At 50.5% G+C, this 1,153,433-nt stretch overlaps 1 protein-coding gene and 1 pseudogene across 3 annotated transcripts; one reads left to right on the top strand and one right to left on the bottom strand.

Annotated features, from left to right (window-relative positions):
* Positions 1 to 410,960: 410,960 nt before the first annotated feature.
* On the top strand, positions 410,961 to 1,053,239 carry LOC138570308 (cytosolic phospholipase A2 gamma-like). 3 transcript variants are annotated; one of them, XM_069649085.1, is made up of 19 exons: positions 410,961 to 411,041; positions 608,228 to 608,267; positions 651,280 to 651,317; positions 651,831 to 651,942; positions 691,779 to 691,921; positions 745,834 to 746,032; positions 771,613 to 771,730; positions 816,693 to 816,833; positions 820,305 to 820,358; positions 861,559 to 861,618; positions 888,784 to 888,810; positions 898,681 to 898,704; positions 899,594 to 899,617; positions 932,700 to 932,822; positions 943,967 to 944,068; positions 992,102 to 992,212; positions 1,016,222 to 1,016,376; positions 1,036,462 to 1,036,627; positions 1,052,667 to 1,053,239. In XM_069649085.1, exons 2-19 carry the CDS (start codon positions 608,253 to 608,255, stop codon positions 1,052,816 to 1,052,818), a joined length of 1,764 nt encoding a protein of 587 aa, XP_069505186.1. In that variant the 5' UTR covers positions 410,961 to 411,041; positions 608,228 to 608,252; the 3' UTR covers positions 1,052,819 to 1,053,239. The 3 variants fall into 3 exon arrangements, with proteins under 3 accessions (XP_069505186.1, XP_069505185.1, XP_069505187.1); XM_069649084.1 differs by lacking the exon at positions 410,961 to 411,041 and adding an exon at positions 562,805 to 562,976; XM_069649086.1 differs by lacking the exons at positions 410,961 to 411,041; positions 943,967 to 944,068 and adding an exon at positions 562,854 to 562,976 and having other exon boundaries at positions 1,052,667 to 1,052,955.
* Positions 1,053,240 to 1,097,719: 44,480 nt separating this feature from the next.
* On the bottom strand, positions 1,097,720 to 1,137,312 carry LOC138570307 (zinc finger protein 182-like; annotated as a pseudogene).
* Positions 1,137,313 to 1,153,433: the final 16,121 nt, after the last annotated feature.

Genomic DNA, 1,153,433 nt, shown 5'->3' with positions numbered 1-1,153,433 from the left:
ACGGCAGCACGCATATGCGATTTCATTGGACCAAAGGCCCTTAGCACGTGAGCGCGTCTGTGATGTGACGCGCGCGGGTGTTTCCCTCATTGCACGTGATGACAGAACACACGTGGATTTCCACCAATCGCGTGTGAAAGTTACTGGCACCCCGGAACACACGTACCCAGGCTAATCGCGTGTGGAACTTCCCGCGCACCCCGAAACACACATACCCAGGCCAATCGCGTGTACGCTCACTCCCCTCCGATCACATGCGATGACACTCGGACGTACAGTCTTACCACGTATCCGAATACGGGAAACCCGCGCACGGCAAAAGACGTGCACAGGCGTCAACGCATCCGCCCACACGAAGGCAGGCAGAGGCGTCCCCGCGTGTTAGGGAGAATTCTCTGTTTAGGCTGAATTTCCTAACCTAGTGAGTCCCCCAGCAGCTTTGCTGGATTTCTGGAGTTGGATCCTGCCAAGAGTGAGACTCTTTTCACCCACTCTGTATGTGTGTAATTCCTTTGAAATGTCAATGTGTTCGATGGGCTATGGGGTCTTTTACTCCATAGGGTCTCATATGTTTTTCTATGTGTGTTACACCGCACCCTACATGTCGTAACACGGGGGCGCCCTAGCGGGTCCCCCACCATAGACTCCATACCCGGGGACTGACTACTGTCTCCCCGGGCATGTAAAGAATCCGAAGAGGGGGAAGCTGAGCCATCTACAACGACGACACCACCGGTGGAGCCCTGCTGTACGAAACTCACCACTTTACCGACGACAGAGGAGATCTTCTTCCAGGAGAGTCTTCTTCCCTTTGAGCTGGTGGGACCAACCAGATTGCCTTTTTCGCATTCCTGGATCGTCTCATGGTCGAATCGCCTTTGCCATGCACCCCGGCGGCCGGATAGCCACGCTTCACCACTACCACGAATAAAAGGGTATTACTTTTTAACCAGGAAACTCCGCGGCTGGTTTCTTCCTTGGCAGTGCAACGACCTCCAGCTTTCCTCCATTTCAAGATCTTCTCTTCCCCTAGACGAAGCCCCGACGTGCAACCGCTGCCAGGAACAACTGCCCCCGCTGGAGCTTTCTCACCATTTCAGGTACTGAGTCCCGCATGGTCTCCCTTGCAACAGACTGTCCAAGGTGTCCCGTAAATCCTTGACTCTCTATCCTGGGGTGACCTCGGACCTGTTAACATTATCTTTCTAACTTGATCCAACCTCTTTTGACTTTTCTGCAAAGACATTGGGCCTCACTATAAGGTTGGCGGAACAGGTTTACCGGCACCGGTAAAGGTGCCGGTGCCGGTAAACCCATTCTGCCCTACTACGAGGTCTCCTCGCGGGACCCGCAATGGGCGCCTGCAAAAACCAGGCGTCCATACCAGGTCCCGCGAGGGTGTTAGGGAGAATTCTCTGTTTAGCTGAATTTCCTAACCTAGTGAGTCCCCCAGCAGCTTTGCTGGATTTCGGGAGTTTGTTTTTTTCCATCCTGCCAAGAGTGAGACTCTTTTCCTCCCACTCTTGGACATGTATGTGTGTAATTCCTTTGAAATGTCAATGTGTTCAATGGGCTATGGGGTCTTTTACTCCATAGGGTCTCATATGTTTTTCTATGTGTGTTACACCGCACCCTACGTGCCGTAACACTGGAGCGTCCTAGCGGACCTCCACCATAGACTCCATACCCGGGGACTGACTACTGTCTCCCCGGGCATGTAAAGTCACCATTGGCTTTACTAGACCTAAATTTACTAACAGAACTAGTACCAACCATCTTATTGTGGACGTACTAGTAGGGGTAATTCGATTACTCCTGGATCTGTTACTCTAGGGGGCACTGTCCCGTCCCCCCTCGTCGAGTTTTGGCTGGTGGCAGTGGAAACTACTTGTTACGTTCGATCCCGAACGTAACCCTATGGGATTCGTCCCATTGTTGGAGATTGATACTTTTTCTCATTGATCTCTGACGTACCACCGATCTACTTATCTTAAATAAGTGTATCGAGTGGTATTTTATGCCAGAACTCGGTTTTAAAATGGCGTCTGTGTTCGTCTCTGTGACTCCTAAACCAAAGGTTGAGCCCTTTGTTCCACTTTTGGCGGGCCTCTGTACAGAGACCCTCCAAAGTGGTGCCATTCTGTCTGGGTTACCTCAGGGGTGCGGGAGGGGGTTTAGGCACCCTGGACCGAGTTGCCTTGCCAACTCAGGTCGCACTCTGGAGTGATTGGCCCAGGTGGTGAGCTTTCCCGCTCACCACTTAGCATGTGTTGATTGACAGCTAGGCTGAATGAATGGGTATCTTCTGCATAAAAGCAGGGCTTTTGGGACTGGATCTTCAGAAGTCGCCACAGGACCTAAGAATCCGACGAGGGTAACGCTGAGCCGACCTGCAACGACGACACCTCCGGTGGAGCCCTGCTGAGCTGACTCACCACTTCCCGACGACAGAGGAGATCTCCCTGCTGGAGAGTCTCTTCCCCTGACTGGTGGGAACAACCAGTCCCCTTCGCTTTTTATTCGCCTCAGGACGCAGTGGTCGAATTGCCCGTGCAGAGCACCTCGGCAACCGGATAGCCACTACCCCTGTACCGCACCCAAAAGGTGGTGCCTTGTGACGGAGTACTCCGCGGCTGGTCTCTTCCCTGGTGGTGCACCGGACTTCACTTTCCTTCGACGACGAGATCATCTCTACTCTTGGCCAAGACCCGACGTGCATCCACCACCAGGAACAACTGCCCCCGCCAGAGCTGCCCTCCACAACAAGGTACCGTGTCCGCCTGGCTTCCCTTTCGTTCGGCTCGAGTGAGGTGTCTTAATCCTCTCCGTTCCGCTGGGTCGCCTCCAAGCTTTGCTCATTCTTTGTTCTGAACTGGTTGAATCTGCCGATAACAATTTGCTATAAAGACTTGAATGCATCTCCACTAGAGACTTTTTGGGACATCGCGCCTTGCCTCTCTCCGAGTGGGCCTGGCCTCTGAACTTTACGATCTATTGTGATTCTTGCATTCCTGCCTTGCATTTTATCCGCATAGGATTGAACTGTGTTGATTTCATAACCTGCCTATCTTTTTCTCTCCCGTCCTAACTAATATTCGAGTGTCATCTTGGTTGAGGTATACACCTCTGTCTGAAAATAAGTGGTACCGGTAGAACCTAGAGTTGTCGATATTTTGCTAGGGGGATTGATCGTGTTCTACTTCGTAGATTAATTGTGTTTGATTTGTTTGCCGTGATTTGCTTTAGTGTTTTCCATAGATGTTGTGTTATAAATAAATACCTTACTATCTTTACACTAAGCCTCGTTGTGTGTTTGCTTGTCTTGCTGTGAAGAATTGCCCTATGTTGTATACTCCACATACTGCTCAACTTTTCTTGAGAGAAGTCTGACTGCTCAGCCACAGCTACCAAGTGAATCTGTGTGGTACAGACTGCTACCAAGTGGGTTCACCGCCAACGCCTGTAGTCCTAAATCTTTTGCAGTGGTCCCAGAGGGAACTGCACAGGTTTCCGCCTAACATCGCGCACAGCATAAAAGTGCGCGCAAACAACAAACGCGTATATACAGCTACGATGAATGCCCCATTTGTCGCTGCACTGATCGCGGGACACCGCAGGAGGAGGAGAATAGCCAGGGCACGCATTTTCGCACCACGGACAAGCCTTTTTGGGATGCCTGATGACCAGGTCTACGGCAGGTATAGGTTTCCATATCATCCTAGACCTGGTCAGGGAGTGGGAAGATGACCTCACATCCCCCACCCTTTGCTCCCAAGCATTGAGCCCCTTGGAGAAGCTGCTCAATTTCCTGCATTTTTTGGCCACTGGGTCATTTCAGCGGACCACTGCCATAGTGGGGGGGGTCTCACAGGCCACGCAGTCACGCTGCCTACACCAGGTACTGGCAATCATGACAGCGCGCCCCTCAGTCCGCAGGCACTTATACATGCCCAGAACACCCGCAGAAAGTCAGGCCCTTGTCCTGGATTTTTTCAGGGTGGCACACTTCCCCAAAGTGTTCGGTGCCATAGATTGCACCCATGTGGCCCTACGTCCACCTAGGGCCACTGAGCACATCTACCGAAACCGCAAGCACTGGCATTCCATCAATGTACAGGTGGTATGTGATGCAAAGGGAATCATCACCTCTGTCTATGCAAACTACCCTGGCTCCACCCATGACAGTTTCATATACAGAATGTCCGCCCTGAGCCGGGCCCTGGAAGCTGGGCAGCATGGTGACACATGGCTCCTAGGTCAGTACAAATGCCCTTGCACATGCATGCAAGTCACACACAGACAAATATCCAAACCCTAATAATCTCAACTATTATCACCTCCCCAGGGGACAGTGCCTGCCCTCTGAGCAACCACATGATGACGCCAATCCGGAACCCCACCACCCCACCCCAGGTAAGATACAACGCCGCCCATATTGCAACCAGGGGCATAGTGGAGCGCACATTCGGAGTGCTCAAGTCACGTTTCCGCTCCCTGGACCGCTCTGGTGGGCAACTACTCTATACACCACCAGTAGTGTGCAGGATCATTGTGGCAGCATGTGTCCTGCACAATGTTGCAACACAGCAGGGCATCCCGGTGGACATGGTGGTGCCCCCACATCCCCAACCACAGGCACAGGCGCTGCCCATGGGAGGGGACAGGGCACGTGGTGAGGAAGCCCGGACCCAGCTTGTGGCCACATTTTTCACCTAAACTCCCACCCCTGCGGAGTGCACACAAGCCTGGCACATACCAGGTGACAATCGATGATGACAAAGAGACAGTCAACTGTCACAACCCTACCACCCTGAGATAGTTGCCATGGAAGTGCCACATCGTCTGCATCCCTAGCTACTTAAACACAAGCTATCCTGTGTGACCAAAAGGCACACATATGACATATGACATGATATGGCCCATACACAAGTATTTCAAGGCGCAATGAGGCAGGGAGGGGGGAATAAGGGAAGACAGACAACGGTACTACTAGGCCAGGTGTCATTGAGATCGTGCAAGTGCAGGGGCAGGGGGAAGGGAAAAGTGCAAGGGGAAGGGTGGGGGGGGAGTCCAGTACAGGGGAAGTAGCCCAACAAAAATAATACATAGGTCGGCTGGTGGCAACTGCAAAGGTAAGTGCAGACAAGTGCTGGGAAGGGGGGGCTGTAGGGATAGAGAGACAGTACTGCAGTGCAGGGGTTGCCAGGGAGGCAGTGCAAGTGGAGAGTGGCTGGGCCGGGGACCGAGGTCGGTGAGAGTGGCCCAGTTGCAGCTCCTGTGCAGTTCCAGTGAAGAATTCTGCAAGGGAGAGGCAGAGAGTAAGCAGAAGCAAAGAGGAAGGTCTTGAGGTGCTTCCAGAACTGGAGATGGTTCCCCTCAAGTTCAAGTCAGGCAGGAAGTCTGTTCCAGGGGGAGGGCCCTGCCGCGGAGAGAAATCTACCCCCAGCTAGTTGCTCTGAGAAGCGGATGACCCTGACATGCAAGGTGTGCATCACACACACCTGCAAAACAGGCCATGGCCATCACTGTCATGTCACTCAAACCCTCCCAAACATCAACATGACGTGGCAAGCAATACCCATACACCAACACAGTAACGATAAGGTACACATTGCCATGTCCTAAATGTACAGTGGCATCGGACAATGATGCCTGACCCGGAATCAGATGAAATGACAGACCAGCAAAATCTCCCACCCAAAATAAGTCATTTCCAAATGCATTACAACAGTCGTAGATGTAACATAACAATGAATGCCTGTCTGCATGCACTTTATGCATTGCAAAATCAACACTGCAGCTCATGTGTGCAGTGTCCTACTCCTGCATCACACTGCTCAGCGCACAGCACAGTGAACAGCCATTGTGTGTGATGCACACCCTGAGCATCACATCTAAGTGACAGACCACATCAAACATCAAATTAGGCATGTACTGGATCCATAATCGGTCACAGAACATGTGCTGCAGGGACACAGTGGGCACCAGAAGGCAAACAGTGTACATGTGGATATGCAAGGGTGGGAGTACATGTAGTGCATCAGAGTGCAAGTGTGTGGTTCTGCAAGGACATGCACTCCACATATGCATGTGCACTCAAGTGACCATCAGTGTTCCCTACACATCACATGTGAACATTCACCATGTGTACACCCCAGCATGTCAAATCACAACTATCCCCTCGCACCTGAAAGGAAAACACAACACATGAACAGGCATTGATCAGCAGAACACAACATGTACATAGGATACCACCATTACTATGTCAGAGTTCCCATCACACTGCAGGGCAAGGCAACTATCAACAACAACCCCCCCTCCCTCACAAATGACCATGACCCACTGAACAACTGCACCTGGGTCATGCAGCCTCCAACCCTCAATTCCACCTGGCCACAGGATCACCTTTACCCTTCGTCACCATCTCCCACCTTGTGCGTAAAAAGATGCCTGAACCCTCAGAATCCACACTCATTTCCAAAATCACAAAATCCAAGGCATAAAAACGAACCCGAACACCCTCCAGTAGATGACTTGACATAGCAGTACCTCACAAAGGCCAAGTACTACCACAATGATGCAACAACCAAGGTAGCACAGCAAAACAATGTCACGACAGGATGTGAGGCATGTGTGGTACATGACATAGGATGATGCACCATGAAGGGATGTGTACTGTCACAGGTCCCCTGTACAGACGCAGGAGTGTCACGAAACAACCACCCCCACCATGTCCCGGGTGCCTGCAAGGTCAAACTCACACAGGCCCCTGAGACCCTGGTGGGGTAGGAGGTTCAGGGATATGCAGTCGGGACAGGTGTTGACACACTGGATGACTGGAATGAGTGGCAGGAGAGGGGAGCAGGAATGACACATGAAACTAGGGAATGCAGGAAAATGTACAACCTGCATGAACACATACACAATCCAAACAAACTTGGACATCATTGTCATGGCCTTCTGTAGTCCAGGCTCAGGAGTGGTACGAACCAACCACCCCCTCTAGGGTTTTGGCACCTGCAAGTTCGGGGCTTACACAGGCATCCGCAACCCCAGCGGGGAAAGAGGGTCAGGGAACGTTGCTTGGATAGGTACGGGAAGCAGGAACACCGGGTAGAGGGTACAGGTTTCAAAATTGCATAGGATCACGGGTGATTAGGGAGAAAAAACATACCAAATTGAACCACACATACATCCATGCATCAGTACACTCCCCAGCAAGCCTATGCAGAGCAGTTCGAAAGAAAAACAACAAGACACTTAGCTCTGGTTTTGAGTGCTGGCCTCCTGCCTGCTCACTCTCAGGTCCGGTTACAGGAGCACTGCAATGCTGCAAAAGAGAGCCACAGTCAACAACCTGTACGTGCCAATTACACAAAAACACAACACCAAACATGCCCCATAGCAACAAACTACTCTACAAACAGACAATCTGGGGTCGATGCTTCGTACCCATATATAACATCACCCCTGTGACGGGTCATACACAGTCAATGCAGTAAGTCAGCCGCTGGTGGGTGCGTTGCAAATGGAACACCAATGTGTCACAATTCACACAACATGCAATGTTCCCTGGGTAAGCAGACAGACCCATATAGCAAGCCATGACTACAGAGCAAGTTGCGTACCACCATGACCGAAACAAAGTTGGCAGTGCATTTATCATAAAGTACATGGAAAAGACATGCACTGCACCCAAGTATGTCCCTTGCTGTATGTCCCTGTGAGCTGCCCATTTCCATGTCTCGGAAGGCTACATGGTTGATACAAGTGCCTCAATGGACCTTGGTGTACCGGAGGGTATGTGCCACTGCCCCTGCATGTGTCCCAGACAACCCTACTATCAACAGCCATCAGTTCACAAACACATCTGAGCTGCATTGTGTGCTTCAACACCAATATTCGTCTAAGCTCACCCTCAGTGCTGTGACTAAGCCTGCATGTGCAACTCGCCTGGTGCAAGCTTTGCTGTGTCGTGGCCCCCCTGTGATGCTCACCTTGCCTGGAGTTCCTTGGAACATGTCAGCAGTTCTAGGATGTGGGTCTGCAATCACTGTGCCTCTGCTTGTGCACAAATGTGCATGTGGGCACCAACAAACGGGTCCAGAATTCCGTCGTCCAATGGGCCATGTCTGCTGGCAAAGGTGCTCTGGAGGCTCATCCCCCTGCATAAAGGGCATGAAACACATGATTAATGCTTCAAAGTCATCTGTGTGTGTCTCATCAGGCATCTCATTACTTGACCATGTCAGAGAGTCACATCACAAATCACACCATCAGTCCGTCTTTCACATCCAAAGTGTGGAACACTATCTACAGCATGAATTGCAACAAGCACGTGTACAGGAAAGATATGAAACATACTACACAATGCATAGCAATCAATGTACACATTAATCATGACACACCCCATCTAGCAAAAGCTGAACAGTGGACAATAACACCTAAATCATCCCCACTAGGGGTGTCAACACAAGTCACACAGCACCAGACATGCCACAGATATGACAGTCCAAAGCCCTTGTGTAATATTCTGTAACACCGAACCATCCTTGCGAGCCCATGGATAAGGGAGGCAGGAGTGGCATATGTGAGTCAAGGACCCCAAGCAGCAAACACATACACAAGACAACCATGAAGGGCCCAGCTGGAACAGACAGTGGATGCCTTCAAAAGCCACAAAGCACCGCACCGTCACATGAAAGCACAATAGACTAGCAATTTTAAACTAAATCAACTATTAACTAATTACACTAACAATGGAAAACCTACATTACCTATTTAAACTAACTATCAAACAGAAACTTAACTAACTAAACTAAAAGAAAAATCAAAAATGGCCACATACGACCCGGGGGGGAGGGGAGGCACCCAGGAGGGGGGAGGTACAGGGTGCTGCTCAACATCCACATGCGATGATGCTGAGCCAAAAAAAAAACCTCCATGGGCTCAATGCCTGCACAGCCCGACCTATGTGGGAGATAGATGGTCGTCCGAGTCTGGCTCATCCTGTAAAGGAGGATGTGGCACAGTAGCCTGGCCACGCCTAGCCGCAGCTTGCCCCTCGTCGGCAGCAAGTCTGCCGGACGGGTGAGCCTGGTTCTGTGTGGCGATGTGACATAGGTCTGCATGCAGAACCTCACGTGATACACGTGCTTCCTCTTGCAAGGTAGCACATGTAACACGGAGTCCCTCCTGCAAGGCCTGGCTGGACAACCGCTGCACCTCCCGGCAAGCCTGTAGCTCAGCCGAGATGGTACGCTCAAGCTGTGCAAACCTCTCCTCTGCCTGCTGCCTCTGGGACATCATAAGGAGACCCAGAGTGGATCTGAGGGAAGCATACTCCTCCCTCAGGGCATCCATGTGCGCCTCTGCGTGAGCAGCAATTGCTTGACACAGAGACGACATTTCAGCCTGGCGTGCCCTGTCTGAGGCCGCCATGCCCAGCCTGAGCGAGCGGGCCATGGACCGTGCCGCCTGCTGCTGGAGAAGCACCTGCCTAGCAGGGGGGAGCACAGATCGGGCCACACGCTCCATGCTCTCAGCGATGTTCTCCATTGCTGCCCCCTGCCGTTCGGAATTGGCAGTCATGTCTTGCTCCCACTCAGTATACAGCGGTTGCGCGCGGCGACTGCGTTGCCGGGCTTGACCCCTGCGGGACCCAAGGACCGGGGGTCCTCGCTGTGTTGGCACCGCCTGGGTCTGCACGACTACATGCCCCCGTCGACGTGATGTCCCAGGCACATCAGTGACTGGTGTGGAGGGTGACCCTGCATCCCGATCCACCACGGGCGGAGGAACCAAGACTGTCTGATCCCTCAGTGCAGGTGTCGCAGACAGAGGAGTGTCCACATCAGAATCACTCACCCCTGACACATGGACTTGATGCTCATCCAACTCAACATGGACGTCAGAGTCGTCATCAAAGCTGGACTCATAGGCAGCCAGAGACAAGATGGACTGCAGCACTTGGGGGTTTTCGTGGCCTACCTTCCCACGACCCCCACTAGTGCCGGGTCGATGTGGTATTACCAACCCTGTGTCTGGCATGACAACACCATCCTCCGCCTCCATTGCGTCATCACCTGAAAAATAGAGAGAAAAAAGGTCACTACACATGTCAGAAGCACACGACACACACACACACCGACAGCAAAGGCATCCGGCAGACATGTGACACACAACATATGACCTGGCATGCATGCTGGGTCTACTTTGAATAGCTTCTGTGATCAGACCTGTTGAAAGGTGGCAGTTTCCATGGAAGTGGGTCTATGCAGTGCAGAAAATGTGTACGCCACTTACTACCTACATGTACAAGCACTCCATGGTGTGTGCCAGGAAATGTGAAGGCAGTGCAATGTCAAATTCACACATCACGTGCATTGTGCATTCATGTGTACCATGTCTAGAAGCCAAGCACCCCTCCACCCCAGTACCAAAGCAGGGATGCCTAGCATGGTATCAAAAGGCTGACCATACACCTGTGTATTGACAGGCAGTGTTGACTGGCATCAACAGCTTAATGTGATTCAAATTACAACACTGCAAATGATGCTGGGACAGTGGGCAGGACACATGATGAAAACTCCGTAGCCACCCACGTGTGAAGAAGACACAACAAGAGTTGGACAGAGTCATTGGCCATTGAACAGGCTGAGGCCTGTGAGCCACACAGATTGTCAGAGCCTAAACATGTGTGCAACGCAGGACTGAGCCACAGTTGACATGGGGAGGCCGGTGAGATGGCAGGCAATGTATGTAACCAAGGACTCATATTACAGTGATCATCCAGTCAAGGACACATAGGGGCATGCGTGCAATGCACATGGAGCATGAATGGGCACTCATGTCCCTGCGGGACATCTGACCCATGCACAGTACAAGTGAGATACCCTGCATCGAGTACTAAGGCTGTACCACACGGTATATGTCTGGCAGTTTCTACGCTGGAAGTTAGCATCTACACAGGACACATGAAGAAGAAACTACACATTGGCAAGATTGAAGCAGACCAGTGCAAAGGTGGAACTGGGGTGCAGAGTGGCGGAGGAGGGACAAGGGAGCATGCCCACATGGAGTCCCGCATGCAGGCAGTGGAGACATGCATGACGGAAGCATTGCATTACTTACACATCAGAACCATGTACACGTCACATGTAGCAGCAATCATGCACAACACAACCCACAAGTGAAACACACACGTCCTCAACAAACACGCATCAACACTCACTGGACTGGGCATCAAAGTCCAGCATCTCTCCCACTCCTTCGACCAATTCAGGTGGTATGAACTCCACAACGAGAGCCTCATGCGGAGTGAGTTCTTCCTCCTCTGGTGCAGGCCCACCGCCAGTCACCAGAGTCAAGTTGTAATTTGAGGCACGCTTAGCCTTAGTGCTGCGCTTGATGTCATTCCAACGCTTTTTGCACTCCTGCGCCGTGCGCACCTCATGGCCGAATGAACTGACATGTTCTGCAACATGCTTCCAGTGGGTGTCACGTTGGGCAGCCGTAGTCTGACTATTGGCACCCACTAGCATGTCACGGCTGTGGCCCCGCACGTAGTCCACGAGGAAGTCCAGTTCCTGCTTACAGAAAGGCTTCTTCCTCGACGTGCAGGAGGTCGTGGCTGTGTGTGGGGTCCCAGCCTGTGCTGCAGGTGCAACCTTCCTCCTCTTGGACTGTGGCGCAGGCCCTGGCTGGCTAATGCCGCCCTGACCAGTATGGCCAGTGGGTTCGGTGGATTGAGCCAAGGGAGTGGCAGGTGGAGGGATGACCAAAGGCCTGACTCGTGTCAGTGGCAGCTGGGTGCCCACTAATGGACCCTGCGCAGCAACATCAGCTGTGGCAGGGTCATTGACCGCAACGGTCCTGGTTGGCAGACTCACAACCGGGGTGCTGTTGGGTGCATCTGCCCCTGCACTTGCCAACACCCGGCTTTTCGGGGCAGCAGATGACATGACTGCCCCAGGGACACGTGTCTTGGTCTGAGCAGCCCGGCGTGCCCCTATGGTTTCCCCCCTGGCCTGTTGGAGATCTACCAAGGGCTCTTCAAGTGCCAACGCAGCCTGCGCTGGCAGACCCTGAGCCTGGGTGGCGGTGTCCACAGCTGCACCTGCAGCTACCACTACCCTTGGGCCCGTGGCAGTCGATGGAACGGACTGCCGGGTCGTACGGGTGCCAGTGCCAGATGCAGGAGCTGCATCCCCCGGAACCACAGGGGTGGTGGCATGGCTGCACCGACACATGGCACAACATTGTGCTCAAGTGGCGCACCCCTGCCTCTTCCCCCTCTGTGGCTGCCCTGGACATCCTGGAGTCCCCCTACTCCCTGGTCACCACGGCCACGTCCCCGACCACGCCCGTCACGAGGAGGACGCCCAGCTGAGGTGCCCCTCACCTTTGGTACCCTCCCAACCATGGCACAGATGTAGTAGTGCTGGCACAGATGGAGTGGTGCCAATGGGAGGTGTACACCACAATTGACCTGGGCAATTGGGGTGAAGGGGGTGGGAAACAAGATGTTAACAGCCCCCCTGCACCTGCAAGGCTGTATGTGACCCCGGTGATGTGGTGACGGGTCACGCAACGCTCAGGCACCCCAAAACTGCAGTAAAACTGTGCACGCAACCCTGCAGCCTACGTGCGTGGATTCAACCTCCAGCAGTACGCGGTGGCACCCAGTAACACGAATAACGCGTACGCGTGAGACACGCAGGCTACTATGACATCGAAAATGGGTGCGATACACAGGGGCACCCGCAGTGGGAAAAAGAGTGTGTGTGACTCACCGTCTGACTAGCGCGATGCAGAAAAACAAGTGTAGCCAATACCCCCGCCAAAAGAAGAGATACGTCCTTGATAGCTGTGAAGTTGTGATGGCGCGCGAAACAACAGGAAGCAGCAACACACGTCGGTCTCCACGATAGGCACGTACAGCGAACTGCTGGGCCCGCTCACCTTTAACCCGTGCTGAGAGAAACGCACGCGCGCGTCACGTCACTTACGCGCATGGGCCCTTTCCTCGTATTACACGCGGACGTGCAGTTATCCACGTGCGCTTACGCGCATGGGCCCTTTCCTCGTATTGCACGCGGACGTGCAGTTTTCCACGCACGCTTACGCGCATGGGCCCTTTCCTCGTATTGCACGCGGACGTGCAGTTTTTCACGCGCGCTTACGCGCATGGGCCCTTTCCTCGTATTACACGCGGACGTGCAGTTTTTCATGCGCGCTGAAATGCGCATGCACGTCTGTACGCGTCACGTCACAGGGGCGCTTGCGCTTGAGGGGCCTTCTGTCCAATGAAATGCATATGCGTGCAGACGCGCTTACGCCCTAAGGGCCTTTCCTCGAAGTACACGCTGACGTGCAGATTTTTCACGTGCCAAATCACTCCGTATCAAGCTGGCCACGCGTAAGCACACGGAAGACCACGCTCCTGTACAGAAGGCCGAACTACTGCCCCCCAGAGCCTTGAGCACGCTCCTACCTGCCATCTGCTGCTGCCTGACTGCCTGCTGCCCACGTGCCCTGCCATTTGCTGCCTGCACATCAGCCAGGGGTGCTGTTGCTGTGACCACCCCTGCTGGAACCGAAGACTCCCGACTGGGATTCCATCGCTCCACAGCCCAGCCCCAGCACCCAGTTGCCCACCCACTCCTGCCTCTGGGGTTGTCATGTCGGGGCAAACACCATCTGAAACCACTGACAACCCCCGGCCAGAGAGGCAGAGGGGCACCAGCTTCAGTGCCACCGAAGTTGGTGTCCTGGTGGAGCAAGTCCTGGGGCAGTATGATGCCCTCTTCGGAAGTTCCCGCGCCGACAAGGAAGGACGGACTCGGATCTGGACTGACATTGTGACTGCCATCAACGCGGAGGGGGTGGCAGTCCGCGACTTACAACATGTCAAGAAGCGCTGGGAGGACTTCAGGTCCAGGACCCTGAACAAGGCCCAGCGCCTCTTGAAGGCAGCGGATGCCAAGGGGCGCCGGGGCCACTTGTCGGAAGAACAGATGAGGGTCCTGGAACGCATATCTCCAGCGCTCCATGTCCAGGTCCTTGAGAGGCAGACCCGTCTGGAGTCGAGCAGTAAGTGTACATGCATCCTGATTGTGAGCAGTGCGTGTGGTGATTTTTCAGTAGTGTGCAGGTTGCACATCTGTTTGTATGGGGTCGAGTATGGGTGGAGGTGTACAGGGCCGTGGGGCCTACACATTCGAGGGCTGGAATGTGTGAGACATGGATGGTGCTTGTGTGTGTAGGCTTGCATGCCAAATGCAGTTGTGTGGACACACATGTTTGGATGAATGTGTATGTAAGTAGACATGTCCGTGATGTCACGCATGTATGTTGTTTTCGGCTGCATGTATCAGCACTGTGTACATGTGCATGTGTGTGTATTTGACAAGGGTGCAACAGTGATGCAACATGGATGCATGTGACAGGGGTATGTGGAAGCCTGATTGGCAGATGTGACATGGACGCCCGTCTGAACACTGCGACACTTGGCAGAGGTGTACACATGCATGCAAGTGTGGTGGTGTGTGTACATGTGTGTTGCACTTCCTGTGTTGCATGTGATGTCTGGCTCACCTTTGGCTGCTCATGCTGTAGTATGTGTATGGATGGTGCTGGCAGTTGCGATATGGCTGTGGTATGGCTCATGTGTGCGAGTTGAAATGACATGTGTGTTGGGGATTGTGATGACATGTCTGAGGTTTGCCAATGCCACTCATGTACAACTGTCATGTGTGTATGTGTCCATTGTACAGTGCCCTGATGCCTGTGTTTTGTTTCTCCCTGTCTGAAGCTTCAACTGATGAAGAGGGCGGAGAAGGTGCTGTGGAGCACAGCGGCGGGGATCCCACCGCCAGCCGGAGACGCAAGGCCCGGCTCCCCTCCCATGTTGTCATCTCGTCGGGGAGTCAGGAGTCCGGTGCCGCGTCCCAGGCCGAAGCTGCCGGGGGGAGGTCCAAGAGGCGGAGATTGGAGTTGGACTCCTCGGCAGCAGAAGGGGCAGCTGGGACCCCACAGGGCCCAACAGGGGAAGATGGCATGGAGTCATCCAGGTTGGTGGGGGGTTTGGTGGAGGAGGAGGCCGTGCAAGCACCAGAGACGGGGTCTGGAGGTGGGGATCCCACTGGTGCTAGTGGTGCAGTGCAGGACCAGGGACAGGAGGCAGCACAGGCCGCCGCGGAGGTGCCTGTGTGCAATCCTGTCCCTGATCCTGTCCCTGCATCATCTTGCACCAGCAGGGATGCCTACGTCCAGACCCGTTTTCAGGCAGGGGATGAGCTCACGTCAACTGGCCTTCCTCTGCCTGCGGACGTGGCTATCCGGGTCCGGGTTGAGCCTGTCCTGGCTGGTGTGGCGTTGCGTCAACGGGCCATGCGAGGTGACCTGCAGTCTTTTCATGAGGAGACTGCACGTCATCTCGAATGGCTCGTTGACAACGTCAGCCTGCTGGGACAGGTCACCCAGGCCGGATTCCTCCGTCTGATGGGGCTTGCTACGACCCCCTCCTCAACTGGACCCCCTACGCGCCAGTCGTCCTCAGTGCCATCTTCCCACCCATCAGTCACCTGGGTGCCCTGTGGAGCTGCCTCTGACGGTGCGGCCAGGCTGGTGGAGGAGGCATCCCTGCCACAGTCGGGAGTCGGACGTCCAGCAGGGGTGGCCACATCTACGACTGCACCCCAGCCGGCGGAGGATGTGCAGGCAGCAGGAGGCAGTGCACGGGCAGAGGCACAGCAGCAGCAGCAACGTGGTGGGAGCCATGAAGGCTCGGGGCCTTCAACATCGGAGGGGCAGGCATCAGCCGGAGGGCAGGAGGACCCAGGACAGAGAGCGGTTGGGCCACGCCATAGATGCGGAGCGGCAGCGGGCGGAAGAGGCACGGCTCACAATGGTCAGGGCGGAGAACTCCATGCGGAGGGCCCTGAGGCGGGCCGAGTGCCTCGAGGCAATCCGCAGGGGTTTGGAGGTGGACACGTCGACGGCCCTGCAGACCCTCGGGGCCATGGAGGAGGACCGCCTCCGGGACATTGAGGAGGAGTTCGATGATGCCCTGGCCCGGGACATCCACAAGTGAGCCGTGAAACTAGCCCGCTGCCCTTGTACATAGTTATGTAGGTAGTGTTAGGTTTCATTTTTGTTTTGATTTTATTTGGACCTTTCGGACATTGGCCACATTTTTGTATATAGTTTATTTTATTAGTTAGTGTAGTTAGATAGGTTTCCTTTCTTTTGTTGGGATAATGGACCCTGGCTTGTTCCCATGTACATAGTTCACTGTTGGATTGTATTTTTTTTCACATTTTAACCATGGAGCAATGGCTTTCTTTTTTATTTCCCATTGGATTTTGTTTTGTGGACATTGACTTTGGACAACATTACTTTGGAATTTTATTTTTGGTTTTGCTTTTTTTTCACGGACATGCTTCTTTTAATTTTTGTGCATTCACATTTCTGTTTCTTCATTTTTTATTCTATTTATGTTTCCTTTAATACATATTTTTTTTGGTGAATTTCAATGTGTGGTATCTCATTGGTTTCATGCATTTCATGATATGGGTTTTGAGATTCAATGACACCCAATTCGGTGTATGTGAGGGAAATGTGTTTTTTTCGGAACTTGCAATTGGTGTTCTGTGATGTAATTGCAAATTATGAGTGGGTGGATGCAATACTCGGGTGGGTGTTTTGCATTTGGAGGCTGACCATAGTGACCAGGGATTTAGATTGTGATGACATGTTGGCTGGGGAACATGAGTTGCACATGGGTGGGGGCCTGCTGGCAGGTGCCCCACAGTGCTGGGGGGTGGGGGTGGTGGGGAACATGAGTTGGACATGGGTGGGGGCCTGCTGGCAGGTGCCCCACAGTGCTGGGGGGTGGGGGTGGTGGGGAACATGAGTTGGACATGGGTGTGGGCCTGCTGGCAGGTGCCCCACAGTGCTGGGGGGTGGGGGTGGTGGGGAACATGAGTTGGACATGGGTGTGGGCCTGCTGGCAGGTGCCCCACAGTGCTGGGGGGTGGGGGTGGTGGGAGACATGGGTGGGGGCCTGGTGGAGGCTGCCCTGGTGGCTGGGGGGTGGGGGTGCTGGGAGACATGGTTGGGGGCCTGGTGGAGGCTGCCCCTGGTGGCTGGGGGGTGGGGGTGCTGGGAGACATGGGTGGGGGCCTGGTGGTGGGTGCCCCTGCACTGCTGGGGGGTGGGGGTGCTGGAAGACATGGGTGGGGGCCTGCTGGCAGGTGCCCCACAGTGCTGGGGGGTGGGGGTGGTGGGGAACATCAGTTGGACATGGGTGGGGGCCTGCTGGCAGGTGCCCCACAGTGCTGGGGGGTGGGGGTGGTGGGAGACATGGGTGGGGGCCTGGTGGAGGCTGCCCCTGGTGGCTGGGGGGTGGGGGTGGTGGGAAACATGGGTGGGGGCCTGGTGAGGCTGCCCCTGGTGGCTGGGGGGTGGGGGTGCTGGGAGACATGGGTGGGGGCCTGGTGGAGGCTGCCCCTGCACTGCTGGGGGTTGGGGTGGTGGGAGACATGGGTGGGGGCCTGGTGGAGGCTGCCCCTGGTGGCTGGGGGGTGGGGGTGCTGGGAGACATGGGTGGGGGCCTGGTGGTGGGTGCCCCTGCACTGCTGGGGGGTGGGGTGCTGGGAGACATGGGTGGGGGCCTGCTGGCAGGTGCCCCACAGTGCTGGGGGGTGGGGGTGGTGGGGAACATGAGTTGGACATGGGTGTGGGCCAGCTGGCAGGTGCCCCACAGTTCTGGGGGTGGGGGTGGTGGGGAACATGAGTTGGACATGGGTGTGGTCCTGCTGGCAGGTGCCCCACAGTGCTGGGGGGTGGGGGTGGTGGGAGACATGGTTGGGGGCCTGGTGGAGGCTGCCCCTGCACTGCTGGGGGTGGGGGTGGTGGGAGACATGGGTGGGGGCCTGGTGGAGGCTGCCCCTGGTGGCTGGGGGGTGGGGGTGCTGGGAGATATGGGTGGGGGCCTGGTGGTGGGTGCCCCTGCGCTGCTGGGGGGTGGGGGTGCTGGGAGACATGGGTGGGGGCCTGGTCGTGGGTGCCCCTGCACTGCTGGGTGGTGGGGGTGCTGGGAGACATGGGTGGGGGCCTGCTGGCAGGTACCCTACAGTGCTGGGGGGTGGGGGTGGTGGGGAACATGAGTTGGACATGGGTGTGGGCCTGCTGGCAGGTGCCCCACAGTGCTGGGGGGTGGGGGTGGTGGGAGACATGGGTGGGGGCCTGGTGGAGGGTGCCCCTGCACTGCTGGGGAGTGGGGGTGGTGGGAGACATGGGTGGGGGCCTGGTGGAGGCTGCCCCTGGTGGCTGGGGGGTGGGGGTGCTGGGAGACATGGGTGGGGGCCTGGTGGAGGCTGCCCCTGCACTGCTGGGGGTGGGGGTGGTGGGAGACATGGGTGGGGGCCTGGTGGAGGGTGCCCCTGGTGGCTGGGGGGTGGGGGTTCTGGGAGACATGGGTGGGGGACTGGTGGAGGCTGCCCCTGCACTGCTGGGGGGGGTGGGGGTGGTGGGAGACATGGGTGGGGGCCTGATGGAGGCTGCCCCTGGTGGCTGGGGGTGGGGTGCTGGGAGACATGGGTGGGGGCCTGGTGGAGGCTGCCCCTGCACTGCTGGGGGGGTGGGGGTGGTGGGAGACATGGGTGGGGGCCTGGTGGAGGCTGCCCCTGGTGGCTGGGGGTGGGGGTGCTGGGAGACATGGGTGGGGGCCTGGTGGAGGCTGCCCCTGCACTGCTGGGGGGTGGGGGTGGTGGGAGACATGGGTGGGGGCCTGGTGGAGGCTGCCCCTGGTGGCTGGGGGGTGGGGGTGCTGGGAGACATGGGTGGGGGCCTGGTGGTGGGTGCCCCTGCACTGCTGAGAGGTGGGGGTGCTGGGAGACATGGGTGGGGGCCTGCTGGCAGGTGCCCCACAGTGATGGGGGGTGGGGGTGGTGGGGAACATGAGTTGGACATGGGTGGGGGCCTGCTGGCAGGTGCCCCACAGTGCTGGGGGGTGGGGGTGGTGGGAGACATGGGTGGGGGCCTGGTGGAGGCTGCCCCTGGTGGCTGGGGGGTGGGGGTGCTGGGAGACATGGGTGGGGGCCTGGTGGTGGGTGCCCCTGGTGGCTGGGGGGTGGGGGTGCTGGGAGACATGGGTGGGGGCCTGGTGGAGGCTGCCCCTGGTGGTTGGGTTGTGGGGTGGAGCTGGGAGACATGGGTGGGGGCCTGGTGGTGGGTGCCCCTGCACTGCTGGGGGGTGGGGATGGTGGGAGATATGGGTGGGGCCTGGTGGTGGCTGCCCCTGGTGGCTGGTGGGTGGGGGTGCTGGGAGACATGGGTGGGGGCCTGGTGGTGGGTGCCCCTGCACTGCTGGGGGGTGGGGGTGCTGGGAGACATGGGTGGGGCCTGGTGGTGGCTGCCCCTGGTGGCTGGGGGGTGGGGGTGCTGGGAGACATGGGTGGAGGCCTGGTGGTGGCTGCCCCTGCACTGCTGGGGGGTGAGGATGGTGGGAGATATGGGTGGGGCCTGGTGGAGGCTGCCCCTGGTGGCTGGGGGGTGGGGGTGCTGGGAGACATGGGTGGAGGCCTGGTGGAGGCTGCTCCTGCACTGCTGGGGGGTGGGGGTGGTGGGAGACATGGGTGGGGGCCTGGTGGAGGCTGCCCCTGGTGGCTGGTGGGTGGGGGTGCTGGGAGACATGGGTGGGGGCCTGGTGGTGGGTGCCCCTGGTGGCTGGGGGGTGGGGGTGCTGGGAGACATGGGTGGGGGCCTGGTGGAGGCTGCCCCTGGTGGCTGGGGGGTGGGGGTGCTGGGAGACATGGGTGGGGGCCTGGTGGAGGCTGCCCCTGCACTGCTGGGGGGTGGGGGTGGTGGGAGATATGGGTGGGGCCTGGTGGAGGCTGCCCCTGGTGGCTGGGGGTGGGGGTGCTGGGAGACATGGGTGGGGGCCTGGTGGTGGGTGCCCCTGCACTGCTGGGGGGTGGGGGTGCTGGGAGACATGGGTGGGGGCCTGCCTGCAGGTACCCCACAGTGCTGGGGGGTGGGGGTTGTGGGGAACATGAGTTGGACATGGGTGTGGGCCTGCTGGCAGGTGCCCCACAGTGCTGGGGGGTGGGGGTGGTGGGGAACATGAGTTGGACATGGGTGTGAGCCTGCTGGCAGGTGCCCCACAGTGCTGGGGGGTGGGGGTGGTGGGAGACATGGGTGGGGGCCTGGTGGAGTCTGCCCCTGCACTGCTGGGGGATGGGGGTGGTGGGAGACATGGGTGGGGGCCTGGTGGAGGCTGCCCCTGGTGGCTGGGGGGTGGGGGTGCTGGGAGACATGGGTGGGGGCCTGGTGGTGGGTGCCCCTGCACTGCTGGGGGGTGGGGTTGCTGGGAGACATGGGTGGGGGCCTGGTGGTAGGTGCCCCTGCACTGCTGGGGGGTGGGGGTGCTGGGAGACATGGGTGGGGGCCTGCTGGCAGGTGCCCCACAGTGCTGGGGGGTGGGGGTGGTGGGGAACATGAGTTGGACATGGGTGTGGGCCTGCTGGCAGGTGCCCCACAGTGCTGGGGGGTGGGGGTGGTGGGAGACATGGGTGGGGGCCTGGTAGAGGGTGCCCCTGCACTGCTGGGGGGGTGGGGGTGGTGGGAGACATGGGTGGGGGCCTGGTGGAGGCTGCCCCTGGTGGCTGGGGGGTGGGGGTGCTGGGAGACATGGGTGGGGGCCTGGTGGAGGCTGCCCCTGCACTGCTGGGGGGTGGGGGTGGTGGGAGACATGGGTGGGGGCCTGGTGGAGGCTGCCCCTGGTGGCTGGGGGGCGGGGGTGCTGGGAGACGTGGGTGGGGGCCTGGTGGAGGCTGCCCCTGCACTGCTGGAGGGGTGGGGGAGGTGGGAGACATGGGTGGGGGCCTGGTGGAGGCTGCCCCTGGTGGCTGGGGGGTGGGGGTGCTGGGAGACATGGGTGGGGGCCTGGTGGAGGCTGCCCCTGCACTGCTGGGGGGGTGGGGGTGGTGGGAGACATGGGTGGGGGCCTGGTGGAGGCTGCCCCTGGTGGCTGGGGGGTGGGGGTGCTGGGACACATGGGTGGGGGCCTGGTGGAGGCTGTCCCTGCACTGCTGGGGGGTGGGGGTGGTGGGAGACATGGGTGGGGGCCTGGTGGAGGCTGCCCCTGGTGGCTGGGGGGTGGGGGTGCTGGGAGACATGGGTGGGGACCTGGTGGTGGGTGCCCCTGCACTGCTGGGGGGTGGGGGTGCTAGGAGACATGGTTGGGGGCCTGCTGGCAGGTGTCCCACAGTGTCTAGGGGGTGGGGGTGGTGGGGAACATGAGTTGGACATGGGTGGGGGCCTGCTGGCAGGTGCCCCACAGTGCTGGGGGGTGGGGGTGGTGGGAGACATGGGTGGGGGCCTGGTGGAGGCTGCCCCTGGTGGCTGGGGGGTGGGGGTGCTGGGAGACATGGGTGGGGGCCTGGTGGAGGCTGCCCCTGCACTGCTGGGGGGTGGGGGCGGTGGGAGACATGGGTGGGGGCCTGGTGGAGGCTGCCCCTGGTGGCTGGGGGGTGGGGGTGATGGGAGACATGGGTGGGGGCCTGGTGGAGGCTGCCCCTGCACTGCTGGGGGGTGGGGGTGGTGGGAGACATGGGTGGGTGCCTGGTGGAGGCTGCCCCTGGTGGCTGGGGGGTGGGGGTGCTGGGAGACATGGGTGGGGGCCTGGTGGTGGGTGCCCCTGCACTGCTGGGGGGTGGGGGTGCTGGGAGACATGGGTGGGGGCCTGCTGGCAGGTGGCCCACAGTGCTGGGGGTTGGGGGTGGTGGAAGACATGAGTTGGACATGGGTGGGGGCCTGCTGGCAGGTGCCCCACAGTGCTGGGGGTGGGGGTGGTGTGAGACATGGGTGGGGGCCTGATGGCAGGTGCCCCATAGTGCTGGGGGGTGGGGGTGGTGGGAGACATGGGTGGGGGCCTGCTGGCAGGTGGCCCACAGTGCTGGGGGTTGGGGGTGGTGGGAGACATGAGTTGGACATGGGTGGGGGCCTGCTGGCAGGTGCCCCACAGTGCTGGGGGTGGGGGTGGTGGGAGACATGGGTGGGGGCCTGGTGGAGGGTGCCCCTCCAATGCTGGGGGGTGGGGGTGGTGGGAGACATGGGTGGGGGCATGGTGGAGGGTGCCCCTGGTGGCTGGGGGTGCAGGGGGAGATGCGTTGGTGGGCAGTAGTGCAAGTTGACATGTGGGTTGGCTGGGGGTCATGGACATGGTGGATGGTGTGCCTGCAGGACATGTGCAGGGTAGGCCCCTGTGGTGTGAACCACCTGCAGGGGCCGTGGAGTGTGTAGAGGGAACACCTGGGAGGACCCACACGTGCAATTCACGTGTGGTGCTCCCCGCGCACCCCTGTAATACACGTACCCTGATGGAATCACGTGTGGAACTTCCTGCGCACCCCTGAAATGCGCGTACCCTGCTCGCACGGGCCCAATCGCGTGTGTAACTTCCCGCGCACCCCTGAAATACACATACCCTGATGGAATCGCGTGTGGAACTTCCCGCGCACCCCTGGAATACACGTACCCTGCTGATGTTGCATGTGAAACTTCCCCCGCACCACGAAATACACGTACCCTGCTGCAATCGTGTGTGGCACTTCCCGCGCACCCCTGAGATACGCGTACCGTGCTCGCACGGGCCCAATCGCATGTGGAATTTCCTGCGCACCCCTGAAATACACGTACCCTGCTGAAATCGCGTGTGGCACTTCCCGCGCACCCCTGAGATACGCGTACCCTGCGGAAATCGCGTGTGGAACTTCCCGCGCACCCCTGAAATATGCGTACCCTGCTCGCACGGGGCCAATCGCGTGATGTACTTCCCGCGCACCCCAGTGATACACGTAGCCCGCTTGCCGTGCTGGTACAGGGTTAGCACAGCCCTTTGCGCTGGATTGGGTATATTGATGGCTTTTCCCTGCGCGAGAGGCGTTCTTGGGGGCGTAACTGGCGCTGCTGCAGGGTTGCTGCGCCACTGTGCGCCACGGCTGGTATTGGTGGCTGGAATCCATGAATACGCTGTGCGCGGAAATGGATTTTAGCGCACGCGGCTGGCGCAGGGATTCGCACGCGCACACTGTGCGCCAGCCGCGTGCGCCACTTGTGCGCTGAATTCTATGAATTACCCCTTTAACCCTGCACAAAATAGTTACAGATAGGAGACTGTAAGCACCGCTCACTCCGGCCAGTACGGCTTCAGATGCTCACAGTTCAGCAGAGATATTGGGCGATGAGTGTCAGGGCTATCTTAGGGAACTTACCCATTCTCTTAAGTTCATTTGCCGGAAAGTTGAACCCTGTCGAAGTCGGCTAACCACATCAACAGCAGTAGCACCAACGCCATAAAAGCAGGCATCACTGTGTTAGGCGGAAACCTGTGCAGTTCCCTCTGGGACCACTGCAAAAGATTTAGGACTACAGGTGTTTGGCGGTGAACCCACTTGGTAGCAGTCTGTACCACACAGCTTCACTTGGTAGCTGTGGCTGAGCAGTCAGACTTCCCTCAAGAAGAGTTGAGCAGTATGTGGAGTATACAAAATAGGGCAATCCTTCACAGTAAGACAAGCAAACACGCAACAAGGCTTAGTGTAAAGATATTACAGTATTTATTTATAATGAAACATCTATGGAAAACACTAAGGCAAATCACGGCAAACAAATCAAACACAATTACTCTACGAAGTAGAAAATGATCAATCCCCCTAGCAATATATCGACAACTCTAGGTTCTACCGGTACCACTTATTTTCAGACAGAGGTGTATACCTCAACCAAGATGACACTCGAATATTAGTTAGGACGGGAGAGAAAAAGATAGGCAGGTTATGAAATCAACACAGTTCAATCCTTCGCGGATAAAATGCAAGTCCGGAAGGCAAGAATCACAATAGATCATAAAGTTCAGAGGCCAGGCCCACTCAGAGAGGGGCAAGACCCGATGTCCCAAAAAGTCTTTAGTGGAGATGCATTCAAGTCTGTGTAGAAAATTGTGATCGGCAGATTGAACCAGTTCAGAACAAAGAATGAGAAAAGCTTGGAGGCGACCCAACGGGACGGAGAGGATTAAGACACCTCACTCGAACCGAACGAAAGGGAAGCCAGGCGGACACGGTACCTTGTTGTGGAGGGCAGCTCCGGCGGGGGGCAGTTGTTCCTGGTGGTGGATGCACGTCGGGTCTTTGCCAAGAGTAGAGATGATCTCGTCGTCGAAGAAAAGTGAAGTCCGGTGCACCACCAGGGAAGAGACCAGCCACGGAGTGCTCCGTCACAAGGAACCACCTTTTGGTCGCGGTACAAGGGTAGTGGCTATCCGGTTGCCGGGGTGCGCTGCACGGGCAATTCGACCACTGCGTCCTGAGGCGAATAAAAATCAATGGGGACTGGTTGTTCCCACCAGTCAGGGGAAGAGACTCTCCGGCAGGGAGATCTCCTCTGTCGTCGGGAAGTGGTGAGTCGGTTCCGCAGGGTTTCACCGGAGGTGTCGTCGTACAGGTCGGCTCAGCGTTACCCTCGTCGGATTCTTAGGTCCTGTGGTGACTTCTGAAGATCCAGTCCCAAAAACCCTGCTTTTATGCAGAAAACCCCCATTCATTCAGCCTAGCTGTCAATCAACACACGCTAAGTGGTGAGCGGGAAGGCTCACCACCTGGGCCAATCACTCCAGAGTGCGACCGGAGTTGGCAAGGCAACTCGGTCCCGGGTTCCTAAACCCCCTCCCACACCCCGGTGGTAACGCAGACAGAATGGCACCATTTTGGAGGGTCTCTGTACAGAGGCCCGCCAAAAGTGGAACAAAAGGGCTCAACCTTTGGTTTAGGAGTCACAGAGACGAACACAGACGCCATTTTATAAACCGAGTTCTGGCAGAAAATACCATCCGAGAAACTTATTTAAGATAAATAGATCGGTGGTACGTTAGAGATTAAACGAGAAAAAGGATCAATCTCCAACAATGGGACGAATCCCATAGGGTTATGTCCGGGGTCGAACATAACAAGTAGTTTCCACTGCCACCAGCCAAAACTCGACGAGGGGGGACGGGACAGTGCCCCCTCGAGTAACAGATCCAGGAGTAATCGAATTACCCCTCGTAGTACGTCCACAATACGATGGTTGGTACTAGTCCTGTTAGTAAATTTAGGTCTGGTAAAGCCAATGGTGACTTTACATGCCCGGGGAGACAGTAGTCAGTCCCTGGGTATGGAGTCTATGGTGGAGGTCCGCTAGGACGCCCCAGTGTTACGGCACATAGGGTGCGGTGTAACACACATAGAAAAACATATGAGACCCTATGGAGTAAAAGACCCCATAGCCCATAGAACACATTGACATTCAAAGGAATTACACACATTCATGTCCAAGAGTGGGAGAAAAAGAGTCCCACTCTTGGCAGGATGGAAAAAAACAAACTCCCGAAATCCAGCAAAGCTGCTGGGGGACTCACTAGGTTAGGAAATTCAGCCTAAACAGAGAATTCTCCCTAACACTCGCCCCCCCCAGACTAAGGGACAGGAGGATTTAATCCACTCCTGGATGAATCTCATACCTCTAGTTGATGACATACATCCTAGAGAGACCATCAGCATTTTGGTGGTGACATCCTGACCTGTGCTCAATGGTGAAATCAAACCCTTGCAGGCAGATCGACCATCTCAATAGTTTTGGGTTTTCCCCTTTCATTTGCATTAACCATCTCAAGGGTTGGTGGTCGGTCTGAATGACGAAAGTAGAACCATACAAGTACGGCCTAAACTTCTTCAGAGCCCACACGATAGCAAAGCACTCTATTTCGATGGTTGCCCACCTTGTTTCAGGATCCTTCAGCTTGCGGCTGATGAAGCAAACGGGGTGCTCCCTACCTTTCCCATCCAGTTGACTGAGTACGGAACCTATTCCTACATTTGAAGCATCTGTCTGCACAATGAAGTGTTGGCGGTAATCAGGAGCTCTGAGTACTGGGGCTTGGCAAAGAGCCTTTTTCAGCTTTTCAAAAGCCTGATTCCATTCCTCGTTCCATCTAACCTTCTTAGGAAATTTGGGCGAGGAGATGACATTCAGTGGAGAAGCTATGGTCCCATAGTTCTCTATGAAATTCCTGTAATACCCAGTGAGGCCTAGGAAGGCTCTCACCTGGGTTTGAGTAGTCGGTGTTGTCCAATTTTGCACAGCTTCAATTTTACTGAGCGAAGGCCTTATTTCTCCAACGCCTACCTCATGCCCAAGATAGACTACCTTACTCTGTCCAATTTGGCATTTGCTCGCCTTTATGGTCAGATTGGTTCGTCCAAGAGCCTGCAAAACATCTCTCAGGTGGGTTACATGTTCTTCCCAGGAATTGCTGAACACTACGATGTCATCCAAGTATGCCATGCAGAAGTCCTCCATCCCATTCAGAACCTGGTTTACCATCCGTTGAAACGTGGCAGGTGCATTCTTTAATCCGAAAGGCATTACCTTAAACTGGTATAGGCCAACGGGGGTAGAAAATGCAGTTTTCTCCTTGGCATGGTCTGTCAGGGCTATTTGCCAATAGCCTGACGTCAAGTCAAATGTGCTGAGGAACTTGGCGGCGCCAAGTTTATCCACCAACTCATCTGTTCTTGGCAAAGGGTGGGCATCAGTCTTGGTGACTGCATTAAGAGCTCTATAATCCACGCAGAATCTAAGTTCTTTAGATCCGGCCTTCGGTACTAACACAACTGGGCTAGACCATGGACTAGTAGAGGGCTCTATTACCCCGAGATCAAGCATCTTGCTGACCTCACCTTTGATGTGGGTTCGTATGTTTTCTGACATGCGGTATCCTCTGCTTTCGACTGGCAGACAGTCACCAGTGAGTATGTCGTGCTGGCCCCAAGGGGTCAAGCCTGGTGAAAGCGAGAACAGAGAGGCAAACTGATTCAACATAGATTTGCACTCTTCTTGTTGCTCGGGTGTCAGATTGGACGAGAGATTTACTCCTTCAATTTTTCCATCTAAAGGTAAGCCTCTGAGGAGATCTGGAAGAGCTTCACTCTCTTCTTCTTCCTCGGATGACGCTAGAAGCAACGCTCCTACATCAGGTCGCGAGACATACGCTTTAAATCGGTTGGTGTGAAAGACTGTCGGAGCCTCCTTGGGATTGCCCAAGTCCACCAGATAGTTAACCTCTCCGAGTTTACCCACTACTCGGAAGGGTCCCATCCACTTATCTTGCAAGGCCCTCTGCCTTGTTGGGATCATAACGAGAACGAGCTGGTCTTGAGCGAACTCAACCATGTTAGCCTTTTGATCATGCCAGTGCTTGACCAATGCTTGTCCAGGTTTCAAGTTATCGCTTGCTTCCGTCATCATGTGTGACATTCTCCTCCGGAGACCTATCACGTAGTCAGTCACTCTGACTGGCTTGGGGGAAGGAGCACTCTCCAACCCCTCCTTAATCAGGGCCAATGGACCTCTGACGGGATGACCATAGAGTAGTTCGAAGGGAGAGTAACCTACTCCCTCCTGAGGGACTTCTCTATAAGCAAAGAGAAGGCATGGCAGTAGAAGGTCCCACTTACGCTTAAGGGGCTCCTCTAAAGCACCTATCATGCTCTTCATGGTTCGGTTGAACCGTTCTACCAACCCATTGGTTTGTGGGTGGTAAGCTGTTGAGAACTTGTAAGTAACTCCACAGGTTTTCCACATGGCTTTCATGTAGTGGGACATAAAGTTTGACCCCCTGTCAGAGATTACTTCCTTAGGAAACCCGACCCTAGTAAAAATACCAAGGAGGGCCTTAGCCACAGCCAGAGCTGTAACAGTCCTCATAGGAATTGCCTCTGGGTACCTAGTAGCATGGTCTACTACAACAAGTATAAACCTGTTGCCTGAGGAGGTTGGAGGATCAAGGGGACCAACAATGTCAATCCCTACTCTCTCAAATGGGACTCCCACAACTGGGAGAGGCACTAAAGGTGCCACATTCTTGGAGCCAACCTTACCAGAGATCTGGCAGGTGTGGCAGCTCCTGCAGTGTTTTTCTACTTCGGCCCCCATCTTCGGCCAATAGAAGTAGAGAGAGAGCCTTTCCTTAGTCTTCTTGAAACTCAAGTGACCAGCCAAAGGAATCTCATGGGCTAACTGCAAGAACTGTGGTCTGTTCTCTTGGGGTACTACAAGGGTAGTACCTTGGGTTCGTTTGTTGTCCCCAGGTGCAGACTCTGTTGGTTCACTGTAGAAGAGGCCATCTTCCCAGTGCAACCTGTATTTCCCAGGCTCTTGCCCTTCAGCCTGAGCTTCTGCCTGGTGGCGGAGACCTTCCAGAGTTGGACATTCTCTCTGTCCCTTACTGAAGTCTGCCCTGCTGGGTCCACCTTCTGCCAGTAAAGACTGCAGCTCAGGCTGGTCAACAAGATCCAGATCCCCAATGAGTTCTTGGCCTTCCATTAGCTCTTCCTCAGAGTCTAATTCTACCACACAGGGTTGTACCTCCCTCTCAGCCTTGGCTGGAGGGGGAGTTACGGTGTAACTTTGGACATCCGCGGGGAAGTCCGTGTTGGCTGCACTGGAATGCTGGCTGCTGGTTTCGGTATAGAAGTCTTAGGTTTCCCTTTTGCTTCAGATGTCTTGGAGACAGCGGCTGACAATTCCAGTAGAGCAGGAGTGATTTCTTTCTTCATCATCTCCTGGAGAGTACCGCGCATGGTCCTCTCTCTTGCAGGTCTGGTTAGCTCCTGTAACCGTTTACTAGGCAGTCTGGGGGTATGCGATACAACTCCGAGAGTTTTCAAATCGTTACCCAACAGTACGCATCCTGGTAACTCACTCTGTATGCTGACAGGTATCTTCACAGTCATGTCGTTACACTGGATGAGAACTGGTAATTGGGGAAGCATCTGCACAGGCCCTCCAGCTAACTTGGTGAGGCGTTTGGGTGCCTTAGCAACATCCTCAGCCTGAAAAAACGATTTATCCACCACAGTTATGCTGGCCCCAGTGTCCCTAATGGCAGGAGTCTCCTGACCATTCACCTGGACACTGTCCTTATAATACTCTTTAGTATTATCGGGGATCGAATTATAGACATCTAAATTCTGTTGTTCCCACAACCCCAGAGATACTAAAGAAACGCTGGCTGAGACTCCAATGGGTTCGTCAGCTAGCAGTAGAAAGTTTCCACTTGCCATTTGGACTTCCTCCTCTGGAGCGAAGGCTAAGGAGACAAGCTGGACCCCTGAAGGTTTACCCTTACATCTGGGATCTCCTTTCACGTGATCAGTCGAGCCACAAACAAAGCATTTACCGAATGCTTTCTGGAATGGCGGCTTGTTCTGACCTCCTTCCGGTTTGGCACCAGAAGACACACTATTCTGCAGTGGTTTTCCTTGTGGCTTACCCTTCTGGTTTTGTTTGGGGCCCTCTTTGGAATGTGAGTTATTAGAATTCTCTTTTGAGTCTTTTTTAGGCTGTTTTCCCTCATCCTTTTTCTGAGTTGCCCCAGAATCCTTGTGAGTAGCCCTGTTGGCAACCCACAAGTCAGCAGCCTTAGCTAGTGCCCGGGGATCCAATTCCTTCGAATCAGCCAAGTGCTGTCTGAGCTCAGGAGAACAGGCATCATAAATAGACTCCAACATAAAAAGATTCCTCATACCCTCATAAGTGTTCACTTTGTAACCCTTAATCCATCCCTCTAAGTTCTTCAACCCTTCACTCACCCAGGTAGCCCAAGGGGTACCATCATGCTTTTTTAGGGTTATAAACCTCTTAAGATACTGGGAAGGGGTCTTCCCGAATCTAGCTATTAACGCTAGTTTCACACTTTCGTAATCCGTCTTATCCGCCTCCCCCAACTCCATTACCACATCAGTCGCAACAGGAGGGAGCCTAGAGAACAACCAGGGAAGTAAAGCATTCCCGGTGATGTCCTGGAGCCCATGATTGTATTCAAACAGTTTCAACCAATCCAACACATCCAATCTTGGTTCATACATACCCACCAATTCCTTCGGCATCCGGGGTCTTTTGGGACTGGAGCTCCTAGAGGAACCAGAGGAGAGAGAAGCATTTTCCATAGACAACTTTTTCATCTCTAACTCGTGATTAAGTTCTATTTCCATGAGTCTTAACTCAGCTTGCTTCTGCTCAGCCTGGGCATTCATCCTTCTGAACTCGAGCTCTTGGTTTCGTTCAGATTGAGCCAAGAACCGTTTATATTCTAATTCGAGCTTCATTTTTTCTAGTTCAAAATAAGCAGGGTTACTTGTGGGACCTGGTATGGGCCCCGTAGGCACAGCTGGTAAGGCGGGTAGAGGAGCAGGGAAGACAGTTTGGTTAGCCTCGCCATCCTCGTCAGCCTCTTCATCGCTATCATCAGAATTACGACTTAGATCAACACCATTACTGTTATCTACATTTGCTGGAGAGATTGGTTCCTCTGAACCAGTACCCAGACTTTGGTTCGCCAGCAATCTCTCGATTAGTTCTAACTTCTTGCCTCTTACAGGAAGATTCTCTTGTCTACAGAGAGCTCGCAGACTCTCAGTATTTTCACCTGACAAAGACTCTTGACTGTAAGTTTCCATCGTAGACATGTTTTTTGAAAGTTGCTTTTTGTGCAAGTTTTGTGGTTAGTTATCCCACAGTGTCGAAAAGCACTCTAAACTGTATACTCGATACAAATCCCACCGCTGTACACCAGTGTTAGGCGGAAACCTGTGCAGTTCCCTCTGGGACCACTGCAAAAGATTTAGGACTACAGGTGTTTGGCGGTGAACCCACTTGGTAGCAGTCTGTACCACACAGATTCACTTGGTAGCTGTGGCTGAGCAGTCAGACTTCCCTCAAGAAGAGTTGAGCAGTATGTGGAGTATACAAAATAGGGCAATCCTTCACAGTAAGACAAGCAAACACGCAACTAGGCTTAGTGTAAAGATATTACGGTATTTATTTATAATGAAACATCTATTGAAAACACTAAGGCAAATCACGGCAAACAAATCAAACACAATTACTCTACGAAGTAGAAAATGATCAATCCCCCTAGCAATATATCGACAACTCTAGGTTCTACCGGTACCACTTATTTTCAGACAGAGGTGTATACCTCAACCAAGATGACACTCGAATATTAGTTAGGACGGGAGAGAAAAGGATAGGCAGGTTATGAAATCAACACAGTTCAATCCTTCGCGGATAAAATGCAAGGCCGGAAGGCAAGAATCACAATAGATCATAAAGTTCAGAGACCAGGCCCACTCGGAGAGGGGCAAGACCCGATGTCCCAAAAAGTCTCTAGTGGAGATGCATTCAAGTCTGTGTAGCAAATTGTTATCGGCAGATTGAACCAGTTCAGAACAAAGAATGAGAAAAGCTTGGAGGCGACCCAACGGGACGGAGAGGATTAAGACACCTCACTCGAACCGATAGAAAGGGAAGCCAGGCGGATACGGTACCTTGTTGTGGAGGGCAGCTCCGGCGGGGGGCAGTTGTTCCTGGTGGTGGATGCACGTCGGGTCTTTGCCAAGAGTAGAGATGATCTCGTCGTCGAAGAAAAGTGAAGTCCTGTGCACCACCAGGGAAGAGACCAGCCGCGGAGTGCTCCGTCACAAGGCACCACCTTTTGGTCGCGGTACAAGGGTAGTGGCTATCCGGTTGCCGGGGTGCGCTGCACGGGCAATTCGACCACTGCGTCCTGAGGCGAATAAAAAGCAAAGGGGACTGGTTGTTCCCACCAGTCAGGGGAAGAGACTCTCCGGCAGGGAGATCTCCTCTGTCGTCGGGAAGTGGTGAGTCGGTTCAGCAGGGTTTCACCAGAGGTGTCGTCGTGCAGGTCGGCTCACCGTTACCCTCGTCGGATTCTTAGGTCCTGTGGCGACTTCTGAAGATCCAGTCCCAAAAGCCCTGCTTTTATCCAGAAAACCCCCATTCATTCAGCCTAGCTGTCAATCAACACACGCTAAGTGGTGGGCGGGAAGGCTCACCACCTGGGCCAATCACTCCAGAGTGCGACCGGAGTTGGCAAGGCAACTCGGTCCCGGGTTCCTAAACCCCCTCCCACACCCCGGTGGTAACGCAGACAGAATGGCACCATTTTGGAGGGTCTCTGTACAGAGGCCCGCCAAAAGTGGAACAAAAGGGCTCAACCTTTGGTTTAGGAGTCACAGAGACGAACACAGACGCCATTTTATAAACCGAGTTCTGGCAGAAAATACCATCCGAGAAACTTATTTAAGATAAGTAGATCGGTGGTACGTTAGAGATTAAACGAGAAAAAGTATCAATCTCCAACAATGGGACGAATCCCATAGGGTTATGTCCGGGGTCGAACATAACAAGTAGTTTCCACTGCCACCAGCCAAAACTCGACGAGGGGGGACGGGACAGTGCCCTCTCGAGTAACAGATCCAGGAGTAATCGAATTACCCCTCCTAGTACGTCCACAATATGATGGTTGGTACTAGTCCTGTTAGTAAATTTAGGTCTAGTAAAGCCAATGGTGACTTTACATGCCCGGGGAGACAGTAGTCAGTCCCTGGGTATGGAGTCTATGGTGGAGGTCCGCTAGGACGCCCCAGTGTTACGGCACATAGGGTGCGGTGTAACACACATAGAAAAGCATATGAGACCCTATGGAGTAAAAGACCCCATAGCCCATAGAACACATTGACATTCAAAGGAATTACACACATTCATGTCCAAGAGTGGGAGAAAAAGAGTCCCACTCTTGGCAGGATGGAAAAAAACAAACTCCCGAAATCCGGCAAAGCTGCTGGGGGACTCACTAGGTTAGGAAATTCAGCCTAAACAGAGAATTCTCCCTAACACACTGCTACAGCAACCTCAACTTTAACCCAGCAAAACAAGGTGTACATCAAAAATGTTGCACGCAAGTGGCACCAGCCTTGTTTTATCGCCCCCCTCAAAGTGACTTATGCTACACCAACTGCCGTGAAGGTTACTGGCTGAAAAGTATGGTTCCACATATCAAACATACGGAAGAACAAAGGCAACACCCCCTTCCCGGAGAAGAAAAGGGGCGGGAAAACCAGGGAAGTACCTGTCTGCTAACTCTGACTTTGCTTACCTTAGTTTGTCTCTTTTGGTGACCTAACTCTCTTTTCTCAAACGGAGGAGTAATGAAATATATGTTATGTTTGATTGTTGTTTTCTTTTTTTTCTCTTCCTTTCCTTTGGTTTCAAAATGGATGGCATTTTGTACAATATAGTTCTAATAATATAGATGTATTAGGAAAATCAATAGGTCCGGGACCAGAAGCAAAAGGGATGGGATGAATTCAGAATTGTTCTTGAGCAGAACTAGGGATGAGCAATACACTGACATTGATTAACATGTGGTATAACCAAATGAGGGCAGTGGGAAGCGAGAGAAACTTGTTATGTCTGCTCGCTGATTCCACATGTGACAAGCAAACACAACTCTTTATCCCACAGGAAGTACCAGCACAGACAGCACAATTGTCCACCTGGTTTACGCAGGGTTAGGGGTTGTTCCAGTGACACAGCGTTTGGTACAGTGGGCGATGCTGTTTATGAAGATAATGATGTCAAGCTAAAGAAGATGGCACAGAAGGAAGAGATGAAGGATATTGTAGGGACTGAGGGGAGCTATCATTTACAACACAACACAACACTTTCTTGTAAAAATGGAACAGGACATGTATAGCCTTGGTGTAGGATGAGACCACGATTACAGCTAGAGGGTGCTGTCTTTTATGAGGATGAATGGGTGAAAGGGCTCATTGGGTGTAAAGCAGAACTATTGGTGGGATTTTCAGAAGCAGTGGCTAGGCTTATGAACAAGACTTGTTTTAGTATTTGGAAATTAAATGTAGCGACACTAACTTGGATACATGCAAATAAGCAAACTGTTAAAATACAGGCACTTCCACAATCCTCTTTGTGTTTCAGACACAGGGGTAGCATTAAACTGGGAGTGAACAAGAAGTGCACAAGCACAATGGAGCTCTAGGGCCTACGGGGAAGAACATCTGCTCTAATGGACATGTAATGGGCATGCAGCACCCTCACATATACCCAAATTCCACCATGTTGGGCCAGTGTTTGTTCCCTTGTTACCCTGGATTCACCAGTACTGGTGGTTCCACATTCTGATCTTGTGTTGCTTGCTGACGATCCTGATATTAGAAATATGTACCATAAGTGGGCTAGACGGACCATGAAACTGCAAAGAAGTCATCATAAGAGTAATTACTTATCTCAGGAATCCTCTGATAGATACCATTGGAATTTTGACTTTTTAGTAAAATTGCAAACATTTTCTTTCACTTCTTTCGCAGTCAGCAGCAAATGCCAAATGGTTGCAGAGAACTCTTTGGGAGCTGTTGCAGCTGGCAAATGGTTCAGAGTGGGGTATAACCGCCATCAGGGAAGAACTCTGAGCAGTACGGTTGACCACCCTGCAAAACAGATATGCACTTGATCTGATAACAGTTTTGGAAGGAGGAGTATGTGTGAAGATAGGAAGCTCCTGCTCTTGTGCACTCATATGATGCCAAGAACAGATGTTTGACTGAAGCTATTAGGACACTGCCCACACTCCACCCTACTATGGAAAAAGAAAGCAGCAGGGTGTTGTCGAAGAGGACTCGTATAATAACATTATATCTTGGGTGCCCACCTGGTTGAGTAAATTTGTAAAAGTACTAGTTCCTATCCTCATTGTAGTATTTGTTGCTCTTTGTGCCCTCTTAATTGTTTTGGGTTGCTGCAAAGGGATTGGCGCTAAAGGGACATCCATGATGTCACGCACACACTCAAGAATCCCTATGATGCTGCCACGCCCCTCTCAAGACATGTACATACACAGACAGATAAGTGGAATAGTGAGATTGAACACTGTATGGTTCAGATAGGAAATCCAATTGGTCCCCTGGGACGCTCTCTAATCCACCTCCATATCTTGAGAATTACAGGGAACATTGGGTAGATTGCAATGGCAATGGTGATGGTTCTTTCGTGACCTGTATGCCTGAGGACTATGCAGCACAGGGAGCAAGCTTATGTGGGGTCTGTAATGTATGGATTCCAAAGGATGATTTGGATAGGAAGAAGGAGGAGGAGATATTAGTTAATTAATTAACTAACGGGGAGTGTAAACATGCAAGTCCAATGTCCTAAAAGTGTGCATAAGTGCAAGATAAGAAACATTGTTTAACAAGGCATGAGCCCGCTGGCAGTGACGTAGGTGTCATGGGCTTTCCATGGTGTGACGTTGTATTTAGAAAAGATGTCGTTTTGCCACACTTGAGGGAGCCTTTTGGCTGTTTGCTGCAAAGAAAAATACACGTGCAACAAAGCATTTCTTTGCATTATATTTTACCAAACTTATGTTGAAGTGCAGTGGATGAGAGGAGGGGGAAGAGGTACAACCAGGAAGCAGGGATGGGGAGGCAGAGGGGAGCGTGTTTGCTATGTGCTATAGCGCCAAAAAGGAAATTCCAAATATAAATTGATAAATGCCTCAGGGACACGCAGGATTACTCACCACAGGCAACGGAATCTAAGGAAATGTGTGTGAGAATCAGAAGTTCTGGCAGGAAAACATGCCAGGCAATCACAAAAGTTTACAAACAAGAAGAGATTATTTCAATTAGAGACATATTGTAAAATCCAACAACTTTGTGCATGTACATTGCTGTGGGTCATAAGAGGCCAACAAACTTGTTATCTGTGAAACATCAAAGAGAAAGGAATAATGCAGGAGAAGGGGTCCACCCTGTGGTGCAGACTTTTCAGTTGGAACCATTTATTCTTATTTTTTCTAACACTTTTAAAAACCTTTCAGAGGTTAAAGACATTTCCTGTTTCACCTTAGAGTTTAGTTTTAGCGTGAGGGTCTGAATAGAACTTTGGACACAGGACAGTATTGTTTTGGGACCTCTGACACCAACAGACCTCAGCTTGGGTTTAGGTAGGTAAATACTATTGGAGCAGGGTCAGAGAGGCACTTTCCCAACCCTTTTTCATATAAATAAAAAGTCTTTAACCAAAAAAATGGCCAACTTGTGTCCGAGTTTTATTCCTGACGCCTCGCACTTGACATGTCCGTGTACAGGTAATACAGATAGGTATTTAAACTTTATGTAGTGGTCCATGCAGACTTCCTTCAACTTTTAAGCACTGTAATAATGATTGCCTCAGTCGATAATGTAACTACTTCTGAAGGATGTAAGGCTAACCATCCAGCAAACATTTGACCATGAGATTCTGTGCATGCAAAGGAAGCTAAGAGTGTTTGTGCACATCTGAGCCATTGGTGAGGGGGTGCTACGTCACTCTGTGCTGTATCTGTTAATAGTGAGAGAAATCTGATTTTCTGTCACAGTGTGGACTGCCGACACATCATTTCCATACAGTTCGCTTTTTCCATGTGTTGGCTGGTTGTCGCATACTTTTGACTCTCTTGCGAAGAAGAAAACACATTTTTACACCCTTGAAATTGCATTTACTGTTTAAGTTTAAAAACAGGGAGTAAAATACTCCCACCTCAAAATCTTATCTGGAGCAGTGCTCTGCACTATACCAATCAGCCTACCCTACTGGCCAGAGTTCTCTCGACATTTTCTGCAAGTCTACAAGCTCCCAAAGTCGTCATACACAATCCGACAAGGGTGAAATGAGATCTAATGCACCTCATCTCACCTCATATCACCTCATCTCACCTCATCTCATCTCACCTCATCTCACCTCACCTCACCTCACCTCACCTCATCTCACCTCATCTCACCTCATCTCACCTCATCTCACCTCATCTCATCTCACCTCATCTCACCTCATCTCACCTCATCTCATCTCACCTCATCTCATCTCACCTCACCTCATCTCATCTCACCTCATCTCACCTCATCTCACCTCATCTCACCTCATCTCATCTCACCTCATCTCATCTCACCTCATCTCACCTCACCTCATCTCACCTCACCTCACCTCACCTCATCTCACCTCATCTCACCTCATCTCATCTCACCTCATCTCACCTCATCTCACCTCATCTCACCTCATCTCACCTCATCTCATCTCACCTCATCTCACCTCATCTCACCTCATCTCACCTCACCTCATCTCACCTCATCTCACCTCATCTCACCTCATCTCATCTCACCTCATCTCACCTCATCTAACCTCATCTCATCTCACCTCATCTCACCTCATCTCACCTCACCTCACCTCACCTCATCTCACCTCACCTCACCTCACCTCATCTCACCTCATCTCACCTCATCTCACCTCATCTCATCTCACCTCATCTCACCTCATCTCACCTCATCTCATCTCACCTCATCTCATCTCACCTCACCTCATCTCACCTCATCTCATCTCACCTCATCTCATCTCATCTCATCTCATCTAGTAATTTCTCAGCTAGGTGAAGAGCGCTCCAATCAGGAACATTATAAATCTAAAGAATGCCTCCTCCATAATGTCAATAGTGCCCCGGTTACTAAAAGGGGTGATTGCAAACCTCTCCGATGCCAGCTTCTCAATACAAGATTGTTGGAGATATGGACTTCTGATATCCAAGGCCCCATTGGGTGTGAATCTTTGTATCTAAAAATCAGAACAGATGCTACCACGACGATGAACGTACCGCTGATATACCGCCCCCCAGATCTCCCCAAATACTATGCCAGATTTTATAGCACAATGGAATAGTTTGGTATTGTCCCAAATTAAAGGAACAGAAAAGTGGCTGATAATGGGTGACTTCAACTTTTGGAAGGACGATCCTAAGGATCAGTCAGCCAAGTGGCTTGCTAGATTCATGAAGGCTTTGCACTTTCTTCAACATATAAATAAGCCCACCCATTCCAAGGGCCCTATATTGGATTGGGCATTCTCACTCAACCTGAAAATCAGTGCACCGGATATTTCATTGTGCCACTGGTCAGACCATACTTTTAGAATATGAAGTGGACATTATAACTCAGAGTAAACAGACCATTTCTAAACAAAATTAGACTGTCTCGAGAAATCTGAAGAGGGTAAATCAAGAATCCATGAGAGATTGGATTCCAATATATCCCAAGAAGAGACATTGCCACCTTTGAGGGTGGAAAGCCTGACGACTCCCTCCTGGGCATCCTAGCTAAAGCCATTGATGTAATAGCCCCAAAAAAGAGCAGGAAGGTTATGAGTCATATTAAAAAACAATTGATTCACAGACGAGCTCAAGAAGCTCAGAGTAACTGAAAGGAAAGCTTCTACCAGTGGAAAATCTCAAAGAAGGAGGAAGAACGAACAATCTACCTGGAGCCGCTAATAGATTTAAACTGGCAGTTATTAGAGCAGAAAGTGAATCACATGAATGCTCAACACGTTTCCAAGGAGAGCTTGAAAGTATCAGGAATCCATTGTTAAAAATCTGGAGTGGTGCTCTCGGATCCAAGAAGCTATGATAGCTCAGACTACCAAAATAAAGATCGGTATTAAACAAACTATGAACTCACGGTGTCCTGAATCTCCTGGGGCTGTTCAGGAAAAATTTGCCAATAATTTACAATCCAAACCCCAGTTTAATTTTAGAAGTGTATCGGAAGAAGAAATCTGTGTCATCGTAGCTAAACTTAAGCCTTCCTCCTTCAAAGGAGACCAGTTTCCAGCTACGGCTATTAAAGCCTGCTCCAAATTATTGATTGGTTCCATCACCAGGATTGTAAATGCCTTGTTCAAACAGGGCAGGGTTCCTACTAGATTGAGGGGTTCCTGGATCACCCCATTGTTGAAGATATCTTTTCTCGACCCGAAAGGTGCCACTAATTATCGTCCGATAACAAATTCGCCCTTCATTCTTAAGATAATGGATCGAGTTGCATATGAACAACTTCTCAGCCATATAAAACATTATCTGATTTTGAATGAAGGTCAATCAGGCTTTCGGCCAGGCTTTAGCACAGAATCAGCACTACTGGAACTAACACCCAACATGATGAGTAACAAGAATAAGGACTCAACTATGCTGCTGATGTCTTTGGACTTATCAGCAGCATTTGCTTTGGTAGATCACCCTCTCCTCCTGGATAGATTGCAGAAGGTTGCTAATTTTAGCGAACAAGCAAGGGACTGGGTGCAATCTTTCCTAGGGTTCAGGACTATGCGGGTCTGTAGTAAGGAAGCATAAGCAGACCCTGTTTCAGTCAGCTATGGTGTGCCACAGGGGGCTTTGCTTTCCTCAGTGCTATATCATCTCTTTACAACCCCTATCTTTCATATGTTAAAGGATAAACAAATCTGTTTTTCAAATTATGCGGACAACTCGCAGTGCCTGATCCCTTTAACGGACAACTATGAGAAGGACACTATAGCAGTGGCAGAGGTATATGACCTCATGACCTCATACGCGAGTGGATGAATAGGAGTGCGATGGCTTTGAATCACGGCAATACAGAGCTTACGATTATTGGCTCTAGACCGAAACTCGCATCACAGTATGAATCATTCCGCATTGCAGAGCACGACATTCCGACAAAATAAAAAATAAAAATCTTAGGAGTGACATTGGACCAGTCCTTGAATATGTCTGACCATGTTAATGGCCTGGTATCATATGCAGCTTATTATATCGGGCTTCTTTCGCACGTCCTCCCATATCTGACCCAACAGGGCGGTGAAACGATTGCACAAGCCATCGTTTCTTCAAACATCGATTACTGCAGTTCCATTCTCATAGGAGTGCGAAAAACAGAACTTGTCAAACTCCAAATGGTGCAGAACAGCACACTTAGAGCCATTATGTGTTTATGAAAATGTGCGCACGTGTCAGAGATAAGAAGAAAGCTTCACTGGGTTCCCATTGCAGAAAGGATAGAGTCGAAGGTGCTTACCATTACGTATAAGGCCCTTAGTGGTTCCTTTCCTGCCTATAGCATAGACTGAAATACAAACAGTCCAACGATGACAAAAACTTCATTGGAATTGGTTAGAAGGGGCACCTTTTGCTCGGCTGCCCCAGCGATATGGAAGCCCCTATCTTCAGGTCTAAGAAACTGCCCTACAATCGAGTTATTCAAGAACAAACTTAAGCGATACTTAATCAAATAAGGGGATCTTTCAGACTCCTATAACATGACTGCCCATTACATATAGTTGATGGCACCCGTATGCTTCCGGGCCACTTTGGCTGCCCTTAGGAAATAATTTAAAGTAAAGTAAAAGAAAGGTATTATGTGAGAGTGGCAGTAAGGTTGAAAAACTGCAGTGATTAGAGTGTATGTGTATGACTATTGAACTGTGCGTGTGTTGGGGAAGGGAGAAGGAGAGGAAAGAGTGCGAGTAGGGAAGCGAGTAAATGTGGGCATAGTAAGGAGAGAGTGGTACAGAGAGAGAGAAGAAGAGCGAAAGGTTGTGGATGAGAGACAGAGGAGGGTATTATAGAGGGATGAGTTAGGTGTAGTAGGGGAAATTGGGGAGAAGGAGGAGGGAGTAGCAGGAGGGAAGAAGAGAAAGAGAAAGGAGTTGAGATTATGTGAAGCAGGCACTCATTGATCGACTAGGCTAGAGACAGACAGTAGGGTTTATCTGTCGCTAGTCTTTTAGCATCAAACATCCTTTTGTGGAGTAGGGATGCCTTGGCTAGTGTGGTGGGGGCCACAGGAAGGACAAGGGTGAGACCATGGACCCTCTTAACCTGGCCTTCCTAACATCATACAACAATCAGACATTTAAAGTTGTCAATACAACAGCTAATTTACATATCTGGGTACTTGAGTTATTCTAGTGATCATTGTCAAGATGGTGTCAACAGAGGGATCATGCAGGCTGCCTACGGAATGGAACAGATGGAAAGTCAATGAAATGAGAGTCCTGGATAACCGCAGCTACTGATCCCTTCGATTACGAGCCATGGAAGCTGACAGGGAAACTGGAACTTCTCAGTCTGGAGGTAGCACTGAAGGGTCAGACGACTCCTAGCAATCTGCCAAGTCAGAAGGCTGAAGTGGATGACCTAGTGGAACCCTTGATCCCAACACAAGTAATGAAGGATAACACAGGGGAAAAAAATCAAAAGGGCCTGGGAAATGTTCAAGCAACTAAACAAACAGAAGCCGGTGAGAGTAGGTTATCGTCTAGTCCCATTACACCAGCCTTCTAGGAGTAGAGAGCTCATTGCTCAAGTGACAAGGAAGTACAGGACTCAAGAGCCTCACTCGAGCCTCAATAGGAGCCAGACTCCAGTGACTGCAAACCAACACCCACCCAACACCATTGAGGGCCCTGATGAAAGAACATTTAGTAAATAGCAGAAAACATCAGAAGACAGTGGCCTCACTGCAAGGAGTACCCGGAGGGAGTCAAGGGCTACCAGTGTTGCCAGTCAATGTATACAAACTGAGCAAGGGAGAAGACCCTATGGCTCTCTTTGTTAACTTTGAAAGGGTAGCAAAGACTGATGGGAGTTCCCATGATCGTTGGGCGGGTACATCGCAGCTCTTCTTCGCTGTTTCAAGCATCATTAGTTAAGGGCTCCATGCTTGCTCAAGACAGATAGCATTGGGGAGGCTGCCAGTCACCAGACCAGGCCCTGCCACTTAGCTGCTGTGCCCACCACCAGTTTTTGCACTTTCCTGGCACCTACTTAAGGACTCCAGGCAAACAGAACTGAGTAGGCTGTTGATTACGTTAACAGGCTCTGACACTCAGATGTTACGCAACCACCTATTGCGCCAGTCCCCCTTAGGTGTCTACATCACCAGCGTACTCAGAAAATCATGAACAAAGACAATCAGCCTCATTACGAGTGTGGCAGTGTGGTAAAAATCAGCGGTAATGGAATTACCACTTAATTACCACACTGCTGTACTATGAGTTAGACAGAGAGGTGGAGGATTCACCTCCATCTAAGAGTTGGGGGTACGTTTTCCACCTTTCTCCCCAAAAAAGGGCAATTTTGGTGGAATGACCAATGGCAGTAATTCCACCGAGATTCCCATGGAGACCTATGAACTCCTATTAATGGGGACTAACACTACTTAGCACCACTTGTAATCCAGCAGTAATACCACCAGACCAAGTGGCAGTAACAATAATTCTATTTGGTGGTATATCGGTAGATTTACCACCGAGATACCACCATACTGGTAATTAGGCAGAATGACCTCACCTGTTTGTACCTGTTCTGGCCTGGTAGGGCCAAGCGCCAGACCTGCTATCTGCATTTCACATTCAAAGTAGTCACTACTATTGCTACTTGCTAAAGGACATCGCCATACGCCATCTCCTTCCACATCCCATCCCCCCACTCACTAAGGTTCTAATAGTCAAGTACTCTGGCCCCTAGAAAACCTCATTAATCAATATCGTCCCTGCCCCTATCCACGGACCACAGTCACTTGACCCCTCATGCTGATCAATACTCGCTCAGGAATCGCTCACCCTACAGAGATCGCCAACCTCATCTCATACAACAAACTTGACGCCCTGTTCATCAATGTCCTCCTAACCCAAACTACTGAAATCAACATACTGACCGGCCGAACGGCAGGAGGTGGTGTGGCAATCAACAGTAGGAGCAATTGTCCATCCCCATGCCCAGAAGAAGTTTGTTCATATCACTCGCCTGCTGTTTATTTTATCTGATAAGGCATTCATCACCTTCCAATTCATCCATCGACCAGCACATAGGAGTGACTCTTATTGCTGACATCTCCAACTTACTGTCCCCTGCCAATGTAGCACAGGCTTATAATTTCTATCTCTGATGTTTTAACGTCCATGTGTCCTGTGCCAACAACCACACTCGAAGCACACTTTTTGCACCAACAGATCCATGGACATCAAGCAAATTGTGCTTGCCCCCATGCATAAAAAAAGGCAACCCGTAGACTAAGTGCCAGTAACTCAGGGGAAATGTTATTTAATTGACACATTTTTTACTGTAAAACAATAGACAAAATAAAACAGATAATCGAACCAACCTCCCACAGAATTAGCCCACCCTTATCCAGTTGAACCTCTGTACCTCAGCTTGCACACTGCCCCACTGCACTGGATTACCTAGTCTCTCGCCCGCAGAACTGCTAAAAACATTCTCAAACCTACTTCCTACTCTAACGATATCATCCAGGCTTCCAGCTTTAAACAATTGATGGGCACGGCACTCAATGCACTCCTCAGCATCATTAATGCCTCCCGCAAGGAATACTCAAACTGGCCTCATACGACCACTTTTGAAGAAATAGATGTGCTGGCCAACTAGAAGCCATTATGAACCTTCCGTTTATTGGCAAAATCTTGAAAAAAGTAGCCGCTGCACAACTACATTTCAAAATCCAACAACTACACCTCCTAAATGACTTTCAGTTGGAGGTCGACCCGAAGTGTGGCATTGAGACAACCATCATCCAGGTGGTGGATAATGCCCTCTAAAACATAGATAACAGCGATTCATGCCTCCTCCTCATCCTTGACCTATCGGCTGCATTCGGCCAAGTCGGCCATTGCATCGTACTCTGCCTCCTCGCTGAGAAGATAGGACTCTATGGCACTGCTATGAAATGGTTTACCTCTTACTTTTGGGGAAGACGCCATAATGTCCAAATGACCACACTGCGTTCTTACAGATTTCCAGCCACCTGCGGAGTCCCATAAAAACCCGTCCTCTCAACTATCCTTTTTAATCTTTGCATGGAACCTCTGGACAAACTCCTCAAAGATCCAGATACAGCCATCCACCAATACGCAGACGAGACTCAGCTGTAAATGAGAATAAGAAGCCCACAAAACATCAGTCGATCGATTACCTCGCTATCATTCAAACCTGGATGTTGACTGCCTACCTCAGGCTTGACTGATCCAAGGCTGAATTTGTCCTCATTGGTTAGCCAGATTGAATAATAACTTATCCAAAATCCCGTGAAGTGTTTGACCCACAACTACAGGATTCAATAAAATCCTTAAATTTCACTGTTGACAGTAGCCTGTCCTTCCTGAAATGAATAGCCAGAAGGCCCAAACGACTTGGGTCCAAATCTCTTCACAAAATCAAAGTCTTCATTCTGCTATAGGACATCCGGCTCATAGTGCAGGCCCTTGTAGTCTCGTACATCAATGGGGGAAACACCCTCCTGACGGCTCCAAGCTGCTCACTTGAGTCAATCATGCCAGTGCCGAGAAATGTTATCAAATCACCTTGTCCTACGCCAACTACATTGGCCTCAGCTACAGGCCAGGATACTGCTCAGGACTGCATGTATCATCTACAAAGCAGTCATGAGTAGCACATCAGTGTAGTTGTTGTCTAAGCTCGACCTTTCCGGTGGCCACAGTTCTCGCGCAGCAAATCCACCAACTGGCTCGAAGAGCAACTCGTCTGCAAACAATCATTCTCTTGTCATGCATCTAACCTTTGAAACTTGAACCCAGTATTGGCTCTGAATGTCCCTACAATTCTCCGATTTTGCGAATCTCTCAAAATGTGGCTTTTTCAACAAAACCTGAGCAAGCATTAACGCCAATGGGGACACATACCAAAACACAGACCGCAACTCACAATACTGTACTACTGTTAAAATATGGCAGCCCAAACGCCTGCTAACGACACGCTGTACAGCACTCTGCTATTCTCGAGCTGGACTTGTGCTTTAAACAATAGAAATAAATAATGGAGGATCATACTTTGCTTATGAGGGTGCAGTGGTTAACAGTGTCAAAGGTCAGTGGCAGGAAAAGAAGGAGAGGGATGGTAGGCTTGTTCCTATAAAGAGACTCCAGGCATATGTCTCTTTTGCAAGTCAATGCTGATTCTGTACCACCGTACATGTGAATGGAAAGCCATACTCTGGTGCAACCTTTTAGAAAAAGATTATAAGGTTATCTAGAGAGAGTGGATATTACCATTCATCCTAAACATCCCAGAGAGAATCTTCAGTACAATTGCGTCTGATTCTTAAATATCGCCATACGGATCTGGAAGACTTTTACCGTCATGCACAGCACCTGGACAATAGACTTACAATGAGAGGTTACCCACATCGCATAATCTCTAAATCCAAAAAGCGTGCTAGATTTTACAACAGAGATGCCTTGTTAACACCCGAACCCAGAAACTTGGACACAAGTACCAGAACCACATGTGTGATCACACACGGGGCCCACTCTCAACAAATACGCAAACTAATATCCAAATATTGGCCTCCGACCTGATTATGCCTCCAAGTTAAGCAACTACCTAGGTTTGCGTATAGATGCCACAAAAACCTAAAAGACCATCTGGTCCACTAAAGATTTGTAAAACCAGCTCCCAGCCTGGGCCTCTGGAACCTAAGGAGCACAGTCAGACACTTTCTGTGCAAGAACTGCACGGCTTGCAAATTTACAAAAAAGACAAAAGACTGATATAAATGGGAGACTTTGGACACTCCGGAATTTAACCAACTGTAAGAGCAAACAAGGTGTATACATTATAGAGTGTCCATGTGGCCTTATATATGTGGGACAGATAATGCGAGCAGTCCACATTAGAATCTGAGAGCACAGATCTAGAATTAGGTGCAAAATCCTGAATGCACCGCTCGTCAACCACTACGTGAATTTCCAACATTCAGCAGACGATTTGACCTGGTGGATTGTGGACACTGTCCAAAATTCCTCCAATGTCCTAATGAGTCTCCTGTCCAAAGAAGCCAGATGGATACACAGGCTTGACTCTTTTCACAATGGTTTAAATGAAGATTTTACACCATCTGCATAACCTACCCAGAGCCACGTGGTACCCATTGGCACACCTGGAGTCTCCTTATTTCTTCCGTTTCAGCTGCGTACAGGCCCCTTTGTCCAGCATCAGATCTCATTGATCCCATTTGACATCCGCAGCCTGTGTTTTTCCCACTCCAGACAGCATGCGGCCTGGCATGCTGTGGCTGTGGCAGCTCCACACGCAGTCTAACATTTTTCAAGGCAGTCACCGCCCGTCTCTCCTCTTCTTTCTTTTCCTTCTTGTGCATAATATTTATACCCCAGACTTTGCTTCTCTTGCACCACTCTGCCCCTCCGGGTTCCAGACTGGTCACGACTTGCCCACATATTCCAACATTTAGCGATTCATGATTTACCAGTCATTCACAGTAAAGCTTGCCAGCCTCTCTGGCACGATCATGTATCACTCAGTACCGGTTGTACCACTTCCCTTGCAAACTTTGCTTGTTAAATTCAGACATACCTCACAGTGCAAATATAAAAACTGCAACTCAAGCCCAGCCCTTATGTGACATACCTTTTCGACAAATGGGCCGGCATTCCCATCACCATGGGAACACGGCCCTCAGCCCTGTTACATCTCACGTCTTGTTACATCTTCAGGGAACGCAACCTAGCGTTCACGTTACCATGGAAACCTCTGGTTCCTTTCCAGCATGCAGCTGTACGTAATTGACGTTGCACCAGGACGTCTGCCTGAACTACGGCGTTGCCATACCAACACCTTTGACTCAGCATTCTTTTAGAAATCCTAACGGCGAACAGCCGATTCCTGCACTCCACGTACGTGCGCAGTCAGCATGGACAGCCCCCCTTTTAAAATCCTGATACAGAGTGGGCTTTTGGGACACATAGCCCAATAACCGTGGCGAGGAATGTCTTGCCTTGCCTTCACAAAAAAACTTGATAAACAACTTTGCCTTTCTTTTTGCCCTTTTTTGCAACAGCGCCTGTTCGCTGTGAGGACTTTTGATGACTCGAGGGGGGTTTGATTCTATACACCGACCTGACAAGCCACCCCACCTTAACCATGTGAAGCACCAAGATTTATCCTACCTGCATGCATTTGGCATATGTATGATTGGGTAAGTGCCCACTGTGACACAGTCTCACAAATCTGTTCTTATACCTTTATGTGCTTTACTGTACATATGTAAAAGATAACACCCGTTTGAGGAAGTAACCCACTCTTCCCTCCCCCTTTTGTTTGTTTGTCTTTTCTCTAGCCACGGCTCGCCCTGTGCCAAACAACAAAAAATCCTCCTTTGTGGTCCAGACACACAGTCCATGCCGAGCCACTTGTGCACACATATTTGACCACCACCTATCCCTGGCGGTGCTTGACTACCTGCAATCAGCTCTCTACACATATACCATTCCAGCTACCATAGTGCATCTATGTTTCAATTTTCTATGACAATTGATTGGCTTTTTCAATTTGTGCCAGCAACAACCCTGTTTTCATACCGTTTTTTATGTTTCTCTTTGTTCCCACTTTCCTGTTGCTCTTTTGATTTTATTCCACAGTTAGCTAGAGCGTATGCCACGACTAACTGGTGGTCAAAAGCAACCGATCTTAGACCAAGTATTAGAAGAATCCCAATACATTTTGGAATTGCACCACAGACTGCTCCTGTCCCTGATGTTCATACAGGGTGAGTAGCCTGCGGACCCCAATTTAGATCAGCAGCATGATTCAGTGTTTTAACCTTAGTATATGTCCCATTGTGTGACCTTAGTTTTTTCTTCCCCCTTTTTTTTGATACGTCAACATTGTTTTATTCTCTGCCTCTATAGGGTGACCCACCACACCTGCCCTGAGGAAGACTCAAATAACGGATGCCATACATACTGGCACACCGAAACGTATCTCCATGTCTGGTTCTTTTACCTAAGAAACAGCATTTGTCAACTGGTTTCTGATTTCTCTTACACATAGGCAAACAATGAGGTCATGTTTATGAACTAATGCCAATACCCTCCACCAACCTACCAGGGTAATTTTTTATACACCCTGGTAGCCTCTCTGCAGCAGCAATCTGTCTCCTGCAGTATATCCAATTAATTTGGCAACAAACATTTCAAATATTCTATAATGATGGTTTGTTTTTTGTGATCAATATATATAATATGAATGTTTTGTTTTCTGTCTTTTCTTTTTCCAATATTTCTATTAAGTTTATGCAAAAAAGACTTATAAGTTAGAAGATTTCAACCAGAAAAAAACCTTTTTCATTGTATTAAATTAAGTTTGCACTTTAAGGACTCCTCTAAGGTTTTTTATGTGACTTTTTGAAGCACTTTTTTTCTATTTTCTAAAATAACTATAATCAATGGCAAGAGCAATGGTTGTCATAAGCGTGGATACCCTTTTGTCCGTTTACTGATGAAATAAAGTTAGGCACTGAACTGTCATTTACGGCACACTTGACAAAAGGTCATTTGTCATATCAATGAGGCACAAAAGACGATTACAGCAGATGCTGCATAGAGCCTGCCTTACTTGCGAGCTCACACATAGACCACCGCCCCCACCCTGGAACCATTTAACATTGCTCATGTCCCAGAGAGGGGATACATACCTGCATTAAGACTTGCTTCTAGATTCTCAGATCTCTCCAAAACACCCGGAGACAAGCATGTAGCGCTAGATGAGTCACCTACACCAAGAGCCCAATTGCATATATTATTTGCAGACCAAAATTAACCTCCAACAATCCAACATCAAAGCTAACAACAACCCCCCATTTGTGAAACCCTCCCTTGGCTCAAACACACCCACCTTTAAGTTTAGAGATATCAGAGACGTAGAAACCTCCCTCATCCTTAAAAGTCTAAAGCCATCAAGATGTAAGGGAGTCATCTGTCCAGCCACGATCATTAAAGACTGCTCTGAAGCCTTATCTCCCTTCATCACCAAATTCATTAACGTTCCCTTCACTACAAACTTGGTACCCGCCAACCTAAAAGAATCATGGGTCCTCCCCCTACTAAATAAAGCGACTCTAGAACCAGCAGTCCCTGACAATTACGGCTCAATCACCACAGTCACTTTCCTCCTAAAGATACTGGACAGGGCAGCCTACATCCAAATACAACATTCCTTGGAAACTCACTGTATCCTAGGCTCACGTCAATCAGGTTTCAGGCCAGGCTTATGGCCTTGAAAAATCAACTTGACAATCTCAGGGATGAAGGAAAGCCAGCCCTCCTCCGCCTTGACCTATCATCAGCTTTGGACTTGGTGGACCACAGAATTCTAGGTCACCACCTCTCAAACGCAGCCAACTTCTCACAAGAAGCTACCACCTGGGTGGCTTCATTCCTTGAAGGAAGATCAATGAGAGTCTTATCAGAAAGAGTCTGTGCTCCCCCAGCCACCATCCCCTGCCGGGCCCCACAAAGGCTCTTGTGTGTCCCCCACCCTCTAGGACATATTCACCAAACCCCTCTTTGACCTCCTGGACTCCCTCAGCATATTTTACACTAACTATGTTGATGACACTCAGATCCTCCTCCCCTGACTGGCAACTATGACAATGTCTCCCTCACCATCAACAAAATCTATATGACAATCTAGGTCTGGATGGCAACTAACTATCGATGGGCCTCATCACGACCCGAGCGGTAAGAGATTACCGGTAAGGGCACTGGTTCCGGTAATCCCTTACCGCGCAATTACGAGGTCCCTTTGCGGGTCCCTACCATAACGGCTGTTTCTACCAGCCGTTAAGGAAGGGACCCGCAAAGGGACCTTGGACCTTGGAGGTAATTACGGTACCGTAATTACCGCCTTCCCCATTCCCATTGAGCCCTATGGGGCAAAAATGGGAATGGGGAAGGGCCAATGGTGAATGGGGAATTACCGCCCCGCCAACCTTGGAATGGGGTGGTAATTCCGCCATTCACCATGGCGGAATCTGGCGTCAACCATGGTGCTAATAGCGCCATGGTTTAACGCCTGGGTCGTAATGAGGCCCTATGCCTTAACAATGACAAGATGGAGATACTACTGATACTACTGGTAGGAACCCCCGCACCGCTTATTTTATTATTGATTTATTTATTTATTTACATTTGATTATACGGCCAAACCCAGAGGTATCACGGCGTAGGTTACAGTGTTGTAGTAAAGCTTGCTGGATACAGTGCAAGAACACCAATAGAATCGGGTACAAACAATAACATTGTGGTTATAGCAGCTAGGTTGACAACATTATACATTAACAGTAGCAGTAAGTCCGTTTCATTGGCTATATGATAGTGCGCAAAGTCGTATGATACAGTTAGGTTAGAATTTGTGAAATTGCCAGGTTTTTAGAAGTTTCTTAAAATGGGTGTGGGATGGCTCGTTACTTATGTTAGTAGGAAGTGAATTCCATATTCTAGGGGCTGCTACAGGGAAGCTTGACTGTCCTGTTCTAGAATTCTTGAAGCGGGGAATGAGTTAAGTGAGAGCTTGTGTTCCATCTGAGGACTCTGGTTGAGATTTTCCAGGTGAGACAATCGATAATCATTCAAGTAGGTTGGGGCGTTTTGGGTAATGCAATTTAGTGTGATGGTGAGAGTTTTGTGAAGTAGTCTCGCTTGGATGGGAAGCCAATGTACCTCTCTTCTGGACTGCGATATGTGGTCCCTTTTTTGATGCCCAGTGCTGCTCTAACTTTGTAAAGTTAAAATTGTAAATGAGTAGCCCAGTTCTGCTGTCCTCGGTCTTACAGAGACATGGTTCACGGCCAGCTCTGTCACAAGCTTTGACACTTTACTCCCTGAGGGCAGCAAGATCCTCTCCGCACCCAGATCCACTCGTCCTGGAGGGGGAGTAGCCCTGATCTTTCCTGAGTGGATTCCCGCCACTATCATCCCGATTCAGATTTACTCCTCTTTTGAATGCCTTGTCTGCAGGCTCTCAATCTCTCCCAACCACTCCCTTAATGTTGCTACTCTCTACCGGCCCCCTGGGCAAATCACCTCTTTTCTCTCTGAGTGGGCTGACTTCTCCTCCTGCCTCCTGGCCTCATACTCAACTCCTCCTCCTTGGTGACCTCAACATCCACCTCGATTCTCCCTGTCCCTCATCTCTGCTCTTTCGCAACCTCTGCGATTCCCTCTCCATCCTCCCCTCTGGCCCGACACACTCTGCAGGACACACACTTGATGTCTTGATCTCCCCTAGCCTCACCCGCTCGATCCCACTGACCACTCCTCTGTCCTGGAGTGACCACTGCCTTCTCTCCTCCCATCTCTCACTCTCTTGCCCCCTGGAAAGTTCAAGCCTCAGTGCCCAGCTATAGTCCCGCGGACCTGGAAAGTGCAAGCATCAGTGCCCAGCTATAGTCCCGCAGACCTGGAAAGGTGCAAGCCTCAGTGCCCAGCTATAGTCCCGCAGACCTTGAAAGGTGAAAGCCTCAGTGCCCAGCTATAGTCCCGCAGACCTGGAAAGTGCAAGCCTCAGTGCCCAGCTATAGTCCCGCGGACCTGGAAAGTGCAAGCCTCAGTGCCCAGCTATAGTCCCGCGGACCTGGAAAGTGCAAGCCTCAGTGCCCAGCTATCGTCCCGCGGACCTGGAAAGTGCAAGCCTCAGTGCCCAGCTATAGTCCCTGTGATCGGTAACTCTGACACTGCACTCGAAACAACAGGGCTTCATGGAACCTGATGTGAGAGGAGGGGTTTCATCTGGGTTGCATGGTCTGAGGTGTTTACTCTGTAGATAACGGTCCCAGACTAACACGAGAGGGGTGCCAGAACACTGCACGAGTCTGGGCAGCTGGTAGTTTACAAGACCGGTTCATCTCAGAATCAAGAGGTAGAGTGTAGCCCCCAACGCTTTCTCTCAAGGGGGGTTGCATGAGGAGTGCCCACTCTGAGATGTTCCGTCATGAGGGAAGTCATTCCATGGCCCATTGAGGACAACCCAGTGGCCCCATGTCCTGCTACAGTGAGAGGAACTATGGGCTGTGATATTCAGAGTGTACATAAGCTGACCCCTTTCCCTCAAGGGGGCATCCATGAGGAGTGCCTACTCTGAGATGTACCCTCACAAGTCATGCCATTCCATTTCCCATTGAGGACAACCCAGTGGCCCCATGGCCTGCTACCGTGTGAGGAACTGTGGACTGTGATATTCAGAGTGTGCATCACCCCTTTCTGTGCTAGAGATGGTCCAGTCAAGGGTGCAGGTGAACAGCGACCACCAGTTTGGGGTTGTCCTAATTACAATAGGCTCATGGGGGGTCACGTCACATAGAGAATGCATCTATAGCGCATTGATGTATATCCTCGTTTTTGTATCTGGTATGATTGAAAAGTATAGCTTTAAAAAAAAAAGAACTCTGAAAGGTGTCTTAGATCTGTGTACTCCTGTCAAGGCCTCCTGAGGAATCAATTTTTAGAAGTGATGAGCCCTGTGTCTCTCAGGGTGGTGTCTCTGCGCGCTTATGCCGCGGCAGCTGTGCAGCTCTCCACAATAACAAGATGACAAACACATTGGGGTTGTCATCAAATGAAGATGTACTTTATAATTAAGTCTTAAAATGCACTAAATAATTATCACCTGTACAGCTGAAAACACATCATCTGACCATTTTCCAAAGAAGGGGTCAAGGGCCAACATAATTTGTTATTTCTTTGTCCAACCTACAATCCGCTGCGTCCATGGAGTGCATTAGGATGTCATGTAAAGATATTTTGGGTTTCTCGTGCAGCATGGGGTGTGGACAGGGAGATGCATAACATCAGGGAACCTTTATATAAATACGCGCCCGCATGATCCTGGGCCGCCAGTGACCTCCACGCAGCGAGAAACGGAAGTGAAGTGGACACATAGACCAAGCGCCTTCCTCCGGAAGTTGAAATGCACCTTCCTGCCTAGATGGAGATGCTGCACGGGAAGGTTAATGCACATTATTGGACCCTGGTGCTGCTGCTGATATTTATAAACTCAGGGCAAGTCCTCGAGGCCCCAGATAAGAGCTGCAGTCTAGACATGAGTGATCTGTTGGAGTTAACCCAAGAAGGGGACCTGATCCTGGGCGCTGTCATGCGCATTGGTGATGAAATTCAAGGCCCAGTCCCCAGCTTCAAAAAGAAACCTGATTTATTTGATTATCAAGGGTTCGTATTACTTCCCAAATGCGACTGACCTCCTCCAAATTAAAAAGTGCTTAGAACGTTGTAATAACAACATATTGATGCATGTATAATTAACATGTAATGTTTGTAGACACTGGTGATAGAACACATTGTAACATGTTGACAGCGATTATTGTATGACAAGACTCAGGGGTCTAACCTCTCGCCCTGGCTTTTCAACCAATACCTGGCAACTCTCGCCCACTGCATTGCCATTTTCTGCTCAAGTTTCCAGTGCTACGCTGACGACACTCAACTCATTTTCAGGCTGCCCTCTGCCACCTCCTCACCCTCTCTCATCTCTGACTGCCTAAGTGCCATTCAAGATTGATGTGCTGCCAATAATCTTTGTCTGAATGCCAGCAAGATGGAGAACCTCCTCATCGGCACACCTTCACCATCCTTTCCCCTCACTTTCTGGCCGGCCTCCCTTGGCCCTCCTCCTACCCCCACCTGCGAGGCTAAGAACCTCAGGGTCATCTTTGACTCCACACTTTCCTTCTCCGCCCACATCTCTGATGTCTCTAAAAAGTCAAACTTCCTACTGCACCTCCTCAGAGGTACTCTGCCTTTCCTCTCCTTCCCCCAGACGCTCACTGTCTCCCAAGCTCTGGTTCTCTCTAGGTTGGACTTTTGTAACAGCCTCTTTCTAAACCTACCTGCCTCTACGCTCCGCCCTCTGCAACTAATCCAGAACAGGACTGCGAGACTTGTCCTTGGCCTCAAGCCCTGGGATCATATCTCTCCAGCTCTGAAATCTCTCCACTGGCTCCCAGTGGATGCACGGATTAAATTCAAAACCCTCTGCTTTGTCCACAAGGCTTTCTGGGGCCTGGGTCCAAAATACCTTCAGCTATCCCTCCGCAAATACCTCCCTCCCTCGACCTCTTTGCTCCTCTACCTCTAACTCCCTCAGGGTCAGACGTTTTTCAAAGAAACGAACTGGGGGTAGATCTCTGTCTTCGGCTGGGGCCTCCCTCTGGAACAGCCTCCCTGCCACTGTAAACTTGAGGAGAACCATCTCTGGTTCCGGAAGCACCTCAAGACCTTCCTCTTTGCTTTTGCCTTTGCTCCCCCTCCCCCCTGCTGATCTGTTCTCTCTTGGCACCATGCACCTGGCCACCCTCTGTCCTCGGGCCCAGGTACCTGCTCACCCTGCCAACCTCCCACACTGCCTGCGGGCCACCCCTTGCACTGGGGTCTGTATCTGTACCCATAAAGTCCCCCCTTTTTTCTTCCAGCACTTATCAGACCTACCCTGTCTGCTGCCTTAAACCCAGCACTTTCCACTTGCTGGCTGCACTACCACTGTGTGTTGGCTTTATTATTTATTTATTTATTATTATTTATCTGTTTCTCCTCTGCTCCGCACTTTCCACTTCTCCCCCTTCCAAGCACTTTTCCCCTCCCCCTCTCCCATACACTTGTGCATTCTCAATGTCACTGGGCCTAGTAAGATCGCTGTTTTGTTCTCCCCTGTTCCCCTCCCTTGCCTTGTCGCTCTCTGAAATACTTGGGTACGAGCGCAATACAAATAAAATATCAATATCATTATCAATGATGAAATTTGATGCATTAAAAAGGCAACCCCGGTGCAGTGACGGGTAAGCAAGTTCATAATGAGCTTGGAATTCAAGATTTAAATATTGCAAGGTTACGCATTATCGCTATATACTGTGGGGCTACTGGGTCTGGGGGCCCAAGCGCCACAGCCCATGTCGCTCTATCTCTTTAGTGATTGGTCACATCCACTGCCACCTCCCTCCACTCCAGTTAATCTAAGGGACTGATGCTGGGGGAGTCAGGGCAGCGGTGGAGAGAATGGACTTGCATAAGTGAAAGGGCATAGCTGCACGGAGCTGCCTGTGAACAGCCATTCCTCCATGAGACAATGGCCTGGTCCCTTCACTGGCCCCAAAAGATGGTGGCTGGCTGCTGCTCCCCCACCCTGAGTAATGGAAGGGACTTATGCCGGGGGAGCCATGAGAGCGGTGGAGAGAATGGCGACAGAATTGCATATGTGGCAGGGCATAGCTGCATGGAGCTGCCTGTGTACAGCCATTCCTCCATGAGACAATGGCTGCGTCCCTTCACTGGCCTGCAGACAGGGTCAGTGCCCCCCCCCACTACTCTGATTATTAATGTAAGGGACTGATGCTGGGGGAGCCAGGACAGCAATGGAGTGACAGGTGACAGAATTGCATATGTAAAAGGGCATAGCTGTACAGATCTGGCAGTGTACAGCCATTCCTCCATGAGACAATGGCTACGTCCCTTCACTGGCCTGGAAACAGGGTCAGTGCCCCCTCCCACTACTCTGATTATTAATGGAATGGACTGATGCTGGGGGAGCCAGGACAGCAATGGAGTGACAGGTGACAGAATTGCATATGTAAAAGGGCATAGCTGTACAGATCTGGCAGTGTACAGCCATTCCTGCATGAGACAATGGCTGCGTCCCTTCACTGGCTTGCAGAGAGGGCGTGCCCCCCCCACTACTCACATTAATTAAAGGGACTGACGGTGGGGGTGCACACACAGAAACGCACTCACATGCGTGTCCAGATGCATTGCACTTCTGGCATAATGCTCTAATGGGATGCACTTTGCAATAGGAGGTTGCATAAGACAAAGCTCTCCCTTCAGCGATGTTTGTATCTTCTGTGAATGATTATTAACAAAATAAAATATTTAATTTAATAAGTCATCCCATTCACAACCATTAAATAGCCTGGCACTGAGCAACACCATGGCGTCTTAATCAAGAAGAGCCCAGCTCTACTCTATGACTCATTAAATGAGCTACACCCTGGCGTCTTAATCAAGAAGAGCCCCACACTGCTCTGTGAGTTATTAAATGAGCTACAACCTTGCGTCTTAATCAAGAAGAGCCCAGCTCTGCTCTGTGACTTATTAAATGAGCTACACCCTGGCGTCTTAACCAAGAAGAGCCCAGCTCTGCGACTTATTAAATGAGCTACACCCTGGCGTCTTAATCAAGAAGAGCCCAGCTCTACTCTATGACTCATTAAATGGGCTACACCATGGCATCTTAAGCTTGTGGGATGTTTTTACCCATGCATCCAAGCCCTACCATAAAACTGTTCATTACTGGCATTGAAAACATCATGATGGCCAGAACTCCCCAGAGAGTGCACAGGGAAAACATGAAGAATAGGCTACCACCCATTTTTGCCTATGTTGTGAGTACAGGAGGGCACTGCCTAAAACCACCATTGGGCTACACACACAGTAGCCAGAAACCATTGGGAATGGCAATGCTGATTGCCAAAAGCAACCCAGAACTTTGGGGAATTAATTTTCTTAATGTAAAAAATGGATGCAATACTGGTGCTCACCACTATCAGAAAGCCGGCGTTTTAAAACCACCAGACTTTTGTGTAAAACTGAACAAATGAACCCAAACCAGGCCAAGGAAAGACTTGCTAAGAGGTGGATACAATGTAAAACTATATTCTGAAATGACTTGAAGGAAGTAATTATTTAATGTATATATAAAAAATAGCTGGGGATGTCAGCAGCTTAAGTGAATTTGGGTTTAAAGCCACTAACATCGAAATATTTAGAATAAATGAGTGACCTACTTGTGAGTGTCACATAGGCTGCAATTATTTAAATGTCATAGTTTTGAACTTAGAATCAGCATTCTAGCTGCATGTGCAAAAATTGTAAGTTGGATTTGAATGTAGAAAACTGGGAACTAAAGTGACATTTAGCTGAATTCTGCCTTACAACTACCCCCGACAGGAGTTGAACTGGCTCAACAACTCTTCCCAGACCTGGCTGCATCCTACTGCCCCCACCAAAAGGAGATCACACCTCTCTGATTGAATTAAGGAAGGGGTACCTGCAGACTGCAGGAAATTGAACAAAGCCCTGTCCTGGACTCAGGCAAATGTTATATTGGGAGGGTCGTAAAATGGCTTCCTCTTGGGAGAAACTGGGAGGGGTAGTGCCTGTGAGGGCAAGCTGAGCTTGGGGGAAGAGGATAAACCAGAAATTCCACCATGTGCTTTGGAAAACCACACCCCTTTGGGGCCAGAGTATGATTTTAAAAAGATGGATAATTCACAGTGCGGACTTGTCAAAATTATATAAATAACATCATCATTTTTGTGATTTTTCTGTGCACATTTTAAGAGGTGTTAGGACCCTGTGGTATGTTCTTGGGGATAGTAGCGGAAAAAAAGGTTGGTACTCCAAATGTATGCATGTTAAAAAATCTGACACTTTATCATCTGGAACCCATATCCCTGGTGCACATGTGTGTAAAATCCGGAAAGGTTTAGAGGTCGTTATCTGGATGAAAAGGGGAGAATTCTGTCATAAGTGGACACAACATCGTACAAAGACAGGGATCGGATGGTTTGGTGCTACAGAAAATATGTTAACTGGACCTATAATATTAGAAAAATGGTACATAGATAAATATGTATTTGGGTCAGAAATAGATTTGTGTGCAATTTGACAAGGGGAGGTTCCTCTGACCATAAAACCTACCTCATCACTCTGACTCACAACCCAGTTCCCCCAATCAAGGGAGAGAGGAAAGCTTGGCAAATGATAAGTGAGAGGGGCAGGCTTAGCTAGGCCCAGGCACACACCCATTTTCAAAACACATAAAAGGAACATTGAAACCCAGGTAGAGACATTCACTTTCCACTTTCTTGCGGGATGCTTTGCCGGGAGATTTCAGACTTCACATCCAGAGATCCAGACTTCAAATCCATCAATCTCCAGAGACCAGAAATTAACTCCAGAATTTGTAGCAGAGAGGCCTGAATCCACAAGCGGAATCCTCTTCAGCAGGTCTCAAAACCAACCAGACTATTCAACAGCCGGGCGAGCTGTTGAATTCTTTGCCAAGAACTTTTGCAAGAACCTGTAGCAGTATCCAGAAAGCAGTGCTGTATCCGGAACCAGAGAGAACCAGAGACCAGAAGCTGTGAGCAGAACCACCAGAAGTCCCGTTCAACCTGTTGACCAGATCCGTGACGAGGCCCATTCCTATCCAAAATCTAGTGTGAGTACCCAGCTAGCACTGTGCCAAAACCAATCTCTTAGTTTAAAATAATCTAATCCAAACTATTTTAGCCTATTAGAACTGCCTCCTAAAATTGTGTCCTTCTGTCATTTTTAAAACTGAAAACTGTCATCTGTCATTCTGAGCTTTAAAATTTCAAACCCGAAAAACTACCTTTACTAAACTTGCTACCCCTTATAGTGTCCCCGTAATTGCGCTCGACGCACGCGACTAAATTTGCCGCGATTTGACATTTTGCTTAATTTCAGTCACGTTTAAAAATATTTGTCCTTGCTGAAATTCGTGTGCAACCTGACAATCATTCATAGAGCATTGCTAAAGTGATCCTGAATTAATTTAAAGTATCTCTCACTCACCCTGAACCTCCTATAGGGAATTAAAGCAATTTTAGCATATTTTTCACTTCTTTGCATACCACATCAAAGTATATTGCCTGTGTTAACATCATCCCTTTTCCTCTAAGCTTGCTAGGGGGGAACTGAATTATATTTGATTGCATTCCTGAGAACTGTTGGTTTTCCTTCCATCTCTTTACCTTGCATAAAGGGGGGGGGGTGAATTGTCAAAGAAAAGTGATTACATTGTCTTTTGTTGAAGTCATATCAAGTTTATTTTCTGTACTGCATTTTCATTCATCATTGCATTGTCCTTGAAGCCATAAAAGCCTTCTCAGCTACTTCATCCTCTCTATCTCACTTCTAAGCCATCAAAAAGAGTGTACCACTGTAACATTATCCATTGTTGATCACTATCATCCTCACAAGTGTGCTATTAAATATTAATTTACTATAAAAGTGTGATAGATATATATTGTTTAATTTTCAAATAAACCTTTTAATTTGCAAAACAAACCTACTTCTTGGCTCAGTGGGATCAGGGGGATTCTAAGAGAGGGGTGTTATATAAGGGTAGTCATCCAGAGTAAACGAACTGGACATTAAAATATATCAATAAGGGTTTCCCTCAGCATCCCAGACTAGGCATTGACTTACCTGTAGTTTTGAATTGAATCCGCCTAAAAAGTGGGGGCTCATAGTCGGGATATTCTGGATTAGAATTACCACTTGTGCAGCTTAATACACTGTGTCAACTGACCGGATACACATATCCGGTTAGATCACCACGCTGTTTTACACTGTGAAAGCACCCCTGAAAGGAACGCTCTAAGGAAACTGTCTGTTTTGCAAAATAAAATACAAACTTCTGTAAGTCAGGAAGGAACTCAAATTCCAGAATGACGACACTGTTAGACATCAAAATAGCCAGGGAGCACTTCTTACATAAGCTATTTGTGAGAGGTGAATGGACTGAGCAGGGCCAGGATGTGTGGTTGCAGGCAATCACACGACAGGTCACTGCAACTGGGTTAGATATCTGGAGAGATCAGGGTCCCTTACATGTGGCCCTGAGTGAATTATACATGGCTCCTAAAGCTAAAGATGAACACGACAAGATGGTTAGGATAGCAGCATATTTGTATCTATATATGGGAGCCATGCAGGACAAATGTGCTGAAGGCCAAGATCTGGCAAATAGGCAACAGATCGCGTTAGAGAATGCCCAATCTGACCTGGTCTCTTCTGAGCAGAGGATGCACAGAAGCCAGGAGTCAGAAAATGAGAGCAGACAGTATCTCATTAAAATCAAAGAGGACATGTGTATCCTGCAACAGGAAAAGTCTGACCAGGATACCAGATTTCTGGCCTTGCAGAAGGAGTACCAAGAAGGTTTGGACTCCCTACTGCAGAGCCAGAAAAAGCTGGAGCAACAATTAGATTTCAATAGGGCATGTGCTGAGCAGGTAGTCACCCTGCAAAGCCACCTAGATAGGGAAAAGGCAGAGAGCAATAAACTGATCCTGAAAGTCCTGGATACCCAGGCAGAGTTTGATCAGGAGCGCCAGAAAGCTGGTTCCCTTCAAAGGCAAAGGGACGACCTGGCGGCACAGATGCAGACTCTTAGTCAGGAAAGGGACACCTTAGGCCAGGAAGTCAGCCATTTAAAAAGAAAAACTGAAGAAAATCACTTGGCCCTCCAGGGGCTGGGTGACCGCCAAAAAGAGCATGAGAACCTGTTAGAGCACACCAGGAGGGTGGAAGAGGCTCTGGCAAGAAAGGAGCAGGCCAGTAGGGATGGAACTCAGGAGGTAACCCTCCTGCAGAAAAGACTGGCCCAGTACTCCAGGACCAATCAGGAGGCACAGAGAGAGAATGAGGCTCTCTGCCAGCACAATGATAGGCTCCAGCAACAGGTAGTCATGCAGGAGAGTCTTACAATCTCTTTCAACACCACACCTTTTCTTATGCCAAGAATGGTACTCACGAATCTTCGGGTTTACTGGAAGTTCTGTAGAGAAGAGAGGCGTCCCCCCGGGAGTCCAGAGACCGTGAGTAGTGCTCTGTGCACCCAGGGGGCCACCCCCTGGGAAACCCTCGAAGGGAAGAAAACCCAGAATCAGTCAGGTATCCGACTGTGTTTGTATGGTAGTCCACAGGATCAATGAAGAATGTAGACAGGAGGATGCTTGCTGTTTAGTTCAGAAGACTGGAAGCGGAATTCGAGTAAGTTTCGGAGGAGGTACTAAACAATGTCAGGTTAAGGAAACTGAGAACCGGGAGGTGAACAAATGTTCAGAGAGTGAACAGGAGTCGGAGAAATAGAAAGAGCTAAGGTGAAGAAGTGACAGAAGGAGGAGACTTACGTGGGTAGTAAGTGCGGCAGACGGCGGAAGGAAGATATGAGCAGAGAGAGGATTGCACGACAGGAGCCGAGCGGAGGAAAGAAGCCGAGAGCGGCTAGAGGCGGCAGACGCCAAGCGGAGAAAAAGAGCTGCGAGCAGCTAGCACGGCAAATACCGAGCGGAGAAGAGAAGCCGAGAGCGGCCAGAGGCGGCAGACGCCAAGCGGAGAAAAAGAGCTGTGAGCAGCTAGCACGGCAAATGCCGAGCGGAGAAGAGAAGCGGCAAGCAGCCAGAGGCGGCAGACGCCGAGCGGGGGAAAGTGAAAGGAATATCGAGCGAAAGGACTGCAGGGAGAGCACAGAACAACGGTTCAGGGTTCCAAAGGACAGGGAGCAATGCATACAAGGGAACAAGTAGCAACGCAGAGAGTCAAAGTGAATCAGAGTGTAAGTAGGAGTGATCACGCTGATTCTCTGTGTGTGAACTAGACCTGCACTGTCAGAAAGTGGAAACGTGATCCAACAGGCGCCATCTTGAATTCCACTGAGTGCGCCGAGGATGGTGAATCTTCCAATGTTTCCAAAGACTTCTAGGAGTTTTCCTAACAGTATGCCCCCCCCCGTGGGGTGGAAGGTCCCGGTTTCCACGGTTGAGTACTGTGGAATCGGCGCACCAATGTAGGTGCATGAACTGCAGAAGCTAGTTCCCAAGTCCTGTCTGAAGGTCCATAACCCTTCCAATCGACGAGATATTGTAGAATTCCTCGATGGTATCTGGAGTCCGCTATGGCTGATACCTCGTTTTCTTGTCCTTCAGTGGTGTCAATTGGTAAGGGTTTGTTTCTATTTTGCCTTTGGAATCTGTCTGAAACGTTGGCCTTTAACTGAGAGACGTGGAAGACATTATGTATTCGAGACCATGAAGGAGGTAACTGAAGGCGATAGGCAACCTTCCCTATTGCGCTGGAAATCGGAAATGGACCAAAGAATTTGGGGGACAGTTTAGTAGGTATCAGTCTCTTTGGGAGATATCTAGAAGACAACCATACCAGATCCCCTTGATGGTAAGTGGGCTCTTGGGATCTTCTCTTGTCAGCTTGTTCCTTAGTCTTTTGTTGTGTTTCCTGGAGTGCTGTACGGGCCAGGGCATGTCCAGACTGGATGTTGGCCACCAATTCTTCGACTGCAGGAGATGGTAGGTATTATTACAGGATGATATCCGTAGGTACAGTAGAAGGGAGACATTTTGGTAGCTGAGTGTTGAGAGTTGTTGTATGCGATTTCCGCATAGGGAAGTAAGTCTTCCCAATTGTCTTGGGTAGCCGAGATGAAGCATCTAAGGTACTGTTCCAAAGACTGGTTCAGCCTCTCTGTCTGACCGTTAGATTGTGGATGATATCCAGAGGTCAGGTTTCGTTGTATGCCTAAGGATTGGCATACGTTTTTCCATAATGTCGATATGTATTGTGGTCCCCTATCGGAAGTGATGCTTTTGGGGAGCCCATGCAATCAGAAAATTGTCCGTAAGAAACAGGAGGCCATCTGGGCTGCTGTTGGGAGCTTTACCATGGGAATAAAGTGTGACATTTTAGTCATTGAATCCACAGTCACCATTATAGTGGTATTGTTGTTTGAAGGAGGTAGGTCTACAATGAAATCTGTAGAAATCCTTTCCCAGGGTTGATCGGGTAGGGCGGGTTGGACCAGTTTCCCTACCGGGAGACTCCTTGGTGTCTTTTCTTGCAGACAGATGACACATGAAGAAACGTAGTGTTTAACGTCTGCAGATAAGGTGGGCCACCAAAAATGACATCCGATCAGTTCTTGAGTGTTGGCTATTCCTCTGTGACTTGCTACCTTGTGATCGTGACAAATGTGCAGTACTTGCTGTCTTAGGGAATCTGTAGGCACATACAGACTAGTGCGATGGTAATATAGACCTTGTTCTTCTTGAAGCTGGTAGTCTTGAATATCGCTTTCCTTTATGTGTTTTCGTTGATTGCGGACTTCTTGAAGAAATGACAAAAGTAGCTTGCGGAAATATCTTCTCCTTTACTGTACAATCTTCCGTTTGTAGACTACGAGACAAGGCATCAGCCATTTGGTTACAGGTGCCCGGAATGTGAGTTATATGAAAGTCAAAAGAGGAGAAGAAATAAGCCCATCGGGCTTGGCGGCTGTTTTGGCACTCGAAATTCTGAAGGACTTTTAGGTTCCTGTGGTCGGTTCTGATGGTTATGGGATGTCTTGCTCCTACCAGAAGATGTCTCCATTCTTGACATGCCTTCTTGTTAGCGAGCAATTCTTTTTCCAGAACCGTGTAGTTCTGTTCCGAGGAAGTCAAGGTTTTTGACATATAGGCAATGGGGTGCTCCTTGCCGCTAAGAGAAGTCTGTTTCAACACTGCTCCTATAGCCGAATGAGAAGCATCAGTCTCTAGAAGGAATGGTTTGGTTTGGTCTGGCAATCTAAGGATGGGAGCGGTTGAAAAGGCTGACTTAAGTTCGTTGAAAGCTTGTTGTGTTTCCGTAGACCATATGTATCTTCTTCCTTTCTGTAGAAGTATAGTCAATGGTTTGATGACTTTGGAGAAGTTGGGTATAAATTTCCTGTAGAAATTCGCAAAGCCAACAAACATTTGGATTTCTTTGACTCCTTGGGGAGCCTTCCATTGCAAAATGGCCTGTACCTTGTGGGGGACCATGGAAGTCCCTTCTTTTGAAAGGATAAAGCCCAAATAAGGAATCTTATCTTGATGAAAAGAGCATTTCTCTAATTTGGCGAAAAGGTGATTGTCTTGTATGCGATGCAGCACCTCTGAAACATGGGTAATATGTTCCTGCAGATTGGTAGAGAAGATCAAAATATCGTCAAGATATACGATCGGTGAATAAAGTAATAAATCCAAAAACAAGTGATCCACGAATCTTTGGAAAACTGACGGAGCATTGGCCAGGCCGAAAGGCATAATGTGATATTCGTAATGCCCAAAGGGGGTGCGGAATGCCGTCTTCCATTCGTCTCCGCTTTTGATCCGAATTAAATGATAAGCGCGCATTAGATCTAATTTTGTGAAAATGGAGGCACCCCTTACCGCTTCTAAAATATGTTGTATAAGAGGCAAGGGATATCGATCCTTGTAGGTGACCCTATTTAACCCCCTATAATCGATACACGGTCTCAGTTCCTTGCAGTCTTTTTTAGGTATGAAAAACAAGGATGCTCCTGCGGGACTTTTTGATTCGGTGATGAGTCTGTTACGTAGGTTTGTCTGCAGATATTCCTTCAGGGCTTCCTTTTCGGGATTAGAAAGGGTATACATACTTCCAAAAGGGATCTGAGCATCCGGCAGAAGATCTATACTGCAGTCCTCTCTTCTGTGAGGAGGCAGTTCCTTGAATTCCTCGTTAGAGAATACTTTATGGTACTTGTGGTAGCATTCAGGTAACAAATTCAGATTTAGTACCACTGCAGGAGAGTTCTGAGAGATTACAGGTGCATTGGAGGTGTGTATACCTGTTGCACCGTTAGTTAGACATGTGGAGATACAGTATTCCGATACCAGAAACATTGTTCCAGCCTTCCAGTTGATATACGGATTGTGTTTAATCAACCAATGAATCCCCAGGATTACAGGTTAGTGAGCTGCCTTAATGAGATCAAAGATCACCTCTTCTTCATGGAAAGATATCCTCATTGTGATGATGGAAGAATTGGCTCGTATGGGCCCAGAGGATAATGATTCTCCGTCTACTCCTTCGACTGGTACAGGTAATTCTTTAGCCACATGAGGTATCTTGTTCTTGTAAGCACAGTCGGTATCCATAAAAAGACCCGCTGCCCCACAGTCAACAAGAGCTGGAATGTTTTCGAGGGAAATGTCATTGAATCGGAGAGTTACCGGTAGAACCACCATTTGAGGTGAATTAGCCACTCCGTTGAGGGAACTCGGAATTCTGGACCCATTCATGGTTCCCTTTATGAACGGGTGGAGGCGTTTCCCGAACGCTGTGGAGGGACTAGATTGCAGTCCTTCAAAACATGCTTGTCCGAACCACAGTACATACACAGACTCAGAGAGCGTCTTCTGTTTCTCTCTTCTGAGGTAAGAGGTCCTCAGGTGGTTCCTATTTGCATAGGTTCTTCCTCATTGGTTCGTGAGGTTTTGGCAAATTCGCTTCTTCCGGCTGGAGGAGGTCCTTTGGCTTTTCCTTTTTTCCTTTCTATGTTCCTTTCTTGGATTCGGTAATCCATTTGTAGAATGAGTGTAATCATCTCTGCAAGGTTATGTGGGCGGGGTACCCGAGAGAGTTCGTCCTTCAAGTCTTCATTTACATTCCTCCTGAAGATAGCGATAAGGGCGTCATCTGCCCAGGCCGTTTCATGTGCCATTTGCTTGAACTGTGTGATGTACGCCAGAATTTCCATTGTTCCTTGTTTCAGGTCTAAGAGGTTTTCTTGTGCAGTGACCACTATTTCTCTGCGTCCAAACATGGCCTGTAGACTATTGGAGAAGCCGGCTAGAGAGTCTAAGAGTTGATTATTAGTGGTCACTAAGGGAGTAGCCCAAGCCAGCGCACTTCCTGATAGGTTAGATATCATGAAGCTAACCTTGGACCGATCGTTTGGAAAAAAGGCCGGTTTCAATGTAAATTGTACAGTACAAGAGTCGATGAATTCTTTTAGCTTTTTGGGATTGCCGTCATATTTTCCCATAGGGAGGGGTCCAGGAGGCAGTTCAATTCTTGAATGTACCACTTGGCGAAGCATGGTGTTTTCATTGCGCAGGGTTTGCATTTCGGTATTGAGATTTTGTACAGCTGCTACGAGTTGCTGTATCTGTTGCTCCATGGTTTCTTTTTTTTTTTGCCGTTGCTATCTCTTACAATCTCTTTCAACACCACACCTTTTCTTATGCCAAGAATGGTACTCACGAATCTTCGGGTTTAGCGGAGGTTCTGTAGAGAAGAGAGACGTCCCCCCGGGAGTCCAGAGACCGCGAGTAGTGCTCTGTGCACCCAGGGGGCCACCCCCTGGGAAACCCTCGAAGGGAAGAAAACCCAGAATCAGTCAGGTATCCGACTGTGTTTATATGGAAGTCCACAGGATCAATCAAGAATGTAGACAGGCGGATGCTTGCTGTTTAGTTCAGAAGACTGGAAGCGGAATTCGAGTAAGTTTCAGAGGAGGTACTAAACAATGTCAGGTTAAGGAAACTGAGAATCGGGAGGTGACCAAATGTTCAGAGAGTGAACAGGAGTCGGAGAATTAGAACGAGCTAAGGTGAAGAAGTGACAGAAGGAGGAGAGGAGCCGTGGGTAGTAAGTGCGGCAGACGGCGGAAGGAAGAAATGAGCAGAGAGAGGATTGCACGACAGGAGTCGAGCAGAGGAAAGAAGCCGAGAGCGGCTAGAGGCGGCAGACTCCGAGTGGAGAAAAAGAGCTGCGAGCAGCTAGCACGGCAAATGCCGAGCGGAGAAGAGAAGTCGCGAGCGGCCAGAGGCGGCAGATGCCGAGCGGGGGAAAGGGAAAGGAATATACAGCGAAAGGACTGCAGGGAGAGCACAGAACAACGTTCAGGGTTCCAAAGGACAGGGAGCAATGCATACAAGGGAACAAGTAGCAACGCAGAGAGTCAAAGTGAATCAGAGTATAAGTAGGAGTGATCACGCTGATTCTCTGTGTGTGAACTAGACCTGCACTGTCAGAAAGTGGAAACGTGATCTAATAGGCGCCATCTTGAATTCCACTGAGTGCGCCGAGGATGGTGAATCTTCCAATGTTTCCAAAGACTTCTAGGAGTTTTCCTAACAGTATGCCCCCCCGTGGGGTGGAAGGTCCCGGTTTCCACGGTTAAGACCTGTGAAATCGGCGCACCAATGTAGGTGCATGAACTGCAGAAGCTGGTTCCCAAGTCCTATCTGAAGGTCCATAACCCTTCCAATCGACGAGATATTGTAGAATTCCTCGATGGTATCTGGAGTCCGCTATGGCTGATACCTCATATTCTTGTCCTTCAGTGGTGTCAATTGGTAAGGGTTTGTTTCTATTTTGCCTTTGGAATCTGTCTGAAACGTTGGCCTTTAACTGAGAGACGTGGAAGACATTATGTATTCGAGACCATGAAGGAGGTAACTGAAGGCGATAGGCAACCTTCCCTATTGCGCTGGAAATCGGAAATGGACCAAAGAATTTGGGGGACAGTTTAGTAGGTATCAGTCTCTTTGGGAGATATCTAGAAGACAACCATACCAGATCCCCTTGATGGTAAGTGGGCTCTTGGGATCTTCTCTTGTCAGCTTGTTCCTTAGTCTTTTGTTTCCTTGAGTGCTGTACGGGCCAGGGCATGTCCAGACTGGATGTTGGCCACAAATTCTTCGACTGCAGGAGAGTTGGTAATTCTGGGAGGAGTGGTAGGTATTATGACAGGATGATATCCGTAGGTACAGTAGAAGGGAGACATTTTGGTAGCTGAGTGTTGAGAGTTCTTGTATGCGATTTCCGCATAGGAAAGTAATTCTTCCAAATTGTCTTGGGTAGCCGAGATGAAGCATCTAAGGTACTGTTCGAAAGACTGGTTCAGCCTCTCTGTCTGACCGTTAGATTGTGGATGATATCCAGAGGTCAGGTTTCGTTGTATGCCTAAGGATTGGCATACGTTTTTCCAAAATGTCGATATGTATTGTGGTCCCCTATCAAAAGTGATGCTTTTGGGGAGCCCATGGGAATAAAGTGTGCCATTTTAGTCATTGAATCCACAGTCACCATTATAGTCGTATTGTTGTTTGAAGGAGGTAGGTCTACAATGAAATCTGTAGAAATCCTTTCCCAGGGTTGATCGGGTAGGGCGGGTTGGACCAGTTTCCCTACAAGGAGCCTCCTTAGTGTCTTTTCTTGCAGACAGATGACACATGAAGAAACGTAGTCTTTAACGTCTGCAGATAAGGTGGGCCACCAAAAATGACATCCGATCAGTTCTTGAGTGTTGGCTATTCCTCTGTGACCTGCTACCTTTTGATCGTGACACATGTGCAGTACTTGCTGTCTTAGGGAATCTGTAGGCACATACAGACTAGTGCGATGGTAATATAGACCTTGTTCTTCTTGAAGCTGGTAGTCTTGAATATCGCTTTCATTTATGTGTTTTCCTTGATTGCGGACTTCTTGAAGAAATGACGAAACTACAAAAACAAAAGTAGCTTGCGGAAATATCTTCTCCTTTACTGTACAATCTTCCGTTTGTAGACTACGAGACAAGGCATCAGCCATTTGGTTACAGGTGCCTGGAATGTGAGTTATATGAAAGTCAAAAGAGGAGAAGAAATAAGCCCATCGGGCTTGGCGGCTGTTTTGGCACTCGAAATTCTGAAGGACTTTCAGTTTCCTGTGGTCGGTTCTGATGGTTATGGGATGTCTTGCTCCTACCAGAAGATGTCTCCATTCTTGACATGCCTTCTTGTTAGCGAGCAATTCTTTTTCCAGGACCGTGTAGTTCTGTTCCGAGGAAGTCAAGGTTTTTGACATATAGGCAATGGGGTGCTCCTTGCCGCTAGGAGAAGTCTGTTTCAACACTGCTCCTATAGCCGAATGAGAAGCATCAGTCTCTAGAAGGAATGGTTTGGTTTGGTCTGGCAATCTAAGGATGGGAGCAGTTGAAAAGGCTGACTTAAGTTAGTCGAAATCTTGTTGTGTTTCCGTAGACCATATGTATCTTCTTCCTTTCTGTAGAATTGTAGTCAATGGTTTGATGACTTTGGAGAAGTTGGGTATACATTTCCTGTAGAAATTCGCAAAGCCAACAAACCTTTGGATTTCTTTGACTCCTTGGGAAGCCTTCCAAGGCAAAATGGCCTGTACCTTGTGGGGGTCCATGGAAGCCCCTTCTTTTGAAAGGATAAAGCCCAAATAAAGAATCTTATCTTGATGAAAAGAGCATTTCTCTAATTTGGCGAACAGGTGATTGTCTTGTAGGCGATGCAGCACCTCTGAAACATGGGTAATATGTTCCTGCAGATTGGTAGAGAAGATCAAAATATTGTCAAGATATACGATCAGTGAATGAAGTAATAAATCCGAAAACAAGTGGTCCACAAATCTTTGGAAAACTGACGGAGCATTGGCCAGGCCGAAAGGCATAATGTGATATTCGTAATGCCCAAAGGGGGTGTGGAATGCCGTCTTACATTCGTCTCCGTTTTTCATCCGAATTACATGATAAGCGCCCCTTAGATCTAATTTTGTGAAAATGGAGGCACCCATTACCGCTTCTAAAATATCTTGTATAAGAGGCAAGGGATATCGATCCTTGTAGCTGACCCTATTTAACCCCCTATAATCGATACACGGTCTCAGTTGCTTGCAGTCTTTTTTAGGAATGAAAAACAAGGATGCTCCTGCGGGACTTTTTGATTTGGTGATGAGTCCGTTACGTAGGTTTGTCTGCAGATATTCCTTCAGGGCTTCCTTTTCGGGATTAGAAAGGGTATACATCCTTCCAAAAGGGATCTGAGCGTCCGGCAGAAGATCTATACTGCAGTCCTCTCTTCTGTGAGGAGGCAGTTCCTTGAATTCCTCATTAGAGAATACTTTATGGTACTTGTGGTAGCATTCAGGTAACAAATTCAGATTTAGTACCACTGCAGGAGAGTTCTGAGAGATTACAGGTGCATTGGAGGTGTTTTTTCCTGTTGCACCGTTAGTTAGACATGTGGAGATACAGTATTCCGATCCCAGAAACATTGTTCCAGCCTACCAGTAGATATAGGGATTGTGTTTAATCAACCAATGAATCCCCAGGATTACAGGGTAGTGAGCTGCCTTAATGAGATCAAAGATCACCTCTTCTTCATGGGAAGATATCCTCATTGTGATGATGGAAGAATTAGCTCGTATGGGCCCAGAGGAAAATGATTCTCTGTCTACTCCTTCGACTGGTACAGGTAATTCTTTATCCACATGAGGTATCTTGTTCTTGCAAGCCCAGTCGGTATCCATAAAAAGACCCGCTGCCCCACAGTCAACAAGAGCTGGAACGTTTTCGAGGGAAATGTCATTGAATCGGAGAGTTACCGGTAGAACCACCATTTGAGGTGAATTAGCCACTCCGTTGAGGGAACTCGGAATTCTGGACCCATTCATGGTTCCCTTTATGAACGGGTGGAGGCGTTTCCCGAACGCCGTGGAGGGACTAGATTGCAGTCCTTCAAAACATGCTTGTCCGAACCACAGTACATACACAGACCCAGAGAGCGTCTTCTGTTTCTCTCTTCTGAGGTAAGAGGTCCTCGGGTGGTTCCTATTTGCATAGGTTCTTCCTCATTGGTTCGTGAGGTTTTGGCAAATTCGCTTCTTCCGGCTGGAGGAGGTCCTTTGGCTTTTCCTTTTTTCCTTTCTAAGTTCCTTTCTTGGATTCGGTAATCCATTTGTAGAACGAGTGTAATCATCTCTGCAAGGTTATGTGGGGGGGGTACCTGAGACAGTTCGTCCTTCAAGTCTTCATTTACATTCCTCCTGAAGATAGTGATAAGGGCGTCATCTGCCCAGGCCGTTTCATGTGCCAGTTGTTTGAACTGTGTGATGTACGCCAGAATTTCCATTGTTCCTTGTTTCAGGTCTAAGAGGTTTTCTTGTGCAGTGACCACTATTTCTCTGTCTCCAAACATGGCCTGTAGAGTATTGGAGAAGCTGGCTGGAGAGTCTAAGAGTTGATTATTAGTGGTCACCAAGGGAGTAGCCCAAGCCAGCGCACTTCCTGATAGGTTAGATATCATGAAGCTAACCTTGGACCGATCGTTTGGAAAAAAGGCCGGTTTCAATGTAAATTGTACAGTACAAGAGTCGATGAATTCTTTTAGCTTTTTGGGATTGCCGTCATATTTTCCCATAGGGAGGGGTCCAGGAGGCAGTTCAATTCTTGAATGTACCACTTGGCGAAGCATGGTGTTTTCATTGCGCAGGGTTTGCATTTCAGTATTGAGATTTTGTACAGCTGCTACGAGTTGCTGTATCTGTTGCTCCATGGTTTCTTTTTTTTTTTTGGGCGTTGCTATCTCTTACAATCTCTTTCAACACCACACCTTTTCTTATGCCAAGAATGGTACTCACGAATCTTCGGGTTTAGCGGAAGTTCTGTAGAGAAGAGAGGTGTCCCCCCGGGAGTCCAGAGACCGCGAGTAGTGCTCTGTGCACCCAGGGGGCCACCCCCTGGGAAACCCTCGAAGGGAAGAAAACCCAGAATCAGTCAGGTATACGACTGTGTTTATATGGAAGTCCACAGGATCAATCAAGAATGTAGACAGGTGGATGCTTGCTGTTTAGTACAGAAGACTGGAAGCGGAATTCGAGTAAGTTTCAGAGGGAGGAGGTACTAAACAATGTCAGGTTAAGGAAACTGAGAACCGGGAGGTGAACAAATGTTCAGAGAGTGAACAGGAGTCGGAGAAATAGAAAGAGCTAAGGTGAAGAAGTGACAGAAGGAGGAGAGGAGGCGTGGGTAATAAGTGCAGCAGACGGCGGAAGGAAGAAATGAGCAGAGAGAGGATTGCACGACAGGAGCCGAGCAGAGGAAAGAAGCCGAGAGCGACTAGAGGCGGCAGACGCCGAGTGGAGAAAAAGAGCTGCGAGCAGCTAGCACGGCAAATGCCGAGCGGAGAAGAGAAGCCGCGAGCGGCCAGAGGCGGCAGATGCCGAGCGGGGGAAAGGGAAAGGAATATCGAGCGAAAGGACTGCAGGGAGAGCACAGAACAACGGTTCAGGGTTCCAAAGGACAGGGAGCAATGCATACAAGGGAACAAGTAGCAACGCAGAGAGTCAAAGTGAATCAGAGTATAAGTAGGAGTGATCACGCTGATTCCCTGTGTGTGAACTAGACCTGCACTGTCAGAAAGTGGAAACGTGATCTAACAGGCACCATCTTGAATTCCACTGAGTGCGCCGAGGATGGTGAATCTTCCAATGTTTCCAAAGACTTCTAGGAGTTTTCCTAACAGTATGCCCCCCCCCGTGGGGTGGAAGGTCCCGGTTTCCACGGTTGAGACCTGTGGAATCGGCGCACCAATGTAGGTGCATGAACTGCAGAAGCTGGTTCCCAATTCCTATCTGAAGGTCCATAACCCTTCCAATCTACGAGATATTGTAGAATTCCTCGATGGTATCTGGAGTCCGCTATGGCTGATACCTCGTATTCTTGTCCTTCAGTGGTGTCAATTGGTAAGGGTTTGTTTCTATTTTGCCTTTGGAATCTGTCTGAAACGTTGGCCTTTAACTGAGAGACGTGGAAGACATTATGTATTCGAGACCATGAAGGAGGTAACTGAAGGCGATAGGCAACCTTCCCTATTGCGCTGGAAATCGGAAATGGACCAAAGAATTTGGGGGACAGTTTAGTAGGTATCAGTCTCTTTGGGAGATATCTAGAAGACAACCATACCAGATCCCCTTGATGGTAAGTGGGCTCTTGGGATCTTCTCTTGTCAGCTTGTTCCTTAGTCTTTTGTTGTGTTTCCTTGAGTGCTGTAAGGGCCAGGGCATGTCCAGACTGGATGTTGGCCACCAATTCTTCGACTGCAGGAGAGTTGGTAATTCTGGGAAGAGTGGTAGGTATTATGACAGGATGATATCCATAGGTACAGTAGAAGGGAGACATTTTGGTAGCTGAGTGTTGAGAGTTGTTGTATGCGATTTCCGCATAGGGAAGTAAGTCTTCCCAATTGTCTTGGGTAGCCGAGATGAAGCATCTAAGGTACTGTTCCAAAGACTGGTTCAGCCTCTCTGTCTGACCGTTATATTGTGGATGATATCCAGAGATCAGGTTTCGTTATATGCCTAAGGATTGGCATACGTTTTTCCAAAATGTCGATATGTATTGTTGTCCCCTATCGAAAGTGATGCTTTTGGGAAGCCCATGGGAATAAAGTGTGCCATTTTAGTCATTGAATCCACAGTCACCATTATAGTCGTATTGTTGTTTGAAGGAGGTAGGTCTACAATGAAATCTGTAGAAATCCTTTCCCAGGGTTGATCGGGTAGGGCGGGTTGGACCAGTTTCCCTACCAGGAGCCTCCTTAGTGTCTTTTCTTGCAGACAGATGACACATGAAGAAACGTAGTCTTTAACGTCTGCAGATAAGGTGGGCCACCAAAAATGACATCCGATCAGTTCTTGAGTGTTGGCTATTCCTCTGTGACCTGCTACCTTGTGATCGTGACACATGTGCAGTACTTGCTGTTTTAGGGAATCTGTAGGCACATACAGACTAGTGCGATGGTAATATAGACCTTGTTCTTCTTGAAGCTGGTAGTCTTGAATATCGCTTTCCTTTATGCGTTTTCCTTGATTGCGGACTTCTTGAAGAAATGACGAAACTACAAAAACAAAAGTAGCTTGCGGAAATATCTTCTCCTTTACTGTACAATCTTCCATTTGTAGACTACGAGACACGGCATCAGCCATTTGGTTACAGGTGCCCGGAATGTGAGTTATATGAAAGTCAAAAGAGGAGAAGAAATAAGCCCATCGGGCTTGGCGGCTGTTTTGGCACTCGAAATTCTGAAGGACTTTTAGGTTCCTGTGGTCGGTTCTGATGGTTATGGGATGTCTTGCTCCTACCAGAAGATGTCTCCATCCTTGACATGTCTTCTTGATAGCGAGCAATTCTTTTTCCAGAACCGTGTAGTTCTGTTCCGAGGAAGTCAAGGTTTTTGACATATAGGCAATGGGGTGCTCCTTGCCGCTAAGAGAAGTCTGTTTCAACACTGCTCCTTTAGCCGAATGAGAAGCATCAGTCTCTAGAAGGAATGGTTTGGTTTGGTCTGGCAATCTAAGGATGGGAGCGGTTGAAAAGGCTGACTTAAGTTCGTCGAAAGCTTGTTGTGTTTCCGTAGACCATATGTATCTTCTTCCTTTCTGTAGAAGTGTAGTCAATGGTTTAATTACTTTGGAGAAGTTGAGTATACATTTCCTGTAGAAATTCGCAAAGCCAACAAACCTTTGGTTTTCTTTGACTCCTTGGGGAGCCTTCCAATGCAAAATGGGCTGTACCTTGTGGGGGTCTATGGAAGCCCCTTCTTTTGAAAGGATAAAGCCCAAATAAGGAATCTTATCTTGATGAAAAGAGCATTTCTCTAATTTGGCGAAAAGGTGATTGTCTTGTAGGCGATGCAGCACCTCTGAAACATGGGTAATATGTTCCTGCAAATTGGTAGAGAAGATCAAAATATCGTCAAGATATACGATCAGTGAATGAAGTAATAAATCTGAAAACAAGTGGTCCACAAATCTTTGGAAAACTGACGGAGCATTCGCCAGGCCGAAAGGCATAATGTGATATTCGTAATGCCCAAAGGGGGTGCGGAATGCCGTCTTCCATTCGTCTCCGCTTTTGATCCGAATTAAATGATAAGCGCCCATTAGATCTAATTTTGTGAAAATGGAGGCACCCCTTACCGCTTCTAAAATATCTTGTATAAGAGGCAAGGGATATCGATCCTTGTAGGTGACCCTATTTAACCCACTATAATTGATACCGGGTCTCAGTTCCTTGCAGTCTTTTTTAGGTATGAAAAACAAGGATGCTCCTGCGGGACTTTTTGATTCGGTGATGAGTCCGTTACGTAGGTTTGTCTGCAGATATTCCTTCAGGGCTTCCTTTTCGGGATTAGAAAGGGTATACATCCTTCCAAAAGGGATCTGAGCGTCCGGCAGAAGATCTATACTGCAGTCCTCTCTTCTGTGAGGAGGCAGTTCCTTGAATTCCTCGTTAGAGAATACTTTATGGTACTTGTGGTAGCATTCAGGTAACAAATTCAGATTTAGTACCACTGCAGGAGAGTTCTGAGAGATTACAGGTGCATTGGAGGTGTGTATACCTGTTGCACCGTTAGTTAGACATGTGGAGATACAGTATTCCGATCCCAGAAACATCGTTCCAGCCTTCCAGTTGATATAGGGATTGTGTTTAATCAACCAATGAATCCCCTGGATTACAGGGTAGTGAGCTGCCTTAATGAGATCAAAGATCACCTCTTCTTCATGGGAAGATATCCTCATTGTGATGACGGAAGTATTAGCTCGTATGGGCCCAGAGGATAATGATTCTCCGTCTACTCCTTCGACTGGTACAGGTAATTCTTTAGCCACATGAGGTATCTTGTTCTTGTAAGCCCAGTCGGTATCCATAAAAAGACCTGCTGCCCCACAGTCAACAAGAGCTGGAACGTTTTCGAGGGAAATGTCATTGAATCGGAGAGTTACCGGTAGAACCACCATTTGAGGTGAATTAGCCACTCTGTTGAGGGAACTCGGAATTCTGGACCCATTCATGGTTCCCTTTATGAACGGGTGGAGGCGTTTCCCGAACGCCGTGGAGGGACTAGATTGCAGTCCTTCAAAACATGCTTGTCCGAACCACAGTACATACACAGACCCAGAGAGTGTCTTCTGTTTCTCTCTTCTGAGGTAAGAGGTCCTCGGGTGGTTCCTATTTGCATAGGTTCTTCCTCATTGGTTCGTGAGGTTTTGGCAAATTCGCTTCTTCTGGCTGGAGGAGGTCCTTTGGCTTTTCCTTTTTTCCTTTCTAAGTTCCTTTCTTGGTTTCGGTAATCCATTTGTAGAACGAGTGTAATCATCTCTGCAAGGTTATGTGGGGGGGGGGTACCCGAGAGAGTTCGTCCTTCAAGTCTTCATTTACATTCCTCCTGAAGATAGCGATAAGGGCGTCATCTGCCCAGGCCGTTTCATGTGCCAGTTGCTTGAACTGTGTGATGTACGCCAGAATTTCCATTGTTCCTTGTTTCAGGTCTAAGAGGTTTTCTTGTGCAGTGACCACTATTTCTCTGCGTCCAAACATGGCCTGTAGACTATTGGAGAAGCCGGCTAGAGAGTCTAAGAGTTGATTATTAGTGGTTCCCAAGGGAGTAGCCCAAGCCAGCGCACTTCCTGATAGGTTAGATATCATGAAGCTAACCTTGGACCGATCGTTTGGAAAAAAGGCTGGTTTCAATGTAAATTGTACAGTACAAGAGTCGATGAATTCTTTTAGCTTTTTGGGATTGCCGTCATATTTTCCCATAGGGAGGGGTCCAGGAGGCAGTTCAATTCTTGAATGTACCACTTGGCGAAGCATGGTGTTTTCATTGCGCAGGGTTTGCATTTCGGTATTGACATTTTGTACAGCTGCTACGAGTTGCTGTATCTGTTGCTCCATGGTTTCTTTTTTTTTTTGGGCGTTGCTATCTCTTACAATCTCTTTCAACACCACACCTTTTCTTATGCCAAGAATGGTACTCACGAATCTTCGGGTTTAGCGGAAGTTCTGTAGAGAAGAGAGGCGTCCCCCCGGGAGTCCAGAGACCGTGAGTAGTGCTCTGTGCACCCAGGGGGCCACCCCCTGGGAAACCCTCGAAGGGAAGAAAACCCAGAATCAGTCAGGTATCCGACTGTGTTTGTATGGTAGTCCACAGGATCAATGAAGAATGCAGACAGGAGGATGCTTGCTGTTTAGTTCAGAAGACTGGAAGCGGAATTCGAGTAAGTTTCAGAGGAGGTACTAAACAATGTCAGGTTAAGGAAACTGAGAACCAGGAGGTGAATAAATGTTCAGAGAGTGAACAGGAGTCGGAGAAATAGAAAGAGCTAAGGTGAAGAAGTGACAGAAGGATGAGAGGAGCCGTGGGTAGTAAGTGCGGCAGACAGCAGAAGGAAGAAATGAGCAGAGAGAGGATTGCACGATAGGAGCCGAGCGGAGGAAAGAAGCCGAGAGCGGCTAGAGGCGGCAGACACCGAGCGGAGAAAAAGAGCTGCGAGCAGCTAGCACGGCAAATGCAGAGCGGAGAAGAGAAGCCGCGAGCGGCCAGAGGCGGCAGACGCCGAGCGGAGAAAAAAAGCTGTGAGCAGCTAGCACGGCAAATGCCGAGCGGAGAAGAGAAGCCGCGAGCGGCCAGAGGCGGTAGACGCCGAGCGGGGGAAAGGGAACGGAATATCGAGCGAAAGGACTGCAGGGAGAGCACAGAACAACGGTTCAGGGTTCCAAAGGACAGGGAGCAATGCATACAAGGGAACAAGTAGCAACGCAGAGAGTCAAAGTGAATCAGAGTATAAGTAGGAGTGATCACGCTGATTCTCTGTGTGTGAACTAGACCTGCACTGTCAGAAAGTGGAAACGTGATCCAACAGGTGCCATCTTGAATTCCACTGAGTGCGCCGAGGATGGTGAATGTTCCAATGTTTCCAAAGACTTCTAGGAGTTTTCCTAACAGTATGCCCCCCCCCGTGGGGTGGAAGGTCCCGGTTTCCACGGTTGAGACCTGTGGAATCGTCGCACCAATGTAGGTGCATGAACTGCAGAAGCTTGTTCCCAAGTCCTGTCTGAAGGTCCATAACCCATCCAAACGACGAGATATTGTAGAATTTCTCGATGGTATCTGGAGTCCGCTATGGCTGATACCTCGTATTCTTGTCCTTCAGTGGTGTCAATTGGTAAGGGTTTGTTTCTATTTTACCTTTGGAATCTGTCTGAAACGTTGGCCTTTAACTGAGAGACGTGGAAGACATTATGTATTCGACACCATGAAGGAGGTAACTGAAGGCGATAGGCAACCTTCCCTATTGCTGGAAATCGGAAATGGACCAAAGAATTTGGGGGACAGTTTAGTAGGTATCAGTCTCTTTGGGAGATATCTAGAAGACAACCATACCAGATCCCCTTGATGGTAAGTGGGCTCTTGGGATCTTCTCTTGTCAGCTTGTTCCTTAGTCTTTTGTTGTGTTTCCTTGAGTGCTGTACGGGCGAGGGCATGTCCAGACTGGATGTTGGCCACCAATTCTTCGACTGCAGGAGAGTTGGTAATTCTGGGAGGAGTGGTAGGTATTATTACAGGATGATATCCGTAGGTACAGTAGAAGGGAGACATTTTGGTAGCTGAGTGTTGAGAGTTGTTGTATGCGATTTCAGCATAGGGAAGTAAGTCTTCCCAATTGTCTTGGCTAGCCGAGATGAAGCATCTAAGGTACTGTTCCAAAGACTGGTTCAGCCTCTCTGTCTGACCGTTAGATTGTGGATGATATCCAGAGGTCAGGTTTCGTTATATGCCTAAGGATTGGCATACGTTTTTCCAAAATGTCGATATGTATTGTGGTCCCCTATCGGAAGTGATGCTTTTGGGGAGCCCATGCAATCCGAAGATTGTCCTTTAGAAACAGGAGGCCATCTGGGCTGCTGTTGGGAGCTTTACCATGGGAATAAAGTGTGCCATTTTAGTCATTGAATCCACAGTCACCATTATAGTGGTATTGTTGTTTGAAGGAGGTAGGTCTACAATGAAATCTGTAGAAATCCTTTCCAAGGGTTGATCAGGTAGGGCGGGTTGGACCAGTTTCCCTACCAGGAGCCTCCTTGGTGTCTTTTCTTGCAGACAGATGACACATGAAGAAACATAGTCTTTAACATCTGCAGATAAGGTGGGCCACCAAAAATGACATCCGATCAGTTCTTGAGTGTTGGCTATTCCTCTGTGACCTGCTACCTTGTGATCGTGACAAATGTGCAGTACTTGCTGTCTTAGGGAATCTGTAGGCACATACAGACTAGTGCAATGGTAATATAGACCTTGTTCTTCTTGAAGCTGGTAGTCTTGAATATCGCTTTCCTTTATGTGTTTTCCTTGATTGCAGACTTCTTGAAGAAATGACGAAACTACAAAAACAAAAGTAGCTTGCGGAAATATCTTCTCCTTTACTGTACAATCTTCTGTTTGTAGACTACGAGACAAGGCATCAGCCATTTGGTTACAGGTGCCCGGAATGTGAGTTATATGAAAGTCAAAAGAGGAGAAGAAATAAGCCCATCGGGCTTGGCGGCTGTTTTGGCACTCGAAATTCTGAAGGACTTTCAGGTTCCTGTGGTCGGTCCTGATGGTTATGGGATGTCTTGCTCCTACCAGAAGATGTCTCCATTCTTGACATGCCTTCTTGCTAGCGAGCAATTCTTTTTCCAGAACCGTGTAGTTCTGTTCCGAGGAAGTCAAGGTTTTTGACATATAGGCAATGGGGTGCTCCTTGCCGCTAAGAGAAGTCTGTTTCAACACTGCTCCTATAGCCAAATGAGAAGCATCAGTCTCTAGAAGGAATGCTTTGGTCTGTCAATCTAAGGATGGAAGCGGTTGAAAAGGCTGACTTAAGTTCGTCGAAAGCTTGTTGTGTTTCCGTAGACCATATGTATCTTCTTACTTTCTGTAGAAGTTTAGTCAATGGTTTGATGACTTTGGAGAAGTTGGGTATAAATTTCCTGTAGAAATTCGCAAAGCCAACAAACCTTTGGATTTCTTTGACTCCTTGGGGAGCCTTCCAATGCAAAATGGCCTGTACCTTGTGGGGGTCCATGAAAGCCTCTTCTTTTGAAAGGATAAAGCCCAAATAAGGAATCTTATCTTGATGAAAAGAGCATTTCTCTAATTTGGCGAAAAGGTGATTGTCTTGTAGGCGATGCAGCACCTCTGAAACATGGGTAATATGTTCCTGCAGATTGGTAGAGAAGATCAAAATATCATCAAGATATACGATCAGTGAATGAAGTAATAAATCCGAAAACAAGTGGTCCACGAATCTTTGGAAAACTGACGGAGCATTGGCCAGGCCGAAAGGCATAATGTGATATTCGTAATGCCCAAAGGGGGTGCGGTATGCCGTCTTCAATTCGTCTCCGCTTTTGATCCGAATTAAATGATAAGCGCCCCTTAGATCTAATTTTGTGAAAATGGAGGCACCCCTTACCACTTCTAAAATATCTTGTATAAGAGGCAAGGGATATCGATCCTTGTAGGTGACCCTATTTAACCCCCTATAATCGATACACGGTCTCAGTTGCTTGCAGTCTTTTTTAGGAATGAAAAACAAGGATGCTCCTGCGGGACTTTTTGATTCGGTGATGAGTCCGTTACGTAGGTTTGTCTGCAGATATTCCTTCAGGGCTTCCTTTTCGGGATTAGAAAGGGTATACATCCTTCCAAAAGGGATCTGAGCGTCCGGCAGAAGATCTATACTGCAGTCCTGTCTTCTGTGAGGAGGCAGTTCCTTGAATTCCTCGTTAGAGAATACTTTATGGTACTTGTGGTAGCATTCAGGTAACAAATTCAGATTTAGTACCACTGCAGGAGAGTTCTGAGAGATTACAGGTGCATTGGAGGTGTGTATACCTGTTGCACCGTTAGTTAGACATGTGGAGATACAGTATTCCGATCCCAGAAACATCGTTCCAGCCTTCCAGTTGATATAGGGATTGTGTTTAATCAACCAATGAATCCCCAGGATTACAGGGTAGTGAGCTGCCTTAATGAGATCAAAGATCACCTCTTCTTCATGGGAAGATATCCTCATTGTGATGATGGAAGTATTAGCTCGTAGGGGCCCAGAGGATAATGATTCTCCGTCTACTCCTTCGACTGGTACAGGTAATTCTTTAGCCACATGAGGTATCTTGTTCTTGTAAGCCCAGTCGGTATCCATAAAAAGACCCGCTGCCCCACAGTCAACAAGAGCTGGAACGTTTTCGAGGGAAATGTCATTGAATCGGAGAGTTACCGGTAGAACCACCATTTGAGGTGAATTAGCCACTCCGCTGAGGGAACTCGGAATTCTGGACCCATTCATGGTTCCCTTTATGAACGGGTGGAGGCGTTTCCCGAACGCCGTGGAGGGACTAGATTGCAGTCCTTCAAAACATGCTTGTCCGAACCACAGTACAAACACAGACCCAGAGTGCGTCTTCTGTTTCTCTCTTCTGAGGTAAGAGGTCCTCGGGTGGTTCCTATTTGCATAGGTTCTTCCTCATTGGTTCGTGAGGTTTTGGCAAATTCGCTTCTTCCGGCTGGAGGAGGTCCTTTGGCTTTTCCTTTTTTCCTTTCTAAGTTCCTTTCTTGGATTCGGTAATCCATTTGTAGAACGAGTGTAATCATCTCTGCAAGGTTATGTGGGGGGGTACCCGAGAGAGTTCGTCCTTCAAGTCTTCATTTACATTCCTCCTGAAGATAGTGATAAGGGCGTCATCTGCCCAGGCCGTTTCATGTGCCAGTTGCTTGAACTGTGTGATGTATGCCAGAATTTCCATTGTTCCTTGTTTCAGGTCTAAGAGGTTTTCTTGTGCAGTGACCACTATTTCTCTGTGTCCAAACATGGCCTGTAGACTATTGGAGAAGCTGGCTGGAGAGTCTAAGAGTTGATTATTAGTGGTCACCAAGGGAGTAGCCCAAGCCAGCGCACTTCCTGATAGGTTAGATATCATGAAGCTAACCTTGGACCGATCGTTTGGAAAAAAGGCCGGTTTCAATGTAAATTGTACAGTACAAGAGTCAATGAATTCTTTTAGCTTTTTGGGATTGCCGTCATATTTTCCCATAGGGAGGGGTCCAGGAGGCAGTTCAATTCTTGAATGTACCACTTGGCGAAGCATGGTGTTTTCATTGCACAGGGTTTGCATTTCGGTATTGAGATTTTGTACAGCTGCTACGAGTTGCTGTATCTGTTGCTCCATGGTTTCTTTTTTTTTTTTGTGGGCGTTGCTATCTCTTACAATCTCTTTCAACACCACACCTTTTCTTATGCCAAGAATGGTACTCACAAATCTTCGGGTTTAGCGGAAGTTCTGTAGAGAAGAGAGGCGTCCCCCCGGGAGTCCAGAGACCGCGAGTAGTGCTCTGTGCACCCAGGGGGCCACCACCTGAGAAACCATCTAAGGGAAGAAAACCCAGAATCAGTCAGGTATCCGACTGTGTTTATATGGTAGTCCACAGGATCAATCAAGAATGTAGACAGGCGGATGCTTGCTGTTTAGTTCAGAAGACTGGAAGCGGAATTCAAGTAAGTTTCAGAGGAGGTACTAAACAATGTCAGGTTAAGGAAACTGAGAACCGGGAGGTGAACAAATGTTCAGAGAGTGAACAGGAGTCGGAGAAATAGCAAGAGCTAAGGTGATGAAGTGACAGAAGGAGGAGAGGAGCCGTGGGTAATAAGTGCAGCAGACGGCGGAAGGAAGAAATGAGCAGAGAGAGGATTGAACGACAGGAGCCGAGCAGAGGAAAAAAGCCGAGAGCGGCTAGAGGCGGCAGGCACCGAGTGGAGAAAAAGAGCTGCGAGCAGCTAGCACGGCAAATAACGAGCGGAGAAGAGAAGCCGCGAGCGGCCAGAGGCGGCAGACAGCGAGCGGAGAAAAAGAGCTGCGAGCAGCTAGCACGGCAAATGCCGAGCGGAGAAGAGAAGCCGCGAGCGGCCAGAGGCGACAGGTACCGAGCGGGGGAAAGGGAAAGGAATATCGAGTGAAAGGACTGCAGGGAGAGCACAGAACAACGGTTCAGGGTTCCAAAGGACAGGGAGCAATGCATACAAGGGAACAAGTAGCAACGCAGAGAGTCAAAGTGAATCAGAGTATAAGTAGGAGTGATCACGCTGATTCTCTGTGTGTGAACTAGACCTGCACTGTCAGAAAGTGGAAACGTGATCCAACAGGCGCCATCTTGAATTCCACCGAGTGCGCCGAGGATGGCGAATCTTCCAATGTTTCCAAAGACTTCTAGGAGTTTTCCTAACAGAGAGACTGATAGAGTCTAGTAAGGCCTTAACTGAGGAACTGAAAGTGCAGGCTCTTGCATTGCAACAGGGAGCAGGGGCTGATAGAGATGAGGTTCGCTGGGAAAGGGAGACGCCTGAGCATAACCTCAGGAGCCCTAGTACCAGAGGCCTTCATCTCTCCCAGTCCCTGGACTCTGCCACCCCCATGTCCCCTGGCGCACATGAGCACAGGGCCATAGGGATGGCAGATTACTATCCAGCCAAAGGTATGGGGCTCATAGGCCAGTACCACCCAGGAATGGATGGGCGGGCATCCGGGTATGGGCACCTAAGTACAGTGCAATTTAGTGGGGAACCCCAGGAGAGTAGGCCCACTAAGGGCATCCTGAAAACCTCTGTCCAGTTAGGTCAGTGGGGGGTTACCCATTAAATCCTGGTAGCAAGGAGGGATCTGAAGACTCCTCTGAGCGTCACAGGACACAGGAGACCAGATCCCCACATTCTGCCAGCTATTCCCAGGCTCGCAAAATCCGGGAAAACCTGGAAGATCAGACAGGCACCTCTGGGAGCAGTGCTTCTGAATCAGAGGATGAAGGGACCAGGTTTACCCGAACCAAAAAGGCCAATAAGATGAAAAGGGCCTTGCTTAAGGACCCCTTAAAACAGATTAAGGCAATCAGGAGTGTTATCACGCCTTATCATAAGAACGCCAAGTATTCTGTTTGGGAACACTTGGAGCTCTATGAGCAAATGATGGAGACTTTCCATTTGAAGGACAGCAGTAGCTGCATCCAGTACGTCAAATGGATATTCTCCCCTGAATACTCCAGTTTCTTTGCGGGGCTGGAGGACCAAAACCATTCAAGATGGTCCACATATAGGGCGGCCATCTTGAAAAAAAATTCTGTACATAGAAATCCCTAAGAGGCTCGCAAGGCAGCCTACAATTTGCAATGTGGGGAGGATCAGGCCCCACAAGAATTCGTGCAAGAATTGAAGCGTGCCTTTGCGCAGACCACCAGAAGGGTGCGCACGGACAGCAGAGAATTCATCAACACATTTTTCCATGCTCTTCCCAAGTACATAATGACCCAGCTCGTGAGAGATTTTCACGAGAAAATATCTTTAGACTGGGTCATTGAGCAAGCCACCCGGATCTATGAGGTGCAGAAGCCCATAGAAAATAAAAGTAATGTGCAGAAAACCCCCAAAACCAACAGCACCCCTGCTGCTGCCAAGGTGGCAGAGGTAAAGGTTGCCCCCGTTTTAGATTTGGAGATGGGGGGCCTAAAAACCTGCCTGCACCAAATAATTCGCAGCCCAGAAGGCCCTCGGGCTAGTCACAAACATGGAGTCGAGGAGGTAGTCCCACAAATAGGGTCCCCCGCTCCCCTGACTATGTAAGTCCCCGCTACAAGGGAAACCGACCAATCCTGGGTTATGTGTGGACTCCTCCAGCCCAAGGGGGGGGATCCAGCCAAGCACCTGACCCAGGGAACTTCCCTCCTAACTTCCCACAGGAGGGCAGAAATTCCCCAAACACTGGGCAGAACTTTTTTCCCAGGTATCCACAAGGTTTCAAGCCTTGAAGGAAGCTTCCTTCCCAACTTGTAAACAGCCCCTGGAAAACCAGGAACCGGAAACAAAATATCCTACCCCTGAAAGTCTGCCAACCAAGGAGCAGAGAGGAGGTAGGAGAAACAAAGGACCCGAACAGACCCAGTTTGTGGAGGAGATACAGATCTTCCAATTTGAGGGAGAGGGATCCTCAGAGGATGCTGGGAAAAGGATCTTCTCCTTCAGAGATGGGGGCACTCCTCCCAAGGATAAATGGGTCCCAAGAGATTCCAATCCAGACTGGGTAGATGTGGGGATTGAGCTGTCGCCGTTCATCATCCTATCCCAGAACCAACAAAACCAAAAACCCCTGGTTCAAACCCATCCTGGTGACTGCCTCCCAAAAGGCAGGGGCAGCCCAGAACCGGAACCAGGGGAACCTAAAACCGAATCAACAGACTGGGTAGATGTGGGGTTTGAGCTGTCGCCGCCCATAATTCTATCCCAGAACCAACAATACCAAAATCCCATGGGTCAAACCCATCCAGATGACTGCCTCCAAAAAGGGGGGGCGGCCCAGAACCCGAAACCATTTCCAGTTGCCAACTTTTTCTTTCAGATTCCCCAGGCTCTTCACAGAATTCTGCCCAAATCTCTTCTCTCGCCATGTCCAAAACCAGAAAGTTAGCCCACCAGTTGTCCAAAAATGTGCATTATCTGTGCCCCTTTGAGGAGAAGGAGGGAAGATACTATGTCCCGGTACAAGTACAGGGGCAGGGTACAATTTTGGCACTGGTGGACACTGGATCCCAAGCTACCCTTCTGTCCAAAAGGGCCTTTGATGAACTAAATGCAGGAAGGGGGGAGAATTACCGTATTCCTCTCACCTCTCTTCCTGGACAACTGCAGAACTTTGACGGGAAGGAAATTCCCGTCGAGGGGACTGCAGATTTGGACATCAAAATTGGGTGACACAAGGTGAAACACCCGGTCATAGTAGTGACTCCAGAGGGCACCCCTTGTTTACTAGGAAATGACCTGAAAAGGTTTTCACCCTTAATAGATTGCGTAAACCAGGTCCTCTGAACCCAGACTAGCCGACCAATAAAATTAAAACAGAGTGTCAACCATGTTAGTTTAAATGGCACCTGCCACATGGTTGAACAAAAATCTGACCAAGTAGAATTTCACTTCCAGAACAACCAAATTCCAGACGTGACAGTAATAGCAGTAGGACAACAGACTGGTGATGGGGGGTCCTCTCTATTTCTGAAAATCAACCTTCCTTCCAGTTTAAGGTGGTATTCCACACTGGAAGGAAACACTCTGAAATTCTTTACCAATCCACAATCAGACAATCCCACTCCTATAGTCCAGAAAGATGTGAAATCAGCTCAGAGCCTGGCTGATATTCAGCAAATTTGAGAGCAGTTGTTCATCCCTGTTCAGTTAAATGATGGGAAGGACTCTGTTCTCGCTCGAGTGTGTGAACAACGGTAAGAGCTTTATCAGCGAAGCCAGGTTCCGCCAACTCCCAAAAGATCCAGCCATTCCCACATTCAAACTGATAGACAAATGGGAAATGGACCTGGAAGCACCTAATTCCAAACATCTCCTGCCAAGCAGGTGTATGCTCAAAATCTCCATTGGCAACAAGAGCATAGTCCATAATTGTTGGGTCGTGCGTGACGTCACTGCCGCCTTTTACTTAGGCGGTGACATTCTCAATCGCTTCGCCATTAGTTTGGACCTAATAAACTTCAAGCTTGGTCCCGATTAGCGGATAATCCCATGGGCTTTGATGATCCAGAAAAAGCATTTAGGTCAGCTCAATTGCTACCTTATGCAGTTGAAATTCAGCTTAAAGAGAAAGTCACCATCCCAGAAAGGACCCGACAATTCTCCCTGGAAGTGAAAGTTAAAAGAGGACAACAATTGAAAAACCCTGATGCTTATATTCATCTAAATGCTTCTCTCCAACAGCAAGGGTTAGGGGTAAACCCAACACCATTAGTCAACATAGAACATGACACCATTCCAATAGAGGTGGATAACAGCGACTTAAAGAGTATTACTCTAGCCGCAGGCACCATTATTGGAATGGCGGTTGATGACCGACATTTCTCCATTGATTTAGGAAATGAACTGTTAGGACCAATCCCCAAGGACTGTTTTGACAATGACAGTGAGGACAATACAACACCAGACAGGATTTTCACCCGGCATGGGGGGAACTTCCTGGTGTACACTTCTTGCCCTTACGGTAAGGAAGATGTGACTTGTGACTTCAGGAGGGATGAGGTGATTTTCCGGGTCCATGAGGGCTGCCTTTCCCACCTGAAGCCTCCATTACAAATCAGCACTCTGACCAGGGACTTCTCCACCCAGCTGGAGGAGGCCGCTGAGATAGCCAAACCAGAAGTCTTTCCAGGCTTCAGGCAGATGGTGGAAGAGAGAGTCAACCTAGCTGATGCCTGTGTGACTCTAGAACAGAAGCAAAAGTTTAAACAAGTTTTCTTGGATTTCCAAGATCTCTTTGCGGTAGACTCATATGACTGTGGTCGCACTGACATCCACACCACAACAATTCCCACAGACCCTGGAATGATGCCAGTGTTTGTGAAGCAATATCGTTTGCCTCTCGCATCCATGGAGTCCCTCAGTGAAATAATTAAGAACCTTGAGTCCCAGGGAATAATCTGTCCAGTACAAAGTACCTTCAATAATCCGGTGCTGGGAATATTGAAGCCAAGTGGAGACTCTGCGCCGACAATATTGTCGGTTTGTGGAGAATCTGCGCCGACCTTAGGGAGCTCAACAAACGGGTCCATACTTCCCGATGGCCTCTGCCCTAAATTGACCACAGGCTGGCCCAGATCCAGGGGTCACAGGTATTCACTGCAATAGACCTGACCAATGGATACTGGACCGTGCCTGTCAGTAGGGAGGACCAATACAAACTGGCTTTTACCTTTGGGGGCCAGCAGTACACATGGACCCGGACTCCCTTCGGATACCTCAACTCCGGCAATGAATTCAACATTTTCCTACATAAGGCAATGCCCGACCTGGGTGCGAGGGGTAACCTGGCTTATGTAGATGATGTCCTCATCAAAAGTTCATCTGTGGAGGAACACATAGCGGAGATCCGTTATGTTCTGACACAGTTGAGGCCCGCCGGAGCAAAACTTTCCTTTCAGAAAGCACAGTGGTGTAGAACCCGTGTTAATTTCTTGGGGCATGAGATTACTCCTCAGGGTCTCTGTCCCCAAGAAAAGAAAGTGGAAGCACTCCAGAAACTGAAGGATCCCACAACTCTGCGGGAACTAAGGAGCCTCCTTGGACTGACTAATTACAGCAGAAAGTTCATTGAGGGCTACACAGAGATCACCAGACCCCTGATTCATCTCTTGAAGGGGGGGTCAAGTGGGAATGAGAGCCTTGCCTAGCTTACCCTGTCAGAAACAAGGAGTTCTTCCTGGAGACAGGGTTCTCTAATACATGCTTGACGGCAGTATTATACCAAAAGCATGACAAGGTCAATAAAGTAATCTTCTATGCGAGCAAAACTTTATCCTCTGTGGAGGAAAAATTCAACGATTGTGAAAAGGCACTCCTGGCAATGGTCTGGGCATTGAAGAATTACCGCCCGTTCATCCAGGGGGAACACATCATAGTGGACACCACACACCAGCCTCTGCAATATCTCCAAAGTGACAGAATCCTGGCCGGAAATGTGAGTAACTCCCAAATTACTTCCTGGATTCTGTCAATGGAAGGCTTTCCTGTGGAGGTCAGATATGGCCAAAACAAGAAGAGTCCCCTCGCGCAAGGTCTGGCTGACTTGCATGATTGTGCCAGAGAAAACTGTCTCGAGGACGAAAGTCTAAAAATCAAGGACAACAGGGAGGCATACCTTAATTCCCCCACAAAGTCTTTGAAGAAGAGAAGTGTGAGGGAATGCCCACTGTCTATGTGGATGTATGCTCTTACCATGTTGACAACAACGGGGAGAAAGAACTGGTGGCCGGCGTAGGGAATGCATGGGTGAAGGAGTTTCCAGAACCCTCCACTGGGTACAAAATTGGTCCCCGAAGTAGTCAGGTGGAGGAGTTGATGGCTGTGCATCAGGCCATCCTCACTGCTGTCCAACATCAACTCCACGAACTGGTCATCATCACAGATTCGGATTCGTATGGAACGGGTTCGTGTAGCACCTGGTTAATTGGAAAACCAGAGGCATGTTATGTGCTAATAACAAACCCCTGAAACATGGGAAGTTAATCCAAAATATTGATGATCTGGTCACATCGAATGGGATGACCATCTACTGGAAAAAGATCAAGGGTCATTCCAAAGTAGAGGAACCAGACAAAACTGGAAATGACTTAGCTGATCAGCTGGCCAAAACCGGGGCCATCCAAGGGGATCTAATAGAAATAGAGTCCCTGTTGGGGGAAATCCAGGTCACTGCTATCACTAGATCCCAGACAAATGCTCACAATGATCTTTCAACTGCACAATGGAGTAAAGAGACCACAGATGCCAATTTGATAATGGCTCAAAAGGGGGATCCAATAATTGGTAAGTTTTACCAACACATTGAGGACCCTGAGAACTTTCCCCTGACGGATACCGATTACATTGGGAAAGAGGACCTAAGAGTGTTGATGAAATGTCCAAAAAGGTTCCGAATCCAAGACAGTTTGTTGGCAAGGAAATCCCAAGCTGGCCATGATCAGTGGGTGGTCCCTACCTCATTCCGAAACCTGATGTTAAGTCACGCCCATGATGCGGCCACCGCCGGTCATAGGGGGTTTCACACAACATTGGAAATCTTAAGAGAGGTTGCATACTGGCCACACATGGGGCAGGACCTCGACCAATACTTGAAGGGGTGTCTTGTGTGTGCACAATTTCAGCCATCATCCCTCACACGCCGGGCGCCTCTCCAAAAGAGGGGGATGACACTGCCATGGTCAGATTTGCAAATCGACTTCATAGGCCCTGTAATTCGCTCGTCTAGAGGAAACAAGTACATGTTGCCCGTCACATGCTTGTTTACCAAGTGGGTGGAATGTCTCCCAGCCCCAAACTGCAAGGCAGAAACAGCAGCTGCCCTGATGATTAACCACATCTTTTCCAGTTTTGGTCTACCTCAAAGGATTGAGTCAGACAGAGGTAGCCATTTCACCAGCGAAGTAATGACAAAGATGTGGGAGATACTGGGGGTTAAAAGGAAGCTACACATTGCTTACAGGCCAGCTTCTTCTGGAGCAGTGGAGAGATACAACCGAACCATTGTGAGCATCTTAAAAAAGTTTGTGGCAGATTCTGGGCCACGTTGGGATATCTGATTACCTCTGGTCCTAATGGCCATCAGATTTACCCCTTCATCTGCAAATAAAATGTCACCATTTGAGTTGATGACCGGACGCCAGATGGTGCTTCCCCAGCATTTGCTCTACAGGACCCAAGAGCAGACGTTGATAAATGCCTCCACAACTCATGAGTATGTGGAGAATTTAAGGAAACACCTTCAACATGCTTTTGCCTATGCTCAGCGGAATCTAGAAAGATCAGCTGATTGCATGAAAACCCACTACGACCTGAAAACTTCCAGGAAAGTATAAAAGGTGGGGGACCGGGTCTATCTATTCAATTTCCAAAGAAACCTGGCCAAACAGCGATGATTTTTGCCTACGTGGAAGGGACCGTTTGAAATTATAGACAAAATCTCCCCTGTAGCCTATAAGATCCGCATCCCTAAAGGTAGTCTGGTGGTAGGGGAAGATAAGTGGGTCCATATAAATCAGCTAAAGTGTTGCCATCCCAGGCACACTCTGCAACAACTGGAGGAATCCTCTGGAATCCCAGAGGGGGCCGCCCCAGATCAATAAAAGCTCCAACCCTAAAATATTCCACATACCAAAAATATAGTAACCTAATGTCAATATTTCCTGTTATATCTTGTTTTTAAAACAAGATTGAAAAATGTAACCGGATGTATAAAATGTATGTGTTCGCCACACCATTAATAGTGGTGGAGAAATGTCTACGAATAGGTATTGCCGCTTTTGCTTTATCATCCTAGGAGCGATGAAACCATGGAGACTGACCACGGAGGGCGACCTGGGGACCGGGAGCGAAGATCCGAGGGGCCCGGGGTACCGCCCAATATTCCCATCAGGACAGGCGAGGAGAACCAATCGATCCAACCGGATGGAGGAAAAGATGCTGAACTGTGCCATCTACGGAATTGGAAGAAGATGAGGCGAACATCCCAGATCTTGCAAGTTCCATCAGTGAAAGATCAGAATGGCCATCGCAAGAGGGGGGGCTTGTGGGATGTTTTTACCCATGCATCCAAGCCCTACCATAAAACTGTGCATTACTGGCATTGAAAACATCATGATGGCCAGAACTCCCCAGAGAGTGCACAGGGAAAACATGAAGAATAGGCAGCCACCCATTTTTGCCTTTGTTGTGAGTACAGGAGGGCACTGCCTAAAACCACCATTGGGCTACACACACAGTAGCCTGAAACCATTGGGAATGGCAATGCTGATTGCCAAAAGCAACCCAGAACTGTGGGGAATTCATTTTCTTAATGTCAAAAATGGATGCAATACTGGTGCTCACCACTATCAGAAAGCCGGCGTTTTAAAACCACCAGACTTTTGTGTAAAACTGAACAAATGAACCCAAACCAGGCCAAGGAAAGACTTGCTAAGAGGTGGATACAATGTAAAACTATATTCTGAAATGACTTGAAGGAAGTAATTATTTAATGTATATATAAAAAATAGCTGGGGATGTCAGCAGCTTAAGTGAATTTGGGTTTAAAGCCACTAAAATCAAAATGTTTAGAATAAATGAGTGACCTACCTGTGAGTGTCACATAGGTTGCAATTGTTTAAATGTCATAGTTTTGAACTTAGAATCAGCATTCTAGCTGCATGTGCAAAAATTGTAAGTTGGATTTGAATGTAGAAAACTGGGAACTAAAGTGACATTTAGCTGAATTCTGCCTGGCAACTACCCCCGACAGGAGTTGAACTGGCTCAACAACTCTTCGCAGGCCTGGCTGCATCCTGCTGCCCCCACCAAAAGGAGATCACACCTCTCTGATTGAATTAAGGAAGGGGTACCTGCAGACTGCAGGAAATTGAACAAAGCCCTGTCCTGGACTCAGGTAAATGTTATATTGGGGGGGTCGTAAAATGGCTTCCTCTTGGGAGAAACTGGGAGGGGCAGTGCCTGTGAGGGCAAGCTGAGCTTGGGGGAAGTGGATATACCAGAAATTCCACCATGTGCTTTGGAAAACCACACCTCTTTGGGGCCAGAGCATGATTTTAAAAAGATGGATAATTCACAGTGCGGACTTGTCAAAATTATATAAATAACATCATCATTTTTGTGATTTTTCTGTGCACATTTTAAGAGGTGTTAGCACCCTGTGGTATGTTCTTGGGGATAGTAGCGGGAAAAAAGGTTGTTACTCCAAATGTATGCATGTTAAAAAATCTGACACTTTATCATCTGGAACCCATATCCCTGGTGCACATGTGTGTAAAATCTGGAAAGGTTTAGAGGTCGTTATCTGGATGAAAATGGGAGAATTCTGTCATAAGTGGACACAACATTGTACAAAGACAGGGATCGGATGGTTTGGTGCTACAGAAAATATTTTAACTGGACCTATAATATTAGAAAAATGGTACATAGATAAATATGTATTTGGGTCAGAAATAGATTTGTGTGCAATTTGACAAGGGGAGGTTCCTCTGACCATAAAACCTACCTCATCACTCTGACTCACAACCCAGTTCCCCCAATCAAGGGAGAGAGGAAAGCTTGGCCAATGATAAGTGAGAGGGGCAGGCGTAGCTAGGCCCAGGCACACACCCATTTTCAAAACACATAAAAGGAACATTGAAACCCAGGTAGAGACATTCACTTTCCACTTTCTTGCGGGACGCTTTGCTGGGAGACTTCAGACTTCACATCCAGAGATCCAGACTTCAAATCCATCAATCTCCAGAGACCAGAAATTAACTCCAGAATTTGTAGCAGAGAGGCCTGAATCCACAAGCTGAATCCTCTTCAGCAGGCCTCAAAACCAACCAAACTATTCAACAGCCGGGCGAGCTGTTGAATTCTTTGCCAAGAACTTTTGCAAGAACCTGTAGTAGTATCCAGAAAGCAGTGCTGTATCCGGAACCAGCGAGAACCAGAGACCAGACGCTGTGAGCAGAACCGCCAGAAGTCCCGTTCAACCTGTTGACCAGATCCGTGACGAGGCCCATTCCTGTCCAAAATCTAGTGTGAGTACCCAGCTAGCACTGTGCCAAAACCAATCTCTTAGTTTAAAATAATCTAATCCAAACTATTTTAGCCTATTAGAACTGCCTCCTAAAATCGTGTCCTTCTGTCATTTTTAAAACTGAAAACTGTCATCTGTCATTCTGAGCTTTAAAATTTCAAACCCGAAAAACTACCTTTACTAAATCGGCCGTATCTCCGGAACCGTTTGTGCTAGGAGCGAGTTTTAACTGTCATCTTAAAGCTAAGATTCCAAGCTTTCCAAGGAACCTAAAACTGTGCCTCTGTAATTGCGCTTGACGCACACAACTAAATTTGCCGCGATTTGACATTTTGCTTAATTTCAGCCACGTGTAAAAATATTTGTCCTTGCTTTCCTTGCTGAAATTCGTGTGCAACCTGACAATCATTCATAGAGCATTGCAAAAGTGATCCTGAATTAATTTAAAGTATCTCTCACTCACCCTGAACCTCCTATAGGGAATTAAAGCAATTTTAGCATATTTTTCACTTCTTTGCATACCACATCAAAGTATATTGCCTGTGTTAAAATCATCCCTTTTCCTCTAAGCTTGCTAGGGGGGAACTGAATTATATTTGATTGCATTCCTGATAACTGTGTGTTTTCTTTCCATCTCTTTACCTTGCATAAAGGGGGGGTGAATTGTCAAAGAAAAGTGATTACATTGTCTTTTGTTGAAGTCATATCAAGTTTATTTTCTGTACTGCATTTTCATTCATCATTGCATTGTCCTTGAAGCCATAAAAGCCTTCTCAGCTACTTCATCCTCTCTATCTCACTTCTAAGCCATCAAAAAGAGTGTACCACTGTAACATTATCCATTGTTGATCACTATCATCCTCACAAGTGTGCTATTAAATATTAATTACTATAAAAGTGTGATAGATATATATTGTTTAATTTTCAAATAAACCTTTTAATTTGCAAAACAAACCTACTTCTTGGCTCAGTGGGGTCAGGGGGATTCTAAGAGAGGGGTGTTATATAAGGGTAGTCATCCAGAGTAAACGAACTGGACATAAAAATATATCAATTAGGATTTCGTCAGCATCCCAGACTAGGCATTGACTTAGCTGTATTGTTGAATTGAATCCTCTTACAATCAAGAAGAGCCAAGCTCTGCGACTTATTAAATGAGCTACACCATGGCGTCATAATCAAGACGAGCCCAGCTCTGTGACTTATTAAATGAGCTACACCCTGGCGTCTTAATCAAGAAGAGCCCCGCTCTGCTCTGTGACTTATTAAATGAGCTACAACCTGGCGTCTTAATCAAGAAGAGCCCAGCTCTGCTCTCTGACTTATTAAATGAGCTACACCCTGGCGTCTTAATCAAGAAGAGCCCAGCTCTGCAAATTATTAAATGAGCTACACCATGGCGTCTTAATCAAGAAGAGCCCAGCTCTGCTCTGTGACTTATGAGGTACACTGTGGCGTCTTAATCAAGAAGAGCCCAGCTCTGCGACTAATTAAATGAGCTACACCGTGGCGTCTTAATCGAGAAGAGCCCAGCTCTGCTGTGTGACTTATTAAATGAGCTGCACTCTGGCATCTTAATCAAGAAGAGCTCCACTCTGCTCTGTGACTTATTAAATGAGCTACACCCTGGTACCTTGATCAAGAAGAGCCCAGCTCTGCGACTTATTGAATGAGCTACACCATGGCGTCTTAATCAAGAAGAGCCCCGCTCTGCTCTGTGACTTATTAAATGAGCTACACCCTGGCATCTTAATCAAGAAGAGCCCAGCGCTGCGACTTATTAAATGAGCTACACCATGGCGTCTTAATCAAGAACAGCCCAGCTCTGCTGTGTGACTTATAAAATGAGCCACACCGTGGAATCTTAATCCAGAAGAGCCCAGCTCTGCTCTGTGACTAATTAAATGAGCTACACTGTGGTGTCTTAATCAAGAAGAGCCCAGCTCTGCGATTTATTAAATGAGCTACACCATGGCGTCTTAATCCAGAAGAGCCCAGCTCTGCTCTGTGACTCATGAGCTACACTGTGGCATCTTAATCAAGAACAACCTAGCTCTGCTCTGTGACTTATTAAATGAGCTACACCGTGGCGTCTTAATCCAGAAGAGCCCAGCTCTGTTCTGTGACTTATTAAATGAGCTAGACCGTGGCGTCCTAATCAAGAAGAGCCCAGCTGTACTCTATAATTTATTAAATGATCTACACCATGGCATCTTAATAAAGAAGAGCCCAGCTCTGCTGTGTGACTTATAAAATGAGCCACACCATGGAATCTTAATCCAGAAGAGCCCAGCTCTGCTCTGTGACTAATTAAATGAGCTACACTGTGGTGTCTTAATCAAGAAGAGCCCAGCTCTGCGATTTATTAAATGAGCTACACCATGGCGTCTTAATCCAGAAGAGCCCAGCTCTGCTCTGTGACTCATGAGCTACACTGTGGCATCTTAATCAAGAACAACCTAGCTCTGCTCTGTGACTTATTAAATGAGCTACACCGTGGCGTCTTAATCCAGAAGAGCCCAGCTCTGCTCTGTGACTTATTAAATGAGCTACACCCTGGCGTCTTAATCAAGAAGAGCCCAGCTCTGCAAATTATTAAATGAGCTACACCATGGCGTCTTAATCAAGAAGAGCCCAGCTCTGCTCTGTGACTTATGAGGTACACTGTGGCGTCTTAATCAAGAAGAGCCCAGCTCTGCGACTAATTAAATGAGCTACACCGTGGCGTCTTAATCGAGAAGAGCCCAGCTCTGCTGTGTGACTTATTAAATGAGCTGCACTCTGGCATCTTAATCAAGAAGAGCTCCACCCTGCTCTGTGACTTATTAAATGAGCTACACCCTGGTACCTTGATCAAGAAGAGCCCAGCTCTGCGACTTATTGAATGAGCTACACCATGGCGTCTTAATCAAGAAGAGCCCCGCTCTGCTCTGTGACTTATTAAATGAGCTACACCCTGGCATCTTAATCAAGAAGAGCCCAGCGCTGCGACTTATTAAATGAGCTACACCATGGCGTCTTAATCAAGAACAGCCCAGCTCTGCTGTGTGACTTATAAAATGAGCCATACCGTGAAATCTTAATCCAGAAGAGCCCAGCTCTGCTCTGTGACTAATTAAATGAGCTACACTGTGGTGTCTTAATCAAGAAGAGCCCAGCTCTGCGATTTATTAAATGAGCTACACCATGGCGTCTTAATCCAGAAGAGCCCAGCTCTGCTCTGTGACTCATGAGCTACACTGTGGCATTTTAATCAAGAACAACCTAGCTCTGCTCTGTGACTTATTAAATGAGCTACACCGTGGCGTCTTAATCCAGAAGAGCCCAGCTCTGTTCTGTGACTTATTAAATGAGCTAGACCATGGCGTCCTAATCAAGAAGAGCCCAGCTGTACTCTATAATTTATTAAATGATCTACACCATGGCATCTTAATAAAGAAGAGCCCAGCTCTGCTGTGTGACTTATAAAATGAGCCACACCGTGGAATCTTAATCCAGAAGAGCCCAGCTCTGCTCTGTGACTAATTAAATGAGCTACACTGTGGTGTCTTAATCAAGAAGAGCCCAGCTCTGCGATTTATTAAATGAGCTACACCATGGCGTCTTAATCCAGAAGAGCCCAGCTCTGCTCTGTGACTCATGAGCTACACTGTGGCATCTTAATCAAGAACAACCTAGCTCTGCTCTGTGACTTATTAAATGAGCTACACCATGGCGTCTTAATCCAGAAGAGCCCAGCTCTGCTCTGTGACTTATTAAATGAGCTACACCCTGGCGTCTTAATCAAGAAGAGCCGAGCTCTGCAAATTATTAAATGAGCTACACCATGGCGTCTTAATCAAGAAGAGCCCAGCTCTGCTCTGTGACTTATGAGGTACACTGTGGCGTCTTAATCAAGAAGAGCCCAGCTCTGCGACTAATTAAATGAGCTACACCGTGGCGTCTTAATCGAGAAGAGCCCAGCTCTGCTGTGTGACTTATTAAATGAGCTGCACTCTGGCATCTTAATCAAGAAGAGCTCCACTCTGCTCTGTGACTTATTAAATGAGCTACACCCTGGTACCTTGATCAAGAAGAGCCCAGCTCTGCGACTTATTGAATGAGCTACACCATGGCGTCTTAATCAAGAAGAGCTCTGCTCTGTGACTTATTAAATGAGCTACACCCTGGCATCTTAATCAAGAAGAGCCCAGCGCTGCGACTCATTAAATGAGCTACACCATGGCGTCTTAATCAAGAACAGCCCAGCTCTGCTGTGTGACTTATAAAATGAGCCACACCGTGGAATCTTAATCCAGAAGAGCCCAGCTCTGCTCTGTGACTAATTAAATGAGCTACACTGTGGTGTCTTAATCAAGAAGAGCCCAGCTCTGCGATTTATTAAATGAGCTACACCATGGCGTCTTAATCCAGAAGAGCCCAGCTCTGCTCTGTGACTCATGAGCTACACTGTGGCATCTTAATCAAGAACAACCTAGCTCTGCTCTGTGACTTATTAAATGAGCTACACCGTGGTGTCTTAATCCAGAAGAGCCCAGCTCTGTTCTGTGACTTATTAAATCAGCTACACTGTGGCGTCTTAATCAAGAAGAGCCCCGCTCTGCTCTGTGACTTATTAAATGTGCTACACTGTGGTGCCTTAATCAAGAACAACCTAGCTCTGCTCTGTGACTTATTAAATGAGCTACACCATAGTGTCTTAATCAAGAACAGCCCAGCTCTATTCTTGGACTTATTAAATGCGCTACACCGTGGCGTCTTAATCTAGAAGATCCCCGCTCTGTGACTTATTAAATGAGCTACACCATGGCGTCTTAATCAAGAAGAGCCCAGCTTTGATCTGTGACTTATTAAATGAGCTACACTGTGGCGTCTTAATCAAGAACAACCTAGCTCTGCTCTGTGATTTATTAAATGAGCTACACCATGGCGTCTTAATCAAGAACAGCCCAGCTCTGCTGTGTGACTTATTAAATGAGCCACACTGTGGAATCTTAATCCAGAAGAGCCCAGCTCTGCTCTGTGACTAATTAAATGAGCTACACTGTGGTGTCTTAAACAAGAAGAGCCCAGCTCTGCGATTTATTAAATGAGCTACTCCATGGCGTCTTAATCCAGAAGAGCCCAGCTCTGCTCTGTGACTCATGAGCTACACTGTGGCATCTTAATCAAGAACAACCTAGCTCTGCTCTGTGACTTATTAAATGAGCTACACCATGGCGTCTTAATCCAGAAGAGCCCAGCTCTGCTCTGTGACTTATTAAATGAGCTACACCCTGGCGTCTTAATCAAGAAGAGCCCAGCTCTGCTCTGTGACTTATGAGGTACACTGTGGCGTCTTAATCAAGAAGAGCCCAGCTCTGCGACTAATTAAATGAGCTACACCGTGGCGTCTTAATCGAGAAGAGCCCAGCTCTGCTGTGTGACTTATTAAATGAGCTGCACTCTGGCATCTTAATCAAGAAGAGCTCCACTCTGCTCTGTGACTTATTAAATGAGCTACACCCTGGTACCTTGATCAAGAAGAGCCCAGCTCTGCGACTTATTGAATGAGCTACACCATGGCGTCTTAATCAAGAAGAGCCCCGCTCTGCTCTGTGACTTATTAAATGAGCTACACCCTGGCATCTTAATCAAGAAGAGCCCAGCGCTGCGACTTATTAAATGAGCTACACCATGGCGTCTTAATCAAGAACAGCCCAGCTCTGCTGTGTGACTTATAAAATGAGCCACACCGTGAAATCTTAATCCAGAAGAGCCCAGCTCTGCTCTGTGACTAATTAAATGAGCTACACTGTGGTGTCTTAATCAAGAAGAGCCCAGCTGTGCGATTTATTAAATGAGCTACACCATGGCGTCTTAATCCAGAAGAGCCCAGCTCTGCTCTGTGACTCATGAGCTACACTGTGGCATTTTAATCAAGAACAACCTAGCTCTGCTTTGTGACTTATTAAATGAGCTACACCGTGGCGTCTTAATCCAGAAGAGCCCAGCTCTGTTCTGTGACTTATTAAATGAGCTAGACCATGGCGTCCTAATCAAGAAGAGCCCAGCTGTACTCTATAATTTATTAAATGATCTACACCATGGCATCTTAATAAAGAAGAGCCCAGCTCTGCTGTGTGACTTATAAAATGAGCCACACCGTGGAATCTTAATCCAGAAGAGCCCAGCTCTGCTCTGTGACTAATTAAATGAGCTACACTGTGGTGTCTTAATCAAGAAGAGCCCAGCTCTGCGATTTATTAAATGAGCTACACCATGGCGTCTTAATCCAGAAGAGCCCAGCTCTGCTCTGTGACTCATGAGCTACACTGTGGCATCTTAATCAAGAACAACCTAGCTCTGCTCTGTGACTTATTAAATGAGCTACACCATGGCGTCTTAATCCAGAAGAGCCCAGCTCTGCTCTGTGACTTATTAAATGAGCTACACCCTGGCGTCTTAATCAAGAAGAGCCCAGCTCTGCAAATTATTAAATGAGCTACACCATGGCGTCTTAATCAAGAAGAGCCCAGCTCTGCTCTGTGACTTATGAGGTACACTGTGGCGTCTTAATCAAGAAGAGCCCAGCTCTGCGACTAATTAAATGAGCTACACCGTGGCGTCTTAATCGAGAAGAGCCCAGCTCTGCTGTGTGACTTATTAAATGAGCTGCACTCTGGCATCTTAATCAAGAAGAGCTCCACTCTGCTCTGTGACTTATTAAATGAGCTACACCCTGGTACCTTGATCAAGAAGAGCCCAGCTCTGCGACTTATTGAATGAGCTACACCATAGCGTCTTAATCAAGAAGAGCCCTGCTCTGTGACTTATTAAATGAGCTACACCCTGGCATCTTAATCAAGAAGAGCCCAGCGCTGCGACTTATTAAATGAGCTACACCATGGCGTCTTAATCAAGAACAGCCCAGCTCTGCTGTGTGACTTATAAAATGAGCCACACCGTGGAATCTTAATCCAGAAGAGCCCAGCTCTGCTCTGTGACTAATTAAATGAGCTACACTGTGGTGTCTTAATCAAGAAGAGCCCAGCTCTGCGATTTATTAAATGAGCTACACCATGGCGTCTTAATCCAGAAGAGCCCAGCTCTGCTCTGTGACTCATGAGCTACACTGTGGCATCTTAATCAAGAACAACCTAGCTCTGCTCTGTGACTTATTAAATGAGCTACACCGTGGCGTCTTAATCCAGAAGAGCCCAGCTCTGTTCTGTGACTTATTAAATCAGCTACACTGTGGCGTCTTAATCAAGAAGAGCCCCGCTCTGCTCTGTGACTTATTAAATGTGCTACACTGTGGTGCCTTAATCAAGAACAACCTAGCTCTGCTCTGTGACTTATTAAATGAGCTACACCATAGTGTCTTAATCAAGAACAGCCCAGCTCTATTCTTGGACTTATTAAATGCTCTACACCGTGGCGTCTTAATCTAGAAGATCCCCGCTCTGTGACTTATTAAATGAGCTACACCATGGCGTCTTAATCAAGAACAGCCCAGCTCTGCTGTGTGACTTATAAAATGAGCCACACCGTGGAATCTTAATCCAGAAGAGCCCAGCTCTGCTCTGTGACTAATTAAATGAGCTACACTGTGGTGTCTTAATCAAGAAGAGCCCAGCTCTGCGATTTATTAAATGAGCTACACCATGGCGTCTTAATCCAGAAGAGCCCAGCTCTGAGACTTATTGAATGAGCTACACCATGGCGTCTTAATCAAGAAGAGCCCCGCTCTGCTCTGTGACTTATTAAATGAGCTACACCCTGGCATCTTAATCAAGAAGAGCCCAGCACTGCGACTTATTAAATGAGCTACACCATGGCGTCTTAATCAAGAACAGCCCAGCTCTGCTGTGTGACTTATAAAATGAGCCACACCGTGGAATCTTAATCCAGAAGAGCCCAGCTCTGCTCTGTGACTAATTAAATGAGCTACACTGTGGTGTCTTAATCAAGAAGAGCCCAGCTCTGCTCTGTGACTAATTAAATGAGCTACACTGTGGTGTCTTAATCAAGAAGAGCCCAGCTCTGTGACTTATTAAATGAGCTACACCCTGGCGTCTTAATCAAGAAGAGCCCAGCTCTGCAAATTATTAAATGAGCTACACCATTGCGTCTTAATCAAGAAGAGCCCAGCTCTGCTCTGTGACTTATGAGGTACACTGTGGCGTCTTAATCAAGAAGAGCCCAGCTCTGCGACTAATTAAATGAGCTACACCGTGGCGTCTTAATCGAGAAGAGCCCAGCTCTGCTGTGTGACTTATTAAATGAGCTGCACTCTGGCATCTTAATCAAGAAGAGCTCCACTCTGCTCTGTGACTTATTAAATGAGCTACACCCTGGTACCTTGATCAAGAAGAGCCCAGCTCTGCGACTTATTGAATGAGCTACACCATAGCGTCTTAATCAAGAAGAGCCCTGCTCTGTGACTTATTAAATGAGCTACACCCTGGCATCTTAATCAAGAAGAGCCCAGCGCTGCGACTTATTAAATGAGCTACACCATGGCGTCTTAATCAAGAACAGCCCAGCTCTGCTGTGTGACTTATAAAATGAGCCACACCGTGGAATCTTAATCCAGAAGAGCCCAGCTCTGCTCTGTGACTAATTAAATGAGCTACACTGTGGTGTCTTAATCAAGAAGAGCCCAGCTCTGCGATTTATTAAATGAGCTACACCATGGCGTCTTAATCCAGAAGAGCCCAGCTCTGCTCTGTGACTCATGAGCTACACTGTGGCATCTTAATCAAGAACAACCTAGCTCTGCTCTGTGACTTATTAAATGAGCTACACCGTGGCGTCTTAATCCAGAAGAGCCCAGCTCTGTTCTGTGACTTATTAAATCAGCTACACTGTGGCGTCTTAATCAAGAAGAGCCCCGCTCTGCTCTGTGACTTATTAAATGTGCTACACTGTGGTGCCTTAATCAAGAACAACCTAGCTCTGCTCTGTGACTTATTAAATGAGCTACACCATAGTGTCTTAATCAAGAACAGCCCAGCTCTATTCTTGGACTTATTAAATGCTCTACACCGTGGCGTCTTAATCTAGAAGATCCCCGCTCTGTGACTTATTAAATGAGCTACACCATGGCGTCTTAATCAAGAACAGCCCAGCTCTGCTGTGTGACTTATAAAATGAGCCACACCGTGGAATCTTAATCCAGAAGAGCCCAGCTCTGCTCTGTGACTAATTAAATGAGCTACACTGTGGTGTCTTAATCAAGAAGAGCCCAGCTCTGCGATTTATTAAATGAGCTACACCATGGCGTCTTAATCCAGAAGAGCCCAGCTCTGCGACTTATTGAATGAGCTACACCATGGCGTCTTAATCAAGAAGAGCCCCGCTCTGCTCTGTGACTTATTAAATGAGCTACACCCTGGCATCTTAATCAAGTAGAGCCCAGCGCTGCGACTTATTAAATGAGCTACACCATGGCGTCTTAATCAAGAACAGCCCAGCTCTGCTGTGTGACTTATAAAATGAGCCACACCGTGGAATCTTAATCCAGAAGAGCCCAGCTCTGCTCTGTGACTAATTAAATGAGCTACACTGTGGTGTCTTAATCAAGAAGAGCCCAGCTCTGCGATTTATTAAATGAGCTACACCATGGCGTCTTAATCCAGAAGAGCCCAGCTCTGCTCTGTGACTCATGAGCTACACTGTGGCATTTTAATCAAGAACAACCTAGCTCTGCTCTGTGACTTATTAAATGAGCTACACCGTGGCGTCTTAATCCAGAAGAGCCCAGCTCTGTTCTGTGACTTATTAAATTAGCTACACCCTGGTACCTTGATCAAGAAGAGCCCAGCTCTGCGACTTATTGAATGAGCTACACCATGGCGTCTTAATCAAGAAGAGCCCCGCTCTGCTCTGTGACTTATTAAATGAGCTACACCCTGGCATCTTAATCAAGAAGAGCCCAGCGCTGCAACTTATTAAATGAGCTACACCATGGCGTCTTAATCAAGAACAGCCCAGCTCTGCTGTGTGACTTATGAAATGAGCCACACCATGGAATCTTAATCCAGAAGAGCCCAGCTCTGCTCTGTGACTAATTAAATGAGCTACACTGTGGTGTCTTAATCAAGAAGAGCCCAGCTCTGCGATTTATTAAATGAGCTACACCATGGCGTCTTAATCCAGAAGAGCCCAGCTCTGCTCTGTGACTCATGAGCTACACTGTGGCATCTTAATCAAGAACAACCTAGCTCTGCTCTGTGACTTATTAAATGAGCTACACCGTGGCGTCTTAATCCAGAAGAGCCCAGCTCTGTTCTGTGACTTATTAAATGAGCTAGACCGTGGCGTCCTAATCAAGAAGAGCCCAGCTGTACTCTATAATTTATTAAATGATCTACACCATGGCATCTTAATAAAGAAGAGCCCAGCTCTGCTGTGTGACTTATAAAATGAGCCACACCATGGAATCTTAATCCAGAAGAGCCCAGCTCTGCTCTGTGACTAATTAAATGAGCTACACTGTGGTGTCTTAATCAAGAAGAGCCCAGCTCTGCGATTTATTAAATGAGCTACACCATGGCGTCTTAATCCAGAAGAGCCCAGCTCTGCTCTGTGACTCATGAGCTACACTGTGGCACCTTAATCAAGAACAACCTAGCTCTGCTCTGTGACTTATTAAATGAGCTACACCCTGGCGTCTTAATCAAGAAGAGCCCAGCTCTGCAAATTATTAAATGAGCTACACCATGGCGTCTTAATCAAGAAGAGCCCAGCTCTGCTCTGTGACTTATGAGGTACACTGTGGCGTCTTAATCAAGAAGAGCCCAGCTCTGCGACTAATTAAATGAGCTACACCGTGGCGTCTTAATCAAGAAGAGCCCAGCTCTGCTGTGTGACTTATTAAATGAGCTGCACTCTGGCATCTTAATCAAGAAGAGCTCCACTCTGCTCTGTGACTTATTAAATGAGCTACACCCTGGTACCTTGATCAAGAAGAGCCCAGCTCTGCGACTTATTGAATGAGCTACACCATGGCGTCTTAATCAAGAAGAGCCCCGCTCTGCTCTGTGACTTATTAAATGAGCTACACCCTGGCATCTTAATCAAGAAGAGCCCAGCGCTGCGACTTATTAAATGAGCTACACCATGGCGTCTTAATCAAGAACAGCCCAGCTCTGCTGTGTGACTTATAAAATGAGCCACACCGTGAAATCTTAATCCAGAAGAGCCCAGCTCTGCTCTGTGACTAATTAAATGAGCTACACTGTGGTGTCTTAATCAAGAAGAGCCCAGCTCTGCGATTTATTAAATGAGCTACACCATGGCGTCTTAATCCAGAAGAGCCCAGCTCTGCTCTGTGACTCATGAGCTACACTGTGGCATTTTAATCAAGAACAACCTAGCTCTGCTCTGTGACTTATTAAATGAGCTACACCGTGGCGTCTTAATCCAGAAGAGCCCAGCTCTGTTCTGTGACTTATTAAATGAGCTAGACCATGGCGTCCTAATCAAGAAGAGCCCAGCTGTACTCTATAATTTATTAAATGATCTACACCATGGCATCTTAATAAAGAAGAGCCCAGCTCTGCTGTGTGACTTATAAAATGAGCCACACCGTGGAATCTTAATCCAGAAGAGCCCAGCTCTGCTCTGTGACTAATTAAATGAGCTACACTGTGGTGTCTTAATCAAGAAGAGCCCAGCGCTGCGATTTATTAAATGAGCTACACCATGGCGTCTTAATCCAGAAGAGCCCAGCTCTGCTCTGTGACTCATGAGCTACACTGTGGCATCTTAATCAAGAACAACCTAGCTCTGCTCTGTGACTTATTAAATGAGCTACACCATGGCGTCTTAATCCAGAAGAGCCCAGCTCTGCTCTGTGACTTATTAAATGAGCTACACCCTGGCGTCTTAATCAAGAAGAGCCGAGCTCTGCAAATTATTAAATGAGCTACACCATGGCGTCTTAATCAAGAAGAGCCCAGCTCTGCTCTGTGACTTATGAGGTACACTGTGGCGTCTTAATCAAGAAGAGCCCAGCTCTGCGACTAATTAAATGAGCTACACCGTGGCGTCTTAATCGAGAAGAGCCCAGCTCTGCTGTGTGACTTATTAAATGAGCTGCACTCTGGCATCTTAATCAAGAAGAGCTCCACTCTGCTCTGTGACTTATTAAATGAGCTACACCCTGGTGCCTTGATCAAGAAGAGCCCAGCTCTGCGACTTATGGAATGAGCTACACCATGGCGTCTTAATCAAGAAGAGCTCTGCTCTGTGACTTATTAAATGAGCTACACCCTGTCATCTTAATCAAGAAGAGCCCAGCGCTGCGACTTATTAAATGAGCTACACCATGGCGTCTTAATCAAGAACAGCCCAGCTCTGCTGTGTGACTTATAAAATGAGCCACACCGTGGAATCTTAATCCAGAAGAGCCCAGCTCTGCTCTGTGACTAATTAAATGAGCTACACTGTGGTGTCTTAATCAAGAAGAGCCCAGCTCTGCGATTTATTAAATGAGCTACACCATGGCGTCTTAATCCAGAAGAGCCCAGCTCTGCTCTGTGACTCATGAGCTACACTGTGGCATCTTAATCAAGAACAACCTAGCTCTGCTCTGTGACTTATTAAATGAGCTACACCGTGGCGTCTTAATCCAGAAGAGCCCAGCTCTGTTCTGTGACTTATTAAATCAGCTACACTATGGCGTCTTAATCAAGAAGAGCCCCGCTCTGCTCTGTGACTTATTAAATGTGCTACACTGTGGTGCCTTAATCAAGAACAACCTAGCTCTGCTCTGTGACTTATTAAATGAGCTACACCATAGTGTCTTAATCAAAAACAGCCCAGCTCTATTCTTGGACTTATTAAATGCGCTACACCGTGGCGTCTTAATCTAGAAGATCCCCGCTCAGTGACTTATTAAATGAGCTACACCATGGCGTCTTAATCAAGAAGAGCCCAGCTTTGCTCTGTGACTTATTAAATGAGCTACACTGTGGCGTCTTAATCAAGAACAACCTAGCTCTGCTCTGTGATTTATTAAATGAGCTACACCATGGCGTCTTAATCCAGAAGAGCCCAGCTCTGCTCTGTGACTAATTAAATGAGCTACACTGTGGTGTCTTAAACAAGAAGAGCCCAGCTCTGCGATTTATTAAATGAGCTACACCATGGTGTCTTAATCCAGAAGAGCCCAGCTCTGCTCTGTGACTCATGAGCTACACTGTGGCATCTTAATCAAGAACAACCTAGCTCTGCTCTGTGACTTATTAAATGAGCTACACCGTGGCGTCTTAATCCAGAAGAGCCCAGCTGTGCTCTGTGACTTATTAAATGAGCTACACCCTGGCGTCTTAATCAAGAAGAGCCCAGCTCTGCAAATTATTAAATGAGCTACACCATGGCGTCTTAATCAAGAAGAGCCCAGCTCTGCTCTGTGACTTATGATGTACACTGTGGCGTCTTAATCAAGAAGAGCCCAGCTCTGCGACTAATTAAATGAGATACACCGTGGCGTCTTAATCGAGAAGAGCCCAGCTCTGCTGTGTGACTTATTAAATGAGCTGCACTCTGGCATCTTAATCAAGAAGAGCTCCACTCTGCTCTGTGACTTATTAAATGAGCTACACCCTGGTACCTTGATCAAGAAGAGCCCAGCTCTGCGACTTATTGAATGAGCTACACCATGGCGTCTTAATCAAGAAGAGCCCAGCTCTGCTCTGTGACTTATTAAATGAGCTACACCCTGGCATCTTAATCAAGAAGAGCCCAGCGCTGCGACTTATTAAATGAGCTACACCATGGCGTCTTAATCAAGAACAGCCCAGCTCTGCTGTGTGACTTATAAAATGAGCCACACCGTGGAATCTTAATCCAGAAGAGCCCAGCTCTGCTCTGTGACTAATTAAATGAGCTACACTGTGGTGTCTAAATCAAGAAGAGCCCAGCTCTGCGATTTATTAAATGAGCTACACCATGGCGTCTTAATCCAGAAGAGCCCAGCTCTGCTCTGTGACTCATGAGCTACACTGTGGCATTTTAATCAAGAACAACCTAGCTCTGCTCTGTGACTTATTAAATGAGCTACACCGTGGCGTCTTAATCCAGAAGAGCCCAGCTCTGTTCTGTGACTTATTAAATGAGCTAGACCGTGGCGTCCTAATCAAGAAGAGCCCAGCTGTACTCTATAATTTATTAAATGATCTACACCATGGCATCTTAATAAAGAAGAGCCCAGCTCTGCTGTGTGACTTATAAAATGAGCCACACCGTGGAATCTTAATCCAGAAGAGCCCAGCTCTGCTCTGTGACTAATTAAATGAGCTACACTGTGGTGTCTTAATCAAGAAGAGCCCAGCTCTGCGATTTATTAAATGAGCTACACCATGGCGTCTTAATCCAGAAGAGCCCAGCTCTGCTCTGTGACTCATGAGCTACACTGTGGCATCTTAATCAAGAACAACCTAGCGCTGCTCTGTGACTTATTAAATGAGCTACACCGTGGCGTCTTAATCCAGAAGAGCCCAGCTCTGCTCTGTGACTTATTAAATGAGCTACACCCTGGCGTCTTAATCAAGAAGAGCCCAGCTCTGCAAATTATTAAATGAGCTACACCATGGCGTCTTAATCAAGAAGAGCCCAGCTCTGCTCTGTGACTTATGAGGTACACTGTGGCGTCTTAATCAAGAAGAACCCAGCTCTGCGACTAATTAAATGAGCTACACCGTGGCGTCTTAATCGAGAAGAGCCCAGCTCTGCTGTGTGACTTATTAAATGAGCTGCACTCTGGCATCTTAATCAAGAAGAGCTCCACTCTGCTCTGTGACTTATTAAATGAGCTACACCCTGGTACCTTGATCAAGAAGAGCCCAGCTCTGCGACTTATTGAATGAGCTACACCATGGCGTCTTAATCAAGAAGAGCTCTGCTCTGTGACTTATTAAATGAGCTACACCCTGGCATCTTAATCAAGAAGAGCCCAGCGCTGCGATTTATTAAATGAGCTACACCATGGCGTCTTAATCAAGAACAGCCCAGCTCTGCTGTGTGACTTATAAAATGAGCCACACCTTGGAATCTTAATCCAGAAGAGCCCAGCTCTGCTCTGTGACTAATTAAATGAGCTACACTGTGGTGTCTTAATCAAGAAGAGCCCAGCTCTGCGATTTATTAAATGAGCTACACCATGGCGTCTTAATCCAGAAGAGCCCAGCTCTGCTCTGTGACTCATGAGCTACACTGTGGCATCTTAATCAAGAACAACCTAGCTCTGCTCTGTGACTTATTAAATGAGCTACACCGTGGTGTCTTAATCCAGAAGAGCCCAGCTCTGTTCTGTGACTTATTAAATCAGCTACACTGTGGCGTCTTAATCAAGAACAACCTAGCTCTGCTCTGTGACTTATTAAATGAGCTACACCATAGTGTCTTAATCAAGAACAGCCCAGCTCTATTCTTGGACTTATTAAATGCGCTACACCGTGGCGTCTTAATCTAGAAGATCCCCGCTCTGTGACTTATTAAATGAGCTACACCATGGCGTCTTAATCAAGAAGAGCCCAGCTTTGCTCTGTGACTTATTAAATGAGCTACACTGTGGCGTCTTAAGCAAGAACAGCCCAGCTCTGCTGTGTGACTTATTAAATGAGCCACACTGTGGAATCTTAATCCAGAAGAGCCCAGCTCTGCTCTGTGACTAATTAAATGAGCTACACTGTGGTGTCTTAAACAAGAAGAGCCCAGCTCTGCGATTTATTAAATGAGCTACACCATGGCGTCTTAATCCAGAAGAGCCCAGCTCTGCTCTGTGACTCATGAGCTACACTGTGGCATCTTAATCAAGAACAACCTAGCTCTGCTCTGTGACTTATTAAATGAGCTACAACATTGCGTCCTAATCCAGAAGAGCCCAAATCTGTTCTGTGACTTATCAAATGAGCTACACCGTGGCGTCCTAATCAAGAAGAGCCCAGCTGTACTCTATAACCTATTAAATGAACCACACCATGGCATCTTAATAAAGAAGTACCCAGCTCTGCTGTGTGACTTATTAAATCAGCTACACTGTGGCGTCCTAATCAAGAAGAGCCCCGCTCTGCTCTGTTACTTATTAAATGAGCTACACTGTGGTGCCTTAATCAAGAACAACCTAGCTCTGCTCTGTGACTTATTAAATGAGCTACACCGTAGTGTCTTAATCAAGAAGAGCCCAGCTCTGCTCCGTGACTTATTAAATGAGCTACACCATAGTGTCTTAATCAAGAACAGCCCAGTTTTATTCATGGACATATTAAATGAGCTACACCGTGACGTCTTAATCTAGAAGATCCCCGCTCTGTGATTTATTAAATGAGCTGCACCATGGCGTCTTAATCAAGAAGAGCCCAGCTTTGCTCTGTGACTTATTAAATAAGCTACACTGTGGCGTCTTAATCAAGAACAACCTAGCTCTGCTCTGTGACTTATTAAATGAGCTACACCATGGCGTCTTAATCCAGAAGAGCCCAGCGCTGCAACTTATTAAAAGAGCTACACCATGGCGTCTTAAGCAAGAACAGCCCAGCTCTGCTGTGTAACTTATTAAATGAGCCACACCGTGGAATCTTAATCCAGAAGAGCCCAGCTCTGCTCTGTGACTAATTAAATGAGCTACACTGTGGTGTCTTAATCAAGAAGAGCCCAGCTCTGCGATTTATTAAATGAGCTACACCATGGCGTCTTAATCCAGAAGAGCCCAGCTCTGCTCTGTGACTCATGAGCTACACTGTGGTGTCTTAATCAAGAACAACCTAGCTCTGCTCTGTGACTTATTAAATGAGCTACACCGTGGCGTCGTAATCCAGAAGAGCCCAGCTCTGTTCTGTGACTTATTAAATGAGCTACACCGTGGCGTCCTAATCAAGAAAAGCCCAGCTGTACTCTATAACTTATTAAATGATCTACACCATGGCATCTTAATAAAGAAGAGCCCAGCTCTGCTGTGTGACTTATTAAATCAGCTACACTGTGGCGTCTTAATCAAGAAGAGCCCCGCTCTGCTCTGTGACTTATTAAATGAGCTACACCGTAGTGTCTTAATCAAGAAGAGCCCAGCTCTGCTCCGTGACTTATTAAATGAGCTACACCATAGTGTCTTAATCAAGAACAGCCCAGCTCTATTCTTGGACTTATTAAATGAGCTACACTGTGGCGTCTTAATCTAGAAGATCCCCGCTTTGCTCTGTGACTTATTAAATGAGCTACACCATGGTGTCTTAATCCAGAAGAGCCCAGCGCTGCGACTTATTAAATGAGCTACACCATGGCGTCTTAATCAAGAACAGCCCAGCTCTGCTGTGTGACTTATTAAATAAGCCACACCGTGGAATCTTAATCCAGAAGAGCCCAGCTCTGCTCTGTGACTAATTAAATGAGCTACACTGTGGTGTCTTAATCAAGAAGAGCCCAGCTCTGCGATTTATTAAATGAGCTACACCATGGCGTCTTAATCCAGAAGAGCCCAGCTCTGCTCTGTGACTCATGAGCTTCACTGTGGCGTCTTAATCAAGAACAACCTAGCTCTGCTCTGTGACTTATTAAATGAGCTACACTGTGGTGCCTTAATCAAGAACATCCTAGCTCTGCTCTGTGACTTATTAAATGAGCTACACCGTAGTGTCTTAATCAAGAAGAGCCCAGCTCTGCTCCGTGACTTATTAAATGAGCTACACCATAGTGTCTTAATCAAGAACAGCCCAGCTCTATTCTTGGACTTATTAAATGAGCTACACCGTGGCGTCTTAATCTAGAAGATCCCCGCTTTGCTCTGTGACTTATTAAATGAGCTACACTGTGGCATCTTAATCAAGAACAACCTAGCTCTGCTCTGTGACTTATTAAATGAGCTACACCATGGCGTCTTAATCCAGAAGAGCCCAGCGCTGCGACTTATTAAATGAGCTACACCATGGCGTCTTAATCAAGAACAGCCCACCTCTGCTGTGTGACTTATTAAATGAGCCACACCGTGGAATCTTAATCCAGAAGAGCCCAGCTCTGCTCTGTGACTAATTAAATGAGCTACACTGTGGTGTCTTAATCAAGAAGAGCCCAGCTCTGCGATTTATTAAATGAGCTACACCATGGCGTCTTAATCCAGAAGAGCCCAGCTCTGCTCTGTGACTCATGAGCTACACTGTGGCGTCTTAATCAAGAACAACCTAGCTCTGCTCTGTGACTTATTAAATGAGCTACACCGTGGCGTCTTAATCAAGAAGAGCCCAGCTCTGTTCTGTGACTTATTAAATGAGCTACACCGTGGCGTCGTAATCAAGAAGAGCCCAGCTGTACTCTTTGACTTATTAAATGAACTACACCATGGCATCTTAATAAAGAAGAGCCCAGCTCTGCTGTGTGACTTATTAAATCAGCTACACTGTGGCGTCTTAATCAAGAAGAGCCCCTCTCTGCTCTGTTACTTATTAAATGAGCTACACTGTGGTGCCTTAATCAAGAACAACCTAGCTCTGCTCTGTGACTTATTAAATGAGCTACACCGTAGTGTCTTAATCAAGAAGAGCCCAGCTCTGCTCTGTGACTTATTAAATGAGCTACACCATAGTGTATTAATCAAGAACAGCCCAGCTCTATTCTTGGACTTATTAAATGAGCTACACCATGGCGTCTTAATCAAGAAGAGCCCAGCTTTGCTCTGTGACTTATTAAATGAGCTTCACTTTGGCATCTTAATCAAGAACAACCTAGCTCTGCTCTGTGACTTATTAAATGAGCTACACCATGGCGTCTTAATCCAGAAGAGCCCAACTCTGATCTGTGACTTATTAAATGAGCTACACCGTGGCGTCTTAATCAAGAACAACCTAGCTCTGCTCTGTGACTTATTAAATGAGCTACACTGTGGCGCCTTAATCAAGAACAACCTAGCTCTGCTCTGTGACTTATTAAATGAGCTATACCGTGGCGTCTTAATGAAGAACAACCTAGCTCTGCTCTGTGAATTATTAAATGAGCTACAACATGGCGTCTTAATCAAGAAGAGCCAGCTCTGCGACTTATTAAATGAGCTACACCGTAGTGTCTTAATCAAGAAGAGCCCAGCTCTGCTCCGTGACTTATTAAATAATCTACACCATAGTGTATTAATCAAGAACAGCCCAGCTCTATTCTTGGACTTATTAAATGAGCTACACCGTGGCGTCTTAATCTAGAAGATCCCCGCTCTGTGACTTATTAAATGAGCTACACCATGGCGTCTTAATCAAGAATAGCCCAGCTTTGCTCTGTGATTTATTAGATGAGCTACACTGTGGCGTCTTAATCAAGAACAACCTAGCTCTGCTCTGTGACTTATTAAATGAGCTACACTGTGGCGTCTTAATCAAGAACAACTTAGCTCTGCTCTGTGACTTATTAAATGAGCTACACCATGGCGTCTTAATCCAGAACAACCTAGCTCTGCTCTGTGACTTATTAAATGAACTACACTGTGGCGTCTTAATCAAGAACAACCTAGATGTGCTCTGTGACTTATTAAATGAGCTACACCATGGCGTCTAAATCAAGAACAGCCCAGCGCTGCTCTGTGACTTATTAAATGAGCTACACCATGGCGTCCTAATCAAGAAGAGCCCAGCCCTAAAACTTGTTAAATGAGCTACACAGTGGCGTCTTAATCAAGAACAACCTAGCTCTGCTCTGTGACTTATTAAATGAGCTACACTGTGGCGTCTTAATCAAGAACAACCTAGCTCTGCTCTGTGACTTATTAAATGAGCTACACCTTGGCGTCTTAATGAAGAACAACCTAGCTCTGCTCTGTGACTTATTAAATGAGCTACACCATGGCGTCTAAATCAAGAACAGCCCAGCGCTGCTCTGTGACTTATTAAATGAGCTACACCATGGCGTCCTAATCAAGAAGAGCCCAGCTCTAAAACTTGTTAAATGAGCTACAACATGGCGTCTTAATCAAGAAGAGCCCAGCTTTGCTCTGTGACTTATTATATGAGCTACACTGTGGCGACTTAATCAAGAATAACCTAGCTCTGCTCTGTGACTTATTAAATGAGCTACACCGTGGCGTCTTAATCCAGAAGAGCCCAGCTCTGCTCTGTGACTTATTAAATGAGCTACACCGTGGCGTCTTAATCAAGAACAACCTAGCTCTGCTCTGTGACTTATTAAATGAGCTACACCATGGCGTCTTAATCAAGAAGAGCCCAGCACTGCTCTGTGACTTATTAAATGAGCTACACCATGGCGTCTTAATAAAGAAGAGCCCAGCTCTAAAACTTGTTAAATGAGCTGCACCATGGCGTCTTAAACAAGAAGAGCCCAGCTCTGCTCTGTGACTCATTAAATGAGCTACACCATATGAGAGCCCAGCTCTGCTCTGTGACTTATTAAATGGGCTGCACCATGGCGTCTTCATCAAGAAGAGCCCAGCAAATGGTCCTTTTGTGGCTCTGCAGCCAGGGTGTCTGACTGCATTGCTAGTCTGTCCATCAGCAAATTCCTTACTTTAGGGAGGCCAAACCTCTCCCAAAGGTACTCGAGTGAGGGAGTGAGTGAGTGAGTGAGTGAGTGAGTGAGTGAGTGAGCGAGTGAGTGAGTGAGTGAGTGAGTGGATTGGCCATTCCCAATACAGTTAATCCCCAATTTCGCCAACCACTTTCATATCGGACGCCGGTTGCTTGTGTGAAGTTCAGAGTTCCTCAACAATGAGGCCCTACCATGAGGGTATAGGTTGTCCTGATTGCTCTTTAGCCACATCCTACATTTCCTCAGTGTGTATTTAAGAGGAGGCATAATGTCCCTGAAGTAGACCTGTAAGCTAATTGAGAGCATATACATATTGTACGGCCTGCATCTCCAACCCCACCCACCTCACCTACTCTCGCTGTCTTGTGGCAAGTGCTGGTAGATTTGGCTTTGACTCCACTCATATCTGCTTTGATGTCTACACGTGTGGTTGTCCGTTCACGTCTCTCTGTAAGTGATGCTTCAGTGTGAGGAACTGTGGATGCGTGCATAGGTCCCTGAGTTGGGGGGATCCCTGGTGGATGCCTGTATTTACTTAGGAGTATATTTATGGGTTCATGTCCCCTATCAGGGTTTACACTCTATACAGATGGATTTTTTATGATACCCAAGAGTGTGGTTCTTTATTTGTGATGCATACATACTTGAGTGTGAATGTGTTTGTGCATGCGTTTTATGTGTGTGTCTGTGTGTCTGTCATTCGTACCCTTGTGTATGGTTGTTTGTTCAGCTCCCTTTGTTTTTTGAATGTGTATGTGCACACATGTATGTGTGTGTATGTGTGGTTGGATGCTGTAGACAGTTATGTGAGTTGCTGTTTGTCAAGAGCCCTCCATCAGTGTGTGTGTGTATGTGTATTGTGTGTGTGGTTGGATACTTTGAATATCTATGTGTGTTTTTGTTTATGCTCCTTCTATTGGTGTGTGTGTCTGCATGTGGGTGAATGCTGGAGATATCTATTTGAGTAGCTGTTTGTTCAGATCTCTCTGATGGTGAGTGAGTGTGTGTGGTTGATTATTGTTATTTATTTATTATTTTTACATTTGTAAAGTGCTCAAGCCCAAGGGCATCGGGCCGTTCATAGTTGGAGGTCGGGAGGTCTTGTTTAGGCAAAAAGCCAGGTTTTTAGCACCTTACGGAAAGGCCCATAGGAGGTCTCAGCTCTCAGTTCAGGCAGTAGGGAGTTCCAGGGGGTCATTCCGAGTTTGGAGGCAGCCATGGTGCTTTTAGCCTCCAAAACCGGGCTGCCTCCAAAACCGGGTCCGGTCTGGCTGAATGGGGACTTACCGGGTCATTCTGACCCTGGAGGACCCGGTAAGTCCCCATTCAGTAAACCATTCCCCATTCCCATTTGAGCCCCCATAGGGCTCAATGGGAATGGGGAAGGCGCTAATAACGGTACCGCAAATTGCAGTACCATTATTAGCTCCAAGGTCCCTTAACGGGAACCGCAGAGAACGGGTGGTCAGACCACCCGTTCCTCGCTGGGACCCGCTAAGGGACCTCGGAATAGGGCAGTAAGGGTTTACCGGCACCGGCATCCTTACCGGTGCCCGTAAACCCTTACCGCCCAACTCGGAATGACCCCCCCCAGTGTTTAGCTTCCACAGTTTATGTGAGTAGCTCTTTACCCAGATCCCTCCCTCTGCATGTGTGTGTGTGATTGGATGCTGTAGATATCTAAGTGTGTAGTTGTTTGTCCAGATCCCCCCATTGGTGTGTGTGTGTGTGTGTTTAGATGCTGTTGATATGTATGTGAGTAGATGTTTGTGCAAATCCCTCCATCAGTGTGTGTTCATGTGGTTGCGTCTGCGTGTGTCTGTGTGTGTGTGTGCATGGTTGGATGCTGTAGATATTTATGTGAATAGTTGTTTGTCCAGATCCCTCCATCAATGTATGTGTGTGGTTGTCTTTGCAGCTCCTTCTGTTGCTCTGTGTGTGTGCATTTGTGTCTGTGTCTGTGTGTATGTGTGGGTGGGTGCTGTATATGTGAGTAGCTACTTTTCCAGATCCCTCCATCGGAGTGTATATGTGTGTGTGTGTGTGTCTGTGTCTGGATGCTGTAGATATCTATGTGAATAGTTATTTGTCCAGATCCCTTGGTGTGTGTGTGTGTGTATCTGCGTCATTGGTTTGAGTCTTTGGATATCTAAGTGTGTAGTTGTTTGTGCAGTATCGTCTGTGGTTGTGTGCATGTCTGTGTGTGGGTGTGTGTGGTTAGAAATATTTGGATATCTACATCTATAGTTGTTTTGACAGCACCCTCTGTTGATACGTTGGTGTGTGTGTATGTGGTTGAATGCTTTGGATATCTATGTGTGTAGTTCTTTGTGCACCTTCTTTTTTTGGTGCGTGCATGTGTGTGTGGGGTGTGATTGGATGCTGTAGTTATGTATGTGTTTAGTTGTTTGTGTCGTTCCCTCAGTTGGTGTGCATGTGTGTGTCTGTGTGTGGTTAGATGCTGTAGATATCTATGTGAGTAGCTGTTTGTCTAGATCCCTCTGTCAGTGAGTGTGTGTGTGTCTATGCATATGTCTTTGGATATCTATGTGTGTCGTTGTTTATACAGCTCCCTCTATTGGTTCATGCTTGTGTTGGTGTGTGTGATTGCATGCTGTGGATATCTATGTGTTTGTGCAGCTCCCTCTATTGGTTCATGCTTGTGTTGGTGTGTGTGATTGCATGCTGTGGATATCTATGTGTTTGCGCAGCTCCCTCTATTGGTTCATGCTTGTGTTGGTGTGTGTGATTGCATGCTGTGGATATCTATGTGTTTGCGCAGCTCCCTCTATTGGTTCATGCTTGTGTTGGTGTGTGTGATTGCATGCTGTGGATATCTATGTGTTTGCGCAGCTCCCTCTATTGGTTCATGCTTGTGTTGGTGTGTGTGATTGCATGCTGTGGATATCTATGTGTTTGCGCAGCTCCCTCTATTGGTTCATGCTTGTGTTGGTGTGTGTGATTGCATGCTGTGGATATCTATGTGTTTGCGCAGCTCCCTCTATTGGTTCATGCTTGTGTTGGTGTGTGTTATTGCATGCTGTGGATATCTATGTGTTTGTGCAGCTTCCTCTGTTTGTGTGAAAGAATTCTTTTTTGCGGGGGGATTTTGCAGTCTCTGAACAGACCCCTCTGTTAATGAGCACTTTTCTCACTTTTCTGGATTCCATTTGTGCTTCCAATGTATTTTAGTCTCTAAACTGAGAGTTCCCCAGTGTGAGTAAGGGGGAAGTGAACTTTGATAAAGTCGGGAGATAACAAGACATCAATTTTGCTGGTAATTTTCCAGACAACTGCTTACATGGGGTAACTTCAAAATACCTGTGCACCCGTGCACTGCTACTGAGTATTAGAGCATGAGCAATGTGCATTCCTCCCTGGTGGTTAGAGCATGAGCAATGTGCATTCACTCACTGGTGGTTAGAGCATGAGCGATGTGCATTCACTCCCTGGTGGTTAGAGCATGAGCAATGTGCATTCCTCCCTGGTGGTTAGAGCATGAGCGATGTGTATTCCTCCCTGGTGGTTAGAGCATGAGCAATGTGCATTCATTCCCTGGTGGTTAGAGCATGAGTGATGTGCATTCACTCCCTGGTGGTTAGAGCATGAGCAATGTGCATTCCTCCCTGGTGGTTAGAGCATGAGCGATGTGCATTCCTCCCTGGTGGTTAGAGCATGAGCGATGTGCATTCTTCCCTGGTGGTTAGAGCATGAGCGATGTGCATTCCTCCCTGGTGGTTAGAGCATGAGCGATGTGCATTCACTCCCTGGTGGTTAGAGCATGAGCGATGTGCATTCCTCCCTGGTGGTTAGAGCATGAGCGATGTGCATTCCTCCCTGGTGGTTAGAGCATGAGCGATGTGCATTCCTCCCTGGTGGTTAGAGCATGAGCGATGTGCATTCCTCCCTGGCGGTTAGAGCATGAGCGATATGCATTCCTCCCTGGCGGTTAGAGCATGAGCGATGTGCATTCCTCCCTGGCGGTTAGAGCATGAGCGATGTGCATTCCTCCCTGGCGGTTAGAGCATGAGCGATGTGCATTCCTCCCTGGCGGTTAGAGCATGAGCGATGTGCATTCTTCCCTGGTGGTTAGAGCATGAGCGATGTGCATTCCTCCCTGGTGGTTAGAGCATGAGCGATGTGCATTCGCTCCCTGGTGGTTAGAGCATGAGCGATGTGCATTCACTCCCTGGTGGTTAGAGCATGAGCGATGTGCATTCACTCCCTGGTGGTTAGAGCATGAGCGATGTGCATTCCTCCCTGGTGGTTAGAGCATGAGCGATGTGCATTCCTCCCTGGTGGTTAGAGCATGAGCGATGTGCATTCCTCCCTGGTGGTTAGAGCATGAGCGATGTGCATTCCTCCCTGGCGGTTAGAGCATGAGCGATATGCATTCCTCCCTGGCGGTTAGAGCATGAGCGATGTGCATTCCTCCCTGGCGGTTAGAGCATGAGCGATGTGCATTCCTCCCTGGCGGTTAGAGCATGAGCAATGTGCATTCCTCCCTGGTGGTTAGAGCATGAGCAATGTGCATTCCTCCCTGGTGGTTAGAGCATGAGCGATGTGCATTCCTCCCTGGTGGTTAGAGCATGAGCGATGTGCATTCCTCCCTGGTGGTTAGAGCATGAGCGATGTGCATTCCTCCCTGGTGGTTAGAGCATGAGCGATGTGCATTCACTCCCTGGTGGTTAGAGCATGAGCCATGTGCATTCCTCCCTGGTGGTTAGAGCATGAGCGATGTGCATTCCTCCCTGGTGGTTAGAGCATGAGCGATGTGCATTCCTCCCTGGTGGTAAGAGCATGAGCGATGTGCATTCACTCCCTGGTGGTTAGAGCATGAGCAATGTGCATTCCTCCCTGGTGGTTAGAGCATGAGCAATGTGCATTCACTCCCTGGTGGTTAGAGCATGAGCAATGTGCATTCCTCCCTGGTGGTTAGAGCATGAGCAATGTGCATTCCTCCCTGGTGACTCATGTAATGACGCTTTATGTTTTTCAGCGTGGTTTTGCGTTATGTCCGCCATTACTTTGCCTTCATTTATGCCATCGAGGAGATAAACAGAAATCCAGAACTGTTACCCAACATCACCCTGGGCTTCAATATCCAGAGCACGTTGCTGAATGAGCCACAAGCCATTCAAGGCACTTTGGGAATAATTTCAGGAAGAAATGTACCGGTCCCTAACTACCTATGTCGGACCAGAGGTGATCTGGCTGCTATCATTGGAGAGATGTCATCAGATGCTTCCGTCGCTATGGCAACCCTCACCTGGCTCTACAGGTACCTGCAGGTGAGAGAAGCATAGATGTTAGGGACCTGTAGGATTTAGAGGTCCTTAAGTTACTAGGATATGTAGATCAGACATGTAGCTTGTCTTCTCTTAGATGAGGCTTGCAGTGTTCATTTAGAATCCACACTAGAAGAGGCAAATGGCAGCTGTTAATGTCTGATCAGCAAGCACATGTGCACGCTGTCATTAGCTCTCCTGGAATGCCACACCTCTTGTAGCAGGGCCATTTGCTTCTAGTTCCTTCCCATGTGTTGGTTGAGGATTCTGCCTGTGTTTTCTGCACATTACATGCCTTCCACATGCATTGACATAACCTCCACAATTGTTCAAACTTGTAACTTTTGCACAGACAATGACGTTACAGTAAATGCCAAACCATAATCTTTGACCTCAATCACATCATTGGAAGGGGTATAACATAACCAGTGACACAATGATATCACAAAAAGGGTCAGCATTAATGTAAACCCAGTTATTGTCTCTTTAATCTGTCCTTCGACTCTGCTTGCTTTCCCTCTTTTCAAAACAGCCACGGTCATCCCTCTTCTAACAAAGCAAGGGGCTGGTCTGAACCAACTGGCTAAACTTCGTCCTGTGTCTCTAAAATGCTTTAAAGGGTTGTGCTCAACCGTTTTACACATTTCTTAGACATCCATAACCTTTGGGACCCCCTACAAGCAGATTTCTGCTCCTGTCACTCCATGGAAACTGCTCTTATGAATGTGTCCATCTTCCTTGCCTGTGCTAAGCACTCAAACCTATACTCTATCTTAATTCTCCTTGACCTCTCTGCTGCCTTTGACACTGTTGATCACTCTGATCTCCTTAATGCTCTCTTTCTTCTTGGGATTCACACTCAACCCCTTGCCTGCATTGAATCCTACCTTGCACCACGCAAATTCTCTGCCTTGTGGAGCAACAACACCTCTCAACTTAATTGTCTAACTGGTGATCCGCAGGGCTCTGTCTTGGGCCCAGTCCTCTTTCCACTCTACCCCTGTGCTCTTGAGACACTAATCTCCTCCTTCTGGTTCTCTTACCAACTCTTCACGGACAACACCCACATCTTCTTCTCTTTTCCTGAACTCTCCTCTGATCCCTCTATCAACATTTCCAACTGTCTCTCTGCCATCAAATATTGGTCTGATGTTAAACTTGAGCAAAACAGTGGTGTTCTTCCCAGCCAAAAGTTCTCTCTCATCTCTTGCTCTGCCTATCCAGTTCCTACCTGATAGTCTCCCCTTGTGTTCTTCAGCTAGAAATCTCGGAGTCATCTATGACCCTTCTCACACCTTCTCTACTTTCATCTCAAAAACTGGAAGAGCAGCTCACCTCAACCTCTTAAATATTAGGAAAATCAGGCACCTCCTTCCTTTCAACACCGCCAAGCATCTCTTAACCACTCTTGTCTTCTCTATACTACTGTGCCAGCATCCTCTTTGGTCTCCCCAACTATGCTTTCTGTCCTTGCGACAAGATCCTTAACTTCACTACCAGTACTCTCTTTGAACTCCCTTACTTCACACCCTCTTCCTGGTACTGTCACCAGCTGGACGGGTGACAATGCAAAACAGGGCCCATTTGAGTTTCTTCTCTTGATTCACAATTCTATCCATGTTAAGGCACCACTGTATCTAGCCTCCTCTATCCAACTCTACAAGCCTTCTCATAATCTCTGCTCTGCCTCATTGACTACCCTTGTGGCTCCTCGCCCTCCCTGTGCTTCCTCTTGTTTCCGCTCTATTTCTCTTTTTGCTCCAATTGCATGGAATTCTCTTCCCCTGGACATCCAAGAAACAGTCCACATGGATTTGTTCAAAACCAAACTAAAAGCCTACCTTCTTGCCTCCAAGTTACCATCTTAACCTAGTCTCTCGTCTGCCTGCTAGCTAACATTTTTCTCTCATGTCTAACCTGCCTCTGTCCTTCATTTCCTCTGCCTCCACTCTAACACTTCACCCATCACAGTCACATCCCGAGGACAGCTGGCGATACCAACTCCCTGCACCTAAAAATGTCCAATGTTCATTGTCCTTAATCTATGTATGTCTACTTATGTATTGTCTCCGAGGACTGTTCCATTTACTCCAGTGCACAACCTGGTCAGAATGTCCCTCAAACTCACGGTAACAACAAAACAATCTGCTTCTCTATTGGTGATTGTGCAGTATTGAATAATGACCCTTTATTTTCAACAATTACAAATTAAATCATATTTGTTTTTTTCTTCCAGTACTTTTCTCTTGCAACCATGCTGTAGACAGGGATAGTAATCACAGTTGTAGTACATCCATACATTACTACATCGATAAAACAATACATATTAAAACAATTTTTCCATAGTTAAACTCACATATAAAGTGTCACATTTGTCATCATCAAAGTGCAGTGTGCGAATAAAGTGCTCACGTGTTTGTAAACATCTACTACCAAAACGCCTTACCTAAAGTGCCATGGTGCCAATTTACCTTTACAAACCTCCTATGTTCACCCTATGTGAACCTATGTAGAGTATAATTCTCCTATTCTATTCCCTACCAGGAGAATCTTTTATTCATTTCCAATGATCAACCCAACATGTTTCATTCCTTTCAACATGAATGAATCAAGGAACTTCTTCAGGGGCTAGTACTGCATTTAAACTCTACAAGGACTACCCCCTCTCTACACATTATAGCACTTGATGATTATTGTGAGATAAGCCTGCTCATGATAATATTGCACTGCACAATCAGGGGAGTCACATTATTCACCCCTATCTCTGATGCCCTACTAGTGGAAATATGCAGAATTCTGGAACAATCACAGCTGTATTATTCAGCAAGCAATGCAGTTCCTGCCCACCACTTGATTGTACTCACCCCATTATAATCTGCTCACTGCTTCCGATAAAATCTGTTTTCTTATCTATTGTACGTTCTTTTGTGATCAAAAGAGCATTGCTCCTCCTTTATATGGTATGGTATGGTAATGATTATTTGTATAGCACCTATACACAAGACAAGTGTTTCAAAGCGCTCAAGGAGTGGGGAGCGGGGAGGAAAACAACAGTCATTCAGATTCCTTGAATTTCTGAGCTATAAAAGTCTGCCCAGGCAGAGTATGTGAATAAATACAGTTAACAGTGCAGGTAATCGCAAATAGGTCTCACAACGGTTATGCAGTTTTTCCAAGAGCATAGAGGTGCAACCTATGCAGAAGGGGAGACAGGGAAGAAATGATCGACGGTCTTCAGGTATGTTACGTTCAGATCATGCAAGTGCACAGCAGGTACGAGAGGGAGGGGGACACGTGCAGGGTGGGAACAAGTACGCCCAGTTAGTCAGAAACTGGTAAGTGCTGAGAGGTGCCATTCTCATGGGTCATTGACCAAGTGCAGTAGCAATGGGGCAAGCGCAGGCCCTGAGGCAAGTGCTGGGGAACTGGCGAGGGTGTCAGGGGCCTGTGAGACTCTGAGGTATGCCGGCGGCCAGTTGGCATACTTCATGGAAAGGGAGGGAGACAGGGCTAGAGCAGAGAGAGAGGTTAGCAGGGCAGAGGGAGAGAAGGAAAAGGAGAAGAGGAATGTCTTGAAGAGTTTCCGGAACTTAAGGAGATCAGACTCAAGACCGAAGGTAGCAGGGAGGCTGTTCCAGAGGGAGACCTCTGCTGAGGATGAAGATCTCCCTCCAAATCTCTGCTTGGAGAACCGACTCACTCACAGAGGGTTGGCGGTAGATGAGCGTAGGGCTTGGGAGGGACAGTATTTCAGAAGGCAACGTTGCAGAGAGGTAGGTCCCAGGTCCCAGAAAGCCTTGTGGACAATGCAGAGGGTCTTGAACTTGATTCTTGCAGCCATGGGGAGCCAGTGGAGGGATTTTAGCACTGAGAGATGTGGTCCCTGGGCTTGAGGCCAAGGATAAGTCTTGCAGTACTGTTCTGGATGAGTTGCAGAGGGTGCAAAGCAGAGGAGGGGAGGTTGAGAAAGAGGCTTTTGCAGTACTCCAGCCTTGAGAGAAAAAGGGCTCTGGAGACAGTGAGCCACTGGGGGAAGGTGAGAAAAGGAAGAGTACCTCTGAGGAGGTGTGCCTGGTAGTTGGACTTTATAGAGATGTCCGCAATGTGAGTGGAGAAAGAGAGAGTGGAGTTGAAGATGACCAAAAGGTTTTTTGCCTCGCAGGTGGGTGCGGGCGCAGGGCCAAGGGAGGCTGGCCAGAGGAGATTGGGAAAGTGGGAGCAGGTGTCCCAATGTGAAGAATCTCAGTCTTACTGATGTTGAGGCAGAGGTCGTTTGCAGCACACCATGACTGAATTGCAGACTGACAGTCAGATATGAGCGGGGTAGAGGAGGTTGCTGAGGGTACCCTGATGGAGACTTGCGTGTCATCCGCATAACACTGGAAATTAGAGTGGAAGCTGGCAATCACTCGTGCCAGGGCAGTCATGTAGACATTGAAGAACCAGGGGTATAGGTTAGAACGCTGGGGGATGCTGCTGGTTGAAAAAGTGATGGTTGCGAGAAAAGACCCAAGTACTACCTGGGATGGACGGTCAGAAAGGAAGGAGGTTAACCATGCCAGAGCCTGACTTGAGATTCCAGGGTGTCACAGAGACGTGCGATCAGGATGTGGTTTACCATGTCAAAGGCAGAGGAGAGGTCAGGATGAATGAGGACAGAGGGAGTGTTAGTGTCAAGATTTGAGAGCAGGTCTTTTCGGGTGTCCATAAGAGCAGTTTCCATGCTTCTGGATGCTCTAAAGCCAGACTGATGGTCGTGGAGGCAACCAGCAGATTCAGTGTAGAGGTTGAGCTGAGAGATAGCCATCTTCTCTAGGAGTTTGCCCAGGAAAGGAGTGATGGAGATGGAACGGTAGTTTGCCAGAATGGTGGGGTCGGCTGAGGGTTTCTTAAGCAGAGGGTGCACAAGGGAGTGCTTGAGAGAAGTTGGGAAAACTCCAGTGGCAAAAGAGAGATTGTAGAGATCAACCAAGGCTGGAGCAAGAGAGTCAATGTTGTCCTAAATGGTTTTGGAGGGGTAGGAATCCACCTGTTGGGATAAGGCCTTCATAGACCGGATTTGTCTCGCAACCTCGTCAGGTGTGATGGGAGAGAGAGAAGAGAGAAGTGGTGGAGGGGCCATAGAAGGCTCCAGAGGTGTTGGTATATGATGTGGTGTGGAAGTGAGAGAGGAGACTGCTGCAGGATTGGCCAGTTCCTTACAGACTTTGAAAAGTTTGGACGTGTTGTTTGATGACGCAGAGATGCGGGATGGAATAAAGACTCTTTTCTTGGTGTAGATGCAGAGTCGATATTGCCTATGAAGGAGGCGGCAGACCAGTTTGTCAGAAGGTCCACCTGATGCATTCCATTTCCGCTCAGCTGCCCTACACTTGCGTTTGAGGGCAGCCAGATCAGAGTTGTACAAAGAGTTTCACTTTTTGGAAGGCTTCAGTCGGACCCTCATGACAGGGGAAAGAGTGTCAAGGGTGTTGGAGATAGAGAGATTGAAGTTGGCGAGGGCTGTGTCAGGGTGGGAGTCAGCCGCATGAGTAGTAGGTGGAATAAATATAAATAAATCAAACAAATAAATGATACAGAAGTGGTAAATCAATACAAAATGTAGATCATGAAACAGAAATGTTTAATTTAGTCACCAACCATATTTTAACAAGGGGGGTCCCTTGATATGTCCTGGGTGCAGTCATGATATGCCACAGGCAAATACAACAGAACCATCATAGGTCTCGTGCACTGGATTATGCATCTATTGCTCCCGCTACATTATATCCATGCTGCATTTCTTAGCATGCTCCTTTCCCCCTAGCAAGCTACACAACTTTGTATGTATTTCGCATCACCTTAAAGCGCCTAGAGGGGCAGGATAGATTCATTTCCATCCCAACACTAGATAAAACTTCACCTGTCCAGGTGCCATCATCACAAGATGAACACAGCCTCATATGTCCCAGTTCTTCCATCTTCTGCTAGATAGAGCTTCACCTGCCCAGGTGCGACCATCAGATGCTGAACACAGCCTCACATGTCCCAGTGATTCCATTGTCCGCTAGATAGAGCTTCACCTGTCCAGGTGCCACCATCACAAGCTGAACACAGCCTCACATGTCCCAGTGTTTCCATCTTCCACTATAATGAGCTTCACCTGTCCAGGTACAGGCATTTATTTATTTTATTTATTTGCATTTGTATAGCGCACTTGCAGCCCAGGGGCATCGAGGCGCTGTTACAAGTAAATGTTGGATTCTTAATTCAGCGGTTATACAGTGACCGGAGGTCTCTTGGATACACAGATACAGGCATAGTTACAGGCGAAGCATGATATGCATAGTACAGTTACAGAATGCAGTCAGGTACGTTTCATACAAAGAGCTTGGTTTTAATAGCTTTGCGGAAGGCTTGGTGGGATTCAATCATTCTTACGTGAGGTGGCAATGCGTTCCAGTGAGTGGCGGCCCGAGTGGGAAAGCTGGCGCCACCGGCGCGCACCTTGCGCGTTTTGGGCGTGAAAATCATGTTGGAGTAGCACATTCTTAATGGTCTGGTGGCAGTATGCTTGGTGATTCTTTGGGTCAAGTAGGGTGGAGCAAGTTCATAGAGACATTTGTGGGTGAGGGCGAGTGTTTTGAAAACAATCCTCTCTTTCACTGGGAGCCAGTGGGCCTGTCTTCTGACTTCGGAGATGTGGTCTTTTCTCGCGGTACCTGTGGCCGCACTCAGTGCATTATTTTGAACTAGCTGAAGTTTGGCCAGGTTTTTATTTGAAGGTCCCAACGAGCAGGGCATTACAGTAGTCTAGCCTTGATCCAATTATTGCCCTGGCAATGGTGAGGCAATTCTGGCATGACAGGAAAGGTCTAGCAGTGTTGAGGACTTTAGAGTAGTAGACTGAGGAGGAGGCAATGGCATTGACCTGTCTATCCATTGACAGAGCGGAGTCTAGGTAGACTCCGAGTGTCTTCACGTGATTGGAGACCTTGATGGGAATGTTGTCAATAGTGAAGGAAGCGTACTGTTTACCAAGGTTCCCCAGGGTGGAGGGTGCCCCTATGAGGAGGAGTTCGTTTTTTTCACTATTGAGGCATAGCCAGATATCTGCCATCCAATGAATGGATAGTGGAGTAGATGGTGGTGAGTGTTTTTGTATCCGCTAGGTAGTCGCCCGTGAGTGGGATGAGAACCTGTGTGTCATCCGCATAGTTCGTATACGAGATGCCCAGGGAATCAAGGATGCTGAACAGGGGACTCGTGAAGAGGTTGTATAGCGTGGGCGAGATACACGAGCCCTGAGGCACACCGCAAGTGATGTGGCTAGCGGGTGGCACAAGCTGAGTCAGAGAAGACTTTCATGGCCCTTTCTTGGAGGAAGGAGGTAATCCATTCACAAGCTTTGGGGGAGAAGTTAACTTGGGTGGCACAAGGTGTTGTGGTCCACCAAGTCAAAGGCGGCGGATAGATCCAGGAGCAGAAGGAGAGCAGGTTTCCCTGCATCTCTTAGATCGTCCATTTGGTTCTTTAAGTCCAGGAGAGCCGTTTCGGTACCGTGTCGTGGGCAGAAGCCAGATTGCCGCAGGCCGAGGAGACGGTTTTCTTCAAGGAACTTTTGGACTTGCAGGTAGGCTGCTTTGTCCAGAATTTTAAGCAGGAAGGGTACAGTGGTGATAGGTCTATAGTTCCCTGGGACCGTTGGGTCCAGCGAGGGATTTTTGAGGAGTGGGCATACCCAGGCCTCCTTAAGTCCAGTTGGAAAGTGGCCCAACTGGAAGGATGAATTAATGAATGCTGTAAGGAATGGAGCTAGGATCTGTGCTGAGTCTTTAATGAGACTAGCTGGACAGGCATCTCCCTTACAGTTGGAAGGTTTGATGGACTTGAGCAGGGTGATAACCTCGTGCTCAGTAATATATTTGAAGTCAAATGGTGGAGAGGGATTGAGATGCTGAACACAGCCTCACATGTCCAGTACTTCCATGTACCACTAGATAGAGCTTCACCTCTCATGTGACAGCACCGAGACGCTGAACACAGGCTCACATGTCCCAACACTTCCATCTTCCACTAGATAGAGCTTCACCTGTCCAGGTGCCACCATCAGATGCTGAACACAGCCTCACATGTCCAGTACTTCCATCTTCTGCTAGATAGAGCTTCACCTTTCCAGGTGCCACCATCACAAGCTGAACACAGCCTCACATGCCCCAGTACTTCCATCTTCTGCTAGATAGAGCTTCACCTGTCCAGGTGCTACCATCACAAGCTGAACACAGCCTCACATGTCCCAGAACTTCCATCTTCTGCTAGATAGAGCTTCACCTGTCCAGGTGCCACCATCAGACGCTGAACACAGGCTCACATGTCCCAACACTTCCATCTTCCACTAGATAGAGCTTCACCTGTCCAGGTGCCACCATCAGATTCTGAACACAGCCTCACATGTCCCAGTACTTCCATCTTCTCCTAGATAGAGCTTCATCTGTCCAGGTGCCACCATCACAAGCTGAACACAGGCTCACATGTCCCAACACTTCCATCTTCCACTAGATAGAGCTTCACCTGTCCAGGTGCCACCATCAGATGCTGAACACAGACTCACATGTCCCAGTACTTCCATCTTCTGCTAGATAGAGCTTCACCTGCCCAGGTGTGACCATCAGATGCTGAAAACAGCCTCACATGTCCCAGTACGTCCATCATCTGCAAGATAGAGCTTCACCTGTCCAGGTGCTACCATCACAAGTTGAACACAGCCTCACATGTCCCAGTACTTCCATCTTCTGCTAGATAGAGCTTCCCTTGCCCAGGTGCCACCATCAGATGTTGAACACAGCCTAACATGTCCCAGTGCTTTCATCTTCGGCTAGATAGAGCTTCAACTGCCCAGGTGCCACCATCAGATGCTGAACACAGCCTCACCTGGCCCAGTACTTCCATCTTCCACTAGATAGAGCTTCACCTGTCCAGGTGCCACCATCAGATGCTGAACACAGCCACACATGTCCCAGTACTTCCATCTTCTGCTAGATAGAGCTTCACCTGCCCAGGTGCAACCATCAGATGCTGAACACAGCCTCACATGTCCCAGTACTTCCATCTACTGCTAGATAGAGCTTCACCTATCCAGGTGCCACCATCAGATGCTGAACACAGCCTCACATGTCCCAGTACTTCCATCTTCTGCTAGATAGAGCTTCACCTGCCCAGTTGTCACCTTCATAAGCTGAACACACCCTCACATGTCCCAGTACTTTGATGTACCGCTAGATAGAGCTTCACCTGCCCAGGTGCCACCATCAGATTCTGAACACAGCCTCACATGTCCCAGTACTTCCATCTTCTCCTAGATAGAGCTTTATCTGTCCAGGTGCCACCATCACAAGCTGAACACAGGCTCATATGTCCCAACACTTCCATCTTCCACTAGATAGAGCTTCACCTGTCCAGGTGCCACCATCAGATGCTGAACACAGACTCACATGTCCCAGCACTTCCATCTTCTGCTAGATAGAGCTTCACCTGCCCAGGTGCGACCATCAGATGCTGAACACAGCCTCACATGTCCCAGTACTTCCATCTACTGCTAGATAGAGCTTCACCTGTCCAGGTGCCACCATCAGATGCTGAACACAGCCTCACATGTCCCAATACTTCCATCTTCTGCTAGATAGAGCTTTACCTGCCCAGTTGCCACCAACATAAGCTGAACACACCCTCACATGTACCAGTACTTTGATGTACCGCTAGATAGAGCTTCACCTGCCCAGGTGCCACCATCATATGCTGAACACAGGCTCACATGTCCCAGTACTTCCATCTTCTGCTAGATAGAGCTTCACCTGTCCAGGTGCCACCATCAGATGCTGAACACAGCCTCATATATCCCAGTACTTCCATCTACTGCTAGATAGAGCTTCACCTGTCCAGGTGCCACCATCACAAGCTGAACACAGTCTCACATGTCCCAATACTTCCATCTTCCACTAGATAGAGCTTCACCTGTCCAGGTGCCACCATCAGATGCTGAACACAGCCTCACATGTCCCAGTACTTCCATCTACTGCTAGATAGAGCTTCACCTGTCCAGGTGCCACCATCAGATGCTGAACACAGCCTCACATGTCCCAGTACTTCCATCTTCTGCTAGATAGAGCTTCACCTGCCCAGTTGCCACCTTCATAAACTGAACACACCCACACATGTACCAGTACTTTGATGTACCGCTAGATACAGCTTCACCTGTCAAGGTGCCACCATCAGACGCTGAACACAGGATCACATGTCCCAACACTTCCATCTTCTGCTAGATAGAGCTTTACCTGTCCAGGTGACACCATCAGATGCTGAACACAGGCTCACATGTCCCAGTACTTCCATCTTCTGCTAGATAGAGCTTCACCTGTCCAGGTGCCACCATCAGATGCTGAACACAGCCTCACATGTCCAGTACTTCCATCTTCCGCTAGATAGAGCTTCACCTTTCCAGGTGCCACCATCACAAGATGAACACAGCCTCACATGCCCCAGTACTTCCATCTTCTGCTAGATAGAGCTTCACCTGTCCAAGTGCTACCCTCACAAGCTGAACACAGCCTCACATGTCCCAGAACTTCCATCTTCTGCTAGATAGAGCTTCACCTGTCCAGGTGCCACCATCAGACGTTGAACACAGGCTCACATGTCCCAACACTTCCATCTTCCACTAGATAGAGCTTCACCTGTCCAGGTGCCAACATCAGATTCTGAACACAGCCTCACATGTCCCAGTACTTCCATCTTCTCCTAGATAGAGCTTCATCTGTCCAGGTGCCACCATCACAAGCTGAATACAGGCTCACATGTCCCAACACTTCCATCTTCCACTAGATAGAGCTTCACCTGTCCAGGTGCCACCATCAGATGCTGAACACAGACTCACATGTCCCAGTAATTCCATCTTCTGCTAGATAGAGCTTCACCTGCCCAGGTGCGACCATCAGATGCTGAACACAGCCTCACATGTCCCAGTACGTCCATCATCTGCAAGATAGAGCTTCACCTGTCCAGGTGCTACCATCACAAGTTGAACACAGCCTCACATGTCCCAGTACTTCCATCTTCTGCTAGATAGAGCTTCCCTTGCCCAGGTGCCACCATCAGATGTTGAACACAGCCTAACATGTCCCAGTGCTTTCATCTTCGGCTAGATAGAGCTTCAACTGCCCAGGTGCCACCATCAGATGCTGAACACAGCCTCACCTGTCCCAGTACTTCCATCTTCCACTAGATAGAACTTCACCTGTCCAGGTGCCACCATCAGATGCTGAACACAGCCACACATGTCCCAGTACTTCCATCTTCTGCTAGATAGAGCTTCACCTGCCCAGGTGCAACCATCAGATGCTGAACACAGCCTCACATGTCCCAGTACTTCCATCTACTGCTAGAAGAGCTTCACCTATCCAGGTGCCACCATCAGATGCTGAACACAGCCTCACATGTCCCAGTACTTCCATCTTCTGCTAGATAGAGCTTCACCTGCCCAGTTGTCACCTTCATAAGCTGAACACACCCTCACATGTCCCAGTACTTTGATGTACCGCTAGATAGAGCTTCACCTGCCCAGGTGCCACCATCAGATTCTGAACACAGCCTCACATGTCCCAGTACTTCCATCTTCTCCTAGATAGAGCTTAATCTGTCCAGGTGCCACCATCACAAGCTGAACACAGGCTCACATGTCCCAAGACTTCCATCTTCCACTAGATAGAGCTTCACCTGTCCAGGTGCCACCATCAGATGCTGAACACAGACTCACATGTCCCAGTACTTCCATCTTCTGCTAGATAGAGCTTCACCTGCCCAGGTGCGACCATCAGATTCTGAACACAGCCTCACATGTCCCGGTACTTCCATCTACTGCTAGATAGAGCTTCACCTGTCCAGGTGCCACCATCAGATGCTGAACACAGCCTCACATGTCCCAATACTTCCATCTTCTGCTAGATAGAGCTTTAACTGCCCAGTTGCCACCTTCATAAGCTGAACACACCCTCACATGTACCAGTACTTTGATGTACCGCTAGATAGAGCTTCACCTGCCCAGGTGCCACCATCATATGCTGAACACAGGCTCACATGTCCCAGTACTTCCATCTTCTGCTAGATAGAGCTTCACCTGTCCAGGTGCCACCATCAGATGCTGAACACAGCCTCATATGTCCCAGTACTTCCATCTACTGCTAGACAGAGCTTCACCTGTCCAGGTGCCACCATCACAAGCTGAACACAGCCTCACATGTCCCAATACTTCCATCTTCCACTAGATAGAGCTTCACCTGTCCAGGTGCCACCATCAGATGCTGAACACAGCCTCACATGTCCCAGTACTTCCATCTTCTACTAGATAGAGCTTCACCTGCCCAGGTGCGACCATCAGATGCTGAACACAGCCTCACATGTCCCAGTACTTCCATCTACTGCTAGATAGAGCTTCACCTGTCCAGGTGCCACCATCAGATGCTGAACACAGCCTCACATGTCCCAGTACTTCCATCTTCTGCTAGATAGAGCTTCACCTGCCCAGTTGCCACCTTCATAAGCTGAACACACCCACACATGTACCAGTACTTTTATGTACCGCTAGATACAGCTTCACCTGTCAAGGTGCCACCATCAGACGCTGAACACAGGATCACATGTCCCAACACTTCCATCTTCTGCTAGATAGAGCTTTACCTGTCCAGGTGACACCATCAGATGCTGAACACAGGCTCACATGTCCCAGTACTTCCATCTTCTGCTAGATAGAGCTTCACCTGTCAAGGTGCCACCATCAGACGCTGAACACAGGCTCACATGTCCCAACACTTCCATCTTCTGCTAGATAGAGCTTCACCTGTCCAGGTGCCAAAATCACAAGCTGAACACAGCCTCACATGTCCCAGTACTTCCATCTTCTGCTAGATAGAGCTTCACCTGCCCAGGTGCCACCATCACAAGCTGAACACAGCCTCACATGTCCCAGTACTTCCATCTTCTCCTAGATAGAGCTTCACCTGTCCAGGTGCCACCATCACAAGCTGAACACAGCCTCACATGTCCCAGTACTTCCATCTTCTGCTAGATAGAGCTTCACCTGTCCAGGTGCCACCATCAGATGCTGAACACAGCCTCACATGTCCCAGTACTTCCATCTTATGCTAGATAGAGCTTCACCTGTCCAGGTGTCACCATCAGATGCTGAACACAGCCTCACATGTCCCAGTACTTCTATCTTCCACTAGATAGAGCTTCACCTGCCATGGTGCCACCATCAGATGCTGAACACAGCCTCACATGTCCCAGTACTTCCATCTTCCACTAGATAGAGCTTCACCTGCCATGGTGCCACCATCAGATGCTGAACACACCCTCACATGTCCCAGTATTTTGATGTACCGCTGGATAGAGCTTCACCTGTCCAGGTGCCACCATCAGATGCTGAACACAGGCTCACATGTCCCAACACTTCCATCTATTGCTAGATAGAGCTTCACCTGCCCAGGTGCGACCATCAGATGCTGAACACAGGCTCACATGTCCCAACACTTCCATCTTCTGCTAGATAGAGCTTCACCTGTCCAGGTGCCACCATCACAAGCTGAACACAGCCTCACATGTCCCAGTACTTCCATCTTCTGCTAGATAGAGCTTCAACTGCCCAGGTGCCACCATCACAAGCTGAACACAGCCTCACATGTCCCAGTACTTCCATCTTCTCCTAGATAGAGCTTCACCTGTCCAGGTGCCACCATCAGATGCTGAAAACAGCCTCACATGTCCCAGTACTTCCATCTTCTGCTAGATAGAGCTTCACCTGTCCAGGTGCCACCATCAGATGCTGAACACAGCCTCACATGTCCCAGTACTTCCATCTTCCACTAGATAGAGCTTCACCTGCCCAGGTGCCACCATCAGATGCTGAACACAGCCTCACATGTCCCAGTACTTCCATCTTCTGCTAGATAGAGCTTCACCTGCCCAGTTGCCACCTTCATAAGCTGAAATCACCCTCACATGTCCCAGTACTTTGATGTACCGCTAGATAGAGCTTCACCTGTCCAGGTGCCACCATCAGATGCTGAACACAGGCTCACATGTCCCAACACTTCCATCTACTGCTAGATAGAGCTTCACCTGCCCAGGTGCGACCATCAGATGCTGAACACAGGCTCACATGTCCCAACACTTCCATCTTCTGCTAGATAGAGATTTACCTGTCCAGGTGACACCATCAGATGCTGAACACAGGCTCACATGTCCCAATACTTCCATCTTCTGCTAGATAGAGCTTCACCTGTCCAGGTGCCACCATCACAAGCTGAACACAGCCTCACATGTCCCAGCACTTCCATCTTCTGCTAGATAGAGCTTCACCTGCCCAGGTGCCACCATCACAAGCTGAACACAGCCTCACATGTCCCAGTACTTCCATCTTCTCCTAGATAGAGCTTCACCTGTCCAGGTGCCAAAATCACAAGCTGAACACAGCCTCACATGTCCCAGTACTTCCATCTTCTGCTAGATAGAGCTTCACCTGCCCAGGTGCCACCATCACAAGCTGAACACAGCCTCACATGTCCCAGTACTTCCATCTTCTCCTAGATAGAGCTTCACCTGTCCAGGTGCCACCATCACAAGCTGAACACAGCCTCACATGTCCCAGTACTTCCATCTTCTGCTAGATAGAGCTTCACCTGTCCAGGTGCCACCATCAGATGCTGAACACAGCCTCACATGTCCCAGTACTTCCATCTTATGCTAGATAGAGCTTCACCTGTCCAGGTGTCACCATCAGATGCTGAACACAGCCTCACATGTCCCAGTACTTCTATCTTCCACTAGATAGAGCTTCACCTGCCATGGTGCCACCATCAGATGCTGAACACAGCCTCACATGTCCCAGTACTTCCATCTTCCACTAGATAGAGCTTCACCTGCCATGGTGCCACCATCAGATGCTGAACACACCCACACATGTCCCAGTATTTTGATGTACCGCTGGATAGAGCTTCACCTGTCCAGGTGCCACCATCAGATGCTGAACACAGGCTCACATGTCCCAACACTTCCATCTATTGCTAGATAGAGCTTCACCTGCCCAGGTGCGACCATCAGATGCTGAACACAGGCTCACATGTCCCAACACTTCCATCTTCTGCTAGATAGAGCTTCACCTGTCCAGGTGCCACCATCACAAGCTGAACACAGCCTCACATGTCCCAGTACTTCCATCTTCTGCTAGATAGAGCTTCAACTGCCCAGGTGCCACCATCACAAGCTGAACACAGCCTCACATGTCCCAGTACTTCCATCTTCTCCTAGATAGAGCTTCACCTGTCCAGGTGCCACCATCAGATGCTGAAAACAGCCTCACATGTCCCAGTACTTCCATCTTCTGCTAGATAGAGCTTCACCTGTCCAGGTGCCACCATCAGATGCTGAACACAGCCTCACATGTCCCAGTACTTCCATCTTCCACTAGATAGAGCTTCACCTGCCCAGGTGCCACCATCAGATGCTGAACACAGCCTCACATGTCCCAGTACTTCCATCTTCTGCTAGATAGAGCTTCACCTGCCCAGTTGCCACCTTCATAAGCTGAAATCACCCTCACATGTCCCAGTACTTTGATGTACCGCTAGATAGAGCTTCACCTGTCCAGGTGCCACCATCAGATGCTGAACACAGGCTCACATGTCCCAACACTTCCATCTACTGCTAGATAGAGCTTCACCTGCCCAGGTGCGACCATCAGATGCTGAACACAGGCTCACATGTCCCAACACTTCCATCTTCTGCTAGATAGAGATTTACCTGTCCAGGTGACACCATCAGATGCTGAACACAGGATCACATGTCCCAATACTTCCATCTTCTGCTAGATAGAGCTTCACCTGTCCAGGTGCCACCATCACAAGCTGAACACAGCCTCACATGTCCCAGTACTTCCATCTTCTGCTAGATAGAGCTTCACCTGCCCAGGTGCCACCATCACAAGCTGAACACAGCCTCACATGTCCCAGTACTTCCATCTTCTCCTAGATAGAGCTTCACCTGTCCAGGTGCCACCATAACAAGCTGAACACAGCCTCACATGTCCAAGTACTTCCATCTTCTGCTAGATAGAGCTTCACCTGTCCAGGTGCCACCATCAGATGCTGAAAACAGCCTCACATGTCCCAGTACTTCCATCTTCTGCTAGATAGAGCTTCACCTGTCCAGGTGCCACCATCAGATGCTGAACACAGCCTCACATGTCCCAGTACTTCCATCTTCCGCTAGATAGAGCTTCACCTGCCCAGGTGCCACCATCAGATGCTGAACACAGCCTCAGATGTCCCAGTACTTCCATCTTATGCTAGATAGAGCTTCACCTGCCCAGTTGCCACCTTCATAAGCTGAAATCACCCTCACATGTCCCAGTACTTTGATGTACCGCTAGATAGAGCTTCACCTGTCCAGGTGCCACCATCAGACGCTGAACACAGGCTCACATGTCCCAACACTTCCATCTACTGCTAGATAGAGCTTCACCTGTCCAGGTGCCACCATCAGATGCTGGAAACAAGCCTCACATGTCCCAGTACTTCCATCTTCTGCTAGATAGAGCTTTATCTGTCCAGGTGCCACCATCAGATGCTGAACACAGCCTCACATGTCCCAGTACTTCCATCTTCTGCTAGATAGAGCTTCACCTGCCCAGGTGCCACTTTCATAAGCTGAACACACCCTCACATGTCCCAGTACTTTGATGTACCGCTAGATAGAGCTTCACCTGTCCAGGTGCCACCATCAGACGCTGAACACAGGCTCACATGTCCCAACACTTCCATCTACTGCTAGATAGAGCTTCACCTGGCCAGGTGCCACCATAACAAGCTGAACACAGCCTCACATGTCCCAGTACTTCCATCTTCCACTAGATAGAGCTTCACCTGTCCAGGTGAACCATCAGACGCTGTTCCAACAGCCTCACATGTCCCAGTACTTCCATCTTCTGCTAGATAGAGCTTCACCTGCCCAGGTGCCACCATCACAAGCTGAACACAGCCTCACATGTCCCAGTACTTCCATCTTATCCTAGATAGAGCTTCACCTGTCCAGGTGCCACCATCACAAGCTGAACATAGCCTCACATGTCCCAGTACTTCAATCTTCTGCTAGATAGAGCTTCACCTGTCCAGGTGCCACCATCAGATGCTGAACACAGCCTCACATGTCCCAGTACTTCCATCTTCTGCTAGATAGAGCTTCACCTGCCCAGGTGCCACTTTCATAAGCTGAACACACCCTCACCTGTCCCAGTACTTTGATGTACCACTAGATAGAGCTTCACCTGTCCAGGTGCCACCATCAGACGCTGAACACAGGCTCACATGTCCCAACACTTCCATCTACTGCTAGATAGAGCTTCACCTGCCCAGTTGCCACCTTCATAAGCTGAACACACCCTCACATGTACCAGTAATTTGATGTACCGCTCGATAGAGCTTCACCTGTCCAGGTGCCACCATCAGACGCTGAACACAGGCTCACATGTCCCAACACTTCCATCTACTGCTAGATAGAGCTTCACCTGCCCAGTTGCCACCTTCATAAGCTGAACACACCCTCACATGTCCCAGTACTTTGATGTACTGCTAGATAGAGCTTCACCTGTCCAGGTGCCACCATCAGACGATGAACACAGGCTCACATGTCCCAACACTTCCATCTACTGCTAGATAGAGCTTCACCTGTCCAGGTGCCACCATCAGATACTAAACACAAGCCTCACATGTCCCAGTACATCCATCTTCTGCTAGATAGAGCTTCACCTGCCCAGGTGCCACCTTCATAAGCTGAACTCGCCGTCACATGTCCCAGTACTTTGATGTACCGCTAGATAGAGCTTCACCTGTCCAGGTGCCACCATCAGATGCTGAACACAAGCCTCACATGTCCCAGTACTTCCATCTTCTGCTAGATAGAGCTTCACCTGCCCAGATGCCACCTTCATGAGCTGAACACACCCTCACATGTCCCAGTACTTTGATGTACCGCTAGATAGAGCTTCACCTGCCCAGGTGCCACCATCAGACGCTGAACACAGGCTCACATGTCCCAGTACTTCCATCTTCTGCTAGATAGAGCTTCACCTGTCCAGGTGCCACCATCAGATGCTGAACACAGCCTCATATGTCCCAATACTTCCATCTACTGCTAGATAGAGCTTCACCTGTCCAGGTCCCACCATCACAAGCTGAACACAGCCTCACATATCCCAATACTTCCATCTTCCACTAGATAGAGCTTCACCTGTCCAGGTGCCACCATCAGATGCTGAACACAGCCTCACATGTCCCAGTACTTCCATCTTCTGCTAGATAGAGCTTCACCTGCCCAGGTGCGACCATCAGATGCTGAACACAGCCTCACATGTCCCAGTAATTTGATGTACCGCTCGATAGAGCTTCACCTGTCCAGGTGCCACCATCAGACGCTGAACACAGGCTCACATGTCCCAACACTTCCATCTACTGCTAGATAGAGCTTCACCTGCCCAGTTGCCACCTTCATAAGCTGAACACACCCTCACATGTCCCAGTACTTTGATGTACTGCTAGATAGAGCTTCACCTGTCCAGGTGCCACCATCAGACGATGAACACAGGCTCACATGTCCCAACACTTCCATCTACTGCTAGATAGAGCTTCACCTGCCCAGTTGCCACCTTCATAAGCTGAACACACCCTCACATGTACCAGTAATTTGATGTACCGCTCGATAGAGCTTCACCTGTCCAGGTGCCACCATCAGACGCTGAACACAGGCTCACATGTCCCAGTACTTCCATCTTCTGCTAGATAGAGCTTCAACTGCCCAGGTGCCACCATCACAAGCTGAACACAGCCTCACATGTCCCAGTACTTCCATCTTCTCCTAGATAGAGCTTCACCTGTCCAGGTGCCACCATCAGATGCTGAAAACAGCCTCACATGTCCCAGTACTTCCATCTTCTGCTAGATAGAGCTTCACCTGTCCAGGTGCCACCATCAGATGCTGAACACAGCCTCACATGTCCCAGTACTTCCATCTTCCACTAGATAGAGCTTCACCTGCCCAGGTGCCACCATCAGATGCTGAACACAGCCTCACATGTCCCAGTACTTCCATCTTCTGCTAGATAGAGCTTCACCTGCCCAGTTGCCACCTTCATAAGCTGAAATCACCCTCACATGTCCCAGTACTTTGATGTACCGCTAGATAGAGCTTCACCTGTCCAGGTGCCACCATCAGATGCTGAACACAGGCTCACATGTCCCAACACTTCCATCTACTGCTAGATAGAGCTTCACCTGCCCAGGTGCGACCATCAGATGCTGAACACAGGCTCACATGTCCCAACACTTCCATCTTCTGCTAGATAGAGATTTACCTGTCCAGGTGACACCATCAGATGCTGAACACAGGCTCACATGTCCCAATACTTCCATCTTCTGCTAGATAGAGCTTCACCTGTCCAGGTGCCACCATCACAAGCTGAACACAGCCTCACATGTCCCAGCACTTCCATCTTCTGCTAGATAGAGCTTCACCTGCCCAGGTGCCACCATCACAAGCTGAACACAGCCTCACATGTCCCAGTACTTCCATCTTCTCCTAGATAGAGCTTCACCTGTCCAGGTGCCAAAATCACAAGCTGAACACAGCCTCACATGTCCCAGTACTTCCATCTTCTGCTAGATAGAGCTTCACCTGCCCAGGTGCCACCATCACAAGCTGAACACAGCCTCACATGTCCCAGTACTTCCATCTTCTCCTAGATAGAGCTTCACCTGTCCAGGTGCCACCATCACAAGCTGAACACAGCCTCACATGTCCCAGTACTTCCATCTTCTGCTAGATAGAGCTTCACCTGTCCAGGTGCCACCATCAGATGCTGAACACAGCCTCACATGTCCCAGTACTTCCATCTTATGCTAGATAGAGCTTCACCTGTCCAGGTGTCACCATCAGATGCTGAACACAGCCTCACATGTCCCAGTACTTCTATCTTCCACTAGATAGAGCTTCACCTGCCATGGTGCCACCATCAGATGCTGAACACAGCCTCACATGTCCCAGTACTTCCATCTTCCACTAGATAGAGCTTCACCTGCCATGGTGCCACCATCAGATGCTGAACACACCCACACATGTCCCAGTATTTTGATGTACCGCTGGATAGAGCTTCACCTGTCCAGGTGCCACCATCAGATGCTGAACACAGGCTCACATGTCCCAACACTTCCATCTATTGCTAGATAGAGCTTCACCTGCCCAGGTGCGACCATCAGATGCTGAACACAGGCTCACATGTCCCAACACTTCCATCTTCTGCTAGATAGAGCTTCACCTGTCCAGGTGCCACCATCACAAGCTGAACACAGCCTCACATGTCCCAGTACTTCCATCTTCTGCTAGATAGAGCTTCAACTGCCCAGGTGCCACCATCACAAGCTGAACACAGCCTCACATGTCCCAGTACTTCCATCTTCTCCTAGATAGAGCTTCACCTGTCCAGGTGCCACCATCAGATGCTGAAAACAGCCTCACATGTCCCAGTACTTCCATCTTCTGCTAGATAGAGCTTCACCTGTCCAGGTGCCACCATCAGATGCTGAACACAGCCTCACATGTCCCAGTACTTCCATCTTCCACTAGATAGAGCTTCACCTGCCCAGGTGCCACCATCAGATGCTGAACACAGCCTCACATGTCCCAGTACTTCCATCTTCTGCTAGATAGAGCTTCACCTGCCCAGTTGCCACCTTCATAAGCTGAAATCACCCTCACATGTCCCAGTACTTTGATGTACCGCTAGATAGAGCTTCACCTGTCCAGGTGCCACCATCAGATGCTGAACACAGGCTCACATGTCCCAACACTTCCATCTACTGCTAGATAGAGCTTCACCTGCCCAGGTGCGACCATCAGATGCTGAACACAGGCTCACATGTCCCAACACTTCCATCTTCTGCTAGATAGAGATTTACCTGTCCAGGTGACACCATCAGATGCTGAACACAGGATCACATGTCCCAATACTTCCATCTTCTGCTAGATAGAGCTTCACCTGTCCAGGTGCCACCATCACAAGCTGAACACAGCCTCACATGTCCCAGTACTTCCATCTTCTGCTAGATAGAGCTTCACCTGCCCAGGTGCCACCATCACAAGCTGAACACAGCCTCACATGTCCCAGTACTTCCATCTTCTCCTAGATAGAGCTTCACCTGTCCAGGTGCCACCATAACAAGCTGAACACAGCCTCACATGTCCAAGTACTTCCATCTTCTGCTAGATAGAGCTTCACCTGTCCAGGTGCCACCATCAGATGCTGAAAACAGCCTCACATGTCCCAGTACTTCCATCTTCTGCTAGATAGAGCTTCACCTGTCCAGGTGCCACCATCAGATGCTGAACACAGCCTCACATGTCCCAGTACTTCCATCTTCCGCTAGATAGAGCTTCACCTGCCCAGGTGCCACCATCAGATGCTGAACACAGCCTCAGATGTCCCAGTACTTCCATCTTATGCTAGATAGAGCTTCATCTGCCCAGTTGCCACCTTCATAAGCTGAAATCACCCTCACATGTCCCAGTACTTTGATGTACCGCTAGATAGAGCTTCACCTGTCCAGGTGCCACCATCAGACGCTGAACACAGGCTCACATGTCCCAACACTTCCATCTACTGCTAGATAGAGCTTCACCTGTCCAGGTGCCACCATCAGATGCTGGAAACAAGCCTCACATGTCCCAGTACTTCCATCTTCTGCTAGATAGAGCTTTATCTGTCCAGGTGCCACCATCAGATGCTGAACACAGCCTCACATGTCCCAGTACTTCCATCTTCTGCTAGATAGAGCTTCACCTGCCCAGGTGCCACTTTCATAAGCTGAACACACCCTCACATGTCCCAGTACTTTGATGTACCGCTAGATAGAGCTTCACCTGTCCAGGTGCCACCATCAGACGCTGAACACAGGCTCACATGTCCCAACACTTCCATCTACTGCTAGATAGAGCTTCACCTGGCCAGGTGCCACCATAACAAGCTGAACACAGCCTCACATGTCCCAGTACTTCCATCTTCCACTAGATAGAGCTTCACCTGTCCAGGTGAACCATCAGACGCTGTTCCAACAGCCTCACATGTCCCAGTACTTCCATCTTCTGCTAGATAGAGCTTCACCTGCCCAGGTGCCACCATCACAAGCTGAACACAGCCTCACATGTCCCAGTACTTCCATCTTATCCTAGATAGAGCTTCACCTGTCCAGGTGCCACCATCACAAGCTGAACATAGCCTCACATGTCCCAGTACTTCAATCTTCTGCTAGATAGAGCTTCACCTGTCCAGGTGCCACCATCAGATGCTGAACACAGCCTCACATGTCCCAGTACTTCCATCTTCTGCTAGATAGAGCTTCACCTGCCCAGGTGCCACTTTCATAAGCTGAACACACCCTCACCTGTCCCAGTACTTTGATGTACCACTAGATAGAGCTTCACCTGTCCAGGTGCCACCATCAGACGCTGAACACAGGCTCACATGTCCCAACACTTCCATCTACTGCTAGATAGAGCTTCACCTGCCCAGTTGCCACCTTCATAAGCTGAACACACCCTCACATGTACCAGTAATTTGATGTACCGCTCGATAGAGCTTCACCTGTCCAGGTGCCACCATCAGACGCTGAACACAGGCTCACATGTCCCAACACTTCCATCTACTGCTAGATAGAGCTTCACCTGCCCAGTTGCCACCTTCATAAGCTGAACACACCCTCACATGTCCCAGTACTTTGATGTACTGCTAGATAGAGCTTCACCTGTCCAGGTGCCACCATCAGACGATGAACACAGGCTCACATGTCCCAACACTTCCATCTACTGCTAGATAGAGCTTCACCTGTCCAGGTGCCACCATCAGATACTAAACACAAGCCTCACATGTCCCAGTACATCCATCTTCTGCTAGATAGAGCTTCACCTGCCCAGGTGCCACCTTCATAAGCTGAACTCGCCGTCACATGTCCCAGTACTTTGATGTACCGCTAGATAGAGCTTCACCTGTCCAGGTGCCACCATCAGATGCTGAACACAAGCCTCACATGTCCCAGTACTTCCATCTTCTGCTAGATAGAGCTTCACCTGCCCAGATGCCACCTTCATGAGCTGAACACACCCTCACATGTCCCAGTACTTTGATGTACCGCTAGATAGAGCTTCACCTGCCCAGGTGCCACCATCAGACGCTGAACACAGGCTCACATGTCCCAGTACTTCCATCTTCTGCTAGATAGAGCTTCACCTGTCCAGGTGCCACCATCAGATGCTGAACACAGCCTCATATGTCCCAATACTTCCATCTACTGCTAGATAGAGCTTCACCTGTCCAGGTCCCACCATCACAAGCTGAACACAGCCTCACATATCCCAATACTTCCATCTTCCACTAGATAGAGCTTCACCTGTCCAGGTGCCACCATCAGATGCTGAACACAGCCTCACATGTCCCAGTACTTCCATCTTCTGCTAGATAGAGCTTCACCTGCCCAGGTGCGACCATCAGATGCTGAACACAGCCTCACATGTCCCAGTAATTTGATGTACCGCTCGATAGAGCTTCACCTGTCCAGGTGCCACCATCAGACGCTGAACACAGGCTCACATGTCCCAACACTTCCATCTACTGCTAGATAGAGCTTCACCTGCCCAGTTGCCACCTTCATAAGCTGAACACACCCTCACATGTCCCAGTACTTTGATGTACTGCTAGATAGAGCTTCACCTGTCCAGGTGCCACCATCAGACGATGAACACAGGCTCACATGTCCCAACACTTCCATCTACTGCTAGATAGAGCTTCACCTGCCCAGTTGCCACCTTCATAAGCTGAACACACCCTCACATGTACCAGTAATTTGATGTACCGCTCGATAGAGCTTCACCTGTCCAGGTGCCACCATCAGACGCTGAACACAGGCTCACATGTCCCAACACTTCCATCTACTGCTAGATAGAGCTTCACCTGCCCAGTTGCCACCTTCATAAGCTGAACACACCCTCACATGTCCCAGTACTTTGATGTACTGCTAGATAGAGCTTCACCTGTCCAGGTGCCACCATCAGACGATGAACACAGGCTCACATGTCCCAACACTTCCATCTACTGCTAGATAGAGCTTCACCTGTCCAGGTGCCACCATCAGATACTAAACACAAGCCTCACATGTCCCAGTACATCCATCTTCTGCTAGATAGAGCTTCACCTGCCCAGGTGCCACCTTCATAAGCTGAACTCGCCGTCACATGTCCCAGTACTTTGATGTACCGCTAGATAGAGCTTCACCTGTCCAGGTGCCACCATCAGATGCTGAACACAAGCCTCACATGTCCCAGTACTTCCATCTTCTGCTAGATAGAGCTTCACCTGCCCAGATGCCACCTTCATGAGCTGAACACACCCTCACATGTCCCAGTACTTTGATGTACCGCTAGATAGAGCTTCACCTGCCCAGGTGCCACCATCAGACGCTGAACACAGGCTCACATGTCCCAGTACTTCCATCTTCTGCTAGATAGAGCTTCACCTGTCCAGGTGCCACCATCAGATGCTGAACACAGCCTCATATGTCCCAATACTTCCATCTACTGCTAGATAGAGCTTCACCTGTCCAGGTCCCACCATCACAAGCTGAACACAGCCTCACATATCCCAATACTTCCATCTTCCACTAGATAGAGCTTCACCTGTCCAGGTGCCACCATCAGATGCTGAACACAGCCTCACATGTCCCAGTACTTCCATCTTCTGCTAGATAGAGCTTCACCTGCCCAGGTGCGACCATCAGATGCTGAACACAGCCTCACATGTCCCAGTACTTCCATCTACTGCTAGATAGAGCTTCACCTGTCCAGGTGCCACCATCAGATGCTGAACATAGCCTCACATGTCCCAGTACTTCCATCTTCTGCTAGATAGAGCTTCAACTGCCCAGTTGCCACCTTCATAAGCTGAACACACCCTCACTTGTACCAGTACTTTGATATACCACTAGATAGAGCTTCACCTGTCAAGGTGCCACCATCAGACGCTGAACACAGGCTCACATGTCCCAACACTTCCATCTTCTGCTAGATAGAGCTTTACCTGTCCAGGTGCCACCATCAGATGCTGAACACAGGCTCACATGTCCCAACACTTCCATCTTCCACTAGATAGAGCATCACCTGTCCAGGTGCCACCATCAGATGCTGAACACAGCCTCAAATGTCCCAGTACTTCCATTTACTGCTAGATAGAGCTTCACCTGTCCAGGTGCCACCATCAGATGCTGAACACAGACTCATATGTCCCAGTACTTCCATCTTCTGCTAGATAGAGCTTCAACTGCCCAGTTGCCACCTTCATAAGCTGAACACACCCTCACTTGTACCAGTACTTTGATGTACAGCTAGATAGAGCTTCACCTGTCAAGGTGCCACCATCAGACGCTGAACACAGGCTCACATGTCCCAACACTTCCATCTTCTGCTAGATAGAGCTTTACCTGTCCAGGTGCCACCATCAGATGCTGAACACAGGCTCACATGTACCAACACTTCCATCTTCTGCTAGATAGAGCTTCACCTGTCCAGGTGCCACCATCACAGGCTGAACACAGCCTCACATGTCCCAGTACTTCCATCTTCTGCTAGATAGAGCTTCACCTGCCCAGGTGCCACCATCACAAGCTGAACACAGCCTCACATGTCCCAGTACTTCCATCTTCTCCTAGATAGAGCTTCACCTGTCCAGGTGCCACCATCACAAGCTGAACACAGCCTCACATGTCCCAGTACTTCCATCTTCTGCTAGATAGAGCTTCACATGTCCAGGTGCCACCATCACGGGCTGAACACAGCCTCACATGTCCCAGTACTTCCATCTTCTGCTAGATAGAGCTTCACCTGCCCAGGTGCCACCATCACAAGCTGAACACAGCCTCACATGTCCCAGTACTTCCATCTTCTCCTAGATAGAGCTTCACCTGTCCAGGTGCCACCATCACAAGCTGAACACAGCCTCACATGTCCCAGTACTTCCATCTTCTGCTAGATAGAGCTTCACCTGTCCAGGTGCCACCATCAGATGCTGAACACAGCCTCACATGTCCCAGTACTTCCATCTTCCACTAGATAGAGCTTCACCTGCCCAGGTGCCACCATCAGATGCTGAACACAGCCTCACATGTCCCATTACTTCCATCTTCTGCTAGATAGAGCTTCACCTGCCCAGTTGCCACCTTCATAAGATGAACACACCCTCACAATTCCCAGTACTTTGATGTACCGCTAGATAGAGATTCACCTGTCCAGGTGCCACCATCAGACGCTGAACACAGTCTCACATGTCCCAACACTTCCATCTACTGCTAGATAGAGCTTCACCTGTCCAGGTGCCACCATCAGATGCTGAACACAAGCCTCACATGTCCCAGTACTTCTATCTTCTACTAGATAGAGCTTCACCTGTCCAGGTGCCACCATCAGATGCTGAACACAGGCTCACATGTCCCAACACTTCCATCTACTGCTAGATAGAGCTTCACCTGCCCAGGTGCCACATTCATAAGCTGAACACACCCTCACATGTCCCTCAGTACTTTGATGTACCGCTAGATAGAGCTTCACCTGTCCAGGTGAACCATCAGACACTGAACACAGGCTCACATGTCCCAACACTTCCATCTACTGCTAGATAGAGCTTCACCTTTCCAGGTGCCACCATCAGATGCTGAACACAGCCTCACATGTCCCAGTACTTCCATCTTCTGCAAGATAGAGCTTCACTTGCCCAGTTTCCACCTTCATAAGCTGAACATACCCTCACATGTACCAGTACTTTGATGTACTGCTAGATAGAGCTTCACCTGTCCAGGTGAACCATCAGACGCTGTTCCAACAGCCTCACATGTCCCAGTACTTCCATCTTCTGCTAGATAGAGCTTCACCTGCCCAGGTGCCACCATCACAAGCTGAACACAGCCTCACATGTCCCAGTACTTCCATCTTATCCTAGATAGAGCTTCACCTGTCCAGGTGCCACCATCACAAGCTGAACATAGCCTCACATGTCCCAGTACTTCAATCTTCTGCTAGATAGAGCTTCACCTGTCCAGGTGCCACCATCAGATGCTGAACACAGCCTCACATGTCCCAGTACTTCCATCTTCTGCTAGATAGAGCTTCACCTGCCCAGGTGCCACTTTCATAAGCTGAACACACCCTCACATGTCCCAGTACTTTGATGTACCACTAGATAGAGCTTCACCTGTCCAGGTGCCACCATCAGACGCTGAACACAGGCTCACATGTCCCAACACTTCCATCTACTGCTAGATAGAGCTTCACCTGCCCAGTTGCCACCTTCATAAGCTGAACACACCCTCACATGTACCAGTACTTTGATGTACCGCTCGATAGAGCTTCACCTGTCCAGGTGCCACCATCAGACGCTGAACACAGGCTCACATGTCCCAACACTTCCATCTACTGCTAGATAGAGCTTCACCTGCCCAGGTGCCACATTCATAAGCTGAACAATACCCTCACATGTCCCAGTACTTTGCTATACCGCTAGATAGAGCTTCACCTGTCCAGGTGCCACCATCAGACGCTGAACACAGGCTCACATGTCCCAACACTTCCATCTACTGCTAGATAGAGCTTCACCTGTCCAGGTGCCACCATCACAAGCTGAACACAGTCTCACATGTCCCAGTACTTCCATCTTCTGCTAGATAGAGCTTCACCTGCCCAGGTGCCACCATCACAAGCTGAACACAGCCTCACATGTCCCAGTACTTCCATCTTATCCTAGATAGAGCTTCACCTGTCCAGGTGCCACCATCACAAGCTGAACACAGCCTCACATGTCCCAGTACTTCCATCTTCTGCTAGATAGAGCTTCACCTGTCCAGGTGCCACCATCAGATGCTGAACACAGCCTCACATGTCCCAGTACTTCCATCTTCTGCTAGATAGAGCTTCACCTGCCCAGGTGCCACTTTCATAAGCTGAACACACCCTCACATGTCCCAGTACTTTGATGTACCGCTAGATAGAGCTTCACCTGTCCAGATGCCACCATCAGACGCTGAACACAGGCTCACATGTCCCAACACTTCCATCTTCTGCTAGATAGAGCTTTACCTGTCCAGGTGCCACATTCATAAGCTGAACACACCCTCACATGCCCCTCAGTACTTTGATGTACCGCTAGATAGAGCTTCACCTGTCCAGGTGCCACCATCAGACGCTGAACACAGGCTCAAATGTCCCAACACTTCAATCTACTGCTAGATAGAGCTTCACCTGTCCAGGTGCCACCATCAGATGCTGAACACAGCCTCACATGTCCAAGTACTTCCATCTTCTGCAAGATAGAGCTTCACCTGCCCAGTTGCCACCTTCATAAGCTGCGCACACCCTCACATGTACCAGTACTTTGATGTACCGCTAGATAGAGCTTCACCTGTCCAGGTGAACCATCAGACGCTGAACTCAGGCTCACATGTCCCAACACTTCCATCTTCTGCTAAATAGAGCTTTACCTGTCCAGGTGCCACCATCAGATGCTGAACACAGGCTCACATGTCCCAACACTTCCATCTTCTGCTAGATAGAGCTTCACCTGCCCAGGTGCCACCATCACAAGCTGAACACAGCCTCACATGTCCCAGTACTTCCATCTTCTCCTAGATAGAGTTTCACCTGCCCAGGTGCCACCATCACAAGCTGAACACAGCCTCATATGTCCCAGTACTTCCATCTTCTCCTAGATAGAGCTTCACCTGTCCAGGTGCCACCATCACAAGCTGAACACAGCCTCACATGTCCCAGTACTTCCATCTTCTGCTAGATAGAGCTTCACCTGTCCAGGTGCCACCATCACAGGCTGAACACAGCCTCACATGTCCCAGTACTTCCATCTTCTGCTAGATAGAGCTTCACCTGCCCAGGTGCCACCATCAGATGCTGAAAACAGCCTCACATGTCCCAGTACTTCCATCTTCTGCTAGATAGAGCTTCACCTGTCCAGGTGCCACCATCAGATGCTGAACACAGCCTCACATGTCCCAGTACTTCCATCTTCCACTAGATAGAGCTTCACCTGCCCAGGTGCCACCATCAGATGCTGAACACAGCCTCACATGTCCCAGTACTTCCATCTTCTGCTAGATAGAGCTTCACCTGCCCAGTTGCCACCTTCATAAGCTGAAATCACCCTCACATGTCCCAGTACTTTGATGTACCGCTAGATAGAGCTTCACCTGTCCAGGTGCCACCATCAGATGCTGAACACAGGCTCACATGTCCCAACACTTCCATCTACTGCTAGATAGAGCTTCACCTGCCCAGGTGCGACCATCAGATGCTGAACACAGGCTCACATGTCCCAACACTTCCATCTTCTGCTAGATAGAGATTTACCTGTCCAGGTGACACCATCAGATGCTGAACACAGGATCACATGTCCCAATACTTCCATCTTCTGCTAGATAGAGCTTCACCTGTCCAGGTGCCACCATCACAAGCTGAACACAGCCTCACATGTCCCAGTACTTCCATCTTCTGCTAGATAGAGCTTCACCTGCCCAGGTGCCACCATCACAAGCTGAACACAGCCTCACATGTCCCAGTACTTCCATCTTCTCCTAGATAGAGCTTCACCTGTCCAGGTGCCACCATAACAAGCTGAACACAGCCTCACATGTCCAAGTACTTCCATCTTCTGCTAGATAGAGCTTCACCTGTCCAGGTGCCACCATCAGATGCTGAAAACAGCCTCACATGTCCCAGTACTTCCATCTTCTGCTAGATAGAGCTTCACCTGTCCAGGTGCCACCATCAGATGCTGAACACAGCCTCACATGTCCCAGTACTTCCATCTTCCGCTAGATAGAGCTTCACCTGCCCAGGTGCCACCATCAGATGCTGAACACAGCCTCAGATGTCCCAGTACTTCCATCTTATGCTAGATAGAGCTTCACCTGCCCAGTTGCCACCTTCATAAGCTGAAATCACCCTCACATGTCCCAGTACTTTGATGTACCGCTAGATAGAGCTTCACCTGTCCAGGTGCCACCATCAGACGCTGAACACAGGCTCACATGTCCCAACACTTCCATCTACTGCTAGATAGAGCTTCACCTGTCCAGGTGCCACCATCAGATGCTGGAAACAAGCCTCACATGTCCCAGTACTTCCATCTTCTGCTAGATAGAGCTTTATCTGTCCAGGTGCCACCATCAGATGCTGAACACAGCCTCACATGTCCCAGTACTTCCATCTTCTGCTAGATAGAGCTTCACCTGCCCAGGTGCCACTTTCATAAGCTGAACACACCCTCACATGTCCCAGTACTTTGATGTACCGCTAGATAGAGCTTCACCTGTCCAGGTGCCACCATCAGACGCTGAACACAGGCTCACATGTCCCAACACTTCCATCTACTGCTAGATAGAGCTTCACCTGGCCAGGTGCCACCATAACAAGCTGAACACAGCCTCACATGTCCCAGTACTTCCATCTTCCACTAGATAGAGCTTCACCTGTCCAGGTGAACCATCAGACGCTGTTCCAACAGCCTCACATGTCCCAGTACTTCCATCTTCTGCTAGATAGAGCTTCACCTGCCCAGGTGCCACCATCACAAGCTGAACACAGCCTCACATGTCCCAGTACTTCCATCTTATCCTAGATAGAGCTTCACCTGTCCAGGTGCCACCATCACAAGCTGAACATAGCCTCACATGTCCCAGTACTTCAATCTTCTGCTAGATAGAGCTTCACCTGTCCAGGTGCCACCATCAGATGCTGAACACAGCCTCACATGTCCCAGTACTTCCATCTTCTGCTAGATAGAGCTTCACCTGCCCAGGTGCCACTTTCATAAGCTGAACACACCCTCACCTGTCCCAGTACTTTGATGTACCACTAGATAGAGCTTCACCTGTCCAGGTGCCACCATCAGACGCTGAACACAGGCTCACATGTCCCAACACTTCCATCTACTGCTAGATAGAGCTTCACCTGCCCAGTTGCCACCTTCATAAGCTGAACACACCCTCACATGTACCAGTAATTTGATGTACCGCTCGATAGAGCTTCACCTGTCCAGGTGCCACCATCAGACGCTGAACACAGGCTCACATGTCCCAACACTTCCATCTACTGCTAGATAGAGCTTCACCTGCCCAGTTGCCACCTTCATAAGCTGAACACACCCTCACATGTCCCAGTACTTTGATGTACTGCTAGATAGAGCTTCACCTGTCCAGGTGCCACCATCAGACGATGAACACAGGCTCACATGTCCCAACACTTCCATCTACTGCTAGATAGAGCTTCACCTGTCCAGGTGCCACCATCAGATACTAAACACAAGCCTCACATGTCCCAGTACATCCATCTTCTGCTAGATAGAGCTTCACCTGCCCAGGTGCCACCTTCATAAGCTGAACTCGCCGTCACATGTCCCAGTACTTTGATGTACCGCTAGATAGAGCTTCACCTGTCCAGGTGCCACCATCAGATGCTGAACACAAGCCTCACATGTCCCAGTACTTCCATCTTCTGCTAGATAGAGCTTCACCTGCCCAGATGCCACCTTCATGAGCTGAACACACCCTCACATGTCCCAGTACTTTGATGTACCGCTAGATAGAGCTTCACCTGCCCAGGTGCCACCATCAGACGCTGAACACAGGCTCACATGTCCCAGTACTTCCATCTTCTGCTAGATAGAGCTTCACCTGTCCAGGTGCCACCATCAGATGCTGAACACAGCCTCATATGTCCCAATACTTCCATCTACTGCTAGATAGAGCTTCACCTGTCCAGGTCCCACCATCACAAGCTGAACACAGCCTCACATATCCCAATACTTCCATCTTCCACTAGATAGAGCTTCACCTGTCCAGGTGCCACCATCAGATGCTGAACACAGCCTCACATGTCCCAGTACTTCCATCTTCTGCTAGATAGAGCTTCACCTGCCCAGGTGCGACCATCAGATGCTGAACACAGCCTCACATGTCCCAGTAATTTGATGTACCGCTCGATAGAGCTTCACCTGTCCAGGTGCCACCATCAGACGCTGAACACAGGCTCACATGTCCCAACACTTCCATCTACTGCTAGATAGAGCTTCACCTGCCCAGTTGCCACCTTCATAAGCTGAACACACCCTCACATGTCCCAGTACTTTGATGTACTGCTAGATAGAGCTTCACCTGTCCAGGTGCCACCATCAGACGATGAACACAGGCTCACATGTCCCAACACTTCCATCTACTGCTAGATAGAGCTTCACCTGCCCAGTTGCCACCTTCATAAGCTGAACACACCCTCACATGTACCAGTAATTTGATGTACCGCTCGATAGAGCTTCACCTGTCCAGGTGCCACCATCAGACGCTGAACACAGGCTCACATGTCCCAACACTTCCATCTACTGCTAGATAGAGCTTCACCTGCCCAGTTGCCACCTTCATAAGCTGAACACACCCTCACATGTCCCAGTACTTTGATGTACTGCTAGATAGAGCTTCACCTGTCCAGGTGCCACCATCAGACGATGAACACAGGCTCACATGTCCCAACACTTCCATCTACTGCTAGATAGAGCTTCACCTGTCCAGGTGCCACCATCAGATACTAAACACAAGCCTCACATGTCCCAGTACATCCATCTTCTGCTAGATAGAGCTTCACCTGCCCAGGTGCCACCTTCATAAGCTGAACTCGCCGTCACATGTCCCAGTACTTTGATGTACCGCTAGATAGAGCTTCACCTGTCCAGGTGCCACCATCAGATGCTGAACACAAGCCTCACATGTCCCAGTACTTCCATCTTCTGCTAGATAGAGCTTCACCTGCCCAGATGCCACCTTCATGAGCTGAACACACCCTCACATGTCCCAGTACTTTGATGTACCGCTAGATAGAGCTTCACCTGCCCAGGTGCCACCATCAGACGCTGAACACAGGCTCACATGTCCCAGTACTTCCATCTTCTGCTAGATAGAGCTTCACCTGTCCAGGTGCCACCATCAGATGCTGAACACAGCCTCATATGTCCCAATACTTCCATCTACTGCTAGATAGAGCTTCACCTGTCCAGGTCCCACCATCACAAGCTGAACACAGCCTCACATATCCCAATACTTCCATCTTCCACTAGATAGAGCTTCACCTGTCCAGGTGCCACCATCAGATGCTGAACACAGCCTCACATGTCCCAGTACTTCCATCTTCTGCTAGATAGAGCTTCACCTGCCCAGGTGCGACCATCAGATGCTGAACACAGCCTCACATGTCCCAGTACTTCCATCTACTGCTAGATAGAGCTTCACCTGTCCAGGTGCCACCATCAGATGCTGAACATAGCCTCACATGTCCCAGTACTTCCATCTTCTGCTAGATAGAGCTTCAACTGCCCAGTTGCCACCTTCATAAGCTGAACACACCCTCACTTGTACCAGTACTTTGATATACCACTAGATAGAGCTTCACCTGTCAAGGTGCCACCATCAGACGCTGAACACAGGCTCACATGTCCCAACACTTCCATCTTCTGCTAGATAGAGCTTTACCTGTCCAGGTGCCACCATCAGATGCTGAACACAGGCTCACATGTCCCAACACTTCCATCTTCCACTAGATAGAGCATCACCTGTCCAGGTGCCACCATCAGATGCTGAACACAGCCTCAAATGTCCCAGTACTTCCATTTACTGCTAGATAGAGCTTCACCTGTCCAGGTGCCACCATCAGATGCTGAACACAGACTCATATGTCCCAGTACTTCCATCTTCTGCTAGATAGAGCTTCAACTGCCCAGTTGCCACCTTCATAAGCTGAACACACCCTCACTTGTACCAGTACTTTGATGTACAGCTAGATAGAGCTTCACCTGTCAAGGTGCCACCATCAGACGCTGAACACAGGCTCACATGTCCCAACACTTCCATCTTCTGCTAGATAGAGCTTTACCTGTCCAGGTGCCACCATCAGATGCTGAACACAGGCTCACATGTACCAACACTTCCATCTTCTGCTAGATAGAGCTTCACCTGTCCAGGTGCCACCATCACAGGCTGAACACAGCCTCACATGTCCCAGTACTTCCATCTTCTGCTAGATAGAGCTTCACCTGCCCAGGTGCCACCATCACAAGCTGAACACAGCCTCACATGTCCCAGTACTTCCATCTTCTCCTAGATAGAGCTTCACCTGTCCAGGTGCCACCATCACAAGCTGAACACAGCCTCACATGTCCCAGTACTTCCATCTTCTGCTAGATAGAGCTTCACATGTCCAGGTGCCACCATCACGGGCTGAACACAGCCTCACATGTCCCAGTACTTCCATCTTCTGCTAGATAGAGCTTCACCTGCCCAGGTGCCACCATCACAAGCTGAACACAGCCTCACATGTCCCAGTACTTCCATCTTCTCCTAGATAGAGCTTCACCTGTCCAGGTGCCACCATCACAAGCTGAACACAGCCTCACATGTCCCAGTACTTCCATCTTCTGCTAGATAGAGCTTCACCTGTCCAGGTGCCACCATCAGATGCTGAACACAGCCTCACATGTCCCAGTACTTCCATCTTCCACTAGATAGAGCTTCACCTGCCCAGGTGCCACCATCAGATGCTGAACACAGCCTCACATGTCCCATTACTTCCATCTTCTGCTAGATAGAGCTTCACCTGCCCAGTTGCCACCTTCATAAGATGAACACACCCTCACAATTCCCAGTACTTTGATGTACCGCTAGATAGAGATTCACCTGTCCAGGTGCCACCATCAGACGCTGAACACAGTCTCACATGTCCCAACACTTCCATCTACTGCTAGATAGAGCTTCACCTGTCCAGGTGCCACCATCAGATGCTGAACACAAGCCTCACATGTCCCAGTACTTCTATCTTCTACTAGATAGAGCTTCACCTGTCCAGGTGCCACCATCAGATGCTGAACACAGGCTCACATGTCCCAACACTTCCATCTACTGCTAGATAGAGCTTCACCTGCCCAGGTGCCACATTCATAAGCTGAACACACCCTCACATGTCCCTCAGTACTTTGATGTACCGCTAGATAGAGCTTCACCTGTCCAGGTGAACCATCAGACACTGAACACAGGCTCACATGTCCCAACACTTCCATCTACTGCTAGATAGAGCTTCACCTTTCCAGGTGCCACCATCAGATGCTGAACACAGCCTCACATGTCCCAGTACTTCCATCTTCTGCAAGATAGAGCTTCACTTGCCCAGTTTCCACCTTCATAAGCTGAACATACCCTCACATGTACCAGTACTTTGATGTACTGCTAGATAGAGCTTCACCTGTCCAGGTGAACCATCAGACGCTGTTCCAACAGCCTCACATGTCCCAGTACTTCCATCTTCTGCTAGATAGAGCTTCACCTGCCCAGGTGCCACCATCACAAGCTGAACACAGCCTCACATGTCCCAGTACTTCCATCTTATCCTAGATAGAGCTTCACCTGTCCAGGTGCCACCATCACAAGCTGAACATAGCCTCACATGTCCCAGTACTTCAATCTTCTGCTAGATAGAGCTTCACCTGTCCAGGTGCCACCATCAGATGCTGAACACAGCCTCACATGTCCCAGTACTTCCATCTTCTGCTAGATAGAGCTTCACCTGCCCAGGTGCCACTTTCATAAGCTGAACACACCCTCACATGTCCCAGTACTTTGATGTACCACTAGATAGAGCTTCACCTGTCCAGGTGCCACCATCAGACGCTGAACACAGGCTCACATGTCCCAACACTTCCATCTACTGCTAGATAGAGCTTCACCTGCCCAGTTGCCACCTTCATAAGCTGAACACACCCTCACATGTACCAGTACTTTGATGTACCGCTCGATAGAGCTTCACCTGTCCAGGTGCCACCATCAGACGCTGAACACAGGCTCACATGTCCCAACACTTCCATCTACTGCTAGATAGAGCTTCACCTGCCCAGGTGCCACATTCATAAGCTGAACAATACCCTCACATGTCCCAGTACTTTGCTATACCGCTAGATAGAGCTTCACCTGTCCAGGTGCCACCATCAGACGCTGAACACAGGCTCACATGTCCCAACACTTCCATCTACTGCTAGATAGAGCTTCACCTGTCCAGGTGCCACCATCACAAGCTGAACACAGTCTCACATGTCCCAGTACTTCCATCTTCTGCTAGATAGAGCTTCACCTGCCCAGGTGCCACCATCACAAGCTGAACACAGCCTCACATGTCCCAGTACTTCCATCTTATCCTAGATAGAGCTTCACCTGTCCAGGTGCCACCATCACAAGCTGAACACAGCCTCACATGTCCCAGTACTTCCATCTTCTGCTAGATAGAGCTTCACCTGTCCAGGTGCCACCATCAGATGCTGAACACAGCCTCACATGTCCCAGTACTTCCATCTTCTGCTAGATAGAGCTTCACCTGCCCAGGTGCCACTTTCATAAGCTGAACACACCCTCACATGTCCCAGTACTTTGATGTACCGCTAGATAGAGCTTCACCTGTCCAGATGCCACCATCAGACGCTGAACACAGGCTCACATGTCCCAACACTTCCATCTTCTGCTAGATAGAGCTTTACCTGTCCAGGTGCCACATTCATAAGCTGAACACACCCTCACATGCCCCTCAGTACTTTGATGTACCGCTAGATAGAGCTTCACCTGTCCAGGTGCCACCATCAGACGCTGAACACAGGCTCAAATGTCCCAACACTTCAATCTACTGCTAGATAGAGCTTCACCTGTCCAGGTGCCACCATCAGATGCTGAACACAGCCTCACATGTCCAAGTACTTCCATCTTCTGCAAGATAGAGCTTCACCTGCCCAGTTGCCACCTTCATAAGCTGCGCACACCCTCACATGTACCAGTACTTTGATGTACCGCTAGATAGAGCTTCACCTGTCCAGGTGAACCATCAGACGCTGAACTCAGGCTCACATGTCCCAACACTTCCATCTTCTGCTAAATAGAGCTTTACCTGTCCAGGTGCCACCATCAGATGCTGAACACAGGCTCACATGTCCCAACACTTCCATCTTCTGCTAGATAGAGCTTCACCTGCCCAGGTGCCACCATCACAAGCTGAACACAGCCTCACATGTCCCAGTACTTCCATCTTCTCCTAGATAGAGTTTCACCTGCCCAGGTGCCACCATCACAAGCTGAACACAGCCTCATATGTCCCAGTACTTCCATCTTCTCCTAGATAGAGCTTCACCTGTCCAGGTGCCACCATCACAAGCTGAACACAGCCTCACATGTCCCAGTACTTCCATCTTCTGCTAGATAGAGCTTCACCTGTCCAGGTGCCACCATCACAGGCTGAACACAGCCTCACATGTCCCAGTACTTCCATCTTCTGCTAGATAGAGCTTCACCTGCCCAGGTGCCACCATCACAAGCTGAACACAGCCTCACATGTCCCAGTACTTCCATCTTCTCCTAGATAGAGCTTCACCTGTCCAGGTGCCACCATCACAAGCTGAACACAGCCTCACATGTCCCAGTACTTCCATCTTCTGCTAGATAGAGCTTCACCTGTCCAGGTGCCACCATCAGATGCTGAACACAGCCTCACATGTCCCAGTACTTCCATCTTCCGCTAGATAGAGCTTCACCTGCCCAGGTGCCACCATCAGATGCTGAACACAGCCTCACATGTCCCAGTACTTCCATCTTCTGCATATAGAGCTTCACCTGCCCAGTTGCCACCTTCATAAGATGAACACACCCTCACATGTCCCAGTACTTTGATGTACCACTAGATAGAGCTTCACCTGTCCAGGTGCCACCATCAGACGCTGAACACAGGCTCACATGTCCCAACACTTCCATCTACTGCTAGATAGAGCTTCACCTGCCCAGTTGCCACCTTCATAAGCTGAACACACCCTCACATGTACCAGTACTTTGATGTACCGCTCGATAGAGCTTCACCTGTCCAGGTGCCACCATCAGACGCTGAACACAGGCTCACATGTCCCAACACTTCCATCTACTGCTAGATAGAGCTTCACCTGCCCAGTTGCCACCTTCATAAGCTGAACACACCCTCACATGTCCCAGTACTTTGATGTACTGCTAGATAGAGCTTCACCTGTCCAGGTGCCACCATCAGACGATGAACACAGGCTCACATGTCCCAACACTTCCATCTACTGCTAGATAGAGCTTCACCTGTCCAGGTGCCACCATCAGATACTAAACACAAGCCTCACATGTCCCAGTACATCCATCTTCTGCTAGATAGAGCTTCACCTGCCCAGGTGCCACCTTCATAAGCTGAACTCGCCGTCACATGTCCCAGTACTTTGATGTACCGCTAGATAGAGCTTCACCTGTCCAGGTGCCACCATCAGATGCTGAACACAAGCCTCACATGTCCCAGTACATCCATCTTCTGCTAGATAGAGCTTCACCTGCCCAGATGCCACCTTCATGAGCTGAACACACCCTCACATGTCCCAGTACTTTGATGTACCGCTAGATAGAGCTTCACCTGCCCAGGTGCCACCATCAGACGCTGAACACAGGCTCACATGTCCCAGTACTTCCATCTTCTGCTAGATAGAGCTTCACCTGTCCAGGTGCCACCATCAGATGCTGAACACAGCCTCATATGTCCCAATACTTCCATCTACTGCTAGATAGAGCTTCACCTGTCCAGGTCCCACCATCACAAGCTGAACACAGCCTCACATATCCCAATACTTCCATCTTCCACTAGATAGAGCTTCACCTGTCCAGGTGCCACCATCAGATGCTGAACACAGCCTCACATGTCCCAGTACTTCCATCTTCTGCTATATAGAGCTTCACCTGCCCAGGTGCGACCATCAGATGCTGAACACAGCCTCACATGTCCCAGTACTTCCATCTACTGCTAGATAGAGCTTCACCTGTCCAGGTGCCACCATCAGATGCTGAACATAGCCTCACATGTCCCAGTACTTCCATCTTCTGCTAGATAGAGCTTCAACTGCCCAGTTGCCACCTTCATAAGCTGAACACACCCTCACTTGTACCAGTACTTTGATATACCACTAGATAGAGCTTCACCTGTCAAGGTGCCATCATCAGACGCTGAACACAGGCTCACATGTCCCAACACTTCCATCTTCTGCTAGATAGAGCTTTACCTGTCCAGGTGCCACCATCAGATGCTGAACACAGGCTCACATGTCCCAACACTTCCATCTTCCACTAGATAGAGCATCACCTGTCCAGGTGCCACCATCAGATGCTGAACACAGCCTCAAATGTCCCAGTACTTCCATTTACTGCTAGATAGAGCTTCACCTGTCCAGGTGCCACCATCAGATGCTGAACACAGACTCATATGTCCCAGTACTTCCATCTTCTGCTAGATAGAGCTTCAACTGCCCAGTTGCCACCTTCATAAGCTGAACACACCCTCACTTGTACCAGTACTTTGATGTACCGCTAGATAGAGCTTCACCTGTCAAGGTGCCACCATCAGACGCTGAACACAGGCTCACATGTCCCAACACTTCCATCTTCTGCTAGATAGAGCTTTACCTGTCCAGGTGCCACCATCAGATGCTGAACACAGGCTCACATGTACCAACACTTCCATCTTCTGCTAGATAGAGCTTCACCTGTCCAGGTGCCACCATCACAGGCTGAACACAGCCTCACATGTCCCAGTACTTCCATCTTCTGCTAGATAGAGCTTCACCTGCCCAGGTGCCACCATCACAAGCTGAACACAGCCTCACATGTCCCAGTACTTCCATCTTCTCCTAGATAGAGCTTCACCTGTCCAGGTGCCACCATCACAAGCTGAACACAGCCTCACATGTCCCAGTACTTCCATCTTCTGCTAGATAGAGCTTCACCTGTCCAGGTGCCACCATCACGGGCTGAACACAGCCTCACATGTCCCAGTACTTCCATCTTCTGCTAGATAGAGCTTCACCTGCCCAGGTGCCACCATCACAAGCTGAACACAGCCTCACATGTCCCAGTACTTCCATCTTCTCCTAGATAGAGCTTCACCTGTCCAGGTGCCACCATCACAAGCTGAACACAGCCTCACATGTCCCAGTACTTCCATCTTCTGCTAGATAGAGCTTCACCTGTCCAGGTGCCACCATCAGATGCTGAACACAGCCTCACATGTCCCAGTACTTCCATCTTCCACTAGATAGAGCTTCACCTGCCCAGGTGCCACCATCAGATGCTGAACACAGCCTCACATGTCCCAGTACTTCCATCTTCTGCTAGATAGAGCTTCACCTGCCCAGTTGCCACCTTCATAAGATGAACACACCCTCACAATTCCCAGTACTTTGATGTACCGCTAGATAGAGATTCACCTGTCCAGGTGCCACCATCAGACGCTGAACACAGTCTCACATGTCCCAACACTTCCATCTACTGCTAGATAGAGCTTCACCTGTCCAGGTGCCACCATCAGATGCTGAACACAAGCCTCACATGTCCCAGTACTTCTATCTTCTACTAGATAGAGCTTCACCTGTCCAGGTGCCACCATCAGATGCTGAACACAGGCTCACATGTCCCAACACTTCCATCTACTGCTAGATAGAGCTTCACCTGCCCAGGTGCCACATTCATAAGCTGAACACACCCTCACATGTCCCTCAGTACTTTGATGTACTGCTAGATAGAGCTTCACCTGTCCAGGTGAACCATCAGACGCTGAACACAGGCTCACATGTCCCAACACTTCCATCTACTGCTAGATAGAGCTTCACCTTTCCAGGTGCCACCATCAGATGCTGAACACAGCCTCACATGTCCCAGTACTTCCATCTTCTGCAAGATAGAGCTTCACTTGCCCAGTTTCCACCTTCATAAGCTGAACACACCCTCACATGTACCAGTACTTTGATGTACTGCTAGATAGAGCTTCACCTGTCCAGGTGAACCATCAGACGCTGTTCCAACAGCCTCACATGTCCCAGTACTTCCATCTTCTGCTAGATAGAGCTTCACCTGCCCAGGTGCCACCATCACAAGCTGAACACAGCCTCACATGTCCCAGTACTTCCATCTTATCCTAGATAGAGCTTCACCTGTCCAGGTGCCACCATCACAAGCTGAACATAGCCTCACATGTCCCAGTACTTCAATCTTCTGCTAGATAGAGCTTCACCTGTCCAGGTGCCACCATCAGATGCTGAACACAGCCTCACATGTCCCAGTACTTCCATCTTCTGCTAGATAGAGCTTCACCTGCCCAGGTGCCACTTTCATAAGCTGAACACACCCTCACATGTCCCAGTACTTTGATGTACCACTAGATAGAGCTTCACCTGTCCAGGTGCCACCATCAGACGCTGAACACAGGCTCACATGTCCCAACACTTCCATCTACTGCTAGATAGAGCTTCACCTGCCCAGTTGCCACCTTCATAAGCTGAACACACCCTCACATGTACCAGTACTTTGATGTACCGCTCGATAGAGCTTCACCTGTCCAGGTGCCACCATCAGACGCTGAACACAGGCTCACATGTCCCAACACTTCCATCTACTGCTAGATAGAGCTTCACCTGCCCAGGTGCCACATTCATAAGCTGAACAATACCCTCACATGTCCCAGTACTTTGCTATACCGCTAGATAGAGCTTCACCTGTCCAGGTGCCACCATCAGACGCTGAACACAGGCTCACATGTCCCAACACTTCCATCTACTGCTAGATAGAGCTTCACCTGTCCAGGTGCCACCATCACAAGCTGAACACAGTCTCACATGTCCCAGTACTTCCATCTTCTGCTAGATAGAGCTTCACCTGCCCAGGTGCCACCATCACAAGCTGAACACAGCCTCACATGTCCCAGTACTTCCATCTTATCCTAGATAGAGCTTCACCTGTCCAGGTGCCACCATCACAAGCTGAACATAGCCTCACATGTCCCAGTACTTCCATCTTCTGCTAGATAGAGCTTCACCTGTCCAGGTGCCACCATCAGATGCTGAACACAGCCTCACATGTCCCAGTACTTCCATCTTCTGCTAGATAGAGCTTCACCTGCCCAGGTGCCACTTTCATAAGCTGAACACACCCTCACATGTCCCAGTACTTTGATGTACCGCTAGATAGAGCTTCACCTGTCCAGATGCCACCATCAGACGCTGAACACAGGCTCACATGTCCCAACACTTCCATCTTCTGCTAGATAGAGCTTTACCTGTCCAGGTGCCACATTCATAAGCTGAACACACCCTCACATGCCCCTCAGTACTTTGATGTACCGCTAGATAGAGCTTCACCTGTCCAGGTGCCACCATCAGACGCTGAACACAGGCTCAAATGTCCCAACACTTCAATCTACTGCTAGATAGAGCTTCACCTGTCCAGGTGCCACCATCAGATGCTGAACACAGCCTCACAAGTCCAAGTACTTCCATCTTCTGCAAGATAGAGCTTCACCTGCCCAGTTGCCACCTTCATAAGCTGAGCACACCCTCACATGTACCAGTACTTTGATGTACCGCTAGATAGAGCTTCACCTGTCCAGGTGAACCATCAGACGCTGAACTCAGGCTCACATGTCCCAACACTTCCATCTTCTGCTAAATAGAGCTTTACCTGTCCAGGTGCCACCATCAGGTGCTGAACACAGGCTCACATGTCCCAACACTTCCATCTTCTGCTAGATAGAGTTTCACCTGCCCAGGTGCCACCATCACAAGCTGAACACAGCCTCACATGTCCCAGTACTTCCATCTTCTCCTAGATAGAGCTTCACCTGCCCAGGTGCCACCATCACAAGCTGAACACAGCCTCATATGTCCCAGTACTTCCATCTTCTCCTAGATAGAGCTTCACCTGTCCAGGTGCCACCATCACAAGCTGAACACAGCCTCACATGTCCCAGTACTTCCATCTTCTGCTAGATAGAGCTTCACCTGTCCAGGTGCCACCATCACAGGCTGAACACAGCCTCACATGTCCCAGTACTTCCATCTTCTGCTAGATAGAGCTTCACCTGCCCAGGTGCCACCATCACAAGCTGAACACAGCCTCACATGTCCCAGTACTTCCATCTTCTCCTAGATAGAGCTTCACCTGTCCAAGTGCCACCATCACAAGCTGAACACAGCCTCACATGTCCCAGTACTTCCATCTTCTGCTAGATAGAGCTTCACCTGTCCAGGTGCCACCATCAGATGCTGAACACAGCCTCACATGTCCCAGTACTTCCATCTTCCGCTAGATAGAGCTTCACCTGCCCAGGTGCCACCATCAGATGCTGAACACAGCCTCACATGTCCCAGTACTTCCATCTTCTGCTAGATAGAGCTTCACCTGCCCAGTTGCCACCTTCATAAGATGAACACACCCTCACATGTCCCAGTACTTTGATGTACCACTAGATAGAGCTTCACCTGTCCAGGTGCCACCATCAGACGCTGAACACAGGCTCACATGTCCCAACACTTCCATCTACTGCTAGATAGAGCTTCACCTGCCCAGTTGCCACCTTCATAAGCTGAACACACCCTCACATGTACCAGTACTTTGATGTACCGCTCGATAGAGCTTCACCTGTCCAGGTGCCACCATCAGACGCTGAACACAGGCTCACATGTCCCAACACTTCCATCTACTGCTAGATAGAGCTTCACCTGCCCAGTTGCCACCTTCATAAGCTGAACACACCCTCACATGTCCCAGTACTTTGATGTACTGCTAGATAGAGCTTCACCTGTCCAGGTGCCACCATCAGACGATGAACACAGGCTCACATGTCCCAACACTTCCATCTACTGCTAGATAGAGCTTCACCTGTCCAGGTGCCACCATCAGATACTAAACACAAGCCTCACATGTCCCAGTACATCCATCTTCTGCTAGATAGAGCTTCACCTGCCCAGGTGCCACCTTCATAAGCTGAACTCGCCGTCACATGTCCCAGTACTTTGATGTACCGCTAGATAGAGCTTCACCTGTCCAGGTGCCACCATCAGATGCTGAACACAAGCCTCACATGTCCCAGTACTTCCATCTTCTGCTAGATAGAGCTTCACCTGCCCAGATGCCACCTTCATGAGCTGAACACACCCTCACATGTCCCAGTACTTTGATGTACCGCTAGATAGAGCTTCACCTGCCCAGGTGCCACCATCAGACGCTGAACACAGGCTCACATGTCCCAGTACTTCCATCTTCTGCTAGATAGAGCTTCACCTGTCCAGGTGCCGCCATCAGATGCTGAACACAGCCTCATATGTCCCAATACTTCCATCTACTGCTAGATAGAGCTTCACCTGTCCAGGTCCCACCATCACAAGCTGAACACAGCCTCACATATCCCAATACTTCCATCTTCCACTAGATAGAGCTTCACCTGTCCAGGTGCCACCATCAGATGCTGAACACAGCCTCACATGTCCCAGTACTTCCATCTTCTGCTATATAGAGCTTCACCTGCCCAGGTGCGACCATCAGATGCTGAACACAGCCTCACATGTCCCAGTACTTCCATCTACTGCTAGATAGAGCTTCACCTGTCCAGGTGCCACCATCAGATGCTGAACATAGCCTCACATGTCCCAGTACTTCCATCTTCTGCTAGATAGAGCTTCAACTGCCCAGTTGCCACCTTCATAAGCTGAACACACCCTCACTTGTACCAGTACTTTGATATACCACTAGATAGAGCTTCACCTGTCAAGGTGCCACCATCAGACGCTGAACACAGGCTCACATGTCCCAACACTTCCATCTTCTGCTAGATAGAGCTTTACCTGTCCAGGTGCCACCATCAGATGCTGAACACAGGCTCACATGTCCCAACACTTCCATCTTCCACTAGATAGAGCATCACCTGTCCAGGTGCCACCATCAGATGCTGAACACAGCCTCAAATGTCCCAGTACTTCCATTTACTGCTAGATAGAGCTTCACCTGTCCAGGTGCCACCATCAGATGCTGAACACAGACTCATATGTCCCAGTACTTCCATCTTCTGCTAGATAGAGCTTCAACTGCCCAGTTGCCACCTTCATAAGCTGAACACACCCTCACTTGTACCAGTACTTTGATGTACCGCTAGATAGAGCTTCACCTGTCAAGGTGCCACCATCAGACGCTGAACACAGGCTCACATGTCCCAACACTTCCATCTTCTGCTAGATAGAGCTTTACCTGTCCAGGTGCCACCATCAGATGCTGAACACAGGCTCACATGTACCAACACTTCCATCTTCTGCTAGATAGAGCTTCACCTGTCCAGGTGCCACCATCACAGGCTGAACACAGCCTCACATGTCCCAGTACTTCCATCTTCTGCTAGATAGAGCTTCACCTGCCCAGGTGCCACCATCACAAGCTGAACACAGCCTCACATGTCCCAGTACTTCCATCTTCTCCTAGATAGAGCTTCACCTGTCCAAGTGCCACCATCACAAGCTGAACACAGCCTCACATGTCCCAGTACTTCCATCTTCTGCTAGATAGAGCTTCACCTGTCCAGGTGCCACCATCACGGGCTGAACACAGCCTCACATGTCCCAGTACTTCCATCTTCTGCTAGATAGAGCTTCTCCTGCCCAGGTGCCACCATCACAAGCTGAACACAGCCTCACATGTCCCAGTACTTCCATCTTCTCCTAGATAGAGCTTCACCTGTCCAGGTGCCACCATCACAAGCTGAACACAGCCTCACATGTCCCAGTACTTCCATCTTCTGCTAGATAGAGCTTCACCTGCCCAGGTGCCACCATCAGATGCTGAACACAGCCTCACATGTCCCAGTACTTCCATCTTCTGCTAGATAGAGCTTCACCTGCCCAGTTGCCACCTTCATAAGATGAACACACCCTCACAATTCCCAGTACTTTGATGTACCGCTAGATAGAGATTCACCTGTCCAGGTGCCACCATCAGACGCTGAACACAGTCTCACATGTCCCAACACTTCCATCTACTGCTAGATAGAGCTTCACCTGTCCAGGTGCCACCATCAGATGCTGAACACAAGCCTCACATGTCCCAGTACTTCTATCTTCTGCTAGATAGAGCTTCACCTGTCCAGGTGCCACCATCAGATGCTGAACACAGCCTCACATGTCCCAGTACTTTCATCTTCTGCTAGATAGAGCTTCACCTGCCCAGGTGCCACTTTCATAAGCTGAACACACCCTCACATGTCCCAGTACTTTGATGTACTCCAGATGCCACCATCAGACGCTGAACACAGGCTCACATGTCCCAACACTTCCATCTACTGCTAGATAGAGCTTCACCTGCCCAGGTGCCACATTCATAAGCTGAACACACCCTCACATGTCCCTCAGTACTTTGATGTACCGCTAGATAGAGCTTCACCTGTCCAGGTGAACCATCAGACGCTGAACACAGGCTCACATGTCCCAACACTTCCATCTACTGCTAGATAGAGCTTCACCTTTCCAGGTGCCACCAGCAGATGCTGAACACAGCCTCACATGTCCCAGTACTTCCATCTTCTGCAAGATAGAGCTTCACTTGCCCAGTTTCCACCTTCATAAGCTGAACACACCCTCACATGTACCAGTACTTTGATGTACCGCTAGATAGAGCTTCACCTGTCCAGGTGAACGATCAGACGCTGTTCCAACAGCCTCACATGTCCCAGTACTTCCATCTTCTACTAGATAGAGCTTCACCTGCCCAGGTGCCACCATCACAAGCTGAACACAGCCTCACATGTCCCAGTACTTCCATCTTATCCTAGATAGAGCTTCACCTGTCCAGGTGCCACCATCACAAGCTGAACATAGCCTCACATGTCCCAGTACTTCAATCTTCTGCTAGATAGAGCTTCACCTGTCCAGGTGCCACCATCAGATGCTGAACACAGCCTCACATGTCCCAGTACTTCCATCTTCTGCTAGATAGAGCTTCACCTGCCCAGGTGCCACTTTCATAAGCTGAACACACCCTCACATGTCCCAGTACTTTGATGTACCACTAGATAGAGCTTCACCTGTCCAGGTGCCACCATCAGACGCTGAACACAGGCTCACATGTCCCAACACTTCCATCTACTGCTAGATAGAGCTTCACCTGCCCAGTTGCCACCTTCATAAGCTGAACACAGCCTCACATGTACCAGTACTTTGATGTACCGCTCGATAGAGCTTCACCTGTCCAGGTGCCACCATCAGACGCTGAACACAGGCTCACATGTCCCAACACTTCCATCTACTGCTAGATAGAGCTTCACCTGCCCAGGTGCCACATTCATAAGCTGAACAATACCCTCACATGTCCCAGTACTTTGCTATACCGCTAGATAGAGCTTCACCTGTCCAGGTGCCACCATCAGACGCTGAACACAGGCTCACATGTCCCAACACTTCCATCTACTGCTAGATAGAGCTTCACCTGTCCAGGTGCCACCATCACAAGCTGAACACAGTCTCACATGTCCCAGTACTTCCATCTTCTGCTAGATAGAGCTTCACCTGCCCAGGTGCCACCATCACAAGCTGAACACAGCCTCACATGTCCCAGTACTTCCATCTTATCCTAGATAGAGCTTCACCTGTCCAGGTGCCACCATCACAAGCTGAACATAGCCTCACATGTCCCAGTACTTCCATCTTCTGCTAGATAGAGCTTCACCTGTCCAGGTGCCACCATCAGATGCTGAACACAGCCTCACATGTCCCAGTACTTCCATCTTCTGCTAGAAAGAGCTTCACCTGCCCAGGTGCCACTTTCATAAGCTGAACACACCCTCACATGTCCCAGTACTTTGATGTACCGCTAGATAGAGCTTCACCTGTACAGATGCCACCATCAGACGCTGAACACTGGCTCACATGTCCCAACACTTCCATCTTCTGCTAGATAGAGCTTTACCTGTCCAGGTGCCACATTCATAAGCTGAACACACCCTCACATGCCCCTCAGTACTTTGATGTACCGCTAGATAGAGCTTCACCTGTCCAGGTGCCACCATCAGACGCTGAACACAGGCTCAAGTGTCCCAACACTTCAATCTACTGCTAGATAGAGCTTCACCTATCCAGGTGCCACCATCAGATGCTGAACACAGCCTCACATGTCCCAGTACTTCCATCTTCTGCAAGATAGAGCTTCACCTGCCCAGTTGCCACCTTCATAAGCTGAGCACACCCTCACATGTACCAGTACTTTGATGTACCGCTAGATAGAGCTTCACCTGTCCAGGTGAACCATCAGACGCTGAACTCAGGCTCACATGTCCCAACACTTCCATCTTCTGCTAGATAGAGCTTTACCTGTCCAGGTGCCACCATCAGATGCTGAACACAGGCTCACATGTCCCAACACTTCCATCTTCTGCTAGATAGAGCTTCACCTGCCCAGGTGCCACCATCACAAGCTGAACACAGCCTCACATGTCCCAGTACTTCCATCTTCTCCTAGATAGAGCTTCACCTGCCCAGGTGCCACCATCACAAGCTGAACACAGCCTCATATGTCCCAGTACTTCCATCTTCTCCTAGATAGAGCTTCACCTGTCCAGGTGCCACCATCACAAGCTGAACACAGCCTCACATGTCCCAGTACTTCCATCTTCTGCTAGATAGAGCTTCACCTGCCCGGGTGCCACCATCACAAGCTGAACACAGCCTCACATGTCCCAGTACTTCCATCTTCTCCTAGATAGAGCTTCACATGTCCAGGTGCCACCATCATAAGCTGAACACAGCCTCACATGTCCCAGTACTTCCATCTTCTGCTAGATAGAGCTTCACCTGCCCGGGTGCCATCATCACAAGCTGAACACAGCCTCACATGTCCCAGTACTTCCATCTTCTCCTAGATAGAGCTTCACCTGTCAAGGTGCCACCATCAGATGATAACACAGGCTCACATGTCCCAACACTTCCATCTTCTGCTAGATAGAGCTTCACCTGTCCAGGTGCCAAAATCACAAGCTGAACACAGCCTCACATGTCCCAGTACTTCCATCTTCTGCTAGATAGAGCTTCACCTGCCCGGGTGCCACCATCACAAGCTGAACACAGCCTCACATGTCCCAGTACTTCCATCTTCTCCTAGATAGAGCTTCACATGTCCAGGTGCCACCATCATAAGCTGAACACAGCCTCACATGTCCCAGTACTTCCATCTTCTGCTAGATAGAGTTTCACCTGTCCAGGTGCCAACATCAGATGCTGATCACAGCCTCACATGTCCCAGTACTTCCATCTTCCACTAGATAGAGCTTCACCTGCCCAGGTGCCACCATCAGATGCTGAACACTGCCTCACATGTCCCAGTACTTCCATCTTCCGCTAGATAGAGCTTCACCTGCCCAGTTGCCACCTTCATAAGCTGAACACACCCTCACATGTCCCAGTACTTCCATCTTCTGCTAGATAGAGCTTCACCTGTCCAGGTGCCACCATCACGGGCTGAACACAGCCTCACATGTCCCAGTACTTCCATCTTCTGCTAGATAGAGCTTCTCCTGCCCAGGTGCCACCATCACAAGCTGAACACAGCCTCACATGTCCCAGTACTTCCATCTTCTCCTAGATAGAGCTTCACCTGTCCAGGTGCCACCATCACAAGCTGAACACAGCCTCACATGTCCCAGTACTTCCATCTTCTCCTAGATAGAGCTTCACCTGTCCAAGTGCCACCATCACAAGCTGAACACAGCCTCACATGTCCCAGTACTTCCATCTTCTGCTAGATAGAGCTTCACCTGTCCAGGTGCCACCATCACGGGCTGAACACAGCCTCACATGTCCCAGTACTTCCATCTTCTGCTAGATAGAGCTTCTCCTGCCCAGGTGCCACCATCACAAGCTGAACACAGCCTCACATGTCCCAGTACTTCCATCTTCTCCTAGATAGAGCTTCACCTGTCCAGGTGCCACCATCACAAGCTGAACACAGCCTCACATGTCCCAGTACTTCCATCTTCTGCTAGATAGAGCTTCACCTGCCCAGGTGCCACCATCAGATGCTGAACACAGCCTCACATGTCCCAGTACTTCCATCTTCTGCTAGATAGAGCTTCACCTGCCCAGTTGCCACCTTCATAAGATGAACACACCCTCACAATTCCCAGTACTTTGATGTACCGCTAGATAGAGATTCACCTGTCCAGGTGCCACCATCAGACGCTGAACACAGTCTCACATGTCCCAACACTTCCATCTACTGCTAGATAGAGCTTCACCTGTCCAGGTGCCACCATCAGATGCTGAACACAAGCCTCACATGTCCCAGTACTTCTATCTTCTGCTAGATAGAGCTTCACCTGTCCAGGTGCCACCATCAGATGCTGAACACAGCCTCACATGTCCCAGTACTTTCATCTTCTGCTAGATAGAGCTTCACCTGCCCAGGTGCCACTTTCATAAGCTGAACACACCCTCACATGTCCCAGTACTTTGATGTACTCCAGATGCCACCATCAGACGCTGAACACAGGCTCACATGTCCCAACACTTCCATCTACTGCTAGATAGAGCTTCACCTGCCCAGGTGCCACATTCATAAGCTGAACACACCCTCACATGTCCCTCAGTACTTTGATGTACCGCTAGATAGAGCTTCACCTGTCCAGGTGAACCATCAGACGCTGAACACAGGCTCACATGTCCCAACACTTCCATCTACTGCTAGATAGAGCTTCACCTTTCCAGGTGCCACCAGCAGATGCTGAACACAGCCTCACATGTCCCAGTACTTCCATCTTCTGCAAGATAGAGCTTCACTTGCCCAGTTTCCACCTTCATAAGCTGAACACACCCTCACATGTACCAGTACTTTGATGTACCGCTAGATAGAGCTTCACCTGTCCAGGTGAACGATCAGACGCTGTTCCAACAGCCTCACATGTCCCAGTACTTCCATCTTCTACTAGATAGAGCTTCACCTGCCCAGGTGCCACCATCACAAGCTGAACACAGCCTCACATGTCCCAGTACTTCCATCTTATCCTAGATAGAGCTTCACCTGTCCAGGTGCCACCATCACAAGCTGAACATAGCCTCACATGTCCCAGTACTTCAATCTTCTGCTAGATAGAGCTTCACCTGTCCAGGTGCCACCATCAGATGCTGAACACAGCCTCACATGTCCCAGTACTTCCATCTTCTGCTAGATAGAGCTTCACCTGCCCAGGTGCCACTTTCATAAGCTGAACACACCCTCACATGTCCCAGTACTTTGATGTACCACTAGATAGAGCTTCACCTGTCCAGGTGCCACCATCAGACGCTGAACACAGGCTCACATGTCCCAACACTTCCATCTACTGCTAGATAGAGCTTCACCTGCCCAGTTGCCACCTTCATAAGCTGAACACAGCCTCACATGTACCAGTACTTTGATGTACCGCTCGATAGAGCTTCACCTGTCCAGGTGCCACCATCAGACGCTGAACACAGGCTCACATGTCCCAACACTTCCATCTACTGCTAGATAGAGCTTCACCTGCCCAGGTGCCACATTCATAAGCTGAACAATACCCTCACATGTCCCAGTACTTTGCTATACCGCTAGATAGAGCTTCACCTGTCCAGGTGCCACCATCAGACGCTGAACACAGGCTCACATGTCCCAACACTTCCATCTACTGCTAGATAGAGCTTCACCTGTCCAGGTGCCACCATCACAAGCTGAACACAGTCTCACATGTCCCAGTACTTCCATCTTCTGCTAGATAGAGCTTCACCTGCCCAGGTGCCACCATCACAAGCTGAACACAGCCTCACATGTCCCAGTACTTCCATCTTATCCTAGATAGAGCTTCACCTGTCCAGGTGCCACCATCACAAGCTGAACATAGCCTCACATGTCCCAGTACTTCCATCTTCTGCTAGATAGAGCTTCACCTGTCCAGGTGCCACCATCAGATGCTGAACACAGCCTCACATGTCCCAGTACTTCCATCTTCTGCTAGAAAGAGCTTCACCTGCCCAGGTGCCACTTTCATAAGCTGAACACACCCTCACATGTCCCAGTACTTTGATGTACCGCTAGATAGAGCTTCACCTGTACAGATGCCACCATCAGACGCTGAACACTGGCTCACATGTCCCAACACTTCCATCTTCTGCTAGATAGAGCTTTACCTGTCCAGGTGCCACATTCATAAGCTGAACACACCCTCACATGCCCCTCAGTACTTTGATGTACCGCTAGATAGAGCTTCACCTGTCCAGGTGCCACCATCAGACGCTGAACACAGGCTCAAGTGTCCCAACACTTCAATCTACTGCTAGATAGAGCTTCACCTATCCAGGTGCCACCATCAGATGCTGAACACAGCCTCACATGTCCCAGTACTTCCATCTTCTGCAAGATAGAGCTTCACCTGCCCAGTTGCCACCTTCATAAGCTGAGCACACCCTCACATGTACCAGTACTTTGATGTACCGCTAGATAGAGCTTCACCTGTCCAGGTGAACCATCAGACGCTGAACTCAGGCTCACATGTCCCAACACTTCCATCTTCTGCTAGATAGAGCTTTACCTGTCCAGGTGCCACCATCAGATGCTGAACACAGGCTCACATGTCCCAACACTTCCATCTTCTGCTAGATAGAGCTTCACCTGCCCAGGTGCCACCATCACAAGCTGAACACAGCCTCACATGTCCCAGTACTTCCATCTTCTCCTAGATAGAGCTTCACCTGCCCAGGTGCCACCATCACAAGCTGAACACAGCCTCATATGTCCCAGTACTTCCATCTTCTCCTAGATAGAGCTTCACCTGTCCAGGTGCCACCATCACAAGCTGAACACAGCCTCACATGTCCCAGTACTTCCATCTTCTGCTAGATAGAGCTTCACCTGCCCGGGTGCCACCATCACAAGCTGAACACAGCCTCACATGTCCCAGTACTTCCATCTTCTCCTAGATAGAGCTTCACATGTCCAGGTGCCACCATCATAAGCTGAACACAGCCTCACATGTCCCAGTACTTCCATCTTCTGCTAGATAGAGCTTCACCTGCCCGGGTGCCATCATCACAAGCTGAACACAGCCTCACATGTCCCAGTACTTCCATCTTCTGCTAGATAGAGCTTCACCTGCCCGGGTGCCACCATCACAAGCTGAACACAGCCTCACATGTCCCAGTACTTCCATCTTCTCCTAGATAGAGCTTCACATGTCCAGGTGCCACCATCATAAGCTGAACACAGCCTCACATGTCCCAGTACTTCCATCTTCTGCTAGATAGAGTTTCACCTGTCCAGGTGCCAACATCAGATGCTGATCACAGCCTCACATGTCCCAGTACTTCCATCTTCCACTAGATAGAGCTTCACCTGCCCAGGTGCCACCATCAGATGCTGAACACTGCCTCACATGTCCCAGTACTTCCATCTTCCGCTAGATAGAGCTTCACCTGCCCAGTTGCCACCTTCATAAGCTGAACACACCCTCACATGTCCCAGTACTTCCATCTTCTGCTAGATAGAGCTTCACCTGTCCAGGTGCCACCATCACGGGCTGAACACAGCCTCACATGTCCCAGTACTTCCATCTTCTGCTAGATAGAGCTTCTCCTGCCCAGGTGCCACCATCACAAGCTGAACACAGCCTCACATGTCCCAGTACTTCCATCTTCTCCTAGATAGAGCTTCACCTGTCCAGGTGCCACCATCACAAGCTGAACACAGCCTCACATGTCCCAGTACTTCCATCTTCTGCTAGATAGAGCTTCACCTGTCCAGGTGCCACCATCAGATGCTGAACACAGCCTCACATGTCCCAGTACTTCCATCTTCCACTAGATAGAGCTTCACCTGCCCAGGTGCCACCATCAGATGCTGAACACAGCCTCACATGTCCCAGTACTTCCATCTTCTGCTAGATAGAGCTTCACCTGCCCAGTTGCCACCTTCATAAGATGAACACACCCTCACAATTCCCAGTACTTTGATGTACCGCTAGATAGAGATTCACCTGTCCAGGTGCCACCATCAGACGCTGAACACAGTCTCACATGTCCCAACACTTCCATCTACTGCTAGATAGAGCTTCACCTGTCCAGGTGCCACCATCAGATGCTGAACACAAGCCTCACATGTCCCAGTACTTCTATCTTCTGCTAGATAGAGCTTCACCTGTCCAGGTGCCACCATCAGATGCTGAACACAGCCTCACATGTCCCAGTACTTTCATCTTCTGCTAGATAGAGCTTCACCTGCCCAGGTGCCACTTTCATAAGCTGAACACACCCTCACATGTCCCAGTACTTTGATGTACTCCAGATGCCACCATCAGACGCTGAACACAGGCTCACATGTCCCAACACTTCCATCTACTGCTAGATAGAGCTTCACCTGCCCAGGTGCCACATTCATAAGCTGAACACACCCTCACATGTCCCTCAGTACTTTGATGTACCGCTAGATAGAGCTTCACCTGTCCAGGTGAACCATCAGACGCTGAACGCAGGCTCACATGTCCCAACACTTCCATCTACTGCTAGATAGAGCTTCACCTTTCCAGGTGCCACCAGCAGATGCTGAACACAGCCTCACATGTCCCAGTACTTCCATCTTCTGCAAGATAGAGCTTCACTTGCCCAGTTTCCACCTTCATAAGCTGAACACACCCTCACATGTACCAGTACTTTGATGTACCGCTAGATAGAGCTTCACCTGTCCAGGTGAACGATCAGACGCTGTTCCAACAGCCTCACATGTCCCAGTACTTCCATCTTCTACTAGATAGAGCTTCACCTGCCCAGGTGCCACCATCACAAGCTGAACACAGCCTCACATGTCCCAGTACTTCCATCTTATCCTAGATAGAGCTTCACCTGTCCAGGTGCCACCATCACAAGCTGAACATAGCCTCACATGTCCCAGTACTTCAATCTTCTGCTAGATAGAGCTTCACCTGTCCAGGTGCCACCATCAGATGCTGAACACAGCCTCACATGTCCCAGTACTTCCATCTTCTGCTAGATAGAGCTTCACCTGCCCAGGTGCCACTTTCATAAGCTGAACACACCCTCACATGTCCCAGTACTTTGATGTACCACTAGATAGAGCTTCACCTGTCCAGGTGCCACCATCAGACGCTGAACACAGGCTCACATGTCCCAACACTTCCATCTACTGCTAGATAGAGCTTCACCTGCCCAGTTGCCACCTTCATAAGCTGAACACAGCCTCACATGTACCAGTACTTTGATGTACCGCTCGATAGAGCTTCACCTGTCCAGGTGCCACCATCAGACGCTGAACACAGGCTCACATGTCCCAACACTTCCATCTACTGCTAGATAGAGCTTCACCTGCCCAGGTGCCACATTCATAAGCTGAACAATACCCTCACATGTCCCAGTACTTTGCTATACCGCTAGATAGAGCTTCACCTGTCCAGGTGCCACCATCAGACGCTGAACACAGGCTCACATGTCCCAACACTTCCATCTACTGCTAGATAGAGCTTCACCTGTCCAGGTGCCACCATCACAAGCTGAACACAGTCTCACATGTCCCAGTACTTCCATCTTCTGCTAGATAGAGCTTCACCTGCCCAGGTGCCACCATCACAAGCTGAACACAGCCTCACATGTCCCAGTACTTCCATCTTATCCTAGATAGAGCTTCACCTGTCCAGGTGCCACCATCACAAGCTGAACATAGCCTCACATGTCCCAGTACTTCCATCTTCTGCTAGATAGAGCTTCACCTGTCCAGGTGCCACCATCAGATGCTGAACACAGCCTCACATGTCCCAGTACTTCCATCTTCTGCTAGAAAGAGCTTCACCTGCCCAGGTGCCACTTTCATAAGCTGAACACACCCTCACATGTCCCAGTACTTTGATGTACCGCTAGATAGAGCTTCACCTGTACAGATGCCACCATCAGACGCTGAACACTGGCTCACATGTCCCAACACTTCCATCTTCTGCTAGATAGAGCTTTACCTGTCCAGGTGCCACATTCATAAGCTGAACACACCCTCACATGCCCCTCAGTACTTTGATGTACCGCTAGATAGAGCTTCACCTGTCCAGGTGCCACCATCAGACGCTGAACACAGGCTCAAGTGTCCCAACACTTCAATCTACTGCTAGATAGAGCTTCACCTATCCAGGTGCCACCATCAGATGCTGAACACAGCCTCACATGTCCCAGTACTTCCATCTTCTGCAAGATAGAGCTTCACCTGCCCAGTTGCCACCTTCATAAGCTGAGCACACCCTCACATGTACCAGTACTTTGATGTACCGCTAGATAGAGCTTTACCTGTCCAGGTGAACCATCAGACGCTGAACTCAGGCTCACATGTCCCAACACTTCCATCTTCTGCTAGATAGAGCTTTACCTGTCCAGGTGCCACCATCAGATGCTGAACACAGGCTCACATGTCCCAACACTTCCATCTTCTGCTAGATAGAGCTTCACCTGCCCAGGTGCCACCATCACAAGCTGAACACAGCCTCACATGTCCCAGTACTTCCATCTTCTCCTAGATAGAGCTTCACCTGCCCAGGTGCCACCATCACAAGCTGAACACAGCCTCATATGTCCCAGTACTTCCATCTTCTCCTAGATAGAGCTTCACCTGTCCAGGTGCCACCATCACAAGCTGAACACAGCCTCACATGTCCCAGTACTTCCATCTTCTGCTAGATAGAGCTTCACCTGTCCAGGTGCCACCATCAGATGCTGAACACAGCCTCACATGTCCCAGTACTTCCATCTTTCGCTAGATAGAGCTTCACCTGCCCAGGTGCCACCATCAGACGCTGAACACAGGCTCACATGTCCCAACACTTCCATCTACTACTAGATAGAGCTTCACCTGCCCAGGTGCCACATTCATAAGCTGAACACACCGTCACATGTACCAGTACTTTGATGTACCGCTGGATAGAGCTTCACCTGTCCAGGTGCCACCATCAGACGCTGAACACAGGCTCACATGTCCCAACACTTCCATCTACTGCTAGATAGAGCTTCACCTGCCCAGGTGCGACCATCAGATGCTGAACACAGCCTCACATGTCCCAGTACTTCCATCTACTGCTAGATAGAGATTCACCTGCCCAGGTGCCACCTTCATAAGCTGAACACACCCTCACATGTCCCAGTACTTTGATGTACCGCTAGATAGAGCTTCACCTGCCCAGGTGCCACCATCAGACGCTGAACACAGGCTCATATGTCCCAGTACTTCCATCTACTGCTAGATAGAGCTTCACCAGTCCAGGTGCCACCATCAGATGCTGAACACAGCCTCACATGTCCCAGTACTTCCATCTTCTGCTAGATAAAGCTTCACCTGCCCAGGTGCGACCATCAGATGCTGAACACAGCCTTACATGTCCCAGTACTTCCATCTACTGCTAGACAGAGCTTCACCTATCCAGGTGCCACCAACAGATGCTGAACACAGCCTCACATGTCCCAGTACTTCCATCTTCTGCTAGATAGAGCTTCACCTGCCCAGTTGCCACCTTCATAAGCTGAACACACCCTCAAATGTACCAGTACTTTGATGTACCGCTAGATAGAGCTTCACCTGTCAAGGTGCCACCATCAGACGCTGAACACAGGCTCACATGTCCCAACACTTCCATCTTCTGCTAGATAGAGCTTTACCTGTCCAGATGACACCATCAGAGGCTGAACACAGGCTCAACTGTCCCAGTACTTCCATCTTATGCTAGATAGAGCTTCACCTGTCAAGGTGCCACCATCAGATGATAACACAGGCTCACATGTCCCAACACTTCCATCTTCTGCTAGATAGAGCTTCACCTGTCCAGGTGCCAAAATCACAAGCTGAACACAGCCTCACATGTCCCAGTACTTCCATCTTCTGTTAGATAGAGCTTCACCTGCCCGGGTGCCACCATCACAAGCTGAACACAGCCTCACATGTCCCAGTACTTCCATCTTCTCCTAGATAGAGCTTCACATGTCCAGGTGCCACCATCATAAGCTGAACACAGCCTCACATGTCCCAGTACTTCCATCTTCTGCTAGATAGAGTTTCACCTGTCCAGGTGCCAACATCAGATGCTGATCACAGCCTCACATGTCCCAGTACTTCCATCTTCCACTAGATAGAGCTTCACCTGCCCAGGTGCCACCATCAGATGCTGAACACTGCCTCACATGTCCCAGTACTTCCATCTTCCGCTAGATAGAGCTTCACCTGCCCAGTTGCCACCTTCATAAGCTGAACACACCCTCACATGTCCCAGTACTTCCATCTTCTGCTAGATAGAGCTTCACCTGCCCAGTTGCCACCTTCATAAGCTGAACACACCCTCACATGTCCCAGTACTTTGATGTACCGCTAGATAGAGCTTCACCTGTCCAGGTGCCACCATCAGACGCTGAACACAGGTTCACATGTCCCAACACTTCCATCTACTACTAGATAGAGCTTCACCTGCCCAGGTGCCACATTCATAAGCTGAACACACCGTCACATGTACCAGTACTTTGATGTACCGCTGGATAGAGCTTCACCTGTCCAGGTGCCACCATCAGACGCTGAACACAGGCTCACATGTCCCAACACTTCCATCTACTGCTAGATAGAGCTTCACCTGCCCAGGTGCGACCATCAGATGCTGAACACAGCCTCACATGTCCCAGTACTTCCATCTACTGCTAGATAGAGCTTCACCTGTCCAGGTGCCACCATCAGATGCTGAACACAGCCTCACATGTCCCAGTACTTCCATCTTCTGCTAGATAGAGCTTCACCTGCCCAGTTGCCACCTTCATAAGCTGAACACACCCTCACATGTACCAGTACTTTGATGTACCCGCTAGATAGAGCTTCACCTGTCAAGGTGCCACCATCAGACGCTGAACACAGGCTCACATGTCCCAACACTTCCATCTTCTGCTAGATAGAGCTTTACCTGTCCAGGTGACACCATCAGATGCTGAACACAGGCTCACATGTCCCAACACTTCCATCTTCTGCTAGATAGAGCTTCACCTGTCCAGGTGCCACCATCACAAGCTGAACACAGCCTCACATGTCCCAATACTTCCATCTTCTGCTAGATAGAGCTTCACCTGCCCAGGTGCCACCATCACAAGCTGAACACAGCCTCACATGTCCCAGTACTTCCATCTTCTCTTAGATAGAGCTTCACCTGTCCAGGTGCCACCATAACAAGCTGAACACAGCCTCACATGACCCAGTACTTCCATCTTCTGCTAGATAGAGCTTCACCTGTCCAGGTGCCACCATCAGATGCTGAACACAGCCTCACATGTCCCAGTACTTCTATCTTCTGCTAGATAGAGCTTCACCTGTCCAGGTGCCACCATCAGATGCTGAACACAGCCTCACATGTCCCAGTACTTCCATCTTCCACTAGATAGAGCTTCACCTGCCCAGTAGCCACCATCAGATGCTGAACACAGCCTCACATGTCCCAGTACTTCCATCTTCTGCTAGATAGAGCTTCACCTGCCCAGTTGCCACCTTCATAAGCTGAACACACCCTCACATGTCCCAGTACTTTGATGTACCGCTAGATAGAGCTTCACCTGTCCAGGTGCCACCATCAGACGCTGAACACAGGCTCACATGTCCCAACACTTCCATCTACTGCTAGATAGAGCTTCACCTGCCCAGGTGCCACATTCACTGTCACATGTACCAGTGCTTTGATGTACCGCTGGATAGAGCTTCACCTGTCCAGGTGCCACCATCAGACGCTGAACACAGGCTCACATGTCCCAACACTTCCATCTACTGCTAGATAGAGCTTCACCTGTCCAGGTGCCACCATCAGATACTAAACACAAGCCTCACATGTCCCAGAACTTACATCTTCTGCTAGATAGAGCTTCACCTGCCCAGGTGCCACCTTCATAAGCTGAACACACCCTCACATGTCCCAGTACTTTGATGTACCGCTAGATAGAGCTTCACCTGTCCAGGTGCCACCATCAGACGCTGAACACAGGCTCACATGTCCCAGTACTTCCATCTTTTGCTAGATAGAGCTACACCTGTCCAGGCGCCACCATCAGATGCTGAACACAGCCTCATATGTCCCAGAACTTCCATCTACTGCTAGATAGAGCTTCACCTGTCCAGGTGCCACCATCACAAGCTGAACACAGCCTCACATGTCCCAATACTTCCATCTTCTGCTAGATAGAGCTTCACCTGTCCAGGTGCCAAAATCACAAGCTGAACACAGCCTCACATGTCCCAGTACTTCCATCTTCTGCTAGATAGAGCTTCACCTGCCCGGGTGCCACCATCACAAGCTGAACACAGCCTCACATGTCCCAGTACTTCCATCTTCTCCTAGATAGAGCTTCACATGTCCAGGTGCCACCATCATAAGCTGAACACAGCCTCACATGTCCCAGTACTTCCATCTTCTGCTAGATAGAGTTTCACCTGTCCAGGTGCCAACATCAGATGCTGAACACAGCCTCACATGTCCCAGTACTTCCATCTTCCACTAGATAGAGCTTCACCTGCCCAGGTGCCACCATCAGATGCTGAACACTGTCTCACATGTCCCAGTACTTCCATCTTCCGCTAGATAGAGCTTCACCTGCCCAGTTGCCACCTTCATAAGCTGAACACACCCTCACATGTCCCAGTACTTCCATCTTCTGCTAGATAGAGCTTCACCTGCCCAGTTGCCACCTTCATAAGCTGAACACACCCTCACATGTCCCAGTACTTTGATGTACCGCTAGATAGAGCTTCACCTGTCCAGGTGCCACCATCAGACGCTGAACACAGGCTCACATGTCCCAACACTACATCTACTACTAGATAGAGCTTCACCTGCCCAGGTGCCACATTCATAAGCTGAACACACCGTCACATGTACCAGTACTTTGATGCACCGCTGGATAGAGCTTCACCTGTCCAGGTGCCACCATCAGACGCTGAACACAGGCTCACATGTCCCAACACTTCCATCTACTGCTAGATAGAGCTTCACCTGCCCAGGTGCGACCATCAGATGCTGAACACAGCCTCACATGTCCCAGTACTTCCATCTACTGCTAGATAGAGCTTCACCTGTCCAGGTGCCACCATCAGATGCTGAACACAGCCTCACATGTCCCAGTACTTCCATCTTCTGCTAGATAGAGCTTCACCTGCCCAGTTGCCACCTTCATAAGCTGAACACACCCTCACATGTACCAGTACTTTGATGTACCCGCTAGATAGAGCTTCACCTGTCAAGGTGCCACCATCAGACGCTGAACACAGGCTCACATGTCCCAACACTTCCATCTTCTGCTAGATAGAGCTTTACCTGTCCAGGTGACACCATCAGATGCTGAACACAGGCTCACATGTCCCAACACTTCCATCTTCTGCTAGATAAAGCTTCACCTGTCCAGGTGCCACCATCACAAGCTGAACACAGCCTCACATGTCCCAATACTTCCATTTTCTGCTAGATAGAGCTTCACCTGCCCAGGTGCCACCATCACAAGCTGAACACAGCCTCACATGTCCCAGTACTTCCATCCTCTCCTAGATAGAGCTTCACCTGTCCAGGTGCCACCATAACAAGCTGAACACAGCCTCACATGTCCCAGTACTTCCATCTTCTGCTAGATAGAGCTTGACCTGTCCAGGTGCCACCATCAGATGCTGAACACAGCCTCACATGTCCCAGTACTTCTATCTTCTGCTAGATAGAGCTTCACCTGTCCAGGTGCCACCATCAGATGCTGAACACAGCCTCACATGTCCCAGTACTTCCATCTTCCACTAGATAGAGCTTCACCTTCCCAGTAGCCACCATCAGATGCTGAACACAGCCTCACATGTCCCAGTACTTCCATCTTCTGCTAGATAGAGCTTCACCTGCCCAGTTGCCACCTTCATAAGCTGAACACACCCTCACATGTCCCAGTACTTTGATGTACCGCTAGATAGAGCTTCACCTGTCCAGGTACCACCATCAGACGCTGAACACAGGCTCACATGTCCCAACACTTCCATCTACTGCTAGATAGAGCTTCACCTGCCCAGGTGCCACATTCACCGTCACATGTACCAGTACTTTGATGTACCGCTGGATAGAGCTTCACCTGTCCAGGTGCCACCATCAGACGCTGAACACAGGCTCACATGTCCCAACACTTCCATCTACTGCTAGATAGAGCTTCCTGTCCAGGTGCCACCATCAGATGCTAAACACAAGCCTCACATGTCCCAGAACTTACATCTTCTGCTAGATAGAGCTTCACCTGCCCAGGTGCCACCTTCATAAGCTGAACACACCCTCACATGTCCCAGTACTTTGATGTACCACTAGATAGAGCTTCACCTGTCCAGGTGCCACCATCAGACGCTGAACACAGGCTCACATGTCTGAGTACTTCCATCTTTTGCTAGATAGAGCTACACCTGTCCAGGCGCCACCATCAGATGCTGAACACAGCCTCATATGTCCCAGAACTTCAATCTACTGCTAGATAGAGCTTCACCTGTCCAGGTGCCACCATCACAAGCTGAACACAGCCTCACATGTCCCAATACTTCCATCTACTGCTAGATAGAGCTACACCTGCCCAGGTGCCACATTCACCGTCACATGTACCAGTACTTTGATGTACCGCTGGATAGAGCTTCACCTGTCCAGGTGCCACCATCAGACGCTGAACACAGGCTCACATGTCCAAGTACTTCCATCTTTTGCTAGATAGAGCTACACCTGTCCAGGCGCCACCATCAGATGCTGAACACAGCCTCATATGTCCCAGAACTTCCATCTACTGCTAGATAGAGCTTCACCTGCCCAGGTGCGACCATCAGATGCTGAACACAGCCTCACATGTCCCAGTACTTCCATCTTCTGCTAGATAGAGCTTCACCTGCCCAGGTGCGACCATCAGATGCTGAACACAGCCTCACATGTCCCAGTACTTCCATCTACTGCTAGATAGAGCTTCACCTGTCCAGGTGCCACCATCAGATGCTGAACACAGCCTCACATGTCCCAGTACTTCCATCTTCTGCTAGATAGAGCTTCACCTGCCCAGGTGCCACCTTCATAAGCTGAACACACCCTCACATGTACCAGTACTTTGATGTACCGCTAGATAGAGCTTCACCTGTCAAGGTGCCACCATCAGATGCTGAACACAGGCTCACATGTCCCAACACTTCCATCTTCTCCTAGATAGAGCTTCACCTGTCCAGGTGCCACCATCACAAGCTGAACACAGCCTCACATGTCCCAGTACTTCCATCTTCTGCTAGATAGAGCTTCACCTGTCCAGGTGCCACCATCAGATGCTGAACACAGCCTCACATGTCCCAGTACTTCCATCTTCTGCTAGATAGAGCTTCACCTGTCCAGGTGCCACCATCAGATGCTGAACACAGCCTCACATGTCCCAGTACTTCCATCTTCCGCTAGATAGAGCTTCACCTGCCCAGGTGCCACCATCAGATGCTGAACACAGCCTCACATGTCCCAGTACTTCCATCTTCTGCTAGATAGAGCTTCACCTGCCCAGTTGCCACCTTCATAAGCTGAACACACCCTCACATGTCCCAGTACTTTGATGTACCGCTGGATAGAGCTTCACCTGTCCAGGTGCCACCATCAGACGCTGAACACAGGCTCACATGTCCCAACACTTCCATCTACTGCTAGATAGAGCTTCACCTGCCCAGGTGCGACCATCAGACGCTGAACACAGCCTCACATGTCCCAGTACTTCCATCTACTGCTAGATAGAGCTTCACCTGTCCAGGTGCCACCATCAGATGCTGAACACAGCCTCACATGTCCCAGTACTTCCATCTTCTGCTAGATAGAGCTTCACCTGCCCAGTTGCCACCTTCATAAGCTGAACACACCCTCACATGTACCAGTACTTTGATATACCCGCTAGATAGAGCTTTACCTGTCAAGGTGCCACCATCAGACGCTGAACACAGGCTCACATGTCCCAACACTTCCATCTTCTGCTAGATAGAGCTTTACCTGTCCAGGTGACACCATCAGATGCTGAACACAGGCTCACATGTCCCAACACTTCCATCTTCTGCTAGATAGAGCTTCACCTGTCCAGGTGCCACCATCACAAGCTGAACACCGCCTCACATGTCCCAGTACTTCCATCTTCTGCTAGATAGAGCTTCACCTGCCCAGGTGCCACCATCACAAGCTGAACACAGACTCACATGTCCCAGTACTTCCATCTTCTCCTAGATAGAGCTTCACCTGTCCAGGTGCCACCATCACAAGCTGAACACAGCCTCACATGTCCCAGTACTTCCATCCTCTGCTAGATAGAGCTTCACCTGTCCAGGTGCCACCATCAAATGCTGAACACAGCCTCACATGTCCCAGTAATTCCATCCTCTGCTAGATAGAGCTTTACCTGTCCAGGTGCCACCATCACAAGCTGAACACAGCCTCACATGTCCCAGTACTTCCATCTTCCACTAGATAGAGCTTCACCTGCCCAGGTGCCACCATCAGATGCTGAACACAGCCTCACATGTCCCAGTACTTCCATCTTCTGCTAGATAGAACTTCACCTGCTCAGTTGCCACCTTCATAAGCTGAACACACCCTCACATGTCCCAGTACTTTGATGTACCGCTAGATAGAGCTTCACCTGTCCAGGTGCCACCATCAGACGCTGAACACAGGCTCACATGTCCCAACACTTCCATCTACTGCTAGATAGAGCTTCACCTGTTCAGGTGCCACCATCAGATGCTGAACACAAGCCTCACATGTCCCAGTACTTCCATCTTCTGCTAGATAGAGCTGCACCTGTCCAGGTGCCACCATCAGACGCTGAACACAGCCTCACATGTCTCAGTACTTCCATCTTCTGCTAGATAGAGCTTCACCTGCCCAGGTCCCACTTTCATAAGCTGAACACACCCTCACATGTCCCAGTACTTTGATGTACCGCTAGATAGAGCTTCACCTTTCCAGGTGCCACCATCAGATGCTGAACACAGGCTCACATGTCCCAACACTTCCATCTACTGCTAGATAGAGCTTCACCTGCCCAGGTGCCACATTCATAAGCTGAACACACCCTCACATGTCCCAGTACTTTGATGTACCGCTAGATAGAGCTTAACCTGCCCAGGTGCCACCATCAGACGCTGAAAACAGGCTCACATGTCCCAGTACTTCCAACTACTGCTAGATAGAGCTTCACCTGTCCAGGTGCCACCATCAGACGCTGAACACAGGCTCACATGTCCCAACACTTCCATCTACTGCTAGATAGAGCTTCACCTGTTCAGGTGCCACCATCAGATGCTGAACACAGCCTCACATGTCCCAATACTTCCATCTTCCACTATATAGAGCTTCACCTGTCCAGGTGCCACCATCAGATGCTGAACATAGCCTCACATGTCCCAGTACTTCCATCTTCTGCTAGATAGAGCTTCACCTGCCCAGGTGCCACTTTCATAAGCTGAACACACCCTCACTTGTCCCAGTACTTTGATGTACCGCTAGATAGAGCTTCACCTGTCCAGGTGCCACCATCAGATGCTGAACACAGCCTCACATGTCCCAGTACTTCCATCTTCTGCTAGATAGAGCTTCACCTGTCCAGGTGCCACCATCAGATGCTGAACACAGCCTCATATGTCCCAGTACTTCCAACTACTGCTAGATAGAGCTTTACCTGTCCAGGTGCCACCATCAGATGCTGAACACAGCCTCACATGTCCCAATACTTCCATCTTCCACTAGATAGAGCTTCACCTGTCCAGGTGCCACCATCAGATGCTGAACATAGCCTCACATGGCCCAGTACTTCCATCTTCTGCTAGATAGAGCTTCACCTGCCCAGGTGCCACTTTCATAAGCTGAACACACCCTCACTTGTCCCAGTACTTTGATGTACCGCTAGATAGAGCTTCACCTGTCCAGGTGCCACCATCAGATGCTGAACACAGCCTCACATGTCCCAGTGCTTCCATTTTCTGCTAGATAGAGCTTCACTTGTCCAGGTGCCACCATCACAAGCTGAACACAGCCCCACATGGCCCAGTACTTCCAGCTTCTGCTAGATAGAGCTTCACCTGTCCAGGTGCCACCATCTGATGCTGAACACCGCCTCAAATGTGCAGTTCTTGCATGTAAGATTAGATAGACCTTTACCTGTCCAGGTGCCAACATGAGATGCTGAACACAGCCTCACATGTCCAGTACTTCCGTGTACCACTAGATAGAGCTTGACCTCTCAGGTGACACCACCGAGAAGCTGAACACAGCCTCACATGTCCCAGTACTTACATCTTCTGCTAGATAGAGCTTCACCTGTCCAGGTGCTGCCACCACAAGCTGAACACAGCCTCACATGTCCCTGAACCTCCAGCTTCTGCTAGATAGAGCTTCACCTGTGGAGGGGCCACCATCAGATGCTGAAGACAGCCTCACATGTCCAGTACTTCCATGTAACACTAGATAGAGCTTTAGCTGTCCAGGTGCCAACATGAGATGCTGAACACAGCCTCACATGTCCCAGTACTTCCAACTTCCACTAGATAGAGCTTCACCTGTCCAGGTGCCACCATCACAAGTTGAACACAGCCTCACATGTCCAGTACTTCTATCTTCTGCTAGATAGAGCTTCACCTGCCCAGGTGCCACGATCAAAAGCTGAACACAAGCCTCTTATGTCCAGTGCTTCCATGTTCCGCTAGATAGAGGTTCACCTTTCCAGGTGCCACCATCACAAGCTGAACACAGCCTCACATGCCCCGTACTTCCATCTACTGCTAGATAGAGCTTCACCTGCCCAGGTGCCACCATCTCAAGCTGAACACAGCCACACATGTCCCAGTACTTCCATCTTCTGCTAGATAGAGCTTCACCTGCCCAGTTGCCACCTTCATAAGCTGAACACACCCTCACATGTCCCAGTACTTTGATGTACTGCTAGATAGAGCTTCACCTGTCCAGGTGCCACCATCAGATGATGAACACAGGCTCACATGTCCCAACACTTCCATCTACTGCTAGATAGAGCTTCACCTGTCCAGGTGCCACCATCAGATACTAAACACAAGCCTCACATGTCCCAGTACATCCATCTTCTGCTAGATAGAGCTTCACCTGCCCAGGTGCCACCTTCATAAGCTGAACTCACCGTCACATGTCCCAGTACTTTGATGTACCGCTAGATAGAGCTTCACCTGTCCAGGTGCCATCATCAGATGCTGAACACAAGCCTCACATGTCCCAGTACTTCCATCTTCTGCTAGATAGAGCTTCACCTGTCCAGGTGCCACCATCAGATGCTGAACACAGCCTCATATGTCCCAATACTTCCATCTACTGATAGATAGAGCTTCACCTGTCCAGGTCCCACCATCACAAGCTGAACACAGCCTCACATATCCCAATACTTCCATCTTCCACTAGATAGAGCTTCACCTGTCCAGGTGCCACCATCAGATGCTGAACACAGCCTCACATGCCCCAGTACTTCCATCTTCTGCTAGATAGAGCTTCACCTGCCCAGGTGCGACCATCAGATGCTGAACACAGGCTCACATGTCCCAGTACTTCCATCTATTGCTAGATAGAGCTTCACCTGTCCAGGTGCCACCATCAGATGCTGAACACAGCCTCACATGTCCCAGTACTTCCATCTTCTGCTAGATAGAGCTTCAACTGCCCAGTTGCCACCTTCATAAGCTGAACACACCCTCACTTGTACCAGTACTTTGATATACCACTAGATAGAGCTTCACCTGTCAAGGTGCCACCATCAGACGCTGAACACAGGCTCACATGTCCCAACACTTCCATCTTCTGCTAGATAGAGCTTTACCTGTCCAGGTGCCACCATCAGATGCTGAACACAGGCTCACATGTCCCAACACTTCCATCTTCCACTAGATAGAGCTTCACCTGTCCAGGTGCCACCATCAGATGCTGAACACAGACTCATATGTCCCAGTACTTCCATCTTCTGCTAGATAGAGCTTCAACTGCCCAGTTGCCACCTTCATAAGCTGAACACACCCTCACTTGTACCAGTACTTTGATGTACCGCTAAATAGAGCTTCACCTGTCAAGGTGCCACCATCAGACGCTAAACACAGGCTCACATGTCCCAACACTTCCATCTTCTGCTAGATAGAGCTTTACCTGTCCAGGTGCCACCATCAGATGCTGAACACAGGCTCACATGTACCAACACTTCCATCTTCTGCTAGATAGAGCTTCACCTGTCCAGGTGCCACCATCAAGGGCTGAACACAGCCTCACATGTCCCAGTACTTCCATCTTCTGCTAGATAGAGCTTCACCTGCCCAGGTGCCACCATCACAAGCTGAACACAGCCTCACATGTCCCAGTACTTCCATCTTCTCCTAGATGGAGCTTCACCTGTCCAGGTGCCACCATCACAAGCTGAACACAGCCTCACATGTCCCAGTACTTCCATCTTCTGCTAGATAGAGCTTCACCTATCCAGGTGCCACCATCAGATGCTGAACACAGCCTCACATGTCCCAGTACTTCCATCTTCCACTAGATAGAGCTTCACCTGCCCAGGTGCCACCATCAGATGCTGAACACAGCCTCACAAGTCCAAGTACTTCCATCTTCTGCTAGATAGAGCTTCACCTGCCCAGTTGCCACCTTCATAAGATGAACACACCCTCACAATTCCCAGTACTTTGATGTACCGCTAGATAGAGATTCACCTGTCCAGGTGCCACCATCAGACGCTGAACACAGGCTCACATGTCCCAACACTTCCATCTACTGCTAGATAGAGCTTCACCTGTCCAGGTGCCACCATCAGATGCTGAACACAAGCCTCACATGTCCCAGTACTTCTATCTTCTGCTAGATAGAGCTTCACCTGTCCAGGTGCCACCATCAGATGCTGAACACAGCCTCACATGTCCCAGTACTTTCATCTTCTGCTAGATAGAGCTTCACCTGCCCAGGTGCCACTTTCATAAGCTGAACACACCCTCACATGTCCCAGTACTTTGATGTACTCCAGATGCCACCATCAGACGCTGAACACAGGCTCACATGTCCCAACACTTCCATCTACTGCTAGATAGAGCTTCACCTGCCCAGGTGCCACATTCATAAACTGAACACACCCTCACATGTCCCTCAGTACTTTGATGTACCGCTAGATAGAGCTTCACCTGTCCAGGTGAACCATCAGACGCTGAACACAGGCTCACATGTCCCAACACTTCCATCTACTGCTAGATAGAGCTTCACCTTTCCAGGTGCCACCATCAGATGCTGAACACAGCCTCACATGTCCCAGTACTTCCATCTTCTGCAAGATAGAGCTTCACTTGCGCAGTTTCCACCTTCATAAGCTGAACACACCCTCACATGTACCAGTACTTTGATGTACCGCTAGATAGAGCTTCACCTGTCCAGGTGAACCATCAGACGCTGTTCCAACAGCCTCACATGTCCCAGTACTTCCATCTTCTGCTAGATAGAGCTTCACCTGCCCAGGTGCCACCATCACAAGCTGAACACAGCCTCACATGTCCCAGTACTTCCATCTTATCCTAGATAGAGCTTCACCTGTCCAGGTGCCACCATCACAAGCTGAACATAGCCTCACATGTCCCAGTACTTCAATCTTCTGCTAGATAGAGCTTCACCTGTCCAGGTGCCACCATCAGATGCTGAACACAGCCTCACATGTCCCAGTACTTCCATCTTCTGCTAGATAGAGCTTCACCTGCCCAGGTGCCACTTTCATAAGCTGAACACACCCTCACATGTCCCAGTACTTTGATGTACCACTAGATAGAGCTTCACCTGTCCAGGTGCCACCATCAGACGCTGAACACAGGCTCACATGTCCCAACTCTTCCATCTACTGCTAGATAGAGCTTCACCTGCCCAGTTGCCACCTTCATAAGCTGAACACACTCACATGTACCAGTACTTTGATGTACCGCTCGATAGAGCTTCACCTGTCCAGGTGCCACCATCAGACGCTGAACACAGGCTCACATGTCCCAACACTTCCATCTACTGCTAGATAGAGCTTCACCTGCCCAGTTGCCACCTTCATAAGCTGAACACACCCTCACATGTCCCAGTACTTTGATGTACTGCTAGATAGAGCTTCACCTGTCCAGGTGCCACCATCAGATGCTGAACACAGCCTCACATGTCCCAGTACTTCCATCTTCTGCTAGATAGAGCTTCACCTGCCCAGGTGCCACTTTCATAAGCTGAACACACCCTCACATGTCCCAGTACTTTGATGTACCACTAGATAGAGCTTCACCTGTCCAGGTGCCACCATCAGACGCTGAACACAGGCTCACATGTCCCAACACTTCCATCTACTGCTAGATAGAGCTTCACCTGCCCAGTTGCCACCTTCATAAGCTGAACACACACTCACATGTACCAGTAATTTGATGTACCGCTCGATAGAGCTTCACCTGTCCAGGTGCCACCATCAGACGCTGAACACAGGCTCACATGTCCCAACACTTCCATCTACTGCTAGATAGAGCTTCACCTGCCCAGTTGCCACCTTCATAAGCTGAACACACCCTCACATGTCCCAGTACTTTGATGTACTGCTAGATAGAGCTTCACCTGTCCAGGTGCCACCATCAGACGATGAACACAGGCTCACATGTCCCAACACTTCCATCTACTGCTAGATAGAGCTTCACCTGTCCAGGTGCCACCATCAGATACTAAACACAAGCCTCACATGTCCCAGTACATCCATCTTCTGCTAGATAGAGCTTCACCTGCCCAGGTGCCACCTTCATAAGCTGAACTCGCCGTCACATGTCCCAGTACTTTGATGTACCGCTAGATAGAGCTTCACCTGTCCAGGTGCCACCATCAGATGCTGAACACAAGCCTCACATGTCCCAGTACTTCCATCTTCTGCTAGATAGAGCTTCACCTGCCCAGATGCCACCTTCATGAGCTGAACACACCCTCACATGTCCCAGTACTTTGATGTACCGCTAGATAGAGCTTCACCTGCCCAGGTGCCACCATCAGACGCTGAACACAGGCTCACATGTCCCAGTACTTCCATCTTCTGCTAGATAGAGCTTCACCTGTCCAGGTGCCACCATCAGATGCTGAACACAGCCTCATATGTCCCAATACTTCCATCTACTGCTAGATAGAGCTTCACCTGTCCAGGTCCCACCATCACAAGCTGAACACAGCCTCACATATCCCAATACTTCCATCTTCCACTAGATAGAGCTTCACCTGTCCAGGTGCCACCATCAGATGCTGAACACAGCCTCACATGTCCCAGTACTTCCATCTTCTGCTAGATAGAGCTTCACCTGCCCAGGTGCGACCATCAGATGCTGAACACAGCCTCACATGTCCCAGTACTTCCATCTACTGCTAGATAGAGCTTCACCTGTCCAGGTGCCACCATCAGATGCTGAACATAGCCTCACATGTCCCAGTACTTCCATCTTCTGCTAGATAGAGCTTCAACTGCCCAGTTGCCACCTTCATAAGCTGAACACACCCTCACTTGTACCAGTACTTTGATATACCACTAGATAGAGCTTCACCTGTCAAGGTGCCACCATCAGACGCTGAACACAGGCTCACATGTCCCAACACTTCCATCTTCTGCTAGATAGAGCTTTACCTGTCCAGGTGCCACCATCAGATGCTGAACACAGGCTCACATGTCCCAACACTTCCATCTTCCACTAGATAGAGCATCACCTGTCCAGGTGCCACCATCAGATGCTGAACACAGCCTCAAATGTCCCAGTACTTCCATTTACTGCTAGATAGAGCTTCACCTGTCCAGGTGCCACCATCAGATGCTGAACACAGACTCATATGTCCCAGTACTTCCATCTTCTGCTAGATAGAGCTTCAACTGCCCAGTTGCTACCTTCATAAGCTGAACACACCCTCACTTGTACCAGTACTTTGATGTACCGCTAGATAGAGCTTCACCTGTCAAGGTGCCACCATCAGACGCTGAACACAGGCTCACATGTCCCAACACTTCCATCTTCTGCTAGATAGAGCTTTACCTGTCCAGGTGCCACCATCAGATGCTGAACACAGGCTCACATGTACCAACACTTCCATCTTCTGCTAGATAGAGCTTCACCTGTCCAGGTGCCACCATCACAGGCTGAACACAGCCTCACATGTCCCAGTACTTCCATCTTCTGCTAGATAGAGCTTCACCTGCCCAGGTGCCACCATCACAAGCTGAACACAGCCTCACATGTCCCAGTACTTCCATCTTCTCCTAGATAGAGCTTCACCTGTCCAGGTGCCACCATCACAAGCTGAACACAGCCTCACATGTCCCAGTACTTCCATCTTCTGCTAGATAGAGCTTCACCTGTCCAGGTGCCACCATCACGGGCTGAACACAGCCTCACATGTCCCAGTACTTCCATCTTCTGCTAGATAGAGCTTCACCTGCCCAGGTGCCACCATCACAAGCTGAACACAGCCTCACATGTCCCAGTACTTCCATCTTCTCCTAGATAGAGCTTCACCTGTCCAGGTGCCACCCTCACAAGCTGAACACAGCCTCACATGTCCCAGTACTTCCATCTTCTGCTAGATAGAGCTTCACCTGTCCAGGTGCCACCATCAGATGCTGAACACAGCCTCACATGTCCCAGTACTTCCATCTTCCACTAGATAGAGCTTCACCTGCCCAGGTGCCACCATCAGATGCTGAACACAGCCTCACATGTCCCAGTACTTCCATCTTCTGCTAGATAGAGCTTCACCTGCCCAGTTGCCACCTTCATAAGATGAACACACCCTCACAATTCCCAGTACTTTGATGTACCGCTAGATAGAGATTCACCTGTCCAGGTGCCACCATCAGACGCTGAACACAGTCTCACATGTCCCAACACTTCCATCTACTGCTAGATAGAGCTTCACCTGTCCAGGTGCCACCATCAGATGCTGAACACAAGCCTCACATGTCCCAGTACTTCTATCTTCTGCTAGATAGAGCTTCACCTGTCCAGGTGCCACCATCAGATGCTGAACACAGCCTCACATGTCCCAGTACTTTCATCTTCTGCTAGATAGAGCTTCACCTGCCCAGGTGCCACTTTCATAAGCTGAACACACCCTCACATGTCCCAGTACTTTGATGTACTCCAGATGCCACCATCAGACGCTGAACACAGGCTCACATGTCCCAACACTTCCATCTACTGCTAGATAGAGCTTCACCTGCCCAGGTGCCACATTCATAAGCTGAACACACCCTCACATGTCCCTCAGTACTTTGATGTACCGCTAGATAGAGCTTCACCTGTCCAGGTGAACCATCAGACGCTGAACACAGGCTCACATGTCCCAACACTTCCATCTACTGCTAGATAGAGCTTCACCTTTCCAGGTGCCACCATCAGATGCTGAACACAGCCTCACATGTCCCAGTACTTCCTTCTTCTGCAAGATAGAGCTTCACTTGCCCAGTTTCCACCTTCATAAGCTGAACACACCCTCACATGTACCAGTACTTTGATGTACCGCTAGATAGAGCTTCACCTGTCCAGGTGAACCATCAGACGCTGTTTCAACAGCCTCACATGTCCCAGTACTTCAATCTTCTGCTAGATAGAGCTTCACCTGCCCAGGTGCCACCATCACAAGCTGAACACAGCCTCACATGTCCCAGTACTTCCATCTTATCCTAGATAGAGCTTCACCTGTCCAGGTGCCACCATCACAAGCTGAACATAGCCTCACATGTCCCAGTACTTCAATCTTCTGCTAGATAGAGCTTCACCTGTCCAGGTGCCACCATCAGATGCTGAACACAGCCTCACATGTCCCAGTACTTCCATCTTCTGCTAGATAGAGCTTCACCTGCCCAGGTGCCACTTTCATAAGCTGAACACACCCTCACATGTCCCAGTACTTTGATGTACCACTAGATAGAGCTTCACCTGTCCAGGTGCCACCATCAGACGCTGAACACAGGCTCACATGTCCCAACACTTCCATCTACTGCTAGATAGAGCTTCACCTGCCCAGTTGCCACCTTCATAAGCTGAACACACCCTCACATGTACCAGTACTTTGATGTACCGCTCGATAGAGCTTCACCTGTCCAGGTGCCACCATCAGACGCTGAACACAGGCTCACATGTCCCAACACTTCCATCTACTGCTAGATAGAGCTTCACCTGCCCAGGTGCCACATTCATAAGCTGAACAATACCCTCACATGTCCCAGTACTTTGCTATACCGCTAGATAGAGCTTCACCTGTCCAGGTGCCACCATCAGACGCTGAACACAGGCTCACATGTCCCAACACTTCCATCTACTGCTAGATAGAGCTTCACCTGTCCAGGTGCCACCATCACAAGCTGAACACAGTCTCACATGTCCCAGTACTTCCATCTTCTGCTAGATAGAGCTTCACCTGCCCAGGTGCCACCATCACAAGCTGAACACAGCCTCACATGTCCCAGTACTTCCATCTTATCCTAGATAGAGCTTCACCTGTCCAGGTGCCACCATCACAAGCTGAACATAGCCTCACATGTCCCAGTACTTCCATCTTCTGCTAGATAGAGCTTCACCTGTCCAGGTGCCACCATCAGATGCTGAACACAGCCTCACATGTCCCAGTACTTCCATCTTCTGCTAGATAGAGCTTCACCTGCCCAGGTGCCACTTTCATAAGCTGAACACACCCTCACATGTCCCAGTACTTTGATGTACCGCTAGATAGAGCTTCACCTGTCCAGATGCCACCATCAGACGCTGAACACAGGCTCACATGTCCCAACACTTCCATCTTCTGCTAGATAGAGCTTTACCTGTCCAGGTGCCACATTCATAAGCTGAACACACCCTCACATGCCCCTCAGTACTTTGATGTACCGCTAGATAGAGCTTCACCTGTCCAGGTGCCACCATCAGACGCTGAACACAGGCTCAAATCTCCCAACACTTCAATCTACTGCTAGATAGAGCTTCACCTGTCCAGGTGCCACCATCAGATGCTGAACACAGCCTCACATGTCCCAGTACTTCCATCTTCTGCAAGATAGAGCTTCACCTGCCCAGTTGCCACCTTCATAAGCTGAGCACACCCTCACATGTACCAGTACTTTGATGTACCGCTAGATAGAGCTTCACCTGTCCAGGTGAACCATCAGACGCTGAACTCAGGCTCACATGTCCCAACACTTCCATCTTCTGCTAGATAGAGCTTTACCTGTCCAGGTGCCACCATCAGATGCTGAACACAGGCTCACATGTCCCAACACTTCCATCTTCTGCTAGATAGAGCTTCACCTGCCCAGGTGCCACCATCACAAGCTGAACACAGCCTCATATGTCCCAGTACTTCCATATTCTCCTAGATAGAGCTTCACCTGTCCAGGTGCCACCATCACAAGCTGAACACAGCCTCACATGTCCCAGTACTTCCATCTTCTGCTAGATAGAGCTTCACCTGTCCAGGTGCCACCATCACGGGCTGAACACAGCCTCACATGTCCCAGTACTTCCATCTTCTGCTAGATAGAGCTTCACCTGCCCAGGTGCCACCATCACAAGCTGAACACAGCCTCACATGTCCCAGTACTTCCATCTTCTCCTAGATAGAGCTTCACCTGTCCAGGTGCCACCATCACAAGCTGAACACAGCCTCACATGTCCCAGTACTTCCATCTTCTGCTAGATAGAGCTTCACCTGTCCAGGTGCCACCATCAGATGCTGAACACAGCCTCACATGTCCCAGTACTTCCATCTTCCGCTAGATAGAGCTTCACCTGCCCAGGTGCCACCATCAGATGCTGAACACAGCCTCACATGTCCCAGTACTTCCATCTTCTGCTAGATAGAGCTTCACCTGCCCAGTTGCCACCTTCATAAGATGAACACACTCTCACAATTCCCAGTACTTTGATGTACCGCTAGATAGAGCTTCACCTGTCCAGGTGCCACCATCAGACGCTGAACACAGGCTCACATGTCCCAACACTTCCATCTACTGCTAGATAGAGCTTCACCTGTCCAGGTGCCACCATCAGATGCTGAACACAAGCCTCACATGTCCCAGTACTTCTATCTTCTGCTAGATAGAGCTTCACCTGTCCAGGTGCCACCATCAGATGCTGAACACAGCCTCACATGTCCCAGTACTTTCATCTTCTGCTAGATAGAGCTTCACCTGCCCAGGTGCCACTTTCATAAGCTGAACACACCCTCACATGTCCCAGTACTTTGATGTACTCCAGATGCCACCATCAGACGCTGAACACAGGCTCACATGTCCCAACACTTCCATCTACTGCTAGATAGAGCTTCACCTGCCCAGGTGCCACATTCATAAGCTGAACACACCCTCACATGTCCCTCAGTACTTTGATGTACCGCTAGATAGAGTTTCACCTGTCCAGGTGAACCATCAGACGCTGAACACAGGCTCACATGTCCCAACACTTCCATCTACTGCTAGATAGAGCTTCACCTTTCCAGGTGCCACCATCAGATGCTGAACACAGCCTCACATGTCCCAGTACTTCCATCTTCTGCAAGATAGAGCTTCACTTGCCCAGTTTCCACCTTCATAAGCTGAACACACCCTCACATGTACCAGTACTTTGATGTACCGCTAGATAGAGCTTCACCTGTCCAGGTGAACCATCAGACGCTGTTCCAACAGCCTCACATGTCCCAGTACTTCCATCTTCTGCTAGATAGAGCTTCACCTGCCCAGGTGCCACCATCACAAGCTGAACACAGCCTCACATGTCCCAGTACTTCCATCTTATCCTAGATAGAGCTTCACCTGTCCAGGTGCCACCATCACAAGCTGAACATAGCCTCACATGTCCCAGTACTTCAATCTTCTGCTAGATAGAGCTTCACCTGTCCAGGTGCCACCATCAGATGCTGAACACAGGCTCACATGTCCCAACACTTCCATCTTCTGCTAGATAGAGCTTTACCTGTCCAGGTGCCACATTCATAAGCTGAACACACCCTCACATGTACCAGTACTTTGATGTACCGCTAGATAGAGCTTCACCTGTCCAGGTGAACCATCAGACGCTGAACTCAGGCTCACATGTCCCAACACTTCCATCTTCTGCTAGATAGAGCTTTACCTGTCCAGGTGCCACCATCAGATGCTGAACACAGGCTCACATGTCCCAACACTTCCATCTTCTGCTAGATAGAGCTTCACCTGCCCAGGTGCCACCATCACAAGCTGAACACAGCCTCATATGTCCCAGTACTTCCATATTCTCCTAGATAGAGCTTCACCTGTCCAGGTGCCACCATCACAAGCTGAACACAGCCTCACATGTCCCAGTACTTCCATCTTCTGCTAGATAGAGCTTCACCTGTCCAGGTGCCACCATCACGGGCTGAACACAGCCTCACATGTCCCAGTACTTCCATCTTCTGCTAGATAGAGCTTCACCTGCCCAGGTGCCACCATCACAAGCTGAACACAGCCTCACATGTCCCAGTACTTCCATCTTCTCCTAGATAGAGCTTCACCTGTCCAGGTGCCACCATCACAAGCTGAACACAGCCTCACATGTCCCAGTACTTCCATCTTCTGCTAGATAGAGCTTCACCTGTCCAGGTGCCACCATCAGATGCTGAACACAGCCTCACATGTCCCAGTACTTCCATCTTCCGCTAGATAGAGCTTCACCTGCCCAGGTGCCACCATCAGATGCTGAACACAGCCTCACATGTCCCAGTACTTCCATCTTCTGCTAGATAGAGCTTCACCTGCCCAGTTGCCACCTTCATAAGATGAACACACTCTCACAATTCCCAGTACTTTGATGTACCGCTAGATAGAGCTTCACCTGTCCAGGTGCCACCATCAGATGCTGAACACAAGCCTCACATGTCCCAGTACTTCTATCTTCTGCTAGATAGAGCTTCACCTGTCCAGGTGCCACCATCAGATGCTGAACACAGCCTCACATGTCCCAGTACTTTCATCTTCTGCTAGATAGAGCTTCACCTGCCCAGGTGCCACTTTCATAAGCTGAACACACCCTCACATGTCCCAGTACTTTGATGTACTCCAGATGCCACCATCAGACGCTGAACACAGGCTCACATGTCCCAACACTTCCATCTACTGCTAGATAGAGCTTCACCTGCCCAGGTGCCACATTCATAAGCTGAACACACCCTCACATGTCCCTCAGTACTTTGATGTACCGCTAGATAGAGTTTCACCTGTCCAGGTGAACCATCAGACGCTGAACACAGGCTCACATGTCCCAACACTTCCATCTACTGCTAGATAGAGCTTCACCTTTCCAGGTGCCACCATCAGATGCTGAACACAGCCTCACATGTCCCAGTACTTCCATCTTCTGCAAGATAGAGCTTCACTTGCCCAGTTTCCACCTTCATAAGCTGAACACACCCTCACATGTACCAGTACTTTGATGTACCGCTAGATAGAGCTTCACCTGTCCAGGTGAACCATCAGACGCTGTTCCAACAGCCTCACATGTCCCAGTACTTCCATCTTCTGCTAGATAGAGCTTCACCTGCCCAGGTGCCACCATCACAAGCTGAACACAGCCTCACATGTCCCAGTACTTCCATCTTATCCTAGATAGAGCTTCACCTGTCCAGGTGCCACCATCACAAGCTGAACATAGCCTCACATGTCCCAGTACTTCAATCTTCTGCTAGATAGAGCTTCACCTGTCCAGGTGCCACCATCAGATGCTGAACACAGGCTCACATGTCCCAACACTTCCATCTTCTGCTAGATAGAGCTTTACCTGTCCAGGTGCCACATTCATAAGCTGAACACACCCTCACATGCCCCTCAGTACTTTGATGTACCGCTAGATAGAGCTTCACCTGTCCAGGTGCCACCATCAGACGCTGAACACAGGCTCAAATGTCCCAACACTTCAATCTACTACTAGATAGAGCTTCACCTGTCCAGGTGCCACCATCAGATGCTGAACACAGCCTCACATGTCCCAGTACTTCCATCTTCTGCAAGATAGAGCTTCACCTGCCCAGTTGCCACCTTCATAAGCTGAACACACCCTCACATGTACCAGTACTTTGATGTACCGCTAGATAGAGCTTCACCTGTCCAGGTGAACCATCAGACGCTGAACTCAGGCTCACATGTCCCAACACTTCCATCTTCTGCTAGATAGAGCTTTACCTGTCCAGGTGCCACCATCAGATGCTGAACACAGGCTCACATGTCCCAACACTTCCATCTTCTGCTAGATAGAGCTTCACCTGCCCAGGTGCCACCATCACAAGCTGAACACAGCCTCACATGTCCCAGTACTTCCATCTTCTCCTAGATAGAGCTTCACCTGCCCAGGTGCCACCATCACAAGCTGAACACAGCCTCATATGTCCCAGTACTTCCATCTTCTCCTAGATAGAGCTTCACCTGTCCAGGTGCCACCATCACAAGCTGAACACAGCCTCACATGTCCCAGTACTTCCATCTTCTGCTAGATAGAGCTTCACCTGTCCAGGTGCCACCATCACGGGCTGAACACAGCCTCACATGTCCCAGTACTTCCATCTTCTGCTAGATAGAGCTTCACCTGCCCAGGTGCCACCATCACAAGCTGAACACAGCCTCACATGTCCCAGTACTTCCATCTTCTCCTAGATAGAGCTTCACCTGTCCAGGTGCCACCATCACAAGCTGAACACAGCCTCACATGTCCCAGTACTTCCATCTTCTGCTAGATAGAGCTTCACCTGTCCAGGTGCCACCATCAGATGCTGAACACAGCCTCACATGTCCCAGTACTTCCATCTTCCACTAGATAGAGCTTCACCTGCCCAGGTGCCACCATCAGATGCTGAACACAGCCTCACATGTCCCAGTACTTCCATCTTCTGCTAGATAGAGCTTCACCTGCCCAGTTGCCACCTTCATCAGATGAACACACCCTCACAATTCCCAGTACTTTGATGTACCGCTAGATAGAGCTTCACCTGTCCAGGTGCCACCATCAGACGCTGAACACAGGCTCACATGTCCCAACACTTCCATCTACTGCTAGATAGAGCTTCACCTGTCCAGGTGCCACCATCAGATGCTGAACACAAGCCTCACATGTCCCAGTACTTCTATCTTCTGCTAGATAGAGCTTCACCTGTCCAGGTGCCACCATCAGATGCTGAACACAGCCTCACATGTCCCAGTACTTTCATCTTCTGCTAGATAGAGCTTCACCTGCCCAGGTGCCACTTTCATAAGCTGAACACACCCTCACATGTCCCAGTACTTTGATGTACTCCAGATGCCACCATCAGGCGCTGAACACAGGCTCACATGTCCCAACACTTCCATCTACTGCTAGATAGAGCTTCACCTGCCCAGGTGCCACATTCATAAGCTGAACTCACCCTCACATGTTCCTCAGTACTTTGATGTACCGCTAGATAGAGTTTCACCTGTCCAGGTGAACCATCAGACGCTGAACACAGGCTCACATGTCCCAACACTTCCATCTACTGCTAGATAGAGCTTCACCTTTCCAGGTGCCACCATCAGATGCTGAACACAGCCTCACATGTCCCAGTACTTCCATCTTCTGCAAGATAGAGCTTCACTTGCCCAGTTTCCACCTTCATAAGCTGAACACACCCTCACATGTACCAGTATTTTGATGTACCGCTAGATAGAGCTTCACCTGTCCAGGTGAACCATCAGACGCTGTTCCAACAGCCTCACATGTCCCAGTACTTCCATCTTCTGCTAGATAGAGCTTCACCTGCCCAGGTGCCACCATCACAAGCTGAACACAGCCTCACATGTCCCAGTACTTCCATCTTATCCTAGATAGAGCTTCACCTGTCCAGGTGCCACCATCACAAGCTGAACATAGCCTCACATGTCCCAGTACTTCAATCTTCTGCTAGATAGAGCTTCACCTGTCCAGGTGCCACCATCAGATGCTGAACACAGCCTCACATGTCCCAGTACTTCCATCTTCTGCTAGATAGAGCTTCACCTGCCCAGGTGCCACATTCATAAGCTGAACACACCCTCACATGCCCCTCAGTACTTTGATGTACCGCTAGATAGAGCTTCACCTGTCCAGGTGCCACCATCAGACGCTGAACACAGGCTCAAATGTCCCAACACTTCCATCTACTGCTAGATAGAGCTTCACCTGTCCAGGTGCCACCATCAGATGCTGAACACAGCCTCACATGTCCCAGTACTTCCATCTTCTGCAAGATAGAGCTTCACCTGCCCAGTTGCCACCTTCATAAGCTGAACACACCCTCACATGTACCAGTACTTTGATGTACCGCTAGATAGAGCTTCACCTGTCCAGGTGAACCATCAGGCGCTGAACTCAGGCTCACATGTCCCAACACTTCCATCTTCTGCTAGATAGAGCTTTACCTGTCCAGGTGCCACCATCAGATGCTGAACACAGGCTCACATGTCCCAACACTTCCATCTTCTGCTAGATAGAGCTTCACCTGCCCAGGTGCCACCATCACAAGCTGAACACAGCCTCACATGTCCCAGTACTTCCATCTTATCCTAGATAGAGCTTCACCTGTCCAGGTGCCACCATCACAAGCTGAACATAGCCTCACATGTCCCAGTACTTCAATCTTCTGCTAGATAGAGCTTCACCTGTCCAGGTGCCACCATCAGATGCTGAACACAGCCTCACATGTCCCAGTACTTCCATCTTCTGCTAGATAGAGCTTCACCTGCCCAGGTGCCACATTCATAACCTGAACACACCCTCACATGCCCCTCAGTACTTTGATGTACCGCTAGATAGAGCTTCACCTGTCCAGGTGCCACCATCAGACTCTGAACACAGGCTCAAATGTCCCAACACTTCCATCTACTGCTAGATAGAGCTTCACCTGTCCAGGTGCCACCATCAGATGCTGAACACAGCCTCACATGTCCCAGTACTTCCATCTTCTGCAAGATAGAGCTTCACCTGCCCAGTTGCCACCTTCATAAGCTGAACACACCCTCACATGTACCAGTACTTTGATGTACCGCTAGATAGAGCTTCACCTGTCCAGGTGAACCATCAGACGCTGTTCCAACAGCCTCACATGTCCCAGTACTTCCATCTTCTGCTAGATAGAGCTTCAGCTGCCCAGGTGCCACCATCACAAGCTGAACACAGCCTCACATGTCCCAGTACTTCCATCTTCTCCTAGATAGAGCTTCACCTGTCCAGGTGCCACCATCACAAGCTGAACACAGCCTCACATGTCCCAATACTTCCATCCTCTGCTAGATAGAGCTTCACCTGTCCAGGTGAACCATCAGGCGCTGAACTCAGGCTCACATGTCCCAACACTTCCATCTTCTGCTAGATAGAGCTTTACCTGTCCAGGTGCCACCATCAGATGCTGAACACAGGCTCACATGTCCCAACACTTCCATCTTCTGCTAGATAGAGCTTCACCTGCCCAGGTGCCACCATCACAAGCTGAACACAGCCTCACATGTCCCAGTACTTCCATCTTATCCTAGATAGAGCTTCACCTGTCCAGGTGCCACCATCACAAGCTGAACATAGCCTCACATGTCCCAGTACTTCAATCTTCTGCTAGATAGAGCTTCACCTGTCCAGGTGCCACCATCAGATGCTGAACACAGCCTCACATGTCCCAGTACTTCCATCTTCTGCTAGATAGAGCTTCACCTGCCCAGGTGCCACATTCATAACCTGAACACACCCTCACATGCCCCTCAGTACTTTGATGTACCGCTAGATAGAGCTTCACCTGTCCAGGTGCCACCATCAGACTCTGAACACAGGCTCAAATGTCCCAACACTTCCATCTACTGCTAGATAGAGCTTCACCTGTCCAGGTGCCACCATCAGATGCTGAACACAGCCTCACATGTCCCAGTACTTCCATCTTCTGCAAGATAGAGCTTCACCTGCCCAGTTGCCACCTTCATAAGCTGAACACACCCTCACATGTACCAGTACTTTGATGTACCGCTAGATAGAGCTTCACCTGTCCAGGTGAACCATCAGACGCTGTTCCAACAGCCTCACATGTCCCAGTACTTCCATCTTCTGCTAGATAGAGCTTCAGCTGCCCAGGTGCCACCATCACAAGCTGAACACAGCCTCACATGTCCCAGTACTTCCATCTTCTCCTAGATAGAGCTTCACCTGTCCAGGTGCCACCATCACAAGCTGAACACAGCCTCACATGTCCCAATACTTCCATCCTCTGCTAGATAGAGCTTCACCTGTCCAGGTGCCACCATCAGATGCTGAACACAGCCTCACATGTCCCAGTACTTCCATCTTCTGCTAGATAGAGCTTCACCTGCCCAGGTGCCACTTTCATAAGCTGAACACACCCTCACATGTCCCAGTACTTTGATGTACCACTAGATAGAGCTTCAGCTGTCCAGGTGCCACCATCAGACGCTGAACACAGGCTCACATGTCCCAACACTTCCATCTACTGCTAGATAGAGCTTCACCTGCCCAGTTGCCACCTTCATAAGCTGAACACACCCTCACATGTACCAGTACTTTGATGTACCGCTCGATAGAGCTTCACCTGTCCAGGTGCCACCATCAGACGCTGAACACAGGCTCACATGTCCCAACACTTCCATCTACTGCTAGATAGAGCTTCACCTGCCCAGGTGCCACATTCATAAGCTGAACAATACCCTCACATGTCCCAGTACTTTGCTATACCGCTAGATAGAGCTTCACCTGTCCAGGTGCCACCATCAGACGCGGAACACAGGCTCACATGTCCCAACACTTCCATCTACTGCTAGATAGAGCTTCACCTGTCCAGGTGCCACCATCACAAGCTGAACACAGTCTCACATGTCCCAGTACTTCCATCTTCTGCAAGATAGAGCTTCACCTGCCCAGGTGCCACCATCACAAGCTGAACACAGCCTCACATGTCCCAGTACTTCCATCTTATCCTAGATAGAGCTTCACCTGTCCAGGTGCCACCATCACAAGCTGAACATAGCCTCACATGTCCCAGTACTTCCATCTTCTGCTAGATAGAGCTTCACCTGTCCAGGTGCCACCATCAGATGCTGAACACAGCCTCACATGTCCCAGTACTTCCATCTTCTGCTAGATAGAGCTTCACCTGCCCAGGTGCCACTTTCATAAGCTGAACACACCCTCACATGTCCCAGTACTTTGATGTACCGCTAGATAGAGCTTCACCTGTCCAGGTGCCACCATCAGACGCATTCATAAGCTGAACACACCCTCACATGACCCTCAGTACTTTGATGTACCGCTAGATAGAGCTTCACCTGTCCAGGTGCCACCATCAGACGCTGAACACAGGCTCAAATGTCCCAACACTTCCATCTACTGCTAGATAGAGCTTCACCTGTCCAGGTGCCACCATCAGATGCTGAACACAGCCTCACATGTCCCAGTACTTCTATCTTCTGCAAGATAGAGCTTCACCTGCCCAGTTGCCACCTTCATAAGCTGAACACACCCTCACATGTACCAGTACTTTGATGTACCGCTAGATAGAGCTTCACCTGTCCAGGTGAACCATCAGACGCTGAACACAGGCTCACGTGTCCCAACACTTCCATCTTCTGCTAGATAGAGCTTTACCTGTCCAGGTGCCACCATCAGATGCTGAACACAGGCTCACATGTCCCAGTACTTCCATCTTCTCCTAGATAGAGCTTCACCTGTCCAGGTGCCACCATCACAAGCTGAACACAGCCTCACATGTCCCAGTACTTCCATCCTCTGCTAGATAGAGCTTCACCTGTCCAGGTGCCACCATCAAATGCTGAACACAGCCTCACATTTCCCAGTAATTCCATCTTCTGCTAGATAGAGCTTTACCTGTCCAGGTGCCACCATCACAAGCTGAACACAGCCTCACATGTCCCAGTACTTCCATCTTCCACTAGATAGAGCTTCACCTGCCCAGGTGCCACCATCAGATTCTGAACACAGCCTCACATGTCCCAGTACTTCCATCTTCTGCTAGATAGAACTTCACCTGCTCAGTTGCCGCCTTCAATAGCTGAACACACCCTCACAAATGCCAGTACTTTGATGTACCGCTAGATAGAGCTTCACCTGTCCAGGTGCCACCATCAGACGCTGAACACAGGCTCACATGTCCCAACACTTCCATCTACTGCTAGATAGAGCTTCACCTGTTCAGGTGCCACCATCAGATGCTGACCACAAGCCTCACATGTCCCAGTACTTCCATCTTCTGCTAGATAGAGCTGCACCTGTCCAGGTGCCACCATCAGACGCTGAACACAGCCTCACATGTCCCAGTACTTCCATCTTCTGCTAGATAGAGCTTCACCTGCCCAGGTCCCACTTTCATAAGCTGAACACACCCTCACATGTCCCAGTACTTTGATGTACCGCTAGATAGAGCTTCACCTTTCCAGGTGCCACCATCAGATGCTGAACACAGCCTCACATGTCCCAACACTTCCATTTACTGCTAGATAGAGCTTCACCTGCCCAGGTGCCACATTCATAAGCTGAACACACCCTCACATGTCCCAGTACTTTGATGTACCGCTAGATAGAGGTTCACCTGTCCAGGTGCCACCATCAGACGATGAACACAGGCTCACATGTCCCAGTACTTTGATGTACCGCTAGATAGAGCTTCACCTGTCCAGGTGCCACCATCAGATGCTAAACACAAGCCTCACATGTCCCAGTACATCCATCTTCTGCTAGATAGAGCTTCACCTGCCCAGGTTCCACGTTCATAAGCTGAACTCACCGTCACATGTCCCAGTACTTTGATGTACTGCTAGATAGAGCTTCACCTGCCCAGGTGCCACCATCAGACGCTGAACACAGGCTCCCATGTCCCAGTACTTTCATCTTCTGCTAGATAGAGCTTCCCTGTCCAGGTGCCAGCTTCATCAGCTCAACACACCCTCACATTTCCCAGTACTTTGATGTACCGCTAGATAGAGCTTCACCTGCCCAGGTGCCACCATCAGACGGTGAACACAGGCTCACATGTCCCAGTACTTTCATCTACTGCTAGATAGAGCTTCACCTGCCCAGGTGCCACCATCACAAGCTGAACACAGCCTCACATGTCCCAACACTTCCATCTACTGCTAGATAGAGCTTCACCTGTCCATGTGCCACCATCAGATGCTGAACACAAGCCTCACATGTCCCAGAACTTCCATCTTCTGCTAGATAGAGCTTCACCTGCCCAGGTGCCACCTTCATAAGCTGAACACACCCTCACATGTCCCAGTACTTTGATGTACCGCTAGATAGAGGTTCACCTGTCCAGGTGCCACCATCAGACGATGAACACAGGCTCACATGTCCCAACACTTCCATCTACTGCTAGATAGAGCTTGACCTGTCCAGGTGCCACCATCAGATGCTAATCACAAGCCTCACATGTCCCAGTACATCCATGTTCTGCTAGATAGTGCTTCACCTGCCCAGGTGCCACGTTCATAAGCTGAACTCACCATCACATGTCCCAGTACTTTGATGTACCGCTAGATAGAGCTTCACCTGCCCAGGTGCCACCATCAGACGCTGAACACAGGCTCACATGTCCCAGTACTTTCATCTTCTGCTAGATAGAGCTTCACCTGTCCAGGTGCCAGCTTCATCAGCTCAACACACCCTCACATTTCCCAGTACTTTGATGTACCGCTAGATAGAGCTTCACCTGCCCAGGTGCCACCATCAGACGGTGAACACAGGCTCACATGTCCCAGTACTTTCATCTACTGCTAGATAGAGCTTCACCTGCCCAGGTGCCACCATCACAAGCTGAACACAGCCTCACATGTCCCAACACTTCCATCTACTGCTAGATAGAGCTTCACCTGTCCATGTGCCACCATCAGATGCTGAACACAAGCCTCACATGTCCCAGTACTTCCATCTTCTGCTAGATAGAGCTTCACCTGCCCAGGTGCCACCTTCATAAGCTGAACACACCCTCACATGTCCCAGTACTTTGATGTACCGCTAGATAGAGCTTCACCTGCCCAGGTGCCACCATCAGACGCTGAAAACAGGTTCACATGTCCTAGTACTTCCATCTTCTGCTAGATAGAGCTTCACCTGTCCAGGTGCCACCATCAGATGCTGAACACAGCCTCAAATGTCCCAGTACTTCCAACTACTGCTAGATAGAGCTTCACCTGTCCAGGTGCCACCATCACAAGCTGAACACAGCCTCACATGTCCCAATACTTCCATCTTCCACTAGATAGAGCTTCACCTGTCCAGGTGCCACCATCAGATGCTGAACATAGCCTCACATGTCCCAGTACTTCCATCTTCTGCTAGATAGAGCTTCACCTGCCCAGGTTCCACTTTCATAAGCTGAACACACCCTCACTTGTCCCAGTACTTTGATGTACCGCTAGATAGAGCTTCACCTGTCCAGGTGCCACCATCAGATGCTGAACACAGCCTCACATGTCCCAGTGCTTCCATTTTCTGCTAGGTAGAGCTTCACTTGTCCAGGGGCCACCATCACAAGCTGAACACAGCCCCACATGGCCCAGTACTTCCAGCTTCTGCTAGATAGAGCTTCACCTGTCCAGGTGCCACCATCAGATGCTGAACACAGCCTCACATGTCCAGTACTTCCATGTAACATTAGATCGACCTTTACCTGTCCAGGTGCCAACATGAGATGCTGAACACAGCCTCACATGTCCAGTACTTCCGTGTACCACTAGATAGAGCTTGACCTCTCAGGTGACACCACCGAGAAGCTGAACACAGCCTCACATGTCCCAGTACTTCCATCTTCTGCTAGATAGAGCTTCACCTGTCCAGGTGCCGCCATCACAAGCTGAACACAGCCTCACATGTCCCTGAACCTCCAGCTTCTGCTAGATAGAGCTTCACCTGTGGAGGTGCCACCATCAGATGCTGAAGACAGCCTCACATGTCCAGTACTTCCATGTAACACTAGATAGAGCTTTACCTGTCCAGGTGCCAACATGAGATGCTGAACACAGCCTCACATGTCCCAGTACTTCCATCTTCCGCTAGATAGAGCTTCACCTGTCCAGGTGCCACCATCAGATGCTGAACACAGTCTCACATGTCCCAGTACTTCCATCTACTGCTAGATAGAGCTTCAGCTGTCCAGGTGCCACCATCACAAGCTCAACACAGCCTCACATGTCCCAATACTTCCATCTTCCACTAGATAGAGCTTCACCTGTCCAGGCGCCACCATCACAAGCTGAACACAGCCTCACATGTCCCAGTACTTCAATCTTCTGCTAGATAGAGCTTCACCTGTCCAGGTGCCTCCATCACAAGCTGAACACAGACTCACCTGTCCCAGTACTTCCATCTTCTACTAGATAGAGCTTCACCTGCCCAGGTGCCACCATCACAAGCTGAACACATCCTCACATGTCCCAGTACTTCCATCTTCTGCTAGATAGAGCTTCACCTGCCCGGGTGCAACCATCATATGCTGAACACAGCCTCTTATGTCCAGTACTTCCATCTTCTGCTAGATAGAGATTCACCTGTCCAGGTGCCACCATCAGATGCTGAACACAGCCTCACATGTCCCAGTACTTCCATCTTCTGCTAGATAGAGCTTCACCTGTCCAGGTGACGCCATCAGATGCTGAACACAGCCTCACATGTCCCAGTACTTCCATCTTCTGCTAGATAGAGCTTTCCTGTCCAGGTGCCACCATCACAAGCTGACCACAGCCTCACATGTCCCAATACTTCCATCTTCCACTAGATAGCGCTTCACCTGCCCAGGTGCGACCATCAGATACGGAACACAGCCTTTTATGTCCAGTACTTCCATCTTCCGCTAGATACTATATGCCTTTGATAAGGTAGTGTTGGAGAGGATGCCAGAGGAAGGAAGGCTTGGCCAAAACGCACAAGAAGCACTAAGGCACAGTAGTCAGGGACACGCAGGGGCAAGGTCCAAGGGCTGGTGGATGAAAGTGGAAAGGACGCTGTAGGTAGGATGAATCAGGATCACCTTAGGAGCTCGCAAGGTGGAGACCGTGCCACAGGAAGGCAGTAGAGGTGAAAGCAGTAGGGATGGTAAGAGGCGGGACACAAAGGGGAGAGAAGTCCAGAGGGCTGTAAAGCAATTCTGGAGAGGATGCCAGGGAGGGTGGATGAGGCACTGTAGACCAGGGTACTCAGGGGGGATAAGGGGTCCAAGGGGCTAGAGCCTGAGACAGACTGGAGAGGACGCTGCAGGTTGGGAGGATTGGTTCACCTTAGAAGCACACAAGATGGAGGCAGCATTACCGGAAGGCAGTAGAGGTGAGAGCAGTGTGGTTGGTAGGAGCTGTATGGGGCAACCGTGACAGAGATGGGCTGGAGGGGGGAAGACACTCTGGAGAGGGCCAGTGGAGGGAGAGCCCGGCCAATGGCTGGAAGAAGAAGCAGGTCGAAGGCAGTGGGTGCTACAGGTCCAAGTGCAGTCAGGAGCACTCAGGAAGGAGGCTGCGCACCAGTAGAAACAGGAGAGTGGAGTGCTGTGGAGCCAGTGGGAGTCAGGTGAGCGGGTTTGTGGTCAGTGACCAGAAGGAACAGGCACAAGAAGTCCAGATAAAAGGTCGGCCGGAGGGTCAGGCCATGTAATTAGGAGCACCCAAGAAGGAGGGTGTACCCCCAGTAGAGCCGGAGAGGGGAGCACTGTAGAGTCAGAGGGAGCCACCCAGGGAGAATTGGTGGTCATCCTTTTTATACTGGTGTTCACAGGGCAAATGTTTCTGGGAGGCGTTCCAGTACAGCAGGGGTTTTTCTTTTTGGGGTGAGCATTCTACCGACATGGCTACCTGGCTCAGTGGAGAACACTTTGAGGATACCTATGGAGGATGAGGTGGGAAGCAGCCTTAGTACGAAGGGAAATGGCGATGCATGAAGGAACAGATGATGAGGGTAGACCATGGAGAACAGTAATAGCTCTCGAGGAAGGGTACAGGTTGACTGACATCACTGATGACAACATGTTTAGAGATGACCCAACAGGCAATAAAGTAGTGTTCTTTAGGAGCATCACATAATGGATAAGAATAGAGAAGAGGGAAATCCTACAACTAGTGGCAATAATGCAGCAACGTCCAGCATTTTTTTTAAAGGACTTGGAGAAAATGCCTAGCGTCCGATGGACTACAGGCCGTTATGACTTAGGATTATTAAAGGGAGTAGGGGAAGTTAAAATAAAATTGAAGCCAGATGCAATTTTACCTAAAGCAACACAGTACCCCATGTCTCGAGAGGCTGATGAGGGTATATTTCAGACCATTTCAGCACTGATGAAACTAGGTATTCTGGTGCCATCAGAATCATCATGCAATACTGCGGTTTATCCTATCAAGAAATGAAAGGGGTGGGTCTTGGAGATTCATACAAGACATGAATTCAATTAACCCGATTGTAGAAGCAGAGTTTCCTCTAGTTCCTAACTCGGCGACAATACTATGCAGTATCCCCGTGGAAGCACGATATTTCATGGTGATCGATTTTAAAAATGCATTTCTCTCAATCCCATTGCACAAGCACTCACAACACTTAACTTCACTTACGTTCTGCCAGACTTGTCTGAAACATACTAGGCTACCTCAAAGGTCTTGTGTGTATCCATCGATCTTTAACGGGGTCCTCCAGATGGACCTAGGCAATGTCGATTTGAAAAGTGCAGTGATACAATACATAGATAACATTTAAATGTGTAGCACTACAGAAGATGGGAGCAGGCAAGACTAAATTCAGTTGATGACTATTCTAGCAGACAAAGGATATAAGGTAGACAAGGAGAAGCTACAATATCGTCAAGAAAAGGTGTTATACATAGGGCAGTTGATTTCACACGAGGGAAAAAAGGTGACACCTGAAAGAGCTGAGGCGATTATGAAAACTGCAAAACCGAACACAGTAAAACAGATGCAACAAGTTTTGGGACTATGCAATTATGTTAGACCCTGGGTGTTTGACTACAGTTTGTACACAAGACCCCTTTTGGAGGCTTTAAAGAAAGCACAGGTGAATAAGGTAAAAATAGAATGGACTGAGGAGATGGAGGAAGGATTTGAGGAATTGAAGAAAGCGATTTGTACAGCCCCTGTTTTAGGAATTCCTATTTATGCTGAGGAATTTAATTTGTTTTCACACACAAATGGGACAGTCATGACAGCAGTGCTTACACAGAGAATTAGGTTGGGGTACAAGCCTCTAGTATATTACAGTGGTATTTTAGACCCAGTTATCAAAGATAACTTTCCTTGTGAACAGTCATTGGCAGCCGCTTTGTTTGCAATTGAGAAATTTACAAGTATTGTTATGGGCTGCTCTATGATCCTCTTTGTGGAGCATGCTCGGTTTGCCATTTTAGAGAAACGCAAAGGTACATTGAGAGCCTCTGCGTATGAAGTAATGATTTCAAACCAACAATCAAAATTGTCAGATGTAAAAAAGTGAATCCTCCCACATTTGTAGCTGAGCCAATAGCTGATGGTGATCATGTGTATGAATGTGCAGATTATGTTGAATTTTATGATTATAGACCTTGTGTGAAAGATAATGCTGTGCCAGGAGGGGAAATTCTCTTTATTGATAGTTCTTCAACAATTAATCAGGCTAGAGGAGAAAGGCATTCCGGCGCAGCTGTAGTGAGGCATCGAGCAAATGGCGAGTTTGAAATTGTAGCAAGTGCTAGACTGCCGTCTCACTTTTCAGCACAAGCGTCAGAATTGGTAGCGCTCATTGTCGCGCTCGAGAAACACGAAGGGCAGGAAGTGACGGTGTACAGTGACTCTGCCTATGTCCACCGCTGATCTCCTTGGTAGGAGCTGTACGGGGCAGCCATGACAGAGATGGGCTGGAGGGGGGAGGACACTCTGGAGAGGACATCAGCTGTGCACGCAGGGTTAGCACGTTGGAAACGGAGGGGTTACCTCCGTGCAAATGGCACTCCAATACAGCACTATTTACAAGTGCAGGGTAGTGCAGCTGTTCAAGTGCTACCTTTAACAATGATACTAACATCACTGGCTTTAGAGTGCTATCCTGTCACCATAATGCTTCTGTGGGGGTAAAGAACACCTCCTTCGTTTCAATAACTCCTGCTCTTCCTGGGGTGCACTGCCTTTGATCGCCATTGATTGGATTTTCGCCAAATGATTAAACCCTTCTTGTATTGGCAGCATTGTGGTGTAGGCAAGTGTGTTTGGGGAAGGTGTGGCCCTTTTGCACTCTTCCAGGGTGAATTGGGTGCACCTGTGGCCTCATTTCCCACACCTGCATGCATTTACCGTCTGCTTCAAGGTGGAGGTATTGCTGCCTTGCTTTTGCCAGTAATACCAGCAAATATCAGATGGTATTACTGTAAAGTCCAATCTCTGGACTTGCAGGTGATACTACTGTGCCGGTATTAGCAGCGCATGATTCCAGTCCATCCGGTATTTCTGGCAACTGTGTTTCAGTACACTCGTACTTGGCTGGTCCGGTAAAAGTGCCAGGAAACGATTTCCGGCACATTTACTGCATAGCGGTAAAATCGTAATGAGCCTCAGTCGTTGCCCCTGTGAAATGCCCCCTCTTCATCTACAGTCTTGCATGATATCCAGCTCCCTGTGTCAGAGCTCCAGGAAGAAATGGGCGGGGGCATGTTTTATTTCCATTAGGCGTTTATGGAGACTGCTGAGTATTGGATGGCCCGGGGTGCCGGGCCGCTGTCATGAAGGGCTTTGCAGGGAAGGCCCTCTGCCTTGCTACGCTGTGCCGTTGTGCGCTAAAATGACATGCAGACGGGTGGAGTCAGGGTGACTTACTATGTGACCGAGCATGAGCCTGGGGCAGGGGCTCACGTTACAACATCCCATGCCAGGGGTATAGAGTCAACTACAATAGATTAATGTCAATACAACACAATGACATCGACCCCAGATTGCTATTCCTCCCAATTAATCCATTAAACTCACTAGCCATAGAAGTGGACACTGATGTTCACTTATATATCCATTTTAGTCCAGCGGTCGATCAACAAGTGGCACCTATAAGATGGAATTTTAATGCAAAAGGGATAACAGATAAATTGGTAGTGAGACATTGTGGTGGGGGTAGGAAAACTGCACCCGGGTACACCGGGGGCTACATCTGCTGCAGGGTTTGTAACAGTTTATTGAGATGCTGCCCTCAACACAGGAGTCCCTTCCCTCCCTACTCAAGTGGTTGTTCAACAAACTATTCAACAGATTCTTCCCTTTAGCCCTATCTCAGACCCATATCATGCCCCTTGGCTCCCTCTCCCCTGAGCAAACAATGAGCCAAGAACCAGGCCGGTGTACGGGAAATATATTGGTATTTATTTAAATTAAAAATAATAGAAATTAGCATGAAAAACACCTCTTTATCAGTGGTAAAACACAATCAACTTCTCTCAGTACAAATGAATCTCAAAAGTGAGTTAAAAAGAACAGACACAGTTCTTTCTGCAAATGTCACTTCACAAAATAATTACACTGATCAATAAAGAAGGCTCTTATGTAATGTTGTGTGATTTTGATTTTCCTGCACGCTTAAAAGGCTAGCGGTAGGATTTTGAGATTGGTACAAAATATATATGACCATTATAATTTCGCCCACACTTTTGGTTTAAAATAAACACAGGATGATTTCTCGCTTTGTTTTTCTGACCCCCCACTTGCTTTGGTCTAGGTTGGGAAGTCAGACAGAAAAATTGGAATGCGTTGGGCAATTTTGGATTTCAGACCCTGTTAGTGAAAGGCCTGTGTTGGAGAAACTGGATAATAAGGGTTGGACTGACTTACGAACAAAGACACCACTCTTCCTTAAAGAAGTCAGGGTCAGCTGGATAACAAGGATTACCCAATTAAATTATAGGCTATAGTTTTCAGCGCACACTGGTAAGCGAGTTTTGTTAATTTTTAATTTGAACAAAATGCATCCCGTAGTGTTGTGCCAAATGGGGAATTGATAAAACTAATATTTTTGGTTACATAGGCTAAGGATCTACACGGTTCTGCCCCCGCCACCCACTATAAAGGGAAAGGATTCAAGGCAAGCAGACTCCCTCCACCTTTTAGTTTTCCAAGGCTTAGTTCTACTTACATAGCAAGGCACTTTTTAAGGTTCAAGAAAGCCAGCTGCATCTCAGGACACTCTGGAAAGATAGGGCAGGGGTCTGGTCACTCCACTCTCAAAGATGGCCTTCCGCTCTCCACCACAGGACCCAATCAGCTTTGAGGCCTTCCTAGAAATAGACAGCTCCACCCAGAGGCCCTGTCAGCAATCTCCTCTGGTGTCTTTACAGCTATGAGATGGTAAGTTTCAGCAGCCTTCTCTCTGTCCTCCTGTCTTTCTCCTATTTTCTGCATCCCCAGTTTTTGTGTGTCCCCTGTCCTAGTGCAGTCCCCCTTATATAGCAGAAGTGACATCACCAATTTTACAATCTTGGGGAAGTACCCTGCAATAATCCCTGCCACTAGCATTGGACAGTTACTCCTCTCCCTAATCTCAACCCCGCCTCCAAGTCGAGATTGGTTTAGGGGTTTTGGAGCAACATATGGCAATTGCTATTTGTAATCACCCTTTTGTTCTTTTTTCAAATTTTTGGAAAAAACTAGTTAAGCATCACAAATTCATAATAATACAACTGCCATACCAAACATATTTTCTGTTTTAGCTGACCTGTTACGCTCACCTGATAACCTATGAGATAACCTAAGAGAACCTAAGAGAAAGTTGAAGCGCCGTGCCTTTATTGTCTTTTAAAGCTAACCTGTGTTTTCTTCTTCTTCTCCTCACAGGTCGCTGTGGTGCAGCGAGTGGATGAGAGCGTGATGAAAAACAGGCCCCCGAAATCCGTTAAGGTAAGTACAGTGCTGTGCGGTTGTTTAATATTGAAAGCAAACCTGAATATGTCTCTTTTCCTTTGCAGATGTTGCTGTAGTGCTCCGATGGAAGCGTGGCGTAGCGCGATGCAATTCAGGAAAGACTATTGGAATTCGATGTTTTGGAAGTGCGCATTCTAATATTGTTGTTTCCTTTCTCGTTATTGTAGGTCGCAATGTTCGAACAGAAGCTGTGGTAGCGGTTCGCCGGAGGTCCTTAAGTTAGTACTCATAGGTGAGTCATGTTTCTTCTTCTCTCGGTTTCCACAGATTGCAGCCCAGTTGAGATGCTGAGTGCTGGATGGTGTTTTCTCGGGTAAGACAGAATAATCTTGTTCTTGCAGGATTACAGGAAGATGCTGAAGACCAAGAGCTGGAAACGGTGAGCGTCACGCTGCTGGTTGCAGAATAACACGAAGCGTGTTCTGCAGTCAGGGTGTGGTTTATATAGCCCAGGTAAAGTAGTACCAGGGAAAGTAGTTCCAGGCCTGCCACACCCAAAACACTAGTCCGCATGGCTTGTTTCTTAGAACTAGGCTGTGTGGGTGCTTCCATGTTGGATTTAAAGGCCCATGTACATAAATGGGACCTAGTTTGAACAGCCCTTCCTTCCTACATATGAGCCTGGTGCCAAAGGCGCCAGGACTGGCTCCAGGAGCCCTTTTGCAGTGGTTTTAAGGCCCTCGGGGTTCTGGTGGGAGCCTGCTTTTGGCACAACTTGTGCCTCCTCACAGTGGTCATGACAGCACTCCCCCCCAAGGCCCCTTGCATGGTATCCTCCCTGTCCGGTCCGGGTTTGCTGGGGTTATCCAGGTGAAACCTCTTAATCAGATGTCGTGCGTGAATATGTTCACTTGGTTCCCAAGTTCTGTCTTGACGCCCATACCCTTTCCAGTCCACTAAATAGTATAGCTTAGATCTGGTACGTTTCGAATCCAGGAGGTTTTTAACTTCAAATTCAGGCTCTCCATCAACTAGCACAGGTTTTGGTTGTGTTAAAACTCGGGTTCCTGGTTGTACAGGTTTTACAAGTGACACATGGAACACCGGATGAATTTGCATGCTTAGTGGTAAGGCTAACTTGACGGCCACAGGATTTATCATTGATTCAATAGTATAGGGTCCTAGATATCTTGGACGAAAGGTCCGGGTACCTTTTATGGGCACATGTTTTGATGCCAACCAGACTTTGTATCCAACTTGGTAATTGGGAGCTTTCTTTCCATGCTGGTCCAAGAATCTTTTTTGTCTCTCTTTGGCTTGCAGTAAATGTTCATTTGCCCTTTTGAAGGCTTGGTTTATGCTTGTGTGTAGAGTCTTTACCGCTGCCATTTCCAAGGTTGTAGGGGAGTCTAGTTCAGAGGTACATGGATGTTTTCTGTATATTGTGTAGAACGGGCTTTGTCCCGTGCTGGTGTGTATGGAGTTATTGTATGCGTATTCCGCATTCCATAACAAGTCTTTCCAATTCTCTTCCACTTGATGCAGCATGTAACGTAGATACTGCTCTAATGTCTGGTTTGTTCTTTCTGTTTGTCCATCCGTATGGGGGTCATGGTTAGTAGATAATCGAACATCGATTTGTGCTATGTTACAACATATCCTCCAGAAGTTGGATACAAATTGGCTTTCACGATCTGAGATTAGGACTGAGGAGAAACCATGCAGTTTTATAATCTGTTTAAGAAATGCTTTTGCCAGACCGGTAATGTTAGGAAGTCCTTTTAATGGAATGAAATGTGCCATTTTAGAGAACAGGTCTACAACCACCAGAATGGTATTAAAACCTTGACAGGGGAGTAAGTCTGTAATAAAATCAAGAGAAAGAGTATGCCAGGGAGCCGGTGGAATAGCCAGTGGTTGTAGGAGGCCAGCTGGTTCCTGTTTTTGTGATTTATTCTGTGCACATATCCCACAGGATAGAACAAATCGAGCAACCAATAATTCTGTTTAACCTTGGCTAGAGTCTTAGCAATTCTGGGATGGCCTTCGATCAGGGAATCGTGATAACCAGACATGACCAATTCTTGCAGATCTTTACTTGGTAGATATAGTCGCTCCCTGAAGTAGGGTAATCCATCCAGAACCATGTGATGTTCATTTTGGGAATTCCATTTCTGCAAGATGTTGGGGTTCATTAAGGTTCGAATCTTATCTTGAAGTTCACTCAGAGTCAATGTGGTGGTGAGTCCCAGTAGTTTATCACTTGGGATGATGGCAACAGGGTCCAGGGTACTGTTCATTTTCTCTTCAACACCCATATGAGACAAGGCATTGGCCATCCCATTCCGAACTCCCGGTCGGTATGTTATTACGTAATCGTATTCTGCGAAGAATAGAGCCCACCACAACTGTTGTGATGATTGGGCTTTTGCTGACTTTTGGTATTGAAGGTTTTGGTGATCTGTGATTACTGTGTTGGTATGTCTGGCACCTAATAGATACTGCCAACAGGCTTTGAAGGCTGATTTTATTGCCAACAATTCTTTGTCTGTAATTGCATAGTTAAGTTCTGGTGGTGAGAATTTACGTGACCAAAAGGCCACAGGGTGTAATTGGCCTGTCTCTGGATCTCTTTGAGAGAGAACTGCTCCCATAGCTACGCTGGAAGCATCAGTTTCCACTACATAGGGGAGATCAGGGTGAGGATGTCGTAAATTGGCGCAGAGGTGAATCTTTTCTTGAGTTCTTGAAAGGCCTTTTCCGCCTCTTCAGTCCATTGGAATTTTTTGTTGTTTTTTTCTCAGTAACGATGTGATTGGGTGGACTATCTGTGAGAAATCTGGAATAAATCGTTGATGAAAATTCACAAAGCCGAGCATGCGTGGGGTTCCTTTAAGTGAAGAAGGTGACGGCCAATTAAGGATGGCATCTACTTTGTATAAATCCATCCTGACTCCCTTTGGCGAGAGAACAAAACCGAGGAACTCAACTTCGGTGACATGGAAGGAGCATTTCTCGGGTTTAGCGTACAGTTTGTGCTGGCAAAGTTTTGCAAGGACTGAGCGAACATGTTCCACATGATCTCTTTCAGAGGGGGAATACACCAGGATGTCATCAATATACACCAGGGCACAGACATCGATTAATTCCTGTAATACATCATTCATGAAGTATTGGAATGCTGGGAGCGTTGCACAGCCCGAAAGGCATTACCTAATATTCGTACAGGCCATACTTGGTGCGAAACGCGGTTTTCCATTCATCCCCTTTCTTAACACGTACAATGTGGTATGCTCCTCTGAGGTCTAGTTTGGTGTAGATTCAGGCATCCTTGACTTGGTCCAACAGTTCCGGGATAAGGGGCAAAGGGCAGCGTTTTTTTACTGTGATTTGATTAAGTACGCGGTAATCGATGAAAGTCCTCAAATCTCCTTCCTTCTTGGGTACGAAGAATAAGGGAAAGGCTGCCGGTGACTTTGACGGGCGGATAAACTCATTAGCCAGGTATTGATCCAGATAGGACTTCAAGTGGAGATTTTCGGTTTCCGTAAGTGCATAAATTCGACCACAAGGAACATGTGCGCCAGGTGTCAGCTCGATCTGACAGTCATAGGTCCTATGTGGCGGTAATGTGTTAGCCTGTTCCTTCTGAAAAACACCTTGATAATCCCGATATTCTTTTGGTAAGGTGTCCATTGGTTCCGCGATCCCCGATGCTATTCCTTGAACAGATTTCAGTTTTGGCTGTGGTATAGATTTCGGATAGCACGCGTGGGCGCATTCGTCAGAAAAGGTCAGTCTCTTTGCATGCCAGTCTATGTGGCGATTGTGACTTACTAACCATGGCATCCCTAAGATCAACCGGAACTGAGGAGATTTGATGAGGTCAAATGTGATTGCTTCTTGATGTCCATCCAGACACAGAAGGGTTAATTCTGTTGTGCATTGGGTTACTGGTCCCGAAGAAATTTCTGTACCGTCAACAGTAGTTACCTTTTCAGTTGTTGGTTTTGTGCATAAGGGAAGTCCCATTTCTGTTGCCAGATCTCGATCTATGTAATTACAACCTGCTCTGCTGTCTATATATGTCTCTATGGCATGCATCCGTGACAGTCAATGGTGATTGATCTAGGTTACTGGTAGAGTGGAATGTGAGGTCTGTGACTCATCCTTCTCGCTCGACAAGCAGACCTCTATGCTTGCGGGGCCTGGTAGTTTTCCGATTCCTTTCCATCATCTTCTTTCTCTGTAGCACCTACCACCTTCCTTGGAGGTTTCACTGGGCATTCTTTGAGGTAGTGACCCGATTTACCGCAGTATAGGCATAACTGTAGCTGTCTCCTCTTGTCTCTTTCAACCTTGGTTATAGGGGGTCATACTCCTCCAATCTGCATGGGTTCTGTGGTATTTTCTGATGGACGTTGAACATTATCTTTTGAACATCCGTACATGGCTCAATTTTCGAGTTTACTTCGGTCTGTTCTTCGATCCTGTAATCTGTGGTCCAACTGAACTACCAGGTTGATAAACTCTGCACAGTTTTAGGTGGGTCTACCACTTGAGCAAGGACATCCTTCAGGTCTCCTCATAGGCCCCGATGAAACAACATGGTTCTTTTATCTTCTGGCCACCCCGCTTCTACAACCAGTCTATTAAACGTGGCAATGTAAGTCAGCAAATCTTGATTCCCTTGGCGGAGGGACAGGAGTTCATTATCAAGAGCTTGTCTATGAAAGTGTCGAGCAAATAACTTTTCCATCTCCTGTTGAAAACCCCTGAAGTTCTGAAGTAATGGGTTATCCCGGCTCACTAAAGGTACCGACCAGTCTGCGGCACTTCCATTCAAATATGATAACACGAAGGCCATCCTCGCCTGGTCGTTTGGGAAAGCCCCAGGCCTACAAAGAAAATGGAGGCGGCACTGGTTCATGAATGTTGCGTACCTTCTGGGGTCTCCATTAAAACATTCAGGTGGTGCCAGGGGTACTGCTCTCAGCAACTTTATCTGTACTGGATTGACTGATGATGGTGTAGCGACGGATGGGGCGAATCCGGGCAATGGAGACTGCCCCGCCTGTGTTTGTAGTAGCTGTTTGCTTAGTACATCAGTACAGTCTTTTGTGACTATTAACTCTCGTCTTAAGGCATTGCTTTCCTGCCGGGCTGCGTGTACCTCGGCGCGTAATTGTCCTAAAAGCTGGGCTAACTGATCAGTTTCAGATGTCTCCATGATACCCAGGTGGATAAGGTTTAAAGGCTTTGAGTTCTGTTACGCTCACCTCTGATATCCCCGGGGGCGTCTGGAAGGCTCTTAGATCTGGAACCCTGCATGAGTAGTTGCCCAGTGCTGAATAATGAATCTGCAATTACAGAAGGGAGGATTTGTGATAACTGTCTCCCACGTCCCTCTGACCGATTCCCTTCCCACTGGGTTCTTTTCTCACCTTAGTTATTTGTAGGGTGAGCTATCCGTCCTGCGTTTCTTGTGCAGGGGCGCTTGACGTTTGTTGGCGAGCTGCCGAGTTGCTTCACTAGTGCAGTGCGCCTTCCTTGGGCCCAGGCCTGCTGTGACCCTGAATCTGCTGGTAGGCAGGTAGGTTTGTTAATTGTGAGTCTTTGTTCCGTTTATGGTGGGAATTCGTTAGTGTCCTTATCACCTTCTTTTTAGGTGCGAAGGTCTTGATGCTGGCGTGCCGGATGGAGAGGCACGTTTCTAGGTAAGAGAAAGCGTGAAGCGCCGCACCTTTGTCTTTTAAAGCTAACCTGTGTTTTCTTCTTCTTCTCCTCACAGGTCGCTGTGGTGCTGCGAGTGGATGAGAGCGCGATGAAATACAGGCCCCCGGAATCCGTTAAGGTAAGTACAGTGCTGTGCAGTTGTTTAATATTGAAAGCTAACCTGAATATGTCTCTTTTCCTTTGCAGATGTTGCTGTAGTGCTCCGGATGGAAGCGTGGCGTAGCGCGATGGAGTACAGGTAAGACTGATGGAATTCGATGTTTTGGAAGTGCGCGTTCTAATATTGTTTTTCCCTTTCTCGTTATTGCAGGTCGCAATGTTCGAACAGCAGCTGCGGTAGTGGTTCACCGGAAGCCCTTAAGCTAGTACTCACAGGTGAGTGATGTTTCTTCTTCTCTCGGTTTCCACAGATTGCAGCCCAGTTGAGATGCTGAGTGCTGGATGGTGTTTTCTCGGGTAAGACAGAATGATCTTGTTCTTGTTCTTGCAGGATTACAGGAAGATGCTGAATTCCAGGAGCTGGACACAGTGAGCGTCACGCAGCTGGTTGCAGAATAACACGAAGCATGTTCTGCAGTCAGGGTGTGGTTTATATAGCCCCGGTAAAGTAGTACCAGGGAAAGTAGTTCCAGGCCTGCCACACCCAAAACACTAGACCATATGGCTTGGTTCTTAGAACTAGACTGTGTGGGTGCTTCCATGTTGGATTTGAAGGCCCATGTACATAAATGGGACCTCGTTTGAACAGCCCTTCCTTCCAACATATGAGCCTGGTGCCAAAGGCGTCAGGACTGGCTCCAGGAGCCCTTTTCCAGTGGTTTTAATGCCCTCAGGGTTCTGGTGGGAGGCTGCTTGTGGCACAACTTGTGCCCCTCACAGTGGTCATGACCATGGAGAATTAGATAAGCCAACCACCAAATCTGTACGATGTTGCATGGCCATGTGGCACATTTCTGCTGTTTCCATAAAAAGTACAACAGTTATGAATTTGTAAATTATTAAGCATATCCCTAATTTCATTTTCCACCCACTCACCAACTCTCATATTTGGAACATGTTCAGATTAAACAGAGACCTAGTCTAACTGGCCATTACATTTCCCAGAGTCACAGGTAAATGCCTTTTATGTCCGCATAATCGCACAGCAATGACATAAACAATTGCATAAAAATAAAATCAATCCACAGCATGGTTGCTGCGACAAATGCCTAAATGATAATAGACTTTTAAATGAATGATTAGTGTCCTGTTCAGCAAATGGGAGGTCTGCTTCATCCAGCACAGCCATCTGTCTCCCTGGGCCAGCCTGCGACCAGAGATTTATTTATGAGTCTCTTTTCACACCCTCCAGCCACAGATGACTTTCCCTTGAAGCCCCTGCTTCCAGTGCCAGCAGGTCTGGAGGACAATGGGCTCTCAACACCATCAGCACACAATTCTATTGCGGGGGACATTAGATGGGAGACGTGACATCCAGGATTGAAGTGGGAGTTTTTCTTATGATGTTTTGCCCTTAGCCAGAAACAGGTTTTCCCTGAAAACTAAGTGTCTTTTCAAATGTCACTGGAGTTTTGTCAACCCAGGCATCATGTTTTGTTTTCCTAGCATTTTACATGGCTCTTTAATTCCTGCTTCTTTTGTAAGTTGATCTGCTGCTTGTCCATTGGTAATGACAGGTAGGCCCCTTTCCACATGGCTCTTTAACTTTACGTGAAAACAAAAGCAAAAGCCAGGCTGTTTTTATTTGAGTGTTTAAATGCCTAAATGCAGAAGAAACTGTGTGGCCAACACACAGTTATCCAGTCGCTCTCACTGTGTTCCCTCTGATAGGGGTTACCAATATGTCGGATTAATTCAAACAAAATTAGGTATCTTCTTAGATATGCTCATGTTCAAAGTTCCACACAGTTTTTTCTGCATTTCTGTTTTTGGATCCAAGTGTTGTGGGATCTTTTAACCACTCTGCTCCTCGTAATCTAACCACAGGACTTACAGCAATCATTTGAAAGATTCTAGGAAGAACATTAGAGACATTAAGAAGAGTATAGAGCAGTGCCCACCTTTCGCCTACAGTGTTTAAATGCCTGCCATTCATGTGAAAGGGACTTCTGTTTTGGGCCTTTAAATGCACCCCACAGAGTCCATTTGGGCCAGCAGGAAGTTGACAGTTAAAAACCCTGTCAATAAGGCACAGGGCATTCCACACAGGTGGCCCAGGAGAGGCAGTGCACCACAGATGTTCCTCTTTACTGAGCCCACATTAGGCTTGAAGGCAGGACACAAGATCACAGCTTCAGGCTGGTCCTTCACTGTGTTCACTTTGAGTGTGCCACTCCTCACGCAGAAACACAGCTTCCAAACAAATTGCATCATGGGGCGATGGGCCACTTACACTGTGCGGAGAGCTGGTTGTCAGTGTCCACACTTGGAGACGCTGGCAGCTGTTGTCCCTTGTCCTCGGGCTGCCAGACAGGGTGAGGGTGTTCAAGCTCTTTTCAAAGCACTTCTGAGCACCCCGGCCACACAAGCACTTTCCTACAGGAAAGCCGTGCCCAGGTGTGGACAAGTCTGGTAGCGCAGGGACCAGTGGTGACTGGTCGGGGCCCCACTGCTGTCTCTGTCCCCGCTCAGGCGCACTTTGAGCGTTGTGCCTCTGCGGTGCCTGCCGCACTCCCTCACTCCCAGCAGGTGGGAGGTATTCAAACTAATGCAGCAGATGGTGAGACTTCTTTCCGCTTTCTTCTCCCTATGAGGGAGGTACTCATCTTATGTGGTGGGCCACCGCTCTTACTCCCTCAGCTGATGCACTTTGCTGTGCCACTCTCCACCTCTTCTACCCCAGGCAGCAACAATCGTTGCGGGGCAGGGACATGCCACAGGCATCCCACAAAGTGTTTTTTGGATGGGGGCACTCAACGTTGCAGTGACAGGACAGTAGTCTTGCGGACCAGCCCTGTCCAGGAACCCCCGGGGGGAGCAGTATCCAGCAGCCGTCTGCGCCTTGCCATGGGCAAGCCCCCCACACCCCAGGTGGGCGAAATTTGTTGGTCGCATACCGGGGAGACCGGAAGATCTTTGGTGCACCGGGGAGGCAGGCAGATCTGTTACATGTTGGGGACTGCGAGGAGACTGCGCCCCTCGTAGTGGCCACCATCTCTGCCTGGAACGGCTCCCCCTTTTGGGAGCAGGTTCCTGCTGGGCGTGGGAGGGGGGGCTGACGTCCTGGAGGGCTAACCGGTCCGAGTGCCTCGCTTGCCCAGCTTCATCAACACTGGTTGTAAGCTTTGCCACACCGGCAGCATGGCAGGGACAGGCTGTGTCCCTTCTTGCAGCTCTAGCTCCTTCAGGAGTGAGCTTGGCCAGGGCCGGGAAGACCAGCACCCTGGCAGGGGAGCGAGCTTTGCCATGTGGCAGGCATGGCAGGGACAGTCTGTGTCCCTTCTTGCCGCTCTAGCTCCTTCAGGAGTGAGCTTGGCCAGGGCCAGGGAGTCCTGCATCCTGGCAGGGGAGCAAGCTTTGCCATGTGGGAGGCATGGCAGGGCAGGCTGTGTCCCTTCTTGCAGCTCTAGCTCCTTCAGGAGTGAGCTTGGCCAAGGCCGGGAAGACCAGCACCCTGGCAGGGGAGCGAGCTTTGCCATGAGGCAGGCATGGCAGGGACAGGCTGTGTCCCTACTTGCCACTCTAGCTCCTTCAGGAGTGATCTTGGCCAGGGCTGGGGAGACCAGCATCCTGGCAGGGGAGCGAGATTTGCCATGTGGCAGGCATGGCAGGGCAGGCTGTGTGCCTTCTTGCCTCTCTAGCTCCTTCAGGAGTGAGCTTGGCCAGGGCCAGGGAGACCAGTATCCTGGCAGAGGGAGCGAGCTTTGCCACACCGGCAGCGTGGCAGGGACAGGCTCTGTCCCTTCTTGTCGCTCAAGCTCCTTTAGTAGAGAGCTTGGCCAGGGCCGGGGAGACCAGCATCCTGGCAGGGGAGCGAGCTTTGACATGTGGCAGGCATGGCAGGGATAGGCTGTGTCCCTCCTTGCCGCTCTAACTCCTTCGGGAGTGACCTTGGCCAGGGCCGGGGAGACCAGCACCCTGGCAGGGGAGCGAGCTTTGCCATGTGGGAGGCATGGCAGGGACAGGCTGTGTCCCTTCTTGCCGCTCTAGCTCCTTCAGGAGTGAGCTTGGCTAGGGCCGGGAAGACCAGCATCCTAGCAGGGTAGCGAGCTTTGCCATTTGGCAGGCATGGCAGGGACAGGCTGTGTCCCTTCTTGCCACTCTAGCTCCTTCAGGAGTGAGCTTGGCCAGGGCCGGGGAGACCAGCATCCTGGCAGGGGAGTGAGCTTTGCCATGTGGCAGGCATGGCAGGGACAGGCTGTGTCATTCTTGCCACTCTAGCTCCTCCAGGAGTGAGCTTGGCTAGGGCCGGGGAGACCAGTATCCTGGCAGGGGAGCGAGCTTTGCCATGTGGTAGGGGCAGGCTGTGTCCCTTCTTGCCGCTCTAGCTCCTTCAGGAGTGAGCTTGGCCAGGGCCGGGGAGACCAGCATCATTGCAGGGGAGCGAGCTTTGCCATGTGGCAGACATGGCAGGGACAGGTTGTGTCCATTTTTTCAACTCGAGTTCCTTCAGGAGTGAGCTTGGCCAGGGCCGGGGAGACCAGCATCTTGGCAGAGGGAGCGAGCTTTGCCATGTGGCAGGCATGGCAGGGCAGGCTGTGTGCCTTCTTGCCTCTCTAGCTCCTTCAGGAGTGAGCTTGGCCAGGGCCAGGGAGACCAGTATCCTGGCAGAGGGAGCGAGCTTTGCCACACCGGCAGCGTGGCAGGGACAGGCTCTGTCCCTTCTTGTCGCTCAAGCTCCTTTAGTAGAGAGGGGAGTGAGCTTTGCCATGTGGCAGGCATGGCAGTGACAGGCTGCGTCCCTTCTTGCCACTCTAGCTCCTTCAAGAGTGAGCTTGGCCAGGGCTATGGAGACCAGCATCCTGGCAGGTGAGCGAGCTTTGCCATGTGGCAGGCACGGCAGGGCAGGCTGTGTGCCTTCTTGCCGCTCGAGCTCCTTCAGGAGTGAGCTTGGCCAGGGCCGGGGAGACCGGCACCCTGGCAGGGGCAGGTTGAGCACCTTAGTGGTCAGGATTGGCGGGGCGCCGCATCCCATCCTTGTTGCCCGGGGTGCTGTCATGCAGGCCCCTTCTTGCAGCGGTAAAATGGCATGCAGAAGGCAGGACTCCGAGTGGTAGCTGCTCAGCCTTTGATGGAGCTAGTCACGTGGTGACTTGCCATGTGACTGAGAAGGGGAGCAGCAGGCTGTGCACTCTAACACGGGGAGCTGCATATTATACAGCATTGTGTGATATCCGGCTGGACCAGGTGTTCGGCAATCTCCGGAGCCACGCCCACCTGGTAGCCCCGAGGTCGGATCCAGCGGGTGGGCGGGGCTCCGGAGATTGCCGAACAGAACCTGCGGTCTGCCACTGGGAGCCGGATTCATGCAACACCGGCTACATGGTCCCTACTTCAGGGCAGGACCCCTACCCTGCTGAGTGAGCATGCGTGCGCATGCTCAGTCAGTACTTAATGGATAGGATTTGTTGACACCAGGAATGTGGTGTGCCTGTCTTTCTGGGGTCGCGGGGGAGCAATACGTTTAACTTCATGAGAGCCAGGCCCTCTCAAATAACATAATACGGTGAAGCCATGTCACTAGCAACTCCCAAACGGCTTACACGAAATGTGAAAACATATTAAAGAATCCATCAAAACTATGTGTGTGTGAACTAAGCGCATTATTATTTACATGATAATAATGCACTTAGTTCACATACACAGGGAGAGCCCAGCAGTAGCCCCAGCCCCCCCATCTCTAGTGATAGCATTGAGCCCAGCAGTAGCCCCAGCCCCCCAGGCTCTAGTGATAGCATTGAGCCCAGCAGTAGCCCCAGCCCTTCCAGCTCTAGTGATAGCATTGAGCCCAGCAGTAGCCCCAGCCCCCCCGGGTCTGGTGATAGCATTGAGCCCAGCAGTAGCCCCAGCCCCCCAGCTCTAGTGATGCATTGAGCCCAGCAGTAGCCCCAGCCCCCCAGCTCTAGTGATAGCATTGAGCCCAGCAGTAGACCCAGCCCCCCCAGCTCTAGTGAGAGCATTGAGCCCAGCAGTAGCCCCAGTCCCCCCGGATCTACTGATAACATTGAGCCCAGCAGTAGCCCCAGCCCCCCCCCGGGTCTGGTGATAGCATTGAGCCCAGTAGTAGCCCCAGCCCACCAGCTCTTTTGATAGCATTGAGCCCTGCAGTAGCCCCAGCCCCCAGCTCTAGTGATAGCATTGAGCCCAGCAGTAGCCCCAGCCCCCCGGATCTACTGATAACATTGAGCCCAGCAGTAGCCCCAGCCCCCCCGGGTCTGGTGATAGCATTGAGCCCAGCAGTAGCCCCAGCCCCCCCCGGATCTAGTGATGCATTGAGCCCTGCAGTAGCCCCAGCCCCCAGCTCTAGTGATAGCATTGAGCCCAGCAGTAGCCCCAGCCCCCCCAGCTCTAGTGATAGCATTGAGCCCAGCAGTAGCCCCAGCCCCCCAGCTCTAGTGATAGCATTGAGCCCAGCAGTAGCCCCAGCCCCCCCAGCTCTAGTGATAGCATTGAGCCCAGCAGTAGCCCCAGCCCCCCAGCTCTAGTGATAGCATTGAGCCCAGCAGTAGCCCCAGCCCCCCCAGCTCTAGTGATAGCATTGAGCCCAGCAGTAGCCCCAGCCCTTCCAGCTCTAGTGATAACATTGAGCCCAGCAGTAGCCCCAGCCCCCCCAGCTCTAGTGATAGCATTGAGCCCAGCAGTAGCCCCAGCCCTTCCAGCTCTAGTGATAGCATTGAGCCCAGCAGTAGCCCCAGCCCTTCCAGCTCTAGTGATAGCATTGAGCCCAGCAGTAGCCCCAGCCCCCCCCAGCTCTAGTGATAGCATTGAGCCCAGCAGTAGCCCCAGCCCCCCAGCTCTAGTGATAGCATTGAGCCCAGCAGTAGCCCCAGCCCCCCCGGCTCTAGTGATAGCATTGAGCCCAGCAGTAGCCCCAGCCCCCCAGCTCTAGTGATAGCATTGAGCCCAGCAGTAGCCCCAGCCCCCCCGGCTCTAATGATAGCATTGAGCCCAGCAGTAGCCCCAGCCCCCCAGCTCTAGTGATAGCATTGAGCCCAGCAGTAGCCCCAGCCCCCCAGCTCTAGTGACAGCATTGAGCCCGGAAGTAGCCCCAGCCCTTCCATCTATAGTGATAGCATTGAGCCCAGCAGTAGCCCCAGCCCCCCAGCTCTAGTGATAGCATTGAGCCCAGCAGTAGCCCCAGCCCCCCCAGCTCTAGTGATAGCATTGAGCCCAGCAGTAGCCCCAGCCCCCCAGCTCTAGTGATAGCATTGAGCCCAGCAGTAGCCCCAGCCCCCCAGCTCTAGTGATAGCATTGAGCCCAGCAGTAGCCCCAGCCCCCCCAGCTCTAGTGATAGCATTGAGCCCAGCAGTAGCCCCAGCCCCCCAGCTCTAGTGATGCATTGAGCCCAGCAGTAGCCCCAGCCCCCCAGCTCTAGTGATAGCATTGAGCCCAGCAGTAGACCCAGCCCCCCCAGCTCTAGTGAGAGCATTGAGCCCAGCAGTAGCCCCAGTCCCCCCGGATCTACTGATAACATTGAGCCCAGCAGTAGCCCCAGCCCCCCGGGTCTGGTGATAGCATTGAGCCCAGTAGTAGCCCCAGCCCACCAGCTCTTTTGATAGCATTGAGCCCTGCAGTAGCCCCAGCCCCCAGCTCTAGTGATAGCATTGAGCCCAGCAGTAGCCCCAGCCCCCCGGATCTACTGATAACATTGAGCCCAGCAGTAGCCCCAGCCCCCCCGGGTCTGGTGATAGCATTGAGCCCAGCAGTAGCCCCAGCCCCCCCGGATCTAGTGATGCATTGAGCCCTGCAGTAGCCCCAGCCCCCAGCTCTAGTGATAGCATTGAGCCCAGCAGTAGCCCCAGCCCCCCCAGCTCTAGTGATAGCATTGAGCCCAGCAGTAGCCCCAGCCCCCCAGCTCTAGTGATAGCATTGAGCCCAGCAGTAGCCCCAGCCCCCCCAGCTCTAGTGATAGCATTGAGCCCAGCAGTAGCCCCAGCCCCCCAGCTCTAGTGATAGCATTGAGCCCAGCAGTAGCCCCAGCCCCCCCAGCTCTAGTGATAGCATTGAGCCCAGCAGTAGCCCCAGCCCTTCCAGCTCTAGTGATAACATTGAGCCCAGCAGTAGCCCCAGCCCCCCCAGCTCTAGTGATAGCATTGAGCCCAGCAGTAGCCCCAGCCCCCCCAGCTCTAGTGATAGCATTGAGCCCAGCAGTAGCCCCAGCCCCCCCAGCTCTAGTGATAGCATTGAGCCCAGCAGTAGCCCCAGCCCCCCAGCTCTAGTGATAGCATTGAGCCCAGCAGTAGCCCCAGCCCCCCAGCTCTAGTGATAGCATTGAGCCCAGCAGTAGCCCCAGCCCCCCCAGCTCTAGTGATAGCATTGAGCCCAGCAGTAGCCCCAGCCCCCCAGCTCTAGTGATGCATTGAGCCCAGCAGTAGCCCCAGCCCCCCAGCTCTAGTGATAGCATTGAGCCCAGCAGTAGACCCAGCCCCCCCAGCTCTAGTGAGAGCATTGAGCCCAGCAGTAGCCCCAGTCCCCCCGGATCTACTGATAACATTGAGCCCAGCAGTAGCCCCAGCCCCCCCGGGTCTGGTGATAGCATTGAGCCCAGTAGTAGCCCCAGCCCACCAGCTCTTTTGATAGCATTGAGCCCTGCAGTAGCCCCAGCCCCCAGCTCTAGTGATAGCATTGAGCCCAGCAGTAGCCCCAGCCCCCCGGATCTACTGATAACATTGAGCCCAGCAGTAGCCCCAGCCCCCCCGGGTCTGGTGATAGCATTGAGCCCAGCAGTAGCCCCAGCCCCCCCGGATCTAGTGATGCATTGAGCCCTGCAGTAGCCCCAGCCCCCAGCTCTAGTGATAGCATTGAGCCCAGCAGTAGCCCCAGCCCCCCCAGCTCTAGTGATAGCATTGAGCCCAGCAGTAGCCCCAGCCCCCCAGCTCTAGTGATAGCATTGAGCCCAGCAGTAGCCCCAGCCCCCCCAGCTCTAGTGATAGCATTGAGCCCAGCAGTAGCCCCAGCCCCCCAGCTCTAGTGATAGCATTGAGCCCAGCAGTAGCCCCAGCCCCCCCAGCTCTAGTGATAGCATTGAGCCCAGCAGTAGCCCCAGCCCCCCAGCTCTAGTGATAGCATTGAGCACAGCAGTAGCCCCAGCCCCCAGCTCTAGTGATAGCATTGAGCCCAGCAGTAGCCCCAGCCCCCCGGATCTACTGATAACATTGAGCCCAGCAGTAGCCCCAGCCCCCCCGGGTCTGGTGATAGCATTGAGCCCAGCAGTAGCCCCAGCCCCCCCCGGATCTAGTGATGCATTGAGCCCTGCAGTAGCCCCAGCCCCCAGCTCTAGTGATAGCATTGAGCCCAGCAGTAGCCCCAGCCCCCCCAGCTCTAGTGATAGCATTGAGCCCAGCAGTAGCCCCAGACCCCCAGCTCTAGTGATAGCATTGAGCCCAGCAGTAGCCCCAGCCCCCCCAGCTCTAGTGATAGCATTGAGCCCAGCAGTAGCCCCAGCCCCCCAGCTCTAGTGATAGCATTGAGCCCAGCAGTAGCCCCAGCCCCCCCAGCTCTAGTGATAGCATTGAGCCCAGCAGTAGCCCCAGCCCTTCCAGCTCTAGTGATAACATTGAGCCCAGCAGTAGCCCCAGCCCCCCCAGCTCTAGTGATAGCATTGAGCCCAGCAGTAGCCCCAGCCCCCCCAGCTCTAGTGATAGCATTGAGCCCAGCAGTAGCCCCAGCCCCCCCAGCTCTAGTGATAGCATTGAGCCCAGCAGTAGCCCCAGCCCCCCAGCTCTAGTGATAGCATTGAGCCCAGCAGTAGCCCCAGCCCCCCAGCTCTAGTGATAGCATTGAGCCCAGCAGTAGCCCCAGCCCCCCCAGCTCTAGTGATAGCATTGAGCCCAGCAGTAGCCCCAGCCCCCCAGCTCTAGTGATGCATTGAGCCCAGCAGTAGCCCCAGCCCCCCAGCTCTAGTGATAGCATTGAGCCCAGCAGTAGACCCAGCCCCCCCAGCTCTAGTGAGAGCATTGAGCCCAGCAGTAGCCCCAGTCCCCCCGGATCTACTGATAACATTGAGCCCAGCAGTAGCCCCAGCCCCCCCGGGTCTGGTGATAGCATTGAGCCCAGTAGTAGCCCCAGCCCACCAGCTCTTTTGATAGCATTGAGCCCTGCAGTAGCCCCAGCCCCCAGCTCTAGTGATAGCATTGAGCCCAGCAGTAGCCCCAGCCCCCCGGATCTACTGATAACATTGAGCCCAGCAGTAGCCCCAGCCCCCCCCGGGTCTGGTGATAGCATTGAGCCCAGCAGTAGCCCCAGCCCCCCCCCGGATCTAGTGATGCATTGAGCCCTGCAGTAGCCCCAGCCCCCAGCTCTAGTGATAGCATTGAGCCCAGTAGTAGCCCCAGCCCCCCCAGCTCTAGTGATAGCATTGAGCCCAGCAGTAGCCCCAGCCCCCCAGCTCTAGTGATAGCATTGAGCCCAGCAGTATCCCCAGCCCCCCCAGCTCTAGTGATCGCATTGAGCCCAGCAGTAGCCCCAGCCCCCCAGCTCTAGTGATAGCATTGAGCCCAGCAGTAGCCCCAGCCCCCCCAGCTCTAGTGATAGCATTGAGCCCAGCAATAGCCCCAGCCCCCCAGCTCTAGTGATAGCATTGAGCACAGCAGTAGCCCCCGCCCCCCAGCTCTAGTGATAGCATTGAGCCCAGCAGTAGCCCCAGCCCCCCAGCTCTAGTGATAGCATTGAGCCCAGCAGTAGCCCCAGCCCCCCAGCTCTAGTGATAGCATTGAGCCCAGCAGTAGCCCCAGCCCCCCCAGCTCTAGTGATAGCATTGAGCCCAGCAGTAGCCCCAGTCCCCCCGGATCTACTGATAACATTGAGCCCAGCAGTAGCCCCAGCCCCCCCGGGTCTGGTGATAGCATTGAGCCCAGTAGTAGCCCCAGCCCACCAGCTCTTTTGATAGCATTGAGCCCTGCAGTAGCCCCAGCCCCCAGCTCTAGTGATAGCATTGAGCCCAGCAGTAGCCCCAGCCCCCCGGATCTACTGATAACATTGAGCCCAGCAGTAGCCCCAGCCCCCCCGGGTCTGGTGATAGCATTGAGCCCAGCAGTAGCCCCAGCCCCCCCCGGATCTAGTGATGCATTGAGCCCTGCAGTAGCCCCAGCCCCCAGCTCTAGTGATAGCATTGAGCCCAGCAGTAGCCCCAGCCCCCCCAGCTCTAGTGATAGCATTGAGCCCAGCAGTAGCCCCAGCCCCCCAGCTCTAGTGATAGCATTGAGCCCAGCAGTAGCCCCAGCCCCCCCAGCTCTAGTGATAGCATTGAGCCCAGCAGTAGCCCCAGCCCCCCAGCTCTAGTGATAGCATTGAGCCCAGCAGTAGCCCCAGCCCCCCCAGGTCTAGTGATAGCATTGAGCCCAGCAGTAGCCCCAGCCCTTCCAGCTCTAGTGATAACATTGAGCCCAGCAGTAGCCCCAGCCCCCCCAGCTCTAGTGATAGCATTGAGCCCAGCAGTAGCCCCAGCCCCCCCAGCTCTAGTGATAGCATTGAGCCCAGCAGTAGCCCCAGCCCCCCCAGCTCTAGTGATAGCATTGAGCCCAGCAGTAGCCCCAGCCCCCCCAGCTCTAGTGATAGCATTGAGCCCAGCAGTAGCCCCAGCCCCCCAGCTCTCGTGATAGCATTGAGCCCAGCAGTAGCCCCAGCCCCCCCAGCTCTAGTGATAGCATTGAGCCCAGCAGTAGCCCCAGCCCCCCAGCTCTAGTGATAGCATTGAGCCCAGCAGTAGCCCCAGCCCCCCCAGCTCTAGTGATAGCATTGAGCCCAGCAGTAGCCCCAGCCCTTCCAGCTCTAGTGATAACATTGAGCCCAGCAGTAGCCCCAGCCCCCCAGCTCTAGTGATAGCATTGAGCCCAGCAGTAGCCCCAGCCCCCCCAGCTCTAGTGATAGCATTGAGCCCAGCAGTAGCCCCAGCCCCCCCAGCTCTAGTGATAGCATTGAGCCCAGCAGTAGCCCCAGCCCCCCAGCTCTAGTGATAGCATTGAGCCCAGCAGTAGCCCCAGCCCCCCCAGCTCTAGTGATAGCATTGAGCCCAGCAGTAGCCCCAGCCCCCCAGCTCTAGTGATGCATTGAGCCCAGCAGTAGCCCCAGCCCCCCAGCTCTAGTGATAGCATTGAGCCCAGCAGTAGACCCAGCCCCCCCAGCTCTAGTGAGAGCATTGAGCCCAGCAGTAGCCCCAGTCCCCCCGGATCTACTGATAACATTGAGCCCAGCAGTAGCCCCAGCCCCCCCGGGTCTGGTGATAGCATTGAGCCCAGTAGTAGCCCCAGCCCACCAGCTCTTTTGATAGCATTGAGCCCTGCAGTAGCCCCAGCCCCCAGCTCTAGTGATAGCATTGAGCCCAGCAGTAGCCCCAGCCCCCCGGATCTACTGATAACATTGAGCCCAGCAGTAGCCCCAGCCCCCCCGGGTCTGGTGATAGCATTGAGCCCAGCAGTAGCCCCAGCCCCCCCCGGATCTAGTGATGCATTGAGCCCTGCAGAAGCCCCAGCCCCCAGCTCTAGTGATAGCATTGAGCCCAGCAGTAGCCCCAGCCCCCCCAGCTCTAGTGATAGCATTGAGCCAAGCAGTAGCCCCAGCCCCCCAGCTCTAGTGATAGCATTGAGCCCAGCAGTAGCCCCAGCCCCCCCAGCTCTAGTGATAGCATTGAGCCCAGCAGTAGCCCCAGCCCCACAGCTCTAGTGATAGCATTGAGCCCAGCAGTAGCCCCAGCCCCCCCAGCTCTAGTGATAGCATTGAGCCCAGCAGTAGCCCCAGCCCCCCAGCTCTAGTGATAGCATTGAGCACAGCAGTAGCCCCAGCCCCCCAGCTCTAGTGATAGCATTGAGCCCAGCAGTAGCCCCAGCCCCCCAGGTCTAGTGATAGCATTGAGCCCAGCAGTAGCCCCAGCCCCCCAGCTCTAGTGATAGCATTGAGCCCAGCAGTAGCCCCAGCCCCCCCAGCTCTAGTGATAGCATTGAGCCCAGCAGTAGCCCCAGTCCCCCCGGATCTACTGATAACATTGAGCCCAGCAGTAGCCCCAGCCCCCCCGGGTCTGGTGATAGCATTGAGCCCAGTAGTAGCCCCAGCCCACCAGCTCTTTTGATAGCATTGAGCCCTGCAGTAGCCCCAGCCCCCAGCTCTAGTGATAGCATTGAGCCCAGCAGTAGCCCCAGCCCCCGGATCTACTGATAACATTGAGCCCAGCAGTAGCCCCAGCCCCCCCGGGTCTGGTGATAGCATTGAGCCCAGCAGTAGCCCCAGCCCCCCCCGGATCTAGTGATGCATTGAGCCCTGCAGTAGCCCCAGCCCCCAGCTCTAGTGATAGCATTGAGCCCAGCAGTAGCCCCAGCCCCCCAGCTCTAGTGATAGCATTGAGCCCAGCAGTAGCCCCGGCCCCCCAGGCTCTAGTGATAGCATTGAGCCCAGCAGTAGCCCCAGCCCCCCAGCTCTAGTGATAGCATTGAGCCCAGCAGTAGCCCCAGCCCCCCAGGTCTAGTGATAGCATTGAGCCCAGCAGTAGCCCCAGCCCCCCAGCTCTAGTGATAGCATTGAGCCCAGCAGTAGCCCCAGCCCCCCCAGCTCTAGTGATAGCATTGAGCCCAGCAGTAGCCCCAGTCCCCCCGGATCTACTGATAACATTGAGCCCAGCAGTAGCCCCAGCCCCCCCGGGTCTGGTGATAGCATTGAGCCCAGTAGTAGCCCCAGCCCACCAGCTCTTTTGATAGCATTGAGCCCTGCAGTAGCCCCAGCCCCCAGCTCTAGTGATAGCATTGAGCCCAGCAGTAGCCCCAGCCCCCCGGATCTACTGATAACATTGAGCCCAGCAGTAGCCCCAGCCCCCCCGGGTCTGGTGATAGCATTGAGCCCAGCAGTAGCCCCAGCCCCCCCCGGATCTAGTGATGCATTGAGCCCTGCAGTAGCCCCAGCCCCCAGCTCTAGTGATAGCATTGAGCCCAGCAGTAGCCCCAGCCCCCCAGCTCTAGTGATAGCATTGAGCCCAGCAGTAGCCCCGGCCCCCCAGGCTCTAGTGATAGCATTGAGCCCAGCAGTAGCCCCAGCCCCCCAGCTCTAGTGATAGCATTGAGCCCTGCAGTAGCCCCAGCCCCCCAGGCTCTAGTGATAGCATTGAGCCCAGCAGTAGCCCCAGCCCCCCAGCTCTAGTGATAGCATTGAGCCCAGCAGTAGCCCCAGCCCCCCAGCTCTAGTGATAGCATTGAGCCCAGCAGTAGCCCCAGCCCCCAGCTCTAGTGATAGCATTGAACCCAGCAGTAGCCCCAGCCCCCCAGCTCTAGTGATAGCATTGAGCCCAGCAGTATCCCCAGCCCCCCAGCTCTAGTGATAGCATTGAGCCCAGCAGTAGCCCCAGCCCCCCAGCTCTAGTGATAGCATTGAGCCCAGCAGTAGCCCCGGCCCCCCAGGCTCTAGTGATAGCATTGAGCCCAGCAGTAGCCCCAGCCCCCCAGCTCTAGTGATAGCATTGAGCCCAGCAGTAGCCCCAGCCCCCCAGGCTCTAGTGATAGCATTGAGCCCAGCAGTAGCCCCAGCCCCCAGCTCTAGTGATAGCATTGAGCCCAGCAGTAGCCCCAGTCCCCCAGCTCTAGTGATAGCATTGAGCCCAGCAGTAGCCCCAGCCCTCCCAGCTCTAATGATAGCATTGAGCCCAGCAGTAGCCCCAGCCCCCAAGCTCTAGTGATAGCATTGAGCCCAGCAGTAGCCCCAGCCCTCCCAGCTCTAGTGATAGCATTGAGCCCAGCAGTAGCCCCAGCCCCCAAGCTCTAGTGATAGCATTGAGCCCAGCAGTAGCCCCAGCCCTCCCAGCTCTAGTGATAGCATTGAGCCCAGCAGTAGCCCCAGCCCCCAAGCTCTAGTGATAGCATTGAGCCCAGCAGTAGCCCCAGCCCCCTCCCAGCTCTAGTGATAGCATTGAGCCCAGCAGTAGCCCCAGCCCTCCCAGCTCTAGTGATAACATTGAGCCCAGCAGTAGCCCCAGCCCCCCAGCTCCAGTGATAGCATTGAGCACAGCAGTAGCCCCAGCCCCCCCCAGCTCTAGTGATAGCATTGAGCCCAGTAGTACCACCAGCCCCAGCCCTCCCAGGCTCTAGTGATAGCATTGAGCCCAGCAGTAGCCCCAGCCCCCCAGGCTCTAGTGATAACATTGAGCCCAGCAGTAGCCCCAGCCCGCCCCCCAATCTCTAGTGATAGCATTGAGCCCAGCAGTAGCCCCAGCCCCCCGGCTCTAGTGATAGCATTGAGCCCAGCAGTAGCCCCCGCCCCCCAATCTCTAGTGATAGCATTGAGCCCAGCAGTAACCCCAGCCCCCCAGCTCTAGTGATAACATTGAGCACAACAGTAGCCCCAGCCCCTGCAGCTCTAGTGATATAATTGAGCTGAGCAGTAGCCCCCCCCCCCAGGCTCTAGTGATAGCATTGAGCCCAGCAGTAGCCCCAGCCCCCAGGTTCTAGTAATAGCATTGAGCCCAGCAGTAGACCCAGCCCCCCAGCTCTAGTGATAGCATTGAGCACAGCAGTAGCCCCAGCCCCCCCCAGCTCTAGTGATAGCATTGAGCCCAGCAGTACCACCAGCCCCAGCCCCCCCAGCTCTAGTGATAGCATTGAGCCGAGCAGTAGCCCCAGCCCCCCAGGCTCTAGTGATAGCATTGAGCCCAGCAGTAGCCCCCCCCCAGACTCTAGTGATAACATTGAGCCCAGCAGTAGCCCCAGCCCCCCAGCTCTAGTGATAGCATTGAGCCCAGCAGTAGCCCCATCCCACCAGGTCTAGTGATAGCATTGAGCCCAGCAGTAGCCCCAGCCCCCCCAGCTCTAGTGATATAATTGAGCTGAGCAGTAGCCCCCGCCCCCCCAGGTTCTAGTGATAGCATTGAGCCCAGCAGTAGCCCCAGCCCCCCAGGTTCTAGTAATAGCATTGAGCCCAGCAGTAGCCCCAGCCCCCCAGCTCTAGTGATCGCATTGAGCACAGCAGTAGCCCCAGCCCCCCAGGCTCTAGTGATAGCATTGAGCCCAGCAGTAGCCCCAGCCCCCCAGCTCTAGTGAAATAAGTGAGCCCAGCAGTATCCCCAGCCCCCCAGCTCTAGTGACAACATTGAGACCAGCAGTAGCCCCCCAGACTCTAGTGATAGCATTGAGCCCAGCAGTAGCCCCAGCCCTTCCAGCTCTAGTGATAGCATTGAGCCCAACAGTAGCCCCAGCCCTTCCAGCTCTAGTGATAACATTGAGCCCAGCAGTAGCCCCAGCCCCCCAGCTCTAGTGATAGCATTGAGCACAGCAGTAGCCCCAGCCCCCCCCAGCTCTAGTGACAGGATTGAGCCCAGCAGTAGCCCCAGCCCCCCAGCTCTAGTGATAGCATTAGCACAGCAGTAGCCCCAGCCCAACCCCCCCCAGCTCTAGTGATAGCATAGAGCCCAGCAGTAGCCCCAGCTCTAGTGATAGCATTGAGCCCAGCAGTAGCCCCAGCCCCCCCAGCTCTAGTGATAGCATTGAGCACAGCAGTAGCCCAGCCCCCCAGGCTCTGGTGAAAGCATTGAGCAGAGCAGTAGCCCCAGCCCCCCAATCTCTAGTGATAGCATTGAGCCCAGCAGTAGCCCCAGCCCCCCAGCTCTAGTGATAGCATTGAGCCCAGCAGTAGCCCCAGCCCCCCAATCTCTAGTGATAGCATTGAGCCCAGCAGTAACCCCAGCCCCCCAGCTCTAGTGATAACATTGAGCACAGCAGTAGCCCCAGCCCCTGCAGCTCTAGTGATATAATTGAGCTGAGCAGTAGCCCCACCCCCCCCAGGCTCTAGTGATAGCATTGAGCCCAGCAGTAGCCCCAGCCCCCCAGCTCTAGTGACAACATTGAGACCAGCAGTAGCCCCCCAGACTCTAGTGATAGCATTGAGCCCAGCAGTAGCCCCAGCCCTTCCAGCTCTAGTGATAGCATTGAGCCCAACAGTAGGCCCAGCCCTTCCAGCTCTAGTGATAACATTGAGCCCAGCAGTAGCCCCAGCCCCCCAGCTCCAGTGATAGCATTGAGCACAGCAGTAGCCCCAGCCCCCCCCCAGCTCTAGTGATAGCATTGAGCCCAGTAGTACCACCAGCCCCAGCCCTCCCAGGCTCTAGTGATAGCATTGAGCCCAGCAGTAGCCCCAGCCCCCCAGGCTCTAGTGATAACATTGAGCCCAGCAGTAGCCCCAGCCCGCCCCCCAATCTCTAGTGATAGCATTGAGCCCAGCAGTAGCCCCAGCCCCCCAGCTCTAGTGATAGCATTGAGCCCAGCAGTAGCCCCCGCTCCCCAATCTCTAGTGATAGCATTGAGCCCAGCAGTAACCCCAGCCCCCCAGCTCTAGTGATAACATTGAGCACAACAGTAGCCCCAGCCCCTGCAGCTCTAGTGATATAATTGAGCTGAGCAGTAGCCCCCCCCCCCCAGGCTCTAGTGATAGCATTGAGCCCAGCAGTAGCCCCAGCCCCCCAGGTTCTAGTAATAGCATTGAGCCCAGCAGTAGCCCCAGCCCCCCAGCTCTAGTGATAGCATTGAGCACAGCAGTAGCCCCAGCCCCCCCCAGCTCTAGTGATAGCATTGAGCCCAGCAGTACTGTTATGTAGTGGCTGTCTGTGTAATGCTGTCTTGCTGTGAGCCTGTGATGTCACATGGAATGTCACTGTGTGGATGGTGGAATGTTTATCTGAAGGTTCCATACTGAGGCAGTTAGAGCTCCCCTGCCTGGGTGATGGGGCCAGTGCTGATATATGGTCCATACTCTCATGTATTTATCCTTCATGTAACTGTGTCTTTAAGTCCTGTAATAAATCTAAGAAGTAACTAAGAAAGCGTGGAAGTCTCTTCACAACAATGGCGACGAGGATGTCTTTCATAAAGAACCTGCACACATAAGAAGAAGCTGAAGTCTGAAGGAGCCTGCTGCGGGGGGTGCAGGAGAGAGGAGGACAAAGTGGTGGTCAGCACTGCCCCCACATACAAGTAAGAGACCCATCACCCAGGGCCAAGGAGGGGAGGAGCAAGGAAGTCCCACTACAGGCGCTCTATATAAAAAGTGAAGCCCCATGTCCTGATGGACCTGCTGCCCATAAGCTGGGGGGAAGAGCTGGGTCCAGGGGCTGAGGAAGAGTGCCCCACTTAAGGGGATCAAGAGCGCATGTTGGAGACAAAGCTGGGTTCCTGGGGCTGGTTGAAGAGAGAAGCTGGCCCATCAAGGGATGCCACAGAAAGTTAAGCCCCTAAACTGAAGAAGTTTTCCTTTTTAGTGGAAAAAGTTAAAGAAAAAAAAAAAAGGGAACCCAGGTAAAGGAAGCAAGCCCATTATAGTGGCAAAGACTGTTTTGTGGAGGTACTGTGAAATATCCACTGATTTCTGGATACCATGTGTTCAGTATGGACAAGGGGTTCAATGCACCGAGAACAGTGAGCAGAGTGGTACTCTAATTAACATACAGTGCTGTGATGTCGGATTACAGTGAAGGTTAAACTGAAGTCGCTAGCAAAGACAGTGTGAAGGTAAAAAAAAAAAAAAAAAATGTGGGATGATCGCAAAGCGAGCGTGTGTCCGGACATGAGAATAAGTGCTGCGTATCTCTGGCTGGGTGACGGTTGGCCGGAGGAGATCTAAAACGCCCGATGCAAATGGGCGATTGATGACGTCACACAAGGTGCCGCTGGAGTTGGTGAGCAGGTCGCGTCAGATTGCGTCAGGTCGCCCCGTATGTACAGGCAGCCTAATGGACGCGGGCCGAAAATGGTTGTGGAGGAAGAGGAAAGGACCCGCCAGTGCGTTACGCCGGACGTGCGACGCGGAAGAAGCCGGAAGAGAAGTGGAAGCCGAGAACTGCATGGAGCGTTGCCGAAGAGGAATTACATTTAAATGGACACCGTTGGATTACGCTGGACGTGCGACATGGAAGAAAAACGGACGGGGAAGAAGGTGCTTCGGAGGAAGGTGGACCGCCCTGGTATTGACATTGTGTTACGCCGGACGTGCGACGCGGAAGAAGCCGGAAGAGAAGTGGAAGCCGAGAAGTGCATGGAGCGTTGCCGAAGAGGAATTACATTTAAATGGACACCGTTGGGTACGCTGGACGTGCGATGTGAAAGGAAAACGGACGGGGAAGAAGGTGCTTCGGAGGAAGGTGGACCGCCCTGGTATTGCAGCTCCAACGAAAACAGAGGGACGGTTGAGTGTGCAGCGTCGATGTATCAGGTTTGGAGGGAGAATCCTGTTTGTTATGGGAACTTTGTGTATCTGAACTTTGTGTATCCTTTTAAGGCACTCTATGTTCATGTGTAGATGCAGTTTTATTGCACAGTGCATGGGGTGTGGTACTAAAGAATGTGGGTGGATGCGGGGTACAGTAGTGGATGAATGTAACAAGAATGGAAGCTCATCAGTATGCGATTTATGAGCTTAATCTTCTTGAGGATTTACAGGAAGTACTTGTATGGACTACTATCTGACTGTCATAATGAGCAGGCAGGAATCAGTAATTTCCTAGGAAGACATTAGGAGGTGACGTTAGTGTGTTAGAGAGAGTTAGTAATTAACCCTTTGAGGCATTTTAGGGTACGTTGCAAATTGCAACATGGACTTCTAGAAAAAAAAAGGGTGTTAAAACTATAACGTTCAACAGTTTCGAGTGCAATTTCATCAGACCTACAGTCATTCCCTTGCGTTTAAGGTCTTCCATTATGGGACTAAAATGTTGAAATGTATGTTGTTCTACAGTTATAAGTTTTATTTACATTGTACTACAGTCACAAAAATGCATTTTATAGTTGTGTAGTGCAAAACGTTTTATGCCGGTGTTAAGGTTGACTGTAGTAATGGATGCACAAAGAAGCGGATGAAGGTAAAATGAGGCAGGCCGTCACTTTGAGGTAGCGCCTTTGGTGTGCGTGTCGATGTAGTTATAACAGGAGGTAGCGCCTCCGATGTGGGTATAATGAGAGGTAGCGCCTCTGATGTGCATGTCACGATTGGTATGAAGATGAGGTAGCGCCTTTGGTTTGAGTAACATTGTAGAGTACTTAGAGGTAGCGCCTCTGGTAGGTGGGTCACGAGTGAGAGAGGTAGCGCCTCTGGTGAGTGTGGCTCTAATGGGTATTTGAGGGAAGTAGCGCCTCCGGTTAATGTGGAAAAATAAGTGCTGAAGTGAGGTAGCGCCTCTGATGTGCGCCACCAGGGCGTTTGAAGGAGGTAGCGCCTCCGGTGCGTATGCTAAGGATTGTATTGAAGAGAGGTAGCGCCTCCGGTGAGCATGGATCCTAGTGTACGCGAGGGAGGTAGCGCCTCCAGCGTGTGGAACATTCTGTTGTGCGAGAGGTAGCGCCTCTGCTAGTATGGAGTAGGGATAGAAACTTAGTAGATTAGTGTCGCGTTGAATGTTTCCACAGATATTTATAGGAGGTAGCGCCTTCGTTTTTTGATATTTTTCCTATATTTTGCTGTGCCAAAGACTGCGTTTATCCAGACAGTCTGTTTGGCATAATACTCTTGTAGTTCTGTTTTAGGTCATCAGTAGTCAAATGCCTGGTACGCAGATGTGCTTGGGATGTCTGGCCAATGTCTCATGGTGATCTGTGGTATTTGGTCGTGTTGACTAATCTGGTTACACCTGATAGGCTGCGTCTATGTGGAACTCTTTATTGTTTTGCCTGTGTGTGGGTGTGTTTGGTAAGGCAAGGAGATGTGTTGTGTAATGACCTTCTGTGTGGGTGTCTGGTGAGGAAAGGAGATGTGTTGTGTAGTTACCTTCTGTGTGGGTGTCTGGTAAGGAAAGGAGATGTGTTGTGTAGTGACCTTCTGTGTGGGTGTCTGGTAAGGAAAGGAGATGTGTTATGGAGTGACCTTCTGTGTGGGTGTCTGGTAAGGAAAGGAGATGTGTTATGTAGTGGCTGTCTGTGTAATGCTGTCTTGCTGTGAGCCTGTGATGTCACATGGAATGTCACTGTGTGGATGGTGGAATGTTTATCTGAAGGTTCCATACTGAGGCAGTTAGAGCTCCCCTGCCTGGGTGATGGGGCCAGTGCTGATATATGGTCCATACTCTCATGTATTTATCCTTCATGTAACTGTGTCTTTAAGTCCTGTAATAAACCTAAGAAGTAACTAAGAAAGCGTGGAAGTCTCTTCACAACAAGTACCACCAGCCCCAGCCCCCCCAGCTCTAGTGATAGCATTGAGCCGAGCAGTAGCCCCAGCCCCCCAGACTCTAGTGATAGCATTGAGCCCAGCAGTAGCCCCCCCCAGACTCTAGTGATAACATTGAGCCCAGCAGTAGCCCCAGCCCCCCAGCTCTAGTGATAGCATTGAGCCCAGCAGTAGCCCCATCCCACCAGGTCTAGTGATAGCATTGAGCCCAGCAGTAGCCCCAGCCCCCCCAGCTCTAGTGATATAATTGAGCTGAGCAGTAGCCCCCGCCCCCCGCAGGTTCTAGTGATAGCATTGAGCCCAGCAGTAGCCCCAGCCCCCCAGGTTCTAGTAATAGCATTGAGCCCAGCAGTAGCCCCAGCCCCCCAGCTCTAGTGATCGCATTGAGCACAGCAGTAGCCCCAGCCCCCCAGGCTCTAGTAATAGCATTGAGCCCAGCAGTAGCCCCAGCCCCCCAGCTCTAGTGAAATAAGTGAGCCCAGCAGTAGCCCCAGCCCCCCAGCTCTAGTGACAACATTGAGACCAGCAGTAGCCCCCCAGACTCTAGTGATAGCATTGAGCCCAGCAGTAGCCCCAGCCCTTCCAGCTCTAGTGATAGCATTGAGCCCAACAGTAGCCCCAGCCCTTCCAGCTCTAGTGATAACATTGAGCCCAGCAGTAGCCCCAGCCCCCCAGCTCTAGTGATAGCATTGAGCACAGCAGTAGCCCCAGCCCCCCCCCAGCTCTAGTGATAGCATTGAGCCCAGTAGTACCACCAGCCCCAGCCCTCCCAGACTCTAGTGATAGCATTGAGCCCAGCAGTAGCCCCAGCCCCCCAGGCTCTAGTGATAACATTGAGCCCAGCAGTAGCCCCAGCCCGCCACCTAGGCTCAAGTGATAGCATTGAGCCCTGCAGTAGCCCCAGCCCCCCCCAGCTCTAGTGATAGCATTGAGCCCAACAGTAGCCCCAGGCCCCCCAGCATTGTGATAGCATTGAGCCCAGCAGTAGCCCCAGCCCTCCAGCTCTAGTGATAGCATTGAGCCCAGCAGTAGCACCAGCCCCAGCCCCCCCGCCAGCTCTAGTGATAGCATTGAGCCCAGCAGTAGCCCCAGCCCCCCAGGCTCTAGTGATAGCATTGAGCCCAGCAGTAGCCCCAGCCCCCCAGCATTAGTGATAGCATTGAGCCCAGCAGTAGCCCCAGCCCCCCAGCTCTAGTGATAGCATTGAACCCAGCAGTAGCCCCAGCCCCCCGAGCTCTAGTGATAGCATTGAGCACAGCAGTAGCCCCAGCCGCCCCCCAGCTCTAGTGATAGCATTGAGCCCAGCAGTAGCCCCAGGCCCCCCCAGCTCTAGTGATAGCATTGAGCCCAGCAGTAGACCCAGCCCCCCAGGCTCTAGTGATAGCATTGAGCCCAGCAGTAGCACAAGCCCCCCAGGCTCTAGTGATAGCATTGAGCCCAGCAGTAGCCCCAGCCCCCCCAGCTCTAGTGATAGCATTGAGCCCAGGAGTAGCCCCAGCCCACCCGCTCTAGTGATAGCATTGAGCCCAGCAGTAGCCCCAGCCCCCCAGCTCTAGTGATAGCATTGAGCCCAGCAGTAGCCCCAGCCCCCAGCTCTAGTGATAACATTAAGCCCAGCAGTAGCCCCGCCCCCCCAGCTCTAGTGATAGCATTGAGCCCAGCAGTAGCCCCAGCCCCCCCAGCTCTATTGATAGCATTGAGCCCAGCAGTAGCCCCAGCTGCCCAGCTCTAGTGATAGCATTGAGCCCAGCATAAGCCCCAGCCCCCCCAGCTCTAGTGATAGCATTGAGCCCAGCAGTAGCCCCAGCCCCCCAGGCTCTAGTCATAGCATTGAGCCCAGCAGTAGCCCAGCCCCCCAGCTCTAGTGATAGCATTGAGCCCAGCAGTAGCCCCAGCCCCCAGCTCTAGTTATAGCATTGAGCCCAGCAGTATCCCCAGCACCCCAGTTCTAGTGATAGCATTGAGCACAGCAGTAGCCCCAGCCCCCCGAGCTCTAGTGATAGCATTGAGCCCAGCAGTAGCCCCGCCCCCCCAGTTCTAGTGATAGCATTGAGCCCAGCAGTAGCCCCAGCCACCAGCTCTAGTGATAGCATTGAGCCCAGCAGTAGCCCCAGCCCCCGGGCTCTAGTGATAGCATTGAGCCCAGAAGTAGCCCCAGCCACCCAGGCTCTAGTGATGGCATTGAGCCTAGCAGTAGCCCCAGCCCCCCCCAGCTCTAGTGATAGCATTGAGCCCTGCAGTAGCCCCATCCCCCAGCTCTAGTGATAGCATTGAGTCCAGCAGTAGCCCCCCGGATGTAGTGATGCATTGAGCCCAGCAGTAGCCGCAGCCCTTCCAGCTCTAGGGACAGCATTGAGCCCAGCAGTAGCCCCAGCCCCCCCCCAGCTCTAGTGATAGCATTGAGCCCAGATATAGCCCCAGCCCCACAGCTCTAGTGATAGCATTGAGACCAGCACTAGCCCCAGCCCCCCAGCTCTAGTGATAGCATTAAGCACAGCAGTAGCCCCAGCCCCCCAGCTCTAGTGATAGCATTGAGCACAGCAGTAGCCCCAGCCCCCCAAGCTCTAGTGATAGCATTGAGCCCTGCATTAGCCCCATCCCACCCAGCTCTAGTGATAGCATTGAGCCCAGCAGTAGCCCCAGCCCCTCCCCAGCTCTAGTGATAGCATTGAGCCCAGCAGTAGCCCCAGCCCCCCAGCTCTAGTGATAGCATTGAGCCCAGCAGTAGCACCAGCCCCCCAGGTCTAGTGATAGCATTGAGCCCAGCAGTAGCCCCAGCCCCCCAGCTCTAGCGATAGCATTGAGCCCTGCAGTAGCCCCGCCCCCCCCAGCTCTAGTGATAGCATTGAGCCCAGCATTAGCCCCAGCCCCCACAGCTCTAGTGATAGCATTGAGCCCAGCAGTAGCCCCAGCCCCCCAGGCTCTAGTGATAGCATTGAGCCCAGCAGTAGCCCCAGCCCCCCCAGCTCTAGTGATAGCATTGAGCCCAGCAGTAGACCCAGCCCCCCCAGCTCTAGTGATAGCATTGAGTCGAGCAGTAGCCCCAGCCCCCAGCTCTAGTGATAGCATTGAGCCCAGCAGTAGCCCCAGCCCCCCAGCTCTAGTGATAGCATTGAGCCCAGCAGTAGCCCATCCCCCCAGGTCTAGTGATAGCATTGAGCCCAGCAGTAGCCCCAGCCCCCCAGCTCTAGTGATAGCATTGAGCCCAGCAGTAGCCCCAGCCCCCAGCTCTAGTGATAGCATTGAGCCCAGCAGTAGCCCCAGCCCCCAGCTCTAGTGATAGCATTGAGCCCAGCAGTAGCCCCAGCCCCCCCAGCTCTAGTGATAGCATTGAGCCCAGCAGTAGCCCCACCCATTCCAGCTGTAGTGATAGCATTGAGCCCAGCAGTAGCCCTAGGCCCCCCAAGATCTAGTGATAGCATTGAGCCCAGCGTTAGCCCCAGTCCCCCTGCTCTAGTGATAGCATTGAGCCCAGCAATAGCCCCAGTCCCAGCCCCCCAGCTCTAGTGATATAATTGTGCCCAGCAGTAGCCCCAGCCCCCCAGCTCTAGTGACAACATTGAGCCCTGAAGTAGCCCCAGCCCTTCCATCTCTAGTGATAGCATTGAGCCCAGCAGTAGCCCCAGTCCTTCCAGCTTTAGTGACAGGATTGAGCCCAGCAGTAGCCCCAGCCCCCCAGCTCTAGTGATAGCATTAGCACAGCAGTAGCCCCAGCCCCCCCCAGCTCTAGTGACAGGATTGAGCCCAGCAGTAGCCCCAGCCCCCCAGCTCTAGTGATAGCATTAGCACAGCAGTAGCCCCAGCCCAACCCCCCCCAGCTCTAGTGATAGCATAGAGCCCAGCAGTAGCCCCAGCTCTAGTGATAGCATTGAGCCCAGCAGTAGCCCCAGCCCCCCCAGCTCTAGTGATAGCATTGAGCACAGCAGTAGCCCAGCCCCCCAGGCTCTAGTGAAAGCATTGAGCAGAGCAGTAGCCCCAGCCCCCCAATCTCTAGTGATAGCATTGAGCCCAGCAGTAGCCCCAGCCCCCCAGCTCTAGTGATAGCATTGAGCCCAGCAATAGCCCCAGCCCCCCAATCTCTAGTGATAGCATTGAGCCCAGCAGTAACCCCAGCCCCCCAGCTCTAGTGATAACATTGAGCACAGCAGTAGCCCCAGCCCCTGCAGCTCTAGTGATATAATTGAGCTGAGCAGTAGCCCCACCCCCCCCAGGCTCTAGTGATAGCATTGAGCCCAGCAGTAGCCCCAGCCCCCCAGCTCTAGTGACAACATTGAGACCAGCAGTAGCCCCCCAGACTCTAGTGATAGCATTGAGCCCAGCAGTAGCCCCAGCCCTTCCAGCTCTAGTGATAGCATTGAGCCCAACAGTAGGCCCAGCCCTTCCAGCTCTAGTGATAACATTGAGCCCAGCAGTAGCCCCAGCCCCCCAGCTCCAGTGATAGCATTGAGCACAGCAGTAGCCCCAGCCCCCCCCCAGCTCTAGTGATAGCATTGAGCCCAGTAGTACCACCAGCCCCAGCCCTCCCAGGCTCTAGTGATAGCATTGAGCCCAGCAGTAGCCCCAGCCCCCCAGGCTCTAGTGATAACATTGAGCCCAGCAGTAGCCCCAGCCCGCCCCCCAATCTCTAGTGATAGCATTGAGCCCAGCAGTAGCCCCAGCCCCCCAGCTCTAGTGATAGCATTGAGCCCAGCAGTAGCCCCCGCTCCCCAATCTCTAGTGATAGCATTGAGCCCAGCAGTAACCCCAGCCCCCCAGCTCTAGTGATAACATTGAGCACAACAGTAGCCCCAGCCCCTGCAGCTCTAGTGATATAATTGAGCTGAGCAGTAGCCCCCCCCCCCAGGCTCTAGTGATAGCATTGAGCCCAGCAGTAGCCCCAGCCCCCCAGGTTCTAGTAATAGCATTGAGCCCAGCAGTAGCCCCAGCCCCCCAGCTCTAGTGATAGCATTGAGCACAGCAGTAGCCCCAGCCCCCCCCAGCTCTAGTGATAGCATTGAGCCCAGCAGTACCACCAGCCCCAGCCCCCCCAGCTCTAGTGATAGCATTGAGCCGAGCAGTAGCCCCAGCCCCCCAGACTCTAGTGATAGCATTGAGCCCAGCAGTAGCCCCCCCCAGACTCTAGTGATAACATTGAGCCCAGCAGTAGCCCCAGCCCCCCAGCTCTAGTGATAGCATTGAGCCCAGCAGTAGCCCCATCCCACCAGGTCTAGTGATAGCATTGAGCCCAGCAGTAGCCCCAGCCCCCCCAGCTCTAGTGATATAATTGAGCTGAGCAGTAGCCCCCGCCCCCCGCAGGTTCTAGTGATAGCATTGAGCCCAGCAGTAGCCCCAGCCCCCCAGGTTCTAGTAATAGCATTGAGCCCAGCAGTAGCCCCAGCCCCCCAGCTCTAGTGATCGCATTGAGCACAGCAGTAGCCCCAGCCCCCCAGGCTCTAGTAATAGCATTGAGCCCAGCAGTAGCCCCAGCCCCCCAGCTCTAGTGAAATAAGTGAGCCCAGCAGTAGCCCCAGCCCCCCAGCTCTAGTGACAACATTGAGACCAGCAGTAGCCCCCCAGACTCTAGTGATAGCATTGAGCCCAGCAGTAGCCCCAGCCCTTCCAGCTCTAGTGATAGCATTGAGCCCAACAGTAGCCCCAGCCCTTCCAGCTCTAGTGATAACATTGAGCCCAGCAGTAGCCCCAGCCCCCCAGCTCTAGTGATAGCATTGAGCACAGCAGTAGCCCCAGCCCCCCCCCAGCTCTAGTGATAGCATTGAGCCCAGTAGTACCACCAGCCCCAGCCCTCCCAGACTCTAGTGATAGCATTGAGCCCAGCAGTAGCCCCAGCCCCCCAGGCTCTAGTGATAACATTGAGCCCAGCAGTAGCCCCAGCCCGCCACCTAGGCTCAAGTGATAGCATTGAGCCCTGCAGTAGCCCCAGCCCCCCCCAGCTCTAGTGATAGCATTGAGCCCAACAGTAGCCCCAGGCCCCCCAGCATTGTGATAGCATTGAGCCCAGCAGTAGCCCCAGCCCTCCAGCTCTAGTGATAGCATTGAGCCCAGCAGTAGCACCAGCCCCAGCCCCCCCGCCAGCTCTAGTGATAGCATTGAGCCCAGCAGTAGCCCCAGCCCCCCAGGCTCTAGTGATAGCATTGAGCCCAGCAGTAGCCCCAGCCCCCCAGCATTAGTGATAGCATTGAGCCCAGCAGTAGCCCCAGCCCCCCAGCTCTAGTGATAGCATTGAACCCAGCAGTAGCCCCAGCCCCCCGAGCTCTAGTGATAGCATTGAGCACAGCAGTAGCCCCAGCCGCCCCCCAGCTCTAGTGATAGCATTGAGCCCAGCAGTAGCCCCAGGCCCCCCCAGCTCTAGTGATAGCATTGAGCCCAGCAGTAGACCCAGCCCCCCAGGCTCTAGTGATAGCATTGAGCCCAGCAGTAGCACAAGCCCCCCAGGCTCTAGTGATAGCATTGAGCCCAGCAGTAGCCCCAGCCCCCCCAGCTCTAGTGATAGCATTGAGCCCAGGAGTAGCCCCAGCCCACCCGCTCTAGTGATAGCATTGAGCCCAGCAGTAGCCCCAGCCCCCCAGCTCTAGTGATAGCATTGAGCCCAGCAGTAGCCCCAGCCCCCAGCTCTAGTGATAACATTAAGCCCAGCAGTAGCCCCGCCCCCCCAGCTCTAGTGATAGCATTGAGCCCAGCAGTAGCCCCAGCCCCCCCAGCTCTATTGATAGCATTGAGCCCAGCAGTAGCCCCAGCTGCCCAGCTCTAGTGATAGCATTGAGCCCAGCATAAGCCCCAGCCCCCCCAGCTCTAGTGATAGCATTGAGCCCAGCAGTAGCCCCAGCCCCCCAGGCTCTAGTCATAGCATTGAGCCCAGCAGTAGCCCAGCCCCCCAGCTCTAGTGATAGCATTGAGCCCAGCAGTAGCCCCAGCCCCCAGCTCTAGTTATAGCATTGAGCCCAGCAGTATCCCCAGCACCCCAGTTCTAGTGATAGCATTGAGCACAGCAGTAGCCCCAGCCCCCCGAGCTCTAGTGATAGCATTGAGCCCAGCAGTAGCCCCGCCCCCCCAGTTCTAGTGATAGCATTGAGCCCAGCAGTAGCCCCAGCCACCAGCTCTAGTGATAGCATTGAGCCCAGCAGTAGCCCCAGCCCCCGGGCTCTAGTGATAGCATTGAGCCCAGAAGTAGCCCCAGCCACCCAGGCTCTAGTGATGGCATTGAGCCTAGCAGTAGCCCCAGCCCCCCCCCAGCTCTAGTGATAGCATTGAGCCCTGCAGTAGCCCCATCCCCCAGCTCTAGTGATAGCATTGAGTCCAGCAGTAGCCCCCCGGATGTAGTGATGCATTGAGCCCAGCAGTAGCCGCAGCCCTTCCAGCTCTAGGGACAGCATTGAGCCCAGCAGTAGCCCCAGCCCCCCCCCAGCTCTAGTGATAGCATTGAGCCCAGATATAGCCCCAGCCCCACAGCTCTAGTGATAGCATTGAGACCAGCACTAGCCCCAGCCCCCCAGCTCTAGTGATAGCATTAAGCACAGCAGTAGCCCCAGCCCCCCAGCTCTAGTGATAGCATTGAGCACAGCAGTAGCCCCAGCCCCCCAAGCTCTAGTGATAGCATTGAGCCCTGCATTAGCCCCATCCCACCCAGCTCTAGTGATAGCATTGAGCCCAGCAGTAGCCCCAGCCCCTCCCCAGCTCTAGTGATAGCATTGAGCCCAGCAGTAGCCCCAGCCCCCCAGCTCTAGTGATAGCATTGAGCCCAGCAGTAGCACCAGCCCCCCAGGTCTAGTGATAGCATTGAGCCCAGCAGTAGCCCCAGCCCCCCAGCTCTAGCGATAGCATTGAGCCCTGCAGTAGCCCCGCCCCCCCCAGCTCTAGTGATAGCATTGAGCCCAGCATTAGCCCCAGCCCCCACAGCTCTAGTGATAGCATTGAGCCCAGCAGTAGCCCCAGCCCCCCAGGCTCTAGTGATAGCATTGAGCCCAGCAGTAGCCCCAGCCCCCCCAGCTCTAGTGATAGCATTGAGCCCAGCAGTAGACCCAGCCCCCCCAGCTCTAGTGATAGCATTGAGTCGAGCAGTAGCCCCAGCCCCCAGCTCTAGTGATAGCATTGAGCCCAGCAGTAGCCCCAGCCCCCCAGCTCTAGTGATAGCATTGAGCCCAGCAGTAGCCCATCCCCCCAGGTCTAGTGATAGCATTGAGCCCAGCAGTAGCCCCAGCCCCCCAGCTCTAGTGATAGCATTGAGCCCAGCAGTAGCCCCAGCCCCCAGCTCTAGTGATAGCATTGAGCCCAGCAGTAGCCCCAGCCCCCAGCTCTAGTGATAGCATTGAGCCCAGCAGTAGCCCCAGCCCCCCCAGCTCTAGTGATAGCATTGAGCCCAGCAGTAGCCCCACCCCTTCCAGCTGTAGTGATAGCATTGAGCCCAGCAGTAGCCCTAGGCCCCCCAAGATCTAGTGATAGCATTGAGCCCAGCGTTAGCCCCAGTCCCCCTGCTCTAGTGATAGCATTGAGCCCAGCAATAGCCCCAGTCCCAGCCCCCCAGCTCTAGTGATATAATTGTGCCCAGCAGTAGCCCCAGCCCCCCAGCTCTAGTGACAACATTGAGCCCTGAAGTAGCCCCAGCCCTTCCATCTCTAGTGATAGCATTGAGCCCAGCAGTAGCCCCAGTCCTTCCAGCTTTAGTGACAGGATTGAGCCCAGCAGTAGCCCCAGCCCCCCAGCTCTAGTGATAGCATTAGCACAGCAGTAGCCCCAGCCCAACCCCCCCCAGCTCTAGTGATAGCATAGAGCCCAGCAGTAGCCCCAGCTCTAGTGATAGCATTGAGCCCAGCTGTAGCCCCAGCCCCCCCAGCTCTAGTGATAGCATTGAGCACAGCAGTAGCCCAGCCCCCCAGGCTCTAGTGAAAGCATTGAACACAGCAGGCGCCCCAGCCCCCCAGCTCTAGTGATAGCATTGAGCACAGCAGTATCCCCAGCCGCCCAGGCTCTACTGATAGCATTGAGCACAGCAGTAGCCCCAGCCCCCAGGCTCTAGTGATAGCATTGAGCAGAGCAGTAGCCCCAGCCCCCCAATCTCTAGTGATAGCATTGAGCCCAGCAGTAGCCCCAGCCCCCCAGCTCTAGTGATAGCAATGAGCCCAGCAGTAGCCCCATCCCCCCAATCTCTAGTGATAGCATTGAGCCCAGCAATAACCCCAGCCCCCCAGCTCTAGTGATAACATTGAGCACAGCAGTAGCCCCAGCCCCTGCAGCTCTAGTGATATAATTGAGCTGAGCAGTAGCCCCGCCCCCCCAGGCTCTAGTGATAGCATTGAGCCCAGCAGTAGCCCCAGCCCCCCAGGTTCTAGTAATAGCATTGAGCCCAGCAGTAGCCCCAGCCCCCCAGCTCTAGTGATAGCATTGAGCACAGCAGTAGCCCCAGCCCCCCCCAGCTCTAGTGATAGCATTGAGCCCAGCAGTACCACCAGCCCCAGCCCCCCCCAGCTCTAGTGATAGCATTGAGCCGAGCAGTAGCCCCAGCCCCCCAGGCTCTAGTGATAGCATTGAGCCCAGCAGTAGCCCCCCCCAGACTCTAGTGATAACATTGAGCCCAGCAGTAGCCCCAGCCCCCAAGCTCTAGTGATAGCATTGAGCCCAGCAGTAGCCCCATCCCACCAGGTCTAGTGATAGCATTGAGCCCAGCAGTAGCCCCAGCCCCCCCCAGCTCTAGTGATATAATTGAGCTGAGCAGTAGCCCCCGCCCCCCCCCAGGTTCTAGTGATAGCATTGAGCCCAGCAGTAGCCCCAGCCCCCCAGGTTCTAGTAATAGCATTGAGCCCAGCAGTAGCCCCAGCCCCCCAGCTCTAGTGATCGCATTGAGCACAGCAGTAGCCCCAGCCCCCCAGCTCTAGTGAAATAAGTGAGCCCAGCAGTAGCCCCAGCCCCCCAGCTCTAGTGACAACATTGAGACCAGCAGTAGCCCCCCAGACTCTAGTGATAGCATTGAGCCCAGCAGTAGCCCCAGCCCTTCCAGCTCTAGTGATAGCATTGAGCCCAACAGTAGCCCCAGCCCTTCCAGCTCTAGTGATAACATTGAGCCCAGCAGTAGCCCCAGCCCCCCAGCTCCAGTGATAGCATTGAGCACAGCAGTAGCCCCAGCCCCCCCCCCCAGCTCTAGTGATAGCATTGAGCCCAGTAGTACCACCAGCCCCAGCCCTCCCAGGCTCTAGTGATAGCATTGAGCCCAGCAGTAGCCCCAGCCCCCCAGGCTCTAGTGATAACATTGAGCCCAGCAGTAGCCCCAGCCCGCCCCCCAATCTCTAGTGATAGCATTGAGCCCAGCAGTAGCCCCAGCCCCCCAGCTCTAGTGATAGCATTGAGCCCAGCAGTAGCCCCGCCCCCCAATCTCTAGTGATAGCATTGAGCCCAGCAGTAACCCCAGCCCCCCAGCTCTAGTGATAACATTGAGCACAACAGTAGCCCCAGCCCCTGCAGCTCTAGTGATATAATTGAGCTGAGCAGTAGCCCCCCCCCAGGCTCTAGTTATAGCATTGAGCCCAGCAGTAGCCCCAGCCCTCCAGGTTCTAGTAATAGCATTGAGCCCAGCAGTAGCCCCAGCCCCCCAGCTCTAGTGATAGCATTGAGCACAGCAGTAGCCCGAGCCCCCCCCAGCTCTAGTGATAGCATTGAGCCCAGCAGTACCACCAGCCCCAGCCCCCCCAGCTCTAGTGATAGCATTGAGCCGAGCAGTAGCCCCAGCCCCCCAGGCTCTAGTGATAGCATTGAGCCCAGCAGTAGCCCCCCCCCAGACTCTAGTGATAACATTGAGCCCAGCAGTAGCCCCAGCCCCCCAGCTCTAGTGATAGCATTGAGCCCAGCAGTAGCCCCATCCCACCAGGTCTAGTGATAGCATTGAGCCCAGCAGTAGCCCCAGCCCCCCCAGCTCTACTGATATAATTGAGCTGAGCAGTAGCCCCCGCCCCCCCAGGTTCTAGTGATAGCATTGAGCCCAGCAGTAGCCCCAGCCCCCCAGGTTCTAGTAATATAGCATTGAGCCCAGCAGTAGCCCCAGCCCCCCAGCTCTAGTGATCGCATTGAGCACAGCAGTAACCCCAGCCCCCCAGGCTCTAGTGATAGCATTGAGCCCAGCAGTAGCCCCAGCCCCCCAGCTCTAGTGACAACATTGAGACCAGCAGTAGCCCCCCAGACTCTAGTGATAGCATTGAGCCCAGCAGTAGCCCCAGCCCTTCCAGCTCTAGTGATAGCATTGAGCCCAACAGTAGCCCCAGCCCTTCCAGCTCTAGTGATAACATTGAGCCCAGCAGTAGCCCCAGCCCCCCAGCTCTAGTGATAGCATTGAGCACAGCAGTAGCCCCAGCCCCCCCAGCTCTAGTGATAGCATTGAGCCCAGTAGTACCACCAGCCCCAGCCCTCCCAGGCTCTAGTGATAGCATTGAGCCCAGCAGTAGCCCCAGCCCCCCAGGCTCTAGTGATAACATTGAGCCCGGCAGTAGCCCCAGCCCGCCACCTAGGCTCTAGTGATAGCATTGAGCCCTGCAGTAGCCCCAGCCCCCCCCCCCCCCAGCTCTAGTGATAGCATTGAGCCCAACAGTAGCCCCAGCCCCCAGCATTGTGATAGCATTGAGCCCAGCAGTAGCCCCAGCCCTCCAGCTCTAGTGATAGCATTGAGCCCAGCAGTAGCCACTGCCCCCCAGCTCTAGTGATAGCATTGAGCACAGCAGTAGTCCCAGCCCTTCCAGCTCTAGTTGATAGCATTGAGCCCAGCAGTAGCACCAGCCCCAGCCCCCCCGCCAGCTCTAGTGATAGCATTGAGCCAGCAGTAGCCCCAGCCCCCCAGGCTCTAGAGATAGCATTGAGCCCAGCAGTAGCCCCAGCCCCAAGCTCTAGTGATAGCATTGAGCCCAGCAGTAGCCCCAGCCCCCCGGATCTAGTGATGCATTGAGCCCAGCAGTAGCCCCAGCCCTTCCAGCTCTAGGGAAATCATTGAGCACAGCGGTAGCCCCAGCCCCCAAGCTCTAGTGATAGCATTGAGCTCAGGAGTAGTCCCAGCCCCCCAGCTCTTGTGATAGCATTGAGCCCAGCAGTAGCCCCAGCCCCCCCAGCTCTAGTGATAACATTGAGCCCAGCAGTAGCCGAAGCCCCCAGCTCTAGTGATAGAATTGAGCCCAGCAGTAGCCCCAGCCCCCCAGGCTCTAGTGATAGCATTGAGCCCAGCAGTAGCCCCAGCCCCCCCCAGCTCTAGTGATAGCATTGAGCCCAGCAGTAGCACCAGCCCTTCCAGCTGTAGTGATAGCATTGAGCCCAGCAGTAACCCCAGCCCCCAGCTTTAGTGATAACATTGAGCACAGCAGTAGCCCCAGCCCCCCCAGCTCTAGTGATAGCATTGAGTCCAGCAGTAGCCCCAGCCCTCCAGCTCTAGTGATAGCATTGAGCTAAGCAGTAGCCCCAGCCCCCCCAGCTCTAGTGATAGCATTGAGCACAGCAGTAGTCCCAGCCCTTCCAGCTCTAGTGATAGCATTGAGCCCAGCAGTAGCCCCAGCAACCCAGCTCTAGTGATAGCATTGAGCCCAGCAGTAGCACAGCCCCCCAGGCTCTAGTGATAACATTGAGCCCAGCAGTAGCCCCAGCCCGCCCCCCAATCTCTAGTGATAGCATTGAGCCCAGCAGTAGCCCCAGCCCCCCAGCCTCTAGTGATAGCATTGAGCCCAGCAGTAGCCCCAGCCCCCCAATCTCTAGTGATAGCATTGAGCCCAGCAGTAGCCCAGCCCCCCAGCTCTAGTGATAACATTGAGCACAACAGTAGCCCCAGCCCATGCAGCTCTAGTGATATAATTGAGCTGAGCAGTAGCCCCGCCCCCCCCCCCCAGGCTCTAGTGATAGCATTGAGCCCAGCAGTAGCCCCAGCCTCCCAGGTTCTAGTAATAGCATTGAGCCCAGCAGTAGCCCCAGCCCCCCAGCTCTAGTGATAGCATTGAGCACAGCAGTAGCCCCAGCCCCCCCCAGCTCTAGTGATAGCATTGAGCCCAGCAGTACCACCAGCCCCAGCCCCCCAGCTCTAGTGATAGCATTGAGCCGAGCAGTAGCCCCAGCCCCCCAGGCTCTAGTGATAGCATTGAGCCCAGCAGTAGCCCCCACGCAGACTCTAGTGATAACATTGAGCCCAGCAGTAGCCCCAGCCCCCCAGCTCTAGTGATAGCATTGAGCCCAGCAGTAGCCCCATCCCACCAGGTCTAGTGATAGCATTGAGCCCAGCAGTAGCCCCAGCCCCCCCAGCTCTAGTGATATAATTGAGCTGAGCAGTAGCCCCCGCCCCCCCCCAGGTTCTAGTGATAGCATTGAGCCCAGCAGTAGCCCCAGCCCCCCAGGTTCTAGTAATAGCATTGAGCCCAGCAGTAGCCCCAGCCCCCAGCTCTAGTGATCGCATTGAGCACAGCAGTAGCCCCAGCCCCCCAGGCTCTAGTGATAGCATTGAGCCCAGCAGTAGCCCAGCCCCCCAGCTCTAGTGAAATAAGTGAGCCCAGCAATAGCCCCAGCCCCCCAGCTCTAGTGACAACATTGAGACCAGCAGTAGCCCCCCAGACTCTAGTGATAGCATTGAGCCCAGCAGTAGCCCCAGCCCTTCCAGCTCTAGTGATAGCATTGAGCCCAACAGTAGCCCCAGCCCTTCCAGCTCTAGTGATAACATTGAGCCCAGCAGTAGCCCCAGCCCCCCAGCTCTAGTGATAGCATTGAGCACAGCAGTAGCCCCCAGCCCCCCCCCAGCTCTAGTGATAGCATTGAGCCCCAGTAGTACCACCAGCCCCAGCCCTCCCAGGCTCTAGTGATAGCATTGAGCCCAGCAGTAGCCCCAGCCCCCCAGCTCTAGTGATAGCATTGAGCACAGCAGTAGCCCCAGCCCCCCTCCAGCTCTAGTGATAGCATTGAGCCCAGCAGTACCACCAGCCCCAGCCCCCCCAGCTCTAGTGATAGCATTGAGCCGAGCAGTAGCCCCAGCCCCCCAGGCTCTAGTGATAGCATTGAGCCCAGCAGTAGCCCCCCACCCAGACTCTAGTGATAACATTGAGCCCAGCAGTAGCCCCAGCCCCCCAGCTCTAGTGATAGCATTGAGCCCAGCAGTAGCCCCATCCCACCAGGTCTAGTGATAGCATTGAGCCCAGCAGTAGCCCCAGCCCCCCCAGCTCTAGTGATATAATTGAGCTGAGCAGTAGCCCCCGCCCCCCCCCAGGTTCTAGTGATAGCATTGAGCCAGCAGTAGCCCCCAGCCCCCCAGGTTCTAGTAATAGCATTGAGCCCAGCAGTAGCCCCAGCCCCCCAGCTCTAGTGATCGCATTGAGCACAGCAGTATCCCCAGCCCCCCAGGCTCTAGTGATAGCATTGAGCCCAGCAGTAGCCCCAGCCCCCCAGCTCTAGTGAAATAAGTGAGCCCAACAGTAGCCCCAGCCCTTCCAGCTCTAGTGATAACATTGAGCCCAGCAGTAGCCCCAGCCCCCCAGCTCTAGTGATAGCATTGAGCACAGCAGTAGCCCCAGCCCCCCCCCCCAGCTCTAGTGATAGCATTGAGCCCAGTAGTACCACCAGCCCCAGCCCTCCCAGGCTCTAGTGATAGCATTGAGCCCAGCAGTAGCCCCAGCCCCCCAGGCTCTAGTGATAACATTGAGCCCAGCAGTAGCCCCAGCCGCCACCCAGGCTCTAGTGATAGCATTGAGCCCTGCAGTAGCCCCAGCCCCCCCAGCTCTAGTGATAGCATTGAGCCCAACAGTAGCCCCAGCCCCCCAGCATTGTGATAGCATTGAGCCCAGCAGTAGCCCCAGCCCTCCAGCTCTAGTGATAGCATTGAGCCCAGCAGTAGCCACTGCCCCCCAGCTCTAGTGATAGCATTGAGCACAGCAGTAGTCCCAGCCCTTCCAGCTCTAGTGATAGCATTGAGCCCAGCAGTAGCACCAGCCCCAGCCCCCCCCGCCAGCTCTAGTGATAGCATTGAGCCCAGCAGTAGCCCCAGCCCCCCAGTCTCTAGAGATAGCATTGAGCCCAGCAGTAGCCCCAGCCCCCAAGCTCTAGTGATAGCATTGAGCCCAGCAGTAGCCCCAGCCCCCCGGATCTAGTGATGCATTGAGCCCAGCAGTAGCCCCAGCCCTTCCAGCTCTAGGGAAATCATTGAGCACAGCGGTAGCCCCAGCCCCCAAGCTCTAGTGATAGCATTGAGCTCAGGAGTAGTCCCAGCCCCCCAGCTCTTGTGATAGCATTGAGCCCAGCAGTAGCCCCAGCCCCCCAGGCTCTAGTGATAACATTGAGCCCAGCAGTAGCCGAAGCCCCCAGCTCTAGTGATAGAATTGAGCGCAGCAGTAGCCCCAGCCCCCCAGGCTCTAGTGATAGCATTGAGCCCAGCAGTAGCCCCAGCACCCCCCAGCTCTAGTGATAGCATTGAGCCCAGCAGTAGCACCAGCCCTTCCAGCTGTAGTGATAGCATTGAGCCCAGCAGTAACCCCAGCCCCCAGCTCTAGTGATAACATTGAGCACAGCAGTAGTCCCAGCCCCCCCAGCTCTAGTGATAGCATTGAGTCCAGCAGTAGCCCCAGCCCTCCAGCTCTAGTGATAGCATTGAGCCCAGCAGTAGCCCCAGCCCCCCCAGCTCTAGTGATAGCATTGAGCACAGCAGTAGTCCCAGCCCTTCCAGCTCTAGTGATAGCATTGAGCCCAGCAGTAGCCCCAGCAACCCAGCTCTAGTGATAGCATTGAGCCCAGCAGTAGCACCAGCCCCAGCCCGCCCGCCAGCTCTAGTGATAGCATTGAGCCCAGCAGTAGCCCCAGCCCCCCAGGGGCTAAAGATAGCATTGAGCCCAGCAGTAGCCCCAGCCCCCAAGCTCTAGTGATAGCATTGAGCCCAGCAGTAGCTCCTGTCCCTCAGGCTCTAGTGATAGCATTGAGTCCAGCAGTAGTCCCAGCCCCCCCCCGGATCTAGTGATGCATTGAGCCCAGCAGTAGCCCCAGCCCTTCCAGCTCTAGGGAAATCATTGAGCACAGCGGTAGCCCCAGCCCCCCAGGCTATAGTGATAGCATTGAGCCCAGCAGTAGCCCCAGCCCCCCAGCTCTAGTGATAGCATTGAGCCCTACAGTAGCCCCAGCCCCCCCAGCTCTTGTGATAGCATTGAGCCCAGCAGTAGCCCCAGACCTCCAGCTCTAGTGACAGCATTGAGCCCAGCAGTAGCCCCAGCCGCCCCAGCTGTAGTGATAGCATTGAGCACAGCAGTAGTCCCAGCCCTTCCAGCTCTAGTGATAGCATTGAGCCCAGCAGTAGCCCCAGCACCCCAGCTCTAGTGATAGCATTGAGCCCAGCAGTAGCACCAGCCCCAGCCAACCCCCCCAGCTCTAGTGATAGCATTGAGCCCAGCAGTAGCCCCAGCCCCCCAGGCTCTAGTGATCGCATTGAGCCCAGCAGTAGCCCCCAGCCCCCAGGCTCTAGTGATAGCATTGAGCCCAGCAGTAGCCCCAGTCCCCCGGCTCTAGTGATAGCATTGAGCCCAGCAGTAGCCCCAGTCCCCCAGGTTCTAGTGATAGCATTGAGTCCAGCAGGAGCCCCAGCCCCCCGGATCTAGTGATGCATTGAGCCCAGCAGTATCCCCAGCCCTTCCAGCTCTAGGGAAATCATTGAGCACAGCAGTAGCCCCAGCCCCCCAGCTCTAGTGATAGCATTGAGCCCAGCAGTAGCCCCAGCCCCCCAGGTCTAGTGATAGCATTGAGCCCAGCAGTAGCCCCAGCCCCCCAGCTCTAACGATAGCATTGAGCCCTGCAGTAGCCCCGCCCCCCCAGCTCTAGTGATAGCATTGAGCCCAGCAGTAGCACCACCCCCCCAGGCTCTAGTGATAGCATTGAGCCCAGCAGTAGCCCCAGCCCCCCAGCTCTAGTGATAGCATTGAGCCCAGCAGTAGCACCATCCCCCAGCTCTAGTGATGCATTGAGCCCAGCAGTAGCCCCAGCCCCCGAGCTCTAGTGATAGCATTGAGCCCAGCAGTAGACCCAGCCCCCCCAGCTCTAGTGAGAGCATTGAGCCCAGCAGTAGCCGAAGCCCCCAGCTCTAGTGATAGAATTGAGCCCAGCAGTAGCCCCAGCCCCCCAGGCTCTAGTGATAGCATTGCCCCAGCTCTAGTGATAGCATTGAGCCCAGCAGTAGCCCCAGCCCTTCCAGCTGTAGTGATAGCATTGAGCCCAGCAGTAACCCCAGCCCCCCAGCTCTAGTGATAACATTGAGCACAGCAGTAGCCCCCAGCCCCCCAGCTCTAGTGATAGCATTGAGCCCAGCAGTAGCCCCAGCCCTCCAGCTCTAGTGATAGCATTGAGCCCAGCAGTAGCCCCAGCCCCCAGCTCTAGTGATAACATTGAGCACAGCAGTAGCCTCAGCCCCCCCAGCTCTAGTGATAGCATTGAGCCCAGCAGTAGCCCCAGCCCTCCAGCTCTAGTGATAGCCCCGGCCAGTTCTAGTGATAGCATTGAGCACAGCAGTAGTCCCAGCCCTTCCAGCTCTAGTGATAGCATTGAGCCCAGCAGTAGCCCCAGCACCCAGCTCTAGTGAAAGCATTGAGCCCAGCAGTAGCACAGCCCTAGCCCCCCGCCAGCTCTAGTGATAGCATTGAGCCCAGCAGTAGCCCAGCCCCCAGGGGCTAATGATAGCATTGAGCCCAGCAGGTAGCCCCAGCCCCCAAGCTCTATTGATAGCATTGAGCCCAGCAGTAGCCCCAGTCCCTCAGGCTCTAGTGATAGCATTGAGTCCAGCAGTAGTCCCAGCCCCCGGATCTAGTGATGCATTGAGCCCAGCAGTAGCCCCAGCCCTTCCAGCTCTAGGAAATCATTGAGCACAGCGGTAGCCCCAGTCCCCCAGGCTCTAGTGATAGCATTGAGCCCAGCAGTAGCCCCAGCCCCCCAGCTCTAGTGATAGCATTGAGCCCTACAGTAGCCCCAGCCCCCCCCAGCTCTTGTGATAGCATTGAGCCCAGCAGTAGCCCCAGACCTCCAGCTCTAGTGACAGCATTGAGCCCAGCAGTAGGCCCAGCCCCCCCAGCTGTAGTGATAGCATTGAGCACAGCAGTAGTCCCAGCCCTTCCAGCTCTAGTGATAGCATTGAGCCCAGCAGTAGCCCCAGCACCCCAGCTCTAGTGATAGCATTGAGCCCAGCAGTAGCACCAGCCCCAGCCAACCCCCCCAGCTCTAGTGATAGCATTGAGCCCAGCAGTAGCCCCAGCCCCCAGGCTCTAGTGATAGCATTGAGCCCAGCAGTAGCCCCAGCCCCCAAGCTCTAGTGATAGCATTGAGCCCAGCAGTAGCCCCAGTCCCCCAGGCTCTAGTGATAGCATTGAGCCCAGCAGTAGCCCCAGTCCCCCAGGTTCTAGTGATAGCATTGAGTCCAGCAGTAGCCCCAGCCCCCCCGGATCTAGTGATGCATTGAGCCCAGCAGTAGCCCCAGCCCTTCCAGCTCTAGGGAAATCATTGAGCACAGCAGTAGCCCCAGCCCCCCAGCTCTAGTGATAGCATTGAGCCCAGCAGTAGCCCCAGCCCCCCAGGTCTAGTGATAGCATTGAGCCCAGCTGTAGCCCCAGCCCCCCAGCTCTAACGATAGCATTGAGCCCTGCAGTAGCCCCGCCCCCCAGCTCTAGTGATAGCATTGAGCCCAGCAGTAGCACCATCCCCCCAGCTCTAGTGATAGCATTGAGCCCAGCAGTAGCCCCAGCCCCCCAGCTCTAGTGATAGCATTGAGCCCAGCAGTAGCACCATCCCCCCAGCTCTAGTGATGCATTGAGCCCAGCAGTAGCCCCAGCCCCCCAGCTCTAGTGATAGCATTGAGCCCAGCAGTAGACCCAGCCCCCCCCAGCTCTAGTGAGAGCATTGAGCCCAGCAGTAGCCGAAGCCCCCAGCTCTAGTGATAGAATTGAGCCCAGCAGTAGCCCCAGCCCCCCAGGCTCTAGTGATAGCATTGAGCCCAGCAGTAGCCCCAGCCCCCCCAGCTCTAGTGATAGCATTGAGCCCAGCATTAGCCCCAGCCCTTCCAGCTGTAGTGATAGCATTGAGCCCAGCAGTAACCCCAGCCCCCCAGCTCTAGTGATAACATTGAGCCAAGCAGTAGCCCCAGCCCCCCCAGCTCTAGTGATAGCATTGAGCCCAGCAGTAGCCCCAGCCCTCCAGCTCTAGTGATAGCATTGATCCCAGCAGTAGCCCCAGCCCCCCAGCTCTAGTGATAACATTGAGCACAGCAGTAGCCCTAGCCCCCCCAGCTCTAGTGATAGCATTGAGCCCAGCAGTAGCCCCAGCCCTCCAGCTCTAGTGATAGCCCCCCCCAGCTCTAGTGATAGCATTGAGCACAGCAGTAGTCCCAGCCCTTCCAGCTCTAGTGATAGCATTGAGCCCAGCAGTAGCCCCAGCAACCCAGCTCTAGTGAAAGCATTGAGCCCAGCAGTAGCACCAGCCCTAGCCCCCCCGCCAGCTCTAGTGATAGCATTGAGCCCAGCAGTAGCCCCAGCCCCCCAGGGGCTAAAGATAGCATTGAGCCCAGCAGTAGCCCCAGCCCCCAAGCTCTATTGATAGCATTGAGCCCAGCAGTAGCCCCAGTCCCTCAGGCTCTAGTGATAGCATTGAGTCCAGCAGTAGTCCCAGCCCCCCGGATCTAGTGATGCATTGAGCCCAGCAGTAGCCCCAGCCCTTCCAGCTCTAGGGAAATCATTGATCACAGCGGTAGCCCCAGTCCCCCAGGCTCTAGTGATAGCATTGAGCCCAGCAGTAGCCCCAGCCCCCCAGCTCTAGTGATAGCATTGAGCCCTACAGTAGCCCCAGCCCCCCCAGCTCTTGTGATAGCATTGAGCCCAGCAGTAGCCCCAGACCTCCAGCTCTAGTGACAGCATTGAGCCCAGCAGTAGGCCCAGCCCCCCCAGCTCTAGTGATAGCATTGAGCACAGCAGTAGTCCCAGCCCTTCCAGCTCTAGTGATAGCATTGAGCCCAGCAGTAGCCCCAGCACCCCAGCTCTAGTGATAGCATTGAGCCCAGCAGTAGCACCAGCCCCAACCAACCCCCCCAGCTCTAGTGATAGCATTGAGCCCAGCAGTAGCCCCAGCCCCCCAGGCTCTAGTGATAGCATTGAGCCCAGCAGTAGCCCCAGCCCCCAGGCTCTAGTGATAGCATTGAGTCCAGCAGTAGCCCCAGCCCCCCAGATCTAGTGATAGCATTGAGCCCAGCAGTAGCCCCAGCCCCAAAGCTCTAACGATAGCATTGAGCCCTGCAGTAGCCCCGCCCCCCCCCAGCTCTAATGATAGCATTGAGCCCAGCATTAGCCCCAGCCCCCACAGCTCTAGTGATAGCATTGAGCCCAGCAGTAGCCCCAGCCCCCCAGGTTCTAGTGATAGCATTGAGCCCAGCAGTAGCCCCAGCCCCCACCAGCTCTAGTGATAGCATTGAGCCCAGCAATAACACCAGCTCCAGCCCCCCCCAGCTCTAGTGATAGCATTGAGCCCAGCAGTAGCCCCAGCCCCCCCAGCTTTAGTGATAGCATTGAGCCCAGCAGTAGCCCCAGCCCCCCACCAGCTCTAGTGATAGCATTGAGCCCAGCAGTAGCACCAGCCCCAGCCCCCCCCAGCACTAGTGATAGCATTGAGCCCAGCAGTAGCCCCAGCCCCCCAGCTCTAGTGATAGCATTGAGCCCTGCAGTAGCCCCAGCCCTCCAGCTCTAGTGATAGCATTGAGCACAGCAGTAGCCCCAGCACCCCCACAGCTCTAGTGATAGCATTGAGCCCAGCAGTAGCCCCAGCCCCCCAGCTCTAGTGATAGCATTGAGGCCAGCAGTAGCCCCAGCCCCCCAGCTCTAGTGATAGCATTGAGCAATGCAGTAGCCCCAGCCCCCAGCTCTGGTGATAGCATTGAGCCCAGCAATAGCGCCAGCCCCAGCCCCCCCCAGCTCTAGTGATAGCATTGAGCCCAGCAGTAGCCCCGGCCCCCCAGGCTCTAGTGATAGCATTGAACCCAGCAGTAGCCCCAGCCCCCCAGCTCTAGTGATAGCATTGAGCCCAGCAGTAGCCCCAGCCCCCAGCTCTAGTGATAGCATTGAGCCCAGCAGTAGCACCAGCCCCAGCCCCCCGCAGCTCTAGTGATAGCATTGAGCCCAGCAGTAGCCCCAGCCGCCCAGGTTCTAGTAATAGCATTGAGCCCAGCAGTAGCCCCAGCCCCCCAGCTCTAGTGATCGCATTGAGTCCAGCAGTAGCCCCAGCCCCCCAGCTCTAGTGATAGCATTGAGCACAGCAGTAGCCCCAGCCCCCCCAGCTCTAGTGATAGCATTGAGCCCAGCAGTACCACCAGCCCCAGCCCCCCCCAGCTCTAGTGATAGCATTGAGCCGATTAGTAGCCCCAGCCCCCCAGGCTCTAGTGATAGAATTGAGCCCAGCAGTAGCCCCAGCCCCCAGGCTCTAGTGATAACATTGAGCCCAGCAGTAGCCCCAGCCCGCCACCCAGGCTCTAGTGATAGCATTGAGCCCAGCAGTAGCCCCAGCCCTCCAGCTCTAGTGATAGCATTGAGCCCAGCAGTAGCCCCAGCCCTCCAGCTCTAGTGATAGCATTGAGCCCAGCAGTAGCCCCAGCCCCCCAGCTCTAGTGATAACATTGAGCACAGCAGTAGCCCCAGCCCCCCCAGCTCTAGTGATAGCATTGAGCCCAGCAGTAGCCCCAGCCCTCCAGCTCTAGTGATAGCCCCCCCCCCAGCTCTAGTGATAGCATTGAGCACAGCAGTAGTCCCAGCCCTTCCAGCTCTAGTGATAGCATTGAGCCCAGCAGTAGCCCCAGCAACCCAGCTCTAGTGAAAGCATTGAGCCCAGCAGTAGCACCAGCCCTAGCCCCCCCGCCAGCTCTAGTGATAGCATTGAGCCCAGCAGTAGCCCCAGCCCCCCAGGGGCTAAAGATAGCATTGAGCCCAGCAGTAGCCCCAGCCCCCAAGCTCTATTGATAGCATTGAGCCCAGCAGTAGCCCCAGTCCCTCAGGCTCTAGTGATAGCATTGAGTCCAGCAGTAGTCCCAGCCCCCCGGATCTAGTGATGCATTGAGCCCAGCAGTAGCCCCAGCCCTTCCAGCTCTAGGGAAATCATTGATCACAGCGGTAGCCCCAGTCCCCCAGGCTCTAGTGATAGCATTGAGCCCAGCAGTAGCCCCAGCCCCCCAGCTCTAGTGATAGCATTGAGCCCTACAGTAGCCCCAGCCCCCCCAGCTCTTGTGATAGCATTGAGCCCAGCAGTAGCCCCAGACCTCCAGCTCTAGTGACAGCATTGAGCCCAGCAGTAGGCCCAGCCCCCCCAGCTCTAGTGATAGCATTGAGCACAGCAGTAGTCCCAGCCCTTCCAGCTCTAGTGATAGCATTGAGCCCAGCAGTAGCCCCAGCACCCCAGCTCTAGTGATAGCATTGAGCCCAGCAGTAGCACCAGCCCCAACCAACCCCCCCAGCTCTAGTGATAGCATTGAGCCCAGCAGTAGCCCCAGCCCCCCAGGCTCTAGTGATAGCATTGAGCCCAGCAGTAGCCCCAGCCCCCAGGCTCTAGTGATAGCATTGAGTCCAGCAGTAGCCCCAGCCCCCAGATCTAGTGATAGCATTGAGCCCAGCAGTAGCCCCAGCCCCAAAGCTCTAACGATAGCATTGAGCCCTGCAGTAGCCCCGCCCCCCCCCAGCTCTAATGATAGCATTGAGCCCAGCATTAGCCCCAGCCCCCACAGCTCTAGTGATAGCATTGAGCCCAGCAGTAGCCCCAGCCCCCCAGGTTCTAGTGATAGCATTGAGCCCAGCAGTAGCCCCAGCCCCCACCAGCTCTAGTGATAGCATTGAGCCCAGCAATAACACCAGCTCCAGCCCCCCCCAGCTCTAGTGATAGCATTGAGCCCAGCAGTAGCCCCAGCCCCCCCAGCTTTAGTGATAGCATTGAGCCCAGCAGTAGCCCCAGCCCCCCACCAGCTCTAGTGATAGCATTGAGCCCAGCAGTAGCACCAGCCCCAGCCCCCCCCAGCACTAGTGATAGCATTGAGCCCAGCAGTAGCCCCAGCCCCCCAGCTCTAGTGATAGCATTGAGCCCTGCAGTAGCCCCAGCCCTCCAGCTCTAGTGATAGCATTGAGCACAGCAGTAGCCCCAGCACCCCCACAGCTCTAGTGATAGCATTGAGCCCAGCAGTAGCCCCAGCCCCCCAGCTCTAGTGATAGCATTGAGGCCAGCAGTAGCCCCAGCCCCCCAGCTCTAGTGATAGCATTGAGCAATGCAGTAGCCCCAGCCCCCAGCTCTGGTGATAGCATTGAGCCCAGCAATAGCGCCAGCCCCAGCCCCCCCCAGCTCTAGTGATAGCATTGAGCCCAGCAGTAGCCCCGGCCCCCCAGGCTCTAGTGATAGCATTGAACCCAGCAGTAGCCCCAGCCCCCCAGCTCTAGTGATAGCATTGAGCCCAGCAGTAGCCCCAGCCCCCAGCTCTAGTGATAGCATTGAGCCCAGCAGTAGCACCAGCCCCAGCCCCCCGCAGCTCTAGTGATAGCATTGAGCCCAGCAGTAGCCCCAGCCGCCCAGGTTCTAGTAATAGCATTGAGCCCAGCAGTAGCCCCAGCCCCCCAGCTCTAGTGATCGCATTGAGTCCAGCAGTAGCCCCAGCCCCCCAGCTCTAGTGATAGCATTGAGCACAGCAGTAGCCCCAGCCCCCCCAGCTCTAGTGATAGCATTGAGCCCAGCAGTACCACCAGCCCCAGCCCCCCCAGCTCTAGTGATAGCATTGAGCCGATTAGTAGCCCCAGCCCCCCAGGCTCTAGTGATAGAATTGAGCCCAGCAGTAGCCCCAGCCCCCAGGCTCTAGTGATAACATTGAGCCCAGCAGTAGCCCCAGCCCGCCACCCAGGCTCTAGTGATAGCATTGAGCCCAGCAGTAGCCCCAGCCCCCCAGCTCTAGTGATAGCATTGAGCCCTGCAGTAGCCCCAGCCCCCCCAGCTCTAGTGATAGCATTGAGCCCAACAGTAGCCCGAGCCCCCCCAGCTCTAGTGACAGCATTGACCCCAGCAGTATCCCCAGCCCCCCCAGCTCTAGTGATAGCATTGAGCACAGCAGTAGTCCCAGCCCTTCCAGCTCTAGTGATAGCATGGAGCCCAGCAGTAGCCCCAGCACCCCAGCTCTAGTGATAGCATTGAGCCCAACAGTAGCACGAGACCCAGACCCCCCCCCCGGCTCTAGTGATAGCATTGAGCCCAGCAGTAGCCCCAGCCCCCCAGGCTCTAGTGACAGCATTGACCCCAGCAGTATCCGCAGCCCCCCCAGCTCTAGTGATAGCATTGAGCACAGCAGTAGTCCCAGCCCTTCCAGCTCTAGTTATAGCATTGACCCCAGCAGTATCCCCAGCCACCCCAGCTCTAGTGATAGCATTGAGCACAGCAGTAGTCCCAGCCCTTCCAGCTCTAGTGATAGCATTGAGCCCAGCAGTAGCCCCAGCACCCCAGCTCTAGTGATAGCATTGAGCCCAGCAGTAGCCCCAGCCCCCAGCTCTGGTGATAGCATTGAGCCCAGCAATAGCGCCAGCCCCAGCCCCCCCCCAGCTCTAGTGATAGCATTGAGCCCAGCAGTAGCCCCGGCCCCCCAGGCTCTAGTGATAGCATTGAACCCAGCAGTAGCCCCAGCCCCCCAGCTCTAGTGATAGCATTGAGCCCAGCAGTAGCCCCAGCCCCCAGCTCTAGTGATAGCATTGAGCCCAGCAGTAGCACCAGCCCCAGCCCCCCGCAGCTCTAGTGATAGCATTGAGCCCAGCAGTAGCCCCAGCCGCCCAGGTTCTAGTAATAGCATTGAGCCCAGCAGTAGCCCCAGCCCCCCCAGCTCTAGTGATAGCATTGAGCCCAGCAGTACCACCAGCCCCAGCCCCCCCAGCTCTAGTGATAGCTTTGAGCCGATTAGTAGCCCCAGCCCCCCAGGCTCTAGTGATAGAATTGAGCCCAGCAGTAGCCCCAGCCCCCAGGCTCTAGTGATAACATTGAGCCCAGCAGTAGCCCCAGCCCGCCACCCAGGCTCTAGTGATAGCATTGAGCCCAGCAGTAGCCCCAGCCCCCCAGCTCTAGTGATAGCATTGAGCCCTGCAGTAGCCCCATCCCGCCCAGCTCTAGTGATAGCATTGAGCCCAATAGTAGCCCCAGCCCCCCCAGCTCTAGTGACAGCATTGACCCCAGCAGTATCCCCAGCCCCCCCAGCTCTAGTGATAGCATTGAGCACAGCAGTAGTCCCAGCCCTTCCAGCTCTAGTGATAGCATGGAGCCCAGCAGTAGCCCCAGCACCCCAGCTCTAGTGATAGCATTGAGCCCAACAGTAGCACCAGCCCCAGACCCCCCCCCCGGCTCTAGTGATAGCATTGAGCTCAGCAGTAGCCCCAGCCCCCCAGGCTCTAGTGACAGCATTGACCCCAGCAGTATCCGCAGCCCCCCCAGCTCTAGTGATAGCATTGAGCACAGCAGTAGTCCCAGCCCTTCCAGCTCTAGTTATAGCATTGACCCCAGCAGTATCCCCAGCCCCCCACAGCTCTAGTGATAGCATTGAGCACAGCAGTAGCCCCAGCACCCCAGCTCTAGTGATAGCATTGAGCCCAGCAGTAGCCCCAGCCCTTCCAGCTCTAGTGATATCATTGAGCCCAGCAGTAACCCCAGCCCCCCAGCTCTAGTGATAACATTGAGCACAGCAGTAGCACCAGCCCCCCCAGCTCTAGTGATATAATTGAGCTGAGCAGTAGCCCCCGCCCCCCAGGCTCTAGTGATAGCATTGAGCCCAGCAGTAGCCCCACCCCCCCCAGGTTCTAGTAATAGCATTGAGCCCAGCAGTAGCCCCAACCCCCCAGCTCTAGTAATAGCATTGAGCCCAGCAGTAGCCCCAGCCCCCCAGCTCTAGTGATCGCATTGAGTCCAGCAATAGCCCCAGCCCCCCAGGCTCTAGTGATTGCATTGAGCCCAGCAGTAGCCCCAGCCCCCCAGGCTCTAGTGATAACATTGAGCCCAGCAGTAGCCCCAGCCCACCACCCAGGCTCTAGTGATAGCATTGAGCCCAGCAGTAGCCCCAGCCCCCCAGCTCTAGTGATAGCATTGAGCCCTGCAGTAGCCCCAGCCCCCCCAGCTCTAGTGATAGCATTGAGCCCAACAGTAGCCCCAACCCCCCCCCAGCTCTTGTGATAGCATTGAGCCCAGCAGTAGCCCCAGCCCTCCAGCTCTAGTGATAGCATTGAGCCCAGCAGTAGCACCAGCCCCCCCAGCTCTAGTGATAGCATTGAGCCCAGCAGTAGCCCCAGCCCCCCCACTCTAGTGATAGCATTGAGCCCAGCAGTAGCCCCAGCCCCCCGAGCTCTAGTGATAGCATTGAGTCCAGCAGTAGCCCCAGCCCCCTCTCAGCTCTAGTGATAGCATTGAGCCCAGCAGTAGCCCCAGCCCCCAGCTCTAGTGATAGCATTGAGCCCAGCAGTAGCCCCAGCCCCCCAGCTCTAGTGATAGCATTGAGCCCAGCAGTAGCCCCAGCCCCCAGCTCTAGTGATAGCATTGAGCCCAGCAGTAGCCCCAGCCCCCCAGCTCTAGTGATAGCATTGAGCCCAGCAGTAGCCCCAGCCATCCTGCTAAAGTGATAGCATTGAGCCCAGCAGTAGCCCCACCCTTTCCAGCTCTAGTGATAGCATTGAGCCCAGCGGTAGCCCTAGGCCCCCCGAGCTCTAGTGATAGCATTGAGCCCAGCGGTAGCCCCAGCCCCCCAGCTCTAGTGATATAATTGTGCCCAGCAGTAGCCCCAGCCCCCCAGCTCTAGTGACAGCATTGAGCCCTGAAGTATCCCCAGCCCTTCCATCTCTAGTGATAGAATTGAGCCCAGCAGTATCCCCATCCCCCCAGCTCTAGTGATAGCATTGAGCCCAGCAGAAGCCCCAGCCCTTCCAGGTTTAGTGACAGGATTGAGCCCAGCAGTAGCCCCAGCCCCCCAGCTCTAGTGATAGCATTAGCGCAGCAGTAGCCCCTGCCCCAGCCCCCCCAGCTCTAGTGATAGCATTGACCCAGCAGTAGCTCCAGCCCCCCAGCTCTAGTGATAGCATTGACCCAGCAGTAGCTCCAGCCCCCCAGGCTCTAGTGATAGCATTGAGCCCAGCAGTAGCCCCAGCCCTTCCAGCTCTAGGGATAGCATTGAGCACAGCAGTAGCCCCAGCCCCCCAGCTCTAGTGATAGCATTGAGCACAGCAGTAGTCCCAGCCCCCCCCAGCTCTAGTGATAGCATTGAGCCCAGCAGTAGCCCCAGCCCCCCCAGCTCTAGTGATAGCATTGAGCACAGCAGTAGCCCCAGCCCTGAGCTCTAGTGATAGCATTGAGCCCGGCATTAGCCCCACCCCCCCAGCTCTAGTGATATTATTGAGCACACTACTAGCCCTAGCCCCCCCAGCTCCAGTGATAGCATTGAGCCCAGCAGTAGCCCCAGCCCCCCAGCTCTAGTGATAGCATTGAGCCCAGCAGTAGCCCCAGCCCCCAGCTCTTTTGATAGCATTGAGCCCTGCAGTAGCCCCAGCCCCCAGCTCTAGTGATAGCATTGAGCCCAGCAGTAGCCCCAGTCCCCCAGGCTGTAGTGATAGCATTGAGCCCAGCAGTAGCCCCAGCCCCCCGGATCAACTGATAACATTGAGCCCAGCAGTAGCCCCAGCCCCCAACAGCTCTTTTGATAGCATTGAGTCCAGCAGTAGCCCCAGCCCCCCCGGATGTAGTGATGCATTGAGCCCAGCAGTAGCCCCAGCCCTTCCAGCTCTAGGGACAGCATTGAGCACAGCAGTAGCCCCAGCCCCCCAGCTCTGGTGATAGCATTGAGACCAGCAGTAGCCCCAGCCCCCCCAGCTCTAGTGATAGCATTGAGCCCAGCAGTAGCCCCAGTCCCCCAGCTCTAGTGATAGCATTGAGCCCAGCAGTAGCCCCAGCCCCCCGGATCTACTGATAACATTGAGCCCAGCAGTAGCCCCAGCCCCCCCGGGTCTGGTGATAGCATTGAGCCCAGCAGTAGCCCCAGCCCACCAGCTCTTTTGATAGCATTGAGCCCTGCAGTAGCCCCAGCCCCCAGCTCTAGTGATAGCATTGAGCCCAGCAGTAGCCCCAGTCCCCCAGGCTCTAGTGATAGCATTGAGCCCAGCAGTAGCCCCAGCCCCCCCGGCTCTACTGATAACATTGAGCCCAGCAGTAGCCCCAGCCCCCCCCCCCCCCCCGGGTCTGGTGATAGCATTGAGCCCAGCAGTAGCCCCAGCCCCCCAGCTCTAGTGATAGCATTGAGCACAGCAGTAGCCCCAGCCCCCCCAGCTCTAGTGATAGCATTGAGCACAGCAGTAGCCCCAGCACCCCCAGCTCTAGTGATAGCATTGAGACCTGCATTAGCCCCATCCCACCCAGCTCTAGTGATAGCATTGAGCCCAGCAGTAGCCCCAGCCCCGCCCCCCAGCTCTAGTGATAGCATGGAGCCCAGCAGTAGCCCCAGCCCCCCAGCTCTAGTGATAGCATTGAGCCCAGCAGTAGCACCAGCCCCCCAGGTCTAGTGATAGCATTGAGCCCTGCAATAGCCCCAGCCCCCCAGCTCTAGCAATAGCATTGAGCCCTGCAGTAGCCCCGCCCCCCCAGCTCTAGTGATAGCATTGAGCCCAGCATTAGCCCCAGCCCCCACAGCTCTAGTGATAGCATTGAGCCCAGCAGTAGCCCCAGCACCCCACGCTCTAGTGATAGCATTGAGCCCAGCAGTAGCCCCAGCCCCCCCCCCCAGCTCTAGTGATAGCATTGAGCCCAGCAGTAGGCCCAGCCCCCCCCCAGCTCTAGTGATAGCATTGAGCCGAGCAGTAGCCCCAGCCCCCCAGCTCTAGTGAGAGCATTGAGCCCAGCAGTAGCCCCAGCCCCCCACCAGCTCTAGTGATAGCATTGAGCCCAGCAGTAGCCCCAGCCCCCCAGCTCTAGTGACAACATTGAGACCAGCAGTAGCCCCCGCAGACTCTAGTGATAGCATTGAACCCAGCAGTAGCCCCAGCCCTTCCAGCTCTAGTGATAACATTGAGCGCAGCAGTAGCCCCAGCCCCTCAGCTCTAGTGATAGCATTGAGCCCAGCAGTAGCCCCATCCCCCCAGGTCTAGTGATAGCATTGAGCCCAGCAGTAGCCCCAGCCCCCCAGCTCTAGTGATAGCATTGAGCCCAGCAGTAGCCCCAGCCCTCAGCTCTAGTGATAGCATTGAGCCCAGCAGTAGCCCCAGCCCCCAGCTCTAGTGATAGCATTGAGCCCAGCAGTAGCCCCAGCCCCCCAGCTCTAGTGATAGCATTGAGCCCAGCAGTAGCCCCAGCCCCCAGCTCTAGTGATAGCATTGAGCCCAGCAGTAGCCCCAGCCCCCCAGCTCTAGTGACAGCATTGGGCCCAGCAGTAGCCCCATCCCCCCAGGTCTAGTGATAGCATTGAGCCCAGCAGTAGCCCCAGCCCTCCCAGCTCTAGTGATAGCATTGAGCCCAGCAGTAGCCCCATCCCCCCAGGTCTAGTGATAGCATTGAGCCCAGCAGTAGCCCCAGCCCCCCAGCTCTAGTGATAGCATTGAGCCCAGCAGTAGCCCCAGCCATCCTGCTAAAGTGATAGCATTGAGCCCAGCAGTAGCCCCACCCTTTCCAGCTCTAGTGATAGCATTGAGCCCAGCGGTAGCCCTAGGCCCCCCGAGCTCTAGTGATAGCATTGAGCCCAGCGGTAGCCCCAGCCCCCCAGCTCTAGTGATATAATTGTGCCCAGCAGTAGCCCCAGCCCCCCAGCTCTAGTGACAGCATTGAGCCCTGAAGTAGCCCCAGCCCTTCCATCTCTAGTGATAGAATTGAGCCCAGCAGTATCCCCATCCCCCCAGCTCTAGTGATAGCATTGAGCCCAGCAGAAGCCCCAGCCCTTCCAGGTTTAGTGACAGGATTGAGCCCAGCAGTAGCCCCAGCCCCCCAGCTCTAGTGATAGCATTAGCGCAGCAGTAGCCCCTGCCCCAGCCCCCCCAGCTCTAGTGATAGCATTGACCCAGCAGTAGCTCCAGCCCCCCAGCTCTAGTGATAGCATTGACCCAGCAGTAGCTCCAGCCCCCCAGGCTCTAGTGATAGCATTGAGCCCAGCAGTAGCCCCAGCCCTTCCAGCTCTAGGGATAGCATTGAGCACAGCAGTAGCCCCAGCCCCCCAGCTCTAGTGACAGCATTGGGCCCAGCAGTAGCCCCATCCCCCCAGGTCTAGTGATAGCATTGAGCCCAGCAGTAGCCCCAGCCCTCCCAGCTCTAGTGATAGCATTGAGCCCAGCAGTAGCCCCATCCCCCCAGGTCTAGTGATAGCATTGAGCCCAGCAGTAGCCCCAGCCCCCCAGCTCTAGTGATAGCATTGAGCCCAGCAGTAGCCCCAGCCATCCTGCTAAAGTGATAGCATTGAGCCCAGCAGTAGCCCCACCCTTTCCAGCTCTAGTGATAGCATTGAGCCCAGCGGTAGCCCTAGGCCCCCCGAGCTCTAGTGATAGCATTGAGCCCAGCGGTAGCCCCAGCCCCCCAGCTCTAGTGATATAATTGTGCCCAGCAGTAGCCCCAGCCCCCCAGCTCTAGTGACAGCATTGAGCCCTGAAGTAGCCCCAGCCCTTCCATCTCTAGTGATAGAATTGAGCCCAGCAGTATCCCCATCCCCCCAGCTCTAGTGATAGCATTGAGCCCAGCAGAAGCCCCAGCCCTTCCAGGTTTAGTGACAGGATTGAGCCCAGCAGTAGCCCCAGCCCCCCAGCTCTAGTGATAGCATTAGCGCAGCAGTAGCCCCTGCCCCAGCCCCCCCAGCTCTAGTGATAGCATTGACCCAGCAGTAGCTCCAGCCCCCCAGCTCTAGTGATAGCATTGACCCAGCAGTAGCTCCAGCCCCCCAGGCTCTAGTGATAGCATTGAGCCCAGCAGTAGCCCCAGCCCCCCAGCTCTAGTGATAGCATTGAGCACAGCAGTAGTCCCAGCCCCCCCCCAGCTCTAGTGATAGCATTGAGCCCAGCAGTAGCCCCAGCCCCCCAGCTCTAGTGATAGCATTGAGCACAGCAGTAGCCCCAGCCCTGAGCTCTAGTGATAGCATTGAGCCCGGCATTAGCCCCACCCCCCCAGCTCTAGTGATATTATTGAGCACACTACTAGCCCTAGCCCCCCCAGCTCCAGTGATAGCATTGAGCCCAGCAGTAGCCCCAGCCCCCCAGCTCTAGTGATAGCATTGAGCCCAGCAGTAGCCCCAGCCCCCAGCTCTTTTGATAGCATTGAGCCCTGCAGTAGCCCCAGCCCCCAGCTCTAGTGATAGCATTGAGCCCAGCAGTAGCCCCAGTCCCCCAGGCTGTAGTGATAGCATTGAGCCCAGCAGTAGCCCCAGCCCCCCGGATCAACTGATAACATTGAGCCCAGCAGTAGCCCCAGCCCCCAACAGCTCTTTTGATAGCATTGAGTCCAGCAGTAGCCCCAGCCCCCCCGGATGTAGTGATGCATTGAGCCCAGCAGTAGCCCCAGCCCTTCCAGCTCTAGGGACAGCATTGAGCACAGCAGTAGCCCCAGCCCCCCAGCTCTAGTGATAGCATTGAGACCAGCAGTAGCCCCAGCCCACCCAGCTCTAGTGATAGCATTGAGCCCAGCAGTAGCCCCAGTCCCCCAGCTCTAGTGATAGCATTGAGCCCAGCAGTAGCCCCAGCCCCCCAGATCTACTGATAACATTGAGCCCAGCAGTAGCCCCAGCCCCCCCGGGTCTGGTGATAGCATTGAGCCCAGCAGTAGCCCCAGCCCACCAGCTCTTTTGATAGCATTGAGCCCTGCAGTAGCCCCAGCCCCCAGCTCTAGTGATAGCATTGAGCCCAGCAGTAGCCCCAGTCCCCCAGGCTCTAGTGATAGCATTGAGCCCAGCAGTAGCCCCAGCCCCCCCGGCTCTACTGATAACATTGAGCCCAGCAGTAGCCCCAGCCCCCCCCCCCGGGTCTGGTGATAGCATTGAGCCCAGCAGTAGCCCCAGCCCCCCAGCTCTAGTGATAGCATTGAGCACAGCAGTAGCCCCAGCCCCCCCAGCTCTAGAGATAGCATTGAGCACAGCAGTAGCCCCAGCACCCCCAGCTCTAGTGATAGCATTGAGACCTGCATTAGCCCCATCCCACCCAGCTCTAGTGATAGCATTGAGCCCAGCAGTAGCCCCAGCCCCGCCCCCCAGCTCTAGTGATAGCATTGAGCCCAGCAGTAGCCCCAGCCCCCCAGCTCTAGTGATAGCATTGAGCCCAGCAGTAGCACCAGCCCCCCAGGTCTAGTGATAGCATTGAGCCCTGCAATAGCCCCAGCCCCCCAGCTCTAGCAATAGCATTGAGCCCTGCAGTAGCCCCGCCCCCCCAGCTCTAGTGATAGCATTGAGCCCAGCATTAGCCCCAGCCCCCACAGCTCTAGTGATAGCATTGAGCCCAGCAGTAGCCCCAGCACCCCACGCTCTAGTGATAGCATTGAGCCCAGCAGTAGCCCCAGCCCCCCCCAGCTCTAGTGATAGCATTGAGCCCAGCAGTAGGCCCAGCCCCCCCCCAGCTCTAGTGATAGCATTGAGCCCAGCAGTAGCCCCAGCCCCCCAGCTCTAGTGATAGCATTGAGCCCAGCAGTAGCCCCAGCCCCCCACCAGCTCTAGTGATAGCATTGAGCCCAGCAGTAGCCCCAGCCCCCCAGCTCTAGTGACAACATTGAGACCAGCAGTAGCCCCCCCAGACTCTAGTGATAGCATTGAACCCAGCAGTAGCCCCAGCCCTTCCAGCTCTAGTGATAACATTGAGCGCAGCAGTAGCCCCAGCCCCTCAGCTCTAGTGATAGCATTGAGCCCAGCAGTAGCCCCATCCCACCAGGTCTAGTGATAGCATTGAGCCCAGCAGTAGCCCCAGCCCCCCAGCTCTAGTGATAGCATTGAGCCCAGCAGTAGCCCCAGCCCTCAGCTCTAGTGATAGCATTGAGCCCAGCAGTAGCCCCAGCCCCCAGCTCTAGTGATAGCATTGAGCCCAGCAGTAGCCCCAGCCCCCCAGCTCTAGTGATAGCATTGAGCCCAGCAGTAGCCCCAGCCCCCAGCTCTAGTGATAGCATTGAGCCCAGCAGTAGCCCCAGCCCCCCAGCTCTAGTGACAGCATTGGGCCCAGCAGTAGCCCCATCCCCCCAGGTCTAGTGATAGCATTGAGCCCAGCAGTAGCCCCAGCCCTCCCAGCTCTAGTGATAGCATTGAGCCCAGCAGTAGCCCCATCCCCCCAGGTCTAGTGATAGCATTGAGCCCAGCAGTAGCCCCAGCCCCCCAGCTCTAGTGATAGCATTGAGCCCAGCAGTAGCCCTAGGCCCCCTGAGCTCTAGTGATAGCATTGAGCCCAGCGGTAGCCCCAGTCCCCCTGCTCTAGTGATAGCATTGAGCCCAGCAATAGCCCCAGCCCCCCAGCTCTAGTGATATAATTGTGCCCAGCAGTAGCCCCAGCCCCCCAGCTCTAGTGACAGCATTGAGCCCGGAAGTAGCCCCAGCCCTTCCATCTATGGTGATAGCATTGAGCCCAGCAGTATCCCCAGCCCCCCAGCTCTAGTGATAGCATTGAGCCCAGCAGTAGCCCCAGCCCTTCCAGCTTTAGTGACAGGATTGAGCCAAGCAGTAGCCCCAGCCCCCCAGCTCTAGTGATAGCATTAGCACAGCAGTAGCCCCAGCCCCAGCTCCCCCAGCTCCAGTGATAGCATTGACCCAGCAGTAGCTCCAGCCCCCCAACTCTAATGATGGAATTGAGCCCAGCAGTAGCCCCAGCCCTCCCAGCTCTAGTGATAGCATTGAGCCCAGCAGTAGCCCCAGTCCCCCAGGCTCTAGTGATAGCATTGAATCCAGCAGTAGCCCCAGCACCCCCGGATCTAGTGATGCATTGAGCCTAGCAGTAGCCCCAGCCCCCCAGGCTCTAGTGATAGCATTGAGCCCAGCAGTAGCCCCAGCCCCCCAGCTCTAGTGATAGCATTGAGCCCAGCAGTAGCCCCAGTCCCCCAGGCTCTAGTGATAGCAATGAGCCGAGCAGTAGCCCCAGCCCCCCGGATCTACTGATAACATTGAGCCCAGCAGTAGCCCCAGCCCCGCGGGTCTGGTGATAGCATTGAGCCCAGCAGTAGCCCCAGCCCACCAGCTCTTTTGATAGCATTGAGTCCAGCAGTAGCCCCAGCCCCCCCGGATGTAGTGATGCATTGAGCCCAGCAGTAGCCCCAGCCCTTCCAGCTCTAGGGACAGCATTGAGCACAGCAGTAGCCCCAGCCCCCAGCTCTAATGATAGCATTGAGACCAGCAGTAGCCCCAGCCCCCCCAGCTCTAGTGATAGCATTGAGCCCAGCAGTAGCCCCAGTCCCCCAGCTCTAGTGATAGCATTGAGCCCAGCAGTAGCCCCAGCCCCCCGGATCTACTGATAACATTGAGCCCAGCAGTAGCCCCAGCCCCCCCGGGTCTGGTGATTGCATTGAGCCCAGTAGTAGCCCCAGCCCACCAGCTCTTTTGATAGCATTGAGCCCTGCAGTAGCCCCAGCCCCCAGCTCTAGTGATAGCATTGAGCCCAGCAGTAGCCCCAGTCCCCCAGGCTCTAGTGATAGCATTGAGCCTAGCAGTAGCCCCAGCCCCCCCCGGCTCTACTAACATTGAGCCCAGCAGTAGCCCCAGCCCCCCCCCGGGTCTGGTGATAGCATTGAGCCCAGCAGTAGCCCCAGCCTCCCAGCTCTAGTGATAGCATTGAGCACAGCAGTAGCCCCAGCCCCCCCAGCTCTAGTGATAGTATTGAGCACAGCAGTAGCCCCAGCCCCCCCAGCTCTAGTGATAGCATTGAGCCCTGCATTAGCCCCATCCCACCCAGCTCTAGTGATAGCATTGAGCCCAGCAGTAGCCCCAGCCCCGCCCCCCAGCTCTAGTGATAGCATTGAGCCCAGCAGTAGCCCCAGCCCCCCAGCTCTAGTGATAGCATTGAGCCCAGCAGCAGCACCAGCCCCCCAGGTCTAGTGATAGCATTGAGCCCTGCAATAGCCCCAGCCCCCCAGCTCTAGCGATAGCATTGAGCCCTGCAGTAGCCCCGCCCCCCCCAGCTCTAGTGATAGCATTGAGCCCAGCATTAGCCCCAGCCCCCACAGCTCTAGTGATAGCATTGAGCCCAGCAGTAGCCCCAGCCCCCCACGCTCTAGTGATAGCATTGAGCCCAGCAGTAGCCCCAGCCCCCCCCCCAGCTCTAGTGATAGCATTGAGCCCAGCAGTAGGCCCAGCCCCCCCCAGCTCTAGTGATAGCATTGAGCCGAGCAGTAGCCCCAGCCCCCCAGCTCTAGTGATAGCATTGAGCCCAGCAGTAGCCCCAGCCCCCCACCAGCTCTAGTGATAGCATTGAGTCCAGCAGTAGCCCCAGCCCCCCAGCTCTAGTGACAACATTGAGACCAGCAGTAGCCCCCCCCAGACTCTAGTGATAGCATTGAACCCAGCAGTAGCCCCAGCCCTTCCAGCTCTAGTGATAACATTGAGCGCAGCAGTAGCCCCAGCCCCCCAGCTCTAGTGATAGCATTGAGCCCAGCAGTAGCCCCATCCCCCCAGGTCTAGTGATAGCATTGAGACCAGCAGTAGCCCCAGCCCCCCAGCTCTAGTGATAGCATTGAGCCCAGCAGTAGCCCCAGCGCCCAGCTCTAGTGATAGCATTGAGCCCAGCAGTAGCCCCATCCCCCCAGGTCTAGTGATAGCATTGAGACCAGCAGTAGCCCCGGCCCCCCAGCTCTAGTGATAGCATTGAGCCCAGCAGTAGCCCCAGCCCCCAGCTCTAGTGATAGCATTGAGCCCAGCAGTAGCTCCAGCCCCCCAGCTCTAGTGATAGCATTGAGCCCAGCAGTAGCCCCAGCCCCCCACCAGCTCTAGTGATAGCATTGAGCCCAGCAGTAGCCCCATCCCCCCAGGTCTAGTGATAGCATTGAGCCCAGCAGTAGCCCCAGCCCCCCAGCTCTAGTGATATCATTGAGCCCAGCAGTAGCCCTATGCCCCCTGAGCTCTAGTGATAGCATTGAGCCCAGCGGTAGCCCCAGTCCCCCTGCTCTAGTGATAACATTGAGCCCAGCAATAGCCCCAGCCCCCCAGCTCTAGTGATATAATTGTGCCCAGCAGTAGCCCCAGCCCCCCAGCTCTAGTGACAGCATTGAGCCCGGAAGTAGCCCCAGCCCTTCCATCTATAGTGATAGCATTGAGCCCAGCAGTATCCCCAGCCCCCCAGCTCTAGTGATAGCATTGAGCCCAGCAGTAGCCCCAGCCCTTCCAGCTTTAGTGACAGGATTGAGCCAAGGAGTAGCCCCATTCCCCCAGCTCTAGTGATAGCATTAGCACAGCAGTAGCCCCAGACCCAGCCCCCCCAGCTCCAGTGATAGCATTGACCCAGCAGTAGCTCCAGCCCCCCAACTCTAATGATGGAATTGAGCCCAGCAGTAGCCCCAGCCCTCCCAGCTCTAGTGATAGCATTGAGCCCAACAGTAGCCCCAGTCCCCCAGGCTCTAGTGATAGCATTGAATCCAGCAGTAGCCCCAGCACCCCCAGATCTAGTGATAGCATTGAGTCCAGCAGTAGCCCTGGCCCCCCCAGCTCTAGTGATAGCAGTGAGCCCAGCAGTAGCCCAAGCCCCCCCCAGCTCTAGTGATAGCATTGAGCCCAGCAGTAGCCCCAGCCCCCCAACTCTAATTATGGAATTGAGCCCAACAGTAGCCCCAGCCCTCCCCAGCTCTAGTGATAGCATTGAGCCCAGCAGTAGCCCCAGCCCTTAAAGCTCTAGTGATAGCATTGAGCCCAGCAGTGGTCCCAGCCCTTCCAGCTCTAGTGACAGCATTGAGCCCAGCAGTAGCCCCCCAGGCTCTAGTGATAGCATTGAGCCCAGCAGTAGCCACAGTCCCCCAGGCTCTAGTGATAGCATTGAGTCTAGCAGTAGCCCCAGCCCCCCCCCCCGGAACTAGTGATAGCATTGAGGCCAGCAGTAGCCCCAGCCCCCCAGCTCTAGTGATAGCATTGAGCCCAGCAGTAGCCCCAGCCCCCAGCTCTAGTGATAGCATTGAGCCCAGCAGTAGCCCCAGCTCTAGTGATATAAGTGAGCCCAGCAGTAGCCCCAGCCCCCCAGCTCTAGTGATAGCATTGAGCCCAGCAGTAGCCCCAGCCCCCCAGCTCTAGTGATAGCATTGAGCCCAGCAGTAGCCCCCGTCCACCAGGCTCTAGTGATTGCATTGAGCCCAGCAGTAGCCCCAGCCCTTCCAGCTCTAGTGATAACATTGAGCCCAGCAGTAGCCCCAACCCCCCCAGCTCTAGTGATAGCATTGAGCCCAGCAGTAGCCCCAGCCCCCCCAGCTCTAGTGATAGCATTGAGCCCAGCAGTAGCCCCATCCCCCAGCTCTAGTGATAACATTGAGACCAGCAGTAGCCCCAGCCCCCCAGCTCTAGTGATAGCATTGAGCCCAGCAGTAGCTGCAGCCCCCAGCTCTAGTGATAGCATTGAGACCAGCAGTAGCCCCAGCTCTAGTGATATAAGTGAGCCCAGCAGTAGCCCCAGCCCCCCAGCTCTAGTGATAGCATTGAGCCCAGCAGTAGCTCCAGCCCTCCAGCAAAGTGATAGCATTGAGCCCAGCAGTAGCCCCAGCCCTTCCAGCTCTAGTGATAGCATTGAGCACAGCAGTAGCCCCAGCCCCCCAGGCTCTAGTGATAGCATTGAGCCCAGCAGTAGCCCCAGCCCCCCCAACTCTAGTGATAGCATTGAGCCCAGCAGTAGCCCCATCCCCCAGCTCTAGTGATAGCATTTAGCCCAGCAGTAGCCCCAGCCCCCCCAGCTCTAGTGATAGCATTGAGCCCAGCAGTAGCCCCAGCCCCCCAGCATTAGTGATAGCATTGAGCCCAGCAGGAGCCCCAGCCCCGCCAGCTCTAGTGATAGCATTTAGCCCAGCAGTAGCCCCAGCCCCCCCCAGCTCTAGTATTTGCATTGAGCCCAGCAGTAGCCCCAGCCCCCCAGCTCTAGTGATAGCATTGAGCCCAGCAGTAGCCCCCGCCCCCCCAGCTCTAGTGATAGCATTGAGCCCAGCAGTAGCCCCAGCCCCCTCCCAGCTCTAGTGATAGCATTGAGCCCAGCAGTAGCCCCAGCCCCCCCAGCTCTAGTGATAGCATTGAGCCCAGCAGTAGCCCCAGCCCCCCCAGCTCCAGTGATAGCATTGAGCCCAGCAGTAGCCCCAGCCCCCCCGGCTCTAGTGATAGCATTGAGCCCAGCAGTAGCCGCAGCCCCCGGGCTCTAGTGATAGCATTGAGCCCAGCAGTAGCCGCAGCCCCCCAGGCTCTTGTGATAGCATTGAGCCCAGCGGTAGCCCCAGCCCCCCAGCTCTAGTGATAGCATTGAGCACAGCAGTAGCCCCAGCCCCCCCAGCTCTAGCGATAGCATTGAGCACAGCAGTAGCCCCAGCCCCCCCAGCTCTAGTGATAGCATTGAGTCCAGCAGTAGCCCTGGCCCCCCCAGCTCTAGTGATAGCAGTGAGCCCAGCAGTAGCCCAAGCCCCCCCCCAGCTCTAGTGATAGCATTGAGCCCAGCAGTAGCCCCAGCCCCCCAACTCTAATTATGGAATTGAGCCCAACAGTAGCCCCAGCCCTCCCCAGCTCTAGTGATAGCATTGAGCCCAGCAGTAGCCCCAGCCCTTAAAGCTCTAGTGATAGCATTGAGCCCAGCAGTGGTCCCAGCCCTTCCAGCTCTAGTGACAGCATTGAGCCCAGCAGTAGCCCCAGCCCCCCAGGCTCTAGTGATAGCATTGAGCCCAGCAGTAGCCACAGTCCCCCAGGCTCTAGTGATAGCATTGAGTCTAGCAGTAGCCCCAGCCCCCCCCCCCGGATCTAGTGATAGCATTGAGTCTAGCAGTAGCCCCAGCCCCCCCCGGATCTAGTGATGCATTGAGCCCAGCAGTAGCCCCAGCCCCCCAGCTCTAGTGATAGCATTGAGCCCAGCAGTAGCCCCAGCCCCCCAGCTCTAGTGATAGCATTGAGCCCAGCAGTAGCCCCAGCCCCCAGCTCTAGTGATAGCATTGAGCCCAGCAGTAGCCCCAGCTCTAGTGATATAAGTGAGCCCAGCAGTAGCCCCAGCCCCCCAGCTCTAGTGATAGCATTGAGCCCAGCAGTAGCCCCAGCCCCCCAGCTCTAGTGATAGCATTGAGCCCAGCAGTAGCCCCCGTCCACCAGGCTCTAGTGATTGCATTGAGCCCAGCAGTAGCCCCAGCCCTTCCAGCTCTAGTGATAACATTGAGCCCAGCAGTAGCCCCAGCCCCCCCAGCTCTAGTGATAGCATTGAGCCCAGCAGTAGCCCCAGCCCCCCCAGCTCTAGTGATAGCATTGAGCCCAGCAGTAGCCCCATCCCCCAGCTCTAGTGATAACATTGAGACCAGCAGTAGCCCCAGCCCCCCAGCTCTAGTGATAGCATTGAGCCCAGCAGTAGCTGCAGCCCCCAGCTCTAGTGATAGCATTGAGACCAGCAGTAGCCCCAGCTCTAGTGATATAAGTGAGCCCAGCAGTAGCCCCAGCCCCCCAGCTCTAGTGATAGCATTGAGCCCAGCAGTAGCTCCAGCCCTCCAGCAAAGTGATAGCATTGAGCCCAGCAGTAGCCCCAGCCCTTCCAGCTCTAGTGATAGCATTGAGCACAGCGGTAGCCCCAGGCCCCCCCAGCTCTAGTGATATAATTGTGCCCAGCAGTAGACCCAGCCCCCCAGTTCAAGTGATATAAGTGAGCCCAGCAGTAGCCCCATCCCCCAGCTCTAGTGATAGCATTGAGTCCAGCAGTAGCCGCATCCCCCAGCTCTAGTGATAGCATTGAGACCAGCAGTAGCCCCAGCCCCCAGCTCTATTGATAGCATTGAGCCCAGCAGTGAGCCAGCTCTAGAGATAGCATTGAGCCCAGCAGTAGCCCCAGCCCCCCAGCTCTATTGATAGCATTGAGCCCAGCAGTAGCCCCAGCCCTCCAGCTAAAGTGATAGCATTGAGCCCAGCAGTAGCCCCAGCCCTTCCAGCTCTAGTGATAGCATTGAGCACAGCGGTAGCCCCAGGCCCCCCCAGCTCTAGTGACAGCATTGAGCCGTGAAGTGCCCCAGCCCTTCCATCTCTAGTGATAGCATTGAGCCCAGCAGTATCCCCAGCCACCTAGCTCTAGTGATATAAGTGAGTCCAGCAGTATCCCCAGCCCCCCAGTTCTAGTGATATAAGTGAGCCCAGCAGTAGCCCCAGCCCCCAGCTCTAGTGATAGCATTGAGCACAGCAGTAGCCCCAGCCCCAGCCCCCCCCAGCTCTAGTGATAGCATTGAGCACAGCAGTAGCCCCATCCCCCAGCTCTTGTGATAGCATTGAGCCCAGCAGTACCCGCAGCCCCCAGCTCTAGTGATAGCATTGAGCCCAGCAGTAGCCCCAGCCCTTCCAGCTCTAGTGATAGCATTGAGCACAGCGGTAGCCCCAGGCCCCCCCAGCTCTAGTGACAGCATTGAGCCCTGAAGTGCCCCAGCCCTTCCATCTCTAGTGATAGCATTGAGCCCAGCAGTATCCCCAGCCACCCAGCTCTAGTGAAATAAGTGAGCCCAGCAGTATCCCCATCCCCCCAGTTCTAGTGATAGCATTGAGACCAGAAGTAGCCCCCGTCCCCCAGGCTCTAGAGATTGCATTGAGCCCAGCAGTAGCCCCAGCCCTTCCAGCTCTAGTGATAACATTGAGCCCAGCAGTAGCCCCAGCCCCCCCAGCTCTAGTGATAGCATTGAGCCCAGCAGTAGCCCCAGCCCCCCAAGCTCTAGTGATAGCATTGAGCCCAGCAGTAGCCCCAGCCCCCCCAGCTCTAGTGATAGCATTGAGCCCAGCAGTAGCCCCATCCCCCAGCTCTAGTGATAACATTGAGACCAGCAGTAGCCCCAGCCCCCCAGCTCTAGTGATAGCATTGAGCCCAGCAGTAGCTGCAGCCCCCAGCTCTAGTGATAGCATTGAGACCAGCAGTAGCCCCAGCTCTAGTGATATAAGTGAGCCCAGCAGTAGCCCCAGCCCACCAGCTCTAGTGATAGCATTGAGCCCAGCAGTAGCTCCAGCCCTCCAGCTAAAGTGATAGCATTGAGCCCAGCAGTAGCCCCAGCCCTTCCAGCTCTAGTGATAGCATTGAGCACAGCGGTAGCCCCAGGCCCCCCCAGCTCTAGTGATATAATTGTGCCCAGCAGTAGACCCAGCCCCCCAGTTCTAGTGATATAAGTGAGCCCAGCAGTAGCCCCATCCCCCAGCTCTAGTGATAGCATTGAGTCCAGCAGTAGCCGCAGCCCCCAGCTCTAGTGATAGCATTGAGACCAGCAGTAGCCCCAGCCCCCCAGCTCTAGTGATAGCATTGAGCCCAGCAGTGAGCCAGCTCTAGAGATAGCATTGAGCCCAGCAGTAGCCCCAGCCCCCCAGCTCTAGTGATAGCATTGAGCCCAGCAGTAGCCCCAGCCCTCCAGCTAAAGTGATAGCATTGAGCCCAGCAGTAGCCCCAGCCCTTCCAGCTCTAGTGATAGCATTGAGCACAGCGGTAGCCCCAGGCCGCCCAAGCTCTAGTGACAGCATTGAGCCGTGAAGTGCCCCAGCCCTTCCATCTCTAGTGATAGCATTGAGCCCAGCAGTATCCCCATCCACCTAGCTCTAGTGATATAAGTGAGTCCAGCAGTATCCCCAGCCCCCCAGTTCTAGTGATATAAGTGAGCCCAGCAGTAGCCCCAGCCCCCCAGCTCTAGTGATAGCATTGAGCACAGCAGTAGCCCCAGCCCCAGCCCCCCCCCAGCTCTAGTGATAGCATTGAGCACAGCAGTAGCCCCATCCCCCAGCTCTAGTGATAGCATTGAGCCCAGCAGTACCCGCAGCCCCCAGCTCTAGTGATAGCATTGAGCCCAGCAGTAGCCCCAGCCCCCCAGCTCTAGTGATAGCATTGAGCCCAGCAGTGCGCCAGCTCTAGTGATAGCATTGAGCCCAGCAGTAGCCCCAGCCCCCCAGCTCTAGTGATAGCATTGAGCCCAGCAGTAGCCCCAGCCCTCCAGCTAAAGTGATAGCATTGAGCCCAGCAGTAGCCCCAGCCCTTCCAGCTCTAGTGATAGCATTGAGCACAGCGGTAGCCCCAGGCCCCCCCAGCTCTAGTGACAGCATTGAGCCCTGAAGTGCCCCAGCCCTTCCATCTCTAGTGATAGCATTGAGCCCAGCACTATCCCCAGCCACCCAGCTCTAGTGATATAAGTGAGCCCAGCAGTATCCCCAGCCCCCCAGTTCTAGTGATAGCATTGAGACCAGAAGTAGCCCCCGTCCCCCAGGCTCTAGTGATAGCATTGAGCACAGCAGTAGCCCCAGCCCCTCCAGCTCTACTGATAGCATTGAGCCCATCAGTAGCCCCAGCCCCCCAGCTCTAGTGATAGCATTGAGCACAGCAGTAGCCCCAGCCCCCCAGGCTCTAGTGATAGCATTGAGTGCAGCAGTAGCCCCAGCCCCCCCAGCTAAAGTGATAGCATTGAGCCCAGCAGTAGCCCCAGCCCTTCCAGCTCTAGTGATAGCATTGAGCACAGCGCTAGCCCCAGGCCCCCCCAGCTCTAGTGACAGCATTGAGCCGTGAAGTGCCCCAGCCCTTCCATCTCTAGTGATAGCATTGAGCCCAGCAGTATCCCAAACCACCCAGCTCTAGTGATATAAGTGAGTTCAGCAGTATCCCCAGCCCCCCAGTTCTAGTGATATAAGTGTGCCCAGCAGTAGCCCCAGCCCCTCCAGCTCTAGTGATAGCATTGAGCCCAGCAGTAGCCCCAGCTCTCCAGCTAAAGTGATAGCATTGAGCCCAGCAGTGCCCCAGCTCTAGTGATAGCATTGAGCCCAGCAGTAGCCCCAGCCCCCCAGCTCTAGTGATAGCATTGAGCCCAGCAGTAGCCCCAGCCCTCCAGCTAAAGTGATAGCATTGAGTCCAGCAGTAGCCCCAGCCCTTCCAGCTCTAGTGATAGCATTGAGCACTGCGGTAGCCCCAGGCCCCCCCGAGCTCTAGTGATAGCATTGAGCCCAGCGGCAGCCCCAGCCCCCCAGCTCTAGTGATAGCATTGAGCCCAGCAGTAACCCCAGCCCCCCAGCTCTAGCTCTAGTGATATAATTCTGCCCAGCAGTAGACCCAGCCCCCCCCAGCTCTAGTGACAGCATTGAGCCCTGAAGTGCCCTAGCCCTTCCATCTCTAGTGATAGCATTGAGCCCAGCAGTATCCCCAGCCACCCAGCTCTAGTGATATAAGTGAGCCCAGCAGTATCCCCAGCACCCCAGTTCTAGTGATAGCATTGAGACCAGAAGTAGCCCCCGTCCCCCAGGCTCTAGTGATAGCATTGAGCACAGCAGTAGCCCCAGCCCCTCCAGCTCTACTGATAGCATTGAGCCCAGCAGTAGCCCCAGCCCCCAGCTCTAGTGATAGCATTGAGCACAGCAGTAGCCCCAGCCCCCACCAGCTCTAGTGATAGCATTGAGCACAGCAGTAGCCCCAGCCCCCCAGGCTCTAGTGATAGCATTGAGCGCAGCAGTAGCCCCAGCCCCCCCCCAGCTCTAGTGATATAATTGAGCTCAGCAGTAGCCCCAGCCCCCCCAGCTCTAGTGATATAATTGAGCTCAGCAGTAGCCCCCGCCCCCCCAGGCTCTACTGATAGCATTGAGCCCAGCAGTAGCCCCAGCCCCCACAGCTCTAGTGACAGCATTGAGCCCAGCAGTAGACCCAGCCCCGCCAGCTCTAGTGATAGCATTTAGCCCAGCAGTAGCCCCAGCCCCCCCAGCTCTAGTGATAGCATTGAGCCCAGCAGTAGCCCCAGCCCCCCAGCTCTAGTGATAGCATTGAGCCCAGCAGTAGCCCCAGCCCCGCCAGCTCTAGTGATAGCATTTAGCCCAGCAGTAGCCCCAGCCCCCCAGCTCTAGTGATAGCATTGAGCCCAGCAGTAGCCCCATCCCCCCAGCACGCGTGATAGCATTGAGCCCGGCAGTAGCCCCAGCCCCCCCAGCTCTAGTGATAGCATTGAGCCCAGCAATAGCCTCAGCCCCCCAGCTCTAGTGATAGCATTGAGCCCAGCAGTAGCCCCCGCCACCCAGCTCTAGTGATAGCATTGAGCACAGCAGTAGCCCCAGCCCCCCAGGCTCTAGTGATAGCATTGAGCCCAACAGTAGCCCCAGCCACCCCCAGCTCTAGTGATAACATTGAGCCCACCAGTAGCCTCAGCTCCCCCAGCTCTAGGGATAGCATTGAGCCCAGCAGTAGCCCCCGCCCCCCAGCTCTAGTGATAGCATTGAGCCCAGCAGTAGCCCCAGCCCCCCAGGCTCTAGTGATAGCATTGAGCCCAGCAGTAGCCCCATCCACCCAGGCTCTAGTGATAGCATTGAGCCCAGCAGTAGCCCCACCCTTTCCAGCTCTAGTGATAGCATTGAGCCCAGCAGTAGCCCCAGCCCTTCCAGGTTTAGTGACAGGATTGAGCCCAGCAGTAGCCCCAGCCCCCCAGCTCTAGTGATAGCATTAGCGCAGCAGTAGCCCCTGCCCCAGCCCCCCCAGCTCTAGTGATAGCATTGAGCCCAGCAGTATCCCCAGCCCCCCAGCTCTAGTGATAGCATTGAGCCCAGCAGTAGCCCCAGCCCTTCCAGGTTTAGTGACAGGATTGAGCCCAGCAGTAGCTCCAGCCCCCCAGCTCTAGTGATAGCATTGACCCAGCAGTAGCTCCAGCCCCCCAGGCTCTAGTGATAGCATTGAGCCCAGCAGTAGCCCCAGCCCTTCCATCTCTAGGGATAGCATTGAGCACAGCAGTAGCCCCAGCCCCCCAGCTCTAGTGATAGCATTGAGCACAGCAGTAGCCCCAGCCCTGAGCGCTAGTGATAGCATTGAGCCCGGCATTAGCCCCATCCCCCCAGCTCTAGTGATAGCATTGAGTCCAGCAGTAGCCCTAGCCCCCCCAGCTCCAGTGATAGCATTGAGCCCAGCAGTAGCCCCAGCCCCCCAGCTCTAGTGATAGCATTGAGCCCAGCAGTAGCCCCAGCCCCCAGCTCTTTTGATAGCATTGAGCCCTGCAGTAGCCCCAGCCCCCAGCTCTAGTGATAGCATTGAGCCCAGCAGTAGCCCCAGTCCCCCAGGCTCTAGTGATAGCATTGAGCCCAGCAGTAGCCCCAGCCCCCCGGATCTACTGATAACATTCAGCCCAGCAGTAGCCCCAGCCCCCCCCAGCTCTTTTGATAGCATTGAGTCCAGCAGTAGCCCCAGCCCCCCCGGATGTAGTGATGCATTGAGCCCAGCAGTAGCCCCAGCCCTTCCAGCTCTAGGGACAGCATTGAGCACAGCAGTAGCCCCAGCCCCCCAGCTCTAGTGATAGCATTGAGACCAGCAGTAGCCCCAGCCCCCCCAGCTCTAGTGATAGCATTGAGCCCAGCAGTAGCCCTAGTCCCCCAGCTCTAGTGATAGCATTGAGCCCAGCAGTAGCCCCAGCCCCCCGGATCTACTGATAACATTGAGCCCAGCAGTAGCCCCAGCCCCCCCGGGTCTGGTGATAGCATTGAGCCCAGCAGTAGCCCCAGCCCACCAGCTCTTTTGATAGCATTGAGCCCTGCAGTAGCCCCAGCCCCCAGCTCTAGTAATAGCATTGAGCCCAGCAGTAGTCCCAGTCCCCCAGGCTCTAGTGATAGCATTGAGCCCAGCAGTAGCCCCAGCCCCCCGGCTCTACTGATAACATTGAGCCCAGCAGTAGCCCCAGCCCCCCCCGGGTCTGGTGATAGCATTGAGCCCAGCAGTAGCCCCAGCCCCCCAGCTCTAGTGATAGCATTGAGCACAGCAGTAGCCCCAGCCCCCCCAGCTCTAGTGATAGCATTGAGCACAGCAGTAGCCCCAGCCCCCCCAGCTCTAGTGATAGCATTGAGCCCTACATTAGCCCCATCCCACCCAGCTCTAGTGATAGCATTGAGCCAAGCAGTAGCCCCAGCCCCGCCCCCCAGCTCTAGTGATAGCATTGAGCCCAGCAGTAGCCCCAGCCCCCCAGCTCTAGTGATAGCATTGAGCCCAGCAGTAGCACCAGCCCCCCAGGTCTAGTGATAGCATTGAGCCCTGCAATAGCCCCAGCCCCCCAGCTCTAGCGATAGCATTGAGCCCTGCAGTAGCCCCGCCCCCCCAGCTCTAGTGATAGCATTGAGCCCAGCATTAGCCCCAGCCCCCACAGCTCTAGAGATAGCATTGAGCCCAGCAGTAGCCCCAGCCCCCCACGCTCTAGTGATAGCATTGAGCCCAGCATTAGCCCCAGTCCCCCCCCCAGCTCTAGTGATAGCATTGAGAGCAGCAGTAGGCCCAGCCCCCCCCCCCAGCTCTAGTGATAGCATTGAGCCGAGCAGTAGCCCCAGCCCCCCAGCTCTAGTGATAGCATTGAGCCCAGCAGTAGCCCCAGCCCCCCACCAGCTCTAGTGATAGCATTGAGCCCAGCAGTAGCCCCAGCCCCCCAGCTCTAGTGACAACATTGAGACCAGCAGTAGCCCCCCCAGACTCTAGTGATAGCATTGAACCCAGCAGTAGCCCCAGCCCTTCCAGCTCTAGTGATAACATTGAGCGCAGCAGTAGCCCCAGCCCCCCAGCTCTAGTGATAGCATTGAGCCCAGCAGTAGCCCCAGCCCCCCACGCTCTAGTGATAGCATTGAGCCCAGCAGTAGCCCCAGCCCCCCAGGCTCTAGTGATAGCATTGAGCCCAGCAGTAGCCCCATCCCCCCAGGTCTAGTGATAGCATTGAGCCCAGCAGTAGCCCCAGCCCCCCAGCTCTAGTGATAGCATTGAGCCCAGCAGTAGCCCCAGCCTCCAGCTCTAGTGATAGCATTGAGCCCAGCAGTAGCCCCAGCCCCCAGCTCTAGTGATAGCATTGAGCCCAGCAGTAGCCCCAGCCCCCCAGCTCTAGTGACAGCATTGAGCCCGGAAGTAGCCCCAGCCCTTCCATCTATAGTGATAGCATTGAGCCCAGCAGTATCCCCAGCCCCCCAGCTCTAGTGATAGCATTGAGCCCAGCAGTAGCCCCAGCCCTTCCAGCTTTAGTGACAGGATTGAGCCAAGCAGTAGCCCCAGCCCCCCAGCTCTAGTGATAGCATTAGCACAGCAGTAGCCCCAGCCCCCCCAGCTCCAGTGATAGCATTGACCCAGCAGTAGCTCCAGCCCGCAAACTCTAATGATGGAATTGAGCCCAGCAGTAGCCCCAGCCCTCCCAGCTCTAGTGATAGCATTGAGCCCAGCAGTAGCCCCAGTCCCCCAGGCTCTAGTGATAGCATTGAATCCAGCAGTAGCCCCAGCACCCCCGGATCTAGTGATGCATTAAGCCCAGCAGTAGCCCCAGCCCCCCAGGCTCTAGTGATGGCATTGAGCCCAGCAGTAGCCCCAGCCCCCCAGCTCTAGTGATAGCATTGAGCACAGCAGTAGCCCCAGTCCCCCAGGCTCTAGTGATAGCATTGAGCCCAGCAGTAGCCCCAGCCCCCCGGATCTACTGATACCATTGAGCCCAGCAGTAGCCCCAGCCCCCCCGGGTCTGGTGATAGCATTGAGCCCAGCAGTAGCCCCAGCCCACCAGCTCTTTTGATAGCATTGAGTCCAGCAGTAGCCCCAGCCCCCCCGGATGTAGTGATGCATTGAGCCCAGCAGTAGCCCCAGCCCTTCCAGCACTAGGGACAGCATTGAGCACAGCAGTAGCCCCAGCCCCCCAGCTCTAGTGATAGCATTGAGACCAGCAGTAGCCCCAGCCCCCCCAGCTCTAGTGATAGCATTGAGCCCAGCAGTAGCCCCAGTCCCCCAGCTCTAGTGATAGCATTGAGCCCAGCAGTAGCCCCAGCCCCCCGGATCTACTGATAACATTGAGCCCAGCAGAAGCCCCAGCCCCCCCGGGTCTGGTGATAGCATTGAGCCCAGTAGTAGCCCCAGCCCACCAGCTCTTTTGATAGCATTGAGCCCTGCAGTAGCCCCAGCCCCCAGCTCTAGTGATAGCATTGAGCCCAGCAGTAGCCCCAGTCCCCCAGGCTCTAGTGATAGCATTGAGCCCAGCAGTAGCCCCAGCCCCCCCGGCTCTACTGATAACATTGAGCCCAGCAGTAGCCCCAGCCCCCCCGGGTCTGGTGATAGCATTGAGCCCAGCAGTAGCCCCAGCCCCCCAGCTCTAGTGATAGCATTGAGCACAGCAGTAGCCCAAGCCCCTCCAGCTCTACTGATAGCATTGAGCCCATCAGTAGCCCCAGCCCCCCAGCTCTAGTGATAGCATTGAGCACAGCAGTAGCCCCAGCCCCCCAGGCTCTAGTGATAGCATTGAGTGCAGCAGTAGCCCCAGCCCCCCCCAGCTCTAGTGACAGCATTGAGCCGTGAAGTGCCCCAGCCCTTCCATCTCTAGTGATAGCATTGAGCCCAGCAGTATCCCCAGCCACCGAGCTCTAGTGATATAAGTGAGTCCAGCAGTATCCCCAGCCCCCCAGTTCTAGTGATATAAGTGTGCCCAGCAGTAGCCCCAGCCCCTCCAGCTCTAGTGATAGCATTGAGCCCAGCAGTAGCCCCAGCTCTCCAGCTAAAGTGATAGCATTGAGCCCAGCAGTGCCCCAGCTCTAGTGATAGCATTGAGCCCAGCAGTAGCCCCAGCCCCCCAGCTCTAGTGATAGCATTGAGCCCAGCAGTAGCCCCAGCCCTCCAGCTAAAGTGATAGCATTGAGTCCAGCAGTAGCCCCAGCCCTTCCAGCTCTAGTGATAGCATTGAGCACTGCGGTAGCCCCAGCCCCCCCCGAGCTCTAGTGATAGCATTGAGCCCAGCGGCAGCCCCAGCCCCCCAGCTCTAGTGATAGCATTGAGCCCAGCAGTAACCCCAGCCCCCCAGCTCTAGCTATAGTGATATAATTCTGCACAGCAGTAGACCCAGCCCCCCCAGCTCTAGTGACAGCATTGAGCCCTGAAGTGCCCCAGCCCCCCAGCTCTAGTGATAGCATTGAGCCCAGCAGTATCCCCAGCCACCCAGCTCTAGTGATATAAGTGAGCCCAGCAGTATCCCCAGCACCCCAGTTCTAGTGAGATAGCATTGAGACCAGAAGTAGCCCCCGTCCCCCAGGCTCTAGTGATAGCATTGAGCACAGCAGTAGCCCCAGCCCCTCCAGCTCTACTGATAGCATTGAGCCCAGCAGTAGCCCCAGCCCCCCAGCTCTAGTGATAGCATTGAGCACAGCAGTAGCCCCAGCCCCCACCAGCTCTAGTGATAGCATTGAGCACAGCAGTAGCCCCAGCCCCCCAGGCTCTAGTGATAGCATTGAGCGCAGCAGTAGCCCCAGCACCCCAGCTCTAGTGATAACATTGAGCACAGCAGTAGCCCCAGCCCCCCCCAGCTCTAGTGATATAATTGAGCTCAGCAGTAGCCCCCGCCCCCCCAGGCTCTACTGATAGCATTGAGCCCAGCAGTAGCCCCAGCCCCCACAGCTCTAGTGACAGCATTGAGCCCAGCAGTAGCCCCAGCCCCGCCAGCTCTAGTGATAGCATTTAGCCCAGCAGTAGCCCCAGCCCCCCCAGCTCTAGTGATAGCATTGAGCCCAGCAGTAGCCCCAGCCCTCCAGCTCTAGTGATAGCATTGAGCCCAGCAGTAGCCCCAGCCCCGCCAGCTCTAGTGATAGCATTTAGCCCAGCAGTAGCCCCAGCCCCCCCAGCTCTAGTGATAGCATTGAGCCCAGCAGTAGCCCCAGCCCCCCAGCACGCGTGATAGCATTGAGCCCGGCAGTAGCCCCAGCCCCCCCAGCTCTAGTGATAGCATTGAGCCCAGCAATAGCCTCAGCCCCCCAGCTCTAGTGATAGCATTGAGCCCAGCAGTAGCCCCCGCCCCCCAGCTCTAGTGATAGCATTGAGCACAGCAGTAGCCCCAGCCCCCCAAGCTCTAGTGATAGCATTGAGCCCAACAGTAGCCCCAGCCACCCCCAGCTCTAGTGATAACATTGAGCCCACCAGTAGCCTCAGCTCCCCCAGCTCTAGGGATAGCATTGAGCCCAGCAGTAGCCCCCGCCACCCAGCTCTAGTGATAGCATTGAGCCCAGCAGTAGCCCCAGCCCCCCAGGCTCTAGTGATAGCATTGAGCCCAGCAGTAGCCCCATCCACCCAGGCTCTAGTGATAGCATTGAGCCCAGCAGTAGCCCCACCCTTTCCAGCTCTAGTGATAGCATTGAGCCCAGCGGTAGCCCTAGGCCCCCCGAGCTCTAGTGATAGCATTGAGCCCAGCAGTAGCCCCAGCCCCCCAGCTCTAGTGACAGCATTGAGCCCTGAAGTAGCCCCAGCCCTTCCATCTCTAGTGATAGCATTGAGCCCAGCAGTATCCCCAGCCCCCCAGCTCTAGTGATAGCATTGAGCCCAGCAGTAGCCCCAGCCCTTCCAGGTTTAGTGACAGGATTGAGCCCAGCAGTAGCCCCAGCCCCCCAGCTCTAGTGATAGCATTAGCGCAGCAGTAGCCCCTGCCCCAGCCCCCCCAGCTCTAGTGATAGCATTGACCCAGCAGTAGCTCCAGCCCCCCAGCTCTAGTGATAGCATTGACCCAGCAGTAGCTCCAGCCCCCCAGGCTCTAGTGATAGCATTGAGCCCAGCAGTAGCCCCAGCCCTTCCAGCTCTAGGGATAGCATTGAGCACAGCAGTAGCCCCAGCCCCCCAGCTCTAGTGATAGCATTGAGCACAGCAGTAGCCCCAGCCCTGAGCTCTAGTGATAGCATTGAGCCCGGCATTAGCCCCATCCCCCCAGCTCTAGTGATAGCATTGAGCCCAGCAGTAGCCCTAGCCCCCCCAGCTCCAGTGATAGCATTGAGCCCAGCAGTAGCCCCAGCCCCCCAGCTCTAGTGATAGCATTGAGCCCAGCAGTAGCCCCAGCCCCCAGCTCTTTTGATAGCATTGAGCCCTGCAGTAGCCCCAGCCCCCAGCTCTAGTGATAGCATTGAGCCCAGCAGTAGCCCCAGTCCCCCAGGCTCTAGTGATAGCATTGAGCCCAGCAGTAGCCCCAGCCCCCCGGATCTACTGATAACATTGAGCACAGCAGTAGCCCCAGCCCCCCCAGCTCTTTTGATAGCATTGAGTCCAGCAGTAGCCCCAGCCCCCCCGGATGTAGTGATGCATTGAGCCCAGCAGTAGCCCCAGCCCTTCCAGCTCTAGGGACAGCATTGAGCACAGCAGTAGCCCCAGCCCCCCAGCTCTAGTGATAGCATTGAGACCAGCAGTAGCCCCAGCCCCCCCAGCTCTAGTGATAGCATTGAGCCCAGCAGTAGCCCTAGTCCCCCAGCTCTAGTGATAGCATTGAGCCCAGCAGTAGCCCCAGCCCCCCGGATCTACTGATAACATTGAGCCCAGCAGTAGCCCCAGCCCCCCCGGGTCTGGTGATAGCATTGAGCCCAGCAGTAGCCCCAGCCCACCAGCTCTTTTGATAGCATTGAGCCCTGCAGTAGCCCCAGCCCCCAGCTCTAGTAATAGCATTGAGCCCAGCAGTAGTCCCAGCCCCCCGGCTCTACTGATAACATTGAGCCCAGCAGTAGCCCCAGCCCCCCCGGGTCTGGTGATAGCATTGAGCCCAGCAGTAGCCCCAGCCCCCCAGCTCTAGTGATAGCATTGAGCACAGCAGTAGCCCCAGCCCCCCCAGCTCTAGTGATAGCATTGAGCACAGCAGTAGCCCCAGCCCCCCCAGCTCTAGTGATAGCATTGAGCCCAGCAGTAGCCCCAGCCCCCCGGCTCTACTGATAACATTGAGCCCAGCAGTAGCCCCAGCCCCCCCGGGTCTGGTGATAGCATTGAGCCCAGCAGTAGCCCCAGCCCCCCAGCTCTAGTGATAGCATTGAGCACAGCAGTAGCCCCAGCCCCCCCAGCTCTAGTGATAGCATTGAGCACAGCAGTAGCACCAGCCCCCCAGGTCTAGTGATAGCATTGAGCCCTGCAATAGCCCCAGCCCCCCAGCTCTAGCGATAGCATTGAGCCCTGCAGTAGCCCCGCCCCCCCAGCTCTAGTGATAGCATTGAGCCCAGCATTAGCCCCAGCCCCCACAGCTCTAGAGATAGCATTGAGCCCAGCAGTAGCCCCAGCCCCCCACGCTCTAGTGATAGCATTGAGCCCAGCATTAGCCCCAGTCCCCTCCCCAGCTCTAGTGATAGCATTGAGAGCAGCAGTAGGCCCAGCCCCCCCCCAGCTCTAGTGATAGCATTGAGCCGAGCAGTAGCCCCAGCCCCCCAGCTCTAGTGATAGCATTGAGCCCAGCAGTAGCCCCAGCCCCCCACCAGCTCTAGTGATAGCATTGAGCCCAGCAGTAGCCCCAGCCCCCCAGCTCTAGTGACAACATTGAGACCAGCAGTAGCCCCCCCAGACTCTAGTGATAGCATTGAACCCAGCAGTAGCCCCAGCCCTTCCAGCTCTAGTGATAACATTGAGCGCAGCAGTAGCCCCAGCCCCCCAGCTCTAGTGATAGCATTGAGCCCAGCAGTAGCCCCATCCCCCCAGGTCTAGTGATAGCATTGAGCCCAGCAGTAGCCCCAGCCCCCCAGCTCTAGTGATAGCATTGAGCCCAGCAGTAGCCCCAGCCTCCAGCTCTAGTGATAGCATTGAGCCCAGCAGTAGCCCCAGCCCCCAGCTCTAGTGATAGCATTGAGCCCAGCAGTAGCCCCAGCCCCCCAGCTCTAGTGATAGCATTGAGCCCAGCAGTAGCCCCAGCCCCCAGCTCTATTGATAGCATTGAGCCCAGCAGTAGCCCCAGCCCCCCAGCTCTAGTGACAGCATTGGGCCCAGCAGTAGCCCCATCCCCCCAGGTCTAGTGATAGCATTGAGCCCAGCAGTAGCCCCAGCCCTCCCAGCTCTAGTGATAGCATTGAGCCCAGCAGTAGCCCCATCCCCCCAGGTCTAGTGATAGCATTGAGCCCAGCAGTAGCCCCAGCCCCCCAGCTCTAGTGATAGCATTGAGCCCAGCAGTAGCCCTAGGCCCCCTGAGCTCTAGTGATAGCATTGAGCCCAGCGGTAGCCCCAGTCCCCCTGCTCTAGTGATAGCATTGAGCCCAGCAATAGCCCCAGCCCCCCAGCTCTAGTGATATAATTGTGCCCAGCAGTAGACACAGCCCCCCAAGTCTAGTGACAGCATTGAGCCCGGAAGTAGCCCCAGCCCTTCCATCTATAGTGATAGCATTGAGCCCAGCAGTATCCCCAGCCCCCCAGCTCTAGTGATAGCATTGAGCCCAGCAGTAGCCCCAGCCCTTCCAGCTTTAGTGACAGGATTGAGCCAAGCAGTAGCCCCAGCCCCCCAGCTCTAGTGATAGCATTAGCACAGCAGTAGCCCCAGCTCCAGCCCCCCCAGCTCCAGTGATAGCATTGACCCAGCAGTAGCTCCAGCCCCCCAACTCTAATGATGGAATTGAGCCCAGCAGTAGCCCCAGCCCTCCCAGCTCTAGTGATAGCATTGAGCCCAGCAGTAGCCCCAGTCCCCCAGGCTCTAGTGATAGCATTGAATCCAGCAGTAGCCCCAGCACCCCCGGATCTAGTGATGCATTGAGCCCAGCAGTAGCCCCAGCCCCCCAGGCTCTAGTGATAGCATTGAGCCCAGCAGTAGCCCCAGCCCCCCAGCTCTAGTGATAGCATTGAGCCCAGCAGTAGCCCCAGTCCCCCAGGCTCTAGTGATAGCATTGAGCCCAGCAGTAGCCCCAGCCCCCCGGATCTACTGATACCATTGAGCCCAGCAGTAGCCCCAGCCCCCCCGGGTCTGGTGATAGCATTGAGCCCAGCAGTAGCCCCAGCCCACCAGCTCTTTTGATAGCATTGAGTCCAGCAGTAGCCCCAGCCCCCCCGGATGTAGTGATGCATTGAGCCCAGCAGTAGCCCCAGCCCTTCCAGCTCTAGGGACAGCATTGAGCACAGCAGTAGCCCCAGCCCCCCCAGCTCTAGTGATAGCATTGAGCCCAGCAGTAGCCCCAGTCCCCCAGCTCTAGTGATAGCATTGAGCCCAGCAGTAGCCCCAGCCCCCGGATCTACTGATAACATTGAGCCCAGCAGTAGCCCCAGCCCCCCCGGGTCTGGTGATAGCATTGAGCCCAGTAGTAGCCCCAGCCCACCAGCTCTTTTGATAGCATTGAGCCCTGCAGTAGCCCCAGCCCCCAGCTCTAGTGATAGCATTGAGCCCAGCAGTAGCCCCAGTCCCCCAGGCTCTAGTGATAGCATTGAGCCCAGCAGTAGCCCCAGCCCCCCCGGCTCTACTGATAACATTGAGCCCAGCAGTAGCCCCAGCCCCCCCGGGTCTGGTGATAGCATTGAGCCCAGCAGTAGCCCCAGCCCCCCAGCTCTAGTGATAGCATTGAGCACAGCAGTAGCCCCAGCCCCTCCAGCTCTACTGATAGCATTGAGCCCTTCAGTAGCCCCAGCCCCCCAGCTCTAGTGATAGCATTGAGCACAGCAGTAGCCCCAGCCCCCCAGGCTCTAGTGATAGCATTGAGTGCAGCAGTAGCCCCTGCCCCCCCCAGCTCTAGTGACAGCATTGAGCCGTGAAGTGCCCCAGCCCTTCCATCTCTAGTGATAGCATTGAGCCCAGCAGTATCCCCAGCCACCCAGCTCTAGTGATATAAGTGAGTCCAGCAGTATCCCCAGCCCCCCAGTTCTAGTGATATAAGTGTGCCCAGCAGTAGCCCCAGCCCCTCCAGCTCTAGTGATAGCATTGAGCCCAGCAGTAGCCCCAGCTCTCCAGCTAAAGTGATAGCATTGAGCCCAGCAGTGCCCCAGCTCTAGTGATAGCATTGAGCCCAGCAGTAGCCCCAGCCCCCCAGCTCTAGTGATAGCATTGAGCCCAGCAGTAGCCCCAGCCCTCCAGCTAAAGTGATAGCATTGAGTTCAGCAGTAGCCCCAGCCCTTCCAGCTCTAGTGATAGCATTGAGCACTGCGGTAGCCCCAGGCCTCCCCGAGCTCTAGTGATAGCATTGAGCCCAGCGGCAGCCCCAGCCCCCCAGCTCTAGTGATAGCATTGAGCCCAGCAGTAACCCCAGCCCCCCAGCTCTAGCTCTAGTGATATAATTCTGCCCAGCAGTAGACCCAGCCCCCCCCAGCTCTAGTGACAGCATTGAGCCCTGAAGTGCCCCAGCCCTTCCATCTCTAGTGATAGCATTGAGCCCAGCAGTAGCCCCAGCCCCCACCAGCTCTAGTGATATAAGTGAGCCCAGCAGTATCCCCAGCACCCCAGTTCTAGTGATAGCATTGAGACCAGAAGTAGCCCCCGTCCCCCAGGCTCTAGTGATAGCATTGAGCACAGCAGTAGCCCCAGCCCCTCCAGCTCTACTGATAGCATTGAGCCCAGCAGTAGCCCCAGCCCCCCAGCTCTAGTGATAGCATTGAGCACAGCAGTAGCCCCAGCCCCCACCAGCTCTAGTGATAGCATTGAGCACAGCAGTAGCCCCAGCCCCCCAGGCTCTAGTGATAGCATTGAGCACAGCAGTAGCCCAAGCCCCCCAGGCTCTACTGATATAATTGAGCTCAGCAGTAGCCCCCGCCCCCCAGGCTCTACTGATAGCATTGAGCCCAGCAGTAGCCCCAGCCCCCACAGCTCTAGTGACAGCATTGAGCCCAGCAGTAGCCCCAGCCCCGCCAGCTCTAGTGATAGCATTTAGCCCAGCAGTAGCCCCAGCCACCCCAGCTCTAGTGATAGCTTTGAGCCCAGCAGTAGCCCCAGCCCCCCAGCTCTAGTGATAGCATTGAGCCCAGCAGTAGCCCCAGCCCTGCCAGCTCTAGTGATAGCATTTAGCCCAGCAGTAGCCCCAGCCCCCCCCCAGCTCTAGTGATAGCATTGAGCCCAGCAGTAGCCCCAGCCCCCCAGCACGCGTGATAGCATTGAGCCCGGCAGTAGCCCCAGCCCCCCCAGCTCTAGTGATAGCATTGAGCCCAGCAATAGCCTCAGCCCCCCAGCTCTAGTGATAGCATTGAGCCCAGCAGTAGCCCCCGCCCCCCAGCTCTAGTGATAGCATTGAGCACAACAGTAGCCCCAGCCCCCCAGGCTCTAGTGATAGCATTGAGCCCAACAGTAGCCCCAGCCACCCCCAGCTCTAGTGATAACATTGAGCCCACCAGTAGCCTCAGCTCCTCCAGCTCTAGGGATAGCATTGAGCTCAGGAGTAGTCCCAGCCCCCCCAGCTCTTGTGATAGCATTGAGCCCAGCAGTAGCCCCAGCCCCCCCAGCTCTAGTGATAGCATTGAGCCCAGCAGTAGCCGCAGCCCCCCAGGCTCTAGTGATAGCATTGAGCCCAGCAGTAGCCCCAGCCCCTTAGGCTCTAGTGATAGCATTGAGCCCAGCGGTAGCCCCAGCCCCCAGCTCTAGTGATAGCATTGAGTCCAGCAGTAGCCCCAGCCCCCCCAGCTCTAAGGAAATCATTGAGCCCAGCAGTAGCCCCAGTCCACCAGGCTCTAGTGATAGCATTGAGTCCAGCAGTAGCCCCAGCCCCCCCAACTCTAGTGATAGCATTGAGCCCAGCAGTAACCCCAGCCCCCCAGGTCTAGTGATAGCATTGAGCCCAGCAGTAGCCCCAGCCACCCCGGATCTAGTGATGCATTGAGCCCAGCCCCAGCCCTTCCAGCTCTAGTGATAGCATTGAGCCCAGCAGTAACCCCAGCCCCCCAGCTTTAGTGATAACATTGAGCACAGCAGTAGCCCCAGCCCCCCAGCTCTAGTGATAGCATTGAGCCCAGCAGTAGCCCCAGCCACCCCGGATCTAGTGATGCATTGAGCCCAGCAGTAGCCCCAGCCCTTCCAGCTCTAGTGATAGCATTGAGCCCAGCAGTACCCCAGCCCCCCAGCTCTAGTGATAACATTGAGCCCACCAGTAGCCTCAACTCCCCCAGCTCTAGGGATAGCATTGAGCTCAGGAGTAGCCCCAGCCCCCCAGCTCTTGTGATAGCATTGAGCCCAGCAGTAGCCCCAGCCCCCCCAGCTCTAGTGATAGCATTGAGCCCAGCAGTAGCCGCAGCCCCCCAGGCTCTAGTGATAGCATTGAGCCCAGCGGTAGCCCCAGCCCCCCAGCTCTAGTGATAGCATTGAGTCCAGCAGTAGCCCCAGCCCCCCCAGCTCTAGGGAAATAATTGAGCCCAGCAGTAGCCCCAGTCCCCCAGGCTCTAGTGATAGCATTGAGTCCAGCAGTAGCCCCAGCCCCCCCCAACTCTAGTGATAGCATTGAGCCCAGCAGTAACCCCAGCCCCCCAGGTCTAGTGATAGCATTGAGCCCAGCAGTAACCCCAGCCCCCCCAGCTCTAGTGATAGCATTGAGCCCAGCAGTAGCCGCAGCCCCCCAGGCTCTAGTGATAGCATTGAGCCCAGCGGTAGCCCCAGCCCCCCAGCTCTAGTGATAGCATTGAGTCCAGCAGTAGCCCCAGCCCCCCCAGCTCTAGGGAAATCATTGAGCCCAGCAGTAGCCCCAGACCCCCAGGCTCTAGTGATAGCATTGAGTCCAGCAGTAGCCCCAGCCCCCCCCCCCTCCAACTCTAGTGATAGCATTGAGCCCAGCAGTAGCCGCAGCCCCCCAGGCTCTAGTGATAGCATTGAGCCCAGCGGTAGCCCCAGCCCCCCAGCTCTAGTGATAGCATTGAGTCCAGCAGTAGCCCCAGCCCCCCCAGCTCTAGGGAAATCATTGAGCCCAGCAGTAGCCCCAGACCCCCAGGCTCTAGTGATAGCATTGAGTCCAGCAGTAGCCCCAGCCCCCCCCCCAACTCTAGTGATAGCATTGAGCCCAGCAGTAACCCCAGCCCCCCAGGTCTAGTGATAGCATTGAGCCCAGCAGTAGCCCCAGCCACCCCGGATCTAGTGATGCATTGAGCCCAGCAGTAGCCCCAGCCCTTCCAGCTCTAGTGATAGCATTGAGCCCAGCAGTAACCCCAGCCCCCCAGCTCTAGTGATAACATTGAGCACAGCAGTAGCCCCAGCCCCCCCAACTCTAGTGATATAATTGAGCTGAGCAGTAGCCCCCGCCCCCCCAGGCTCTAGTGATAGCATTGAGCCCAGCAGTAGCCCCAGCCCCCCCAGGCTCTAGTGATAACATTGAGCCCATCAGTAGCCCCAGCCCCCCAGGTTCTAGTAATAGCATTGAGCCCAGCAGTAGCCCCAGCCCCCCAGCTCTAGTGATCGCATTGAGTCCAGCAGTAGCCCCAGCCCCCCAGCTCTAGTGATAGCATTGAGCACAGCAGTAGCCCCAGTCCCCCCCAGATCTAGTGATAGCATTGAGCCGAGCAGTAGCCCCAGCCCCCCAGGCTCTAGTGATAGCATTGAGCCCAGCAGTAGCCCCAGCCCCCCCAGGCTCTAGTGATAACATTGAGCCCAGCAGTAGCCCCAGCCCGCCACCCAGGCTCTAGTGATAGCATTGAGCCCAGCAGTAGCCCCAGCCCCCCAGCTCTAGTGATAGCATTGAGCCCTGCAGTAGCCCCAGCCCCCCCAGCTCTAGTGAGAGCATTGAGCCCAACAGTAGCCCCAGCCCCCCCTGCTCTTGTGATAGCATTGAGCCCAGCAGTAGCCCCAGCCCTCCAGCTCTAGTGATAGCATTGAGCCCAGCAGTAGCCCCAGCCCCCCCAGCTCTAGTGATAGCATTTAGCACAGCAGTAGTCCCAGCCCTTCCAGCTCTAGTGATACCATTGAGCCCAGCAGTAGCCCCAGCACCCCAGCTCTAGTGATAGCATTGAGCCCAGCAGTAGCACCAGCCCCAGCCCCCCCCCAGCTCTAGTGATAGCATTGAGCACATCAGTAGCCCCAGCCCCCCAGGCTCTAGTGATAGCATTGAGCCCAGCAGTAGCCCCAGCCCCCAAGCTCTAGCGATAGCATTGAGCCCAGCAGTAGCCCCAGTCCCCCAGGCTCTAGTGATAGCATTGAGTCCAGCAGTAGCCCCAGCCCCCCCGGATCTAGTGATGCATTGAGCCCAGCAGTAGCCCCAGCCCCCCCCAGCTCTAGTGATAACATTGAGCACAGCAGTAGCCCCAGCCCCCCCAGCTCTAGTGATATAATTGCGCTGAGCAGTAGCACCCGCCCCCCCAGGCTCTAGTGATAGCATTGAGCCCAGCAGTACCACCAGCCCCAGCCCCCCCCATCTCTAGTGATAGCATTGAGCCCAGCAGTAGCCCCAGTCCCCCAGCTCTAGTGATCGCATTGAGTCCAGCAGTAGCCCCAGCCCCCCAGCTCTAGTGATAGCATTGAGCACAGCAGTAGCCCCAGTCCCCCCCCAGCTCTAGTGATAGCATTGAGCCCAGCAGTACCACCAGCCCCAGCCCCCCCCCAGCTCTAGTGATAGCATTGAGCCCAGCAGTAGCCCCAGCCCCCCAGGCTCTAGTGATAACATTGAGCACAGCAGTAGCTCCAGCCCGCCACCCAGGTTCTAGTGATAGCATTGAGCCCAGCAGTAGCCCCAGCCCCCCAGCTCTAGTGATAGCATTGAGCCCTGCAGTAGCCCCAGCCCCCCACAGCTCTAGTGAGAGCATTGAGCTCAACAGTAGCCCCAGCCCCTCTGCTCTTGTGATAGCATTGAGCCCAGCAGTAGCCCCAGCCCTCCAGCTCTAGTGATAGCATTGAGCCCAGCAGTAGCCCCAGCCCCCCCCAGCTCTAGTGATAGCATTGAGCACAGCAGTAGTTCCAGCCCTTCCAGCTCTAGTGATAGCATTGAGCCCAGCAGTAGCCCCAGCCCCCAAGCTCTAGTGATAGCATTGAGCCCAGCAGTAGCCCCAGTCCCCAGGCTTCCAGCAGTAGCCCCAGCCCCCCGGATCTAGTGATGCATTGAGCCCAGCAGTAGCCCCAGCCCTTCCAGCTCTAGTGATAGCATTGAGCCCAGCAGTAGCCCCAGACCCCCAGCTCTAGTGATAGCATTGAGCACAGCAGTAGCCCCAGCCCCCCAGCTCTAGTGATAGCATTGAGCCCAGCAGTAGCCCCAGCCCGCCAGGCTCTAGTGATAGCATTGAGCCCAGCAGTAGCCCCAGCCCCCCAGCACTAGTGAAATAAGTGAGCCCAGCAGTAGCCCCAGCCCCCCAGCTCTAGTGACAACATTGAGACCAGCAGTAGCCCCCCCTCAGACTCTAGTGATAGCATTGAGCCCAGCAGTAGCCCCAGCCCTTCCAGCTCTAGTGATAACATTGAGCCCAGCAGTAGCCCCAGCCCCCCAGGTCTAGTGATAGCATTGAGCACAGCAGTAGCCCCAGCCCCCCAGCTCTAGTGATAGCATTGAGCCCAGCAGTAGCCCCAGCCCCCAGCTATAGTGATAGCATTGAGCCCAGCAGTAGCCCCAGCCCCCAGCTCTAGTGATAGCATTGAACCCAGCAGTAGCCCCAGCCCCCCAGCTCTAGTGATAGCATTGAGTCCAGCAGTAGCCCCACCCTTTCCAGCTCTAGTGAAAGCATTGAGCCCAGCGGTAGCCTTAGGCCCCCCGAGCTCTAGTGATAGCATTGAGCCCAGCGGTAGCCCCAGTCCCCCTGCTCTAGTGATAGCATTGAGCCCAGCAATAGCCCCAGCCCCCCAGCTCTAGTGATATAATTGTGCCCAGCAGTAGCCCCAGCCCCCCAGCTCTAGTGACAGCATTGAGCCCTGAAGTAGCCCCAGCCCTTCCATCTCTAGTGATAGCATTGAGCCCAGCAGTAGCCCCAGCCCCCCAGCTCTAGTGATAGCATTGAGCCCAGCAGTAGCCACAGCCCTTCCAGCTTTAGTGACAGGATTGAGCCCAGAAGTAGCCCCAGCCCCCCAGCTCTAGTGATAGCATTAGCACAGCAGTAGCCCCAGCCCCAGCCCCCCCAGCTCTAGTGATAGCATTGACCCAGCAGTAGCTCCAGCCCCCCAACTCTAGTGATGGAATTGAGCCCAGCAGTAGCCGCAGCCACCCTAGCTCTAGTGATAGTATTGAGCCCAGCAGTATCCCGAGTCCCCAGGCTCTAGTGATAGCATTGAGTCCAGCAGTAGCCCCAGCCCGCCACCCAGGCTCTAGGGATAGCATTGAGCCCAGCAGTAGCCCCAGCCCCCCAGCTCTAGTGATAGCATTGAGCCCTGCAGTAGCCCCAGCCCCCCCAGCTCTAGTGAGAGCATTGAGCCCAACAGTAGCCCCAGCCCCCCCTGCTCTTGTGATAGCATTGAGCCCAGCAGTAGCCCCAGCCCTCCAGCTCTAGTGATAGCATTGAGCCCAGCAGTAGCCCCAGCCCCCCCAGCTCTAGTGATAGCATTTAGCACAGCAGTAGTCCCAGCCCTTCCAGCTCTAGTGATACCATTGAGCCCAGCAGTAGCCCCAGCACCCCAGCTCTAGTGATAGCATTGAGCCCAGCAGTAGCACCAGCCCCAGCCCCCCCCCAGCTCTAGTGATAGCATTGAGCACATCAGTAGCCCCAGCCCCCCAGGCTCTAGTGATAGCATTGAGCCCAGCAGTAGCCCCAGCCCCCAAGCTCTAGCGATAGCATTGAGCCCAGCAGTAGCCCCAGTCCCCCAGGCTCTAGTGATAGCATTGAGTCCAGCACTAGCCCCAGCCCCCCCGGATCTAGTGATGCATTGAGCCCAGCAGTAGCCCCAGCCCCCCCCAGCTCTAGTGATAACATTGAGCACAGCAGTAGCCCCAGCCCCCCCAGCTCTAGTGATATAATTGCGCTGAGCAGTAGCCCCCGCCCCCCCAGGCTCTAGTGATAGCATTGAGCCCAGCAGTACCACCAGCCCCAGCCCCCCCCATCTCTAGTGATAGCATTGAGCCCAGCAGTAGCCCCAGTCCCCCAGCTCTAGTGATCGCATTGAGTCCAGCAGTAGCCCCAGCCCCCCAGCTCTAGTGATAGCATTGAGCACAGCAGTAGCCCCAGTCCCCCCCAGCTCTAGTGATAGCATTGAGCCCAGCAGTACCACCAGCCCCAGCACCCCCCCCCAGCTCTAGTGATAGCATTGAGCCCAGCAGTAGCCCCAGCCCCCTAGGCTCTAGTGATAACATTGAGCACAGCAGTAGCTCCAGCCCGCCACCCAGGCTCTAGTGATAGCATTGAGCCCAGCAGTAGCCCCAGCCCCCCAGCTCTAGTGATAGCATTGAGCCCTGCAGTAGCCCCAGCCCCCCCCCAGCTCTAGTGAGAGCATTGAGCTCAACAGTAGCCCCAGCCCCCCCTGCTCTTGTGATAGCATTGAGCCCAGCAGTAGCCCCAGCCCTCCAGCTCTAGTGATAGCATTGAGCACAGCAGTAGCCCCAGCCCCCCCAGCTCTAGTGATATAATTGCGCTGAGCAGTAGCCCCAGCCCCCACAGCTCTAGTGATAGCATTGAGCACAGCAGTAGTTCCAGCCCTTCCAGCTCTAGTGATAGCATTGAGCCCAGCAGTAGCCCCAGCCCCCAAGCTCTAGTGATAGCATTGAGCCCAGCAGTAGCCCCAGTCCCCAGGCTCTAGTGATAGCATTGAGTCCAGCAGTAGCCCCAGCCCCCCGGATCTAGTGATGCATTGAGCCCAGCAGTAGCCCCAGCCCTTCCAGCTCTAGGGATATCATTGAGCACAGCAGTAGCCCCAGCCCCCCAGGCTCTAGTGATAGCATTGAGCCCAGCAGTAGCCCCAGACCCCCAGCTCTAGTGATAGCATTGAGCACAGCAGTAGCCCCAGCCCCCCAGCTCTAGTGATAGCATTGAGCCAAGCAGTAGCCCCAGCCCCCCAGGCTCTAGTGATAGCATTGAGCCCAGCAGTAGCCCCAGCCCCCCAGCACTAGTGAAATAAGTGAGCCCAGCAGTAGCCCCAGCCCCCCAGCTCTAGTGACAACATTGAGACCAGCAGTAGCCCCCCCCCAGACTCTAGTGATAGCATTGAGCCCAGCAGTAGCCCCAGCCCTTCCAGCTCTAGTGATAACATTGAGCCCAGCAGTAGCCCCAGCCCCCAGCTCTAGTGATAGCATTGAGTCCAGCAGTAGCCCCAGCCCCCAGCTCTAGTGATAGCATTGAGCCCAGCAGTAGCCCCAGCCCCCAGCTCTAGTGATAGCATTGAGTCCAGCAGTAGCCCCAGCCCCCAGCTCTAGTGATAGCATTGAGCCCAGCAGTAGCCCCAGCCCCCAGCTCTAGTGAAAGCATTGAGCCCAGCGGTAGCCCTAGGCCCCCCGAGCTCTAGTGATAGCATTGAGCCCAGCGGTAGCCCCAGTCCCCCTGCTCTAGTGATAGCATTGAGCCCAGCAATAGCCCCAGCCCCCCAGCTCTAGTGATATCATTGTGCCCAGCAGTAGCCCCAGCCCCCCAGCTCTAGTGACAGCATTGAGCCCTGAAGTAGCCCCAGCCCTTCCATCTCTAGTGATAGCATTGAGCCCAGCAGTAGCCCCAGCCCCCCAGCTCTAGTGATAGCATTGAGCCCAGCAGTAGCCACAGCCCTTCCAGCTTTAGTGACAGGATTGAGCCCAGAAGTAGCCCCAGCCCCCCAGCTCTAGTGATAGCATTAGCACAGCAGTAGCCCCAGCCCCAGCCCCCCCAGCTCTAGTGATAGCATTGACCCAGCAGTAGCTCCAGCCCCCCAACTCTAGTGATGGAATTGAGCCCAGCAGTAGCCGCAGCCACCCTAGCTCTAGTGATAGCATTGAGCCCAGCAGTAGCCCGAGTCCCCCAGGCTCTAGTGATAGCATTGAGTCCAGCAGTAGCCCCAGCATCCCCGGATCTAGTGATGCATTGAGCCCAGCAGTAGCCCCAGCCCTTCCAGCTCTAGTGATAGCATTGAGACCAGCAGTAGCCCCAGCCCCCCAGGCTCTAGTGATAGCATTGAGCACAGCAGTAACCCCAGCCCCCCCAGCTCTAGTGATAGCATTGAGCCCAGCAGTAGCCCCAGCCCCAAGCTCTAGTGATAGCATTGAGCCCGGCATTAGCCCCATCCCCCCAGCTCTAGTGATAGCATTGAACCCAGCAGTAGCCCCAGCCTCCCCAGCTCCAGTGATAGCATTGAGCCCAGCAGTAGCCCCAGCCCCCTAGCTCTAGTGATAGCATTGAGCCCAGCAGTAGCCCCAGCCCCCCAGCTCTAGTGATAGCATTGAGCACAGCAGTAGCCCCAGCCCTGAGCTCTAGTGATAGCATTGAGCCCGGCATTAGCCCCACCCCCCCAGCTCTAGTGATAGCATTGAGCCCAGCAGTAGCCGTAGCCCCCCCAGCTCCAGTGATAGCATTGAGCCCAGCAGTAGCCCCAGCCCCCCAGCTCTAGTGATAGCATTGAGCCCAGCAGTAGCCCCAGCCCCCAGCTCTTTTGATAGCATTGAGACCTGCAGTAGCCCCAGCCCCCAGCTCTAGTGATAGCATTGAGCCCAGCAGTAGCCCCAGCCCCCTGGATCTACTGATAACATTGAGCCCAGCAGTAGCCCCAGCCCCCCCAGCTCTTTTGATAGCATTGAGTCCAGCAGTAGCCCCAGCCCCCCCGGATGTAGTGATGCATTGAGCCCAGCAGTAGCCCCAGCCCTTCCAGCTCTAGGGACAGCATTGAGCACAGCAGTAGCCCCAGCCCCCCAGCTCTAGTGATAGCATTGAGACCAGCAGTAGCCCCAGCCCCCCCAGCTCTAGTGATAGCATTGAGCCCAGCAGTAGCCCCAGTCCCCCAGCTCTAGTGATAGCATTGAGCCCAGCAGTAGCCCCAGCCCCCCGGATCTACTGATAACATTGAGCCCAGCAGTAGCCCCAGCCCCCCCGGGTCTGGTGATAGCATTGAGCCCAGCAGTAGCCCCAGCCCACCAGCTCTTTTGATAGCATTGAGCCCTGCAGTAGTCCCAGCCCCCAGCTCTAGTAATAGCATTGAGCCCAGCAGTAGCCCCAGTCCCCCAGGCTCTAGTGATAGCATTGAGCCCAGCAGTAGCCCCAGCCCCCGGCTCTACTGATAACATTGAGCCCAGCAGTAGCCCCAGCCCCCCCGGGTCTGGTGATAGCATTGAGCCCGGCAGTAGCCCCAGCCCCCCAGCTCTAGTGATAGCATTGAGCACAGCAGTAGCCCCAGCCCCCCCAGCTCTAGTGATAGCATTGAGCCCAGCAGTAGCCCCAGCCCCCCCAGCTCTAGTGATAGCATTGAGCCCTGCATTAGCCCCATCCCACCCAGCTCTAGTGATAGCATTGAGCCCAGCAGTAGCCCCAGCCCCGCCCCCCAGCTCTAGTGATAGCATTGAGCCCAGCAGTAGCTCCAGCCCCCCAGCTCTAGTGATAGCATTGAGCCCAGCAGTAGCACCAGCCCCCCAGGTCTAGTGATAGCATTGAGCCCTGCAATAGCCCCAGCCCCCCAGCTCTAGCGATAGCATTGAGCCCTGCAGTAGCCCCGCCCCCCCAGCTCTAGTGATAGCATTGAGCCCAGCATTAGCCCCAGCCCCCACAGCTCTAGAGATTGCATTGAGCCCAGCAGTAGCCCCAGCCCCCCACGCTCTAGTGATAGCATTGAGCCCAGCAGTAGCCCCAGTCCCCCCCCCAGCTCTAGTGATAGCATTGAGCCCAGCAGTAGGCCCAGCCCCCCCCCAGCTCTAGTGATAGCATTGAGCCGAGCAGTAGCCCCAGCCCCCCAGCTCTAGTGATAGCATTGAGCCCAGCAGTAGCCCCAGCCCCCCACCAGCTCTAGTGATAGCATTGAGCCCAGAAGTAGCCCCAGCCCTTCCAGCTCTAGTGATAACATTGAGCGCAGCAGTAGCCCCAGCCCCCCAGCTCTAGTGATAGCATTGAGCCCAGCAGTAGCCCCATCCCCCCAGGTCTAGTGATAGCATTGAGCCCAGCAGTAGCCCCAGCCCCCCAGCTCTAGTGATAGCATTGAGCCCAGCAGTAGCCCCAGCCCCCAGCTCTAGTGATAGCATTGAGCCCAGCAGTAGCCCCAGCCCCCAGCTCTAGTGATAGCATTGAGCCCAGCAGTAGCCCCAGCCCCCCAGCTCTAGTGATAGCATTGAGCCCAGCAGTAGCCCCAGCCCCCCAGCTCTAGTGACAGCATTGGGCCCAGCAGTAGCCCCATCCCCCCAGGTCTAGTGATAGCATTGAGCCCAGCAGTAGCCCCAGCCCTCCCAGCTCTAGTGATAGCATTGAGCCCAGCAGTAGCCCCATCCCCCCAGGTCTAGTGATAGCATTGAGCCCAGCAGTAGCCCCAGCCCCCCAGCTCTAATGATAGCATTGAGCCCAGCAGTAGCCCTAGGCCCCCTGAGCTCTAGTGATAGCATTGAGCCCAGCGGTAGCCCCAGTCCCCCTGCTCTAGTGATAGCATTGAGCCCAGCAATACCCCCAGCCCCCAGCTCTAGTGATATAATTGTGCCCAGCAGTAGCCCCAGCCCCCCAGCTCTAGTGACAGCATTGAGCCCGGAAGTAGCCCCAGACCTTCCATCTATAGTGATAGCATTGAGCCAAGCAGTAGCCCCAGCCCCCCAGCTCTAGTGATAGCATTAGCACAGCAGTAGCCCCAGCCCCAGCCCCCCCAGCTCCAGTGATAGCATTGACCCAGCAGTAGCTCCAGCCCCCCAACTCTAATGATGGAATTGAGCCCAGCAGTAGCCCCAGCCCTCCCAGCTCTAGTGATAGCATTGAGCCCAGCAGTAGCCCCAGTCCCCCAGGCTCTAGTGATAGCATTGAATCCAGCAGTAGCCCCAGCACCCCCGGATCTAGTGATGCATTGAGCCCAGCAGTAGCCCCAGCCCCCCAGGCTCTAGTGATAGCATTGAGCCCAGCAGTACCACCAGCCCCAACCCCCCCAGCTCTAGTGATAGCATTGAGTCCAGCAGTAGCCCCAGCCCCCCAGCTCTAGTGATAGCATTGAGCACAGCAGTAGCCCCAGGCCCCCCAGCTCTAGTGATAGCATTGAGCCCAGCAGTACCACCAGCCCCAGCCCCCCCAGCTCTAGTGATAGCATTGAGCCGATTAGTAGCCCCAGCCCCCCAGGCTCTAGTGATAGAATTGAGCCCAGCAGTAGCCCCAGCCCCCAGGCTCTAGTGATAACATTGAGCCCAGCAGTAGCCCCAGCCCGCCACCCAGGCTCTAGTGATAGCATTGAGCCCAGCAGTAGCCCCAGCCCCCCAGCTCTAGTGATAGCATTGAGCCCAGCAGTAGCCCCAGCCCCCCCAGCTCTAGTGACAGCATTGACTGTAATGAAGAATGCAGATCACACCATCGATGTATTATGTCGGCTTTATTATCTTAGTGATAAGCAAACGTGAGAGACCCCCAGCACAGGCAGTGTCCAAGGTCCAACTGCTCACAGTTGAAGAACAACATTCTGATGCACAGCTAATGACATAGATGAGGTTCCAACCTCGAATGATACCAGCCTAGCGCAAGCCGATGTACTGACATAATACATCTAGTTTCTGCATATAAACACTTCAATAACACAACCTATATACAACACACCTCCCTCCCCTAAAAAAAAAACTTCTTTTATTACACATTAATGTTTTCAATCTTAACATTTCCAGATCAAACTTATTGGGGAAATTACAACATTTATGTTATGAGCCAAAAAAAATTTTCTCTTTAAGATTACATACTCATCTTTTTACCTTCGCAATTCTGGATAAGCTCCAGACTTGTCCACCTTCCACACATACCGCATTCTTGTAAATCTTTGTCACTCTAACAGGTTCTGAATATAAAGGTTCCCCTTTCTTAGAAACCACAGCCCTTCTTACCCGCACAGAATCTCCAGCAACAACCACAGTCTTCCTCTTTGGATATTTCTTATTAACCCTCTTCACCCACCTTTCCTTGTCGGCATCCATCTTTTTCCTCACCTCATTAACCACTGTATTCGTTTCTCTCGCCTTACCCAACCAGGCGGGAGATACACAGGTATTAGCTTTCCGTCCTCTCATCAATTCAAATGCGCTGACTCCTGTCTCAATCCTCGGAGCCATCCTTAACGCATACAATCTATCTCTCACAGCTACCTTCCTGTCAAGTCCACTTACATTCGCTCCCCGAATAGCATCCATAATGGATCTGTTAACCCTCTCAACCATTCCATTCGCTTGTGGGCAATACAAGGGTGTCTTTTTGTGTTCGATACCACATTTACTAAGGTACTCTAAAAACATTTTTCCCACAAATTGTGGGCCATTATCTGTAAGTACACTACTGGGTAAACCCTCTCTTTCAAAAACATCTTCCAGAAATTCTATTATCCGCATACAGGTAACTTCCCTCACAACCCTAAATTCAGTCCATCTAGAAAATGTATCAACAAGTACTATGGCGAACCTTCCTTTACCTGCTCCCATATCTAATGGACCTAAAATATCCATAGCTAAATCCTGCCACACACCCACTGGGGTCCTAGTTTTTTCCATTGGTTGCGACTTAGCACGTAAACTTTTCCCCGACTTGATACAATCAGCGCAAGCACCTACAACTTTCTCAATTTCATGATCCATCCCTGGCCACCAGTAATCATCTTTAATTACTTCTTTGGTTTTACACATCCCTATGTGACCTTGGTGTGCCCGACTTATTAGTTTACTTCTCAAACATCCCGGAACAACCAATTTGTCCCACCTATATAATAACTCTCCCTTCAATGATAATTCATTTCTCACCTCCCACATTGACCTTTCTTCACTCGATAATAATCTTTTCTCTGGCCATTCACTTTCTACAAAAGCCATAATCCGTCTCCATATCTCACTGGATCTCAACGCTTGAATCCATTCATGTTTCTGTATTATGCCCTCCAATGTAGCAAACACCATCTCATTTTCACCATAAAGATTTTTATCACTGTCAGTCCCAGCATTTTCAACTTTCACTCTTGAGGCATGATCGGCCTTGACATTTTCTTTACCCGCAACCACCTCAATTATGAACTTATGGCACTGTAGTCTTGTCACCCATCCAGCCACTCTCCTTGATACCTTATCCAGTCCCTTATTTTCAAAAATTGATTTGAGAGGTCTATGATCTGTTCTTAGAACAAATTCCTGTCCCCATACAAAATTCTTCATTTTCTCAATTCCCCAGTGACATGCCAGGGCTTCTTTTTCCAACACTGAGTAATTTAATTCTGCACCCTTCAGCATGCGGGATGCATGCATCACCACCATCTCTTTTTCGTCGAAACCTGGTTGTAACATAACTACTCCTATGCCAGTGTCACTGGCATCTACCGATAAAATTGTTTTCTTCCTGGTGTCAAACATCGATAGGGGTTTTGCCATATCTATTTTCTTCTTTACCTCCTCAAATTCCTTCTCACATTCCTTGTGCCATACAAATTCTACGCCTTTCCTTAGCAATGACCTCAAATTTCTTATGCAATCCGTGTAATTCTCTACGAAACGATGATAGAATTCAAGGGTACCTAAAAATGACCTTAATTCACTTTTGTTCTTTGGTGGCAGAGTCCTCATAATCGACTCTACTAAACTCTTTTTCGGCCTGAGACCCTGTTCAGATATTTCATGGCCTAAATACTCGACCACCTGAGTCATGAAAACACATTTCTTGCTCCTCAAAGTTATTCCCCTCGACTTGAATATTCTTAGAACCATATCGAGTCTAAATCTCAGTTCTTCTTCATCTTTACCACAGATCAGGACATCATCTTGAAAACACCATACCCCATTTACTTCCTTTAGTAACTTATCCATCACCTTCTGGAATACTGAGGAAGCCGATACCAATCCAAATGGCATGCGTTTGAATTGATATATGCCCTCATATGTAATAAAAGCAGTTAACTTGCGAGATTCATTATCCAAACCAATTTGATGATAAGCACTCGCCATGTCAAGTTTTGCAAAGCACTTCGCATCCCCAATCCTACTTAAAAGCTCACCCATATTGGGTAATGGGTGGCGGTCTGCCACAACACATCTATTAAGTTCCCTCAAATCAATGCACACCCTCAAATCTCCACTTCCCTTCTTTACGACCACCACCGGGGATATCCACTCTACAGCCTTGGCTGGCTCAATAATTCCTTCCCTCTCAAGCTTTACTAATTCATTCCGTACTGCTTCCCGCATCGACAACGGTAACGGCCTAAGTTTTGATGCAATGGGTTTACTTCCTTCCCTTATGACAATCTTATGAACCATACCCCTAAGACATCCTACCTTTTCCTGAAATACTTCGGGATATTTCATTATCATTTCGCATTTGGCAATTTTATCATTGGACTCAGAAGGGTAGCCCACATTGAAAACTTGTTCCTCACCATTGGGATCTAACTTGATTTTTAACGCTCTTTGTTCCCTCCAACCTAACAATGTTTCTCCTCTCTTTGTGACATATATCCTTCCTTGCGCTACTCTCCCTTTGAATTTTAATTCAGCTTCACAACATCCTAATATCTCTATTTTATCACCATTATATCCACCTGGGGTTTTATCAGACGGGCACAGCTGTTCAATGGCACCTCCAACCACATTCTCAAAAACCATCTTGGACATCAACGTGATTTTAGAACAAGAGTCAGCAAGCATTTTCACATAATGACCATTAACTTCTATCCATGCTGAAGGATGCTCACTTTCGTCAGTTTCTAAACATTTTACCATATGGACCGTGACAATCTCATTTTCAGAAATATCCGCTTCCTCTGAGGAAAGGCCATCATATTCTTCGACAATGAGTGTTCCTTTACCATCTGTTCCTATTCGATAATTTTTACAACAATTTTCGAAATGACCCCATCTTTTACATATATTGCATTTGGCACGCCTCCCTGGACATATAGGAGATGTTGATAGGTGGCGTGCACTCCCACAACGGAAACATAACCTATCTTCCCTCTTTACATTGGACTGTGAGCTATCCCTCTGGGCATATTTATTTGTCTGTTCAGCTCCCCCACCCTTCATTTGGTTACCATCATAACGCCTATTTGGTCTGATTTTCTGTTTCTTCTTTTCTTTTGGGCAAGTTCCCCTTTTATCATTCACTCTTAACACTTCAGTTCCTACTGTTGACTTATTTTCTTTGGCAGCCAACTTTGCCACACATTGTAGGGTGTGTTCAATTTTCTTCGCAATGCTAATAACTTCATCTAAATTTGGATCATCTTTTAACCAGATTTCTTCACGAATCTTATCATTTGCACAATGTAACATAAACTGATCCCTTATGTGTTCGTCTAAGCCACTCCCAAATTTACAATGCAGAGACAGATGTCTTAAAGCAGTTACGTAATCTTCAACAGATTCTCCCTCATGTTGGCATCTCGTACCAAAATGATATCTTTCCAATACTGTACTAGTCTTAGTTTCAAAATGTTTATCAAGTTTAATCAGAGCAAGATCAAAGTCATTTACACCTTCTTCCACATCCAATTCCGAAACTTCAGGCAAGGTGTCATATATCCTCTGCCCTTCATAGCCCAGAAAATGCAACAACATTGCTACTTTGCGCTCAACAGACATGCCATTTCTGACCCCAGCAGTATCCCCAGCCCCCCCAGCTCTAGTGATAGCATTGAGCACAGCAGTAGTCCCAGCCCTTCCAGCTCTAGTGATAGCATGGAGCCCAGCAGTAGCCCCAGCACCCCAGCTCTAGTGATAGCATTGAGCCCAGCAGTAGCCCCAGTCCCCCCCCCAGCTCTAGTGATAGCATTGAGCCCAGCAGTAGGCCCAGCCCCCCCCCAGCTCTAGTGATAGCATTGAGCTGAGCAGTAGCCCCAGCCCCCCAGCTCTAGTGATAGCATTGAGCCCAGCAGTAGCCCCAGCCCCCCACCAGCTCTAGTGATAGCATTGAGCCCAGCAGTAGCCCCAGCCCTTCCAGCTCTAGTGATAACATTGAGCGCAGCAGTAGCCCCAGCCCCCCAGCTCTAGTGATAGCATTGAGCCCAGCAGTAGCCCCATCCCCCCAGGTCTAGTGATAGCATTGAGCCCAGCAGTAGCCCCAGCCCCCCAGCTCTAGTGATAGCATTGAGCCCAGCAGTAGCCCCAGCCCCCAGCTCTAGTGATAGCATTGAGCCCAGCAGTAGCCCCAGCCCCCAGCTCTAGTGATAGCATTGAGCCCAGCAGTAGCCCCAGCCCCCCAGCTCTAGTGATAGCATTGAGCCCAGCAGTAGCCCCAGCCCCCCAGCTCTAGTGACAGCATTGGGCCCAGCAGTAGCCCCATCCCCCCAGGTCTAGTGATAGCATTGAGCCCAGCAGTAGCCCCAGCCCTCCCAGCTCTAGTGATAGCATTGAGCCCAGCAGTAGCCCCATCCCCCCAGGTCTAGTGATAGCATTGAGCCCAGCAGTAGCCCCAGCCCCCCAGCTCTAATGATAGCATTGAGCCCAGCAGTAGCCCTAGGCCCCCTGAGCTCTAGTGATAGCATTGAGCCCAGCGGTAGCCCCAGTCCCCCTGCTCTAGTGATAGCATTGAGCCCAGCAATACCCCCAGCCCCCAGCTCTAGTGATATAATTGTGCCCAGCAGTAGCCCCAGCCCCCCAGCTCTAGTGACAGCATTGAGCCCGGAAGTAGCCCCAGCCCTTCCATCTATAGTGATAGCATTGAGCCAAGCAGTAGCCCCAGCCCCCCAGCTCTAGTGATAGCATTAGCACAGCAGTAGCCCCAGCCCCAGCCCCCCCCCAGCTCCAGTGATAGCATTGACCCAGCAGTAGCTCCAGCCCCCCAACTCTAATGATGGAATTGAGCCCAGCAGTAGCCCCAGCCCTCCCAGCTCTAGTGATAGCATTGAGCCCAGCAGTAGCCCCAGTCCCCCAGGCTCTAGTGATAGCATTGAATCCAGCAGTAGCCCCAGCACCCCCGGATCTAGTGATGCATTGAGCCCAGCAGTAGCCCCAGCCCCCCAGGCTCTAGTGATAGCATTGAGCCCAGCAGTACCACCAGCCCCAACCCCCCCAGCTCTAGTGATAGCATTGAGTCCAGCAGTAGCCCCAGCCCCCCAGCTCTAGTGATAGCATTGAGCACAGCAGTAGCCCCAGGCCCCCCAGCTCTAGTGATAGCATTGAGCCCAGCAGTACCACCAGCCCCAGCCCCCCCAGCTCTAGTGATAGCATTGAGCCGATTAGTAGCCCCAGCCCCCCAGGCTCTAGTGATAGAATTGAGCCCAGCAGTAGCCCCAGCCCCCAGGCTCTAGTGATAACATTGAGCCCAGCAGTAGCCCCAGCCCGCCACCCAGGCTCTAGTGATAGCATTGAGCCCAGCAGTAGCCCCAGCCCCCCAGCTCTAGTGATAGCATTGAGCCCTGCAGTAGCCCCAGCCCCCCCAGCTCTAGTGATAGCATTGAGCCCAACAGTAGTCCCAGCCCCCCCAGCTCTAGTGACAGCATTGACCCCAGCAGTATCCCCAGCCCCCCCAGCTCTAGTGATAGCATTGAGCACAGCAGTAGTCCCAGCCCTTCCAGCTCTAGTGATAGCATGGAGCCCAGCAGTAGCCCCAGCACCCCAGCTCTAGTGATAGCATTGAGCCCAACAGTAGCACCAGCCCCAGACCCCCCCCCGGCTCTAGTGATAGCATTGAGCCCAGCAGTAGCCCCAGCCCCCCAGGCTCTAGTGACAGCATTGACCCCAGCAGTATCCGCAGCCCCCCCCAGCTCTAGTGATAGCATTGAGCACAGCAGTAGTCCCAGCCCTTCCAGCTCTAGTTATAGCATTGACCCCAGCAGTATCACCAGCCCCCCCAGCTCTAGTGATAGCATTGAGCACAGCAGTAGACCCAGCCCTTCCAACTCTAGTGATAGCATTGAGCCCAGCAGTAGCCCCAGCACCCCAGCTCTAGTGATAGCATTGAGCCCAGCAGTAGCCCCAGCCCCCAGCTCTGGTGATAGCATTGAGCCCAGCAATAGCGCCAGCCCCAGCCCCCCCCAGCTCTAGTGATAGCATTGAGCCCAGCAGTAGCCCCGGCCCCACAGGCTCTAGTGATAGCATTGAACCCAGCAGTAGCCCCAGCCCCCCAGCTCTAGTGATAGCATTGAGCCCAGCAGTAGCCCCAGCCCCCAGCTCTAGTGATAGCATTGAGCCCAGCAGTAGCACCAGCCGCAGCCCCCCGCAGCTCTAGTGATAGCATTGAGCCCAGCAGTAGCCCCAGCCGCCCAGGTTCTAGTAATAGCATTGAGCCCAGCAGTAGCCCCAGCCCCCCAGCTCTAGTGATCGCATTGAGTCCAGCAGTAGCCCCAGCCCCCCAGCTCTAGTGATAGCATTGAGCCCAGCAGTAGCCCCAGCCCCCAGCTCTAGTGATAGCATTGAGCCCAGCAGTAGCCCCAGCCCTCCCAGCTCTAGTGATAGCATTGAGCCCAGCAGTAGCCCCATCCCCCCAGGTCTAGTGATAGCATTGAGCCCAGCAGTAGCCCCAGCCCCCCAGCTCTAGTGATAGCATTGAGCCCAGCAGTAGCCCTAGGCCCCCTGAGCTCTAGTGATAGCATTGAGCCCAGCGGTAGCCCCAGTCCCCCTGCTCTAGTTATAGCATTGAGCCCAGCAATAGCCCCAGCCCCCCAGCTCTAGTGATATAATTGTGCCCAGCAGTAGCCCAAGCCCCCCAGCTCTAGTGACAGCATTGAGCCCGGAAGTAGCCCCAGCCCTTCCATCTATAGTGATAGCATTGAGCCCAGCAGTATCCCCAGCCCCCCAGCTCTAGTGATAGCATTGAGCCCAGCAGTAGCCCCAGCCCTTCCAGCTTTAGTGACAGGATTGAGCCAAGCAGTAGCCCCAGCCCCCCAGCTCTAGTGATAGCATTAGCACAGCAGTAGCCCCAGCCCCCCCAGCTCCAGTGATAGCATTGACCCAGCAGTAGCTCCAGCCCCCCAACTCTAATGATGGAATTGAGCCCAGCAGTAGCCCCAGCCCTCCCAGCTCTAGTGATAGCATTGAGCCCAGCAGTAGCCCCAGTCCCCCAGGCTCTAGTGATAGCATTGAATCCAGCAGTAGCCCCAGCACCCCCGGATCTAGTGATGCATTGAGCCCAGCAGTAGCCCCAGCCCCCCAGGCTCTAGTGATAGCATTGAGCCCAGCAGTACCACCAGCCCCAACCCCCCCAGCTCTAGTGATAGCATTGAGTCCAGCAGTAGCCCCAGCCCCCCAGCTCTAGTGATAGCATTGAGCACAGCAGTAGCCCCAGCCCCCCCAGCTCTAGTGATAGCATTGAGCCCAGCAGTACCACCAGCCCCAGCCCCCCCAGCTCTAGTGATAGCATTGAGCCGATTAGTAGCCCCAGCCCCCCAGGCTCTAGTGATAGAATTGAGCCCAGCAGTAGCCCCAGCCCCCAGGCTCTAGTGATAACATTGAGCCCAGCAGTAGCCCCAGCCCGCCACCCAGGCTCTAGTGATAGCATTGAGTCCAGCAGTAGCCCCAGCCCCCCAGCTCTAGTGATAGCATTGAGCCCTGCAGTAGCCCCAGCCCCCCCCAGCTCTAGTGATAGCATTGAGCCCAACAGTAGCCCCAGCCCTCCCAGCTCTAGTGACAGCATTGACCCCAGCAGTATCCCCAGCCCCCCCCAGCTCTAGTGATAGCATTGAGCACAGCAGTAGTCCCAGCCCTTCCAGCTCTAGTGATAGCATGGAGCCCAGCAGTAGCCCCAGCACCCCAGCTCTAGTGATAGCATTGAGCCCAACAGTAGCACCAGCCCCAGACCCCCCCACCGGCTCTAGTGATAGCATTAAGCCCAGCAGTAGCCCCAGCCCCCCAGGCTCTAGTGACAGCATTGACCCCAGCAGTATCCGCAGCCCCCCCCAGCTCTAGTGATAGCATTGAGCACAGCAGTAGTCCCAGCCCTTCCAGCTCTAGTTATAGCATTGACCCCAGCAGTATCCCCAGCCCCCCCCAGCTCTAGTGATAGCATTGAGCACAGCAGTAGACCCAGCCCTTCCAGCTCTAGTGATAGCATTGAGCCCAGCAGTAGCCCCAGCACCCCAGCTCTAGTGATAGCATTGAGCCCTGCAGTAGCCCCAGCCCCCCCCAGCTCTAGTGATAGCATTGAGCCCAACAGTAGCCCCAGCCCTCCCAGCTCTAGTGACAGCATTGACCCCAGCAGTACCCCCAGCCCCCCCAGCTCTAGTGATAGCATTGAGCACAGCAGTAGTCCCAGCCCTTCCAGCTCTAGTGATAGCATGGAGCCCAGCAGTAGCCCCAGCACCCCAGCTCTAGTGATAGCATTGAGCCCAACAGTAGCACCAGCCCCAGACCCCCCCACCGGCTCTAGTGATAGCATTAAGCCCAGCAGTAGCCCCAGCCCCCCAGGCTCTAGTGACAGCATTGACCCCAGCAGTATCCGCAGCCCCCCCAGCTCTAGTGATAGCATTGAGCACAGCAGTAGTCCCAGCCCTTCCAGCTCTAGTTATAGCATTGACCCCAGCAGTATCCCCAGCCCCCCCCAGCTCTAGTGATAGCATTGAGCACAGCAGTAGACCCAGCCCTTCCAGCTCTAGTGATAGCATTGAGCCCAGCAGTAGCCCCAACACCCCAGCTCTAGTGATAGCATTGAGCCCAGCAGTAGCCCCAGCCCCCAGCTCTGGTGATAGCATTGAGCCCAGCAATAGCGCCAGCCCCAGCCCCCCCCAGCTCTAGTGATAGCATTGAGCCCAGCAGTAGCCCCGGCCCCCCAGGCTCTAGTGATAGCATTGAACCCAGCAGTAGCCCCAGCCCCCCAGCTCTAGTGATAGCATTGAGCCCAGCAGTAGCCCCAGCCCCCAGCTCTAGTGATAGCATTGAGCCCAGCAGTAGCACCAGCCCCAGCCCCCCGCAGCTCTAGTGATAGCATTGAGCCCAGCAGTAGCCCCAGCCGCCCAGGTTCTAGTAATAGCATTGAGCCCAGCAGTAGCCCCAGCCCCCCAGCTCTAGTGATCGCATTGAGTCCAGCAGTAGCCCCAGCCCCCCAGCTCTAGTGATAGCATTGAGCACAGCAGTAGCCCCAGCCCCCCGCAGCTCTAGTGATAGCATTGAGCCCAGCAGTAGCCCCAGCCGCCCAGGTTCTAGTAATAGCATTGAGCCCAGCAGTAGCCCCAGCCCCCCAGCTCTAGTGATCGCATTGAGTCCAGCAGTAGCCCCAGCCCCCCAGCTCTAGTGATAGCATTGAGCACAGCAGTAGCCCCAGCCCCCCCAGCTCTAGTGATAGCATTGAGCCCAGCAGTACCACCAGCCCCAGCCCCCCCAGCTCTAGTGATAGCATTGAGCCTTTTAGTAGCCCCAGCCCCCCAGGCTCTAGTGATAGAATTGAGCCCAGCAGTAGCCCCAGCCCCCAGGCTCTAGTGATAACATTGAGCCCAGCAGTAGCCCCAGCCCGCCACCCAGGCTCTAGTGATAGCATTGAGCCCAGCAGTAGCCCCAGCCCCCCAGCTCTAGTGATAGCATTGAGCCCTGCAGTAGCCCCAGCCCCCCCAGCTCTAGTGATAGCATTGAGCCCAACAGTAGCCCCAGCCCCACCAGCTCTAGTGACAGCATTGACCCCAGCAGTATCCCCAGCCCCCCCAGCTCTAGTGATAGCATTGAGCACAGCAGTAGTCCCAGCCCTTCCAGCTCTAGTGATAGCATGGAGCCCAGCAGTAGCCCCAGCACCCCAGCTCTAGTGATAGCATTGAGCCCAACAGTAGCACCAGCCCCAGACCCCCCCCCCCCCCCCGGTTCTAGTGATAGCTTTGAGCCCAGCAGTAACCCCAGCCCCCCAGGCTCTAGTGACAGCATTGACCCCAGCAGTATCCGCAGCCCCCCCAGCTCTAGTGATAGCATTGAGCACAGCAGTAGTCCCAGCCCTTCCAGCGCTAGTTAAAGCATTGACCCCAGCAGTATCCCCAGCACCCCCCAGCTCTAGTGATAGCATTGAGCACAGCAGTAGTCCCAGCCCTTCCAGCTCTAGTGATAGCATTGAGCCCAGCAGTAGCCCCAGCACCCCAGATCTAGTGATAGCATTGAGCCCAGCAGTAGCCCCAGCCCTTCCAGCTCTAGTGATATCATTGAGCCCAGCAGTAACCCCAGCCCCCCAGCTCTAGTGATAACATTGAGCACAGCAGTAGCCCCAGCCCCCCCAGCTCTAGTGATATAATTGAGCTGAGCAGTAGCCCCCGCCCCCCAGGCTCTAGTGATAGCATTGAGCCCAGCAGTAGCCCCAGCCCCCCCAGCTCTAGTGATATAATTGAGCTGAGCAGTAGCCCCCGCCCCCCAGGCTCTAGTGATAGCATTGAGCCCAGCAGTAGCCCCAACCCCCCAGCTCTAGTAATAGCATTGAGCCCAGCAGTAGCCCCAGCCCCCCAGCTCTAGTGATCGCATTGAGTACAGCAGTAGCCCCAGCCCCCCAGGCTCTAGTGATTGCATTGAGCCCAGCAGTAGCCCCAGCCCCCCAGGCTCTAGTGATAACATTGAGCCCAGCAGTAGCCCCAGCCCCCCAGCTCTAGTGATCGCATTGAGTCCAGCAGTAGCCCCAGCCCCCCAGGCTCTAGTGATTGCATTGAGCCCAGCAGTAGCCCCAGCCCCCCAGGCTCTAGTGATAACATTGAGCCCAGCAGTAGCCCCAGCCCACCACCCAGGCTCTAGTGATAGCATTGAGCCCAGCAGTGCCCCAGCCCCCCAGCTCTAGTGATAGCATTGAGCCCTGCAGTAGCCCCAGCCCCCCCAGCTCTAGTGATAGCATTGAGCCCAACAGTAGCCCCAACCCCCCCAGCTCTTGTGATAGCATTGAGCCCAGCAGTAGCCCCAGCCCTCCAGCTCTAGTGATAGCATTGAGCCCAGCAGTAGCACCAGCCCCCCCCCAGCTCTAGTGATAGCATTGAGCCCAGCAGTAGCCCCAGCCCCCCCACTCTAGTGATAGCATTGAGCCCAGCAGTAGCCCCAGCCCCCCGAGCTCTAGTGATAGCATTGAGTCCAGCAGTAGCCCCAGCCCCCTCCCAGCTCTAGTGATAGCATTGAGCCCAGCAGTAGCCCCAGCCCCCAGCTCTAGTGATAGCATTGAGCCCAGCAGTAGCCCCAGCCCCCCAGCTCTAGTGTTAGCATTGAGCCCAGCAGTAGCCCCAGCCCCCAGCTCTAGTGATAGCATTGAGCCCAGCAGTAGCCCCAGCCCCCCAGCTCTAGTGATAGCATTGAGCCCAGCAGTAGCCCCAGCCATCCTGCTAAAGTGATAGCATTGAGCCCAGCAGTAGCCCCACCCTTTCCAGCTCTAGTGATAGCATTGAGCCCAGCGGTAGCCCTAGGCCCCCCGAGCTCTAGTGATAGCATTGAGCCCAGCGGTAGCCCCAGCCCCCCAGCTCTAGTGATATAATTGTGCCCAGCAGTAGCTCCAGCCCCCCAGCTCTAGTGACAGCATTGAGCCCTGAAGTAGCCCCAGCCCTTCCATCTCTAGTGATAGCATTGAGCCCAGCAGTATCCCCAGCCCCCCAGCTCTAGTGATAGCATTGAGCCCAGCAGTAGCCCCAGCCCTTCCAGGTTTAGTGACAGGATTGAGCCCAGCAGTAGCCCCAGCCCCCCAGCTCTAGTGATAGCATTAGCGCAGCAGAAGCCCCTGCCCCAGCCCCCCCAGCTCTAGTGATAGCATTGACCCAGCAGTAGCTCCAGCCCCCCAGCTCTAGTGATAGCATTGACCCAGCAGTAGCTCCAGCCCCCCAGGCTCTAGTGATAGCATTGAGCAAAGCAGTAGCCCCAGCCCTTCCAGCTCTAGGGATAGCATTGAGCACAGCAGTAGCCCCAGCCCCCCAGCTCTAGTGATAGCATTGAGCACAGCAGTAGTCCCAGCCCCCCCCAGCTCTAGTGATAGCATTGAGCCCAGCAGTAGCCCCAGCCCCCCAGCTCTAGTGATAGCATTGAGCACAGCAGTAGCCCCAGCCCTGAGCTCTAGTGATAGCATTGAGCCCGGCATTAGCCCCACCCCCCCAGCTCTAGTGATATTATTGAGCACACTACTAGCCCTAGCCCCCCCAGCTCCAGTGATAGCATTGAGCCCAGCAGTAGCCCCAGCCCCCCAGCTCTAGTGATAGCATTGAGCCCAGCAGTAGCCCCAGCCCCCAGCTCTTTTGATAGCATTGAGCCCTGCAGTAGGCCCAGCCCCCAGCTCTAGTGATAGCATTGAGCCCAGCAGTAGCCCCAGTCCCCCAGGCTCTAGTGATAGCATTGAGCCCAGCAGTAGCCCCAGCCCCCCGGATCAACTGATAACATTGAGCCCAGCAGTAGCCCCAGCCCCCCCAGCTCTTTTGATAGCATTGAGTCCAGCAGTAGCCCCAGCCCCCCCCGGATTTAGTGATGCATTGAGCCCAGCAGTAGCCCCAGCCCTTCCAGCTCTAGGGACAGCATTGAGCACAGCAGTAGCCCCAGCCCCCCAGCTCTAGTGATAGCATTGAGACCAGCAGTAGCCCCAGCCCCCCCAGCTCTAGTGATAGCATTGAGCCCAGCAGTAGCCCCAGTCCCCCAGCTCTAGTGATAGCATTGAGCCCAGCAGTAGCCCCAGCCCCCCGGATCTACTGATAACATTGAGCCCAGCAGTAGCCCCAGCCCCCCCGGGTCTGGTGATAGCATTGAGCCCAGCAGTAGCCCCAGCCCACCAGCTCTTTTGATAGCATTGAGCCCTGCAGTAGCCCCAGCCCCCAGCTCTAGTAATAGCATTGAGCCCAGCAGTAGCCCCAGTCCCCCAGGCTCTAGTGATAGCATTGAGCCCAGCAGTAGCCCCAGCCCCCCGGCTCTACTGATAACATTGAGCCCAGCAGTAGCCCCAGCCCCCCCGGGTCTGGGGATAGCATTGAGCCCAGCAGTAGCCCCAGCCCCCCAGCTCTAGTGATAGCATTGAGCACAGCAGTAGCCCCAGCCCCCCCAGCTCTAGTGATAGCATTGAGCACAGCAGTAGCCCCAGCCCCCCCAGCTCTAGTGATAGCATTGAGCCCTGCATTAGCCCCATCCCACCCAGCTCTAGTGATAGCATTGAGCCCAGCAGTAGCCCCAGCCCCGCCCCCCAGCTCTAGGGATAGCATTGAGCCCAGCAGTAGCCCCAGCCCCCAGCTCTAGTGATAGCATTGAGCCCAGCAGTAGCACCAGCCCCCCAGGTCTAGTGATAGCATTGAGCCCTGCAATAGCCCCAGCCCCCCAGCTCTAGCGATAGCATTGAGCCCTGCAGTAGCCCCACCCCCCCAGCTCTAGTGATAGCATTGAGCCCAGCATTAGCCCCAGCCCCCACAGCTCTAGAGATAGCATTGAGCCCAGCAGTAGCCCCAGCCCCCCACGCTCTAGTGATAGCATTGAGCCCAGCATTAGCCCCAGTCCCCCCCCCAGCTCTAGTGATAGCATTGAGCCCAGCAGTAGGCCCAGCCCCCCCCCCAGCTCTAGTGATAGCATTGAGCCGAGCAGTAGCCCCAGCCCCCCAGCTCTAGTGATAGCATTGAGCCCAGCAGTAGCCCCAGCCCCCCACCAGCTCTAGTGATAGCATTGAGCCCAGCAGTAGCCCCAGCCCCCCAGCTCTAGTGACAACATTGAGACCAGCAGTAGCCCCCCCAGACTCTAGTGATAGCATTGAACCCAGCAGTAGCCCCAGCCCTTCCAGCTCTAGTGATAACATTGAGCGCAGCAGTAGCCCCAGCCCCCCAGCTCTAGTGATAGCATTGAGCCCAGCAGTATCCCCATCCCCCCAGGTCTAGTGATAGCATTGAGCCCAGCAGTAGCCCCAGCCCCCCAGCTCTAGTGATAGCATTGAGCCCAGCAGTAGCCCCAGCCCCCAGCTCTAGTGATAGCATTGAGCCCAGCAGTAGCCCCAGCCCCCAGCTCTAGTGATAGCATTGAGCCCAGCAGTAGCCCCAGCCCCCCAGCTCTAGTGATAGCATTGAGCCCAGCAGTAGCCCCAGCCCCCAGCTCTAGTGATAGCATTGAGCCCAGCAGTAGCCCCAGCCCCCCAGCTCTAGTGACAGCATTGGGCCCAGCAGTAGCCCCATCCCCCCAGGTCTAGTGATAGCATTGAGCCCAGCAGTAGCCCCAGCCCTCCCAGCTCTAGTGATAGCATTGAGCCCAGCAGTAGCCCCATCCCCCCAGGTCTAGTGATAGCATTGAGCCCAGCAGTAGCCCCAGCCCCCCAGCTCTAATGATAGCATTGAGCCCAGCAGTAGCCCTAGGCCCCCTGAGCTCTAGTGATAGCATTGAGCCCAGCGGTAGCCCCAGTCCCCCTGCTCTAGTGATAGCATTGACACCAGCAATAGACCCAGCCCCCCAGCTCTAGTGATATAATTGTGCCCAGCAGTAGCCCCAGCCCCCCAGCTCTAGTGACAGCATTGAGCCCGGAAGTAGCCCCAGCCCTTCCATCTATAGTGATAGCATTGAGCCCAGCAGTATCCCCAGCCCCCCAGCTCTAGTGATAGCATTGAGCCCAGCAGTAGCCCCAGCCCTTCCAGCTTTAGTGACAGGATTGAGCCAAGCAGTAGCCCCAGCCCCCCAGCTCTAGTGATAGCATTAGCACAGCAGTAGCCCCAGCCCCAGCCCCCCCAGCTCCAGTGATAGCATTGACCCAGCAGTAGCTCCAGCCCCCCAACTCTAATGATGGAATTGAGCCCAGCAGTACCCCCAGCCCTCCCAGCTCTAGTGTTAGCATTGAGCCCAGCAGTAGCCCCAGTCCCCCAGGCTCTAGTGATAGCATTGAATCCAGCAGTAGCCCCAGCACCCCCGTATCTAGTGATGCATTGAGCCCAGCAGTAGCCCCAGCCCCCCAGGCTCTAGTGATAGCATTGATCCCAGCAGTAGCCCCAGCTCCCCAGCTCTAGTGATAGCATTGAGCCCAGCAGTAGCCCCAGTCCCCCAGGCTCTAGTGATAGCATTGAGCCCAGCAGTAGCCCCAGCCCCCCGGATCTACTGATACCATTGAGCCCAGCAGTAGCCCCAGCCCCCCCGGGTCTGGTGATAGCATTGAGCCCAGCAGTAGCCCCAGCCCACCAGCTCTTTTGATAGCATTGAGTCCAGCAGTAGCCCCAGCGGATGTAGTGATGCATTGAGCCCAGCAGTAGCCCCAGCCCTTCCAGCTCTAGGGACAGCATTGAGCACAGCAGTAGCCCCAGCCCCCCAGCTCTAGTGATAGCATTGAGCCCAGTAGTAGCCCCAGCCCACCAGCTCTTTTGATAGCATTGAGCCCTGCAGTAGCCCCAGCCCCCAGCTCTAGTGATAGCATTGAGCCCAGCAGTAGCCCCAGTCCCCCAGGCTCTAGTGATAGCATTGAGCCCAGCAGTAGCCCCAGCCCCCCCGGCTCTACTGATAACATTGAGCCAAGCAGTAGCCCCAGCCCCCCCGGGTCTGGTGATAGCATTGAGCCCAGCAGTAGCCCCAGCCCCCCAGCTCTAGTGATAGCATTGAGCACAGCAGTAGCCCCAGCCCCTCCAGCTCTACTGATAGCATTGAGCCCATCAGTAGCCCCAGCCCCCCAGCTCTAGTGATAGCATTGAGCACATCAGTAGCCCCAGCCCCCCAGGCTCTAGTGATAGCATTGAGTGCAGCAGTAGCCCCAGCGCCCCCCCAGCTCTAGTGACAGCATTGAGCCGTGAAGTGCCCCAGCCCTTCCATCTCTAGTGATAGCATTGAGCCCAGCAGTATCCCCAGCCACCCAGCTCTAGTGATATAAGTGAGTCCAGCAGTATCCCCAGCCCCCAGTTCTAGTGATATAAGTGTGCCCGGCAGTAGCCCCAGCCCCTCCAGCTCTAGTGATAGCATTGAGCCCAGCAGTGCCCCAGCTCTAGTGATAGCATTGAGCCCAGCAGTAGCCCCAGCCCCCGAGCTCTAGTGATAGCATTGAGCCCAGCAGTAGCCCCAGCCCTCCAGCTAAAGTGATAGCATTGAGTCCAGCAGTAGCCCCAGCCCCTCCAGCTCTAGTGATAGCATTGAGCACTGCGGTAGCCCCAGGCCCCCCTGAGCTCTAGTGATAGCATTGAGCCCAGCGGCAGCCCCAGCCCCCCAGCTCTAGTGATAGCATTGAGCCCAGCAGTAACCCCAGCCCCCCAGCTCTAGCTCTAGTGATATAATTCTGCCCAGCAGTAGACCCAGCCCCCCCAGCTCTAGTGATATAAGTGAGCCCAGCAGTATCCCCAGCACCCCAGTTCTAGTGATAGCATTGAGACCAGAAGTAGCCCCCGTCCCCCAGGCTCTAGTGATAGCATTGAGCACAGCAGTAGCCCCAGCCCCTCCAGCTCTACTGATAGCATTGAGCCCAGCAGTAGCCCCAGCCCCCCAGCTCTAGTGATAGCATTGAGCCCAGCAGTAGCCCCAGCCCCCAAGCTCTAGCGATAGCATTGAGCCCAGCAGTAGCCCCAGTCCCCCAGGCTCTAGTGATAGCATTGAGTCCAGCAGTAGCCCCAGCCCCCCCGGATCTAGTGATGCATTGAGCCCAGCAGTAGCCCCAGCCCCCCCCCAGCTCTAGTGATAACATTGAGCACAGCAGTAGCCCCAGCCCCCCCAGCTCTAGTGATATAATTGCGCTGAGCAGTAGCCCCCGCCCCCCCAGGCTCTAGTGATAGCATTGAGCCCAGCAGTACCACCAGCCCCAGCCCCCCCCATCTCTAGTGATAGCATTGAGCCCAGCAGTAGCCCCAGCCCCCCAGCTCTAGTGATAGCATTGAGCACAGCAGTAGCCCCAGTCCCCCCCAGCTCTAGTGATAGCATTGAGCCCAGCAGTACCACCAGCCCCAGCCCCCCCCAGCTCTAGTGATAGCATTGAGCCCAGCAGTAGCCCCAGCCCCCCAGGCTCTAGTGATAACATTGAGCACAGCAGTAGCTCCAGCCCGCCACCCAGGCTCTAGTGATAGCATTGAGCCCAGCAGTAGCCCCAGCCCCCCAGCTCTAGTGATAGCATTGAGCCCTGCAGTAGCCCCAGCCCCCCCCCCAGCTCTAGTGAGAGCATTGAGCTCAACAGTAGCCCCAGCCCCCCCTGCTCTTGTGATAGCATTGAGCCCAGCAGTAGCCCCAGCCCTCCAGCTCTAGTGATAGCATTGAGCCCAGCAGTAGCCCCAGCCCCCCGCCTCTAGTGATAGCATTGAGCACAGCAGTAGTTCCAGCCCTTCCAGCTCTAGTGATAGCATTGAGCCCAGCAGTAGCCCCAGCCCCCAAGCTCTAGTGATAGCATTGAGCCCAGCAGTAGGCCCAGTCCCCAGGCTCTAGTGATAGCATTGAGTCCAGCAGTAGCCCCAGCCCCCCGGATCTAGTGATGCATTGAGCCCAGCAGTAGCCCCAGCCCTTCCAGCTCTAGGGATATCATTGACCACAGCAGTAGCCCCAGCCCCCCAGGCTCTAGTGATAGCATTGAGCCCAGCAGTAGCCCCAGACCCCCAGCTCTAGTGATAGCATTGAGCACAGCAGTAGCCCCAGCCCCCCAGCTCTAGTGATAGCATTGAGCCCAGCAGTAGCCCCAGCCCCCCAGGCTCTAGTGATAGCATTGAGCCCAGCAGTAGCCCCAGCCCCCCAGCACTAGTGAAATAAGTGAGCCCAGCAGTAGCCCCAGCCCCCCAGCTCTAGTGACAACATTGAGACCAGCAGTAGCCCCCCCCAGACTCTAGTGATAGCATTGAGCCCAGCAGTAGCCCCAGCCCTTCCAGCTCTAGTGATAACATTGAGCCCAGCAGTAGCCCCAGCCCCCCAGGTCTAGTGATAGCATTGAGCACAGCAGTAGCCCCAGCCCCCAGCTCTAGTGATAGCATTGAGCCCAGCAGTAGCCCCAGCCCCCAGCTCTAGTGATAGCATTGAGCCCAGCAGTAGCCCCAGCCCCCAGCTCTAGTGATAGCATTGAGCCCGGCAGTAGCCCCAGCCCCCATCTCTAGTGATAGCATTGAACCCAGCAGTAGCCCCAGCCCCCCAGCTCTAGTGATAGCATTGAGTCCAGCAGTAGCCCCACCCTTTCCAGCTCTAGTGAAAGCATTGAGCCCAGCGGTAGCCCTAGGCCCCCCGAGCTCTAGTGATAGCATTGAGCCCAGCGGTAGCCCCAGTCCCCCTGCTCTAGTGATAGCATTGAGCCCAGCAATAGCCCCAGCCCCCCAGCTCTAGTGATATAATTGTGCCCAGCAGTAGCCCCAGCCCCCCAGCTCTAGTGACAGCATTGAGCCCTGAAGTAGCCCCAGCCCTTCCATCTCTAGTGATAGCATTGAGCCCAGCAGTATCCCCAGCCCCCCAGCTCTAGTGATAGCATTGAGCCCAGCAGTAGCCCTAGGCCCCCCGAGCTCTAGTGATAGCATTGAGCCCAGCAGTAGCCCCAGCCCCCCAGCTCTAGTGACAGCATTGAGCCCTGAAGTAGCCCCAGCCCTTCCATCTCTAGTGATAGCATTGAGCCCAGCAGTATCCCCAGCCCCCCAGCTCTAGTGATAGCATTGAGCCCAGCAGTAGCCCCAGCCCTTCCAGGTTTAGTGACAGGATTGAGCCCAGCAGTAGCCCCAGCCCCCCAGCTCTAGTGATAGCATTAGCGCAGCAGTAGCCCCTGCCCCAGCCCCCCCAGCTCTAGTGATAGCATTGACCCAGCAGTAGCTCCAGCCCCCCAGCTCTAGTGATAGCATTGACACAGCAGTAGCTCCAGCCCCCCAGGCTCTAGTGATAGCATTGAGCCCAGCAGTAGCCCTAGCCCTTCCAGCTCTAGGGATAGCATTGAGCACAGCAGTAGCCCCAGCCCCCCAGCTCTAGTGATAGCATTGAGCACAGCAGTAGCCCCAGCCCTGAGCTCTAGTGATAGCATTGAGCCCGGCATTAGCCCCACCCCCCCAGCTCTAGTGATAGCATTGAGCCCAGCAGTAGCCCTAGCCCCCCCAGCTCCAGTGATAGCATTGAGCCCAGCAGTAGCCCCAGCCCCCCAGCTCTAGTGATAGCATTGAGCCCAGCAGTAGCCCCAGCCCCCAGCTCTTTTGATAGCATTGAGCCCTGCAGTAGCCCCAGCCCCCAGCTCTAGTGATAGCATTGAGCCCAGCAGTAGCCCCAGTCCCCCAGGCTCTAGTGATAGCATTGAGCCCAGCAGTAGCCCCAGGCCCCCGGATCTACTGATAACATTGAGCCCAGCAGTAGCCCCAGCCCCCCCAGCTCTTTTGATAGCATTGAGTCCAGCAGTAGCCCCAGCCCCCCCGGATGTAGTGATGCATTGAGCCCAGCAGTAGCCCCAGCCCTTCCAGCTCTAGGGACAGCATTGAGCACAGCAGTAGCCCCAGCCCCCCAGCTCTAGTGATAGCATTGAGACCAGCAGTAGCCCCAGCCCCCCCAGCTCTAGTGATAGCATTGAGCACAGCAGTAGCCCCAGCCCCCCAGCTCTAGTGATAGCATTGAGACCAGCAGTAGCCCCAGCCCCCCCAGCTCTAGTGATAGCATTGAGCCCAGCAGTAGCCCCAGTCCCCCAGCTCTAGTGATAGCATTGAGCCCAGCAGTAACCCCAGCCCCCCAGCTCTAGCTCTAGTGATATAATTCTGCCCAGCAGTAGACCCAGCCCCCCCCAGCTCTAGTGATATAAGTGAGCCCAGCAGTATCCCCAGCACCCCAGTTCTAGTGATAACATTGAGACCAGAAGTAGCCCCCGTCCCCCAGGCTCTAGTGATAGCATTGAGCACAGCAGTAGCCCCAGCCCCTCCAGCTCTACTGATAGCATTGAGCCCAGCAGTAGCCCCAGCCCCCCAGCTCTAGTGATAGCATTGAGCCCAGCAGTAGCCCCAGCCCCCAAGCTCTAGCGATAGCATTGAGCCCAGCAGTAGCCCCAGTCCCCCAGGCTCTAGTGATAGCATTGAGTCCAGCAGTAGCCCCAGCCCCCCCGGATCTAGTGATGCATTGAGCCCAGCAGTAGCCCCAGCCCCCCCCAGCTCTAGTGATAACATTGAGCACAGCAGTAGCCCCAGCCCCCCCAGCTCTAGTGATATAATTGCGCTGAGCAGTAGCCCCCGCCCCCCAGGCTCTAGTGATAGCATTGAGCCCAGCAGTACCACCAGCCCCAGCCCCCCCATCTCTAGTGATAGCATTGAGCCCAGCAGTAGCCCCAGTCCCCCAGCTCTAGTGATCGCATTGAGTCCAGCAGTAGCCCCAGCCCCCCAGCTCTAGTGATAGCATTGAGCACAGCAGTAGCCCCAGTCCCCCCCAGCTCTAGTGATAGCATTGAGCCCAGCAGTACCACCAGCCCCAGCCCCCCCTGCTCTAGTGATAGCATTGAGCCCAGCAGTAGCCCCAGCCCCCCAGGCTCTAGTGATAACATTGAGCACAGCAGTAGCTCCAGCCCGCCACCCAGGCTCTAGTGATAGCATTGAGCCCAGCAGTAGCCCCAGCCCCCCAGCTCTAGTGATAGCATTGAGCCCTGCAGTAGCCCCAGCCCCCCCCAGCTCTAGTGAGAGCATTGAGCTCAACAGTAGCCCCAGCCCCCCCTGCTCTTGTGATAGCATTGAGCCCAGCAGTAGCCCCAGCCCTCCAGCTCTAGTGATAGCATTGAGCCCAGCAGTAGCCCCAGCCCCCCCCGCCTCTAGTGATAGCATTGAGCACAGCAGTAGTTCCAGCCCTTCCAGCTCTAGTGATAGCATTGAGCCCAGCAGTAGCCCCAGCCCCCAAGCTCTAGTGATAGCATTGAGCCCAGCAGTAGCCCCAGTCCCCAGGCTCTAGTGATAGCATTGAGTCCAGCAGTAGCCCCAGCCCCCCGGATCTAGTGATGCATTGAGCCCAGCAGTAGCCCCAGCCCTTCCAGCTCTAGGGATATCATTGACCACAGCAGTAGCCCCAGCCCCCCAGGCTCTAGTGATAGCATTGAGCCCAGCAGTAGCCCCAGCCCCCAGGCTCTAGTGATAGCATTGAGCCCAGCAGTAGCCCCAGCCCCCCAGGCTCTAGTGATAGCATTGAGCCCAGCAGTAGCCCCAGCCCCCAGCACTAGTGAAATAAGTGAGCCCAGCAGTAGCCCCAGCCCCCCAGCTCTAGTGACAACATTGAGACCAGCAGTAGCCCCCCCAGACTCTAGTGATAGCATTGAGCCCAGCAGTAGCCCCAGCCCTTCCAGCTCTAGTGATAACATTGAGCCCAGCAGTAGCCCCAGCCCCCCAGGTCTAGTGATAGCATTGAGCACAGCAGTAGCCCCAGCCCCCCAGCTCTAGTGATAGCATTGAGCCCAGCAGTAGCCCCAGCCCCCAGCTCTAGTGATAGCATAGAGCCCAGCAGTAGCCCCAGCCCCCAGCTCTAGTGATAGCATTGAGCCCAGCAGTAGCCCCACCCCCCAGCTCTAGTGATAGCATTGAGTCCAGCAGTAGCCCCACCCTTTCCAGCTCTAGTGAAAGCATTGAGCCCAGCGGTAGCCCTAGGCCCCCCGAGCTCTAGTGATAGCATTGAGCCCAGCGGTAGCCCCAGTCCCCCTGCTCTAGTGATAGCATTGAGCCCAGCAATAGCCCCAGCCCCCCAGCTCTAGTGATATAATTGTGCCCAGCAGTAGCCCCAGCCCCCCAGCTCTAGTGACAGCATTGAGCCCTGAAGTAGCCCCAGCCCTTCCATCTCTAGTGATAGCATTGAGCCCAGCAGTATCCCCAGCCCCCCAGCTCTAGTGATAGCATTGAGCCCAGCAGTAGCCCTAGGCCCCCCGAGCTCTAGTGATAGCATTGAGCCCAGCAGTAGCCCCAGCCCCCCAGCTCTAGTGACAGCATTGAGCCCTGAAGTAGCCCCAGCCCTTCCATCTCTAGTGATAGCATTGAGCCCAGCAGTATCCCCAGCCCCCCAGCTCTAGTGATAGCATTGAGCCCAGCAGTAGCCCCAGCCCTTCCAGGTTTAGTGACAGGATTGAGCCCAGCAGTAGCCCCAGCCCCCCAGCTCTAGTGATAGCATTAGCGCAGCAGTAGCCCCTGCCCCAGCCCCCCCAGCTCTAGTGATAGCATTGACCCAGCAGTAGCTCCAGCCCCCCAGCTCTAGTGATAGCATTGACACAGCAGTAGCTCCAGCCCCCCAGGCTCTAGTGATAGCATTGAGCCCAGCAGTAGCCCTAGCCCTTCCAGCTCTAGGGATAGCATTGAGCACAGCAGTAGCCCCAGCCCCCCAGCTCTAGTGATAGCATTGAGCACAGCAGTAGCCCCAGCCCTGAGCTCTAGTGATAGCATTGAGCCCGGCATTAGCCCCACCCCCCCAGCTCTAGTGATAGCATTGAGCCCAGCAGTAGCCCTAGCCCCCCCAGCTCCAGTGATAGCATTGAGCCCAGCAGTAGCCCCAGCCCCCCAGCTCTAGTGATAGCATTGAGCCCAGCAGTAGCCCCAGCCCCCAGCTCTTTTGATAGCATTGAGCCCTGCAGTAGCCCCAGCCCCCAGCTCTAGTGATAGCATTGAGCCCAGCAGTAGCCCCAGTCCCCCAGGCTCTAGTGATAGCATTGAGCCCAGCAGTAGCCCCAGCCCCCCGGATCTACTGATAACATTGAGCCCAGAAGTAGCCCCAGCCCCCCCAGCTCTTTTGATAGCATTGAGTCCAGCAGTAGCCCCAGCCCCCCCGGATGTAGTGATGCATTGAGCCCAGCAGTAGCCCCAGCCCTTCCAGCTCTAGGGACAGCATTGAGCACAGCAGTAGCCCCAGCCCCCCAGCTCTAGTGATAGCATTGAGACCAGCAGTAGCCCCAGCCCCCCCAGCTCTAGTGATAGCATTGAGCACAGCAGTAGCCCCAGCCCCCCAGCTCTAGTGATAGCATTGAGACCAGCAGTAGCCCCAGCCCCCCCAGCTCTAGTGATAGCATTGAGCCCAGCAGTAGCCCCAGTCCCCCAGCTCTAGTGATAGCATTGAGCCCAGCAGTAACCCCAGCCCCCCAGCTCTAGCTCTAGTGATATAATTCTGCCCAGCAGTAGACCCAGCCCCCCCCAGCTCTAGTGATATAAGTGAGCCCAGCAGTATCCCCAGCACCCCAGTTCTAGTGATAACATTGAGACCAGAAGTAGCCCCCGTCCCCCAGGCTCTAGTGATAGCATTGAGCACAGCAGTAGCCCCAGCCCCTCCAGCTCTACTGATAGCATTGAGCCCAGCAGTAGCCCCAGCCCCCCAGCTCTAGTGATAGCATTGAGCCCAGCAGTAGCCCCAGCCCCCAAGCTCTAGCGATAGCATTGAGCCCAGCAGTAGCCCCAGTCCCCCAGGCTCTAGTGATAGCATTGAGTCCAGCAGTAGCCCCAGCCCCCCCGGATCTAGTGATGCATTGAGCCCAGCAGTAGCCCCAGCCCCCCCCAGCTCTAGTGATAACATTGAGCACAGCAGTAGCCCCAGCCCCCCCAGCTCTAGTGATATAATTGCGCTGAGCAGTAGCCCCCGCCCCCCAGGCTCTAGTGATAGCATTGAGCCCAGCAGTACCACCAGCCCCAGCCCCCCCATCTCTAGTGATAGCATTGAGCCCAGCAGTAGCCCCAGTCCCCCAGCTCTAGTGATCGCATTGAGTCCAGCAGTAGCCCCAGCCCCCCAGCTCTAGTGATAGCATTGAGCACAGCAGTAGCCCCAGTCCCCCCCAGCTCTAGTGATAGCATTGAGCCCAGCAGTACCACCAGCCCCAGCCCCCCCCTGCTCTAGTGATAGCATTGAGCCCAGCAGTAGCCCCAGCCCCCCAGGCTCTAGTGATAACATTGAGCACAGCAGTAGCTCCAGCCCGCCACCCAGGCTCTAGTGATAGCATTGAGCCCAGCAGTAGCCCCAGCCCCCCAGCTCTAGTGATAGCATTGAGCCCTGCAGTAGCCCCAGCCCCCCCCAGCTCTAGTGAGAGCATTGAGCTCAACAGTAGCCCCAGCCCCCCCTGCTCTTGTGATAGCATTGAGCCCAGCAGTAGCCCCAGCCCTCCAGCTCTAGTGATAGCATTGAGCCCAGCAGTAGCCCCAGCCCCCCCGCCTCTAGTGATAGCATTGAGCACAGCAGTAGTTCCAGCCCTTCCAGCTCTAGTGATAGCATTGAGCCCAGCAGTAGCCCCAGCCCCCAAGCTCTAGTGATAGCATTGAGCCCAGCAGTAGCCCCAGTCCCCAGGCTCTAGTGATAGCATTGAGTCCAGCAGTAGCCCCAGCCCCCCGGATCTAGTGATGCATTGAGCCCAGCAGTAGCCCCAGCCCTTCCAGCTCTAGGGATATCATTGACCACAGCAGTAGCCCCAGCCCCCCAGGCTCTAGTGATAGCATTGAGCCCAGCAGTAGCCCCAGCCCCCCAGCTCTAGTGATAGCATTGAGCCCAGCAGTAGCCCCAGCCCCCCAGGCTCTAGTGATAGCATTGAGCCCAGCAGTAGCCCCAGCCCCCAGCACTAGTGAAATAAGTGAGCCCAGCAGTAGCCCCAGCCCCCCAGCTCTAGTGACAACATTGAGACCAGCAGTAGCCCCCCCAGACTCTAGTGATAGCATTGAGCCCAGCAGTAGCCCCAGCCCTTCCAGCTCTAGTGATAACATTGAGCCCAGCAGTAGCCCCAGCCCCCCAGGTCTAGTGATAGCATTGAGCACAGCAGTAGCCCCAGCCCCCCAGCTCTAGTGATAGCATTGAGCCCAGCAGTAGCCCCAGCCCCCAGCTCTAGTGATAGCATAGAGCCCAGCAGTAGCCCCAGCCCCCAGCTCTAGTGATAGCATTGAGCCCAGCAGTAGCCCCAGCCCCCAGCTCTAGTGATAGCATTGAACCCAGCAGTAGCCCCAGCCCCCCAGCTCTAGTGATAGCATTGAGTCCAGCAGTAGCCCCACCCTTTCCAGCTCTAGTGAAAGCATTGAGCCCAGCGGTAGCCCTAGGCCCCCCGAGCTCTAGTGATAGCATTGAGCCCAGCGGTAGCCCCAGTCCCCCTGCTCTAGTGATAGCATTGAGCCCAGCAATAGCCCCAGCCCCCCAGCTCTAGTGATATAATTGTGCCCAGCAGTAGCCCCAGCCCCCCAGCTCTAGTGACAGCATTGAGCCCTGAAGTAGCCCCAGCCCTTCCATCTCTAGTGATAGCATTGAGCCCAGCAGTATCCCCAGCCCCCCAGCTCTAGTGATAGCATTGAGCCCAGCAGTAGCCCTAGGCCCCCCGAGCACTAGTGATAGCATTGAGCCCAGCAGTAGCCCCAGCCCCCCAGCTCTAGTGACAGCATTGAGCCCTGAAGTAGCCCCAGCCCTTCCATCTCTAGTGATAGCATTGAGCCCAGCAGTATCCCCAGCCCCCCAGCTCTAGTGATAGCATTGAGCCCAGCAGTAGCCCCAGCCCTTCCAGGTTTAGTGACAGGATTGAGCCCAGCAGTAGCCCCAGCCCCCCAGCTCTAGTGATAGCATTAGCGCAGCAGTAGCCCCTGCCCCAGCCCCCCCAGCTCTAGTGATAGCATTGACCCAGCAGTAGCTCCAGCCCCCCAGCTCTAGTGATAGCATTGACCCAGCAGTAGCTCCAGCCCCCCAGGCTCTAGTGATAGCATTGAGCCCAGCAGTAGCCCCAGCCCACCACCCAGGCTCTAGTGATAGCATTGAGCCCAGCAGTAGCCCCAGCCCCCCAGCTCTAGTGATAGCATTGAGCCCTGCAGTAGCCCCAGCCCCCCCAGCTCTAGTGATAGCATTGAGCCCAACAGTAGCCCCAACCCCCCCAGCTCTTGTGATAGCATTGAGCCCAGCAGTAGCCCCAGCCCTCCAGCTCTAGTGATAGCATTGAGCCCAGCAGTAGCACCAGCCCCCCCCCAGCTCTAGTGATAGCATTGAGCCCAGCAGTAGCCCCAGCCCCCCCCACTCTAGTGATAGCATTGAGCCCAGCAGTAGCCCCAGCCCCCCGAGCTCTAGTGATAGCATTGAGCCCAGCAGTAGCCCCAGCCCCCAGCTCTAGTGATAGCATTGAGCCCAGCAGTAGCCCCAGCCCCCCAGCTCTAGTGATAGCATTGAGCCCAGCAGTAGCCCCAGCCATCCTGCTAAAGTGATAGCATTGAGCCCAGCAGTAGCCCCACCGTTTCCAGCTCTAGTGATAGCATTGAGCCCAGCGGTAGCCCTAGGCCCCCCGAGCTCTAGTGATAGCATTGAGCCCAGCGGTAGCCCCAGCCCCCCAGCTCTAGTGATATAATTGTGCCCAGCAGTAGCTCCAGCCCCCCAGCTCTAGTGACATCATTGAGCCCTGAAGTAGCCCCAGCCCTTCCATCTCTAGTGATAGCATTGAGCCCAGCAGTATCCCCAGCCCCCCAGCTCTAGTGATAGCATTGAGCCCAGCAGTAGCCCCAGCCCTTCCAGGTTTAGTGACAGGATTGAGCCCAGCAGTAGCCCCAGCCCCCCAGCTCTAGTGATAGCATTAGCGCAGCAGTAGCCCCTGCCCCAGCCCCCCCAGCTCTAGTGATAGCATTGACCCAGCAGTAGCTCCAGCCCCCCAGCTCTAGTGATAGCATTGACCCAGCAGTAGCTCCAGCCCCCCAGGCTCTAGTGATAGCATTGAGCAAAGCAGTAGCCCCAGCCCTTCCAGCTCTAGGGATAGCATTGAGCACAGCAGTAGCCCCAGCCCCCCAGCTCTAGTGATAGCATTGAGCACAGCAGTAGTCCCAGCCCCCCCCAGCTCTAGTGATAGCATTGAGCCCAGCAGTAGCCCCAGCCCCCCAGCTCTAGTGATAGCATTGAGCACAGCAGTAGCCCCAGCCCTGAGCTCTAGTGATAGCATTGAGCCCGGCATTAGCCCCACCCCCCCAGCTCTAGTGATATTATTGAGCACACTACTAGCCCTAGCCCCCCCAGCTCCAGTGATAGCATTGAGCCCAGCAGTAGCCCCAGCCCCCCAGCTCTAGTGATAGCATTGAGCCCAGCAGTAGCCCCAGCCCCCAGCTCTTTTGATAGCATTGTGCCCTGCAGTAGGCCCAGCCCCCAGCTCTAGTGATAGCATTGAGCCCAGCAGTAGCCCCAGTCCCCCAGGCTCTAGTGATAGCATTGAGCCCAGCAGTAGCCCCAGCCCCCCGGATCAACTGATAACATTGAGCCCAGCAGTAGCCCCAGCCCCCCCAGCTCTTTTGATAGCATTGAGTCCAGCAGTAGCCCCAGCCCCCCCCCGGATGTAGTGATGCATTGAGCCCAGCAGTAGCCCCAGCCCTTCCAGCTCTAGGGACAGCATTGAGCACAGCAGTAGCCCCAGCCCCCCAGCTCTAGTGATAGCATTGAGACCAGCAGTAGCCCCAGCCCCCCCAGCTCTAGTGATAGCATTGAGCCCAGCAGTAGCCCCAGTCCCCCAGCTCTAGTGATAGCATTGAGCCCAGCAGTAGCCCCAGCCCCCCGGATCTACTGATAACATTGAGCCCAGCAGTAGCCCCAGCCCCCCCGGGTCTGGTGATAGCATTGAGCCCAGCAGTAGCCCCAGCCCACCAGCTCTTTTGATAGCATTGAGCCCTGCAGTAGCCCCAGCCCCCAGCTCTAGTAATAGCATTGAGCCCAGCAGTAGCCCCAGTCCCCCGGGCTCTAGTGATAGCATTGAGCCCAGCAGTAGCCCCAGCCCCCCGGCTCTACTGATAACATTGAGCCCAGCAGTAGCCCCAGCCCCCCCGGGTCTGGGGATAGCATTGAGCCCAGCAGTAGCCCCAGCCCCCCAGCTCTAGTGATAGCATTGAGCACAGCAGTAGCCCCAGCCCCCCCAACTCTAGTGATAGCATTGAGCACAGCAGTAGCCCCAGCCCCCCCAGCTCTAGTGATAGCATTGAGCCCTGCATTAGCCCCATCCCACCCAGCTCTAGTGATAGCATTGAGCCCAGCAGTAGCCCCAGCCCCGCCCCCCAGCTCTAGTGATAGCATTGAGCCCAGCAGTAGCCCCAGCCCCCAGCTCTAGTGATAGCATTGAGCCCAGCAGTAGCACCAGCCCCCCAGGTCTAGTGATAGCATTGAGCCCTGCAATAGCCCCAGCCCCCCAGCTCTAGCGATAGCATTGAGCCCTGCAGTAGCCCCACCCCCCCAGCTCTAGTGATAGCATTGAGCCCAGCATTAGCCCCAGCCCCCACAGCTCTAGAGATAGCATTGAGCCCAGCAGTAGCCCCAGCCCCCCACGCTCTAGTGATAGCATTGAGCCCAGCATTAGCCCCAGTCCCCCCCCCCCAGCTCTAGTGATAGCATTGAGCCCAGCAGTAGGCCCAGCCCCCCCCAGCTCTAGTGATAGCATTGAGCCGAGCAGTAGCCCCAGCCCCCCGGCTCTAGTGAAGCATTGAGCCCAGCAGTAGCCCCAGCCCCCCACCAGCTCTAGTGATAGCATTGAGCCCAGCAGTAGCCCCAGCCCCCCAGCTCTAGTGACAACATTGAGACCAGCAGTAGCCCCCCCAGACTCTAGTGATAGCATTGAACCCAGCAGTAGCCCCAGCCCTTCCAGCTCTAGTGATAACATTGAGCGCAGCAGTAGCCCCAGCCCCCCAGCTCTAGTGATAGCATTGAGCCCAGCAGTAGCCCCAGCCCCCAGCTCTAGTGATAGCATTGAGCCCAGCAGTAGCCCCAGCCCCCAGCTCTAGTGATAGCATTGAGCCCAGCAGTAGCCCCAGCCCCCCAGCTCTAGTGATAGCATTGAGCCCAGCAGTAGCCCCAGCCCCCAGCTCTAGTGATAGCATTGAGACCAGCAGTAGCCCCAGCCCCCCAGCTCTAGTGACAGCATTGGGCCCAGCAGTAGCCCCATCCCCCCAGGTCTAGTGATAGCATTGAGCCCAGCAGTAGCCCCAGCCCTCCCAGCTCTAGTGATAGCATTGAGCCCAGCAGTAGCCCCATCCCCCCAGGTCTAGTGATAGCATTGAGCCCAGCAGTAGCCCCAGCCCCCCAGCTCTAATGATAGCATTGAGCCCAGCAGTAGCCCTAGGCCCCCTGAGCTCTAGTGATAGCATTGAGCCCAGCGGTAGCCCCAGTCCCCCTGCTCTAGTGATAGCATTGAGCCCAGCAATAGACCCAGCCCCCCAGCTCTAGTGATATAATTGTGCCCAGCAGTAGCCCCAGCCCCCCAGCTCTAGTGACAGCATTGAGCCCGGAAGTAGCCCCAGCCCTTCCATCTATAGTGATAGCATTGAGCCCAGCAGTATCCCCAGCCCCCCAGCTCTAGTGATAGCATTGAGCCCAGCAGTAGCCCCAGCCCTTCCAGCTTTAGTGACAGGATTGAGCCAAGCAGTAGCCCCAGCCCCCCAGCTCTAGTGATAGCATTAGCACAGCAGTAGCCCCAGCCCCAGCCCCCCCAGCTCCAGTGATAGCATTGACCCAGCAGTAGCTCCAGCCCCCCAACTCTAATGATGGAATTGAGCCCAGCAGTAGCCCCAGCCCTCCCAGCTCTAGTGTTAGCATTGTGCCCAGCAGTAGCCCCAGTCCCCCAGGCTCTAGTGATAGCATTGAATCCAGCAGTAGCCCCAGCACCCCCGTATCTAGTGATGCATTGAGCCCAGCAGTAGCCACAGCCCCCCAGGCTCTAGTGATAGCATTGAGCCCAGCAGTAGCCCCAGCCCCCCAGCTCTAGTGATAGCATTGAGCCCAGCAGTAGCCCCAGTCCCCCAGGCTCTAGTGATAGCATTGAGCCCAGCAGTAGCCCCAGCCCCCCGGATCTACTGATACCATTGAGCCCAGCAGTAGCCCCAGCCCCCCCGGGTCTGGTGATAGCATTGAGCCCAGCAGTAGCCCCAGCCCACCAGCTCTTTTGATAGCATTGAGTCCAGCAGTAGCCCCAGCCCCAGCGGATGTAGTGATGCATTGAGCCCAGCAGTAGCCCCAGCCCTTCCAGCTCTAGGGACAGCATTGAGCACAGCAGTAGCCCCAGCCCCCCAGCTCTAGTGATAGCATTGAGACCAGCAGTAGCCCCAGCCCCCCCAGCTCTAGTGATAGCATTGAGCCCAGCAGTAGCCCCAGTCCCCCAGCTCTAGTGATAGCATTGAGCCCAGCAGTAGCCCCAGCCCCCCGGATCTACTGATAACATTGAGCCCAGCAGTAGCCCCAGCCCCCCCGGGTCTGGTGATAGCATTGAGCCCAGTAGTAGCCCCAGCCCACCAGCTCTTTTGATAGCATTGAGCCCTGCAGTAGCCCCAGCCCCCAGCTCTAGTGATAGCATTGAGCCCAGCAGTAGCCCCAGTCCCCCAGGCTCTAGTGATAGCATTGAGCCCAGCTGTAGCCCCAGCCCCCCGGCTCTACTGATAACATTGAGCCAAGCAGTAGCCCCAGCCCCCCCCGGGTCTGGTGATAGCATTGAGCCCAGCAGTAGCCCCAGCCCCCCAGCTCTAGTGATAGCATTGAGCACAGCAGTAGCCCCAGCCCCTCCAGCTCTACTGATAGCATTGAGCCCATCAGTAGCCCCAGCCCCCCAGCTCTAGTGATAGCATTGAGCACATCAGTAGCCCCAGCCCCCCAGGCTCTAGTGATAGCATTGAGCCCAGCAGTAGCCCCAGCCCTCCAGCTAAAGTGATAGCATTGAGTCCAGCAGTAGCCCCAGCGCCCCCCCAGCTCTAGTGACAGCATTGAGCCGTGAAGTGCCCCAGCCCTTCCATCTCTAGTGATAGCATTGAGCCCAGCAGTATCCCCAGCCACCCAGCTCTAGTGATATAAGTGAGTTCAGCAGTATCCCCAGCCCCCAGTTCTAGTGATATAAGTGTGCCCAGCAGTAGCCCCAGCCCCTCCAGCTCTAGTGATAGCATTGAGCCCAGCAGTGCCCCAGCTCTAGTGATAGCATTGAGCCCAGCAGTAGCCCCAGCCCCCGAGCTCTAGTGATAGCATTGAGCCCAGCAGTAGCCCCAGCCCTCCAGCTAAAGTGATAGCATTGAGTCCAGCAGTAGCCCCAGCCCCTCCAGCTCTAGTGATAGCATTGAGCACTGCGGTAGCCCCAGGCCCCCCCGAGCTCTAGTGATAGCATTGAGCCCAGCAGTAGCCCCAGCCCCCGAGCTCTAGTGATAGCATTGAGCCCAGCAGTAGCCCCAGCCCTCCAGCTAAAGTGATAGCATTGAGTCCAGCAGTAGCCCCAGCCCCTCCAGCTCTAGTGATAGCATTGAGCACTGCGGTAGCCCCAGGCCCCCCCGAGCTCTAGTGATAGCATTGAGCCCAGCAGTAACCCCAGCCCCCCAGCTCTAGCTCTAGTGATATAATTCTGCCCAGCAGTAGACCCAGCCCCCCCAGCTCTAGTGATATAAGTGAGCCCAGCAGTATCCCCAGCACCCCAGTTCTAGTGATAGCATTGAGACCAGAAGTAGCCCCCGTCCCCCAGGCTCTAGTGATAGCATTGAGCACAGCAGTAGCCCCAGCCCCTCCAGCTCTACTGATAGCATTGAGCCCAGCAGTAGCCCCAGCCCCCCAGCTCTAGTGATAGCATTGAGCCCAGCAGTAGCCCCAGCCCCCAAGCTCTAGCGATAGCATTGAGCCCAGCAGTAGCCCCAGTCCCCCAGGCTCTAGTGATAGCATTGAGTCCAGCAGTAGCCCCAGCCCCCCCGGATCTAGTGATGCATTGAGCCCAGCAGTAGCCCCAGCCCCCCCAGCTCTAGTGATAACATTGAGCACAGCAGTAGCCCCAGCCCCCCCAGCTCTAGTGATATAATTGCGCTGAGCAGTAGCCCCCGCCCCCCCAGGCTCTAGTGATAGCATTGAGCCCAGCAGTACCACCAGCCCCAGCCCCCCCCATCTCTAGTGATAGCATTGAGCCCAGCAGTAGCCCCAGTCCCCCAGCTCTAGTGATCGCATTGAGTCCAGCAGTAGCCCCAGCCCCCCAGCTCTAGTGATAGCATTGAGCACAGCAGTAGCCCCAGTCCCCCCCAGCTCTAGTGATAGCATTGAGCCCAGCAGTACCACCAGCCCCAGCCCCCCCCAGCTCTAGTGATAGCATTGAGCCCAGCAGTAGCCCCAGCCCCCCAGGCTCTAGTGATAACATTGAGCACAGCAGTAGCTCCAGCCCGCCACCCAGGCTCTAGTGATAGCATTGAGCCCAGCAGTAGCCCCAGCCCCCCAGCTCTAGTGATAGCATTGAGCCCTGCAGTAGCCCCAGCCCCCCCCCAGCTCTAGTGAGAGCATTGAGCTCAACAGTAGCCCCAGCCCCCCCTGCTCTTGTGATAGCATTGAGCCCAGCAGTAGCCCCAGCCCTCCAGCTCTAGTGATAGCATTGAGCCCAGCAGTAGCCCCAGCCCCCCGCCTCTAGTGATAGCATTGAGCACAGCAGTAGTTCCAGCCCTTCCAGCTCTAGTGATAGCATTGAGCCCAGCAGTAGCCCCAGCCCCCAAGCTCTAGTGATAGCATTGAGCCCAGCAGTAGGCCCAGTCCCCAGGCTCTAGTGATAGCATTGAGTCCAGCAGTAGCCCCAGCCCCCCGGATCTAGTGATGCATTGAGCCCAGCAGTAGCCCCAGCCCTTCCAGCTCTAGGGATATCATTGACCACAGCAGTAGCCCCAGCCCCCCAGGCTCTAGTGATAGCATTGAGCCCAGGAGTAGCCCCAGACCCCCAGCTCTAGTGATAGCATTGAGCACAGCAGTAGCCCCAGCCCCCCAGCTCTAGTGATAGCATTGAGCCCAGCAGTAGCCCCAGCCCCCCAGGCTCTAGTGATAGCATTGAGCCCAGCAGTAGCCCCAGCCCCCCAGCACTAGTGAAATAAGTGAGCCCAGCAGTAGCCCCAGCCCCCCAGCTCTAGTGACAACATTGAGACCAGCAGTAGCCCCCCCCCAGACTCTAGTGATAGCATTGAGCCCAGCAGTAGCCCCAGCCCTTCCAGCTCTAGTGATAACATTGAGCCCAGCAGTAGCCCCAGCCCCCCAGGTCTAGTGATAGCATTGAGCACAGCAGTAGCCCCAGCCCCCCAGCTCTAGTGATAGCATTGAGCCCAGCAGTAGCCCCAGGCCCCAGCTCTAGTGATAGCATTGAGCCCAGCAGTAGCCCCAGCCCCCAGCTCTAGTGATAGCATTGAGCCCAGCAGTAGCCCCAGCCCCCATCTCTAGTGATAGCATTGAACCCAGCAGTAGCCCCAGCCCCCCAGCTCTAGTGATAGCCTTGAGTCCAGCAGTAGCCCCACCCTTTCCAGCTCTAGTGAAAGCATTGAGCCCAGCGGTAGCCCTAGGCCCCCCGAGCTCTAGTGATAGCATTGAGCCCAGCGGTAGCCCCAGTCCCCCTGCTCTAGTGATAGCATTGAGCCCAGCAATAGCCCCAGCCCCCCAGCTCTAGTGATATAATTGTGCCCAGCAGTAGCCCCAGCCCCCCAGCTCTAGTGACAGCATTGAGCCCTGAAGTAGCCCCAGCCCTTCCATCTCTAGTGATAGCATTGAGCCCAGCAGTATCCCCAGCCCCCCAGCTCTAGTGATAGCATTGAACCCAGCAGTAGCCCTAGGCCCCCCGAGCTCTAGTGATAGCATTGAGCCCAGCAGTAGCCCCAGCCCCCCAGCTCTAGTGACAGCATTGAGCCCTGAAGTAGCCCCAGCCCTTCCATCTCTAGTGATAGCATTGAGCCCAGCAGTATCCCCAGCCCCCCAGCTCTAGTGATAGCATTGAGCCCAGCAGTAGCCCCAGCCCTTCCAGGTTTAGTGACAGGATTGAGCCCAGCAGTAGCCCCAGCCCCCCAGCTCTAGTGATAGCATTAGCGCAGCAGTAGCCCCTGCCCCAGCCCCCCCAGCTCTAGTGATAGCATTGACCCAGCAGTAGCTCCAGCCCCCCAGCTCTAGTGATAGCATTGACACAGCAGTAGCTCCAGCCCCCCAGGCTCTAGTGATAGCATTGAGCCCAGCAGTAGCCCTAGCCCTTCCAGCTCTAGGGATAGCATTGAGCACAGCAGTAGCCCCAGCCCCCCAGCTCTAGTGATAGCATTGAGCACAGCAGTAGCCCCAGCCCTGAGCTCTAGTGATAGCATTGAGCCCGGCATTAGCCCCACCCCCCCAGCTCTAGTGATAGCATTGAGCCCAGCAGTAGCCCTAGCCCCCCCAGCTCCAGTGATAGCATTGAGCCCAGCAGTAGCCCCAGCCCCCCAGCTCTAGTGATAGCATTGAGCCCAGCAGTAGCCCCAGCCCCCAGCTCTTTTGATAGCATTGAGCCCTGCAGTAGCCCCAGCCCCCAGCTCTAGTGATAGCATTGAGCCCAGCAGTAGCCCCAGTCCCCCAGGCTCTAGTGATAGCATTGAGCCCAGCAGTAGCCCCAGCCCCCCGGATCTACTGATAACATTGAGCCCAGCAGTAGCCCCAGCCCCCCCAGCTCTTTTGATAGCATTGAGTCCAGCAGTAGCCCCAGCCCCCCCGGATGTAGTGATGCATTGAGCCCAGCAGTAGCCCCAGCCCTTCCAGCTCTAGGGACAGCATTGAGCACAGCAGTAGCCCCAGCCCCCCAGCTCTAGTGATAGCATTGAGACCAGCAGTAGCCCCAGCCCCCCCAGCTCTAGTGATAGCATTGAGCACAGCAGTAGCCCCAGCCCCCCAGCTCTAGTGATAGCATTGAGACCAGCAGTAGCCCCAGCCCCCCCAGCTCTAGTGATAGCATTGAGCCCAGCAGTAGCCCCAGTCCCCCAGCTCTAGTGATAGCATTGAGCCCAGCAGTAACCCCAGCCCCCCAGCTCTAGCTCTAGTGATATATTTCTGCCCAGCAGTAGACCCAGCCCCCCCCAGCTCTAGTGATATAAGTGAGCCCAGCAGTATCCCCAGCACCCCAGTTCTAGTGATAACATTGAGACCAGAAGTAGCCCCCGTCCCCCAGGCTCTAGTGATAGCATTGAGCACAGCAGTAGCCCCAGCCCCTCCAGCTCTACTGATAGCATTGAGCCCAGCAGTAGCCCCAGCCCCCCAGCTCTAGTGATAGCATTGAGCCCAGCAGTAGCCCCAGCCCCCAAGCTCTAGCGATAGCATTGAGCCCAGCAGTAGCCCCAGTCCCCCAGGCTCTAGTGATAGCATTGAGTCCAGCAGTAGCCCCAGCCCCCCCGGGTCTAGTGATGCATTGAGCCCAGCAGTAGCCCCAGCCCCCCCCAGCTCTAGTGATAACATTGAGCACAGCAGTAGCCCCAGCCCCCCCCAGCTCTAGTGATATAATTGCGCTGAGCAGTAGCCCCCGCCCCCCAGGCTCTAGTGATAGCATTGAGCCCAGCAGTACCACCAGCCCCAGCCCCCCCATCTCTAGTGATAGCATTGAGCCCAGCAGTAGCCCCAGTCCCCCAGCTCTAGTGATCGCATTGATTCCAGCAGTAGCCCCAGCCCCCCAGCTCTAGTGATAGCATTGAGCACAGCAGTAGCCCCAGTCCCCCCCAGCTCTAGTGATAGCATTGAGCCCAGCAGTACCACCAGCCCCAGCCCCCCCTGCTCTAGTGATAGCATTGAGCCCAGCAGTAGCCCCAGCCCCCCAGGCTCTAGTGATAACATTGAGCACAGCAGTAGCTCCAGCCCGCCACCCAGGCTCTAGTGATAGCATTGAGCCCAGCAGTAGCCCCAGCCCCCCAGCTCTAGTGATAGCATTGAGCCCTGCAGTAGCCCCAGCCCCCCCCCAGCTCTAGTGAGAGCATTGAGCTCAACAGTAGCCCCAGCCCCCCCTGCTCTTGTGATAGCATTGAGCCCAGCAGTAGCCCCAGCCCTCCAGCTCTAGTGATAGCATTGAGCCCAGCAGTAGCCCCAGCCCCCCCGCCTCTAGTGATAGCATTGAGCACAGCAGTAGTTCCAGCCCTTCCAGCTCTAGTGATAGCATTGAGCCCAGCAGTAGCCCCAGCCCCCAAGCTCTAGTGATAGCATTGAGCCCAGCAGTAGCCCCAGTCCCCAGGCTCTAGTGATAGCATTGAGTCCAGCAGTAGCCCCAGCCCCCCGGATCTAGTGATGCATTGAGCCCAGCAGTAGCCCCAGCCCTTCCAGCTCTAGGGATATCATTGATCACAGCAGTAGCCCCAGCCCCCCAGGCTCTAGTGATAGCATTGAGCCCAGCAGTAGCCCCAGCCCCCCAGCTCTAGTGATAGCATTGAGCCCAGCAGTAGCCCCAGCCCCCCAGGCTCTAGTGATAGCATTGAGCCCAGCAGTAGCCCCAGCCCCCCAGCACTAGTGAAATAAGTGAGCCCAGCAGTAGCCCCAGCCCCCCAGCTCTAGTGACAACATTGAGACCAGCAGTAGCCCCCACCCCAGACTCTAGTGATAGCATTGAGCCCAGCAGTAGCCCCAGCCCTTCCAGCTCTAGTGATAACATTGAGCCCAGCAGTAGCCCCAGCCCCCCAGGTCTAGTGATAGCATTGAGCACAGCAGTAGCCCCAGCCCCCCAGCTCTAGTGATAGCATTGAGCCCAGCAGTAGCCCCAGCCCCCAGCTCTAGTGATAGCATTGAGCCCAGCAGTAGCCCCAGCCCCCAGCTCTAGTGATAGCATTGAGCCCAGCAGTAGCCCCAGCCCCCAGCTCTAGTGATAGCATTGAACCCAGCAGTAGCCCCAGCCCCCCAGCTCTAGTGATAGCATTGAGTCCAGCAGTAGCCCCACCCTTTCCAGCTCTAGTGAAAGCATTGAGCCCAGCGGTAGCCCTAGGCCCCCCGAGCTCTAGTGATAGCATTGAGCCCAGCGGTAGCCCCAGTCCCCCTGCTCTAGTGATAGCATTGAGCCCAGCAATAGCCCCAGCCCCCCAGCTCTAGTGATATAATTGTGCCCAGCAGTAGCCCCAGCCCCCCAGCTCTAGTGACAGCATTGAGCCCTGAAGTAGCCCCAGCCCTTCCATCTCTAGTGATAGCATTGAGCCCAGCAGTATCCCCAGCCCCCCAGCTCTAGTGATAGCATTGAGCCCAGCAGTAGCCCTAGGCCCCCCGAGCACTAGTGATAGCATTGAGCCCAGCAGTAGCCCCAGCCCCCCAGCTCTAGTGACAGCATTGAGCCCTGAAGTAGCCCCAGCCCTTCCATCTCTAGTGATAGCATTGAGCCCAGCAGTATCCCCAGCCCCCCAGCTCTAGTGATAGCATTGAGCCCAGCAGTAGCCCCAGCCCTTCCAGGTTTAGTGACAGGATTGAGCCCAGCAGTAGCCCCAGCCCCCCAGCTCTAGTGATAGCATTAGCGCAGCAGTAGCCCCTGCCCCAGCCCCCCCAGCTCTAGTGATAGCATTGACCCAGCAGTAGCTCCAGCCCCCCAGCTCTAGTGATAGCATTGACCCAGCAGTAGCTCCAGCCCCCCAGGCTCTAGTGATAGCATTGAGCCCAGCAGTAGCCCCAGCCCTTCCAGCTCTAGGGATAGCATTGAGCACAGCAGTAGCCCCAGCCCCCCAGCTCTAGTGATAGCATTCAGCACAGCAGTAGCCCCAGCCCTGAGCTCTAGTGATAGCATTGAGCCCGGCATTAGCCCCACCCCCCAGCTCTAGTGATAGCATTGAGCCCAGCAGTAGCCCTAGCCCCCCCAGCTCCAGTGATAGCATTGAGCCCAGCAGTAGCCCCAGCCCCCCAGCTCTAGTGATAGCATTGAGCCCAGCAGTAGCCCCAGCCCCCAGCTCTTTTGATAGCATTGAGCCCTGCAGTAGCCCCAGCCCCCAGCTCTAGTGATAGCATTGAGCCCAGCAGTAGCCCCAGTCCCCCAGGCTCTAGTGATAGCATTGAGCCCAGCAGTAGCCCCAGCCCCCCGGATCTACTGATAACATTGAGCCCAGCAGTCGCCCCAGCCCCCCCAGCTCTTTTGATAGCATTGAGTCCAGCAGTAGCCCCAGCCCCCCTGGATGTAGTGATGCATTGAGCCCAGCAGTAGCCCCAGCCCTTCCAGCTCTAGGGACAGCATTGAGCACAGCAGTAGCCCCAGCCCCCCAGCTCTAGTGATAGCATTGAGACCAGCAGTAGCCCCAGCCCCCCCAGCTCTAGTGATAGCATTGAGCCCAGCAGTAGCCCCAGTCCCCCAGCTCTAGTGATAGCATTGAGCCCAGCAGTAGCCCCAGCCCCCCGGATCTACTGATAACATTGAGCCCAGCAGTAGCCCCAGCCCCCCCGGGTCTGGTGATAGCATTGAGCCCAGCAGTAGCCCCAGCCCACCAGCTCTTTTGATAGCATTGAGCCCTGCAGTAGCCCCAGCCCCCAGCTCTAGTAATAGCATTGAGCCCAGCAGTAGCCCCAGTCCCCCAGGCTCTAGTGATAGCATTGAGCCCAGCAGTAGCCCCAGCCCCCCGGCTCTACTGATAACATTGAGCCCAGCAGTAGCCCCAGCCCCCCCGGGTCTGGTGATAGCATTGAGCCCAGCAGTAGCCCCAGCCCCCCAGCTCTAGTGATAGCATTGAGCACAGCAGTAGCCCCAGCCCCCCCAGCTCTAGTGATAGCATTGAGCACAGCAGTAGCCCCAGCCCCCCCAGCTCTAGTGATAGCATTGAGCCCTGCATTAGCCCCATCCCACCCAGCTCTAGTGATAGCATTGAGCCCAGCAGTAGCCCCAGCCCCGCCCCCCAGCTCTAGTGATAGCATTGAGCCCAGCAGTAGCCCCAGCCCCCCAGCTCTAGTGATAGCATTGAGCCCAGCAGTAGCACCAGCCCCCCAAGTCTAGTGATAGCATTGAGCCCTGCAATAGCCCCAGCCCCCCAGCTCTAGCGATAGCATTGAGCCCTGCAGTAGCCCCGCCCCCCCAGCTCTAGTGATAGCATTGAGCCCAGCATTAGCCCCAGCCCCCACAGCTCTAGAGATAGCATTGAGCCCAGCAGTAGCCCCAGCCCCCCACGCTCGAGTGATAGCATTGAGCCCAGCATTAGCCCCAGTCCCCCCCCAGCTCTAGTGATAGCATTGAGCCCAGCAGTAGGCCCAGCCCCCCCCCAGCTCTAGTGATAGCATTGAGCCGAGCAGCAGCCCCAGCCCCCCAGCTCTAGTGATAGCATTGAGCCCAGCAGTAGCCCCAGCCCCCCACCAGCTCTAGTGATAGCATTGAGCCCAGCAGTAGCCCCAGCCCCCCAGCTCTAGTGACAACATTGAGACCAGCAGTAGCCCCCCCCAGACTCTATTGATAGCATTGAACCCAGCAGTAGCCCCAGCCCTTCCAGCTCTAGTGATAGCATTGAGCCCAGCAGTAGCCCCATCCCCCCAGGTCTAGTGATAGCATTGAGCCCAGCAGTAGCTCCAGCCCCCCAGCTCTAGTGATAGCATTGAGCCCAGCAGTAGCCCCAGCCCCCAGCTCTAGTGATAGCATTGAGCCCAGCAGTAGCCCCAGCCCCCAGCTCTAGTGATAGCATTGAGCCCAGCAGTAGCCCCAGCCCCCCAGCTCTAGTGATAGCATTGAGCCCAGCAGTAGCCCCAGCCCCCAGCTCTAGTGATAGCATTGAGCCCAGCAGTAGCCCCAGCCCCCCAGCTCTAGTGACAGCATTGGGCCCAGCAGTAGCCCCATCCCCCCAGGTATAGTGATAGCATTGAGCCCAGCAGTAGCCACAGCCCCCCAGCTCTAGTGATAGCATTGAGCCCAGCAGTAGCCCTAGGCCCCCTGAGCTCTAGTGATAGCATTGAGCCCAGCGGTAGCCCCAGTCCCCCTGCTCTAGTGATAGCATTGAGCCCAGCAATAGCCCCAGCCCCCCAGCTCTAGTGATATAATTGTGCCCAGCAGTAGCCCCAGCCCCACAGCTCTAGTGACAGCATTGAGCCCGGAAGTAGCCCCAGCCCTTCCATCTATAGTGATAGCATTGAGCCCAGCAGTATCCCCAGCCCCCCAGCTCTAGTGATAGCATTGAGCCCAGCAGTAGCCCCAGCCCTTCCAGCTTTAGTGACAGGATTGAGCCAAGCAGTAGCCCCAGCCCCCCAGCTCTAGTGATAGCATTAGCACAGCAGTAGCCCCAGCCCCAGCCCCCCCAGCTCCAGTGATAGCATTGACCCAGCAGTGGCTCCAGCCCCCCAACTCTAATGATGGAATTGAGCCCAGCAGTAGCCCCAGCCCTCCCAGCTCTAGTGATAGCATTGAGCCCAGCAGTAGCCCCAGTCCCCCAGGCTCTAGTGATAGCATTGAATCCAGCAGTAGCCCCAGCACCCCCGGATCTAGTGATGCATTGAGCCCAGCATTAGCCCCAGCCCCCCAGGCTCTAGTGATAGCATTGAGCCCAGCAGTAGCCCCAGCCCCCCAGCTCTAGTGATAGCATTGAGCCCAGCAGTAGCCCCAGTCCCCCAGGCTCTAGTGATAGCATTGAGCCCAGCAGTAGCCCCAGCCCCCCGGATCTACTGATACCATTGAGCCCAGCAGTAGCCCCAGCCCCCCCGGGTCTGGTGATAGCATTGAGCCGAGCAGTAGCCCCAGCCCACCAGCTCTTTTGATAGCATTGAGTCCAGCAGTAGCCCCAGCCCCCCCGGATGTAGTGATGCATTGAGCCCAGCAGTAGCCCCAGCCCTTCCAGCTCTAGGGACAGCATTGAGCACAGCAGTAGCCCCAGCCCCCCAGCTCTAGTGATAGCATTGAGACCAGCAGTAGCCCCAGTCCCCCAGGCTCTAGTGATAGCATTGAGCCCAGCAGTAGCCCCAGCCCCCCGGATCTACTGATACCATTGAGCCCAGCAGTAGCCCCAGCCCCCCCGGGTCTGGTGATAGCATTGAGCCCAGCAGTAGCCCCAGCCCACCAGCTCTTTTGATAGCATTGAGTCCAGCAGTAGCCCCAGCGGATGTAGTGATGCATTGAGCCCAGCAGTAGCCCCAGCCCTTCCAGCTCTAGGGACAGCATTGAGCACAGCAGTAGCCCCAGCCCCCCAGCTCTAGTGATAGCATTGAGCCCAGTAGTAGCCCCAGCCCACCAGCTCTTTTGATAGCATTGAGCCCTGCAGTAGCCCCAGCCCCCAGCTCTAGTGATAGCATTGAGCCCAGCAGTAGCCCCAGTCCCCCAGGCTCTAGTGATAGCATTGAGCCCAGCAGTAGCCCCAGCCCCCCCGGCTCTACTGATAACATTGAGCCAAGCAGTAGCCCCAGCCCCCCCGGGTCTGGTGATAGCATTGAGCCCAGCAGTAGCCCCAGCCCCCCAGCTCTAGTGATAGCATTGAGCACAGCAGTAGCCCCAGCCCCTCCAGCTCTACTGATAGCATTGAGCCCATCAGTAGCCCCAGCCCCCCAGCTCTAGTGATAGCATTGAGCACATCAGTAGCCCCAGCCCCCCAGGCTCTAGTGATAGCATTGAGTGCAGCAGTAGCCCCAGCGCCCCCCCAGCTCTAGTGACAGCATTGAGCCGTGAAGTGCCCCAGCCCTTCCATCTCTAGTGATAGCATTGAGCCCAGCAGTATCCCCAGCCACCCAGCTCTAGTGATATAAGTGAGTCCAGCAGTATCCCCAGCCCCCAGTTCTAGTGATATAAGTGTGCCCGGCAGTAGCCCCAGCCCCTCCAGCTCTAGTGATAGCATTGAGCCCAGCAGTGCCCCAGCTCTAGTGATAGCATTGAGCCCAGCAGTAGCCCCAGCCCCCGAGCTCTAGTGATAGCATTGAGCCCAGCAGTAGCCCCAGCCCTCCAGCTAAAGTGATAGCATTGAGTCCAGCAGTAGCCCCAGCCCCTCCAGCTCTAGTGATAGCATTGAGCACTGCGGTAGCCCCAGGCCCCCCTGAGCTCTAGTGATAGCATTGAGCCCAGCGGCAGCCCCAGCCCCCCAGCTCTAGTGATAGCATTGAGCCCAGCAGTAACCCCAGCCCCCCAGCTCTAGCTCTAGTGATATAATTCTGCCCAGCAGTAGACCCAGCCCCCCCAGCTCTAGTGATATAAGTGAGCCCAGCAGTATCCCCAGCACCCCAGTTCTAGTGATAGCATTGAGACCAGAAGTAGCCCCCGTCCCCCAGGCTCTAGTGATAGCATTGAGCACAGCAGTAGCCCCAGCCCCTCCAGCTCTACTGATAGCATTGAGCCCAGCAGTAGCCCCAGCCCCCCAGCTCTAGTGATAGCATTGAGCCCAGCAGTAGCCCCAGCCCCCAAGCTCTAGCGATAGCATTGAGCCCAGCAGTAGCCCCAGTCCCCCAGGCTCTAGTGATAGCATTGAGTCCAGCAGTAGCCCCAGCCCCCCCGGATCTAGTGATGCATTGAGCCCAGCAGTAGCCCCAGCCCCCCCCCAGCTCTAGTGATAACATTGAGCACAGCAGTAGCCCCAGCCCCCCCAGCTCTAGTGATATAATTGCGCTGAGCAGTAGCCCCCGCCCCCCCAGGCTCTAGTGATAGCATTGAGCCCAGCAGTACCACCAGCCCCAGCCCCCCCCATCTCTAGTGATAGCATTGAGCCCAGCAGTAGCCCCAGCCCCCCAGCTCTAGTGATAGCATTGAGCACAGCAGTAGCCCCAGTCCCCCCCAGCTCTAGTGATAGCATTGAGCCCAGCAGTACCACCAGCCCCAGCCCCCCCCAGCTCTAGTGATAGCATTGAGCCCAGCAGTAGCCCCAGCCCCCCAGGCTCTAGTGATAACATTGAGCACAGCAGTAGCTCCAGCCCGCCACCCAGGCTCTAGTGATAGCATTGAGCCCAGCAGTAGCCCCAGCCCCCCAGCTCTAGTGATAGCATTGAGCCCTGCAGTAGCCCCAGCCCCCCCCCCAGCTCTAGTGAGAGCATTGAGCTCAACAGTAGCCCCAGCCCCCCCTGCTCTTGTGATAGCATTGAGCCCAGCAGTAGCCCCAGCCCTCCAGCTCTAGTGATAGCATTGAGCCCAGCAGTAGCCCCAGCCCCCCGCCTCTAGTGATAGCATTGAGCACAGCAGTAGTTCCAGCCCTTCCAGCTCTAGTGATAGCATTGAGCCCAGCAGTAGCCCCAGCCCCCAAGCTCTAGTGATAGCATTGAGCCCAGCAGTAGGCCCAGTCCCCAGGCTCTAGTGATAGCATTGAGTCCAGCAGTAGCCCCAGCCCCCCGGATCTAGTGATGCATTGAGCCCAGCAGTAGCCCCAGCCCTTCCAGCTCTAGGGATATCATTGACCACAGCAGTAGCCCCAGCCCCCCAGGCTCTAGTGATAGCATTGAGCCCAGCAGTAGCCCCAGACCCCCAGCTCTAGTGATAGCATTGAGCACAGCAGTAGCCCCAGCCCCCCAGCTCTAGTGATAGCATTGAGCCCAGCAGTAGCCCCAGCCCCCCAGGCTCTAGTGATAGCATTGAGCCCAGCAGTAGCCCCAGCCCCCCAGCACTAGTGAAATAAGTGAGCCCAGCAGTAGCCCCAGCCCCCCAGCTCTAGTGACAACATTGAGACCAGCAGTAGCCCCCCCCAGACTCTAGTGATAGCATTGAGCCCAGCAGTAGCCCCAGCCCTTCCAGCTCTAGTGATAACATTGAGCCCAGCAGTAGCCCCAGCCCCCCAGGTCTAGTGATAGCATTGAGCACAGCAGTAGCCCCAGCCCCCAGCTCTAGTGATAGCATTGAGCCCAGCAGTAGCCCCAGCCCCCAGCTCTAGTGATAGCATTGAGCCCAGCAGTAGCCCCAGCCCCCAGCTCTAGTGATAGCATTGAGCCCGGCAGTAGCCCCAGCCCCCATCTCTAGTGATAGCATTGAACCCAGCAGTAGCCCCAGCCCCCCAGCTCTAGTGATAGCATTGAGTCCAGCAGTAGCCCCACCCTTTCCAGCTCTAGTGAAAGCATTGAGCCCAGCGGTAGCCCTAGGCCCCCCGAGCTCTAGTGATAGCATTGAGCCCAGCGGTAGCCCCAGTCCCCCTGCTCTAGTGATAGCATTGAGCCCAGCAATAGCCCCAGCCCCCCAGCTCTAGTGATATAATTGTGCCCAGCAGTAGCCCCAGCCCCCCAGCTCTAGTGACAGCATTGAGCCCTGAAGTAGCCCCAGCCCTTCCATCTCTAGTGATAGCATTGAGCCCAGCAGTATCCCCAGCCCCCCAGCTCTAGTGATAGCATTGAGCCCAGCAGTAGCCCTAGGCCCCCCGAGCTCTAGTGATAGCATTGAGCCCAGCAGTAGCCCCAGCCCCCCAGCTCTAGTGACAGCATTGAGCCCTGAAGTAGCCCCAGCCCTTCCATCTCTAGTGATAGCATTGAGCCCAGCAGTATCCCCAGCCCCCCAGCTCTAGTGATAGCATTGAGCCCAGCAGTAGCCCCAGCCCTTCCAGGTTTAGTGACAGGATTGAGCCCAGCAGTAGCCCCAGCCCCCCAGCTCTAGTGATAGCATTAGCGCAGCAGTAGCCCCTGCCCCAGCCCCCCCAGCTCTAGTGATAGCATTGACCCAGCAGTAGCTCCAGCCCCCCAGCTCTAGTGATAGCATTGACACAGCAGTAGCTCCAGCCCCCCAGGCTCTAGTGATAGCATTGAGCCCAGCAGTAGCCCTAGCCCTTCCAGCTCTAGGGATAGCATTGAGCACAGCAGTAGCCCCAGCCCCCCAGCTCTAGTGATAGCATTGAGCACAGCAGTAGCCCCAGCCCTGAGCTCTAGTGATAGCATTGAGCCCGGCATTAGCCCCACCCCCCCAGCTCTAGTGATAGCATTGAGCCCAGCAGTAGCCCTAGCCCCCCCAGCTCCAGTGATAGCATTGAGCCCAGCAGTAGCCCCAGCCCCCCAGCTCTAGTGATAGCATTGAGCCCAGCAGTAGCCCCAGCCCCCAGCTCTTTTGATAGCATTGAGCCCTGCAGTAGCCCCAGCCCCCAGCTCTAGTGATAGCATTGAGCCCAGCAGTAGCCCCAGTCCCCCAGGCTCTAGTGATAGCATTGAGCCCAGCAGTAGCCCCAGGCCCCCGGATCTACTGATAACATTGAGCCCAGCAGTAGCCCCAGCCCCCCCAGCTCTTTTGATAGCATTGAGTCCAGCAGTAGCCCCAGCCCCCCCGGATGTAGTGATGCATTGAGCCCAGCAGTAGCCCCAGCCCTTCCAGCTCTAGGGACAGCATTGAGCACAGCAGTAGCCCCAGCCCCCCAGCTCTAGTGATAGCATTGAGACCAGCAGTAGCCCCAGCCCCCCCAGCTCTAGTGATAGCATTGAGCACAGCAGTAGCCCCAGCCCCCCAGCTCTAGTGATAGCATTGAGACCAGCAGTAGCCCCAGCCCCCCCAGCTCTAGTGATAGCATTGAGCCCAGCAGTAGCCCCAGTCCCCCAGCTCTAGTGATAGCATTGAGCCCAGCAGTAACCCCAGCCCCCCAGCTCTAGCTCTAGTGATATAATTCTGCCCAGCAGTAGACCCAGCCCCCCCCAGCTCTAGTGATATAAGTGAGCCCAGCAGTATCCCCAGCACCCCAGTTCTAGTGATAACATTGAGACCAGAAGTAGCCCCCGTCCCCCAGGCTCTAGTGATAGCATTGAGCACAGCAGTAGCCCCAGCCCCTCCAGCTCTACTGATAGCATTGAGCCCAGCAGTAGCCCCAGCCCCCCAGCTCTAGTGATAGCATTGAGCCCAGCAGTAGCCCCAGCCCCCAAGCTCTAGCGATAGCATTGAGCCCAGCAGTAGCCCCAGTCCCCCAGGCTCTAGTGATAGCATTGAGTCCAGCAGTAGCCCCAGCCCCCCCGGATCTAGTGATGCATTGAGCCCAGCAGTAGCCCCAGCCCCCCCCAGCTCTAGTGATAACATTGAGCACAGCAGTAGCCCCAGCCCCCCCAGCTCTAGTGATATAATTGCGCTGAGCAGTAGCCCCCGCCCCCCAGGCTCTAGTGATAGCATTGAGCCCAGCAGTACCACCAGCCCCAGCCCCCCCATCTCTAGTGATAGCATTGAGCCCAGCAGTAGCCCCAGTCCCCCAGCTCTAGTGATCGCATTGAGTCCAGCAGTAGCCCCAGCCCCCCAGCTCTAGTGATAGCATTGAGCACAGCAGTAGCCCCAGTCCCCCCCAGCTCTAGTGATAGCATTGAGCCCAGCAGTACCACCAGCCCCAGCCCCCCCTGCTCTAGTGATAGCATTGAGCCCAGCAGTAGCCCCAGCCCCCCAGGCTCTAGTGATAACATTGAGCACAGCAGTAGCTCCAGCCCGCCACCCAGGCTCTAGTGATAGCATTGAGCCCAGCAGTAGCCCCAGCCCCCCAGCTCTAGTGATAGCATTGAGCCCTGCAGTAGCCCCAGCCCCCCCCAGCTCTAGTGAGAGCATTGAGCTCAACAGTAGCCCCAGCCCCCCCTGCTCTTGTGATAGCATTGAGCCCAGCAGTAGCCCCAGCCCTCCAGCTCTAGTGATAGCATTGAGCCCAGCAGTAGCCCCAGCCCCCCCCGCCTCTAGTGATAGCATTGAGCACAGCAGTAGTTCCAGCCCTTCCAGCTCTAGTGATAGCATTGAGCCCAGCAGTAGCCCCAGCCCCCAAGCTCTAGTGATAGCATTGAGCCCAGCAGTAGCCCCAGTCCCCAGGCTCTAGTGATAGCATTGAGTCCAGCAGTAGCCCCAGCCCCCCGGATCTAGTGATGCATTGAGCCCAGCAGTAGCCCCAGCCCTTCCAGCTCTAGGGATATCATTGACCACAGCAGTAGCCCCAGCCCCCCAGGCTCTAGTGATAGCATTGAGCCCAGCAGTAGCCCCAGCCCCCAGGCTCTAGTGATAGCATTGAGCCCAGCAGTAGCCCCAGCCCCCCAGGCTCTAGTGATAGCATTGAGCCCAGCAGTAGCCCCAGCCCCCAGCACTAGTGAAATAAGTGAGCCCAGCAGTAGCCCCAGCCCCCCAGCTCTAGTGACAACATTGAGACCAGCAGTAGCCCCCCCAGACTCTAGTGATAGCATTGAGCCCAGCAGTAGCCCCAGCCCTTCCAGCTCTAGTGATAACATTGAGCCCAGCAGTAGCCCCAGCCCCCCAGGTCTAGTGATAGCATTGAGCACAGCAGTAGCCCCAGCCCCCCAGCTCTAGTGATAGCATTGAGCCCAGCAGTAGCCCCAGCCCCCAGCTCTAGTGATAGCATAGAGCCCAGCAGTAGCCCCAGCCCCCAGCTCTAGTGATAGCATTGAGCCCAGCAGTAGCCCCACCCCCCAGCTCTAGTGATAGCATTGAGTCCAGCAGTAGCCCCACCCTTTCCAGCTCTAGTGAAAGCATTGAGCCCAGCGGTAGCCCTAGGCCCCCCGAGCTCTAGTGATAGCATTGAGCCCAGCGGTAGCCCCAGTCCCCCTGCTCTAGTGATAGCATTGAGCCCAGCAATAGCCCCAGCCCCCCAGCTCTAGTGATATAATTGTGCCCAGCAGTAGCCCCAGCCCCCCAGCTCTAGTGACAGCATTGAGCCCTGAAGTAGCCCCAGCCCTTCCATCTCTAGTGATAGCATTGAGCCCAGCAGTATCCCCAGCCCCCCAGCTCTAGTGATAGCATTGAGCCCAGCAGTAGCCCTAGGCCCCCCGAGCTCTAGTGATAGCATTGAGCCCAGCAGTAGCCCCAGCCCCCCAGCTCTAGTGACAGCATTGAGCCCTGAAGTAGCCCCAGCCCTTCCATCTCTAGTGATAGCATTGAGCCCAGCAGTATCCCCAGCCCCCCAGCTCTAGTGATAGCATTGAGCCCAGCAGTAGCCCCAGCCCTTCCAGGTTTAGTGACAGGATTGAGCCCAGCAGTAGCCCCAGCCCCCCAGCTCTAGTGATAGCATTAGCGCAGCAGTAGCCCCTGCCCCAGCCCCCCCAGCTCTAGTGATAGCATTGACCCAGCAGTAGCTCCAGCCCCCCAGCTCTAGTGATAGCATTGACACAGCAGTAGCTCCAGCCCCCCAGGCTCTAGTGATAGCATTGAGCCCAGCAGTAGCCCTAGCCCTTCCAGCTCTAGGGATAGCATTGAGCACAGCAGTAGCCCCAGCCCCCCAGCTCTAGTGATAGCATTGAGCACAGCAGTAGCCCCAGCCCTGAGCTCTAGTGATAGCATTGAGCCCGGCATTAGCCCCACCCCCCCAGCTCTAGTGATAGCATTGAGCCCAGCAGTAGCCCTAGCCCCCCCAGCTCCAGTGATAGCATTGAGCCCAGCAGTAGCCCCAGCCCCCCAGCTCTAGTGATAGCATTGAGCCCAGCAGTAGCCCCAGCCCCCAGCTCTTTTGATAGCATTGAGCCCTGCAGTAGCCCCAGCCCCCAGCTCTAGTGATAGCATTGAGCCCAGCAGTAGCCCCAGTCCCCCAGGCTCTAGTGATAGCATTGAGCCCAGCAGTAGCCCCAGCCCCCCGGATCTACTGATAACATTGAGCCCAGAAGTAGCCCCAGCCCCCCCAGCTCTTTTGATAGCATTGAGTCCAGCAGTAGCCCCAGCCCCCCCGGATGTAGTGATGCATTGAGCCCAGCAGTAGCCCCAGCCCTTCCAGCTCTAGGGACAGCATTGAGCACAGCAGTAGCCCCAGCCCCCCAGCTCTAGTGATAGCATTGAGACCAGCAGTAGCCCCAGCCCCCCCAGCTCTAGTGATAGCATTGAGCACAGCAGTAGCCCCAGCCCCCCAGCTCTAGTGATAGCATTGAGACCAGCAGTAGCCCCAGCCCCCCCAGCTCTAGTGATAGCATTGAGCCCAGCAGTAGCCCCAGTCCCCCAGCTCTAGTGATAGCATTGAGCCCAGCAGTAACCCCAGCCCCCCAGCTCTAGCTCTAGTGATATAATTCTGCCCAGCAGTAGACCCAGCCCCCCCCAGCTCTAGTGATATAAGTGAGCCCAGCAGTATCCCCAGCACCCCAGTTCTAGTGATAACATTGAGACCAGAAGTAGCCCCCGTCCCCCAGGCTCTAGTGATAGCATTGAGCACAGCAGTAGCCCCAGCCCCTCCAGCTCTACTGATAGCATTGAGCCCAGCAGTAGCCCCAGCCCCCCAGCTCTAGTGATAGCATTGAGCCCAGCAGTAGCCCCAGCCCCCAAGCTCTAGCGATAGCATTGAGCCCAGCAGTAGCCCCAGTCCCCCAGGCTCTAGTGATAGCATTGAGTCCAGCAGTAGCCCCAGCCCCCCCGGATCTAGTGATGCATTGAGCCCAGCAGTAGCCCCAGCCCCCCCCAGCTCTAGTGATAACATTGAGCACAGCAGTAGCCCCAGCCCCCCCAGCTCTAGTGATATAATTGCGCTGAGCAGTAGCCCCCGCCCCCCAGGCTCTAGTGATAGCATTGAGCCCAGCAGTACCACCAGCCCCAGCCCCCCCATCTCTAGTGATAGCATTGAGCCCAGCAGTAGCCCCAGTCCCCCAGCTCTAGTGATCGCATTGAGTCCAGCAGTAGCCCCAGCCCCCCAGCTCTAGTGATAGCATTGAGCACAGCAGTAGCCCCAGTCCCCCCCAGCTCTAGTGATAGCATTGAGCCCAGCAGTACCACCAGCCCCAGCCCCCCCCTGCTCTAGTGATAGCATTGAGCCCAGCAGTAGCCCCAGCCCCCCAGGCTCTAGTGATAACATTGAGCACAGCAGTAGCTCCAGCCCGCCACCCAGGCTCTAGTGATAGCATTGAGCCCAGCAGTAGCCCCAGCCCCCCAGCTCTAGTGATAGCATTGAGCCCTGCAGTAGCCCCAGCCCCCCCCAGCTCTAGTGAGAGCATTGAGCTCAACAGTAGCCCCAGCCCCCCCTGCTCTTGTGATAGCATTGAGCCCAGCAGTAGCCCCAGCCCTCCAGCTCTAGTGATAGCATTGAGCCCAGCAGTAGCCCCAGCCCCCCCGCCTCTAGTGATAGCATTGAGCACAGCAGTAGTTCCAGCCCTTCCAGCTCTAGTGATAGCATTGAGCCCAGCAGTAGCCCCAGCCCCCAAGCTCTAGTGATAGCATTGAGCCCAGCAGTAGCCCCAGTCCCCAGGCTCTAGTGATAGCATTGAGTCCAGCAGTAGCCCCAGCCCCCCGGATCTAGTGATGCATTGAGCCCAGCAGTAGCCCCAGCCCTTCCAGCTCTAGGGATATCATTGACCACAGCAGTAGCCCCAGCCCCCCAGGCTCTAGTGATAGCATTGAGCCCAGCAGTAGCCCCAGCCCCCCAGCTCTAGTGATAGCATTGAGCCCAGCAGTAGCCCCAGCCCCCCAGGCTCTAGTGATAGCATTGAGCCCAGCAGTAGCCCCAGCCCCCAGCACTAGTGAAATAAGTGAGCCCAGCAGTAGCCCCAGCCCCCCAGCTCTAGTGACAACATTGAGACCAGCAGTAGCCCCCCCAGACTCTAGTGATAGCATTGAGCCCAGCAGTAGCCCCAGCCCTTCCAGCTCTAGTGATAACATTGAGCCCAGCAGTAGCCCCAGCCCCCCAGGTCTAGTGATAGCATTGAGCACAGCAGTAGCCCCAGCCCCCCAGCTCTAGTGATAGCATTGAGCCCAGCAGTAGCCCCAGCCCCCAGCTCTAGTGATAGCATAGAGCCCAGCAGTAGCCCCAGCCCCCAGCTCTAGTGATAGCATTGAGCCCAGCAGTAGCCCCAGCCCCCAGCTCTAGTGATAGCATTGAACCCAGCAGTAGCCCCAGCCCCCCAGCTCTAGTGATAGCATTGAGTCCAGCAGTAGCCCCACCCTTTCCAGCTCTAGTGAAAGCATTGAGCCCAGCGGTAGCCCTAGGCCCCCCGAGCTCTAGTGATAGCATTGAGCCCAGCGGTAGCCCCAGTCCCCCTGCTCTAGTGATAGCATTGAGCCCAGCAATAGCCCCAGCCCCCCAGCTCTAGTGATATAATTGTGCCCAGCAGTAGCCCCAGCCCCCCAGCTCTAGTGACAGCATTGAGCCCTGAAGTAGCCCCAGCCCTTCCATCTCTAGTGATAGCATTGAGCCCAGCAGTATCCCCAGCCCCCCAGCTCTAGTGATAGCATTGAGCCCAGCAGTAGCCCTAGGCCCCCCGAGCACTAGTGATAGCATTGAGCCCAGCAGTAGCCCCAGCCCCCCAGCTCTAGTGACAGCATTGAGCCCTGAAGTAGCCCCAGCCCTTCCATCTCTAGTGATAGCATTGAGCCCAGCAGTATCCCCAGCCCCCCAGCTCTAGTGATAGCATTGAGCCCAGCAGTAGCCCCAGCCCTTCCAGGTTTAGTGACAGGATTGAGCCCAGCAGTAGCCCCAGCCCCCCAGCTCTAGTGATAGCATTAGCGCAGCAGTAGCCCCTGCCCCAGCCCCCCCAGCTCTAGTGATAGCATTGACCCAGCAGTAGCTCCAGCCCCCCAGCTCTAGTGATAGCATTGACCCAGCAGTAGCTCCAGCCCCCCAGGCTCTAGTGATAGCATTGAGCCCAGCAGTAGCCCCAGCCCACCACCCAGGCTCTAGTGATAGCATTGAGCCCAGCAGTAGCCCCAGCCCCCCAGCTCTAGTGATAGCATTGAGCCCTGCAGTAGCCCCAGCCCCCCCAGCTCTAGTGATAGCATTGAGCCCAACAGTAGCCCCAACCCCCCCAGCTCTTGTGATAGCATTGAGCCCAGCAGTAGCCCCAGCCCTCCAGCTCTAGTGATAGCATTGAGCCCAGCAGTAGCACCAGCCCCCCCCCAGCTCTAGTGATAGCATTGAGCCCAGCAGTAGCCCCAGCCCCCCCCACTCTAGTGATAGCATTGAGCCCAGCAGTAGCCCCAGCCCCCCGAGCTCTAGTGATAGCATTGAGCCCAGCAGTAGCCCCAGCCCCCAGCTCTAGTGATAGCATTGAGCCCAGCAGTAGCCCCAGCCCCCCAGCTCTAGTGATAGCATTGAGCCCAGCAGTAGCCCCAGCCATCCTGCTAAAGTGATAGCATTGAGCCCAGCAGTAGCCCCACCGTTTCCAGCTCTAGTGATAGCATTGAGCCCAGCGGTAGCCCTAGGCCCCCCGAGCTCTAGTGATAGCATTGAGCCCAGCGGTAGCCCCAGCCCCCCAGCTCTAGTGATATAATTGTGCCCAGCAGTAGCTCCAGCCCCCCAGCTCTAGTGACATCATTGAGCCCTGAAGTAGCCCCAGCCCTTCCATCTCTAGTGATAGCATTGAGCCCAGCAGTATCCCCAGCCCCCCAGCTCTAGTGATAGCATTGAGCCCAGCAGTAGCCCCAGCCCTTCCAGGTTTAGTGACAGGATTGAGCCCAGCAGTAGCCCCAGCCCCCCAGCTCTAGTGATAGCATTAGCGCAGCAGTAGCCCCTGCCCCAGCCCCCCCAGCTCTAGTGATAGCATTGACCCAGCAGTAGCTCCAGCCCCCCAGCTCTAGTGATAGCATTGACCCAGCAGTAGCTCCAGCCCCCCAGGCTCTAGTGATAGCATTGAGCAAAGCAGTAGCCCCAGCCCTTCCAGCTCTAGGGATAGCATTGAGCACAGCAGTAGCCCCAGCCCCCCAGCTCTAGTGATAGCATTGAGCACAGCAGTAGTCCCAGCCCCCCCCAGCTCTAGTGATAGCATTGAGCCCAGCAGTAGCCCCAGCCCCCCAGCTCTAGTGATAGCATTGAGCACAGCAGTAGCCCCAGCCCTGAGCTCTAGTGATAGCATTGAGCCCGGCATTAGCCCCACCCCCCCAGCTCTAGTGATATTATTGAGCACACTACTAGCCCTAGCCCCCCCAGCTCCAGTGATAGCATTGAGCCCAGCAGTAGCCCCAGCCCCCCAGCTCTAGTGATAGCATTGAGCCCAGCAGTAGCCCCAGCCCCCAGCTCTTTTGATAGCATTGTGCCCTGCAGTAGGCCCAGCCCCCAGCTCTAGTGATAGCATTGAGCCCAGCAGTAGCCCCAGTCCCCCAGGCTCTAGTGATAGCATTGAGCCCAGCAGTAGCCCCAGCCCCCCGGATCAACTGATAACATTGAGCCCAGCAGTAGCCCCAGCCCCCCCAGCTCTTTTGATAGCATTGAGTCCAGCAGTAGCCCCAGCCCCCCCCCGGATGTAGTGATGCATTGAGCCCAGCAGTAGCCCCAGCCCTTCCAGCTCTAGGGACAGCATTGAGCACAGCAGTAGCCCCAGCCCCCCAGCTCTAGTGATAGCATTGAGACCAGCAGTAGCCCCAGCCCCCCCAGCTCTAGTGATAGCATTGAGCCCAGCAGTAGCCCCAGTCCCCCAGCTCTAGTGATAGCATTGAGCCCAGCAGTAGCCCCAGCCCCCCGGATCTACTGATAACATTGAGCCCAGCAGTAGCCCCAGCCCCCCCGGGTCTGGTGATAGCATTGAGCCCAGCAGTAGCCCCAGCCCACCAGCTCTTTTGATAGCATTGAGCCCTGCAGTAGCCCCAGCCCCCAGCTCTAGTAATAGCATTGAGCCCAGCAGTAGCCCCAGTCCCCCGGGCTCTAGTGATAGCATTGAGCCCAGCAGTAGCCCCAGCCCCCCGGCTCTACTGATAACATTGAGCCCAGCAGTAGCCCCAGCCCCCCCGGGTCTGGGGATAGCATTGAGCCCAGCAGTAGCCCCAGCCCCCCAGCTCTAGTGATAGCATTGAGCACAGCAGTAGCCCCAGCCCCCCCAACTCTAGTGATAGCATTGAGCACAGCAGTAGCCCCAGCCCCCCCAGCTCTAGTGATAGCATTGAGCCCTGCATTAGCCCCATCCCACCCAGCTCTAGTGATAGCATTGAGCCCAGCAGTAGCCCCAGCCCCGCCCCCCAGCTCTAGTGATAGCATTGAGCCCAGCAGTAGCCCCAGCCCCCAGCTCTAGTGATAGCATTGAGCCCAGCAGTAGCACCAGCCCCCCAGGTCTAGTGATAGCATTGAGCCCTGCAATAGCCCCAGCCCCCCAGCTCTAGCGATAGCATTGAGCCCTGCAGTAGCCCCACCCCCCCAGCTCTAGTGATAGCATTGAGCCCAGCATTAGCCCCAGCCCCCACAGCTCTAGAGATAGCATTGAGCCCAGCAGTAGCCCCAGCCCCCCACGCTCTAGTGATAGCATTGAGCCCAGCATTAGCCCCAGTCCCCCCCCCCCAGCTCTAGTGATAGCATTGAGCCCAGCAGTAGGCCCAGCCCCCCCCAGCTCTAGTGATAGCATTGAGCCGAGCAGTAGCCCCAGCCCCCCGGCTCTAGTGAAGCATTGAGCCCAGCAGTAGCCCCAGCCCCCCACCAGCTCTAGTGATAGCATTGAGCCCAGCAGTAGCCCCAGCCCCCCAGCTCTAGTGACAACATTGAGACCAGCAGTAGCCCCCCCAGACTCTAGTGATAGCATTGAACCCAGCAGTAGCCCCAGCCCTTCCAGCTCTAGTGATAACATTGAGCGCAGCAGTAGCCCCAGCCCCCCAGCTCTAGTGATAGCATTGAGCCCAGCAGTAGCCCCAGCCCCCAGCTCTAGTGATAGCATTGAGCCCAGCAGTAGCCCCAGCCCCCAGCTCTAGTGATAGCATTGAGCCCAGCAGTAGCCCCAGCCCCCCAGCTCTAGTGATAGCATTGAGCCCAGCAGTAGCCCCAGCCCCCAGCTCTAGTGATAGCATTGAGACCAGCAGTAGCCCCAGCCCCCCAGCTCTAGTGACAGCATTGGGCCCAGCAGTAGCCCCATCCCCCCAGGTCTAGTGATAGCATTGAGCCCAGCAGTAGCCCCAGCCCTCCCAGCTCTAGTGATAGCATTGAGCCCAGCAGTAGCCCCATCCCCCCAGGTCTAGTGATAGCATTGAGCCCAGCAGTAGCCCCAGCCCCCCAGCTCTAATGATAGCATTGAGCCCAGCAGTAGCCCTAGGCCCCCTGAGCTCTAGTGATAGCATTGAGCCCAGCGGTAGCCCCAGTCCCCCTGCTCTAGTGATAGCATTGAGCCCAGCAATAGACCCAGCCCCCCAGCTCTAGTGATATAATTGTGCCCAGCAGTAGCCCCAGCCCCCCAGCTCTAGTGACAGCATTGAGCCCGGAAGTAGCCCCAGCCCTTCCATCTATAGTGATAGCATTGAGCCCAGCAGTATCCCCAGCCCCCCAGCTCTAGTGATAGCATTGAGCCCAGCAGTAGCCCCAGCCCTTCCAGCTTTAGTGACAGGATTGAGCCAAGCAGTAGCCCCAGCCCCCCAGCTCTAGTGATAGCATTAGCACAGCAGTAGCCCCAGCCCCAGCCCCCCCAGCTCCAGTGATAGCATTGACCCAGCAGTAGCTCCAGCCCCCCAACTCTAATGATGGAATTGAGCCCAGCAGTAGCCCCAGCCCTCCCAGCTCTAGTGTTAGCATTGTGCCCAGCAGTAGCCCCAGTCCCCCAGGCTCTAGTGATAGCATTGAATCCAGCAGTAGCCCCAGCACCCCCGTATCTAGTGATGCATTGAGCCCAGCAGTAGCCACAGCCCCCCAGGCTCTAGTGATAGCATTGAGCCCAGCAGTAGCCCCAGCCCCCCAGCTCTAGTGATAGCATTGAGCCCAGCAGTAGCCCCAGTCCCCCAGGCTCTAGTGATAGCATTGAGCCCAGCAGTAGCCCCAGCCCCCCGGATCTACTGATACCATTGAGCCCAGCAGTAGCCCCAGCCCCCCCGGGTCTGGTGATAGCATTGAGCCCAGCAGTAGCCCCAGCCCACCAGCTCTTTTGATAGCATTGAGTCCAGCAGTAGCCCCAGCCCCAGCGGATGTAGTGATGCATTGAGCCCAGCAGTAGCCCCAGCCCTTCCAGCTCTAGGGACAGCATTGAGCACAGCAGTAGCCCCAGCCCCCCAGCTCTAGTGATAGCATTGAGACCAGCAGTAGCCCCAGCCCCCCCAGCTCTAGTGATAGCATTGAGCCCAGCAGTAGCCCCAGTCCCCCAGCTCTAGTGATAGCATTGAGCCCAGCAGTAGCCCCAGCCCCCCGGATCTACTGATAACATTGAGCCCAGCAGTAGCCCCAGCCCCCCCGGGTCTGGTGATAGCATTGAGCCCAGTAGTAGCCCCAGCCCACCAGCTCTTTTGATAGCATTGAGCCCTGCAGTAGCCCCAGCCCCCAGCTCTAGTGATAGCATTGAGCCCAGCAGTAGCCCCAGTCCCCCAGGCTCTAGTGATAGCATTGAGCCCAGCTGTAGCCCCAGCCCCCCGGCTCTACTGATAACATTGAGCCAAGCAGTAGCCCCAGCCCCCCCCGGGTCTGGTGATAGCATTGAGCCCAGCAGTAGCCCCAGCCCCCCAGCTCTAGTGATAGCATTGAGCACAGCAGTAGCCCCAGCCCCTCCAGCTCTACTGATAGCATTGAGCCCATCAGTAGCCCCAGCCCCCCAGCTCTAGTGATAGCATTGAGCACATCAGTAGCCCCAGCCCCCCAGGCTCTAGTGATAGCATTGAGCCCAGCAGTAGCCCCAGCCCTCCAGCTAAAGTGATAGCATTGAGTCCAGCAGTAGCCCCAGCGCCCCCCCAGCTCTAGTGACAGCATTGAGCCGTGAAGTGCCCCAGCCCTTCCATCTCTAGTGATAGCATTGAGCCCAGCAGTATCCCCAGCCACCCAGCTCTAGTGATATAAGTGAGTTCAGCAGTATCCCCAGCCCCCAGTTCTAGTGATATAAGTGTGCCCAGCAGTAGCCCCAGCCCCTCCAGCTCTAGTGATAGCATTGAGCCCAGCAGTGCCCCAGCTCTAGTGATAGCATTGAGCCCAGCAGTAGCCCCAGCCCCCGAGCTCTAGTGATAGCATTGAGCCCAGCAGTAGCCCCAGCCCTCCAGCTAAAGTGATAGCATTGAGTCCAGCAGTAGCCCCAGCCCCTCCAGCTCTAGTGATAGCATTGAGCACTGCGGTAGCCCCAGGCCCCCCCGAGCTCTAGTGATAGCATTGAGCCCAGCAGTAGCCCCAGCCCCCGAGCTCTAGTGATAGCATTGAGCCCAGCAGTAGCCCCAGCCCTCCAGCTAAAGTGATAGCATTGAGTCCAGCAGTAGCCCCAGCCCCTCCAGCTCTAGTGATAGCATTGAGCACTGCGGTAGCCCCAGGCCCCCCCGAGCTCTAGTGATAGCATTGAGCCCAGCAGTAACCCCAGCCCCCCAGCTCTAGCTCTAGTGATATAATTCTGCCCAGCAGTAGACCCAGCCCCCCCAGCTCTAGTGATATAAGTGAGCCCAGCAGTATCCCCAGCACCCCAGTTCTAGTGATAGCATTGAGACCAGAAGTAGCCCCCGTCCCCCAGGCTCTAGTGATAGCATTGAGCACAGCAGTAGCCCCAGCCCCTCCAGCTCTACTGATAGCATTGAGCCCAGCAGTAGCCCCAGCCCCCCAGCTCTAGTGATAGCATTGAGCCCAGCAGTAGCCCCAGCCCCCAAGCTCTAGCGATAGCATTGAGCCCAGCAGTAGCCCCAGTCCCCCAGGCTCTAGTGATAGCATTGAGTCCAGCAGTAGCCCCAGCCCCCCCGGATCTAGTGATGCATTGAGCCCAGCAGTAGCCCCAGCCCCCCCAGCTCTAGTGATAACATTGAGCACAGCAGTAGCCCCAGCCCCCCCAGCTCTAGTGATATAATTGCGCTGAGCAGTAGCCCCCGCCCCCCCAGGCTCTAGTGATAGCATTGAGCCCAGCAGTACCACCAGCCCCAGCCCCCCCCATCTCTAGTGATAGCATTGAGCCCAGCAGTAGCCCCAGTCCCCCAGCTCTAGTGATCGCATTGAGTCCAGCAGTAGCCCCAGCCCCCCAGCTCTAGTGATAGCATTGAGCACAGCAGTAGCCCCAGTCCCCCCCAGCTCTAGTGATAGCATTGAGCCCAGCAGTACCACCAGCCCCAGCCCCCCCCAGCTCTAGTGATAGCATTGAGCCCAGCAGTAGCCCCAGCCCCCCAGGCTCTAGTGATAACATTGAGCACAGCAGTAGCTCCAGCCCGCCACCCAGGCTCTAGTGATAGCATTGAGCCCAGCAGTAGCCCCAGCCCCCCAGCTCTAGTGATAGCATTGAGCCCTGCAGTAGCCCCAGCCCCCCCCCAGCTCTAGTGAGAGCATTGAGCTCAACAGTAGCCCCAGCCCCCCCTGCTCTTGTGATAGCATTGAGCCCAGCAGTAGCCCCAGCCCTCCAGCTCTAGTGATAGCATTGAGCCCAGCAGTAGCCCCAGCCCCCCGCCTCTAGTGATAGCATTGAGCACAGCAGTAGTTCCAGCCCTTCCAGCTCTAGTGATAGCATTGAGCCCAGCAGTAGCCCCAGCCCCCAAGCTCTAGTGATAGCATTGAGCCCAGCAGTAGGCCCAGTCCCCAGGCTCTAGTGATAGCATTGAGTCCAGCAGTAGCCCCAGCCCCCCGGATCTAGTGATGCATTGAGCCCAGCAGTAGCCCCAGCCCTTCCAGCTCTAGGGATATCATTGACCACAGCAGTAGCCCCAGCCCCCCAGGCTCTAGTGATAGCATTGAGCCCAGGAGTAGCCCCAGACCCCCAGCTCTAGTGATAGCATTGAGCACAGCAGTAGCCCCAGCCCCCCAGCTCTAGTGATAGCATTGAGCCCAGCAGTAGCCCCAGCCCCCCAGGCTCTAGTGATAGCATTGAGCCCAGCAGTAGCCCCAGCCCCCCAGCACTAGTGAAATAAGTGAGCCCAGCAGTAGCCCCAGCCCCCCAGCTCTAGTGACAACATTGAGACCAGCAGTAGCCCCCCCCCAGACTCTAGTGATAGCATTGAGCCCAGCAGTAGCCCCAGCCCTTCCAGCTCTAGTGATAACATTGAGCCCAGCAGTAGCCCCAGCCCCCCAGGTCTAGTGATAGCATTGAGCACAGCAGTAGCCCCAGCCCCCCAGCTCTAGTGATAGCATTGAGCCCAGCAGTAGCCCCAGGCCCCAGCTCTAGTGATAGCATTGAGCCCAGCAGTAGCCCCAGCCCCCAGCTCTAGTGATAGCATTGAGCCCAGCAGTAGCCCCAGCCCCCATCTCTAGTGATAGCATTGAACCCAGCAGTAGCCCCAGCCCCCCAGCTCTAGTGATAGCCTTGAGTCCAGCAGTAGCCCCACCCTTTCCAGCTCTAGTGAAAGCATTGAGCCCAGCGGTAGCCCTAGGCCCCCCGAGCTCTAGTGATAGCATTGAGCCCAGCGGTAGCCCCAGTCCCCCTGCTCTAGTGATAGCATTGAGCCCAGCAATAGCCCCAGCCCCCCAGCTCTAGTGATATAATTGTGCCCAGCAGTAGCCCCAGCCCCCCAGCTCTAGTGACAGCATTGAGCCCTGAAGTAGCCCCAGCCCTTCCATCTCTAGTGATAGCATTGAGCCCAGCAGTATCCCCAGCCCCCCAGCTCTAGTGATAGCATTGAACCCAGCAGTAGCCCTAGGCCCCCCGAGCTCTAGTGATAGCATTGAGCCCAGCAGTAGCCCCAGCCCCCCAGCTCTAGTGACAGCATTGAGCCCTGAAGTAGCCCCAGCCCTTCCATCTCTAGTGATAGCATTGAGCCCAGCAGTATCCCCAGCCCCCCAGCTCTAGTGATAGCATTGAGCCCAGCAGTAGCCCCAGCCCTTCCAGGTTTAGTGACAGGATTGAGCCCAGCAGTAGCCCCAGCCCCCCAGCTCTAGTGATAGCATTAGCGCAGCAGTAGCCCCTGCCCCAGCCCCCCCAGCTCTAGTGATAGCATTGACCCAGCAGTAGCTCCAGCCCCCCAGCTCTAGTGATAGCATTGACACAGCAGTAGCTCCAGCCCCCCAGGCTCTAGTGATAGCATTGAGCCCAGCAGTAGCCCTAGCCCTTCCAGCTCTAGGGATAGCATTGAGCACAGCAGTAGCCCCAGCCCCCCAGCTCTAGTGATAGCATTGAGCACAGCAGTAGCCCCAGCCCTGAGCTCTAGTGATAGCATTGAGCCCGGCATTAGCCCCACCCCCCCAGCTCTAGTGATAGCATTGAGCCCAGCAGTAGCCCTAGCCCCCCCAGCTCCAGTGATAGCATTGAGCCCAGCAGTAGCCCCAGCCCCCCAGCTCTAGTGATAGCATTGAGCCCAGCAGTAGCCCCAGCCCCCAGCTCTTTTGATAGCATTGAGCCCTGCAGTAGCCCCAGCCCCCAGCTCTAGTGATAGCATTGAGCCCAGCAGTAGCCCCAGTCCCCCAGGCTCTAGTGATAGCATTGAGCCCAGCAGTAGCCCCAGCCCCCCGGATCTACTGATAACATTGAGCCCAGCAGTAGCCCCAGCCCCCCCAGCTCTTTTGATAGCATTGAGTCCAGCAGTAGCCCCAGCCCCCCCGGATGTAGTGATGCATTGAGCCCAGCAGTAGCCCCAGCCCTTCCAGCTCTAGGGACAGCATTGAGCACAGCAGTAGCCCCAGCCCCCCAGCTCTAGTGATAGCATTGAGACCAGCAGTAGCCCCAGCCCCCCCAGCTCTAGTGATAGCATTGAGCACAGCAGTAGCCCCAGCCCCCCAGCTCTAGTGATAGCATTGAGACCAGCAGTAGCCCCAGCCCCCCCAGCTCTAGTGATAGCATTGAGCCCAGCAGTAGCCCCAGTCCCCCAGCTCTAGTGATAGCATTGAGCCCAGCAGTAACCCCAGCCCCCCAGCTCTAGCTCTAGTGATATATTTCTGCCCAGCAGTAGACCCAGCCCCCCCCAGCTCTAGTGATATAAGTGAGCCCAGCAGTATCCCCAGCACCCCAGTTCTAGTGATAACATTGAGACCAGAAGTAGCCCCCGTCCCCCAGGCTCTAGTGATAGCATTGAGCACAGCAGTAGCCCCAGCCCCTCCAGCTCTACTGATAGCATTGAGCCCAGCAGTAGCCCCAGCCCCCCAGCTCTAGTGATAGCATTGAGCCCAGCAGTAGCCCCAGCCCCCAAGCTCTAGCGATAGCATTGAGCCCAGCAGTAGCCCCAGTCCCCCAGGCTCTAGTGATAGCATTGAGTCCAGCAGTAGCCCCAGCCCCCCCGGGTCTAGTGATGCATTGAGCCCAGCAGTAGCCCCAGCCCCCCCCAGCTCTAGTGATAACATTGAGCACAGCAGTAGCCCCAGCCCCCCCCAGCTCTAGTGATATAATTGCGCTGAGCAGTAGCCCCCGCCCCCCAGGCTCTAGTGATAGCATTGAGCCCAGCAGTACCACCAGCCCCAGCCCCCCCATCTCTAGTGATAGCATTGAGCCCAGCAGTAGCCCCAGTCCCCCAGCTCTAGTGATCGCATTGATTCCAGCAGTAGCCCCAGCCCCCCAGCTCTAGTGATAGCATTGAGCACAGCAGTAGCCCCAGTCCCCCCCAGCTCTAGTGATAGCATTGAGCCCAGCAGTACCACCAGCCCCAGCCCCCCCTGCTCTAGTGATAGCATTGAGCCCAGCAGTAGCCCCAGCCCCCCAGGCTCTAGTGATAACATTGAGCACAGCAGTAGCTCCAGCCCGCCACCCAGGCTCTAGTGATAGCATTGAGCCCAGCAGTAGCCCCAGCCCCCCAGCTCTAGTGATAGCATTGAGCCCTGCAGTAGCCCCAGCCCCCCCCCAGCTCTAGTGAGAGCATTGAGCTCAACAGTAGCCCCAGCCCCCCCTGCTCTTGTGATAGCATTGAGCCCAGCAGTAGCCCCAGCCCTCCAGCTCTAGTGATAGCATTGAGCCCAGCAGTAGCCCCAGCCCCCCCGCCTCTAGTGATAGCATTGAGCACAGCAGTAGTTCCAGCCCTTCCAGCTCTAGTGATAGCATTGAGCCCAGCAGTAGCCCCAGCCCCCAAGCTCTAGTGATAGCATTGAGCCCAGCAGTAGCCCCAGTCCCCAGGCTCTAGTGATAGCATTGAGTCCAGCAGTAGCCCCAGCCCCCCGGATCTAGTGATGCATTGAGCCCAGCAGTAGCCCCAGCCCTTCCAGCTCTAGGGATATCATTGATCACAGCAGTAGCCCCAGCCCCCCAGGCTCTAGTGATAGCATTGAGCCCAGCAGTAGCCCCAGCCCCCCAGCTCTAGTGATAGCATTGAGCCCAGCAGTAGCCCCAGCCCCCCAGGCTCTAGTGATAGCATTGAGCCCAGCAGTAGCCCCAGCCCCCCAGCACTAGTGAAATAAGTGAGCCCAGCAGTAGCCCCAGCCCCCCAGCTCTAGTGACAACATTGAGACCAGCAGTAGCCCCCACCCCAGACTCTAGTGATAGCATTGAGCCCAGCAGTAGCCCCAGCCCTTCCAGCTCTAGTGATAACATTGAGCCCAGCAGTAGCCCCAGCCCCCCAGGTCTAGTGATAGCATTGAGCACAGCAGTAGCCCCAGCCCCCCAGCTCTAGTGATAGCATTGAGCCCAGCAGTAGCCCCAGCCCCCAGCTCTAGTGATAGCATTGAGCCCAGCAGTAGCCCCAGCCCCCAGCTCTAGTGATAGCATTGAGCCCAGCAGTAGCCCCAGCCCCCAGCTCTAGTGATAGCATTGAACCCAGCAGTAGCCCCAGCCCCCCAGCTCTAGTGATAGCATTGAGTCCAGCAGTAGCCCCACCCTTTCCAGCTCTAGTGAAAGCATTGAGCCCAGCGGTAGCCCTAGGCCCCCCGAGCTCTAGTGATAGCATTGAGCCCAGCGGTAGCCCCAGTCCCCCTGCTCTAGTGATAGCATTGAGCCCAGCAATAGCCCCAGCCCCCCAGCTCTAGTGATATAATTGTGCCCAGCAGTAGCCCCAGCCCCCCAGCTCTAGTGACAGCATTGAGCCCTGAAGTAGCCCCAGCCCTTCCATCTCTAGTGATAGCATTGAGCCCAGCAGTATCCCCAGCCCCCCAGCTCTAGTGATAGCATTGAGCCCAGCAGTAGCCCTAGGCCCCCCGAGCACTAGTGATAGCATTGAGCCCAGCAGTAGCCCCAGCCCCCCAGCTCTAGTGACAGCATTGAGCCCTGAAGTAGCCCCAGCCCTTCCATCTCTAGTGATAGCATTGAGCCCAGCAGTATCCCCAGCCCCCCAGCTCTAGTGATAGCATTGAGCCCAGCAGTAGCCCCAGCCCTTCCAGGTTTAGTGACAGGATTGAGCCCAGCAGTAGCCCCAGCCCCCCAGCTCTAGTGATAGCATTAGCGCAGCAGTAGCCCCTGCCCCAGCCCCCCCAGCTCTAGTGATAGCATTGACCCAGCAGTAGCTCCAGCCCCCCAGCTCTAGTGATAGCATTGACCCAGCAGTAGCTCCAGCCCCCCAGGCTCTAGTGATAGCATTGAGCCCAGCAGTAGCCCCAGCCCTTCCAGCTCTAGGGATAGCATTGAGCACAGCAGTAGCCCCAGCCCCCCAGCTCTAGTGATAGCATTCAGCACAGCAGTAGCCCCAGCCCTGAGCTCTAGTGATAGCATTGAGCCCGGCATTAGCCCCACCCCCCAGCTCTAGTGATAGCATTGAGCCCAGCAGTAGCCCTAGCCCCCCCAGCTCCAGTGATAGCATTGAGCCCAGCAGTAGCCCCAGCCCCCCAGCTCTAGTGATAGCATTGAGCCCAGCAGTAGCCCCAGCCCCCAGCTCTTTTGATAGCATTGAGCCCTGCAGTAGCCCCAGCCCCCAGCTCTAGTGATAGCATTGAGCCCAGCAGTAGCCCCAGTCCCCCAGGCTCTAGTGATAGCATTGAGCCCAGCAGTAGCCCCAGCCCCCCGGATCTACTGATAACATTGAGCCCAGCAGTCGCCCCAGCCCCCCCAGCTCTTTTGATAGCATTGAGTCCAGCAGTAGCCCCAGCCCCCCTGGATGTAGTGATGCATTGAGCCCAGCAGTAGCCCCAGCCCTTCCAGCTCTAGGGACAGCATTGAGCACAGCAGTAGCCCCAGCCCCCCAGCTCTAGTGATAGCATTGAGACCAGCAGTAGCCCCAGCCCCCCCAGCTCTAGTGATAGCATTGAGCCCAGCAGTAGCCCCAGTCCCCCAGCTCTAGTGATAGCATTGAGCCCAGCAGTAGCCCCAGCCCCCCGGATCTACTGATAACATTGAGCCCAGCAGTAGCCCCAGCCCCCCCGGGTCTGGTGATAGCATTGAGCCCAGCAGTAGCCCCAGCCCACCAGCTCTTTTGATAGCATTGAGCCCTGCAGTAGCCCCAGCCCCCAGCTCTAGTAATAGCATTGAGCCCAGCAGTAGCCCCAGTCCCCCAGGCTCTAGTGATAGCATTGAGCCCAGCAGTAGCCCCAGCCCCCCGGCTCTACTGATAACATTGAGCCCAGCAGTAGCCCCAGCCCCCCCGGGTCTGGTGATAGCATTGAGCCCAGCAGTAGCCCCAGCCCCCCAGCTCTAGTGATAGCATTGAGCACAGCAGTAGCCCCAGCCCCCCCAGCTCTAGTGATAGCATTGAGCACAGCAGTAGCCCCAGCCCCCCCAGCTCTAGTGATAGCATTGAGCCCTGCATTAGCCCCATCCCACCCAGCTCTAGTGATAGCATTGAGCCCAGCAGTAGCCCCAGCCCCGCCCCCCAGCTCTAGTGATAGCATTGAGCCCAGCAGTAGCCCCAGCCCCCCAGCTCTAGTGATAGCATTGAGCCCAGCAGTAGCACCAGCCCCCCAAGTCTAGTGATAGCATTGAGCCCTGCAATAGCCCCAGCCCCCCAGCTCTAGCGATAGCATTGAGCCCTGCAGTAGCCCCGCCCCCCCAGCTCTAGTGATAGCATTGAGCCCAGCATTAGCCCCAGCCCCCACAGCTCTAGAGATAGCATTGAGCCCAGCAGTAGCCCCAGCCCCCCACGCTCGAGTGATAGCATTGAGCCCAGCATTAGCCCCAGTCCCCCCCCAGCTCTAGTGATAGCATTGAGCCCAGCAGTAGGCCCAGCCCCCCCCCAGCTCTAGTGATAGCATTGAGCCGAGCAGCAGCCCCAGCCCCCCAGCTCTAGTGATAGCATTGAGCCCAGCAGTAGCCCCAGCCCCCCACCAGCTCTAGTGATAGCATTGAGCCCAGCAGTAGCCCCAGCCCCCCAGCTCTAGTGACAACATTGAGACCAGCAGTAGCCCCCCCCAGACTCTATTGATAGCATTGAACCCAGCAGTAGCCCCAGCCCTTCCAGCTCTAGTGATAGCATTGAGCCCAGCAGTAGCCCCATCCCCCCAGGTCTAGTGATAGCATTGAGCCCAGCAGTAGCTCCAGCCCCCCAGCTCTAGTGATAGCATTGAGCCCAGCAGTAGCCCCAGCCCCCAGCTCTAGTGATAGCATTGAGCCCAGCAGTAGCCCCAGCCCCCAGCTCTAGTGATAGCATTGAGCCCAGCAGTAGCCCCAGCCCCCCAGCTCTAGTGATAGCATTGAGCCCAGCAGTAGCCCCAGCCCCCAGCTCTAGTGATAGCATTGAGCCCAGCAGTAGCCCCAGCCCCCCAGCTCTAGTGACAGCATTGGGCCCAGCAGTAGCCCCATCCCCCCAGGTATAGTGATAGCATTGAGCCCAGCAGTAGCCACAGCCCCCCAGCTCTAGTGATAGCATTGAGCCCAGCAGTAGCCCTAGGCCCCCTGAGCTCTAGTGATAGCATTGAGCCCAGCGGTAGCCCCAGTCCCCCTGCTCTAGTGATAGCATTGAGCCCAGCAATAGCCCCAGCCCCCCAGCTCTAGTGATATAATTGTGCCCAGCAGTAGCCCCAGCCCCACAGCTCTAGTGACAGCATTGAGCCCGGAAGTAGCCCCAGCCCTTCCATCTATAGTGATAGCATTGAGCCCAGCAGTATCCCCAGCCCCCCAGCTCTAGTGATAGCATTGAGCCCAGCAGTAGCCCCAGCCCTTCCAGCTTTAGTGACAGGATTGAGCCAAGCAGTAGCCCCAGCCCCCCAGCTCTAGTGATAGCATTAGCACAGCAGTAGCCCCAGCCCCAGCCCCCCCAGCTCCAGTGATAGCATTGACCCAGCAGTGGCTCCAGCCCCCCAACTCTAATGATGGAATTGAGCCCAGCAGTAGCCCCAGCCCTCCCAGCTCTAGTGATAGCATTGAGCCCAGCAGTAGCCCCAGTCCCCCAGGCTCTAGTGATAGCATTGAATCCAGCAGTAGCCCCAGCACCCCCGGATCTAGTGATGCATTGAGCCCAGCAGTAGCCCCAGCCCCCCAGGCTCTAGTGATAGCATTGAGCCCAGCAGTAGCCCCAGCCCCCCAGCTCTAGTGATAGCATTGAGCCCAGCAGTAGCCCCAGTCCCCCAGGCTCTAGTGATAGCATTGAGCCCAGCAGTAGCCCCAGCCCCCCGGATCTACTGATACCATTGAGCCCAGCAGTAGCCCCAGCCCCCCCGGGTCTGGTGATAGCATTGAGCCGAGCAGTAGCCCCAGCCCACCAGCTCTTTTGATAGCATTGAGTCCAGCAGTAGCCCCAGCCCCCCCGGATGTAGTGATGCATTGAGCCCAGCAGTAGCCCCAGCCCTTCCAGCTCTAGGGACAGCATTGAGCACAGCAGTAGCCCCAGCCCCCCAGCTCTAGTGATAGCATTGAGACCAGCAGTAGCCCCAGCCCCCCCAGCTCTAGTGATAGCATTGAGCCCAGCAGTAGCCCCAGTCCCCCAGCTCTAGAGATAGCATTGAGCCGAGCAGTAGCCCCAGCCCCCCGGATCTACTGATAACATTGAGCCCAGCAGTAGCCCCACCCCCCCCGGGTCTGGTGATAGCATTGAGCCCAGTAGTAGCCCCAGCCCACCAGCTCTTTTGATAGCATTGAGCCCTGCAGTAGCCCCAGCGCCCAGCTCTAGTGATAGCATTGAGCCCAGCAGTAGCCCCAGTCCCCCAGGCTCTAGTGATAGCATTGAGCCCAGCAGTAGCCCCAGCCCCCCCCGGCTCTACTGATAACATTGAGCCCAGCAGTAGCCCCAGCCCCCCCGGGTCTGGTGATAGCATTGAGCCCAGCAGTAGCCCCAGCCCCCCAGCTCTAGTGATAGCATTGAGCACAGCAGTAGCCCCAGCCCCTCCAGCTCTACTGATAGCATTGAGCCCATCAGTAGCCCCAGCCCCCCAGCTCTAGTGATAGCATTGAGCACAGCAGTAGCCCCAGCACCCAGGCTCTAGTGATAGCATTGAGTGCAGCAGTAGCCCCAGCCCCCCCCCCCCCAGCTCTAGTGACAGCATTGAGCCGTGAAGTGCCCCAGCCCTTCCATCTCTAGTGATAGCATTGAGCCCAGCAGTATCCCCAGCCACCCAGCTCTAGTGATATAAGTGAGTCCAGCAGTATCCCCAGCCCCCCAGTTCTAGTGATATAAGTGTGCCCAGCAGTAGCCCCAGCCCCTCCAGCTCTAGTGATAGCATTGAGCCCAGCAGTAGCCCCAGCTCTCCAGCTAAAGTGATAGCATTGAGCCCAGCAGTGCCCCAGCTCTAGTGATAGCATTGAGCCCAGCAGTAGCCCCAGCCCCCAGCTCTAGTGATAGCATTGAGCCCAGCAGTAGCCCCAGCCCTCCAGCTTAAGTGATAGCATTGAGTCCAGCAGTAGCCCCAGCCCTTCCAGCTCTAGTGATAGCATTGAGCACTGCGGTAGCCCCAGGCCCCCCCCGAGCTCTAGTGATAGCATTGAGCCCAGCGGCAGCCCCAGCCCCCCAGCTCTAGTGATAGCATTGAGCCCAGCAGTAACCCCAGCCCCCCAGCTCTAGCTCTAGTGATATAATTCTGCCCAGCAGTAGACCCAGCCCCCCCCAGCTCTAGTGACAGCATTGAGCCCTGAAGTGCCCCAGCCCTTCCATCTCTAGTGATAGCATTGAGCCCAGCAGTATCCCCAGCCACCCAGCTCTAGTGATATAAGTGAGCCCAGCAGTATCCCCAGCACCCCAGTTCTAGTGATAGCATTGAGACCAGAAGTAGCCCCCGTCCCCCAGGCTCTAGTGATAGCATTGAGCACAGCAGTAGCCCCAGCCCCTCCAGCTCTACTGATAGCATTGAGCCCAGCAGTAGCCCCAGCCCCCCAGCTCTAGTGATAGCATTGAGCACAGCAGTAGCCCCAGCCCCCACCAGCTCTAGTGATAGCATTGAGCACAGCAGTAGCCCCAGCCCCCCAGGCTCTAGTGATAGCATTGAGCGCAGCAGTAGCCCCAGCCCCCCCAGCTCTAGTGACAACATTGAGCACAGCAGTAGCCCCAGCCCCCCCAGCTCTAGTGATATAATTGAGCTCAGCAGTAGCCCCCGCCCCCCCAGGCTCTACTGATAGCATTGAGCCCAGCAGTAGCCCCAGCCCCCACAGCTCTAGTGACAGCATTGAGCCCAGCAGTAGCCCCAGCCCCGCCAGCTCTAGTGATAGCATTTAGCCCAGCAGTAGCCCCAGCCCCCCCAGCTCTAGTGATAGCATTGAGCCCAGCAGTAGCCCCAGCCCCCCAGCTCTAGTGATAGCATTGAGCCCAGCAGTAGCCCCAGCCCCGCCAGCTCTAGTGATAGCATTTAGCCCAGCAGTAGCCCCAGCCCCCCCAGCTCTAGTGATAGCATTGAGCCCAGCAGTAGCCCCAGCCCCCCAGCACGCGTGATAGCATTGAGCCCGGCAGTAGCCCCAGCCCCCCCTGCTCTAGTGATAGCATTGAGCCCAGCAATAGCCTCAGCCCCCCAGCTCTAGTGATAGCATTGAGCCCAGCAGTAGCCCCCGCCCCCCAGCTCTAGTGATAGCATTGAGCACAGCAGTAGCCCCAGCCCCCCAGGCTCTAGTGATAGCATTGAGCCCAACAGTAGCCCCAGCCACCCCCAGCTCTAGTGATAACATTGAGCCCACCAGTAGCCTCAGCTCCCCCAGCTCTAGGGATAGCATTGAGCTCAGGAGTAGTCCCAGCCCCCAGCTCTTGTGATAGCATTGAGCCCAGCAGTAGCCCCAGCCCCCCCAGCTCTAGTGATAGCATTGAGCCCAGCAGTAGCCGCAGCCCCCCAGGCTCTAGTGATAGCATTGAGCCCAGCAGTAGCCCCAGCCCCTTAGGCTCTAGTGATAGCATTGAGCCCAGCGGTAGCCCCAGCCCCCCAGCTCTAGTGATAGCATTGAGTCCAGCAGTAGCCCCAGCCCCCCCAGCTCTAGGGAAATCATTGAGCCCAGCAGTAGCCCCAGTCCCCCAGGCTCTAGTGATAGCATTGAGTCCAGCAGTAGCCCCAGCCCCCCCAACTCTAGTGATAGCATTGAGCCCAGCAGTAACCCCAGCCCCCCAGGTCTAGTGATAGCATTGAGCCCAGCAGTAGCCCCAGCCACCCCGGATCTAGTGATGCATTGAGCCCAGCAGTAGCCCCAGCCCTTCCAGCTCTAGTGATAGCATTGAGCCCAGCAGTAACCCCAGCCCCCCAGCTCTAGTGATAACATTGAGCACAGTAGTAGCCCCAGCCCCCCAGCTCTAGTGATAGCATTGAGCCCAGCAGTAGCCCCAGCCACCCCGGATCTAGTGATGCATTGAGCCCAGCAGTAGCCCCAGCCCTTCCAGCTCTAGTGGTAGCATTGAGCCCAGCAGTAACCCCAGCCCCCCAGCTCTAGTGATAACATTGAGCCCACCAGTAGCCTCAGCTCCCCCAGCTCTAGGGATAGCATTGAGCTCAGGAGTAGCCCCAGCCCCCCCAACTCTAGTGATATAATTGAGCCCAGCAGTAGCCCCAGCCCCCCCAGGCTCTAGTGATAACATTGAGCCCAGCAGTAGCCCCAGCCCCCCAGGTTCTAGTAATAGCATTGAGCCCAGCAGTAGCCCCAGCCCCCCAGCTCTAGTGATCGCATTGAGTCCAGCAGTAGCCCCAGCCCCCAGCTCTAGTGATAGCATTGAGCACAGCAGAAGCCCCAGTCCCCCCAGATCTAGTGATAGCATTGAGCCGAGCAGTAGCCCCAGCCCCCCAGGCTCTAGTGATAGCATTGAGCCCAGCAGTAGCCCCAGCCCCCCCAGGCTCTAGTGATAACATTGAGCCCAGCAGTAGCCCCAGCCCGCCACCCAGGCTCTAGTGATAGCATTGAGCCCAGCAGTAGCCCCAGCCCCCCAGCTCTAGTGATAGCATTGAGCCCTGCAGTAGCCCCAGCCCCCCCAGCTCTAGTGAGAGCATTGAGCCCAACAGTAGCCCCAGCCCCCCCTGCTCTTGTGATAGCATTGAGCCCAGCAGTAGCCCCAGCCCTCCAGCTCTAGTGATAGCATTGAGCCCAGCAGTAGCCCCAGCACCCCCAGCTCTAGTGATAGCATTTAGCACAGCAGTAGTCCCAGCCCTTCCAGCTCTAGTGATACCATTGAGCCCAGCAGTAGCCCCAGCACCCCAGCTCTAGTGATAGCATTGAGCCCAGCAGTAGCACCAGCCCCAGCCCCCCCCAGCTCTAGTGATAGCATTGAGCACATCAGTAGCCCCAGCCCCCCAGGCTCTAGTGATAGCATTGAGCCCAGCAGTAGCCCAAGCCCCCAAGCTCTAGCTATAGCATTGAGCCCAGCAGTAGCCCCAGTCCCCCAGGCTCTAGTGATAGCATTGAGTCCAGCAGTAGACCCAGCCCCCCCGGATCTAGTGATGCATTGAGCCCAGCAGTAGCCCCAGCCCCCCCCAGCTCTAGTGATAACATTGAGCACAGCAGTAGCCCCAGCCCCCCCAGCTCTAGTGATATAATTGTGCTGAGCAGTAGCCCCCGCCCCCCCAGGCTCTAGTGATAGCATTGAGCCCAGCAGTACCACCAGCCCCAGCCCCCCCCATCTCTAGTGATAGCATTGAGCCCAGCAGTAGCCCCAGTCCCCCAGCTCTAGTGATCGCATTGAGTCCAGCAGTAGCCCCAGCCCCCCAGCTCTAGTGATAGCATTGAGCACAGCAGTAGCCCCAGTCCCCCCCAGCTCTAGTGATAGCATTGAGCCCAGCAGTACCACCAGCCCCAGCCCCCCCCCAGCTCTAGTGATAGCATTGAGCCCAGCAGTAGCCCCAGCCCCCCAGGCTCTAGTGATAACAATGAGCACAGCAGTAGCTCCAGCCCGCCACCAAGGCTCTAGTGATAGCATTGAGCCCAGCAGTAGCCCCAGCCCCCCAGCTCTAGTGATAGCATTGAGCCCTGCAGTAGCCCCAGCCCCCCCCAGCTCTAGTGAGAGCATTGAGCTCAACAGTAGCCCCAGCCCCCCCTGCTCTTGTGATAGCATTGAGCCCAGCAGTAGCCCCAGCCCTCCAGCTCTAGTGATAGCATTGAGCCCAGCAGTAGCCCCAGCCCCCCAGCTCTAGTGATAGCATTGAGCACAGCAGTAGTTCCAGCCCTTCCAGCTCTAGTGATAGCATTGAGCCCAGCAGTAGCCCCAGCCCCCAAGCTCTAGTGATAGCATTGAGCCCAGCAGTAGCCCCAGTCCCCAGGCTCTAGTGATAGCATTGAGTCCAGCAGTAGCCCCAGCCCCCCGGATCTAGTGATGCATTGAGCCCAGCAGTAGCCCCAGCCCTTCCAGCTCTAGGGATATCATTGAGCACAGCAGTAGCCCCAGCCCCCCAGGCTCTAGTGATAGCATTGAGCCCAGCAGTAGCCCCAGACCCCCAGCTCTAGTGATAGCATTGAGCACAGCAGTAGCCCCAGCCCCCCAGCTCTAGTGATAGCATTGAGCCCAGCAGTAGCCCCAGCCCCCCAGGCTCTAGTGATAGCATTGAGCCCAGCAGTAGCCCCAGCCCCCCAGCACTAGTGAAATAAGTGAGCCCAGCAGTAGCCCCAGCCCCCCAGCTCTAGTGACAACATTGAGACCAGCAGTAGCCCCCCCCAGACTCTAGTGATAGCATTGAGCCCAGCAGTAGCCCCAGCCCTTCCAGCTCTAGTGATAACATTGAGCCCAGCAGTAGCCCCAGCCCCCCAGGTCTAGTGATAGCATTGAGCACAGCAGTAGCCCCAGCCCCCCAGCTCTAGTGATAGCATTGAGCCCAGCAGTAGCCCCAGCCCCCAGCTCTAGTGAAAGCATTGAGCCCAGCAGTAGCCCCAGCCCCCAGCTCTAGTGATAGCATTGAGCTCAGCAGTAGCCCCAGCCCCCAGCTCTAGTGATAGCATTGAACCCAGCAGTAGCCCCAGCCCCCCAGCTCTAGTGATAGCATTGAGTCCAGCAGTAGCCCCACCCTTTCCAGCTCTAGTGAAAGCATTGAGCCCAGCGGTAGCCCTAGGCCCCCCGAGCTCAAGTGATAGCATTGAGCCCAGCGGTAGCCCCAGTCCCCCTGCTCTAGTGATAGCATTGAGCCCAGCAATAGCCCCAGCCCCCCAGCTCTAGTGATATAATTGTGCCCAGCAGTAGCCCCAGCCCCCCATCTCTAGTGACAGCATTGAGCCCTGAAGTAGCCCCAGCCCTTCCATCTCTAGTGATAGCATTGAGCCCAGCAGTAGCCCCAGCCCCCCAGCTCTAGTGATAGCATTGAGCCCAGCAGTAGCCACAGCCCTTCCAGCTTTAGTGACAGGATTGAGCCCAGAAGTAGCCCCAGCCCCCCAGCTCTAGTGATAGCATTAGCACAGCAGTAGCCCCAGCCCCAGCCCCCCCAGCTCTAGTGATAGCATTGACCCAGCAGTAGCTCCAGCCCCCCAACTCTAGTGATGGAATTGAGCCCAGCAGTAGCCGCAGCACCCTAGCTCTAGTGATAGCATTGAGCCCAGCAGTAGCCCGAGTCCCCCAGGCTCTAGTGATAGCATTGAGGCCAGCAGTAGCCCCAGCACCCCCGGATCTAGTGATGCATTGAGCCCAGCAGTAGCCCCAGCCCTTCCAGCTCTAGGGATATCATTGAGACCAGCAGTAGCCCCAGCACCCCCGGATCTAGTGATGCATTAAGCGCAGCAGTAGCCCCAGCCCCCCAGCTCTAGTGATAGCATTGAGACCAGCAGTAGCCCCAGCCCCCCAGGCTCTAGTGATAGCATTGAGCCCAGCAGTAGCCCCAGCCCCCCAGCACTATTGATAGCACTGAGCACAGCAGTAGCCCCAGCCCCCCAGCTCTAGTGATAGCATTGAGCACAGCAGTAGCCCCAGCCCCCCCAGCTCTAGTGATAGCATTGAGCCCAGCAGTAGCCCCAGCCCCAAGCTCTAGTGATAGCATTGAGCCCGGCATTAGCCCCATCCCCCCAGCTCTAGTGATAGCATTGAGCCCAGCAGTAGCCCCAGCCCCCCCAGCTCCAGTGATAGCATTGAGCCCAGCAGTAGCCCCAGCCCCCTAGCTCTAGTGATAGCATTGAGCCCAGCAGTAGCCCCAGCTCCCCAGCTCTAGTGACAACATTGAGACCAGCAGTAGCCCCCCCCCCCCCAGACTCTAGTGATAGCATTGAGCCCAGTAGTAGCCCCATCCACCCAGGCTCTAGTGATAGCATTGAGCCCAGCAGTAGACCCAGCCCCCCCAGCTCTAGTGATAGCATTGAGCCCAGCAGTAGCCCCAGCCCCCAGCTCTAGTGATAGCATTGAGCCCAGCAGTAGCCCCAGCCCCCCAGCTCTAGTGATAGCATTGAGCCCAGCAGTAGCCCCAGCCCCCAGCTCTAGTGATAGCATTGAGCCCAGCAGTAGCCCCAGCCCCCCAGCTCTAGTGATAGCATTGAGCCCAGCAGTAGCCCCACCCTTTCCAGCTCTAGTGATAGCATTGAGCCCAGCGGTAGCCCTAGGCCCCCCGAGCTCTAGTGATAGCATTGAGCCCAGCGGTAGCCCCAGCCCCCCAGCTCTAGTGACAGCATTGAGCCCTGAAGTAACCCCAGCCCTTCCATCTCTAGTGATAGCATTGAGTCCAGCAGTATCCCCAGCCCCCCAGCTCTAGTGATAGCATTGAGCCCAGCAGTAGCCCCTGCCCTTCCAGGTTTAGTGACAGGATTGAGCCCAGCAGTAGCCCCAGCCCCCCAGCTCTAGTGATAGCATTAGCGCGGCAGTAGCCCCTGCCCCAGCCCCCCCAGCTCTAGTGATAGCATTGACCCAGCAGTAGCTCCAGCCCCCCCAGCTCTAGTGATAGCATTGACCCAGCAGTAGCCCCAGCCCTTCCAGCTCTAGGGATAGCATTGAGCAGAGCAGTAGCCCCAGCCCCCCAGCTCTAGTGATAGCATTGAGCACAGCAGTAGCCCCAGCCCTGAGCTCTAGTGATAGCATTGAGCCCGGCATTAGCCCCACCCCCCAGCTCTAGTGATAGCATTGAGCCCAGCAGTAGCCCTAGCCCCCCCAGCTCCAGTGATAGCATTGAGCCCAGCAGTAGCCCCAGCCCCCCAGCTCTAGTGATAGCATTGAGCCCAGCAGTAGCCCCAGCCCCAAGCTCTAGTGATAGCATTGAGCCCGGCATTAGCCCCATCCCCCCAGCTCTAGTGATAGCATTGAGCCCAGCAGTAGCCCCAGCCCCCCCAGCTCCAGTGATAGCATTGAGCCCAGCAGTAGCCCCAGCCCCCTAGCTCTAGTGATAGCATTGAGCCCAGCAGTGGCCCCAGCTCCCCAGCTCTAGTGACAACATTGAGACCAGCAGTAGCCCCCCCCCCAGACTCTAGTGATAGCATTGAGCCCAGCAGTAGCCCCATCCACCCAGGCTCTAGTGATAGCATTGAGCCCAGCAGTAGACCCAGCCCCCCCCGCTCTAGTGATAGCATTGAGCCCAGCAGTAGCCCCAGCCCCCAGCTCTAGTGATAGCATTGAGCCCAGCAGTAGCCCCAGCCCCCCAGCTCTAGTGATAGCATTGAGCCCAGCAGTAGCCCCAGCCCCCAGCTCTAGTGATAGCATTGAGCCCAGCAGTAGCCCCAGCCCCCCAGCTCTAGTGATAGCATTGAGCCCAGCAGTAGCCCCACCCTTTCCAGCTCTAGTGATAGCATTGAGCCCAGCGGTAGCCCTAGGCCCCCCGAGCTCTAGTGATAGCATTGAGCCCAGCGGTAGCCCCAGCCCCCCAGCTCTAGTGATATAATTGTGCCCAGCAGTAGCCCCAGCCCCCCAGCTCTAGTGACAGCATTGAGCCCCGAAGTAACCCCAGCCCTTCCATCTCTAGTGATAGCATTGAGCCCAGCAGTATCCCCAGCCCCCCAGCTCTAGTGATAGCATTGAGCCCAGCAGTAGCCCCAGCCCTTCCAGGCTCTAGTGATAGCATTGAATCCAGCAGTAGCCCCAGCACCCCCGGATCTAGTGATGCATTGAGCCCAGCAGTAGCCCCAGCCCCCCAGGCTCTAGTGATAGCATTGAGCCCAGCAGTAGCCCCAGCCCCCCAGCTCTAGTGATAGCATTAAGCCCAGCAGTAGCCCCAGTCCCCCAGGCTCTAGTGATAGCATTGAGCCCAGCAGTAGCCCCAGCCCCCCGGATCTACTGATACCATTGAGCCCAGCAGTAGCCCCAGCCCCCCCCGGGTCTGGTGATAGCATTGAGCCCAGCAGTAGCCCCAGCCCACCAGCTCTTTTGATAGCATTGAGTCCAGCAGTAGCCCCAGCCCCCCAGGATGTAGTGATGCATTGAGCCCAGCAGTAGCCCCAGCCCTTCCAGCTCTAGGGACAGCATTGAGCACAGCAGTAGCCCCAGCCCTCCAGCTCTAGTGATAGCATTGAGACCAGCAGTAGCCCCAGCCCCCCCAGCTCTAGTGATAGCATTGAGCCCAGCAGTAGCCCCAGTCCCCCAGCTCTAGTGATAGCATTGAGCCCAGCAGTAGCCCCAGCCCCCCGGATCTACTGATAACATTGAGCCCAGCAGTAGCCCCAGCCCCCCCGGGTCTGGTGATAGCATTGAGCCCAGTAGTAGCCCCAGCCCACCAGCTCTTTTGATAGCATTGAGCCCTGCAGTAGCCCCAGCCCCCAGCTCTAGTGATAGCATTGAGCCCAGCAGTAGCCCCAGTCCCCCAGGCTCTAGTGATAGCATTGAGCCCAGCAGTAGCCCCAGCCCCCCCGGCTCTACTGATAACATTGAGCCCAGCAGTAGCCCCAGCCCCCCCGGGTCTGGTGATAGCATTGAGCCCAGCAGTAGCCCCAGCCCCCCAGCTCTAGTGATAGCATTGAGCACAGCAGTAGCCCCAGCCCCTCCAGCTCTACTGATAGCATTGAGCCCATCAGTAGCCCCAGCCCCCCAGCTCTAGTGATAGCATTGAGCACAGCAGTAGCCCCAGCCCCCCAGGCTCTAGTGATAGCATTGAGTGCAGCAGTAGCCCCAGCCCCCCCCAGCTCTAGTGACAGCATTGAGCCGTGAAGTGCCCCAGCCCTTCCATCTCTAGTGATAGCATTGAGCCCAGCAGTATCCCCAGCCACCCAGCTCTAGTGATATAAGTGAGTCCAGCAGTATCCCCAGCCCCCCAGTTCTAGTGATATAAGTGTGCCCAGCAGTAGCCCCAGCCCCTCCAGCTCTAGTGATAGCATTGAGCCCAGCAGTAGCCCCAGCTCTCCAGCTAAAGTGATAGCATTGAGCCCAGCAGTAGCCCCAGCCCCCCACGCTCTAGTGATAGCATTGAGCCCAGCAGTAGCCCCAGCCCCCCCCCAGCTCTAGTGATAGCATTGAGCCCAGCAGTAGGCCCAGCCCCCCCCCAGCTCTAGTGATAGCATTGAGCCGAGCAGTAGCCCCAGCCCCCCAGCTCTAGTGATAGCATTGAGCCCAGCAGTAGCCCCAGCCCCCCACCAGCTCTAGTGATAGCATTGAGTCCAGCAGTAGCCCCAGCCCCCCAGCTCTAGTGACAACATTGAGACCAGCAGTAGCCCCCCCCAGACTCTAGTGATAGCATTGAACCCAGCAGTAGCCCCAGCCCCCCAGCTCTAGTGATAGCATTGAGCCCAGCAGTGAGCCAGCTCTAGAGATAGCATTGAGCCCAGCAGTAGCCCCAGCACCCCAGCTCTAGTGATAGCATTGAGCCCAGCAGTAGCCCCAGCCCCCCAGCTCTAGTGATAGCATTGAGCCCTGCATTAGCCCCATCCCACCCAGCTCTAGTGATAGCATTGAGCCCAGCAGTAGCCCCAGCCCCGCCCCCCAGCTCTAGTGATAGCATTGAGCCAAGCAGTAGCCCCAGCCCCCCAGGTCTAGTGATAGCATTGAGCCCAGCAGTAGCACCAGCCCCCCAGGTCTAGTGATAGCATTGAGCCCTGCAATAGCCCCAGCCCCCCAGCTCTAGCAATAGCATTGAGCCCTGCAGTAGCCCCGCCCCCCCAGCTCTAGTGATAGCATTGAGCCCAGCATTAGCCCCAGCCCCCACAGCTCTAGTGATAGCATTGAGCCCAGCAGTAGCCCCAGCCCCCCACGCTCTAGTGATAGCATTGAGCCCAGCAGTAGCCCCAGCCCCCCCCCAGCTCTAGTGATAGCATTGAGTCCAGCAGTAGCCCCAGCCCCCCAGCTCTAGTGACAACATTGAGACCAGCAGTAGCCCCCCGCAGACTCTAGTGATAGCATTGAACCCAGCAGTACCCCCAGCCCTCCCAGCTCTAGTGATAGCATTGAGCCCAGCAGTAGCCCCAGCCCCCCAGCTCTAGTGATAGCATTGAGCCCAGCAGTAGCCCCATCCCCCCAGGTCTAGTGATAGCATTGAGACCAGCAGTAGCCCCAGCCCCCCCAGCTCTAGTGATAGCATTGAGCCCAGCAGTAGCCCCAGCCCCCAGCTCTAGTCATAGCATTGAGCCCAGCAGTAGCCCCATCCCCCCAGGTCTAGTGATAGCATTGAGACCAGCAGTAGCCCCAGCCCCCCAGCTCTAGTGATAGCATTGAGCCCAGCAGTAGCCCCAGCCCCCAGCTCTAGTGATAGCATTGAGCCCAGCAGTAGCCCCAGCCCCCAGCTCTAGTGATAGCGTTGAGCCCAGCAGTAGCCCCAGCCCCCCAGCTCTAGTGATAGCATTGAGCCCAGCAGTAGCCCCAGCCCCCCACCAGCTCTAGTGATAGCATTGAGCCCAGCAGTAGCCCCACCCCTTCCAGCTCTAGTGATAGCATTGAGCCCAGCAGTAGCCCCATCCCCCCAGGTCTAGTGATAGCATTGAGCCCAGCAGTAGCCCCAGCCCCCCAGCTCTAGTGATAGCATTGAGCCCAGCAGTAGCCCTAGGCCCCCTGAGCTCTAGTGATAGCATTGAGCCCAGCGGTAGCCCCAGTCCCCCTGCTCTAGTGATAGCATTGAGCCCAGCAATAGCCCCAGCTCCCCAGCTCTAGTGATATAATTGTGCCCAGCAGTAGCCCCAGCCCCAGCCCCCCAGCTCTAGTGACAGCATTGAGCCCGGAAGTAGCCCCAGCCCTTCCATCTATAGTGATAGCATTGAGCCCAGCAGTATCCCCAGCCCCCCAGCTCTAGTGATAGCATTGAGCCCAGCAGTAGCCCCAGCCCTTCCAGCTTTAGTGACAGGATTGAGCCAAGCAGTAGCCCCAGCCCCCCAGCTCTAGTGATAGCATTAGCACAGCAGTAGCCCCAGCCCCAGCCCCCCCAGCTCCAGTGATAGCATTGACCCAGCAGTAGCTCCAGCCCCCCAACTCTAATGATGGAATTGAGCCCAGCAGTAGCCCCAGCCCTCCCAGCTCTAGTGATAGCATTGAGCCCAGCAGTAGCCCCAGTCCCCCAGGCTCTAGAGATAGCATTGAATCCAGCAGTAGCCCCAGCACCCCCGGATCTAGTGATGCATTGAGCCCAGCAGTAGCCCCAGCCCCCCAGCTCTAGTGATAACATTGAGCCCAGCAGTAGCCCCAGCCCCCCAGGCTCTAGTAATAACATTGAGCCCAGCAGTAGCCCCAGCCCGCCACCCAGGCTCTAGTGATAGCATTGAGCCCAGCAATAGCCCCAGCCCCCCAGCTCTAGTGATAGCATTGAGCCCTGCAGTAGCCCCAGCCCCCCCAGCTCTAGTGATAGCATTGATCCCAACAGTAGCCCCAGCCCCCCTGCTCTTGTGATAGCATTGAGCCCAGCAGTAGCCCCAGCCCTCCAGCTCTAGTGATAGCATTGAGCCCAGCAGTAGCCCCAGCCCCCCCAGATCTAGTGATAGCATTTAGCACAGCAGTAGTCCCAGCCCTTCCAGCTCTAGTGATAGCATTGAGCCCAGCAGTAGCCCCAGCACCCCAGCTCTGGTGATAGCATTGAGCCCAGCAGTAGCACCAGCCCCAGCCCCCCCCCAGCTCTAGTGATAGCATTGAGCACATCAGTAGCCCCAGCCCCCCAGGCTCTAGTGTAGCATTGAGCCCAGCAGTAGCCCCAGCCCCCAAGCTCTAGCGATAGCATTGAGCCCAGCAGTAGCCCCAGTCCCCCAGGCTCTAGTGATAGCATTGAGTCCAGCAGTAGCCCCAACCCCCCCCCGGATCTTGTGATGCATTGAGCCCAGCAGTAGCCCCAGCCCTTCCAGCTCTAGGGAAATCATTGAGCCCAGCAGTAGCCCCAGCCCCCAAGGCTCTAGTGATAGCATTGAGCCCAGCAGTAGCCCCAGCCCCCAAGCTCTAGTGATAGCATTGAGCCCAGCAGTAGCCCCAGTCCCCCAGGCTCTAGTGATAGCATTGAGCCCAGTAGTAGCTCCATCCCCCAAGCTCTAATGATAGCATTGAGCCCAGCAGTAGCCCCAGCCCTCCAGCTCTAGTGACAGCATTGAGCCCAGCAGTAGCCCCAGCCCCCCCAGCTCTAATGATAGCATTGAGCCCAGCAGTAGCCGCAGCCCCCAGCTCTAGTGATAGCATTGAGCCCAGCAGTAGCCGCAGCCCCCAGCTCTAGTGATAGCATTGAGCCCTGCAGTAGCCCCAGCCCCCCAGCTCTAGTGATAGCATTGAGCCCAGCAGTGCCCCAGCTCTAGTGATAGCATTGAGCCCAGCAGTAGCCCCAGCCCCCCAGCTCTAGTGATAGCATTGAGCCCAGCAGTAGCCCCAGCCCTCCAGCTAAAGTGATAGCATTGAGCCCAGCAGTAGCCCCAGCCCTTCCAGCTCTAGTGATAGCATTGAGCACAGCGGTAGTCCCAGGCCCCCCTGAGCTCTAGTGATAGCATTGATCCCAGCGGCAGCCCCAGCCCCCAGCTCTAGTGATAGCATTGAGCCCTGAAGTGCCCCAGCCCTTTCAACTCTAGTGATAGCATTGAGCCCAGCAGTATCCCCAGCCACCCAGCTCTAGTGATATAAGTGTGCCCAGCAGTAGACCCAGCCCCCCCCAGCTCTAGTGACAGCATTGAGCCCTGAAGTGCCCCAGCCCTTTCAACTCTAGTGATAGCATTGAGCCCAGCAGTATCCCCAGCCACCCAGCTCTAGTGATATAAGTGATCCCAGCAGTATCCCCAGCCCCCCAGTTCTAGTGATAGCATTGAGACCAGAAGTAGCCCCAGCCCCCCAGCTCTAGTGATAGTATTGAGCCCAGCAGTAGCCCCAGCCCCCCAGCTCTAGTGATAGCATTGAGCACAGCAGTAGCCCCAGCCCCAGCCCCCCCAACTCTAGTGATAGCATTGAGCCCAGCAGTAGCCCCAGCCCCGCCAGCTCTAGTGATAGCATTTAGCCCAGCAGTAGCCCCAGCCCCCCCAGCTCTAGTGATAGCATTGAGCCCAGCAGTAGCCCCAGCCCCCCAGCATTAGTGATAGCATTGAGCCCAGCAGGAGCCCCAGCCCCGCCAGCTCTAGTGATAGCATTTTGCCCAGCAGTAGCCCCAGCCCCCCCAGCTCTAGTATTTGCATTGAGCCCAGCAGTAGCCCCAGCCCCCCAGCTCTAGTGATAGCATTGAGCCCAGCAGTAGCCTCAGCCCCCCCAGCTCTAGTGATAGCATTGAGCCCAGCAGTAGCCCCCGCCCCCCCAGCTCTAGTGATAGCATTGAGCCCAGCAGTAGCCCCAGCCCCCTCCCAGCTCTAGTGATAACATTGAGCCCACCAGTAGCCTCCGCCCCCCCAGCTCTAGGGATAGCATTGAGCTCAGCAGTAGCCCCAGCCCCCCAGCTCTAGTGACAGCATTGAGCACAGCAGTAGCTCCCGCCCCCCCGCTCTAGTGATAGCATTGAGCCCAGCAGTAGCCCCAGCCCCCCCAGCTCTAGTGATAGCATTGAGCCCAGCAGTAGCCCCAGCCCCCCCAGCTCCAGTGATAGCATTGAGCCCAGCAGTAGCCCCAGCCCCCCCCGGCTCTAGTGATAGCATTGAGCCCAGCAGTAGCCGCAGCCCCCGGGCTCTAGTGATAGCATTGAGCCCAGCAGTAGCCGCAGCCCCCCAGGCTCTTGTGATAGCATTGAGCCCAGCGGTAGCCCCAGCCCACCAGCTCTAGTGATAGCATTGAGCACAGCAGTAGCCCCAGCCCCCCCAGCTCTAGTGATAGCATTGAGCACAGCAGTAGTCCCAGCCCCCCCAGCTCTAGTGATAGCATTGAGCCCAGCAGTAGCCCCAGCCCCCAGCTCTAGTGATAGCATTGAGCCCAGCAGTAGCTCCAGCCCTCCTGCTAAAGTGATAGCATTGAGCCCAGCAGTAGCCCCAGCCCCCCAGCTCTAGTGATAGCATTGAGCCCAACAGTAGCCCCAGCATCCCCAGCTCTAGTGACAGCATTGAGCCCTGAAGTAGCCCCAGCCCTTTCATCTCTAGTGATAGCATTGAGCCCAGCAGTATCCCCAGCCCCCAAGCTCTAGTGATAGCATTGAGCCCAGCAGTAGCCCCAGCCCTTCCAGCTTTAGTGACAGGATTGAGCCCTGAAGTAGCCCCAGCCCCCCAGCTCTAGTGATAGCATTAGCACAGCAGTAGCCCCAGCCCCAGCCCCCCAGCTCTTGTGATAGCATTGACCCAGCAGTAGCTCCAGCCCCCCAACTCTAGTGATGGAATTGAGCCCAGCAGTAGCCCCAGCCCCCCCAGCTCTAGTGATAGCATTGAGCCCAGCAGTAGCCCCAGTCCCCCAGGCTCTAGTGATAGCATTGAGTCCAGCAGTAGCCCCAGCACCCCCGGATCTAGTGATGCATTGAGCCCAGCAGTAGCCCCAGCCCTTCCAGCTCTAGGGATAGCATTAAGCGCAGCAGTAGCCCCATCCCCCCAGGTCTAGTGATAGCATTGAGCCCAGCAGTAGCCCCAGCCTCCAGCTCTAGTGATAGCATTGAGCCCAGCAGTAGCCCCAGCCCCCCAGCTCTAGTGATAGCATTGAGACCAGCAGTAGCCCCAGCCCCCCATGCTCTAGTGATAGCATTGAGCCCAGCAGTAGCCCCAGCCCACCAGCACTATTGATAGCATTGAGCACAGCAGTAGCCCCAGCCCCCCAGCTCTAGTGATAGCATTGAGCACAGCAGTAGCCCCAGCCCCCCCAGCTCTAGTGATAGCATTGAGCCCAGCAGTAGCCCCAGCCCCGAGCTCTAGTGATAGCATTGAGCCCAGCAGTAGCCCCAGCTCCCCAGCTCTAGTGACAACATTGAGACCAGCAGTAGCCCCCCCCCCCAGACTCTAGTGATAGCATTGAGCCCAGCAGTAGCCCCAGCCCTTCCAGCTCTAGGGATATCATTGAGCACAGCAGTAGCCCCAGCCCCCCAGGCTCTAGTGACAGCATTGAGCCCAGCAGTAGCCCCAGACCCCCGGCTCTAGTGATAGCGTTGAGCACAGCAGTAGCCCCAGCCCCCCAGCTCTAGTGATAGCATTGAGCCCAACAGTAGCCCCAGCATCCCCAGCTCTAGTGACAGCATTGAGCCCTGAAGTAGCCCCAGCCCCCAGCTCTAGTGATAGCATTGAGCCCAGCAGTAGCTCCAGCCCTCCTGCTAAAGTGATAGCATTGAGCCCAGCAGTAGCCCCAGCCCCCCAGCTCTAGTGATAGCATTGAGCCCAACAGTAGCCCCAGCATCCCCAGCTCTAGTGACAGCATTGAGCCCTGAAGTAGCCCCAGCCCTTCCATCTCTAGTGATAGCATTGAGCCCAGCAGTATCCCCAGCACCCAAGCTCTAGTGATAGCATTGAGCCCAGCAGTAGCCCCAGCCCTTCCAGCTTTAGTGACAGGATTGAGCCCAGAAGTAGCCCCAGCCCCCCAGCTCTAGTGATAGCATTGAGCACTGCAGTAGCCCCAGGCCCCCCCAGCTCTAGTGGTAGCATTGAGCCCAGCAGTATCCCCAGCCCCCAAGCTCTAGTGATAGCATTGAGCCCAGCAGTAGCCCCAGCCCTTCCAGCTTTAGTGACAGGATTGAGCCCAGCAGTAGCCCCAGCCCTTCCAGCTTTAGTGACAGGATTGAGCCCAGCAGTAGCCCCAGCATCCCCAGTGAAGTTAGGAGATTAATACATCGGACATCCAGGTGATTATTATTTAAACAATGTACAAAAACTACATGACAGAATATCATTAAAACAAAAGATTTGAATACTGTATTATATATTTTAGGTGAAAAGAAAAAAGAAATGAAAGAGGGCTAACATCTCTTGAAGAAGGGGAAAAAATCCACCCCGAAACGCGTCGAGTAATATATGTTAACACTTTTCCATGAACAATATATGGCATAAGGCAATTCTCCATAGAATTGAGGGAAGTGTGATTTACATATTGTGTGCCACGAAGATTATTGCGCCAAAATTGAGTGTGATTAAAAATGTGTATATATATGCTATACAAGCAATGTTGAAATTGCAAAAACACAGTTGTTGATTATCTAATGAATTGAAATTTAGATTTGTTGCCTATGATTTATTGAGAAATTAAATTGATGATCATCATCATTTTTTTTATATAATCAATGTCTTAAACCGTTTTTTTCAAACATTTCTTAAAAAGTTGATTGTCATTATTGACAAATATTGATTGTTTTCACAATTGATCGGGTGTGCAGGGGACGGGAGAGTTCCACAGAATTGTGGACATCTGTTGGTTTTACATAGGTTAACACAACCCAGTGTCCAGGTTGGTATTCTCCCCGGCAACCCATTAATATCTTACTTACTCTTGAAATAATTAAAAACACAGGTGTGCGCTAGGCCATATGTACATTGAGCCTCATCTCTGCAGCCAGTTCTTGATCAATATAATTTCAACTGCTCCGCTATCGATGTATGCTTCAACGGCATGCATTCTTGACGACTGTTGGTGGTTAATTAAGATCACTGGTATTGCAAAGTGCGAGGTCAGCAACTCTTTCTTCTCACTCGACAAACTGACGTCTACCTTTGTCGAGCTTGGTAGTTTTCCGATTCCTTAGATTCATCCTTCTCTGTGGCCCCGACTGTTCTTCTTGGGGGTTTTACTGGACAGTCCTTCAGGAAATGTCCTGGTTTCCCACAATACAAACAAAGCTGTTGTCTTCTTTTGTCCCGCTCTTGTTTTGTTAATGGAGACCGTATCCCTCCAATCTGCATGGGTTCTACAACATTTTCAGGTACACGGGGTGTGTTTTCCCTTGGTCGAACATACATGGTCCGAGGGTCTGTCTTAGACCGGTCTGCCTTTCGGTCCTGTAACCGGTGGTCTAGCTGCACGACCAGATTTATGAATTCTGCTCAGTCTCTGGGTGGATCAACCACCTGGGCTAAAACGTCCTTTAATTCGCCTAGTAAGCCTCGATGGAATAATGTGGTTCTTTTGCTTTCTGGCCACCTAGCTTCGGCAACCAGTCTGTTGAAGGTAGTAATGTATGTTAACAAGTCCTGATTCCCCTGTCAGAGGGACAAGAGTTCATTGTCTACTGCTTGTTCCTGGGTATGGCGAGCAAAAAGTTTTTCCATTTCTCTCTGGAACCCCCCAAAGTCATGTAATAGAGGATCGTCATGGGTTACCAATGGCACCAACCAATCTGCTGCACTACCACTCAGGTATGATAAGACAAAAGCTACCCGTGCTTGGTCTTTTGGAAATGCTCCAGGCCTACAAAGAAAATGAAGGCGGCACTGATTGATGAATGCCGCATAATTCCGTGGGTCACCTGAGAACCTTTCTGGTGGTGCCAGGGGCACTGTTCCAGGTAACGTGATCTGTCCTGCAGTGGGTGGTATGGCAGGGTTTTGAATCGTTGGATTGCTTCCAGGTAGAGGCGTCTGTCCTGCCTGTGAATGCAAGTATTGCCTGCTAATCTCTTCAGTGCGTTCTTTGGTCACTATTAGGTCTCTCCGGAGGGCATTAGTCCCTTGTCGGGCAGAATGAACTTCAGCACAAAGCTCTCCTAGTAATTGGGCCAATTGGTCCATTTCTGATGTCTCCATGGCGCCCAGGTGGATTTGTTATGGTAGGCTTTGCGTTCTGTTACACTCACCTGGTATCCACAGGGACGCCACCAAGCCGGGTTACTCGCTTGTATGCTTCTCAGCTTTGCCCTGATGTGGTCTGCGGGGAAGGTTCTGCCTGAAAATACAGGAGGACTGTGTTCAAGACTGACCGACTGGGGTATGTATCCTCCCTCCACCCCTGTATGATTTCAGTCCCTCTGGCGCCCTCTCCTCACCTTGTGGTAGAATTAGGCGTACTCTCCGTCCTGACTTCTTTGCAGGGGCGTGTTGTCTTTCATGGGCGAGTGCGGTCCAGTTACTTCACTGATGCCGGCCCGTTTGATATTGTTCAGGTAGGTCTTATTGCTGTTCTTTAGTTTTGTTGCTATCCTGCATGCCCTTCTTTGTTTAAAATGGCTCTTTTTTCTACCTTAGGTATGCGGAGCTTCAGCGCGGGGAACTGGCTTGGTTGAGCCTGCTGGTAAATGATGGCGCATTAAGAGCGCTATGATGCGGTAAGTAAGCGCTATGTGCAGTGCTGCAAAGTCTTGCCTTTGCTAACCTGTGTTTTCCTTCCTTGTAGGTCGCAGTGTTCTTCAGCGCGAGTGGAATGTCCGGAGTGGTGCCAGCCGGGAGGCGACCAGCCAGGTAAGTCTTTTGAGCAGTTCGTAATTTGTAAATGTCTCTACTGCTATCTTTAACGTTGCCTCTATTTTCCTCTTTCAGGTCGTTCTGTCCGGGAGGCGTGCAGATTCGTGGAAGCTGTTCTCAGTAGCTGCGAGTGTTTAAAGATGAAGACTGCAGGTAAGATGCTGCTGCTAATGATGTTCCTTTTGTCTCCTTGCAGGTTCTGCTTCTCTGAGGTTCGAGGGAATAGCTGGACACGGTGAGCGTCACGTTGCAAGCTGCAAAGTAATGCGAAGCGTGTTGTCTTGCTCGGGTGTGGTTTAAATAGCCCCAACAAAACAGTCCAGGTAAAGTAGTCCCTAGGCTACCGCACCCAAAACACTAGACCGCATAGCTTGGTTCTTAGGAACCAAGCTATGTGGATGCCTCCATGTTGGCTGACAATACAATAAAGTCGTTCCCAAGCACATTGTTTTTCATGGTGTATGAGCCTGGCGCCATAGGTGCCAGGACTGGCCCCATGAGGGCTTTATGAAGAGGATGCCAGGCTCTAGAGGCCCGAGTCCTGACTCCACCTGGCCAATGGGTTTGCCAGAGGGGGTTTTGGGTGGGTGAGGGTCGTGACACATGGAATATCTGAGGGGCTACCCCAAAGTCTCCCATTTCAACCAGATAATTGCCCTCGCCCATCTGGGAGATTATCCTGAAGGGTCTAGTCCATTTATCCGCTAAAGCCCGAGGCTTGGTAGGCTCCATCATGAGGACCTCCTGTCCCGGAGTCCAATCCACTTGCGATGCTTTAAGGTCATGCCAGAACTTAATCAATTCCTTAAGATTCGCTGTTGCTTGTCCCATCATCTGTGTCATCCTCTGTCTGAGGCCTAACACATAGTCCCCCACTTGCTTGGCGGGACCGAAGGGGTGGCTTCCAAACCTACTCTGATCAAGGTGAGGGGCCCCCTCACGGGATGTCCAAAGAGTAACTCAAAGGGGCTGAAACCAACACCCTCTTGAGGTACCTCTCTGTAAGCAAACAGCAGGCATGGCAGGAGGAGATCTCATTTCCTCCTTAGGGGCTCTTCCAAAGCACCTAGCATGCCCTTGAGAGTTTTATTAAACCTCTCAACCAGACCATTGGTCTGGGGTGGTAAGAAGTGGAGAACATGTAGGTTACCCCACACTCTTTCCACATGGTTTTCATGTAACTAGACATGAAGTTGGATCCTCGGTCAGAGACAACCTCCTTGGGGACTCCAACTCGGGTGAAAATGCCCAGGAGGGCCCGGGCAACCACCTTGGCAGTAACAGTCCGAAGGGGTATAGCCTCAGGGTACCTGGTGGCATGATCTACCAAAACCAGGATGAACCGATGTCCACCTGACGTGTGAGGGTCAAGGGGACCGACGATGTCGATGCCCACCCTCTCAAACGGTGTGCCAACCACTGGCAATGGCTGCAGTGGGGCAATGACACTGCCTCCAGTCTTGCCAGACAACTGACAAGTTGGGTAGGTCCTGCAGTGGGACTCCACTTCTACTCCCATCCGAGGCCCGTAGAAATGGCCAGAGAGCCTCTGTTTAGTCTTCTTGGTGCCAAGATGACCAGCCAAGGGCACCTCATGCGCCAACTGCAGTAGGAAGGGCCTGTAAACCTGGGGTACCACCAATCACTTGAGGGCGCCAGGTTTAGGCTTAGTGGGCTCACTAACAAGGAGCTCACCCTCCCAATAAATCCGGAAAGTCCTAGGCACTTCGCCTTGTGCCTGGGACAGGGTCTGTTTCTTCAGACTCTCTCGAGAGAGGGAAAGTCTCTCTGTCCTTTACAGAAGTCTGCCCGGTAGGGTCCCCCTTCAGCTAACAAGCATTGAAGATCGGGATGATCCTCCGGGTTGAGAACCTCTCCCACAGGAGAGTCTTCTGTCTCTTCTCCCACAGGAGTTGAGTTTGGGTTTACCACTGGACCCAGCCCGTCCGGAGTATGGATCCCAATGGGTGCTGTAGGAACAGCAGGAAGAGAAGGGGCTCCCTCCACAGAGGTGGCCTTCTTGCTCTTCCTTCGTCATGCCTCAGGCCGCGTCTTCGGCTCGGGCACCTGACTCACAGCCAGACCCGGTGTCACCTGTGACCTAGTGACTGCAGCAGCAGTCATGGGAAGACCATCCGAGATCAATCCCAACTCTACTAGATCATTTCCTAACAGAATGTTAGCAGGGACATTGTCCTGAACCAGGACAGGAAGCTTTGCTGTCTTGTCTCCAATTACGAGTGTGACTCGGGCTACAGGCGATAATTTGGGAGGCCCACCAGCTAACCTGGTGGTTCTCAGAGGAGCATCTACATAGTCCTCTGGCTTGAGCAGGGTCCTGTCCACCACTGTCATGCTTGCCTCAGTGTCTCTCAAACCAGTAGAAGGCTGGCCATTCAGGAGGACACTTCTCAAAACTCTACAGGTGTTCTGTGGGATAGTCGCCAGTACTTCCACGTACTGGTCCCAGGCCCCAAGGGACACTAAGGAAATCTCTACGGGAGCGCCAAAGGTGATCCCTGTGGAGGAGGGGAGGACAGTGGCCTCCACCTCAGACATGGGATAAGGATAGGTCAGGCTGACAGCCTGCACTCCAAGTGCCTTACCTTTACACTTGGAGTCACCCCTTTTGTGATCCAGAGCCCCACAGTCCCATCAAGTGCCGGGAGTGCGGGGTACGGTACTGGAACCACGGGAGCCTGCTTTGCAGCAGGTGGACCACTACTCTTATTCCCACTCACAGATGACCTATCCCCACTAGCTTTTTGGGTCTTAGGAGAGGAAGGTTTTGGTTTACCCGACTGTGATTGCTTGTGGGACTCCTCAGCTTTCTGAGAGGTCCCCTTTTCTTTGTCCTTGTCCTTCCCACTGGAGTCCTTAGGGGACACCCGGTGGGAGACCCACTTGTCAGCCAACCTAGCTAGCTTAAAGGGATCCCAAATGTTCTGGTCACCAACATACTGACGCAGCTCCAGTGAACAGGCTTCAGAAAAATGCTGAAAAAACAATAGGTGGGACAATTCAACTAATGTTTTCACCTTGTAACCATCAATCCACCCCATCATATTCATGTGCGCAGCACTCACCCAGTCAACCCAAGACACATTCTCTCTTTTCTTTAAATCCCTGAACCTTGTAAGGTATTGGGTAGGCGTCTTGCCAAACTTGGCAATCAAAGCAGACTTCATACACTCATACTGACCCCGTTCTTCCACACTCAGCTTCAGAATACAGTCATATCCAGTTTGAGGCACTCTGCTTAGCAAACACTTAGCCCAATCTCTTTTGTCAACATCATGAATTGCACACGTCATTTCAAACGCTTCCATCCATTGGAGGATATCAGATCCCTCTGAAAACACACCAACCAAATCCTTCATAAATTTAGTTGCTGGGGACCTGACACTCTCACTAGGTTTCGCTGAAGTCTCCACTCGAGCTTTCTCTAGCTGGATTCTCTGACATTCAGTGTCCTTGTCTTTGAGTTCAAGATCCCTATTCTTGAGTTCAAGATCCCTATTCTTGAGTTCCACTTGTTGAGCCAACTCCTTCTTCTTAAACTCAGCATCTATTTCCAACTTGCGATATTCAAAGGCCAATTTCATCCTTAATAACTCAAGCTCCAATGTATTGCTGGGGTTCGGAACAGAGGCAGCAGGAATGTCGGCATTCCCAGAAACAGATTCCGTAGAAACCCCAGGGGCAGAGACCTCATTGGTTGCATTCCCCCCTTCATCAAGAGTTTCACCATCAGTCTGGTAGTCCACCAGGGCAGCTATCAGCTCAGCCCTAGACTTATCCACAAAGTCTAGCTCCCTGGCTTCACAAGCACTCTGGAGAGCCTCTAAGCTCATCCGAGTCAATTTACCATTCGCAATAGACTCCATTGCTTGTAATGCAGTTATTTTGTACACACCCAAACCTTAATCTAATAAAGTGCAGATATTTTGTAAGTGGCACGGTTATACACTGATTCTTAAAACCATAAGCATCCCACCGCTGCCACCAGTGTAAAGACTGGTAGGGGGTGTCTGTACTTCTGCTCTCTAAATGGTAGAGGAGAGGCACAGGAGACCCCAGCCAAGATTCTCTATAAGGTAGCAATGGACGAGCAATCAAGGCCTAGCTTCTCAGGAGGTGATGTGGGCTGGTTCTTAAGTACAGTGTACTCCCCGAACCCCCACAAAGGAATGTCCACACACTGTATTACTGAAAACACAGCCTTTATATAATTTATATTCAAAGGTATGTACACGATCACAATAACGCACTTTGTACTCGGAAGTCAACAATGATAAATATATACAATTCTAAAGTGGTGCCACTAATGTTATCGAATCTCATTAAAGTGCATCAACTGTACAGTTAAAATGTCACACAGATCAATAACGAGGAAACCAGCAATAGACATAGGCAGGAACGTAAAATGGATGAAATAATAGGCAGAACACTGACCCCTACCACTAGGCGCAGTTCTGAGTGGAGATCCCCCCACCTAGGCAACCTGTAAATAAAGATATATAGCACAAGCCCAGTCTGTATAATGTTCGATAGTCTTACTTCTTCCTATTAAGGTTTTACCCCCCCAATGTACCTGGAGGAGTAGAGTTCTCCGTTGATGCGCTGACCGATCCTTCTTGAGTGCCTCCCTTTCAGGCGGGAGCCACGGGTCTTCGAGAGGTGTTGGGGAACTTGGCGTTCGGTGTCGGGGAATCGACGGCCCTTCTTGAGTGCCTTCCCTTTAAGGCGGGAGTCACGGGTCGTCGAACGTCCGACGGTGAACAGGTTGAACTACGGCAGGTAAGTGGCAGCTTCGTTCCTAGCGGTGCTCCTTGACGTCAGAGCGTTGGCGTCCTGCAAGGAAGAGGCGTGCGGGGCACCTCGGTGACGATAGTTCTGGACCGCAAAGAAATGAGGAAGAACTATGGTCCAGCAAGGGCGTCGAGTCGTCGGCGTCTCTGCGGTCTTTAGGTGGCGGGAAACCCACCGGTGGATGCTCCTCGGCACGTCGACGGTCAGGCCTTCTCCAGCGGGAGACAAGCGGATGACGATGCAGACTAGAGCTTCTGATGATCAATTGAAGTTCTTAGGCAAACGGGAGCACGGCGGCTCCGGTGGGCGACGGCCGTCGTCGACAGTGGCAGACAACAGTCTGAGTGCTTCTCCTTGGAGTTCCGCAGCAGTTCCCGTATTGGGTCGGCAGCCTATCGAAGGTCTGTCTACCAGGGAGCATTGGCAAAGATCAGCTGCGCACGATGGTCCCTCGTAGCTCGGGGAGAGGGCGCCTTACCAGGTCCTCTCTGGGTCAGTCCTTTGAAACACAGCAGCCTTCAGATTGCGAGGGAGAGCCACAACACTCCTTCTCGTCCAGCGGGGGTTTCAAGGCCGAGCGTAAGTTACTCCAGTTACTCGTCGTAGTGGACTTCAGCTTCTGAACACGATTCCTAGCAGTGAGAGGTCCCCAGATATACTGTTGATCTCCCATTCATTCCGCTGGGTCACACTCAAGCATCCAATCACGACTACGGGCATTCATGCAGGCAGGCAGCCAATCAGGCACACAAGGTATTCAGGCCATTCACTTCTCTCCAGACACTCACAACAAGTTATGTGTATTGGGACAGGTACCCAGCCATTCAACACTCCCAGCTGCATTCATACCGGTTTCGGGCAGGGTTGTCTCACTCATTTTGTCAACCACCAGATACTGGACACCCACAACACAGAATGCATATTCGTCACACACTCTATTCACCCAGGTCCCACCCACAGGAGATACCCACAACATACATCACCGGGAAGGCTCCAGCTAGTCTGGCCGGGCCTTCACAACAACACCATATATGGCATTTCCACCCAACAGCCAGTCAGGGGGAAGGGACAGAGTCAGGGCTTCCCAGGACTTTGGGAAAACAAGGTAATGGGTAATAGAAAGCAAGAGGCCACCGGAGCCATCTTGTTTTCCATCAGGAATCAACTGATCCCAATGGCAGGGCCGGGGTATCCCAAAATGGAGGATACTCTGCGCACCTGTCAAATTCAGCATGGAGCTGCCACCAGCCCATACCCTGCTCTGCGGGCCGCCCACAGGTGCCCAAAAACATACACTAGGGGCACAGGGCTGTACCCCCACCCATGGGTGCCATAAGGGTATCCCACGGGTCCGTTCACCAAACCAAAAGAAAGAGAGCTGCACCGCCAGGAGTCCCACATGAACTCCTGCGCGGAAAACACGACAGAGCACACGATAAAAAGCAGTAAAGGACAAGGATACAGAGGACCTGTCCCTCCGATGCATTTCCAGCATCACACTCATCCATCTAGCTAAGCATGGTCACAAAGCTTCGCTTAAAAAGTTTCAATATTGTTGCCAGTAGGTCGCCTATTTAGGCTACCTCCTGTCAAAGGAGGGAAGAAGATTGACACCTGAAAGAATAAAACTCATTTCTGGCATGTCTGTCCCAAAATACACAGAAGGAAGTCAGAGCCTTAATAGGTATGGCTTCTTACTGTAGGTTATGGATCCCGAACTTTTCACTAGTGATAAAACCGATGTTGGCTTTGACAAAGAAGGGCATTTCTTCGCCATTGCCATGGAAATTGGAACATCAACAATCATTTGAGCTTCTCAAGACTGCATTATGCTCTGCCCCGGTTTTGGGTACACCAAATTACAACAAGGCCTTTGTGTTGTTTGTGCACGAATGTGATGGATGTGCTTTGGCTGTATTAACGCAGGAACATGGAGGGAAGAATAGGCCGTGTGGTTACTACTCTTCCGCCTTTGATCCTGTCGCATGCGCTTTGCCAAGATGTTTGCGAGTTGTCGCTGCTGCTGCCGCGTCTGTAAAACAGAGTGAGGGAATGGTCCTAGGCCATGATCTAACCCTGATCATGCTTCACTCTGTAGATGTTCTATTGAAAAAAAAAAAAAACGCAACACCTCACTTCCGCACGATTGACGAGATATGAATTGATTTTGTTTGCTCCCCACATACAAATTAGGAGGTGTTGTGTTTAATCCGGCTGAACTCCTACCTTTCCCGCAAAATACTGTTTGCGGTGATGATGAGTCACATGACTGCCTGTATACTACTGAACAAGAAATGAAGGGCAAAATTGATCTTAAGGACACTCCTTTGGATAATGCCCAAGGGGAGCTATTTTGTGATGGCTCCTGTTTCAAACTTCCGGATGGTTTCCGAAGGGCTAACGGTGAATATATATACTGACAGTCAGTATGCTTTTGGGGTAGCTCACAACTTTGGGAGACTTTGGTCAGAGAGAGGGTTTCTAACTTCACATGGGACCAAGATTCAGCATGGCCCCCTGATAGTACAATTGCTCTCGGCGCTCGCGCTCCCTAGTCAGTTAGCGATCATGAAATGCGCAGCGCATCGCAAGATCACAGACGATGTAGGAAAAGGGAATGCTTTCGCTGATCAGATAGCCAGACAAACTGCCACAGATCTTCGCACAGAAATGTATGCTCTAAGAGAAACTGGGGATGTCTATGTAATGGACGAGGATATTGGGTCTGTGCGGGATATCCAAGCGTATGCCACAATGGAAGAATCTAAGAAATGGGCTTAAGGCTTGGGTTAATTAGATGATGATGGGTATTGGGTGGCACAGTTGAAGGAAATGGTTACTTCCTAATGCCTACTTAGTCATGATGGTTACTATGGCACAAAGTCCGACACATGTGTGTGCTGAACAGATTACGAAAATGTTAGAGAAAGTCTGGGTAAATGATAAGATTTCGAAAATTGCTCAACATTATGTCCAAAATTGCATGATTTGCCTACAGCACAATGTGGGGTAGGGGACGGTAACTCCAAGGGATAGCTTTGGGCCTCCTTCTGTCAAGTTTGAAGTGATTCATTTTGATTTTATTGAGATGGAGCGGTGCAATAGCTTAAAATATGTCCTTGTGGTCATTTGTGCCTTTAGTAAATGGGTTGAGGCTTTCCCTGTCAAAGATGCTACAGCCATGACCACTGCGAAAATTATGATAAAAGAGTACTTCCCGTGGTTTGGGTTGCCAAGAGTCATTTGGTCGGACAATGGTCCACATTTTGTTGCTGCTGTAATTTTACAGATATGTACGGCACTACATATTTATAAACGATTTCATTCGGCTAGACATCCTCAAAGTGCCGGGTTGGTAGAGAGACATAACGGTATCCTAAAGAACAAACTCGCTAAGACATGTGCCGGTACCAAACTAAAATGGCCGGACGCCTTACCGATCGTGTTACTAGCCATGCACACTACCCCTCAAACTAAGACTGGGCTCTCTCCATTTGAGGGGGTGATGGGGAGGCCTGTGAATATTTGGGGTCTTCCGAAACCTAAAGCACTGAGAAGTGTTGAGAATGTATTGCTTTCAGACTACTGTAACCAGTTGACTAAAAATCTGTATTTCATTTATCATCAGGTACGAACAGCTTTACCTGTATGCTACGAGGGCCCAGGTCACAACATCCAGCCTGGAAGCTGGGTCCTGGTGAGAGCATACGAGCGGTCCTCTTGCCTCGCGCCTCGCTGGCGGGGACCATTCCAGGTCCTGTTGGTCACCCAAACGGCAGTGCGAGTGGCTGGAAAGAAGAACTGAATACATGCGACGCATGTCAAGAAACTTCCTCACCCAGCACCGCACGTTACAGAAGAAACAGAATCCCTCACTAACGCTGCAATGGATGATCCTGAAGCAGCAAATAGCACTGTGAGTGAGTCGGGGAATCTCTCTGAGTCCGTGGGGCTTGGGGAACCATCCATTTTGTCTCCACACTCTTTGGAAAAGTCATTTCCGGAAACCATTGTTCCGAATTCTGCAACTTCCGTTGCCTCTGATACGTTGCTTCCCTCAGGGAGTGACGTTACCTTATTTCCGGATCAAACAGTACCGGGAACCACCAGATATAATCTTTGGCAGAGAAAATAGATCTACGGCACGGTTCGACTGTGCATTCAAAAGAAGGAAAGGATCATCAAGGGCTTGCTTTTGCCCAAATTTGAGAAAGTGGGTTCTGTTGGCTAGGGTTGAGGAAGGACTAAGAAGCCGCGCGACCGGGGGGGCACCAGCAACGAACATTGGGGTTTCCATCCGAAGACTACGATGCCTGCCACCGCTACTGCCCGTATTGGACTTGTGAATAAGGGGGTGACCAACTTGGACAATGAACAATGTGCCTGGGCCCCGAAAACGTATTGCTGTGTTTTGATGATAATAATTGGGGTTTTTATAGTAACTGCTTTAGGATTCTGGTACTTCGAGTAGATTTATCCTCTAGAGCCTCTTTTGCCAACTGAAATTGCACCTACTGTTTTTACTCCTTTTGTACATTTGCATACTCTGTCACCTAGGAACTCTCAGCATAGACAGAAGTATCACAATAATACTATGCTGTTCATTATGAATTCAACACATGCCATTTTTAACAAAACCAATTGTTGGGTCTGCTCGCATTTACCGCAACATGGGGATAAGTGGCTAGGTTGGTATATTCATCCCTTACCTTTGACAACTGCTTGTTATACCTCTCTTAGAAAAATGGCTCCGATAGGCAATAAGGATGCCGTGCCTCCTTCTTACTCTGTTAACCATAGCCCCGATTCAGTTTCTTTCTGCATACAGAGGAATGGTACCCGGTCAATGGGAGATTTTAAAGGCTGTGCCAACGTTGCAAATTTGACTGGGGAAAACAGACCTTTGTATGTAGGCGAACCTGTCTATTTCGTTTGCGGTAATGTAGCATTTCCATGGTTGCCCAGGGATTGGCAGGGAACCTGTTATTTAGGGATCCTGTTACCTGGGGTATTCATAGCAAGCACTTTGGAAGTTTCAAAGGCTCATCCACAGCAGGACCAGAATGGAGATACCCCTGCACAAGTGATGGGAGATATAGCAAAATCACTTGTGCCATTTTGGGGGCAGATAGCAAATTCTGAAGACATCAGGAGACTAGCGAGAGTACTGGAGAGAACCATCAACCGGACCACAGATATACTCTATAACATGACATTAGAGCAGAAAGCGATAAGATTAGTAGCACTCCAGAAATGGATGGCATTAGATGTCATTCTGGCAGAACGTGGTGGAGTATGTAAATTAGTGGGGTCCGCTTGCTGTGTTTTCGTACCCGACTCCTCCCCAACCATTTTCAAAGCAATTCAGAATCTGCACGTCCTTAGCTCAGAAGTGCATGTTCCCGAGGGGAACTGGAATCTTAGTGTTTGGTTTTGGGATTTCTTGCGATCTTGGGGTTGGAAGGTACTTTCAGTTTTGTTGATCATTTTGGGAGTTCTGCTATTCCTTTGATGTTGTATCCAATATCTGCCTAGTATATGTTCGATGCTAGGGGGATGTTGTGCTCAGGCGATAGGTACGGTAGGACATAAAGTATATTCCCCGGATAAAACTTCCAAGGAGTATGTGTTAAAAGAGATCTTAGTGAACAACCTGATGGCCATAGATATCTCTGACAGCGATTCAGGGTGTATGGACGATGACGTATGGAGTTAATTGCAAGGAGATCAGAAGTAGTGTTAGCACTTAGCATAGGCCAAAAGGAGGGTTTGTCAAACTGGATATTAAATTATGCCTCCTATTGTAAACGATTGTATGTATATTGGCCTACGCCAAGTTGCTTAAAACTATACGCGAATAACTCTCTACGGCAAGGTCTTGACCTTAGAAATTGATGTAGGCCGCCATCTTGAATCAAACCGCCATTTTAGGTTCTCCTGCTGTGTAAAAGTCACCCTGTACATCAAAATGGTGGACAATGCCATTCCGAATAGAATCTAGGTCGTCTTGACCTCCGTACAGCTAATGTATAACTTGCCTATAGGCCACTTGTTAGGGTCGTGAACTGAGACCTTGTCCTTCTGTTGATCTGCGTGTAAATGGATTACCTGTATCAACGGAACTGATCTATGCGCATACTGATGTATATATTAGAAGATTGACCTGGCAGAGACCCTAGACCAGTAATACATTCATGGAATGGTTAACCCGCAAAGGGGTTGGACAACAGGCTGGAGAAATGTATAAAAGCCTGAATGTCCCAATGTGCAGTCTCTCACTGAATACATTGAACCCCGTTGAAGTTCGTTGTGTAATACTGAGGGCCGATAGCTATCCGATTTGTCATTGACTTTGTCATTGCTTGACCTTAAAATAAAGTACTTTGTATGTTCCTTTGTAACCGGTGTTTGGTGTGTTTCCTTTGGGTTTCCCGGCCTCATATTATTTTTCTCTTTTCACAACGGGTCTTCGAACGTCCGACGGAGAACTGGTCGAGCTACAATGGTGAAGTGGCCGCGTCATTCCTAGCGGTGATCGTTGACGAGGAAGCGTAAGCGTCCTGCCAGGAAGAGGCGTGCAGGGCACCTCGGTGTCGATAGTTCTGGACTGCAAAGAGTTGAAGAACTGTGGCCCAGCAAGGGCGTCGAGTCGTCGGCGTCTCTGTGGTCTTTGGGTGGTGGGAAACCCACCGGTGGATGCTCCTTGGCGCGTCAATGGTGATGCCTTCTCCAGCAGGATACAGCGACGACGATGCGGACCAGAGCCTCCATGGATCAATGAAGTTCTTAGGCAATGCAAGCACGGCGGCTCCAGTCGGCGACGGCGGTTGTCGACAGTGGCGGACAACAGTCCGGGTGCTTCTCCTTGGAGTTCCGCAGCAGTCCCCATATCGGGTTGGCAGCCTGTCGAAGGTCTGTCTACCAGGGAGGTTAGGCAAAGATCAGCTGTGCACGATGGTCCCTCGTAGCTCGGGATGAGGGCGCCTTACCAGGTCCTTTCTGGGTCAGTTCTTGAAGCGTAGAAGCTTTCCGATTGCGAAGGATAGCAACAGCAATTCTTCTCGTCCAGCAGGGCTCAAGGTTAAGCTTCACTCCAGTTACTCGTCGTAGTGGACTTCAGCTTCTGAACACGATTCCTAGCAGTGAGAGGTCCCCAGATATACCGTTGATCTCCCATTCATTCCGCTGGGTCATACTCAAGCATCCAATCACGACTATGGGCATTCATGCAGGCAGGCAGCCAATCAGGCACACAAGGTATTCAGGCCATTCACTTCTCTCCAGACACTCAAAACAAGTTATGTGCATTGGGACAAGTACCGCGCCATTCAACACTCCAAGCTGCATTCATACCAGTTTCGGGCAGGGCTATCTCAACCATTGTGTCAAATACCAGGTACTAGACAGCCACAACATAGAATGTATATTCGTCACACACTCCATCCACCCAGGTCCCACCCACAGGTGTACCCACAACATACGGTCATTGAGAAGCCTCCAGCCAGTCTGGTCGGCACTTCCCCACACTACCATATACGGAACTTCCACCCAACAGCCAGTCAGGGGGAAGGGACAGAGGCAGGGCTTTCCGGGACTTCGGGAAGATCAGGGTAACAGGTGGTGGAAGGCAAGAGGCCATGGGGGCCATTTTGTCTCCATCAGGAATCTACTGATTCCAATGACCCGGCCTGGGCATCCCAAAATGGAGGATGATCGGGGCATTAGTCATTTCAGCGCAGAGCTGCCCCCAGCCCGTACCCTGCTCTGTGGGTCACACACAGGTGCCCAAAAACATACACTAGGGGCACAGGGTTGTACCCCTACCCATGCGTGCCATAAGGGTATCCCATGGGTCCGTTCACCAAACCAAAGGAGGGAGAGCTGCACTGCCAGGAGTCCCACATGAACTCCTGCATGGAAAACACGACAGGACACATGATAAAAGGCAGTAAAGGACAAGGATACGGAGGCCCTGTCCCTCCGATGCATTTCCAGCATCACACCTAGCCACCCAGCATCTTAACGAACTTACATAGCTTATCACAGCACATCACCCACCCACCCTAGGACACTAGAGCAAATAACAACATCACTGTGGCTCATCCAAGCACCCCACCGTAACTCACCCCAGCACGGCACCCACCCAGCCTAGCTCACGCCAGCAGCCCACCCACCCACATAAGCTCACCCGAGCCGTATAGCCAAGCACCCAATTACATTCCAGTACAGGCTCCTCTAAAGACATCACACACCACCCTAGATTGCATCTTCTTGATGCCCGCCCACTGTATCAACCGAGCAAACCCTAGCTCACACAAGCATCCCATAGCTCACACAAGCATCCCATAGCTCACGCAAGCATCCCATAGCACACACAAGCATCCCCTAGCTCACGCAAGCATCCCATAGCACACACAAGCATCCCCTAGCTCACACAAGCATCCCCTAGCTCACACATGCATCCCCTAGCTCACACATGCATCCCCTAGCTCACACATGCATCCCATAGCTCACACATACATCCCCTAGCTCACACACGCATCCCATAGCACACACAAGCATCCCATAGCACACACAGCATCCCATAGCACACGCAAGCATCCCATAGCACACACAAGCATCCCCTAGCTCACACATGCATCACATAGCTCACACAAGCATCCCCTAGCTCACACAAGCGTCCCATAGCTCACATAAGCATCCCATAGCACACGCAAGCATCCCCTAGCTCACACAAGCATCCCCTAGCTCACACATGCATCCCCTAGCTCACACATGCATCCCATAGCTCACACACACATCCCCTAGCTCACACACGCATCCCCTAGCTCATACACACATCCCATAGCACACACAAGCATCCCATAGCACACACAGCATCCCATAGCACACACAAGCATCCCATAGCTCGACCGAGCACAACACACACCCAACAGAGCTGAAAGCAGCACACTTTAAGGGCCTCATTACAAGTTCAGTGGCACGGCAAAAAGTGGTAATTCCATTACTGCCACCTGGGCGGTAGCAGAATTACCACCATTTTTCACAAACCACTGAACACAAACGCAAAAGTATGCCAGTCAGGTAACACAATGGTGTCCACTCGAAAAGCATCTTTTTTTTGCAGATACCCTGATTACTGGACAATTATCAACACACTTGTTCTGTGACGAAATTGTACAGTTTCTTCTCATGTTGTGTGAAATGGTAGGACAATCCTATCATTTTAGCCAACCGTGCGTTGCACCCTGGAACTTGGAGTTCCATATTAAATTTGACATATAATAAATACTACGAGCTCCAAAATGCAGAAGCCTGTAGCGCTATGTAAAGTGCGCAGCGGACCTCTGCTGCACCAGTCTGTATGCAGACCTGTCCACATTGGCCTCTTGGTGGCCCCCACACCTAACACCTAGTGGTGAGCCCCCCACCAGCCATGGAGATTCACTGGCTTGGGGGGAAGAGATGCAGGCAGCTTCAAGGGGAAGGGGCGCCTGGCAAATAGGAGAGTGTGACAAAAGGGAGGGCATGCTGGGGTGAAGAGGATGGCAGGACGCAGAAGGACATTGGCCGAATAATGGGGCAAGGTGTGTGGGGTTGTCCAGAAGCAACGCTGGATAGTGTGAGGCAGGGAAATTCTTATATGCACAGGTTTGGGGAGTAGTAGCCCTCTTTGTTTGCTGAATTGGACGGTGAAAGGTGTAGAGACCCTGAGTAGAGCTGCTGCCTTTCCAGGTAAGTTTGTTCTTAAATAACTTACATTTACTTTTGTTTCCATTTTGCCCACTTATGGCAACTTATTCAAAAGTCACTTCCATGGTTGGAATTGTGCTGTAGAAAGACCAGGGCATATTGCCTTGTGATGTTTGTGTGTAGTGAAGCATTGTGGGCAGGGGTGCCGAAATAGCAGAGTCTCCTCTGCTCGCCCCCTCAATAAGCGGCGCTCAGATGCGCTATGTATGTGCATTTTTGAAAGCCAAATAAAGCACAGCTCCTGCTCCCCTGTGAAAGCAGTCGGGTGGTGCCGTTCTGCGTCACAAATGCAATAGAAGATATATTGGAAATATTAAAGTTAAAGGAAGTGTTCCGAAAAGTCTGGTCTGCTCACTAACTTTTGCATTAAATGCGCCCTCTGGATAGCCCCCGTCCCGCTCATAACAAAAACCTGCATGGGGGCTGTAAATTCGGCTACCTGCAGAGCGTCTGGCTCTTCGGCAAAGGCCTCACAGGGCTGCCAGGTGCTGCCCCCGACCTCGGTGGCATCGGGCCTGCCTCGTTACTGACCCTGTGTGTGCTGGTGCTTGACAGTTTATTCTTTTATGTATCATTTTAAGTAGATATGCAATGTTTACCATGAACATTACAAATTCAAAAAAGGGCCATGACTACCTTCATTAAACGCTACTTCCATTTTCCCTGTTTTTAAAGTACGTTATCTGCACTGGCGACTGTCTCATTCTGAAGAGCAGAGCGGAAAAGGCCGGTGCATACCAGGGATAAGGGAGGGGGCAGGGAGTGAGGAGGCTGGAATAGTGGGCTTAAGAATACAAGACTAGGGTGCAGCGGGGGGGAGAAGAGGGAATGGGTGAGGCCTGTACGTACCTTGGCTGGCAGGAGTAAGTGGAAGGGTGAAAGAAGGGAAGAGATGGAAAGTAGGGTACGTACCGAGGGTATAGATGGATAGACGAAAAGAGGTGGCTTATATGTTCCTTTCGTTAGTGACAGTCTTGGGGGGGGAGGCGCTGTACAACGAGGGGGCAGGTGGATGCATTTCAAGAAGGATGGTACCAGCAGGAGGTGGTGAGATGAAGAGGAGAGCTTGGGTTGTATGTATGGTTGTAAATTGTGATTGTTAGCGAGAGGGTTGGATGGAGTAATGGTTTGAAGAGGAGGAGCTTCTTTGAAATGGGGGTTGTCTTAGAAGCGCTTGTGCTGCCAGCACCAAGTAGGTGGGTAATGGGTGAATCAGTTCACAAGTAATCAAGGGAATTGTTGGAGGGTTATGAAGGTGTGTAGATAGCTATGGTGTGACTTGGAAGGACTAGGCGGTCAGTGTATATGTGACCAGGGGGATGGTAGTGTCTCGTATTGGAGGGGGTTCATGAGGTGAAGGACGAGAGGATGGGACTTTTGGGGGAAATTAAATGGCATTTGTGCAGCTGGTGATCGTGAAATGGCTAAGCTTGACGGGGAGGGATGTGGGGAGGGCGGGTGTGTGGAATAGTGATGTGTTCGACAGGTGGCAATTATATTAGTGAGGGTAACTAGCGCTCAGTTGCTGGAAACATCGGGCGACTTGGCCGAGTTCGGCTTTTTTGTGAGACAAGCGGTGGGGTTTGCATGCAGACGGATTGTGAGCTTGTTACAACGAGGCAGTCTGGGGAGTAAGGTGTTTATGTTGGCAAACAGTTTAGAGAAAATAGTGGGTATGCTGTGTGGGTGTGAAAGAACCCACATTGAATTTTGGTGGTGGATAGACAGGTCTGTATCGTTGGAGGTGTTGCTGTGAACGGAAGGAGATGGATAGTTTGTGTTTTTAGAGTGAGATGTTAGGACGCTTGCAGAGGAGATTGCTAGGAGGGTTATTTCTTTGATAGATTGAAGGTCTCTGTGTGAGAGGGGATTATGTGCTTGATATAATGCTGGTGAGTACAATGGTGTCAGGGTCTTTAGGAGGCGAATGCGTTGCCTCTGTATATTGCCGTTTGTGCCTCGAATAATAGTTGTTATGGTCTGGGTTTATCGGTGTCGAGAAGGAAGTGTTTCAAAGTGAGTTTTTGGTGTCATTGAAACACGCCAGCGCGTGGTTGTATTGTGTGTGAATTTGAGAGGCCATCGAGGATCGGATGGACGTGTGTGTGTAGATGGAGCGGAGGGGCTGGATGTTCTTAAGAGTGAATGCTGGTTAATGATGGCCTGGAGTGTGTTTTTGTAGTGTTCCAATGGCTGTTGACTCACTCCCTGCCTCCTCTCCGCTGCTTGCACGCAGACTGCGCCCGATACATAATTGATGCGTGATGCCCCTTATGGCTAAAGTTGTGCCTGTGCAGACCTTGCACCGCAGAGACATGCAGGCCTGAGCGGAAGTAAACTTGAGGTCCCTGCGCATGCGTGCAGAGAGCTGCACAGACCACAGGCTTTGCCTTGAGCTGACCTCGGCAGAAGAGGGCAGAGCATGGCATCAGCGAGGCAGTGCCCTCACAGGAACATGGCTTCAGCAGGAGCACAGCTGCAGAGCCACCAACAAATCAATGAAGCCGCAGTCGGCTTTCCTTCCCTGTACCCCTCTCTCTATGTCCTTCCCTGAATTCTCTTCTCATCTATATTAGTGTACCCCATTACTGCAACCTCTAGTACGGCTACATGCCAGCTATAAAGCATGCAGATATGTACCCTATGTGTGTGGAGCTCGTGGCATTTTTCCAAACCGAACCAGAAGTACCTGGAACAGGATACAGACCCCACTAACCCAACCCTCAATTTTCTGCATACTCAACCCACTCACAAGACCATTTCTATCCCAGCAATCCCCACGCACTTCACCACACCGCATCAACAACACATAGAGAGAACCTACAGCACACAAGGCCTCGCCCGATCCGATACTTGCACCAAAGCCCAGCACTCGGTGTTTACCGAGCTGAAGCTGCCAACAGCACACCACTTCTCCCACTCTTCTACTCCCCTCCTCCTCGACTAACACTACCCGCCCTCATCCTGTTTACAGATACGCCAGAGCGCCTGGGGACCAATTCCATTGGCGATGCTGCGCTATATAAGTACCTTTAACATAACATTTCCAATGACATGGACATTTCAATATGTAAAGTACTGCTGTGACATGTTGCCAGAAAAGGTGCAGACAAAGCTCAACCTGTTGGCAAATCTCTAAGTCGTATATTGTTTGAGCTTATAGCCGTCAACAATCATGTCCTTGTATTGTGTCTTCGCAATATTAATGATCAAAACAGTAAAGCAGTGGTGGGGCATATAGAGGTTGCACAAGCTGCCATCCTTAAAAGTGCACTTTCAGGCAGTACGGTGACCCAAAAAGTTTTAATCCACTTGGGTATGTCATCAAACTGAAAAAAGAGGAATTGTTTCCATAACCTCTTACCCCACTTACCCCACTTTCCCGGTACACGGGCAAATGCCTGCTCTCGGTAGGATTTTCTGACGGGTAGGAAAGAATGGCTCCATGTGTTAATATCCTCACAAAAATATTGTGATACATAAATATTGCTGTATTTTTGCGGCGATAATGAGTCATGGACCCTGCGGCGGACACCCCCACAACCCCTGCTCCCACAAATTATCCCCTCCAAAAATATCGCCTATGGTGAGACAAGCATACCTTATATACTGCGATATTTTTGGTGGGGATAATATGTAGGGATACCGAAAAAATGACAGGCCAGGCTGTCAGATTTTCCTACCCCTGGGTGGGTCGCCCAATGCCTGCTCTCGGCAGGATTTTCTGACGGGCAGCCACATGTGACGTTACACCGGCAACTCTTTAGAATATTTGCAAAGTCCCCGAAATTCCCGAGGAAGAATCATAGACGGTGACATGTTAATGACGTGAAATGAGGCCTGTTCAGATGTGACCTCAATGCCACGTGTTACATGTGAAGGCGCCGGCGCGAGCAGGAGGAAGGAAGCATTCATGATGGAAGGGAGAAAGCACCTGGGGTATGGAGTCTGGAAGGAGATGCAATGCCCTGGCGACACCTGTGCCGGAGAGGTGGACGATGGCAGAAAGGGGGGCCGTGGGAAACAGCGGCCCTTGCCTGGAACTCTGGGACTTGTAGTCCCGCCTTTACCTGCGGCACTCCAGGGGCTGCAGCAGCCAATCGGGGGCCAGGAAGCGGGAGCTAATGGCCTGGCCGCCCCATCCTATGCCCCGCCACACCCCCCTCAGCGCTGGCGCAGATCCCACGCATAGCACCGCAAGTCCCTCCTCAGTGTTGGCTCCAGCAGTGAAAAGAACTCTCAGAACAGCTCCCCTGAGCGCTGACACCCGGTGCTCACAGATACACCCGCTAAGTGCACGGTCCTGAGCGCTGGCACCCGATCCTGAGCTTTGACACCCGGTAAGTGCACGGTCCTGAGCCCTGACACCCGCTAAGTGCACGGTCCTGAGCCCTGACACCCGCTGAGTGCACGGTCCTGAGCCCTGACACCCGCTAAGTGCACGGTTCTGAGCCCTGACACCCGCTGAGTGCACGGTCCGCAGCCCTGACACCCGCTGAGTGCACGGTCCTGAGCCCTGACACCCGCTGAGTGCACGGTTCTGAGCCCTGACACCCGGTAAGTGCACAGTCCTGAGCCCTGACACCCGGTAAGTGCACGGTTCTGAGCCCTGGCACCCGCTGAATGCACGATCCTGAGCCCTGACACCCGCTGAGTGCACGGTTCTGAGCCCTGACACCCGGTAAGTGCACGGTTCTGAGCCCTGGCACCCGCTGAATGCACGGTCCTGAGCCCTGACACCCGCTGAGTGCACGGTTCTGAGCCCTGACACCCGGTAAGTGCACGGTTCTGAGCTCTGACACCCGGTAAGTGCACGGTTCTGAGCCCTAGCACCCGCTGAATGCACGGTCCTGAGCCCTGACACCCGCTGAGTGCACGGTTCTGAGCCCTGACACCCGCTAAGTGCACGGTCCTGAGCGCTGACACCCGATCCTGAGCCCTGACACCCGGTAAGTGCACGGTCCTGAGCCCTGACACCCGCTAAGTGCACGGTCCTGAGCCCGGACACCCGGTAAGTGCACGGTCCTGAGCCCTGACACCCGCTGAGTGCACATTCCTGAGCCCTGACACCCGCTAAGTGCACGGTCCTGAGCCCTGACACCCGGTAAGTGCACGGTCCTGAGCCCTGGCACCCGGTAAATGCACGGTTCTGAGCTCTGACACCCGGTAAGTGCACGGTCCTGAGCCCTGACACCCGCTGAGTGCACGGTTCTGAACCCTGACACCCGGTAAGTGCACGGTTCTGAGCTCTGACACCCGGTAAGTGCACGGTTCTGAGCCCTGGCACCCGCTGAATGCACGGTCCTGAGCCCTGACACCCGCTGAGTGCACGGTTCTGAGCCCTGACACCCGGTAAGTGCACGGTTCTGAGCTCTGACACCCGGTAAGTGCACGGTTCTGAGCCCTGGCACCCGCTGAATGCACGGTCCTGAGCCCTGACACCCGCTGAGTGCACGGTTCTGAGCCCTGACACCCGGTAAGTGCACGGTTCTGAGCTCTGACACCCGGTAAGTGCACGGTTCTGAGCCCTGGCACCCGCTGAATGCACGGTCCTGAGCCCTGACACCCGCTAAGTGCACGGTCCTGAGCGCTGACACCCGATCCTGAGCCCTGACACCCGGTAAGTGCACGGTCCTGAGCCCTGACACCCGCTAAGTGCACGGTCCTGAGCCCTGACACCCGGTAAGTGCACGGTCCTGAGCCCTGACACCCGCTGAGTGCACGGTCCTGAGCCCTGACACCCGCTAAGTGCACGGTCCTGAGCCCTGACACCCGCTAAGTGCACGGTCCTGAGCCCTGACACCCGCTAAGTGCACGGTCCTGAGCCCTGACACCCGGTAAGTGCACGGTCCTGAGCCCTGACACTCGGTGAGTGCACGGTTCTGAGCTCTGACACTCGGTAAGTGCACGGTTCTGAGCCCTGACACCCGGTAAGTGCACGGTCCTGAGCCCTGACACCCGGTGAGTGCACGGTCCTGAGCTCTGACACCCGGTAAATGCACGGTTCTGAGCCCTGACACTCGGTGAGTGCACGGTCCTGAGCTCTGACACCCGGTAAGTGCACGGTCCTGAGCCCTGACGCCCGGTAAATGCACGGTTCTGAGCCCTGACACTCGGTGAGTGCACGTGTAGGTGGTTCAGGCACAAGAAGCTGGAGGCCCGCACTGCACCGTGACTCCAGGCCAGGGAGTATGCAGAGGCGTGTTGGGAGGGTGTGTTTAAGGGAGAGGGGGCACACGTTGGGACATGCCAGGTATTTAGGGAATGCAGCTACATGTGTAAAGGGGAAGTGGCACTGCCTCACTCTGACTAAGAGGGGCTAAGGGTGGCCTGACCCTCACAAAATATCTATCATTACCCTTGGTACTACCTCCCCTCCCCCACGCCCCCAATATCCGGCACAGCCCTTCCAATCCTATTGTGTGTACTGACAGCAGTTGCTTGCGGCCAAACACCACACCTCAAGGCCAGGGATGGCAGGGGTAGCGAAGTGACATCACACACCCGGTGATGTCGCAGGAAGTCACGTCATATGCCCCCTCCAACCCCACCCCCACCCCTGATGAAATAATGGAACCCTGGAAGTGGCAAGTGTTTTTTGCGATTACTGCTCTTGATTGCACTTTGCATTTACAGGGACTGGGGTGCAAGGTGGAGCGTTCAAAGTTTTACAGGACAATGCGATGGGGGGTGCAGGTGTGCAATAGAACACGCAGGGGAATGGAAGAACCCATTGAGAGGGGGTGCCATCGAATATGAGCAAGGGGACATATGAGCGATAAAGGAGAGAGTGAGAGGGGGTGGGTGGGGGCAGAGAGGGACGGCGTAGAGTGAGAGGTTGGGGATAGGGTGGGTAAGGGACTGGATTATAAAGAGTGGGGGTGGGTGTCTGTCATGAATATCATCCCAGCAAGACTGGGTCAAAGAGTAGTATGAGCTTTGTCAGGTTCTGACATACATGTAGACCTCCACACAAGATGCAGAGAATAATGCTACACACGTTCATCTTTTGCATAGCATGTTTCTATAAGTTTTATTTGTACTTTTTGCAAGTTGGTTTATTATGTGACTTGTGAACTTTTGTAGTATATGTGGTGTCGTCACTATTTACATGTTTAGAGGATGAGTTCTCTGTCTGTGTTTAATAATCAGTGGGCTGTGACCCACTTGTGCATGAGGGCGGGGTTACCGCCCACCGGGCAGTTCGAGATAGTTATCTGTTTAATAAAGAAGTGTTGCACCCCAGCTCCCGTGTCGCCGTCTCCTTGTGTGTATGAGGGTGGCTGAGCGGGTGCGTGAGGAGGTCCACTCTTTAGACATTACAGTATATGATAGTCAACTATTCAGACGTAATGTCCCCCTTTGTACACAAAAACAACTGGGAAATAATGTTAAGTGCTCATACTGCAGACGGGACTCAAATCCCAGCGTCACCACTTAACTAAAATGTGTGATACTGAGCACTTCATTTAATCATATAGCAACCTGTCACAACTGCTGGTTCTTGCAAGTGGTTCATTTCTAAGTGCTCTCTTCAAAAGAGTGTTGCTCCTGTTAGGCAGAATCCTGTGCAGTGCCCTTAGGGACCACTACACACAATTAAGACCACAGGTGGCAATACAAGTTTTACCTCTGGTACAAGCCCGTACTACTAAGTTATAGTGGTTGCAGTAGCAGAGCAGCCAGGCTTATCTCAAGAGTATATGAGCAGTAGCAGAGATTACACAAAGGGACCACAATTACTGTGACTCGAGGTTTCAGGTAAAAAATATAAGTACATTTATTTTTAAACCATTTGTTATAAACACAACACTTCTATTAATTCAAAACCACACGTAAAATACACTACAACTAACCAATTCACTTTGTAAAGTATAGCTCGAGGTAAGTACCCTGTGTTTTAGCGGACCGGTGTTGCGAAACAAAAGACATTACTGGGAATACACTTGCGATCACTTTTTGACAGTTCGGTCTTATAAAATAAACGCATATCCCCGGCAAGAGATGTTACCGGGGCAAAACACACTTAGCACCTGAGATACCCAGAGAGAGTTGGGGGCAAAAATCATAGCCAATACTTTTGTCAAGACAGAACCAGAGAACACTCTTAGACAGAAATTCAAAAGTCAATAGGCCGGAGCCAGTGTCAAGTGGAACCGGGTTCCTGTTGTCAAGGCTCACACAGTTGGATAGTTCATGATTCAACGTAGCCAGGAGTACTTAGATATTGTCAAACGAGGAAGCAAAAGTTATAAGAAGGAGGGAAAACAAGGGCAAGCCTTGGAGGTGAAGAAAATGGATGCACCCTGATTCCTCGAGCAGGACACAGTACCTTATTCAATGAAGAGGCTGGTGCCACGGCAGTTGTTCCTGGTAGTTTTTTGCAGACCCACGGTTCCTGGAGCTTCGGCAAGAAGGAGGATGTCTGGAGGGGTCTGCACCACACAGGGCTGAAGCTGGCAGCAGCGACGGTGAATAAAACGTCAGCTCCTTAAAAACAGGAGAGGCTCTTCAGATGGCTATCGGACCACTACAGCAGTGTGCAGCGATTTCGACCAAGAAGAGGATACTCTGGCTGTAGAAGATGAGCTGGTTATCCCCATCAAGCTCAATGGAAGAAGACTACGGACTGGATCTTCTCTGGTCGTCGAAGGGTAGATAGCTCAGGACTGCAGCAGGGCTTCACCGTATGGGATAGTTGCAGCAGATGACTTCCAGCCCAAGAGTCCTGCCTTTTATGCGAAAATACCCCATTCACACAGCCTGGCTGGCAATCATGCAGCAGGGGGGTTGTCCAGCCCGGACAATCACCTCAGTCAATCATGGCAAAGTGCGACTTGGGTTTCCTAGGATACCCTGTGCCGGGGATGACTACACTCCTCCCTCACATTCAGCCCACATATACACCCAGGTGCCTAGACGAGGGCTTCTTGGCAGAAGCCTGCCAAAAGACGTTGAACAAAGAAGGCAAACCTGGTTTGCCGCGCAAAGTAAAACACAAGAAGTACTTTAACAAAAAGAAATGGCAAATAAACTCGACCAGAGCCAAAAGAAAAAGGATTTGGTCAAGCGAGCTTAAGTTTGAGGCTAATATAATAGCCAATAGCCTAAAACAATACCACGTTTATATAGTATAATCGCGGTAGAAAAGTTAGGGTAGATACCACTGCCACCAGCCAAGTCTAAATGTTAAAAGAGCGAAACAATGCTCTAGGAGGTACAGATTAAAAGGGATACGGAGTAACCCTTTCAAGCACTCCATGTAAGATGGGGTGTACTGGATCTGTGGTTAAATGACTAGTAAAGTTAATGGAAACTTTACCCTTTTCTGGGGGACAGTAGTCAACCCCAGAAATGGAGTCTCAGTTGGGAAGTCTAAAAGACATGGTTAAGAGTGGGGGAAAAGCTCACACTCTTACCAAGTGAAAGAAATCACTCCATAAAATCCAGCAAAGCAGCCGGGGGACTCACTAGGTGAGGGAAATTAGCCATTGAATGAGAATAATCCCTAACGGCTCCCACAGAAAGTTCTAATAGGCCTCTCGGGATATAATTAACCAAACCATATGGCCAGGTTGACAAAATTGAAGCAAAAGTGTTAGGAAGACTAAGGCAGTATATTGCCCCAGTAGAGTCATGTAAATATTTGAAACCCAAATTAGGATAGAGAAAGGCTAAAGCGCCTACAAAAAACAAACACAAATGCCATGAAAGGCTTTAAACCTGTCAAGGGGGAAAAAGAACTAAGTTATTTAAAACCCAAGCTCCTAGATCTCACTCCCATTGAAAAACAATCCAATAAAAAGGTGAAGCCTGTGGCCTGTGGTAGTTTGCCCGCCCGCCCCTCTCGTGATGGCCCTGGGGAGAAGACGGGTGACGAGCGGTGTCAGCCCTTTGTTTTTTGGAGCTGCCTCACCCTCATCTGCCCTGCTGCTTGGCCATAGTGACTCCAGCCCCCCGAGCCCCAAGACCCTAGTCGGCGAGGGGAGCAGAGCCACCCGTGACGCATTCGAGGAGGGAGACTCACTCATCATCTGACAAGTAACTAAATGCTGCCGCGGACGCTGCTCCTGTTGGTGTTTTAAAAATGTGGAATGTATACATTTGATTTGTGCATTCTGTGTTATCTGCGGCAGATGATTTTCCATCCTGGCCCAGGTAAACATGCGTGCCCCTGCCTTTCCATAGCACCATCTTGAGGCTGCAAACCCCTCACTGCCTCCCAACAAGTGCAGCAGCTTCCTCCCACGACCTCACCCTGGCTTCCCTCCCTCCCCGTGCCTCCTAGCCCACCGGGTGAGCCAGATTGGCCATGTGATTACCCAAACTCACTGACCCTGGGCAGCACTCTGCCCGGCAGCCCCTTCGGCTAAGGGCCCCAAGGCAAATGGCGGCTCCTACAATGGCAGCTCCAAACAGTGTTGGCTCCAAACAGTGTCTGCAGGTGTCCGCAGGGGAAGCCAGTGAAGCTAGCAGATAACTGGCACCAACAAAAACTGTGAGTGTGGCATGGGTGGGGTGTAGAGCAATGACTCTATTCCTGAAAGCCCCCGCCACTCTACCTTACCTTTCCATAACGTAGACTGCCATAGACTTGCACCATGCATACTTAGAAAGATCTGTGACCACCAGCTGGATTTCATCCATGTCAGTATTTGAAATGTTGCTCTGCACTGCATCCTAACATACTAGTCAATGGGCCTAATTACGAGTCCAGCGGTAACCGAGCCAGAAAAACTGCAGGTTACCGCCAAACTCGTATTACCATTCCACCTCCGTGTTTCCCGGAATTACTGGGGCATTACAACCCCGGTGACATGCAATTCCGCCTCCGGAATTCCCGGAACTCCCCATTCCCATGGAGTCCCATAGGACTTCATGACGGAGCCAGTGTTTCCATTTCTGCCTGCAGGCGGGTGGAGCTAAACCCGCCAGGTCAGACCTGGTGGGAGTGACACCTCCCTCCTGCAGGACTCTTAATCAGCTGGTCCGGAAAGAACGGTGGTGGCGGTTTTACCACCACCATTCTTTCAAGACTGGCAGGGTTGTAATGATGCCCAATGTTAACAAGTGTCACACCAGGAGGGAATTGGGGACGCCAGCCTGCGTCGCATCTAGATAGGTTTGTGATTTTCGGCATCTGACTATTTGGATGGAATTAGGAAGGTCTAGCATACACCACACTTGATAGAACTCCAATTGAAATGTTAGAAATGGGAATGTAGACATGGGCCGAACTTAGTTAGAATTCTTAGCTTTGGCCTGCCTCACATCTAGATGGCATTATGAATGTTTGCAAGCACCATACTTAGATGAAACTGTAACTGTTAGCATGTGCTGCACTTAGAATTGAGTACATTAGCCTGCGCCGTACCTAGATAGGATTGTGAAGGTTAGCGAGTGCCACACTTAGAACTGTGAATGCTTGCATGTAAAATGTCATATAACCCACTAACTCAAACTCCTTGCATACTCATCTAAAAAAAACCTCACGCAACCATCTCTTGCACAACAAGCTGCACGCACTTCACCACACTGCAACAACACATAAGCCTCACCAACAGCACACGCGGACTGACACCGATACAATACTCGCACCAAAGCTCAGCACCCAGTGTCTACCGAGTTGAAGCTGCCAACAGTACACCACTCCTCTCCCTATCCTACTCCCTCTTCACCTTACTAACCCATCCCACCTTCTCATTTACAGATCCGCCCGAGCGCCTGGGGACCAATTCCGTTGGTGACGGTGCGCTATATAAGTACCTTTGACTTAGCAGATATATGTTATTCGTGACCAGTCACTTATTGCAGAACACAAAGTAATTTGGGCTGTTCATGGCAACATTTTAATCTTTATCTGTGACCCAGGAGGTGCACACCTGTCCTTATAGACGCTATGCACTGCTGCCTTGCTGCTGCCAATCAGTGGTTTGCATTTCGGCACGTTTACAGTTCTGTGGCTACACTACAGTGGGTGCACTTTCCATATGGCCACGATCTATGCCTGAAATGCCACCTGTTTATTGGGATGTAGGTAGGGGGTGACTTAATCCAACTGGGTTCTGATTGTGCAAGTGGGGATGAAGTAGGTCTGCAGACTTTTCTGGAAACCATAATTTCTTTGGTTTTAGGAGGGAGATGGCTCCCTCAATGGTCCTGCTGACAGGGCTGCAGCTCCATGGCAGACCCCGAGGGCAGTTCACAGAAGTAGAAGCAGTGAGTGTGAGGAGGCGCTGGGATTTACTTGCTTGGATCACTCTTCCATGGTAAGGGGGAAACTCCCCCTGCTCAGAAGGTAAGTGGGACACGGAATAGAGCAACTGCACTGGGAGGGAGTGTTCATGCCCACTCACCCAAACTGCACTGGGAGGGAATGTTACTGGGAGGGAGTGTTACTCCCCACTCACCCAGACTGCACTGGGAAACAAACTCACCCAGACTGCACTGGGAGGGAGTGTTACTGGGAGGGAGTGTTACTGCACACTCACCCAGACTGCACTGGGAGGGGGTGTTACTGCGCACTCACCCAGACTGCAGGTGTAGGTAACTGTGCCTTTAGCCTCATTTGCGCACTCACCCAGACTGCACCGTGCACTCACCCAGACTGCAGGTGTAGATAATTGTGTCTTTAGCCTAATTTGCGCACTTACCCAGACTGCACCGCGCACTCGGCCAGACTGCAGGTGTAGGTAACTGTCCCTTTAGCCTAATTTGCACACTTATCCAGACTGCACCGTGCACTCACCCAGACTGCAGGTGTAGATAATTGTGTCTTTAGCCTAATTTGCGCACTTACCCAGACTGCACCGCGCACTCGGCCAGACTGCAGGTGTAGGTAACTGTCCCTTTAGCCTAATTTGCACACTTATCCAGACTGCACCGTGCACTCACCCAGACTGCAGGTGTAGATAATTGTGTCTTTAGCCTAATTTGCGCACTTACCCAGACTGCACCGCGCACTCGGCCAGACTGCAGGTGTAGATAACTGTCCCTTTAGCCTAATTTGCACACTTATCCAGACTGCACCGTGCACTCACCCAGACTGCAGGTGTAGATAATTGTGTCTTTAGCCTAATTTGCGCACTTACCCAGACTGCACCGCGCACTCGGCCAGACTGCAGGTGTAGGTAACTGTGCCTTTAGCCTAATTTGCACACTTATCCAGACTGCACCGCGCACTCGGCCAGACTGCAGGTGTAGGTAACTGTCCCTTTAGCCTAATTTGCGCACATACCCAGACGGCACCGCGCACTCACCCAAACTGCAGGTGTAGGTAACTGTGTCTTTAGCCTAATTTGCGCACTTGCCCAGACTGCACCGTGCACTCACCCAGACTGCACCGTGCACTCACCCAGACTGTAGGTGTAGGTAACTGTCCCTTTAGCCTAATTTGCGCACATACCCAGACGGCACCGCGCACTCACCCAAACTGCAGGTGTAGGTAACTGTCCCTTTAGCCTAATTTGCACACTTATCCAGACTGCACCGTGCACTCACCCAGACTGCAGGTGTAGATAATTGTGTCTTTAGCCTAATTTGCGCACTTACCCAGACTGCACCGCGCACTCGGCCAGACTGCAGGTGTAGGTAACTGTCCCTTTAGCCTAATTTGCACACTTATCCAGACTGCACCGTGCACTCACCCAGACTGCAGGTGTAGATAATTGTGTCTTTAGCCTAATTTGCGCACTTACCCAGACTGCACCGCGCACTCGGCCAGACTGCAGGTGTAGGTAACTGTCCCTTTAGCCTAATTTGCACACTTATCCAGACTGCACCGTGCACTCACCCAGACTGCAGGTGTAGATAATTGTGTCTTTAGCCTAATTTGCGCACTTACCCAGACTGCACCGCGCACTCGGCCAGACTGCAGGTGTAGGTAACTGTGCCTTTAGCCTAATTTGCACACTTATCCAGACTGCAGCGTGCATTCAGCCAGACTGCAGGTGTAGGTAACTGTGCCTTTAGCCGAATTTGCACACTTATCCAGACTGCACCGCGCACTCGGCCAGACTGCAGGTAAAGGTAACTGTCCCTTTAGCCTAATTTGCGCACATACCCAGACGGCACCGCGCACTCACCCAAACTGCAGGTGTAGGTAACTGTGTCTTTAGCCTAATTTGCGCACTTGCCCAGACTGCACCGTGCACTCACCCAGACTGCACCGTGCACTCACCCAGACTGCAGGTGTAGGTAACTGTCCCTTTCGCCTAATTTGCGCACATACCCAGACGGCACCGCGCACTCACCCAAACTGCAGGTGTAGGTAACTGTGTCTTTAGTCTAATTTGCGCACTTGCCCAGACTGCACCGTGCACTCACCCAGACTGCAGGTGTAGGTAACTGTGTCTTTAGCCTAATTTGCGCACTTGCCCAGACTGCACCGTGCACTCACCCAGACTGCAGGTGTAGATAATTGTGTCTTTAGCCTAATTTGCGCACTTACCCAGACTGCACCGCGCACTCGGCCAGACTGCAGGTGTAGGTAACTGTCCCTTTAGCCTAATTTGCACACTTATCCAGACTGCAGCGTGCATTCAGCCAGACTGCAGGTGTAGGTAACTGTGCCTTTAGCCGAATTTGCACACTTATCCAGACTGCACCGCGCACTCGGCCAGACTGCAGGTGTAGGTAACTGTCCCTTTAGCCTAATTTGCGCACATACCCAGACGGCACCACGCACTCACCCAAACTGCAGGTGTAGGTAACTGTGTCTTTAGCCTAATTTGCGCACTTGCCCAGACTGCACCGTGCAATCACCCAGACTGCACCGTGCACTCACCCAGACTGCAGGTGTAGGTAACTGTCCCTTTAGCCTAATTTGCGCACATACCCAGACGGCACCGCGCACTCACCCAAACTGCAGGTGTAGGTAACTGTGTCTTTAGCCTAATTTGCGCACTTGCCCAGACTGCACCGTGCACTCACCCAGACTGCAGGTGTAGGTAACTGTGTCTTTAGCCTAATTTGCGCACTTGCCCAGACTGCACCGTGCACTCACCCAGACTGCAGGTGTAGGTAACTGTGTCTTTAGCCTAATTTGCGCACTTACCCAGACTGCACCGCGCACTCACCCAGACTGCAGGTGTAGGTAATTGTGTCTTTAGCCTAATTTGCGCACTTACCCAGACTGCACCGCGCACTCGGCCAGACTGCAGGTGTAGGTAACTGTCCCTTTAGCCTAATTTGCGCACTTACCCAGACTGCACCGCGCACTCACCCAGACTGCAGATGTAGGTAACTGTGCCTTTAGCCTAATTTGCACACTTATCCAGACAGCACCGTGCATTCAGCCAGACTGCAGGTGTAGGTAACTGTGCCTTTAGCCTAATTTGCGCACTTACCCAGACTGCACCGCGCACTCACCCAGACTGCAGGTGTAGGTAACTGTGTCTTTAGCCTAATTTGCGCACATACCCAGATGGCACCGCACACTCACCCAGACTGCAGGTGTAGGTAATTGTGTCTTTAGCCTAATTTGCGCACTTACCCAGACTGCACCGTGCACTCACCCAGACTGCACCGTGTACTCACCCAGACTGCAGGTGTAGGTAACTGTGTCTTTAGCCTAATTTGTGCACTTGTCCAGACTGCACCGTGCACTCACCCAGACTGCAGGTGTAGGTAACTGTGTCTTTAGCCTAATTTGCGCACTTATCCAGACTGCACTGCGCACTCACCCAGACTGCAGGTGTAGGTAACTGTGTCTTTAGCCTAATTTGCGCACTTACCCAGATTGCACCGTGCACTCACCCAGACTGCACCGTGCACTCACCTAGACTGCAGGTGTAGGTAACTGTGTCTTTAGCCTAATTTGCGCACTTGCCCAGACTGCACCGTGCACTCACCCAGACTGCAGGTGTAGGTAACTGTGTCTTTAGCCTAATTTGCGCACTGATCCAGACTGCACTGCGCCCTCACCCAGACTGCAGGTGTAGGTAACTGTGTCTTTAGCCTAATTTGCGCACTTACCCAGGCTGCACCGTGCACTCACCCAGACTGCAGGTGTAGGTAACCGCACCTGTAGCCTAATTTGCGCACTTATCCAGACTGCACTGTGCACTCACCCAATTTGCACACTTATCCAGACTGCACCGTGCACTCACCCAGACTGCAGGTGTAGGTAACTGTGTCTTTAGCCTAATTTGCGCACTTATCCAGACTGCACTGCGCACTCACCCAAACTGCAGGTGTAGGTAACTGTGTCTTTAGCCTAATTTGCGCACTTATCCAGACTGCACTGCGCACTCACCCAGACTGCAGGTGTAGGTAACTGTGTCTTTAGCCTAATTTGCGCACTTATCCAGACTGCACTGCGCACTCACCCAGACTGCAGGTGTAGGTAACCGCGCCTATAGCCTAATTTGCGCACTCACCCAGACTGCGGGTGTAGGTAACTGTGCCTTTAGCCTAATTTGCGCACTCACCCAGACTGCACCGCGCACTCACCCAGACTGCAGGTGTAGGTAACCGCGCCTGTAGCCTAATTTGCAGGATTATCAGACCCGGTGCAGAGCAGGCGAGGCGACTGGTATTTACTTTACAAGCCTCTGCAGGTGTAACACGGAGGGTATTTTCCCCTAATTCATACCAGTGCTATGTTGGTTCAATGCCAATCTCTGCAGTAGGCTCTCAGCTTGGCAGCAGTACATTAATTATGGAGGCCTAAATGCATACATGTTTATGGTTCTGCCAACCGACTAAAACATGCAGACAGGTGAGGGGCTATGGTCACATCACATCCAATGAAGCATTTCTCCAGTATGTCGAGTGCTTTGAAGCCTCGCCATTGAGGCACTGTATGCGAGGCAAAAATATTCCTTTCACGAAAGCAATGGGACAGGCCATGGGCCACTTGGAGTTGGCAATTGTTAGGGAGAATTCCCAGAAATGTGCTAATTCCTCTCTACGATAGAGACCCCCAGCACTTTGGCTGGACTCTAGGACTTTTTCATTTTGAGCCTGGAGTGAGTGAGACCTTTTTCCCATTCTCTCGTGTATATCATGTGATTTAAACTCTGTGTTTTCCTTTTGTTTTTGGAGTGTGAGAAACTCCACAGGCATCTTATTTTTACACACTGTCACACAGCACTTTCAGTGCGGTGGCACAGGGAAGTCGCTTAGATTTCCCAAAGATTTAACTACCTTCTCTTGGTAAAACTACTGTTTCCAAGAGCAGTGAAGTGAAATTGACTTTACTTACATTTGTAACTTTCTAGACCCAGCACTGGAGGGGTTACCTAGTATCCCCTTTGTCTAGCTTCTCGTGTAAAAATATTTGTTACCCTTTACACAATTAATGGCAGGTGGCAGTGGTTTACCGTTCACTGCCGTGTTGTGTTTTTAATGCGGGCTGAGTTCGCAGCCACAGGGAAGCACCCATGGGTGCCATTTTTGTCAAAATGGCCTGGTCGTCTTTTTTCGCCATTTCTTGTTGTTTGGGTCCTCCCTGAGATTTACCCTGCGCGCCACACCAGATTTGGTCCCTTTGTTAGTTTTGTCTTTTGGTGGGATTCACGAGTGAAACCCGCCTTTGGCTCCAGTGTCTGGTGGGGGCATGAAGTGAGGGAGGTGCCCGGAACTCCCTATGTATAGTGTCCTAGGAGACAGGAATGCACTCCTAGGTGATTGGCCGGCTGGCTGTCCGTCAAGGATGGGCTGGAATGAATGGGAGAAACCTGCATAAAAGGCAAGGCTTTTTGGCTTGGATGGCAGAGTCGACCACTGGACGAAGGAATCCGAAGAAGAACTTGGAAGAGACGCCTGGAGCAACTCCTGGACCGTTGGATTCCCCGGTGAAGCCCTGCTGCTGTGCTGAAGCCCTGCAAAAGATGACTTCTCCACCCCGTCCCCTTGAGTTGGTGGGACAAATAAACCTCAAAGTAAGCCACCTGGACATTCATCTCGGAGATGGTGAATTTCCATTGCAGTCGCTGCTGGAACCGAATATCAAGGGAGAGGTACACCAGTTTCTGTGCCTTGCTTTTAAGTTGACCAAGAGCTCCCGGAAGACCCTCCCAGGAAGCAGGACTGACTGAGCCTGAGCCCCCTCAGCAGAGTCCTGGACCCCAGAAGCAAGAAAGGCCCATCCCGACAGCCAGAAATCATGCCGGTGCTATTTGTGGTAGACACAAGGAGCTGAAACACTGCAGTGCCACCTGTTGGAAATAATGCCAGTTGCGAGCGGTGACTATCCCATTGCAGTGCAGGAGTCCCCAGAAGTCCTCCCTCTTGTCCCCATGACTGAGGCCCAGGAACAGTGAGACCTGCAGAGCTGCTCAGGAACAGGAGTCACCAGCTGCACTTTTTCTTCAATACAAAAGGTACAAGCGTCAGAACTTCCCTCTCATTGTAGAGTTGCTTGTAGCTTCTACTTCACAAGTTCCCCGTCTTGTGGCCCTACATATGATTCTTCTTCTTCACTAAAGACTTCTAAAAACATTGTGCAAAGACCTTTACTCACCTGCAAGAAGTGCTTCAGCCACATAGACGTTTGCCCATTGACATTGGCTTAGTCTGGTTCCCTGAATGACTCTTCTCTCCTCTGTTATTTTGTTGCACCTGTCCTTCCAGGAAGGGGTTAACTTACGTTGCATTGGGGGGTCCAATGTTCTTGCCTGCTTAAAGAATATTTCTGATCTCTTGTTTGTTCTAATAACGCTTTCTTTTGACACTCTCAAAGCCTGCTCTGAATTCGACAGTAATATATTAATGTCCACATTGTCCTAGTTATTTAGGTCACCTGAGGGTGTAGGTCGTGTCTGTGGGACGTCCCAAAAGGGTACCCACTGATTTAGAGATATTAAGAGTGTGTATTTCATGAGGTGTATTTGAGTGCTGCTATTATATTTCTCCCTTCTGAAGAAGGCTTGGTTTTAAATGACCGGTAAATAAATTAATAATTGGTTAATCAACAAACCTTGTGTGTAAGTGTATTTGAATACTTGTCACTGTGAATCTCTGTGTTACAACCCTACTGCTCACATTGACCGCTCTTGAGATAAGCCTGGCTGCTTAGCCACACTACCAGCCTGTGTAGTACAGACCTGTACCAAAGGTTGGGTCCTATTGCCAGGAGGATAAGGTTGTTGTAGTGCACCCTAAGGGTACTACCCCAAATCTTTACCTAACAGCACAAAAAATGCCAGCCCTTTTACCTAACACCTTGAAAGAAGCATTGAAAGTGCTGTAGCTCTTTGATTCTTCGAAAGAAATCCGCGAGCGAGCAGGCGCTATGGGACCTGTCCTGGAAGGTTGCCTGAGACTGTGGTTTATGTTACCATAAACTCCCAACAGGAACACTAGCCGGCCCGAGCTGCACAACACCAGGCCACTTCCCCCATCTACCCTCACACCCGACATGATGGATCCTAAGGCTGCCAGTCATTGGCAGCTCTTCCAAGGAGCAGGAGTTGGGCAATAAGTTGCCGACGGTTTGTCAAGTGTTGTTAAAATCCTGGCTATGGCTAAACCAGTAAACTGGCAGTTTCTAGGCAATTTGGTGTCCAGGGTAAACCACAAAAATGAGCCCTCCTGATGCATTGGTGGCTCAGTCCCTTTGACGCAAACAAGCACTGCCCAACATAACGTCTGAGATCAATGAGCGCCTATTGGCCCGGGTGCAAGGCTGGCAGCAGGCGGGCACCCCACAGCGACACGGCCAAAGAGAATACTGCAGCCCCTGGCGGCGGCTTGCGCAGTGCCGGGCACTGCCTAGTGCTGTGCAGCCACTGGAGATGGCTTGTGCGGTGCTGGGCGCTGCCTAGTGCTGTGCAGCCCCTGCCGCTGCCTACTGCTGTGCATCCCCTGCCGCTGCTTAGTGCTGTGCAGCCCCTGGCTTGCATGGTACCGGGTGCTGCCTAGTGCTGCGCTGCCTAGTGCTGTGCAGCCCCTGGAGCTCCCTAGTGCTGTGAAGTCCCTGGAGCTGGCTTGTGCAGTGCCGAGCGCTGTGCCGCCCCTGGCACTGCCTAGTGCTGTGCAGCCCCTGGCGCTGGCTTGTGCGGTGCTGCCTAGTGATGTGCTGCCTAGTGCTGTTCAGCCCCTGTAGCTGGTGTGCGTAGTGCAGCACCTGGAGCTAGCTTGCGCGGTGCCGGGTGATGTGCAGCCCCCGGTGCTGCCTAGTGCTGTGCAGCCCCTGGTGCTGCCGAGGGCTGTGCAGCCCCTGGCGCTGGCTTGTGCGGTGGCTAGTGCTGTACAGCCCCTGGAGCTCCCTAGTGCTGTGAAGCCCCTGGAGCTGGCTTGTGCGGTGCCTAGTGCCGTGCAGCCCCTGGTGCTCCCTAGTGCTGTGCAGCCCCTGGCACTGGCTTGCACAGTGCCGGGTGCTGCCTAGTGCTGTGCAGCCCCTGGCACTGCCTAGTGCTGTACAGGCCCTGGAGCTGGCTTGCACGGTGCCGGGCGCTGTGCCGCCTCTGGCGCTGCCGAGTGCTGTGCAGCCCCTGGAGCTCCCGAGTGCTGTGCAGCCCCTGGAGCTCCCGAGTGCTGTGCAGCCCTTGGCTTGCACGGTGCCGGGCACTGTGCCGCTTCTGGGGCTGCCTAGTGCTGTGCAGCCCCCGGAGCGCCCTAGTGCTGTGCAGCCCCCGGAGCTCCCTAGTGCTGTGCTGCCCCTGTCGCTGCCTAGTGCTGTGCTGCCCCTGGAGCTTTAGCTCGGATTCTAGGGAGCATAGATGAATGTATTGCCCAGCCCGTAAATGCCAGGGCAGTGGGCATGAAAGCTCCTCATAATTGATCTTATTCCAGGAGGGCGGTGACCAGGGCAGGCTTCTCTTCTGCCCATATCAGCACAGGGGTGAGGCTACAGTGCGCATCTTGTAGCCCAATTTACAGGAAATTGGTAAAACATCCATAGGATTGTGCCATTACAAAAGACCTGCCCCCCCCTCTAATGAAATGGTTCTGGGGTTTCCGGTACAGGGGTGGGCTCTTGGCATGTGTCTGGGGCTTGTGACTACAGAACCATTACTGAGTATCGTTAACATGGGCGATGCCCTTACCAGAGGGCTCCAAATTCCTATGGCCATGCCCATGAAGGCCACCCAGCCCTGGTTTCCCACTTGGGATTCTGGGACTCAGCTGTGCGTTCTAGCATTCCAAGCAAAAGCAGCCCCGGGGTGGCTTTGGTCCTAGCATGGGCCCCCGGGGAGGCTTTGGTCCTTGCATTGGCCCCCGGGGTGGCTTTGGTCCTAGCATGGGTCCCGAGTGGCTTTGGTCCTTGCATTGGCCCCCGGGGTTGCCTGGGTCCTTGCATGGGCCCCGGGTGGCTTTGGTCCTTGCATTGGCCCCCAGGGTTGCCTGGGTCCTTGCATGGGCCCCTGGTGGCCTTGGTCCTAGCATAGGCCCTCGGGTGGCCTTGGTCCTATCATGGGTCCCGAGTGGCTTTAGTCCTTGCATTGGCCCCCGGGGTGGCTTTGGTCCTAGCATGGGCCCCCGGGGTGGCTTTGGTCCTTGCATTGGCCCCCGGGGTGGCTTTGGTCCTAGCATGGGCTCTTGGGTGGCCTTGGTCCTAGCATGGGTCCCGAGTGGCTTTGGTCCTTGCATTGGCCCCCGGGGAGGCTTTGGTCCTAGCATGGGCCCTCGGGTGGCCTTGGTCCTAGCATGGGCCCCCGGGTGGCCTTGGTCCTAGCAAGGGTCCCGAGTGGCTTTGTCCTAGCATGGGCCCTCGGGTTGCTTTGGTCCTAGCATGGGTCCCGAGTGGCTTTGGTCCTTGCATTGGTCCCGGGGGTGGCTTTGGTCCTAGCATGGGCCCCCGGGGTGGCTTTGGTCCTAGCATGGGCCCTCGGGTGGCCTTGGTCCTAGCATGGGTCCCGAGTGGCTTTGGTCCTTGCATTGGCCCCCGGGGAGGCTTTGGTCCTAGCATGGGCCCTCGGGTGGCCTTGGTCCTAGCATGGGCCCCCGGGTGGCCTTGGTCCTAGCATGGGCCCTCGGGTTGCTTTGGTCCTAGCATGGGTCCCGAGTGGCTTTGGTCCTTGCATTGGTCCCCGGGGTGGCCTTGGTCCTAGCATGGGCCCCCGGGGTGGCTTTGGTCCTTGCATTGGCCCCCGGGGTGGCTTTGGTCCTTGCATTGGCCCTCGGGTGGCCTTGGTCCTAGCATGGGTCCCAAGTGGCTTTGGTCCTTGCATTGGCCCCCGGGGTGGCTTTGGTCCTAGCATGGGCCCCCGGGGAGGCTTTGGTCCTTGCATTGGCCCCCGGGTGGCTTTGGTCCTAGCATGGGTCCCGAGTGGCTTTGGTCCTTGCATTGGCCCCCGGGGTTGCCTGGGTCCTTGCATGGGCCCCGGGTGGCTTTGGTCCTTGCATTGGCCCCCAGGGTTGCCTGGGTCCTTGCATGGGCCCCTGGTGGCCTTGGTCCTAGCATGGGCCCTCGGGTGGCCTTGGTCCTAGCATGGGTCCCGAGTGGCTTTAGTCCTTGCATTGGCCCCCGGGGTGGCTTTGGTCCTAGCATGGGCCCCTGGGGTGGCTTTGGTCCTTGCATTGGCCCCCGGGGTGGCTTTGGTCCTAGCATGGGCCCTCGGGTGGCCTTGGTCCTAGCATGGGTCCCGAGTGGCTTTGGTCCTTGCATTGGCCCCCGGGGAGGCTTTGGTCCTAGCATGGGCCCTCGGGTGGCCTTGGTCCTAGCATGGGCCCCCGGGTGGCCTTGGTCCTAGCATGGGCCCTCGGGTTGCTTTGGTCCTAGCATGGGTCCCGAGTGGCTTTGGTCCTTGCATTGGTCCCCGGGGTGGTCTTGGTCCTAGCATGGGCCCCCGGGGTAGCTTTGGTCCTTGCATTGGCCCCTGGGGTTGCTTTGGTCCTTGCATTGGCCCCCGGGGTGGCCTTGGTCCTAGCATGGGTCCCGAGTGGCTTTGGTCCTTGCATTGGCCCCCGGTGAGGCTTTGGTCCTAGCATGGGCCCTCGGGTGGCCTTGGTCCTAGCATGGGTCCCGAGTGGCTTTGGTCCTTGCATTGGCCCCCGAGTGGCTTTGGTCCTTGCATTGGCCCCCGGGGTGGCTTTGGTCCTAGCATGGGCCCCCGGGGAGGCTTTGGTCCTTGCATTGGCCCCCGGGGTGGCTTTGGTCCTAGCATGGGCCCTCGGGTGGCCTTGGTCCTAGCATGGGCCCCCGGGTGGCCTTGGTCCTTGCATTGGCCCCCGGGGAGGCTTTGGTCCTAGCATGGGCCCTCGGGTGGCCTTGGTCCTAGCATGGGTCCCGAGTGGCTTTGGTCCTTGCATTGGCCCCCGAGTGGCTTTGGTCCTTGCATTGGCCCCCGGGGTGGCTTTGGTCCTAGCATGGGCCCCCGGGGTGGCTTTGGTCCTAGCATGGGCCCCCGGGGAGGCTTTGGTCCTTGCATTGGCCCCCGGGGAGGCTTTGGTCCTAGCATGGGCCCTCGGGTGGCTTTGGTCCTAGCATGGGTCCCGAGTGGCTTTGGTCCTTGCATGGGCCCCGGGTGGCCTGGGATCTCAGTATTGACCAATGCAATTGTAGGCATTTTGTTAAACTCCCTAAAGGAAAGGCTGAGTTAATGCTGCCGGGATCCAGTACTGTGGCCTGCATATGGAGCACACGTGACCAGCTAAACATGGGTTAAGTTGGCATTGGCGTGAGTGTGCCAGAGCGCGGCATTGGGCGCATTAAGCCCAATACAGTGGGTCACTGCTTGGATGCATTTATGTATATTTTGGCACAAGTCAAAGTAGGGGGGCTAGTTGTCTCCCCTCTAGACTTATCAGCAGGACTCAGTCCCTCCACCCCCAGCTAAAACGGGAAGCACTGAAGTCTTTCTTGAATTCATGAATTAAACAGCAGTCGTCAGGTTTGCAGGCGACACTTCACCACTGCACTATATAATCTGATAGGAAAAGTAACAAACAACTAAAGGTGAAATGTCCCATTCTGGTACTGCAAGTCCCAGGGAAAACATTTGCATTGGTTCTTGGAGTCTAAAACATGCGCACATATTTACCTTTTCAAAAACACTATGGCCCTCATTACGACCCTGGCGGAAATCGAAAAACGATGGCGGAAATGTAATACCGCCACCGAATACCGCTCGGTGCGATTATGACCCGTCACCGTAAAGTACGATGCCATTAGCGACACCGTAGTGAACGCCAACGCTAACTGCACCAAGTACGCGTACGCGCGCCATGCAAAACCGTAATTACCACCATGGCGCAACGGTACGCGAATTCTGACCCTAGCGGACATTTACTTAACGCCATCAAGCATGGCGGAAAGTACCATTCCGCCATGGTGAGAATTACGGCACCGTGAACCAACCGTAAATGGCCCTACTGAGTGCCTGTACACCACTCCCTGGCCACATTGCACAACTCCTCGTAGGTGCAATGAAGTTACACAATGCAACCAGTGAAATGTACAAGTCACCCATGCATGCCAACGAACAAATGAATGTAGGGGCTCCAAGTGCCTTGTGAGTGGCCATCCATATTTGGCATGTCACCATTGCCGTACTGATGCAGCACAGGCATGTGAAGGTTCAAGTACAACAACATGAACTGAAATATGAGACAAAACAACAACAGGCCCCCATCGCTTGACACCAGTGTAAGGCAACATTCAAAGCAGTATCCTGAGGGAGACTGCACCAGCCCTGTACTCTTGCCAGTAAACAAACCAACCATCAGCATAAGCATGTACCACACAAGTTGGCAGAGTGACTGAGCAGCCAGGCTCATCTCAAGAGGGGCCAATGGGAGCTGCAGGGCACAGATGGCACAAATACAGAAGCTATTCCAATGGACATGACCTCAGTCTCCCTCCAAGAAATGCACGCAAACACAGGCACCTGTGACCAGCCATTTTCTGATAATCACATCATTCCACCAATCCACCTGGCTGACCGGCATCTGTTACACAAAAGCTAATCCCCCGCCCCTGAGCATGACATCATTAAAACAGTCATAATGGCAGCCCCTATCCCTGACCTTACTGGGCTTCGTAGGCAAACGCGGCCAGTACAGTACCACGCAACTATACTCAGAAGCCGGAACCCAATGCAGATCTTCTCACAATACATCGCTCCACAAATAGGAATATGCTACATTACTTGCAAAGAATAACGCTACACGGTTAATATCAGAATAAAAATTTAATGCACATCAAATTCACCAAGCCCATACAGCTATTAGGTCATAAACTCCAAAATATTTTTCATTACTGTGGGCTGCATCCGCAATAAATGACTAGCTTCTTCTTGTGTGACGCCCTGTTCCTCCATGGTACACAGGGGCTACATTCACGTTCAAAAAGGCAACATGGAAGCGCCTAGAACCACAGGGCCGTCCCATTAGGTAGGCACTAGTCCAGCTGAAAGGTTGATATGTTGCTCCTAGCCACTAGTACTGCGTAAGGGCATGTGGCCCATTGGCGATCGTCCCATAAGATCGTAATGGTGCTCCACTGATTAACTCGAAGCAGCAGGTGTCGGGAGTAAAAGCCATCTGCAGGAGTGGCATACAGATGGCAGCGGCAAAAGGGGAGGAGATCCCTGTCACCCAAATGAAATGAAAAAGAATAGTATGGGCATCAGAACTTCATTTGTATTACTCACTTCAATGATCACACTAAATCTACAGCCATATGCATGCTAGCCCACTCAAAAGGATTATTTCCACCCAAAATTCACTTGCGAATCATAACTATATAAATCGAGGTGAAAACACTATTACAAACGAGTGTTTGTGTGCATGCGTCTGTTAAAACAGAATCCATTAGATGGGATTAGTAACGTGCATAGACACAAGTGTTTGAAGGCGCGTCGAGACAGGGAGGGTTCAACAAGGGCAGATAGACGATGGTCCCACTATGGCAGCCCTGCATCACATAGCGCAGGGGAAGGGGATAGATTCCAAAAAGCCATGTACATGGCAAACTCTCAATTAAATCATCTGTCCATGCATCCATACATCATTCCCTCATCCCGGTATAAAAACGCCTGATTATTTACTCACATAACATTTGAAATTTCCATTGAGTCTGTGCGTAATGCAGTCTGCAAAATCCACTGTGCTCCAGGCCGGAATTCTAGTGTTGTGAAGTAACATGTATTTGGGAACGTCCTGCCTTATCGTCCACTACGCTATTGCGCATCCCATACTATTCATATCAATCATTGCATTCTCGCCATGGCCACTGTCCCAAGGACATTAAACAATAGAACGTTATATTTGCAGTCAGACCTGTGGGCGTCTCCTCGCCGCTAGCTGGAAACCGAAAGCGCTGTCCTTCGAATTCCTCATTTGCAACATCACGTCGAAAAGGCATCTGTGACCGCTAGAAATCACAAATTCATCCATGTAGTGCGGCAGTGTGTGAAAATGGCAACTGGCTTCACTCACAAATGGGACGCCCGCCCGTCGGTGAACCTCGGTACAGTGCTGCATGAGGGTCCACCGTTAATCGAGTACTACATTCCACTGACCCTTCACAAGTTTGTTCGCGACTGCAAAGATAGTATGTGAAACAATGGGACCATAGCAGAATGAACATATAAACCAATATTTCACTGCCATCGGGATTAAATACATGATTGTAATAGCAAGATGCCATGCGTCAAATTGCAGCGTTGTGTGCGGGACGTGCTCGCCCAAAGGGGATTGCAGCTGGCACAGGTGGAATGAATCACCACAGGTGGAGGCTATACAGCCTGAAAACACATAAATTGCACACCCAACCCCCTCCCACAACCACACCCACTCCAAAATGCTACCGGCAGGACTAGCGATGTTGGCCCTGGGGGACCTGATAGCACTGCAAGTACTCCAACTTCAAGAAGACGACGAACACCAACTACTACAACAACCGGCCGCACAGAGGAGACGCAGGAGGAGGAGGAGGGCAAGGCAGGGCCAGCAAGGACCACCAGCACAGCCACTACCACCACGCAGACAGCCCGCAATCCCACGCCTCCGAGCTCATCCGTTCAACCTCACTGCTGAGCAGATCCACACCCTCTACCGTTTGGACCGGGACACCATAACCGCCATTGTGAACATGACACACGCTGACCTTGTCAGCATGATAGACAGCCCAACCGCCATCCCACCCCTACTGAAGGTGGTGTCTGTACTCCACTTCCTGGCCACAGGCACATACCAGCACACAGTCGGACAGTTGCATGGCATTTCACAGCCACTGTTGTCACGGACACTATTGCAAGTGCTCGATGCCCTCCTGAAGCACGCAGACGACTACATCTCTTTACCACGCTCGGAGCAGGAGATTACAAACACAAAAGTGGGATTCCATGCACTTGCCGGCATACCGGGTTGCATTGGTGCCATCGACTGCACCCATGTGGAATTGGTTGTCCCACATGCCATGGAGGTCCAGTACCGCAACCGGAAACAATATCATTCTCTTAATGTACAAATGGTGTGTGACTCCAACAGGATCTTTACACATTGTTGTGCCCGATTTCCTGGATCAACCCATGATTCTATGGTCTTGAGGAACTCTACAATACCACACTACATGGAGCGACACGCAGGGAACAGATCCTGGCTACTCGGTGAGTCTCATTTCATGCATGATAATGTGGGGTATGTGATGCGGCAATGACATGGCAGGAAGGGGGGGATGCGTACGTAGCAATGTCATTCCACAAACATCCTTTATTGTCCACATACAGGTGATGCCGGGTATCCACTGAAGAGATGGCTCCTTACACCACTCCGGAACCCACAGAACCAGCATGAGGAGGACTACAACCATGCCCACTCACGTACCCGTGTAGTCATAGAACAGGCATTCAGCCTACTGAAGGCTCGTTTCCGCTGCCTCAGCAGGTCTGGCGGGGCACTCCTGTACCGCCATGAGAAGGTTGCAAAGATGGTCATGGCATGTGTCATGCTACACAACATGTGCGTACGTAGAAATGTGCCCATGCCCCCTGACGCAGAACTGCAAGCACCTGAAGATGGTCATGATGAGGGTGGGGATGTGGCAGCACCTCAAGGAGTCCGCGAGGCACAGGAGGCCTGTGAAATTCGTCAGAATCTCATAGATCCATGCTTCTAGCACTCACGCCTGGTGGCTTTTACATGGACACGGGACTTGTAGCACTGTGTGTGTCTGGAACATGCACAATGTGGACTGTACGCCAAGAAAGGCCTCGTACACAAAGATCAATGTCCACACATCTCATTGGATGAATATGAAGAAATGTATAGCAAATGTGAAATGATGTTACACACCCAATCGACCCGCAACCCAAAAAAGCCCAACACACCCCCTCCACCCTCCTACCTCCCCCCCGAACACCAGTGTCCAAAGATGCTCATTGTCAGTGGGCAGACGCTATTGCAAGCCCCCTCTCCGGGTATCAGGGGCACCCCTGCCTGTGGAGCGCAGGTTCCTCCCAGATCTACGTTGGGGGCTGCCCTGGACGGAACTTGCAATGGATGATGTCTCTGCCTGCTCACGTCCATGCATGTCCCTAAGGGTTTGTGAGAGCTCAGTGAGCACACGGCGCACAGCGGCAAGTTCACCACATACGTCTTTGGACGTCGCATGCAGTTCCCCCCTCAGGCTCTCGGTGCTTCTCTCCATTTGTACCCTTAGTGTCTCTGTACTTCTCTCCATTTGTACCCTTAGTGTCTCTGTACTTCTCTCCATTTGTACCCTTAGTGTCTCTGTACTTCGCTCCATTTGTGCCCTAAGTGTCTCAGTAGATGTTTCTATGGCTGCCTTAGAACCCCCACATTCATCAGCATGCTCCTTGAGGAGCGTGGCCAGATGCTGCTGTTGCACGATCACCTGGTCGAGGGACTGTTGCCTCTGCTGGGCCATGCCCATTTGCGGTGGTGTCACAGAGGGGCTGATCACCTCATGTTGCCTTGCCACAGGGCTTGTGGGGGATGGCCAGTCGTCGTCTTGTGGGTGCCCCTGCGTGGTATCCTCATGGTGTACGGGATGAAACAAACAGGGGGATTGAGACAGGTCATGGATGGGTCCTACATCGACAGCACCGTTTTCTGTGTCAGAGCATGCTGCCATTAATGCAGTGTCACCTATGGTGCTGCTGCCACCAGAAGCAGTGCCTTCTGTGGCATCCATTGGGGGGACCTGTGGTGCTGCTGTTGTGGGCATGCTGGCTGCTGGGGTGCCTGTTGAAGTCCCCTCCTGTGTGCTGCCACTTGATTTGTGCTGCTGCCGTGTCTTGATCCGTGCAGCTGAGGTGGAGAGTCTTTGGCCGTTGGTCTTGGCCCTCTTTGCAGGTGTGCTGGTAGGGGTGTCCTGAAGCTCGTCGTTTGAATCGGACCCTGTGGTGGAGTAAAGGAGGGCGAGCATTATTTATGGGTCTGTGGAAATTGGAATGGCAATGTATCACATGCATTGGGGTGGTACCTGAGGGTGATTTGGGTCAGGGCCTTGGAGGTGGTTTCATTTTTGTGTGGATTGAGGATGCAGTTGCTTTGCAGCCTGCAGTTAGGGTGTGCATGCTGCACGTGTAGAGGGTGTTTTTAGGATTTTTAATTTTTTATGTATTTAATGTGACTTTTAAAGTGCGCTATCAGGCCAATGTATGTGGACGTTCTTCTGGACATGTGTTTCTGTTGCACTATGTGGACACATGGTACTTCACATGATTGGACATTGTGGATTTAGCATTGTTTTATTTGGCCCACCTACCTGATTCTTCGGATGGCTGCACTCCTTTCTCCATCCCTCCGACTCCCTCTATACTCTCCATTCCAATGGTGGAGGCACAGATTTCTTCCCAGGGGGTCAACTTGATGGGTGATTCCGATCCTCCCCCGGTAGCTGTGGCAATGTTACGGTTGGCTGATAGTATGCTCCGTACGCGTATCCGCAAGTCGTCCCATCGCTTTCTGCATTGCTGTGGGTTGCGGGGTGCGGTCCCCACCGCACTTACCCGCTGTGCCACCAGGGCCCATATGGCCTTCTTGTTCGCAAGTGCCGTCCTGGTCATTTGCGTCGAGAAGACGACGGCAGAATTCTCCTGGAGGGTCTCTGTGAGCACGGTGAGTTCCTCATGGGAGAAGTGGACCTGCCGCTTGCGGTCGCACGCTTTTTTAGCAACTTTTCCCATTTTGATTGTTTTAACTAGGGTGGCTAACGGGTTGGGATGTGTCTCAGGGTCAGATTTTTAATGGTTGTTTTGGGATTCTGATTTTATAGGTGTACGGCGTGCTGTTTCCCGTTCCGGGCCAATGTTTTTGCTTCCGTTTCCGTATATTTACGGTCACCGTATTTAGCGATTACCGCTCATTACGGTGACCGCTATGATGGGTGGCGGAATTGCACCTAGGGCGCCGTACGACGGCGGTGAGGGGCGTTTTGGGGACATTTCCGACATCGCAGACTTTGCACTTCCGCCATGGCGTAATGTTCGTGCCCGATGGGTCAGAATTAGCCGCACTTTACTCCATCGTGCAATGGCGGAAACGCTATTTACGCTATGGCGGTCAGGTCAGTTACTTTCCGCCAGGGTCATAATGAGGGCCTATCAGAAGAAAGTCTCCTGGCTTGGTTTTGTGTGTGTGTTGATTTTATGAAAGGCAAATACCATTTGTCCTGTGCAATTAGAGAAGGTAAAGCCAAATTAATCAAATGTGCACATTCCACCTTGATATGCTAATTTCTGGCAACGTCACATCCAATTGTGTTTGTTGATGAGTCCTCCACTTTTATTTTTAGGATTTGACCCCTGCTTTCAAACAAAGCGTTGCCCACCCAGGCACAGATGTTATAGAAAGGACACAGCCCCTTTACCATATAATTTTTTGCCAAACTATGTTTTTGTATTAATGCTCGACGCTCACTGAAAGATCATCTCTCAAGCTTCCCATGGCCGGCGGATTGCCTCTCAAACATGGGCAGGGAAATCTGAAATCTCAGACCGCGCATATGTCATTATCCTGCCTTCTTTCCTTCCTGGGGTGGCTCTGCGAGCTGGAAGCACTGTGAGGACTGGGCCTGCAGCCATGTTGGGCTTTTCATAGCATTGCATAACAAGAACTTCAGAGGTCTGAAGACCCATAGGCCACTCTTGCTGAAAGCATGCGAGAGAGGAGCGTGAACGAGGCATAGATTATCCGCGAGAGAGGAGCGTGAATGAGGCATAGATTATCCACGAGAGGGGAGAGTGAACGAGGCATAGAGGGGAGAGTGAACGAGGCATAGAGGGGAGAGTGAATGAGGCATAGAGGGGAGAGTGAACGAGGCATATATTATCCATGAGAGAGGAGAGTGAACGAGGCATAGATTATCCATGAGAGAGGAGAGTGAACGAGGCATAGATTATCCATGAGAGAGGAGAGTGAACGAGGCATAGGTTATCCGCGAGAGAGGAGAGTAAATGTGGCATAGATTATCTGCGAGAGAGGAGAGAGAATGAGGCATAGGTTACCCATGAGAAGGAACGTAGCATAAATTAACCATGAGAGAGGAGCGTGAATGTGGCATAGATTATCTGCGAGAGAGGAGCGTGAATGAGGCATAGATTATGCACAAGAGGGGACAGTGATTGAGGCATAGATTATGCACGAAACGGGAGAGTGAATGAGGCATAGATTATCTGCGAGAGGGGACAGTGAATGAGGTATAGATTATGCACAAGACGGGAGAGTGAACAAGGCATAGATTATCCATGAGAGAGGAGAGTGAACGAGGCATAGATTATCCATGAGAGAGGAGAGTGAACGAGGCATAGATTATCCATGAGAGAGGAGAGTGAACGAGGCATAGGTTATCCGCGAGAGAGGAGAGTGAATGAGGCATAGATTATCCACGAGAGGGGAGAGTGAACGGGGCATAGAGGGGAGAGTGAACGAGGCATAGAGGGGAGAGTGAACGAGGCATAGAGGGGAGAGTGAACGAGGCATAGATTATCCATGAGAGAGGAGAGTGAACGAGGCATAGATTATCCGCGAGAGAGGAGCGTGAACGAGGCATAGATTATCCGCGAGAGAGGAGCGTGAATGAGGCATAGATTATCCACGAGAGGGAAGAGTGAACGAGGCATAGAGGGGAGAGTGAACGAGGCATAGAGGGGAGAGTGAACGAGGCATAGGTTAACCGTGAGAGAGGAGAGTGAATGTGGCATAGATTATCTGCGAGAGAGGAGAGAGAATGAGGCATAGGTTACCCATGAGAAGGAACGTAGCATAAATTAACCATGAGAGAGGAGCGTGAATGTGGCATAGATTATCTGCGAGAGAGGAGCGTAAATGAGGCATAGATTATGCACAAGAGGGGACAGTGAATGAGGCATAGATTATGCACGAGAAGGGAGAGTGAATGAGGCATAGATTATCCGTGAGAGAGGAGCGTGAACGAGAGAGCAGAGTGAATGAGGCATAGAGGGGATAGAGAACGAGACGTAGATTATCCGCGAGAGGGGAGAGTGAACAAGGCATAGATTTTCCGTGAGAGGGGAGTGTGAACGAGGCATAGAGGGGAGAGTGAACGAGGCATAGATTATCCGCGAGAGGGGACAGTGAATGAGGCATAGATTGTCCGCGAGACAGGAGAGTGAATGAGGCATAGATTATCCACGAGAGAGGAGAGTGAACGAGGCATAGATTATCCGCGAGAGAGGAGAGTGAATGAGGCATAGATTATCCGCGAGAGAGGAGAGTATATGAGGCATAGATTATCCGCGAGAGAGGAGAGTGAATGAGGCATAGATTATCCGCGAGAGAGGAGAGTGAATGAGGCATAGATTATGCACGAGACGGGAGAGTGAATGAGGCATAGATTATGCACGAGACGGGAGAGTGAATGAGGCATAGATTATGCACGAGACGGGAGAGTGAATGAGGCATAGATTATACGCGAGAGAGGAGAGTGAATGAGGCATAGATTATCCGCGAGAGAGGAGAGTGAATGAGGCATAGATTATGCACGAGACGGGAGAGTGAATGAGGCATAGATTATGCACGAGACGGGAGAGTGAATGAGGCATAGATTATGCACGAGACGGGAGAGTGAATGAGGCATAGATTATACGCGAGAGAGGAGAGTGAATGAGGCATAGATTATCCGCGAGAGAGGAGAGTGAATGAGGCATAGATTATGCACGAGACGGGAGAGTGAATGAGGCATAGATTATCCGCGAGAGAGGAGTGAATGAGGCATAGATTATCCGCGAGAGGCGAGAGTGAACAAGGCATAGATTATACGCTAGAGGGGAGAGTGAACAAGGCATAGATTATACGCTAGAGGTGAGAGTGAATGAGGCATAGATCATACGCGAGAGGGCAGAGTGAACGAGGCATAGATTATAAATGAGAGGACAGTGAGCGAGGCATAGACTATCCGCAAGAAGGGAGAGAGAATGAGGCATAGATTACCCATGAGAGAGGAACGTGGCATAAATTAATCATGAGAGAGGAGCGTGAATGTGGCATAGATTATCTGCGAGGGAGGAGCGTGAATGTGGCATAGATTATCTGCGAGGGAGGAGCGTGAATGAGGCATAGATTATGCACAAGAGGGGACAGTGAATGAGGCATAGATTATGCACGAGAAGGGAGAGTGAATGAGGCATAGATTATCTGTGAGAGAGGAGCGTGAACGAGAGAGCAGAGTGAATGAGGCATAGAGGGGATAGAGAATGAGACGTAGATTATCTGCGAGAGGGGAGAGTGAACAAGGCATAGATTTTCCGTGAGAGGGGAGTGTGAACGAGGCATAGAGGGGAGAGTGAACGAGGCATAGATTATCCGCGAGAGGGGACAGTGAATGAGGCATAGATTGTCCGCGAGACAGGAGAGTGAATGAGGCATGGATTATCCACGAGAGAGGAGAGTGAACGAGTCATAGATTATCCGCGAGAGAGGAGAGTGAATGAGGCATAGATTATCCGCGAGAGAGGAGAGTATATGAGGCATAGATTATCCGCGAGAGAGGAGAGTGAATGAGGCATAGATTATCCGCGAGAGAGGAGAGTGAATGAGGCATAGATTATCCGCGAGAGAGGAGAGTATATGAGGCATAGATTATCCGCGAGACAGGAGAGTGAATGAGGCATAGATTATCCGCGAGAGAGGAGAGTGAATGAGGCATAGATTATCCGCGAGAGAGGAGAGTGAACGAGGCATAGATTATCCGCGAGAGAGGAGAGTGAACGAGGCATAGATTATCCGCGAGAGAGGAGAGTGAACGAGGCATAGATTATCCGCGAGAGAGGAGAGTATATGAGGCATAGATTATCCGCGAGAGAGGAGAGTGAATGAGGCATAGATTATCCGCGAGAGAGGAGAGTGAATGAGGCATAGATTATCCGCGGGAGAGGAGAGTGAATGAGGCATAGATTATCCACGAGAGAGGAGAGTGAATGAGGCATAGATTATCCGCGAGAGAGGAGAGTGAACGAGGCATAGATTATCCGCGAGAGAGGAGCGTGAAAGAGGCATAGATTATCCGTGGGAGGGAAGAGTGAACGAGGCATAGATTATCTGCTGCTGGTGGCAGCTGCAGTGCAGAGAATTGCACCTTTTTGTGTATTTAGTGGCGCTAGCGCCACCGAATGCCAAAACATTGCTACTGTAAGTACTCAACGAAAGAGGAGTTTGGGAGCATCGCATTAGTATGGCAACTGTCCGAGGCTTATAGGGATGGAATAATCGTAGCACTGGAAGGCCTTGATTTGTTTCTAGGAGGGATGTGCTTCCGCCATTGCTTCCTGTAGTAGGCCAGTTGCCATGCCATTGTTTTACAGCAGACGCTGCTTTGCAGGCGACCAGAAGCTGTGGCTTAAGGGGAAACCGAAGCCTAGATGTTATGTATTGTGAAGGGTCCATTTATGGCAACGTATTGCTCTCTGCTTCGGCTTCCTGTATGGCACTAACAGCATCACAGTGCCGTGTTCATGGGTCTTCTATCCAAGACGTCCGTGTGTGTCCTTGGAAGCCTGGAGATTGTGCATCAGACTCTCCCTGGCCATTGGTGAAATGGTCCCATAATTCCCTGTTCAGCCTCTCCATGCCGCGTGACCTGCACAGAGGGCCACTGCAAAGCCTCCAAAGTATTGGCCTGGCAAACAGGACGTCTGAAATGGGGGTCTCTTTTGAGGCATCGAGTGAGTAATGAAAACGAGTGCGGCCGGGTTTGACACAGAAAAGCAGAATTCTTTGCTCGTAAAGGCATTTTTTACTTTAATAAATGATAATGTCTGGGATCGTCCCGTGAGTCATACGTACACGATGTGATTGAGGGGCATCCCATTAAAGCACCATATATATATATATATAGTCTCCGATAGGCCTGTGTGAGTGACCGAGTACTCCTCAGAAAGCTAGAACAGTGTGTGAACTGGCGGAGGGCCCGGTAACTTGCCGCCCCTGTATGTTTTGGGAAGGACGGACAATTGTCCCGGACCCTAGCCCAAACCCCACTTCGCTTTCTTATGAAACCGCCCCTACCACACATTCTCGGGCCTCTAAGGGAGGTTAGGGGTCGGGGTGTTAGAAGCCACAATGAGGGAGGGGGGTGCGCGTCTTGCTCTAGTAATGCATGGGGCAATCAAAATGCCTTCTAAATAGTAGCAGTCATGTTGGAATGGAAGCCTAGTTTTGTGCCAGAACTAGGACTGCTGGCCCAATCGCACATAATAGTGTATGCAGGCGGGAATAGGTTGTAGGTTGGGCATCGCTGAGGAAGGCCAGAGCTGCAGAGATCATAGACTTTTGCCAGTCTCATGTTGCCAGTACTTGTATCCTAGCAGGAATATGCCCTACAATGCCAGGAGGGGGTCAAGAGCTTACTGAGAAAAGCAATCCCACAAGAAAGAGGGCACGAGCTTCAGACCTTCCCAGTTCTAAATAATCGCACCTGAAAGCCCCAGTCCCAAGACCCTCAGCATTCCAAGGTACCAGTCAGACCCAGACCACCAACCAAAAACGAATCGGTCTGAAAACGGGGATCAGCTGCCTTCACCTTTGGCCACGTGATTTGTGCTGCGAGGTGCCGGGAGGGTTAAAACAAAATAGTTAACATAAGGGCGGGGTACTTTGGTTGGGTGCCAACGTGTCTGGAATCGAGCTATAATCTCTTAGATTCGATGGCCTCAAAGTATCCTCTTGCCCATGTCTATTGTTCCAGGGACATTTCAAGTTAGACATACAGCCTGTGTTGACCTCTTCACATAAGTGCCAATCGGTGGTAGCAGCTTCACGCCCAACGACGTGAAAGGAGGAATCCGCGTGGAAGAAAATTGAAGAGAAGGGGCTGGGACCAATGGCCTGGCCTCCCTTATGGCACGGGTAGCCTATGGATAGGGTCTCGATCGGCCCGCCACACAGGCTCGCTTTGTATGTAAGTTACGTCACTGATGATGCTGTTTGCCATCATAAAGTGTTGTTCGTTCTGATTTTGCCAGCACGTTAAATGGCAGCAGAGTTATTTTCTAGTGAATTTCTATTCTTGTGGAAATAAAGCGTAGTTTTCCTCTTGCAAGAGGTGTGGTGGGCTTCTCTTCCCTAGTGGGTTGTATTTTTCTTTCTGGTGTGATCGTTGCAGCGTCTCTCTACATTTTACACTAGGGCGGAACCCGTGGCTGCAGCCTAAGCACCTGTCACGAACCACGGGTACCAACCCCCCCACCCCCTACCAAAACTAGCAACCGACCATGCTCTCAGCTTCCCACACCATGGAGAAGTTCGTGGTGGAGGTGCAGGGCTCCGACTGAGCTTTCTACAATGTCTGCCCCACTCCCTGACGTCGGGTGTAACGAGCTGAAGTTTGTGACAATGAATCTTCATTTCTTAATTTATTACACTATTTTTGGTGTGTCTTAAAGTGGTTAATGTACGGTGGCGCTAATTAAGAGAGGTTTATGCTTCCATTATGTTGCATACTGAGACTTTATAGTGGGATATGAGTGTTGGTATAGTACTTAAGTAGCTTGGTATGATATGATATTTAATTTGTATCGCGCTCGTACACAAGTGTTTCAGAGCGCAACAAGGCAAGGGAGGGGAAACAGGGGAGAACAACAATGATCTTATTAGGCCCAGTGACTTTGAGAACGCGCAGGTGCATGGGAGAGGGAAAGGGGAGAAAGTGCATGGAAAGGGGGAGAGTGGAAAGTACGGAGCAAAGAAGAACAGATAATAAAAAAAAATTAAATAAATAGATAATGGAGGCAATAAACAGTGGGAGTGCAGCCAGCAAGTGGCAAGTGTTGTGTTTACGGCAGCAGACTGGGTAAGTTTGATAAGTGCAGAAGAAGAAAATGTGGGTGGGGGACTGTATGGGTACAGACACAGTTCCATGTGCAAGGGGTGGCCAGGAGGCAGTGCGGGCGGGTGGCAGGGTGAGCAGGTACCAGGTGCACAGTGCCAGGAGAGAGCAGATCAACAGGCAGGGGAGAGGGAGAGTGAAGGCAGAAGCTAAGAGGAACGTCTTGAGGTGCTTCCGGTATGAGAGATGGTTCTCCTCAAGTTATAGAGTGGCAGGGAGGCTTCTTTGAAAAAACGACAGACACTGAGAGAGTTGAAGGTAGAGGAGTGATAAGCTCGAGAGGGGAGGGGGGTAGCTGAAGGTATTTTGGACCCAGGCCCCAGAAAGCCTTGTGGACAATGCAGAGGGTTTTGAATTTAATCCTTGCATTCACTGGGAGCCAATGGAGAGATTTCAGAGCTGGAGAGATAGATCCGAGGGCTTGAGGCCAAGGACACGTCTCACAGTCCTATTCTGGATTAGTTGCAGAGGGCGGAGCGTATAGGCAGGTAGATTTAGAAAGAGGCTGTTACAGTAGTCCAACCTAGAGAGAACCAGAGCTTGGGAGACGGTGAGCTTCTGAGGTAAGGAGACGAAAGGCAGAGTACCTCTGAGGAGGTGCAGTAGGAAGTTTGACTTTTTAGAGACCTCAGAGATATGGGCGGAGAAGGAAAGTGTGGAGTCAAAGATGACCCTGAGGTTCTTAGCCTTGCATATAGAGGTAGGAGGGGGCAAAGGGAGGCCGGCCAGAGAGTGAGGGGAAAGGATGGTGAAGGTGTGACGATGAGGAGGATCTCCGTCTTGCTGGCATTCAGACAAAGATCATTGGCGGCACACCAATCTTGAATGTCAGTTAGTCAATCAGAGATGAGAGAGGAAGAGTATGTGGCAGAGGGCATCCTGAAAATGAGTTGTGTGTCATCAGCGTAGCACTGGAAATTTGAGCAGAAAATGGCAATGCAGTGGGCGAGAGTTGCCAGGTATTGCTTGAAAAGCCAGGGCGAGAGGTTAGACCCCTGGGGAACACCACAGATAGAGAGGAAGATAGATGGTAGGAAGGAGCCAGGTGGCTCTGGGAGGGTCAATCTGAGAGGAAAGAGGTCAGCCAGGCCAAAGCCTGGTCGGTGATACCCAGGTTATCACGGAAACGGTTGAGCAGGATGGTATGGTTGACTGTGTCAAAGAGAGATCAAGTAGGATGAGGCAGAGGGCGTATTTGAGTCCAGGTTTGAGAGCAGATCTTCACGGATGTTCAGGAGAGCAGTTCATGTGCTACTGGCCGCTCTGAAGCCAGACGTGTGGTCATGGATATAGCCAACAGAATTTGAATGAAGTGTAAACTGACAGATGGCCAGCTTTTCCAGGAGTTTGCCAAGAAATGGACTAATGGAAATTGGGGCGATAGTTAGCTGGACAAGAAGGATCGGGAGTGGGTTTCTTGAGAAGAGGATCCACAAGGGAATGCTTCAGAGGGGAGGGGGAAAAATCCTGAGGCAAAGGAGTGGTTGCAAAAATTGGCAAGGGCTGGAGCCAGGGTGTCAATGTGGTCCTTGATGGTTTTAGCGGAACAGGGATCAACCTGTTTTGACGAGGCTTTCATAGATCGGACTGGTCTAGCGACCTCATCAGGGGAGGAAAGGAGGGTGGGGAGGTGGTTAGAGGGGGGTCAGCAAGGACAGACGGAGAGGGGATAGCAGGGGGAGGTGAGGGGAGGGTAAACATGATGTCCTGGGTTTTAGAGATAAAGTGAGGGGCAAGGGCATTGCAAAGAGCCTGTGAGGCAAGTGGGGAGCGGCGGGGGGGAGGGGAGGCTGCAGCAAGGTTGGTAAGCTCCTTGCAGATTTTAAAGAGTTTGGCCGAGTTGTTGGATGCCGCAGAGACACAGGCTTGAATGTGGGCTCTCTTTTTTGTGCGGACAGTCAGTATTTCCTTTGGAGGAGGCGACAGGTCAGTTTGTCAGAGGATGAGCAAGAAGTCCTCCATTTCCTCTCAGCTGCCCTACACTTAAGTTTAAGTGTAGCTAGGTCCGAGTCATACCAAGAATTGCACTTGGATTTAGACTTCAAACAGATCCTAATGACTGGGGAAAGAGCATCAAGAGTATCGGAGATGGAAGAGTAGAGAAGGGCCAGGGTTGAGTCAGGGTGTGATTCAGCCAGAGGAGATGGGAGGAGGGGGGACGGAGAAGATGGCAGCGAAAGCCTCAACGGATGCACGCTTCGTAGGTCGGATGTCCACAAAGGTAGGTGGCAGAGTTAGGGTGGGCTTGGTGGGAAGAGAGTGAGAGATGAGAGGAGAGGAGAGGAGAGAGGAGTGGTCAGAGGGATAGAGAGGGGGAGGCCAGAGGAGATCAAGACATCAAGTGTTGACCTGCAGAGTGGGTTGGGCCAGAGGGTAGGATAGAGAGGCAGAGGGAATCACAGAGGTTGTGAAAGAGCAGGGATGAGGGACAGGGAGAATCAAGGTGAATATTGAGGTCACCAAGGAGGAGGAATTGAGTGGTTGAGGCCAGGAGGGAGGAGGAGAGGACAGCCCACTCAGAGAGAAAAGGGGTGATTTGGCCAGGGGGCCGGTAGAGAATAGCAACAGTAAGAGTGGCTAGAACAGACAGAGAGGCTGCAGACAAGGCATTCAAAAGAGGGGTAGATCTGAGTGGGAATGGTAGTGGCAGGAATCCACTCGGAAAAAGATCAGGGCTACACCCCCTCTGGGCCGAGTGGATCTGGGTGCGGAGAGGATCTTGTAGCCATCAGGGAGGAGAGAGTCAAAGCTCGTGACAAAGCTGGCCGTGAACCATGTCTTGATAAGACCAAGCAAAAACAAATAGAATATATTGCTGCGTCTGGGGTTATTGCAGCTGGGTTAAACTATTTAAAATACCTCTCTCGATCAACCCTCTACCAAATAAGAGGTTTCTACATTGATTATTCAAACATTTGGCAGGAAAAAAACACCATGAAGCCAATATCTCTAAATTAGATTTGTATTGAGTAAAAATAACCAAACAATCTGTAAAAATAAGTAAAAACAATAAAAACCAATCAATGTGTGTAAGTGCAGGAATCAACAGATTATTAAAGGCACATAGATACTGTTTGGCAGAATCCTCTGCAGTGCCCTCAGGGAACACTGCAGGTGATTAAGACTACAGGTGGCAGTACAATTTCACCTTTGGTACAAGCCTGTACTACACAGTAAAGTGGTAGCAGTAGCGGAGCAGCCAGACTTATCTCAAGAGTAAAGTGAGCAGTGGTAGAGATTACACCAAGGACTACAATTACTGTGGCCCTCATTACGACCCTGGCGGAAAGTGACTGACCGGACCGCCACAGCGTAAATAGCGTTTCCGCCATTGCACGATGGAGCAAAGTGCGGCCCATTCCGACCCATCGGGCACGAGCACCACGCCATGGCGGAAGTGCAAAGTCCGCGATGGCGGAAATGACCCCAAAACGGCCCACACCGCCGCCGTACGGCGCCCTTGGTGCAATACCGCCACCCATCATAGCGGACACCGCAGTGAGCGCCAACCGGAAAGTACGGCGACCGTAAATATACGGAAACGGAAGTAAAAACATGGGCCCGGAACGGGAAACAACACCCCGTACACCTATAAAACCACAAAATACACACAACCACTAAAAACACCACCCTGAGACACATCCCAACCCGTCATCCACCCTAGTGAAACCAAGAAAAATGGGAAAAGTAGCGAAGAAAGCGTGCGACCGCAAGCGGCAGGTCCACTTCTCCCGTGAGGAACTCACCGTGCTAACAGAGACCCTCCAAGAGAATGCCGCCGCCGTCTTCTCCACGCAAATGACCAGGACGGCACTTGCGAACAAGAAGGCCATATGGGCCCTGGTGGCACAGCGGGTAAGTGCGGTGGGGACCGCACCCCGCAACCCACAGCAATGCAGGAAGCGGTGGGACGACCTGCGGATACGCGTCCGTAGCATACTTTCTGCCAACCGCAACATTGCCACAGCCACCGGGGGAGGGTCGGAATCACCCATCAAGCTGACCCCCTGGGAAGAAATCTGTGCCTCCACCATTGGAATGGAGAGCATAGAGGGAGTCGGAGGGATGGAGAAAGGAGTGCAGACATCCGGAGAATCAGGTAGGTGGCCCAAATAAAACAATGCCAAAACCACAATGTACAATCATGTGAAGTACCACGTGCCCACATAGTGCAACAGAAACACATGGCCAGGAGAACGTCCACACACATTGGCCTGATAGCGCACTTTAAAACCACAATAAATACATAAATAATTAAAAACCCAAAAAACACCCACTACACGTGCAGCAGGCACACCCTAACTGCAGGCTGCCAAACAACTGCACCCTCACTCCACACACAAATGAAACCACCTCCAAGGCCCCGACCCAAATCACCCTCAGGTACCACCCCAATGCATGTGATACATTGCCATTCCAATTCCCACAGACCCATTAATAACGCTCGCCCTCCTTTACTCCACCACAGGGTCCGATCCAAACGACGAGCTCCAGGACACCCCTACCAGCACACCTGCAAAGAGGGCCAAGACCGACGGCCAAAGACCCTCCACCTCAGCTGCACGCATCAAGACACGGCAGCAGCACATATCAAGTGGCAGCACACAGGAGGGAACATCAACAGGCACCCCAGCAGCCAGCATGCCCACAACAGCACCACCACAGGTCCCCCCAATGGATGCCACAGAAGGTACTGCCTCTGGTGGCAGCAGCACCATAGGTGACACCCCATTAATGGCAGCATGCTCCGACACAGAAGACGGGGATGTCGAAGTCAGATCCATCCATGACCTGTCCCAATCCCCCTGTCTGTTCCATCCCATACACCATGAGGATACCACGCAGGGGCACCCACAAGACGACGACTGGCCATCCCCCACAAGCCCTGTGGCAGGGCAACATGAGGCGAACAGCCCCTCTGTGACACCACCGCAAATGGCCATGGCCCAGCAGAGGCAACAGTCCCTCGACCAGTTAATCGTGCAACAGCAGCAACTGGCCACGCTCCTCAAGGACCATGCCGATGGATGTGGGGGCACTAAGGCAGACATAGAAACATCAACTGAGACACTTAGGGCACAAATCGAGAGTAGCACCGAGAGCCTGAGAGTCCAAATGGAGAGTAGCACCGAGAGCCTGAGAGTCCAAATGGAGAGAAGCACCGAGAGCCTCAGGGGGGAACTGCATGCGACGTCCAAAGACGTATGTGCCGAACTTGCCGCAGTGCGCCGTGTGCTCACTGAGCTCTCACAAACCCTTAGGGACATGCATGGACGTGAGCAGGCAGAGACATCATCCGTTGCAAGTTCCGTCTAGGGCAGCCCCCAACGTAGATCTGGGAGGAACCTGCGCTCCACAGGCAGGGGTGCCCCTGATACCCGCAGAGGGGGCTTGCAATAGCGACTGCCCACTGACAATGAGCATCTCTGGAGACTGGTGTTCGGGGGGAGGTAGGAGGGTGGAGGGGGTGTGTTGGGCTCACTTGGGTGGCGGGTCGATAGGGTGTTCAACATGATATCACATATGCCATAAACAATGCACGATCAAACAATGAGATGTGTGGACAATGATCTTTGTGTACTAGGCCATCATAGGCGTACAGTCCATTTTGTGCATGTACCAGACACACACAGTGCCACGAGTCCCGTGTCCATGTATCAGCCACCAGGCGTGAGTGCTAGAAGCATGCATCTATGAGATGCTGATGAATTTCACGGCCCTCCTGTGCCTCGCAGACTCCTTGAGGTGCTGCCACATCCCCACCCTCATCATGACCATCTTCAGGTGCTTGCAGTTCTGCGTCAGGGGGCATGGTTGTAGTCCTCCTCATGCTGGTCCCGTGGGTTCCGGACTGGTGTGAGGAGCCATCTCTTCAGTGGATATCCGGCATCACCTGTTTGTGGACGATAAACGAATTATGTGGAATGCCATTGCTACGTACGCACCCCCCCCCCTTCCTGCCAGGTCATTGCCGCATCACATACCCCACATCATCATGCATGAAATGAGACTCACCGAGTAGCCAGGATCTGTTCCCTGCGTGTCGCTCCATGTAGCGTGGTATTGTAGAGTTCCTCAAGACCATAGAATCATGGGTTGATCCAGGGAATCGGGCACAACAATGTGTAATGATCCTGTTGGAGTCACACACCATTTGTACATTCAGAGAATGAAATTGTTTCCGGTTGCGGTACTGGGCCTCCATGGCATGTGGGACGACCAATTCCACATGGGTGCAGTCGATGGCACCAATGCAACCCGGTATGCCGGCAAGTGCATGGAATCCGACTTTTGTGTTGGTAATTTCCTGCTCCGAGCGTGGTAGAGAGATGTAGTCGTCTGCGTGCTGCAGGAGGGCATCGAGCACTTGCAATAGTGTCCGTGAGAACAGTGGCTGAGAAATGCCATGCAACTGTCCGACTGTGTGCTGGTAGGTGCCTGTGGCCAGGAAGTGGAGTACAGACACCACCTTCAGTAGGGGTGGGATGGCGGTTGGGCTATCTATCATGCTGACAAGGTCAGCCTGTGTCATGTCCACAATGGCGGCTATGGTGTCCCGGTCCAAACGGTAGAGGGTGTGGATCTGCTCAGCAGTGAGGTTGAACGGATGTGCTCGGAGGCGTGGGATTGCGGGCTGCCTGCGTGGTGGTAGTGGCTGTGCTGGCGGCCCTTGCTGGCCCTGCCTTGCCCTCTTCCTCCTCCTGCGTCTCCTCCGTGCGGCCGGTTGTAGTTGGTGTTCGTCTTCTTCTTGGAGTTGGAGTACTTGCAGTGCTATCAGGTCCCCCAGGGCCAACATCGCGAGTCCTGCCGGTAGCATTTCGGAGTGGTTGTGGGAGGAGACTGGGCGTGCAATTTATGTGTTTTCAGGCTGTATGGCCTCCACCTGTGGTGATTCATTCCACCTGTGCAAGCTGCTCTCCCCTTTGGCCGAGCACGTCCCGCACACAACGCTGTAATTCGGTAATGGCATCTTGCTATTGCAATCATGTATTTGTACCCGATGGCCGTGTAACATTTGTTGATATGTACATTCGGCTATGGTCCCATTGTTTCACATACAATCTTTGCCGTCGCGAACAGACTTGTGAAGGGTCAGTGGAACGTAGTACTCGAGTAACGGTGGGCCCTCATGCATCACTGTACCGAGTTGCACCGACGGGCGGGGCGTCCCATTTGTGGGTGAAGGCAGTTGCCATTTTCACACACAGCCGCACTAGATGGTTTAATTTGTGATTTCAAGCGGCCACAGATGCCTTTTCGACGTGATGTTGCAAATGAGGAATTCGAAGGGCGGCGCTTTCGGTCTTCAGCTAGCGGCGAGGAGATGCCCACAGGTCTGACTGCAAATATAACGTTCTATTGTTCAGTGTCCTTGGGACAGGGGCCATGGCGAGGATGCAATGATTGATATGAATAGTTTGGGATGCGCAATAGCGAAGTGGACGATGAGGCCGGACGTTCCCAAATACATGTTACTTCACAACACTGGAATTACGGGCTGGGGCACAGTGGATTTTGCAGGCTGCATAACGCACAGACTCAATGGAATTCTCACATGTTATGTGAGTATGGTAACAGGCGTTCTCATTACGGGATGAGGGAATGATGAATGGATGCATGGGCAGATGATTTGATACGGTGTTTGCCATGTACAGGGCTTCTTAGAATCTGTCCGCCTCCCCTGCGCTATGTGATGCAGGGCTGCCATAGTGGGACCATCGTCTATCTGGCCTTGTTGAGCCCTCCCTGTCTCGACGCGCCTTCAGACACTTGTGTCCATGCACGTTACCAATCCCATCTGATGGATTCTGTTTTCACAGACGCATGCACAGGTACACTCGTTTGTGATGGTGTTTTCACCTCGATATGGATAGTTATGAGTCGCAAGTGGTTTTGGGGTGGTGATGATCCTTTGGAGTGGGCTTGCATGCATATGGCTGTGGATTTAGTGTGATCATTGAGGTGAGTTGTTCGGATGTAGTTCTGATGGCCATTCTATTCTTTTTCTTTTCTTTTGGTTGACAGGTATCTCCTCCCCTTTTGCCACTGCCATCTGTATGCCACTCCTGCAGATGGCTTTTACTCCCGACACCTGCTGCTTCGTGTTAATCAGTGGAGCAGCATTACGATCTTATGGGACGATCGCCAATGGGCCACATGCCCTTACGCAGTACTAGTGGCTCGGAGCAACATTTCGGCCTTTCAGCTGGACTAGTGCCTCCCTATTGGGACGGCCCTGCGGTTCTAGGCGCTTCCATGTTGCCTTTTCGTACGGAATGTAGCCCCTGTGTACCATGAGGGAACAGGGCATCACACAGGAAGTAGCTGGTCATTTCTTGCGGATGCAGCCCACAATGGTGAAATGTGTTTTGGAGTTCATGGCCTAATGGCTGTATGGGCTTGGTGAATCTGTTGTGCATTAAATTTCTATTCTGATATGGGCCGTGTAGCGTTCTTCTTTGCAAGTGATGTGGCATATTCCTATTTGGGGAGCGATGTATTGTGAGGAGATCTGCATTGGGTTCCAGCTTCGGAGTATAGTTGCGTGGTACTGTGCTGGGCGCGTTTGCCTACGAAGCCCAGTGAGGTCAGGGGTGAGGGCTGCCAATATGACTGTTTGGATGATGTCATGCTCAGGGGCGGGGGATTAGGTTTTGTGTAACAGATGCCGGTCAGCCAGGTGGATTGGTGGAATGATGTGATTATCGGAATTATGCTGCCTGTGTTTGCGTGCGTTTCTTGGTGGGAGACTGAGGTCATGTCCATTGGTATAGCTTCTGTATTCGTGCCATCTGTGCCCTGCAGCTCCCATTGGCCCCTCTTGTGATTCTTTTGTTCGTTGGCATGCATGGGTGACTTGTACATTTCACTGGTTGCATTGTGTCTTCGTTGCACCTACGGGGAGTTGTACTATGTGGCCAGGGAGCGGTGTACAGGCACTCAGTGGGGCCGTTTACGGTTGATTCGCGATGCCGTACTTCTCACCATGGCGGAATGGTACTTTCCGCCGTGCTTGATGGCGTTAGGTACATGTCCGCTAGGGTCGGAATTCGCGTACCCTTGCGCCATGGTGCTAATTACGGTTTGGCATGGCGCGCGCGCGCGTACTTGGTGCAGTTAGCGTTGGCGTTCACTACGGTGTCGCTAATGGCATCGTACTTTACGGTGACGGGTCATAGTCGCACCGAGCGCTATTCGATGGCGGTATTGCATTTCCGCCATCGTTTTTCGCTTTCCGCCAGGGTCGTAATGAGGGCCTGTGACTCAAACAAACACTGACTCAAGGTTTCTGGTAAAACATATATGTACATTTATTTTTAAACCATCTGTTCACAAAACACTTCACTTCTATTAAACAAAATCGCACACAAAACCAATTCCTTTGGTTCAGGTCAATTCAAGGTAAGTACATTAGGTTTTGACAGACTGATGTTGTGAAACAAAAGCCATTACCGGGGGTTAAGCAGTGCTCACTTTTTGACAGTAATGACAGTTCGGTCTTACGAAAGGAAAGCGTACCCGCGGGGAGAATTGTAACCGTATTCAAAACACATTTAGCACATTGAATAAAAACCAAGGCAAAGGAGATAAATATCATAGGCAATACTTAAGGCACTTGAATCAGAGGACGTATTGTAAGATACAGATAAATTCAATAGGTCTGCGCCAGTGTCACTTGGAGCAGGGCTCTGTTGTCGAGGATCACACGATTAGAACAGTCCAATATTAACGTTGCCAGGAGTACTTGGATATTGTCAAAGGGAGGCAAAAGGCGAGAGAAGGAAGAAAGGACAAGCCTTCGGTGAGAAAAAGGGTTCACCCCGATTCGTCAAGGTCGGACGGAGAGAACAACCAAATGGACACAGTACCTTATTCGAATGAAGAAAGCTGGTGCCACGGCAGTTGTTCCTGGTAGTTCCTGCAGACTCACGGTTCCTGAAGCTTCAGTCGTGGGGACAAGAAGGAGGACGTCTGGAGCGATCTGCACTACCCAGGGATGAGGCCAGCAGCAGCAAAGCAACGGTGAATAAAAGGTGCCCTCCTTTAAAACAGGAGAGGGCTCTTCTGATGGCTGTCCAGACCACTACAGCTTCGTGTAGCGATTTGGACTCAAAATGTAACTATTGATTTATTGATTCCCTAAATCCTCCTTCCCCAGAAGGTCTTTTTTTATTAATTAATAGAAATAATGTAGTTTTAAAAATAAACATTGTGCATCTATAAAATGTAACTTTCTATAATCGCTACAAAGAAGAAAAATCCATACACAGGCTGCATCACTTTCCAATGTTACATTTAACTGATAGGCCTTTGTAAAAACACATCTTCATATGTACAATTAGATCACCCTGAATGCACATGCACTATGGGTTGGAAAATGCATGAGCCTCCAAGATAAAGCTTCTATTTGAGAGGAAAAAAAACAATTAAAATCAGAACTTCCCTGCTAATGTATTTCCCCTTTGGTGCTTGGCAAATGGACATGTCAGCAATCCAAACTGCGTTCTTGAAAACTCAATAGAAACAAGCTACATAACCTTCGCACACATGAATCACTTACACAATGAAGGCATAAGTTTGCTAAATTCCCTTCGTGGTCTTTCTATTGCATTGGTGTGCCCATATTTCCTTTTCAATGGGCAACGTAAAGGCAGGGAAATGGGTAACAGTTAACAACCCTTTCCCTTTTGTCTTGAGCAGTTCAGCACTTCAAATAGGATTCAACGTGGTGATGTAATAACTACAGGGCTTCAATTACCTCCGTGTTCTAGGTATGAACACGGCCCTATCCTTTGGCTCCCAGAATACTTCTTCTGTGTTTAATCATGAAACAGAGAAGTAGTCGGGAGCCCTCCCAGTATGCACGCCATCAGGCCTATTCTATCACATATCATTTCAGCAGCACGTGCACTTATGGAATATTGCCTAACTTCTCAGGATAAAGAGTCAATGGGCCTCATTACGACCCAGGCGGTAAGTTACCGCCTGGGCCGTGACTTTACCACCATGGCGTAAACTACGTTTACGCCATGGTGGTTGGCGGACTTACCGCCCCATTCCGACCTAGGCGGGGCGGTAAGTCCCCAATCCCCATTTACCCTTCCCCGTTCCCATTTTTGCCCCATAGGGCATAATGGGAGTGGGGAAGGCGTTAATTACGCCACCGTAAATTACGGTGGCGTAATTAACTCCATGGTCCCTTAGCGCCATGGATTTTAACACCTGCTAAAAGCAGGTGTTAAAAGCACCATGGCGCTAGGGGACCTCGTAATTGGCGGTAAGGGGTCGGCGCAGCTAACGCTGGCGTTAACCCCTTACCGCCATGGTCGTAATGAGGCCCAATGTAAATACCCCCACCCCTCAGTACTCAGAAAACAGGGGCTGGGTTCTATTCCCCTCTGGATTGTTTCCCCTTAATACTATACTCTCATATACATTTCTTTTGGCTGTCACAGACAGGTGGGCACCGGGTTAAGTACTGGTTCCATTCTCCCCCTCTCGAACAGGTGGGCATCAGTCAGCAAGATGGCAGCAGCTTCCTTCTACAGTCTGGTCCCTTTCTCTGCTTTCTTTACCACTGGAAAAGGCCTGGGAATTGAGCTTTAATTAGGCTTCTCTTGCAGTGTATTGGTTGTAATACAAAAATAGGTCCAGAAGGGAAGTGATCTATTCCATTCCCCTTCTTTTTATTGAGCATTTGTCAGGCACTTTATACAACAGAATTTGTTCAATGCGCCACAAGGCTAAATGGGAATTAAACGGGGGAAATAATAACCATGGCAAAGAATATACAGTCGTGGTCCTACTAGGCGTTATTCTGCTGTGCAAGTGCATTGAGGTAGAAGTGTAGGGGATGGGGATGGAAGGAGGAGCAGAGCAGTGGACAAGTACTGTAGGAGGCCCGGGGGGGGGGGAGTGCTAAGGGAAACCAGGGAGGAGAACCTCAGGCTAAGTGCTAGTACAGGCACCTCTCAGGGGTGGGATCAGGCCACCGGTTACATCAGCACTGGAGTGTTTAGCAGGGAAGTGAAAGAGGTAAAGAGTTTTGAGCAGTTTCCGGAACACAAGGAAGTGCGGATCAAGTCTCAGTGGGGTAGGGAGACTGTTCCACAGGGAGGCACCAGCCAAAGAAAGAGACCTGCCCCTCACTCTCTGCATGGAGAAGCATTTCATAGTCAGAGAGTTGGAGTTAGAGAAGTGTAGTATTTAGGGAGGAAAGGTTATAGGTAGTGTGTTCCCAGGCCCCATAAGGCCTGGTGAGTGATGCAGAAGGTCTTGAATTTGATCCTTGGAGCCAGTGGATGGATTTTAGGACTGGAGAGATACGGTCTCTCGGGCTTGAGGCCAAGAAGAAGTCTTTCAGCCCTATTCTGGATTAGCTGGAGTTAGCGAAAGAAGGAAGGGGAGATTGTGAAAGAGGCTGTTGCAGTAGTCAAGCCTGGAGAGGACCAGAGTTCTGGAGACATTTGAGCTTCTGGGGGAAGGTGAGGAAAGAAAGAATGCCTCTGAGGCGGTGGAACTAGAAGTGGGACTTCTTAGCAATGTCCATGATGGGAGAGGTGAAGGAGAGAGCGGAGTCGAAGATGATCCTGAGGTTGTTTTTGCCTCACAAGATGGCAGGGGTAGAGGGCTCAAAGAGGGTGGACCAAGGGTAAGAGGACAAGAGGGTGCAGGTGTCCCAATGAGGAGGATCTCCATCTTACTGGCGATAGACATAGATCATTCGCTGCACACCATGACCGAATGGCGGACAGACAAGTCTGGGAGGAGAGAGGAGAAATAAGAGGGGGGGGGAGGGTAGAGGCAAGTATAGCGCTGTGCCAGGCTATTCTCCTTCCATCAGTCAGCTATTCAGTGAGTGTCTGTCTCCAGAAACTGTGGGTTTATTATTAAAGAGCAGAAACCACTCCCTTTAGCGTTGGGGATAATTGCTCTGCTTCCCTTTGTCAGTTTGTGCTGATTGGAGACTTTTCCAACAGTGATTCCACTCCAAACCTTGGACAGATTAATGAAGAGCGCCGTCTAATGTGAGAACTTCCAAATCAAGTTCCCTCACATTGTATGAGATGTCCTCTCAGAGACTTTGAAATTAAACAATTGTAAGTTTCTACAACATCACATTCCTCACACTTGATCATGTTTCTAATCGGTTTATCAAATTGCTGTCACTCAAACATATCAAGTAAAACAATTGCCATCTCTGTACGAATGCTAGGATACGTGCATCTGTGACATGCGCCCTTTCAGCCTGAAAAGGTCCACATGTACCTCCTTTCCACAAGGAAATGATGCCACATATATTGTTTGACATTCAGCTAATGATATGGTATGATATGATAGGCTATTTATAACGCGCTTAATACCCAGAGGTTTCTAAGCGCGGACCCAGGGATCGAACCTGTGTTGCTCCGTGTCATCTTGTTTCCAAGGCGAGCACGTTGCCCCTGAGCTATCCTCCCGAGGATAATGCCGCTCTTCACTCTGAACGTTGGTAAAAAGAATGAAGTCTCTACAACTTTTCCTTCAAATGTTACAGGCAATAATGTAAGTCCAAATGTAAAATTCACAGGCATTTCTAATTTACAAAATATTTAATGCAATCTCCAGTTCCTGTGGCCTGAAAAGAGAACATCTGGCGTCCTATAATGTTGGTTCCTTTGAGAGCTGGTCCATGTATGACTCCTGGGACTGCTGCTTTCCAGGGCACACCCTCTACATCTCGGTCTCGGCCCATGAATGATTTGCAATATCTGCCTTTCCCTTGTGTCGGACATCCAGGGGCTCATTAGAAGTTTGGCGGTATATGCTAAAAGTGGCAGAATCATGAGTTGGCAGTAAGACCTTTGTTTATAGTACAGTCAGCTGGTGGAATGACCACTGAGATCCCAAAAACGGTAGTGCTGTTGTATTACAACAATGGTGAGAATGTCCAAGTGCAGTTACCTCCACAATGGGTGATGGAAACAAGTCACAGGTGCACCCAATACACGCAGGTTTATGACCACCAGCAAACCGCCTTGTACCATCTGAACGGGGAGACCATAGCTGACCTGCTCAACTTGATCCTAGATGCCCTTGGTAGCAGGATCAACATCAAAACAGCCTTCCTGCCGGCGCTGAAGTGTGCGTCAGTCCTGCATTCCATTGCAACTGGCTCTTTCCAGCATATGCTACATGGCATGTCCCAGCCCACATTTTCCAACGTGCTTGTGCAGGTGCTGGAAAATCTCCTGTGCCAAGTCTCCTGGCACATCTCACTGCCTACAACCCAGGCACAGGAGAATGCCATGAAGGCACGCTTCCATGCAGGTGCCCACATGCCCAATGTGATTGCTGCTCTGGACTGCACCCATGTGCCCTCGGTGGCCCCCCGGGGAACTAAAGCGGTATACCGCAGCTGCAAGCAGTATTACTCCCTTAATGACCAGGTCACCTGCGATCCGGACCTATAATACACTGCTGTGCCCGCTTCACTGGCGCCACCCATAATGAAGCGGTCGCCTGCGATCCGGACCTATAACACACTGCTGTGCCCGCTTCACTGGCGCCACCCATAATGACCCGGTCCCCTGCGATCCGGACCTATAACACACTGCTGTTCCCGCTTCACTGGCTCCACCCATAATGACCCGGTCACCTGCGATCCGGACCTATAACACACTGCTGTGCCCGCTTCACTGGCTCCACCCATAATGACCCGGTCACCTGCGATCCTGACCTATAACACACTGCTGTGCCCGCTTCACTGGCTCCACCCATGATGACGCGGTCACCTGCGATCCGGACCTATAACACACTGCTGTACCCGCTTCACTGGCTCCACCCATGATGACGCGGTCACCTGCGATCCGGACCTATAACACACTGCTGTGCCCGCTTCACTGGCTCCACCCATGATGACGCGGTCACCTGCGATCCGGACCTATAACACACTGCTGTGCCCGCTTCACTGGCTCCACCCATGATGACGCGGTCAGGTGCGATCCGGACCTATAACACACTGCTGTGCCCGCTTCACTGGCTCCACCCATGATGACGCGGTCACCTGCGATCCGGACCTATAACACACTGCTGTGCCCGCTTCACTGGCTCCACCCATGATGACGCGGTCACCTGCGATCCGGACCTATAACACACTGCTGTGCCCGCTTCACTGGCTCCACCCATAATGCCAGGATCCTGCGGAACAGCACACTGACTGGTATCATGTGATTATATCCCATTAATAAAATCACAGCAATATTTTGTAATCAAGACATTATTTTAGGGATATTTCTACATGGAACAGATTATTTTGCCCCATTTCATTCTTGATTATTTGTAATAATTCTCTGTTTTTAATGTTTTATCTGGTAGCAGGCAAAATAGTAATGGCCAGATTGTGTTTTTGACATATCCGTGTATGGTGTTCCACTGCATGCCATGTTTTGCTTAATTTTAGCAAAGTAATGTTTTCCTTGGTGCCAGAAATCATTATTCGGCCATTCCTTCATCCATGCTAGTTTTAAATTCTTCCAGAATAACTCTTTGGCTGAAATGCTTGGGTGGCCTGGGCAGCCTGTCTCTTTCGTGTCGCCTGATGCATGTTCTGCTTTTGAGCAGTCCTACGGACTGTGACTGGCCAGCCACGTGCAAAGGAATTTCTGAACATGTATTTGCTGTCACGTTGCTTGCACTGGCTTCTGTCGTTAAAGCAATTTATTTTTAGTTCATTTATTCACTCTTTTGCCTCTGTTTTGACAACAGCATGCCCATGGCTGTGCTCTATCATTTTTATAATGTTATCCTCGTATGTAATGGCTCGTCCAGGTCATTTTTCCGTATAATATAAAACACATTTACACATCATTTAGGCACTTTCTGTTTTTCCTTTGAATATAGTTACCCTTCATTTGTTAACTGTTTATTTCCTTTCTGTCAGGTGACATATTCTGCTTTTTTTTTCCATTTGGGAAATATCTAACCTAGGTTTGCCCTCACTGTCTAGAAAGGTACTGTGTAGGGGTTTGGACAACATAAAGGGTCTAGCAAATAATGTCCGGATAGCACTGCAGGTGTTCTACAGCTTTCTTCTCAATGTACATCAGACCATGTTGGAGCTGTCCCACAGCTCCTTTGCCCAAGCTTGAATGACTTGGAATCAATAAAGTTCTGCAAAGTTCCTGTTCCCAGATTAAGCCTTCCTCTGGTCAAATATTCTTAATCTCAGAAAGTTCAGTTATCTCACAACAGGCTTCACTTTTCATGGGGTTGCCCTTTCCCCTCGCCAAATTCAATTCACAGAAACAGGTTTCACTTTCCACAGGGTTTCCGTTCCCCAACTTTCACAAAGTTCACATTTGTATAAATGCTTTGTCTTGGACCATCATTTCACAAAGTTCACTTGTAGGCTTTGCAAACGATTCTCTTGCTCTTGTTTTCGAAGCTTATGTACGTTTAGAGTCGCACTCTTGTGCAGGCAGCACAGGTGCACTCACACTCTCTGAACCTAAACAAGAAGAGGCACATTAGTGAATCAGGTTTGGAGGGGACTGCAGTGAGGACCTCAATAAGATCTAATCTAGCTGAGGTGTATGTTCTATGCCACTCCCCTAAAAACCCTGTACCTATCCAATGACAAGTTCCCTCCCCCTCAGTCATCCCATTCCTATCCACAACTTCTCCCTAACCCCCTTCTTCCCCCATTAGCTCCCTCATGGTTACCTGTGGACTCAGAATCACGAACCTGTGCCAACCAAGGTGGGAGGGTGGACTACCATTCGGCTTCTGTGGTCTGGAAGGAGTTGTGAGATACTCCTGGGTGTGACACTGCACATAGGCTGAGGGGTTTGATGGTTTATTTACTATGCGTGTATACACAACTTTTCCAAAGCACAACCATGCATGGGAGGGGGAAGACCAGATAAACAGAAACAATCTTACCAGGGTGTGTGTGTCAGAACATAGGTTTAGTGCAGAGAGATACAACGCTCATGGATTGTAACTGAAGTGCAGTAGTGCTGCGGCAAGTGCAGGAGACTGTCGTGAAAAGCTTGGGACCTGTGGGGCTCTGAAGATACACCAGTCAGCGAAACTGAGCAGAAATACAGGAGAGAGAGTGAGGGTGCAGAAAGAGCTGTTTAGTAGGGGAAAGGAGGAGGAGGAGGAGGAGGAGGAGGAGGAGGAGGCGGTGAAGAGGAAAGTCATGAGTTCCTGGAACTTCTGATTCAAGACAGAGAGTGGCAGGGAGGCACCTGCAGTAGATAGCGATCTCCCCCAAACTCTCCACTTTGGGGGTGGGGGAGAAAAGTAAAAGGAGGTGGGGGAGGAAAAAATAATTCTAATAAAATAATTAAAATAAATATGGATTGTTATGGAATCAACCAACAGATTCAGTGTGGAGGGTAAGCTGAGAAATAGCCAACTTCTCCAGGAGTTTGCCCACGAAAGGAGTGACAGAGTTTGGTCGATAGTTTGCCGGAATGGATGGGTAAGCAGGTTTTCTGAGGAGACGATGCACAAAGGAGTGCTTAAGAGCAGTGGGGAAAACTCCAGTGGTGAAGGAGAGGTTGCAGAGGTCGGCCAAGGCTGGGGCAAGAGAGTCGATGTTGTCCTTGCTGGTTTTGGAGGAGACTTTCATAGACTGGACTTGTCTAGTGACTGGGGAGAGAGAAGGGTGGGGGTGGACAAGGGCAGTACTAGAGATCTTGGTGCATGAGGTGGAGAGGAATTGAGAGAGGATAGGATATCCTGTGTTTTTTCAGGTGAAGTGTGTGCAGCCAGGTCAGAGCAAAGGGCTTGGGCGGGTGCAATGCTGGAGGAGGCTGTGGTTGGCTAGTTTCTTACAGACTTTGAAATGTTCGGCCGTGTTATTGGATGCCGCAGAGATACGGACTTGAATAAAGACACTTTTCTTGGAGCGGATGCAGAGTCTATACTGCCTTTGAAGGAGGCGGCGGCAGGCCTGTTTGTCAGAAGGTGCGCCCGAGGCCTCCCCTTTCTGTTGGCTGCCCTGCACTTGCATTTAAGGTCAGCCATTCGGAGTCGTACCAAGAGTTGCACTTTTTGGTAAGCTTAATTCGTACCCGCATGACGGGGGCAAGAATATCAAGAGTGTTGGAAATGGAGAGGTTACATATAGAGAGGGCTGTGTCAGGGTGGGAGTCAGCTGCAGGAGTAGGAGCAGAGTAGGTAGAAGCAAAGGCAGCTACTGACGCTCTTTTCATGGGTCAGGTGACCTTGTAGACGGGAGACGGTGCCGAGATTCAAGTGAGGAGAAAGGAGAGAGTGATCCATCCAGGAGAGGTAAGTAGTGAGAGGGATAGAGGAATGTCAGTTGAGATGAGGGCATCCAAGGTGTGGCCAGCAGTGTGAGTTGGGCTAGAGGGTAAGATGGAAAAAGAGAGCGAGTCCCAAAGATTGCGGAAAGGTCCTGAGGAATTAGGTGAATTGAGATGGATGTTGAAATCACCCAGTAGGAGGAGTTGAGGAGAGGAGGCCAGGTCAGCCCGGTCAGTCCATTCCGATAGGAAAAGGGAGGGCTGACCAGTTGGCTGATAGAAGTTGGCCAGCAAGAGTGAAGAGCTTGGAGAGAGGGAGAGTCTGCAGACCAGGCACTCAAAGGATGAGTAGGCCTGAGTGGGAATGACAAACCCAGGAATGCACTCGGGGAAGATCAGTGCTAGTCCCCCACATGGTCTGTTTGGTCTAGGCAGAGAGAGTATTGTGTAGCCTTCTGGGAACAGTGTGTCAAAACAAATGACACAGCTGTCCTTGAACCATTTTACAGTGAGGACAACAACATCAAGATCCAGGAGTTCAAGGAGGTTGCAGATGTCAGAGGAGTGTTTGACAGCTGAGCAAGTGTTAAGCGTTGCAACGTGGAGCAGATTGGCCCTCTGTGAAAGACTTACGGGGGGAGCATGGGGATTGGTTACCCCATAAGTGGCCAGAGTGCCTGAGGGACAGAGGTAGACTGGGGCAGAGGAGCCAAGGCTGGCAAGGGGGCCGGGACTGCAGTGGTTGAGAAGGGAGCCAGTGCGGGAGGGACGGCAGGGTGTTTGGAAAGTGGGGCTACCATGTCTCACCTTTTGGGTAATCCCTCCCCAATCCCAGAGAACTCTCCACCCAGCTGATACTCCCTCGCTAGTTTGCCCCCAAGGTATGGATCCAAATGCAATGGCCTTCCCCTGATCACCTGTTTGGAGGACCCCCCTGGGAGTGGGAAGGGAAAAACAATCAGGTTGTTCACACATGTGAAGGGGGTATTGCCACAACGAAGAATGCATGCCCCCTCAAAGACCTGGAGAAGGAGGGCGGGACTACCCACAGAACTCAGGAATGACTATGGTGTAGTAAGTTCTAATGCATACTGCTCTGACAACACACACGCACACACACACACACACACCCTCCCCCCCAGGAATCACAATGCAAAGATAAGACCTACTTATACATACAACAATACAGTTCAGTACTTCACCAATGCGATGTACTTAGGCCACCATGTATATGTAGCCATCATGGAATAGATGCAGTCAACGCATAACTTGCAAAGGTGCAAATAATCGCCCATCAGGGCACATGCATGGGAGCAACGCACAGGCCCAAGACGGGCACCATGGCATCCTGCCATGACGCACCCTGAAAGTGGTGACTGCTGGGTGCATGGTGTCACACGACCGAGTCGATGCAGCCTCATAGAGGATGACCCCACATGCAAGTACTGTGTTGGGAAAGCTTGTCATGTGACATTATACATGGAATGCATGCACAGAGTATCTATCAACATGCCATTGGGAAAGGCGTCACATCCACTGACACCTATGACCTCTGTCCTTACCGGGGACTCTGGATACCCACAGCTACCATGGAGGATGACACCAATGTGAAATCCAGATGCCACAGGAGGCGGAATACAACGAGGCACATGTACAGGCCAGAGAAGGTTGGACAAATTGTTCTTGCTTGTGCCATGCCGCACATGTGCTTCAGGCATAATATCCCCTTGCCCCCTGATGTGGCCCTGCCACACCCAGAAGAGAAGGACTCGCTGCCTGCGGGTGCTGTGTTGCCATGCACTGAGCGTGAATTGGGTAGGAATGGACGTCTTGTACAGCAAGAAGTGATGGCACATTTACATCCACCTGCTACGCACATGTGCACATTGAGGAATATCGCAGCTTGGCTTCAAGAGAACTCTTGTTTTAATTGCAATCTTCCCCACAATAAGATTTATTGATTGTGCATTTGTAAGGTGCTTATACATCAAGTAAATTGTGTTTCAAAGCGCCCACAGGGTAACGGAGAGGGAACATGGGAATGAAAGGCAAATATAACAATGAGAGAGAGATGCGGTCCTACTAGGCCTTGTGAGCATTCAGAAGGCGCAAGCTTAGAGCGAGCGAAGGGATGAGGGAGGGTGAGTAAGAGCTTGGAGTTCTACGGAAGGAAGTGCTAGGGGGTAAGTTGCAAGCAGCTGTTAAATGACTGGCAGAGATCACTTGGTGAGAGTGGTCAACAGCCAATAAATATGTGCAGGATGTGCTGGCACAGGCCAGAGGGTGCCAAGGCAAGTGCTGGGAGCGGACACAGGCTGAAGGCGATTAGGGTGGGAGGCCAGGACCAAGGTGGACACAAGGACCCTTGTCACCAATCTCAGTGACTATGGGGTTTATCAAAGGAAGGAAGGAGGGGGAGAAGGAGGAGGTGAAAAGGAAAGTTTTGAGGAGCTTCCGATATTTGAGGAGATCCGGCTCAAGAGGAAGGGGGAGGCTGTTCCATAGGAGGCAGCCAGCTCAGGAAAGAGATTGGCCACCAGCTCACTGCTTAGCAAAGCGCTTGACACAGTAATGGTGTATATAATGCGACTTCACATTTTTCATTTTTTATATTTATGCCATGCTCCAAGACGGACTCTACTGTATCCAGGCGCAGATGGTAAAACGCTGCTAGCTATGACAATAGAGCTGGACCTCATGATGATTCTACTTAAACAAGTGGGTCTTTAGAACCTTTCTAAACTGGCCCAATGACTGAGAGGCTCTGAGTCCCAATTTAAGTTGTTTTCAGAGCTTAGGTCGAAAAACTTCAAACCTCCTCTGGAGACAAGTTGGGAGCGTGGAGCAACTAACCGCCATTTCTCTCTGGAACGTATGTCTCTGGTCGGATGATACAGATGAACCTGGGGCCAGACCATTCAGGCACTTGTACGTCAAGCACGCAACTTTACACTTCCCTCGGTCTCCAACCAACAACCAATGCCGGGATCTGAGGAGTGGAGATGCATGATCCGTCCTCCACGCACATGTGTTCGTGTTTCTTTGAGTGACCAGGCAAGGAGGTGGGTGGGGGGAAGAAACAAAGGGAGGACAAAATAACGATCTTACTAGGCTTTGTTTCATTATGATCATGGAAGTTCGAGGTGAAGGGTGAAGTGCAGCCAGCGGGCGGCTCATAAGTGCAGAGAGAAGGGACTCTAGGGCTGCAGATACAGACCCTTAAGGGCTGGGGAGCGCGGAGGCAGTGAGGGCAAGTGGACATGCAGGAGCCTGGGCCAGAGTTCAGAGGGTGACCAGGTGACCAGTGCGCAGAGCAGTCAGTGCAGCAGCAGGGGAGAGGGAGAGAGGAAGCGGAAGCAAAAGGTAAGGTTTTGACTTGCTTTTGGAATCGTAGGTGGTTTTGCTCAAGTTTCAAAGAGGCAGTAAGGATGTTCCAGAGGGAGGCCCCAGCTGAGGAGATGGATCTGCCCCAACTCTCTGCTTCGAGAAGCGTCTGACCCTTAGAGCTGGAGATAGATGAGTGGAGAGCTCGAGAAGGAAGACGTTTTGGAAGAGAAAGTTGGAGGTAGAGCAGCCCCAGGCTCCAGAAAGCCTTGTGGACGATGCAGAGGGTCTTGAACTTGATCCTTGCAGTCACGGGGAGCCAGTGCAGAGATTGGGTTTGAGGCCAAGGACAAGTCTCGCAGTCCTGTTCTGGATGAGTTGTAAAGGTCAAAGAGTAGAGGCAGGAAGATTTAGAAAGAAGCTTTGAAGGCAAGAATACAACAATCTAAGGAATAAGGTCAAGAGATTGGTTGCAAGGATAACCCGGTTTAATTGTACAACAAGGAAAGGGGTCAGCAGAGGACTCTACTGCTTGAGAACGTTCTGTCAGAGTATCATCAGTAAGTTATAAGAGTCACAGAGGGCGTCATCTATAGGGTCTAAACCCGCACAGCTGATTGGTAAGACTGTGCACATGGTCCGGCTCCACAGGGGATACCAGGCTACGATTGGGTCTCACCTCTGTCATCTGTCTCCACGTGGGTCAGCTGGGCTCAGCTCTCCCGGGACTGAAGGTCAGGCGCTTTACGTGTTGCTGTTCCAAGGCTGTGATTGTGAACTAATGCTATTCCGTCATTATGGCATGCACCTGGGAGGTTAAGGGGAGAAATGCAATCATTCTGACCCACGCATTCTATGCTGTCTCTATCGAACTCCACACACCCAAGGCTTACACACTCATTTTGATCTATTATGTATTCCCTCACTGTACCCTGCACTACAAAGGGGTGTATTTATGGGAAAGGTGACATGGTCATGCATGCTGGGATATTTTATGACCAGTGGTTTTATTGCTTGTGGGCTGGGGTCACTCACTATCGTGGAATGCAGGGTTTCTTGGATTGGGTCAGTGGTGGGTGCCTTTACTCCTGGTGGGCTGGGTGGGTGTTTGAGGCATGCTGTTGGCCTGGTTGTGATGAATGGGCATGGCCATGCAGGGAACATTTCTCTCTGCAATACTTAATTGCAACAGTCCGGGGACAAGGGGAGGTTTCTGTGGGCGTTAGCAGTGCAGGCTCATCTGCCCTCAAAATTTGGGTCTGCTCATATTGCTCTGCCTGGCCTATGATTACCGCGCAACCATGTAGGGTGACATGTCTTCCAGAACTTTAAAATGGTGTCTCCTTATATGCACGCACTAAGTCTATGCATCTATAATGATCGTGATATTGCTGGCATCCTAGGTTTCTTTAACACCACTCTTTCCCTCCTTGCACATCGCGCGGCTCTCTATGGGATTTGCCTCACTCTAAAGTGCCCAGAGCGGTTGGACAGACTAATTTCCATCCCAACAGCTGTTGCAATAGTCCAGCCTAGAAAGGACCAGACCTCTGGAGACAGTGAGCTTCTGGGGGAAAGTGGGAAAAGGAAGAATACCTCTGAGAGGAGGTGCAGAGAATAGTTTGACTTCCTAGAGACGTCAGAGATGTGAGGAGAGAAAAAGAGGGTGGAGTTAAAGATGATCCCAAGGTTCCTAGCCTCACTTGTAGGAGCAGGAAGAGGCCCAGAGTGTGTGGGGGGGGGGAACAGAAAGAGAGAGAGAGAGAGATCGTGAGATCGAGGGATCGAGAGATATCCCAGGAGTATCGGTCTTACTGGCATTAGGACAGAGATCATTGGTGGCACACCACTCCTAAATTGTAGTGAGAGAGTCTGGTATGAGCGAAGAAGCAGAGGTGGCTGAGGGGAGCCTGAAAGAGAGCTGAGTGTCATCCACATAACATTAAAGATTGGAATAGAAAGTAGCGATGCAGTGGGCAGGAGGTGGCAGGTAGTGGGTGAAGAGCCAGTGAGAGAAGTAAGAACTCTGGGGAACCTCACAAGTAGAGAAAAGAGAGGGATAGATGAGAGGAAAGACCCCAGTTGGTCCTGAGAGGGTTGCTCCGTGATAAAGGTCAACAAGGTCATGGCCTGATCCGTAATGTCAAGGTTGTCCCTGAGACGATTGAGCAGGGTGGCATGGTTGACCGTGCCAAAAGTGGAGGATAGATCAAGGAGAATGTGGACAGAAGGGAGATTAGAGTCAAGATTGGAGAGCAATTCTTCGGTGTTGATGCCGGAGGAACATAAAGATCTGGAGGGAGAGCATTTAGTTAGTGAGTTGCAGATACTGTGGTCCCTGGCCCCAGACGGGCCTATGGATTATGCAGAGGGATTTGAATTTGATCCTTGAAGTAACTTGGAGCTAGTGGAGAGATTTTAGGGCTGGAGTGATGCGGTCGCTGGGCTTGAGGCCATGATGAGTCGTGCAGCCCTATTATAGATTGGCTGGAGGGGTCGCAGAAAGGAAGAGGGTAGTTTAAGGAAGAGGCAGTAGGCTAGCCTAGAGAGAACCAGAGCTCTAGAGACATTGAGACTCTGGGGGAAAATGAGGAAAGGAACGATTCATTTGAGAAGGCAGAGTTGAAAGTGGGTCTTCTTGGCAAGGACCCGGATGTGAGGGAGGATGAAAAGATGATTCCAACATGACTCCAATGTTTTTGGCTTGAGATGAAGAAGGGGGAGAGCCCATGGAGGGAGGCCAGAGTGAGGGCAAGAAAGTGGGCAGGTGTGCCAGTGGGACGGATCTCAGTCTTGCTGGCATTGAGGCAGAGATAATTGGAGGCACACCAGGACTGGATGACAGGTAGTCAGGAATGATGGCGGAAGTAAGGAGAGGATCTGAGGGAAGTTTGAAGAAGAGTTGTGTTAGCTGTATAACACTGGAAGTGAGGGGAGAAGGTGGAAAGTGGGTGTGCATGCAGAGCAAGAGAGATGTTACAGCCAGGGGGTAAGGTTGGAGCCATGGGGGACACTGCACGTGGAGATGGAGGTGGGGGAGGAGAAAGAGCCTAGGATAACCTTGGAAGGACGGTCATTGAGGAATAAAGTCAGGCAGTCCAGTGCTCACTCCGAGATAATTGGGGTATTGTAGAGCTGTTTTATGATGAGAGGAGATATCCAGTAGAATGAGAAGAGCTGGAGAGTTAGAATCCTGAGCTGCGAGCAGTTCTTCACGGGTGTTCAGGAGAGTTTCCATGCCTCTAGATGCTCAGAATCCAGATTGATGGCCATATAAGCAACCAGCAAGCTGTGTGCTGACTCAGTTGGGGGAAGACCAGCATCTCCAGGAGTGTCCCAAGGAAGGGGGTGATAGAGATGGGGTGGTAGTTAGCTGGATAAGACAGGTCTGTCGAAGGTTTGTTTTTCAGGAGCGGGTAGGGGGGCACGAATGCTTGAGGGAGAAGGGCAAAGATCCAGTAGCAAGAGAGTGATTGCAGAAGTCGGCAGGTGCAGGGGAAAGGGGGCCGATATTGTCCTTAATGGTTCTGAAGAACAGGGGAGACCTGTTTGGTGGAGACCTTCATAGAGCGGACAATACTAGTGACATCATCGGGTGTGATAGGAGAGAAGGAGGTGGGGAAGGCAGAGGGGGGCGGGGGGTGGAAAGCAAGGGTGCTCAGGATGTCCTGAGTTTTTGCAGTGAAGTGTGGCCAGTGCATTGCATAGGTCCTGGGAGGGAAGAGTTTTGGTGGAGACTGTGGAAGGGCTGGCTAGTTCCTTGCAAATTTTAAAGAGTTCAGCCCTGTTGTTGGATGCACCAGAGATGTGAGCCTGGGTGTGGGCCTTTTTCTTGGAGCAAACAGAGTAGGAATTGCCTTTGGAGAAGGCGACAGGCCAGTTTTTCAGACGATGAGCCTGAGGTCTGCAACTTCCATTCCGCAGCCCTGCGCTTGCATTTCATGGCCGCAGGTTCAGAGTCGTACCAGGTTTTATGCTTGGAGGCATGTTTCAGGTGGATCCACATAACTGGAGAAAGAATCTCAAGAGTGTTTGTGATGGCAAGATGGAGGTCACTGAGAGCAAAGTTGAGAGGTAGTCTGCAGTGGGGAAGATGAAGGTCGATGCGAATCAGCCACTGACACTGGTTTCATCGGACAGATGTTTGTGAATGAGGTTGGCAGGGCTGGGGGAGGTGTGATCAGATGGCAGAGGACCCAGGTGAGAGGAGAGGAGGCAATGGTCTGACCAGGAAAGTGAGGTGGGAGTGGGGAGGAGAGAAATAGGTCAGTGTGGGTGATGGCATTAAGAGTGTGTCCAGCTGAGTGGGTAGGACCAGAGTGCAGAATGGAGAGGTGGAGCAAAGTACACAGGCCACGGAAATGAGTAGATGCCATAATGGTAGAGTCTAGGTGTATGTTTAAGTCACCCAGGATAAAGAGTTGAGGCTGATGTGAGGAGAGAAGAGGAGAAATCAGTCCATTCAGAGAAGAACGGGGTAGTAGACCCAGGAGACCTGTAGAAAGTGGCAATTGTTCACTGAGGAAGGAGTGATGGTCAGCTTGCAGACCAGGCTCTCGGAGGAGTATGGCTGGCTGGGTATGAGGGAAGGAGGGACCCACTCAGGGAAGATCAGGGCAACTCCACCGCCAGCACGGTTGGGGCGAGGCTTGGAGATGATCTTATAGCCATTAGGGAAGTGGGAGTTGAAAGCAGTGACTGAGCTGGCGTTGAACCACATCTCCATAAGAGCGAAGATATTGCCTTCAAGGAGAAGGCAGATGTCGGTAGAGTGTTTTGTATCCGAGCGATCTTTAAGCGTGATTAGATGCAAGAGGTCACTGCCTGTGAAGGTTTTCCAACGAGGGATACAGGGGCGTGGTACACAAGTCAGAGGAGGGGGGACAGAGGGAAAGGAGTAGCAGGTGGGGAAAGGAAGTTAATGAGGGATGGAAAGTGCTGGTCAAAGAGGAGGAGCAGGAGGTTGGGTTGAGGACACCGAGCAGTGATGGTGCCATTATAATAGACAGTAATGATACACCCGGATGATGATCCCGCCAAGAGTACGTCCCATCTAGTGCCACCATTAATGAGTGAAGATGAGAGGGGAGAGAGAGTAGAGATGAGATGAGGAGACCAAAGATCTGGGGAGGAGACAGAAAAGAGGATATCAGTGAAAATATTTCTGGAAGTAGCGCTGACATAGGTGTCCGCAATCGGTAGGCCGAGGTTAGTGGTCAGGAAGTTTAAAACATAAACTTTTTATTCTTCCAGACTTCATGAGAGTGAGAGGATAAGCGATAGTATAGCAATTGGAATAGATAGGGGTATGGTGAGTACCAATGGGTGGAGGAAGATAGGAAGGAAAATAGTGGAAGGACTGTATTGCACAGCACCAGCACAAACTCACCAGTAGCCAGGAGAAGCAAGAAAACTGATGCAATGGGAGAAATGGGGTGAAATGATGTTAGAAACACACCGGGATCTGAATTAACAAAAGCACAGCAAAGACAATGCAAAATGGGGGTGAAAACATGCACAGAGATGCATTAAGGAGAGAGGATTTGGTTAAGAATGAAGGTGAAATGGAAAAGGCACACCCAGGTTCAGACAACTGTGGGAGTTGGTTAAAAGGCATAACAATGCCCAGGAAAAGACTCATGGGTATTTGTGGTGTGAGAACAAAGTTGCAGAGCACAAGTTTGTGAGTTGGCACATGCTGGGTGGCTGTTCCATGGGGCTGATAGGTTATAGCGGGAGAGGTGTTGCGGGGAAACTGGTTGGGCATGCCCTCTGCGCCCTCCCATGGCCCAGACCAGGGCCTTGGGTGGGGGCCGGTGTTTGCCTGCCTGCTCCCTGATTAGTCAAAATTGGAGGTGCTGCAACCAATCACGGCTGCATGGGGAGGACTCACAAGGGCACTCCAGTGCTAGTGAGTGAGGTGGCCATCTTGGGAGAGGATGGCCCCACATAGTAAAAGACCACGAGATTGAAAGGAGCACGATGATGTAAATCCCACCCACATGTGCCAGTAAAATAATCTGGCATGTAGCTCTGTGAAGAAAAACATGCACCACTTGATCTACTTCAAGCCCAAAAAGAGTTACCTCGAGTGAGGAAGGCTAATGTAGTTAAGCGGCTCCAGTGCTTCATTGGGGAGAAGGAGCCTCTGCAGCACAGCGGGCAGCTGCGGTGAGGAAGAGGAGCCCCCTTAGATTGTCAGCAAAGATGAAGCAAAGGAAAGAGACTGCTGCTAGACAGGGGCCTTAGTAGTGGGCATCACCAACACACCCTTCCCACCCACGTCCACCCTCCCTACAACAGCATCCCCAACATACCCTCCTCACAACGCCATCCCCAACACACTCTCCCCACCCACGTCCACCCTCCCTACAACACCATCCCCAACACACCCTGCCCACCCATGTCCACCCTCCCTACAACACCATCCCCAACATGCCCTCCTCACAACACCATCCCCAACACACCCTGCCCACCCATGTCCACCCTCCCTACAACACCATCCCCAACATACCCTCCTCACAACACCATCCCCAATACACCCTCTCCACCCACGTCCACCCTCCCTACAACAGCATCCCCAACATACCCTCCTCACAACACCATCGCCAACACACCCTCCCCACCCACGCCCACCCTCCCTACAACAGCATCCCCAACATACCCTCCTCACAACGCCATCGCCAACACACCCTCCCCACCCATGTCCACCCTTCCTACAACAGCATCCCCAACATACTCTCCTCACAACGCCATCCCCAACACACCCTCCCCACCCACGTCCACCCTTCCTACAACAGCATCCCCAACATACCCTCCTCACAACGCCATCCCCAACACACCCTCCCCACCCACGTCCACCTTCCCTACAACACCATCCCCAACATACCCTCCTCACAACACCATCCCCAACACACCCTCCCCACCCACGTCCACCCTCCCTACAACAGCATCCCCAACATACCCTCCTCACAACACCATCCCAAACACACCCTCCCCACCCATGTCCACCCTCCCTACAACATCATCCCCAACATGCCCTCCTCACACCATCCCCAACACACCCTCCCCACCCACGTCCACCCTCCCTACAACAGCATCCCCAACATACCCTCCTCACAACACCATCGCCAACACACCCTCCCCACCCATGTCCACCCTCCCTACAACATCATCCCCAACATGCCCTCCTCACACCATCCCCAACACACCCTCCCCACCCACGTCCACCCTCCCTACAACATCATCCCCAACATACCCTCCTCACAACACCATCGCCAACACACCCTCCCCACCCGCCTGCCCTCTCCCCACAACACCCACCCCAGCCTTCTCCCCACAATACCATACCCAACACACCCTCCCCACTCCAAGCCCTCGCCATCCCCAACACACTTTCCCCTCCCACTCCCCACAACACCATCGCCAACACAACCTCCCAACGCAGCACCCTCTCTCCAAACCCATATTTTATGAGGCAGACACTGTTACACCTAGATATATTTGGGGGCAGAACATGTGTTGCACTTGGATGTATTTGATGGGGAGACAATGTGTTGCATTCACAAGTAATGTGGGGACAGAAAATGTGTTATGATAGACAGAACTGTGAAGATTAGCCATGTGTTACATCAGAGAAGTCATTTCACCAACATTCCAGGGGTAGTGGAAGTGACATCACATGACCATTGGCCCCTTGTGACCGCACAGGAAGTGATGGCAAATGACCTTTTGTTTTTTCAGATGCGTCTAGCACCTCTTTTTCCAGGTGCTCTCATTTCAGCCAGATATAAGAACCAAGGTACAGGGAGGCGTGATTTATCCACAATCACACATTTGGGGAGTGTAATTTTCCAGATTCGATGTTTGGTCTGTATGTAAAACATACATAATGCAGTATTTCTAACCAAAATCTGTAACGCAGGCTACAGCTAGTGTATGAAAAATCTATAGATCAATGGACACAGAAGGACACAGAAGTACGCGTTATCTGTGGCGTTGCTGTGTTAAACAAGCCAAAAATCACTACCTTGGGAGGCGTGCCCTGCTGTTTACCCAGGAGAAAAATGCTGCCCGACCAAGGCCTGAAAATTAAATCATTGACCAGAATTTAGTATACACAAAATTCCCGGGTTATAAATGTATCCGAGTCAGCTACCTCTACGATAGAAGAAACCTATTAGACTGGTCTGCGTGCACAGAGGGGAGTGCACCCGATAATGTTAATTTTGCTGCAGTTTAATAGCTGGGAAAGTTTCTTTCAATATACCCAAGACCCCCTTTTTTAATGTAAGTGTAATACTGGGTGCCAGAGGACTTCCACCACCACTTAATGTAACGTCATTGATGCACGCATAATTCCATAATGAGTTGCTTCTCACCCGGGGACTCACTGGCAGACTTGAAGGCGCGCACTGCACACTACCCCTTTGTCAGACCCAGTGGTGCCCACTGGCGTAGCATATAATGTGGCAGGTCCCCTGTGAGCCATGCTGTGGGAGCCCCCCAAAGCTCCCTAACAAAGCCCAGGGCACTCCACACCCCAGGCCGGTCTGGACCACCACATGTGCGCAATGTCCATGATGATTATGCCGCTGCAGGGGCATGCACTACTGCAAGTGAAAAAGGTAAATGGGTGTTTTAATCAAAGCTTAAATCTTTAAGGTAACATAGAAAGAAGGGGTGGTGCCTGGTCCACAAATCTACCAGCCACCACTGGTGACGGCTGAGTTGTTTTTTTGGAGGGTGTAAATATTTGCAACAAGTATGTGATTGTGACCGAGCGTAGCGAGGAAGCCTGAACCAACACGAATGGGCTAGAGGGGTGGAAAGGCTGGTTTTGTAGCACATATAAAGACTTGCATCCCGTTCATAGTTGGTCATCAATTGTCATGAATACAAATAATTTAATCCAGTCATTCTCTTGCACTTTTGTATTATTATTATTTTTTGTTCCTTTGCTTTTTCTGGTCTTCAGTCTTCAGAATTGGTTTCACCCCTGACTGTGGCTGGCTCCTCAATCCTTCTCAAAGCTGGTTGAGGGCGATGGGTTTTCAGCTGATACAAAGGGACCCAGTTTCCCTCAATCGGATCTCCTTTTGGGATGCAGATCTTATAGGGGACAGCGGAAGTCCATGATGTCATAATCACGTTGCCGTGAAGGTTGATGCTATTTCTCGTTGGCTTGGTTCCGCTGATAATGATGGCAGCAAACCTCGTCACCTATCTCATACTCCCATTTGGTTGATTTTAGGTCATAGAAAGTCCTCATCCCTTAGCAGACTTCTTCAGATTGTGCTGAGCATCTGCAAAAACATGCTGTAGGTTCTTCCTCACATTCTCAATGTATTCATGAGTAGTCGTGGTGTTCATCTGTGCCTGCGCCTGAGTTTTGTAAAGCAGACGTTGAGGTAATACCATTTTTCATCCAGTCATTAACTGAAATGGAGACATCTTGGTGGAAGAAGCTGTTGGTCTGAGGGCCATGAGGACAGGCCGCAATCTGATGTCCCAACTTGGTTCAGAATCAACCACCTTCTTCAAGATGCTCACAATTGTGTTGTATCTCTCTACACCTCTGTTCAATGCTGAGTGGGAGGCAATGTGCAGTTTTCTTTTCATTTCTAAAATTTCCCACATCTTAGTCATCACCTCACTTGTAAGATGACAGTCCTGTCAGACTCGATCCTTTGTGGAATACCGAAATGAGAAAATATGTGGTTGATTATCAAAATGGTGGCTGTCTTTGCCGTACAATTTGGGCACAAGGGCACTCAATCCTTTTGGGGAAGAGACATGTCACCGTCAACATGCATTTGTTTCCTCTGGAAGAATGAGTGGCTGGCCCAATGAAGTCTACGTAGCGTCATTTCTCTTTTACTTAGAGGGGCTCTGTGAGTCGGAGAACTCAGTTGGAACTAAGCATACACACAACAACTTTTTAAACATGTATTGAGATCCTGGCCCATGTGTGGCCAGTAAGTGACTTTTCGCACAAGTCTTTTGAAATCCCCTAGAACCGGCAGTTGCCGGTCATGAGCATCATTTCACATCATACTTTGGAATGAGGTAGATACCACCAACTGGTCTAAGATCATCCTTTGTGTTAAAAAGCAGGTTCCAGGCTCTTTAAGATTAACTTCATGTAAGTTTATTCCAACTTAATAGTTACAGTTCCACATGAGGACATAAAGGACATTAGCTGAGACAAACACTGGCTCCCATCACCCAGGGCCAGCCAGCTGTAACTGCCTCTGCACAGAACACTAACTCAGAACATTCCATTATCCACTAATAAACATTCCAATGACATCACAAGCTACCTCACTTCAGACAGGCACAATACTTTGGAATTAGGTAGATACCACCCACTGGTCTAAGATACCACCCACTGGTCTAAGATCATACTTTGGAATGAGGTAGATACCACCCACTGGTCTAAGATCATACTTTGGAAGGAGGTAGATACCACCCACTGGTTTAAGATCATACTTTTTAAGGAGGTAGATACCACCCACTGGTTTAATAACATACTTTGGAATGAGGTAGATAGCACCCACTGGCCTAAGATCATACTTTGGAATGAGGTAGATAGCACCCACTGGCCTTGCCCAGACTGGGGCTTCCTCATCAACCGTTTGTCTTTAGTCTTGAACATCTTCTGAAATATCTTCAGAACGCAGAGGTCTTCCTTTCCTTGATGATCTGATTTGGTCAGAGGAAAACTGATTGGATCTTCTAAAGATTGGTAGAATTTCCCAATGGTGGGATCCTGCTTTTGTGCTGTGATCAGCTTCCCTGCTCCACTGAGCAGCTGCAAGTTCACCAGCAGTGCAGGTTTGGGCTCTGGTCACCGCTGTGACAATGATTTCTCTCAAAATCCCCCCGTGAAGTCCCCATGTAGAACTCAGGATTTGGCCAATTGCTCACTGAAATGGTTTCCAGTTTAATCGGGACCCCTCTACCTTGGAAAGACCTTTTCCAATAGATTATCTTTCATTAGAAGTCACCAGATGTTAAACTAGATTCTAAATCTGGCCTAGTGGTTGGGATTCAGGAGGCCACCTTAGTTGTAGTAAACAAGGAACTCTGAGAGGGTAGCCAAACCCAATCAAGGTAGCCGTAGAGAGCAGTCAAGGCTTATCTCGTGAGAGTGAGTGGGGGCAAGGGCCCACAATGAGTAAACACACATGCCACACAATAATTCAATGCAGACAGGTAGGTAGAAAAATACAATTAGCACCAGGGACCGGGATGCAATATATCGGGTTTCTGAGATCGCGGGCAGAATCCTATGACCGAAGCCTGCACTCCAAGGTTCCTGACAGCTACTAGTCACCCCACCATCTTCCCCCTACCCTCCCTCCCTTCCATTCATGTCATATTTCCCATCCCTCCCACACTCTCACCCACTTACCTATTTACTTCGCCACTGCTGCTGCTGCTCTGTTGCCCTCCTGGCCACCATGGAAATGAAAGAGGGGCTCTGTGTGGAGCCCCACCTTCCTGATCCATGGCAGCCATCTTACTAAAGTATTTTGTCTCAATGAACAGGGCGCCGTGAGGGGTCCCATTTATTCAAACAAAATACATTGGTCTTTGTCAAACCTAGAAACACTTGTGTACAGGAAAGTTATACATGCCCTATCACCCTGATTTCAAAACGGGGGTGCGAATAGCAATAAGCATCCAATCCACATGCTACGCTCGGACCTATTAACTCGGGCTTGGAGCCGTTACCACCAGCCCACCTATGTTTGCTTTGGCCACCTCTGCTCCTTACAGCGCTTACTACGGTTTGGTAACTACTGTTTACTTGCTGCGTATGTGTAACAGCTCTGCATGTTATAGTAATTCCAGCCAAGGTCAGCAGGATTATGGGCGGGAGCAGGTGAAGGTCTCTCTAACTAGTGGCATATCTCTGGATTCTGCACACCTGGTGTACTGGCAGAATCCCATCAGAGGCGGTGCCTGGACAGTGCAATATTGCCGCGTGTGCCTGGAAGTGATGCAGTCGTGTGGACATGTGCACCATTGTTATAAACCGCTTTTCTTGTGCTCCAGCTATTTGTTGTTTGTGTTCAGAAAAAAAGTGCCCGGATGTGCTTCTTATGCCTACAGTCATCAGTCACACTTCACTCCTGGCTTCCTGTGATGGCAAAATGCCATGCAGTGTTTGGGGTGTGGCATATTCATTTAGTCTGGATTGCCTCTTTTCTGATGGGAACAGTTCTTACCAAGTGTCCTTCAGACTGTGCTTCAGGCCGTAGAAGGATCACAAAATCTACTGCGGAAGTGTGCTGACCGGAAATGCGTGTAGTAATAATTGGTGCTCAACTTTCCAACCATCGTTCGGTGGCAGCACCAGTGCAATATTATTGCCAGGACGTGGCTTTCAATCCACCCGCACCACAATGCTGGAATTGCCCTGTGTTGCCAGCAGCGTGTATATTGCAGGATCCATTAGCTGTGTGTGGCTAGCAGCGTGTATATTGCAGGTTCCATTAGCTGTGTGTGACTAGCAGTGTGTATATTGCAGGTTCCATTAGCTGTGTGTGACTAGCAGTGTGGATATTGCAGACACCATTAGCTGTGTGTGACTAGCAGTGTTTATATTGCAGGTTCCATTAGCTGTGTGTGGCTAGCTGTGTTTATATTGCAGGATCCATTAGCTGTGTGTGGCTAGCAGCGTGTATATTGCAGGTTCCATTAGCTGTGTGTGACTAGCAGTGTGTATATTGCAGGTTCCATTAGCAGTGTGTGGCTAGCAGCGTGTATATTGCAGGTTCCATTAGCTGTGTGTGACTAGCAGTGTGTATATTGCAGGTTCCATTAGCAGTGTGTGACTAGCAGTGTGTATATTGCAGGTTCCATTAGCTGTGTGTGACTAGCAGTGTGTATATTGCAGGTTCCATTAGCTGTGTGTGACTAGCAGTGTGGATATTGCAGGTTCCATTAGCTGTGTGTGACTAGCAGTGTGGATATTGCAGAATCCATTAGCTGTGTGTGGCTAGCAGTGTTTATATTGCACATTCCATTAGCTGTGTGTGGCTAGCAGCGTGTATATTGCAGGTTCCATTAGCTGTGTGTATTGCTAGCAGTGTGTATATTGCAGGTTCCATTAGCAGTGTGTGGCTAGCAGCGTGTATATTGCAGGTTCCATTAGCTGTGTGTGACTAGCAGTGTGTATATTGCAGGTTCCATTAGCTGTGTGTGGCTAGCAGCGTGTATATTGCAGGTTCCATTAGCTGTGTGTGACTAGCAGTGTGTATATTGCAGGTTCCATTAGCTGTGTGTGACTAGCAGTGTGGATATTGCAGAAACCATTAGCTGTGTGTGACTAGCAGTGTTTATATTGCAGGTTCCATTAGCTGTGTGTGGCTAGCTGTGTTTATATTGCAGGATCCATTAGCTGTGTGTGGCTAGCAGCGTGTATATTGCAGGTTCCATTAGCTGTGTGTGACTAGCAGTGTGTATATTGCAGGTTCCATTAGCAGTGTGTGGCTAGCAGCGTGTATATTGCAGGTTCCATTAGCTGTGTGTGACTAGCAGTGTGTATATTGCAGGTTCCATTAGCAGTGTGTGGCTAGCAGCGTGTATATTGCAGGTTCCATTAGCTGTGTGTGACTAGCAGTGTGTATATTGCAGGTTCCATTAGCTGTGTGTGACTAGCAGTGCGGATATTGCAGGTTCCATTAGCTGTGTGTGACTAGCAGTGTGGATATTGCAGAATCCATTAGCTGTGCGTGGCTAGCAGTGTTTATATTGCACATTCCATTAGCTGTGTGTGGCTAGCAGCGTGTATATTGCAGGTTCCATTAGCTGTGTGTGACTAGCAGTGCGGATATTGCAGGTTCCATTAGCTGTGTGTGACTAGCAGTGTGGATATTGCAGAATCCATTAGCTGTGTGTGGCTAGCAGTGTTTATATTGCACATTCCATTAGCTGTGTGTGGCTAGCAGCGTGTATATTGCAGGTTCCATTAGCTGTGTGTATTGCTAGCAGTGTGTATATTGCAGGTTCCATTAGCAGTGTGTGGCTAGCAGCGTGTATATTGCAGGTGCAGGTTCCATTATCTGTGTGTGGCTAGCAGCGTGTATATTGCAGGATCCATTAGCTGTGTGTGGCTAGCAGCGTGTATATTGCAGGTTCCATTAGCTGTGTGTGACTAGCAGTGTGTATATTGCAGGTTCCATTAGCTGTGTGTGACTAGCAGTGTGGATATTGCAGGTTCCATTAGCTGTGTGTGACTAGCAGTGTGGATATTGCAGAATCCATTAGCTGTGTGTGGCTAGCAGTGTTTATATTGCACATTCCATTAGCTGTGTGTGGCTAGCAGCGTGTATATTGCAGGTTCCATTAGCTGTGTGTATTGCTAGAAGTGTGTATATTGCAGGTTCCATTAGCAGTGTGTGGCTAGCAGCGTGTATATTGCAGGTTCCATTAGCTGTGTGTGACTAGCAGTGTGTATATTGCAGGTTTCATTAGCTGTGTGTGGCTAGCAGCGTGTATATTGCAGGTTCCATTAGCTGTGTGTGACTAGCAGTGTGTATATTGCAGGTTCCATTAGCTGTGTGTGACTAGCAGTGTGGATATTGCAGAAACCATTAGCTGTGTGTGACTAGCAGTGTTTATATTGCAGGTTCCATTAGCTGTGTGTGGCTAGCTGTGTTTATATTGCAGGATCCATTAGCTGTGTGTGGCTAGCAGCGTGTATATTGCAGGTTCCATTAGCTGTGTGTGACTAGCAGTGTGTATATTGCAGGTTCCATTAGCAGTGTGTGGCTAGCAGCGTATATATTGCAGGTTCCATAAGCTGTGTGTGACTAGCAGTGTGTATATTGCAGGTTCCATTAGCAGTGTGTGGCTAGCAGCGTGTATATTGCAGGTTCCATTAGCTGTGTGTGACTAGCAGTGTGTATATTGCAGGTTCCATTAGCTGTGTGTGACTAGCAGTGCGGATATTGCAGGTTCCATTAGCTGTGTGTGACTAGCAGTGTGGATATTGCAGAATCCATTAGCTGTGTGTGGCTAGCAGTGTTTATATTGCACATTCCATTAGCTGTGTGTGGCTAGCAGCGTGTATATTGCAGGTTCCATTAGCTGTGTGTGACTAGCAGTGCGGATATTGCAGGTTCCATTAGCTGTGTGTGACTAGCAGTGTGGATATTGCAGAATCCATTAGCTGTGTGTGGCTAGCAGTGTTTATATTGCACATTCCATTAGCTGTGTGTGGCTAGCAGCGTGTATATTGCAGGTTCCATTAGCTGTGTGTATTGCTAGCAGTGTGTATATTGCAGGTTCCATTAGCAGTGTGTGGCTAGCAGCGTGTATATTGCAGGTGCAGGTTCCATTATCTGTGTGTGGCTAGCAGCGTGTATATTGCAGGATCCATTAGCTGTGTGTGGCTAGCAGCGTGTATATTGCAGGTTCCATTAGCTGTGTGTGACTAGCAGTGTGTATATTGCAGGTTCCATTAGCTGTGTGTGACTAGCAGTGTGGATATTGCAGGTTCCATTAGCTGTGTGTGACTAGCAGTGTGGATATTGCAGAATCCATTAGCTGTGTGTGGCTAGCAGTGTTTATATTGCACATTCCATTAGCTGTGTGTGGCTAGCAGCGTGTATATTGCAGGTTCCATTAGCTGTGTGTATTGCTAGCAGTGTGTATATTGCAGGTTCCATTAGCAGTGTGTGGCTAGCAGCGTGTATATTGCAGGTTCCATTAGCTGTGTGTGACTAGCAGTGTGTATATTGCAGGTTCCATTAGCTGTGTGTGACTAGCAGTGTGGATATTGCAGGTTCCATTAGCTGTGTGTGACTAGCAGTGTGGATATTGCAGAATCCATTAGCTGTGTGTGGCTAGCAGTGTTTATATTGCACATTCCATTAGCTGTGTGTGGCTAGCAGCGTGTATATTGCAGGTTCCATTAGCTGTGTGTATTGCTAGCAGTGTGTATATTGCAGGTTCCATTAGCAGTGTGTGGCTAGCAGTGTGTATATTGCAGGATCCATTAGCTGTGTGTGACTAGCAGTGTGCATTTTGCAGGATCCATTAGCTGTGTGTTGCTAGCAGTATGTATATTGCAGGTTCCATTAGCTGTATGTGGCTAGCAGCGTGCATATTGCAGGTTCCATTAGCTGTGTGTTGCTAGCAGTGTGCATATTGCAGGTTCCATTATGTATGTGTGTTGCTAGCTGTGTGCATATTGCAGGTTCCATGTTGCTAGCATTGTGCATATTGCAGGTTCCATTAGCTGTGTGTGGCTCGCAGTGTGTATGTTGCAGGTTCCATTAGCTGTGTGACTAGCAGTGTGTATATTACAGGTTCCATTAGCTGTGTCTGGCTAGCAGTGTGTATATTGCAGATTCCATTAGCTGTGTTTGACAAGCAGTGTGTATACTGCAGGTTCCATTAGCTGTGTGTGGCTAGAAGTGTGCATATTGCAGGATCCATTAGCTGTGTGTGGCTAGCAGCGTGTATATTGCAGGTTCCATTAGCTGTGTGTGACTAGCAGTGTGTATATTGCAGAGTCCATTAGCTGTGTGTGGCAAGCAGTGTTTATATTGCAGGTTCCAGTAGCTGTGTGTGGCTAGCAGCGTTTATATTGCAGGTTCCATTAGCTGCGTGTATTGCTAGCAGTGTGTATATTGCAGGTTTCATTAGCTGTGTGTGGCTAGCAGTGTTTATATTGCACGTTCCATTAGCTGTGTGTGGCTAGCAGCGTGTATATTGCAGGTTCCATTAGCTGGGTGTATTGCTAGCAGTGTGTATATTGCAAGATCCATTAGCTGTGTGTGACTAGCAGTGTGCATTTTGCAGGATCCTTTAGCTGTGTGTTGCTAGCAGTCTGTATATTGCAGGTTCCATTAGCAGTGTGTGGCTAGCAGCATGTATATTGCAGGTTCCATTAGCTGTGTGTGGCTAGCAATGTGCATATTGCAGGATCCATTAGCTGTGTGTGGCTAGCAGCGTGTATATTGCAGGTTCCATTAGCTGTGTGTGACTAGCAGTGTGTATATTGCAGGTTCCATTAGCTGTGTGTGACTAGCAGTGTGGATATTGCAGAATCCATTAGCTGTGTGTGGCTAGCAGTGTTTATATTGCACATTCCATTAGCTGTATGTGGCTAGCAGCGTGCATATTGCAGGTTCCATTAGCTGTGTGTTGCTAGCAGTGTGCATATTGCAGGTTCCATTATGTATGTGTGTTGCTAGCTGTGTGCATATTGCAGGTTCCATGTTGCTAGCATTGTGCATATTGCAGGTTCCATTAGCTGTGTGTGGCTCGCAGTGTGTATGTTGCAGGTTCCATTAGCTGTGTGACTAGCAGTGTGTATATTACAGGTTCCATTAGCTGTGTCTGGCTAGCAGTGTGTATATTGCAGATTCCATTAGCTGTGTTTGACAAGCAGTGTGTATACTGCAGGTTCCATTAGCTGTGTGTGGCTAGAAGTGTGCATATTGCAGGATCCATTAGCTGTGTGTGGCTAGCAGCGTGTATATTGCAGGTTCCATTAGCTGTGTGTGACTAGCAGTGTGTATATTGCAGAGTCCATTAGCTGTGTGTGGCAAGCAGTGTTTATATTGCAGGTTCCAGTAGCTGTGTGTGGCTAGCAGCGTTTATATTGCAGGTTCCATTAGCTGCGTGTATTGCTAGCAGCGTGTATATTGCAGGTTCCATTAGCTGGGTGTATTGCTAGCAGTGTGTATATTGCAAGATCCATTAGCTGTGTGTGACTAGCAGTGTGCATTTTGCAGGATCCTTTAGCTGTGTGTTGCTAGCAGTCTGTATATTGCAGGTTCCATTAGCAGTGTGTGGCTAGCAGCATGTATATTGCAGGTTCCATTAGCAGTGTGTGGCTAGCAGCATGTATATTGCAGGTTCCATTAGCTGTGTGTGGCTAGCAGTGTGTATATTGCAGAATCCATTGGCTGTGTGTGGCTAGCAGTGTTTATATTGCACGTTCCATTAGCTGTGTGTGGCTAGCAGCGTGTATATTGCAGGTTCCATTAGCTGTGTGTATTGCTAGCAGTGTGTATATTGCACGTTCCATTAGCTGTGTGTGGCTAGCAATATTTATATTGCACGTTCCATTAGCTGTGTGTGGCTAGCAGTGTGTATATTTAAGGATCCATTAGCTGTGTGTGACTAGCAGTGTGCATTTTGCAGGATCCATTAGCTGTGTGTGACTAGCAGTGTGTATATTGCAGAATCCATTGGCTGTGTGTGGCTAGCAGTGTTTATATTGCACGTTCCATTAGCTGTGTGTGGCTAGCAGCGTGTATATTGCAGGTTCCATTAGCTGTGTGTGGCTAGCTGTGTTTATATTGCAGGATCCATTAGCTGTGTGTGACTAGCAGTGTGCATTTTGCAGGATCCATTAGCTGTGTGTGACTAGCAGTGTGTATATTGCAGAATCCATTGGCTGTGTGTGGCTAGCAGTGTTTATATTGCACGTTCCATTAGCTGTGTGTGGCTAGCAGCGTGTATATTGCAGGTTCCATTAGCTGTGTGTGGCTAGCAGCGTGTATATTGCAGGTTCCTTTAGCTGTGTGTTGCTAGCAGCGTGTATACTGCAGGTTCCATTAGCTGTGTGTGACTAGCAGCGTGTATATTGCAGGTTCCATTAGCTGTTTGTGACTAGCAGTGTGTATATTGCAGAATCCATTAGCTGTGTGTGGCTAGCAGTGTTTGTATTGCACGTTCCAATAGCTTTGTGTGGCTGGCAGCGTGTATATTGCAGGTTCCATTAGCTGTGTGTATTGCTAGCAGTGTGTATATTGCACGTTCCATTAGCTGTGTGTGGCTAGCAGTGTGTATATTTAAGGATTCATTAGCTGTGTGTGACTAGCAGTGTGCATTTTGCAGGATCCATTAGCTGTGTGTGACTAGCAGTGTGTATATTGCAGAATCCATTAGCTGTGTGTGGCTAGCAGTGTTTGTATTGCACGTTCCAATAGCTTTGTGTGGCTAGCAGCGTGTATATTGCAGGTTCCATTAGCTGTGTGTGGCTAGCAGTGTGTATATTGCAGAATCCATTGGCTGTGTGTGGCTAGCAGTGTTTATATTGCACGTTCCATTAGCTGTGTGTGGCTAGCAGCGTGTATATTGCAGGTTCCATTAGCTGTGTGTATTGCTAGCAGTGTGTATATTGCACGTTCCATTAGCTGTGTGTGGCTAGCAATATTTATATTGCACGTTCCATTAGCTGTGTGTGGCTAGCAGTGTGTATATTTAAGGATCCATTAGCTGTGTGTGACTAGCAGTGTGCATTTTGCAGGATCCATTAGCTGTGTGTGACTAGCAGTGTGTATATTGCAGAATCCATTGGCTGTGTGTGGCTAGCAGTGTTTATATTGCACGTTCCATTAGCTGTGTGTGACTAGCAGTGTTTATATTGCACGTTCCATTAGCTGTGTGTGGCTAGCAGCGTGTATATTGCAGGTTCCATTAGCTGTGTGTATTGCTAGCAGTGTGTATATTGCAGGTTTCATTAGCTGTGTGTGGCTAGCAGTATTTATATTGCACGTTCCATTAGCTGTGTGTGGCTAGCAGCGTGTATATTGCAGGTGCAGGTTCCATTATCTGTGTGTGGCTAGCTGCGTGTATATTGCAGGTTCCATTATCTGTGTGTGGCTAGCAGCGTGTATATTGCAGGTTCCATTAGCTGTGTGTGGCTAGCAGCGTGTATATTGCAGGTTCCATTAGCAGTGTGTGGCTAGCAGTGTGTATATTGCAGGATCCATTAGCTGAGTGTGACTAGCAGTGTGCATTTTGCAGGACCCATTAGCTGTGTTTTGCTAGCAGTCTGTATATTGCAGGTTCCATTCGCTGTGTGTGGCTAGCAGCGTGTATATTGCAGGTTCCATTAGCTGTGTGTTGCTAGCAGTGTGCATATTGCGGGTTCCATTATGTATGTGTGTTGCTAGCTGTGTGCATATTGAAGGTTCCATTAGCTGTGTGTTGCTATCAGTGTGCATATTGCAGGTTCCATTATGTATGTGTGTTGCTAGCAGCGTGTATATTGCAGGTTCCATTAGCTGTGTGTATTGCTAGCAGTGTGTATATTGCTGGTTCCACTAGCAGTGTGTGGCTAGCAGTGTGTATATTGCAGGATCCATTAGCTGTGTGTGACTAGCAGAGTGCATTTTGTAGGATCCATTAGCTGTGTGTGACTAACAGTGTGTATATTGCAGAATCCATTAGCTGTGTGTGGCTAGCAGTGTTTATATTGCACGTTCCATTAGCTGTGTGTGGCTAGCAGCATGTATATTGCAGGTTCCATTAGCTGTGTGTATTGCTAGCAGTGTGTATATTGCAGGTTTCATTAGCTGTGTGTGGCTAGCAGTGTTTATATTGCATGTTCCATTAGCTGTGTGTGGCTAGCAGCATGTATATTGCAGGTTCCATTAGCTGTGTGTATTGCTAGCAGCGTGTATATTGCAGGTTCCATTAGCAGTGTGTGGCTAGCAGTGTGTATATTGCAGGATCCATTAGCTGAGTGTGACTAGCAGTGTGCATTTTGCAGGATCCATTAGCTGTGTGTTGCTAGCAGTCTGTATATTGCAGGTTCCATTAGCTGTGTGTGGCTAGCAGCGTGTATATTGCAGGTTCCATTAGCTGTGAGTTGCTAGCAGTGTGCATATTGCAGGTTCCATTATGTATGTGTGTTGCTAGCTGTGTGCATATTGCAGGTTCCATTAGCTGTGTGTTGCTAGCAGTGTGTATATTGCAGGTTCCATTAGCTGTGTGTGGCTAGCAGTGTGTATACTGCAGGATCCATTAGCTGTGTGTGGCTAGCAGTGTGTATATTGCAGGTTCCATTAGCTGTGTGTGGCTAGCAGCATGTATATTGCAGGTTCCATTAGCTGTGTGTGACTAGCAGTGTGTATATTGCAGGTTCCATTAGCTGTGTGTGACTAGCAGTGTGTATATTGCAGAATCCTTTAGCTGTGTGTGGCTAGCTGTGTTTATATTGCACGTTCCATTAGCTGTGTGTGGCTAGCAGCGTGTATATTTCAGGTTCCATTAGCTGTGTGTATTGCTAGCAGTGTGTATATTGCACGTTCCATTAGCTGTGTGTGGCTAGCAGCGTGTATATTGCAGGTTCCATTAGCTGTGTGTATTGCTATCAGTGTGTATATTGCAGGTTCCATTAGCAGTGTGTGGCTAGCAGCGTGTATATTGCAGGATCCATTAGCTGTGTGTGACTAGCAGTGTGCATTTTGCAGGATCCATTAGCTGTGTGTTGCTAGCAGTCTGTATATTGCAGGTTCCATTAGCTGTGTGTTGCTAGCAGTGTTTATATTGCACGTTCCATTAGCTGTGTGTGACTAGCAGTGTGCATATTGTAGGTTCCATTATGTATGTGTGTTGCTAGCTGTGTGCATATTGCAGGTTCTATGTTGCTAGCAGTGTGTATATTGCAGGTTCCATTAGCTGTGTGTTGCTAGCAGGGTGCATATTGCAGGTTCCATTATGTATGTGTTGCTAGCTGTGTGCATATTGCAGGTTCCATGTTGCTAGAAGTGTGTATATTGCAGGTTTCATTAGCTGTGTGTTGCCAGCAGTGTGTATATTGCAAGTTTCCTTTAGCTCTGTGTGTTGCTAGCAGTGTGTATATTACAGGTTCCATTAGCTGTGTGTTGCTAGCAGCGTGTATATTGCAGGTTCCATTAGCTGTGTGTTGCTAGCAGTGTGTATATTGCAGGTTCCTTTAGCTGTGTCTTGCTAGCAGTGTGTACAATGCACGTTCCATTAGCTGTGTGTTGCTAGCAGTGTGTATATTGCAGGTTCCTTTAGCTGTGTCTTGCTAGCAGTGTGTACAATGCACGTTCCATTAGCTGTGTGTGGCTAGCAGTGTGCATATTGCAGGTTCCATGTTGCTAGCAGTGTGTATGTTGCAGGTTTCATTAGCTGTGTGTTGCTAGCAGCGTGTATATTGCAGGTTCCATTAGCTGTGTGTGGCTAGCAGCGTGTTTATTGCAGGTTCCATTAGCTGTGTGTGGCAAACAGTGTGTATATTGCAGGTTCCATTAGCTGTGTGTTGCTAGCAGTGTGTATATTACAGGTTCCATTCGCTGTGTGTTGCTAGCAGTGTGCATATTGCAGGTTCCATTAGCTGTGTGTGGTTAGCACTGTGTATATTGCAGGTTCAATTAGCTGTGTGTTGCTAGCAGTGTGTTTATTGCATGTTCCATTAGCTGTGTGTGGCTAGCAGTGTGTATATTGCAGGTCCCATTAGCAGTGTGTTGCTAGCATTGTACATAATGCAGGTTCCATTAGCTGTGTGTGGCTAGCAGTGTGTATATTACATGTACCATTGGCTGTGTGTTGCCAGCAGTGTGTATATTGGAAGTTTCCTTTAGCTGTGTGTGTTGCTAGCAGTGTGTATATTACAGGTTCCATTAGCTGGGTGTTGCTAGCAGTGTGCACATTGCAGGTTCCATTAGCTGTGTGTGGCTAGCAGTGTGTATATTGCAGGTTCCATTAGCTGTGTGTGACTAGCAGTGTGTATATTACAGGTTCCATTAGCTGTGTGTGGCTAGCAGTGTGTATATTGCAGGTTCCATTAGCTGTGTTTGACTAGCAGTGTGTATACTGCAGGTTGCATTCGCTGTGTGTGGCTAGCAGTGTGCATATTGCAGGTTCAATGTTGCTAGCAGTGTGTATATTACAGGTTCCATTAGCTGTGTGTTGCTAGCAGTGTGCATATTGCAGGTTCCATTAGCTGTGTGTGGCTAGCACTGTGTATATTGCAGGTTCCTTTAGCTGTGTGTTGCTAGCATTGTGCATAATGCAGGTTCCATTAGCTGTGTGTGGCTAGCAGTGTGTATATTACAGGTTCCATTGGCTGTGTTTTGCCAGCAGTGTGTATATTGCAAGTTTCCTTTAGCTGTGTGTGTTGCTAGCGGTGTGTATATTACAGGTTCCATTAGCTGTGTGTTGCTAGCAGCGTGTATATTGCAGGTTCCATTAGCTGTGTGTTTCTAGCAGTGTGTATATTGCAGGTTCCTTTAGCTGTGTCCTGCTAGCAGTGTGTACAATGCACGTTCCATTAGCTGTGTGTGGCTAGCAGTGTGCATATTGCAGGTTCCATGTTTCTAGCAGTGTGTATGTTGCAGGTTTCATTAGCTGTGTGTTGCTAGCAGCGTGTATATTGCAGGTTCCATTAGCTGTGTGTGGCTAGCAGCGTGTTTATTGCAGGTTCCATTAGCTGTGTGTGGCTAGCATTGTGTATATTGCAGGTTCCATTAGCTGTGTGTGACTAGCAGTGTGTATATTGCAGGTTCCATTAGCTGCGTGTTGCAAGCAGTGTGTATATTACAGGTTCCATTCGCTGTGTGTTGCTAGCAGTGTGCATATTGCTGGTTCCATTAGCTGTGTGTGGCTAGCAGTGTGTATATTGCAGGTTCCATTAGCTGTGTGTTGCTAGCATTGTACATAATGCAGGTTCCATTAGCTGTGTGTGGCTAGCAGTGTGTATTACAGGTTCCATTGGCTGTGTGTTGCCAGTAGTGTGTATATTGCAAGTTTCCTATAGCTGTGTGTGTTGCTAGCAGTGTGTATATTACAGGTTCCATTAGCTGTGTGTTGCTAGCAGCATGTATATTGCAGGTTCCATTAGCTGTGTGTTACTAGCAGTGTGTATATTGCAGGTTCCTTTAGCTGTGTCTTGCTAGCAGTGTGTACAATGCACGTTCCATTAGCTGTGTGTGGCTAGCAGTGTGCATATTGCAGGTTCCATGTTGCTAGCAGTGTGTATGTTGCAGGTTTCATTAGCTGTGTGTTGCTAGCAGCGTGTATATTGCAGGTTCCATTAGCTGTGTGTGGCTAGCAGCGTGTTTATTGCAGGTTCCATTAGCTGTGTGTGGCTAACAGTGTGTATATTGCAGGTTCCATTAGCTGTGTGTTGCTAGCAGTGTGTATATTACAGGTTCCATTAGCTGTGGTTGACTAGCAGTGTGTATACTGCAGGTTGCATTAGCTGTGTGTGGCTAGCAGTGTGCATATTGCAGGTTCAATGTTGCTAGCAGTGTGTATATTACAGGTTCCATTAGCTGTGTGTTGCTACCAGTGTGCATATTGCAGGTTCCATTAGCTGTGTGTGGCTAGCAGTTTGTATATTACATGTTCCATTAGCTGTGTGTTGCTAGCAGTGTGTATATTGCATGTTCCATTAGCTGTGTGTGGCTAGCACTGTGTATATTGCAGGTTCCATTAGCTGTGTGTTGCTAGCATTGTGCATAATGCAGGTTCCATTAGCTGTGTGTGGCTAGCAGTGTGTATATTACAGGTTCCATTGGCTGTGTTTTGCCAGCAGTGTGTATATTGCAAGTTTCCTTTAGCTGTGTGTGTTGCTAGCAGTGTGTATATTACAGGTTCCATTAGCTGTGTGTTGCTAGCAGCGTGTATATTGCAGGTTCCATTAGCTGTGTGTTTCTAGCAGTGTGTATATTGCAGGTTCCTTTAGCTGTGTCTTGCTAGCAGTGTGTACAATGCCCGTTCCATTAGCTGTGTGTGGCTAGCAGTGTGCATATTGCAGGTTCCATGTTTCTAGCAGTGTGTATGTTGCAGGTTTCATTAGCTGTGTGTTGCTAGCAGCGTGTATATTGCAGGTTCCATTAGCCGTGTGTGGCTAGCAGCGTGTTTATTGCAGGTTCCATTAGCTGTGTGTGGCTAGCAGTGTGTATATTGCAGGTTCCATTAGCTGCGTGTTGCAAGCAGTGTGTATATTACAGGTTCCATTCGCTGTGTGTTGCTAGCAGTGTGCATATTGCTGGTTCCATTAGCTGTGTGTGGCTAGCAGTGTATATATTGCAGGTTCCATTAGCTGTGTGTTGCTAGCATTGTACATAATGCCGGTTCCATTAGCATTGTGTGGCTAGCAGTGTGTATTACAGGTTCCATTGGCTGTGTGTTGCCAGTAGTGTGTATATTGCAAGTTTCCTTTAGCTGTGTGTGTTGCTAGCAGTGTGTATATTACAGGTTCCATTAGCTGTGTGTTGCTAGCAGCATGTATATTGCAGGTTCCATTAGCTGTGTGTTACTAGCAGTGTGTATATTGCAGGTTCCTTTAGCTGTGTCTTGCTAGCAGTGTGTACAATGCACGTTCCATTAGCTGTGTGTGGCTAGCAGTGTGCATATTGCAGGTTCCATGTTGCTAGCAGTGTGTATGTTGCAGGTTTCATTAGCTGTGTGTTGCTAGCAGCGTGTATATTGCAGGTTCCATTAGCTGTGTGTGGCTAGCAGCGTGTTTATTGCAGGTTCCATTAGCTGTGTGTGGCTAACAGTGTGTATATTGCAGGTTCCATTAGCTGTGTGTTGCTAGCAGTGTGTATATTACAGGTTCCATTAGCTGTGTGTGGCTAGCACTGTGTATATTGCAGGTTCAATTAGCTGTGTGTTGCTAGCAGTGTGTTTATTGCATGTTCCATTAGCTGTGTGTGTCTAGCAGTGTGTATATTGCAGGTTCCATTAGCTGTGTGTTGCTAGCATTGTACATAATGCAGGTTCCATTAGCTGTGTGTGGCTAGCAGTGTGTATATTACAGGTACCATTGGCTGTGTGTTGCCAGCAGTGTGTATATTGGAAGTTTCCTTTAGCTGTGTGTGTTGCTAGCAGTGTGTATATTACAGGTTCCATTAGCTGTGTGTTGCTAGCAGTGTGCACATTGCAGGTTCCATTAGCAGTGTGTGGCTAGCAGTGTGTATATTACTTGGTCCATTAGCTGTGTTTTTCTAGCAGCGTGCATATTGCAGGTTCCATTAGCAGTGTGTGGCTAGCAGTGTGTGTATTGCAGCATCCATTAGCTGTGTGTGGCTAGCAGTGTGTATATTGCAGGTTCCATTAGCTGTGTGTTGCTAGCATTGTGCATAATGCAGGTTCCATTAGCTGTGTGTGGCTAGCAGTGTGTATATTACAGGTTCCATTGGCTGTGTTTTGCCAGCAGTGTGTATATTGCAAGTTTCCTTTAGCTGTGTGTGTTGCTAGCAGTGTGTATATTACAGGTTCCATTAGCTGTGTGTTGCTAGCAGCGTGTATATTGCAGGTTCCATTAGCTGTGTGTTTCTAGCAGTGTGTATATTGCAGGTTCCTTTAGCTGTGTCTTGCTAGCAGTGTGTACAATGCCCGTTCCATTAGCTGTGTGTGGCTAGCAGTGTGCATATTGCAGGTTCCATGTTTCTAGCAGTGTGTATGTTGCAGGTTTCATTAGCTGTGTGTTGCTAGCAGCGTGTATATTGCAGGTTCCATTAGCCGTGTGTGGCTAGCAGCGTGTTTATTGCAGGTTCCATTAGCTGTGTGTGGCTAGCAGTGTGTATATTGCAGGTTCCATTAGCTGCGTGTTGCAAGCAGTGTGTATATTACAGGTTCCATTCGCTGTGTGTTGCTAGCAGTGTGCATATTGCTGGTTCCATTAGCTGTGTGTGGCTAGCAGTGTATATATTGCAGGTTCCATTAGCTGTGTGTTGCTAGCATTGTACATAATGCCGGTTCCATTAGCATTGTGTGGCTAGCAGTGTGTATTACAGGTTCCATTGGCTGTGTGTTGCCAGTAGTGTGTATATTGCAAGTTTCCTTTAGCTGTGTGTGTTGCTAGCAGTGTGTATATTACAGGTTCCATTAGCTGTGTGTTGCTAGCAGCATGTATATTGCAGGTTCCATTAGCTGTGTGTTACTAGCAGTGTGTATATTGCAGGTTCCTTTAGCTGTGTCTTGCTAGCAGTGTGTACAATGCACGTTCCATTAGCTGTGTGTGGCTAGCAGTGTGCATATTGCAGGTTCCATGTTGCTAGCAGTGTGTATGTTGCAGGTTTCATTAGCTGTGTGTTGCTAGCAGCGTGTATATTGCAGGTTCCATTAGCTGTGTGTGGCTAGCAGCGTGTTTATTGCAGGTTCCATTAGCTGTGTGTGGCTAACAGTGTGTATATTGCAGGTTCCATTAGCTGTGTGTTGCTAGCAGTGTGTATATTACAGGTTCCATTAGCTGTGTGTGGCTAGCACTGTGTATATTGCAGGTTCAATTAGCTGTGTGTTGCTAGCAGTGTGTTTATTGCATGTTCCATTAGCTGTGTGTGTCTAGCAGTGTGTATATTGCAGGTTCCATCAGCTGTGTGTTGCTAGCATTGTACATAATGCAGGTTCCATTAGCTGTGTGTGGCTAGCAGTGTGTATATTACAGGTACCATTGGCTGTGTGTTGCCAGCAGTGTGTATATTGGAAGTTTCCTTTAGCTGTGTGTGTTGCTAGCAGTGTGTATATTACAGGTTCCATTAGCTGTGTGTTGCTAGCAGTGTGCACATTGCAGGTTCCATTAGCAGTGTGTGGCTAGCAGTGTGTATATTACTTGGTCCATTAGCTGTGTTTTTCTAGCAGCGTGCATATTGCAGGTTCCATTAGCAGTGTGTGGCTAGCAGTGTGTGTATTGCAGCATCCATTAGCTGTGTGTGGCTAGCAGTGTGTATATTGCAGGTTCCATTAGCTCTGTGATTCTAGCAGCGTGTATATTGCAGGTTCCAGTAGCTGTGTGTATTGCTAGCAGCGTGTATATTGCAGGTTCCATTAGCTGTGTGTGGCTAGTAGTGTGTATATTGCAGGTTCCTTTAGCTGTGTCTTGCTAGCAGTGTGTACAATGCACCGTCCATTAGCTGTGTGTGGCTAGCAGCGTGTATATTGCAGGTTCCATTAGCTGTGTGTTGCTAGCAGGGTCGGACTTGGACAAGAAATAGGCCAAGAACCCCAACAAAAAGTGGCCCACCCCTCACCTCAAAAAGTGGCCCTCAAACCATCATCCCTGAATCGCGTCAATTCATGACTTAACAGAAAAGGCTACTTATGTTTTGTGTAAACGCTTGAGAAAGTGATACATTCCTTTTGCTCTTAAAAAAAAAAATCATCATCACATCACATAGTAAAATACTTATTTTGCAGAACCAGACTCGAAGCATGTCTACTCGTTGACGCCAGTAATGAAAATAGAGTTGCATTTAATGAGCAGTACAGCCAGAAAATGACACAATAACAACACAACTCATAAAATAACATATCTTTGCATACAGTTCTGTGACAGGATCCACAGCTCCTGAAATCACTCAATCAAGAGTTCCTACAACAATGCACTTTTATGTGCAACCAGGTCGATTATGTCCGGATTTTGCAATTATGTAATATGTAGAGAGAGTGGGGGTGGGGAGTAGAGAGTGGGGGTTAGTGGAAGTAGAGATAACGGGGGTAGAGTGGGTTGATTGAGGTTAGAGATTGGGGTACAGAGAGTGGAGGAAAGGTGGATACTTAAGGGTAGAGAGAGTGGGGATAGACAGAGTGGGGTTAGGGACAGTGGGGTCAGGAGAGTGGGGTAGGGTAGGTGGGGATAAAGAGAGTTGGGATAGGGTGGTGGTAGAGCAACCTATGTCTCTCCAGATGTTTTGGACTACAACCACCCTGAGTTCTCACTGTTAACTATACTGGCTAAGGCTGATGGGAGTTGTAGTCTAATATATCTGGAGAGCAAAAGGTTGCATATCCATGTGCTAAAGATTTCTATTTCTATTTCCAGAATGCACATGGCATAACAAAACTAAGAGTTACAAGGAAATAAGCATAACAAGGTAGATATGTTGCTATTATAAACCAGCTGTGTGTGTTCAAGTCAATAAATACTTTTCACAACACTGGGAAGGCGGCCCAACAACACTCCAACCGTACTGCCATCCCTCGACCAGAAATAAAGGACATCTGATCTTGTATAAAACATCTTTCCCGAATGCTTCTTATAGTTTTGCGATGTTGCTTGACCCTTTTCTGCGTTCACTTAGCTTAATGGCTGGGACGGGAGTGCTGTCCTGCTGCTCTGCTGCTGCTGATAGCGACGGCCTCTGCCGGACACTCTCAGCTAAAGGGCTGGGGCTCTGGACTCAGAAGCCGGGAGAAGATAGCTGGCAGGGGAAGGGCAAAACATTGCACACATGGCAAGCCAGGCAGAGTGGGTCGACTGGATATAGTTGCCTATACATAAAATACTGTAGCATACATATTCCCGAAAGACTTCCATGTTAATTCCCAACATGGATTTTGACACTAGACAATTAGCCAGTTTGCTTTTTTGTATAAAAGCGCATTCTTTTTCTAGAGTACATAACATTGTTGGCGTTCAGATCCATGAGCGGCTGCTGGCCATTGAGGTAGGCGGGTGCAGGGCAATGCGTTTTCTCCCAGCAATGTTTCAGACACTGTAAAGCTTGCGGTAATGCGGGATGTGGAGTTACCAGCCCTACATCCCGATCCAAGCAAGTGCAGGCATTGGCAAATGCATTTCTCATCCGATTGTGCGGTTACGCAGCACGCATGTGGTGGCATGTGGTGTTCTGCACACCTGGGAGAGTTGGAGGGGGGGGCACTTAAACAAACTGAGGCAAGAGCCAGTACATGAAAGCATACCAGGCAAGTTACTTACACTGAAGTGTGCACAGGGAGCGGAGGGGCGGTGCTGGATTTCCCCCATCCTACATCATCATGAGTGGAGAGCTCCGGGCAGAGGGAGATGCATGGCTGATGAAGGATGTCACTCGCATAGTGACAGGCCGGGGAAAGGAGCAGACTGGGACATATACACAGGCAACTAAACACAGAGAGGAGAGGGGCTGTCATTCAGCCAGAGGCAGGGACAGAAGTAACCAGGGGGAGACAAACATGGGGCAGATGCAGACTAGAGTGAGAGGAATCGTTACAAGGGAGACAGTGAGGGAGAGAACGACGAGACTGCAGGGGCAGAGAGGCGTAGATCGACTGATACCGAGATGGAAAGTGCTATTGATCCGTCCCACCCCGAATGCACCCCTTGCATTTCCTCTCCCCGCCCGGCCCCTCACCCGGGTCTGCCGCCTCCCTCTGCACTGCCATGTATGGGTGGATGAGGGGCTGGCATGGCGCCCGCGGCCATGGCCCGGGTCCCATTACATGGACATTGGTTCACTCTTTAACAGCGACAGCCAGGGCCGTACACGATGTGCAGAGAGTACTGTCCGCCAAGGGCGTAGGAAGGGAAGTACGAGGACCAGAACCCAGCAGGAAGAGAGTGAGAAAGAGGAGAGAAAGATGGGGAGAAAGGGCGGTGGGAGAGAGAGAGAGGGAGAGGAGGCAAGGGAGAAAGAGAGAAGCTGAGTGAGAGAGGGCGAGAAAGTGAACGAGGGAGAGAAGAGCAAGGGATAGAGAAATAGGGTATAGAGAGAGAGGCAGAGACGAAGACCAGAAATCATCATTGTGACCATATGGACGGTGGACAAATCACACACCCCATGATGCAGCTCTCCTTACCGGGGTCAGAGAGTCTGCTGCTGCTGGGGCCTGGGCCAGGCTCAGGGGTCAGGGGTCAGGGCAGGCTGCTGGCTCTATAGGTGCCGCGGCCACTCTGGCGGGCGAACGCGCCAGCGAAGGTGGCATGGCGGGCGCTGCCCCTTAGTGGGGGTTGCCCAGCCTACCTCCTCCCCCCACGACTCAAACAGGTCAGGGGGCAGGGATGGGATGGGCGGGGACATGTTAGCCCGCCCCCGGAAGAAGACGGGAGCGCGCGAAACGTGAGGGGCAGGGAACCGAGGGAGAAGCAGGCCCCATAAAGGCACGGGTTTTTCTAGACCCCATCACATTCTCCCTCGGTTTCCTGCCTCACCGGATCGTGTTTTTGTTTTGTTGCAGGAGTGCAAGGAGGAAAGTTTCCAGTGGGTGGCCTATTCTGTTGCAGAGTGGATATCGTGGTGTGGCGTGTCCAAGGAGTCTGGAGGAGACTTTCCAGTGTGCAGGGGCAGTTTCTTTGTTCCGGAAAGAGGCCCCGTTCTAGCCGGGGGGTTTTGTGTCACGGAACAGTGGAAGAAAAGGTACGGCCTTGGATGGAGGTAAAAAAGGTATGGGGGTTCGCGGGTGTTTGTTGTGCGGCTGGACGCCGGGTATTTAAAGAAGTCGGCGGTGGGTCGAGTAGTAGGGTCGGTGAGGGTACTGCCTTAGGGAACAGCCTTGCGGGCGGCGGTAATGAATATGGGGAATAGGTGCATGTGATGCAGAGGATATGTAGTTGATGCATGGGGGCGGACTTAGGCCTCGGGCTACTAACGTTGTGCCGGTAGATGCAGGTGGTGAGGTTAGCGAATGCAAGGAGGAAAAAAAAAAAAACCAGGGGACAAGGCCAAGGGTGATTTGTGGTCGGGATTGCGGACGGTCGCGGGCGGAGCGGGGGTTTCCACTGCAGGAAGCTCCATTTACACGGTGCATGGGGGATGCCACAGACGGGCGGTTATTTCAGCGTCGGTCGGGGGAGTAGATCACCACGGTGCCGGGGGGCAGTCTGACCCAATGGTTAGGAGGGCGCAGAGTGCCTGGGTGCAGGGACTGCAGGATGGTGAAGTTGGGGGGCACAGGCAGGGGAGGCAACCCTCCCCCTTCTTGTCCCGTAGCACAGGTTCCGGCCAGATCCGGAGGAAGGTGACCAGTCGGTGCAAGGAAGGTTGCTCCAAGAGTTCCATGGCAGCTGTTGTCAGTTCCGGTCGGGGGTGATAAGGTAACGCATAGGAATTTTAGCTTCGTGCTAGCCCTGTCGGCCATTAGGACGGACCGCAGCGCGTCGTGGGTGGCGGGGAGAGCTGGCTAATGTGCAAGGTAGCAAGACGGCTGCGAAGCAAGGAGAGGGAGGGGTATCGGTGGGGGCATCACGGTGTAAAGGCGGGGACAAGGGGACAGTTTAACCCAGTGACCAGAGGGGCCAGTATGTGAAAAGGATTATGGAATTTGTAGTACAGTGGGTCGGATTGCAAAAAGGCTGTGGGGGGGATCAAATAGAAGGGTACCGGGTAGAACAGAGGGCGGCATTGGTAATACCAAGATAGACGCGTGTGTGCGTGAGCATTAACGTGTTGTGGAGGGTACGGGTACCGCAGTCGCATCAGGCGTATCGGATGTCCGGAGGATCAAAGTCGGTCGTTGTACATGGAGGGCGGTATCGGCAGGGCAGGACATTCAGCGGTGAAGGCGGCTGCTTTGCTGCTTGCTATTGTGTAAGCATAAGTGAAAGTAAAAAATCAGAGGATTGGACATACACGGGGGCTATGGGCAGACCAGGATAGTGGGGAGCTATTGTTTAGGCAATCTTGTTCCATGGTCGCTCACCGGGGTAACAAAGTGGTGGCAACAATATGTTACATGCATCAGACTCACACGACCTAGGCTATACTCGGCCACCCCCCCCGTCAGGAATATGTTTCATAGTCCGTGCGTACGGGCGGGCCCCCTTGTAGGCGGTAACTTTAACTATGCGTTGGAGGTATGTGATATGTTGTTGTTATTGCGAGGGCAGCCGTGCCACGTGCGACTAAGCCAAAGCATGGTATTCCGGTGGTGGATGAATGCAGCAGGTTGTTTTCCAATTTCTATGGCCGCCGCGCCATGCGTTTAAAGCAAAGCCAGTATGTTCGTGCGGAGGGAGTGCAACACGCACGTTCTTTTCAATGGCGATGGCTGGCCGCCGCGCCACGTGTTTTAATTGTGTGTTGGAGGGAAGTTACTGGGGGGATCTAGCATGTTGTTTCTTTCACAAGCCCAAACCAATGGCCGCCGCGCCACAGGTACTAAAGTCGAGTAGGGGCGGCATGTTTTCACGGTTTTAGGCTGCAGCGCCACATTTTCGTAGGTTTGAATAAATGCAGCATTTAAGTATGATATTATGGGCGCACAATAGTTGTATTAAAGATTAGGATGCGCCATTCTTTAATTTAGGAATGCCAGGATACCAAGAATTCCCAATTTGAGTAGAGCTATAGGTCAAATGGCGGGTACAAGACGTTGATGCGGCGCTAGCAGAGGGCCCAAAGACGGAATGGTGAATAGAGGGGCGGCTGTTATCGCATTTGGGGTAAAATGTGGGGGGAAGTGGGGATTGCAAAACATGGGGGGGGGGACCTTGTTGGAGTGGCTACAAGGATCTTGTGGCTTCGGATGCATAGGCTGAGGAAGAGGCTGGTAGTTGCATGCAAGGACAGAAGGGGGTCCTCAAGGCAGCATCAGCTAGAGGGAGTACGAGAATTCAAATTTTCAAACTCGGCGCAGTGCAGGGCTTGTGGTGAATTACTTGTCATGGAGCTCATTCAGGGGGCGCGTGGCGTTGTAGGATAGGAAAATGTTATGTCATGGGGGAAGACGAGGGTAAGAGGTGGGGGGACAAAGAGCTTGCAATGCCTTGTGGGTAAGTGTTACGACTGAATTAGGTTGACCTCCAAACAAAGGAAATGTCCAAAATAATATTTTAAAACGGCGCAATTTCTTTATATATGAATTCAACTTTAAACCACTTCCATGGCACTGATGACGAGTTACTTCACTGTGCGGCTAATAGTTTTGACCAGTGTTGGGAGTAAGACCACACGGAGCACCACACATTCGCTTCGAGCCCCCTCACCCCGTGCAGAGAGTGGCTGGGGATTGGGGTGCTAGGCCCGGCGAAACAGTGAGTAAGGGGGGCACAATAGTAAGGGATACAGAACTGGACACCGCGAATTGGGGGGGGCAAGGGTAGAGCACCAATAACACATCCAAGCATGATCTGTTGGGCAAGACAGTTCAAATAAACCAACAAGTAAGTAATGGAGAGGCATCGCCTGAAGGGGGCAGTAGAGAATTCACTGGAACTAATTTCCAATCCACTATAAATCCACATGGTAAGGACGCTAATCAATGTGCAAGCAAACTATATGCAAGGGCATCGCATATTTATTCGTGGCATCTATGGTTAATAGATCTTTGATCATTCGCTAATGTAACTTCTATAAAGTCGTTCATCATGAAGTAATCGTACTTCAAAGGAAGGTCCAGCGCGAGCACCTGCGACCCGGCAGTATCGTATTCTCCTCCTATTGGTCCTCTGGGACTATGATACGTTTATTTAAGTAAATACAGTAATACAGCTGGGGGGGAGGCGGCAGGGACCAGGGTGTTAGATTAAGTTTGCAAGGAGGTGCGGGGAACATCAATATATTAATTATGAGTGGAGGAATGCAGCATGTGGTTTCTATTGTGATGGCCGCCGCGCCACGTTTTGTTTAAGCAAAGGTGCCAAAGAAAGATTTGACAATGCGCCCAGTATTGGACTTACGGCATGCCAACAAGTATGTCAAGCCCCAAAAATTTCGTATGACCACGCTACAAGAGGTAATCCCCCTCCTAAAAAAGGGGGACTCTTGGCACAGTATTTATTCTTCCTATTGCTAACATATTGATTTCGTGTCCGGCACGGGTGGGGTATGGAATGGCATTATAAACTGCGCCAACTAAAACTACTTGGCAGGCAGCACATCCAACAGGGGAAGACAAGACTGGGCAGCACGTGCTTACTGCAGCCTTTCCAAATCAGATTGAAAAGCTCACTTAACTGTATGAACGGTATAACGGTATAATCAACGGGACGGTTATTATTGTTCAATTAAGGGGTTCACGGTATTTTAAACGTCATACCGTTACATCCCTATGAGGGACCTGGGCAGCAGGCCCCGGATGGTAACACAAAGCATCACACATTCGCTTTGAGCCCCCACACCCTAAGCAGAGAGTTGCTGGGGAGTGGGGTGCTCGGTCCGGTGCAACGGGGAGCAAGGGAGGCAGTACCGGACACTGTGAATTGGGGGTTGCAAGGGTTAGAGCGCAGATGATGCACATGAGGGGGTACTGATTGAAAGGGCGTGGGTGGGGGGTAGGAGGTAAAGGGGAGGCAATTCCTCCTCTTACCACCCCCCATCTCCCAAACATACACACGAATGAGCAGAGGTGGAGGCGCGGGGGCATGCTAAAGCAAAACGAATACTAGGATGAGAGTGCCCTATGCAGGCTGGGGGGAACTCTCTGCCGCCGGCAGCCAGCAGAGAGTCTTGGAGGTGTCACAGGTCAATCCCTTTAACGAAGCACTGGCAGACCCATAGGGGAATGACCAGCCAACAGATTAGATTTACGGCGCCCCAAGAGTAATAGGCTCGGGGGAGGCCCTGGGGAAAAAAGGGGAGGGACGTAGGGGACTTGGGAGCCAATTCCAAGCCCAAAATTGCAGGGGGGGGGACGAATAACAAACTCACAAACAAGGCCATCAAGGGAAGTTGGTCGGGGGGGAACAAGAGGAGACAATGGAGGGGTCAGGTAACGGTGACAAAATAACAGCAAGGGGAAGTCTTCACGGAAGGAGTGGGGAACGAGGGGGAGGGAGGTGGGGGATCCAAGACAGGGCGGCAAGGCGAATAGAGGGAACAGGGGGGAGGAAGCCAGTCCCAAGGAAAGGAAGGAAAGGGGGGGGCAAGGACCAAAAGCTGGGGGGACAGGAGACGGGGTACGGAAGAACAGGGCTGGGAAGTCTGCCTCTGGGGGGAAATGGAGCTAGGATATGGAGGGGCAGAAACGACAGGGAGGGGGGGTTTGGCGGGACCCAAAAAACTGGGGACCTGGTGAGTCGAGGAGCAAGCTTTGGAAAGGAAGGAAGGTGAAGGGATAGGGTACCCGGAAGAGATATTACTATGGCAGGGGGGCACTGGGTCAAACTTCACAGGGAGTCCTTTGGGGAGAGGGACTGGGAAGTTCTCAGAGGCTCGGCAAGACGGAAGGGAGACATGGGGGGCAGCATAGATAGGATTGGGCTTCCAGTACAAGCGGCAATCGGGGGACGAAGGGGGGACAGAGTAGAGTAGAAACGACTCAAAATAGACGGGCATCGCAAAGCGATGACCATATAGGCAGGCAGAAAGGTGTGGGCCGGCACCGGAGGGCGGTGTCGGCCTTAACAACGGATGTGGGATATGTGTAACGTTGGGGCACTTGTGGTGGTGCCGGTATAGGAACCTGAATACTAGCGAGGCACCGCGTGGCTGCCGGTTTTATCTAGACCCAGACCCAGGACACGGGGTAAGTGTCAGGGTAGGTGGGGGGGGGCAGGGCATTCCCAACAAAGACCTAGAGCAAAAGGGGGGGCATATGGAAAAACTCTGTATTGGGAAATCTACAAACGGCCGGGGGTAGAGAGAGGTTATTAGCAAGGGCCGGGCTCAACCTGAGGCGTCCACCGGACGAGGACGGTAAGGGAGAGGGGGGGAGGGCAAGGGATACCTAGGTAGCCGCACACAGAGTAGTATACCTGTGGTGGTGAATTACGGATCGCCTGTAAGATAACTCCAAGACTTTATGCAAAATAAAGCTGCTGAGGCATTTTAATCTTCCAACTTTACAAAGTGTCTGAGTTGTTTTTTCCAACATGTGATGTATGACATATGCCGGGTTGCATGAGGGGAGGAGAGGGGGGGGAGTGAGGGGCCAGGCATGGAGGAGGGGGGAGGACAAGGCACTGGGATTCCCACGCTAAGCTGCCTGCTGCTGCTGCTGGGCTGGCTGTGAGTCATCAGTCTTGGGCAATGGCCAGGCACTGAGCTGGCTGACTAGTGTGGGCTGGCCTGTTCCCTGCCTCGTCGACTCGTGGCCAAAAATGTCAGGGTCAGAAGATGCCCACCATTATATCAGAGAGAGTGTCTCACCCACATGTCCATGACTCTCTAACTCCAAGATTGTGGCAGCACAGAGTCTGTCCTCACCGCCCCGCGGCCCCAGCCAGACCCCACCCACAGGCACACAAGTTGCTTTCAACTTTGCAGGGCAAAAAAATCGTTGTTGATACTTCCTGAAAGTTGAAAGCAACTTGTTGTGTGTGAACTCTTGAGCAGCCCCACCCTGGGCCGGCAGCCAGGCCCCAGCCCTGCAGGCAGAGGAGCCGGAGCGGGCAGCTCAGCCAACCTCCTGCTGTGTGCTGGCATGCTGCAGTCTACAGACCACCCCCGCGGGCCCCGCTGGTGTTTGTAAATTGTATTGTGTGTATTACACAGTTCAACTTCTCATGTGGGGTGGGGGGGCCGCTGCGCCGCCAGCCCTCGCCCCTCTCATATGCATGATGCATCATGTATTGCAAATCATCAAAGCAAGGTAACAACAATGTGTGTGTTGTTACCTTGCTTTGATGAATATGCTCGCTTCACTCTCTCCAGGTCAGGAGGACCGGCGGCAGCTCCAGGCTGAGCCGCTGGCTTAGGTAGGCTCCCCCTGGCTGGGAGTGAGTGAGAGGGTGAGGCGTGCGTGACAGGCTGACAGCGTTAGCGTGTCAGTTTCATTTCCAATTTTAAATTGTTGTATTTGTTTCCTTTTCGGCCCGGCTCCCGAGACGAGGCACGGCACAGGAGATGATGCACCGTGCGCGCAGAGAGCAGCGCCGTCAAAATAAACAAACACTTAATAAATAAAAAACCGGCCCACCTCAGGTCAAAACTGGCCCCCAGGTCCCAAAGGTCATCAGCCGATGGCCCGATGCCGCCAGTCCAACCCTGGTTGCTAGCAGTGTGTATAGTGCAGTTTCAGTGTGTGTGTGTGTGTGTGTTATTTGCTGCCACACTCCACTCCTTCGCCAGATGCATTTGTTTGATTTCCAGCTAATGGGCTGCAGATGTGGGGCAAGTGCAATTGCTGGAAGACTTCTCTCACGTGATAAGTTCAGGTATTTAACCTTGTGAGAGGCAAATGCCTATTTGTTGTGTGAATCTACCAAATGAGCCATCCGTTCACTCCCGGTCACTCGTCATGACGTTAGTTTGAGCCCTCCCCTTTTTTTCAGGCCTAGTGCCTCTGATGCCTGCTCTGTCGATCACAGCACACATTTTCGAACTTCTCTACAAGTAAAGAAAGCAATGAAATTGCAGTGTCTTCAAGTTTCCTATTGGACAGAAGGCCACCCTGTACTCCTTTTTGTTTTGATTCTGGGACATTAGTTGTGCTTGTGCCTTTTTTTAACTTTAAGATTGCAAGACCCAGAATTCTAACACATAACCAGGTGCAAGTAGCCCCCCCAAGCATGGCTTTGGGCAACTTGTGAGCTCTGAAAATGCGTGCTATGAAACTGAATCAAAGTGGCCCACGTGTTTCTATCGGTTTGTGAGCACATGCTCTTTTGCTTCTGAATGATGGCATGCGTGCCCAGCATGTTAAGCTCTCCGATTTGTGATCTTGCAGGTCACAGCTTAGTCCGGCCAACTGTGCTCTTCATTTCTGAGGAGAACATGATGGCCATTGAATTGGTGGTCAGCACACATTGCTAATTGCCAAGGAGGAGCCCCATACATCCTTACGTGAAATTAAGTGGCCATCCCTCAACCCGCCAAGTAAACAAGTCTGCACCCCCATAGCATGTCGATCAAAATGAAGGATAGGAAAAATAAGTGACTCTCACTGACCGCTGCAGGCATAGATTGCAAATCTCTTACGAAGCTGCGGAAGGAATCGCAGTACTGGCAAGCATGTGGCTGCATGTGGCTGCAAGTGCATGAAAGTGATTGGCAGAGCCCATCCTGGGCAGATTGCTTCCGCAGTTTCATGAAAGTGATGTAGAGTGGTCTAGATGGATCGGGGTAGAAGCTTCCTGAAAGTGACAATGTTGTAAAATGCTCCCATGTACTGTTGGTGACCTTCCATCTCTGGTATTGTGCTTCATTTGCTATCCTAGAGAATCAATCATTAATCGTATGGCTTTTTGTCCCATTCTTCTCAACAGTATTGCCATGAAATGTGGCACTACTTTGCTTGGGAGACACCCCTACCATACCACCTTCCTTACTTGCTGCTCCCTTATTACGCTTGTTCATTGGCATTCGTGGGAGATGTTGATGCCCCTCCTCTAAGCGTATTCACCTATCACCACTCACTTTGAAAAATGTACAATGCCAGTGCCTCCTCAGAAGACGCCGAACCTCCACTGCTGCACTGACATATTTTTACTGGCCACACATACAGAGCTGGCTGGTACATTTGGATGCCAGCTGCCATCCCCTAGTTTTTATGCTGAAAGATGTACTCAGATATTTTGATTAGTGCCACGATCGATGCCTCCCAGGGACAGTATGACCATCATGCAGAGTGTGCATGTCTGGTGGCCAAGGTCTGACGCAGGCACATGACGCCAAACCTGTGCTTCTTGGGTGGGGGCCCCATCGGCAGAGCTCCCAGTGGGGGCCCCACATTCTGTGTTACACCACTGAGCATAGGGCAACAGTTGTGCTGAGCAAAATGCCTTCTCAACATTGTCAAAGCCCATTGGGTTACCCCCAGTCTTAACCAAACTGTATTATTAATAAAATCCAGATTAATTGCAAATCAATGGAGAAAATGGCTTTACAGATAATATTCATATGTGACGTCTCTAATGATCCAACAACTATGCTTATCAATTGAAATGTTTAACATGCACCTGCTAGGTAGTATGTATTGAATCGATTTTTTTTCCAGACCAACTTCTCATTTTATTTGTCAATTAAAGTCCAATCTTTTTTGAGTTGTGGAAACCGTGCTTTACTCATGAAGTTTTCTCCATTGTTATACGCTCTGGTGAGCACAGACTCTTAGCCTCCATTTATCTGAATGGGAAGAATGTGTGTGCGCCCTTCCTCTGAACATTGGTCAAATTGTGAATATACTTTTCTGGACTGGAGAATTTTGAAGTTCTACACTGAGGTGGACACTAAATAAATCCAACGTATCCACTTCCAACGTAGGAAATGGGATGCAAGGGTCTCTTACCACCCTGTTCACCTACTGAGATTATAGTGCTCTCTGGAAACTGGTTGCTCCGAAAATGAAATTTGGTTTGGGTATCATTCAATCAGGTGACTGTTCAGCTTGATTGATGGTGTGTTTGGGTCCGGAGAACCTGGCTCATGCAGTCAATCGGAGAAGGCCTCCAAAAGAAATCATTACCCAGTAAACGGGATGTGACATCTGGAGCCACAACGATCACCAGCTGTTTCAGACGGTGTCACACAATTTTGATTTCCAGATCTGCAATCCTATTAATGGAAATGTCCTTTCTGTCAAAATGTTGAAGTTCCGTTAGAAGAAGTTTAAGAGATTTTTATGACTCTTCCGTCTTTCTACGCAGAGTTGTTTTGAAATCGAGGCCATCTGTGACCTTGTCTAGCAGAGCTGATAAATCACACCAACCTTGTATCTGGAGAAGTACATTGAATGTACCTTCTTTAGACTGTAGTTATAAATCAAGTTTGAGATATTGTACAGCTTGGAAAGAATTTTCTTTATATCGTTCATTTTGTGAACAGGACCTTGGTTCCCCATCATGTATGCACTTGGCCACCTGTCGGAAGAAACACGCATTTGGATACAATGCACGCAGTAGGTGTAACCTCCCCACCCCATTCCACAGACTCTATATTGTCTTCTCCTTTTCAGAGTCAAATCCTCAGAATCTTTAGGAGGGAGAGTACCTCTGCTATTTGGGGACTTTCTGAGTTTATAATTCTGCTTTTTTGTTGGATTGGCTTTCGTGACTAGGGGTTTCTTCGCACTTCTCGCTCTCCATTTTGATTCCATCAGATTCTGAGTATTCTATTTTGACCCACTTTTCTTTAGGAGGTGTCATACCATCTCTGAAAGAGAACTTATTTTCTGTGTTTTCCTCCCTCAATTGTCACTATTTTTATTTTCTTGGAATATCACTACTTTTCTTTTTTGGTTCTAGTTCCCAGCGGAAACCGTTAGCGTTACTAGTTTCTTGCATTTCTTTATTTAATTTAGGAGTATTTTATGGGTCAGGAAGGATTCCTATAAGGATTGGCATACCATGTTCTCCATACCCCATGTTTCCATTTCCACTGGGGACACTGTTATCAAAATTGATTGCCTCTTGTCATTGTCTCCCCGGGACACCTGTTGGTGTATTTTGGGAATTGCTGGCAGTCTGTGGGTTCTGTTGGGCCCTCAATATCTGTCCAATGTTCCTGCCTGACCTGTTGCTCAAATTGAGAGATCTTGTCTCCTCCCTCAAAGGTATAGAGAGGTCTTTGCTAATATCTCTGTTGCTCCCAGGAAAGGTAACTATCCCTTCTACCACGGTAACTTGAGTATTGTCTAAAATTACTCGACTGGTGTAACCTTCATTTCTGGGGCTCCTCTCCCCTTGATTCTGGGCTCTACTGACCTGCAATCTAGGAGGAAGTGGAAAGTTGTTTTGGAAATTTGGATTACATTGGTAAGTATTTTGTGAATTCAGATCCAGAGGGGACTGCTGAATTTCTTTTGCACAAGAAATTCTGGTTATGATTTCCCGGGGTAACTGTTCCTTGTTTTTGATTCCCAGCTGTTGTGGGGAAGTGCCTGTAGCCCCCTATTGGTCTAGAACCCATGTACCGTGGACTTCTATATGTACTGGTGTCAGATGGGTTTGTGTTTTGGAACGAGGGTTGAGCATCACTCGATTGGGAGTAAGCAGACGGCCACTGCTGTTGCTCATTCTGTTTGGTATTAGGAGGACTCTTTTTCAATCCCCTCTGACTCCAGATCCAAATGAGGAGCGGTCTTTACCTTTGCCTCTTTTGCGGTGGTAGGTTGTAGTTGCTTCAGAAGTTTTTAGGCTGTTTTTGTATTGTGTTGGCATTTGGACCTCATAGTTTGAAACCTTGTAGTTTCTAAATCGACCATTCAAAAATGTTTGAATATTGAAGACCCTCACTAATTGGGTGACCATGTATTTTGGAAGAGAGCAAAATTAAGCTGTAATGCACTCTCTAAAGTTCGTATTTACCCACCAAGAGGTCTGCAAGTGCCCACTTCAATTCCTGGGCAAATTCTCTTGGAGATTGGTCCTGGCCACTTACCATATTGCAGTCCTCTTGGGGTTTCTGGGTGTAGAAATTGCCACTTTGTATCTAAACCATTTATGGTGGTTGTGGTCCTCCATCCCTGCAAAGAAGCTGGAACGCAGGAGAGAAGGTCCATTTTACATACTGCTTGTTTTTGAGGTCACTCCTTATTCCAAATGAGGACTTCATCTGTTAATGTAACTCTAAATGTACACACACAGAATATTTATCACTTTTGTGATAAGGGGTCATTGTTAGGGAGAATTCTCTAGACTGGCTAATTTTCCTTACCTACTGAGTCCCTCAGCAGCTTTGCTGGATTTCTAGGATTTATTTTTTCACCTGGTAAGAGTGTAAGCCTTTTTTCCCCACTCTTACAAGTGTTTAGCTGTGTGTGTTTAACATTTTTGTGTTCATAGACTGTGGAGCTTCCCCTACTCCATAGGCATCATCTTTTTACTGTGTGTTACACAGCACCTTCAGTGCAGTGACACAGGGTTGTCTTTTAGACTTCCCGACTCCATATTCTGGGACTAACTACTGTCTCCCAGAACATGTAAATTTGCCATTGACACTATTAGTCCTTTCTTAAATCACAGACCCAGTACAAACTATCTTACATAGAGTACTGGAAAGGGTTAATAGTTATCCCTTTTTGTCTGTTTCTCATGGAACATTATTTCGTTCCCTTTTCATTAAGATTTGGCTGGTGGCAGTGGTATCTACCCTATTTTTCCTACCATGGTTATTTTAAATAGCCTTGGTATTGTTTTAGGCTATCTTAGTAGCCTCGAACTTAAACCCGCTGGACCACATTTACTTTTATATGGTTCCGGCTGGGTTCATTCGCCATTTCTTTTTGGAAAAGTCTTTCTCGTGTTTTACTATGCGCGCCAAACCAGGTTTGATTCCTTTGTTCTACAACCTTTGGCGAGCTTCTGTCCAGAAGCCCTCCTTAGACGCCTGAATGTCTGAGGGGGACAGGATGGGAGGGAGGGGGTTGAAACTCCCTGCACAGGGTCTCCTTGGAGACCCATGTTGCACTCTGTGTGATTGGCTGTGGTGACTGACCCGCCAGGACAGCCACCCTGCTGTGTGATTGACAGCCAGGCTGTGTGAATGGGTGAAAACTTCATAAAAAGCAGGTCTCTGGGACTGAGAAGGAAGAGTCGGCACTGGATCGAGAGAACCGAAGAGAAGCTGAAAGAAGAGGACCACTACCACGACTGAACCTCCCGGTGAAGCTGTTCTGCAGGTCCGAATTTTCAAACTTCGATGACAGGGAAGATCCTTCAGGAATCTTCTTCCCCTGAGCTGGTGGGACCAACCAGTTTGCATTCGATGTACAGAGCTACAGTGGGCTGGATAGCCAGGAAGGTCGGATCCTGCTTGGGTTTTAAGGAGTGAACCTTTTATTTGTTGCTTTGCTCTGCTGCTGGTTTCTTCCCTGGGCTGTGCAGGACCCTCCAGTCTTCCCACTTCATGTCCGTCTGACAGTCTCTTCAGGAATGGAATTGTGAGCCTGCAGGAACTGCCAGGAACGTCCATCTCAGGTACAGCTTCTTCTCCATTTAAAGGTACTGTTCAAATCCGGTTGTCTGTTTCGTTCAGCCGCGGTGAAAGTGTTTGAAATCTTTCTCCAATCCGAGGGCTTGTCTTTCTCTACTCTACTTTTCTGCCAACCAACTTCGTCCGGAACTCTTGGCAAAGACTTAACCGCAAACTACCCTGAGCTGTGTGATCTTGAGCAAAAGACTTTTGTCCTATTGACTTTGCGCTAAGTCTTTTTGATTTGATTACATCACTGTAGTTCCTCTTTCTAGATTGCCCTGCTTACTTGCCTGTTGGTGCTGTTCAATTTCTGCCTAACGTTGTCTTTCCCTCCCTTTTAAATGTCTGCAATGCCATTTTGCTCCCACTTAATTTGTGAGCTTAATTTATCTGGAAACCTATTGGGAGTGCTGTGGTGTATTAAGGGTATGATTTTTAAAATGCTTTACTTTAGTGAAATGTTATACAACTGATGTGTAAATAAATGTATATTCTTTTATTCAGAAACCTTGAGTCAGTGTTTGTTTGAATCATAGTAATTGCTGCCCTTTGTGTAACTATTCGATACTGTTCACTTACTCTTGAGATAAGTCTGGCTGCTCAGCCATTGCTACCACTTTACTGTGTAGTACAGGCTTGTACCAAAGGTGAATTTGTATGTCACTTGTAGTCCTAATTGTGTGTGGTGTTCCCAAAGGGTACTGCATATAATTCTGCCTAACAGTCATAAAGCGTTTGATTTCTCTCATTTGTTTTATGGGGTCTTTGATGAAACTCTTTTGGAATCTGCCCTTCTTGCATCTTTGAACTTGAGTCCACTCTCCCTCAGAGTCGGAGCTCCTACTCAAACCCCATTCTCTGCTGTCAACTGGGCCCTACCTACTATACTGATTTTGGGAACGTCTACTGTATTCATGGGACACAAGCTCCTCCCTTTGTTCTTTTCATTGCCACTTATCAGGGTTATTTTCCCAGCATCTCTTTTTAGAGGTAAGATAATAGTGGGTGTCTTCCTCTGATGGTAGAAAATAAACACGATCTCTTCCCCTAGATGGCCTAGCAGAATTCTTCCAGTCTACCTAGTAGTAAGATACTTAAAAAGGCCCTTCCTGGGCTGATGATTTTGTCTTTCTATCTCAGCCAAGTGAGCTAAATGATTTCTTTGCAGGATCATGTTGTGCAGTTCTAGTGTTACAAGTCATCTATAACTGATGAGAAATTCCCTGCTTCCTGGTCAGAAAGATTTGGGGGTGGGGATGTCCTTGTTTCCGAGAGGGGTCAGGCATATTTCATTCTTCGGCACGTATATGGGAAGTTTTAGGTGGGTGGAATGCAAAGGAATAATATTCCCAGTCTAAAGCACCTGTCTCTTGTGGTTGTCTGCTGGGTGGCCGTAAGGCCATTTTATGGTATCTTATTTCCTGGTTTTATTTTTTTTCCATTTAATTAATTGTTTTCTACTTTTAATGAACTATTTTTTCTTTCAAATGACACCAACTGGCTTACTTAACTTCCAGCGTTTAGCCTGGGGAAAATAACATGTCTTTTTAACTGGCAAAATGCTAAATTTCCTTTTCAAAGGACTCTTGGTTGGATTACCTGTTGCAGGTCAATCTTTTTTTGTTCCAATTGATCTTGTAGGCACAAATGGTCACCGTTCACTTTGGCTCATTCTTGGGAAGGGACTAACCCCACACCCATATATGCTTGTGCCTGATTTAACTTTTGAATAAGCTGCCGTTTCTCCTGAATTAGAACATCACCTTCTTGTGCGAGTTAAACCCTCTGTTGTTTTACACTTGACTTTGGGACTCAACATCTTTGAGTATTAGTCTGTTATCGTCTTGCTGCAATTCCACAATGTGTATTTTCAGTATCTCAAGGTTGGACATTATTATGTGCAGACCGGTCATTCTATTTTCACAAACGCTTATTTTTAGTCCTCCGTGCCCTGATTACAAGCATCTTGGAGAGACTGTGTCATCTGGTTTTGCAGCTCATCGTGACCTGTCTTGATTGCCGCATTTGAACAATGACTGTTTGCTGTTGCAATGCAGGAACCTGACTTCCTTTCAGTTTTACTTGCAGGTTTGTCATTGCACAGCTGCTTGGCGCTCGGCAGCTTTTCATCATGTTCCTGGCATGCTTCTTGTTGGTGCTTAATTTGAGCATCCCTGTCTGATAACCTCCCCTCCAAGACTTGGAGTTGGAAAAACAGGTCTGCAGGAAGGCAAATAAGCATAACATTTTCCTCTTTGACTTTTGAAGTCCTATATATTCTCGGTAGGGACTGATTTAACTGGCCTTGTTTATCATACATATCTGAACCCAGAGATGCAATGTGTTTCCTTATTTCTGTCTTCCATAGTTCAATATCTGTGGCTGTCCAATCACCTTTCTAATGTTACTTAGAAAAAACCTGGGCTTTAAGCAAGGCTCCAAAATTCTCAGTAAACTCGGGCACTTACAACTCTAAATTCAAACCTTACAATCTCCTTATGAGGCAGCGGTATCGATACAATTTAACTCAAAAGCAAGAGAAGCTTCTACACACGCTCGAGGGCTCTGCACAACTTGAGTTAAATGTTTTCTGTTGCATTGACATTAGTAACCGCAGACATCGTACCTTGGTGACACCTCTCGTTTTGTAGGATGTTTTAGTTGGGTGACAACTAGTTCAGGGGAATTTAAGGAAGTGCTGCAAACAACCCAGAAGTTGGTCTCGCTGTACAATAATGTGATGCGTTTTCCAAATATCCTATGAGATGGTAATTTGTATTTTTTTAAAAAGATGTTATTCTTGTTATTTGCACTGATATGTATTTTATCTCTTGCATAGTTTTTATGGAATGTTTTGTACATTTCTGAAATAAACATGAATACTTGACTTACTACTGTATTGCTATTTGTGTAACCAAGAAAATGCATTTCTGTAATGATGCAATCTCCACACCGCTTTGGGTTAATTCTTCTTAGGTTTAATTCAAGTTCTTTAGTTACGTATTACAGGATTAAGACATCAGGAATAAGACATATGAATAACACCGGAACCCATCACCCAGGAAGGGAGGGCCCAACTGATTCAACATAGAACACTCACCACAGCATTCTCCCACTCGTACATCAACATTCCACAGGCGCTCAGGTGACATCATAAATCACATGACAAACCACATCAGACTAAACAAGCACTTCACAACACATCTCCCTCCTTACCAAACACACTCACAAACAAGTACTTCACAAAGCATGTAATTACATAAACAGCAACACACATCACACCCGGTCCAAAGTACCGTGGATATCCTACATGAAAATCCCACAGCTATGCAAATCCAGAACTCTGCCTATCGTTCTTCAAGCACCATCGTTATAAACACTAATCACCTTCCGTCTGCCCCTGCCACGGGCAAACTCTAGACTCCCACTCTAGACACCTACCAGCCCAGATCCAAGGCCATTCCTACCCACAATCCAATAACCTTAAAAAAAAACGTTTATCCTCTGCCCGCCCCCGCCCTAGGCGAGCCTTCAGGTTGCCACCCTGAAGCCCCACTTGTCATCCTGACGCAATACTAGTCATCCAGTATGACAACAGAATCACCAAAGCCAAGCAGAAAATTCAGTAAAACACTGCAACCACCACTAACAAGTATCCAACAACATGCATGCCTCGGAAACACAAATACACAGATGGACCAAGCCAATCAAACAAACCCTAACCACACCATGGTGTACAGATCCTCAAACAACTTGAAAATGCTGGCCAGTCATCTCCAAGATCACCTACAAAAACATATGGTTGACTCTATCACTCTTCTCAATGGCAGTACTATCCAGTCTCATAATCAAACCCTGACCAGAAAACAATAGCCAGGATTAACACATAACACAAAGATAAACAAATCACCCTGCGACTGCTCATCTTGAACAGCATCTTTCACTTTTTCCAATGTTTTTACTAGAGGGCGTCCCCTACCAGCAACACAGTTCGTCCAATTTGACCAGCTGTCCCTTAAAACAAGAGTCGACTTCTTCAAACAATGCACTACTGCCATGCCTAAAGTCACTAGACTTAGACACCCCTTCTCCTTAGCGCAACTCTCACTACTACACACTTACATTCCTGACAAGGCGCTACCTTACACCATACGTTTATCCAAAACGCTACCTCCAAAACCTAAAAGTGCAAACCACACTAAAACCTAAATTACACAAGGAGGACGCTACGATAGGGGCGCTACCACCTAATAACACTCAGGATCGCTAAAAAAACACCATCTTCTGTAATTTGCAATGGAGGCGCTACCTCCCTAATCACTGTAGTGCATACCTCAAACATTTCTAAAGGAAAGGTTAAAATTCATCACGTTCCCAAACGGAGGCGCTACCTCCTATCCTTTGCAGTACCTAAGACTTACTACAATTCCTGCATGAGACACGCAAAATTATAATTGCTCTTCATCCTGAGCTAGCATGCTTGCACTCCTAATGGGCCTAGCAAGCTCATAACAAGACCAGCAGGCTCTTATTCACACTCACACTTCTCCAGCCATGCCAAGACAGCAGCTGTTATTCACACTCACACTTCTCCAGCCATGCCAAGACCAGCAGGCTCTTATTCACACCCACACTTCTCCAGCCATGCCAAGACAGCAGCTGTTATTCACACTCCCACTTCTCCAGCCATGCCAAGACCAGCAGGCTCTTATTCACACTCACACTTCTCCAGCCATGCCAAGACCAGCAGGCTCTTATTCACACCCACACTTCTCCAGCCATGCCAAGACCAGCAGGCTCTTATTCACACTCACACTTCTCCAGCCATAACAAGACCAGCAGGCTCTTATTCACACTCACACTTCTCCAGCCATGCCAAGACCAGCAGGCTCTTATTCACACTCACACTTCTCCAGCCATGCCAAGACCAGCAGGCTCTTATTCACACTCACACTTCTCCAGCCATGCCAAGACCAGCAGGCTCTTATTCACACTCACACTTCTCCAGCCATGCCAAGACCAGCAGGCTCTTATTCACACTCACACTTCTCCAGCCATGCCAAGACCAGCAGGCTCTTATTCACACTCACACTTCTCCAGCCATGCCAAGACCAGCAGGCTCTTATTCACACTCACACTTCTCCAGCCATGCCAAGACCAGCAGGCTCCTATTCACACTCACACTTCTCCAGCCATGCCAAGACCAGCAGGCTCTTATTCACACTCACACTTCTCCAGCCATGCCAAGACCAGCAGGCTCTTATTCACACTCACACTTCTCCAGCCATGCCAAGACCAGCAGGCTCTTATTCACACTCACACTTCTCCAGCCATGCCAAGACCAGCAGGCTCTTATTCACACTCACACTTCTCCAGCCATGCCAAGACAGCAGCTGTTATTCACACTCACACTTCTCCAGCCATGCCAAGACCAGCAGGCTCCTATTCACACTCACACTTCTCCAGCCATGCCAAGACCAGCAGGCTCTTATTCACACTCACACTTCTCCAGCCATGCCAAGACAGCAGCTGTTATTCACACTCACACTTCTCCAGCCATGCCAAGACCAGCAGGCTCCTATTCACACTCACACTTCTCCAGCCATGCCAAGACCAGCAGGCTCTTATTCACACCCACACTTCTCCAGCCATGCCAAGACCAGCAGGCTCTTATTCACACTCACACTTCTCCAGCCATGCCAAGACCAGCAGGCTCTTATTCACACTCACACTTCTCCAGCCATGCCAAGACCAGCAGGCTCTTATTCACACTCACACTTCTCCAGCCATGCCAAGACAGCAGCTGTTATTCACACTCACACTTCTCCAGCCATGCCAAGACCAGCAGGCTCCTATTCACACTCACACTTCTCCAGCCATGCCAAGACCAGCAGGCTCTTATTCACACTCACACTTCTCCAGCCATGCCAAGACAGCAGCTGTTATTCACACTCACACTTCTCCAGCCATGCCAAGACCAGCAGGCTCCTATTCACACTCACACTTCTCCAGCCATGCCAAGACCAGCAGGCTCTTATTCACACCCACACTTCTCCAGCCATGCCAAGACCAGCAGGCTCCTATTCACACTCACACTTCTCCAGCCATGCCAAGACAGCAGCTGTTATTCACACTCACACTTCTCCAGCCATGCCAAGACCAGCAGGCTCCTATTCACACACACACTTCTCCAGCCATGCCAAGACCAGCAGGCTCTTATTCACACCCACACTTCTCCAGCCATGCCAAGACCAGCAGGCTCCTATTCACACTCACACTTCTCCAGCCATGCCAAGACCAGCAGGCTCTTATTCACACTCACACTTCTCCAGCCATGCCAAGACCAGCAGGCTCCTATTCACACTCACACTTCTCCAGCCATGCCAAGACCAGCAGGCTCCTATTCACACTCACACTTCTCCAGCCATGCCAAGACCAGCAGGCTCTTATTCACACTCACACTTCTCCAGCCATGCCAAGACCAGCAGGCTCCTATTCACACTCACACTTCTCCAGCCATGCCAAGACCAGCAGGCTCTTATTCACACTCACACTTCTCCAGCCATGCCAAGACCAGCAGGCTCCTATTCACACTCACACTTCTCCAGCCATGCCAAGACCAGCAGGCTCCTATTCACACTCACACTTCTCCAGCCATGCCAAGACCAGCAGGCTCTTATTCACACTCACACTTCTCCAGCCATGCCAAGACCAGCAGGCTCCTATTCACACTCACACTTCTCCAGCCATGCCAAGACCAGCAGGCTCTTATTCACACTCACACTTCTCCAGCCATGCCAAGACCAGCAGGCTCTTATTCACACTCACACTTCTCCAGCCATGCCAAGACCAGCAGGCTCTTATTCACACTCACACTTCTCCAGCCATGCCAAGACCAGCAGGCTCTTATTCACACTCACACTTCTCCAGCCATGCCAAGACCAGCAGGCTCTTATTCACACTCACACTTCTCCAGCCATGCCAAGACCAGCAGGCTCTTATTCACACTCACACTTCTCCAGCCATGCCAAGACCAGCAGGCTCTTATTCACACTCACACTTCTCCAGCCATGCCAAGACCAGCAGGCTCTTATTCACACTCACACTTCTCCAGCCATGCCAAGACAGCAGCTGTTATTCACACTCACACTTCTCCAGCCATGCCAAGACCAGCAGGCTCCTATTCACACTCACACTTCTCCAGCCATGCCAAGACCAGCAGGCTCTTATTCACACTCACACTTCTCCAGCCATGCCAAGACCAGCAGGCTCCTATTCACACTCACACTTCTCCAGCCATGCCAAGACCAGCAGGCTCTTATTCACACTCACACTTCTCCAGCCATGCCAAGACCAGCAGGCTCCTATTCACACTCACACTTCTCCAGCCATGCCAAGACCAGCAGGCTCTTATTCACACTCACACTTCTCCAGCCATGCCAAGACCAGCAGGCTCCTATTCACACTCACACTTCTCCAGCCATGCCAAGACCAGCAGGCTCCTATTCACACTCACACTTCTCCAGCCATGCCAAGACCAGCAGGCTCTTATTCACACTCACACTTCTCCAGCCATGCCAAGACCAGCAGGCTCCTATTCACACTCACACTTCTCCAGCCATGCCAAGACCAGCAGGCTCTTATTCACACTCACACTTCTCCAGCCATGCCAAGACCAGCAGGCTCTTATTCACACTCACACTTCTCCAGCCATGCCAAGACCAGCAGGCTCTTATTCACACTCACACTTCTCCAGCCATGCCAAGACCAGCAGGCTCTTATTCACACTCACACTTCTCCAGCCATGCCAAGACCAGCAGGCTCTTATTCACACTCACACTTCTCCAGCCATGCCAAGACCAGCAGGCTCTTATTCACACTCACACTTCTCCAGCCATGCCAAGACCAGCAGGCTCTTATTCACACTCACACTTCTCCAGCCATGCCAAGACCAGCAGGCTCTTATTCACACTCACACTTCTCCAGCCATGCCAAGACAGCAGCTGTTATTCACACTCACACTTCTCCAGCCATGCCAAGACCAGCAGGCTCCTATTCACACTCACACTTCTCCAGCCATGCCAAGACCAGCAGGCTCTTATTCACACTCACACTTCTCCAGCCATGCCAAGACCAGCAGGCTCTTATTCACACTCACACTTCTCCAGCCATGCCAAGACCAGCAGGCTCTTATTCACACTCACACTTCTCCAGCCATGCCAAGACAGCAGCTGTTATTCACACTCACACTTCTCCAGCCATGCCAAGACCAGCAGGCTCCTATTCACACTCACACTTCTCCAGCCATGCCAAGACCAGCAGGCTCTTATTCACACTCACACTTCTCCAGCCATGCCAAGACCAGCAGGCTCTTATTCACACTCACACTTCTCCAGCCATGCCAAGACCAGCAGGCTCTTATTCAAACTCACACTTCCCCAGCCATGCCAAGACCAGCAGGCTCTTATTCACACTCACACTTCTCCAGCCATGCCAAGACCAGCAGGCTCCTATTCACACTCACACTTCTCCAGCCATGCCAAGACCAGCAGGCTCTTATTCACACTCACACTTCTCCAGCCATGCCAAGACCAGCAGGCTCCTATTCACACTCACACTTCTCCAGCCATGCCAAGACCAGCAGGCTCCTATTCACACTCACACTTCTCCAGCCATGCCAAGACCAGCAGGCTCTTATTCACACCCACACTTCCCCAGCCATGCCAAGACCAGCAGGCTCTTATTCACACTCACACTTCCCCAGCCATGCCAAGACCAGCAGGCTCTTATTCACACTCACACTTCTCCAGCCATGCCAAGACCAGCAGGCTCTTATTCACACTCACACTTCTCCAGCCATGCCAAGACCAGCAGGCTCTTATTCACACTCACACTTCCCCAGCCATGCCAAGACCAGCAGGCTCTTATTCACACTCACACTTCTCCAGCCATGCCAAGACCAGCAGGCTCCTATTCACACTCACACTTCTCCAGCCATGCCAAGACCAGCAGGCTCTTATTCACACTCACACTTCTCCAGCCATGCCAAGACCAGCAGGCTCCTATTCACACTCACACTTCTCCAGCCATGCCAAGACCAGCAGGCTCCTATTCACACTCACACTTCTCCAGCCATGCCAAGACCAGCAGGCTCTTATTCACACCCACACTTCCCCAGCCATGCCAAGACCAGCAGGCTCTTATTCACACTCACACTTCTCCAGCCATGCCAAGACCAGCAGGCTCTTATTCACACTCACACTTCTCCAGCCATGCCAAGACCAGCAGGCTCCTATTCACACTCACACTTCTCCAGCCATGCCAAGACTAGCAGGCTCTTATTCACACTCACACTTCTCCAGCCATGCCAAGACCAGCAGGCTCCTATTCACACTCACACTTCTCCAGCCATGCCAAGACCAGCAGGCTCTTATTCACACTCACACTTCTCCAGCCATGCCAAGACCAGCAGGCTCCTATTCACACTCACACTTCTCCAGCCATGCCAAGACCAGCAGGCTCTTATTCACACTCACACTTCTCCAGCCATGCCAAGACCAGCAGGCTCCTATTCACACTCACACTTCTCCAGCCATGCCAAGACCAGCAGGCTCCTATTCACACTCACACTTCTCCAGCCATGCCAAGACCAGCAGGCTCTTATTCACACTCACACTTCTCCAGCCATGCCAAGACCAGCAGGCTCCTATTCACACTCACACTTCTCCAGCCATGCCAAGACCAGCAGGCTCTTATTCACACTCACACTTCTCCAGCCATGCCAAGACCAGCAGGCTCCTATTCACACTCACACTTCTCCAGCCATGCCAAGACCAGCAGGCTCTTATTCACACTCACACTTCTCCAGCCATGCCAAGACCAGCAGGCTCCTATTCACACTCACACTTCTCCAGCCATGCCAAGACCAGCAGGCTCCTATTCACACTCACACTTCTCCAGCCATGCCAAGACCAGCAGGCTCTTATTCACACTCACACTTCTCCAGCCATGCCAAGACCAGCAGGCTCCTATTCACACTCACACTTCTCCAGCCATGCCAAGACCAGCAGGCTCTTATTCACACTCACACTTCTCCAGCCATGCCAAGACCAGCAGGCTCTTATTCACACTCACACTTCTCCAGCCATGCCAAGACCAGCAGGCTCCTATTCACACTCACACTTCTCCAGCCATGCCAAGACCAGCAGGCTCTTATTCACACTCACACTTCTCCAGCCATGCCAAGACCAGCAGGCTCCTATTCACACTCACACTTCTCCAGCCATGCCACGACCAGCAGGCTCCTATTCACACTCACACTTCTCCAGCCATGCCAAGACCAGCAGGCTCCTATTCACACTCACACTTCTCCAGCCATGCCAAGACCAGCAGGCTCTTATTCACACTCACACTTCTCCAGCCATGCCAAGACCAGCAGGCTCCTATTCACACTCACACTTCTCCAGCCATGCCAAGACCAGCAGGCTCTTATTCACACTCACACTTCTCCAGCCATGCCAAGACCAGCAGGCTCCTATTCACACTCACACTTCTCCAGCCATGCCAAGACCAGCAGGCTCCTATTCACACTCACACTTCTCCAGCCATGCCAAGACCAGCAGGCTCTTATTCACACTCACACTTCTCCAGCCATGCCAAGACCAGCAGGCTCCTATTCACACTCACACTTCTCCAGCCATGCCAAGACAGCAGCTGTTATTCACACTCACACTTCTCCAGCCATGCCAAGACCAGCAGGCTCTTATTCACACTCACACTTCTCCAGCCATGCCAAGACCAGCAGGCTCTTATTCACACTCACACTTCTCCAGCCATGCCAAGACAGCAGCTGTTATTCACACTCACACTTCTCCAGCCATGCCAAGACCAGCAGGCTCTTATTCACACTCACACTTCTCCAGCCATGCCAAGACCAGCAGGCTCTTATTCACACTCACACTTCTCCAGCCATGCCAAGACAGCAGCTGTTATTCACACTCACACTTCTCCAGCCATGCCAAGACCAGCAGGCTCTTATTCACACTCACACTTCTCCAGCCATGCCAAGACCAGCAGGCTCTTATTCACACTCACACTTCTCCAGCCATGCCAAGACAGCAGCTGTTATTCACACTCACACTTCTCCAGCCATGCCAAGACCAGCAGGCTCTTATTCACACTCACACTTCTCCAGCCATGCCAAGACCAGCAGGCTCTTATTCACACTCACACTTCTCCAGCCATGCCAAGACAGCAGCTGTTATTCACACTCACACTTCTCCAGCCATGCCAAGACCAGCAGGCTCTTATTCACACTCACACTTCTCCAGCCATGCCAAGACCAGCAGGCTCTTATTCACACTCACACTTCTCCAGCCATGCCAAGACCAGCAGGCTCTTATTCACACTCACACTTCTCCAGCCATGCCAAGACAGCAGCTGTTATTCACACTCACACTTCTCCAGCCATGCCAAGACCAGCAGGCTCTTATTCACACTCACACTTCTCCAGCCATGCCAAGACCAGCAGGCTCTTATTCACACTCACACTTCTCCAGCCATGCCAAGACCAGCAGGCTCCTATTCACACTCACACTTCTCCAGCCATGCCAAGACCAGCAGGCTCTTATTCACACTCACACTTCTCCAGCCATGCCAAGACCAGCAGGCTCTTATTCACACTCACACTTCTCCAGCCATGCCAAGACCAGCAGGCTCTTATTCACACTCACACTTCTCCAGCCATGCCAAGACCAGCAGGCTCTTATTCACACTCACACTTCTCCAGCCATGCCAAGACAGCAGCTGTTATTCACACTGACACTTCTCCAGCCATGCCAAGACCAGCAGGCTCCTATTCACACTCACACTTCTCCAGCCATGCCAAGACCAGCAGGCTCTTATTCACACTCACACTTCTCCAGCCATGCCAAGACCAGCAGGCTCTTATTCACACTCACACTTCTCCAGCCATGCCAAGACCAGCAGGCTCTTATTCACACTCACACTTCTCCAGCCATGCCAAGACAGCAGCTGTTATTCACACTCACACTTCTCCAGCCATGCCAAGACCAGCAGGCTCCTATTCACACTCACACTTCTCCAGCCATGCCAAGACCAGCAGGCTCTTATTCACACTCACACTTCTCCAGCCATGCCAAGACCAGCAGGCTCTTATTCACACTCACACTTCTCCAGCCATGCCAAGACCAGCAGGCTCTTATTCACACTCACACTTCTCCAGCCATGCCAAGACCAGCAGGCTCTTATTCACACTCACACTTCCCCAGCCATGCCAAGACCAGCAGGCTCTTATTCACACTCACACTTCTCCAGCCATGCCAAGACCAGCAGGCTCCTATTCACACTCACACTTCTCCAGCCATGCCAAGACCAGCAGGCTCTTATTCACACTCACACTTCTCCAGCCATGCCAAGACCAGCAGGCTCCTATTCACACTCACACTTCTCCAGCCATGCCAAGACCAGCAGGCTCCTATTCACACTCACACTTCTCCAGCCATGCCAAGACCAGCAGGCTCTTATTCACACCCACACTTCCCCAGCCATGCCAAGACCAGCAGGCTCTTATTCACACTCACACTTCCCCAGCCATGCCAAGACCAGCAGGCTCTTATTCACACTCCCACTTCTCCAGCCATGCCAAGACCAGCAGGCTCTTATTCACACTCACACTTCTCCAGCCATGCCAAGACCAGCAGGCTCTTATTCACACTCACACTTCCCCAGCCATGCCAAGACCAGCAGGCTCTTATTCACACTCACACTTCTCCAGCCATGCCAAGACCAGCAGGCTCCTATTCACACTCACACTTCTCCAGCCATGCCAAGACCAGCAGGCTCTTATTCACACTCACACTTCTCCAGCCATGCCAAGACCAGCAGGCTCCTATTCACACTCACACTTCTCCAGCCATGCCAAGACCAGCAGGCTCCTATTCACACTCACACTTCTCCAGCCATGCCAAGACCAGCAGGCTCTTATTCACACCCACACTTCCCCAGCCATGCCAAGACCAGCAGGCTCTTATTCACACTCACACTTCTCCAGCCATGCCAAGACCAGCAGGCTCTTATTCACACTCACACTTCTCCAGCCATGCCAAGACCAGCAGGCTCCTATTCACACTCACACTTCTCCAGCCATGCCAAGACCAGCAGGCTCTTATTCACACTCACACTTCTCCAGCCATGCCAAGACCAGCAGGCTCCTATTCACACTCACACTTCTCCAGCCATGCCAAGACCAGCAGGCTCTTATTCACACTCACACTTCTCCAGCCATGCCAAGACCAGCAGGCTCCTATTCACACTCACACTTCTCCAGCCATGCCAAGACCAGCAGGCTCTTATTCATACTCACACTTCTCCAGCCATGCCAAGACCAGCAGGCTCCTATTCACACTCACACTTCTCCAGCCATGCCAAGACCAGCAGGCTCCTATTCACACTCACACTTCTCCAGCCATGCCAAGACCAGCAGGCTCTTATTCACACTCACACTTCTCCAGCCATGCCAAGACCAGCAGGCTCCTATTCACACTCACACTTCTCCAGCCATGCCAAGACCAGCAGGCTCTTATTCACACTCACACTTCTCCAGCCATGCCAAGACCAGCAGGCTCCTATTCACACTCACACTTCTCCAGCCATGCCAAGACCAGCAGGCTCTTATTCACACTCACACTTCTCCAGCCATGCCAAGACCAGCAGGCTCCTATTCACACTCACACTTCTCCAGCCATGCCAAGACCAGCAGGCTCCTATTCACACTCACACTTCTCCAGCCATGCCAAGACCAGCAGGCTCTTATTCACACTCACACTTCTCCAGCCATGCCAAGACCAGCAGGCTCCTATTCACACTCACACTTCTCCAGCCATGCCAAGACCAGCAGGCTCTTATTCACACTCACACTTCTCCAGCCATGCCAAGACCAGCAGGCTCCTATTCACACTCACACTTCTCCAGCCATGCCAAGACCAGCAGGCTCCTATTCACACTCACACTTCTCCAGCCATGCCAAGACCAGCAGGCTCTTATTCACACTCACACTTCTCCAGCCATGCCAAGACCAGCAGGCTCCTATTCACACTCACACTTCTCCAGCCATGCCAAGACCAGCAGGCTCTTATTCACACTCACACTTCTCCAGCCATGCCAAGACCAGCAGGCTCCTATTCACACTCACACTTCTCCAGCCATGCCAAGACCAGCAGGCTCTTATTCACACTCACACTTCTCCAGCCATGCCAAGACCAGCAGGCTCCTATTCACACTCACACTTCTCCAGCCATGCCAAGACCAGCAGGCTCTTATTCACACTCACACTTCTCCAGCCATGCCAAGACCAGCAGGCTCCTATTCACACTCACACTTCTCCAGCCATGCCAAGACCAGCAGGCTCCTATTCACACTCACACTTCTCCAGCCATGCCAAGACCAGCAGGCTCTTATTCACACTCACACTTCTCCAGCCATGCCAAGACCAGCAGGCTCCTATTCACACTCACACTTCTCCAGCCATGCCAAGACAGCAGCTGTTATTCACACTCACACTTCTCCAGCCATGCCAAGACCAGCAGGCTCTTATTCACACTCACACTTCTCCAGCCATGCCAAGACCAGCAGGCTCTTATTCACACTCACACTTCTCCAGCCATGCCAAGACAGCAGCTGTTATTCACACTCACACTTCTCCAGCCATGCCAAGACCAGCAGGCTCTTATTCACACTCACACTTCTCCAGCCATGCCAAGACCAGCAGGCTCTTATTCACACTCACACTTCTCCAGCCATGCCAAGACAGCAGCTGTTATTCACACTCACACTTCTCCAGCCATGCCAAGACCAGCAGGCTCTTATTCACACTCACACTTCTCCAGCCATGCCAAGACCAGCAGGCTCTTATTCACACTCACACTTCTCCAGCCATGCCAAGACAGCAGCTGTTATTCACACTCACACTTCTCCAGCCATGCCAAGACCAGCAGGCTCTTATTCACACTCACACTTCTCCAGCCATGCCAAGACCAGCAGGCTCTTATTCACACTCACACTTCTCCAGCCATGCCAAGACAGCAGCTGTTATTCACACTCACACTTCTCCAGCCATGCCAAGACCAGCAGGCTCTTATTCACACTCACACTTCTCCAGCCATGCCAAGACCAGCAGGCTCTTATTCACACTCACACTTCTCCAGCCATGCCAAGACCAGCAGGCTCTTATTCACACTCACACTTCTCCAGCCATGCCAAGACAGCAGCTGTTATTCACACTCACACTTCTCCAGCCATGCCAAGACCAGCAGGCTCTTATTCACACTCACACTTCTCCAGCCATGCCAAGACCAGCAGGCTCTTATTCACACTCACACTTCTCCAGCCATGCCAAGACCAGCAGGCTCTTATTCACACTCACACTTCTCCAGCCATGCCAAGACAGCAGCTGTTATTCACACTCACACTTCTCCAGCCATGCCAAGACCAGCAGGCTCCTATTCACACTCACACTTCTCCAGCCATGCCAAGACCAGCAGGCTCTTATTCACACTCACACTTCTCCAGCCATGCCAAGACCAGCAGGCTCTTATTCACACTCACACTTCTCCAGCCATGCCAAGACCAGCAGGCTCTTATTCACACTCACACTTCCCCAGCCATGCCAAGACCAGCAGGCTCTTATTCACACTCACACTTCTCCAGCCATGCCAAGACCAGCAGGCTCTTATTCACACCCACACTTCTCCAGCCATGCCAAGACCAGCAGGCTCTTATTCACACTCACACTTCTCCAGCCATGCCAAGACCAGCAGGCTCTTATTCACACTCACACTTCTCCAGCCATGCCAAGACCAGCAGGCTCTTATTCACACTCACACTTCTCCAGCCATGCCAAGACCAGCAGGCTCTTATTCACACTCACACTTCTCCAGCCATGCCAAGACCAGCAGGCTCTTATTCACACTCACACTTCTCCAGCCATGCCAAGACCAGCAGGCTCCTATTCACACTCACACTTCTCCAGCCATGCCAAGACCAGCAGGCTCTTATTCACACTCACACTTCTCCAGCCATGCCAAGACCAGCAGGCTCCTATTCACACTCACACTTCTCCAGCCATGCCAAGACCAGCAGGCTCTTATTCACACTCACACTTCTCCAGCCATGCCAAGACCAGCAGGCTCCTATTCACACTCACACTTCTCCAGCCATGCCAAGACCAGCAGGCTCCTATTCACACTCACACTTCTCCAGCCATGCCAAGACCAGCAGGCTCTTATTCACACTCACACTTCTCCAGCCATGCCAAGACCAGGAGGCTCCTATTCACACTCACACTTCTCCAGCCATGCCAAGACAGCAGCTGTTATTCACACTCACACTTCTCCAGCCATGCCAAGACCAGCAGGCTCTTATTCACACTCACACTTCTCCAGCCATGCCAAGACCAGCAGGCTCTTATTCACACTCACACTTCTCCAGCCATGCCAAGACAGCAGCTGTTATTCACACTCACACTTCTCCAGCCATGCCAAGACCAGCAGGCTCTTATTCACACTCACACTTCTCCAGCCATGCCAAGACCAGCAGGCTCTTATTCACACTCACACTTCTCCAGCCATGCCAAGACAGCAGCTGTTATTCACACTCACACTTCTCCAGCCATGCCAAGACCAGCAGGCTCTTATTCACACTCACACTTCTCCAGCCATGCCAAGACCAGCAGGCTCTTATTCACACTCACACTTCTCCAGCCATGCCAAGACAGCAGCTGTTATTCACACTCACACTTCTCCAGCCATGCCAAGACCAGCAGGCTCTTATTCACACTCACACTTCTCCAGCCATGCCAAGACCAGCAGGCTCTTATTCACACTCACACTTCTCCAGCCATGCCAAGACAGCAGCTGTTATTCACACTCACACTTCTCCAGCCATGCCAAGACCAGCAGGCTCTTATTCACACTCACACTTCTCCAGCCATGCCAAGACCAGCAGGCTCTTATTCACACTCACACTTCTCCAGCCATGCCAAGACCAGCAGGCTCTTATTCACACTCACACTTCTCCAGCCATGCCAAGACAGCAGCTGTTATTCACACTCACACTTCTCCAGCCATGCCAAGACCAGCAGGCTCTTATTCACACTCACACTTCTCCAGCCATGCCAAGACCAGCAGGCTCTTATTCACACTCACACTTCTCCAGCCATGCCAAGACAGCAGCTGTTATTCACACTCACACTTCTCCAGCCATGCCAAGACCAGCAGGCTCTTATTCACACTCACACTTCTCCAGCCATGCCAAGACCAGCAGGCTCTTATTCACACTCACACTTCTCCAGCCATGCCAAGACCAGCAGGCTCTTATTCACACTCACACTTCTCCAGCCATGCCAAGACAGCAGCTGTTATTCACACTCACACTTCTCCAGCCATGCCAAGACCAGCAGGCTCTTATTCACACTCACACTTCTCCAGCCATGCCAAGACCAGCAGGCTCTTATTCACACTCACACTTCTCCAGCCATGCCAAGACAGCAGCTGTTATTTCTCAGAACATCTTAAAGCATTGAATTAAAGCTTTACCTCGAAAATCACGAATTTCGTTGTACATGGCCTGTAAACAAAGCCAATGCCTAGAAGTCCATGTTCTTCAACACTTAACACCTAAAATTCCTCAAAGTGTTATCGTAGCTCATTTATACTTAAATGTGCACCCCACCTTACTAATTTGCATTGAGCACGCACTTATTTTTTGTATTAATGTCCATTAGTCCATGGACCTGCAAATCCTCAAAGGAATGAAAACTTTGCTGAACATCTACCGATTATAAGAGCTCATACACACCAAAGAGCCACCCATCGCTCGCACGCGACACTAACACATTTTACCTCCCATTACACTTGTCACATTCATTTCATTGCCAAAACATAGAGCATCACAAACTACAACATTGCATTAGTTAAACTAAATAAAATGTCCCGCATTGCCTTCTTCACTTCCCTGGACCCAATGATGGCAGAAACCTAGTGCAACATTAGCCACACAGTTAAAGATATGACAAAGTCACTGAAATACTTCCTCAGCTCCCGATTTCTTGTGGAGGCGTAATATTGAACCTGCCCAACCGATGGCCGATACGGAAAGACTTGCCTTAGTGGCGGAGCAGGATTCATTGCAACAGCCTCGCACATAAAGGGGCAATGCATAGTGCATACATCCTCCTGGCTTACTTCGTCACCGGTGGCCGCCACCAGACGCCCCTAAAGGGCGGAGCGGCTTGTACACACCCACCAAGCGCTTCCGTGGGACACGCCGTCAGGGCCGTTGCTAGCGGGGGGGGCTAAGGGGGCTATAGCCCCTGATATATAGGTTGTAGCCCCGGATAGAATCTCAGGAGCTACAGCCAAAAGACTCGCTAGCCCCCAGTCCCGACAGCCCCGACATCAGCTTAGCCCCGGGTCTTTTCCAGACCTAGCAACTCCCCTGCACACCGTTCCCTCCATCCAAATGAAGATGAGGCTTTCATTAAATACAACATACGGGATCTCCAATGTGACAGCTCACGCTGCGTCACAAAGAAAGGCCCTTTACACAATGCCCCACGTTCCTCTTCCAGCTCCTTTCACTTGTGAGAAGAAACCCACACTGGGACTCCGACCACAACGTTCCACCAGTTCGCCCAGTTGCAGACCCCGAGGACAGAGGAGCTCCTGCAGTGATCCATGAGGCTACTGTCATGGCACGAGACATATCATCGCACAGAAGTTTCCTTAACAACGGGACTGCACATGTAAAGTCTGCACAACCACGCGATGGATATCCATACTCCACAGTTCATGGCCCGTCTTCTTCTTGAGAAGCCTGTGCCTATATCCGCGTATTCCCCGCTGTGAGATAGAACACAACAGACTCCCTGCTCCGGACCCGGAAGGCCCTTCTCGCCACCTCTGACACTGCTCTCCCATTGTGTAACGGGCTGCTGATCCTATGATTATGTGCCCATTAAGCTCGTCCCTGATCAGCTCTGGATCGTCTGCTTCCTGAAGGACCCAGTTTCACCTGATGACAAACTTCAACATGATGTGTGCAGGCCGTGGGAGTCCCTTTTGCCTCCTGTCCTGACTCCTATGGGGTTCTTAACCTGCTCCCTTGTCCACCCTGGGTGATGGGTATGCTTACTTGGGGGCGGTGTTGTCTTTTTCTTCTCTCCTGGTTCTGATACTGCACCCCCCGCAGCAGGGCTCTGGGTGGGTTCCAGAGATCCTCGTCGCCAATGTAATGATGCAATGTACTCACCACTTTGAGTTACTTCTTAAGTTTACTTCAAGTTCTTTAGTTACATATTACAGGATTAAGACATCAGGAATAAGACATATGAATAACACCGGCACCCATCACCCAGGAAGGGAGGGCCCAACTGATTCAACATAGAACACTCACCACCGCATTCTCCCACTCGTACATCAACATTCCACAGGCACTCAGGTGACATCTTAAATCACATGACAAACCACATCAGACTAAACATGCACTTCACAACAATATCCATGTAAACTGCGCCCAGATTCCCCAGGGTTTGGAGCGCATTATAAATAAACCAAGCATTCATTTTTGGCAGTATCCAACAGTGACTCTAAACCAAAGTCCAGGATAAAGTGCCTGTACCAGTGGTCAATTAGGGATTACAGCTTACCGCCTCTGTACATAGGTGCAACAGATTGTCAGCTGCCTGTGTTGCAGGTAATTTGAGGATGCAGGATCAGCTGTTCCTTCTGTGTATTCAGACATTACTTTACGAGCAGTGCTCCTTTTGATCTGATCTTTGTACTTTGCATCTGAAGTGTAAAGAAAGAAATAACATGGCACTGAGCCTCTCAAGCATGATTTTAGGATATCTTTGCTGTTAGCAGAGCGCTTTAGTGATTAGTGATAACTACAAACACTGCTATGATGAGGTGATTAGCATCCCCTGATGGTAATGGGATGTCCCTTAAGAAGGGCAAATATTATCTGATTAGGAAAAGGAATGGTGAACTAAGGACGTCATTTCACCAAAATGCCAGGGGTAGCAGAAGTGACATCACATGACCCTTGACCCTCTGATGACATCACAGGAAGTGATGTCATTTGACCCCACCCTGAAGTGATATCACGGGAAGCGATGGAACACGACCTTTCACCAATTGACAAAACAGGAAGTGGCATCACATAGCATTGTACACTACGAAAAATATGCTTAAGATATCACTATAATGTGATGTACATTTCATACAAGAATGGATCGCCATATGTATCATTAAGATCAGTGTGTAGAGGCCCATATCACCAAATGACTGTGAATGCAAGCAGACGTCCATGACCAAATGATAATGATGTGTTATTATATAGCACTTGCGCTTAAGCGCTTCATGTAGAAAAAATATGTACCCAATATCACCCAACCTGTGTTGGTACTCATTTATCGACCTCAGAAGGATGAAAGGCTGGGTTGAGGTATTTCAGAACAGACTAAATCAGCGACTCATCCCCTGAAGTGTGCCTGAAATAAACCTTTAATGAGTCTAGCAATTATTGTAAAGAATTCCAGAAAGACACATTATTTGCTATTCCTATTCTTTCTTATTTAGGGTCAGTGCTGAAAGTGTTAGACGTGTGGCACTCCTGTTCTTATTTTTCTTCTTTTTTAGTGGCCTGAACGAGAAAGCCAGACACTGCAGAAGTAACATGGTGCTGCCCACTGCCCAGGAGCTTGCATTACAAAAAGAAAAAGAAGAAAAAAACATTTTTTTAAATATGTTTTAATTTCTTTTTAGAGGTCGCAAGGGAGACCACAGAGGTCGCAGTTGCGACCTCTGGCGACCACTAAATGATGTCCATGGGGTGCACAACAAGTTCCATGCTGTCTAAAACAACTTCAAGCAGGTTACTTTATTATGCATTTCCTTCACTGATGACTTTAAGTCTCCCTAAGACAGCGGTTTCATTATTAGGGTATTTATTGAGCATGGACCTAGCTTCCCGAAACAACAGAGTGCTTTATAAGTCATGGGGGGGTGTTAAACGGGATACTATATTATGCCTCCTTTATCGTATATATAGTGCCTAAACCCAGTCGCTCTGCGAAGAAATCCGCGTTGCGAAGTTCTGACCTTAGATCGACTTAGCCGCCATTTTAGGTTCATCCGCCATTTTTATTTCCATCTCAGTCATTCTGTATTCTAAAATGGTGGACAGTGTTCTCCTGCTCATAACCTAGCCGCCCGACCTTCACATAGGTTAATGTCTAAACTGCCCGGAGGCTAAATGTTTGGGTCGTGTAATGAGACCATGTCCTATGTTTGACCTGTAGATCAAAGGATTACCTGCACCAAAAAGTCTGATCCGCGGACATACATCGAATAACAAAGTTGTTTAAATACTAAATGTGAATGCATGTTGAACTATATTGTATGTGACGTGTACCAAGGCTTAATGTTAAATTCAAAGACACATTGTTGCCATTGTGACTTGTCACTGTATAAACTAGAGGTAATCCATATGCATATAGTTGAACTAACTAGAGGTGAACACGGCACAAACCCTAGGCTGAAATAATTAACTTGCGGAGGGGCTGGACATTACGATTGAGAACTGTATAAAAGATGAGAATATTTCGACGTCCAGTACCTCTCACTTCTCACACGAAAGGGCTGGTATTTGCTGTGATGTACTGAGGGCCAAATAGCTATCTGATACTTTGTTTCTTTGTAAACTGCACAGTTTTAGAATAAAGATCTGTGAATCTTTATAAGCCCGTGTTTGGTGTATTTCCTTTTGGGGTACTCAGCCTCGATATTTCTCTTTGCTTTTACAGGGGGAAGCATGCGGACCTACGTTGAAAGACCGTTTTGGAAAAGCTCAAGTAACTCTAGCTTTTCCACATGTGCCTTTTTGTCCCCGCTTTCCATTTGACACCCCTACAACCTCTGCAGCCCATTATGACAAACTAGGGGAGCAAGGGACACTCCCGCAGCGCCCGCTCCCCTTGTTGGGCGTTAAATGCTACTTTTTATTTCTAAAGGGACGAATGCTCACTAAAAGTGCATTCCGCTTTTTATTTCCGAGCTTTTGGGTTGGAACGGAAGTACACAATGGGGGAAGCAGATATGCAAGGGAGCGGGGAACTAACAGCGGTGTAGGGTGCAGGCAGGCTGTTAGGCAGACTCCTTGGCAGTGCCCTTAGGGACCACTACTCACAATTAAGACTACAAGCGGCAATACAAGTTCACCTTTGGTACAAGCCTGTACTACTATGTTAAAGTGGTAGCAGTAGCAGAGCAGCCAGACTTATCTCAAGAGCAAATGAGCAGTAGTAGAGATTACACAAAGGGACCACAATTACTGTGACTCAAGCAAACACTGACTCAAGGTTTTTGGTTGAAAAGTAAAAGTACATTTATTTCTAGACCATCTGTTTGCAAAACACTTCACTTCTATTAAATTAAAACCACACTTCAAATACACTACATACAACCAATTATCTTTGTGCAGAACAACTCAAGGTAAGTACCTTATGTTTAGACAGACCGGTGTTATGAAACAAAAGGTGTTACCAAGAATACATATGCGATCACTTTTTGACAGGAATGACAGTTCGGTCTTACTAAAGATACGAGTACCTGCGGGAAGAAATGTTACCGGAGTTAAAACACACTTAGCACCCGAGTTAACAAAAGAGAGTTGGGGACAAAAATCATAGGCAATACTTTTGTCAAGGCAGACAGAATTAGAGAACACTTTCTGACAAGAAGATAAGTCAATAGGCCTGCGCCAGTGTCACTTGGAACAGGTTTCCTGTTGTCGAGGATCTCACAGTCAGATAGTTCACGATTGAAGATTGCCAGGAGTACTTGGATATTGTCAACAGAGGAAGCAAAAGTTATAAGAGGGAAGGAAGACAAGGGAAAGTCTTGGATGTGGAGAAAGGGTTCACCCTAGTTCCTCGAAGCTGGACACAGTACCTTATTCTTTGAAGAAGATGGTGCCATGGCAGTTGTTCCTGGTAGTTTCCTGCAGACTCACAGTTCCTAGAGCTTCAGTCGTGGGGACAAGGACGTCTGGAGTGAGCTGCACTACCCAGGTATGAGGCCAGCAGCAGCGACGGTGAATAAAAGGTGCGCTCATTTAAAACAGGAGAGGTTCTTCAGATGGCTATCTCGACCACTACAGCGATGTGCAGCGATTTCGACCACAAAGAGGATCCTCTGGCTGTGGAAGATGAGCTGGTTGACCCCATCAGGCTCAAGGGAAGAAGACTCCAGACTGGCTCTTCTCTTATTGTTGAAGGGTAGATAGCTCAGGACTGCGGCAGGGCTTCACCGGGACTCGGGGTTGCAGCAGCCGTCTTCTTCTCCGCTTCTCTTTGGTTCCTTGCAGTTCCAGTGGCAACTCTGACTTCCAGCCCAAGAGTCCTGCCTTTTATGTGAAATTCCCCCATTCACACAGCCTGGCTGTCAATCAGCCAGCAGGGGGGTTGTCTGGCCTGGACAACCAACTTAGCCAATAATGCCAAAATGTGACTTGGGTTTCCAAGGATACCCTGCGCAGGGGGTGACTACACCCCTCCCTCACATAAAGCCCACCTAGACACCTAGGTGCCAAGAGGAGGCTTCTTGGAGGAAGCCCACCAAAAGACGGTGAAAAGAAAAGGCAAACCTGGTTTGCCACGCAAAGTAAAACACAAGAAGGACTTTAACAAAAAGAAATGGCGAATAAACCCGACCGGAGCCAAAAGAAAGAGTATTTGGTCAAGCGGGTGTATGTTTGAGGCTACTATGATGGCCTGGAACAGTACCACGTTTATATAATATAATCGCGGTAGAAAAGTTAGGGTAGATACCACTGCCACCAGCCAAGTCTGAATGTTAAAAGAGTGAAACAAAGCTCAGAGATGCACAGACAAAAAGAGGTAGGAGTGAACCCTTTCCAGTACTCCATGTAAGCTGGGGTGTACTGGGTCTGTAGTTTTTAAATGACTAAAGTAAATGGCAACTTTACCTGTTTTCTGGGGGACAGTAGTCAGCCCCAGAAAAATGGAGTCAGTGGGAAGTCTAAAAGACAACCCGGTGTCACTGCACTGAGGGTGCTGTGTAACACACATAAAAAGTGGAGTTCATGGAGTGGGGTCCTCCAGACCCCACTACAAACAGTAACAATACACATGGCAAAACACTGGTAAGAGTGGGGAAAAAGGCTCACTCTCACCAAGTGGAACAATAAACTCCAGAAATCCAGCAAAGCTAGGTGAGGGAAATTGGCCAAAGAATGAGAAGTCTCCCTAACACAGGCATATAAACCAGCAACTGACCTACAAACGCCAAGAGGAAAACAGCGGGCCAGATGGCTCAGTTTTAGGTTGGGTGGTGTATGGAAGGCATGGTATCAAGAAGAGACAGACACAAGTGATCACAGTTCAAGGGTGTTTATTAAACTGCACAAATGAGTAAGATAAACGCCTAATCTATTAAAACTAAGATGGGAGCAAGTTACGACCATAGAATAATAAGCCAGTCCTAGTGGCATCTTGTCAAAATAAAAGGTCCTATTCTAAAAGAAAATATTGCCAATCCTTACCGTTAAGTTACAAAAGAGTGTGGGCTAATGTACACAAGAAAATAGTGTTCTCAAAATGATGTCAGGATGGTATGGCTGGGGTCTCCCTTTCCCACTAAGGATGGGACAAGGCTGGACTCTTGAGCACAACACACTCCGGGGCCTCGCCAGCACGAGGTTACAGTACAGGTAAAAAATATCAGGGTCTTCTGGGGCCACGTCTCTTGCCTCACAGTACCCGATATGTCACAATAACCAACAAAACAAAAGTTCCTTCAATAAATCTTCAGGGGACAATTACCCTTCCACCTTAGGACCCCCACAGCCCCCTTCTGGGCTCTGACCCTTCATGCAATGTGGGCCTCCCTCCGCTGGGTTCACTAAGGCCATAGGACCCCACCCCCTGCTCTGGACTCCGATCCTTCATACAAGGTGGGCCTCCCTCTGCCGGGTTCACTAAGGCCATAGGACCCCCCCCCCTCCTCTGGGCTCCGATACTTCATGCAACGTGGGCCTCCCTCTGCCGGGTTCACTCAGGCCATAGGACCTCCCCCTCTGGGCTCCAATTCTTCATGCAACGTGGGCCTCCCTCCGTCGGGTTCACTAAGGCCATAGGACCTCCCCCTCTGGGCTCCAATCCTTCATGCAACGTGGGCCTCCCTCCGTCGGGTTCACTAAGGCCATAGGACCCCACCCCCTGCTCTGGACTCCGATCCTTCATACAAGGTGGGCCTCCCTCTGCCGGGTTCACTAAGGCCATAGGACCCCACCCCCTCCTCTGGGCTCCGATACTTCATGCAACGTGGGCCTCCCTCTGCCGGGTTCACTCAGGCCATAGGACCTCCCCCTCTGGGCTCCAATTCTTCATGCAACGTGGGCCTCCCTCCGTCGGGTTCACTAAGGCCATAGGACCTCCCCCTCTGGGCTCCAATCCTTCATGCAACGTGGGCCTCCCTCCGTCGGGTTCACTAAGGCCATAGGACCCCACCCCCTGCTCTGGACTCCGATCCTTCATACAAGGTGGGCCTCCCTCTGCCGGGTTCACTAAGGCCATAGGACCCCACCCCCTCCTCTGGGCTCCGATACTTCATGCAACGTGGGCCTCCCTCTGCCGGGTTCACTCAGGCCATAGGACCTCCCCCTCTGGGCTCCAATCCTTCATGCAACGTGGGCCTCCCTCCGTCGGGTTCACGAAGGACAAATACACAGTTCACTTTGTTTTATTACAATTTTGGATTCACTCTTCTTGGCTTTCCCTTTGGCACCTCTCCGTCGAGTTCACCTAGCCATTTCTAACACACTTCCTGATTTTCGCATTAGAAAGTGAGGGGTCTCCTTCCCTTAGCTTTCCTCAGTCATCGGCCAGAGGCTTTCAATTGAACAAAGGATTTTGCCTGACCCTTATAGGACCACTCTGACACCTCGCACCAGCCTCTCACAGGGTCTTCTGGTTCTTTAGTTTCAACAAAGGGGCCTTTGAATGAGTACTCTTGTGTCGCCTGGCCACTCTGCAGCTAGCCCTTCACTGCACTTTCCCAAAATTTCAAAAACACAAAACCTTTGTTCACAAGTCCTTGCGTTTGCAATATGTTGCTGATTGCAACTTTCACTTCAACACAGCCCAGCTTACTATCAGCTCCCTCCGACTCACGGGGTTTCTTGTCTTCAGGAGTCGAGGACGATACCACGGTAGCAGGCATATCTCCCTGCCTTGGTTATCAGTGTGGGAGGGCCTTGTGCACTGCGGACATCTTCTGAACCACACACCAGCTGTTGCTCCCGGTTTTATAATTACTTTTATAGAGGTTTTGCGGCTTTGAGTTGAAAAGGACAAAGGCATTTCCCTTTTGGGTCTTGTTGCTTTCATTCTCCATTTGAACTGCCATCCTGGAATAACTGCCTCTTCATACGTTTGCCCTTTCTCCGAGTGTGGTCTCGTGCTCCACCTTTTATCCTTGTGGGGAAGGGAAAGGGCTGTCAGGAGTGAGTAGTTATTGCCAATTGCCTGACTCTGCATGACCCTGGTATTGGGACATGTCCGGTAAATGGTCTGATGTTGGTCCATTGTTTGTCATGCTATAAGAAAGTGTTTGTGTTGGAAAAGGTGGGGTAGATCTTCGGAATGTCCAACGGGGTAAGATCAGGAAAATGTTATAAGAAGCAAGATACCGCATCTGAACCCTCAGAGTCCCAATTCCACTCCCCGAAAACCCTCATCCAGGTGATATTCCCCCACTGTCCACCACCAGGAACTGGATCCAATGGTGATGGCCGTGTCCTGGCCACCTGGATGACAGATCTCCGGGTACCAGCGGGTGACACCTTCAGGTGTCTCACAGTGGTGATAGTGTGTGGACCTACCTGTTAGGTAGGAGACATTTTTTAAAGCCTAGGCCCCTTCTTGCAATATAGAATCAAAGGGGCAAGATGCTTCTTGGCAGAGAGGAGGTTCCAGCATCTGGGGGTCTGCCCAGAGAAGCAATGTCTTCTGTTCTGTTCCTTCCAGCACTGGCAGAGTTCACGCTTGCAAATGTCCTTACTTCTGGTGGATAGTAGGCCTACTTTCAGTGAGTTAGCTTAAGGATTTGATGGCAATTCCTTGTAGATGATGCACCAAGATTTGAGATGATATGTGTTTGCAGTGGTAGACTGTGCAGTGCAATGAGGGTCAGTGTGATGCGGTCACATTTGGGAGTCCTTTAATGAGTCATGCTGTGCCAAGTAGGACATTTCAGTGGTGCAGGGTGGTTTCCAGAAGGGCATTACAACCATCCCGTTGGGCAAGGACCAAAGCATGATGGCAGATCTGATGTTTTGTGCCATGATAAAGGGCTTTTATGCAGGAGGTGAAGGTGGTACCAGCTTTGTATTCCTTGGAGTGTGATACTGGTGTATGTGATGTTGAACTCAAGTGACTGGCAGGGGTTGTCATCTGGGTTGTGAAGCCCTTGAGGTTCACAGCGGAGAGCCAGGTCTGGATGTTAGTGTGTGGTGCCGATTGTCATCAGTAGGAATTCTGCCTTGGGACAGGTTCAGCTTCAGGTAAGTACTGGACAGCCAGTACTGGTTCAATGTGAGGAAGGGCTCGAGTCTGTGGATTTCTCGATGAAGGTATCTTGAGATAGATCTGCATGTCATTTGCAGAGCGTTGCCATATAAATGTTGAAGATCAAGGGGAAGAGGATGGATCCTTGAGGGACTCCACAGGTGATGGGCAGAATTGATGATCTGGAGGAGCCTATTTTGACAAATTAGTGGTGCTTTGCAAGTTACGATTTTTAGCCATCTGATCCCCAAGCATCGATGTACAATGGCGATGAGTATTTGGTGGTCTACTGTCGAACACTGCTGAGAGGTAAAGGAGAACCTGGATGCAAGGGTGGACATTGTCAAGGATGGCATAATCGGTCGCCTTGATGGTAGCCATTGACATGCTGCAGCTGTATCTGCAGCCAGATTGGTATGACCAAAGGGGGTTGTTGGTGTCGTTGTGTCAGAGTTGTGTGGCTACTGCTTTCTCAAGGATCTTACCTATGCAGGAAAGATGGTTGATGGGGTAGTAGTTGCTAAGGTTGTCAGGGTCTAGTATTGGCTTTTTGAGAAGTGGGATTAGTTTTCCAGTATTGAGGGTCGAGGAGAAGGGGCCTTGAGAGGGGCAGCTGGTGATGTTTGCCAGGTAAGGGCTGATTACTTTATTTGGAACAGTCTTGAGTATGCGGCAGGGAAGATGTCATCTGCCTACAATGTCCTGTTGGTGGTAGTTTTGGAAGATGGTATGTGTGGTGTGCTGTCATTTGTGGTGTTGGTGTGCCATGCTGATCTTGTTGTGAAGAACAGTTGATTTTGGTGGCTTTTTTGCAGAGTGTTGATGCAGCACTTGATGGCTTTGAAGAGCACTCTGTTTTAGTTGTTGGCCTTGACCATGGTATTCTGGTGTTAGTTGGCATTGACAGTGGTGATCGGCTATCTTTGTGTAGCACAGAGGTCCTTGAGCAGAGTGAGGTTGAGCGTGCTGCAGGATGGTCTCCAAGTCTTTTCTTGTTTTCGGATTGCTCTTTTGTTGAGCTTGAGCCCTGCAGTGTACCTGGTTTGCAGAAGGTTTAGGATTGAAGGTGTGTTTCACTGGGGCATCGTGGTGGATGTTGGCAGCAGAGTGTAGAACAGTTTACAGCTAATAATGAGGCCTGGAAAGAGCAAGAGAAATGATGTGAACCAACTTTAGAATTTGTTGTGAATTTCTGTCTTTCTAACTCTCCCAACTAAAAGGGCATGTGTCCGACTGCACAATTACTCATGATCATGTTTAAGAAGAATGATATTACATATTTTCTTTGCCATGTGTACATTTCTAAGCACAATAAATCAAGCACAGGATATTATACATTTGGAGTGCCTCTTTAAGCAGAGACAAATGCACTTGTTTTAAGTTCCTTCCTGTCCCTAGAGGGTCACATGAATGCATAGAGCATGTAAACCATATTGAACGCTGCGATTGAGACTGCACAGGGTTAATTCATGATATGATAGGTTATTTATAAGCGCTTAATACCCAGAGGTTTCTAAGCGCGGACCCAGGGATCGAACCTGTGTTGCTCCGTGTCATTTTGTTTCCAAGTCGAGCACGCTGCCACTGAGCTATCCTCCTCATCCAAGAGAGCCTGAAATGCAAGAACAATGCTGCAGGCTTTGGGGTCCAGTTCTGCTTTGCTAAGCACCTTGGTGGGCGGATGCCTGGAAACTGCTGGCGCAAAACTTGAAATACTTTACATGTTTACAATACAAGGACTGCTGCATTGAGAATGCACACACAGGGCACACATAATGGCTTCTTTCAATCCAGCCTTGACTGGCTCCCAAGATTGCATGGACACACCCTGCTACAGATGCCACATAATGGGTCCAGAGCTCACCTTCAGAGAAATCACCCAGGTTAGTGGAGGTCAATTGCATGAGTCATGAGAGGTTAAGAGAAGGGGCATCAGACCTGCAGATGCCTGGCACCAAACATCTGCCTTCAGAACATGTGCACTCAGAGTATTTACTTTGAAGAGTGGGGATATGGAAAGGGGATGTTTAGGGAAAGTATGGTGGAGATTTGCTCCCATCGCACACTAAATAGATACATAAATGCATTGAATATGAAGAGAAGAATACTTCAAATGGTTAAAAACACAATCAAGAGGTGTCTCGCCATGAAAAACTTGAGTGACCTCATATTAGGAGTCCACGTCGATGGAGAATTTTCTCGCTAATTGTCACAATTAAAAGGACACTCGTCAGACTGTGCAATTGCTCTTCATGTCTAAAGATGAATGCGATTAATATATATTCTTTCAGTCCTGAGAATTACGGAGCCCAACATATCAAGCACATGACATTATACATCTGGCAGTGGTGCACATTATATATCCCAGTGACATGACATTATACACCTGGCAGTGGTGCACATTATATATATCCCAGTGACATGATATTATACATCTGGCAGTGGTGCACATTATGTATCCTAGTGACATGACATTATACATCTGGCAGTGGTGCACATTATATATCCCGGTGACATGACATTATACATATATCTGGCAGTGGTGCATGTTACATATCCCAGTGACATGACATTATACACCTGGCAGTGGTGCACATTACACATCCCAGTGACATGACATTATACATATATCTGGCAGTGGTGCATGTTACATATCCCAGTGACATGACATTATACATCTGGCAGTGGTGCATATTACATATCCCAGTGACATGACATTATATATCTGGCAGCGGTGCACATTACATATTCCAGTGACATGACATTATACATCTGGCAGCGGTGCACTTTACATATCCCGGTGACATGACATTATACATCTGGCAGTGGTGCACATTATATATCCCAGTGACATGAAATTATACATCTGGCAGTGGTGCACATTACATGTCCCAGGGACATGACATACATATGGCAGCGGTGCACATTACATATCCCAGTGACATGACATTATACATCTGGCAGTGGTGCACATTATATATCCCGGTGACATGACATTATACATCTGGCAGTGGTGCATATTACATATCCCAGTGACATGACATTATACATATGGCAGCGGTGCACATTACATATCCCAGTGACATAACATATATCTGGCAGTGGAGCACATTACATATCCCAGTGACATGACATTATACATCTGGCAGGGGTGCACATTATATATCCCGGTGACATGACATTATACATCTGGCAGTGGTGCACATTATATATCCCGGTGACATGACATTATACATCTGGCAGTGGTGCACATTACATATCCCAGTGACATGACATTATACATCTGGCAGTGGTGCACATTATATATCCCAGTGACATGACATCATACATCTGGCAGTGGAGCACATTACATATCCCAGTGACATGACATTATACATCTGGCAGTGGTGCACATTATATATCCCGGTGACATGACATTATACATCTGGCAGTGGTGCACATTACATATCCCAGTGACATTATACATCTGGCAGTGGTGCACATTACATATCCCAGTGACATGACATTATACATCTGGCAGTGGTGCACATTATATATCCCAGTGACATGACATCATACATCTGGCAGTGGTGCACATTACATATCCCAGCGACATGAAATTATACATCTGGCAGTGGTGCACATTACATATCCCAGTGACATGACATTATATATCTGGCAGCGGTGCACTTTACATATCCCGGTGACATGACATTATACATCTGGCAGTGGTGCACATTATATATCCCAGTGACATGAAATTATACATCTGGCAGTGGTGCACATTACATGTCCCAGGGACATGACATACATATGGCAGCGGTGCACATTACATATCCCAGTGACATGACATTATACATCTGGCAGTGGTGCACATTATATATCCCGGTGACATGACATTATACATCTGGCAGTGGTGCATATTACATATCCCAGTGACATGACATTATACATATGGCAGCGGTGCACATTACATATCCCAGTGACATAACATATATCTGGCAGTGGAGCACATTACATATCCCAGTGACATGACATTATACATCTGGCAGGGGTGCACATTATATATCCCGGTGACATGACATTATACATCTGGCAGTGGTGCACATTATATATCCCGGTGACATGACATTATACATCTGGCAGTGGTGCACATTACATATCCCAGTGACATGACATTATACATCTGGCAGTGGTGCACATTATATATCCCAGTGACATGACATCATACATCTGGCAGTGGAGCACATTACATATCCCAGTGACATGACATTATACATCTGGCAGTGGTGCACATTACATATCCCAGTGACATTATACATCTGGCAGTGGTGCACATTACATATCCCAGTGACATGACATTATACATCTGGCAGTGGTGCACATTATATATCCCAGTGACATGACATCATACATCTGGCAGTGGTGCACATTACATATCCCAGCGACATGAAATTATACATCTGGCAGTGGTGCACATTACATATCCCAGTGACAAGACATGACATTATACACCCGGCAGTGGTGCACATTGTTAGGCAGAATCCTGAGCAGTGCCCTTAGGGACCACTACACACAGGTGGCAATACATGTTTTACCTTTGGTACAAGCCTGTACTACTATGTCAGAGTGGTAGCAGTAGCGGAGCAGCCAGGCTTATCTCAAGAGTATATGAGCAGTAGCAGAGATTACACAAAGGGACCACAATTACTGTGACTCAAGCAAACACTGACTCAAGGTTTCAGATAAAAATATAAGTACATTTATTTTTAAACCATCAGTTATAAACACAACACCTCTATTAAACTTTAAACAAAACCACACGTTAAATATATTACAACTAACCAATTCACTTTGTACAGTATGTCTCAAGGTAAGTACCCTGTGTTTGAATGAAACAGTGTTATGAACAAAACACGATACCGCGGATACGGTTGCGATCACTTTTTGACAGTTCGGTCTACTCAATAAACGCGTATCTGTGACATGAAATGCTACCGGGGCAAAAAGCACACTTAGCACCTGAGTTACCCAGAGGGAGTTGGAGGCAAAAATCACAGGCAATATTTAGGTTAGGCAGACAGTATCGAGAAACACTCAGACAGGAGTTCAAAAGTCAAAGGGTTGGAGCCAGGTTTAAGTGACACCGGAGACCTGTGGTGAAGATCACACCATTAGACAGTTCACGATTCAGAGTAGCCCAAAAGTACTTGGATATTGTCAATGTTCGGAAGCAAAAGTTATAAGAAGGAGGGAAGACAAGGACGAGCCTTGAGGATGAAGAGAAGGGATTCACCCAGTTTCCTTGAGTAGAACACAGTACCTTATTCCAATGGTGCAGCTGGTGCCCTGGCAGTTGTTCTTGTTGGTTTCCCGCAGACCCTTGATTCCTGGAGCTTCGTCGTGAAGGAGGACGTCTGAAGGGGGTCTGCACTTACAAAGGGCTGAAGCCGGCAGCAGCGACAACGAAAACAGGAGAGGCTCAGCAGGTGGCTATCCGGACCACTACAGCAGTGTGCAGCGATTTCGACCACGGCGGAGATCTCTGACTGAAGAAGATGAGCTAGTTATCCCCACCAGGCTCAAGGGAAGAAGACTCCGGACTGGATCTCCTCTTAGTCGTCGAAGGGAAGATAGCTCAGGACTGCAGCAGGGCTTCACCGGGACAGTGTCTCTCTGCTTCTTTTCCATTCCTTGTAGTTCCAGAGGCGACTCTGACTTCTAGCCCAAGAGACCTGCCTTTTATGCGCAAAACCCCCATTCACCCAGCCTGGCTGTCAATCACGCAGCAGGGGGGTTGTTCAGCCGGGACAACCACCTCAGCCAATCATGGCAAAGTGCGACTTGGGTTTCCTAGGATGCCCTGTGCAGGGGGTGACTACACCCCTTCCCCACATTCAGTCTACCTAGACACCCTAGCGCCAAAAGGAGGGCTTCTCTGCAAAAGCCTGCCAAAAGACGGTGAACAAAGAAGGCGAGCCTAGTTTGCCGCACAAAGTAAAACACAAGAAGGACTTTAAGAAAAAGAAATGGTGAATAAACCCGACCGGAGCCAAAAGAAAGACGATTTGGTCAAGCGAGTTTATGTTCGAGGCTAATATAATAGCCAAGAACAGTACCACGTTTATCTAATATAATCGCGGTAGAAAAGTTAGGGTAGATACCACTGCCACCAGCCAACTCTAAATGTTAAAAGAGCAAAACAATGCTCAGGGAGGTACAGAGAGAAAAGGAGTACAGATTAGCCCTTCCCAGTACTTCATGTAAGATGGGGTGTACTGGGTCTGTGGTAAAAATGACTATGTAAAGTAAATGGCAACTTTACCTTTCTGTGGGGGACAGTAGTCAGCCCCAGCGAAATGGAGTCAGAGGGAAGTCTTAAAGACAACCCTGGGTTACTACAATAAAGGTGCTGTGTAACCCATACAAGAACAGGGGCACTTGGAGTGGTGTGCTCCAGTGCCCAAGATCACACAATGACTAAAAGCACATGTAAGAGTGGAAAAATGATGTACACTCTTACCAGGTGGAAAAAATAAACTCCAGAAATCCAGCAAAGCTGCTTGGGGACTCACTAGGTGAGGGAAATTAGCCCTAGAAGGAGAATTCTCCCTAACACACATTACATATCCCATTGACAGGACATGACATTATACACCCGGCAGTGGTGCACATTAAATATCCCGGTGACATGACATTATACATCTGGCAGTGGTGCACATTACATGTCCCAGTGACATGAAATTATACATCTGGCAGTGGTGCACATTAAATATCCCGGTGACATGACATTATACATCTGGCAGTGGTGCACATTACATGTCCCAGTGACATGAAATTATACATCTGGCAGCGGTGCACATTATATATCCCAGTGACATGGCATTATACCTCTGGCAGTGCTGCACATTACATATCCCAGTGACTTGACATTATACATCTGGCAGTGGTGCACATTACATGTCCCAGTGACATGACATTATACATCTGACAATGCTGCACATTACATGTCCCAGTGACATGATATCATCATCTGGCAGTGGTGCACATTACATATCCCAGTGACATGACCTTATACATCTGACAATGCTGCACATTACATGTCCCAGTGACATGATATCATCATCTGGCAGTGGGGAACATTATATATCCCGGTGACATGAAATTATACATCTGGCAGTGGTGCACATTACATGTCCCAGTGACATGACATTATACATCTGGCAGTGCTGCACATTATATATCCCAGTGACATGACCTTATACATCTGGCAGTGGAGCACATTACATGTCCCAAAGACATGACATTATACATCTGCTGTGGTGCACATTATATATCCCAGTGACATGACCTTATACATCTGGTAGTGGAGCACATTACATATCCCAGTGACATGACATAAATCTGGTAGTGGAGCACATTACATATCCCAGTGACATGACATTATACATCTGCTGTGGTGCACATTACATATCCCAGTGACATGACATAAATCTGGTAGTGGAGCACATTACATATCCCAGTGACATGACATAAATCTGGTAGTGGAGCACATTGCATATCCCAGTGACATGACATGACATACATCTGGCAGTGGTGCACATTATATATCCCAGTGACATGACCTTATACATCTGGCAGTGGAGCACATTACATGTCCCAAAGACATGACATTATACATCTGCTGTGGTGCACATTACATATCCCAGTGACATGACATAAATCTGGTAGTGGAGCACATTACATATCCCAGTGACATGACACAAATCTGGTAGTGGAGCACATTACATATCCCAGTGACATGACATGACATACATCTGGCAGTGGTGCACATTATATATCCCAGTGACATGACCTTATACATCTGGCAGTGGAGCACATTACATGTCCCAAAGACATGACATTATACATCTGCTGTGGTGCACATTACATATCCCAGTGACATGACATAAATCTGGTAGTGGAGCACATTACATATCCCAGTGACAGGACATGACATACATCTGGCAGTGGTGCACATTATATATCCCAGTGACATGACCTTATACATCTGGCAGTGGAGCACATTACATGTCCCAAAGACATGACATTATACATCTGCTGTGGTGCACATTACATATCCCAGTGACATGACATAAATCTGGTAGTGGTGCACATTATATATCCCAGTGACAGGACATGACCTTATACACCCGGCAGTGGTGCACATTACATATCCCAGTGACAGGACATGACATTATACATTATTATAATATTCATGCAATATTGTTTCCCCTCTTCTATGTCTAGCTACTACTTTAAAGCACTTGTATTACAGGTTGATACATCTAGCTCTGGTTATATGGCAATCCTTGTATACTGTTGGTTAGGATTTGGCGTGCAGGGATGTCAGTGTATGGGTGCCAGTCTAGTGTTTGGCTCTGGGTGCAATGCTGGCCAGATATTGCTTAGCAGGCACTAATTTCATGCCACCCCCCCCTTTCCCCTGTTTTGACCCTGTTTTGACCCTATTGTGAACCAGAGCTAAACACAATAGCCAGTATAAAGATGATGAGCTATTCTGGCAGTTCTTGAATTAAATATAACCTGTATAGCTTCACAACGGCTTTACTTGTCTCAGGGGGATAGCTCAGGGGCAACGTGCTCGCCTAGAAAGCAAGACGACATGGAGACACACAGGTTCCATCACCGGGTCTGCGCTTAGAAGCCTCTGGATATTAAGCGCCTTATAAATACCCTCTCATATCATATACTTACAAGGCCGCACTAATTAAATTGATTGAATTTTTATAATTGAAAACATAAAAACAGTGTCCGTTATAGCGTGATAATATTCATGGCATGGACGAGCTTTCGTATCAATAGTAGTTTTCAGAGTTATTGTCCAGCAGTCGTAGCTCTATGAAAATGTGATATTATTATTATTATTATTATTATTACTGCATGTGGCATGAGTGTAGGGCATGGCACAAGATGCTGGGAAGCAGGCCTTTACGCGTGCTCCCTGCCTTTGCTACTCTCCATGGATTCCATGTGGCAGAATACTACTCGCCCTGTTACATTGTGAAAACAGAATCAAAATATCGAGGCTGAGTACCCCAAAAGGAAATACACCGAACACGGGTTACAAAGGAACATACAAAGTACTTTATTTTATACTGAATCCAGTTACAAAAACAGAGCAAAGTCAGATAGCTATCGGCCCTCAGTACAACACAGCGAACTCCGGCGTGGTTCAGTGAGAGACGTTGTACATTAGAATGCATTCGCTTGTTATACACTTGGTGGGCACGATGTCCAGCCCCACTTCGGGTTAATATTCCATGTAATGCATCACCGATCTAGTGTTCGTGCCAGGTCTCGAACAACCGCATATAACTGGTTTGTCTTTAATACATGTTTCAACAAGCCTATGCAATAACTGTGTATTCTAACATTTTCCATGCGGCCTTCTCAAACATTAATACAATGTAGTAAAACAAGTGTTCTACGTTCAGTATTTGAATACATTGTTTCAACATATGCTCGTGGATTACTTTTGTTGCACGAGTAATCCTTTTACACACAGGTCAACGAAGGGCAAGGTCTCAGTTCACGACCTCAACAAGTGGCCTGTAGGCAAGTTACATATTAGCTATGTACAGAGGTCAAGACGGCCATGTTGTATTTTGGAATGACATCGTCCACCATTTTAACGCACAGGGTGACTTTTACAAAGTGAATCCTAAAATGGCGGATTGGCCTAAAATAGCAGCTTACATTGATTTAAGGTCAGGACCTTTCAACACGGATTCTCTCGCAAGCGACTTTCGAGCAGCTTGGCGTAGGCCAATATACATATATTTATTGCAATAGGAGGCACGATATAATTTCTCTTTTGACAAACCCTCCTTTTGGCCTATGCCAAGTGCTAAAAACTACTTTGGATCTCCTTGCAAATAACTCCATGCACCCTGAATCACTATCGGAAATATCTATTGCTATTGGGTCATTTTGCTAAAATATCTTTCAATACATATTCTTTGCAAGTTTTATCCGGGGCATACACTTTGTCCTATCGAACCTATTGCTTGTGCGCAACATCCCCCTGGCATCAAACACATACCAGGTAGACACTGAATACAGCAACAAAGAAACAACAGGATTCCCAAAATAATTAGCAAGACCGAAAGTACCTTCCAACCCCAAGAATGCAAGAAGTCCCAGAACCAAGCGCTTAGATCCCAGTTTCCCTCGGGAACATGCACTTCGGAACTAAGGACGTGCAGATTCTGTATTGCCTTGAAGATAGTTGGGGAGGAATCTGGCACGAAAACACAGCAAGCGGACCCCACTAATTTACACACTCCACCACGCTCAGCTAAAATGACATCCAATGCCATTTGGTTTTGAAGTGCTACTAATCTTGGCGCCTTTTGTTCTAACATCATATTATAGAGTATGTCTGTGGTCCGGTTGATGGTTCTCTCCAGTACTCTCGCTAGTTTTCTGATATCTTCTGAATTCGCTATCTGCCCCCAAAATGGCACAAGTGATTTAGCTATATCTCCCGAGATTTGTGCTGGGGTGTCACCATTCTCGTCCCGCCGTGGACGAGCCTTTGAAACTTCTCTTGTACTAGCTATAAACACCCCAGGTAACAGGATCCCTAAATAACAGGTTCCCTGCCAATCCCTCGGCAACCATGGGAATGCTACATTACCGCAGACAAAGTAGACAGGTTCGCCTACATACAAAGGTCTGTTTTCCCCAGTCAAATTTGCAACGTTGGCACAACCCAGAAAATTTCCCATTGACGGAGTTCCATTCCTTTGTATGCAAAAAGAAACTAAATCGGGGCTATGATTAACAGTGTAAGAAGGATGCATGGCATCCTTATTGCCTACTGGAGCCATTTTAAAGGAAATCAAAGATTGGAAAGGACGAGACAATTTATCAGAAGGCCTAATAGAAGCAACATTCGGTTTACTCCTGTTTGCGAAAAGAGAGCATCCCAGGGGAGTTAAAACATGTTTCTCAAAACTATTCAAATTGGTGCCATCAAAGTTCCCTGAGATGCTATCATTCCACCGGCCAAAGAACAGCGCTCTAAGAGAAGCATAGCAAGCAGTTGTCAAAGGTAAAGGATAAATATACCACCCTAGCCCCTTGTCCCCATGTTGCGGTAAATGTGAGCAGACCCAACAGTTAGATTTATTATAAATGGCACGCGTAGCATTCATGATAAGCAGTAGAGTGTTATTGTGGTACCTTTTGTCTGTGCTGAGAATCCCTAGGGGATAGAGTATGCAAGTGTACAAAGGGAGTAGGAACAATAGGTGTACTTTCAGTAGGCAAAGAAAGTTCTAAAGAATGAGTTTCCTCGAGGTACCACAATCCTAAGGCAGTGACTATTAAAAAAACAAATATCATTATAAAGATACAGCAATACATTTTCTGGGCCCAAGCATTTTGTCCATTGTCCCGGTTGGTCACCCCCTTATTTACAAGTCCCATACGAGCGGTAGCGGTAGCAGGCATTATAGTCTTCAAACGGATACTCCAAAGTTCGTTGCTGGCGACCTCCCGGTCGAGCGACTTCTTAGTCCTTCCACAACTCTAGCCAACAGAATCCCCTTTCTCAAATTGGTCCTTTTCTTCTTCAATTGCACAGCCGAAACGTGCCGTGAATCTATTTCCTTGGATGTAGATTGTACCTTACTTTTCCCGGTACTGATTGATCCGGAAACAATATGTTATCACTTCCTGCTGGAAGCAAGGTGTCGGAAGCAAGTGAAGGTGCTGAATTTGAAATGGCAGTTTCCGGATACAAAACTTTTGGAGAGTGTGGAGACAAAATGGCAGCTTCCCCAAGCCTCACAGGCTCAGAGAGATTCTCCAACACACTCTCAGTGCTATTTACTGCTTTGGGATCGTTGGTTGCAGTATCAGCGAGGGGTTCTGTTTCTTCTGTAACGTGTGGCACAGGGTGAGGAAGTTTATTGATGTGGGACGCGTGTATCCAGTTCTTTCTCCAGCGACCCGCACCGCTGTCTGGGTGACCAACAGAACTTGGAATGGCCCACGCCAGCGAGGCAAGAGGAGCGCTCGAACGATTTGATGAGCACCCAGCTTCCAGGCCGTATGCTGTGGCCCGGGCCCTCATATCACACAGGTAAAGCTTCTCGTACCTGGTGATAAATCAAATACAGGTTTTTAGTCAACTGACTACAATAATCTGAAAGTAATACATTTTCAACATTTCTCAATGACTTGTATTTAGGAAGGTTCCAAATATTGGCAGGTCTCCCCATTACCACCTCAAATGGAGAGAGCCCAGTCCTACTTTGAGGGGTTGTACGCATGGATAACAACACGATCGGTAAGGCGTCCGGCCATTTTAGTTTGGTGCTGGCACACATTTTAGCGAGCTTGTTCCTAATAATACCGTTGTGCCTTTACGGCGCTCTGAGCATGTCTAGCCGAATGGAACCGTTTGTCAATTCGTAATGCCGTACATATCTGCGGAATTACAGCAGCGACAAAATGTGGACCATTGTCCGAACAGATAACTCTTGGTAGCCCGAACCGCGGGAAGTATTCCCTTAACATGATTTTTGCAGTAGTCATAGCTGTAACATCTTTAATAGGGAAAGCCTCAACCCATTTACTAAAGGCGCAGATAACCACCAGTACATATTTCTTATTATCACATCGTTCCATTTCAATAAAGTCAAAGTGGATCACTTCGAAGGGGAGAGAGGGTGGCCCAAAACTTCCCCTTGGAGTTACGGTCCCCTTTCCCACATTGTGTTGTAGGCAAATCATGCAATCCTGGACGTAGTGCTGGGCAATTTTTGAAATCTTGTCATTTACCCAAACTTTCTCTAACATTTTTGTCATCTTCTGGGCACATACATGCGTAGGACCATGGGCCATGATGACCATCATCATTACATACGCATCAGGGAGTAGCCAGTTCCCTTCCACTATATCCACCCAACACCTGTCATCGTCAAGTTTCCCCAAGCCTTCAGCCCACCTTTTGGATTCTTTTATTGTTGCACCAGCTTGGATATCCCAGACCCAACACCCTCATCCATCACATAAGCATTTACAGTCTCCCTTGAAACATACATCTCCGTATGGGGATCGGTAGCAGTTTGTCTAGCTATCTGATCAGCGAAAGCATTCCCTTTCCCTATATCATCTGTAATCTTTCGATGTGCTGCACATTTCATAACTGCTAACTGAGTAGGGAGCGCAAGCGCTGAGAGTAGTTGTACTATTAGGGAGCCATGTTGGATTTTGGTGCCATGTGAAGTTAGGAACCTTCTCTCTGACCAAAGTCTCCCAAAGTTGTGAACCACCCCAAAGGCATACTGACTATCAGTATATATATTTACTGCAAGCACTTCAGAAAGTTCACAAGCTCGGGTCAGTGCTATAATCTCTGCGGCCTGCGCAGAATTATGCGTGATTCTCTTAGTTTCCACAACCGTGCTTAATGTAGTGGTCGCATAAGCAGCTGTGGATGTACCATCCGGAAGTTTGGAGCAGGAGCCATCACAAAACAGCTCTCCTTTCAGATTATCTAAAGGAGTATCTTTCAAATCAATTCTACCCTTTGTCTCTTGCTGTCATGCCGCCGTCTTTTGGTGGTCGCTGGCGGTTATGGAAGGCTTGGCGTTGGCAGCGCCATTAGAAGCTCCGTGTGTTTTTTCTTTCACTTCCTGGTTTGGCGGTCTAGTCTTTTTCTTCTGTGTGTCTTTCCTTTCTCTTCCTGGTTTAACGGTCTAGCCTTTTCTCTTGTTTCCGTATTTAACCACGCCCCTCTCTGGGCTCTGTGCGTTGCAACTTTGTTTCTTTCACTTTGTTGCCGTGCTACTGTGTTTCCAGTACTTCTGCCTGTTGCCTGATTTACTCAGTACCTTAAGCAGTATTCCTTTCTACTGCTCCTTCCCCTTCCTTGAATTTCCCTGTTTTTTCCGTTCTAACGGTTCCCGTGCCTTTCGGGGCTCCTCTATCCCTTCCTGTTTTCCGGATCTCGTTCCGGTTCCTGGCAGTGGTGTATACTTCCATCCCGGTTCCTCGGGCTTCTCCTGCTCCAACTTCTACTATCCCGGACTTTACTACAGCTTGGACTTCATCGGATAGACTTTCCTGTTTTCACCTGCATTCCGGACTCACCAGTCAATTCCTCCGGCACTGATTCGTTACCAACAACATCCGGTGAGAGGTTTTTTTAAGCGGCTGATTTTTTCCTCTCTTCCTGGCATCTTCGGGACAGGGGCGGCTGCTTCCCTGTTTATCAGGGAATCAGGGTGGCTTCTTCCCGCGGACGACCGTATCTCTTCACAAAGAAGAAAAGACCAAAGGACAAGTCCTACAGACGAGGAAGTCTTCTGGAAGAGACAGGTGAGGAGAAAGGGGAGGTGGACATAGATCTGATTTGGAGGATTCTCCGTTATATCCCAGCACTTGTGACAGTTTGCAACGCCAAGAAGAGAACACAATGTCTCTTTCGGAACAGGTCCAAGATTTGCTCACTGCAATGCAGAATGTGACATTAGAATTACAGGCTGTGAAAGCCGAAAACGCTGCTTTGAGGCAGCGTGTCGATCACTTCGAACAGTCCCGGAGTGATCTGCCTCCCATGCCCTTAGCCTGCGGTAAATACGATGGCTCTCCAGCTAGATTCAAAGAGTTCATGGAGGCATGCATTATCTATTTCACTTTCAGACCACAAACATATGCCTCAGACTCAGCCCGTATAGGTTTTCTAATTTCTAACCTTACGGGTAACGCTCTTTCTTGGGCTACCCCTCTGGTGACCAGTGCCAGCCCTTTACTCCAAGATTATGCCGGGTTCACCGCCCAATTCAAATTGGCGTTTGAAAGGCAAGAGTCTGCGGTAGTCGCCAGTGAACAGTTACTGGATATTCGACAAGGAAGTTCGGATCTTCTGTCATACATCTCCCGTTTTAAACGGGTGGCTGCTGACGCAGGCTGGCAAGAGAACGCTCAGTACACCATCTTTCGCAGAGGATTAAGGGAGGACCTTAAAGATGAATTAGCAAGGGTTAACCGACCAGCTACTTTAACCGACTTGTGGTCTACTGTTATTCAGCTGGACTTCCGCATCTCAGAACGACGGTCTGAACGTCGAAAACAGCGTGGATTTCCTGCTACAACTGATCCTGGGATTCCCTCTCCTTCTCCCACCTGTATGTCGAAAGAGGAACCAATGCAAATTGGAACTACCCGAGGGCCACTTACCTCGGAAGAAAGAAGAAGACGCAGAGAGAACAACCTGTGTATGTATTGTGGATCCAATCAACATATCCTTAGAGACTGTCCTAACGTGCCTCCAAGACGTTCGGGAAACGCCAGTCCTCGGAACTAGTTGGGACAAGTTACCGAGGGGGATTTCCTGGTCCCTTCGTCTCTTTATCAGTTACACCCACGCCGTCCACAGAAGACAACCGTCTTATGGTAGTTGGAGTAGAGTTATGCCTCTCTCAGCAGTCCTATGAGGTTTTGGCACTACTGGACTGTGGTGCTGCCGGTTGCTTTATGGATATGGTTTGGGCAGAAAAGGTTGGCATTCGCCGTTTGCAAAAAGATGAGGATCAAAAGGTAGAGGGTGTAGATGGTAGACCACTCAGCTCGGGCCTTATCACTCATACTACACCTCCTATGCAGATGAAGATCCTACATCACAACAAAACCATTCAATTTGACCTCATCCGAGCAGCACATTTTCCATTAATCCTGGGAGTCTCGTGGCTTCGGAAGCATAATCCGACCATTGATTGGACAAAGAATCAACTGTCATTTACATCAGCCTTTTGTCGTAGTTCATGTTCCTCACAAACCCAACATACTGCGATTCATGTTTTTCCGGAGTTAAACTCTAGTTCGGAGGTATTAAAGGTAAACAGCATCCCCAGAGAATATCTCCGCTACCAGGAGGTGTTTACGGACGATGGTCCTCAGAAGTTACCACCTCATAGACCAGAGGATTGCCAGATCGTTCTCCAGCCCAACGCTGTTGTACCTTTTGGAAGGATGTTTTCTCTTTCCCTCAAGGAAAAGAAGGCACTTAAAGAATACCTGGATGCTAATTCACATCATGGCCTGATCCGACCTTCGTTTTCTCCTGCTGGGGCTTCACTTTTTTTTGTTCCAAAGAAAGGTTCCGATGAAGTTCGCCCTTGCATTGATTATAGAGGTCTTAACCAAGTTACTCTCAGAGATAGGTATCCCATGCCACTGATCGGAGACATCCTGGAAGCTGTTCAAGGGGCGAAGATTTTCTCAAAGATTGATTTAAGAAGAGCCTACCACCTTTTGAGGATACGATCCGGTGATGAATGGAAGACGGCCTTTCGCACTCCCTTCGGACACTATGAATATTGTGTTATGCCGTTTGGTCTTGTCAATGCTCCATCTGTATTTCAAAGATTCATAGATCGCATTTTCTCCGATCTACTTTTTCATTGTGCTGTCGTCTATCTCGACGACATTTTGGTTTATTCTAAAGACGCTCGACTTCATGCTAATCATCTCCACCAAGTCCTTCAAAGATTGCAAGACAATCTACTCAAGGCCAATGCTGACAAGTGCATTTTTCAAGTCTCCGAGGTCAACTATCTTGGCTTTATCCTGTCTTCAGAAGGTATCCGCATGGATCCCGCTAAGATCGACGCCATCTTGCAATGGCCAACACCTCATACCATCAGAGACGTCCAAAGGTTTTTAGGTTAAGCCAATTTTTATCGCAAATTCATCCAAGGATTTTCGGATCGAGTTCTACCCATTACAAGGTTGCTAAAGAAGTCATCCATGCCCTTTACCTGGTCTTCTGAGGCAAACCGGGCTTTCCAACTTCTCAAGGAGGAATTCTGCTCTGCCCCGGTACTTCATCAACCCGATCAGAATCTAAGATTCATTGTGGAAACTGACGCCTCTTCTGCAGCAATTGGGGCAGCTCTCCTACAGGAACATGAAGGGTTAGAATATCCCGTTGCCTACATGTCCAAAACACTGAATGACAGCCAGACACATTATTCGGTAATAGAAAAAGAACTACTGGCAATGAAATCCGCATGCGAAGAATGGCGACATCTCCTACAAGGAGCTAATCATCCTTTTGAAATCAGAACAGATCATAAGAATCTTAAAATTCTGCAAAAGATGGAATGCGTCAACTCACGTCAAGCTCGCTGGGCACATTTTTTCTCCCAATATGATTTCGTACTGACTTACTTACCAGGTTCCAAGAACATACTTGCTGATGCCCTTTCCAGAAGACCAGATCCAGACAGGGTTCTGAAGGAATTTCCCAGCCTCATGCTACCAGAAGTTAAAGTGATCTGTTCTGTGGAGTCATTCTTGGACAGAGTCCGTAAGGTCACGCGGTCCACTTACCCTCTCCCGAAGGATCTATCCATGCAAGATGGTTTATGTTTTCAACAACAACGATTATTTCTACCTGACAGTTTCACCCGTCAGTCGGCTTTAAAATGGTGCCATGATGATCCAACAGCAGGACACAGAGGTGTAAAGAACACTTTGGAGTTGGTTCTGGTGGCCTGGGATGGCCAAAGAAGTTACAACCTACGTCAATTCATGCCCGGTATGTTGTCGATCCAAACACAGCACTCAAAAGGCAATTGGGTATCTCCAACAACAGGACCTTCCAAAGAGGCCCTGGAGCGTTATTTCTACAGACTTCATTGTGGATCTACCACCTTCAGAAGGTTGTTCATGCATCATGGTAACGGTCGACTGCTTCACTAAGATGGCACATTTCACTCCCTTGGCGGGTCTTCCTACTGCAGCTGAGATGGCGGCTGTATTTGCCAGAGAGATATTTCGCTTACATGGTACCCCGGACAAGATTATTTCTGACAGGGGATCTCAGTATACCTCGAAGTTCTGGAAGGAACTTTGTGAAAGACTGGGTATGGAACGTGCTTTGTCATCCGGTTTCCACCCACAGACCAATGGACAGACAGAAAGAACGAATGCCACTCTGGAGCAATATCTTCGATGCTTCACTAATGCCCAACAGGACAACTGGGTTAGTCTGTTGGTTACTGCGGAGTTTGCCTATAACAATGCAGAGCACAGTGCCACTGGTCTCAGTCCTTTCTTTTGTTCCTATGGTTTCCATCCCAACTTTATTCCTTCTCTCTCTTTTCCTCCTTCTACAACTCCATCTGTTGATGCCCTACTTACCAGTATCTCGGATGCTCACAAGTCTGCCACAAGTTGCTTGCGAGCTAGCAGTCTCCGGTATCGATCTTACTGCAACCTTAAGCGCCAGCCGGTTCCGGCATGGCGTAAGGGCACCAAGGTCTGGTTGTCTACTAGGTTTCTGCCTCGTTGGCTTCGCCCCTCTAAACTATCTCCCCGCTATCTGGGTCCTTTCCCTATACTTCACCAGATCAATCCTGTGGCCTTTCGTCTCCAGTTGCCAAAACATATGCACCGTCTCCATCCGGTGTTTCATTCCTCTCTCCTGAGGGAATGCAAGGGTGATCCCTACCATCGCACTTTGCCATGAGATCCGGTTCCCAAGGTGGTTCCTTCTGATGAGTATGAGGTGGCCTCCATTCGGGACTCCCGCTATCATCGGGGTCGCTTGGAGTATCTCATCCACTGGAAAGGTTATCCACACTCAGAGGACTCCTGGGAACCGGTATCTCATGTTCACGCTCCGGCGTTGATTCAGCGGTTTCACCGTCTGTTCCCGGGTAAACCGGGGGGGGTGCCGCTTGGGAGGGGGCATACTGTCATGCCGCCGTCTTTTGGTGGTCGCTGGCGGTTATGGAAGGCTTGGCGTTGGCGGCGCCATTAGAAGCTCCGTGTGTTTTTTCTTTCACTTCCTGGTTTGGCGATCTAGTCTTTTTCTTCTGTGTGTCTTTCCTTTCTCTTCCTGGTTTAACGGTCTAGCCTTTTCTCTTGTTTCCGTATTTAACCACGCCCCTCTCTGGGCTCTGTGCGTTGCAACTTTGTTTCTTTCGCTTTGTTGCCGTGCTACTGTGTTTCCAGTACTTCTGCCTGTTGCCTGATTTACTCAGTACCTTAAGCAGTATTCCTTTCTACTGCTCCTTCCCCTTCCTTGAATTTCCCTGTTTTTTCCGTTCTAACGGTTCCCGTGCCTTTCGGGGCTCCTCTATCCCTTCCTGTTTTCCGGATCTCGTTCCGGTTCCTGGCAGTGGTGTATACTTCCATCCCGGTTCCTCGGGCTTCTCCTGCTCCAACTTCTACTATCCCGGACTTTACTACAGCTTGGACTTCATCGGATAGACTTTCCTGTTTTCACCTGCATTCCGGACTCACCAGTCAACTCCTCCGGCACTGATTCGTTACCAACAACATCCGGTGAGAGGTTTTTTTAAGCGGCTGCTTTTTTCCTCTCTTCCTGGCATCTTCGGGACAGGGGCCGGCTGCTTCCCTGTTTATCAGGGAATCAGGGTGGCTTCTTCCCGCAGACGACCGTATCTCTTCACAAAGAAGAAAAGACCAAAGGACAAGTCCTACAGACGAGGAAGTCTTCTGGAAGAGACAGGTGAGGAGAAAGGGGAGGTGGACATAGACTTATCTGATTTGGAGGATTCTCCGTTATATCCCAGCACTTGTGACACTTGCTCGGTCGTATATAAACAATCATGTGGCACTTCATCGCCGCAAGTAGTATCTTGCGGGAAAGGTAGGAGTTCAACCGGATTAAGAACACAACACCTCTTAATTTGAATGTGAGGAGCAAACAAGATCAATTCATATCTTGTCAACCGTGCCGAAGTGAGGTGTTGCGTTTGAGTTTGGTTCAGTAGAACATCTACAGAGTGAGGCACCATCAGGGTTAGAGCATGGCCTAGGACCATTCCCTCACTCTGCTTTACAGACGCAGCAGCAGCAGCGACAGCTCGCAAACATCTTGGCAAAGCGCATGCTACAGGATCAAGGGTGGAAGAAAAGTAACTGCACGGCCTATTCTTCCCTCCATGTTCCTGCGTTAATACAGCCAAAGCACATCCATCACATTCATGCACAAACACCACAAAGGCCTTTTCATAGTTTGGTGTGCCCAAAACCGGTGCCGAGCACAATGCAGTCTTGAGCAACTCAAATGATTGCTGGTGTTCCGCGTTCCATGGCAATGGCGAAGAAATGCCCTTCTTCATCAAAGCCAACATCGGTTTGATCACTAGTGAAAAATGTGGGATTCACAACCTACAGCAAAAGCCATACCTATCAAGGCTCTAACTTCCTTCAGTGTATTTGGGACAGACATGCCAGAAATGTGTTTTATTCTTTCAGGTGTCAATCTTCTTCCCTCCTTTGACAGAAGATAGCCTAAATAGGCGACCTTCTGACAACAATATTGACATTTTTTAAGCGAAGCTTTGTGACCATGCTTGGCTAGATGGGTAAGCAATAACACAGTGCCCTCCTTACAGGCACTCTCAGAGACAGCAGCTAAAAGCAAATCATCAACGTACTGAAGCAAAGTACAGGTAGAGGGCAATTCAAGGGTATCAAGTTGTTCTTTCAAAGCCCTACTATAAATGCTAGGACTCTCTGTGTACCCTTGAGGTGCACGAATAAATGTGAACGAGCGTCCCTCTAAGGTGAATGCGAACAAGTATCTATACTATCCTTATGTATAGGAATACTAAAGCATTCTTTAGATCCACCACACTAAAGCAAGTAGCTGTAGCTGGAATCATGGTTAGGATTGTCGTTACATCAGGCACAATTGGAAATTGTGGAGCCACGACTTTATTAATGGCACGTAAATCAATTATGAAACGGAATGGAATTGCATTATCCCCTTTCTTGTACACGGGTAAGATCGGACTATTACACAAACTTCATGAAATTTCTTCAATCACCCCGCGATGCACAAAATCGGAAACAATGCATTTCAAAGCTTGCTCGCCCTCAACTGAAATCTTATACTGGGGAATGCGTGGCAGCTCAATTCCATGTTTCAAAACTATCTTGACAGGTTCAATCTGTAAAACACCGACATCATTGTCGTCGACAGCCCACAAGCTCTCTTGTACATTAATGAATTCTGGAGGCAAAGGTCTAGTCAAGAATTGCAAGACAGAAAATTGCTGTGGTGAAATCGTCAAGCGTACTCCATCAGAAGAACAATAAATCACTGCATTTAATTCTTTTAACAGATTCAACCCCAGCAAGTTCTCTCTGCAATCCGAGGTCAACAGAAATGAACAATGGTCCGTAAAGGGACCCAAAGAAATGGGTACCGGCGAAGAAACCAGACAAACAACTGGTGTGCCAGAAAACCCTACAGAAACATTGGTTTGCCCTGACAGTGGAATGTTTGGAACCCATGAATGATCAATGGAGCACTTCTGTGCTCCAGTGTCTATCAAAAACTGATGTTTCCTATTTCCCACCACCATTTCAACGTAGGGACCTTTCTGATTGACGGGAATAGGTGTAGGTTCCAAACCCTGCTTCGGGCAATCCTAACGAAACAGAATGTCATCAAAAGGAAGCTCTTCAGATAAATATGCAGCGGAAGGATGAGCAAATATGTTCCTGGTGTCCACACTCGGAGTCTGATAGTCCTGCGAGAAAGGTTGCTGAGGGTCCTGTGCAAACTGACCTCTACCAGGGCCCCCTACACCCGGGCGACCTCTGGATCTCCTACCCATATTTCCAAATGTATTATTTGCCCTTTGTTGAAGGACGGGGCATTGTGCTCGCCAATGACCCTCTCGATGACAATAAGCGCACTGGTTAATGTTCATAGGACCCAAGGGCACATTCCCTTGCGGTACATACTGACCTCTAAGCTGAGAACTACCCCCTCTTGGTCCTCTAACAATTTGCGGCAATAGCACTTTAGTTTTCAAATCGCCTTTTCGTTTTTCAACCCTATCTTTTTCATTATTGACACGGTTCTCGTAGTACTGAGCCATGTGGAGTACTTCTGATTGTGATTTTGCCTGCCAAGCGCTCTCAGAAGACATAATTTGTGACTGGATGTCAGGCAGCAATCCACGCACAAATTTGTCCACAAACAACCTTTTCCCAGACTCTGTGCCTAGGGCTTGTCCACTGAAATCCGAGAATACCTGTTCGAACCGATTAAAGAACTCGGTAGCACCCTCAGACTTTCCTTGGACACAGGCCGCAAGTTTGTCCCATACAATTCTTTTTTCTGGAATTATAGTTTTTCATTTTGCAATAATTCTATCAGGCAAAGTTAGCATCACCTGAGGCGGTCTTTCACCAGCTGGCCTTTCTCCATCAAGTCTAGTTATATTCACCCATGTATCTCCCAACCCTGGTACGTCGTCTATAGTTCTAACTTGCTTCCACAAATCTACGGGCAGGAGTACAGGGAATAACGAATCGATATCACCCAAGGTGAACACTGAAGATTGCAAGACAGACTCTATTTCTTTATAGAATCCTGTCGGATTTTTCCTAATATCAGGAATGGATTGCCTAATAGTATTCACTTCCTGTCTTGAGAACGGGACGTGAACGAACTGTGATACATAATGTGCAGGAATGTCCACAGCGACTATACCCTACGCAGCATCAGCCACAATCTCAACCTTCGGGACAAATGTCGGGGGCACCTCTCTCATAGGCAACTGAGAAGTAGGTGACTCCGAACGCTTACTAAGCAACAGAGCTAAGTCGAGCACTGAAGCAGTGGAAGAAGTGTCAAGTGAAAAAGCTCTCTTGAAATACTCAATAACTCTGTGGGACTACTAATCTTTCTTTTTACACAATCATCCTGTAGGTACTCTATCATTACCTGTATCACTTTCCTCTGCATTTCTGGCGTATACTGACTATACGTGTCATATACTTCAACTGGAGTTATAGACATATCCGAAATCCATCTAAGTGCATCTTTCGTACAAATTTGTGTTTCCTCAGATATCGATTTACGACAAGGAAGGAACCGTTTCTGTACATACATATGTTCCTCCTCGTCATCCTGATTCTGTAACTTTTCTAACTTCTTTCTATACCCAAATAACCTCTCGACATCCTCATTTACCTTCTCCACAGTGTCTCTAGAAAACTCTAGAGTATTTAGATCCCTTAACCCTTGCGGGAGATCCGCATTATTTAATTTTCCCCACATTATACATAACTGAATCCCTAAACCTTCAATAAAAACATTTTTCTCAGGAAAATTATCCATATTACAAAGTGTGGCAAAAACACTAGCTTGATCATCCTTCTCCATACAATGCTTAGGCAATGCAATTAACTCACGTTTCTTCTCCGGTGGTACAGTATTGCGAGTAACAACCTTAGACCCTGCACCTCGATTGATTACAAGCGGCTCAGGACCACTTGGAAGAGAGGAGGTACTGTAACTGGTGCCATAAGAAGAGGTGGAGGAGCTGGAGGAAGGGGACCATTAGGAGGAGCAGGAACAACGGGAACAGCAGCAGGTAGAGCAGGAAAAACAAGAGGAAGAGGCAAAGCATCAGGAAGAGGAACATACGGAGGTGGCGCAGAAGCACCAGGCCTTTGTTCATTTAATAATTTATCTATAAATTCATCGGAAGTATGGAGATCTTTGGACGGATATATTTTTTGAATTCCAAGTGAGAAAGCCCTGTCCATATTTCTAGTCCATTCAGAATGTTTATCTTGGTCATACAATAATGCTTTTTCGCTGTTCGTCTTATGACGGTGCGCAGGCTTCTTTCTACTTTTAAGTTGTTGCAACGTTTCTTTTTTCCAATTCTGCAAAACATCAAATGCTGCAGGTCTAGCCTTTTTCTTTAATAGAATCGACTCTAAATACTCGATACGAGGGATTTCTAAACTACCATTGATTGGCCACTGAAGTTCAGAGGCATGTCTGGTTTGTCTGTGCCAAATGTCATTAAATACTATACTTCCAATGCCATGCTTACAGTACATAGTACATGCCGGCGACCCCTCCTGTGGTGCTGGACGGCTAAATACCAAAGATTGTCTATCGCTGTGGAACAATGCCCTGAAGCAGGTAGACAATTTCCCAGGCATGTCAAATTAATGGTGTTACCTGGTCAATAATTGTGTCTGCAGAAACAATGCGCCCAATTCAAATTTTCAGGGTTGAAATAAGAGTCGGGTCACGACTCACCTGAACAAACCTAAGGAGGTCCAATCGGATTTCAAAGAATCTTACCTAACTAATCTTACCTCGTGTATGGTGATTTCGGCAAATCTGCCCGCCTCGATAAGTGGACCCTTGTCAAGATGCTGTCTCGGACCACAAGCTAATCGTCCAGGGATCGGGTCGTGCAGTGCTGCTGAGGCATCGCGTCTCGTTCAGTGGGGCCCCTTTTTATCACACTGTCCGATCCCGGTCCTATAGTGTTTGTCAACCTTCAACAATCCGGCATCAATCTTGAGGGTCCCTATTCGGGCGCCAACTGTGAAAACAGAATCAAAATATCGAGGCTGAGTACCCCAAAAGGAAATACACCGAACACGGGTTACAAAGGAACATACAAAGTACTTTATTTTATACTGAATCCAGTTACAAAAACAGAAAAATCAGATAGCTATCGGCCCTCAGTACAACACAACGAACTCCAGCGTGGTTCAGAGTGTTCAGTGAGAGACGTTGTACATTAGAATGCATTCGCTTTTTATACACTTGGTGGGCACGATGTCCAGCCCCACTTTAGGTTAATATTCCATGTAATACATCATCGATCTAGGGTTCGTGCCAAGTCTCGAACAACCGCATATAACTGGTTTGCCTTTAATACACGTATCAACAAGCCTATGCAATAACTGTGTATTCTAAGATTTTCCATGCGGCCTTCTCAAACATTAATACAATGTAGTTAAACAAGTGTTCTATGTTCATTATTTGAATACATTGTTTCAACATATGCTTGTGGATTAGTCTCGTTGCACGAGTAATCCTTTTACACACAGGTCAACGAAGGACAAGGTCTCAGTTCACAACCTCAACAAGTGGCCTGCAGGCAAGTTACATATTAGCTATGTACAGAGGTCAAGACGGCCATGTTGTATTTTGGAATGACATTGTCCACCATTTTAACTCACTGGGTGACTTTTACAAAGCGAATCCTAAAATGGCGGATTGGCCTAAAATGGCAGCTTACATTGATTTTAAGATCAGGACCTTGCAACACGGATTCTCTCGCAAGCGACTTTTGAGCAGCTTGGCGTAGGCCAATATACATATATTTATTGCAATAGGAGGCACGATATAATTTCTCTTTTGACAACATGTGTGATGTAAAGCAGTGTGTCCTTGTGTAGCTGCTTTTCTCTTGCCGCATCACATTAAGGACTACTACTTTCTGAAGCGCATGTGTGTGCTAGCCAGCCTGACCCGAGACCGAGTACCCAGCGTTGGGTCAGGTCACGAAAACGTATGCAGTGAGCTTAGCATGCTTCTAATGGCAGGAAACGTCACAGGTGTGCCTCAGAAACCACAGTAAATCTGCAATACAATGTACAGAGCAACAGGATGGTCCGTCATGATTAGGAGGGGCTGGGGCATTTGCAGCGTTAGCTTCATGGTTGATGAAGCACCAGAGTTGGCAGCGACCCTGCTCCTGTCCCAGGAAGGATGTGTTCGGAGTTGGTTTTATTGAGAAGGGACTCGGGGACCGGAGGGGGGTGGAGGGGTGCTGGGGGGGGTGTTCTTCAATGTAAACCACTTGTCGCACTCCTGTCTGGCCGCAGGGGGTCAGCGCTATTGCTGTAGGTAGCGTTAGGGGTGGCCAGTAGGACTCGGGGTGCACGGACATAAAAGTGTTAAGGACTGGGGTAGCATCTCACGATGTATAAACGTGTGGCTCCCAGTCCTAGAGTGGAAGTGGCCATGTTGCCACTCCCACCCTCTCTGGAATGGGGGGGGCTCATAGCTGGATGATGGCGGCTGTTCGCCATATTCCATCTGTTTCGATGTCTTTTTTGTCAGGGAAAGGTTAATCGCATCTAGTTGTGCATGTTGCTTTCCCAATATGTTCTGCGCGCATGCGCCGTGGTTTGGCTTTGACATGTTGCACGTCCTGGGGGCTTTATCCAGTCACTGGCACCTGTGCAAGCAGTTAAAGGGTGGCCTGTAGGCAGGGCTGCTTTAAAGGCTCCACATACTTGAAATATTCACCGCTTTCTCTTGCGGTTTCTTGAGCTTTGCGGATATGATCCGGGTCCGGCCTGGCAGGATTGGACTCTTGGGGGACACCCAGTCTGTACACACGTCCCCGCCTATATGTACTTTGTCTGTTTATAAAGCGCGGAACCCTCCAGAGAGGCCCAAAGGCAGAAGGCGATGAAAGAAGGTAAAAGAAGTAAAACGGGGCGTCGCCTCAAGATGCAGAGGCCGGGCCTTAAACATGGGCGCAGCTGGAGGTAAGGTCGCTTTGCCCTCTCTCCTGCGGGTGCGCCTAGAGGAGGCGCCTCCTGGCGCTAGTCCCAGCTCCCACACAGGTGGAGACACTCGATAGCCAGCCCGAGGCTCTCCCGTGCCAGCGCCGCCCCCGGAGTATAAAGTGCCAGCCCGCAGAGGCGAGGAGCCCACACCCTGCGGAGCCGCCAGCTGCCCCTGCTTCTCGGTGAGTACCCCCTCTGCTGCCCGGAGGCTCGCGCTCGGCAAAGGCACAAGAGAGCCAGCATTCGCCGAGCCAGTCGTGATTAGCTGTGTATGGAAGAGCCCTCAGTGTACAGTATTGTGGGGCCGGCCTCCTTGGTACTGGGGGGAGGGGGGCCAAGTCCATGCTGCTGTGTCAGGGACACCCGGACTTACAGGTAGCTGCAGGGCAGGGCCCTGTGGGGCACATCTAGGTGCAGGACAACCGTGGAGGCCAGTAATATCCTGGATGGTGGGTGGACCCAGGGCACCAGACTGGTCTGGGTGGGGGGACACCAGCAGGGACCTGCACGGCCGGGGTCACACAGTGTGCGCCTGCTGGCAAAGGCCGCAGGACCCTGATCACACGGTGTGGGCCTGCAGGCCAGGGCCGCAGGACCCTGATCACACGGTGTGGGCCTGCAGGCCAGGGCCGCAGGACCCTGATCACACGGTGTGGGCCTGCTGGCCTGGGCCGCAGGACCCTGATCACACGGTGTGGGCCTGCTGGCCTGGGCCGCAGGACCCTGATCACACGGTGTGGGCCTGCAGGCCAGGGCCGCAGGACCCTGATCACACGGTGTGGGCCTGCAGGCCAGGGCCGCAGGACCCTGATCACACGGTGTGGGCCTGCTGGCCTGGGCCGCAGGACCCTGATCACACGGTGTGGGCCTGCTGGCCAGGGCCGCAGGACCCTGATCACACGGTGTGGGCCTGCTGGCCAGGGCCGCAGGACCCTGATCACACGGTGTGGGCCTGCTGGCCTGGGCCGCAGGACCCTGATCACACGGTGTGGGCCTGCTGGCCAGGGCCGCAGGACCCTGATCACACGGTGTGGGCCTGCTGGCCAGGGCCGCAGGACCCTGATCACACGGAGTGGGCCTGCAGGCCCTGGCCAGCAGGCCCCCGGCCCTGGCCGGGGCCGCAGGACCCTGATCACACGGTGTGGGCCTGCTGGCCATGGCCGCAGGACCCTGATCACACGGTGTGGGCCTGCTGGCCTGGGCCGCAGGACCCTGATCACACGGTGTGGGCCTGCTGGCCTGGGCCGCAGGACCCTGATCACACGGTGTGGGCCTGCTGGCCAGGGCCGCAGGACCCTGATCACACGGTGTGGGCCTGCTGGCCTGGGCCGCAGGACCCTGATCACACGGTGTGGGCCTGCTGGCCTGGGCCGCAGGACCCTGATCACACGGTGTGGGCCTGCTGGCCTGGGCCGCAGGACCCTGATCACACGGTGTGGGCCTGCTGGCCTGGGCCGCAGGACCCTGATCACACGGTGTGGGCCTGCTGGCCAGGGCCGCAGGACCCTGATCACACGGTGTGGGCCTGCTGGCCAGGGCCGCAGGACCCTGATCACACGGTGTGGGCCTGCTGGCCAGGGCCGCAGGACCCTGATCACACGGTGTGGGCCTGCTGGCCTGGGCCGCAGGACCCTGATCACACGGTGTGGGCCTGCTGGCCAGGGCCGCAGGACCCTGATCACACGGTGTGGGCCTGCTGGCCTGGGCCGCAGGACCCTGATCACACGGTGTGGGCCTGCTGGCCAGGGCCGCAGGACCCTGATCACACGGTGTGGGCCTGCAGGCCAGGGCCGCAGGACCCTGATCACACGGTGTGGGCCTGCTGGCCAGGGCCGCAGGACCCTGATCACACTGTGCTGGCCATGGCCGCAGGACCCTGATCACACGGTGTGGGCCTGGTGGCCAGGGCCGCAGGACCCTGATCACACGGTGTGGGCCTGGTGGCCAGGGCCGCAGGACCCTGATCACACGGTGTGGGCCTGCTGGCCTGGGCCGCAGGACCCTGATCACACGGTGTGGGCCTGCAGGCCAGGGCCGCAGGACCCTGATCACAGCCCAGAATGAGAGACAGTCCCGTGGTCGGAGTCTGCAGCCATTCTGCTGCACGTGCCTGCAGGGGCTCCTTTTAATAGCTTGGGCCATGACAGTCGCGTCCCACCTTTTAAAGGGGCACTTCACGTGGAAGGGACACGTCCCCATAAAAGGGTCACACTTGCTTGGGAGATGTCTTTTCGTAGGTGTGTGGTTTGTGTGTGTGTGCTTCTATGGTGCGAGCCAGTGCATGTATGTCTAGGATGGCGCGTCCGTCAGTGTTGCGTCTCAGAGTGGTGCCTTAGGCCTGCTACTGGGCGCATACGTAGATATTGGACTACTCGGCCAATTCTGTACAAGAACTCGCAGTAATACCAATCTTTAATATAGTGCTTACAAGCAGGAAGACAATTGTAAGAAGCACTATATAAGAAGACACATTATTCCTATATGTAACCAGAGGTGAGCTGGGCAGAGCCAGGTCTGTGCTCAGTGGGCTAATGCATCCACTAAAGGGGGTTCGAATCCTGGCAGGTCCACTCAGCCCTTCACCCTTCTGAGGTTGATAAAATGAGTACCAATAAGTTGGGTACCAATGAACCTCTGTTATTACCTCCAAGATGCCCCTTCGGGGGTTAACGTGCGCTTTACAAATACGCCTGTTATGTTTATTATGTTAGGTAGGCGTGCACTAAAAACTTGAGACACACAATAAAAGAGCCAGGCAATGCACTACACATGTTTGGGTCAAACCTTATTTAAAAAAACATCTTTATTGTGCAAATTGGTTAACTAAAACCTTATACACACAGTTTAAGAACATTATTAAATCCATATCAATCATACACAGCATAAAAAAACAACATAAAAGTACACAGGTTCCATAAAAGGAATTGCACAGAATAACCTAAATCATGGAACCTCATTTATTGGCAAGAAGGTCAAATGATTGGGGGAGGGGGCATGCCCCTTAATCGATCACCTGCGTGCACCTGCCAGTAAGCTGTTAGCCACTTCCATCGGTTTCTGAGATGCTGTGTTCTGGGGTAGAGGTCCCCCCCCCTATATCTGTCAGCCCTGAGCACTAGTGGCTGTCGGCTCTCGAAATGTGAGCTCACAGAAGCCAGAATGCTCCTGCATGGCTCCTTGCTGATGATTACTCTCCACAGGGGCCAGATGACTTGAGTAACTAGTATCTCCATGTATGACAGCTGGTAAGATAGCTCAGCGGGTTAAGTGTTCACTGCTGCGATCTGTGTGAATCACAGCAAGGCTAATTCGGGCTTTCCTCTTTCTGAGGTCGATCAATGAGTACCACTGTTGGTTGGCTGATATTGTATGTAAATATCTCTCTATATAAAATGCTTAGGTATGTTTCCATACAGTACACCCCATTTGGGACTGTTGTTTCAACGCCACCCTTTACGGTGTGCCACTTTAGCCCCTTTTGGCATGGCCAAAGTGGCGCGAAAGCCAATTTGGTGCAAGCCTTTTGGCGTGAGGGTCGTTTTGATGCGGCTTACATTGCAGCCTACGTGCAAACAGCCCCTGTGCCAAATGGGCTGCCTGTGTTGATGCATTCAGCGTGTGAGGACTCGAGTGCAAAATGCAACCTGGCTTAAATGCAGGCCTCGGGTTACCTAAAAAAAAGAAACCTGCATCAGCACCGCTGCCAGTTCCACGGAATCGAAGGACAATGAATGGTTTTAGCGGAAACCGTAGTCGCCTGCCCCTGGCATCTTATTCTGGTAAAGTACATTATGCGCACCGGATGGGGCTGTTGCCACCGCTTCTAATTATCATTCTGAGCTCATTTTCCTAGTAAACCAACCCATAATGTACATGCATTGTGTGCAGGCAGATATGGAAATCAAATGAAGTGTAATGGTGAAAATGGGGCGTGCATTGAAGGTCTCGTGCGAGCCTGTCCCTCCTGCGGTGCAATGCTCTCAGTCTGGGGTCTCTCATTCCACTGCACGTGCAACTTCCCAAAGTATCATGGAATACCCTCAATCCCTAGCACCGCAACCTTTTATTGTAGAGAGCATTACCCTCAGGCTGGAGTGTGCAAGCCCCCTCTCCAAACCATATTGCGTTTAACCGCAAAGTGTTAAAAGCCTCATAGACCTCAGTGGGGTCATCCTGTCACAATCACAACTCTCCCTCCTTTTAAAAGATTTAACCTATTGCGTAAGCCTCTTTTTATTGGGTATCTAGCTGGATTGAAGTGACCACCATATAATACTGATATGCTAATACGCCCAGCTGCAAACCTATTGCTTGCCAGAAGCAGAGACAGACAGAACCAGGGGCGTTGCTAGGGGGGGGGGGGCTCAGGGGGCTATAGCCCCTGATCTTTTGGTTGTAGCCCCGGATAGAATCTCAGGGGCTACAGCCAAAAGACGAGCTAGCCCCCAGTCCCAACAGTTCCGACATCAGCTTAGCCCCGGGTCTTTTCCAGACCTAGCAACTCCCCTGGACAGAACCAATCAAAAGGCGAATCCCGAAACGCAAGAGGAACCTCTTTCAAAAGATCAGCTGCTGTTCACATGAAAGGCACTTTTGTCAGCATAGAAACTTGTCCCGGCACCATCCCAAAAGGTAAGGCCAGAAAGGAGTATCCCGTGGACAATCTCATACCCCAAAAACAATACATTTGTTTTTATCAGAATTAAGGTGAAGATAGTTCAGTGATGACGTTCAAGCAGCCGTAGCTACGATATATGCACTAAAACAAGTAGGGGAGAGTAGCCATCCCTGAGGGAGCTAGCGGACAAGTGAGCAGGAACGGGATGGTCAGAGAAACACCGACACTGCAACAGACAGTTGGAGTTGTTTTGTGTAATGCGCAGTATGTGCTCTCTCGGGACAGTGTAGTCTGCAGTGTGGCCTCTGCAGTGACCGCAGCATGGTCGGAGTCCGGTCTGTCATTGTCTTCATGCATCCCACGCCCAAACAGTTGCCCCAAAACCTCCTGCTCCGTTCCCGTACTCTGCTGATGCAATTTATCAGTATTAGGTTGCCCTCTGCTGACCAAATGACCAAGTGCACCTCTGTGTACCCTTCCGCTTCAACAACAGCTATCATTTTAACAAACCGAATGAGCACGGTTCTACGTGGTCACCTTCACCTCCCACTATACCATGCATTCAGAATGATTTCAAGTTACTTCTTTCCACCCCACTTCTCTTCACAAAAGGCACGGCGGTTGCAGTTTCAATGAACGCTGTATGATGAATGCCTCCTCACGAGCTAAAACTAAAAGTAGGTGCTGTAATTATGCTCCTACGCAATCTTATGCCATCACAGGGACTCTGCAATGGAACAAGGAGGAGAATTACGTTTCTACAAAGATGCATCATAGAGGCCCTTGTACATGGACCTCATTTAGGGGTCACCAGGGATCGCAGCGCCCCTGAGGTCTCCCTTGCTACCCTTAAAAAGAAAAAGCAACATTTTTTTTTTTTTTACATTGAGGCTCATGGGCTGTGGTCAGCAGCATGTGGCTCTTTGTTTCTGAAGTGGCTGGTTTTCTGATGGCTATAGCCGGTAAGATAGCTCAGTGGGTTGAGCACTGGTGGCTGCAATGTGTGTGTGATCTGCAGGTTGCAGGTTCGACTCCCAGCAAGGTTAACTCAGCCTTTTATCCTGCTGAGGTTGATAAATGAGTACCAACACAGGTTGGGTGATATTGTATGTATATTTGTTCTATATGAAGCACTTTAGTGTAAGTGCTATATAATAACACATCATTATCATTTGGCCTTGGAGGTCTGCTTGCATTTAGTGATTTTGTAATATGGGCCTATACGCACTGATGTTAACAATACATGTGGTGATCCATTCTTGTATGAACTGTATATCACTTTAAAGTGATATCGTAACCATATTTTTTGTAGTGTACTCAAACAAGGCTATGTGATGCCACTTCCTTTTTTTTTTCTTCGTGGGGTCAAATGTGATCCATCGCTTCCAATGATGTCACTTCGGGGTGGGGTCAAATGACATCACTTCCTGTGATGTCATCAGAGGGCAAGGGTCCTGTGATGTCACTTCCGCTACCCCTGGCATTTTAGTGAAATGACGCCCCTGCCCTTATAATCAATGGAACTTGGATTCTGTTCCTACACTGCGTTTACCTCTCATTCCCTCTAATACAAACTATGCTTTTCAAATTCAAAAGAAGACAGTTCCCTATACGTTTAGCCTTTTCAATGGCCAGTGATAGGTCGCAGGGACCTACCTCTCCTTCCTGGAAGCGTCAGTGGTAATTCCGATACTTAAGAAGGGGGACAGAATTGATCCTATGAATTATTGACCGATACTGACTTTTAACATATGCAAGAACGGGGTATGTTACCGCTGGAACAGCTACTGTACTATGTAAAGCTCTTGGCTGTAAGCGCTATATGAACATTGCAGCAACAACAGTGACCTACGCAGTAGCCAACCCATTTGCCCATCCACCTAACCTATACAAAGTCCCTTATCACTGTACCACGCCACACTTCCATGGCCTCCGGCATTGGGAGCCACAGGTTACACCTGGCAGACAGAACTATGATTCCCAGCTGACCGCGAAGAATGACGTCATGATGCATATGTGACCTTCCAGATTCCTGGAAGTGTGTACTGGGCTGTCGGGAGTTCTGATTCAGTGTTCCCTCGCTTCACCTCAAGATACTGCTGTTCAAGTATCAACCTTTATTCGGATTCTACTTTGTGTTTTACTGTCTCTCTTGGCTTCGGTGCTCGTTCCTTACATGAGTACCCGATCTACTACACCCCCTTCCCCCGTGACCTTCCTACTTCATTCTGGCTTCTGCTAGCTGTTGGCGAGTGCATCTGATCTACTCCTCTGTCTTTATTCAGTCCTTGTGACTTCAGCAGTTTTAGGTCTGTCCTCTCCCGAGTACCATCCTTCTGCAGGATCAGCTCTGGCCTCTCCCAAGTACCATCCTTCAGCAGGATCAGCTCTGGCCTGTCCCAAGTACCATCCTTCTACAGTTTCAGCTCTGGCATGACACAAGGACCATCCTTCTGCAGGATCAGCTCTGGCCTGTCCCAAGTACCATCCTTCAGCAGGATCAGCTCTGGCCTGTCCCAAGTACCATCCTTCTACAGTTTCAGCTCTGGCATGACACAAGGACAATCCTTCTGCAGGATCAGCTCTGGCCTGTCCCAAGTACCATCCTTCAGCAGGATCAGCTCTGGCCTGCCCCAAGTACCATCCTTCTGCAGGATCAGCTCTGGCATGACACAAGGACAATCCTTCTGCAGGATCAGCTCTGGCCTGTCCCAAGTACCATCCTTCTACAGTTTCAGCTCTGGCATGACACAAGGACAATCCTTCTGCAGGATCAGCTCTGGCCTGTCCCAAGTTCCATCCGTCTGCTGGATCAGCTCTGGCCTGTCCCAAGTACCATCCTTCTGCAGGTTCAGCTCTGGCCTGCCCCAGGGACCATCCTTCTGCAGGTTCAGCTCTGGCCTGTTGGCCTGTCCCAAGTACCATCCTTCTGCAGGATCAGCTCTGGCCTGCCCCAAGTACCATCCTTCTGCGGTTTCAGCTCTGGCCTGCCCGAAGTACTATCCTTCTACAGTTTCGAGGTCTGGCCTGCCCCAAGTACCATCCTTCTACAGTTTCGAGGTCTGGCCTCTCCCAAGTACCATCCTTCTGCGGTTTCAGCTCTGGCCTGCCCCAAGTACCATCCTTCAGCGGTTTCAGCTCTGGTCTGCCCCAAGTACCATCCTTCTGCAGTTTCAGCTCTGGCCTGCTCCAAATGCCATCCTTCTGCAGGATCAGCTCTGGCCTGTCCCAAGTTCCATCCTTCTGCAGGATCAGCTCTGGCATGACACAAGGACCATCCTTCTGCAGGATAAGCTCTGGCCTGCCCCAAGTACCATCCTTCTGCAGGATCAGCTCTGGCCTGTCCCAAGTTCCATCCGTCTGCGGTTTCAGCTCTGGCCTGCCCGAAGTACCATCCGTCTGCAGCTTCAGCTCTGGCATGACACAAGGACCATCCTTCTGCAGGATCAGCTCTGGCCTGTCCCAAGTACCATCCTTCTGCAGGATCAGCTCTGGCCTGTCCCAAGTTCCATCCGGCTGCGGTTTCAGCTCTGGCATGACACAAGTACCATCCTTCTGCAGGTTCAGCTCTGGCATGACACAAGGACCATCCTTCTGCAGGATCAGCTCTGGCCTGTCCCAAGTTCCATCCGTCTGCGGTTTCAGCTCTGGCCTGCCCCAAGTTCCATCCGGCTGTGTTTTCAGCTCTGGCATGACACAAGTACCATCTTTCTGCAGGATCAGCTCTGGCCTGCCCCAAGTACCATCCTTCTGCTGGATCAGCTCTGGCCTGTCCCAAGTACCATCCTTCTGCAGGTTCAGCTCTGGCCTGCCCCAGGGACCATCCTTCTGCAGGTCAGCTCTGGCCTGTTGGCCTGTCCCAAGTGCCATCCTTCTGCAGGATCAGCTCTGGCCTGCCCCAAGTACCATCCTTCTGCGGTTTCAGCTCTGGCCTGCCCGAAGTACCATCCTTCTACAGTTTCGAGGTCTGCCTCTCCCAAGTACCATCCTTCTGCGGTTTCAGCTCTGGCCTGCCCCAAGTACCATCCTTCAGCAGTTTCAGCTCTGGCCTGCCCCAAGTACCATCCTTCTGCAGTTTCAGCTCTGGCCTGCTCCAAATGCCATCCTTCTGCAGTTTCAGCTCTGGCCTGCCCCAAGTACCATCCTTCTGCAGTTTCAGCTCTGGCCTGCCCCAAGTACCATCCTTCTGCAGGTTCAGCTCTGGCTTGACACAGGTACCATCCTTTTGCAGTTTCAGCTCTGGCCTGCCCCAAGTACCATCCTTCTGCAGGTTCAGCTCTGGCCTGCCCCAAGTACCATCCTTCTGCAGGTTCAGCTCTGGCTTGCCCCAAGTACCATCCTTCTGCAGGTTCAGCTCTGGCCTGATCCAAGTACCATCCTTCAGCAGGTTCAGCTCTGGCCTGATCCAAGTACCATCCTTCTGCAGGTTCAGCTCTGGCCTGATCCAAGTACCATCCTTCTGCAGGTTCAGCTCTGGCCTGCCCCAAGTACCATCCTTCTGCAGGTTCAGCTCTGGCCTGATCCAAGTACCATCCTTCAGCAGGTTCAGCTCTGTCCTGCCCCAAGTACCATCCTTCTGCAGGTTCAGCTCTGGCCTGATCCAAGTACCATCCTTCTGCAGGTTCAGCTCTGGCCTGATCCAAGTACCATCCTTCAGCAGGTTCAGCTCTGGCCTCATCCGAGTTCCATCCTTTTGCAGTTTCAGCTCTGGCCTGATCCATGTACCATCCTTCAGCAGTTCCAGCTCTGGCCTGACCCTAGTACCATCCTTCAGCAGTTTCAGCTCTGGCCTGACCCTAGTACCATCCTTCAGCAGTTTCAGCTCTGGCCTGCCCCAAGTTACCATCCTTCTGCAGTTTCAGCTCTGGCCTGCCCCAAGTTACCATCCTTCTGCAGGTTCAGCTCTGGCCTGATCCAAGTACCATCCTTCAGCAGGTTCAGCTCTGGCCTGCCCCAAGTTACCATCCGTCTGCAGTTTCAGCTCTGGCCTGCCCCAAGTTACCATCCTTCAGCAGTTTCAGCTCTGGCCTGACCCTAGTACCATCCTTCAGCAGTTTCAGCTCTGGCCTGACCCTAGTACCATCCTTCAGCAGGTTCAGCTCTGGCCTGCCCCAAGTTACCATCCGTCTGCAGTTTCAGCTCTGGCCTGCCCCAAGTTACCATCCTTCAGCAGTTTCAGCTCTGGCCTGACCCTAGTACCATCCTTCAGCAGTTTCAGCTCTGGCCTGACCCTAGTACCATCCTTCTGCAGGTTCAGCTCTGGCCTGATCCAAGTACCATCCTTCTGCAGGTTCAGCTCTGGCCTGATCCAAGTACCATCCTTCAGCAGGTTCAGCTCTGGCCTCATCCAAGTTCCATCCTTTTGCAGTTTCAGCTCTGGCCTGACCCTAGTACCATCCTTCTGCAGGTTCAGCTCTGGCCTGACCCTAGTACCATCCTTCAGCAGTTTCAGCTCTGGCCTGCCCCAAGTTACCGTCCTTCTGCAGTTTCAGCTCTGGCCTGATCCATGTACCATCCTTCAGCAGGTTCAGCTCTGGCCTGATCTAAGTACCATCCTTCTGCAGGTTCAGCTCTGGCCTGGTCCAAGTTCCATCCTTTTGCAGTTTCAGCTCTGGCCTGATCCATGTACCATCCTTCTGCAGTTTCAGCTCTGGCCTGACCCTAGTACCATCCTTCAGCAGTTTCAGCTCTGGCCTGACCCTAGTACCATCCTTCAGCAGTTTCAGCTCTGGCCTGATCCAAGTACCATCCTTCTGCAGGTTCAGCTCTGGCCTGATCCAAGTACCATCCTTCTGCAGGTTCAGCTCTGGCCTGATCCATGTACCATCCTTCAGCAGGTTCAGCTCTCGAGCAGTTGTTTGCATGTATCCTTCTAGTTCCATGTGTTGGGGTTCTATTGACTCACCGGAACTGGCTGGTACTACTTCCATGGAATGCATCCGATCTTCACCTGCTTGGCTATCCTGTTTGGGATTACCCTGTTGAACTGTTTTTGAGCATCGAGACCTTTTGCATGGACTCTAGGGTTTGGACTCCGCTGGCTCATGGCAGGTGTGTAGCAGTAGCTATTTATTTGTGTCCACGTGGCATTTAGGGTAGTTCCCTCCCCTGTTCTCTGGACTTCATTCTCCCAAATACTGCGCCCTTTATCTGAAGTCTCCGTCCACCCTAAGGTGCTGAGGGAGATGGGGGAAGGTTTCAGGAATCGCCGGTTCAGGTATTGCCCTTGGGGCAATCCTAACAGCAAGGCACCTCCTGTAGATGCTCAGTACTTCAATGAGGTGAAAGCCTGGGGTGCCTTCTTCCATGATGCGCTGTGGAGTCAGGGGGTCATTCTGTAAGCATGCATTGATGCTATTGGCAGCTGGGTGCACATCGCGCAGCTTTATCACGATGCAAACCCCTAACCCTCCCTGCGTGAGGTAAAAGAGGGGGCACCCAGGGCAAGAAAATGATCAAGGCTCCATCCTTAATATATTGCCATCTGGAGTAAGGCCAGTCGTAGCCTGTTCCTTGGGTGCCATCTGGGGTAAGGCCTCCCGTAGCCTGTTCTGTGGGTGCTATCTGGGGTAAGGCCTGGCTTAGCCTGTTCCTTGGGTGCCATCAGGGGTAAGGCCAGCCGTAGCCTGTTCTTTGGGTGCTATCTGGGGTAAGGCCTGCCGTAGCCTGTTCTTTGGGTGCTATCTGGGGTAAGGCCTGCCGTAGCCTGTTCCTTGGGTGCCATCTGGGGTAAGGCCTGCCGTAGCCTGTTCTTTGGGTGCTATCTGGGGTAAGGCCTGCCGTAGCCTGTTCTTTGGGTGCTATCTGGGGTAAGGCCAGCCGTAGCCTGTTCCTTGGGTGCCATCTGGTGTAACTCCACCTGTAGCCTGTTCGTTGGGTGCCATCTGGGGTAAGGCCTGCTGTAGCCTGTTCCTTCGGTACCATCTGGGGTAAGGCCAGCCGTAACCTGTTCCTTGGGTGTCATCTGGGGTAAGACCAGCCATATCCTGTTCCTTGGGTGCCATCTCGGGTATGGCTTGCCGTAGCCTGTTCCTTGGGTGCCAATCTCGAGTAAGGCCTGCCGTGGCCTGTTCCTTGGGTGCCATCGGGGGTAAGGCCTGCCATAGCCTGTTCCTTGGGTTCTATCTGGGGTAAGGCCAGCCATAGCCTGTTCTTTGGGTGCCATCTGGGGTAAGGCCAGCCATAACCTGTTCCTTGGGTGCCATCTGGAGTAAGGCCTGCCGTAGCCTGTTCCTTGGGTGCCATCTCGGGTAAGGCCAGCCGTAGCCTGTTCCTTGGGTGCCATCTCGGGTAAGGCCAGCCGTAGCCTGTTCCTTGGGTGCCATCTCGGGTAAGGCCTGCCGTAGCCTGTTCCTTGAGTGCCATCTCGGGTAAGGCCTGCCGTAGCCTGTTCCTTGGGAGCCATCTGGGGTAAGGCCAGACGTAGCCTGTTCCTTGCGTGCCATCTGGGGTAAGGCCTGCCGTAGCCTGATCTTTGGGTGTTATCTGGGGTAAGGCCTGCCGTAGCCTGTTCCTTGGGTGCCATCTGGGGTAAGGCCTGCCGTAGCCTGTTCTTTGGGTGCTATCTGGGGTAAGGCCTGCTGTAGCCTGTTCCTTGGATACCATCTGGGGTAAGGCCTGCCATAGCCTGTTCTTTGGGTGCTATCTGGGGTAAGGCCTGCCGTAGCCTGTTCCTTGGGTGCCATATGTGGTAAGGCCTGCCATAGCTTGTTCCTTGGGTGGCATCTGGGGTAAGGCCTGCGGTAGCCTGTTCCTTGGGTGCCATCTGGGGTAAGGCCAGCCGTAGCCTGTTCCTTGGGTGCCATCTGGGGTGAGGCCAGCCGTAGCCTGTTCCTTGGGTGCCATCTGGGGTGAGGCCAGCCGTAGCCTGTTCCCTGGGTGCCATCTGGGGTAAGGCCTACCATAGCCTGTTCCTTGGCTGCCATCTGCGCTAAGGCCAGATGTAGCCTGTTCCTTGGGTGCCATCTGGGGTAAGGCCTGCTGTAGCCTGTTCCTTGGGTGCCATCTTGGGTAAGGCCTGCCGTAGCCTGTTCCTTGGGTGCCATCTGGGGTAAGGCCTGCCGTAGCCTGTTCTTTGGGTACTATCTGGGGTAAGGCCTGCCGTAGCCTGATCTTTGGGTGCTATCTGGGGTAAGGCCAGCCGTAGCCTGTTCCTTGGGTGCCATCTGGTGTAACTCCACCTGTAGCCTGTTCTTTGGGTGCTATCTTGGGTTAGGCCTGCCATAGCCTGTTCCTAGGGTTCCATCTGGGGTAAAGACAGCCGTAGCCTGTTCCTTGAGTGCCATCTCAGGTAAGGCCTGCCGTAGCCTGTTCCTTGGGTGCCATCTGGGGTAAGGCCTGCCGTAGCCTGTTCCTTGGGTGCCGTCTGGGGTAAAGCCTGCCGTAGCCTGTTCCTTGGGTTCCATCTGGGGTAAGGCCAGCCGTAGCCTGTTCCTTGGATGTCATCTGGGGTAAGACCTGCCATAGCCTGTTCCTTGTGTGCCATCTGGGGTAAGGCCTGCCGTAGCCTGTTCCTTGGGTACCATCTGGGGTAAGGGCTGCCGTAGCCTGTTCTTTGGGTGCTATCTGGGGTTAGGCCTGCCGTAGCCTGTTCCTTGGTTGCCAACTGGGGTAAGGCCTGCCGTAGCCTGTTCCTTGGGTGACATCTGGGGTAAGGGCTGCCGTAGCCTGTTCCTTGGGTACCATCTGGGGTAAGACCTGCCGTAGCCTGTTCCTTGGGTGCCATCTGGGGTAAGACCTGCCGTAGCCTGTTTCTTGGGTGCCATCTGGGGTAAGACCTGCTGTAGCCTGTTCCTTGGGTGCCATCGGGGGTAAGGCCTGCCGTAGCCTGTTCCTTCGGTGCCATCGGGGGTAAGGGCTGCCGTAGCCTGTTCCTTGGGTGCCATCTGTGGTAAGGCCTGCCATAGCTTGTTCCTTGGGTGCCATGTGTGGTAAGGCCTGCCGTAGCTTGTTCCTTGGGTGGCATCTGGAGTAAGGCCTGCGGTAGCCTGTTCCTTGGGTGCCATCTTGGGTAAGGCCTGCCGTAGCCTGTTCCTTGGGTGCCATCTGGGGTAAGGCCAGCCGTAGCCTGTTCCTTGGATGTCATCTGGGGTAAGACCTGCCATAGCCTGTTCCTTGTGTGCCAACTGGGGTAAGGCCTGCCATAGCCTGTTCCTTGGGTGACATCTGGGGTAAGGGCTGCCGTAGCCTGTTCTTTGGGTGCCATCTGGGGTAAGGCCAGCCGTAGCATGTTCCTTGGGTGCCATCTGGGGTAAGACCTGCCGTAGCCTGTTCCTTGGGTGACATCTGGGGTAAGACCTGCCGTAGCCTGTTCCTTGGGTGCCATCTGGGGTAAGGCCTGCCGTAGCCTGCTCCTTGGGTGACATCTGGGGTAAGGGCTGCAGTAGCCTGTTCTTTGGGTGCCATCGGGGTAAGGCCTGCCGTAGCCTGTTCTTTGGGTGCTATCTGGGGTAAGGCCTGCCGTAGCCCGTTCCTTGGGTGCCATCTGGGGTAAGGCCAGCCATAGCCTGTTCCTTGGGTGCCATCAGGGGTAAGGCCTGCCGTAGCCTGTTCCTTAGGTGCCATCTCGGGTAAGACCTGCCGTAGCCTGTTCCTTAGGTGCTATCTGGGGTAAGGCCTGCCGTAGCCTGTTCCGTGGGTGCCATCTGGGGTAAGGTCAGCCATACCCTGTTCCTTGGGTGCCATCAGGGGTAAGGCCTGCCGTAGCCTGTTCCTTGGGTGCCATCTCGGGTAAGGCCAGCCATAGCCTGTTGTTTGGGTGCCATCTGGGGTATGGCCTGCCACAGCCTGTTACTTGGGTGCCATCTGGGGTATGGCCTGCCACAGCCTGTTACTTGGGTGCCATCTGGGGTATGGCCTGCCACAGCCTGTTACTTGGGTGCCATCTGGGGTAAGGCCTGCTGTAGCCTGTTCCTTGGGTGCCATCTTGGGTAAGGCCTGCCGTAGCCTGTTCCTTGGGTGCCATCTGGGGTAAGGCCTGCCGTAGCCTGTTCTTTGGGTGCTATCTGGGGTAAGGCCTGCCGTAGCCTGTTCTTTGGGTGCTATCTGGGGTAAGGCCAGCCGTAGCCTGTTCCTTGGGTGCCATCTGGTGTAACTCCACCTGTAGCCTGTTCGTTGGGTGCCATCTGGGGTAAGGCCTGCTGTAGCCTGTTCCTTCGGTACCATCTGGGGTAAGGCCAGCCGTAACCTGTTCCTTGGTTGTCATCTGGGGTAAGACCAGCCATAGCCTGTTCCTTGGGTGCCATCTCGGGTATGGCTTGCCGTAGCCTGTTCCTTGGGTGCCAATCTCGAGTAAGGCCTGCCGTGGCCTGTTCCTTGGGTGCCATCGGGGGTAAGGCCTGCCATAGCCTGTTCCTTGGGTTCTATCTGGGGTAAGGCCAGCCATAGCCTGTTCTTTGGGTGCCATCTGGGGTAAGGCCAGCCATAACCTGTTCCTTGGGTGCCATCTGGGGTAAGGCCTGCCGTAGCCTGTTCCTTGGGTGCCATCTCGGGTAAGGCCAGCCGTAGCCTGTTCCTTGGGTGCCATCTGGGGTAAGGCCAGCCGTAGCCTGTTCCTTGGGTGCCATCTCGGGTAAGGCCTGCCGTAGCCTGTTCCTTGAGTGCCATCTCGGGTAAGGCCTGCCGTAGCCTGTTCTTTGGGTGTTATCTGGGGTAAGGCCTGCCGTAGCCTGTTCCTTGGGTGCCATCTGGGGTAAGGCCTGCCGTAGCCTGTTCTTTGGGTGCTATCTGGGGTAAGGCCTGCTGTAGCCTGTTCCTTGGATACCATCTGGGGTAAGGCCTGCCATAGCCTGTTCTTTGGGTGCTATCTGGGGTAAGGCCTGCCGTAGCCTGTTCCTTGGGTGCCATCTGTGGTAAGGCCTGCCATAGCTTGTTCCTTGGGTGGCATCTTGGGTAAGGCCTGCGGTAGCCTGTTCCTTGGGTGCCATCTGGGGTAAGGCCAGCCGTAGCCTGTTCCTTGGGTGCCATCTGGGGTGAGGCCAGCCGTAGCCTGTTCCTTTGGTGCCATCTGGGGTGAGGCCAGCCGTAGCCTGTTCCCTGGGTGCCATCTGGGGTAAGGCCTACCATAGCCTGTTCCTTGGCTGCCATCTGCGCTAAGGCCAGATGTAGCCTGTTCCTTGGGTGCCATCTGGGGTAAGGCCTGCTGTAGCCTGTTCCTTGGGTGCCATCTTGGGTAAGGCCTGCCGTAGCCTGTTCCTTGGGTGCCATCTGGGGTAAGGCCTGCCGTAGCCTGTTCTTTGGGTACTATCTGGGGTAAGGCCTGCCGTAGCCTGATCTTTGGGTGCTATCTGGGGTAAGGCCAGCCGTAGCCTGTTCCTTGGGTGCCATCTGCTGTAACTCCACCTGTAGCCTGTTCTTTGGGTGCTATCTTGGGTTAGGCCTGCCATAGCCTGTTCCTAGGGTTCCATCTGGGGTAAAGACAGCCGTAGCCTGTTCCTTGGATGTCATCTGGGGTAAGACCTGCCATAGCCTGTTCCTTGTGTGCCATCTGGGGTAAGGCCTGCCGTAGCCTGTTCCTTGGGTACCATCTGGGGTAAGGGCTGCCGTAGCCTGTTCTTTGGGTGCTATCTGGGGTTAGGCCTGCCGTAGCCTGTTCCTTGGTTGCCAACTGGGGTAAGGCCTGCCGTAGCCTGTTCCTTGGGTGACATCTGGGGTAAGGGCTGCCGTAGCCTGTTCCTTGGGTACCATCTGGGGTAAGACCTGCCGTAGCCTGTTCCTTGGGTGCCATCTGGGGTAAGACCTGCCGTAGCCTGTTCCTTGGGTGCCATCTGGGGTAAGGCCTGCCGTAGCCTGTTCTTTGGGTACTATCTGGGGTAAGGCCTGCCGTAGCCTGATCTTTGGGTGCTATCTGGGGTAAGGCCAGCCGTAGCCTGTTCCTTGGGTGCCATCTGCTGTAACTCCACCTGTAGCCTGTTCTTTGGGTGCTATCTTGGGTTAGGCCTGCCATAGCCTGTTCCTAGGGTTCCATCTGGGGTAAAGACAGCCGTAGCCTGTTCCTTGGATGTCATCTGGGGTAAGACCTGCCATAGCCTGTTCCTTGTGTGCCATCTGGGGTAAGGCCTGCCGTAGCCTGTTCCTTGGGTACCATCTGGGGTAAGGGCTGCCGTAGCCTGTTCTTTGGGTGCTATCTGGGGTTAGGCCTGCCGTAGCCTGTTCCTTGGTTGCCAACTGGGGTAAGGCCTGCCGTAGCCTGTTCCTTGGGTGACATCTGGGGTAAGGGCTGCCGTAGCCTGTTCCTTGGGTACCATCTGGGGTAAGACCTGCCGTAGCCTGTTCCTTGGGTGCCATCTGGGGTAAGACCTGCCGTAGCCTGTTCCTTGGGTGCCATCTGGGGTAAGACCTGCTGTAGCCTGTTCCTTGGGTGCCATCGGGGGTAAGGCCTGCCGTAGCCTGTTCCTTCGGTGCCATCAGGGGTAAGGGCTGCCGTAGCCTGTTCTTTGGGTGCCATCTGGGGTAAGGCCTGCCGTAGCCTGTTCCTTGGGTGCCATCTGTGGTAAGGCCTGCCATAGCTTGTTCCTTGGGTGCCATCTGTGGTAAGGCCTGCCGTAGCTTGTTCCTTGGGTTGCATCTGGAGTAAGGCCTGCGGTAGCCTGTTCCTTGGGTGCCATCTGGGGTAAGGCCTGCCGTAGCCTGTTCCTTGGGTGCCATCTGGGGTAAGGCCAGCCGTAGCCTGTTCCTTGGATGTCATCTGGGGTAAGACCTGCCATAGCCTGTTCCTTGTGTGCCAACTGGGGTAAGGCCTGCCATAGCCTGTCCCTTGGGTGACATCTGGGGTAAGGGCTGCCGTAGCCTGTTCTTTGGGTGCCATCTGGGGTAAGGCCAGCCGTAGCATGTTCCTTGGGTGCCATCTGGGGTAAGACCTGCCGTAGCCTGTTCCTTGGGTGACATCTGGGGTAAGACCTGCCGTAGCCTGTTCCTTGGGTGCCATCTGGGGTAAGACCTGCTGTAGCCTGTTCCTTGGGTGCCATCGGGGGTAAGGCCTGCCGTAGCCTGTTCGTTGGGTGCCATCGGGGGTAAGGGCTGCCGTAGCCTGTTCTTTGGGTGCTATCTGGGGTTAGGCCTGCCGTAGCCTGTTCCTTGGTTGCCAACTGGGGTAAGGCCTGCCGTAGCCTGCTCCATGGGTGACATCTGGGGTAAGGGCTGCAGTAGCCTGTTCTTTGGGTGCCATCGGGGTAAGGCCTGCCGTAGCCTGTTCTTTGGGTGCTATCTGGGGTAAGGCCTGCTGTAGCCTGTTCCTTGGGTGCCATCTGGGGTAAGGCCAGCCATAGCCTGTTCCTTGGGTGCCATCAGGGGTAAGGCCTGCCGTAGCCTGTTCCTTAGGTGCCATCTCGGGTAACCCTGCCGTAGCCTGTTCCTTAGGTGCTATCTGGGGTAAGGCCTGCCGTAGCCTGTTCTGTGGGTGCCATCTGGGGTAAGGTCAGCCATACCCTGTTCCTTGGGTGCCATCAGGGGTAAGGCCTGCCGTAGCCTGTTCCTTGGGTGCCATCTCGGGTAAGGCCAGCCATAGCCTGTTGTTTGGGTGCCATCTGGGGTATGGCCTGCCACAGCCTGTTACTTGGGTGCCATCTGGGGTATGGCCTGCCACAGCCTGTTACTTGGGTGCCATCTGGGGTAAGGCCTGCATTGCCTGTTCCTTGGGTGCCATCCGGTGTAAGGCCTGCCATAGCCTGTTCCTTGGGTTCTATCTGGGGTAAGGCCTGCCATAGCCTGTTCCTTGGGTGCCATCTCGGGTAAGGCCTGCCGTAGCCTGTTCCTTGGGTGCCATCTGGGTAAGGCCAGACGTAGCCATTTCCTTGGGTGCTATCTGGGGGAAGGCCTGCCGTAGCCTGTTCCTTGGGTGCCACCTGGGGTAAGGCCAGCTGTAGCCTGTTCCTTGGGTGCCATCTGGGTTAAGTCCAGCTGTAGCCTGTTCCTTAGGTGCTATCTGGGCTAAGGTCAGCCGTAGCCTGTTCCTCAGGTGCTATCTGCCTAACTTCATAATCGCATCTTTGGGCAGTAGCGCCACCAATGACACTGTGCCACGTGGGTACCAGGCTCCATCCAACTGCAGCCCGTGAAGCCGCTGAACTGGAGTTCTGTGAGAGGTGGTCTTTTCCCTGAGAATGAGAAGCCCCCTTGGGCACTCTCACCTCTGCCCGGGATCATGAAACCCATTAGGTCCTATTCTTCCCGGCTTTCCTCCCTTTGCAATACATTGACTTTCTGTCACAGGTTTCCCCCCTTCTCACCTGTCTGTGTTTTTTGTTCGAGTTCTTCGATGAAGTCTTCTTCCGCACCGTTTGGGTGGTATATAACCCAGTGTGCGGGTCCTCGGTTTCCAGCGTGCGGTTTGTGTCCCGTCTCCAGGGTGCGTTCAGATGTCCGGGAAAAAAGTCCAGGAAATGGCAAAGAGCGCACTCGGAAGGCGAGTGCAAAGGCAATCCAGGAATGCAAGGTGAGGACAAAAAGGGGAGGATGAAAGAGGAGGAAATTCAGGGGACCGGGAACCAGGAATCAGTGGGAATCACAGTACGAACTACAGGAGCACACGTCTGACTACTGCAAGCGGTAGCGTTGAGACGTGCAGGGCCACGGGGGCGTGTCGGCTTTGTAGAGCGCAGAGCGTACAATGCAGAGACTAGCAAACAGTGTTTCATGTTCTGCGGCCATGTTGGAAGTACTGCTGAGTTCAGTCCCCTATGGGTCAGGGACCACGAAGTCCAGAAGGGACGCGTCCAGTGGTTCTTGACACTTGCCAGTATGCATGGCCACCAGAAGAGAAGGTACTCGGAAGCAGATCCTCACACCATTACACAGCGTTGCATGATGACACCAGAAATGCCCACAATCCCACTCCACCACAATGAGTGCAGGAGCTGCGGGGTGATTAACGAATACTCAGTGAAAGTGGAGAGGTGGCAGACTAATGAGAGAGAGATCACGTAACAGCCAGTCGGTGATGGGAGGTTTATTTCTGGTAAGATCCTGACGCCTTTTTGGAAAACTGTTATGTTGTGTATGTTACTTGGCATTTATATAGCGCCTTATGTATCATTGGTATGATCTCAAAGTGCTGGTAGGTTGAACGACCCTCAGGAACTGCAGTTCAAGTCTGTGGACAGAGAGAGTGTTGTATGGTGCGTGGGCACACCGGATATGTGTGCAGCTAGTGTGGTTGTTGCATGATGGCTGCTTCTTAGCGGTAGGTGTGATGGTGAGGAAATCAGTTGGATGTGTTCAGTTTGGAGGGTGGACACTCGGACTGAGTTCTGGCTACGTTAGGCCCGAGGAGACGCCTAAGATAGCTGGTATGTGCTCAACTAGCTGTGTTTTATTAGGATGATGAGGTGTTCATGTCATGTTAGTATAATAACAGCTAGGCCAAATGTGTCATAGTACTGCTGTGTTCTAGTTGAATAGTTTAGTTTAGTTTAGTTTATTATTTATAATGCGCAGTTATACCCAGGGGTATCAGGGCGCAGCATGTACAAGAATATGCGAAACTTGGTTACAAGGTGTAAAAAGTACAAATTGGCGTAGGGAGAATGTACAGAACAGCAGAGAAAACAATCAATATATACAATATATACACAATAGGAGTGGCAAGCATACAAGTGCGGATCACATGGGGAGTAACCTTGGCCTTTAGTTGTCTGGGAGGTCCTTCATTTTCAGCCATGAGATGACCTTAGAGCGGAAGTTCAGGTAGGGCATGTCTGCTCTAAAGTTAGGGGGCAAAGAGTTCCAAAGTTTGGCTGCTTTTACCGGGAAGCTGTTACCTCCTATGGTGGCAAGTTTATAATTTGGGATAGAGAGGCAGTCTTTGTAAGCCGTTCTGAGGGGTCTCGCGGAAATATGTCTCTGGAACCTGTTGATCAGGTAGATCGGGCGGCATTGTTAAGGGATTTGTAGGTGAGTGAAGCCGTTTTTAGGAGAATTTTATCTCTGGTGGAGAGCCAATTGTTCTGTTGACTGAGTCCTGATATATGCTCTCTTCTGGGGATACCTAGAGCTGCTCTCAGGGCATTATTCTGGAGAGTTTGTATCTTGCTAGTGGTAGCCATGGAGGATCCCAGGTAAAGGGCATTACAGTAGTCAAGGCGGGATAGTATGAGGGCTCTAGCGATTGTAAGACAGCTGGTATCTGACAGAAATGGTTTAGCTGAGCGGATAAGTTTGCACGTGTATGCAGATGAGGATGCCAGTGAACTCAATTGTCTTTTGAAGGAGAGGGTAGAGTCTAAGTAGAAGCCCAAAGTTTTAACCTCCTGTCCAACTTTTATTTTGTTCCCATCTATCTTGAAGGAGTTGTAGGCCGGGCTAAGTTTCCTTAGACTGTGTGTTGTGCCCATGATGATAAGCTCTGTTTTCTCATCATTCAGGCATAGTCCGTGGGTGGCCATCCATGCCTGGATGATGATGTACACCCTATTTAGCAAGGCCAAATCCTTTCCATAATCTCCAGAAAGCGGAAGGAGGATCTGAGTATCATCTGCATAATTAGTGTAGGTGATACCAAGATGATCCAGATCATCGAAAAGGGGCTTGGTAAATATGTTGTACAGTGTAGGGGAGACGCAGGAGCCCTGTGGTACACCACAAGTGATGGGTATGGGATCTGCTGCAGCTGTGGGCGAGAAGACCCTCATAGTCCTACCGTTAAGGAATGAGGTGATCCAAGAGATGGCCTCGGGCGAGAAGTGTGCTGCTGTGTGGAGATGTGAGCATAGGACAGAATGGTCGACCAGATCGAAAGCAGCAGAAAGGTCAAGGAGGAGGAGCAAGGCAACTTGTCCTTTGTCCCTGAGTGTGTCAATCTGAGCTTTCAAGTCGATGAGTGCAGTCTCAGTCCCGTGTAGTGGGCGGAAACCTGATTGTCTGGATCCTAACAGGTGGTGTTCTTCGAGGTGTCTCTGTATTTGAACGTAGGCGACCTTGTCCAGGATTTTTAGTAAAAAGGGAACAGTTGTTATAGGTCGGTAATTGGTAGGTATGGCTGGGTCAAGAGTGGGTTTTTTCAGTAATGGAAGTACCCAGGATTGTTTTAGATTCGTGGGGATGGAGCCAGTGGTGAAAGAGGCGTTGATCAGTTTCGTAATGAAGGGTGAAAGATCACGAGCAGCGTCTTTGATAAGCTGTGCTGGGCAAAGGTCTCCCTGGCAGTTAGAGGGTTTCAAGGACAGGATAATTTTTTCTATGTCGAGAGTATTGACTTTTGAAAATTTGAAGCGGGTGGGGTCTGTGGTTGCGCACTTGTCTGGTCTCCTAGAGGGGGGCAAGTCTTTTAAGGTCGCTTTTTTGCTAGAGATTTTAGTTTGGAGGGTCTTGATCTTATTGGCCAGGGCATTCTGAATTTCTGAGCACCAGTTTTTATCTTTGGTGCAGGTATCAATGGGTAGTATGGGGGTTTCGACTTCTTTAAGAATGGAAAAGAGTTCTTTCATATTGGACTTGGCAGATGATATGCGAGAGTCAAAGGAAGTTCGTTTGGCTATATAAATTTCTTTTTTGTAGAGTGCAGTTATTTTAGATAGATTGAGTTTGTTAGCAGCTGAAGGACATTTTTTCCAAGTAGTCTCACAGTTTCTCTTTTGTTGCCTCAAATTTTTGAGGAATGGTGTATACCATTTGTTGAGGTGTGATTTCTGTTTGCTGGGTCTGAGTTTGAGAGGGGCGATAAGGTCCAGTGCTGTTGCCATGGCTTTATTATATTCCTCCACTAGGATCTCTGGGTCTGTGTTGTCCGGAAGTGAATCAAGTATGGGGAGAAGGTTCGGGATGAGTCTTCCTGCGGTAATGTTTTTCTTGTTTCTGGTAAGAATAGGTGGGGCTGTTGTGGTAGGCGTAGGTGTAGGTCTATCGGTGGTTAGACAGAACGAGACTAGGTGATGGTCGGACCAGATTAACGGTGAGATATTGGTGATGTTTGCTACACAGTTGTAATCAGCCACCCAATCGAGTATTCTGCCTTTCGAGTGAGTGGGGGCCATGCTTCTTTGCGCGAAGCCTAGTTCAGTAAGGGTGGTGGCAATAGAATTGGATATAGGGTCTGCTGGGTCGTTGTAGCCTAGGTTGAAGTCCCCCAAGGTGAGGACTTGAGATGAGGTTTTAAGATTGCTAGTTAAGATGGCGTTGAGGTCTTCATCGAAGGTACTGATGGGTCCTGGCGGACGGTAAATTAGGTGTATGGTAAGTGTTTGGGTGTTGTTGAGTGGGACTTTGACTGACAGGTTTTCGCAGGATTGGACAGTGTTGAGTGTAGCAAGTCTCATGGGTAGGCTGAGTTTATGTATAATAGCGACACCGCCTCCTCTGGAGTTAGGGCGATCTTGCCTCAGGATGGTGTACTTATCTGGGACTGCTAGCATGATCATGGGGCCTGCTGCAGGATGTAACCAAGTCTCGGTGATAGCCAGGAAGTCTAGGTCGTCTTTGAGGATCAAGTCTGCTATTTCTATAGCATGTGCTACTAAGGATCTAGCATTGATCAAGGCTCCTTTGATTTTAGGGCTGACTGTGGTGTATAGGAGAGAGCAATGATGGTGTATAGGAGAGAGCAAGCATAGTAGTGTTATGTGGTGGTTATAGGTAAAGCGCTTGCGACCAAGCACGAGAGCAGGACAGGGGGCGTACATAGCGGCATACGTATATAAAGTGACAGGATGGGTAAGGGTAGAAATGTGATACAGATAGCACAGGGATACAGGTACATAGCATAAACATAGCATAAATAGGAGACACACGGATATATTCAGAGATATATCCACTCCATTCACTCTATCCTTTCCAACCACTCTATCCACCTTTTCCATCCGTTCTAACCAATCCATCCGTTCTATCCTCTCTCTCCGATCCATCCACTCCATCCGTTATATACAAGACCATTGGGGTCTAAAGGGTTAAATGCACGAAAGACCTAGATGGAAGTGCAGGTAGTCTTTAGGCCCCTTCAACATCAGTAACACACCTAACTAAGAGGCAGTCCAAGCCCTGAGAAGAGAGGAGCCTTGTGCTCAACAGTACATGCAGTGCAAGCGCACGCGGTTGTTCCAATGGGCAAAACGGGGTCTCTTCAGGGGTCTCTAGCCGCTAAGGAAGGTGGATGAGGCAATGAAGAATAAGTTCCCACTATTCAGGGAGGACCTCCACTTAAAGGCAGAGGCAGTTCCAGAGTGTAGGATTGAGTCGCTAGTTCGCACTAGCAGTGGAAAGGAAGAGACGCTCAGGAGCCATTTGTGCGTAAAAAGGGGCCCTGGTGCTAGGGGTCACCGGTTAGTGTTGGAAGTACTCACCGGTCCCAGGCGCTCTCGGACCGAAACTTCGCCAGTTCAGTCCACTTCGCTTGCAGGTTCGAACGCGGCAAAAGGACGTCTCTGCAGCTTTCAGTTCCTGAGATACAGTGAGGATTCCCAAACGGGACAGTGGCGATTTCTCCGGTCCGGGTGGATGGATCGACCTGGTTTCACTGCAGCAGGCTTCAGGGGTAAGAGGGTCACAAATGCAGCGCACATGCAAAGGTTGTTGCCGCGGCAGGGCAACACGGTAACCGCATATGCTCCGGTCCTGGCACACTCATCTCACTTCAGACCTGGGAATGCCAAGTGTATGAAATTTGGTGTGAAAGTGCCCTGGACACAGAGCTAGCAGTATACCAAGTTTTGAGTGCCTCCTCGAAACGGCGGCGTTGACAGAGCAAAGGTCCTGCGTAAACTGGTCAGTCCACTGGATGGCCCAAGGACACTTCTGAGAAAGCTTAATTGTAGGGTTTGATGAAGGTGCCGAGAATAGTTGGTCTCACTATTTTAATGGGATGAAGTGTCTTCGCAGACCTTCTAGGACGACCGGATGCAGAGGGGTCCCACGGGACGACAGCGGACTCAGGGTGCCAAACCTTCAAGCGGGTCACTAGTGGTTCCTCGACTCAGCTTCGTAGTTTCAGGATACTTGGATCCTATCCTTCGTTCAGTGAGAACTCCAGAGATCGACATAGTATGGGTGTTTTCAGCCTCCTCTTATCCAAAGTTCCCTTCGCGCCAAAACGGAGAAGACCCAATGGGGAGATCTGCTCACAAACACACACTCCATATGTGGACCATTCATGGACCACGGTGATCCCAGGCATTCACAGCACTCCAGACTCTCTGGCACCCAGCATGTGTATTGGGAACAGACATCGCAGCCCACATCCTGGACACACGCACACAAGGCTGCAGGAGCCCGTGAAAGCTTGGCATTTCACAGGAAACTGCATGTCCAAATAAGGACTGACCCATGTTGACTCGACCTGGGGAAGGTGAAGGGGCAAGATGGCCAAAGGACAGGACAAAGAACCTTGTGGCATGGCCATTTTGGAGCCAGGCCACCTATTCGTGCCAAACACGGTTAACGCAGTTAACATAGCAGTAAAGGGTTAAAAATAATGTGAAAAGATAGCTGCCAGCAGTCCTGTCCATGACACATCTGCACAGTTCATAAAAAGTCCAGCGAGAGTATCTAGGGCCTTTGGAAATTGACTACAGACCCAAGTGCACTGTACTGGAAGGTACATTATACACTTGTTACATGTTGCAGAAAAGTTGCAAAATGGGAAAAGGACGAAGGGAAACAAAGTCTCCCAGCACTGACTGTCTTAAGGGCATGTCAGTTTCCTCATAAAATTGAGTAAAAGCCCAGAGGAGTGCAGCTGAAGGCGGTGCTTCTCTGGCAAAGTCAGTCTACGGTGTCTAAACAGCAAAACAAAAGTTTGGGGGTGTACACATGGAGGGAAAATTACATACAATTCTGAAATCTTTCCTAACACCCCCCCCCCCCCCACCTTCATGGCGATGCACTTTGGGAAAGAAAGAGTGGAGATCATGATGGCCAGGAAGCAAAGGCGCCACCAAGCCAAGAAGGGAATAGGAGATTCTCCTGAAGCTCTCTGTCTCAGCCTGAGCTGAGACAGAGAGCTTGTGATGTCTGTGTTAAGGTCATCCCCTGCTAACCCCAAGTGCCCCCTACTTATGCTCCTGGTCTGTGAAGCTCCCATCCTTACCTCATTTCCCACATCTCTTTTTAGCAAAGGCCTTTGCAACCCCCTGCTACAGGCACAGCTAATGCATAGCCCCTCAATTACACAGTCCGGGAAATGCTATTAATTGTGTGAATATATCATTTGTCCAGTGCCTTTCACCATTGGTATGGTCCCAACGCGCTGTAGGTTGAACTCCCTCAGAGGACCGAAGTCCATGTGTGGTAATTTGCTCAAGGAATTTAGAATGCGTGTGTCCTTTTTACCCTAAGCAAAGTTGGGTGGGGTGGCCAGGTGTCATGAGTCACTGCCCTTGGTCCCTGTGGTCATCTTGGGGTTTGTCACCACAGGTCTTCTATACTGCGGCCCTACCCAATATGGGGTAATTCATGTCCTCTGCATGGTCTAGTGTTTCGGATCAGCCATTTCTGTCCATTACCACTTCCGGTTCGCACCTCGCATATGGCGGCATCCTTGCATCTCAACAGTAGCATTTGGCTTTCCCAGTTCAACACTTCTTTTTTTTCTCCATCCTGACGTGTGCTATCCTTCAGCCTTCCCGCTTCAGTCCTTGTCCTGGTATCCTTCCTGCTTCAGTCCTTGTTCTGGTATCCTTCAGGCTTCCGGCTTCAGTCCTCGTCCTGGTATCCTTCTCACTTCAGTCCTCGTCCTGGTATCCTTCAGCCTTCCCGCTTCAGTCCTGGTATCCTTCCCGCTTCAGTCCTCGTGCTGGTATCCTTCCTGCTTCAGTCCTTGTTCTGGTATCCTTCAGCCTTCCCACTTCAGTTCTCGTCTTGGTATCCTTCCCACTTCAGTCCCCGTCTTGGTATCCTTCCCGCTTCAGTCCTCGTCTTGGTATCTTTCCCACTTCAGTCCTCATCCTGGTATCCTTCCCGCTTCAGTCCTCGTCCTGGTATCCTTCCCGCTTCAGTCCTCGTCCTGGTATCATTCCCGCTTCAGTCCTCGTCCTGGTATCCTTCCCGCTTCAGTCCTCGTCCTGGTATCCTTCCCACTTCAGTCCTCGTCCTGGTATCCTTCAGTCTTCCTGCTTCAGTCCTCGTCCTGGTATCCTTCAGTCTTCCTGCTTCAGTCCTCGTCCTGGTATCCTTCCCGCTTCAGTCCTCGTCCTGGTATCCTTCAGTCTTCTCACTTCAGTCCTCGTCCTGGTATCCTTCAGCCTTCCCGCTTCAGTCCTGGTATCCTTCCCACTTCAGTCCCCGTCTTGGTATCCTTCCCGCTTCAGTCCTCGTCTTGGTATCTATCCCACTTCAGTCCTCATCCTGGTATCCTTCCCGCTTCAGTCCTCGTCCTGGTATCCTTCCCGCTTCAGTCCTCGTCCTGGTATCCTTCAGTCTTCCTGCTTCAGTCCTCGTCCTGGTATCCTTCCCGCTTCAGTCCTCGTCCTGGTATCCTTCTCACTTCAGTCCTCGTCCTGGTATCCTTCAGTCTTCCTGCTTCAGTCCTCGTCCTGGTATCCTTCAGCCTTCCCGCTTCCGTCTTTGTTCTGGCATTCTGCTGCTAATCCTGCCTTTCTGCTTTAGATCCTTCTTCTGTAAACCTTTTCCTGTATTGTGCGGTTCCTTTCCTTGCCAGTAAACCAGCCGCTATTCAGATGTTGGAACAGCTGTGGGCTTGCAGGATTGTTCCCTGCTTCGGAAGGGTGAATCCTGTTCTTCTTTGGCGGTTTTCTCAAGGGGTTATTCTGCCTGGGGTTACTCCTTAACAGGCAGGGTGTCTTCTGGAGAGACTTGTCCATATCTCTGACTCTGATAACCCGGCGGACTCCATGTTCTGCTTCATCTGCACATGGAATATTTCAGGGGAGCTCAGCCTCGGACAGATCTGACACCAGGTCCCTACTAGCTCCACATATCGAGCAGGAAGTGGATGTGTCCTAGTGTGCGAGGGTAGTAGGTTCATCGTGTCCAGCTAGAATGAATTTCTGCCATGGGGGGACAGCTGCATTCTAATTGCAGAGGTGTTGTGTGATGTGTTGTCAGGGGTGGATTATGGTTGCAGGTGTGTGCTGGGAAGTGGCTCGCCTTCGGCTATCTTCCATAAGTATGCTGTGTGATACGTACCCATCCCCTGATGCTGGCCTCTTGTTTTCATAGTCGTGGCCGGATGATCTTTTGGAGAAGAGATTGTAACTTGAAGAGCTGGTTTTGCAAACTCTTTAAGACAAGCATATTTGTCACACAGAGGAGTGAACGCCACACTTCCACTGCACAGTCATGAGCTAGTCTTGTACTTAAGCCATCGTGCTTGAAATGTATATATTTGCTCTGTAGGCAGCGCCTTGATGACATTGGGTTAAATAGACAAAATAAAATGAACTGTTGGGATAAGAAAACACAAGTGAAATTCCAGCTAAAAAATACAGGCGAAAAATGATTCTAAATTGCACCCCACACCCTTATGGATTCAGCTAGTTGCCTTGCAGCCCTCTTTTGTTAACCCTTAATTCTTCAGTGAAGTAGTCAGTGTTTCTTGCCATCGTGGGACTGCACATTATATCTGTGGACCCAGGGAAGAGGCTCCCTAATTGAACGAGATATATATGTTTTTGTAATGTTTTCTTTCGCTGGCTATACCATCTTGGGTTCTTGCAAATCACTTGATCTTGGTTTCTTCTTTAAAAGGGGGTGAAGCTGCTGTGTTATTAGGGTATGGAAGGATTATGGTTTATTCCTTGGAAGGGAGTGATGTGGCAGTGGTATTCAGGTTTGGGGGTATTTTGGGTCTCTACCTTGGAAGGGAGTGATGTGGCAGTGGTAGTCCAGTTTGGAGGCATCTTGGGTTCTTCCTTGGAAGGGAGTGATATGGCAGTGGTAGTCCAGTTTGGAGGCATCTTGGGTTCTTCCTTCGAAGGGAGTGATGTGGCAGTGGTATTAGGTTTTGGAAGGATTATGGATTCTTCCTTAGAACGGAGTGATGTGGCAGTGGTAGTCCAGTTTGGAGGCATCTTGGGTTCTTCCTTCGAAGGGAGTGATGTGGCAGTGGTATTGGGGTTTGGAAGGATTGTGGGTTCTTCCTTGGAAAGAGTGATGCGGCAGTGGAACTCAGGTTTGGGGGTATTTTGGGTCTCTACCTTGGAAGGGAGTGATGTGGCAGTGGTAGTCCGGTTTGGGGGCATCTTGGGTTCTTCCTTGGAAGGGAGTGATGCTGCAGTGGAACTCAGGTTTGGGGGTATTTTGGGTCTCTACCTTAGAAGGGAATGATGTGGCAGTGGTAGTTCAGTTTGGAGGCATCTTGGGTTCTTCCTTGGAAGGGAGTGATGTGGCAGTGGTATTAGGGTTTGGAAGGATTATGGATTCTTCCTTAGAAGGGAGTGATGTGGCAGTGGTAGTCCAGTTTGGAGGCATCTTGGGTTCTTCCTTGGAAGGGAGTGATGTGGCAGTGGTAGTCCAGTTTGGAGGCATCTTGGGTTCTTCCTTGGAAGGGAGTGATATGGCAGTGGTAGTCCAGTTTGGAGGCATCTTGGGTTCTTCCTTCGAAGGGAGTGATGTGGCAGTGGTATTAGGTTTTGGAAGGATTATGGATTCTTCCTTAGAACGGAGTGATGTGGCAGTGGTAGTCCAGTTTGGAGGCATCTTGGGTTCTTCCTTCGAAGGGAGTGATGTGGCAGTGGTATTGGGGTTTGGAAGGATTGTGGGTTCTTCCTTGCAAAGAGCGATGCGGCAGTGGAACTCAGGTTTGGGGGTATTTTGGGTCTCTACCTTGGAAGGGAGTGATGTGGCAGTGGTAGTCCGGTTTGGGGGCATCTTGGGTTCTTCCTTGGAAGGGAGTGATGCTGCAGTGGAACTCAGGTTTGGGGGTATTTTGGGTCTCTAGCTTAGAAGGGAATGATGTGGCAGTGGTAGTCCAGTTTGGAGGCATCTTGGGTTCTTTCTTGGAAGGGAGTGATGTGGCAGTGGTATTGGGGTTTGGAAGGATTGTGGGTTCTTCCTTAGAAGGGAGTGATGTGGCAGTGGTATTGGGGTTTGGAAGGATTGTGGGTTCTTCCTTGGAAGGGAGTGATGCGGCAGTGGTATTAGGGTTTGGAAGGATTATGGATTCTTCCTTTGAAGGGAGTGATGCGGCAGTGGTATTAGGGTTTGGAAGGATTATGGATTCTTCCTTGGAAGGGAGTGATGTGGCAGTGGTATTAGGGTTTGGAAGGATTATGGATTCTTCCTTGGAAGGGAGTGATGCGGCAGTGGAACTCAGGTTTGGGGGTATTTTGGGTCTCTACCTTGGAAGGGAGTGATGTGGCAGTGGTAGTCCAGTTTGGAGGCATCTTGGGTTCTTCCTTGGAAGGGAGTGATGTGGCAGTGGTAGTCCAGTTTGGAGGCATCTTGGGTTCTTCCTTGGAAGGGAGTGATGTGGCAGTGATAGTCCAGTTTGGAGGCATCTTGGGTTCTTCCTTGGAAGGGAGTGATGTGGCAGTGGTATTGGGGTTTGGAAGGATTGTGGGTTCTTCCTTGGAAGGGAGTGATGTGGCAGTGGAACTCAGGTTTGGGGGTATTTTGGGTCTCTACCTTAGAAGGGAGTGATGTGGCAGTGGTAGTCCAGTTTGGAGGCATCTTGGGTTCTTTCTTGGAAAGGAGTGATGTGGCAGTGGTATTGGGGTTTGGAAGGATAGTGGGTTCTTCCTTGGAAGGGAGTGATGCGGCAGTGGAACTCAGGTTTGGGGGTATTTTGGGTCTCTACCTTGGAAGGGAGTGGTGTGGCAGTGGTAGTCCAGTTTGGAGGCATCTTGGGTTCTTCCTTGGAAGGGAGTGATGTGGCAGTGGTAGTCAAGTTTGGAGGCATCTTGGGCTCTTCCTTGGAAGGGAGTGATGTGGCAGAGGTATTAGGGTTTGGAAGGATTATGGATTCTACCTGGGAAGGGAGTGATGTGGTAGTCCAGTTTGGAAGGATTATGGATTCTTCCTTGGCAGGGAGTGATGTGGCAGTGGGACTCAGGTTTGGGGGTATTTTGGGTCTCTACCTTGGAAGGGAGTGATGTGGCAGTGGTAATCCGGTTTGGGGGCATCTTGGGTTCTTCCTTGGAAGGGAGTGATGTGGCAGTGGTAGTCCAGTTTGGAGGCATCTTGGGTTCTTCCTTCGAAGGGAGTGATGTGGCAGTGGTATTAGGGTTTGGAAGGATTATGGATTCTACCTTGGAAGGGAGTGATGTGGCAGTGGTAGTCCAGTTTGGAGGCATCTTGGGTTCTTCCTTGGAAGGGAGTGATGTGGCAGCGGTATTGGGGTTTGGAAGGATTATGGATTCTTCCTTGGAAGGGAGTGATGTGGCAGTGGAACTCAGGTTTGGGGGTATTTTGGGTCTCTACCTTGGAAGGGAGTGATGTGGCAGTGGTTGTCCAGTTTGGAGGCATCTTGGGTTCTTCCTTGGAAGGGAGTGATGCAACAGTGGAACTCAGGTTTGGGGGCATCTTGGGTTCTTCCTTGGAAGGGAGTGATGCGGCAGTGGAACTCAGGTTTGGGGGCATCTTGGGTTCTTCCTTGGAAGGGAGTGATGTGGCAGTGGTAGTCCAGTTTGGAGGCATCTTGGGTTCTTCCTTCGATGGGAGTGATGTGGCAGTGGTATTAGGGTTTGGAAGGATTATGGATTCTACCTTGGAAGGGAGTGATGTGGCAGTGGTAGTCCGGTTTGGGGGCATCTTGGGTTCTTCCTTGGAAGGGAGTGATGTGGCAGTGGTATTGGGGTTTGGAATGATTGTGGGTTCTTCCTTGTAAAGGAGTGATGCGGCAGTGGTATTAGGGATTGGAAGGATTATGGATTCTTCCTTGGAAGGGAGTGATGCGGCAGTGGAACTCAGGTTTGGGGGTATTTTGGGTCTCTACCTTGGAAGGGAGTGATGTGGCAGTGGTAGTCCAGTTTGGAGGCATCTTGGGTTCTTCCTTGGAAGGGAGTGGTGTGGCAGTGGTAGTCCAGTTTGGAGGCATCTTGGGTTCTTTCTTGGAAGGGAGTGATGTGGCAGTGGTATTGGGGTTTGGAAGGATTGTGGGTTCTTCCTTAGAAGGGAGTGATGTGGCAGTGGTATTAGGGTTTGGAAGGATTATGGATTCTACCTTGGAAGGGAGTGATGTGGCAGTGGTAGTCCAGTTTGGAGGCATCTTGGGTTCTTCCTTGGAAGGGAGTGATGTTGCAGTGGTAGTCCAGTTTGGAGGCTTCTTGGGTTCTTCCTTGGAAGGGAGTGATGTGGCAGCGGTATTGGAGTTTGGAAGGATTATGGATTCTTCCTTGGAAGGGACTGATGCGGCAGTGGAACTCGGGTTTGGGGGTATTTTGGGTCTCTACCTTGGAAGGGAGTGATGTGGCAGTGGTAGTCCAGTTTGGAGGCATCTTGGGTTCTTCCTTGGAAGGGAGTGATGTGGCAGTGGTAGTCCGGTTTGGGGGCATCTTGGGTTCTTCCTTGGAAGGGAGTGATGCGGCAGTGGAACTCAGGTTTGGGGGTATTTTGGGTCTCTACCTTGGAAGGGAGTGATGTGGCAGTGGTAGTCTAGTTTGGAGGCATCTTGGGTTCTTCCTTGGAAGGGAGTGATGTGGCAGTGGTTGTCCAGTTTGGAGGCATCTTTGGTTCTTCCTTGGAAGGGAGTGATGTGGCAGTGGTAGTCCAGTTTGGAGGCATCTTGGGTTCTTCCTTGGAAGGGAGTGATGCGGCAGTGGAACTCAGGTTTGGGGGTATTTTGGGTCTCTACCTTGGAAGGTAGTGATGTGGCAGTGGTAGTCCAGTTTGGAAGCATCTTGGGTTCTTCCTTGGAAGGGAGTGATGTGGCAGTGGAACTCAGGTTTGGGGGTATTTTGGGTCTCTACCTTGGAAGGGAGTGATGTGGCAGTGGTAGTCCAGTTTGGGGGCATCTTGGGTTCTACCTTGGAAGGGAGTGATGTGGCAGTGGTATTAGGGATTGGAAGGATTATGGATTTTACCTTGGAAGGGAGTGATGCAGCAGTGGAACTCAGGTTTGGGGGTATTTTGGGCCTCTACCTTGGAAGGGAGTGATGTGGCAGTGGTAGTCCAGTTTGGGGGCATCTTGGGTTCTACCTTGGAAGGGAGTGATGTGGCAGTGGTAGTCCGGTTCGGGGGCATCTTGGGTTCTACCTTGGAAGGGAGTGATGCAGCAGTGGAACTCAGGTTTGGGGGTATTTTGGGCCTCTACCTTGGAAGGGAGTGATGTGGCAGTGGTAGTCCGGTTCGGGGGCATCTTGGGTTCTTCCTTGGAAGGGAGTGATGCGGCAGTGGTATTAGGGTTTGGAAGGATTATGGATTCTACCTTGGAAGGGAGTGATGTGGCAGTGGTAGTCCAGTTCGGGGGCATCTTGGGTTCTACCTTGGAAGGGAGTGATGCAGCAGTGGAACTCAGGTTTGGGGGTATTTTGGGCCTCTACCTTGGAAGGGAGTGATGTGGCAGTGGTAGTCCGGTTCGGGGGCATCTTGGGTTCTTCCTTGGAAGGGAGTGATGCGGCAGTGGTAGTCCGATTTGGGGGCATCTTGAGTTCTTCCTTGGAAGGGAGTGATGCGGCAGTGGTAGTCCGATTTGGGGGCATCTTGGGTTCTTCCTTGGAAGGGAGTGATGCGGCAGTGGTATTAGGGTTTGGAAGGATTATGGATTCTACCTTGGAAGGGAGTGATGTGGCAGTGGTAGTCCGGTTTGGGGGCATCTTGGGTTCTTCCTTGGAAGGAGCTGGTGGTGGGGATGTTCCTCAGGCCTGAGGAGGGGATTTCACAGGGAGGCACGCTGGTTTCTGCCCCACCTGGGCAGAGGCACGCGTGTAACGAGCAGCGTGGTGAAGCCGTGACTCGAGCCAGGACAGGGGTGATTGGGGCAGCACACATTGCCTGGCTTGCGGCGGGTTGGTAGACCGCCAAGCACGCGGTAAGGTGAACATGGCCGTTCACAGGATCGCATTCACTTGGCTCCCTCATTCCAGTGGAGACGGTCTTTTGAAGGTACTGGTGTTCGGGTTTTGGGGGGTTAAGTAGCTGCCAGGCGTCCTTTTAAGGCCTTCAATTGCGGTCAGCTCCGAAGTGACACACTATCGTACACTAGGCCTCCACTCTGGCTTTAGAATAGTCCCAGGGTCACAAAAGATAAAAGGGATGTTTGTGTTGCAGAAAACGACATTCATGTAGTGGAATAAATATCCCAGATTTCAATTTTGCAAACCAAGGTTTCTGAGCCGCGTTCTCTGCACTGCTCTTGGAGATGTTGCCCCCAAACTGCTCCAGGGGTAGTTGTGTTGTGACCGGTAAATGTACACACCTGTGAAGTCGCAACAATTCGAAAGGGAGGAGATTCTCATGCCAAGGAATGTGCCATACGCTTGGGCATGAATGGCTTTGCCCGCAGGTATTAGAAGAGGAAATCAGATGCGCTGGGCATGGAGATGTGCCCGGGCACTTCCAAAGCTTTCCTAAAGGGGCATCTTTAGGTAGAGCAAACTCCCCCAGCTGTGCCCTTCCGCCCGCTTGGCAGCAAGACCTCAGCGGGCAATCCGGTGTGGCACATGGATATAAAGCCGGCCAGCATGGCAGGAGCCCGGTGAAGTGAGTGGCGGCCAGCATGGCAGGAGCCCGGTGAAGTGAGTGGCGGCCAGCATGGCAGGAGCCCGGTGAAGTGAGTGGCGGCCAGCATGGCAGGAACCCAGGTGAAGTGAGTGCCGGCCAGCATGGCAGGAGCCCCGGTGAAGTGAGTGGCGGCCAGCATGGCAGGAACCCAGGTGAAGTGAGTGACGGCCAGCATGGCAGGAGCCCCGGTGAAGTGAGTGGCGGCCAGCATGGCTGGAACCCAGGTGAAGTGAGTGGCGGCCAGCATGGCAGGAGCCCGGTGAAGTGAGTGGCGGCCAGCATGGCAGGAGCCCGGTGAAGTGAGTGGCGGCCAGCATGGCAGAAACCCAGGTGAAGTGAGTGGCGGCCAGCATGGCAGGAGCCCGGTGAAGTGAGTGGCGGCCAGCATGGTAGGAACCCAGGTGAAGTGAGTGGCGGCCTGCATGGCAGGAGCCCGGTGAAGTGAGTGGCGGCCAGCATGGCAGGAACCCAGGTGAAGTGAGTGGCGGCCAGCATGGCAGGAACCCAGGTGAAGTGAGTGGCGGCCAGCATGGCAGGAGCCGGTGAAGTGAGTGACGGCCAGCATGGCAGGAGCCCCGGTGAAGTGAGTAGCGGCCAGCATGGCAGGAACCCAGGTGAAGTGAGTGGCGGCCAGCATGGCAGGAGCCCGGTGAAGTGAGTGGCGGCCAGCATGGCAGGCGCCCAGGTGAAGTGAGTGGCGGCCAGCATGGCAGGAACCCAGGTGAAGTGAGTGGCGGCCAGCATGGCAGGAGCCCGGTGAAGTGAGTGGCGGCCAGCATGGCAGGAGCCCGGTGAAGTGAGTGGCGGCCAGCATGGCAGGAACCCGGTGAAGTGAGTGGCGGCCAGCATGGCAGGAGCCCCGGTGAAGTGAGTGGCGGCCAGCATGGCAGGAGCCCCGGTGGAGTGAGTGGCGGCCAGCATGGCAGGAGCCCCGGTGGAGTGAGTGGCGGCCAGCATGGCAGGAGCCAGGTGAAGTGAGTGGCGGCCAGCATGGCAGGAGCCCGGTGAAGTGAGTGGCGGCCAGCATGGCAGGAGCCCTGGTAGAGTGAGTGGCGGCCAGCATGGCAGGAACCCAGGTGAAGTGAGTGGCGGCCAGCATGGCAGGAGCCCGGTGAAGTGAGTGGCGGCCAGCATGGCAGGAGCCCGGTGAAGTGAGTGGCGGCCAGCATGGCAGGAACCCAGGAGAAGTGAGTGGCGGCCAGCATGGCAGGAGCCCGGTGAAGTGAGTGGCGGCCAGCATGGCAGGAGCCCGGTGAAGTGAGTGGCGGCCAGCATGGCAGAAACCCAGGTGAAGTGAGTGGCGGCCAGCATGGCAGGAGCCCGGTGAAGTGAGTGGCGGCCAGCATGGAAGGAACCCGGTGAAGTGAGTGGCGGCCAGCATGGCAGGAGCCCCGGTGAAGTGAGTGGCGGCCAGCATGGCAGGAGCCCCGGTGGAGTGAGTGGCGGCCAGCATGGCAGGAGCCCCGGTGGAGTGAGTGGCGGCCAGCATGGCAGGAGCCAGGTGAAGTGAGTGGCGGCCAGCATGGCAGGAGCCCGGTGAAGTGAGTGGCGGCCAGCATGGCAGGAGCCCTGGTGGAGTGAGTGGCGGCCAGCATGGCAGGAACCCAGGTGAAGTGAGTGGCGGCCAGCATGGCAGGAGCCCGGTGAAGTGAGTGGCGGCCAGCATGGCAGGAGCCCGGTGAAGTGAGTGGCCGCCAGCATGGCAGGAGCCCAGGTGAAGTGAGTGGCGGCCAGCATGGCAGGAGCCCGGTGAAGTGAGTGGCGGCCAGCATGGCAGGAGCCCGGTGAAGTGAGTGACGGCCAGCATGGCAGAAACCCAGGTGAAGTGAGTGGCGGCCAGCATGGCAGGAGCCCGGTGAAGTGAGTGGCGGCCAGCATGGTAGGAACCCAGGTGAAGTGAGTGGCGGCCTGCATGGCAGGAACCCGGTGAAGTGAGTGGCGGCCAGCATGGCAGGAACCCAGGTGAAGTGAGTGGCGGCCAGCATGGCAGGAACCCAGGTGAAGTGAGTGGCGGCCAGCATGGCAGGAGCCCGGTGAAGTGAGTGACGGCCAGCATGGCAGGAACCCAGATGAAGTGAGTGGCGGCCAGCATGGCAGGAGCCCGGTGAAGTGAGTGGCAGCCAGCATGGCAGGCGCCCAGGTGAAGTGAGTGGCGGCCAGCATGGCAGGAACCCAGGTGAAGTGAGTGGCGGCCAGCATGGCAGGAACCCAGGTGAAGTGAGTGGCGGCCAGCATGGCAGGAACCCAGGTGAAGTGAGTGGCGGCCAGCATTGCAGGAGCCCGGTGAAGTGAGTGGCGGCCAGCATGGCAGGAGCCCCGGTGAAGTGAGTGGTGGCCAGCATGGCAGGAGCCCCGGTGAAGTGAGTGGCGGCCAGCATGGCAGGAACCCAGGTGAAGTGAGTGGCGGCCAGCATGGCAGGAGCCCGGTGAAGTGAGTGGCGGCCAGCATGGCAGGAACCCAGGTGAAGTGAGTGGCGGCCTGCATGGCAGGAACCCAGGTGAAGTGAGTGGCGGCCTACATGGCAGGAACCCAGGTGAAGTGAGTGGTGGCCAGCATGGCAGGAGCTCAGGTGGAGTGAGTGTCGGCCAACATGGCAGGAGCCCAGGTGAAGTGAGTGGTGGCCAGCATGGCAGGAGCCCAGGTGAAGTGAGAGGTGGCCAGCATGGCAAGAGCACAGGTGAAGTGAGAGGTGGCCAGCATTGCAAGAGCACAGGTGAAGTGAGCGGCGGCCAGCATGGCAGGAGCCCCAGGTGAAGCGAGTGGTAGCCAGCATGGCAGGAGCCCCGGTGGAGTGAGTGGTGGCCAGCATGGCAGGAGCCCCGGTGGAGTGAGTGGCGGCCAGCATGGCAGGAGCCCCAGGTGAAGTGAGTGGTAGCCAGCATGGCAGGAGCCCCGGTGGAGTGAGTGGCGGCCAGCATTGCAAGAGCACAGGTGAAGTGAGTGGCGGCCAGCATGGCAGGTGCCCCGGTGGAGTGAGTGGTGGCCAGCATGGCAGGAGCCCAGGTGAAGTGAGTGGCGGCCAGCATGGCAGGAGCCCTGGTGGAGTGAGTGGTGGCCAGCATGGCAGGAGCCCCGGTGGAGTGAGTGGTAGCCAGCATGGCAGGAGCACCGGTGAAGTGAGTGGCAGCCAGCATGGCAGGAGCCCCGGTGGAGTGAGTGATGGCCAGCATGGCAGGAGCCCCGGTGGAGTGAGTGGCGGCCAGCATGGCAGGCGCCCAGGTGAAGTGAGTGGCGGCCAGCATGGCAGGCGCCCAGGTGAAGTGCGTGGCGGCCAGCATGGCAGGAACCCAGGTGAAGTGAGTAGCGGCCTGCATGGCAGGAACCCAGGTGAAGTGAGTGGCGGCCAGCATGGCAGGAGCCCCGGTGGAGTGAGTGGCGGCCAGCATGGCAGGAGCCCCGGTGGAGTGAGTGGCGGCCAGCATGGCAGTAGCCCCGGTGGAGTGAGTGATGGCCAGCATGGCAGGAGCCCCGGTGGAGTGAGTGGCGGCCAGCATGGCAGGAGCCCAGGTGAAGTGAGTGGCGGCCAGCATGGCAGGAGCCCGGTGAAGTGAGTGACGGCCAGCATGGCAGGAGCCCCGGTGGAGTGAGTGGTAGCCAGCATGGCAGGAGCCCCGGTGAAGTGAGTGGCGGCCAGCATGGCAGGAGCCCCGGTGGAGTGAGTGATGGCCAGCATGGCAGGAACCCCGGTGGAGTGAGTTGCGGCCAGCATGGCAGGCACCCAGGTGAAGTGAGTGGCGGCCAGCATGGCAGGCGCCCAGGTGAAGTGCGTGGCGGCCAGCATGGCAGGAACCCAGGTGAAGTGAGTGGCGGCCTGCATGGCAGGAACCCAGGTGAAGTGAGTGGCGGCCAGCATGGAGCATGGCAGGAGCCCCGGTGGAGTGAGTGGCGGCCAGCATGGCAGGAGCCCCGGTGGAGTGAGTGGCGGCCAGCATGGCAGGAGCCCAGGTGAAGTGAGTGGCAGCCAGCATGGCAGGAGCCCGGTGAAGTGAGTGACGGCCAGCATGGCAGGAGCCCCGGTGGAGTGAGTGGCGGCCAGCATGGCAGGAGCCCCGGTGGAGTGAGTGGCGGCCAGCATGGCAGGCGCCCAGGTGAAGTGATTAGTGGCGGCCCCCACTTAGAGGACACCCCCGCTCTCCTTAAATGATATAATGGGATACACCTTTACCAGGTCAAACCACAGCATTTATCTGTGATTTTTTTGTAAAGGTGACATTTTTGCCCCGATTTTATTACTGCATACCGAAGAATGACCGAATGCAATGTGAGCCGGATTGGCTGCCTGCCTGAATGCCCTTCTGAATGATTGGCTGCCTGCCTGAATGCCCTTCTGAATGATTGGCTGCCTGCCTGAATGCCCTTCTGAATGATTGGCTGCCTGCCTGAATGCCCTTCTGAATGATTGGCTGCCTGCCTGAATGCCCTTCTGAATGATTGGCTGCCTGAGTGTGACCCAGCAGTGTGAATGAGAGAACACAGTGTATCTGAGGACCTCTCACTGATGGAAATTGTTCAGAAGCTGAAGTCGATACTTGATGCTTACCTTGAAGCTCAGCTAGAAGAAGGTCCTGCTGCTGCGTTCCTTTTCGCTGCAATCTGAAAGCTGTCGTGTCTCCAAGAACTGATGCAAGGGAGGACCTGGCTAGGAGACCTCTACCCAAACTACGAGGGACCATCACGCACCAGCTTACCTTCACCAAGACTCCCTGGAAGTCCATCCTCGAAAAGGCTTCCGACCGGACAGGCACCGCCGATGAATCTGAAGCGAAGCGCCCGGACATTGAATTCCATCAACATTGACCGGGGTTCAGAGATAATGCTGTAACCTCATCACCGGAGCTGCAACGCTACATTGCCTAAGACACTTTGAAATAAAGGATGGCCGAGGAGAATCCACCAGTGGGTTTCCTGCCACCCGAAGTCCTCAAAGACGCCGATGATCCAAAGCCAGCCGGGGTCGAGTCATGTTTGCCGGAGACCCAACCCCCAACCCCAGCCCTTGCTGGGCCTACGTTCTTCATTTGACTCTTTGCAGCAACAAACTATCATAATCAAGGTGCACTGCACGCCTCTTCTTCTCAGGATGTCCACAACCGATCGTTGACGAGCACCGCAAAGACTGAAGCCACTTGCCTGACGTTATAGTTCATCTTTTCTTTGTGGAATCCCGACGATCCGTGGCTCCTGCCTTTAAAGGGACTTCACTCAAGAAGGATCCATCGACGGCCCAACATCATTCTGCTCAACCAGGTATATTGGAGTAGTAGAACCTTCTCAGAAGGAAACAAGACTCTTTTAAACAATATATGGACTGGGCTTGTCAATATCCTTTATTTACAGGTTGCCCAGGTTGGTGGGGTGGGGGGTCCTCACACAGAACTGTCTAGTGGTAGGGACTCAGTATTCTGCCATTTGTTTAACAACTTGTTTCCCTCCCAAGTCTATGGTTGATACCTTTTGCTATTGATTTGTATGGCATTTGAAATGTCAGCAGTTAGTGCATTTTAATGGAGTCTAAGAATATTATGGTACCACATAGAAAGTAGAAAGTGTACATTTATCATTATAGTATTGCGAGCACAAAATGTGTTATTATATGCGTATATGACTTGACCCTTATTTATATAAAGAACTGTGTTATCGCTAACCTAGTATGTGTACCTCCCTTTTGTGGGGAGCCTGGGGACTACACTGTACTTAAGAACCAGCCTGCATCACCTCCTGAGAGCTTGAGCCTTGGTTGCTCATCCATGTTTACCATACAGAGAATCTTGGCTGGGGTCCTCTGTGTCTCTCCTCTGCCATATAGAGAGCAGGAGTACAGACTCTTCCTCCAGTTTACACTCTGGTTCTGACAAACCCGAGCTCTTCAATTTGGAAGATTGGGATTCCGAAACCTGCCTCATTGCTTCATTCATTCATTCATTCATTCACTGGATCGGTAAGTAACAGCAAGTATTGCCTCATCAATTTTGCCTACACACGTGAAACATTTTGCTGTGTTGTTTCAGGCCTGTTGTTTCTCAAACATGTTCATGCCGTATTTCTCACAGTGCGCATAATTTGCTTTTGCATGAACCTCTCCATTTTGGTTCACGCTGGAAATCCATTTGTCTTCACGCGCATGCTCCTTGCGTTGTGCTTTGCCCCGAATGATGAACTCCGGGTTTCGTGTGCATCTGCGTAACATCATGAATAACGTGATCTATGCGGGTGCGAGTGCATCACGCAAGTGCTTTATGCTTTATGGTTTATGCTTTGTATCATAACAGGGGTCTGCGAGAATGCAAAATATTCGAAACTGGTAGGTGCTGTAAGTAAGTCATGGTATCGGAGGAAAACAGACACAAGTGAGCACAGTTCAAGTGTGCTAATTGAACTTTATCAGGGGTGTGAAAAATACCTAACCTAAATCTAATATGGGAGCAAGCTATGACCATCAAAAAATAATAGTCCTAGTGGAGTCTAGTCAAATAAAAACGGCCTTCACTAAAAAAGAAAAACATTGCCAATCCTTACCGCTATGCTACAAAATAGTGTGGACAATGTTCACAAAAAGAAAAGTGTTCACAAAACAAGTCGGGATGTTATGGCCGCATTCTCCCTTCCCCACGTTTTTAGCACTGTACAAGGTGGGTCACTCTAGCACACTCCTCGGCTTCTCTGGCACAAGGTCAAAGTTCCTTTCACCAACATCAGGGCATTCTGTGCCAAGTCTCTTTTGTGAAACGTTTCTTGCCCCAGAGGCAGTGGTCGAAGTGGGCGGGAGCGGTCGGGAGCGGTGCTCCTCTACTTCTTTTAATGAAGTTTTACCGTTCATATACTTTTATTTTAAAAAGAAACCGTTCCGGGACGGTTTCGTTAGAAAATAAAAGTGTAGGAAGCAGTTGAAACTTGCACTTTCAGTGCAGTGCACTGAACATTCCATTAACCTGCCACGCATGCATTTTGGGGTTTATATTGTGCATGGGAGGGGGTGCGGCGATGGGGTTTGCGGGGAGCGGTGCAGACCAATAGGGAACATAGCTCCACTACTTCTTTTCAAACACTTCGACCACTGCCCAGAGGACCTGATGTACCATAAACAACAATCCTTCCTCAATATTCACGTCATGCGATTAACTCTTCACCCTGGGTCCCCCTCAGTTGGGCTCTGAGCCTTTCACCATTAGCCTCCCACAGTCTGGTTCAGACCAACTTCAATTTGTAGGCATCCCTCAGTCGGGTTCAAATTTGCAACAGCAATATCTTCTCATGCGTGTTACTGTTGACCCAGGATCCCCCTATTCCTGGTTCATCAGACCCCTTTTCTACAAATGGTCCCACTCAGTCGGGCTCAGACCAATTTCAGTTTACAGACAATAAAAGACTTTCGAATGTGCACAGGATTCAGTGTAACCCGCTGCAGGAGCACTTCAATTTCACAGTTAAATAATTCTTCCCTGCTCAGGGGGGCATCACACAGACAGAGACCTTCCAGTGAGCACCCATGTGGTGCTGGACCACTCTGTATCTGTTATACAAGTTCTCTTAAATCATACAATGTTGCTGCTTGCAACCTTGAGCAGAACAGTCTGGTCTGTTATCAGTTTCTCCAACTCACCGGCTGTGTGGTAGCCCAGCACTGCTGCCTCCATTCCAGGAGGAATAGGAGGAGGAAGAGGAGGAAGAGGAGGAGGAGTAATCCTCATCCCAGGGCACCACTCCTCCAAACTCCTACTTCAGTCCTTGAACTTCTGTCGCCAGTCCAGGGCCCTGAGAAGGACTCACAACAGCCACCACAAGCACAGAATTGGAAGAGGGAAGACACCACTGTACCAGCAGATGACGCCGTACCGAATCGGATTCTGAGGAAGCCAGCATCATCGCCCTGGAGGATGATTAGCAGGAGACATCCTTCACAGGGCTTGACCTTCTTTCCCAGTCAAGGGACCTGTAAGCAGTGTCTGCAACACTGACAGCAAGCAGCAGGAGGATGAAGAGGGGGACCAAGTATCACCACCATCAAAGAAGCTTAGAGGGGCAGCAACCACCACCTCTTCCATCCAGCCCAGAAGCCGGCACCAGAGCACCAATAGTTGGCAAACCAGCAGCCACTCCTCCACCACAGGACTATCCGTCACCCACTGCCCCAGTGTACCAGCAGCTGCAGTACCAACGGCTATGCCCACCACTATTGTACAACCATCTCCTACCTCCTCTGCCAGTCCATCAGCTCCCACCACCACTGCCGGACCATCAGCTTCCTGCACCTCTGCCAGTCCATCGGCTCCCTGCACCTCTGCCAGTCCATCGGCTCCCACCACCACTTCCGGACCATCAGCTCCCACCACCACTGCCGGACCATCAGCTCCCTGCACCTCTGCCAGACCATCAGCTCCCACCACCACTGCTGGATCATCAGCTCCCACCACCACTGCCGGACCATCAGCTCCCTGCACCTCTGCCAGACCATCAGCTCCCACCACCACTGCTGGATCATCAGCTCCCACCACCACTGCCGGACCATCAGCTCCCACCACCACCGGACCCTCACAGCCACCACCAGATCAGCGGGCCCAGGACCACCACAGGATGAAACACGTGGACCTAGGACCATTCCACTTGAAGTCGACATGATGAAGCCTGCAATAAGGGTAATCTAACTATAGTGCGGCTAAGAATTTTGGTGCAGAGACTCCAAAGATTCTGAGGGCCCAGCAGCACCACCAGTGACAACGGCCTCAGGCAGAGCATCCACCACAAACGCCACTGCAAGAACTACGACCTCCACCACAACGACTGGCACAGCAGCAAAGAGGGACACCGCTTCTGAAAGTGCCTCCAGCCAGGAGCCTACAACCTCCGGTTAGAACCACAAGTGCACCAGTGAAATGCAGTCATCAGGCTCCTGATGTTCCTGTTCTATTGGGTTGTGGGATCCCATTAGTGCTGATACAGGGCTGCAATCATGCCGGCTACATCTGGGGTGTGGCAAGATGCTGGTTCAAAATGTGTTGACTACTACCAGTGAAAACATCAAGACGCTCCACCCTGAAGACTACCGGTATATGAGGAATGAGGAGCGACTCATCGAGCAGAGGAGTGCCCCATCCCCGGTTGACACTAAGCAGAGCAGAGGAGAACAGGACCCGAAGGAGCCAGATGATGCCTTGTGAGTGCGTGCGTGTGCCCGCATACTTTCCCAACTAACCATCACTTTGTCTTTTGTTTTCTACTCAGGACCGTAAGGAAGTGGTGGCGGCGTCGCAAAGGGAGGCGACGAGAAGGAATCTGACAGATCAGCACTCCAGGACCGCTAGAATACAACTCTTGATTGTTTTTTTTTTACTCTCTCCCTTTGTCTTTTACACATAAGCACACAGGCTTTGCCGACTACACCTTTGTCTTATGATTTGTTATTAGAATGCAAACTGTGGTGGGTCCCAAACATGCCAGCGTGGATTGGGACTGGTTTGCTAGAGTGAAATCAGTCACAAATAAGCAAAGGTCCCGAAGCTGTGTGCAAAACCACAAAAGGGCCCATCAAAATAGTGCAGTTGTAGCACACATTTTCTTACATTGCAACATTTTGGCGGCAGCGGAACTCTAACGCTGATTCAGTGGCAGTGGAACTGTAATGCTGATTCGGTGGCAGCGGAACTGCAATGCTGATTCGGTAGCAGCGGAACTGTAACGCTGATTCGGTAGCAGTGGAGCTGCAACGCTGATTGAGTGGCAGCAGAACTGTAACGCTGATTCGGTAGCAGCGGAACTGTAACGCTGATTCTGTGGCAGCGGAAATGTAACGCTGATTCGGTAGCAGCAGAACTGTAACGCTGATTCGGTGGCAGTGGAACTGTAACGCTGATTTCGCAGAACGGACAGAAGCAGATTCCAGTGTGCATTTCGCACGTTTCGCCCACCCCTAATTCGAGCAATAACTCTTCTATGCACCTGGGCCTTGCATTGGGTTCCGTGAAACGCCTCCATCTGAAACACAGAATGACTACTAAGATAGAACATGGACCTGCCCATTGCTTCTGCATGTTTATGTTCCATGATTTGCACAGAACGATCAGCACTCCCCCCCCCCCCCCCCCGAATGTCCACATGTAACATGCGGGAGGTGTAGGGCCGCGGCGTACCCCATCCTTCCTCGCCTCCCCCACCTGCTTCATCACATGGTAATAAACCCCATGAGGTGCCCCTCTTCACCGACTATTGGGGCGGTAGGGAGGTCCTTCCTTGGCGCCACCCTTCATTCATTCATTCATTCATTCATTCATTCATTCATTCATTCATTCATTCCTTTCTCAATGGAAAGTGTCAGAAGGTACACCTGGGCTCCAGTCGCACGTGACTCCTGCCACGACCACCTCCTTTCTAGGACTAGAAGCGTGCACCCTTCAAACGTGTCCCCGAGACACCGCATAATACAAACTGAGACGTGCTGCCCCCTCCCTCTCCAGAACACATGCAGCGTCACAGCTGCCATGTCTGTCAGGTGTTGCACACGCGCGTCATGGTGCATTATATCTGGGGGATTATCGAGAGGGCAGGGCAGATGGTAGATGGCAAACGCGTATTGTGTGCACAGCATAATGTAGTTGCCATTGGTAGAGACCGACACTACTCCTGCATACACCCTGATGGACACACCCCTGCATTACCCGGGAGCAGAGCTATGGGCGGCCATCAGTTCCATCCAGGTGCAGAATGGGTCTGTACTGTGTCCTTTCCTCGTCTTTATAATGGATCAGATGGTCTAAGAAATAAACATAACATGGTATATACATATTGTTCTCAATGTCTTTGGACTCACCTAGCCATACTGTGTTGCATTGTTGTGATATATTTTGACCGTGTAAACACTTGCCTGCCATTGTGTTAATCAGTGAGACTCACACATGGTGCCATCACCATCTGAGTGCAGTGACGCAATGCTCGTGTATTTGTTGTGGGGGCGCCCATTGATAATCCATTTCTTGTCTGTGCAAAAACGTGCTCTCAAAATTCACATTTTCTGATCCTTTCATCAAAGCCACTCCTTCTACCAATTAGCGCTTTAAGGCGATTCCATTCACTGTGTAGCGCTATACAAGTACTTGTATTCATCCCCTCACCTTTTCTTTGTGTGAAGTCTGTTGCTTGTGGGAGAGGTGTACATCCTTGTTTCTTGCACACTGCAGTTTTGTCAGAACGCGTCATCCTACATGTCACACTGACCCATTTGACATGACTCCATGCATGGAAATGTACACATCTTCACACTCCTCCATGTTTCTCTCTTGTAGATCAGAGGTCTGAGCTGCCGGATTAATGGCGACACCCAAGGTACGTACAATGAAGCAGCAGCACTGATATGCCTGCATGCCCCACCCCCACCCACCGCACTGCAATGGTGTTCAGTTCACTGCTTTTCACTCTGGCCCTTGTGCTCTTCAATTCCCCCATTATAGAGCCAGGACTACAAGTCCCAGAAGGCAAAGGAATGGAACATGCAGAGACGCATGCCATGACTGCCTGCCAAGTGCATGCACCGCTGGCGGACATAGTGCCTGGAAGGCAATATGTGCCCTCAGCCAAGACCAGGGGAGACAGAAAACAGCCCAAAAGGCCCTCTCCATTCTCACTGCAGGGACACGCCCCATCACACGCATGCCAGGGCAAACGCAGCACTGGTACTCTTGACTGGATTCAACGTAGCCCCCGTCTGGGGCCACTAGTGTGTTTTATGAAACATTGACACCACTGCAGACTAACGGTGGGGGCCGCCTGGAGGTGCCCTTAGCTTCCACGCTGTGTGCGCACAGGCCACGTGATGGGCACTTCAATATCCGATACATTGCCCTGAGAAGAGTTGAAAGACTAGGGAGTCGTCTCCTGGGGGTGCATCCTGGGTAGGGAGTGATGGAGAATCGGGGAGTCGAGTCTTGACTCCTGAGGTTGGGCCCTGGGTGGGGTGTGATCACGAAGCGGAGGGTGGTGACTCCGAAGGGTGTGACTTCCCTCGTGACACACACTCTCTAAGACAGTTGAATGGTGTTTGATAGAGAAATCAAAAGTAGGGTTCCTAAGGGCCGTTCCTCTCCCTCTCTCACCTCCCATGGGCGGCTCTCTCACTTGCTCAAGTGTCCCTCAACCTCTAGAGATGGGAACCCTGCACTCTCTAAACTTCTGCCTGTCTGGCGGTGAGGGCCAATGGGCCAATAACCGTTCTAACGACCTCCCTCTGGGAACAATCTCGGTGGCCCCTAACCCAGGTGCCCCAATACACCTCAGTGAAAGGATCGGAGCGGTGCCTTTCACACGCTCGTGCCGCACTAGCACATGCCCGTATTCCTCTCACTGATCTAGTTTTACTTTCCCCACTTCCATTCTCCTACCCTTCTCCCAACCACTCTCCTTTGTTTCTCCCTCTTTACCACTCTTCCTCGATTCTCTCTGCTCTTTGCTACTCCCCACCACTACTCTCCCCTCCCCCCACCACTGCTACATTCCCACCTCCACACGGCACTACCCTGTACTTCCCCTCCTTTCACTCCCTCAGTCACCTTCTCGTTCACTCCCAAACTACTTCTACCAATCTCATTCACACACCAACTTATTTCCAAGTGCCCCTTCCTCTCACCAACCAATACCTCACCTTGTGAACTTCTGCAATAGACTGCCTCCATGCTTTTCTGCACTACCCTTCCCCTTCTATTGGCCCACCTCCACCTCATCTGGCTTCACCCACAACTTCCTGTTCACAGCCTTCAATTGCATCCTCCCCCTATTCTCCCCATTGATTCTCCCCTTCTTCTGGTTCCCTGGGCCAACAGGGGTCAGGTTACAGTGAACACAAACAGATGAAATGGGGGGTTCAGATGTTGCCCCTTCTTGTACACAGTGCAGAATTAAATTTCTCAAGCAGAGACCAGCACAAATAAAACACAAAATGGGGAGGATGGAGGTTGACTGTGTTCATGTATGGATCCCAGAGTGCCCCATGTTCTGAATACAGGCTCCAGGGATCCCCTCTTCTGGCAATGGTCTGCTCGGCCATTAGAGGGGTTCATCCTACAGATGTACAACCTGAATAGTAGGGGTTGATCCACTTCGGAAACTAATCCTGGAATTTGACATTAAATTGTTCTCGTGAATATTCCAATTGGCCCAATGGGCCACCTCCATTCTTCATGCACTGCTTTCTTGAGGAGGGATGCCTACACAGGACGTGGTAGTTCACAGTGGGAACGTCTCGAGATCCATGCACATGACGTGGTAGTTCACAGTGGGAAAGCCTCGAGATCCGTACACAGGACGTGGTAGTTCACAGTGGGAACGCCTCGAGATCCATACACAGGACGTGGTAGTTCACAGTGGGAACGCCTCGAGATCCATACACAGGACGTGGTAGTTCACAGTGGGAACGCCTCGAGATCCATACACAGGACGTGGTAGTTCACAGTGGGAACGCCTCGAGATCCATACACAGGACGTGGTAGTTCACAGTAGGAACGCCTCGAGATCCATACACAGGACGTGGTAGTTCACAGTGGGAACGCCTCGAGATCCATACACAGGACGTGGTAGTTCACAGTGGCAACGCCTCGAGATCCATACACATGACGTGGTAGTTCACAGTGGGAACGCCTCGAGATCCATACACAGGACGTGGTAGTTCACAGTGGGAACGCCTCGAGATCCATACACAGGACGTGGTAGTTCACAGTGGGAACGCCTCGAGATCCATACACATGACGTGGTAGTTCACAGTGGGAACGCCTCGAGATCCATACAAAGGACATGGTAGTTCACATTGGGAACGCCTCGAGATCCATACACAGGACATGGTAGTTCACAGTGGGAACGCCTCGAGATCCATACACAGGACATGGTAGTTCACAGTGGGAACGCCTCGAGATCCATACACAGGACATCGTTGTTCACATTGGGAACGCCTCGAGATCCATACACAGGACATTGTAGTTCACAGTGGGAACGCCTCGAGATCCATACACAGGACATGGTAGTTCACATTGGGAACGCCTCGAGATCCATACACAGGACATCGTTGTTCACATTGGGAACGCCTCGAGATCCATACACAGGACATCGTAGTTCACAGTGGGAACGCCTCGAGATCCATACACAGGACATGGTAGTTCACAGTGGGAACGCCTCGAGATCCATACACAGGACATTGTTGTTCACATTGGGAACGCCTCGAGATCCATACACAGGACATCGTAGTTCACAGTGGGAATGCCTCGCGATCCATACACAGGACATTGTTGTTCACATTGGGAACGCCTCGAGATCCATACACAGGATATTGTAGTTCACAGTGGGAACGCCTCGAGATCCATACACAGGACATCGTAGTTCACAGTGGGAAAGCCTCGGGATCCATACACAGGACATCGTAGTTCAGTGGGAATGCCTCGAGATCCATACACAGGACATGGTAGTTCACAGTGGGAACGCCTCGAGATCTATACACAGGACATCGTTGTTCACATTGGGAACGCCTCGAGATCCATACACAGGACATTGTAGTTCACAGTGGGAACGCCTCGAGATCCATACACAGGACATGGTAGCTCACAGTGGGAACGCCTCGAGATCCATACACAGGGCATCGTTGTTCACATTGGGAACGCCTCGAGATCCATACACAGGACATCGTTGTTCACATTGGGAACGCCTCGAGATCCATACACAGGACATCATTGTTCACATTGGGAACGCCTCGAGATCCATACACAGGACATTGTAGTTCACAGTGGGAACGCCTCGAGATCCATAAACAGGACATGGTAGTTCACAGTGGGAACGCCTCGAGATCCATACACAGGACATCGTTGTTCACATTGGGAACGCCTCGAGATCCATACACAGGACATTGTAGTTCACATTGGGAACGCCTCGAGATCCATACACAGGACATTGTAGTTCACATTGGGAACGCCTCGAGATCCATACACAGGACATTGTAGTTCACATTGGGAACGCCTCGAGATCCATACACAGGACATGGTAGTTCACAGTGGGAACGCCTCGAGATCCATACACAGGACATCGTAGTTCACATTGGGAACGCCCCGAGATCCATACACAGGACATTGCAGTTTACATTGGGAACACCTCGAGATCCATACACAGGACATTGTTGATCACATTGGGAACGCCTCGAGATCCATACACAGGACATTGTAGTTCACAGTGGGAATGCCTCGAGATCCATACACAGGACATGGTAGTTCACAGTGGGAACGCCTCGAGATCCATACACAGGACATTGTAGTTCACAGTGCGAACGCCTCGAGATCCATACACAGGACATGGTAGTTTACAGTGGGAACTTCTCGAGATCCATACACAGGACATCGTTGTTCACATTGGGAACGCCTCGAGATCCACATACACAGGACATTGTTGTTCACATTGGGAACGCCTCGAGATCCATACACAGGACATCGTAGTTCACAGTGGGAACGCCTCGAGATCCATACACAGGACATCGTTGTTCACATTGGGAACGCCTCGAGATCCATACACAGTACATTGTAGTTCACAGTGGGAACACCTCGAGATCCATACACAGGCCATGGTAGTTCAGTGGGAACGCCTCGAGATCCATACACAGGACACCGTTGTTCACATTGGGAACGCCTCGAGATCCATACACAGGACACCGTTGTTCACAGTGGGAACGCCTCGAGATCCATACACAGGACATGGTAGTTCACAGTGGGAACGCCTCGAGATCCATACACAGGACATTGTAGTTCACATTGGGAACGCCTCGAGATCCATACACAGGACATCGTTGTTCACATTGGGAACGCCTCGAGATCCATACACAGGACATCGTAGTTCACAGTGGGAACGCCTCGAGATGCATACACAGGACATTGTAGTTCCCATTGGGATCGCCTCGAGATCCATACACAGGACATCGTTGCTCACATTGGGAACGCCTCGAGATCCATACACAGGACATTGTTGTTCACATTAGGAACGCCTCGAGATCCATACACAGGACATCGTAGTTCACATTGGGAACGCCTCGAGATCCATACACAGGACATTGTAGTTCACATTGGGAACGCCTCGAGATCCATACACAGGACATTGTAGTTCACATTGGGAACGTCTCGAGATCCATACACCGGACATTTTAGTTCACATTGGGAACGCCTCGAGATCCATACACAGGACATTGTTGTTCACATTGGGAACGCCTCGAGATCCATACACAGGACATTGTAGTTCACATTGGGAACGCCTCGAGATCCATACACAGGACATTGTAGTTCACATTGGGAACGCCTCGAGATCCATACACAGGACATTGTAGTTCACATTGGGAACGCCTCGAGATCCATACACAGGACATTTTAGTTCACATTGGGAACGCCTCGAGATCCATACACAGGACATCGTTGTTCACATTGGGAACACCTCGAGATCCATACACAGGACATTGTAGTTCACATTGGGAACGCCTCGAGATCCATACACAGGACATTTTAGTTCACATTGGGAACGCCTCAAGATCCATACACAGGACATCGTTGTTCACATTGGGAACGCCTCGAGATCCATACACAGGACATTGTAGTTCACAGTGGGAACGCCTCGAGATCCATACACAGGACATGGTAGTTCACAGTGGGAACGCCTCGAGATCCATACACAGGACATCGTTGTTCACATTGGGAACGCCTCGAGATCCATACACAGGACATGGTAGTTCACAGTGGGAACGCCTCGAGATCCATACACAGGACATCGTTGTTCACATTGGGAACGCCTCGAGATCCATACACAGGACATCATAGTTCACATTGGGAACGCCTCGAGATCCATACACAGGACATCGTAGTTCACATTGGGAACGCCCCGAGATCCATACACAGGACATTGTAGTTCACAGTGGGAACGCCTCGAGATCCATACACAGGACATTGTAGTTCACAGTGGGAACGCCTCGAGATCCATACACAGGACATTGTAGTTCACATTGGGAACGCCTCGAGATCCATACACAGGACATTGTAGTTCACATTGGGAACGCCTCGAGATCCATACACAGGACATCGTTGTTCACATTGGGAACGCCTCGAGATCCATACACAGGACATTGTAGTTCACAGTGGGAACGCCTCGAGATCCATACACAGGACATGGTAGTTCACAGTGGGAACGCCTCGAGATCCATACACAGGACATCGTTGTTCACATTGGGAACGCCTCGAGATCCATACACAGGACGTGGTAGTTCACATTGGGAACGCCTCGAGATCCATACACAGGACATGGTAGTTCAGTGGGAATGCCTCGAGATCCATACACAGGACATGGTAGGTCACAGTGGGAACGCCTCGAGATCCATACACAGGACACAGTAGTTCACAGTGGGAATGCCTCGAGATCCATACACAGGACATGGTAGTTCACAGTGGGAACGCCTCGAGATCCATACACAGGACACAGTAGTTCACAGTGGGAATGCCCCTCTTGATATTGTGCACTACAGGTGACACTGGGTCAGATGTTCTAGGAAGTGGAATGAGCAGCTTTCTGCTGACACCCGCAGCAGGGTCTCCTCATAAATCAGCAATTTATTCTCCTTATTGTGTGCATGGTCAGCGCATGTGGAACACATTTGCTTTGCCCCAAACGGTAGGTTACAGTATCAAAATGGGCTTGACTACACTTACATTTCAACCTTGGACTTCTAGCTTGCCAAAGATAAACCAGTTGTCAAGCCCATACTGGACAGTTGGTGTCTAATTAGTCCTCTATGTGTTAGTTAATGATTAACTTGTGTGATTGCAGCAAAGAAAGAAAGGAAACCATGTCACTTTTAGCACATAATACAGAATACACTTCTTTCTACAACTTTATGAAAGCGTGGTCAACAGGACAAATGACAAATGCTGTGAAATCTTGACAGTCTACTCCAGTCTTGGGAGGATAGCCCAGGGGCAACGTGCTTGCCTTGGAAGCAAGACGACCCAGAGCAACACAGGTTCAAACCCCGGCCCATGCATAGAAACCTCTGGGTATTAAGCGTGTTATAAATAACCTATCATATCATATCAAATAGAGCCCAAACATATAACAAAAATATGAATATCAATAACTGTGTCCATTTTCATCTCTCAAATTCATGTCGCATATCTCTGATCCCTGCAGGGCATGCAACCTGAAAACATCTAATGTAATAAGCGGGAATGTTCCCGTCCAGAGCTATCCCACATGTGTACATTAACCACCCTTGTCATAGCTCAACAATATGATGAACCTATCATATCAGAGGGTGTTTGTTTCTGGGAGTGATTCTTTTTAACAGAACCAATGGGAGGAGTCAACTAGTCCAAATTGATGTCACATGACCTGCTGTGGGAACATGTTGAGCCTACATGTACATACTACATGTCAACACTGAAAGGTAGTACGGGGAGAAGGCTCTAGTTTACTGAAGTTCTGCACAAGTGGAACGCCGTCTGCACTGAGGAATGCTTGAGTGGGGCAGTACCTTGAGAGAAGAAAGGACCCTTCCTGGCACTTGTCCAAGAGGAACCCTGAAGCCCCCTTTACCTGGTAGCTGTGAGGTCAATGCAGGTGTTGTGAATAATAATCAAACAGCGCAATTAGATGTATGTCCTCAATAATAATTATTCTGCTAATTCACCAAAATGTATTAACTGGGAGCAAAACCACTTGGACTGATTTAAAACAGATTTTAAACAGCATTTCTGCGCGGATCTTGCTGTGTCTGATAACTATATCCATTTGCATGTGCGTGGAATGTTCTAGCATTGTATTGATTATGTGTTCCCCTTTGGTGTTGGGATTCTCCTTTATAGGTGTGGTGCTGATGGCTTCTAGCATATGCATGCAATTAAAATGCTACCAGTTAAAGAATTCCAGAAAGTGACACTTTTTAACAGGTCTTCATTTATGATGTGTTATTTATATAGCGCCTTTATCCAAAGCCCTTTATTAATCCACTGTTAGGCTATTGAACCTGGGGAAATATTCAGAGCCCCAGTCTCTAACTACACATGTGAAAACATGGTTTCAAATGTGTTTACTTTGTTTGAATCAACCAATGCACTTTATGCACTCAAATGCTGTTCAAAAATCGATTTTAAATCCGTTTTCACTTGGCTTTACATATAGTGTGAAAATGCTACAACATTCCACGTACATGGATAAAGGCGCTACATAAATAACACATCATTCTCATTATAAATGAAGACCTGTGAAGGCCATAGCCAGTTAAAAAGTGTCACTTTCCGGAATTCTTTAACTGGTAGCATTTTAATTGCATGCATATGCTAGAAGCCATCAGCACCACACCTATAAAGGAGACTCCCAACACCAAAGGGGAACACATAATCAATACAATACATGTGCAAACTTTCTCTGACACCAATGCATGTCCCTGACATTAAAGAAAAGACTATTTCCAAGATGTATGATTCTGAGCTGGTGGACGATGCCAGGTTTCCCAGATTATTGCAGTGACTCAAAACCAATGAAAGGGTTACTTCCACCACAGCCAATGACAATACAATCCGTTTAATTTGTTAAGGCCCAGTCCACCATCTGTAACCTCTGAAGGAATCTAAACTCATGGGTCCCAGTGCAGCTCCCCCCAGATTGTGATTTCTTCTCGATATGCTGACCTCGGTTCAGGTCTTTCCTGCCTATTCACATCCTTTTAAATATGGATCCATAATCTCTGGCATTACAGAATGTTTGATCCGTAGATCTTTCTTCAAGGGGGGAATAACACAATTATTCACGTAAGGGGCCTTAAGTGTAAACAAATATGCAGGATTAGGACTAACACTACTGGCGGGAGCAATTGGTCCAGGTATCAGAGTCATGCCAAGGGCTGACCTCTGCAATTCAGTATGATCCTTTGGAGGAGCACTGGTGTCCACTATGGGGCTACACAATCCTTTCGGCTCTAGGTAAGTTGGTGGGATACATCGACCCTACTGGTTACTGCCTGCATAAGGCACAGGTCCGTTTGACATCCTTTCTCCATTCTATCCAGCTAAGGTATTAACCTCTCAAAGGAGTCTACCCAACTATGCAAGTCCATAACGTTGTTAAATCAGTTAAAGTCCCAAATAATTATTTCCTTGATGATCTGCCATTTACCACTGCCACAAATTCTGTTCTATCGGATGCAGGAGTTTACAAGAGACTCAACAGGATAGGTAGGGAGGCTTTAAGGGGTCAATAATGATTTGCAAGTTCCCTTCTCTCATTTGAAGCCGCTGTTTCCTTCTCAAGAATCTAGCCAGAGCCTCCACCCTGTGGCTGTCACCCAGGGATAATGGCCCGCGGTCTAGCCAGAGCCTCCACCCTGCGGCTGTCACCCAGGGTCAATGGCCCGCAGTCTAGCCAGAGCCTCCACCCTGCAGCTGTCACCCAGAGTTAATGGCCTGTGGTCTAGCCAGAGCCTCCAACCTGTGGCTGTTGCCTAGGGTTAATGGCCCACGGTCTAGCCAGAGCCTCCACCCTACGGCTCTCACCCAGGGTTAATGCCCATTGTCTAGCCAGAGCCTCCACCCTGCGGCTCTCACCCAGGGTTAATGGCCCACTGTCTAGCCAGAGCCTCCACCCAGCGGTTGTCACCCAGGGTTAATGGGCCACGGTCTAGCCAGAGCCTCCACCCTGCGGCTGTCACCCAGGGTTAATGGCCCGCGGTCTAGCCAGAGCCTCCACCCTGTGGTTGTCGCCCAGGGTTAATGGGCCACGGTCTAGCCAGAGCCTCCACCCTGCGGCTGTCACCCAGGGTTAATGGGCAACGGTCTAGGCAGAGCCTCCACCCTGTGGCTGTCGCCCAGCATTAATGGACCACTGTCTAGCCTGAACGTCCACCCTGCGGCTGTCGCCTAGGGTTAATGGCCCAGTGTCTAGCCAGAGCCTCCACCCTGCAGCTATCGCCCAGGGTTAATGGCCCACTGTCTAGCCAGAGCCTCCACCCTGCGGCTGTCACCCAGGGTTAATGGCCCACCGGCTAGTCAGAGCCTCCACCCTGCGGCTGTCACCCAGGGTTAATAGCCCACTGTCTAGTAGAGCCTCCACCCTGCAGCTGTCACCCAGGGTTAATGGCCCACTGTCTAGTAGAGCCTCCACCCTGCGGTTGTCACCCAGGGTTTATGGCCAACGGTCTAGCCAGAGCCTCCACCCTGCGGCTGTCACCCAGGGTTAATGGCCCACCGGCTAGCCAGAGCCTCCACCCTGCGGCTGTCGCCCAGGGTTAATGGCCTGTGGTCTAGCCAGAGCCTCCACCCTGTGGCTGTCGCCCAGGGTTAATGGACCGCGGTCTAGCAAGAGCCTCCACCCTGCGGCTCTCACCCAGGCTTAATGGCCCACTGTCTAGCCTGAGCCTTCACCCTGCGGCTGTCACCCAGGGTTAATGGCCCACTGTCTAGCCCGAGCCTCCACCCTGCGGCTGTAACCCAGGGTTAATGGGCCACTGTCTAGCCAGAGCATCCAGCCTGCGGTGGTCACCCAGTGTTAATGGCCCGCGGTCTAGCCAGAGCCTCCACCCTGTGGCTGTTGCCCAGGGTTAATGGGCCACGGTCCAGCCAGAGCCTCCACCCTGCGGCTGTCGCCCAGGGTTAATGGGCCACGGTCTAGCCAGAGGCTCCACCCTACGGCTGTCACCCAGGGTTAATGGACCACGGTCTAGCCAGAGCCTCCACCCTGCGACTGTCGCCCAGGGTTAATGGGCCACGGTCTAGACAGAGCCTCCTAATGGGCCACGGTCTAGCCAGAGCCTCCACCCTGTGGCTGTCGCCCAGGGTCAATGGCCCACTGTCTAGCCTGAGCCGCCAGCCTGCGACTGGCGCCTAGGGTTAATGGCCCACTGTCTAGCCAGAGCCTCCACCCTGCGACTGTCGCCCAGGGTTAATGGCCCACTGTCTAGCCAGAGCCTCCACCCTGCCGCTGTCACCCAGGGTTAATGGCCCACTGTCTAGCCAGAGCCTCCGCCCTGCAGCTGTCACCCAGGGTTAATGGCCCACTGTCTAGCCAGAGCCTCCACCCTGAGGCTGTCACCCAGGGTTAATGGCCCACTGTCTAGCCAGAGCCTCCACCCTGCGGCTGTCACCCAGGGTTAATTGCCCGCTGTTTAGCCCGAGCCTCCACCCTGCGGCTGTCACCCAGGGTTAATGGCCCACTGTCCAGTAGAGCCTCCACGCTGCAGCTGTCGCCCAGGGTTAATGGGCCGCTGTCTAGCCCGAGCCTCCACCCTGCGGCTGTCACCCAGGGTTAATTGCCCGCTGTCTAGCCCGAGCCTCCACCCTGCGGCTGTCACCTAGGGTTAATGGCCCACTGTCTAGTAGAGCCTCCACGCTGCAGCTGTCACCCAGGGTTAATGGCCTGCTGTCTAGCCCGAGCCTCCACGCTGCAGCTGTCGCCCAGGGTTAATGGCCCACTGTCTAGCCAGAGCCTCCACCCTGCGGCTGTTGCCTAGGGTTAATGGCCAACTGTCTAGCCAGAGCCTCCACCCTGTGGCTGTCACCCAGGGTTAATGGCCCACTGTCTAGCCAGAGCCTCCACCCTGCGGCTGTCACCTAGGGTTAATGGCCCACTGTCTAGCCAGAGCCTCCACCCTGCGGCTGTCACCTAGGGTTAATGGCCCACTGTCTAGCCAGAGCCTCCACCCTGTGGCTGTCACCCAGGGTTAATGGCCCACCGTCTAGCCTGAGCCTCCACCCTGTGGCTGTCGCCTAGGGTTAATGGCTTGCTCATGGATCCTCACTTACATTCATCAGGTCGTGGCTCTTTAGTTATTCCATGGCTCAGAACTTTAGATGTTAGGGAGCAAATATAAGGAGGACCTCAAGTAGATTTCACCATGCCTGCTCTGGTATCCAGCATTATGTCAGGAGGGACCAATAGGCAGTTGGGGGAGATGCCGGTAAATACCCCTGCTCGCCTCCCAACCGATACTGGGAGAAATGTGCAAAACCATAAACCCCAACTCCGCCAACTTTGCTGTAAATGCTCACTTAACTACAGTGGGGAACCACGACACGTGACCCACAAACCGCCTGCAGGCAAGCTCATGGACATGTATGGCAGGAAAGTTCAGTGTGGTGTCCCTTCGAAAGGATAGAGTTCATACGTCATGCATATTTGTCATTTGCCCCGCTCCAAACCACAGTAAATCTGCCCTGTAGAGGTCAGGGATCCGCCCGAGTTCCAGTGCCCGCCGGATGCCTCGCTCGGTCTCCTCGACTAACTTACATGATTTGAATAGAACATTTAAACATTCTAGCTGACAACTGCCCACGTTACCATAGAATTGTCTTATTCTGCTTTGAAATTGCATTGTGTTATTTAGAAATAGATGTTAAGATACAGTATTGAGTGATTAAAATAGTTGCATGTGTATGTATGCACAACATTTGTGAACATTTACAGGCAGGTGGAATATTTTTCTTGTGGTTTAAATGCTGTGTTTATAGGACACTGTTAGGCAGAATCCAGGGCAGTTCCCTTAGGGAGCACTACCCCAGATTAGGACTACAGGTGAGAGCAATAAATCCCCTTTGGTATCAGTCTGTACCACAAAGAATTAGTTGGCAGCTGTGGCTGAGCAGTCAGACTTATCTCAAGAGGGAGATGAGCAGTATTCAGGGTTGACACAATAGGTAGTACAGTACTATGGAGCAAGGAAACACTGACCAAAGCTTTGTATTAAAAAGGGAATATATATTTATTTTATACACTTCTAAGTCAACACATAGATCACAGTTAATAAAGTCAGTTAAGTTTAGTCAAAGAAAAGAAAAGCATATACAACTCCCTATTCAATTGTAGACAAGTTCGAGGGATAGTGAAAACTGAGCAAAACGGCACAGTGAAAACCCACTACAAATGGCACTCTACCAATTCATCGAAAGGGAGGGAAAGCGCAAGTCAAACCGAGATATCTTCAGACACCCCCTAGCAACACTTCCCTGAAGTTTTGTGAACAAGTAAAGCAAAGTAACACTTTAGCAGAAAGATAAGTGAATGAAAACTGAGCAAAATGGCACTCCACAAGTTAAAACAGTAGGAAGGAAGAGGGGTTTAGAAGATTCAGGATCATCAACACATTTCTTATTGAGAATCAATCTAGTGAGAGCAGATCTAACAAATCAGCCAGAGTCAATAGGCCTGAGCCAGAGTCAGTGGCACAGGACCAAGAGCTTAGGAGCAAAAATGTTCTTGTAGCTGCAGTCAAGTCTTTAGTAGAAAACTTTTGAAGAGGTAGATGCGAGGCGAAAAGACAATGTTAAGAGAGAGGGCGGCTGTTAGGACAGTTTTTCTGAAGTCAAACTAAGGGCTTAGCAAAACCATTCTACTGAGGCAGTACAAGACTCCACTCTTAGCATAAGGCTGTACCACCTGAGTTCGGGGTAGCATAGACAGAGCAGCCAGGCTTATTTTAGGAGGGAGAGAGGCCAGTAGATACAATACAAGTGAACATTGTTATACAAATGATCCAATGAAACCCTGAAACACTATGTATTGTAAAAATAAAGGATTTATTTAAATACAGGTAGGCCCAGATAAATCTAGGGGTAAGTACTAACACATTATAAGAAATCACAATATAAAACACAAAATTATACTTGAAAGTACACAGACCCAATTATAAACCTTATTTGGAACACCTAACAGTAGTTCTAGGGAAGTCAAAACCTTGTTATAAACATTTAGTATAGGTCAAGCCTATTCTTTGGGAGTAAAAGACCAATGGTTACTTTTAGATTACTTTTGGTAATACAAGGGCAGTAGATCCTTCCAGTTGTACAGTGACTCTTGGAACAAATCAAGTCCAGTCATCCTTATGGGCGATCAAATAAATAAATATATGATGAACTAAGAGAAACTGGTGTTGGTTGATACTGAACTCCCTGTGGCGTAGTAATAGATGTGTGCAGAAACCACCTTCTCACTTACTACAAACGGAGTAGGCGAACTCTGTGTCTTCGTTCTCTGCACGCATCAGTGCGACACTGTAATACTATTATGTTGTATCAAGTCGCGGAGGTCAAAGAGTGACAAGTTCCCCAAGTCATATTATACTTTTGTCATAACACACAGTTATACCAGGTGAGGAAAACCTAAAGATGTAATATGCAATTACAGATGCTTTGGAAATCAGGGAACCCCAGATTGAGGTAAGCAATAACTCTGGTAACTTGTTTTGGATGGCACAAAGCTAACACAAGGTAAGTAAAACCCACTTACTTTAACTTCACAATGAAGGGGAAGGTAAAACCCAATGTCACACTTTACCGAATAGTTATTCTAGGTAGGCAACAACCTAATGTAGACTTATTAAGGACAGGCTAGCAGCAAGTCAGGGGAAGCAAGACCCAGTTGGGGGACACTCATACAGTTATCCTAACAGGACTAACCTGGTGATACCAACAGTTAGAAGACACTCATACAATTACCCTACAGGAATAATCTGGTGAAACCAACACATTACTTTTGTAAAGAGGCACAACCTAATCACAGGAGAGTAAAATACCTTCACATCTACTTTCTTTTAGACTGGCAAAACAGTGGCTAAGGAAGAAAAGATGTTAACCATACTTTTAAGAATCGTGCATCACACATTCAAGATCAGTAAGAACCTTTGTAACTGTTCACTCTGAGAATTACAGTGACCCAACAACTCTTTACAAGTAAGTAACACACTTGATTTCTTTTCTAGGCAGAAGTCCCAATCCCTTCAAAGTCTTTCCCTTGGGGCATGAGTCTTCTCAGTGGCAGAAGGGGGGTCACTAGGACTAGTGACCAACAGGCAGTGTTAGAATAAGTTCTTTAGTAGAAAAGGTCAGAGTTTCCTTAGGAAAACAGGTGAGTACTTTACTTCTAGGGTTAGAAGAGGGCCCAGGGGCTTCACAGAAGACACCCCAGCAGGATTCTAGCAGTGGGACTGAGTGTACTGGACGAGGGACCTCCCAATCACAGAAAACACCCCAGACTACACAGAAATCCCAACAGGCTTAAGGTAAGTATATACCCAAGCCAACACAGTACCTCAGCAATGAAGAAGAGATTGCAGCAGGAGAACTTCAGGGACTGCAGCCAAATACCCAGTCACTGGATTCCTTGTCCTGGAAATGGAACACAAGACCTCAGAAGGGACTTTTCAGCAGGGATCGATGAAGGGTCTAGGCAAGATTTCTCTCACAGCTGAATGTGGTTCTGTGGGTTTGGCGCCTTTTCAAGGAGCACAGAAGAAGACAGAAAATCGCGTTTGAATTCTCATTCTTAAAAATGTCCAGCACTGGACTCTATTCATATCTCTGGAGATAGACCAGGATGCCCACAAAGTTTCAGCGAGATTCGGAATTCGGAAGACCGTGCACCACACAGTGGCTGGAGGTCCCAGGGTATTGGGGTATTGCAAGAATGCAAGGTCGCAGCAACCCGTGGAATGGCTCAAAATGCAGGTCTTCTTGAGTATAGTGGGTCTCACTAGGCTCCGAGTTCAGGTCTCGTTTTCAGAGACCCCAGATCGATCGGAAGGAAGGGCTGCAACAGGCTCTGGTTACACATCAGGCTCTCCGGCTGCTGGAAATCATTCCCACCGCTTTTCCTTCATCATCCTCTTTGGTTTTCTGTTCCAGTGGTCGACATGACTTCAGGTTCCAGGTTTCCAGTACTTATTAGGAACTTCAACACAACCTCTGCATTCTCTCCCTGCATTTTACAAGAAAGGGGCGTTTGGCTGTCCAATCAGGACAGCCAACCCCCCACTGGGATTTGTCCCAGTTGAAGGAAGGCATAAGACAAAGGAGGGGGAAGTTTTGGACTCCTCCCCTACTTCCTGTGCTTGCAGACTGACTGGAGCCTGGGCAGGGTGTCCAGGGGACTCCCGCCAAAGACAAAACTGAAACAAAGGAATTTCCCACCCTAGATGTCAGGGGAAGGAACAAGAAATGACAAACACTAAAATGCCAGAAAAATAAGACAGGGGCCATTTTGGTAAAATGAGAATCCTTAGGTGCCTTTACTGCAGCTGTGATTACAGCACGCGGTAAAGGTGCACCAAATTAGTAAAATGTATCACTGCCACCAGCCATTAAAGGTAAGCTTGTCGCTGTAACAGAATTGTTACAGTTTAAATGTGAAAGGGGATACCTTGTATCTCCCCAGCACTCCCCATAAGGTGGGGTGTGCTGGTTTCACAGAATGAATCAAATGTAAAAGGGATCCAAATGATCCTTTCTACCCTTGGGAACTGTAGTTCACGCAAGGTTAGCACAAGAAAGTTAAATGGGGAGCCCCTATGGCAATCCAGCAACAGGCACTTATTGCCAATAAGTTGTTAGACATGATAACTTTAAAAAGGCACTATGGAGAGTCTTAAAAATGACAACCATAAAAAGAGTTAAAGATTGGGTGAGTGTGGGAAAAGGTTCCCACTCATTGAGGTATTAATGAAAAATATCCCACTAGAAAAGCAAAAAGTTCTGGAGTTGAACCAGGAAAGGAAGATTTACCAGCTCTGTGGAAATCTTAGCTAACAGCTCTCTTTGTCCAGCTGAGCGTGGGAGAGCGGTCGCCGGCAGCCCTTGAGGGAAATGCAGGCCTTGGATGCCTTCCTGGCCCATCGGGCCCCCGTGAGTAGAATTCGGCACCTTTTGTTTTTGTTGTTTTCATCCGTGCTCTGAGCGTGTTGTCTGTTCCTGCTCCCCCCTCCCACTTCCTGGTCCTCCTCGTGCTCCCGCCTCCCTGCCCGCCCACACCCCCCCTCCCCTCCCCTTCCTCTCCTCCCTCTTCCTATACCCCCCCCCCTCCTGGGCAGCCCTCTGCGGCTAAGGGCCCCTAGGCCAAGGACGACTCCTACAGTTGCGGCTCCCTGTGTGTCTGCAGGTGTCCGCAGGGGACGCTTGGCGCCAGTACTTGCTATCCCCGTCCACGCCCACTCCACCTACACCTGGCCATTGCACTTGCTTGTTGTCCTCACCTCACTGTGTCACAGTTGTGGGTAAACCATGGTTTTCTCCCCCCGCAGGACTCTCTAACTTAGGTGGCCCCACCACTGTGTACCTAATTCGCATACTGTTGTTTGTTCTGAAATGTGGTAACTTGTGCTTGTCGCTCTCTTCCTGTCTGCGTGCTCTCGCATCGTCTGTCCTCCCCCCACCCCCTTCTACTCCATGGTGCTCTCTATCTCGCCTATCTTCTCTAATTGCTTCTCTATTGACTATCCTGCTCTCCTCACTAAATCTGGTAGGAAAAAGTTTAAAAAGGACATCCTGGTCTCCAACCCAGGCCTCCCTATTGCTGACACCTACACTAGTGCCTGCTCTAAGGAAACTCTCACTGACATCCTCTTTTTCGTGCCTTCGCCTGACCTATGGACCCTTCATATGGTCTCCGTGCTCTCTCCTTTTTCCTCTTCTCCCATTAATGGTGGCACCCGTTGGGATGTCCTCTTGGCCTCCTTCCACTCCTCTAAGGCCATCATTAATGTCTACGCTAATGGGACCGTCTTGGTCCAAGGCCCCCAGGCCAACCTTCACCTCTTTGATAGACGCTTCCCACGCCTCATCCACTTCCTTTCCTCTCCTGCTGTCCCACCTCCTCTGTCCTCGTCTACCTTGCCTCTACCCTCCCTCCCTGCCCCCTCTCATGCTCCTTCTTCAACTCCTTCTTCTACACCTCTGCAGGGCGTACCTCTGATCTGTACCCCTCCCCGGAAGGCCTTCAAGGTTGGCAACCGCCTCCACATTGCCACTCTTAACTCTCGCTCTGCCATCAAGCATTCCTCTGATATCTGTCGCCTTCTCGAGGAACGGGACCTTGACGTCCTCGGTCCCACTGAGACATGGTTCACAGCCAGCTCTGTAACTAGCTTTGACACACTCCTACCTGATGGTTACATGATCCTCTCCTTTCCCAGGCCTAACCGTGCTGGGGGGGTGTTGCCCTTATCTTCCCTGATTGGATTCCTGCCACTGTCATTCTACGCAGACCTACTCCTCTTTTGAATGTCTTGTCTGCCGACTTTCTCTCTCTCCCAGTCATTCCCTTACCGTGGCTACCATCTATCGGCCACCTGGTCAAATTTCCCCCTTCCTCTCTGAGTGGGCTGACCTCTCCTCCTCACTCCTGTCCACTACCACTCAACTCCTCTTTCTTGGTGACTTCAACATCCACCTGGATGCCTCCTGTCCCCCCACTGGACTCTTTCGTGACCTCTGCGACTCTCACTCTCTATTCTCCCGTCTGAGCCTACTCATTCTGCAGGGCACACTCTTGATGCTCTGATCTCTTCTGACCTTCCCCTCTCCGTCCCTCTCTCCATTCCTCTCTCCTGGAGTGATCACTTTCTCCTATCCTCCCACCTCACCCTCCCTACCCCTCAGGCAAAGCCACCCTCATCATCGCCACCCACCTTCTCGGCCATCCGACCCATGAAGGGCGTGTCAGTTGAGGCTTTCGCTGCCACCTTCTCGCCCCCCATCCCCCTTCGGCTGACTCAGCCCTCTCCATGCTCCACTCTGCTATATCTGATACTCTTGATATCCTTGCCCCTGTCATGAGAATCCGCCTGAAGCCCAAAGCCAAATGTAACTCCTGGTATGACTCGGATCTCGTCACCCTTAAATGCAAGTGCAGGGTGGCAGAGAGGAAATGGCGTGCTTCGTGTTCATCCTCTGACAAACTGGCCTGCCGCCTGCTCCAAAGGCAATACCGTCTCTCCGTTCTCATCAAGAAGAGAGCCCTTATCCAAGCCCGCATCTATGCAGCATCTAACAACTCGGCTGAACTCTTTAAAATCTGCAAGGAGCTTGCCAACCCTGCTGCAGTCTCTACCTCTCCTGTCCCCTCCCAGGCCCTCTGCACGGCACTGGCCTCTCACTTCATCTCTAAAACTCAGGACATCCTGTCCTCACTCTCCTCCTATCACCTCCCCCCTCTCTTCCCTGCTCTTCCTCTGGCCCTTCTGCAGCCACCCCTCCTCCCTCCTTCTCTGCCTTTCCCCTTTTTTCTGCTGACGAGGTCTCCAGACAAGTCCGATCTATGAAAGTCTCGTCTAAACAGGATCACCCCTGTTCCTCCAAAACTATCAAGGACCACATCGACTCCCTGGCTCCCGCCCTGGCTGACTTTTGCAACCACTCCTTTGCCTCTGGAGTCTTCCCATCCCCCCTCAAGCACTCCCTTGTGCACCCTCTTCTTAAGAAACCCTCTTCCGACCCCTCCTTCCCGGCTAACTATCGCCCAATCTCCATCACTCCCTTCCTGGGCAAGCTCCTGGAGAAACTGGCCATCTCCCAGCTTAACCTCCATGCTGAATCTGTTGGTAGCCTTCATGACCATCAGTCTGGCTTCAGAGCTGCCAGAAGCACGGAAACTGCTCTCCTGAACTTACTCTCCAACCTTGATTCTAACACTCCTTGTGTTCTCATTTTGCTCGATCTCTCTTCTGCCTTTGATACTGTCAACCATGCCATCCTGCTCAACCGTCTCCGCGATAACCTGGGTATCACTGGTCAGGCTCTGGCGTGGCTGACTTCTTTCCTTTCCAATCGACCCTCCCAGGTCCAACTTGGGTCCTTCCTCTCTGACGTCTTCTTCTCCACCTGTGGTGTTCTCCAGGGATCTAATCTCTCTCCCTGGCTTTTCAACCAGTACCTGTCACTCCTTGCTCACTGCATTGCCGCCCTCTGCCCCAACTTTCAGTGCTATGCGGACGATACCCAGCTCATCTTCAGGCTACCCTCGGCCTCCTCCTCTCCTTCCCTCATCTCTGACTGTCTGTCTGCTATCCAGGTATGGTGTGCCGCCAATGACCTCTGCCTTAATGCCAGTAAGACTGAGATTCTACTCATTGGCACACCCACTCCCTCCTTCCCTGCAGCTCTCTGGCCGGCCTCTCTTGGCCCTCTTCCTGCTCCTACCTGCAAGGCTAAAAACCTCAGGGTCATCTTCGACTCTACACTCTCCTTCTCTCCTCACATATCTGACGTCTCTAAGAAGTCACACTACCAGCTGCACCTCCTCAGAGGTATTCTTCCCTTCCTCTCCTTCCCCCAGAAGCTCACTGTCTCCCGAGCCCTGGTTCTCTCGAAGCTGGACTACTGTAACAGCCTCTATCTTAATCTGCCTGCCTCCACTCTCCGCCCTCTGCAACTCATCCAGAACAGAACTGCAAGACTTGTCCTTGGCCTCAAACCCAGGGACCGTATCTCTCCAGGACTGAAATCTCTACACTGGCTCCCAGTGGCTGCGAGGATTAAGTTCAAAACCCTCTGCATTATCCACAAGGCCTTCTGGGGCCTGGGGCCAAAATACCTTCAACTCTCTCTCCCTAAATATCTTCCTTCCCGAGCCCTTCGCTCATCCGTCTCCAACTCCCTCAGGGTCAGCCGCTTCTCAAAGCAACGAGCTGGGGGTAGATCTCTCTCCGCGGCAGGGGCCTCCCTCTGGAACAGCCTTCCTGCCTCCCTGAAACTTGAGGAGAACCATCTCCAGTTCCGGAAGCACCTCAAAACCTTCCTCTTTGCCTCTGCCTTCTCTGTCTCTCTCCCCTGCTAAATTATACACTGAAATTGCACTGAATCTGCAACTGGGCCACTCTCACCGACCTCGGTCCTGGGCCCAGCCACTCTCCCCTTGCACTGCCTCCCTGACATCGCATCCCCTGCACTGCGGGACTGTCTCTGTATCCCTACAGCCCCCCCTTCCCAGCACTTGCCTACACCTACCTTGCACTTGCCACCAGCTGGCCCTATTTATTTATTTATTTTAATTCTACTTACTTGTACTGCACTTCCCCCTCCCCTTCCCCTTGCACCTTTTCCCTTCCCCTACCCCTGCACTTGCGCAGTCTGAATGATACCTGGCCTAGTAGGATTGTTGTCTGTCTTCCCCTTGTTTCCCCCCCCGCCTCGTCGCGCCTTGAAACACTTGTGTATAGGCGCGTTACAAATGCCATATCATATCATATCATATCATAACAGCGGCTGACCCCACAAGTAGTTAAAGGATTTAAAACACCTTTAGGGCTGCCACGGAGAAAGGGCGGCCTGGTGGAACAATGTACCTTAAACATGAAGAAGTGGCTTCTGCGGTGGCGGTTGTTCCTGGTAGTTCCTGCAGGTCGAGGGGTCCAGCAGAGGAAGAGAGGCTCTCGTCGTGGAGGAAGGTTCGAGTCGCTGCACTACCCAGGGATGAAACCAGCCGCGGTGCTGCCAAACGAAGTTTAAAAGGTACGCTACTTTTAATCGCGGTCCGGGTCGATAGCTGCCTGGTTATCCGGTCTCCAAGTGCTGCGCACTGTCGATTTGACCAAGGCAGGTCCGAGGATGCGATGAGTGAACTGATTGACCCCACCAGCTCAAGGGAAGGAGGCTCTCTCGCTGAAGATCTCCTCTCGTCGTGTGGAAGAAAAGTTGTGAGACGATCCAGCAGGGTTTCACCGGTGGTGTAGATGCTGAAGATGTTTCTGGCTTCTCTTCCCTTCGGTTCCGTAGTTCCAGTGGCGACGTCCTGCTCTTCCAGTCCTCAGGACCCTTCTTTTATGCAGAAAGTGACCCATTCATACAGCTTAGCTGTCACTCACATAGTGGAGTGGTCATCTTGGCGGGAGACCCACCAGCCTATCAGGTTAGAGTGCGACCTGAGTTGCTGTGGCAACTCTGTCCAGTGGTTCTACCCCCCCCGTCCCCAACAACAGACACACCCCAGACTCAGTGGCGCCGAAAGGAGGGCTTCTTGGCAGAAGCCCGCGTAAAGGACGAACAAAGGATCCCCGACCTGGGATAGGAAAATGGAGTAAGACTCGAGAAAGAAGTTATATCAAAGTTCTGGCAAACAAAACCTACCGGAGTAAAGTTAATAATAAAATGAACCGGCGGTATGTTAGAGGCTGTCAGTAAAAGTGGTAACCTCGAACAATGGGAAAATCCCATAGAGAAATATTCGCCGTCGAATATAAAAGGTAGTAACCACTGCCACCAGCCAGAAACTTTGTAGAGGGGGACTTTAGGGTACCCCCTCGAAAATAAACATAGGGGAAAAACTATTAACCCCTTCCAGTCCTTCCATATTAAGATGGGGTGTATTGGTTAAGTTCATAAAAATCGACTAGTAAAGTCAATGGTGACTTTACATGCCCTGGGAGACAGTAGTCAGCCCCAGGGTATGGAGTCTATGTTTGGGGGTCACTATGACACCTCTGTGTCACTGCACGGAGGGTGCTGTGTAACACATGTGCATAAAGATGGTTCCTATGGGTGAGAGAAAAGATCCCATAGGAATTAAACACAAAAATAGCCTAGAACACACATAGCAAAAATGCCTAAGAGTGGGGAAAAAGAGTCTCACTCTTGGCAGGTAAAAGGAAACAAATCCTTCAAATCCAGCAAAGCTGCTGGGGGACTCTATAGGTAAGGGAAATTAGCCATGACATGAGAATTCTCCCTAACAGACCCTGTGGTGACTTCCCTGGTATACCGTTAGGGAATCACTTGTTTCTATTTTGCATTTAAATAAAATACAGCCTGTTCCTTATCCCTGAATTGTGGGGTAGGATTGTGCGTTAGTAGTGTTAAATCAGAGGGTGTGCCTTAGCAAAATCTGAAATGATCCGACCGTGAGTCCGTCGAGCACTGATCCCGCTACAGTTATGGACATTATTCCACTGTGCCAGTGAGTGGACCGGACCGCTCCGTGTGCACGCCGCAGGGGCATGGATTTCCCTCCCTGAAGCGCAGGACCGCTGTAGGAGATTCTTCTCGTTTCTCACTTGGTGCAGTGGTAACTTGGTGTTTCTACTGTTCAGAGCGTGTAACCTTGAAGTTCCCTAGGATCGTGTGTAACGGAGATGTATACGCAGGCACACATGGAGGAGACGGAGACTGGGGCCCTCCCAACTGTCACCTTCCCCCTCTGCAGTAGGCCTAATCCTGACTTCTACGCTGGTCCACCTCCACCCCGGGGTGAGAGGTGTCCACATCCACACCCGACGGGGTCACACCAGTGAGCATTCACCCATTCTAAGCCTCCGCAAGAAATTGACCAGGACTAGAGACTAGGGGCCTCATCATGAGTTTGGTGGTAGCCCTTAAATGCTGTGGTAATGCTGTTACTGCTGCATTAAGGGAACCACCAAAACATCAGTTTGGCAGCATTTACCCCCAGCTCCAAGCTGGGGGTAAATGCGCTGACTTAAAGCCCATTTTCGGGCACAATTAGCGCGGCGCAATTAGCGCGGCGCTAATTGCGCTGAAAATAACCCATTGGGTCCAATGGACCCAGTGGGAATGGGGAATTACAGTTGCTGCCCAACCTGTGATCCGGCGGTAATACTGCCGGACAGTTGGGCGGTAACACAAATACAGTTGGGCGGTATCCCAATTGGGATGCCTCCCAACTCATGATGAGGCCCTAGGAATTTTGGTTTCTTCAACTTAAAATGTCAGTACTTGTTATCCTGGGATAAAGCAAAACTTATCTGTAAGGCTGTTAGGCAGAATCACATGCAGTAGTACCCTTTGGGAACACTACATGCAATTAGGACTACAAGTGTCAGTACAATTTCACCTTTGGTACAAGCCTGTACTACACAGTAATGTGGTAGCAGTGGCTGAGCAGCCAAACATATCTCAAGAGTAAAGTGAGCAGTAGAACAAGTTACAAAAAGGACCAACAAATACAGTGATTCAAATATTCACTTACTCAAGGTCTCTTGGTAAAAGAATACTGATTTATTTAATCAGTCAGTTAGAAAACATTACACTAGCATAAGCAGCTCAATATTGCACACTAATACACTACAAAAATCCAACTAGTAAGTAAATGAACAAGTCTAGCTCTAAAATGAAGTGGGAACAAAATGGCTCTTCAGATACTTAATAAAGGGGTAAAAAGACAAGGTTCTAAGAATAGACAACCTAAATACATTCATAGGCAGGGCAAAGGGTTTCAGTTAACTACAAACAGCAATTCTTCTCCATAAGCCTGGGCCACAGTCAATGGTTCAGAGTGTTTTGTATAGGATAGCACAGTTCTGGTATATAACGGTTAAGTCTTTGCCACAGATTTTTAAAGGATTTGGCTAGGCGAAAAGTTTGAAGAATGTTAAGGGAAGGACAAGCCTTCGTAGTTGAGGCAAGTTTCACGCAATTTCTCGATGGCCGAAAAGATTTCCAGACCGCGTTTGCACAGTACCATGTCAATGAAGAAAGCTGTCGCTGAGGCAGTTGTTCCTGGCAGTTCTAGCAGATCTCACTGTTCCTGTGCTTCAGTCATGGGGACTAGGAGGACGACGTCGGGAGCTTCCTGCACTGCCCAGGGAAGAGGTTAAAAGCTGTAGCAAGACGTCGGTTTAAGGTGTGAGTGCCTTAAAGTCCCCCTGGTTTCCTTCTTTCTGGCTATCCGGTTTTCAACAGAACTCTGAAGAAAATTCGACCAGATGGCTTGTGAGTTGGTTGTTCCCACCAAACTCGAGGAAAGAAGTTAAACTTGAAGGTCTTCTCTGTCGTCAGAGTTTCAGGCAATTCGGACCTGCAGCAGGGCTTCACCGGTCATCCAGGAGTTGCAGCAGTCGTCTTCCTTCCTCTTCTCTTCGGTTCTTTCGTTCCAGTGGTTGACTCGGCTTTCCAAGTCCCAGAGACCTGCTTTTAAACAGTTTTCCCCCATTCATTCCAGCCTGGCTGTCACTCAAACAGCAGGGTGGCAGTCCATGCCGGACAGTCAGCCGCCAATCACGCCAGAGTGCATTCAGGTCTCCTAGGAGACTTAGCACAGGGAGTTTCACGCACCTCCCCCACATAATGTCCACCCCAGATACTCAGGGGCCAGAGGAGGGCTTCAGCACTGAGGCCCGTCAAAGGCCAACTAACAAAGGCCAACTAACAAAGGGACAACACCTGGTTTGGCACGCAGAGAGAAACACAAGAAGGACTTTTCCTAAAAGAAATGGTAATAAAAATTGACCGGAGTCTGTTTTTACAGATAGGTCTTGGGCGCCATATTGAAAAACATGGCTGACCCGATTTATAGCTACCGTTGTTAGCGGTCGGGAAAAATCATGGTAGTTTGATCTAAACCACTGCCACCAGCCATTTAATGTAGGAAAGGGTAACATTTTACTGTTACATGAGTGTTTGGACTTGGGGGGCAGAGGGGGAGCTAGGCAACCCTTCGGGCACTATATAGGAAGATAGTGTGTGCTGGGTCAATAAATTTAAAAAGACTAATAAAGTCAATTTAACTTTACATGCTCTGGAAGACAGTAGTCAGTCCCAGAGAAGTTATTTAAACCTTGGGGTGTCTGAAAGACATCCCTGTGCCACTGCACGGAAGGTGCTGTGTGACACACAGAGAAAGCTGATTCCTATGGAGTTGATCAAAGAACTCATAACCAAAGAACACAAAAGTAAATCACATTGAAATGAAAAGTTCAAAGTCCCAAAATATAGCAAAAGAGCTGGAGGGCTGTAAGGTAGAGGGAATTTAGCACTTGTGTGAGAAATCTCCCTTACGATTACAAAGGCCAAGAGATGGCATATTCAAGACCAATTCCACTGCAAAATGATTGCTAATTTATTTTGCCTAAACTGAGAGCATTTAAGAAAACCATCTGGACCTATCATCATTTTCTTTTTAGTGATGTGTTTCGAGTAATTTAAACCTTTACAACATACATCCAAATTAAATCACTTGTACACGTCTGCATAATGTCATGAATTACATACATTAGGAGACCAATGGAAAGATCCTCATAAAATCATACATACATATATCCTGTTTAAGCCTATCCATCAAATGTTTTTTTTTTTAACTGCAGGATATAGTTCCTTCTTACCCATCAATAATGTTCTCATAGGCTTCCTTACCTAGTGCACCGAATTTAGCAGAACCATAGACTGGGCAGCATTGACTGTCCAAGATGTCCTGCAGATGCCGCGCATCGTTCTGATAATAAACACATAGATCGATACCAACCTAGGGCATTGGGTTAGAAAGTGCCTGGTAGTTTCCAGTTCAACCTTTCTAGGCCCCGTTTCCACAAGAGACTGTAACCAGTTAAATCGTAAGCACATTAGACATCATCCCTGTCCTCATTGGTCTGTAGTATGGACTATGTGACCATTGACAGGATCTTGTCACTTCTCCCCAGAGGGGAGCCCTTCCCTGTGAGGCTACGGAGGAGAGCCCGCTACGCAACAATCCCCTTAGGGGTGGCGGTCAGTGTGACCTCACAGGGAGAGACTCCCCTTTTTGGGACAGCGACTCCTTTTCCATTCAGGAACTCTCTATTACCTCTCCCCAGGAGATAACTATGACATCAAAGAATCAAAACCTTCCCTCCAAACCAGTCATTATTTGCTTCTGTAATTTTATCAGTAATCAACCTTCACCAACCAATCATACTGTGAAGAAGAATGGGAGAACCAATGAAGAATAATTTGTAGTTGGCAGACAACCACAATGAGACAAAAAAGATAGAGCAAAGCATGACAAATGCACTATGGAAAGAGGCAAAGGACAGTGGGCCCACGCTGGAGAGGGACCTACACTTCCTTATAAAAACCAAGGAAGGACCAATGGAAAGATCTTGTTCCCGGAGCCTGAGAGATTGTAATCCGAGCTGAGGAAGCAGCCTGTGAACGCAAAGCTGCCTGTTCTGGAGTAGGGGGCCTAGACCAAGAAGAGCGAGAGAGGTGGTCAGGAAGCAGAAGGCCGAAGTGAACATCTGAGAAAGGCCTGAAGCCGGTGGTGTGACCGAGAAGGGGGGGACTGAGGTCCGTGAACTACGCTGAGACGGCACCAGGGACTGCTCCGCTGAGCCACGGAAGAAAGATGGAAGCTCAAGCAGGTTATGTCGAGGGGCAAAGCTGACCCAACGGGAGCAACCAGTGACACCTATCCTGTATGAAAGGGTTAACGGGAATAGCGGGAGATCCAGGTGGAGGAGGTGTCAAGAATCAAATGGAGACTGCTATTCTTCATGCAATGGGATGGGAAAGAAAGCATTCTTTAAACAACTTGCGACAATAGTGTCATAGATACCCTCGTCGGCTCCTTCTGACATAGGATGCTTTCTCACTCGAGATAAAATGGCTCCCTGCCCCCCACTCCTGACCTATCACTGTCCTCCAATTTACCCTTTCCTCATCAATTCTGTGTACAATGACTGTGTCTTCCCTTACAATTGCTGCTTTTAACCCTACTGTAATTATTTGCCCTTCTTGTGCTGGGAATTATTATCTCGTGCTTTCTCTGTGAAGTTTGGCCCTCTCCAACTTCTCAGTACTCTTGGCTCTGGTTGCTTGCCACTGTCTTAGCTCTGCACGGATCTGTATTTGTGTAATTTCAGCATTTTGAGTTCTCATGAAGTCTTAAGGCCTTTTCATTTACTTAGAAGTGTGATGCGGCTTCCGTTTTGGAAAGGATGGCTGCCCACTATACTCGCGTTTCTATGTTATATACACATATTTTTCATGCTGCATTCAGCTTATACATTGCTTTTGGAAGCATTCTTCATGTCCTTATGGATGCCATGCTGTTAGTCTTCATGTATAAATGCATATATTACCCAGTGTTCATGTCCTTCATGTTAAGTGCACATTGGCATCATGTCTAATGCGTGCACATGTATTGCTTCACTGCCAGTTTGCTGATTCTTGCCATCTTGGAGCTTAAAACCTGTCAATCACCTGTTGTACCTGTCTGGGATATGGGCAGTGTGGTTGCCTTAGTGAGTAATGTTTTATGCCTGTGCAGTATTGGGGCGCCGGAGCGGCAGTAGCTAAGGATGACGTATTTACCTGTCTCTCAACAAAAGGCTGTCTATCCCCTTGCCAGCGCATTAAGCCACTCACTTCTGCTGCTGAAAAGGTACCTAGACCTCTGCATGAGTGTTGACCAACTCAATACTGCCACTGAAATGCTCCCTAACCCTGTGATAAAGCATTGTGACACTTAATACTGCAGCTGAAAGGCTGTCTAATCCTGTGCCAAAGCAAGAAGCCAGTGAATACTGCAGCTGAAAGGCTGTCTAACCGATGGCATGAGCCTTGCGCCACTCCATTCTGCCACTGAAAGGCTACCTAACCCTGTGCCAGAGCACGGAGCCACTCAATGCTGCCACTGAAAGGCTTCATACCTCTGTCCCATTGCATTGAGCCACTCGATGCTGCCACTGAATGGCACCTAACCCTGTACCACAGCATTGAGCCACTCGATGCTACAGATAAAGTGCTCTCCTTCCTTGTGCCAAAGCACTGAATTGCTCAGTTCTACAGCTAAAGGGCTCTCTTAACCTGCACCAGACCACGTAAACAACCAGAGCATGGGGCCAATCAATACTGCAGTGGAAAAGCTACTGAACCCTGTGTCGGAGCACTGAGCCACTCGATGCTGCCACTGCAAGGCTTCCTAACCCTGTGCCGGAGCACGGAGCCACTCGATGCTGCCACTGAAAGGCTTCCTAACCCGGTGCCGGAGCACGGAGCCACTCGATGCTGCCACTGAAAGGCTTCCTAACCCTGTGCCGGAGCACGGAGCCACTCGATGCTGCCACTGAAAGGCTTCCTAACCCTGTGCCGGAGCACGGAGCCACTCGATGCTGCCACTGAAAGGCTTCCTAACCCTGTGGCGGAGCACGGAGCCACTCGATGCTGCCACTGAAAGGCTTCCTAACCCTGTGCCGGAGCACGGAGCCACTCAATGCAACAGATGCATGTGATGTGGCTCCTGCTTGGAAGGCATTCGAAGACTCAGGCATGACACAGGACCAGGTAAGTAGAAAAGGAAGGCTTCTCTTGTTGCAGTACAAAGGTAAGAAGAGTAGCCAGGGAATCGGGCAAGTGCATCTGCTCAGTTCAGGCTCCCATGCTCCAGTCACTACCTGCCATTCTTGGAACTCTAAGGTCCCTGTAAGTTCCACATTCCACTCGTTCCATAAATTCCACAAGGCATTGCAAACACAAATAGGCCTGGATACCATGGAAGTGCAGCTATTGGCCAGCCCGACATCTGGAGAAAATACCGATTGAGAGGCAGGAGCAAAGTCCAAGGTGTAAGTTGTAGCTTCACTGTTTGCCAGGGTGTAGGCCCTGCAACACTTTTCCCAAAATACTTCTGCTACAAATCGTTCAGAAGTGAAGTTGAAACTAGAAACGTAACTGACGCTTAATCTTGAAGCCCTGCTGGCGAGAAGAACTGCTATTGCTCTACTTCGTCGATCTGAAAGCTGTTGTGTCTCCAAGAACTGATCCAAGAGAGGACCTGTTAAACCTGTTCCCGAGCTTCGAGGGAACATCGTGCACTGCTAATCTTCACCAAAGCACCCCCGAAGCCAGCCTATGAAAGACTGTTAAACCGAGGCTGGAACCGCCGACGAGAACAAGGAGAAGCGCCCGTACATCCGTTGACCGAGATCCAGGAGATATCACTGTGACCTCGTCGACAGGAGCAGCCGTGCTATATTGCATAAGAACACTTTGATTCAAGGACTCCCTTGTTCATCACCGCTGACCGCTTTCCTCCTCCCGGAGAAAGTCAAGGTCACTGACGACCGAGGAGAATCTGCTGGTGCGTTTCCCATCACCCAAAGACCTCAAAGACGCCAGAGAAGATCCAGACAGCAGTCGTAATCACGTCCTGATGCCCGACGCCAGATGCCTACGACTCAACACCCCTGCTGGGCCAAAATTCTTCACTAACTCTTTGTGGCAACAAACTATCATCGTCGAGGTGCAGCGCATGCCTCATCTGTTGCAGGACGTTTTTGACGGTTCATCAATGAGCGCCACAAGGACCGAAGCTGCTGCCTCAACAACGTTCACCTATTCTTCATTGCCAGAAGTTCGACGACCCGTGGCTCCAGCCTTAAAGGCAGTGCACTCAATAAGGGCCTGTCGATTCCTGGACAAACTCTACAACACAAGGTACACTGGGGTTGCAGAACTATTAGAAAGACCCGAGACTATAGGAAGCATAACTGGACTGGGCTTTTCAAATAAGCTTTTATTTACAGATTGCCCAGGTGGGGGGATCCTCGCACAGAACTGTCTCTAGGTAAACAGGAGTCAGTATTCTGCCATTGTTTGATTTAACCTTTCATTCTAGCATTCATCCATCTAATAATCTGATTTGTATGCCATTTCAACTGTTAGCAGTTGATGCATTTCAAGGGAATCGATAGTTAAGAGTGGTACCATGTCGACTTGTATATAATTACCATTATAGTATTACCAGCATACAAAGTGTGTTATTGTGATTGTGTACATAACGAGAACTTTTTTATGTAAAGAGCTGTGTTTTCACTAATATAGTGTGTGGACATTTCTTTGTAGGTAATTGGAGACTACAGTGTACTTAAGAACCAGCCTGCATCACCCTCTTAGAGCTGAAGCCTTTTATTCCTCGACTTTGCTACCACGTAGAGAATCTTGGCTGGGGTGCTCTGTGTCTCTCCTCTGCCATATAGACAGCAGGAGTACAGACGCCCCCTCTAGTCTTTACACTCGCATAATAAAATAATTGTGCACACAACACACACACACCAAGTCACCACACAGTGCTTTCCTTCCTTGTGCCAAAGCCCTGAATTGCTCAGCACTACAGTCGAAGGGCTCTTACTCTCGATCAGACCACGGAGATAACCAGTACACTAGACCAGAAGTTCTCTGGCCAGTACTAGTGATAAAAGCCTCTATACATCATTATGCAACCATATCCCCATCCATCCCAAAGGTAAGAGGTCCTTTAATAAGGATGAAAGCCTCAGTAGCTTTAAGATTTGCCATTGTATAACCACCAAGACGCTGCGAAAGGTATGACTGCCCGTCTGGCCCATTTATGGCCATAGAGACTGGCTAGGTCACATGAATTCCCTTTTGCAACCTCAAGCGCATACCCCTGAGAACACTGTGGCTTTTATTGCCTTTTCTCCCAATGTCTGAACCACATTCATACCCATCTTGAGCATATGGCCATCCCTCGCCCACATTAGCTCAAAAGGCGAGAAGGTATATGCATTGACTGTGCCCGTTTTACCTTTATGATTGTGTTGGCTTTGGTTTGCATAAGTGTGAGGGTGAGTCAGCATGTTAGCCCCTACTCATCCTTATACTCCTGCAGGGCTGAAGTCCAATCATCAGGAATGATGTACACATTATCCATGTGTTGCTAAAATGATGGGTACCCAACCATGTACCAAGAGAGCGGCCCATGGGTCTCTGCAGCCTTGTGGCAGACTACCCCATCAGCCCCAAAGGATGAAGGTTTTAGAGTATACCAACCCCCTCTAGAGATGAACATGAATACAATGGGGATCAAAGTATTAATGCAGTTCTGCAGAGGCACAACACACATGAAACCTCTGCAAAAGCACTGATGCATCCAGCTAAAAGGTGAAAGGCTCTTCTGGACTACACTGACAAAGCACTGATGCATCCAGCTAAAAGGTGAAAGGCTCTTCTGGACTATACTGACAAAGCACTGATGCATCCAGCTAAAAGGTGAAAGGCTCTTCTGGACTACACTGACAAAGCACTGATGCATCCAGCTAAAAGGTGAAAGGCTCTTCAGAACATTGCTGCTAAGATATGCAGCTAAACAGCTCAAGACGGCAAAGGCTCTACTGAACAACAACACTAAATCATTGAGCTGCCCAGTCCTCCATAAGGTGCAAAGGCTCTTCATAACACTGCAAAACCGCCATGCTACATATCCCAATAGTCAAAGGCTCTTCTGAAAAACCCTTCTAAATCATTGATCTATCCATTTCCAAAGGTGAAAGGCTCTTCTGGGCTACACTGCCAAACCATTGATCTATCCAGCTCAAAAGGTGAAAGGCTCTTCTGGACTACACTGCCAAACCACTGATCTATCCAGCTCAAAAGGTGAAAGGCTCTTCTCCACTACACTGCCAAACCACTGATCTATCCAGCTCAAAAGGTGAAAGGCTCTTCTGGACTACACTGACAAAGCACTGATGCATCCAGCTAAAAGGTGAAAGGCTCTTCAGAACATTGCTGCTAAGATATGCAGCTAAACAGCTCAAGACGGCAAAGGCTCTACTGAACAACAACACTAAATCATTGAGCTGCCCAGTCCTCCATAAGGTGCAAAGGCTCTTCATAACACTGCAAAACCGCCATGCTACATATCCCAATAGTCAAAGGCTCTTCTGAAAAACCCTTCTAAATCATTGATCTATCCATTTCCAAAGGTGAAAGGCTCTTCTGGGCTACACTGCCAAACCATTGATCTATCCAGCTCAAAAGGTGAAAGGCTCTTCTGGACTACACTGCCAAACCACTGATCTATCCAGCTCAAAAGGTGAAAGGCTCTTCTCCACTACACTGCCAAACCACTGATCTATCCAGCTCAAAAGGTGAAAGGCTCTTCTGGACTACACTGACAAAGCACTGATGCATCCAGCTAAAACGTGAAAGGCTCTTCAGAACATTGCTGCTAAAATATGCAGCTAAACAGCTCAAGAGGGCAAAGGCTCTACTGAACAACAACACTAAATCATTGAGCTGCCCAGTCCTCCATAAGGTGCAAAGGCTCTTCATAACACTGCAAAACCGCCATGCTACATATCCCAATAGTCAAAGGCTCTTCTGAAAAACCCTTCTAAATCATTGATCTATCCATTTCCAAAGGTGAAAGGCTCTTCTGGACTACACTGCCAAACCACTGATCTATCCAGCTCAAAAGGTGAAAGGCTCTTCTCCACTACACTGCCAAACCACTGATCTATCCAGCTGAAAAGGTGAAAGGCTCTGCTGGACTACACTGCCAAAACATTGATCTATCCAGCTCAAAAGGTGAAAGGCTCTTCTGGACTACACTGACAAACCACTGATCTATCCAGCTCAAAAGGTGAAAGGCTCTTCTGAATATTACCACTTAAATGGGTGGCTGTGCCTCCAAGAGGGTAAGGGCTCTTTTGAGAACACCACTAAACAATTGACCTATCTAGCGAAAATGGTGACAGGCTTATGAACACTGTTAACACATCAGCCTGACCACTTCAAGATGTGAAAGGCTCTTCAGAATACTAATGCTAAAATATGCAGCTATACAGCCCTAGAGTGGCTAAAGCAAGCCCTATCGACCGCCACTAAACCACTGAGCTATCTAGGACAAATGGTATTAATCTATCCAGCCAAAAGTTGAAAGGCTCTTCAAATTATTATTTCTAAATGTGCAGCTATATTCAAGAGGACAAGGACTCTCCTGAACACCACTAAACCATCAATCTATCCAGCCCAGTATTGCAAAGGAATATTACTGCCAAAATAGGCAAAAAACATATATCTTCCCATTCTGGGTACATGGCAATAACACATTGATGGGAGAAAGAAGGTAAGGGGGGGAGGGGAGATAGAGCGAGAGGAAGAAAGAGGAAGCAGGACTTGCCATGCATTTCGATCGGGCAGTCTCTATTTCCATTGGTGCGCGACTATTGCGCTGGTGGCGGGGTATCACGATGAGGATATCTGTACATTCAGATGGATAACTTCAGCAGTACAGTATTGCCATGCATCTGAGAGACATTGTGAAGACTGGAGTGGGTGTCTGTGGCAATAACCACTATATGGTTGGCGTAGAAGCACAGAGCCCCCCCCCCCCCAGACAATGCTCTCAAAAGCTATCCATGGAAGAGCAACCAAGGATGAGAATCTAGGGAGGGGATGCAGGCAGCTTCTTAGGTACAGTGTATCCCTGAGCCCCCACAAAGGAATGTCCACACACTGATATGTGCCAAGACAGTTCTTTTATCAAAATATATTGTTTAGATCAATATATACAAATCAATAACACTCACTTTGCACTCAGTACACACTACTTCAACAGCCGGCACCATATATACAGTGTTCTGTGGTACCACTGCTATTCTCAGGTCCAGCAACAATGTAATGCTCCTACAATACTAAACATTGTTGTAGAAATTAAGGAAATTACTTTACAACACTGGCAGAATATGTTTCAGGGTACAAATGCAATTCTCTGTCGTGACCCACTCCCCACCCCCCACCTGGGCAACCTGAAATAAAAGGTAAGTTATGTGTTGCTTTTTAGATTAAAGCCCAGTCCTTAAATGTTCATTGATTGTCTGCTTGTCCCACCACCCCCAAATTACCTGGGAAGCAACAGAGGAGCTGGGCCCAAGACGAATCGGAGACCCATGGACGGATCCTGGGGGACGTTGCCCCCTCTTCCTCATCACTGTACCTTGGTTGCCGTGGAAGGCAAAGTGGTGGAGTCTTTCAGTTGTACTCGATGATGCCCCACAAGGATGGACCCCCTCTGGAGGAAGAGGTCACAGTGTTGCTGCTGTCTTTCAGGAGACTGGAACCAAAAGGCAGCAGTGAAGTGAAGGTCTGTCACGTTCGCCTCCTTGGTCTGGTTGCTACGCCATCTGTGGATGTTCCACGATGCGGAAACTCATTGTGGATCTCGACAAGGCTTGGGAGGTGAGGATGAGTCCTTTTGGTTTTTGTCGATGACCTTCCGTGGCAACGGGACAGAAGTAGGTGCAGGGTTTTGGTATTTTGCAGTTGGCCGCCATTCGGTTATTCTGTGCCGCAGCATGGAGGACAGGGTGGCTTCTGGCAACTTAGACTGGAACACTGAACTTCTCTGCGGGCCACCACCAAGTTTGGACCCTCAGGATTCATTCTTTGCTTGATAATGGAGGGAAAATGCAGTCGGCGACACTGGACTTCCTCAGCCGTGGGAAAGTGGACAGATGTCGTTACTACGGTGCCACTTAAATATTTCTTCCGTTGGTTAGAATTTGGCAACTCTGGGCATCAAGCAGCACTCTGCCAGTGTACCGACAGCCCCTGGATGATCCTGGTGGACTTCTTGGGCACAAGATGTCTATACACCCTTCTTCAGGACCCACGAAGATACCTTTGTAGGATGGCAGGCACTCAGGACTGACTTCCAGGACGCTTCGGGTGAAGAACAGCAGTGGCACAATGTCCCCTTGTAGCTACAGAAAGAGGTCACCTGTCCAGGTCTACTCTTAATCAGTTCATGAATCACCACAGCAGCCTTTAGAGTTGTAGCAGCAGACTTCTTCCTCCAGCTGGATTCAGGATATGCCTCCAAGCTTCTGGCAGGGTCTTCTGATGTGATTAGGTTATCTATAACATGCTTAATTCCAAGAGGTTTCTAAGCACGGACCCAGGGATCAAACCTATGTTGCTCCGTGTCGTCTTGCTGGATGTTTCAGCCATTCTTGGGCTTCTTCAGGCTGCCTCTGGCATGAGGGGAGTCTAGAATCTGCCGGCACCTTCATGGGAAAGAACCGTCCCGTAGCTTTTTCACAACATTGTCATTTTGACAGGATACATGATCTTTCTTGCTAGTTCCTTTTGACTTTGCTTAGTGTTTGTTATGTTATGGTTTTCAGTAGGAAACTCCCAGTTGCAGATTCGATATAGGGCGCCCTCTAGATGAACGCTTGAGTTTGACGACCATTGCACCGATTAGTGCAGGTTGATGACTTTGCCATGTTCCATGATCCCAGATTCCTTTTGCACAGGAAGGAATGCAAGTACGAGATGCAGATGGAGGAAGCACTTGCCATTATGGCAAGGCTGCACCGTTTGCTTCATGTAATGCAGCTGCATGTCTATGTCAAACGACACCCATTTGCAGGCGCGTGCTGAATTGCAAGCCGGCGCCACAAAGCAGCATTATTTTGAAACTTGCAGCTCAAATATTGATACATAATTGTACTTGCTGAAGGAGAGCGGCACATCAGTGTTCTTTCACCATTGTGTGTGCCCTGCACCAATGCCACGTTCGTGGTGTCTTGGCATGCTGGGATATGCCACGGGGAGCGGTTAGTGTTGAATTAGTAGAGACTGATGGACAGTGCACGAGGATTCTGCTTAGTGTCGAGGCCTCCAGAGGCTGGGTGGCAAGTCTGGGGATTTGTGTTGTTGGGGGTTGAAAGGGCTGAGTGGTAGCTGTTTTTTTTTGTATTTTTTATTTTTTTTATTGAATGTTCTAGTTTGAAATCAAACTTTTTCACTCATTTCATCATTTTGTTTCTATATACATTCACATTCTGACTAACAATTTTACAGTTAAACAAATGATCAAATATTTCCTTAAAATGTATCCGTTCCAGTTGACTTCAGGTCATTCTTTTTGTTCTTCTATTATAGATTCCCAAAATTGGATAATGGTAAACATACGTTTTTTGTCATTTCTGGATAATATTCTGGCCCACCGCTGGGCTGGGTCAGTGAAATGGTCCGGTGCAGCCACATGTCTCTGTACAATTTTCTTGTATTGCTTAGCTCTGGCCATTCCATGATAATATAGTGTAGCGTCTCTGCTTGTCCTTTATCTTGACAAAGGAGAGCTCCTCAGGTAATTGTTTGATCAGTGTCGGTAAAATATTCAATCGCAATCTGACGAATTGATGTCTCATCCTCCGGTTTGAAATTGTTGCAGATACTGTGGGAGTTTATGTAGTGCTCGAACATCGATGCTGTGTGTCAATGATCATTTATATGTTGTGTTTTGGTTGATCATTCTAATCCAGTCATTTCTTTGTATCATTAATTTGGCTTTTTGTGGCCAATTTATAAGTGTTTCAAGCTGAATTTCCTCCCGTTCTGACAGTTTGTTACAAGCTTCTTTCCATAAATTCATCACTGTTGCATTCGTAGTCGGGCATTTTCTTCTAGGTTTTTTACAGCTTCCGGCCATTGTAGACCTAATTTGTGCAGTATACGTGGCGCTGGGAAGGTAGATGGCAGAGCTACTATTTTCCGCCACCTTATTCCTTGCAACATCAGCCACATATCTTGAGGCGCGTTCGACATGGTTTCTGAGCCAAATGTAAGTATGGCAATTAGTTTCTGTGTGTAGAATGCTGTTCCTGGTTTCAGTGAATAGACTCCATATTTGCCATGTAGCATTTTTCCTTGTTGCCCCAGGGATAACACTTTTTCTTTTGTTTTCTCAACCCATTGTTTTTCTATTTACAACTGATTTATCGTGAGGCCCAAATATTTGATCGAAGTTACTGTGTCGAGTTTGGTTCCCTTAAGGAATAGAGAGAGGGGTTTTAGTTTCTCTTTATGTGTTAACATCATTGCTTTCGTTTTCTTCATGTTTATTTTTAAATCCTTTTTTTCAATGTATAACATTAGGTGATTCATGCTTCTTTGCTGCCCTATTTTCGTTTTGTCGAAGCACTCCAGGTCATTTGCATATAAGATATGCAATACTTTCATTTGGTTCAATTTAGAAGGATTTGCTAGTATCGTTGATTGATGTCCTGGTAAATCCGAGATATATACATTAAATAGTGTCACAGCTAAGCAGGCAGCCTTGTTTCAAGCCATTCGATGTTATGATTGTTGTAGGAAGATGGCCACCTTGTGAGAGTCTCACCTTTTAATTGATGTATTGGTATACCATGCTTTTATCGGTTGGAGAATATCATTGGGGCAATTCCGTATTCTAAGTTTTGCATCAAATGCCAGTTCGAGGTCAAAGAATACTGCATGGGTCAAAGTTTTCTCCTTGAAAGCTTCTAATTTTAAGAGATTTATTATTATCAAATTGATAACTCGTGCCAGCGTTTCTGACACATCCTGTCTGTCTATGGTCCACCCTCCCTGAGTCATTCGTCCATTTTACCAATTTCTGTAGAACAAGTGAAGCAAAGATCTTACCCATCAGGTCAAGCAACGCTATCGGCCGATAATGTGTTGCCAGCTTTCTATCTCCATGTTTATATATTGCTATGAGTATGGCAGTCTTCCATGTTCCAGGAATTGTTAGTTTTGTCGATTTGCTTTCAAAATTTCAAAACAGATATCCGCCCAAATTTCTATATTTTGTTTGAGATGGGTATTGCTTAGACCATCTGGCCTGGAGCCTTGCGAAAGATTTAATTTTTTTATCTGATCTTGTATCTCGGTATGCTCCCCTTTCAATTCCCATCCCATTACGTCAGTGTGTTCTTGTGGTGCTGCATTTTTGTAAAGGGTGGAGAAATGTACAAGTCACACCTTCTCTGATACATTTTGCGTCATTAAGTTGACCTGATTATTTTGTTCATTCAATAAAGTCTATTGGTGTTATGGTTTCTTAGTGCTTCCAATGATGGTTTTCATACTTTGGTCCAATTGTAATGTTGTTGTTTTAATTTGTGTTACGTCAGCCGTGTATATCTCGTTCTTTTGTGTAGCTGTTTCTTCTTTGACTTGTAAGCATATTACATGCATGTGTGTGCTCTTGTTTGATATTTTGGTGGGTCTTGTTGGGTAAATAAATGGTTTTGAAATCTTATGCTTGCACTTTTCGGGTACACTAGGCAATTGTGTCTCTGCTATTCTTAGATGTGTCATGCCACTATGGAGCTCCAATTTTGGGAGTTGGATTTTGACTTTTACAGGCAATTTCTCATACCATTGACTTGATATTGTATTGTGGTTACTATTTTTGGTTGTAGTGTTTGTGAAATTCAAAATGTTTCTGGCGGTCCCGTCGGAGACGTACATATAATCAAGGATTGCAACTGTCGAATGACCTTTCCATGTGTATTTAGGTTCAATTAGCTCCAATGCATTCTCATTGATCACTGAATGTTGCCTTATGTTCATTTCCTTTGTCCAAATTCGAGCTCAAGGTGTTTTTTCGTGTGTGTCTAAAAGTCTGCCATTTGGTGCAAATAAATGAATATTAAGGTCGCCACAAATGATAATCTCTGCTTTAGGGTATTTAAGATGGGTGTTATCAATAGCCGTGAAGACTGTATCTAGGAAGGTCATAGGGCATATGGCTATTGGGTTCCAATATATGTTGAGGATTCCTAGTGTTTTTGTGCCCTTCTTTGGTGCCTCAACTTGTATTTTCTGTTGAATCGAGTAATCTGTATCCAGCATTTGATTTGTTGTATTAGGTATTTCCATTGAACCATTTAATTTGAGTAACGTTAACAATCCTGCAGCAGGTCGACCTTTTTTTAATTGCGGGATTGATAAAAATCTCATATCCTTCACAGATTGGGGGGGTCGAGAGCCACTTTTATTGTAGCCAGATAATATAATGGTTCTGTAAATTAATGTGCTCATTTTGTAATATATGCCTGATCCCCTTGTGTTCCAGCTGCAGAGTGATATCTACTCGTATCCATTCGTTTTTAGTTGTTAATCAGAGTTATGGTGCGTTCCTGTATAGGAGCGTTCAGAGTACTCATACTGACGTCTGATCGGGTGGGTTGAGTCTTGTTTCCCCATCTTCATATTCTCGTTTGGTTCTTCTTTCGTCTGCATAATCATTAGTATCTGAAGGAGTTTTTATCGCTAATTTTTTACTACTTGAGATAGTCCTCGTTTGACATCTAAAGCCTAATGTCAGTAAGGCTTGCGTGTTCTTCTGCACCCTTGCATGCATACTCGTGGTTGTCAAGTGTATATATCATGATCATCAAATTCCACCAGTTGTATGCCTGTTGACACTAATGTTTTTAGTTGAGGAATAGCCTGAAAACGTCTCAGTATATTCATTCAATATTTCGGTGATATCCACTCTATGAATCTCACTTTTTCTTGGCTGCCTGACCTTGGATCCACAAAACTCTCCATGTGTCCTGTGTTGTCGTCAGGTTTGTCTTTTTTAGCTTCTTCATGTGGCACCTATAGAATTGTAGGTTTGCTGGTCTCAATGTCTGAGTTTATTATCTCTTTCCGTTGTTTATCCGCTAGTATTTCTATCATTGTCACCGTAATTTGGGCTTTTTCTGCTCTATCATTACTGGCAATATTGAATAATCTAGACTTCCGCTGTTGTGAGGTGTCTGCTTCACGTTCCATTCTTACTTGTATTTTGGTTATTAGGCCCTCCATGGGGCTTAATTTAGTTTGAATCATTGCTAGGAGGATCACGTGGTCTTTGATGTTTTCTGCCATGGTGTCATATAATTTCAGAAGCGGTAATAGTGCATGAGTCGATGCCATTGTCATAATATTTTGTAGTTCCAGCATGGAGGTTGGAATTGTTTCACGCGGGCATTTGATGATCATTCTCCATTTGAACCTGCTCTTTCTCGCCGTTATGCGACCTATTTACTTCTTCCTTAATTTGCTTAGAAGATAATGTCACTGGTGTATTTGGTCGTGGTGGTTCTAAGGCGGGTTGTGGGAGGGGAGTTGATGTAATTATTGCCATTTTCTGAGTATCCATAAGGTCGGATAAGTCAAATATTGAGGCTCTTTTCTCTTGGTTTCCCATTATATCTTCTATTTCCTTAAGTCTAGTGACAGCCTTTCCACTCTTTTGCTTCTTGGTTTTTCCATTGTTAGAGAGTGTCTTTTAGATTCATTGCATTTGGTCTGCCATTTTAACTTTGCTTGTAGTGCCTTGTTCTTCTGGGCTGTTGTCCTAATTCTATTGGCGATATCGGTTGACTCTACCGATCTATCACAATGGAGAGATGATCTCATTGTGGTCAGGTCGTGATTCGTAATATGTGCTGCGCTGACTTGTAGTATCTTAGTCGTGGTTGTTTTATGGGACTTTTGGTCAATTGCTTCAATTTCAATTCTTTCCTGCCTTGTGGTGTTCTCTTCAGTTCGTGTTGGCATGGTTATTGATTCTAAGAGGGTGTGTTCATTCTCTTGTGGTATCCCCTCCGTACTTGTCTGTAAAGCAGAAGCTACGTGAACATTGGTGTCTTGTCACTTATCAGCAGGTTCTAGTACAACATCCATGGGTAAGCTGATCTCATTACACGCAGGGGAGGTTTTGATGCCAAGGCCAAGCGACGTTCACACACCAGCATTCATCTTAGTGGGTGATTTGTGTTGAGTATGATGTTGCGTCAGTGTAATTTTCAGGTGTGGCGATGGTGTTTGTGTACACTGAAAAACCATGCTAGCCGGGGGCTGTAATGCAAGCGCGGTTTTAGTCGGCTGCCTTGTTGACGGTCTTGTGGATCCTTGTTTAATTTATCCCACATATGTGTGGCAGTGTGCACTGGCAGCACATCCAGACTGGGCAGCACAGACCTCTTAAAGTAGCTCTGGGTGGTTTGCTATGCACAAGAAATATTCCTTTAGTAGCTCGGGCAGAGGCGCAGCCAGGATTGTCTAACGTGGGGCCTGAAGCTAATGTAGTTGGGCCACCGCAGTGACATTACAATTGTAAATGCCCACACAGTGCTGCCGAGTGGGCATTTACAGATGTTGAGTGGGCCTCGCCCGCTCAGGTTCTACCCTTCGTATTGGAATCTATGGAATTCAGTGCTGAAGCCCTCCTCTGGCACCGAGTGTCTGGGGTGGACAGGATGTGAGGGAGGTGCCCGAAACTCCCTGTGCTTAGTCTCCTTGGAGACCTGAATGCACTCTAGCGTGATTGGCTGGCTGACTGTCTGGCAAGGACAGCCACCCTGCTGGGTGAGTGGCAGCTAGGCTGGAATGAAAGGTAGAAAACTGTTTAAAAGGAGAGTCTCTTGGACTGGAGTGCAGAGTCGACCACTGGAACGAAAGAACCGAAGACGAGCTGGAAGAGGACGGCTGCTGCAACTCCTGGACTGTTGGTTTGCCCGGTGAAGCCCTGCTGCAATTCCGAATAGCCTGAAACGCCCTCGACAGAGAAGCTCCTTCAAGGATGGCTTCTTCCCTTGAGCTGGTGGGAACAACCAACTCGTAAACCACCTGGACACCGTCTCCATACTGGTCAAATTTTCTGCAGAGTGCTGTGGAAAACCGGATATCCAGTGGGAAGGATACCAGTTTGTGGTCTTTAAGGCACTCTCACCTTAAACTGACATTTTGCCAAGCTTGTGGACTCTTCCCTGGGCAGTGCAGGAACCTCCCGACGTCCTCCTTGTCCCCATGACTGAAGCTCAGGAACAGTGAGATCTGCAGGAAGTGCCAGGAACAGCTGCCTCAGCTACAGCTTTTCTTCATCCATAAGGTACTGTGCAAATGCGGTAGAGAAATCCTTTCTGCTGTGGTGAAAGTTTGTGAAACGTTCCCAACTTGGGAGTCGTGTTCGCTCCTAAACCGACATATAACTCTTTTTCTGGCAAACTACTTCCTCGAACATTGGCAAAGACTTAACTGTTTACTACCAGAACTCTGCTATCCTATCCAAGACTCTGAACTATTGACTTTGGCCCAGGCCTGTTGAATTAAATTGTTGGTTGTACTGAACTGAAACTATTTGCCCTGCCTATGAAAGTAATTGTGCTTTAAATTCTTTTAACTGTTTCTTTCTACTCCTTTTGAAAGTAACTGAAGTGCCATTTTGCTCCCACTTCAGGGGAGCTTAACTTGTTTAGTATCATATTGGTTGTGTACTGTAGTGTATTAGAGTGTGATATTGAGCTGCTTTCTTACTAGTGTAATGTTTTCCAACTGACTGTGTAAATAAATGTATATTTTTTTACCAAGAAACCTTCAATAGTGTTTGTTTGAACTACTGTGATGGCAAGTCCTTTGTGTAACATCTTGTACTGCTCACATCCCTCTTGAGATAAGCCTGGCTGCTCAGCCACTGCTACCACATAACTGTGTAGTACAGGCTTGTACCAAAGGTGTGATTGTGCTTACACCTGTAGTCTTAATTGTGTGTAGAGTTTCCAAGGGTACTGCATGTAATTCTGCCCAACAGTGCATTCTTGCCACTTGCAGTTATGCTTGATGTTAAAAGGGTGAGGTCCCTTAAAAAACAAGCTTTTTTGTGTAGGTAAGAATAGCAGTGTGAAAGTGGCGGCGGTGACTTTGTGAGCCAGTCATGTCTTGGGGCTTGGCGAATGAGTGGGTGAAACCTGAGCTGAGAGGTGTCTTTCGCGAGAACCCATAGGCTTGCATCGCTCAAACATTAATACATACCAATGGCTGTGCCACACTTTGCGTTGCAATTTAGAGAATGCGCTCAGGTAAATCTGTTCAGGAACTGGTTTCGTTCGTAAATAAAAAAAAAGGTGTATTTTCTAAAGTGGACATTGTTCTTTTTATGTAATTTACGCTAAATGTCAAACAAATGAAGACCGTGAAACACTTTTCTTTTGCATGGGGGACGGGGTGGAGGGTTTGAGGGAGTCCAACCACAGTAAAATGAAGCCTTTCCCTTAGCATGCCTGCACCTTGCACCTGTACTGACCGCGAGGCTGCTGCCACCAGGAAAATGACTAAGTCATGGGAATTCCCATCCGAAAGTGGGGCTCTTCATGCCCCCCACTCCTGCCGGGTGCTCTGATGCAGCAATCTGAGTGGGAGGGGGCAGTCTGCACAGTGAAGTTGATGTCTCTTGATTTGTGTTCCTTTCGCAGACACTGCACAGCGATGGAGGGCAGCCTGGACTACAGGGGTGAGTGCAGCGCTGCTTGCTGATCAGAGTTCCCATCTGTGTTGTAAAGTGTAGGCCTGCCTCTCTCAAACTTGAGCAGAACCACCTTCAGTTCCGGAAACAACTCAAGACCTTCCTTTTTCGCTTCCGCTTTCTCTCTTCCTCTCCCCTGATGATGCACCTGACTGCTCCGTGCACTGGTCACCCTGTGAACTTGTGTCCAGGCTCCTGCATGCCCACTTGCCCTTGCACTGCCTCCGGGCTCCCCAGCACTCAAGGGTCTGTATATGCAGCCCTGCAGTCCCTTCTCTCTGCACTTATGAGCCCCCCGCTGGCTGCACTTGTGAGTTACCTGCACATCCCCTTTCCCCCTGGCAGCTTCCCCCTTCTCTTTTCCCCGCACTTGCGCGATCTAAATGTGTCCTCCCTTTGTTTCCCCCTCCTTGTCTTGTTGTGTCTATAAACACTTGTGTACAGGCGCGTTATAAATACACATCTTATCATATCATTCACATGACATGTGTTTCCCAACAGCGCCCACATCCGTTGGTCCAAGGAACTTTCAGACGGCGAGAAAGCTGCCACCCAGGAGCGACGGAAGTTCATTGCAGACTGCCTTGGAAGGCACCTCGTGAAGTGTGATGAGGTGAGGACCCTCCCCCTGCACCCCTGCATGCTGAATGCTTGATACTCCTTCAGACCATTAACCTGCAGTATTATAAAATACAAAGGAAAAGAGAGTTGGAAGGCATCCCTCAGATTTTACCGATCGGCGGGAAAAAAAGGAGATGCGATGTATGTTTCCCACCTGCGCCCCCTTCCCACTCTTGCCTCTTTACAGCCCCGTCTTTACGCTGGCACTTAGGAGGCTTTCTTTGTTGAAATCCCCTCTGCCCCACCCTGGGAGGTAAACCCGCAGAGTACGCATGTGGATGCTTTGCGTTGAAAGCTCTGGCCTAGTTTGGTGTAGCCTTTCTGGCATTGCATTAGGTCGAATGATGTGGCCCTGTAGTGGGGTCACTGTGTGTGCAGCCAGGGTCTTTTCACCGCCTCCTTACAGTCGACGCAGTGTGCTCTGTGGTATGGCCTCTAATCACCCTATTCCGGAGCAACTTGCACGAGTTTAATGTAGGGGTGTACCAGAATTCAGCTTTGAGTAAATATTCAGCCAATTTTCCAGCTCAAAATTAGACATACAGCTTCGGCCAAATACTTAATTATCATTCTAAACTGTAAAGATTCACCTAAAAAATACATTAAGTACGGCTTGGAAAGCATGTCTAGAATCATTCAGGCATGTTATGCATGTCTAGAATCATTCAGGCATGTCATGCATGTCTAGAATCATTCAGGCATGTCATGCGTGTCTAGAATCATTCAGGCATGTCATGAATGTCTAGAATCATTCAGGCATGTCATGCATGTCTAGAATCATTCAGGCTTGTCTAGAATCATTCAGGCATGTCATGCATGTCTAGAATCATTCAGGCATGTCATGCATGTTTAGAATCATTCAGGCATGTCATGCATGTCTAGAATCATTCAGGCATGTCATGAATGTCTACAATCATCCAGGCATGTCATGCATGTCTACAATCATCCAGGCATGACATGCATGCCTAGAATCATTCAGGCATGACATGCATGCCTAGAATCATTCAGGCATGTCATGAATGCCTAGAATCATTCAGGCATGTCATGCATGTCTAGAATCATTCAGGCATGTCATGCATGTCTAGAATCATTCAGGCATGTCATGAATGTCTACAATCATCCAGGCATGTCATGCATGTCTAGAATCATTCAGGCATGTCATGCATGTCTAGAATCATTCAGGCATGTCTAGAATCATTCAGGCATGACATGCATGCCTAGAATCATTCAGGCATGTCATGCATGTCTAGAATCATTCAGGCATGTCTAGAATCATTCAGGCTTGTCATGCATGTCTAGAATCATTCAGGCATGCCATGCATGTCTAGAATCATTCAGGCATGTCATGCATGTCTAGAATCATTCAGGCATGTCTAGAATCATTCAGGCATGCCATGCATGTCTAGAATCATTCAGGCATGTCTAGAATCATTGAGGCTTGTCATGCATGTCTAGAATCATGCAGGCATGTCATGCATGTCTAGAATCATTCAGGCATGTCTAGAATCATTCAGGCATGACATGCATGCCTAGAATCATTCAGGCATGTCATGAATGCCTAGAATCATTCAGGCATGCCATGCATGTCTAGAATCATTCAGGCATGTCTAGAATCATTCAGGCTTGTCATGCATGTCTAGAATCATTCAGGCATGCCATGCATGTCTAGAATCATTCAGGCATGTCTAGAATCATTCAGGCATGCCATGCATGTCTAGGATCATTCAGGAATGTCTAGAATCATGCAGGCATGTCATGCATGTCTAGAATCATGCAGGCATGCCATGCATGTCTAGAATCATTTAGGCATGTCTAGAATCATTCAGGCTTGTCATGCATGTCTAGTATCATGCAGGCATGCCATGCATGTCTAGAATCATTCAGGCATGCCATGCATGTCTAGAATCATTCAGGCATGTCATGCATGTCTAGAATCATTCATGTCATGCATGTCTAGAATCATTCAGGCATGTCATGCATGTCTAGAATCATTCAGGCATGCCATGCATGTCTAGAATCATTCAGGCATGTCTAGAATCATTCAGGTGTGTCATGCATGTCTAGAATCATTCAGGAGTTACATGCATGCCTAGAATCATTTGGGCGTGCCATGCATGTTTTTTGAGGGCATTCACTGGAGAGGTGTAAAAGCCCAGCCCTTCATGTGCTGGACAGACTTTAATCTGGGGGCTTGCTGGGGAGGGCTGAGCTGAAGCAAACATCTCTATATTCTGGATGTGCAATAAGAGGTTTTCCTCATCTGAAAGTTACAGGTTCCAGTCCCACCAATTCCCAATACCAGTTATATATTTTAGACTGTTGCATGAAGTTCCAAACCCTGAGGAAAGTAACTCAAGGGGTTGTGTGTCTGCAGCAAAGAACTGTATTCAGCCCGCAGGCCAAGGTTATATTGCAAGTACGACAAGGAGTGTTCCAGGGGCAGAGACGTGCTTGCAATATCGAAATCTAGGTTACCATTCCTGCCCTCCATCCTTCTCAGGTAGCCAAAATACTTCTATTTAAATTAGGTAAAAGTGCCAGATGCTACTAAAGAATGTGGCTATATAAGGGATTACGTGTTTTACAAATATTTTTTATCAAAATGCCCCAGTTTGTGCCAGCATAAATATCCCTCCCATCATTAGGGAGTTAAAACGGGGCTATTTGTATAAAAAAGACTGGGAAATGCAAGTTTACAATTGAGTAACATTGGACCAAATGGAGGTACACGTGAAGCAAACGAGTAATATGAACTTGCCCATTCTAATTAAAGATCTGAAGATCAGCCCCGTTAACGCCCTGACTGGGTGAGCCGAGATCCGCAGAGGACTCATCATTCCCGATCTATTCCATGTCCCAAAACACCACAAACGTCTTTGTTAATAGGAAGTATTTTTCTTGGCTTTTCGGGCGGGTATGTCTGTAGTATTTTGGAACGTGGAAAGCCTTCATTTCCTCTCCGCACCACAGGTAGATAGCATGGCTGTGGCATCCCAAAGGTTTGTATTCAGTAGCTCTACAGCAGGAAGCACAACGACTCCTTGTGTGTTCCTGTGTCTTCTGGAGCCAGAAGGCTAGAGATGAGCAGGTCCAGAAGGAGCATTTGGAAGTCTGAGTCGATGCACCCCAGTCTCTCCTCATAGCAAGTGCATACATTGAAACAATCTTTTGGGAGACCACGCTCAACATGGGAAGTACCCCCCACCCCAACAATTGAACGAGACCACAACACACCAGTGGTTGGGATTTAACACGCCCTATCTATGACTCGTATAGAGCCAAGCAGATCCCTCCCCTGTGCCAACAAAGAGCCAAGAACCAGGCCGTGGTACAGAAATAATATATATTTATTCATAATTCATCTTTAATGATTATACACCACCTTCTCTGTGGCACCACACAAAGCTTCAACATAACATACAGTTTATTTTTGTAATAAACAGGCAAATATGCCTTGCTAAAATTTTGATTGAACACAAAGCACAGTTGGGATTTTGAAACAAGTAATTGTTGGATCCATGAGGTTTCTCCGCACACAGATTGGTAAGAATGCATGTGGCAGATTGCACCCTGTTTCCCGTTCACCCAAAAGTAATGCAAAACCGTTCTGCTGTCAGGGTGACTTAATCCCATGAGAGCGCGTATATTGTTTAAAGGAAAGTTCACTTGCAAAGCACTTCTCCCCCAGCACCAAAAGCCCAGGCATCAGTGCTATGCAGCACTCCTTTCTTTAAAGGACAGGTGGGGAGAGTTTAGAAATTCCGTTTGGGGTCAAGGGCACCCCTTAGTTTAAATATAAGTTGTTAGGAGTAGTAACAATGGAGAATTGCATTTTAGGATAAGTATACCTTTTTCTTTTTGTTTTGTTTGTTTGTTTATTTATTTATTGTGCGCGCCGGACCCTGAGGTAGCAGGGCGCATTTGACAAGAAGGCTTACAGCTTGGTTACAGAAGATACAAAAATACAGATCATGGAGAAACAACATTTTTTTGGCTCCAAAGGGTAAAGGTAAGGCAGTGACGTACATAAACAAAAATACTTACAGCAGTTATATCTATACAGAGTATAGTTGAGACAATTCTCTTAGCTCTACAGGTGGAGGTAAGGCGGTAGGGTACAAATACAAAACGGTTTGCGGACATCAGGTCATCATGAAGTTGACGTTAAGAAAGGTGCAGTTACATAGCATTCTCGGTGAGCCATTTTATAGTGTTCTTTCTGAATTTGTGGAACGTTTGGCCCGCTCTGAGAGTGTGAGGTAGGGAGTTCCACAATTGAGCTGCCCTGACAGGGAAGCTAGATCCTCCAATAGTGGTCAGTTTAAATCTGGGCACTAGGAGGCAGTTAGGACTGACTGTTCTTGTAGGTCTAGTGGTGGTTTTTCTGGTAAAACGTTCTGTTAGGTAACGAGGGGCTTTGTTATTTAAACATTTGTGGATAAGGGAGGCAGATTTGAGGTTAATTTTTTCCTGGGTAGAAAGCCATTTATGTTTCCGTCTTATTTCTGAAATGTGTGATTTTCTAGGAATACTTGGAGCCGCTCTGAGTGCATTATTTTGGAGCACTTGTATTCTGTTGATGGTTTGTTTAGTTGCCCCTATGTAGAGGGAGTTGCAATAGTCTAGTTTTGATAGGATAAGCGCTCTGGATAGGATAAGGCAACTCTCGTCTGAAAGGAATTTTTTCCCGGCTCGTATTAATTTACATGTATAGGCCCTAGAACAGGCCAGTGAGTTTACCTGTTTGGTGAGGGATAGGGTTGAGTCAAGGTAGAAACCTAACATTTTTACTTCTCTAGTGACCTTGATAGTGTTCCCATCAATGGTGAAGGCTGAGTAATTTGGGTTGAGTTTAGAAATGCGAGCAGTGGTGCCCATGATGATGAGCTCCGTTTTGTCATCGTTCAGGCATAGGCCATGGTTGGCCATCCATGCCTGAACGATGCTATAGACTCTGTTCACCAAAGCCAGATCTTCCCCGTAATCCCCAGTAAGTGGTAGGAGAATCTCGGTACCGTCTGCGTAATTAGTGTAGGTGATACCCAGATTATCAAGATCGTCAAAGAGTGGCTTGGTGAAAATGTTGTATAGTGTAGGCGAGACACAAGATCCCTGGGGCACTCCACATGTAATGGGTATTGGGTCTGCCGCCGCCAGAGGGGAGAATACCCTCATGGTCCTGTCACTGAGGAATGACTGTATCCAGACTATAGCTTCCCCTGAAAAGTGGGCCGCAGAGTCAAGGTGATTACACAGGACCCTATGGTCCACCAGATCAAAGGCGGCTGAGAGGTCTAGTAGGAGGAGGAGTGCTAATTTGCCCTCATCTCTGAGTGCGTCTATTTGGGCCTTTAAATCAATGAGGGCAGTTTCTGTGCCGTGTTGAGGGCGGAAACCAGATTGGCGGGCACCAAGGAGATGGTTCACCTCGAGGAAATTCTGAATTTGGGTGTATGCTACCTTATCTAGTATTTTTAGTAAGAATGGCACCGTGGTGATGGGCCTGTAGTTTGTGGGAATGTTGGGGTCCAGTGTTTGTTTTTTCAGAAGGGGGAGTACCCATGATTCCTTTAGGTTGCGTGGGATGATGCCAGTAGTGAAGGAGGCATTAATAAGTTTGGTGATGAAGGGAGCCAGATCTCTGGCAACGTCCTTGATCAATTGTGCTGGACATTGGTCGCCTTTGCAATTAGATGGTTTAAGTCCAAGAATGGTTTTCTCAACCTCAATCACTGAGACCTTAGAAAAGTTGAATTGTGTGAGTTCTTTGGGTTTAGGTATAGATATTTTGTTAAGGGGGATTTGGGTTTGAGTTTGGGATGATAATGAAGCTTTTTTTAGAGCAATTTTTGTTTGGAGGTTGGCTACTTTGTTGGTTAGTGCCAACTGTATGTTTGTGCACCAAATTTTGTCTTTAATGGAGTCGTCCTGAACTGCGATAGGGGTTTCCAGTTCCTTTAGGATAGAGAAGAGCTCTTTCATACTGGAATTGGCTTGGGAAATTCTATTATTATACGTTTCTTGTTTGGCCAAAATGATATCCTTTTTGTATTGTGATGAGATATTTATTAGATTAGTTTTGTTGTTGGCGGTAGGATGTAGGTTCCATGCCGTTTCGCATTTTCTTTTCTGTAGTCTTAGGTTTTTTAGGTGGGGTGTGAACCAAGAGTTAAGATGCTTTTTAGGTTTACTGTTCCTAAGTTTAAGTGGAGCAGTGCTGTCGAGAGCCGTGGTCATGGCTTTATTGAATTCCTCCACTAGGAGGCCTGGGTCAAAATGGTCAGGTAGGGAGTTAAGATTCGGTAGGATGTGGGGCAGGATATTGTCTACTGTGATATTTTTCTTGTTTCTAGTTAAGGTAGGAGTGGCGGGGGGTAGTGTTAGAGCAGTGGGTCTTTTGGTATTGAGAGTAAAGGAAATTAGGTGGTGATCCGTCCATATTTGGGGGGCGATGGAGGTAATGGAGAGGTTGCAGTTGTGACTGGCAGCCCAGTCTAGAGTTCTCCCTTTAGTGTGGGTGGACACATTCACTTTCTGCGTGAAGCCTCGTTCTGCCAGGATGTTAGCTACAGTAGTGGCTTGGAGATCATTAATATCATTGTAACCTAAGTTAAAATCTCCTAGCACTAATGTCTGTCTGGAGTTTTTTAACTTCTCAGAGATAATAGCAGTAAAATCTTCATTAAATGTACTGCTTGGGCCTGGGGGTCTGTAGAGGAGATGGATATTTAAGGTTTGAGAGTTGGCGGTGGGAAGTTTAATGGAGAGAGATTCACATGATTTAAGGTTAGGTGTAGAGGTGACTCTCATGGAGATATTAGTTTTGGCGATGATCGCTATTCCTCCACCTCGTGCATCTAGTCTATCAGCTCTAAGGATAGTATAGTTGTCCGGGACTGCTAGCGTAAGTGCTGGACCTGCTGCCTCGTGGAGCCAGGATTCAGTAATGGCGATGAAGTCAAGGTCATTTTCCAGGATAGTGTCTGCTATGTCTGTAGCATGAGCGACTAGAGATCTAGCATTGATTAATGCACCTTTCAGGTCAGGGGGTTCTGCCTGTGGTATAGGACTCAGGTTGATGGTGTCAGGTCGGTTGGTAGTAGTCTTGTTTCTTTTTAGGGGGGGTTTGCGGCTAGGAAGAGTGGTAGTTTCCAAAGGGCCTTTTAGTCGGAGGTGATCCAAGTTAATGTTATATTTTTTGACAGGGTCGAATATTTTAGGTAGACGTGCCCTGAGTCTAAGGTTTCCCTGTGCTGTGCTACAAGGGGATATGGAGGTAAGTTGCATGTGAGAGGCTCCTGCACCCTCTGGGGCTGACGTGGAAGGCATGGTGAAATATACAGTGATAATAAATGGGGCTATCAAGTTAATGAGTGTTGCTCGATAGGCTGTGGTAGGCAAGTGACAGTACACATTGTTATGATTAGTTGAACTCGAAGCTGCTGGATAGCCCTTACTCTACAATGATCGAAAAGAGGGGCTACCTCAAGCTACAAAACACATTGGTAGCATTAAAAAGAGGATACAATGGGACAAAGGACACACAACGGGGGATTTTCCAAAGCTTTATTCACCCTCCGTAGTGTGTGCTTTTCCCTACCCAACTGTAATCGTACTTCAAGCAAAGATAACTTGTTTTGTGAAGGGGTATCAGTTGGAATTGGATTTTAGGGACAAGGACCCTCGTGTTTTAAAGGCAAGGTTTGGGAATTGTGGCAATTACACATTGAGCCTCATTACGAGTATGGCGGTCCAGGAACTACAGTATCGGTAAGCCTACCGGTACCGTAGTTCCCGGAACGCCATACTACGAGCTGTGCTCGCGAGTGCCTGTCAGCCTGCCAGGTCTGAACTAGCGGGCGAGTGGCACCCGCAAGCAAAGCAAGTGGGATGCGCCGGCACCTTTTACAACTCAAATGGGAATGGGGACTGACAAGCACCGGCACCCGGCAATGACGGAATTAGCGGGTTCGGCAAGGTCGGAATTACCCGGTAATTCCTTATTGACGGGTGCTGGTATTTTGACAAGTTTGGCGGCAGCCGTACCGGTTTTACCGGCACGGCTACCGTCAAACTCGTAATGAGGCCCATTTTGTTTTTAAGGCAATGACCCCCCAATTACTTTGTGACCATAACATTATTCCTTCTAGGAGAAAGGGTGAAGTTTTGAAATCTTCCAAGCTTCCCCCGTGTCAATTTATTTGGGAGTTCATTAAATTAATATGCAGTCAAATATGCTGAGGAGCTACACAATCGGCCCCTCCCCACCCACTATAGAGGGAAGATATTAAGGCACTCAGTTACCCCACACACTAGGTTTCTAATGGATCAATTCTACTTACATTGGACCTCTGTTTCGGGGCGCTTGAGGAAGACAGCCAGGTTCCTCAGGAAAATCAGCTGGGGTCTGGTCACAGGATTTGGTTAAAGGTAGTCCCTGCATCCATCCCTCAGTAGCTCTCCTTAAGAATCAGGGCCCTGTCAGCTGTTGGCTTCCCTAGTTTCTCTTTGCCATGCAAAGTTAAGGACTCTCAATGTGAATGCCTCACCACCCAAGATGGGTTTAGGAAGCTGTCTCAGGGATCCCCCAAGGTGGCTTAAGGGCAAGTCCTCCAAGATGTTTAGCAGCTCTCCCTTTTCTCCTTCTCTGTCTATCCTGTCTGTCCTTGTTGGTGTTGTCTGTATAGAGAATGTGCTTTTTAATGTATCAGCCACAGCTCCAATTATTAAAATTAGAAGGTGGCAGTTTATTGGTGCTAACATTTCATTGGAAGATTATCCTCCCGAGAGCCAGCCCCTCTGTGCCGATAGGCCCTTAGCTGAAGTGACGTGTAGAGGTACATATAATATAATTTACAATTTTTCATGACCTCTTTTTGCCTTAAAAAGTCCATACATGGCAAATTTGACTAATTTACTGATAAATGCCATGATAAATAGATATAAATATCCCCCTCCTCATAACCACTCGGTAGAGGTTACTTTCATTTCTGCATGCTATAGCAAGGCGTGCGCTATGGATTTTTGCCCTTTATTTGATAACTAACATACTTGGGAATATGAAACCTCATAAACCAATATTTAATTTGACGAGCCATTAGCTCCCCAACTTTCAAATTCAGGACATTGCAGGGCAGCTAGAAACACATTTTTGGAACTAAGAAAAAATCAAAATTGCATCAAAATGAGTCTCATTAATACCATTGCCTGAAAATTAGCTTTAAAATTAGCTGTGCCACAATTCTGTAAGTCTCTCGGTCTCAAAACTACTCAATAAAATAAGTAACAGTTTTGTTTTTGTTTCTTGGTCTCATTTCCCTGAAAGCACATGGTTCTCTGCATCTGGGCTTAAACCCGCAAAACTACAGTTCAATCGCCCTTTTTGACACGATTGGAAAAGTGTTTGGCACGCTTCTACTATAGGACTTTCAAGCTTGGGTCAAAGCTGCATCCCTAAATGACCCATTTCAAGCTGGATTTCGAAAAAAATCTGGGACCATTGTAAACATTTTGATCCTGAGCATCCTCAAAAGCAAAACTCAAGAGGGGACTACGGGGGGGCGTGGCCAGCAGCGCAATGGAGCATACGTGAGTTTGATCGGCTCCATGACCGCCGCAAACATCCTGTCTTTTATAGCCTGATTCCTGAGAGTTCTATACACTTCTGACGCCTGTATCGATAGCTGACGCACTGGGGCACCATCGGATGCAAAATTCAGGGAAAATCGGAGCCCCAAGAGCAAACCCGAGGCGAGTGAAGAGCGAAACGGAGAGGGCTCCCGTGCTCCCAAGATGGCCGCCGCTGGTGCATGATGCAATTCGGGGCCTGTCGAGCTGCGGGGAGCGATGGTACTGCAAGCAGACCTGACAGAAATCGCCAGACCATCTCTGGCCCACGAGGAGTTCAACGGCCGAACAGGGAAGACTCTCTTACCGCGACATCCAGCGAGGCCGGTGAGTGGCCCCAGTCACCAGCCCAAACCCACGCATTGGTAAACCCGAGGTGGAAGGCCCTCTCCAAGCCACACTTGCGAGAGACCTTGGTGGGAAAACTCGCCTGACCGGGACTGCCGTCGCACACGCTGTCCTACCCGACCCACAGCAAGCCTCGGTCCCTCTCGGGCGTGCATAACCCCGCGAAACTGCCTCTCTCCAAGGATGGGCAAAGACGAATTGAAAAAAGCCTCTATGCAAAGCAAGATGGACCAATTTGCGGTGGCACAGGCCCAGGCCTCGCAGTCTCACACACCACAGACACTCCCCCCCTGAGGACGAGACTGCCCGCTCCCTGAGAGACGTGATGGCCGCCATCGCCAGCTCCCGCTCCTCGATGGAGATGAAAATTGACAGTATAGCGGCGGATGTCTCCTTTCTGCGCCACGACTTGCAGAAACTCTCCGCTCGTACGGGGGAGGCGGAACAGCGCATCTCGGGGACTGAAGATAACATTAGAGGCATTAATCAACAACTCTCCCAGACACTAAATCGTCTGAAAATGTTAGAGGCCCATGTGGATGAGGGGGAAGGAAGATCGCGCCGCAACAATATACACATGCTCGGCCTCCCGGAGTGGGAGGAAGGGCCCAGTATGGAGCTCTTCCCGGAACAATGGTTGGCGGACATCTATGCGCCTCACCCCTTCGCTAAGTTCTTCTTGGTGGAGGGAGCTCACAGAATGCCATCGGGCAGGCCTATACCAGGCGCACCACCCAGGACGATCATAGCCAGATTCCTTAACTATCGGGACAGAGATGCACTCCTTCAAATGGCCCGCTCTAAGGGTACAATCACCCATAACGGCTCCTTAATCGCCTTTTTCCCTGACTACACCCGGGAGATGCAGAGGGCAAGACAGTCGTCTGAACCGCTGAAGAGACAACTATTTCACATGAAAGTAAGATACGGACTGCTGTTTCCAGCCCAACTCAAGATCCACCACAGGGGAACCACAGTTCACTTCACGGATCCGGAGGAGGCCTGAAGATGGGCGGAAACGCACATTGAAGGAGACTGGATGGCAAGACCAACAGATCAGGGAAGGAGACCCCGGCCTGGGGCGGATCGCCCTCCTTCCGGGGGGCACCCGGAGGCCCAGGAACCAGCGATCCTGGAACAAACGGCAAACCCCACCAACTGAAGCGAGGGAAACCAACGAGCACTAGGAAGTGATGGAATATCGAACTGAAGAGAGGCCTACCTCATAAGTGGACCCTAAGAACTACTGAATGCTCAAAGGTGGTAGGAGCTGCGGACCAGAGGGGGCCCCCTCTGTTCGCCTGCCAGCCAGGACCCCAAGTTTGAGCTGACACTCTAGTTCCGAGTGCCAACGATGTTCGGGCGACAGGTACTTTGTGTTGGGATGGAGTATAGGGAGGGGGGATGGGTGAGTTTATGTTGTTTTTGTTATAGTATTAATACACGTTTATTACGCATTCACGAAACTAATGGATCACGCCACACAACATACCCAAAATATGGCAACTCCATGAAACAGCCCATAATGTCTGTGAACCTGATACCGTACACAATAAATGGTGACCACACTCACCCACGCATCAACCCCTGAGCGTCCCAGGTCTCTCAAAGTAATCACATGGAACGTGAACGGACTGGGGTCCGGAATCAAGCGACTTCTTGTTCTGCAGTTCTTGAACAGACATTCTCCCGACGTCGCCCTGATAAATGAGACACACTTAGCTGGGACTAGCTGCACTTTCTTTCGTATAACCAACTACCGACTGGCCCTACATGCGGGATACACTATGGGATCCAGAGGGACTCTTATCCTGATTCATAAACGCGTCCCATTCACATCGCTAATAGTTGAACACGACCCCCGGGGTCGCTATGTGGTGGTTATAGGAACACTGGGACAAGAAACGCTGGCCATTGCGTCAGTGTACTCCCCGCCAGGACTGGGAGAGTAATTCCTGGAGGAGTTGGTCACCCTTATGTCAAAACACCAACCTGATACGTGGATTTTGGGGGGCAATTTTAATGACGTCATGTGTAATATAAAATATCGCACTCACATCAGGGACCGTAACCCGAACACTCCCACCAAACTAGCAAAATTTGCGTCTCCCTGGGCCTTCGGGAGGTGTGGCGGCATCTCCACCCTGTGGACGAGGCCTACTCATTCCACTCGGGAGCACACAGGTCCATGTCCAGACTAGACTACCTCTTCCTCCCAAACACCGATATACACAGGGCGACCACTGCAGACCTACTCTCTCGAGGCATCTCAGACCACTCACCCCTCATGGCGGTACTGCGAATACAAAGGGAAATCCCACCACGATCATGGTGGCTGAATAGCTACTATCTGGGCTCCCCTGATCTTGTTGACCACCTCACGGAAGTAACAAATGAATATTTTGAAATTAATACCCCTACGGTCGATGACCCAGTCACGATATGGGAAGCATATAAAACGTTATTGAGGGGGAAGGCGATTTCCTGGGTAGCGAGTAACAAAAGGGAGCGACTTCGGAAGCTGCTGGAGGCGGAAACTGATGTGGGCGACTGGGAAGCCAAACATATTCGTGACCCAAGCCCGGAGTCTCTCAGATCCCTTAAGGGTGCTAGAGAACACCTTCGACACATCGAATTAGACAACGCCAGGCAAGCCCACCAAGACTCCAGGGCAAGGGTATATGAACACGGGGACAAAGCTGGGAAAATGTTGACCTGGCTTGAGAGAAGAGATGAGGGTCAACGGCACGTTAGAGAGATCATAACCCCGCAGAAGGGAAAATGCCACTCAGACAGGGATATAGCACAAGCTTTTGCTGACTTCTATGCTACTTTGTACGCCGCCCCAGTGTCCCCTCTGGATCCCTCCCTACTAGACAATATCACCCTGCCATTCCTATCGGAACAACAGAGGGCACAACTGGACTCGGCTCTCACTGAAGCAGAGATCGCTGAGGCTGTAGCTCAATTGCAGTCGGGGAAAACACCAGGCCCCAACGGGATCCCGGTCGAGACCTGGAAGAAATTGGGTGGTGAAAAACTGGCACCATACCTTCACAAAATGTTTCTCGGGGCCCGCGACCAAGGCGCTTTCCCATCGGATCTGCGCAAAGCCACGATAGTCGTTATTCCCAAACCAGGTAAACCACCCGAGCAATGTGCCTCCTATAGGCCTATCTCATTACTCAATAGCGAAACCAAAATCCTTGCCAAGATCCTGGCCAACTGGTTGCAAGCGGTAATTACCTCCCTGGTCCATCCGGACCAATGTGGGTTTATGCCACATAAATCGACACGTATGAACTTGCGGCGCCTTCACCTATTGCTGGAAAGGGCCCCTATCATAGACAAACCGCTTGCACTACTTGCCATAGATTTTGAAAAGGCATTCGACTCGGTTCGCTGGGACAGCCTCTGGAAAACTATGCGAAGAATGGGATTTGGGGACAACTTCCTGGGATGGGTACAACCTCTCTACACAGACCCACAAGCAGAGGTGAAGGTAAATGGGTGGCCCTCTGAACTTTTCCCCCTGGGTAAGGGCACACGGCAGGGATGCCCCCTGTCCCCCCCTTCTCTTCGCCCTCGCGATAGAGACACTCGCCCTGTGGCTCCGCCAGAGCAGGGACTGGTTGGGATTCAGGTGGCTGGAGGGACACGAAGACAGGGCGTCTCTGTACGCTGACGACCTCTTGATATACTTGGGTGACCCGATACGAACCTGCCCCATAGTAACGCAAATGCTCATCCGATACAGAGAATTTAGTGGGCTGAGAATCAACTGGGACAAATCTATCCTGTTCCCGGTAAAGGATGGTACACTGGCCGTCCCCCAGGAATGCTCATATAAGGTGGAACCAAGCGGCTTCCAGTATCTTAGGATTTGGATATCGGAGGACCTGACGCGCTACGCAGCCCATAACCTCCAGCTGATCATGGACCGTTTTAAAGACGATGTCCGCCACTGGAGGCTTCTCCCCATGACACTAATGGGCAGAGCCGCCCTTTTTAAGAATATCACCCTGCCCAGATTCCTCTATGTATTACAAAATGCACCACTGGAGATTCAGGACGCCGAATTTGACCGCCTCGACTCCCTCCTTAGAGACCTCATATGGGGAGGGGGACAGCCTCGTATTGCACTGGCTACACTCCAGAGATCGGTTTGGGAGGGGGGGTATCGGCGTCCCCTGTCTCTGAGCTTACTACTGGGCCTCCCAACTGGCAGTGGTTAACGACCTATTGCATGGGGATAGGGAACTCCCGCACATGAAGGCAGAAATTGCAGCCATCCACGATACTGACCCATTACCCCTGCTCTACCAGCCCCCCCACAGACCCCTACCCCAAACAATGGCAACACATGTCTCAAGGGTCTGGAGACGGGCCCACGCCTATGTGGGATGGAAAGACAAGATCACCACGGCACAACCCCTGTGGCTCAACGGTAACCTGGCCGAACTGGGGAAATACAGACCATGGCCCAAATGGGTGGAGGCCAGAATCACACGGATTGGGGATGTCTTGATAGATGGGGAAATAGCCTCCTTTGTAGCATTGCAACAGAAATTTCACCTTCCAACGACCAAATGCTATCACCATACCCAACTGACTCATGCCCTACGAACACATATCCAGCTGGACCCTGCTATTCCCGAATACACACCCATAGAACGGAAAAATACTCCCAGCACATATCCCTACTAGGGTCACCTCTATACTGTATAATGCTATGTCCTCCTTTGCTACTCCGGAACTCCCTCGTCTTAAATCCAAATGGGAGGACGATGTGGGAGCCATAGACCGGAGGACTGGATCCAGATCCTAATGCATCCCAGGGAGATTGCTATCTCCTCCAGACTCTGCTTGGTCCAACTTAAAATCCTTCACAGAATATATTACCCAAGAACCATGATGCATGGCTGGAAACGTGCCCCAAACCCGAACTGCCTCCGTTGCGGGGGGGAGGTTGGTACATTCATACACATCCTCTGGGAATGTCCGCGGATTCAGACTTTCTGGGGGAAATGCTGCAATGAACTATCCAGGGTGCTAGGCCGCAATATAACAATGGACCTGAAGGTGTTGCTGCTGGGCTCTCCCGATGAGAACACCACTGATAAATGGGAAGGATTGCTCCTATCTACGGCCGCAGGACTGATGAAGCGGAACATTGCACAAAAATGGGGAGCCCCAGAGTCCCCAACACTGGAACAATGGGCAGATGATATGGGCATGCTTGCAATGTTAGAGCGCAGAGTTTATAAAGCAAGAGGCTGCCCTACCAAAGCTTCTAAGATTTGGGACAAATGGGAGGAGAGAGAATTCCAGTAACATCATGAGGCCCTAAGACGCTAGACTGAACTGCAGATGGAAAGGGCGACAAATGGAGATCATTTGACTCTTATTGTGCCTTCACTTATTGATTCGTTCCTTGAATGCGTATGCTTTGATTGTGTTTTTCTTGTATTTTTCGTTGATTGTGTTGTTGTTTAAATTCAATAAAATGCAATATAAAAAAAGAGGGGACTACGAAGATGTAACTAGCATTCATAGACCTCACCCAAGCGTTTGACAGGGTAGACAGATCACTACTATGGGCAAAACCCTCAGCCGGAAACTGCCCAAAGAAGATCTTTTAGCCGATTAAAGCCCTATACTCAGGAACATCAATGCGGGTGAAGCTGAACAGAAACGGCACACTATCGGACGAAATCCCCATTACAAGAGGGGTGAAGCAGGGCTGTCCCTTGGCCCCGGCGCTGTTCACAGCTTTCATAGGTGACTAGAAAGACTCAACAGCTGTGAAAGTATTTCCACCAAAAATTGGGCGGACCCCGGTCCCAAGAACGTTCTACGCTGATTATATCACCCTGGATGACCAAACACTGATAGGTTGGTTAGTTGACGCTGCAGGCCTATCAGACGACATTGAAACCAATAAGCTGCAACTTAACAACAAAAAAAAACAAGATAATGATTCTGGAGAGAAAGAACAAACAGGCAAACTTTACATCTTGGCAACTAGAAAACTTCAAAATCCAAGTTGTCTCTGAATTCAAATATCTGGGGGTCATGCTGGACAACACTCGCTTAGAAGCGAGCATGCAAAGCTTCATCTGGACCAAAGCGAGATCATTGACAACACAAGCTCGCATGCTGGACAACAAATTTGGTCGCTTTTCTTTGATCCCCCTACTCAAGCACTACAAAGCAAAAGTGGTCCCGTGTTTGATCTACAGCACGGAGGCAATGCCAATGTTACCGGAGGAGATCTGGCAAAGGATCGAAGGCTTCTTTTGGAGGTCCGTGTTGTCTCTCCCCAAATCAACCTCACTTCCGGCAATTAGGAGAGAGTTGAGACTCCTCTCCCTAAAAGCGAAAGAGAAGGAAAACAGCAGCATGTCTTTATACAGGAACATCCAGCTACCAGAGCAATCACCCTTGTATCAAGTGATAAGCACAGAAACCAAGATAGCTGGATCGAAAATGCTATCACTATACGCTGCCAAAATAAAAAGACCAACTGAAGTCCATTGCCAGCACACAGGAGGATCTAATGCAGAATCCTCTCATAATAAAAAAAACTAGAGGAACTTGACTGGATAGGCACCTTGGAGATGGCAGAAAAGAATACACTTTTAAGCCACCTGCCACTACTGCCAAGAAAAGTAAATGAACTAGCGGAAATCTACAAAAGAATTTCCCAGCAGACCGTTAAGACAGTTCTTCCTAAGAGCAAGATTAAACTTATTACCGACCAATGAAATCTTGCATATCAGAGGCCTAGCAAATACTAACACCTGCAGGTTGTGCAAAAGTGCAGAGGAAGTCGAATCAGTTCGCCATCTACTGATGTCATGCTCGGCGCTACATAAATCAGAAAAAATGCCCTATCTCCTGTCCTAGAGACCTTCTCTGACTGCGAGGAAGAGTTTTGGTGGCAACGCCTGATAAGTGGACAAAAAACCTCCTGGGTAATCGCTACAGTAAAAATTCTGCAAATCGCTTTAGCACAAATAGAAAAGGAAGCATTGAAGGAAACTGGGTGAACAAGTCCAAATAAATGAATGCTACTTTCAAGAGTGCTTCTTCTTTTTTGTAAAACCAAACAGTTTTTGGTACACACAAATAAAAAAAAATAAAAATATCAATTAACCTACTTGCGTGTTGTAGGTCTCCATCTAGGGTTTTCATCCTCGCCTCTCATTCCTCAGATGGTTCCTCAGCTCGACTTTCTCCGGGCTCCTCAATCAGTCACAAAGCTTGTCTCGGATGAGAGCTTTTCAACTGATTGATGTGTTCCCATTTTTCCTCCATCTGTTCTCCTTGTGGCAAGTGGATCTTGTAGGCAATAAGTGATAGTTTATCTACAAATACAAAGTCCCCACACCAAGACAGAAGGACTTTCCATTCCTTGGTCTGGTTCCTGGTAAACCTGGTCACCTACGTGTTACTCCTTTTTGTGGTCTTTAGATTATAATGTGTTTTCATTCTTTAAGCTGACTTTTCTAAATTGCACTGAGCAAAACCATGCTGGAGGTGTTTGCTTACATGTTTCATATACTCATGAGTGGTGTACGCATTTATCAGTGTCTGCTCTTGGGTTCTATAGCGCAGATGCTGAGGTAACCGCTTTTATTTTCTGGTCATAAGCTCAAGTGGAGACATTTTAGTTGCAGCAGCTGTTGTAGACCTAATAGCCATCAGGAAAAGCAGTAATTGAATCTCCCAATTAGGTCCAGAGTCTGACACAAACTTCTTTAAGATGGTCACATTTGTCTTGTATCTCTCTACCCCCTGCTTGAGGCCAGGCGGCAGGCAATGTGGAGTTTTCTTTTTACCCCTAGAATCTCGCACATCTTCACCGCCACCTCACTGGTAAAATGACTTCCTCGATCTGACTCAATCTTTTGTGGGAGGCTGAAACAAGAGACAATGTGATTGATCGTTAGTGCGGCATCTGTCTCTGCCTTACAATTCAGGGATGGAAGACATTCTACTGACTTTGTAAACAAACGTGTTTCAGTCAACATTGTGAAGACCGGAGGGGGGGTCTGCACTTCCGCTCTCTATATGGTAGAGGGGAGGCACAGAGACCCCAGCCAAGATTCTCTATTACGTTAGCAATGGATGAGCAATCAAGGCCTAGATTCTTGGGAGGTGATGTGAGCTGGTTCTTAAGTACAGTGCAGTCCCCAAGCCCCTACAAAGGAATGTCCACACACTGTATCGGTTAAAACACAGTCTTTATATAATTAATATTCAAAGTCATATACACGATCACGATAACCCACTTTGTACTCCGAAAATCAACAATGGTAAATATGTACAATTCTAAAGTGGTACCACTAACGTTATTAGATCTTATTAAAGTGCATACGGTCAAAATAAAGAGGAAACCAGCAGTAGAGAGAGGAAGGAAAGCAAGATGGTTGAACAATAGGCAGAGTACTGGCCCCGTTACCTAGACACAGTTCTGTGTGGAGATCCCCCCCCACCTGGGCAACCTGTACAAGAAAGATAAAAGCCCAGTCCACATATTGTTCACCCTTAGACTTCCCAATAGTTCTGCAACGCAAAAGTACCTTGGTGTTGTAGCGTTCTGCGTCGGGGAAATCGACAACCTTCTTGAGTGCCCTCCCTTTAAGGCAGGAGTCACGGGTCGTCGAACATCCGACGGAGAACAGGTCGAGCTACGACGGTGAAGTGGCCGCGTCGTTCCTAGTGGTGCTTGTTGACAGGGAAGCGTAAACGTCTTGCAAGGAAGAGGTGTGCGGGGCACCTCAGTGTCGATAGTTCTGGACCGCAAAGAGTTGAAGAACTGTGGCCCAGCAAGGGCGTTGAGTTGTCGGCGTCTCTGTGGTCTTTGGGTGGCGGGAAACCCACCGGTGGATGCTCCTCGGCGCGTCGACGGTCAGGCCTTCTCCAGCAGGATACAGTGGTGACGATGCGGACGAGAGTGTCCTTGGATCAATTAAGTTTCTTAGGCAACGGGAGCACGGCGGCTCCAGGCGGCGACGGCGGTCGATGACAGTGACGGACAACAGTCCGGGCGCTTCTCCTTGGAGTTCCGCAGCAGTCCCCGTATCGGGTCGGCAGCCTGTCGAAGGTCTGTCTACCAGGGAGCTTAGGCAACGATCAGCTGTGCACAATGCTCCCTCGTAGCTCGGGAAGAGGGCGCCTCACCAGGTCCTCGCTGGGTCAGTTCCTGAAGCACAGCAGCTTTCAGATTGCGAAGGAGAGCTACAGCAATTCTTCTCATCTAGCAGGGCTCAAGGTTAAGCTTCACTCCAGTTACTCGTCGTAGTAGACTTCAGCTTCTGAACACGATTCCTAGCAGTGAGAGATCCCCAGATATACTGTTGATCTCCCATTCATTCTGCTGGGTCGCACTCAAGCATCCAATCACAACTACGGGCATTCATGCAGGCAGTCAACCAATCGGGTACACAAGGTATTCAGGCCATTCACTTCTCTCCAGACACTCACAACAAGTTATGTGTATTGGGACAAGTACCAAGCCATTGAACACTCCAAGCTGCATTCATACCGGTTTCGGGCAGGGCTGTCTCAACCATTGTGTCAAACACCAGATACTAGACAGTCACAACATAGAATGCATATTCGTCACACACGCCATTCACCCAGGTCCTACCCACAGGCGTACCCACAACATACGGTCGTTGAGAAGGCTCCAGCCAGTCTGGTCGGCAGTTCTCCACACTACCATATATGGAACTTCCAGTCAGGGGGAAGGGACAGAGGCAGGGCTTCCCGGGACTTCGGGAAGATCAAGGTAACAGGTGATGGAAGGCAAGAGGCCATGGGGGCCATTTTGTCTCCATCAGGAATCTACCGATTCCAATGATAGGGCCTGGGCATCCCAAAATGGAGGACGCTCAGGGCACCAGTCATTTCAGCACGGAGCTAACACCAGCCCGTACCCTGCTCTCTGGGTCACACACAAGTTCCCTAAAACATACACTAGGGGCACAGGGTTGTACCCCTACCCATGGGTGCCATAAGGGTATCCCAGGGGTCTGTTCACCAAACCAAAAGAGAGAGAGCTGAATCGCCAGGAGTCCCACATGAACTCCTGCGCGGAAAATACGACAGAACACACGATAAAAAGCAGTAAAGGACAAGGATACGAAGGTCCTGTTCCTCCGATGCATTTCCAGCATCACAGTCGCCCCCCCCCAGACTGAGGTGGTTGGTGCCTAATCTCCCATGGGATAGGCACCCTCATCCAGACGGTCAACATGCCTTCTGGAAAGGCCATCTGCATTATCTTGACTCTTCCCTGGTCTGTGCTCAATGGTAAAGTCTAGCCCTTGCATACTAATGGAAAACCTGAGCAGTTTCGGGTTTTCACCCTTCATCTGCATAAGCCACCTCATGGGCTTATGATCGGTTTGGACCTTGAAGGTAGACCCGGTAAGGTAAGGTCTAAAATGCCTAAGGCTCCAAACAATACTAAAACATTCCTTTTCAACAGTAGCCCACCTAAGTTCCCTACCCTTAAATTGTCTACTGATGAATATGATTGGATGTTCTCCTTCTTTTGTCATCTAACTGGGACAAGACAGCTCCAATTCCGGTGTCGCAGGTGTCAGTTTGAACGATAAAGGGCTTGCTGTAATCCGGCGCACACAGCACAGGGGCCTGACACAGACTTTCTTTCAAGCCATCAAAGGCCCTCTGACAGTCTTCAGTCCAATTAACCTTCCTAGGTTGCTTGGGCGAAGTCAACGCTGTCAGGGGTACAGCTATGGTTCCATAGTCTGCCATGAAATTGCGATAATACCCAGTGAGGCCCAGAAAAGCTCTCACCTGGGTTTGAGTAGTGGGAGTCTCCCAGTCCTGTACATCCTGTACTTTACTGGGGAGAGGTTGGATTTGACCTCCTCCTACCTCATGAACAAGATAGGTAACTTATCTGGCACTTGGTGGCCTTGATAGTGAGGTTAGCCCTTTTTAACGCCTGCAACACTTTGTCCAGATGGGTCAAATGCTCTTCCCAGGTGGAACTGCAGACGGCAATGTCATCTAAGTAAGCCACACAAAAGGCTTCCAGCCCACTGAGTGCATGGTTGACTAATCTCTGGAAAGTGGCAGGGGCGTTCTTCAGCCCGAAAGGCATGGCCCTAAAATGGTAGAGTCCCTCTGGTGTTGAGAACGCTGTCTTTTCCTTGGCATGGTCCGTCAGAGCTATTTGCCAATAGCCTGAGGTAAGGTCGAAGGTGCGCACAAATTTGGCAGCACCTATGGTGTCCACGAGCTCATGAGCCCAGGGCAAAGGGTGCGCGTCAGCTTTGGTGACGGCATTGACTCCTCGGTAGTCCACACAGAACCTCCAATCCTTGGTACCTGCCTGGGAACTTGCCTTGGGGACAAGGACCACAGGACTGGACCAGGGACTGGTTGAGGGTACAATAACACCCAGATCCAACATCTTGGGGACCTCAGCCTGGATGTGGTTCTATACGGTAGCACCTGCTTTTGACAGGCACACTGTCACCAGTGTCAATCTCGTGCCTACACCACGGTGTAAGGCCTGGTGTCAGTGAAAACAGAGAGGCGTACTGCCGGAGCAAAGCCCGGCAGGCCTTCTGCTGCTCTGTCCTCAGATCGGGAGAGAGATGCACTCCCTCCACGGAGCCATCCCGAGGGTTGCTATGCAGCAAATCAGGAAGGGGCTCACTCTCATCTTCTCGTCCTGAAGCTAGCAAGAGGCGTGAGACTTCGGCCCACCTGTGGAAAGACTTGAGCCTGTTAACATGGAAAATCTGAGGGGCTACCCCAGAGGTTCCCATGTCAACCAGGTAATTGACCATGCCCATCTTGGAGATTATCCTGAAGGGTCCAGTCCATTTATCCGCCAAATCCTGAGGCTTGGTAGGCTCCATCACGAGGACCTCCTGTCCTGGAGTCCAATCCACTTGCGATGCTTTAAGGTCATGCCAGTACTTATTAATTTCCTGGCTGGCCTTAAGATTCACTGTTGCCTGACCCATCATCTGTGTCATCCTCCGTCTGAGGCCTAACGCATAGTCCCCCACTTGCTTGTCGGGACCTGGAGGGGTGGCCTCCCAACCTTCTCGGATCAAGACGAGGGGCCCCCTCCCGGGATGTCCAAAGAGTAACTCAAAGGGGCTGAAACCAACACCCTCTTGAGGTGCCTCCCTGTAAGCAAACAGCAGGCATGGCAGGAGAAGATCCCACTTCTTCCGGAGGGGCTCTTCCAAAGTGCCTAACATGCCCTTGAGAGTTTTGTTAAATCTCTCAACCAAACCGTTGGGCTGGGGTGGTAAGAGGTGGAGAATTTGTAAGTTACCCCGCATTCTTTCCACATGGTTTTCATGTAACTCGACATGAAGTTGGATCCTCTGTCCGAGACAACCTCCTTAGGGAATCCAACACAGGTGAAAATGCCCAGGAGAGCCCTGGCAACCACCTTGGCCGTAACCGTCCAAAGGGGTATAGCCTCAGGGTACCTGGTGGCATGAGCTACCAAAACTAGGATGAACCGATGTCCACCCGACGTGGGAGGGTCAAGGGGACTGACAATGTCGATGCCAACCCTCTCAAATGGTGTACCCACCACTGGCAATGGTTGCAGTGGGGCGATGACTCTGCCTCCAGTCTTGCCAGACAACTGACAAGTTGGGCAGGTCCTGCAGTGGGACTCCACATCTACTCCCATCTGTGGCCAGTAGAAATGGGCATCAAGCCTCTGCTTAGTCTTCTTGGTACCAAGATGACCAGCCAAGGGCACCTCATGTGCCAACTGCAGCAGGAAAGGCCGGTAAACCTGGGGTACCACCAACTTCTTGAGGGCACCAGGTTCAGGTTTAGTGGGCTCACTAACAAGGAGCTCACCCTCCCAATAAATCCGCCAGGGAGGGTCCCCCTTCAGCCAACAAGCATTGAAGGTCGGGTTGATCCTCCGGGTTAAGAGCCTCTCCCACAGGAAAGTCTTCTGGCTCGTCTCCCACAGGAGTTGAGACGGGATTTATCACTGGACCCAGCCCGTCCAGTGCATGGATCCCAATGGGTGCTGTCGGAACAGCGGGAGGAGTAGGCGCTCCCTCCACAGGGGCGGCCTTCTTATTCCTCCGTTTCTTTCGTGCCTTGGGTTTCCCCATTGACAAGTATACCGGGCTCGCAGCCGGACCCTGTGTGACCTGCGATCGGGTGACTGCCGCAGCAGCCATGGGTAGACCATCCGTGATCATCCCCAATTCGACCACATGGTTTCCCAACAGAATATTCACAGGCATGTTGTCCTGAACCAGGACCGGAAGCTTTGCTGTCTTGTCTCCAATCGTAATGTTGACTAAGGCTACAGGCGATTATTTGGGAGGCCCACCAGCTAACCTGATGGTTCTCACATACATAGTCCTCTGGCTTGAGCAGGGTCCTGTCCACCACTGTCCTGCTTGCCCCAGTGTCTCTCAAACCAGTAGAAGGCTAGCCATTCAGGAGGACACTTCTCAAAAACCTACGAGTGTTTTGCAGGATAGTCACCAGTACTTCTGCGTACTGGTCCCAGGCCCCAAGGGACACTAAGGAAATCGCTACGGGAGCACCGAAGGTGATCCCAGTGGAGGAGGGGAGGACGGTGGCCTCCACCTCAGGTACGGAGTAGGGATAGGTCAGGCTGACAGCCTGGACTCTAAGTGCCTTACCCTTACACTTGGGTCACCCCTTCGGTGATCCAGAGACCCACAATCCCAACATGTGCCGGGCGTGCGGGGTACGGTACTGGAACCACTGGGACCCTGCTTTGCAGCAGGCGGACCACTACTCTTACTCCCACCCATAACAGACTTATCCCCACTAGGATTTTGGGTCTTCGGAGAGGAAGTTTTGGTTTACCCGACTGTGATTGCTTTTGGGACTCCTCAGCTTTCTGAGAGGCCCCCTTTTCTTTGTCCTTGTCCTTCCCACTGGAGTGCTTGGGGGACACCCGGTGGGAGACCCACTTGTCAGCCAACGTAGCCATCTTAAAGGGGTCCAAAATGTTCTGATCAGCAATATACTGACGCAGCTTTGGTGAACAGTCTTCCGAAAAATGCTCAAAAAACAAGAGGTGAGACAATTCAACAAACGTTTTCACTTTGTAACCATCAATCCACCCCATCATGTTCATGTGCGCAGCACTCACCCAGTCAACTCAAGACACATTCTCTCGTTTCCTAAAATCCCTGAACCGTTTAAGATATTGGGTAGGCGTTTTGCCAAACTTGGAGATTAAAGCAGACTTCATGCACTCATACTGACCCCTTTCTTCCATACTCAGCTTCAGGATACAGTCATATCCAGTTTGAGGCACTCTGCTTAACAAACACTTAGCCCAATCTCTCATCAACATCGTGAATTGCACAAGCCATCTCAAACACTTCAATCCATTGGAGTGTATCAGAACCCTCCACATATACACCGACCAAATCCTTCATAAACTTGGTTGCTGGGGACCTGACACTCTCGACTGATTTAGCTGAAGTCTCCACTCGAGCTTTCTGTAGCTGGATTTGCTGACATTCAGTGTCCTTGTCTTTGAGTTCAAGATCCCTATTTTTGAGTTCCACTTGCTGTGCCAACTCCTCTTTCTTAATCTCACCATCTAGTTCCAACTTGTGATATTCAAAGGCTAACTTCATCCTCAATAACTCAAGCTCTAAAGAATTGCTGGGGTTTGGAACAGAGGCAGCAGGAACGGCGGCATTCCCAGAATCGGCTTCGGCGACAACCCCCGGGGTAAAGTGCTCATTCGTTGCATCCCCCCTTCAAGAGTATCACAATCGATCTGGTAGTCCACCAGGGCAGCTATCAGCTCCTCCCTAGACTTATCCACAAAGTCTTATTCCCTGGCTTCACAAGCACTCTGGAGAGCCTCTAAGCTCATCTGAGTCAATTTACCATTCGCAATAGATTCCATTGCTTGTAATGCAGTTATCTTGTACACGACTAGACCTTAATTTAACAAAGTGCAGATATCCTTCGTAAGTGGCACGGTTATACACTGAGTCTTAAAACCATAAGCATCCCACTGCTGCCACCAGCTGTAAAGACCGGAGGGGGGTCTGCACTTCCGTTCTCTATATGGTAGAGGGGAGGCACAGAGACCCCTGCCAAGATTCTCTATTACGGTAGCAATGGACGAGCAATCAATGCCTAGCTTCTCGGGAGGTGATGCGAGCTGGTTCTTAAGTACAGTGTAGTCCCCCAGCCATCACAAAGGAATGTCCACACACTGTATCTGTTAAAACAGTCTTTATATAATTAATATTATTCAAAGTCATATACACGATCACGATAACCCACTTTGTACTCCGAAAATCAACAATGGTAAATATGTACAATTCTAAAGTGGTACCACTAACGTTATTAGATCTTTTTAAAGGGCATACGGTCAGAATGACACAGATCAAAATAAAGAGGAAACCAGCAGTAGAGAGAGGAAGGAAAGCAAGATGGTTGAACAATAGGCAGAGTACTGGCCTCGTTACCTAGACACAGTTCTGTGTGGAGATCCCCCCACCTGGGCAACCTGTAGAAGAAAGATACAAGCCCAGTCCACATATTGTTCACCCTTAGACTTCGAAATAGTTCTGCAACCCCAAAGTACCTGGGTGTTGTAGCGTTCCGCGTCAGGGAAATCGACAACTCTTCTTGAGTGTCCTCCCTTTCAGGCAGGAGTCACGGGTCGTCGAACGTCCGACGGAAAACAGGTCGAGCTACGATGGTGAAGTGGCCGCGTCGTTCCTAGTGGTGCTTGTTGACGGGGAAGCGTAAGTGTCGATAGTTCTGGACCGCAAAGAGTTGAAGAACTGTGGCCCAGCAAGGGCGTCGAGTCGTTGGCATCTCTGTGGTCTTTGGGTGGCGGGAAACCCACCGGTGGATGCTCCTCAGCGTGTCGACGGTTAGGCCTTCTCCAGCAGGATACAGCGGCGACGATGCAGACAAGAGCGTCCTTGGATCAATGAAGTTTCTTAGGCAACGGGAGCACCGCAGATCCAGTCAGCAACGGCGGTCGACGACAGTGACGGACAACAGTCTGGGCGCTTCTCCTTGGAGTTCCATGCCAGTCCCCGTATCGGGTCGGCAGCCTGTCACATGTCTGTCTAACAGGGAGCTTAGGCAACGATCAGCTGTGCACGATGGTCCCACGTAGCTCGGGAAGAGGGCACCTTACCAGGTCCTCTCTGGGTCAGTTCTTGAAACGCAGCAGCTTTCAGATTGCGAAGGAGAGCAACAGCAATTCTTCTCGTCCAGAAGGGCTCAAGGTTAAGCTTCACTCCATTCACTCGTCGCAGTGGAATTCAGCTTCTGAACATGATTCCTATCAGTGAGAGGTCCCCAGATATACTGTTGATCTCCCATTCATTCTGTCATGATCTGCAGAACACGCCGCTTTTGGACCTCATGGTCCTTGTCACAACGGGCTTGCACTCCTTGATACTCCCAACATGGCCGTCTAACGTGCAATATCTTCCTTGTCCTTATGTCAGACGTAGAGTATTTACAAATAGGCCATGCCCCCGCGGGCCCGCGCGTCTCAATGCTACTGCAAGCAGCGACTAGACGTGTGCTCTGTAGTTCGCTACACTGTTGTCCTTGTTCCTGGGCCTCCTAATTCCATTCCCATTACCCTCTTCCTTCCTCCTTGTTTCCCGGACTCGTGTGCTGTGTGCTTACATTCTTCGTTCTGGATCCCAGAGTGTCTGAATCCTGAAGCTCTGAACGCACGCTGGAGCCAGAAGAGGCTTGCGCAGGCTTATACAAGACCAGGTGCGTGTGTAAGAAGACACCGCCCAAGAAATCCTACAAGGATCGCGCCCAGGTGAGAAAAGGGGAATTCCTTGACAGTTTGAGATGCCAAACGACCGAAGTCGAAGCCGACATGGAAGCGGCTGTTCAGGATCTCATGCGTGGCATGCAAGAACTAACGACCGAGGTACAAAATTTAAAGGCGGAAAACGCCACTCTCAAACAATTAGTTCTATCCCGTGATTCTGCCCCAAAGCAAAGCTTATTGCTGGGCCGCCTTGTTGACGAATATGATGGGTGGGCAAAAACCCATCGTGGATTCCTCGATTCTTTTTGGTTCACTTTACTTTTAAGCCCTACTACTTTTCAACCCCTAGGGCTAAGGTTGGCTTCATAATTTCACACTTTTCCGGAAAAGCTCTAACTTGAGCTACGCCCTTAGTCAGTCTGGTGATGCCCTCCTGGATGACTACGACGGTTTCATACGAGCCCTTAAAACATGTTTGACCGACCTGAGCAGGTCTATAGTGCCCAGGAGCGCCTGCTAGACTTTCATCAAGGATCCCAGGATATGCTTTCATATGTAACCCGATTCAAGCAATTGACCAAGGAAGCTGACTGGTCTCCTGAAGCAAGTTCTACACTTTTCAGAAGGGGACTGAATGAGGAGATGAAAGATGAATTGGCCAGAGTGGCTCGCCCAAGCTCGTTACAGGCCCTTTTGGACCTTGCCATGCAAATAGATTTTCATATCCAGGAAAGAAAGGCACAAAAAAGGAAATCCAAAGTAACGCCCCCCGACAGCATCCTTCGAGATTACCTCCAAGACTGACACAAATCCAGGGTCAGCTACTGAACCAGAACCTATGAGGATAGGAGCCTTCCGTGGATCCATATCCATGCAAGAAAGGATGAGAAGGATTCATACGGGGCTATGCATGTACTGTGCCTCGGATAAACACCTGGTTAGAGAATGTCCTCTAGCTCCTCCTCGGCGTTCGGGAAACGCCAGCTCCTGATCCTAGATGGAGAAAGGCTTCGGGAGAGAGATGTTTGCTCCACGTCTATTCCATCCTTGAACTCTCCTGGACAAAACAGCCTAGTGCTTGTACAGGCCCTTCTAGCGCCATCCAAGAATAAGACCTACTCCATTTTGGCCTTGGTTGACTGCGGAGCTATGGGAGTATTCATTGATCAGGATTGGGTTACGCGTCACCACATTCCGTACGAGACACGAAGTACCATGCAACCGGTGGAAGCGATCGATGGAAGACCCCTCACTTCAGGGCCTATAAACCTGCAGACTAAAGCGATACAACTTTCAATAAACCATCACCAAGAGCTGATCAGATTTGACATCATTAAGTCTGCCCATTATCCCATGGTCCTGGGTATGCCCTGGTTACAGAAGCATAATCTTTATATCAACTGGGCAGCAGGATCCTTATTTCTTGGATCTGAGTTTTGTATGTCTCACTGTCTATTCCTGGAATCATCCGTGACACCTTCCAAAGAACCATCAATAGATCAGCAAGTTCCACTCATGGTTTCCAATATGACATCGGTTCCAAAGGCCTATCGGAGTTATGCTGATGTGTTCTCAACCCCCATAGTCCAGGCTCTACCCCCTCACAGACCTGAAGACTGCGCCATAGACACAGAACCCTCAGCAGTGATTCCCTTTGGGAGGATGTTCATCCTATCCGAACCTGAAAAGAGAGCCCTACGAGAATACTTGGATGCCAACCTTGAAAATGGCACCATAAGACCATCGAAATCCCCAGCTGGAGCCTCACTGTTTTTTGTTCCCAAGAAGGACACCAAGGAACTTAGACCTTGCCTTGATTATCGTGGATTAAATCAATGCACCCTCAAGGACCGCTACCCTTTACCCTTGATCTCAGATATCCTGGACGCGGTGAGAGGAGCTGTAATCTTCACGAAACTGGATCTCAGGGGTGCCTATTATCTGATCCGTATCAGGGAAGGAGACGAATGGAAAACAGCCTTTCGAACACCCTTTGGACACTTCGACTATCTGGTAATGCCCTTTGGACTTCCTAATGCCCCTGCCGTCTTTCAACGTTTCATGGATAGGGTGTTCTCCAATATGCTGTTCATCTTCATCATCGTCTACCTGGATGATATCCTGATCTATTCCAAGGACCTTCTAAGGCATGAAGAACATGTCAAGGCTGTCTTACGACTATGTGAACATAGCCAAACCCGAGAAATGCCTGTTTAATGTGACCTCTGTTCATTACCTAGGATTTGTCCTTAGTCCAGAAGGAATTGGTATGGATCAGTCGAAGGTAAAAGCCATATTATCCTGGCCGGTTCCAACTTCTGTGAAACAAGTTCAATCCTTCCTGGGGCTAGCCAATTTCTACCGGAAGTTCATACCCACCTTTTCTGAGATTGTTCAGCTGATCATTGCACTCTTGAAGAAAGACACTCCCTTTCTCTGCTCTACACCTCAAGACAAGGCATTCCAACATTTAAAGACAGAGTTTACTCAAGCCCCATCCTAGCACAACCTGACATAAATCGACCATTCATAGTGGAGACGGATGCCTCTAACTACGCCATAGGAGTAGTGCTGAAGCAAGAGTTTGAGGACAAGATGGAACACCCCATTGCTTCTCTTTCAAGAACTCTGACTTCCAGTGAGACACATTACTCTGTCCTGGAAAAGGAACTGTTAGCCATCCGTCAAGCCTTCACCGAATGGCGACACCTACTCCTGGGAGCGAGACATCCAGTCCAGGTCGGCACAGACCATCGGAATCTTCAAGTTCTACAATCCTTGGAGTGTAGGAACAGTCGTCAGGCCCGTTGGGCCTTCTTCTTTGCCCAGTACCAGTTCCACATCCATCATGTCCCCGGATCACAGAACATAATTGCTGATGCCTTATCCCGACGTCCTGACTACGAAACAATTGAAGACCGGACCTATCCCAAGATGTTTCCCCACACGATTTTTGTAGCCCAAGCAGTCAGTCTCCTCGAAGAAATTCGGATACAAACCCAATGCTCTGAACTCTGGAAGGATATTTCAAGGAAGAACCAATGGAATCTAAGAATCAAGGATGGATACTTGTTAAAGGATAATGCTCTAGTCATCCCCACACAGAAATTACAACAAAGGATAATCAACCTCTGCCACGATACCCTTAATTCTGGACATCGTGGCATCACCAACACCCTCCGTTTTATACAAAGACAATTTTGGTGGCCTAGAATGAAGACAGACGTACAACTGTACATCCAAGCCTGTTCTATTTGTAGTCAGAGCAAACACGATAACAAGAGACCAGCAGGTCTCCTACTACAACCTATTCTACCAACAAGACCATGGGAATTCATCGCTACAGACTTCATTGTGGAATTGCCACCTTCCAGGGGATACACGACTATCATGGTTACCATTGACTTGTTCACTCACATGGCTCACTTTACACCCCTGCATAAACTACCGTCCTCATCAGAGCTAGCTGGAATCTTCCTGGAACACATTTTCCGCCTACATTGACTTCCTTCCAAGATCATATCAGACCGAGGACCTCAATACGTCTCTCAATTCTGGAAACATCTCTGTCGCATTCTGGGAATCCACTGTGCTCTCTCATCAGGTTATCATCCACAAACCAATGGAGCTACGGAACGTGTAAACCAGAACCTGGAACAATACCTTCGCTGTTTCGCCACTAAGGTTCAGGACGACTGGTCGCTCCTAATACCTGTGGCTGAGTTTGCGTACAACAATTCAGATCAGTCGGCAATCAACACCAGCCCCTTTTATTGCAGTCAAGGATTTCATCCATCAGTGTTACCTTCTGTTCTTCCACATTCCACACCTATTCCTACCGTTGACTCCTGGATGGAAACACTCATCAATGTACACAAGGAAGCCAAGGAACACTTAGAGAAGGCCAGAATACGAACTAAACAAAATGCTGATTCTAAAAGAAGACCAGGGCCTTTAAATGCAGTTGATGATCAAGTCTGGTTGTCCTTGAAGCTACTACCCCGACACTTACGGCAAAACAAACTGGCCCCCCGGTACTATGGTCCATTTCCCATCAAGGAAATCATAAATCCTGTCTCATACCGACTCAAGCTACCTGACTGCTGGAAGAAGATTCACCCAGTTTTTCACACTTCTTTATTAAAACCCTACATCCGATCTTCCTGGAAATCTTGCAGACCCACTCCGGTGGTGGTGGACGACCAAGTGGAATATGAACTGTCCCGAATATGCGATCCCAGGTATAAACGGGGTCAGCTTCAATACATGGTTGAATGGAAAGGATATCCTCCAAGTGAAAGAACCTGGGAACCAGCTTCTAACCTGAATACCTCTCAATTGCTCAGAAGATACCATCTCATACACCCGGGCAAACCCGGTGGAACGAGTCTTCGGAGGGGGAATGCTGTCATGATCCACAGAACATGCCCTTTTTGGACCTCATGGTCCTTTTCACAACGGGGCTTGCACTCCTTGATACACCGAATATGGCCGTCTAACGTGCAACATCCTCCTTGTCCTTATGATAGACGTAGCGTATTTATAAATAGGCTGCGCCCCCGCGGGCCCGCGCTGCTCAATGCTACTGCAAGCAGCGACTAGACGTGTGCTCCGTAGTTCGCTACACTGTTGTCCTTGTTCCTGGACCTCCTAATTCCATTCCCATTACCCTCTTTCTTCCTCCTTGTTTCCCGGACTTGTGTGCTGTGTGCTTACCCTCTTCATTCCTGGATCCCGGAGTGTCTGAACCCTGGAGCTGTGAACGCACGCTGGAGCCAGAAGAGGCTCGTGGGGCTTATACAAGACCAGGTCCGTGCGTAAGAAGACACCGCCCAAGAAATCCTACAAGGTTCGCTCCCAGGTGAGAAAAGGGGAATTCCTTGACACATTCCGCTGGGTTGCACTCAAGCATCCAATCACAACTGCGGGCATTCATGCAGGCAGTCAACCAATCAGGTACATGAGGTATTCAGGCCATTCACTTCTCTCCAGACACTCACAACAAGTTATATGTATTGGGACAAGTACCAAGCCATTCAACACTCCAAGCTGCATTCATACCGGTTTCGGGCAGGGCTCTCTCTACCATTGTGTCAAACACCAGACTGTCACAACATAGAATGCATATTGGTCACACAATCCATTCACCCAGGTCCCACCCACAGGCGTACCCACAACATACGGTCGTTGAGAAGGCTCCAGCCAGTCTGATCGGCACTTCTCCACACTACCATATATGGAACTTTTACCTAACAGCCAGTCAGGGGGAAGGGACAGAGGCAGGGCTTCCCGGGACTTCGGGAAGATCAGGGTAACAGGTGATGGAAGGCAAGAGGCCATCGGGGCCATTTTGTCTCCATCAGGAATCTACCGATTCCAATGAAAGGGCCTGGGCATCCCAAAATGGAGGACGCTCAGGGCACCGGTCATTTCAGCACCGAGCTGCCACCAGCCGTTACCCTGCTCTCTGGGTCACACACAGGTGCCCAAAAACATACATTAGGGGCCCAGGGTTGTACCCCTACCCATGGGTGCCATAAGGGTATCCCAGGGGTCTGTTCACCAAACCAAAAGAGAGAGCTGCACCGCCAGGAGTCCCACATGAACTCCTGCATGGAAAACACGACAGAACACACGATAAAAAGCAGTAAAGGACAAGGATACGGAGGCCCTGTCCCTCCGATGTATTTCCAGCATCACAAACATGTACATGTTGCCTCTAGAGGAGTGAATCACTTGCCCAATGAAAGCGACTTGCAAATCTGACCAAGGCAGTGTCATTCCCCTTTTTAGTAGGGGAGGTCTGTGTGTGAGTGAATTGGGTTGGAAATGAGCACACACAAGACACCCGTTGAGGTAAGTGTCGAGGTCCTGGCCCATGTGTGGGCCAGTAGGCAACCTTGTGCAAGATTTCCAATGTCATATGAAACCGTCTATGACCGGCAGTGGCTGCATCATGGGCATGGTTCAACATCAGGTTTCAGAGTGAGGTAGGTACCAACCACTGGTTCCATCCAGATAGGGCTCTCCTTACCAGCAAACCGTCTTGGATCCGGAACATCTTGGAAAACTTCATCAACACCCAGAGATCCTCTTTACCAGCATACTCTGATTCTGTCAGAGGAAAACTCACGGTATCTTCAATGTGTTGATAGAATTTTCCAATAATTGGGTACTCTTTCTGTGCAGTGAGCAAATCTGCATCTGGGGTATCTGTATTCTAATGGGCAGTCGAGAGGTCCCTGTTGGCACGTGTTTGTGAGCTGGTGACAGCAGTGACTTGAATTTCACCCCACAGGGATTCCATTTCTATGAAATCCCCCTGAAGAGGTCTGGTTTTAGCCAGCTGGTCAACCAGGTAATTTCCTGTCTTATCTGGACCCTCTATTTAGGATTGACCTCTCTTCTTCCAATAGATGGGGCATCTCGTTGGAAGTCACCAGATTATTGATTGATTGGATCACTTTGGCATGCTTTAGGGTTTGTTGTTGGCACAAAGCAAGCCTTTATTCTTCCAGTTAATCAGGTGCTCCACAAACCCATTCCTGACATAATTGGAGTCAGTGATTATGACCAGTCTTTCATCAATTCTGCCACCTGACTAATTCATGGTCCTATGTTGTAACCAGCCGAGGGTTCTGGGGTATCATTCACCCTGGCATTCCCAATTCCAGCCACAAGTTATTTTCCCCTGTTAGTATCCCATCCACAAAAACTGTGTATCCCCTGGCACGTGTCTTTTTCCTAGACCTTGTCCGGGGAAGTTAAGTATGCCTCCATGTTGTTGTTGGTCATTAGACTTTCATCCTCAACAGTTTCCTTGAGCACAATCGTGTAAGTCCACCAACCCTTGCGTAGGGGCACTCTCCTTGTTTGTGCCATATCTGACCTCCACAGGAAAGCCTTGCATGGACAGAATCCAGGAAGTAATTCTGGAATTACTGATGTTCCCTGCTCGGATTCTGTCACTTTGTAAATATTGCAAGGGAGGAGTCTCGACAAATATGTGCTGCCGCTGGATGAACGGGCGGTAGTTCAATGCCCATACCATTGCCAGGAGTTCCTTTTCACAGTTATTGCATTTTATAACCCCCGCTGCCCCCAACGGCCATCACTACCAAACATGGGGAGCGGGGGACACCCCTGCAGCCTCTGCTCCCCATGTTCAGTAGTTAACCAATTTTTTCGATTTTAATCGATCGAATGGTCCTGGCAGAAGTCAACCAGATGTACCATTCGATCAATTGGAATCGATCAAATTGGGTAATACCATTTAACTGCCTCAGATTGTTCCAGACCACACGCCCACTTGACTGCAGCCTTTAATAAATGGAGCAAAAGTCCAAGTGACCTCAGCGTTTTCGTCAAGGAACTTTTGACTATAATTAGTGAGTCCAGGAAGGTTTCTTAATTCTCACAGAGTATGAGGGTCTTTTAATTTCATTAAGGCTTCCACCTCTTTTGCCTGAGGAATCAGACCCTGAGGGGTGATCCTGTGCCCTAAGGGGTTCACTCAGGTCTTACACCACTGTCTTCTGAAAGGACCGTTTTATTCCGGCTTTCTGCAACTCTGTTAGAACATAGCAGATTTCTGCTATATGCTCCTCCACAGTTGAGCTCTTGATTAGAACATAATCTACATAGGCCAAGGTTCCCATTTCTCCCAAATCGCCTTTTTGCTGTGTCGCGGAGGAGAATGTAGCAGTGGCAACAGACATAGAGAACATCCACTACCACGAAATAAACTCAAAGTGAAGGGAATGACCCCGGAGGGGAAACAGTTACTGCGATTTGATGGTCATGACCTGGCCGAAGGGCACGGATGGATCTAGACAGGAGGTGGCTTCTGAGGCCACAGCAACGAAGAACGCGCTCAGGGCTCCGCAGTCAGGATTCAGTTGTGCTGTGAATGGCACTTTTGAGGACTGTTTTCAGTCCTTTCCCAGAGAGTACTTGTGGGAATAGGAATGTGGCTGTTTTGAATCTCAGCCGAAATTCCCTTTGCACCACAAGCTGCTCTTTGGGATCTGGCTCCAGCTACCATGGGCCTTGCCCACTCCCCCTTTTTGCCTCGTTATCGGCCTCTGCCTTCTGAACACCGCGCCTGGGCGATAACCACAGCAAATCCAGGGCAATTCACCACACTACTGTTACAGATGAGACGGGGTGTGTGCTGGGCCTGCGACACTGGTGGTATATGCATTCTAAACACTGAACGCCCACGGATGTGTGCACTGTGTTCTGTCTAACTGACTCTGCACTATATCGCTCCCCAGTGTGAGGGCTGATCACCTGCTCTCTGGGTTCTGGCTTCCGTGACCACATGCTTTGGCCTTGCCCCTTTGTCCTTGAATTCGGCCCCTGCCTCCATGACATCCCGCCTGGGCGAACCCCACAGCGAAACCAGGCTTTTTACTCAATATGGCAGCTACATCTTTGTCATCCATGGGGACACTTTGACTTTCTGACTTCCCCAAACGCCACACACCCAGCCAATTTAGTGGCTGGTTTAAGAGCGTATTACATCTTGGTGTTTGTTAAACCTTTACTCCTGTAATCTGCTGTCCTTGCTTTCTACATCATGTCTGACGCTGTTTTCCCCATTCCTACTCATTGCACATTTCATTCCTCTGCTCCTCGTTCCTCTACCCATAATATAGATAACCTTACAGTCCTTGCTTCCCTTATTCTACCTCTACTAACCGTGCTCTTTGGAATGTCCATTCGCTATGCAATAAACCTCATTCAGTTCTGGATATTTTTCTACGTCTAAATCTTAATTTCATGTGTATTACTGAAACTTGGCTCTCATCTTCAATACCTCTATTCCTGCTTTTCTTTCTAAGTCCGCTACTGCTTTCATGCACACTCCCCGTCGTGTGGCACGTGAAGGCGGTACAGGCATTCCCTTTTCCTCATCTCTTGTTACCTCTCCTCCACTTTCTCCTCCCACCTTTCCGCCATTTGAATATTCCACAATTACCTTTGTAAAACTGTATTCTCTTACTTTTCTACTGGTCGAACGCCCTCGCGGCTCGGCTGTTACTTTCTGTGAGGATATTGATACCGTACTCTCTATCTTCTTCTACCCCACTCATACTCTTGGGCAACTTTAATCTCCATCTTTTGGCCATCCAAGCTTCACTTCCATTTCTTGCTATCCTTGATTCTTCCCACCTCTCTGCTCTTCCCCCTCCCCTTCCCATGTTTCCGGCTCCAGTCCGGATCTTATATTCATCTCCTCATCACTGTGCTCTTCTGTCTCTGCTTTGCACATCTTATCGTCTGATCATCTTCTTCTCGCTTTCTCTATTGTTCCTCCTCCTAGACTACCTCCTTTAGCTGGTTCTAAGGCAACCACCTACTTGCGATCTCTGCGCTTTTAATACCCCTCTACTTCATCCTGCATTTCTATTCCTCCGTCTCATTCCAGACATTGTCTGCCCACTCTGATGATGATGCTGCAACTACTTTCCTCTTTTCTTTCCTCTTCTCGTTATACCTTCTATCCGGCTTCTTATTTTCTCCCTCTTGCAAACCCTCCCCCAACCCTGACTCTCTTCCTATTTCTGCTCAATCCGTCTTCGATTCCCTCCTTTTCATCCCATCACTGTCTCCGACAAGGCTCTTCTTGCAGCGTAATTATTGCTCTCTTCTGGTTGACCAATCTGCTCACCAGCGGTGTCTGTTTCAATCTCTCTCTCAATTCCTAACACTGCCTGTCCCATATAATTTCCTCCACTTTGCTCTTACTGCTTCTGACTTTGCAACATATTTTTCTACTAAAGTCACTTCTGTTCGTGTTGCCATTGTTCCCTCAACCTTTTCCTCTGCACCTGCTTCCTGCACCTCCTTAATCTCTTCCTTTCCCCCACCAACTTGGAGACCTCTTCTCTTCTGACCCATTCCATCCAACTGGTTCACCTTTTGACCATATATATTCCATCTTCTCTAATACCTAAAGTTTAGCCTTCTCTTGTCTTCTATCGTGCCAATCTTCTTACCACCTCTTTTCACATTGATCTTTCCTTCTTGTTTTAAGCTGGCTTATATTCTTCCTAGTCTTAAAAAGTCAACTCTTGACCCGTTTCTCCCTTCTAACCTCCGTCCAATTTCTCTTCTTCCCTATCTCTCGAAATTACTCGAGAGTCTAGCCTATACTCCGGTTTCTATCTTGGTTAATGATAACTCTATTTTTCCCTCTTTCCAGCCTGGCTTCTGTCTTTGTCACTCAACTGAGACTGCTCATCTCTCTGTTTGAGATTCCTTGCTCTCTGCCCGTTACACCAAGCATTCCTCTCTTTTCAAACATTTAGATCTGTCTGTGGCTTTTCGACACAGTTGATCTAACTTTGCTCTTGGCTACTTTGGCTTCGTTTGAGTTTGCTGACTCTGTTCTTGCTTGGTTTTGTTGCTATGGCTTTAACCATTCTTATTCTGTCTCCTGGGACGGTTCCTCCTCTGAAATGTTTCCCCTTCATGGCATCCCCCAAGGCTCTGTTCTTGGCCCTTTCTCTTCTCCCTTTATACTTCTCCTCTTGCTGAAATTATCTCATCCTTTGGGATTTCCCACCACTTTTTATGCCGATGACATGAAATATATTCTCTTTCTCTTCATTTATTCTGGCTATCCACGATAAACTGTCTTCCTGTTTGCTTGCTATCAAATCTTAGATGTCAGACCACTTCCTTGTCCTTGACCCATCAAAACTGAAGTTCTCCTCTTCCCTGCCACCACTATTCCCCATTCGAATACCTCTGTCTCTTTCCCTCCTTTCTCTCTATCTCTTTCCAGAACTGCTCGTAATCTCATCCTTTACCTTGACACAGACTTATCCTTTTCCCTTCACATTTCTACTATCTCCCGATCTTGTCACTTCCATCTCTTTAATATTCGTAAAGCTCGCTTTTTTCTCACTTTTGGCCCTACCAAACTCCTGATCTTATCAGGTAAAGGCCAGCTTGTATTGGTCTTTCCTTCTCACCGGTATTGTTCAGTAGCCGTTGGTCAAGTCAATGGCGGTGTCCACCTTTGGCCCTTGGATCTGTGCCAGCCCTTGATTGATGTTGGGAAGTGGCCATCTTGACATATGGACCCGTTTGTTTATTTAAATGTATTTATTTCTATAGTGCTAGAGCAAAAACCTGTGGGGATAGAAGTGCTTAAACAAAAACAGACAAAACAAAAGACATAACACCCTAAGTTTTCTCCTATTAGGAAGCCAAGACAGCCTGCTATATAGATAACCTGGGCTTTTCCCATAGAGACGATAAAGTCCGAAATAGGCAGCCAATGTAGGGATCTCCTGGTATCAGTTACATGATCGGGTTTCCGCAACCCCAATACCACACGAACAGCATTTTTTTAGACAACCTGCCATTGGTTGATTTCACCCTCACCAATGCCCTGCAGAAGGCTAGTGCAGTAATCAAGGCAAGCTCCAAGAGTGGCACGAGCTAGAGTGGTGCAGTTATGGGAGTCACGAAAAGGTCCAAGCTGAGCAAGTAGCTTAATGTATTAAGAAGTGTGTGATACCAGGCTGCTGATGTGAGCCTTCATGCTTCGCTTTGATCAAGAACTTCTCCAATAGTCATGACTTGTATATGGCCCATCGGTCTGCACATTGTCTCCATTAACCGTTTTGTTTAAGTATCCCCAGTACCGGGATATTAAAGGTACTGTGGATCAAACAAATTGTCCCATAAGATTCTAACAATCTCTGTGAGTGGCTCCATGGACGCGTGTTGTAACAGGTATTGCGTAACAAATATTGGAGCCATCTCTGGGTCTGTGGTAAAGTGTTTGAATGAATAGATGCGCATTATTGGGTGCATTCAAAGTCCCCAAACTTAAGTCCCTTTCACCATGAAAAGCAGGATTTTTCATTACTGACACAAAAACAGCTTTGCATGTGTGATTGCAAATGAAAACGGAAGGGCCACGTGAACAAGGCCTACCTGTCCTTGCTCAAAGAAAAGAAGCATTTTAGTTCACAGAGCAGTAGGGATTTTGGTAAAAATGCATAGGGTAATTATGATTTGACCCACACTTTTGGTTTAAAATAAACACAGGATGATTTAGCAGTGTTTTTCAGACCCTCCCTACTTTGGTCTGTGTTGTGGAAGTCGGACAGAAAAATTGGAATGATTTAGGACATTTTTGATTTTCCAGGGGATACCCACAGTTTATGTGGTCAGGTGCTCCTACCATGTTATGAGATATGATATGATATGGCATCTATAAGGTGCCTATACACAAGTGTTGGAAATAACGGAAAAAGAACTGTAAAGGTGTGCAGTGTGTCAAACAGAATTTTCTGTACTGCAAAATGCACATCAAGAGTGTGTGGAAATTTTGAGCTCACTGCAACATAAGTTTCATTATCAGACTAGCCATAATAGAGGGTTGTTAAATGACATTGTGGCCCTTAAGCAACAGATCAAGACCTTAGAAATGGAAAATAGTCAATTAAAGAAATGGACTCGCAAAGTGTTTGGTGAAATACACCAAGGTATGAGTACTCTGAAACGACAGAGGACTCTGCTGGTTCAGGAAAAATACCTCTTGACCTCTTGAATCAGGATAACAGCATCATATTACAGAGGATAAATCAGTTGGAAATGGAGGTAGAAAAGGGACAGTCAGGTTCTCAGGAAATGACCAGAATTAGTGAAGAAAGAAATGAGCTAGAAAGACGTGAGACAAATAGAAGCTAACATCATAAACATCAGCAGCTATTGCCAGCAGAAGGCAACTCACTAGGGGGACTGTGTACTCTTTAAATGCATGTATTATATTATGGACGCGTTGTGTGGCATGTGGCATACCTGGGAGCATACAACTATGGCCTGCCGTTTCAAAATGCTGTATGGCCGTGATGCACTGGGACAACCTTCCCCAGTATCATTCTGGCTCCCATCCCTCCTGTGAGGATATCCCCCTCCCCTATTGTAATGCCCTCCCTTGATTGTACAGTGCTCTATTACTTTCTCACAAGGCTTGCGCTCTGATAAACCGTGTGGGCCCCTCTGCTTAATCTTTGCAGGACAGAGTGCCCCGCGTGGCTCTCTTGGGGTCCGGCGGGGGACTGCGGGCGATGATCACACTCATGGGAACGCTCTCGGAACTTGCCACTCAAGACCTCTTGGACTCCATCATGTACCTCTGCGGCGTCTCCGGCTCTACATGGTGAGTACCACTGTACGGCACAGAGCGGTGGCCGCATGCCACTTCTGCTTGTCCAATGTGCACACACACACGCACACGCACACAACCCCACACACACACACCCCACACACACACACACACACACCCACACACACACCCCACACACACGCACACACACACCCCACACACACAGACACACACACATTGTTTGAGTGTCCACCTGTGCATAACCCATAATGCACCCTGCCTCAGGCTATTGATGGGTCTTTGAAGGTGTCGAGGGTCCCTTATTAAAAGTCATTTTTCCCTGCAGTTCAGGATAATCACTCTATGTCCATTAGGATTCTAGGTAACTCTGTTCTCGACAAACAAGGTGAATATAAAATGGGGTTGTGGGAAGGTCCCCTTTTTATTACACTTGATAGAGAAGTAGGAAGGGAGGCCAGAATGCCCACTTTCCAGACTACAGCATTCACCAGATGAGACGGCTTTGTAAATGTAGAGGTTATGACCATACTTGCCAACCCTACCGATTTAGGCGGTAGGATACCGCTTTTTGAGCAGTACTACCGCCTACCGCTTTATTAGCAACAAATACTGATTTAAAAAAAAAAAGAATATATATATTATTTTTTGTTATTTTTTTTTTACATTTTTTTTTTTTGCCCTTGCCAGCTCGGGGGAGTCTTTCAAGAGCTCCCCCGAGCTGGCGTAGCGGGAGAAGGTGTGGCATGCAGGATTTTGATGTCAAAAGGCACCCACAGCGGTGGGCTAAATGCGCCCCTCCGCCGTGGGTGCCTTTGACAAAAGGCGCCATTAGCCCCCCACCACGCCAGCTCGGGAGAGTCTTTCAAGGGCTCCCCCAAGCTGGGGTGGTGGCAGAAGGCGTGGCAGGCGCCTTATTGTCATTGAATGCACCCGCAGCGGCGGGCTCATTCAATAACAATGGGCTGCTGACGCGCCCTATTCCTATCATTACCGCCTCGCCCGACTACTTTTGAAACTTTAAGATTCCTACAGATTTTTGGTCACAAAATGTCGGCATGTATGTTATGACTAAAAACAAAGGTCTTTTTTCTATGAATGTGTTTTTACTTTCTTAAAGTCTTCATGTACCTGAGTTTAATTTCCAGCTTATTGTGTGTAGAAAGTGTTCCTGGAATGGGTAATTCCGCTTGAGCATGAGGCAGCAGAGTCCTGGTTCCTAGCACAGCTCAGTTAAGGTTAACCTCAGTCATCAAGTGAGCTCTCAGCTGAGGTGCACGCATGTGGCGCTGCCGCGCGTTTTCATCCTGCGTGACTTGCACGTTCCTTTGCCCGTATTCCCCATTGTCAGAGATTGGCCTCGCCAGCAGCTTGCCAGCATCCCTCCTCCATTCTGCTGGGTGTTTACTGCCGTGTCCCTTCCTGCCAGACATTGATCCCGGTCCATGTGCCGCAGTGGCCTAACACAAACTTCGTGCCACACTCTGGGACAACCTAGAATACCACGCTTACGCAATACCCATGAACATGCTGCTGCAGGGTCCGCCGCACACTTCACCAGGAGAAAGATATAAATATGTGTTTTAATGCATTACACATCACACTTTCTGAGAAAAATTGGCTAAAAGGCCAGAGCGTTTGCAATTGTTTTGTAGGGTAACTCGAATCTAAAAATCCAATACATGCAAGTCACCAACAGTGCACACGAACATTGATGCTTTCATTAATATAATGCTTTGCTATTAAAAATGCTATGCCACAATAAAAACATGTACAACTGGCTGCACAATGTAGACCAATCTAGACACATAATGACATATCACAGTAAAGCATACCAGGCCACATTTAGACATAACTAGACTGGTTGCACCAAAATGCCAGTCAAAACAATAACACTGATCATGGCTATTTTATCACAGATTTCCAGAAAAATATACAATGCTACAGTAAGAAATGGCTAGACTGGCAGCACACACATGCCAGTCTAGCTAGGTCATTACACTTAGTAGGACTGCTTTATTAGAGATGCCCAGTTAAATAAAGGTCAAGCCAAACTAAAAAATTACTAGACATGCTGCAATAAAATGCCTCTCTAGCCACTAATACCACATAGCGGTGAGCGTTTACTTTCAGGAAATATCTCTGCTCATCGCCGTGCAGATGCAGACTTCAGTCCTTATCTAAATTTGCAATACGACCCGGCAGAGGTTTTCACGGGCATTCCACACACTTCCTAGAGGAGGCGTGTCATACAGCACGTGACTGCATCACGTGACCCGGCTCCACTTTAAAACCCGGAGGCAACCACCCTTGTGGCTGTAAGCCCGGTGGAAAGAAGCCCACTGGCTGTTATACGGCTGTTGTACGCAGTGGACGCAAACCGATAACCTATACGATGAGCCCCCAAACACGTCAAAAGCAGAAAATTCGACTACAGTCTGAGCGGTCAGACCATCCCCTACAGACACTGTCAAGTACCCCTGAGGAAAAAACCTCGATGGCAAATGAAGCAAATGAGGTAAGAAATATCACATTAAATATGTCTACGTTGCCTCAAATGACACAACCGGAAATTACATGTTCTATATCGCCATTATATAGAGTAAGGTCTCTGCTTACCTTGACAGAAAACTTTATCAGTAAGGACAATCTACTTACTCGCTGTCGATTGAAACTGATGCCGAATGCAGCATGTCAACTGACACTTTTATTGCCTTGTGCATCATGTACAACGATGCAAACAAAAAAGAGCTCTCTTAGTGCTGCATACACGAAATATGCTCAGGCACATGAAAGATTAGAAGTTTTGGATGAAACATCACTAGTGGAAAAATGTAATAAATGTGAAATCTTAATAATTCGGCCTTCAGCCCTTTACACTGGTCTTACGACCCGACTCACGGATTTGAGAATGCAGGGTAACGTGATCGAGGCAAATACTTCCTCGTCCCAGTCTCCCTTTGATGTAACGGATTCAGAGTTACTGTCAATCCAAGTGCCTGCAAATACCTTACATGAGACAAATCTCATATTTATGCCTCCCTTAAACCAACCGATTGGGCAGGCAGATAAAAATGACTTACACAATGTATCTCAAACAAATGAAGGAGCAATGACGTCCATGACGTTGGCATCAGCGAAATTTCAAGGTGCCGAATTTAATGTGGCAATGTCACCACAAGCCTCTCTAGGTTTCTCAAAAACCGGAACTGAAAGCCGAAAAGAGAGCTTAATAGAGCGTAATCCGTCACACCCTCGTTTATTTACAACTGCAAATAGTGGCAGAGCAGTATACGGGGTGGGAACAAGGAGTCCATCAAATCATGAAGGATGGAGGGGCACTACAAAGTACAAAAAAGTGGTAAATCTGGTAAGTAAACTATGTTAACAACAAACATAGAGGGAGAATTAAGTAATCGCACTCGTGGCTGATAAATATATTTCAGGTGCACAGGGACTGAAAAGTGTCTCAAGACCACCAGAGACAAGTACACTAATGTAGACAAACAGAACCTGTCATCTGCTGACAGGTGGTCCCTAACGGCACTCCAACAGGGGAAAACAAAACCCCTACAGTATTAGATATAGGTACATTCACTCTAAATAAATATAAATCACAACAAGCATTAGTTGTTCGTGTAAAGTAAATTAATTTATCAAGGTTAATAGACCCTAGGCTTGAACAATATTTCAAATTGGATACGTAACACAAACCCAAACTTAATTTTAAACAATTGAATTTTGCACCAACACCCCTTCTTGCTAACAAGGAGTCCATCTGCAACCTCTACAGCACCTCTACTTAATCTGATAAATATAGGAACAAACCGAATAACAACAGTGGAGACTTCAATTAAAGCTCTTGACCCGGCAGGAAGAGAGGCACGTCTGACAGAGAGGCTAACTGCTGACTACAACTCCATCAAAGAAAAGCTGATACAGAGTTTTGGTAAAAAATCCAACTTTAAGCATACAAATTCTGCACAAAACAGATGTAGCTCTAGTAATATCTGTCATCATTCTAAATTTGGATTTCCTGACCTGAACCTTTCCAACCACAGCTCAGTAATTGACTGCACTACCTCTGGTGACAATAATGTTGTAACAACTGCTGGGATGGAGAGTTTAAATCAAATGAATGAAGACGAGGCAGAAGATGTGTCCCTACAGCAACGAAGGAGGAGGCGAGAGTCTATGGTTAAACAAACACATGAAACCATGCCAAAATCTTCATCTGCAACTTTTGCACAGGAACAATTGAACAAATCAAACCTGTCAGTTGCAGCTGGCATTCAAATTCATAATAATGTATTGGCCGCCACCTCTCTGGCGCTCATTCCTTTCGTAAAATTGTACGAGAGTCTAAATGAGTCCATAAAAGACCAGAGTGTGCAAATTAATCAGCTTATCTCAAAAGTGGACACGATGGAACATATGAACAATGCTCTGCTGCAAAGAATGGACAGAGAGGCAGAGACGTCCTCACAATGGCAATATCGCCTTGGAGATCTCCTAGCAAGCAACCATGCGGATAATTCCACCTTAATGGCTGCAACGCTTGAATGTATGAAATGGGTTAGGCATAATACCCCGGCAAATACAGAACAAATTCCGGAGCATGTAAGTGGATCAGCCACTTCAAATCGAACTACTCTCGCTCCAAAAAGTAAAAACTCCGTACCGGCTTTGGTTCATCTTTCAAAGAACACTCCACAAGTGGGGTTCCCCTGTATCAACGTGAATAATACACGACTTCAGGAAACTCTAGCTCAATCAGAAAAAACCAAATCTAATTCTGTAGCCCCGCTGTTCTGTCCTATTATAAATACTAGTGGGGTTCTCGCAGATAGGGGGACATTAACAACAGCACAAATTCAAGAAACTCAGGCTTCCTCTGGTGATGCAGAAACAACAGATTTGACTCATGCGGTTACAGAGTTTGTAGGTCCATTACAAGCACTGGAGGTTTGTAGTGTGATTGAAAATCAAATTTTACCATCTGCCCCGAGGACTACAAATTCGTTTGACATTTTTAAAGGTGGAGCTAAGAACATTCCAGTTGATAGCTCAAAGGCACCAATATTGTCTGCAAAAAAGGTACGATTGGCTCCAAAAAAGCTATCAAACAATCCGGTAAAAAAACGCAATTCTAATGTCAAACAATTTGTAAGGAACATAGTGATTCCTCCAAAGCTTGCGCTTTTTGAACGTCCTACAAATGAGGTGTCTGCAGTTAATGTCACCACTGTGCAATCAAAAGAATTACGGAGTAAGCCGAATGATGTAAAGCTTGCCTCAATGCAGAAACAAAATCCAAATAAGCGTGCTCGCCTAGACTCTAATTCTGAAAAAACAGCACAAGACGAGGAATCAGTGGATCTATGTGACCTCTCAACTTACTCACTTGATTCGGCTAGTTCTACCTCAACTTTGTCTGGGAAATCAATGAGCAAAAGACGGTCAATTGGACCAAGTGAAGCACACGCTAGAGAACAAATACGTGATGAGGTAAAAGGGCTTAGAAAGGTCACTATGTTTCCCTCAACTTCTGATACGAACTCTTTGGAATTTAATCGGTCTAATACACAGCAGATTCCAATCATAAAAATGGTATCTGAATCACCTCAAAATTTCAATCCTAAAATGACTGCTGCTCAGCGGAACAAACGAACCGCAGTAAGAATGAATGAAAGGGATGGACGTCAATCTAGTTCCAAATACCAAACTTGGAAAATCAGAGTGGAAAATGTGTTGTCTGATGATAAAGATGTTAACTTAAATAGAAGAAATGTTATGAAACTATTTCATATCATCCCTTCTCTACGTACCATCACGACAGAAGACATTCTAATCGTTGAATATATCTCAGAGAAATCCGCTGACAAAGTCTTTTTACATATAAATTCATCAGCAGTAGAAAAAACTCTTTTAGCTGCACGAGATGAATTACTATCCTATGGATTTGAAATACACTCAGAGAGGAATTTATCAAATTATGTGAAAAGTGATGAAATAAAATCAAGAAATGATTATCATCGTGAAAAATCTAGGAATCAATTTTCTTCACGAGAACGTGGAGCTGGAACTAAATCTACCTGGAAAAAACTATGATGAAATCATAAAACGAGCTGCATCACAGAAAAATCAACAAACATAACCATCAGCAAATATGGGCACAGAAAATTGTGGGATCCTCTCTTGGGACACCAGAGGATTCCTTCATCTAGTTAACGATTTCCCCAAGGTCTTAGCAAATAATTTTGTCATCTGTCTTCAAGAAACGTGGCTCCGAGAAGTACCATCTAAAGATGGTTACACAATTGTCTTAAATAAAGCAGGAAAGCATCAGCGTGGGAGACCTTTTTCTGGTTTAATCACAATGGTTAATAATGCTTATGGTTGGGAGGTAATTCAAACTTTTATGCCAAACCTTTTTGTACTTGGATCACTACTGCAGCTGAGTTTGGGGGAAAATAAACTCTCCCCACAACTACTGATTATTAACCTATATTGGAATCCGGCTATGATCTCCTCTGCAAGCTTTATTAAATCAGTGACGGCAATTATCGATCCCTGCTTAACATCAAGCTTGGAGACCATCATAATAATATGTGGAGACTTTAACTTTTCATGGCTCGAAAAATCTTCCAAAAATAGGATTGCATCAACTGTATTACCAACGAGAGGAGATAAATGGTTGCAAGCGATGAAATCCAGAAATTGCGAGATGGTCAATGGTTGTATTCAAGGCGACATTCCCCCAAACTATACTTGGAATAGAGATAAAAGCCGAAAAATATTAGATTACTTTTGGATTTCTGCTTCTTTTTGGTCGAAAGTTACAAAAATGTCCATAAGCAAAACAGCTGTAAGTGATCATAGCATATTTGAGCTATTCTGTATACTAGAACAGCGCATAACACCAGCGCAGTATGGCTTACCATTGGAGGTGAATGAGGGTCTGAACAGGCTGCGAATCAAAGACTATCACATCTGTCAGCTGAGAGATGGTCTTAAGGATGACATAATAACTACTTCTTATAGAATAAATTATGCTCCTCTGTTAATTCAATTTGGCACTGCAACAAAACATACCCACAAACCTCTTCAAATTAAAAAAAAATATATATACAGTGCACAGGTAAACCAGCAAAAGAAACAAATGATCAAAAGCATCAGACAAATTAACAAGAAAGGAAATAATTCTAATCAGAAAAAAGAGGAAATTCAAAATTGTAAAACCAAATACCGAAATTGGTTAAAATCTTTCAAGATAATTAGAGAGCAAGAACGAGCTGAAACAATGTTAGGTCTAATTATTCAGCGAAACTCGCGAGATATCTGGAAGATTTTAAATAACAATCATACCCAGGAATCTGGTTTAATCAATGGAATATCGAAGCTAACTTGGGAACAACACTTTAGGGAAGTTTTTAAAAACACCTCAGCTCCGAGCTTCCAAGAACAACTGACTCCACCGGCCACATGGGATGTATGTGAATCTAGAGCAAAATGTCACGACTCGCTCCCTTCGCTCCCGTTCCCACCATTTGGGGGCATGATTTGGGGTTCATTCCCTACTGGACTTTTCCTCCGAACTTTATGCTACAGTGCTGTGATGATTTGGGAGCGCTAAATCCCTATTTTCCCAGCTACTTCCCTTCCGGATCCATTCCAGGTTTTTGGCAGCCAGCATGCTTCTTTAACCAAATGACTATGCTTCCCAGAATGCCTGGCCCACTGCTCCACCTCCACCCTTGCAACACAAGGTTGGGTGGAGGATAGGTAACAGCTGTGGCGGCAGGTGCAGCTATCAGCACACCCGAGGCGTGTGCTCGTTAAGCAGCTTTAAAAGCCTCAGTCTTACTTCAGTCCAGCGCTGGTCATCGTTTGCAGTGTTCCTGTTTTTTGACTAGTCCCTGGTTCCTGGTTCCTTGCCTTTGTACCTACTTCCTTGTTCCTGTTTTCTTGTTTCCTCCGCCCTGAATTTCGGATTCATGCGCTAATTGATTTCTGCTCCCTTGATTTCCCTTTTTGTCTTCCTCTGTTTGCAGGCAGCAATTCTCAGTGCTTTTCCCTTTTAGATGCAGCCCAGTTTGTCTGTGTTCTATATTTCTTTGACTCTGTCCTTTGCTGCTGTTACCCATTTGCCTTAGCCTTCCTCTTAGTTTAGTTTCCTGTCTTTTCCTTGGAGGGGTAGGGAGAAGTTTGCATAGGTTATTTCGTTTTTCCCTGCTCCTGATCCTTACTTTCTAGAGGATCCATTCCATGTTTTCCACTGCACTTCTGCATTTATTTTCCCTTTGATTATTAGGTGTGGTGTGCGGTAGTAGCTAGCTCCTGTGTGAATGCTTATGTTTTCCTCACTATTTTGTAAACACTATTCCCACTTAGGTATTTAGTTTTCCTTCCATTGCTGTTCTAGCCTTTCGGGGTCCCAGTTTCTTCAACAGGATTCGTGGGCTAGCTGACATTCAAGAGGTTTATCTCGTCCTCGTGAGTACAGTTCTTAAGTTCCCTTCTGTAATACCATCAAGAGTGTTAGTACACAGATCCTGTCATTGCTTGCCCTCCACGTGGGTTTAGCGCTGTCAGTACCTGTAACAGCAATTGGGGGTAAGGCGCTTGCCGACTTTCCTCGCGGTCAGGTGCTTACCCCACATCCCTTTTCATATATTGGTTTTGATGTCACACTCTATTTGCACTCCTGGGTTCTAGCATACCTGAGTCGTAGTTCCTGGGTGCACATTTCCCTTGCCATATTCGCTGCCTTTGTACTCGCCTGACTAATCCTGACACAAAAATCATCACTCAAATAACACAATTGAAGAATTCCCGTGCAGCAGGCCCTGATGGGTTAACAAATGTTCTCTTAAAAGAGAAAAAGGAACTTTGGGCCGACTTTATTGTAGACCTATTTGAAGTAATTTCAGCAGCCAAGATGATACCGAGTTCATGGAGGACTGCAATTATTGTGCCAATATTCAAGAAGGGCAATAGAGATAATCCGGCCAACTATCGCCCAATTGCCCTCTTGGATATAATAGGCAAAATCTTTGCTACATGTTTACAACAAAAACTCTCCAAATGGGCTTCTTTCAACAATCTATTGGATAAGCGACAAACAGGCTTCACAAAAGATGTTGGAACAGAAATTAATCTTTTCATTGTAAACATACTCAAGCTTGAAGCAATGAAAAATAAGGGAAAAATTTTTGTAGCATTTATAGACATGCGGCAGGCCTTTGACCAAATCAATCGTACAAATCTATGGAAAAAATTAACATCATGGTCATGTCCTCCAAATATTCTTCATCCACTTATGGCCCTACACACAGGAACCTCAATAAAAGTCTGCATTGATAACAAAGGTACTTTGACGAAAGAAATTCCAACCACCCAAGGAGTGAAACAGGGCTGCCCCTTGGCAGCCCTATTATTTAAGTTATATATTGCTGACTTACCGGAGGCGTTTGCGAGCATTCGATGCTTTCCCCCTAAAGTAAACAACCAACCAATTAGCTATGCGACATATGCCGACGACATTGTATTATTCGATCAAACTAAAATTGGACTACAACGTCTAATACAAGCGTTGGTTTTGTATCTGCAAACGAATGGTTTGGAAATAAACGCTGGGAAATCAAAGATCATGTCTTTCGGGTCATCACAGAAAAGATTGGCTGAGAATTTCAGTTGGTACGCATCAGGAGAAAAGATTGAGATTGTACAAACTGTACGATATCTAGGGATACAAATAAACAAATCAATCAGAGAACAAGAGTGGATTTTAGATCTGAAGCATCGTATGACTGCTTTCACCCTTCAGGGAAAACGCCTGCACAATGATTTTGGCAAATTTACCTTGATTCCGGTCATGACCTTCTATCGACAAAAAGTCATTCCTACCTTGACCTACGGGGCAGAGGCAGGATTAAACATCGATAATCGTATTTGGGCAGTTCTGGAAGGCCAATTTTGGAGAGGAGTTTTAGCCCTTCCAACTTTTGTGTCCATCGTAGCAATAAAACATGAACTAGGCCTTGATCCATTAGATGGCCTGATCCTATGGAAGTCAATTGTCTTGTTACGAAAAATGAACTTAAACATAGTTGCTCCAGCTTATGAGATCTTAAAAGAATTGGAGGCCACATATTATTCTGGAATGATACATATATGGGCTATGAAAATCAGAAAGTCACTAGCGGCCATGGACATTGCTTGGGAGATTGTATGTAATACACCACAGATTGCCAAAAGAAAACTGAGATCCTGGTATTGGATAAAAAATGAAGAACTACGTGAAGCAATGCCATCTTCACTTAACTTAGGCTTGACTTGTAATACTCTAGACAAGATACCCAAATATTTAACAAGATTTCCATCAAGATACCATCGTAACAAATTTTTAAGATTTCGGCTGAATATATATAAAACCAAAGAGATGATGTACCTGAGACATTATAAAGAAATAGATGATAATAAATGTAGGTTCTGTAAAAACGAAGCAGAATCACTCAAACATCTAGTCTCTGAATGTGGCCATATGGCGACTCAGCGGGCATTTTTCTTTCCTCATTTAACATCAACCTTTCAACAAACTGAACATTTGTGGTGTATGTTGGTAGCCGGAAATAATGTTAAATCAATCTGTGCCTTGGTAGACTTTCTTGATAACATCTTGGAGAAAGCCCTATGTTAAAAACAAGCCTCCTACCTGAAAGAGCAGTAGGGGAATGATGAACTTACACGACAGCGGATAGATGATAAGGAAAGAAGATGAAGTTATTGTCTTAATTCTTGTAATTAAAGTTGTGTAAATAACTAATTGTTACAAGTAAAATAAAAAAAAAATAAAAAAAAATACCACATAGCAAGCCTGCTTAGCCTGTACATGGATGACCATTAGAATGTTTTCCACAATACCCATCCCATCCCCACATCCCGCCACACATCCCCTGTCCCTTTCACCCCCTGACTCAACCCCAAATATCTGCTTCTCACCCCAGAATTACCACCACGTCCCTCTTCCTTGTCCCAATGCTTACGTATGAGGCTCCTTGCCTCAAGGGTAAGTACTGCGATGAGGAAGAGTGGGACTAGGAGTAAAGAAGATTATAGGTAACTAAGCTAGGCATTACCTCCATGTCCCTCTAACTGATCCCAGTACTTGTGTACAAATCAAAGTGCCTCATACACAAGTACTGGGAGGAGTAAGAATAGGGCCATGAGTAATGAAGATTAGTAATAAGTAACCAAGGGATTAAACAGAAATGGTGGCGCAACACCATTGAGCTGGCTGGGCTTCAAAAATCCCCCTCCACCATCCCCCTTGACATGTTGGTCTATGTTGACTCAACCTGGCTGAACTACAGAGCTATTGCCGGAAAGAACAGGACACAGATGTAAAACGGCACCTGGTTTTCGCTGTTAATAAAGGGCCAGCAATTACTAATGTAAAGCTTTTCACTATTAGTACCTGCTGTCATGACCCATAGGACTTGCCCTTTCTGGACTTCCTGGTCCTTATCGCGACGGGGCTTGTATTCCTTGTCACTGCCAACATGGCCGCGCCAAGAGACCTGCCTCGCACCAGCCTTCGCGTCGCACACGGCACGTTCTATAAATAGGCCACGCCCCCGCGTGTCTCAACGCTATCATTAGGTAGTGCCTTGACATGTGTGTGCTGTTCGGCGAATCCACTTTTCCTAGTTCCTGGTTCCTCCTTCCCTCCTTTCATCCCTTCCCTAAAAACTGGTCCCGGAATCCTCATTCCAAGCGACCGCTACCCTTTTCCTGGACATCCTGGAACAGCGGCCTTCCCGGAACTCTGAACGCGCTCTGCAACCAGACGAGACTCGAGCGAGCCTATACAAGACCCGATCCGTCCACAAGAGGACTCCTCCCGCGGAACAGAGCAAGAAGCGATCCCAGGTGAGACGGGGGGAGATTTACGACACCTGCATTCAAAGGCATCATTTTTTAGGCAATTGAGATCTTGATGTGGGTTTAGTACATGCATGCCAGGGAATTGATTGGAAGGGTAGAGAGGGGACAGGAGACAGCTTATTCTCACAGAAGTCCATAGGTGGGTGCTTTCAGACTTAAAGGAGAGAGTTAATTGCTTGCAACATTGAAGCTGCACTAGAATAGTCTCATTAGATGCCCCACATAGGTTTTCCCCTCCCCCACTGCGCGTGAAGTTGGCACCTCTCACAACATTTGAAGGGTTAGCACCCCCCCAAAATGTAGGTTTCGTTGTGCCTCTGAACACAAGCACACACTCCATTCAATATATACACACACCCAGCCACCCATACTTTTCAGTGTGCACCCATTCACCATACACTCACACAGGCAGCCACCTATACGTTTCAGTGTGCACCCATTCACCATACACTCACACAGGCAGCCACCTATACGTTTCAGTGTGCACCCATTCACCATACACTCACACAGGCAGCCACCTATACATTTCAGTGTGCACCCATTCACCATACACTCACACAGGCAGCCACCTATACGTTTCATTGTGCACCCATTCACCATACACTCACACAGGCAGCCACCTATATGTTTCATTGTGCACCCATTCACAATACACTCACACAGGCAGCCACCTATACGTTTCAGTGTGCACCCATTCACCATACACTCACACAGGCAGCCACCTATACGTTTCATTGTGCACCCATTCACCATACACTCACACAGGCAGCCACCTATACGTTTCAGTGTGCACCCATTCACCATACACTCACACAGGCAGCCACCTATACGTTTCAGTGTGCACCCATTCACCATACACTCACACAGGCAGCCACCTATACATTTCAGTGTGCACCCTTTCACCATACACGTCATGGGATTTAGGGGAGCCGTATTACTTAAAAAAGAAATTGTTTCTTTTTGAATTCACTCAAGACATTATTTTTCCGTTAAGGACCGAACCATAATAGAAAAAATGTCTTTATGAAGGCAGAGTGTCTTCAAAAAAGAAACGATGGGGGCCCCCGCCCAGGACATGTGGTGGTGAAGCCCCTGCACTGCGGGAGGTGCAAGGACCCCATTATGCCAGTTGTCCCTCACTCGCACCAAAGTTACCTCTTCGTGGAGTTGCTGGTTCTCCTCCCGGTAGGCCTTCTGAGGAACATGTCCAGACTCCGAAGACCAACGCTGGCAGTGTGCAGTAGCACTGGCCAGTGGAGTGTCTACGAGTGTGAAAATGAGGACATTCCTGTTTGTTGAGCTTCTGCCTGGCATCATCTTCCTATGGAGCCGTAGTGCCCCCTGAGGGCACCCTCATGGTGAGTGCTAGTGCATCACTTTTTCTGAGTCCACCAGCTACTGCCTGGAAGTTCTGTCCTACCTAAACGTCACTCACTACCTTGTGGGCTGGGGTGTGATGGGGTCAGAATCCCATGTTCCTTGCTTCCAATTTGGCCTGGTGAGGCAAGATATGACCGGTTGGGGGTCAGTGATTTGCAAAAGAACACCTATGCTTTCAAGAGAGATGGATTCCTTAGAGATTAAAGAAACAGCCCTACAAAGGTAATCACAGGTGCCCGCCGGGTAGCTTGGATGCCCAAAATGCCCAGTATCCCCCAGGTTATTCCTGAGGTGTACCATGACTGCCAAGACTGCCCACGAATATCACGCACGACCTTGCCTTGGGCAGTGAATCAAAGGAGGCCGACCGAGACTGGTAGACACTGCTTCTCATCCTTGGCTCAAAGAGAATAATCGCATTGTAGGGAAAATGGGGCTCCAGATTTGCAGGGGCAGAATGTTAGGAAACTCAGCACCCCATTTTCCCTACAGCACCTCGCAAGTGCTAAAAATGATTGCCCCATCTCCTGGTTAACCCATAGGTAGAACTGAAAGCCACCTCTTATGGCCTCAAAGCCACCCAAGGGTGTGCATCTGACAGCTGGACCCACTTTAAGGAAATTACTCCATTTCTTTGAAGCAATCGTATGCCCAGCGCTGACTTACCAGGAAAGGCTTCTCCCTGTCCAGCGGCATTCAAACCCGGGGTGCAGCTTACTCTGCAGTGCTTGGTGGTGGGCAGGATGGTGGGCTACAAGAACAGTGCGACAAGTCAGGAACTGGGATCCTTTTTATATCCTACAAGAATGTCTGTACCTTCTTATCGTTTATAATGTCACTCTACCTGTACACTCACACCAGAGAAAATACAACCTGCTGGCGGAAAAAGAGGGAAAAACCCAAGAAACTCTTGCCAGGATAACATATTTCTGCAAAAATAGGTGTGCCAGAAAAGAACTCTGCTGCCCAAGAACGTATTGGATGAGAAAGTTACACGTAGACGCTTAAAAGGGGGCATAGTGTCATCCCTGAGGTCCTCACATACAGTAAAAACCTGCATGGCTGGTGGGTGCGGCCTTATACAGGGAAGGCCTACTCCACAGGGGATGCCCAGCCATTGGCCCCAGTCCAGTCCTTCCGTCCTCCTTCACACGGGGTCTGCTGGGCTCAGCGCCAGGGAACCAAGGTTGGAGAGACACTTGGGTACATTTAGAAAATAGTGCTACTCTATCGTTAGGCAGTGCACCTGGCAGGCCTAAGACTGGCACAACATGGGTATAAAGGTGATGCTAACCCACACACACAGTTTGCTCATCCCAATCACGTCTCTCGACTTCCAAGGCTTCGCCCTCGCTTTTAAACTATAATCTATCCCTCCCCGTTCCTTGCATTAAAAATCATGCCATTGTGAGAATAAAGTTGGGATGACCATGCTCTTAGATCTTTTATGGTCGGTGGTGGACTGGTAGCTTTGAATTCAGGGTCTTAGGACTGGGCAGAGAGAGGGGCCGTAACTGATTGTTGGCTGGGTGGAGTCGGGGGCCTGCTTTAGCCCGTCGGTGATAACACGTACACCAAAGCGCCCAGTACAGTCTTGTGGCCTTGCAGGGCACATTCCTTCTTGGAGCAAAATATTGGCAACACTTTTGGAAGAAAGGGGGGTTCTGTGAAAGTTTAGCAGCAGCGTGGGCCTCTGGTCAGCGCGTGGGCCTCTGGTCAGCGCGTGTGTGATATTCCTCCACATGGACCGCCTCGCGCTAAGTCATCGATCACTCAATCATTCACACAATGATTAGGCCGACACGGAGCTGGGGTGCAACACGTCTTTACTGCATCACAGTCAGACTCTAAACTGCCCTTGGGCGGTAACCCCGCCCCTTACCACACGTGGGTCGCAGCCCACCAATGAACAGAAATAGACAGAGGACACGGCCTCTAATAGCAGACAAGGGTGGCGACACCACACCCTCCCGTAACTAAACTTTATGTCCTGCCCTCAGCTCATTTCTTCAATGAGGCGATGGGGTTTCTTTCTCGTTCTCGTTTGTCGACACTCTGCTTGGACCGGCGGGTCTGTCCAGGTCTCTGGTGCCATGTCTCCTTCAGAGTCTTCTCTGTCTCCTTCATAAGGAGCATCCCATTGAGTGAAATCGTCACTCCGGTTTGCGTCGCCCATGACTGGGGCTCCCGGCATCCGTCTAAAGAGAGATGAGTTTCTCGTTATGGACCTACGGTCTCCCTCCGCAGTGATGAGTGATCCTTTCCTTTTGACGATGATTAGTGGTTCCTCGCTGAACGGGGCTATGTTTTTCCGATGCTGAGGTTGGCGGACCACCACCAGGTCTCCTGGTGCTAAGTCGTTCGCTTTGGCTCGTCGGGTGGTATCCGCGGTCCTTTTCATGTTCTCCTTCATGTGTTTGTCTTTCTTTCTCATTTCTGTGTCCTTGTCATATTTATCTTCGTCAACTGCCACATGTGGTATTCGTGTTCTAATCGCTCGCCCAAAAATAGCTTCCGATGGTGTCTTCCCAGTGGTGCTGTGTGGCGTGTTTCTGTAGTCTCGCATGAGTTGGTATAGCAGCTTCTCGACTGGCTCTCCAGTGATGCGCGCAATTTGTGTGGTGCGCTTAATGTTGCTCATAAATCTTTATACTGTACCATTTGCTTGTGGCCACAGAGGTGTCACTTTTCGGTGCCGAAAACCCATGTATTCTGCAAATCTTTGGAAGTCTTACCCCGTGAATGGAGGTCCATTGTCGGATTTTACTACCTTGGGTACTTCGTAGGTAGCGAACATCCGATCTAGGGCGGGTATGGTGTGATGTGCTGATGTGGACGGGACTATCTGTAGATCGGGGTATCTTGAGTATTCGTCCACTACCACCAGAATGCATTCTCCCCCTTCCATGGGCTCAAAATGATCGACAGCTATTTCATCCCATGTTCCTTCAGGCAGTGCGGTCATGTTCAGGGGTTCAGGGGATGTGTGTGGCTTTACAAGCGCTCAGGTAGGGCAGTCTTGCAGTAGTTCTTCCACTGAGGTGTCTAGTTGCGGAAACCATAATTTCTGCCTTAGCATTCTTTTGGTAGATACGATCCCTCGGGGTCCTTCATCGGGGGCGAGTTCTAGTACCTTCTGCCGCAGGCTGCGTGGAATTACGAGCTTGGTACCCTTTAGCAGCAACCCTTCGTCTGATTTTGCGAGTTCCTCCTTCACGGCTAGAAAGCATGTGATGTCATGTTTCACATCCTCATTCATTGTCTCTCGAATCTGTTTGGCATGTTTCCATCGCCCTGTTTCTAGGCATCGTAGAATTACTTGTATCCCTTGGTCAGAGTTCGACTCACGAGTTATGTGATCCATGTCGAGTCCTTGTGGCGTGTTGCCGTGGATGACATATCTTATGTACTGGTCGGCTATGGAGTGTTCTGGTCCGCATGTGTCCTTTGGGTGTCTCGAGAGAAAGTCTGCCGGGTTCTGCTCTTTCCCTGGTCTGTGTGTGATGGTAAATTGATAGTCTTGTAGTCGAAGTGCCCATCGAGCTATCCTGGGCGGCATTTTTGCTTGAGGGTTGCCATATATGAAGATGAGGGCCTGGTGGTCCGTTACAACTACAAAAGGCTTTCCATACAGGAACAAGTGAAAATGTTCGCAGGCCCAGACCACAGCCAAATCTTCCTTCTCTGCCTGAGAGTAGGCTTCGACTGGCATAGGATATTATGTGCTTTCCGCTTTCCTCTCTGTCGTCCAGTTGTGTTAGAATGGCGCCTAGGCCAACTGGACTGGCATCAACGATGAGTTCTGTGGTCTTCTTGGGGTCAAAGTATGCCATATTTCGGGCGTCGGAGATGCGGTCCTTGATGATGGTCCTTGATGATTTGAAACGCCTCTTGGCATTGAGGTGACCAGACAAATTCTGTATTGAGCTTGGTGAGTGCTCGGAGAGGTTCGCTGATGGAGGCGAAATCTCTTATATATCTGGTGCAGTAACTTGCAAGTCCCAAGAATGATCTGAGGTCCGAGGTGGTAGTGGGCGGCTTGGCTTCTCGGAGCACACTGACTTTCTCTGGGTCTGGTGTCATGCCCTTCTCCGAAAATATGTGTCCAAAGAAACAGAGTGTTTTCTTGCGAAATTTAAATTTCTCCTTGTTTAATGTGAGCCGTGCATCTTCTAAGGCCATGCACACTCTCATTAGCGTGTCATCGTGTTGCTCTTGATTTTGGCCGAAGACCAGGATGTCATCACTGTAGTTCAAACAGTTTGGCACGTGCTTGATGACATTGTGAATCTCTGCTTGAAAAATTTCAGCCGCGGACGACACCCCAAAACGTAGTCGCTTGTAATGGAAAAGTCCCAGGCGGGTAGCAAACATTGTTATATAGCGGGAGCTCTTGCAGAGTTCCAGCTGGTGATACCCTTTGTTTAGGTCCAGTTTTGAGAACACGGTTGCCCCATTCAAGAGATGCACCATGTTTGTTATTCGAGGGGCTTGGTGGCGTTCCCTTAGAATGGCCTCATTTGGTCTCCTCATATCTATACATATTCTGATGTCTTGGGAGTCTCTTTTTGGCACCGGCACGATGGGAGAGACCCATGGGGTGGGGCCTTTCGCTGGCTCAATGATTTCTGCCTCCAGCAATTTGGTCAGTTCTTTTTCAATTTGTTTTTGAATGTTGATGGGGATTCCCCGGTAATGTTGGGCTACGGGTGGGACACTGGTGTCGATGTGGAGCTCGATCTGTCTGTCCTTTAATTTGCCAAGGCCTTTGAATAGTGATGGAAAGACTTGGTCTATGCTTGCTGTGGGGTCTAGATATTTGTGTACCATGAGGCGATACAATATGTGGATGAGTCCCATCTCTATGGCTGCTTGATAGCTCAGTATGCATCCGCTCTCAGTGGCCGCTTCCAGCACGTGCATGGGGATATTTTTTTTATGTTCTTTATATCGACACAATGCTATGAAGAATCCTTTGCATGCCAAGGGGGTCTTTGAGCCGTATGGATAAATAAGTGTTCGAGCTGGTTGCAGGCGAGGGGCGTTTGGCATGCTTTCATAGACTTTTTCACTGATTACATTCACGGTCGCCCCTGGGTCAATTAAAAATTCAACCGCGGTCTGGTTCACTTGTATTCTGAGTATCGGGCTATGTTCTTTTGCCGTACTATTTCCTAGTGCGTATAGATATCCCTTTTTCCGCTGCGTTTCCGGTTGTCTTTCTGGTCGATGGGCCCTCTCATCTGATGATGCGCTTGACACACTGTCAGACTGTGACTGCTCAATGAGGCACCGTACATATCTTCGGGGTCTTCTCCTGGTTATTTAGGGTAGGGTCTTGTTCTCCCTCCAGTCTCTTCTGTCTTGCCTTCTTTCTGGTTGTTCGTCGTGGTGTTTGTGGCGCCCTTTTTCATGGGGCTGGTATGCTCCCCGGTGGTAGTGGGGTGTCAGCTGGTTTTGTTCCGGTTCTGTTATGGGTTTGTTGCTTCTTCCCGCCCCTCTCATTTTGCTGCAGAATATTAAACACACGGCCTTGTAATGGTTTTCCCCGCCACACGCGGAGCAGTTCTGACCCATTGCAGGGCACGTTCTTTCGTGGGGGTATTCATGTCCACACCGGTAACAGAAAGGGTCACTGTTTCTTGCCGTCCTCTGTAGCTTGTTGAGGCTCTCGTGTTTTCCGTGGGTGATCTTTATGTCGTCCAAGCCTTCAACTTGTGCGGCGAGAGCAGCGTCAGATCCCGTCAGGCGTAGGATTTCTTCTAGGCTGCGCGGCTATTGCAGCATTCGTTTGCGGAAGTCAGTGCTTTCGCACCCCACTATTATTTGTGACCTGAGGGCCTCCTCGTTGGAGTAGTTGTTGAAATCACAGTGTTTCATTTTTGCTCGAAGTCTCATGACAAATGCATCTATGGTTTCACATTTGTTCTGTTTGGTAGTGTGGAATATGTGTCGTTCATAGTCCACATTTGTGTGGGGTGTGAAGTATTCTGTGAGCGTTGTCTTCAGCTTAGTGTATGTGTCAATGTTTCCTTCCGGTATTTCTTCAAGGATGTCTCGCACGTTCGGTCCCACAGCATGGTTTAACAGGTTGAGCTTCTGTTCATCCTCTAATGTACCTGCCGCTTTTAAACACACTTCGAAGTCCCTCAGCCACCTCTTCCACCTTGATCCAAGGGTGCCGGTGTCAGTGAGGTTGAAATTTGCTGGCAGCTGTGTAGGTAGGCTGTCTGTCATTTTCTGGTGTCCTGTTCTGGCAGGAGTCACAGGAACTGTTAATGATTCTCCTTCTGAGCGGCTCATGAAGTGACGTTGCACTTGAGTTTTCCTATGAATGTGCTGGATAGAAGTTTCTTTGATCTAGTGCAGTGGGGCCTTGGCGCCAAAGAGGGCACTGCTCTAGTTTGTAGGCAGCTTGCAGGCTCGTTCCCGCCTTGTGCGTTGCAATTTTGCGTGCCAACCGGGGGGGCGCTGTGCCACATGTTGGCGGGCTTGTGAGGCTTAGTATCTTGCTGGAGGCCCTGATCTGCAGCCGTGGTGTTATTGCGTGCGCTGTTGGGCCTTGTGGAGGTGGAGACAAGAAAAGAGAAAAGGGAGCGCTTGTGCTTACCCCTTGATGTGCTCTCGTTGGAGCGGGAGGTTCGTGCCTCCACCGCTCGTCTTTGCTCATTGCCGTCGCCGGGAGGCCAGTGCTCCTCTACCGCCCGGAATGCATAAGCAGGGAGTTACTGCTCTACCTGCCAGTGTTTCAGCGTGCGCAGTTGGCCCTGCTGTCATTGCCGTTGGCGGGAGAAATCCGTTCTCCACCGCCTGGATGATCTACCACGCGGGGAGCCGTCGCAGCTGCTCCACCCGCGGGAAGTGTGTGCGCCGGAGCTCGGGAGATGCTCGCGCAGGGGGGGGCTTGTCCCGATGGTGGGGAGTCTTCGTGCTCCAACCCATCGGACTTCCCCGACAGGTGGGTTCCTGCGCTTCCAGTGGTGTCAGGCAGTACACCACGAGCGCGGTGAACCTGATGATGGCAAGCACGGTGGGACCTCGTGTCCGCCTCGTCGCCAATATGATATTCCTCCACGTGGACCGCCTCGCGCTAAGTCATCGATCACTCAATCATTCACACAATGATTAGGCCGACACTGAGCTGGGGTACAACACGGCTTTACTGCATCACAGTCACTCTAAACTGCCCTTGGGCGGTAACCCCGCCCCTTAACACACGTGGGTCGCAGCCCACCAATGAACAGAAATAGACAGAGGACTCGGCCTCTAATGGCAGACAAGGGTGGCGACACCATAGCGTGGGCCTCTGATCAGCACGTGGGCCTCTGGTCAGCGCGCGGGCCTCTGGTTAGCACGTGGGCCTCTGGTCAGCGCTTGGGCTTCTCATCAGTGTGTGGGCCTCTCATCAGCATGTGGGCATCCCATCAGCGCATAGGCTTCTCATCAGCGATTGGGCCTATGCAGATTTCCCTTTCAAGCTTGCGGTCTGCCGCGTTTAGCACACTGGCCATGCAGGCCTTATACTTTGACCAGGGCTACAAAAAGGCGTCTGCAAATATGCAACGCCCTATGTCTAAATCACATATATTATGATGGTACGTCCCCGCTCCCCCTGGTCTATTTGAAGTCTCTCAATGGGGTTCGCCTTACCTTTAAAGCGCCTAGTGGCGTGGCATAGTCCTGTTCCCTTCCCAACACTTTGCAGAATGTCACTCTGTCATAGTTATCCATGCTTGAACCTGTTTCAGGGAAAGTCAGCCCTCTTGAATTTTAGGTGATTTGAGGTTCTTGGAACTTTCAAAGATTGTCAAGGATTTATGGCAGGAAAACATTAAGGGTTCAATGCAGATATGTATGCCACCCCCACAGAACCATGTTTCTATATGCCACCCCCACAGAACCATGTTTCTATACACCTCCCCTGCAGGGTAGGCCAGTATGCCACCCCCACAGAACCATGTTTCTATATGCCTCCCCTGCATGGGAGGCCAGTATGCCACCCCCACAGAGCCATGCTTCGATACGCCTCCCTTGCTGGGGAGGCCAGTATGCCACCCCCACAGAACCATGTTTCTATACACCTCCCCTGCTGGGGAGGCCAGTATGCCACCCCCACAGAACCATGTTTCTATACGCCTCCCTTGCTGGGGAGGCCAGTATGCCACCCCCACAGAACCATGTTTCTATACGCCTCCCCTGCAGGGGAGGCCAGTATGCCACCCCCACAGAACCATGTTTCTATACCCCTCTCCCCTGCAGGGGAGGCCAGTATGCCACCCCCGCAGGACCATGTTTCTATACACCTCCCCTGCAGGGGAGGCCAGTATGCCACCCCCACAGAACCATGTTTCTATACGCCTCCCCTACAGGGGAGACCAGTATGCCACCCCCACAGAACCATGTTTCTATACGCCTCCCCTACAGGGGAGACCAGTATGCCACCCCCACAGAACCATGTTTCTATACGCCTCCCTTGCTGGGGAGGCCAGTATGCCACCCCCACAGGACCATGTTTCTATACACTTCCCCTGCAGGGGAAGCCAGTATGCCACCCCCACAGAACCATGTTTCTATACGCCTCCCCTGCTGGGGAGACCAGTATGCCACCAACACAGAACCTTGTTTCTATACGCCTCCCTTGCTGGGGAGGCCAGTATGCCACCCCCACAGGACCATGTTTCTATACACTTCCCCTGCAGGGGAAGCCAGTATGCCACCCCCACAGAACCATGTTTCTATACGCCTCCCCTGCTGGGGAGACCAGTATGCCACCCCCACAGAACCATGTTTCTATACGCCTCCCCTGCTGGGGAGACCAGTATGCCACCCCCACAGAACCTTTTTTCTATACCCCTCTCCCCTGCAGGGGAGACCAGTATGCCACCCCCACAGAACCATGTTTCTATACCCCTCTCCCCTGCAGGGGAGGCCAGTATGCCACCCCCACAGAACCATGTTTCTATACGCCTCACCTGCTGGGGAGACCAGTGTGCAACCCCCACAGAACCATGATTCTATACCCCTCTCCCCTGCTGGGGAGACCAGTATGCCACCCCCACAGAACCTTATTTCTATACCCCTCTCCCCTGCAGGGGAGACCAGTATGCCACCCCCACAGAACCATGTTTCTATACCCCTCTCCCCTGCAGGGGAGGCCAGTATGCCACCCCCACAGAACCATGTTTCTATACGCCTCCCCTACAGGGGAGACCAGTATGCCACCCCCACAGAACCATGTTTCTATACGCCTCCCTTGCTGGGGAGGCCAGTATGCCACCCCCACAGGACCATGTTTCTATACACTTCCCCTGCAGGGGAAGCCAGTATGCCACCCCCACAGAACCATGTTTCTATACCCCTCTCCCCTGCAGGGGAGACCAGTATGCCACCCCCACAGAACCATGTTTCTATACCCCTCTCCCCTGCAGGGGAGGCCAGTATGCCACCCCCACAGAACCATGTTTCTATACGCCTCACCTGCTGGGGAGACCAGTGTGCAACCCCCACAGAACCATGTTTCTATACCCCTCTCCCCTGCAGGGGAGGCCAGTATGCCACCGCCACAGAACCATGTTTCTATACCCCTCTCCCCTGCAGGGGAGACCAGTATGCCACCCCCACAGAACCATGTTTCTATACGCCTCCCCTGCTGGGGAGACCAGTATGCCACCCCCACAGAACCTTATTTCTATACCCCTCTCCCCTGCAGGGGAGACCAGTATGCCACCCCCACAGAACCATGTTTCTATACCCCTCTCCCCTGCAGGGGAGGCCAGTATGCCACCCCCACAGAACCATGATTCTATACACCTCCCCTGCTGGGAAGGCCAGTATGCCACCCCCACAGAACCTTATTTCTATACCCCTCTCCCCTGCAGGGGAGACCAGTATGCCACCCCCACAGAACCATGTTTCTATACCCCTCTCCCCTGCAGGGGAGACCAGTATGCCACCCCCACAGAACCATGTTTCTATACGCCTCCCCTGCTGGGGAGGCCAGTATGCCACCCCCACAGAACCATGTTTCTATACCCCTCTCCCCTGCAGGGGAGAACCATGTTTCTATACCCCACAGAACCATGTTTCTATATGCCTCCCCTGCTGGGGAGGCCAGTATGCCACCCCCACAGAACCGCCTCCCCTGCAGGGGAGGCCTGTATGCCACCCCCACAGAGTCATCGAGGCCAGTAAGCCACCCCCACTGAACCATGTTTCTATACGTCTCCCCTGCAGGGGAGGCTAGTATTCCACCCCCACAGAACCATGTTTCTATACGCCTCCCCTGCAGGGGAGACCAGTATGCCACCCCCACAGAACCATGTTTCTATAAGCCTCCCCTGCTGGGGAGGCCGGTATGCCACCCCCACAGAACCATGTTTCTATACGCCTCCCCTGCAGGGGAGACCAGTATGCCACCCCCACAGAACCATGTTTCTATACGCCTCCCCAGCTGGGGAGGCCAGTATGCCACCCCCACAGAACCATGTTTCTATAAGCCTCCCCTGCTGGGGAGGCCGGTATGCCACCCCCACAGAACCATGTTTCTATATGCCTCCCCTGCTGGGGAGGCCAGTATGCCACCCCCACAGAACCATGTTTCTATACACCACCCCTGCTGGGGAGACCAGTATGCCAGCCCCACAGAACCATGTTTCTATACCCCTCTCCCCTGCAGGGGAGACCAGTATGCCACCCTCACAGAGCCATGTTTCTATACGCCTCCCCTGCAGGGGAGGCCAGTATGCCACCCCCATATAACCATGTTTCTATACGCCTCCCCTGCTGGGGAGGCCAGTATGCCACCCCCACAGAACCGCCTCCCCTGCAGGGGAGGCCAGTATGCCACCCCCACAGAATCATCGAGGCCAGTAAGCCACCCCCACAGAACCATGTTTCTATATGCCTCCCCTGCAGGGGAGGCCAGTATGCCACCCCCACAGAACCATGTTTCTATATGCCTCCCCTGCATGGGAGGCCAGTATGCCACCCCCACAGAACCATGTTTCTATATGCCTCCCCTGCTGGGGAGACCAGTATGCCACCCCCACAGAACCACGTTTCTATAAGCCTCCCCTGCTGGGCAGACCATTATGCCACCCACAAAGAACCTTGTTTCTATACCCCTCTCCCCTGCAGGGGAGACCAGTATGCCACCCCCACAGAACCATGTTTCTATACGCCTCCCCTGCAGGGGAGGCCAGTATGCCACCCCCACAGAACCATGTTTCTATACCCCTCTCCCCTGCAGGGGAAACCGGTATGCCACCCCCACAGAACCATGTTTCTGTATGCCTCCCCTGCAGGGGAGAACCATGTTTCTATACTCCACAGAACCATGTTTCTATATGCCTCCACTGCTGGGGAGGCCAGTATGCCACCCCCACAGAACCGCCTCCCCTGCAGGGGAGGCCAGTATGCCACCCCCACAGAACCATGTTTCTATATGCCTCCCCTGCAGGGGAGGCCAGTATGCCACCCCCACAGAGCCATGTTTCTATACCCCTCTCCCCTGCTGGGGAGACCAGTATGCCACCCCCACAGAACCATGTTTCTATATGCCTCCCCTGCAGGGGAGAACCATGTTTCTATACTCCACAGAACCATGTTTCTATATGCCTCCACTGCTGGGGAGGCCAGTATGCCACCCCCACAGAACCGCCTCCCCTGCAGGGGAGGCCAGTATGCCACCCCCACAGAATCATCGAGGCCAGTAAGCCACCCCCACAGAACCATGTTTCTATACGCCTGCCCTGCAGGGGAGGCCAGTATGCCACCCCCACAGAACCATGTTTCTATACCCCTCTCCCCTGCTGGGGAGACCAGTATGCCACCCCCACAGAACCATGTTTCTATACCCCTCTCCCCTGCTGGGGAGACCAGTATGCCACCCCCACAGAACCATGTTTCTATATGCCTCCCCTGCAGGGGAGAACCATGTTTCTATACCCCACAGAACCATGTTTCTATATGCCTCCACTGCTGGGGAGGCCAGTATGCCACCCCCACAGAATCATCGAGGCCAGTAAGCCACCCCCACAGAACCATGTTTCTATACGCCTGCCCTGCAGGGGAGGCCAGTATTCCACCCCCACAGAACCATGTTTCTATACGCCTCCCCTGCAGGGGAAGCCAGTATGCCACCCCCACAGAACCATGTTTCTATACGCCTCCCCTGCAGGGGAGACCAGTATGCCACCCCCACAGAACCATGTTTCTATATGCCTCCCCTGCTGGGGAGGCCAGTATGCCACCCCCACAGAACCGCCTCCCCTGCAGGAGAGGCCAGTACGCCATTCCCACAGAATCATCAAGGCCAGTAAGCCAACCACACAGAACCTTGCCATACGCCTCCCCTGCAGGGGAGGCCAGTATTCCACCCCCACAGAACCATGTTTCTATATGCCTCCCCTGCAGGGGAGGCCAGTATGCCACCCCCACAGAACCATGTTTCTATACGCCTCCCCTGCAGGGGAGGCCAGTATGCCACCCCCACAGAACCATGTTTCTATACCCCTCTCCCCTGCAGGGGAGGCCAGTATGCCACCCCCACAGAACCATGTTTCTATACCCCTCTCCCCTGCAGGGGAGACCAGTATGCCACCCCATAGAACCATGTTTCTATACGCCTCCCCTGCTGGGGAGACCAGTATGCCACCCCCACAGAACCATGTTTCTATACCCCTCTCCCCTGCAGGGGAGGCCAGTATGCCACCCCCACAGAACCATGTTTCTATACCCCTCTCCCCTGCAGGGGAGGCCAGTATGCCACCCCCACAGAACCATGTTTCTATACCCCTCTCCCCTGCAGGGGAGACCAGTATGCCACCCCATAGAACCATGTTTCTATACGCCTCCCCTGCTGGGGAGACCAGTATGCCACCCCCACAGAACCATGTTTCTAGGTTTCTGTATCTGATGTGCAATGTAGACTGGCACCCCCCTGGAGGGCAGGGCAAGGTAAGGCTGGAGAAGGGAAGGGGGGCTAGCAGGGAAGTGTGGCACAGTTTGCTCCCTCTTCAAATCACCCATACATGTGTGGGCTTCCAGACTTTTAATGGAGTGAACTGTGAATATTCAAAGGTCACTTGTGGGGCACACCCCTAGCCATAATCACATTCTTTAATGCTCCGAAGCATGATTTAGAATGGGACTATTACCCCCTCCCCCACCAAAGACTGTAGTATCGTTGTTCAACTCCCTCATTGATGTGGAGAGAGAGCCATGTCTAGGGACTGTCCAAGAGGGAGCTTGGAAGCCATTCAGACTGTTGAATGCTCTCTACACACGGGCAGGGTTATATGGGGTGCAGTACTGTAGTGTACTCAACTTTCTCTGTGATACACACTAAGCTAGGAATGAGTGGGTCTTTCTCTAGTGATGCACACTAAACTAAGAATGGGTGAGTCTTTCTCTGTGATGCACACTACGCTAAGAATGAGTCTTTCTCTGTGATGCACACTAAATGCACACTAAGCTAAGAATGGGTGAGTCTTTCTCTGTGATACACACTAAGCTAAGAATGGAGGAGTCTTTCTCTGTGATGCACACTAAACTAAGAATGGGTGAGTCTTTCTCTGTGATGCACACTACGCTAAGAATGAGTCTTTCTCTCTGATGCACACTAAATGCACACTAAGCTAAGAATGGGTGAGTCTTTCTCTGTGATACACACTAAGCTAAGAATGGATGAGTCTTTCTCTGTGATGCACACTAAACTAAGAATGGGTGAGTCTTTCTCTGTGATGCACACTACGCTAAGAATGAGTCTTTCTCTGTGATGCACACTAAATGCACACTAAGCTAAGAATGGGTGAGTCTTTCTCGGTGATGCACACTCATCTAGGAATGGGCTAGTCTTTCTCTGTGATGCACACTAAACTAAGAATGAGTGAGTCTTTCTCTAGTGATGCACACTAAACTAAGAATTGGTGAGTCTTTCTCTGTGATACACACTAAGGTAAGAATGAGTGAGTCTTTCTCTAGTGATGCACACTAAACTAAGAATTGGTGAGTTCTTTCTCTGTGATACACACTAAGCTAAGAATGGATGAGTCTTTCTCTGTGATGCACACTAAACTAAGAATGGGTGAGTCTTTCTCTGTGATGCACACTACGCTAAGAATGAGTCTTTCTCTGTGATGCACACTAAATGCACACTAAGCTAAGAATGGGTGAGTCTTTCTCGGTGATGCACACTCATCTAGGAATGGGCTAGTCTTTCTCTGTGATGCACACTAAACTAAGAATGGGTGAGTCTTTCTCTGTGATGCACACTAAGCTAAGAATGGGTGAGTCTTTCTCTATGATGCACACTAAGCTAAGAATGGGCAAGTCTTTCTCTGTGATGCACACTAAGCTAAGAATGGGAGAGTCTTTCTCTGTGATGCACTGTTAGGCAGAAACCTGTGCAGTTCCCTTAGGGACCACTGCAAAAAGTTTAAGACTACAGGTGTTAGCAGTAAACCCAATTTACCTGGTAGCTGTGGCTGAGCAGTCAGACTTCTCTCAAGAAGAGTTAGGCAGTATATAGAGTATATACATTAGGTACAAAAATACAGTAGCACAAGCAAACACTGACCAGAGCTTTGGTATAAAAGTATATAATTATTTATTTAAAAACACACTTGTAAAAATACACTGGCACTAATATGTCAAGCAAGTTCAAGCACAGTCATTAGGAATATACACATCTCTCTGATTAATTATTCGACAAGTTTTAGGAAGAGAACACCACTTATTATCAACACAGAGGTGAGCGCTTAAGCAAGATGGCACTCCAATAAGTTAGTTAAAAAGGGAGGGAAAAGGCAGAATTAGAAAAGCACACAATACCAACACTTTTAAAGAGCCACAGCAAGTCAGGAAAGGCAGAGTCTACTGTAGAGTAAAAAGTTCATAGGCCAGGCCCACCCTTGGAGAGAGCAAGGCGGAATGTGCCCAAGATCACACAGTTGAAGTACACTTTAAAAGTCTTTGCAGGTAGTTCAAAAAGGAGTTAGATCAGTTCAGAAAAGTTAGTTAATAGGTCTGAGGTCACCCCAGGATAGAGAGTCAAGGATTTACGGGACACCTTGGACAGTCTGTTGCAAGGGAGACCAGGCGGGACACAGTACCTGAAATGGTGAGAAAGCTCCAGCGGGGGGCAGTTGTTCCTGGCAGCGGGTGCAAGTCAGTGCTACGTCCAGGGGAAGAGAAGATCTCGACGTGGAGGAAAGCTGCAGGTCGTTGCACTGCCAGGAAAGCAACCAGCCGCGGAGTTTCCCAGTTAAAAGGTACTACCCTTTTATTCGTGGTAGTGGTGAAGCGTGGCTATCCGGCCGCCGTGGTGCTTGGCACGGGCGATGCGACCACGAGACGATCCAGGAAGGAGGAAAAGGGCGAACTGGTTATCCCCACCAGTTCAAAGGAAGAAGACTCTCCAGGATGAAGATCTTCCTTGTCATCGGGAAGTGGTGAGTCGGTTCAGCAGGGCTCCACCGGTGGTGTCATCGTTGCAGGTTAGCTCAGCTTCTCCTTCTTCGGATTCTTTAGGTCCTGTGGCGACTTCTGAAGTTCCAGTCCCCAAAGCCCTGCTTTTATGCAGAAAACCCCCATTCATCAGTCCTAGCTGTCACTCAAACATGCTACGTGGTGAGCCGGGCGGCTCACCACTGGGCCAATCATACAAGAGTGCGACTTGATTTGCCGAGGCAACTCAGTCCAGGGTGCCTATTCCCCCCTCCCACACATCCTGTAGACCCAGACAGAGTGGCACCACTTTTGGAGGCTTCTGTGCAGAAGCCCGCCAAAAGTGGAACAAAGGGCTCGACTTGGGTTGGAGTTACAGAGGCGAACACAAACACCATTTTAAAACCGAGTCCTGGCAAAAAAACTGAACCAGGGAATACATATTAAATAAATAACCCAGCGATATCTTTAACATTGCACCAAAAAAGTGGTGCGTTTAAAATGAATGGGAAAATCACATGGGAAATATTCCGGTGGAATATTTTGCGTGGTAACCACTGCCACCAGCCAGTAACTCGACAAGGGGGGACTGGGCAGTGCCCCCTTGGAAAACAGACCCAGGGGCAATCTAATTACTCCGACCAGTACTTCCACAATATGATGGTTGGTACTGGTTCTGTTCACAATTTAAGACTAGTAATGTCAATGGTGACTTTACATGCCCTGGGAGACAGTAGTCAGTCCCAGGGTATGGAGTCTATGTTTGGGGGTGACTATGACACCCCTGTGTTACTGCACTGAGGGTGCTGTGTAACACACTTACCAAAAATACATGAAACCCTATGGAGTAAAAGACCCCATAGCCCATAAAACGCATTACAAAGTCAAAGGATATCTCAAATTATGTCTAAGAGTGGGAGAAAAAGAGTCTCGCTCTTAGCAGGAGAAAACAATAAACCCCAAAAATCCAGCAAAGCTGCTGGGGGACTCACTAGGTTTGGGAAATTAGCCTATACAGAGAATTCTCCCTAACATGCACACTAAACTAAGAATGGGTGAGTCTGTTTGTGATTTGTTGGTGTGATGTGGTCAGTTCTATGCATATATAAGGGGACACCCTAACATGCTGGTGCATGATGGCACTATGTCTCGGCCGATTGGACATCCACTGCAGAGATTTGTGGGACTTTGGTCACATGTTTGAATCCTGGTCAATAATGGCGTTCATTGTCCAACGTTAATACATTGATTGCAGTAATGTTGACACACGTGTGCGGCCTGTTTATAAAGGGTAATCACTATGGCACTGTGTACCGGCAAAAGGCTCACTTCCTATAAACTGCAATTTCCTGAATCTTGCAGGGCAATTTAGGCCTCATTCCGGTCTCGCGGGCGATGAATGAATACCAGGGCTATCTCTTAGCCAAGGGTGCCAATGCGATATTTCCCATATGCCAATGTAGGGCAGCCATACTCCCCGAATTTCACAGCAGAGTGAACTGCATGCAAAGTAACCACTCAGTAAGAACATGTGCAACCATGTTCACATAGCACTCAGTTTTGCCATCTAATATAACTCTCATTAAAGCTCATATCCCTAAGATGTCGATAGAGCGCATGTGTGAAGGATCTGAGGTTTTCTGCGGATATTGGGGTTTTACCACCTAAGATATCAATAGAGTACACGCGTGTGTGTGTGTGTGTGTGTGTGTGTGTGTGAAGGATCTGAGGGGCTCGGCGGATATTGGGGGTTTGCCTCCTAAGATATCAATAGATTGCATGTGTGTGAAGGATCTGAGGGGCTCTGTGGGTATTGAGGGTCTGCCACCTCAACATATCAATAGATTGCATGTGTGTGAAGGATCTGAGGGGCTCTGTGGATATTGGGGGGTTTGCCTCCTGAAGATATCAATAGATTGCATGTGTGTGAAGGATCTGAGGGGCTCTGCAGATATTGGGGGTTTGCCTTCTAAAATATTGTTAAGACTGATTTCCTATACTCTGGCCTGGTGGACAGATGTATAGAAGTCCAACCTATATTGTGACAGGGGCAACTCTGGGAAGCTGTAGCCAAAGCAGTTTAAGGTAGCAGTGACAGGCGGTCTAGGCTAAGATCTTCAGAGGGGTGAGATTGTAAAGGGTCCACAATGAGGTCACACAATGGGAGTCACAAATGACCCTTAGACAGGATGTATAAAAATACAGTTATTTAATTATGGCCAAATACACTATAAGAAAAATGAACACAAGCAGGTAGACTTGCAACCAATACCATCAAACTAAAATACATATATACAGTCACAGGTTCAAGTGCATAATACAACTCAAGATACTCCTGCAAGGGAATGAATAGATGAGTATTAAACACAAAAAGGTCCACAGAGAATTTACCCCTAACTAATATTGTCCAACCCTAAATTGCCTAGGGCCGTGTGCCCTATTGTTCAGGATACAAAGATACAGCACTCAGGAGGCAGGAGAAAATGTAGGTAGGATCTCTGGGGTCCTGTGATGGATTCTTAGAGCCAGGGTTCAAGATAGACAGTGTCCAAAATTCCCCCAAACAGTTAGAAGTCGTGCCAAGGCAAGTATTGGCAAAGCCAATAGGTTTAAGATAAAGAGTATTATAAGTCCATTGACTTACAATGAGAGTGTAGGGGTATGTTAAAAGCTCAATAACTTACCCCGCTTACTCCGAATCTTCCCAAGACTTTCCAGAACAAAGGAAGGGTAGCCCGGCTTGCTTTTCCCGCTGAATTCTGCGGTCCTAGATTTTCACGGGTTGCAGGTTCGAGTGATTCTCCGGTTAGGATCTTTGCTGGTGCAAGGACTCTTGATGAGGAATGTAGAAACAAATGAGGCAGCGCCCTTCTCGGGACTGGAAGCGGGTCAGAAAAGCAGGTTTCAGACCATGCACGCCGCGCACAGCGATGCAGCAGGACTCAGTAGCCGTGGTTGGACTTTCCATTCCTTCTCGGGTCCCCTTGGGGCTAGGATGCCGACATTTCGCAGAGGGTGTCGTTGCAGTGACAGCTGAGGGTATGCCACGTTTCAGGTGGAAACTCTTAACGGCAACGAAGATAACCCGGTAGCCCAAAAACAAAGCTGGTCAGCCACAGGACGATTCCCGGGCACTTCCGAAAGCGGTTTTTGTGTTGGGCACCGAGTAGGCTTCGGGAGTGGATGGTCCCTCCAATCCAGGGGTCGTAGCACCTTCGCAGGCCTACTGGAGATCAAGAGACAGACAGGGCTCCACCGGGACTGCAGCAGAAGTTGGTTGCCAGGCCTCCTTCAGACAGGTTACAGGTTTCTTTGTGGGTCTTCTCAGCTGGACGGATTCTTGGCTCCTTCAGGTTCTTCCAGGATCTCTGAGAAATGCAGGCAGGAGCCCTCTTCTTATCCTAAAAGCCAGGTAGGAGTCGAAACTCCCACTAGCCAATGGCAGAACTAGCCCACACACACACCCCACAGGGGTCCAATCAGGACCACTGGCAGGAACACTCATGCATACCACTCAGAGACACAGAACCAGGATGTGTATTGGGGTCAGACGAACCAGCCCACATCCTGCCTGCAAACACACAAAGCCCTCCAGTAGCCAGCCAAAAGCTCCTGCTTTCCCGGGCACTGGAAGTCCTTATAAGGATCTTTCTGACCTCTGAGGCCAGGAAGAAGGCTAAACAACAAGATGCAAAAAGAATGGGCGAAAAACCTTGTGGCACGGCCATGTTTGGCTAGTAGCCACAGTAAGTAGCCAAACGCAGAAAATGCAGTTAAGCTAACACGAAATTCCCCAAAAAGTGGGGAAAAATCACTGCTGCCACGAGCCCATCTTTTAAGCACCTCAGAATAACCAAAAATATCCTTTGAGTGTTAGTCTAGGGCAACACAAAAATGAACCCCATTGCACTGCAGTGTAAGCTGCTGTGTGCAATGATAAAAAGTTACCACATGTGACACAAAAGTATCCACAAGTAGCGACATAGTCACAAGACTAAGGGAAACACTGTTCCCAGTACTGATAGCCTTAAGGACATATCAGTTTCCCCATAACATGTGAGCAAAGGCCAGTGCAGTGAAGTTTAAGGCTTCACTGTACTGCAGAAAGTACAGGTCAGATTAAAAAATAAAGGCAACAAGTTTAGGGGTTCCATAAAGATGGAAGGAAAGGTGCAGTAAAGAGAATTTTCCTAACAGATATCAATAGAGCACATGTGTGTGAAGGATCTGAGGGGCTCTGCGGATATTGGGGGGTTTGCCTCCTAAGATATCAATAGATTGCATGTGTGTGAAGGATCTGAGGGGCTCTGCGGGTATTGGGGGTTTGCCTCCTAAGATATCAATAGATTGCATGTGTGTGAAGGATCTGAGGGGCTCTGCGGGTATTGGGGGTTTGCCTCCTAAGATATCAATAGATTGCATGTGTGTGAAGGATCTGAGGGGCTCTGTGGGTATTGAGGGTCTGCCACCTCAACATATCAATAGATTGCATGTGTGTGAAGGATCTGAGGGGCTCTGTGGATATTGGGGGGTTTGCCTCCTGAAGATATCAATAGAGCGCGTGTGTGAAGGATCTGAGGGGCTCTGCGGGTATTGGGGGTTTGCCTCCTAAGATATCAATAGATTGCATGTGTGTGAAGGATCTGAGGGGCTCTGCGGGTATTGGGGGTTTGCCTCCTAAGATATCAATAAATTGCATGTGTGTGAAGGATCTGAGGGGCTCTGTGGGTATTGAGGGTTTGCCACCTCAACATATCAATAGATTGCATGTGTGTGAAGGATCTGAGGGGCTCTGCGGGTATTGGGGGTTTGCCTCCTAAGATATCAATAAATTGCATGTGTGTGAAGGATCTGAGGGGCTCTGTGGGTATTGAGGGTTTGCCACCTCAACATATCAATAGATTGCATGTGTGTGAAGGATCTGAGGGGCTCTGCGGGTATTGGGGGTTTGCCTCCTAAGATATCAATAGATTGCATGTGTGTGAAGGATCTGAGGGGCTCTGCGGGTATTGGGGGTTTGCCTCCTAAGATATCAATAGATTGCATGTGTGTGAAGGATCTGAGGGGCTCTGCGGGTATTGGGGGGTTTGCCTCCTGAAGATATCAATAGAGTGCGTGTGTGAAGGATCTGAGGGGCTCTGTGGATTTTTGGGGTTTGCTTCCTGTCATTTTGTTTTCTTGCACATCACTGACGTTTCTTTATTCTATTATAAATGCAGGGTGATAGGGGCTTGGGTGCCAGGACTGGCAGACTACATCACACCTCATATGGGACAGCCTGAAGATGTATCAGAGGGGACTAAATTCCAACAAGGATCTTTGGATCACTAAGTGGTCCCATGTAAATTACATACATAATAGATTTTCAGCCAACAGCACTTTGCATTCTGCGACTTCTAGCTTTGCTTTTTTCATAATGATGGACCCACAAATATCAAATAGCAAGTTCTCTCTGCTAAACTTGAAAATCACTGCCACTGGGCATCCAATGGCACAATTCCTGCGCTCTCTGTGATGCCCCCTAATAAACATTATATTATTACTAGGGGGTCTCTTCCCTCCCTGGTGCCTTTTGCGCCTAACCCCAGGGGGCTTGCTTTGCTCACACACCCCTCCGGCGACGGCTGCACATTGAACTTGGTGGCTTGGTTGCTTGTAGGGATACTCCACCAAGTTCTTTTGCACCCACCCTTTGGCGAATTGAAGAGTTGGACAGTATACTATCAAAGTTGGAGAGATGTGGGACGGAATGACACCAGACCGATATCTTTAGGGCATTCAATGACCCCAATTCAAAACGTTATGGTACCGTCACTTACACAGGTTCATCGTACAACCTGATCAGTTAATGAACTTGAAACGCCTCAGGCATTGAAGATTTGGGCAGTATAACCTCAAGGTGGGAGGAATGTGGAACGAAATGACCAGAACCATGTCTGTAGGATATACAATGACCCCAATTTTAAGCTTTCAAAAATCACTACATAAAAATGTTACACAAAATCGTCACCTATGATTTCATATTATAGGGTAGAATTTTTCTATTTTTTTGGGTCACCCTATAGCACAGGCTATAGCACAGGCTAAGGTCTGGCCTTTCTGTTTGTTACATAACAGTGCGCTCCCATTATCTCGCCACCTCGGGCTGCTATCATAGTTTGGCTCCAGGTGGCGGAGAATTTGTGTTTTTACGGTTTTTGTACCCCCCCAACCCTTTTATTTTTCTCAACACACAGCCAACTCTTGGCTCTGACACCTATGTGAGCGGGCTCGGGAGCACTGGGCCCCTCGGACGCCTCATAAGGAACACGGTATGAATATCTGGTCTCTAAGCCTCCACAACATCCAGCGACTCTTGAGCACATTTGAAGGCCTTCACACATCTCTAACCCTGCCTGTAATGAAACCCACAACACACTGGTCTCCTAACAGACACGGTATTTGCCCGTTATGGACAGCACCGGTTTCTGTTCCTACACGCGGCACATGCAGGCCCGCTAATGCTACTGCTCAGTCTTCATGTTATCCTCTCATCCTCACCTTTATCTTATGCTCTCTCTCGGTTTCTCCTGCTGCTTCCAAATGCTCCTCATTCCTTTCTCACCCCACAGACCATAGTCTAGCTGCAGAAGGGTACAACAAGAACAAAGAGGAAGCCTAAAAGACTTACCCCACTGCTCGCAGCTTCTCTTCAGGGTTTCAAGGTGGTCGTGGAGAATGAAGTGTCCTATGTCTCGTTCCTGCTCTGACAGCAAAAGCAGCTATATTCATGTTGGCGTTTTTTCTGGAGCTGCCTCTCTTTCTATAAACATGGACAAGCCCCGATAATACCCTCCTAATACCAGCACCCCGTGCCAAGTCAAGGTGGCAGATGTGTCTTGTTCATTTATTTTTTCCAAACCTTTAAGAAAAAAAAAGTAAAACATTGAAGAGAGTTTTACACCAGGCATAACCTGTTCCCACCTCATTACAACACCTATTTTGAGCTGTAGAGAATTACAACCTTAACTGCTCTGTCATCTCTGAATACCACTCCCCTTAATTCCAAAACATGTATCTACTATACCCCTTGAGTGGAGGTAGACCTATATGGGTGGCACCGCATTGGCACACCAATGTATTCGTATGGAATGGTGGGCATTGGGTATGCACATAGTGTTGTCAACTAAGAGTGTGTCCTTTCCCTGACCGTCCTAATCTCCCGGACAGCTCATTGGCTGCTCTTGAAGATTCGATGCACCCTGAGGTTTTATGATGAGAGCAATGCACTGCACCTATTTACTCCCTGCATGTATGAAATCCATGTACTTATTGAGGGTTTGGAGCCATAATGGGGTGCTGGGAGGAGAACAAGGGGAGCTGTCCAATTAGAGGCCCTCAGTAGGATCACCATGTATGGTGCCATGAGCCTGGGACTGCTGGAGTAATGGGGACAAGACTTAGGGCATTACTCTGGGTGGTAAGAAGGTTTGAAAGTGTGTATATATATATATATATTTGGGGAAGCTGGAGAACCCTCAACTGCTGGCCTGTAGAGGTGGGGTTGTGTGGAGCCGGTAAATAGGATCTGTGCTCTTTCACAATGGGGGTCAGTTTGATGGCCCCTACCATTAAATCTAATGTTTCTGTACGCCATACAGTCTTGTCACACCATCTGCAGGTGTGTTGTCTGTACATCCTCTCCCGAAACGCGGAGCCCAGCACCCTGAGGTGCAAGGATTCTAATTAGAGTATGTTAGGTTCGAATAAGACTGGTTCAGATCTGAAGCGGGGCACTAGGAGCTGCTAAAGTCGCCATGTTTGGGGTATTTTGGATAACACCTTTGATCCTGTGCCTTACTGTCCCTCTTCCCTCCTGTGCCAACATGCCAACACTCACACATTCATTACACCGGTTGGTGAAAGGACCCACCGCGTTCTGCAAAGATTTACGTCAATGAGTTATACAAGAAGATCCCTTTAAAGAGCTCATATAGTCGTTGGGTTAATTCAATGTGTTAATTGACATATTTTTTGTTAGTGTTAAACAAAAGTCTACGCAATAAAGGCCGTTGCTCGGGTGGAGGGTAGAAAGAAACCGTGAACTTGAAACATGTATAAGAAAATAACAGGTCTCACTGTATCTATGACAAATTCCACTTGTTACATTTGGCAAGTGCTTACCCCACATAAGATGAGGCCTCTCTGATTGCCTATGGGGTCCTCTCTAAAGTCAGGATATCCTAAACCGAGCTTAAAGATGACTCAATGGTGCGCCCCTGAAATGTACTTGGCATGAGAATCCTAGCCCGAGAGCCATGGGTTGTTGGGTAATGTAGTTCAAGTTACTTGTGATACATTTCCCATATCACGGAGTTGGAGAAAAGGACGAGTGTACAAATTAAAAAGGGTCGCGGAGAGGCAAGCTCCTTGTGGGACACCGGATGTAAGAAGTTTGAGGGTGAATTAAAACGACTGGATGCAACAAGGCACATCTAGGACCCAACAAGGAGGCCATCCAGTGTGAAGCCCCACTCCAGCGGTCCGGGCAGATCCCGAGCCTCACCAGCAGTTCGGGCAGATCCCGAGCCCCACTCCAGCGGTCCGGGCAGATCCCGAGCCCCACTCCAGCGGTCCGGGCAGATCCCGAGCCTCACCAGCAGCGAGTGGTCTACAAGATCGAATCCTGAGCATCAGCAGAGCAGCCTGACCCGAGTCCACAGTATGGCATAGATTAGCTTTCAGGTCTAACAAGGTCGTCTCTGTGCCATGAAGGGCCGAAAGCCACATAGAAGAGAACCCAGTAGGCAATTGTCTTCATGTATTGTTGAATCTAGGTGTATGCGACCCTGTACATGATCCTTACCAACACCTGGGGGTCCTCCATCATATGCCTCTTCCCCAACTTCAGCCCCCAGGTACAAAGAAAGACATTCCAGTCAGTCAAAAACATCCTCAAAAGAAAGGGTACTCGCTATCCAATGATCTACAGAGCCAAAGTCTGGGTGATACACAGGGGCAGGGTCCCCTTTTTCACGTCCCCCGAAGCAGAGGAACGATTTGCAATGGACGTTGCGGCACATGAGGACCACCCCTCCTGATTGCTCTGTCGCCCTGATGGCGAGTGCCCGGACATCCCAACTGTAGAGAGACCTGTTAGTCCTCCCAGGACATTCTTGTTGCATGTTTCATGAAGATCTTTTAGACCCAAGCACCGTATGTGGTTCATGACTTCAGTTAGATGGAGAGCCCCGCCGCAGAAAGCCCCCCGTGCCCAGTGGCTAAGAAGGCACCCCTTGGTGTCAACGTTGAGTGCAGTGTAGGGTGGGATATGTGGCTGGTATGTTATAGTTACTGGTGTGGGTGGGGTGGTGGGATGGAGTCAAATTGTTGGGGTAAAGCGTGCGTTTGATATTGTTAGCTAATGGGGTATTGCTATGTCAAGAAGCCAAATGTCTAGACATCATGCTCCTTCACTTTGTCCGGAGGACCCTTTGCCTCCCCCTGGGCAAAACACATCCCCAATTGCCATGGTTAGACATGTTGATTACAAAGCTTTGAGTATGGTGGATGGGACTGGCACCCCCAGGGGTGGTGTCAAGCTGTGGACCTGGAACATACATTGATTCACTAATAGTAAAAAGGTGCAATTAATCTCGAATTGCGCCAAGAACCATAATGCTAATGTATTGTGCCTACAGTGTAGGCATTTGCCCAAGGGTGGTAAGTTCCCTAACCTTGTCGGGTGGGCGGGGTCATAGGTATGGCTCATCCTTCTCTGCACACTCCCGGGGGATGGCCACTTACATACACCGCTCCCTGGAATTCAAGCTTCAAAAACATTATTGAGGATGAGGATGGGCGTTACCTCCTGGTGGTGGGGGAAACATCGACTAGCAAATTCTATTTATGAATGTTTAAGCCCCGAACGTTGACTGTCTTGATTTTCTTCCAACACTGCGCTGACCACTTGCGAACCTTACTGAATTACCAGGTGGTGTGGGCAGGGTATTTCAACGTAGCCCTCTCGCTAGTCCTCGACAGATCCACCTCCCAACACAACCTCCCACGTGCAGCCTCAAAATGGGCGGCTATAGCCGACTACTATGACCTCATTGACTCCTGGCGCTGTCTCCACTCCACATCTAAGGAATATACATTCTATTCGGGGGTACATGCCACTTCCTCCAGAATAGACTACGTTATGCTATATCCGGAGTTGGCCTGCAACATACAAAAGGCCCAGATTCTCTGCAGAACCCTATCGGACCACTTCCCAGTACTGGTACAATTAAAGTCCCCAAACCTAATGACTAGACAACTTTGCTGCCTTTTTAGAGCCTGAGCCCTGGAAGACACTGTTTTCCGCGAGCAGAACCGGCAAGATATCGTAACTTTTTTTCAAATCAACGCAGGCTTGATCCTTGACCCCAGGTTGGTGTGGAGACCTTTTAAAGTCTATATTCGGACTCCTGAAAAGTATATGCAGGTCCATCTCCTCCTTCGAATGGGACATTAAAAGGCTGGAAGTGCAACAGTGTCATCGGGATACCCAGAGATTTGGCCGTCACTGAGGGGGAAGAAGGAAGAAATGACCCTCCTGATGTCGGGGAAGATCGCTACCTGGGGGACCGTATAGCGTTGCCCATGTACGGGGAGGGAGACCGCCCGAGTCAGACCATGGCCTGGGCCTTTAAGAGGGAGTGACAACTGGGCCCAATAGTTGAGATCAAGGACACAAACGGGGACCTGGCCAGGGACAATGAACAAATCAACACGATTTTTCACGAATTATATGACAAACTGCACTCCACCCAGACATCCGCAGGTCATGATTCGATAATGCACTATTTGGACAGGGTCACCCTGGGGTGGCTAGACCCGGCCATTGGGGCAATGTTGTATGATCCTCTCTCCTAAGAGTAATTCAGCAAGTGATCCTTTCACTACCCGACAGCAAAGCGCCGGGCAGAAACGCTATCACGGTCGAACTTTACAAAGCTTTTCCCGATCTACAGATCCCCCCCATCTTTGTGATATGTATGAGGCGGCTAGAACCTCTGGAGTTCTTCCCGAGTCCACCAGAACAGCTCTTGTTACAGTACTATGAAACCCGACAAGGATCCTCGATCCAGCGGACAGGCTTCTCCCTTATGTGCCAAGTCCTACCCGACCAAGCTGGCTTTATCCCAGGCCGCTCCACCCAAAATAACCTACATGGACTGTTGATGCTAATGCACAATGTGAACCCGGAAACCCCGAGCGTGGTTGCCGCCCTAGATGCTGAGAAGGCGTTTGACTCAGTCGAACGGCTGTTTCTGTTCAAGGTCCTTCGGCGAGCCGCGTCGGGTACCTCCTATCCCCAGTGGATATGACTCTTATATGCAGCCCCCAATGCCATACTATACAGTAACGGTAGGCAATCAGATGCTATATTCCCATCACGGGGCACCCGCCAAGGTTGCCCCTTCTCACCTATAGTGTTTGCCCTGGCAGTGGAACCTCTGGTGTGTACACTGCATGAGTACCACGGCCACAGAGACGTGAAGATTCACCCCCACAACGCAGCAATTTCACTATACGCGGATGATATGTTGCTGTACGTTAACCACCCAAAGCAGAATATTCCACCCATGATGGAGGAGGTCTCGGATTTTGGAGACCTCTCGGGCCTGATAATGAACTGTGCTAAATCAGAGGTCCTCCCCAGCCACCATGTGTCAACCGCTGTGATATCGGTGAAGCTATTGGGTGGTGCCTGCAGGGACGTCAATGCCTGGATATTCGAGTACTCCCCTCCCCACAGGCCGCACTGGAGAGGCTGGAGCACAGGGTAGATGAGTGGATTCATCTGCCCACATCCCAGGCGGCCAGGATGTCACTTGCCAAGATGATGATCCTCACAAAATTCCAGCGGCTTCTGGGTGCTCCTTAGGAGTATGGTGATCAAACTAATTTGGGCGGGCGGACAGGCCCGAATATCCTTTGGCATTTCGACTCTGCCTTATGAGCAGGGTGGACTGGATCTCCCGGACCTGTATGTTTACTTCCTAGCTGCGCAGATGCAGTATTCAAAATGGTGGTGGTGGTGGTACGCATCACCCAATCTCCCACATGCCCTCCTCGAAAAGGAGATCTGGCGCCCCAGGATGTGAGGGGGCTGCTGTGGGCCACTCCAGAGAAGCAAGTGAGCATCAAGGCCCAGCCCCTTCACACAACATGTAGAGCCTGGGATCAAGTACAGCAATGGGCGAGGGTGGCGACATGGTACTCCCTGCAGTTTGCCATATATCTGGTGAGGGGAATCCCGCTCACCCATGAACGCGTATTCAGGCAACACTTCGAGAGATAACGAGTACACACTCTGGGGGACCTGGTCAGAAACAGTGAACTCATCACTTGGGAGGCACTCAAAGTTAGAGGGGAGTGGACACCAATCATGATGTTTTTAGCCGGTCTGATAGCAAAGTGAGTAGAGCGCTCGCTTTGACATCTGTGCAGAGCCTGCTGACGCAGGTTCAAATTCCGGCAGGGCCAAACTCAGCCTTTCATCCTTCCGAGGTTGATAAATGAGCACCACACACCGTGGGCAATAATAAGCAGCGCTCAGATACCTGTGGGTTCGTAGCGCTATATAAGTGCCAAATTATTATTATTATTATTATTAATTATTATACTTTGGGCTCCGTGAAGTGCTCTGCTCTAAATGGCCCAATTTCCTGCGGGCGCCTTTGACCTCAGTACTTCAATAATATGCCCACTCCCCTCCATCCACAAGTAAACTGGTATCCTCCTTATGTAGAATAATCCGATCACAACTCCCCACCCAAACTGGGGGCCATGTGGGCAGGTGGGAGATATTCATGGGGAAGACACTGACCACCGAACAGTGGAAACTTATTGTAAGGGAGAATTCTCAAGAATGTGCTAATTTCTCTTACCTTTTGAGACCCCCAGCAACTTTGCTGGATTTCTAGGATTTGATTTTTTACCTGGGAAGAGTGTGAGCCTTTTTCCCACTCTTCCATGTATTTTGATGTGTGTTTTACTTTTGTGTTCTTTGGATATGGAGTTTTAAAACAACTCCAGTGGCATCATCTTTTTCTGTGAGTCACACAGCACCTTCAGTGCAGTGGCACAGGGATGTCTTTCAGACTTCCCAAGGTTTAAATACCTTCTTTGGGACCGACTACTGTCTCCCAGAGCATGTAAAGTTAAATTGACTTTACTAGTCTCTTTAGAGTCACAGACCCAGCACACACTATCTTCCCATAGATTGCTGGAGGGGTTGCCTAGTATCCCCTGAGTCTAAACACGCATGTAACAGTCAAATGTTACCCTTTTCTACTTGAAATGGCTGGTGGCAGTGGTTTAGAGCAAACTACCATGATGTTTCCCAACTGCGAACACTGGTAGCTAAAAATATGGTAAGCCATGTTTTCCAATATGGCTCCCCACACCTATCTATAAAAACAGACTCTGGTCATCCTTTTTCGCCATTTCTTTTTGGAAAGTTCCTTCTTGTGTTTGTCTCTGCACGCCAAACCAGGTTTGGTCCCTTTGTTCGTTTGCTCTTTGGCGGGCTTCTGTGCTGAAGCCCTCCTCTGGCGCCTGAGTGTCTGGGGTGGACAGGATGTGAGGGAGGTGCCCAAAACTCCCTGTGCTTAGTTTTCTAGGAGACCGGAATGCACTCTGACGTGATTGGCCGGCTGGCTGTCCGGCAAGGACATCCACCCTGCTGTGTGAGTGACTGCCAGGCTGGAATGAATGGGGGAAAACTGTTTAAAAGCAGGCTTCTGGGACTTGGAAAGCAGAGTCGACCACTCAAACGAAAGAACCGAAGATGAGCTGAAGGAAGAAGAGTGCTGCAACTCCTGGTCCACCGCTAAAGCCCTGCTGCAAGTCCGAATTGCCGGAAACTCCCTCGACAGAGACACCCTTTAAGGTTACCTTCTTCCCTTTAGTTTGTTGGGAATAACCAACTCGTAAGCCACCTGGACACCGTCCCCATCCTGGTCGAATTTTCTTCAGAGTGCTCTTGAAATCCGGATAGCCAGTGGGAAGGATACCAGTTTGTGGTCTTTAAGAAACTCGCACCTTAAACCAACGTTTTGCAAAGCTTGTGGCCTCTTCCCTGGGCAGTGCAGGAACCTCCCAACATCCTCCTTCTTATCCCCACGACTGAAGCTCAGGAACAGCGAGATCTGCAGGAACTGCTAGGAACAACTGCCTCAGCTACAGCTTTTCCTCACTTACAAGGTACAGTGCAAGTGCGGTGTAGATCTCGTTCGGCCGCGGTGACAGTTTGTGAAACCTTCCCGACTTTGAAGTCTTGTCCTTCTCTAAACTGACATACAAATTTTCGTCTGTCCAAATTCTTCTAAGATCCGTGGCAAAGACTTAACTCTTTACTACCAGAACTGTGCTATCCTATGCAAGACTCTGAGCCATTGACTATGTCCCAGGCCTATTGAATTGAATTGCTGGTTGTATTGAACTGGAACCCTTTGTCCTGCCTGTGAAAGTATTTGTGCTGTTGATTCTTATAACCTTGTCTTTTTACCCCTTTTTAAAGTAACTGAAGTGCCATTTTGCTCCCACTTCAGGGGAGCTAAACTTGTTGAGAAACTGATTGGTTGTGGATTGTAGTGTATTAGATTGTGATTTTGAGCTGCTCTTACTAGTGGAACGTTTTCCAAATGACTGTGTAAAGAAATGTATATTCCTGCCTTCACGAAAGCCATCAAGACTAGGCTCTTTGTCTAAACAGATGCCTGAATAGCCTTAAGCAGATGCACTCATGGTTTGCCTCCCTGGAATGCCGATTGTAACTGTTCACCATGTATTTTATCATTCTGCACCAAGTATTTTTGTGGGGCCGCATTCTTGTAAACCTGAATCATGCCTTCTTACATGTCCTTCATAGCGCCTCAATGCCCGAGGGCTGCAGTGCGCTCTATAAATATAATAAATAAATAAATATACTTTTACCAAGAAACCTTGAGTAAGTGTTTGTTTGAATCCCTGTGTTTGCTAGTCCTTTGTGTAACTATTGATACTGCTCACTTTACTCTTGAGATAAGTTTGGCTTCTCAGCCACTGCTACCACATTACTGTGTAGTACAGGCTTTTACCAAAGGTGAAATTGTACTGACACTTGTAGTCTTAACTGTGTGTAGCGTTCCCAAAGGGTACTGCATATGATTCTGCCTAACACTTATCTGTACACAAACCCGCTATGTGTCATTGAATAACCAGTTTCCTTTGATACATTTTAAATTCCTACACAGGTGTATTATTCCCCAGCCCACCGACATAGTTTTTACTCGGATAGGCCTTCCAACTGTCATATATGTGGCGTGACATAGGCAGATTTTTATCACATGATGTGGTGCTGCCCCTCCATTCAACCACTATGGAACGATATTGGTAGGGCATCCTCTCACACAGTCACTAATATCTACTCACCCATCCTTCTATCAGTGCAATCTTTCTAGCCACCCATTCATTGAGCCTTCCATCCACTCACTCGCTCAGTCACTAGTATATCTACCCGCTCATCCCCTCACTCACCCATCCTTCTATCAGTGCAACCTGTCTACCCACCCATTCATTGAGCCTTCCATACACTCACTCGCTCAGTCACTAGTATATCTACTCACTCATCCACTCACCCATCCTTATATCAATGCAACCTGTCTAGCCACTCATTCATTGAGCCTTCCATCCACTCACTCGCTCAGTCACTAGTATATCTACCCGCTCATCCCCTCACTCACCCATCCTTCTATCAGTGCAACCTGTCTACCCACCCATTCATTGAGTCTTCCATCCACTCACTCGCTCTGTCACTAGTATATCTACTCACTCATCCCCTCACTCACCCATCCTTCTATCAGTGCAATCTTTCTAGCCACCCATTCATTAAGCCTTCCATACACTCACTCGCTCTGTCACTAGTATATCTACTCACTCATCCACTCACCCATCCTTCTATCAATGCAACCTGTCTAGCCACTCATTCATGGAGTCTTCCATCCACTCACTCGCTCACAGTCACTAGTATATCTACTCGCTTATCCCCTCACTCACCCATCCTTCTATCAGTGCAATCTTTCTAGCCACCCATTCATTGAGCCTTCCATACACTCACTCGCTCTGTCACTAGTATATCTACTCACTCATCCCCTCACTCACCCATCCTTCTATCAGTGCAATCTTTCTAGCCACCCATTCATTAAGCCTTCCATACACTCACTCGCTCTGTCACTTGTATATCTACTCACTCATCCACTCACCCATCCTTCTATCAATGCAACCTGTCTAGCCACTCATTCATGGAGTCTTCCATCCACTCACTCGCTCACAGTCACTAGTATATCTACTCGCTTATCCCCTCACTCACCCATCCTTCTATCAGTGCAATCTTTCTAGCCACCCATTCATTGAGCCTTCCATACACTCACTCGCTCTGTCACTAGTATATCTACTCACTCATCCCCTCACTCACCCATCCTTCTATCAGTGCAATCTTTCTAGCCACCCATTCATTGAGCCTTCCATACACTCACTCGCTCTGTCAATAGTATATCTACTCACTCATCCACTCACCCATCCTTCTATCAATGCAACCTGTCTAGCCACTCATTCATGGAGTCTTCCATCCACTCACTCGCTCACAGTCACTAGTATATCTACTCGCTTATCCCCTCACTCACCCATCCTTCTATCAGTGCAATCTTTCTAGCCACCCATTCATTGAGCCTTCCATACACTCACTCGCTCTGTCACTAGTATATCTACTCACTCATCCCCTCACTCACCCATCCTTCTATCAGTGCAATCTTTCTAGCCACCCATTCATGGAGTCTTCCATCCACTCACTCGCTCACAGTCACTAGTATATCTACTCGCTTATCCCCTCACTCACCCATCCTTCTATCAGTGCAATCTTTCAAGCCACCCATTCATTGAGCCTTCCATACACTCACTCGCTCTGTCACTAGTATATCTACTCGCTTATCCCCTCACTCACCCATCCTTCTATCAGTGCAATCTTTCTAGCCACCCACTCATTGAGCCTTCCATACACTCACTCGCTCTGTCACTAGTATATCTACTCACTCATCCCCTCACTCACCCATCCTTCTATCAGTGCAATCTTTCTAGCCACCCATTCATTAAGCCTTCCATACACTCACTCGCTCTGTCACTAGTATATCTACTCACTCATCCACTCACCCATCCTTCTATCAATGCAACCTGTCTAGCCACTCATTCATGGAGTCTTCCATCCACTCACTCGCTCACAGTCACTAGTATATCTACTCGCTTATCCCCTCACTCACCCATCCTTCTATCAGTGCAATCTTTCGAGCCACCCATTCATTGGGCCTTCCATATACTCACTCGCTCTGTCACTAGTATATCTACTCACTAATCCCCTCACTCACCCATCCTTCTATCAGTGCAATCTTTCTAGCCACCCATTCATTGAGCCTTCCATACACTCACTCGCTCTGTCACTAGTATATCTACTCACTCATCCACTCACCCATCCTTCTATCAATGCAACCTGTCTAGCCACTCATTCATGGAGTCTTCCATCCTCTCACTCGCTCACACAGTCACTAGTATATCTACCCGCTCATCCCCTCACGAACCCATCCTTCTATCACTGCAACCTGTCTAGCCACCCATTCATTGAGTCTTCCATCCTCTCACTCGCTCACACAGTCACTAGTATATCTACCCGCTCATCCCCTCACTCACCCATCCTTCTATCAGTGCAACCTTCTAGCCACCCATTCATGGAGTCTTCCACCCACTCACTCGCTCAGTCACTAGTATATCTACTCACTCATCCCCTCACCCATCCTTTTATTAGTGCAATCTGTCTAGCCACCCATTCATTGAGTCTTCCATCCACTCACTCGCTCATACAGTCACTAGTATATCTACTCGCTCATCCCCTCACTCACCCATCCTTCTATCACTGCAACCTGTCTAGCCACCCATTCATGAAGTCTTCCATCCAGTCACTCGCTCACAGTCACTAGTATATCTACTCGCTCATCACCTACTGACCCATCCTTCTATCAGTGCAACCTGTCTAGCCACCCATTCATTGAGTCTTCCATCCACTTACTCGCTCAGTCACTAGTATATCTACTCACTCATCCCCTCACTCACCCATCCTTCTATCAATGCAACCTGTCTAGCCACCCATTCATTGAGTCTTCCATCCACTCACTCGCTCACAGTCACTAGCATATCTACTCACTCATCCCCTCACTTACCCATCCTTCTATCAGTGCAACCTGTCTAGCCACCTTTTCATTGAGTCTTCCATCCACTCACTTGCTCAGTCACTAGTATATCTACTCACTCATCCACTCACCCATCCTTCTATCAGTACAACCTGTCTAGCCACCCACTCACTCGCTCTGTCACTAGTATATCTGCTCGCTCATCCCCTCATCCATCCTTCTATCAGTGCAACCTATCTAGCCACCCATTCATTGAGTCTTCCACCCACTCACTCGCTCACACCGTCACTAGTATATCTACACGCTCATCCCTTCACTCACCCTTCCTTCTATCACTGCAACCTGTCTAGCCACCTTTTCATTGAGTCTTCCATCCACTTACTCACTCGCTCAGTCACTAGTATATCTACTCACTCATCCACTCACCCATCCTTCTATCAGTGCAACCTGTCTAGCCACCCACTCACTCGCTCACAGTCCCTAGTATATCTACTCGCTCAGCCCCTCACCTATCCTTCTATCACTGCAACCTGTCTAGCCACCCATTCATGGAGTCTTCCATTCAGTCACTCGGTCACAGTCACTAGTATATCTACTCGCTCATCCCCTCACTGACCCATCCTTCTATCAATGCAACTTGTCTAGCCACCTTTTCATTGAGTCTTCCATCCACTCACACAGTCGCTCAGTCACTATTATCTACTCACTCACCCCCTCACCCATCCTATCAATGCAACCTGTCTAGCCACCCACACTCGGTCAGAGTCCCTAGTATATCTACTCGCTCATCCCCTCACCCATCCTTCTATCACTGCAACCTGTCTAGCCACCCATTCAATGAGTCTTCCATACACTCACTCGCTCAGTCACTAGTATATCTACTCGCTCATCCCCTCACCCATCCTTCTATCACTGCAACCTGTCTAGCCACCCATTCAATGAGTCTTCCACCCACCCACTCACTTGCTCAGTCACTAGTATATCTACTCACTCATTCCTTCACTCACCCATCCAGCTCTCTGAAAAATTTTGGAAACTACGGACCATACTACACTGTTCTTGTACCTACTGTATCGCTGTTTGGGTAAAGTTCTGGCATGGTTCCTTTAAAGGTCTAGCAGCACTGCTGAAAATTCTGAATGTTGTAGGATCCAAATCCTTGTAGGGCGCTATGAAGCTCTGGAGGTGGTTATTACACAATACAGCTATCCGTCTTCTCGGGGCACCTTAAACATAACCACTCTGCAGGGAATGCCAACTTCTCAAACTTCCTACTTGTGTTTACTTGCATGATATATGATATGACGGGTTATTTATAACGCTCTTAATACCCAGAGGTTTCTAACCCCGAACCCGGGGATCAAACCTGTGTTGCTCCGTGTCGTCTTGCTTCCAAGGCGAGCACTTTACCCCTAGAGCGCGAGATCAGATTCCACACCCATTCAATCCTTGCTCTCTCTACTGAGATTTTAAAACTTGCCAGTATCTTTTGTCAACACACAAACCAGGTGTCTCTTTTCAACTGGAGGAATTGGATTGTGTCAAAAAGACATGCATACAACAACCAACCTGCTGTCTATGATTAAGCCATTAGCCTGACTGATACTTCAGTGCACTTACCTGAAAGACCTGCAAGCCACTGTACATGTCAGACTACCACTTCATTATCACACGGTTCTGAGCATTAGCTTGGAATCTGTGGAGCTGGGAGCCTGTGCTTCTTGTTGGAAATGAGCCTATGCACACCCTCTGCTGTGCTATAAGTTAGGGGTGGCATTCAGTAAAAGTGGGAATCTGGGGGGTACAAAGAAGCCTTCCCTGTGATAGTCAATGCATCAGGGTGGGTGTTCCAGTCCTGCCACTGATGAGCTATCATTAATAAAGAGATGGATCAGCCATGTTTCTCTTTGGTTGGCTCAATCCCACAGCCTGTCCTCAGGGATTCTAAGGTCCTGTGCAAAATAATGGAAACGGACACTTACCGTCCGTCTTGGAAGCCCATCTCCGACTACCTCCTGGGGCTTGAGTCTGGAGAGTATTGTGAGGTGCAGACGATTGTTCTCTGCTGTGTGTTTCTTGATGTCGTTTCACATTATTAATTGAAATTAATTCTTCTGAAACCATGTGAAGTGCATGCGTGTCAAGCAGGAAACATGCATTTGTTACGTTGTAGCAGTGGACGGTCTTAAGAAGGGCTTAGACATGGGGGACCAAAGTTCAGCTCCAAGCTGTTGGTGATAATGCTGAGGTCTTCAAGGTCCCTACCCAAAAGGACTTGGGATCCATCAGGTTCTGTCAGTTGGACTGAAGACCTCGAGTCAGACTTTATCTGGAGTCCTCCCAAGATATCTAAACTTCTTTCAACCGGCCTGGGTTAAGGATCCTTGTGAGGGTGACTTACCTTCTTCACCGACCTGGGTTAAGGATCCTTGAGAGGGTGACTTACCTTCTTCACCGGCCTGGGTTAAGGATCCTTGAGAGGGTGACTTACCTTCTTCACCGGCCTGGGTTAAGGATCCTTGAGAGGGTGACTTACCTTCTTCACCGGCCTGGGTTACGGATCCTTGAGAGGGTGACTTACCTTCTTCACCGGCCTGGGTTAAGGATCCTTACCTTCTTCATTGGCCTGGGTTAAGGATCCTTGAGAGGGTGACTTCCCCTCTTCATTGGCCTGGGTTAAGGATCCTTGAGAGGGTGACTTACCTTCTTCACCGGCCTGGGTGAAGAATCCTTGAGAGGGTGACTTACCTTCTTCACCGGCCTTGGTGAAGAATCCTTGAGAGGGTGACTTACCTTCTCCACCGGCCTGGGTTAAGGATCCTTGAGAGGGTGACTTACCTTCTTGACCGGCCTGGGTTAAGGATCCTTGAGAGGGTGACTTACCTTCTTATTCGGCCTGGGTTAAGGAGCCTTGAGAGGGGGACTTACATTCTTCACCGGCCTGGGTGACGAATCCTTGAGAGGGTGACTTACCTTCTTCATTGGCCTGGGTTAAGGATCCTTGAGAGGGTGACTTCCCCTCTTCATTGGCCTGGGTTAAGGATCCTTGAGAGGGTGACTTACCTTCGTCACTGGCCTGGGTGAAGAATCCTTGAGAGGGTGACTTAGCTTCTTCACCGGCCTTGGTGAAGAATCCTTGAGAGGGTGACTTACCTTCTTCACCGGCCTGGGTTAAGGATCCTTGAGAGGGTGACTTACCTTCTTGACCGGCCTGGGTTAAGGATCCTTGAGAGGGTGACTTACCTTCTTATTCGGCCTGGGTTAAGGAGCCTTGAGAGGGGGACTTACCTTCTTCACCGGCCTGGGTGAAGAATCCTTGAGAGGGTGACTTCTGCAGCAATAGTGGCCTTTCCCAATCTATGATGATATCTTTGACGATTGCCCTGAAAAAGGACTCTTGGAGCACTCGGTCTCTCCTAAACCCGTTGCCCTGAATCATAACTGTTTGGTGCCCTACAGTCTGCAAAGAGCAGTCCACCAGGAATCGGGCGCTGCGGTCCATATGTTCCCTGGTACTGTCCCAACTATTTGTTCCTACTGAGCTGGTCACTAGCCCATTCTGCTTCCTTTCTCTTTCCACCTAAACCCCATATACCACCCTGCTCTCCTTGCACCTAGACCCCACACACCGTCCTGCTCTCCTTCAATCTGGACCCCACACACTGTCCTGCTCTCATCCCCCCTAGACCCCACACTCCATCCTGCTCTCCTTCCACCTGCACCCCCCACACCCTCCTGCTCTCCTTCAATCTGGACCCCACACACTGTCCTGGTCTCCTCCCCCCTAGACCCCACACTCCATCCTGCTCTCCTTCCACCTGCACCCCCCACACCATCCTGCTCTCCTTCCACCTAGACTCCACACACCATCCTGCTCTCATTCCACCTAGACTCCACACACCATCCTGCTCTCATTCCACCTAGACCCCACACACTGTTCTGCTCTCCTCCCACCTGGACCCCACACACCACCCTGTTCTCCTTCCACCTAGAACCCACACACTGTCCTGCTCTCCTTCCACCTAGACCCCACACACCACCCTGCTCTCCTTCTGTAAAGACTGGAGGGGGTTATCTGTACTCCTGCTCTCTATATGGCAGAGGATAGGCACAGAGCTCCCCAGCCAAGATTCTTTATTCGGTAGCTATGGACAAGCAATCAAGGCGTAAGCTCTCAGGAGGTGATGCAAGCTGGTTCTTAAGTACAGTGTAGTCCACAAACACCCATAAAGGAATGTCCACACACTATGTTAGTGAAAACACATATATAAATAAGGTTTCAATTGTATATACACAATCTCAATAACACACTTTGTGCTCCGGCACTTCTAAAATGGTAAATATATACAGTCTCAAAGTGGCACCACAATTACTTCTTTGATTCCATTACAATGCATCAACTGTAAACAGTTGTAAATGACATACAAATCAATTAATAGACTGAACCATCACTAGATTTAGGAGGAAAACAAACTGGTTAGACAATTGGCAGAATACTGTGCCCCTACCACTAGCACAGTTATGTATGAGGATCCCCCACCATCTGGGCAACCTGTAAATCATGCAATTCAACAAGCCCAGTCCATATATTCTATTAAAGTCTTATATCCTTCGACAAAGGTTCTACCACCCCAATGTACCTGGTATAGCATATTTCTTTGATGGGTCATCAACAGATCCTTCTTGAGTTGCCCACTTTAAGGAAGGAGCCACAGATTGTCGATAGTCCTTGAAGGAGGTGAACGTGGCTTTGAGAACCCTTGAAGAAGGGGAAATTGGCGTTGATAGTCCTCGATGAAAAGTTTGATGGCATCGAGGCAGCAGCTTCAGTCCAGGCAGTGCTCGTCGACGATCGGTCGTGGACATCCAGCGAAGACGAGGCGTGCGGTGCACCTCGACAGTGATAGTTTGTTACCACACACAGTCACTGAATGCCCAGCAAGAGCATCGGGTCATCAGCGTCTTTGTGGACTTTGAGTGGTGGGAAACCCACCAGCAGATTCTCCTCGGCGTGTCGGCAGCCTCGACTTTCTCCGGCGGGACAAAGCGGTCGACGGTGTGTACAGTAGAGTCCTTGGATTCAAGTGTTTTAGGAAAAAGGTAGCTTTGCGGCTACGGTCGTCTGTAGCACGGGGTCAAGCGGTCCCTGCTTCTGGGCAACACAGCTTCAACAGGCTTCCAGAGGTTACAACAGTCCTCCGAACCCTGGTCGATGACAATGGACTTCGATGGCCTCGATGTCCGGGTGCTTTACTTCAAGATTCCTCGGCGGTCCCAGTCTCCGGTTGACAGACTTTCGAAGGCTGGCTTCCAGGGTGCTTCGGCAAAGGTTAGCGGTCTGCACGATGTTCCCTCATAACTCGGGGAGTGGTTTCCTAACCAGGTCGTCTCTTAGATCAGTCCTCGACAAACTCAACAGCTTTCAGATCAGGTCAAAGCAAATGCAACAGCTAGGCTTCAAGGATAAGCAGTTTCAAGTTTCCACTTCAGCTTTTGAACAATTTCCATCAGGGAGAGGTCTCCAGATAAACTTTTCTGTCTCTCATTCACACTGCTGAGCCAGGCTCAGGTAGCCAATCATTCAGAAGGGCATTCAGGCAGGCAGGCAGCCAACCAGGCTCACAGAGCATTCAGGCCATTGACTTCCCTCCAGACACTCATAAAAAGGAATGTGTACTGGGACAAGTACCCAGCCATTCAACACTCCACACTGCATTCATACCAGATTCAGGCAGGGCTGTCTCAGTCTGTGTCACACATCAGAAACCAGACACCCATAACATGAAGTGCATATTGGTCACACACTCCATTCACCCAGGTCCCACCCCAAGGGTGTACCCACAACATAGTCATTGGAAAAGATCCAGCCAGTCTGGCCTGGACATTCCCACAATACCATATAAGGAACTTCCCAACAGCCAGTCAGCGCAAAGGACAGTGTCCGGGTTTCCCAGGACTTTGGGAAAACAAGGTAACGAGCAATGGAAATCAAGAGGTCACAGGGGCCATCTTGTCTCCATCAGGAATCCATGCATTCCAATGACAGGGCCTGGGCATCCCAAAATGGAGGATACTCATAGCACCTTTCAAATTCAGCATGGAGCCGCCACCAGCCCATACCCTGCTCTGTGGTGCACACACAGGTGCCAAAAAACATACACTAGTGGTACAGGGTTGTACCCCCACCCATGGGTGTCATAAGGGTATACCAAGGGTATCCCATAAGGGTCTGTTTACCACAACCAAAAAGAGGAAGAGCTGCACTGCCAGGAGTCCCACATGGACTCCTGTGCAGAAAATAATGCAGAACACACATGAAAAAGGAGTACAGGGAGGCCCTGTACCTCCAATGTGTTTCCAGCATCACACCTTCCACCTAGACCTCACACACCATCCTGCTCCCCTTCCACCTAGACCCCACACACCGTCCTGCTCTCCTACCACCTAGACCCTTAACACCGTCCTGCTCTCCTACCACCTAGACCCCAAATACCGTCCTGCTCTCTGTATAGCCTGCATCTATTGCGTGCCAAGCCCCTGACGCAGTACTTGTTCACATTAGTGTGCCACAGCTCCCTGCTGTCAGAGCTGAAACAAATACTAACATTAAACAGTAAACTGCAAACCTCATTTGGGTTAATCCCGGTGGGCTCCTGGGAGGTTGCAGTTGGGAAAATGCCACCTGACCGTATACAAAGATTCAGATTATTTGTGCTTTGTAAGTCACTGATGCACCCTTTCTTAATCCGAGATTGGCCCCCATTGATATGCAAATGTTTGTCTATTAAGGGTGATTTTATTGTTACATTCTTGATTGTTTTTTATGCTTGAGGTTATCTAATAATCGTTAATCACCTTCTTCTAATCTTTGTTGCCCCATGTAATTTCCCAGGCCCTGAATTACTGTTGTTTCCTTTTACACAGGTGCATGTCATCACTATATGAAGACACAAACTGGTCCAGAAATATAAAGGAGTGTGAGAACAGGCTTAACGAGTCTCTCAACAGTCCGATCCATCCCAATCCAAGTGTCTGGCATAAAATCAGGGCTGCCACTGAAGAGGGCGGGTATTCTCTGACTGTCCTCTGGAGCTACTTGGTTGGCAACCACATGATAAGAAACGTGAGTAATCCGTGGACCATTAAGGATTTCATGTTGTTAGTCTTGGTTGGAATTCTTCCATCACTTGTCTACATTCAGAACGTGCCAAGTATTTGCTGGAAACATGTGTGGTGTCCATCCCTGAGACCATCACTACATGACACTGAATGATTGAGCTACACAATGCTAAAGCAAAACACAGATCCTGGGTTAGGGGATGAGAGGGTCTCCATCAGGGTGCAGGGTATGCCCTCTTACCCAGGTCGCACAGACAAGCAGATGCAATTACTGGTGACTAAAGCAGGATGGTAGATTTCTTACACAAGAACATGTGGACATTTCTCTACTGGCTTCACAAAGTTCCCCCCTCTCCTCATTGGTCTCAATCCATTCATGCAACTAGGCCCATATCTCTTCAAGGCGAACTTGTATTTCACTCTTTCTGCTGATGATTGAACTGTCATGAAAGTCTTCTGATATAATTCTAGGGCATAAAAATCAACAGTGCAAACATGTGTTCCTTTCATTCCCAGATGTACCAACCACTCGAGTGTCAGATGACATCCTGACTTGACATTTACTATAAACCTACACCCCTCATGCTGTGGGCTCAGCCATTCTAGTCCTTCTAAGATGCACCAACCACTCAAGCGTCAGAAGACATCTCAAGACCTGACTTGGCATTTGCTATAAACCTACATCACTCATGCTGTGGGCTCAGCCAGTCTAGTCCTTCTCAGGTGCACCAACCACTTGAGCGTCAGAAGACATCTCAAGACCTGACTTGGCATTTACTATAAACCTACATCACTCATGCTGTGGGCTCAGCCAGTCTAGTCCTTCAGGTGCACCAACCACTCGAGCGTCAGAAGACATCTCAAGACCTGACTTGGCATTTACTATAAACCTACATCACTCATGCTGTGGGCTCAGCCAGTCTAGTCCTTCTCAGGTGCACCAACCACTCGAGCGTCTGAAGACATCTCAAGACCTGACTTGGCATTTACTATAAACCTACACCACTCATGCTGTGGGCTCAGCCATTCTTGCCATTCTTGTATATATCAGGAATCCACCTTTGATGTCCTTCTAGGTCTATTGTATTGACATGGCAAAATTGTCCTGGTTCTTAGTTTTGGTAAATGGTCACTCTTCCCCCTTCCTATTGCTTGCATACTAGTACTGGGTGCCCTATATTTTCCACGCTGCTAGAATCTGCAGTTCCCGCCATTCCTCTGCCTGGAGCTGAAGGCACCTGCAACAGACCATGCACTAAGCATGTAACATGCTTCTCACATTACACACAGCACTAAGATCTCCCAAGTGCCTTGCTTCCAGATCCTTCCCAAACGAGTGACTCGGAGCAGAGAACGCTCTGTATGACATGCAGTCCAAGTATTCAAGATCAAAGGGAAGTCTTCTGGGTTCTGACAATTCAACTAGATGGACGGTTTGCCATCTCACTTTGCCAATCATGCAACAGCAGCGGGTGACGTTTCACTGTTTTACTCCTATGCTCGTGAAAATCACGCACTAACTGACTCTAGATGAACTCCCTACTATTTGTTTTCACCTGCTAGAAAGTCTGAGCAAATGCGTGCTTCGCTCCTCCACAAAGTCCTTATGTGCCTGATCCCCCCTCCCCATCTGCAAGTTATATGCAGCCCTGCAGGCCTCTTGTCGGTTCCTATGTGTGGACATTCTTTTCAAAATGCCCACCTTTTAGGTGGACAATTTATAATGATCCTGGTCCTCCAGTCCCTCAAGAAACTGGAGTACTGAGATGAGAGTCAATTTTTCAAATGCTATACAATTCATTTAATTCCTGATCTGGAATGATGCCATCATCAGCTCATAAAGTTCCAGGTGCTCCCATGCCGAATAGTTGGCATTCTTGTCGTATGGGGTCAGGAAGCTCTTTATGGCCTTGATCTGTTATTTGTTCTTTGACAAAACCCTTTCTTTTTTTCCCAGTATTTTTCTTCTTCTGCACCAGAGTCCATTCACCTTCTGACGCAGAGCTGCTACTGGCACTCCCTTCCCTGTCTTCTAGGCACTCCCCATCTATATGAGACTGGGAATATCTCCCAGGACCACAGGGTCTGGACTCCTCTCGCCTGGACCAAAGTGAACTCTCTGGGTCCGTCTCCCTCCAATTTCCTTTTAGGCCCAGGATAGAACCCAGTTTCCAAATCCCTCCTACCAGGGTTTCTGGAAAGTCTCCCATCTTCCCCAGAATATACAGAGGTTTTAAGAATGCCCTTCCTAGACTGAGGGTCTGGATTTTCTCCTTCAGCGAAGTGAGCATGGTGGTCTCTTTGCAGTTGTGTCTTCAACCAATCTAACTCCCTGACTTTCTCCTCATAAGAGTTTTCATGGTCTGAAGTACTTACAGTATTATTCCTTACTTCCCAGGACACACTGGTCCGGCCACCTTCCCTTCTGTGTGATAGAGATGAATGTTTATCCTTATCGGACAAGAACTGGCCTTCTAGGTCAGGGTGGCTCAGGGCCTGTTTGATTTTCAATTTCGTTGGTGAGACTCTCGCACCTGCTTCTCTCTATCGTTATTTCCTGTTGATATTCAGAGAGGTGACTTTTTAATTCTGACACAAAGGCCTGATTAGTGTCAAGCACCCTGCTTTGAGCTGCCAATCAATCATTTGTTTGCTGCACCTCCTGCTGAAGTGATTCTTTCTCCCTCTGTGAGCCCTGTATGCTGTGTGCATTTCAAGACCCTTTTCCGTCAGGAGACTAATCGTTCTCATCCCTATAATTCACTGCCTCTGATAGTTCAGCTTCTATAAGTCTCACACGTCTTTCTAGCTCATTCCTTTCTTCTCTAATTCTGGTCAGTGCCTGAGAACCTGACTGTTCCTTTTCTACCTCCATTTCCAACTGATTTGTACTCTGTAATAGGACGCAGTTATCCTGAGGTATTATTCCTGAATCAGCTGTATCCTCTGTTGTTTCAGAGTACCTATACCTTGGTGTATTTCATCAAACTCCTTTTGTGAGTCCATTTAAACTGACTATTTTCCCTTTCTAAGGTCTTGATTTGACCCTTGAGGGCCACAATGTCACCTAACAACCCTCTACTATGACTAATTTGGTCATTCAATTGGCCTTGAAAGCAGCTTACGGTATGTGCACCCACAGTGCATGCATTATGCAGTGCCTCGAACTCTATCTCTCTCTCTCTGCAGTGGCTTGCTGTTGTGTTTTCAGCTAATTTTTGAGTTGTTGAACAAAAACCTGGGCCTGTGGCAAGTTCTCTGGGCTGATTCATCCTACTAGCATCGCTATATTGTCAACGCTCTTCCACTAAAAGCAAATTAATATATAACTGAGCAGTTAGCTGAGCCTTTTGTATCTGATCTTCACGAGCATTCTGGGTCGTGTAAAATATCTATAGTGCTATGTGCAATATTCCACCTTCAAGCCAAATATCATTACTTACTGAGGTAACCTGCCGCACAATTCTGGTTTGCCAGTTTCCAGCCTCGACCCATTCTCATTTAAAAAATAATTTAGTTAGGAGATGCTCACTGGCTTCCCCAATTTGTACAGTAGTCATTCTCACAATTACTTTTTGCTCCTTAGTAAAACTTTCTTCATGTAGGGGCAACAATCACCCTGTTCCTGCTTGATTTCCTCACACAAATCTATGCTTACACAATCTCAATTTTTCACCTATACACCTCCCTGGAACTCGGGGATCAAGTCCTCGTAGCACGTTAACAAAAACAAAGATGACTTTCGCGCCACCTTAATGCAATTGCATCAAAATAAAGACTGTCACAATGTACTTGTCATGGGTAAGGAATAGGCAGCTAAATCCCTGCCATGATCCAGCCAATTTGTAACAGTTTATTGAGGGGCCACCATCAACATGGGTGTTCCATCCTTCCCCACTCAAGTTATGATATGGCATTTATAGCGCGCCTATAAACCAGTGTTTCAAGGCTCGATGAGGCAAGGGAGGGGGAACAGAGGGAAGACGGAGACAGCAATCCTACTAGGCCAGGTGACATTGAGATGGCACAAGTGCAGGGGAGTGGGGAAGGGGAAACCTGCTGCAGGAAAGGGGAGGGGATGGTGCAGTACATAGGCTAACAGTAATAAATAAAGACAATAAATAAATAAAAGTGCGACCAGCAGGCGGCAAGTGCAAGGGTAAGTGCAGCCATCAGGTGTCAAGTGCTAGTCAGGGCTGTAGGGATACAGAACAGTCCCCGAATGCAAGGGCTGCCAGGGGTGCAGTGCAGATGTGCAACTGGTGGGGAGGGGATCTGGGCCCGGGATCAGAGGGTAGCCAGGTAACCAGTTCAGGTTCAGATTCAGTCAGGCGATCAGCAGGGGAGAGGAGGAGGGAAAGCAGAAGCAAAGAGGAAGGTCTTGAGGTGCTTCCGGAACCGGAGGTGGTTCTCCTCAAGTTTCCGAGGGGCCGGGAGGCTGTTCCAGAGGGAGGCCCCAGCCAAAGAAAGAGATCTACCACCAATTTGCTGCTTGGATAAGTGACTGACCCAGAGGGAGTTGGAGGCGGATGAGCAAAGAGCTTGAGAGGGAAGATATTTAGGAAGTGAGAGTTGACGTTATTGTGTCCCCAGTTCCCAGAAGGACTTTTGGACAATGCAGAGGGTTTTGAACTTAATCCTCACCGCCACTGGGAGCCAGTGCAGAGATTTCAGTCCTGGAGATATACGATCCCTGGGCTTGAGGCCAAGGACCAGTCTCGCAGTCCTGTTTAGGATGAGTTGCAGAGGGTGGAGGCAGGCAGATTGAGAAAGAGGCTGTTTCAGTAGTCCAGCCTAGAGAGAAACAGAGCTCTGGAGACAGGGAGATTCTGGGGGAAAGTGAGGAAAGAGAGAATTCCTCTGAGGTGGTGCAGCTGAAAGTGTGACTTCTTAGAGACATCAGAGATGTGAGGAGAGAAGGAAAGTGAGGAGTCAAATATGACCCAGAGGTTTTATGCCACATAGGTGGGGCCTGGAAGAGGGAAAAGGGAGGCCAGCCAGAGTAACAGGAAAGGAGGGAGAAGGCATGCCGATGAGGAGAATCTAAGTCTTACTGGCATTAAGGCAGAGATCATTGGCAGCACACCACTCCTGGATGGCGGACAGACAATCCAAGATGAGAGAAGGAGAAGTGGTGGAAGGGAGCTTGAAAATGAGCTAGGTGTCACCCGCATAGCACTGAAAGTTGAGGCGGAGAGCGGCAATGCGGTGGGCAAGAAGTGCCAGGTATTGGTTGAACAGCCAGGTAGAGAGGTTAGACCCCTGGGGAACACCACAGGTAGAGATGGAGATAGAGGAGAGGAAGGACCAAAATTGGACCTTGGAGGGTTGATCAGAGAGGAAGGAGGTCAGCCAAGCCATGGCCTTATCGGTGATACCTAGGTTTTCATGGAGACACTTGAGCAGGATGGCATGGTTGACTGTGTCAAACCTGGGTTCCCGGGAGGATAGCTCAGCGGCAGAGTGCTCGCCTTGGGAACAAGACGACACAAAGCAACACAGGTTCAAACCCTGGGTCTGTGCTCAGAAACCTCTGGGTATCAAGCGCGTTATGAATACACAACTAAGAGACTTATTCCTGTAACAGCGCCTCAATGCCCCCTGGATGTGTGAGCGCTTTAAAAATGCAAATAAATAAATACATAAATAAATAAATAAAGGCAGAAGAGAGATCAAGTAATATGAGGACACAGGGGATGTTTGAGTAGAGGTTGGAGGGCAAGTCGGACAGAAAAATTGGCATGATTTGGGGAACTTTGGATTTCAGACCCCCCCACCCCCCAAAAGGCCTTTGTTAAGAGAAGGTTAGACAAAATGATTGGACTAATTTTAAAAACAAATTTAAGCCAACCCTCTTCTTTAAAAAAGTCAGGGTCAACAGGACAAAAAAGATTACCCAATTAAATTATAGGCTATAGTTTTCACCGCACACTGGGAAGTGAGCTTTCTTAATTTCGAATAAAAAAAAAAATCATCCCGTAGTGTTCCACCAAATGGGAAATGAATAAAATAATCTTTTTAGTTAAAAATACTAAGGGTCTGCCCCCCTAGAAAGCCTTTGTTTAAAGTTCAGGATATACAGCTGTGTGTCAGGACCCTCTGGAGAGATAGGGTAGGGCTTTCAAGGATGGCCTCCCACTCTCCACCATTGGACCCAGTCAGCTTTTACACCTTCATCGCAATATACAGCTCCACCCCGATGCACGCTCAGCAATCTCCTCTGGTGTCTCTTGCAGCTGTTAGATGTAAGTTGCAACTGCACTCTTTTGATGGTAAATTTCAGCAGCCCTGTCACTTCTTCCTAGTGCAGTCCGCCTTATATAGCAGCGATAACACCACCAATTGTACAATCTTGGGTGAGTACTCTGCAAAAGGTCACACAAAATAGGATTGGACAGTTACCCTTCTCTCTCCTCCCTAACCCAGCCTCCCAGTCAGGATTGGGTTAGGGATCTGGAGAACCCATATGGCAGCTTAATTTACAAGCCCAGTTGTTCCCATGTAAATTGTTTTACAAAAATGTAATTGTGGGAAAAATGTCATAATTGTACTAGCAACTGCTATATATATATATATATATATATATTTTTATTTTTTTATTTCACTGAAAAAACTTTGTTAAAGGGATGTTATGGTTAAGTTGCACTAATAAAAACCTATGCAATTCTGTAACAAATGTTGTTAAAAGGACGTTATGGTTACAAGTAAAATCGAAAAACCCCTGAAATTCACCAGTTATGGTAAACTAAGCACCCATAACTCGTGCCACCACCATGCACTGCTAAGACTAACACCCAGGACATCAAAGATGACATCACTGAAATGTTGTACTCAGTTGCAGACTACCTGGACAGTACTCCTACGGGACCACCTCCACACCAAATCCAATGACTGCAATGTTCTCAGAAAGGTTGTTCCTTTCTCAGCAAGTAGTAAGCTGTCTTCCTCCACCTCATGTTCTTTAACAAATACTGTAACCACACAGCCTTATGTCTGCAGGCATTGATGTGTTATAAATAAATACATAAATAAATAAATAAATAAGGAGGGCTACGGACCATTATCGTCCATTGCAGCCCCTGAAATGGGGGATAAAGGCCATTAGCACCCCTGGTTCCCAAAGCGGGAACCCAGGGTGCTAAAACATAGATTTTTCTTCCGATTAGGAAGGAAAATCCTTTTCCAAGACAGCCAACATGGAAAGAGAAGGCGGGGATCCGTACACAGCCCCTCTTCCCTTGCCATGGCAGCCTGCAAAACCCGATAAACATATTACCACAAGCACTTTTTTCCCTATCCTACCTTCGAATAACTTTACCACATAGCCGTTCCTAGGTAGACATAGCCACTTTAACACCATTTTTCCTCCCTAGAGGGCATGGCCAGTAGCCAGATTGGCCACGTCATGACCTTAGGCCATGACCCAGACAATCTGGCAACTGCCCACGGCCACAGGCTATACCTCAGTCACCAAAGGTATATGACTATTTTTTGTACCTATATTATTACACTTGTCAAAAAATAAAACACAGGCACATTTGCAAAACCATGCTTTAATGTCCTTGCCAATGCTCCTCATGAGTTTGCTCAAAACCCGCCCACGTTTTATTTTTTAAAAAGTGTCAAAATATATGTACAAACAATAGTCTTATAACTTAGCCCCCACTTCACAAAATCCATTCAGTCTTTACACAAACATTGAAGGTTGGCTCTATAATCTTTCTCAAAACTTTTATCCATATTCATCAAATTGTAAAAAAGTTATAAACCATCTAAAAATGTTGAGACCCCTCTCTAATTTCGCCCCCTCTTGAGAAAATCCCACCAAAGTTTAGTAAACCATGTATATCTAGGTCCAACACCACATTTATATGCCTTTACAATATTTTGGGACCGCCCTTCTAAGTGAAATGCTGCTTTTTAAAAAAATGTTTCACCGCGCTGTCCGCAGACCCCCAAAAAGTCTGCAAATCCAAGATGGCAGGCGTTTCAGGAAAACCGACGCCTTTCACGTTTTCCCACCAGCCAATCAGCGGCCGCTTCTCGATATCTGTGGACCACTCAAAAGTCAGCGAATATTTTGGCCAATCAGAGGCCAGTCTGCAGACCGAACAGGGAAGTGAGTCCACGGAGCAGACATAGATATCACACATTCTTTTGACTTACATTTTTGTCGTTTACAAAGAAACTACTGGACGGATTTACACCAATACATTTGGTGAAAATCCGTCCAGCGGTTTGGGCTGTAGGCGTGAGCAAAGTTTTTTCCCATTATGTCTATGGGGAAAAAAATAAATTTTGGGACCCCCCCTATAACTTTGCCCTCCCTGGACCAAATCTTACCAAACTCGGCAAAAAAATTCAGAGCGGGCCATATACTTTCAGAGGGAGCAAAGTTATAAGCCACCCAAAAAGTGCTCTTCCTATGGGATTAGCAACTTAACCATAACTACTCAGCCACTAACATGGCTGTGTAATATATGTATTACTTTTCAGTTAATTTTGTTTTGTTTTTTATTTGTAACGTGCACCGTCGGGCCCGGAGGCATCAGGGCGCAACTTTGGACATGGTTACATAAGGAGCATACATATATTCAAATTTTAGATACAGTGCAAAGTAATTCAGAACATACAGCAATATACATCGTTTACAGAGTAGAGATTAGAGCAGGCGTTTTACTGGGGCAGGGCTCCCAGGTACAAAAGAAATCCGAGTTTCAAGGCTGATTGAAGAGCCAGGATTTCGTTTTGGACTTGAAGGTACTAAAGCATTCTTCTGATCTGATGGTGAAGGAGAGGGCATTCCAAAGCTTGGAAGCTGGGATGTGGAAGCATTGATCCACCCGCTTTTTGTAGTTTGAACCTAGGGATGGTTAAACAGTGGGTCTTGGCGGGTCTTTGAGGGCGGGTAGGCGCGTGGCGGGATAGCCGGCTGCAGAGATACGGGGGGGGCTTGGTTGGCTAGGCATTTGTGGGTAAGGCCTAAGGCTTTCAGTGCAATTCTCTGTTTGACCGGTAGCCAGTGTAGGTTGGATCTAGATTCCGAGATGTGATGGTTACGCAGGATGTTTAGGGCCGCTCTAATGGCGTTGTTCTGGGAGATTTGCAATTTGTTCAGATTCTCTTGGCTGGTTCCTAGTTAGAGGGCGCTACCGTATTCTATTTTGCCAATAATGAGGGTTCTGGCCAGTGTGACCGTGTTGTGGGTGGTCAGAAAAGGCCTGCAGGCTGCAATGAGTTTGCAGGTGTATGCTGAGGCAGATCTGACTGCATTTGTTTGTCGGGATAGGGATAAGGTGGCGTCAAGGTAGACGCCTAAGGTTTTAGTGTCTTTCGAAACTTGGATGGTGTTGCCATCGATGATAAACGATTGGTAGGCCGGCTCAAGTTTACTAAGGCGTTGTATAGTGCCCAAGATGAGGAGCTCAGTGTTGAGGCATAACTGGTGTTGTGCCATCCAGGCTTGGATGACCAGGTAGACGTCATTCAGGGCCTTGGTGTCAGCCAAGTAGTCACCAGTGATGGGAATGAGTATCTGGGTGTCGTCAGCGTAATTCGTATAAGAGACACCCAGATAGTCAAGAACATCATTATAGAGTTTTGGCGACATGCAAGAGCCCTGAGGGACGCCGCAGTGTATAGGGGAAGGATCTGCAGCTGCAGATTGAGAAAAGACCCGCATAGATCTATTACTCAAGAATGATTTGATCCAGGCCGTAGCTGACGGAGAGAAATGGGCAGCAGAGTGAAGGTGCTTGCATAAGGTCTGGTGGTTGACCAAATTGAATGCCGCAGAGAGGTCAAGTAGAAGTAACTGGGCAAGTTTGCCATTGTCCTTTAAAACTTTGATTTGAGTTTTTAAATCTAGCAGAGCTGTCTCTGTTCCGTGTCTGGGGCGGAAGCCAGATTGTCTGAGACCTAGAAGATTATTGGCTTCCAAGTACTCTTGGATTTGCAGGTATGCTGCGCGGTCTAGGATTTTTAGCAGGAACGGGACAGTGGTAATAGGTCGGTAATTGGTAGGTATTCTAGGGTCAAGGGAGGGTTTTTTAAGCAGGGGGATCACCCAGGCGTCCTTAAGGTTGTCAGGGACAATTCCTGTTTTAAAGGAGGCATTAATGAAGGATGTGATAAATGGGGCCAAATCGTGGGCAGATTCCTTAATAATTCGGGCAGGGCAGGGATCACCCTGGCAGTTGGAGGGTTTGATCCTCTGGATAATGTTTTCCACCTCCTCAGCATTGAGCGGTGAGAAGGCAAACCGTTTGAGATTGGGCAAGTCAGGGGAGAGAGCCCCAGCTGGTGTAGGAGGGCGATAGTCCAGTTTCAGACTGTCTTGTTTAGCTATGATTTTTAGATTGAAGCATGGTGATTTTATTCAGTAACGTTGCCTGAATGTTGGCACACCATTTTCTATCTTTAATGCAAGTGTCGGGAGGGGTAACGGGAGTTTCGAGCTCTTTTAGGATCTTAGAGTTCCTTAGAATTGGAGTCAGCTTGCAGGATGCAATTATTAAGGGACTCTTTTTTTGCCTCTATAATGGTTGCTTTGAAGGTGAGCAAAGTCAATAATCTGCTCTGTAGGTAAAAAGCATAACAGTTATGAATATGTAATTTATTACCCATATTACTAATTGTATCCTCCATCCGTTCACCAATCTCACATTTGGAACATTTTCAGATCAGCCAGAGAACCTAGTTTAACTGGCCATTGCAGTTACTAGCTAGTTGGTGAAAAAATTGTCTATCTCCAAAATCGCCTGGAAATGACCTACAACATGGTACATAAATGATGAAAATCTGCGTTCTGCTGGGGAAAAAAGTGTAAACGATGATGATAGTAAATCTTCATGTGGGACAAATGGCAATACTCCTGCCTCCAGACCATATGGTCTCACTAGGCTCGCCTGTAACCAGAGTTTTTTTATCAGTCTGTTTGAAATTGGTTGCTCTTTGAAGTTGGCATTTCAGCCTCCTTCCTTGTATACCTCATGTTCACACCTTTTGGTCACGCTCCAGCTAGGGGAACTTGTCCTGCAGTAACTGTCTTCAGAGCAAGCAATTCTGGGGAACACTGTTTTCCACACCTTTAGCAGGACACTTTATTTCACTTTATGATTGCGGGACATCTCGGACTGGAGAAAAGTCAGAAGACCCTGTTCATTCAGCTCTACTGGCCTTGGGTCTATGCCAAGATCATTGTGTATCTGCTGTCCGATCTGCCAGAGGACCTCTCTGGGTGACGTGCCGGCCGTGAGCTCCCTTGCTGCCCTTAGCAATTCTATGGGATCGTTATGGCCATAGTCACCCCTTCGAACCTGCTAAATCAGGTAATCTATAGATCCTGGTGATCGTCAACTATGCAATCCGATAATCTGAAGTATTTCCTTTGCACCAAAATACCATAAAAGGTACCCTACCGGTTCCCACACATGTATTTACTTTAATGGACTTCCAGCATAGATCATCATGGATCAGGGAAGTAGTTTGATGTCAAAAGTGATGGCCGAGATAAAGGCACTGATGAAAACCAAGACCTTCCAACTGCCTTCTATCACACCTAGAATTATAACATAGTGGAGCATTTTAATGAAACTCTAAAATGCATCCTTAGAAAGTTGGTCCCCAGGAATGGAAGAAACTGGATGACCTTATTCCATGGGCTCTGTGTGCAGTTTGGAAACAGCAGTTTGTCAGTCACTTCCACGGGCTTCTCGCCATTTAAGTTGGACTATGGCACGGACCGTCGTGATATACTGGACACCATGCATGAGTATTGGGAAGGACCAGAGTGACGCCAGACTAGCGACATCTGATGATGAGGGATACTTGCGACCACATGGAGAAGGTGTGCCGACTGGTTACCACCGATGTGCAGGAGGCCCAGAGACCCCAGGAAAAAGCACACAACAAGGAACCCAAACTGCATAGCTTTCAAGTGGGGAATAAAGTAACCGTCCTGCTCCAAACCACTGAGAACAAGCTCTTAGCAAGGTGGCATTGGCGCTATGTGATTACTGAAGTGGTCTCGCCATTGAACTGTACGATTCTGCAAGCACATTGGCGAACCCCATCCCAGCTAAACAGCTGAAAAGAAAACAGCAACCCACAGCTGCTCGTGGCATATGCCTGATTCACAAGAGAGACACTCAGTCACATCGCGGTCCGGTGTTTAGCCATGCCAGTGAAACTATACACAACCGAACATAAAGAATTGGCCCAGCTGATCGACAGAAATGCTATGTATTCTCCCCTAAACCTTGACCAGTGAAGGGGTTAGTCCACAAAATCCAAACACCCCCAGAAAGTTTTATGGCTCAAGCCCTATAGACTACCTGAGGCCTTGAAGAAAATAATCAGTGAGGAATTGAAGAAGATGCTTGACCTGTGAGCTCATTGAGAAATCCTACAGCGAGTGGTCGCCCTCGTCCCAAAACCTGGTAACCCATAGCAATTGAGGTGTCCACTTCAGCCAGCGAAATAACATTTCCAGGTTCGATGCGTATGCCATGCCACGGATAGATGAGTTGACAGAGTAACTGGCAAATACACTTAAACAAAGAGACAACATTTAAGATCCCTTCCCCAGCCCTGAGGTGCTGTTTCAATTCACTGTCCTGGCCTTTGGTATCTATGGAAGCTCAGCAACATTCCAAAAACCAGAGCCCTTGCTCCAAGACGTTCTTTTGCCGGGGCCCTACGTAGATATTTTCATCCACAGTTTCACCTGGAGCGAACATATAAAGAATTTGACAGCTGTCTGTGAATTTGGAAGGCCCATCTTACTGCCAACCGGGCAAAGTGCTACCTTACCTGGTCCAATGCAAAATATCTAGACTTCCAAGGTGTTTAAGGACAAGTATTACCTGACAAGGTCAAGGTCCAATTAGTCCAAACTCCTCCCCACCAATCACAAAGAAGGGCACAAAACCATTCATGGGAATAATTGATTACTACAGAGGATTCATACCAAACCTCTCCAAGAAGGGACCCTTGACCGACCGGTTAAGGGAGAGCCATCCTGCTATTGTCCATTGGGACAGTGTTACACAAGCTGCCTTTACTATTGACCTTGGGTGGTACGTCACAAGTACAGGAGGACGAGGAAGAATTGATTATGTATATCAGGAGGAATCTATTCTCCAGTGAAAACAATCTCATAGTAGAACTGGAATTCTTAGCCATCAAGTGGGGCATGTTCAGCCTGCAGTACAGCTTCAGTCAAGCTGGAAAGTGACTAATGGAGAGGAGAAGAACCATGAACGTCCCACACAGACTTGTGAGTGCTCTAGTCGAGAAAGAAACCCTCCAGAGATGGGGACCCTGTTTCCTCGTTCACTTTTACAATTTCATTTTCCACTCGGTCTCATGGAAATGTAAACACTGCTTGTAAATACACTTTGCAGGCAGTGGTTACTAATAGACTCCTATGGAAACCACCTGGCCATGACCAGGGGGAAAACAGCTGCCCATTTCATGCGAATGCATCTGTCGTATCTCTGCTTCCAAAGAAATGCATTCATGAGATGGAGGAGGAATGCATGGCAGAGATCTTCTCTTCACTCCGTTTCCCTCCTATTTCTCATGACTACTGAATAAAAACCCTGCAAAATGTATTTTCTTTTTTGTTTGGATGGCGGTAATCTGCACATAGCTGCTTTCTGCAGCACCCAGCTTGTGGGTTTGGACCCTTTTGCCTACTGCATTACATTGGAGCACACTGCTTTCCAGGCCCCTCCAAGATGGCCTCACTATCTTCTTTGTTCTGATGACCTCCTGCCTGGCCTGACTCCCACCGCCATTGATTGCCTGGGCCTTCATTGCCCAATCAGAGCAACCGGGAGGCAGGAACCGGCTTACATCTACAGGTCCTATGAGGAGGCCTCTTCTTCCACTCTCTCAGAGCCTCCCAGAGCTGATCATTGCCTGCACTGGCCTGGCTGGCCCCTTCTGCTTATTTCTCCACCCTCCGGAGACCAGATGTGTACTTCAGGGTAAGCACTGAATTGTGGTGTGCATTTTGCGCATGAAGCATGATTTTTTTTATTAAAAGAAAAACGCAAAATGTATTTTCTTTTTTGTTTGGATGGCGGTGGTCTACACATAGCTGCTTTCTCCATACTTGCAGCCTGTTAACCGCCCCAACAAGATCCACACACACAAGAGACACAAGGCCCATACACACTACTAACCCTCCTGTTACGCCACCCCCATCACGTTTGGTCACTGCTCCAAGATTACACCAATGGTCTGTCCTCCGGAGAAATAATACTGTTAACTTACACAAACGGCATTTGCTGTATAATAAGTGGCGCTTGCCTTGGCGTATGGTCGGACATGGTGGCCATACCATCTCACCAAGAAAATACTGCCAGAGGACACGAACGGCCCAGCCAATGTCACCTGTCAACGGGCGTCACAGTTCGCTCGCTGTTCTTCACCGCCGTGACTAGAGACCGTGTTTGTTTCCGGGTCATATGACACCTGATACATAACTTGGTACGATGCTTACAGCCAATCAAGTAACACAGCTCTCAAAACGTGACGCACGCATGTAATGTCACGTGTCCGGACGCCTTAGCGGGATGCTTAAATCAGCTGAGCGTTCCGGATTCAGTGCTTCTCATATGTTTACAGCGTTTGGCGTCTTGACTTTCTCGTCTCCTGTTTTGCATCTTTCAACCTCGGACTCTGTTTCATGGACTGTTCATGCTTCTACCTTACTGGCAATGCATTGGATTCTGTTTTTCTCCTGCTGACCTCAGATTTGTTTCACGGACTGCTCTGGATTTACCTTCTTGGTTTTAGACGCTGACCTCGAATTGTTTTACGGACCACTCTGGTTTTCCCTTTTTGGTTTTGGCGCTAGTGTTTCCTGAACTCTACAACCCTTGGATTCAAGCACATCAAGTATCCGCCTTCCTGTTTCAAGTCCAGGTGCCTCCAGCTGGGTCCTCCCACTGGCCCTTTGACATCCGCCTGCCAGTTACTTGGGACCCTCCTGAGGGAACGGCTTTTACTCCTGACTTCACACCAGACCCCCATACTCATTCAGGCTTACTGTATCCAAGATCCTGGTAGGCGATTCCTTACTTTATTACACCAAGGCCTGTATTTCACATTAGGAATACATTGTACTTATCATAACCTGCATTCTCTTCCAGCAGCCATTTGGAGGTCCTGGTGTTCCTGTTCCTACCACCTGTGGCCCTAATCCTCGAACAGCAAGTATATATTGTATCTTGCTTTTCGTTGCTTAGGGACGGAGGTGTTCATACTCCTTGCAAGCTTCAAGTCTCAACGAATCTTGACTGACTGAGAAGCCTTAACACTTGTTTGGGGTATGGATCCCTCTGCCGGGGACCCAATGGCTGCACTGGCCCAGGCCATTACGGCCTTATGCTCTGATATGGCAACTGCTACAGCAGCCATCCACCAACGGCTGGATACCATTCAGAGCGAACGCCACGCTTTACCTGCAGACTCCGAGTTTGGAGATATCACGGCGCCGCCCCTCCTGTGCCTACATAAGTAGTAATGCCTACACCATTCCCTCTGACTGCCCCCGAAAGGTTTCAGGGAGACCCCCGGAAGTTCCGAACCTTCCTAAATCAATGTAAGCTCCACTTCTTGTGCAAACCACAGGCTTTTCCAGATGCAACAACCAAAGCAGCTTTTACATTGTCTCATCGAGCAGGCATAGCCGCCACTTCGGCCAACCCATTACTTGAGAGTAACAGTCGTGCATTATATGACTTTGATCTTTTGATAGCAGAAATGACCAAAGTATTTGACATTAGACACAAGGCTCAGTCACGAGACTTGGAACTACTTAGTCTCTCACAAGGGAAAATCCCCCTTATTGAATACATTAACTGGTATAACCAACAGGCCGTCGAAACAGCGTGGCCCGAAAGTAAAAAGGCTGTGGTGTTGTACATGGGTCTAAATGATGCCATGAAGATAGCACTAGCAGTGGTACCTTCACTGCCTGTACAATACCACAAGCTAGTAGACGCCCGTCGGGCGGAGCGCAAAGCTGAATCCGGATTTACCACTTTCCGGCCCCTCCAACTCGGAATTCACAGGGTGAGCCTATGCAAATAGGGGGTGTTCGCAGTCCCATTCAAATACTGAGAGGGAATGCAGAAGGTCAGAAATGCCTGCTTTTATTGTGGGCTTACTGGTCATTATGTCCAGGAATGTCCACGCCGACCAAAAACCACAGGTTTTCACAAGGCTCGTCCTTAGACCCGGGGGCACAGACGAGCCTAGATCATACCCCCTCCATGAATACATCAGCTTTTGGGGGAACAAGCCCCATCACAGTGCAAGCCTCCTTGTCTTTTACCCCCAACAAGATACACTTGGTCCATCTGGTCATAGATTCAGGAGCTACTGGCAACTACATCGACATTGAACTAGCTGCCACACTGAATTTACCGTTACTGAATTAAAAAAGACCGGAACCAGTGCAAGCCGTAGACGGTTCAGCACTCAGTTCCGGTCCCATTAAGCAACAAACTGCCCCACTGCAACTAACTATACAAGACACCCATGCAGAACAGATCACCTTTGACCTAACAGCCACACCACAGTATGGCATGATTCTGGTGATTCCATGGCTACGTCACAATAATCCTGTAGTTGATTGGGGTTCCGGACACTTGTTTTTTGAATTGTCATTTTGCCAAACCAATTGTCTAGCAAACCATATCCTTCCTGAAACACCGGCACGCATGCTAGGGACAATTGCTCAACTCCCATTGAACGATCTCTTCCTATGGACCTGGATCCGCCCTCGCACGTGGTGGGTGCAATAGCATCAGGTATACCGTCAGAATATCTAGATTTCCAACAAGTATTCAACAAATGATGTGCTGAGACCCTTCCACCACATAGGCTCTATGATGGCCCAGTCGACTTAGAGCCAAATACCAGTATACCCATCAGACAGATCTATTCCCTGTGTACTACGGAAGATCGGACCCTGAGAGACTATATACAGACGGCACTAAAACAGGGCCATATACGACCTTCCACATCTCCAGCAGCCAGTCCCATCTTTTTTGTCCCAAAACGGGAGGGGGGCCTACGTCCTTGTATTGACTACAGACGGCTAAATGTGAACCATTAAGAACCGTTATCCAATTCCCCTCATCGGACCCTTATTAGATTGATTAACCCACGCTACGGTCTTCACTAAATTGAACCTCAGGGGGGCCTACAATTTAGTTTGGGTATGCAAGGGAGATGAGTGGGAAACTGCATTTTGTACACCGTACGGTTTATTCGAATACCTAGTCATGCTCTTTGGTCTCTGCAATGCTCCCGCCATGTTTCAACATTTTATGAACAATGTGTTTCATGATATACTAGACGCTTACGTCATTGTATACCTAGACGACATATTGATTTTCTCGCCCTTTCTCTATGAACACATAGTCCATGTACGTGAGGTATTGTCCAGGATGCGTACTCATGCACTCTATGCCAAACTCGAAAAGTGTCTGTTCCACGTGAACGAGGTGGATTTCCTAGGCTTACACATATCTCCCGCAAGCTTGTCTATGAACGCTTCCAAAGTCTGAGCTTTGTTACATTGGCCAGTCCCCACTACAGTCCAGGCCCTCCAGTAATTTCTTGGGTTTGGCAATTTTTATCAGTGATTCATCTATGGATTCTCCTCTCTCGCAGCTCCCCTCACAGCTCTCCTAGTCCTTGGGTCCCTTACCAATGGACATCTATCCAACAAGAAGCCTTCGAGAATCTGAAGTCTGCTTTCACAACTGCTCCTGTTTTTCAGCACCCGAACCCAGATCTGCAGTTTGTGGTGGAGGCTGACGCCTCTTCCTACGTCATGGGTGCCGTCTTGTCCCAGTCATACCCAAACACTGGTCGTTTATATCCCGTTTCACCCACGTAAATTCACAATAACTGAAACACACTACACTGTTACAGAAAAAGAACTGCTGGCTATAAAGGAGGCATTTCAGGTTTCGCGTCACCATCTTCTAGGGGCCATTCACCCAACCATTGTTTACACCGACCACCGTAATCTCCAGGATTTGGCGTCCCTGAAATGTGCCAACAGTAGACAAGTAAGATGGCATTTGTTTTTCTCGGCCTATGATTTTACAGTGCAATACAGACCCGGTAGGTCCCATGAAAAAGCTGATGCTCTCTCCCGTTCCCTGGTGGGGTTGCTCTTCCCCTCTATCCTGAAACACTTCTAGACAAGAAACATGTAATATCTCTATGTACACCTCCCGCTGACCTACTCAGTACCCTTCGGCAATGGGTGTCTTACATCCCGAGTCGGACTCAGAATGGGACTTGGTGCTACGGGAAGGACTACCATATTCCCAGAACAAACTGTTCCTTCCCACGCCAGATACACAGAGTCAGGCCCTGGTGTGGTCTCACGATACTCCCATCAACGGTCATCCTGGACAAAAACGCACATATGGTCTACTGCAGCGGTGGTGTTGGTGGCCCACGATGCGGGCAGATGTCAACACTTATGTTAACACCTGTTCAGTATGTGCGCAGTGTAAAAACCGAAAAGGGCGTCCACTCGGACTACTCCACCCGCTACCCATACCACCTCGACCGTGGCATACCCTAACTATGGATTTTGTTACAGATTTACCTCGGTTAAAGGGTTTCGACACTATCTGGGTGTTGGTCGACTCATTTTCAAAAATAGCCCGGTTTATCCCTTGTTCCGGCATACCCACGGCACCAAAGCTAGCTGGCTTGTTCTTTCAGGAGATTTTTTGTTTTTTTGGATTACCTACGATACTCATAACTGACAGGGGGTCTCAGTTTACATCTAAATTCTGGAAAGCACTCACCAAGTTGATGAGCATAGATGCCAGGTATTCCTCCTCCTATCACCCAGAAACAGATGGGCAAATGGAGCGGGTGAATCAGGTATAATACCTGCAATACCTGCAATGCCTGTCCCTCCAAAACCAGAAATCCTGGTATCAGTTGTTGCATCTGCCAGAATTTGCGTATAATAACGCACCTAATTCTTCTATTGGTTGTTCACCCTTTTTTGCATTGTATGGGCAGAACCCACGTACCTTGCCTGTTCCTGACCTTTCCACGTCCCACATCCCCACCGCATCCGCTTGTGTTAGAGATATGAACATCATCTATAGCCAAACACTAACACATCTCCAGGAGGCACAGAAAACCATGCAGATCGCCGCTGACAAGAAGCGTTCTCCTGCCCCGCCATATGTGACAGGGGGACCGAGTCTGGTTGTCCACTCACCATTTACGATTGCCGGGCTCTCGTAAATTGCTACCTCATTTTGTTGGTCCATTTAAGATCACCAGAGTGGTTAATACGGTGGCTTCCGATTGGCCCTCCCTTCGGCTTGGCACATACACCCAGTTTTCCATGCCTCATTACTTAAGCCCTGTCCTGCCCGACTCGGTTGGTGTAGTCACCCTCTACGGTGGTACGCAACGGCTCCTCTGAATATGAGGTTAGCGCCATCCTGGGTTCTCGATTCACTCGGACCGCTTATACTACTTAGTCGACTGGTTAGGCTATGGTCCTGAGGAGAGGTCATGGGAACTTGCTGCCGATGTCCATGCCCCCCATCTTGTGGCTCGTTTTCATTGTGCCAATCCTTCTAGCCCACAAGGTCGTGGGCCCTGGGGGGGGGGGTGTTCTGTCATGAATGCACCATCAGGCCCGACAACCGCCCCAACAAGATCCACACACACAAGAGACGCAAGGCCCATGGACGCTACTAACACTCCTGTTACGCCAGCCCCATCACGTTTGGTCACTGCTCCAAGATTACACCAATGGTCTGTCCTCAGTAGTAAAAATCCCGTTAACTTATAAAAACGGCATTTGCTGTATATCAAGTTACGCTTGCCTTGGCGTAAGGTCGGACATGGTGGCCATACCATCTCAGCAAGAAAATTCTGCCGGAGGACACGAGCGGAGCAGCCAATGTCACCTGTCAACGGGCGTCACAGTTTGCTCGCTGTTCTTCACCACTGTGACTAAAGGCCGTGCTTGTTTCCGGGTCATGTGACACCCGATACAGAACGTGGTACGATGCTTACAGCCAATCAAGTAACACGGCGTGACGCACGCATGCAACGTCATGTGTCTGAACGCCGTAGCAGGATGCTTAATTCAGTTGAGCGTTGCGGATTCAGAGCTTCGCAGCTGTTTACAGCGTTTGGCGTCATGACTTTCTTGGATCCTGTTTTGCATCTTTCAACCTCGGACTCTGTTTCATGGACTGTTCTTGCTTCTACCTTACCAGCAACGCATTGGATTCTGCTTTTCTCCTGCTGACCTCGGATTTGTTTCACAGACTGCTCTGAATTTACCTTCTTGGTTTTGGCGCTAGTGTTTCCTGAACTCTCCAACCCTTAGATTCAAGCACATCAAATATCCGCCTTCCTGTTTCAAGTCCAGGTGCCTCTAGCTGGGTCCTCCTACTGGCCCTTTGACATCCGCCTGCAAGTTACTTGGGACCCTCCTGAGGGAATGGGTTTTACTCCTGACTTCACACCAGACCCCCATACTCATTCAGGCTTACTGTATCCAAGATCCTGGTAGGTGATTCCTTTCTTTATTACACCAAGGCCTGTATTTCACATTAGGAATACACTGTACTTATCATAACCTGCATTCTCTTCCAGCAGCCATTTGGAAGTCCTGGTGTTCCCGTTCCTACCACCTGTGGCCCTAATCCTCGAACAGCAAGTATATATTGTATCTTGCTGTTCGTTGCTTATGGACGGAGGTGTTCATACTCCTTGCAAGCTTCAAGTCTCAACGAATCTTGACAGGTTGTCCCTTTTACCTGCTGCATTACATTGGGGCACAATGATTTCCAGGCCCCTACAAGATGACCTCACTATCTTCTTTGTCCTGATGGCCTCCTGCCTGGCCTGATGCCCACCCCCATTGGTTGCCGGAGCCTTCATTGTCCATTCGGAGCTACCGGGAGGTGGGTACCAGCTTCCATCTACAAAGGCACACTTCTAAGACCCCTGTCAGCTTCCCTGTCCGCTGACAAGCCGCTACATGAGACCTCTACCACAGCCCAATCCTCCTTGAGGTTGCTATCCCTGGACTACTGGACTACCATGACTGCTACCTCACTCTGAATGTGTTAGTTACCTCCTCCTGATGGCACTGTACCCTCATCTCTGCCTATTCTCTCAGCTTCACCCTGTTATGTACTCAATTAAGTTGTTTCTGTACTCACCTTTACCCTCTTACTCCCACTTAATTTCCTTAACAGGGCCTTGCATTTAACTTGAAAGTCAAACTTGGGTGTATTTTGCATTTAACTCGAAAGTCAAACTTGGGTGTATTTTGCATTTCACTTTGCCCATTGATTGTAACCTGCTAGCCCAGTGACGGTTCCATACCGCTGTACTTGCTTACTCCTCCCTCTGCCTCCATCTCTTCCCACTCATGGCGCTTTTTGTTTCTCCCATCTATTCCAACTGCTTCTCTATCAACTATCCTTCTCACTAAGTCTGGAAAGAAGAAGTTTAAAAAGGATATCTTGGCCTCCAAACCTTGTCTCCCTATCGCTGATACCTATACCAGCGCCTCTTCCAGACAGACCCTCACCGACATCCTCTTTGTTGTTCCTTTGCCGGAACTATGGACCCCCCATGTGATCTCTGCTCTGTCCTGTCTCCTACTCTCCGATTAATGGTGCCACTCGCTGAGAAGTCCTCATGGTTTCTTTCCACCCCTCCAGAGTCATCCTAAATGTCATGGTCCAAGGTCCTCAGGCCAATCTCCTCCTCTTCGATAGGCATTTCCCTCACCTCATCAACTTCCTTTCATCTCCAGCTGTCCCTTCCTCTCATTCCTTGGCTACCTTGCCCACTCCTCCCTCCTCCTCTGCCCCACTACACGCTACCTTCACTCCTCCGCAGGGCGTACCTAACCTTCTGCATCTTGCCACTCTGTCTGCTGACAAACACTCCTCTGACATCTGCCGCCTTCTCGAGGAACTGGACCTCGATGTCCTCGGTCTTACTGAGACATGGTTCATGGCCAGCTCTGTCACGAGCTTTGACACTCTCCTCCCTGATGGCTATAAGATCCTCTTTGCACCCAGATCCTCCTGGTCTGGTTGGGGTGTGGCCCTGATCTTTCCTGAGTGGATTCCTGCCACTATCATTCCCACTCAGATCTACTCCTCTTTCGAATGCCTTGTTTGCAGGCTCTCAATCTCTCCTAGCCACTCTTACTGTTGCTACTCTCTATCAGCCCCCTTGTCAAATCACCTCCTTTATCTCTGAGTGGGCTGACCTCTTCCCCTCCTCCAGGCCTCAACCACTCAACTCCTCTTCCTTGTTGACCTCAATATCCATCTCGATTCTCCCTGTCCTTCATCTTTGCTCTTTCGCGACCTCTGCAATTCCCTCTCTCGTTCCTCCCCTCTGGCTCGACGCATTCTGCAGGTCACACACTTGCTGTCTTGATCTCCTCTGTCCTCTCCTCTCGATACCTCTGACCACTCCCCTCTCCTGGAGTGAGCACCGCCTCCTCTCATCTCCTCTCATCTCTCACTCTCTGCCCCCCACGCCAAGCCTACCCCTACACTGCCACCTACCTTATCTGACATCCGGCCCATGAAGAATGGGTCAGTTGAGACTTTCACTGCCACCTTCCCCCCCAACTCCTCCTCCTCCTCCTCCTCCTCTGGCTGATTCACATCCAGACACTTCCCTGTCCCTTCTCTACTCTTCTATTTCTGATACTCTTGATGTTCTTGCCCCTGTCATGATGATCCACTTGAAGTCCAAAGCCAACTTCAATTTCTGGTATGACTCAGACCTAGCTACACTTAAACGTAAGTGTAGGGTGGCTGAGAGGAAATGGAGAGCTTTTTGTTAATCCTCTGACAAATTGGCCTGTCGCCTGCTCCAAAGACAATACCGACTTTCTGTCCTCACCAAGAAGAGAGTCCACATTCAAGCTCGTGTCTCGGCGGCATCTAACAACTCGGCCGAACCCCATAAAGTCTACAAGGAGCTGCCCAACCCTGCTGCAGTCTCTACCCCTTCTGTTGCCTCCCAGGCTCTTTGCAATGCCCTTGCCTCTCAATTTATCTCAAAAACCCAGGACATCCTGTACACCCTCTCCTCCCCTTCCCCTTCTCTCCCCACTCCATCTGTGCTTGCTGACCCTCCCTCAGCCACCCCTCCACCCCCCTTCTCACCCTTTCCTCTTTTCTCCCCCGATGAGGTCAGTAGATAAGTCCGACCTATGAAAGCCTTGTCAAAACAGGTTCATCCCTGTTCCTCTAAAACCATCAAGGACCACATTGACACCCTCGCTCCGGCCCTTGCTGATTTTTGCAACCACTCCTTTGCTTCTGGATCCTTCCCCTCCCCTCTGAAGCACTTCTTTGTGCATCCTCTTCTCAAGAAACCCACAGCTGATCCTTCCTGTCCAGCTAACTATCGCCCAATTTCCATTACTCCCTTTCTGGGTAAACTCCTGGAAAAGCTGGCCATCTCTCAGCTTAACCGTCATTTCAATTCTGTTGGTTGTCTCCATGGCCACCAGTCTGGCTTCAGAGCGGCCAGAAGCACAGAAACTGCTCTGCTGAAAATCTGTTAAGATCTGCTCTCAAACTTTGACTCTAACATTCCCTCGGTCCTCATCCTACTCTCTCTCTTCTGCCTTTAACATGGTCAACCATACCATCCTGCTCAACTATCTCCATGATAACCTGGGTATCCCTGAGCAGGCTGTGGCCTGGCTGCCCTCTTTCCTATCTGATCGACCCTCCCAGGTCGACACTCAAATAATTTTCAGGCTGCCCTCTGCCACCTCCTCACCCTCTCTAATCTCTGACTGCCTAACTGCCATTCAAGATTGGTGGGCCGCCAATGATCTTTATCTGAATGCCAGCAAGACTTCCTCATCGGCACACCTTCGCCATCTTTTCCCCTCACTCTCTGGCCAGCCTCCCTTGGCTCTTCTCCTACCCCCACCTGCGAAGCTAAGTACCTCAGGGTCATCTTTGACTCCACACTTCCCTTCTCCGCCCACATCTCTGATGTCTCTAAAAGTCAAACTTCCTACTTCACCCCCTCAGAGGTACTCTGCCTTTCCTCTCCTTCCCACAGCAGCTCACTGTCTCCCAACCTCTGGTTCTCTCTAGGTTGGACTATTGTAACAGCCTCTTTCTAAACCTGCCTGCCTCTACGCTCCGCCCTCTGCAACTAATCCAGAACAGGACTGCGAGACTTGTCCTTGGCCTCAAGCCCTGGGATCACATCTCTCCAGCCCTGAAATCTCTCCATTGGATCCCAGTGGATGTAAGAATTAAATTCAAAACCCTCTGCACTGTCCACAAGGCTTTCTGGGGCCTGGGTCCAAAATACCTTCAGCTATCCCTCCGCAAATACCTCTCCTCTCGAGCTCTTCGGTCCTCTACCTCAGGATCAGTCATTTTTCAAAGAAATTAGTTGGGGGTAGATCGGTCTTCAGCTGGGGCCTCCCTCGGGAACAGCCTCCCTGCCACTCTAAACTTGAGGAGAACCAGCTCCGGTTCTGGAAGCACCTCAAGACCTTCCTCTTTGCTTCTGCCTTCGCTCCTCCTCTCCCCTGCTGATCTGTTCTCTCTTGGCACCGTGCACCTGGCCACCCTCTTTCCCCTGGGCCCAGGTACCTGCTCACCCTGCCACCCTCCCGCACTGCCTCCGGGCCACCCCTCGCACTGGCGTCTGTATCTGTACCCATACAGCCCCCCCACTTTATTCTTCCTGCACTTATCAGACCTACCCTGTCTGCTGCCTTAAATTCATCGCTTGCCACTTGCCGGCTGCTCTCCCACTTTTGATGTTTTTATCCTTTATTATTTATTCTGTTCCCCTTTTGCTCCGCACTTTCCACTTCTCCTCCTTCCCTACACGTATCCACTCCCCCATGCACTTGCGCGTTCTCAATGTCACTGGGCGTAGTTGCATCGTTGTTTTGTTCTCCCCTGTTCCCCTCCCTTGCCTTGTCGCGCTCTGAAACACTTATGTAGGAGCGCGATAGAAATAAAATATCAATTCAATTTTAAAAAATCATTCAGGGTGCCTATTGGAGGCTTTGAAGCATTATGTCTTGCTTTAATTGCTCAATTTAACACTGCACCTCATTTAGAATGAGACTTTTAGTATCATTCAGGAACACACATGCCCTCGTTGTATAGTGAGGGTACATTGCACACAGAGGACCACCTGCATTAGCCCTTGCTTGCTATGGATTCCTGTGGAATCTGCCTGTTTTGCCCAGTTGCAGTATTGAGGTGGATTTCATAGGAATCCATTTGTTATATGCCTTCATGACAATCGTGTGATGCCATACAACTAAACACACTGTAGAGACGAAGGAGCAGTAACTGGAGGTGTAAAAACACTACGCTTTCTTTGTATGACTCCATTTAATGCACCCACTTCAGAATTAGGGTGACATCTTTCTAAATATACAAAGCCATCATGTTATGATATTTTCAATTTTGTTCCAAAAATGTTGATGAATAGATTTGTTTTTTCTTATTAATTTCTTAGATTAATGAAAAGAACTTAACAAACCACAAAGAAGCTTGCGAGCAAGGCATCAACCCGTATCCAATCTACGCCGCAGTGGAAAAAGAGCACGTTGAGACTGCCCGAAAGAACATGCCCGGTAGGAACATGTGCTTGTGAATTTCAGTGTCTAGATTTAAGCACTATTGCCAACCTGACCTTGTTCACCGCCTGTGTCTGACGGGCATGACGCCGGGGTGGGGAGGGGGGGGGGGGTTTAGAGATGTAAAATCTATGAGTCAATAGTGCATGATCCCATGTATCCAAGGTCCGCAGCATTTACTTGACATGAAATCTTAAGAGGAAGGGAAGTCTATTGGGCTCACACTGATGGATGACTCATTAGATGTAGTTCCTGTAGTAAAATATAGGACTGTACACACTGATAACTATAAAATGAAATCCTTAAAGGGCATGATTGACATCCTACACAACAGAATTGAGGAAAACAAGCCCAATTGCGCTTAGACAGCATCAATGTTTGAAACTCAAAGTGGTCAAGCATTTTTCCAAATAAAATATTGAACTACTGCTCCAAATGTTTCAAAGGTAAATGTAGGCTGCCTGATGGCTAGCAACAAGCGCTACCCCTCTCTTGGTCCCATGCCGCCCTTCAACATCAACATACGCAACAATATTATTTATTTAATTAACATACCTGCAACCAAATTGGTTTTGTATATACAATATCAAAACATTTCACAATAAGATAAGACATTTCACAGTAAAAATAATCATAATTTGCACAATTAAAATTGGGAAAAATTGATTAAAACAACAAAAAAAATGTTTTTTTACAACATAAAACATGTGAACTATTGAAATGAACATCCAATCAATATCATGAAACACTAGTGTTATGTTTCTATTTACAAAGCACCTTCAGAAAGTTGGTTTAAAATTTCCTCACGTTTCCAATAAAACAGAATAAAAAATATATAAAATTCATATCCTGTCCTTCCATAAATATATCCCAACATTGAGAAGTATTGACACCATTGAATAGGTTGTCGTACGATGTTCTCATACCATGCAGGCTTTCACAGGCCACTAATAAGTGTTTAAGTGTTTCTAATACCCCGTTGCCACATAGTCGGCACCACCCACTAACTCTGGGTACCCCATTCAAAGCACCCTTTAGCTTCCAGGTTGAGATGCAATTGAATTTCATAAGCAAATACGTGTGTATTACTTTAGGAGCTTGGTAGGCTTTAACATACGCTGGAGGTAATTTTTGATTTAGTCGATACTCTAAATAGACACCACTGTACTTAAGAGTTGCCAAATTTACAATATTTGTTTCCAAGCTACTTGCCTTAATCTTTTTTTTTAACCACGTTTTAAATCCTCCATGAGCTCGGGTGGGCCTGGTATTAGCATATTTTGTGGGCCCTCATCTTACCCAGACATACTATCAACACTGGACTCCAATTGTGTTATCTAATGCTGTCATTTTTTCATAACTCATCGTTATTCTATGTACATCTGCAGTGATACTTTTTATATCAAATTCAAGAAGAGAATATTCTACTGACGCACCTGGTGGAAGACGCAGCAATTTGCGCAATATCAATGCTTCCAAACTTTGGAATTGGGGAAGGTATTTGTAACCCCACATTTCGACCCATGTAGTATTATGGATTTAACTCTTGCATGATATAGGAGTAATATTGTCTCAATAGAAAAACCCATTCTTTGCCAATGAAACTACTAATGGCTCTAATTGCGTGTGGTTTCCAATTCAATCTGGTGTCCACCATCAGCCCACGGTATTTTGATGGTAAGGACCTTGAACAAGTAGATACTTATTAAGTCCAGACATGTATTTCCAGCCGAGAATTATTTTTGCGAAAACCATGATTTTCCTTTTATCATTATTTAGCTTCAAGTTATTATTTTTGGCAAATTCTCCTGTGCATTTAATAGTATCTGCAAACCCTATGGTGTATGATCCAGTAGGAGCAGATCGTCGGTGTAGGCCAACCAATTAAAACTAAATGCTCCTACTTTTGCTGGACAGCATAAGGGACTTGACGTGGAACCTTGGAAATCTGCCAAATAAAGCTTAAATAATGTTTCGGCAACTATGCAGCCCTGTTTGACCCCAAGATACGTGGCAAAGGATTTAAAGAGTTTACCTTGGGCATCTAGACACATTTGCACAGTGGTTTCACCTATGACTGGGGTCTATTGGAAGAACGTTAGTGTGGTAAGAAGTAATAAGATCAGCTGGCCAGTGTGGGAATCATATTTCAGACCAGATGTACCAATCGTGATCAATTGGTGGACCTTCTAGTGGGCAATCGTTCAATCCATAATGAAGATCTAGCAATAAATAAGTACCTAGTGGTGTTACCAGTGAAATAATTAGGACTAGCAAGCACAGGTGAGATAGTGAAGTGGGCTAGTGTTATATAAAGCTGTTCCCTCAGTGACTTCACTGGCATCCCATCCACTTCAGAGAACTCCTTTCTGAGGGCATATATATAATTTGTTTTGAGGCTTTTATACTCGCTTCTGGATTTATCTTTTAGTGAGCAGAACTGGCATGGCAACTCACGGATCAATGCAGCAGCGTCACCTATTCAGCAAGTCCTTTTGGCTTCTATCTTCCTTATGGAATCTGGTCTGTTTAGGCATAATTCTGCTTCAGGCTTCTTCTGGATAGGATCAAACCTTCACAGGTTTTATCCTACTCCAGCAGTGTGACTGGGCACGGTTTTCCCATCTGCCGACTTTCCAGAATCCCACAGATCTATCTAATTTTTATGGGATTGAGTTTATATTGTCTACTTTTTCACACACCGTGTCACCTGGCATTCTGATATTTGATTGGTTGAGTCTTCCATTGGTTCTCTTAAGAAGTTGACACTCTAGAGAAAAACACCCACTTCTTGGATAGGTCCAACTTATTTAGACATCTGACAAGGGCGGTCAAACCCATATTTCACCAAAATATTGGATCTGAACCTATCCTAATATTAAGACACCATTTTGTTCTGATCAGACAGAAAATCCACATCTGTTGACATAGTTCTTACATCAATTGCATGAAAATAAATGGATGTTATTAAATTATGTACATTTATTTATGATTGATATATTTTAATCATGTTTAGACCCATATTGTGAGGCTTGTTTCCCTAACTAGATTACTGGTTTGGCTTTCACAAAATACCAGGATATGAGCAAAACAGGTGTTTGGCTTTATGATTTACTTAAAATGTACACAGTTCTGTTTCTTATTGATTCTGCACATGGAGGTCCCAATTCCAATTATTCACTTTAAACAGAGCTGGCTGGTCTCTTGGGCTAGAAGTCTCCCATTCCTTTTTCACATATTTTTGTGTGGCTGAGATGGATATCAAATGTTGAAATCGAAGTGGAACAACGTTGTTTGCAGCTGAGTTCTGAGAAAGGCAAACCTCCTAATGAAGTGAACGGGAAGCAGAACATTGACTTTCCTCAGAATGAATGGTCTCTATGTGTTGGGTAGGTTCCTGGAGATAAGCGCATGTCTTGTGAGTTCAACCCAGTTCTCATAGGCTTTGATCTGCCGGATGGCTGAACTCTCTTCAAAAGAACAGCTTTCAAAGATATGCTCACTTTAAACCTTCATGATGTTTAACCCTTCGAGGGATGAGAGCATGGAGAAGAGGAATGGTTTAGCTTTTCTCTCCTGTAGCAATCTGTAATGTGAGTTATGTTAACACCGATATTACTATTTCATAGCTTTAAAAGATACTTTTTGTGCTTTTGAAGGAGCACAGATTTTCCTTGTCTGGTGCATTGAAACACTTTCTCCAAAATAGTATTTATATAGAAAGCATGTGACTGCAAGAAGTACACTGAGTTACACTTGCCCTCTACGTGCAGCTGCACATTACAGAAATGAAAGGCAATGCACAGCTCCACTTTGATGCATGTTCACAGATTAGGGTTAGATTCCTGGGGGAACAGAAATCTGCAGAACAAGCATGTCTTATTCCAGCATCAATCTTCCTGTAACGTTGGGGGAGGACCTTTTATGATCGCAATGTGCAAGTCATGCCCACCAGGTTTGGTTCCATTTACTGGGCTTCGTTTTCATTGAAGAATTCCATACATATGCAAAAATGCCCTTTTGCAAAGGACAGTTTCTAACCATTTCCTGAATTTACGATGTTTGGCCTCCAGTCTGAGCTCTTATGGGAGAGCCATCCAGAGGGACGGGCACGCTGCCGTTCTGCACTCTTCAGGTGACTGGTCTCAGCTGAGCCATCCAGAGGGACGGGTACACTGCAGTTCTGCACTCTTCAGGTGACTGGTCTCAGCTGAGCCATCCAGAGGGACGGGTACACTGCAGTTCTGCACTCTTCAGGTGACTGGTCTCAGCTGAGCCATCCAGAGGGACGGGTACACTGCAGTTCTGCACTCTTCAGGTGACTGGTCTCAGCTGAGCCATCCAGAGGGACGGGCACGCTGCAGTGCTGAACTCTTAGGTAACTGGTCTCAGCTGGGCCATCCAGAGGGACGGGCACACTGCAGTTCTGAACTCTTAGGTGACTGGTCTCAGCTGAGCCATCCAGACAGACGGGCACGCTGCAGTTCTGCACTCTTTAGGTGACTGGTCTCAGCTGAACCCGCCAGAGGGACAGGCACACTGCAGTTCTGAACTCTTAGGTGACTGGTCTCAGCTGAATAATCCAGAGGGACGGGCACACTGCAGTTCTGAACTCTTAGGTGACTGGTCTCAGCTGAGCCATCCAGAGGGACGGGCATGCTGCAGTTCTGCAATCGTTAGGTGACTGGTCTCAGCTGAACCCGCCAGAGGGACAGGCACACTGCAGTTCTGAACTCTTAGGTGACTGGTCTCAGCTGAGCCATCCAGACAGACGGGCACGCTGCAGTTCTGCAATCGTTAGGTGACTGGTCTCAGCTGAACCCGCCATAGGGACGGGCACACTGCAGTTCTGAACTCTTAGGTGACTGGTCTCAGCTGAGCCACCCAGAGGAACGGGCACGCTGCAGTTCTGCACTCTTCAGATGACTGGTCTCAGCTGAGCCATCCAGAGGGACGGGCACACTGCAGTTCTGCACTCTTAGGTGACTGGTCTCAGCTGAGCCATCCAGAGGGACGGGCACACTGCAGTTCTACACGCTTCAGGAGACTGGTCTCAGCTGAGCCATCCAGAGGGACGGGCACACCTCAGTTCTGAACTCTTAGGTGACTGGTCTCAGCTGAGCCACCCAGAGTGACGGGCACGCTGCAGTTCTGAACTCTTAGGTGACTGGTCTCAGCTGAGCCATCCAGAGGGACAGGCACACTGCAGTTCTGAACTCTTCAGGTGACTGGTCTCAGCTGAGCCATCCAGAGGGACGGGCACGCTGCAGTTCTGCACTCTTCAGATGACTGGTCCCAGCTGAGCCATCCAGAGGGACGGGCACGCTGCTGTTCTGCACTCTTTAGGTGACTGGTCTCATCTGAGCCATCCAGAAGGACAGGCACGCTGCGTTCTGCACTCTTTAGGTGACTGGTCTCATCTGAGCCATCCAGAGGGACGGGCACGCTGCAGTTCTGCACTCTTCAGATGACTGGTCCCAGCTGAGCCATCCAGAGGGACGGGCACGCTGCTGTTCTGCAGTCTTCAGATGACTGGTCTCAGCTGAGCCATCCAGAGGGACAGGCACGCTGCAGTTCTGCACTCTTAGGTGATTGGTCTCATCTGAGCCATCCAGAGGGACGGGCACGCTGCAGTTCTGCACTCTTCAGATGACTGGTCTCAGCTGAGCCATCCAGAGGGACGGGCACACCTCAGTTCTGAACTCTTAGGTGACTGGTCTCATCTGAGCCATCCAGAGGAACGGGCACGCTGCGTTCTGCACTCTTCAGATGACTGGTCTCAGCTGAGCCATCCAGAGGGACGGGTACACTGCAGTTCTGAACTCTTCAGGTGACTGGTCTCAGCTGAGCCATCCAGAGGGACGGGCACGCTGCTGTTCTGCACTCTTCAGGTGACTGGTCTCAGCTGAGCCATCCAGAGGGACGGGCACGCTGCTGTTCTGCACTCTTTAGGTGACTGGTCTCATCTGAGCCATCCAGAGGAACGGGCACGCTGCGTTCTGCACTCTTCAGATGACTGGTCTCAGCTGAGCCATCCAGAGGGACGGGTACGCTGCAGTTCTGAACTCTTCAGGTGACTGGTCTCAGCTGAGCCATCCAGAGGGACGGGCACGCTGCTGTTCTGCACTCTTCAGGTGACTGGTCTCAGCTGAGCCATCCAGAGGGACGGGCACGCTGCTGTTCTGCACTCTTTAGGTGACTGGTCTCAGCTGAGCCATCCAGAGGGACGGGCACGCTGCTGTTCTGCACTCTTCAGGTGACTGGTCTCAGCTGAGCCATCCAGAGGGACGGGTACACTGCAGTTCTGCACTCTTCAGGTGACTGGTCTCAGCTGAGCCATCCAGAGGGACGGGTACACTGCAGTTCTGCACTCTTCAGGTGACTGGTCTCAGCTGCTGGAGGGTTTGCACTTCAGGGATCCAATGGAACGATATTCAGTGATTCGGTTGACAGATGTGGGGGCCGCCTTGCAAACGTAGTGATCTTATGATGCGCGCACCTTTTATTTTGCTGCAAGATTGGATTGGTAACCAGTGCATGTTTTCAAGTCTACAGAAACATGGTTACATTTGTTCAGGCCATATGATATGATATGGCATTTATACTGCGCCTGTACACATGTGTTTCTAGGTGTGACAAGACAAGGAGGGGGAAACTGAGGGGGGACAAAAACAACGATTTTACTAGGCCTTGTCATTCAGATCGCTTAAGTGCAGGGAAGTGGGAGGCGAGAAGTGCTGAGGGGGGAGGGGAGAAGTGCAGGTAACTCAATAAATGCAGCCATCGGGTGGCTCATAACTGCAGAGAGAAGGGACTGTAGGGTTGCAGATACATACCATAAGTGCTGGGGGAGCCTGGAGACAGTGCAAGGGCAACAGGGCATGCAGGAACCTGGGACCAAGTAAAGAGGGTAGCCAGGTGACAGTGCATGGAGTAGTCAGGACACCAGCATGGGAGAGGAAGAGGGGAAAGCAGAAGTGAAAAGGAAGGTCTTGAGTTGCTTCCAGAATCTGAGGTGGTTCTGCTGAAGTTTGATGGAGGCAGGGAGGCTGTTCCAGAGGGAGGCCCCAGCGGAAGAGGGCTCTGCCCCCAACCCTCTGCTTAGAAAAGTGTGTGACCCTCAGAGTTGGAAGTGGATGAGGGGAGAGCTCGAGAAGGGAGACGTTTAGGAAGAGAGAGTTGGAGGTAGCGCGGTCCCAGGCCCCAGCAAGCCTTGTGGCCGGTGCAAAGGGTCTTAGACTTGACCTTTGCTGCCACAGGGAGCCAGTGCAGAGATTTCAGAGCTGGAGAGATACGATCCCGGAGCTTGAGTCCAAGGATATGTCTCACAGTCCTGTTCTGCATAAGTAGAGGCAGGCTGATTTAGAAAAGGGCTGTTTCAGTAGTCCAACCTAGGGAGGACCAGAGCTGGAGACACTGAGCTTCTGGGGGAAAGTGAAGAAAGGAAGAATACCTCAGAGGTGGTGCAGCTGATGGTTTGATTTCTTAGAGACGTCAGCGATGTGAGGAGAGAGGGAAAGGGTGGAGTCGAAGATGACACCAAGGTTCTTAGCCTCACAGGTAGGAGCAGGAAGTGGGCCCAGACTGGGTGGCCAGAGAAAGAGAGGAGAGGCGTGAGCTGGTGTTCCAATGAGAAGGATATCGGTCTTACTGGCATTAAGCCAGAGATCATTGCCAACAAAGCATTCCTTAATTGCGGGCAGACAATCTGGTATTAGAGAAGGGGAAGCGGCGGCTGAGAGGTGCTGGTGTAATCTGCATAACACTGAAAGTTGGAGCATAAAGTAGTGATGCAGTGGGCGAGAGGTACCAGGTAGTGGTTGAAAAGTCAGGGAGAAAGGTTACACCCCAGGGGAACACCACAAGTAGAGACGGAGAGATAGAAGAGAGTAAAGAACCCAGTTGGACCTGAGATGGTCGGTCAGTGAGGAAGGAGGTCAGCCAGGCCAGAGCCTGATCAGCGATACCTGGGCTATCACAGAGGTGATTGAGCAGGATGGCATGGTTGACCAAAACAAAAGTAGAAGAAAGATCGAGGAGAATGAGGACAGAAGGTTAGAGTCAAGGTTAGAGAGAAGGTCTTCACGGGTGTTCAGCAGAGCAGTTTCTGTTCTTCTGGCAGCTCTGAAGCCAGACTGGTGGTTGTGGAGGCAACCAACAGATTCTGTGTGCAGATCAAGCTGGGAGATGGCCACCTTTTCCAAGAGTTTGCCCAGGGAAGGAGTGATGGAGATTGGGAGATAGTTAACCAGAGAGGAAGGTTCAGCAGAGGGCTTCTTTAGAAGGGGGTGCACAAGGGAGTGCTTAAGGGGAAGGGTAGGCCCCTGTGGCAAAGGAGTGATTGTAAAAATCGGCCAAGGGTGTCGATGTGGTCCCTGATGGATCTGGATGAGCAGGGGAGAACCTGCTTTGATGAGACTTTCATAGATCGGACTAGTCTAGAAACACTGTCTAGGGTGAACAAGAGAAAGGAAGTGGAGTGATGGCTACAGGGTGGAGTAGAGGGGGGAGGGGAAGAGGGGGAGGAAGAGGAGGGGGAGGAAGAGGAGTGATGAGCCAGGGCTGTGCAGAGGGCTTGGGAGAGAAGAGGCGAGGTAGAGGCTGCAGCAGGATTGGCCAGCTCATTGCAGATTTTGAAGATTTCGGCCGAGTTGTTAGATGCCGCAGAGATGAAGGCTTGGATGTAAGCTCTCTTCTTGGAGAGGACAGAGTCTGTACTGCCTTTGGAGCAGGTGGCAGGCCAGTTTCTCAGGGGGTGTGCCCCTGATACCCTCCACTTCCTCTCAACTGCACTACACTTGCATTTAGGGCGGCAAGGCTAGAATCATATCAACAGTTGCACTTGGATTTGGGCTTCACCCTACTGATGAGGTCCAACCAGACTGAAACACGTGTCTGGGGTTGCTGTTGGTACTCTTGTTCAGAGGAAAATTACCTAGAATTTTGGCGCTGGACTGCCCCAGGGGAGGACAAAGACTGATATGTTTTGAATATTTCTCCCCTGTAAAAGATAGTGAGCTAAAGATTCTGGGTAAGACTCTCGTAACGAGGACTCATGTCTGGCAGAGGGACTCCCAGGACCCCCCCTTGTTTTTTGTGATTTATAGAAGTCAAAAAGACTTGCTCATACAGGTTGCTGTATGAAGCTTGGTGGGGGACTTGAAATTGCTTGAGAATCGCCTCTCCCTAGAAATCCCAGTTCAGGACTGCAGCCATGGGGCTTCTGGTCATGAGTAAAGCTTAATGTTTTGCTCAAAAAAGATTTCCCTGCTCCTATCCGGTTTCAACCAGTGTCTAGCTAATGACAAACCTGAGGGCATTGAATTCCAAAATACAAGTATTTGGGATTTTTATATTAGTGATCAGGCAATATGGCTGGGGTGGGGGAGGATATAACCAGGCTGAGACTAGAATCAAGGAAACGGGTGCCTGGCAGCATCAGGCTCCCGGTTCCTGGCCGGCAAGAAGAATGAATCAGTCCCAGAATGTGAGCGTCAACAGGCCCATAGTGTCTGCCAGAAATGTGAGCGTCAACAAGCCCATAGTGTCTGCCAGAAATGTGAGCGATCAACAAGCCCATAGTGTCTGCCAGAAATGTGAGCGTCAAGCCCATAGTGTCTGCCAGAAATGTGAGCGTCAACAAGCCCATAGTGTCTGCCAGAAATGTGAGCGTCAAGCCCATAGTGTCTGCCAGAAATGTGAGCGTCAACAGGCGCATAGTGTCTGCCAGAAATGTGAGCATCAACAGGCCCATAGTGTCTGCCAGAAATGTGAGCGTCAACAGGCCCATAGTGTCTGCCAGAAATGTGAGCGTCAACAGGCCCATAGTGTCTGCCAGAAATGTGAGCATCAACAAGCCCATAGTGTCTGCCAGAAATGTGAGAGTCAACAAGCCCATAGTGTCTGCCAGAAATGTGAGAGTCAACAAGCCCATAGTGTCTGCCAGAAATGTGAGCGTCAACAAGCCCATAGTGTCTGCCAGAAATGTGAGCGTCAAGCCCATAGTGTCTGCCAGAAATGTGAGCGTCAACAGGCCCATAGTGTCTGGCAGAAATGTGAGCGTCAACAGGCCCATAGTGTCTGCCAGAAATGTGAGCGTCAACAGGCCCATAGTGTCTGCCAGAAATGTGACCGTCAACAAGCCCATAGTGTCTGCCAGACCTGCTCCCTGGAATAGAGGAAGCTACAAGTGTCCTTTGTCTGTCCATCCACACTACCAGAGCAGTAGATCGGAAATGCCAACGTACTGTGATGGTTCCGGGCAAACCGATGATCTAATGGCCTAGGGAGAATGCAACCCTGCACCACTGTCGCAAATCATTTTGATACATTGGGATGCCGACTTGTATCCTCAATTGTGGGAGTCCAGGTGTTGGGGGAGAGAGGAAACCCAAAATACTGAAAATATTACTGATAGTGAACCAACACTACAACCAGACAGTTCCCAGAGCCCAAAAAAGCTAATGACTCACTGTGGAAATTGAAGAAAAAACCTTTCAAACTCACAAGACATAGAAACAGCACATCGGTCATCAGAAACTGTTAAAAATGTATTTGAAAAGGGGTAAGGGCTTAAAGGCTTTTTGTTACCTGCCTAACAAAGCTACTGTGGGAAAGAGGTATAAATTGGCTCACAAGGTGAGATGAGTGCTGGAACCGATGGAAGGTGCTAGGATTAGAAAGATAAGGCACACAGAAGCAAGTGAAAGGCTGAGTGTGGGTTGTGGTGGTGAGGGAAGGAGGTGAACCGAGACACCAAGCAGAGGATGGACGGGGAAGTGGAGTGCTGAGGAGCAGGGTGCAGGGGAAATATTTGTGAGGGAGAGTGCTACCAGTGTGTGAGAGTGGGGCAGTGAGTGAGAGGGTATTTGTGAGACTGGCTGTAGTAGTTGGGGAAGAGTGGTCGACAGAAGTAGGGAGTGGGTGCTGAGTGAGAGTAACGATTGTAGATGGAGGTGCAGGTGAGGGGATTGAGTAGAAGGCTGTAGGAGAGGGGAGGCGGTTATGTCAGATCAGTGACAGTGTATCATTTTAGAATGAGGGAGAGAAAGTTTAGTAGAGGTGTGTGCAGGGCCCCATCTCCCCAGGATGAATGTGCAGGGCCCGATCTCCCTGGGATGAGTGTGCAGGGCTCGATCTCCCTGGGATGAGTGTGCAGGGCTCGATCTCCCTGTGATGAGTGAGCAGGGCCCCATCTCCCTGGGATGAGTGAGCAGGGCTCTAGCACCCCGGGTCGAGTGAGCAGGGCCCTATCTCTCTGGGACGAGTGAGCAGGGCTCTAGCACCCCGGGTCGAGTGAGCAGGGCTCTATCGCCCCGGGACGAATGAGCAGGGCCTTATCTCCATGTGATGGGCCCAATATCCCTGGGATGAGTGAACAGGGCCCTATCTCCTCGGGACAAGTGAGCAGAGCCATAGCGCCCTGGGACGAGTGAGCAGGGCCCTGTCACCCGGGACGAATGAGCAGGGCCCCATCTCCCTGGGATGAGTGTGCAAGGCCCTATCTCCCTGGGAGGAGTGAGCAGGGCCCCATCTCCCTGGGATGAGTGTGCAGGGCCCTATCTCCCGAGGATGAGTGTGCAGGGCACTATCTCCCTGTGATGGGCCCCATCTCCCTGGGATGAGTGAGCAGGACCCTAGCTCCCTGGGACGAGTGTGCAGCGCCCTGTCCACCACTGACTGAAGCCACAGCAGTGCTCTGCACAGGCCCTGAAGAGGCGGATTAACCAATCACCATCTCTGTCCCTGGAGCGATGCACCTGAGGAAACTTTGCACTCAGCCCCTGACCTCTTACCTTCAAACGGGGCCGCGGTGTGCAAGGGTTGACATCTCCTTCCCCTCCACGTGCAAAGCATCGATGAAAAGCCTGGTAAATACCTAAAAACTAAACGAGACCACGCCAATCACAACATTCTAAGTGAGCAGTTCACTTCCAAGGGTTCAACGTGCATAATACGCATAATACGCATAATACGCACCACAGCACCATCTGCTGCTCATGTGAAGGCACTACAACGTTTACAATTCTCAGTGAAGAAAAACCGTCGGGTGGTTGGAAAAAGTTGCCAACTGCCATCAACAGCATTAAGACCTAGTGCACTATCTGAGGAGGGATCTAAGCAGCTGCATTACCAAATAATGAGTCCAGAAGCAGAAAAGCTCATGGCTGGCAGAAACCCATGATTTAACGGGACTTGGATCCATTGGGAACTTCTGTCATTTCTATGGTGAGGTGTAAGAGGTTAGAACTCCCACTGGCACCCCCATACCAACCTCAGACTCTAATATCAATGTGTGCAGGAGTTCATCGCCACACAAGCGCTCCACCATTCCCATGTGATCTGAACACTACAGCGATGTACTCCTTTTATTTAAACCTGCAGATAATAGATTATTGGCCATCATTAAAAACAGTTAGACCGCTCTCCTTAAAGCGACCTATTTCTTCATCCCTCTATTCTTAAAATACTCCAACAATCCCCGGTCTCCAATCGCAAACCTCTGTACCACTGCTGCACAAATACGTGATACCCTGGAAATAATGTGTGCACCTGGCCACAGCAGGGAACCATCATTAAAACATGATTGCCCCCCCCCTCAGCATCAGATCACAGAAAATGCTCACCCCTTACATCTAACCCCACTTCTACTACCAATCAACCCTCCAAACACCTGTCCAGATCCGTTCCTACGACTGGCTGCACCACACACACTCCCAACACACCTACACTGCCAACACACCTACACTTCCAACACACCCACCCTTCCAACACACCTACACTCCCAACACACCTACACTCCCAACACACCTACACTTCCAACACACCCACCCTTCCAACACACCTACACTCCCAACACACCCACCCTTCCAACACACCCACCCTTCCAACACACCCACCCTTCCAACACACCCACACTCCCAACACACCTACACTTCCAACACACCTACACTTCCAACACACCTACACTCCCAACACACCTACACTTTCAACACACCTACACTTCCAACACACCCACCCTTCCAACACACCTACACTCCCAACACACCTACACTCCCAACACACCCACCCTTCCAACACACCCACCCTTCCAACACACCTACACTCCCAACACACCTACACTCCCAACACACCTACACTTCCAACACACCCACCCTTCCAACACACCTACACTCCCAACACACCTACACTCCCAACACACCTACACTTCCAACACACCTACACTCCCAACACACCTACACTCCCAACACACCTACCCTTCCAACACACCCACCCTTCCAACACACCTACACTCCCAACACACCTACACTCCCAACACACCCACCCTTCCAACACACCCACCCTTCCAACACACCCACCCTTCCAACACACCCACCCTTCCAACACACCTACACTCCCAACACACCTACACTCCCAACACACCTACACTTCCAACACACCTACACTCCCAACACACCTACACTCCCAACACACCTACACTTCCAACACACCTACACTTCCAACACACTCACCCTTCCAACACACCCACACTCCCAACACACCCACACTCCCAACACACCTACACTCCCAACACAACCACACTCCCAACACACCCACCCTTCCAACACACCCACCCTTCCAACACACCCACCCTTCCAACACACCTACACTCCCAACACACCTACACTCCCAACACACCTACACTTCCAACACACCTACACTTCCAACACACCTACACTCCCAACACACCTACACTTCCAACACACCTACACTTTCAACACACCCACCCTTCCAATACACCTACACTCCCAACACACCTACACTTCCAACACACCTACACTTTCAACACACCCACCCTTCCAACACACCTACACTTCCTACACACCTACACTTCCAACACACCAACAATTCCTTCAAAGTGCTCCATGTCTTTCATTAAAGCCCCCCCTCTGATGCCAAGGGGGCACTCGGCTTACGCTCGTGCTGAAGTTGTTCTGTGAGCACTTTACATGTAAAGTGCTCTATAGGCTACTCGCCAGTCCATCTTTATTGTGAAGAACATTTCCCATAATGCTCAGCTCATTTGAAAGCCTACTTGTGATTCCCACTAAAGGAGCGCTGATCTTGCAGCCTCTGTGTGCATTTCCTGGTGTTATATATCAGAGAGTGTTTGTTGTGACACGTTCAGCTACGTTCTCGCCCACTTTCAGAAGTTGGACTGCTAGTCACACGTGCACCCTCTTTAATCTCGCCATGTGGCACCCCTTGCCAGTGTGAGCAAGGTGGCCGCATTCTCTTATACTGCTAAGTGTTTGTTCTCATGCACGCACAGTAGGTAACGGCACACACAGCCCCCCCTCGCTTTTATGAGGACTCTTGTGCACCTACACCTTAGTTATACCAACAAAAAGCACCACGCGTTCAGCTTCTGCAAATACAAGCCTATGTTGGAGTAATGCACAGATTTCTTACCTCCCCCCCCCAGCCTTATCCACCCTCCTCCCGGTCCAGAGTGCAGCCAGGAAGTGAACCCCCTCCTCACTGTGGACATAGAGGGTCCTGGGGGCATGCCTAGGTCACCCGACTGCAACCACGCTCCCTACAGAGCATGTCCTTATTCTGTGTGATAAATGACTTCCAGCTGCAACGTCACAGTCGTTTAGTTCAATGCACTTATTCATAAGCTTACCCCAAATACGTCCATAAAAATGTGGGCTCGTGTGCATGAAGTGTTGCACCCCCGGAGTGCATTCACAAGCCACTGGCCCTCGACAGGCTGTCTATTTAAAATGGCCCTGTTCAACGCGAGCAACAGAAATGGCGAGGATCACACGTTCCCTCATAACAAAAAAGGACGGCAGCGGCCATGTGTTATCATTTTTTATGTCACGACACCACCGCCATTAAGGGACGCCCCTTTTCAAATTACCGTGGCCATGTTTTCCATTACTTTTGAATATATAATCGCACCACCACCATTTTGGGGGTCGCCTGCCATGGACATCCGGCAGGCGCCCCTGGGTGCTCTTCCTTTGAGCACATCACAGGCCCACTATGTGTGGGGGTTGGGGCCTGCCCTGGACATCCGGCAGGCCCCTAGGCAGTATGGACATCACCGCCATCGGGGTGGGGCACAGCCTGCCAGGCCCCTGACCGTGCGGACCTCGGCCGCCATCCTGGCATGCGGGTCCCACGGCATCAGGGCATGCGGGCCTGCGGCCTACATCAATAATGAGACACGGACTCAGTCGTTACTCTTTGGGAGTCTGCAGCCGCTCTGCCGCACGTGCCTGCAGGAGCACCTTTTATTAGCTTGGGCTATGGCATGACGTAGTCATGGCCCATCTTAAAAGGGCAATGCACGTGGGAGGGACACATCCCCTTAAAGGGGCAATGCACATTGGAGGGTCACCCATAACACTCCTCCTTTTTCATAACCAACAAACCAACGTGGCTAACACATACATGAGTCCCACCTATTACAGAACGACACACTGCTTCTCACTTCACGCCTTGCGGGGTTGACCAAATACTAAAAACATAACACTACCACATACCTAACTAACTGAAAATAGTTATAAACATAACACATGCTAACCAATTCTAAAACCCACTCCACGCATAACAGTCGCGGTGGGTGAGCCGCCGATGGAGTGTGGGCAGCTACCCCACAATTTACAAGACCCTTTATTAACCTGGGGTTCAGAGGTGCAACTGCTGACACAGCGCCAAGGTCGTCGGCCGGCTCTACGCACACCCCACAACTGCGGGGCCACCACTTCACCTTATGGTTATTTCCTGAGACCACTCTAAGCATGTGATTACTATGCAGGTTTACTGCAGCAAACACACAGGGTTACAGAGTCCTCATTAATCATTTGCAGGTTTACCGCAGGACACCAGTTCGTCTTCTCTCAGCGTCTGTTCAGGAGTCACTTACTGAGTCCAGGTCCAGTGACGGTACAGTTCCTGGCCGGCAAAGCCGCACCTGATGGGTGCCAGGGGCCACATCGGCATAGTTCCCTGATGTTCAGGTCAGGGCAGCGGGACATTGGTCACCAAGCATCCACGCTTCTCCCTGTGCTGTTGGTGGGGCATGGGGTGGCGGGACATCATTTGCCCCTTCTACAGCGATGTTCCCCAGTCCGGAGTGTTTCCTTCCATCACAGGCGCAGAAGGGCGCACAAGCACTCATGCCGAGCTGTAACCCATTTCCAGCCTGATGCCCTGTCTCCTGGGTTTGGTGTCCAGGGCCGCCTGGATCACTGATCAAACACACTTTGTCTGACCTCTGGGGTCCTGCAGGTATTTCCTTTTATCCCCCCCCCACACCCAGCCTAGTCTGGTCTTTCGATGGCATGGCCTGCAGGGTGTTCCTGGTGAACCGCAGTTGGGGCCACCAGTTTGGCAGGCAGGGTGGCTCACATTCAGCTTGCACTAGGCCAGGAGACAACCACCTCTTTGCAGGTTGGCCTTCTTTATTGCTTGCTGTTACAGTGCACCCGGCCTTGTCTGGCTGGCAACGCTGGGTTAGATTGGCATCACCGGTGCGGGAGGGAGCCACCCTCTCGAATTGGGGTCCCACATTTTGTTTGGCCCTGCGGTATCCGGAACGCCGGCTGTCCCGACACTCATCACTGTGCACCGTAGGGCGTGCGGTTGAGAGTCTCACGTTGGTCATGGTGAGTGCTGAGTCGATGCCCTACTTCAACTGCACAGGGCGGTCCTTGCTGCACAGAGTCATTCGCCGATTCCGTGTAGTACCCCGGGCACTGCACAAGTGATGAGGGACCTGACGTGCAGAGTGCAGCGCATTCAGGTGCACTGTGCTTGGAACCATGTTGGGGTGCTGGTGGATGAATTCTGCCCCTCAGCCAGTGTCGACATGGCGTAGGTGATCGCTCTCATCCCTCTGGATTGAGCGGAACAATCCCGACCTGCCCAGTGCGCCACTTCCTCAATGGAGTGACAGGATCACCCGTGCTCGCTGGTCAGACCCCATGGTGGTTGGACTCAGGGGGCGGTAGGCATCTCCCCAAACCCACGATGGTCTGGTCATTTGACCTGATGGCACGCCGGGTGATGTCGGCAGGCAGACAGGGTCACCAGCTCCTTGGTCCTCAGATGGTCTAGTAGGGGACCTTTGTGGCAGTGTGTCGAAGCCACTTGTAGGGGGGGGGGGCATATGTCTTCCATGTTAGGGTTTCCTGTTTCTCCATGGTACTCTTGTTCCGGTGTAGTGCGCAGGGCGTTCTAACGTCCTGGATCGGAGCCTCGGCGACCATGATGGTGGAAGTCCCCTTGTTGAGGTGTTGTGGTTCTTGTAGGTGCTGGTGCCGTAGCTCCGCTTTGTGTCTTGTGCCTTGCCACGGGTTGCCACTTGGGATCGGCTGCTGGGGCGCCTCTGGGCTGCAGTTGCTATCTGCATTACCACCGGTCATCCTGGGACCTCGCTGGGACTGCGTTGGGTGACGTGTCTCTCTCTGGATGGGGGCACTGTGCTTCCCGTTAACTGCCCATCGGCCTGGGGTCATGGCAGACCTGTCCTGCTGCCGCTCCATGCAGGGGCACCTCCTGGCCCTCCCCATCAGGCCCAGGATCATGATGAGGGCCCTTTTGCTATCTGACCTGGGCTCCTCTGTAGAGGGACATCTTTATCATATTCCATGTGCCCACAGTCACCGCCTCCTGGCCCGGGTACACACCAGGAGTGCCTTTATGGAGCGCCATCATAACACTCCGCTCTGTCTTGGAGCCCTTCAACATTCACCGCCTCAGGGGGGGCGGGCAGGATCACCGCTGGGGCTGCCTGCACTGAGTGATTTCAGACATCTGGGCTGTCTCAACGATGATTTTCGTTTCCCCGACATGGAGCACAGTACTCCTCACCGCCATTGGCCCGGGCCCTATACAGGGACCTCTCCTCCTCACCAGTTCGACCTTGGAGCAATTTTAATGTTCACGATCGCCGGCTCAGGATCTCAAACGGCCGCTTTTTTCTTTCTCTTGTTGCAGCGGACACTGCAGGGGTGTGCAGGTTGGTTCCCCCCTGGCCGCACGAGCACCCTCATTGCAGTGGGCCGCGGCCAGGGCGTCCACCAACAGGGCTTCTCCGCCCCCTGCCTTTGGCTGCACAGAGGCATCTTCACCCTGCCTTCAGTCGCCGCAGTGGCCATTTCACTTCCTTGCGGGGAAGGGGCGGGGCCAGCACAGCTTTCCCCAAAGCGGCGAATAACGCTTGTTACTTCTTTATCTACCGGCGGGAGGTACCGCCAGGGATAGCAGCATGGTTCACCCGGGCGGGGTACCACACTGTTGTGGCAGCACCTCCGCCGCCTCCTCTTCATGTTCGCTCCCGATCGGAGCAGTCTCCTCTGTTGCCGGGACCAGAACGACAACAGGGCCCCGGCACGGCACCTTTCTGCCATGGCAGATGCGCCGGCGTGACACGGCGGCCCCGCAAACCGGATGCCGCCGGGAATCACTGTCCGCCTTTCCCCATCACCGCCAATGCGGCAGGGGCAGGATGGCTAGAATCCCGGCTGCACGAGCACCCTCTTTTCTGAGGGCCGCGGCCAGGAGGGAAAACGCTGGGACGGCCCGCACCCATCTTCTCTCTCCGGGGCCAGGGCAGCACACTTCGCTGTCCTCCTCCTTCGCGGCAGTGGCCACTCGCAGCTTCATCCCTGCAGAAGACACTGCATGGGGTCCACCATGCTCCAATCACGGCCGCACGACCACCTCCATCACTGAGGGCCGTAGCCGGGGCGAGGCATGTCAGGGCTCCCTCGCACCTCTCCTTCATCTTGTTTGCGGCAGAACGCCGCGGGTGTGCGCCCCACCGCAGGGCAGCCCGGGCACACACTGCCCACGCCGTGGCAGTGTGGCGCAGGCCGCGCTGTACCCGCAGTGGGGTCGAACGTTCCTCTTTCCCCCCACTACTCACTGTCAGCAGGGGGGAGCACGTGGACTCGCCCTCGTCGCCATTGTTGGGGGTCGCATGCCATGGACATCCAGCAGGCGCCCCTGGGTGCTCTTCCTTTGAGCACATAACAGGTCCACTATGTGTGGGGGTTAGGGCCTGCCCTGGACATCCGGCAGGCCCCTAGGCGGTATGGACATCAACGCCATCGGGGTGGGGCACAGCCTGCCAGGCCCCAGACCGTGCGGACCTCGGCCACCATCCTGGCATGCGGGTCCCACGGCATCAGGGCATGCAGGCCTGTGCCTCCACGTGTAGGCCTGGGGCCTACATCAATAATGAGACAAGGACTCAGTCGTTCCTCTTTGGGAGTCTGTAGCCGTTCTGCCGCACGTGCCTGCAGGAGCTCCTTTTATTAGCTTGGGCCATGACATAGTCATGGCCCATCTTAAAAGGGCAATACACATGGGAGGGATACATCCCCTTAAAGGGGCAATGCACATTGGAGGGTCACCCATAACAACCATTGTCCCTTTTCAATAAATGGTGGCCATCTTTTCATAGTTTCTTTTCATCAGGAAAGCCAATCTCCTGCCGAAAACCCCCCAATGCACCGGCACCCTGGTAAATCCTGGGGTGCAAATGGCTTTCATGCCTGGAGGGGTGGTATGGGGGGCAGGTGCAGACATAACTGGTAACAGCCCACAGCCCTCACTGAAGCCCTAGCTTCCCTCTGGCCTGCCATGGTGAGGGCTGCTGGGCCATTAGCGGACATGTCCACCTCCACGCAGGGGGGTGCAAGCCACACTAGTGCTGCATGCAGGATGGGATTTAGATGTGAATGACTGAAGAAGAGGCCTTTGAAGATGTGGCAGTCAGCATTAAGGCTTTTTGTGGAATCTGTCACTTGAACCACAAAGGGTGCCCCTGCACTTCAGTGGTGAGCAGGGTCTGGAACATGTCTCCAGCTCTTGCAGGCAGACCCGGGCGAAGGGTCCTTCAGCAGGTTCCGGCAGGGTTTCCTTGACCTGCCAATAGAATGATTGGAAAGACCACAAAAGGGACTTGCAGTATTTCATTACAGAGTCCTCTTCCAGTGTCCATAGGCCAAGGATGTCCAGTCACAATCTTGCATGCCGACACCCCATGCTTCTTACTAGGAATAGTGGACTTATTCAGCGTAACCAACTGTAGGGCGTTGAGCAGCCAAAAGCCAGTCTGTTTGCTTACTTCGGACAAAAAGAATTGAGTTCTACTGCTCCAGTCGACTGGGCATGATATGCACAGTGAGAATGCTGGGGGATGGTCCAAGCCCTGCATGCATCTCTAGCTGCCTGCCCAGTGAAATGCATACCTCTGTCACTGTTGATAACTGTAGGAAGAGTCTGCCCTTCGACATGGGTACACCTCTACGCACTCAGAGATCGACGTCACTACACACCAGCAGTATTCACGAAGTCCATGTGCATATCCAAGAACAGCCCTTCCAGTGCTGGATGTGCAGAAGGCAAAGGTTACCGTCTCTGCCACCCGCTATTCCGGTATTACTGGGACATTACGGGCGGCAGAGTGCTGGTAAGTCCCCATTGCTGTAGGACTCAATGGAATGGGGTTTCCTGAATCACTGGTACCGTTAGTACCCATGTCAGTGATTCATGCATCCGTTTGCCAATAGGGGCTTGCACGCCTGGCAGGGCAGGCCTTCTGGGAGATCTGTGGCCTCACTGGCAAACCTGAAGTGTGCCAGTCCAGAATAAATGCCAGAGCCGGAATTGCCAGCATTATTTCTGCACCGGTCAGATAGTTACTGCAATAGTTCTGGACTTCTGTAGGTACTTGTTGACCACAGTAATCGTGGCCCCTTTTCCAGAACGCACCAATCAGGGGAGAGAAGAGAATCAGTCTGGGTGCGACCAGGCAGCCATCTGGAAATCATCAAATGAAATCGGAAAATAACTGTCCATTTTGCACCAATGTTCCTTTTCAGATTCTAGTTGACTGGAAAGAGTTGCTTCAGATTCTAGTTAACTGGAAAGAGTTGCAATCGGTGACTGTTCACCTGACCTTGCGAAATGGCATTTTAAGAGCCAGTTGTTTTTTGTGCCTCTGTGACCGCAGTTCATGCAGCATTGTCAGCAAGAGCGATACATTGTGTGACCACTGAGTAAGACCTATCGTGTCCCTTACAGAGAGGAACAATAGCGCTTCCAACAAGTCTGAGACATAAGCACATTTAAAATAGTAGTAGCTGCTGATGCTAAATAGCTACGCTGCCTACACAATGTTCCCACACGTGATCTACGCCAAAGGCATCACACAATCGGTATCAATTATGCACCGGTAAGAACGATGAATATAGCCACTCGAGCAGAATGCATGGCTCCACATGTTCATGTCATAGACAAACTGCATAACCCAATGAAACTTTGCCAAAAGTGTCAAGAGAACAGGAACTACCAACAGATGCAATCGGCTCAGGGTTTTGGAGATGTGCAGACAGTAAGTCCACTCTGGGAGGCATGAGGCTTTCCATCACCAATAGAAGATCATGAGGGAGTTGGACGCAAAAAGACAGGATTCTCAATGTAACAGTGGTTAACCGTTGCATTGGCAGCAGAGATCAATAAACTTGCATATTTAGTCGGACACAAACTTGATACGTGCAGGGCTCTGCCTTTCAGAATTGATGCTAGGACAGCGTGAGACAATGCTACAGAGACGGAAACAAAGTGTCAGCCTTTTCAACTAACCGTGCACTAGTCACCACGGCACGTGAAATGGATGGTAAACCTGCCACCACAGGACCTAATGCGGCACTGTACTAGGCAATAGGGCGGTGTTTATAACCATGGATTTCATGAGTCAGTACTCCACAGATCAAAACTTTCGCATTCATCAGTATATAGTGTAAATATTTCTGATCATTCAGTAGAAAGAATTGGAGTTGGGCCTTTGGACATTTCTTTCTTAATTCAGACTAATGACTCGGCTGACAATGGAAGGGGTTTGATCATTTGCTATTGTATTTGGGGTCGGGATCTTGCTGAATGACTTTATTTGTACCTTTTATCTAGATGCTTCTTCCCCGCTGAAACCTTGTGACTCACATAAAAGATGCAAATGAAGGTTGAAGATTTCATTTAGGGACCCTGTGCCCTTTCTGTGCAAGATATGTCAATACATTGAGAAAATCCTGTTTGCAAACTTGCAATGAGGGAGACAATAATGAAAGGCTATCTACTAAATTATCTCAGGAGGATAGCTCAGGGGCAACGTGCTCGCCTTGGAAGCAAGACGACACTGAGCAACACAGGTTCGATCCCCGGATCCGCGCTTAGAAACCTCTGGGTATTAAGCGCATTATAAATAACCTATCATATCATATCATACTTAGCAGAAATGACTAAGATGGGGTCGACCAGTGGATCACCTGGGCGAGGGGTCTTCAGGGAGTGGAAGTGGGACACTGAAGGTTGAGATGCAGTACCCCGTTCCTTGCAACACCTTTTCCCCATCCTACCCTGTAGGATATTTAGAAGCTCTACCCACCCCCCATTTTCCCACACAAACGCTTTCTTACACAGTAACAGACAAAGACTAACACCAGGGCCATTTACCTGACATGTCCAACACAAGGGTCAGGCAGAGTTGGGCTATTGACAATTACCATGCACACCTGACGACCCTTGACCTTCCCACAGGAATAAAAGGTGGAGCATGAAAGCACATTTTGAGCAAGGCCAAATGCACGAGGAGATAGCTACACCAAACCAACAGTACAAAGGGAGAAGAAAAGCGGTGAGACCTGGAAGGACAACGAAGGGGAAATGCCCTGGCCGTTTTCAACTCAAATCCCTCTATAAGGGCAATCATAAGACCGGGAGTTACAGCTGTCGTGCAGAGCTACAGATGTCAGTAGTATACGGGGGGCCTCCCGCATTGATAATGCAGGCAGAAAGGCAAGCTGGCTACCGTGGTGTACTATCCTTGACTCCAGAGAGAGTGAAGATAGAAACCGCCCTTTTCCTGGGTCAGACATAGAGACACATCCCACACTGGTGAATAGAGACTGAGTCACTGCAGAGTGGCAGAGGCAGAGAGACCTCGTACTGGGAAGTGTGTTTAGAGGAGGCAGACCGGTGCAAGGTGGAGCAAACGGATGTGCAGAAAAGCGTACGGAACACCAGGACGCCTGCTGATGGAGAACCTGTGAAACCCTTTGCGGTCTCTAGAGGAGAGACGAGTGGGGAGAGGGAGAGGGGGGGCAGAGTGGGGGAGAGAGATCCAGATACCCCGATACTTACGGACATGTACACTTTCCATATTTCACCATTTGGTTCCTTAAAGTAACCCAATAGCCATAGTATTTGGCCACACCCAGTACTCCACCTCACTGTAGCTATAACATTCCACTTTTTTGTATTAATAATAACATTTTGTTTACTCTTATTAAAAAGAATGTTTTACCATAACCGGGGTTAGTATAACCTCGATAATAGAAATGCACTACAAATAACCCCAATTGTTCATGAAATAACCCCAGTTATTTGTAAAATACCCTTGGTTATTCATGTGACGCACTTTAATTCCCAATCCTGTTGTCAATATAACCCAGTTATGTGAAAATAACCCTGGTTCTGAGGAAATATTTCAGCTCTGAACTTACTCTCCACGTACCCATCAACCTACCAATTTCACACGGTGTCGTCTTCCCTCGCCCCGCCTCTAGCCTGATGCCATTGCGTCCTTTTTCCTCCTCCAAATTGCCATTTTTTCCTCTTTTCATTTTTGACTCCTGTGAATTCAGAACTCACCCGGTTATCTCTGCATCGAACAAAAAACAAATGGCAGCTTTTACATTTCTGAAACAGCCCATCTGCTGCAGAGCACCATGGGAAATATATACGACTATTGGATGGAATAACCTGTGACCCCTCCCTAAAATCGAGCCAACGCTTCATGCCCAATTTGTTTAGTTCCTGGTCCAATTCCATCCAGCGGTTTTTGCTGTGTGTGTAAGAATGTGGGTCACGCACAAATGAGTCCGAGGCTGCTGCATTGCTGAGTCAAAAACGGCACAAGGGCGACCCCTATATTAAGAGGACTCCATTTGGAAATACAATTGCCACTCAAGCAATAAGCCCTGAGCCGCGGTGCATCACCGTATCACGAAATGCCCTGGGGCCCATTCGTTCAGGCCTTAGCGAAGGCCATGGGGCATTACCCAATACAGTAATGCCCCCCAGCGAGGGGTGTGTTGCTATTAGTACCCTGGCCTATTAGGCCGGGTTGTAATAGTGACTTTATTAAAGTTGCGCGATGCCTTCGGCGTTGCGCAACTAAAAAAAATAAAATAAAAGGGCTGCCACAAAATAGGGAGAATGGACCATACGTAGTCCCTTCTCCCTTTTCACGGTGGACATTGAAAAAATAGGAAAATGTAAACCAAAAAATACGGCCTCCAGGGAACGGGGATAAGGGACTACATGTAGTCCGGTCTCCCTTTCCAATTACGGCGAGGATTCCACTGCGAGCTCTGCCGCAACAAAGGTTTTGTCGGACTGGTAATGACCCAGCGAGGGCCAATGAGCTCGCTTGTTACGCGCTTGCCGGGTACTTCTTACATGAGGAGCAACACAATTTGAGATTTTATAAATGCACGCCCTTCTTTTTTTGTACTTTTCTATCTGGCTAAAACCCCCATAGTATAGACTAATACAGTGCAACAGTGCTAGGTTTTGCAGCAGACATCCTTAAAATAATATATATATTTTTTTTTTATTATACGAGTATATAATCACCAAAGTGATTTTTACAAGAAGATGAACATAAAGTTTCACAGCATATTTATCCCAACACGAGAATAAATCTACAGCAACACGAAAGTAAGGTAGAAGACACTCCCCACTGCCGTCATCTATCTATTTATCTATGTCCAGTCCCCCAAGCTCGGAGGTACATGTGCAAAGATCTGGTCCAAGATTTTAGTAGCTGCGATAGACCAAGATGTTCTCAAGCCTCCTATTAAGCGCTCCCACCAGAGGTCTTCTTCCCTTAGATAGGCATTTTTTAGGTGATGAAGTATGTATGGTGATCTAAATTTCTCTGTGCCTGAGCACAGTAATAATAGATGCCGTAATGTTTCGCTTTGTTCAGAGTTATTACAAAAACGGCAAGTATTTGTTGTTGCAAGGCCCCTTGTGTACAGAATCTCGTTTGTGGGTAACAAGTTTAGCCTTGCACGTAGTAGAGTGCTCCGAGTTTTCCTGTTTGGATGCCTTATCAAGAAAGGTTGAATTTCATTCAGTTTTCTGATTGTTGGAGATAGATGTCTAGATAGTTTGTACTCAGATGTCTTATCCAGTGTAAAATCCAGTCCATTTCTTCCATTCGTGTTTTAGTTTTTGTCGGGTTACCCAAAAGTTCTTCCATGGAGCTTCCGCAGATTTCAAGTTGCTGTAGGCACATTAGCTCCCATTTTGATAGTAACATGGATTTACTTGCGTTCATCTCTGCCTGTACCATCAGAAAAATTGCCGAGGAGGAAGGATCTTTTATCTTTCGATATAACATAACTGCCGCTCTTTTCACTATTGACTCTAAAGAAGAGAGGGAAAGTTCACGTCTTATCAAGGCGATCGGAGTGGAAGATGGTAGATTCAAGACTGAACGCCAGAACAGACTCTCCAATCTAGCCCATAAGCTGTGGGGTAAAGATGGCATAGCCTCCGCTCCGTAGGTAATAGTTGGAATGACTTTGCCCCTATAGAATTTGATTAGGGGCAACAATGAGAAGCGACCATATTTGTTGTCCAATATTTTTGCTTGTGAGGCGAGAGTTTTCATTTTTTCCGAAAGATGGTGTTGCATCGCTGAATCTTTGGCCGTGGAGTCAATAAGGACTCCAAGATATTTAAATTCAGTCACTTGTTCGATTTTGTTTGTGGCCAGGTACCACAAATTCTTCTTTGTCTTTTTTAGGTTTTTTCCAAACACCATTATCTTCGTTTTTTGTTTATTTACCTCTTGGTCGTTGGCGGCTGTGTATGTAGTCAGTGCAGACAACTGCCGTTGTAAGCCAATTGGGGTCTGGTCCAATTGGATAAGATCGTCTGCATACAGAAGTCTCGGGATCTTCTCTTTACCCAATTCTGGGGGGAATGCTCGTGTGCTGGTTGAAATATCTTTATAGTCCCCAAAATAAGACAGGAAGAGGGCTGGAGCTAGTGGGCAGCCTTGTTTGACCCCTCTGTCAGTTGTTATGGATGACGAGAGTAGGCCACTGGTGTTCAATCGTACCTGCATTGATGTAGAAGCGTGCAAAGCTTTGATAGGATTCAGAATCTCCTGGGGACAATCCCAACTGATGAGTTTTTCCCAGAGCTTTCTTCGGTTGACTAAGTCAAAGGCCTGGGTCAGGTCTATAAATGCCAGGAATAGGTTCCGATTTGTTTCGCGTGCTTTTGCTTTTAAAAGGCTGAGGATAAAGATGTTTATACTAGTTCCTACTCCCTTTTTAAACCCTGATTGGAGAGGGTCATTACAGGGTGCTCTTTTTGCCCATTGATTAAAGTGATCCAGCAGAAGGGAACCATAAACTTTCCCTATAACATCTAGGAGGGCCACCGGACGAAAGTTTCTAGGGTCGTCCTTCCTTCCTTTTTTGAATATAGGGATAATAACTGCTGAGGTCCAAGTAGGCGGGATTGAGCGGGAGATAGTATATTTGTAGAAAATTAGACTCAGCAGGTTTGCCCATTCTTCTGGTGCAGATTTCAAATTCTCATTAGATAGACCATCAGGCCCTGGAGCCCTTGATTTCTTTAGTTTGAGTATTTTATTCAAAATATCCGTTCTGTCGGAGAGGTCGACCCACCGTGCTGTCGTCTGAGGAGATAGAGGGCCTTCAGCGGGATCTGGAGATTTGAAAAGTGATGAATAAAACCCAGTCCATGCTAGTTCCGAAATGCTGTTTAGCATCATTGTAGATGCCTCTTTATCTCGTGGGTTAACCAGGCTCCAAAAGTCTCTAGAGTTGGACTTTCTAATTTGTTCAAGCATATTTTCAGAGTCCTGTTGATGTAATTTTAAAAGGTAGAACCGTAGCCAGTTTTTGTAGGCTCTTGTTATCTCTTTTATATGCGCCCTGTTGGCGGGCGTGTTGTTTCTTGCAGCCATCCTTTTCGCTCTGCGGAGGATGTTTCTCTGTGCCACCAAAAGGGCGTCAAAATTATGTGCGCGATGGCTCTGGGATGTATTTGGCCCATACAATCTTTTTGTCGTGGCTCTGTAAGGTTCCAAGAGTGGTCTGTAATCAACCTTTGTGGCCTCCTTACTGCTTCCATACGAATGAGTGATTGCTTGAATGTTGGCCCGTGTGATCCTTACCCGATTGCCTTTTCTTTCCGGTTCAATTCTTCCAGGATAATGGTCTGTATCTAGTTTTGTAGAGGCCCATTTAATAGCCAGCAAATTATGATCACTTTGGCTGGTCTGGCTAATTCTGAAGTCTGTCAGCCGGGCTAAGAGGAGATCAGAGACAAATATGTAGTCTATTGTTGAGTTGGACAAGCCTCTTTTCCATGTTGGTAAAGAATTACAATCGGGAAGAGTGGCTGCAGAGTTAAAAAGATGTCTGGCCGACATTAGCTTCTGCCAGGCTAAGCCTTGTTTGCAAGGATTACTCTGTGCGTGACCTGTGGTACTATTGCAAGCCGTTGGACAATTAATGTTTAAGCCTCCACATAATATAACATCACATGCTCCGAACTCTAAGTAGACTGAGTCCAAAGTAGAGGTCACTGTATCAAACAGTAAGGTCTGTTGCATCCCTTTGTGGTTCCAGTAGATAGACATCACCAACAGGGGAGTGCATGTCAGATGTTCTTCCCCAGCCTCCTCTCGTCGCCAAGAAATGAGTACCGCGATGACATAAGGGGTCTTCAAGATTATTTTAGTTATTTCTAGTCCCATGCCCATCCGGACTGCAACGATTAGACCTGATGAGGGTCTTACTTTATATCCCATTAATGCTTCTGAGAAAGCGATCTCGAAGCCATCCAATGTTGGTTTAGATTGTAACCAAACTTCTTGGAGACATAAGATGTCATAGTCCCCTAAATTGATGTCTCCAGGAGTTGTTAAGTGTAAAAACCCTCTTGTATTCCAGGTCGCCAGGGACAGTCGGTGGTGCTCTTGGTCAGTTTTAGTGGATTCTGATGGCTATTTATGAAGGCGTGTAGATAAAGCTTTTGGGAGCCAGGCCCATGTAGAAGATTCAAGAGACGGTCTAGCTTGAGTCACCTTTTGGTTCTCCTCTAATGTTATGATCGCCTTTATGTTAGGAGAATTACTAGGGGGAATGGCTTTCCCCTGAGGCGTGGAGTGGACCGTGTTGGACTTTAAGATTGTTGCTGGTTTCTTTGCGGGATTTGCCTTTGAGCTAATGTTCTGGCGTTCTTCATTCGATCTGTCCTCCGTTGTACGATCCTTTGTCTTGTCATGGTCTGTTATAGGTTGTTTAATTAGTGTTAGCTCAAAACCTTGTTTGAATAGTGCCTCCGCTGCTGCTGACAACGAGGTAGTCACGTCGGCTGATGATATATATAGGAGACACTGTGCCATATGACCCTCGTGGAAAGGTTCCACCGTTTTGCGATCTTCTGATTTTAAGTTTCTTAGAGAAGAGATACTATGTAGCAGTCTCAACACTGTACGTCTATTTAAGACCAGATATTTTTGGTTGCCACACCGTTGACGAATTTTGGCCGTTGGGTCCATCTTATGGTTTTTAGAGTCTTGATGTGACTTCTTCGTATGGTGAGGTCTATAGTCCCCACTCTCATGGTGTTTATGTTCCTGAAATCCCTTTCTCTTGTGGGAGTACATCGAATCCTTAGAGTGATCTGATATGTCAGATTTGGTTTGCGTGTGAACTCTTGATCTGTATGTCACTTGAGGCCGGTGTAAAGGTGAGACCAGATCTCGATTTTGTTCAGAACGCTTTTCAATAGGATTTCTAGTTTGGTCCCCATGAATGCTTCGTAGAGATTTAAAACGCTCATCTAATGAAGTGAAATCTGAGAGGTCTCTAATAACTGTCTGATGACTAGATGACCTCTTAGTTAGATGGCGATTCGCCCCTTTCTGTTGACTATCGGGGCAGTCATCCCAGTGTTGACTTATATCCATCAAATCCTTTTGCATAAGAAAATCTTCTGTTGTTTTAGGTGACTGAGGTAAGACTTCTGATTGTTTCTCTGTATCTATCGCATTTATTGACACTGATTTCTTCCCTCCCAAGTTTTGAATCTTCTTTGGTAAGGGATCCTTTTGTAGGAGGTCAGATTGCTGAATCACTGAGGTTACTTTAAACAAAGGGGCCGTTTTAAGGCATATGTGCGAGTTAAGAGTCTGTTGCTTAGGTCTCATATCCAAGTTCTCCTCGAGGGGCGGCCCTGGATTCAGTTGTTTGTTGCTTAGGCCTTGGGTGGTTTTCGTTTCTAGTTGTTCTTTCTGTGGGAGAATATCGTCTAAACACATCACGTCATTATCGCCCAACTTGTTAGTTATCGAATTTGCTCTGACTGGCAATGTGTTGAGGCAAACTGACAAGGAGGTTGAACCCAATTTTGGCCTTGTCCCACAATCCTTGTTGGAGGCGTCCCGGCACAGTGTGTCTGGTGTTGTTGTTTGAGTGCTTACGTCCAACCCTGGCCTGTCTTTGTTGATTTTTCTTAAGCCTGTAAGGACTTCCATGGGCTCGACTTGGTGAACATGCGAAGTACCAATTGGGTCATTTTTTCTTTTCTCTAAAGCGTTGATATAGCCTTCTAAGTAAATAAGCTTAGAGTTCATCATCGCAAAGATAGATGTTTGATCTTTCAGGGAGTCATTTATTGCCTCATAAAGCTTGCAAAAAGGTGCTAATGCAATTGTTACAGCAGACATAATGTACATGAAGTCCGCTTTTTTTGACGGAGTGTCCTTCGGAATAGTATAGGAAGACTCACTTGGTCTTCTGTTAGATGCAGAACTCACAGGTGTTGACGGCGACCATAACCGCGATGCTTCCTTTGATTTCGGTTGGGAAGTCGGCGGCCTCGAAATGGGGCCCTCCCGGAGATCCAACAAGGCCTCTTTACTTCCGTTTTCCTTGTGTGTTTCACTCTCCAAGGTAGCCACCAATGGGGTGGGCTTAGACCCAAAATTACCTTTCTCAAAGATATGAGAAGTTCGACTAGCAGTGTCGTTTTGCCCCACGCTATTTATTTCCGGTGACACTGGTGGAGCATTTGTGGAACAGACTGACTGGGGTAGAGAGTTCTTACTTCCCAGTATTGATTCAGTTAATGGCACAGCCTCCAAATCAGTTGGGGCTTCACTATGAAACTCCTGAACTTCACTACAAGGCTCATTGTACACTGGCAAGGATGTTGAAATTGCCATTTTCTCTGGCCGAGATTCTTGTGATTCCAAGATGATTGGTAAGCCCGGTGGTCCAGGAAAAGAAGTGTCTTTTGGATGTTCCCTTTGGTGAACTGGTGGAACAAAGGTCTCAGTGCTAGGGGGATTCTTCTGGGAGCTAGATGATACGATGAGTAGAGGTTCTAAAAGAGCTTCTAATTGATCTGCGTCCGAAATTTCCCCAAGCCCTGGATGATGCAGTTTCTTTTTGGCTTGTCTGTGAAAGAGCGGTTTTAGTAAGTTTTCCAGGCGATGACTCGCCGATGGCGTTACTGAGGTAGAGGATCTCAGAGGCTTTTTTGCTGCTGATCGCTTAGGATTTGTAGGGAGATCAAAGTTTTTTTTTTAAAGTAGTCTAAATGGGATTCCATATGGGTGACGAATTGGAGCCCCCTGTTTGTTGCCCCCTCTCAAATCTGTAGGTTTAACAGCCTCAAGTTCAATAGGCTCAAGAATTAAGGGGGCCAAAGGAGAAGATGTTGGTACGGGCGAGATTGAAGTCATCTCGTCAGGCTGTTCAACGGTCTTGGCCCCCCCCACTGGAGACTTCGGGTCAAGTTTTGCATAAATAGTATTTTCGACACATTCTGCTGGTGACAAGGAAAGTTTGTTGTGGACTTGAGCCTTTATTAGGTTTTGCAATGGAGACTTTGTAATGATGTCTGTAACCACCTGGTGGCGCTGTGGGGCAGCTGAGCCATGGGAAGCCGAGTACAAAGGCCTCTCCACCCCAGAGACGCCGGTTTCCTCGTCGGGACTCTGTAGCACTTCCGAGTCCCCCGCGGGTGCAGCGGGACCGCGGCAGCCCGGCCACGGCTCCCTCTGGCCCTCGACCCGGGTGGCCCCCCCTCCTCCGAGGGACGGCTCCTCCGCGTCGTCCACCGGGCCGGGGTGCCGTGCCCCAGGCAGCCCAGCTCCGCTGCATCGTCCTCCGCGTGCGGCCCCAGCCTCCAACAGCTGATGGAGCGAGGCTTCCTCGCAGCTCTGCTGTCCCACAGAGCCGCAGTTAGCCGCAGTTAGCCCGATTGGGGGCTCCTCACAGGCGCCACCCGACCCCAGCTCCTCCCGTGTCCCGACATGGGAGGCCTCTCCCCCTACGAGGGGAGGACCCTCCATGCTGCCCGCCGTCGCAGCCAGGGGCCGAAGCGCCACTGATCCCCTGAGGCTGGAGCCCATCACCGGTTCTGCATCGAATGTGCCGTGTTGCTCCAATCGTTTCGACTTGCTGGCGGCGTCCCCAATCATGGAGAAACCAGCGGAATGCTCAATCCATTCCTCAGGTAAAAGTTGTTGTTTGTGCTTCTGAGTAGGGTGGTTGGGTTTAGAGGCGTGCTGTTGAACAGTTAGTTTAGGCAGATTTCTTGACGGAATGTTTTGTAGTTTGCCTCCCGGCCTTTTCAGAGAGCCTGCACAGGATAAGATGGTAGATTGTAACATGGATTGAGTATTGTTAGAGGATGGGGAAGATGAGGGGGCCAGCAAAAGAGTAGAGGCGCCGTTGGCACTCCGCAGCCTTCGTGGTTCGTTTTCATCTTCAAAGATGTTGTGTCTCCCCCATTCGCCCTAGACGCCATTAGACTGCCAGAGACTGCCCACTCTCACACCACTCCGCTCCGCTTCGCTGCTGCCTTCTGGTTTTGAAGGGAAATGGCGTCAACTGTAGCCACTGTAGAGAGACTGTAGAGAGACTGAAACTGAGAGGGACTGCCACAGACTGCCCACTCTCACACTACTCTGTTTAATAGGTTGATTGATGAAGAGGTTATTAGGTGGTTGCAAAGTTCTGTTATGAGTGAGTAGGAAATTCTTCAACTCCCCAGGTTTAGAAAAAATTACCCCTAACTATTTCAAAGTTGGCACTATTTTAACAACATAAATAGCAAATAAGTAATGACTAGTCCTCTGAGAACTAACAATCATGACCTTGGTTGTGTTACAATGAATCATACATAATGATCCACCATAAGGCGACATACACATTCATTAGAGATAGTAGGGAAAAGGGAGTGCACCCTAATATATCTGTACCACCCGCGTAACTCAGGGGTGGTGCCGGCTTCCCCCTATTAATAGAACGCCAAGATTAAGATCAACAAAATACTTTTCAAGCAAAATAATATATATACATTATCAAGGAGGCGAGCTAGCACACAAGCCTGACACACGCCAGATGGACCCGGAAACGGCGCCACGGATTCACCCACTACAAGAAATCTTACGCACGCCATGGTGAGCGAATATGGGGTCTTCATTACATGCAAAGATTGATCTGGAAAGTGCATATATGCTAATACTGCCCTCAATCTGGACCTGTGAAACTTATCAAAGGTCATATTAAGATATCCATGAATGCAGTTACATATAATTCATAATTTAGTGCACCCAAACACCCATAAAAGCCAGATGGAGACATTGATAACATTCTTAAACCTGACATGGATCGATTTCCCAAATGGCTTAGATGAGAAATCCAACAAAGAATTAAGTTGATCAGAGGCTGGAGAATTTTGATCAGCTTTTCTGAGTGTTGGTATAATCATTACAATATCCCGCGACAGCCTCGTCAGTCTTGTATGACAGATTGCGTTACACAGGAAACGGTGCATCTCTAAAATAATCCCTTGATACTTGATCAGGGAGGAGTCTTGTTTGAAGCTTGCGGTATAAGTTCCACAACCACCACGTCACCAGAAAATTCTATTTTCCTGCCCACAGAATCAAATGATCAATAGCAGGGCGCGTTCCCAGTGGACCCGGTTAAACAGAAATTAGTTAATTTTTCAAGACTCAAAATCAATGCGTATGTATTGGGGAACCTGATAGAATGACTATTTGGTGAGACTTAATATAAATCTCAACAGTTTCAATTTATTAAACACAGTTACCAAGATCAATAAGAAATAGACAGCAAAGCACCAAAACATATCAAGCATGCATGTAGACCATTTACACACAAACCGAGCAAAAGATATCATCAAAGAGAAATCCAAACCCATTGGACAGATAAACGAAGCCTAGGCCAAAGCATTTTGAAGCAAAGTGCAGAGGTCCTTGGAAGAGTTTGAGTGTGTGATGAGCACACGTGGATAACCCCAGATCATGGCCCGGACTCACCTGCAGGCAGCCAGAACAGATGCTCTTTTGCATGAATTAATTAATCTTTTATGACACACTTAGTTCCGAAAACCAGTCACGAAGCATGACACCGAGATTCAAACTTGTCCTCCTTCCAAGACGCACGTGTTCTGTGAGAACCAAAGAACATCAGCAGATTGGGTGTCTTATAATGTCAGTCTCCCCCTGTCCAGTAAGTCTACAGATTTAATATCAGTTCACATGCAAAGTCAGTATTCCATTCAGTGGCAAGTCTTTTATTGATTTGGTTACTTCAGCCGAGACGTGTTTCGACCATCACTTGGTTGTCCTCAAGGCTGTTATTCCAGAAACATAATTTATAAAATCAAGAATCAGTCCCAATTCATCATTTATTATCCACAGACGATGGGTAAAACAAAAATAAATTAGTTTGAAAAGACAATATGTAGCCCAAATGTAGATGACATGAAGATAAGGATCAGTAAGGCAATTGCAAGAAATGATTACAAGCCCATTGTTGTCACATAGCAGAGGTATGTAGAGTAGCAGGAGAAAGACAAAGCAAAGGTAGTGTTCATTTTACAGAAACAAAGAAAACATGTCTAGAGTACAATGTCCAAGAGTCCAATTCAATGTGCTATAGAATTGTAAATGAAAACGTTTCAGGAAATGAGCGTCTGATATACTGCATAAAAGATGGGAAAGGCAGGTGCCCATCCCAGGCCAAGCACACCCATGTCTCTTAAACATATATTATGGGTAAGTAAGTGACAGTATTTGGGTATTGAATTAATTACAGCATATATGTCATTTGGTCCAGAAGTGCCTGATTTGCCGTAGTGTCATAATCACCAGCCCCCGAGAAGTGTATCGAGACAAAGTGAGTCCAGTAAGTTGGGTCTTACCAGGGTGAAAGGTATATTGTGTCTGTCTCTGTAAAAACAAATATTTATGTATTTATTTGAATTCTTATAACGTGCCACATGCCCGTAGGCCTCAGGGCGCACAAAAAACAGAGACATAGACAGGACAAGAAGAGAGAGCAAGCAGGATCAGAAAGGGGTCATGAGGATTACTCCATGTTCAAAAGGTAGGTTTTATGGCTTTTTTAAATAGGAGGTAGTTATTGATTTGTCATAGCCCTGCCGGCAGAGCATTCCAAAGTAGAGGGCGCTGAACGTCAAGCGTGGTGGCTCCAAATTTTGCGGTCTTAAATCTGGGGGAAGGAAGGACTGTGGCAGAGGATGAATGAAGATTTCTTCCATTGCTCTTGATGTTACTGCGTGCAGACAAGTAGATGGGACTGCAGAGAGAGTGGCATTTATGTGTCGTAGTGAGCATTTTATGTGTAATGCGATGTTTCACTGGTAGCCAATGAAGCTTCTTCCTGAAGATGGAGATATGGGAGCGATGAGATTGAGTGAAGATGGTCCGCACGGCATTGTTCTGGGCCACTTGTAAGGACTGGATATTTGCGGCAGTAGTACCAGACAATAGGCTATTGCAATAGTCCAGTCTGGAATTTATCAACCCTGTGGATAGAAGAGCACAGTTTTCAGCTGTTAGAAATGGACGGATGTAATTGATGAAATGTATATTGTGTCCGGGTTCAAGTGATACAACCATCAAATTATTGAGGTCATGTTCTAAAAAAGACCCAACATTTCTTTTCTAAAAGTGGAAAATACACATACCAGGTTTTATAGTTTCCAATGTTGAATTACGAGTGATGAGAGAAGTTTGAAAACGTATCCAGTTATCTTATGTACACATCGTAACCCACATTTATAACTGTATAGAAAACAAGGGGAACCCATGTCACTTTATTTACTGAGCCTTAGCCTCAAAAGAGCACCATCTGGGTTTCAATCCCAATTCAAACCAATAAAAAGACATCCTTACTTAATTAAGGTAGTGCCTTGTCATTCAGAAGTGAGAATTAAATGGTCAGGTACCAAGTGTTAATTACGGGATTAATCCCTAGAAAAAGAACAAGAACCCAATTAAAGAGATCCGCAACCGTCAAGGGCCTGAATAAGGTCACAATATTAGGCTCTAGGGTAAACTTTGTAAATGGCATCAATACCTGCACTGTGTTGGGAGCAGCTTGTCTCAGGCGGCGTGTTTGCGACTGTGACCCGGCACCACATACTCTTAAAATGTTGATGTCATGTGTCCGGAGCCAGGCCGGTGGCGCCATTTGTTTACTTTTTATGCTGCGCATGTGCGCTAGGGGGATGCTCACTTAAATCTGATTGGTGCTAATTTCATTTTCATTTACGGTTGTAACGTGCACGTGCATAAATTAAAACTCTAAGGATGTGAAATTTCGGGTACTGACATACAATAAATATAGAATCCAGCTCTTGGACAAAGTAAAAAACGTGCGTCATGTAAGTGTATTATGGACAAATGCCGGAGTGGTGGCGTAGTGGGTTGGCCATGTGCGTTGTCCCTTTTGGGGGGTATGTTTGCACCCTTCCTGCCTGAAATGGGCCGGGCCTCTGTCGTCGTCGGCTCTGCGCAGTCCCTTGTGGTGGTTCCCTCGGTTGGTGTGTAATGCGCGCCTGTCCCTCTTTCTGCTTTTGGCCACATGTGCTCTGCGTTGGTCGCTCAGTCCCCCCTGTCGATGGGCATTTTACCGTCAGCAGTGCGGGTCTTGACCATCCTCCTTCTGCTGGGGCCTCCTCACCCTGTGGTGCTGCGCTGTTCTGCTCTCTTAGTCTGCTGGGGCGACCTCTCTTGCCCTCTCCAGTGTCTTGGTGAGTCCTCCTCACCCCCTCATTCCCTCTTCTGCATAGTCCTGCCCTCACAACTGGGCACTCAGCTGCGCTGGCAGTCAGCGTGGGTCATTGCTTCATCACCAGTTGTTAAGCCTCACTCTTTCCCCTTACACACGACACTCGACACAGGAGCCTCCTTCGGGTGGTACGTCTACTCTCCTTTATTTCCTTAACATTACTGCCTCTTCCTCCCTATACCCCTCCCCTTACTCTCTCTTCCTGCCTCCCTCCCAGAGTCTGTAGTCCCACCCTCTTAATGGGGCTTCTGTCGGTTTCTTGCCACAACAGTGTTGGGGGGAGACAGCTGCAGAGTGAATACGGCACCATGTGGGTGCTAATTCGAGAGGCTCTGGTCGATCCCCATCTGAGCGAAACTACAGGTACCAGAAGGACGTAGGAGAGTTGCTAAAAGAGGTAAAAGTGATCATACAGGAGGTCGAGTAAAATCCCTGGATGAGAAAGCCAGGGAAAGGAATCCTGTATTGAGAGAACGAAGGAAGGTGAATCCCAAGCAGGGCAAAGTTTAAAGTGCCAAGAAACAGTGTGTTTTGAACTTTTTAAAAAAAAGATTTGTGGAATATGATATGAGAAGGGTCTCAAAAGATGGGGGGCCGGGCGGTGAAGCCATCACCGTACGTGAAACTGTGATAAACAATTGAGAAGGGTCAGCACTCAAAAGATGGGGGGCCACGCGGTGAAGCCATCACCGTACGTGAAACTGTGATAAACAATTGAGAAGGGTCAGCACTCAAAAGATGGGGGGCCACGCGGTGAAGCCATCACCGTACGTGAAACTGTGATAAACAATTGAGAAGGGTCAGCACTCAAAAGATGGGGAGCCAGGCGGTGAAGCCATCACCGTACGTGAAACTGTGATAAACAATTGAGAAGGGTCAGCACTCAAAAGATGGGGAGCCAGGCGGTGAAGCCATCACCGTACGTGAAACTGTGATAAACAATTGAGAAGGGTCAGCACTCAAAAGATGGGGAGCCAGGCGGTGAAGCCATCACCGTACGTGAAACTGTGATAAACAATTGAGAAGGGTCAGCGGCCAGGAGAGGGGGAGCCAGGGGTGAAGCAATCACCGTACGTGAAACTGTGATAAACAATTGAGAAGGGTCAGCATTCAAAAGATGGGGAGCCGGGCGGTGAAGCCATCACCGTACGTGAAACTGTGATAAACAATTGAGAAGGGTCAGCACTCAAAAGATGGGGGGCCGGGCGGTGAAGCCATCACCGTACGTGAAACTGTGATAAACAATTGAGAAGGGTCAGCACTCAAAAGATGGGGAGCCGGGCGGTGAAGCCATCACCGTACGTGAAACTGTGATAAACAATTGAGAAGGGTCAGCACTCAAAAGATGGGGAGCCGGGCGGTGAAGCCATCACCGTACGTGAAACTGTGATAAACAATTGAGAAGGGTCAGCATCCAAAAGATGGGGAGCCGGGCGGTGAAGCCATCACCGTACGTGAAACTGTGATAAACAATTGAGAAGGCTCAGCACTCAAAAGATGGGGAGCCGGGCGGTGAAGCCATCACCGTACGTGAAACTGTGATAAACAATTGAGAAGGGTCAGCACTCAAAAGATGGGGGGCCGGGCGGTGAAGCCATCACTGTACGTGAAACTGTGATAAACAATTGAGAAGGGTCAGCACTCAAAAGATGGGGGGCCGGGCGGTGAAGCCATCACCGGAGGTGAAACTGTGATAAACAATTGAGGAGGGTCAGCACTCAAAAGATGGGGAGCCGGGCGGTGAAGCCATCACCGTACGTGAAACTGTGATAAACAATTGAGGAGGGTCAGCACTCAAAAGATGGGGAGCCGGGCGGTGAAGCCATCACCGTACGTGAAACTGTGATAAACAATTGAGAAGGGTCAGCACTCAAAAGATGGGGAGCCGGGCGGTGAAGCCATCACCGTACGTGAAACTGTGATAAACAATTGAGAAGGGTCAGCACTCAAAAGATGGGGAGCCGGGCGGTGAAGCCATCACCGTACGTGAAACTGTGATAAACAATTGAGAAGGGTCAGCACTCAAAAGATGGGGAGCCGGGCGGTGAAGCCATCACCGTACGTGAAACTGTGATAAACAATTGAGAAGGGTCAGCACTCAAAAGATGGGGAGCCGGGCGGTGAAGCCATCACCGTACGTGAAACTGTGATAAACAATTGAGAAGGGTCAGCACTCAAAAGATGGGGAGCCGGGCGGTGAAGCCATCACCGTACGTGAAACTGTGATAAACAATTGAGAAGGGTCAGCACTCAAAAGATGGGGGGCCGGGCGGTGAAGCCATCACCGTACGTGAAACTGTGATAAACAATTGAGAAGGGTCAGCACTCAAAAGATGGGGGGCCGGGCGGTGAAGCCATCACCGTACGTGAAACTGTGATAAACAATTGAGAAGGGTCAGCACTCAAAAGATGGGGAGCCGGGCGGTGAAGCCATCACCGTACGTGAAACTGTGATAAACAATTGAGAAGGGTCAGCACTCAAAAGATGGGGGGCCGGGCGGTGAAGCCATCACCGTACGTGAAACTGTGATAAACAATTGAGAAGGGTCAGTGGCCAGGAGAGGGGGAGCCGGGTGGTGAAGCCATCACCGTACGTGAAACTGTGATAAACAATTGAGAAGGGTGAGCACTCAAAAGATGGGGGGCCGGGCGGTGAAGCCATCACCGTACGTGAAACTGTGATAAACAATTGAGAAGGGTCAGCACTCAAAAGATGGGGAGCCGGGCGGTGAAGCCATCACCGTACGTGAAACTGTGATAAACAATTGAGAAGGGTGAGCACTCAAAAGATGGGGGGCCGGGCGGTGAAGCCATCACCGTACGTGAAACTGTGATAAACAATTGAGAAGGGTCAGCACTCAAAAGATGGGGAGCCAGGCGGTGAAGCCATCAGCGTACGTGAAACATTGATAAACAATTGAGAAGGGTGAGCACTCAAAAGATGGGGAGCCGGGCGGTGAAGCCATCACCGTACGTGAAACTGTGATAAACAATTGAGAAGGGTCAGCACTCAAAAGATGGGGAGCCGGGCGGTGAAGCCATCACCGTACGTGAAACTGTGATAAACAATTGAGAAGGGTCAGCACTCAAAAGATGGGGAGCCGGGCGGTGAAGCCATCACCGTACGTGAAACTGTGATAAACAATTGAGAAGGGTCAGCACTCAAAAGATGGGGAGCCGGGCGGTGAAGCCATCACCGTACGTGAAACTGTGATAAACAATTGAGAAGGGTCAGCACTCAAAAGATGGGGGGCCAGGCGGTGAAGCCATCACCGTACGTGAAACTGTGATAAACAATTGAGAAGGGTCAGCGGCCAGAAGAGGGGGACCCAGGGGTGAACACATCACCCAGTAAACCTTGGAAAGAAACTGTTTTCATTTGTTAAAGGAACTTTTGGTTTGTTATTTGAACATGGCACATGCCCTCAAAGGTAAGAGACTTTCAAGTGAAAGGAGCTTTGGACATCGACGGCCCGGATAGCTGAATGCTCGAGAGGGTTTCCTGAGAGCTGCCATTAGAACTGTCATCTCATGCTAGAGAAGCCCGAGACTGTACTGTGCTCCGTGCTCCCACCTTACCCCGTTTGCAGAGCGTGGGGAAGGGAGACCCTGGCCACCGCATCCTGACTTATTATTTGAGAACACCTCTTTCTTTTCTTGAGAATTATCCCACGCCCCTTTTTTTATTAGTGGTGAGGTTTGGCAATAGGTTTCTTAGTATAGGCCCTTTTTATTTTGACACAATGCCACTAGGACTGCCTTATTTTTCATTTGATGGTCGACGCTTGCTCCCATCTTAGATTTAGGTTTAGATTTGGCATTTTTCCAACCTGCATGCAGCATTCATTGTTCAATAAACACCCTTGAACTGTGTTTGAGGTTGTGACATGCTTTGCGCTCATCCCTTTATTCCATTATCTGATCATTGACTGGACAAACTTATACTGTGTATTCAATTGTGATTCCTTATTATATTGCAGCGTCAGCCGACACGTGTTTCGACTACAGCGTCATTTTCAAGGCTGACAATATCATACGAATGATTATATGTTGATTGAAAAATATATATACACAAACACATCCGAAATCATGCATATAAGGTTAAAGTAAAACATGTCACAACCTCAAACAGTGGCTCTAAATATTAGGTGTCAGCGGGAACACCGATTTTGTGAACTGTGCATTGCAGCTTTACCGGTCGCAAGACTTCAATGTGGGCATAAGCGCACAGTTTAGACCCTTACTCACAAATTGAATGTTTCATTAACCCTTGAACTGTGATCACTTGTGTCTGTCTTACTTGTTGTCACCATGAGTTCCTCGCATTTGCCCATGAGTTATCTTCCCTGCCCCATAGAGATGTTGACCTAAACCAGAAAATTGGTTCCAAAACTGGGCAATATAAAGTAATTTTAAGAGAAAATAACTATTTGTTATGTTATGTTAAAGGCACTCATATAGCGCACCATAACCAATGACATTGGTCCCCAGGTGCTCTGGTGGATCTGTAAACAAGGAGGGCGGGTAGGTTAGTCGGGTGGAGGGGGAGTAGGCGAGCGGCATAAGTGGTGTGCTGTTGGCAGCTTAAGCTCGGTATACACTGTGCGCTGAGCTTAGGTGCAAGTATCGGATCTGGCGAGGCCTTGTGTGCTGTAGGTGCTGTTTTATGTGTTTGTGTGTTGTTGATGCAGTGTGGTAAAGTGCGTGTGGATTGCTGGGAGAGAGATGGTTGTGTGAGTTATCGGTGGGTTGAGTATGCAGAGATTTGACCGTTGGGTTAGTGGGGTCTGTATCCCTGTGGATGGGGTTGTTGCTGATTCTTTATAGGCTGTAATGTGTGATGGTGCTGCGCGGACCCAGCTGTGTCCTAACGAGCATTCTAGGGTGTGATTGGTGAGTCTGATTCCTCTCCTTCGGGTGTGGTTGGTGGTAACTCTCTCCTTCTCCTTCTCTACTCACATATCTCCTCACAAATCTGACGTCTGTAAGACGTCTCTAACACTACCACCTGCACCTCCTCAGAGGTATTCTTCCTTTCCTCTCCTTCCCCCAGAAGCTCACTGTCCCCTGAGCCCTGGTTCTCCCGAAGCTGGACTACTGTAACAGCCTCTATCTAAATCTGCCTGCCTCTACACTCCTCCCTCTGCAACTCATCCAGAACAGAACTGCAAGACTTGTCCTTGGCCTCAAGCCCAGGGATGGTATCTCTCCAGAACTGAAATCTCTACACTGGCTCCCAGTGGCTGCAAGGATTAAGTTCAAAACCCTCTGCATTGTCCACAAGGCCTTCTGGGGCCTGGGGCCTAAATACCTTCAACTCTCTTCCTAAATATCTTCCTTCTAGAGCTCTTCGCTCATCTGCCTCCAACTGCCTCAGGGTCAGCCGCTTCTCCAAGCAATGAGTTGGGGGTAGATCTCTCTCCGCGGCAGGGGCCTCCCTCTGGAACAGCCTTCCTGCCTCCCGGAAACTTGAGGAGAACCATCTCCGGTTCCGGAAACACCTCAAAATCTTCCTCTTTGCTTCTGCTTTCTCTCCCCCTCTCCCCTGATAATTCTTGACTGAAACTGCACCGAATCTGCAACTGGGCCATTCTCACTGATCTCAGTCCTTGGCCCTGCCACTCTCCACTTGCACTACCTCCCTGGCAACCCCTGCACTGCGGGACTGTCTCTGTATCCCTACAGCCCCCTTCCCAGCACTTGTCTGCACTTACCTTGCACTTGCCACCAGCTGGCCCTATTATTTATCTTTTTTTCTACCCTGTACTGCACTTTTCCCCTCTCCCTTTCCCCTTGCACTTTTCCCTTCCCCCTACCCATGCACTTGTGCGATCTGAATGACACCTGGCCTAGTTGGATGGTTGTCTGTCGTCCCTTGGTTCACCCCCTCTATGCCTCGTCGCGCCTTGAAACACTTGTGTATAGGCGTGTTACAAATGCCATATCATATCATATCATATATCATATCATACCTGTTCTCTTGCTATCTATTGTGACATTGGTCCATTGGAGCTTGGGATGATACAGGGTCAGGGTGTTAATGAGACGTCCTAGTACTTCCGTCTTGGTCAGCCTATGAATTCAGTCAGTAGTTTCCTCCTATCTTGACTATCTCTGTGTTAGTCGTTCGTTTTCTCATGGAGTGTCTTCCTTACGAGCTATTGTTTGGTTGTTCCTTGTGTGTGATGGCGCAGCATGCTCCCCACTGTATATTGAGTATTGTATACTGCGATTGGTTATGTCTATTCCTCACCTTCTGGCTCGGTGCTAAGGGATGGGAGCTCCCTATTCCCTTACTATCTATCATGACTAGGGTCTGGTGGGGCATGACTATGGTTATTTATCTGGGTCAAACCATGGATATCGGGTGTCCTGCATCCATACGTCTATATGGTGACGTCCGTATGGCGGCATCGAGAACATTGTGGCTGCCATTGGGTAGTTTTGGTTATAAGATTGGAACGTCATTATAAGATGTATTTTAAGGGAGCACCACATGTAATGATATTGAATACAATAGGCTAACTGGAAGAACCATCGTTTGCCAGAGTAGCCATAACTAGTTAAGTATCTCATAGTGGAGGCAGAAAGTCTCCAATCAGGGCTGAACTGCGAGTCTGCATTCGATGGAGCCCCTTGGTCTCCTTATGTAGAAGTAGTTGTGCGTTAGATCTCGTCCTAGCGGTATCCATGAGCCACTACAATCCATCATCAACATAAAAGATCGAACCAATGGTGCTTTGACACTATATTTTGGAACGGTGTTCTGGTATACGCATGTGGACTGCTCTCATGGTTTGGCCAATGTATCTTCTATTGCAAGGACCTTCGATGCAGTAAATTAATGTATTGCTGTTGCAGTTTGTCATTTACTTTAGAAAACTTGGAAGTGTGAATGTACACACTGAACATTGGCCACAGGGGAAATGTGCTGCAATTGGCCAAAAGTCCTGAATACTGGGAGTTGATCAGTTTCTCCAGAAGGTTTTTAGATCTTTTAATGGAAACATGGGAACCTCCTCATTAGGGAGATCAACTTGACTAAGGCCCAGTATATTTTAATAATTCTTTTGAAGTCCCAAGCTGTCTGGACAAACCGTGGTGAGTCTATGACTTCTGTCTTGTGGGGCATTTGGAGTAGTCAAAGGTTCCATAGGATGTATGCAGCCATCTTCCAAGAGTGACTGATCTGTTTGTCTGCTTAATCTTGTCAACTGTGTTTAATACATTGAAAATGTTGAGATTTATGGTGGCACAGTCCAAAAAGGCATTATATAAGGTTTGAGACTTAAACAATTAACTAATTTGGATTTAACCTCAATCCCACTGGATCTCTCTCATTCTCCTTCTCCTTCCCTTTCCCTTTCCCTTTCTCTTTCCCTTTCCCTTTCTCTTTCTCTTTCCCTTTCCCTTTCTCTTTCTCTTTCTCTCACACACTCTCTCTTGCAAGTCCCAAATTCTTGGTTGTGTGGGGGTCCCTTGACCTTATGTGATAGGATAGAATCAAATGAGGCAACATGACAGCATTACTTGCTGGGTTGCACGTTTTCGAAAACAATAACAATCCAGCAGAGCTGAGATTATTATTAAAACCGGAAGCTGTTCGCCTCCAGAAAATACAACTGTTTTGTGTAATCGTCTGCCTTCCTGATCTGCTCTCAATTGCTTAAGCAAGCTCATGTTGGCCTTATTGCACATTTTCTATTGCGTGAGAAAGCCAGAACACATTGTAAGGGTTGAATAAGCTCCTGTATTGAAGCCCCCCACAGAGCCGCAGCCCAGGCCACTGACTCCACATGTGTACACCTAAACCCCCTGAGACAGACCTCACAGACTCTATTCTGGAATGAGATGAAGAACACAGAACACTGATGCAATCTATGTGAGACGTGATGACCAGGGTAACTCCAGACATAACACACATTAACCCTCAGCCTTCCGGGCAGTGAAATAATGATTGGCCTCAGCACAGTAGTGATGCCCATTTCAGGTCACAGATCAGATGAGACAGACCCGGTGCGCTGACATTTCATTGGCATGTTCGCTAGCTCACTTTCTTTCCTATTGTGAACATCCCATCCCTGCAGGTCCTAGGCACCACAGGAATGACTATGCCACTCTATGCAGACTTGGCGTGCATAGGACGCTCATCACGCAGCCACTGGAAGAGGTGATCCCGGTTAGGAGAGTAAAGAGGTGGTGCTTTGGAAGTCTTTCACCGGAAGTTGACAGAAGAGGATCATGGGATAGAATGCATAGAGGAGCAGACAATTACAGAGGTGTAAAGTTTCATGGGATGGTTTGGTTAGTAAGGAAGCGGTTATCGAAAGCGGGGGCATTGCCAGGGTTTAGGGATGGATAAAGAAAGACATCTGGGGTAGGGCCTCCGAGTGCCTGGCTGACTAAAGGGTGTAGCACTATTCCTTTTGATGCAGTTAGGAGGCATTTACCAGAGGAACGATTTAAGATTCCACCACAATATGGAGATGGGCCCCGTGAGCTACCAGGTTAAGACATTGCCGCTGTCCGGCCGGTGTTCGCCAAGTTTGCTATGCAGGGTTAGCAGTGAAGTGTTGCCAAATCCCTCAGCGTTCATTTAGATCTGTCTTTTGCCCCTGCCTCACGGTCCAAGATTCGACGAAACACCTGTTCCTTGTCAGTAATTTTGTTGAGTACCAATGTTTTTGTTTTTTCAGGAACCTGGTTTGAGTTCACCCCCCATGATGCCGGATTCCCTGATTATGGTGCGTTTGTCAAGACAGAAGCCATTGGATGCCAGTTTGCAATGGGGAGTTTAGCAGCTGAGAAAGCACAGCAATCAATCTGCTACCTGCGAGGTAATGGCTCCTTCACACAGGCACACACTGTCACTAGAAAGACAAGTAGTTTAAGGAAATCCCTAGATATAATGGCTGCATGGCAGTTCATTATTATTATGGCAAGGATTTAAGTTCCAAATAATGCAGACGCGTGTAATTTAGCTTTGGGTCAGCGACGATTCACAAGGATTCTTCCCAATGGAGAGCCTTTTTCCATGAGGCTAGTGAGGTACGGCCGCTACCCTGTAGTCCTCCTAGGAGTGGTTTTGTGGGGTTAAATAGCCCCTGGATATGAGAACTAAGATCCGATATAAGGCCCTGCTCTTTCAAATCAAAAGGAAAGGAAAGGTGCTAAAATGGGAAAATATGGAGAGAGGCTAACTGCCATTCACAAAGAAAGTGAAAGGCACATGGCAAGCATATTTTCACTAACCCTCAATATGGTGTCAGCATTGTGTGCAGCAGTTGTGGGGAAGCAGAGCACATTCTTGCATGAACATTAAATAAAATGAGTAATTTTGTTTTTCCCTTTAAACTAATATGTTCAGCAAATGTTTGCAAGACTTTGAAAATGTGAACTCAGTTTCTGTCTATCACGAGCCCATCGCAGAGGAAACAGTGCACAGAATCTATAATGGGATGCTGAACTGGGTTTAAGCAGCTGCAGTAAAATGGAGTCCTTTCATGGGTAAAATCAACAAAATGACATTTCGATTTTGACAATCTGTAAAGCAGGATGTTTACCAAAGCCCTTAAAAATGTAATTATGATGTCTTCTTTAACAGCTTTAGGCAAGGGACAACCTTGCAGGACACTTATCTATACTGATACTATGTGCATTCCAAAGAGCTTAGTTAAAAGTAAAATGTGTTAAAGGCAATGTACGGCTGAGTTTGAAAGTTTGCTGCTTGCCATTTATTTTCTTTCCCCAAGATGTGAAACTGGATTCCAAGGTCCCTGTTGTCATGGGGATTTAGGCCCGGCTCCCATATCTTCTCTTAAAAATACAAAAGAAGAAGATGCTCTGTGATGCTCTAAGATGATCAAATCCATGGGTGGAGAAGATAATGAAATGTCTGTTCTCCAGCTTTCATGACACCAGGTCACACAAGCCAAAATAAAACCTGCATTAGCTAGTCATTAGCAGTGCTAATCTAAACACAGAACCCTCTCTTGACATCTCTTGACATCAAATCAACAATGTGTATCCCACAATAGGCATTGTGGGGTTTCTGGCAAGGTGTCGGCTAACCCCTTCTGGCCAGCCCAAAACAGTTTTTGTGGGTTCAACACAGCTAACGTCATTCATGAAAAGGTGAAGTCGCGAGATATAAAAAGTTGATTAAAGCGGGCCCAGTAAGATTCATATGCTGCCCACCAAGGGCCATATTTTTCACTGATAGAATTCTGGAGCAAATGAAGAAAAACTGTATCTTTACACATGAATGACGTACAAACACCTGACAAGGTTTGTGATTGGCTGAATAATGTAGTGTTCAAAAATGCATCCATATCTGTCAAAACATGGATATGAAGGGTACTTGTCATGCAGTGAGATTTTCATGTCCCCAAACCAGACCGAGCCCTCTGTTGAAGTAAGATGATGAAGTGCTCTCCTCCCCTAGTGTCTCAAAGCACTCCTACATTTTTCAGGACCTATCAGCACACAGGTGGCAGAGGGGTACTGAAGCCTTAATCTATCCCTTCTGTGTGAACTATGAAACATTAGTGATGTCATTTGCCCTAGAACTAGGTAAGCCCACCTCAGAGCAGGACATTTGCCACTAACCCCTGAGGTGATCTGCTGTCGAAATCTGGAGAAACATCCCACTAGTAAGTAGCCTAGCTTTCAGTGGAGCCAGGATATGTAGAAGCTGACTTGGGACCCCTTGGAAGACTCTGCAGAGACCTTGCCTGACCCCAGTGTCCAGATGCTCCCTGATGTTTAGGCCAGACCTCTTCTATAAGTAGAAATAAACCCCAAAAGCCATAGTGTGTGTATGCCCTGTATTCTTGTATCATTGCCTTAGATAATTCCCCATTGCAAAATCCCCATTTGCCTGTATATTTCAGTAATTTCCCAATTGAAGAATCCCTTGTTTGCTTGTGTATTTCAGTCATTGTCCACTGAAGAATCCCCATTTGCCTGTGTAGATCCTTGTCATATTTGTCAAAGTAAACCATTGAATTCCCGCATTGAATCCACGGGATCTGTATTGCTGGAATTCGAAACCAACAATCGTTTTCCCAGTATTTTGTGAGCCAAAGCAGGTGTCTTGGAAAAGTTGGGTGATTTAGACACCGGAAAGCCAATGATGTCGGCTGATGGGCTGATTGTTTGAAGAGGGGAATTTGGTGCCCCAGAGTCCAGCGATTCTTTGTAGGGTTAGACACTAGAGTTATCAATAGGTCGAAGAAAAGATGATTCCACCTGCGCTGTTGAGGTACCCTCTGCAGGAAACCCCCAATATTTCATGTAGAGTTCTTGGGTTAGTTGAAGAGTTTTATAAGACTTACTTGTAGAGGCCATTTCTGGTTTTAGGTGTCCATCGGTCACAGTAGAGGTTCTAGTCAACAAGGATTGGAGGAAGTTCCTCTGGTGCCAGAAATCTGGGACAAAGGATGGAAATTATGTTGGAGAACCCTAAGTTACAACCCTCAAGATGGTGGACCTAAGCAGTGCAGCAGCAGCAGTAATGAGAGGACACACAAAGCTGATCAGAATCCCAACATATAAAACTTAAAGGCTGACAAAGCTTCAGACAATATTCTGATATCCTCGACCGGCAGCCTGGAAATAATAACTAACTGCCCCTGTAATGTAACGTGTGTAAGGTAAAGTGAGAGGCTGCCTCAAAGAGACAGAGTTATCTTTCATATATTTATATGAATATGCCCATGTGTTCTCTTTTCATGTTTCCTTTTCTATTTTATGCTGGAAAAAAGCATTACATTAGCATTTCAGTGAAATAGATAACAGAGAACGATAAGGCAACACTTGTTCTTGAATTACTTAGAACGTCATTCTCACTACTATTAAAAGGTGTTTCAGCATCCCCCCAAAGACGGGGGGATATTGAGTGTTACCCATGATGGGCAACTAGGTATACATGTATGTAACTTTCCCTTATTAGGAATTGTTATTAGATCTGTTCAGGAGTCGCTGTTCAAAGTTTAAGGCCACCATTAGCACCCATTGCCTCCTAAACATAGAGAACCCCCTCAGCCTGGGATGCAGTTTTCGTACCTTTGGGATCTATTGAAAGAAAGATATGCTAAATGTGTGATATCCGGGCCAGTCGCTCCTTCATGTGAATTTGAAGGTGTAGGGATCCTAGTCTGTCCAGTACATTTGTGAGGTCCTTTTCCTGCTGCGGGGTCTGCCCTGCATATCAAATGCCCTCACATAGACTTCCGGCCTCTCTCTGTTGAGATTCTGGGGTGGAAGGGTGAGGAAGTACTGATTGCTCTTTTCTCGCTTGGTTCTAGGTTTATGGGGCAGTGCACTGGCCAGTGAGAGAGAAATCAAGACCCAGATCAGAGGTGAGATCAAGCTTTCCATTTCACCGCTTGCTTGTGCAAAGACATGCTTTGAACACACATGTTTATGTTCATGCTGAGCCTCAACAGCCTCCTTTCCTTCAATGTCTTATGTCACCCAAAGCTCTTGGCAGCTTCAGACACAGATTCTGATTGTGTTGAAAGGATCTCATCTACTATATGTATCTAGAGAGTTTCTAAAAAGATCATACGCTATTTCAATAGTCGGCCCTCTTTCCTTTTCGATATCCTTGGCATTATAAAAACCGGAAGCATTTGCCGTACTCCTTAACAAAGTATCACCTGCTCAATCCCCCAGTCTGTGCAGCATATAGATGCTCTGCTTCTCTGCTTGCAATGTCGACTCTGTAAAGTTACAACATTAACTTCACCGCATGGACTGGTCATGAAAAGGGGTGGACAATACACTGATCATGTGCTATGTGGAGCACAGCTGTGAAAAGCAAGGGCTCTGCTACTTGCTTCTGAATGGGGGATTGGTTCTATCTATCTTACTGGCATAGTGTATGGAATGCCACACATCCAATAACAGATGCCAGACTTCATGTAAGGAGAATGATTTAAGATTTGCTGTACTCTGATTGGCCAGAAACCAAGGTAGTTATCATAAATAGTCTGCATCCTCGCTTTACCTACTACTTGAAACTGAAAAAGCATGCGTCACGCTGTAAATGTTGCCTAAAGACAGACACAAGTGATCACAGTTCAAGGCTGTTTATTAAACTGTATAGGCAGGTTGGAAAAATGCAGAATCTAAACCTACATCTAAAATGGGAGCAAGCTACGACCATCAAATAATAATGTGGTCCAAGTGGAGTCTAGTCAAATAAAACGGGCCTATACTAAAAAAAACTATTGTCAGTCCTTAACACTATGCTACAAAATACTGTGGGATAATGTTAACAAGTAAAGAAAAAAGTGTTCACAAAATGATAAGTCAGGATGTTATGGCTGGGGTCTGCCTTCCTCACGTTTCTAGCACGGGACAAGGCGGGACTCGAGCACAGCACACTCCTGGGCTTCTCCAGGACGGGCTTACAGTTCCTTTCAAGGAGCCATGTCTCTTTTATGCAAAGTATCTTGCCTCAGAAGGCCTGATGCACCACAGCACACACAGTTACTTTGGTTACTCTTCACGTTGGGCAATTATTCTGTGCCCCTTGGTTCCCCATCAGCTGGGCTCTGATACTCTTTCAAAACAATAGCCTCCCTCAGTCTGGTTTCCTACGGCCATTCATTCAAAATATCATCTGTAATATTCGCGAGTCTCAATGACTTATTAAACCAATCATTCGCTGTGGATATCCCTTGCTCGGGTTCACTCTTGTCAACACAAAGTTCAGGCGGTTATTATTCTTCACCCCGATTCGCAGGCATCCCTCAGCCGGTTTCACATTTTTCAAATACACAGTTCCCTTTGCTTTATCACAATGCGGGACTCTCTTTCCTTAGCTTTCCTCTTAACAAGGTGTCAAAGACTTTCGATTGTACAATGGGTTTGACTTAACCTTTGTATGACCACTTTAACACTTCATGGTCTCATGGTATTTGTAGTTTCAACGCAGGTGACCAGCCAGAATCTTCTGATTAAGCGCCTAGGTGGCGCCAGACCACTCTGCAGCTGGTCCTTCACTGGGTTTCCTTAAAAGTTCAATCAACACACAAGTTATTTGTTCATGTAATGTTGCCTTTTGCAACATTGGGCTCAACACCGTCTGGTTTTCTATTGGCTCTCTCCTACTCACCGGCTGTGCTGAACTTCTTGGCATTTCTTGCCTCTGGATTCAAGGGCGGTACCACAGTAGCAAGTGCGTCTCACTATCAGTGCACCATTGACATCTATTACACCCCACACCAGCTGTAGTTCCCGGACTTATGATTCCTTTCCTAGAGGCTTTGCAGGTCTGGGATGAAAAGGGCAAGGGCTCTTCCCTCTTTGTCGTCCTTTCGGTTCTCGTTGCCTTTCTGCACCATTTGAACTGCCATGCTTTAATAGCTACTTCCTTGTGCAGTTGGCCTTGCTCCTAGTGTGCTCTGGCTTTTATCCCTGTGCAGAAGGGAAACAGCTGCCATGTGTGTGTTGTCATTGTCAATTGCCTGGCTCTGCCTGACCCTTGTGTTGGGACATGCCGGGTAAATGGCTTGTTAGTCCATTGTCTTTCACAGTGTAAGAAAGTGTTTGTGTTGGCAAAGGGGGCGGGGGGGATTATAGATTCTAAATATATTATGGGATAGGAGGGGGAAAAGGTGTTAAAAGGAAGGGGGTACCGTGTCTCTCTTCGGTGTGCCACTTCCACTCCCTGAAGACCCCTCATCCAGGTGATCCTCTCTACTAGTCTACCCCCAGGAACTGGATATTACAGTGATGGCCGTGTCCTGGCCACGTGGATGACAGATCTCTGGGGACCAGCGGGTGAGACACCTTTGGGTTTCTCACATTGTCTACAGAAAATGTTTCCTGGTCTCAACTGCTGCAACTCTGTAACCACTTTGTGAGTCATAGGCAATCTAAAAAAGATCTCAAGCAAGCACCAAGTATACCTCATTAAAAATCTCTCACTAATGTACTCTTGCATGGCAGATAACTGATTGAAATGATAGTAAAATACAGAAACATTTTGCAGCACCAAGATAACATTGACCTGAACTGCTACATAGCCGTAACAAAAGTGACCATGTTCTCAAACAGCTACAACAGACGGAGGGAGCGAGAAGGAAACAGGGAAGCAGACTGAACAGAGGGGCAGGGGGCCCACAGAGCAACCAAACAATGTACAAAAACAAAGGCCCAGAGGGTCTTGGGCAGCGATGCTCACCTGCTGCACGCCTGGTAGAAGAGATGTGTGGTTCACGCTGTTGCTTTCTGTCAATGCCTGTGTTCATTAATTCATACCAACTTGCCAGACGCGATGCAAAATTTCCCTGTTTCTAAGTCAGCTTTATGTCCAACTTGCTGAACAATGCTTAATATTTCTTACTGTATTCGATTAGCTCCTCAGCTGAAAGAAGGGACTTTAACTTCCATTATACGTGAACTGTATTTCAAACACTAGATATTGGGTTTACAATACTAATTCCTAGATCCAACGCAATATCTGTAGCTAGTACATTAAATCTGTAGCGTGCTCCAAAGTACTATAGTGAAGTTCCATGAATCTGCATGAGGGCTAGGAAAGTGCTAGGAAAGTGCTAGGAAAGTGCTAGCTATATTAGCCGGACTGTTCAAACTGGGCCTTGACAATCCATTAAATGCCAAGTGACATAACATCGATTTTATTTTAGTTACAACAGAAACTTATTACCATGAACAATTGGAGCATTAACTGCTGGAAAATAATATTATAAAATATTCTACAACACAAATATTGGTGTTACTACACAATAGATATAGCTAGAAAGACAGTTATGGACATTTTCCAAGCACTGTCATAATGGGTGCACCTATAACAGCTGGAAAATCATGAAATTGCTTAATCATATAATGTCAGTGCCTCACAAATGCCTATTTATTACCTATGCAAAAGCCTAAATTGCAGTCTTTGGCAGTACTTGTTTTTAACAGGATGAAAGTGCAAGGCACAGATGCAAGAGCAAACCTTTGTCAACACATTCATTTGCACAATGAAGGTATATACTCTAAAGACTAATTAACAGTAAAACTGGCAGATCTGCTACAATACAAACAAAGATGTTACTAAATGATCGACAGAGCTAGAAATCAAGGAATAGTCCTTTCCTGCCTGGATCAATGCCTGACAAACTCCTTGCCCAACCTTGACGGGCCCTGGTCTGACAGGCGAATTTCCCAGCAGGCCACTGCATGTAGCATCTGACCCTGTTAGAATGAGGTTTGCGGCATCTCTCTGCCTGCTAACCCACATACTAAGGAAGGTGAAATGGGCGACTGTGGCCCTCAAATGTCAAGCTGCTCTTCCATTGAACCTTACCCTCTTACCTCCCACAAGCCCCAGCAGGTCATGGTAATGGCTGAGTATCTACACCACCCTTTCCCTCTTCTGCCAGCTCAAAGATGCTGGATTTGTTCCTCAAGGGGTACAATGTATCTAATTGAGGGAGAGCGTGGAGAGAAGTCGCATTGGAAGCTCAAACTTACCTCCAAGATCTCCCACTATCTCACGCAATACACACAACTCACACTGACGTCCATCTCAGGCCTTGCTGTCAGCACATCAATACTAACTGAGCCACAACTAAGCTTTCCTCTTCAGCACTGTCACACTCTCCCGCCTCAGTGGCTAACTAGACTCAACGCGCTGCATTCTATCCTTTCATGGGCTCCCCCCCATGGATAACTGCCCCTGTGTTTCTGCACCAGTTCTATAGAAATCTGATTGGCAGTCAAACCAGCTACTTCTGACCTGTACCCATCAACACCACAGGTTTCACATATGCCTTTCGCAGTGTTTCACTAATAAACGCCCCCCCCCCCACCAACCCTAATTTCTTAAAGAGCCAAGTGCAGCGAGGCCACCAATAGTGGTAGACTTGCACTACACAAGACCAGTTAGATTACATTACATAATACCTACGCCCAATCCAAAACCTTTGGCTGTTAGTGATTGTTCAACAGCACTTAAGTGCAAGGAACAGATGCAAGAACACGCATCGCTCTTTTACACTGCAACCTATAGAATACAGCTAAGCCCGATGAAATACATTGGTCCAGCTGTCATAGTCCCTGGGATAGCTGTCCTCTCTCTGCCTAAACACACTGCTTGCCGGGCTTGTACAATGTATTTAAGCGAGTCATTGCCGATAGCAATTGAATAGTCATTTAAATTGTCATTATTATTCACATGCAATGTCATGCTTTTTAAATGTCATGTTTGCACAGATTACAGTTTTCTGAAGGGCCTTCCACTCCACAGTGCCTCTAGGCCATAACAATGGCAGTAGGCATTATGCAAATATAAAATTACATAACATATTCTAGGTCTCTTCTGACCATTGTAACAGGTGTGAAGGAGAGGACGGTCCTGAATTGAAGTTATGGACATGGCTAATGGGTATTTTTGTTTTGTTAGGTTCAGTTGCTTGATTACGTCTCTTTGTGTGGGTGTGAATATGTCCACATGTGAATGTTGACTTTGGGTGTGTGTGGGATTGACTGCAGTGTGCATGTAATTGTTGTGCATTGGTGCTTGAATGTGTGTGCATGCAGACCATGACGCGTGAGCCATCAATAGGCAGACATGGTAAGGGGGCTTGAGTTCAGTGCCCTAAAATGAAAGCTTAAGTTTCACACTAGCATTATTGCAAAGCTTACATGATGGGTGTTCTTACATGGGGATAGTGGCCGGCATTGGTGCAGCTTGTGTGGACATGTTTTATTACATTGTCCTGGCATTTTAGCTATGTTTGTGCAAAACCAACTATGTGAGTATACTGACTGTTGGGGGTGTGTCCTGACCCCCAGCGATCCCTGTAAGCCCCCCAGCACACAAGGACTCACACGGCACACTTCCTTCTCGCTCGGGCTTCCCAGTCGCACTGTTGCGGCCAGGAACACCCCATTTATTTATGCTGCACGCCGTCCGACCTTCCATCCGAGGCAGTCACCATGGATCCCTTGACTGCAACGATGTCCTGCGGCTCGGTCGCGTACGGAAGGGAGAGCTTTCCATGGGGGTGTCTATTTAGAATGAGGACCTCATCGCTCGGCTCCAGCCGCTGCGGGCGAAGTCCTCGCCGGATGTTTTCCTGCTCGATCCTCACTCGCCGGTCTGCCACGACCTGTTGGTTGTCGATTACCCCAGGTTCTTTCTCCCCCACCTCCAGAAACAGCCCCCGAGGGCACTGTTTGAATAACGCCTCTGGCGGGGCCACTCCGGTGGAGGCATGCGGGGTGGTGCGGTACACCCTCAGGAATTGATAGAGAGCTCTTTGGAGGGATTGCCCCTGGCCCTGGGCGATTCTAAAGGTCTTGTTCAGAGTCCTCATCAGTCGTTCGGCTTCGCCGTTTGCCCTTGTCCAGAGGGGCGTGATCTTCCTGTGTAGCACCCCGCAGCTCTAAGTTAGCTCCGAGAATCGCTCGCTCTGGAACGGCGCCCCGTTGTCCGAGCACAGTGTGTGAGGGGAACCATGGGCCGCAAACACCTTTTCCACGGCCACCGCCACATGCTCAAACGCCACCGACTCCACAAATTCCACTTCCGGGTATCTTGAGTATTCGTCGACCAGCACCAGGAAGTGGGTGCCCATCGTGGTGGAGCCAAAGTCCGCATGAACAACTTCCCAGGGTCGCGTCCCCCGAGGCATCACTTCTATGGCAGTCTCACGCTGCAGGGGAGACGCCGCCTGACACCAACGCAGGCCACCACAAAGACGTCCACTTTGCGTTCCAGTTCCGGGAACCACACTTTCAGTCTTAGGCGGGCTTTAGTCTTGGCGGTGCCCTGGTGTCCACAGTGGGCAAGGGTGATCACCTCCCTCACCTTGGATTGGGGCACGACAATGCGATCGCCCCTGAGCAGAAGACCGGATGCTGAAAAAGAGAGCTCCTCCCGGACCTTCCACAGCTGCTCCAGTCCGGTTCTGGCCTCCTGAGTGCGCCCCCGCCAGGGCCTCCAGCACCGACTTCCGGGAGCCATGCTACATGGAGTGCCTCAGGATTTGGAAACGCTCATCTTCCACGGCAGTGGCCTCGAGCTCCTCCAGGGGCATTGGATTCGGCATGGCCGCCTCCACCACCACACGTACATGTTCATCGGCTTCTTCCGCACATGTGTCATGGTCTTCCTTCCCAGGTGCACCCGGGTGTCTTGAGAGATAGTTCGCCACATTGTTCGCCCCCGGACGATAGACCAAGGTGACTCCGTATTCCAGGAGAGCGAGCATCCACTGCTCAATCCTTGCCGGCGGCTTGGATGACGACCTTGCCAAGATAGGAAGCAATGGCTTGTGGTCCGTCACCATCATCACCGGGCGTCCGAAGACGTAGAGCCGGAAGTGCCTGCAGCCCAGAGCACCGCCAGCGCCTCACGCTCAATCTGGGAATACCGTTGCTCCGCATCCGACAACGCTTTGCTGGTGTAAGCCACCGGGCGGACACCCCCATCGCGGTCAATCTGCGTCAACACGGCGCCCAAGCCGAACGGGCTGGCATCGACAATGATCTCTGATGGCAACGCTGGTTCAAAGAAGGCCATGGTATCCTCTGCTTCCAGGGCACCCCTGATGTCATCGAATTCCGCCTGTTCAAGCAGACCCCAGTTCCAGGTGGTATCTTTCCTTGTCAGTGCTCTGAGCAGTTCCGACCTGGAGGCAAGATTCTGGATGAACCGTCCACAGTATGTAACCATACCTAGGAAGCTCTGCACATCGGACACGGATTCCAGAGGCTGCGCCTTTTTAATGTCCTGGACCTTCTTGGGATCCGGTGATGCACCCCCTTCTTTAAATACAAACCAAAGAACTCTATCGATGATCTCAGCAACTTGCATTTCTCATTGTGGAGGGTGAGGCCCAGGGACTGCAACCTCTCAAATGTTTTCACCAGCCGCCTCAGATGGTCCACCTCCGTCCTTGCAAACACCAGGATATCATCACTGATATTCAAGACACCCTCCAGATCTGCTAGGGCGCCTCAGGTGATATTTTGGAACACCTCTGCCGCCGAAGACACACCAAAGCTCAGTCTTTTGTAACGGTATAGCCCTTGGTGTGTAGTAAAGGTGGTAATATACCTCGACTCAGGGTGGAGAACAATCTGGTGGGAGCCCGCTTGGAGGTCCAGCTTTAAAAAGAAGCGAGCGCCTTGTACCTCGGCAATAATGTCATCAATCGTCGGGGTGAGGTGCCTCTCTTTCTTGATAGCTTTATTCGGCAGCCACATGTTGACACAGATTCTGATGGCATCTGGTTGTTTGGGTTTCCGGGCCACTACAATTGGGGACACCCAGGGAGTCGGACCCTCCACCTTCTCAATTATGCCAAGATTGACCAAGTTATCGAGCTCCTTGTTGACATGGTCACGAAGGTGAAAGGGTACCCTGCGATGTTTCAGGGCGATGGGCTGCACAGATTCATCAATATGCAGCCTCACTGGGTCACCAGCCATCTGTCCGATCCCATTGAACAGTGCGGCATACTTCTCAAGCAAGTCATTGATGTCCTCCAGATAGACCGAGTATGCAAAGCTGACGATGCCGAGGGCCTCCGCCGCTGCACAGCTTAACAAGGTATTGGTGCTCACCGGTGTCACGTAGAAGCGTGCAGTGATTTGCGAGCCGTCGTGCTCCACCTTTGCCACAAAAGCACCATCCAGTGGGATAGGGTCCAGACCACCGAAAGCGAAGATGCAGACTTTCGGTGCTACCAATTTAGGAGGCATGTCCATAGCGTCATAGTATCCCCGGGCCATCACATTGACGGACACCCCTGTGTCCACCAGGACCGGGACTGGAGAGTGATTGACTTCCACCACGCACCTTGGCTGCCTCCTGTTCTTCCCTTTCAGGATCCCCATGCTGGAGACAAAGAAAATGTTCTCTTCCTCCTCTTCGTCTGAATCTTCCACTTGGGCGTCCTCTTCACTCTGGTCCACCTGAGCGACGTTAGGCGGTCTGTCCTGGCGAAGGAGACTGGACCGGGCCGGGCCTCGCGGCACCATCACAGGCATGGCCGCCTTGCACACCCTTGAGAAATGATCTGGCAGCCCACACCTTCTGGTCGTGGGGCATTCCGTTGGGTGGGGCATGTCATACCCACACTTTTGGCAGGATTCCCCTGCCCTCCCGGCTCTGTCCCGGGGTCCACCGCCAGGTCTTCTGGTGCTTCTGCCACCGCACCACACACCTCCTCGGTCTTGATGGAGCGTGACCCAGCCTCCATTCTAGCTGCCCTCGCCTCAAACACTTCATGGCATCTCCCCAGTTCTAGGATGCGTGGCAGCGTGATTCCGGGCTCCCTTAACACTTTGCGCCTGAGCTTGCCCGAGGAGCACGCCTGGATGAGCATGGTCCTGATCATGTCCTCCACATCGCCCCAGGCTCAAGGGAGCGACAGGCGCCTCAGGCGCCCATAGAACGTGTCCAAAGCCTAGTCCTCTTTCTGTTTGGTGGACAACATCCCGAAGCGTTCATAGTCCGCGTTGGCAAGAGGCAGAAAATGGGCGTGAAGCGCGGTTTTTGCCTGACCGTAGGATCCATCCCCTGGTGGAAGCGATTCAAAGATCTCCTGGACTGAGGGCCATGCCGAGTACACATGGTTGCCAGCCTGCTGTCATCATCAACCACTTGCACGGCCCGAAAGTACATGTCCAGGCGGTCAACCCACCTCTTCCATCTGGGCCCCAAACTAGAAGGCGGGCCCGAAACATCAAACTCCAGGTTGGGCTGCAAGGCTGCGTGTGCACGTGCCTGGGCCATGACAGGAAGGATTGGTTGGCAAAAGGTGCTACCACTGGCTGCACTGGAGGCAATGGGCCTTGAGGCCCTGTTTGAGCAATTGGAGGCTGATGCACCGGCTGCACTGGAGGCAGTGGGCCTGGAGGCCCTGCTTGAGCAAGTGGAGGCTGCTGCACCGCTACTGGTTGTGCACCGTCCTGATCTTCAGTATCACTCATGAGTTCGAGCGCACAGGCACCCCCAGCATGGAAAATGGAGGCCGCAACTCAAACTCTGATCCACCTCCAGGCACAGGAAAGTTCACCCTGGGAGCGAAAACGGCAAGAGCACACTGTCCCCCTCCACAGGCAATCCTTAACAGCCCAGTCCCAGCCACCAAGCCTGAAGATTCCAGGAAGCAGAATGAAGAACCACTGCAACACACCTCCGTGATGATGAAGAAGATGAAAAAGCAGTAGGGCCACCAGTCTGAGGATGAAGAAGGCCCCAGCCTTCAGCTGTTCTAAAAATTGAGTCAAGCAAGAATTATGGGCTATGCAGGCCCAGCCATTGTAGCATCCTCCTCGCTTGCACTCGACGTAGAAGACCCAAAATTTGAAAAAAGGCCTGGACGCCACCCACCACCCAAACCGGAGCTCTGTGAAGTCCACAGCCTGATTATTCAAAATGGCCACCAGCCGTGTGGGTGAAGCACGGCCTATGGTATGAAACAAAATGTGAGCAAGATTGCAGATTTGTCACCGCCGGGCCCAGGCATCATTCCCCCCTCGTCGTCACTGTTGGGGGGTGTGTCCTGACCCCCTTTGATCCCCGTAAGCCCCCCAGCACACAAGAACTCACACGGCACACGTCCTTCTGGCTCGGGCTTCCCGGTCGCACTGTCGCGGCTGGGAACACCCTGTTTATTTATGCTGCACGCAGCGGCGTGCAAAATCACGCCGCCGCATGCGCGGCCCGTCATCAGGCAGCACCACACTGACCTGCATTGTTGCAGACCATATGGACATATTTTCTTAAAGTGCCGTGGTATTGCATCTAGAATGTTATGTTTGCATATTCCCCTGCTGCACCATTTTGCTGAACCTTTTTGTTTTTACTGCTTTCCTTTTCAGTGGATTGTATGTCATTGTATGTAACATATATTAATAGTTTAGCTTGAGGCAACGTGTGTTCCTTTTCTGATACACGAGCGTGCTCATAAGGTATGACTGAAACATGCTGCCTTGCAGGAAATGGAGCCAGGGTCTTTTTTAGTCCAAACCGGTTGTAAAGGATCGTTGATGATAGGAATGGTGCATACGCCCGCAGCATGACACATCTAAGTAGGCCTTGCCACGCGATGTGTTATCTAGAATATGATATCAATGAGTGACTAAAAGTGAAGCAAAGGATGTATTGTGCTGTGGGAGGTGAGATTTCTCTGCCGGAAGGCCTATAGCGAGTTTCCAGAATGTTGACTGGTGACCAATAAAGGTGAGGGGGGGGGCTGAAGCGTGGTTATGATAGTGCAGTCAGTTGGAGCATGGTTTCTCTGACAGCAGTATATTTTCAGGCATTCTGGGCAAAGTTAAGATGATGAGTGTTCTTATGTGAAGGGATACTGCCCTGCATTGTTGCAGCCACTATAGGGATGTTTCCTTAGTGGATTGACATTCTTACTGACATGTTTGGCAAAGCCAACAGTGTGATTGTTTTTACATGGAAAAACTGGCTTACTTTGGTGCAGCCAGTATGGACATTAGTCGTACAGGTGCATGGTATGTTTTCTGGCATATCATGCCACTGTAATTTGGGAAAAGGCAACATGATGAGCAATCCTTTGTGGTTGTTACTGGCCTACATTAGTGCAGCCAGTGTGAACATATTGTGTTACAGTGCCATTGGATGTTTACTGGCATTATGGGCAAAGCCAACTTTATGATTGTTTTTACATGAGAATATAAGTCTAAATTGGTGTAGGTAGCGTCACCCTGTTTTCTTACATCAGCATGGTTTTTTACTGGCATTATGGGAAAAGCCAACATGATGAGCATTCGTATGTTCAGATCCTGCTTACATTGGCGCATCCAGTCTGGTCATGATTTCTCACAGTGGCATGACTGGCATTATGGGCAAAGCCATCATGAGTATTTTTTACATGGACATACTGGACTACACTGGTGCAACCAGTGTAAACATGTTTTCTTGCCGTGGCATAACATTAACACTGACATGTTGAGCAAAGTGAACATGAGTGTTCTTGCAATGGGCTACTGGCATACATTGTTGCAGCCAGTACAGACATAATGTGTTCAATCAAAACAAATGTGTGCTGTTTGGTTTTATGTGGGAGATACTGGCCTGAAATGGTGCAGCCAGTGTGAACATAATGTTTTACATTGGCATTGCATGTTTGCTGTCATTCTTGTCAAAGCCAAACCGATGAGGGGTCTTACATCAGTATACTGGCCTACAATGATAATGCCAGTGTGGACCAGTTTACTTACAGACCTGACCAATTAATTGAAATAATGGGTAAAGTTAACAAGAAAAGTGTTTTTATATGGGGATGTTGACCTATCCCTGCACAGTCACCTTGGACATGTTTCCTAACAGGATCATTAACAGAATTATGAGCAAAGTAAACAGGAGTATGTTCTTGCATTGAGTCACTGGACCGTACTGATGCAGCCAGCATTGACATATTGGGGCATAGCAGACATGACCGTGTTTTTTTTAATAAACTGGCAAATACTGGCATATTATGTGGGCAATGTCATAATGAAAATGCTTTAAAAGTGACCCTGTGCACTGTTGGTGACTTGGCATTCATTGAATCTTTTCTATGTGTTACCTTACAAAACTGATTGTAAACTGTGTGGCTTTTCACTCAATTTGACCCTAAACGTGTGCTGTAAAATGTACCATTCTAACCCACATTTTTATAAAAATGTTGCTGTGTAGAGTACTCCACTTTTGATTGGTTCAGACATCCTTGCCTTGCCCAAACTAAATGTATGGGAAATGTTTATGCCACTCCAACTCATATTTAGGAGCCGCTACTGATCCAGAAACACTCAAGACCTCTGAGCATCCATCATTAGTAGTTAATCAAGCAGGACATTAATACCAGGATTCTTCTCTGTATAATGTTGGGAACGAGAGAGGGTTTTCCCACCCCCTAGGCGATACCAAAAAGAACTGCACGCTAATAAATCACATCCAGGAAGCAGGAGGGAGGGGTATGCACATATAGGGGGTTGCCCAATCACCTTTGTGCATGCATTCTAAGCAATATGATAAATGAGGGTGTGAACACCATGTTGGCAAGCGGCAGCCATCTTAGAAGTTAGGCCCAAGCGTGACAAACAGTATTTTGTGTGTTAGTGTTATGTCCCTTGCATGAGCGTGTACACCACCCCCACCTTGGACCCACATCCACCTCCATTGTTTAAAATGTTACAAGCCCTTGCTCCCTGGGAAGAATGCAGACTGCAAGATCATGAGAAGGGAGCCGAGAACCTATTGGCAGTACCATCCCATGGAACAGATAGCAAGGCCCTCCTGCCCGAGAGATGTGTGGATTAAATCAGGGTACCCTGGAGTGAGGTTAGACGATGCACACAACGACGCTCCGTTCAACATTAGAGCACAGGTGTGGGCGTGCTTTAGCGCCTCTACCCAGACACACCAGATATACAATCGATCATGCAATATGTTATGGGCGAAGATGAAGATCTCGCACGGTACATTATTAAGATTCGGGAGCTGTGGAGAGCGGAGACGGGGGACCATTGGAACCAATCAGTTCCTTTTTTTAATTTCGTATCAAAAGGGGTCTTAGCCAAAGGAAGTGCAGGAAGCGTTAGACAAAACTATGGACACTGAAGCAAAGGGGTGGCCGGAAATCCAGTGTATAATAGTACATCACTGCAAGCGAATAAGGGACCATGAGAAGGAAACAGCCCGACAATTACAGGCAAATGAGGCGAAACTGGTAGAGAGGAAGATGGCTTAAATAGTAGTAGAAGGGGTGGTGTCAACACCGGCAATGACAGAGGCGACAGGGATTGTGCTGGGGACTGAGAATGTCAGAATAGTGGCATTTTGGCCAGAAGGATGACAAGGGCATTGGGGAGGACGACAGCAGAACCCCGCCCAGGAGTGGCAGCAAGGAGGTCAGCAGCACAGGAGCGGAGGGGTTCAGAGGGTTGTGAGAAACCTGAAGTGTCTCCCTGACTAGTCCCTGGGGATCTGTCATCCAGGCGGCCAGGACACGGCCATCGCTATTGGATACAGTTTCTGGGGGTGGACCAGTGAGGAAGAATCACCTGGAAGGGGGTTCTTGGGGAGTGCAAGAGGGACACAGACGGGTGAGACGCGATATCCCCTTTCTTATACCTTTTCCACATCCTACCCATAGGATACTCAAACACACCACCCCCGCCTTTTCTGACATGAACACTTTCGCACACCACGAAAGATGGACAAAAACCATAGCCAATTAACTGACATATCCCAGCACAAGTGACCAGAATCACACACACACACACCAAATCGTCCTTTCCCTTACCCACACGGATAAAACGTGGAGCACGAGAGCACAATACAAACAAGGCAGACCGCACAATGAAAGAGTTAGTTCAGCAGGGCAGTTCAAGAGTGGGAGAAAGAAGGTGCAAACTGAGAGGGTGACAAGTAGAGAAGCAGCCTTGCCCATTCTGAGCCAAGTCCGTGAAACCTCCACAGAAGGAATTATAAGACCGCAAACAATAGCAAGCAAGTGTTGCAGCAGATGTCAATGGTATACAAGGTCCTCCTCTGCTGATGACCAAGCCAAAGGGAGATGCTTTCCACTGCGGCACTGGCCTAGACTCTAGAGACCAGGAAAAGCCAAGCAGTTAATTGCAACCGGTGAGTCGAGGGGAGAGCCAATAAGAAACTAAACAGTGTTTGAACAAAAGTAGCAAAACAGCTAATTGAAGAAATTAGAAAGACATTTTTTCGTTTGATACGAGAGGGGAAAACCAGCTACAGAGGAGTCAGACACCACATGGGTGTTCACTTGAGAAACTCTGGGTGATTACCCTATTGTTAAAACTACTGTTACCAGAAGTCCTTGGGAGAAGCGGGTCAAAGTGGTCATACAGGGGTGTAGTAAAATCCTCTGTACAGCCGAAAGCCTTTGAACGACAGATGATTGTGAAGCAAAGGGAAGCGAATCCCACATTCCAAAGTTGTCAAGAATGATCCTGATGGAGGGATGCCAATAAAGAAGGGGCGAAGCAAAAAGTCCCGATTAACAGTGTGTTGATAAGAGTGAACCCGGCAGAGGGATGTCCACTGTGAACTGTTTAAAAAGACATTAAGATTTGGGAATATCAGATGAGATTGTATTGAAAGCCGTAGTGAACCAGAAGGAGGGAGGCTGACATTCATGCCTGGAAATGGGGATCCAGGCATGAAAACACATCACCCAACTTGCAACCGAAAGTAACATGTGTTTATTATTTTGGAACACATCAGATCCTTGGAGGCAAGAGACTTTTTTTAGAAAAGAGACATGAGCACCGAAGGCGATGATAGTTGAAAGCGGAACTGTTAGTTCGTGCTGGGAAAGCTTGAGCGTGTGCTGTTCTCCAGAGTCATACCTTGTCCTGTGCTCAAAACATGGGGAAGTGAGACCCCGACTACCGCATCCATACTTATTATTTATGAACACTCCTTTCTTTCCTGTGAAAGCTATCCTACACTCTGTTTGTATTTAGCGTAAGGATTGGCAATATGTTTTTCTTAGTCTAGGCCCTTTTATTGGACAAGACGCCACTAGGACTGCATTATTATTATATGATGGACGTAGCTTGCTCCCATCTTGCATTTAGGTTTAGATTACGATTAGGCGTTTTTCCAACCCGCATATACTATTCAATAACCACCCTTGAACTGTGATCACCTGTGTCTGTCTTTACTGATGCCACCATGAGTTCCTTACAGGGGGAATGTGGAGCTTTGGAGGACCGGGACCGAGAGGGGCGGGTATGGGTTCTTCAGTGTTGGAACGGCAGGAAGTGGGGAAACCTTTGAAGGGAGTGCAGAAGTAGGCCAGGACTTGGGTACAACGCATACAACAATTACCACACACCACTGCAGAATGCACAACTACTGCCACCCCCGAGAATGATCTCCATACCCTATGAAATACACCTATCATATACACAGCGCCCCTCCTGCCCCCTGAGGATACCCTCAACAACAGCAACCAAAACACCAGTATACACAGCAGCCCCCACAGCAACAGTACCCACAACAAGCAATGCCACATGTAAGGAGCTCATGGTGGCAACAGTAAAGACAGACACAAGTGATCACAGTTCCAGGGTGTTTATTAAACTGTATAAAGGTTTGAAAAAACGCCTAATCTAAACCTAAATCTAGGATGGGAGCAAGCTACGACCATCAAATAATAATAATAAGGCAGTCCTAGTGGCATCTTGTCAAATAAAAAACTATTGCCAATAATTACCGCTAAATTACAAAAGCGAGTGGGATTATGTTCACCAGAAAAGAAAGTAGTGTTCACAAAATAAGTCAGGATGGTATAACTGGGACAAGTCGGGACTCCAGAGCACAGCACACTCCTGGGCTTCTCTGGCACAAGCCTACAGTTCTCTTCAGTGATATCAATACCTTCTGTGCTCAAGACTCTTTAATGCAAAAATGTCTTGCCTCCGAGGGCCTGATGCGTAAAACAAATAACAAAACAAAAGTTCCTTTCAGTAATCTTCCCATCGGGTGATTTCCCTTCAGCCTTGGATCCCCCTCTACTGGGCTCTGATCCTTTAGCAATGTTGGCTTCCCTCAGTCGTGTTCACTACGGCCTCTTGTTCAAGATATCTGCAACTTGCAATATTCAAGAGTCTCAAAGTCTTTTTAAAGAACCGATCACTGTGGACATCCCTCGTTGACACAATGCTTACAGGGTGTTACATTTTGCTCTCATTCGCGGGCATCCCTCAGCCAGGTTCACACAATTCACTTAGTTGTAACACCTTGTAGAATTAACTTACCTTAGCGTTTCATTTAAACAATCATTCACTGTGGACTTCCCTCAGTCGTATACACTATTGTGAGCACAATGTTCATAGGATATCTTTGAACCGGATCTACTTAAATTCCAGAAACTCCTCAAGACCTTCCTCTTCTCCTCTGCCTTCTCTCTACCTTTTCCCTGCTAATCTCCACTATCTACCTGCCACCGCCTCCTTCTGCTCAGCTAGCTGACTGGTTGCCTGGCTCACCTCAGAACCCTACAGGTCCCAGGCACGCACACCAGTCCCTGCACTTGCCTCCGGGTCCCCACACGACTTGCAGCACTATGCACTTCCCTAAGAGATAACCCTCTGCACTTAACCCGGCCCTCCTAGACCAGGTGCAATCCCCTTCGCCCATCACTCGCACTTCCAGTCTGGCACTTACACTATCTGAATGCACCTTAACCAGTAAGTTTGTTGTCAGTCTGTTCCTTTGTCTCCCCTGCCCCCACACCCCTTGCATTGTGCCCCTGAAACCCTTGTGTTAGTGGCACATTAGGAAGGCACTATAACCTGCTCATATCCCCTCCTATCCTAACTGCTGGCCCCTCATTTGCATTATTATCAGTTTGCTATGCTTGTACCCCCCTCTGCTCCCCGTCCGCCCTGCTCCCCCCAACTACCTGGTAACGCACTTGAATTAGCAGAAATGTCCTCAGGCTTAGTTTGCTTATTATTACTGTATATCATTCTGAAATTTCCAAGGCCTTATGAATGATTTATCCCATGTTCCCCTCCCATCTTGGAGCAGTTTGAAGCACTCATTTTGTGTATAAGTGATTTATAAATAAACAATACAATACCCCTGGATCCCCCTCAACCTGGCTCGAGCCTTCTTTACAATGTGTCAGTCTTTCGATTGTACAAGGGGTTTTACTCGATCCTTGTATGACCACTTTGACGCTGCGAGTCGGGCTCTCCTAGGGCCTCCTGGTCTTTGCAGTTTCTTCAAAAGAGGACCAGCCAGAGTCTTTCATAAGTTCTTTTTAATTCATATCATGTTGCTGTTTGCAACCTTCGATCAACACAGTTTGGTTTACTATTGGTTCTCCCTCCGACTCACCGGCTGTGCTGAACTCTTTGGTGTTTCTTGTCTCTGAAGTCATGGAGGTACCACGGTAGCAAGCGTGTTTCCCCACCTGGGCTATCATTGTGGGAGAGCCTTGTGCACCGTTGATATCTGTTACACCACACGGCAGCTGTAGTTCCCGGTCTTATGATTCATTTCACGAAGGCTTTGCAGGTCTGGGTTGAAAGGGGCAAGAGCACTTCACTCCTTGTCGTCCTTTCCAGTCTCCTGATCTTTCTCCTCCATTTGAACTGCTGTCCTGGAATAGCTGCTTCCTCGTGCATTCGGCATTGCTCAAAGTGTGCTCTCGTGCTCCGCCTTTTATCCCACTGGTGAAGGGAATGGGTCGTCTGATGTGTAGTTATTGTCAATTGCCTGACTCTGCATGACCCTTGTGTTGGGACATGTCAGATAAACTGCTCTGGTGTTAGTCCGTTGTCTTTCATGGTGTGCAAAACTGTTTGTGTTGGTAAGGGGGGGTGTTGAGCTTCTAAATATCCTACGAAGTAGGAAGGAGAAAAGGTGTTATATGGAAGCAGGTATAAGGAAGGGGGGTACTGCGTCTCGACCGTTGGTGTCCCACTTCCACTCCTCGAAGACCCCATCCAGGTGATCCGCCCCCACTGGTCCACCCCCAGGAACTGGATCCAATAACAATGGCTATGTCCGGGCCACCTGGATGACAGATCTCTGGGGACCTAGTGGGTGAGACACCTTCAGGTTTCTCACACCCAGCAACACAATGGAAACATACACACATGCAGCAAAATGCCCAATGGAACAATAGTGCTTTACAAAGGGGTGAGCGTGGTAGGAAACAATCCTTTCATGTTCCCTGGGTCCAACGCATATCCTGACTAGGACAGCCCACAGAGAGTGCTTGCATGTCAAGTATATCTATGCAAATTCACCCTGGTGAGCAACCCTTGGTGGTATCAGAGATAGTAAACAAACACTTCATTTTTATGGTCGACACGGGTGCCACAAAATCATGTATCAGTGACATGCAAGGCTTCTCTGGGGCTGTCTCCACGGTTCCATACACTAAAGAGGTTGATCTCAAACTAGGGGGGAAGGTGGTGAGGGCCCCTCTATTTTATTGAGAATCTTCACCAGTGAACTTGTTGGACAGGGATCTGCTTAGCAAGCTCAGTAGGACGATCTTGTTCAGACAGTGGCATAGTTTGTGCAATGCCAGAGATGTGTGCCATCAGGGCAATGTTGATTATTCATGCAATAAGAGAAGTGGTGGTTCATGGTGTTCCCATAGTTCTGGACATGTTTGTATATGGAATATCGGGGCTTGTGGAGACGGTGCCTCAGATTGGTAAAGGGTGTTGGTGAGTGTCCACAGACTTTCTTTCAACCTGTTGTGGCCCCTGAAATGGCAGCAGGTACAATACTGTCCTTATATTTACAAGGACTGGTGGTTTTAGCAAAGAGCATTGTTGTAATAGGGACTGACCAAAACGGGTGCGAGTGGCACACAGTACTTTGCATTGACCCGATGATACCCCTGAAGGCGATGACAGATGCAAAATTGTTTGAAGACAGGCCAGATGACAGAGAAGCTGTACTAGCAATATGTATCCCTTGTGAAATAATGGTACAGTACAGAAAGGTTTGAAGCCCCATGATGGTCTTTGTAGCCCCACCCCAGTTAGCTGCTGCAGATTTAGAGCAGGTGCCCGAGAGACTGTGGACGACTAACCCCCATGATATAGGATTCCTACTGGGAGTGACCGCAGTACACATCATTGAAACCAGAAGCAGTGTAACCCCAGGTAAAACAGTACCCACTCTCCAGGGAGGTGGAAGAGGGAATTAAAGACATCATAACTGCCCTACTAAACAAAGGGATAATTGTACCGCCTACCTCCCCATGCAACACGACCATATACCCCATTAAAAAGGCAATGGTGGGCAATTGGAGGATGATTCAGGATAAACACACCCTAAATTATGTCGTACAGCAGGAGATTCCCATGGTTCCTAACCCTGCTACAATTTTGTATTGCATCTCCAAGGAGGCGACACATTTTTCAGTGCCTTCTTTTCCATACCATTGCACCCAGACCCCCAGTACCTCACTGCCTTTACTCATGGGGTGATGAGATTTGAACATACAAGATTAGCTCATGGGTACTTTGAGAGCGACAGTATCTTCAACAGAATACTCCATGCTGATTTAGGCAACATTCAATTGATCAGCACGATCGTCCAATAGGTAGACGACTTGCTGGTATGCAGCGACTATGAACAACAGTGCAGAAACAATTCAATTGCACTCCTACAGCTTCTGGCCTACAAGGGGTACAAGGTTGATAAAAAAAACTTGCAGTACTGTCTCCAAGAGGTTTTATACTTGGGGCTGTTAATATCAGTACATGGCAAAAGAATACTACCTGACCATGCAGCCTCTGTGCGCACCACTTCCAGCCCACAACAGTAAAAGAAACTGTGGCAGAGTATGTCGTCACAACCCCCGCCCCTAAACAATCAACTATCTCATACAATGCCCTGCCCATTGCCCAGATTGAGTTACAAGGAAGGGACCCAGAAGAGGAAAAATTATTTTGGATTAAAAGCGGTGCCTACAATCCCCCACTGATTTGTTATGGAGGCAGGAATGTACAGGAAAAGCGATAATGATGCACAAACTGTTGGTAATAGCATTTGATCAGCTCCATCTCCCCTCCTACAGCTCCAAGCACCACATTGCTGCTAACATTCAGGAGGATTGGTTCCTTCCAAATATCCAGGAACACCTGACAAGTTTAGTGATTAGATGCACGACGTGTCAGAGCTTCAGCAAAGGCATGAAGTAGCGCACTCTGCCCCGCCCCATTGGGCTGTTCCACGAGTTGCACATCGACTACGTGGATATGAGCGAGAGGTGCAACGGGTCACAGTATCTGATTGTCGTCTGCCCCTTCTCACATTGGGTTGAGGCAGGTCCTTGTGCACATCTGAATGCCAAATGCACAGCCAAATTTGTGGTTTGTGAAGTGTTCCCCCAATAGGGCGTGTGTAATATGTTAATGCCAGATAATGGCACACACTTTTTCAATGAGTTGTTTAAGGAGATTACTGCACTGCTCGCATTAAACACTGGATGTGTATGATTTATCACCCACAGGCCAACAGGGTTGTGGAGAGGATCAAGGGACTCCTCAAAAGTAAACTATCCAAGCTTTGCACCACATTGAAGAAAAACAGGGTGATTTGCTTACCTTTGGCCCTGTTTAGTTTGCGAACACATCCCAGCAAGGACCACCATTTATCACCCCATGAGGTGGTAACTGGTTGCTGCATTCACACACCAATATGCCCTATTAGAAGAGCATCAGACGCACATAGAGCAGACGCTATTTTAGGAGACGAGTTTAAAGAATATTTGACAACACTAACACACGCCCTCAAATGTATTTCCTGACAGACCGCACCACCACGATCAGTAGACGTCCCATGATCCACAGCCGACTCCACAGCTGATTTCCCTGGCCACTCAACCACTGCTGCCTGGAGACTTAGTCTACGTACAATCTTTTTTCCGCAGGTGCAACAGCCCCCGATTCAATAGACCATATGATGTAGTTTATTGCACTCTTCCGGCAGTCAAAGTTAGGGGGCTCCATTACTGGATCCACCTGTCCGACGTTTGGAAGGCACCTCTGAACATTTTACCAGCACTTTAAAGACTGGTAGTGGATATCTACCTCATTTCCCTTTCAGCTACCATATTGCCCCACCCACCACCAAACGCGTGCATTTGCACTGTTGCTAAACGAGAAAAGAATACTGTTACAAATTGGATGCTTTTTGCATCTCTCTCGCTCTCTCGCTCGCTCTTTCTCTCCCTCTTTCTCTTGCTCTTTCTCAATCTTTCTCTTGCTCTCTTGCTTTCTTCCTCTCGCTCTTTCTCTTTCTTTCTCTTTCTGCCTTTCACTCTTTCTCGCTCTTTCCCTCTTTCTCGCTCTCGCTCCCTTTCCCTTTTTTGCTCTCTCGCTCCATTTTTGTGTGCCTACATTTTAACTTTCAGGTGGTTAAGAAAATGGAGCCAGCACTCTCAAATCACTCATACATTAGAAAAGAGTATACTTATAGGAGTATGTCTAGATTAACGTATTCTTGTATGTGTCTAATGCGTTATATCGCGGGTATATTTGCTGGATCCATGTTTGGTCTAAGTGTTTATTTAGGGGAGTCTTTTATATTAATGGGACATATAAAAGAGAGGAAAGGGGGTAGAGAAGAACATTTTAACTTTCCTGTATATAATGGGTCACACGTCCACTTGGGCAAAACTGAACACCAGCTAAACTGAATATGAACATCAACAGGTCAACAATTCTAATCACAAAAAGAATTCACCCCCTCTCACACTTGATGGTTACAATATATAGCTAGGTCCCTGTTATTTCACAAACTTCCCACTGCCTTTTACAATACAACTCCTATTGATGTAAATAATAAAATTGACATTCGTAATGAATATATATGTGCACCTAAATGCACAAAGAGACGTGCACAAAGGGCAAAGTGTGATGCTTATCATGGGCTAGGTCTCGACGATATAGAAGATGAGCATCACCCAAAATTATCTAATAGTTGGTATACAGATATGAGCTCAGTGGGGAGAAATAAAGTGAATGGTAGCTGTTATGTGTGTTCATTGATACTGCATGCTTCAGGGACACCCAAGGTCCCAGTGCCACAGGAAGCACCATGCCTAGTACATCTTGCGCTATGGAGGCTCAGAGGCACTTTGCAGGCACACAATGTAAGACTAGAAGTTGTACTCCCAGATTACCTGAAATGCGACGACAATCCAAAAAGCAGCCAATGCCTGAAGAGACCCTACCTGGTAATACAAGGACTAAAATATACAAATAACAAATGGCAATAAACAACAGTGAGCCGCATGGCGGAGGGCCTCCTCGGGTACGAAGTACGGGTTCTGGCAAGGATGGAAGCGGCTTGTGTACCATTCTGGACTCAACATCTCACAAGACTAGCCTGGATTGAAGCAATGGAGAAACCAGTAAAAGTGCACAAGCAAGAAACATATGCACTTTGCTTTTAAAGTGCTGGAATGATACCTGTAGGATCCAATGAACATTGCAATACGACTGCTCATTCCTGATCTCAAGAAACGCACCATCATGGAGGGGCTACTGTTCGTTGGGTACACTGCACTAACCTCTACTTGTAATCCCAGAATACATTTGCAAAGGGGGTCATCAGACACTTTTGCCCCTACCTCCCTTCCAACCTCTGAAGAAGAAACAAAAAAACCTGGTGCCAGTACCAGAGTTCCACGCCCTCCCTGGGAAAGAAAACGCTGCAATTCTGCAAAGAGGAAAAAGATCAAACTATTTATCCAAGGACTTGTCGAGTTTGCTCAAGTAAATGCCAGATGAATACAGTCTTTTCACCAAAGCAGAGAACTTCTTACCCTCATTACTGCCTGGTGTGCAAGCTGCGGCCAGCTCTAAATGGTTGCAGATTGTCTGCTGGAAACTGATCCAGCTGGCTAAGGACACCAAGCAAGGGTTTAACCTCATAAACGTGGAACTCTGCGCCTTGAGACTGATGATGATGCAGAACCGTTATGTCCTCTATATGCTCACTGCCATGGAGGGAGGCATATGCAAAGAAATCGGGGGCTCATGTTGCACCTTCGTGGCCCCCGAAGATGCTGACAATGGGCCTCATTACGACCCAGGCACTAATGGGTTAACGGCGCCGTAAAAGGCTGCAGCGCCGTTAACCTATTAGCGCCTAATTACGACGTCCCTTTGTGGGACCCGACCTTAACGGCTGGTTTTACCAGCCGTTAAAGTAGGGACCCGCAAAGGGACCTTGGTGCTAAGTACGGTGCCGCAATTTGCGGCACCGTACTTGGCGCCTTCCCCATTCCCATTGAGGCCTATGGGGCAAAAATGGGAATGGGGAAGAGCCATGGCGGCATGGGGAATTACCGCCCCGCCAACCTCGCAATGGGGTGGTAATTCCCCATTCCGCCATGGCGGACACCGGCATGGACCATGGTGCTAATAGCACCATGGTGTTCCGCCTGGGTCGTATTTATTTTATTTATTTATTTATTACATTTATATAGCGCGCAGACAGCAAAGGGGCATTGTGGCACTGTTACTTGTAAGGAAAACTTAGTTAGAAGGGGTACAGGTGTGCCTTGGGTTACAGTGAGGCAGTGACTTGTGATCAGATATAGGTGGTGTCCTACCACGTAATGCATCATACATGACATTCATGAGGGCTAGGCCATATGTTTGTTAGATGAACAGGGTCATTTTCAAGGCTTTCCGAAAGGCGGCCAGTGAGGGTTCAGAGCGCAGGGAGCTAGGGAGGGTGTTCCAGTGTACGGGAGCGAGGTACGTGGTCGTAATGAGGCCCAATGAGTCCCTGTCACACATAATCAAAGCTGTGCACATGCTGGGAGTGGACTGGTTCAATCAGACTTTTTCTTGGCCTCCTTCCTGGGTGCGGACAATTTGAAGATGCTGGTACCAATCATTGTCTTTATTTTGGTAATTTGCTGCACAGGCTGAATGGGACACCAATGTTGTGCCAAAGCAGTGCCCAGTAGTGCAGTGATGGTCTAAATTAGGGGAGCACCCAAAGCACCTTGAGGTACCACAGGGAATGGTACTCAGACAGACAACCCCCACAAACCCCACATGGTTGAAATTTACCAACACCTTCACCTCTATGGCACCATAACGACAACCCCACCGGACCCCGAGAATTATACAGAGCACAAGGTGGATTTATTAAGGGATGGGGGTTTCATTTATATGATGTGTTTCCCAGAAGAATATGGCAAGTCTGGAGCAGTTGTAGAGCATGGGTTCCAAAGGATGGTTCGCTGCCATTTCTGGAAGCTTAAAGGTTAGAGAGGGTGCAAAGGGGGGAGGAAAACATATTTTGGAATTCAGTTGTTAGTGATACTGTGGGGGAGTTTGTTAATATAGAATTTTATTTATTGTTTTCTTGTTAGGCGCTTATACAATATGAAAATTCTGTTTCAAAGCACCCAGGGGGAATGGAGCAGGGGAAAGGGTCTTCTTACACACCTAGGGTGTACCGAACAAGAACTAGAAGCTAAAAGAGCACATCCTGGGAGGGCTTGCACATATAAGGGCGGTGCATGATCACCTTAGTGCATGCATTATAAGCTATATGGTAGATGAGGGTGTGAACGCCATCTTGGCAAGCGGCAGCCATCTTAGATGTTAGGCCCAAGCGCGGAGAACAGTATTGTGTGCATTAGTGTTAGGCCCCTTGCATGGGCTCGACCACCACCCCCACCCATGCCAGGTCCGAGAGACCCACAACCGCCTCCATTGTGCAGAAACTTACAGGTTCTCGCGCCCTTGGAAGAATGTGGCCAGCAATGCCATGAGAAGTGATCCTTGCGCCTCTAGGCATTACCATCCCACGTAACAGATAACAAGGCCCTCCTGTCCCCTTCAATCCCCACATGAGAAATACAGCTTTGCCATACTTTCATTCCATGACTCCCACATGCCATGGCACCATCCAAACCCAGACTAATGACCATAAATCCTTTGTGCCCCACGATTGATCACTAAGATCAGAAGAGAAGGTTATCTCACCATCAGGAAATGGTCACGTGATTTGTGTAGCGGGTGCAGGGTGACATCGGAATAATATCCTAACACTAAGGTGGAAGACCTTGGGGTCTGCTAATCTGTCTGGGAGCGAGTGAAGTGTGTGTTAGTGTGACCTCGGTTCTCCCCAAAGCCCATCCTCGTATCTGCCAGGTGCGTTGTTACAATCAGAAGAATAGCCTTGCGTGTCAGACTAGCTAATGACCTGTTAGGTCAGCTCACCGCGGATGACGACGGACCAATGGCCTGGCATCCCATATGTTGCAGGGCGTCCAGGTATTGCACAATGGTACTGTGTATGACACTGTTTGTCCTTATAATGGACCACCCATGCCAATGGACCTCGGAACGACGTTCCACGGTAGCAGAGTTCCTCGCTGATGCATTCCTATGTGTAGAAATAAATGTGTCTTGAGTCTTTTTCCCCAGCGGGCTGTATTTCTTTCTGGTGTGAGCGTACAGGGGTTTGCCTTTGAAACACGTACCCCAAGTGTCCTCAGTAAGGGTCTTCTGAAAGCATATGGCACACAGAGAACGGTGTCACATTTTGGGTTTTCCTTTTTGCATGAACCTTTCCAAACCCTCACAAATATTCTTCTGGAACTTTTGGCCAAGGGGATGCCAAAATAGCAGTTATCACGCTACACAAGTCCACTTTACATTACAATACATTGCACTACGTAGCAGCAGTCATCCATGTGGTAATGCTTGAAATGACTTTAATTGTTATTTAGCCCTTCATTACAGGAGATTGTCTGTATGGAATGAGCAATCTGACCATTGCCAGGACAGGGCACACTTGGTGGTGACTCACACTATGGACATTGAAGGCAATAGTCTTGAACACATACATTTTTCTTTGTTGGTGCAGGACATATTGGCCGTACAGGAACCTTGTGGAACAGGTTCCTCTTCCTTCTGGACCCCCGCCTTTTGGCCTTTGTGACTACAAAGACATTGGCGTTAAGATCCCTGTGTCGCAGTCTAGAGAAGCCAGGTCAATAGCGTAACAGGGGACCTGCAGCCCCTGCGGTGTGGGTGGCCCCGCCAGCACATGTCCTGGGTGGGGGCCCCACCTGGAGAAAAAAAATGGAAAAGGGTTTTTTTTTTTTTTAAAAAAGGTTTCTTTTTGAATTCACTCTGTATTCATAAAGAAATAATGTCTGTAAAAGAAAACATTTCTTTATGAAAGCACAGTGACTACAAAAAGAAAGGTTCTTTTTGAAATCCGAGGGCTCCCTCCACCCCATGACATGGAAGACGCTAGGCTGGAGGACTCCATCGGCCTCATTACGACCCAGGCGGTAAGTTACCGCCTGGGCCGTGACTTTACCACCATGGCGTAAACTACGTTTACGCCATGGTGGTTGGCGGACTTACCGCCCCATTCCGAGGTTGGCGGGGGCGGTAAGTCCCCAATCCCCATTTACCCTTCCCCATTCCCATTTTTGCCCCATAGGGCATAATGGGAGTGGGGAAGGCGTTAATTACGCCACCGTAAATTACGGTGGCGTAATTAACTCCATGGTCCCTTAGCGCCATGGATTTTAACAACTGCTAAAAGCAGGTGTTAAAAGCGCCATGGCGCTAAGGGACCTCGTACTCAGGCGGTAAGGGTCGGCGCTGTTAACGCTGCCGTAAAACCCTTACCGCCTGAGTCGTAATGAGGCCCCATGTCATGGGTTGGGGGGAGCCCTATGACTTCAAAAAGAAGTCACTCTGCCTTCATAAAGAAATTATTTCCGTTATGGTTCGGTCCTTAATGAAGACAGTGATTTCAAATAGAAACAATTTCTTTTTGAAGTCATAGGGCTCCCGCAAACCCCATGACTTGTGCGTGTGTGAGTGTACGGTGAAACGGTGCACACACATAAATGGGTGGCTGGGTGGCTGGGTGTGCATGTGCACGTGTGCAGTGAAAGGGTGCAGACTTAAATGTATAGGTGGCTGCCTGTGTGAGTGTATGGTGAAATGATGCACAATTAAATTTATTGGTGTGTGCCTGGGTGTGTGTGCCTTTATGGTGAAAGCGTGCACACTTAAATGTATTGATGTCTGGGTGTGCGTGTGTGTATATGGTGAATGGTGTGTGCGCTTGTGTTCAGGGGCGCAACAAAACCTACATTTCAGGTGAGTCTAACCCTTCAGATGTTGGAGAGGCGCTATACTAACTTCACAGGCAGCGGGGGGGGGGAAACCTATTTGTGTGGGGGCATCTAAATTCTTTATGCATTTTAATGATACTATTCCAGTGCCGTGTCAATGTTACAAGCAGTTAACTCTCAACTTTAAGTCTGAAAGCACCCACTTATGGACTGCTGTGAGAATGAGCGGTCTCCTGTTCCCTCTCTACCCTTCCAATCACTCCCCTGGCATGCAAGTACTAATCCCACATCACAATTTCAATTGCCTAAAAAATGTGGCATTTGACTGCAGGTACTAAAAGTGAAAGTAATTGCTGAGCCTTTGTTAACAGCGAATCCAAGGTGCTGGTTAACATCTGTGTCCTGTTCGGTCTGGCAACTGCTCTGAAGGTCAGCCAGGTTGAGTTAACATAGCCCAACATTTCAGGGGGGTGTGGGGTACTGAAGGTCAGTCAACTCAATGGTGTTGCGCCACCACTCGTGTTTTATGCCTTGATTACTTATTGGTAATCTTCCTCGTCCCAGTACGTGTGAATGAGGCAGTACTTGTGTATGTAGCACTGTGCCTCATACACAAGTACTGAGATGAGGTAGAGGTACATGGAGGTAATGCCCGACTTATCTGCCTGTAATCTTCATTGCTCATAGTCCCCCTCTTCCTCATCCCAGTACTTCCCTATGAGGCAAGGAGCCTCATACGTAAGCTCTGGGACAAGGAAGAGGGACGTGGAGGTAATTCTGGGTCAAGGAGCTGATTTTGGATGTTGGGGTAGGTGGTGGGAGGGAAAGGGGATGTGTGGGGGCAGGGTTGTGCAATAAATCATAATGGTTGCCATGTCTTTTGGTGCAGTCAGTCTAGTCATTCCTCAGTTTGATATGACTTTTGTTTTTAACTGGGCATATCTGATAAAGCAGTTCTGTTAAGTGTAATTACCTGGCTAGACTGGCATTTGGGTGCTGCCAGTCTAGCCGTTTCTTACTGAGGCCCTGTATATTTGTCTGGGCATCTGTGATAAAATGATATGATATAAGTAATTTATAACGTGGCTGTACACAAGTGTTTCTAGGTGTGACAAGACAAGGGAGGGAAGATAGAGGGAGGACAAGACAAACAATCTTACTAGGAGTTGTGTCATTCAGATCGTGCAAATGCAAGAACGAGAAGTGCAATGGGAAAGAGCGGGGAAGGAGTGCAAGGGAGAGGGGAGGGGAAAACTTGGCAGTAATGCTCTGAGTAAGTGCAACCAGGGCAGCGCGCCCTGGGTAGTGCAAGAAGAAAAAGGGACTGTTGTGTTACAGTTACAGCCCCTTAGTGCATGGTAGGCCCAGAGGCTGTGCAAGGGTGACTGATCAAGGAAGAGCCTGGAATCAGTGAGACTCTGAAGGGAAGGTAGCCAAGCAACCAGTCGGTACAGCAGACAGGTATGTCGGGTAGGTCAGCAGGGGAGGGAGAGAAAGAAAGCGAAGGAGAGGAGAGAGGGAATGTTTTGAGCTGCTTCTGGAACTTCAGTTGATCCAGCTCATGTTTGAGAGGGGCAGGGAGGCCATCCCAGAGGGAGGCACATGCAGAAGAGAGAGATCTACTGCGCACTCTCTGCCTGGAGAAGCGTCTAACCCTTAGAGAGTTGGAGGTAGCTGAGCAAAGGGCTTGAGAAGGAAGGTATTTTGGAAGATAGCGTCGGATGTAGCGCGGGCCCTGACCCAGACGGGCCCAGAAAGCCTTGTGGCCAATGCAAATGGTCTTGAGCTTGATCCATGCAGCCACCAGGAGCCAGTGGAGAGATTTCAGGACTTGAGAGATACGATCCCTGGGCTTGAGGCCAAGCATAAATCTTGCAGTCCTGTTCTGAATTAGTTGCAGAGGGTGGAGAGTAGAGGAAGGCAGATTGAGAAAGAGTCTGTTGCAGTAGTCCAGCCTAGAAAGAACCAAGGCTCTGGAGACAGTGAGCTTCTTGGGGAAAGTGAGAAAGGGAAGAGTCCCTTTGAGGAGGAGCAGCTGGTAGTGGGACTTATTGGCGATGTCTGAGATGTGAGGAGAAAAAGAGGGAGTGGAGTCGAAGATGACACAAAAGTTTTTGCCTCGCAGGAAGTCGAAGGCAGAGGGCCTAAGGCGGGCGGCCAGAGTGAGAGAGGGAAAGCAGGGCAAGGGGTCCCAATGAGAAGGATCTCTGTCTTACTGACATTAAGGTAGAGATCGTTGGAGGTGCACCAATCCTGAATCGCCAGGATTCAGGAATGAGCGACAGAGGAAGGAAATCTGAGTGTCATCAGCATAACACTGAAAGTTAGAGGAGAAGATAGAGATCAAAGGGGCCAAGTAGAGGTTGAAAAACCATGGTGAGAAGATAGAGTCCTAGGGAACACCACAGGTAGAGAGAGGTGGTGGAGAAAAAGGGACCAAGTTGGACCTGTGAGGGGCAGTCCAAGAGGCAGGAGGTCAGCCACTCCAGGGCCTGATCCATGATGCCTAGGTTCTCACAGAGTCGATTGATCAGGATGGCGTGGATGACCATGTCGAAAGATGAGGAAAGATCAAGGAGGATAAGGACTGAAGGAATGGTGGAATCAAGGTTAGAGAGCAGATCTTCACCGGTTTTCAGAAGAGGAGTTTCCATGCCTCTGACAGCTATGAAGCAAGACTGATGTTCATAGAGACAATCAACAGATGCATTGTGGAGAGTAGGCTGGGAGATGGCTGGGGGATGGCTGGGAGATGGCTGATTCAGAGGCCAGCAGGAAGACCTAATAGATTAATATGGGAAGAAATGGCCTCCTGAAGAAGATGCTCTGATTGACAGCGTACCATCGAAACCGGTCGACCATATCAGTTGTGGCTCTACCACAACTCAACAGATACTCCCGACACAGATAGGGAGCACAGTATAAAATAATTAGACTCACATGCAGGGAGCCATTTATTAGCAAGTCCCACAGCTTTGGGCTTTGTGTTTTTAAATAGTTTTGTTTCTTGTTATTGTTTTCTTTTTAGACAACCACCAACATGCAGATAACAGGAGCCATTAGGGTGATTAAACATTTAGAGAAAATCCCTATGGCCCTAGCTACTACATGTTAGTTGATGCAGCCTGGTTCTTTTACGAGATCTAATTACACTCTCGAAGAGACCTTTACCTTGGGTGGTTGATTTTGGGCTGCTTTTATAGCGTTGCGTGTGATCCAATCGTAACATTGTGCACATATTGTATAGAGTCAGGGACAGCCTCTTGACCTATCCCTCTTAGATAAACGTTGCACCATCCGCCATCTAGGGACAGGCACCCCAGCTAGAACTAGGGTGTTCTTCCCGAGGGCCAGACTAGCTCACTGTCTTGTTTCCCTTTGTGGATATTATAAAGTGCTGACGACCACTTGACTTGATTGGTAGTTACCAGGTACATGCTGTGATACAGGTTAAAGTCAGTGTAGCAGAGATAAGATGCAAAGATACTTTACAGTATTGTCGTTACATGAAGCACATACAGTTGAGAAGCCAGTCAGGGGTGAGGGGCGGTTCATATGAACAGCAGAGTATGAATTGCTTGTGGGAAGGCTAGGTGGGCCACTATGCCTCTGAAGTGGGGTGGTAGGGAGTTCCATTGGGTGACGGCAATGAAAGGGAAGCTGGAGCCTCTGGCACAAATCCTCAATATCTTGGGCCCTGTATTCTCCACAGACCGCACATTTACATCACCAATAGTATATTTGATGTATTTCATTTGTTGGGCAACTATACAGCAGAATTGTTTCAAAGCGCCACAATGCTAAATGGAAAGGGAACAGGGGAAAATAACAATAGCATGACAACACAGTCAAATAGACAGATATGGTCCTACTAGTCTGTTAGGTCAAGATTTGGGGTAGTGCCCTTAGGGAGCACTGCAACAACCTTAGCCTCCTGGCAATATGACCCAACCTTGGTGTAAGGCTGAACCACACAGGTTGGTAGTGTGGCTGAGCGGCCAGGCTTATCTCAAGAGGGGTCAATGTGAGCAGTAGGGTAGTTACACAGAGATTCACAGTTACAAGTATCCAAATAAACACTGATACTCAAGGTTTCTTTATAAAACATTTATTTATTTACCGGTCATTTGTATAAGCCTTCTTTAGAAGGGAGCACTATAATAGAAACACACAAATATCTTCAAAATACACACTCTTAGGCTCTAAATCAGCAAACACCTATTTGTGATGGCACATAGACACTTTCTACACCCTCAGGTGACAGCAATAGTTATGTCATGATGTCCGCTCCCGGGGAGCCGGTTCAAGCCCTGCGTCCCCGAAAGCGGACATCCAGTCCCCAAGGAAGCACCCAGCAACCCCATATAGGGGCCCTTTGGACAGTGTCCTGGCGCCTATGGCGCCAGGCTCATAAAAGACATCAGTCTTGGCGCCATAGGCGCCAGGCTCATTATGGAAGTGCTTGGGTGCACTTACCTGATGCAGACCATGCTGCAGGATCCCGGCCTCCTTGAGGCCTGAAAGGAACTACTTTACCTGTGGGACTAATTTACCATCCGGGCGTGGTTGGGGAAGGATACATACCTGATTGGAGGAAGGATACATACCTGGAACTTCTTCCAAGGCTATTTAAACCCCACCCGAACAGCCACACGTGCTTCGTGTTGTTCTGCATCTAGCAGCTGGACGCTCACCGTGTCTGCTCCTGCATCCTGACTTCAGCCACACCTGCCAGCATCCTGGATCACCTGCAAAGGAAGAGAAGAAGAGAACAGAAGAAGGAAAAGTCCTTACCTTCTAAATACGCATCCCGGAGACATCTCGCCGACAATCCTGAAAAGGAAGACTTTAATTTAAAAGCTCATCGCGTCGATCGCTGTAGCGCCGCATTCCACTCACCTTTACAGGGCGCCACCATGTTCAGCAGCGATCATCCGGATTCGCAGTCACGCCCCAGCGCCTAGGGAGAAAAAGACCAGAACAAAAGGTGAGAGAGAGAAGGGAATAAGGAAAGCTAAATCTCCATGTTAAGACTTACCTGTTGATTCATTCCCTCTTCATTTCGGGTCCGCGCCGCATCCTGGCATTTCCGGACCCCGGCCCCTAAGGGGAAAAAGAGACATCAGCGTTAATGAGCGAATGAAAAGACATTACCAAAAAACGCTCATTAAAGACTTACCTGATTTCTACAAGGATTTCACCTCTCATCTCGGGTCGGTGCCTGTTCCCCGGCATTCTGTACCCCGGCCCCTATGGGGAAAAAGACACTAGCATTAGTACATTAATGCATGGACACAAGGGGAACCTCTTATCAAAAAACTTACCTGAAAGCCAAGCAAGTTTGGTTCTCACCAATCCGAAAATCCAGTGAAGTAAGTGGATACCAACGCGCCCCTGCATCAGAAGCAGGATGGAGAGCTTGTCCTTCCAGACCCTAAGGTGAGACGCTACGAGGAATCACAGAAGGGTTTCGAGGAGGGTGAGAGGGGAAAGTGGGAGGCCGATTGCATTACCACGCAGACAGTTTGCCCCTATTTTCGCCTACAGAAGGATACTTCTGCGAGCCAGACAAGCCAGATTTGGGGGCCCGGTCCAGTCCGTCTTCCGAACCCTGCGCATCACTTTAGAAGAGGTCACAGCAGCGCGAACCAGGCCAGCGCCTCCGTGGGAGTCAGGTGAGCGTTACAAGTTAGGACACTCAAGGCATTGATATATTACTGTTAGCATTTAGAATAGTACTGAGATGTGTCAAAGAAAAGGTTATTGGAACAAGAGATCTCAAATATTTCTTAAGCAGGCAGATACTTTTCAATCCTCTCCAGTGTCAGAGGAGAGAAGAGTATTTCAGTGGAAATAGGCTAGGCCAAAGTCAATAGGCAAATGTCTATGTAGCTGAAGCACTTCTTTGCACAATGTTTTTAGAAGTCTTTGATGAAAAAGAAGAGTCAATGTAAGGCCACAAACTGTTAGGCCTGTGAAGAGTAGAACCAAATCTACAACAAGAGGTAAGTTCTCTTAGACTTTACAGTACCTTTAGTTAGAAGAAAAGCAGCAGATGACTTCTGTTCCTGTGCAGCTCTGCAGATCCTGGTATTCTTGGGCCTCAGTCATGGGGACAAGAGGGAGGATGTCTGGGTGCTCCTGCACTGCAATGGGACGGTTACCGACAGCAACCGGCAAACTTCAAACAAGTGGCACTTCAGTGTTTCAGCTCCTCGCGTCTACCGCAAACAGCACCACTGAGGTTCCTAACTGTTGAGAGAGGCTTTCCTTACATCTGGGGTCCAGCACTCTGTTGAGGTGGCTCAGGCTTGGTCAGTTCTGCTTCCTGGGAGTCTGGAGGATCTTCCTGGAGCTCTTGGTCAGCTTAAAAGCAACACACATGATCTGGTGTTCCTCTGCCATGTTCGGTTCCAGCAGCAAATCTGTGGAATTTTAACCAGCTCGGAGAAAGATGTCCAGGTGGCTTACTTTGGAGTTGATTGGGCCCACCAACTCAAAGGGAGATGTTGTCTTAGGAGGAGCTTCTCTGTCCATATGAATTTGGAGCTTCACCGGGCAAACCAACAGTCCAGTAGTTGTAGCAGGCATCTTCTTCAAGTTCTTCTTTAGATTCCTTGGTCCAGGGTCGGACTTTGCCTTCCAAGCCAAAAGTCTTGCTTTTATGCAGGTTTGTCCCATTCATTCCAGCCTGGCTGTCAATCACCCAGCCGGCCAATCACCAAGGACTGCATTCTGTCTCCTAGGAGACTAAACATGGGGAGTTTCGAGCACCTCCCTCATTTCCTGCCCCCACTAGACACCTTGGAGCCAGAGGCAGGTTTCACCCGTGAAGCCCACCAAAGACAAAAAAAAGGGAACACACCTGGTTTGGTGCGCAGAGTAAATCTCAAGAAGGACCTTTCCACAAAGAAATGATGAAAAAAGAAGACCGGGGCCATTTTGACGAAAGACACGCCATGGTAGTAAAAAGTAAACCACTGCCACCAGCAATTCATCGAGGAAAGGGTCACATAAAATTGTTACATGAGAAGTTAGACAAAGGGGATACTACGTAACCCCTCCAGCACCCTATTGTAAGATAGTGTGTGCTGGGACTAAACAGTTACATTAGCAAAATAAAGTCAATTTCACTTTACTGCTCTTGGAAACAGTCGTTTATCCAAGAGAAAGGTATTTAAATCTTGAAAGACTTCCCTGTAGTACTGCATTGGGTGTGCTGTGTGCTCCAATGTAAAAAGATGCCTATGGAGTTTGTCAGACTCAAAAAAACAAAAAGGAACACAGAGTTAAAATCAGATTAAAATACATGAGAGAGTGGGGGGGGAGGGTCTCACTCTCTAGGTAAAAAATGAAAAAGTCCTAGAGTCCAGCAAAAGAGCTGGGGGTCTCTAAGGTAGAGAGGAATTGGCACATTTCTGGGAATTCTCCCTAACACAGACCTCGTGGCATTCGGATGTGCAAGTGCAGTGAGGAGACGTGCAAGAGAATAGGATGGAAGCGAGGTGCTAGAGGAGTGTAGAAGTGCTGGTGCAGGGCCAGGGAGGGAAGTGCTAGGGGCACAGAGGAGGGGGACCTAGGCCAAGCAGGGTGTCCGCAAGGGCAGTGCAGTGGAAGGGAGGGTGCTGGTGCAGGGCCAGGGAGGGAAGTGCTAGGGGGAGAGAGGAGGGGGACCTAGGCCAAGCAGGGGGCCCGCAAGGGCAGTGCAGTGGAAGGGAGGGCGCTGGTGCAGGGCCAGGAAGGGAAGTGCTAGAGGGGGAGAGGAGGGGGACCTAGGCCAAGCAGGGGGCAGGCAAGGGCAGTGCAGTGGAAGGGAGGGTGCTGTTGCAGGGCCAGGGAGGGAAGTGCTAGGGGGAGAGAGGAGGGGGACCTAGGCCAAGCAGGGGGCCTGCAAGTGCAGTGCAGTGGAAGGGAGGGCGCTGGTGCAGGGCCAGGGAGGGAAGTGCTAGTGGGAGAGAGGAGGACGACCTAGGCCAAGCAGGGGGCCCGCAAGGGCAGTGCAGTGGAAGGGAGGGCGCTGGTGCAGGGCCAGGAAGGGAAGTGCTATGGGGAGAGACGAGGGGGGCCTAGGCCAAGCAGGGGGCCCGCAAGGGCAGTGCAGTGGAAGAGAGGGCGCTGGTGCAGGGCTAGGGAGGGAAGTGCTAGGGGCACAGAGGAGGGGGACCTAGTCCAAGCAGGGGGTCCGCAAGGGCAGCGCAGTGGAAGGGAGGGTGCTGGTGCAGGGCCAGGGAGGGAAGTGCTAGGGGGAGAGAGGAGGGGGACCTAGGCCAAGCAGGGGGCCCGCAAGGGCAGTGCAGTGGAAGGGAGGGTGCTGGTGCAGGCCAGGGAGGGAAGTGCTAGGGGGAGAGAGGAGGGGGACCTAGGCCAAGCAGGGGGCCGGCAAGGGCAGTGCAGTGGAAGGGAGGGTCCTGGTGCAGGGCCAGGGAGGGAAGTGCTAGGGGGAGAGAGGAGGGGGACCTAGGTCAAGCAGGGGGCCCGCAAGGGCAGTGCAGTGGAAGGGAGAGCGCTGGTGCAGGGCCAGGGAGGGAAGTGCTAGGGGGAGAGAGGAGGAGGACCTAGGCCAAGCAGGGGCCCGCAAGGGCAGTGCAGTGGAAGGGAGGGTGCTGGTGCAGGGCCAGGGTGGGAAGTGCTAGGGGGAGAGAGGAGGGGGACCTAGGCCAAGCAGGGGGCCCGCAAGGGCAGTGCAGTGGAAGGGAGGGTGCTGGTGCAGGGCCAGGGAGGGAAGTGCTAGGGGGAGAGAGGAGGGGGACCTAGGCCAAGCAGGGGGCCGGCAAGGGCAGTGCAGTGGAAGGGAGGGTGCTGGTGCAGGGCCAGGGAGGGAAGTGCTAGGGTGAGAGAGGAAGGGGCCCTAGGCCAAGCAGGGGCCGCAAGGGCAGTGCAGTGGAAGGAGGTTCTGGTGCAGGGCCAGGGAGGGAAGTGCTAGGGTGAGAGAGGAAGGGGCCCTAGGCCAAGCAGGGGCCGCAAGGGCAGTGCAGTGGAAGGGAGGGCGCTGCTGCAGGGCCAGGGAGGAAAGTGCTAGTGGGAGAGAGGAGGACGACCTAGGCCAAGCAGGGGGCCCGCAAGGGCAGTGCAGTGGAAGGGAGGGCGCTGGTGCAGGGCCAGGAAGGGAAGTGCTATGGGGAGAGACGAGGGGGACCTAGGCCAAGTAGGGGGCCCGCAAGGGCAGTGCAGTGGAAGAGAGGGCGCTGGTGCAGGGCCAGGGAGGGAAGTGCTAGGGGGAGAGAGGCAGGGGACCTCGGCCAAGCAGGAGGCCCGCAAGGGCAGTGCGGTGGAAGGGAGGGTGCAGGGCCGGGGAGGGAAGTGCTAGGGGGAGAGAGGAGGGTCCTAGGCCAAGCAGGGGGCCCGCAAGGGCAGTGCAGTGTAAGGGAGGGTGCTGGTGCAGGGTCAGGGAGGGAAGTGCTAGGGGGAGAGAGGAGGAGGACCTAGGCCAAGCAGGTGGCCCGCAAGGGCAGTGCAGTGGAAGGGAGGGCGCTGGTGCAGGGCCAGGGAGGGAAGTGCTAGGGGGAGAGAGGAGGGGGACCTAGGCCAAGCAGGGGGCCCGCAAGGGCAGTGCAGTGGAAGGGAGGGTGCTGGTGCAGGGCCAGGGAGGGAAGTGCTAGGGGGAGAGAGGAGGGGGACCTAGGCCAAGTAGGGGGCCCGCAAGGGCAGTGCAGTGTAAGGGAGGGTGCTGGTGCAGGGCCAGGGAGGGAAGTGCTAGGGGGAGAGAGGAGGGGGACCTAGGCCAAGCAGGGGGCCCGCAAGGGCAGTGCAGTGGAAGGGAGGGCGCTGGTGCAGGGCCAGGGAGGGAAGTGCTAGGGGGAGAGAGGAGGAGGACCTAGGCCAAGCAGGGGGCCCACAAGGGCAGTGCAGTGGAAGGGAGGGCGCTGGTGCAGGGCCAGGGAGGGAAGTGCTAGGGGGAGAGAGGAGGGGACCTAGGCCAAGCAGTGGGCCCACAAGGGCAGTGCAGCAGAAGGGAGGGCGCTGGTGCAGGGCCAGGGAGGGAAGTGCTAGGGGAGAGAGGAGGTGGAGCTTGGCCAAGCAGGGGGCCCGCAAGGGCAGTGCAGTGGAAGGGAGGGCACTGGTGCAGTGCCAGGGTGGGAAGTGCTATGGGGAGAGAGGAGGGGGACCTAGGCCAAGCAGGGGGCCCGCAAGGGCAGTGGGGTGGAAGGGAGGGCGCTGGTGCAGGGCCAGGGAGGGAAGTGCTAGGGGGAGAGAGGAGGGGACCTAGGCCAAGCAGGGGGCCCGCAAGGGCAGTGCGGTGGAAGGGAGGGTGCTGGTGCAGGGCCAGGGAGGGAAGTGCTAGGGGGAGAGAGGAGGAGGACCTAGGCCAAGCAGGGGGCCCGCAAGGGCAGTGCAGTGGAAGGGAGGGCGCTGGTGCAGGGCCAAGGAGGGAAGTGCTAGGGGAGAGAGGAGGGGGACCTAGGCCAAGCAGGGGGCCCACAAGGGCAGTGCAGTGGAAGGGAGGGTGCTGGTGCAGGGCCAGGGAGGGAAGTGCTAGGGGGAGAGAGGAGGGGGAGCTAGGCCAAGCAGGGGGCCCACAAGGGCAGTGCAGTGGAAGGGAGGGCGCTGCTGCAGGGCCAGGGAGGGAAGTGCTAGGGGAGAGAGGAGGGGGACCTAGGCCAAGCAGGGGGCCCACAAGGGCAGTGCAGTGGAAGGGAGGGCGCTGCTGCAGGGCCAGGGAGGGAAGTGCTAGGGGAGAGAGGAGGGGGACCTAGGCCAAGCAGGGGGCCCACAAGGGCAGTGCAGTGGAAGGGAGGGTGCTGGTGCAGGGCCAGGGAGGGAAGTGCTAGGGGGAGAGAGGAGGGGGAGCTAGGCCAAGCAGGGGGCCCACAAGGGCAGTGCAGTGGAAGGGAGGGTGCTGGTGCAGGGCCAGGGAGGGAAGTGCTAGGGGGAGAGAGGAGGGGGACCTAGGCCAAGCAGGGGGCCCGCAAGGGCAGTGCAGTGGAAGGGAGGGCGCTGGTGCAGGTTTAGGGAGGGAAGTGCTAGGGGAGAGAGGAGGGGGAGCTAGGCCAAGCAGGGGGCCCGCAAGGGCAGTGCAGTGGAAGGGAGGGTGCTGGTGCAGGGCCAGGGAGGGAAGTGCTAGGGGGAGAGAGGAGGGGGACCTAGGCCAAGCAGGGGGCCCGCAAGGGCAGTGCAGTGGAAGGGGGAGTGCTGGTGTAGGGCCAGGGACAGGGAGGGAAGTGCTAGGGGGAGAGAGGAGGGGGACCTAGGCCAAGTAGGGGGCCCGCAAGGGCAGTGCAGTGGAAGGGAGGGTGCTGGTGCAGGGCCAGGGAGGGAAGTGCTAGGGGGAGAGAGGAGGGGGACCTAGGCCAAGCAGGGGGCCCGCAAGGGCAGTGCAGTGGAAAGGAGGGTGCTGGTGCAGGGCCAGGGAGGGAAGTGCTAGGGGGAGAGAGGAGAGGGACCTAGGCCAAGCAGGGGCCGCAAGGGCAGTGCAGTGGAAGGAGGTTCTGGTGCAGGGCCAGGGAGGGAAGTGCTAGGGGGAGAGAGGAGGGGGACCTAGGCCAAGTAGGGGGCCCGCAAGGGCAGTGCAGTGGAAGGGAGGGTGCTGGTGCAGGGCCAGGGAGGGAAGTGCTAGGGGGAGAGAGGAGGGGGACCTAGGCCAAGCAGGGGGCCCGCAAGGGCAGTGCAGTGGAAAGGAGGGTGCTGGTGCAGGGCCAGGGAGGGAAGTGCTAGGGGGAGAGAGGAGAGGGACCTAGGCCAAGCAGGGGGCCCGCAAGGGCAGTGCAGTGGAAGGGAGGGTGCTAGTGACAACTTTAAAAAAAGGGCCTGGATCCAGTGACTTTCATAAGGATCAGCCCCCGGTCACAGCGGTGGGGGGGGCGGGGGGAGATTAACAGGGGAGGGAAAGACGTAGAGAAAAGTACAGTTTTAAACAGTTTCTGACTTAAAGAAGTCCGCTCAAGGCTGAGGGGTGCAGGGAGGCTGTTCCAAAGTGAGGCACCAGCCGAAGACAGAGACCTGCCCCCCACTCTCTGCTTGGAGAAGCGTGTAACCGTCGAGTTGGACTTCGAGGAGCGTAGGGCTCTAGAAGGGGAGTATTTAGCGAGGGTAAGTTGAAGATAACATGGTCCCAGTCCGCAGAAAGCCTTATGGATGATGCAGAGGGTCTTGAATTCGATCCTCACAGCCACCGGGAGCCAGTGGAGAGATTTAAGTGCTGGAGAGATGCAGTCCCTGGGCTTGAGGCCAAGGATAAGTCTTGCAGCCCTATTCTGGATTCTCTGGAGGGGCGACGGCAGGAAAGGGGCAGATTGAGAAAGAGGCTGATGCAATAGTCCAGCCTGGAGAGGACGAGAGCTCTGGAGACATTAAGCTTCTGGGGGAAGATGAGGAAAGCAACAATGACTGAGGAGGTGGAGCTGTAAGTGGGACTTGTTAGGAAGGTCCATGATGTGAGGGGTGAAGGAGAGCGCGGAGTCGTAGATGACCCCAAGGTTTTTGGCCTCACAGGATGGTGGGGGTAGAGGGCCCAAAGAGGGTGGCCAGATGGTGGGAGGAAATGAGGGTGCAGGTGTGCCAATCAGAAGGATCTCAGTCTTACTGGCATTAAGACCGAGATCGTTAGCTGCTCACCATGCCCGAATGGCAGACAGACAGGGAGGAGAGAGGAGGTAGCAGAGGGCAGTTTGACGGAAAGCTGTGTGTCATCAGTTTAACACTGGAAATGAGGAGAGGTGGAGATCGGGTGAGCAAGATTGATAATGAAGAGCAAAGGTGATGGGACAGAGCCCTTGGGGGCGCCACAGGTAAAGTGTAGTGGTGGAGAAAGGAAGGGAGGTCAGTAAGGAAAGAGGTCAACCAATCCAGTGCCTGGTCAGTGATTCTGAGGGCATCGCAGAGTCCTTTTGTGAGGATAGACTGGTTGATATTAAAGCAATATCCCGGTGTAATTTCTTAGGACCACATGTAGATTTAATCAGTCATGGTAAAGGCATTAGAATAGCTTCTTGCTTGTTCTTATGGATGGAGTCCAGCTCGTGGTTCAGCTCAGTCGCCCAGCTCTGTGGATTAGCCCTTAACTCTGCCCTGTTTGGCCTCTGCTCCCCAGCAACTCTGGACCTCTGTCAGTTTTGTGGTTCAGCATGTTATACAGTCTGAGGCCAAGTTTATCTAAAATTCACCTATTACCTTGCCAGCCAACCCTGACGTGTGGGTATGAGTGACGTCATCTCTAGCTTTAAACTTACCTAAGTATCTACCATTGACCCCTCTGGGAATTAGGTTTCTCATAGGCTTTGCATTGATTGTGAACAAATTCATGTGCAAATATCAGGTATGACCTTTAAACTCTACTGAAAAGCAATCCTGCTCCAAAGCGAAGCTTAGACCACTTACCTGCATCACGTGTGCAATGTTCATTTACTTTACCTTGGGTGTTTCAACGTATCTAGCTCCATGTAAACAACTATTGTATTTATTTGGCAGACTTGGTCTCTCCTTACAGAGGTCGTGGAAAAACGTGCTTTTGTTGCACTGAGGTCAAGGTGCTAAAAAACCTACACAAACCAGTTGATGACAGGTTAGGGTAACATAGTATTGGATTGTATGGGGATTATATGTCATTGTTTTATGTGTTCTGCTGTTAAAGATTTTCCAAACCAACCTGCAGGAAGGTTAAAGTTCTGCATCTTGTTTTCTATGACATATTCCTTTGTTACTTTAACATGTAATGTCTCCAAAAGGTCTTGACCCCTTACGTTTTGAAAAGGATAAAACACTAAATAAAATACATGCCCTAGAAATATCTTCTATTTTGAAAACGAATGAAAACATCTAGTCGAGACGGATGCACGACAGGAGGCCCTGTGCTATGCTTGATCTGCTCTTGCATCTATGCCTGTCTGGGCTCTTTCACGCTGTCTGCAAGCTCTCTAAGGCTGTAATCCTAGCAGGCTTTGTCTGACAATGGTACTGTTTTGTTTTTATTTTTCAGATTACATCTTCAACTGGTTTATAGGAGACCATGATGGGACGATGGGGCTGGTTCAGTCTTGTAAGTGTTGGGGCTACGTTCTTAGTTCTACTTTATATTTGCATATCATTGAATATATATATTCTGTAGCCGGAGGTTAGCTTCCTAGTATTAGGGCGGCTTACAATAGTGAATAACTATGTAGCAGTGACATAGTAGTGTGATGTGATGAGTAGACTTGGAACTGTCAAAGACTGCAATGGAAGGGGAGAGCATCTGTTCTGCTTGCATGCTATTTTGTAGTCCTTCCGAGTTCTTAGACTGTCCCATTTTGCCATATACTTCCCGGCACAAAGCTCTTCATGTAGCGCCATTCTCTGTTTGCCATCCATATCTTGCCCCCCACAATCTCATGTTACTCTCAGCCTCAGTCAATGGCCCTGCACCCCTCCAATGCTTCACAGGCCTCTGAAGAGTCTCTACTAGACTTCACTGGGTTCCTCCCACCATCAGAGCCTCTTCATCAGGGCTGGAGCTCTGGCTCTCAAGGGAAGCTTATGTGCATTTCTACTCCAGCCCAAGCTATTTCCCGGTTGAGCTGCATCCCGCGATGTATTCACTGCTAGATTTGCTGCCCCGCCTGCATTGCAACAGGATTCTGCATATTTCTACAGAAATTGTAGCTTCCCGTTTATTATCTGATTCGAGGCGCATCCGCCATTGACCAACACGAGGATTGCCACTTTCCAACATGGCCGCCCCATGTAATGCAACCCTCCCCACCTCAGCCATTGACCCCCTGAAGCATCCGGATTGGCTGCCAGAATTATTTCTAGCCAATCATATCTCGCCAGTAGACGAAGGCACATGAAAAAAGGCTCCTGACCGAGCTGGCCATGCTGCCTGATGCTCCAGGTCCCTTAGCCTTGCCTCCTCCACCCCCACCTTCGTACTCTCTCCAGCCCTTAAGCTAGTCAACCTAGCCCAGACCCCTGACCTGCCAAGGCATCTATGGTGAGACTCAAAAGCACCTATACCATAATATGTACTATCGCACTAGGCACTGCAGCCCCTGCCATGAGACTCAAGCCAGTTGCCTCCTGTGCAATAGCTTCTGTTGCACAGTAATGTCTTTACTACTTCCCACTGAACCCTGCTTTTACCTGTCCAGTGCCAACTGCATTGAAGTTGCTTTTACCTGCCTAGCGCCAACTGCATTGAAGTTGCTTTTACCTGCCTAGCGCCAACTGCCTTGAAGTTGCTTTTACCTGTCTAGCGCCAACTGCATTGAAGTTGCATTTTACCTGCCCAGTGCACTGGGTTGACTTTGTATTTTATCTGCCCAGTGCCACCTCGTCGATTCTGCACTGTATCTGACCAATGTCATTTAAGCTGTAACTGCATTCCACCAGATCGGTACCATCCTATCTGCACCTCCAGGCAATCTCTGACATGCCTGCCACATAGCTCCTAGATACACTGCCAATCCAGGCTACCCACTGACAACAGTGCCTCCCTGAGTCTGCAGCACCCTGCACTCCATCCCGGCCTTAGAGCTACCTCCGAGCCCACTTAGTCATCACACAAGTAAACCATGCACCTTCCAATGACCTATAGTGTCCTGCTGAGGACTATTCTATACCTTATCAGCAGCTTACATCCCATCATGATTCCTACCTCGCCATTAACAGTTACTCCACACTATCCGGTGACCCATAAGAGCAAACCTCCAAGCCTGAATAATTTGGAAACCAGAGCTTGCAGTCTCCTGCAGAGAAACCTTAAACTTTGTGCTAGACTCCCTAAAATCTATGAACCTCCAGCTAATACTTACCGCCCTCTCATAAACAATACCTACAGCAACCTACAGCTTAATACCAACATCTCCCTCCACAAAACTATCAAGATCAAACACCCACTCCAGCTCAATCGCTGGCTTACCCGAGACTTCAACATCCACCCTAAAAACCTGCACGATTCCCAGTCAACATCCAAGGAATCTACCCAGACCAGCTTAAGAGGAGCCCTTATAAATGCCTGCTCCATGGTTGCCAACGCAACGGAAATTGCTGACCTGCTCCAGACAGAAAAATTGACTTCCTTGCTATCTCGGAATCCTGGCTTCATTCAGCAGCAGGCCCGGCGATCATGCTAGCCATTCCCGAGGTTTACACTCTCCTTAGAATAGATCGCACTAAGTCTCGAGGTGGAGGCCTCGCCATAATTTCCAAAACTAGTCTATCACTGAGACTTTCCACACCCCAAAACCTAGACTCTTGCGAATCCCTCACAGCCAAGTTAACCATTTCGGAATCCAGGACCTTGTCTATCCACCTCATATACAGACCTCCTGGTCCCCAAGGCTCCTTCGAAGACCTAACTAACGTTTTATCTGATAATCTCAAAAACGCCTCACACTGTCTCCTCCTAGGACATCTTAATTTAGGTTTCAATGACCCATCTGACAGCAACGCCATGTACATCGTTGACTCCCTTGAGGAACTGGGCTTCACCCAAAAAGTGATGAGTGCCACCCATACCAAAGGAAGAACCTGTGATTGGATGGCAGAGCACAAATGCCAGACCTCCATAACATCCATCAATCCCCAATTCTGGTCTGACCATCACCTGATCTCCTTCCCTCTAGAGGCGACACCTCCACCACCTGATCTCCTTCCCTCTAGAGGCGACACCACCACCACCTGATCTCCTTCTCTCTAGAGGCCACACCACCACCACCTGATCTCCTTCTCTCTAGAGGCCACACCTCCACCACCTGATCTCCTTCTCTCTAGAGGCGACACCACCACCTGATCTCCTTCTCTCTAGAGGCGACACCACCACCTGATTGCCTTCTCTCTAGAGGCGACACCACCACCACCACCTGATCTCCTTCTCTCTAGAGGCGACACCACCACCACCACCTGATCTCCTTCTCTCTAGAGGCGACACCACCACCACCTGATCTCCTTCCCTCTAGAGGCGACACCTCCACCACCACCCAACACTAACCCACCACCTGATCTCCTTCTCTCTAGAGGCGACACCACCACCAGCACCTGATCTCCTTCTCTCTAGAGGCGACGCCACCACCACTACCACCTGATCTCCTTCTCTCTAGAGGCGACACCACCACCACCTGATCTCCTTCCCTCTAGAGGCCACACCACCACCACCTGATCTCCTTCCCTCTAGAGGCGGCACCTCCACCACCTGATCTCCTTCCCTCTAGAGGCGACACCACCACCACCACCTGATCTCCTTCTCTCTAGAGGCCACACCACCACCACCTGATCTCCTTCCCTCTAGAGGTGACACCACCACCTGATCTCCTTCTCTCTAGAGGCCACACCACCACCTGATCTCCTTCCCTCTAGAGGCCACACCTCCACCACCTGCTCTCCTTCTCTCTAGAGGCGACACCACCACCACCTGATCTCCTTCTCTCTAGAGGCCACACCTCCAACACTTGATCTCCTTCTCTCTAGAGGCGACACCACCACCTGATCTCCTTCTCTCTAGAGGCGACACCACCACCTGATTGCCTTCTCCCTAGAGGCGACACCACCACCTGATCTCCTTCTCTCTGGAGGCGACACCACCACCACCACCTGATCTCCTTCTCTCTAGAGGCGACGCCACCACCACCACCTGATCTCCTTCTCTCTAAAGGCGACACCACCACCACCTGATCTCCTTCCCTCTAGAGGCGACACCTCCACCACCACCCAACACTAACCCACCACCTGATCTCCTTCTCTCTAGAGGCGACACCACCACCACCACCACCTGATCTCCTTCCCTCTAGAGGCAACACCTCCACCACCACCCAACACTAACCCACCACCTGATCTCCTTCTCTCTAGAGGTGACACCACCACCACCACCACCTGATCTCCTTCTCTCTAGAGGCGACACCACCACCACCACCACCTGCTCTCCTTCCCTCTAGAGGCCACACCTCCACCACCTGATCTCCTTCTCTCTAGAGGTGACACGACCACCACCTGATCACCTTCTCTCTAGAGGCGACACCACCACCACCACCTGATCTCCTTCCCTCTAGAGGCGACACCTCCACCACCTCATCTCCTTCTTGCTAGAGGCCACACCTCCACCACCTGATCTCCTTCTCTCTAGAGGCGACACTACCACCACCTGATCTCCTTCTCTCTAGAGGCCACACCAACACCACCTGACTCCTTCTCTCTAGAGGCGACACCCCCACCACCTGATCTCCTTCTCTCTAGAGGCCACACCTCCACTACCTGATCTCCTTCTCTCTAGAGGTGACACAACCACCACCTGATCTCCTTCTCTCTAGAGGCCACACCTCCACCACCTGATCTCCTTCTCTCTAGAGGCGACACCACCACCACCTGATCTCCTTCTCTCTAGAGGCAACACCACCACCACCTGATCTCCTTCTCTCTAGAGGCGACACCACCACCACCTGATCTCCTTCTCTCTAGAGGCGACACCACCACCACCTGATCTCCTTCTCTCTAGAGGCGACACCACCACCACCACCTAATCTCCTTCCCTCTAGAGGCGACACCTCCACCACTTGATCTCCTTCCCTCTAGAGGCGACACCTTCACCACTTGATCTCCTTCTCTCTAGAGGCGACACCACCACCACCTGATATCCTTCTCTCTAGAGGCGACACCACCACCACCTGATCTCCTTCTCTCTAGAGGCGACACCACCACCTCCTGATCTCCTTCTCTCTAGAGGCGACACCACCACCACCTGATCTCTTCTCTCTAGAGGCGACACCACCACCACCACCTGATCTTCTTCTCTCTAGAGGCGACACCACCACCACCTGATCTCCTTCTCTCTAGAGGCGACACCACCACCTCCTGATCTCCTTCTCTCTAGAGGCAACACCACCACCACCTGATCTCCTTCTCTCTAGAGGCGACACCACCACCACCTGATCTCCTTCTCTCTAGAGGCCACACCACCACCACCTGATCTCCTTCTCTCTAGAGGCGACACCACCACCACCTGATCTCCTTCTCTCTAGAGGCAACACCACCACCACCTGATCTCCTTCTCTCTAGAGGCGACACCACCACCACCTGATCTCCTTCTCTCTAGAGGCGACACCACCACCACCTGATCTCCTTCTCTCTAGAGGCGACACCACCACCACCACCTGATCTCCTTCCCTCTAGAGGCGACACCTCCACCACTTGATCTCCTTCCCTCTAGAGGCGACACCTCCACCACTTGATCTCCTTCTCTCTAGAGGCGACACCACCACCACCTGATATCCTTCTCTCTAGAGGCGACACCACCACCACCTGATCTCCTTCTCTCTAGAGGCGACACCACCACCTCCTGATCTCCTTCTCTCTAGAGGCGACACCACCACCACCTGATCTCTTCTCTCTAGAGGCGACACCACCACCACCACCTGATCTTCTTCTCTCTAGAGGCGACACCACCACCACCACCTGATCTTCTTCTCTCTAGAGGCGACACCACCACCACCTGATATCCTTCTCTCTAGAGGCGACACCACCACCACCTGATCTCCTTCTCTCTAGAGGCGACACCACCACCTCCTGATCTCCTTCTCTCTAGAGGCGACACCACCACCACTTGATCTCCTTCTCTCTAGAGGCGACACCACCACCACCTGATCTCCTTCTCTCTAGAGGCGACACCACCACCACCTGATCTCCTTCTCTCTAGAGGCGACACCACCACCTCCTGATCTCCTTCTCTCTAGAGGCGACACCACCACCACCTGATCTCTTCTCTCTAGAGGCGACACCACCACCACCACCTGATCTCTTCTCTCTAGAGGCGACACCACCACCACCACCTGATCTTCTTCTCTCTAGAGGCGACACCACCACCACCTGATATCCTTCTCTCTAGAGGCGACACCACCACCACCTGATCTCCTTCTCTGTAGAGGCGACACCACCACCTCCTGATCTCCTTCTCTCTAGAGGCGACACCACCACCACTTGATCTCCTTCTCTCTAGAGGCGACACCACCACCACCTGATCTCCTTCTCTCTAGAGGCGACACCACCACCACCTGATCTCCTTCTCTCTAGAGGCGACACCACCACCTCCTGATCTCCTTCTCTCTAGAGGCGACACCACCACCACCTGATCTCTTCTCTCTAGAGGCGACACCACCACCACCACCTGATCTCTTCTCTCTAGAGGCGACACCACCACCACCACCTGATCTTCTTCTCTCTAGAGGCGACACCACCACCACCTGATATCCTTCTCTCTAGAGGCGACACCACCACCACCTGATCTCCTTCTCTCTAGAGGCGACACCACCACCTCCTGATCTCCTTCTCTCTAGAGGCGACACCACCACCACTTGATCTCCTTCTCTCTAGAGGCGACACCACCACCACCTGATCTCCTTCTCTCTAGAGGCGACACCACCACCACCTGATCTCCTTCTCTCTAGAGGCGACACCACCACCTCCTGATCTCCTTCTCTCTAGAGGCGACACCACCACCACCTGATCTCTTCTCTCTAGAGGCGACACCACCACCACCACCTGATCTCTTCTCTCTAGAGGCGACACCACCACCACCACCTGATCTTCTTCTCTCTAGAGGTGACTCCTCCACCACCCGCCACCAACATGGCCCCAGCCATCACCACGAGAAATAAAGGAAACATCACAGCTGAAAAACTCACCCCTTTGATTCTTCCCACTTTAAACTCGCTCGCTGCCAACACTGACCCCTTCACCATGGTAGAGGAGTATAAATAAATAATGTTATCATCATTAGACGCCATCGCACCACTGAAAAATAGGAAGAGCAAACCTAAAAAACATGTGAACACCTGGTTATCCACTCACTTGAAAGCCATGAGACTAGAAAAACGCAAAAGCGAACAAATCTGGAGACAAGACCCTTCCGAGACTAACAAAAACAATCTTAGTAAAATAGCCTCCCTCTACGAAAAAGAAATCATACTCGCCAAACAATCCTCTTTCAGTCTGCGCATTATGCAAGCCAATTCTCGGACTAAAGAATTGTTCACAATCCTTAAAGAAATAGAATCACCCATCATAGCACCAGATACCTGTTGCTAGGAAAAACTATGGTGTACCAACATTCAGAGCGCCCTATCGAATAAGGTAGCGACTCTCCAAGCTAAGATCAGTAACAAAAAAGAGACCCTCCACCTGGCCTCTAAGCCCAACAATATGTCCAAGCCTCTGCCCCAACTACAACCACCACCCTCCGATCACACACATCCCGCTTCAAGTTTAATACAGTATCCATCTTAAAAGTCGAAAAAATCATCCTTGGACTCAAACCCTCTAACTGCCATGGCGACCCGTACCCAACCCAAATTATAAAAGACGCTGCAAGGGACCTCTCACCTTTCATCTCCAAACTCATAAACGCCTCCTTCTCAACTGGCACCATACTGAAAAATTTCACACAGTCTTGGGTTCTCCCTTTACTTAAAAAACAAACCCTTGACCCCTCCATACCCACTAACTACTGCCCCATCACCACTGTCCCATTCCTGCTTAAAATCTTGGACAAGGTGGTATACCTCCAAATCCAACAATTCCTGGAATTCAACAAACTTCTAGGAGTATGGCAGTCAGGATTTAGACCGCAACACGGAAACAAAACAGCACTCATACACCTCAAGGCACAGATCGACGCTCTGAGAGACAATGTAAGGCAGCACCACTACTACTTGATCTCTCAGCGGCGTTCGACCTACTAGACCACAAGATCCTGTGCAACCACTTGGATTCTTCTGCCCACTTCTCACTAGAAGTGATAGGATGGATCCAATCCTTTTTGAACAATAGATCTATGCGCGTCTTCTCCCCCATAGCAGCAGCCGACCCCATACCGATCACCTGTAGGGTGCCACAGGGATTTTGCCTATCCCCCACTCTATACAACATTTTCACAAAGCCCCTTTTTGATGATCTAGATGACCTGGGTATCACCTGCACTAACTATGCTGATGATACCCAGATACTCATCCCGTCGACGGGCGACTACAACAAGGATTTGGCCTTTGTGAATAGAGTGTACCTCATCATCCAGGCATGGATGGCCTCTCACGGTCTATGTCTGAATGATGACAAGAAGGAACTCCTTATCCTAGGCACCCCTGCAAATCTTAACAACTTAGGCCATAATTATTCCAACTTTATAATAGATGATGATAACATCACAGTAGCCAAGAAAGTCAAAAACCTTGGCTTCTATTTAGACTCTACACTCAATTTTAAAAGGAAAATCAACTCCATGGCCTCATCAACAGCCGACACCTGCAAACTAATTAGAGCAGCCAAGCCCTTCCTTTCCCCCAACAACTGCATTACCTTGGCAAGAGCCCTTGTTCTGTCCAAACTGAATTATTGTAATGCCCTATACATAGGGAGTAATAATTACATTACCAATAAGATCCAGATTTAGCAAAACAACGCCTTAAGAGCAGCCCTATGCATTCCTAAGAAAGCCCATATCTCTGACCACAGAAGATCTAATAACTGGCTATCTACGAATGATAAAATCTTCCTCAAAACAGTATCCCTCACACACAAATGCCTTCACCAAGCTGCCCCAAAATATCTCACAGACAGATTTACGAGACAACTCGCCTACCGACCCACAAGAACTACTAACGCCAACCTTCTTACAGTGCCCAGGTATGAACGCACAAAGACTGGCGGGAGTAGCTTCCTGGTTAAAGCTGTTCACACCCCCACCCCTGAGGACTGACCTAACCTACTCACGCTTTAGATCTCACGTCATCCGCTGGATCAAGGAGAATGACCTCTAACCTCCTAGTATATATTCACTGGAATTTTCACTCCTTTTTAAACAAACAAACAAACCACTCCCCTCCTTCTAAAATCTCAAAATAAACCCTTAAAGCAGAATGTCCCCCCTACCTGAGCCCACTCAGGACTTCACTTCACCTTTCTCTCTACTTCTTGAAAAGAATTTGCTTGTGTTCAATGTATCACTTCTTTATGAATACCCTACTCGATTCTTTGAACTCTTTCACACTTGTCCTCAACCATAGATCTCCCCAGCCATCCAACAGCTTAGATCAGCTATGTTCCTCTGCCTGCGTCACTCAAACAATGCCCACCATCGAGTCAATAATCCTTGCTCTGACTCCTACGCTGGACTAAACCAAGTGCAACAATTTTACACGTCTGAGCTCCTCTCTCGGTTCTCCTCTGCAATAGTTATCATACACCAACATATGGCCCCATTCAACTCCACAGAATACTGAACACTCGGTCCTCCTCTCCTTCCTTCTTCATTCTGTCCACCACCTCGCCCGATCCTCACAATTGGACTTCCCAACCGCCATCATGGCTGAGCTGGCATATCTCCTCTGGTCTGCCAACCCTTCCTTCACTCCTGCTGACTCATTCACACTGCAGTCAAAGTACAGCCCCCTTTCCTGCTCTACATGCTCTAATCCCCTTTATCTCTCACTTTCCTCTTGTGTCTTCATGAAAGCTGCTGTCAGTCCCACCATGCAGAAAGCCGCAGCTGAACTCGACTCTCCATTTAACTATCGACATCTCTTCTTCCACCACCCTCACCATTCTAACATTGTCAACTACATCAATGTCTACCTGAAGGCACAGTCCCATAGTGAGCTCCTCCTCCACGTTGGGTCCCACAGGCCTCACTAACATCTCTATTTCCTTCACCATGACTCGTCACTGCCAGTAGCCATCTATTTTCATTCTCCTTGATCTCTCTGCCACCTTTGACAGACTTGATTGCCCTTTGGGGAGATGTTCCATGGGGGAGGAAAGAGGGGAGAGTGTAGGTAACTCGTAAGGGCTGCCAGGAGCTGTCTCATAAGTGCAGAGAGTCAGGGGACCGTAGGGCTGCAGATACAGTCCCTTAAGTGGTTGGGAGGCCCGGAGGCAGTGCAAAGACAACTGGTCGTGCAGGGACCTGGTCCCGTAAATTCAGTGGGTGGCCAGGTAACCAGTAAGTACAGCAGAATGGGAGATCAGCAAGGGAGAGGGAGCGAGAAAGCAGAAGCAAAAAGTAAGGTCTTGAGTTTCTTCCGGAACCTTAGTTGGCCCTGCTCAAGTTTGAGAGAGGCAGGAAGGCTTTTCCAGAGGGAGGGCCCAGCCGAGGACAGGGATCTGCCCCCAACACTCTGCCTGGATGTCATAAATCACCCAAGTATCTTATGAAAAAGGATACAGGTAACGATACAGGATACAATTGGTAGGGCTCTTCCGGATCTTTGAATCACACAGCTTGATAGTAGTGAAGTCAAAAATAGACCTTCCAAATGATACAACTCTCTGACTAATAAAACAGGCAGAGAGAGGGATCACTGGAAAGGGTGTGGGAACATCATTGGAAGTCAGCCTACGATAGAATAAGGTATAATGAGAAAATGTTCCAACTAAAACTCTCACTAATAGCACAGCAATAGCACCTAGTACAACACTAACCTGTAGACTTAGAACTGGAGGCTCCGCCAACAAGTCTCTGAAGAAATCCAGGAATTGAAACAACAACAAAAGGAGGGAAGGTTAGTAAGGGAAACTTATCCCGAACGGCACGAGGCTCACGCTAGATACCGGGTTGGTGCACCACAGGATAGCGTCCAAAGTACTGTGCACAATCACCTTCAAAATAACAGTTGTCGGCAATACTTCCTTTCCCACGTAGAACAGAAATGATGAAATGAAGTCCACCTGTCATCTCATCACAGGTGCCAGGGATTAATCCAAAACGAAACAAAACTTGCGTGTGGAATGGTACGTTTAAAGAGTTCAAGAACCAGCGTGTGTCTTTACACGCACCAAAGTACACGCAGCCAGAACAGCCACGCTTGAAGAATTCAGGAAACCGTGTGTGGTTTTACACGCGCCAAACTTACACGCAGCCTGGAAAGCAGCACGTGAAGATATCAGGAACCTGCGTGTGTTTATACACGCGACTGAAGTACACGCAGACATGACTGCCAGAACTCGCGTGTGAAGAAAAAGCCGTCCGTTGGTCTTCTAATGGACGACTGCCGAAGGTAGCATGTAGAAAATACACGCAAACAGGAAAAGCTGCTGTAACTTCTTGAATGCAGCTCCAGGAGTTCGAATGTGAAATTAACACGCAGGAGAAAGCCAAAGATGTAACTGAAGAGATGCGAGGGCACAGATCAAGGTTTCAGCTACCAAAATGCCATGTTGGTTCAATCAGAAACAGCGAGCGACGTCTCCACGCTGCTTATGAACGTAATGCAGTAATACATCCTGAATCACGTGAATTCAACGACGTGAATAATGCAAATGTCGTTTTCCAGGCAAGATATCAAACAACCTCCATTTAGAATAGAAAGGCTTAGCAGTTCTGTGAGCATAACCCGTTCTGCGTGAAGACGGTGTTCCAGATCTAGAGGTAATATGTCTACCATGCATGACACTGGAGAAGCGTCCGACCCTCAGAGAGTTGAAGGTGGATGAGTCGAGGGCTTGAGAAGGAAGATGCCTAGGAAGAGAAAGTTGGATGTAGTGAGGTCCCTGGCCCCAGAAAGTCTTGTGGACGATGCTGAGGGTCTTGAACTAGATCCTTGCAGCCACTGGCAGCCAGTGAGGACATCCGGGCTGGAGAGATACAATCCCTGGGCTTGAGGCCAAGGACAAGTCTTGCAGTTGTAAAGGGCAAAGAGTAGAGGCAGACAAATTTAGAAAGAGGCTGTTGCAGTAGTCCAGCCTAGAGGACCAGAGCTCTGGAGACAGTGAGCTTCTGGGGGAAAGTGAGAAAAGGAAGAATACCTCAGAGGAGGTGCAGGTGATAGTGACTTCTTAGAGACGTCAGCGATGAGGGGGAGAAGGAGACAGTGGAGTCTAAGATGACACCAAGGTTCCCTGCCTCACAGGAACGTGCAGTTAGAGGGCCCAGTGAGGAGAATCTCAGTCTTAGAGATCATTGGAGGCAGATCATTCCTGAATTGCGGACAGACAGTCGGGTATAAGAGAAGGAGTAGAAGTGGCTGAGGGGAGCCTGAAGGAGAGTGGGGTGTCATCTGCATAACGCTGAAAGTTAGAGCAGAAGGTAGAGATGCAGTGGGACAGCAGTGCAAGGTAGTGATTAAAGAGCCAGGGAGAGAGAGGTTAAACCCCTGGGGAACACTCCAAGTAAAGAGAGAGAGATAGAAGAGAGGAAATACCCAAGTTGGACCTGGGAGGGTCGATCAGTGAGAAAAGAGGTCCACCAGGTTGGGGCCTGACCAGAGATACCCAGGTTGTCTGAGATGATTGAGCAGGATGGCATGGCTGACCGTGTCGAAAGCAGAGGAGAGATCAAGAAGAATGAAGACAGAAGGAAGGTTAGAGTCAAGATTGGAGAGCAAGTGTGTGGTGCGCAGTCAAAATATCGAAAAAGGTCGAAAGACAAAAATGTCGAAAAAAAAGTTGAATTCCTCGTTTTTTTATTATATATTTATTTTGGGATCCGGGAATTAAAAAAAAATGGGGAAAAAAGGGGGTTTGGGGGGAACCCCCCCATTTCGAAAAAAAAGTCATACACATTTTTTCAATTATATCACTATAAGTGTGTGTGTGTGTGTGTGTGTGTGTGTGACCCCAAGGTGTGGGTATGGTCTCAGAGGAGTTGAAGATGATGGGAAGAGGCAAGGAGGGAGGAGGAGAGGTCAGCACACTCTGAGGAAGAGGGTGACCTGGCCAGGGGCCTGTAGATGGTGGCCACAGAGAGAGAGGCCAGGAGAGATGGAGAGCCTGCAGACAAGGCATTCAAAGGAGGAGTAGGCCTGCGTAGGAATGACAGAAGCAGGGATCCACTCTGGGAAAACCAGGACCACTCCACTCCCCCCAAGCCCTGAGGGCAGTTGGTTCTGGGTTCGGAGAGGATCTTGTAGCCATCAGGGCAGGAAGTGTCAAAACTTGTGATTGAGCTGGCTGTGAACTAAGGCATGAAATCTGCCCTGTGCACGTTGTAGAGGTGCCTGATAATGGGCAGAAGAGGAAGGGGGAGATGGCAGGGTAGTCAGAGAGGAAGAAGAGGGTGCCGGAGAGGTGGCAGAGGAAAAAAAAACAGAGCAGCCAGAGTAGCAGCAGAGGGTGCCAGAGAGGTGGCAGAGGAAGGAGGCAGCAAGGCAGCCAAAGAAGCAGAGGAGGGTGACAGAGAGGTGGTGGGGGAGGAAGGAGGTGGCAGAGTGGCCATATAAACAGCAGAGGGTGCCAGGGAGGTGGCGGGGGAAGTAGGAGGCAGAAGAGCCAGAGAGGGGTAGGTAGGAGTAGCAGATTAAGGAAGGAAGTTGATAACACACGGGAAGCGTCTATCGAAAAGGAGGAGTTTGGCCAAAGGGACCTGGACCAAGATAGTGCCATATAAAGAGACATCGATGATGGTCTTGGAAGAGTAGAAGGGGGTGAGGAGGCCCTCCCACCTGGTGCCACCATTATTGGCAGAGGAGGAAAAAGAGAAAACAGAGACCATATGGCGTGTCCATAGGCCTGGAGAGGGAACGGCTAAGTGTATGTTGGTAAGGGTCTGCCTGGAGGAAGCACTGGTGTAGGTATCAGTGATAGGGAGGCCTGGGTTGGAGACCAGGATGTCCCTTTTCAGCTTCTTCCTGCCAGACTTAGTGAGAGGGATGGGATAGTCAATAGAAAAGCAGTTAGAAAAGATAGGTGAGACAGAGAGCACCATAGAGGGTGCGGGCGGAGAGCAAGGGGTGGGGGGGCAGCACAGGCAGTAGGGGGAGGAGGTCGGTCCCCGGCAGGAGAAACAGGAGGGAGGCACATGTGGGGTCACACACAGAAAAGAACTCTTGAAACTTTCAGGGTCCATGAGTGAGTGCAGAAGACAGTGCAAGCAACAAGTACATTACAGAATAATCATGAGGGCTCTAGAGGGGAAGACGAGAAATGCAAGCGATGCAGCACGTCCACAATACAATAGTAACCCAACAAAACAAAATACACAAACGCTGATAGTCCAAGGAAACCTGGAAGTAAGAGGAAATGCAGGCAGTGCAGTGGAATGACAATACAATGGTCACAGTACAAAAGGGCGTAGGATGAGAGAAGGAGGCAGGGAACAATCCACTTGATGCAGCTCAAGCGAGCCTGAAGAGGAGAGGAGAGAAGGGGGCCTGGGTTGCGTGGGGAGCAATGCTGAGAAGGATGTGCTAGGTGGCAGGGGCAGTTGCGTGGAGCAGCGTTGAGAAGGATGTGCAAGGGAGAGCGGGGACAAATTATGTGGGAAGCAACGCGGAGAGGGATGCGCTAGGTCATGGGAGTGGGGAGAAGTTACATGGGGAGCAAGGCTGAGAGGGATGCGCTAGGTCATGGGAGTGGGGAGAAGTTACATGGGGAGCAAGGCTGAGAGGGATGCGCTAGGTCATGGGAGTGGGGAGAAGTTACATGGGGAGCAAGGCTGTGAGGGATGCGCTAGGTCATGGGAGTGGGGAGAAGTTACATGGGGAGCAAGGCTGAGAGGGATGCGCTAGGTCATGGGAGTGGGGAGAAGTTACATGGGGAGCAAGGCTGAGAGGGATGCGCTAGGTCATGGGAGTGGGGAGAAGTTACATGGGGAGCAAGGCTGAGAGGGATGCGCTAGGTCATGGGAGTGGGGAGAAGTTACATGGGGAGCAAGGCTGAGAGGGATGCGCTAGGTCATGGGAGTGGGGAGAAGTTACATGGGGAGCAAGGCTGAGAGGGATGCGCTAGGTCATGGGAGTGGGGAGAAGTTACATGGGGAGCAAGGCTGAGAGGGATGCGCTAGGTCATGGGAGTGGGGAGAAGTTACATGGGGAGCAAGGCTGAGAGGGATGCGCTAGGTCATGGGAGTGGGGAGAAGTTACATGGGGAGCAAGGCTGAGAGGGATGCGCTAGGTCATGGGAGTGGGGAGAAGTTACATGGGGAGCAAGGCTGAGAGGGATGCGCTAGGTCATGGGAGTGGGGAGAAGTTACATGGGGAGCAAGGCTGAGAGGGATGCGCTAGGTCATGGGAGTGGGGAGAAGTTACATGGGGAGCAAGGCTGAGAGGGATGCGCTAGGTCATGGGAGTGGGGAGAAGTTACATGGGGAGCAAGGCTGAGAGGGATGCGCTAGGTCATGGGAGTGGGGAGAAGTTACATGGGGAGCAAGGCTGAGAGGGATGCGCTAGGTCATGGGAGTGGGGAGAAGTTACATGGGGAGCAAGGCTGAGAGGGATGCGCTAGGTCATGGGAGTGGGGAGAAGTTACATGGGGAGCAAGGCTGAGAGGGATGCGCTAGGTCATGGGAGTGGGGAGAAGTTACATGGGGAGCAAGGCTGAGAGGGATGCGCTAGGACATGGGAGTGGGGAGAAGTTACATGGGGAGCAAGGCTGAGAGGGATGCGCTAGGTCATGGGAGTGGGGAGAAGTTACATGGGGAGCAAGGCTGAGAGGGATGCGCTAGGTCATGGGAGTGGGGAGAAGTTACATGGGGAGCAAGGCTGAGAGGGATGCGCTAGGTCATGAGAGTGGGGAGAAGTTACATGGGGAGCAAGGCTGAGAGGGATGCGCTAGGTCATGGGAGTGGGGGGAAGTTACATGGGGAGCAAGCCTGAGAGGGATGCGCTAGGTCATGGGAGTGGGGAGAAGTTACATGGGGAGCAAGGCTGAGAGGGATGCGCTAGGTCATGGGAGTGGGGAGAAGTTACATGGGGAGCAAGGCTGAGAGGGATGCGCTAGGTCATGGGAGTGGGGAGAAGTTACATGGGGAGCAAGGCTGTGAGGGATGCGCTAGGTCATGGGAGTGGGGAGAAGTTACATGGGGAGCAAGGCTGAGAGGGATGCGCTAGGTCATGGGAGTGGGGAGAAGTTACATGGGGAGCAAGGCTGAGAGGGATGCGCTAGGTCATGGGAGTGGGGAGAAGTTACATGGGGAGCAAGGCTGAGAGGGATGCGCTAGGTCATGGGAGTGGGGAGAAGTTACATGGGGAGCAAGGCTGAGAGGGATGCGCTAGGTCAGGGGAGTGGGGAGAAGTTACATGGGGAGCAAGGCTGAGAGGGATGCGCTAAGTCATGGGAGTGGGGAGAAGTTACATGGGGAGCAAGGCTGAGAGGGATGCGCTAGGTCATGGGAGTGGGGAGAAGTTACATGGGGAGCAAGGCTGAGAGGGATGCGCTAGGTCATGGGAGTGGGGAGAAGTTACATGGGGAGCAAGGCTGAGAGGGATGCGCTAGGTCATGGGAGTGGGGAGAAGTTACATGGGGAGCAAGGCTGAGAGGGATGCGCTAGGTCATGGGAGTGGGGAGAAGTTACATGGGGAGCAAGGCTGAGAGGGATGCGCTAGGTCATCGGAGTGGGGAGAAGTTACATGGGGAGCAAGGCTGTGAGGGATGCGCTAGGTCATGGGAGTGGGGAGAAGTTACATGGGGAGCAAGGCTGAGAGGGATGCGCTAGGTCATGGGAGTGGGGAGAAGTTACATGGGGAGCAAGGCTGAGAGGGATGCGCTAGGTCATGGGAGTGGGGAGAAGTTACATGGGGAGCAAGGCTGAGAGGGATGCGCTAGGTCATGGGAGTGGGGAGAAGTTACATGGGGAGCAAGGCTGAGAGGGATGTGGTAGGTCAGGGGAACAGGGACAGTTGCGTGGGGAGTTGGGTGGGGAGCAAGGCTGAGAGGGATGCGCTAGGTCATGGGAGTGGGGAGAAGTTACATGGGGAGCAAGGCTGAGAGGGATGCGCTAGGTCATGGGAGTGGGGAGAAGTTACATGGGGAGCAAGGCTGAGAGGGATGCGCTAGGTCAGGGGAGTGGGGAGAAGTTACATGGGGAGCAAGGCTGTGAGGGATGCGCTAGGTCAGGGGAGTGGGGAGAAGTTACATGGGGAGCAAGGCTGAGAGGGATGCGCTAGGTCATGGGAGTGGGGAGAAGTTACATGGGGGGCAAGGCTGAGAGGGATGCGCTAGGTCAGGGGAGTGGGGAGAAGTTACATGGGGGGCAAGGCTGAGAGGGATGCGCTAGGTCATGGGAGTGGGGAGAAGTTACATGGGGAGCAAGGCTGAGAGGGATGCGCTAGGTCATGGGAGTGGGGAGAAGTTACATGGGGAGCAAGGCTGAGAGGGATGCGCTAGGTCAGGGGAGTGGGGAGAAGTTACATGGGGAGCAAGGCTGAGAGGGATGCGCTAGGTCATGGGAGTGGGGAGAAGTTACATGGGGAGCAAGGCTGAGAGGGATGCGCTAGGTCATGGGAGTGGGGAGAAGTTACATGGGGAGCAAGGCTGAGAGGGATGCGCTAGGTCATGGGAGTGGGGAGAAGTTACATGGGGAGCAAGGCTGAGAGGGATGCGCTAGGTCATGGGAGTGGGGAGAAGTTACATGGGGAGCAAGGCTGAGAGGGATGCGCTAGGTCATGGGAGTGGGGAGAAGTTACATGGGGAGCAAGGCTGAGAGGGATGCGCTAGGTCATGGGAGTGGGGAGAAGTTACATGGGGAGCAAGGCTGTGAGGGATGCGCTAGGTCATGGGAGTGGGGAGAAGTTACATGGGGAGCAAGGCTGAGAGGGATGCGCTCGGTCATGGGAGTGGGGAGAAGTTACATGGGGAGCAAGGCTGAGAGGGATGCGCTAGGTCATGGGAGTGGGGAGAAGTTACATGGGGAGCAAGGCTGAGAGGGATGCGCTAGGTCATGGGAGTGGGGAGAAGTTACATGGGGAGCAAGGCTGAGAGGGATGCGCTAGGTCATGGGAGTGGGGAGAAGTTACATGGGGAGCAAGGCTGTGAGGGATGCGCTAGGTCAGGGGAGTGGGGAGAAGTTACATGGGGAGCAAGGCTGAGAGGGATGCGCTAGGTCAGGGGAGTGGGGAGAAGTTACATGGGGAGCAAGGCTGAGAGGGATGCGCTAGGTCATGGGAGTGGGGAGAAGTTACATGGGGAGCAAGGCTGAGAGGGATGCGCTAGGTCAGGGGAGTGGGGAGAAGTTACATGGGGAGCAAGGCTGAGAGGGATGCGCTAGGTCAGGGGAGTGGGGAGAAGTTACATGGGGAGCAAGGCTGAGAGGGATGCGCTAGGTCAGGGGAGTGGGGAGAAGTTACATGGGGAGCAAGGCTGAGAGGGATGCGCTAGGTCATGGGAGTGGGGAGAAGTTACATGGGGAGCAAGGCTGAGAGGGATGCGCTAGGTCATGGGAGTGGGGAGAAGTTACATGGGGAGCAAGGCTGAGAGGGATGCGCTAGGTCATGGGAGTGGGGAGAAGTTACATGGGGAGCAAGGATGAGAGGGATGCGCTAGGTCATGGGAGTGGGGAGAAGTTACATGGGGAGCAAGGCTGAGAGGGATGCGCTAGGTCATGGGAGTGGGGAGAAGTTACATGGGGAGCAAGGCTGAGAGGGATGCGCTAGGTCAGGGGAGTGGGGAGAAGTTACATGGGGAGCAAGGCTGAGAGGGATGCGCTAGGTCAGGGGAGTGGGGAGAAGTTACATGGGGAGCAAGGCTGAGAGGGATGCGCTAGGTCATGGGAGTGGGGAGAAGTTACATGGGGAGCAAGGCTGAGAGGGATGCGCTAGGTCATGGGAGTGGGGAGAAGTTACATGGGGAGCAAGGCTGAGAGGGATGCGCTAGGTCATGGGAGTGGGGAGAAGTTACATGGGGAGCAAGGCTGAGAGGGATGCGCTAGGTCATGGGAGTGGGGAGAAGTTACATGGGGAGCAAGGCTGAGAGGGATGCGCTAGGTCATGGGAGTGGGGAGAAGTTACATGGGGAGCAAGGCTGAGAGGGATGCGCTAGGTCATGGGAGTGGGGAGAAGTTACATGGGGAGCAAGGCTGAGAGGGATGCGCTAGGTCATGGGAGTGGGGAGAAGTTACATGGGGAGCAAGGCTGAGAGGGATGCGCTAGGTCATGGGAGTGGGGAGAAGTTACATGGGGAGCAAGGCTGAGAGGGATGCGCTAGGTCATGGGAGTGGGGAGAAGTTACATGGGGAGCAAGGCTGAGAGGGATGCGCTAGGTCATGGGAGTGGGGAGAAGTTACATGGGGAGCAAGGCTGAGAGGGATGCGCTAGGTCAGGGGAGTGGGGAGAAGTTACATGGGGAGCAAGGCTGTGAGGGAAGCGCTAGGTCAGGGGAGTGGGGAGAAGTTACATGGGGAGCAAGGCTGAGAGGGATGCGCTAGGTCAGGGGAGTGGGGAGAAGTTACATGGGGAGCAAGGCTGAGAGGGATGCGCTAGGTCAGGGGAGTGGGGAGAAGTTACATGGGGAGCAAGGCTGAGAGGGATGCGCTAGGTCAGGGGAGTGGGGAGAAGTTACATGGGGAGCAAGGCTGAGAGGGATGCGCTAGGTCAGGGGAGTGGGGAGAAGTTACATGGGGAGCAAGGCTGAGAGGGATGCGCTAGGTCATGGGAGTGGGGAGAAGTTACATGGGGAGCAAGGCTGAGAGGGATGCGCTAGGTCATGGGAGTGGGGAGAAGTTACATGGGGAGCAAGGCTGAGAGGGATGCGCTAGGTCATGGGAGTGGGGAGAAGTTACATGGGGAGCAAGGCTGAGAGGGATGCGCTAGGTCATGGGAGTGGGGAGAAGTTACATGGGGAGCAAGGCTGAGAGGGATGCGCTAGGTCATGGGAGTGGGGAGAAGTTACATGGGGAGCAAGGCTGAGAGGGATGCGCTAGGTCATGGGAGTGGGGAGAAGTTACATGGGGAGCAAGGCTGAGAGGGATGCGCTAGGTCATGGGAGTGGGGAGAAGTTACATGGGGAGCAAGGCTGAGAGGGATGCGCTAGGTCATGGGAGTGGGGAGAAGTTACATGGGGAGCAAGGCTGAGAGGGATGCGCTAGGTCATGGGAGTGGGGAGAAGTTACATGGGGAGCAAGGCTGAGAGGTATGTGGTAGGTCAGGGGAACAGGGACAGTTGCGTGGGGAGTTGCGTGGGGAGCAAGGCTGAGAGGGATGCGCTAGGTCATGGGAGTGGGGAGAAGTTACATGGGGAGCAAGGCTGAGAGGGATGCGCTAGGTCATGGGAGTGGGGAGAAGTTACATGGGGAGCAAGGCTGAGAGGGATGCGCTAGGTCATGGGAGTGGGGAGAAGTTACATGGGGAGCAAGGCTGAGAGGGATGCGCTAGGTCATGGGAGTGGGGAGAAGTTACATGGGGAGCAAGGCTGAGAGGGATGCGCTAGGTCATGGGAGTGGGGAGAAGTTACATGGGGAGCAAGGCTGAGAGGGATGCGCTAGGTCATGGGAGTGGGGAGAAGTTACATGGGGAGCAAGGCTGAGAGGGATGCGCTAGGTCATGGGAGTGGGGAGAAGTTACATGGGGAGCAAGGCTGAGAGGGATGCGCTAGGTCATGGGAGTGGGGAGAAGTTACATGGGGAGCAAGGCTGTGAGGGATGCGCTAGGTCATGGGAGTGGGGAGAAGTTACATGGGGAGCAAGGCTGAGAGGGATGCGCTAGGTCATGGGAGTGGGGAGAAGTTACATGGGGAGCAAGGCTGAGAGGGATGCGCTAGGTCATGGGAGTGGGGAGAAGTTACATGGGGAGCAAGGCTGAGAGGGATGCGCTAGGTCATGGGAGTGGGGAGAAGTTACATGGGGAGCAAGGCTGAGAGGGATGCGCTAGGTCATGGGAGTGGGGAGAAGTTACATGGGGAGCAAGGCTGTGAGGGATGCGCTAGGTCAGGGGAGTGGGGAGAAGTTACATGGGGAGCAAGGCTGAGAGGGATGCGCTAGGTCATGGGAGTGGGGAGAAGTTACATGGGGAGCAAGGCTGAGAGGGATGCGCTAGGTCATGGGAGTGGGGAGAAGTTACATGGGGAGCAAGGCTGAGAGGGATGCGCTAGGTCAGGGGAGTGGGGAGAAGTTACATGGGGAGCAAGGCTGAGAGGGATGCGCTAGGTCATGGGAGTGGGGAGAAGTTACATGGGGAGCAAGGCTGAGAGGGATGCGCTAGGTCATGGGAGAAGTTACATGGGGAGCAAGGCTGAGAGGGATGCGGTAGGTCATGGGAGTGGGGAGAAGTTACATGGGGAGCAAGGCTGAGAGGGATGCGCTAGGTCATGGGAGTGGGGAGAAGTTACATGGGGAGCAAGGCTGAGAGGGATGCGCTAGGTCATGGGAGTGGGGAGAAGTTACATGGGGAGCAAGGCTGAGAGGGATGCGCTAGGTCATGGGAGTGGGGAGAAGTTACATGGGGAGCAAGGCTGAGAGGGATGCGCTAGGTCATGGGAGTGGGGAGAAGTTACATGGGGAGCAAGGCTGAGAGGGATGCGCTAGGTCAGGGGAGTGGGGAGAAGTTACATGGGGAGCAAGGCTGAGAGGGATGCGCTAGGTCAGGGGAGTGGGGAGAAGTTACATGGGGAGCAAGGCTGAGAGGGATGCGCTAGGTCATGGGAGTGGGGAGAAGTTACATGGGGAGCAAGGCTGAGAGGGATGCGCTAGGTCATGGGAGTGGGGAGAAGTTACATGGGGAGCAAGGCTGAGAGGGATGCGCTAGGTCATGGGAGTGGGGAGAAGTTACATGGGGAGCAAGGCTGAGAGGGATGCGCTAGGTCATGGGAGTGGGGAGAAGTTACATGGGGAGCAAGGCTGAGAGGGATGCGCTAGGTCATGGGAGTGGGGAGAAGTTACATGGGGAGCAAGGCTGAGAGGGATGCGCTAGGTCATGGGAGTGGGGAGAAGTTACATGGGGAGCAAGGCTGAGAGGGATGCGCTAGGTCATGGGAGTGGGGAGAAGTTACATGGGGAGCAAGGCTGAGAGGGATGCGCTAGGTCATGGGAGTGGGGAGAAGTTACATGGGGAGCAAGGCTGAGAGGGATGCGCTAGGTCATGGGAGTGGGGAGAAGTTACATGGGGAGCAAGGCTGAGAGGGATGCGCTAGGTCATGGGAGTGGGGAGAAGTTACATGGGGAGCAAGGCTGAGAGGGATGCGCTAGGTCAGGGGAGTGGGGAGAAGTTACATGGGGAGCAAGGCTGTGAGGGATGCGCTAGGTCAGGGGAGTGGGGAGAAGTTACATGGGGAGCAAGGCTGAGAGGGATGCGCTAGGTCATGGGAGTGGGGAGAAGTTACATGGGGAGCAAGGCTGAGAGGGATGCGCTAGGTCAGGGGAGTGGGGAGAAGTTACATGGGGAGCAAGGCTGAGAGGGATGCGCTAGGTCATGGGAGTGGGGAGAAGTTACATGGGGAGCAAGGCTGAGAGGGATGCGCTAGGTCATGGGAGTGGGGAGAAGTTACATGGGGAGCAAGGCTGAGAGGGATGCGCTAGGTCATGGGAGTGGGGAGAAGTTACATGGGGTGCAAGGCTGAGAGGGATGCGCTAGGTCATGGGAGTGGGGAGAAGTTACATGGGGAGCAAGGCTGAGAGGGATGCGCTAGGTCATGGGAGTGGGGAGAAGTTACATGGGGAGCAAGGCTGAGAGGGATGCGCTAGGTCATGGGAGTGGGGAGAAGTTACATGGGGAGCAAGGCTGAGAGGGATGCGCTAGGTCATGGGAGTGGGGAGAAGTTACATGGGGAGCAAGGCTGAGAGGGATGCGCTAGGTCATGGGAGTGGGGAGAAGTTACATGGGGAGCAAGGCTGAGAGGGATGCTCTAGGTCATGGGAGTGGGGAGAAGTTACATGGGGAGCAAGGCTGAGAGGGATGCGCTAGGTCATGGGAGTGGGGAGAAGTTACATGGGGAGCAAGGCTGAGAGGGATGCGCTAGGTCATGGGAGTGGGGAGAAGTTACATGGGGAGCAAGGCTGAGAGGGATGCGCTAGGTCATGGGAGTGGGGAGAAGTTACATGGGGAGCAAGGCTGAGAGGGATGCGCTAGGTCATGGGAGTGGGGAGAAGTTACATGGGGAGCAAGGCTGAGAGGTATGTGGTAGGTCAGGGGAACAGGGACAGTTGCGTGGGGAGTTGCGTGGGGAGCAAGGCTGAGAGGGATGCGCTAGGTCATGGGAGTGGGGAGAAGTTACATGGGGAGCAAGGCTGAGAGGGATGCGCTAGGTCATGGGAGTGGGGAGAAGTTACATGGGGAGCAAGGCTGAGAGGGATGCGCTAGGTCATGGGAGTGGGGAGAAGTTACATGGGGAGCAAGGCTGAGAGGGATGCGCTAGGTCATGGGAGTGGGGAGAAGTTACATGGGGAGCAAGGCTGAGAGGGATGCGCTAGGTCATGGGAGTGGGGAGAAGTTACATGGGGAGCAAGGCTGAGAGGGATGCGCTAGGTCATGGGAGTGGGGAGAAGTTACATGGGGAGCAAGGCTGAGAGGTATGTGGTAGGTCAGGGGAACAGGGACAGTTGCGTGGGGAGTTGCGTGGGGAGCAAGGCTGAGAGGGATGCGCTAGGTCATGGGAGTGGGGAGAAGTTACATGGGGAGCAAGGCTGAGAGGGATGCGCTAGGTCATGGGAGTGGGGAGAAGTTACATGGGGAGCAAGGCTGAGAGGTATGTGGTAGGTCAGGGGAACAGGGACAGTTGCGTGGGGAGTTGCGTGGGGAGCAAGGCTGAGAGGGATGCGCTAGGTCATGGGAGTGGGGAGAAGTTACATGGGGAGCAAGGCTGAGAGGGATGCGCTAGGTCATGGGAGTGGGGAGAAGTTACATGGGGAGCAAGGCTGAGAGGGATGCGCTAGGTCATGGGAGTGGGGAGAAGTTACATGGGGAGCAAGGCTGAGAGGGATGCGCTAGGTCATGGGAGTGGGGAGAAGTTACATGGGGAGCAAGGCTGAGAGGGATGCGCTAGGTCATGGGAGTGGGGAGAAGTTACATGGGGAGCAAGGCTGAGAGGGATGCGCTAGGTCATGGGAGTGGGGAGAAGTTACATGGGGAGCAAGGCTGAGAGGGATGCGCTAGGTCATGGGAGTGGGGAGAAGTTACATGGGGAGCAAGGCTGAGAGGTATGTGGTAGGTCAGGGGAACAGGGACAGTTGCGTGGGGAGTTGCGTGGGGAGCAAGGCTGAGAGGGATGCGCTAGGTCATGGGAGTGGGGAGAAGTTACATGGGGAGCAAGGCTGAGAGGGATGCGCTAGGTCATGGGAGTGGGGAGAAGTTACATGGGGAGCAAGGCTGAGAGGGATGCGCTAGGTCATGGGAGTGGGGAGAAGTTACATGGGGAGCAAGGCTGAGAGGGATGCGCTAGGTCATGGGAGTGGGGAGAAGTTACATGGGGAGCAAGGCTGAGAGGGATGCGCTAGGTCATGGGAGTGGGGAGAAGTTACATGGGGAGCAAGGCTGAGAGGGATGCGCTAGCTCATGGGAGTGGGGAGAAGTTACATGGGGAGCAAGGCTGAGAGGGATGCGCTAGGTCATGGGAGTGGGGAGAAGTTACATGGGGAGCAAGGCTGAGAGGGATGCGCTAGGTCATGGGAGTGGGGAGAAGTTACATGGGGAGCAAGGCTGAGAGGGATGCGCTAGGTCATGGGAGTGGGGAGAAGTTACATGGGGAGCAAGGCTGAGAGGGATGCGCTAGGTCATGGGAGTGGGGAGAAGTTACATGGGGAGCAAGGCTGAGAGGGATGCGCTAGGTCATGGGAGTGGGGAGAAGTTACATGGGGAGCAAGGCTGAGAGGGATGCGCTAGGTCATGGGAGTGGGGAGAAGTTACATGGGGAGCAAGGCTGAGAGGGATGCGCTAGGTCATGGGAGTGGGGAGAAGTTACATGGGGAGCAAGGCTGAGAGGGATGCGCTAGGTCATGGGAGTGGGGAGAAGTTACATGGGGAGCAAGGCTGAGAGGGATGCGCTAGGTCATGGGAGTGGGGAGAAGTTACATGGGGAGCAAGGCTGAGAGGGATGCGCTAGGTCATGGGAGTGGGGAGAAGTTACATGGGGAGCAAGGCTGAGAGGGATGCGCTAGGTCATGGGAGTGGGGAGAAGTTACATGGGGAGCAAGGCTGAGAGGGATGCGCTAGGTCATGGGAGTGGGGAGAAGTTACATGGGGAGCAAGGCTGAGAGGGATGCGCTAGGTCATGGGAGTGGGGAGAAGTTACATGGGGAGCAAGGCTGAGAGGGATGCGCTAGGTCATGGGAGTGGGGAGAAGTTACATGGGGAGCAAGGCTGAGAGGGATGCGCTAGGTCATGGGAGTGGGGAGAAGTTACATGGGGAGCAAGGCTGTGAGGGATGCGCTAGGTCATGGGAGTGGGGAGAAGTTACATGGGGAGCAAGGCGGAGAGGGATGCGCTAGGTCAGGGGAGTGGGGAGAAGTTACATGGGGAGCAAGGCTGAGAGGGATGCGCTAGGTCAGGGGAGTGGGGAGAAGTTACATGGGGAGCAAGGCTGAGAGGGATGCGCTAGGTCATGGGAGTGGGGAGAAGTTACATGGGGAGCAAGGCTGAGAGGGATGCGCTAGGTCATGGGAGTGGGGAGAAGTTACATGGGGAGCAAGGCTGAGAGGGATGCGCTAGGTCATGGGAGTGGGGAGAAGTTACATGGGGAGCAAGGCTGAGAGGGATGCGCTAGGTCATGGGAGTGGGGAGAAGTTACATGGGAGCAAGGCGGAGAGGGATGCGCTAGGTCATGGGAGTGGGGAGAAGTTACATGGGGAGCAAGGCGGAGAGGGATGCGCTAGGTCATGGGAGTGGGGAGAAGTTACATGGGGAGCAAGGCGGAGAGGGATGCGCTAGGTCAGGGGAGTGGGGAGAAGTTACATGGGGAGCAAGGCTGAGAGGGATGCGCTAGGTCATGGGAGTGGGGAGAAGTTACATGGGGAGCAAGGCTGAGAGGGATGCGCTAGGTCATGGGAGTGGGGAGAAGTTACATGGGGAGCAAGGCTGAGAGGGATGCGCTAGGTCATGGGAGTGGGGAGAAGTTACATGGGGAGCAAGGCTGAGAGGGATGCGCTAGGTCATGGGAGTGGGGAGAAGTTACATGGGGAGCAAGGCTGAGAGGGATGCGCTAGGTCATGGGAGTGGGGAGAAGTTACATGGGGAGCAAGGCTGAGAGGGATGCGCTAGGTCATGGGAGTGGGGAGAAGTTACATGGGGAGCAAGGCTGAGAGGGATGCGCTAGGTCATGGGAGTGGGGAGAAGTTACATGGGGAGCAAGGCTGAGAGGGATGCGCTAGGTCAGGGGAGTGGGGAGGAGTTACATGGGGAGCAAGGCTGAGAGGGATGCGCTAGGTCATGGGAGTGGGGAGAAGTTACATGGGGAGCAAGGCTGAGAGGGATGCGCTAGGTCATGGGAGTGGGGAGAAGTTACATGGGGAGCAAGGCTGAGAGGGATGCGCTAGGTCATGGGAGTGGGGAGAAGTTACATGGGGAGCAAGGCTGAGAGGGATGCGCTAGGTCATGGGAGTGGGGAGAAGTTACATGGGGAGCAAGGCTGAGAGGGATGCGCTAGGTCAGGGGAGTGGGGAGAAGTTACATGGGGAGCAAGGCTGTGAGGGATGCGCTAGGTCAGGGGAGTGGGGAGAAGTTACATGGGGAGCAAGGCTGTGAGGGATGCTCGGGACAGGTTGTGTGGGAAAGCACGTGTCTCGAAGTCGGGGAGCGTAGGAAGGGGAGAAGGGTGAAGGTGCAGGCAGGGGAAGTGTTGAATAGTTGCAGCGAGAACCACGCGTACACAAGGGGGAAATTGGACAGACGCACAAGGTCTGCGAGTTGCGTGGAGGGCAGCGATGTGACTGTCCCTCCCCGCACCTTCTTGCCTTGTGGACACCAATGCAGGGTGAAGTCCACCGCGCTCACAATCTGTGCTGTTAACCCATCGCCGCCAAACACCCGCGTCGCGCAACATCAACTCTCAGCACCTTAATCTCCATATTCCGTTTCTCTGAGTCCCTTGGGGCTGATTTTTTGGCTCATATCTTCTTTAAGGTGGGTGGCGCCAGTTCAGCGATGATGCTCGCCAGAGTTTTCTGGCATTCATGTTGTGTGGTACACACAGATGGACACCAGGTCTTGGAATGTATCCAGGTCTAGGCTTTTTGTAGATTTCACTCCCGTGTTTAATGGCACTAAGTGTGTTTTTCATAGACAGTTCCCACAAAAGCTTTTTAATATGATTATGGTGAATTGCACCCTTTTGATACCCATCAACATGTTGGCTGTAATAATATCACATTTGTATATAGCATTTGAGAATGGATCCCCCCCCACCCTAAGCGCTGTAATACGTGTTGTCATCCCCCGGTGCAAGCGCTGAACTCGCTGTGCAATCATGTCTTTGAATGGATGGTGTGCCACTGCTCTGCACTGCCCACAGTGCCACTCTTTATAACATATGCCATCTCATTAGTTCTGCTCACATGAGGTGTTCCACGTGTACTCATTTCTACCCTTTTCTCTTTCTCTTTCCTGCAATGTCACAGTCGATGCCCTCATCACAAAGCATGGTGGTAAGTGGTTTCCCCACTTTATTCTTTATATATAATCGGAAATGTCATGAACCCCACAATGTATTTGTTTACTATATGTTGTTGGTGTGTGCCTTGGCTCCAGAGTGGAAAGTCATATGGCATGTATTGCCAGTGCTGTGAGTCAGGTGGTGCATGACGTCACATGGCATGTATTGTCAGTGCTGTGAGTCAGGTGGTGCATGACGTCACATGGCATGCATTGTCACTGCGGCATGCATTGTCACTGCTGTGAGTCAGGTGGTGCATGACGTCACATGGCATGCATTGTCACTGCTGTGAGTCAGGTGGTGCATGACGTCACATGGCATGTATTGTCACTGCTGTGAGTCAGGTGGTGCATGAGTGACGTCATGCATTGCCACTGCTGTGAGTCAGGTGGTGCATGACGTCATATGGCATGTATTGTCTCTGCTGTGAGTCAGGTGGTGCATGACGTCACATGGCATGCATTGCCAGTGCTGTGAGTCAGGTGGTGCATGACGTCACATGGCATGCATTGTCACTGCTGTGAGTCAGGCGGTGCATGACGTCACATGGCATGTATTGTCAGTGCTGTGAGTCAGGTGGTGCATGACGTCACATGGCATGTATTGTCACTGATGTGAGTCAGGTGGTGCATGACGTCACATGGCATGTATTGCCAGTGCTGTGAGTCAGGTGGTGCATGACGTCACATGGCATGTATTGTCAGTGCTGTGAGTCAGGTGGTGCATGACGTCACATGGCATGTATTGTCAGTGCTGTGAGTCAGGTGATGCATGACGTCACATGGCATGCATTCCCACTGCTGTGAGTCAGGTGGTGCATGACGTCACATGGCATGCATTGTCACTGCTGTGAGTCAGGTGGTGCATGACGTCATATGGCATGCATTGTCACATGGCATGTATTGTCAGTGCTGTGAGTCAGGTGGTGCATGACGTCACATGGCATGCATTGCCACTGCTGTGAGTCAGGTGGTGCATGACGTCACATGGCATGCATTGCCACTGCTGTGAGTCAGGTGGTGCATGACGTCACATGGCATGCATTGTCAGTGCTGTGAGTCAGATGGTGCATGACGTCACATGGCATGCATTGTCACTGCTGTGAGTCAGGTGGTGCATGACGTCACATGGCATGCATTGTCACTGATGTGAGTCAGGTGGTGCATGACGTCACATGGCATGTATTGCCAGTGCTGTGAGTCAGGTGGTGCATGACGTCACATGGCATGTATTGTCAGTGCTGTGAGTAAGGTGGTGCATGACGTCACATGGCATGTATTGTCACTGCTGTGAGTCAGGTGGTGCATGACGTCACATGGCATGTATTGCCACTGCTGTGAGTCAGGTGGTGCATGACGTCATATGGCATGTATTGCCAGTGCTGTGACTCAGGTGGTGCATGTATATTGTGATTGCTGGTTATTGCTCCACCGGCACCAGCCTAGGGCGTGTGCATTGATGTGTCGCCCTTATGCTGTGCCAATCCCTCACCTATGATCCACAACCTCTGACGCTTTGCCCATTTTTGCTCGGATTATATTCGTATTTGGGGTTTTATATCGAGCAATGCTCCAGGAACTCCCGATATCCTTTCCTGGGGAAGTAACTATAACGTCAAAGAAGCCAAACCGTCCTTCCAAACAAGTCACTATTTGCTATTGTAATGTTATCAGTAATCAATCTCCATCAGTCACTTGTACTGTGACGAAGAAGAATGGGAGAAGGATGAAGAATGATCAGTGTAAGAGACGAGGAAGATGGGGCAAAGGATGATGAATGCACCATGGAGAGAGACCAAGCACTGTGGGCCTACGCTGGGGAGGGCCCAACACCTCCTCATAAAAACCAAGGAATGACCAATGGATCTCGATTCCAAAGCCCGGGAGATCTGAATCCCAGCTGAGGAAGCAGTCGGTGGGCGCAAAGCTTCCTGTTGTGGAGCAGGCCACCCAGACCGAGGGAAGAAAGAAGCATTTGGAAGCACAAGCCCGACCGAACATTAGAGGGAAACCTGGAAGCGGTGGCATGACCCAGACAGGGTGGACCAAGCAGCCGGTGAATACCAAGACTGTACCGGGAACAACTCTGTAGAGCCGGGGAAGCAAGAATAGGAAGTGCACCCGACCCCACAGGAAGACCCAGCGACACCTGTATGACGGAGGTAACGGGAATGCCAGGAGACCCGGGTGGGGGAAGTGGCACGAATCGAATGAAGATTACCCAGGGACCAATCATACTCGACCCAGTACCCGAGAAGGGGGTGAAGTTAATAAAGATTATGAAAGGACTAATCCTACACATCTCACTATCAGTGAATGCGGGAAGAGTTACAGAGTTTACCAAGGGAAAGAGGGGGGGGGGAGAGTGGGAGAGAGAGGGGGGAGGGGGGAGGGAGAGAGGAAAAAGGGGAGAGAGAGGGGAGAGAGGGGAGAGAGTGGAGAGAGAGGAGAGAGAGGAGAGAGAGGGGGGAGAGAGCGACCATCCACAGATATGGGAAGAATTGTATGTGAAACATAACCCACAGTACAGGGCACAATCCCCAGTATTTCATAAGTTGAACAGAGAGACACTGGTTTGGAGGGTAGCGAGCACCTGGGTCAGTGGTCTGGAAGGCTTGGCTTGAACAAGGAACTGTGGCAGTAGTAGGAAAGGGAAAGCCCCAGAAAAACTTTGAAGAATTAAAGGAACTTGTTCACAGAATCACCAAAAACCATCCCAAGAAAGGCCTGCTGAGGCTATAAAAGCCTGTGCAGGAGAAGGGAGACCTTCTCCTGGACCCCTCTTTTCTTTGGGGTAGCGCTAGGGACAGAACAGGGTAGTTTGGGAGAGAGGGCAGTTCAGCACCCTAGTTAGATGTGTGTTCGGTAGTGCAAGCCCCTTTCTATTGGGGATAGCCCGGGCCTTCTCTTTAATATATAAATAAAATGACTGCCAAAATGTCACCAGTGACCCTGTGCCCTTATTCTGACCTACCAGAACAACGTGTGGAAGCATAATTCAATTAGTATCACGTGATAGTGCAGGGTTCCTATCGTGTTATCTTCATTTTATTGAGCTTCTAATTGTATATGATTTTGTCTTCTTGCTTCGGGTCTGCATTCTGGGACGCCTTGGGGATCATTTCGCACATTAAATCTATACAATAAAATAAATAATAAATAAGTGTAGGCTTGTGGAATGCTCCAGATAAACCAGGACAGAACCACAAAAGGATCTTGCGTCGGGCCAGCCCCGCGCAAGGTTTTGGTGTGAATCCGGCCAGTGGGTCAGCCTGCACAGCAGGTGGGCAGGTTACTGCTCTGCTCCCTCGCTGACGACACCACACACACAGGTCCAAAATCCTGACGTTTTAGACCCACTCATACCAGGTGGTTCTTTTTCTTCATTTGAAGAGCATACACATTGACTTTCTTGAATACTGCAGCACTTGTACTCTGTTGTGCTCAGCTTTCGCTTCTTGCGTGAGAACTCAGCATTGCGAGCCGTGAGGAGGCTCTTGCTGGTGCCTGTGCTTCCTGGAGGAGGCGGGCTTCTGCAAGTCACGTGACGTATCATGTGACCTCTTCGCCTACAAAACGCCGAGCCATCCGCCCGAGGGGCGAATACTGCAGCACTTGTACTCTGTTGTGCTCAGCAGGAGAAACGCTTTCGCTTCTTGCGTGAGAACTCAGCATTGCGAGCCGTGAGGAGGCTCTTGCTGGTGCCTGTGCTTCCTGGAGGAGGCGGGCTTCTGCAAGTCACGTGACGTATCACGTGACCTCTTCGCCTACAAAACGCCGAGCCATCCACCCTCGCGCCAAAGCCCGTAGGAGACAAGCCCTTTGGCTGTTGTGCGGCTGTTTGGCGGTCTGAGGTGCACCCAAACAGGTATTTAACTAGCGCGCTTCCCGCGCACCTATACCAGCAAGCAACAAGTATAACAACCGCAATGAGACTGCGCAGCTCGCCTCTCGAAGAAGACATGGAAGTACAAGAGGGGTCCTATATAGAAGCAGAGTGCGCGCCAGGGAGGGGGGTATCCACAGTCCCTGAAGTAGACTCAGTAGACACACAGGAGACGCAAACCCTTACTGATGCACAACAAACTCCAGCGGAAAGGTTCCCAAATCTCAACATTCAAAAAATATGGAAAAGAGGGTTAGAGTACACTCTGACAACTGAAAAAATCCAGACAAGAATTAATGATCACTTCCCTAGGAAAAGGAACAAGAGCACCAATGACCTAGAGGGCTTTACTGACCCTACCTGGCATCTACCATCACATAAATCCAATACCCAGGCCACAAGCACACCAATGGAGGTCTCAGAAGCAAATACCACCCCAACAAACAAAACTCAAGGTTCCAGGGCAATCTTACTGAGAAACCGCAGCCAACAAGAAGAGCCTTTGGCCATCTCACCGGAAGGCCCTCCATTGGCACCAGAAAACACATTGGCAGCCCTGAGCTATGTTTTAAACTCTCTGGTCTCAGTGTTCGAACTACTGAAAACAGAGGTGCAAATACAAGCAGGACATCTCTTGGAAATGTCGCAAGAAATTGCGAAAAATGAATCATCTATGGTCGCTTTAAACAATATCTTGAATAGTATCCTGATTCCAACTCTAAAGGAAACACAAACAGAGGGCATCAAACAGGGGCTAGACATCGCCCAAATTCAAAGTTTACTGAAGGAGGGGGCAAAAAATAACTTAACCACTCATAATCTCATAAAGGCAATCCCCTCGGAAATTCAAAAACTGCAAATACAGAACAAGACTCTAAACGAAGAAGGGTCAAAAGATCCCTTCGATGATACACCACTCTCAAATTCAATCTTGGAAGAATTTAGAAGGTTGGCAAATGTGGATATTGACTATATAGAAGTTCTTAACAACAGCCCTCATAAAACCCAAGAGGAGGAAGGAAAGAAAACCGATAGTACAAATCAAAATATCGAGGCCCCACAGATAACGAGAAGGAGGAAATGTCACAAAAGGGGAAAACAAAGAGAGACCACCTCTTCCCAACCTTCAGGGGAAACAAGGAAGAAACCCAAAAACCAGAAAAATAAGGCAAAAAAGAAAGCAGGGGTAAATTTATTCCTGAAAAACCTCTCTACTCCCACAGCTGAAAAGACAACTGATCCCATTGTCACTGCATCTCCAGCTACTAACCTTTTACAATCATCAAAAACACAGGAGGCCCTCGCAAGCAAGAGCGCCCCTGAGACAACCCAGGGCAAAAAGACGTGCTCAACGGGCAGAGAGAGTCCTAGCAAAACCAAGGTCCAAACATCAAACGCTGGGATGCAAACGGATCTCATATTTCCATTATCTGTAGCTCCCGTTAACCAAAAAAGCATACTGGCTTCTACAAACATCAAGATGGCTCCAATATTTTTAAAACAAAATTTAAATAAAGAACCAAGAAAGGAACCCGGTGGGGAGCCCAAGCAAGCATTGAGAAAAATGGCCCCTATTTTTCTGAAGCCGTCAGATAAAAAAGCTCCTGCATTACAAGAAAGAAACACACTTCCCGGGCCAGCCAGCAAAGAAGTGACATCACCAAGCCCCTTACTCAACGAAGGAATTTGCTGGAACGGGTCCGGGAAATTTATAAACCTGGAAAGGTATCCTCAAAACGGAGAAAGAGAGGGAAACGAACAAAAACAACAAATCCCCATAGCAAGAAACGAGGAATTAGCGGCATCGAACTTTACAATCCCAAGGTTGTGGCTTAGACTAGAGAATCAGAGTACAAGGATATCACTATGCAGATCCGTCCTACTGTCGGAAATCCAAAAGAACTATAATCTCTATCTTTTTGATTCAGAGGATATTGAATACTTAGCCTTCCCATTCAGGGAGGATAAATTCTTTGTGGAGATAGCCCTCACCTCAAGAAAGGCACAACAGGCGCTCATTAATAATAAAGACGACCTGGCTAAAGAAGGGCTTTGGGTATATGAATCAGAGGAAGAAGGAATGTATGGAAGTTACCGGTGGCATAACCAGACCGCAGAAGAACCTGCATCCACTTCTGAGGGCACTGCCGGAACTTATGGAGAGCCCCAAAGCAGTGTAACAAGCAGCCGCAGTTTAAAAGAAGACCTGATAACTAAACTCCCAGAAATCATCTCGCAAATCCTCCAGAAACTGGGCGAGGAACAGAACAGTCTTTAGTCAGAGAGGCCTTAGATTAGTCTCATGGAACACCAGAGGCCCAAGCTTTTTGAAGAAAAAGCAACTCAAAAACGACCTCTTAGAACGTAATGACATCTTATTATTTCAGGAAACATGGTTAGCTAATCCTATCGAGATAGAGGGCTTCACAGTGCAAAACCTCAGGGCCTCTCAAAAAGCCAAAGGTAGACCAGCAGGAGGAATGCTAATAGCAACTAAAAATTCCGCCATTAAAAACGTGGTCACGCTATGCAATAATCCAGTGGGCATTCAGGCCACTAAAGCAGAGATAAGACAGAATGACTGTCAGGCAAATCTCATTTTGGTAAATATCTACTGGAACCCAGCCATTTCCAAACTCCGAGACTTCATAGGAACTCTAAATGAGCTCTTCTCTAGGGTTAAGATGATCCACAAAGGAGCACAGATCATTGTAGCAGGAGACCTAAACACAGATCTCATCAGTGTAGGGAACAGGAAAAATAGCTCACCTAAATACAGTACTACACAGAAAGGCAAACAATGGCGGGACTTCTTCCAATCATGGGATCTGGACATGCTACCTATAGACGGCAGCAGTAAGGACAAAATCGGACCTACATGGCGGCAAGGAAGTTTGCAATCAACAATAGACTATATCTTCACCTCTTCTTCACTTTCCCTGCACCAACATCATCTCAACTTAGATTGGGAAGGGGGAAGTGACCATGCGAGGATGGAACTCTACTTTCCTGAAATTCAGAGTTCAGCAAACCCATGCTTTAGACAGGAACTGGAGGGCTTTAAAGGGAAATTGAAAGCACTCAAGTACAAACATGGGGGGGTAAACTTGAATGATCAGCTAGCAACCATTCATCCCTCAATAGTGGCCGAAAAGTGTCATCCAGAAAAATTCGGAAAATTCATATGGTCCACCTGCCGACCAAGCGAAGTACAAACAGTGGGGAAACAGACACATCTCCACCACTTCGACGAGGAAACCTTCAAAAGGAAAAGATGCCTGCGACAAACACTGCGAAGTATAAGACAGACCAGAGCAGAAGATCCCGTTGGCTGCATTCAAAAACTCAAAAAAACCAAACAAATCTATAGAAACTGGTCTAAGAATCACAAACATTTAAAAATACAAGAGGATGGGGAGAGAATGCTTTCGCTTCTTAGCACAAATAACTGCAGAAATTTTTGGGCAGTCCTAAATCAACTTGAAACTGGCCAAAACAGTGCTCTTTGCAACTTAGTGTCGGAATGCAAGTGGGTTGAACACCTGGCCAAGAACTTCGGAGCAACAGGCTCAAGAGACATTAATATCAGCAACATCACCTGGTCTCTGGATTTTACCGTAGAAGACATTGAAGAATTAATTACATCATCCTCTACCTCGAAAGCCGCAGGGCCGAATGGCCTCACATACCAGGTGTTAAAAAATCAGCCAAAACTTTGGTCAAAACTGCTATACTATCTCTTTCAAGGAATAATGAGGGAAAAAACTTTTCCTCCATCGTGGAAGAATGCAGTGATGATCCCATTCTTCAAAGGGGGTGACAGGCTAAGTCCAAAATGCTATAGACCCATAGCTCTCTTGGATATAGACAGCAAAATATTCATGAGAATATTGATGAGGGAACTTTCCCTTTGGGTAGAATCAAACGAAATTCTCCCCCCGCACCAAACAGGTTTCAGGAAGGGTCTTTCTACCAGCCTTAATGGCCTTACACTGAACCTGTTAAGCGAAAGCTCGAATGAGAAAGAAGGCTCGCCGTTGTATGGGGCATGGGTAGATCTGTCCAGGGCATTTGACATGGTGGACAGATCACTCCTATGGCAGAAAATGAGCAAACGGGGAATTCCAGCTCCCCTGCTGGCTATGCTCGTTGAACTACATAAAAACACTACGATCAGAGTGAGGCTGGATGACGCCGGCAACCTCTCAGAAGCAATCCAGGTTCTAAAAGGGGTACGACAAGGTTGCTTGGGTGCACCTTTGCTTTTCAATCTTTTCCTCTCAGACATAGGAGACTTCTTGGCCTCGGCGTCGCTGATCTGTCCCAGGATCAACAGCAGAAGAATTCACTGGCTGGCCTATGCGGACGATCTCGTTCTCTTGGATGGATCACCATTAGGACTGCAACATCTCTTATCTAAACTCAATGAATACGCCAAGTTAAATGGCCTTAAAATAAACCCACTAAAATCTAAGGTCCTGGTTTTCAAACATCCAAGGAAAAAGGTAACATCAAGGATCTGGGTTTTGGATAATGAGGAAATTCCCAGAGTAGATGAGCTAACATACCTGGGATACGAAGTCTTAGCCCATCCAACTGTAAACAAGGCGAATTCATCCATTCACAACAAGACCTCGAAAATCATTGCGCAAATGAAAAACCTAAATGGAAAATTTTGTAAATTTTCACTGTTACCACTCAAGAAATTCTATGTAGGCAAAGTAGTTCCTGTCCTCCTCTACGGATTGGAGGCAAAACCTCTGCTGTGGAACTATGATTGGTACAAAATTGAGGGCCTTATTTGGAAATCCTCCATCAGGCTTCCAATGTGTACAGCGTCAGCTAGTCTGAGGTTCGAATTAGGCTTGACCTCACTGAGCTGCTACGCAGAGTGGAAACTCCTCTCACTATACCGTAATATAATCACAGCCAGTGAGGCCACCCTCTTTTTCGACATAAATCAACATCTAAAGAAAGCAAAATCAAAACAGCTATCGAGCCTAGAAAAGAAGATCGGACAGATTCTGCATAAGCTTGATTTAACAACAGAAACCCTGCTACAAAACCCTTTGAAAGTAAAAAAAAACCTAAAAATGGCTGACTGGATCGACACAATCACAAGAGTCAGAAACTTAAAACCACTGAACTATTTCCTGATTGTAGACAGGAAACTGGGAACCATGCCACGCTATCTGGAAAAATTCCCAGATCGTGAAACAAGAAACAGTTTTCTCAGACTACGTCTGAATTTAGCCCACACAGGAGAAATACTGGCTCAAAGAAACCAGGGAGAGAAGGCAATAAAATTCTGTGAAATCTGCAAAACTCCGAACCTCCAAACCTTGAAACACTTGCTATTGGAATGCGAAGGCACATGGGCCATAAGAGTGACTTTCCTGAGGAGATTCGTCAGCAGAGAAGAGAGCTTAATCCAAGATGCATTCTGGAACAGACTGATCTCCGGCCAGGAAATTATGCTCACTGCCGCGATAGTAAAAGTATCAGAGGAACTCACCATTTTAACAAAGCATCAAAAGATGACACAGTCTAATGAGCTGCCTGGTGGTCACTCATTGGCCCATCAGGATTTTTTAGCTACTCCCTGGCTTCCGAGAACCGTTAGTAATTTTATCTAAGGAAATGCACTATGCTTTTGTAAAGGTTTTCTTGTAAAACCAAAAACAAATAAATAAATAAAAAAAAAAAAAAAACACAGGTCCAAAATAATCCAGAGTTGGGTCTGTTTACTTTAGAACATTTGTGGAGATTTGTGCATCGATGCCAAAGTTATCTGTGCCCAAACAGTGCCCAGCCTGCAGTGCCCTGCCTACAGTGCCCGCAACACAGCAATGGCTACAGGGCACCATTGCTGACCCTGTCATATATTTTCTATAACATGTGGTTCGTGTTAATGGATTTGGAAAGTGTGCAAATAGGAACTTGCTCTACATTGAAACATTATTTATTTATTTTTTAGGAATTGCTGGAATACATCTCCCAGGTAACTATTGGATGAATTCTTTGCATGTTGGTAATATGTCAGTAACTGTCTGTTCTGAAATGCACAATGTGATTGGCGTGTGTATTCTACGTCTTACATGTTCATGCCAGATGGTAGACGCCTTCAAAATAGTGTTTTCCATCATGTTCACACAAAGGACCACACTACTCGCCGGGCCCTGGACCCCTGTGGAGTAGGGTGGGCCCTAGCTCCTAACCAGCTGCTGGATGTTGCCATCACTGTGGCCAGTCACTTTGATGCATTCACTCTGTGGGGCAGTCCTCTGAACATGTATATTTGGGGGTAAGAGTGTAAGCAGCGGGGGCGGGGGGTGTTGGATGAAGAGGGTTCGGGGGATCTTCTGCTATCAAATAATGACATCAAAGTAAATGCCCCGAAGGGAGTTACCCCCAAGTCACCCACTATGATGAGAAGGAGGAGGAGGAAAGCTGGCACCAGGGTGGTATTGCTGGGGGGAGGGTGTAAAGTGGGAGATGTCCTAGAGTGAGGTGGTTAGGGCACTGAGCCAAACATGGGGCGAGTGATAGAGTACCAGGGCACGCATGCGCGTGTGTGTCTGTGTTTAAGAAAGTGTCCATTTGCATTCGTCACCAGCTCTGGGCCCCCGACCCTGGCGTGAGTGTTGGGGTAACAGCTATTCAGTGGGCTGATTTTCCACTACAGGCTACACAGGACCCAGCTAAAAGTCTGTGACCCACACATGCAGTCTTTTCAAAAATGTGCCATGCGCCCAACCAATCAGGTGGACTGTTCTTCAACTACCCAACTAAATCACCCATACTATGATGGCGCCTGTAATCTGCGGTAATGGAAGGGATATGATCGTGCCCGACATTGACACGTGGTTTGTTTTTTCATGATTGTGTAGGAATTGCTGCGCTGCATCTCCCAGGTAAGCACCCCTATCACTCTTTATTTAAGCGAATGCTGTGTGCGGCTGATGGCTCGATGAATGCTGATTTCAGGTCTGAAATGCACAGTATGAATGGCCAGCCCTGGTCTCCATGCACAATACCAGAGCCCGGTGCTGGATGCATGCGGTGCTATGTTATACACCTGTTATACACCACACATCCACAGTGCAGTGGTCTTGAAACACTGAAGCTTGTCCATGTAGAGATGCCCATGTAGCTTTTTGAGCACCCCATTTTGCACCTAGTGTGATTCCATCGTCCCGAGAGTGTGTTGGATTCCATCATCCTGAGAGTGTGTTGGATTCTATCATCATGAGAGTGTGTTGGATTCCATCATCCCGAGAGTGTGTTGGATTCCATCATCCTGAGAGTGTGTTGGATTCTATCATCATGAGAGTGTGTTGGATTCCATCATCCTGAGAGTGTTTTGGATTCTATCATCATGAGAGTGTGTTGGATTCCATCATCCTGAGAGTGTGTTGGATTCTATCATCATGTGAGTGTGTTGGATTCTATCGGACCCTTCAGGATAATCTCTAAAATGGGTGCAGTCAATTATTCGTGGGACATGGGGTACCCCTACGGTAGACCCTCAAGCCTTTCCATAGGTGAGAGGAAATCTCATGTCTTCTGCTAGCTTCAGGGCAAGAGGAGGATGAGAGTGAGACCCTTCCTGATTTAATGCCTAGCGACCCTTGGGATGTCTCAGTGGAGGGGAGTGTATCTCTCTCCAGAACTGACTCCAGAGTATGCCCTTCTGTTTTCACTGAACCCGGCCTCAACCAATGGTGCAGGCATGAAATTGACACTGATGGCGTTGTCCATTGGAGGCTCTTTGTGGATTACAGAGTAGTCAATGTACTCACAAAGACTGATGCTCAACCGTTGCCCAGGGCTGATGAGCTTGTGGACACCATAGGGGCTGCCAAGTTTCTAAGTACCTTTGACCTCACATCAGGCTATTGGCAACTAGCTCTGACTGACCAGGCCAAGGAGAAAATGGCTTGCTCAACCAGTGAGGGGCTCTACCAGTTTAGAGTCATGCCTTTTGGGTTGAAGAATACCCCTGCCACATTCCAAAGGCTTGTCAATCATGACCTCAGTGTACTAGGGGTCTTCTGTTTGTCTATCTAGGGGAATCCAAAGAAACGAATGAAAGACAACCTGATAGGGAGAAAACACCGGAAATGAGTCCGAAAGTCTTGGTCAAGGGGAGCAGGGGTTTCGGGGGGTGCCCCGCTCCACTTGTTCATTATTCCGGGACTTAAAAGGTAAGCGGGCAAAAAGCAAACGAAAAAAAAACGTAGGACACTGAAACGCTGGTTCCCTGCCATGTGCATAAAGGTAACCAGCGTTGCAGGGAGATTGAGGAGGCTGCGGGACAGTTCGCTGTGTGCCAACAGAAGGTAAGCGGAGCGGGTGGTCCATCATGTCCGTGGGAGACAAAATCAAAAGTAGTTTTAAAAAAAATTACTTTAGGTTTTTTTCTTCCTTGCTCATTTCGGATTAGAATATTTCTTGGTCATCCTATCTAGACAACATTGCTCTCTACAGTTCCACCTGGGAAGAGCATTTGACTCATTTGGACATGATGTTGCAGGCCATGAAACGGGCCACCAAGTACCAGATGGCCAAGGGGAAGGTCAGATACCTTGGTCATGAAGTAGGAGGGTGTTGAATCCAACCTTTCCCCAGCAAAGTACAAGCTGTACAGGACTGGGAGACTCCCACTACTCAAACCCAGGTGAGATTTTGTGGGGCCTCATTGGGTACTACAGAGACGTCATGGCAGACTACGGCACCATAGCTGCCCCTCTGACATCACCCAAGCCACCCAAGAAGGTTCATTAGACTGAAGACTGTCAGAGGGCATTTGGTGGCTTGAAGGAAAGTCTGTATAGGGCACCTGTGTTCTGTGCTCCTGACTACAGCAAACACCTTATTGTACAGACTGATTCCAGTGACACAGTTGGATGGCAAAGGGAGTGAACATCCCATTAGCATCATTAGTAGGCAACTCAAAGGTGGAGAACTTAGGTGGGCCACCATTGAAAGGGAATGCTTTAGTATAGTTCGGAGCCTTGGACCTTACCTTACTGGGTCTACCTTCAAGGTCCAAATTGACCATAAGTCCTTTAAGTGGCTTATGCAGATGTAGGATAAAAACCCTAAACTGCTCAGTGGTCCATTAGCCTGCAAGTACTCAACTTCACTATTGAGCACAGACCAGGGAAGAGTCCTGATAATGAAGATGGCCTTTCCAGAAGGTATGTTGACTCCTGGATGAGGTTGACCATATCATGGGAGATCAGCCACCCTAACCTCAGTCTGCGGGGGGCACCTGTGATGCTGGAAATGCATTGGAGGGACAGAGCCTCCTTGTCCTTGTTCTATACCTCCTTATTCTGTGTGTTATGTGTATTTTGCAGCACAAGAGTCCAGTTACATTACATTACATTTATAGTGCGCACTATTGACCCTCAGGCATAAAGGCGCAGATCAAACAACAAGTATTAAACAAACAATGGGACACCAAGACACTTCATCCTCATAAGAAAAGAACGTAAAAAAATAAGATAAACGGGAACAAGCTGATGTTTACCACTTGTTACACCGGCTATACACCTCCGGTCATACGAGAGGTAATCTTCATTTAGATTAAGCAAAAAGGTGTGTCTTAAGTTCTTTCTTGAAGACTTGCAAGGACTTCTTATGCCTTAATCAGTCTGGAAGTTTATTCCAGAGGGAAGGAGGCCTGACATTAAAGGCCCCAGTTCCTGCCTTAGCAGTCCTGCTTCTGGGCTGCACAATCAAGTTTTGTGTTCCTGATCTGAGGGAGCGCTGGTTAGAATTCTCTATTATATAATTCTGTAAATAAGTGGGCACAACTTGTTGCCTACACTTAAAGGGGATGACCAGGACTCTGAAGACTATCCGGGCTTCTATCGGAAGTCAATGAAGAGATCTTCTAGCCTCGGTTATATGACTATACTTAGGTAGTCTGAGAACTACTCTGACCGCCCAATTCTGAGCAACCTGTATTCTGCGTAATTCTGGTTGACTAATGCCTAAAAGAAGACTACAGCAATAGTCCAACTTTGCCCTGATTATTGCCCTGGCAATAGTCTCTGCACACTCCTGTGAAATCATAGGCCTTAGATGGGAAAGAAGCTTAACATATTAGGTTACTGCCGCCACTACCGTGGATACATGAGCCTTCATACTTAATGTAGAATCCAAGGTAACTCCCAAGATTTTTGTTTTCGATAATGGAGAGATAATATCATCCCCTAACTTGCAGGGGATGATATAGTTCACAGCACCTTAATCTTAACCTGCAAGCGATCCTCTTCGGAAGTGTTCCTGGGCCAACCAGCTTCATTAGGACCTTTGCTCTGAAACCGCCACTGTTTTGAGTTGACACTTAAAACTTAGTAGATCATAACCACTGGGTCCAAGGCACTCTCCTGCCTAGTTTTGTACAACTACACAGCCTAGGTCTGGAATTAGGAGAGTACGCCTGAACCCAAGTGCACACAAACACTGTGTCGCCCAGCAGTGGTGGTAAAGTTCGCAGGTGCCTTGCTGCTGTGCCCTGAATCCTGCTGCAGGGAAACTGGTCTGATCCCTTCACACGAAGTGGAGAAATCGTCACTGACCTGTCATGGAATCATCGCTGTAACTCAGCTGCTGAAAGCCGCAGAGCCGTACAATTGCCGTATTTGAACCTTCAACCGAAGTGGACTCAACTGCCAAAGTTTGGTCCAGAGTGCACCTGGGGTCGGTGAGTACTTGCAAACTTTACCGGTGGCCCCAAGCGCTTCCATCTATTTTTACGCACAAGTGTCTCCTGAGGGCCACTCACCTTTCCACAGTTTGCCTGTGCTACCGTCCTATTCCCAACTCCTGGAACCTGTTCTGCCCTCTTGCGGAGACCCTCCTTGAATAGTGGGAATTTATTCTTCATTGCCTCACCCACCTTCCTGAGCTGCTACAGCCCCTGCAAGAGACCCCATTTTCGCTCTACCGCACAATCGCATGCACCTACATCCAAAAGTACTTTTGAGTGTTGGGCTCCACTCTTCTTAGGGACTGGACTGCCTCTTAGTTAGGGATTGGATGATGAAGAACTGGCTAAAGACTTTTTGCACTGTTTGCTCGCTTTCCTTCAAGGTTGTGGACCCATTCTGTGCACGACTCCTTTAGGCCACTTGGTAACTGTATATATGTTTCATTGTAGTGTTGTGTTGGTTTGGGTATTACTGTTGATATTTGCGTTGTGTTGGATTTTGTTCTTTCTCATGTGGTCCACAAATGGAGAAAGCAAGGCGTAATGTCAATAAGGCTGTTTGTGCCTTCCGAAGAGATTTTGGCATGTCCCCATTTCACAATGAAAATATTATGTTTCGTAGTACATACATTTTTCGCAGAGATGGAGTCCATCTTACTTATGCTGGCAATCAGATTTTTCTGAGAAATGTACAAAATGCATTGTGACCTTTTTTAGAAATGCAGCATCTATTTTGAAGTAGGTGTTAAGTATTTATAATTTTTGACATACAAACACCTCCCAAAGGCTCTTTTCAGAGCCACCACTTCCTCCCAGAGAAGAATGCAATGGTTACAATAGGGTAGCATCCCAATTTTCTTTATGTTCGCGAACTGTCCACGGACTTTCAAGAAATAGAAAGGGCCCTGCGTTATTTATCTTTACTTCTGTTTTTTTAACTATGAAAGGCGGCTCTGAAAAGAGCCTTATTTGTTTTTAGATTTTTGTTATTTTTTTTTTTTTGGTTTCTTAAACACGGCACACTAGGAGAGGAGGGTAAAGGAGGGTAAAGGGGGGGACACCAACCACAGGGATAAGAAAGGGCGAGCTGAGAGAGGAAGATGTAGAGTGGGTTTTATTTGGGTAGTGAGCAGGTCTTCTCGTGCTCTGAGACGATAGTCTCAAAAGCACTGCGAAGTCGCTCCCCCCTGCAGAGTACTGTGTCACAGTACATACATACAACTGTGACCCTCGAAAGGTAAGGGTCATCAGAATTCTGTATGGCCTGTGAGGCAGCTTGAGGAAGACTCTGTCCCACAGAGGTGGTCTTTGTGGTGACAGGATCAGAAACGGAGGATCAAGTAGAGGCAATCAACCTACTACGCTCTTCGCAAGGTACAACTTTGCGAATGGCCCCAGTGTTGAATGAGTTCAGGTGTCGCTTCATGGTCGTAGTCCCAAAGCTATACGAACCATGCCTCCCGCGACTGAGTACCATTTTGCACTCATTGCAGGTGACACAGTTCGCACGAGCCTTAGGACCAGTCCCATGAATGGTAAACAACTGCCACACCCAAGAATCACACCGAGGGCGGGTAGTAGGGTTTTCCTCTACCTCATTCTCGTCATCCTCTTCTTCCTCCTCTGTATCCTCACTCCTGTTCCCCTCTTCAGGCCCTTGGGAAGGTGGTGGTGGTGGTGGAGGGGGTGGGGGTGGTGCTGAGGCAGATACAGCACCAGGTGGCAGCAGTGGAGCCACAGAAGCCATCAGGTTGAAGATGGAAATCTGCAGGTTGCAGCAAAAATCTATGTGCTCTGTAAAATAGCCAGAAACACAATGAGAATGAGCTCTAGGGCGTGGTCTTTTATAGGGGTGCTTGTGCGCAGTTCGCGGACATGCGCGCCATCTGCTAGACAGATCGAACACCAAAAAAGGTTCAAAAAGTCACAAAACTATGTGGAAACTTAGGATTAGTATGTGGGATTTGTGGTATGTTGAGTTTTTAATGAGAAATATTGTGGATTACTTGGAAATGTACTTTTAAAGTGTTCGGGGACACAAACAGTGTCCGCATTCAGAACACGTGATCAGCGTGGGCGCGGTCACATGATTGTTTCATGAGCATGTTCGCTAAGGTAGCAGCCGTCCGCAGGACACTCAATGTACGGACATTGTTTTGCGCATGCGTGTTGATGTTCTACGGACAGTGTTCGGGTCCTGAACTAATTAAAAGTGCGTCACTTGTAAAATGAACAGTTACGGACAGCCGTTTCTTCTTAGCACAGTTTAATTTACTTGTGCACAATACGGACAGACATAGCGTCTCAAGCACACCTCCATTTTCGTTTATTTACGAACATTTCAGGACACTACGAGTGTTCTTAGAATATTTTCAACTTGTATGAGAACATTACGGACAGATATAGTGTCTTCAGGACACTTACATTTTTGTTTATTTACGAACATTTCCGAACAACCGCGCTGTCCGTGGACACCTAAATTGGTTTTACCACAAAGAACTGAAAGTAATTACAACACAATATAAAAAAGTAACTTTATTTAACATATATAAACAATTTATGACTGAGAAGGAGGGGCAGAAACGGAAACAAAAACAGGAGAATTAGGGTTTTCAATATAAGTGGGATCAGGTGAAGAAGGGATGGAAATCTCATCAAAATGTTGTGGTCCATGGAGAGAGTTTGGGGGTAAATGAATGGGATATGGTGAGGAGGGACAAGTACAGGTGGTATGTTGTTGGTGGTTTTAGGTGATCTTCCACAAAGTTCTTTAAATCCGTATAATTTGCCATAAGTTGGTCCATTTTGTGGGTAATGTGTTCAAGAGGTTTATTCACCGCTTCTTTTTCTTTGGAAGTTGCAATTTTTGTAGGGTCTGTAAAAAAAAAAAAATGTATATGTTGAATGTATACAAAATAATATTTATTAATTGTTTTATATAGTAAAGTGTGGACCATTAGGTGGACTATCTTCTAACATTTCGTCTCGTGGGAAATGCTCCTCTAGCCAGTCCAGAGTACTACACATTTCTGTGAGGAAAAAAAAAGTGATATTTTTTTTTCTAATATAGAAAGTTTATAAATATATGAGTAAAATGAAGGGCACTTACTATGTCTGGTCAGATATGTAATCAGTAGTGTAGACGTCTGGTCTTGCTGTTGGTTGTGGAGCGTCTGTGAGGTAATTATGGTGGAAGCCACTTTATCTTCTTTTGGTAGATTCCATTTTAGAACACATTGGGCCTCATTACACGGATGGCGGCAATTCCCCCTTCCCCCATTGCCCTTCCCCATTCCCATTATGCCCCATAGGGCATAATGGGAATGGGGAAGGCGCTAATTACGGCACCGCAATTTTGCGGTGCCGTAATTAGCACCAAGGTCCCTTAGTGGGTTGGTTATTAATGCCTGCAAAAAGCAGGCGTTAAAGCACCAACCCGCTAAGGGACCTCGTAGTAAGGCGGTAAGGGTTAACAGTCACCGGTACCATTAACGGTGGCCGTTAACCATTACCGCCGTCCGTGTAATGAGGCCCATTGTATTTAAATGAATGGCTAGTGTGTTACATATATGGGTTACATTTCTTAAGTATTACTATATATACTTTGTATGTGTGCTGCTTTGTGAATTTGTTAAATGTTCCTATGTTATGATATAACAATTACACATACCCCCCCCCCAGAGTTTTTAGGTGCTGGTAATGTTGTCCGAACATGTCCGCAGACCGTCAAATTCAGTAGAAAGGGTTCAGTATGTTCCATATTACATGTACATAAAGTCAAAGTTATTATTGTTAAGTTGTGCTACTAAAAAACTATGAAATTCATTAAAAAAACTTTGTTAAAGGGACGTTATGGTTAAGTTGCGCTGACCACCCACCAAAGCCAACACCCCTTCAACCCCCAATACCTCACACAACCCCAACCAACACCACGAAGAAGGCCCCAAGGCAGGGAAGGCTCGGGAGCAGACAGCTGACAAACGCAAGGTGACTGTGCAACAAGCACCACTACCTGCACAGAGGTGAACCGCCACGTGCTGTATAAGTACCTGGACGGCGCTGGAGCAAGGAGGAGGCAACGCTGCTGCAGTGCTCAGGCTGCTGCCATATTCCCCCTACACCCTGTGCAGTGCTAAGAATGGACTAGGAGAGGAGTAGGGAGGAGTTGTCCCTGGCTCCCTGTTAGGACTTCAGTGACCAGCATTCCTAGCAACAATGGTACCAAGTCATCCACACCTGGACATCCTCCCTGAAGAGTTTAAGAGGCACAAAAACGTTTGGACGAGACCTAGTTTTTTTTATCTGTCAACCACATTGTTCCCCCCTCAAGCCTCCACGACAAGGGTCTATCCCTGGTTACATGACCCTCCAGAAAGGGTCCCTGTGTGGAGTAGAATGTGCCAACCTATATTGGGTCCGATGTATGTTTATCCCACTGGCATCCTTAGATCAGGCAAGGGGAAAGCGCTAGGGAAGGGACTACGGGCGGGTTCAACACAAGGTAATGGTGATGGGGAGCTGTCAGGCTGTATTTTTGTAATGCATTTAAAAAATCCATCATCCAGTCAGTAAGTCACAACCACATTAGTACAACAACTTTCATCTGGCCTGCTTTACTTTTTGTCACTCAAAGTTCCATCACTTCTCGGCAGGCATGCTACCTTCCCAGTTTCCATGCAATGAGCATACGCAGGGCAGTCAGCACATGGCTTGCCTCAGCCCAGGGGCGGTGGGTCTGCAGGCAGCAAGGGAAACGGAGGCGGCAGTCTGCAAATGGCTTGTATCAGCCAGGGGGCGGTGCGTCTGCAGGCAGCAGGAGAAACTGTGGCGGCAGTCTGCACATGGCTTGTATCAGCCAGGGGGCGGTGGATCTGCAGGCAGCAGGAGAAATGGAGGCGGAAATCTGCACATGGCTTGCCTCAGCCCAGGGGCGGTGGGTCTGCAGGCAGCAAGGGAAACGGAGGCGGCAGTCTGCACATGGCTTGCTTCTGCCAGGGGGCGGTGGGTCTGCAGGCAGCAAGGGAAATGGAGGCGGCAGTCTGCACATGGCTTGCCTCTGCCAGGGGACGGTGGGTGTGCAGTTAGCAGGAGAAACGGAGGCGGCAGTCTGCAAATGGCTTGCCTCAGCCTGGGGGCGGTGGGTCTGCAGGCAGCAAGGCAAAAGGAATCGGCAGTCTGCACATGGCTTGCCTCAGCCCAGGGGACGGTGGGTGTGCAGGCAGCAGGAGAAACCGAGGCGGCAGTCTGGACATGGCTTGCCTCAGCCGTGGGGACGGTGGGTGTGCAGGCAGCAGGAGAAATGGAGGCATTGCTGCTGTGGTCGGCTGGATTTGGACAGGACTGATGACTGTGTTCACATGCATGCACCGTAACGGTCCAGGTGACTTGTTTCCGGGCCCATCCCCGTAGCTTGCTGCCTTGTTGTTTTCAGGGCACTGAGTTGGGCGGGCAGGCTCCAGAAAGTCTGGGGTCTGAGGAAACACATTTTCAGCACCGAGTAAAAGTAACACCATCATCCCCCGCCGCGGCACAGCACACGTTAGGGTGCCCATTTTATTATTATATTTTGTATTGATGCATTTGCAAATTCATGGCGGCGGAAGCAAGGAGTGGAGTGCCTGCCAGCCCTGTTGGAGCATGCCTCAAAGCGGGGTGCACCGGGCACCAGGGTGGAACCAGAGGGGGTAATCACCCCCCTTTTCCCCCCTTGGCTCCACCACTGCAGGTGCCAATGGTGTGGTTACTAAAGATGGAGAGCGGACAAGCATACAGAGCAGATGAGTGCGTAGGCAGACTGGAGTGCATGCGTATGGAATACATGAGAGCATGCGTGGGGCACACTGGAGAATGAGGGACAGACTAGAGCACGCAAGGCGGACTAGAGTGCTTGAGTGTGTCGAGCAGAGAGGAGTGTGCAGGGCAATCCTGAACGCCTGAAATGAATAAAAATACATAGAACGGACCTGATTGCATAGTATTGCATGGCGTACATAATATGCTCTGGAATAATGGGAACATTTGAAAGGGCATATATCATACCACACCCCATGCTTACTCTCTTCTTTACACCACCACTCAACTAGAACACAGAAATACTATGACACCATTCGGTATAACTGTTCTCATATCAACATCTACCGCTCACTCCCCATCACTCTAAGTAAACCCTGCTGGTTTTACCCCCCCCAGCCAGGCGTTCTCCTCAGGCCTAACGCAGCCACACTCGGTCAGGATAAATCCTGCCAGAGCGAACACATACCCCTGATCTCTCAACCACCACACCTACCGCTAAGAAGCTGCTATTCACACAAATACCGCACATACCCGGTGCGCACACGCACCTTTGAACTCTCTCTACTCTCTCTACTGACAACCTACCAGCACCTTCAGACCATACCAATGGTATATAAGGCGCTATATAAATGCAAAGTAACATAACATAACTGCTCTGTGCCTCTACCCCAACTGTATAGGGGGCAGAAATACTGATTACCTTATTGCCAGACTGGGATCTGGTTATTTTTTTCCACAATTGGTCTGACTAAGGGCTGTTGGCAGGTGCCGTTGAACTCTTCCGACAAAGAAAGAAAACACATTCTCCACTCTTGTAGGATTATTCCATTTCAAATCTTACCCTTGGACTCCATGCGCCCCAGCGACATTCCAGCGACTCATGGATGAGATGTTGTGACCCTTTTCCCAGTTCTGTGTTGCATATCTTGACAATATCGTAAACCGTAGTCAAACCTGGGAAGAACATCTATGCCTCCTATCTGAGATCGTTAGTGCCCTAAAGCAGGCGGGATTGACAACCAACCCCAAGAAATGCCACCTAGCCCAATGGGCCGTGATATACTTGGGTTTCTTGGTAGGGATTCGCTTGGCGAGACCTCAACTTGAGAAGGTCAAGGTTGTTAGTGAAACTTCTCTCCCTGCAACCAAGAGGTACTTACGAGCATTCTTGGGCACTACCGGCAATTATCGATGTTTCAATCCTAACTACTCTAATATAACATCTTGTTTGACCAATAAGCTAAAGAATGCTGAGCCCAGAAATATATGCTGGTAAAGACCAGGCCAGTTTCAACACTTCAATCAGTGATTATCAGATACATGCAGATAATCCTGGAGACCGATTAGTAGCCAAAGGGTATCCTAAGAAACTGGTCACGAGAGCGGCCAAAGGGGCTAGATACACACCTAGGGATTCCCTACTTGGTCCGAAGGAAAATCAGAAACAAGACAAATTGGTTTGTGTATTCACCTACAATACCCACACGCTCACAGGAAAAAGTCATCATGAAATGTTGGCCTCTGATACGGCTGGACATGGCAAATGATCCTTTTCCATTATTCGCTATGAAGAGATAAAAGAACCTAAAGGACCTCTTTGTCCATTCAAGGCCCCAGGGAAATGGATCTACCATTACTGGATGGGACCTACGACCACTTACTGGCCACTACCCTTGTGGGGGGTGCTCAGTATGTAGATTGAGCAGGAAACTCAAAGGTTTCAGAGTACAAGGACGCCAAGGGAGTCTGCGCCAGCACACTAATTGTAAGATCTCTTGTGCCATCTACTGTATTGAATGCCCCTGTGGACTCAAGTATGTGGGATAAACCATGCAACCAGACCACACAAGGATCGTTAAACACAGATTCCGGATCCGGTGTAACAACTTCAATGCCCACCTTGTGTCACACATTATGGAGTATTTGCACTCCATAGATGACATGTCCTGGTGGATCCTCGATACCATCGCTAAGAATTAATATACGCCTTCCAACCTATCGAAACATGAAGCCAGATGGATACACCGCCTGGACACTTTGGAAAAGGGCCTGAATGAGGCCCTGCCCCAGTACTGTTAAGTTGGCTAGCTCGCTCGAACAGCAGTCTCAGGCCCTGCCAGCTTCCCAATATTATGGGTCTATCAGTGTCCCTTTGATACCCACTTGCGGTTGTGGTGTGGCCAGGCACCCTCCTTTGTTTGGCACACTTTTCTCCGGGGCTCTTCCTTGCCCCCACACCCCCGCTGTTGATCCACATGACTTGTATACGTTGGGCTATGCATTATTCTCATAGCACATGGGCACGGGATCGTACCTTCCGCTCTTTTTTTTGAATTTTTCTTGAATTTGTTTTCACGCCCCAGCAACGCATTCCTTTGTGCAGGCTCTCGCACCCCAGGGTTGGGAAGGGGGTCTGTCTCCATGACTACCTTTTACACGGGTATGCCTACTCTCCCGTCCCGATTCCCTCCTTGCCCCACTGCACGTGAATTATTTTTGGCGGACTCACGTGACTAGCCTCACGGCCTCAGAATCTGTGGCAGTCAGGCCAGCACAGCGCCTGCCTTGGAATTTCTCCCCTTGCCTCTGTCCATTTTGGGCATAGTTTCCCCTGACTTCTAGGGGCCGGCCACATGCCCGGGCCGCGCCCCGCCCCCCATGTTGCATAGGTGCACGCAGAGCCACTATTCCAGCTCTCACTGGGGACCTGCTTCTTGTGTTCGCTCTCTAGTCCTCAGCTTTGCAGCCCATGCACTGGAGTGGTCCGGCTTCCTGACGCGGTCCTCGCTCTCTTTTTTGTAGTCTTCCCGTTTGCCACCTAGCTCACATAGTACATGATGTCGGGTAAGCTTATCTTTCTGTATTTTTTTGTTTACTCTCCGTTTTTTCTCTGGGGCTCCTCACTTTCCGAATACTCCACCCACCCACTACTGAGGGGTAGTGGCAGCCCGTTTGGGTTTGCGTGTCTACTTTCTGCTGGTGCTCACCTGGACCTTAGCTAGCCTTTACACTCTGTATCGGCCCATAGGTGCCAATTCCAGAGTCCAGTCTCACCTTATAGGTGGCTGAGACCGTTCCTATACATCAGTCGGGTCTCTGGTACACTTGGATTACAGTTTTATGCAACCCCTCCTAACCTTCATTACATGTGTGATCTCTCTTCCCTCTGGTCCCCTACAGGCACCTGGTGTGGCTTCATCCTACAGACGTTGACCACCATATGGTCCTCTATGCATCTCTATTCCTCCCTTATATACATCCCATTCGGTGGGGTCTCCAATTCAATTTGCCACCGTAAGTGAATGTTTATCTGGTTGGGGTCTCGGGCACGGATGGGGTTTGTAGTGGAAGGTGTGGTCTGCACTCTATTTACACCAGGTGAGATGGGGCTGTGACTACTTGTGGTTCTTCCACGTAGGTGATGGCACAGATTATGGGTGTTGCACACTGATTTTTTTTTAATGTATGTAGTACTTTTCTAATCCTACAGGATTTTTTGTTTTGGTTTTTAACTTGCTCTAAATGTTGGCTTTTCCACATCTACAGCGCTCCAACCTTCCGTTGGGGTCCTGAAGAAGGCAGCAATTCTAGTCCTTCGGCGAAACGCTCACTCTGAACAGCATACGTGCCCTGTGCACACAGGGCCTGAGTTGCTGTACTTTGGGATGTAGACTTGGCATGTGTCTATAGGCCAGCCAACAACTTAACTTTTTATGACCTGCTAGCCTTGGCCTCCCTATACCTTCCCCCTCCGTCAGATTGATCCCGATATGGGGGGCTGATAAACCGAATGATGGCCAGGCATTCATTATTATATATATTATTTATTATTGTGAGTTTGTTTGGAGGACATTGGGCCTCATTACGAGTATGGCTACCCCCCATACCGGGTACCGGGTCCGGGTTCCAGGAATGAGGAATTACCGGGCCATTCCGACCATGGAGGGCCCGGTAATTCCCTTTCCCGGGACCCGGACCGGTACATCCCCATTCCCATTTGAGCCCCCATAGGGCTCAACGGGAATGGGGAGGATGCTAACAACGGGCCCATTAATGACGGGCCCGTTGCTAGCATCCTGGTCTGCTAGCGGGTCCCACTAGAACGCCTGGTTTTACCCGACATCCTTAGCTGGACCCGCAAGCAGACCTCGTAATGAGGTGGTAGAGGGTTAATGGCGCCGGCAGCTCTATTAACGCCATTAACCCTCTACCGCCTGGGTCGTAGTGAGGCCCATTGTCTTTTTTTCATTCAGTGATGCATGTACGATATGTCTAATTGTGTAATTTGTTGAACATTGCAGAACAGTTTGTGTATATTGTTAAATTCATTTTTTGTTTTTCCTTGAGAACAAATTTGGTGTCTACTGTTTACTGTTTAATGCATTTCTTGCTTTTGATTTTTATTTGATGGAAATAAAATACCCCAAATGTATGTAGGACCTATCAGTCTACAAATAAAATGTTGCAATTGGAATATGCCTGTTTACTCTGTCAGATTAATTTGATTTGACTCAGTCCATTGTAGCTCGCCCACACATTCAATGTGTGGTTTGCAAAATCAGATCTATAAATGGTTCATTTGCGGGTAAGCGCTCTTTGTTTAGATCTTTATTACTCGTTTGTCCCCAAATGCTTTTGCGTCTTCCCCTTTGGATATTGTCAACACACTGAAAGGCATCCTGAGTAACAAACCGGTGCTCAAAGTGCCTTATTTTAACAAAAAGTTAGTTTTACAGATGGCTGCTTCTACGGTGGGAACACTGTCTTTCAACTCCTATCCTCCAGTCCCCCACCGGGACGAGGGTATACTCCCTGAGCACTCCTTGACTTTTCAATTTTTTCTTGAGTTGCTTTCATCTTAGATTCTTCATCAATTCGTTAGGTTCTATCCACGGGTTTAGCATTTTATCTATTGGAACACTGTCCTCCACTTGGGACAAGAAAGAGGCTCCCTGAGTCCTTCTTGACTCTTCAACACCACATTCTAACCAAGGAGCTGCCTCACAAAATGATCTACTTCTCTTGTTTTCCGCTTTTGCCTTCTCAAGTATTCCTGGTCCCCTCCCGGACTTACTACTCTTCCTGTTACCTTCTCTCTGGAACACTTCACCAGTTTTGCCAGCAGCCGCAAGTTTCTTCTTTTTCTTTCCTCTTCTTCGACCCACTTGAATTTGCGGCTCGTTACTGCTGGTGGTCTGGGCACATGTGCGGACCAGACGGTCCATCCGTTAGAAGTTGCACAACCACCACAGTTCCTCTTACTTGCCATAAAGATTAAACATGGTGTCCCCCTCGAGATTACAAGTGAACACGAGTTTCGACCCCTAGCTCTTTCTCAAGACTATTGTACTTTAATGGCACATTCTTTTACCAGCGAGTGCTTAACATATCCTTTAACTTCATAAAGATATATGTCAACATTAGTCATTCTAGATTCTAAATTAGCATGAAGTCATAAGTCATATTCAGCATTGTTTAAAACCACAAAAGAAAACAAAAACCATGGAGAAAGCAAATGGAAGCAATAGTAGTCATCCTGATTGGTCGAAATACCAAGCCTCCATTCCAGAACCATCTGTTGTGCAGTGTTCTAGCTGAGAATGATTTGTCCTGTGGTCATCGCGAGCAGTAACGCAAGGGCACTCTCCACACACCAGTGATAAGTGGCATATATCATACTTAATTTCTCATATAAGTGTCCAATAACTGCCTGGACTGGTCCACAATTCTGTACTATTAGTGGCAGTTTCCTGCATTAAGATGCCCAATTCAACTGCTCCTTCGTCACAATCTGTTCGACCCAACATTTTTGTCATTTTAAAATGGTTAATTCCCTTTCTTAAAAGCCTCTAATCATTCCTGTGTACATTTCTCACTCACCAATGAAATGTGGCTACTGTCCGTACTGTCCCATACGCACATGTCCATTCATTCGGGTTCGCTGCAAGGTTTGTGCACATTTTACGTGTGTCCACATTTTGCTCCTTTACCGTCCTCCGGCCTTTGATTGCAAGTTCTCTTACTCCCTTCAGCTCGGTTCTGCTAATTTGTGGGTGCTCTGTGACTTCATGCTTAACGACCCATCTCATTGGTCAGCCAGTGGTTTTATTTCTGCTATGCATGGCCTTGCTCTCCCTCAGTTGGTAGTTGGATCTCCCCATCGGCTAGGTAACACCTTGCATCTTACTTTTGCCCATGAGTCTTCCACTATTGTTTATCCTTGGACTGACCTTTTAATAATACTTTTTCTTGGAAATATATATCTTTTGCTCCAGGTCGAAAAATTCCTGCTGCCCTTCGGCGTCTTTGCTGCTCAGTTTCCTGTGCCAACATTTTAAGCCAGATGGCAACTCACTGTGAGGGCCACTCAATACTGGACCTGCATTGCATTTCCCAGGCTTCCCTGGCATCTGCGGACCATCTTCTCCTCTTAAGATTGCGAAACTCAGATCACACTTGTCAGAACCTTGGTTCAATGACCATCTTCGGGCTCTATATCTCGAATGGAGACAAGCCAAGCGGAAATGGCGGTCAACCTGCCGCCCAAGGCTAAGCTGACCTTCCATCAAATGTCCTCTCTATTATAAAGCAGTGTGCCTACTTTACGCACCCAGTTGAAGTTTCTCTTAATCAACCCAGAGAATTGTTTAGAGTCGTGCGCTCTCTCATCTCTTCCTTGGGAGGCCATTCTGCCTTCTCTGTCTTTGTGATTCCTTGTGCTTGTATTTTGTAGAACAAACATTCAAACAAAATTCTGTTCCTCTGGGCTGCAACAGTTGAGCCAGCCCGTCTGGTCCCCATCTCCAATTTACCTCATCTGTGTTCCTCCTTCCCTGTTTTTAGGACACAGGAAATTATTACAGCCACTGCTAAGCTTAAAGCACTTCCCCTCCTGACCCTATTCCTCTTTCTGTGGTGACGGAACCTATGCCCCCATGTGCGCCACTTATCACGCAGGCTGTTAATCTCACTCAGTTTTGGCAAACATTTTCTGCTATTCTGACGCATACTTTAGTCATTGCACTTCTTAAGAAACCATCTCTGGACTCTTCTGTTGCATCCAGTTTCTGTCCCATCTCTCTGCTCCCTTTCTTGATGAAGCTTTTGGAATCCTTAGTGGTTCCCAGTCTTCATTTCTGGAATGTTCCTCCTTTTTTTAGCCTTCCCAGTCTGGTTTTCGACCAGGTCGTGGCACAGAGGGTGTACTGGTCTGAGTGGTTGATGACCTTACACAGCTGTAGGATCAGGTCGGCGTGGGAGTTTTTTGATTTTGCTAAACCTCACCGCCGTCTTGATACCATCGATCACGCCGCCCTGCTTGAGCGTCTCTTTGTTGATGGCCTCCCTGGTGCCGTTATATCCTGGTTTAACTATTTCCTATCTGACAGGGCTTAGTCCCTTTCCTTCCCTGCTTTCCGCTCTGCCCCTACTTCTCTTACCTGCGGTATTCCACAAGAGTCTTCCATTTCACTGATCTTATTTAACAACTCCATTCGTCCTCTGGCCAAGCTCATCCTCTCCCAGGGCTTCTTACGTTACTCTTATGCCAATGACGTTCAACTCGTTGTGCGTCTAGATCTCTCGCTTGACGAGACCGCGTCTAGGCTCAGAGTTTGTCTGGTACCTGTGCAGTAATGGATGTGCAACAATTTGCTCAAGCTGAATGGTGACAAGACCGAGGTGTTGGTGGTGGGCCGTCCTTCGGCCGCGGCTCTTTGGACCCCCCTTTTCTGGCCTTTTTCTCTTGGCCCTTTCCACATCCCGGTATTGGCTGTGAAGGATCTCGGGGGAAACATTTCTGCTGAAAACCAGATCAGGGCAGTGTGTCTGAAAGGCCACTTCCAGCAAATAATTCTACATAAGGTTCTTCCTTTTATACCTGCCCAATTTAGTGCCCCAGTGGTTGCTTCCCTTGTTCTAGCCTCCCTGGAGTACTGCAACCTCCTCTTCTTGGCACAACCTGCCAACTCATTCAGCAACTTTAGCTCTTACAGAATTCTGCTGCTCTATATATAGATGTGTTCATACTACTCCAGTACTCATCGCCTGCACTGGCTCCCTTTCGTTAAACACATTCACTTTAAAACTCTCTGTCTGGTTCATCATGCTTCTTATGGTACGAGTGCAGAATACTTGCAGAAGAAATTCTTCCCTTATATCCCTGCTTGGGCTTTACGCTCGGCCCAGGCCTGCCTGGGCCTGATCCCCTGTGCTCAATCCTCTCGTGTTCTCTATCGCTGCCGCTAAACTTTAAAGTTCCTTCCCCCTGACACTCCGCATTGCAAAGAACCACTTGTTATTTAGGCGATCTTTGAACACCTACTTGTTCTAATTTGATGGTGTTTCTTTGGTAGCCTTATTCCAGATGCCGTGGGCTGACATTGCACTTTATACCTTTTCATAACAGAACACTTCACACTGCTTCTTCGACAAAATCTTTGAGCGCATTTTTCCAACTCGCTGGCTTTTTGGTGACCTCCTACCTCGCCGACATCTCCTTCTGAATGTTGCCCTCCTTGTCCTTCTTTACTGTTTAGCTTAAGTAGCTGGGACTGCCCAAGTGTAACGTCAGTTTGATTGACAACAGCTGGTAGAACACACTTTAGACTTGACGGTAGTGTTCTTCTTTGTCCCAAAACCTATTCTAGTGAGACTGTCTGACACATTACAGTAACACAGTCTCAGACTTTACCATAGGTAAGGAAGGGTTGCGTGTTATTTCTACCCTGTGGGGTTGGGATATAAAGGAGTCGTATCCCAGATGTACATCCTTGTCCCCAGGAGGGAAGTCCTTCTCGCATGTTACCACCCCTAGGAGTACTATCGGTTAGTGGCCTCATCTCACTAGCCTAATAGAAAGGGGCGCCCCTCCGGGGAGAAGCGACGTCCTCTTGAGGATCGTCACATACCCTTTCCCTTAAATCTTCGGTTTCCCCATCCATTCCCTCTGGAAACCGACATAGGGAGGTTGCTATAATATATAGGTCTATTTTTACTCGCATTACGCTACCTCTTAGTCATGATATCAGATTGGAAGTGTCTTCCACTATGTCTCTGCATGTCCTGATTGTTTACCGGCCAGAACGTCCTGATTTGGGTTTCTTGGATTCCTTTTTGGAATTAGTTGTGGACCTATAGATTTGCTTTTCCAATATTCTGGTGCTTGGTGATCTGATCCTCCTGACCTTCAGTCTCACTGATTCATCTCCGCTATGAATGACCTTGCTCTCCCTTCAGGTGGTAGGGGGTCCCACCCATCAACTTGAAATACACGACCTTATTTTTGCTTTGCATTGTTTCACCAGTGCACCACTGTATCAGCCTCCTTGTGTCCTCTTGACCAATCATCTTGTAATTCCATTTTCCTGGGAAAATGAACACCCAGCTTCTAGCCATAAGACGTGCCCTTTGCTTCACCCTAATTGGCATGCAGTTTCTAGTTCTAAAATACTTGCCCAGGTGGAAGACTATTGTCTGGAATTGCAAGTTCTTGACCTGAACTGTATTGTAAAGGCATTCACAGTGATGGCTGATCGTCTCGCTTGTCTTAAAACCTCCATGCCTAGGTTCCTTCTTTCTGAACCTTGGTTCAATGACCATCTTAGTACTCTGTCTTCAACAGAGAAAAGTGGAGCGCAAATGGCGAGTCGCCTGCTGTCCTGTAGCCAACGCTTTACTGCGACAGGCCTTTTCTACCTACCAAAAAGCTATCATAGAAGCTAAATGCGATGTTTACACTCATCAGGTTGAGTCCTCCTCGACTCTACCCAAGGAACTCTTCAGAGTGGTGCCTTCTCTCTCTTTGTTCTCTTCCGAAGATAGTTCTCATTTACAGTCCCTATGTGACTGCCTTTTAGCCTACTTTGTTGAGAAAATTGACTCTACCTGGGAGAACCTATTCTCCTCTGGTTTGAGGACATCTGAGCCGCTTGTTGAGCCTCACATTGACGGCCACCTTCATTCCTGGTCTTCATTTTCAGTCTTTCCCTCTACAGACTGAACCTGGCCTCTCCCATTGACTCTATTCCTCTTTCCGTGTTGAAAGAGACTGCCTCTGATTGCTCCAATGGCTGTGCAGGCAACCAATCGTTCACTTCCATCAGGCTCTATACCCGCAGCTTTGATACACTCCAGAGGAAGCCTTCCCTGGACCCTACTATTCCTGCTAACTTCCATCCCATATCGCTGCTTCCTTTTCTTATGAAACTTCTGGAATCTTTAGTTGGTCCCTTGTTAAGTTCTTTTCTGGATGAATCTGCTTTTTTTTTTACTCTTCCCAGTCCAGTTTACGGCCAGGGCACGGCACTGAGTGTGCTGGTGTCGGTCGTGGACGACCTTGCTCGGCTGTATGATCAAGGTGCCGCAGGGGCACTCATTTTACTTCACCTGACTACCTTGTATTCCCTGATGTGGGACTAGCCTATTTTCCTATCGCTAGACCAACTTCTGTGCATCAACTTCTATTTGAATTCTCTTGCATAACTGTTAGATCCACCCCCCCATCAGATTGGCGGACCTGATAATCTGTCCAATAGACCAGTCAATGTACTTGACCAGCCCTTCTACCTTGTCCCAATACAGAAAGGGACATGTTAAATATAGTATGCTTAAACCTGTAGCTCTTTAAATCAACCTGTAGATATATGCGTAGGCTGCCTGTTATCCCCACACTCAAGTCTAATTCGCGTTCAGCACTGCCCAGTCCACTACCGCCCGTGCCTCGAACTCTAAGCGCAATATGTATATGTCAATCTACATGTTCTGTGCAACTAGCATGCTACTTGTCCGCTATTCCTCTCTAGGATGCCTTGGTGCACTGAATGCTCAAGTTCTATTTAGCCTGCCTAAAGTGACATCCAACATCCCCCCCTCTAGTGGGCAGTCGAGCTATCCTACACCAAGCCTATTCCCAAGTAGCCCTTGTACCTTAGGCGCTAGAAACTCTAAACTACGATCTCGACTTAGCAAACTGTTCGAGCCTTTAGCCAAGTCTTTACCTATGGCTAATAAGAAAACAAATCTCCCTACTAGCCTAAAGACCACTAACAATATTCCCAACCTGCCTAAACACCTCCCCCAGGCTAACGTTGAGTATCTCATGCCTCATAAACCCAAGAAAATAAATCCCACCCCTACATCGGCCACTACTACAATATCCGCCCTCCCACTTAATGCAGCCCTATTAAACGTTAGGTCCCTTGTGGCCCATGCCACAGACATAGCCGACCTGACATTGGCAGACAACTTGGACTTTCTCGCCATTACCGAGTTCTGGCTGCACGAAGCAGCAGGACCTCTGCTCTCCCTAGCAATCCCGAATGGCTATACTACACTCAGACAAGATAGAGACAAAACTCGAGGCGGAGGCATCGCCATCATCCACAAATCAAGCCTCGCCATAAAACTAACTCCTTCCCAAGCTGTCCAATCCTGTGAAGTCCTCACCACTAAACTCCCACTAGCTAAATCCCAAACCCTTACTATTCACCTCATCTACAGGCCCCCCGGTCCTATTGGCGCCTTCGAGGAAGACCTTTACACTCTTCTCTCCAACAACCGTAAAAATACCTCTCAATTACTAGTCTTGGGAGACTTCAACCTGGGCTTCAATGACCCCTATGACAAACATGCCACTGCCACGGCTAACATCTTAACCGAACTTGGCCTATGCAAAACAATCACTGCACCCACCCATAACAAAGGGAGAATCCTTGACTGGGTGGCGGATTACAATTGCACAGTGAACATTACTGCCATATATCTGTAATCTTGGACAGACGATTTCCTCCTGTCCTTTGCACTTCTAACTACTAGACCTATCTCCTCAGCTATGCCTATTGCTCCACCATGTTTAACCACGAACAAAAAGAGCATTACAGTGGACAAAGTGATCCCATCCATCCTCCCTACTCTTAACTCACTTGAGGATGACCTAGACCCAGAAACGCTTTTTAAGGAGTACAATAAAATCATGCTAACGTCACTTGACATCATTGCTCCCATCAAACTTAGACCTAGCAAACCCAAAACTCACTTGAACAAATGGTTCACCCCCCAGCTTAAAGACCTTCGACTACTTAAGAGGAGCTGTGAATCAGCCTGGAGATCGTTCCATTCAGTAGCCAACAAAACCAAACTCTCAGAAATCTCCTCCCAACACAAAAAGGAAATGTACCTGGCCAAGCGCAACTCCTACAACAAACGCATTGCCAGTGCTAATTCCAGCATGAAGGAATTGTTTACCATCCTAAAGGAGTTGGAGTCTCCCATCCCCACGTCGGAAATCCGCACCAAGGATAAAACATGGTGTACAGACATACAACAGGCCTAGTCCAATAAAGAAAGTACACTTTAAAATAAAATAGCACTAAAAAAGCAGCTCTAAATCATCTCTCTCTCCTCAACAAGAAAACTCCTGACCTCCCTGTAAAGGAAACACCACCCAACCCTATCACCCGATTCAACTTCACCAAAACATCCATCCGGGAAGTAGAGAAAGTCATTGTTTCAGTTAAACCTTCCAATTGCCGGGGTGACCTCTGCCCAGCCTAGCTTATAAAAGAAGCAGCAAGAGAACTTGCCCCTTCTACATCCAAACTCATCAACGCCTCATTCACATCCGGCACTGTCCCATCTAATCTTAAACAATCGTGGGTACTCCCACTATTAAAAAAACAATCCCTAGACCCATTCATACCCACTAACTACCGTCCTATCATGACAGTTGCCTTCTTGTTAAAAATACTTGACAAGATTGCCTATTTACAAAGCCAAACATATTTGGAACTTCACCAACTGCTTGGAGCACGTCAGTCAGGCTTCCGCCCCCAACGCAGAACTGAGACTGGTGGATGAGCTAAGCGACAAAGGTAAAGCAGCCCTTTTACTACTGCTCAACCTCTCGGCTGCATTCAACCTAGTTGACCACAAGGTCCTATGTAGACCCCTTCACTCAGCTGCCCACTTTTCTAAAGAGGCCATAATATGGATTGAATCCTTCCTAAGTGACAGGACCATGAGGGTTTTCTCCCCCTCAGCTGCAGCAGACCCCATTCCCATCACTTGCGGAGTGCCCCAGGGCTCTTGTGTCTCCCCAACCTTATATAAGATCTTCACTAAGCCCCTTTTCGATGATCTGGACCTTCTCGGTATCACCTACACCAACTATGCAGATGATACTCAGATTCTCCGCCCACTCTCCGGGGATTACGTTAAGGATTTGGCCTTGGCGACTAAGGTGTATTTCATCATCCAGGCATGGATGGCCACCCATGGTCTATGCCTGAATGATGACAATACGGAGCTCATCATCCTGGGGACCCATTCCAATCTTAAGAAACTAGGTCAGGACTACTCATCTTTCATAATCGATGGTAACCTCATCAAGGTGTCCAAAGAGGTCAAGAGCCTCGGCTTCTCCCATGATTCCTCCCTTTCCTTTACCAAACAGGTGAACACCATGGCCTCTGCCACGGTCTACACATGCAAGTTCATCCGAACGGGCAAGCCCTTCCTTTCTGACGGCAACTGCATTATCCTGGCCAGAGCCCTCATCCTCTCTAGGCTCAACTATTGTAATGCCCTGTACATCGGTGCCAACAAATCAATAATCCAGAAGATACAAATCCTTCAAAACAATGCCCTAAGAGCCACACTGGGTGCACCTAAAAGATCACACATCTCTGTGCTAAGACGACAAAGCAACTGGCTCGCAACCTGCAACAAAATTCAACTTTAAATGGCATCATTGACCCACAAAGCCCTGGACAATGCTGCCCCAGCTATCTCTCAGACAGAATCCACAGGAGAACCTCCACCAGACCTATGAGATTAACTAACACCAATTGCCTTATCATACCTAGATTTAGGCTCTCCAAGATGGGTCGATGTAGCTTCTCCGTTAAAGCGGCCCAACTCTCCACACACTATCAGAGAAAACCAACCTTATCGGAATTTCAGACTCAATTACATCAGCCTGCTCAAATCTAACGATATCTAATGTCTATGACCTGAGTCCCATCTTGTACCTATGTATATTTCTCTGCATTGTTGTACTAAACCCGTATTCCTTGCCTTGACACTGTGTTCTACTTTGTATCACATTAACTAAGCCTTGCATATCCTTGTATCTGCTGCGCCCTTATACCCTTGGGTCTGGTGCACATTATAAATGAATAAACAAACAAACACCTTTGACATGATTGACCATGCAGTCTTGCTTGAGCGACTGGCTGGGGCTGGCCTCTCAGGTGCCATGCTGTCGTGGCTTTATTATTTCCTTTCTGACTGGTCTCAATCTCTTTCTTCTTTTCACTCTGCTCCTATCCCACTCACTTTTCGTGTTCCCCGAGGTTCTGATATCTCCCCGATCTTGTTTAATGTCTATGGCCCTCATTACGACCCTGGCGGAATTCGGAAAACGATGGCGGAAATGCAATACCGCCATCGAATAGCGCTCGGTGCGACTATGACCCGTCACCGCAAAGTACGAAGCCATTAGCGACACCGTAGTGAACGCCAACGCTAACTGCACCAAGCACGCGCGCGCGCGCCATGCCAAACCGCAAACACCACCATGGCGCAAGGGTACGCCAATTCCGACCCTAGCGGACATGTACCTAACGCCATGAAGCATGGCGGAATGTACCATTCCGCCATGGTGAGAAGTACGGCATCGCGAATCAACCGTAAACGGCCCCACTGAGTGCCTGTACACCGCTCCCTGCCCACAAAGTACAACTCCCCGTAGGTGCAATGAAGTCACAATGCAACCATTGAAATGTACAAGTCACCCATGCATGCCAACGAACAAAAGAAACACAACAGGGGCCAATGGGAGCTGCAGGGCACAGATGGCACGAATACAGAAGCCATCCCAATGGACATGACCACAGTCCCCCACCAAGAAACGCACGCAAACACAGGCACCTGTGACCAGCAATATTCCGAGAATCACATCATTCCACCAGTCCACCTGGCTGACCGGCATCTGTCACACAAAACCCAATCCCCCGCCCCTGAGCATGACAACATTCAAACTGTCATATTGGCAGCCCCCATCCCTGACCTCACGGGCTTCGTAGGCAAACGCGCCCAGTACAGTACCACGCAACTAAACTCCGAAGCTGGAACCCAATGCAGATCTCCCCACAATACATCGCCCCCCAAATAGGCATATGCCACATCACTTGCAAAGAAAAACGCTACACGGGCCAAATCAGAATAGAAATTTAATGCACATCAAAATCACCAAGCCCATACAGCCATCAGGCCATGAACTCCAAAACACTTTTCACCATTGTGTGCTGCATCCGCAAGAAATGACCAGCCACTACTTGTGTGACGCCCTGTTCCCTCATGGTACACAGAGCCACAATCACGTACGAAAAGGCAACATGGAAGCGCACACAACCGCAGGGCCGTCCCAATGGGGAGGCACTAGTCCAGCTGAAAGGCCGAAATGTTGCTCCGAGCCACCAGTACTGCGTAAGGGCATGTGGGCCATTGGCGATCGTCCCATAAGATCGTAATGTTGCTCCACTGATTAACACGAAGCAGCAGGTGTCGGGAGTAAAATCCATCTGCAGGAGTGGCATACAGATGGCAGTGGCAAAAGGGGAGGAGATACCTGTCAACCAAAAGAAAAGAAAAAGAACTGAATGGCCATCAGAACTACATTCCAACAACTCACTTCAATGATCACACTAAATCCACAGCCATATGCATGCTAGCCCACTCCAAAGGATCATCACCACCCCAAAACCACTTGCGACTCATAACCATCTATATCGAGGTGCAAACACCATCACAAACGAGTGTACCTGTGCATGCGACTGTCAAAACAGAATCCATCAGATGGGAATGTTAACGTGCATGGACACAAGTGTCTGAGGGCGCGTCGAGACAGGGAGGGCTCAACAAGGCCAGATAGACGATGGTCCCACTATGGCAGCCCTGCATCACATAGCGTAGGGGAGGCGGATAGATCCCAAGAAGCCCTGTACATGGCAAACTCTGTATCAAATCACCTGCCCATGCATCCATCCATCATTCCCTCATCCCGGGATCAAAACGCCTGAATAATTACTCACATGACATTAGAAACATCCATTGAGTCTGTGCGTTATGCAGCCTGCAAAATCCACAGTGCCCCAGTCCGTAATTCCAGTGTCGTGAAGTAACATGTATTTGGGAACGGCCGGCCTCATCGGCCACGTAGCTATTGCGCATCCCAAACTATTCATATCAATCATTGCTTCCTCGCCATGGCCCCTGTCTCAAGGACATTGAACAATAGAACGTTATATTTGCAGTCAGACCTGTGGGCATCTCCTCGCCGCTAGCTGGAAACCGAAAGCGCCGCCCTTCGAATTCCTCATTTGCAACATCACGTCGAAAAGGCATCTGTGGCCGTTTGAAATCACTAATTATTCCATCGACTGCGGCTGTGTGTGAAAATGGCAACTGCCTTCACCCACAAATGGGACGCCCCGCCCGTCGTTGCAACTCGGTACAGTGATGCATGAGGGCCCACCGTTACTCGAGTACTACGTTCCACTGACCCTTCACAAGTCTGTTCGCGACTGCACAGATAGTATGGGAAACAATGGGACCACAGCAGAATGAACATTTCAACCAATCTTACACGGCCATCGGGTACAAATACATGATTGCAATAGCAAGATGCCATTCCCCGAATTGCAGCGTTGTGCGCGGGACGTGCCCGGCCAAAGGGGAGAGCAGTTTGCACAGGTGGAATTAATCACCACAGGTGGAGGCCATACAGCCTGAAAACACATAAATTGCACAGCCAGTCTCCTCCCACAACCACACCGAAATGCTACCGGCAGGACTCGCGATGTTGGCCCTGGGGGACCTGATAGCACTGCAAGTACTCCAACTCCAAGAAGAAGACGAACACCAACTACAACCGGCCGCACGGAGGAGACGCAGGAGGAGGAGGCCAAGGCAGGGCCAGCAAGGGCCGCCAGCACAGCCACTACCACCACGCAGGCAGCCCGCAATCCCACGCCTCCGAGCACATCCGTTCAACCTCACTGATGAGCAGATCCACACCCTCTACCGTCTGGACCGGGACACCATAGCCGCCATTGTGGACATGACACAGGCTGACCTTGTCAGCATGATAGATAGCCCAACCGCCATCCCACCCCTACTGAAGGTGGTGTCTGTACTACACTTCCTGGCCACAGGCACCTACCAGCACACAGTCGGACAGTTGCATGGCATTTCTCAGCCACTGTTCTCACGGACACTATTGCAAGTGCTCGATGCCCTCCTGCAGCACGCAGACGACTACATCTCTCTACCACGCTCGGAGCAGGAAATTACCAACACAAAAGTGGGATTCCATGCACTTGCCGGCATACCGGGTTGCATTGGTGCCATCGACTGCACCCATGTTGAATTGGTCATCCCACATGCCATGGAGGCCCAGTACCGCAACCGAAAACAATTTCATTCCCTGAATGTACAAATGGTGTGTGACTCCAACAGGATCATTACACATTGTTGTGCCCGATTCCCTGGATCAACCCATGATTCTATGGTCTTGAGGAACTCTACAATACCACGCTACATGGAGCGACACGCAGGGAACAGATCCTGGCTACTCGGTGAGTCTCATTACATGCATGAATATGTGGGGTATGTGATTTGGCAATGACCTGGCAGGAAGGGGGGGGGTGTGCGTACGTAGCAATGGCATTCCACATCATGCGTTTCTCGTCCACATACAGGTGATGCTGGGTATCCACTGAAGAGATGGCTCCTCACACCAGTCCGGAACCCACGGGACCAGCATGAGGAGGACTACAACCATGCCCACTCACGTACCCGTGTAGTCATTGAACAGGCATTCGGCCTACTGAAGACTCGTTTCCGCTGCCTCAGCAGGTCTGGCGGGGCACTCCTGTACCGCCATGAGAAGGTTGCAAAGATGGTCATGGCATGTGTCATGCTCCACAACATGTGCGTACGTAGAAATGTGCCCATGCCCCCTGACGCAGAACTGCAAGCACCTGATGATGGTCATGATGAGGGTGGGGATGTGGCAGCACCTCATGGAGTCTGCGAGGCACCGGAGGCCCGTGACATTCGTCAGCATCTCATTGATGCATGCTTCTAGCACTCACGCCTGGTGGCTGATACATGGACACGGGACTCGTGGCACTGTGTGTGTCTGGGACATGCACAATATGGACTGTACGCCTATGATGGCCTAGTACACAAAGATAAATGTCCACACATCTCATTGGTTGATCGTGCACTGTTTATGGCATATGTGATATCATGTTGAACACCCTATCGACCCGCCACCCAAGTGAGCCCAACACACCCCCTCCACCCTCCTACCTCCCCCCCGAACACCAGTGTCCAAAGATGCTCATTGTCAGTGGGCAGTCGCTATTGCAAGCCCCCTCTGTGGGTATCAGGGGCACCCCTGCCTGTGGAGCGCAGGTTCCTCCCAGATCTACGTTGCGGGCTGCCCTGGACGGAACTTGCAACGGATGATGTCTCTGCCTGCTCACGTCCATGCATGTCCCTAAGGGTTTGCGAGAGCTCAGTGAGCACACGGCGCACTGCGGCAAGTTCGGCACATACGTCTTTGGACGTCGCATGCAGTTCCCCCCTCAGGCTCTCGGTGCTTCTCTCCATTTGTGCCCTTAGCGTCTCTGTACCTCTCTCCATTTCTGCCCTAAGTGTCTCAGTTGATGTTTCTATGTCTGCCTTAGTGCCCCCACATTCATCGGCATGGTCCTTGAGGAGCGTGGCCATTTGCTGCTGTTGCACGATTAACTGGTCGAGGGACTGTTGCCTCTGCTGGGCCATGGCCATTTACGGGGGTGTCACAGAGGGGCTGTTGTCCTCATGTTGCCTTGCCACAGGGCTTGTGGGGGATGGCCAGTCGTCGTCTTGTGGGTGCCCCTGCGTGGTATCCTCATGTTGTACGGGATGGGACAGACAGGGGGATTGGGACAGGTCATGGATGGATCTGACTTCGACATCCCCGTCTTCGGTGTCCGAGCATGCTGCCATCAATGGGGTGTCACCTATGGTGCTGCTGCCACCAGAGGCAGTGCCTTCTGTGGCATCCATTGGGGGGACCTGTGGTGGTGGTGGTGTGCCCATGCTGGCTGCTGGGGTGCCTGTTGATGTTCCCTCCTCTGTGCTGCCACCTGATTTGTGCTGCTGCCGTGTCTTGATGCGTGCAGCTGAGGTGGAGGGTCTCTGGCCGTTGGTCTTGGCCCTCTTTGCAGGTGTGCTGGTAGGGGTGTCCTGAAGCTCGTCGTTTGGATCGGACCCTGTGGTGGAGTAAAGGAGGGCGAGGGTTATTGATGGGTCTGTGGGAATTGGAATGGCATTGTATCACATGCATTGGAGTGGTACCTGAGGGTGATTTGGGTCGGGGCCTTGGAGGTGCTTTCATTTGTGTGTGGAGTGAGGGTGCAGTTGTTTGGCAGCCTGCAGTTAGGGTGTGCCTGCTGCACGTGTAGTGCGTGTTTTAGGGGTTTTTAATTATTTATGTATTTATTGTGGGTTTTAACGTGCGCTATCAGGCCTATGTGTGTGGACGTTCTCCTGGACATGTGTTTCTGTAGCACTATGTGGACGCATGGTACTTCACATGGATGGACTGTGTGGATTTGGCATTGTTTTATTTGGCCCCCCTACCTGAATCTTCGGATGTCTGCACTCCTTTCTCCATCCCTCCGACTCCCTCTATGCTCTCCATTCCGATGGTGGACGCACAGATTTCTTCCCAGGGGGTCAACTTGATGGGTGATTCAGGACCTCCCCCGGTGGCTGTGGCAATGTTGCGGTTGGCAGAGAGTATGCTGCGGACGCGTATCCGCAGGTCGTCCCATCGCTTGCGGCATTGCTGTGGGGTGCGGGGTGCGGTCCCCACCGCACTTACCCGCTGTGCCACCAGAGCCCATATGGCCTTCTTGTTTGCAAGTGCCGTTCTGGTCATTTGCGTGGAGAAGACGACGGCAGCATTCTCCTGGAGGGTCTCTGTTAGCACGGTGAGTTCCTCACGGGAGAAGTGGACCTGCCGCTTGCGGTCGCACGCTTTCTTCGCTACTTTTCCCATTTTTCTTGGTTTCGCTAGGGTGGATGACGGGTTGGGGTGTGTTTCAGGGTAGTGATTTTAGTGGTTGTGTGGTTTTAGTGGTTTTATAGGTGTACGGCGGGATGTTTCCCGTTCCGGGGCCATGTTTTAACTTCCGTTTCCGTATATTTCCGGTCACCGTACTTTCCGGTAGGCGCACACTGCGGTGACCGCTAAGAGGGGTGGCGGTATTGCACCTAGGGCGCCGTACGGCGGCGGTGTGGGCCGTTTTGGGGTCATTTCCGCCATCGCGGACTTTGCACTTCCGCCATGGCGTGGTGCTCGTGCCCGATGGGTCGGAATGGGCCGCACTTTGCTCCTTCGTGCAATGGCGGAAACGCTATTTACGCTGTGGCGGTCCGGTCAGTCACTTTCCGCCAGGGTCGTAATGAGGGCCTATGTTCTGCCCTTGCCAAGCTCCTCCTCTCCCGTAGCTTCCATTTTTACTCTTATATGGACGACACACACATAACTGTGCTCCTGGATCTCTCTTACTGAGACTGCTTCCAGGCTGATAGTCTGCCCTGCAGCCATGGGGGTTTGGGGGTGCAACAAGTGGCTTAAGCTGAATGGAGACAAGATGGAGGTGCTTGTAGTTAGGCCCACCCTCGACTGCAGCCCTTTGGACTCCACTTTTCTGGCTTTCTTCTCTTGGACTGTTATCTTCACTGGCCCTGACGTGAAGGACTTATATGTTAAATTATTGGCCTATATTCATTTGCGGTCCATGTTAGTGCAGTGTGCCAAATGGGGTATCTTCATCTTAAAATCCTCCCTAAAGTATTTCCTTTTTCGCAATTTCAGTGGCAGGTGCCAGCGGTTGCTTCACTGGTTCTGGCCTCACTGTACTACTGTAACTCCCTTTTTCTGGCACCACCAGCATACCTCATACAGCAACTTCAGATTCTGCAGAATTCTGCCTCAAGAGCGGCCAGCCGTAGGCCTCTGGGTAGTCATAATACCCCGGTGCTCCACCGTCTGCACTGGCTTCCCACGGTGAAGCGCATTCAGTTTAAATCCCTTTGTTTGGTACACTGTGCATTCTACGGAAACGGTGCAGAATGTTTGCAAGCTAAATTCTGCCCCTATATTATCAGGCGTGCTCTCTGTTCTGCTGATGCTTGCCTGATTCTGATTTCCACGTTTTAAATCTTCCATCATTGGTGGCCTCACATCTTCTATAGCCGCCACTCAAATCTGGAATTCTGTCCCTGGCAGGCTTCATGCTACTAATGACCCTCTTTTGTTCAGATGTTCTCTTAGAACCCACTGGTTTTAGCTGCCCCGAGACGCCTTCTCCATAGCTGCTGTCTTGCCCAGGTTTAACTAGTGACAAGATGCCTTGGGTGTATGTCGCGCTCTACAAGTGATTGTAACATAACCAGAACCTTGTGAAATAAACCTAAATAGTTACAGGTGCTTTATTACATCTCGAGATGTAGAATATATTTCAAATTACAAAAGAGAAACAAAAGATTGCAGATGAAGGGAAAGATTTAAAAATGAATAAACATGTCTGAGACTCAACAAGGAGGAAGAAAATCTGTCTCTTTTCAATTGACTGTTGCCTTCATTCTAAGCTTCCAAATCTCTCAGCTAGTGGGAATTCATGAAAAGAAGTATTAAGTGCAAATACTCTGATGTCAGAGGAGATTGACATTGCAGGGCCGTAGACCATTACTCAATTGGCCTCTGCACAACTCACATCATGCATGCCATCATCTGTGTGGGGGTGCCACATCATGCATGCAATCATCTGTGGGGAGGGTGCCACATCATGCATGCAATCATCTGTGGGGAGGGTGCCACATCATGCATGCCATCATCTGTGGGAGGGTGCCACATCATGCATGCAATCATCTGTGTGGGGGTGCCACATCATGCATGCCATCATCTGTGTGGGGGTGCCACATCATGCATGCAATCATCTGTGGGGAGGGTGCCACATCATGCATGCAATCATCTGTGGGGAGGGTGCCACATCATGCATGCCATCATCTGTGGGAGGGTGCCACATCATGCATGCAATCATCTGTGGGGAGGGTGCCACATCATGCATGCCATCATCTGTGGGAGGGTGCCAGATCATGCATGCTATCTTCTGTGGGGGGGGGTGCCACATCATGCATGCGATCATCTGTGGGGGGGGCACATCATGAATGCTATCTTCTGTGGGGGAGTTCCACATCATGCATGCTATCATCTGTGGGGGGGGGTGCCACATCATGCATGCATTCATCTGTGGGAGGGTACCACATCATGCATGCCATCATCTGTGGGGGGGCCACATCATGCATGCCATCATCTGTGGGGGGTGCCACATCATACATGCAATCATCTCTGGGGGGGTGCCAAATCATGCATGCCATCATCTGTGGGGGGTGCCACATCATGCATGCAATCATCTGTGGGGGGGTGCCACATCATGCATGCCATCATCTGTGGGGGGTGCCACATCATGCAAGCAATCATCTGTGGGGGGGTGCCACATCATGCATGCCATCATCTGTGGGGGTGCCACATCATGCATGCCATCATCTGTGGGGGGTGCCACATCATGCATGCCATCATCTGTGGCGGGGACCACATCATGCATGCCATCATCTGTGGGGGGTGCCACTGCAATCATCTGTGGGGGGGTGCCACATCATGCATGCAATCATCTGTGGGGGGTGCCACATCATGCATGCCATCATCTGTGGGGAGGGCCACATCATGCATGCCATCATCTGTGGGGGGTGCCACATCATGCATGCAATCATCTGTGGGGGGGGGTGCCACATCATGCATGCCATCATCTGTGGGGGGTGCCACATCATGCATGCCATCATCTGTGGGGGGGGTGCCACATCATGCATGCCATCATCTGTGGGGGGTGCCACATCATGCATGCCATCATCTGTGGGGGGTGACACATCATGCATGCCATCATCTGTGGGGGGTGCCACATCATGCATGCCATCATCTGTGGCGGGGACCACATCATGCATGCCATCATCTGTGGGGGGTGCCACATCATGCATGCAATCATCTGTGGGGGGTGCCACATCATGCATGCAATCATCTGTGGGGGGGTGCCATATCATGCATGCCATCATCTGTGGGGGGGTGCAACATCATGCATGCTATCATCTGTGGGGGTTGCCACATCATGCATGCCATCATCTGTGGGGGGGTGCCACATCATGCATGCTATCATCTGTGGGGGGTGCCACATCATGCATGCCATCATCTGTGTGGGGGTGCCACATCATGCATGCCATCATCTGTGGGGGGGCCACATCATGCATGCCATCATCTGTGTGGGGGTGCTCTTGATGTAAACAAGTGCCCTCTTTTGCAGGCCCCGCGCAGACCTTCCTGGAGTGCTGCAGTGCTGCATACACTCTGTTAACCCTTCCAATCGAAGAGCTCGAGACTGAAGTTGGCAAACTAGCCCTGCAGAACTTGGAGAAATTACTGGAAGGTAAGGGCTTGGATTTTTTTCATCTAAGTGTTGATGGGTCAGAAATGTGAGGCGGCGTACTTTTCAAGATATGCCATTTTATTAGATTTGAAAGGTTGGAAACACGCCTCACTCTCCCTACCCTAACGAGGATTTCCCCGCCTAAAATAAACTAAATGAAACACTGTAACAACAAAGTTACTGTCCCTGACACTTCAAATCATCAAGTAAATGTATGGCACTTCAACAACAACACCACACCACAAAAGCTGCTTCTTTGATAACCTGGGGGAACTTCTCTTCCCCAGATTCCAACAAGCTTTTCTTTAACCATTCAAAAAGGATGAGGAAATCCTGCCTCATAACACAAAGGTTTGCTTCAGTTCTCTGTTAATCCAGCTTGACAACCCAAAGTTCCAACTTGGATTCCAAAGATTAGAAGTTGGGTAACCCAGATGCCTAGTGCACTCACCCTGGCTAATCCATACAGCTGGAAGCAGCAGCTCTAGTACAAATAGGTTGTAACTTTTACCCACAAAAACTATAAACCCATAAATTGTATTTGAGGCATACAAATGTCCCAATTGTCCTTATGATTTTTTTTTTTTTTATGAATGGAAATTCAAATTTGATTTATTGGTTATTCGGTCATAAAACGTAATTGGACAGTATATATAAATCTCTATTTTAACTTAATCTTAAAATGTGAGCTTTAGATTTCATGCGGCATTCAAGTTTTCATTTATGTATTTCCATCTACGTGTATAGTGCTTGGTACATTGCATTCATCAAGAGATGTGCTCACGACCTCAACAGTAAATGAAGTACCTCCTTCTGCTCCTTCGATAATTTACGCAGCAGATTAAACGATGAGAATCTGTGCGGTGACAGGACCAATCACCCAACCGGCACCTTTCACCGCCTGAGGATCCACACTTACTGGTGAAACACATGGAGAGGTTTCTCTTGAACAAACCTATTCTCAAATCTTTGGATGGATACATTGTACTAAGCATTATACAAGTAGAAGTACATAGACAGGAAAACTTTAATGTATCCTCGTTTCTTTGGCGCAGGAAATCTAAGAATCACATTCTAAGATACTCGATTACTGTTGGGCAAACACACCAGTGAAACTTTAGTCAAGCGGCACGGATACCAGACTCTAGAATCAGAATACTCGCCAAGAAACAAGGTGATTGTTTGCAGAAATATGAACCTTACCTTAATCTGTTGTATTCACAGTTCCTCTATGCGTGACCTTTTGGCCAATTAATAAGGTATTAATGGTCTCACAATGAATGTACTGTTAACTATTAATTCATGCAGTTCTTGAACACTGGCTCAGCGACCTAATCTGGTTGCAATAAATCATAAGATACCAGCACGGGGTAAGTTATTATTTCCACCAACGTAGCTCTAATTTGAAGAGCCCAACGTTCAGGTGCAACAATTGACATCAGACATGTTTAATATATTTTACACAACATCTGATACAGTGATTAGGGTGAGTTTGCCATGAAATAACCTAATCTAGGCCCTGGCCTATTGGAGACTAACCTTTAATGGCACATGACGCTAGATAGTGCATTTATTTTAGTGGTGTATGTGAGATCTGTCATCCAGGGGCCAGGACTCGGCCATCTTTATTGGATCCAGTTCCTGGGGGTGGACCAGTGTGGGAGGATCGCCTGGATGAGGGGTCCTCGCATAGTGGAAGTGGGGCACCGAAGGTTGGGACACAGTATCCTATCCCTTGTGACACCTTTTCCCTATCCTAACAGGTAGAATATTCCAAAACACAGCCCCCTTCCCTTTCCAGACACAAGCACTTTCGCACAACATGGACGACAACGGACTAACACTAAAGCAGTTTACCTGACATGTCCCAATACAAGGTTCAGGCAAATTCAGGCAATTGACCAGAATCACACACATTTCATGGCCCTTTCCCTTCCCCACAGGGATAAAAAGCGGACCACAAGAGCACAGGATGAGCAAGGCAGACCAGGCGACATGCAAGCTAACTCTGCACGGCAGTTCAAGAGGAGGCGAAAGACGGCAAATACCAGGAGGGTGAAAAGCAGAAAGCAGAGAGTAACCTTGCCCTTTCTGATCAAGGCCCGTGAAACCTCCACAGAGGGAAACATAACACCCAGAACAAAGGCCAACATGGGTTGCACCATATGTCGATGGTACACAAGACCCTCTGCTGATTACCACACTGGGGAGAGACGCTTGCCTTGGTGGTATCAACCTTGACTTCAAAGTCAAGCGGTTAATCATAGCTGGTGAGTCAAGGGGAGTGTCGATAAGAAACAGAACTGTGTTAAATGAAAAGTAGCAAGAGCTCATTTAAACTTTGAAAAGATATGATTGTGGAAAGAGGGGTAAAACCAGTGACAGAGGAGTCCAGCACCACATGGGTTCTCAAGCAGGAAACTATGTGGGATTACCCAACGGTGCAAAAGAGGGATGCTAATGAGAAGGGTTGAAGTCTAAAGTCCTGTGATGAATTGTCTATAACCATCGGTTAGAGTGAACCTGGCAGAGGGAAGTCGACAACCAAATGTCGGTGTGAGTGAACCTGACAGAGGGAAACAGACAACCAAAAGGTGGGAAGAGTGAACCCGGCAGAGGGAAACCAGTAACAAGGGGCAAAGCCCAAACACCTGATTAAAAAGACATTAAGATTTGTCGAAGCAATAAATATTGCAAGGGAAGGGAAGTGTCCCCTTCCCTTGCTTGGATTTTTGGGATCCAAGCCCATCCAAGGGAGATACAGGGGTGGAAAGCTGTCACCCAAAATTCACTGAGAAGGGAATTATCTTGCAAATGTATTGAATACGATTTCTGAAGGGTCTGCACCCAGAAGAGGGTGACCCACAGGTGAAGCCATCACCCAAAGTGTTCCTAGAATGGAACCTTTGTGTTTTCTGAAAGCATCAAACCTCTAAGGCGAGAGTTTTATTGAAAAGAGACTTAACCATCGAAGAACCTGATCGCTGATACAGAATTGTTAGCTTGTGCTGGGAAGGCTTAGGTTTGTGCAGTGCTCCAAAGTCCTACCTTGTCCTGTGCTAAAAACGTGGGGAAGGGAGACCACAAGGCAATCACATCCTGACTTATTATTTTGAACACTGTTTCCTTTATTGTATACCCTATCCCACACTTTCTGTAATTAGTTGTAAGGAATTGGCAATAGGTTTTTCTTAGTATTGGCCCTTTTATTTTGACACAACGCCACAAGGAGTGCCTTATTTTTCATTTGATGGTCGACATTTGCTCCCATCTTAGATGTAGGTGTAGGCGTTTTTCCACACTGCATTTACAGTTTAATAAACACCCTTGAACGGTTATCACTTGTGTCTGTCTTTACTTTTGCCACCATGAGTTCCTTGCATCTATTACCACCGAAGCACCATTGTTGGGGGGACATCCAAGACATCCTAAATGGGGACACAGCGATAATCCAATGACTGTATGTATCCTCACTATGGTGCTTCACGTATGTACGGCACAGGCAACTAGCCACATTACAAGTTATCCACTTTCATTTCTAATTTAATACATTGAATAGATACATAGGAATGTTTCGATGTTACATAATATGCTTTATTAGCAAACGGTCCAATATTAGATTTGTGTCCCGGTGTCTCCATGCCTGCGCACCCATCCTGCTACTGGTATGTACTCAACATCTTCTATTATTGTCTTTTTTTCTTTGTTTACATGCATAATCACTTTGCTTTAACAAACCATTGGTTATACTTCTGTTGTCACTATGATTAATGGTAACTGCCTTGAAAAAGACGTCATGTCTGAACAAGTGTTGACTGAATTCCGTTTCATGTCAGAAAAACCAATGAATCAAGATTGAATTTTCATTCACCAAAAACAAATTTGTAAAGGATCATTGTGACATTTGTATGCTTCAAATAGAATTTACAAGTATAGTACAAGTCTATATTATTGGATTCCAAAGATGATTCACAAATGTTCAACAACGCTTTTCTCTTTCCACTTGTAACCAAGATCTTGAAACAACTTTTTGTCATCGGCAATGTCTAGCTAAATAAAGATCTTGAAAGAGTTTCTGGTCATCAACAAAGAATATTTCAGAACTTCATTAGTTTTCAAAACAAATGTCTTTGTCAGGATATTTTGGCAGAACTTACTTCAACAAAACACTTCAGTGATTCTTCAACTGCTCTTCATACATTTTACTCCACCATAGTATTTCATGAACTTACACCTGGTTTACTCTCATGCCAGGCTTACTGCTACTACAACTTCCTGCTGCAGTGTACTCTTGTCAGAACAGAACCAATGGTCACAAAGCTCTTGGCCTGGTATAATCTCCTGCCAGCCAAGACCTACCACGGCTACGGTATTTTTGGGAATACTTCCATGCCAAAACAGAACCAATTGGAACACAGTTATATAGGATTACTCACTTGCCAGGCCAAGCTAACAGTTATAAGTACTTCCGTGGCAAGGGTCAACTTCAAAGGTTTTAACAATGTCTTCTGCTTCACGCAATAAGATTTGAAAATGTCTTCAAGGAGAACAAGAATCACGCTGGTGCGATTTACTACACCTAAGTGTTTGCCCCACATAAGACAGGCAATGTTTCCTTCCTCCTGAACCTCTTGTATCAGAAGGGCAGCCCCCCAGCCAATGTTGTTCCCACTTTGTATTATTAACCAAATGCTGATAATAACACTTTCACTCCTTCACACTTCTTTGGCTTTGGCAATGTGGGTTTGGAACATTCCCCTCTCTAGGGCAATACTCTCAGAGTGCAGAATGAAAGACCCTCATTATGGCAATGCCGCATTACATGAGCAGACAGTGCAGAATGACAGGCCCTCATTATGGCAATGCCGCATGAGTCACCGCCATAACTAGTGAAGGTGGTGTGGACTGAATACTGACTGTTTGGCTTGAGCATACATACCCATAAGGCTTTGCGTGGCTCGAGTAAGCCACCGTCCAAGGCACAGGTACGCCTACCTACATGCCCGTATTAGATCATTAAGGCCTAGATAGCTGCCTGAGATCCAGAAGGTCCACCATGTGAATGCTGAGCCTGCAGTTTCGGTCCCATTAACATCCATGGATGTGCTGTTAGAAAGTCCATTGTTAGGGAGTTTCTGTGTTCGGAGGCTGGGAATAGTATGTACGTTTCCACAGCTTCACAGCTGTATGAACATGAAGTGTTTCCCGATTGGATTATTGCTAGAGGATGACCTGCAGGTTCTTGGATTGCTAGGAGATGACCTGCAGGTTCTTGGATTGGATTACTAGGAGATGACCTGCAGGTTCTTGGATTGGATTTCTAGGAGATGACCTGTGGGTTCTTGGATTGGATTACTAGGAGATGACCTGCAGGTTCTTGGATTGGATCACTAGGAGGAGACCTGCAGGTTCTTGGATTGGATTACTAGGAGATGACTTGCAGGTTCTTGGATTGGATTATGGGAGATGACCTGCGGGTTCTTGGATTGGATTACTAGGAGATGACCTGCAGGTTCTTGGATTGGATTATTAGGAGATGACCTGCGGGTTCTTGGATTGGATTACTAGGAGATGACCTGCAGGTTCCTGGATTGGACTACTAGGAGATGACCTGTGGGTTCTTGGATTGGATTACTAGGAGATGACCTGCAGGTTCTTGGATTGGATTACTAGGGGTTGACCTGTGGGTTCTTGGATTGGATAACTAGATGACCTGCAGGTTCTTGGATTGAATTACTAGAAGATGACCTGCAGCAGGTTCTTGGATTGGATTACTAGGAGATGACCTGCAGCAGTTTCTTGGATTGGATTACTAGGAGATGACCTGCAGGTTCTTGGATTGGATTACTAGGAAATGACCTGCAGGTTCTTGGATTGGATTACTAGGAGATGACCTGCAGGTTCTTGGATTGGATTACTAGGAGATGACCTGTGGGCTCTTGGAATTGATTACTAGGAGATGACCTGTGGGTTCTTGGATTGGATTACTAGGAGATGACCTGTGGGTTCTTGGAATTGATTACTAGGAGATGACCTGTGGGTTCTTGGATTGGATTACTAGGAGATGACCTGTGGGCTCTTGGAATTGATTACTAGGAGATGACCTGTGGGTTCTTGGATTGGATTACTAGGAGATGACCTGTGGGTTCTTGGATTGGTTTACTAGGCGATGACCTGCGAGTTCTTGGATTGGATTATTAGGAGATGACCTGTGGGTTCTTGGAATTGATTACTAGGAGATGACCTGTGGGTTCTTGGATTGGATTACTAGGAGATGACCTGCCGGTTCTTGGATTGGAATACTAGGAGATGACCTGCAGGTTCTTGGATTGGATTACTAGGAGATGACCTGCCGGTTCTTGGATTGGATTACTAGGAGATGGATTCGATTACTAGGAGATGACCTGCCGGTTCTTGGATTGGATTACTAGGAGATGACCTGCCGGTTCTTGGATTGGATTACTAGGGGATGACCTGCGGATTCTTGGATTGGATTACTAGGGGATGGCCTGTGGGTTTTTGTATTGGATTACTAGGAGATGACCTGTGGGTTCTTGGATTGGATTACTAGGAGATGACCTACAGGTTCTTGGATTGGATTACTAGGGGATGACCTCCGGGTTCTTGGATTGGTTTATTAGATGACCTGTGGGTTCTTGGATTGGATTACTAGGAGATGACCTGCAGGTTCTTGGATTGGATTACTAGGGGATGACCTCCGGGTTCTTGGATTGGTTTATTAGATGACCTGTGGGTTCTTGGATTGGATTACTAGGATATAACCTGTGGGTTCTTGGATTGGATCACTAGGGGATGGCCTGTGGGTTCTTGGAATTGATTACTAGGAAATGACCTGTGGGTTCATGGATTGGATTACTAGGAGATGACCTGTGGGCTTTTGGAATTGATTACTAGGAGATGACCTGTGGGTTCTTGGATTGGATTACTAGGAGATGACCTGTGGGTTCTTGGAATTGATTACTAGGAGATGACCTGTGGGTTCTTGGATTGGATTACTAGGAGATGACCTGTGGGCTCTTGGAATTGATTACTAGGAGATGACCTGTGGGTTCTTGGATTGGATTACTAGGAGATGACCTGTGGGTTCTTGGATTGGTTTACTAGGAGATGACCTGCGAGTTCTTGGATTGGATTATTAGGAGATGACCTGTGGGTTCTTGGAATTGATTACTAGGAGATGACCTGTGGGTTCTTGGATTGGATTACTAGGAGATGACCTGCCGTTTTTTGGATTGGATTACTAGCAGATGACCTGTGGGTTCTTGGATTGGATTACTAGGAGATGGATTGGATTACTAGGAGATGACCTGCCGGTTCTTGGATTGGATTACTAGGAGATGACCTGCCGGTTCTTGGATTGGATTACTAGGAGATGGATTGGATTACTAGGAGATGACCTGCCGGTTCTTGGATTGGATTACTAGGAGATGACCTGCCGGTTCTTGGATTGGATTACTAGGGGATGACCTGTGGATTCTTGGATTGGATTACTAGGGGATGGCCTGTGGGTTTTTGTATTGGATTACTAGGAGATGACCTGTGGGTTCTTGGATTGGATTACTAGGGGATGACCTACAGGTTCTTATATTGGATTACTAGGGGATGACCTCCGGGTTCTTGGATTGGTTTATTAGATGACCTGTGGGTTCTTGGATTGGATTCCTAGGAGATGACGTGCAGGTTCTTGGATTGGATTACCAGGGGATGACCTCCGGGTTCTTGGATTGGTTTATTAGATGACCTGTGGGTTCTTGGATTGGATTACTAGGAGATGACCTGCGGGTTCTTGGATTGGATTACCAGGGGATGACCTCCGGGTTCTTGGATTGGTTTATTAGATGACCTGTGGGTTCTTGGATTGGATTACTAGGAGATGACCTGTGGGTTCTTGGATTGGTTTATTAGATGACCTGTGGGTTCTTGGATTGGATTACTAGGAGATGACCTGTGGGTTCTTGGATTGGATTATTAGGAGATGACCTGCGGGTTCTTGGATTGGATTACTAGGAGATGACCTGCGGGTTCTTGGATTGGATTATTAGGAGATGACCTGTGGGTTCTTGGAATTGATTACTAGCATATGACCTGTGGGTTCTTGGATTGGATTACTAGGAGATGACCTGTGGGTCCTTGGATTGGACTACTAGGAGATGACCTGTGGGTTCTTGGATTGGATTACTAGGAGATGACCTGTGGGTTCTTGGATTGGATTACTAGGAGATGACCTGCGGGTTCCTGGAATTGATTACTAGGAGAGGGCCTGCAGGTTCTTGGATTGCATTACTAGATGAGGACCTGTGGGTCTTTGCATTTGGTTCTGTCACGCCTCAGTGTTGCCATGCCCATGTAGGTTGATAACAGGCGTAACAGGGTGATACCTTTCAAACCCTTCTGCACCAAAGAAAGCACCGCTAAGATGCCTATTTGAAACCTGTGAGTGGGTTTCAAAGGAGAGAAGCCCGTGAATGTTGGTGTTTCTCCTTGGTCGGAAAGAAAACCAAGATTATTTAACTATAGCGTATAATGGTGAGATGCAGGAAGTACAATTAATTATTCAAATAGGAATAATCACAAAGCCACAAATAATGGTTAAAGCCAAAATAAATCCTAGTGGGAAATATACCACACAATGCAGTGGATTGGGAAATGATGGCGTAACGATCGTCATTGGGGGTGATGGAGGGTGGGCCACCAGAGAAGCGGTGCAAAGGGTGAAAGCAAAGACAACAAATGGCACCCCAAAAGCCGCGGCATATCACTGTGGTTACGCCCCGTCCTCTATCTGGTGTCACCTTCACTGTGGTTACGCCCAGAAAGACACGTGGTGTCACCCTCACTGTGGTTACGCTCAGAGGGACACGTGGCGTCACCCTCACTGTGGTTACGCTCAGAGGGACACGTGGCGTCACCCTCACTGTGGTTACGCCCAGAAGGACACGTGGCGTCACCCTCACTGTGGTTACGCCCAGAGGGACACATGGCATCACCCTCACTGTGGTTACGCCCAGAAGGAAACGTGGCGTCACCCTCACTGTGGGTACCCATATTTGGACAACTGTCCAATCAATGCAACTTTACCCCTGGGCCTGACTTGGGTCTTGGAGGCAACCTGCGGAAAGCAAGTCAAGGCTCCATACAGGCTGGAGTTCCCTCAGCGGGACCTGGGACAGGGCTGTGCTGGAAACAGTGTCCTCATCCCACAGCATGACCCTGGCCGGAGCTTCCAGCACCTTCCGGCTTCCTGCGTCCTGGCAGCTCACAGGGCCAGTCCTGGAAAGCACTGCAGGCACCTGCACTTACTGGCTTATTGGGACCAGCTCAGGACCCGCAGGCCAAGCAAATCCCCACCTCACACTGGCTCAGCGAGGCCATCTAATGGTAGGGACCATGGCAAGAGATGCCCCCCTCACTGCATGGGCAGCTATGCCGGGGACCCCACGGGTATGGATATTATCTGTGTCCTATCTGATGTCCTAAACCTCTTCACCTGCTCCCAGTTCTGGTCACAGCAACCCTGCTGCACTGGCATCCAGTGGGGTCAGAATCCTTGAACGTATTTGAATGGGGTTACACCCCCAACATCCTCTGGTGGGGCGTTGCCTAGTCACCAGCTCCCAGGTGTCTCCCATGCGGAAGGCATGTTTGCCCGTCCAGTGTTGGCTTCTTTCTAAGCATGGCATAGACCTTAATCACACGATGCCATGACAGTCCCTCCTGGCCAGACGATGGCAGCAGGCAGCTGCCAAATGGGGCGAGTGTCTGGGCATGTAATAGAAGTGGCTGGCACATTCTGAAATCTAATGCTTACTTATAAGAGCCCAACGTGCAGGCTTTGACAGTTATTCAGTGCAAGGGAGAAATGTGGGGACGCACATATTTTAAAGTTTAAATTTGTCGTTGGGGTGTCATTGCTTAACGTCAGTGAAATCAAACATGTTGAAAACGTGCTAATACCATCAGAACTGATCTACGAGTGCGATTAACCCATTGGACTAATGGCAGCTGCATAACTGCATGGGTTGCTGTGAAATGAGGGGTGGTCGTGGCTGGGCTGAGCTGCAGGGGGGTTGCACATCATGTTGCGTTCAGTGTGCAGAGGGGGCAGGGGGGAGGGAAGCACAGGGAGGGATTCCCCTCCTAGTTTCTCCTGCTATGCTAATACTTTTGGGTTACAGGCAGTGGCCTAGCGCCACCTAACCGACGAAAGGCGTCCTGCGCCTGCGCTCCATTTCCTCGCATCACGTGCCCCTTCTTCCATATTGACGTCATCACCCTGGAAGGAATCCTGCTAGGGCCCAGGAGTCTATGGATTCTAGTTCTTCTTCTGGGGATTGGGTTCTCTGCCCTTTCTTCCAGAATGATCCAATGGGAAGCCCTTTGGGTCCCTCCCCATGACGCTGAGTTATGTGGGCGCTTAGAGGCACGAGGCTGCTGAGTTCTTTTCTCCCCTTTAATCCGTGTTCTCTTCTTTCTCTGGCACTGCCTCTTTTTGACATTGTGAACTTTGCTTCCCTTCCTGACTTTATTTTATTCTTTCTAGTGTTTTTTAATCCATTTAATATAATTCTAATGTGTTCTCTTTGTGTTCTTCTTGTCTGGATTGGTCTGTTGTTTTGATCCTCCCTCACACCTCAATGTATGTTTTTTTGATCAATGTGTGTTTCATTTCTAATGACAATGTGTTCTCTCCTATTCTGTGCCTTCCCTTCATTTTCCCTTTTTTGTTTTTTTTTCTATGTATCCACCCTTTGTTTTAAGTAGTGTGCTTTGCTCCTCCCGGCCCTATAGGGCGAATCCTAACGTGCAAAGGGCCACCATCTCTCAGGGCCTGGCTCCCAGCAGCACATCTGAGGACATGAAGCGGCTGTAAGAACCTTTTACAGCGGCCGGGGCAGGTGAGGAGGCCCTGAAGCGCTGGCACGTGCAGGGCGATTCCCAGTGTTTCTCTTCAGCTCCAGCGTCTCCCATGATGGTGGATCCTACCATAATGCCCCTTCCTCATTCTCCCGAGCAGTCATTCCTTCATGCCGGGGCCCCGCACTAGAGGGGGGGGGGCCTCTGCGAAGATCCTGTGCTCATGTGGGGTGTTCCACCATCTCATCTGCTGCTTCTTTGATTTTCAGAATGTGAGAAGATTGGCACCCAGTGCCTGAAACCCTCGCCGCAGGTTCCCATTCTAGGGTGGTCGCCGTTGAAGCTGTCCAACAGAAACGTTCTTCTCTCCAGTGAGTATTCAGTGTTACGGAATGATATGTATGCAAACACGCCACTATCATTGGGTATAAATAACATCACACTAAGCACTGGTATTCGTAGATTATAGATCCATTGGCATTATTCCAGCATCATTCTGTGGCTGAACTTGGCAAACGGTACTTCTGGGTAGAGAGCATGTTCTTGACTGATGAGTCCTCTTGGAAGGTCTCATCAGGGATGTGGAACATGAATGGGTCGCTCAGAAACCCTGCAATCCTGCGGGTTAGGGTGCCTCAAAGGCACCCTGATACCAACCCTGCCTGCTTGCATGGCTGCCTGTGCAGGCTCCATTGATTGGCGGCAGGGCCTCTGCATGAACCAGTGGGTCACCACTTCACAGAATCCAGTGCCATGGGCTGATCATGTGCCCTGCAGGGGAATGAGATATGACCACGGCCATATATGGTCATAGCTTCCGACTGCCTCAAAGAGAAAGCGGTGTTGAACTGGAATCTCCGATGGTTCGAGGCTTGAAGGTTGTTTTAGATTTGACTTCAAGTCCACACCTAAAGGGAAAGCCCAGGGAGAAGTCCGGGAAGGTTTGAATGGTGCCACCCCCAATCTCTGCGTGTCCGCCACATGTTGAAATAGATGCAAATCTGGGATTGTGAGTGGGGTTGGCACTCTGCCTTTAAGAATCTAGTTTGACCTGTCGGTCTGCACTCTTACTTTCTCCAACCTGGGGAAGAGCCCTGAAGAGCCAAGAAGTAGGCAAATCCAGATGCATCTGGAGTATTCCCTGCTGGGAGCTGCCACTCTTCCAAGACTCCTTCCTGAGGCTTTGCCCAGATCAGCCGTCTTCAGCAACGAGAGAAGGGCCTTCTTTAGACAGCAGGACCAGCCGAGTCACAGGTCCTTAGGATTCCCTACCCTGAGGTACCTGGCTATGACCGCTGCATGAGGAGTGATCGGCCAGCGGCCTCTGTGACATGTGACTGTGTAAGTTACCTTGGAGCTGCTCAGAATGCCTGCATCCTTAGGAGAAGCAGGCCCTCTTCTGAGCCGCAGCTCTGGGCATTGATGGAGACACACACTTACTACAACTTCTGAATTTGCATCCAAAGCACAGTCCGAAACCTAGAGGCCGCCAGACCCTGAGTTTAGCAAACGGAACATTGTGCTTTTCGCTGACCGGCAGCACTTGTTGAATTTTAGAATTGAAGACCCGCTCAGACAAAGCATTGAGGCTACCTTTGAACACCGTGGGCAAAGATCTGTTCGATGGACAATGGATGACCACAAGATCTTGCTTTATAGCCACTGTAGAATCTCGTCCCATAATCTGTTGCTACTTTAGATCACCATAACAATATAGGCCCTTTGGGAAGGGCCAAGATAGGTTAGTTTGTAGTCTACTCCCTGTGAGCTTTGCTGAAAAGGCCAGGAGACAACTGTGGTTTTCTACTGTTTATCTTTCACAGTCCCTACCTGCTACCGCCAATACTTTTTCCTAACTTGCATGTGCTGGGAGTAAATGTTTTCTGTTCAGTATTGAAAGAGAAAACTTACCAATTGAAAGGAGCTTTTGTCCCTTCGAGTGTCCTCGACTCTTCCGGGGCAGCGATGGTCGACCTCCCAGGCACCATTCTTCAGAAGATTTGTCTGTCATCATAAAACTTAATTACTGAACTAAACAGAAGTCCCACACTGTTTACCAAATGTATAGTATTTACAGTGCACAAAATCAAGTATTTTCCTGAAAATCCTTACGATGTATGCAGGAGCAGTATTTGAAGCAGTGTGTGGTAACGTGGGACCACGGGCAATAGCGAAACAGGCTGATCGCCGCAAAACAACATTCCCATCTGTAGGCTTAACTTCAAAGCCATGGAGTGTTCCAATGCAAGTCTCTGTATATATCCCAATGGAACAACAGTTGGGGATGAGTGCATGCCCCCAAAAGTGACATTTCTCAGATAACTAATATGTGTAGAGACCAGGCTAAAAAAATCATGTTACAATAGTAACACAGACAGAGATGGTTTCCTTGCCTTGCAAGACATGTCATCAAGGTTTCATGGTCACAGTAGAGAGACAAGCCACGACATCCTGCCCTGACCACCAGGCCTCCATATTTATAGCTCACCACTTTGTGACCCAAAATGAAACCTACTAGGAAGAGAAGATCCAAGGCCTGTACAGTAAGAAGATCCAGCCTCCCATGTCCAGGTCCCGCTCACCGCTCGGTACTCTCGGTCGCGGACCCAGATGCCCTTAAATCACTCACGTGACCAGATCCTAGGCCCATACAGTAAGAAGACCCACCCTCCCATGTCCAGTCCCCGCTCACCGCTCGGTACTCTCGGTCGCGGACCCAGATGCCCTTAAATCACTCACGTGACCAGATCCTAGGCCTGTACAGTAAGAAGATCCACCCTCCCATGTCCAGTGCCTGCTCACCGCTCGGTACTCTCCCTCGCCGACCCAGATGCCCTTAAATCAGTCACGTGACCAGATCCTAGGCCTGTACAGTAAGAAGATCCACCCTCCCATGTCCAGTGCCTGCTCACCGCTCGGTACTCTCCCTCGCCGACCCAGATGCCCTTAAATCAGTCACATGACCAGATCCTAGGCCTGTACAGTAAGAAGATCCATCCTCCCATGTTCAGTCCCCGCTCACCGCTCGGTACTCTCCCTCGCCGACCCAGATGCCCTTAAATCAGTCACATGACCAGATCCTAGGCCTGTACAGTAAGAAGATCCATCCTCCCATGTCCAGTCCCCGCTCACCGCTCGGTACTCTCCCTCGTCGACCCAGATGCCCTTAAATCAGTCACATGACCAGATCCTAGGCCTGTACAGTAAGAAGATCCATCCTCCCATGTCCTGTTCTCGCTCAACGCTCTGTACTGTCCATCGCCGACCCAGATGCCCTTAAATCAGTCACATGACCAGAACCTGCAGGAATCCCGAAGCTTCAGCCTCTTCCACTCAACATCACAGGTTCCTATTGGAGTCATTCAGAGAGTAATTCAAGTTCAACAGTCGTTGACCTCAAACTACTCAACACAAGCACTGGAGCAATTCTGAAACAATCAACTGAGTCCAATCAATATATTCAGCTCGAATATAGAAAATGTTAAATAAGAGTTTGTAGGACAAGGCACACAATGGATATGGAATAGGGAATTGCAATAAACTTTATTTTGGGAAAAGCACAATGTTCAAACATGATACTAATACATAAAATATTGATTTAAATATCAGCAACAAGTTCCTCAGTTGTTTCAATATCAATCAAGGACCTTATTTTGATAGCCTGGAGCAAAAACCTTTCAACAATCCAAGATAGAAGAGGAGGTCCACAAGTGTAAACCCATCAGTGATCAAAATAGCATTTCATTAACAAGGGCTTTGCAATTCGGTCTAGAGAAGATGGGTCGGAGAACCAGAAGCCCAGACCAATATTGCTCAGCTGAGACTTAAGCCCAACACTGCTATGAAACTGGTTGATAAGCAACCCAGCGTAATAACGACTGTGGCGTTGGCCCATAGCGAACACCAGAGCATTATGGACTTGCTTCTGATGCACTGGGCAGCGAGTAACATGGAGTGCTCCGAGGTACCCCACACAGAATACCCACACACCCCTGCTGCAGAACTGGCCATCCCTACCGCCTTTGCTCAATGCGCCATCAATATGGCCTCAGTTGGCAGACTTCCGGTGTTAGGCAGAATCATATGAAGTACCGTTTGGGGACACTACACACAATTAAGACTACAAGTGTCAGTACAATTTCACCTTTGGTAGAAGCCTGTACTACACAGTAATGTGGTAGCAGTGGCTGAGCAGCCAGACTTATCTCAAGAGTAAAGTGAGCAGTAGAACAAGTTACACGAAGGACCAACAAATACAGTGGTTCAAACAAACACTTACTCAAGGATTCTTGGTAAAAGAATATACATTTATTTACACAGTCACTTTGAAAACATTACACTAGCAAGAGCAGCTCAATATCATATACTAATATTCCACAAATACACAACTGATATGTTACTGAACAAGTTCAGCTCCCCTGAAGTGGGAGCAAAATGGCACTTCAGATACTTTCAAAAGACGTGAAAAGACAAGGTTATAAGAATCAACAGCACAAATACTTTCATAGGCAGGGCAAAGGGTTTCAGTTCACTACAACCAGCAATTCAATTCAATAGGCCTGGGCACCAGGGATCTTATGGCTAGCAGAATACTTTAAAGCTTTTATAGTCTCATTCTGGCTAAAGGTTAAGCAGAGAGTTGGTAGATCAGATGTTAAAGGAATATCTGCAAAGTGATGGCAATACTAGACTGCTCATCTCTATCCCCACAGGACAGAGTTCAGGAATGGCTGGGCCAGTCTTGCCCCTAGATATTACAGCCCAGGCCTCTTACTGCTGTAGTGGAGCAGTTGTTGGCTAGAAAGCAGGTGCACCCTGCCTTCACCAGAAAACACGGAATTAGAAAATCAGAAAGAACACATTTGAAACTGCACTTTAAACTCTCCTGGAAATGCAGTTGACACAAAGAATAGTTTTGCTACACAAATAGGGACAGATGAGGCAATAGCTTGCACACTGGTGTTTCTAAATAGAATAGACTAGGTGACAGGTAGGCATGTACCAAGAGAGGGTCTCACTACACATGTAAGGCAGCATGGCTATCATAGGTAGCATCATGTTGCAGCGTACCCATAGGTAGAGAAATCATGTGTCAGGCATGCACCAGGCCTCAGTAGGCAGCAAATACATGCAGAACAAATGTGTCCTGCAGAAGAAACATAACGTGACAAGATGCCATTTTAAATTGCACCAGCAGCAGGGATTTGAGCGATTTAAGAAAAAAACACAATTAAGCACGCTCCAACAAATACAGTTAATTCAGGGAAAAGGCTGTAGCCGGTTAGATGGTAGCTACCTTAAAGAAATGTCAAGGCCAAGGCTTTGCAGGGAGTGTGCATGGCAGAATAAGATATTATTGTATGCGGTCAGCTGTCAGATAAATTAAGTTGTGAAGACACAGCAAACTGTTTCAAGTTTATAACATTCCAGGAAATCGGAAGCAGTTGGCAGATTAATGTTATGTGTGACCGGAGGTTGCAAGATGGGACTAAAGAAAAAACTATGAATTACCGCGATGAAATCTCAGCAGGGTAAAAGCATGATGACTCACACAATAATTAGTCATTAATACGTCAAGAACAAGATGGCGATCACGGATTGAGAACAAAGCCTTCAGCCTTGGCAACTCATTTTAACTTTCCTGCAGTTCTTATGAAACCAAGGAGATTTGCACTCACTCTGTAGAAAACAGGGTATGGTACATTCAGTCGAGGTCCGCTATCTTATTTTAGCAAGAATTTTGTCAAAACGATAAATACCATCTAATGGATCAGTTATGGCAAGCTGGGCCTCTGTGACATACTAAATTCTTTCATTGAGAAAAGGCCAAAATAGATGAAACTGGGTGTTATCCCATTTCAAGTCTTCTCTATTGTTACTAACTCTTCCCACATATGGCATGACGTCCTGAGTGTTTGGGTTAAATTTTAAAAGATATGTAATTAGCACCATGTCTAACATGTTAGACCAATCCTCAATGTGTGTCATGAAAAAGTCTGTAGAACTGCGTCTACAGATCCCGCCCTTATAAGCAAATCTTCGCAGGGTATCAGAAGTGGCTTCTCCATTAAGTGATCGGAAACCTTAAGCATACAAATGGGTAAGAAAGCCCAGACCGTGGCAATCATGTTGAGGGTCTCATGACAGATGGGGGTATCCCAAGAGCAACATCTTTCTCTGTCTCGAAGAATTCTAGATCATAGGAAGAAAAATCCCCTCAATAACAACCAAACACGTTATTCAGATCTCCTCAAAAGGAGTTTAGAACAGCAATAGGTCCTGCAGGGACATTCTGCCAGCAGAGTTCGAATTTTTATTGAAATACTTAACCAACATTATATTATGACTTTGGTTCAGAGTTAATTTGACCACAATAACAGTATGTGACAAAATATGGACTGTCCTTGAAGTAACATTGACTTTCGGGGATACCCAAATTAAGAACCCACCCTTATTCCTCCCCATAATAGATGACAAGGCTGTAGAAGCCCATCCAGGTTCAAGGGTGCACCGAGCCAGGTTTCTTGAAGCGTTATTATGTCTAAACTATTGAAGAAGTGTTGTAGTGAATCATTCATAGATTGAGCAGTAAGGCCAGCAATATTCCAGCGATCAATTCTAAGATCAGACCTATCAGAAGACCTGATGAGAAATGCAGTGCCACCTTTTCAGAATACATTAGCCGTTACATCCATGAAGTTACCTAGGACATGCTTGAGGGTGAGCATCTTCACAGCCACACTGCTCTTCATAGCCTACCTCTACCAACACCAGAACAAGGGTTTACACCGTTTTTCTGTTTCCAGAAATGGAGCACTATAAATGGAAAGCTATTCAACAAGGCCCTTTGCCATGCAGGTGCCTGCCAGGACAACGTAGGGTACCGGACATCCTCACACCCAGACCTGGATCTCTGCTGTGAACATTGAGGGCTTCAAACGCCAGCTGGCCACCTGCACCAGGTCCCTAGGGTTCAATATTGACAGACACCTCTCCTTCCAACAGCAACTAGCAAGGAAGACACAAACGGCCTGGTACAAACATTCTCTCCTGTAGAAAACCAAACCCTTCATCCCAGAAAACAACTTCACATCTGCTGTCCAAGACCTCGTCCTCTCCCACTTTGATGGTGGCACCCCTGAGATGTGTCCTGTATGCTTCTGCAAGGCGCATCAAAGTACTCTGCAAATTCCACCACATCACCCCGCCGCTCATCAAACTGCACAGGCTTCTGCTACAAGCCCATATCATCTTCAAATCCTGTTGCATCATCTATCACCCTAAAGTCCCCAAGCTACCTCCCCGAGAACCTCATCCTCTCCAGAGGCCTACGCTCTGCCAGAACTAAGGTCATTTGCAAACTTGAACGGCGTAGTTTAAGGAAGGAAAAACCAGAAGACAGGCCTTCTCTATGCTCCAAGACTCTGGAACCTCCTACCATCAACATCCGACTCGGCCCATCACACCTATAGTTCAGGTAAGATCTCAATTCCATCCTCTTCAAAGATTGGCTCCTCCCTAACAACAAGGTGCACCCCCCTCCACTCCCCACCATCACTGAGAGTCTTTGATATGCTCCCCAATATTTTCTCCACTGGTTGCATGTAGATTGCTTGCTGCCAAATTGCCCGCCCTCCGCCTCCCCTGTTGCTGGCTCCCTGTTTCCTTGTTTCTCTGCTTTCTTCACCGTGTTCGTACCCCTATGATTGTTAAAGTGTGCCATTGCTTCCCCAGGCTCGGTCCACTCTCAATAAATACTATGATGACAATAATAAAAATGCATGTTATAGGGCATGCTGTTGCCCTTCACCATGCAGATTACTGACAGGCCGGTATAGGGCAATGCTGCATGTTATAGGGCATGCTGGTGACCCGTTGCCCCTTGCAGGTGCCTGCCCGGCCCATGTAGGGCAATGCTGCATGTGAAAGGGCATGCTGTTGCCCCTTTGCCATGCAGGTGCCTGCCAGACACATTTAGGGCAATGCTGCATGTTACAGGACATGCTGTTGGCCCTTTACCATGCAAGTTACTGTCAGGCCGAGATACGGCAATGCTGCATGTTACAGGACATGCTGTTGCCTCTTTGCCATGCAGGTGGCTGCCATACCCATTCTTGGCAATGCTGCATGTTATAGGGCATGCTGTTGCCCCTTTCCCCATGCAGGTGCATGCCAGGCCCATTTAGAGCAATGCTGCATGTTATAGGGCATTCTGGTGCCTCTTTGCTATGCAGGTGCATGCCAGGTTCATGTAGGGCAATGCTGTATGTTATAGGGCATGCTGTTGCCCCTTTGCCATGCAGGTGCATGCCATGCCCATGAAGGTCCATGCTGTATGTTATAGGGCATGCTGTTGCCCCCTCGCCATGCATGTGCATGCCAGGCCCATGTAGGGCAATGCTGTATGTTATAGGGCATGCTGTTGCCCCTTTGCCATGCAGGTGCATGCCATGCCCATGTAGGGCAATGCTGTATGTTATAGGGCATGCTGTTGCCCCCTCGCCATGCATGTGCATGCCAGGCCCATGTAGGGCAATGCTGTATGTTATAGGGCATGCTGTTGCCCCTTCCCCATGCAGGTGCCTGCCATGCCAATGCATAGCAATGCTGCATGTTATAGGGCATGCTGTTGCCCCTTCCCCATGCAGGTGTCTGCCATGCCAATGCATGGCAATGCTACATGTTATAGGGCATGCTGTTGCCCCTTTCCCCATGCAGGTGCATGCCAGGCCCATGTAGGGCAATGCTGTATGGTATAGGGCATGCGCTTGCCCCTTCGCTGTGCAGGTGCATGCCTGGCTAATGTAGGGCAATGTTGCATGTTATCCGTTCCTGGGTGACCCCAAACACTTCCAGATGTGCCCAAACTAGTAACAATAATATTTTTAAAGAGATCTGACAGTTGTTTCACTGTGGAGTTCAGAAGTTAACTTATGTGAGAAATAAACTACTCAAAAGGTCGCAGACTGCTCTCCTCGTTGTGCTGGGATCCACACAAGGGTCACAGACAAAAGAGTTAGCGAGTTTTGTGATAGTTTCCAACATGGCTGGTTCTGCCAAATCGCAGAAAGGAGGCACAAGGCTTCCCCTCCCCTCCTCTGCTCGCTAAGAGACGGCTGGTGTCATACTCGGAAAGGAGTCTTGAAAGCTTTGCACATACAGCAGAGCTTCCACACGTCTCTTCTTGGGGTAAATTCCTCTTCCCCTGTGCTGTGGGACTCATCCACAGCTTAGATAAAGTATGGATTCAGACTGCTGGTCATATAGGAATCTTGGGGTCTGAGTGCAGTTTCTGCTTCAGTGTAGATTGCCACATTGGAACTTCCCCATTCCCATACCTGGCCATCATGAGTAGCTTACTGGGCTACGGCCAGCCCGTTCAACTTGCTGTCGAGGCCTAATGCGCGCACGCATACTATTCCTTCTGAGAAATGCCAGACATTGGTCACCCACACAAGCGCGTCAAGGCCTTACTGTTAGGGAGAATTCTCTGTTTTCTCCACAGAAGCCCTCCAAAGTGGTGCCACTCTGTCTGGGGTACTTAGGAGGGGTGGAGGAGGATTTAGGCACCCTGGACTGAATTGCCTAGGCAACTCAAGTCACACTCCGTCCTGATTGGCCCAAGTGGTGAGCCGGCCGGCTCACCACTTAGCATGTTTGAGTGACAGCTAGGCTGAGTGAATGGGGGTTTGCTGCATAAAAGCAGAGCTTTGGGGACTGGAACTTCAGAAGTCGCCACAGGACCTAAGAATCCGACAAGGGAGAAGCTGAGCCGACCTGCCACGACGACACCACCGGTGGAGCCCTGCTGGACCGTCTCACCACTTTTCCCAACGACAGAGGAGATCTCCCACCCGAGAGTCTTCTTCCTTTGACTGGTGGGGATAACCAGTTTCGCCGTCTTTTCGCCTTCCCGACGCATCTCGTGGCCGCCTTGCCTGTGCCAAGCACCCCGGCAACCGGAATACCATGTTTTACCACGACCGCAAAATAAAGGGTAATACCTTTAACCAGAAAACTCTGCGGCTGTTTTCCTTCCTGCCAGTGCAACGACCTTCATCTTTCCTCCAAGGCGAGATCTTCTCTTCCCCTGGACGACGCCGAGACTTGCAACCGCTGCCAGGAACAACTGCCACCGCTGGAGGATCCTTCCCACTTAAGGTACCGTGTTCCACCTGGCTTCCCTTGCCACCAACTGTACGGGGTAGATTTAGCCCCCGGCTTTCGAACCTGGGTTAGCCTGGGACACTCTGGCTAAACTTTTCTGAGCCTCTCTAAACTCTTTTCGAACTCTCTGCAAGACTTTCAAAGCCTAGTGTAACTGTGTGATCTTGGGCGCATTTGTGCTCTGCTCTCTCTAAGAGTGGGCCCAGCCTTTGGACTTTGGCTCACAAGTGACTTTTGCTCTTCTGCCTTGCTAAAAGTGTTCCTAAATCTTAGAGTGGTGTATCTTCCCTTATTCTGTCTTTTTCCCTCCCTTCTTCATGACCTTATTGGAGTGCGATCTATAGTTAAGCGCTCACCTCTGTCTGGAAATAAGTGGTGTTAACTAAGACTTGTCTGATAAGGAATAAGGGTTGTATATATTATAATAGTAACTGTGTTTAGAGTGTTTTACAATAAGAGTGCTGGAGTGTTCCAAACAGTGTGTTTTTAAATAAATAATTATATACTTTGATACCAAAGCTATGGTCAGTGTTTGCTTGTGTTATTGTATCTGAGTGCCTATTGTCTAAACTTTGCATACTGCCTAAATATTCTTGAGGGAAGTCTGACTGCTCAGCCACAGCTACCAGGTAAGTCTGGGTGGTGCAGACTGCTACCAAGTGGGTTTACTGCTAACACCTGTAGTCCTAAATCTTTTGCAGTGTTCCCAAAGGGAACTGCACAGGTTTCTGCCTAACACTTACTAACGGAATAAAGGTGCATATGGAGGTTTTTGTGTGTCGGAAGCGGCCTCTGAAACGTACTGCTGTTGACGAGCAGAGGTGCGGCTTGACACGTATGTGGTGTGCGACGTACGGAGCAGGAGCGAGGGTCCTCTCCTCTAACTGAACGTGCGGAGCCGAAAGACGCGAAGGAGCTGACGGAGTCGAGCTCCGTGGTACAGCGAACAGGGAGCCTTGTGCTGTGCGGGTGCACCCCGTTCTGGGCGCTGCCAGCTCTTAGAAGGACGACGCGAGGAAGGAGCGGTCCTCTGAGGGTGCGGTGCTGGGGAAGGGCCGCGACGAGCTGGGCAGAGCTGGATAGAGTTGCTCTGTGCACCTATTAGGTGAGGAGGTTTTACAGCCAGAAGGGGCCTTGGTGGTGCCTGGTGTGGGAGGGCACCTCCCTTTTTTGCCTTGTTGGTGTTTCTACCTAGTGAGTGCAGGGATTGACCTGCCTCACTGTATTTTTTTGGGTGACCCCTCCCCCCCCTTTTACCCTGTTGGTGTCCCCGCCTAGTGAGTGCAGGGATTGACCTGCCTCATTGTGCTTTTGTGGGTGATACAGAAGTAAGGAGGGGGTGAGTGGAGGGCGGGGGTGGAGGACTATTGTTGCTCCCTCCCGTTCAGCCTCCTTGTTGGGCTCCGGAGGTGTCTGTACGACAGAATCCTCCGTGTACGAGCCTGTTGGGGTGCGCTGAGGGATTGATTTTGGGGAGCATATCCATAAGTCCCCTTCTCGACGCCCTGACTAAGAAGCGAAAAGGGGTATATAATCCGGGGACTGCAGGCTACGGCCTTTGACCCGGTATTTACTGCGAACGGTCGCCCCTTATTGGAGGGTTGGGGGTAACGTTGGACAAATCCTCCCCCTCCGTACTGCAGGGTTGGACCGGGTGATAGCAGTTCTTTCCCCTTTTGGCTTTAATTTGACTGGGCAGTGCCTTTTCAGCCGGCTTAGCAATTAGCCGTTTGAAAGAGTGAGACAACGCAGAGATGCAGCGGGGAAAAAGAGCGCAGCATTCGATCTATAACTTACGGAAAAACAGGACCCCTGGTATAAAAGAGCCAAAGGAGACCCACAGAAAGGGAGGTAAAGCTAAGAAAAACTCGAAATATGCTCTACCTGTAGTACAGGGAGCTATTACGGAGTTCTTCCCTGTGAACCCCCCTCCAGAGACTAATTCAACTACAATTGAGGAGACGACTGAACCGGCAAATACAGGAGACACCTCTCTAAATTCTTCCAACTTTGATGACATTGATAATAATTCTCTTTTGGATCTGTGTTTGACGATACAGAGAGGGATGCAGACACACACGCCACAGATAATATCCAAAGTCTTTTCGCCCCAGAAAGAAAATAACATGAATATCGATTCAGGGGGACATAATATAGCTGGAAGTGGGGAACGTCTATCCCTCTCCCCGAACATTGCAATGGCCTCAATGGAGGACGAGCCGGACCACGAGATGGTGGAGAGCACTGGTTCCCAATTCAATGCTACACAGCTAGCTGAGCTCCAAATGTCTGTAGCTTCCCTCCAATTTGCTTTGAAGATACTGCTACAGATGACGGGACGTATCCTATCTAACACCAATTCTATTTCCACGACATTAAACTCGAAGGATATTCTGCGAGAAGAAGCTGAAGTTAATTTATCGGACGCTCTCCAAATAGCCGAGGAGATGGAAGAACAAGCAGACGAGAAGGTGAGGGAAACGGTGCAAGGGACACCTCATAGCAACATCTTAATTGAAGATACTCCCACAGAGACAGAGGAACAAGATTTGGAACATCGTCCCCAAGCCCCACTCATGCGCAAACAACGTAGATTGGCCAGAAAGGCCCTCAAAAACAAGTCAGCTACAATACATGCCCCATCTCCTACGGCAGGGTCAGGACCTATATTCGAAACTCGCTCAAAAAAAGCTAGGAAAAGACTGACGAGAGCCGCCTTGCGAACAGCAACAAAAAAAGGTCCGCTTACAGATTGGTTAATCCCTGAAGATAAGTCCCAGGCCATGGACCTAGAGGAAACTGCATTGGAGGACTCGGTGCTTGTCTGTGAAGTAAGCATGCCCTCCCACCTTGAGCCTGCTCCGGAGACACGGTCCTCGGAGGACCCGACTGAGCATGTTCTCTTGGAACAGCAGAAGCTAGTGCCTGAAATCAAGACTAATCGCTTATGCTTCATCAAGAATCTGTACCCTAGGAACAAGAACTCTTGGTTGGCACGCTCTGAGCTATTAACTCGGCTACACCACATTCTGCAACTCCATATTTTAAAATCTGATGACTTTCTTTTCATTGAACCTCTGTCGGGTCCTAATCCTAATGTATCTGCCCTACATTGTACTTTTTTAAATATTGTGCAATTATTGAGAAAATATAAAGAAGAACTGAGAGCGGTGGATATTGATATTGACGTGGACCCGCAGGAGAAGGACCTCTCAGTTATCTCTGAGAAATCAGTTGGGATATCATCTTCTAGTAATGAGTGCAATACAGGAGTAGGAGATAGTCCACTATTGGTAGAAGTACAACTAGCACTCAAGTCCTTGTTAGATTCCTTACCCCAGCTATTGCAAAGTCATTGATATCTATCATTACTTTCATGGAACTGCAGAGGTTTCTCACATCTTTTGAGGACAGATGGTTCTTCGGCCTTCCTATCGCAACATAGCTATATTTGTCTGCAGGAGACATGGTCATTGGACTCTTTAGTGTTAGATGGTTTTGTTATACATCAATCACCTGCGAAACGAGGCTGTAAGGGTCGCCCTTTTGGTGGCCTACTGACAGGGGTTATCAATACTATCAAGTCCCGGAAAATACAGTGTAAAGCTGAAGACCAGTTATTGGCGGTGGAAGTAGAATATCCTACTGAAAGTGGCTGTAGCAGGTTTCTATTAATTAATTTGTATAACCCCCCCGGAGCAGTAGCAAGGGACACCTTACAAGAGGCCATACAGGATTTACTGTCTACCTGGACATTAAGAACTAGTAATGTTGCTATCACTGTTGTGGGGGATTTTAATTGCCACATGTCTGAAGATACTCTTATACCCACCAATTCAGGTCTCAGTGCGAAGTGTTTGATGACCCATAGCAAGAGGGAGAATGAAGGACTTGGGTGGTTACAATTGTTTGAAACTTGGGACTTGGCGATGATTAATGGCCGCACTTTTGGGGACAGACCAGGGAAGCATACTTGGGCAAATGGATCATCACTTAGTACATTAGACTATATATTTATGAGCCCCGAGATGCAGGCCAAAGTAAGGGATATGTGGGTTAAGCCTAATGGATGGAGTGACCATGCTGCGCTACATTGCTCTATATTTATACCGATCCCCCTCACTCCCCTAGCGCATATTGGAGATATTCAATCTAATTGTTCAGGAACTAAAATTATATGGTCAGAGAAAAACATCAGAGCGGCATCTGAAGCTCTCAAACTTACCACCATAAAGGGCCTTTATGATTTTCACGAGATGACGATAAACGAAATTGAAAACTGGATATCGGGCTTTTCAGGTCAACATGCTTCAGCCAAAAAGGGCCACATGTTAAAAACGGGTGGCACTCTACCCCCTTTTAACAGAGAAATCATAGATGCCAAGAGAGGGCTCAGAAGAGTGATCCGTGGTTTAAAATCTTTGAATCTTTCTGAAACCCAGTATCCCGAGAAATTAAGAACTGCTAAAACTCTATATAGAGCTGAGATTAAAAATATCAAGAGTATAGAGCGAAATAACAGGGATCAGCGACTCATAACTACGATTTGTGCTAGGAATTCACGCAGCATTTGGGCACTTCTCAATGAGAATAGAGGGAAAGTCAAAGGCCCTATGGTCAACCCAATTGACGAGAATACTTGGGTAGAGTTCCTATTAAATCGTAATACGAAAGAAGAGGAGTCCTGGAGTATATCTATCGAGAAGGCCCTGATTCTTCCCCCTTTTGATGTCTCTTCGGAGGCAATTCTCAATAAAATTGCCTCCCTTAAGTCTTCGAGAGCTCCTGGCCCTAATGGGCTAGCGAAAATTGTGATCAAAAATAATTCTGTATTCTGGGCGGAGTTATTTTCCTTACTCTTTAACAAGATCTTAGCCCAGGGAACTATCCCCAGTTCCTGGCAAACTGCCATTCTTATTCCAGTATTCAAAAAAGGTAGGCGCTCAGACCCCAACAATTATAGGCTCCTATCTATGTTAGATATCACAGGGAAACTTTTCGCCTCTTTACTGTTAACTGAGCTGCAAAAATGGGTAGATAACACTAATATACTTAGCAGATTCCAATGCGGTTTTAGACGGGATTTTTCTACATCACATAATCTACTGGTAATGGATATATTACGCAGTAGAGCGCTTAGTAAAGGACAGCCCCCGTTGTATGCCCTCTATATTGACTTCAAGGCCGCCTTTGATTCCATCCCTCGTGAGCGGCTTTGGGCCAAGTTGGAAACAATGGGATGCCCATCAGGATTATTATACTATCTTAGATTACTCCATCATGATACCTCGGTATGCCTTAGACTTAACCAAGAGGGCAATACGACTAGAAACGTGCCTCAAAATAGGGGGGTTAAGCAGGGCTGTGTTACAGCACCTCTTATTTATAACTTATATGTTTATGACATCCCCGCGGCACTTACAGAGGTGGACAATTGCCCACCAAAATTGGGGGATGTACTGTGTGTCGTTTTGGCCTATGCTGATGATCTGGTAGTCCTAGATAACACCATAGGTGGCCTTAGGCGCTCAGCACATATTCTTTGGGACTATGTTAGGACCAATGGTTTGTCCATTAACCTGGATAAAACTAAAGTACTTAGATTTACCAGGAAAAGGGTACCGTGTGAACTTGGTGGTACATAAAAATCTTATCCTCTATGCCCCTTCTTACTGTTATTTAGGAGTGGAAATAGAACCACTAGGTGATTATCCATTATGCAAACAGGGGCGGACCATTCGTGCATTACAAGTAATTTCATTAGTCTCATCTTTCACTAACAAGCAGGGCGGTTTCACTCTATGGGGGACTCGCCATCTCTATATGCAAGTCTTTGTCCCTATGGTTATATATGGCCTTGAGTCGCTGTTAACAGTTGACTTAGAGTGGCTTCAAGTGATCGAGGGCAAGTTTTGGAGACGTATGTTGGGTCTTCCCCCGGGTGTGCCGATGGCTGTGATAAGATTGGAATTGGGCCTTCCTTCATTGAAAGCGTTGATATTGAAAAAAAGAGCTGGGTTTTATCTGAAGATGATAAGTGGCTCCTCTAATCCAGTATTGTCGGTTATTCAGCAGGAACTGACTAAAAAACATACTACCTCACCTTTTTATAAAGATATGAGTAAATTCTTTGCCGACATTGGCTGGACTCATAGAGGGACTTGTGTATCTAATGAAATTTTAAATGCACTTGAGAAAAAAGTAGAACTTTGGGACTGGTTAGAAAATTTCTCCCATTTGAGTAGTCTCAAGTCATATAATTTTGTGAAATACCGAATATATCAGTTTATGAAACCACAGGCCTATTTATATCTCTGCCCTACCAGAAGACTTCGATGATTTATCATTCTGTTTCGGTTAGAACAATTGCCTACTCTAACCAATAGAGGAGCTTGGAAAAATATCCCTCCTAATGAGCGGACATGTCGGCTTTGTAAATCTTTATCGTGTCCAGAAACAGCTAGGCATCTTTTGACGCAATGCCAGGCTATGAAGGAGCCGATTATAAACTTTTTGGGTGAATTTGTGCATGATCTATTAGCTATCCACGAACTGTCGTTCTGGCATTACTGTACCAACACTTGCAACATGCACCTATTCATAGCACTTTATAATGTCTGGCAACAGATTGAATTAGGCTTAGGTCTCTAATTAGATCTGAATTATAACTGCCTAGTCATTTGTTTATTATATTTTAAATTTAATATGTATTGTATACTGATGAATTTCTGATTTTTGAAATGGATTTAATATTTGATGTGGATATTTATGATTTTATTTTATGTTTGAAAATGAAATATGTGTAAAGTTTGAATTTATTTTCAACCTATATCACATTAAAGAATTTGAATTTGGAATAAAGGTGCTACATAAATGACAATCTACTACTACTAAGGAAGTCAACCCTGGAACAATGCCACTTACCCATCCATGGGGGAGACTGTATAGTGTCGTATTCTCTTTGGGCATTAACACCTCCACATAGTTACAGACTACTGTACTATCCATTCATAGTCCAAGACCTACCTTACCCAGCACTGTGCCACATCTTCCCACAGATCCCAGTGTAGGTGCTACCATGGCAGCACCCACAAGCACCTCTAGTTCCCTAGAGGATAGAGGCACCAGATGATTTCTTCCTCCATGACGGATGCTTTCAAGGACGTGTTGAATGAGGCAGAAACATGCTTGGGGATGCTTGTGGTCTCGTGCAGAAGGGATGTTACCAAGAAGTTTCGGCTGGACTGCCTCTTTTGGTGGGATCAAGCCTGATTTGCATATGGTCTTTTCCCTTTTGTAATGGCTTGGCAGGTGAAGAACGGTGGTATGGAGGGTTGCCCAGAGCAATGCCAGAGGTTAAGATTAATTCTAAACCTTCCAGGCATCCCATCCTTTGTTTTGCTGGAATGGAGTCATAACCCAACCATCCCGGCACAGCCCCTATGTCTACCTGAGACCCTCCTCGGGTGAAACCGACCAGAAGAGGGGAAGTATATCAAATGTGGGCTGACTAGACCAAGCAGGTGAACCATGACTGGAGAGCTCCTGACAGGGATAGGAAGAATTGCCTCATCGAGAGTCTGCACAGTCCTGCAATGAGTCATCCAGAATCTCTGTGCCACACATCCAGACCTTAGAGTGAAGTAGCTCATGTACACACAGGATGGAATGTTTGCCGCCTTTGAATCAGTATGGAGCTGAAGGTTTCATTTTATGCCGCCCCTCTCCAAGCGGGTGAGAGGCTCTCAGAATATCTGGCTAGGACCGAGCTGATTGTACAGCTGGCTTTCCAGCAGAAGAGGCTCTGGCCGAACAGCCTTACCCTGGTTAGGATGAAACAAGTAATGCACAGAGCAAGATCACTGCCGCTCATGCTGCTGCAGCTATGACTCCAAGAACGGACTCCACAGAAACCACCATCCTTTTATGAACTGGGAAAGGAGGTGTGTATTCTGGAAGGAGAGATAGAGGGCACAGTGTACAGTCTACTAAGTCAACTGGTATCTTAATACACAGCCTCAGAATACAGTCTTGAGACATCAAGTGGAGGAGTATAGCCAGACAGTCCTGTCAATGCAGCCAAGACACTGCCTATGGTGATATCCCTGCCACCAGAGAATGGAAGCAGCGTTACATCACCATCCTGGGAGAGGGAACACCAGCACTCTGGCGTGCTCAAGAGCTAAAGCCGTCTCAAGTGCATCAACGATCTACTGTACCACTCCAGCCCAGGCAGTTCTGCCACACGTATGGACAGGAGGATGTAAGGAACTCATGGTGGCAACAGCAAAGACAGACACAAGTGATCACAAATCAAGGGTGTTTATTAAACTGTATGCAGGTTGGAACAATCTAAACCTAAATCTAAGATGGAAGCAAGCTACGACCATCAAATAATAATACTGCAGTCCTAGTGGTGTCATGTCAAATAAAATGGCCATACTAAGAAAAATCTATTGCCAATCCTTATGCTAAATACAAAAGAAGTGTGGGCTAATGTTCATAAGAAAGAAGGAGGTGTTCACAAATATTCAGTCAGGATGCGGTAGTCGGGGTCCCTCTTCCCCACGTTTTTAGCATGGGATAAGGTAGGATTCTGGAGCACATGCTCGAGCTTTCCCAGCACGAGCCACCAGTTACGCTCTCAGCTATCAGGATCTTCGGTGGTTAAGTTTCTTTTCTACAAAAAGCCACTTGCCTCTGAGGATCTGATGGGTTTCAAAATAAAAAAAGTTCCTTTCGGTACATACGTTGGGTGATGCCTTTTCCACCCCTGAATCCCCCTCTTCCGGGCTCAGCCCCTTCTCAAATGGTTGCTTGCCTTCGTTGAGCTCAGCATGGCTTTCGGTGCAATTTTGTCTGTGACATTCACAAATCCTAATGTCTTTTTAAACAGTTCACTGTGGATGTCTCTCAGCTGGGTTCACTCTTGTCAACAGACTGTATATTGGGACTTCAGACTTCACCCCTTTTTTATCGGCATCCTTCCTTTGGGTTCACTCTTGCCAACTTTGTCATCAGTTTTACGAGGCAGGATTCACTTCCCTTAGCTTCACAATCATCTGTTTGTCAAAGACTTTCGACTGTACAGAGGATTCTACTGGACCCCTGTATGACCCTGTTGACCTCCTTTCTCACCTTTCCCAAGGTCTTCTGGTAATGGTAGTTTTCAAAACAATTCAGAGTTTGCTGAGTGAGCACCCACATGGCGCTGGCCTCCTCTGTTGCTGGTTTTCCCCCTTTTTAGTATCAATAGTTCTTTATGCTTTCACAGTTCAATTAGCCGTTTGCTACTTTTCGTTCAACACAGTTCGATTTCTTATTGGCTCCCACTCTACTCACCGGCTGTGATGAACCGCTCAGCTTTTCTTTTCTTTTGAGTCAAGGTTGGTACCACAGAGACAATCGTCTCTCCCTATCAGCAGAGGAGGGTCCTGTGTACTGTTGACATCTCCTGAAACACACAATGACTATTGTTTGCAGTCTTGCGCTTCCTTTCGCTGAGGTTTCACAGGCCTTGGTCGGAAAGGGCAAGATCATTTCTCTCCTTGTCACCCTCTCGGTTTGGTCGTCTGTCTCCTCCTCTTGAACTGCCATGCTGAGTTAGCTCTCTCAACGTGCAGTCTGCCTTGCTCATATTGTGTTCTTGTGCTCCACTTCTTATCCCTGTGGGAAGGGAAAGGGCCTTTGGGTGTATGTGATTCTGGTGAATTGTCTGACTTTTAGCCTGATCTTTGTGTTGGGACATATCAGGTAACCGGTTCGGGTGTTAGTCCATCATTCTTTTTGATATGCAAAAGTGTTCCTGTCGGAAAAGGGGGGGTGGAGTTTTTGCGTATCCTACGTGGTAGGTTAGGGGAAAGGTGTCAACAGAAGGGGGATACCATGTCTCACCCCCCATCCAGGTGATCCTCCCGCACTGGTCCACTCCCGGGAACTGGATCCAATAGCGATGGCCATGTCCTGGCCACCTGTATGACTGATCCCTGGGGACGAGTCAGGGAGACACCTTCAGGGTTCTCTCATACCCTTCCTCCATGCGATGTAGCCACATTTGTTTCACAGGGGAACCGGGAAAGGAAATCTACATTTCCATGATCTTTTCTGTTTCTATCTTCCACAGTGAAACAATGGGGTTTTAGGTCTAGAAACCATTGCACGACCCAAGGGTTGGAGGCTTTGCGTTGGCTAATCCATATCAGGGGTGAGTGATCTGTGACGAGTATGAATTTTCATCTAAGAAGTAGTATCTAAGATGGATTATGGCCCATTTGTTGGCCACGGCCTCTAGCTCTAACACAGAATATTTTTTTTCCTGTGGAAACAGTTGCAGTATGGGGTTTTCCAATCCATCGCAAACCTGGAATAGAACTGCTCCTAACCCTGTAAGGGAGGCATCTGTTTGCAAGAGGAATACTTTAGAATAGTTGACTACCTTTAGGATCGGATTCTGGAACAGAGTTTGTTTAAGGGTGTTGTAGCATATCTCATCCTCGTCATTCAAAAGGGGTTTCTGGGGTTCAGCATTCTTAAGTTTATCTGTTAGTTGGGCTGTTTTATCTGAAAAGTTGGGGATAAAACTACGGTAATATCCTATTAACCCGAGAAAAGCTCTAAGATTGCTTTTGGTCTTGGTACTTGGTGTATCTAAGACAGCTTTTACCTTCTCATGTTTGGGTTGTACATTGATTGATTGTTTATTTATACAGCGCATATACACAATGTGTTTCAAAACACTTCAAGGCAGGGAGGGAACAAGGGAGAATACAGTGACATTGTTACAAGTCCTTGATACATTCAGAATATAGAAGGTAACTATCATAAGCAGCCTGGCGACATTTCAGATAGTGCAAGTGCTAGACAATGATGAGGAGGGAGAGGTAGAATGAGACAGACGACAATTGAGGTCGTGCTGGCATTTAAGGTAGGGAGGTTGGCGTAGGGGAAGAAGGAGAAGAACAAAACAAGCGACTATCGTACTAGGCCTGATGACATTTCAGATAGTGCTGGAGGGGGAGAGCTAGATGAAACCAAAGGAGGGAGTGAGGGGAGACAAACAAGCTGCTATCAAACAGGTCAGGAGACATTAGTGATAGAGTAAGGGCTAATGACACTGATAAGGATGGGAGGGGAGTGAGAATGAGACAGGCAAGTGGCTACCTTACTATGCCTGACAATTGAAGTAGTGCCAGGAATGTAACAAGAGGTAGGGAGGGGGGTAATACAGGGGTACAGGGGGAAGGAGAGCAGAAACAAGGGACTATCATACTAAGGCAGGCGACATTTTAGATAGTGCTGAGGTGAGACAAACAAGCAGCTATCATACAGGTCAGGTGACATTTCTGAATAGCCTAAGTGCTAAGGATACAGTGAAGGGAGGGGGGAGGGAGAGGCGGGACAGCAAGAAGAGGGATTCAAGTAGGTGGACATAAGCCCGTGGGTCACCAGAGGCGGTGGGTGGGTGGCCGGCATTGACCATCATGGGCTTCACAGGTGGCTGGGGGGAGATACGGACCATCACAGGGGACAAAGGGTGTAGGGGAGACACGGACCATCAAGGGGGATCAGAGGGGCGTGGGGGGAGACACGGACCATCACAGGGGACAAAGGGTGTAGGGGAGACACGGACCATCAAGGGGGATCAGAGGGGCGTGGGGGGAGACACGGACCATCAAGGGGGATCAGAGGGGGATGGGGGAGACACGGACCATCACAGGGGACCAGAGGAGGGGTGGGGGAGACGCGGACCATCATGGGCTTCACAGGTGGCTGTGGGAAACACAGACCATCACGGGGGACCAGAGTGGGATGGGGGGAGACACGGACCATCACAGGGGACAAAGGGTGTAGGGGAGACACGGACCATCAAGGGGGATCAGAGGGGCGTGGGGGGAGACACGGACCATCACAGGGGACAAAGGGTGTAGGGGAGACACGGACCATCAAGGGGGATCAGAGGGGTGTGGGGGGAGACACGGACCATCAAGGGGGATCAGAGGGGGATGGGGGAGACACGGACCATCACAGGGGACCAGAGGATGGGTGGGGGAGACGCGGACCATCATGGGCTTCACAGGTGGCTGTGGGAAACACAGACCATCACGGGGGACCAGAGTGGGCTGGGGGGAGACACGGACCATCACAGGGGACAAAGGGTGTAGGGGAGACACGGACCATCAAGGGGGATCAGAGGGGCGTGGGGGGAGACACAGACCATGAAGGGGGATCAGAGGGGGATGGGGGAGACACGGACCATCACAGGGGACCAGAGGAGGGGTGGGGGAGACGCGGACCATCATGGGCTTCACAGGTGGCTGTGGGAAACACAGACCATCACGGGGGACCAGAGTGGGCTGGGGGGAGACACGGACCATCACAGGGGACAAAGGGTGTAGGGGAGACACGGACCATCAAGGGGGATCAGAGGGGCGTGGGGGGAGACACGGACCATCACAGGGGACAAAGGGTGTAGGGGAGACACGGACCATCAAGGGGGATCAGAGGGGCGTGGGGGGAGACACGGACCATCAAGGGGGATCAGAGGGGGATGGGGGAGACACGGACCATCACAGGGGACCAGAGGAGGGGTGGGGGAGACGCGGACCATCATGGGCTTCACAGGTGGCTGTGGGAAACACAGACCATCACGGGGGACCAGAGTGGGATGGGGGGAGACACGGACCATCACAGGGGACAAAGGGTGTAGGGGAGACACGGACCATCAAGGGGGATCAGAGGGGCGTGGGGGGAGACACGGACCATCAAGGGGGATCAGAGGGGGTTGGGGGAGACACGGACCATCACAGGGGACCAGAGGAGGGGTGAAGGAGACGCGGACCATCATGGGCTTCACAGGTGGCTGTGGGAAACACAGACCATCACGGGGGACCAGAGTGGGCTGGGGGGAGACACGGACCATCAAGGGGGATCAGAGGGGCTTGGGGAGACACGGACCATCAAGGGGGATCAGAGGGGCTTGGGGGGAGACACGGACCATCAAGGGGGATCAGAGGGGCGTGGGGGGAAACACAGACCATCACAGGGGACCAGAGTGGGCTGGGGGGAGACACGGACCATCACAGGGGACAAAGGGTGTAGGGGAGACACGGACCATCAAGGGGGATCAGAGGGGTGTGGGGGGAGACACGGACCATCAAGGGGGATCAGAGGGGGATGGGGGAGACACGGACCATCACAGGGGACCAGAGGAGGGGTGGGGGAGACGCGGACCATCACAGGGGACAAATGGTGTAGGGGAGACACGGACCATCAAGGGGGATCAGAGGGGTGTGGGGGGAGACACGGACCATCAAGGGGGATCAGAGGGGAGGGGTGGGGGAGACACGTTTCATCACAGGGGATCAGAGGGGTGTGGGGGAGAAATAGACCATCACAGTGGACCAGAGGGTGGTGGGAGGAGTCACGGACCATCACAGGGATCAGAGGAGGGGGCAGGGGAGATACAGATCATCATGCAGGACCAGAGGAGGGGTGGGGGGAGACACGGACCATCACAGGGATCAGAGGAGGGGGTGGGGGAGACATGGCCCATCACGGGGGACCAGAGGGCAGGGGTGGGGAAGACACGTTTCATCACAGGGGATCGGAGGGGGGTGGGGGAGAAACAGACCATCACAGTGGACCAGAGGGTGGTGGGGGGAGACACGGACCATCACGGGGATCAGAGGAGGGGGCGGGGGGGACGCAGATCATCATGGGGGACCAGAAGGAGTGTGGGGGAGACATAGACCATCACAGAGATCAGAGGAGGGGGTAGGGGGAGACATAGACCATCATGGGGGACCATAGCAGTGGTGGGAGAGACACGAGACATGGACCACCACGGGAACCAATCCCATTCCCTATGAAGAAGCCTAGGTATTTTACGGCTGATAGGGCCAATCAGCACTTAGCTGGGTCTGCACTTAGGCCAGCGTCTCTGAGGACTTTCATGATGGTATAAAGATGGAAGAGATGATCCTCCCAGGTCTTACTATAAATGATGATATCATCAATGTTAGCTCCACAGAAATCAGAGTAGGGTTGTAAAATGTGATCCATGAGGCGTTGGAAAGTGGCAGAAGCACTGCGTAAGCCAAAAGTCAGGACTTTAAATTGAAATAGTCCTAGAGGCATTGAAACAGGTTTCTTCCTTGTCTGGCCTGTGTACGGGAACTTGCCAGTACCCTTTGGGTAAATGTAGGGTAGATAGAAAGGGGGCTGCTCCAAGCTTATCAATTACGTCGTCGATGCGAGGCATGGGATAGGCATCGAAGTCCGATATGGCATTAACTTGACATACGTCTATGCAGAATCTCCAGAAACGGTCAAATTTAGTGACCAACATGATGGGAGAGGAGCATGGACTTGAAGATGGTTCTATAATATGGGCTCTTAACTCTAGTTGACTTCCTCGATCACTGTCTGCTTATGGACTTCTGGGAGTCGATACGGTTTTAAATGAACCACTTTACCTTTAGTTCTAATATAGTGGTATATGCCTTTTACTCTTCCTGTTTTTCTGAGAATATATCAGGAAATGAGTTTACTACGTCTTGTAAATCTTCTTGTTGTTGGATGGATAGCTCCAGAGGGATTCATTCAAAGTTATCTATCTCGTCAGGAACCAGACGGGCCAGTACTTTGGCATGGGTGGCGGATGGGCTCTCTTTCCACTCTTTCAAGAGATTTACGTGATTCAAATGGAGTTTTTCTGTCTGGTTGGGCTACTTTGTAAGTACAGGTGCCTGTTCACTCTACGATTTCATAAGGTCTGTGCCACTTGGAGAGAAGTTTGTTTTCTTATGTGGGTAAGAGGACCAGTTCTTTTTGGGCTATGGAGAAGGTTCTTAAATTAACTTTTTTGTCATAAGCAGATTTTTGTAGACTCTGGGCATTTTCCAAATGTGTACAAACCAAGTCTCAGACCAATTTCATATGTTCTTGCATTCTTGTGGCAGTCTGCAAGATGGGAATGGGAGCCTTTTCTTGTTCTTGCCAGGTTTCCCGTAGCATGTCTAGGACATCTCTGGGCATCATACCACAGTAGTTCAAAGGGGGAGAACCAATGAAAGCGTGGGTGGCTTTCCTAGCTGCAAATAGTGCCCATGGGATAATTTGATCCCAGTCTTTCCTATCCTTGTCTACCAATTTTCATGAAATCAGTTTGAGGGTCCTATTTACTAAGCCATCGGTTTGGGGATTGTACACAGAAGTTTGTAAGGGGCTAATGTGGAGTTGCACTCTGACTTCGGCCATAAGCTTACTAATAAAGTTTGAACCCTGGTCTGTTAGTATTTCTTTTGGTAAACCGACTCTGGAGAAATATGGTAGAAGATGTTTGAGGATCTGCTGTGTGGTGTTTTTTTTCGCATCGGGAAAGCCTCAGCATATCTAGTCGCGTAATCCACAATAACAAGGACATGTTTATTGCCCAATCGAGATGTCTCAAGGGGACCAATCCCGTCCATGCTATTTCTCGAAAAGGGGATTTGCTTGTTTGGGTGAATGTTTTGATATCAGCATGGATACCTGGCTAATATTAATTCCCACTAATACGCACCTGGGTTCTAGATTGTCCTAAATGCCCCCAGTTAAGGGAGGAATGCGCAATCTCCAGTACAACCTTTTGGTGGCTCTTGGGTATTACCAACTGTGTTTTTAGTAGACCTTCCATGGACGTCTCTCTTCTATAAAGCAATCCTTGTTTTAAGAAGAAAAAGGGACTTCCCTTTTCTAAGCCTTTTCCTTCTGGAATTGCTTTTAGAAAAGCTTCAGCGAGACATGGATAATTATGCTGGATGAAGGCTAGATCGGGCTAGATGGTGGGTTCTTTTCCTTGTTTCTCTTCTATATTAAGAGATTCCTGGGCAATTTGATCTCCTCACCATACCTCAAAAGGGGCCTCGCCATGATTCTGTAAGAGAACTTCACATCTCCCCGACGTCGGGATCAATAATGCCCACTATGATGTCCTGCCTGAACTTCCATGCTAGGCCAGATTTTGGGCCCAATCGTATGTAGCACCCTGGAGTGGGTATAAGGACCAAGTCTGTGGGAATCACTCCTCTTTTCCCAGGCGGGATAATAGCTTCCCTACTACTGCAGATATCAAACCCTATGGATTCCTTGGTGGCGATGGAAGGGTTAGAGGCTCTTTGACTCAGTTTCTGAAACTGTAGGGTTCCCCAATTGGTTTCAATTGAGTCACATCCCAGTCCTGACACCATATGTAAGGAACTCATGGCAGCAACAGTAAAGACAGACACAAGTGTTCACAGTTCAAGGGTGTTTATTAATATGTGTAGGTAGGTTGGAAAAACAGCTAATCTAAACCTAAATCTAAGATGGGATCAAGCTTCGACCATCAAACAATAATGCAATCCTAGTGGCGTCATGTCAAATAAAAGGGCATATACTAAGAAAAACCTATTGCCAATCCTTACGCTAAATACAAAAGAAATATGGGGTAATGTTCATAAGAAAGAAGGAAGGGTTCACAAATATTAAGTCAGGATGCAGTAGTTGGGGGGTCTCCCTTCCCTACATTTTAAACATGGGACAAGGTAGGGTTCTGGAGCACATGGTCGAGCTTTCTGAGCACAAGCCAACAGTTCCGCTCTCAGCAATCGGGACCTTCTGTGGTTAGGTCTCTTTCTACAAAAACTCTCTTCCCTCTGAGGATCTGATGGGTTTCAAAATAATAAACCAAAGTTCCTTTTGGTACATACGTTGGGTGATACCTTTTCCACCCCTGGAACCCCCTCTTTCGGGCTCAGACCCTTGTCGAATGGTTGCTTCCCTTCGTCGAGCTCACCATGGCTTTGGATGCAATTTTGTCTGTGACATTCACAAATCCTAATGTCTTTTTTTAAACAGTTCACTGTGGACGTCTCTCGGCCGGGTTCGCTCTTGCCAATGCAGCAGACTTTAGACTTCACCCCTTGTTTATCAGGATCCCTCCTTCGGGTTCACTCTTGCCAACTTTGTCATCAGTTTTACGAGGCAGGTTTCACTTCTCTTAGCTTCACAATCATCGGTCGGTCAAAGACTCAACTGTACAGAGGATTTTACTGGACCCCCGTATTACCTTTTTGACCCCCTTTCTCTCCCTGGCTTGGTTATCAGCAGAGGAGGGCCCTGTGCACTGTTGACATATGTTGTAACACATGCTGGCTATTATTCGCCGTCTTACGATTCCTTCCACAGAGGTTTCACGGGCCTTGGTCGGAAAGGGCAAGGTTGCTTCACTCCTTGTCACCCTCTTGGTTTGCTCCGTCTTTCTCCTCCTCTTGAACTGCTGTTAGCTCTCTCATAGTGCAGACTGCCTTGCTCATATCGTGCTCTCATGTTCCACTTTTTATCCTTATGGGAAAGGGTCACCCGGTGTGTGTGATTCTTGTCAATTGCAATTGCCGGACTTTGCGTGACCCCTCGGGTGTTAGTACATCATCCTTCATGATATGGGAAAGTGTTTGTGTTGCAAAATGGGGGGGAGTAGAGTGTTTACGTATCCTACGTAGTAGGTTGGGGAAAAGATGTCAACAGAAGGGGGTACTGCATCTCACCCATCGATGTCCCACTTCCAATCCCCGAGAAGACCTCACCCAGGTGGTCCACCCCCAGGGACTGGATCCAATAGCAGTGGCCATGTCCTGGCCACCTGCATGACAGATCCCTGAGGACTAGTAGAAGAGCCACACCTTTTGTATGTGCATGAACACACCAGATTCCATCAGAGTTGCAGAATACTCCCACCAGCGCGATGGCGGGAAACAGCAGTGAGGACCAGGAAGTGAAGCACCAGAATCCTCAATCCGAGCCAGATGTGATTCCACTTCTGCGCCATCAATGGACATTGTCTGCCTCTGTCAGTATCGTGTGATTCAGACAGAGGTGGCATTCAGTGCTCTACACTTTTCTTAACCATTTGTAGTCTTCTTGTGGTCTCAACGAGTGGTTGTTCAAGATCTTACACTCCAACATCCCCTTCACCTAATATTTTGCACCGTATCACTTAGGACTGAATGTTTCTCACTCTTATTTCAGTACTAAAGGAATTCCCTCTGGAATGCTGGATGAGTTAATGGAATAGGGATGGTAGTTGCCATGTCGTTAGCATTTCTTAGAGAAAGCCAAGGATGTGTATGTGGACTACTTGTGAAGCACCTCAATTTCTCATACAAACTAGCAGCCTTTCAGAAAGGGGCAGCGCGCCCGTTTCTGAAGAAGAGCGCGCCCATCTCTGAAGAGGAGGCTCCATGGCCAGGAATGTCTGCCTGGTGCCAGTGTCCTGCCTTTCATATAAGTGGGAAACGTTTGATTTGCTTGGAAGGTGAGGACCAAGGATCCCATGGGCAATGGGTATTTATCGCTCTCTTGGGGCTCCTTGAATGTCCGTGTTTTGGGCTGAGTCGTGAGGCAAGAGGTGCCTTGGGGGTCGAATGCTACCCTAGAGCTCTGAGCAGGATAGGAGTGGCACCACTAGTTCCCACTGTCCATTATCAACCTGGAGGGTCACATATTGGTGTCACAGCCAGGAAGGCCTTACGACCTAAAGGATAAGAGTCTGGATAAGTCTGGAGGGCTCGGCAGAATCGACTGGAAAGTTTGCAGGGGGGATTTAAGGCCAGATTTAGAGGGAACCCGTTTTTGCCCCAAAGACCGAGAAAGACACCTTGGAGAGTGAATCATTTAAACTCACTTCTATGTCACCTTGGCCATACCCTTCCACTTGGGTATGGCCCAGGATCCTCCAGAGGAGAAGCACTTGAATATGCAACACACGAAGAAGATATTATTTTCCCCATTGCTCTGGCCTCCCCTTGAGTCATCATCCACCAGAGTAGATAACATCGCTGTCTCCAAGAACTCCCAGTGATGTAAACGTCTCCATGCTGCTTGTGTAAACTTTCCTCGCCTGGAACAGCTACTGCTATGGTCCGCCCAATGCCTGCCACCCTGTACTACCTTTGAAGACACCCATCCTGTGCGTCCACACTATGCTGGTGTGTAAAGCACCAGCATAGTGTGGCCACACTGTTTATTCAACCGTGGAATCCATCAAGCTAGGACACACAACATAGGACTTATGGTCAGGGTTCAACTGGGGCATAACATTGTCTCGGGTGGGGGGGCAATTAAAAAGTGGCCCACAGTTGCAAATGGCAATTCATTCCTTTTGTGACAGACTGAGTAGAACCCAAGGGGGAGGTTTTTGCTAAAATGTGATGCAAATTGTGCATTTTAAAGAATATTAATTCAGTAACACTGGTTAAAACTACTAGCCACATGGTGAAGTCACTTATCAACCTGGCCTATGTTTACCAAAAATGAGTCCACTTTGACTCAGAAAACTGGGCCACACTAGAATTTTGCGTTTTTGGTTCGGCCATGGTACTATTTCCCTATAGGCCAGTCCGAGCCTGCTTATGGTAGAAGGCCCCGCCACGACCACAGGTTTCTGCTGTGTGCAGACCCTGGAATACTATACAGCGATTGCATGTGCACAACAGGGCCTAACATAAGCCTGCCCACAAAGCTTAGGTGCAGCACCAGCAAGGCTGCCCACAAAGCTTAGGTGCAGCACCAGCAAGACTGTCCACAAAGCTTAGGTGCAGCACCAGCAAGACTGTCCACAAAGCCTAGTTGCAGCACCAGCAAGACTGCCCACAAAACTTAGGTGCAGCACCAGCAAGACTGCCCACAAAGCCTAGTTGCAGCACCAGCAAGACTGCCCACAAAGCCTAGTTGCAGCACCAGCAAGACTGCCCACAAAGCCTAGTTGCAGCACCAGCAAGACTGCCCACAAAGCTTAGGTGTAGCTCCAGAAAGCAGCAACTCTAAGTACTGCAGCAGTAACATGAGAATTGCGAAGGATAGGCATGTGGACGCACAGGATGGGTGTCTTCGAAGGTAGTACAGGGTGGCAGGCATTGGGCGGACCATAGCAGTAGCTGTCTCAGGCGAGGAAAGTGAGTGCAGAAGGAGAGAGAAATCGCTCGATACAATCACATGCAAAGAGTGAAGTGACTTTAGAGGGGGAAGGATGAGTGCGAGTGCATTCAGCCATGAAGGGGAGTAGAGAGAGGAAACCAGGTGACGGCGCGTTGCAATGGACAGGAAGGAGGTGGGACAGACCTAGCGATAAGTGGGAACGACCTGGACATCCAAGAGGGAGATGAAGCCCCAGAGTTGTAAGAAGTGAGAAACAAAAGCAGAAATAGCCCTAAGGGGGGTATTGAAGGCAAAGGGGGCAAAACACCTGTGGAGGAAAAGAGTAGAGGAAGTGGCAAAAAAAACCACGACCCTGAGAGGTGAAGATACAAAGATCCCAAGAAAATCCAGAGAATACTGTTGGAATGGGCCCGGATCAGGCAGGAATGCAGAAGGTTGCAGTGGGCGTGGTGAAGAGGCATCCAGGAGGAAGAGGAACACGAGATAAACGTTACTCAGTAGAGAGTAGGGAGATCCTGTGGACAGGGCGCTTATTCAACCGGTGCTGGCCACAGCTGTCTCAGTCGAGAACAAAGAAATCCACATTTTGAAAAGCTGCGTCCCCTGCACACTTTCCATAAGGCAGTAAGCCTAAAAGATATAATGGCAGGTCTGTCTGGTTTAGGAAAGACTTTTTTTTATAAAACACATTCAGTGTTTCAACTTTAAAGTGACAGTGTTCTGTAAACCAATACATTCAAAAAATGACGTACAATAATTCAGTTAGTTTAGGGGAAAAGATGTCTTCTCCTTTTTATTATTTTCAGGTTGGCCTAACGCGTTTCGAGATTCATATTCTCTTCATCAGGGGCAAATATTTTCAAAAATTCTTTCACATTGATCTACAAGAAATGAATCAGACATTTACTGATGTTTTGAAGGTCAGAAAAGAATCAAATAACAAAGTAACATCATTTTTTTATAACCAAAAATCAAAAACGATGTATATAGAAGGGCCTCCTATTGCAAGTTCCTCTATGAACCCGACTTTGCTAGGGTACAATTGTTAAAGAAAAGGGTAACTAAATGCATGTTGTGCATTGGTAGCTTGTTATTATGCACACTGAGGAGCAGGTGAAAGGGTCCATAGGCCTCGTCTAGTGGGACAGCACTTCCCTCACTGCTGTGCTGCACGCCTCTGCAGGTCTCTACTGAGGAGCAGGTGAAAGGGTCCATAGGCCTCGTCTAGTGGGACAGCACTTCCCTCACTGCTGTGCTGCACGCCTCTGCAGGTCTCTACTGAGGAGCAGGTGAAAGGGTCCATAGGCCTCGTCTAGTGGGACAGCACTTCCCTCACTGCTGTGCTGCACGCCTCTGCAGGTCTCTACTGAGGAGCAGGTGAAAGGGTCCATAGGCCTCGTCTAGTGAGACAGCACTTCCCTCACTGCTGTGCTGCGCGCCTCTGCGGGTCTCTACTGAGGAGCAGGTGAAAGGGTCCATAGGCCTCGTCTAGTGGGACAGCACTTCCCTCACTGCTGTGCTGCACGCCTCTGCAGGTCTCTACTGAGGAGCAGGTGAAAGGGTCCATAGGCCTCGTCTAGTGGGACAGCACTTCCCTCACTGCTGTGCTGCACGCCTCTGCAGGTCTCTACTGAGGAGCAGGTGAAAGGGTCCATAGGCCTCGTCTAGTGAGACAGCACTTCCCTCACTGCTGTGCTGCGCGCCTCTGCGGGTCTCTACTGAGGAGCAGGTGAAAGGGTCCATAGGCCTCGTCTAGTGGGACAGCACTTCCCTCGCTGCTGTGCTGCGCGCCTCTTCGGGTCCCTACTGAGGAGCAGGTGAAAGGGTCCATAGGCCTCATCTAGTGAGACAGCACTTCCCTCACTGCTGTGCTGCGTGTCTCTGCAGGTCTCTACTGAGGAGCAGGTGAAAGGGTCCATAGGCCTCGTCTAGTGAGACAGCACTTCCCTCACTGCTGTGCTGCGCGCCTCTTCGGGTCCCTACTGAGGAGCAGGTGAAAGGGTCCATAGGCCTCGTCTAGTGGGACAGCACTTCCCTCACTGCTGTGCTGCACGCCTCTGCAGGTCTCTACTGAGGAGCAGGTGAAAGGGTCCATAGGCCTCGTCTAGTGGGACAGCACTTCCCTCACTGCTGTGCTGCACGCCTCTGCAGGTCTCTACTGAGGAGCAGGTGAAAGGGTCCATAGGCCTCGTCTAGTGGGACAGCACTTCCCTCACTGCTGTGCTGCACGCCTCTGCAGGTCTCTACTGAGGAGCAGGTGAAAGGGTCCATAGGCCTCGTCTAGTGAGACAGCACTTCCCTCACTGCTGTGCTGCGCGCCTCTGCGGGTCTCTACTGAGGAGCAGGTGAAAGGGTCCATAGGCCTCGTCTAGTGGGACAGCACTTCCCTCACTGCTGTGCTGCACGCCTCTGCAGGTCTCTACTGAGGAGCAGGTGAAAGGGTCCATAGGCCTCGTCTAGTGGGACAGCACTTCCCTCACTGCTGTGCTGCACGCCTCTGCAGGTCTCTACTGAGGAGCAGGTGAAAGGGTCCATAGGCCTCGTCTAGTGAGACAGCACTTCCCTCACTGCTGTGCTGCGCGCCTCTGCGGGTCTCTACTGAGGAGCAGGTGAAAGGGTCCATAGGCCTCGTCTAGTGGGACAGCACTTCCCTCGCTGCTGTGCTGCGCGCCTCTTCGGGTCCCTACTGAGGAGCAGGTGAAAGGGTCCATAGGCCTCATCTAGTGAGACAGCACTTCCCTCACTGCTGTGCTGCGTGTCTCTGCAGGTCTCTACTGAGGAGCAGGTGAAAGGGTCCATAGGCCTCGTCTAGTGAGACAGCACTTCCCTCACTGCTGTGCTGCGCGCCTCTTCGGGTCCCTACTGAGGAGCAGGTGAAAGGGTCCATAGGCCTCGTCTAGTGAGACAGCACTTCCCTCACTGCTGTGCTGCGCGCCTCTGCAGGTCTCTACTGAGGAGCAGGTGAAAGGGTCCATAGGCGTCGTCTAGTGGGACAGCACTTCCCTCGCTGCTGTGCTGCGCGCCTCTTCGGGTCCCTACTGAGGAGCAGGTGAAAGGGTCCATAGGCCTCGTCTAGTGGGACAGCACTTCCCTCACTGCTGTGCTGCGCGCCTCTGCAGGTCTCTACTGAGGAGCAGGTGAAAGGGTCCATAGGCCTCGTCTAGTGGGACAGCACTTCCCTCACTGCTGTGCTGCACGCCTCTGCAGGTCTCTACTGAGGAGCAGGTGAAAGGGTCCATAGGCCTCGTCTAGTGGGACAGCACTTCCCTCACTGCTGTGCTGCACGCCTCTGCAGGTCTCTACTGAGGAGCAGGTGAAAGGGTCCATAGGCCTCGTCTAGTGGGACAGCACTTCCCTCACTGCTGTGCTGCACGCCTCTGCAGGTCTCTACTGAGGAGCAGGTGAAAGGGTCCATAGGCCTCGTCTAGTGAGACAGCACTTCCCTCACTGCTGTGCTGCGCGCCTCTGCGGGTCTCTACTGAGGAGCAGGTGAAAGGGTCCATAGGCCTCGTCTAGTGGGACAGCACTTCCCTCACTGCTGTGCTGCACGCCTCTGCAGGTCTCTACTGAGGAGCAGGTGAAAGGGTCCATAGGCCTCGTCTAGTGGGACAGCACTTCCCTCACTGCTGTGCTGCACGCCTCTGCAGGTCTCTACTGAGGAGCAGGTGAAAGGGTCCATAGGCCTCGTCTAGTGAGACAGCACTTCCCTCACTGCTGTGCTGCGCGCCTCTGCGGGTCTCTACTGAGGAGCAGGTGAAAGGGTCCATAGGCCTCGTCTAGTGGGACAGCACTTCCCTCGCTGCTGTGCTGCGCGCCTCTTCGGGTCCCTACTGAGGAGCAGGTGAAAGGGTCCATAGGCCTCATCTAGTGAGACAGCACTTCCCTCACTGCTGTGCTGCGTGTCTCTGCAGGTCTCTACTGAGGAGCAGGTGAAAGGGTCCATAGGCCTCGTCTAGTGAGACAGCACTTCCCTCACTGCTGTGCTGCGCGCCTCTTCGGGTCCCTACTGAGGAGCAGGTGAAAGGGTCCATAGGCCTCGTCTAGTGGGACAGCACTTCCCTCACTGCTGTGCTGCACGCCTCTGCAGGTCTCTACTGAGGAGCAGGTGAAAGGGTCCATAGGCCTCGTCTAGTGAGACAGCACTTCCCTCACTGCTGTGCTGCGCGCCTCTGCGGGTCTCTACTGAGGAGCAGGTGAAAGGGTCCATAGGCCTCGTCTAGTGGGACAGCACTTCCCTCGCTGCTGTGCTGCGCGCCTCTTCGGGTCCCTACTGAGGAGCAGGTGAAAGGGTCCATAGGCCTCATCTAGTGAGACAGCACTTCCCTCACTGCTGTGCTGCGTGTCTCTGCAGGTCTCTACTGAGGAGCAGGTGAAAGGGTCCATAGGCCTCGTCTAGTGAGACAGCACTTCCCTCACTGCTGTGCTGCGCGCCTCTTCGGGTCCCTACTGAGGAGCAGGTGAAAGGGTCCATAGGCCTCGTCTAGTGAGACAGCACTTCCCTCACTGCTGTGCTGCGCGCCTCTGCAGGTCTCTACTGAGGAGCAGGTGAAAGGGTCCATAGGCGTCGTCTAGTGGGACAGCACTTCCCTCGCTGCTGTGCTGCGCGCCTCTTCGGGTCCCTACTGAGGAGCAGGTGAAAGGGTCCATAGGCCTCGTCTAGTGGGACAGCACTTCCCTCACTGCTGTGCTGCGCGCCTCTGCAGGTCTCTACTGAGGAGCAGGTGAAAGGGTCCATAGGCCTCGTCTAGTGGGACAGCACTTCACTCACTGCTGTGCTGCGCGCCTCTGCAGGTCTCTACTGAGGAGCAGGTGAAAGGGTCCATAGGCCTCATCTAGTGGGACAGCACTTCACTCACTGCTGTGCTGCGCGCCTCTGCAGGTCTCTACTGAGGAGCAGGTGAAAGGGTCCATAGGCCTCGTCTAGTGAGACAGCACTTCCCTCACTGCTGTGCTGCGCGCCTCTGCGGGTCTCTACTGAGGAGCAGGTGAAAGGGTCCATAGGCCTCGTCTAGTGAGACAGCACTTCCCTCACTGCTGTGCTGCGCGCCTCTTCGGGTCCCTACTGAGGAGCAGGTGAAAGGGTCCATAGGCCTCATCTAGTGAGACAGCACTTCCCTCACTGCTGTGCTGCGCGTCTCTGCAGGTCTCTACTGAGGAGCAGGTGAAAGGGTCCATAGGCCTCGTCTAGTGAGACAGCACTTCCCTCACTGCTGTGCTGCGCGCCTCTTCGGGTCCCTACTGAGGAGCAGGTGAAAGGGTCCATAGGCCTCGTCTAGTGAGACAGCACTTCCCTCACTGCTGTGCTGCACGCCTCTGCAGGTCTCTACTGAGGAGCAGGTGAAAGGGTCCATAGGCCTCGTCTAGTGGGACAGCACTTCCCTCGCTGCTGTGCTGCGCGCCTCTTCGGGTCCCTACTGAGGAGCAGGTGAAAGGGTCCATAGGCCTCGTCTAGTGGGACAGCACTTCCCTCACTGCTGTGCTGCGCGCCTCTGCAGGTCTCTACTGAGGAGCAGGTGAAAGGGTCCATAGGCCTCGTCTAGTGGGACAGCACTTCCCTCACTGCTGTGCTGCGCGCCTCTGCAGGTCTCTACTGAGGAGCAGGTGAAAGGGTCCATAGGCCTCGTCTAGTGAGACAGCACTTCCCTCACTGCTGTGCTGCGCGCCTCTGCGGGTCTCTACTGAGGAGCAGGTGAAAGGGTCCATAGGCCTCGTCTAGTGAGACAGCACTTCCCTCGCTGCTGTGCTGCGCGCCTCTGCGGGTCTCTACTGAGGAGCAGGTGAAAGGGTCCATAGGCCTCGTCTAGTGAGACAGCACTTCCCTCGCTGCTGTGCTGCGCGCCTCTTCGGGTCCCTACTGAGGAGCAGGTGAAAGGGTCCATAGGCCTCGTCTAGTGAGACAGCACTTCCCTCACTGCTGTGCTGCGCGCCTCTTCGGGTCCCTACTGAGGAGCAGGTGAAAGGGTCCATAGGCCTCATCTAGTGAGACAGCACTTCCCTCACTGCTGTGCTGCGTGTCTCTGCAGGTCTCTACTGAGGAGCAGGTGAAAGGGTCCATAGGCCTCGTCTAGTGAGACAGCACTTCCCTCACTGCTGTGCTGCGCGCCTCGGCAGGTCTCTACTGAGGAGCAGGTGAAAGGGTCCATAGGCCTCGTCTAGTGGGACAGCACTTCCCTCGCTGCTGTGCTGCGCGCCTCTTCGGGTCCCTACTGAGGAGCAGGTGAAAGGGTCCATAGGCCTCGTCTAGTGGGACAGCACTTCCCTCACTGCTGTGCTGCGCGCCTCTGCAGGTCTCTACTGAGGAGCAGGTGAAAGGGTCCATAGGCCTCGTCTAGTGGGACAGCACTTCACTCACTGCTGTGCTGCGCGCCTCTGCAGGTCTCTACTGAGGAGCAGGTGAAAGGGTCCATAGGCCTCGTCTAGTGGGACAGCACTTCCCTCACTGCTGTGCTGCGCGCCTCTGCAGGTCTCTACTAAGGAGCAGGTGAAAGGGTCCATAGGCCTCATCTAGTGGGACAGCACTTCACTCACTGCTGTGCTGCGCGCCTCTGCAGGTCTCTACTGAGGAGCAGGTGAAAGGGTCCATAGGCCTCGTCTAGTGGGACAGCACTTCCCTCACTGCTGTGCTGCGCGCCTCTGCAGGTCTCTACTGAGGAGCAGGTGAAAGGGTCCATAGGCCTCGTCTAGTGAGACAGCACTTCCCTCACTGCTGTGCTGCGCGCCTCTTCGGGTCCCTACTGAGGAGCAGGTGAAAGGGTCCATAGGCCTCATCTAGTGAGACAGCACTTCCCTCACTGCTGTGCTGCGTGTCTCTGCAGGTCTCTACTGAGGAGCAGGTGAAAGGGTCCATAGGCCTCGTCTAGTGGGACAGCACTTCACTCACTGCTGTGCTGCGCGCCTCTGCAGGTCTCTACTGAGGAGCAGGTGAAAGGGTCCATAGGCCTCGTCTAGTGGGACAGCACTTCCCTCACTGCTGTGCTGCGCGCCTCTGCAGGTCTCTACTAAGGAGCAGGTGAAAGGGTCCATAGGCCTCATCTAGTGGGACAGCACTTCCCTCACTGCTGTGCTGCGCGCCTCTGCAGGTCTCTACTGAGGAGCAGGTGAAAGGGTCCATAGGCCTCGTCTAGTGAGACAGCACTTCCCTCACTGCTGTGCTGCGCGCCTCTTCGGGTCCCTACTGAGGAGCAGGTGAAAGGGTCCATAGGCCTCGTCTAGTGGGACAGCACTTCACTCACTGCTGTGCTGCGCGCCTCTGCAGGTCGACATTGAGGAGCAGGTGAAAGGGTCCATAGGCCTCGTCTAGTGAGACAGCACTTCCCTCGCTGCTGTGCTGCGCGCCTCTTCGGGTCCCTACTGAGGAGCAGGTGAAAGGGTCCATAGGCCTCGTCTAGTGGGACAGCACTTCACTCACTGCTGTGCTGCGCGCCTCTGCAGGTCTCTACTGAGGAGCAGGTGAAAGGGTCCATAGGCCTCGTCTAGTGGGACAGCACTTCCCTCACTGCTGTGCTGCGCGCCTCTGCAGGTCTCTACTAAGGAGCAGGTGAAAGGGTCCATAGGCCTCGTCTAGTGGGACAGCACTTCCCTCACTGCTGTGCTGCGCGCCTCTGCAGGTCTCTACTGAGGAGAAGGTGAAAGGGTCCATAGGCCTCATCTAGTGGGACACCACTTCCCTCATGCTGTGCTGCGTGCCTCTGCAGGACGACATTGAGGATCAGGTGAAGGGGTCCATAGGCCACATCTAGTGGGACAGCACTTCCCTCACTGCTGTGCTGCGTGTCTCTGCAGGTCTCTACTGAGGAGCAGGTGAAAGGGTCCATAGGCCTCGTCTAGTGGGACAGCACTTCCCTCACTGCTGTGCTGCGCGCCTCTGCAGATCTCTACTGAGGAGCAGGTGAAAGGGTCCATAGGCCTCGTCTAGTGGGACAGCACTTCCCTCACTGCTGTGCTGCGCGCCTCTTCGGGTCCCTACTGAGGAGCAGGTGAAAGGGTCCATAGGCCTCGTCTAGTGGGACAGCACTTCCCTCACTGCTGTGCTGCGTGCCTCTTCGGGTCCCTACTGAGGAGCAGGTGAAAGGGTCCATAGGCCTCGTCTAGTGGGACAGCATTTCGCTGGTATGTGTGTTAGGTGGTACTTGTGTGTCTTAAATGCACCTTCCGAAACAATAAGTGGCACGTGTGTGGCAGTTTGTCTGCACCTGATGCATTAAACACCTCCTTTTGAAGATGTAATTAGGCCAAGGGTTGATGGCAGCATCGCCTGCATTACGGACATGCTACACTTCTGTGGGGTGAAGGCTGAAGCCGGGGATAGAAGCCGGGTCTCCTCGCTGTAAGATTAGCAATGTAGCTACAAGGCCACGCATTCTTTCTCTGCTGCACCGTGGCAAGGTAGGTAGCCACTCGCCTGTGTTTTTCACTAACTGGCTATACTTGTGTTTTTCTATCATTCACTTAAATATCAATAAAACGTTCTATTTGTGAAAGTCCCACCTAGCTTTCCGCAAAGCACTCAAGACACAACTCTTCATCTAACCAACTATCTGTTCTGGTATGTCCTCTAAAAGAAAATCGTTATGAACTCTGTACGTGCAGCTAAGAGACCTGTTGGTCAGATGTAACCTGCCTACTGAAAATTCCTTGCAATCTCTTGTAACAAGCGCCACGATGCCCCCGGGCTGTACGTGCGCTCTACAAATCCAACTAAATAAATAAATAAATATTTGCTCTAAAGCCTTTCATTACCGTTGAGTAACTTTTAACCAAATACAAAGATTTAAATACCTAAATTGTATTTTAGTATATTGTAAGATTGTGGAAGCGTGTGGGACAGCTGTATGGTGGCATCGCTGGATGTGTGCAGGCTGGTGGATGGCTGGATGTCTGCAGGCTGGTGGATGGCTGGATGTGTGCAGGCTGGTGGATGGCTGGATGTCTGCAGGCTGGTGGATGGCTGGATGTGTGCAGGCTGGTGGATCGCTGGATGTCTGCAGGCTGGTGGATGGCTGGATGTGTGCAGGCTGGTGGATCGCTGGATGTCTGCAGGCTGGTGGATGGCTGGATGTGTGCAGGCTGGTGGATCGCTGGATGTGTGCAGGCTGGTGGATGGCTGGATGTGTGCAGGCTGGTGGATGGCTGGATGTGTGCAGGCTGGTGGATGGCTGGATGTCTGCAGGCTGGTGGATGGCTGGATGTGTGCAGGCTGGTGGATGGCTGGATGTCTGCAGGCTGGTGGATGGCTGGATGTGTGCAGGCTGGTGGATCGCTGGATGTCTGCAGGCTGGTGGATGGCTGGATGTGTGCAGGCTGGTGGATCGCTGGATGTGTGCAGGCTGGTGGATGGCTGGATGTGTGCAGGCTGGTGGATCGCTGGATGTGTGCAGGCTGGTGGATCGCTGGATGTGTGCAGGCTGGTGGATGGCTGGATGTGTGCAGGCTGGTGGATCGCTGGATGTCTGCAGGCTGGTGGATGGCTGGATGTGTGCAGGCTGGTGGATCACTAGATGTGTGCAGGCTGGTGGATGGCTGGATGTCTGCAGGCTGGTGGATCGCTGGATGTGTGCAGGCTGGTGGATGGCTGGATGTCTGCAGGCTGGTGGATCGCTGGATGTCTGCAGGCTGGTGGATGGCTGGATGTCTGCAGGCTGGTGGATGGCTGGATGTCTGCAGGCTGGTGGATCGCTGGATGTGTGCAGGCTGGTGGATCACTAGATGTGTGCAGGCTGGTGGATGGCTGGATGTCTGCAGGCTGGTGGATGGCTGGATGACTGCAGGCTGGTGGATGGCTGGATGTCTGCAGGCTGGTGGATGGCTGGATGTGTGCAGGCTGGTGGATGGCTGGATGTGTGCAGGCTGGTGGATCGCTGGATGTGTGCAGGCTGGTGGATGGCTGGATGTGTGCAGGCTGGTGGATGGCTGGATGTCTGCAGACTGGTGGATCGCTGGATGTGTGCAGGCTGGTGGATCGCTGGATGTGTGCAGGCTGGTGGATGGCTGGATGTGTGCAGGCTGGTGGATGGCTGGATGTCTGCAGGCTGGTGGATCGCTGGATGTGTGCAGGCTGGTGGATCGCTGGATGTGTGCAGGCTGGTGGATCGCTGGATGTGTGCAGGCTGGTGGATCGCTGGATGTGTGCAGGCTGGTGGATCGCTAGATGTGTGCAGGCTGGTGGATCGCTAGATGTGTGCAGGCTGGTGGATCGCTGGATGTGTGCAGGCTGGTGGATCGCTAGATGTGTGCAGGCTTGTGGATCGCTGGATGTGTGCAGGCTGGTGGATCGCTAGATGTGTGCAGGCTGGTGGATCGCTGGATGTGTGCAGGTTGGATGGCTGGATGTGTGCAGGCTGGTGGATCGCTGGATGTGTGCAGGCTGGTGGATGGCTGGATGTGTGCAGGCTGGTGGATCGCTGGATGTGTGCAGGCTGGTGGATCGCTAGATGTGTGCAGGCTGGTGGATCGCTGGATGTGTGCAGGCTGGTGGATCGCTAGATGTGTGCAGGCTGGTGGATCGCTGGATGTGTGCAGGCTTGTGGATCGCTGGATATGTGCAGGCTGGTGGATCGCTGGATGTGTGCAGGCTGGTGGATCACTAGATGTGTGCAGGCTGGTGGATGGCTGGATGTCTGCAGGCTGGTGGATCGCTGGATGTGTGCAGGCTGGTGGATGGCTGGATGTGTGCAGGCTGGTGGATCGCTGGATGTGTGCAGGCTGGTGGATGGCTGGATGTGTGCAGGCTGGTGGATGGCTGGATGTCTGCAGGCTGGTGGATGGCTGGATGTGTGCAGGCTGGTGGATCGCTGGATGTGTGCAGGCTGGTGGATCGCTGGATGTGTGCAGGCTGGTGGATTGCTGGATGTGTGCAGGCTGGATGGCTGGATGTGTGCAGGCTGGTGGATGGCTGGATGTGTGCAGGCTGGTGGATGGCTGGATGTGTGCAGGCTGGTGGATCCCTGGATGTGTGCAGGCTGGTGGATCGCTAGATGTGTGCAGGCTGGTGGATCGCTGGATGTGTGCAGGCTGGTGGATCGCTAGATGTGTGCAGGCTGGTGGATCGCTGGATGTGTGCAGGCTTGTGGATCGCTGGATATGTGCAGGCTGGTGGATCGCTGGATGTGTGCAGGCTGGTGGATCACTAGATGTGTGCAGGCTGGTGGATGGCTGGATGTCTGCAGGCTGGTGGATCGCTGGATGTGTGCAGGCTGGTGGATCGCTGGATGTGTGCAGGCTGGTGGATCGCTGGATGTGTGCAGGCTGGTGGATGGGTGGATGTGTGCAGGCTGGTGGATGGCTGGATGTCTGCAGGCTGGTGGATCGCTGGAGGTGTGCAGGCTGGTGGATCGCTGGATGTGTGCAGGCTGGTGGATCGCTGGATGTGTGCAGGCTGGTGGATCGCTGGACAGCATTTCGCTGGTATGTGTGTTAGGTGGTACTTGTGTGTCTTAAATGCACCTTCCGAAACAATAAGTGGCACGTGTGTGGCAGTTTGTCTGCACCTGATGCATTAAACACCTCCTTTTGAAGATGTAATTAGGCCAAGGGTTGATGGCAGCATCGCCTGCATTACGGACATGCTACACTTCTGTGGGGTGAAGGCTGAAGCCGGGGATAGAAGCCGGGTCTCCTCGCTGTAAGATTAGCAATGTAGCTACAAGGCCACGCATTCTTTCTCTGCTGCACCGTGGCAAGGTAGGTAGCCACTCGCCTGTGTTTTTCACTAACTGGCTATACTTGTGTTTTTCTATCATTCACTTAAATATCAATAAAACGTTCTATTTGTGAAAGTCCCACCTAGCTTTCCGCAAAGCACTCAAGACACAACTCTTCATCTAACCAACTATCTGTTCTGGTATGTCCTCTAAAAGAAAATCGTTATGAACTCTGTACGTGCAGCTAAGAGACCTGTTGGTCAGATGTAACCTGCCTACTGAAAATTCCTTGCAATCTCTTGTAACAAGCGCCACGATGCCCCCGGGCTGTACGTGCGCTCTACAAATCCAACTAAATAAATAAATAAATATTTGCTCTAAAGCCTTTCATTACCGTTGAGTAACTTTTAACCAAATACAAAGATTTAAATACCTAAATTGTATTTTAGTATATTGTAAGATTGTGGAAGCGTGTGGGACAGCTGTATGGTGGCATCGCTGGATGTGTGCAGGCTGGTGGATGGCTGGATGTCTGCAGGCTGGTGGATGGCTGGATGTGTGCAGGCTGGTGGATGGCTGGATGTCTGCAGGCTGGTGGATGGCTGGATGTGTGCAGGCTGGTGGATCGCTGGATGTCTGCAGGCTGGTGGATGGCTGGATGTGTGCAGGCTGTGGATGTCTGGATGTGTGCAGGCTGGTGGATCACTGGATGTGTGCGGGTTGGTGGATGGCTGGATGTGTGCGGGTTGGTGGATGGCTGGATGTGTGCAGGCTGGTGGATCGCTGGATGTGTGCGGGTTGGTGGATGGCTGGATGTGTGCGGGTTGGTGGATGTCTGGATGTGTGCAGGCTGGTGGATCACTGGATGTGTGCGGGTTGGTGGATGGCTGGATGTGTGCGGGTTGGTGGATGGCTGGATGTGTGCAGGCTGGTGGATCGCTGGATGTGTGCGGGTTGGTGGATGGCTGGATGTGTGCGGGTTGGTGGATGTCTGGATGTGTTCAGGCTGGTGGATCGCTGGATGTGTGCGGGTTGGTGGATGGCTGGATGTGTGCGGGTTGGTGGATGGCTGGATGTGTGCAGGCTGGTGGATGGCTGGATGTGTGTAGGCTGGTGGATCACTGGATGTGTGCAGGTTGGTGGATCGGCAGATGTGTGCAGGGTGGTGGATCACTGGATGTGTGCGGGTTGGTGGATGGCTGGATGTGTGCGGGTTGGTGGATGGCTGGATGTGTGCAGGCTGGTGGATGGCTGGATGTGTGCAGGCTTGTGGATCGCTGGATATGTGCAGGCTGGTGGATCGCTGGATGTGTGCAGGCTGGTGGATCACTAGATGTGTGCAGGCTGGTGGATGGCTGGATGTCTGCAGGCTGGTGGATCGCTGGATGTGTGCAGGCTGGTGGATCGCTGGATGTGTGCAGGCTGGTGGATCGCTGGATGTGTGCAGGCTGGTGGATGGGTGGATGTGTGCAGGCTGGTGGATGGCTGGATGTCTGCAGGCTGGTGGATCGCTGGATGTGTGCAGGCTGGTGGATCGCTGGATGTGTGCAGGCTGGTGGATCGCTGGATGTGTGCAGGCTGGTGGATCGCTAGATGTGTGCAGGCTGGTGGATCGCTGGATGTGTGCAGGCTGGTGGATCGCTAGATGTGTGCAGGCTGGTGGATCGCTGGATGTGTGCAGGCTGGTGGATCGCTGGATGTGTGCAGGCTGGTGGATGGGTGGATGTGTGCAGGCTGGTGGATGGCTGGATGTGTGCAGGCTGGTGGATGGCTGGATGTGTGCAGGCTGGTGGATCGCTGGATGTGTGCAGGCTGGTGGATCGCTGGATGTGTGCAGGCTGGTGGATCGCTGGATGTGTGCAGGCTGGTGGATCGCTAGATGTGTGCAGGCTGGTGGATCGCTGGATGTGTGCAGGCTGGTGGATCGCTAGATGTGTGCAGGCTTGTGGATCGCTGGATGTGTGCAGGCTGGTGGATCGCTGGATGTGTGCAGGCTGGTGGATCGCTGGATGTGTGCAGGTTGGATGGCTGGATGTGTGCAGGCTGGTGGATGGCTGGATGTGTGCAGGCTGGTGGATGGCTGGATGTGTGCAGGCTGGTGGATCGCTGGATGTGTGCAGGCTGGTGGATCGCTAGATGTGTGCAGGCTTGTGGATCGCTGGATGTGTGCAGGCTGGTGGATCGCTAGATGTGTGCAGGCTGGTGGATCGCTGGATGTGTGCAGGCTGGTGGATCGCTGGATGTGTGCAGGCTGGTGGATGGCTGGATGTGTGCAGGTTGGTGGAGCGCTGGATGTGTGCAGGCTGTGGATGTCTGGATGTGTGCAGGCTGGTGGATCGCTGGATGTGTGCAGGCTGGTGGATGGCTGGATGTGTGCGGGTTGGTGGTTGGCTGGATGTGTGCAGGCTGGTGGATGGCTGGATGTGTGCGGGTTGGTGGATGGCTGGATGTGTGCGGGTTGGTGGATGTCTGGATGTGTGCAGGCTGGTGGATCGCTGGATGTGTGCGGGTTGGTGGATGGCTGGATGTGTGCGGGTTGGTGGATGGCTGGATGTGTGCAGGCTGGTGGATGGCTGGATGTGTGTAGGCTGGTGGATCACTGGATGTGTGCAGGTTGGTGGATCGGCAGATGTGTGCAGGGTGGTGGATCACTGGATGTGTGCGGGTTGGTGGATGGCTGGATGTGTGCGGGTTGGTGGATGGCTGGATGTGTGCAGGCTGGTGGATGGCTGGATGTGTGCAGGGTGGTGGATCACTGGATGTGTGCAGGCTGGTGGATGGCTGGATGTGTGCAGGTTGGTGGAGCGCTGGATGTGTGCAGGCTGTGGATGTCTGGATGTGTGCAGGCTGGTGGATCACTGGATGTGTGCGGGTTGGTGGATGGCTGGATGTGTGCGGGTTGGTGGATGGCTGGATGTGTGCAGGCTGGTGGATCGCTGGATGTGTGCGGGTTGGTGGATGGCTGGATGTGTGCGGGTTGGTGGATGTCTGGATGTGTGCAGGCTGGTGGATCGCTGGATGTGTGCGGGTTGGTGGATGGCTGGATGTGTGCGGGTTGGTGGATGGCTGGATGTGTGCAGGCTGGTGGATGGCTGGATGTGTGTAGGCTGGTGGATCACTGGATGTGTGCAGGTTGGTGGATCGGCAGATGTGTGCAGGGTGGTGGATCACTGGATGTGTGCGGGTTGGTGGATGGCTGGATGTGTGCGGGTTGGTGGATGGCTGGATGTGTGCAGGTTGGTGGATCGGCAGATGTGTGCAGGGTGGTGGATCACTGGATGTGTGCAGGTTGGTGGATCGGCAGATGTGTGCAGGGTGGTGGATCACTGGATGTGTGCAGGTTGGTGGATCGGCAGATGTGTGCAGGTTGGTGGATGGCTGGATGTGTGCAGGTTGGTGGATGGCTGGATGTGTGCAGGGTGGTGGATCACTGGATGTGTGCAGGTTGGTGGATCGGCAGATGTGTGCAGGTTGGTGGATGGCTGGATGTGTGCAGGTTGGTGGATGGCTGGATGTGTGCGGGCTGGTGGATGTCTGGATGTGTGCAGGCTGGTGGATGGCTGGATGTGTGCAGGCTGGTAGATCACTGGATGTGTGCGGGTTGGTGGATGTCTGGATGTGTGCAGGCTGGTGGATCGCTGGATGTGTGCGGGTTGGTGGATGGCTGGATGTGTGTAGGCTGGTGGATGGCTGGATGTGTGTAGGCTGGTGGATCACTGGATGTCTGCAGGCTGGTGGATGGCTGGATGTGTGCAGGCTGGTGGATGGCTGGATGTGTGTAGGCTGGTGGATCACTGGATGTGTGCAGGCTGGTGGATGGCTGGATGTGTGCAGGCTGGTGGATGGCTGGATGTGTGCGGGCTGGTGGATGTCTGGATGTGTGCAGGCTGGTGGATGGCTGGATGTGTGCAGGCTGGTAGATCACTGGATGTGTGCGGGTTGGTGGATGTCTGGATGTGTGCAGGCTGGTGGATCGCTGGATGTGTGCGGGTTGGTGGATGGCTGGATGTGTGTAGGCTGGTGGATGGCTGGATGTGTGTAGGCTGGTGGATCACTGGATGTCTGCAGGCTGGTGGATGGCTGGATGTGTGCAGGGTGGTGGATGGCTGGATGTGTGCAGGCTGGTAGATCGCTGGATGTGTGCAGGCTGGTGGATGGCTGGATGTGTGCAGGCTGGTGGATGGCTGGATGTGTGCAGGCTGGTGGATCACTGGATGTGTGCAGGCTGGTGGATCGCTGGATGTGTGCGGGTTGGTGGATGGCTGGTTGTGTGTAGGCTGGTGGATGGCTGGATGTGTGTAGGCTGGTGGATCACTGGATGTCTGCAGGCTGGTGGATGGCTGGATGTGTGCAGGCTGGTGGATGGCTGGATGTGTGTAGGCTGGTGGATCACTGGATGTGTGCAGGCTGGTGGATGGCTGGATGTGTGCAGGCTGGTGGATGGCTGGATGTGTGCGGGCTGGTGGATGTCTGGATGTGTGCAGGCTGGTGGATGGCTGGATGTGTGCAGGCTGGTAGATCACTGGATGTGTGCGGGTTGGTGGATGTCTGGATGTGTGCAGGCTGGTGGATCGCTGGATGTGTGCGGGTTGGTGGATGGCTGGATGTGTGTAGGCTGGTGGATGGCTGGATGTGTGTAGGCTGGTGGATCACTGGATGTCTGCAGGCTGGTGGATGGCTGGATGTGTGCAGGGTGGTGGATGGCTGGATGTGTGCAGGCTGGTAGATCACTGGATGTGTGCAGGCTGGTGGATGGCTGGATGTGTGCAGGCTGGTAGATCACTGGATGTGTGCAGGCTGGTGGATGGCTGGATGTGTGCAGGCTGGTAGATCACTGGATGTGTGCAGGCTGGTGGATGGCTGGATGTGTGCAGGCTGGTAGATCACTGGATGTGTGCAGGCTGGTGGATGGCTGGATGTGTGCAGGCTGGTAGATCGCTGGATGTGTGCAGGCTGGTGGATGGCTGGATGTGTGCAGGCTGGTAGATCACTGGATGTGTGCAGGCTGGTGGATGGCTGGATGTGTGCAGGCTGGTAGATCACTGGATGTGTGCAGGCTGGTGGATCGCTGGATGTGTGCAGGTTGGTGGATGGCTGGATGTGTGCAGGCTGGTGGATGGCTGGATGTGTGCAGGCTGGTGGATTGGCAGATGTGTGCAGGCTGGTGGATCGGCAGATGTGTGCAGGCTGGTGGATCGCTGGATGTGTGCAGGCTGGTGGATGGCTGGATGTGTGCAGGCTGGTGGATGGCTGGATGTGTGTAGGCTGGTGGATCACTGGATGTGTGCAGGCTGGTGGATGGCTGGATGTGTGCAGGCTGGTGGATGGCTGGATGTGTGCGGGCTGGTGGATGTCTGGATGTGTGCAGGCTGGTGGATGGCTGGATGTGTGCAGGCTGGTAGATCACTGGATGTGTGCGGGTTGGTGGATGTCTGGATGTGTGCAGGCTGGTGGATCGCTGGATGTGTGCGGGTTGGTGGATGGCTGGATGTGTGTAGGCTGGTGGATGGCTGGATGTGTGTAGGCTGGTGGATCACTGGATGTCTGCAGGCTGGTGGATGGCTGGATGTGTGCAGGGTGGTGGATGGCTGGATGTGTGCAGGCTGGTAGATCACTGGATGTGTGCAGGCTGGTGGATGGCTGGATGTGTGCAGGCTGGTAGATCACTGGATGTGTGCAGGCTGGTGGATGGCTGGATGTGTGCAGGCTGGTAGATCACTGGATGTGTGCAGGCTGGTGGATGGCTGGATGTGTGCAGGCTGGTAGATCACTGGATGTGTGCAGGCTGGTGGATGGCTGGATGTGTGCAGGCTGGTAGATCACTGGATGTGTGCAGGCTGGTGGATGGCTGGATGTGTGCAGGCTGGTAGATCACTGGATGTGTGCAGGCTGGTGGATGGCTGGATGTGTGCAGGCTGGTAGATCACTGGATGTGTGCAGGCTGGTGGATCGCTGGATGTGTGCAGGTTGGTGGATGGCTGGATGTGTGCAGGCTGGTGGATGGCTGGATGTGTGCAGGCTGGTGGATCGTCAGATGTGTGCAGGCTGGTGGATGGCTGGATGTGTGCGGGTTGGTGGATGTCTGGATGTGTGCAGGCTGGTGGATCACTGGATGTGTGCAGGTTGGTGGATCGGCAGATGTGTGCAGGGTGGTGGATCACTGGATGTGTGCAGGGTGGTGGATCACTGGATGTGTGCGGGTTGGTGGATGTCTGGATGTGTGCAGGCTGGTGGATCACTGGATGTGTGTAGGCTGGTGGATCACTGGATGTGTGCAGGTTGGTGGATCGGCAGATGTGTGCAGGGTGGTGGATCACTGGATGTGTGCAGGCTGGTGGATCGGCAGATGTGTGCAGGCTGGTGGATGGCTGGATGTGTGCAGGCTGGTGGATGGCTGGATGTGTGTGGGCTGGTGGATGGCTGGATGTGTGTGGGTTGGTGGATGGCTGGATGTGTGCAGGCTGGTGGATGGCTGGATGTGTGCAGGCTGGAAGAGCCCCCAAGCATGTGCTTGAGAGTAAATTGCTGCCCTGGGGCACAGACTATATCCTGAAAAGGAGCAGCTGTTTTTTCTGGCCTGTAATGTGTTATTAGACTATTATTTAACCATCTTTTTATGTCACTTTCTACCTCTTTGAACAGTAATATCAACATTGTACGAGAAGACGTTGTTAGTCGCCAAACTCATGAAATGCCTCATTTTCTGGCAATGGGGGACCACCCACAACTACCTTTACAAATGCAGCTCCCAAGGTACTATTATCTTGCCTTTTTGAATTTTTGTGAAAATGTGTCATGGTTACATGTGCCCTTCTAACAAAAGTAACAAAGTGTCATGCCAGTTTTGCAGGGATGGCTTCATAGCTATGTCGACTTCAGCCCCGGTTGCCTGCTTCGCTCTGCTTTTTCATGGGAGAGAAAGAAAGGGAGAGAGGAGAGAGTGTGCACGTGAATGTGTGTGCGCACGTATGCGTGCTGTGCAGGGGGCTGGAGGTGTAGTTTGGCTGGCATGCCTTGCATTTGATCTTCGTGCCAGGGTGGAAAGGGTTAGCACCCGGAAGTGCCTGAAGTGTTGTGCTGTTGTGCTGGGTGGCGGGTGTGCGAGTGGGTATTTTCATCCCAATGTAGACCTTATTTTGGATTATATCTCAATTGGGACAGACACCCTGGCTTTCGCCTTACTCAAACATGGTATTTTCTTTTGCCTTCTAACTCCTCTTAACCATCTGTGTATTCCGGCTACTGCCACATAGATTACTCGTGATTACACGACTGTGCACTCTCTGCTTGCCCTCCATTTTTGGTGAATATGCTGGGTAGTGCTGTATTATGAAGTGGTAGATGCACTGAACCATTGATTGTGTCTAATTCTTCTGAAGGCACCAACACTCCGCAGGAAGTTACTGCAACTACTGTAATTATTGACCAATTAAAGAACGAGGGACGTGAGGCCCTAACACGGGAGAGTGTAACGTACAACCCATGTGGGGCTGAATCCCTGTTACTCCAAGTACCTCTGGGTGGAGGGAATGCACGTGATCCAGAGAATGTACCCAACGCTATAGCGCAAGTTCATGCTCCATTAGAAGCACTATCGTGCTCCCAGGACTGCACTTATTCCCTCAAAGAAGTGAATTTACAGTGAAAAACTATGCTGATCCTTATGGTAGGTGAAGCTTGCCCCCTGAAAGTACCTCCCACTCCCTAAATTCAATGGACCTCCACTTCTATCCCATTAATGATGTTTCCATTCTTACCCTGCGGTGGTGGGAGAACTAGATAAACCTATAAGGCTATCCCTTGGCTCCTTCACTCCGCGTCAGGGTCTATTGAATCGGGTGGAGGAAGTGGCGCTCTATTCACGTGACAACCCCCGGGTACAAATACCAAGGACCACTACTGCCTCAATGATTTCGAGGAACAATCACAGGGGCTTGTTGATACCACTTACTCCAAATCCGGGTCTCTCTCCCGGATGGTCTCTCTCCCATCCGTACTGAAAACATCACTTCGTATAACGACGATAGACCACGCAGTTTGCCTTTACCAATGTACAGGCTGATTATAGTACGGGAGTTAATAAGCATGAGGGACACGACTCCCCCCAGAGTGTCCAAAAGGTGTCCACGGTTCCCCCAACCCTAGGACAAGTTGCCCCTCAGGAACTGGAGGAGCCATATTCTTTCCCAGTGATCATCAGAATATTGGATCTCCTCGATAAGGGACATGATGTAACCCACCTAGAGATTAGAGAAATTAAGATCGCAATCGCCAATATTCTATCTAAAAGTTATCCTTTAGAGGGGTTTTTTATGGCAAGAGAAACCTGCAGGCAACTGGATAATGAATTTCGTGAGGACGTAAAGGAGCATTTGTTTTCTTCCTGTTGTAATGTTCCATCTAAGCCTCTCTCTATGAATCAAGCTTCACAGACCGATTTAATGGTTCCTATTATCGCCAATCCGCCTACACATGCCGTCACTCATGATGCCGCTTGCACGGCCATCAAGGGCAATTTGCCTGATATAGAATCCTTCATGGTCTCTGTGGCGCGTCTTTCACAGGAAATGAAGGACACGATTCAAGACATGAAGGATATAAAAGCCCATATATTGGAAGGCAGATCTAGCAATGGTTTGGACTTTTATGCCTCCGAGAGGAATGTAAGCTTAACAATTGGCAACGACGCTTTCCATCCAAACAGCCCTACAGCACTCACAGATTTCATTGAGAGTGCTGAATTAGACGCTAAAAACTTCAACAAGTCAATGATGCCCCTGTCACGTCGACATAACCGCTTATTGAGGAGAGCAGAAAAACGTAGGGCAAATAGAAAGAAATCTAAGGACCCTCCCACCAAGAAAACAATCACACATGTCTCCCACATCTTCATGACTACATAAGGTGTGTTTGAAGAATTCCCAGGTTATTCAAACTGAGGAGGAAACAATCGACTCAATTAAGTGAAGAAAGTCGCTTGAATTTATTGCCAAACGGTAGCAATACTCCAGTAACGACTCAGGATGTTAGTTGTATGAGATCCACTGGTAACAAAAATGAAGCTGAAACTCAGAAAGGAGTATTTAATAAAGAAGGCCCCGCTAATACTGGTGCAGATCTAAGAGTGGACAAGTTAATTCCAAAGTCCACGCTTAAATCTGATCCGTCTCAATCCTTATTGTCCAACTCCTTTCCTAGTCAGAGTGGTAAACATGTGGCTGTGGGATTGCTCCTTCCTTCTGCCACAACTAAACAAGAAGTTGCACTTCACCCTCAATCTCTACTACAAAACTCCAAAATCTCTGCCAGGTCTTTTGCTGAGGTCTCTAGTCCTGACCAACCACGCACTTCAGTATTGCCTTGGCTAGGTTTGGATCATCCACCAGCCCGGCCTGAGGTTAGTGCACTGGTGGAATTAACTAAAGAAATGGCCTCAGGTTTGACCGGTTCAGATACAAATGCCTCAGGATTGACTAGGAGACATTGCACAGGATGAATTGATGCATTTGACAAAATAACCTCATACCCTGTCCCTCTCTGAGTCGTTAATGTGGACTTTTCTAGAATCGTGAAGACTGCATTATCCATATACAATTTCAATGGGCAACCCATTGTAATGCTCAAAGACATTTGAATCGCAAAAGCAGCTGATGCTAAAGCTTGCTCACAAGGGAACTGTCCATGCATCACTGGGTCTAGGTGTCCACTTAAATACGCCAAAGGTCTGTGGCCTAACAATGTTTGCTGGCTGAGGACTGCTGTCATCACCTGCCCATTTGAATGGTAAAACAGATTAAATGGCTTCTTGTAATTTGGGGTTGCTGTTAGGCAGAAACCTGTGCAGTTCCCTCTGGGACCACTGCAAAAGATTTAGGACTACAGGTGTTTGGCAGTAAACCCACTTGGTAGATTTTCCTGGTAGCTGTGGCTGAGCAGTCAGACCTCCCTCAAGAAGAGTTAGGCAGTATACAGAGTATTCACAATAGGTCAAGAGAACACAGTAGAACAAGTAAACACTGACCAGGGCTTGGTGTAAAAGAGATATAATTATTTATTTAAAACCACATCTAGAAAAACACACAGGCACTAATCGTAAGCAATTAAAAAACACGGTCACTAAAAGATATACACTCCCTTAAAAGAATATTAGACAAGTCTTAAGTAAAGCTCCACTTATTTTCAGACAGCGGTGAGCGCTTAACGTAGATGGCACTCTAATAGTTTGTTTTAAAAAGGGAGAGAATAGCAGAGAACAAGTTGAAACAGATCCCAACACTTTTACCAGAACATGACAAGAGAGAAAGGCAAAGTAAAACCGTGAAGTTAGAGTTCAAGAGGCCGTACCCACTTTCAGAGAATCTAAACGAAATGTGTCCAAGGTCACATGGTTGCAGTGCACGAAAGTCTTGTAAAGGTTCAAAAAAAGGAGTTGGACCAACGACAGGGACCAGTTAGATGGTCAAGGCAGCCAGCCCAGTCCAGAAGGTTAAGGGGTTATTATTACCTTGTAGCAATCTTTAGAAAGGGAGGCCTGTTGGACACGGTACCTTAAAGTGTTGAGAACACTCCAGCGGGGGCAGTTGTTCCTGTCAGCGGATGCAAGTCGGTGCTTCATCCGGGGGAAGAGAGGATCTCGTCGAATAGGAAGACAGGAGTCCGTTGCACTGCCAGGGAAGAAACCAGCCACAGAGTTTCTCAGGTACAAGGAGCGGTCCGGTGATTCGCGGTTCAGTGGTGAGTGGCTATCCGGCTGCCGGGGTGCTTGGCACGGGCAGTTCGACCACAAACCGGGCTGGGGTGCAAAGAAAGAAAGGTAAACTGGTTGTGCCCACCAGTCAGGGGAAGAAGCCTCTCCAGCCGGGAGAACTTCTCTGTCGTCGGGAAGTGGTGAGTCGGTTCTGCAGGGCTCCACTGGGGGTGTCGTCGTGGTAGGTCGGCTCAGCTTCTCCCTCGTCGGATTCTCAGGTCCTGTGGCGACTTCTGAAGTTCCAGTCCCCAAAGCCCTGCTTTATGCAGAAAACCCCCATTGACTCAGCCTAGCTGTCAATCAAACATGCTAAGTGGTGAGCCAGCCGGCTCACCACTTGGGCCAATCACACAAGAGTGCGACTTGAGTTACCAAGGTAACTCAGTCCAGGGTGCCTAAACCCCCTACCAGACCCCCTGTGGTACCCAGACAGAGTGGCACCACTTTTGGAGGCTTCTGTGGAGAAGCCCGCTAAAAAGTGGAACAAAGGGCTCGACTTGGGTTGGAGTCAAAGAAGAGAACACAAACGCCATTTTAGAATCGAGTCTTGGCAAAAAATACCAACCGGAGAATTAATATTAATTAAATAAACTGGCGGTATGTTCGAGGCTATGAGAATTAAATAATTAAAGTTGGTAGCCTCGAACAATGGGAAAATCCCATAGGAAAATATTCGCGTTCGAATATAAAAAGTAGTTTCCACTGCCACCAGCTAAAACTCGATCAGGGGGGACGGAGTCGTGCCCCCTCGACTAACAGACCCCGGGGCAATCGAATTGCCCCGACCAGTATGTCCACAATATGATGGTTTGTACTGGTTTCTGTTAATAATTTGGGACTAGTAAAGCCAATGGTGACTTTACATGCCCTGGGAGACAGTAGTCAGTCCCAGGGTATGGAGTCTATGGTGGGGTGTCACTATGACACCCCTGTGTTACTGCATGGAGGGTGCGGTGTTACACACATAGGAAAAATACATGATACCCTATGGAGTAAAGGACGCCACAGCCCATAAAACACATTACTAGTCAAAGGAATACCATAAATTATGTCCAAGAGTGGGAGAAAAAGAGTCTCACTCTTGGCAGGAGGAAAAAAACAAACTCCAGAAATTCAGCAAAGCTGCTGGGGGACTCACTAGGTTAGGAAATTCAGCCTAAAGAGAGAATTCTCCCTAACAGTTGCCAAGACCAGAGCATTGCTGATCGCAGCCTTGAGTTCCCAAAAGCAAGTTACCATTTCTTCAGAGCTTTCTATCGGACCGTCACCTTCTGTGCTCCCTTGATTCCATGCAGTAAGGGCCTCAAGTAACTAGAGTAATCAAACATCCATGATCTACAATAGTTAGAGCCCCAGAAACTGAACTGCGGTGGCTCTCTGGTATTACTTTTCTTCCTGCAGCTGACATTTCTTGCCCCAAATATTCTACCTCTGTCTGGCAGTACTGTCATTTCTCTTTTTTAACTTTGCACCTCTTCTCCCCACGCAGGGTGAGTAGTGTTATTGAGGCTATTCAACACTGCTCCTCTCAAATGTGACAGACTAATGGATCATCCACACACAATTACGGTACTGAACACATGTAAGTTCCCCATATTCATCTGAACCACCCTATTAAAGACATTCAGAGATTCACAGTACCCCTGGGGCAACATTGTGTGCTCAAATCTCTGACCACGATACATAAACGCAGTGAGGTACTGAGAATCAGGGTATAAGTAAACAGAGAAAAATGCATTTTTGAAACCGATAAATGGGTTCACCGAGTAGGGATGTTACAGAGAATGGTGCCAGGATTTGGTACCACTGGAAATTCCACCTTAACAATATTAGTGAGGGGGGTGCAAATCCTTGACCATCCTCCAGCTTGACCCCTTTGCCTTCGGCACAGGGTAGATAGCCGTATTGCATGGGGATACAAATGTTTGTATTACGCCTGGCTTATACAGTGCCATAATGGTCTCATAAATCCCTTTGTCTGCCTATCTAGACTTTGGGTACTGCTTAACGCCTGCTAATATTGCACCGGGTTTCAATTGTATTCGCACTGCTCCAACACTCTTTAGCAGCCCCAGATCATGAGGATTACTGGTCCACAAATGGTTCGGCACCTTTCCCAAATCCTTCTTCCAAAATGGCAATGTACTTTTAATGATGAGCATAGTCTGTCGTACTTCCCTCTGCTCTATCGCTACCTGCCAATGCACCCCAATTTCAAAGACCATCTCTCCTGCATCTTCAGTGTCTTCAAACAATTGCTTGTCGGACACATCCCTATGCACCACTCTCCGACTTCCTCATCTGTACCTGAGAGAACCACCCTGTTCTTCTTGATCACTACAGCCTCTAAGAGAATCATAACTATGGTGCCCGGTGTTACCTCCTGTGGCACAACAGGCAGAAATAAAAACTCAGTCTGATTTCTGATCCCCGTGACCCAACACAACAAAACCATCAACCCATAAAGCAACAGTGTTGTATGTACGGAAACACCTCTAATCGCGCTGTCACTACAATAGCCCTGAAAATGCACTACTTCCCTTACCGGACACAACCCCTGAGTCGAGCATACAATTCCTTCCTCCGTGAAAGCAATTGGCATCTGTAGCTTGCTCAGGATGTCCCTTCCCAAAGGATTTGCTGAGGTGTCCGTACAATAAAACAAAGGGGCTCATAAATTATGATTACCTACCTTAATACGAAGATCTTCAGTATAACGAACCGATGGGCTAGCCCAAATGAATTCCTGTGTGTCCATTGATATGCCTGACCAGTGTAACTCACCTTCTTTAATGCAAGATGTTGTAGCCCCTGTGTCAACCATAAATGAGAACGTTCAGTCAACTACCTGCACACCTATCCGGGGTTCCTTGTCCGATTCGGTGGTAACGGACAAGACTGGACACATTAGAGACCCCTGTCAGCTGTCCTACTCGTGGTACATATTGGTACCAGGGAGAGTAAATGGGTTTCCTTCAAAAACACTTGCTCGTGTGTAGTGAGTAACGGTTCCTTGGGGTAAAGGATTCTTGTCCTATGTCTGCACCGATGCTTGTCCTGGCATGGTCGTCAGGATCCCAAAGGCCTGTACAGCCCCAGTCGCTGGGTTCTGTTCAACCCATGCCTGCTGCAATTGCACAGAGTCTGGGGCATATGGCAGGGCTGTGGTTTGCATCTGTTGTGCTCCCATGTAAAAGTACTACAGTCGGTCATGACAATCTCGTGACACATGTCCCAACCTTCCACACAACCAACACTGAATCCCATAGAACCCTCCAGAATGATTTCCCATCAGCCCATTAAACCAAGGACCTATTCCTCTGAAGCTGCTGAATAACCCACTTCCTCGTGGAAATCCTCGCCTGCCCCTCGGAAACCCTCTCATCTGCCTTAGACTGGGGACATACCTGTGTCATACCCAAATTACTGTGTCCCTGTTGTCCTTCTTGCCCTGCTGCCCCTCGATAGAACTGGTAATTACTGCCACTTCTAGACAGATGTTTGCCGATTTATTTGTGTAGTGCTGAGTGGTGCAGTCTGGCAGCAAGTCTGTTTCCACTCTCTATCCTGTGAAGGTGGAGCTGTAAATCAAGACCCTAATCCTCATGGAGCAAGCCACGGAGTGATGCTGAGTGGTGCAGTCTGGCAGTCTGCGGAGCTGGGATGCTGTGGACTTCAATCAGATCTGCTGAATGACAGAATAAACTCCAATTACTCTCAACTGTTGGAGAGCCTGCAAGCGAAAATTGTTGAGTGAATTGTTTCCTGCTCTCTGTGTTCGATCCCTATTCCCAAGTACCGGTGGTGCCCGTCCTGACTTACACCTACGCCCCCGCTTGACACACTTCATATTATTGGTGCATGACTCTCTTTTCTACATGGCTTGGAAAAACAGACAACGTTTCATTCCGCTGAAGGGCCCATGCAGTTTGTGGCTTCGGCAATGTTACTAATGACTCTGTGGAAATCCAAGATCCCCTCAGGGACATTGAGGCGATATCTGATATCTGAATCCGCTATGACAATTGACCGCGATATTCCAAGTCGCAGGTCTGATATATTGCAACCCTTTAAGCACCCGCCTATCGTTAACTACTATAATGAAGGGTTTAGTGGGGCCGGTGCAGGAGCTGGAGGATATTCGACCTCACCCCTACCTATGGAGGAGTCGAATAAGTCAAAGATGAAGACACAGGTCTAACAGCGTCCTGGTGCGAGTACCGCGAATGGGACGAATACAGCAATATCTCGAAATCTCCAACTACAAGCCAAATAAAGGATCTCATGAGGCAAGAGGGGTCTGAGGTTAATCCTAATGGCTCAGCTAATGTCTTCGAAGTTGTGCAGAAGATAAAGAATCCCCATTCCTCTACTTTTTGGCAGAACTGCTGAGGTTACACAGAGGAGTATGTTGATCTAGAGGACGTTTTCGCACGCCTTGATTCCCCTGACTATATGCAAAACAAGCGTGATGAACCGGTTGAATTGGAAATGTGCCCTTTCATGGGTCACCTGGCTGTGTGGTGGTAGATGTGGTAGTCACATGTCATCACCATGTTGCACAGGGAATAGGAAATGGGTCACCTGGCTGTTTGGTGGTACATGTGGTAGTCACATGTCATCACATGTTGCACAGAGAATATGGAATGGGTCACCTGGCTGTGTGGTGGCACATGTGGTGCCCACATGCCATCACTGTGTTGCATAGGGAATATGCAATGGGTCACCTGGCTGTGTGGTGGCACATGTGTTAGTCACATGTCATCACCATGTTGTACAGGTAATAGGAAATGGGTCACCTGGCTTTGTTGTGGCACATGTGGTAGTCACATGGCATCACCATGTTGCACAGGGAGTATGGGATGGGTCACCTGGCTGTGCATTGGCACATGTGGTAGTCACATGTCATCACCATGATCACAGGGAACATGAAATAGGTCACCTGGCTCTGTGGTGGTACATGTGGTCGTCACATGTCATCACAATGTTGCACAGGGAATATGAAATGGGTCACCTGGTTGTGTGGTGGTACACGTGGTAGTCATGGCATCACCGTGTTGCACAGGGAATATGAAATGGGCCACCTGGCTTTGTGATGGTACATGTGGAAGTCACATGTCATCACTATATTGCATGGATACACCAGGGGGTATACCTGGTGATTTGCTTAAAGTTGTGGGACATGTGGTGGTCGGTGTTGCAAGAGGAATATGCCATGGGTCACCTGGCTGTGTGGTGGTACATGTGGTGGCCACATGGCATCACCATTTTGCACAGGAAACCTGCAATGGGTCACCTGGCTGTGTGGTGGTACATGTGGTGGCCAGTTTTGCAAACGGAATATGCCATGGGTCACATGGCGATGTGGGATCGAAGGTCATCTGGCTGTCCCAACAACAGTTAGGTGCAACCTATATTCTGGGTAACTTGTGCACACCCCATGGGTATATTGTCCACTTGGTGTTGTCAAGATGTGACTTTGACTGATATTTCATGGCCATCTTGACCATGATGGACTCCCCATATCATTCAGTGGCCTCGGGCTCCTTTATTTCTCTTTTCCTATCACTGAAGTGCCCACACAAAGATACTGTGCCCTTTTGCATCTGTGTCAGGAGATATGATATGATATTTATAACGTGCCTGTACACAAGCTTGTGTGTTGCTGGACAAGTGCACTGTGGGACACATACTGTCTGTTAGGGAGAATTCTCTGTTTAGGCTGAATTTCCTAACCTAGTGAGTCCCCCAGCAGCTTTGCTGGATTTCTGGAGTTTGTTTTTTTCCATCCTGCCAAGAGTGAGACTCTTTTTCTCCCACTCTTGGACATGAATGTGGTTAATTCCTTTGAATGTCAATGTGTTCTATGAGCTATGGGGTCTTTTACTCCATAGGGTCTCATATGTTTTACTATGTGTGTTACACCGCACCCTTCGTGCCGTAACACTGGGGCGTCCTAGAGTATCCCCACCATAGACTCCATACCCTGGGACTGACTACTGTCTCCCAGGGCATGTAAAGTCACCATTGGCTTTACTAGATCTAAATTTACTAACAGAACTAGTACAAACCATCCTATTGTGGACGTACTAGTAGGGGTAATTCGATTACTCCTGGGTCTGTTATTCGAGGGGGCACTGTCCCGTCCCCCCTCCTCGAGTTTTGGCTGGTGGCAGTGGAAACTACTCGTTATATTCGACCCCGAATATAACCCTATGGGATTCTTCCCATTGTTGGAGGTTAATACTCTTTCTCGTTAATCTATAGCATACCACCGGTTTATTTATCTTAAATAAATCTATCGGTTGGTATTTTCTGCCAGAACTCGGTTTTTAAAATGGCGTCTGTGTTCGTCTCTGTGACTCCTAAACCAAAGGTTGAGCCCTTTGTTCCACTTTTGGCAGGCTTCTGCACAGAGGCCCTCCAAAGTGGTGCCATTCCGTCTGGGTACCACAGGGGGTGTGGGAGGGGGTTTAGGCACCCTGGACTGAGTTGCCTTGCCAACTCCGGTCGCACTCTGGTGTGATTGGCCCTAGTGGTAAGCCACCCCGCTCACCACTTAGCGTGTTTTGATTGACAGCTAGGCTGAATAAATGGGGATTTTCTGCATAAAAGCAGGGCTTTTGGGACTGGATCTTCAGAAGTCGCCACAGGACCTAAGAATCCAATGAGGGTAAAGCTGAGCCGACCTGCAACGACGACACCTCCGGTGGAGCCCTGCTGAACCGTCTCACCACTTCCCGACGACAGAGGAGATCTCCCGGCCGGATAGTCTTCTTCCCCTGACTGGTGGGAACAACCAGTCCCCTTTGCTTATTTTCTTCGTTCCAGGACGTAGTGGTCGAATTGCCCGTGCAGAGCACCCCGGCAACCGGATAGCCACTAACCCCTGTACCGCGACCAAAAGGTGGTGCCTTGTGACGGAGCACTCTGCGGCTGGTCTCTTCCCTGGTGTTGCAACGATCTTCAACTTTCCTTCGATGACGAGAGCCCCTCTTCTCTTGGCAAAGCCCCGACTTGCATCCACCACCAGGAACAACTGCCCCCGCCGGAGCTGTCTCTCCACAAACAAGGTACCGTGTCCGCCTGGCTTCCCTTGTGTCGGTTAGCGTGAGGTGTCTTAATCCTCGCCTCTCCATTGGGTCGCCTCCAAGCCTTCTTAACTTTCTGTTCTGAACTGGTCCAATCTTTCTATAACAATTTGCGACAAAGACTCGAAGTGCATTTCCACTGTGATACTTTTTGGGACATATCGCCTTGCCTCTCTCCGAGTGGGCCTGGCCTCTGAACTTTGCGATCTACAGTAGACCCTGCCTTACTTGCCTTGCATTTGTTCGTAAAAGTGTTGGTACCGAGTTGATTTCATACCCTGCCTTTGTCTCTCCCGTCCTAACGAATACTAGAGTGCCATCTAGGTTAAAGCATTCACCTCTGTCTGCAAATAAGTGGTGCCGTTGAACCTAGACTTGTCGAACTATTGTTAGGGGGATTGATTTACTTATAGCAATTGTGATTGAAGTTGTTTGCCGTATTAGTGCCAGTGTGTTTTCCATAGATGTGTTTTTATAAATAAATAACTATATATCTTTACACCGTAGCTCTGTCCGTGTTTGCTTGTTCTACTGTGTAAATTGCCCTATTTTGTATACTCCACATACTGCCTAACTCTTCTTGAGGGAAGTCTGACTACTCAGCCACAGCTACCAAGTGCATCTGCGTGATACAGACTGCTACCAAGTGGGTTTACTGCCAAACACCTGTAGTCCTAAATCTTTTGCAGTGGTCCCAGAGGGAACTGCACAGGTTTCCGCCTAACATTGTCCTATAGACCATTGGTAACAGCAATGATTCTCCATTCAGTGTATAGTACAGTAAAGGGACCACCGGATACCAAGATACAGTGGCAGGGGTTTCATTCAGGATACCTAGCGGTGGGTACGGAAGATCGGTCAATCTCAATGACACCAGCTGTAAGCGGGCCAGTGGGGTACTCTTCGGCTGCGTTTGTTTTTGTGTTTTTTTGTATTTGATGAATGGGGTCTCACGGGATGATGGGTAACTTCTCCCTATGACATGGACATTGTAGCTGGCCATTGTGTACCTGTGGCCTTTTTTGTTTTTTTGTCATAAAATTTAGTGTTGGAGTGTGTTTTGGCCAGGTCAGCCCTGCGTCATGGGCAGCACAGATCTGTCCACACCAAGGGGCTTTACATCAAGCAACACCCCCAGAGACATGTTCTAGGGGTACTGTGTGGTGTGATTGAGTGCTAAAGATGTCATTGAGTCTGGTTCAAACTCCGGGAGACGCACTTACCTGTTCATGTGGAGTTGAATGGCCTATCCAGTGCCCCAGGTAAGATTCCCATGTCAGAGTATTTTACTCCCTATGTTTTAAAGATGGGAGTCAAATTATTTTTTGGGTCGTAAAAATGTAAGTCCATTTCCCAATGGGAGTATTTTATAAGTCAGTGAACATATGTGTGTGATAATTATTTCTTTGCACCTAGTTATTCATGGACATTAAAAGATGGCGCGTGAATTCTTCCCTTCAGGCAGTAATGCTAGCACGACTGGTCCAGACACATCCATGGAGCCGTGTGGGTGCACATGCTCCTATTCAGGAGCGTTGCTAGTGGGGGGATAAGGGGGCTATAGCCCCTGGTCTTTTGGTTGTAGCCCTGGATAGAATCTCAGGAGCTACAACTAAAAGGCCAGCTAGCCCCCAGTCCCGACAGTCCTGGAATTAGCGTAGCCCCTGGTCTTTTCCAGACCTAGCAACTCCCCTGCTCCTATGTACCGGTTTCCTCTTTATGGGGAGTAAAAGTGGCAGATTCACCTCTTATCTGTAGGGCTGCGCTCATCCCCAACATCCGGCTACCTCTCCTCTCTAGCATGTCATTCCGGACAACACAGAGTTATTCATTGTGAATTGTATCAGTAGTTTACGGTCCATTACTGCTCTCCCTGCCATGGCTAATCCCATCACTCCAGCGATGATCGAGAAGCTGGATAACGGTTATGGCGCTGGGTCACCATTCGACAGTTCCGGGAATGCCTGCTACCTCTTGGTATTTCTATAATGCCATTTGCAATCTAATACCACACCATTGGCAAAACACACCCCTCGAAGAGAATTAGCACACGTATTGTGTTGCAAGAGGGCGCTCTGCAGGTCAGTTTCATTTCTCTCCTTCCCTTAAGGCATCAGTGCACCCTTATAGATCTTCTCCTTCCCCAAGATGATTGGACGGCTGTTTGGCAGCTCAGGACAGTGCTAATGCAGGAGCACAGGATTAATCTCCCACACATGCAGTGCTGTGTGATGGAAATGAAAAACAGCACAGTGAGGCTTCCTGCTAATGGACAGGACAGTACAGTACAGCATGCAAGGGTGGGCCATCTCTGGATCAAGGCCGAGAGGGAGGCTGTATTCTGGGATGTGCAGTCACTGCTCACTAGGCAGCCACAGTTTCCTTTGCACTCTTAACTCATTTCATGTGTCATTTTCTTTCTGATGCTTGAGAATCTGCTTAGAATCACATGCTGTGGATATAGTCCGACATCTGGTTGTAATCGCAGAGTGTTGCATTTTTCTTTCGAAAATCAAAAGGGGATGTCGACTTGGGCGTGACTGTAACACTATCCCTTCTTTGACATGTAGTGTACCCAATGATCCGTTACGCGTCAAGGTCCCCAAGATTGTTTTTTTCCGCTGGATTGGTTGGTCTTGTAATGCGAAGCTCGTAGCGTGATACAGATATATTGCTATTATATTATCGAACTACATTCCAGCTTTTTATGCACTTTCGTCCTCCCTTCGACTGTTTTCCACTATCGTCTGAAGACTTCCTCTGGACTCTCGATAACTGGCTGCTTCCTTCACATCAGGCTTCGTCCTTAGACAGTAGGGAATGTGGGGGGCCTTATTCCCGGCATTCCTGCATTAGACAATGCCTTTTCTTGGCATTACTTCTACTTTGCCTTGTCTGGCTGCTCTTCTGTTTATAGCTGATGATGGAGAGAACTCGTTTAAATGTTCTTCCTGTAAAGGGATGTTCCCATGGAGGGGCACTCATAACGAGTGTAACACCTTTTTGCCTTGTGACCACAATGGACGGCGTTGCTAGGTCGGTCGACTCTTTAAGCCTAAAGTGCTTAAAGAACGGCATACTAAGCAGTAGGCTATGTCTCGGGAGGATAGCTCAGTGGCAACATGCTCGCCTTGGAAGCAGGACGATATGGTGCAACATAGGTTCGATGCCTGGGTCCGCGCTTAGAAACCTCTGGGTATTAAGCGCGTTATAAATAACATATCATATCATACTCTATGCAGGCCGAATCCCATTCCCACACCAGCGCTTTGTCAGATGAGGATCAATCCAGCAGCCACGGCTTAAGTCCGGATGCTGAAGACATGATTGTGGAGTCTTCATATTCCCGCGTCCCCAGCCCCACTGGCCATGCTGAACCACTGCTACGGGGGTCCCACCCACTGGTGACAGGGGCACACACACTCACACACACACACAGTCTAAGCACACATCCCATGGGCGATCTCTGACGGTACCGTCAAAGAAGCTCACTGTACCTGCAGGTACATCAAAATTCATGATTAAACTTGGAGAACCTACTGGTTCGCAACCCACTGCACTTCCGCCTCTGCGTGCAGTGCATGGTTCGAATTCTTCAACTTCTCATGTTGCTCCTACTTCTAAATCTTCGGATGTTTCGGACATGTCAAAACGCACGTTGAGAGCTAAAACTCATCCTAAATTAAGGGAGGCACTTTCCAAAACACCTAAGCAGACTGGCACCCGTAGTACTGGGACACAGGATTCCCCTCCTGCTTTATCACAAGGATATGTACAGGCCTTTTTCACTTCATCTCCAGCCTTAGAGTCGACAAAGTCCTGTTGTAGATGAGGCAGTTTTTCCACTCCCTGAGACTCCTAAAACAGGGAGAAGGTGTCTGAATGCCTTTCTTTCTCTGACAGATTTCCTGAAAGATCTCTTTCCTTAGATGAGGAATCTAGGCCATTTAAATAACCTAGACTTCAGTCTCCTGCTAATCAAACTACCCCCACCCCCTAATCAAACTACCTCCCCCTTACGTAAACACACTGATATTCTTCTTGCTGATCAATAAGGCCAGGATGAGGGTCTGTATTGTATCCCAGATGAGGGAGACGACGTCCAGGATCCTAGTTCTCGGGACCCAGACAGGTGGCTTAATGACAACGATGACCAGGGTCCTTGGCCTACAACCCCCACTCAGGAGGCAGAGCCAGAACATATTTGTCCAAGACGCTGCACCTGTTGTGCAGCTGCGGGACACATCCCTTATGGATGATTAGCTGCTGTTCTGTGATATTCAGAACATTTTGAGTTACTCTCTCAGGACGTGGTGCCTGACCTTGACTTTGTTGAGGATATCCTTAAAAAGAAAAAGCCAGCGAGTCAATCTGTTCCACTGCTTAATTCCATTAAGAAATGGATTCACTTTCTCTGCTCACACCTTGGCCTGACACAGCAGTGAACCTGTGGGATAAGAATGCGTGTAGAGCTGCTCCCTCGGATCCCCTATACATTCGGGACCACTCTCTTCCTGCTGTGCTGCTGTCTTCAGCTGAAGCTCCTCCCGACACAGAATGTAAGAAGTCGTTTGCCTCAGGCAAATGGTTCACATCTTCAGCCGCCTGTACCACCCTGTGATGGGTCTGGCAATGCCCTCACCTCTGTCAGTCAGGTGGGCAGGGGGTGGCAGCCTCCACCTGACCCTGACCCTGGGGGTGGCTATATGAGGGAGGACCACCAGGGGAGCTACACCTCAGAGAGATGACGGGGCATCGTCGGAGGAAGCCACATACCCCCCTTTCCCTCAGGTAGACGCCCACTATGTGGGCAGGGGGTGGCAGCCTCCACCTGACCCTGACCCTGGGGGCGGCTATATGAGGGAGGACCACCAGGGGGAGGTACACCTCAGAGAGATGACAGGGCATTGTCGGAGGAAGCCACATTCCCCCTCTATCCCTCAGGTAGACGTTCACTATGTGGGCAGGGAGTAGCAGCCTCCATCTGACCCTGACCCTGGGGGCGTCTATATGAGGGAGGACCACCAGGGGGAGGTACACCTCAGAGAGATGGCAGGGCATCATCGGAGGAAGCTACATTGCCCCCCCCTTTCCTTTCATGGATGGTTACTCACTTCTACATGCCTTAATGGCATATTGTCACACTCTTCCCCATCCTCTTGGGAAAGTTATTTGACTACTTTCCAAACTCCTAATTGCGATGATATATTGACAACTGAGATGAGGAAGAGGCAGGGAGCAGTGAGGATCACTTCCAATGAAGTTCACTATCCGCATCCACCACGCCATTCAAGAAATGGTCCCATAACTACTGACACGAGAAAGAACAACAGAGCAATGATCACCAGGACCAGGCGACCAACGCAGCGGTCTAGTTGGTGGAAAAGGTCTAATCAAGCCGGGACGTTTAAAATTGACTCGGCTGATGAAGTGAATGAGAGGGGAGAACTGCAGACTCCATTCTGCCTCGTGACCCTTAATGAAGCCAAATACCATGCTGGAGGGAAGCGCGCTGCGGCAGGCGGCAGGAAGGCAAACTTGAATCAGGGAACAGGAAGCCAAGGTGCAGACATTTCACCACTTGAGGGGAGAGAGCAGCAGGAGCCACACACTGAGAAAGAAGGGTCAGTGAAACTGCAGCACTTATCGGGGTGCAAGAGAGGCAATACGCTAACGCAGCGAGGAGCAAAGGAACGCTGGAGGGAACTGGTAAGCCCAAGGAACACAAGTGGGTTACCGGGTTGCTTGTGAGTGCGTGCCGCTCTGTAAGACTATCACAAAATTAAAGTAACCGAAGCGAGGTGAATGCCAGAGACTAGCAGTAAAACCAAAAAAACACAAGTGGGTTGCAGAGGTGTCTAACCGAGTGCGCCGCTTCATAACAACGCAGCGAGAGATCAAAATGAAAGCCATTAAAGAAGTGAAAGCATTTGTAGAACCAGTGAAGAATAGGTTGTGCCCCCACCCCCTTAAAACAAAATACTCTGTAATAAAGCCCTGCCAGTGCATTGTGCCAGGTGAAGACAAATATTGGTGCAAATTCTACTGGGTCTCAAGGAAGGATCATGCCCTTGAGAGTATGAACTGTTGTGGGAACTGTTGAAAGGAGGATCTCGAGCAAGGCCATGCCCTTGACAGTATGAACTGTTATAAAACTGAGCACAAGGAAGAGAGAATCCCTAGGAAGAGTGATACCCGCAGGATTCTGAAGTGAAGAGGAAGGTTGGGCAAGGGAGTGATTTCCCAAAAGGAAGTGAGTACACCCAGGGGAGAGTGTAATCCTCTTGGAAACCTGAATCTTCTTCTTGGGCCGGTATTCTTTGGTACAAGGAGTCTGGGAAGGAAGCTATTCCCTGAAATTGTGAACATTGTGCATTTGGAAACCTTCTTTTTGGATTTGAACTCGTGTTGAACTTGAGCATCTGAGCACTTTGAGAAATCAAGAGACCATAGCCTTTACACCTTGGAGTTTATTTAGAGGGTGAGGGCCCGAATAGGATTACGGACACAGGATGTACTTTAGTTTGGACATCTTGACACAGGACAGACCCATGAACCCCCCAAATCCAGGGAGTCACCCGTCTGACAAGCTGTACTCTTCTGTGGTGCCGTGCCTGGCCTGCAACAAAGGGGCACGGGCAGCAGCCCTGCTTTAAGATGTGTTTACGTGCACAGCTGCTTGAGGCGGTTCTCTTGCCGTGCCCTGCCCGGCTGCCACCGAGTGTTGCTGGGGCGACGTCTCATAAAGACGGCACTGCAAAGTGGAGAGGGTCACACTGGGCACACTCTGGGGCACACTTCCCTGCTGGAACTTCAAAGCCTGGCAGATCCTGTGCCCCTGTGCCTCTTCCTCATTAAACCCTTGCATGCCATCAAGTACTCGCTAATGGCAGGACAGCACGGCTGAACTCTCCCGGCTGAGACGCAAGATGGGCTGTGCCTGAGGGCAGAAAGCCCTAGGGCATTCCTGGACCATGTAGTGGCCCTTACTAAGAGGAGCCTCGGCTAACACACTCTCGATGGCAATGGCATCTGGAAGTATTGATGACCCTTGCCTCCTCCATTTCCATCTACCCAAATTCATATATGTTCAATTTCTAATAAGAATATTTGGGGTATCGATGTGATCCGGTGGTTTTGCAACCCATCTAATAATCTGCATTTCACTCTCGGCCCTGGAATTGCAGCAACACATTGTGTGACTCTGGGCAAATATGTGATCTCTCTGTGCTATATCTAGTGAAGATGCCAACTAGGCGATGAGGCACCCTCCGGCCCCAATACCTCCTTCTACCTCCCCCAATCCTAACCTGGTGTCTTTCATTTGGCCTCAACTTGACCCCACATGACAGACTGTTTGGCACCTCAAGTCCGAGATACCCCACCTCAATGAATGTTGTTTGTAAAGCACAGCGCCTGGAAACCAGGTCTGCCCATATCAAGTGCCTACAAATGCAAACACGTGTTCCTTTTGGAAAGCGTACAGAGATGTAAGCACTACAGTGTGCCTTCACATTCCAGTGGGAAGTGTGCATTACTACAATACGCCACACTTGCTTTACAGTAAACAGCCTAAAGAAACATGCTGTTTTGTGAGCACAATATACAGTACACAGTATCTCCCACTTATAATAGGACCCAGGCGCGCCCCACCAACACCTGGCTTCAACACAGAAGGAAGCCTGCAGACTCCACTGACATATTGCATCCACTAGACGGTAGAGGGGACCTCTCTGTGCTGGCTTGCTGTGTGATGGAAAGTAAGTCCATGCAAGTAGAATATACACAGTGATGAAAGTGGGGGCATCGAGTAGTGTGGGGGACCCAATTTATAAGGGGCTCATCCGACTAACTGGCAAACCCTTACCCCCTGAGTCTATTGCCGGAAGCAAGGGTGGGCAGCTGAATGAGTGTGTGCTTAGATGGACGCCTGCATCACACTCTCCTACTCGCAAGGCCCCTTTGGCGAGCAATACGAAGGCACGAGTGCTCAGACGCCATCCAGTGACCTGAAGCCACCCAGTCTGACACGCGAGGTGTGCAGTGGTACAAATGGCCACGTGGGGGCTGCAATGCAATATGCAGTGTTTCATCTGGGAGTGTAGTGGTGCATATGGCCGTGTGGTGGATGCATGGCATCACTGCATTGAGGGTGGGGGGTATGCATGTAGTGTTTCATCTGGGAGTGTAGTGGTACTTATGGCTGTGTGGTTGTTGCATGCATCACTGCATAGGGGTGGGGGTGCAGTGTTTCATCAGGGAGTGTAGTGGTACATATGGCTGTGTGTTTGTTGCATGACATCACTGCATAGGGGTGGGGGTGCAGTGCTTCATCTGGGAGTGTAGTGGTGCATATGGCTGTGTGATGGTTGCATGGCATCACTGCATTGGGGTGGGGGTGGTGTGCAGTGTTTCATCTGGGAGTGTAGTGGTACATATGGCTGCGTGGTGAATGCATGGCATCACTGCATTGAGGGTGGGGGGTATGCATGCAGTGTTTCATCGGGGAGTGTAGTGGTATATATGGCTGTGTGGTGGTTGCATGGCATCACTGCATTTAGGAGGGGGGGTGCAGTGTTTCATCTGGGAGTGTAGTGGTGCATATGGCTGTGGGCTGTGTGGTGGATGCATGGCATCACTGCATGAGGGGTGGGGGGTATGCATGCAGTGTTTCATTTGGGAGTGTAGTGGTACATATGGCCGTGTGGTGGCTGCATGGCATCACTGCATTGGGGTGGGGGGTATGCATGCAGTGTTTCATCTGGGAGTGTAGCGGTGCATATGGCCATGTGGTGGTTGCATGACATCATGGTGAAGTGTTTCATCTGAGTGTATAGTGGTACATATGGCTGTGTGGTGGTTGCATGTCATCACTGCATTGGGGTGGGGGTGGTGTGCAGTGTTTCATCTGGGAGTGTAGTGGTACATATGGCTGTGTGGAGGATGCATGGAATCACTACATTGAGGGTGGGGGGTATGCATGCAGTGTTTCATCTGGGAGTGTAGTGGTACTTATGGCTGTGTGGTTGTTGCATGCATCACTGCATAGGGGTGGGGGTGCAGTGCTTCATCTGGGAGTGTAGTGGTGCATATGGCTGTGTGATGGTTGCATGGCATCACTGCATTGGGGTGGGGGTGGTGTGCAGTGTTTCATCTGGGAGTGTAGTGGTACATATGGCTGTGTGGTGAATGCATGGCATCACTGCATTGAGGGTGGGGGTATGCATGCAGTGTTTCATCGGGGAGTGTAGTGGTACATATGGCTGTGTGGTGGTTGCATGGCATTACTGCATTGGGGGGGGGTGCAGTGTTTCATCTGGGAGTGTAGTGGTGCATATGGCTGTGGGCTGTGTGGTGGATGCATGGCATCACTGCATGAGGGGTGGGGGGTATGCATGCAGTGTTTCATTTGGGAGTGTAGTGGTACATATGGCCGTGTGGTGGCTGCATGGCATCACTGCATTGGGGCGGGGTGAATGCAGTATTTCATCTGGGAGTGTGGTGGTACATATGGCTGTGTGGTGGATGCATGACATCACAGCATGGCGGGTGGGGGTTATACATGCAGTGTTTCATCTGGGAGTGTAGTGGTACATATGGCCGTGTGATGGCTACATGGAATCACGGCATTGGGGTGGGGGGTGCAGTGTTTCATCTGGGAGTGTAGTGGTACACATGGCCATGTGGTGGCAGCATGGCATCACGGCATTGGGGTGGGGGCTAGCAGTGTTTCTTCTGAGAGTGTGGTGGTACATATGGCTGTGTGGTGGCTGCATGGCATCATGGTGCAGTGTTTCATCTGAGTGTATAGTGGTACATATGGCTGTGTGGTGTTTGCATGGCATCACTGCATTGGGGTGGGGGTGCAGTGTTTCATCTGGGAGTGTAGTGGTGCATATGGCTGTGTGGTGGATGCATGGCATCACTACATGGGGGGTCGGGGGTATACATGCAGTGTTTCATCTGGGAGTGTAGTGGTGCATATGGCCGTGTAGTGGCTGCATGGCATCACTGCATTGGGGTGGGGGTGTGCAGTGTTTCTTCTGGGAGTGTAATGGTACACATGGCCGTGTGGTGGCTCCATGGCATTACGGCATTGGGGTGGGGGTGTGTGCAGTGTTTCATCTGGGAGTGTACTGGTGCATATGGCCATGTGGTGGCTGCATGGCATCACGGCATTGGGGTGGGGGGTGTGCAGTGTTTCTTCTGGGAGTGTAATGGTACATATGGCCGTGTGGTGGCTGCATGGCATTACGGCACTGGGGTGGGGGCGGGTGCAGTGTTTCATCTGGGAGTGTAGTGGTGCATATGGCCATGTGGTGGCTGCATGGCATCACTGCATGACGGGTGGGGGGTATGCATGCAGTGTTTCATCTGGGAGTGTAGTGGTACATATGGCCGTGTGATGGCTGCTTGGCATCACGGCATTGGGGTGGGGGATGTGCAGTGTTTCTTCTGGGAGTGTAATGGTACACATGGCCGTGTGGTGGCTGCATGGCATCACGGCATTGGGGTGGGGGGTGTGCAGTGTTTCTTCTGGGAGTGTAATGGTACACATGGCCGTGTGGTGGCTGCATGGCATCACGGCATTGGGGTGGGGGTGTGTGCAGTGTTTCATCTGGGAGTGTAGTGGTGCATATGCCCATGTGGTGGCTGCATGGCATCACTGCATGATGGGTGGGGGGTATTGGGGTGTGGGGTGTGCAGTGTTTCCTTCTGGCAGTGTAATGGTACACATTGCCGTGTGGTGGCTGCATGGCATTACGGCACTGGGGTGGCGGTGGGGGTGGGTGCAGTGTTTCATCTGGGAGTGTAGTGGTGCATATGCCCATGTGGTGGCTGCATGGCATCACTGCATGACGGGTGGGGAGTATTGGGGTGGGGGGTGTGCAGTGTTTCTTCTGGGAGTGTAATGGTACACATGGCCGTGTGGTGGCTGCATGGCATTACGGCACTGGGGTGGGGGTGGGTGCAGTGTTTCATCTGGGAGTGTAGTGGTACATATAGACGTGTGATGGCTGCTTGGCATCACGGCATTGGGGTGGGGGGTGTGCAGTATTTCTTCTGGGAGTGTAATGGTACACATGGCCGTGTGGTGGCTGCATGGCATCACGGCATTGGGGTGGGGGTGTGTGGAGTGTTTCATCTGGGAGTGTAGTGGTGCATATGGCCATGTGGTGGCTGCATGGCATCACGGCATTGGGGTGGGGGGGTGCAGTGTTTCTTCTGGGAGTGTAATGGTACATATGGCCGTGTGGTGGCTGCATGGCATTACGGCACTGGGGTGGGGGCGGGTGCAGTGTTTCATCTGGGAGTGTAGTGGTGCATATGGCCATGTGGTGGCTGCATGGCATCACTGCATGATGGGTGGGGGGTATGCATGCAGTGTTTCATCTGGGAGTGTAGTGGTACATATGGCCGTGTGATGGCTGCTTGGCATCACGGCATTGGGGTGGGGGGTGTGCAGTGTTTCTTCTGGGAGTGTAATGGTACACATGGCCGTGTGGTGGCTGCATGGCATCACGGCATTGGGGTGGGGGTTGTGCAGTGTTTCTTCTGGGAGTGTAATGGTACACATGGCCGTGTGGTGGCTGCATGGCATCACGGCATTGGGGTGGGGGTGTGTGCAGTGTTTCATCTGGGAGTGTAGTGGTGCATATGCCCATGTGGTGGCTGCATGGCATCACTGCATGACGGGTGGGGGGTATTGGGGTGTGGGGTGTGCAGTGTTTCCTTCTGGCAGTGTAATGGTACACATGGCCGTGTGGTGGCTGCATGGCATTACGGCACTGGGGTGGGGGTGGGTGCAGTGTTTCATCTGGGAGTGTAGTGGTGCATATGCCCATGTGGTGGCTGCATGGCATCACTGCATGACGGGTGGGGAGTATTGGGGTGGGGGGTGTGCAGTGTTTCTTCTGGGAGTGTAATGGTACACATGGCCGTGTGGTGGCTGCATGGCATTACGGCACTGGGGTGGGGGTGGGTGCAGTGTTTCATCTGGGAGTGTAGTGGTACATATGGACGTGTGATGGCTGCTTGGCATCACAGCATTGGGGTGGGGGGTGTGCAGTATTTCTTCTGGGAGTGTAATGGTACACATGGCCGTGTGGTGGCTGCATGGCATCACGGCATTGGGGTGGGGGTGTGTGGAGTGTTTCATCTGGGAGTGTAGTGGTGCATATGGCCATGTGGTGGCTGCATGGCATCACGGCATTGGGGTGGGGGGGGGTGCAGTGTTTCTTCTGGGAGTGTATTGGTACACATGGCCGTGTGGTGGCTGCATGGCATCACAGCATTGGGGTGGGGTGTGTGCAGTGTTTCTTCTGGGAGTTTAATGGTACACATGGCCGTGTGGTGGCTGCATGGCATCACGGCATTGGGGTGGGGGGTGTGCAGTGTTTCTTCTGGGAGTGTAATGGTACACATGGCCGTGTGGTGGCTGCATGGCATTGCGGCACTGGGGTGGGGGTGGGTGCAGTGTTTCATCTGGGAGTGTAGTGGTACATATGGCCGTGTGATGGCTGCTTGGCATCACGGCATTGGGGTGGGGGGTGTGCAGTATTTCTTCTGGGAGTGTAATGGTACACATGGCCGTGTGGTGGCTGCATGGCATTGGGGTGGGGGTGTGTGCAGTGTTTCATCTGGGAGTGTAGTGGTGCATATGGCCATGTGGTGGCTGCATGGCATCACCGCATGACGGGTGGGGGGTATGCATGCAGTGTTTCATCTGGGAGTGTAATGGTACACATGGCTGTGTGGTGGCTGCATGGCATCACGGCATTGGGGTGGGGGGTGTGCAGTATTTCTTCTGGGAGTGTAGTGGTGCATATGGCCATGTGGTGGCTGCATGGCATCACTGCATTGCAGGGGGGGATATGCATTGATGCACCTGGACATGTACTGCATCTTCTCTTTCATTTCCAGATACCGCTTTCCCCAGTGAACTTGCCCATAAGGAGTACATACATTTAATCGATGCTGGCTTGGCAATAAACTCTGCCTATCCATTGGTTCTTCGCCCGGAGAGGAAGGTGGACCTGATCCTCTCCTTTGACTTCAGCGCGGGAGACCCCTTCGAGGTAACGTCTACCTGAGCAATGCTGTTATTCAATTCAGAACATTGAAGGGGGCGTATGTGCTTGCATTGGTCTGTTCTCTGTCCCTATATATTAGGATATCCACCTACATCCCTAGTGTGTAGCCCTTCTGTAGATCTCTCTACACTGCCCTTACTCTCTTTCACACACCCTCCCCTTATCATATTCTGTGTGCATCAATATTTCTTCAATAAACACATATAACATGCATGCAATGACTACCTCACCTCACTCACTCTATCCACTTTTATATCAAATGACTGTACTGTATCATGCATTGTACCTCACACTGTAACGACTTGTATGTACTAAATTATGACAGGCACTGTAACTAAGCTTTGAGATTTCCTGTACTGCTGCGCCCAGCTGCCCAAGGGCTTGGTGCGCATTATCAAATCAATAAACAAGCAAACAACATACATGTGTAGCTTTACATTCAAAAGCCTCGGGTCAATGTACAGATCTAATACTGCCTCATACATGCCTTTCACATTACAATTCTGAAGGTCGACATGCATTTGAAATGCACTTCATGCCAAATGTGACAGACTGCGCAGGTGCCAAAGCAAACAGTGTGGGGGTGGGGTTTGGGGGGGTGTCTATATAGGTAACTGTCCAGACGCCAGCTGACGTCACTGGAGAATGACATTGCAAAACTCGTGAGGTCATCTGGCGGTGAGACCGAAGGAACGCCCCCCTACTTATGCTGGTTACCTGTTTAATTGGATCACAATCGTCAGAAACAAACCTGGTAAATAAATGATCTGTCTCAGCTTTGTTTAAATCAAGGCAACGTTCCCCAAAATTATGCAACTGTGAAGCAATAATTATAATACACATCAAACTGCCGTGATTTTCCAGTGACCCCTGAAGGAAAATACATGAGACGAGTAAACAAACAATCCTGGTTACGTAAAGTTGACTTAACCATCGAATATCACAAGAACAGTTTTTTTTGTGGTGCTTATATACAAAAGCTAATGTAAATGAGGACCCAAAACCTGCCCTGGTGCTACGCAAAGAGGGAACGACCAGGCACCTGTGATCCCTTCATATGGCGGTGGCCACCTCACTGCATACTGGCCAACAGCCAACATGTTTCATTCCATACTGGCCAACAGCCAACATGTTTCATTCCATACTGGCATTGCAACTATTGCAATGAATAACCAGTGGGTAAACTATGAAGGCAAAGACATTGAGGACAGTGTAGGTGCAGAAATCAAGTAGGGTGGGTCTACCTGCCTGGAGTGAATCCTGTAGTTAATTGTGAGTAGGAAGGAGTCGTATCCTGTATTGTTCAGGCATTTGTTATGTTCAACGGTGGCCTCAATGTCCACTTCATCGAGGAAAAACCTGTCTACACCAAGAGAAATGGAGTAGAGAAACCCTCGTTGGAAAAGACAGTACCAGGAAGAAAAAGGCGGAACACTGGCCTTTAGTGTTTCCAGACAATGGTGATGAGCAATGAGTTCTTGCTATTTATGGAAGCAACTGCTGAGTGTGAGTCCTATGGGCAAGTGGCAAATGGTGGTCAATTATTGTAGGGATATATGTGATAAAGCAGCATTCAGCCTGCTTGGGAACACTTGTAAGGTTTATTACCAGCTTCTTAAGTATCTTCACAGGTAGTTACATAGTTTACAGGAGAGTTACCTTAGTAGGACAAAACACTGGCAGCCCATCACCCAGGCAGGGGAACACCAACTGCCTGGGTTACAACCTTCACCCACACATTCGGACATTCAGGGACCAACACTCCACATGACATCACAACATTCCTTATAGCCTAAGCAAGCTATACACAACAACAACAATATATATAACCCAGTAAACTAATAAGTAAGGGATGCTGCACTGAGAGTGCTGACAGCACTCAGCCATTTCTTACCTTGCAATTTAGTGATTTGTTATTTGGTCTCCCCCTGGCGTACAGCTGGAAACTGTAGCAGTGGGATGTTACATTGTATAAATGGGCACAATGGAGAACCATGAAACCGACACATGTGTATATCATCACATCCTGATGATGTCATTCCGCTGAAATGACTAAGTCACAACAAATATAAACAAAACATAGATATCAGCTGGTGTGAGCGGGTACAAGTAAAGGTAACTCCAAACTACATCTAGCCACGGGTGCAATAAATAAAAAGGGCCTGGGGAGATTTCATAGTTCAAACCTCTACATCCCTTTCCTCCCTCGTATGGAACAACCTCCCTCATCCTCTTTGTCTTGAGCCGGATCTCCTCAAATTCCAGAAGCTCCTCCAGTCTTTCCTTTTCACCTCCTCCATCCACGCATCTCGGCTAAACCACACAGTTGCTGGGATTGGTGACCAGGGCCTGTATGCGTCCTTTTGGACCCTGGACTCCCACACCCAATCGCCATCAGCCTCAGCTCGCTTCCAGCACTTGCCAAGGCACCCACTGGCCTATGCCACCATAGGACTGCACTCATGGCAGCTGACCTCTCACCTAAGCACTTTCAGCTGCTCACTTCCTAGCACTTCCCTCTGGGTACACCTAGCACCTATCACCCACTCCCTCATCCCTTCTCTCTCTCTCTCTCTCTCTCTCTGCACTTGAACATTGCTGAATGGTGATGTGATGGGTGGTATCATGATCTAGAGGCAAACATTCTGCAAACAGTAACATATTGCCATCCATTGGGGAGTTCCAGGAAGTGCCAACCACTGTAGTGACCATGACTTTTTAAGAGTTTGTTGGGAAATGAATATGGAATTGGTAACAAGACGTTAGGATTCTGAAGTTGTGGTCAACTCTGGAAGGAATCGCCTGAGAATGAAGTCGTACAATAGAGCATAGATATCATTAAGCTGTTTGGGAGTGAAATGTGTATGAATTCTAAATTATGTTCCCCAGCTATTATGTTTTATGGAGAAAAAAAAAGGTGAAGGTTGTAAGGAACTCATGCAGGGACGTCATTTAGGGGTCGCCAGAGGTCGCAACTGCGACCTCTGAGGCCTCACTTCCCTTGCGATCTCTTAAAAAAAAACAAAAAAAATGACAACTTTTTGTTTTCTTCAAATTCAAGCTCCTGGGCTGTGGCTCTTAATTTCTGGGGTGGCTGGCTTTCTTGTTCAGGCCCCTTAAAAAAAATATAATAAAAATAAGAACAGGAGTGCCACAAGTCTAACACTTTCAGCACTGACCCTAAATAAGGAAGAATAGGAATACCAAATAATGTGTCTTTCTGGAATTCTATACAATAATTGCTAGACTCATTAAAGGTTTATTTCAGGCACACTTCAGGGGGTGAGTCACTGATTTAGTCTGTTCTTAAACCCTGCAACTCAGCCTTTCATGCTTCTGAGGTCGATAAATGAGGACCGACTCAGTTTGAGTGATATTGGGTGTATATTTTTTCTATGTAAAGCGCCTAAGGGTAAGTGCTATATAATAACAAATCATTATCATTTGGTCATGGACATCTGCTTGCATTCACAGTAATTTGGTGATATGGGCCTATACACACTGATCTTAACGATACATATGTCGATCCATTTTTGTATGAAATGTACATCACATTATAGTGATATCGTAAGCATATTTTTCATAGTGTACAATGTTATGTGATGCCACTTCATGTTTTGTCAACGGGTGAAAGGTCGTGTTCCATCGCTTCCCGTAATATCACTTCGGGGTGGGGTCAAATGACATTGCTTCCTGTGATGTCATCAGGGGGTCATGGGTTGTGTGATGTCACTTCCGCTACCCCTGGCATTTTGGTGAAATTACGTCCCTGAACTCATGGTGGCAACAGTAAAGACACACAGTTCAAGGGTGTTTATTAAACTGTATATGCAGGTGGGAAAAACACCTAATCTAAACCTCAATCAACATGGAAGCATCCTACGACCAGCAAATAATAATAAGGCAGTCCTAGTGTCAACTCGTCAAATAAAAGGGCCTAGACTAATAAACTGATCGTCAATCCCTACAGCTAAATGCAAAAATGTGGTATAGTGTTCACACGAAAGAAAAAGTGTTCATAAATGATACATCAGGATGTGTCTCCCTTCCCCGCATTTTGAGTACGGGACAAGGCATGACTCAGCACATTCTTGAGCTTTCCCAGCACAAGACTACAGTTCCGTTGTCTGGTATCAGGACCTCCGGTAATTAAGTCTCTTTTCTACAAAATGTCTCTTGCCTCTGAGGGCCTGATGTGTTCAAAAATAACAAAGTTCCTTTCCAATGCACATTGGGTGATGACTTTACAACTGCGTCCCCCTCTTCCAGGCTCAGACCCTTCTCATATTTTTGCCTCCCCCGTCAGGTTCATTATGGAATTCACTTGTCATTGGGTGATGGGTTTTCACCCCTGGATCCCCCTCTTCCGGGTTCAGATCAACAAAAAGTTCCTTCGGTGGTTAGATCTCTTGCTTCCAAGGGCCTGGTATGTTCAAAACCGTATACAAAAGTTCCTTTCTGATTGCACTCCTGTGATGATTTTTCACCCCTGGATCCCCCTCTTGCGGGTGCAGACCCTTTTCTCCGGTTTGCCTCACTCTGTCGGGTTCATTACGGCCTTTCAGAAAAACCATCACCTGTTACATTTAGAAGACTTAATGGGCCTCATTACGGCTTTGGCAGTAGCCATGCCCTTAATAAGGGCATGGCTGCCACCAAAACCGGGTCCGGGTTCCCTGAATGGGGAATTACCGGGCCATTCTGAGTTTGGAGGGACCGGTAATTGTCCCTACAGGGAACCCAGGCCCGGACCTTCCCCATTCGCATTTGAGCCCCCATAGAGCTCAATGGGAATGGGAGCGGGAGCTAACAACGGGCCGATTACGACCAGCCAATTGTTAGCTCGCTGGTCCCCTCGCGGGACCCGCTCTGGAGATCTGGTAAAATCAGGCGTCCACATCGGGTCCCGCGAGGGAACCTCGTAATGAGGCGGAATGGGCTTAATGGCGCCGGCACCATTAGCGCCACCCGTTAACCCATTCCGCCAGGGTCGTAATGAGGCCCAATGTACTTTTAAACAATGGACTGTGGACATCCCTCCGTCGGTTTCCCTCTTCTCTCACTAAGCGGGCTTCATCTGTGTACTCTCGTGCTCCACCTTTCATCCCTTTGGGGAAAGAACAGGGCCCTCAGTTGTGCGTGATTGTTATTAATTGCCTGACCCTTGTGTTGGGACATGTCAGGTAAATGGCTCTGGTGTTAGTTAGTTGTATTTCATGGTGTAAGAAAGTGTTTGTGTCAGAAAAGGGAGCGGGGTAGAGTTTCTGACTATCCTACGTGGGAGGATGGGGAAAAGGTGCTATAAGAAAGGGGATGGTTAGTTGACTCAGAAAGGTGAGCTTTGTAGGGTTTGTGACTTGAATGGGGGATATCATAGGAGGGGTAGTATTGCGTCACAACAGATTAGGGGTTTGCGAAATAATCAGGAACGTGGAGGACAATGACAGTCTTCAGGAAAGACACAGGAAACAGGGATTCTGGGAGAGATATTTTCTGAGTACAACAGGGTTTGAGTCCCTAGGGGATTGGTTACATTCTGAGGAGTCATTGGATCTGGACAAGAGATCTTCATTGGGAGGAAAGGGGGAAGATGTGGTACAGCCTACAAAGGTTCCAGGGATCCCATCCTTTTCTCCTCCTTACCTGGTATAATACTGTCTCACACCTGGATTATTCCCCCGAACACAACCCCGGGCTTCCCATCCAGGTGATCCTTTCTCGCTCGTTCGCCCCCCGGGTTGGGATCCGAGCGCGTCAGCCCTTCCCATGCCACCTGAATAAGGGATTCTGAGGGTCCGCTTGGGAGAATACCCTCAGGTTTCTTACAGGGTAGACCAGTAAATGCCAACATCATCATGTCTTTGATTCTGAGATAGTGGCAGCTAAAAAGACACTTCTAGTGGATCGTAAATGTATAAAAGCTTCTTCTGTCTGGAGACCTGGTGCCTGTGCTGATAAAAAAGGAGACCGAAATATAAAACTTGGATGCATTTACATAAAGCCTATATGCTGGATCCAACCCCCCCTATTGGTTGGCAGCTGTAATCAACGAAGCTTCAAGCCTATGCACTGCTAAACGGACTGATGATACATGTCCCAAAATGGAAGGTATTGATATTACAACCAGGCTGTGTTATGCCCAAGGATACGTTTAAATGGTTTTTGAATCGGGAACCTGTACACATGGTAGAAACCGTCTCATATGTGGGCATGTGCATTAACTCTAGTATCACTGACGCCCCGAATGTAAAGAGACTGCAGCTGAAATTAGAATGTCGACATCTCGGCCTATGAATATTCTTAAGCGCTATGCAAGGTCTTCGTGGATGCATGTAGTACCAGCCTTTAAATTGAAGGCTACTGCTATCATGTCATATGGGGCAGAAGCTTCTTTTGCCCTTTCATAGAAGATATGGTCCACTTTGGAAGGTATTTTTTTGGATACCAGTACAAGTGATCAGATTTGAGTTAGGTCTGATATCATTCTAAGGGTTAGCCTGTTGGGAATCTATGCATGTGTATCGATAGTGCATAGCGGAATATGTGCTGCCTATATTCCAATCATTAAAGATGGTGGTACTGTAAAGTGATGGAGAATGGATTTTATTGAAGTGGTGGAGTTCTTGTAAGAGCATATTGTAAACAAGAGGCTCAACAGAAGATGTTTTAATAACTAACCCACCTCCATTAAGTTAAAATTATGAATGCAAGATTGGATTCGAACCCAAAAAGAAAGGAACAGTTTTACCTTATTTTCCCATCTTACTCATCAAAGTAGGGCTTATAATTCACTACCACCTTACTTGTGTACAACCCCAAACACTAGGTACCATAACACATTCATGAGGGTTCCTATGAGTTTATACTTTCCAAAAAGATGTTTTGGCTTCCTGGAAGGTAGTGTCTGGAGAAGAATTAAATTGTAGGTTTTTTGGAGGAAAAGGGGATGCTAGATGACTTGTAGCATGTTTTATTATTTTGCACAGCCCCAACAGCTAAAAGAACTCTTTATGTAGGACAATGTATTGTTAGCATGAAGACTGTAACGGCAGATAAATTCTGGATTGTTTTTATTAGTGCAGAAAATGTGTCCAGGGTTTTAGATGTCATTGATGATATATTGAAATGAAAACTGTTTTAATTTTTAGAGTGTTTTTATATTCGCAATGGAATGTAATTAATGCATTCATGAACTTGTGCAAGGTCTGTAATAAACAATATGCAAATAAAACATTAAAACAACTATAGGCTACAACAATTCACAGATCTGTGCACCACTGGGTATTTGCAAATTATATATCGGTACTCTAGTTTCCTTCCTATCCCATTGCCTATGCTACTCTTGACCTCCCTGCCGTCTGTTTCCATTCTACTGGACTCAGTCTGCCGTTAGTTTTGTCCAGCCTACCTCCAGAATTATTCCATCCTGGTTCAAGACACCAAATTCTAAGTCTGGTTCTTCCCCTTTGGGGGCTCTCCTCTTTACTTGGAAGTTGGCTTTGGATTTCATCCCTTCCTGTAGCTGCCCTGTAGTGGGGGTGGCAACCGGAGAGGATGGTCTCTTTCTTCGGGACATGCTTTCTAGCCAGGAATGATGACCCTCTCCAGGACCTTCTGCATCGCCACCCAAGCTTCAGGGGAGCTCTGACACTCAGTCCTCTACAGTGACCAGTTGATTAAGCGTGAATCTGAGAGGCACATCTCTAGCTCGTAGACGCGGGAATAAGATGATCTAGGGATCAGCCTTTTATCACTTAAAGCGCGACTGCAGTCTACGTGAAGTAAATACTACTTAATTGGTCCATCATCTCACACCAATCCAGTTCATATAGCTTCCTTTTAACTTAACAAAACTGTCTTCATAGCTTCAAAATAGTTATGCAGGGAAGTCTGTGTTCCTTTTTCCACCCATCGGGCGGTGGATCCAAGATCTTTCAGAATAGAGGGTGTATTGCAAGTCACTACCGCTGCCAAGGAAACTAATCTAAACTCATGTCTTATAATGCAGTTTGGAATAGATCGGGAGAGACCCAAACCTCTTTATCAAATATTAACCTGCAATGAATTGAGCTAAGGACCCATATCAACCAAGTTGGTTTCCATACAATAAGTCAAGGGCGGTGCCATCTTTTCTAAATAACATTTACAAAAGGAACCAATGTGAACCTACACAGGGTCAGGCGTATCTTGTTTAATTGTGTTATAAGAGGCAACAATTTAAGTTTCAATCGGTTCCTTATGCCCATTTGTGAGCAATTGCTCATGATGTCAAATCCCACACCTTTAATGCATTGAGCACGTTCTAGGCACGTAGAGCCCACTGTCCATGACATAATCTTTGGCAGACATTTACAGGTAAGGATATTATTTGGGATCTCCTCAGGCTCTGCATACCTATGGAAAGCCGACGGCATTCTCTGCTGGCCGATCAGAGTTAGATCGAAAAGCATAATGTCATCTGCAAATGCAAGCCAGTGGAGTTTCAAGGCACCTAGTGTAACTGGGTACAAATTCAACATTCCCCACAAAAACCTGATGTCGTAAATATACGTGTTAAATTGAGTGGGGGATAACACGGAACCCTGACAAAGTCCTATCAGAGTGTTAATAGGATGGGTCAATAAACCTTCCCTTGGCTTTAACAAGGGAATCCTGCACACCCCAATAAAGTAATGTCTGCCCCAGTCGGTGCCTGTTTACCCTATAGAATGCACAGGATAAGTCCATTGAAGCTAGATATACCGTCCCAATAGTACCCTTCAATGCAGCATCTCTAACTCGGGGGCTAACAAACCATTAAGGGAGGTACCCACCCTCTTGTGGAAACCAACCTGGTAAGGACTCTAGATGTTACTTTTTTTAACCAAGATTCCAACGCTCTTAATTAGACTGCAGCAAATATTTTACTAGTAGTGTCTCGGAGAGCGAACGGTCTGTAATTAGCTGGAACTGACTGCTCTTCTTTTCTGAAAATCGAAGTGAAGTATAACTTCCAGGTTGGAGGCAGATGCCTGCTTTGTAAAATTTCTGTGAACACATTGTAGAAAATGAGAGCCCAGGAATTAGGATCTTTTTTAGAGTAATAGGGGCTAGCATATCAGGTCTGGGAGCCCTTGATTGCTTGCTACTAATAATGAATTGCCGAATATCATTGACCTCTAAAGGGTTAAATTCCAATGCCTCCCCAAGGAATGGTGAATGTCCACCACAGCCTCACCTACAGAGCATACGCTGTAGTATAGTATTCCACCCATGTACTTTCTGCAATACAATTAAAATCCTCACAAATTGTTAATTTCCAAAATTACGATGTATTGACCTGTATCAATAATTGGACCATTTGTTGGATATCTTTCAAGATTAATTTAAATTTGTCTTTTTAGTTCATTGTTATATGATTGACAAACCTTCCTCTTCTTAAAAGCATATTCCTCACTAATTAAGAATTGGCCACCTAGGCTGCAAATGCAGGCATTCTTCAATTTCTTTGCATTTGAAACCATGTAGTCAAAACTATGGGTACTGTGAGAAACCTGAAGGTGTCTCACTTACTAGTCCCTGGGGATCTGTCATCCAGGTGGCCAAGACATGGCCATCGCTATTGGATCCAGTTCCTGGAGGTGGACCAGTGCGGAAGGATCATCTGGATGAGGGGTGCTCGGGAGTGGAAGTGGGACACACCGAAGGGTGAGACGCGGTATCCCCTTCTTTATGACACATTTTCCCCATCCTGCTCAGTAGGATACTTAGAAAGTGTATCCCCCCTTTTTTGACATGAATACTTTTGCACAGCGTGACCGACAACAGAATCATACCCAAGCCATTTACCTGACATGCCCCAACACAAGGGTCAGGCAAAGTCAGGCAGTTACCAACAACTACACACCAACTACCTTTCCCTAATCCATTGGATTAAAAGCAGAGCACACAGGCACACTCCGAGCAAAGCTGAACGCACAAGCATTTCAGGACAGCAGTTCAAACGGAGGAGAAAGGCGGCGAGATCTGAGAGGCCATCAAGGAGGGAGTTGCCCCAGCCCTTTTCAAAAACCTGATCTGCAAAGCCTCCAATAAACGATATGCAATATCAGGAATCGCGGATGACATGTGGTGCAATGGATATCAGCCTTACATGCCCCACTCCTGCACTGATTGCCAGGGTGGAGAAGAGTGGTGGCCATCGAGGCACCATCCTCGACTCCAGCAGGAAAAGAACAGAGCAAGTTCAACACAGCCGGTGAGTCGGAAGCACCCGATAGTAAGACCGGTTTGTGTTAAGCTAAAGTTCAACCTTAAGAAGATAAAGTAGATAAAGGAATTTTGAGAACAAACTTGGTATCAGAGTTGAAGGTCTCTGACTGGTACCCCCTTTTCTGGATAAAGACACTATTACAAGTTTGCTGGTCTGGAATCCAGGGTTGCGGTAAGCTCACAGGCACACTTGTTTCCGGACCGGCAAACTATGTGTTTGCCTGTCGTGGCCGCTGAGCCCAACAGGTCTGACCCTGCTGGGCGCAGCGGCCATGGTATTCAGACCCTTCATGGAAGCACCGGCACAGTTAACAATGGTGCCAGCGCTTCTGAGTCCCCACACCGATAGAGTCCTATGGGACTTTATGGGAATGGGGACTTACTTTTTACCAGCGCCTAACTTCCCGGACCGCCGGATTTGTAATCTCCCATTGGTACCAGGAAGTCAGGCGACTTAAGCACATAAGGCCCTGATACTTGAAAAGAAACTGTGATCTCGTTCTGGGGAAGACCAGGAGTGTGCTGTACTCACTGTCCACAATGAGTGGTTGGTCTGAACCCGACTGAGAGAGGCTGACGATTGAGAGAAGGATTGGAACCCAGCTGAGGGGTATCCAAGGGTGACCTGTATTCACCCCATCTAAAGATTACCTGAAGGAACATTTGTTTTGGTGTGTCAGGCCCTCTAAAGCAATAGACTTTGCACGAGAAGAGACTTAAGCACAGAAGGCCCTGATACTGGAAAAGGAACTGTGACCTCGTTCTGGAGAAGCCCAGGAGTGTGCTGTGCTCAGGAGTCCTGTCTTGTCCTGTGCTGTGCTAGAAAACAAGGGGAAGGGAGACCTGGCTAAAACATCCTGACTTATCATTTTGTGAACAATTATTTATTTTCTTATGAACATTATCTCACCCTATTTTGTAACATAGCGGTAAGGTTTGGCAATAGGTTTCTTAGTATAGGCTCTTTTGATTTGACAAGATGCCACTAGGACTGCCTTATTATTATTTGATGGTCGTAGCCTGCTACCATCTTAGATTTAGGTTTAGATTAGGCATTTATCTCACCCATTTTACAGTTCAATAAACCCCCTTGACCTGTGATCACTTGTCTGTCTTGCTTTGATGCCAGGCCTTCCTTACAGTATGCTTTACTGAGACCAATCTAGAAAATGTCCCTACTGATTTTTATAAATATACGTCAGAAATGAAATATTTATCATGGTCCTTCCCCCTCTATACTAGGATATAAATCTGAAACCGCCCTCGTGAACTTATCTTTCTTAGAGAAGTTCCATTGAACTAATTTCCTGGGGCTAACCTCTACCAGGGATCGCAAGGAACACAAGGGGAGTCATTGCATAAGAACATAGATTGTCACAGCCGTTGTCTTCTAATGAAAGAGTCAACCCGCAACAATGGGACATCAAAGAAGCAGAGAGAAAAACCTGATCTATCCAGGAACGTTGCGTGCCTCTTTCCCAAAGATGTCTTAGAGGGATCATGAGCATTAGGGAGGAGCAGGTTCCATATCACAAAGAAAACTCTCCAAGCCTGCCCCATTTTTTCCTACTCGTTTTAAATCAGGTACTTGACCTTGACCACTCGAAATCGCCTATATGACCTGATGTACAACACGAGTTGGAATCCCCACACACAATAATACTGTTGGCATGTACAGCATCGAATCAAGATTCAATCAACTTCCTCATCACTTCTAGGACTTCACCAATTAGACATTCGTTGGGGTCCCAATATAGATTCACTTAAAAAATCTCTTCCCCACTTCCCTTCAATGTCATTCCACAAGCTAGCATGCCCTTAGATGTTGAATCAATTAGGAAGGCTTCAGTCGCTAACGTAATGCTAATAGCTACAGCTAAAATATAAATATCATGTCCCCACATACCCAGATCTACATTGGCCAGATCATTGATATTATGTGAGCCACAACAATGCCAAGATGGTAACTTCTAGAGTTAAAGGTCGCTTTGTCGATCCTTCGGAAGGAGGTTCTCGCATGTTAGGCGGAAACCTGTGCAGTTCCCTCTGGGACCACTGCCAAAGATTTAGGACTACAGGTGTTTGGCAGTAAACCCGCTTGGTAGCAGTCTGTACCACACAGATTCACTTGGTAGCTGTGGCTGAGCAGTCAGACTTCCCTCAAGAAGAGTTAGGCAGTATGTGGAGTATACAACATAGGGCAATTCTACACCGTAAGACAAGCAAACACGCAACAAGGCTTCAGTGTAAAGATATAAAAGGTATTTATTTATAACGACACATCTATAGAAAACACTCTGGCACTATTACGGCAAACACTTCAATTACAATTACTCTACGAAGAAAAAGATCAATCCCCCTAACAATATTTCGACAAGTCTAGGTTTTACCAGCATCACTTATTTGCAGACAGAGGTGTATGCTTCAATCTAGATGGCACTTTAGTATTTGTTAGGACGGGAGAGAAAAATAAGCAGGTTACAAAATCAACACGGTTCCAATATGTTACGGACAAATGCAAGGCAAGAAGGCAAGAACCACAGTAGATCATAAAGTTCAGAGGCCAGGCCCACTCGGAGAGAGGCAAGGCGATATGTCCCAAAAGTATCTTAGTGGAAATGCGCTCGAGTCTTTGAAGCAATTGGACCAGTTCAGAACAACACGCTAGAGAAAGCTTGGAGGCGACCCTATGGAGAGGCGAGGATTAAGACACCTCACTCTATCCGGCAACAAGGGAAGCCAGGCGGACACAGTACCTTGATTGTGGAGAGACAGCTCCGGCGGGGGAAGTTGTTCCTGGTGGTGGATGCACGTCCGGTCTTGGCTACGAGAAGAGATGATCTCGTCGTCGAAGGAAAGTTGAAGATCGGTGCACCACCAGGGAAGAGACCAGCCGCGGAGTGCTCCATCACAAGGCACCACCTTTTGGTCGTGGTACAGGGGTAGTGGCTATCCGGTTGCCGAGGTGCTCTGCACGGGCAATTCCACCACTGCGTCCTGGAGCGAAGAAAAAGCAAAGGGGACTGGTTGTTCCCACCAGTCAGGGGAGGAGACTCTCCGGCAGGGAGATCTCCTCTGTCGTCGGGAAGTGGTGAGTCGGTTCAGCAGGGCTCCACCGGAGGTGTCGTCGTTGCAGGTCGGCTCAGCTTTACCCTCGTCGGATTCTTAGGTCCTGTGGCGACTTCTGAAGATCCAGTCCCAAAAGCTCTGCTTTTATGCAGAAAACCCCCATTCATTCAGCCTAGCTGTCACTCAAAACACGCTAAGTGGTGAGCGGGGAGGCTCACCACTTGGGCCAATCACACCAGAGTGCGACCGGAGTTGGCAAGGCAACTCGGTCCAGGGTGCCTAAACCCCCTCCCACACCCCTGTGGTAAACCAGACAGAATGGCACCACTTTGGAGGGTCTCTGTACAGAAGCCCGCCAAAAGTGGAACAAAGGGCTCAACCTTTGGTTTAGGAGTCACAGAGACGAACACAGACGCCATTTTAAAAAGCCGAGTTCTGGCAGAAAATGCCATCCGATAGACTTATTTAAGATAAGTAGACCGGAGGTATGTTAGAGATTAACGAGAAACAGTATCAATCTCTAACAATGGGACGAATCCCATAGGGTTATATTCGGGGTCGAACATAACAAGTAGTTTCCACTGCCACCAGCCAAAACTCGACGAGGGGGGACGGGACAGTGCCCCCTCGAATAACAGACCTAGGAGTAATCGAATTACCCCTACTAGTACGTCCACAATAGGATGGTTTGTACTAGTTCTGTTAGTAAATTTAGGTCTAGTAAAGCCAATGGTGACTTTACATGCCCTGGGAGACAGTAGTCAGTCCCAGGGTATGGAGTCTATGGTGGGGATACTCTAGGACGCCCCAGTGTTACGGCACGGAGGGTGCGGTGTAACACACATAGTAAAACATATGAGACCCTATGGAGTAAAAGACCCCATAGCTCATAGAACACATTGACATTCAAAGGAATTACACACATTCATGTCCAAGAGTGGGAGAAAAAGAGTCTCACTCTTGGCAGGATGGAAAAAACAAACTCCTGAAATCCAGCAAAGCTGCTGGGGGACTCACTAGGTTAGGAAATTCAGCCTAAACAGAGAATTCTCCCTAACATCGCAGATAGCTTCTAACAACCAGGACCAATAATTCACATTACAATTGAGATTTCTAGCACATATTCCATTGGATGACTTCTCTTTTGTTAGACAGGATATTCAGTACCCAAAGGAAAGTCTATCACTTTCTTATAGGACTGGTCCACCACGCTTCTCAAGAACATTGTGATGTGCCTTAGACGCTCAAAATACACAATATCAAATGGTGTCTGCTTCCTCCCGTCCCAACTTTCCACGTAAATGATATGGAAAATGAGCTACCAGCTCAATATAAATATTATGGTATTTCCCCATAATCTGCGAACGGAACGCAGAGCTGGCACTTTTGAGAAGGTATACAGGAGTTTGGAGCAAAGGGAGCCATTTATCTGCACCAAGATATTATATCTAAGTAATACGCAATACGTTGTGCCTATGTCCACACACCCAAATCTTTAATAACCGAAGATCAGACCCTCTGCGGTGAACCCCTCCCAGGACAAGGATGTGGTGTTGTGCGACACAGTCCGCAGGAGACACTGTCATCGATACGTAGTACATTGCGGCTACGTCCATGCATCCAAACATTTAGGAACCGATGATTGGATCCTATGCGGCAAAGCCCTGATGGGACAAGGCCATGGTGTTGTGCAAGGCAGGTGCGCATGAGACGCTGCACATTGATGTCCACACATCCAAACCTTTAAAAAAAAACGAGGATCAGACTCTTTGTGGCAAAGCCCTTTGCCAGACAAGGCTGCAGTGTTGTGTGACGCAGGTGTTTGTCGGTGGAAGGCTAGCAGTGCAGGGTGCAAACGCATGACGCAGCCGTTGACCACCAACCTCCGAAAGGTAAGAAAGGTGTGGAAAGGGGGATACTGCTGCCTACTGAACTACCCGGCTTTTGTGTGTGCTTGCACCTAACCATCTGACATAACGTACTCTCTCTCTGCACATCCCTATGCTCTCCCATTCCAATCTCCTCCTTTTTGATAAGCATCTCCTGCGTCTTATCAACTTACTTCCTTTTCCTCCTGCCAGAATCTCTCTGGCTCCTCCACCGCCTCCTTCTTCCGACACCTCTCTGGCACCCTCCTCTTCCTCCCTGGATACTTTTCCATCTGTCCACCTCCTCTGCCCACTCTTGGGCCCCTCTACCACCTCTGCTGGGCATACCTCAAGCCTGTACCCCTCCACCGAAGTCTTCAAATTTGGCCAACTGCTTCACGTCACTACCCTCAACTCTTGCTCTGCTGTCAAACGCTCCTCTGACATCTGCCACCTCCATCAAGAACTTGAACTGGATGTCTTCACTCCCACCAAGACAGCTCTGTCACATGTTTTGACACTCTCTTCCCTGATGGCTACAAGATCCTCTCTGAACCCAGCACTAACCGTACCGGAGGTGGAGTAGCCCTAATCCTTCCGGAGTGGGCCCTGCATCTGTCATTCCTATGAAGGCCTACTCCTCCTTTGAATGCCTGGTCTGCAAGCTCTCTATCTCTCCTGGCCTCTCTTACTGTGGCCACCATTTACAGGCCACCTGGCCAGGTCATCCTCTTCCTCTCAGAGTGGGCTGCCCCCTTCTCTTCTCTTCTTGTCTCTGCCTCTCAACTTCTCCTCAGAGACTTCAAAATCCACCTGGATGCTTCTAATCCCTCGTTACGGCTCTTTGGTAACCTCTGCGACACTCTCTCTTTCAATTCCACCCTCTGGTTCGACACACTCAGCCGGGCACACCTTGGATGATCTCATCTCCTCAGACATCCTCCTTTTGAACCCTCACCCCTCCTCTCTTGTGGACTGACCACTTTCTGCTCCCATCTCACCTGAAGCTCTCTGGCCCCTGGGGCAAAGCCAACCCCAGCACTGCCACCTACCTTCTCGGACATTCGGCCCATGAAGCGTGTCTCAGTGGAGGCCTTTGCCTCTACTTTCTCCTACGCCTGCGGCACAGCCCTCTCTAACCTGCTTCTTTATATCTCCATCACTCTGGATGTCTTGACCCCGTCATGCAAATCCGTCTGAAGCCTACCTCCAAGTGAACCTTTTGGTACGACTCCGACCTCGCCACCCTAAACTGAAAGTGTAGAGTCGCTGAGAGGAAGTGGAGGGCATCGGGTGCATCCTCTGATGAACTGGCCTGCCACCTGCTCCAAAGGCAGTACAGACTCTCTGCCCTGTCCAAGCCTGCATCTCTGTGGGCTCTAACAACAAGGCCAAACGCTTAAATCTGAAAGGAGCTGGACAATCTATCTGCATTCTCCACCTATCCTGTTCCCTCCCAGGCCCCCTGTACGGCTCTGGCTTCTCACTTCACCACTAAAACTCTGGACATCCTGTCCTCCTTCTCCTCTCCCTCTCCGTCTCTTGGCCCCCTCTGGCTGCCTCTCCCTCTCTTTTCCCCTCTTTCTCTCTGGACCACACCTGATGATGTTTCTAGTCAAGTCCAAGCTTTGAAGCCGTCGTCCAAGCAGGTGCTCCAATGCTCCGCCAGAACAATTAGGCACCACACTGACACTCTCTCTCCAGTCTTGGCTGATTTTTGAAATCACTATTTTGCCACTGGAACTTTTCCCGGTCCCCTCAATCACTCCCTTGTAAAATAAAAAGCCTTTTGCTGATCCTTCCTGTCTGGCAAACTACCGCCTGATCGCTCACTCCTTTCCTGGACAAACTCCTGGAAAGCTGGCTGTCTCCCAGTTTACTCTTCACATTGAATCCTTTGGTTGTCTCAATGACCATCAGTCTGGCTTCAGAGCGCCAGAAGCACGGAAACGGTTCCCTGAACATCTGTGAAGACCTGCTCTCTAACCTTGATTCTAGCCTTCTTTCTGTCCTCGTCCTCCTTGATCTCTCTTCTGGTTTTGACATGGTCAATCATGCCATCCTGATCAATTGTCTTTGTAAGAATCTGGGCATCACGGATCAGGTCCTGACTTGGTTGACCTCCTTCCCCCTGGACCAGCCCTCCCAGGTCCAACTTGGGTCCTTTCTTTGCACCCCCAATCTGACCACATATGGTGTTCACCAGGACTCTAACCTCTCAACCTGGCTCTTCAATGTCTACTTGGCCCCTTTGGCCCATCTTATCTCTACCTTTTCCACTAACTTTTAGTGTTACGCGGATGACACTCAGCTCTCCTTCAGGCTACCCTGAGCCTCCTCACCTCTCTCGCTCATTCCTGACTGTCTATCCGCGATTCAGGAGTGGTCCAACTCCAATATCTCTGCCTTAATGCCAGTAAGACTGAGATTATTCTCATTGGGACCCCTGATCCTGCTTTCCCTTTCTCTGGCCGCCGTGCTTGGGCCCTCTTCCTTCGCCTTCCTGTGAGGCCAGAAACCTCACATCACGGACCTTGCCAAGAAGGCCCACTACCAGCTGCATCTCCTCAGAGGTATTTTCCCTTTTCTCACTTTTCCCCAGAAGCTTACTGTCTCCAGAGCCCTGGTTCTCTCTATGCTGGACTACTGCAACAGCCTCTTTTTCAATCTGCCTTCCTCTAATTTCCACCCTCTGCAACTAATCCAGAACAGGACTGTGATACTTATCCTTGGACTCAAGCCCAGGGACTATCTTTCCACCCCTAAAATCTCTCCAGTGGCTACAAAAATCAAGTTCAAAACCCTCTGCATCGTCCACAATGCTTTCTGGGGCCGGTGCCCAAGCTACTTCCAACTCTCTCTTCCTAAATGCCTTCCTTCTCGAGCCCTTTGCTCAACCACCTCCAACTCTGAGGGTCTGCGCTTCTACAGGCAGAGAGTGGGGGGTGGGGGGGTAGATCGCTCTCCTTTGTAGGTGCCTTCCTCTGGAATGACATTCCTAGCCCTCTCTAACTTGAGCTGGACCAACTGAAGTTCTTGAAGAAGATCAGGACCTTCCTTTTTGCTTCTGCGTTCTCTCTCTCTCTTTCTCTTCCCTGATGACCTAACTGTCTGCTGCGCTGACTGGTTGCCTGTCTATCCTCTGAGTCTCGCTGGGTACCCGGCTCCTCCAGGACCAGTAGCTCCTGCACTGCCTCCGGGCCTACCGCGCACTTAGTGGCTGTTGCTGGAGCCTACAGTCCCCTGCCTCCTTGCACTTACCCCAAACGCTCTGCCCTGGCTGCACTTCACCCTTCCCTCCCCTGCCGCTTCCCCTCCCTGTCCTGTCCTCCCCTGCACTTTGCTATTGCACCAGCACGATCTGAATGACATAAGGCCTAGTCAGATTGTTAGTTTTGTCCTTGCTCCATCTTCCCTCCTGTGTCTTCTCGCGCCTAGAACCACATGTGTATAAGCTTGTTATAAATGACTTATATCATATCAAGTCCTCTGTTCCCACAATCTGATCGTCAAAGTCCTGACTTAGAAGAAATGACTCTGATGTCTCTCTGGAAATCTGGGAAAAGCGCCGTTAAAAAAATAAAAGAAAATTAAAGTTAAAAAACAAGCTTTTTTGGCCTATTCCCCATTGATTTTCCCATATAGAAAAAGTCAAAATGTTGCTCCAGCGCAGAGCCAAGATCCCTGGACGGAATTGGACCAAGTACTAAACAACTTGGGCACAAAGCATTGACATGATTTTCATGACTGTTCTGAGCTCTCCCCTTCTGCCAAAATTATAGCTATTATTCCCATGGTGCTTTGCAGCAGAGACCTCTGCCTTTCACAAATGAAAAAGCTGCCAATTTGTCTTTTTGATGCAAGAGATATTTGTGAATGTTTTCAAAATGTTTTTGAATATCCGAAAAAGAAAAGTAGAAAAAATGCCTTTTGGAAGAGGATAAAAGATGAAATGGCAGAGGAAAGAGGACATCATGTGAAATTGACGAGTTGGGGGTGGGGGCTCTGGAAACCAAGTTCAAAGCTCAAACGTTTGTGTATTTGTGGGGTTATAGAAAACAGGTTTTGGAATGAAAGTGTGTCATACGCACAATAAACAGGAATAGGTTCTAAATATTAGGGGTTATTTGTAGTTCATTACTAATATAACCACGGTTATGGGAAAAAAGATTTTAAAAAAGAGTTTAAAAAAATTAGATTACACAGTGATGTGTAGGGTAACCTATTGGGTCAACATGTCAAGGGGTGCAAATTGGCCCAGTCCAGTGAGCATGAAAGCTGTGCTCACTGGCCATGGCAAAAGGCCCTGGCTAGTGGGCCCGAAACACATGAATATCGGCCACGGCCAATGGCCGTTGCCACCTTGTGCATCCAAAAGCAACATATTGGGGGTACATGGCCCCTTTACATGTTGCCCCAATATCTTTCTTCCGGTTCACCCCCAGTTCAGAGCCACATCAGCAAGGCATTGTGGGTTTGCACTTTAGCCCAAGTGCAAGCCTTTTGCTTTTGTCTTAGAGGGCAGTGCTATTGTATAAATAACGTTATCAACCCAAGACATACAGTTCTCAAAGCTGCAGACAACTGTATACCTGGTTTTACCCTTCTTGTGGGTCTTCGGTCCAGTATAGTCTGACTGCTTTGTAGTTGGAGCATCGGGCTGTGTTTAGCAAACATCGGCACAGTTTAGGGGGGGGTTTAAAAAGTCTATAAAAAAAACTTCCACCTGAAATGTGTATGTTTACGTTGCAGTCATCCGAGTCCTGGTCTCAAGGGGTTAAATATTAAGCGAAATTGGACAAAAACGGCATTTCCTTCTTTATGTTGAATCTGTTTTATGTTCATTAGAAGGGTTGACTCTGATCTCCTTCTCATGTTCCAGACCCTCAAAAAGTCTGCAGAATACTGCAAGCATAACAACATTCCATTCCCAGACATCACTGTGGAGGAGAAGGACGAAAAGACACCATCTGGATGTTACATCTTCAAAGAGCCCAACGCGCCAACCGTGATGCACTTTCCACTTTTCAACTTGGACAATTGTGCAGGTTAGCAGCCAATTTACAGAACATGTTCATCCTTCGTTCGGGCTAGGTGAATGCATGGTCTAATTATTCTTAATTTGGAAAATGTTACTTGAATAGTGGGTTGCACAAAATATAGGACCAAGGAAAGTGACAAGAAAGGAGGAAGCTTGAGGGCATTAGCAGGACATGCAACACAAAAGGCATTACAGTAAGACTATAGTTTAGAGTTGGGCATCTCCCCTGAAAGAGTGCGAGATGGGGCAACACGTGATGAATGGATATGGAGGAATCTGATGAAGTCCCAGATATGTCTTAACAATGGCAAGGGCTGAGGGAATGCTCTAAAGTAGATGGGGAATCTGATGGAGGCTGAGGAGTGATTCTGAGGAAGGATGATGAGCGAAGGTAATGGAGGACGAAGAGGGCATCTGATGGAGGCTGAGGAGTGATTCTGAGGAAGGATGATGAGCGAAGGTAATGGAGGATGAAGAGGGCATCTGATGGAGGCTGAGGAGTGATTCTGAGGAAGGATGATGAGCGAAGGTAATGAAGGATGAAGAGGGCATCTGATGGAGGCTGAGGAGTGATTCTGAGGAAGGATGATGAGCGAAGGTAATAGAGGATGAAGAGGGCATCTGATGGAGGCTGAGGAGTGATTCTGAGGAAGGATGAGTGAAGGTAATGAAGGCTGAAGAGGGCATCTGATGGAGGCTGAGGAGTGATTCTGAGGAAGGATGATGAGCGAAGGTAATGGAGGACGAAGAGGGCATCTGATGGAGGCTGAGGAGTGATTCTGAGGAAGGATGATGAGTGAAGGTAATGAAGGCTGAAGAGGGCATCTGATGGAGGCTGAGGAGTGATTCTGAGGAAGGATGATGAGCGAAGGTAATGGAGGACGAAGAGGGCATCTGATGGAGGCTGAGGAGTGATTCTGAGGAAGGATGATGAGTGAAGGTAATGAAGGCTGAAGAGGGCATCTGATGGAGGCTGAGGAGTGATTCTGAGGAAGGATGATGAGGGAATGTAATGAGGGATGAAGAGGGCATCTGATGGAGGCTGAGGAGTGATTCTGAGGAAGGATGATGAGTGAAGGTAATGAAAGCCACTGAGGGAATCTGATGGAGGCTGAGGAGTGATTCTGAGGAAGGATGATGAGGGAATGTAATGAGGGATGAAGAGGGCATCTGATGGAGGCTGAGGAGTGATTCTGAGGAAGGGGGTGAGTGTAGGTAATGAAGGCTGAAGAGGGCATCTGATGGAGGCTGAGGAGTGATTCTGAGGAAGGATGATCAGTGAAGGTAATGGAGGATGAAGAGGGCATCTGATGGAGGCTGAGGAGTGATTCTGAGGTAGGATGTTGAATGAAGGAAATGAAGGATGAAGAGTGCATCTGATGGAGGCTGAGGAGTGATTCTGAGGAAGGATGTTGAGTGAAGGTAATGAAGGATGAAGAGGGCATCTGATAGAGGCTGAGGAGTGATTCTGAGGAAGGATGATGAGTGAAGGTAATGAAGGCTGAAGAGGGCATCTTATGGAGCCTGAGGAGTGATTCTGAGGAAGGATGGTGAGTGAAGGTAATGGAGGCAGGAGAGTGCATGTGATGGAGGCTGAGGAGTGATTCTGAGGAAAGAAGATGAGTGAAGGTAATGGAGGCAGGAGAGTGCATGTGATGGAGGCTGAGGAGTGATTCTGAGGAAAGAGGATGAGTGAAGGTAAGGAAGCCTGCTGAGTGCATCTGATTAAGGCTCAGGATAATCTGATGGAGGCTGAGGTGGCATTTTCATTAAGGCTGGGGGGGGTATCCAATGAAGCCTGAGTGGTGGTTTGGGTGAAGGCTAAGCAGGGAATCTGATGAAAGCTGAGATGTGCATTTCAATAAGGCTGATGGCCTCATGTGAAGGATGGGTTGTGCACCTGATGAAGGCTTAGGGCTGCACCTGATGAAGGCTTAGGGGTGCACCTGATGAATGCGTAGGGGTACACTGGATGAAGGCTTAGGGCTGCACCTGATGAATGCTTAGGTGTGCAAGGCTTAGGAGTGCACCTGATGAATGCTTAGGGCTGCACCGGATGAAGGCTTAGGGGTACACTGGATGAAGGCTTAGGGCTGCACCCGATGAAGGCTTAGGGCTGCACCTGATGAAGGCTTAGGGCTGCCCCTGATGAAGGCTTAGGGGTGCACCTGATGAATGCTTTGGGGTGCACCTGATGAAGGCTTATGGCTGCACCGGATGAAGGCTTAGGGGTGCACCGGATGAAGGCTTAAGGGTGCACCGGATGAATGCTTAGGGGTGCACCTGATGAAGGCTTAGGGCTGCACCGGATGAAGGCTTAGGGCTGCACCTGATGAATGCTTAGGGTTGCAAGGCTTAAGGGTGCACCTGATGAAGGCTTAGCGGTGCACCTGATGAAGGCTTATGGCTGCACCGGATGAAGGCTTAGGGCTGCACCTGATGAATGCTTAGGGTTGCAAGGCTTAAGGGTGCACCTGATGAAGGCTTAGGGCTGCACCTGATGAAGGCTTAGGGGTGCACCTGATGAATGTTTAGGGGTGCCCCTGATGAAGGCTTAGGGGTGCACCTGATGAATGCTTAGGGTTGCAAGGCTTAATGGTGCACCTGATGAAGGCTTAGGGGTGCACCTGATGAAGGCTTATGGCTGCACCGGATGAAGGCTTAAGGGTGCACCTGATGAAGGCTTAGGGCTGCACCGGATGAAGGCTTAGGGCTGCACCTGATGAAGGCTTAGGGGTGCACCCGATGAAGGATTGGGGCTGCACCCGATTAAGGCTTAGGGCTGCACCGGATGAAGGCTTAGGGGTACAAGGCTTAGGAGTGCACCTGATGAATGCTTAGGGCTGCACCGGATGAAGGCTTAGGGCTGCACCTGATGAAGGCTTAGGGCTGCCCCTGATGAAGGCTTAGGGCTGCCCCTGATGAAGGCTTAGGGCTGCCCCTGCCCCTGATGAAGGCTTAGGGGTGCACCTGATGAAGGCTTAGGGGTGCACCTGATGAAGGCTTAGGAGTGCACCGGATGAAGGCTTAAGGGTGCACCGGATGAAGGCTTAAGGGTGCACCTGATGAAGGCTTAGGGGTGCACCTGATGAAGGCTTAGGGCTGCACCGGATGAAGGCTTAGGGCTGCACCTGATGAAGGCTTAGGGCTGCACTGATGAAGGCTTAGGGCTGCCCCTGATGAAGGCTTAGGGGTGCACCGGATGAAGGCTTAAGGGTGCACCAGATGAATGCTTAGCGGTGCACCTGATGAAGGCTTATGGCTGCACCGGATGAAGGCTTAAGGGTGCACCTGATGAAGGCTTAGGGGTGCACCTGATGAAGGCTTAGGGGTGCACCGGATGAAGGCTTAGGGCTGCACCTGATGAAGGCTTAGGGGTGCACCCGATGAAGGATTGGGGCTGCACCCGATGAAGGCTTAGGGCTGCACCGGATGAAGGCTTAGGGGTGCAAGGCTTAGGAGTGCACCTGATGAAGGCTTAGGGCTGCACCGGATGAAGGCTTAGGGCTGCACCTGATGAAGGCTTAGGGCTGCCCCTGATGAAGGCTTAGGGCTGCCCCTGATGAAGGCTTAGGGCTGCCCCTGATGAAGGCTTAGGACTGCCCCTGATGAAGGCTTAGGGCTGCCCCTGATGAAGGCTTAGGAGTGCACCTGATGAATGCTTAGGGCTGCACCGGATGAAGGCTTAGGGGTACACTGGATGAAGGCTTAGGGCTGTACCAGATGAAGGCTTAGGGTTGCACCTGATGAAGGCTTAGGGCTGCCCCTGATGAAGGCTTAGGGCTGCCCCTGATGAAGGCTTAGGGGTGCACCTGATGAATGCTTAGGGTTGCACCTGATGAAGGCTTAGGGGTGCACCTGATGAATGCTTAGGTTTGCACCCAATGAAGGATTGGGGCTGCACCCGATGAAGGCTTAGGGCTGTACTGGATGAAGGCTTAGGGGTGCAAGGCTTAGGAGTGCACCTGATGAATGCTTAGGGCTGCACCGGATGAAGGCTTAGGGCTGCCCCTGATGAAGGCTTAGGGCTGCCCCTGATGAAGGCTTAGGGGTGCACCAGATGAAGGCTTAGGGGTGCACCTGATGAAGGCTTAGGGCTGCACCGGATGAAGGCTTAGGGCTGCCCCTGATGAAGGCTTAAGGGTGCACCGGATGAAGGCTTAAGGGTGCACCTGATGAAGGCTTAGGGCTGCACCGGATGAAGGCTTAGGGCTGCACCTGATGAATGCTTAGGGTGCACCGGATGAAGGCTTAAGGGTGCACCTGATGAAGGCTTAGGGGTACACTGGATGAAGGCTTAGGGCTGCACCCGATGAAGGCTTAGGGCTGCACCTGATGAAGGCTTAGGGCTGCCCCTGATGAAGGCTTAGGGGTGCACCTGATGAATGCTTAGGGGTGCACCTGATGAAGGCTTATGGCTGCACCGGATGAAGGCTTAGGGGTGCACCGGATGAAGGCTTAAGGGTGCACCGGATGAATGCTTAGGGGTGCACCTGATGAAGGCTTAGGGCTGCACCGGATGAAGGCTTAGGGCTGCACCTGATGAATGCTTAGGGTTGCAAGGCTTAAGGGTGCACCTGATGAAGGCTTAGCGGTGCACCTGATGAAGGCTTATGGCTGCACCGGATGAAGGCTTAGGGCTGCACCTGATGAATGCTTAGGGTTGCAAGGCTTAAGGGTGCACCTGATGAAGGCTTAGGGCTGCACCTGATGAAGGCTTAGGGGTGCACCTGATGAATGTTTAGGGGTGCCCCTGATGAAGGCTTAGGGGTGCCCCTGATGAAAGCTTAGGGGTGCACCTGATGAATGCTTAGGGTTGCAAGGCTTAATGGTGCACCTGATGAAGGCTTAGGGGTGCACCTGATGAAGGCTTATGGCTGCACCGGATGAAGGCTTAAGGGTGCACCTGATGAAGGCTTAGGGCTGCACCGGATGAAGGCTTAGGGCTGCACCTGATGAAGGCTTAGGGGTGCACCCGATGAAGGATTGGGGCTGCACCCGATTAAGGCTTAGGGCTGCACCGGATGAAGGCTTAGGGGTACAAGGCTTAGGAGTGCACCTGATGAATGCTTAGGGCTGCACCGGATGAAGGCTTAGGGCTGCACCTGATGAAGGCTTAGGGCTGCCCCTGATGAAGGCTTAGGGCTGCCCCTGATGAAGGCTTAGGGCTGCCCCTGCCCCTGATGAAGGCTTAGGGGTGCACCTGATGAAGGCTTAGGGGTGCACCTGATGAAGGCTTAGGAGTGCACCGGATGAAGGCTTAAGGGTGCACCGGATGAAGGCTTAAGGGTGCACCTGATGAAGGCTTAGGGGTGCACCTGATGAAGGCTTAGGGCTGCACCGGATGAAGGCTTAGGGCTGCACCTGATGAAGGCTTAGGGCTGCACTGATGAAGGCTTAGGGCTGCCCCTGATGAAGGCTTAGGGGTGCACCGGATGAAGGCTTAAGGGTGCACCAGATGAATGCTTAGCGGTGCACCTGATGAAGGCTTATGGCTGCACCGGATGAAGGCTTAAGGGTGCACCTGATGAAGGCTTAGGGGTGCACCTGATGAAGGCTTAGGGGTGCACCGGATGAAGGCTTAGGGCTGCACCTGATGAAGGCTTAGGGGTGCACCAGATGAAGGATTGGGGCTGCACCCGATGAAGGCTTAGGGCTGCACCGGATGAAGGCTTAGGGGTGCAAGGCTTAGGAGTGCACCTGATGAAGGCTTAGGGCTGCACCGGATGAAGGCTTAGGGCTGCACCTGATGAAGGCTTAGGGCTGCCCCTGATGAAGGCTTAGGGCTGCCCCTGATGAAGGCTTAGGGCTGCCCCTGATGAAGGCTTAGGACTGCCCCTGATGAAGGCTTAGGGCTGCCCCTGATGAAGGCTTAGGAGTGCACCTGATGAATGCTTAGGGCTGCACCGGATGAAGGCTTAGGGGTACACTGGATGAAGGCTTAGGGTTGCACCTGATGAAGGCTTAGGGCTGCCCCTGATGAAGGCTTAGGGCTGCCCCTGATGAAGGCTTAGGGGTGCACCTGATGAATGCTTAGGGTTGCACCTGATGAAGGCTTAGGGGTGCACCTGATGAATGCTTAGGTTTGCACCCAATGAAGGATTGGGGCTGCACCCGATGAAGGCTTAGGGCTGCACTGGATGAAGGCTTAGGGGTGCAAGGCTTAGGAGTGCACCTGATGAATGCTTAGGGCTGCACCGGATGAAGGCTTAGGGCTGCCCCTGATGAAGGCTTAGGGCTGCCCCTGATGAAGGCTTAGGGGTGCACCAGATGAAGGCTTAGGGGTGCACCTGATGAAGGCTTAGGGCTGCACCGGATGAAGGCTTAGGGCTGCCCCTGATGAAGGCTTAAGGGTGCACCGGATGAAGGCTTAAGGGTGCACCTGATGAAGGCTTAGGGGTGCACCTGATGAAGGCTTAGGGCTGCACCGGATGAAGGCTTAGGGCTGCACCTGATGAATGCTTAGGGTTGCAAGGCTTAAGGGTACACCTGATGAAGGCTTAGGGCTGCACCTGATGAAGGCTTAGGGGTGCACCTGATGAATGCTTAGGGTTGCCCCTGATGAAGGCTTAGGGGTGCCCCTGATGAAGGCTTAGGGGTGCACCTGATGAATGCTTAGGGTTGCAAGGCTTAAGGGTGCACCTGATGAAGGCTTAGGCGTGCACCTGATGAAGGCTTATGGCTGCACCGGATGAAGCCTTAAGGGTGCACCTGATGAAGGCTTAGGGGTGCACCTGATGAAGGCTTAGGGCTGCACCGGATGAAGGCTTAGGGCTGCACCTGATGAAGGCTTAGGGGTGCACCCGATGAAGGATTGGGGCTGCACCCGATTAAGGCTTAGGGCTGCACCGGATGAAGGCTTAGGGGTGCAAGGCTTAGGAGTGCACCTGATGAATGCTTAGGGCTGCACCGGATGAAGGCTTAGGGCTGCACCTGATGAAGGCTTAGGGCTGCCCCTGATGAAGGCTTAGGGGTGCACCTGATGAAGGCTTAGGGGTGCACCTGATGAAGGCTTATGGCTGCACCGGATGAAGGCTTAGGAGTGCACCGGATGAAGGCTTAAGGGTGCACCGGATGAAGGCTTAAGGGTGCACCTGATGAAGGCTTAGGGCTGCACCGGATGAAGGCTTAGGGCTGCACCGGATGAAGGCTTACGGCTGCACCTGATGAATGCTTAGGGTTGCAAGGCTTAAGGGTGCACCTGATGAAGGCTTAGGGCTGCACCTGATGAAGGCTTAGGGGTGCACCTGATGAATGCTTAGGGCTGCACCGGATGAAGGCTCAGGGCTGCCCCTGATGAAGGCTTAGGGCTGCCCCTGATGAAGGCTTAGGGCTGCCCCTGATGAAGGCTTAGGGGTGCACCGGATGAAGGCTTATGGCTGCACCGGATGAAGGCTTAGGAGTGCACCGGATGAAGGCTTAAGGGTGCACCTGATGAAGGCTTAGGGGTGCACCTGATGAAGGCTTAGTGCTGCACCAGATGAAGGCTTAGGGCTGCACCTGATGAATGCTTAGGGTTGCAAGGCTTAAGGGTGCACCTGATGAAGGCTTAGGGCTGCACCTGATGAAGGCTTAGGGCTGCACCTGATGAAGGCTTAGGGGTGCACCTGATGAATGCTTAGGGTTGCCCCTGATGAAGGCTTAGGGGTGCCCCTGATGAAGGCTTAGGGGTGCCCCTGATGAAGGCTTAGGGGTGCACCTGATGAAGGCTTAAGGGAGCACCTGATGAAGGCTTAGGGGTGCACCTGATGAAGGCTTAGGGGTGCACCCGATGAAGGATTGGGGCTGTACCCGCTTAAGGGTGCACCTGATGAAGGCTTAGGGGTGCACCTGATGAAGGCTTATGGCTGCACCTGATGAATGCTTAGGGCTGCACCTGATGAAGGCTTAGGGCTGCACCTGATGAAGGCTTAGGGGTGCACCCGATGAAGGATTGGGGCTGCACCCGATTAAGGCTTAGGGCTGCACCGGATGAAGGCTTAGGGGTGCAAGGCTTAGGAGTGCACCTGATGAATGCTTAGGGGTGCACCTGATGAAGGCTTAGGGGTGCACCTGATGAAGGCTTAGGGCTGCACCGGATGAAGGCTTAGGGCTGCACCTGATGAAGGCTTAGGGGTGCACCCGATGAAGGATTGGGGCTGCACCCGATTAAGGCTTAGGGGATCACCGGATGAAGGCTTAGGGGTGCAAGGCTTAGGAGTGCACCGGATGAAGGCTTAGGGCTGCACCTGATGAAGGCTTAGGGCTGCCCCTGATGAAGGCTTAGGGGTGCACCTGATGAAGGCTTAGGGGTGCACCTGATGAAGGCTTATGGCTGCACCGGATGAAGGCTTAGGAGTGCACCGGATGAAGGCTTAAGAGTGCACCGGATGAAGGCTTAAGGGTGCACCTGATGAAGGCTTAGGGGTGCACCTGATGTAGGCTTAGGGCTGCACCGGATAAAGGCTTAGGGCTGCACCTGATGAATGCTTAGGGTTGCAAGGCTTAAGGGTGCACCTGATGAAGGCTTAGGGCTGCACCTGATGAAGGCTTAGGGCTGCACCGGATGAATGCTTAGGGCTGCACCGGATGAAGGCTTAGGGCTGCCCCTGATGAAGGCTTAGGGCTGCCCCTGATGAAGGCTTAGGGCTGCCCCTGATGAAGGCTTAGGGGTGCACCTGATGAAGGCTTATGGCTGCACCGGATGAAGGCTTAGGAGTGCACCGTATGAAGGCTTAATGGTGCACCGGATGAAGGCTTAAGGGTGCACCTGATGAAGGCTTAGTGCTGCACCGGATGAAGGCTTAGGGCTGCACCTGATGAATGCTTAGGGTTGCAAGGCTTAAGGGTGCACCTGATGAAGGCTTAGGGCTGCACCTGATGAAGGCTTAGGGCTGCACCTGATGAAGGCTTAGGGGTGCACCTGATGAATGCTTAGGGTTGCCCCTGATGAAGGCTTAGGGGTGCCCCTGATGAAGGCTTAGGGGTGCACCTGATGAAGGCTTATGGCTGCACCGGATGAAGGCTTAAGGGAGCACCTGATGAAGGCTTAGGGGTGCACCTGATGAAGGCTTAGGGGTGCACCCGATGAAGGATTGGGGCTGTACCCGCTTAAGGGTGCACCTGATGAAGGCTTAGGGGTGCACCTGATGAAGGCTTATGGCTGCACCTGATGAAGGCTTATGGCTGCACCTGATGAATGCTTAGGGCTGCACCTGATGAAGGCTTAGGGCTGCACCTGATGAAGGCTTAGGGCTGTCCCTGATGAAGGCTTAGGGCTTCCCCTGATGAAGGCTTAGGGCTTCCCCTGATGAAGGCTTAGGGGTGCACCTGATGAAGGCTTATGGCTGCACCGGATGAAGGCTTAGGAGTGCACCTGATGAATGCTTAGGGCTACCCCTGATGAAGGCTTAGGGCTGCCCCTGATGAAGGCTTAGGGCTGCCCCTGATGAAGGCTTAGGGCTGCCCCTGATGAAGGCTTAGGGTTGCACCTGATGAAGGCTTAGGGCTGCCCCTGATGAAGGCTTAGGGCTGCCCCTGATGAAGGCTTAGGGCTGCACTGGATGAAGGCTTAGGGTTGCACCTGATGAAGGCTTAGGGCTGCACCGGATGAAGGCTTAGGGGTGCAAGGCTTAGGAATGCACCTGATGAATGCTTAGGGCTGCACCGGATGAAGGCTTAGGGCTGCCCATGATGAAGGCTTAGGGCTGCCCCTGATGAAGGCTTAGGGCTGCCCCTGATGAAGGCTTAGGGCTGCCCCTGATGAAGGCTTAGGGCTGCCCCTGATGAAGGCTTAGGAGTGCACATGATGAATGCTTAGGGCTGCACCGGATGAAGGCTTAGGGCTGCCCCTGATGACGGCTTAGGGCTGCCCCTGATGAAGGCTTATGGCTGCACCGGATGAAGGCTTAGGGCTGCCCCTGATGAAGGCTTAGGGGTGCCCCTGATGAAGGCGTAGGGGTGCACCTGATGAAGGCTTATGGCTGCACCGGATGAAGGCTTAAGGGTGCACCTGATGAAGGCTTAGGGGTGCACCTGATGAAGGCTTAGGGCTGCACCGGATGAAGGCTTAGGGCTGCACCGGATGAAGGCTTAGGGCTGCACCGGATGAAGCCTTAGGGGTGCACCTGATGAATGCTTAGGGTTGCAAGGCTTAATGGTGCACCTGATGAAGGCTTAGGGCTGCACCGGATGAAGGCTTAGGGGTGCACCTGATGAATGCTTAGGGCTGCACCGGATGAAGGCTTAAGGGTGCACCTGATGAAGGCTTAGGGCTGCACCGGATGAAGGCTTAGGGGTGCATCTGATGAATGCTTAGGGTTGCAAGGCTTAAGGGTGCACCTGATGAAGGCTTAGGGCTGCACCGGATGAAGGCTTAGGGGTGCACCTGATGAATGCTTAGGGCTGCACCGGATGAAGGCTTAAGGGTGCACCTGATGAAGGCTTAGGGGGTGCACCTGATCAAGGCTTATGGCTGCACCGGATGAAGGCTTAAGGGTGCACCTGATGAAGGCTTAGGGGTGCACCTGATGAAGGCTTAGGGCTGCACCGGATGAAGGCTTAGGGGTACACCCGATGACGGATTGGGGCTGCACCCGATGACGGATTGGGGCTGCACCCGATGAAGGTTTCGGGCTGCACCTGATGACGGCTTTGGGCTGCACCTGATGACGGCTTTGGGCTGCACCTGATGACGGCTTTGGGCTGCACCTGATGACGGCTTTGGGCTGCACCCGATGACGGCTTAGGGCTGCACCCGATTAAGGCTTAGGGCTGCCTCCGATTAAGGCTTAGGGCTGCACCTGATCAAGCTGAGCAGGGCATTTGAGGAAGGAGGAGGGCATCTGATGAAGATTGATGCTGGCTTCTTATGAAGGCAGAGGGAGCAAACATTAAAGTCTGAAGACTAGATCTCATGAAGGCAGGAGAAAAGAATAGCCCAGAGTATCCTGGAGAGGGCTTTGCTTCCCAGAGCAGACAAAGTTAAAACCACTGATAGAGCTGAGAGGGGGAGCAAGATTCCCCAGCTACAATCGAGGCAGTAACACCTAAAGCCTGTGGGGAAGCACTGAGATTATTCCAGACCTGTCTATTGCCAAAAGGAATGATCCCGTGCTAAGGTGGCCACTTAGGAACAGCCAAGACACAGGCACAAATATTAAGCCTCTTCTATTTGCCAGGAGTCTATGCCAATGTGAAGAACTTTGTGCTTACTTCACTCCAGGTCAGATGCTCATTCTGTAACCCATCCTTCTCGTGCCCATCGCTTTATCTAGAGATGGAGGTTGTGCGTTTACTTACACCGCTGGCATGGTGCATTAAGAACCATTTCCAGTTCAGGCAATCCTTGAATAACCCTATTATTTACACACCAGGTTGCCTAGCCTAGTAGTGATATCCTGGCACCAAAATACCCGTGGGTGAATGTGCGCGTTATAAATATGCCTAACATAACATAACATGAAGGCATGCTTCAGAACCTTTCCTCAGGGCTCCGTGCCCCTGCAACGCAGAGTGAGATGCTCCTTCTCTACTGAAAAATGATGCTAAAAAGAGGTCAGGAGTGGAAGCACCCCCAATCATGTGAATGCCCCCCGTGAGACACTCGCCACCTGGTCATCTTGTGATACCCTCATGAGATTGCCCATTTACCTGGTGGCATACTGTGAGACGACCAGGATCTCACAAGTACCACCTCCGTTTTGTAGGTACATTTTGGACAATCTTAAAAGCTGCTTCCCAGCAGAGGGGGGAATGCCCCCATACTAACATGTGGATGTGTAAAATGTTAAGGTCTCCAATTGGTGTTATCTGCTGCGTGGGCTCGCGGGAGGCCACGCAGAGAGTGCTAGGCCCTCACAGCATCTGGAAACCTGTTTTTCACTTTGAGTTTGGGAAGATTCTTCCGTCCCTCTCTTGGAACTATACCCAGGCTACCCATTCTTCTTCTTTTCTCTTACACGTCCGGGCAAATACATGTGGACTAAACCTACTGCTCAGAGAGGCCAGACTCCAGCAGTAGCCTTTTAATGAGGGATTCAGAGTGAAAATGTCTTCAGGAATGTCTCGAATAGCAAATTTATAGAATTGATGAAACCGAAACTACCCTGTCCAGACTCATTCCAGAATGTTAGTACTTTGGTTGCGCATTTATCGACTGCAATTAATGAAGTCACCGAGGTATTGGCTCCTGAAAATTCAAAGCCATTAAACCTGAATCACTAAAACACGATTGGTTTAACGATGCTTGCGTCCAGATTACAGAAAAAACCTGCAAAAGAAACTGGTGCAAAAACCCTACCGCTGAAACCCATGCTAAATATCAAAATGCAGTCAATAATTATCATTGCAAAAAAATCTTGATCCGTTGACCAAAGAATATGCAATGCTAAATCAAGATCTCGGGAACTATTGAAAGTCCTGAAAGAGGTTGATGGGAAAAGCACTACTCCTAATACCATCAAACAGGATTTTGGGTGGTGTCAATCAATCCAAGGTGAGTCCTCAAACAAAATTCTTGATCATAAAAAGACTATCCAAACGAAAAAGCAACTATAAGGGGAGACGAATGCTGGTTCTCTTGACCCTCCTACTAACATGCGTAAATCAGAGTTTAACTTTAAACAGTACACAGAAACTGAGATATTAAGAATCGTGAAATACTTGGAACCTACCCCCTGTAGGGGTGATATTTGCCCAGCCAGCATTATTAAAGAAAACCGGTCTGGTCTCATAGCTGCCAGAAGCATGGAAACTGCTCTCCATGAAGACCTGCTCTCCAACCTTGACTCTAACACCCCCTGTGTCCTCATCTTGCTTGATCTCTCTTCTGCCTTTGACACTGTCAACCATGCCATCCTGCTTAATTGTCTCCGTGATAACCTTGGTATCACCGGTCAGGCCCTGGAGTGGCTGAATTCCTTCCTCTGACCGACCCTCCCAGGTCCAACTTGGGTCCTTCCTCTCAGCTATCTTTTTCTCTACCTGTGGTGTCCACCAGGGGTCTAACCTCTCTCCATGGCTCGTCAACCTCTACCTGGTACTTCTTGCCCACCGCATTGCCGCTTTCTGCCCTGACTTTCAGTGCTATGCGGATGACACTCTGCTCATTTTCAGGCTACCTCCAGCCTCCTCTCCTCCTTCCCTCATCTCTGTCTGTCTGCTATCTAGGAGTGGTGTGCCACCAATTACCTCTGCCTTAATACCAGTAAGACTGAGATTCTCCTCATCGGCACACCCACTCCCTCCTTTCCCATCACACTCTGGCTGGCCTTGTTTGGCCCTCCTGTTCCCACCTGTGAGGCTAAAAACCTCGGGGTCATCTTCGACTCCACATTCTCCTTCTCTCCACACATCTCTGATGTCTCCAAGAAGTTACACTACCAGCTGCACCTCCTCATATGTTTTCTTCCTTTCCTCTCCTTCCCCCAGAAGCTCACTGTCTCCAGAGCTCTGGTTCTCTCTAGGCTGGACTATTGCAACAACCTCTTTCTAAATCAGCCTGCCTATACTCTCCGCCTTCTGCAACTCATCCAAAACAGGACTGCGAGACTTGTACTTGGCCTCAAGCCCAGGGATCCTATCTCTCCAGGACTGAAATCTCTGCACTGGCTCCCAGTGGCTGCGAGGATTAAGTTCAAAACCATTTGCATTGTCCACAAGGCCTTCTGGGGTTTGGGGCCCCAATATCTTCAACTCTCTCTTCCTAAATATCTCCCTTCTCAAGCTCTTCACTCATCTGCCTCCAACTCCCTAAGGGTCCGTCGCTTCACCAAGCAACGAGTTGGGGGTAGATCTCTCTCTTCGGCTGGGGCCTCCCTCTGGACCAGCCTTTCTGCCTCCCTGAAACATGAGGAGAACGATCTTCGGTTCCGGAAGCACCTTAAAACCGTCCTCTTTGCTTCTGCTTTCTCTCCCCCTCTCCCCGGCTGAAGTCCTTCTGATACTGTTACTGACAGGTTTCCTGGCCACCCATCTGATCTCGGGACCAGCCCTGACAGTTGCCCGCCTGCACTGCCTCCCTGGCAACCCCTGCACCTGGGGACTGTTTTCTGTATCCCTACTGTCCCCCACCAGCACTTTGTCTGCACTCACCCTGCACTTGCCACCAGCTGTCCGGTCTTTATTTATCTTGTTATTTATTATCCTATGTACTGCACTTCCCCTTCCCCCGCCCCCCTGCACTTTCCTTTCCACCGCTTCCCCTGCACTTGCTCGATCTGAATGACATCTGGCCTAGTAAGATCGTTGTCTGTCTTCTCCCTCCCTTGCCTCATTGCGCCTTGAAACACTTGTGCATAGGCACGTTATAAATGTCATATATCATTTCTCACCCCTTGGATCACAAAGATGGTTAATTTATCATTTCTGGAGGGAGTGGTTCCTTCCACACTTAAAGAAGTTAGGGTAACTCCCCTTCTGAAAAAGAGCTTATTGGATCCAGCCTTAGCCAAAAACTACTGGTCTATTGCAAATGTCCCCTTTCTCCGCAAAATCCTTGGCAAAGGGGACTCTCTGCAATTCCAGGAATTTGTGGAGCAAATCAACAACTTGGGCTTGTACCAGTCTGGCTTTCGGGCAATCACGGGACCGAGGCAACGCTGGCAGTTATAGAGGGTGGAGGTCACCCAGTCCTGTTGATGCTTTTGGACCCCTCAGCAGCCTTTGACCTTGTCGACAAGTTAAAAGACATAGCTGGTTGTTTCTCAAAAGACCTTGGACTGGATTTCATCCTTTCTTAGCCCTCGAATATCACGAGTGGCAGTAGAGGGGGTCCAATCGGGCCCAGATGTCATCAATGCTGGAGTATCTCAGGGGTCCTGCATTTCCTTATCTCTGTGAAATGTCTATATACGACCTCTTCTTGACATGCTTGGCCATCTGGGAGTCCGGTACACCAACTACGCTGATGATACTCAGGTGGTCTTTCAGCTTTTTGGGTATTTTGAAAAGGATTCTGCAAATATCAATGCAGTCTACAGGGCTATTCAGTCGAGGATGATGGCCAACTCACTGGTTTCAATGACAAGAAAATGGAGCTACTTATAGTGGCTACTGCCCAGAACACTGGGGGGTCTACCTGGACGCAGAGCTTAAAATGAAAGTCCATGTATCCCGCATTCGAGCAGCCTGTGGGTACGTGATTAAACTCCTTAATCGGATTAGGCCCTACATTTCATTCTCAACCAGATCCATAGTTGCCTCGGCTCTGATTCATTCAAGGCTTGATTATTACAAAAGCCTTCTGTCGGGTACCACTAAGACCAATATACAATCTCTACAACGTGTTCAGAACAGCGCTGTTCACGCTGTTCTTGGCGTACATATGATCATGTCTCCAACTCCAGGAAGGTGCTGCACTGGCACCTGTGGGACATCGGATCTCAGAACCTGTCCCGGGCCTATAAATGCTGGTCCTCCACCGCCCCTGTTTATTTGAAGAAACAGCTGTCTGTCGATCTCCGGGCGCGCTCCCTGTGCTCAGGAGATCTTCACAAATGTAAACTGACTCGCTTCAAGTTGGCAAAATTCGGGGGCTGTAGCTTCTCAGTGTGGGACCTCAGACAATGGAACTCCCTCCCACTCGCAATAAGGACTAGCAACACGCTATCAGGATTTACAAAAGCTCTTAAAACTCGTCTATTTGGTTTACTCGCTGGCCAATGCCTTGCCCTTTCCTGCGTATACTCTGCTTCTCTCCTGTCACCCGTTCTGCTGTATTGTCTTTCTGTGCACCCTCGAGGCCCACGGGCATGCAGCACATCCCAGAAATAAATAAATAAAACCCCTCTTCATCCCGCTTCCCTATTAGCAAGCCAGCTCATGTATGTTTAATTATGATTCTGCTATAACCAGAAGAACTGTTTGATCTGTGAGCCATTGTGTAGATATTATTCCTGCAAAATCAGGTGCCTTTTATTTGTTACACGTCAGAGGGGCACTGGCGTTTGCCCTGAGGTTTTCGGCAGTGTCTTTGTGTAGGCGGTTGTTCCATGGAGATATCATGAGACCCATCTGCCATCCTCTGATGTCTATGGCCATGTACTTACTCATGCTTTCTTTCTCAGGCGACATAGAGAAGTACAGGAGCACCTTCTCGACATTCCAGACTAGCTATGGCAAAAAGAACCTGGACGATCTTCTGCGGGTGTCCAAGCTGAACGTACAGAAGCATACAGACAAGATTCTCCACGAGCTCCAGCTGGCGGTCCACGCCTGATGGCGGAGAAGGCCAGCACTGGAAGAAAGAAGAGCATCCAGCTCCTGGGACTCTTCCCTTTCTGCTCTAGAATGAGCTTCTCTTCCTTTCAAGGGTGGAGGGTCTTCTGCTCTGGGATCTGCGGCTGGCTGGCGCTCTCTGGGTCCTAATGCCACACATTACATCACCTCCCAATGGCTACCCAGTGCAATATGATTTCCTGTCTAGGCTTTTGGGAGAGTTTACCAAGGTTGATATGCAAAAAAGGGAATCTGGCAATCAGTTTCCTCAGGAAGGGGCTTGGGGATGGAGTGAAATGAATAAATGTCTGCCACATCACTCATGGACAGTTTTGCTCTTTAGAAAAACAATGCACCTTTTCAGAAAATTGCATCTGCTGCAAAGAATGTATGTCGCATAAAAAATAAACAGTTGGGCAATACCATTAGTCAAATAATATGATGCTGAGGCCACTTGGCAGAGGAGGCTCTGCCTTAAGGATTGTTGTGCAATTAAGTGGCAGCTGGTGCGTGTTACAGCACAGTGGCCCATCACATTAGTCAGAGCGCATGTTACAGCACAGTGGCCCATCACATTAGTCAGAGCGCATGTTACAGCATAGTGGCCCATCACATTGGTCAGAACGCGTGTTACAGCACAGTGGCCCATCACATTAGTCAGAGCTTGTGTTACAGCACAGTGGCCCATCATATTGATCAGAACACGTGTTACAGCACAGTGGCCCATCACATTGGTCAGAACGCGTGTTACAGCACAGTGGCCCATCACATTGGTCAGAGCGCGTGTTACAGCACAGTGGCCCATCACATTAGTCAGAGCGCATGTTACAGCACAGTGGCCCATCATATTGATCAGAACACGTGTTACAGCACAGTGGCCCATCACATTGGTCAGAACGCGTGTTACAGCACAGTGGCCCATCACATTGGTCAGAACGCGTGTTACAGCACAGTGGCCCATCACATTAGTCAGAGCTTGTGTTACAGCACAGTGGCCCATCATATTGATCAGAACACGTGTTACAGCACAGTGGCCCATCACATTGGTCAGAACGCGTGTTACAGCACAGTGGCCCATCACATTGGTCAGCGTGCATGTTACAGCATAGTGGCCCATCATATTGGTCAGAGCGCGTGTTTCAGCACAGTGGCCCATCACATTGGTCAGAACGCGTGTTACAGCACGGTGGCCCATCATATTGGTCAGAGCGCGTGTTACAGCACAGTGGCCCATCACATTGGTCAGAGCGCGTGTTACAGCATAGTGGCCCATCATATTGGTCAGAGCGCGTGTTACAGCACAGTGGCCCATCACATTGGTCAGAACGCGTGTTACAGCACAGTGGCCCATCACATTGGTCAGAGCGCGTGTTACAGCATAGTGGCCCATCATATTGGTCAGAGCGCGTGTTACAGCACAGTGGCCCATCACATTGGTCAGAACGCGTGTTACAGCACAGTGGCCCATCACATTGATCAGAGCGCGTGTTACAGCATAGTGGCCCATCATATTGGTCAGAGCGCGTGTTACAGCACAGTGGCTCATCACATTGGTCAGAACGCGTGTTACAGCACGGTGGCCCATCATGTTGGTCAGAGCGCATGTTACAGCACAGTGGCCCATCATATTGGTCAAAGCATGTGTTACAGCACAGTGGCCCATCACTTTGGTCAGAGCGCGTGTTACAGCACAGTGGCCCATCATTTTGGTCAGAACGCGTGTTACAGCATAGTAGCCGATCACATTGGTCAGAATGTGTGTTACAGCATAGTAGCCCATCACATTGGTCAGAATGTGTGTTACAGCACAGTGGCCCATCATATTGGTCAGAGCGCGTGTTACAACATAGTGGCCCATCATATTGGTCAGAGCGCGTGTTACAGCATAGTGGCCCATCATATTGGTCAGAGTCCGTGTTAAAGCATAGTGGCCCATCACATTGGTCAGAACGCGTGTTACAGCACAGTGGCCCATCATATTGGTCAGAGCGCGTGTTACAGCATAGTGGCCCATCATATTGGTCAGAGTCCGTGTTAAAGCATAGTGGCCTATCACATTGGTCAGAACGCGTGTTACAGCATAGTGGCCCATCATATTGGTCAGAACGCGTGTTACAGCAGAGTCGCCCATCATATTGATCAGAACGCCTGTTACAGCATAGTGGCCCATCACATTGGCCAAAACGCGTGTTACAGCACAGTGGCCCATCATGTTGGTCAGAGCGCGTGTTACAGCACAGTGGCCCATCACATTGGTCATGGTCAAAACGCGTGTTACAGCACAGTGGCCCATCACATTGGTCAGAACGCGTGTTACAGCATAGTGGCCCATCATATTGGGCAGAGCGCGTGTTACAGCATAGAGGCCCATCATATTAGAACGCGTGTTACAGCACAGTGGCCCATCATATTGGTCAGAGCGCGTGTTACAGCACAGTGGCCCATCACATTGGTCATGGTCAAAACGCGTGTTACAGCACAGTGGCCCATCACATTGGTCAGAACGCGTGTTACAGCATAGTGGCCCATCATATTGGGCAGAGCGCGTGTTACAGCATAGAGGCCCATCATATTAGAACGCGTGTTACAGCACAGTGGCCCATCATATTGGTCAGAGCGCGTGTTACAGCATAGTGGCACATCATATTGGTCAGAGCTTGTGTTACAGCACAGTGGCCCATCATATTAGTCAGAGCTTGTGTTACAGCACAGTGGCCCATCATATTGATCAGAACACGTGTTACAGCACAGTGGCCCATCATATTGGTCAGAGCGCGTGTTACAGTACAGTGGCCCATCACATTAGTCAGAGCTTGTGTTACAGCACAGTGGCCCATCATATTGATCAGAACACGTGTTACAGCACAGTGGCCCATCATATTGGTCAGAGTGCGTGTTACAGCACAGTGGCCCATCATATTGGTCAGAGCGCGTGTTACAGCATAGAGGCCCCTCACATTGGTCAGAACGCTTGTTACAGCATAGTGGCCCATCATATTGGTTAGAGCGTGTGTTACAGCACAGTGGCCCATCACATTAGTCAGAACGCATGTTGCAGCATAGTGGCACATCATATTGGTCAGAACGCGTGTTACAGCACAGTGGCCCATCATATTGGTCAGATCACGTGTTACAGCATAGTGGCCCATCATATTGGTCAGAACGCGTGTTACAGCACAGTAGCCCATCATATTGGTCAGAACGCATGTTACAGCACAGTGGCCCATCACATTGGTCAGAATGCGTGTTACAGCATAGTGGCCCCTCACATTGGTCAGAACGCTTGTTACAGCACAGTGGCCCATCAAATTGGTCAGAGCTTGTGTTACAGCACAGTGGCCCATCATATTGGTCAGAACACGTGTTACAGCATAGAGGCCCATCACATTGGTCAGAACGCTTGTTACAGCACAGTGGCCCATCAAATTGGTCAGAGCTTGTGTTACAGCACAGTGGCCCATCATATTGGTCAGAGCACGTGTTCCAGCACAGTGGCAGATGATAATGGTCAGAGCGTGTGTTGCAGCACAGTGGCCCATCATATTCGTCAGAAAGCGTGTTACAGCACAGTGGCCCATCATATTGGTCAGAGCGCGTGTTACAGCACAGTGGCCCATCATATTGGTCAGAGCGCGTGTTACAGCACAGTGGCCCATCATGTTGGTCAGAGTGCGTGTTACAGCACCATGGCCCATCACATTGGTCAGAACGCGTGTTACAGCACAGTGGCCCATCACATTGGTCAGAGCGCGTGTACAGCACAGTGGCCCATCATGTTGGTCAGAACATGTGTTACGGCACAGTGGCCCATCATATTGGTCAGAGCATGTGTTACAGCACAGTGGCCCAACACATTGGTCAGAACGCGTGTTACAGCACAGTGGCCCATCATGTTGGTCAAAGCGCGTGTTAAAGCAGAGTCGCCCATCATATTGGTCAGAACGCGTGTTACAGCACAGTGCCCCACCATATTGGTCAGAAAGTGTGTTACAGCACAGTGGCCCATCACATTGGTCAGAACACGTGTTACAGCAGAGTGCCCCATCATATTGGTCAGAGCGCGTGTTACAGCAGTGACGCCCATCATATTAATCAGAACGCGTGTTACAGCACAGTTGCCCATCACATTAGTCAGAGCGCATGTTACAGCACAGTGGCCCATCACATTAGTCAGAGCGCATGTTACAGCATAGTGGCCCATCACATTGGTCAGAACGCGTGTTACAGCACAGAGGCCCATCACATTGGTCAGAACGCGTGTTACAGCATAGTGGCCCATCAAATTGGTCAGAACGCGTGTTACAGCATAGAGGCCCATCACATTGGTCAGCGTTAGGGAGAATTTTCCGTTTAGGCTGAATTTCCTAACCTAGTGAGTCCCCCAGCAGCTTTGCTGGATTACTGGAGTTTGTTTTTTTCCACCCTGCCAAGAGTGAGACTCTTTTTCTCCCACTCTTGGACATGAATGTGGTTAATTCCTTTGAATGTCAATGTGTTCTATGGGCTATGGGGTCTTTTACTCCATAGGGTCTCATATGTTTCTCTATGTGTGTTACACTGGACCCTCCGTGCCGTAACACTGGGGCGTCCTAGAGGATCCCCACCATAGACTCCATACCCTGGGACCGACTACTGTCTCCCAGGGCATGTAAAGTCACCATTGGCTTTACTAGACCTAAATTTACTAACAGAACTAGTACAAACCATCCTATTGTGGACGTACTAGTAGGGGCAATTCGATTACCCCTGGGTCTGTTATTCGAGGGGGCACTGTCCCGTCCCCCTTCGTCGAGTTTTGGCTGGTGGCAGTGGAAACTACTTGTTATATTCGACCCCGAATATAACTCTATGGGATTCTTCCCATTTGTTGGAGGTTAATACTCTTTCTCGTTAATCTCTAACATACCACCGGTTTATTTATCTTAAATAAATCTATCGGTTGGTATTTTCTGCCAGAACTCGGTTTTTAAAATGGCATCTGTGTTCGTCTCTGTGACTCCTAAACCAAAGGTTGAGCCCTTTGTTCCACTTTTGGCGGGCTTCTGCACAGAGGCCCTCCAAAGTGGTGCCATTCTGTCTGGGTACCACAGGGGGTGTGGGAGGGGGTTTAGGCACCCTGGACTGAGTTGCCTTGCCAACTCAAGTCGCACTCTGGTGTGATTGGCCCAAGTGGTGAGCCACCCCGCTCACCACTTAGCGTGTTTTTGATTGACAACTAGGCTGAATGAATGGGGTTTTCTGCATAAAAGCAGGGCTTTTGGGACTGGATCTTCAGAAGTCGCCACAGGACCTAAGAATCCGACGAGGGTAAAGCTGAGCCGACCTGCAACGACGATACCTCCGGTAGAGCCCTGCGGAACCGACTCACCACTTCCCAACGACAGAGGAGATCTCCCGGCTGGAGAGTCTCTTCCCCTGACTCCAACCAGTCTCCTTTGCTTTTTCTTCGCTTCCAGGGCGTAGTGGTCGAATTGCCCGTGCTGAGCACCCCGGCAACCGGATAGCCACTAACCCGTACCGCGACCAAAAGGTGGTGCCTTGTGATGGAGCACTCCACGGCTGGTCTCTTCCCTGGTGGTGCAACGATCTTCAACTTTCCTTCGACGACGAGAGCATCTCTTCTCTTGGCAAAGCCCCAACTTGCATCCACCACCAGGAACAACTGCCCCCGCCGGAGCTGTCTCTCCACATACAAGGTACCGTGTCCGCCTGGCTTCCCTTTCTGCCGGATAGAGTGAGGTGTCTTAATCCTCGCCTCTCCATTGGGTTGCCTCCAAGCCTTCTTAACTTTCTGTTCTGAACTGGTCCAATCTTTCTGTGACAATTTGCGCCAAAGACTCGAAGTGCATTTCCACTGTGATACTTTTTGGGACATATCGCCTTGCCTCTCTCCGAGTGGGCCTGGCCTCTGAACTTTGTGATCTACAGTAGACCCTGCCTTACTTGCCTTGCATTTGTTCGTAAAAGTGTTGGTATCGAGTTGATTTCATACCCTGCCTTTTCTCTCCCGTCCTAACGAATACTAGAGTGCCATCTAGGTTAAAGCATTCACCTTTGTCTGCAAATAAGTGGTGCCGTTGAACCTAGACTTGTCGAACTATTGTTAGAGGGATTGATTTACTTATAGTAATTGAAGTTGTTGCCGTATTAGTGCCAGTGTGTTTTTCATAGATGTGTTTTTACAAATAAATAACTATATATCTTTACACCGAAGCTCTGTTCCGTGTTTGCTTGTTCTACTGTGTAAATTGCCCTATTTTGTATACTCCACATACTGCCTAACTCTTCTTGAGGGAAGTCTGACTGCTCAGCCACAGCTACCAAGTGAATCTGTGTGGTACAGACTGCTACCAAGTGGGTTTACTGCCAAACACCTGTAGTCCTAAATCTTTTGCAGTGGTCCCAGAGGGAACTGCACAGGTTTCCGCCTAACACTGGAGTACAGCGGTGGGATTTGTATCGAGTATACAGTTTAGAGTGCTTTTCAACACTTTAGGATAACTAACCACAAAGCTTAGCACTAAAAAGCGACTTTCAAAAACATGTCTACTATGGAAGTTTACAGTCAAGAATCCTTGTCAGGTGAAAATACTGAGAGTTTACGAGCCCTCTGTAGACAAGAGAATCTTTCTGTAAGAGGCAAGAAAGTAGAACTCATAGCGAGATTGCTGGAAAACCAAAGTCTGGGTACTGGTTCAGAGGAACCAACTTCTCCAGCAAATGTAGATAACAATAATGCTGTTGATCTAAATCAAAGTTCTGATGATAGTGATGAAGAGGCTGAAGAGCAAGGAGAGGCTAACGAAACTGTCTCCCCTGCTCCTCTGTCTGCCTTACCAGCTGTACCTACAGGGCCTATAACAGATCCCACACTAAGTCCTCAAGTCCTTTAACTAGAAAAAATGAAAATAGACTTGGAATTCAGAAGGATTACTGCTCAAACTGAACAGTAACACCAAGAAATGCAACAAATTCTTAGGCTCCGAGAAATGGAGCTCAAGCATGAGTTAGAAATGAAAAAGTTGTCTGTTGAAACTGCTTCTGTCTCTGGCTCCTCTAGAAGTTCCAGTCCCAAAAGACCCCGGATGCCGAAGAAATTAATTGGTATGTATGAACCAAAGTTGGATGTGTTGGATTGGCTGAGTTTGTTTGAGTACAATCATGGGCTCCAGAACATCACAGGTAATGAGCTGCTTACCTGGCTGTTCTCTAGGCTCCCCCCTGTTGCAACTGATGTGATAATGGAGTTGGGGGAGGAAGATAGGAAAGAGTATGAAAGTGTGAAACTAGCTTTGATAGCTAGATTTGGGAAGAGCCCTTCCCAGTATCTTAAGAGGTTTAGAACCCTCAAAAAGCATGATGGTACCCATTGGGCTACCTGGGTGAGTGAAGGGTTGAAAAACTTAGAGGGATGGATTAAGGGTTACAAAGTGAACACTTATAAGGGTATGAAGAATCTTTTTATGTTGGAGTCTATTTATGATGCCTGTTCTCCTGAGCTCAGACAGCACTTGGCTGATTCGAAGGAATTGGATTCCAGGAAGCTAGCTAAGGCTGCTGACTTGTGGGTTGCCAACAGGGCTACTCATAAGGATTCTGGGGCAACTCAGAAAAAGAATGAGGGAAAACAGCCTAAGAAAGACTCAAAAGAGAATTCTAATAACTCAAAATACAAAGAGGTCCCCAAACAAAACCAGAAGGGTAAACCACAAGGAAAACCGCAGCAGAATAGTGTGCCTTCTGGTGCCAAACCGGAAGGAGGCCAGAACAAGCCACCATTCCAGAAAGCATTCGGTAAATGCTTTGTTTGTGGCTCGACTGACCACGTGAAAGGAGATCCCAGATGTAAGGGTAAACCTTCAGGGGTCCAGCTTGTCTCCTTAGCCTTCGCTCCAGAGGAGGAAGTCCAAATGGCAAGTGGAAACTTTCTACTGCTGGCTGATGAAGCCATTGGAGTCTCAGCCAGTGTTTCTTTAATATCTCTGGGGTTCTGGGAACAACAGAATTTAGATGTCTATAATTCTATCTCCGATAATACTAAAGAGTATTATAAGGACAATGTCCAGGTCAATGGTCAGGAGACTCCTGCCATTAGGGACACTAGGGACAAGAAGAACTGTGGTGGATAAATCGTTATTTCAGGCGGAGGATGTTGCTAAGGCACCCAAACGCCTCACCAAGTTAGCTGGAGGGCCTGTGCAGATGCTTCCCCAATTACCAGTTCTCATCCAGTGTAACGACATGACTGTGAAGATACCCGTCAGCATACAGCGTGAGGTACCAGGACGCGTTCTGTTGGGTAACGATTTGAAAACTCTCGGAGTTGTGTCGCATACCCCCAGACCTCCTAGTAAACGGTTACAGGAGCTAACCAGACCTGCAAGGGAGAGAACCATGCGAGGTACTCTCCAGGAGATGATGAAGAAAGATATCACGCCTGCTCCACTGGAATTGTCAGCTGCTGTCTCCAAGAAATCAGAAGCGAAAGGGAAACCTAAGTCTTCTATACCGAAACCAGCAGCCCGCGTTTCAGTGCAGCCAACAAGGACTTCCCCGCGGTTGTCCAAAGTTACACCCGTAACTCCCCCTCCAGCTGAGGCTGAGAGGGAGGTACAACCCTGTGTGGTAGAATTAGACTCTGAAGAAGAGCTAATGGAAGGCCAGGAACTATGGATCCTGTTGACCATCCTGAGCTGCAGTCTTTACTGGCAGAAGGTGGACCCAGCAGGGCAGACTTCAGTAAGGGACAGAGAGAATGTCGAACTCTGGAAGGTCTTCGCCACCAGGCAGAAGCTCAGGCTGAAAGGCAAGAGCCTGGGAAATACAGGTTGCACTGGGAAGATGGCCTCTTCTACAGTGAACCGACCGAATCTGCACCTGGAGACTACAAACGACTTGTAGTACCCCAAGAGAACAGACCACAGTTCTTGCAGTTAGCCCACGAGATTCCTTTGGCTGGTCACTTGAGTTTCAAGAAGACTAAGGAAAGGCTCTCTCTCTCTACTTTTATTGGCCAAAGATGGGGGCCGAAGTAGAAAAACACTGCAGGAGCTGCCACACCTGCCAGACCTCTGGTAAGGCTGGCTCCAAAAACGTGGCACCTTTAGTGCCTCTCCCAGTTGTGGGAGTCCCATTTGAGAGAGTAGGGATTGACATTGTTGGTCCCCTTGATCCTCCAACCTCCTCAGGCAACAGATTTATACTTGTTGTAGTAGACCATGCTACTAGGTATCCTGAGGCAATTCCTATGAGGACTGTTACAGCTCCGGCTGTGGCTAAGGCCCTCCTTGATATTTTTACCAGGGTCGGGTTTCCTAAGGAAGTAATCTCTGACAGGAGGTCAAACTCTATGTCCCACTACATGAAAGCCATGTGGAAAACCTGTGGAGTTACTTACAAGTTCTCAATGGCTTACCATCCACAAACCAATGGGTTGGTAGAACGGTTCAACCGAACCATGAAGAGCATGATAGGTGCTTTAGAAGAACCCCTTAAGCTTAAGTGGGACCTTCTACTGCCATGCCTTCTCTTTGCTTATAGAGAAGTCCCTCAGGAGGGAGTAGGTTATTCTCCCTTTGAGCTTCTCTATGGTCATCCCGTCAGAGGTCCATTGGCCCTGATTAAGGAGGGGTTGGAGAGTGCATCTTCCCCCAGGCCAGTCAGAGTGACTGACTACGTGATAGGTCTCCGGAGGAGAATGTTGCACATGATGACAGAAGCAAGCGATAACTTGAAAGCTGGACAAGCATTGGTCAAGCACTGGCATGATCAAAAGGCTAACATGGTTGAGTTCGCTCAAGACCAGCTCGTTCTCCTTATGATCCCAACAAGGCAGAGGGCCTTGCAAGACAAATGGATGGGACCCTTCAGAGTTGTGGGTAAACTCGGAGAGGTCAACTATCTGGTGGACTTGGGCAATCCCAAGGAGGCTCCGACAGTCTTCCACACCAACCGACTCAAAGCGTATGTCTCAAGACCTGATGTAGGAGCGTTGCTTCAAGCATCATCAGAGGAGGAAGAAGAAGAGAGTGAAGCTCTTCAAGATCTCCTCAGAGGCTTACCTTTAGACGAAAAGATTGAAGGAGTAAATCTCTCTTCAAATCTGACCCCGAGCAACAAGAAGAGTGCAAATCTATGTTGAATCAGTTTGCCTCTCTGTTCTCGCTTTCACCAGGCTTGACCCCTTGGGGCCAGCATGACATACTCACTGGTGACTGTCTGCCAGTCAAAAGCAGAGGATACCGAATGTCAGAAAACGTACGAACCCACATCAAAGGTGAGGTCAGCAAGATGCTTGATCTCGGGGTAATAGAGCCCTCTACTAGTCCATGGTCTAGCCCAGTTGTGTTAGTACCAAAGGCCGGATCTAAAGAACTTAGATTCTGCGTGGATTATAGAGCTCTTAATGCAGTCACCAAGACTGATGCCCACCCTTTGCCAAGAACAGATGAGTTGGTGGATAAACTTGGCGCAGCCAAGTTCCTCAGCACATTTGACTTGACGTCAGGCTATTGGCGAATAGCCCCGACAGACCATGCCAAGGAGAAAACTGCATTTTCTACCCCCGTTGGCTTATACCAGTTTAAGGTAATGCCTTTCGGATTGAAAAATGCAGTCTCTTCCTAATGTGCATGGGGCATGCTGCAGGCCATCCAGGGAGATCACGGCCACCAGTCTCGTCCTAATGTGCATGGGGCATGCTACAGGCAGTCCAGGGACATCACGGCCACCTTCCTAATATGCATGGGGCATGCTGCAGGCCATGCAGGGAGATCATGGCCACCAGAGTCTCTTCCTAATGTGCATGGGGAATGCTGCAGGCCGTCCAGGGAGATCAGGGGGCCACCAGAGTCTCCTACTAATGTGCATGGGGCATGCTGCAGGCCATCTAGGGAGATCACGGCCACCTGCATGGGGCATGTAGCAGGCCGTCCAGGGAGATCACAGCCACCAGAGTCTGTTCCTAATGTGCTTGGGGCATGCTGCAGGCTGTCCAGGGAGATCACGTCCACCAGAATCTCTTCCTAATGTGCTTGGGGCATGCTGCAGGCTGTCCAGGGAGATCATGGCCACCAGAATCTCTTCCGAATGTGCATGGGTCATGCTACAGGCTGTCCAGGGAGATCATGGCCACCAGAGTCTCTTCCTAATGTGCACGGGACATGCTGCAGGCCATCTAGGGAGATCACGGCCACCAGTCTCTTCACAATGTGCATGGGGCATGGGGCATGCTGCAGGCCGTCCAGGGAGATCAGGGCCACCAGAGTCTCTTCCTAATTTGCATGGGGCATGCTGCAGGCCGTCCAGGGAGATCAGGGCCACCAGAGTCTCTTCCTAATGTGCATGGGGCATGCTGCAGGCTGTCCAGGGAGATCAGGGCCACCAGAGTCTCTTCCTAATGTGCACGGGGCATGCTGCAGGCCGTCTAGGGAGATCACGGCCACCAGTCTCTTCACAATGTGCATGGGGCATGGGGCATGCTGCAGGCCGTCCAGGGAGATCACGGCCACCAGAGTCTCTTCCTAATTTGCATGGGGTATGCTGCAGGCTGTCCAGGGAGATCAGGGCCACCAGAGTCTCTTCCTAATGTGCATGTGGCATGATGCAGGCTGTCCAGGGAGATCACGGCCACCAGAGTCTCTTCCTAATGTGCATGGGGCATGCTGCAGGCCATCCAGGGAGATCACAGCCACCAATGCGAAAGCGCACAACTTCTAGCGCGCACACACCTAAAAAGGGGGCGGAACAACGCATGAAAATGTGGGCCTAGCGGGGGAAGTACCACTGGGAAATGCACGCAACGCCCACACGCTCGCGAACAACACTTATTCACAGAATCGAACAGGGAAAACCTGCGCACGCCAAAAGACACACACGCACAAATACGTCTGCCACACGAAAGCAGGCGGAAACGCCCCGCGCAGTTTAAAAGTGCATGCAAACAACAAACAAGCATATACAGCTACGATGAATGTACCATTTCTCGCAGCAGTGATCGTGGGACACCACAGGAGGAGGAGAATAGCCAGTCCCTGCATTTCTTTGCCCATGACCAGCCTTTTTGGGATGCCTGATGACCAGGTCTATGGCAGGTATAGGTTTCCACCTCATATCATCCTAGACCTGGTCACTGAGTGGGAGGATGACCTCACATCACCCACCTTGTGCTCCCAAGCACTGAGCCCCTTGAAAAAGGTGCTCAATGTCCTGCATTTTTTGGCCAATGAGTAATTTCAGCGGACAACTGCCATAGTCAGGAGCGTTTCACAGCCCACGCAGTCACGCTGCCTACACCATGTGTTGGCAATCATGACTGCTCGCCCCTCATTCCGCAGGCACACCTACATGCCCAGAACACCTGCAGAAAGGCAGGCCATGGTCCAGGACTTCTACAGGGTGGCACACTTCCCCAAAGTGCTCGGTGCCATAGATTTCACCCATGTGGCCCTACGTCCACCTAGAGACACTGAGAACATGTACCGCAACCACAAGCACTGGTATTACCTCAACATGCAGGTTGTATACGATGCCAAGGGAATCATTACCTCTGTCTATGCAAACTATCCTGGGTCCACACATGACAGTTTCAAATACAGAATGTCCGCCCTGAGCCGGGACCTGGAAGCTGGGAAGCATGGCAACACATGCCTCATTAGTGAGTACAAATGCCTGTGCACATGCATGTCAAAGACAGACAAATACACCAGCACAGCTAATCACAACCATGATCACCTCCCCAGGGGACAGTGCCTACCCTCTGAGCACCTACATGAGGACGCCAATACGGAACCCCACCACACCACCCCAGGTAAGATATAACGCAGCCCATATTGCAACCAGGGCCATAGTGGAGCACACATTCAGAGTGCTCAAGTCACACTTCCGCTCCCTTGACTGCTCTGGCGGCCAGCTACTATATGCACCCCCAGTAGTGTGCAGGATCATTGGGGCAGCATGAGTCCTGCACAATATTGCAACACGGTGGCGCATACCGATGGACATGGTGTTGCCCCCACATCCCCAACCACAGGCACAGGCGCTGCGCATGGGAGGGAAAAGGGCCACATTCTTCACCTAAACACCGACCCCAGTGGAGCGCACTGCACACAGGCCTTGCACATACCAGGTGACAATTGATGATCACAAAGAGACACTCAAATGTCACAACCTTACCACCCTGAGAATGTGTCCATGGAAGTGCTACATTGTGTGCATCCCTAGCTGATATGATATGGCATTTGTAATGCGCATATACACAAGTGTTTCAAGGTGCGACGAGGCAGGGAGGGGGGCGGAACAAGGGGAGACAGACAACGATCCTACTAGGCCAGGTGTCATTCAGATCGCGCAAGTGCATGGGTAGGGGGGACGGGAAAAGTGCGAGGGGGAAAGGGAGAGGGGAAAGTGCAGTACAGGGTTAGTAACGAACAAGATAAATAATAAGGGCCAGCTGGTGGCAAGTGCAAGATAAGTGCAGACAATTGCTGGGAAGGGGGGCTGTAGGGATACAGAGACAGTCCCGCAGTGCAGGGGTTGCCAGGAAGGCAGTGCAGGGGAGAGTGGCTGGGCCAAAGACCGAGAATGGTGAGTGGCCCAGTAGCTGATTCAGTACAGTTTCAGTGCATTAGCAGGGGAGAGGGGGAGAGAAAGCAGAAGTGAAGAGGAAGATTTTGAGGTGCTTCCGGAACCGGAGATGGTTCTCCTCAAGTTTCAGGGCGGCAGGAAGGCTGTTCCAGAGGAAGGCCCCTGCTGCAGAGAGAGATCTCCCCCCAACTCGTTGCTTGGAGAAACGGCTGACCCTGAGGGAGTTGGAGGCGGATGAGCAAAGTGCTTGAGAAGGAAGATATTTAGGAAGGGAGAGTTGAAGGTATTTTGGCCCCATGCCCCAGAAGGCCTTGTGGACAATGCAGAGGGTTTTTAACTTAATCCTCGCAGCTACAGGGAGCCAGTGTAGCGATTTCAGTCCTGGAGAGATACGGTCCCTGGGCTTGAGGCCGCGGACAAGTCTCGCAGACCTGTTCTGGATGAGTTGCAGAGGGCGGAGAGTAGAGACAGAAAGATTTAGGTAGAGGCTGTTACAGTAGTCCAGCTTCGAGAGAATGTGGGCTCTGGAGACAGTGAGCTTCTGGGGGAAGGAGAGCAAAGTAAGGATACCTCTGAGGAGGTGCAGCTGGTAGTGTGACTTCTTAGAAACATCAGAAATGTGAGGAGAGAAGGAGAGTGTGGAGTCGAAGATGACCCGATGTTTTTTGCCTTGCAGGTAGGAGCAGGAAGAGGGCCAAGAGAGGCCGGCCAGAGAGCTGCAGGGAAGGAGGGAGTGGGTGTGCCGATGAGTAGAATCTCGGTCTTACTGGTATTAAGGCACAGATCGTTGGCGGCACACCATTTCTGGATAGCAGAAAGACAGTCAGAGATGAGGGAAGGAGAAGAGGAGGCCGAGGGTAGCCTGAAAATGAGCTGGGTATCATCCGCATAGCACTGAAAGTTGGGGCAGAGAGCAGCGATGCGGTGGGCGAGAAGTGCCAGATACTGGTTGAACAGCCAGGGAGAGAGGTTAGAACCCTGGGGGACACCACAGGTAGAGAAAAAGATGTCAGACAGGAAAGAACCCAGTTGGACCTGGGAGGGTCGATTTGAGAGGAAAGAGGTCAGCCAAGCCAGAGCCTGACCAGTGATACCCAGGTTATCACGGAGACGGTTGAGCAGGATGGTATGGTTGACAGTTTCAAAGGCAGAAGAGAGATCAAGCAAAATGAGAACACAAGGAATGTTAGAGTCAAGGTTCGAGAGCAGGTCCTCACGGATGTTCAGGAGAGCAGTTTCCGTGCTTCTGGCAGCTCTGAAGCCAGACTGATGGTCATGAAGGCTGCCAACAGATTCGGCATGGAGATTAAGCTGGGAGATGGAAAGTTTCTCCAGGAGCTTGCCCAGGAAAGGAGTGATAGAGATAGGGCGATAGTTAGCTGGGCAGGACGGGTCAGAAGAGGGTTTCTTAAGAAGGGGGTGCACAAGGGAGTGCTTGAGAGGGGATGGGAAGACTCCAGAGGCGAAGGAGTGATTGCAGAAGTCAGCAAGGGCAGGAGCCAAGGAGTCGATGTGGTCCTTAATAGTTTTGGAGGAGCAGGGGTGGACCTGTGTTGACGAGACTTTCATAGATCGGACTTGTCTCGAAACCTCTTCAGCAGAAAAAAGGGGAAAAGCAGAGGAGAGAGGAGGGGTGGCTGCAGAAGGGCCAGAGGACGGGCAGGGAATAGAGGGGGGGAGGTGATGGGAGGAGAGTGAGGACAGGATGTCCTGAGTTTTTTAAATGAAGTGAGAGGCCAATGCCGTACTTAGGGCCGGGGGGGACAAGAGAGGTAGAGACTGCAGCAGGGTTGGCCAGCTCCTTGCAGATTTTAAAGAGTTCAGCCGAATTGTTAGATGCCGCAGTGATGCGGGATTGGATAAGGGCTCTCTTCTTGGTGAGAACGGAGAGCCGGTAATGCCTTTGGAGCAGGCGACAGGCCAGTTTGTCAGAGGATGAACATGAAGCACGCCATTTCCTCTCTGCCACCCTGCACATGCGTTTAAGGGTGACGAGATCCGAGTCATACCAGGAGTTACATTTGGCTTTGGGCTTCAGGCGGATTCTCATGACAGGGGCAAGGATATCAAGAGTATCAGATATAGCAGAGTAGAGAGTGGAGAGGGCTGTGTCAAGGTGGGAGTCAGCGAGGGCGGGGAAGAGGGGGTGAGAAGGTGGCAGCGAAAGCCTCAACTGACACACGCTTCATGGGTCGGATGACCGAGAAGGAAGATGGCAGTGATGAGGGTGGCTTTGCCTGTGGGGTAGGGAGGGTAAGGTGGGAGGAGAGGAGAAAGTGATCACTCCAGGAGAGAGGAGTGGAGAGAGGGACAGAGAGGGGAAGGTCAGAAGAGATCAATGCATCAAGAGTGTGCCCAGCGGAATGGGTCGGCCCAGACGGGAGAATAGAGAGTGAGAGAGAGTCGCAGAGGTCGCGAAAGACTCCAGAGGGGGGACAGGAGGCATCCAGGTGGATGTTGAAGTCTCCAAGAAAGAGGAGTTGAGTGGTTGAGGACAGGAGTGAGGAGGAGAGGTCAGCCCACTCGGAGAGGAAGGAGGAAATTTGACCAGGTGGCCGATAGATAGTAGCCACGGTAAGGGAGTGGCTAGGAGAGAGAGATTCGGCAGACAAGACATTCAAAAGAGGAGTAGGTCTGCCTGGGAAGGAATCCACTCAGGGAAGATAAGGGCCACGCCCCCCCAGCACGGTTGGCCCTGGGCACGGAGGGGATCTTGTAGCCGTCAGGTAGCTACTTAAACATAACCAATCCTGTGTGACCAAAAGGAACACATGCAAGGTGCACATCCCACCACCCCCCCTGCAAAACAGGGCATGAAAATACTGGTATGTCACCTAAACCCTCCCAAACCCCATGACCCCGTCTGAAACACCATGCCATGGCATGCAACGGCAAAACAGTAAACCAAATGCACAACACATGACACAATTGACATGAAGTGCCACCTGAGAAATGGAAACAGGCAGTAGACAATTACACCTGACATGGAATGTGATGAAATGACTGACCAAAACCTCCCACCCATAAAAAGTGTGGCACAAATGCATGCCACCAGCGGTACTGCCAACAAAAGTCAAAATGCCTGTTGCCATGCACATCGGGCAATAGAAATGTGCCAAAAGAAACACTGTGTGCTGCATGTGTGTCCCCTGTAACACACCACTCACCAGACAGCACATTGAGTCTGCTGTGCATTGGTGAAAGCCCTTCAGCATCATGAAAAATAAGTACAATCAACCAAGAGTACCCTGTGATGCATGTACATGATCAGGGAATTGAAAGTGATCATGCACTGCAGGAACACAGCATGCCTGATAAGGCAATCAGGGTGCATGTGTGTGCATGTTGTTGTCGTTGTTGGTGTGGGGTGCATTGTCTAAGTGTTTGCGTCAGTAGGGACATGCAATGAATACATGCAAGTGAAAAGAAGTGACCCTCAGTGTTCTGTACACTGCACATGTGAACAATGTCTTCGTGGACCCCCAGTGCGTTAAACCACACCAATCTCCTGACAGCTCAACAGCAAACAACACAGGATCATCCATTGACCAGCAGAACACATCATGTACAGAGTACCCCACATCGACAATGTCAGACAGTGACCAATCACTGTAGCCCAAGTATCCCAATGTGACATTGTCACCACACGGACCCCTCCCATCAACTGTGTGTGTTGCACAGCCAAAGGGTGCATAATACCACCTAAAGCAGGAAGTGCATCAACAGCATAGACAGGCAAGTCATAAAAAACATCACAAGCAACATGATGAAATGCATAGTCAACAAAATACTCACCAAAATGAAGTGCATACATGCATTGGAGAAACCATCCGGAATACCCACTAGGGGTGTATAGACAAGTAGGACTGCAGACTGGCCACAGATATGACGGAAGCCCAATGCCCCTGTGTAAGATGCTGTCACACCAAGCCATCCTTTCGAGCCCATGGAAAGGGGAAACAGGAGTGGCATATGTGTCAGGACCCCAAGCCACAAACACAACCACATACACGAGACAAGCCTGTATGGGCCCAGTTGGAACACACAGTGGATGCTTTCAAATGCCACAAAGCACCACACTGTCACATAAATGCACAATGGACAAACAATAATAGAAAACAAAAATAAAAATTGCCACATACGACCCGGGGGCGGGGTGGTACAGGGTGCACCTCAACACCCACATGTGTTGATGTTGAGATAAAAAAAAAAAATCCTCCATGGGCTCAACGCCTGCACGGCCCGACATGTGTGAGAGATAAGTAGTCACCCTCTGGATGTAAATCAGAAGGTGGACGTGGCACAGTTGCCTCACCACGCCTATCCGCAGCAAGTATGCAGGCCTTGTAAGCCCGGTCCTGCATGGCTATGGCACGTAGGTCTGCATGCATCACATCACGTAATACACATGCTTCCTCCTGCAAGGTCTCACTACTATGATGGAGTTCAGCCAGCATGGCCTCACATGACATACGGAGCACCTGCCAGGTGGCACGGAGTTCAGCCGAGATGGTGTTTTCAAGCTGCTCCATCCTCGCTTCTGGCCGTGTTCTCTAGGTCATCATGAGCACACCCAGAGTAGATCTGAGGGATTAGTGTCCTTCCCTCAGGGGCTCCCTGTGTGCCTCTGCCTGAGCAGCAATTGCTTCACGCAGAGCCACCAATTCAGGCCGGCGTGTCATGTCGGAGGCCACCATGCCCAGCCTGAGTGAGCGGCATGTGGACCGCGTTGCCTGCTGCTCAAGCTGCACCTGCTTCTCAGGGGGTGAGGATGGAACTGCTCCCCCCCTGTTGCTGCGTGATGGCATACATGGCATGCTCCCACTACACCTGCCAGGCTGTGATCCTTGCTGGGTTGGCACCGCCCGTGGCTGCAGGACTGCATCCCTCCATCGACCTGATGCCCCAGGAACATGAGCAACTGGTGTGGAGTGTGACTGTGCACCCATAACGACCACAGGCAGACATTCCAACACTGCCTGGCCCCTTGAGGGCACTACCCTCACTGCAGGTGTTGCGGACAGAAGATCATCCACTGCAGGATCACTCACCGGCGACAACACGTCATGATGCACATCCAACTCGACATTGTGGTCAGAGAGTTCATCAGAGCTTGACTCATGGTGAGCCCTGGACACGATGGCCTGGAGCAAAAATGGGTATCGTGGTCTACCACCCCACAACCACCACTGGTGCTAGGTTGGTGACGTAAACTCACCAGCGTGTCTGGAATCACATCCTCATCCCCTGCCTCCAGTGCATAATCACCTGTAATGTAAACAAAAGAAACATGAGCACACGTCAGCAGCACATACCACACACAGACATCACAACATCGACAGCCAACACATGAAGCAGACATGTCACACACAACTCAAACACTGACATGTATCCAATGGCACTGCAATGCAAGGGTATCACGAAAACAGAAATGGATGAGTGTAAAATGTGAAGCCTACACATGAACTGCATGTTGTATATCACCTGCATCACACACAACCTCTGGCAGGTCCAGATGGCACATAGCATAAGCATGGCGGAACACCCAAATAACCACAGCTGCAAGTGAAAACAAACACACCATGACACATTTTCGAGTCTAGAAATTACCCCCGCACCCCATAGCATAGGCAATGTATTTTGATGGCCGAAGACCAACAGCCTCATATATTCAGTATTAGTAATACAGATCCATAAGCATGACCAGATCACGTCCATTTTGTACAGCATAGAATTCGCCATTTTGTCTAATTTTCACTTCCTGTTCAAACTGCTTTGCTGTAAGCTTATTCTATTCCGTTATTTTATTTCTGCTCATGCATAGAATAAGGCCACAAGATACATGTTGAAACACAACGCAGGCAATCCAGACAGCAATGCCCGATCTCCTCCCACACAAGTCCTTGGAAGGAAGCAACAAGGCATTTAATAACCACGCAGGTGCCAGCTAGTCTCACTGATGCAGTAAGGATGGTAGGAACGAACAATTAATGGATTGAATTATGCTCTCTTTTATGGCCCCCCCTTCACTCAGCCCTGTAGAGCGAGTTGACCCCTAGCACACAAATGGAAACTGGAAGATAGCAAAGCCGGAATGTGTCTCTCCCCCCTGCATGTAGCTTGCTTGGGAGAACAAGAGCAGTGTGTTCCCTAAAACAAAGAATCATGTCTGCAAGTCCGCAGATTGCAAACTGTCGCTAAAATGAATGTCTGAAGGTGTCATTTGTCACAATTGTCAATCATCGAATTCATTTCAAAGGAAATATATTATGGGCGGTATTGAGCATGTCATTACTGATAGGGGGATGTTTGTTTTGTATATATGTAACTGTTGTACAATGCTCGCTCTCTTGCGTCCCTCGGGGTCTGGAGACACATGTTTCGGGACATGAGACCCAGGTGGCCAACTGAGACTATTTGCTTTGCAATAAACCCCAGCTTTGGGAATTGGATCTCGTGTCTGGCGTATCAATTCATGTTTGGAGATTGTGCCTTGTTTCCATACGCAAGGGTCCCCTAGGGGCCCGAACAATGTAATATGCATGTTTTTTTTTAACACTCTTTTTTATTAGTGGTCCAGAAGATACATAACACAGTTATAGCTTTGCCTTAAAGCTAGAAATAAACATGACAAAAAGAAAATCGGTACAAATATCATACATCTCATCAAGGTGGTACGCTTACATAGCTTCATCTTCATCGGAGATCATATCACATAGAAACATTCTGAAGGGTCCCCAAATATCTTCAGTTCTACTAGCCGATGGGCGGGTGAGGACACATTGTTCTTCAGCCTCATTCACGTATGTCAATTCCCGGAGGAACTGCTTTCCAGTGGGTGGCGCAGCACTTTTCCATTGTTGTAGGATACATTTTTTGGCAACTGCGCACGAGACATTAAATAATCTTCTGTTTTTTTCAGAGCACTTTCCTATATCTCCAAATAAATATTTCTGTGGGGTCAATGCCGGGGGGATATGTGTAACCTTCTCAAGGAACTCTGCCACCTCCCTCCAGAAGCCAGTCACCACCGGGCAGTCCCAGTACATGTGGAATGAACCAGCCTGATCGGCATTGCATTTGGGACATTTGCCTGGACTGTCTGGAACAAACTTTGCTATCTTGGCCGGAGTGTAGTGCAATCTGTTTATAATTTTGAATTGTATAAGGCGTAGCCCGGCGTTCATTGAAACCCTCTTGGTAAGGGAACAGTACCTTTCCCAGGTCTTATCGTCTATGGGGATTTGGAGGTCACTCTCCCATTTACCATTGATCAGGTTGGTCGAGGGTGTGTGTGCCTGTATTGCATTGTATAGATTGGACACCCCCAGGTGGTCGCCCGCTGTTATCATCTGCACGCATGGGTGAGTAGGGGGTTCATCAGGGAAGGACGGTCAGCATTTCTGGAAGGCCGATCTCATACGATACTACTGTAGTGTCCTAAGAGGGCCCCCACCAAGAGCCCCCATGATCAGCTGAAGGGTCGCAAACTTCCCATCTATAAACATATCTCCCAGTCTCATTTCTCCCATGGGATCCCAGGCCTCTCGTAGGCTGGTGTCATGTGTTGGTGTCATGTCAGGGTAGTTCCAGAGGGAAACCTCGGGGTTGTATGGGGCCAGTACTCCCAATCTTTTAAATATAGCCTTCCATGCGGTAATTGTACAGCTCACCGGATTGAAGTCGCATGAGTCCCTGTAGTTTGCATCAAAGATTACGGACTGTATGTTTGTGGGGGAAGTGGTGAGCTCCTCTACCTCCACATGCAGGGGACCCTATCCTTGGAATACCAATATTTCGAAAACTGGGCCTGGGACACATAATGGTAAAGTTCAAAGTTGGGTGCTGCTAAGCCGCCTGTGGAGGACGGTTCAGTCACTTTTTCCCACCCTTTCTTGGAGTCTTCCCATTCCAAAGAAAGGTCGTCGCCATGGATTTGAGGTTATTAAAGAAGAGTCTCCCCGGCCATATCGGGATGTTCACGAATAGGTATAGCAATTTGGGCAGGACTATCATTTTTAAGACTGCTATCCCTTAACTTGTGGATAATTCCCGGGGTAGTCACATTGCCTCACATGACCGCCATCCCCGGCTCACATCCATCACCAATTACAGAAGATAGCCATCTTTTGTATCACTTTACCCAGGGCCCTGAAGTTGGGCCCACCCCAGTTGCAACCGGATCCGTGGAGTGTTCAAGTCTTAGTCTGCCGGCCGGGGTCCGTTATTCGGCGCCGGTCGTTCCCCCCTTGGAGGGAGGGGAATAGAGGACTCAATGTAAGACTGGGCTTCAGACGGGTTTTCAAAAAAGTGTGCTCTTCCTGCATGTTGCATTCTCATTTTGGCTGGGAACATCAAGGCGCACGGGATCTGTCTTGCTCTAAGGAGTTTCTTAACCGATTCATAAGAGTGCCCATTTGCCTGGACAGAGGCAGAGAAATCTGGGTATACATGTATACGGTTCCCCTCATATTGCAATGTACCAGCCTCACGTGCCAACCGAAGGATTGTATCCATGTCTCTGTAATTCAGTAGGCGGGCAATGATTGTACATGGCGGGGCTCCTGGTTTGGGTATTGGTGCTAGAGTACGATGCGCCCTCTCCACCAGGAAATGTTCAGAGAGCGATTTGTGCCCGAATAGGGTTTTGAAAAGTTCCTCCACATGTTTCTCCATCTGGCCCCTGCCGAAGGATTCCGCCATTCCGACCATGCGGACATTGTTCCTCCTCGACCTGGATTCGAGGTCTTCACATATGCTCTGTAGTTTGTTCATCGTGACTCTGATGTAGGATATATCTCGACTGTGGTGGGCAATGGTATCTTCATTCACACTTATCCTACTCTCCGTCTCCGTGACACGCGCACTTTCCTTGTCTATTCTGGCTCTCAAGGAGCCGATAGTGGCAACTATTTCGTCCAGCTTAGTGTTCACTGCAAGGAATCCATTTTGTACTAGTGTGGTCAATTTATCTTCTCTGTCCGCCACGTCTTGCTCACCCTGAGCACCCTCGTCCGGATTTGTGTCCACCGCCACAGCGTGACTGGCCGTGTTGGTAAACGTGTCCATAGGGCCCTTCTTCCTGCCAGCGGGGGTCTTGGCCCTGTTTGACTTACTTGGTTCCCCCATGCCCACGGCGAGTCGCGTGTGACTATTGAGTATGTCCAAAGAGCTCAGGAGGGTCCAACCTCGGACCGTGGGCTGGGGTCAGCGCCCCTCCAAGTGTCAGGATCCGTAAAGGAGAACCACGAGGTTCGTCCAGGCCTGCAGGGCGTATCAAGAAGGGCCGTGTAGCCACAATATGGTGGCGGCGAGGCTCCACCGCAATACAAATTGAGCCGAGCATGTAAAGCTGCCTGGTATGTTCCAATCGGCCTCACGTGTGACACCGCGTCCACCCCCCCCACCTCTCGTTGGCCGCTTACTTGTTTGTCCAGCTCTGCCACCCACGGGTCTTTGCGTGGGCAGAGGCCACGATATTCTGGGATCAAGGAGTGGCGAGTGTCAAGCAGGTCGGCGCAGGGGGCTGATTAAAGCTGGGGCTTCCACAGGGTCGACAGGCGCCTCCAACCGCCACCTCGTGAAGAGAGCAGGCCAGACAGCTGGGCCGGGCGCGGGCCTCCAGCATAGACTCTGCCCACTCGCGGCCCGCAGCGCTCAGCAACCACGGCCTCCGGTTGAATTCCTCTGTTGCCGCACGTCGGCCCGACACCGATGCTCGCGTCGGCGGATTTGTTGACAGCCAGAACTCAGGAGTCCAGAACCGCAGCCGGCCCGGATTTTCACAAGTCGTGGATACGTTCACCGGCAACCGCTAAAGCAAGTTTCAGCCCTCTAGATGGCCTATGAACGGATTCAAGCGCAGGATCTTGAGGTGATGGAGGAGCAATGGGCTTAGGTTTCCATCTTCTACGTGCGCAACAGCGCCCCAATGTAATATGCATGTTGACATGCAGAACTCAACAACCATCACCAATATGTGTCACAGGATGCACCTATGTCAGAGCGTTTGAATACAGTGGAGGGATGAACATGGGGACATACATGCCAGGTCACTTTGACATGGTAGCATTGCATAGACATGTCAAAGGCCGGAACATCGTTCAGAAGGTGTTGGGTGAAGTGCATGTGTACCGCCTCAACTTCCAATATCAACACGTATGTAGTGATGTCAATCTCTAAGCATGACGGCAGTGTAAGAGCATGTGCAGCCATCATGTGCAAAGTGCATGCACTGGGTTGCATGGATACAGTGAACCCTCCACCCTTTGGGGAATCGCAGGGAGGCAGTGCATGGCAATGAAAGGTTGACCAGAGAGCAGTGCATTGGCAGACAGTGTTGGCATGCGTCAATTGCATCTTGTCAGTCAAATGACACTACAGCAGATGAGAAGTGGACATTAAGCAGGACACATAAGGAACCATCAGTAGTACAACCATGCATGCAGAACCCACAACACCAGTTGAACAGAGGCAGGGGGCCTGTAACCGGGTGAGGCCTATGCACAACACAGACGAGGCGACCCTAAACATGTGTGTGATGAGGGACTGACCCAGAGTGAGCATCGACTGGATGACCAAATACCATGACACTTAAATAATCCAGGAGACGTACCACGATGATCCGCCCGTCAAGGACCCATAGGGGCATACATGGAATGCACATGGAGCATACATGGGCACTCATGTCCATGGGGAGCAACTGCCATCTGCACAGTCTGAGTGAGACACACTGCACCAAGGACAAAGTATGTATACCAGGGTACGTGTTTTGCAGGTCTGCAGAGGGAAATGTGCATGTACACAGGAACAGGCTATAGCTGTAGTCCAACATGTAACTCACCAGTGCCATGTTGAAATTGAGCAGCAGGGGGTGTGAGAGGCAAGGAAGCGTGCCCGTAAGGAGGACCACCTTACAGGCTGTCCACACATACATGGCACTCATGTGATCAGATAGGCTGAGTGCTGAGTGCAACAATACCACAGGCCACATGCAGACATGTGAGTGTGCAGGAACATGATATGACATGAAATGACAATTAATTTATATTGCACTCCTACACAGGTGTTTCAGAGCGCAACCAGCCAACAGGAGGGGAACAGGGGAGAAAACAGAAAATCTTACTGGGCCCAGTGATATTGAGAATGCGCAAGTGCATGGAGAGTGAAAGGGGGGGAAAGTGCATGGGAGGCGGGTACAAATTGGAGAGTGCAGAGCATAAGAGAGGACAAGATAAATAATAAGTATATAAACAAATACACATGGTGATCCAAAACAGTGGAAGTGCCGCCTGTGAGGGCCAAGTGCAAGGTTAGTCAGAAAGGGAGTATATGATAAGTGCAGAAGAAGAGAGGGGGGGCTGTATGGGTACAGATACAGTCCCCAGTGCGAGGGGTGGCCCGGAGGCAGTGCAGGAGGGTGGCAGGGGGAGCAGGCACCTGGGCCCGAAGGGAAGAAGGTGGCCAGGTGCAGCATTGCTGAGAGAGAAAGCAGATCAGCAGGGGAGAAGAGGGGCCAAGGCCGAGGCAAAGAGGAAGGTCTTGAGGAGCTTCCGGAACCGTAGATGGTTCTCCTCAAGTTTCAAGGTGGCAGGTAGGCAGTTCCAGAGGGAGGCCCCCGCAGAACATAAGGATCTACCATCAGCTCTAGAGGGGAGGTATTTACGGAGGGATAGCTGAAGGTAATTAGGACCCAGGACGACCTGTGGACAATGCAAAGTGTTTTAAATGTGATCCTTGCAACCTCAGGGAGACAATGAGGGGATTTCAGAGCCAGAGAGATACGATGCCAGGGCTTGAGGCCCAGGACAAGTCTCCCAGTCCTGTTCTAAATTAGTTGTAAAGGGCGGTGAGTGGAGGAAGGTAGATTTAGAAAGAGGCTGTTCGAGCAGTCCAACCTCGAGAGAATCTGAGCTTGGGAGACGAGGAGCTTCTGTGGGAAGGAGAGGAAACGAAGAGTGGCTTTAAGGAGGTGCAGTGAGAAGTGTGACTTTTGAGAGTCAAAGATAACCCTGAGGTCCTTAGCTTTGCTGTTAGGGGCAGGAGGAGGGCCAAGGGAGGCCAGCCAGAGAGTGAGGGGAAAGGATGGAGGGGGTGTACCCATGAGGGGATCTCAGTCTTGTTGGGGTTTAAACAAAGATCATTTGCAGCACACCAATTTTGAATGGCAATTAGGCAGTCAGAGATGAGGGAAGGAGAGGAGGTGGCTGAGGGAAGCCTGAAAATGAGTTGGGTGTCTTCAGCATAGCACTGGAAATTTGAGCAGAAAATGGAAATGCAGTAGGTGAGAGTTGCCAGGTATTGATTGAAAAGCCACGGTGAGAGGTTAGACCCCTGGGGAACATCACAGGTAGGGAGGGAGATAGAGGATAGGAAAGACACAAATTGTACCTGTTGTCACGGAGACGATTTAGCAGGGTGGAGTGGTTGACTGTGTCAGAGGAGAGAACAAGTAGGATGAGGACAGAGGGAGTGTAAGAGTCAAGGTTGGAGAGCAGAACATGTACCGGAGGGGCAGCCGAGTGACTAGCATGTGAGTAGGGTGCATGTGTGGTGACGAGGACAGTCCCTGTGTGCATCACATATCCTGCATGCATCACAAAAGGCACACATCAGTGAAGAATTGCATGACTCATACATGACAACCATGTATACATAGCATGTAGTGGCAGTCAAGCACAACACATCACACAAGCCAAACACACATGCCTGGACAAACACGCATCAACACTCACCGGACGATGCATCATAATCCATCATCTCTCCCACTCCATGGATTAGTTCTGCCTCGAACTCTGCAGAGATCTGCTCGTGCTGAGTGAGTGCATCCTCCTCTGGTGCTGGCCCACTAGCATAATTGGAGGCACGCTTTTTTTTTTTTGCACAGCGTCAGAGGTCATTCCAATGCTTGTAGCAGTCTTGAGCTGTGCGCACCTGGAATCCCATGGCATTCACACCATCCGTAATATGCTGCCAGTGGACCCAGCACTGGGCAGGCGTATTATGGTAATGTGGGTCCACCATTATATCCTGTTCGTGTGCTGACATGTAGCCTACAAGGAAGTCCAGTTCCTGCTTGTTGAAAGGCTTCTTCCTTGACGTGCCGGAGGCCGGAGCTGTGTCTGGGGTCCCAGCCTCTTGCGCAGGAGCACGCTTCCTCCTCTTGGGCAGTGGTACAGACCCTGAGTGTCCAATGACGCCCTGATCAGCAGGGTCAGTGGCACTGGTGGACTGGACCAAGGGAGTGGTTGGTGGAACAAGGATGGAAGGCCTGGCTTGAATCAGTGGATGCTGGGTGCTGTTGCCAGGACCCAGTGCCACATCTGCCGCAGTGCCAAGGTCTGTGACAGATACAGTCCTGGCTGGCAGACACACAGCCTGGGTGGTGTGGGCTGCATCTGCCCATGCAGTTACCACCACCTGGCTGCTTGGGGCAGCAGATGTCACCATTGCCCTAGATACATGTGCCTCAGTCACAGCAAACCTGGACACATGTGGCCTGGGCTTCCTGGCCACCTGGAATTCTGTCTGGGGTTCCTCGGGTTCCAACACATCATGCGCTGGCCAACCCTGAGCCTGGGTGGTGGTCACCACAGCTGCACCTGCAGCTACCACTACCGGTGGGCCTGTGACAGTAAATGTTACTGACTGTCGGGTCATATGGGCGCCTGGGTCAGATGCAACAGCTGCGTCTCCTGGAGTCGCAGGGGTTGGTGGCATGGCTACACCAGCACATGGCTGGACATCCTGCCCCAGTGATGCACCCCTGCCTCTTCCCCCTCTGCAGCCACCCTGAAGGGGCCCCTGAGGGACCCTCATTTGTGGAAACAATGCACAATCACCACACACGAACTGATACGCCAGACATGAGGTTGTAGTCCCAAAATCTAGGATTTATTGCAAAGCAAATAGGTTCAGTTGGCCAACTGGTCTCACGCTCCATGACGTGTGTCTACCAGACCTCGGGGGACGCAAGATCACAAGAAATCCTACAACAGTTACATATATACAAAACAAGCATCTTGTGATCATCAGTAGTGACACATTCTATACCGCCCCTAATATATTCCCCTTGAACCAGGAACAATGATTGACAATAGTGACGAGTATGACACCTTCCAATAACTATTTAGCAACAGTTTACAATTTTGCAAGCCCTCAGACACAAGTCTTTGTTTTAGGAACACAGCGCTTCGGTTTCTATAAGCAAGCTGTGCGTAGGGAGAGACATATTCCAGGCCTTGCTATCTCTTTGTTTCTATTCGTGTACCGGGGGGTCAACTTGCTCTCCAAGGCTCTACCAGGCTTAGGAGAAGGGGGGCCGCAAAGAAGAGCAAAGGAGAGCATAATTCAAGTCATTTTAATGTTCGTTCTAACATTTCTTCTGTGCTAACCCAGACTTGCTGGCACAAGTTGTTCTGATTAAAATGCCCCACTGTTCATCCTTCAAGGATATACGCGGGAGGGACCGGGCGTCTCTGACTGACCTACTGAGTTATGTTTCAACATGCCACTCGCGGCCTTGCATTGCGCACCAGTGAAGCAGAATAATATTTCAGCAAAGCAGTTTTACATGAGGCAAAAAGGCATTGTTAGAGAAAACAGTGAAAAGGCAAAATGGCGATTATACTCACCTTAAAATGGCCGCACCTTTGTCAAGCTTTAGCTACATCTTTCTAAAACTAAACACATGAGACGGTTGGTCTTCGGCCAACAAATTATATTACCTTGCTATCGAGGGGGTGTCTATTTTTCTGGACTGACAACCCTGGACTCCCTGTCCCCCCTGGTCACCCTGGCCACGTCTGACCACGCACAACACTGGGAGGACGCCCAACTTTGCCGCCCTGTACCTTTGGTGGCCTCCCAACCATGGCACAGATGGTATATTGCCAATGGGAGGTGCACTCAACAATTGTCCTGGGCAATTGGGGTAAAAGGGGCAGGGTACGTGATGTTAGACGCACCCCTGTGCGCCTACAAGGCTGATTGTGACCCCTGGTGATAAATGACGGGTCACGCAACACTCAGGCACCCCAAAAATGATAAACATGCACACAACCCCCGGTAGCCCATGTGTGTGGAATAAACCTCCCGCAGTATGCTGTGGCACCCAGGGACATAAAGAACACGTACATGTGGAACACAGAGGCTACTATGACCTCGAAAACGGGTACGCGATACACAAGGGCCCCCGCAGTGGGAAAAATCACTCACCGTCTGCCTTGCGTGGAATAGAAAAACACACACTTGTGCGCGTAGGCAACACCCTCACCAAAAGGAGAAGTACGAACTCTATCCGCTGTGAAGTAATCGTGTGTGAAACCACAAGAAGAGTAAACACACGCGTCAGTCTCCACAAAAAGCATGTACAGCAAACTGCTGCCTGTGCTCACCTTTAACCCATGCAGAGGAAAACGCACTTGCGCACTAAGGGCCTTTCCTTGGATTTCACACAATCTCACTCTGACGTGCTGTTTTTGCACATGCGGATTCACTCTACATCACGCTGGCCACGCGGCAACACATGGAAGACCACGCTCCTGCCCAGAAGGCCAATTACCTGCCCCCCAGAGCCGCATAGAGCCTCCTACGATCCATCTGCTGCTGCCTGCTGCCAACGTGCCCTGCTATTTGGTGCCTGCACATCAGCCATCGCCAGAGGTCCAGTTGCTGTGACCACCGCTGCTGGAACAGAAGACTCCCAATTTGTGTTCCATCGCTGTACAGCCCAGCCCAAAGACCCAGTTGCCCACCCACACCTGCCTTGCGGTTTGCCATGACCATCTGGCACCAGTGGCAACCCCCCCAGCAGAGAGGCAGGGGGCTGCCTGCTTCAGTGCAAAAGAAGTTGGCATCCTGGTGGAGCAAGTCCTGGGGCATTATGATGCCCTATTCACATCATCGTGCGCCGACAAGGAAGGACGGAGGATGATCTGGGAGGACATCATGGGTGCCATCAACGCAGAGGGGGTGGCAGCCCACAACTTGAAACACGTCCAGAAGCGCTGGGAGGACTACAAGTCCAGGACCCTCAGGAACCTCAGGACCCTCTGGTCGGTGGACTGCATTCTCTGAATCCAAGAGGCGCCGGGTCCTGCTTACCACCTACCAGATGAGGGTCCTGGAACACTTTCGTCCAGCACTTCACCTCCAGGTTCTCGAGAGGTAGAACCATCTGGAGTTGAGCGGTAAGTGTCCATGCGTTCTCAATCAATACAGTGCATATTGAGGTGTGGCAGGAGCGTGCAGTTTGGACATATGTCTGACATGGCCCACGTATGGATGTGTATGTGCAGGGGCAAGACCACGCTGCATGCGAGTCCATTCATGTGTACTGCACATCAATGATGCATGTGTTCCAATGCATGATGTACAACTGCATGTAAAGATAGACACATGTTTGCATGCCTGTGTATGTACTCAGCCATGTTTGGGGTGTGACCTGATGCTCGTCCCACCTTCATGTACGTGCACATGTGTGTATGTCTGTTTGGTATGTGTGTGACTGTGAAATGCCATGGATGCATGTGACACGGACATCTAGGTACCAGATTGGAAGATGTTACATAGTTGACGATAATTGCACTGTGACAGGCGGTAGAGATGGCCAGATGCATGTCTGTCTGGAGGCGTGTGTGCATGTGAATGGCATGCTCCATGATGCTTGTGACATCATGCCACCCTTAGGAGGTTCATGCAGTTCCATGTGAATGGATGTAGATGCCTGTTGCATGATCCCTTCTTGTCTGTGCCTGTGTGTGGGTTCCAATGACCTGAGTGATGGGGAGTGTGATGCCGTCTGTGATGTTTGACACTGCCATTCATGTGCAATAGTTATGTGTCTAGCAGACCATTGTACGGTGTCGTGATGCCTGTGTTCTGTCAATCCCTGTCTGCAGCGTCGACTGATGAAGAGGGCAGGCACTGTGCTGTGGAGCACAGCGGCAGGGATGCCACCCCCAGCCGGAGACGCAAGGCCCTACCCCCTCCCAGATAATAATATCTTCCGGGAGTGAGGGGACTGGTGCCGCATCCATGGCCCCAGCTGCCGAGGGGAGGTCCAAGAGGCCAAGGTTTGATGTGGACTCCTTGGCAGACGAAGGGGCAGGTGAGCACACACAGGGGTATACTACGGTAGATGGCACAGAGTCATCCAGGTTGGTGGGGGGTGTGGTTGAGGAGGAGGCCGTATCAGACCCACGCATGGGGCCTGGAGGGGGGTGGTTCCACTGGTGCAGTCCAGGGGCAGGAGCAGGAGGCAGCACAGGTCGCTGTGGAGGTGCCTGTGTGTAATCCTGTCCCTGACCCTTTAACTGCATCATCCTGCACCAGCAGGGATGCCTCTGTCCAGGCCTGTTCGCAGGTAGGGTATGTGTCTATGTCAACTGACCTTCCTCTACCTGCCGACATGGCAATCCATGACAGGGTTGAGCCTGTCCTAGTTGGTGTCTCGTTGTGCACACGGGGGATTCGGGATGACGTGCGTTGTACCAGGCAGGACAACACACATTTCAAACACCTGTGTGGCCACGTCAACTTGCTAGGACAGGTCGTTGGCACAGGGTTCCTCCGTGTGCTGGGCGCTCTTGCGACCCCTTCCTCATCTGCACACCCTATGCACCAGTTGTCCTCCGTGCCGTCTTCTCGCCCATGTGTCACCTGGGCACCCGCCCCATCCACCGCGGCAAGGCTGGTGGAGGTCACATCCCTGCCACAGTCGGGAGTTGGAGGACCAGCAGAGGTGGTCACCCCAACAACTGGACCCCTGCCAAATGAGGATGTGCAGGCACCTGCAAGCAGGGTACGTGCACCACAGCCCCGGGTGTTTCCATCTTCCCGGGGGCAGTGGTGGTTGCAGAGGCAGTTGGCATTAAGGCGACGGCAGGCCTGACGTGGGAGGCATCAGGCCTTGGGCCGTCTAGATCACGGGGCAGGCATCGGCTGATGGGCAGGAGGACCCTGGACTATGTGTGTCTTCCATGTGGCAGCAGTTGGCCCAGCAGATAGATGCAGAGCGGCGGCGGGTGGAGATGGCACAGCTCACGATGGTCAGGGCTGAGAACTCCATGCGCCGGCATTTGGGGGGGCAGTGTTCCTTGAGGGGACTCGGAGGGAGTTGGAAGACACCATGGCAACGTCCCTGCAAGCCCTCGAGGACCGTGCCCAGGCCCACCTCCGGGACATCAGCATGGAGTTCGATGATGTCCTGGCCAGAGACATTAACAACAGAACTGAGCCGTAGGACTAGCCCGCCGCCATTGTATATAGTTTATAAGGCTTATGTTTCCTTTAGTTTTATTTTTATTTTGGATTTGATGGACTTTGCTCAACTTTTTGTACATAGCTGTTTTTTGTAGGTATTTTAGTCGTTTTCATTTGGTTTTGGGATCATGGACCCTGAGAACTTTTATTGTATATAGTTGTGGAACTGTGGACTTTATTATTTTATGATTTGTCACACCCATGAGGGAATGGGTTTGTTTCATTTACCCTTTGGATTCTGATTCTCATTTTTCTGGACATGGACCACTTTCATGTTTTTCTTATTTTTTTGTAATCCCATCTCTTTTGGGAATTTGTATTTTAGTTCAGTTCACTGTCTCTTATTTATCCGTGTCATGGTTGGTTTTCGTTTGTGAGATTTCTGTTATTCTAATACATTTTCATCTGTTCATATATTTGTGTTGTGTGCTTGTGTTAGTCGTCATTGCCTCAGTCATGTGTCGGTGGTGTGTGGCCGTGTTGGACATGCCTTTGGGTGCATGCATGTATGCTCCTGTGCATGACATGTCATGAAGCCTGTACTGGGAGGTGGGGACAATGGATGGGTGTGGAGTTGCACTGTGAGGGGGCAGTGTGGGGTGGCATTTGTGTGGACATTTGGTACATGCATGTATGTAGTGTGGTGTGGTGGCATTTGTGTGGACATTTGGTACATGCATGTATGTAGTGTGGTGGCATTTGTGTGGATATTTGGTACATGCATGTATGTTGTGACAATGTGTTGGTTGGGTGAACATGAGTCAGGGCCATCACTGGTGGGGGTGGGGGGCATGTGTCGGGGCCTGCCTGCAGGTTGCCATCACTAGTGGGGGACATGTGTCGGGCCTGCCTGCAGGTTGCCGTCACTGGTTGGGTCGGGGGGGGACATGTGTTGGGGTCTGCCTGCAGGTTGCCGTCACTGGTGGGGGGGGGGACATGTGTTGGGGCCTGCTGGCAGGTTGTAGTCACTGGTGGGGGTGAGTGGGGGCATGAGTCTGGGCCTGCTGGCAAGTTACTGTTGTTGGGGGGGGGGCTCTGTTGTGGTGTGGGCTGCCTGCTGGCATGCTCACAGGTGATGGGGGGGCTCTGTTGTGGTGTGGGCTGCTTGCTGGCATGCTCAGGGGTGATGGGGGCTCCGCTGTCGTGTGGACTGCCTGCTGGCATGCTCACGGGTGATGGGGGCTCCATTGTGGTGTGGGCTGCCTGCTGGCATGCTCACAGGTGATGGGGGGGGAATCCGTTGTGGCGTGGGCAAATGTGATTCGGCTGGCGTGAGCGGGGTATCCGTATTCTGAGGGGTGCGCAAGGAGTTTTACACGCGATTCGACTGGCGCGAGCGGGTATGCAAGCGTTTTTTAGCGCAATCTCATTGTTGGGGGCTGTATGCTGGTACACTGGCCTTTGCGCCATATTGTGGATTTGTGCAACTGTTTTTGCCGCAAGGGGCAGTGTTATAGGGGCGTAACTGGCGCTGCTGGATGGTCGCTGGCCCACGGCTGGATAGGGATGGGGAAATCCATGAATACGCAGTGGTGGAAATGGGTTTTAGCGCACGCGGCTGGCACACTCTGGCGCACGCTCCCTCTCGGCGCTACTTCTGCGCAGAAATCTATGAATTATCCCCTTACTGTAAAGGTACATATTTGATTAAATGGATTTCAAATTGTCCTCTTGTGGGTGTATATGTCTAGTGTTTTCTGCTGTAGTACCTGATTGATCTCCAGTTAGTGATGTCAGTATGACAGCATGATGCGATTTCCAGTGTTTTCCCCAGGCAGCCATTTTATATCAGCATTATTAGTACAGTTAGGTTACTTATTATTAAATGGCAGTTGTGTGTCAGGGAAGGCGACAGGGCAGGCAGAGGGAGTGGCACCTCTGGAGCTGCCGAGGAAATCACCAAGTTTCCGAGAGATCCAGTACACAGGGTGGTGGAGAAGGGAAGCCCAGCCAAGCCCTCTGTGCGGGACACTGATGGGTTGCGTTGGGACCTGGGACCTCAGCAGTTGGTACAGGTCCAAGGAGAAGCCACCCGTGGGGACCCAGAGGAAGACCAGCATGCGCCTTGCCAAGTTGGGTCCATGCCACCAAAAAGTGGGCCGATGTAGGACATGGCAGATGGCAGCATGGGGCAGCTGTCTTCAGGGTGCGACGCAGCTACAGGTCAGGTTGGGGTGCCTCCTGACATAGCATACGAGTTGCTTTTGAATGGGGTACATGCAGACCTTGGGAGAGGCTTTCTGCGCCAGAACAGTCTTGCCTGTTGGCCCAGTACCACTCCCGAGCACGCATGATTTATTCCACCAATGGTGGGCGCCAAGCCAGGCCACAGTCATGGATAGTATTCTGGCTGTTGTGCCGGTGCAGCTTATAATGAAAAGTCTCCCAGTAGTGCTTCTCAACAGGACAGGCACTCAGCTGCTGTCTGTACTAGAGAGTGGCGACGCACACAGTTACTGACACACCAGAGAATCCCACTGAGGCGTGTCACGCGTGCGCACTCCCAAAGTATAGACACTGGCAGCACGGTGTGCTTTTTGATTTGAGGAATGCTATATTAACAGGTTCTATGTAATTTACAACACAAAACTAATAAAAAGAATACATCAGAGGTGTGAAAGATCTAGGACTGGAACCATACAGTCAAATATTGTTTACTGCATGATCTCCGCACGGTGCCGCGCTGTGACGTGGGAATGGAACTCAGCATTGTCCGGTTTGTGTAACTCATCGTCCTCATGACAGCTTCCAATGATCGTGACCTTGTTATCTATGGGGTGGCAGGCAAGTGGGGTGCGTGCGAGGGGAATTTGGTGTGGATGGGCTTTCAGCAGAAGATCAAGCCTGCATCCCACAGGCGGAAGGCGCGGTCTTCAACATTGCACCCACAACATCACAACAAGGAGCTTGAAGCCTTCAAGGCAGCAAGACTGACAAGCCCCTGAGGTTACTGTTTGCAAACAATGCAGGAAGCCAAGGCATGAGAACGCAGCACTGCTGTTAGGCAGAAACCTGTGCAGTTCCTTCTGGGACCACTGCAAAAGATTTAGGGCTACAGGTGTTTGGCAGTAAATCCACTTGGTAGCAGTCTGTACCACACAGATTCACTTGGTAGCTGTGGCTGAGCAGCCAGACTTCCCTCAAGAAGAGTTAGGCAGTATGCAGAGTATACACAATAGGTACAGAGACACAGTAGTACAAACAAACACTGACCAGAGCTTTGGTGTAAAAGTATATAATTATTTATTTAAAAACACACTTGTAGTTTACACTAGCAAAAACGAGGTAAGTAAATTCAACACACAGTCACTATCATATATATACAACCCTATTCACTTATTAGACAAGTCTTAGTGAGAAACACCACTTATTTTCAGACAGAGGTGAGCGCTTAACATAAGATGACACTCTAATAAAGTAAAGAAAGGGAGGGAAAAAGGCAGAGTTAAAGAAGCACACAAGTTTCAATACTTTCTCAAAGAACCACAGTAAGGCAGGATAGGCAGAGTTCTACTGGAGAGCAAGGAAGTCAATTGCCAGGCACAATCTTGGCGAGAGCAAGCAGAAGGGGTCCAGGTTCACACAGTGGGGTTATGCCCAAAGAGGCTTGTAGATAGTTCGCATAAAAAGAATGAAATTCAAGTCAGGAAAAGTTAGCTGGTTTGTCCCAGGCTAGCCCAGGTTAGAAAGTCGAGGCTTTACTGTCACCCCGAACGATCTGTCGCAAGGGAAGCCAGGCGGGACACAGTACCTTAAGCGGGAAGGGAGCTCCAGCGGGGGCAGTTGTTCCTGGCAGCAGGTACAAGTCGGTGTTTCGTCCAGAGGAGGAAGAGGTCTCGCTGTGGAGGAAAGATGAAGGTCGTTGCACTGCCAGGGAAGAAACCAGCCGCAGAGTTCTCCGGTTAAAAGGTACTACCCTTCTCTTCGCGGTAATGGTAAACCGTGGTATTCCGGTTGCCGGAGTGCTTGGCATGGGCAAGGCGGCCACAAGATGCTCCAGGAAGGTGAAAAGAAGGCAAAACTGGTTATCCCCACCAGTCAAAGGAAGAAGACTCTCCGGACTGGAGATCTCCTCTGTTGTCGGGAAAAGTGGTGAGGCGGTTCAGCAGGGCTCCACCGGTGGTTTCGTCATTGCATGTTGGCTCAGCTTCTCCCTCCTCGGATTCTTAGGTCCTGTGGCGACTTCTGAAGTTCCAGTCCCCAAAGCCCTGCTTTTATGCAGCACACCCCCATTCACTCAGCCTAGCTGTCAATCAAACTTGCTAAGTGGGCCAATCACACAAGAGTGCGACTTGAGTTACCAAGGTAACTCAGTCCAGGGTGCCTAAACCCCCTCCTACACCTCCTGTGGAACCCAGACAGAGTGGCACCACTTTTGGAGGCTTCTGTGGAGAAGCCCGCCAAAAAGTGGAACAAAGGGCTCGACTTGGGTTGGAGTCACAGAAGAGAACACAAACGCCATTTTAGAATCGAGTTCTGGCAGAAAATACCAAACGGTGAATTAATACTAAATAAATAAACCAGCGGTATGTTCGAGGCTATAAGAATTAAATAATTAAATTTGGTAGCCTCGAACAATGGGAAAATCCCATAGAGATATATTCGCGGTCGAATATGAAAAGTAGTATCCACTGCCACCAGCCAAAACCCGATCAGGGGGGGACGGAGCCGTGCCCCCTCGACTAACAGACCCCGGGGCAATCGAATTGCCCCGACCAGTATGTCCACAATATGATGGTTTGTACTGGTTTCTGTTCATAATTTGGGACTAGCAAAGCCAATGGTGACTTTACATGCCCTGGGAGACAGTAGTCAGTCCCAGGGTATGGAGTCTATGTTGGGGGGGTCGCTACGACACCCCTGGGTACGGCACGGAGGGTGCTGTGTAACCCACATAAAAAAAAAAACACATGAGACCCTATGGAGTAAAAGACCCAATAGCCCATAAAACACATTGAAAGTGAAAGGAACACCTCAAATCATGTCTAAGAGTGGGAGCAAAAGAATCTCACTCTTAGCAGGAGAGAAAAAAATAAACCCCAAAAATCCAGCAAAGCAGCTGGGGGACTCACTAGGTTTGGGAAATTAGCCTTACAGAGAATTCTCCCTAACAATTGGGAGACGCAGGTGATAAATCTAGGCAACAGGAAGCCCTAAGCGAAGCCAAGGCCTGAGAACGCAGCAGTGGGAGACGCAGGTGATAAATCTAGGAGACAGGAAGCCCTAAGCGAAGCCAAGGCCTGAGAACGCAGCAGTGGGAGACGCAGGTGATAAATCTAGGAGACAGGAAGCCCTAAGCGAAGCCAAGGCCTGAGAACGCAGCAGTGGGAGACGCAGGTGATAAATCTAGGAGACAGGAAGCCCTAAGCGAAGCCAAGGCCTGAGAACGCAGCACTGGGAGACGCAGGTGATAAATCTAGGAGACAGGAAGCCCTAAGCGAAGCCAAGGCCTGAGAACGCAGCACTGGGAGACGCAGGTGATAAATCTAGGAGACAGGAAGCCCTAAGCGAAGCCAAGGCCTGAGAACGCAGCACTGGGAGACGCAGGTGATAAATCTAGGAGACAGGAAGCCCTAAGCGAAGCCAAGGCCTGAGAACGCAGCAGTGGGAGACGCAGGTGATAAATCTAAGAGACAGGAAGCCCTAAGCAAAGCCAAGGCCTGAGAACGCAGCAGTGGGAGACGCAGGTGATAAATCTAAGAGACAGGAAGCCCTAAGCGAAGCCAAGGCCCGAGAACGCAGCAGTGAGAGACGCAGGTGATAAAATCTAGGAGACAGGAAGCCGCAAGCGAAGCCAAGGCCTGAGAACGCAGCACTGGGAGACGCAGGTGATAAATCTAGGAGACAGGAAGCCCTAAGCGAAGCCAAGGCCTGAGAACGCAGCAGTGGGAGACGCAGGTGATAAATCTAGGAGACAGGAAGCCCTAAGCGAAGCCAAGGCCTGAGAACGCAGCACTGGGAGACGCAGGTGATAAATCTAGGAGACAGGAAGCCCTAAGCGAAGCCAAGGCCTGAGAACGCAGCAGTGGGAGACGCAGGTGATAAATCTAAGAGACAGGAAGCCCTAAGCGAAGCCAAGGCCTGAGAACGCAGCACTGGGAGACGCAGGTGATAAATCTAGGAGACAGGAAGCCCTAAGCGAAGCCAAGGCCTGAGAACGCAGCAGTGGGAGACGCAGGTGATAAATCTAAGAGACAGGAAGCCCTAAGCGAAGCCAAGGCCTGAGAACGCAGCAGTGGGAGACGCAGGTGATAAATCTAAGAGACAGGAAGCCCTAAGCGAAGCCAAGGCCTGAGAACGCAGCAGTGAGAGACGCAGGTGATAAATCTAGGAGACAGGAAGCCGCAAGCGAAGCCAAGGCCTGAGAACGCAGCACTGGGAGACGCAGGTGATAAATCTAGGAGACAGGAAGCCCTAAGCGAAGCCAAGGCATGAGAACGCAGCACTGGGAGACGCAGGTGATAAATCTAGGAGACAGGAAGCCCTAAGCGAAGCCAAGGCATGAGAACGCAGCACTGGGAGACGCAGGTGATAAATCTAGGAGACAGGAAGCCCTAAGCGAAGCCAAGGCCTGAGAACGCAGCAGTGGGAGACGCAGGTGATAAAGCTAAGAGACAGGAAGCCCTAAGCGAAGCCAAGGCCTGAGAACGCAGCAGTGAGAGACGCAGGTGATAAATCTAAGAGAGAGGAAGCCACAAGCGAAGCCAAGGCCTGAGAACGCAGCACTGGGAGACGCAGGTGATAAATCTAGGAGACAGGAAGCCCTAAGCGAAGCCAAGGCCTGAGAACGCAGCACTGGGAGACGCAGGTGATAAATCTATGAGACAGGAAGCCCTAAGCGAAGCCAAGGCCTGAGAACGCAGCACTGGGAGACGCAGGTGATAAATCTAAGAGAGAGGAAGCCCTAAGCGAAGCCAAGGCCTGAGAACGCAGCACTGGGAGACGCAGGTGATAAATCTAGGAGACAGGAAGCCCTAAGCGAAGCCACGGCCTGAGAACGCAGCACTGGGAGACGCAGGTGATAAATCTAGGAGACAGGAAGCCCTAAGCGAAGCCAAGGCCTGAGAACGCAGCACTGGGAGACGCAGGTGATAAATCTAGGAGACAGGAAGCCACAAGCGAAGCCAAGGCCTGAGAACGCAGCAGTGGAAGGAAACCGTGGCGGCGCACACGCCATGCGCCACACAGCACACAGCTTCAGACACAAGAAGGCATTCAGAGCTTCTCTGTGAAAGTGAGCAATATCGGTGAAGGTTTCTGTAAGGCAACCCGATTCAAGAGCCATACATCTGCACCAATGAAGATTCGGCATACAAGAAAACACCGGCACCCCTGCGAGCCTGGAAACAACACCTTTGATACATGTCTTCCAAGCAGAATCATGTTACACTTCTTTACAACGAAAGAGTGGCATGAAACAGGGAAACATAATGCAGAGGATTGATGCGTTCAAAATAAAACATGTTTTTATTATCCGGGAAGCCAAGGCTTTAGATGAAAAAAAGGTAACTTGAGCGTTCCACTTCCATTGAAGAGAACCTGCCATGTGCAGCGTAGCTCAGTGCACCACACAATGCACAGTACATTATTACACGAGAGGATGTTTTTTACAATCATAGGCTATACACTCATCTGTCAGCGTGGGAGGCGAGAGTATCTGTGAGCTTGAACTGTGGTGCCCTCTGGGGCTCTTCACTCTCAACCTTTAATGGCTATTTTTAGGACATTTGAGTGGGGTTTCCACTCCTAAGCTTACGACACCCAAATGTACCTGCGAGTCAATAAGTCAGCAGAGTCTCTTCACAAGATAGTTCTCTGTCTTGAGGAGGTGGGGCAATGGCAGTCCCATAATCGGCTTCAGTTTGGACCCAAACATCTCCCAGCAGTGCAATCCAATTACCCCCCCACCATCTTACTTTTTGGGTTCTAGTATGGAGTATGTTAGGCAGTGCGGCTTATTTGCAAAGCTCCCAAATAAGCTGCAATTTTAGCCTTGCGCAGAAACCTTCACTGGCTCCCTATTAAGGATCGGTTTGATTTTAAGATCCTCGGCCTGGGATTCAAGTGCCTACACAATCTTGCCTCACGTTACCTTGCAGAAACATTTACCAGGTCTGAACCACTGCAACCCACATATAAACCTTTACTTGTTTAGTTATTTGTACCGCGCACCGAGGCATCTGGGAGCTGTGCTTACAGGTTACAATAAAAAGCAGATAACAGCAGAATACAGGAGTATTATACAACAAGGAGTTGCATATATACAGCTGAGTAGTAGATGGATACAATGTGCATAAATACCACAGGCAAAGAGTTTACATATATATGTACACCAGTGATTCAATCTTCCAGATGTGTCTTCAGGGAGGACAGTCGTTTCTCCGTCTATGGCCCCAGACTATGGAACTCCTTACCCTGGGAGCTCCAGAGCGTCCCAGTGTTCTCTCACTTGTCCTCTCGGGGTCGTCATCCAGATTGTAGTACCGTACCATTGTATTGTGTTTATATAAACCCATTTCATTACCAACTGCACCTAGACGCAGTTCATTCTGTCAGTGGCATGTTATGAATGGCTCAAAATGTAACCACATTACCTAATCCTACTCTTTACTCTTCCTCACCCCACTCTCCCCACTCCAACTCCCCCTAGTCACCAACTCCTCCTCACCGCAGTCACCCACTATACCATGCTTCACTCACCCACTTCCCCTCAGCCCACTAACCTGCACTGCACCTCACCCCTCCCAAGAGAATTTCCTTTTTTACAGACTTTTTTTATGTTCTGTAATCTCTGTCCTATTATATGTGACATCAGTAAGGAATAGTGGGTGGTCCACAATAGGGTTTGGATGGTGAAGTTGAAAGAATTCAAGGATGTCCTGTTAACTGACGAGAGTACTCTACCCCTGGAAAGACTGAACACACTGTGTGATCAATCTGGATTATTTGTCCCTCCTCCACAGAGGGAAGCCACCCCGTGAGGCTAGCTCGCTCAGCAAGACTCCCCCCACCCCCCATCTAGGGGTCTGGGCAAGTGGGACCTCACTAGGAGTGACTCCCCTCTTGGGAACAAGGGCTCCCATTCTGGGACAGATTATATTATCTGCCTACATGGGAATTGGAAAGACTGTTGCATCTGTTTTGAATTCACCAAACCGTGACATTTCTTCCATCGCTTAGCCTTCAGCTAATGATGGATCTCGACTCAAGTCCACAGAGGAAAGACCCACCGCTTTAGTTTCTGATGACATACATAAAACCATGAGGAACTTTGAATCAGGGAGAATCCTATGCAGAGGTAAGCCTCTGATGGGACAACGTCCTGAAAACATGGATCCATGCTAGATCGCGCAGCCAGCAGTAGCATGGTGAGCGTTCAAATCGCTAGCTGGATGCTGGAAGGCTGGCATCCTGATCAACCAAGAAGCCAAGGTCCGAAGAGAGGCAGAGTTGGTAAAGCGGCCATCTCGCCGTGTGGCATGGCCACTCAGAAGCCAGGGTGGGCCTGGGTCTCGTTAACCGACGGCAAGACCAGACTGCAGTGGAGAAGTTTGATCCCCGATATCCACACGAGAAAAATGTTGGTTGCCAAACAAAGCCGCGGAAGGTAAGCAAATGTTCCCTAAGAGAGAACATCATTGAGAGGAGCAAACAGTGATACCAGGGGCTTGTGAAGCCACACGAGTTACGGGAGCCTTGCAAACCTGAAAACAGGCGTCCTACGAGGCCCTGATGAAGCAATACAATCCGTGCCCCAGAGGGCTTTGGGGAGCCCTGTGAAACTGAGAGACATTAAATCCACAAGGCTGGAGAAGCTACAAGAGTTAGGGGAATCGGGAAAACTCGAACAGGCAGACGACCTGCCGAGGCTCTGATCAAGCAAGCCTGACAGAGGGACAAAGGAGGGGCCCAGTGTTTAAGAAGACAAGGAATTGTGTTAAGGAATGCTTGTTTTTTCTGAGAAAAGGGAACTGTTTGGAATCTGTGTAAAGACTTAAAGCTGGTATACTGTACCTCCAGAGGACTGTACTGCAAGAAACTGATGAACTTTGTGTAAAGAAATACTGGAACTTGACATTTTTATTTTTACTTTCTTCTGGGAAAAGGTATCCAACTGATAAGCCAGGCAGAAGCCAACGTTAGAGGCCACTTTTCCAGCCTCATTCTTTTTAAGATGTCCTTTGAGGTCGGGCCAGTTAATTCTTAGGATTTGGACTAAGGACTATTTCTTGGGGGACCTTGAGGGGCATCAGGGAATTTCCCTCATAGCGATAGGGCTAGATAGGCGCGTTATCTTTATTTTGAATAAACTCTCTTGAACACGGCACTGCTTTGTCCGACTCCTACTTCGGGTTCGCCACAGATGGAATTCAGCTGGAAAGGAGACCTTTTAAACACGTCTGCGTGGAGACATCCTATAAAAGTAAATGTCTGGGGTGGCATATCCAAGTAGGACTCGGGGTCCCTCGTTTATTTTGAGGGTATAATGGGTATAGAATTCTTTGAAGAGAGCATAATTATGAAAGGGATTTTGCAGTAAGCGTGGAAAATGTACTCGATGAACACCCGCATATTCTGCCTTTTTCCGGGCAATGACGCCAAGCGTTCCTGACGTTTTTTTGGCTCACGTGGGTTTTAACGTCTCCAGAATCTCCGGACCTAAATCTGAATGAGTTGATCTGAGCACAACTTAAGGGGCATGAAGTGCAACGGGGCAGCAACCAATATGCAAATGCACAGTAATATGCCCACCTCTGAATGTCTGTAGCATCTTTAGGTTCCTTAGTTACTCAGCTTTTATACCAGCGAGCCAGTAAATACAGAACAATAAAGAAGTACATAAAGAACTATTGGCAAATCATTTCAAATGAGCAAGAGCGTCCATGCAGAAGAGTATGGCAGGGCATTCAATAAAAGCAAACCGTCAGTTGGTTTGCGAGGTGGGGTGATGGTTGCCACTACTGCAGGAAGTGAGGGGGTGTGACGAATCTCAGGATGTCGTCACCGCTTCCCTAGGGGGAGCCCCTTCCTGTGAGGCCGCTACCCAATAGTCCCCCTGACGGTGGTACTCAGCAGGTGCATCTTAGGGGAGGGGGGACCCTACATGGGACTAGTGACGACTATTGTGGGAGTATGTGGTATTCACCCGACACCCCCCCCTTTCCTTCACCCCCACTCCCTTCACCCCAACCCTTCTATCCCATATACATCTGTAGTGGACAAGAAGTGGAAAGGATGGAGACGAGGAGGGATAGGGATGAATATCATGAAGATCCAAAACAAGAAACGACGGAGATGAGGAGCAGAGCCAGAGGGATCACTCAAAGTAACGTACCTGAGCAGTCTAGCTTTCAACTGCATCAGGCTTTGCTGCGTGCGCAGGGAAATGTGGTCATGATAAATGCTGAATGCAGCTGAACACAAGTGAAGAGATGTTATTAGAAGTGTGTCAGCCTCATCACGAGTTGGGCGGCATCCCAACTGGTATACCGCCCAACTGTATTTGTGTTACCACCCAAACCTCTGGCAATATAACCACCGGATCACAGGTTGGCAGTAACTGTAATTCCCAATAGGAAATGTTTGGCACAATTACTGCTGGCACTATTACCACGCGGTAATTGCTCCAATAATCGGCACATTTGCAGTGCATTTACCCCCAGTTTAGAGCTGGAGGTAAATGCTGCCAGCCTGAGATTGGGCGGACCCTTAAATGTGACGGTAATAGCGTTAGTGCAGCATTTAAGGGCTGCCGCCCAACTCGTGATGAAGCCCAGTGTCTTTTGGCAGCGATTTTCACCACAGAGGAACCTTCGGTTACTAAAACAAAGATAGTATAACCGAGAAGGTCTTGGTTCAGGAATTGCATGTGGTTTTATGAACTTATAATGCTCATAATGTACTTGCAAGCAAACTGCTGACAAATATATGTTTTCCAAGAAGATCTGTACATGACAGTATATGCCTCTGAGAAATGTATGTACGTAACCAGAAGCAATAATGTTTATCTGAAATGCAATCACGACTTCAGTAACCAAATGTAAAATGTATAGGCGACTGACACTGTTAGTGCGCCACTGTGTATAAAAGGGAGATTCCTCTGTTGTAATGGAGCCCATTTCACTACTTTGTTTAGTATCCATCTCTGTGTCTCTGGTGATTTTATTTTATATCCATAGTATATATTTTTCTCTTACAGTAGTAGCAGTTTTAAAAAAATAAATCCTGGCAGGCGACTAAACCAGGAAAGGGAACAACAGTAGTTGGTCCTGGCAGGCGAGTATACCAGGAAAGAAGACGATTTATAGTACTGTGGTTGTGGAACAAGCCTTCATAAAAGAGACATTGGGCCTCATTAAAAACCGTCAGGCTGCCGCCGAACTTGCAAATTTTGTAATCTGTGTAGTACAGACTTATACCAAAGGTGGGGTTCCTATTGCCAGGAGGACAAGGTTGTTGTAGTCTCCCAAAGGTTACTGCACACAATATTGCCTAACAAGATGGAAAACAGGGAACTATCATACAAGATCGTGCACAGGCCTTACTTACTCTGGGCAGGCATATAGATCACAGCTCAAGAGTTGACATGAATGCTGGAAAAAATGTCAACACGCGCCATATGCTATGGGCCTATCCTGTAATGGACAATGTCTAGGGGTGGGTTTGAGAAAAATATACAGGTCGTTTCAGGAGCGCAATATCAAAGACCTAGCAGTTGTATTTGCTCCAAGGTGGGGTTCATTGTTAAACATTAAAGTCACTGAAAACAAGCGGCATAGTCGGGGCTCTTTGTGCCAGGAAAAGCTATAGTCATGACTCAAAAAAAAGAAGGCACCTTGATGAAGACAATTGTTAACGGTTCTATATCATTTGCGCACATCAGATCATACAGGGTTGAGGAAATTATGTTTCCCAAAAAGGATTGATACTTTGAGGAACATTCATGAAGTGCTCACATGATCCATATGTTACTGGAAAAACTAGATAACCCTACATAGAGGAGCACATGTTTGAACAGAACTGAAGTGGGACCAGGAGGCAGCTATGATCACATTGTTAATGATGGGTTTTATGATGATATCATCATTCTTTATTTCAGAATAAGAAATTCCATAAAAAACTCAAAATATTAAAAGCACACAATAGATAAAGCTAATTACATCAGATGAAAAAGATTTTAAAACATGAATTACGAACCAACACATTTCGGGACACATATATAAGCAACGATCAATTCAATGGCCCTCATTACGAGGTTGGCGGTAAGGGGTTAACAGTGCCGATAATGGTGCCGCTGCCATTAACCCCTTACCGCCCTATTGAGAGTCTGCTCATAGGACCCGCAAAGGGCCACTGGGTTAAACCAGGCGCACTTAGCGGGTCCCGCTAGCCGACCAGGGAGCTAACAACGGGCCTGTTATTAACCGGGCCCTCCAAGGTTGGAATGGCCCGGTATTTCCCCATTCAGGGAACCCGGACCCGGTATGCAGTATGGGGGTAGCCATGGCGCTAATAACACCATGGCTATCTCCAACCTCGTAATTGACCCCCAATAAATGAATGACTTAATAAATTCAATTTCAAACTCAACTTAATGCAGATATCATATAATTGTCCGTACAGTGACATGTTTTATACTTTCCTAATGAAAGCAAAAGACTGTGTGGTACCACGTGATCTAAATCCGTGGTTATCTAATAGATCACACATAAAATCCTCTCAAATGAATATACAAGATAAAACATAATATGTATCAGTGTTTCTAGATCTCCAGACCCACAACGGTATAGCATATCTGCCTGTTGCAATGCATCTCTCTATCAATTATAGTCATCAGCAGAAGCAGAGAGTCTCAAATGAATTAAGACACCTATACCTCCTGTTAGTGACCATTGACAAAGTCTGCCTCTCCACTAGTGGGGATTAACGGACACCCTACATAACTCAATAAGACTAACCAAGCAATTCCATCACACTGTGCACATCTGAAATTATCACTCAGAATCACCCCAGTCTAGCTGTATTATTTACCCAAAGAGACAACCAAAAAACAATTAGGTATAGAGACCAAAAGGTAGTAAGAGTGGTATGAAGGCCAAGGAGTCGGCCAATAAAAGTATTTTCCATTTTCTTTAACCACAGGAAACTGAAGAAGTTTCTTGGGACTTCCCTAATAACAAAACCTGTCATCACATTTTGTGCACTGATGAAGGTTTTCAAATTTTTGATTTCTTTGCTGATTAATAAGAGAATATGTTTAAATGAAGCTTTCAGCCACACCCTCACTACACCAATGGGGTTTCTACCCTGTATTTGTTCTCTTATGGATAGTAAGATGTTGATTCCTACTGAAGCTCCTCCCATTGTTTATGCAGTGATGGTATCCTCCCCTGTATGCATTCTCTGGTGGAGAATAAGATTCGCCTTCCGAGTGAAGAATTTCCCACATTCAGTGCACCTATGAGGCTTCCCCCCTGTATGTGTTCTCTGGTGGATAGTAAGATGTACCTTCCGACTGAAGCATTTCGCACATTCCGTGCACCTATGAGGCTTCTCCCCTGTATGTGTTTTGAGGTGGCCATTAAGACTTCCCTTGTCAATGAAACATCTCCCACATTCAGTGCACTGATATGGTTTCTCTCCAGTGTGCGTTCTCTGGTGGCAAGTAAGATTGCCCTTACAATTGAAATGTTTCCCACATTCAGTGCACTGATAAGGTTTCACCCCAGTATGTGTCCTCTTGTGGAGTGTAAGTTGTCCATTTTGCCTGAACCTTTTCCCACATTCAATGCATTGATGTGGTTTTTCACCTGTGTGTAATCTGTGGTGCAAGGTAAGACTTCCCTTCTCACTGAACCATTTGCCACATTCACTGCACTGATGCGTTTTCTCCCCTGTATGAGTTCTCTTGTGAATTATAAGAGTTCGTGGTGCTGCAAAGCTTTTATGACATTCCGTGCACTGATGAGGTTTCTCACCCGTGTGTGTTCTGAGGTGCATAGTAAGACTTTCCTTCCGGCCAAAGCGTTTGCCACATTCAGTGCATGGGTGGCTTTTCTCCCCAGTATGGGTTCTTTGGTGGAGATCTAGATTTGATTTTACACTGAAGCTTTTCCCACATTCAGTGCAATAGTGAGGTTTCTCTCCTGTATGTGTTCTCAGGTGCTTAATAAGACTTCCTTTCTCACTGAAGCTTTTACTACATTCAGTGCACTGGTGCGTTTTCTCCCCTGTATGCGACCTCTGATGTTGAATAAGATGTTTCTTCACATTGAAGCATTTGCTACATTCAGAACATTTATGAGTTTTCTCCCCTGTATGTGTTCTGTGGTGGACGATAAGCGTTCCCAACTGGCTAAAGCATTTCCCACATTCAGAGCACTGGTGAGGTTTCTCCCCTGTATGTGCTCTCTGGTGCAGCATAAGATGTTCCTTGCGACTGAAGCTTTTCCAACATTCTGTGCACTGGTGAGGTTTCCCCACTGTATGCGTTTCATGATGGTGCGTAAGCAGTCCCTTCTGACTGTTAAATAAATATTTCTTCTTTGCCATTTGTAGTTTTGTACTGATATTTTTTTGTTATACCTACCTTAAATAAAAACCTGTCAGTTTTGATCATGTACTTTGCTCTTCTTGCAAGTACGACATGTAGATTGTCTCGGGGTTGTGCTTCAGTTTATCTAGCTTGAAAAATCCCTGATTTTCTTAACTCACACTGTATAGCCGACATCCTTTCCATATTCAGCAGGTTTTTCCATTCCTCAATGTCTTCTTCTAAAAACACAGCAATTTCATTTTTTGATCAATTAACATTTGCATTGTCCAACTCTGTCACCCAATTACAAGTGTCTTGTTGCTTTATCTGGTCACGCAGCCTTTACCTGGAGAAGTAGAAGAGGGTCATCTCATTAGTGTTTATATGCAGACTATCAGATCTCCTACACGAGACGCTTTGTGCGTGTGTAAATGCACTCTCATTTTCTTAACACAGAATGTGACAACAAATGGAATAATTTGAATGTGCATTATTGCCTAAAATAGGTTTTAAAAATAAACAAAGCAAAATAAATACAGCCTCCTTTTTCCAATAAAGTTCATGCCATTTCTACTCGTTCAGCTTTATTTGGCGAACATTATAAAACAAATAATCTCTCCGGTTCCATATAAGATTTTTGAGGACAGATGTCTGAAAATGAATGAAACCATTTCATGCATTTCCATATATATATCTTGTGTCCTGAACAGTCAGTTATTAAACATAATTTCCTTTAACAAACGTCCCGTGGTGGATTGTAGAAATGGGTTGTTGGTTTGATGGGATTTTTCCTAAAGCTTCTTACTTCTGCTCCATTTACCCACACCCGACTATCCACAACCTTCTGGTATCTGAAACGTTGAACTGTCTTATTGGCATTTTATTACCTGGAATGCTTCTATTAATGGCAATGCCAAGTGCAAGTTAACTAGTGCCCAGAAATTTCCCAAACTGCCATTGCCAACATGGAGCTAAAGTCCTACCAAACAAAAACAAGCAATGGCCAAGACAACCGTTTTGACTTTTATGTTGGCGTGGAAAAGGCTTTTCCAGGCACTGCCATAATAGTACTATCTGGCCATATGATGGAAACAGCTGGAAAATGGTGTTAGCACTACAATATACCATGACTGTGACTGGCAAATACCCATCTAATGCCTAAACAAGAGCCAACACTATTGGCTTTGCTAATGCTGGTTATTAACAGGTATTCTGTGCAAGGAACACATGACAGGACACAAATACGTATTACAAACCAAGTGCCTGAAGGCAGCACTTGGTTAAGACATTACTATTACACCAGGAGTTGGTTTATATTTGCAAATACACCTTTACCTTAAAAACATAGGCGTCCCCTTTAAAGCACACCGCTAACTCAAAGAGATCCTGGGGAGGGTCTTTTAGACGGGAAGGGGCTGATCGCTGATTGGTCATAGAAACTAGCATGGCCAAGGCTGGTCAATGGTGGATAATAATCCACACAATACCCACAGCATGTGTGGCCCCACCCCACCCCATCCCTCTCCGAGCTTCACCGATAGTTGCAGCTTATAGGCAGCACTTCAAGCATCACCCGATTGCTAGAACTGTCATTATTGTGCTACTTTTTAAACTTGTGAGTTTTCAAATGGCCATGCGTGAGGCCAGGCAGCCCTGTTTTACGATTTGGATACTGGAACATTTATTTTTTTCCTTGCCCCATTTTAAATTTAGGAAATCTACAAGTCCCAAAACTCCAAGAAAATAGAGGACTGGATGGCCATATCACGCATGGCCACACAAATTGAAAGCTCGGACTCGTGCATTCCTGCCTCGTCAGTAGAGTTATATATTTGAGCTTGGACTGCAATGTTATCAGTGAGCTCAAACGTACTTCAAGAAAGCATTTTGATTTGCCTCCATGAGCAAAGAAATGGTTAGGTTGAAATATTGCGATTTGCCCCTAGCCACTTTTCACCGCAATCTCCCATTCCAGCGTCTAAAACAGGGCACACTGAAACTAAAAGAAGTCATTGTAAATATTCAGTAAAGGTTATGGGAATTGTAAGGCTAGGGCATGTGGCCACTGAAAAAGCAGTTGCAGAAACATGTGGGCGCAGGCTCAGACAGGCTAGATACGGAGAACATAATAGGCAGAAAAGTCATTTGCATCAAACTCTGAAATATTCAAGGACATGAAAGGGTTTACCTTTTAAAAGATGCCACTGCGATAAACAAATAATTCTCTTCTGAAAATTAATATTGTGGCATTTTTTACCCATCATCTGCAAAGGGTTTGGGCCAATATACAAGAGAGGCATGCAAAAAAGGTCACGTTTAAAAAAGACAGGTTGATAATTCACTGCATATCACTTATTTATTAAGAAACAACATGATGGCCACTTAACTGGTTAGAAGTAAAGAATGCATGCACCCAATGACATGTAACGATGGTGTGCAGCGGGCAATGCCAGTGTAAAGCTCCCATGTCAGAACATGTGAGGAGCCTGAGAAAGGGAGATAAAACTGTGGCTTCATCAACGCTTGGTTTTAACAGGACTTCAGTGCAAGGAACACATAAATCATGGGGCTGAAGACACTCTTGCTTAACATTTTATTACACCAGTAGCACATTTTACAGCTGCAATTAAGTGATTAACACAGCAGACAACTTAGAAAGAATACTGGCAGGGCAAAGTTTGATGTTACTGCTTGATAAATATAGCTCAAAGAGAGCCCAGAAGAATAGTTTTTGTTTTGGGCGCGGAGGGATAATTACTAGGCGGAAATGGTGATAGATATTAGTTTGTCTGTGGGCAATCTATGGGTGTGTAAATACCCAAATAAGGCCTGCAAGCTATGTGTCCTTCCTCACATGCCATCCCCCTCCTAGCTGTACTCCAATGCAATATTTTTGGTTTATAGGTGGTGCTGAAGTGCCAGAAACAGCACAAACTAAAAAGAGAACCCTCTGCCAGAAATGACTTAAGTCTCTTTAAATATTACTTTACTCACTGCATCAGTTGCACTTACATTTGAAGACACTGGTCTGTTTTCCTACAGATAATGTCATTGCATTTTGCAATAGAAAAAAAAGAGGAGATGTATAGTCTGTACACCATTATAAAATCATTCTTGATAAAACTTGCAAGCGTGAAACACATGTCAGCTGTGTGTGCACATTTACTGGTATAAAGTGCCATGGCGCGAAAGTGAAAACGGGTCTACAACTGAATAATAATTGGCAAAACGAAAGGTGTATATTGCTGCCCACGGCCTGATTGTACATGGACACACCCAACACCAAACTGTGATGATGTGTGTGAAAACCACACAAGTAAAACACAACCAGGCCTAGCTTTATTTTGTGAAGATGCTGGATTTCCTAGTATCCAAATAGCGTACTCAAATCACTTGCATTTTCCAATCCAATGTTTACAAGCCTTCCCCCTTCCCTCACACATTTCCTTTATAAAGTAGGTTTTCTGAAGTGTTGAAAAATGAAAGAACAAATCTAACTTTCCATCTAACCTGAGAACAGGATTACTGTTTCACAACCACTGCACCCATCAAACCTCTACAACGACAATCATGCAACCTTCATTATATCTACTTTTCTACAAAGTCGCCACCCACATCAGCTGCTTAAACACACTGCGGAGCATGCCCGCTACACTGACAGAGGTTACCTGCTTATTCAAAATGTCTAAGGTTGGCGGCATCAGCTTGCCCGTGAAGGCTGCTAACCTTTGGAACTCCCTGCCACACCAGCTGAGAGCCGACCTCCCTTACTCCTTCAGAAAGAACCTCATTAATCACCTCAACCTGAATGAGAACTAGTTACTAGTGCCCTGCAACTATGTTACGTCAGCACAACCTACTGCTAGATTGTAAATTGTGTATAGTTCCAACTACCTAGGTGTAAATTATTCTGCCTCTACGTGCAACTTAAGTCTTGTATATTGTATTATATCAGATGTAATGTCGACATTTCGTATTTTGCCTGTATATGTGTAACATATGTAAGCTTCGCATAACCTTCTGCGCCCTCCTACTCCTGGGTCTGGTGCGCTTTATAAATGCAATAAACAAACAAACAAACATGCCCGTTACACTGACAGAGGTTACCTTTTAATATCCAACACATGCATGTTACACTGACAGAGGTTACCTGCTAATATCCAACACATGCACGTTACACTGACAGAGGTTACCTGCTAATATCCAACACATGCCTGTTACACTGACAGAGGTTACCTGCTAATATCCAACACATGCACGTTACACTGACAGAGGTTACCTGCTAATATCCAACACATGCCCATTACACTGACAGAGGTTACCTGCTAATATCCAACATATGCCTGTTACACTGACAGAGGTTACCTGCTAATATCCAAACATGCGCGTTACACTGACAGAGGTTACCTTCTAATATCCAACACATGCGCGTTACACTGACAGAGGTTACCTGCTTATATCCAAAACATGCCCGTTACACGGACAGAGGTTACCTTTTAATATCCAACACATGCATGTTACACTGACAGAGGTTACCTGCTAATATCCAACACATGCCTGTTACACTGACAGAGGTTACCTTTTAATATCCAACACATGCATGTTACACTGACAGAGGTTACCTGCTTATATCCAACACATGCCCATTACACTGACAGAGGTTACCTGCTAATATCCAACGTATGCCTGTTACACTGACAGAGGTTACCTGCTAATATCCAAACATGCGCGTTACACTGACAGAGGTTACCTTCTAATATCCAACACATGCGCGTTACATTGACAGAGGTTACCTGCTAATATCCAACACATCTCCGTTACACAGACAGAGGTTACCTACTTCAATCCAACACATGCCCGTTACACAGACAGAGGTTACCTGCTAATATCCAACGTATGCCTGTTACACTGACAGAGGTTACCTGCTTATATCCAAAACATGCGCGTTCCACTGACAGAGGTTACCTGCTAATATCCAACACATGCCCGTTACACTGACAGAGGTTACCTGCTAATATCCAACACATGCCTGTTACACTGACAGAGGTTACCTGCTAATATCCAACACATGCCTGTTACACTGACAGAGGTTACCTTTTAATATCCAACACATGCATGTTACACTGACAGAGGTTACCTGCTAATATCCAACACATGCCTGTTAAACTGACAGAGGTTACCTGCTAATATCCAACACATGCACGTTACACTGACAGAAGTTACCTGCTAATATCCAACACATGCCCATTACACTGACAGAAGTTACCTGCTAATATCCAACATATGCCTGTTACACTGACAGAAGTTACCTGCTAATATCCAAAACATGCCCGTTACACGGACAGAGGTTACCTGCTTATATCCAAAACATGTGCGTTACATTGACAGACGTTACCTGCTAATATCCAACACATCTCCGTTACACAGACAGAGGTTACCTGCTTATATCCAAAACATGCGCGTTCCACTGACAGAGGTTACCTGCTAATATCCAACACATGCCCGTTACACTGACAGAGGTTACCTGCTAATATCCAACACATGCCTGTTACACTGACAGAGGTTACCTGCTAATATCCAACACATGCCTGTTACACTGACAGAGGTTACCTTTTAATATCCAACACATGCATGTTACACTGACAGAGGTTACCTTTTAATATCCAACACATGCATGTTACACTGACAGAGGTTACCTGCTAATATCCAACACATGCCCATTACACTGACAGAGGTTACCTGCTAATATCCAACATATGCCTGTTACACTGACAGAAGTTACCTGCTAATATCCAAAACATGCCCGTTACACGGACAGAACACATGCCCGTTACACAGACAGAGGTTACCTGCTTATATCCAAAACATGCGCGTTCCACTGACAGAGGTTACCTGCTAATATCCAACACATGCCCGTTACACTGACAGAGGTTACCTGCTAATATCCAACACATGCCTGTTACACTGACAGAGGTTACCTGCTAATATCCAACACATCTCCGTTACAGACAGAGGTTACCTGCTTATATCCAAAACATGCCCATTACACTGACAGAGGTTACCTGCTTATATCCAACACATGTCCGTTACAATGACAGAAGTTACCTGCTTATATCCAACACATGCCTGTTACACCAACAGAGGTTACCTGCTTATATCCAACACATGCCTGTTACACCAACAGAGGTTACCTGCTCATATCCAACACATGCCCGTTACACAGACAGAGGTTACCTGCTTATATCCAACACATGTCCGTTACAATGACAGAGGTTACCTGCTTATATCCAACACATGCCTGTTACACCAACAGAGGTTACCTGCTTATATCCAACACATGCCCGTTACACAGACAAAGGTTACCTGCTTATATCCAACACATGCCCGTTACACAGACAGAGGTTACCTGCTTATATCCAACACATGCCCGTTACACAGAGGTTACCTGCTTATATCCAAAACATGCCCGTTACACTGACAGAGGTTACCTGCTTATATCCAACACATGTCCGTTACACTGACAGAGGTTACCTGCTTATATCCAACACATGTCCGTTACACTGATAGCAGTTACCTGCTTATATCCAACACATGCCCGTTACACAGACAGGTTACCTGCTTATATCCAAAACATGCCCATTACACTGACAGAGGTTACCTGCTTATATCCAACACATGTCTGTTACAATGACAGAGGTTACCTGCTTATATCCAACACATGCCTGTTACACCAACAGAGGTTACCTGCTTATATCCAACACATGCCCAATACACAGACAGAGGTTACCTGCTTATATCCAACACATGCCCGTTACACAGACAGAGGTTACCTGCTTATATCCAACACATGCCCATTACACAGACAGAGGTTACCTGCTTATATCCAACACATGTCCGTTACACTGAGAGGTTACTTTCTTATATCCAACACATGCCCGTTACACCAACAGAGGTTACCTGCTTATATCCAACACATGCCCGTTACACAGACAGGGGTTACCTGCTTATATCCTACACAGATTACTTAATCAGTGCCTGCGCTACTATATACTCCAGATATACTCCCAAACTTGAACAACTTACACAACTTTTACATCACCAATAGAGCTCACCGTCTCCTTCTTCCATCACAGGCTCAAAATTGATATATGCCGTCAAATGTGAACACACCATTAAAGAGAAGCTAGTCCATGCAATTCACAGCAGTACTATCCCCACTGAACAAGCACTAGGTCTTCCCTTGGCCTCAGCAGTAGGTCATAAAGACACATTAATTTGGCGCTTAAAGCATTTGACCACATGTCAATCAAAACATCTCATTTACAGCATCACATGCCCATGCAAGCTATGCTACATAGGAATGACAACACACACACACATACCTAGGAACATAGATCAAGGATTCAGACTTCCAAAGCCCCCCAGTGCCTCATTTCTGAGACCACTGCCAAGACCTTCAATGGTTCATTATCCACCGTCTACTTCCAGATGACAACTATACGGTTGCCATCTTCTCAAATTAGAGCAACGCTGGATCCACAGACTTCTAACACATATTCATGGGTCAACGAATATCTACAACAGAATTCCCTACCATACCATATTCTGTCATTTTCATCACTCCACATCATCTCCACTGCACCATGTGCTCACTCATACCTTCATCTACATCCTACTAATGGCCTGTCTTTTATTCCCTAGCATGCCATATTCTTCCATGATCATTTACACAGATCATTTTCATCACTCCATATAATCTCCTCTGCACCGTGTGCTCACTCATACCTTCATCTACATCCTACTAATGGCCTGTCTTGTACCGTCTTTTTGTAAATGGATTTCCAAAAAGTATTTTATTAAATGTTTTATTTTTAAATACGCTTCTTTATCTGAAATATCCTTTGGTGTATTTCCTACTACCTCTTGAATACTCACCAACAAGCGTTGCAGTCACAGAATTTGACTAGCAATCCACTACTCCACTTCTGAATATGGCACCCGTAGTTCACTGGATACCAGAAACCTCATGTTACGGTGGAGCCTGCCATGTTGTTGAGCTGGCCCTCACACTTCCACCAGGTTATTCAAACACGTGACTTGGTAGCACCAGCCACGCTGCCGGTTATACCTTAAAAGGAACAAATGCTGACTGACTACATCGCCACCGTAGTGTATATTTCAAAACATGAGCCGATTTCAACTGAGATTGTTCATGACAGGTTGTTTCAACCAAAGGGCCTATTGTATACATCTTTTGTACCCATGATGTACACCATCTCCTTAAGCACGTAACCTCATGCCCCTTTACTTCATAAACCAGGGATTTATGATCTATTCTCAACCAGCACTACAAAAAGCCAAAAGGTAGACCGGCAGGAGGATCACTGATAGCTTTAAAAAATTTGAGAATTGCAGAGTTCAAAAAGCTCTACAATGCTGAAAGGGGCATTCAAGTTTGTAGAGCATCAGTGAAAAACCAGAATTCTCCTTTCAAGTTGATGTGTATAAATATTTATTGGAACCCTGCCTGCTCCATATTGCAGGACTTCCTCAATGACCTGGCAGAGATACTAGAAAGAATAAAAAACGGAATTTGGTGGGATGCATGTTATCCTGTGGGGAGATTTCAATTCTCAGTGTACACTGCTGCTAAAAAAGAGGTTCAATCGAGAGATCTGGCAGAATAACAGAGAAAGGGAGAAGGTGGGTAGACTTTATGGCAGGCTGGGATCTAAAAATGTCCAATGGGTCATTACCCGGGGATACTCCGGCTGCTCCGACTCGTCATCGGGGCTCATCAGCCTCAATAATTGACTATCTATTCCTCTCAGTTAATTTGTTCAAACACAATGTATCTCTGAAAATAGAGCGGGAATGGGGTAGCGATCACTCACGGCTGGAGCCAACCTTCACAGATATAGCCCCTCACAGACAAGAAATACAAAAACAAATCGCTACAGAATAGGAAAGGAAGGATTCAGCTCATTAAGTACAAAGGGGATGGGGAAGACTTAAATAGCTATTTACGAGATGTGCCAGAGATTTGTCTTCGAGAGAACTGCAGACTGGAGTCCTTCATCAAATTTGTTTGGTCCACATGCCCCCCGATAGTAGGAAGAGGGAATAACAAGCAGGTCTACCGTCATGCTTATGATGCAGATACTGCATCTAAAAAAAAGTACTAAAGCAGAGTCTTAGAAGAGTAAAGAGGATGGACATAAGTGGGGAAGAGAGGAAAGGAGTGTCGAAAACCCTTCTACAAGACTATAACCACTGGTCAAAAGATAGAAGAATAACGCGTCTCCAACATGATGGTGAACAGATGTTGTAGTTAGTGAATAATAGGAATTCTAAAAACTTCTGTTCTGTCATTAATCAGCTGGAAGGCAATCCTAGTAGTGACCTATGTAATTTAGTATAGGAAGGATGGTGGATGGACTATCATTCGAAGATCTTCAAAGAACCAGAAGGGTCCCTATACGTTCCAGTTGTAAATTCAGTATGGCAACTCAACTTTGATGTACAAATAGTGACAGATTTGATTGTGAGTGGTGTCGCCTCCAAGGCAGCGGGGCCTAATGGGCTAACTTACCAGGTTCTGAGAAGCAACCCAATGTTTTGGGGGAATTTGCTGTTTTGGCTGTTCAAGGAAATTTTGAGGAGCCAAGGATTCCCAAGTTCGTGGAAATCAGCAGTCATCATACCGCTGCTCAAGGGGGGCGATCGGAGCAATCGCTGCAAATTATCGTCCGATCGCCTTCCTGGACATAGAAAGTAAAATCTTTATGGGAATCCTATTGGGTGAAATTGAAAAATGGGTGAAAGAAACAAAGATCCTGTCAAAACTGCAACAGGCTTTAGAAAGGGGCTGTCTACAGCACTAAATGGAGTGACACTCAAAATCCTAAGGGAAAAGTCAGGATGTAAGGGAGGTCGGCCACTTTTTGGGGCATGGGTAGACTTCTCAAAAGCGTTTGATAAGGTCAACAGAAACCGCTTGTGGTTAAAGTTGAGGGCTTGGGGTATGCCTGAGGGGCTGTTGTCGAGGTTGGTGGAGCTCCATAAGAACACTACAGTGAGGGTCCGCCTGGATAATGAGGGAAGGCTATCTGAGCCCATTAAGGTTGAAAGAGGGGTCCGGCAGGATGCCTAGGGGCACCCCTCTTCTTCAATTTATACCTGGAAGATCTACAACCAGCAGCGTTGGCCAGCCAGTGATTAATGGGAGCACAGTGCACTGGCTGCCCTACGCCGACAACGTGGACCTGCTGGATAGTACAGCGGTGGGACTACAAAGTCTATTGAATAAACTTGAATGTTATGCAAGAGAGAGAATGGCCTATCCCTGAATCCTGCCAAATCCAGGAGTTTGGTCTTTAAACATAGTCAAAAAAGATCACCTACTCTTGTTAGGAGATGGGAGGGCAAAACATAGAGGTCTTGACATAACTGGGTTATAAAATCTATGCCTCACCAGCCAACTATAAGGGGGAACAGGATACACAGTTAGAATTCATGCAGCTAATCCCTTATATGAATAAAATTGCAACGAAATACTGCTAATTTTCCATCATGCCTTTGATAAAATACTATCAGTCAAAAGTAATTCCAGTTGTTTTGGATGGATTAGAGGTGAAAACATCATTATGGCAAGCAAACTGGCTAAGATGGGAAGGTCTTATTTGGAAGAAGGTGCTCGGCCTCCCGGCTAGCCTCCCGGTCTCCTGGATTAGATTTGAACTGGGTTTGAGATCCCTCAAGATTCAAGCGGACTGGAAGTTAATCTCCCTCTTCTGGTTCATCAAGACAGCGCAGGAGGATACGCTTTATATGGACATCAAAACCCATATGGAAAATAACAGATCAAAAATGCTGACAAATTTAAGGGCTTTGGTTGAGGAGGTATTAACTAAAGCTGTTACAGACCTTAAGACCCAAATCCAGAACCCATTAAAGGCAAAATAATGATTAGATACAATGTATTGGATCCTCACAATTGATGATATGCCCTCAAAGACGGATGCAAATTCCTTTCTGAAAGCGGACAAAAAAATTGGGCAAAGATAGAAAAATATTTAGTGAGATTCCCCGACTGCAATATAAGAAAAACATTCCTCAGATTGAGACTGAATATAGTACAAACTGGGGCAGTGCTTTCAAGAAGAGGAATGAGGGAGGCCACCAAATTTTGCTGTTCAAGATGTAAAAATCCAAAGAACCAAACTTTGAAACATCTCCTAATGGACTGTGAAGGATCCTGGGATTTAAGATCTTGTTTATTCGACAGATTTGGTATGAATTTGGGTAGACTAGTTCCATGCACATTCTGGGACTGGCTAATAGCAGGCCACAACCAGGCTCGTACAATTGCGGTGGTTCAGGTGTTGGAAGGTTTCAATCTGGTGTTTTAGTGGGATTTTACCATCAGCAAAGACTAGATGCCTAATCAGAGGTTCATCATCTCAGATGGATGAATGTTGATAGAGAATGTACCATCATTTGCTCTAATCCGTCCACACTGAGTGTTCTTATTTTTTTTTTTTAACAGCGGCAGTGGATTTACTGCCACCATGTTTTCCGGACCGGCTAACTTGTAATGAGGCCCATTGTCTTTTTAATTCATATGTATATGTATAAGGTTAAATTAACCAAATTTATTTAAAAAAAATAAATTAAAAAAACATTGGTATTTCTTCTCCCAAATAGAGATAGCCGCCAGGTCCAGTAATTTTATTCACAGGTGTTCCTTGACTTACACACAATACACATTTTTGTCTACCTGCCTCTTAGCGCTACACTACTGCATGCCGTTCAATTTGTTAAAGTGCAGATAAGTTCTAGTCCATCCATCAGGTAGTCTATCTGTGATCATTACCATTTTCTACTGCCACTGAGCACCTCTTCAATTGCTTTAGATATTAATGTTTCATTTGTTCAGATCTACAGACTGACCTATGTGATAACACTTTGTTTGGAATTAATCTCCATTGACTGCAGTTTATGTGGAACTGAATGGACATAAAGTACCAACCAGTACTTAGAGTTTTCTCAATGTCCTTAAGACACTTAAGGATCCACATAGGAGGAAGAGGGGGAAGTAGAGGGAAGGAAAGCTGTGTGTCATCGGCAAAACACTGAACATGAGGCGAGAAGGAGATCAGGTGAGCAAGAGGGGCGAGATAGAGATTGAAGAGCCAAGGCGATGGGATACAGCCCTGGGGGACACCACAGGTAGAGTGTGGAGGAGAAATGGCACAGTTCCAGCTGGGAAGGGCAGTTAGTGAGGAAGGAGGTCAACCAGTCCAGTGCCTGGTTAGCGATGCGAGGGTGTCGCAGAGTCGATTTATGAGAATGGAATGGTTGCCGGTGTCAAAGGCAGAGGAGAAAGACAACAGCAGGAGGGTTGGAGTCGAGATTTGCAAGCATGGTTTCACAGGTGTTCGGGAGAGCAGTTTGTGCCTCTGGATGCCCAGAATCCAGATTGATGGTCATGAAGGCAACCAACAAGATCAGTGTGGAGGGTCAGTTGGGGTAGGACCAACCTTTCCAAGTGTTTACCCAGGAAGGGAGTTACAGAGATAGGGCGATAGTTAGCCGGGCAGTAGGGGTTAGCAGAAAGATTTTTTAGAAGTGGGTGCACTAGGGAGTGCTTGAGGGATAGAGGGAAAGAAGCAGTGGCAAAGGAGTGGTTACAGAAGTCAGCAATAGCTGGGGCGAGAGAGGAAATGTTGTCCCCGATGGTTCTGGAGGAGCAGGGGAGCACCTGTTTGGAAGAGGCCTTCATAGAGCGGACCACTTTAGAGACCTCATCCGGTGCAATGGCCAGTAGGGAGGAGAGCGAAGGGGGTGGGAGTAGGGTGCCAAGGGAGGCAGGGGAGTGGCCTTGGGAGAGACCCCAAGCCTACAGATGAGGCATTCAAAGGAGAAGTAGGATTTAGTAGGAATGGTGGAAGCAGGGGCCCACTCAGGAAAGATCAGGGCCACTCCACCTCCAGGTCTGTTGGGCCTGGGTTTGGAGAGGATTTTGTAGCCCTCAGGAGTGTCAGAGCAGTGACAGAGCTGGCATTGAATTAAGTCTCAGTAAGAGTGAGAACGTCCAGGTCAAAGTCTTCGAGAAGGAGACAGATGTCAGAGGAGTGTTTGACAGCAGAGCGGGCATTCAGAGTAGCTAAGTGAAGCTGGTTACCACCTTTGCAGGTTTTCCAAGGGAGTGTACAGGGGCTTTGGTACTCCCATCGGTGGTGGTGGAGAAGTGAGAGATAGGAATCAAGGGTGGCAGGAGAAGGGAAGAAGTTAATGAGAGAAAGCAGGTGTCGTCAAGATGGAGAAAAGTAGGTTGAGAACCTTGGGCCATGATAGTGCCATTGTGATAAACATTAATGATACACCTATAGGATGAGAAGTATGCCAGTAGTACTTCCCCCACCTGGTGCCACCATTAATGGGTAAGGAGGTAAAAGAGTGGAGACCAGGTGGGGGGTCAGTGAAGAGGATGTCCGTAAACATCTGTCTGGAAGTGGCATTGAAGTAGGCCTGGATTAGAGTACAGGAGATCCTTTTTGACTTTTTTCTTACAGATTTTGAGAAAGGTAGGATAAGTGATAGAATAGCAGTTAGAATACGTAGGGGAAATGGCGTGGCATGGGGGTAGGGGAGAGAGATAAGCAGGGATGCTGCACAGTGCATGGGAATTCACCAAGAGGCATAGCAGCCAGGCAGGCACAGAGGAGGAGGTGTGCAAGGAAGGCAAACAGTGCACAGAGTAAAAAGCACACCTAGATTCAAAATTGCCAAAAAGCACTAGAAACAGCACAAAATGGAGGATGCACAAAATGGAGGATGCGGGAATTTTAAAAGCACACCTAGTAGATCTTATATCCTACCAGCTCGGCACACTCCACTACCAAGTGTAGGATTCCTTTTATCAGTTACAGGGTCCTTTGACCCTCTTGTTCCCAGTCTCTCATATCGGTGCGAGTGCCAGACTCGCAAAGGTGGCGTGGTTCTCTCTCCTGCCAAGCCAGTCATTTCTCATGGATTGCCTCACTCTTTTCTCTCACAGGGTCCCAGACCCTCTTACTCTCCGGTGTGGATTCCTGACTCGCACTGCTGCATTGTATCCATTTGGTTCACTCTCCTGCCAAGTATACAACTCTCTCGTTTTCTTCAGGATCCCAGACCCTCTTACTCTCGGGTGTGGATTCCTGACTCGCACTGTTGCATTGTATCCGCTTGGTTCATGCTCCTGCCAAGTATACAACTGTCTTATTTGCTTCAGGGTCCCTGACCATCTCTTCTTGGTTTATGAGCTCAGCCCATTGTTCCCCCAGACCTCTCTCAGCTCACGGGCAACCCGCGTACGTTAGTTTTCAAAAATATAAATTGATTTTTTTATAACGCGCTTAATACCAAAGAGGTTTCTAAGCGTAGACACAGGATTGGAAACTGTGTTGCTCTGCGTTGTCTTGACGAACGCATTGCCACGGACCTATACTACCCATGTCCATTCTGGATGCTTCAGTAGCATTCGAGCGTCCAGCAGGGTCTGCAGCGCTCTGCAGACTGAAGCCTTCATCTGGCTGCGTGTTCTGCCTCTCCCACGATTCTCTGGGTCCTGCGGCTCATGCCGGCTGCTTCTGTGCTCGGCTCCCACTATTCCTCTGCAGGGGACGGCTCTCTCCCTTGCACGCGTCTCATGCGGTTCAGTTTGAGCCCGAGCTTGGACTCAATCGAAACTCCCACATGGGATTGATGTACTGCTTTAGGCCCATCACTGGCCTCAATCAATCACTATCAATCATCAAGATGCTAGACCGCTTGTTCTGCTTCTCACAAATGATCCTTGGGCTCACGGCTATCTTCTTCGTCCCAGTACCAGCCATGAAGCTATAAACATCATACTGTAGTATTCAATGCATCATTTGGTCGTCTGTACTCCTCAAAGACCTGCTGTAAGGTCGTCATGGCACCTTACAGATTTAAGACCTTTCTGTAGGGCTTGCAAAACGATGAATAGGTTTGCTTTTCGGAATAGGTATTCTTGATGAAGATCGAGTCTCAGTGGATTCTCCTTCTGCACCTGATCAAGAAATGAAGATATGGGGCCTCATTACAACTCAGGCGGTCCGGAAATAACGGTGGCGGTAAACCCGCCGCCACCGTTGTTTCCGGACCGCCTGATCCCGAATCCTGCAGGCAGTAGGTGATGTTCCCGCCAGGTCTGACCTGGCGGGTTTAACACTGCCCGCCTGCAGGCGGACGAGGTAACACCGGCAGCATTACGAGATGCTGCCAGTGTTTCCATGATCCCCATTCCCATCGAGTCCCATAGGACTCAATGGGAATGGGGATTAAAACCATTCAGCCTCCGTGATTCCCGGAAAACCGGGGTTGTAATGCCCCGGTAATTCCGGGAATCACAAAGGCGGAATGGTAATACGAGTCCGGCGGTAACCAGGCGGTTTTACCGCCGCGGTTACCGCCGGACTCGTAATGAGGCCCATGGTGTTGATGACGGCTTGTAAACGTGCACCCCTCCAAGTCAGGTCGATTGCCATGTCTTGAGCGATACGTTTCGCAGACAACGACGCCGCCGCAGAGGCCTTCCGCTTTTCGGACCAGCCCCCTTAGCTACTTCCTATAGGGTGGAGCTTGCCGGATTCCTTTCCGCTGGGACTCCCCATCCCGGCTTTGGGCCTCCACTCTTTGCCAATACCCTCGCCATTCGGGCACCCGCGCCAGGAAAGAAGGAACTCCTTACCTTCTTAGAGTGCTCTCTGTGGAGATCAGGTGCACTCTGTGAGGGCCAGGTCCTCCTCTGCCATTTCTCACGGCACCGGGACCCGGAGCCACTCCAGTCACAATCTCTGTAGGGCTCCCAGAGATGCTGCACGCCTGGTGGCAGGCCTGGCGGAGCTCGGACGCTGCTGGGTTCTTTTCAGTAACAGCTCCTGGGGACCGGAGCTGCACGCGTGGTTCCTCCGCCGGGATTTGTCCAAATCCTCGTTGCCAGTGAAATGGTTGAGGTAAGGCTGATGGGGGTCTCAATGAAGCTTTATTCGTGGACAAACCCCAGAACCTAGCAGGTCTCTTCTTAGAGCGGATAACTGTAAAGAACGTGGAAACCTGGACGTAGATAAAAAGTGCAAGGTTCCATTACAACACATTACTTATTGATATCTGGCTCAACTATTGCTTTTTCCTCTCTCTGGTAACAATGGTTATAATTGGCTTGCTTCAGAATTGCCTTGTCTTGGCAATGAGGTGTCAGTATTGCGCATTATTTACTTTTGCAACAACGTTGGCCATGATAGTAAGAAGTATAAACTTTGTCTTTTCACAAAGTTCTTTTTAGGCCAGTTAAATCTCTTTACATTAGTTTGGTATTCCAAATCATCATCAGTGGCCAGTGGTCGATTACGGAACGTACAGGAATTACCCGACAAAGGTGAACTCACCGGTTTCTGCACACGCGTCCGCTCGATCCGCTGCCACTGTTCATTCTGCCTATTCCGTTCGCTTCCCACGGCCCACACCTGTCGGGAAAGGAGCTTTCCTTGCTCCTAAAACACTCTGGAGCTCGCCAGCCACCAGAACACAGCAGAAAATAAGGAGAGCCTCTCTCCCCAGGGGGAAAGCTTTTTACAACATCGCTTCCCACTGCACTCAAGGCCATCAATATTGGAGACCCTCTCAGAACCGTCATCCGCTCCAAAGAGGCAGGTCTGGCATCTCTCTGTCCTTTCTTCTCCTGCTGAAACTGTGACTCGTAGTCTCTGCGACTACGCCACCTCACAGTTCTGCTTCTAATGGCCTGCACCTGAGCGGGCCCTATATATTCAAAGGTTCAGCTCAGGTGTGGGTCATTAGAACCACTAGACTGCATCTTGCAGCTCAGTGCCTCTGGGTCCCTCTTCCTTGTCCCAGAACCTAGTGCATTGTGGGACTTGGAAGTCCCCAATGTCCAGATTCTTTTCTTCTTCAAAAACACAAACTTCAATCTTATTGGATTCGTTTTGTTTATTAACTATATCCTTCGGGAAAGGTTTTAGAGGAGTTGATGTTCCATTCAAATGTAAGGGAAAATTACATTCAGCAGAAATCAGGGTGTTAAGGTTCTGATTCCCACATGATCTACAGGGGAAGACTATATAAGAGCTTTTACTACCATTAATGTGGGTAGCTTTGTGAAGGGACGCCTTACTCTGACAGCAAGCCATTAAATATTCTGGCATCATAGAGATCTCTCTCTCTCTCAAAAAATACTGTATCTCTCCTCACGGAGACCCCCTGTTCCTCTTGTCTTGTAGCCTTACTTGATCTCAGTTGAGACTTGTCTTGGTTGCTCCTGTAGAGTTCCTTGCATCTTCTACCACTCACAAGCCTCAGAGCTTGTGGCCCTATATTGATTCTACTTTTTCTACAAAAACTTCTAAAACATTGTGCAAGACTTTGACTCACCTGCAAGAAGTGCTTGAGCTCACCTAGACTTTTGCCCAATTGACATTGGCTTAGCCTGGCTCCCTGAATGACTCCTCTCCTCTGAGTGTGTCTTACCTTCCCTCGAGGAAAGGGTTAATAAGTACTTACCTGCTTCAGAATATTTGTGCGATCTCTTGTTTTATTCTGAAACCTCTTTACTTTAACACTCATCTCATTATTGCTCTAAATGTACCAGTGATACATTAAGGTCCACAGTGTCCTAGCTATTTAAGTCACCTGAGGGAGTAGTAAGTGTCTGTGTGCCATCGCAAATGGGTACTTGCTGATTTAGAGAAACTAAGTGTGTATTTTTGGAGTGTATTTGTGTGTTACTATTATATTGCCCCTTCTGAAGAAGGCTTATTCAAACTGACTTAAATAAATAAGACTTAAAACAAAGGTTGGGTCCCTATTGCCAGGAGGTCAAGGTTGCTGTAGTGCACCCAAAGGGTACTGCTCCAAATCTTGCATAATAACAGCACCCTCACATCGAATTTCGAACACTTGGCATTCCCAGGTCTGGAGTAGAGAGAGCGCCTGAACTGGAGTATACGTGGTTACTGTGTCGCCCACCTGTGGTGAAGAACTTTGCAGGTGCCTTGCTGCTGTGCCCCTCTGTGCCCTTCTGTGCCCTGAAGCCTGCTACATTGAAACTGTCCTGATCCATCCACCAGGAGTGGAGAAAACACCACTGTCCTGAAACGCTATGACTTCGCTGCTGAAAGCCGCAGAGCTGCACGACTGCCGCATTTGAACCTTCAACCGAAGTGGACTTGACTGCCGAAGTTTGGTCCGGAGTGTGCCGGGGGGGGGGGGGTCGGCGAGTACTTGCAACACTTACCGGTGGCCCCTAGCGCTTCCACCCACTTTAACGCACAAGAGTCCCCTGAGCGCCACTCTCCTTTCCACAGATAGCCTTAGCTATCAGACCCCTCCACGAATAGTGAGAACGTATTCCTCATTGTGTCACCCACCTTCCTGAGCTGCTACAGCCCCTGCAAGAGACCCTGTTTTCGCCCTTCTGTACCATCGCGTGCACCAGCATTTGAGAGTACATTGAGCGCTTGGCTCCTCTCTGCGTAGGATTTGAACGTTGCAGAACTGTAAGTGTATTGGCACCACTTGCTTCCTTTGCTTTCAGGTTGGGGACCCATTCTGTGCGTTTTACTTTTATGGCACTAGGAACTGTATATATGGATTCATTAGGATTGTGTTGGTTTAAAGGTATTACTGTTGATAATTACTGAGTGTTGAAACTCAAAAGCCTTGAATAAATGTATTTGTATTTTTAATATATACACACCTGACTGGGAGTGATTTGTAAGTGTCCTTTACTCTGTGTGCTCATTGAGGTCTTTCAGTCACCCTCACCCGTCCTCAGACCTAGTCTTGACCGCTGCCAATGCTACCTTGATTGGTCTGGCTTGTCCAGAAGGTTACCCTGTTCCAAGAAACTAGGCTGGCCTTCTGAACCTCTGCCCACCAGGTCAGAGTTCAGAAATCCTGACCTGGATGAAGCTCTTTTTGCTGCAAAAACTGGATCCCAGACTTCAGCAAAAACACCTTATATCCACTTGAAAAAGTCCTTTGAGGGGAAATTTAACAAGTGGGACTGGTGCAACAACTATGCCCATCACTTGACGTTAAAGGGATATGAGGTTGTGTCTCACGTGGCGCACCGTTACAGGAGGACCTCGTCATACCTATTATTGTGCCCAGACCCTGCAGTAAGACAATTTTTAAAACAGATTTGCACAAACCAACTATCTGTATTGTCTGTTCGAGTCCACAGATGCGCTTAGCCATTGAGGACCGGTTTTGTCGATCTGCGGGCTGCCAGACAAAACTGAGACCGTGCTGAGCCAGTGTGCGAAATTGGGCCACTTATATATGTGTAACCTTCGCAGCCATGTCCACAGGTACGAGGGAATTCTATTGAAACCCCTTTGGGATTACTACCTAAAAGCAGACAGTATCTCATTACAAATTGCCTTATATCAGGGCTGGCTGCAGGCAAAGTATGTATGATTACCACCACAGTCGCCTGACAAAGTGATCACCACCGTATAAGGCATTAGTAAGGAGAACTAAGTTACCATCAATGTTAGCGATTGTAATAACATGGTTCCACGGTTGTGACAGCACTCCACTAAGCCTGCTGTTGTTAGAGGAAACTTTACATAATGTACCACCCTGTAAGCTGGAGGATGTACTGACCTGACCCGGGAGCATCTGTGCTCGACAGACAGACGGGATAGTTGGGAAGGTAGCTAGAGATACACTCCTGACATGAATTGACTTGAACTGTACTCACAGAATGGAATACCAACTCAAGAAGGACTCGAATGAATTGCATGAAGGAATACTCTGGAAAGAACCTTATGAGCGATTAAGATTTCATGTCCTATGAGGTCTAATCTGATTAATTATGTTGTTGTTTATTATTGTGCATTACATAGTGCTATATTCAATTTATTAAATTATTTAATCAATTCAATGAATGTTGTTGATGCATATTCTACTCCATTGAGTTCACTTTACTTCACCTTGTTACACATTCATTACGCAGTGAAGATAATTTTAACTGGAAAAATGGTTTTGGCTTTGTTTTGCTCTAAAGTTCAAAATGAACTGAATCACAATAAAAGATTATTAAAATGGAAAAAAATGTAAATGGTCTTGGAACTGTCAGAATACGGAAGTAGTAAACCATTTTAAATATTTGGGCTCCTTCATTTATGCTACAAGAGGGAAGTTGGGGCCTGAGAGTGACCTTAAAAACAGAATTTTTAGCAGCAACATCTCAGTTGACGCAATTTATTATACATTTGGGAGGTTCTCGGCACTACTAATAATGAAATTATACAGACAAAAATGTTTGCCAATGCAAGTTTTTGGGGTACAATGCTATGAAGTAGGCATCCCATGAGCAAAATTGGAGGCATCAATGTGGAGGAAGGTGCTGCTCGCCTCCAAAAAGCTGTTCTATTGGTGGGCACTCTATGAACTGGACATTTAATGATTGGGGGCTACTACAAATATATGCTAACATAGTTGTATCCCTGCCGCGTCTTTCTTAACTCAATGTTGGGCAAAGGCACGTGAAGGGTTATAGACAAGTGGGTTCAATCCTGCATAGAATTGCTTGCAGAAATCGAGTAGTCAACGAATTGTCAGGTAATCCTAATAAAACCAAATTGAAGTTGTAATGATATGTATGGAACGAGCTCAGGGCAGAGCTTTTGGCCTGTTGCTGTTTTAATGACCACTTTGGTTGGTCAATAAAAAATGTTTAATGTGCTGGCGCCATATTTAAGGAAACAACCATCCAGAGATTTTTGTTTTAAAATGTTGAGGTTGAAGTTAAATCTACTCCCCACAATGGAGGTGCTGGGGATTAGGGGTAAAACACTTCTGTATATCATGCCCTGCATTGGCTTCCCTTCGGAAGGAAATCATTGTGATCTGCTCGACTGTAAATGAGATGTATCCTTTTGATGCTTCGTCCCCTCCCCTAGTGAGACCCCCAGCACTTCTTGCTGGACTTCTGGACCTTTTCCTTTAATCCTGAGTGAGTGGAGCCTTTTCCACTCATTCATTCTCAAGGACTCTTTGAACTCTTTCCCTTGTATTTTTACTGTCCCATGGAATCTATTTTCTCCATAACTCTTGAAGGCATCTGTGCTTTACTGCTGCTGCGGCACACAGCTCCATATGGGCAGTGTTGCTGGGGACCCTTAGGGACCTCCTTTGAGATTATTTAAATATCTTTAAATAACTACTTTTCTTAAAAGATAGAGAAATACTCTCCTAAATCTTGGCGATCGTAGAGATTGGCACACACCACCTACCCTCTACTCCTGTGACATTTTAGGCACATAGGACACTGTGTGCTGCCAGCCTTAACTAGGAGTTGGTCTAACAACTATTGTGTTCAATGTCCGTAGCTCGGTAGTGCACAAGAGGGACACCTGAGTACCAACTCAGGGGCTCCCTTCTTTATTTGCCATTTCTAGCATGGTTGTTCTTTGTTAGCCCTTCTACCATTCTGTGAGTGGGAGAAGGCCTGTGTGTGTGTGTGTTTTGCCTTTGGCAGAAACCCTTGGGTGTCCCCACCTAGGCTAGCGTATCTGGGCAGACAGGCAGGAAGTGGTGGAGGAGTCTTCCACACGCCTGTCCTTTGTCTGCCATCGTGCCTGAATGAGTCCAGCTCCTACCGGGGGTCTGGCTGTCCTGATTGGACAGCCAAACGCCCTTTTCTGTAAATTGCTGAGAGAGATTGCAGAGGAATGGAAATTTCTAGAAAGATCATACAAAAAGAAAATGTTTGCAACTAAAAAGATTTTCTATGATGAAAAGCAGAGACAACTCTCACAAATTGAAACTTACAGGAACTGGGAAAAGCCCACAGCTTCATCTCTGTCCTTTTCCCCGGACTCGGCAGACTGTGTCCATGTTCAAAAAGCACTAAAGGACAAAGTCCTCAAGGCACGGGATAAAATCCAAACCGGTCGTGCTAAACTGAATATACCCCTGGACCAGGCAACTGAACTGAACACCAAGAAGGAAGGCTCAGACTCAGGATTCTCTTCCCAAAAGGTCACCATTGAGGTAATGGAGGACACGCTTACCAACATGAGACCTACATCCTGTGCAGGAGACCTATTACCATCTAAAGTAATCCGGACGGTCAAAAACTGGATGTGTCTTAATGGACAAAGACAGAATTTATGGTTTTGGCTCTAGCCAAACAAGAAACAAACTGCAGCAGGCTTAGAGTTCTTGATTGCTGGCGTCTGGTAAAAAGAAAGTCAAAACCCTAGGTATATTACTAGAAGCATCTAGGAGTAAAGATGCTCATGTAACAACATCATAAAAAACACACAATACCATCTGAAAGTACTACGGCAAATAAATCCTCTGGTATCTCGCAAAAAATTGCAAAACTTTAGTTCATGCTATCATCCTGCCTAGGCTGGATTACCGTAATGCCCTCGTGGGGGATGCGGGGGCAGTAAGGAAAACATACACAAACTCCAGGTTGTGCAAAACAACGCAATTCGAGTACTACGAAACATTCCTAGGAGGGACCAGGTATCCTACCATAGGAAAGAACTCGACTGGTTGCCGGTGACAGAGAGAGTTTGCTTTAAAATACTCAAACTGACTCATAAATACCTGTTCGGCAAGGCCACAGCATACCTAACCAAACAATATTGAGGCATACACTGAACAGAACATTTGTTATCAGTTCCACGAGCAAAGAGAGCAAGAGGGAAAGGCATTTCCGTTTCTGTGAAGGCCGCCTTAGTTTGGAATGCCCTCCCAGAATTGCTTCAAAAGGAAGAAAATCTTGCTTCTTTCAAAAGAAAGCTAATGACAGTGCTTTTCTGTTAATGAGTTGTGGAATAGTTTTGTCTTATAAACTTATGTGAACTGTGCCCTGATGCCTGTGGGCTATGGCGCACTAGAAACAAAAAATGAATGAGTGGGTGCTGGAACCAAATGAAAGGTGAGACTCCTGGAGTGGAAAGCAAGTCGACCACTGGAAACTGGACATCTTTTTAGGTTACTTCAGAGACGCCTGCAGACCCTTTGCAACACAGTTAAGCGACCGCTGATGTCCTGACCCATTTTTCTATGCGACAGAGGAGCTTGAAGAGGACTCCTCCTTCCCTGGGAACAGCCATTCCCAAGACAAACTCTGTTCTGAGTCAACTCCAGAGGTTCTGTGAGTTTCCCTAGCCAAGAAGCCCCAATACCAGGAGACCTGCTGCCCATTCCGAGTGCATCCTCGAGGAAAGGACAAACTCATCCAACTCTTTGTTGAGTACCCTCCCCCCAAGACACTCCAGAGATCCGATCCAACTCGTCCAGACCCCCTCACCAGAGTGTGGGACTGCTAGAAGCGAAGAAGATTGACCAGGCGAAGAGTCCTTTGTTGGTGCTGCTGAAGGCGCCAAATCCACAGAGCGTGCCAAGGAGTTGAAGAAAGCTGTGCGAGAGGTCCTTCCTTGAGACTGCTGCTGAGAGATCCCGTCCATTGTCCTGCCTTTCGTCACGATACCAAGGAATCCGGAGGTCGGGTCCAGCACTGCCACACCGATAAACATCCAGGCACAATCTTTTCTTCTAACGTAAGGTACTGTGGGGAGAAAGGTATTGCTCACCTGAATTCAAGACATTGCTCCAGAGCGTTGGAGTGCACCCAGAGGTGTCCAGAGTAACCGCCTTACCTCCGACCCAAGCTGCTGCTTGGGTCACCTTTGTGAGTCGTCAAAAAAAGGTCTCCACCGTTGGTTTAGCCTCTTCCTTCCTAGAGACTAGAAAGTATCCACGGGAACTTTTGAACTTCCACTGCTTCACAAGACTTTCAAGACTCTACAAACTGCCTTCTTGATAGGGTTGCGTTTTGAACTTTAAAAGACTTGCTGTGCCTCAAACTGTCTCTGGAACCTGAAGCTCTGCTAGTATACCACTAACCAATAATTGTCCTTCCCAAAAGTCACTTCTTTATATGTGTTTGCAGACTAAATGCATTTACCCTATTTCTGATAGTGTTTGCGGGTGCGTGCTATTACCGACAATAGAATAGAACTATCATTACAGTCAAAACTCAACAAATGTTACCACGAGCAACTACCAACTAAGCAGTGGCCTTTTGAAAGTATACTAGTATTCCTATGTGTTTTGGTTATATGTACCGAGTATTTAAAAGTGATTCTGGAGTAAATATAATAAAAATATATCTTTTATATAAATATATCTGTAAGTGCTTCTTTGTTGCGCTTGTCTAGCTAAGACTCAGTGTACTACATCGCACATCTTCCTCTTAAGATAAGCCTGACTGCTCTGCCACACTACCAAGGTTGCAGTAGTAGTACAGACTGATACTCTACAAACCACGGGGATAGTTTACTGAAGTCCTGCTCCCAACAGGACTTGTAGAAAACTCCCCTAACAGCAACTACACAGGAAGAGGATCTCTGTATTAGGATTTTAAATACTAATTAAATTTCGGTTTTACTAAGATTTAGATTTTCAGAAAAAAATTCTTCATTTTTAAAACAGCTGTAATGAAATTGTATTGATACTGTGTTAAGTATATATGTTGATTTCTATCTGTTTAATGTGTGAAAAGTCCAGTTTTATGAACTACAATGGGCAATAAATAAATAAAAAAATAGAATCACAAGTGTGTGAAGAGTGATGAGAAGATGAGCGAGTAGAACAGTGAACAGGAATGCATTGCGGCATAAGAGTTAACACTAGACAGAAACTAAGCGTAAACTGAGAGTAAGCCATAGCTAGTAACTAGGAGTAGAGCATGCACGGACAGAGTGTGTATCGAAAGCTCACATGAGAGAATAGGGACAAACAGGAGTAGACAAAGCCCTTAGAGGGTCGCCCTTTGAGAAGGTTGCCATGGGTTTAGGACGCCCAAGAGGCACTTCCTGAAATAGCAGTCACGTGACCCTCACGAAACCGCTACTGCAAGTCCAGAGGGTGGGGCCAAGCCACAGCAGTGGCAGTGATGGAATCCTTCAGTCCAGGGCAGCAGGGCAGCAGGGCAGGGGCCAGACAGCAGATGGCAATGGGAGGTAAGCAGGCAGCACACACTGCAGATCTTTCCAGCACACCCACAAATGCAGCGACCCTAACTGAACCCATAAATAAACCTATTCATTAAGGGAAGTCGCATTTCATCTGACATTTACCTATTGCACCCTGGGCTGCACACGTCTCACGGAACACAGCATTAGTGTCTGCAGGCCTGGTCCATTCAGATTCTTTTTGAATGAAAAGTGGTGTGAAGCAGAATCAGATGTAAATCTGCAGAACAGAGGGGAAAGAAAAAAACCAATGAAAGAGTGTGTACATTAAGAATGATTCAAAAAGCAAGAGACTCCAGGAGAGGCATCCCAGAGGCAGCAGCCGCGGGCACTCCCATTCATAAACACCGGAGCTCACCGAGAAGCAGCATTTCAATAATCACCCCCAGGTGTATGGCCTTTATTTTTCCATAATTTCCATCTGTATTTATCCACATATTATTTGTTGTATAAAAAGATCATTTAAAAGACAATATTTGTCTGCATTTATTTTAATGAAAATGTATTAAATCAAACATGCACACATTAACATCGGCTCCAATTTCACCATAGTAAGAAATGGTTACGCCTAAAATCTATTTTGGCAGCAATTTCAAGTATTTTAATACTATTTTTCATACTTTTACCCGCTCTGTGCTGCCAGTCTGCAATGCCCAGGGAAGCAAGCAGAAAGACCAGATGTTCTGTTTTGCATTTTTATAAATACAGAAACAGGAAAATATTGCAGCTTAATTATGAAGAATTAAACAGAGGCAGCAATTGCCTTGCCTGACCCTCCCGTTACCTCCACGCCCCTCCTCTTCATCCCAGTTCCACACCCCTCCTCTTCGTCCCAGTACTTACATTTGAGGTGACCTCACCTCATCACAGGAACCCTTCTTCTATTTCTGTTTTTGTTGGCTCTGCCTCATCTCCTGGGAGCATATGCCCCCCATAGCCCGAAAGACGCCAGTTCTTATGCAATCCTGCCTCTAGCAGGGATCCAGCAGCAACAGCCACGTAATCCTTCCCTGGCGGGGCCAGGAGCATCAACGTTTCCAGCATACAGGTCAGGGATCTCCTTGCTGGCAGGGGATACACTGGCCAGTGATGTATGTGCTCCCTGCATATCTGCTGAGCAGGGGACCACAGGGTGAACTGTGAGGCCCACCTTTCACACAAAGATGCTCCCCGAACCGCCGCAGAATGAGGGGTGCTGGTTGAGTGGCCGGCCATGGCGGTCACTACACCCCTAGGGCTAAGATTCTGGCAAAGTAGGAAGGCAGGATTTCCCTAGTGGGGGATCGGCTCCCCTCTCCCCGATGCTTGTTCCAGAAGTGGAAGAAGGTGGTGGAAGTGGCCTGGAGCAACAGCCTCACGCAGAGGAAAGGAGAAGGGGGTGGGGAGTGCCTGTCACAAGTGTTGCCCTGCAACCAAAGCTGGAGTTTTGGGTTCTTCCTGAGAGGCTGCTAGATTTTATTTAAGTGCAAGGGGAGTTGTGTGTGTGCTGTGCAGCTGGGCCCTGCGCAAGTGTTTGGCTGCAGAATGGGGAAACACAGAGCAACCATCCAGAGGTGCACACTCCCTCTAGATCTCCAGAGAGGGCTAGGAGTGCAAAAGCTATGAGAGGATCTCTGTGGAAAGATTATTGGAGCTCTTCAGGAAGGCAATTGAAGAGAAGCGCATTAGGAGTAGACAAACATGGTCATGCTTCTCCCTCTGCATGCTCCCCCTCTGCATGCTCCCCCTCTGCATGCTCCCCCTCTTCACCCTCTTCAGGGTCCTCGGATGAATCCTTCTCCTCCCGTGAGGTGGAACAGAAGGGAAAAGAACTTCGCACTGATCCAAGTAGCCCAGTACATGTGCTTTCTGTAAACAGAGCCCACATAGTTCTGGGACAGCCCCCCTCAATTCAACGAGTCCCTAAAGGCTTGACTACCACTACATCCAGAAGTCAAAGAAGACATTTTGAAGGGATGGAGTGAACCAGATAAAGCTTTTTCCCGCACTTTTTCAAGTAAAACCTTATCCATTGCAAGGCGAAGACAAGTCCTTGCCACAGAGTGTGCAGGTGGGCACAATTTTCTCGAGTCTGGTAGGGAGGTCGTGTATGGCACCAGAAGAAGCTAACAAGGATCGCACGGATAGAAAGGCGGATGGAGCAATGAAGAATACGGGGAACTCATTTAGATCTCAGTGTAGCCACGTGTTCTCCAGACACAGCAGAAACAGCATTGAGATCCTTTACCTGTCCTTCAAACAGTGAGGATGCAGGTAGAATTGATGTCAGACCTGGCGTATGATGGAGTGAAAGCCTCGGCCATGGCTGTAGCATCAATGGTGGCAGGACATAGACACCTCCACATTAAGGATTGGCACTCGGATATCCAACAAACAAACACTGCCATGAAGGAGGAATGATAGCTCAGGAGCAACACATTTGTATTGGAAGTAAGACAACCCAGCACAACATAGGTTTAAATCCCGATGCCACACTTCGAAACTACTCGTTGGTATTAAGCACCTTATAAAAGAACAATTATAAATTATAATATACCCTTTGAAGGGAGGATGCTCTTTGGAGATTCCCTCAAGGAAAAGGTACATTGTGTTTTCAAGTCCAACAAACATTCAGGGAAGTTTAGAAGGAAGCCTGATCCAAAATCTAGGAAATCCTTCTGGCTGGTTTCTTGGCATAAGTCACAGGCGTTGGAAGAAGGTTCCAACAGATGCTCAGGTCATGGGCAGAAGTGACCGGGACGTCGCCCTTGGTCGCCAGCTAACAAGCAAAAATCCTGACGCCAAACCAGTCTGTGGGGGTCTGAAGTGGTTCGGGAACAGATGTGAAAGCTTATCTGGCGACACCTGGGGCAACGACTTGGTTCGATCCAACGACCCCCAGTGCTGTCGGAACCATACAGACATCAATGGGCAGTGGACAGAACAAGAAAACGGCAATGCTTCTGGCCAAACAGGTGCTCGTTAGGATGCAAAGAGATGTATGGGCACAAGAGTGCATTGTGTGGTTCTGTTTTGAAAAGAATGTATTAACTTCATCTTTTTTGTATGTGTTGCTATATTGCTGTTTATACGTGGTCATGGATTAACCTGTGGGTTTTCGGATTGCATTCCATTTCCCCACATATATATATATTTTTTAAACAATGTTTGTATAAAATGAATGTTTTTATTTTGTATTATTAATCGTATGGCCTAGCCCTTTTTTTCAGGAATAAGTATTTGATTGGGCAATTTAGAGAAACACACTATTACATTAAGTATATTCCTTTCCAGTTCTTTATATACAAAATGTATTTAGTACCCAGACAATAGGGAAGGAGGAGTTCCCGTGGTGCACCCTCTCTGGGCTATGCCATCATTACGTGCAATCCTTCAGGCCAAACAGGACTGGCATCAAAATAAGGTAATCAGACTAGTACCATCCAAGGAGAATGGGAAAGCGGTCTTCTCCATCATATTCCTGGTTCCCAAGCCATCAGGGAAATTGAGGCCAAATATCGACTTTAAGGGACTGAATCACCCAGTAATCTCACAGCGCTTCAAGAGGGAAGGCCTACAAGGAATTATTCTGCCAATACAGGAAGGGGCCTTCCTTGCCTCATCGGATATCCAAGAGAAATACTTCTGTTTTCCCATCTGGAAAGGGCATTAACAGTCCCTGAGATTTGCTGTGGGTCACAGTCATTATCAGTTCTGAGCCCTTCCCTTTGGGCTAAAATCCGCACCCACAAAAGGTCCTGTCACCGGTGGTGGCCTCTTAATCTACAGGGGAACCAGGTCTTTCCCTATTTGGAAGGCTGGTTTATAAAGGGCAAAACCTTCGATCTCCTGGCAAGCCATGTCCCAGCTACATGCAGACTACTGGAAGAGATGAGATTCCCGATCACCAAGGAAACATCACTGCTGCATCCATCACAGGACCTTCAATTTACTGGGATGTGGTTTTGAACAAATAAGGCAACTGTGTGATGCTCCCTCTAACCAGAGCACGCAAGCTACATTGCACGACTAGATATCGGTGCTACCTTCCCTGAAATTGGAGATGCAATGGCGGCGTCACCTTCCCAGACCGCTTCAGGGATTCCCCCTGACCCAGACGATACAGAACCCTTCACTACAGAACAGACACCAGCAAGATGGGTTGGGTGGCCGTGGTACCGGCCCAGTCCTATCAGGCTCTATGGAGGGAGCTGACAGCAGCTCATAAGTATTTTTTCCTCTCCTCATGAAGAAGGCTGTCCCGGTAAGGATGGTCAACATTACCTCTATGTCTTATATCAACAGGCAGGGGAGTCGTCATTCGAAATCCCTGGTGTAAATAGCAAAAAGAGCTGGGTGCTCGTTGGGCAGAACAGATTCTTCTGTGCCTGACAGCTGTTACATTAAGGGGTTGGAAAACTTGATCGCAGGCAAGCTGAGTCGGTGTTATCGGGCGTTAATGAAGGAGGTGTTCCAGGCCATTTGCAAGAGATTTGAGGATTCCTATCCTGGACCTTCACGTCTCACTCCTGAACAAGAAACTCCCCAGGTTCTTCTCCAGATACCTATCTCCAGGAGCTCGTAGGCTGGATGTGATGTCCTTTGCCTGGCTAGAGGGCCTTCTGTATGCCTTCGCTCCAATTCTTTTGATCCTGAAGGTCCTACTAAAAATCAGGTACTCATCAACAGAGACCATCCTGGCAGTACCAAGCTGGCCAAGGAGGGGATGGTTCCCTCTACTCTTGGAACTAGCGTTAGTACCCATGTTTCCTTTACCTCACTCTGTGGACCTCAGAATTAACCCTCTGGGGTCAGGGACCAGGAGATGGGAATGGGGGTTTGGCAATGGGAAAGGTTGCGACTTGAAAGGCTATCCTCTGAAGTAGTCTCCTATATCCAGTATGACAAGAGGTACTCCACTATAGAGGGTTTACGAGAGACACTGGCATAATTTTGAGAAGTGATGCATCAAAAATAACTCCTTTGCCGCCATGGGTCAAGAAGCCATTGCTCTTAAAATGTCTCCAGGATGGCTTCAATTTAGGATTGGCAGAGTCTACTTGACGATCTCCCTTTGGGTCTAAATGCTGTACAGGCGTTCTGATTTGAACCTCCAACTCGACAAACTGTTTTTTTAGTGGCCATTACGAGGCTCGGGAAAATGGTAGCCCTTGTTAGAAAGAATTCTCATTCATGGCTAATTTCCCTTACCTATCGAGTCCCTCAGCAGTTTTGCTGGATTTGAAGGGTTTGTTTCTTTTACCTGCTAAGAGTGAGACTCTTTTTTCCACTCTTAGGCATTTTTGATATGTGTGTTCTAGGCTATTTTTGTGTTTAATGCCTATGGGACTTTCTCTCCCCCATAAGAACCATCTTTATTCACTTGTGTTACACAGCACCCTAGTGCAGTGACACAGGGGTGTCGTAGCGACCCCCAAACATAGACTCCACACCCTGGGACTGACTATTGTCTCCCAGGGCATGTAAAGGCCCCATTGCCTTTATTAGTCAATTCATATGAACTAAACCAGTACAACCCATTTTACTATGGAGATACTGGAAGGGGTTAATAGTTTCCCCTCCCCCCCCATGTTCATTTTCGAGAGGGTACTGTACAGTACCTCTCTCAAACGTTTCTGGCTGGTGGCAGTGGTTACTACCATAAATATTCGACCGTGAATATTTCTCTGTGGGATTTTCCCATTGTTCGAGGCTACCACTTTTTCTGACAGCCTCTGACATACCACCGGTGCATTTTAATATTAACTTTGCTCCGGTGGGTTTTATTTGCCAGAACTTTTATATAACTTCTTTCTCGTGTCTTTCTCTACAATCCTAACCCAGGTCGGGGATCCTCCTTTGTTCGTCCGTTTGGCAGGCTTCTGCCCAGAAGCCCTCCTCCCGGCGCCACAGAGTCTGGGGTGGGTCCACTGTGTGTGTGGGGGGGGACTCTATCCTGATAGGCTGGAGGGTCTCTCGCCAAGATGACCACTCCACTTAGCGAGTGACAGGTAGGCTGTATGAATGAGGCTCTTTTTGCATAAAAGCAGGGTCCTGAGGACTGGAAGAGAAATACGTCGCCACTGGAACTAAGAAGCCGAAGAGGAGAGAAGCCAAAGACATCTGCAATGACTGAACCACCGGTGAAGCCCTGCTGCAGCGTGTCACCACTTTTCTCCACACGACGAGAGGAGATCTTCATCTGAAAGAGCCTTCTTCCCTTGAGCTGGTGGGGCCAACCAGTTTGCCAATCGCCTTCCCGAACCTGCTGTGGTCCAATCGCCAGTGCCCTGCACTTGGAGACCGGATAGCCAGGCAGCTATCGACCTGGACCGTGATTAAAAGGAGCGTACCTTTTAAACTTCGTTTGGCAGCACCGCGGCTGGTTTCATCCCTGGGTAGTGCAGTACCTCGAACCATCCTCCACGACGAGAGCCTCTCTTCCTCTGCTGGACCCCTCGAACTACACGAACAACCGCCACCGCAGGAGCCACTTATTCACTTTTAAGGTACATTGTTCCGCCAGGCCTCCCTTTCCCCGTGGTAGCCCTAAAGGTGTTTTAAATCCTTTACCTACCTGTTGGGTTGGCCGCCCCCCTCTCTTAACATTGTCTTTTCAAACTTTTGCAACCACCATTTCAAATATCGTTAACCAAAGACTAGACTGCAGCTACGAGAACATTTTGCTCCTGGGCCCTTGCCCTGTACCACTAACTTTGGCACAGGCCTATTGACTCTGGTCACATTTGTTAGACCTGCCTTCTCGAGATTGATTCTCCATTCGAACTGTGTGGTGCACCCCTTTCTTATAACTACTCTTTCTTCCCACTGCTTAATCATTGTAAAGTGCCATTTTGCTCAGTTTTCAGTCTAAGAATGGCTTATACTGATGCACTGTTTCCGAACTGATTCACAACTGATGGGAAGTGTTGCTAGTGTGTATAAGAACCTATTTCTGTCATGACCTACAGAACGTGCCCTTTTTGGACTTCCTGGTCCTTGTCTCCACGGGGCTTACACTCCCTGGTACTCCCAAGTAGGGAAGGAAGAGGGGCATGAGGTAATGCTATTAGGTAATGCTATTACTACTGATCGATAATCTTCCATTACTCATAGTCCTACTCTGCCTCCCTGCGTCATTACAGTACTTATCTCTCACCTCTCCCTCCCTGGCTGAAAACAATGGGCCCACAAGCGCATTGGTAAGAACTGGGGTCAGTCTGGCTGGTGGTGGGACATACTTTGATAGGCGGTTCCCTCGCCTCATCAACTTCCTTTCTTCTCCAGCTGTCCCCTCCTCTCATTCCTTGGCTACCTTGCCCTCTCTTCCCTCCTCTGCTCCTCTTCTGGCTACCTCCACAACTCTGCAGGGCGTACCTCTGATTTGTACCCCTCCCCGGAAGGTCTTCAAGGCTGGCAACCTTCTCCATCTTGCCACTCTCAACTCTTGCTCTGCTGTCAAACACTCCTCTGACATCTGCCACCTCCTTGAAGAGCTTGACCTTGATGTCCTTGCTCTTACAGAGACATGGTTCACGGCCAGCTCTGCCACAAGCTTTGACACTCTCCTCCCTGATGGCTACAAGATCCTCTCCGCACCCAGGTCCACTTGGCCCGGAGGGGGTGTAGCCGTGATCTTTCCTGAGTGGATTCCTACCACTATCATTCCAACTCAGATCTACTCCTCTTTCGAATGCCTTGTCTGCAGGCTCTCAATCTCTCCTAGCCACTCTCTTACTGTTGCCACTCTCTACCGGCCCACTGGTCAGATCACCTCTTTTCTCTGAGTGGGCTGACCTCTCTTCCTCTCTTCTGGCCTCAACCACTCAACTCCTCCTCCATGGTGACCTCAACATTCACTTTGATTCTCCCTGTCCCTCAACTTTTCTCTTTCGCGGCCTCTGCGATTCCCTCTCCCTCTCCCTCTCCCCCCCCCCAAGCCAAGCCTATCCCAATACTGCCAGCTACCTTCCTGGATATCCGGCCCATGAAGCTTGTGTCAGTTGAGGCTTTTGCTGCCTCCTACCCCCCCCACATCCTCTAGCTGACTCACACCCTCACACAGCCCTGTCTTTTCTCTATTCTTCTATTTCTGATACTCTTGATGTTCTTGCCCCTGTCATGAGGATCCACCTGAAGTCCAAAGCAAAGTGCAATTCCTGGTATGACTCCGACCTAGCTACACTTAAAGGTAAGTGTAGGGCAGCTGAGAGAAAATGGAGGGATTCCTGTTCATCCTCTGACAAACTGGCCTGTCGCCTACTCCAAAGGCAATACCGTCTCTCTGTCCGTACCAAGCAGAGAGTCCACATTCAAGCCTGTGTCTCTGCGGCATCTAACAGCTCGGCCGAACTCTTTAAAATCGGCAAGGAGCTGGCCAACCCTGTTGCAGTCTCTACCCCTCCCCTTGCCTCTCGGGCTCTTTGCAATACCCTGGCCTCTCACTTTATCTCAAAAACCCAGGACATCTTGGCCACCCTCTCTTCCACTCCCTTCCCTCTCCGTCTGTCCTCACTGACCCTCTGCCAGCCATCCCCCCTCCCTCCCTCCTTGTCTTCCTTTCCTCTTTTCTCCCCTGATGAGGTCGCTAGACAAGTCTGATCTATGAAAGCCTCGTCAAAACAGGTTCATCCCTGTTCCTCTAAAACTATCAAGGACCATATTGATACCCTCGCTCCGGCCCTTGCCGATTTCTGCAACCACTCCTTTGCCTCAGGATCCTTTCCTTCCCCTCTTAAGCACTCCCTTGTGCATCCTCTCCTCAAGAAACCCACAGCTGATCCCTCTTGTCCGGCCAACTATCGCCCAATTTCCATTACCCCCTTCTTGGGCAAACTCCTTGAAAAGCTGGCCATCTCTGAGCTAATCCTTCATTCTGACTCTGTTGGCTGTCTCCATGACCATCAGTCTGGCTTTAGATCCGGCAGAAGCACAGAAACTGCTCTCCTGAACATCCGTGAAGATCTGCTTTCCAACCTTGACTCTAGCATGCCCTCTGTCCTCATCCTACTTGATCTCTCCTCTGCCTTCGACACGGTCAACCATACCATCCTGCTCAACCGTCTCTGTGATAACCTGGGCATCACCGATCAGGCTCTGGCCTGGCTGACCTCTTTCCTCTCTGATCAACCCTCCCAGGTCCAACTTGGGTCCTTCCCATCATCCATCTTCCTCTCCACCTGTGGTGTTCCCCAGGGATCTAACCTCTCACTGTGGCTTTTCAACCAATACCTAGCAACTCTCGCCCACTGTATTGCCATTTTCTGCTCAAACTTCCAGTGCTACGCAGATGACAACTCATTTTCAGGCTGCCCTCGGTCACCTCCTCCACCTCTCTCATCACTGATTGCCTAACTGCCATTCACGATTATTGATGTGCCGTCAACGATCTTAGAATGCCAGCAAGACTGAGATCCTCCTCATCGGCACACCTTCACCATCCTTTCCCCTCACTCTCTGGCCGGCCCCCCTTGGCCCTCCTCCTACCCCCACCTGCGAGGCTAAGAACATTGGGGTCATCTTTGATTCCACACTCTCCTTCTCCGCCCACATCGCTGATGTATCGAAAAAGTCAAACTTCCTACTGCACCTCCTCAGAGGTACTCTTCCATTCCTCTCATTCCCCCAGAAGCACACTGTCTCCCAAGCTCTGGTTCTCTCCAAGTTGGACTATTGCAACAGCCTCTTTCTTAATCTATCTACCTCTACTCTCCGCCCTTTGCAACTTATCCAGAACAGGACTGCGAGACTTGTCCTTGGCCTCAAGGCCTGGGATCGTATCTGTCCAGCTCTGAAATCTCTACAGTGGATGTAAGGATTAAATTCAAAACCCTCTGCATTGTCCACAAGGCTTTCTGGAGCCTGGGTCCAACATACCTTCAGCTATCCCTCCGCAAATACCTCCCATCTTGAGTACTCCACTCCTCTGCCTCTAACTCCCTCAGGGTGAGTCGTTTCTTAAAGAAATTAGCTGGGGGTAGATCTCTTGTCTTCAGCTGGGGCCTCCCTCTGGAACAGCCTCCCTGCCACTCTAAAACTTGAGGAGAAGCACCTGAAGACCTCCCTCTTTGCATGTGCCTTTGCCCCCACCCTCTCCCCTGCCGATTCTACTCTCCATTGGCACCATGCACCTGGCCACCCTCTTTCCTCTGGGCCAGGTACCTGCTCCTCTTGCCACTTGCACGCACTGCCACGCCTTGCACTGGGGTCTGTATCTGTATCCATACAGCCCCCACTCCTTTGTTTTCTTTTTCCTGCACTTATCAGACCTTGTCAGCCTGCAGTCTTAAATCCAGCACTGCCACTTGCAGGCTGCACTCCCTCCGTTTGTTGCCTTTTTATTTATTTATTATTATTTTTTCCTCCTTGCTCTGCACTTCTCCCTCTCCCATGCACTTGCGCGTTCTCAATGTCACTGGGCCTAGTAAGATTGTTGTTTTTGTTTCTCCTTCTGTTCCCCTTCCCTTGTTGTGCTCTGAAACACTTGTGTATGAGCGCGATAGAAATAGAATATCAATACTCTCAGGGGCGGAGAACAGGCAACAACTACAGCAATAGTAGAGGCTTTCCATTAGTGATGTGAGGTCACCTGAAAAGTAAGAACTGGGATGAGGAAGAGTAGTGCTAGGAGTAATGAGGATTAATAGTAAGTGATGACTGGATTAGGGTGACCAGACATCCCGGTTTTGTGGGGACAGTCTGGGGAAATGGTCCTCCGTCCCGGGGTCCCAAGAGTTTTTTAATTTAATAAACCCTGTCCCAGGATTGGATGGGTGGGCGGCTGTAGTCCCGTTTTTTTTCCAAGAACCGATTTAGAAATCCCAAAATCGGGCCCAGCGCGAATATCGGTGGTAGCATGAATGCTTTCCAGGCCCTTCCCCCATGTCCCCCCCTTCACTCCCTGGCTGCTCTCCTCCAATGAGAGGGGCGTGCCTGTGAACACGCCCTCACCCCGCCCCCCACCCCTCCAAAGTCAACTCCCACGGGCAGGAGAGGAGACATGTCTCATGGAGGGCGACAGAGGCAGTGGCTTCCCGCCCCCCCCTGCCCGCCCGCCCGGCGCCAGCAGATTATGAAGGGTTAATAGCTTGCAGCCCCCCACCCCCCCTAAACAGCGAGGCACCCACGTGGAGTCGGTAATAGTAGTAATGCAGGTAAATGTACCCCATGTAAGGAGCTAAATCCAAAGCAAAGTATTATGAATAAGAACCCCCCATCTTCCCCCCCTCTTTCCCTTCTCCCCTCCTCCTCCTCTTCCCCTCCCCCCTCTTCCGCTTCCCCCCTCTCTTCCCCATCCCCCCTCCTCCCCCCCTTCTCCCCCTCTTCCCCTCCCCATCCTCTCTTCCCCATCCCCTTCCCCCCTCTCGCCCTTCTCCCCTCCTCCCCATCTTCCCCTCCTCTCTTCCCCTCCCTCCCCCCTCTTTCCCTTCCCCCCTCCTCCCCCCTCTTTCCCTTCCCCCTCTCGCCCTTCTCCCCCTCCCCCTCCTCTCTTCCCCATCCCCTCCCCCCTCTTTCCCTTCCCCCCTCTTGCCCTTCTCCCCTCCTCCCCATCTTCCTCTCCTCTTTCCCATCCCCCCTTCTCCCCTCCTCCCCATCTTCCTCTCCTCTCTTTCCCATCCCCCCTTCCCCCCTCTCTTCCCCATCCCGCCCTCTTCCCCCCTCCCTCCTCCCCTTCCCTCCTCCCCTTCCCCCCTCTCGCCCTTTCCCCCCTCTTCCCCCTTTCTTCCCCAACCCCCTCTTCGCCCCCTCTCTTCCCCATCCCGCCCTCTTCCCCCAACCCCCCCCCCTCTTCCCCACCTTCCCCTTCTTTCCCTTCCCCCTCTTCCCCACACCTTCATGGTTTGGGTGGATCGCTACAGTCAATATAGGCAGCTCAGCGGGAAACGAGGAAGGTAGAGGCATGTGGGCTCGCGAGGCACCAAGGGCTGGGAGAGCCCCCGAACCACCACCCCACAACCTACCCCCGAGTGTGCAGTCCTGCTCCGCCTCTCTCCTCACAAAACCGACCTGACTCGCAGTGCGCATGCGCAGGAAAAAGACACGCCCACAGAGGGCATGCGCAGGCAGGAAAGAGAAACCACGGCAGGCGGGCTCCCATTGGCTGAGCGAGGCAGCCTTCCCATTGGCTCTCCTTCCCCATGGCAGAGACATGCGCAGGAAAGAGACGCTCATCATCCCCACGACAGGCGGGCTCCCATTGGCTGAGCGAGGCAGCCTCTTGTCTGCTCTTTACCCTGCACAGGCTGAGGCGTGCTCTGGGGGCGGCTCTTAGACCAGACTGCACCCCAGGTGGAAAGCTTCATTGCCCCCCCCCCTTCCTCCACCTGTCAAAAAATCACACAGTCTGACAAGCTGATATCTTGCAGGCAGTTGCATCTTTCTGTGAGGGTCTGACCAGGCATGTCTCTCTTTTCCAAGACAAGGCTGCCTATTGCAAGGATTGTGTGCACAGTTCTAAGAAGGCTGGAGAAGGAGGATCATCTTTTTCAACAGTTTACAGGCATCATGTTTAAGTTTGAAGAATGCTATTTTCACATAAGTAACACAAGAGGAAAGCAATCTGAGTACATATGCACAGCAGTTTAGACAGGATAACATCATAGCAAATAAAGAAAAACCGGTACAGGTGACAAATATTATCTAAAAGCCACTTAGTTCATAGTGTGGATTGTCTGTGAAGGTTTCTTATGATCAGAGCATTCTGCAGACCAGAGAAGGCCTGTCACAAGAGGGTTTATAGTGACTTTTTAGACAGTCACTATTTGGACATATCAATATGTCGAACCAAAATTGGCGAATTTTTTTTTTGAATGCCTTTTTTTAAAAAAGAAAAAAAAATTGTGGGGGGGGATCCCCCCAACCCACCGTTTTTTTTGTTAAAAAGATCTTTTTTTCCTAACTAAACAAAACTAAACCCTATTAAAAAAAAACAAATTCAAAAAAATAATTTCGGCACTGACATTTTGGTATGTCGAAAAATAAATTCAACATATTAACTGGATACCTCACAAGAGCATATCTCTCAACCATTTGTGTTGCAAAGGCAGGTGAAATCCCCCGATTTTGTTTTTGGCGGGTGAGGCGCCCATTCGAATGAAAGGGCGTGCAGGAGGCTTGGTGGGTAAGTCAGCCCTTTACAAGGCGGGTGACACCCGCCAAAAGCGTGTGAGTTGAGAGCTATGCAAGAGCTAACGTCCTAAACCACCACCTAAGAAACAACTTGGGATTTACCTGTAGAGTCACAGGGGCTCCCCAAGGTGTGGCAATGGCCACTGGACACATGGAACAAACTTCTGCCACCAAAGCACAAGACTAATAAGCATTTTGAAGCTGGAACAACTAAATAAGCGCCACTAATTAGCCTACCAATAAAATAGCTCAGTGGCTTGAGCGCTCACTTCTACAACTTGTGTGGGTTGCCGGTTTGAATCTCGGGAAGGCCCCCTCAGCTTTTTCGAGTACTGACTACCAACTTCGGTTGGGTTATGCTGTATGTAAATATGTTCTATGTAAAGCATTCTGACGAAAAGCTCTATAATATAAACAACATATTATCATTACTGTATTTGCAAAACTTCCCCAGCGAATACCCTGCTCTTGTACAAGGGGGAGTCACCCTACCCCACTATAGAATAGAGGCACCCACATCATCAAGCGATGGTCGCTCTACTCAAGTACAGTGGCCTTTGATATGTGTGCAGTCCTTCAGCCTGCGTTCACCACCCATCTAAACTACAGAGTCCTTGGAAACCATGGTACACTGCCCTCTATCGCAGTCATCTTAAAAGCTTTACACCTAGAGCACTGCTTTAGCTGGTTTTATGTACAGTCAACACCTAGTTTCTACAGCTCTTGACCCTAAATCTTGATTCCATTCGACTGGGCTGGCATACCCTCATCTTCAATAACACTGCAGACCTGATGACTTTATCGGCCTACTTAGCTCATGAGGATGACACACTGAGTAGAACCTAGCTGGGGTCTTGATTTGGTTAATGGGTACTTCCATCTTAGAACTCGGCTCTCTACCAGCTCTGATTTCCAAATGTATTTATATTACGTTTTTCAGGGGCTGATTTGCCGCCTTGAATCCTGCTGCTTCACAGTGCAATAATACACGTCTAAAACACATGCTGCCTGATGCTGTAGCCAAACAGATGTAACATTTCTCGGACCGTGGCCAGTGAAAGAGGTTATATTTGTGCAGTTGTTCTAGGCTGGGACATGTCTCCTGCAAATGCGATTGACGCCCACTATGGACCTGTCACCGCCATTGTTACTCTTCGCAAACGAGGGCGCTCATTAACACCACCCATTGTAAAGTCTAAAAGCATTCCTCGAGCACTATGTGGTCACATGCTGCAATGCGTGTACAGGTACTAGTACTAGACAAAGAACTATTCATGAAGATATAAAAGATGAAATCTTCTCGATAAAGAACTGTGCAGCATTATTATACTCCAGAATAACACTGCTGAAGGAGCTTACTCATGGCACACAATATTAACTGAACTAACAAATGACCAGACCTGTGCTCAGTGCACAACTGCTCTTACAACCAGAGCAGTCGGCAGTATTGCCACTCACACATTGTGCATTGTTCAATAAGTGAACGAATGTTACAAAGTGAAATGTTCGGTTACAAAATACTCACTCTACGGCAAAACATTATACGCTTCTTACTCTCCTCCTCCCCTTTCTCTCTGCACTCCTACCTCTTACATGTCTAATTTCTCCCCTGTTACTCCCTCTGATGTTTCCTCCTATCCAAAACTCACCCTACTGCTGCCCTGTCCGACCCACTCCCTACCCCTCTTATTTCTAATATCTACCCTCTTCTCATTCCTTACCTCTCATCCTTTTTCAACATCTGCCTCTCCTCTGCCTTCTTCCCTTCCGCTTTCAAACACGCTACTATCATCCTTATTCTGAAAAAACCCTCTGCTAACCCCCTCTTTGCCTTCAACTTTCACCCTACCTCTCTTCTCCCATTCCTTTCTAAGCTTCTCAAACGCTTAGTCTACTCTCAACTATCAGCTTTTGTCACCAATCTCTCTCTTCTCCCCCCTTCTCAATCTGGGTTCCGCCATAGCTCGCAACCATTTGTGACTCAAAGGCGGGTGAAATCACCCGATTGTGTTTTTGGCGGGTGAGACGCCCATTGAAATGAATGGGCGTGCAGGAGGCTTGGTGTGTGAGTCAGCCCTTTACAAGGCGGGTGACACCCGGCAAATGCGTGTGAGTTGAGAGCTATGGTTCCGCCCTAAGCACTCTTCTGAAACTGCCCTCACCTCGGTTCTCAACTCATTCCTTACCGCTCGCTACTCTAAGCAATCCTCTGTCCTTGTCCACCTTGACCTCTCTGCTGCCTTTGATACTGTTGATCACCCCTTACTCCTCAACACTCTTTCTTCCTTTGATTTCAATGGCTCTGGTTTTGATTGGCTCTCTTCCTACCTCTCCAACCGTTCCTTCTCTGTCTCTTGGTGTGGTCGCACCTCCCCTACTCTCCACTTGGACTTTGGTGTACCCTAAGGCTCTGTACTAGGCCCTTTCCTTTTCTCTCTTTACACTGCCCTCCTTGCCCCATCATCTCTTCTTTCGGTATCTCTCACCATTTCTATGCTGACGACACCCAGCTCTTCCTATCTTTCTCAACTTTCACATAAGACATCCACCACAATCTTTCTTCATGTCTCACTTCTATAAAAAAAACTGGATGTCTTCCCACTTTCTCTCTCTCAACAATGATAAGACTGAAGTCTTATTCTTTCCCTCTACCTCGCCTTCCCCTCCTACTACCCCTCCTTTCATTCTCTTCCCCCTTCAAATCTCCCCATCTCATACCATATCCGCAATATTGGCCTCCACCTCGATTCCTCCCTTTCCTTTACACACCATATTTCTCTTACCTCCGTGCTTGCCGCTACCACCTCTTAAATATCCGTAAAATCCGTTCCTCTCTTACTTTCCACGCTACCAAACTCTTAATCACTTCCCTCCTCTTCTCTCGTCTTTTCTATTGCTCCACTGTTCTCGTTGGCCTCCCTGCTGCTCATCCTGCTCCCCTCAAATTGATCTATCACTCTGCCATCCATTCCCTCTGCCTTCTCTCTCCCCATGACTCCATTTCTTTTTCACTCTCTCATCTTGGCTGGCGTCCTTTCCACTCTCAACTTAAATTTTACTTCCTTTGTCTCATCTTTAAATCCCTTCACAACCTTCCCCCTCCCTGCCTTTCCTCTCTCCTCTCTTTCTATTCTCCCTCTCGCCCCCTCCGATCTGCTGATCTTTTCCTCCTCACTGTTCCCCCACCTCCTTGTGCCGCTTCCCGTTTCAGATCCTTTCAGATCCTTGTCCCCCTACATTGGCACTCTCTCCCTCTCTCTATCTGCTCCATTTCCTCAAACCCCTCCTTCTGTTCCTCCTTGAAATCTCATCTTTCTCCTTCCACAGCCTGTTAGCCTCTTCACCTCTCTCTTCCTCTTCCTCTCTCCTGTTTTCTCTTTTACTGTTCTAGTGGAATTTTTTTATATATTGTTTTTATGGTTTGTTTCATGTTTTGCATTTACGCTTCCAATTATTCAGTTGTTGTAATGTAAAGCGCTTTGGATTAAAGCGCTCTATACATTTAATAAATACAAATACAAATACAAACCAATGTTGTTTAAGAGTTTAAAGACAGCTCTGGTTTAAAAACGAAAGAGAAAATAACATTTCCAATTTCATTAAAAGTGTGTCAGGTTTGCCTGCATTCCTTCTTTAGTCTCCATGCAATGCAATGCCATTTTATAACATAAAGAGCTTCCAAACATCATACCAGCACAAGTTTAAAAAGAAAAGCAAATACAAGCTGAAAAGAAAAATATAATGTCCTCAATTGTACTGTTACAAGTTGGCAGCAAGAGAAGGCAATGGCCATAACTGCACAGAAAAGGAGCAAAGCGATGAGCCCCATTCCTGGAGGCAGAGAGTAATGTCAGTGAGATCAAGTGACAGACAGGCAGGGGGTGGCAGTGCGCTGAGCACATCTCTGCATCGCACCTATCATCTAGAATTGGAAACAGCTTGTCCAGCCAGTACCCACCACCTTGATTAGGTTTAGGAAGAAAATAAAGTCCACCTCTTCTATTCCCCGCTCTGGAGGATGATACCATTACAGAATATGCACACTCCTTAGAGCACTATCTGCGTCTATATACTGCCACTGGCTGTGTTACATGAGCGGCTCGCTGGTAAAACTGTACATTTTGTAATTGAAACAAGAGAGCCCAAGTTGGGAAGGGCCAGGCGGAGAGGTGGGTCAGGGGCCCGGGGAGAATTTGTCAGGAGGAGAGTGGGAGGCATAGCTGCTAAATGACCCCATGTTGCAAGAGTTATGTAGTTGGGGCATTTTGGTCGTCCACAATAGGAGTTCATATTCTGGGGCTTGAAGGACTATGCTTAAGAGTGCAAGTGTGTGCCCAAGCTATCGAATAGCTGCCTACAATGAACGGTCGGGTCATCGATTGTATAGACAGCGGCAGAGAGAGAACCCTGCCAACGTACTTTCAATCCATTTCGGTTGGTGTTTGGTGGTCATTCAGTGTGCTGCTGTGTAGTGCAAGTGTCTGCAGACAGCCAGCACTGCAGCAAGTTGGGTGACAATCAGTGTCCAGCAGCAGGCAGGCTGCAGCCAGTTCAGTTGCACGTGGTGGAGGATGGTGGGCTTGGCTGAACCTGCTGCTCCTGTCCGGGCTTTGGCCCTTGGTCCTCCTGAGCCCGAAGGTGACCCAGCGAGGCTGCACTGCTATATAGAGAGTAATGTCTGAGTTAGTCCGGTCCCTGCTACAGCCCGTACAAAGGAATTAGCTGACTGAGCAGTGTTAAGACGGATTTCTGAACTCTGTCCTGGTGGCGCAGAAGTTCAGAAGGCCAACCTAATTACTTGGAACAGGGTAACCTCTGGACAAGCCAGACCAATCAAGGTAGCGATCGCGGCGGTCAAGACTAGGTCTCAAGAGGGGTGAGGGTGACTGAAAGCCCGCAGTGAGCACACAAAGCAAGAGCGCTGACAAACTACTCCAAACAGTTGTTATATCAAAAATAGATACACATTTATTTTAAGGCCTTTAAAATAATGACCGTAGCGAGAAAATCACAATATCACAATATTAAACCAACACATACCATATCAACACAATATATATATACAAATACACAGTCGCAAGCGTTTAAAGCACGAAATATGTAGTCCACCTGCCAGGGAAGGAAAACAGGCAGTGCGATAATGCTTTCGACTCAGTTCGCCTTCATAGGCACCTAACTAGATGGAAGTCCGAGCCCTGCGAAGAGTGGAGCCTTGTGCTCAAAGTACCTGCCACGCCGGTGCCGACGGGCACAAGGGGAAGCTCTTCGGAGGAAGTCAGGCGGTTCACGTTAGTGCACAGCAGAAGAAGAACAGGTTCCGCAACTCAAGCGCAGCCTCCACAGCGGGCAGAAGCAGAGCGCGAGCGCGGCAAAAGGGTGCTGTTTTTACACAGCAGGGAAAAGCAATGGGATACTGCAGGAGGGCGACCAGATCCTAGATATACTACTCACCGGTCCCCGAAGCAAGCAGACCCAGGCTTCTCCACGATAGTTTCAGCAGCTGGCAGGTTCAGAAGAGCAGGGAACGCTTTGTAGTCGTGTAGAGCAAAAAGACGTCCCAATCGACGAAACCGGCACAGTTTTGTTGCCGCACAGGACAACGGAGCGGCCGTGTGTATTCGAGCCAAATGAACCCTCCTCCCTTCAGACCTGGGGACGCCAAGCGTACGAAGCGTGGGAGAGGGACAAGGACTCGCAATACAACACAACCTGGCGGCGGTTGCAGAGCCAAACTCCTTGGTAAGCTGGTCAGTCAACTGGATGGCCCAGAGACGCTTCCGAAGGCTTACTTGGCAGGAGATGGTTGAAGATGCCGGGAATAGCTGTTCCTGCTATTCCAAAGGTCGAAGCACCAGTACAGGCCTTCTGGTTCGATCAAAGGAGGACAGGGGCTCTCCGGACGACAGCAGTGCAAAGGAGGATTCCTTCAGCGGGTCACCAGCGATTCCTCGGTCCAGCCTCGTAGTTGCAGGATACTTGGCTCCTGTATTCCTTTGTTCGTGAGAACTCAGGAGATCGACATGGCAGTGGTGTTTCCAGCTCCCTCTTATCCACGGTTCCCTTCGCGCCAAAACGGAGGGGAGCCAATGGGAGATCCGCTCATCAAAACACATACCATACGTGGACCAATCACGGACCACGGTGGTCCCAGGCATTCACACCACCCTAGACTCTCTGGCACCCAGGATGTGTATTGGGACCAGACATCCCAGCCCACACCCTGGAGGCACACAAACGACATGTAGAAGCCCGCGAAAGCAACTGTGTTTCGCGGGAAAGTACATGCCCAAATAAGGAAGGCCCCGGGTCGCCCGACCTGGGGAAGGTGAAGGGAGCAAGACGGACAGTGGACAGGACAAAGGAGCCTCGCGGCCTGGCCATTTTGGGAGCCAGGCCACCATTTTGGGTTCAGTGCAAAAACGTGCTCAGAACGCCAAAAGGAGCTCAAAATAAACAAAACGATCGCTGCCACCATTCCAGTCCCTGAATGACTTGCACCGATCAAATACCATCCTAAAAGAGTATCTAGGGCCTGTAGAAGGCTAGAGACCCAAGAGAGCTGTAACTTAGCTTACAGTGCCCTCTTGTGTCTTGTTGCACTAAAGCTGCGACACGATAAAAGAAACTACGGGAAACCACGTCCCCCGGTACTGACTGTCTTAAGGGCATGTCAGTTTCCCCGTAAGAAAGGAGCGAAAGCCCAGAGAAGTGCGGCAGAAGGCTGTACTTCTCTGGCAAAGTCAAGAACAAGGTTAAAAACAATAGCAAAAAGTTTAGGGGTTGCCACATGGAAGGAAAATTCCCTACAATTACGAAATCTTTCCTAACACTCGCCCCTCCCAGACTATGGACAGGGGGAACTAATCCACCCCTGGATGAGTCTCTTGTTCAGGTCGGTTAAACATTCTGGACAACCCATCAGCATTGCTATGTTGGACACCTGGCCTATGCTCAATAGTGAAGTCGAAGCCTTGTAGACTTATGGACCACCTAAGCAACTTTGGATTCTCCCCCTTCATGTTCATTAGCCACTTTAACGGCTTATGGTCAGTCTGCACAGTGAAGTGGGTCCCATAGAGGTAGGGCCTCAGCTTCCTTAGGGCCCACACAACAGAGAAACATTCTTTCTCTACCGTGGACCACCTGAGCTCTCTGTCCTTAAGCTGGCGACTAATAAAACCGATAGGGTGTTCCTTACCCTTCTCATCTACTTGTGATAGTACAGCTCCTATCCCAGTGTCAGAGGCATCCGTCTGCACGATAAAAGGTCTTTGATAATCAGGGGCCCTTAGGACAGGGGCCTGGCACAAGGAGTCTTTTAAGCCATTGAAGGCCTTCTCACACTCGTCGGTCCAAGTTACCTTCTTGGGTTTCTTCGGAGTTGTGAGGGCAGTCAGAGGAGCAGCTATGGTGCCATAGTCTGCCACAAAATTGCGATAATACCCCGTGAGTCCTAAGAAGGCTCTCACTTGGGTTTGCGTAGTGGGGGTAGGCCAGTCTTGTACTGCTTGTACTTTACTGGGTAGAGGCTGTATCCTCCCTCCACCTACTTCATGTCCAAGGTAAACCACTGAGCCTTGTCCAATCTGGCATTTACTAGCCTTTATGGTTAAGTGGGCTTTCTGAAGAGCCTGGAGCACAATCCCAAGGTGTTTCACATGGTCTTCCCAGGTGGCACTGAAAACTGCTATATCGTCCAGATATGCAAGACAGAATTCGTCCAACCCATTCAACACATGATTCACAAGCCTCTGGAAAGTGGCAGGTGCATTCTTCAACCCGAACGGCATTACCCGGAATTGGTAAAGGCCGTCTGGAGTAGAAAATGCTGTCTTCTCCTTGGCATGTTCTGCTAAAGCTATTTGCCAATAGCCAGCAGTGAGGTCAAACGTGCTGAGGTACTTGGAGGCACCCAAAGTATCCACCAGCTCATCCGTTCGAGGCAAGGGGTGGGCATCTGTCTTGGTGACAGCATTCAGAGCCCTGTAATCCACGCAGAACCTCAATTCAGAAGTGCCTGCCTTTGGAACCAGAACCACAGGACTGGACCAAGGACTACTAGAGGGTTCAATCACCCCAAGATCTAACATCTTGTTGACCTCGGTCTTAATATAAGACCGTACTTTATCTGACATCCTGTATCCCCTACTTTTGGTAGGTACACTGTCTCCTGTGTCAATGTTATGTTTGCACCAAGGTGTCAAACCAGGGGACTGTTAAAACAGGGGGGAAAACTGCCTAAGCAAACTTTTCACCTCAGCCTGCTGATCAGAAGTCAGGTGAGGGGCCACTCGGACACCCTCAACGGAGCTATCTGAAGGACCGCTCTGGAACAGGTCGGGGAGAGGTTCTGACTCCTCTTCCTCAACGTCTGACGCCAGTAGCAGTGCTGCGATTTCGACTCTTGGGACGAAAGCCTTCAGCCTATTCACGTGGAACACTTTTGGAGCCTGTCCAGGCCTTCCAAGGTCCACTAAATAGTTTACCTCACCCAGGGGCTCCACCACTGTGTAAGGGCCTGACCATTTGTCCTGTAAAGCGCGAGGCCTTATTGGATTCATGATCAGGACTTGCTGACCAGGTGTAAAGTTGATGAGGGAAGCTTTCTGGTCGTACCAATGTTTCACCAGCGCTTGCCCTGCCTTCAATTTATCACTAGCCAAGCCCATCAGAAGTACCATCCGTTTTCTGAGCCCTAGCACATAGTCAACTACATTGGTAGTAACAGGGGGAGTGGGCATCTCCCATCCCTCCTTGACAATGGCTAAGGGTCCCCGTACGGGATGACCGAACAGAAGTTCGAAGGGGCTGAAGCCAACACCCTCCTGTGGTACCTCTCGGTAGGCAAACAGCAAGCATGGTAAAAGAAGATCCCATTTTCTTCTCTGGGGCTCCTCCAGAGCCCCAATCATGCTCTTTAACGTTCTGTTGAAACGTTCCACCAGACCATTGGTCTGGGGGTGGTATGCAGAAGAGAACTTGTAGGTGACCCCACATTCTTTCCACATAGCCTGCATATACTTCGACATAAAGTTGCTGCCACGATCTGACACAACTTCTTTAGGGAAGCCAACCCTAGTAAATATGCCGAGTAAAGCTTTTGCAACTGACTTGGCAGTTACAGTTTTCAATGGGATGGCCTCAGGATACCTGGTTGCATGGTCGACCAGCACCAGGATAAACCTATTGCCCGAGGATGTTTGCGGGTCAAGGGGACCGACGATGTCGATCCCTACCCTTTCAAATGGTACCCCCACAACTGGGAGCGGTACCAACGGAGCTTGGATTGTCGCGCCAACCTTACCAGACAACTGGCAGGAGGCGCAACTCCTGCAGTGACTTTCTACTTGCACCCCCATCTTGGGCCAGTAGAAGTGCATGGATAACCTTTGCTTGGTCCTCTTCATACCAAGGTGACCAGCAAGGGGAACTTCATGCGCCAACTGCAGGAGGAAGGGTCTAACAGCAAGGGGAACCACCAACCTCCTATGGTCTCCTTCTGTAGACTCTGTGGGCTCACTATACATGAGTCGACCTTCCCAATAAATCCTATGCTTCCCAGGAGGTTCACCCTCAAGCTGGGAGCAGGCCTGTCTCCTTAGGCCTTCCAGAGATGGGCACTCACGTTGGCCTTTACTGAATTCGTCCCTATCAGGACCTCCTTCAACTAACAAGTCTTTTAGTTCAGGATGATCGTTGGGGTCGAATACTTCAGGCATCGCCACCTCCTCGTCAGGCTCGGGCGATTGACCAACTTCCTCCACCGCAGTGGTAGGCGAGCTCGGGGGAATATTCTCTTTCCCCCGTCTTGACTTGTAGACTCCTTTCGCCTTGGGTTGCCCCTTCGGCTGGGGCGGCGTATTGGACTTGGCCAATGCCGCCCGTGCTTGAGACCGTGTGTAGGGTCGTTCGGCAGTGTCTCCTACGAGCCCTAAAGCTCTGAGATCATTACCCAACAAGACCTTTCCCGGGACGTTTCTCTGAATGCTCACTGGAATCCTGACTGCTGTACCATTTAAAGTAAGATTTACAGGGATCACGGGAAACATACGGAGGGGGCCGTCAGCCAACTTAGTGGGCATCAGAGTAGCTCTGGCAACTTCCTCTGAGTCTACCAAGGTAGAATCCACTACAGTGCGACTGCACCCACTATCCCTAAGAGCTGGAGTATCCACTCCATTGATCAGCACACTGTCTTTAAAGTAGTGCTTGGTATTATCCGGAATCCTAGCATAAGCCTCTGCGACTTTAGGCTCCCAGGAACCCAGGGACACTAAAACTACCTCAGCCTCTATTCCGCTGGGAAATGAGTCTGAGGAGAAGGATGCTCCTGTAATCTCTTCTTCCTCGTAGGAGGAGAAGGCCAGATTAGCGGAGTGGACCCCCAAAGGTCTAACCTTACACCGGGGATCCCCCTTCACATGGTCAGTTGCTCCACAAGAAAAACAAGACCCAGTGGGTCTGTTTACGTAGGGAGGCTTATTGTAACCAGAGTTCTGTTTCGGAGGCGGACCTCCACTGCCCTGTGAGTTCTCTTGTGTCTTACCCTTGTTTTTCTTTTTGTGGCCCTTATGGGAAGAAGATTTAGCAGATTCCCCACCCTCCATATCTTTGGACTTTTTCCCTTCCTCCTGCTTACCAGGATGAGTTTTGTCCTTATGGGACACTCGATGTGACACCCATAAGTCTGCTGCAATGGCCAGCTTCTTAGGATCTATCTCCTTCGAATCGGCCAAATGCTGCTTAAGCTCCGGGGAAGAAGAAGCAAAAATATGTTCCAGCATGACAAGATTTATCATGCCTTCGAAGGTAGAAACCTTATAACCTTCAACCCAGCCAGTTAAGTTTTTCAAAGATTCAGCGACATAAGATACCCAAGTACCACCTTCCTTTTTCTTATACTCTCGAAAACGCTTTAAATATTGGGCCGGAGTCTTCCCAAACTTTAAAATGAGAGTTTGCTTTAACATTGCGAAATCAGCTCGCTCAGCCTTTGACATTTCCATAATGACACTACAGCCAGAATGGGGCAGTCTACTGAGCAACCACGCAATCTTATCAGCACTGTCAACTTTTTGAACCTCGCATGCATACTCAAACGCATTCAGCCAGTCCATAATGTCATTCCTTTCTTCATACACACTGAGCAGATCTTTTGGAAACCGTGGATGAGAGGAGGCCCCAGACCCATGTCCAGGACCCTTGGATCCATTTGCAACCTGAAGCTTGGCCAGTTCCAACTGGTGATCCCTGTCTTTTTGTTTTTCTGCCTGTTCGATTTTTAGTTTGGCTATGCTGAATTCAAGCTCCTGCTGCCTAAACCGCAGCTCTTGCTTCTTGAATTCAAGCATAGCCTCCCCATCAGCACTGGCAGAGGAAACATTAGACAGCTCGTCCTCCCTGTCCTCGTAGTCGCGGTGGAACAGTGCGGCGGCAGAACCGTCGGTTCTACCAGTGAGAGCAGCCCCACCACCTTCCGCACTGTCCTCAGAAGTAATAGCGTCAAGCTGCGCTTCTTGCCACGCCACGATTCTTTGGATCATTTCCAATTTCGTGCCTTGAGAGGAAACACCTCTCTCCGCACACATCTTTTTCAGCGTTTCTGATTTGGAAGCATTTAAAGTTAACAACGTACTTGTTTCCATACTGTTTGATAGGACTATGGCCTTTTTAAAGTTATATTACAACAATTCACTACGTGCACTGTTTGGAATAACCTGAAATGCCCTAGTTCAAGCGCAACACTGGATACCTTCAGTCGTATCCCACCGCTGTACACCAATTTGTTAAGACGGATTTCTGAACTCTGTCCTGGTGGCGCAGAAGTTCAGAAGGCCAACCTAATTACTTGGAACAGGGTAACCTCTGGACAAGCCAGACCAATCAAGGTAGCGATCGCGGCGGTCAAGACTAGGTCTCAAGAGGGGTGAGGGTGACTGAAAGCCCGCAGTGAGCACACAAAGCAAGAGCGCTGACAAACTACTCCAAACAGTTGTTATATCAAAAATAGATACACATTTATTTTAAGGCCTTTAAAATAATGACCGTAGCGAGAAAATCACAATATCACAATATTAAACCAACACATACCATATCAACACAATATATATACAAATACACAGTCGCAAGCGTTTAAAGCACGAAATATGTAGTCCACCTGCCAGGGAAGGAAAACAGGCAGTGCGATAATGCTTTCGACTCAGTTCGCCTTCATAGGCACCTAACTAGATGGAAGTCCGAGCCCTGCGAAGAGTGGAGCCTTGTGCTCAAAGTACCTGCCACGCCGGTGCCGACGGCACAAGGGGAAGCTCTTCGGAGGAAGTCAGGCGGTTCACGTTAGTGCACAGCAGAAGAAGAACAGGTTCCGCAACTCAAGCGCAGCCTCCACAGCGGGCAGAAGCAGAGCGCGAGCGCGGCAAAAGGGTGCTGTTTTTACACAGCAGGGAAAAGCAATGGGATACTGCAGGAGGGCGACCAGATCCTAGATATACTACTCACCGGTCCCCGAAGCAAGCAGACCCAGGCTTCTCCACGATAGTTTCAGCAGCTGGCAGGTTCAGAAGAGCAGGGAACGCTTTGTAGTCGTGTAGAGCAAAAAGACGTCCCAATCGACGAAACCGGCACAGTTTTGTTGCCGCACAGGACAACGGAGCGGCCGTGTGTATTCGAGCCAAATGAACCCTCCTCCCTTCAGACCTGGGGACGCCAAGCGTACGAAGCGTGGGAGAGGGACAAGGACTCGCAATACAACACAACCTGGCGGCGGTTGCAGAGCCAAACTCCTTGGTAAGCTGGTCAGTCAACTGGATGGCCCAGAGACGCTTCCGAAGGCTTACTTGGCAGGAGATGGTTGAAGATGCCGGGAATAGCTGTTCCTGCTATTCCAAAGGTCGAAGCACCAGTACAGGCCTTCTGGTTCGATCAAAGGAGGACAGGGGCTCTCCGGACGACAGCAGTGCAAAGGAGGATTCCTTCAGCGGGTCACCAGCGATTCCTCGGTCCAGCCTCGTAGTTGCAGGATACTTGGCTCTGGTATTCCTTCGTTCGTGAGAACTCAGGAGATCGACATGGCAGTGGTGTTTCCAGCTCCCTCTTATCCACGGTTCCCTTCGCGCCAAAACGGAGGGGAGCCAATGGGAGATCCGCTCATCAAAACACATACCATACGTGGACCAATCACGGACCACGGTGGTCCCAGGCATTCACACCACCCTAGACTCTCTGGCACCCAGGATGTGTATTGGGACCAGACATCCCAGCCCACACCCTGGAGGCACACAAACGACATGTAGAAGCCCGCGAAAGCAACTGTGTTTCGCGGGAAAGTACATGCCCAAATAAGGAAGGCCCCGGGTCGCCCGACCTGGGGAAGGTGAAGGGAGCAAGACGGACAGTGGACAGGACAAAGGAGCCTCGCGGCCTGGCCATTTTGGGAGCCAGGCCACCATTTTGGGTTCAGTGCAAAAACGTGCTCAGAACGCCAAAAGGAGCTCAAAATAAACAAAACGATCGCTGCCACCATTCCAGTCCCTGAATGACTTGCACCGATCAAATACCATCCTAAAAGAGTATCTAGGGCCTGTAGAAGGCTAGAGACCCAAGAGAGCTGTAACTTAGCTTACAGTGCCCTCTTGTGTCGTGTTGCACTAAAGCTGCGACACGATAAAAGAAACTACGGGAAACCACGTCCCCCGGTACTGACTGTCTTAAGGGCATGTCAGTTTCCCCGTAAGAAAGGAGCGAAAGCCCAGAGAAGTGCGGCAGAAGGCTGTACTTCTCTGGCAAAGTCAAGAACAAGGTTAAAAACAATAGCAAAAAGTTTAGGGGTTGCCACATGGAAGGAAAATTCCCTACAATTACGAAATCTTTCCTAACAAGCAGTCCCAGCCCAATCAATCACGTTCCCTCTAGAATACAGCTCATGCGCTCAGAAGGAGGCATGGGCGGCCGGGCCAGGCCTGGCCTGGCCGAGCATGGGGAACTTAAGCAACAAATGTTGGTTTTACTAGTATCATAAAATCAAGAATCCACGGTTTGCAGACCCCAGGTGTACTGTTAGCATGGGGTTTGCTCGCACGCCGCACTGCTGCTAAGAGCAGACTGGCATCATGCAGTGCTCTCTCAATTACTGAGTCTGATGATTTCGTATAGCACTTTGTTTTTATGTACAATAGTGTATTACAATGAAATTAAATGATGCAGCATTGAAGGAGTCAGACTAGCGCCCTCTAGAGGCTGGTACCTAAGATGGTGCCTGCACTGTCTGATACAAAGACAGGCCCTGGTTTCAGGGCCTGGAATGATGGCCTATTTTCTTGAGTGGTCTGATATGTCGCAATGCTGTGTTTTGCAATGTTGGCCAATTTCATAAATGGTGATATGTTGCAATGTTTGGTCTTGCAATGGAGCCATATACATGCGTGGTGATATATGAGTGGTGTGAAATGTTGCAATGTTGGGTCTTGCAATATAGGCCTTTTTTCATGTGTGGTGTCTAAGGAACTCATGCTGGCAACAGTAAAGACAGACACAAGTGATCACATTTCAAGGGTGTTTATTAAACTGTATATGCAGGTTGGAAAAAATGCCTAATCTAAACCTAAATCTAAGATGATAGCAAGCTACGACCATTAAATAACAAGGCAGTCCTAGTGGTGTCTTGTCAAATAAAAGGGCCTATACTAAATAAAACCTATTTCCAGTCCTTACAACTAAATATAAAAGCGTTTGGGATGATATTCACAAAAAAGAAAGAAGTGTTTTCAAATGATAAGTCAAAATGTGTTAGCCCTTCCCCATGTTTTGAGCACGAAACAAGGCGGAACTCATGAGCACAACACACTCTCTACCTTTCCCGGCACGAGACAACAGTTCCGTTCTCAGCTATCAGAAACTTCGATGGTTAAGTCTCTTTCACACAAAAAGTCTCTTGCCTCCGAGTAACTGATGTGTTCCGAAAATAATAAACAAAAGTTCCTTTCTGCTTGCACATTGGGTGATGCCTTTTCACCCCTGGATCTCCCTCTTCTGGG

Source organism: Ambystoma mexicanum, chromosome 2q, assembly GCF_040938575.1.
Source record: "Ambystoma mexicanum isolate Mex_15411 chromosome 2q, UKY_AmexF1_1, whole genome shotgun sequence".
Taxonomy (NCBI): domain Eukaryota; kingdom Metazoa; phylum Chordata; class Amphibia; order Caudata; family Ambystomatidae; genus Ambystoma; species Ambystoma mexicanum.
The sequence above is the reverse complement of the archived record's forward strand: the minus strand, read 5'-3'. Positions and strand labels throughout refer to the sequence as shown.

Coding starts and splice junctions, on each gene's coding strand:
- LOC138570308 (XM_069649085.1), top strand. Junction 992,213..1,016,221: donor TTACAAATGCAGCTCCCAAG/GTACTATTATCT, acceptor TTTCATTTCCAG/ATACCGCTTTCCCCAGTGAA. Junction 1,036,628..1,052,666: donor CAACTTGGACAATTGTGCAG/GTTAGCAGCCAA, acceptor TTTCTTTCTCAG/GCGACATAGAGAAGTACAGG.